Source organism: Corvus moneduloides, chromosome 14 (genome assembly GCF_009650955.1).
Source record: "Corvus moneduloides isolate bCorMon1 chromosome 14, bCorMon1.pri, whole genome shotgun sequence".
Classification (NCBI taxonomy): domain Eukaryota; kingdom Metazoa; phylum Chordata; class Aves; order Passeriformes; family Corvidae; genus Corvus; species Corvus moneduloides.
This window is the reverse complement of record NC_045489.1, coordinates 10,818,783-11,972,215: the sequence shown is the minus strand read 5'-3', so window position 1 is coordinate 11,972,215 and position 1,153,433 is coordinate 10,818,783. Positions and strand designations below refer to the sequence as shown.

Genomic DNA, 1,153,433 nt, shown 5'->3' with positions numbered 1-1,153,433 from the left:
TCTCCATGCAAGAAGGTTTAATGCTAGTTTGATCCACTGCAGGGGACTATGCAAAAGCCCAGCATGGGTGGATTGACAGCTATTTATTTCAGGAGCTAAAATACGAATCTCAAATGTTTGTCAGATGTTTTGCCCTATTCTTGGTGAAGAGATACTGTTTAATCAATAAAAATGAATAATTTAGATTCAATATCTTCCTGTCACTATCAATAATACTTTTGTGAGTGATGTATTACTATTGTAATTCAATTTGTCAGACACCACCAGTTTTACATGACAGTTTGTTAAAATTTTAAACTTAATTTACTATAAGCAGTTGACTCTGCCTGTTTGAATTACATTGACTTTTATCTTAAAAACACTGATTTTCCTAAAAATATCTTTTCTGCCTTTGTGTTTATTGCATTAATAACCAGAGAGAGGAAAACTAGTGGGAAGGCAAGGGCAGAGTTGGAGTTTCATCCCCACCACCCAAGCTGGTTTTGTCAAAGCAAGGAGAGTTTTGTGAATTACTTTCCACAGAGATGTTTGGACTTGTGGCTTTCCCCTATTTCTTCTCTCTCCATTTGCAGTATTTTACCTTTTTCCAGTTGCTGGCTTTCAGCTGCTGCTCTTTTCAACCCTGCACCTCTGTGTTTCTCTATTACTGGGTTTGAGGGGACTACACTTGCTCTGTAAATTGGGTTCATCATATATGGATCTCTTCTATTTTGCAGAGATTCTTGGATGAATGCAGCCCACCATGTCTTCAAAAAATAAAATGGGTGATCACCAGAAGATGACAGAGCTCTCAACTAGTGTTCAGGCACTTGGGGAAAACAGGTTCTGTTTAAAGGCATTGAGAATAGTAAGTATTTCATGCAGATAGCTACCTTTTGAAAGTGAAACTTAACTTCCTAAAACATTTGATTAAAATGACTGATGTTTTCCTCCACTGCATAGAAAGGAATAATCAAACGATTATAGTAATCCTGATAAGAAGGTGGGGACAGAAAACAAGGCAGTCAGCAGCTGACTCCTCCTAAGAAAGGAAAAGGCACAGTGTGACTGATGAAGGTGTCTTTTGAGGATTTACAGCATGTGGTGGCTCCTGTTGACTTCTTTCCCCCCTCATTTTCTTCTGGAGCCATAATGTAATTTGAGTAATTTCGTCCTAGGAAAGGAAAGTGGAGAGTAGCAATTTGATGGCTGCAGTGATGCTCTAGGGCATCACTTTGATAGCAACATGCTTTGTATCTTTGCATGGGAATGGGTATGCTGGGAGAAATTCAGGCCCTGTGGAGGGCCAGCAAAAGGTCTGTGCACCGCTTATATTGCTCTGGGCTAATTTTTTCCCACATGTAGGTGGTTCTTGCTCCCTCTCTCCTGGGGTAAATTTCCTTGGCCACATTCTTGCAGAAATATTCTCCCTGGGAAGTTGAATGTTCCAGCTCTAAGCTAGAAACATTTTTGTGTATTAGTTTTACACAAGGAAAAATGACTGGACAGAGTCCCACAGATCTTATTTCCCCATAAACATAATTTCATTGTTTGGCTTCATGTTTAGGGATAAAGGCCAGCAAAAACAGTGGGAAATGGGTGAAATGAACATATGCCTGTGCTTTCCATATTGCAGCCTTGCTTATTATGTATGTGCACTGTTTTTTTGTGCCAGAGCAAACTGGAGCATTATCCATGCACATCCCAGTGGACAAAGTGATGGTGATTGCCCAAGAGAAAACACAGGCTGGGGCATGATGGATGCAGTCCTGACAGCACAGAGGAGGCACAGGCTGAGATCAGCCAGGAGAAGTGACTTGCTTGTTGTGAGGCTCTTTGTTGCCACTGAGGAATTAAAGAAATGGACTGGGAAGAGCGAGGGGGGTTCTGGAATGATTTTCCAGATGGTCCCTGCAGAGTGCAAGGGTCAGCATGGGAGGAAGGTCTTTGCACAGGTAGCAGGTGGCCTGTGACACAGAGGGGAAAGGGGTGAGAGTTGAGTGTCAGTAACCTCTGCAGAGTGAAAAGCAGTGGGTTAGGAAAATGCTGGCTGCTGTAGTCTGCTGAGTGGATTTGAGCAAAGATGCAAAAGAAAAGGTGTTTCATGGGTTGTCTCACACGCCTATGAGTGTTCCTGCTTGTATATGACTTTGGAGGGGCATCTCCAGACGGGCTGGTGGTCGGTGCTGTCCCTGGGAGTGAAGCAGAAGGGAAGAGGCAGAGCTTATCTGGCTCCAGGCTGTGTGTGACACCGCAGAGATGGATGTGCTGCACGCCTGCAGAAATTCCAGCCCCACTTACAGCTGTGAGGCTGTAGCCAGAGAACTGCTACTGAAGGTGGCAAAATTTTAGATGTTGGCAGCTGCCCATTTGGTTTCTGTGCTGAGTACTGAGGGCGACATTAGCCCCCAGCCTTCCTCCTGAGAACTCATCAGCAGCTACATTTTATTCTTTTTGCTGATACCACAGTCATTTTCACAGCATTCCACTGTAGCTACACAAAGAGCGGATTATGAGTTCAAGTGCAGGGAAAAAAATAGCAGCAGCAGGAAGAATTGAACTTTTTGAAAAAGAAAGATGCTATTTTTCATGCAAATGTTGTTAGTAATGAAGAGCGAGGGAAAGGCAAAACAGAACATACATCACGCAGAGGCAAAATTGTTTCAAAATAGGACATTTTTCATAGGTTGCCAGGAGGTGTTGGCTGCTGTTTATAGTGGCTTGGTGATGTACTGGGAGTCACTGCATGGAGTGCAAGCCCAGGACTGTGCAATATCAGTGTCTAGCACAGGGTGTCTAATTGCCATGTCCTGAGGAGGCCATGTAGCTACTGCCAGGTGACCAACATGAAAAAAAGGAATAATAAAATCCACCACATGGGTAATGAAAGCTTGAGTTTAATTTCAGAGTATGATCTGCAGTAGATGCTTTAGTCTGAAAAAGGATGAAAACTGTTCACTGTCTGTAGCAGGAGTATATTAAGACAAGGATGACTAAGGGCTTGACTTGCCCTGTAAGCCAGGGATGATAATGAGTATTTCACTGTTAGATTTTATATGAGTGAATTCATTTTTTTGTTTTTTGTTTCAGCACTATTGAAAGATTCTGGCCTGGGGGCTTTTGGGGGATTGAGATTCTCTATTTGCAAGGCACAGTGGAAATAGGAGGTCAGGCTCCACTCAGACCCTTCAACAATGCCTGTACCAGAGCACTAAGGGAGCACCTGGTTTTTTTGTTGTTTGTTGAATTGACCCTGGGTGGAGGTGGGACTGGGACATGAAAACTCAAGCTGTCATTAAGCAGTTTAAATAGTACTATTCAGTGTTCTGCAAAAACTTAATTAGCTGAAGTTGCCCATTTTGGTGTGTTCTTGTAGAATTTACTTTTAGAGTAAGATTACTTCAGTGGTATTAGGAATCTAACCAAGAAAGGAACTTTTATGAAGCCTTAGGAAGAGTCTGCTGCACATTTATGTATCTATAAACCTTTGTACATCTGGCCCTGCTGGAAAAAGCAGGGCTTCATGTCAGGAGTAGTTAAAGAAACACTTCAGAGGTTGCTTTGGATGCACTTGTAATCAGAATTTTTTCTGATGTTATTAGTGAATTTGAAATGTAAATATCATACCAGTTTTAATTACTTTGCAATTTAATATGGGTAGGATTTATTGCTGTGTTTTGTGACCTGTGATTTATTTGGTTTACTGTGGCATGCCTAATAGGTCTCATGGTGTAGTGCAAGAAAGAGCACGTGTTCCTATAGTAATTATATGCCCAAATCTGTACATCGCCCTGTCTTATTCATTAACTTCTAAGGTTTCTACTGCAGGTCTTACTGGTACATACATGAAAGACACCAAGTCAAATTCATTGCAAAATTAAAGCTGCTGAAGCCCCAAGGCATCCTCATCTCTACAGAGTCCTGATACAGTGCCAGAAATGCCGTGTCTAAGAGATTTCTTGCTAGGGGCTCAAACCAGTATTTGGAATAGGCCCTTCAAGCACCTCTTTAGATCAACAAACCTCTCTGGCAAATGTTGCATCGCAAAAGAGTCTTAACAGCACTTTAGCTTTTGCCCAAGGAGAACAAGATTTGGTCTTTACACATGACTGCAGCCAAGCCCCCCCCCACAAGTGTTAATGCCCAAAGCTGCTCCTCTGCAAGCTTTGTAACTGCCATTGGATTTCTCCATTGCTCTTCTGTGCCCCAAGATGAAAGTTCTGGGGTACCACGAATGCAGTGAAGGATGCTGTAACTTACAGCAGCAAAGGTGGGTGCTGTCTGTGGGGTTAGTCCTTCCAACAGCTGACAGCTACCCTGTGGTCTGGGAGGGCAGGGTTCCAGACACTGCATGGCCAGTCTGGGCTGTTGAGAAAGCCAAGATATGCCCAAAGGAACTCAATTTCATAATTTGATCTAACACCAAACCAAGGACTTGGGCCCCATTTTTTCTATGACTTCTCTCATTGTTCATAGGATGTGTAGCAGAGAGTCCCTCACCACTAGAAAGGTCTCCTGTCCTGAAATGAATGTTTGTCAAGTGCATCATCTTTGCTTTAGAAACTGTGGATTAAGGATAAACACATGGATCTACCTGTCTCCCCGGCTTCAGCAGGTGTGTGAGCAATGCTTTGCAGAGGAGATAAGACAGAAAGCCTTTAAGAGCCACATAAACCTAAAACTGGCCTCTGCTCTATTGTGCTCCTTGTACTTTTATGTAGCCAATTCTAAAAATTTTCCAACCTCTGTGTCTGAAGTGATACAGTTAAAGCGTGTGTTTTGGGGGATCCAGATGGAAGTTTATTTGTCAGGCTGCGAAGGCCAAAGAGAATTAGGAATGAAATGCACCATAATTTTTCCCCCTCATTGGAATGTTTACAGGATGTAAAAGGTGCATTTAGTGTGTGAGACAGTGATGCGAGAGAAAGCTTTCTCTGACAACTTTCTTTAACTCCCATAGTGCCCCTCTTTTATTTGGAAGGAACAATGCCAACTGATAATGAACTACTTTCTATTCAAGGCTTCAACTCAAATATTCGTTCCTCATTAATAATTCAATGTGACAAATTTATTACCTTGAAGGTGCTGTGAGGCAATTAGACAATGGGAAATTGTGTCTTCCTTTCAGCCCACTTAATTGGCTTTCAAGTGTGACATTCGTCAAAACCTTGACTTTTCATGTAAACTTTCCATTATGCAAGACATGGTTCTGACACTGGAACTACAAGTATTTGGCAAAATTCACCTGGGGGGTAACTTCACGGGTTTTTCTTTAATAGCAAAAAGAGTGGGAAGGACAGCGTGTGAGAGAGTCCAAGAAGCTTTATTTAAAATCAGCAGAGAAATTATCATCACTTGGTAATTTTCACATGATAAAATGGCCTGTAGTTGCAATGTAATTTTAGGAGTTAAGGCTGTTTGCTTTCTCTCTCAAGGAGTGTTAGAAAATTGCCAGTAAAATTAACATCTTTATCCTTTCTTTCCCATTTTTTATGTATTGTTTGGGATGTATTAGAATGAATTGGTTTTAAATATAATCTTTTGTACTCCAGGTATTTTAAAACACTTCACAAAGTAATGATATGTTGTTAAACAGTGATAGAAAAGAGATTACCTTTCTAATAAGGACCTTGGGCAAAGAAATCATTTGAACACTGGATTTCATATTCTTGAACTTCATTTCTAATTTGACTGCCTTCAGTGTTGACCTTTAAAAGACTGCCATTTGAGCTCTTGAGTCTGAGGAGCAGCTCTGACTATAGTAATTTATTTTGCAGCAGTTGCATGTATGTTTTCCATTTCTGACATTCAACCTGAGTTTTTGTTATTTACGTGGTGGTTTTTTTTTTTTTTTTTGTATCCTGTAAGTTATATATGGCTGCAGTCTTTCAAGGACACCCTTAAAAAAGAAATTGTTAGTTTCAAAGGTCTGATTTGTCCTTGTAAACTTTCACACAGTTGAAAATAGAACAAGTTGTCTTAAGGATGTGCAGAATTAATCAATTTTTTGATTCTCTCACTTGATGATAATGAATTTGGTTTATTGAAAATGCACATCACTAGCATCTTCTTCCCTCTGCAGTGTGCTTTTAAAAAACGAATGTGCTTTAAAAAAGCCAATAAAAAACTTATATTTGTCACTTTGTAGATTTCTCTGTTAGCATGTATTCACCCTTTCATATTCTGTGCTTTCTCTCCTTGAAACACTGAAGGACTACAATGGATTTTTCCAGCTATGAGTTGAATGTTGTTCATGCATGGAAGGATTGTGGCTCTGTGATCACCATTCAGAAGGTGAGTGGGATGAAGGAGGACAGACAACAGGACGCTTAAGCAGAGGCTGTGCCTTCTTGCTGCTGCACTGGCCTTTGCCCTGTTGAAGTTGCTACTCCTTTTCACCCTCCACGTTCCCATTAACAAATGTCTGGGATTTTTTAAAATATTGTTTCTTGCCAAGTTAATGCAGAGGAAGCAGTTGTGTCTGTGTTTGAATGCTCCCAGCTCACTGGCCTGCAGGGCATTTACAGCCTGGATGAGGAACTGGTTAAATGAAGGTCCATTTTTATCTTAGGACAGTGGTGAACTCTACCTTTTAGACAAAACAGAGATGGAAAGGAACTGAAAACACCTGTGATATTTGATTCAAAACCCAACAGCATAAATGAGATTCTACTCATGCCAAAGAGGCATGCAAAAGAAAGTAGACACAGTCAATTGTAAAGATGACTGTGTTAGATTCCCTGGAGAAGTTAAGTCCACTGGGATGTCCTGTTTGCAATTACTTGCTATGAATAGAGTTTCAATAAAATGAGGTGTATTTATTTGTATAGATATACAGTTCCTGTTTTTCAGGCTTCTTTCTGCATGTAAACTGTCCAAATTTAGTATAACCTATTATTGTTGATCATTCCTGACCTTTGCAGAGACCTCACCACCTGTACAAGTTTTTTGTGAGCATCAAAAATCATGGAGATAAGCAGTCCTAGAACACATTTGTGCTTACCATGTACACATGACATTATTCATAAAAGGAAAATTATTAGTCTCAGTAACATCTGGATAGAATGGAGATAATAGGAGTTCATGATTGAAAGGTGCAAGGCTTACTCATTTTTAGGGCTCTTTTTTTTTTTTTTTTTGATTATAAGTTGTTAATGACTAGAAGAGAGATTGTATTGTGTTAAAATTATGATTTCATTAAAAAAATGCAAAGTCTGAAACAAAGTGGTCCATAAGGATAGTGTTGACTTCAGGGGGAGCTTAACATTCAAGACATATGTTATTCTATTTGGAAATCTAATTTAGGCTCCAGTCCAGAACAGTTAGGCATGTCTTCACATTTTACTACTTCTATGGTGATATTTACTACCAGAACAGTCATATTGATGGATCAGAACTTTACTGAGATAATGGCCTAATTTAATTTGTATTCTAAGAGAAGAGCATTATACCCTTCAGCACATGGAGCTCGTACACCTGCATATCTGGCAAGTGTAACAATGCATTACCAGACCCCTGAGTACTTGCTGGTATTATACTCTATTGGAGTGAAAATGAGGTAGTACATTTGCAAGAGAAAATCTAAATATTTATTACTTTCACATAATATTTTATTTATATGGATCCAGGTTTTTTTCTTGGTGAGGCCAGTGAAAATCTGGAGTAACTGCATTGTCTTTAATGAAGGTACTGCATATCCAGAGACATTAAACAATCACCAGAACAGAAAAGATGCAAGAAATATTGACAGGTTCACTGGTAAGTGCCCAGCCCAGCACGGCTGGTAGGTTACTGTGCAGCATTTTGCTGTTTGGAAGGTGGATATCTTGAGAGCAACTTTCTAACTTGGCAAAGCTGAAGTTGTTGAAATTGGTCTTTCAGGCTGAACGGAAACTTTTAGAATATTTAGGTACTTTGGCAAGTAGATTGAGGAGAGCAGGTGTTTGAAGTGCCTGTTTATGTGTTTTGCAGAAATGTTTTGGCTTTTATTGACTCTGATATCCATGTGTCCTTGTGAACCTTGATAAACTACCTCATGCCTCTGACAGCTGAAGTAGGTACGATGTTCCACCTAAATTCTTGGCTTAATGCCTGGCTGGATCTAAACCTATATGATTTGTTTACCAGCTATTTGTGCTATATACTTAGCACATATATATATATATATATATATATACCTTATATATATACCACAATACCTTATATTTAGGTAGTGCTGCCAAGTATCTAAAAAGTTCTCAGAATAATACCTTGTGTTCCATCAAGAGACCTCAAAACATTCCTTGCTTAGGCAGGTGTTACTTACCCTACCTCCTCTAACCTTCAGCCTCAGAGAGGTAGGATGGCATCTATTATTGACTACATATGTTCTGAACTTGCAGCATTAGTTAATATGTATAGCCTGGATGACATCTTGTTTTCCTTTGGGAGCAGGATTAAGGCATTCCTGGATTGGGTTGGACTGGAGCTGGTGCTTTGCCTTCGCTGTGTTTCCCTGGGAGCCCAAGTTATTTGCCCACAGTGATATAAGAAGTCTCTACAAGAAACAAGATCTTTGTCTCCCAGTCTGTTTCAGACCATCCTTTCTTACATTCAGTCAGAGCTTTTCTATTTGTTTTTATTGCTTAGCAAACCTATTATGTAGTTGATGAAGAGGAATACAGGCCGTCAGGACATTTGTTAATAAAAAATAAATATAACTCAGTTTTTAAATAGGAGCATGAAATTTAGCCTGATAGAGAATGAAAATGACGAGCAAAATATTTATAATAATTCTCACACTTACAACAGCTTATTTTTCTTTTGTTAAAAACGTCTTCCTAAACACTCATTTTCTAAAGCTTTAGTTGAATTAAACCATGATTAACATGTCAAAATCAATCTTCTGTCTTTCTTCCTTTCAAGTCAATCAAAAGCTTTCTATTGTCAACAAGAGAAGGGGCAAAAATGAAGGTCAACATTGCATCAGTCTTTTCAAAAAGCTCTGCATTGTAAATTATTTAGGGGCTCAAATCAATCCATTTTTTCTTTTCAGTGGTTGGACAATAAAAGCAAGATTTACTGTGGCAAGTGAATAATAAAAAAAGAATTAACAAAAAACAAACAAAAAGCCGTTCACTTGGCAACCTTCTGCGTTAATCAAAACCTGAAGACTAAACTGAAAGATCAATATTTGGCTTCAAGATAAAACATAGCAAAGCTTCCATTAAAAAAAAAAATTGGAATTAAAAAAAACATAGGCTGTGTTAATCGAAAAGAGGCAAATACAAAAATCCATATAGTCTTTTGGTTATCTGTGATAAAATGGCCCCATTGGAGCTTGACAAATTACAGTATTTTTATGCACATATCAAAGTTCAACTTGATTGTCTCATATGGGGGAAAACACCATCTGTCTGTATTCTAGAAATAATCTGCATAATTGACTTCCAAACAAGCCTCAAAGAAACAGGCATTTATCACCTTAATTGTGACAGGCAGAATGTGTGTCCCTGCTATTTTATCAAGATAATAGTAATAGCACTGTGGATACCTGGTATCTTGTCTCGCCCTAATTTTTTTTTCAATTTGTGTGGGTGGGAACTGGATCCTTTGAGTTACAACTACTCTGACAAATTACAGAGGAGGCAGAATCACCTAGGAAAAAATAGCAGAGTGAGACACCACCAAAGATGGGGCTTGGTGTGCGGGACTTAAGGTACTTAAGGGCCTGCTGGAATCTGGAGAGGGGAGCACAGACTGTTACAGGAAATTTGTGAGAGGACATCTCAAACACCATAGGCAGATGCACAACATGCATATAAAATCCAGTTATGAGGGAATCTGTTTGCGTTTTAAACCCAGAGGTGCAAACTCAAATTTAGTGCTGTGACATGCCGACAGTGAACTTTGGCCTCCAAGCTGAAACATCCTGGAGAGTCTTATTTGTCTCTCTCTGTGGCTGAAGAATTTTGCTCTTATATACCAGCAGCAGAGGCAACCCTAAAATTTGAAACCAGTGAGTTCAGAGTAATGGAAGATATTTAAAATTGAACAGTAGGTAGAAATCTTGACACCAGTACCTGAAAACACGAGGGTGCAGTGGATGTTATAACCTCCCTGCTGCATGAGTACCTAAGCGCCTCACTCCATAAAATTTTGTAATAACAACCCCTTTATGACTTACACCTGGTTATAACATAAAGGATTGATTAGGTCTTGAATCTTACAAGGAGGGTAGGCAGCATTTAAAATATATAGTCTAACAATATATTTTCACAAGATGAGCCAACACATTCTCCTGTGAAGTCAAGCTGGCAAACACGGCTGGGGCTCAGGGCAGTAAATAAGGGGATCTGGCCATGGCTGGGCACGCTCATGTCCTCCAGGCCATGTGTCTCCTCTTCGTAGCCAGGGAGGAATTACAAGAATGAATAGTAACTCTTCCCACCATGCTTGATTTTATTTATTCTTTTGGTCTCCTGCTGAAGGATTGCAGGGAAAATAGCCCACTCTCCCCCCACCCTCCATTTGGCAAGTTTATGTTAATGTGGCCCAGTATTTACAAGTGGGGCATAAACAACTGACAATTTTATGTTGCTAATAAACAAAGGTTTTTTGTAAGCAAAATGTTCTTGCATTATATTCAGAAATCCAATTTAGAGAAATGCACTTGCATGTAAGAAATAGCAGAGTGTTGTGTAAATCTGAGCTGAACTACTGGGTATTGTATGCACACACAACATTAAAGAAATTACTGAGAGAAATAAAATCAGCACCCGTGAGCATGGCTGGAGGTGATGTAACGCAGTTCTTGGTGCTCGAGGCACGAGCTCTGGCGTGCCCCAGGTCACAGAGAGTCCAACTGCTCTACCTCCACGCGTTGCTGAAGCGACTTCGGCATCAGGAAAGGTGCTGCTGGCTGAGCTGGCTAGCTGGCTTCTTTGCAGAGGAAACACAGCAGGAGCCGATGGTATCGGCTCACGTTAGCTCGGAGACAAAGGAAGAGAGAGGCTGTTCTGGTCTGCCTCCTAACAGGTTTATTGTTAGAAGTTTTGCAACCTGAACAAGCTCGGAAGGGTTGGAATGCGATGGGAAGTGATGGGAACCCTCCCCGAGGCTCGTCCTCAGTTTTATAGGGAGTTTGAAAACTGCGGGGAAAGGGGAAAACAACCAATGAGTTACAAGCCAGGGGTAGGATACAATTCAACAAGAACCACTGGGGTAAACCGAGAGGCGGGAGTTACAGCAGAGAACCAGTGAACAGCAGAGTAACCGGGAATTTTCCCGAACCGGGGGAGGCGGCTTGGACCTGGGCGCTGCCCGGGGGGTGCGGCTTAGGCTTCTGAGCCGCCCCTCGACCCACCCTCTGAGTCTGCCTCTTCGGGAAACTCGATCCAGGGGATGGGCTGGGATTGATTGGCATCTCGCTGCCCCAGCCCCGCAGTGGGCTGGGCCACACCGACAGTGATGTTTCCTGTGGTGTGGACTAGGTAATGTAGGCTGCTGGGGAGAGGATAACAACGAAGTGGACAAAAGTATGATGATACCACAAATATCAGTTAGAAGACCTGGAAGCTGGTCTTCCTCATATCAGTAAGTTTAGGCTGAGGGATTTTTTTTTTCCTTTCAGTAAATGCTGAGTTTAATTTATTGCATCACATCTATTTGGAAAAATTTAATGTTTTAATTATTTTTTATGTATGGCATTTCTGTAAGTGAAAATTATTTCTTTGTGCATTATGTTTTAACATGAAGGAGGAAGGAAAAAACAGAAAAGGAATGTTTTAGTGTGTAATTTTTGGGTTTATATAGTTATGTATGTGTTTCATACATAAACATGTGCTGTATATATGTGTCAGATCTAAAAGGGTGTGCTGTGTTCCTAATTCCTCCAAAGTCTCTCCCTAGCAGTCCATGTGCCCTGTTTCTTATAGTAAAATTGTAACACTTCCATCCATTCTGGATTTCCTTTACATCTTGGAATGCCATGAGGCATCAGACATTAGTTCTTACGTATTTTGGAAGAGTTTATGGTTCATCTGCATGCAAGAGAATCTATTTGCTACACAGATAAGAAGACTGCCTTTATTATGTCAGGCTCCCTCAGTGAAGTCTGACATGATCCTTGAGCAGTGAAGAGCCCTTGCATCTACTGCTCTAGTTTGAACATAGGACACTTGTGGAGGTCTCCAAGCCCCCAAATCTGCTGTTGTCAACTGGTGCTTCTGTGTTGAAGAGGCTCTGTGCCCTGCTGTCATCCCCTTCAGGGCAAGGGTTCCTTAGGGGCTGCCCCAGGCACCAGGGACACCTCCTTGGGGTCAGTCCCTCTGAGCTTGTGACAAGGAGCAGCCTCAAAATTTGTTTACAAACTCCCTGGAAGCAGGAGCGTGGCTGCTCTGTCACTAGCCCAGGGCCAAGGAGAGGGGACATAGGTCTCCTTGCCAGGTGTGGGCCAGCCAACACCTTGAGAAAAACCCAAGCAGGATTTGTCACTTCCTGTAGCAAATGCAGACGTGGTTTAAAATACTCTGTGTTAGTTTAACGACAGGGGGATCATCTGAGACTTGTCTTGCCTTGAAACTCTGCTTCACTCTGTGTGAGCTCCTCTGAAATATATATAGTGCACTGCTGGCACCCAACAAATGAGATCTGAGCTTTCTTTTGTTTTATGGAGCTCCTTGTTGTTTTATGTTTGCTTGGTAGTATTGGAGATAGTCCTGTTTGTAGCTTCAGCTGTGTTAGTGGAGGAGCCCATCTGAACCCAGACTGCTGCTTTTTCTGTAATAAAAAGAAAAAAACCCTTAAATTAGCCTTTCACTTCACAGCCGAAAACTTTGAAACCTGTTTTTGTTGTGACGTTTTTCCTCACTGCGAAAACCTAAAAGTTATTATGCTTTGATTCACCTACTGCAGGTTGTATGATTTGACAGAGGGAAGGGCTCTGTCAGTTTTCTATTTGTTTTTTAGAGCACTCTGTACACCTTAAGTATAGTTTAAATAATGCTAATAATAAATAGAAATGTGCCATTTGACCCAGATGACTTTTCTTTATTACAATTGCTACCTAAAGGGCTGTATAACTATTTCACACATTGAACATATGGGAAATGATGTTATTTTTTGTCTATGTTTTGTGGTTTAATGTTATTCTTGTTTTGCAATAAATCTGTAGAACCCCTGTAGGCTTTTTTTTCAGATTGCTTTAAAATAATTTTCAAGTGTGTAGTCATTTGTTACAGAATAATGTGCTTAATTTGTAAATGTAGGTGCCTGAGGATTCCCATTTCTGCATATTGGTGGAACAGTGAGACTGTGAGGCACAAATATCTACTTCAGTGCCACTTGAGTATTCAAATGGGGACAGAATATAATAATTTATGTACTGGCATTTGGAAGGCAACTTGCATGGGGCTAAATCTGTCCTAGCTCTTGTCTGGCAACACCACTGTAATGGATGGCATGGTGAGCAATGTAAGTCAAATGATGTTTTATTTCCTTTGTATGATATAACTCTTATATAAGAGCCCAGATCCATAGCTCCACACTGTGCTTTCAGACTTCCATTTATTTTTCTAACCCATTTCAATCTGTTCACTGATGTCACTGCGTTAGTGATGCAGTACTTTGCTTCTGTCTCTCTTGGTTTAGCTTTACCTTTCCAACCCAGCTGGAGTTATCTCCCTTGCTTCTTCAGAAAACATAAATCCTCAGCCAGCCTCAAAATTCTGATGTATACAGGTAAGGTGCACACTCATTCTCCTCTGCAGGGAATCATACTCAATGAAGTTTGTGGTTAAGATTCAGCAAGGCATGCAAATAACACAGAACATGCCACTGAAGTGCTAAATGCTACAGGTCTTTTTTTAAAATCTATTTCAGTGCTCCTGTTGTCAAGTTACCCTAATCCTGCCGAATGCTGAGTGGCTTTTGAAGCTTACACATATCTCATTGATATTAATGAGAGATTGTGGCACACTGTGTAGTGAAAAAAAAAGGTTCATAATGCTCAGAACACTGAATCAATTACAATAAAATTAGAACAAAAATATATGAAGTAACTAAGAACAAACATCTCTATTAAGCACCACATTGTCTTCAGAGATCTTCCCAAAGTATTTGAAACACAGAAGATCTAATTTCCTACAACCCAAGGAAGAGTTCAGCTTCATGAAGGCAGTCTTTACTTTGAATCGAGTCGATCCTAGAGAGTAAATGCTGGAGCCCCTAATGACAGGCAGTTTATTCCACTTTATTTGCTACAAATTCTTCACCTGGCCTCTGCAGTTCACCCACTGACATTGCAATAATTTACTACTGAGTCCAGAATATGCTGTTGACACCTGTAGGATGTAAGTTAGAGAGAATGTGTTTATATGATTCCACATGTTGAATTACATGATACAATCACGTAATTAGAAGTATTAGCCTTGTATGAATTCAGTGCCTCATTTTTTCCAGGCCAAAAAACTTAAAGAGCATAGGATTAAAATGCTTCTGTGGCCCCAGCAGTGTTTCTTACATGTCTGTTGATGCATGGTTTCTGCTTCCACTGGTGGAAGTCCTCTTGTGTCCATCTAGCCAGAGTTTCTCTTCCCAGCTGTTTGCTTGCCATGTCAATCTTACAAGTTCTGTTACCACCATTGTTCATTGTTGGCAACAAAATAAAACATATTATCTGTTATATCTCTATTACAAGAATGACTGTTCTTTCCCTTGTTTCACTGATATTGTTAACAGATGTCACTCTGTTTTGGGTGGCTGTTCTAGTTAAGAGTAAACATTTTTGATCTCTAAAGCCTTTCAATTCCATAGTAATTCTGCAATTTAAATAGCAGGCAATGAGAAGTTCAAAGCTCTGCTATTTCAAGTTTATATGCAGCAGTATATGCTTTTAATGCTTGAAAAGCCATTGGGTCTTGGATGTGAAATGAACAAAATAATTCACAATGCTTGGCTGGGGGTGTTCACAAAATGTCAAAGCCATTTTAGAAAGCCATCCCAAACAGCACACTTTGAAAGGTACAGGCTTGGAGATGTGCATATTCTTCCTTAACTTGCATTTTCAAAACCAAAGTTGTTTTCCATTTTCTTTTCTTTGACAGTGAATTGTGTTGCATTCTCACACTTCAGTAACATAAAACAAAGCAATGTGACTCTGGGAATGAGGTATAACGATTTGGGAATGAGGTGTAATGATTCAGCATGGTGAGGTGCCAGTGTGGGTATTTAGAGACCAGCAAGCCTTGACAAGCACCGTTATTGCCTTTGCAGTTAAAAAATGGTTAAACTTTCTGCTTATAAAACAAGGTTCTATAAGCTATTGCAGAAAATAGAACTTGAATTATTAAGTTGTGAGTGCAGTGTATTGAAGTCAATGAATTTGGATGAGATTAATCACTACACTCTATCCAGAAATTTCCAGGGATGTTTCATGTACCATAGCATGAATTGGATATTGAAATCAATGAGGTCAAATTTTAGACTAGTTCTGTTTCTCCTTAACAATATTAATTAAACAATTAAAAATACAATAAAACCAGAATGCAAGTCTCAGTGTAAAGATTACAGTAAAGTAATGGCTACTTGTCAGCTGTCTTCATAAGGAGCACTTAGAGACTGGTATCAGACCTTCAAATGCAGTAAGACTTTTCCTCTATTGACTAAATACCATGTGGCAATCATAGGAAGATATTAAAAGGTTACCTGTTGAAGCAAGGGAGTGCTACAGCAACCGGATTTTTCAGTGGTTCAGCTTTACAGTGACTCTGCCCTGACACCAGGTAGAGTCAAGAGTCAAATTACGACACTTGGTGCCTTTAGTCACAATATTCACTCAAACTGCTGTTACTCTTGGTAGGAGGCTTTACCGTAGGTCCCAGACTATCCCATGGCTATAGGTTACTGTGGGAAGGTAGCGAGGAGAAAGCTGACACTCAGTTTCTGCTGCAGATCACTGGGGGATTCTCCCTGCTATGTATGTGATAGTTCATTTAATGGACTGCCATCAGCTGCATTATCATGAACTTCATATGATGGGACAAATCATGACTGATTTTAGGCAAGAGTTGGGGAGAATCTTCCTTGCCTCTGTTCCTTGCTTAATACCCAGACAAGGAAAGTGGAGCCCTGAGCTGCACATCTGCTGTTTCACTTATATAGCAAATTTGTGCCAAGCTAATCCAATTCCAGCTCAAGTAGGGGACAGCTGAAATGGCTCTGCAATGGTGAACGTCATCCTCATTACCAACGCACCCTCCTCTGGCAAAAACTGAGCCTAATTTGGAGGTGAAACTGGTGGATGTCCAGGTAAATACCCTCCAGCTGCAGGTGAAGATATATGATGACCTTTTGACAGCGCAGAGTTGCATGAGCAGTGTCCTGCAGTTGACTTTATGCTGTCAAGGCCAGTATGCTCCACTTGGTTATTACTGCTGTTGTCTGTTTATGTTATTGCATGTAAAATGTAGATATTGCAGCTCTGTGATCTGGCAATAGAACATTTTTCCTTGGGTTCTCTGCAACTCTTAATGACATAAAGCCAATTAACATTTTTTCAATGAAAAATACATTTTACCTGATTCCATATACTTCTTGTACCCATTGACATGAAGATTATATAGACCCTTTTCAGAATGGAAATAAAATTGCAGAACACGTCTTTTTGGTCCAGCTGACAAGCAATTTGTGAAAACGATAAATTATTGCATGATGCTTAGAAGGCACAGGCACAGATCAAGCATTTCAAAGACTTCTCTTGTTTGAACAGCTTATTAAATTGTTAATGACTCTGGAAGTTTTGCATATTTTTATTTAAAAAGATAAACCTATATGTGTACAGTGTACTTAATGATTAATTAAAACTTTAAATCACTTACTGCAGGCAACTGCTACAATATTGCTCGGGATTATGTGAACATATTTGTTTTGTCCTAGATTGAAACTTGGATAAAATTGTTAAACACATTATGTTAGCTACAAACCATAAATTTTGCACACATTGAGCAAGTGGTATATTTTTCTTTGTCTGTTCACATCAGTTAAGTAAATATGATCCTGGTTAGCTGAGGAGAATGACTCAGTTCGTGAGCCTATTTACATGACACATGGGATGGGAGAGCTGTATTTTGTGGAATACCAAAATCATTTGTTCTTGAAAAAGTCTTGTCTGTGGGTTTTGAATATCGATGTATTTAAAAATTGAATCCAAGACTGGATTAATTCCATGAGTTTCAGTATCTGAATCTGCAGGAGATACCAAAAAGGCCAGGGCAAAGGTATGTGCCCTGATTTCAGGTGAGTACATGGGTATGTGCAGAGTTCCTATTGTTGCCACGCCTGTGTCAGCATGGGATCCAATCTAAGCACATGCTGCAATGTCTGCTGGAAAGGGGTGCTGGAAGTCAAGGCACTGCTGAAGAACAGGCTTAGCACAGGCCATGCTGTGTCCAGCACCAGGGGACCTCGCTGGGTCAGGAATTCTTCTCTGCCTCATTAGCACAGACACAGAGACGGGATCAGTCTTGACAAAGACATTCACGTCCGCTTTGCAAAGAACTCAGTGTGTAGAAAAGGATCTAAGGTAGTGAATAATTACTTGGTCAAAGGTAATTTTGCCAACTACAGTAAAAATAATATCTTTCACCTCACAACAGAATGCATCTTACTTTCATTTACATCATTGTTAAATGGATTTCCTAATTTCCAGTAGATTATTTTGCAGTCATTAGGATAGGCTACTTGGCACTCTGCTGCTGTCACTCCACCCAAACATAAGAGGTATGTGCACACCAAATGTAGGCTGAATAGCAATGAGGGGTATTATAGAGCCTTGGTATTAATATTTCAAATGTTTTTGTTTTGTTGTCTTACTTAATATTTTATTATCAGATTTCTACTCATTATGCGTACGGCCCTATTCCCTGTGTGGATTGATGAAGTTATGTTGCAGTAAATTGAAAAAGAGAACTATACATACAGGATGATTTATTGTTAATATGAAATTCAGCATAAACCTGCAAATGCACTAGCAGAAATCCCTAGCTATTTCAAAATTCATATTATGAGACAGACAATCAGATGCCCAACAAACAGAACATCTTGTACTCTATTAATCCTGCAGTGACAGATCCCTTGCATGCATTTAGCTTTCCAAATAATACAAACATATGTCACCATTTTGCTTTTATTGATTTTGGACTTTCAAAGTACAGCTACAGCACAAGGCATTATGAAGACATTTATTGCAGAGTTTGCTTTGATTTGTTGTAGTCAATTGAAATTGTGTCAAAGTAAAGTCTTTAATATTAAATATGATGAATTCCCTTAGGACTTAGTACTGCAGAATCATCCAGCTCAAGGTGACTCCTGCCAAGTGGAGCACAAGAGCCCTGGGCTGGGCAGTGCTTCCCAGAGCATTGTCCAGCAGCCTACCAATGCAGGGAATTGTAATTCCATTCACATCATACAAAATATTGCCAGTCACAAATATATTAAACTCAAACTACTTCCTTTTCTGCTGTTTCCATTATTCAAAGACTGTTGCTGAATGTTTTTCTTAGAGAATCTTTTCCCCCCTAGTTCTTGTTTTCAGTCAGTCTTTGGTCAATACATACCCATTCATTTGAGGGCAAAAATAACATTTGTCTTTAAGAGATTTTCTTTAATGAAAATAACCATCACTGTTCTCAGCCTTGAATTTCTTTCAGTGCTTGGAGAGTTGCACTGGTACCTCTGTGTCCTTGCTGCAGCTGGCTGGTTGATGCACACCAGTACTGTGTTTGCCACGTCTGTAGCCACATGCCCAAATCTTCCTCAATTCTCTCCACAGTTTCCACTTTACAGCAAAACTCTTGTAGTTCTTAAATGCCTGGTGTTCAGCTTTGATCTTGTAGTTCTTGTGTGATACTCAGTTCCCCCTTTGAGTATTGATCAGGTCTCCTAACCTGATATCGTCAGCTAATGATTTTTCATTAGCACACTCTTACTGGTAACCTTAAATATATTAAATAAGGAAAAGCACTCAGAGCTATTCTTGCAAAATTTTCTGTTTTCTTCACCTTAGCTGTTCTATCCTCTTTTCTGTACATTAGTGTCTCACTCTTAACTAATATTTTCCATGTAGCATGAAGTTGTCAGAGGTGGAAACTGCATTCTCCTCTAGCAGAGTCCTGAATTTATATTCTTCTTTTTTTTGAGATTTTTGGAAGAGAGGTGGTTTTATCTGCACTGTGTCTGCCAAGGAGGGGTGCTGCTCTTTCTTAGTTCTGTTCTACATCATGGACTGAGGAACTATTTTAGAAAGGTAACTATTTGAGGCAACTATTTTCAAGACATATTTGGTTGCTTCAGTTTTCAACTTGTCATTCAGCTTGGCAAGTAGAACCCGATAAATCAGTTTTGGGTTGATTCCCACTGATCTCATGTAGTAGTCCAACTGTTTGGTCACAAATGTTAAAGCAGAATATTGTAATAGTTAAAATGTTATTTTTTTATCTTAGAAGAAAGTTTCCAGTCCCAATAATACACTTTTACATGAATGTCTAGTGGTGTTTCTTTACACTGGGGTAATCTTACTCTTTGGAAACTGGAATAGATGCAAGTTTGGGGGCATTTCTTGCAATCCTGTTGTGCAGTCATGGTAGCGCAGCAGCAGCAACTTGTGGGGGTATTGTATGGAACAGGCTGTATGGAGCAATCCCTGCAGACTGCCAGTTTATCAACAGACAATAAAGGAAATATTCCACTGCCTAGCTTTGTTTTTAGGTAGCCTCTAGTGCAGATAGGAGTAGCAAGGGAAAAAAAGAATTAGAAATCTTGGCAAGGGAAAAACAGACAATAGAATGAGTTGAAATAGCATTCTATCAGCAGAAAATTAATGGAGTTTATCCCTTTAACTCACAAAGCCCAGCCAATGCCAAGCTAAATTTCAGTATGGCTTGTGTTCATGAATAGGAAGTATAAAATGTGCATTTCTCCTTTTAGAAATCACTCTAAGAGCTCTGTTAAATACCAATCATTTATCTATTGACCTGGGCTTTGGCAATACTCATTAAAGTTTATTTGTGTCCTCTCAGTGACTACAGTGAGAGCAACCTCTGCTGCTGCCTGTAAACATGTATTTAAATGGGGTGAGGTGAGAATGACAATAGCTTTTGATGTTGATCCCATTCTCCTTGCCCTGGCAGCCTGGTTGCAGATTTCAGTGGGAATGTGCTTGGAGTCAGGAATGCACCACTGAATCCATCATTGCTGGCTAAGAAAAGCCAGTTTGATCCATACAGTGCCAACACAGTCATAAATAACCTTACTGCTCATTGTCACTAGGCTATGCTGGACCCAGCGAGGGAGGAAGAGGGGAAAGGGCCTGCACTGAGGGAAAGGACAGCAGGGCATCTTCTGCCTCAGGCTTACGATGCTGTTGCAGATGTCCTCTTGCTGCCAGCCCCTGCAGGGCTGCCAGTGGAGGGGAGCAGGCTGCCTTCCTGTCTCAGGCAGTGGGGGATTCCTGTCATTTCCCTGTGTTTCTCTGCAGCTCAGATTACCTTTCCGAGTGTCACACTGCAGACCTGTCCCCCAGGAAGAGGCCTCACAGGCACCCAGTGGGTCAGCTTGTCCCTTCCTCCCGGCAGCACCGGGCAGATGCGTGCCCCTGCTCTCTCATGCTGTGACAGACAGTGATTGATTTTGAAGTATGGAGTCACAGGGGATATTGTCTGTCCTGGTGCCTTCATTACTTTGCTTTCATGGAGGGCAACAGTGGGAAGCAGACACCTGGTCTGGCAGCCGCTCTGCCTTCATGTCTGTTTGTGTTTGTGGGTGTGAGCCTGTGCAAAGTGCAGGTGTGGAGTTTTGGGTTTTGTTGGTTTGTTTGTCCTGGGGTTTTTTTCCAAGTTGCCCCTGATTCCTGACATCTCTGAACTAATGTATTTCAGCATGTTCAGAGCTGTCAACATTTGTTGAGAGAGGTGAAGGTCATCTGAGCACTCCTGAGCAGTACAAGTCTGTTAATCAAGATAAAAACATTACTTTTTTGCTGTTTCTTCTTCTTTTTTTTTTTTTTTTTGAGATTAGGTCTAGTGGCACTTCCAAGCAATAAGCACAAGTGATATTTTGATAATTGCTTGGTGGTTTGGCAAATTTCCTGGAATCTTGAAGGGACACTTTTCCTGGTGGAGAACCTTCCTTCCCCCTTCCACAAACATACATGCACTCTCATAACTTTTATAATTAGGGAATCACACCTTGATCAGATAAAATAGCGATCTGTTGCAGGATACACCAATTCTGATTTCATCCATCTGAAAATGAGGGGCCTTTTTGAGCAGCAGTTGGTGGCTTTTCCAAGAGCTCTCCATACTTCTATCAAATCACTGCCTAAAACAAAAAATTCGGAAAATCCGATTATCAGTTGTTCCATAAAAAGTGTATTTCCAGGTCAGTTGGAAAAATATTTTCCAAAATTTGATTTTTGTAATTACTAATCTCCTTTTCCATCCTTTTCAGAAGTGCATGAGGGAGATTACTGAGAGGAGTGGCCCCCATTGCTATCCCAGATGCTTAGGTTGATAACAACTGTGTGAGCTTTTTTTAATGACAGATTCCAGGGCACAGTAAGTGACTGCAAAAGCATCATTATTCACCTCGGACAACTGGATGCTTTCCACTCAGTGTGTGTTGATTTGCCATTTAATCTAGTTAGACCCAATTCTTCCACAGCTCCAAAGAAAAAAATAATTAACCCCTCCGTAATATTTATAGTATGAGGGATAGTTAGAAAATCCTGCTGTCAGTTATCACTCACTTTGACAGAAAAATAAGGATGATGATATATTACAATTACAATTACCTTCCTGACCTAAACAATGGTTGTAAGCTAATGCATTTTTCTATTCTCTGAGATCCTACTGTGTAAATATTAATGGAAGGTCTTTCTGAATTGTCCTGTTGGGATGCTGAAACTGTCATAATTTGATGATAGTTTCGAAAGATGTGAGTAAAAAGCTGGATTTGTTATTTTGATTATTGGAAACAACATCAAAACAGAAATCAAAGGGACACCAATAGAAAGTGAATTGAAAATAGAAATGAAAATTTGTTGTGGATCACTGGAAAAGGGCAACATTATTTCCACCTTCCCAGTTGGGGAGACAGGACTGTAAGATTCTCAGCAGGTATAAAACATCCAGGTTGGTTTAGTGTGAGTGTCAGAAATATTTCTGCTGTCTAAAAGTGTCAGCAATCACAGAGAAAATCAGATGGCAATTCAGGACTGGCTGCTGTATAGAGAGGAGAGTAGTGGGGTTTTTATAAATCCATTTTCTGATTTATTAACAGCAGTGAGAGCAGTAAGGGGAGCGAATCTATTCAAGTACCTCCAGAGTAAAATCAATTAAATTGAGTAATCAGACAGGCAAAGGCTTTTGTGGGGTGTCAGCAGGAGGTGCAGCACAGAGGATCAGTGTACACAGAGTTTTGCCAGGTGTGTTATGGTGAATTGGGTGACCTTGTGTGGCTGCCAGACACCCTCCTCAGTTGCTTGCTCATTGAGAGCAGTTTTTTGAAAGTTCTGTGTTGTTTTTGTTTGTTTAGGTGCTTTTTTGGGGAGGTGGGGGTGGAAGGCAGATATTGACACTACTGAATTTATTCTTTTGGAAAAAAAATCGTTTTCAAAATTTATTAAAAAAGGTGCATTTTCTGTCTGAACACCAGATTATAACAAAGCAAAGATTTTAGTGATGCTTAGAAGAAAATACTGAGAAATAAAAAAGGGGAAAACCTCACAAAGATTTTAAATTAAATATTCTGAAATAGAAATAACTTTGAAAAGTCACTTTTTATGAAGCCTCAGTTTTAGTTACAAGAATCATGACACGAGTACCGGTCTGGATCACACACTTGTGGGGTGTTTAAATGGGTAAGGTGGAGTGTAACAGCAAACTGCTGGAGGCTTTTGGTGAAACTGCAGCAGAGCAGGCTCCCCTGACTTTGCAGCTTTCCTCCTTCTCATTTGCCATTGTCGTCATGATTTTTTAAGAATAAAACTCTTACACCACCAGTTTGCTCCATCTGAACCAGTGAGGGGCAAGAAGTGCAGATGAGCCTCAGCTAGTGTGTTATGAGCCCCACTTGGTGTGTTATGTTTATCGTCTTCGAAGTGGTGCTTGATTGTGATAGAGTTAGAACAAAAGCAAGGTAGGAATTTAAAATACTACTTTGATTATCTTCAAATGAACAAAATGCAGCAGTGGCTTAGACACATCAAGAATGTGTTTCAGTGATGGAGCCCCACGGCTCATTGCGTGAGTCAGGCAGCTGAAGCCTGAGGAAGCCCTGGTAAAAATTAGCACATGAGTAGAATCATGGAATGATAGCATGTCCTTAGTTGGAAGGGACCCAAGTCCAGCTTGCACAGGACAACCCCAAAAATATCTGCATGGAATATCCATATGGGTTTGTTATCCTCTAGAATTTTTTGTAACTGTGTTACATGAGCCAGACTTTTTTTGAGATATGTTAATCTTTTAAAGCTGCTTATTTTATTCACGCCAATGTCATGACAACAGATACAAACCTGCATGTTTAGTAGACCTGCACAGGAGTCCAAGTGTTTGCACAAACACAGCTCAGAGGGGTGACTTCACCTCTGCTATTGAAGGGTTTTCATTGCCTTCAATGAGAGAAGAATAATTCATTTTTACTCTTTGAGAGTTGGCTACTTCCTTTATTATTCCTGAATCTGAATTGCCTCTCCTTGAAAGATGCGAGTGCTTTTCCACTGACACGTGTAGAAGGGCAGTGGATGATAGCCTGTTGTGACATGTATATTTCTTCTTTGACATGCAAGCTTTCAGAGCATATCTGCATGGTGCTCCAATCCCCTGGGGAAGCATGCAGATTTACAATTCTAAACCTCCGCTCATCCAAATTTTGGCATTCAGTCAAACAGAAATTTGTCATAGTTTATAATCCTTGTTAACGAGAAACATCAAAAATTAATGCTCATTAGGGTGCTCATTAATATGCATAGTAGTCTCAGTTTTGACTTAATTAAGTGAAGCACCACTTCACAGTGGTATTGTGCCACTGCAGTAAAGGAAAGTTCAAACCTGTGCTGCAGGAACAGGGTGGAGCACGGATCCCTTTGGACAGCATTACCCCAGGTTTTGTTGTGGGGCGTTGCTCATCTGCAGCTCTCCTGCTTCCTGACAGCCACTGAGAGCAGCTGCTGTGGAGCTCCTGTTGATAGTTGTTATTCAATGTTGTTGCTACTCGCAGTCCTCAGAGTTTTCTGAATACAGTGCACGACGCAGAAGTAGTTACCAGATAGATTTGTTGATGTATGTGCCTGCCCTTACATTACTTTGATAAAGATTATTTCTGGGGAGGCCACGGGGGTTTTTCTTCTTTACAAAGGTCTTACAGGTCCCTGAAATCCATAAAACAGTTTTAAATCAGCATTGTCAAAAGCATAGTTGTGAATATTGATCTGACTGGCACATGGAAGGAAATGTGTTCTAAAACAGAGTCTGTGGCCCTCATGACTGGTGTGTTCTGAGCTCAGCTGGGTACATCGGCTTGAAACAGCCTCGGTGACGTCCACTGGGCTCTGCTCAGCTCTGCCGCCTCACTGGAGTGGGGTCAACACAGGTAATTGCAGTTCAGATTATAGCACGACTTCTGCTTCCTTGGAGTATAAATTAATTAAACAACTGCCATTAATGCCTTGTCCCTCAAGCCATGTGAAATTCAAGAGTAATTAAAAAAAAAAAAAAGAAAACATCCATATAGGGATGTGAATTTGTGAAGCAGGATTTAGCACGCTGGCAGCACACCAGCCCAGAGTTTCCTGGCTCCTTGTCCCCTTCTCTGCCTGTGTGCCCTCCCGCCCCGTGGTCTCTCTCCTGCCAAGCAAGCACGGGGCCAGACAGTGGCCATGGCTCTCGCCCAGTTCTCCTGGGGCAGGCATTGCATTGCTGCTACTTCAGGAGAGGGAGGGCTGAGAGGAGACAGGGTACAAGCTGGCAAGATGTGAGGAACAGATAACATTGGTACTGGGGCAGAACTGAGGCTGCCACTCGGGTAAAGGACCGATTCCAATGAAGAGATCCACAGCTAATGGATCAAGGGTAGGACAGAGCTCTGGGGTGGTAGAAAATACCCCACCAGCCCAAGGTACAGACCAGGTTCCCCTTTCTTTTAAGAAACATCTACTCTGGTGACAATGCTGGGCAGACAACAGGCTCAGATTTTTCTTCTTCCCTGTTGGAGGTTAGGATTTTTTTTCTTTTTTTTTTTCTTTCTCTCAAGGAATTTTCTCCCATTTGTTGCCTAGGCATGATAACGGTACTTAAGAGAGACAAAAAAAGTGGCCTAGATGGGGGAAAGGGGTACTGTTGGCTGCAGTCTCTTAGCTGGGTGGGCTTTCTCTTGGGAAGGGCAGAGATACTGTGAGATTTTGGTTGGGGGGTGAGGGGCTGGGCTCAGCTTTTCTCATTTTCTTGCTCTCAGGACCGGAGGTGAGCTGGTTGGGCTGCTGCTGTGGGAAGAATTTGCTGCCACCGCAGAGTTCTGTCCCGTACTGCTTCTCCTTCCTGTGGGTGAGCTTCTGTTTGCAAGAGCAGCTGTTGGACTGGGACCTTTCCAACACCTGACCTGACTGGAGGGCTGCAGAAGCCTGGCTGCTGCCGCCCAGCCCTGCTGCTTTCTGCCGCTGCTTCGGGTTTTTTTGCTACGCTTAAACGCTACTACGTGTCTGCCTGGTGCCTCGCGGTTCCTACTATGGCTGCAGAGGTTTCTGCTACATTTTGTTTGCCACTGCCCCTGCCGTCCCAGCCGCCGCTCCGAGGTTCCTGCTGCAGCCCATTCCGCCATCCAGCCCGCCCGCCATCACCACCTGAGGGTACCGAGCTCGCGGCACAGCGCCCCCTGCAGCCGCGGGGGAACCATCGCAGCTGCCCTGCCCGGCCGGGAGCCGCCAGCGCCCCTGCCGGCTGCGAGCGGAACTGCACCCGAGGGGAAAGGGCCCGACAGCCGAGAGAGGCTGGCGCTGGGTTCTGGCTCTGGTTGTTGTTGCTGCCGGTGTTGTTGTTTGTTTGCCTTGTTTTATATATATATATATATGTGTGTGTGTGTATACATATATATATATATATTCTAGTAAAGAACTGTTACTCCTTTTCCCATCTCTTTGCCTGAAAACTCTGTAATTTTGGAGTTGCAATAATTTGGAGGGAAGGGGGTCATATTTTCCATTCCAAGGGAGGTTCCTGCTTTCCTTGTCAGACACCTGTCTTTCAAACCAGGGCATTCTCCTATTCAGCTTTGTTGCCTCACATTCCTTAATATAGATTTGAGTGGTCTGGTGGCCGAAGGGCCACACACAGACAAGCTGCCTACTTGAGCATCAGACCTTTAAAGCTGCAGAATGCAATTGAGTTCTACCAAACAGAGGAAAAAGCCCCAAACACACCAGATATACCCCAAATTGGAATGCCAGTGGTCAGTGTAGGAGTGCAGGTGACCACAGATCAATTGCTTTCGGGTGTAACCCTGGCTTTTTCTTAGACATTGCTTCATTGCCTTTGTAATTTGATGTACTTTTCATACCAGCCCAGTTTAGGTGATAAACAGGCTGAGCAAGGAGCAGAGACTGTCTCTGCATTTCCAGTGCACATCAGCACAGTTATTTAGCACAAGGGATGGTGTGATTTTGACTCACTGAGAGCTCATGAGGTTCTCAAACTCTCATTCCACCATGGCGATCAACTGGCCCATTTTTAATAGTCAGGACTATAGTAAAACAACATGCATGCAGGCACAATAATTAATTCAGGCTTTGACATTGGGATATGCTCTTTCTTTCTTCACCCAGGTACTTTCACTTGCTTCTAAATTCCCTTTCACTGCATTTCAGGAGGGGATTAAACAATGCTGGCATTAAATGTGCTGGTGGAAATTACCTGCTTCTGCAGAAGTTATGGAAAGGCTAGCTAGAAAATACAGCTTAAAATGGCCCGGCAACCCCAGAGAACAAAAGGTAGAATTCGATCTTTCAAACAGAGGTGATCAAATACCAGCTACTACCTGGTCAGGTGAAAATGTTATGGAGGATAGATTGCAATTTCAACACAGAGAGCACACATCCTATGAAGTTTTGGAATGCATGTGATCTGTAGAATTCAGTGCTTTTTATTTGTACTCTCCTTTAAACTAAAAATCAGTCGATTTCAAAGGAAGAGCATGGTAGGGTTGGGGGAAGAATCAATGTCAGGTGTTCCTGCAAAAAGAAAGTAGCTATGAGGTGGATGAAAAGTCAGTTGACCTTCTGCATATGCTGACCTTGATGAGCATGGCCTTTCCATGCCAGGATCCTTTCAGGATGACGCGGCTCATCTTCTGTCTAATTGCAAGTGATAAAGTCTGAATCTACCTGGAAAATGCTGGCAAATGGATGTTTGGTCCCTTTATTAGAACAAACATAGAACAAATGTCCCTTCACCTTCTTTAGGCAACATTTTTTTCCTGTTTCTCCATTTCAAAGTGACTAATGGGAAAGCTGGATGCAAAGGTCTCTGTGCAGGACTGCAAAACAGATCTTGCTGCGCCACCTGTGAGGCGTATGGCTGCTCCTCTCTGATGGAACTCTACTTTCCTAATTCAGCAGGTTTATGCCCCACCAAGCAGCTCTCTGCTGGGGGAGCCAGAAGGAGAAGAGGGGCCATGGAACTGTATAGCAGCTTTGCAACACATGTTTTCAGCTAATCACCAGGATGCTGCTTTGAAACAATGTTTTTAGCACATGGGATTTAGTCCATTGCAGGGGATGCAGTGCACGTGTGTATCCCCACAGATGGACCACAGGCCTCAGTGCATGAGACAGGCATGTCAACAGGAAAAGGTTGAGACATATAAGAGGCAAGAACAGGAAACTTGGATATTTTTGCAGATTTTAGAAAAGACTGTTACCCTCAAACCAATATCCCTTTAGTGGTATAGGGTTGAATAAAATAACTTCCTGACCCCCTTTTCCAAATTCATGCAGTCTGAGCAGGTCAGAGAAGCAGTAAAATTTTCATGTCTTTGTTTCAGCCTGATCAGGTTTTGTCAGAAGAATTTGTCTTTAAATAGGTATTTGTGATACTTTCCATTTTGACCCCTACTGCTGACACCTCAGAGTATCCATGTCCATCTATTCTGTGTCCCCCTCCTTTCCAGGAGTGACTTACATTGGGCAGCACACCAGGAGTTGTCCATGTCAATGAGCTGACACAACTCAAACAGGCAGTTGGATCTGGAGATTTGCACTCACTGAAGAAACTGAGAGCTGTTCCATGTGACTTTCATGAGATGTGGCCATTACCACCTCCTCCCAATCCACCCCGGCACAGAAGTGCTAAGAGCAGACATCCGAGTTCTTTGTTTTTCTGCTGTTATAAGGAAGCTCTTATTAGTTTTTCTCCCAGTGAAGGCGTATGCAGCAGCTTTGCATGCAAACAGCAATTACTAGCAGGATAAAGGACTTTAGTTGGGTATTGATCTTAAGTCAGGGAATTTTCACTGGCTGAGAACTTGTAGGATTTTCTGAATACAATAATATATAAGGAATGGCATCGACTCTTGGCATCTGATGCTGTCAGAATTCCTTTTCAGCCCCTTTTCATTAAATGTGATCCCTTTAACAGGGTTGTGTTTTGTTTGGTTTTTTTCCACTAAGAAAGCAAAGGCATGAAAAGGCATAGAATATAGAAGTGGCAAAGGAAGGGAAACTTGCATTTTCTTGAAAACTTATCACCTGCTTGCAGTATCAAATTGAAGAAATTTGGCTTTTTATAGTCCCGAACCATGAAAATAATTTTCAAAGTGCTCTTGAATACTGGTCTGTCAATGTCTATATCTGTGTGTTTCCCTGTTTGTTTTTAGGTATTTTAAAACACTGGTTTATGTTAGTTCTTTGTCTGCCTTCATGGCTCTTTACTCAGCTGAGCTTGTCAAAATGTCTCCTACAGGTTTTCCAATTTCTGTCTCCATTTCCATTAGCACTTTTGGACGAGTGTCACTTGGAGTTGGTGCCTTGTCAATTGGAATGATCTCTGACCTTTTAATAAGCACTTTGAACTGTTGGCTGCACTGGAGATATGCCAAATAGGGGAGTCAGTTGATACTCACTTTACATCCACCTGCCACTTTTATTTAGGGATGGAGTTATTGATACAGCCCCTGGGAAATTTGGGGAAAGGAAATACTTCTGATGAAGTTAACAGACAATTTGATGTCAGTACTGATGTATACAGATGTAGCTGAAAGAGGAGATGTGTGGATTAATTAATTAGAAAATGGTTCTCCTTGTGACTACCCAAGGGTATCCCTATGTGCTCAGCATATAGAAATATCAATTCAGAGGAGCCACGTTTCCTTATTAGAAAACCAACACTTTTGGCACTAAAATTCTGTCATTGGAGAAACCTGTCTGAAGAGTTCAGCAAGTTGAATGACACAATACAGCATCTCTCCTGAGACTGAACAGCAGGGACAGATAAGCAATTTATTCTCTGCTCAGCACCTGCAGGCTGATGGGTTGCTGCCCAATTTCTAAAGCCATTGCTGTTAAAAAGCCAACACTTGCCAACAATTATTATATAATGCCCTCTAAACTACTTCATGTCTTTCTCTTTCCGTGTGTCTGCCTACATTAGCACATGGATGTGTTTCCTCCCTACTGATGTGCTGCCTAAATGTAAAGTGCAGCCTCATTTTGTCGGTTTTCTAAGTGTTGATGGAGTATGCCAGGTGGTGATTACCATTTTTAAGATGCAGACTTTGTAATATAGGAACTGTTTTGTAATGCCTAGCAAAAGCTGACTTTAAAAACTCTGTATAAAGCATTACAGTTCTTGATCTGTCACCCCTGATATTCCACACTAGTTTCCTAGTGAAGGCAAGGTAATTTCTAAAATTATCAAATTGAGATAAATGCTACAGAGTTTTCGTGCTGACCCAATAACATATATTTCTTTTTTATAAAATAGGAGAAAAATAAAAAGGATTTTGTAAAAGTTCCTTTTCGCTAATGTTCTACATTGAGGCGTTTAGCTTAACTTAGCAAACCTGAATTCCCATACTTGTCTTACACAGATGCATCAAGGAAAGCTAAAAAGCTGTCAGGTGACATCTGATCATCCAAAATTGCAAATTACCCATCGTGTCTTTCACACAGTCTTTCAGTTGTATTCCTCATATGGAGAATCAGGTGGAAGTCCTTAGTCAAATTCCACCCTAACTTCAGGCAGCTCCTTTGCACTCCACCAGCCCTTTCTGCTGTGAAACTTTGAGAAAACTATTGAGCATCACACAGGTAAGAGCATGGGGCTGGATTATCTACAAGTTCATTTCAGTGTGGTTTTGTGCATCTGTGTGGGCTTTGTGATAATATGAAATATGGAGAACTTTCTGATTCTCTTTCTTACCTTGCAGAGAAGTTTATCCTTTGTGTTTTCCTTTGCCTCCCTTTTCCTATGAGAGGGTTGTGTGTTTTATCCTTACACTTTCCTCTGAGGTTTCCTTAGTCTCTTCTGACCCCCTTGTTAAGGGAAGAGATGTGCTGCAACACAGTATCGATAAGAGCCATTAACACTTGTCATACTTTGCGATGCACTAAAAGCTTTAGGAAAACATGGATTTCTTGGGGCTGGAGATAGTCCCCAGGCAGTCACCTCAAAGGAGGGCTGTTCATTTGCATGACTGACTGGTTTGAAACACAGGGTGTTAAAACGTGTTTGAGGCTCTTGGTGCAAAGAGCATTTGTGGATAGCCCTTGTGTGGATTTCTTGTTGGATTTCTCAGTTGAAAAGGGGTTGGAGGAAGCACGTAAGAACAGAAGATGCTAGCAAAGAGCTTATTTTTCATTAGAAACTGGAAAAATATTTTTAAGTGTCATTGTTTTAAAGAAGCTTTATCTGATATTAATATGACTTCCAGTTTATACAGATGTTCCTATCATCCACTGCAATGGGTGATAGTGACTGCCTGGTGCAGCATGGCTCTGCTTTCCATTTGGGAAATTGTGTTGATGTTTGTAGGAATTGAACGAATGGGAGAGGGATATGGGTTATTTCTGTGGTTCTTTCTGGTGGATTGGCATCCTTACTTTGGCAGGTTGTGTCCGTAGAGAGACTCTTCTAACCTTCCTGTTGAGAGGAGAGATATTAAGGCAGATATTTGACTTCAGTGGAATAGTGGGTTTTGGTGTCTGTGAGAAATCACAGATCAGACATTCCCTCCTAGTCTTTTTTGAAGTGTTTCTCTTTGCGCTTGAAGTGGATTTATTCCACATGGTTCCCTTGACTTCTGAAAGGTTATTCCTGGCTGATGGCAGAGTGCTCGAGCAAAGTGCCTGGTTCATATTACATATGTGGAGCAGGAGAGCTTAACAGTCAGTTGCTAGTATAGAGTTATTTATAGCTGAAATTTGACATTAGCCTCAGGTTTGTTATGGTTGTATTTCATAAAGCAAATAGACGTAGCCACAGAGCACACTATCCTGTGGCAGCTCTGCATAAAGGAAGAGGTAGAATATTACTGAGCCCCTGAACAGAGAGAACTTCTATAGCTGAATTAAGTTCAGAGGAGCAAATGAGATTTTCAAGGCATGCAGAAGGTTTACTTTTCATTCATTTTGATGCAATGTGTATCCAAATCCCTCTGAGTAGCTCAACCTCATTTCTGCAACCTGTGTGCTCCCACTGACTTGAAAGTAATATCATCTGTACAAGAAGATGGGGTTGGCTCTAGGTTAGTCTCAAAGAAACTGGGAAACTGTACCATGCAGCACAGAAAATACTGTAAATTACAGTAAATAATAGATGATTTATATGATGGATGGCCATCTAGGCATAGATAAAAGGAAGCTTAGTGCATTTTTATGGACAAAAAGAAACTGTGTGCTGCTTCCTTCTCCTCCCTCCCCCCTTTTCCCCCAATTTTACAATGCTCAGTTTCTAAAGAAGAGAAAAAATGATTTTAAAGCATGCTCTTATTGCCTTAGATTGGTCACTTAGTCTGAGTCTTCCACAGGATTCAGTGTTGCTCATGCTATTTTAACAAGGTGTTTTAAAATACCTTTATTGAGGTAATAAATACATGTCAATTACTGTCTCAGGGAGCATGTTTTGATTTGTAATATTTTTTTTCAACACCAATAATCAATAGATATCTCAAAAGGGCTTCATGCTATTTGGCCTGGGCAACCTGTTGTTTTAGAGAACTAGTTGTAATATTCATAAGTGAAAGCAAACATCATGCATATTAAATCTGAGCTGAAGCATGTGAGTCTAATTAAACAGTGAGGGCAGCTTTAGCATGTGTCTGCAGCTGAGGCTGTTTCTTAGAAAGACTTACACTTCGAATCTATCTTTATTAAGGCCTTGTCCAAATGATAAATATACGGTGCCTGCTTGGTATCTGCCACTTGGAAATAAATCACTTTAGGATTGATTTGCTAACGGCTTTCTTCACTCCGTGTCCTGCTGCCCAGGAGGACATGCTGGAGTTCTTCACAGAAGCACACAAATAAGTGGAGCTGCTGAGAGAAGAAAGCCAACAACAGCGTGACAAAGCTCTGCGTGTTCACTGGCACAGATGTCATCACGACTGTCATGATTTAAAACTTGTGGAAGTGCACACATTACAGGAATTTTGCATAGGGTCTTCTGGTAGCCTTATTTTGAGCTTGTTCTGCTTCAGCGCAGAGCTGGAATATGGATGTGTATAGCTCCACTTCCCACCTTCCTGTTTCCTAAATTATAAAATGGCATGTGCAGAGCAGCCCAGTTTTGCAGTCTTAGTCGTGATCAACCACCGTGCTATACCCTGGTGAAACAGAATCCTGGATTGCTTGCTGATTTTGGGGGCAGCTCAAACAAAAGGTTTTGCGCTATGAAGCTATTCAAGGCAGAGACTGCTTTTGTGAAGGGATGAAGTAAAATCTAATATATTAAAGCTTCCAAATGTTAGAAGCTATAATATTTGCTCCTAAGCTCTGATTCATTTTTATTGCTGTGGCTCATCTAATCTCTATGCAGAGAGATGCAGCTGCAGTGTGAGAACCTTGGAGGGGAAATGGCTCGTGCAGCAGCCGAGGCTCAGAGAGCACTGGGCAGCAGGAGGCAGCGGCCGTTCCTTCTCCAGCCTGGCACAAAGCCACCCTCCCTGGCAGTTCTAGCCAGGGCTGAACTGGGATCTACAGCAGCCTCTGTGTCACAGTGTCTTCCACCCAACTCCTAGGAGGATTTTAATTTTCTTTTGAGAGAGAGCAGTAGGACTGCATTGCTGTGTTGGTATGAATAGAGTCAAAGTGCTTTGAAAGGAAAGAAGGACCCATTGCTAAGACCTTACAGCTCTTACTGGCATCAACCTGTGAGACCTAAATGTGCTTAAAATTATCACAGGCTGAAGTGCTCTGTGGAACTGGGGTGATACATGTCATATGTTTAAACCTGGAGTTTGAGTAAGTTTTTGGCTGACTCTGGATCTAAAAATGATTTTATGGAAGTGATTCTGAGAACTGGTAGAATTGAATAGATTGTGGGATCTCTTTGTAACTTTTAAAAAGTATAGTACTAGTTGATAGAAAAATATTCTTTCTCTAAAATATTGTTTTTAAAAAGCCTATTATGTTTTATAAAATTCCTTTGAGGTTTACCATAATACTACTTAAACTGGAGTACAATGTAGTGCTTGATAGGTCTGTGCCACAGCCTGATTTTCATGATAGAACTAGCTCTGTGTTTGTGACATTGTATTTTGGAGAATAAGAATTACACTAAAGTGCAGCAATTTTCTATTACATACAAACAGAACTTCAGAATTCACCTCTTTAACCTGAAAAGCCCCAGGAGCCCGATCTTGGAGTAAATCAAATAAAATGGTTTTGCATTTTGGTCTTCTATCTGGTACACAGAGCTAATTTAAAAAAGCTCACTGGTGTTTCTCTGGGAAGCTATGTTATTTAACTGTGTAATAGCTGAAGTCAAAAACTGTTGCAGCGAGACCTTGTTTTGGACAAAGTGTGCAGCAGCTTTGAAAGGGTTGTAGCTAAAAGCCTTTGTGAAAGAGTCCAGGTTGTACATGTTACCTTCTTTGAGTCAAGGTCATGGCAAGAGATTTCCAGGTTTAGGAGTCCAATAATGATCTCCACTGACAACACCTGGAAAGGAACAACTTCTGCCCATGTTTAACATTAATTAAAAAAAAAAGGACAAAAATGCAAGTTTTCAAGATATGTTTTACAGACACTTTAGAAACATGAGGAAAACCATATAAATTTCTTCTCCAGAAAAAAAAAATGCCATGTATACTCAATTCTTTGATTTGCATCTCTTTCTTTAAATACATGGACAAACTTCTTGCTACAAGATGATTTTAAAACTGAGAAGCATTTGACTGTTAAGTGCTTCATCAAATTAACGGTGTATGAGCAGGGCCATGACAGGTGAACATGAAGACTGAAATAATCTTTTGTGTGTTGTGGGGTTCCTATTTTTCCACTGAGGTGTTGAGCATATCAGTAGCTGTGCAAGTAATGCTTTTTGGTGGAAAGAGAATGTTTCTATTCAGTGGTCCTGGTGAAAACTGATCTGATTTGAGCAGGAATGGAATAAGGACAATTCTTTTTCGTTGGGGTGTCTTTTTTTTCCTTTTTTCTTCTACATGTTTGCTTAAGAGCAGCATCAATATTGAAATGTCATTTCCAGTTTGTGGTTGAATCCAGGGAGTTGTAACGAATGAGTGGTGATGGGCAATTGTCTCCGGCGTGTTTATGGGAAAGCATATGTGTTTGTTTCTAATTTCATTAAGTACTGGTTCCTGTAATTGATGCCTCCCTTAAAAACAGCAGCAAAATCAATAATAATGATTGTTACAATGGATTGTGGGGTGTATGCCTTTTCCTAACTTTCCCCGGTTCCTGTTTTCCTTTGCTGATTTGAATATCCTGAAGGCTGCCTCGCAGCCAGCCCACTGTCTCCGGGGAGAGACCCGAGGTGTTCTCAATTTGGCAGCACTTTCCATCAGATAGTCCCTCCAGTCCAGACTGCTGCCAGGAGCTCTGTGCCATCTCTGCGGTTCTGTTCTCGGAGCTGCCTCTCCTGAAAGGCCATTTACAAAGAACAGCTGACGTTTCACGCCAAGATCTGGAAGCGATTCTGCCCAGTGGCTGTTTTACCCAAGAATCTGATGGCTTTTTCCTGGCTAATTCTCTTCTAACTGCTCTTAATTACACAGAAGAGACTGAGGAAAAAGGAAAATGGGGAGTAGAAAAACTTGTTCATTAGGGGGAAAAAAAAAAAGTGAAGCCCACCCCTTCGATCTATTAGCTCAGGGTTTTTAATCTCCCGAGGCAGGAGCAGCAGATCCTCCTCAGAGCGGCAGCTGCGGTCCGGGGCTGAGCTGGGCTGTGCCAGGGCCATGGCACCGCTGCTGCGGGCGAAGCACATCAGCATCCCCGGCGGGCTAAGGGAGATCGTTCCTGTGCAAACTCGCTTCACAAGACAAAGACAGAAGCGGTTGTAGCTCTCACATACTGGAAAAGCATGGCAGAAAGGCTCCCAGACTTTTTGTTCCCGAGATCCTAGAAACCTGTGATTTAAAGCAATCTGAGGTTTTCTATGGGTGTAGTTATGGGAGCTGCTCAGGCTCCTCCCAAACTGGCCCCAGCCCTCCTCTGGCTGCCAGCTGTTTCCAGCACTGCTCCGCCAACCTTTCCCAAACTGGTTCAGTCTTCAGCCAGATCAATGAAATAAATGGGCCACGTGTGATGTGCGTGCAGGGACAGAGGGAAGGAAGAGGGGGTCCATTCCTTCTGGCTGCAGTGGAGTCTTAGCTTGAGAACCCACACCCCGGACACCTCAAAGCAGCTACTGTCACCATCGGGTTCTCTGCTCATTCCTTGGCCAGTCCCAACACATCTCTCATACTGAGACAGTTTTCTGGCTTTGTCCTGCCTAAATTGATGATAATTAGTTATCAGCATATATATTGTGCCCTACTGCATGGCTTGGGTAATTCCCATATGGATTTAATTAATTAAGCCAAGTGCCAATGCATAAATTCTGTATTTGTAAAAGTAAAGTGCTGGATTCCATTTTCAGAAAGGTTTTATTCTCTGAAACTGTTAATGTATTTTCTCTGCTATCGCACTTTAAATGAACTCATGAGTTAAGAACAGTGACAGAGAATAAATTATCATACAGCTGGTAGGAGTGAGATAAATAAAAGAATATACATAAAAAATAAATGGATTCTGTCCTTGTGTGTGCAGTAAAACCAGTCCTTGATGATGAAAGGCTATTAACTAGCTTAGTGTAATTAACTGTTTTAGTGCTGCTTCAGGAAGAAGGGTTTGCAGTTCTTTTTTTGAAGTCAAGTGTCACAAACAAGTGCAGTGTGCAATAACAGCTCTTTCACACTGACAAACTACTTGGGAGACACACAGAGGAAGAAGGTGGGGACAGACGGTTATTTCAGAAAGGAACAGAAGGTTTCATCTGGGACAGAAGGGTTATTTCAGTCCTTTAATTTTTATATCTTCTTTTTTTTTTGTCCCCCCAAAAAAGAGATCTGCTCTCAGCTGAAAAAAATTGCCAGTGAAGCAGAGAATTTGAAACTGAATTTGATGCTCTGAACATCATCTTGCAATGATCTCCATGCCAGTGGGAAGGTCCCTGTGTGTGTGTCATCCTAGGGTCAGTCAGTAAACGTCCAATATGAGGAGCACATTTCATCCTGAGATGAAGACAGAAGAAAAGATGCAGCCAGCTCATTATTCTCATCCCAGTGATTCATGGTGTATATTGAGTTCCTGAAATCTGCTGCTCGAAGTCAAAGGAGGGTTGTTGGAAACCCTGAGTTGGTGTCACCGTGTAGTGAAACTTCTTTGCTGTCTTTCCTGTCCTGTTGATTTTAAGTGAAGACTCTAGGAGAGGCACATGATGGGAGATGCTGTGGTGGCTTTATGCCCTGTACAGTGCCCTTGCTCAGGCAGACACCTCTATTCTTCCTCTTCTGGCAGTATAGATTGGCTAAGAAAGGTGAAAGAATGGCCCATCTTGTTTCAGTGGCTGGGTGTGTCTGCACCTAATGATAACGAGATTTGCAATACAAGAAAACAACTGTTTTACTGATGAATCAACCCTGGTTTTCACTTAAGAAAATGAAGTGCATGGGATGAAAATGAGTGTTTGCCTGCATGCCTACATCTTAACTGTGACAAAAGCTGTCACACACATGGGCTCCATGGTGACACAGGGATAGTATTCCAGAGATAAGTAAGATCCTACAAGCTCCCTGAGCAGAGGAGGAGCAAACCAGACGGTGTCCCAGCGTAGGAAAGCTCTTCAACTGGGCCACTCCTCTGGCTCCACTTGCACCCAGGCAGGTGGGGAGCAGCCAGGCCACCTGAGCCCTTGCTGGAGCCATTCCTGCCACCTCCCTAATTTACATTTCCTGTGAAATTGCACCCTAAGACACATTGCTGTAGTGGCTAAGATGATGCACTGAGGCAATGATATTTTGTTCCTTGTGCTTTTTCTGAGGATCCCTGTATGGTCTGTGATGAAGGTGTAGGAGGTTCCCTTCCTCTGCTGGTCACTGGCTACTGTCTCTGAGCTGCTCTTTGCTGCTTCCCTCATCATGTGAAGGGATTGGAGCTCTGTCTGCAATGACTCCAGCTAAAATGAACATCTAAATAACATAGGGTTGTTTTCTTTTTTTTTTTTCTTTTAACCCGGATTAGTTTAGTGCTTCAGTTCCAGCAAAGCCTCCCATGAAAAAGAAGCAGCTCTGCAGGGATCTGGGTCCCTGCTTCAGGAGGAGGGCAAATCCTGCTCACTCTCTCTACTCTTCCTTGCCCAGCCAATCACTGCCTGTCTCTGAATGAACAATGGTAGTAAGGAGATCTCTTGCATCGTGGGCCTTTTGGTTTCTTTCAAAAATCTGTATCATCTTGTGCTCTTCTGGTGATCCCAGACTGTGTGAGGTGGCAGCAGATGTGAGTTTGGCTTACCTGAGGAACAGCGTGACCAAATCTGCCCCTCACCAAAGAAATAAGTGTGCCAATGCAGGCTGAGCCATGGTATGATGCAGGTGGAGATCTAAGATTCTGGTTGAGAAAAAAGGAATAGGAGGAAGAGCATTCTTGCCAGAGAAATGTGAAACTACTATTTTTCCTTTTTCACACACACACCTGCACATGAGAATCTAGCCCCAGATCTTTATGTGCCTTTTCTTTTGATACAGAAAATGTGCACACACATATAATTTCAATAGCGAAGTTTAATAAATGGATACTTGAAAGTAGTTCCAGATTCTCTGCTGAAAAGCACTACAGAAAAGAAAAGCATTATTATTATTATTCAGTGTCATTCTTGGGTGGGCTCTAAGCCCAGCATTGTGCTGAGATTTTTCTACTGAACAAAGCACTGATCTTATCTTTTCTCCTACCCAGCTTCCTTGCACTGGAAATTCTCATGTAGGGAAAGGATGGACTCAGGATTTAATGGGATTTAAATTTAAATGGTATTTAAATTTAGCTTGAGACTTATTTCCTAACCAGCTCCTTGTGGTTGATTTCCAGGTTAACGTGTTTCTGTGAATATATTTCTTGTATCACTTGAATTTCCTCTTGTTCTATATCTTGAATTCCTTAAGAGCGAATGATTTATTTCACTGATATTTACTCCTGTCACTTTTCTTTCCAATGCTCTTAAAAAAGGTTGTGCAGAAGGGCACAAAATCCATACATAGAAGAAAAAGCATTGGTCTTTGCCTACAAGGTGATGCTATTGTCAGTGAATGTGAATAATCCTTTTTTGTTTTCTGTAAAGGTCTGATCTTTCTTCCCCCATCTGAGATAAAACAGTCTGTCTGTCCTATAAATGCACACTGAAGTGTAATTTCACATCAAATCTTTGTCCTGTGGTCCGGTAATGTGATGTTCACCTAAAGGATAAGAGAGCTTGACACGCTTCAGCTCACCAAAATGGTAATGTTCATCACTGCCTGAATCTAATTTGAGCTTCCTTTCTAGTTCACTTTCTGGGGAAGCAGACCTGAGAGAGTGAATATGTAGAGGACAGGCTGTTGAGAGATGTTATTACAAAGAACTGGAGAAAGAGAGCTGCCCTCCGAGGGATGGGGCATTTTCAGTCTTTCTCCTGTTTGCTATTAGAAAATCAGTTGAGCCCTGGGACTCTATAAAAAGCACTAAAGTAATCTGAGTCTTGGGCTGTTTGGTTGAGATTTTTTTTGTTTGTTAGAGGGTCTTTTTTTGGATTGAAAGACCTTTGCCAGTGTATGTAACTTGTATTTACTGTAGAGCTGTGGAGAACTGTAGCGGTGGTGTTAATCAGTTGTTTCTTCCCTTCTAGCAGGTTCGTTAGTACGCCTGCTACACTTCTTGTACTTGCTTTTTCTAATGTATAGATCAAACACATTTTTTTAAAATTTTCACTCTGAAAATTTGTATGAATTGATCTTATTGACCTTCTTACAGTTTGACAAACTTTAATCAGGTCTCCTACACAAAATCTCATATACAAAGAAAAAAGGTCAATTTCATGGGTATTTTTGTTTATATTACTCTGGGTCAAGGACACTCAAATGTTTCCAAGACCGTATTGATAATTTATGAGTCATTTGTTCAAAGGTCAGATCTGTCACAGATTGTGAATCTCTTTTCCTGGGGGCCTGCAAAGACAGTAATTATCCATTTTCTGTTTAGATCAAGATGTGGTAGCATGTTCTGACAATGGTAGTCCTAGAACGATGTGCTGCTCATTAAAGATGAAACTGGCTTGTAGAAGTCAGCAGGGTTCTGCTTATGATGACTTCCAAAGGTAATGGGCTGAATCTTCCATACATTGGCAAAGTTTATTAGCTTGAGTGGAGCTGCTTGTATTGGCTGGGGATTTGATGTTTACCCTATGCCTCATTTATTGTGTAACATTTATGTATTGTAAAAAAAAAAAAACCACCAGCAAACCACCAAAAAAAAAAAAAAGGGGAAATAAAAGTAGAGTAAATACCCAGTAGGCAGCACATTTGAAAGCTGTTTCATTGGACATCTGTGCAGTGCAGGTGTAAAACCTACGGTGAGCATGTTTTTTCAGAATACTTTACATTCAATAAACTTATGTCACACACAGAGATGTTCACTCACTAATTCTCCTTCCAGAGGGGAAAGCAGAATTTGACTCATTGCCTATAATTCCTTAAAATGCATGAAGGCTTGTGAGCAAAGCCCTGTCTATAAATTAAACAGTAATACTAATTCATGTGGAGGCTGGCAGGCAGGCTGTGACTGAGGGATCTGTCTGATGTGCTCACAGCACACGAACCTTTGGTCTTTGCCAGTCAGATTAGGAGCAGCATTTAAAACAATCACATAGTAGGATTGCCACAAAGGTTTATAATAATGATTAGGAAGCACATAATTAAAGCCACTCCCAAACTGGAAAAGCATTCTCAGCAGACTTCAGAAACTCTAAAATGCTTGTTTATTCAATAATTATGGAGCATAATTATGGTAATGAAGTTAGCTCAGATTTACATATTAGCAATGCATTTTAATGATCTGATTATACAAAAGTGAGATACAATAGATTAAATTTTATATGGAAAATTTGTTGCCAGACTGGAATCATAAGACAACCCCCCTCCTATCCCCAAATAGATTTATAAGGGCTCAGGGAATTACCATGTAACAAATCCTATGGTTGTAATGAGATAACTAGAGCAGAAAAAACTTTAAACCATTGTATGGACAGAAATCCCCAGCTGCAGAACTACTGCTGAGTGACATTAAAGAATGTAGTTTTCTTTTTCTTCAAACTATTTTTTAAAAATATCACCAAATGGGCTACAGAGTCCTTGGAGACAATTTTGCAAAGAACAGTTGCTGCCTTTGTTTCTGAACACTGAAGTTAGCAAGTCTAGATAAAGGAAATGACCTTCCTGTTTTTTCACCCAGCTCTCATCTTTTCTTTCATCTCTCTCATCCTTTCTTCCTTTCATCCAGTTTTTGCTTCTCGTGCTTTCATTCAGTGGTGTTCTCTCAAAAAACCCTGTTATGTTTTCTACCAATAACATTTGTATTTCTATGGTTGGAATTATTGTATTTTCTCCATGTATGGCTTTTTTGTTTTCTTGGGCTCTGTAAAGCTTTCAAATTTTATTTTAAATGAACAGTTTAGTTCCTTTAATTTTTGTTTTGGTAACGCAATATTGTCTTTGACTCATTAAATGGCCTCCTTTTGTTGCTGTATGAGGTTAGTGATTTATTTTGTGCAGCATTGCAGCAAATTGGATGATCCTTAAGTCAAGGAAATCAAAGCAAGTCTCCATGTGATGCACTAACTGGCAAAGGGGAATAACTGGAATATTCTGGTTTTATTTGAGGAGCTTCATTGTTGTTGGTTTTCTTTTTTTGGTGGTAAATAACTACAAGATTAGGTGGAACAGTGTGAATAATAGTGAAATTAAAATGTGAGAATTAAACAATCCTGAGGATGCTGGGACCGAGACAGTGATGCTCTTTGTCCACAAGGCAGAGTGATTTGTGCTGGTTTTGTCACTGAGATTCAGCCTAGGCACCAGTTTTACCTCTGCTGGAGATACCCCCTGCTCCAGCCCATCAGTCTGTACCAAAGCACAGGGGTTCCTGCAGAGAACAGGAACAGCTGAGAGGACAGGGGTGGGAAGGTCTGGCACAGTAAGGAACAACACCTTTGGGAAGAGTAACACTGGTTTGCTGTCAGGTCCCAGTAGCACCCTGGGACACCCAGGTCTGCCCAGAGATCATCCCAGCAGCTGTAACAAACTCCAGCTGGCATTCTCCAGCAGCAAATTCCAGTCTGAACCAGCTTGGCCTTTAAGTGCCCAACTCTGAAAACTTCAATCCTTAAGAACAATTCTGTATTTTACTCAAGGAAAATACCGTTTTTCTGAGCATCAGGGCACCTTCAGTTAAAGTAGGCTGGCTGCTGGGGTGGAGCAGACACCTTGGAAGAGGTGGAAGATGAGGAATTTTGCCCAGGTTTGGGTTAATCTTATTTTTAAGTATCCAGATTGCCAGTGCTCATTCTTTCAAGTAACAAATGGGTACAAATAAAGTGTTTTTTACTCTTACTTGATTCCACACAATTCTAAGTGCACAATCCAAACTGCTATTTTATGCGCATCTTTAAAATTTCATGAAAAAGCAGATCCCCCAGAGGCTGCATTTCAAGCTCATCCTTAGCCAAACCCTCTTTGCATTATTTTTCAGATACAGTCTTTGAGGTTGCATTGACAAGATCATTATTTGTTCTTTTAGACACCAGCCTTTGGAAACCTAGTCTGAAATCTGTAGTCAAGAAAATGTAGGCTGTAGTATTAAATATAAGATTTTTGTCATCTCTTTTGGCTTGTTTACATTTTCTTGCAGCGTGGGTCATTTCATCCTTGTGTATCAGCACACTAGGGATAGACTTTGCCAGATCTTGTGTTTTCTTTTTCTCAGAGAGGGAAATAGAAGCTTGCACTCTCTTTGTCTTTATTTATGTGCAGGTGTTTCAGAGCAAACCTAATCACGCTGCTCACTGGGATTGTTTGCCCTTGTTTTAGGGTTTGCTTGCTGTTTGCTGTGTGCCAAGGAAGGAGACTGAATTGTGCTGTTTACACTGTTCTCTGACAGTGCTAGACAAGGGCATCGCTCAGTGCAAGGCACAGTATTTGACTGGCATATTTTTGCAGGGGACTCTATTAAATAAAGAAGTATCTGCTTTAACTCTTAGCTGCAGCACTTGTGAGAACTAAACCGGCCCTGTCCCAAAGATTTAATATCTTTCATGGGTTATAATATTTTACTTCTGTGGCAATGGCCCCATAAGTTTCTGCATGAACATTTCTTCCTTTCCTCAGTATTTAAAGTGTTTAAATATTGACTAACTATGGATTTAACATTGGATGTTGTCTTTGATAAAACTGGATGAGAAATAGAATTTGCATTTAAGTTTTTCTTCTTACTACTAAAATCACTAGGAGATGAGTCACAAAAGTGCAAAGATGGCAGTGTTTGTGAAAAGTGAGCTCTTTATCATCCTTCTCCACAGCTTCTCGTAGGAACATCTGTGGTGGTTGTCCTGGAAGCAGGTTCATTGTCACACGTTCAATACAGCCTGTCCTTTTAACAAAAGATGATATGCTTCTTTAACTGTCTAATTAAAGCTGAGACTTCAAAATGTTATATATTGTCTGTGGCTTCAACCATCTTCTAAAAGAAGAAGAACCACCCTTTATTTAGGGGAAAAAGGTCTCAGTGGATCTGTACCTCATGGATTTTGAAGTCAGCACATGAGCATTGTGAGTTGCCTTAGCCTGATGGATGTTCAGTGCTTCCACACAGGCACACGTCACCCAGGACGTTATTGCCTGAGGCTTGGAATAGAGAAGCTGCAAGTCCCTGCCAGCCACACTATGGACATACTGATACATGTCTGAAATATATTCTTACTGTCCAAATACTAGCTTTATAGGTTCATGTAAAAGTCAAGCAATAAAAATATCTCCACACCAGGCTGAGGATTATCATATCCTCTCCTTTTGAAGTCAAACAAAAATGTTCCTGCTCATTTAAAAATTTCCCTGCTATGTTGCCCTAGCCAGGTTTTCTTATCCTATGACTCTAACTGTGCTCATTGTTCTGGTCCATCGTTGCCATATTGAGGAAGGAGAAAAGCTTTCTTTTTTATTTTTCCTTTTTTTTTTTTTTTTTTTTTTTCCTCCCCTGCCTGCATGTTATGCCTGGGAATACTCTGTTACATGTTTTTGCAGACCCAGTCTGCCTCAGAGATTTCCTTTCAAGCCATCTTTGTTGATCTTTTCAGCTTTCAGATCCTTCCTTCTGAGAAGGATATGGTTAGGAGGATGATGTTTAGGATTCTGTCCATGAAAAGTAATTGAGCTTTGAGATCTTTCATCTGTCCATGAACTTCTGAGCTTGTGTGGGTTCAGTGTTAGCTCTGCTGCCTTTGAGTGAGGCTGGCTAACTGTAATTGGCAGTGAAACATTTTTGTAATCTTTTTGGTGCGAAAGATGCCAGACAAGCAATAAATTACACCATGTTCTGCTTTATGAAACATGGAAAAAACTTGGCGGAAATAAAACAACTCTATAAATCCACCTTCTCTATATCCAAAGCATGTGATTTCTTGCAAGGTGACTGGTGAAACCCCTGTGTCTCTTAGAGTTATTTTTAGGGGGAATAGTCTCACAACAGCTCAAATAGATGACAAATCTAACCATATACATATATGTATGCATATCTGATATGTACAACTATAATTTATTACTTCTCTGCACTTCCAGAAGGTGTAATCCTTTTCTCCTCCCTGAGGTTTTAGGTACTGCCCAAAGGGTGTGCCAGAGGAGAGGAAGATTTCTGGAGGTGAAAATGCACTAAAGGGGCTGTGAAGAGAGGAACAAATGTCCGGCCATTTCTCAGGCTGCAGTCTCTGTCCCCAGGGGAACTGTGTCCCTGTCTGTGGGTTCCCTCCTGGGCATTGGTCCCAGCTGAGCTGCTCTGATGGGGGCTGCTCAGCTTCCTGAGCAGTTTCTCTTCTTGTAAATCCAGACTGAACAGTTTTTCTTTCACTCTGCATAACCAACCCCAATTTACTCAAAATAATAGCCAATACAGTCAGTGGTGAGGGTTCCCATGCAGCTGTGGGGCTGCAGTGACCGGGAATACTGGCACGTGCTCTGCTCTGCTGGGTCAGAGGCAAGGCCAGCCTCTCCCAGCATGGTCAGGCCTTACCTACTGGCCCCTTGTGCCAGGCTGACACTAGAAGGACACTTGATTTAGAAATTAAATTGCAGCTTTACATGAATTCATTGTACAAAAGAAATGGAACAATGCAGTCATGCCTAAGTTATCAAGAAGGAACTTGGGGGCTCTCTGGAAATGGGTATCAAGCACTCACTGCCTCAGGGCTGCTGTGCTGGTCCCAGTCTCGACAGACTGAGTGTGGAGTTGTTTTTCCAGCCAAAGGCAGGGAGACAGGAGGGCCTCATGGACACAAAATGTTGAAAATCAGGACCACCTATTTTGTTGGGTTTAAATGAATGAAAATAAATTCACCAGCTCCAATTTTTTTACCAGTGGGTTTCTGCTACTTCCATTTCATGTGTGTGATTTATCTGTGCCTGGGGACAGAGGCTGTTGCACTTTCTGCCTCTTCCAGGATTGCATCCAGTGACGGTCTTGGCGCCAACAATTGACCTGGCCAAGCCACCTAGTTTTGAATTGTTTGTTAATTTTTCTTCTTGTGGCCAGTTTTCCTTTCCTCAGGATAGGTGAGTTTTAGTGGCAGGTGGGAGAGCCTTGCAGTGAGTTAAGAGGCAGGACCTGACCAGGGGACACTGGTGCTTCTAGTCTAGTTCATACCACGCCATAACCCTGGCATTAGGTGTGTGCTCATAGCTCTGGTGACTTCAGCAGTGCTGAGGACTGGCTCCAGTAGGTTGGTCCTACCAGGAAGGAGGATGACTGGAAGCTTCCCTGGTGAAAATGAATGAAATTGATAATATTGGGCAGCGATGGGTCAGTAGCTCTTCCTACTCTGAAGTCTTCCACAGATGAGGTTTAACATTAACCCTGGCATTAGCAGATTATCACCCTGCACGCTGGTATCTCTGCTTTCTGCAGAGCACTGCAGAGGTACAGAAGAGAAACAAAAGTTCTTGCAGTAGATCTGGGGAGTGAATCCAGACCCCAGCCTCCATTTCCACCGTAGCATTTAAGCTGTTTCCACATTCAAATCCTGTCTTTTTTTCTCACTTGCTGTAGGAAAGGTGCAGAGTGGTAAACAACTGCTGGGAATAAATGAGTTTGTCATGCTAAGTGTATTTCTAGAGGAGTGCTGTGCTGCTTCTTTTTTCTTGATAAAAAACAGCTGGCCCACAGTGGTTGTAGTATCTAATCCTATGAAAAAAGCAGGATTTAAGTCCCCCAGTCCTAGCAGAGCATCTCGTTCTGCTTCGTGTCCTGCTGTTGATGGAGAGCACCTACGGCTCTGCTGCACACAGTGCATGAGCTGCTCACTGAGATATTTTCCAGCAGCAGCTTTTGCTCCATAAGCAGGAGGTTTCTCTTCCATCAGTGCCTCACAACCTGCTTTACTTTTCTTCCTGTTGACTCGGGTATGGCATAGGCAGAATAGTGCCACAAGTACAGCCTGGAATGCCAGGGTAGGGCAAGCTGCTCTGGGTAGTAACAGAGTGATCCTTATGGTAGAAACTCAGAGGAAGAAGTTTTAATCCTGATTAGCTGTTTGTTTCGGGTTTTTTCCTTTCTGCAGAAGATAGCTGTGAAGAATGAGGCAGTGGCAGTAAGTGATTTCATGAAGGGCAAAATAATGAAAGCCACTGCCCAGTGAGAAAAGAATGTTTGTTTGCTAAGTGGTTTGTGGCTTTTGAATGCTAGAGTTTTTGAATACTGTTACAGTAAGAACGGGTAATTAGAGTAATAATAGTTGTATTACATCTGGAAGCAAACAGTCATTAAAAATAATTAGTCTTAAAATTCATATGCTGCTGCACAGAGAGATTTTAACACTGTACACCAGAAATAATTTTAACCAGCAGTATACTGTACATCTAAGCTAACGTACTAATGTTCAATTTGTTGGATTTCAGGGTTTCAGAGGTACTTACGACTGATGTTCTTTCAATATTTTACCCCCAGCCCCACAGCAAATTCTGTTCACCTTCTTTTGCAGACAAAGAATTGAGACCAGAGCCCAAGTTGAGAATAGGTGCTTAGTGAGTGGTTGGATGACCCACCAAAACTTATGATCCTGCAAGTCTGCTTAGATCCCACCTGACCCTGAAGATGGTTGAAAACTTATGGTTGACTCATGTCTTTAGCTTAATTTTGTTTTCCAGCATATAGAGTTCTGCTTTGGCTCAGCACAGAACTGAGATGGTGTATCCAGTTTAATTCTGCGTGAAATGTGTCACCAAGGTAGATGTCCTTCTATTTGTGACTTCTAATGAGCTCTTGGAACATGACAAGTCCATAGTGAATGAAAACTTTCTGTGGCTAAATCCATGCTGGCCTGGTCTGTCGTTCTGAGTATTGCACAAGCAATGGAAAAAAGGGCAGGATCCTGAGTCAAGCACCAAGACTCAAGGTATATGGTTGCAGTACCTGATTTTATCTACAAATTCACTTGTGGCTGTGTGTGTAAGACACCTGCTTAGAGTCAAAAGGAAAGCCTTCAGAACTGTAATGAGCTTCCTGGGTCACTAACAAGGTGAGTTAAACAGCAGATCTATTTGTTTTCTACTTCTACATTGTGGTGCTTTGGCTGCTTGTGAATTCTGGCTCCAGAAGTTTTGCTAGAACCCCAAAGGTAGGAGTGTCTGTGGAGAAAGTGTTTCAAGAGGGAATTGATTTTTTTTTTTTTAATGCCCTACCTTTAAAAAGGGTAGTGGTTTCTTACCTGTCATAGTCTCTTCCATAATATGTCACAAAGGAAGACTTTATTCGTGCAGTACCTGCAGGCCCTCAGCTGCACTGTGCTCCCAGGTGAAACTGAGAAATGGTCAGTATTGGGCACCACTGGCTGTCCCCCACTGGATCATCTCACTAAGAGGAGCCTCTTTTCCTTCTAACTCTGCTTCTGCTCTGTGGAGGAAGAGCATAATAAGGTCCTCTTCTAAGGAGGAGAGTGAAAAAATGGTGCCCCAGTGGCACCTGAGGTGTGTGTGTCTTGCCCAGCAGCCTGGGGGCCCACACACCCGGGGTCCCACTGCTGCAGAGCCAGGTCCCTGCCTGATGCCCAACTGCTGCCGCTGTTGAGAAACCTGCAATGCCTCTTCCCATCAGGTGAGACACTGATGGGTGCACTTGTGGATACCCCTTACTGCACTTGTCTGTCCTTCACTGAATCTCTTTGATGGACAATTTTTAGAGCATTTTCCATCTGCCTGAAGTAAAATTTTAGTTAGCCATTTAATCAGGAGCTGCACATACAATTTAAGAAATTGGAAAATGCATATTTCTGCCAGCAGAATAAAGTATTCTGCTAGATAAAATGTGATATTATGTGCTTTGACATGTTTTGCTTCCTCAAATACCTGACAATATGCAAAATTCTGGTATATCTCAACAGAAAAGTTGGTAATACAGATTGCAAAGGGAATGTGAAAAAGATAGCTCCAAGGCATTCAGTTCTTCTATCTCCCATCTTTCAGCTCTGTTCTGCCTTGGCTTTGGTATTTTCACTTCTGTTCTGATGTCTACCTATGAAAATGATTTGAACTGTTAACTTCTTGCTTATCTGCATGAAACTTTGGGGATCAAGGTTTGGCTCAAGTGGCTGTGCAGGAATACAAGAGAAAGTATTTTGTGTCCCTGAGAGCCTCTATTTGTCTCTGTCATTCCTGCATGGAGATGGCAAGAACAGTGTCACAGCAGAACCACATGCCTGTGCTTCCCGGGAAAGGGTCTGGAGGAGGGGACATCCCACGGGTGTAATCTCAACTCTTTCCCAGCCAGGCTTGCCCAGGACGGCTGATTGCTTCTTTCTGGGAGCCAGGTGGAACAAAGCAGTTTCCTCTGATTCTGTTCCCATGGCTTTTCCTGCAATTAGTTGGAAATGGGTGGTTTGACACTTCCAAATGAAAAAGCAATTGCAAGTAGGGCAGAACAAGACATTTAAAGTTTCTCAGTCTTTATGCTTTTCCTTGTCACAAATATTTGGGTGAGGTGAGGGGTATGCATGCCTAGTGAGATATAGGGAGAAAAAAATTTGAGACCTGAATGTGTTTCATTCCTTGGTTTGTTTAGACACACCTTTATTCCAAATTTAATTCTCTGTGGGATTTTTCCAAGCTGAAATTCTATCTATGCATGTGACTTTTACCCAGATACAAGCTCCATGCCATTTGGGGTGTTTGAATTTGGATAACAATAGTTCTATCATTCTGGAGGACCTCAGTGTGGAGGCTTGATGCCTTTGTTGCACAAAGAAATGTGCCCTGGGAGGAATAGAGAGCCACAGGTGCACATGTCGTCCTTCTGTTCGTTGTAGGCATTAGGGTGCACAGTGAAATTTCCAACATCAATAGAAAAGCTCATTTTGGGGTGGAAAAAAAAGTTGTATTGATTGAGATAATTGGTAATGTGAACAGTAAGACGACTTGTGCTGACATGGACTTAAGTGCACGCCATGCTGTAACTCTCTGAATGTTTGGTCACTCTTCATCAGGGAGGTGTATTATGTCATTCCTTTTTTGCTGATGTTTAATTTAGCTGCATGACAACTTATATTGTGTTGCTTTATACTAACTCTGTTGCAATAAGGTCCATGATTGCATGAAATTGTTCCCTTACTTGGTTAAAAAGTTCTTTTCTGTTCTTCCTGCATGTGTTTGTAGACATTTTCTTCCTCCCCACTCCCTTGGGGTTAGTATTGTTTGCACCATTTGTATGCTACTGAAATACTTGGGTTTTTTTCCTCTGATCTGAAAATGCAGAAGAAACAGTGAAGGAGATTTGCTGCAAAAGCTGTGCAAATATTCAAATAAATCAGTCAGCTTCCTTGGCAAATATACTCTTGGTATTATGCATTCTTTTTTACTAAAAGATAACAGTTGAAATGTTAAAAAATACTCCTTTCTGTGACATTCTAAAAGACTTCAGAGAATGAGCCTAGTGGTGTTGAAATGCAGTAGAGCAGTTATTTGAGAACACAGCCTTACGAAAGGGCACATCCTGGCACTGCAACACGTCTGAGATAAGAACGAAGCCCCATGTCTTTAGCAAACAGAGTCTGTGCTTAGTTTGAAGAAATGCCACACACATCTCCTTTAAGAAACCGCTAATTACATACCATTAGAAAAGAAGGACGGGACTGCTAATCAGCTGCCGCTCCACATTCTATAGCGTGTCTTGTTTGCAACTCTTGGCGTTATTCTTTCAGCTATTTTCAGTGTGTTTCATTAACAAGATTGTCTACTCTTCCAGTTTGTTTACTTGAATAAAAAATAGTTTTGACTTCCATTTTCTTTCATGAAGCTCTTGGGAAAACAGTTTATTTTGCAGTGATTTAAATAGTCACAATTAAATTGGGACTTGCATCTCTCAGTATTTTTGCTGTCAATAGAGATTGGTGTGCCTCTTCTCCCGGGCAAAACTTGGCTCAAGTCTCATGAACAGAGCAGGGAAATGGTCTCAATGAATGGCTTATCTGTTGTTACCTCCACAGACTGAATTAAACCTGTAAAGCTGATTCGCCCCTGGAAATAAATAGTTTGGGTGAAAAAGACCTGAGAGAATTGGCACAGTACCCTTGGTTACAGACTATTTAACAGCAGGGGTGGTTTGTTTCTAATTTGCAAAAGATTTTTTTCCTTTCTTTTCCTTTTTTTCCCCGCTTGCTTTAATGTTCTCCTCTTCTAAATACTTCAGTTCTTATAAATATTTAGTTGCTTAGTCTCAAGGGGCAGTGCAATGTGAAGAATAAACTGCTGGAGCAGAGGGACGAGACACCAGGCTGCTGTTTGGACCTGGGTGACAGCCACAAAGTAGTCATTATTTTTTTTGGCTTCAGCTTCCCAGTCACTAAATTGGAGAGAATTAATTTCTTCACATGGTATCTTTTACAGTTTTCATATAAAGTGGTAGTATATGGCAGCTCTGGTTCATCCTGGTTGGTTCATGGGTTTTAGAAGAGATTTACCAGAAAAATTCCAGTAATATTTTGTGACTCTTAAGCCCCTTATGCTCAAGGATGGAAGTGCTTGAGCTGCACAGGCCAGTTGTCACAACAGGACTATACACAGCAGTGACCTTTTGTTGCACTATTTGCTGGGCCATTCAGCTATACCTGTGCAAGTGCAGGTAACATTTCTCTTTCTCCACCAGTTACATGGCTCTGCCTTTGTGAATGACAGACATGGCTGGCAAAAGGGTGTCTTGCAAAGCATGAGAGCACTGCTTATCACAACAAAGTTGTTGCTGCTTTCTCCATTTTTTTTTTCATTTGTCACACAATCTTGTGTATATGATAACTGAGAATTAAGTTTCTGCTGTTTTTTGTTACTGGTTATTGAAAATCCATTATGGAGAATCCATGCTTTTGCCTGAAATCCTGCCTCTTACTGGCTGCCATAGAGAGGTGCTCTGTGATTGCTACAGCTTTTGATTTGGTTCAGGGATGGATCAGTATTTGTGAAATTGGAACAAGCAAGGGAGGTGCAGTGGTTAGCCAAAGCAGGTGTTTATTTAGCAGCAGCACCAATGTTACAAGGGCATGAATAAACATCACTAGGTGCTCTAACACATTTATGAAAGACATCACCTTAAGCATGTTGAGCTTTGCAAGCTAGATGTCATTTTACTCAAACATGGTTCAGATTAGGCATATCTGCTTGGAAATATGGAAAGGAAATGGAGAAATGGGACAGCGATTTTATAGTCAATGCACATACAACTGAGAATTGCATTGCTAGTTACCACCGCATTTTTTCAAACTTTCAGTCTGTAGTCCAGTTCTTTCTGAGCAGATCGAGAGAATGAGTTTAATTCTTCAGCTTTCCTTTTCATTGCTGTGGGCCTATGGAAGGGATGCTTATATGCCCACCAGCCTTGTTAATCCAGTTGTCCCTCTCCCCTCACTCCTGCCTCACACTCCAGATTTGGACGCAGTTTGTTCAACTGCTGCTGCTGGACTCACCTCTCTGCCTGATGAGAGTTCTGTGTGACATTCTCTCTGCAACTTGCCTGACTGCCTCGAGGATTAGCTGACCTGAGCAGAAAGCAAAGGGCAGCTAATTCCCCTCTTTTCGGCTTGTTAGAGAGCACAATTACACTAAATATCCATGCTCGTTTGGAGGGGCAGGATGGCAGGAAATGCCATGCAGAGACTTTTGCAGGAGTATGAAGTGGCAGAAGGCCAAGCAAGCTTGCCACAATTATTCTCTTTAGGGAAGATGCCAGCCTGAATGCTCATGTACTATCTTCTGTTTGCTGATTCATGGCTGAAATAAGTATCAGCCTTTTTCTTTCTCCCCCTCCCTCTCCTGGCTGAAGGTAATAACGAGGAGGAGACTGGTACAATCAAGAAAATAAAATAACAGAATAGAACCCCACGTGGGTTAGTCCTGATGCTTGCAAGATAAACTGTTTGGCTCCAATTTCCAATGGTTGCTTCCCCTGCTTGGAATATATATAACTAGATAAAGATTATCTGTAATTTATTTTTGGAGACTGACTGCACGTCTGTGCATTAGGATGTAAAAGCACATGGTTGAGAAGAGGAGAGGACAGATTGCTTCACCAAAACTGTGGGCAGTGGGAGCCACTGACTGCAGTGGAAGAGCAGAGATGATCTAAGCTCTTGTTTCAGGGGGAAGAGATGGAGAACAAGAAGCTCTAGCCAAGTCTTTAAAGCAATTTTTCACCTTTACTTACACCCTAGAGAAATGGAATAAAGGATTAAGACCTAATTAATAAGCAAGGTAAAGTCTCTTGGCTCCCCATGATCTGCAGAGGGATGAGGGCCTGCCCTGTCCTGGAACCTCTGCTCCCTCCCTCCCTAATGGGCAGGATGAAGCAGTTTCTTTAATTTCCAGTCCCTGCACCACCCAAAGGTACTTCACACCTGCCCAGGTACCTTTGATTTTACTAGCACATACTGAAAAATTGTTAAAGCAAAGAAAAAGGGGCTCCACTGGACTTATGCTCTTAAGGATTCAAAAGAATGTTTAGTAAAATTATTGCTAGTACATTGCCAATCACTTCTGAGATAGCTGGAAAAGACAGCTGCAATGGTTTCAGTCAATGTAACAGATTAAGATGATAAATCCAACAAGGCCTGCCTAGAAAAACTAGCACTGAACTAACATATTCTTTTCTCTTCCTCAAGAATTGCTTCTATTGATGGATAATCTCTGCATAACAGGAAGCTTTTAAATCTCCAGACAGTGGATAATAGATGCAAATTTGTGACTGTCATATGCAGTGAACTAATAAGCTCGGCTGATCAGGGAACACGATAAGTGTTACACTTTATCAGGCAGTAAAAGCTGATTTAGTTTGTGCATGTTTAGCTGTCTATATGCCTCCTTATTGGAAAGGTTTTAGGTGGTACTAATAATTGGAATGAATGTGGCTTCATTTCCTTCAACATAGAAAAGGAAAAAGAAAGTGAATGCAAAGCATTCTTCTTCACCCCTGGAGTGAAACAGATCGAGCAAAGAAATTGTGGAGGATTTCAGGGTAACTGGATCCCTGGCTGCACCTGTAAATTGAGTGACAGAGCTATTTCCCCATGTTTGTTTGGTGGGGGTCTGGGAGGAAAAGGGCAGAGTGGTTGGGGTCACTGCAGAAGTTCCTGCACAGTTCAGCTGGGGGTAGGTGAATGGGTCAAGTGAGTGCAATAGTATCATAAGTCAAGAAGAAAAATAATCCCATAAATGGTATTGTTATTATTTATAGATAAATACTTAGAGACAGAAATAAGTCATTTTATAGCAAACAACTCAGCCAATTTATGCAGCTTATCATTATGCCTGAAATGGAGTCCTTTCCATTTCCTGCCCTGTGTCATAAAGCATCACCTGAGTACAATCAAGGCTGTGCTGTCCTTGTCCATCCTGGCCTGACTGAGGCTGTTGCTTTTTGTATGTTTTTTATCCTGTCCTGTGGTGGAAGGCTCTTGGAGCACAAGGCAGTAAACAAGATCACGTTCACCCACTGAACAATGTATGTGGTCTCACAAGGTTTCAATGGTAAAAAAAGACTTGAAGTTCTGAAGATCCAGTGGAGGCATTGGGAAGGGATGCTCAGGTGCAGCAGGACCAGGGCATCTGGTGGTACACAGGATAGTCCTGGAGAACCTCCCAGCAGCAGCTGTAGTTATCAGAGGAGTAAAAAGCAGACCTGTAGATCATACAATAATTTGGGTTAGGAAATATCAGGTGAGGGTCTGAAGATCAGTCAAAACTCTCAACCAGTTCCCCATAAGAATTTAGAGCAAAGATCTTGTATTTTTTGCTCCTTTGTTGTATTTCCATTTTTTGCCTGATCTGTTATGCATCAATATGAGTCTTAGGGCAGGTGGCGTGGGCTAAAATATAAGGGAATTATGAACACTTACAGAAGTTTCAGCCAGCAACCTGTGAATAAAGCTGGAGTGTGAGGCTTTCCTTTAGCTGAACCAGTACAAGAAACTGAGAATGATGGTTTGCTGTAATTCAGGAAGCAACCCTTGCATTTCAACTGTGGAGAATTTTTAATTTTGGTGTCCCTTTTTAAGGACTTTATCTTGGAACTACCAAATCCAGCTCTAGATGTAGAATGAAAATGGCACCATACTTCAGAGAGAGGAGCTGGTGTAGTTGTGTGAGCCCTAAGCAGCCTGTTAGAGGGTGTGGGAAGAACCTGGATTCCAACACAGGTTAGTCCACTCTGCCTCCAGATAAATAGAGCTGAAAGCAATTTTATGCTTGGCGAATTTTGCCATCAGAGTTTGCTTACTGCACTGATAGGATCCTGGTTTGCTCTATAAAAATTCATAAGGCCTTTGCTTAAGGCCCATCCTGAGTAAAACTGGTGGTGCCTCAAAATCTGCTGTGTAATCATAGAACATTCTTAAGTGTTTACCTTTCTGATATCAGCTTTGTTTGATTTGGTGGGCTCCTTCTCTGAGACACCGAAGCCAATAATGCATTCTGCCCAGGGTATGTGTCTGCATCTGTGGGCTTTTGCTAGTAACACTAGGCATGACTTGAACAGGAGAACATCCTTTTTTCTTCTGAAGCAAACTTGGGAAGTGATGCATCATGGATGAGGAGGCTGGCTCATCAGTGGCACGGATAGCAAATGTTCTCCACCTCCCCATGGCCCTACAGTGAATTGGGACAAAGTGTTCATCCAGTAATGCTTTTACTTCTGTTCAAAGCAGCGGAGTATTCCGGGAGGTACACCAAGGGTTTGGGATTATGCCCTGATCATCCCTTTTGTACCTTGCACATATTCCTGATTCTGTTGGATCTTCCAGAAGCTTTGACTGTGTGGCTGTGGCAGTGCAGGAGAGCTAATGCAGGCCAGCATCCAGTACAGAGAAATAAATTCACTGGGATGTTTCTCAGAAAACAACTATTTTTTAATTCAGTGATTGAAATGTGATGGGTTCACAGCTCTGGCTAGTTAATGTTTCCTGTATGTCCAGCAGGAAGGGAGGAGGAACAGCTATTACCATCCAACCACATCTTTTGTCTTTGTCTCCCATGGTGAGTCTTCATCACTTCTCATAATTCTTATGAAACACTGTCAGCAAGGACATCAGAAAGACACTTGGTTTGCTAGAGGGCTCTGTGTTTTTTTGGCTCTTATTACTTGTTTATTATGCACCATTCTAAAGCAGATCAATTGATAGTACAGATATCAGATGAAAAAGCTTGTACATTCTACCAGCAAATACGAGATTTGACCAGAATTCAGATTTGTGTTTGGTTTTGCTTTAGAAATATGCTTCTAGAGTTTGTAAACTCTGCTACATGTTTTATTTCAGTGGAAAGTATCTTTCTGATTATTTCCATTTTATCTCCATAATGTTAGGATTGCTTTTTTAAAACAAATTAATTTTTTTAGTTTAGCTTTTTTTCATTAATGCTGAAGTCATCAGGAGAAAAGTATATATACTTATGAAAAAAAAGGAAGCAAACTTCTTTATGAACAGTTTGAGTACTTCAGCTTAAGGCCAGGATGGGTCTTTTCTGGTCTGTCACATCTAGTGTTTCACTCAGCAACTTCTCCTGAGCCCTTCATAGTTTTGAAGTGATCATATCACATATTCTAGGAAGACAAGTGGATATAAAAATGTGCTGAGATGCAGCAGCAACATTTTTAGAGTAAATGCTATTATATGTAAATGCAAGGTACTGTTACATTCTAGGACCCAAAAGCACCGATGGTATCTCATTTTTTATTTACCAATCACTATTATATGCCATTTGGAAATGTGTATTATTTGTTCTGTTAATCTCTAAAACATTGATACTGCACTTTATGGAATATTGAAATACGGTGTTATAATTAAAAGGTTTAAAAGACATATGACTGAATGACAGCTGAAATTTCAGGGGGAAAAAAAAATCACACAATCAGACATGTGAAACAAAGCCAAGTGGCTGAATGGTGAAAAAATGTTACTTTTTGCCTGGGTCTGATGTCATGTTCATGCATAGTAGGGGATTTGATGGATGGCATCCACGTGAAAGTTCTCCAAGCCCACGGCTTAACAGTCCTGCTCTAATTTTGCCTTTATTTTTGCCTGTGATAGGATGCAGATTTTCTGTACACCTGTGAGCTGCCATTACCCAGTCAGTGGGTTTTGGTACTGCCTGTGACATGGAGTCATTTGTCTGGGATAGTTCAAGCCTTGTAGCATGTAGCCTTGTCAAACCACACAGGTCCTCAATTTCTCAAAACCCCTTGGATTGTTTAAAATACAGGTTTCTTTACAACTTTGTATTTACCTCAAAATTAACAGGTAGGTTTTCTTCTGTGTTTTGTTCACAGAATTTTTCCCTTGTTGCTAGGCATCACCTCAGTTTTGGGTGGCAAGTTGTGAGAATGTGTCTTTTTCTTAGGTCTCTGGGTTGCCATGCTGGGAAGGAAATGGTGCTTTTCTGCATCATCACCTGTGAGTCAGTGGTAATGGGTGTGTAAGTCTAATCTAGAGTTCTAGGTGGGCTTGGACTGATAGAACTCGGCTGTGGTGGGCAAGACAAATGTTTCTGCAGCCAGAACAGCAAGAAATGGTGTGTGGTGAGCCTGACATTTCCTGGCATTATTTTCCTTTAGGTGTATTCTGGAGTTTCCCCTTGGCTTTGTATTATCCATGTTCATAGAGTAACTATACATGACTGTGCACCCTGCTGAGACTGTGTGCTTCCCAGGGCATTTATTTGTTCATGAAGTTTTGGGCACAACATAGAATACTCTAAAGAGGAAGCAGAATGAGAAGTTATCTTCAGAGTAAGAAGTAAACCACAGGTAGTTATGAATATGTGAGGTTAATTATTAAAAAGGACTGGTCACAGACATTTTATAAAGCAAAGCCTGAAAACAGACAGGAGAGACAATGATAGAAAATGAAGTGTTTTAAAAGAAGCAAGGTGGCTTAGGATATACAGCTTTTTATTTTAGATGGCTGAGGTGCAAGTAGCTCAGGTATGAAAAGTGACTAAGAATTGTGTTGCAGCTTAAGTGAATCATGCTGGGGATTTTCTTTTTGGCAGTGTCTTGTTGAATTTCTTTACGTGGGAGAGTTTTGGGGTAATTAAAAGAATGAAAAAGAAGAGTGGATAAGTAATTGGGAGTGAACACAGTCCTGACTTCACCTACATGTACTAAGAGAGACTTTGCAAAGGTTAACTAGAGGAGCTTTTAATGCTGCCTAATATTTTTGCTTTCTGTGAGATAAAATGAAAGGAAGTCTTGGGGTTATTCCATGGCAATTCTCCGTTCAAGCTACAACTTAAGCTACCAAGTACTTAAAACCTATTGTATTGTTACAAGTCTCTGGTAATAACATGCAGGGGAGACCCTGGCAGTCCCTCACTCCTGCAAAAGTGCATAGGCTAGGTGCTAATCTAGCTGTTGCTAATAGTGTGTCGTCTTTTTTCTGAGAGATCCTTCAGTTCAGGAGTGTGCTAGGGAATGAAGGACTGTAGTCACTCTCCCTGTGGAGTCTCTGAAATCCATGAACTGCAGAAAATGTCACAATATTGGAGATCTCCGGTGCAAGTGTGAAAACGTTGCCTCACAGAATAAAGTGGGTCCCACAGCTCACCCAGGGCTTGCAGACTGCAGTAAGTGCCAACTGATGGCTTTCATGTGTGTGTTTCTCATTTGAACCTGCTTTTCTAAAGTGTCCCTTGTTTCAGCTGAAAAATTTCTTTAGTCTCTAAATTGTCCTTGACTCAATAGTGACATTTTCAAATCAGATAAAATTCAAATCTAAAGGAGGACATTTACAGTTTTCCAAATATTTAACCTCCTTTTTCAGAGTTCATGTTCTCGGTTTAGGCCATTTGTCGCTGATCATTTATTTTATCCTTATTTCTGTATCATAAAGTTCAAGGCATGTGTGGGGAAAAAGGGAGTCCCAGAATGGCACTGAATGGTGTGTTTATTACAGACCATCAGTGCAGTTGTTTAAGTCATTGTGTTTTAGGGAGCAATGATCAGGCACTTTTATCACCTTCTTTCCTTATACATAAATGTACCCTGCAGGGATAGCGTCTGTCAGAGGCTATTGGATTGCCCGTAAAGATTCCCTCTGCCTGCCTTCCCCGAGGAGCTGCACTGGCTGCCCTTGGCTCTCTCGGCGGAGCAGGGCTCTGCCTGTGTGGTTGTGCTGCTGCTGCTGCTCAGTGGAGGGTGCTTGAGCCAGAAGCCAACTCCCATCAGAGGAAAAAGCTGGTTGCTAGCACTGGCTCCATGATTTGGGAATGTGTGCTCCCTCCTCTGGGCCCAAGATCTGATAAAAGTCAGCATCTGAAGGGGGAAAAGAAAACAGAGGGATAGCCTCAGTCACAAAGGTCCCTGATGATGGCAGTGCAGCGCAGAGGGAAACCTAGATTTCTGGAAGAGAACACTGAGGGATTATTAGCCAGCCTCTTTGTCTCCATGTAAGCTGAAAAGGAAAGTCTGCTGCTGCTCAGCAGCTTTCCTCTGAGGATCTGAAAGCATTTAACAAGAGTGGGCACTGCAAATATTGTCCCACTCTTCTCCTTGGGGAAGATGCAAACCCTGCAAGCGTTATGATTGCTTGCTCAAGGTCAGTATGGAATAAAAATCTGAAATCCCAATTCCTTTATCATTGTTGCGTGTCTGGGAATTTGCTACATGCACTAAGAGCTCACTTTTGCGAGTCCATCATGGTAATGGAATAGATGCTCAATGGGAAGAAAATAATTAGCATTTGCAGACAATCATGTCACTCTGATTTATACATGAGAATCTGACTGCAAAACTGTGTAAAAAGAAAGCCTTAACCTTTTGTCAAATGACACAGTGTGATTTATAATTAGATAATAGCTGTTGTCTCCTAGGGGTACTGACAACCTGAAATGATTTTCACCAGATTATTGTGGGATCAATACCAGCTGAATAATTAAAATTCAATACTGCTATGTCTCTATCAATAACAGTGTAGGAATGATGTATGACATATTTAATTGAATTTGTCAGACACCACACTACATGCATAGATCAGGGGGATATTTTTAGAGTTCTGTATTTCATTTCCTCGTTACACTTGCCTTGTACCTTTTAACATTCATGGTTACTTCCAAGCAATAAGGCTGCTTGCTCAGAGAGCACTGTAAATAGTGACCCTGAGTTTATGCTGAACTTTCACTCTAAATGGTAAGAGTCTTAATGGATACTTCCAGTAATTAATTAATGGTAAATTTTATATTGCAAACCAGTGACAAAGTGGAGGGGAAAAAAAAGCTTTTTGTTTCTTTTTCTTGGTGGCTGGGTTGTTAACTGCTTTATTACTAGTGCTGGGCAGTTTGTATTTCATTCATCAACACCAGAAATGTGAGGTGTGAAGTGATAAAGGCTGGTGGAATGTTCTATGGATTCATTGGGCATGCAGGGTTCATGCTTTCAGAGTAGTGGGTTGCATTTTATGTTTGAGAACTGTACAAAGTGTGAATGGAAGCGTTTTGGTCTTGAGCATCCAATATAAATGCTGCATTCCTCATGAGTATTTGAACATTAGCATCTGGTTATCCCTCTCTGGAGGCCTGTCTGTTATCAGGATGAAATGGCAAGGCATCTTTTCATGTCACACTGCCAAAATACCCTAGAGAATGAGAGAAGTAACATTTCCATCATGTCCTAGGATCAAGGCGTGTCTCTTGTTGCTTACTTTGGACGGATAAACTGTGCTGTGCCCAGAATCCTAACACTGGGTTTAAGTAATTAGCAGCATTGCTGGTACAGAGCAGCTACGATAAAAGCTGCCTCCCTCTTCTTAAGGCTCACACACTGCTCAATTTGTGACACTGTGGTTAAAATTTATTTAAAGATTGATGGTTATCTTTCACCACAGAAAAGATGGAAAAAAAATAAAGCTTAGGTGCACTTGAATATTATTATTTTTCCCACTGATTGTCAGTTGCAGTTTTAGATTTTGCCATTGATCTTGTTAATATTCATGCTGTTAATTAACCTATTTCTGTTCACCTGCTCTGCCTGGTTTCATACATGTGGGTGAGATTTGTTTCTTGTTGCACTCCCCCAGCCATGTGTGCTTCCACTCTCTGATCTAGTCTGGCACAGTGCTACTCAAGCTAAGATTTGAGTCTGCTCTGCATAATCAAACATACATTTTCCTATTTCTTTTAAAGTGAGTGTATTCACACTTATTTTCTACATTGATGTCCTTTTAGTTACAGTAGTCTCAATCTTTCTCTTGCCAATTCAAGGACTGAATATTTAATTTATAAATTAAAGTTGACGTTTTCATGAAATACTAAATGTTGAGACACTAGGGAAAGTCTCTGCTGCAGCTTTCAGGTACTGAAGTCTCTTAAAGATGGCAGGCAATGGCAAATGATTCTATGAAACAGTTTTGTTGGTCCACAAGGAGATAGGTTGAAGATGCAAGATTCAGGACTGAATGCTGCTTTTTTCACAGCTATTGTAGACACGGTGTTATTCCTCTGAACTTCTAATGGTAAAAAAACCCCACCCAAACACCAGAAAGATAGACGAAGAAAGTTGCAATGCATAGTTACAGTCATTTACAGACTCCCTGAAGTTCTGTACAGGACAGTGATACAATGCTGTGGGCTTAAGACCCAGTTTCAGCTTTTGTGCTTCTGCCATGCCTGTCTTTTGCTGTTTCTCCTTCAGTGCCTCTTGCTATGATTCCTGGGTTGAGTCTTGTCCCCTGGAAATGAATGGGAGTTTGATTATTTGATGTGGTGGCCAACTGGCCTGTGGCACAAGGAACAGAGAGAGCTCTTGGTAAGACAGTCTCTGGTGCCAGAGACTTACCGGTCATGGTGAGAGAGAGAGGCCTCTCCCAGGACCCTTGTTCTGTTCTGTTAACCCACCCCAGTTTGGCTCCCCCGGTTGGCTGTCAGCCTCTACCCCTTGTCACTCCCCCAGAGTTCCCCATTGGTCCCTGTTCCCTGGTCCTGCCTTTTCCCTGCCCCCAGATAAAACCTCTGAGTTCAGCACTGCTCTTGCCTTTCCCTCAGGAACTTTTCAGTGTGGAAGCAATAAGCTGCTCCTGTAGAACACCATGCAAAGAACCTTCCCCTCTCTTTGCCACTGACTTTATACTGAAGCTAGCCGTGCGTTTGCGCATGCACGTGTGTGACCCCACAGAGCTGGACAGAGAGAGTAATAATTTGAGTTCAGTGAGATCAAGATTTTGTTCCTCTATGGTCATTTTTCAGGATACTTTGTGAAGTAGTGCAGCTGAGAGTTTGTGGTTTTTTGTTTGTGGGTTTGGTTTTTTTTTTTTTTAATACAGATACACTCAGAATTCACTTTATCCAGGGCTTTCTTATGAGAAGTGTACTGAAGCAAGGACTTTTGAGCCATGTTTCTCATTTTTTTGCTTGTCGTGAGTTTTTCTTAGCTGCACTGATGAAACAGCAATGCTGAAGAACTAGCAATGTAACAGCTTAGTCAGAACCTTTGGGAGATGGTTTGTGTTTTCAGAAGTGGCACATTTTTGTTGGGGATCCCTCTCAAAGGTAGCCTTATTTGTTGTAGATCAAACCATGTCCTATTCCTGCCCCTCAGAACTGGCTGCCACCGACTGTGTCAGAGCTGGAGTGCTCAGAAACACATCTGGCACGCTGGGAAAAACACACACTCTCGTTTTCTTCTGAAAGTAGTCAGCATTTATTTCCCCCTGAGCAGTAGGCTTTCATCCTTACAAATATATGGCTTTTATCTTTCTTGATCTGATTTTCTTGCAAATACTCCACACCAATTGGGTAATCTTGTCTGGCTATACAAGCTCCGTGGTTACACTGAACTTCTTTCCTTCTGTGCTTGTTTGAACAAATTTGAAGGAAAATATCCTCTGATAGAAGGCAGGTTACAACCATCCCTCCCCCACCAGCTTCGGGAAAAAAGAAATTTTCCTCAGAGGAAAGTGAAAGAGATAAATAGTTTTTATTTAACAAACACACAGGAAAAGGATAATAATGCTAAATAATAAAACCTCTCGCTGCAGAGAGAAACCTGGGAAGATTTCAGAGTCCTTCTGTAGGTGTGGTCTCTCTCCTCCTCCTCAGAGATGGGTTGGTGTGGACCTACCTCCAGGGCCTCAGTAGAGAATTCTCCCGGTGTGTTCTGATGTTGAAACAGTCCAGAAGACAAGAAGGGAAAAAACCAAAGTCCCAGGAAAACAAAGTTCAACTCTCCATCTCCCACCGGACAAAAGGAGCCAAAAGCTGGCTGAAAAGCAAGAGGGGTGCTTCCTCTGCTCTTCTCCCTGCAGCAGCAGAACACAGAGGAGCGTGCATCTGTGTCCTTGAACAACTGCTTTGAAAAGTTCACTCAGTTTTCCCTCTCCCCCCTCTCGGGCTCAGTTTAAAGGCACAGAAAGGCACAAGATTAATTTCTGGGCATAGAGCAGCGATAGGGGATACACGTCATAATGTCACCCAAGACACTTTCATATAAACACTAAGGATCTTCTTGATCACCATGTCCATGTCTAACCCCCTGCTATTACAGGGGTGTATGATTTATTTTCTTCTTTAAGATGATCAAGCCTCAATTTAAAAAGGAAACAATACGAAAAAAAATTTGTATCCTTACTGCTCCCATGTTTCTCTGGTGATGCAGAATCTTTCAGTAACTTGTAACAAGAATGCTTTTGCTTCTCAGTTCAGGTCTTTAGTATTTATGATCTTGCTTCTGTTCTGATGTGTGTCCCAATGATATACTGATGGTGGCTTTTTATGTCCTTAAACAGGTAAACAAGTCAAATTCTTTATTTTTTTGTTTTGTAGTCAACTTTTGCTGTTAAATCCCCCTCTTTCCTTGTTAAACATAACTCTCCAAACTGTAGGCAAGAGTCTTTAAATCCTCTCACTCAGAGCTGGAAATAGCATTTCTGATACGTGAAAGATTTTTGTGGTATTGGTGGTTTATGGCCAGATCTTTTGTTTTCTAATGTGTTTTGAGTTGATGAGCATACCACTTCACCTGATCACTCAAAAGAGGGCATTACTTGTTTTAATGAAGCAATCAAGAAAGTGATTGACAGGCAAAATTAGATAAGAAAAAGGAAGGAGTAATTTTAAATAGCTGTAAGGACATTTTTGAGAAGCAAATAGATGCTTCTGTAACCTGGGTGAAGGAATGAGTTTTAGAACACAGCAGTAAATACAGATAAAGAGAGATACAAAATGTTAATGTACCTGATATTATGGTATAAGAGTTGTTTGTTAGAGGAGAAACACCTCAAGTGACATGTAGTGGACAGAAAAATAACCCCAATCCGAAAACCAGCATTCAAATTTATGTACAGAAGTTCAAATATCTCTTTCATTATAAGGAATATAGATAAACTGTGCTAATGAAATTGCATTTAAACACTTTGAACCTCTTCTTTTCAAGTAAAACAAAGTTTTGTCATCAGCTGTTCATTTTTGTTTTCTACTGTTACTCACGTGAGATACAGTCTCACCAAGACCTGACCAATGCCATGGTGTGCTATGTACTACCCACACATGGCAAATCCTTTCCTGTTGTTAAAATAAAATCCAGCAAAGAAGCCTAAGGAATAGAACAGGACTGATTTCTGCCATGTGTCCTAGTTTGAGAACAAACCAGTGGGAGGCACCAAGTCAGATAACAATTTAATAGGGAAATAAAAAAAAAAAAAGGCAGAAAACACTGGTTCAAACTGTCAGAGCCAGGATACAACCTGACACCCTGGTAGTCAGGGTGGTGGTAGCAGTCCGATAAGATGGTGGCTGCAGTCCTCCTGAAGTGGTGGCTGTAGTTCTGTTGAAGCAGTGATCCTGTAAAAAGGGTCTGCTCTTCCTCAGAAGGTCCAGTGGTGGCTGTGTAGCTCCTGTCCTCTGGGAATCCAGTGGAAAGGGTGTCTCTGGTGTTCGGAATCTCAGATTATATCCAGCATGGGATGCTTGGTTCCTCCTTCTGGGTGGAGCATCTCACAATGGGATGATGAGTCATGAGGCCAGGCATTGATGAGCTCATTAACAGAAGATAGTTCGGAGGGAGGAGGCAAGGAAACACTGCCCCACCTGGTTTCAACAGCTCATGAGGATGGTAATAGAATACACTGCAACCCAGGACACCATGCTTCAGATTTTAGTTTGGTCACTTAGCTCAGTGAACTAGTAAATAATGTGCTATTCACACTGGTATGATAGGAACAAGAACACAAAAATCACCTGGTCATCCCTTTTAGTGAAGATTAACCAACATTAAAACATATCCAAGTGTCCACTTCAGAGGTTTTTATCACATAAATAACTCTTAAGCTTAATACTTCAGGGTAATTCTGGGGAACATTCACTGTATTCTTGGCATTGTGTGAAATATATGTGAAAATATTGCCATGATGTATGTGAACAAAGCTGCTGTCATGCAATCTCTCAAATACCAAAGGTGGTCTCTTAAATGTTATATAAAAAGTCAAAAACAAACAGAACAAGTGGGAACCAATGCATTATGTGAGGTGGTGACCTCAGCTCAGAACCTGAGGTCAAGCACCAGCCCTGAAGACATTCAGGTATGGACTTTTCACAATTGTTTTTGTTTATGCGTGTGCTTGAAACGTAAAATGTGGCATTTACTTTTGGATACATACGTATAGTTGTAGGTAAAGTTGATAATCAGATTTAAGTAGAAAAAGATGGATTAAAAGAATGGGAATATGCTTGATTTGTATTTCCAAGGCCTAAAAGCACAGATTTTGATGGGCCATGTGGTCTCTTGTCTCTGATACTGCACTTCATGCTCCTACCATGCTAATATCTGTAATCTTTATTTTAATTGTTTTTAAATGTTCTTGTTTATAGAAGACAGAAAATATCCAGTACACACAGGACTGGAAGAGGCCTGTGTGCCATGCAGAGCACTTTTTGTGCAGATGGGAGCTTTATGGCAGGCAGCCTGGCTTGCCCATAGGGTAGCTCATGTGCCAAAACTCTCTTGTGTAGACAGGGTGCTGGAGTCTGTTTCTTTTTACCGTATATACAGTCAATGCTTTTCATTTTGAAGTTCAATGCATCTTAATTTTCTTCCTTCTTATATCCAATCCTGTGCTGTATGTTTCAATATAAAGTAGATTTTCAATTCTGTGACCAATTTTCTCTTTAGCATTATTGCTGGAGACTGACATTTAAATGCAGTCTTGTTCCATAAAGGGTACAATACAGGAGGGGAATGATTTAAAAATTTTGCCACGAGTCCTTGAGGATGAAAGGTTGAATACTGTTTGCTGAAGTCAATAGGGTTGTTGTACACAGGCTTTGTGTGTGTGAGCACAGGAGGCTGAAACAAATCAATTTCCATTGACTTGTGTAGCAAAGGAGCCATTATTTAGAACTGAATAGCCATTGCTCCTGTAATATAATGTGAAAACTTATTGTAGTTTTACTAAGAAGTAGGTTATGATGAAATTATTTGTTTAAAAGCGAAGGGAAGATGTCTTCTGAATATAAATTTTGGATGTATTGATTGAATTTTTTTGATGAATAAATAGTGTTTATTTTTAAAATCTGTTATCAAAAGTAATATCAATCTCACATTGACAATGGAGTTTATTGGTATAGAGAATTTTCTGACAGTTATTCAGATAGAAGCAGCAATTACAGTCTCAGTGAAAGCAACATTGTCTAAAGAAACGGAATAGTAATGCTTGAAGCACCAGTCCTTTATAAGAGTCTCTCTTTACATTAGCTTTCCTGCTTGGTATTTTGCCAGTACAGGGTTGAAATTCCCTATACTAGTAACATTTAAAGTCTGAATTGCTGAAGAAGTTTTTATGCATCCCTCTGTGCACAGTTTATGTTAACAGAGTGATATGTTTGAGGTCTGAAAGGGATTTATGCAGTAAAACTGGCTGATCACATCTTTTTAGTATTCTCTGTGCTTCTTTGTGCATCTTTTCCCAACCCATGCCACAGTCAGGGGGATAAGCTGTAGCTCACTGGAATCCACTTAAGGGAACTCCTGTGGAAAGTGTAACTGTCAGCAAAACCAGTTTCTGCACAGCAAATCATTCCAATGGGGAAAAATTAAAGAATTTTAGCAAAAATTCCATGAAGTCCATAGAAATTAACACCTACAATAGGAGAACTTGATTAAAAGGACAAATACCACTCTAAGAGGCACATTGTAAATATAATGTAAATTAATGTGAAAGGGCAGTGACCTGCCTGCTACATTTACTGCTCATTATTCACCCTCTGGAGGGAAAAACCCACAAACAAACCCAAACAAAAAAGTACCCCCCTCCCCACCCCCAACATATTAGCTTTGCAGTGAATTTATAAATTTAAATGAATTCTGCTGTTTAGATGGCAGCTAGCATGCATAGCTTCAGCAGAACAAGAATTCCCCATGGTATTTGTATAAAAATGCTATTCCATTTACTCCCAGAGTGAATGTGCAGTAGAGGGAATTGCCTCTGACACGTGTCTGCCTGTGGCTGGAGCACTGCATGTGCCACCACGTCTGTGACTTTGTGCTGTAAACTGCTATCAGTAGGAATCACACTTGTGACATACAGCTCTGCTGCTGCCCAGTAATGGCATCCACAAATTCTCATTTGGGTCTAAGCCTCTATTAATCTGAGATTTCTTTGTTTAGTGGAAAAAGTGAAAAAATGAAAAACCAACCCTAGACCCAACAAGTGAATGATTGTAAACTGAAACCAGAGGTAGCTATGAATATAAATTCAGCTATTGAGGTTTTTCGAAGAGTAAAGCATTTTAAACCTAGGAAAAGCTTTCTTGTGTTTTCATTTTATGAAACAAAATTGTTCTTTAGTGATCAAACACCATCACACCTTTAATTGCAAGTAAGTGATGACCTGAATATTAGAAATATGGCAAAGGAAATGCAAATCTAGGACCTGCTCCTTGCTTGAATGAGAGAAACTGAATTCAAACTGGAAACAAAACTCTGTAGTTTCAGTGCTGTAGGTGAAAGAAACTTGTTCAAATTATTTCAAGTAAGAATCCAATCCTTAGAAACCAATATGTGTTTTAATTCCTGTTGTTTCCTGCTGAAGCAACAGAGGAGAGGAATAAGATATGAACTGTCATTAATGACAGGTATTTTGAAGACTGCTCTGGGTATGTTTTGGTAAGCTCTGCATTAACCTGTAGCTCATGGTCAGGTTGTTCTCTCCTTGCTCTCTCATAGCTTGGAGTTACAGCTTGAATGCCCTAGTTCTGGAAATGCCCTACAGCAAAACAAAATTCAAAGGTTTACATTCTTTTCTGAATTATCAGCATGAATCCACTAGCATATGAGAAGTGCATGAGTTTGAAGAGTACATGGTGTATGCTTTCTTTAATGTGTTTGGGTAAATCCTCTGTGGTTACAAGGAGCCAGAGCAACTCTTCGATTGGCAACTTCCCCAGCTTTGCACCATCACAGAGAAGAGCTGATCAAGCTGGCTTACTTGTACTTGATTAACATATTCTCTTGACATTCTGTGTATGCAGCATGTGTTTTAAATTTTAATAATACATAGACCTTATGTTGCTTGTTTGTCAGCATTCTCCTTAAGAATTCTCTGCACAGAAGAAAAATAGAGTGAAACGTATTGCAAATCAAACAATGCCATTTGTAAGCCTCTGCTTTCAGAAGTTAATTATTATTTATACACTGGAGCCTCTGTAATGGCCTCAAAAGTTATAGCAGGAAAGCAGGTGAATTTCATGCTGGGCAGAGGCCATGGAAACATGCAGTCAAAGCAGTGTTGGTGGAAATGAGCTGCAGGTGTTCTTGTCTCTCAGTCTGCCATTAGTACAGTGGATCTATGCTTGAAAGCCCTATGCTGGGCCTGATTTTGTTCTAATTTAAAGTAGTTTTGCCCTTGATTTTTTGTCATTCATTTTGGCAATGAACCTAAATTACTCTAATGATCAGTTGTCTTCCCTGTGTATTTCCTTGCTTTTCCAGGAGTCATTGTCTGATACCTTGAACTGAGTTGTGGAAAGTGTCTTGGAGGGGAAAGGGAAAAAACAGTGAGTTGTCTCCTGTTAATTCAGCTTCATGAACACAGCTTCTGTGGGATCAGAGCGTGCACAGGGGAGGGGACAGAATGGGGGTAGAATTAACTCTTCTTGCAGGTGGCTATTAAATTTTTCTAAGTTTAGGCTAGAAGTCCCCTTTTCAAGAATTAAAGTTTGGATTCATAATACATCCTTAGAGGTCAGTTAAAATTAGTCTTCAAACTATTTTGTCACTTTATGCACACAAATCTGACTGCAATTGAACATTTAAATGCCTAATACATATATACCCTTTGACAGACCACAATATGAAGGAGCATAAAAACTGCTGAAATTGTACTGCAGTTCTAGAAGCCAGATCTGAAAATGTTTAGAGATGAGATACGGATGTGAAAGGCACTTTCACCTTGCTCACTGAATCACAGGTTTGAAAGGACTGCCTCATGGCAGACAGTTTGCAGCTCTGGGCTCAGGGTTGGCTCAAACCCTGCTGAGCTCCAGTGTCTGAGGAGGGAGGATATGATCTCCCCCACTAAGGAAAGGCATTGTTTCCAGCCATACCTCTCCTAGCTCTCTGTTTCCGTAATGCAGAAATGCAGGATGCAGCCTACCAGCACAGTGCCTGCCATGGGCTCTGTTTCCTCATCAGTGCCTGGACTCTTGACAACAGGGATGAGAACAGAGAGAGTGTCCCGAGCTCTGTAGGGTGTGGGGAGCTGAGCTCTCCATATTTCTGTGCATGAACCCAGTATAACAGAGAAGGGTGAGATGATGCCATGCCCTACTCACCATGCACATCAAAATCTGAACACCAAAACTGAACACTCCTGCTTTTACTTCTGCCAAAGATGAATATGACAGCATGACCAATTACAGAGAATTGAAAAGGATTTTATATTCTCATTCTTTGTGACTTCTCCCATGTATTAGCTTATTCTGTGGACAAAGACAGGTTTTCCTTTCTTATGTGTCAAGTGTCATCCTAACTATGAGAGAAGGAGATAAAACAGGGGTTTAAGTGCTTAAAGGATGACAATAAGTTCCCACAGTGCAATTGGAATTAGGTGGCCTCTGTGGGAGCTGATAAACGACCCTCCATGTGTACAGTCAATGGAGATGCATGGACACAGCTCTAACTCTAGCCCTAAATTCATATGCATATGTCCAGATTGAGGCAAATTGTAACATGAAGATAGTTTTCACTGTCTGGTAGGGTTGCCAAGTTACCTACCACGTAGATTCTGTGGAATCGCTATCTCGGTGGTAGTAAGGAGACAAGAATACAAAGCACAGAACAGCAAAGCCAAGCAGAGCATAGAGCCATGGCCCAGAGGAAGCATAAAAGCTTTTTTTTCCTGGATCATATAATCAGATCTGTGTTAGTTGATCATTGACGCTGGAGCCCAGTGACTTTCTATGGTTATTTAATACAAAACCCAGGATACCACGGAGTGTGCTGAACCCATTAAAAGCAGTGTTTGGAAAAATGAATGTGGCACTGTACAGCCTTTGAAATTGTTTTGCATAAGTTATCTCTCACTAATCAAATGGAACCTGTAAGGGAATGAAAAGAACCAAGCAGGATGTGAGAGGTACTTAGCTTAAGAAAAAAATGGCCGTCTGTATTACTGTTTTCTATGACAATAAAAATCAGAGTAACCTTAAAAGGTATTTTTCTGTACCTTACATTCAAGTAGGAAATCTTTAGTTTATCATACTAAGCCTTTCTACACCTTTCCCTCCCCCCAAGTTACCATCAGGAGCAGCTGCCTCCTTTATCTACTGGCCATTACCTTTTGGTGTGTTTGTGGATTTTTGTTTTATAGGGATGATGCTTTGCCTTATGCCCAGTGAGAGCTTTGAGGCTGCGTTGTGGCTCTGGACCAGAAGACGTATACGGGGATACATGAAAAGGTGTCAGGAGCTTTTGTGACAGTTTCTCTGGGTGCAGACACAGGTTCAATCAATATGCCTGGCAGTTTTCTGCTTTCTCACAGCATTGCAGAATCCTCCTGAGAGGTTTGCAGGGAGGTGGTGGGATGGGGAAAGGTGCAGCTGCAGTGCTGAGCAGCCAGGAGGGCAGATTGCATCTTTCTCTAGTGATGACTTCTGCTATGAAGGCACAGAGTCTGGAGTCACCCAGTGTTAACCTGCCTTGAGGAGGCACAGCTGTAATGCTGAGGCTGCTGGAGACTTCAGCTGTCATCTGTTTTGTAGAAACAAGTAATCTGGCCAGTGAAATCTTTGCCCAGTCTCTGTGTGCCTGTGTCAGGAGACGGAGCAGACAGGTGGGCAGGTGGCTGTGTCCCCTGTGAGCCACGCAGACCCTGAGATTTGCCTGCCCAGAGAGGACCATACAGAGCACAACTGCAGTTGACTTTGTAGTAAGAATTGAAATCCAGTTTAGTGATCTTGTAGTCACTGTTTTTCTTCAGATGGAAGATGTTATATCTCAAATATGAGCAGAGTGATGCTTAGAGCATGCCTCATATTACTAAGACGCAAAACTCTTCAACAGAGAGGCAACTTTAGCCCCCATATATATATATATATATATATATAAAAAAAAAACCCCAACACATATATATATATATATATATATATATATATATATATATATAAAAGTCTAACCAAAACTTTATAGATGACATATTGGCAAAACACTGCCAGAATAACTTTTTATGTGGGTATAAAAATATGCTCAGTGGGTGTAAATTTTATATGCATTTCAAAATCTAAACTTGACAAATCGATGGGTTTGCAGGGCATGTCTATATTCCTTTTTTTTTTTTTAGGTGATAAAAATTTCAAGAGGTGTAGGCTCAGATAAAAATAAATGTGATCACATAATGTATTTGATTTAATTTATGAAGTACTACCTGTCCTCCTTTAACAGGCTACTCAAAACATGTTAAAATGCTCTAATTCTATGAGTGTATGAGCTTATCGCCTGAGAATGTTAATGCATTTGTTAACTTTTAAGTGCTGTCCTTGGTTATAAGTGTAGATGGCACTTTTGTACCACTATTTACCTGTGCTTTCTCTTACTCTCTGTTCTTTTGCTTCCTCCTCAGCTTTGATGCTGTTCACTTACAGTTTCTTTACCCTGACAGTTCCTATTAGCAGCTGCTGTTTTACACCTGTGGTGGGACTGTAATGAGCACCTTCTTGCACCCTTTGCCTGATCTTTCCACCCCCTTTTGCATAGCACTTTGCTTTTCTTTAATTTAAAATATTGAGTCTATAAAAAACATGTTGGACTACTTATCATCACTAATGCCTAGTGAGCTTTCTACACTTTAAGCTTCTCTGACGGGGGTAAAACATCTCTAAGCTTTGTATTTTGTCTAGGACATGTTTCAGTGAGAGCTCCCAAAGCTTGCTCAAGTTCAAGAACTTTCAGATGTCAAAAGTACATGAAATCTGCATTCCCCACACAGTGGCCTCAGCATCAGGTATATTAGCAGGCTCACCAGGTACTGTATCAGACTCTTTTCGCCCCTGACACAGCAGAGCTCCAATGCAGGAGAAGCAGAACCAAGATTTCTTTTTTTTTGTCACCAGATGAAGCATTAGTGCTGGGCTAAGTAACCATCTCAGTAAACAAAATGCTCTTGGATTCTGATAAGGTCTTGTGACCAGTGTCAGCATCTGTAGTATGGTCTCTAAAGCGTCCTGCAAACTGATATCAAGCTTGCTTGTGGCTGTAAACACCTCTTTTCTTATCTGACACTGAAAAATCAGAAGAGGAGACTGTACTAATGGGAGCATGTACTTCAGCGGAACTGCAGACTCTTTTACCCATTTAGGCTTTGACTTCTTGCTGCTTCACTGATCTAAGCCTTCCACATCAGAAATGTTAGTGATCATGGAGCCGGAACGCTGTACCTGTTTCAGGAAATAATTATGATTGCTTGGATGGAAATTGACTGATGGCTGAGCAACCTCAGGCTGGTAGCTGTGCACCTTCAGACTGACAAGGCTTATCTCTGACCTGGGGGGGCCACAGAAACATGCTTTGAACAGCAAAGAGGTTTTGGAAGATGCGATTGTGTTTGCAGAAAGCCCCCAGAGTACACAGCCTGCAAGGCTGCATGAAAGTCTCCCTGTTCAAAAGACTGGTGGTGAGAAAATGCAAACAGGGTAAATACATAGCTTGTCCCCTCCAGCCAGCACATATCTTGGGACAGATGGTGGATGGAGAGAGTCTGCGTTTTCCTTTTTTTTTGCCTTTTTTTTTGGTTTGTTTTTTTTTTGCATTATTCATTTGGAAGGTGATGATGAGAATTATGAAGCTAGTGGAGGAGGCAAGGAACAGTAAAAGTTAATTTGAAAATTTTATCTTTGCCAAAATGAAACAATTAGAATATCTAGAGAAAGGATGGCTATGTTGGAACAAGGAAATACTCCTGGCAGACACATGATCGTGTTCTGTGCACTTCTATTTATGACCAGAATCTTGTTCTTGACCTAGTGTGATACTGAAATATTGAATCATCTTTGTTAATTTGCTTCAAAGCAATCTATAGAGTCTAAAAAAGTGATTGGATAGAGTTTAATTTTGCATAGAGTCTGTTTTAAGCTGTTTAGTTCTTTATTACTAAAATGTGACTCTTTAAAAATATATTTCCTCTATGATCCCCATCTCAAGCAATAGATGTCAGTGGGAATCATGTAACTGATTTAAGGGAATTAGATCAGGTTTTATATATTTCTTTTCAAGTCATATCTGTAGACTTTGATAATAAATTACTTTGCACTTGGGTAATCTTAACACTGCAAACTCAATATAGCTTTGGGAGAGGGAGGTGAATTCTGTTTTGCTTCTTGTACAAATGGAACCATGAGTTAAGTACTAATTCTTTATTATTGACTAAATACTTGTTGGTAGTGATTTTTGTGAAATAGCTTAGAAGTACCGCTTCATTTTCAGTTCCCAGGTTGCATTTATAGTTAATAGTTAAACTAAAATAGATACACAAACAGACTCACCAACTGAACACTCTTATGTAGAAGTCACAGAAATGTGCCAATATTTTAAGAAAGGGATTTAGGTTAGTTTGAAGAATCCAGATTTGGTACAAGAAGGTGATCCTGTTATCATACTTGTTCTTAAATGAATCATCAGATGCCTAATTCTTTCATGTATATCAGCACAGTCTCTAAAGAGCTCATGGAAGATTGGCACCTGTTGGTTTTTATGTGTGTAAAGAACAAAGGTGTCTTAACTGGCTTACTGGAGCAGTTGGATTGTTTTATGGGATCCTTTGCAATTACAAGCTATGTATATTAACTTGTTTTTACATTTGGTCTGTGCATTCTGGACTGTGAGCTGATCTGGAGAATGACTTAGGATATGAAAATCTTAAAATAATGGCTAGAAAGACAAAAGAAAATATCCCACAATTTTGGTCTGGGTTCCTTTTTTTTTTTTTTTTTTTTGAGAGCGGGAGCGAGATAAGGATTTGGTTAGGCTAAAATACCAAGGTCAATAAGTCATCAGTGACAGGTTAGATCAATACATGCTAAATTTAGAGTTTTAGTGGAAGTGGAAAAGAACTAGCAGAAAGATTTCTATTTTGTCTGTGTCTGCAAAAGGAGAGAAGTGTTGGAACCTATAGGTTAAACCGTGCTTGTAGGCATCTGCTGGGAGGTGTATTGAATTTTTGAATGCTGGAGTATTTAATGGGAATATGAATGACATGACCAGTCTGTTCCTTGGATTTATGATATATTGTAGGCTGTTGAAAAAGGAGGAGGAAACGGATATCAAGAGTGGAGGAAATGAGTGCTGCTTTCAAGACTTCACAATAAATTATTTTTGACATCAGGCTACAGAAAATGAAATTTTCTGAAATGTAAAACTTTGAGCTTGGCTGAGAAAACTAATGAAAGGAGATGGACACATATTTGAAACTGGGACATTGAAATTATTTGTCAGAAGGGCAGGAATGTGTTTTCCCTCCTTTTGACCCTTTATCACAGAAGAAAGCTCCCAGTAATGTGCAGAGGTGGCTTGTCTACTGTGCCTCCAAAAGAGCAGGATTTCAAAAGACTGCTTGCTTGGTCTTAAAGTGCATTTTTCTTTGTGCATTGAGTTCAAAGCAAGCCTGAAATTGCAAGTAGAACTCAAAACCATTGTGGTTTCACCTCATTTTTACACTGAGCCTATTGAGGCTTGAGCGATTTAATCCTAAAGCTGTAAATCTGGGTAGGTTCACACAGAACTTAGTAAAAGGTTATTTGAAAGAATTGCAAACTCCAAAAGATGTCAGAGAACTTTGGCTCAGCTTATTACTTGAAAGTAATGGAGCAGGAGGTCAGGGTACTTTTCCAGGATTTTCAAAGTTGCTGGGAAAATTTTTCAGAGCTCTGCTGCTATTAAGTCTGTGTCCAGCTGCATCGTAGGTGCCTGTATGGGGTCAAAACACTTGTGCTGAATTTATAGCAGGGAACATTCATGAATCTTGTTATCTAAAATGCCCTTGATTTCAAAGAGGAGAATAAAACCAAGGCAAAAATGCTAAATGAGTTGTTGTGCTTATAAGACTGGTTGCAAACTGAAAAAAGGAGGAGAGAGCAAGGGGAGTAGAGTGAGTATTTGCACACCAGGTGGTGGAGTGGAAGTTTTCCAAGAGTCAGGATCCTTGGTTTCTGGCTGAGGCTGCAATGTCACTACCTTGACACATTTCCTTGAGCTCTTTTTCTGCTATTACTGCCCACGTAGTGCAGCTGCTTGTTTCCCAGTTTCAATGGCCCAGCAAATGTTTTTAAATGGGCGCCTTGCAATGCTTGTGTTTAGCTGATATTATGATTAAGTGAAACTTTTTCTTATGCTCCATGGTAGCCATGACAATTCTGGCATATTCCTCTAGCAAAAATGAAACTGCTGGATGATTAAATCCTTCCTGGGGTTCAATAAATTCCTCTCTAAAAAACTCCCCTTCTCTTTCCCTCCCTCCTAGACCTTCTTAGTTTTCACATCAGCAGCAAGCCCTGAATTGTGCTGCTTGTCTTGGGAAACTGCTGTTCCAAGTTTCCCATTGAGAAGTGTTGAGAGCATCAGCCCAAGGAAGTGTGGACAGTGTCATTCTGTGCTTTCATGCTACAGAACTCAGTGTTTCTATATTAACTACTTGCTCATTTAAGGTTATGGAGTATTTTAAAATTGAAATTGATATTTCCTTGCTGATTAGGTGTATGGCTGTACTGGGACCATGTGGAGAAATGCTTACTTTGATCAGTGATTGCATTTTCCTTCCTTCTCCATAAAAAAAAATAAGCGGGAAAATAACTTCAAAAAGAATTATTTTGTCCTGGAATAACTTCTTCTCTTTTGAATAAGAGCAGTAATGTTAAATACAGGTTTAATATTCTGTGTCTTGGTGAAAATAATTAATATAGATTACTCAATTTTAATAAATATATTTACCTCTTACATTAAAAACACTATTGTGGTTTTAAGTAAGCTGTGTAAAACACCTTTAAATGGGTGCATCTATTGAAAAAAACAGGTTAAATCTTGAGGAAACGGGCACAAAATTGAGTTGTCCAAATCACTTGTTTTTTAAAATCTTGGTCAAGCCTGTCCCTGATTATGGAAATGAAACTGAGGCAGGAAAGTGTATGTTTCTTGGGGATGATTTTTGCCTTTAATGAGTAAAATAGCTGTCCCAGAAATAGATGTAAAATTTGGATCACTCTCTTTTAATCAAGCTTATGTGCTACGCCTCTAGAAAATTACCACCTACAGAAGCAGAACTACAGAAATATCTGAGTGTCTTATTAAGTTCTTTCAACCTTTAAAAACAAAAGCTTTTAAAAGATTGAGATCTTGCTCCCAGTCATGCTGGTATCAATCTCGTATAACAATAATGATGTCAATATAGTTACAGCAGCTTGACACTTGCGTCAATGATGTCAAAATCTGGCTTGATATCCAAGACTTTCTACCTCAAAAGCCAAATAGATGGTTTCAAAATCTCAATTATAGCTCTGCCAAATTTTGCTTTCTACAGAAAATCTTCCATTACTTTTTCAAATCTATGGGACCTAGTTATAGTAATGGCAAGAGCCTTTTCTTTACACTCATAATCAGTATTGATTATAATGTGAGATGAAGAGTCCTCTGGTAGAATAACATTACTGTCTGATTTAATAAGATAATTGCTATCTTTATTCATAAATACTGTGTTTTATTGCTTTCTGTTAGTGTGGCACATGTGGGATTCATAATTTATTTCAATTAAACCAGCCATCAGAGAAGGTAGTGAAATGTGATATTACTAATGCTGCTTTTACTGTACCACCATAGATTTTCTGGAAATGGATGGAGTAATCCTCTATGGGACAAGAGCTCTTTTCCTGCCTTTAAAAAGCACCTGGTATACCTGCTGATCAGGTCTAAGTAGGAAAGGAAAATTAATCTTGATCGCTTAGGATACTTTCAACCCAAGTACCAGGAATTTGAGCTAAAAGGAAGAAGTGGGGGATGAAGGAGGGAGAGAGAAATGAGAAATTGAAAGAAAGCAGGCAGGAGAGATAAAATGTTGAGAGGAGTTTCTGAGCTCATGAAAAGAACAAAGGCTAAGAAAGAGAGAGAGATGGTGTAAAATGCTGCAAAAGCAGTAGGAAAAGCACAAATGCATTTTCTATGCACAAAATACTTTTGGCCAGACAAAAGGAATGGAAGGCAATAATAAACAGATGAGAATAAAAAGCTGGTTTTCCTCTGATTCCTACAACTGTGAGCTAACAGAAAATTTCCCCTAATTTACACTTCTCAAGAAATGTAACACTCCCAAGCTTTCTGCAGCCTTACTTCACCCCCTGGTATCAGGGCCCATAGTCTGAGTCATACTCTCCTTTTCAGCAGATCTTGGAGCTCGTGTGGCTCAGGCTGAAAAGGAAATGCACTTGCTGGTGCCTGTCAGGTCTCTTTTGGGGCCCTCTGGATTCTGTGCCTGAATTCTGCTGGGACACAGACTGAAGTCCCTTCCTCTGACTTGGTTTGGTGGCAGGGTGAAAGGTGGCAGTCACGGACCTGAGGTTCACTAGCAGTGATTGTGGGCAGCAGAGCCCCTTAGCGGCTACTTGGAAGAACAGTGGAGAAAAACTGGGGTGTTTGCAAGACAGGCAAGAGGAATGTTGTTAGAAATGTTGTTCCCAATATGTGTTTAGGGTGTGTTGCTGAGAAGTAGCTGCCCCAGCACTCTCCTCCCTGACTTCTTCATGGGGGCAAAGCCTCTTGGACACTGTGTCTGGGTTTTGGGGGAATATCTGATAAGACTCTTCCTTCTGTCTTTTCCTGCATTCAGCTTGGCAAGTTCTTAGTCTTGGCATGCAGTTTTTTCAATGGCAATTATAATACTAATAGCAACTTGCATGGAAATTAACACTGGAAATAAGTGCTTCTGTCCTATGTTTATGTCATTTTACACCCTTGGAAGTTCTCAGATGGCCACCCAGCTCTTCAGGGCTCCTGATGGACAGTGCCTCAGAGCACCAACAGGGGTAGGAACTGTAGAAAATTTCTGTGTTGCTATGATGATCATACTGGCAAAAACATGTCTTTCAGGTTGAGTGTGAGGTACTCTTGGCATTGTACAGCTTTCACGCAGCCTGATGTAATGCCCACTGTCTTTTACTATTTACAAAAGAGATTTGTTTTTTTTTATCATGCTGGGAAAGACTGCTTTGTTACTCTCTGAAGTTCAGGGAGGTCAGGAGAGAATATTGGAAATTGAACTTTTCAACCTGGTGGCCCCTGCTGTCTTGGCAGGCAGCAGTCTGACAGGAACACAAGTTCAGCAACAGAGACAAGTAATGAAAAATGTGGCTTTGCAACATTTCTCTGTCAATAACAAAGCTCATTTTTTTGTGTCAGCAAGACATTGCATGCAGCACACATTTCAAATTCAGTTAATCTCAAAATAATTCAAAAATCAAAGAGATTATTCAACCAACAAGACATACCAGATTGACTCACTGTGTATTCATGGAGGGGATAGCAGAGAGAAAAAGAATTCGATATCAGAATCAGAAAAGCAGCCCTAGTTTTTGCTTGGTCTAAATTGTTTTCTAGACTGCACGAGCATACTGTGAATGCTAAAGGAGTTACCAAAAGAATATTTGATGATTGCATTGTTTGCATTACTCATCTAGGAATAAAATTGGCAAAGGTGGCAGTTGTACATGCGAGCACGTGCTGTTTCTGCCTCACTGCAAGATCTTGCATATTTTTAATGCTATTTCAGGACTGCGTCTGCTGTCACCACACACCTGACATTCAAATCTGGTGTCAAAGAGCATGTGCACACACGGTGATAGGTTAAGGGAGTTTGTTGTGATCTTAGTGTATACTTACCCAGGTTCAATGCTTCCTGTTTGGAATGTTGCATGGAGGACAATTCAGACACTGCTAGGAATAGCATTGCTGGTGCCTAATTCATATGTATTTATGACAGGACACCTGCTAGACAGTGCCTATAGTGGGTGAAGGCATACAAATGACAGTTGCTTGTTAATTCAAAGAATGTATTTGCCAGTAAAGAATGTCAGGATGCAGGACTGCCCCCCAGACTAACAGCAAGATCCCATGGACTCGTGTGCCGCTCAGCAGGGAGTGAGGGGTGTCAGCATGTGGTTTGGGTCACTGGGATTAGGACCGGGGGCTGTGAGAATTGGCATTGCAGCATCTTTCCTTGTAGCTGAGCACATGGAATACCTGGAGTCCATGGGCACCGTTGGTTGTGCTACTTCCTTAGTGCTCAGCTTGGACTGAGCTGCTATGGGATACATAAATCAAAGGCTGCCCTCACTGCTCCACCTAGCAGTTCTTCTGAGCAAGAATAGATTATTTGGCAATAAATTGCTCTCATCTCTTAGGCTTTAAATTTATGTTATTCACATTTTATCCTTTATATGTATCTTAGAAGTTTTCCAGACACTGAGCACTGAATTGCTGCTGACACGCAGCATAGTTCCACTGTTCTCCCGCATGAAGTGTGAAGGGCTTTTATTCTTGAAGCTTGTAGACAGCTGAAAAAACTGCTTTTCACCTGTTATCAAGGCTTTGTTTGTCTTTGCAGCGTGTAATCCAGTATAAATCAATTAGACCCCTCTTTTAATTGTCAGTCAAAGAGTGAAGACAGGAACATTTACCGTTACTCAGTAGGGACAGGATAAGGCAGGATGTGACATGACATGACTTCAATTTCCATGGAGATTTCAACAGGGGGATGCTGGCAGCCTTGGGGTCACGTGATAAGCATTTAAGCAGCTAAGAGCCAAGTAACTAAAAAACCCACAAACCCCATATGATTTCTGGGTAACCTGGAAAGATGAGTCTTTTTTTTCTTTCACATATTTCATACAGTATTTCATTACTGAATGGTGGGGTTTCTGCAGGATGGAGATTCTAAACTTCTGCTTGAAGTAGGAGCTCTTGGATCTTGCAATAGGAAAAAGTATTTCACTAGCTTCTAGCCTGCTCAGTAGGGGAAGGGAAAAAAAGTTTGGGATTACCCCTGGACTGTACTTTTAAAGAGGAGTAGTGTTTACAGAACAGGTAGTTTGGATGATACGTGGGGAAATCAACTTCTCTGTCCTGTTGTGGCAGTGACCAAACATCAAGAGTTACAGGAAAAATACGATCGTCTTCCTTGGTCTCCAAGAGCCAGACATTTTCTCTAGTCTGCAGAGATCTGAAAACTGCTTTAGGAACATAACACTCCTTGTGTTTCTCTGTATTTATTCCAGTACTTGTGAGATCTATGGCAGAGGGAGCTTGGTAAGGCTAGTAAGCCAGTTTGCTGGGATAACTGTCCCACAAACCCGGCTTTGGTGCATTTTGGTAAGATTTATTCAATTTCCCCTCATGAAAGACTTTGTCTTACCTTACAATACATAAAACTACCTAAAACCTCCTCAGACTGGTGCATCAGACTCCCCAGGCAGCTCTGTGGCAGATCTCTCAACTCACTCCCCTCCATGGAGTCATTATAACCTGGGTCACGCCCATGAGGGAGAACAGAAGATAAAAGGAGATTACAAAAGCATATTTGCTGTTGAACTCTTGCTTTAGTTGTTCCCTGTTGACATGAGTGCTGCTATATGTTCGTTATTTAAACATCAATTATTTATCTTCCTTTGGCAGCATTCCACAGTTCCTCCTGCTTTCAGGGGATTGACATGGAGTGGAGAAGGAGGGCATGGTGTGCACCAGCAGTCCCCAGCTTAGCCAGGGGAGCAGGAGTGAACAGCAGATGCTCAGCTTTTACACATACCTTTTATATTGTAACAATGTAGATGGGGTCACTTGTTTCCTTGTTCACAGAGGCCTTTCCCACAGAGCTGGTCGGTCCACTTGTGCATGCTGTGCAGACTGCATGTGACATGGAGAAGATGAACCGAGCAAGGGCTGATGTGTCCAGCAGCTCCATTTTCTGTCTTTTCACTGGTTGAGAAGGGCTCCTCAGCAAAGCAGGACTAGGCTGGCTTCTAGACTTTTGCTCACACAGTACCAAGAGCTGCAAGAAGTGTGGCCAGGTACCTGCCCCCTGCCTGCCAATAAACCAAAGGCCAGGGAAGCTTTTTGTGCTCTATGTGGGCATCGATTCTGGAGGGTTACGGTTGTTGCTATTGACAAACTCAGTCAAATTAAAAACTGCTGCTGACTGTTCCAGCTCTTTGGTGAGTGAGGAGGACAAAGGGTGGTACTTCTCTTGCTTTCCAAAAATGCAGAGGAATGATCCCCAAAATGAGTGCAAAGCATTAATGGGATGGAAAATAGATCAGGGTTCATTCACCAGTCATCATCTTTGCAAAGTTACATCTTTCTTTTCTGCTTTAAGCTCAAAGTTTTAGACTTTTTTGCTTTGATACTGTCAACTACAAGTGCAATCAAACCTTTTAGCTGTCTAGCTGGAAGCACTTATGTTTAGTGTGAACAACATAGGTAATTTACTGCAAATAATAATGGAAATGTATTATAAATGTTAGAGATTCTGAGCAGGCAACATGTTATAAAACTTTATGCATTTTTTACCTTTTACACATGCACAGCTCTCTGCAGATGAAATGTCAAGGCCTAGTTAACATTATTTCTTACATCATCTTTTTCATGAATGCTTTTTGCACATCCCAGCATGCTCTAGTTCATCCAATGCCACACTAGAAATATGTACGCTCTTACATAACATAAGGAGATTTCTATAGGTTCTGTAAAGCTTTCTTATTACAAAAGGTTACCGATTACCTTGCAGAAGAGAAGTTTGGTGTGTTAGCTTACAAAAGTGTTGGGGAAGAGATGATTCCAAACAAAGCCTTGAGCATTTATCCAAGTGTTTTAAGTCGTGCCACCCAGAAAGGCTGAAATAGCTCTGTTAGTAAAACTACATTAGAACGATATAGATTTTAAGGTTGTTAATACAGTTTTGCTTGGAGATAATGGCTATTGCTTTTTCTGAAACATTAGGTCAAATATATGATTATTTAAAATTTCCTGTCTTTGTGCCAAAGGACCAAAGCAGGTCTGTGGAAAGTCAGTCTCTAATACCTACAACATGTACACAGCATGCTTTCTCTTGGAAGAAAGCTCAGCTCAGATTTGTTGCTCTAGCTTCTGCTAAAAGTTCAAAGTTTGTAACAAAATCCATCATCCAGTCCTTGCTGCTGAGTGTGATGGAAATTCCTTCCCTCTGGTAATGAAGTGTGAAATTTGGAGTGCACAGCTCCATGTGATGCTCTTTATTGGCTGCATGGAAAGAGAAAAGACTGGAAAGATCCACTAATGTTGCTCTTCAAACACACTGTCCTTTGAGACAGGTGGTTGAAATTTTAGGTATTGGACTAGAATTATGTGTAGATCTGAAGAACATGCTTTTATTATATTGCTTATTGTATTTTGATATCTGTTTCACATATTTTCAGGAAAAAATATCTGGCATTGCTTGTGCCAAGCAGGCCAAGGTGTGTGCCTTGGGCAGCTCTGGTTCTGGTGTCCCATCTGTGCTGAGTTACACTTGACCTTCGTGAACCCAGGCTTGGGCTGAGCAGAAGCACAATGTGAAACTGAGAGTATGGAAAACTGATAAAGGAGGATATCCAAAGAAAACTCATTTCCCCTTTTCCCTTTGCTCATTCCCCAGCAGACATCAGGAGTTGGTTGTTGCAGTATAAAGATGTTTTCTAAAAAGAAAACTTTCTAGTATGGCTGGGCTATTTAAGTAACAAAACTCATTTCTATCCTATTCAGGTATCTAAACATGTTTACCTTCTTTCTTGAACAGGGCTTTGTTTGTGTTTATGAAGACAATTAATTACATGAATATCTGTGAATCCTTTTGCAGTAAAGATCATTCTAACATACATAAATTCCCCTATAGGTGATTCACTAATTAAAACAAAGTTTGTAATTGATAACTGTAGTGGTTTGGTCCAAAATACTCATTGCTATTTACCTTCTGTGAGATAAGAATTAGGAGAAAGCAAAGCAGGCACAAAACTTGAAAGAATATAAAGAAGTTTATTAACAGACCTAAAAGAAGGAAAAAAACCCCAAAATCATACCACACCTTCAGAACTCTTCTCCTCCCCCCACCTTTCCCCCTTCTCCCACTGTAAAAAGACAACCCTTGAGATGTTCAGTCTGTTTACCACTTCCATAATAACCTTGTTCAGTTGACTTAGGGAGAGAGTCCCTCTTGCTCATGCTATGGAGACATCTCCACAAGAGATTCTCTCACGGCTTCAGTATCATGAGACAGCTGTCCAGGTTGGTTCTCTGCTTGCATGTGAGAGTCCCTTCCCCTGACTTGCAGCTTTTCCCACAACTGCTTTCGAGGGCCCAATCTTGAGCTACTGGGGTACCATTTTAAGGTTGAGCTGTTCAAAAACAAAGGTTCTCTTCACCCATCTCTGGGAGCATTTTCATCTCTAAGAATAGAGGCCCTCCTCCTTTCCTGGGAGACAAGGGTCCTCATCATCTTCATCGCTAGGACTATCTCTGGCTGCGTCTCTAGGAAGAGAGGTCTTCGCCTTCCAGTTGGAGTGAGAGTTCTCATTGCTTCCATCTCTCCCTGTTCAAACTTCTCATCAAATTACAGCTGCTTCAGCATCTGCCTATCTCAGTGCAGGTGCTTTTGCTCACAAGTGCAGTTTTACCGCTCCACCCCCCATGCTTTCATGAAATTACAACAGGTACTCTGATGCCTATCATAGTCTATCACCACCATAGCTTTACAACAGAATTTCAGCTTTAAGCATCTCCTCTTTCTCCTCCCTCAGGATTTCAGCTCTTTTTTCTTTACTTAATGTCTGCAGCACTTATGGCACTAAAAATGTTAATCTCACCTGGGCCTTGCAGCTGGAATTTTGCTTATCAGTGTTGGTCACATGATCTTTGCCGGACAGAGGGGCAGCTTTCGGCTGAATCTTGGCTGCACTGGAGGGGAGGGTGCCGTGCTGTCTACACGTAGCAGGGCTGGGGGGGCTGCAGGTGGAACAGGGCCACACAGCTCCAGGATGGCTGTGTCTCGGCCCAAGCAGGTCCTGGCAGGGCCCGCTGGGCCCTGTATGAGCCCAGCCCAGTTACCTCTTCCCTGGCCAGAAGCAAGAGAGAGCTTTCCTGGGTTTGTCCATTCTTAAATGTGAACCACAGAGGGGGTGAAAATTCTAAGTGGCTTAAAAAATTGTCAATATTCAAACTAGCCAGCTGATAGGTTCTGTCAGGTCATAGAGGAAGCCGTAAGCACCTCTTTGCAAGAACATCACTTCTGGGACTATACTTGCTAACCCATGACAATAACTTATTTGATCAAACCCATTTTTTCACCAATTCACCATAAATAAATGCTTTGTTTTTCAAAACTATGCACCAGATGAGTAAGATGAATAATTCTCCATATGTTCTTTGGTCATAAGGAGTTTGTTATAAGTGTACTCAATTAAAAACTAGAAGATTTGTTTCTTTCAAGTTAATGGACAAATCCCATAATATTTTGTTGTTGGTCTTAGACTTCATCTATTTATCAGGTTACACTTCCATATGTCATTGTTTGTTCAGATTTTGCTAGAATTTTCAAGGGTATCAAGGAGAAGGAAAAAACATTCATAGGAGTCTGCCAAATCTTTGAGCAACTAAGCAGTTAAGCATAAAATGTCTCTGACAGACAGATAAATGATAAAATACCTTTCTAGTAACAACTGAAGATAGGAAATATTATGAGAAAGGGGCAGGAAGTGTTTCAAAGGGCACTTGATAATAAAGGGTCTGCAAGTGTTACTGGTAAGTGATTTATTGATTTGTTCAGTGTAGCATGCGAGACTGTACTGATTTATACAGAGCATATACAAGAACCATGTCATTACAAACTGCAAACCAATCTTTAAAATTAGTTACTGTCCAATAAGTTTTGGAAAGATATACCTGTCCTGCTGCCACCCAGTTCAGAGCACAATGATTAGTTGAAGATGGAAGTTGATGTGAGTAGATCAAAGCTCAGTATATTAGGTCAAGCGTTTTTAACATAGATTTATGAACCAAGATTCTGGTTCATTTTGTGTTCTCTTAGGAAAGAAAAATTGAAGTACTCCAAGGATTTTCTTTTTCAATATCTGCAACTTTCTTCCACTTTTCTAATGGCATTTCCCTTTCTCTCTGCTTTCTCTAGGTTATCCAAACTCCTCTACATTTTACCTCTACTCTTGGGGGGCCAGTACACTGGAAACTGTATACCTTAATGGTATCTTTACCAGTCCCCAGGCATGGGTATTAGTCTTCATTTCAAGATGGAAGACCTGCTTTTTGGTTCTTGATGTTTTATTTTCAGTCTGAATTGATAACTAAGATCAGAATTACTATATATATAACTAGTTTTTAAATCAAATTCTACCTTATTTGTATTGGGTACATATAATAAATTACCTGGCCATCTATCACTTGCCAAAGATGGGAAATTGAGACCTCTGCAGAATTGATTCTGCAAGATATAAGGACCTTCAACTTTAGAAGAAAGTCTGTTGCCCTGGAAATTGTTGCTTGGGCGAAGAAGCACCTTTTGGCAGATTTCTGATCTTTAGAAGCAAAACTCTCATGACACAAAATGAAAGCTTGTGGCTTATGTGGTTCTTAGAAGAAGCCCAAGACCCGTGGTGTTTCATATTTCTCCAATATAAAAGCTTTTACTTGTCAATACTTGATGGTCTGAAAATCCTTTGAGCCCTTAGCACTCACCAAGAGCCTGGATTGCACTGGAAATCACATGGTACTCTCAGGTGTCCATACCATGCTCTGAGAAAATCTGAGCTGGGCTCCAGCTCGGCTCTAAGCTGTTCCATGAGCAGCAGCACAGCCAAGTGCAGGGAAAAGGCAGCAGTTTTGCTTATTGTTACTTGCATTTGCACAGTGTCCAGAAGCCCAGCCTTGGGCTATGCAGGAAAGCAATGTGCTCGGCGCTGCACTAACACTGAACAGACTGACGAGACAGAAGTGGTTGCTAAAGGCACGGGTACATGGAGAAGCAGAGTGATGGCAGTAGATGGCATGTTAGTTCCTGGTGTACAGCTCTCCAAGGCTAGCCATTCCCCACCTGTATCAGCAAGAAAATCTTTGTGCAGAGAGTTGAGGGACTGTAATAAGGAACTTTGGATATGTTCAAAGGATGTTGTTTCCTACAACAAAGGACACGGTGGCAGAGAGAATGAAGCTGCTTTTGTGTTTTTGTAGAAAGTGGATGCTGAAGGTGGAAGTTGCTGTCTGAGGAGAAGTGACAGCCTGTTTCACAGTGCAGAATGAGAGATGACAAGGCTGGGACAGGCAAAGGAAAAGCTTAGAAAATGAAGATGCTTTTTGTTTGATGGAACATACAAGGAGGACAAAAAGATGCCAAAGATGACAGAGAGGACAGCTGATGTGGTCAAAGTGACAGAGACGTAAAATCATCTTTTCAAAAATATTGCAAATGGATGTGAGCAGAGACAGAATCGCGTTTGTCAAACCCCAGGAAAAAAAACTTCACATTGTTTTAATAAAGAGAAAAGGTGTTTGGAGCCCAGATAGAGCTTTTCCAGTGTGATCTGATAAGAAAAGCTATATCTGAATATGTAGAGAGCACCAGCAGGATTTACACATAAGCTGGATTTGGGGACAGAGAAAAGGATGGGAGATGCAGGTTATCCCAGGTTATGGATTGCACCAAGTGGCGCTGTACTGTCGGCAGTGACTGAGGAAAGAGGAAATAAGATTTGAGCAGTCTTGCTATGTTAAGCTAAAACTAATGAGTAGATATCTCTGAAAAGATTTTAATTCAGACAGGATATGTTGGAGCAGCGAGATACTTTTCTGTGTTGCTAGGATAAAAATATAAATTGAATTTATGTTTTTAAATCAGGCCTGGGCAGCTAAAGTTGACAGTTCCTCTCTCATAGGAGAAGAAGGGGAAGTCATTTAAGTTTCACTGGTGGAAAAATTGAGCTGGAAAATATGCCACAGTCTGGATCATTTGTGGTAGGTCACCAGGTTTGAAGTGGTTTCGTGTGGCTCACGTGATTTAGAGAATTATGATTATGGAGCAGCCACGGATTCCTCTGTGCTTTTACAGTTGCAAAAGGTAGTTAGCTGCTCTGTTGCTGCGTTAGTGAATATAGATGCTGGCTGTAGAAGCAATTCAAAGGCCTGTTTCATCCTTGGGGAGAGGAGGGGGCTCATGTGGTAGTATATTTTTCTCACTGTATCAAGTTTTCATCTGGCTGTTGAATATAATTTCTGAGACCAGTGTGTATATTATTTCCTCTTTGGCCTTGTATATATAATTTTAATTTGTGTCATAGGCTCAGACTGTTATCCTTTCTTTGTTTTATAGCATATTAATGAGAAACAGGAGGGCAGAGGAAACCAGAATATTTTTGGTTTAGTGCCTTCAATTTAGTATTCTGTGTGCACTTCATTAGCTGGAGCTGTTAACAAAGTGGGGTCTTTTTTTGGTTTGTTTTTAATACAGTGTGAATTCTGAAAAGTGCATACTATGTGCCCACTAGGTAAAATACATGCTGTTCCTCTGTGGTGCTGGCTTCTGGGCTGAAAAATTCCTATTGCCTCCACTGGAAGCACTCTCCTAGGCTGTATGAGATGGATCCAAGCCCACACTGGTGCAGGAGCTGATCCCAGCTGTGGCATTCAGCACGGAGTGCGAGATTTCCAGAGCAGGTGCCAGGATGGATTGCAGCAGGCACAGTCTCCTGGTGAACTGAGGGAAGAGGCTGCTGTGCAGGGGCACCAACTGCAGCAACCCAGCTGTGGCTGCTTGTGGTAACATGGGGGAGACGAGAGTGAGGCTGAAGGGATGTTAATGAACTTTGTTATGACAGAAGTTCATATTTTTATTGCAGCTGACCTCAGTAAGACATTTTCTGGCTTGATGGATGGTCTGAATGCCACTGAGCCTGGGCTTTTTGAGCTTTCAGAACCCCAGGTGTTAGAAAACCAAATTCTGGTCATTGATGCTTGCTACACTCTGGCCCTACTTTACCCTTTGCTTTCCTTTTTGCTAGGAGTGATATAAAGCCTGCTATCAAGCTACCTAAGGCTGGAGTTGCCACTGATCCTGAACTATCATTTGATTATCATTTTAGTTTCCTCACAAACCCCATATTCCTTGTTCTCTGGGAAACTGAAAAGATAAGACCAAACCTACTGTAGGAGGATGTGGTGCTGTTAATTCATTTCTCTGTTATGTTCCTGCCGGGCCACTGGAATGTGGGGCTTTTAACTTTTCATGTTAGGGCTCACCTGCAATCCTGCTTCTGGCATTCAAACTGTAATGTATTATTCCACTGCTTGGAAGCTCTTCATGTTGCCTTACAGCATGTTAGGATAATTCTAAGATGCCACTAGGTACACTGAAGTTCCCAGGCTGGCTTATGCCACACAGAAAGCACTTTCATGTGTTACAAAAATGTATTTGCATTAAAGTTGTCGTTCAGATTGGGAGCTGGCTTCTGAAATGAGCCTCCCAATAATCCCCAGTTTTTTTCATTTGCTTCACAGAACAGCCTTGGAGAGCAAAGCAACTACATTATTCTGTGATACAACTGGACTGGGAGATGTGCTGCTGCAGCACGGTGCTGCGTGTACCCTGCGCACTGGATCAGAGAAGAGATAGTCCAAGCTGCCTCCCCCCTCATCCCTGAATGCACACAGCAGGATGTTGTCCATCGAAACCAGCTGTTTACTTTAGCAATCCCCTCTGCTGTGCTGCTCTACTTGTTACCTTGGACTATGTGTGTATTAGATAGGATTCTGTGACACTTGTGTGATTTGGTGGGATTCATTGCCAAAAGAATTACTCTTGTAAGTTGTTTTTTGGGTTGGTGTTTCTTCCCCCAGTGAATGCAGATTTCGTATCATACTATCTTAGCTATGTGGTATTATTTAATGACAAATTACCTTTATTAGTTTTGTATTGTGTTACTGGCAGTAGTTTGTCCCATCTCACAGTCAGCTGCATGTAATTTGGCTGAGGTTTATTAATAATTTTCTATCTTATGCTTAGACTCAGTGCTACATTTCAGGCAGTATCACCTTTGAAAGCATTAGAAGGTGAAAGCAGATAATGAGCAAAGACTGCCTGCCATGGCAAATCCTGCTGGGTACTACAGTTCTGGTCCATATCACTGCAGTACTGGAGCATCTGACACCTCTGAGGAGAAAAGGGAATAACCAATTTTAGGGCATGGAGAACAAGGAACAGTGTGAATGTATGACTTGCTCAGGCAAGAGGCAGTCTGTATCAACTTAATAGGGAATTAAGTCTGAGCCTAAGATCAGCTCAGACTAAATGCCTTAATCACTAGATTGTAGTTTCATTTTTAATGGTTTCTCAGTGGGAATGAATGAGAAGAAAAATGGGGAGGAAAACAAATAGAAATCACTGTTTGTGCCCTTTACGTCATTGTGTTTCAAGTATCTGCTATTGTCTGCGTTATATTTATTTCCCTCTGCCTTAGCAATTTGCATAGTATTTTATTATGTAATTTTAAGGGCCTTTACCCTGCATTAGGCTGAATTAAAATCCCGCGGCACCCGAACAGTCTGCTTGCTGTACCTCCTTATGCAACACTTATCTCTAGGGAGAAAGTTCTGTGTTGCACCAAACATTTCTTGAAGCACATTCACTGCTGTTTCTTAAATGTGAGTGGTAACAAACAGCATTAACTTAATGTATGGCAAAACAACAGCAGCAGGGTTTTGGGAGGAAGCCATCCATTCTAGAGTAACTGGAACTTCATTGGGTCTAGATACAATAGGTGTAAAACTGACCACCTCCAAATTTCTTGCCACTTGCTCTGATGTTTTATCATTCATGGAATGAGATAAACATGGTAACCCTCATGTAACCAGTCAGTGCATTTGCTCTTGTTGTTCATAACATTCAGATTAAAAATAATAATAACAATAATAATAAAAAGAGTCCCTTACACAAATTTGCAGAGAAATAATTGTTTTTACCTTTAGCTTCTAGTGTCAGGGAGACACCTATATATTTGGCATTAATATTTGCATATGGATCGGTTAAAAAGCCTAAAATTAACAGAAATTTCTATGCTGCCAGTTATCTGCTCCCTATGAAAAGACAAATACAGTTTCATAATGTATTATTGGAATCAGTGTTGGGGTTTTAGGAGCTCTCCTGGTTTTTTTTTTTTTTCTGTTAAAGGAATTTTCCCCATATGTGTTGCTAGGGGGACAAATTGCTGGGTACTTCAGAAAAACAAAAGCAGTGGCTACGAGGGGTGCAGTGCATCTGGTTACTCTTTTGTTTCACCTGGGTGTGCGGACAGTCGGTCTCCAGCATTTGGACAGAGAGAGAGGCTGCCTTCTTGGGCTGCTTTTTTCCTTCTGCTGGAGAAGCCCCAGGATTCCAAGCCCGCCTTTCCCTGCCCCGCTGGGAGCTGGGCTGTGGCCGCCCTGCCCCCGCCGCTGCTTTGAGCCTTCGCTGCGTTGTAGCCCTGCTCGCCCTGCCTGCCCAGACCTCCGGGGGGTTCCCCGTTTGGATACACCTCGTCTGCCACCTGGGATTTGTGCTCGTCCGTGCCGTTCCAGCCTGCTGTTCCCAAGGGTCCGGCCGGACACCGGGATCGGCTGCCCAGGGGTTTGTGAAGCCTTTGTTCCATCCCTTCCCGGGATCCCGGGGCACCGGTGCCGCGTGCTCCCCGAGCTCGCTCCGGAGCGCCCCCTGCAGCCGCGGGGGAACCATCGCACCTGCCCTGCTCACCGGGAGCCGCCAGCGCCCCTGCCGGCTGCGAGCGGAACTGCACCCGAGGGGAAAGGGCCTGACAGCCGAGAAGGCTGGCACTGGGTTTGTGATTGCTGTTACTGCCATAGTTGTTGTTGTTTGTTTAACTGGTTATATATATAATAGTAAAGAACTGTTATTCCTATTTCCCACATCTTTGCCTAAAAGCCCCCTTGATTTCAAAATTATAATAAGTCGGAGGGAAGGGGGGTCGAATCTGCCATCCCAAGGGGGGCTCCTGCCTTCCTTAGCAGACACCTGTCTTTCAAACCAAGACAATCAGTAAGAATGAAACATTGCTATGAAGGAAACGTCCATTCATCAGCATTTTTCCTGACCAGCTCCTCTTTGCAGATAGGCTAATGCTTTCAGAGTTCGTATTAAGCTTGTTTATGTACTTCCATTTTCTCTGCATGAATTAGAAAAACAGATAAGAAAAAAATCCTAATTTAAAGTATAATTTATGATAAATTTTTGGCACTGCAAAGGTTGATAATGGAAAAAAATTTAAATATTGGAACTTAATTTCATACTTACGATGTCTGCTGTGACAATGGAGTTTAACTGCAGGACTTCTTTTCCTTCTGAAAATACTAATTGGATTTTCAACAGGATGTTCGTGAGTAAAAGATGGTGCTACACAGGGAGACTTTTTTTCTTTAAGCAGTTCTGCCTAATGAAATGTATAAAAATCTTATATTGTTCTGTCAAAACAGAAGTAATGTGCTTACTCTGTTTCCTGCTGTGATCAACCAATCTGGTAATTTAAATCTAAATGTGCCATAATCTTGAACACCGGGAGGATTAGAAAAAATGATAAAGAAAACACCCACATTTCCATTTAATAGATGGCCTTTTGAGCTCATTTCCAATTTAGTGCTGTCCTTCCTTGCTGAAAACAAAAACAAATTTCCTGAAAATAATATCAAAACAGCAAAAGTGCATCAATTAAGCCACAAGATTCAACAGGGCATCTTTTAATGGGCCATTAAGCCTGGGGTGTATTGTGAAATACCAAGGTAAAGGGCAGATTACTTAAAGTGCCCACAGAATATATTAATGATTCATTAAAACATGCCATGTAAACAAATGGTCATATCATAACTAAGTGGCCTGATTATGCAATCATTTTTAGTGGTGTATTAAAGGAGGAGATCTACAAACAGCAAGTTAGAATTGGATCCAGCCTGTTAAAACAAGGACTAAAGTTATTTTTAAAACCTGAAATACATAATATGTACAATTTTCCCAGTAATATCCCACCATGATTGAGAGAAGCAAATGTGTCAAGCAAATAATTTTCCAAAGCAGTAAGTTGATGAAGTGCCTGGCAGTGTTGCTGTAGTTAGATTTAGATTTCTCACTGGCAATTCTAAGGCTGGAGTGACCAGTGATCCTGAACTATCACTTGATTACCATTTTAGTTGTCTCACAAAACCCGTGTTTGTTGTTCCCTGGGATACTGGAAAGATAAGAAGACCAGTGGTGTTGCCACACTGTTAATTTATCTCTGCTATATAATGCCACAAAAAGCATTAAGTGAACCTTCCATAGGAGGAGAAGATGTCTGGAAAAACACAGTTTCAAAGAAGGTGTTCTTCATTTTCTGTTCACATCAAGTGCAAGAGCAGCAGTCTATGAGAAGCAAACAATCCCTGTGTGTAGAGAAGCTTATCTTTGTTTTTCAAGGGATGGGTGTAATTTATCTTTTACAGACCTTATTCAAATGGTATAAAAACTGGGTCCAAGACAGGGAGAGGGGAAGGAAAATTTCTGCCCCCAGGTGGTGAATTACCTCAGATGCAAGTGTCTAAGACTAAACCTAAACTCTAGTATGTGTAATTGACTGAATGGTAGTTCTAATTAGTAGTTCTTATGAAAGGACTTGTAATAAACTCTTCTATTTTATTTGGCTACATCAATTCACAGCAAATGGATTGCAATAAAATTTAACATTGCAGCAATTTCCTGTGTAACACCATCCCTTACATGCTTGGAATCAACAGCATATAATGGTTGTGATACCCATGTCTCCCAAGAAACCATTTTCACTCCATAGCTGGTCCATCATTTATATGAACCAAGACAGTAAAAAAGGGAAGATAGAAAAACCACATTGAAAACCATGTGGACTACATGTAACTTCTTCTTGATGGCTTTTAATGCATTACTGATCTGAACATATGGTAAATAGTGCAGCTTCTTTCTTTCTAGTAGTGCTGCCTCTAGTGAGGCCTTTTTCCTTGCCTTTAAATAGTGTGTGTTCTTAAGCCTACACTGAACATCCATCACAGACCAGGCTGGATGGGGTTCTTAGCAGCATGGCCTAGTGGAAGGTGTCCCTGCCCATGGCAGGGGCTTGTAGCAAGAAGGTTTTTCAGGTTCCTTCCAACACAAACCATTCCAGGAGTCTATGATGGGTTTAGATAAAGCTATTTTAATGTGTGGTGCTTCCTGAGCTTGCTTCACCTTCTCTAGAGAACAAAGAGATTTGTGAAAGTGTTGTTTGTAAAAACAAACTGTAATTGAGGGTGTGGGTGCCTGGACTTTAGAAATACATTGCTGGTAGATGTTGATGCTGGTAAATGAGATGGCCTTTTGCCTGCTCACCTCTGAAGCGTAAGAACTCAATGAAAAGGAGCTGAGTATATTCAGTTCCAGGTTCCTTTTGCAGAACTAGAAATTGACCAGTACATTTTTATTAAAGCATAACTCCTTTCTCAATCGGTATTTGCTTTTGTACAGATGGCTTTCCTCCATATTTTTTTTCTATTGGGAATGAGGAGTAATTGCTAAGAAATTAATTTTTTTCCCCAGACACAGTTCGTCCATTTTCTTCTGACCCTTCTACTTCCCCTGAAAACCTGTATTTACAGTTTTTCTCCTAAGTACTTTGCACCTCTAGAGCTCTCTACTAGTCCTTTTTTTTTTTTTTGTCCTGCATTTCTGCTGCTCCTTCACTTTTAGAAAACTGTGTTCCTTATGCTTTTGCCTTCCCCTTCTCACTGAATTCAGTAGCAAAATTGCCACTAACTCCTCTTAGAGGCATGCTGACCCTGCCCTGCTCCCTGGGACACAGCTCTCTCCACTTTTAAGAGCTGTGAGCTACTTGCAGACTTCTCTGCTCTGAGCAGCCTCTTCTTTGACCTTGTACAATGTGTTAAAGGTTGTATAGTATATAAAATAAAATCTCACCTGCAAAGTAAGCCAAGCCATTATTATCTAACCCTGGTGCTCTGCAGGGTCAGCAAGAGGCAGCAGTTACTGTCAGAGTGTGAGGATGATACTGGAGTGCTCTCAGTTACCTCTAGAAACCAGTGGAAAATAAACCCTTTGGGCAGCAGCAGTGTTTCCCTTTTAGCAGAGAGCAATATTTGTAAACTGGAGAAAAGTGCAGCACCATAATGATGTTGTTACCCAGCTTTTACAAGCCACTTGTTTTGACGTGATCACCAAATGCTGGGAGGCTGCTGAATTGCTGCATGGGGTTTCTGGAATGGAAAAGTGCTCTGTTGGCTCGGGCTTGAGTAACTGAGTGTTCTTCAGTGATATTTACTCCTATAACATTTTTTACAAATTTAAGTGATTGAAGTTTTATAACCGCCTTGCTTATTGGGCTTACTGGTCTTTTAGAAAGCTGTTTCCTCACTTCGTCAGAAAATACAGTGGTGAATCAAGGTTTTCTTCAGGAGAAACACAGAAGAGTGGAAGTCAGAGAGTAGCTCTAGGATCAATCCAGTTTGTGTGGTTTTGATAAGGTGGTGATAATTTTTAGATCCAAGTGTCTGCGAAGTTTTCTTATGGGTCTGAACTAGAAATGTTACCCAGCCTGTGTCTCTAATTCCTCATCTGTATTTATTTCTCTTTTCTGAAACTGGCAAAATGCTGCTTCAAACAGGTAATGGGCCAAAATAAATGGTCCTGGCTCCTTTGAGAAGAACGAACTCATTCCTTTTCTTGTTTATCGTTTTCTTTTCTCAGTGCATGCAGCTCCCCGCTCCTCTGCGTCCAGGGCTGGATACAGCCCACTGTGACCAGTGCTTCAGCCCCTGTATTTCACCAGGCATGTGAAATCACACATCTGAGCCTCTCAGGCATGTGGCAACTGCAGCAGGCCCTGAAAAATCCCATTTTATACCTCCCACCACCACCACAAATGAATCCAACCTAATTTCTGCTTCTAGCATTCATAAACATTCCTCTTCAAAAATAGTTTTTAGGCAAGCCTTTCAGCTCAAACTGAATTCAATGTTTGGGGTTTTATTTTTAAGATTGATAATGGTAAGTATATAGGAGACATGGGTGGGTACCATCTTGTCATCTCAAATATGAAGCTTTTACCTCCCTTGTTAGAAATCTTGGGAAACTGTGGAAGTTTTAACAGCTTGATTTTTTTTCTTCTCTTCCAGTTTCCTAAGCCAGATAAGCCAGAGAGTCTTTTTGAATCTCAGGCAGCTGCTGGTGTTAAAAGTCCTTCTTAATTGCATATTTTTGAGAGTTTATAATGGCCCAGTGATTTCCTAGATTTGCAGGCCAGAAGACATTACTGTGATCATCTACTCTGACCTCCTTCAGAGATGTAGGAATCATAGGGTGAAATCCCATTAAATGGATTAAATAGTAAGTGTAAAATTAAAAAGATAATAAAATTTAATATTTCTTCTTGGTGCTGGTCCAGGACTTAAGGTAGTGAGGTAGTGCATTGCAAATGTACCTGATTTCCATGTTTCTGTGCTGCCGAAAAGAGACCTTTTTTCTCTCACTGTTTAGCAAGTGTTGCCTTTTTTCCTCCCCTGCAAATCTTCTACTTTAATAAGGAAATGTGATCTTGCTGGATGTTAGGCTATCCATGCATCTGTAACAACTCTGGTACATCATCCCTGTCATGCCTATAGCCCGAGGCCTCATGTATATATGACACATCACTTCGCAAAGAGGATGGAGAGGACGTGTTCAACATGCTGAGGATCCAGGGGTAGATCTGGTACCTACATATTGTCTGCCAGCTTGTGTAGATCTGAACACACCCCAGCATCCCCCACTGGAAACCTGGGCATCCTGTGTGTTACCAAAAATGAGAGCAGTCCTGGAGGCACCTTGTCACATGCCACAGGACAGATTTTTGAGCTCTCTGACTCCTTTCAGATTCCGTTTACTCTGGAAAGGATCGGCTATGGTTGCTTTCCCCATTACCTTTGTTTACAGTGGTGCAGTGGGTTATGCACAGCACCTGGTGGACAGGTGGTTGTTTTAAAGAAAATAGCACCAATCCTCTATTGCAATAGTCACACTAATGAGGTAAAAGTAACTCTCATACTGACATAGTCTGGGTTCCAGTAAACCTGAAGTCAATACCAAGGCAATTTAAAGTGTAGTATTTGCTTTTCCTGCCATTGATTATGCATTTCCTCCTGACTTAACATAGGTGATTTATAGTCAATAATGTGTCAGTGTGCCTGATGATCCACTGTAATTCAGCAAGAAGCTTCTTCAGGAAAGGCCTGACATACTGGGGTTTGTGTATTCCTCTGAAATGAGCTTGGAGAAATACGACTCCTGTCCTGCTGTGAATTCATAGTAACACTTGTCCAGTAGCATAGCCATTGGAGGCCACAATCAGAAAGTAAGTGTTCCATGTTTCTGTGCCCATTCTGGTGCATCCTATGTGAAATTTCCCCCAGCCCTGCCCACTGCTGATGGTGGAAGAGAAGGTGAAAGTTCTTGTCAAATCCTTTTTGTCAGCCAGAAAGATTGTTAGTCTTGTTCTGATTCTCTGCAGGGGAGAAAAAGTCTTTAGAGCACAGGAAATTTCCCTGGTGTGTAAAAAACATGCTGTGTCATTCATTACTCAAATGAAGGCCATTTTGTGCTTAATTGAGTAGTGAAACCAAAGCAAAATATATCTCAATTTATTTAATTCCCATACCTATTCTAATGAAGACCAGAAATGTTTTGCTAAGAAAAAAACCTTGGATATTTCTAGTCTGAAAAACTTGATGTCTGTAGTGTAAGGCGGAAAACAAAAGAGGAACAGTGACTGTGGACAAATGGTGGGTCAGTGCAGTGTCTTGGCAGGTGGGTAAGGGAGAGTTTTGTTTTGCCCTGGCTGGTGAAATTGGTGACTTGGTCTAGCAGGTATTTGTGCTGCACTCAGAAATGATCTTGTTTATCTTCCAGTGGCCACATCTCAACTTTTTGTGGCCTTCATGAGTTGCTTGTAGTTGTCTGATGTAATAAATTTCCTTCAACAGCACGAATATTGTAGAAATTATCTACTCAGAGACGTAAAATGTGTTGGAATTGCAAGAGGTGCTCACTTGAATAATTGTTTTGGATAATGCAAAAGGGGTTATGAATTAACAGGCTGGAAGAGTAAACAAGATTAGAGCTAAGTGCTTTCAGGGACTGTGTAAAAAAATAGTCAAAGGCTAATTGTGAAGGTGCAGGTGAGGCAAGCCCATAAATTAGAAGGGATGAGAATGGAAAATGGAGAGGTCAGGAGTAAGATGGCCAGGTAAAACAAGCAGTGAAGGAAATGAGAGGGGGGAAAAAGATTGTGGGTGTTTCTTTAGGTAGAAATATCATGAAAATTCAGAATAATGTATAAAATGTGGGTACAGTGAAAAGCATCTTGTTAGAAAGAATATAAAAGTGTATAAAATGGTGTATAGAATAAAAGAGTTAAAAGATTAGATGGAGTAGGCAAGAAAGATGAAAGGTGAGAAATCGAAAACACCATCTGAAGTAGAAAATTTATCTCTAATATTTAAGGAAGAATAGGGGAGAAAATCAAAGTGGAAGATACTTGTGAGAATGAGTGAAAAAGCAAGAGAAAATAGGGGAGAAAAATTCTGTATTCTCCTGTAGAAACAAAAGGAAAGGAAACGTTCGTGTGTTTTACAGGAGTTTGAATCCAGCAAGCAGGAAGGATAGCAAATCTCCTTTCATAGTCCTTGAACAGTTTGAAAGAGCTTTGTGAAAGTCACTGCTCCTAAGATGCAAACTGTAAGACAAAAGATGTTCCTCATAACCAACCAGAACATAATTTCTTATGCATCTGTTTTCCAACCTTGAGCATAAATCACTACTACTGTCATTTCTGTAGCCTCCATTGTACTAGAAAAGTGTAAGTCTCAAGATAGCAGCTGCAAAACAAAAGGAGCTCTGCAGTTAAACACATATATTACATTGTACACTGCATTTTGTCTTGTAGCTGGCCACCTTTCTGATAATAATTAGTTCAGCAACACTCTTCCAGAGAAAGGAGATGAAAGCAAAGGAATGGGAAGACTCAAGATACTGAAGCTGTTGGCTTCAGTGTAGACACTTATATGGAAATCTTTGATTTTGGAATGCCCTGTGAGGTTTATAGGATTCAGTCTTTGTGATTTCAAAACCAAAGTGGCTCTTCCAAATGAAAGGTCATGGTCACCTACACTTTCTCAATATATTTGAGGTATCCCAAATTTGAAGAAGATAAAAATTCAAGTCAAGCATTTATATGTAATTAGAAGAACTTCAGCACAATGTCTTCTGAAGAACCCCACTCACTCAGTGACTCATTACTGAGATGAACGAGGATTGGTGAATGAATGAAATATGTCATGAAAAGTAGGAAAAATTAGGCCTTATGAACCTGCAATAGCTAAAACAGAGATGTGTCCAAGGCTCTTGGGAAACTTGCTTCTCTCTCCTGATGCCTTTGGGTCACATCTCCAAATCTTATGTTTGACCTTGTCCTTATGAGAGAAGTAGGATTATTTTCTGGATTGTTTCTTCTGAGGTAGTGTGGAATAGCTCTTCTGAGCTAACTCAGAAAAAATTGGTTCAGAAGTAGTAGACTTGTGAGTCTCATCTCTAAATATCCAGTCATCTCACCTCCTATTCACCCTACCTTTTGTTTTTCTCACTTGTCTTCTGCCATTCTCCCCGGCACTCTGGAGCATTCAGCCTGAATCTGAACAAATGTGAAGAGTGATGTATGGACTGTAAATACAGTTTTCTCTGCTGACTTTGAGCCATTGGTAGTAAATGCATTATCTTGAGCACCTAAAAGTTTTATAGAGAACATTATGCAAGCACACAGGAGCTGTTGTTGACTGTGCAAGTATCAAAGCTTATTGATTACCTGCTACATGGGCCGTAATAAAACTATCATTATTAATTATGATAGAAAAGTATATGTGTGTACAGGTAGCAAGTCACCTCTTTTATTTTTTTCTCAATTTATTGCTGAGGCACAGTAGATTGTAAGTCACCTTTGCATTTTGAGAGAGAAAAAAAGAACCTAACATTCTTGCATTATTTCAGACTGAAGAGGATGATGCCTTATTTCTTCCCAGTTTCTACCGCAAGAAATTGGTATGTGTGAGGTTACAGGTATTTGTGAGCTGTTCCACACAAAATAACTGATTTTATAACCTCTTTAATATAGGAGAGCAGTAATCTGTTTTTCAATATTAGGTCAAGTTGCTCTCATCTAATCTCATGTGTTCCTTTCTTGCAGTTTCTATGCTAGAAATTGTAAAAGGAAGCACTCTTATAAAAGATACATTTATTGAGTGAAGATTAGTTGTTTGTTGCTATTGACAGCACTAGGGATATGAAACGTGTTCTTCAGAGCTACTGGTTAGAGCTACCCTTTTCTTTATGGCTCCAGGTATAAAATGCAAAATATATGCCAAAATGTTCTATTTTATACAATATGAAAAAGATAATGTGTCTTTAATCTTGACCTTGTAGCAGTTACTCTCTCTGTGGTGAACTATATATGGTTTCTGTTGTACTAAACCTTTGAGCTTCAGCTGATTTTTCTCTATATTGCTTAATTTAACTAAGCACTGTATTGTAAATAAAATAACTATTGGTATAAATTAAAATATTGGGGAAGGTGAAAGGATTATTTCAAAGTGGATAAACTCTAGTACTCCTGTGTAAGGTATATATAAGCCTTTTTGTTTGTGTATCATATATACAAGAGAGCTTCCAAATTAATTCTCCTGTCCTGTATGTCCCCAAAGAGTGCTGCAGGAGCTATTATTTTAGAAGGAGATTAAGCTACCTTTTAGACTTGGAGCTCTAGATTTAAGATCTTCTTACTTTAATCTTCTGCTTGTTTTTCTCTTCCCCTCCTCTTTCCCCTCTCAAAAGAGATAATGCTGGAAGTACTCATTATTTCAAATGAACAAAAATTTATTAAGATGTGTGAGAGTACCAAGGAATGGAGAAACTGCAAAGGCTTTCTCTTTAATAAGGATATGGTGCAAAAGCACTGATATTGATATATGTTCTTTAAGGTTGTCAATTTTCTTTTGCATTTGGGAAAGGCCCTTAGCTGGAATAAACCTGCAAACTGATTTGCAATGGGGGTATAATTATTTTAGCTTGGACCAAGGAATCTTCTATCTGTTGCATTGGTGTGATCTGCAGATCTTGTTGCACTTCTTACCACCCTCCACAAGTGCTTTGTCGCATTTTTGATTTAGATAATTCCATCTACTTTGGTTTGGAAGGATACAGATTTCTATTCTTCAATTTAATTTTCATTAAATTCATTAATACATAGCAACATCACATGTTTAGAGAATGGAGATGGCTGAATGGTAGGTGGTTGAAGTTAAATTCTGTTTTTTTCCTCCACTGTATTTTAATTAAAGCAGTAATTTTGCAAATAAATGCTTGATTGTATAATCTGATTCCTCCTTTTCCCTTTTGACTGAGCAATACTGCTTCTATGGATTTATTACAAGCTTCTTGTTTCAACTGTGCATTAAGAGGCTTTAAAAGTGAGCTCAACTGATAAGCTTAGGTAACCAAAGCCTTGCAAACTTGATTGTCTCTGGCAGGGATGTAGCAGGGCAGTGACTGGGGTTTGGTTTGCTCCTGCTGAGCCCTGGTCACACTGGCACTCTGGGCAGGTTATTTTCAGTGCAGTGAACCAGGCTGAGCCTTCTGTCCTCTGGACATTTTCCTTCATCCTGCTTCTGATTCAGATGTGGCTTTCTTTGTATTGCACAGCCGGATGAGAGTGGTGGAGGCCCTAGAGCTCGTGGGATAAGGGAAAGGAAGGTGAATACATGCTGTAATAGTCTATTGTGTTTTGGGGAGGAAACTGTTTATCTTATTATTCTTTCATGTATTAGTGCTGGAAAAGAAAATCCCAATACTGATACATTTCCCTGTTCACCTGACAGGAGTAGCAAGGCATGTGTGATGCTGAGGGTGTCTCTGAGAATTAGAATTTATTTTTAAGGGAGAAGCAAGCCCGTTTTCCCCCTCATCTTAGGTAGATTGCAAGCCCCCAGTTCAATATGTTTTACATTTCTTTCATCAGGTCCTACCTTAGTAATCTTTTTCTTAATGTAAACAATATTTTCCGTCTCCATTTATGAGAAGTTCTGCTTGCTCCTCTCTCCAGAGCCTTCTTGGGAGGGGGGTGTATGCAGGAAGCATGAGGGGCAAACTGCAGGGTGTGAAGGAAAGATGTTATTCTGGGGAGAAACTGATGCTTCGTTAGGGACAGAGGTTTTCTGTTCAAAAGAACAGGGCAGGGTTACATCTTTGCAGAGCATCCTTCTGTTAGGATTACTTACATGGGCAAAGGATTTTCAAAATTATTCCCTAATAGAAACATTATCAACAGAGGAAATGGATTTGTCTGTGTATTTGAGATATGTATATAATACCATTAGTGTATATGTAGATGTATTCACTACAGTTATAAATTAAAAATATGGCTCTCTGTTGCAAGGTCAAGAATTGGGAGAACTGAGAAAATCTAAATACGTAATTCTTTGTGCAACCTTAATTCTATGCATGCTGGATTTCTTCCAACACTTATCTTCCAACACTGAGCTCTTATCTTGCTCAAAGCCCAAAGTGTTTGGAAGAGGAGGTTGCATCATGGAATTTGAAAAACATGTCATAATCCTGAAAGGACAGAATAAAGACTGTGTGGCAGCATAAATCTGCCATTTCTTAAGCTGAAGTGTGTGATTTGCAATCGAAACATTTTAATGCAGTTTATTGGATGTCATTTCCTATTTATTTTGTTAAAGGCAAAAAGAAAAACAAGTCTGTTTTGAGTAATTGCAGAAGCTGTTATATGGCACATCATCATGGTCTGAGAGCCTTCCCTCCAGCTCTGCCACGTCACCTCTGTCAGCAGCTGGCAGCAGGAACAGGCTGCGGCTGCCAGGCTCCAGAACTGGGGAGGAAAATTAGTTTGTGCAAGTTGGGGTTTCTTGCTTTTTGTAAGCAGGGACGTTTCCTCCCTGTGGGGAGCTGAAAATAGGGGAGGCAGTAGTGAGGGCATGCAGCGTGTCGGGGTGTTGGCACTTGGCTGCTCTCACCAAGGTTGGGAAGGATGTTCAGCTGGCACCTGCCCTGTCCCAAGAAAAGCCAATGGAAAATGGTGACCTCTGGAATTTTGACATCCCTTGAAGAAGGGAACAAACTGGCTGTCCTAACTTTTTTCACCACTGCATTTGCTTTTTATTCACATGCATTGAGAAAACATGAGATAACTTGTGGAGAGGACATCAGTTTTATTTTAGATGTTGTTGAGTTTTTCTTCCTCTTATAAAAAGGGTACATTGTTTCTTACATGTATTCATATATACATTTTTCTCATGAAATTGAGAAAATACTTTCCCAGAATTCAAGGTATTTATATTTACCTCTGTCCACACACAAAATACTACTTTTTGAATAACATATTATTCAGGTTCCTATCATGTCACTGATAATTGTTATTAATGGAGTATGTGTTATTCTTCCTAGTAGACCTGCCAAGCCAAAGAATAGAATTGTAAGGAAGTAGAATTAATAATTCTATTGCAATGCATCATATAGATAAAGCAGTAATTGCAAGGTCAGATGGGCATACATAGATAGATGGTTAACTGGTTGTGCTGTAATGAAAGCACAGGCCTTTTACATATGTTTGTGAATAATGTTTCTCATAAAGACACTAGATTGATTGTCTACAAAACCATCTTCTGAGCCAGAAATGGTAACATTCTGGTAATGAAATATAAAAGATAAACTTGTGAATTCATATTAGAAGTAAATTTCAAGCCCTTATAACTTGCTGCTCCAGAAATTAGACACATAAAAAATGGATAAAAGAATATTCCATCTCTTTTTCTGTTAACATATTTACTAATCTCTTTATAAGCGATGTTCCTTCCCTTAGGCCTAAATGAAAGAAAATAAAGCTTCAAATCACTGACAAAAGGTGAAGTTGAAAAATACATAGCATGAGTTTTTCTGAGAGAATCAGTATATAGTTATATTTTTGTGTTATAAGAGACACAGGAATTAGATTTGTTGGTTTCCTAGCAACTAAGAGTCTCAGAATTTTGAAGCTGCAGATCAAACTTCTATCACCTGCTTAGAAGTACAGGTGGACGTGTATTAATAAAAACAATTTCTGAAATAATTTCAACATAAGCCACTGAAGTATTTTATAGTAATCTAAAAGTAAGATCTGGCTTTCTAGATCAGTATCAACCCTAATCACAGGTTGGCAATAACTAACATCTTTCTCATGATATTTAAGATATTTATCAAATTCTATTAAATACGTCCTTTGAGACTTTTCAGGGGAAAAATAAGACCAGCTGTTGGGAGAAAGGAGGATGGAACTTCAGAAAAAATAGTATTTTCTTTTGAAAAAAAAATTTTAATACATCTAGTTGTGTATGTTAAACTCCAGTTTGTTTTCAGTCCTTTCTCATGCTAGTACATTTTCATGCTTTGAAATTCAGACTCTAGTTTGGCTTTTTTTGCTAAAATACTTTGCAGCATTGGCACATACAGCTCCTGTGTAGTAGCTTCCTAATCAGTGTGTTCCACTGCTTAAATGCAGAATATTCTTCAGGATGAAAAGATGGCCTCTGGCCACTTCTCCTGTCAGTGACAAGCCTGAACACCTGGGTATTTGTGTTCAGGCACCCTCACAGGCACTGGAGCTCAGCACAGTGCAGCCCCTTCTGCTGTTCCCTGCAGTGCCCCTGGTTCCTGGGCATGGAGCAGAGAGATTTTCCTTGCTGCATGAAGTGCTTTGCACAGCTTTTCCTTAGTCACACAAGAGAGCACAGCAGTTTAGAGGAAACTCGTGAGTCCAAGCTGTAAATATAAACTTAGTGGTGGATAATATATTCATGAGCTGAATTCTGTGTTAACAAGGGTGGATGCTTCTGTGTGACACCTTATTCTAGCAGTTTGAAATACAAACTGCGTTATTCTCAAATGGGAAGTAGCAAACAATAGAGAGGCTGAAAAAATCACAGGAAATAATAAAAAAAAAAATCATAGAATAGACTCATGTAATGGTTTTTGTTGGAAGGGACCTTAAAGATCATCTTGTTCCAACCCCCTACCATGGGCAGGGACAACTTCCACTATCCCAGGTCGCTCCAAGCCCCATCCAGCCTGACTCTGAACAGTTCCAGGGTTGGGGCAGCCACAGCTTCTCTGGGCAACCTGTGCCAGGGCCTCCCCACCCTCACAGGGAAGATGACAAATGGCTAGAAGCCATGACATTTACAAATGAAGGGCAAACTAAATTCAGTGTATATTGTTTTGGACATAAGTAAGTAGTTTTGAAACGTATTTGTGAGGTGAAACAATTGTTACTTAAGATACATTCTCTTACTTACAGTTTCCCTGGATATATGACTGGCTTTTAGCAGGTATCAAAGGGCCTGGACATTGTGTGTGAACATAGTAGTCATATCTAGAGGTAAATAACTAGTGCTAGCATTGTTTTAGCATCCATGTTGAGGCATATTAGGAGCTGGCTTAAGCTTGCAATGTACTATGGTCTGGGACAAATGGATCCATAGTTATTGTAGATTTATTGTCTTATTTCTGGAAAGATGTAGTATGTGGAACATGGGACATAAAATCTGATCTGTCTGAAATAGCTTTCTGTTCTTGGTGGTGCAGCTCATACGCCTTTTTATGAGTGTTGCTTTTATATTGTGTCTTTTCATCTGAATCTGAAATTTCTTTCCAGCTTGATCAAAGCCACTTTCCCTTCCTTGAGAATACACCTATTTTTTTTCTTTTGTCACAGTTGTGTGTGACTCCTGGGTTGTGAGGAAGGAGCTAGGACCCTGAGATAAGGCAGGCAGAGCGCTCCTTGCCTTCTAAGTTAAAATCACAATTTAATGCATTTGGACTGTGACATGATAGCTTTCCTACTATGTAAAGTGTCTTCTGGTGTCCCACAAGGTTTTATAAACATGGCAACTTGATTTATTTTCTCAGGTTATCTGTGTGATTTGAATCTAAGCAGTCTCCAAATGTGCTAGGATCCAAGGAAGCACAAACATCCATTGTCCACAGCTCAGCTGTTGGCATTACTAGTGTTCTATCCACTGCAGTGGAGTCCTGGACACACGGGATATTCTGCGGTATTTCAGCATACTGTGCTTAAATACACACTCTACTACACACTTTGTCCCTTGGGCTTTCCTGGCCCTTCCTCCTGTCACAGCAAAGGCACTCAGGGCTGTGCTAACAGGCTTGGCCCTCAGTGCAGCTTCCCTTCTCTCTGCAGCTCTCTTTCTCACTAGGAAGCAGGAAGGGCCAGGCTCACCTGCTGCAGTCAGCTCCCTTTGATTTGGATCACACTCCAGTAAGCTGATAGTTTTTCTCACTTGTCACCACAACGTTGATCCACTTTAGGCTCAGTTCCTGTGTTCAGTAGTTTCCTTCTGTTCCTTTTTTTCTTTTTTTTTTTTTTTTTTAAATAATTTTGGGTAACTTGGGTATCATTGAAAGCTGTTGCAGAAAACAACGCAGGAATGGCAAAGTCCATCTCTTAAATTTCTGTACTACTTGCAGAATGAACACACTGTTAAATAAAGGTTGTTTTCATTACAATACATGGATACTTTGTGGCAAGAGTATGGCTTGTATTTTTTCATTTATTTCTGTCCATGCATAAATGCAGTTGAGATTTTTCTTGACTTTTTGTCTATCTCAGAAACTATAATTTTGCCCAGACAGCAAGGTTTTTCCATGCAGAAGCTGTTGCTGTGTTGCCCTTGAAACTTTTAACAAACTGGGTGCCAGGAACTTGGCCTAAGGATGGAACACTCCCTACACAGTAATGTGAACTATTAAGCAAATGGCACAGACTAATGTTCTTTCACTGAGCAAAAATGCTCTCATTTAGGTAAAATTTCAGCCTGCTGTTGGCTGCTACAAGCCAGAATGGCAAAGAGAAATAAAATGTAAAAGCAATATGAGTTTGAATCAAATTATGATAAGAGTCAGATGGTGTCATTACACAGATATCCCCATAGGCAGACATCAGGAAAATTTGCCATAATGGTATGTTGAAATATAATTCTCTGGTGGGAAGGCCACTTAGAGTCTAAAATCAACATTTAACTCTTTCACAAACCTCAGACAAAAGCTGGACACTTAAGCAGAGAGGAACCCCACTGACAGCAGTGCGTGTGCTCCACTGGGTTGGAGCTATGAACCAAACTGGCCAATTTTCTGCAGTGAATTATTTACTTTGGAGCTGATGGTGTCGTGCCTGGACACGACAAGTGCAGTATTATTGTACAAATGACCAAGAGAAACCCGGGTGACAGAACAGAATCCTTCCCAAACAGAAGTGAGCCATTTCTGCTGCTGAGCTCCTACTGATGCCGACAGCCTCACCCAAAGCAGTCACATTTCTTTTGTGAGCATCTTGAAAAGTGAGGATGTTTGCAGTCTGAACCATAAAGATAAGTACTGCTTTGTACTGCAGGAAAATGTAGAGTTAAATGAGTGTGACTAATTAAAATGTTTTGAAGTAGGATATGTTTTCTCTAGGCTTTTTGCTTGAGTTTGATGTTGGGTTTAAGTGAAAGAATTTAGGCACATGAGCATTCTACATCTGTGTATTCTACTTAGAGAAGGAATGTTTGCTTGAATTAGATGAGTTTTTGGAATGCATGAAATTCTACAGATTTATGCAAGGGAAAATATACCCTGTGCTGTCCTACAGGCATTTGCATGTCACTTTGCAGGCAGGACAAGGACTTGAGAAAACAATGAATTCTGAAGCACTGGTCATCAGGCAAATATTTGAGAGGTTTGACTCCTGAGCTGCAGAGCTGCTCCATGAGCCCTCTGCTGCCTTTGCACCTCTGTTCCTGCATTTGCCATCTGCTTTCTCCAAATACAGCCTAACCTCCCTGGGGCAAATGCCATTTTTTGCTTCTGTTTGCAGCGCCTTGCACAGTGAGACACCATTCCTGGCTACATTAGTAATGTGAACAATATTTGAAAAGAGGCCTAAGTTTGTGAGTGACTGTCCAGAATTTATTAGAGATGGGAACATTTCGTACTTCATACTATTTTTTGTCTCCAGGCTGCAGTGGTTTACAGACTTACTGGGAGTGGTGTACCCAGACTCTGCCACCTTGGGAGGATTTTGTTTCCCTGCTGTGAAAATCAGGATCACAATCTTGATAATTTAAAGAATTTATTAAACACTGAACCAATTAACCAAAATATAGACGACTGGAAACCACTACGGCGGTCTGCCAGGCACAAAACAAAGCTCAGCCCCGGGGCAGTAGCCCTGACCACATGTGTGAGAGGCACACCTGCAGTCTGTGGGAGATACATTTTATACCCCAAACCCCGCCCTTAGACCGCCCATCCCACCACCCACCAAAGTCTTTGGGATTGGCTCGTTGATGTCTTGGGTATCTTGATTGGCTCCTTTCTGTTGGATCATTGTCCAGGGTCTCCCTGTTGGCTCTCAGTCCATTCAATGCTGTTCCTTGTTTTATCCCTTTATGTTAATTCCTTATTGAACACCCACCCCTTGAATTACTTCATTGGGTTCTGGAAAGTTCTACATTCAATCCTATGAGGTAAACTTAGCAACTCATTTTAATAATAAAGCATTTTAAACATTGAATCCTTTAACTTATTAATGAGCAAACAGTTAAGATTAACTGTAACAACCAAGTCCCAAGTCCACTGATAACTTTCAACAAACCATCCTAATTATAATCACCTCTTTCCCCCCTACTGGTTAATTCTTTATTGAATGCGAAAGCTACATCCCCAAAATTCATTTATAACACTGCCTTTGTTTGCTTGTTCCTTTTTTTTTTTTGTAACAGGCTAAATCCCAATTCTGTATTGCTTCAAGAGCCACCTCACTTGGTACAAGAGCAAAAGAGTTAATGCATCAAGTTTTTATTTATTAACGAGATATGTCCAAGAATTTCAGAATAATTGGGATGAGAAGTGTTATAGTTGGCTCTGACACTTTTAGTTCTCCTCAGCCTCTCTCAGGCTCTTTGGGTCATTCTCCCTCCCTGCACAACATGAGTATCCTGGACTTTTGGACGTGACAAAATGTTCTTAATTGTAATTATGAAATGCCAGGAAGGGCTGAATTACTCCCTATGAACGACTAGGCTGGAAAGGTTACACAGGAGTGCTGTGTTCTGGTTTCTCTCCATAACCAGGGCAGTATCTCCCTGCTCCACTGCACACCTTTCACACGTGTGATTCCCATGGGTTTAATGCCTGTCTTTTGGTTTGAAGCATCCCATCAAGTGTGCCAGGCTCCCTGTGCTTCTGCCAGAGGAGAGGGAGGATTTTCTCTAATCTCCAGTACTGATGTGGTAAAAGGACTTGGAGGATTTGCCTGTTTCCCACGCTCCAAACTGGTGCTTTTGGAAAAGCTTCTTTTCTGTTGACCTTCAGAAGTATGGCTTTTAAGAGCCATGTGAGGGAATTTGAAAGCACCCAGTGGGGTTACATTCCCGCGAACAGCATGAAGTGCAGATGCCCTTATCTGTGTGGGTGACTTAGAAGATCCTGTATTAGGAGCCAAAGTCACCTTGGAAGCTGAAAATCAAATTCTATCTTTAATCTCTGTGTGTTTTGACATTCTATTTGAGCTGTGTAACTATTACACCTATGTCACTTCTGCATGTGTTCTCAAGAATTCGTGAGAAGTAGTTAAGGAAAAACATGTATTTCAGGGTGAAAGCTGTAGAAAAGCACCTGACTGAGGCAGACTGTTCTATGGCATAACAGGGGGTCTAGAGTAAAGTATCTAAGGAAAAGGGTTTTTGGATCTTTGGACACCTTAATTCACATCTTGCTGTACCTTGAAGATACAGATAGGTGTGTGAGCAACTCTCTATCTAAGCAAGCCCAGATTCCCTTCTAGCTAGAATAATTCGTACTAACTATGCAAAAAATATGCATGTTAGGAGGGCTAATAGCAACAGAATGATAGAGACCTACTTTGAAATACAGCCTCCATTAATAAAGGTCTGGGCATTCAGTGGTGTCATGTTAAATGCCTCTCTTTTTTATGGAACGTTTATTCTGAAACACAAGGAAAGTAATTTCTTATTGTATTTTTTTCCCAGAGTATCTATCAAATTATGTTGAGTATTTGCAGAGCAATAACTCAGGATTGACTGGTGCAAATCTTATAATCCAGGAACGTGACCCAGCACAATATCACCCTAATTTCCTCTGCGAGGATTAATTCTGCTGTTTCCTTCCTCCATGACAGTGAATTGAGCATGTAGCAGACTGTGCATAGTGAACGCATCCTGATCACCTGTAATCTTTGCAAACACTTCAAGTGACCTTTTTGTTGAATGTCCTTTAAAAGCTTCTAGGATATTATCAAAAATAGCCAAAGAAATTACTGACAGAGAAAGCAGGACTCCGTCTCTTTTCCAGCTTTGCCGTAGAGCTCACATCTTTGCTATGAAAAGTTTGGTCTTCGTCACTGACTCAGCTTGATTTTACTTTCTCTGGATTAATCAACTGTTTGTTTATTTTAAACTGAACTCAAGTAGAATGAATTCTAGGCTAAAGTAAAAATTCCTGGGATGTGTAATGAAGCAGCCTTTCTTCTGTCTTGGCTGCTGGGGTGCGTATATTCCACTGCAGCTGAGTGGGAACCACTGTGGAACAGTGTTTCAGCTTCAGCAGCAGCTGCACACCTTCAGACAGAGGCCTACCAGGTACACCCAGAGAAGGCTGTGTGTGATGGATGCCAGTGGCAAACTGGATCACTGACTAGTGCTATGCTACAAGCATGAGCCGCACTACTGCTTCTCCTGCCTGCCTTGCTACTCCTCCAGAAGGCGCTGTTTCCAATATGGGCACTTCATTGGTGTTTTCACTTCTGTAAATGGACTTTATTTTTGCCTGACTAGACAAAATTTTCATTTTTGGCAAGGCAGGCCATTTACCAGAGTGCCCCAGATCCTTCCTGCATGTCAAACATGTTGGGTCACTCTGGTACACACATGAGGCCCCCACAGCATCTGTGTGTGAAACAAGAGCACTTGTGTCGAGAAAATACTTCATCAAGTTCTTAAAACATCTGTGATTCTGACTAATAAAGTCTGTGTAGCACATAGCTTTTATACTAAAGTTAATGATGCTTTAAGGCAGCATGTTAGGTCCGTGCTTTGGCTGGAACAGCTGCCATCAATTTCCCGTGTGCTGTTGGTTTGTGTGTTTGACAATCCATCCATTTGTTTTCCTGGTCTCATCCATCATTTGCTCACGGTGCTTTCCAAAAGTTGTTGTCTTGCTACCAGCCTCTAATTTCACATCCTTAAATTCATCAATGGGTTGTATTTATCTTGATTGACAATTCATCACAAGTACGCCTGCAATGGAGAGCAAGTTTTTTAAAAAGTAAGTCTCTTTCATGTGCTGTAGCTTATATGGAACCTATCATCCCTGTTGGAAAGGAAACTTAGAGAAAATGGGACTTGTCACAGGTCCTACACTTCAGTCCTCCCCAAAAACTTTAACAAAACACTGTTTAATACTTGTAACCCTGGAAGGAGCTCAGTTTGCTCAGACTTGGGGCCATTTTCTTACCTGCTGTCTTCTGCTTTACTCATGCTTGCATGAATCAAGTGCTCATGTAGACAATCTCTCAAGCTTTTATTACCTGACAGCTGAGTACTACTGTCCTTGATCTTGACTAACCCTCTTCCTTCAATACATGTATTTTGAGATGTTATATGGAAAATTACAGAATTACAGAATGTAACTCTGTGTTGTCTGCAGGTAACAGATGGGACAGCGAGCTGCTTCTTGCAACAGCCCATTTTGCCCACCAGTTCTGTCCTGTTTAACACACTGATCTGCAAGAAATTTGTCTGTCTGGGGTTTTTTTACACTTCATTATTCATGTAGCTTTCCCAAGGAGTTTTAGAGCAGGACTGAGCCTTTTGATGGCTGTCACAGTTTGGACCTCTCCACACTGGTCACTGCTGGCCTTTTCTGAAGACATTTCTCAGTGAGAAAATCTGTGTTGTGTTGAGAAGCAAAGAGTTATGAGATCTGAAAGAAAGGATACAGAAGGGTTTGTAGATCTGGCCCCTCCTCTTGTCTTACCCTGGCAGACCTGAAAAACCTGCTGAGCTCAGTGTGGTTGCCCCACTCCTCCTTGGCCTGGAGATACTCTTTTCCTGTCTCCTCTGCCTGGCTGGTGGCTCTGGTTGTAGCTTCTACCACCAGTGGCTCTGGACCCTGGCCCACACACCCAATCCCACCCAGGCTTCTGGAGGCAAGAAGCAGTTTTACTTCCCCTCCCAAATACTTCTCTTCATTCATTTCCAATGTCTGGAAACACTATAATACAACCATGGACAACTCCCACCCCAACAAATTCACATCACTTGTTGGAAAGGCATTTACTCCCATTGAGAACACAAAGAGTTAAAATTTCTGTGCATTAAAGCAACGCTGAGAAGCAGAGACTCATTGCAGCAAATGCCATGGTCACCAGAAAATCACAGCTCCAAATTGTTTACACCTAAGCAAAAACCTCAAAGCTTTGATAAACTTTTTGTTTCTGTTAGATGGGTAAGGAACTTGCAGCTTAAGGGGCCAAAAGGATTTACCAAAATCTCTGAGTATCCTATGCCAGAATAAATTCTTCTCCGAGATTGTCCAGATTTATTTCCTATCTCACCAGAGCAGTTTCCTCTCATTTGCTTTTCATAAACAGTTTTTGCAGTATGGTCTTTGCTTTGGTTTTCTTGATGAGATTATTGCAGTATTTGAGATATACCTGCTGTTCTGGTTCTTGTCTGGGCAAGCAGGAAAACCTGCTAGGGATTTTCAAAGAGATTCAAATGAGTTATGTCTCTGTCAATAGTAAAAAGTGATTCTATATGGTTAAAGTACACAGAAGGGTGAAATACACAGAAAGTCTCATGATTATACAATGACTTGTATTATGTAAATATGCAGAGCACTTTTCTGAAATGGTGGTTTAAAAAGGTGATTTTAGTGTCCCATTGAGTCTGTCCTTTGTCCTAAGCAAATCCCAGCAACTTGCAAGGAGGTTTCTCTGACTTTGGCTTTTCTTTCTTTTCTGTCTTGTTTTTTTTCTTCAGTTCACTTTGTGAGAGAAAGGAGGACACATCTTTCACATTTTTCTTGGTCACTTCAAATCCCATCAATACCTTTCTGCCGAGCAGGGGTTTGAGGTGGTCCAGAACAATTTTCTATTCATCTTCCTTTTCTGTCCAAGCTGTTATTGACCTTCTTTCAATTCTTCTCTTTGATGATACTTAACCTTGTCCTTTCCATGTTTCTCTGTCTGATTTCTGGCTTTTTAATAGGCACTTAGTTCTACAGTTTCTCAAGTGTGAGTTTGGCGCTTCAGTTCATTGGTGCAGCTTTCATCTCCTTTCTGATTGCAGACTGTAATAACTTCCCATTTTGAAAGCAGAAATATTCTCTGATTTTACTGTGCCAAGCTTCTGTGCTCTACAGTTCTTACAGACAGTCCCAATTCTTCATTGATAGAAGTATTTTCCTTTTCCCTCAGGTCTCCTTCTTTCCCAGTTCTCTCTTGTAGTGGGACTCTTTCTCACAACCTTAAATAGAAATGAAGTTTCATTTGATTACTTTAAGTTGTTACTAAAGCTGCTCCCAGAAGAGAAAGGGTAACAAAAGCCTGCTTATCTGAATTGGGATTCCCAGTGTTTCCTTAATACTTAGCATAATCTCTTATCCACAACCAACTCATTTTAAGCAGTGCAGGGTTGGTGAGTTACATCCAGTTCCAAGTTCCACCAGACATTTCTTTTGAGCTAAGCAAAGGCGAGCCAGAAGCTTGATAAGTTTGTGTCTGTTGGAGATGGTTGAATAAAATGGGGCATTTTTCTGCAGGTTGGGGAGGAAGCCGCTTGCCATGATCTGCAAGGGAGCTGCTAAGGTAGCAGAGCCTGCCAAGGAGAGGTGCACCTGGATACCAGATGCCACTGCATCTGCAATGTCACATCTCTTAAATGGCTTCCAGGGGTTTCCAAATTTTCTTCTATTTTACTTAGCAGCACTCCCATCTCTAGACTTATCTCTCTGCCTTATTTCTAATTGAGCACTGAATTCTAAAATTAAGTTCCTTTTTTTTCTAAGTCTCACTGCTTGTTGCAGCAGCAAGTTTCCTTTTGGTTCCAGTGCTTCCCATAAAGCTCAGGAGTGCAAAGAAAGAGCTTCAGGCTAAGGCAGAATTGCTACCATTTTGTTTTGCTTAATCTATCGATCTGGCTCCTTTAATGAAGACTAACACAGCAGGCCTCCTGCAGAGGTACTTTGTTAGTTACTTTCAAAATACAAAAGGCTCGTTATCATGCAAAGTGAAAATCACTCTTTTATGCAGGGTAGAGTGTATTGCTCTTTGTGTGCCACAGAGACCCACCAGTCCTACAGTAATTTGCACTCATCAGGGAAAACTCTTGTGTCTGCTGTGACGATGTGCTCAGAAGTTAAAAGTTTCTTGGCAGGTCACTTTTAACTACCTTGACTATTTATCTGGCAGGAGGATAATAGCAGATTGATGTTTTATAGGCAGGAGTCAGGGTGAAAAGAGCAGTCCAAACACCTGGTTATGAATATTTTTGCAGCTCGGCTTCTTATCTTTTTATTTCCACATGCTACATTTTGATGGTTATAAAAGAAGTCGACAACTGTAAAGACACTCATTGAAGCACTTTATTCTTGTTTTCTGAAAATACCTTTGTAAGCAAGATATGCCAGAAAGGCAGGGTGGGCTCCTAATGTAACTAAGGCTCTTTTCCACTTATAAGTAAGTGGTTGTTTTTATCTCTCCTGTTTGTAAGAGTGAGCATCATCCTGAAAAAAACAGGTCACCTACTCCATTGCTAAGTGTTCTTTTTAAAAATAGCATCCATATTGAAAGTTTCATTGGATGGGTACTATAGCATCACTTGAGATTCCTGTACCTCTAGTCCTCAGGAGAGAACAGGGATTTTAATAATGCAGATCTTTTATGAAAACTTAATGAGGCTGTCTGTCAAGAGTAAGGAAATACATTTGTTTACTCACTGAAACAATTTTCACAAATCAACTCACAAAGGTGCTTTGCTGTCCCTTTGTATCAGTTTAGCTTACAAGAATGTATCCCAGATAGGCAGAATGGAGGGATCTCTGCAGGGAAGCCCAGCTTCTTCCACGTTCCTACAGAATGTGCCACGCTTATAAGTGTTGTGAGATTAAAGTAAGATGGAGCAGAAACAGATGCACTTTTAAAAATTGCATAAAAGAAAATAATCTTCATAACTGATTAAAGTTCTGCTTTCCCCTTACTGTCTTTTACTAAACTTTTCCGTTTGCTAAAAGCTTGAACCCCCATGACCTGATTTATAAATAGATCCCTCCCTCAGCCAGTACTTGTTTCAAGCCAGATTTTCCTACGGCACACAGGTATCAGGACATTCAGAGGGACCTGTTGATATGGCAGCTTTAAAACCAGTTGAAATACGCCACCTTATGCCAGAAGAGAATGTAAAACTCTTTGGCTCAAGCTTTTAGAAATGTAAGTCTATTTGATTGGCTCCCAAAATATTGTTAATGGGCCTCCGTGTGGGAACTGGCTGAAGCAGAAAGCATCTTGTCTCAGAATGTGTCTTGTCACTCTTTGTAATTATCTTTCTGGAGAGAAAATTGTTTGTAGTGTTTCAACATTTATGCTTTGCCATATGAAATATCTTTTAATGCTTAAAGCTAAATCCTTCACTTTTCCAGTGGACAAAGGTCTGACTAAGCCAGCCCAAGTGCTAGATACTAGACTGCTAGCTATGGAATGTGGCTTTGTGCTGATTGAATGGATCAGGGCACAGTTATCACTTGAAAATACAGCCCCAAGTAATGAGGCATTCCTGTCAGGTTACAGGATGCACTTGTTCTTCAGCAGTTTTGAAGATTTTCCAGCATCCCCGGAGGACCAATGTCACTCTGACCTGATTTACATTGTCATCGTAGGTCTTTGCCCGAGGAGTATGATTGCCAAGGAATACAGATGGCTAAGCCATGACAGAAGTCTAAATATTTTTCCAAACATACATAAATTCCACACGGCTTGTCTGTGGAGGGAACATTTCCCGTGTAAATCTCAACAAGTATAACTAATTACTGTCACACTGCCTTCTTTGGGGATACGAAACTGACTCTCAAAAGAAGGGAGCTTTCTTTTGTTCATTCATTCAAGAGAGATTGTTGAGATTTGAAACATTTGGACTTTCTGGCTGGTGGCAGATCTTAGCTGAGAAGTGCTGAGCGAGTCAGAGGGTGGCATCTGCGCGGAGCCTCAGCGTGCGGTGTAAACACAGAGTGAACATCCCCTGCGGGAGAGACGCCGAGCCTCTCCTTTGCAGGGGACTTGTAGAACACTTCTCTAACTTAGTTTAGAAACACAATTCAGAGAGCAGGTATCCCACGAGGATGGTGAGACAATGAGCCTGCAAGTGTTACTCAGACAGCTGTCATCTTCGTTATTTGTTAGGCACAGGAGCATAACTCCATCAAATGCAATTGGAATAGCACAAGTCTACCAAGGTAAAAAAGCTCCTTCCTTCAAGAGTTCAGATTTAGCTCCAGTCACTGCTGTGGTGTGTTTCTCTAAAATGAAGTTGGTCTAAAGCCTTTAAAAGAAAGCCCAAAAGCACTAATGAGGCTGATAATTTTTTTTTTCTCCAGAACATCAATACAATAAGGAGTTTGCTTGAACGATTTGACTTTCACAGGAGGTAGCTACAGATTTTTTTATCTCAGCAAATTGTGCCATGCACATTTGGAATGCAGAAAATGTAACAACTCTCTCGTCATCTTGCTTTTTAAGAATTAATAAATACCACCATTTAGTACTTTCTCTTTTGTGCCATAAACGTTTAAAATTCAGCAGATTGAATTTCACAGCAGGTTTGGCGTAAGCCTTTAATCTTAATAATGATCCCTTGATCTACCATGGTCCGTCCAGCTTGGAGGTTGTTAGAGGTCCCTTCTGGGAACTTTCCAGCTGTTTCTGTTTAGTTCATGTATATTTATTTACATGACTTTTTAACCCCATTTGATAACAGAAAAATAGGGTACAATTTAGCTGCAACTACTGTTGATCATTTTCCAGAGAACTAAGTACAGCAAGGGAAAAGCAACATATGGCACCATTTTCTTTACTGAACACTTATTATGTACTGCTGTGACCTCATCAGTGCCTTTGGCTGTACTGCTATAGGTTAAAGAAAAAGGCTGGAGTATTTTTCCCCTTAAGCTTTCAGGCAAAAGCAAATGTGACCTGCAGGTAATCTGTGCATACATCACACCACACTGAAAGAGTGTAATTTCTGTCTGGGAAAATGAAATAGACTTTTAAATATTGTGTTTCTAATTAGATTTTAAAGTCTTATTTTTATCAAGATGGACCTCATCTTCCTGCATTGCTGTTACATTTGTGCTGAGAGCTCACATTTTCATCATGACAACCCCCCCAAATTCATTTAACAGCCTTTTAGTTTAATATTAATATTTTGCCTCTAATGCTATGTAATTTCTAAACATTATATGACTACTTCTGCTATTCTTATTCTTTTATTAGAATAGTTCTGCTTTTCTTGCAGAACTACTTGCAAAAAAAAAAAAACCCCTTGCAAAAGTGCTTTGTCAAATTTCAGTCAAAGCAGTCATGTTCTTCAGCAGAGGATGGCTCAATGTGAACTTGAATGAATAATTTTAAAAATAGATGAATTAAAAATAATAAATTCTAATAATTTGCACCAAAAAAGTTAAAAGAAATAAGGGGAAATTCAGGGAAGAAGGTACAGAGGATATGAGGCAAATGCTCCTCTCAGTTATGCTGGAGTGGCTTTGTTGTCTCCCCAGTCCATCAGTGCCACTCTGCTGAGCTGCCGGTGGTAATTTGTCCCGTGAAGATTAATGACCTGGGGAGAACAGAAGAAATTAGTTGGGTTTGATTTTTCAGAGTGCCTAATTCAACTTATTCCTGTGCAGAATTTTGAAAGCACTGGACCAGCACTTCAAAATGCTGTATCATGGGCATTGGAGGTAATTAGTGACGGTATGTATGAAATTTTTAAAATGCTCTGATATGATAAACACATTAATTTCTGTGCTATTGATCACAAAAGCATTATGTAGTCAAGGGGTCAGGGCCCTGCTATGTGATCACATCCTGAGTTGTTCCAGGAAGAACCTGTTAGTTGTAAAGCAACATTAACTCTGGTGGCATTGAAAGAACAAAATATGGAATTTAGCTCCTTGTGTTCAATGGCCTGGAGAGGGCACGGCCTGTGCCGCCATGAGCTCTGGCTGCCACTTTCCCACATGGAGTTACAATGCAATTTCTAATTGAATTATTAGGAATCAGCTACTTTTCATGTAAAGAGTGTGTTACATACCTGATCCCTACACTATTTCTATGCACTGACATATAAGAAGTGATTTATATACTGACATTCTTACTCTCATGTGATAGGAAGGTTTTTTTTTCTTTCTTTTCCTTTTTTTGGCATGTGCTGAAAATGAAACAAATTTCCTCTGCTGTTGGCATAAAATGAATCAGGAAAAAACCCCAAAGAATACCTATGAAATCTGCACAGAGAAAAAGATTCATAATTCTTCGATATTCAGCTTGATATTCTGTGAGCTGCTGACCTTTCTTGCATTATTAAAGATGCCTTGACTAATATTGCATAGTGTCTCTGGCAGATTTTGATGGTAATGTGCTCTGGAGAGTCTTCCATAGGTAAAAATTGCTAGCAGGAGTAGGCTGGGGGAGCTTCAAAAGCCTGAATTTGAAATATGCCACTAGAACTATATATTCTGTGTACTCAGGTGTAAGCACGGGCAGAAATTTAATTGAGGAGTAAGAAAGAAAAAATCTTGTAGAAAGACCCCCAGAGTGTACAGAGGGCTATGGAAATAGTACTGAGGAAAAAAATGGTGCTTTGCTAATTACCACTACTACAGTGGTGTTAGCCACACATTCAATACCCTGACAAAAATAATCAGAACTGGATAAAATGAAAAAATTCAATTCTTATTCTTGTGCCTGAGGATATGGCATTACATCCTAGAATATAAAATTACATGGGTGCGCAGAAAAAAAATAATGGGATTCAAGTCCAAACTGAAAATGAGATCTTGAGGTTTGTATTTAGTTGTATTCAAATCTTCAAAGATGTTTTCCTGACATTTTTGAGCGAAAGACATTATTTGCAATTTTTTTTCTTGATAAGTGAAATAGAAAAATCCATGTTGCAGGTACAATCCAGAAGCTACTTTTGGAGACCAGATCTAGAGATTTGATATTAAATGCCATGAAAGCTCTGAGATTTGAACTTGATGTTCTTTGTCCTAAAAAGCCCTTTTACGGAGAGAGTCATCGTATGGGCAGTTGCAGAGCTGCTGTCGTGCTATTTCCAATCTGTCAAAGGAGGCTGATGCCAAAACAAACGTGGTGAAACACAGCAGAATAAACACGGGGAACAGATCTCGCTGATGTGTGCAAACAGTTCTTTAAAAGCCTGACTACAGCTGCGGCCTGGAGAATCTGGTGTACAGGTGGGGCCTCAAGGATCTGGTAAGGAATAACCTCTTTAAACTCTGGAAAATGGGCTGGAGAGGCTGGTCAGTATTCTGGTTGAACGGAAAAACGCATCAAGGACCGCAGCAGTGGCAGCCCGCAGGAAGGGGTGTGCAGCAGAGGGATTAAAGCTCTGCTCAGAGGCCTGGGAATAAAAGGCTCTGCAGGTGAGCAGCTTAACTGGGTGTTAACTGGGCAGTGGGGGAACATCCCTGGGAGGTGCAGAGGGAACAGGTGAGGGATGTTGGTGTCGGAGGAACGTGTGAATGCTGTTGCCCAGCTCTGTGACAAAGACTGGCTGAACTTTATTGTTCCCTCACACAGATGTGGTTGCCAATTTCTTGAGCAATTTATGTAATTTTGCAGATGAAAACATGACTGTGGGTAGATAAGTGGTCTGTTCCTATTCCACCCCAAATCATGCAAATGATCACCAAAACCCTGAAAACATACTTTATCAATTTGAATCTTGTATAATTAATAATAAATTTGCTTAACTGTGGGAGAGTGACGAATCTATTTTGTAGCATGTTTACAAAACGTTTTGGACAGTTTATCTGAGGTTATTGCATTGCCATGGTGCTGTTTGGGGAATGCAAAGCATTACAGCATGAGGGACATTATAACCCCTTATTTATACCCTTGCAGACCCTGCCATAAGTGTCCGTGTTGTTTGAGGCAATAGCCCTGGCTAACTTAGCAGGTGCACTCACCATATGTCAGAGCTCTGTAACTGATCACAGACATATGTGCAAAAATTAGCAATAAAGCAATGTGGAGGCTGTAGTGGCTGTAGTGGAGATTTAATCCTCTGCTGTGCTGGGCTTATTGTCTCTGCTGTGCCAAAGCATCCATACGTGTGTTTAGCTTCAAGCCTGTCATCAGTCCTAAAAAAGTCAATGCAAAACTTGAGCCTTAAATACTCTGGACAGTAAACATTAAGCACAGAGAAGGAAAAAAATATATTGACAGCAGGATTTTTCTCCCAATGCATTCAGCCACTTTGTTTGCCTTACGTGCAGTTCTTTAGGTCCTGCCGCTGTTCTTTACATCACACAGAGGCACTAAGGCATTTGCCCTCATTGTTCTGAACAAAGAATAAAGAAGAATCCTTCCTCTGAAGTGCTTAAGTCTAAAAAAAAATGAAACTAGTAGCTTACCTCACTTTCAATTCTTCTGGCTGAACTGGCTGCGAGAAGCACCCATGGGCCTTGCATCCTCATTCTCCCTTCTTATTTTGGGGACATTTTGAAATTCCCCTTCATGTCTTCTGCCATGGGAGCAGAGGAGCTCAGCCTCCCTTTTCTCCCCCCATTCCCATACTGCAGCGCTCAGCTTTCTGCATGTTGACATTTCATTGCTTCTTCCACTCCTTTCAGGGCAAGGATTCTCCATGTTCCCTAACCTTTCCCCATGGCTTCATTCTGGTTTGGAGAGTTTTACAGGGAAGATAGGCAAAGATGAGGTGGCACTCTTGTTATGCTGGTTGTGCCAAACAGTCCTGTGGTGTGTAGGGCACTACTAACTTCCTTCTACTGTGGTTCCCATGTAAAGGTGTCTGCAAGGACACAAATGGCTTGGGGTTTTCTATTTCGTTTGTTTTCCTCCGTTTTCTGTAAAATCAAATTGATTCTTTGCCATGCTTACTGCAATCCCAGAAATGTGGATGTTCATCAGGTGCCAGGTGTAAAGTTTCTACATTATATTTAAGTAGAAAAATGCAGTAGAAGAGAGCATGAGATCTCACAAGTTTTGCAGTGCTAAGGGACCAGTTATGTTACTGGTGACAAGGACATGGATCATTTGTTTTGTTCCTTCACTTAATCTACTACCAGAGCTCTCCTGAAATGTCTGAAGGTAAAAGGAGAAAATCAAAGTGAAGGCAGTTTTTATTGTTCCTTTGCAAGGACTGTAAAGCTTGCAGAGTTTCTAGGTAAGACTGCTGTGATATTCACCTGTGCAGAAGTTTAAATTGAATTTGATGAGAAAAGGCCTGATTTTACTTCCTTGCTAGCAGAAGACTTAATCTATGTAAGGCAAGGTAAACATATTCACTTAAATTAAATGGGTTTGTGTTGAAACCATAATTCATAATTGAACCAATTAAGAGTCTTTTTAAACAAACCAACCAAAAAAGCCATTGCAGATAAGAGTCCAATATTAGCAATATTGAATTTCAACCAGTGAAAATGACAAGCACAAAGAAGTAGTAGGAATGAGAGCCACATTTCTCATTATTATAGCAAGCAGATATTTGGAGGAGTGTGTGACTGGGCTGAAGAGACTCCTTGTGAAAGAACTTCAACAGGTGCTGAGTGCTTCTGTCGATGGGAATGATGGTGTTTGCCGAAGGCAGCTCTTACTTATTTGATAATTTTTCAGACCATATGACAAACACTGCACAGTGCATTGTTAAAAGCCTACACAATTAGAGATGCTAAAATGCTTTGGTCAGATCTTTGTCCTCATAATTAAACATGCATGATGGTAATCGATGTGTAATGATAATGAATAAAAGCCAATAGAAGGACTGCTATTAGGGCTTTTTAATTTGCTGTTTGTTTGTGTGTCTCTGTTATAAGACTTCCAATTAAGGAGAATGATGCCTTATTATTTAAGCCATTTTACTAGATTGCACTTGCTATAAACGATAAAATTATAAATTATAAAACCAGTATTGTGCAGTTAGATGATTGATTAATTTATTAGTTCAAAGATAAGTTTGTACTTCTGTTTTGAATTTAATGGGAATCTAGAGAAGATGTTTTCTCAGCAGGTAACCAGTTCTTAATTATCAGCTTCTTGGTCTCCAATGATATGAAAATCTTGAAATCAAAATATTTTTCAAAGCTGGTGTTCTCAGTGCTTCTACCTCTGCTCTGCACCAGCCTGTGTTAAGACGCTTATTTGAAACTCAGTTTTGTGCAGTTTCACTGGAACATTCAGGTGTATAGAAAAAATAACTAAAACACACATCAGATTATATAATTTTGTGTTTTGATGCAGAGAAATGAGTACAAAGAATTTAGCATCACTGACTTTTGCGGTAAGTTTTTGCTAATGAAATTTTATCTGAATGATGAACACAATTAAGCTGACAATGTATGTGATATTTCAGCTGTGGACTGCAGTTGACTGGGTTATACTCTTTCTTCTCTTCTATCACATAAGACCTGCTTAGTAGGGTTTGTTTTTAATATTCTAAGACTGCAATTAAAAAAAAAAAGACTAAATGGAACAGAACAGGAAAACTCTATTAATAAGACATTTTGTGAATGAGATGAGACTAGTCTGTGCATTCAGTAGCTCCTAATTTCAAAACTATTTCTTATGGGTTACTGATTTTGTAAACCAGGAAAATAGGAACATAATTTTGTAAAATGGCCATCAGTCAGATACTGAAAGTGAAAGAGTCAAATTGCAGCTTCTCCTCCTCTATACCTTTGAAAGCTGGTACATGTGAAACATCAGAATATAGCTCTTCTGTCTTGTAACATTGATTTTGAGTGTGAGGTGCAGTTTATCAATCACCTCTGGTGAAGAACAGTTAAAAAACCTTACAAGGACAGAATTTTCCTTTTTCTGAGGTCAGCTGTTTAGAGGCTGCATTTTGAACCCAGAACTACAAATGGTGAATTTTGGAGTTCTCATTTGCTGTTCATATTTGGATGTCCCAGGGACCAGCATTTATTCGACAAGCACACTGAGTGGAGTTAGGCAAGTTACAAGAAACTCTCCCTTCTCTTTCATTGGAGTTTTGAATTAATGAATTAATTACTTAGGGCACTGTGTACAGTCATCTGTGTTGATTTCCATGGCCCTTTCCTAACTTTACTTCCCGGAGATGTGACCTGATGTAAATACAGTGAAAATTAAAAAATTACTTGCACACCCATGAAATTGTATCTTTTCAAAATGCTATAATCTCCAGATAGTGTACTGTTATTGAAATTTTCTTCAAACAGAGTATTTGAAAGAAGACAGATTTATTTGGGCAGGGGTGAAGAAGATGGGAACCTCTGGGGTACAGGTAGGAGGATTCAGAAGTAAAACACAGTGAAAACCAAAAGAGGTGTTTGGATCCCAGTGAACTCCTGGGGCTCTGAGCTGCTGTTGGTTGATATTTTATGTTTTTCAATGACTTGAAATGCCTGTTCTTCAGAGTGAGCATGTTTCAGGGAATCTAGGAGTCCCAAACTATCTTGGAGCCAAGATAGTTTCATCGCTTCTAAAAAACCGGGGTTCAGAAAGCCAGAACAGCTGAACTGAAAAAGTTGGGACTCTCCTTGTTTCTGTGTCTGGTACACAGGAAAAGTGTTTGGAAGAACTCTGAGACTGAAAAACAACACGAATTTCAGTCAGCTGCCTCTGGTCTCAGGATGAATTTTGGAAACAGTGTTTCTGAAGCAAGAAAATTTCTATTAAATGTTCCTTGTAGAAGGCAAAATGCCAATTTACCCTGAATATGAGCTAAACAAATGCTACAATGTCAATATTTCAGGCCAATTGAAAGTCTAAGTTTTGACCAGATCGACTTTGCTTCAATTTTTTTTACTTTGATCTTTTGCCCACAATAAAAGCTGCTTTTCAGGGCAACATGAGACCATGCCAAATCCAAATTCTGTGTTATGTGAAGTAGCCATATTTTTGGATATATGCCACTTCCATGCATGTGTCATCTAGAAATTGCCTGTCTGCAAAACAGCAAATGCAATAAGGAATAGTATGACTTGGATAAAATAAATCAAGAACACAGTAGGTGACCTCTCTGAATTGTATTGCATACATTTCCACATGATGAGTTGATGGAAATCCAAGAAGTTGTGGGAGAGTGGAAGGAGAGTGGGAAGAGGGAGAGAGAGAAACTTCCTGGGCTTTGATAAAGTAGAAGAAAAGAAAAAAAGGCAAAAAGGTATAGAAGATGTGTGGGATTAGAAAGGCAATGCAGTGTAAAAAAATGCACAAGGCAGGGACTTTTCCAGGATTTTGGACAGTGCTTAAAGCTATGGACATTGTTGTGGATGCTCCAACCCTAGCGGAGTTCAAAGTTAGACTGGATAAAGCCTTCAGGAACCTGCTCTAGTGGGAAGTGTCCCTGCCCATGGAAGGGGGGTTGGGACTAGAAGATCTTTAAGGTCCATTCCAACCCCTTTCTATGGTTCTATGAACCATGTAAGTCTCCTGCAATGAGGAAGTACTTTGCACTGCTAAAATATTTGGTGATAACAAGCGTGGAAGGCAGAACAGAAAGAAAACATGCCAAAAGCGAAATAGTGCAAGTCTTAGTTCTGCACTATAAACTGGTAGGAAGGTATTGGCCCAAGGTGAACGACATTGTGTCAGAGAGAGTGTGTGCTGACACTGGGAATTCATGAGCCACCCTAGGGAGACAGGCAAGTTAGACCAGGCAAGTTTGGGGAAACCTTCTTGTGCTCATTCTTGGCGACAGCCCCCAAATGGGGACAGCACAGCAGAGCAATGATGCAGCTGGGCTGTCCCTGGGCTGCAGCTGCTCAAGGGCTGTTCGAGCAGCACCAGAGGGGGGTCAGCACTGCCCTCACCTGCCAGAGGTCCAGTCATACCTGAGGAATTCTGTCCTGAGCTGGGGGCATGTTGTGACATATGAAAAGTCAAAGTTCTATAAACCAGTTAAAAACCGCAGCCAGCTTTGTTCCTGTACAGACACACCAGCTCTTGTCTGCATGGCTTGCTTCTGCTTTCCCATGGGCACGGAGATCTTTTAAAGTGAGAAATGCAAAAATAAGATACATGACAAGTACTAGAGGCTACTGACTGCTATGAACTTTGCCTGAGGGAGATTTCCACAGGGCTTGCCAGGAGACATCTGCCTCCAGCTGCTCGGGTTTTCAAAATTTAAGTCTTGCCTGCAATGAGCTGCAAAGCATCTGGGGTAAGTGAAGCAGTGGGATAGTGCTCCCAGGGATGAATATATCGATGTGGATGCATCTGGGCTGTCATTCTGTAATGGTTTCTGCTTCAACATGAGGTCTTGTTTGTCTGTACCTTCGAAGTGCTGCTTTTGTGCATTGCATGCAGCTTTAGCAGCAAGCTGCCTGCCTGCCACATCAGACTGTGGTCCAGGTCAGTGACAGTCATGGCAGGACATCAGAAATCTTGGGGTAACTCATGTCCCTTTACCTCTTCCATTCCCACTGCTTCTAGGCACCCTGTATTCCTGAAGCCCTCCTACCTAATGAGAAATAGGCAGCATAGTAAAAGTCACAAATCTCAGAAATTGTATGTTTCAATATTGGAGCTTTATTGAGCCATTTTGGTGTTACACCTTTCTACTTTCCCTTTTCCATGGTGCAAATCCCTTTCAAGGAAAGAGACAAAAAGGAGGCTATTATGTTATTGATTAAGAGAGGCGATTTGGAGAACGTCACTGTGCAGTGCACTAAAGCTATGGATGTTCTGATTTTTTAATTATTGTTTTAAGCATATTTCTTTATGCTTCCAACCATCTTGGCTCTTTGAGAAATATCTGGGCCTCTTGCTCTGCAATTAATTTATAGGCAGCTCCATCAAAAGAGAGATCTTGGAATGCCCATAAACTATTCTCTGTTCACTGGGGTCATCCCAGAGGCCAGTGCTGATGAGTTAGAGCTGGTCCCTACATCTCATTGCAAAATGTGACTCAGAACACTGAGATATCCCTAGAGTTCATCTCTTTTTTTTTTTTTTTTTTTTTTTGATATACAGGGAGTTTTCTTTCTTGTTTAGGCCCAGACTATTAAGTCAGTGGACTGAAAAGGGAAAGAAGCAGGGGTATAATGCTGTCCTCCTTTTGGACTGCTAACTGAAAGCAAGGAAGTGCTGGAAATTTTTCCTTAAGAGTCTGTGGTGCAAATACCAGTTTCTGTGAAATTGTGTTGGTATCCTGTAATATTAAACTTACAGAATCCTTCTGGAGATAAACACTTCTTATATTTGTATTTCTGCTCTAGTTTCTAGCTAGAAGAGGCTCTATTTAGCAAGTGTGATAATAAATGCAAAGATTGGTTCTCCCAAACTGTGAGCAGAAAAACTGTATACTCACTCTCTGAGAGGTGTAGTCAGAGTTCTGCTAACAGGTTTGTATTAATGTCACATTCAACCCTGAAGTCAGCAAACTATGAGCCCAGCCCCTTATTTTTATGTACAGCCAGGAACAGAGGAGTAGAGAATGGTCTTCATACAAACAAGAAGATAAAGAGATTGCCATGGTGAGAAAATGCTGCAGGAGCTGGAATGGCTGTGTCATTGAAGCCAGCATTGATCTAACCCTTTTTATTTTTTTTCTAAAGGACTAACTGAAAGTGAGTTGCAAAAGAAAATCAATTCCGAGAATCATTAGGGTTGGAAGGAACCTCTCCTGGGTCGCACAGTCCATCACTCCTATGATTGTTCCTAAACCAGCTCTAACAACTGGGTATCTACTCGTATTTTTTATGATGGCTCTACATTTTTCTTTGGCTGGTTGCAACAATAATGTTAAAACAAACATTCTTTAAAAAAGAAACATTGCAAAGCAAGCCCTTGGGTACATTTTAGCTGACAGATAATCTTCAAGGCTCATTTACTTTAAAAAAGTTACAGTACTCAGATGTTGATGTGTATTCATCTTTGTGGATGCCAAGAAAATTAGAAATATTACTGCCTCTTTCCGTTGTTGTGAGTGGGTCTTTCTTAGGCTCTTCTAACAAACTGTGAGTTTTAAATGAATGTCTAAACCTCCAGTGCTCTTGAAAGAATTAAAAAGCAGTTTGTGGTTCTTGTCAAGGACAGGGAAACTGTGCTTTGAGTCAGAACTGCAGGCTCATAGAACAAAATTTTACTAACATGGAGGGGATGGTTCCAGAAAGGTGCCACTAGTCTTGTTTTGTGTGAGATCCAGTTGAAATCTTGTAGAAGATGCTGGTTAATTCTTGTAGCGTAACGTCACTCTGATCTCCTGGGCTGCTTGGTGTCTTCTGCTGTGTGTTCCAGCAGCTTTTCTCAACTGAGCTGTATTTCATTTGTGTTGGGAAAGGTAGTTGGCAAATCATACTAAAATGCCTCTGTAGAGTGGAATGGGAAGATGCTTTATTTGAAAGGTTGGATAAGGGAAGCCCACGTGTTGAGCTTTTGTCTTACTTGTGTTATGTGCTTTCCTTCAAATGCCATGCAGGCATCCGTCCACAGGTTTGTGGGTTTAGTGCATGACAGGTAAGAATCACAGAATCCTAGAGCGGTTTGGGTTGAAAGGCACCTTAGGGACCATCCAGTTCCAATCCTCCTGCCGTGGGGGGGATGCCACCCACTAGATCAGGTTAGTCAGGGCCCCATCCAACCTGACCTTGAACACTTCCAGGGATTGGCATCCACAGCTTCTCTGAGCAACTTATTCCACTGTCTCACTACCTAATAGTGAAAATAACAACCACCATCACCTATTCAGTTCTCTAATAAGAGCTTATTTGGCTATCTCTGTCCACTGGTGTAGGATTTACATTCTTTGTTGGGGTAGCAAGTCAGGGAGAGTGGGCAATTTTCCCATCTTGGACTTCACAACTTTAGAGTGGTGAAAGAGTGAACCCAGAGAGGACTTTGGGGGATATGGTGTGAGCACTGCTCATAACACTGCAGATTCATCCCTTTATTCTCACCAGATACTTCCAGAGATAGAATATAAAATAATTCAATAATAACCTAATGCTTTGCCCTAATCTGGCATCTCACACTTTTATGATTTAGAAAAGAGGCAGTTAAATTACAATATCAAGAAAGCTCCAGCATAACACTTTACTTTAGTTGCATAATTTTGCAACAGCAATTACCTCAGCTACAAATTTAATTTAAAAACTCTTTGAAAGCACAGTCTCTGTTATCACAAAATATACTTGAAATCAATGAAGGATGATTTCATTCCAAGTCTGAAGATACTATTTAATAGCCAGGAAAGAAACCTGCACACAGACACATGCCCTTACTTGTTAATAAATTCTGCTGTGGCAATTACAAATTTTGACTTCAACAAATTCATTTACTCGTGGAGAAACGTAAAATACAAACAATATTTGCCAACTTAATGCAGTTGTATTCTTGCACCTAGCTGGAAAATAGACAGGAACTCTTGAAAATGATCCTAATCATGATGCTATTAAGTAAGATGCAGAGAACATACTCTGATAACCATCACAGTGACTGCCTACCATTATCTTATATTTTCCTTCATGATTCATGGTATCTTAGCAACCACATAGGCCTGATAACCTCTAATGGCTCTAAAAATGATGCACTTGGAATCTATCACTTTAGGCCTGGTACTCAAGTAATGACACTCTTTTCTTTGATGGCAGATCTCAAGTCAAATAAATACACGGAAACTAGAGCAGCTTTCTTTGTCTGGGTATTCATATTTTGCATGGTTATTCAGACTGAGCAAGGAAAGGACTCTGTAATCCAAGCTTAATCAGTATAGATTTTTGGATAGACATACATACCTTAATTAACTATATGGATTCAAAAGAATGTCAGAAGAGCAGTGGGTTATTGACTGTCAAAGAGTGGTGTTTGTGTCTTACCTGGGGGCATGAAAAGGGCAGTCTCTTATCAGACCAAGGGAAAATGTCCAGATTTAGCAACAATGCCTGAAAATGTGGGTGTTGCTGGGCTGGCTGTGGAGCTGATGTCTACCTGGTCATTATTGATGAGTCCTAGGACACTCTAAAGCTGTTGAAGAGTGGGAGATAATGCATTGATGTATTACTGTCCCTGTGTCATCAAGAGCACAGGCTAGAAATGAACAGTGGGAGGCAAGGTGGCTCTGTTAATGTAATTCAAATTTCTGCCAGTAGCCACCTGTTCTTAAAATAGGAGAATTTGGAGGCAAAAAAAAAATCATCTTTTTGTTCCTGTTCCCTTCTAGATTTTTTGTATTTGTAGAGTTAGGTACTATTGCATTAATTACATTAGAGCTAAGCCATAAAGTCTTTCTGCTTTGGACTTCAGACAGGGGATCTGTGTTCCAGGGTCTGTGACAAGGGCTCAGAGATGAGGATGAGTGTGGTGGTGTATTTCCCACTAATTCATTTATTAAATGCCTTTTGCATTGTTCCCCCCCCACTTTCCCCTGCCCCTAGTGATGCCTTTTCCTGGTCTTAAAATCAAGAGTTAAACACAGTTAGAAGGGGAAAAGGGATTTTACCTTGGTATTTATTTTAAGGATCCTTAGGTGCACACATCCAGGTCATACGCATTGAAATGCACCCCACTGAATATATTCCAAGAGATCGGGTATAACATTATAGGTTTTACTAATTAGCAGATCTATCAAAGATTCCCCAATGAGAGGCTCAAGTGAGCCCCCCCCTCCCCAAGGAACCTTCCCCTGGATGGTTCTATCTTGGTTTACAGAATGTGTTCTGGAGAGGACCTTGGGGTCTGGGGCACACTGATCCCTAACTATGAAGCTTCTAAAATGTTTAGTCTCTTAGCTTGACAAACAGGTCCAAGAATGTAGGGGAAAAGCACTAGGAATACAGAAGTTGTAAAAAAAGGTGTAACGGGTATAAAATAAAAGGCAAAAAATCTTCATGGCATCACTAGCCCTGGCCACTCCCTCGGGCTCTCCCTATTGGTTCCTGTACCCCAACGCCGCACAGGTACCGCCCCTGAGAAAACCCCCTGCGCTGCGACCACCAGGTCGCTCTGCCTCTGGGGATCGCTGTACATCACAAGATGTAACTATGAAAGGTCCTCTGAAGCCCTCATGGGGAGACCCTTCTCACCTCCTTCGCCGTCTCTGGGTTGTAGAGCTGATGGCTGCTGGAGCAAAACTGCGGAGCCGTCCGGAACGGGCTGAGGGTGGGCGAAATGGCCGCACTGCCCTAAGCAGCTCCACTGAGCTCTCAGGGAAAGCTGCAGCTTGCTAAACTAAACCCAGCACTACAATGGATGAGGCTTGTGTGGAGGCCCCTGCAGCCAGGCTCTGTGTGCTTGTCACAGGACAGAAGTTAGCACAAGAGGACTCCATAAGCCAGGTAGCATTGTTATAAATATATATTATAATATTGGCTTCTCGCAAAGTATTAAGGTAGATATTATATAATGTTAGAAATGCTTTTTGCTGTGTGGATGTAGTTTTCTCTCGTTTTAGCAAGAATGTTAGCAAGTGTGAGCAAGTAAGGTAACCTCCAAGAGAGCAGAGGATGAGGCCCAAGGAGCTGCTAATCAACACTTTGTCCGGGGAACAAAAGGGCCCAAAGGCTGCTCCGCCCGGAGAACGGGCGGCCAGGAGGGTCCGGAGCCGCTATCACCGCTCTGCCCGGGGGCAAAGAGGCCCAAAGCTGCAATCAGCCCTGACTGTCTGGAGAATTAAGAGATCCACCCCACCATCGACTCTTACCTAGCGGGCCCAACCCCAAGAATCAAAAGAAATAAAACCACAAGGCAGAAGACTACGCATGCTCTAAAAAGGAGGAACCAACGAGTGGCCATGCAGAACAGCTCCGGGAAAAGTTTTAATAGGAATAGAGAACAGACAGTAAAAATGGTATAAAAAGGACTCACCTCGGGCATCTGGTGTGCTCTTGGCAGAGCGCCACGGCAGCCGGCCGTTACCCCTTTGCTTTATTTTATATGTCTCTTATTGTCTTTATATTAAACTCTTTAAATTCTCACAGGAGAGTGAACCTCGTTTTTCACAGCATGAAACTATCCCTATCCTGTCTGGAAAGAAAACTGGTGAGGGTTTGGGCACTGGATATATGTTTGCAAAGAGTGGGATTCCCCACCTGTGCTATGTTGAAGACCAAGAGTTCACTAAAGATATTTTCAGTAGACATTTTGTGGCCTACTACACTCAGAAGAGAGTAGGACTCACTGATGGGTGGGAATGCTGCTGGGCTGAATCTGAATTGCCACTTCCAGGAGAAAATGGAGCTGCAGACGTGCACGAAGTAAGTCACAGGCTATCAATGCTGTACCAGCACTGCCAGGGAATCCCAGTACCCTCTGTCAAAGACTAACACCTTGGGAAATTACATCTGAAATCCCCAAGCCTGAGAAACAGAAGCTGTCGTGTTTTGGAGTAGTTTTCTGTTACCATGATGAATATTATCCAAATAAAAACTGCAGAATCAGAGGTATTGTCAAGTTTCAGAACAGGGAATGGAATGTCAATGACACTTACTGACTGTACTGGTATAATTCCAGCAGATGCTGAGCAGACAATATTTACATTTAAAAATACAAGTAATCAATGTATGTTAATGCATGCCCTTCATGCATTCTGCACTGAAGCATTTTACTAGACACTTGAAAGAGCCTTGCTCTTGCAGGCAAAAAAGCCTTTCAGCAACATACCACCAACAAAAGCTTTCTCAGGTTTGGGAAAGAGAAAACAAACCAAAACAAACCACAGCTGTTTCAAAATATTTTCTATGCCAGGTTCTGTCCTCTGCATAGCATTAATGCCATGTCTGTGTGGTGGAAACCACTCTAACTTTGCACTTAAAAATGCTTTAGCTTCTTTTCGTAAGGTGTATGCCAACAGTGTATGCATAGAAAAAGGCACAGGGGTGGCGCACACAGAGCAGCAGCTGCCCAACTCACACAGAGTCTCTAAGGAAGGTGTGTCTGTACTTGTCCTTAGGCCTTGCAAATGTTACTGCTTCACAAATACGATTATCAAAATGGTGATGAAGAATTCCCTACCATAATTCCAAATTAAAGCGACACCTGCCATGATCCTGTTAGTAAAATCTGACATATGTCTGTGCTACTTTCAGGTACGTGGGCAAACAATTACATTAGAGCAGGAGGAGGCAGGGTGTGAATTTGTGAGAACTCAGAGCAGCTGTTTGTGTGCAGGTTTTTACCCTGTTGGGAGTGCAAAGCAAAAGGAGAGCACTAAAAGCATTGCTCTAGGAAAGATACATCACTGATGTCACCCCAGGGTGGGTTGGGGTAACAGCTTGCACCTGGAGATGGTGTGGAGGTGCACTCATCTGTTCATGTCATAACTTAGGCTGTAGCATCTCCGTGAGCCATAAATCCGTAAGAGTTATTAAACTCAAAATTCTGTCAATGTATGAGATATGAAACAAATTGCTGCAGGCTTTGAGTTCATTGCTGTCTCCAAATGATTGCCTGTATCTCAGTTGGTTTCATCCCTTCCAGAGCTTATCAGCACATTCATAATTCATAGTCTCCCATTCTGCCTTGTGTAGAAAGACTCAGGCCCTCTCAGGAAAGAAATCATTGTGAACTTGAACCTAAGGCCAAAACTTCCTTTGTTACAAATCATGGGAAGTAGGTTCTGTGGTTGCTGATCCCAGTTAACAGTGTTCAGTTGTTCCTTGGCCAGTGACAGTAACCTCTTGTTTACATCCCAGTCCACGTGGAAAAGAACTGAAAGATCTTAGTTTAGGTTTTTATTTTTTTTTTTAAATTCCCAAAAGACAGAATTTTTTTACAACTAGGTGAAAAATTTCCCCCACAGTTTGATGAGCTCCAGTAGAATCTTAAAAGCCCTGTAAATGAATGCTAAGGCTTGTTTACAAAATTGCACAAAAAATTATTTAAGTGGGCCCATGACAGACTGACTTCACCCTTCATGACTGGAATTTCAGAGTTTATACATCTTCGTGAGACGTTCTACTGTTTTATTCTCAGAAACTCTGCTGACAAAAACACCTTTGCTGAGCAGTTATGTATTGACAACGAGAGAATGTTTCAGGTTGTACGTGAAAGCAGCCTAATTTCTCACATGAGTCCTGGAATATTTGAGATATCATGCAATTATGATATGAAGTTTGGAGACTATGTTACAGGATGCCTTTAAAAAAACCCCAGAAACCAGACTCACTGTCAAAAATTCATCAGCAGTCCCTTCTGTGTAACATACTTTTCAAGAGACAAGTGAAAGAATGTCAAAACCAAATGAAGAATCTTCACTTACAACAGCTATTCAAGATCCAATTTAGTGTTTCTTATCCATTTTCCTTCCTGTAAACCACTCTTCTCATGTTTTCTTCCAGTAAATGAGATATGTGCATAATTCAGTCTTATTAGAGAATTGATCCCTTTCAGGAAAAGAAAATTCTTCTGAATGTTAGGGGAGGAAAAACCCAATTGTACTAATTTCTTAATACTTTGTCTCACATTCCCAGCTTTCCCTCTGCCTGCAGGACGTGCTGAGATAAACTGATAGGAACATGGGTCACATCAGATTTCTAATAATTTTCTAAATGAAATGTATCCACATGTACATTTTTCTGTGCTCTAAGTGCAAATCCCTTATTTAGAAGCTCCATATCCCCAATTTTTCGTTTCTAACTACATAATTTGGGGTATTTTCCCCTCTTTCTCGCACTGGTATATATTTGGAACAGTTTTCTTCAAGCAAATAGTATTATCTTGAAAATTAATATGTTGACAAGAGGAGAGATAGTGCAGAGATTGAGTTTTATGATATATTTTAAAATGCACATTTGTCTGCTATGGGGTGACTGAAATGCAGATTAGAAACTCAACAGAAATATTTTTTTTATAAATACTGAAACATTTCTGCAACAAGTCTTCTGATGGAATAAGTAGATGAAGCATTCCTGATTTCAACAGCCCCTTGAGGTGCTGACCTGAGGTTTTTATTTCTAACCAGTTTTGGGCTTTGTGACTCTGGGTGACCTGTTTACCTGTTGCATGTACTCCTTGCAGACTGAAGATTTTACTGTAAATGTAATCCAGTGGGGATTGATACTGGGCCTGATACTATTTATTGTCATCATAAGTGATCTGGAATATGGCATAAAGTGTGCTCTGAATTTTCTGGTGATACCAAACTGAGTGGGGAAGCTGACATTTGGAAGGGAGAGTCACCTGCAGGAGGAACCTGGACAGGTTGGAAAAGTGGACTAACAAGAAGCACATGTGGGTCAAGGAGCACAGGCCTGAGCTGTAGAGAGGGAAAAAGAATTCTCTCAGCCTCCTGGTTCCTGCTGTTCCTTGCATTGTGCTGGAGCTCTTTCAGGAAGGACATTTTTCTGATTGCACCAGGTGCTGCAAGCTCAGGATCAGTCATGTAAGCTTTGCCTGAGGGAGATAAGTGGGGATGGAGTGTCTAATGAAAAAAATAACAGAAATGGTAACGGCAGAAATGAGGAAAATGAAGTTTTTCACCAAACGCGGTTTTTATTTGTGCTGCTGCTGAGCTATATTGCGACTTTTTTCAGTTGAAGTCACAGTAATAGGTACAAGGGATTGCTGGGAAACCATATTAATTAAAACTGGCTTTATAGAAATGGAATTCAGAGAGCAAGCTGTCCTTGATGAATAAAATAGTGAATAATGGCACAAATTGGTTTGACACCCATTCGTGAGTCTCTTCCAGGATATTGTATTGTCTAAGTTTTTTTCGCAGCTGGCTGTTTGTTTGTTGGGCTTCGTTATTCTTCAGCTTTGGAAATCACCTTGCCTGAATATTTCATCCTTAGCAAAAAAAGTAGGATAGACCACTTCAGGTCACTCAATAAGTTTCCTGACAATTGCCAACAATTTTTCTTTTTCCTTCTTTTACCAGAAAGAAGCTAATATCAACCAGGAGCTTTCTGCCAGGTTGTGTACGTTTCTGTAACAATTAATTTCTTTATGAGTAGAAAGAAGAATTATGATAAAAAAATTTTAGAATTGGATTATTTCTTTTTTCTTCTTGTTAGGAGTGTTTTACTCTGTCACATACACAGTTTTTTTCCCTTTCACTCCAGCCTGTTGCTGCAGATTGCAAGCCCACCTGTTTTTTCATTGCAAGGTTTTGCAAGACTGCCGAAATGATCTGGGCTAAAAAGAAAAGAGAAAGTCCAAATCAAAAATTCCAATAATTTTAATTTTGTGTTGTTCTTATCCCATTTGCTGATGTGTGATTCTCACATCACTTTGGGATGCTGACTTTTTTTCATACTTACCATTAATATACACTTGACCAAAAATATGGTTAGCCTCTAATTTTTTTTTTCTGGCTTGCCTTTCATTTCTCTCCTCCCTGGGAAAGAAAGCAGTAATAATAAACTCACCAAATTTCATGTTCAGCTTTGATATTTTATTGCAGATGAAATTTGCTGAAATATCACCTGCATTCTTCAGCAAAGCAGCACAGTGGTGGCCAGAGCCAATGGGGAGAAGTGTGTTTGCAGCCATCTGAAATAAATATCTAATTGTCTGGATTGAATCAGTGCCAGATAGAGATCTGGAAAAACAGCTGAATTCAAATTTCACAGCTGAGTTGCTTCTTCAATTGGTATACCATAGGTAGAGTCAGTTATACACCCCTTGCTTTCACTGTTGGCTTATTTAGGAATTCCTACTGCAAATATGTGGCAGTATTTTTATTTTGCATGACATTTGGATGAAATTCATTGAGGAGCCCAGAACCTTCTGGAAAGATTGTTTTTTCATTATTTGGAAGTCTTTCTATTACTTTTTCTGGCCTAGCACAAACAGTGTGCATCATGTATGCTACAGTTACAGTGCTGGGGAAATGTTTTCTCATCTCACTCAAGAGGTTTTGATTCTGATACTTCCTCTTTGCATCTTTATTCACTCCGGTCTCTCTCTCATTTAAGCAAACTGGGGCAAATTTGGGAGCATCTTAGAGAAGTTTCCTCTTGATATAGACACATATACTGCCCTGAGATGAGATTCAGTGAGAATATGAAACCAGAAATTACTGTAAATAAGAACAGAAACGAAGTGGCCTAATTGAATCTTATTTCCTCCTGGTTGCGGGTCTCTTCCCAGAAAACTTCCTTTTGCTTGCCTTAGCGGAATGAGATGGTTGGAGACAGCAATTAACAGAAGCTGATAAATGAAATGGTGTCTACCACTTGGGAGAGAACGTTTCCTGAATAATGATCCTTTCCTCCAGGGAGCTTTGCAGTATGATATCTCATGGGTGGATTTGAAATATGCCTGGTGATGATATTCACTTGGCTCCTGGCCACAGGACGTGTCCCAGGTGGGCAAAGCTGGCACTGGTGTTCTTGGCTCTCCTGCTTAAAGGGGACACCTGCTAATTAATTCTTTCTAATTTGCGTGGCTTTGGTGAGTACAGTGAGAACACTTAATTGGCTTAAATGTGACCTTAGTTTTAGCAGTGCCAGTTACTGCTGTGACCCTGATTTCTTATTGATATATTATGGGCTCCTGGGGCCACCAAGGTGCTGGGAAGTTTGCGTGGGAATGGCTGAGTGGAGGGGCATTGGCAAGCATGGGGACATATTTATTTTTTGCTCTTCTTTGCAGGAATTTCCCCCTTTCTTTTTATTCTCACTGGAAATATATTTTTAAAAATGATGCAATGTAAAAGACAGCATTTAATTTCCCATCCTCTTCGTCCTCAAACCTTAGCATTTTTTAGTGCTGTTACTATGTAAATGGTTACCAAGTGAATAACTACTCTCATAAATAGTCACAGCCAGAAATTGCTTTCACTGCATATGCTAATAGATAGTGGGTCTTATTAGTAGGGCTTATTAATTGGTTTGGTGTCTTAATTAAATTGGTGTGCCAGTGAGTGAAAAAATAAATCCTTTTTAGGCCAGTGGATTCCTTATTATACATCCTAGTAGTTTTTATGTCCAGAAAACTTCAGAAACAGTGACTAAGGCTCCAATACTGCTGAGACATTTCTCAGAGACTGTATCAGACACTTTCCAGAGGGAAATAAAGAAAAAAAATTGGTGTTTGTTTTCAAATCTCGATGATCACTGTTTCCCAGTCTTACACATAAATAACATATTTCAGTCATCCTTGACAACAGGGCCCAACTTGCCCCTTCAAAATTCTTGTGTTTCCTGGGCTGTTTAAAGTGTAGAGGAAACACAGGGAGAATATTTGAGCCATGTGTCACTGGAAGAAGATGGTGGATTGCCAATGTTAGCTGTAGGTGTGCTGTGATGGTTATTTCCATGCAACATTACATTCCTGTGGAAAATATTACAATAGTTTCATGACAATGGCAACTTCTCAGGAAAAAAAAAAATTGTATCTGATACTACATATCCTTCCCGTGAATTAAGACGTTGCTTGTGTCTGCAGTTATCTGAATCTCTGATAAGTTGGTTTTGACATTTAATTCTCTATTTTTTTCTTTCGCTCTTCCCCTCCTTTTAAAAAAATATGCAAAATGTGCAGTTTTACTGCAGTGTAAGCCAAAAGCATAATTCATGTTGCACACATATAATTTGATTTCAAAAGATTATCTCTAGTACTGGCAAAACATCAGTGAGCCAGGCTGCACTGAGGTACAAAAAATCATACACTCAAATCATTGGGGGGTGTTTGTGTGAAGTCAGCACCCACTTTTTAATGCCAGGTCTTGTTTGTTTCTCTCCTTTTTTTTTTTTTTTAATATATTGTTTTTGGTTTTTTAATATAAAACCCCCACTATTTTACACTTAATCTTTTCTTTAGCATTGACTTTTCTGTATTTTCCCACTCCTGATGCTTAGCTCTCATTGGTATCAGTGGGAGGTATGCAGGTGGAAGGAAGCCTCTTTGAGGCCGCCTCCAGCATAAAAGAAGAATATGCTCTCTCCTCTCCTTTGCTGTGGCTCTGGGGCTGCTCCTGTCACTCTTACATTTGAAGGATTGTACAGCCTGGGTTTCACTCTGGGAAGCTCTGACGAGGCTGGTGAGGAATATATCATGGGTTTAGATGGGAGGCTGTATGAAGCTTCAGTGAGGAGTTCTCAGTCTGTGTCCTGTGGGCTGACAGTAGAAGATCAAGAATCTACTGAATCGAGTGGAGGGCTGTGAAGGTGGTGAGGGACTGGAGCATCTGTCATACAAGCAAAGGTTGAGGGAGCTGGGCCTGGGCTGGAGATGAGAAGAATGAGAGGGGACCTCATCAGGGCACACAAATGTGTTAAGGGAGGTGTCAAGAGGATGGGACCAGACTCATTTCAGTGGTGTCCACAGCAGGACAAGGGACAATGAGCACAAACTGAAACACAGAGTTCCACCCCCTGAATAGGAGGGAAACCTTTTTTAGTGTGAGGGTGACCAAGCACTGGAACAGGCTGCCCAGAGAGGTCATGGAGTTTCCTTCTGTGGAGATGTCCAAAACCCACCTGGACTGCGTGATTCTGTGCAGCCAGCTCTGGCTGAACCTGCTGCAACAGGGGCTGGGTTAGGGGAACTCCTGAGGTCCCTTCCAAGCCCAACCATTCTGTGATTCTGTAATCTTCTGTTTATTTTTAACCACTATTTTAGTGCAAGAGGCAGTGAAATGGATGGCAATAGACAGAAAGTGACGTAAAAAGGGTGTGTGATCTGGTGGTGAAAACCTCTCTTAACCTTGGAAATGGGGTATATGGGATCATTTAACTCCTATACTGCTGCACCCAGAACCTTTTGTACCCACAGGAGAGGACACTGGAGGCAGAAAATAAGAGACTGATAATAAAAGGAATGTTGTTTATTAGTGTGACTGTATAACGGTGGGACAATCTCTGTGGAGAAAGGTTTGCAGTCTCACTAAGGTCTCTTTGTTAACTGCTTATTCCTATGTGAGGATGCAACTCCAAACACATAAAGTAGTTGAGTTTCTAGCAAAAGACTCAATGAGATATACAGACTGGGCAATTTCTTATAGTCTGCAACTGATTCCTGATTAAAATGGAGTGCTGGGATCCTAATGGATATGAAATTCTGTCTCTTTCAATCTCTACCATTCACTTCATGTTGGAGTTTGAAAGAAATCTTATTTGTCAGTTTTTGAATCTGAGACTTGCAGCTGTAGCAAAACATTTGGATAGAAAACCTATTTTCTAAAATTTACTTAGGGTAAAATGGCCTTTTTTATTGTTTACTTCCTGCATTTCAAATAACTTTTGTTAAATCCCAGCTTGTGCACCTGTGTTCCTCCAGAAAACTGTCTCTTCAAATTCTCTAGACTGATTTGTCGTTTTCTTACGTGCCAGAACCAGTTGTATCTCCTATTGCATTAAATCGCTGACATAACGTAATGCCTCATGACAGATGCAGCTGCACATCACTGAGGCTGAGAAACCAGGAGGGAAGCAGAGGCCCAGGTCTAGGGAAGGCTCGATATCTCCCATGTACAAGTTGTACCTACAAGTTTTTAAGTCTGGTTGGCAGATTTATCTTTTTTATTCTTTTTTTTGCAAGTATGAGAGAAGGTCATGGTAAGGGGAAAGCTGAGTGAGAGGAAACTTTCTATTTTTTTTTTCCCCATCTGTATACATATCTGCCTCATACCTCAGCTTCCTACTGGGCAGGGTTGGACAGAAGGTCTCCTTGAAATTGGCTTTGCATATTGGCCAGAAGCAGTCTTAAAAATTAATTCAAAGTCTCTCTTGGCCCTTACTATCCTGATTTAATAAAATCAAAGAGGAACTAGTAGTCCTGTCACATGAGAAGTTTATACAGAAATATTGTTCTGGATAAAAGGGTTTACCTGTCATCCAAAATTCTGTGACTTTGCATTTTTGGTACTTGTTCTTTAAAAACTGAAGAGTGAAGTGATAGTTCCTCTTTATGATCTGGTCTGATTTTGCTGCCCAGCAGAAGAATTAGAGATTCCTCTGAGGGTTTCATCTAGGGTTGCCTTACCAAATTTGGGGTTCTTGAAACCACACCAGAGTAAGCATGGCTCAATGGAAGAAGCATTCTTTGCAAAAAACATTGGTATTCCTTTAGATACTCCATGTGTTTACAATATCACTGTCTCTTTATAAATTGGCCCATGGATCAATTCCCTTTCAGTTAACAGCTGTTTAGCTCTGCTTTGGCCTTAACTGAAATTTTCACCCTTTGGACCTAATGCCTATAAAAAGTACCTAGCAAAAAATTGCCTTTTTAAATATTATGAGCCAAGTACTGAAAAACATGGGCTGTGTTACTGTTTACATTGCTGTTATTCTGTCTTCTGCATAGAGAGTAAAACAAGCGGCAAAAGATGCGTGTCTTCACAAATTTGGAAATGCACATGTCTGTGACACCTTTTATGGTCTGTTTGCTAAATCCTAAAGTTGCTGTAATTGGCAGGTGGATTCCTTTCCTTCTGGGCTTATTTGGTGTCTGTGCCTCGGGCACCTCTGAGCCCCTGGCAGGCTGAGCCGAGCAGGGTGTGCTGTGTAACTCGGCAGAAGCCTTTCCAAGCTGAACAACTCCCTGCATCCATCACTGGTCCTTGTGTGTGCTGAAGCCCTGGGCCCTCCACTCTCAGCTCATGAGGGGCTCTGCAGGCGTCAGTCGCAGGCAGCTTGAGGCCATGGGGCTCACACGTACGGCTGCAAAGGGACTGAAATCTTCCCTTGCACTCCAGCTTGGTTTAATTTTTCAACTTGTATGAAAATGATGGCATTTTAACACTGTGTGGAATGGGGCAGCCATTTCTTGGTAAAAATTGGCATGAAGGAAGACTATAGTAGTAATGGTAAGTGATGGTGTAGAAGGGAAATACAAAATTCAGCACAGCCACCAGTTGGCAGCCTTAGGATTGAGGCTTTGGCTGGCTGTTTAATAACTTCTTTGCTGTAGGGGATAACACAGAAAGCATCTGTTGTTGAATTGAATAAGCTGTTGTATTTTAGGACAAAATCTTGACAAAATTCTCTCAAGGATCTCTGTGGCTGTCACTGCCTGCAGAGTATCTGACCTGGGTGCTGTGCACAGTGCCACAAGGTGCCTCACAGCCCCTTGTTCTGCACTTCAGTGCACCCACTGCCCCTGGCTGAGCAGTGAAAACGAGAGCAAAGCAAGCTGGGGAGAACAGAGTCATTTGTAGAGTCCTGAAACAGCCATTGCACTCATTTTCTGGCTTGACAAAAAAATGGAACTTACAGTCATGTAGCCTTTCTCCTGTTTATTGACAGTAAATAACCCCTCTAAAAATCGACATGTTCAGACAGAGTTGGAAGAAGATCCTGAGTAAGTTCAAGGGTGACTATTTGTCCTGTTCTCCAATTACTTTTTATTAAAGCATTTCATTCTTCAGTAGCTGTACCCATTTATGATACAGCAATGTCCAGAGCTCATCCCCATCTTTCCTGACCCTACAATTACCCTTGTGTTTCAGCTTCTTTTCCCTCCAACTTCATGCTTGTCTCTGTTCTTCATTCCATACATAAAGCAAGTTTAATAGCTTGACATGCTAATGCTGACTTAGGTTTTGCCATTTCTCATCCTTGTTTGAATATTTAATGTCCCAGAAGGATAATTGTTCTTATATTTTCATTTCTTACAGTGTTGTCTTTTCCTAATTTATGTCCCTCCTATTGCTGCACAGTATCCCTCACTGGCTCCTAGTTTAGAAAATTGGCTGTAATTGCTTTGATTTCAGAGCACATAAAGGACACCAATGTGCTCAGATACCTCCCTTCCTCCCGACCTGACTCACTCCAGACATGTAGACCTATTTACTTTTCTAGGGAGTTGCAAAAGCTTGGAGGGAGACTAACAGAACTCAGTTTGGCATGGCTAACATGCAGCTCAGGTAGAGGGGTAGTTTAAGCTGAGCAATATATACTTGGGTTTGATTATATTGTAATTCAAAATACACAGTTCTTTTATAGCTGGAGATTGTTTTGAGATTTGATTAGAGCTTTCAAGAGCCTCAAGTTTTTATTAAAGAGAGAAAAAAGAACTGAGAAAATCTTGTATGTAACCTTCTACTTGGTGGATGTGTCTGAGTGACATCTACAACAGCATCATAAATAGGTATTTGCTTGGACTTTCTTCCTTTCATGTCTCAGATGCATTTCTTCTTTTGGATTTTATTTCCCTGCATTGTTAAGTGGCACTGACTGTGTGACAGAGAGAAGAATGTTTTTGCAAACTGTCTTAAGCACTGCTCATCAGAGAGGTGGTCAGTCTCACACCTCTCTCTACTTCTCTCCCAGTGGGATCTAATTGCTGTAAAAAATAAATTGGTATCCTGAGTTCAGGAACACTAACTCAATAAATGCATTGATGTCCGCAAATGGCAGTCTTGCCTACCCTGCTGTTATAAGTGATTATTCGCTTTACGTTTAAATATATTGTGCTGTGATTGCTTCCAGAGAACCCATTATGGCCTAGCCCTCACTTCTGCAAGTACTGTAAACATCCTTAACTGCCAGCATATTCTTTTTCTTTTAGCTTTCCAAAACATGCACATGACAACTTATGTGCTGAAGTAACCAAGCTTGAGAGTTGTCCAAGTTAAAATCTGAGCTTTAGGATGGAGCCAAAAAAGACTACCAAAATGTTTGAAGATTTGAGCAGCATGTGTGCATCACCAGGACAAGATGACACCCTGTAGCTTTCAACATCCACGTTTTCAATAGCAACCTTATTTTTGAGTTTCATTGCTGCTGGGGTATACATTAATCTGTATCTACCTATGAGCTGGGTAGCTGGATTGCAGTAGTGTGCAGAGGCAAAGTAATAGGCTGTCACTTCTGACTGGGGAAACAACTGAACCTGAGACACCATTTTGGGTTGAATTTTTAGGAAAGTGTTTAAAGAAACTACTAGTTTTAGTTATGTAAAACAGAAGAGGTCTGCCTTAAAACACCAGAAAGAACACACACTGTCACCAGTTTTAAATAACCCCACTTTTATTTCCATGTGTACTTGTTTATCTGCAGCAATAGGCACAAATCACTGGTTTGCATGCACAGTTTTTGTGCCTTATCTTTAGGATGGAATAAAACAACCTTTTTCACCCTTTCACATTGAAGCCAACAGATAAAATACTGGCTCCATTACACCTGCAAGGGCAGTAACAGGCATCCTATTTCCCAAAGACAGCAGAACAAATGAATATTTTGGAAAAGAGACTCCTTTAGCAACCATCTGGTCCTTGCTGCAGATGCAACTGGATGAGCAGAGTGCATCAATACCTGTGGGTACAGAGAAGTCTCTGGAGGCTTGGGCTGCGATGAAGACCAAGAAGCCACCGACGTTTGTCACAGAACAGTGTCACTGCACTCCTGGTTCCCTGTGAGCAGTGTTTAGTGGGGTGTTAAGCAAGACTGGTGCTGAAGGTAAGAGTGTGCCAGTTTCTCATCTGGGCTTTTAGAATAAGCAGTAAAGTTTCTTATCTTATTTACCAGCACAGCACATGTGTCTGCTATAGCAAGCAGTCTTTGTGGTTGCAACAGCTGCAGGGCAAATATCCACAGTGAATCACTGCAATTAGCTCCATGGGGAGGACATCTGGGAGGTTCTGGAGCTTCCCAGCCAGCAGAACCAGGTCTGCTGACATTTTTTAAGATCTTTGACCATAAAAGTAAAGACAATAGTTGATGAGAGCACGGGGAGCTGGTGAGCACCAGAAGGGGTTTGTGGGAAGGACGGGTCCCAGGGCCGTGCTGTGCCTTCATCCTCCTCAGAGCAGAGATGAATAATCAACGTTTGGCTCTGAGTAGTTGTGTGAAAAATGGATAAGGAAGGAAAGAGAGCAGCAAAAAGCATCTTGTCACTATGTATTAGTGGTCTGTAATGTGTTTATGCTTAATGGAAGCCTTATGTAATGCTCACTGTGGGGGGTGGCATCTCCACTACAATGAAATCTGGGAATCAAAAACATTTCATGCTTGTGTCTGAGCTCAGGTTTGTTGTAGGGGCTCTTTCATTTTGTTCGGGCTCACATATTTCACTCTTTAGACTGTTGAACTTTCTAAAACTTTGCCTTGCAGGAATACTTTGAAACACGTGCCTTGTACAGCTGTGTCTGAAACAAAATTTAATATAAATTTTCAAGTCTAATTGTAAAAGTTGCTGGTGTGCCTTTAGGGCAGAGTGCAGTTATTCAGAAAGATTAGTAGTTCACAAGGTTATGTGCAAAGTAGGACTAACAAGATGCTGAGAAATAATAGTCTCATATGGGATTGGTTTCATGTTGTAGAGCAATAGTTCAGAGATTTAATGCAGCTTAGATGTACTTGAAAATCATCCCTGTTTTTTAAAACTTTTTTTATTTTTCTGACCTTGAAAATACCTTATGGGTAGTTTACAAATAAAAATCTAAACATCACTGTAATCAGAAAAATTGCACAGATTTCTATTTTTCATTATTTTCTACTTATCTTTACCCTTATTTGAAGTCTCATATCATTTCAGTGATAGGTGTGAAGGATAGCATTAGCACAGCAGATTTTTTAAAAGAGATTAGATGAGAATTGGGTTGCCTTCTATAGAGAATTTTGCTTTACTTCCCCCTCTCTTCTCTTCTTAAGATATCATTTTATCAGGTGTGAATGCTAACAATGCAGATACGGGGTGACAGTTTGACCAAACAACCATAGCAACAGTAACTATTTTCCTTGTGATAAGAGCTAAGCTAAAGGTTAAGTGTATTACTGCATCTCTCAATCTATTTCCTTCACAGCACAGTGCCAGACAAAGGAAAGAATACAGAAAGCTATGGCCAGAATATGCATTTATTTAGAGGAAGCATGAGCAACTGAACTCTGGTTAAAGCGTAAATGTAGATAATATTTCTTTTCTAATACATTATATCAGAAGAAATACTATGAAATCTACATTAAATAATTTGCTGCATTTTTCATTTGAAAATTTATTGGGTAATATGTGCTTAATCATGCTCCCTTAGGAAAGGGGAAAAACTAAAAAAGCCCCAGAGACTGCTTTAAGAAAAGCATTTGTTATTTTCTCTCTTCAGGAACAATATTGGACTTATACAGTTGACCTGGACAATATTTAGTATTGAGCTTAAGTCTTCTATGTGTATCCCCAAAGATCAGATGGCTTGAAGGACACAAACAAATGTCTCTGGACCATGAGAGCTCCTCAGTTTTCCCAGCATGGGCAAGAATGAAGTAAATGTGTTATTTCCAGAAGTAATATTCATCCTGAGTGGAAGCCATAGTAACCTTCACATTAGTGCCTCACATCTGATAATCTACAGTATTTTCCTATTTTTTAGTCTCTGTTTATTAGGATAATTATATTCAGATTTTTTTGCATTTTCATAATAGGGGGATAATCTTATCTCCCAGTCAGAAGCGTGTGAGTGGTCCCTGCTCTAAGAGTTGCCACAGCAGCAGGTCTGGGCCGTTTAATTAATAAGGCTTCTCAATTCAACAAAAAATGTGTGGTGATGGTAATTCACTGAAGCAGGTTGGATTTTAAGTTGGAGAGAGATATTGCACTGGGTTTCTTCAGTGCTGAATCAAATTCAATGTCTTGTGTTGGAATAGGCTTCCTGCTGGAGGAATGAATATTTTAGAGTGACTTAGTCATTGTTCTGGAAAACTTTAATTTTCTTATTAGGCTTACTTAGGTTTTTAGGTCACCCAACTGAATCTCTGCAGTTCTAATGAAAGAGGAAAAACAGTGTCTGAGCTCTGTGGGTGAAGGAAGAAAGAAAATGGCATAACTCTGCCTAGTGACACACTGACTTTGAGAGTGAATGACTGGTATGGAATATTGTGGTAAGTAGTCAAAATTTTTTAAAGTTCCATTAGCTAGAAACAAATCAAAATTAATGAAGTAATGACCCTGGATGTTTTGACTCCCTTGTGGCTAAGAGGGTGATTCTCAGTTTCTATAAATAGTCGGGCACAGGGTTTCAAAATTTTTATTTTTTTCCCAGAAGAAAAGCAAAATATGTGTACCCTTCAAATGACCTCCATTATTTAACTTAGGGCTGTTATTCTATTTAATAGCACAACAATTATGTCAAAACCAAAGGACTGTGCTATTTTCATACTGCCAGAATCACTAGCTATTTTTTTCCCTTATAATGCAAAATTCCCTGTGCAGTTTATAGTTTTGCAAAGTATTCTCTGTCTGTGTGATGGTAGGAGATTAGGCTGAATTCATTAACACCCGTTATTTAAAGCCTTTAATGAGAATACTCATTTTATACTTCTATATAAAGTTGCTGGTATGGTTTGCTTCCAGAGGATGGATTTAGGTCAAGTAAAGGATATGTGTGTGCATAAATACTGGAAAAGTACAGCAAATGTGGCTGTACACTGCAAACTGAGGATTATTTTTCATCCAGTCTGTCATGTACAAGGTGAGACGAGTAGGCATATCCCTATCAAAAAGTTTGTTTTCTGTTTATTATTAAATCAAATCTAAATGAGTAATTCTAGCAGAGAGTGCAAAATCACATGTGTACCTTTACTTCTCTTCTGAATTAAGCAGTGTTTGACAAATATGATTGTGGTCAGAGTTCTCTTCTGTTTTTTTCTGTGTGCTGTGGGTAACACACTTCACGTAACCATCAGTGTTTCAGTGGTGGAAAGTAACTCCAGTGGGTACCTGCAGGCAAATTGTGGGGGTGTCTTGTTTAGGGGGAAGAGTTCAGTGTGTAGGATTAATTCCTGCAATAGCAAAATGCCAGCCCAAATCCTGATTTGCACAGATGCAGTTTGGTCACGGTCGAGTTTCTGTCAGAACTTCCCATGGTCTAAAACAGCAAGTGGTTGCTGTCAGTACAAGAACTTGAGGTTTCTAAAAACTCTCTTTTTCTTTTTTAACTTCAAATAACAAAGAACCACGTTCGGCATTTCATAACTCCTGTAATTACAGTAGTGATTATGAGAATGATAGATATCTAATTAAAATCTGTGAGAACTGCAGTCTGTGAGAAGTGAGAATTAGTTCCCCAAATTGCAAATTTGTCCCGAGTTTCAGAACTACTTTTTGACAATGTGGCATTTTCTCTTGTTTGTCACAATGACTCATCTTAATAGGTCATGCTTTAGTTTAACAGGAATCTGAAAGAGGATGTGAGAGAATTTTTGTTGGAGATGGAGAGGAAAGAGTTATTCTTTTATTAGTCTTTTGTTGGCTGAATGATAGCAATGCTCAAATCCATCATCCCTTCTGCAGCAGGGGAGCCCTGGTAGCTCTTTCAGCCACTGGCCAGCACAATGTGTTGTTTCCAGCACCAATGGTACGACCTGCTGATTTCATTCTGCTGGAGATGACGAGTGTTTTGAACTCCAAGTGCCCAAGAAGGCTGAACATATGCTGAGCTTCCTGCCCACTGCTGCTGCAGACAGCTGGCTGTGCTGAGGCCATGTGCTGGGCAGGAGAGCAGCGTTGCTGGCACTCTATCCCCTGCAAAGAAAAGGATGAAACGGTAGTTTTGTCTTTCTCTGCAGTATTTTATTCCTAGAAAACTAATGGATCATTTCCTGAACTCATCAGCTCTTTAGTTCTCAGCAAGGAGTATTTTATTTTCTCATTTATTTGGGGTTCAGGATTGGGGGAAGCTCTTGTTTAAAGGAAAAAACCTCAGCTGTGCAGTAATCTAATCACCAGAAATGACACAAACAATACCACCATCAATATGCAGCTTTGGCAGACATCTGATACTTGTGCTTCAGAGGTTGTTATACAGCATTCTTGGGGGGATTCACTCTTCCAGCTCCTGTGGTGATCACCTGTCACCCAGAGCCACCAGTGAGTACCTGCCTCTCCTGGCTGTGCCAGTGTTGCTGTGGGAATGTCAGTGTCCCCTCTTGCCTCTCCCAGGAGTGACTGTGCCCTGCTCTGCCAGTGCCACAGGTTCATTCTGCACTCTGTGAAGGAATACTTCCTTACACATTTTTATTTTTCTGCTGTAACCATAATCTGCTTTTAAAATGATGAGAGAAGAAGGGTCTCCCTTAATCTTAATTACTGTCACTGGAGGCCACCTAACTTTTGTTCTTTGAAGGGCAGGTTAACCAAGTTTTAGTAGCTTTTTCTTAAATGGAAACTTCACAGATGATATAACCCATTTTAGTTTCTTCTTCAATTATTCTGTTACTTGTCTTTGAAACCCCCTAAGTAGCCATTATGTACAAGTACAACAAAACAGAAAAAAAGATATTTGTTATGTATGAGCACTGGAAATAAATGGTGAGCCTTTGAACAATCCTTCAGACCCCTGTTTACAGTCCACATGTGTTTGCCTTTCTGAGATGTGTTTATTTTTTCTTCTTGTAATGAAACTGCTGTCTTCCTGGGAAACATTTCACTTATTTGTAGCATCCACTTTCATGTCTTCTCATTATTTGAAAGCTATTTCACAATGTGGTAGGGACATTACATTTTAGCCAGTTATTTCATTTAAAATGTGAAAAAAGCCACGCTGATTTAACTTTTCTTCCTCTCCTCCATAATTTTTATTTCTTACAGGGAGAGAAAGTATGAGCACAAGTTTAAGCTTTGCAGTCATTGTATGAAGAATGCAGTAGAGCTGTTTGATTGCTCATAAGGAGAGAATGGCACTTAAGGCCTGAAGCTCTGTACTTGTTCACCACCTAATCATGGCAATAACTGGAACTCTGCAAATAGGAGTGAAACACAGGTTATTTCACAGCTATCAGCCCAAGCAGGGAGGACAATTACTGACATTATATGAGCAAGCTCAGATGTACAAAAAAAGTTGTAGGTGACTTCTGGCAATATTTGTTTGTGTAGATGTCATTACTTCTCTTTGGATAAACAGGTAGAAATAAGGTTTCTTGCTGGGTTTCTTGAATGTTAGAAGTGATGCTGGCAGTAGTATAGGGCAGGGGGTGGCTCTTTTTGGGTTCTGAGATTTCTTTTGCCCTGAATGTTTATTGGAGAGACTTGAATCTGTTCAGATTTCAGAGTATTTTGTTACATTTAGGCCAGATGTTCAAGTATTTCGTTACATTTAGGCCAGATGTTCAAGATCAACCCATAATATAGCTTATATTGGCAGGTTCCACTTTCTGGTTTGCAGTCCAGAAAATATCTGACTGAGCACTGTGGCAGGTCTTTGTCAACATTTTCTTTTTTTCTTTATCCTATTTATTTTCAGCTTAACTGAGAACACAAATCCAAATTTGCTTTTTCTTTGAAGAAGCAGAACATGACTATTTTTATCTTGAATTTGTCTCTACTTATCTAAAGGGATTTTCATTTACAGATACCACACATCAGGTTTTATCATGACAAAAACTCCTTAGTTAAAATAAGGGTAAAATGGATGCTATGGCCATGATTCTGGCATTTCACCATGCTTTGGTGTAATCAGGGCTTTGTTATCACCTCTGCTTCCATGAACTTGTTAATGGTTTGTACATACACAAGTGGGATCAGCTGGGATGCAGTCAGGGCTCTATCTCTGTGCAAATATTTAAAGCCATTTCCCACCTCCACCAACATGAACACTCTGCAATTTTACCAAATAAGAGAGTTTTAACATAGGAAAATTGTTACTTGTAACGGTGCCTTCATTCTAAAATGTCTTCTAATTGTACTGAGAGCCAGGAAATAAAGCAACATTGCAGAAACCCATCCAGAGCATAACTATGTTATGGTGATGAAAAGTCCATAATACGTGGAGGACAGGATATACATTTTGAATATGTTATATTGCCTTTATCAGTCTCACATGGAAATCAGAATTTCAGTAGATCCATCACCAATGGTAAGGATGTAAATTTAAGCACTGAAAACCCCAGATTTTTGTTCTGATTTCTATAACATGGGGATTACATAGTTTGGACTCCTGCTCCTCTCTGAGCTGAGCAATATTGCAGCTCCTATCAGTGGGCTGGCAATCAAAGGTTTTCCTAATTGCTCTGTTCAAACTGTACTCGGGCTGTGGGGAGTCTCTGGGAATTAGGGAACTGCTCTCCACGGATGCCCAGAGCCTGGGCAGTGCCCCGTGCCAGTGCTCTGGTCCTTCTGGGACACATCCCCAGAGCTGTTATGGCTGATAGGCAGAAACCCCCATCTAGTAAAATTCTGAAATTCTTCTGCTACTCTAGCCCTAATTATGAATAATATGGGAAAGTTTCTCCTGATGAGTCATATAAGACATGGCTATGGAATAGTTAACTTTTTATAGAGCTCAGCATCAATTTCTGGAAGCTTTTAACAGAGACTTGACATTTCTAATTAGGAAATTTTACATACAGGCAAGTGAATTTACCCCCAGCTGGGAAAACATGGCTTAGCAAGAGTTTTACATCCGCCCTCATTGATCTACAGATTATCTCACATTTGAGACTGTGGAGCCACTGGGATTTGCAAAGATGAGAAACAAATGTGGGAAAGTGCATAGAATTTCTTTCACTTCAGGGTTAGATAACAAAAACCTGATAAGTTAGAAATAAAGAGGTAAGTTTATTTTCTTTCTTCTTCATGCCTAATTGTTGCAGTGGTCAAAAAAATCCACAAAAGCCAATAACATGTTGGCACTGGCAAGAAGCTGTCATCCTGGTCAAATTCTCAAAGCAGCATATTGGAAATAATCTTAAGATAGCAAAGAACTATAGGCTTTTTCTTTTTTACTGTCCTAACTGTTAAACAGTTGAGAAACAAAATGTCTGCATGTGAGCTCACTTAAACAGAGATGTGTCTGATGCTGCAATGTCTGACCTAAGGGAATCCCTCGGGCTTTTTGCATTTTTAGCTGTACTTTTTATGTTTTTGACCTTGTTTTGTCCTAGGAGGAAATAACTATAAAAATACAAAATATCAATGAATTGGTTGTTGTGCTAGTTTAAAATGCTTTATCAGGGTAAGGTGGCAGTGGAAATAAGACTCAAAGTCAGATGTAGCAGAGCTCTTCAAGTAGAGCTTTTACTGATTTCTCTTTATGTGGAACATCTGTACAGCTCATTTCACTCTTGTGTTCAGATGGGTTTTGTGAAGACATACAACTATGTGCTGCAGCCTTCAAAGAATATGGTTTAAATGAAATTAAAATGAAAAATTTTTTTCCTGTATATATTTTTCTATATTTGAAATTATTCTAATGAAGCAGAAGTTAATTCTGTGTTGACAGAAAAACAGAGAAGGAGGCAAACCATGAAATGTAGCCTATGAAGTATTATAAAAATACAGATGGGCATGCAACTTCCTGTAGTTGTGTTAGTGGTATTCAGCCTTGGGAAGGTACATATGTATCACTGTCATGTGATAAAGAATGGAAAAATAAGTGATCAAAATGAACATAGGAGTCCAAACCATGTACAGCTAAAAGCTGGGATGAGAAAATGGGCTGAAGAGGCTCCAGGTGATCCATAGTAAGGCCTTGCACTTTAATGACTTGGTTATTAACAAGAGGTGATGGAAAAGTTTCAGTCTCACTGAGTCCCCTTCTCTGTTAATGCAGAGCAAGGCCTCTTGGGAGGTGGTGTCTCAGGTGCTGAACTGACGCTGCCCTTGATCTCAGCTAAAGGGCCAGGTGTTAGCAAAGAAAACAGAAGTCTGGTTTAGGCTTCTTTTAGAACTGTGTGGGTGTCCAAAAATACTGCCAGAACTTAAAGTCTCAGCCTTATTCAGTCATAGAAAGCAGTGTAAAACAAAATTCCAGTTACCAAATTAGATGTGCTGCTTGGGAAGGATATGACTGGATCAGAGGATCTGAATAAAACTGCAGCTCACCATGTGATATACTCTTGCCTCCTACTTGGTTTACAAGTAAATTGCAGAAGCAGACTATATATTTGGTAGTATACATTTCAGAGCTATTTGCTATATAGCTACCACAGAAACCCAAGTGTCACTGTGTGCCTGAAGCCTATATAGTTTATTAAAGGAACAACCCACAAAGGCAGGAAAAAAAAAACCTCTGTTTCAATTTTCTTTTATCTCTGCTTCATTCAGGGTATAAACACTCACAATCTGTAAATTCCTTGTGTTAAGATAACATGAAGACCTTAACCTATTGTTCAAGCTGGGATTAATTCAATTTGAAAGCTATAATTCAAAATATAGAAAGTTAGGAAATCTTTAAAAAAGAAAAAAATACTTTCTTTGTCTTAGCCAGCTTTCATTTTCTTTATGTGCAGACATGCCCCCTCCCCTTTTTTTATTTCTAACCTTATTTTTGTAAGAGTGGAGTTACAGCTAGGCAAGAAAGCCCTACACTGTCTTTCACTTTTAGTGTTAAGTATTCGTGGCTTCACTGAAGTCCAGTTTATCTCTTAACACTTTGGTAACTTACTTTTATAATGGCTTTGACAGAGTCACTGAAGCAGAGTCCATCCATTTCAGAGGAATACATTTTGTAGCCTTTAAGACAAATACTAGTAAAATATGACAGGCTGACCTTTTTCCTCTTGGTCACTTTTGAGAATAGCTATTTTTCCATGCACTGAGCAGAGTATGTATTCCATATATACACTGCACTTGGAAGGTTGTAATTATGAATGATTTCTGCGGTGAGTGGTTCTATAACTTACAGTTTGAAAAGATTTAAATGCTGATGGTGCCCTGTTTCCATTCTTAGTGAAGACATAAAAAGGTCACTTTTCCTTTGTCGTTTTACTGTGTTGTTGCTGACTAGTGTTAATAATTTAATTAAAAGGTCAGATCAGTCATGCTCCTCTTCTTATACCTAGTGTGACTTTAATTATTTTCTTTGCAAATGAACTGATTTAATATTATTTAATAATACTTAATTTAAATAATAATCCTCAGGAGAAGTGGAACTTCTCTTTGAAGGCAAGCAAGCTTTGAAGGTTAGAATAAACTGAAAATAGCTGGATTTTTAAAAATTATTTTTGCCATTAAATAATGCTAAAATCATAGGAAGCTTTTAATGAGAGCATTTGGGGGCTTTCCTATCATGTATTTTGCTGTTTGGTTAGCAGGACTACTGGAAAGCAGGAGTTAAAGTCCTACTAATCACTAAAGCCAGCAAATCCCAGTTTCATTTCATTAAATGTGTGGGGATTTGCAGTATTCCCACTAACTGGAAAACGGGGGCAGCTGGGGCTAGAAGCAGCTGTTAGCCCCGAACAGTGCAGGCCAACCTGGCCACCCTGGGTGTCTGCTGAACTCGGTCAGGATGGCATTTACACGGCTCCTGGAGCTGCAGAACACCCTGGTGGCTTTGAGAGACTCCTGCTGAGGGGCTGCAGAGAGTCTCCGTTTGCTTTCCTTCAAAAGTGGCCACATGCCTTGTAAATAAAGGAGTGCTGTGGCATGATACTGCTTACCCCTCTCCACAGGGCATGGCATTCCTGTGAGGAGATTTCTCTCATCTACTTCAGTTACTTTCTGAGCAACCTTACTTTCATCTCACAGTCATGACATTCTACCTGGTTTAAATTTTTAATGGAAAATGTCTTCCACTCATTCATAACGCTGAAAAGCAGGGAAAAGGAGCAATAATTTGCACTGCAGCTATAACATAACATTAGAGCCAAGGTGACTTTGAATGAAATGGAAGCTTGGGTGGATTGATATTTGTAGAAGAAAGTGTGATGGTAGCCTAAGCTTTGTTTAGCTCGGTGTTCAGTCTGCCTTCTGTTTTGAAAACAGCCGCAACAGTGGGCAGCAATACTGAACTCTTAGATCCTGTCCAAACAAAACAAATAATTTGATCCCTAATTTTAGCTAGTTCTTCAAGAAGCTTCATGAATTGAGAACATTCTCAAAAATAGAGATGTATTTATTGATTTTATGCATGGATGGCTAACAGTTAAACAGTTGAGGAATGTTATTTTTAAATGACATGTGCAGAAATTAACATCAGAAACCCAGAGGCATTTCCAATGTCCCCAGGACATTGATCTCTATCCAGGCAACATGCAGAATGTAAGCAAGTTCTCAGAAACTTTGTGTATCAAATTATGACACCATTCTTAATGAACACTGACATATTTGTAGAAAGCAGCATCAAGTTGATGAACAAGCTGTGATCTGGGTTATTTGAATATTGGGTTATATTGAGCTTTTCAAGAATCCTCAAATGTAGTGCTGTCTGGAGTTATCTGAAAAAGCTGAAGTGATTAAGTGCAGGCTTGTGATTAGCTGGACTTTGACAAGATGTATTTGATTGTGTCAGACTGGGCTTTCTGGAGGAATTGCCTCTCTGTCTGGACTGAACTGCAGCCTGAGATGTCAGGGAACATGGGATTTCTGGGCTGTAAATCTTAAAGAAGTAATTTTAATTGGTAAAAATAAGGACTGGGAAATGCAGTGCATAATCACAGAGAACCAGAGTTGGTACATCAGTTTGTTTTTCAACAGCATACATCAGTGCAGAGCAACTGAGAAATGTCAGGCAACTGAGCTGTCAGGGAGTGAACACAGAGCTGAACTGGTTTTTAGTCAAGCATCCATAAATCGCTGCTAAGCAGGCAAATAGTGGCAAGGAAAGTCAAGGGCAAGCTTGCTATTTACTGAGCATTCAGCTAATTATCCATTTCACTAAATACAAGAATACTCTATCCTTTATGCATTGCAAAAAATTTGGTTTTGAAGTTAGAGTTCAGTAAGTACTTAATAACTGCAAAATTACCTCATATTAGGTGCTCCTGTATTTTAAATTAGCATAACTTTACACGTGGCCTGAGTTGCAAACTGTCATTTCTTTTTTTTATTACAACAGGAAGAACACCAAATGTAAGGAGAACTAGATGCAGGACCTGTGTTTTTGCACCTTGTGGTTTTTTTCTAACTCCATTTTCATAGCTGGAGGAGCTGTATTATGCCAATAGCCCACTATGACTGCCTTGAATTGTGTCTGCTAGTGATGAAATGGGAATGTTGTTTGGAGAAAATGGAAACTTCTTCCTGATCTGCCTCCTTATATTTGGAGATTTACAGCAGTACCTTGCTTCTATGGTTCTCATCCTGTTAGTATTATTCAAACAGCAAGTAGTATTCAGTAACAAACAGTATATTATTCAATAAAATAGATAGACTTTATTCTCTCTTTTCCATAGTAAAGAGTGGTTGTTAAGAAACTTTGATTTGTGACACTGAAACTTTGAATACACTCACAGAAACAGGATGACTCCAGAATCAGCTGGGGCAAGGTAAGTTAAGTTAAATTATCATTTCCACCACAGTACAGCTGAATTGTTGTGATAGAAGTATAAGTATTCATCCTGATTTAGAAGAATATTTCTTTTCTGAGTATTGAACTTATGGAAACTGGTCCATAAAGAACAATCATCATGCACCCTTTTACTGGCAGTGCATTTGAATAACAGCCTGGGAGTGCTGTATTCAGTAACTTCAACATTTCATCCGTTTAGAAAAAAAATATTTCTGTCCCCCTCATTTCTCGAGTTTACAGTCACATTCATTCTGTTTCAAAGGGAATGTTTGTCAGTGTTAAAGTGAAGAGAGAGTGATATTTGCTGGTTTTCCATACTTACAGTAATTCCATAGCAAGTCCTCTGATACACCTCTGAGAACTGCTTGGAATTTTATCTACTTTTCACTTATCTCAAAGAAAATCCCTGCTGGAAATGTGCCATTTTTATAGAGAAACTTGCCTCTCCTGTCATTTGGAGTGAAGCCCCTATCATTGCTCTGACCTCTCCAGCAGCACCCATGGCAGGGCAGCGGCTGCAGGGTTTATCCAGGTGTTGTAGGGCACTTCCCATGGCCTTTCTGCAATGCTGCTTCTTGCTGTTCCTCTCCTGAGTGCCAGCCCCTGTTATGTATGTCTGCAGGTCACTTGGCTTGTGATTGCTCATCATTAGCTCCTCTCTTCTGAGAGGCTGCCTTCTCATTTTTCTCCCTTTGGTGAAGCCGTCACTTCTTGCCAGCCACTGGGACCTGTTTTCATACTTATTACTGCTTTTTGCTTATTACAAGTCAAGTTCCAGAGAAAAGTTCTGCATTAAAATGAAGGAAAATTTAAAAAATGAGCTTGTAATGAGAGCAATTAATCAGAGCAGTCTGCAGCCTCAGCAGTACAACTGAGTGTGCTGGTGAGAGAGGGACTGAATGAGAGGGGGGATGAGAAATGAGGAATATGAATTATTTGGGGCTCTGATGTAGCAACCTTTTGCATGAGGTACAGAGAGAGGCTGCTGGGAGTCACTCCCATTCCTTTCCATCACATCAAAGGGGCTGTCCTGCAGGAATTCTGACTTCCTCATGAGTACAGCAATTCCTTCCTGCTGGCAGCACAAGAGTGGCTTTAGTGACCCTGGAAGTGTTTCAGTTTCTGTGGGAAGCAGGCAGATGTGCACATCTTAAGTGGCTGCATTACTGTCTACAGAATCACTGGGTTGATCCCTATAACAGGACAGGTCTTACTGCTCCTAACAGTGGTCTCAGATCTGCACTGTCTGTAGCTTTGAATTGCAAATTAAAAAAGCGATGACCCCTTTGTTTTTCGAAACCGTATCCAGGTTTTGCAAATAGCCTGAGCCAGACTTAGAGCAGACTGAATTTTACATTCTTTTTATGATCCTTTGAAAGCTGATTTGTTTTGGTGTGGGGGTTTTTTCGGTGTTTTTATTTGTTCGGTTTTTTTTTCTCCTGAATACACTCAGTAATTTTTCTGAATTCTCTCATACTAAATGAACTGATCTTCTAAGTTTCCAAATATCTCAGATGTAGTCTGTTTACATTTTCAAATAAGAGAAGAAATTACTTGAAGCCCACAGTATAGCACTGTATTTTAGTTAAGCATCTACAACACATGCTGCCTTTGAGAGCGCTGTGCTGGTCCCATCCCCTCAATGGAATGCTATGTCAGGCATTCCCAAAGCAATTTTTTAAAATGCTGTCTCTCTGAGCTCTCCTCCAAACTGTAAGGCAGAGCCAAATCTGTCAGGCCAGGCTCTCCTCTCTCTGAATTACTAGGAGCCAAGATTAATTAGCACCCAAAGTGTTTCCAGCTGTACCGTTTGTGCGGTGCTGCTGCCGTGATGCGTCACCACTCCCCAGGTCTGTGATTCATTGCTCTGTCAGTGGTTTGAGATACAGTATATGAGAATGCCATATAAATGCAAATATAAATACAAACACTGAATTCCCCCTGTTGGCTAGTGATAAGGTGCTCATCCAGATGGCACACAGTGATTTAAAAGTAGAAAACAATATTTGGAAGGAGAGGGAAACTCAATGATTATTCTTTAACTCTGTTTTCTTTTTCTTATATAAGCTTTTATTGGAAAAAAAAAAAAACCAACAACAACTTTGGTTTCTTCCTTGGCTACCTTTGTGGTGTACCAAGATGACATCTTTCTGATTATTTAAATTAGAATGAGGATAAATTTTGAGATGTGTTTGGGAAATGATACAATTTGCTGTATGTGGGAGTGTGTGTTCTCAGGGACCAAACTGAACAAGGTCTGATTGTGGTCTGGATTCATTTGAGCTTCAGTGTAATGAGGATGCCAGGACATTGCTTTTGCTTAATTCCCTGATCACCTGCACTGACTCAAAGTGTAGGAGATGCTCCTGCCAAGGGACCTGGGACAGCCTAGGCTCCACTTGCTCAGCCAACCAAAAGGGAAAGGAGGTGTTTGCGAAGACAAGGCTGCTTTCATCATGGTATGGCAGATACTTTAATTTGAAATGCTTTCTGTTATCTTTAAGTGCATTTTCTTAATGGAGAAGTAATTACTTTTGTCTGCAAAGAATTTTGTCCTGAAGGTACCTACGTAAGTGTCTCAATGCTATTTATGCCCCTAATGTTTTAAGGGTTGGTGCCACAGACTTCTTAATTTTCTGTATTGCTGTACTGGTGCTGCTGTGTGTATAAGGTTCTCATCCAGATACCAAGGCCAGACTTCCATGCAGGTAGTGCAGAAGGAAAGTTTGGAATGTGAGACTGATATATATTTTTTTTATCCTAGTGTTTTGCCACTGCATACACACAGGTGGAAATGTCTTTGTTATACTCCCTTGGTCCAGGGATTTTTTTTGACTGAGTTTTGTGTGGACCTGGAAAATGGAAATCTGAAGGGGGTCAGTATGTGTTGCTGTAGTTTCAGAGGCAGCAGGACTCTGATGGATCACCTCTGCTTTAAGCTTTGGGTCTCCTCACTGGTTTAATAATCATTAGAGGTCTCTCCTAGTAATATCATACAATAGCTTTTCCTTGATGTTCTTGCTGGCATAAAGCACGTGGCTGCCACATTTCATTCATGATTGCAAGATCTAAATGTGTATAACTGCAACTATCATTTTAAATACGAATTCACTTTTACATGTTTTGCACTAACCATACACTATTTGCATTAATAAGATTGTGTCATTTTCCTGAAATGTATCCAGTCTGTGCAATCCAAACATGTTGCAAAAACAACAAACACAGTGAAGGACACTAGATTTCTTGCTCATTTCCCTGTCTAGTAGTAAGGTTTTGTTTTCAAACTTTTAAGCAGAGAAATTGGAAATTTTGGGATGCTTTTCTAGTTGAGCTAGCTCCACAAAGGATTAGAGGGCTTTGCTCATTATTCCAATTCTTTTCTGAAAACAAAATTAGACTTGCTGTATCTGTCCTAAGAAGGTGTTAAGGAAGGGAGGCTGGAAAAAGAGCAGTGATGATTGGTATTGTGGAGATAGAGGGAGAAGGTGAGGAGAGAAGGCAGCAGGCAGAGAAGGGAACAACAAATTAGAGACAAGAGATTGGGAGTGAACAGAAAGATGCAGAAACACTTGGCAGGTGGGAAACAGGCTGGGTAAGGTTCAGGAGACAGCAGGAACAAGGAGTTAAAGTCTGCCAAGTCTGGCAAAGCAGCAGGAGATGCTTTTATCAGTAACATTTTGAATAGACTATTGTAAAATATAGATCATTGGTTGATGCAAACAGTGATAGGGGCTTTAGCATGGGTCTTGGCATCAGCAATGTGCCCAGCATACTTTATTTGTGTGGTAGAAACGCATTCAGACCATGCAGAAATTTGAGTATTTCTTTGTTGGTTTCTGGTTCATGACCTATAGATTGACATATATCTTAGCATTTCTGGAGTGATTCCCATTGCTCCTGGTTTAATTGAGCTGTTCCCTCATTCTGAATGCTATCTATTATCAAATTTAACATGGAACAAAACCAATGCTCCATCATCACTACCTGCCCTGTTTCTCGTATTAGATACCCTGAAGTTCTCTAGCTGGAGCCCTTTTATTATGTTTGCCCAGCAACCCGATGGCAGATTTACCATGACTATAACTTTGGCTCTCACTTAAAGGATGTGCCAAAATTTCCTGATTATCTGCTGCTTCTCCTGCTCTTCCTCTCTCTTTCTTTTTTTTTTTTTTTAATTAACACTTGGGTTGGTGTTTGGGACTAGACTTACATGAACCCTGAAGCTCAAGGGTGTTTGTCTCCTCAGCAACCCAATGGGGGGGGGGAAATTTAAATTTGGTTATCTTCAGGAGTATGATAGTATAATACTTGTATGCTGTCTTTATAAAACAGGCTTTTAGGACATTCTTAAAACTGCTTTCTTTCTCTGTCTCCATTTGCTCTACAGATTATTTATAGTGATGCCTTCTTCACTTAGTTTCTTTTTCAATCCATGGTCTGTTGTTAATAATAAAATGTCAAACAGTAAGATAACATCTAGAGACACAAGAGATGGGGGATACATGGTGATTGCAGTAGTTGACTCCATAATAAACAGGATTTTTGTTGACTTTGTCATCTGATGACAAAAAGTCACTTGGAGAACTGAAAGTGGGCAGCATAATTTCAGTGCTGAATCAGTTCACAACTGAGATTATCAGCACTAGACATTTAAGGTCCAGTTTTAAGTTCACCAGTTTTAGATTGTTACAAATTCACTACTTTTAAATGAATGGTGGTTTACCTTGGAGCACACCAACTAAAGAGCATGCCTGCAGTGTGTAAGGGAGTGGGAGAGATGTTCTGGAATGGAAATAGGACTCCCCTAGCTAGATAAACATGGGTTGTGTTCACTTTTAGAATGAAGATAAATAACAGCCTAGCTGGCATGGCTTGCACCCTGAAAAATGATATCTGCATTAGAAGTTCTGAATGGTTTGGTGACACCAAAGTATATTCAGAAGTGAAAAAGTCTAAAACTGAGGAGTTTTGCAAGAACTGACTGTAATCGACTATGCTATGCTGGATATGCCCTCTAAGCGTTCATGGTCATTGGCAGAGTATTGTCATTGAGATCTCCTCTCTGGAGGGAGAGAGCTACAATAGGTTGTAACTAGTTGACCTGACACTAAGTTAATATTCAGTTATGTACATAAAAAATGGGGGTTTTGACAGTGTTTAATTCTGTTTCAGCTTTGCTCCCACTGAAACAGCCTCCTTTAGAGGGTATATAGGTGCTTTGGCTGCTTCTGTAATCCTTACAACTCATTAGCAGCACTGGGATGCCAGACTGAGGGGAGGATTCCTTTCCCTTTATCTTCGTTAGACTCCCAATGTGAGAGCAATTTATTGTGCCCTTGGACAGGATAGCAGGGCTTTGAAGGCATATTTCACCATGAATCTTTGCTTACTCAAAATTCCCATTCAAACTTGAGAGATTTCCTTGAGTGAAAAAACCTGCAGGGCCAGGTCTGTTATCTTTAATGGCAGAAATACAGAAATCTGCAGACTTGAACTTTGTATTTGACAGGTTAAATGCCTGTGTTTCATCTTTAAAACAAATTTTGTAATTTTATTGCAGAAAAAAATTCTCCAAGTTTAGTGAGTCTGCAAATCAAGGGTATAGTACACGGTGTTAATGAGGAAAGAAACATAGCAACTCAGTGGGAGAGAGAAAAAGAAGTTTATTTTATTTGTCTTTACTGTAAGGTTATGGAAGAATTAGGTAGAAAAGCTATACACTTTATAGAAAGCTTTTGCTGTTGAGCATTTGCCTTTCAATTAGATATTCTCGGAACCACAAAGACCCTGAGAAAACGAATGAGGAGATACAGGAGAGAAATCTGAAATTCCTCGAGACTTCACCCATTTTCATCTGACAGCTCACGAAAATCAGAGAGATCATGACCTGCTCATGCTCAGCCACTGGAGATCCTGCCGTGCAGCATGGCTGATACTGTTTTACATTCCCAGGGCCTGGAACTATGAAGAAAGAGGCCCTCTGGGGAAGGGGCAGGAGTGTGTTTCACACTGAGGTTTGCCAGCACTGAGCCAGCTGGGCAAATCTTACCTCACACCTCATTGCAAACTTGGACCAAATGCACAAACTGACTTATTTTGGCTCAACCTGACTGGAAGAGCAGCACATCAATACATTTGTGAGAAAATGAATCAGACCAGCCAGACTTCAGCAAGACTAAAGTTACTCCTAGAAGAGTGCTTCAGGAGTATCTGTCTGTAGAGCGTGAACTTTTCTTCCTTGCAGAAAAGGAAAGCTTCACATAACACAGAGATTTTGGCAAAATTTGATCAGTGTTCATGTTGCAAGTGAACTCAGCAGCTGCTTCCCTCTCTGCTGGACCTCACATAGGTTTCTGAAGGGAAAACTTCCTTGAACCTTTCTCTAGTTCTCCTTAGGAGCCTCTTGAGTCCCTTCTAGTTTGGGAAATGCTATATCAGCTCTCATGAGTATCTCAATACAGCAAGGCACGAGCTCAGGTGCAGACAGGAGCCTGGTGCAGAGCCACTTGCCATCCTGCTCTGACCAGCCTTGTAACACCTCTGAAGATGAGTCATGAATCAGTGTGGCAGTCTTAGAAATGAAGACACACCTTTCAAGGCTGGGAGACTTCAATCATTTGCAAAGTGCAGACTACTAAAGAGCAAAGCAACTATTTGTCAGTCCATGAAGTAGAACCCAGTTTGTATCAGATGAGGAAAAAAATGGATTTTTGCAAAATTCATACAAATTAAGAGGAAAATGCTGATTAGTTCAGGCAAGCTGCATATGAAGAGTGTATTTTCTCTTCCTTTAATGTGCTCTGCTAGTGTCCTCTTCTGTCTCAGTATGTTTTTCTCCCCTACTTGTTACAGTATGTGATCCAATGCTGTTGTAAAGGTCCCACTATTTTATGTGTGCAGCTTCCAGCTCCTGTTTTCCCTCTGCTGAATATAAGGGTGGCCTCAGGCTCTCTGCATACTTAAGTGAAATAAACTCCCATTCAGCAGGTGAGGAGGATGCAGGGATCTTGTGTGTAGGTTGTGGAGCAGTCTCTTGCCAGGCTGGTGCACGAGTGTCCACCAGGAGCACCTGGACTGAGCCAAGCAGGACCCTGGAGACTGTTCCCGTGCTCCATGTCCACTAATGCCCAGTTACAGCTGATTTCTGAGGATGTGGGTTCAAAACAAGAGCCATATAAATACATCAGTGAAGAAAAAGGCTGGCTGGCTGGAGCACAGAACACAGATGGCTGTAGTAAAGAAGCCACCTGCTGAAACAGGCTGGACTGAGTAGGGGCTGCCTCCTTCCTCACCAGCCAGATCAGAAAGCCACGAGTGGGAGAGAGGGAAGCTGCTCTCGAGGGGTGGGTGTAATGCACAGTGAGAGTTCAGTGAGAGGACACACTGCCCTGGGTAAAATGTGTGCTTTGAGGGAAAAGTGCTTTGGAAGAACCTGCCTTGATAGTTTAATGAAGTTTTTTCAGCACATTTTAAGATCTACTTTTGTCTGGGTTTTGACTACAAATTTTAGGAACCTAGGAGTCCATTCTGGACCAGTAAAACACTATGTCTATTCTTGTCTTAGATGAAGGAAACTGTAGGAAATAAAACTACTAAAATCCATGCAGCAACAATGACTTCTATCTACTGAGATTTAGAGTGACTAGATACAAGGCAAGAATGTGCTTTAAAGGCTCTGGACAATCAGGATGTGACCCACAAACAGGAAAGAAGAGTTATGAAACAGAAGTACATCATTCCAGAATATGCAAAGAAAAATATTTAGACGTAAACTACTGCTACCACCAAGGCTGCCAACACTGTGGCAGGGGTATTACTGCTAAGCACAAAGATTCCTCAGGGGCAAAGGCTCATCAGGAGAGACTGAATATTAAAGAAATAATATTTGTAAAGGAAATAATTTCGTTTGAGATTGCAGTTTTCTTCTTCATTGAAGTCTGTTCAGAGCATTTTGAGGTTACAGACCACCACAGGAAAATTCAAAAGGAGTGGCCTCAAAGGGCAACTATGACACTGAAGTGTGCTGGAGAATAGGGCAAGATGTGCTGTTTGGAAGCTCCTTGTCCTTCTCTGTCAATAAGTATAGGAAAAGAGGGAGAATGCCTGAGACAATGACTGCAGCCTTAATTAATGAATCAGGAAAAGCTGCGATGGTGCACAATGGTTCTGCTGCTGGAGCTGACAGTACAGAGAGAAAAGGACTTCTTTACAGAGTGAAAAAACCCACCCTCTGCTCTGTGCTGCTGTCTTTAGGCTCCTTCCTCATCTAAGTTCTTGTCATGTGGAGGGAGAAATGGAGTTAACTGAGTATTTGTGTGAAGTAAACAGATGGAGAAACAATGTGTCAGGCTACCTTTAATGGGTTTAATGTACTTTTTCTAGTGATACCTTTTTTTTTTTTTCACTAAATGGGGTGAGGTGAGTGATTTCTCCTTCTCTTTCCGTAGATATTGCTATATAACCTCCTGACACAGAGGTGATTTTTCCTCCAAGTTTGTGCAATAATTCTGAAGAGCACCAGTGGATGTTCGCAGGAAATTCTCCAAAAATCTGCAGAAGTTTTAAGTCCCCCCTCTTTCTCCTGGGCACTTTCCTTTGTGATCTGCAGTGTGTCAGCTTGGCTCAGTGGGAAAACCCTGGAGGCCGTGCTTTGCATGTGGCTTTGCTTTCTACATCCAGGCAAAACCTGGTTGTTCCTGCCAAATGTCTTGGGATTTCTGTGATGGAGATTACAACTGGCTGTGGTTTTGATAGAAGTGGACAAGCAACTACTTGTATCTTAATCCAAGAGGTAATAGATCCCCTGAAACCAGTCAGGCTGGGCTGCTTTTGCAAGTCCTATTAAAGGATCATGTGAAAATGCTGTTACCTGGTAGAGAGTCAGAATCACTGTGTTTTGTACTCTAAATGTGAGAGCTTTTTGAAAGGAAAAAATCTAAAGATGACCTCAGGACAGGAGATCTGATACTCAGCTAAGCTGAATTTGCATAAGGAGACTGCAGGAAGAGAGAGGCAAACTTAGATTAGCACAAGGTTGCTTGTCATGATAAATGAATGCCCTCAGTTGTCAGATGGATATGGGAGGTAAGCAGCACACCTCAGCATGCCATCCCTGAAACAGAAAGGGAGTGTTTTCCAGACAAAATCGTTGTAGTGTGAGTCCACAGCTGGTTGAAAGCTGCACTGAAATAAGTCATGGATGTCAATAACCAAGTCGTGTCGGAGACATATAAGTCAACTCTGGTTGTTGGTCTTGTTCACTTCTATATTTTCATCATTGGCTGCTGGAATTGAGTTTATTTTATAGGTTGTGTAGGTTGTGAGATCCAGAAGGGATTGCAGTGGCTTTGCAGAAAATGATCAGAATTCTTGATCATTTTGGGAACTCTGGCAATCAATGAGGTCAGGTCTTACACTTATGCAAATATTCATATAAATGTACACTTTGGATGAATAAAATCCCAAAGTGCAGTGTTTAAATAGGGAATAATTAGCTACTCATTATTAGTTGAGTATTTCCATCATAAACTAAACATGAGTTAACATTACCTTACGATGCCAAAGGTAGCTCTGGGACAATCCGAGAACTGTGTTTAAGACACAGAATTTGTTCATTCCATCTTCTATGGTACTGTTATCACATTTTTCTAAGACAAGTAATAGATCTCAACCAGGGAGAATGACAAGGGGTTTTCTTTGCTGAGGTTGTTTTCTTGCTTACAAGATGTTAAACAATGGAAGAACTAGTGTAGTCTACTTTAGAGGAAAGGAAATTGAGGGTTTTCAACATCTTTGAATATACAGAAAGCTTCTACAAAGAGAAAAGTACTCCTTTATGCTCAATGGACAGCGAAAAGATATAATAGGCTGAGTTTATATGTATGCCTACAGCCAGAGATACTTAGATTACACTTCAGAAACCTTTTCTAGTAGTAAGTGCAGTTAAGTAATGGAATTAGGTCATATTGTGCTCTTGGGTAAATAAATGTTGTTGAATGGGGCTCTTTCTCCTGGGAAAGGCAAGGATGTCCCTCCCCTGTACCAGCACTGCTTTGCAAGGGACTGGCAGGATGGTTAAAGGAAGTCCTTCACACCTAATCTTCATCTCCAAACTTTGAATTTTTGTGCATTTCTGTTTTCAGTTTTGCTTGCAGAGGCTGGACCACTTATTCTGAGTCATCCTCCTGTCAGAATTCTTACCTTTATACACTCTTTCTAGTGTTCACCTTCCTCCACTCTCTCAAGTCTCCTCAGTTCAGTCAGCAGCAGACTTTATTTACAGAGAGAGAGAAAAAGATTTCCTAAGTATGGCTGGGATGCCACAGTTCCTGAATTGTCCTAAGGCAACCCCTTTCATTCCCTTAAATGCATATATAGATCTTACTGACCATCAGTTGGATGTGTGAAATTAGCTGGATGAAGCTGATCCTCTGGTTATGCAGAAAGAAGATGCTGCAGAGAAAAAGGGAGGAGTTCTAAAAATTAGAGGAAAAAGCTTACCTCTGTTGAAACCAGTGGAAATTTTCATTGACTTTGATGGGGTCATAAATTCACAATAAACCTTATATTTTGGCACAAATTATTAACAATGCATTAACTTCACTGGAGCCCTGTCAGTGTGCAGGAGAACACGGTTCTGTAAGTCTGGGGATTCGTGAAATGATGTGTTTCACTATGTGGGTTGCTAAGTTGTTAACTCAAATGCACTGTGAGTACTATCTGAAAAGCTAATCTAAAGTAATAAAGCTAATGTGCTCTTGGAGCATCCTGAGGATTTGAAGTCAATGCAATTCTTGAATGACGAACATAATTTTGAAAGAGAGAAAATAGTTTATAAAAGCACATTGCAGTCCATTGTAGAGGAGCATCTTACTACTTTTTTCAGTGGAAATGAAATCTTTGCTGTGGCATGAACTTTGGGTTGATCAATCTTCAATGTAGTCACAAATACAGTTTACTGTTATTACAACAATTCGTTGTTTTTATAGCACTAGCAATGTTCTTAGTAATTTCCAGGTAGGTGTTAAAACAAAAGCTGTTCCCCAAAGGAAGTAAAATATACACCTTTTGTAGATAAAAGAATATCATGTATGTTGTGTAGCACACAGCAGACTGAGCAGGGACATGCTCTAGTGATGAACTTAGATCCTGCATGGATACAAAAGGGAGAAGATCTTTATTGTTTCTACTACTGGTGTATGGCTTAGACTTTCTAGTGTGTGTTTTCCTGTTTCACTGTATTGGCTCCTATATATCCCACAGCACCTTCCATTTCCTTGAGCAGAGGAAACTGAACCAGCAGTATTTTTCTGGGAGAGACATTGTCTTTTCTGCAACGGCAAACAGGCCACTGGGGGCCCTGAGCCTCAGCCCTGTGCTGGCTCTGAGTGCTGGCACAGGTTGGAGCTGAGAGTCCAGAAAGGGTGGCAGACACAGGCATTTTTGACATGTTTAGCTTTCTATTACTGCGCTGTGGTATGTGCTGCGAAGGTATAGCCCACAGGCTGTCCTCGGCTCTGGGACAACAGGAAGACTTCTGTCCCCTCCTTTGTTTGGGGAAAGGAGGAAAAATAGTGGCTTTGCAACTCAAACTCTGGAAATTTGGCTGAAATCTTGCTATTGTAAACAGAATTCAGTAAAAGTTATTCAGCCAACAAATGTTGTGACAAAAAGGCTTGTCTTGCCTTCAGAAAACATTCAACCCAAGTAATGGGCTCTTTCCAGTGGCACTGCAGGGAAAGGGAATAGAAGCAGGCAGGCTGTTTGAGATGGACATCAAACAGGTTTAATGCATAGAAAGAGAAAGTCACATATTCCCACTCTGCTGGGAAACCAAAGCAAGTTCTGATCCTGATAATGGCATCTCCTACACATCTGGCTCAATGCGTGTGTTCTTCTCATGTGCTCGCCATGCAGCCCCAGCATTGTCACTGTGTTTTCCACTCTGTGTAGGCTGGTATGAGCTAAAGCCACAGAAAATTCAAAGGCCAATAAACAATTACTAAACCTTTATACCACCAAACTGGTTTTCTTCGTCATCATGCTCCTTCTCCTTATCAACTCCTATAAACCCTGTGCGTGTGTTCCTGCAAGAGGAAAGGCAGGCCCTGTTGTTCCTTTGGCAGATGAAAATTGTTTCTGAGGGTGACTTGAATTGTCATGTTGAACCAGCTGCTTTTTCTCTTGCATTGGTTTTCTTTTGCCTTTTTCTATTCCATTTAGGTTTTGTTTCATTTTGTTCTGCTTACTGACTGTCTGCAATCTGCATCTGTTTATAGGGACAGCTAAAATGAAAGCAAGTAAATTAATGGGTTGGCTTGCAGCACAAGATTGAATAAGTTGCTTAGATAGACATCTTCTCAGGTCTTTCTTCTCTGACTAGCTGTGAAAGCTCTTGCATCCTTTTCCTTTACATTATAGGGATACTGAATTAGCCAATAAATTGAACTGAGCCTATTTCTATAAAATCTGTGACAAAAGTTTAGACTCCTGAACAAACTCAGATTACATTCACATCTGTGTTTTTCCTATGTGTTCTGTGCACAATCCTTAGGGAAGGAATGCTTGTTACAATATCTAAGTTAAAAATTATATTTTACAGTGAGTACATGAAGCAAATTTTGCATTTAAAATTGTGAAGTACTAGAAATGGAGATTAATTTCTGGAAGTTTTCTTTGAGAAAACAGGAAATTGCTGTGTAAGTAATAGATCATCCTATTGTAAGGTTTTTGCTCCATAAGCACTATTTACTACGCTATACAGAACAAGTAGTTTACATGTGTAAATGCCAATGATTGAACAAGAAGAAAGATATCTGACAAATTATTCACAGTCCAGGTAAGAGTGATTTGACTTTTTTTAATCATTGTGATCTTTTAGTCTGACCTCCTTTATAGCATGGTAGAGGAGACTTGGATTAATTATTTCTTAATTGAAGCAGAGTAGAGCTTCTGGAAAGATGTCATATCCTGCTTTAAAAATGAACATAGTGGAGGTGCCAGCATAAAATGTGGCAAAGGACTCCAGTAGTTGTCTGTCCTCTTTGTAAGATTTGTTTCTTTTTTCTCTAACCTGAATTTCTCTCTCTTTGGTGCCATATGTAATTATTTGTTACATTGAAGAACCTATTATTTATAGTTTTTTTTCTTTATGTTCTGGTTATTTCACTCTGTGTTTGGCTGTCCCTTTATTTTGCAAATGGGGCAGATGCCAGCATGACTCACATGCTGATAAATTGTTTCTATATTCACTGGGAAAGCTATTTTATGAGGGAAGAATCTTTATAATAATTTCTAATTGCTTAACATAAAATAGTTTTTTAATTTAAAACCGAAGAAATAAAGATTTTAGAACTCACAAACAGAAGTCCAATGACGAGGAAAAGGCAGCATAAAGGCACAAATTGAGTCGAATGTACAGTAGATATTTATGATGAAAACACAAAGGTAATCAGCTGAACAGCATTGAACTGAAGAGAGAAGGCAGCACAAGGTGCTTGCTGTAGCAAACATAAAGCTGGAATAAGACACCAGCTTTCACAAGTCAGTCTTTGCTTTATTTCCCAACGCCAAAAAGTCTTTCCCAGTATGTTTTCTCTCTCAGCTCTTCTTCATGAATGCAGTGGTCTCAGCAGGGCCAGCCAAGGAGAAGGAAGGTTTCCCCTGGGGCACTGGCCCAGGCAGGGCTCCTTAATGACTTGGCACCTCCCAGCAGCTGTCCAGCCTGTCCCAGTCAGAAGCTGGAGGACTCTCAGGTAGTTAAGTACAAAAGCCCTAACTCAGGTACTGAGTAAGACCTAAGATTGACAGTGAATACCCCACTGAGTGGCAGATGGTAATTTCTACACCTATAGCCAACTGCTGAGCTGTATTGACTTTCCAAGTTGATTTGTTAGGTGACTCTTTGTCACACCAAATTGTCATTACTGTGAATCCAAGTCTTTAGTTTTTATTTTGGATAGGCGTTAACAACTCCCACTTCCTGCCTCTCCACAAAGCGCATATTAGTTTATTTTTGAGAATAAATTGCAATCTTTTCTGACAAAATGAATTATTTCATTCTTCTGTGGGCCATCACATCCTACTCCTCTTCCATTAATGTGGAACTATTAGTAGAGGGAAAAAATCTTCACTGTTTCTTGTTTCTGCATATGAATATTAACCTCAATTTGAAAACCATGAGTTACATTCTAAAGTTCTGATTTTTTTTCACTGATAACTTTAATCAGTCCTTTTGTGTGAGTCATTTGAGAACTAAAATCAGATTTTTGTCTTCTTGAGTTGAAACATTCTGACATAAATTTTCACCACAGTGAGAAGATTTCACTATTGTTTACAAATTCTATCCAGCCTTAGGTGATTTCCATTTTCTTCCCTTAGATGGTGCTAATAAGGTACAAAAAGCAGAGCCAGACTCTGCAGTGTTTTAGAAAGACCATGAAGTACAATGAGGGCTTGTTTGGATTTGGAGCAATTTCTTTCCTCCTCTCTGTGCTACATTTCTGCCTTATTTGTACTTATTCAAGCTCCAGAATGACACTATATAAAAGTATCAAATTTGGTAAACAATTACATCTGATGACTATATGTTCATTTTGGAAAGCTAGAGGAACAAATGTTGTCTGTATTTGAGCTGCAAAATGAACAGACTTTTCATTAGCTTTGTACTCTCCCAGGAAAGCTTCCTGCCAGTATCTGGACTCTGGGAAAATGGACTTGTTTTATTGCTAGCCAGTGTTATTCACCATTAATTAGAGGCCCCCACAAAAAACTTTAGTGTATAACAGTTATTCCTGCGCACAAAAGCATAGAAGAAATTTCTCAGTAGAAAATGAGGGAGCAGAGAATCTCTAGCAATTTTTCCTCTCGGTGCATGTGTCAAGGATATGTGGACCATCTTGAGTAACCATATTTATATTTTTTCCCCTCACTGTAATCCTGAGTATCAAGCAGTAGAAGAGCAGTTGTTTTATGAAATTTCAGTATAGGGTAGGGTGAAGCCTTGGAATGAAATTTTGCCACCTGAGGATTTTACCCTTTCTCAGGGGAATTTAAAATACAAGCCACACATCTCACTGTTTTGCATGCCCAGTGTAGAGGTAAATGCTTTTGGAAGTGCATCCATGACCTGAAGACCAGGATCAGCTGCATCTGCAAGACAAGTGGCAGTTCACCAGAGGCATCTCAGCCTGCCCATACATTTGGCAGCCGAATTATCCTTTCATTCTTTCCCCCCTCCCTGCAACCTTCAGCCCTCCTGGCTCACCATTTCTTTGCTCTCACAGGCAGTAGAGTTTGGTTGGGGTGTCTGTTCAGCACATAATTGATCGTGACTGCCCATCACTGCAGAGGAAGAGACACAGGGCTTGGGAGGGCAGGAGTAGCATGGGTCTGGATCCCAGGACCCTGCAAAGCTGAGTGCCCAGAGGAACCACGCAGTGTCAGCTGTGTCCTGCCTGGGGATGCTGCCAGGATGTAATTAGCACTTTGCTCTCAGGAGCAATATAACTAAGTTCACCTACAACACATGGATGAGAGAGACTTCACTGTTTATCAAAACTAGTTAGTTTGATTTAAACGCTCTAGGTTAGCCCAGTAGTGGGTCTGTTCCTTTCACTGACCCTTCACTCATTCATTATTGATTTTTCCTGAAAGACGTCAAGGCAATTACCACATGCCACTTTATTTTATCCTTTCCAGAAGAACCTTGAATGAAGTTTAGGTTACTATGAAATCAAGGAACATTCACTCCAATCAAACACAGCCAACAGTTTTTGTTGCCTTTGAGGTCCAAGTTTAAAGTGCTGTCCTGATTAGAGTGCCTCTGTGATTGCTAATGTATGGCGAGTCCCACATTTCTGTAGCCCATTTACCTCACATGGCTCACTTTGACAGGCCAAAGTACACTTATGTGGGCTTCTTTGAGTTTAACCATCTTGTTCAGGGATTCATCCATTGTCTGTCTTCACCTTTGTCTATTGAAGAGCCAATTTACAGTGCTTGTAGCAACCAGACCTAAAATCTAGACATTAAAGCTCTACTTTACCCTTTCACTACCTAATCTTACCTTTTAGATTAAACCAGTGACATGGGAATGGTTTTACAGAAAGATGTAAAGTTAAGCTTTCCTTTAGTGAAGTCTGTGACATTCAAGCTTTGTGAAGATTCACTTTTTGCTACTTTTCCAGCTCAGGCCTCCTACCACAGCACAAGGCTTTGTGTATAATTGTTACACACAGAACTGTAATAAAAGAATTTTACTAGTTTCCAAAGACAAGGCCATGAATTTTTAAACAAAGAGAATCAGTGGTGCTTGTGCAATGTTGTGTCTCTGATGATGAGATTTTAATTAAATAAGCATATTCTATTTTGACATTGAGCCCCAGCTCCATTCAGTGCACAATATGGACAGAGATCACTTAATGAACAGATGTTCAGTTTTGGTTTTCCTCAGTGTGTGGCATTGGGCCCTATTTGTCAGGTTTCCCACTCTGATGACTGCTCAGAATTTCTAATTTTCTCGAGTTATGTGGCACTTGTCATAGCATTAGGGCAAATCCCATTGCATGTCAGCAAGTGAACTCCTGTGGTCCTTGTTTGGTTTGTTGGACTGTAGTGCATTTAATTTGGAAATACTTGGAATTGCACCTAATTCCTAATGTTGCTCTTTATTTATCAACTGTTCCCTCAAAAGCTTTTTTCATAAATTGCATTGAATTCTTAGATTTCTATGTGCTATGATGAGCTGATATTCATGCTATGATAAACCATATAATAGCATTTTCTCAAGTTCCCATTTAACAGAACAGCCCATCTACTGCAGAGTTGTCTGGGGTTAAATCTTTCCTTTAGGCCATAATTTGGGTAACAAAGATGATGTAACTGAACTTAAATGGTTGTTGTTATCCACTGTAGATGTTCTTAACATGCTGTTTTCACATTCATTCAGCCATTGAAAGAAACTGGGTTTTGCTGGAGCATTGAATTTCATGGTTGTGTTTTGGTTGAAACGCTCAGAGGAAAAATTCCATGTGTCCTGGCCAAGGGAACGCCAACGCTGACACTCCCTTTACAATGCAGATTTCCCATTGTTGCACATACTGCTAGCATTTGGTTTTTTGATACAAAATAGCTGACGGTGCCAGGTAATAATAAATGGGATCAGAATTGCCACTGGGATGTTACCAGATGCGTCGTATTCCAAGTTTCAGGTTTTGTTTGGCAAGACTGAGTGACTATTGCAGACAGATTGGACAGGAGGGCTTTAGCGAGAAATCAATAGGGAGATCAGTGGCATTTTCAGCTTTTGAGTGTTTGATTTGCAGGCTTGATATTTAATATGGAGTTCCTCATGAAACTCGTGCTTTCGCATAGTTCATTTTCAAGGGATTGACAGGGTGGAGTGGATACATTAAGAGGGTTCAGTTCAAAAAACAACTCATCATAGTTTTGAGATCTGTACCACAGCCTGTGCAAGTGAAATTGCAAACCCAGGTACTCCTAGCAGATAGCTTCCTTGTAATGGTTTAATTCCTAACCGTGTTAAGACAGAGAATAGGTATAAAAAACTTTAAACATTTTCATTGCTTACTTCACAAGGTTTAAGAGCATTGTTGTTAAATTATGCAGGATGGCAATCCTCTTGTGAAGCTGTTGCAATAACCAGTCAAGAAGAGCTATTTCTGCAAATGCTCGTTAGTGTATTTCCAAGTGCTCAGAACTATTACCAAATTCTGCTTTCTACATAAATATCTTTAGCATTTGAAACAGTAGCTGCTACATTTAAAGGAATGCTGATGATGTCTGGCACTGTAGATTTTTAAACAATCGTTAAAGGCACTGGCTTGATAATACTTGTATGGACAGAAAAGGTTTATTTTGTTGTGATTTGTGAGGCTATACTAATTATGAGTTGTTAATTCTTGGAATCCTACCATCCCTGAGCTAAGAATTTTGACAGAAGTGGTTTTTTTCACTTGATAATTGTCGCATGGATTATTTATTCTTTACATCATTCGTATCAGGATTCATTAATCTCCTCTTAAAAACAGTTGTCCAAAGCAAATGCAGAAACAATAACAGAGACCCCTGGTGACCTGCCTTACTGCATTCATAATGAATAGCAAATATTCATGACTATCAATTGGTTGCAACTAATATGTTGACAATAGTTCATGGAAGCTAATTGGGAAATATTTATGGACAATAAATAAATACATAGTAGTCAAGGTTGGTTCATGAACGACTTGCCAAGCCAAAAAGGGGTGAATTTTGTCAAGAACATGTTTCTGTGCAATCTGCTATGCTATCATTACTTGCAGATATACCTTGCAAGGTAACACTGGAGCAGTCTGTATACGTTCTACTTTGAGCACAATTATTTGCATCTCTACTTTGAGCACAATTGTTTGTACCTCTGCTAAGGCACGTAATTCAGGGCAGGTGTAATGCAGAGTGCACTGTCCAGGGCTAGAGATTGGAACCTGACTCTCCTTAATGTAACAAGCTAGGATGGATCAGGATTTTTCAGGGTTTTGAATGCTAATAAATAGAATCAAGGTCAATCTCTAATTAAGTGGGACCTGGACTGAATATAAATTATTCCATTCACCCATGCAGCAATGTGACCTGCTAGGGAGAAACAGGCTCTAAAAGGCGTTTTTGTGACTTTGCTGCAACGCCAGCTTGAGCTCCTCCCAAGATGGTTCTGCTCCTTTAAAGGCAGAGCAGTTTCAGACTGGTTTTAATTCTGCCTGGGTGGGGCCATTAGGAGAACAGCAACAAAACACCTTCCTCAGGCATGTCTGTCGACCCTTTCCATGCTGGATTTATCCTCTTTGAGAATGACAACTGTCTTCAGCTGGCTAGTTTTGTTGATCTCATCAATATTTGTCTCTGTCAGAAAAATACAAGTACTACAGTGCCAAAAATGAATGTCTGCCAACTGATTTATTGTCTCAAGCAGATTCTCCCTGAGTCCCTGTAAAAGCATCAGACCAGATATATGAAGTAACACACTTATTCTGGATTCTCTCCCCCCAGAAAATGTAGGCTTAAAATGATAAAAAGCAGTTCTACACCAGCGTCTTTTTCAGTCGATTAATGAAATGTCAGGAGTCTAGCAAGCCTGTCCTATACCAAGAATAAACTTGGAAAAGGTAAACTGTGTTCAAAATCACGGCTTTGGAAACTCTGACTGCACACATGGGAATAGGCTAGCAGGAAGGGCAGGTCCTGGAAGGATAGATTTAGGCTCTGCACTCTAAAGTTCCTGAGTTTCCTCTTGAAACTTTTTGAGATATCATGGTTTTGACATGAATCAAGTGAATCTCCTCAAAATCCTTTCAAAACCAGGGCAACAAACCTCACACAGTCTCAAAAGGGTAAAGCACCTTGATGAGTGATCTGTGCTCCAGGGAGCAGCACTGCCTGGTGAGCCAGAGCCCACAGCACCACAGAGCTCTTGTTTCTGGTGCACCAGAGAGGAAAGAGAAATTGCCCCATGCCAGGAAGGGCTGCTGACAAAGGGCACTGCGTGTGACTGATTTGCCATAATCTCTCTCTCCTGCAGAGCTACTGCTGACTGTAGCTGTGGGTCTGGCCACTGAGAGGAAAACATCCCACAAGCTTTCTGAATGTCTCAATGGCCACAGTGTAACAGAATCTACAGCTTCCTGTGGCAGTTGTGGGAGATAAGCTCTTCTGAAACCTTGGTCCAACTCTCTACTATTGCACCTCAATTTTAAAAGTTTTGGGACCTTAAAATTTCTGGCCATGAAGACTTTGTAGGTGGTAATGATGATTTTCCTTTATATGAAACTAGAAAGAAATACTAGGAAACTAGGTGAAAAGTAAATCTGCCACAATGTAAGCTTTACAGCAGAAAATATCAAAATAGGGAGATAATGCAGCATCTGTAGCAGAGATGGGCAAAGCACTAAGCTTCAGCAACACACATTGTTCAGCATTTCTGAAAAGCAGTAGTCATTGAAAGGGCTGATCTGTGGGTGGTGAGCAATCAGTGAGATGTTCTCAGATAGAAATGGCTAAAAGTCTCATTTAAAAGCAACCTTTCTTCCATTTGGGTGAGGAAGAGCAGCGGGTTTATGGTTTTCCTGTAGCTGACAGACTTCGATTTGTTACTCAAGAAAAAATTTTACAAATGCCTTTTTGTTGGCTAATGTGTAAATGTGAATTGCCGAAGACAATGTAATAATGTGAAAGGACCATCAGGCAGTCAGAGCAGCTAAGATTTTGGATGAACACGCAGGATAGGGTCAAACAGCCAGATTTTTAATACGATGCCTTCCCAGTAAGAAAAATATCTCCCCTGCTAATGTAAGGAGAGAAGGGGTGGGGGGGGGAATGCATGGCAAGTGGAAGCAACCACAGGGGTCCCTGAAAGTAGTTGTATAATGATTATTTGACAAGGCTTCCTGGATGCTAACAATCCCATTAAAAATAAGTTGGCAAAAACATTAGGAACCTGAACTGACTGAAAATGAAAGAAGAGAAATGAGGAGGGATTAAAGTAAAGCTCAGAAATAAAGAACAACCACTGAGCATGTCCACGGTGGGAGTCTGTGAGCCTGATGGGAAGCTCTGGGTAATTAGCTGTATTTGACTTCTTTCTTATATTCAAAAATACTTTCCTCTCTCCTCTTCCCTCCATATTTTCTTGTAAAGTGTGAATTCTTGGAGGTCACAGTCTATACTGGGACACCCAGCTTTAGGCATTGTACATGTACATCATTAGAGATAATTCTTGCCTGAAGAACTTTAAATCTACATTTACCAGGCAGAGAAGGGTAATAGTATCACAGGTTTGCAAATGAGAAGCTGAGGCACAGAGAGGTGAAGGGCTGGTTTCAGAGATCTTCAATTTTCACTTGGACTCCTATGAAAATTGGGTTTTTCCACAAATCCTGACACCTCTAAAGTGATAAAGGCATAGAATTGTTTAGGTTGGAAAGACTTTTCAGATCAAGTCCAACCACTAACCCAGCACTGCCAAGGAAACTAAACCATGTCCCCAGGGGTCACCTCTACACATATTTTTAAATACTTCCAGGGATGATGACTCCCCCACTTCCCTGGGCAGCCTATTCCAGTGTTTGATAACTCTTTGGGTGAATAAATTTTTCCTAGTATCCAATCTAGTGTCATTTGGAGGAAGGAGGGAAGTGCAGAGACACGAGGTGCTGTTGCTGCCTCCTGCGCTTTACCCTTACCCCTGGCAGTCCTTGTCTCACTCCATGTAAACCAGTGGTGCTGCCAAGGAGCTGCTCTGTGCACATGTGCAACACTGGATCAGGGCAGCATGTCTGCTGTCATGATGTGATATTTTATAATTACCCTTCAGTCGTTCTCTTTTAAATGTATGGACAGGCCTGTGATGCACACAGCTCCATCTTGGTCTAATTGACAGGCAAAAGCAAGAACAATTTTTGTGGTGACTGCAACAAAAATAATTGGAGAATGGAGATTGTTATATAATACAAATGTGTTAAAAAGAAACCACTTTTATGCATGTAACAACCATTACTGAGAGCCCTGGGAGCAGTTTTAGGTTTGGGCTGTCTCCCCAGTGGTGGCTGCCAGGGAGTGGCAGGGAAGGGCTGCGCCTGGGGAAGGCACCTGGCAGCTGTGGACGATGTCCATGCTGAGAACCTGAGCCACAGCATTTTGCAGTGGTTAAGTCCACTGCAGGAATGACCACGGAGTCACAGAGCCCCAAAACAGTGGAGGTCTGCTGATGGGCAGGCTCAGAGATCTAAGACCACCCCCTTTTACCCTTTTAAAGTCCATATTCTAGATAGTTCTCCTTTCCTTGATATCCCACTGGCTCCCGGTTTCCTTGTTCCACCCCTCACCTTGCCCAGTGGTCACTGTCCTGTCACCCCACGCCCTCTCCACCCTGCCCCCAAAGGATAGGTTCTGATGTTCTGCCCTCTCCCGGTGCCGATCCGGATAAAACCCTGGACCCCTCAGTGTTCTGTGTTCTTTGTCCCTGGGTCCCTTCGAGTAGGGACCGCAACAAACCCCTCGGAACTCCGTACAAAGGATGCCTCCCACCTCTCTGTCCCCGGCGACGTTGCAGGAGCTGTCGGGCTCTGTGTGTGCGGGTGGCTGTGAGAACCCCCCAGCTCCGGAGTGTCCCAGTGTGTCCCAGTGTGTCCCAGTGTGTCCGAGCGCGGCACCCCCCGAGCGGCTCCAGGGGACGCGATCGGGACGGACGCGACGCTCTTTCCACCTCCCCACTCGCGCATCGCGTCAACAGCCCCCAGCCCAGTGGCCAGTGTGAGTCTGGCAGCTGGATTCCAGGGCCCAGCACAGCTCCCACTGGAGCTTCCCTTCCCATGATGGGCCAGTCTGCACATGTGAACGTGCTGGTAGAGCTTTGCAATTGCTGTCACGCAGAGGGGTGGTTTGTTTCCTCCTCAGAGTGGTCACAAGAATAAACTGTTTTTATATGAGAGAGAAAAAGATTTGTTTTATCAAGGAAGACCCTTGTGATGCACTGAAGGACAACAGTGTCTAGTCTGATGTGTGTTGGTAAGTCAATGCTAACATAGATCTGTTTTCTTTAGTAAGAAAAAATTATATCTTGAGTGCACTATTACAAATGATTCCCAACATAGCTTCAGCTTCAAGTCAAAAAGGATGAGATTTTGTTCTCATGCTGCTTATTTTCTCTTTAACTCAGAATCTTTTCTGGTATATTGAATACTGAAGCTTGTGGAAGATTTGCCTGTTTTGTTGGGTTTTATTAAAAAAAAAGAAAACGCTCAAACTTGTAATGTTGACAATGTTCTTAAATTAGACATTGTTTTAGTCTTGAGCCTTCTAAGTAGCCTTTATATGTGAGGTATGCCTAGCCCCTGCCCTGGAAGGATGTCTGCTGAGATAAGAGATTGCACAATCGTTCAGCAGGACTCCCTGGAAAGACAACCACTTGTTTGGTCACTGCGAAAAAAGACAGACCCACAATCCTTTAGGAGACCCTATGCAGATCCTTTGTAACCCATTGGCCTTTACCCATCCCCTGTATCCCTATAAAAGCTAAGCCCTCTGCCCCTGTGGGACACAGAGAGCTCGTCCCTGGCTTTCCCCTTCGCCGGAGTATGGACCGACAATAAAGCTACCTTTGTGCGGAACCAGCCACACGAGCCTCTCGTCTCTCTCTCTCTGGTCTGGCTTGGCCTGGAGGCTGCCCTGCCGAGCTGAGCTGAAATCATGAGCTGACAATCACTAAAGAGCTGACAGTCTCTGCAAGGGCCCTCCTGCCAGCAGCTGAGGGAAGACACCGGGCTTCAGGAAGGCGATTCCTTTCGGGACCATCTCTCCGGACCAGTCACCCCTTCCTCGGTCAGAGCTACTGACCCCTTCACCAGCTGTAATATTTATACATCATCTTTTCAATTTGTTATTGTACATGTTCTATAGAAAAAGTCATTTGAAAGGAAAAAATATACAAAACAGACCAGCTGCTTGGCAAAGCTGTGTGACAAGGCTCTGAGTAAGGTTTGACAAGGTCCAGGTAAAAGTCGGCTTGCTTAGAGACCAGGGTTACATGAGACAACCTCCACAGGTTTTTCCTTCAACATAAATTATTCTGTGATTCTATGATTAACTGCAATTTTGTTCCCAAAACCCACAGTCCTGAAATATTGCAGTTTTTAATTCAAAATTTATGACTCATGGAAAAAAAGGCTCTTCATCTTAACCATCAACACGTTTCTCACATGACTGACTGTAAAAGAAAAATTGTCAGTTGCATGTGATTTGTTACTTCTTCATACCATACTGAAGGGTTGTTTTGTAGAAAACCAGAAAGGTTTTAGTGAAAGAGCAGCAGAGAGGTGTACAGACTATGAATGTAATCTGAGAGAGAATTCAAGTGGCCACGTGGGGGGAGAAGGGTAACAGCTGCTGCTGGGGGATGCAGGGATTGTCTGGGGTGATACAGATGGGGTGTGCCCCACACAGGGTGCTGCAACCCCCAGTTCCTAAATGATGCCTTTCTCAGCAGCTGGGCTCTGCTGGCCACTCTAAGCTGCTGAGATTCAGGGTGTCCAGGGCAGGTTTCACTGGTGCACCTTAGCTAGGCTTATCAGTTCAGCCAAAGTGCTGGGGAGGAGCAGAGATTTACATCCATTTCATCATGAAGTCTTAAATTAGTGAATGACAGCAGAAAAAGGTCCATACAGGGCCTAAGTCAGCACTGAGCTTTTGCTGTGTAACCCCAGTGAAGTGCGCTGCACTCGAGCAGAACAGATGGTTGTTAACTTTGGTATTTGCTCACTAGATGTCTACTGCCTGACAGAAAATGTTCTCCATAGCCATTTTCCCATTCGAGAAGTAAAATAAAAACAGTAATGAAGGGGAGCAATGTGGCTTATTAGAAAGACAATTGCACTAACCATCAGAATAGCAAATTCTGGTTCTTGTTCTGTGTCTATTTTCCTGAACCACCTTGGCATTCCCTGTTCCATTTCTCCATACCTAATTTCTGAACTGGAAGATGGATAGTTATCCACCAATGTCAGGGTGTAATGCTGGCGGGGGGATTAATAAGCAAACTCCTTTATGGAGCAACTATACCTCATTTTTAAGGCCTTTCCTATGTGCATATATACAAAATCCCTGTTTTTATAAATCTGCCTTAACAAAAGTAGGTCTTTCTTCTAACTGAAGTCACATTAGACTCAGTGATTCATTTCACAGCAGTGTTTGCATTGTCACACTCATGTGGTCAGGATGCTGATGCTGCTTAGAGATGTCTCATTGTATTTAATGGGGCACGTGAGTGGGGAACAGTGACTCCCCCAGCCAAAGAGCAGAGCTTCTCTAGGATCAGGAGTAGGAGAAGGCGATGTACTTATTTGTATCTCAAGTTATCTAAACATTAACCATCTCTTTTCTCATCTCTCTCACCCTACTCCCTCCAGAAATCTGTTATTGAAAGGAAGGAAAAGGGAAAATGTTTTTAAATGGGCAAATTGAGAAATTCACAGTGTTGCAAATAGTCTGTGAGCAGGGTAGAGTTGCCTAGGGCTCTTTTATGAGTCTCACATGGGGCTGTAAATCAATTTAGAATCGTAGAAGTAAGGCATAAACCAGAAAACTCTGTGTGTGTGTGTCAGCTGTGTTCTGTACAAATGGCTGATATTGTGTATAGTGTTTATTGCAAATCCTGTTGTGACCCATTTTCTAATGTAACTTGTTTAATTTTTCTTGTGACACAAAAAAATAAGGTCCAGTGTTTGCTGCTATATATAAAGTATCAGTTCTCTATTGGTTTGAACACTGAATATGTTACTGATTCCCTCCAAACAGAGCCACTTTTAATCAAAACAAACTTAAATCCAGGACCAGGGGTTTTTTGCTTAATAAAACTCAAGTAATTTAAAGAATTTCTGCCATTTCTCCTGTACCAGCAACAGCAAAATATTGAGGATTATGACTTTGTTTTTCCAACATACAAGGCTATACATTAGTAAACATTTCCCAAGACATTTTTAGGTAAATACAGAATTTTCATCCACATCCGTTTTGGGCATAATTTGGGCTGCTACCTCTTGGGGAGCTTAAACATCCATATAGACCTGTGCCTTCCGGAGGGTCTTTTTTTCTTTTTGCCATTTTCTGTTTCAATCAGGAAACTTGGGGCAATTGTTATGTTGAATCTAAAAGAATAAATGTAGATTTAAGTGTTATTTAAGTATCTTATAGTAAGAAGACCACTTTCAGAGTGCTCTTCCCTGGAAGAGGTCTGAAGAATAACATCCCTGAGCACAGTGGGAGCATGGGTCTGGCTGTTCAATTTTCTTTTTTTTTCCTCCTGCAGAGCAGTTCAGGGTGTAGGTAAACTGGAATATTTCACATATCCTAGATATACAGAATATAACCAGGCTTGTGGACCAGACTACATCCACAGCAGTAAAAGGAAGTCTGTGGGGCAGCAGTAAAGAAACAGAGGAATTTGGGACTGTAAAGTTCCAGAAGTGGTTTGGTTTTTTGGTTTTTTTTCCCCTCAGTGCATATTTTGACCAAATCAGAAATCCTGATACAATCAAATTGAAATTATGTGTACAATACCACACCCTACTCAAGGTGTTTTTCTTGGCAGGACTGGAGAGAACAGAATTGCAGTCTGTTCCTCGTGGAACCATTCTTAGTGGTCTCTCCAAGGGGAGTAGGCAGAAGCTCTCCCCATCAAGGCGACAGCCCTGATGTGCCAGGGTTCGAGGGAGATTGAGGTTCCTGTCACAGGGAGGAAATGATCTGTTACAGCAATAGAAGTTCATGAGAGAAGGGAATTTGTAACATGCCCATCGCCATGACCAGCTGCTGGTGGTGTTGAACACAGATTTGTGAGTGCTGACATAGTTGCCTACATGAGTCATACTTTGCACTGAAAGTTTTATTTAATGAGCTTTGAGGAAAAATATTTCAGTTTTATGTGTTTCTCTATCCAGGCAAAAAGTTTGAACACACATCTTCCCCTTGTGGAGAGCGCTTTCTCTTTTCCAGCTGTCAGAACACAAGGGTCATTTGAGTATTCTTGTCAAGTTTTCCAGATGCTTGTTTTGAATTGATAGATTTGAACAGGAGCAGTTTGTTATGCTGGCACTTCCCCCCTCCAACTGCACAAAGAGTCAGCCTTTGCAGATACATTATCATCTCCTTCCCTGAAGAAACTGCTCTTCCTAAGATAGAATGAATGGGTTGGGAGATTTTTGGTCTGAACCAAAGGTCACACTTGTCTGATAGCTGTGAAAGGGAATGGGGATGTGTAGACTGTTGCCTGGGTGGTAGATATTTCTTGCATGCATATGTGTGTAGATAAGGCTAGATAGATTATTTGGCACTTTGACTGAAGTATTTTTCTGTTTTGGAAATATTTTTTCCATGATTGGAAGGAGGCTTTAATATCAAAGTGTAAGTAATTCACTGAAGTATAAAAGCGTTCAAGTTTTATATGATTTTTTTGGTTACAATTTCAAAAATCCTTGTCGTAAAATTCAACCTGTAAATCTGCTTTCCACATATGCTTTTATTTAACATCTTGTGGAAGTACTGCCCAGTATGCACATACCTACTGAGTTTAAATAGGCAGGAGAAGAGATGCAAAGGGTGTGCCAGGCACTGCTGGCCGGACATGCCCAGGGTGAAGGAATGGCTGTGGTGGCTGGGCAGTAGGAAAGAGGTGGGATGTGAGCATATGCCACCTGCTGAATTGCTTCTTTCATGTTGATCTTGTCTGTTTGAGGGGATTCCCACATGGAAAGAAAAATTATCTCCATTAGTATGCAAACTTGTGTAGAGATATAAAAGGATGTGTGGCCACAGAAGAGCTACTATTTAGATTCAAAGGAAAAATAACATGAAAAAGAAATTAGGCCTAATTTGAAAGAGTCATACCAGGTATGTATTCTGTGTCCAGACCAAACCTTAAGCCTTAAGACTCATTAACTAGCTGAGAAGGAATCTGCAAACTCCTGCTGAGAAACCTGGTGTCAGATTTGTTGGGTGATTATACAGATAATTAAAGCATAACGTGAATGTTTCAAGTGATGATCAGGTCAACTCTCCTGAAAGAAGGTTCTTGGCAGCTGAAGGTAAGAATGAGTGCTGTATATGACATTTTCATCCTTCTTCACTGTTGTAATTGCTAGATTTTGCTTAGCAGGCTGTAGCTCCCTGAGAGCTCAGTGGGGATGCTTAGGGCAGTGTGATCCTGGTCGCCTTCCTGCAGTCCATTTTGGACGGCCCCACGATCTTGCTCTGGCAGCCAGCAGCACTACAACCAGTGATGGCAAAGGAGGTGAGAAGGGTCTCCTGTGAGGGCTTGAGAGGACTTTAATCACATCTTGCCCCCGATCCCCAGAGGCAGAGAGACCTCATGGTCTGGGTGTGGGGGGTTTTTGTCAGGGGCTCAGGGGCGGTTCCTGGGCAGGGTTGGGGTACAGGAACCAATAGGGAGGACCCGAGGGAGTGGCCAGGACTAGGGGCAGGGGAGAGCAGGAGGGGGAAGATGGCATGACAAAAGCAGTGGGTTAACAGACTGCCACACTGCACCTTTGTTTGACCAGAGATTTATAACTAATGTCAAGTATGTTCAAGTAGAAACAATTTTACAGGCATAACAGTAGGATAAAAACTTGGAAATGAATCTTATGCTTGTATTCCAAAAATCGTTCTGGGTCACATCACTTAAGGAGGAGTGAGAGCCTCTGCTGCTCAAAGGAGTGACAAATTCAATTGCATCTCTGGCTCCATAGTGAGGCTCATGGTGATGGCTACTAGGATTAAATGTGATTTTGAGATGCTCCTACTGTTTCACTAGTTTGTGATATTTTCCATGAGGAGCAGTGCTTTTTTGTGTTTAAAAATAACTAAATATAGATAGAATGATCAGAGTGTATTGTCCAGAAGTTTTGCATTCATTAATTACATTTTCTTTGCAGTCTGATCTTTGAGTAACTGACTTCAGAGTTGCATTGGAAACAAGAGGTAAGTGACCTCTCAGGCTTGGATGCCTGTGAGCATGGAAAGGATTGCTTTCCCAAATAGTCCTGACTGAAGGGACCTAACCTAGCTACGAGGAATGTGACAGCCCTCTAATTCCAGTGCTTGTAATGAGCTGCCTCTGTGACATCTACTCAATTGGATAGATATACTGAAAAAATGAAAGTAACTGTCCTTAGGCCGTGATGACTCAGTTAAAAATAGTCCTACTCAGAAGGTTGTAAAAGCAGCCTGGAAAGTGATAACATTAGCTCTTCTGGGCTGTTGCACAACCTCATTTATCCTTTAATGATTCTTGTGTTTTCCAAACCAGTGTGCAATTAATGTTATTTAACGGATACAAGAGTGTTCATCAGGCATTTGTTCAGCAAATAAAATATTTTTAATAACTGTGATCTAAAACTTTAAGCAAATGAGTTTCTCTGATAATCTCTTCATCAAAGTAGAAATTCTCAAATGTCCACATTAAATTTTGGACTGCAGATAGCACCTTTAATGTATGTTTCAGTGGCTGCTGGGGCTGGAAAAAAATCATTACTAATTGATATGCTTTAATGGCCTGAGAGCTTTCAGAGTTGGATGAACCCAAGAGAAACGCTGAGAGGTAGATATTTGATTCTAATGATGCCTGAGTAGGTACAAGCAAAAAGTAGAACCATCATGACAGCTATATCATTGTCAAACTGCTATGCCTCAGGTTTTCTACTAATCTGACACTATTACAAAACACGGTTTTAATGAACCCATGAAAGGCAAAGTTAGATAAAGCATGGAAACATAGAAAAAGAAGTCTGTGCTGGTATCTGTATTTGCCAAGACAGTCACTGGAGAGAAAAGGAGTCTGGGATTTGTAAACTGTGTGTTAATTAGTGCATGGTATAATTTTATTCTATGTCCTGAGTATTTATTTAGTTTTTAAGACTACAGATATTACGAAATTTTCACTTAACTGTGATGAGGTAGGATGTGAATGACAGGTGTTCTAATTCCCGATGCTGTCTGCATTGATCCCTTCTGCAGCTGTCACCTTTACACTGCACTGGACACACCTCACACAGAATGGAAGAGACCATGAAGCATTAGAATACTTCTGGTTATTTTTTTTTCAACTGTGAGCTGCTTTATAAAGCATGAAATGCTTTATTCACCTTCAAAGACTTCCTATTTGTGGCCTCAGCCCAATTCCTAATTTTCACTGTCATCTACTGAGTTTCTAACACAGTTGTCAAAGGCATGTTCTCCTTACTGAGAGGTGAGAAGCAGTGGCATTTTCAGTGCGAACTGGGGCTTGTTTTGAAGGTTTGCTTTAGCATCAGAGTTTGGGGCCTATGGCTTTCATCTTATTTTTCATGTTTAATAGCATCTTTGGTGAGACTTAAGGGGAAAAAAGTACCATTGCTAATAAACACACATCATTGTATGCGTGAGTGAAGCAGAAGAACCAATACATAACCCTTTCTGGGTATAGTTTTAGGATTTACAAAATATATTTGTGTTTTGTTTGGTAGTAAATGTGCTTTTTTTAATGGGTTTCTTTTGATTACTTGGAGACTATCATTATATGGAGCTAATAATTCCTGTTTATTCCATGAAACTGGAAAGGTCCTTTGTAGGCAGCATAAAAGCTTGATGTTAAGTCACACCTGCTTGTAGCAGAACAGTTTTGATGATTAAGAAAACTTGGAGAGGAGTACACAAAAATTCAGAGAGAATGAAAAAAGTCTGAACATACTTTCTTTATGAGTTCTTTTAACTTTACACTGTTCTTTTAACTGTGAGACAGGCAAAGGCTAAAGCAAGTGGCCTCAGGTAAAGAGAGAGAGAAATGAATGCTCAGAGCAAGATCCTGAGCACTCAGGAGGATTATATGACCTCAGGGCAAAAAATACGGATTATTTTTGTCTGGATCTGGTAATGCTTGTGCTGCCTAAATCCAGAGGTTTATGTAACTATCTAAACCCAGATTAATTGTGTTTAGAAATCCTCAGGAAAAACAATGTCTGTGTTGCTCTCACTGATAAGAATAGAGATTTTTATCTTATGAAATGTGTATTTGAGGGACACAATAGGTTAGTTTTGTAAGTGTAAATTTAATTTGTGTACATGCATGAGAAAGCTGAGAGGGCCAGACTCCTTGTAGATTTAGGAAGTCATACCATAACAGATGTGCTACTGCTTGAAATTTGCCTCAAAACTGAGGACATGACAGTTTATGCAAGAGTCACAATTTCCTCAAACTACTGAGGAAAAGGAGATTTTTTTGAATTTTACCAAGTTGCCCCCACTGTTGTGTCTTGGATGTTTATGGATTTCAAGAATATAAGGCTGTCACTAAAAGTGACTTTATGGTTTGTTGCAGTGAAATTGTACACCTTCAAAAAGGAAAGGACTCAGCAGGTAGAGAATGTTGGTGGACCTTGTACCTGTGTGCTTGGGGAGCAGGAAACCATTGAGTATTTCAGTGGGCTGATGCTCTCCTGGTGCCTGGTCGTGAGGGGAAAGGTGCATTTACAAAGGAAGTATTACACAATGAGCATGTACAGTTGTTTGCCTTAAAATATATCTGCAGGGTGTCCAAACTTGTGTACATGATAGTTTAATACAGTCTCAGCTGTCAATTTTTAGAGTACTTTGTGTGTTTTTTCAACAAATTTGATACTTCCCTGTCAAATTCCATATCATGGATAGCCAAAAATACACTTCTGTTAAATTAATGATACAGGAGAGATCTCAGTTGTATCTGGTTCTTCGTGGAGGAAGGTGAGAAAACAGCCAGGCAACATTTGCCACAGAGAATGTTTATTAACAGATCTCTTGGCAAGGATGAATTGAAATAATCATGCGAGGAGACCAGGGCAGTGGTGGAGCTACCAGCTCTGCAGGCACTACAAGATGTGTAGGTGCAGCCCTTGGGGACAGGGTTCAGTGCTGAATTTGGCAGTGCTGGGTTGACAGCTGGACTCGATGAGCTCAGAGGTCTTTTCAACCTGAACGATTCTGTGATTTTCTTCTGAAGAGAGAAATGAGTGGGGACAGGCTTCTCAGCTGGTGTAGACCTACCTACCTGCCTGAAAATCTGGTTTTAAGTGGAACTCATTGATTTATGCTCTTTACATCTAGGCAGGTATAAATATTGAAAACAATTGCATGAGTGGAAAATCAGGGTCAGTACCTTTTGGTTAAGATATTTTGCAGTGATTTCGGTGTGGATTTACTGGTATCTTGTCTGCTTTCTGGCATTTATTGACTTGCTCATGTTCACTAGATCCAATTTACAGCTCTTCACATGGCCAGAACATAGCAGTAAATCTAGTGCATTAAATCAGTGAGCTGGATTCAGTCCTTTATTAAACCAACAAATCTGGATTAATTCCGGTCTTTGGAAGTGTTTCTATTAAACAAAAGACCAGTTAGACCAGTGTCTAGAAAATGTCTTTTGATTGCTTTTGTTTTGAAAGCTTTAAGTGTTTCTCTCCTGAAGCCCAGCTACAGTGTCATTGTCTCTGCAGAATATATACAGTTTCCCCCTCTATTCTTTTTTTTTTTCCCTAAGAGGGATAATTATATGAATTATTCTTGCCAAATTTTTTCTGTGACTCTTCTTGAAATTTTTCTAATGGTCTGAGTCTATTAGAAAATGATGGAAAGATCCATTTCTATAGCACCACATTGCTTTGTGGCCATATCTCTGTTTTTCAGATGACCTATGTGTTGATGTTTCTTCCCCCAAGTGCAATCTAGTTTAAGCTAATACCATTAAGAAGAAAAGAAAAAGACATTTGACAAGAGTTGTTGTGGATAGAAGTTGTGTTTGATGGTGTGGGTGGAGGTGTTTGAAGTGCTAATGTTTTTTCTTCCTGGAATACTGGTGTGACAGAGGTGTCAAGTTTTGATAACTGGAAACTGCAAAAGCGAATTCGAGTTTCAGCCTCTGTTTTGGTTGATTGTAACATTCTTACTGTCACCCCAGATTCTCTTCTTTCTTTCTTCATTCTGCTTTCAGACGGTTTTGCCAGCAACTTAGATTTCATGCTTTCTAATGAGGATGTCAGTTTTTGTTCAGATAGCTGCAGAGTGTGTATGGAAACTACCCATTTTCCTCTTAAGTTAAATACACAGTGCCAAATTATTTTTTTTTAATTGGTGCTATTCTTTAGTTGCAGTTTATTTTTGTAATGTAGGAAGAAACAAAATCTGGTTTTTATGCCTTGAAAAGTGCTTTGTATTTGTCAAATGTTATCTGTCACATATTTGCTCTGTCGAATGTTCTGTGTGTATCTCTCCTCTGTTTACTGCATCCTCTAAAGCACTTCTTCAATGCTCAATCTATGTTGACCTTACTTCTCAAAATATTTGCTAAATGAAACAGGCTGTTTGGAGACAGTAGCTCCTAAGCATGTGCATTCAGTTTATTTCTGGGCAGTTTGGGGTTTTGTTGCCATCGGGAAACATGAAGAGTATAAAGAATATAGAGTATAAAGCTTCCAACTCCTGGATATAAATCAGCTGTTCCTAAAATCAGTCAATATCAACAGGGTGAGCTGGAAAGTTGTGACTAAAAGGTGTGTTTGTGTCATCTTTACCCATGATCTTCCTATATTTGTGTAGAAAACCCTGTTGAGAAACCATTACTGCTTTGCAGAGCTTGCCTTGATGGCACTGAACGGTTTCTAAGGGAGGTGGGTAAACCTCTCATAGGGATGTCTGCAGACAGTCCCTAATCTGGCATACTGGGCATGACTGTGTTGTATGCCAGGGAGGAAAAATGCAACCAAAAACTTGGGAAAAGCCTTTTATGTGTCTCAAGAATCTCATTTAAATCTCAGCAGTCACTTGTTTTTCTTTAGTCCTGTGTTGCTTGACTATGTGATGTTAAAGGGACTTGTGCGTTTTTGTATTTGCCAATATTAAGTTCTTAACTCTTTTCTTGGGTGTATATAAAATGCAAATATATAATTGGGTAATACACAGACTTTTCCTGTGACAGTAACAAAAATCAGCTATGATTACAAATAAATTCCCTTTCCAAAGGAAAGTCTCTTTCTGTCAAAGGACAGCTCCTAAGCTGTGCTATGTGATGAAATGCATGTATGAGCATTAACAGGTAATAATATGCTTTGAACAATACTGATAGAACTAACTATTATAGTGGATTTTTAAGGTTACCAACAGAAGACGTTTAATATATACATGAATGCTCCTGATATTGCATTTTCTGTAGCAACTGGTCATTAAATTCTACATAAGGATGTTTGTCTCTTCACATAGCAAATACACATGAAAGTCACAAATGTCATCACCCAGCACTTTGCTTGAATGTGCATATTCTGCACATGCCTGCAAAGTGCCTGCTAATTAGGGTAGAAAAGGCTAAATTGATTATGATCATTAGAAGTGAAAATGGCTTCTTCTGTCAGTTGCAGAAAAGATTAACTTCTTTTTTGGAAAACTTATGAAAGTTCTGCACAATTTCTTGTGTGATTTACTTAATTGCACAACACAATAAGGTAATTACATGTCATAATGATGTGATTATGTGTATTTGCTCAAAATGTACAATTAGATGCAATTGCACTCTAAGAAAATAGAAAAAATTTAAGGGCTAAGGCACTGAAACATTTTCTCTAACTTGCCAAACTGGGAGCACAGAGATGTCAGTGGCTCTGATTCAAGGTGCTCCTCACTGATGTGAATTAACATGAAAATATATCTGGGAAAACAACCAACCGAGAAAACAACAAAAACCCCCTCATTTACAAAGATATTCCAGAGGCCGTTATTTGATTGTTTCATTATCTATGTGTGAAATTTTAGGCACAGTTTGAACAAGTCTCATCTTGCCCATGAAGAAAATATCACATTGTACTCACGGTGTTGGGAACATCACGCAGAGCTAAGTTTGCAGGAGCCAGGTGACATTTTTAAACAACTGTAACATGCCCAAGGCTAGATGAACTGTATTTCCCACAGTTCTGTGCAATCCCAAGGCACAGAAGTGCATTTTCGTTCCTGTGCTGAACCCTAGGATTCTCCCGCAGGTACCTGCCTTCAGCCACTGGACATTTGAGAAAAACATCCAGTATTAAGCAGTTTGTGCTAAAGTTGCTAGAAATGGCTGCTCAGTAGCTGTGCTGATAAATCATACAAGGGGAACTTGTTTTATTTTCTCATGTAATCACAGGTCCCTAGTCCCATTCAGTTTTCTTACTGCATTTTCCTCCCGTTGTGACAGCAGCTCCCAGGACTGAGCTCTGGGATTAATAAAATGGAATTCACATTGCTGTGCATCAACCTGAATCTCTCCTAACCACTCTCGTTTTGCCAATATGCTTTAACCCTATGACAGAAGGACCCACTGTACCTGCTGGATGGCAGCTATTTAATCCTGCTTTTCCTGCAAAGGTATCATTTGTGCAGTGAAAGGTAGGGATGTTCAGTGCTTTTAAAAACAGCATGTGGCCCAGTAATAGCAGAAGTTGAGGAAGAATTTGTTGTGTATTTTTATTTAATACACTTTATCTGTAACTGCTTTATTTGAGAATTCTATGTATAATTAAGCCTGCAGTTTGTTTTTTTTCCCTTTCAAGTTGACGGGCTTTCTAACTGCAAATATTGTTCTTTGACTTTGTCTAATCTAAACAGCTCTCTTATCCTCAGGAAATTATTCCCTCTTTGTTATCTCTTCTCTGTCATGATCTTTGCTCCTCCCTGTGCTCCACTATTACTTTAGGAGGTAGTTCCATCAATACGTTGCTCTCTCCATGTTCTCCCTAGGGACATGCCTCTTTTCTCCTGAGCAAGAACTGATTTTTTTGCGGGGTTGTTTCTGTTTGCAGACAAAGGCCTGGAGCAGGCAGGATACCATTCCCTGGAACATAAAATTCTTTCTAATTAATCCTAACCTGTGGAGGGCTGTGAGCCCTTGGCACAAGAGCCCTCTGCGCTCCCTTAGAGGAGAGAGGCCTAAGTGTAAAAAAGACTACCAGAGATAAGCAACATTCCTCGGGCCATGGTGACAAAGTGAACCACCCCCAGCATGCCTTGTTTCTATGTGGTGATAGCCTGTACCCAGTTGGCTAGCTGGTTTCTACTCCACCCCCTGCCTTTCCCATAAAAAGCCCCTGTTTCTGCCTCAGTTAGGGAGTCTTTGTCTCTGGCTTTCCCTCCACAGGGGCTGCTGGACAATAAAAGCTACCTCTGTGGAATTACCAAATGAGGCTCCTGTCTCTCCGTTCCCGAGCTCGCCTTGGGTGATTTCACAAAGCTGAATCACAAGAGCTGGAATCACTTGTAGCAGAGAAGTTGCTACACTTGCTGAAATCCCGTGCTGCCCAGGGAGGCCTGCCATCGCCCGTGGAGGAGTTGTTCTTTGCAGGATGCTCTCTCTAGGAAGGTCGTGGCATACCGGTGCTGACCAGCATTGGACCAACAAACACACCATGTCAAAACCACTTGCTGTTTTTAGCTACAATTCTGCACATAATCAAATCAAACAAACAAACTGCGCATAATCCCAGTGTTATCAGTACAATTATCTATGAGATAAATAGTATAAAAATTATTCTGTAAAAGAAAAAACTGTGTTCATTTAATTATTTTCTAGATTTGTTTTGACTGTGTTTGTCCAGTGCTAGTGGCTTTGCAGTTAAATAATGTATTGCACAATTACATCATCATTTTCTGCTCTCTAAAGAACTGAAACTGCTTTTTAAATCAACAGGAGCCTAGACTGAAGGAAGAATAAAGGATTGAAACCCACAACTGGAAAATTTTCTGGTATCCTGCCTTCATAAATAGGAAGCTCAGCTACATATTCTTCTTTTGGTTCCCATGGTGAACACATCAAAGATTGTATCAAGAAGATCATCAAATGTTTTGAGCTGATGGATGTTCAAAACTTAAACTTTCAAAGCCTACCCAAACTTGCTAGATATATTAGAGCAGAAAACCTGCACACAAATTAACAGGCATTGAAGAGATTTTTCAAGCCAATTTTTATTGGCTTGCAGCAAGAAGACTTTTAGAAATACACTAGAATGTGCCAGGTGTGTTCTGGTAACAAATATGTTATATTTTATTAATGTTGTGGAGTCCCAAAAAAATGGATATCAACTGTTGTCAGCTGAAGTAAGGAGGAGCTTGAGAACATGACTGACACTTAATAAAATACTAAATGAATGAGGTGGGCAGTTACATCCCTAAAATGCCAAACCCAAAAATTCTGAAGATGATGTCCCAGTATTGCATTTAAGTGGAGGTGCTGGGAAATATTTGAATATAGCTTTTAAGACAAATTGAGTTTGTACAAACTGAACATGTGGCGCTGTTAATGACTCAGACTTGTATGTGTGCTCAGTGTATTGATAAAGGAATTACCTCTGTCATAACAGAGGAAAATGCATCATTTAACCCAAAAGAAACTAGATGCATGTTTATAGAAAGTTCTAGCTACTGAAACAATTTAGTGTTCTTTGATGAACAATTTTATGCATTTGCTGAAGCTCAGTGTAATTTTTAATATACTTCTGGAACTTCCCAAAATAAAGGCATTTGCATGGAAATGCACTGCAAAGTCATGGGTTTGGGATGAGCATGGCCATGGTGTGGGAGGTGGCTTTGGGACTGGCTTTGGGCCAGTTGTCGCAGTCCCTGGGGTGCCAGTGTTTTAGTGGGACAGAGATGCCCCTGGGGAGGAGCAGATCCTCACAGGAGCAGAGTAGGACAGGCAGAAAGCCATACAGGGAAAACATATTTTACCTGGAGAGGGAATAGAGCACATCTGGCACTCCTGAGACTGGGGGACTCCTTTCACCATTTTGCCTTTTGGTTTATAAGTATTTTACTCCTTGCCATGTGGTCTCTGAGGAACTGTTTTTCCCTATTTTCCAACTCCTTTAGTTTCTTCACACAGACCGACCAACAGTGTTCTTATTGTTTGAAGCACAGACAAAATTAGCTCTTAAGAACATTGTCAGGATGGTCCTGCATTGCTCTTCCAGAATAAGTCACAGGCTAGCAATATTTCCAGCAATAGAGGGAAAGTGGAGCTATTCATAGCCAAGCACATCTCCATTTCAGAAGGACTGGAAGATGAAACAATTCCTGGTTTCCTTTCCTTTTCAGTGTTCTTCAAAGAGCTTGGGAGAATGTGATTTCCTGAACCTTTAAATTTGCGACAAAGAAATCTTGTCTACAGCATGTTTAAAGTTATCTTTTCATCTCTCACAATTATTATTGTTATTTTTTAAGATCTACTCTTTTCAGCAGATCTGAGAAACTAACTCAGCTGTGTGAGGTGTATGCCTGTCTCAGCAAACATGTCACACTCTCTGCCAGTTCTGTGTTCTGTGGCAAAGGAGGAGGACCTTTTTTGTAAACATGGCCTGTGGTTTGTGAAGTTTGGGATTTTGGATGCCCTACTTGAGCTATCTCAGATTTTATTTTTACAGATATTACAGTGCCCCCTGAACCCAAGAACCTGGAAGGCATATTAGATACTGAGCATCTGTCAGGAAACAAGATAAATAATCATTGAGAATTTTGACCTTCCAACTCCCTAATAAGTAGTGAAAAGGAAAATAAAACTTAGAAATATTCTTCTTAACAATGTTAGATTTAGTGATTCCAGATATCCTACAATGATTTATATGAGATAGATACTCATTTATCACTTTTTTGCATTCCAGAAACAACAGCAGTGGAAATTACAGTGAAATTTATTCTACTGCTGTCTTGCAATAATATTGAGAATTGTGTTTATTTCATCTTGTAAATGGCTCCATTCTGCACTTGTTTAGATTACACAGGTATAATATGCAAGGAAAAAAGGACAGGATTGTTGCAGTATTTTACAACACTAGAGGCTTTTTTTTTTCCTGAGAGACTGTAATGTACTTTTAAATAATCTATGTACAGCTACTGTGAGTCAATCAAAAAATGTTGCGCTGTCCTTCCAAGTCCTTAGACAACAAGATTCAGGCATGTTAAAATCTAAATCAAAGGTTAATCCATACTTGGTTATTTGACAGAGCTAAACATAGTAATTAATTTTCTTTATGGGTTAAACATGCTGAGCATAGTAACCAATATGTTACTGAAATTTGGGGGTTATTCTCCATTAGCTCTGACAACAGAAGGACCAGTACAAGAAGTACTGGATGTTTTCTGCAGATTCTGTCTTGTGCCATAAACGTTTAATGTGGCTCATTAGCACAAAGCTTGGCATTAATAATGGTGGGGTGAACAGTACATTTACAGGGGAATATTAGCAACTTTGTGTCAGTTTGCACTTCCATTTTCCAGCAGCAAACCCATGTTTGTGTTTGATGCTTGTCTATAGGTGGCAGCAGCTCCAACTCTTTATAGGCTGCAATTAAGGCCAGAAAGTTGTGCAGGGGAAGTTTAGCAGTTTCTGCAGGCTCTCATGTCACTGCACACCCCGTGGAGAGGCATACAGCAAAGAGGTGGGGAAGATACGTGGCAACGGCATATCTTTCAAATAACTGGAAGGCTTTTCCATCCTGAACCCAGAGGTAAAACTTACCTTTCATGATTTTTGATTAACAGCAGTTGATAGGAACATTTAAGTGTCTATTTATAACTTACATTCCTGGTTGTGTTTGAAGCTAAATGGGAAAACTTGTAGTTTAATAATGTCAAGTGGGTGCCATTCAAATCTTAATTTTGATATACCTGCATGAAACAAATGGTCTCTATTGGCTTAAATTTGGACTAAGGACTAAGTAACCGAAGCACAAAGATTAATGATCACCCACTGCCCTAAGCTGTACCATGGAAAGCCTGCTACAATGTGGCTCCAAGAGGCAGCTGCTGCTGCGAGGTGAGCGAGGATGTGTAACCATAAAGCATAATAGGAATGAGGCAGAGTTCCTTTTTTTTTTAGAAGTTTTTCTGAAACATATCCATGTATCATGTTGAAAGATGAAAGAAACTTTTTGGGATTCTAGCTGCTGTCATCTTCATTGTCTAAAGAATTGAATTTAAACATCTGGACTCCGCTGTGCTTTGCACTGAACAAATGGAAGCATTTTCAGGCTTAGCAGTTTTGTGCTCAGATGTCAGTGACCCACTTATGGTTCCTTCAGTCCTTTGAGTTTGCTCCTGCAAACCTCCTGCTCCGCTCCCAGGGTGGTGGTTTCTTTCTTACTGATGAGCTTTGGGCTGCTCCTGTGAGGGAATATTCCTACTTCCCAGCTTTAGGCAGCCAACCTGGCCAGCTGCCATGGGGGGTTGCCTGTGTACACAATGCAGAGAGACACTGTGACCATTTGGATGATTTAATCTGTTCCTAAACTGCCTAAAATCTGTTAACTTGCTCCCTCCCCAGCCTCTCAGCTTCTTCCTAAGCAGTGTTGGGGTGCTTCATGCATTCCTGTGTGAGTAGAACTCGTCATTCCAACTCAAGTTCTGCCCTGCTTGCAATTAAGAAAAGGATGTCATGGTCATGTGAAAATCTATCTAGATGATAGAAAACCCCTCACCTTCCTACTGGTCTCCCCAAAACTGAGCCTCCCCACTTTGATCTCTCAGACTTTCCAAACTGATTTGTTTCTGTTTATTTCAGTTGAACATCCTTTGTCAACTATTTTCTCATCTGCCTGTTCAAAGTTGATGTAACCATCTTCCCTCCTTTATGGATCTGTAAAATGCTGAGGAGCAGCTCAGTGTTAGGTTGTAAATAGTCAAAGGCCACCTGGGAATGTGGGAGATTGCTGCCTTCATGGCTGGCTGGGGGCACTCTGCTGCAAAATAATATCTCTGTTACTTGTGTTCTCCAAGAAGGTGACATGAAAGATAGCTTGGTCCATATCATGAACAACATGAGAGAAGGAGGCATCCTGTATAAATTTATTTTAAAATTTTCAGTTGCCTAAACTTGATAGGAAAGCAGATGGATAATGATAGCCCTGGGGACTTATTTCCTGATTTTTCAATGAGATATTTTTTGACTGAAAGAGTTTAATATAGCATAGAAAACGTCATTTAATTACAACTTGTTGTTAGTACCCAATGAGATGGACTCAAGCTCTTAAATTAGCCAGCTAAAGTAGGTGCCTAACGTTGATGGTGTGAACATCCAATGTAAAAGTTTGTGACAGGCAGGAGTTGTATTTCAGGTATGGAAAGGGCAGGGCAATGGCAAAGTTGCTGAGGGAAGAGCATCTGCTCTGATGCTCCCCCACAGTCTGAGGGTAGAGAGGTCTGCCAGGCAGAGCTCCCTGAGCCCCTTGGCCTCCTGTCCCTGTCACTGGTGAGGGGGAGAAAAACCCTGGCTGCCTTCAGACCACCCCTTCCTCTGGGGCCTGTCAGCAGCATGAGAAGGGCTCTGCACCAGGCAGGTGGCAGTGGGAAGGACATGTCAGCCCCTCTGGCACGGTGGAGAGTTTCTGGCAGCCAGCAGGGCCTTGTAAGAGCCCCACACACCCCTCCAGATAGACCAAGCAGTAGCCCTGGAGCTGTGTAGGGGGGCCATAACAGATTGTCCCAGTCCTCTGCTGCCTGCCACGGATGCAGAGGATGGCAAGGATGGGTTGGTTTGAACCTCACACTTCCAAATCCCTCATAATCCATCTGGATGGCAGTGGTGGGAATGTCCAGTCCTCCAAATTGCCTAATTACAAGACAGGATAGATATTAGACCACAAAAATTCCCTGCATTGCCAGTGTGGCAATGAAGGTGGTCTCAAATGCTTAAAAGATTTTATAAGGAGTGACAGGTAAAGCTGACCAAGCTGCCTGTAGTGAAGGTGTGTAAGAGCTGTGAAGATCTGGGTGAGCACAGTTGTCCTCCCTGACAGGACATTTGCACATCTGGCCTTTGTTCAGACCCATCCAGGAATTGGTTATGGGAGGTTCTCAGGCTGAGAGCTGAGATAAGATAACCAGGGACTGTGGAAGGAGCTGCTGTTCGGGACAGGCTGCCTCGGGAGCTGAAACTGTGTGGAGGGGTCTGAACAAAACCACAAATGAGACCTAAAAGGACTGAACTCCCTAAAAAAATTTGCACCATGATAATTAACTGTACTTTACGGAGCATTAAAACTTGAAATGGTTGATGTTGCCAGCTAGGAAGCCACAGTCTAGGGGAAGGTGTCTTTGCCCATGGAAAGGGCATTGGTACTAGATAATCTTCAACGTCCCTTCCAACCCAAACCATTCTATGATTCTATGATACGGTGATGTAATCCCATGATATTTTAATAGAGTTTATGTGAAAATAGTGAGTTTTCTTTCCACATACAATAGGTTAAATCTGAGCAGGTAGATGTCCCTCAGTGTGTTGGACTGAGCTCTGAAATAGCATTTTTCTCTGGAGCAGAATGGTTGTCAGCTGTGTTTCCCAGCTGGGAATGGGACACAGCCTGGCAGTGCATAAACAAGGATCTTCCTGACTATGCATGAAAACCATCAATTCCCTAGAATGGCAGCTTGTTTGCCCCGTAACACACACTTGCTGATGCTCCTAGAAAATATTTCCCCAGGGCTTGTTAATGGGACATTTACACGTGGTGACGCAGTCCAATTTCTATTCATTTGCTTACCTGCTTGTGGAAACACTAACTAGAAATGTCAGGGTTTTTCCTCCAGGGTTGTCACTCTTGCAGTCCTTCTCCAGGGATTGCCTTTCTGATTCAGTGGTTAGGTCAATTAATGTTCATATCGCCACTAATTGCATTGCTCCAGGAGTTACAAGAAAAATCAAACAGGACACAACAGCAATTATCCAAGGAGCTCTGTGTGACTAGGAAAATTTGGAGTATCACAACTGATTCAGTTTCCTACTAGTCTTTCTGTTTGTGAATCCCTGGGACTGAACAATTTTGCTCTGAAGGAGGGTCATTTCAGTGACTGCATCTTGCATGGAGTGGCACGACATTTTCATAAACATCTGACTGGAGAAATCACATTCATTAGTGGGGCAGTCAGCCATGAGTAACAATAAGGAAGAATTTACATGCCAGAATGGGCAAAATGGGAAGCATAGAAAGAGTGGCACCAACTAATTTTGCTGCCATCCTGGTTCTTAGCTATATTAAGACTGCAATCATTAAAAAACTGGGCTGCCTCTAATTAGCTCAGAGTGACCTGGGCCTCATTAGTGCCCATGTCCAATAGATAATTGAGCTATTTTCTTGCATCCAGTCACACAATGTGGAAAAACCAAAGGAGTGTTATGAAGGCCGGATGAGTGCTCAGCATGTGAGATTTTTATTTTTATAGAGAGGAATAATAGCTTCAGTTTTATTTTCCAGTTCAGTGCTCAGGGGGAATGTATAGAAATACAAAATGAACATCAACAAAATAGTTCAGGGAGCAGAAAGCTCTGGCTATGAGAAATAACCTTTCTTTCTTTGTTTCTTTGTTTCTTTCTTTCTTTGTTTCTTTCTTTCTTTCTTTCTGTCTGTCTGTCTGTCTTTCTATGCTGAAATACCAGGACAGTCTAGTGAAAACTGGCTTTTTGATAATATTGAGTTACAAGATGACAGCACCTGGTGTTGAGCAGCAGCCAGGGGCCTAGGACAGCTCCGCTCCAGTGTGAGTGATTTGCCTGAAGTATCACTTTAGTCTGAGATAAAGAGGCTGATTTCCCTAGGATAAAGTATGAAAGAATGGAATAGAATATTTTTCTTAAAAAAAAAGAAGAGGTGATATTGGGGGGGCTGAAAAAAAGAATATGTTGTAGAAAAGAAGACCAAAAATCAAGGTTTTTCTTCTCCTTAAGGTCAGGTAATCTTGATTTGAAGTGTTGTGAGGCAAGGAGCTGTCATCTACAAGGCAAAGGTTTATGATGATATGACTGAAGGGAAACCTATCTGGGGACAAAGAGAGATGCACAAGAAAATAAACATTTCCAGCCTTTCTTATTAAGAAAAACTTCAATTTTAATATGCAGAGAATGATGTAAAGACTTACAGAATCTTATACTACTCATAATCTCACCTTTAAATTGCCCACTGGAAGTTTTTTAGTAAATTTATAAAACTGTTTCTCTTGCTTGTACACCCCCAACCCCCAAGGTGCACAACACACTCTTTCCTATTCGTGTAAGTACCCCAGACCCATTTCCCAGCTACTTTTCCAGAGAATTAAACGTACCAGCAATGGAAGGTTATTTATCATCACTGTTGTAATTGGACCCAATTGGGAAAATGAGATAAGTTCAGTGAGTAACAGACCTGCAAATGGAAGCTGCAGCCACTGTTTTGCTGGGCTTGTCTAATAACCTGCAGCCATTCACCATGAGTTCCAAAGGCCAAGCTCATTAGCACAAAGGCAGGTGTTTGTGCATTTCCATTTGTTAAATTAAAATGATCACAGTCATTTTGCTAATAATGCAATGTGCAAATGTAGGCCATCTCAGACGAGCAGTCTGAAGAGAGAACATTTCTTAAAAGTGAGAAATGAACTTCACCAATCTAATTGTTCGTTAGTAAGATAAAGATATTTCTATAGTAAATTATTTGCATAGTTATCAGCTCAGTAAGGTGTGAAATACTAGTCTACTTTAACATCTCTTATTCCCATTACAGGACTTCAGTGGAAATGTTCTTGTGGGTTCTGGTTTGCACTTTCAAGCCATGGGTGAGGGAATGCTGAAGTGTGCAGTGAGCAGGAGGTCCAATCCAGTGTTGAAGGGACGGCTGGAACCTGGTTTGGATGTCAGTGCAAGCAGTGTCATCCTGATAAGTCCAATAGGGCAGCTGGCCACAACACTTCTTGAAAGGTGAGTCAGGGAAGGAGAAGGTTCTGGAAGGTATGGGTGTCTGGAATGTGTTACCATCTCCCTCCCTCCTTCCTGCTGCTGGGGATGCTCCAGATTGCAAGGATTGTGCTGTCCTGGGTGCTCTGTGCAGAGGTCAGGCCACACTGTATGATTAATTATCTGCGCATGGAGGCTAAACAGGATCACAGAATCACAGAACTGGAATAGGCTGGAAAAGGCATCTGAGGTAATTGAGTCCAACCACTAACCCAGCACCACTGAGCTCACCACTAAACTATCCCCAAGTGCCACATCCATATGCTTTTAGAACACTTCCAGGAATAGTGATTTCACCACTTCCCTGCTACACCCTGAGTAGGTTTAGCTTTCTTAGTTACTTTTTTTTCCCTTTGACTTGTATTGTTTCCCTGAAAGTGGAAAATATATTAATTTTCTATTTTTGAAAATTCTACGTGAAATTGTGCAAATAGCTCCTCAGACTTGACAAGAGACCTACAGGGTAATGCAGTGAAGCTTCGTCTTAACAAAATTACCACAAATTGTGCTAAGAGCATCATAACTTCAACTAATGAAAAATAAGTGAAGGTTTTCTGAAAAGTAGTGCATGCATTTAATGCTTATCTGGAAAACTAAGTGTACTGAATGTATAATAAATAAAAACAAAGAACTTCTGGCATTGTCTCACCTTTTTTCCTTGACATGACTTTATTATCTATTACAACTAGGAGAAATCTTTGTATTCCAAAGAGAAGGCTGTTTTTAAAAATACATGTGAATAAAATAAATTTTAGTATGATGCAAACACTCATTATCCTTTATCTTAACTTTTTAAGGCTTTGGTATAAGTTTCTGTTTAATAGAACTCTGAAGCTCAGGTAGTAATTTCATGTTAGGTTCAGTGTTAGGCCCTTTACTGGTAAAAAGGGAAAATGAATCTGCTATGGCAATGTAAATCTAGAGATCTAGAGACATAGAACTGAATTCATTGATATTTCTCAAGATTTAAATTAACATAAATAGGACCACAATTTTCCTCCCCACTTTCATATATAGGTGCAATAGAGGTCCAGGCAGAAGTTCTTATGTGTCCATTATGTCTTGAAAGGTCATGATTCGTGTGCAGTCATAAAGAGTGGATAGCCCATAATTTAATTATTTAATATGTAAAATTTTAAAAAAAGAAAGAAAAAAGGTAATGCTTTGTTACACTGACTTTTTGGTAACTCTCATGTACTCACGCATTCATTAACAGAGGCAACAGGTTTGTGTAGGGGCCCAACTGTTTTGTTTCAATCAACTCTGAAAAGAGGAGAACCCAAATAATAAAAATTAGGTAAAAGAGGGATCTGAAGCCACACCTTGGGGCTTAAAGAAGCCTATTCTTACTTTTAATTGTTTCTGAGTTAAAAATTAATTAATGCTCTTTAAATTTAAGAACTATTCAGTTCATTACACACATGACTGTGTAAACTTAATTTGAGTTAGAAGTGGTACTTAAAGCATAATAGGAACTCATTAGTACTATTAAAGGAAAATAGATAGAAAAAAGTTTGGATTTAGTAATCATGACTCTTAAGAAAAGAGTTGTTCCACAAAATATCCTGGCAGTCAGTTGAAGGAGGAGTCAGGAATGCACAGGCCTGAAGTCAGTTGAAATTCAGTGCCTCTGTTCCACCTTTGCATGGAAGGAAGCTCTGCCTCCCAGAAGGGGTTTTCATGCACAGGGTAAAAGTCAGTTCTCCCCGAGTAAAGGAGGATTTGTCTCCACGTAGCGAGGGCCATGCTGGGGATGTAGTGCAGGTGAAATAAGTCTTTTCGTTGGTCTGGGCTATCTGCTGGGCACACACAGGCATTTAGAATGTCAAAAGTGAAGAAAAAAAATCAACATCTGTTCTGCCTTGTGATAACACTCTTTCTTTATACCATGCAATACCTGTACATTTTTTATTAGCAATTCAAGTGGGAATTGGCTGCTATATTAGTGGCAAGTGCTGGCATATAAGAGCAGATGATTTGTGTTTTCTTAGAGATGTGTATGCAGCATTTTCTGAAGGAGGTGGCTTTGGTACTGCTATGCATGTGAACAGCCTGGAAATTCTAGGATTTTGGCTTTTAGAAAAATGTATTACTGTTATGGGCAAAATGGACCTAAATATCTCAAATTTTTATGTGTCTGTCTGAATCCAAACTGAGAGGCTAGCTGTGGGGTATCTCTACAATAAAATATTTAATATTCACTTTTTATGATCAAAACAAGCATTTACTTAAGTGCTATTAAGTTTTGTCTTTTTAAACCATGATGCACCCTTCAGTAGGAGGATCAGGCCCTACTATCTTCTTGTCAGCTGTGAATGTAACTCATTGTTAAAGCATTTGTGATAAATTAATTTCAGCTTTGTCTCCTAAAGGGGTCTCATCTTGCATCTTTTCTGCACTGAACATTTTCACTGAGGACCGTGTCACAAGGGAGGCATAAAACACAGGTATAAAATCAGGTATTTGGATTACAAGATAAATCTTTTTGGGTGGTATTTATTATTACTAGTTAGCTGTAGTGATGAGGCAAAGGGACACTGATAATTGCAAATTTGAAGATTCTCTATTTTGAAAAGGCATTTCTACCAGATAGACTGGTAGAAAAATATTCATCAATCATTTAGGACTGTCTCAGGAATTTATTAACTTTTCCATAAGCTGTATATTTCTGCCTAATTATATCATGAATAAACAGCTGCAATAAACTGCAAGATTCAATCTTCTGAATAAGCACATAACTACATTCTTCACTATTTTCTGGTCTTTGACAGCTTAGCAGTTAAACTGGATGAACATGGAATATAGTACATGAAAATGGATGAGAAAGAAACTGATAATGTAGCATATTTTCTCCACTTCCTTCTGAAACAGTGTGAAGCAATCAGTTCTAAAAACCTCTGTCCATGTATTAGTTAATCAATACGAATGTTCAGCCGGCTCCAAGATATTTTAACACCTGTCAAAGCTAGCTCAGCAGTCATTGTTCAAAGCTTACATGGACGTGGAAACCACAACAGAAAACCTTTCCCATCTCCAGGGGATTATCTCTGGGGAGGAAAAAAGAAGGAAAGAGAGAATGATTCTGGTTAGTAGAAATGAGAGGGGGAAAAGAGCTCCAATTCTCAGATGATCCAATTATGATTAGAAAAACTATGTAAAAAAGAAGTAGAGCTGGGAGAGTGAGGAATTTAATCATGATTATCTGCCTCTTGTGAGGCAGTGTGAAAATCTGCCAAACCCACCTTTGCTTGGTTACCCTGAAGTGTGGGAGGGAAGGAGAAGTAAATGCAAAATGATGCATCAGGGAGGCACCGTGATAGAGCACAGCAAGGGAACTAATTTCCTCTCAAACTGGGAAAAAGATTCCTTTTCAAGACCTGGATATTATTAATGAAATATGAATCTCTAGTGAAGAACTTTGGCTTGTGTGCTGCAATTACGGCTCCTTGGAACAGCAGAATACAGCTACATTTGCCATGGGGTTACCAACAGATCCCTGACTCATCTATACCATTCCCTCCTCCTGTTACGCATACAACAGGTTTTATATCTCATATAAATACTTGTATTTAATATTTCCTGTCTATTACAATAAATATATTAGTTGTCAGGCTTAATTTCTCCTCTCATTCAAACCACATTAGGCTCAAGCATGACAAACAAGCGTGATGCATATTTTCTGGAGGTTTTAAAACATGTCTGAAATCTGTACAGCTCTGTCATTAAAAGTGCAAGTTAAATGTACCATGTGATATTTTTGCTTCAGAAGGGGAAGGGGGGAGTGTTGTCTTGGCACTGTGGACCTGAATTAATATACGATATTGTTTTATACATGAATAAATGAATAGTATATGAATGAATTGATTTATACATAGGTATTTTTGCCTTCATTTATTACTTCTAAGGAGACTGGGGAGTGTGCTCTGACTGCACACCCAGGTAGGTACAAGCACCCACAGGTACCACCCAGGACCCTTCCCTGGGCTCTCCAGGGATACAGGTTGCCCTCATCCTTGTGGTGGCTCCTCCTAGGAGACCACTGCTCGTATCTTTGTGTCTTTTGTGAAGAGGACACTTGTCTGCTGCAGAAGAAAAGGGATGATGTATTTATCCTGCATTTCCTTCGCCAAATGGAACAAGACACAAGACATTTTTCAGGTTCTTCCTCACCATTGCTGTTGGTTCAGTCACTTGCCCGTGGCAGTCCCTGTGCCAGCAAGCAGAGCTGGGCTGGGACATGCAGGGACACACAGTGCGTGCCCCAGCCACATCCATCTGTTTTCACTAGGTGACCCACCGTTCCTTCTTCAGCTCCACCTGCATCTAGCTGAAATAATGAAGTGCCCCTATTCCCAAACCTGCCTCCTGAGACCAGTTTTTCTGTGGAACTGCCAGGGCTGTAGCAGCTCTGCCCTTGGCCTGCCCTGCTGAATGCGACATCTCTGTGTCTGGGGGGGAATACTGTTGGACGTTGTGAAAGGAAAGGCTAAATGAGAAATACCTGTGTCTGCCCACTCCTGGGGAAGTTGTGAATCCAGGCTTTTTTGATGAAAGCCATTAATATTCTGCAGAACCTAACCCAGCCGCAGCATACTTATTTTAGGCTGTGTGCCAGACAGGTGATGGAGTGCTTTAAGGGCTTTGATCCTGATAATGAGTTCTTCATTACCTGTGAGGTGCGAATCTTGATCCTTTAGAAGGATCTTAAAAATTATTATTAATATAGCTTTATCTATACATTCATGCCTGAGTGTGAGTATCTGTGTCTGTGTGCTCCCAGCAGCAGACAGCTCCAGCAAGCCCAGAGCCAGGCCAGGTCAGTGCTGAGCCCAGGTGGCTGCAGGCAGTGACCCCGTGGTCATGCTACATGTGCAGCATCTCTGCTTGTTAATAGGTCTGCTCCCATGCTTAGAGTCACTTCTTGTTCAAGCCATAGACAAATTTATGGATCATTAGATTTATGAATAGATTATGTGGCAATGAAAAATGCCCTACTGACAGTACTGAAAGCAGATGCACATTATCTTCCCACAAGCAACACAAGTGGCAGCCCTGCAGGAATTTTTTGGCAAAGCCAAAGATTTCCTTATGGTCCCTTAAGGGATGTTTTTGTGAGGATCTTTTTCCACACTGGTCCAGTAGTAGGTTACATGGGTTCAGAGCTATGGAAACCTGGAGTTTTCTTCCACAGCACAGCAGTGACATAAATCATTTTCTGACATTACCATCAGAGTCTCTTCCTTAGATGGTGAATTTGACAATCAAACTTATAGCCACCAAGGGAAAAACCCCAAAAAACAGAGGAGCTCTATGATATCACAGTCATTCTTTCCTAATATGGAACAATTTGATTACTGTTTTGGACAGAAAGAGAACAAACCAGCATGTATCATTATACTGCTGTATCTATTAGTAGTAAATGTGTATACTGTACAGAATTCCTCATTCTATTTTCATAAGACTGCAGGAGATGTGGAAAAGATAGCAGGAAGGCCATGAGAATGACCATAAAAATGAAATGGCATCTGTTTGTAGCAAGTACTAAGTGGACTGGAGCTTGCTGTGTTGGAAAACTGATGACTGCAGTAAGGATCTAACAGGAGCCTACAAAACTATCAGCAGGTTGAGGAAATGAATTGTGAATCATCAACTTTTTTTATAAAGCAGAGATTTTAGAAAATCTCTTCTTGGAGACATAAACTTCCCCATGAAAATGGTAGCCAATTGTTTTTACCAGGAGAGGCTGTTCTTCCTAACAGGTAATTAAACTACAGAACTGATTGCCACAGGGTGAATGAGCTGACAGAAAGTAAAAAATTAATTTAAAAAGGAATTCATTCATGCGGGTAAATAGTGTGATGTGGACACAAGCATATATATGTCTGATAGAGCTTGTATATATATATATAAAATCTTTTTCATTTTATGATGTAACATATTTAAATATATATATAGAAAAGTCTTTTTCAGAGTGAGGATAGATTTTTAGTCACGGTTTATTAAAACTGATTCCATCTCTGTGCACAATTAAAGTAAAAGAATCATTTATAAGGTGTGGGAAAAGGAGTTTCTCTGGCACAGACAAGGAAGTTGCACTTTTGCTGTTAGGATGATATTTGCCTGGCTGCTCCATGCTGCTCTGTAGTGTAAGGCTCTTGCTGCTTTGATGAAAATCTGAGAACACCAAATTAGAGTCTGCATTAGTTATGTAGGTAAAAAAAGTGCTGAAAATGTACAGGGCTGCCAACACAGTGTGTGCCTGCTCATCCTTTCCCTAGAAAAAATATATAGATCTTCATCCTCCATAAAATGACAGGACAGCCCCACTTGCCAGCACTATTTTCCTGCAACTCTGCTGTAGCATTCATACAGGCTCCTTCTGTGACAGTAATATGGAACTTGTCTCCATATGCAACTGTCCACAAAATGACATTTCTCCCATCTAGGCAATCAGATTTAGCAGTTCCTTAAACATACTTTCAAAATTATAAAACTGTTTTAGTGGTTTTGGCACAGAAGGAAAGGCGCTGTGAGCACCAGCTGGCCTGAGCCTGCCGAGCCCTGGCAGAACTGGCTGAGGCTGCTGTCCCTTCAGACCCTGCAGGATCCAGGCTGGGGCACAGCTCTGTTCTGGGCACATGACTGGTCCCTGTTAGCCACCTCTGGGTAAGGAGTCATAACTCATCACCTACGTCATCCCAGCACACAAAGCTTTTGGGAGCACGTGCCCAATATTTTCCCCACAGTCTCACTGTGCCTATGGAAAATGATTAAGGTCTCTCAGTATCATAAAGCATCAAGTGTTTAATGGGTGTTTGAGAGCAATGGAGAAATCTAAATCATAAACTTGTTTCAAACATCAACTTTGCTGATGCTGGGCAGGTCTTGTCTCTTTCTCATCACTTGCTGGAGTCCATCAGGATATGTATTTTAGTGGAGAGGAGCAGCTCTAAGAAAGCCAAGCACTGAAGGTGTGCAAAACTTTCCTTGGTAAAAATGGTTACAAAAATCTGAGGAATACAAACCCTTGTTTGTAGGGTAATAGCAGAAACAGTGCAAAATACAAGAAGCTTTGCTAAGATTGAAAAATATCTTGGAGCTACTGGCCAGTAACTAATCAAAATTGATGTTTTAGCACAAACTGATGCTGCTGCACGTTTTCTGCTGCTGGCCTGTGTCTCTGTTTATTGTTGAAAAGTCTCCTTTTTCCATTGACTTTTAGAGAGATCTGGGAGCAGGCTGCAGCTAAAGCTGTGCCAGCTAATGGAACTCCTGTGAGGAGGTGACCGAGCCATGGAAGCTGCTTCCATAGCAAATACTTGCCTGAAAATGTGCTGAACTTGCTGTATGAAGAACTTGTGGTTTTGAGCAGATTTTGCATATCTGAATATTATCAAGCATAAATTCAGTGTTTAACATTTAATCTAATTATCCCAGTTTCTAACATTTATAATGCTCTCTGGGACATCTTGCAATTAAGTAGCCATTAATAAACATTCCCATCAGTGTTGCATTAGAACAGGTCATTATGGAGTCAGCTTAAGCAGGTGTAGAAAGCTCAAAATAAATAAATTAACAAAAATGTTAGCAAATAAATAAAAAGTAAGCTATTCCGTATATTCTGTTCTCACTTCTACGGGAAGGCCTTGATAATTGAGCTACATATCACTATTAGAGATGCAATTACTTGTAATTGCCACCTTTAAAAGCAAGCCTTTGTTCCAAAAACAATATATAGATGAATTGTGTCTCGTTGTACGAGCTGTGAACTGCCTTTAGTTTTGTAATCTCGGCCATCACATGAAAAATGCTTTTTCACCTTCAAGGTGGAGAGGCCAATATGTGAGCTCTATTGCACCAGGGTGAGTTGGCAGCAGTCCACCAGGATCCCTTAAGTTAGTTTGGATTTCCAGAGATGCAGTTCATGACTGAATTTTTCAAATAACACAAAATAGGTGGTAAAATCTTTTTGTATAGAAAGCAGATAGAAAATGTGGCTCTTAATCAATTTAGATACTAAAATCTTCAGAGTTTTTCCAAGGATTATTCTGGATTTACATTGGGTTTTTATGGAGAGGAATAAAATCCTGCTTATTTTTTGGCACAAGAAAACTTTTCTTCATGATACTTAAGGTTGTCATGGTATATACCACACCCATGAAGTCAAGGGGAACGTCTTCATCAATAATGATCAGCTCAATATCCCCTGTATCACTGACTGCTGCACTCTGTGAATGTTCAGCTTTATGGAGCCCATGTATAACATTATTCCACATTAGTACTACTGGCTCACTATGAAAGTTTTGCAATAAATTGCAAATTTATTAGAATCCATTTGAGAATAACAGTAAATCACAGAAAAAATATAAGGAAACACAAGTCAGCAGATTTTTTATGTAGATGAAGGAACTACTTGTACTGTCATACACACAGAGAATGTATGTCATTGCATTTCCCACTGAGAAAAAATACTGTTCAGATTAAGCCTGCACTGTAAATGCTTTTATTATTATTATTTTTTAAGTTACGAACGGCTAAAAATAGGACTCAATAATGAAATTGCTGACAGGCCTTAACTATAGCACAAGAATGCAATACTACAATACAGTTGTGCCAAGCTACATTATGTTGCTGCAGTGATGAATTCAGGGCTAGTTTTGCTGAAGTGGTGAAACATCTGTGGGACTGGTGAGTCCATATCTGCGAGTGTGAGAGGGGCTATAAACTGAGTAAGCCCTGAGCAGGAGTGCAGGGCAGTGCAGGGCTCCTTTGTAACACAGCATCACTGCACTGCTTAATAATATAACAGAAGTCATGAGGACATTTGTGTATTATTAATTACTGACTAAGGGTGAATGGTTCTTGCTAAGCCTCATTTCCAAAGCTCCCAAAATGCTCTAACCCAACATCCAGGGATTTCTTGCTTGCAGGTAACCTTGAGGCAACAGAGCCAGCTCTAAACACTCTCCTATTTATTTCAGTTGATGGGGCACCAACTGCAGCAAAAGCCCAAAGCTATAAAAGGATTTTCTGGAGCAAACCCAGATTTGATCAGACCTGAGATGGCACTCTATAATAAAGCCCAAATTGATTTCCAACAGCCACAGCGAGCAGAGTCAAAAGATGGCTTAGCACAGCCTCCTGCCCACCCAGCCTTTTTAAAGCAAGTATTTGGGCAGCCAAGGATTTCTCTTATAGTCTGGAAGTTGGCAGTAGGAGTAGATGGTTTTTGTAGGACTCTCCCAGCTGAACTGTTCTATTCTATTCCTGTACAATGTTTATCTCTGTTAAAAATAGTTGATTTGCACATGACCAAATGAGATTACAGAATATCGTTACTGGTGTAACTAAAAATGTAATCCATTGGAAAAAGCCTTTCAACAGCATTGTCATTTTCTTCTGTTACCTGTTCTAATGCACATTTCTTACATGTCTTGTTTCATGATTTTATTAGGTAATACCTAGATATATCTCATTTTGTGTAAAAATTTGAGATTTTGACCTTTATTCAGCTTTAGGACATGACCAAATTCCTAATTCTTTCCAAAAAAATTTTTATATCAGGGCTGGCAATATTACTTTGCTCTCCATGTGAACCAGCATCATTAGCAAAAATCTAAAGAGGCTGAATCTCTTTAATACCATTGAAAGTGTGAGTAGAATAGCTATGATGCAATTATCCTAATTAAAGCTAATTAACACATATTTATGCAAGGTAAAAAGGCCATGACAATAGGAGAATCCAGCAGAGACACAAGAAGCAAAAGTTCAGATCCTCTTAGCTTGTGTAAACTGCTGTATCTTCCTACAAGGCACTGGAGTTATGCAGATGAGTGCCAACTGAGGCTTAGCTTTGTGTCAGTTATGGGAGGAATGATTCCCTATCCAGTAACATTTGTGTAATCAGTTTCCCAGTCTTTCAGAAATTAATATGTATTTGTGTGAGAATGACGTGCTTTTTGTTCCATATTCTGCTATTCTGGAAAATTTTATTCACGCATTTAAAATAGAAATAATATCCTGTGACAAGGTGACCAACTACAAAGAACAGATAATTAGTAAAAGTGGAAAGTTTGAAGCTAATGGGTTGGCTTTAAAACATTTACCTGTGCCCTTATCAGGCAGTTACAAGTGTGAATATAATTGTCATAACCAGTGTCATCTTGCTGTAATTCACAAGCAGAAAAATGCATTAGATTACAGGAAACTGTGTGTAAAACCATCTGGATGAAACTTATGTGTATATGAATATAAATGGTGGTAACTTGGTGTTGGCAAGTGAAAGTACGTTTGATTTGAAGCTTCTTGAAGTGGAGGAATTTCAAGAGATTGCTTAATTTTATAAAGGGTTTGTGCACACACATGCATGCACACACACATTTTTTTGGCAAGTTCTCCTGAGCTGTCTCCATATTCCATCTGGCAGGGTTCAAGCCATGATCCTTTTTTTTTGTGCGGCAGTATTGTGGTTTGTTAGCTCAAAACTGTAACTCAAAACTCAAAAATTGTAGTAGTGATGCCAACACAGACGGTGTCCTGCCAGCCTTTTGCAATTTTCCCTTAACCCTGAGATGCACACCATGTGTGAGAGGTGGATATGCATCAAGACACTTCCACGAAATTCCAGGGAGCCTCTTAATGATTTTGCTCCTTAGTAAAGTGATTTGCTGAGTGTGGTTTTAATAAAGCAGCTCAGTATAGCAAGCAAAATCTGAGACGCCTTTGCAGCAAATACTTTGAAAACACACTGAGCTTGTGAAGGAACATCAATATGACTGAGGAGAAATGTTGGTTGAGCTGGAGAGAAAAAAAATCTGACATGTGCCACCCTGCACATTGCAAAAGCAGTTTGTCTTTGGACCTCATTATGAACCTTGTTTTTTTCTAACAGAAACAATTTAATAGAATTCAGAGAAGGAAACGACCTATGTGTAATGGAAGTTTTCTGTTCTAACAGTCTTTCCTTCAATGTAGTAAGAAAGTTTTAGTGTTGTCCCACAACCTTAGAAATCTCACAAGAGGTTGTTTGATAATTGCCCAAAAATAAAGCCTGCATTGATGATTTTTAAACACATTTCAAAAAAACATCAGCCAAACTCCATTTGATTTTTTTTTTTTAATAGGCCAGAGACATTATATTGGCCGTGGTGGGGAGAGGGAAAGGCAGACACATGTAAAAGGTAGAGTTGGGAAGTAACAGCTGCTCTTTCATGTGAGCATTAAAATGATTTTTATTTGATTCTCTATAGCCAAAAGCCAGATTGATCCCAAACATAGCTACATGAAGATAAACTGTAATAAAAGTACCGCAAATTCCCCATTTTCTCTACTAAAATAAATACATTAACAACAAGGGACTGGTTTCATGTTACATACACAGTTATTGAAATTATCAGAATGGGAAGGACCCAGGCAATTGGACTAGAATAATATGTACTGAAAAATACAAGTTTTTTCTGACATAAAAGTATCCAGAAAAGGAATAAAAATCTGCAAAATATCTCTTGGACCATTATACAAATTAATTCACACGTATATGTCAGTATGAAAGCTCATGCAGCTTTTTATTGCAGGAGCTCAAAACAGGTACAAAAATAGTCTTTGCTGGCACTTAACTACTGAAACAAAGGTGCTACAGTTTGATCCTCAGATCATGGTGGGCTTGCCACAGGGAACTCAAGCTACTACTTGTGACTGGCTTGTTGGCTTCTAACACACTTTCTCAATTAAGCTGTTCATGCCCCCAAATTGAATGGCAATTTGTAATTACTGCAAATTGTTTTTTTACCCAGGCTGTGAAGCTGCCAAATGTCAGAGGAATGTCTTCTTAACTTAGAATATTATACTGATTTTTTAAAAAAATCATCTTAGCATTTATAAACATTTAGTAAGCAAACTTTAGACTATTATAAAATCTTTTCTTTATGAAATATGAAAGAATATCAGTAATTTATCATTCTCTAAGTTTTATTGTTCTGCCTCTTTTGTGTGTTTAGGACCAGTTGATATGATTCCTACACCAGACCAGAGGGTAATTTAAATTTTAATATATTGCAGTCAGGCAGTGTCAACACATTATTTCTGCCTGTGGAAAGGTACCAGTTCTCTGACTGACTGATTATGACAACAATGAAAAATCATATCCCCAAGATGCATCACAAAAAGACATAAAATGTACATAAACATGTCAGTTTATTATGACATTACAGGCACTAGCAGGATTTGCCAAATGCCCATGTACTGCAGGTATCTGCAAGGCTTAGTGATCCTGGAGCAGCCACCCAGAAATAACGTGGGAAGGCCTGGCTTGGCTGCGGAGCTCAGCACGTTCCGCTGCTGAGCCCCCTGGGCTGGTCGGTGACACCCCGGCTGTGCAGAGAGGGGCTGGCTGAATGCGTGACGAGAGAGGAGGGTGTAACACAATTCAGGACAGCAGAGTCCCGTTCTTCCCTGGCCCACAGAAGTGTGCAGCCCTGGCCCTCACGTGCCAGGCACTGGTCCCGTCCCCCGTGTTTGCCCTCCCTGTCAGCCCCTTCTAGAGCAGCTCTGTCTCCTCTTGTGCCTGTGCAGCAGAATGAGCAACGGAGCTCCAGTCTCCACGGAGCCTTCCAGGCAAGCCAAGTAATGCTATTAATATTTACTAGCCCTCCTAATCAAAGCCTGTCACCGGAGCAGGGCGGTGCAAGCCCGGTGAGTGCTGCCAGTCAGGCACTGCTCACCTTTATCCCCACCGTGGTGCACGAAGAGCTCCCAGCTGGCTCCCAGCACGGCACAGACACTCCATTAGGATGTCTTACAGGAATGAGTGGCATGTTCATAAAGGAGATTAAGCGAGGTACAAGTAGCAGAAAAGCAAGGACTTTGTGTGTGCTTCATTAGCACTCGTGCAACCCAGCTGAAAGTGCAAGTGGAACCTTTGAATTAAGCTGTAGCAAAGGGAATTATGACAAGGATATTCCTCAAAATTAATCTTGATATTATATAATAGACTAGTTGCTAAATATATAAACATGTTAATGACTGCCCATTAGCCCACCCTATTAAAGACATGGAAAGCAATTTTTCCAGTGTGAAGGATAATGCAGCCCAGGTTTTCCTTCTCTCATGAATTACTCAGCATTCATAATATAAATTGACTTCTGTTGTCCTTTAGGTAGTAAAGTTCAAACTTAGATGACTTGGGAATGGAGTCACTGTATCTCTGTAAATTACATGTATAATGAAGCTTTGGAAGTGGTCCTGATTTATATCAGCTAGAGATTCGGTTCTGTGTTTTTTAAATAAAAAGGAGGTGGCTTAATGAAAGCTTGGTTAATACCAGTTAAGCTGAAATCTGGGCCTGATTTCAAACCTTCTTCTAGACAAATGCAACATATTCAGATATACCCATTTTATATTATGCATATGTAAGAGTTTGTAATCAGCATTACAGTTTTGGTAAACACTAATTGTATAGAATATTTTGGACCATTTCTCCTTGCATTTCATATATTGAGTACTGGCATTCACACCATTTGAACAAAATATTCGGGGTAACAGAACTTGCTGAATTGGTATAGATCATTTATTCATGAAGTCCAGTAACCATCTGCAGCAGCAGCACTAACTGAGGAGGCAATCATCTTTCATAATTACAGCTAACCAAGCACCATCAGTGCATAGTATTTGTTATAAAATTCTCTGTTTATTGTCACAAATAAACTCAGGGATCAAACTCTTAAGTAAAGTGAATTTGAAGCTCAGGTTACTAGGAGCTGTAAGTTCCCAGTCCAAACATAAAATTCTGGGCTATAAAAATATCTGATTCACTTACTAAGTGACTCAGCATGATGCTGACTGCACATGTACCCAGCACTGAAACAAAGCAACTCAGGAACATGGTGCTGCATCCAGCTGGCGGCCAGTCACCAGTGGTGTCCCTCAGGGATCTGTGCTGGGGCCAGTTTGGTTCAATATTTTATTGATGACATGGATGAGGATATTGAGTCTTTCATTAGTAAATTTGCAGATGACACTAAGCTGGGAGCTTGTGTCGATCTATTGGAAGGAAGGAGGGCTCTCCAGAGAGACTTGGATTGGTTGGATGGATGGGCAGAGTCCAACAAGATGAAGTTTTATAAGTCTAAGCACAGAGTTCTGCATTTTGGCCACAAAAATCCCCAACAATGTTACAAGCTGGGGACAGTGTGACTGGACAGTGCCCAGGCAGAAAGAGACCTGGGGGTACTGGTCGACAGCCAGCTGAACATGAGCCAGCAGTGTGCCCTGGTGGCCAAGAAGGCCAATGGCATCCTGGCCTGTATCAGGAATAGTGTGGCCAGAGCAGGGAGGTCATTCTTCCCCGTACTCAGCACTGGTGAGGCCGCACCTTGAGTACCGTGTCCAGTTCTGGAAGTTTAGGAGGGACGTTGAGATGCTTGAGTGTGTCCAGAGGAGGGCAACAAGGTTGGTGAGGGGCCTGGAACACAAGCCCTGTGAGAAACGATTGAGGGAACTGGGGTTGTTTAGCATGGAGAAAAGGAGACTCAGAGGTGACCTTGTCACCCTCTACAACTCCCTGAAAGGAGATTGTTGACAGGTGGGGGTTGGTCTCTTCCACCAGGCAGCCACTGACAGAACAAGAGATCACTGTCTCAAGTTGTGTCAAGGAAGGTATAGGTTGGATATTAGAAAAAAGTTTTTCACGGAAAGAGTAATGAAGTACTGGAATGGTCTGCCCAGGGAGGTGGTAGAGTCACCACCTCTGGATGTGTTTAAAAAAAGACTGGACATGGCACTTGGTGCCATAGTCTAGTTGAGGTGTTAGGGCATGCGTTGGACTCAACGATCTTGGAGGTCTCTTCCAACCTCGTTATTCTGTGATTTTGTGATTCTGTGATTCTGAGAAAAAATATAAGGAAAGATGACGTGCCTGACAATAATTGTAGTGAATTATATTATTATGATTATATAATAATAATCTTTGTGCCAAAAAATTACCTCAACAAAATGTTTTAGAGAAAGAAATATTTATGTAATTTGATTCTTACAATAATGGGGGGTGAAGAACAGATATGTTATATCATATAATCTGGTTTACCTTCTTGAGTAGTTAGATTTTACCAGACAGAAACAGAAATTAAGAATTGACTAATATTATTAGACATGAAATCAAGGAATAGGAATCTGTGTAAGCATATTCTGATCACCCAAGAAAGCTGGCACTCAGACACTTGCACATAGGCAGGTACTGTCTTGTTTTCCAAATACCCTGCCAGGTCTGTTTTGGAGGCATCAGTATTTTAGAGAAGGAAAACCTAAAGGCTGAGCTCAGACCTGCAAGTGCAGCTCGTTGACTTTTTGCCACAGCCCTAAAGCTGTGCAGACAGAGGTGAGGAAATGTCACAATGCAATAGGATCTTTCAGCCATATCTTGATCCCAGATTACCACAGAGAACAGCCTCAGTCCACGTCAGGCTGTTGAGTACAAAGAGTACTTCTCAGACAGTATCTCCTCATTCCCTCAGGCAGAGAGACAGCCTCATCTCAGGCCTCTCCTGGCTGCACTGGTGCAGCTGGAAAGGAATGGTGTGGTGGAAGGGAATGAAAGTCCTAATTTCGTGTTATTGAGTACAAGGGATTGAATGCCCCGTAGATTGTGACACTGCCTGAAAGTGTTCAGTACCATTAAAAAACCCCTGTAACAGGGTATGGTGCATAGACTTAAATTAAATATTTAAATGTCTGGATCAGAAATTTTTGGAAGGTCAGTATCAATAATCTTTGAATATTGAATCTCTGAAATGTCTAGAAAATTCTGTAGCGTGTACCCTCCACCATTATATGACTGTGAAGCTCAAACCCCACAGCAATAGTACATAAGCTTTGTTACAACTGCTAGCCAGAGAGCTGAACTGCCTGCTCCATAACACTTCACTTCTGTGCTGTTGGACAAAATGTGACCATCTTGGGGCTGGCAATTCTTACTTTTCAGAGCAGAGCTAAGAAGATACTAGGAGTGGTAGGATTTCTCCTGCCACCTTTTGCTGCTCTGTGACTTCCACAAGATGTTATCCAAGCTGCTGCTTCTAAGGCAGGGATGTTGCAAGGATGTCTATATAAAAATGAGATAGCACATTTCTTTGACCAAGTAAAAAAAACCTCCATCCCAATAATAAAACCTGCAGCACACCCAGGACACAAACCTGTGTGTCCATCTGTATTGTAAAGTCATTCTACTTCACTGCCAAGGTCAGGGGAGGTGAAATGCCCTTGCTGCTGGGTCACCCAGAGGAACACACTGGCTGCCACCCCCTCTGTGCCACACGGGTGGGAATCAGGGTGACATGCTCTGCAGTTATTGAGGGGGATTCAGTTCCTTCGGTGACTTTCAGGCAAAATCTGCTCTCTTTGCCAGACATGACAAAGCTGTTTGGGGAACATGAAGTGCCTTAGAACTGCTTTTCTCCCCAGTGGCTTCGATGGCTGATTAGGTTCCCCTTAATTCATTTAGTGGCTTCCTGGACCTGGGCCTGCCTCTCTTAGTCCCTACATCCAAAAGAAGTCAGATGGAAGAAATGTCTTCAGGGTTAACCTGAAAAACAATCATTTCTTTTAAACTGTTGCCTTCAAGATGGCTTCATATTCCTTATGATATCTTGCTGTCTTCAGAGCCAGTTACCTCCCTTGAAAGTGAGCAACAGATCCAAGCAGATGTTTTCTTATCAAGAATTCATACCAGACCTATTTATTTTAAATTAGCATATCTCATTAACTGTCTCAAGGACACTGTCTGAATTCATCTTTTAATGAGTATCTCAGAAATCTAGCATTTCAAAAGTGAAATAGAGCTGCAAATGGCTCTACTTTTAACCCCCTCACTTCCAGCACAGGCTTCTGTAGGTGAGCAGCTGAGATGGGGCTTTTCTAGCCAGCCTTTGGGAAAAGCTACACCTGGTATTTTGGGTTCAGGATACCCCAGCCTGCCTTGATCCAAGTGCAGGTGTAGGGCTGCTCAAACAGCAAAACCAGAGTGCAGGCTTGGGTGTGGGTGCAGGAGAGGGTCTCAGCCAGCCCCCATCAGAATCATGGCTGTGGAACACCTTTTCCCTGCCCTGTGACCACCTGAACAGGCACTCTGCCTGGCCTCCCACCAAGATTTTAGGGGTTCCTTGCAGCAGGGAAGGGAATACACTTAGAAGCAGGGGTGCCTCCATTGCAATCTGCTGCATAGCCCACTGATACATACATTTTCCTCTGCTTTTTCTCATCATGTTTTTCCCCTGAATAGCAGCACTAAAATTATTTTGGTACAATATTTAATCATTCAGAAGGAAACCACAGGCTAATGTGATATTTCAATTGGATATAATCCAAAAATCCACATTGTTTTGTTCTAATATATGAATATTAGTGAAGCCAGAATGCCTCCAAGCCCTCATGGATTGCACTTTTTTGTACTTCAGAAAAGGCCTCAGAAAGTGTGTATGATGTTGTCTATATATCTTCCATAAAAAAGACATCCTGGTACAGTGACTATTAAAGGGAATATAATTACACTAGAAATACTAGACTATTACACTCTCATGAGGTCTGCAGAAATGTGGGTTTTTTTCCAAAGGAATAGTCACACAAAGATGTTTTATGTGGAGTTTATGTGTGACATTGCAGCAATCAGTGAATTTGCTGTACATGCTCAGGCGAAAGCTTCTGGGGGCGACAGGAATGTTGGGGTCCTGCAGGACAGATGTGGGCATGGCCTGAGAGCAGCTCAAAGCCCACTGTAACTTCCACTCCCATCAGGGTATTTCTGTCCCAAGTTCTGGTTAAGCAGGATCCAGAGGAACTCCAGCCTCTCCACTTCCCATGGGAGGTAAGTGGAGACAAAGCTCCAAGTGTAGCAGTGCATCCAGATGGGCCTGAGCACAATAGGCCTTTGAAATGCGTATCAGGGGAGGTATGGCTGGAAAATAGAACAGAATAAAGGGATTATGGGGAATGAGTGAATATTTAGAAAAGAAGAAAGACTCAAGGGCAAGGATGTTACAAATAAAAAGAGATTTCAACTTCAAAGAAACCCATGAAAATAAAATATGTAGGAAACCAACCTGGAAATTCTGTTCACACCTGGGATGATTGATTTGTGAGACATTTCCAGCACCTCAGCTGTGGTTATCCATTCCCACAGCTCCTTTGAATTTCATAGAATTTATTTTGAATCCAAGCAGTGTATCACCACATAACTGTGTTGCTGAAATAGTATTTCAAGGTGTTTGGGACTTCAGTCCTGAGGTGGAGGGTGTCAGTGTGGCTCAATCCATTTAGCGCAGCATCAGGCCTCATGACGATGTAGCTCAGGATGTGCCAGCACTTCCACTACCAACCCCATTTTCAAGGGTTTAAAATTGGTTTAACAGTACACTATGCCAAACAGCAGTGCTGGGGGGAAAAAAAAATCAATATTATAATTCAAAAAGAATGTAAAAAGGACCCTTTGCTAATGAAAGCAGTGACAGATGTGCTTTCTGCAAGAAAATGAATAGTGCCTACAGAACAGGCAAAACATACACTAACTCAAACATATTCATACTTATAAATAGCACACCCAAATTTCACAGGATTGAAGCAGATGGAGGTAATACATAAAAACATTAACATTTCTGCAGCCAGGATATTCACAACAGCCAATGAAACAGGCTCAGAGATCTCTCCTCACTTCATGTTCTTTTAAATGCTAATGGAAATTGTATGTATGCACTTGGAGAAGAACTTGGGGACTCCAAAGGAATTGTATTATCTGCTTAAACATCTATTTTAATTTTTTTTTTCCTGAGACAGAGCTCTTTAGGTCTGCTCCTAGATAAAAGCAACAAAATGCATTAAGATGGGGTGCTACTATGCAGAATGCATTGCTGGTTGCTGTAATCCCAGCTGGTGTTAAAGCACCTAATCCCTAGAGATTTCTAGAGAACAAAATCACAGTGGTACAAGTATTTGCATGAGAAACAGTGCTTTAGTGGGCAAGGGAAAATTGGTATTAAATGGCTTTGAATCTTATTGTTAAAAAATGGAATAAATATTTGATACATATAAATAAATACGCACACATAAATATGACCCTAAAGATGCTGATCTTCCTGCAGGGAAAAGTGTATAGCAAGAAAAGCAACAGTGTAAACCTCCATGGGCGTACTAATCCCTGGTCAAACTAGCCACATGCCTTGTATTTTCATTTATTAATTAAGTGATACATGAATTAGGGTGAGGTAATTATAGACTAGTTTTCTTCTGACTGTGTTGCTTTCTTAAGCCCAGTTAAAAGGGGCACAAGCTGAAAATGTGAGTAATTTGAGGGAGTCCGTTCCAAACGTCTCTGAAAGGAGGGTATTTAGTGGCTCTTCAGCCCCAGCTATCCCTTGAAAGTCCTGTTGCCTGAGTAGTAACTAAGAATTGCTATGCAAGGCAAACTCCAGCTTTACATTAAATATACGACTTCAGTGGATAGTGCAGCAACACACACAGCAGCCGGTTTTGACTTATTTTCCCTGCCTCTGCTCTAGCAGTGGATATAAATCTAGAAGCAAAATCTCCTCCAAGTGTGCATGTTGTCTCAAGCCCTGCACAAATAAAAGCAGGTGAATTTCCATCCAGGCTGAGAAATCTTTTCACCAAGCGACTGCTTAAACATTTCTTCCAAAGGAAGTTGCCCAAGTTTGGCTCACAGAGTCTGAGCTGCTGGCCCTGGGCAAGGTGTCCCCACAGCACAGGGTATTTTATAGCACTCAGCTAGGACAGGGTGTGATTTTACACTTTGACAGCCAATGTAGAGCATCCTTTGGGAAGTACAAACACACCTTGCTTTGGAGACACTACAGCAAGTCAGTGTTTCTTTTCCTACAATGGGATCTGTCCTTATCACCGGAGAGTATTTTTTAACCATGGAACTTTTACAATAATTTTTAATTTAAGATTTTGAATTCAATCCACTTTCCAACAAACACAACAACAGAAATATCTTTTTTCACTTTCACCTGCTCACAATGTTTGCACCAGTAGCTGGATGTGATGCACATAATTACTACTCTCTCCTTTTGACAAATTATTAGGGATGAAAAGGGAATTTACAAAATATTTCTTAAAAGAAAACAGAACATTTCTCTGTTTACCATGAGTTAATTAGCCAAAGTTCACATTTAAACAGAATTTTATTTAATCCTGCAAAAGTGAAGAAATCTATGCAAATCAGTCCTAAAAAATTGCAGTCTTAAAATGGAAGAAATATCTGCCTGCCACCAATTAAGTCTGTATTTTTTCATAAGAAAGTGATGGCTGATTATAATAATTTTGCCCTCGTGGTAATTGTCACTAATGTTCCACATATTGTATGTGTCTTGCTCTTATGAATCCCATATCCCCTTCTGCCATAAATATTTCATAAAATATTCAAAGCCAGTCCACAGCCAAGTAATAACAAATGTCAAATGACACATTAAGAAGATTCATGGCTATTTTAAGTATGAATTTTATAAAAAAGCTTAACTCGCTTATTGTGGTCAGTGTTAAGGATTGATTTTAGCAAAAAAAATACCCAGCAAATAGTGTCAGCACCTTCACTGTCAGCTTGTTATGAAAGGAGTATTAATAGAGATTACTCAGAATACTTGGTAGGAGACAGTGCACACGATGGTCTGTTCAGGTGTCTGTGTGAGCCTAATTTCCAGAGGCCTCATTCAAGATTGCTCTAGTAAATGGAAAGATTTCTGTTGATTTTCGTGGGATTTCCATACTGCTACACCTTTAATGAGCTTTCAAAGTCTCCATTCCTGAAGACTAGGATACTTTGTTGGAGTTCCCTTTATTGCCATTGGCTTCAAGTCCTTTTTTCTCATTCTCTTCCTCTATAAAAAGTTTATTGTGTTTTTGGGTTTTTTTTCTTCTGGGTGAAGCTCAATTTTAGGCTTTTTTTCCTTTATGCATAAAGAAAATAAGAAACAGTAGGAATAATTAGGCTCATCTTTCCCCAAATGTGATTTTATCAAACTAGAATTGTGGTGATCAGCCCCAAAGAGGCTGGGAGCCTGTGCAGGTGAAGGCAGGTAAAGAGATGAGGATCATGTGCAAGGCAGAAATACAAATGACCCACCTGAGGGGTGGAGGCAGCTTATAAAGGTGGTTTGTGTAGTGCAGCTGGGTTGGCTAATACAAAGTTGGTATATTGGTGAAGGTGGGGGCTTTGTCAAGGACAGCCTCGTGGGGACAAGATCCTGTCCATGTGTAGAGGATCTCACAGTGAGCTCTTTGGGGAGCGTCAACCACAGGTATGAAGAATGAGTGAGGAAAAACTGATACCCAGAGTAAAATGGAAGGATGCTGCCCTGTGTCCATGTTTTCCTGCTCAGAGTTTTAGATCAGCACCTGCAGCATCTCTTCTGAGTTGGGCGGTGGCTGATGGTGCTGACCCCAGAGGAATAGGAAACCCATTGTTGTGCCTTAAAACAATATTACCTCAGCAGAGGAGATTGTTTCTCTTGCTGTGCTGGTGAATAATTAATGCAAGGAGTTGCCCCAGCTGCAGGGAGCTGAAGAGGTGCCAGGCATCTGCACTGGGTGCTGTGGGCACAGTCAAGAAGGGCAGGGAACTGGATATGGACTGGTCAGTTGTGTGGTGGGAGTTGCTTCAAACCTGGTCAGAGCTAATCTGGTGAATAGGTTGTGATGGGGTTTGCTCCCCCTATAAAATGGGAATTTAAAAGCTGGGGAAGGGACAACTGCAGCTGCCACAAAGGATCTGTTGTCTCATGTAATACTGAGAGCATTGCAGAGGGATGGGTTTGTCTCTCTGTTCCTTTAATCTAATTGGACTTTATTTTGAGATGTGTATCTACTGTGTCTTTCACTCTTGAAATATGTCTCATTGGATGGGCAAGAATCCTTTGATTTAAGACTAATACAAAAGTTGGTTAAGTTATGCTTGTGATTATAAAATATAAATAACAGTATTAATGAGGATATCATAATGGGAAGCTGCTTTTCACCCTGGGTAAAATAATGTGTTACCAGACTGTGACACCTTTGTGTCTTCTGTTCCTAAATCTTTGTTTAGTATTTCATTTGCTTATCTTGTAACTAAACAAAACTAAATATGGGGAATACTATTAAGTTTCTGCTTTGTTTTGGCATAGGGTTTGTTGAACTTTTTTTCTACTGTCCACACTTATGAATGGATATGTACCCTATGCAAGGCTGGGACTTTGTCTGCAGCCTGTCATTTTACCCTTCTTACTACCCTGAAAACACTCAGGGTATTTAAAGGGTTGCAAAGATTTGTTCTTAATTGCTTTAGTTGCTTTGTGTACTGTATCCTAGGTTCTTCAGATAAATAATGATGCAACAAATGACTATCTAGAAAAATGGAAAACATTCTGTTCTGAGTTGTCTATTAATATTGCAAAAATGAGACTATGTTCAAGAGGTGGGGTGAGCTGAGCAGGGTGTTAGGAGCCAGGAAGAGGATAACTCCTGGCAGTGCAAACCATTGTGGCAGGTGAGCTCTGCCCATCAGCCTGAGAGTGAGCAGGGAGGTCACATCCTGTGCTCCTTACCTAATCCTGCAGCTTGGTAGGAGGGAATGGCTCATACAGGGTGTACTCATGCTGCCATCAATTACAGGGTGGAGTCAGGTGAACAGACAAGGGCAGCAACCTCTTAGATTTCCCCATCATGATTCAGCAGAGCTTGTCTAATGAACTCCCTTTGTCAACGCGGACAAATTAATTCAGCCCTCTGAGCCACGGGAGATGCTGTCACTTGTCAGAGTTCTCTCAGAGCCCATGGTGTCTTTTGTTTTCACCAGCAATCCTCAGGATAGGCTTCATTATTAACATCAAGTACTCTGGAGACTGGAGAACTGAATGAGTATTGAGAATATAAGTTCAATTATCAAGACACTGTGATAAAACTAGTTGTGGAAATGGGGTTAATCTGAAACTCAGGAATAAACTCCACATAGAACAATCAAACTTGGTAAATGCTGTCTGCTTTAGAGGTCTGCTTTAAGGATATTTGTACTACAATGCTTAAAACAAATGTGAAAATGGCTTGGAGACTCCTGCTAAGCCTGAACATACGCATTTTTGAAAATATAGTCCTATTTGTAAATGTAAAAAATATTTTGACCTGCAGTTTTATGTAATTGTTTTTCCAAAAGTTTCCTGTTCAGGGAGTATGAAACAGTTGATCACAGCAAAGCACAAACATGTGGTTTACTTCTGTAGGTTTTCCCTTTGGAAGCCGGCGAAGTTTCCAAGTGCCTTTCTGTTTCACTGAGAAGCTCTTCAGGTGGCAACAGGAGTTTCTAAATGCACAGGGAAATGATTCTGAAAAACTCTGGTAGTTTGAGGAGAGTGGTTTGACTGACTGACACTTTTACAAGTAAGGACCATCTGAGAAGCTGATTTATATGTAGTGTAAATGTTGTGGTGTTACAGCCTTGTCACCCTATAATTGCAAGTGCAGCTCTCCTGTTTTATGTTCTCTTAAATGCATGTTTCTCCCAGCAATGCTGTTATCGGGTACAAGTATCGGGCTTATCTGGTGGCAGTATCCATCTCCATTTTTGGTATTTATTCACTTAGATGTAATTTTTGCTCACATGAAGCACACAGCTTTATGCAGCAATTCCTACTGGTGCTCCAACTATTTATGTTCGATGCACTAAAAATATCTCTGCCACTATGTGATATAAATTGCTAATTAGGCTTCTTAATATCAGTGCTTTGATTGAGTGGCATCTGGTGTGTCAAAACACCCTCATTGTGGCTGTGCCTGCTTTAGGTGTGTACAGCCCTCGGGGACTGTGAGCAGGGCAGGGCACACAGGGAGCCTTGGCCCTTGCGGAGCGCTCAGAGCCAGTGGCATTGTGAACACAGACTGGCCTCAAACATGGACACACAGCTCTGTCCAATGGCATGGGGCTGGCACAGCCAGGAGAAAATCAGCACTCACTCCTCATCCTCTCTAGAGTGTAAAGGAAGTGGCTACAGATGCTCGAGGAGAGAGGGAAAGAGGCAGAATGCAGGTACTGTGCCCAAAGTGGAGGGGTCTAACACCTTTCATTAAAAGCCCTGTTTCCATTACCCGAGAGCTTTGATGGATATAAATCATTCTGCTTGATGTTCTCTTGGCTGGATGTTTGCTGTACTTGCATACCCCTTTTCTAGGAGTATTTAATTTAAATATTTCAATCATCACTAGGAATTAATCCAGGAGATACTACAACTTGGTCTACATTAAATAAGTACATCTCTGTGAAATGATTTCCCATGAACTTTGGAAGAGAGACAGGAATTTGGCAGCTAAATGTCACCTCTATCAAAAGTGTCCCTTTTTGGTCTCTCAGAAACCACACTGGATTTGGTTTCTGAAAAAAAGCCCCTCAGTCCACATAATACTTGTTTGGTGTTTTCCCGAAATTAACCCAAAGCAAACAACAAAACCACCTTAGTCCACATAACATTAGTTATTTTGGTGGCTTATTTTGCTGATTGCACATTATTTCATGATCTGACTAGGGAAAATAGCCTTTCTGGAACAGTAAATGATAAACTAAGCACACTTAAATCATGGTTTATTGTTATATGTCCCAAGAGGGGTGGGCTAAGCTAAAAGTGTGAACACTCTGATATTTCCTAGCACTCCAGTTCTTGATGTGGGCACTTCTAATGCTATTAGCCTTCCTTTTAATACAGTAGAGATCACCATCACAGATTGTACCTGAGTGACAGAGCCAGCCTGCTGATAAGGTTTCTGTGTAGAATTCGAGTAGGAAGAAACAGCCAGAAGCTGCTCTATCCCCCCACTCTGCATTCTGATAACAGGTTGCAGCTGTATAGGATTCAAGGGGGGGAGGCAGGTCTGTGGGACCTGAGCACCTCTGTAAAACAAATAAGCAAATTCCCTCTGCAGCTGGAATCACTGGAGTATGCTTTTGCTGAGTGCATCTTGGGATGGTGGGGCTCTTTGGATGAGTAGATGTTATCTGCTAAAACAAACAAAATAAAAACAATCAGGTTATTTGAAAATTTCCTGGTTAAATACATTGTGTTTTATAGTTTTTTAGTAAATCAATAGTTTATTTTGACCATAGCATCCAACATGTTTAAGCCATATAACTCAGCTTAGCTGATTGAGTGCATATTTAGAGTTGAAATTCCTTAGTGATGTTTCAGAATAACAAAGTGTTCTTGTCTGGGATTTCTTTCCCCATCCCCTCTCTTTCTCCCCCCCGGCAAAACCTTCAAATTTTTCTTTTTACAGAAATAATATCAATTTTTGGGCTATTTCTGGTGCTTGCCTTTCAGCTCCTATCCTCTGCCCCCGACAGGGTGATTTTTCTGCTGCCTTTGATTCACCTATTGTTCCAGCTTCCTGCAAGGCAGGAGACATTCAACACATAGGATTCTGGGAGGCATGAATTTCAAGCAGTTTTTCTCAAGTTTTGTGCCAGAGGTTGCAGTGCACAGGGAAGTGTGTGGTATAGAGACATTGCTGTGGTTGTCCTTTCCTTGTGCAGGCAGATTTTTACTCCACAATGTCTCCAAATAGGAAGTGAATCACAAGCTTTTTACATGAAAGACAAATGAAAAATTTGGTCCAAGATGCCTCACTGGCATGAACTTCATTCCTGCTGCCACAGCTTTTCTGTGCTTGCTTTCTCTCCTCTTTTTCCTGTTCTGCAAAATGATGGGAATAAACAAGATGTTGCTTGGAGCTGTGTGAGCAGCAAAGTGACTGATGTCTGAGTGAGTTCTTGAGTTCTCACAGAGTCCTGCCTCTGGAAACAGCTGAAAATTGCTAATTTAAATAACCTGAGATGTTATTTTGAGAGGCTATGAATGTCACTCCCACCACTTGCAGGAATTAGCACACACTCAGCATTTCAGCATCAGTCACCTGTCTCAGGACATGCTGATAAACAGCACAAACCTTTTTCTAGCCAGTAGTTGCAGCTCTTTTACTTAATCTCTGGTTAGTAACCATTAGTTGTTTCAATCTACTGCTTAATTTAAACTCTAGAGTAATTTCCAGTTTAAAGCACTGTTTAAAATCAACTTTATAATTAATTCTTTGGGTAAAAAGTAATACTGAGAGGTATCACAGATTTCTTCTAGGGATTGTTATTGCTGGTAATTGTCAGGCATACAGCTGATATTGCAACCTCCGTGCTTTCTTCAGATATGTGTGCTATTGATTGCTCCATCGATGACTGGTTCCTAGCTGAGGCTCATTATACTGCACAGCAGAGGGTTGTTTGTGTTTAGTTGGGGATGTTTGACCTGTAATTGCCCTATGATAAATAGCGGAGCAAGAGATTTAAAAAGCAAAAGCAGGAATGCCTGAACTTAAGTGCAGTTGTTTACTTTTGCTCCTCTTCAGATGACTGGTGAATATGTGTATGTGGTTCCAGTGTGGCCTTGTTAGCCTTCATTGGTTTAAAGACTAAACTGGAAATACTTAATTTTACTCCACTTTAATAAATTAAGGAATTCAAATGTAGTGGATAGCACCAGAAACCATTGCTAATGGGAGATTGAGCTTGTTCTCTCTGTTCAGCTTGCCTGGCCACTACTTCAATACAAAATGCTGTCATTTGTCCTGTGTGCTCTCTGCCAGGCAACCCTTGCCACAACCATGTGTTCCTCGGGATCCGCTCCCTGAGCTCAGTACAGAACAAAGAGTCTTGTGGATACCCTGCTATGCTGCTGCCTCTCATTTCATCCTCCTGATGCAGAACTGGGCTGTGGATGGAAAACTTGTGCTGCTCATGTCTGTATTCCCCTCCCTTTCTATCCACATGTTTAGAATTTACCAGACAGAGGCACATTTCTAACACTCATGCAGTTTTTAGAAGTGCAGATCAGCTTTTAAATGAAAAAAGTAGAAAAAATGACTCAAACATAATAATTTGAACTGCTATGCTGTTATTTTTTTCTAAACTGCTCTGATAATTTTACAGCAATACAAATAAATCAGAAGTCTTTCTTTCATTTCAATAGCTTAAAAATATTATCAGTCTGGCAGTATTTGAGTGATACTGCATTATCTGACTTTGTACTTAAGTGGTGTTACAATGTCAGCAGAGTAGTTTTTAGAGAATTTCTCTTTACAGCACTCTAGCTTCTCATCTTGAAGTGACATTATAGACCACTGAGCAAGAAATTCATCAATATAAGTAGGTACCATTTTCTGAAAAGATAGTACCCACTCTTACCTTGAGAACTTTGAATCATTCATCTCCCATGTTCAAACTTGCTATCACTTAATTAATCTTCCCAATTTCACTGAAACCTCAATGGTTCTTGAGCAAATGCTGAAATAAGGGCGGCTTTGATGTTTGAAAACTCTAATAGAAGAAGGCAGGAGATGCTACTGACTTCAGAAAATATTTGAGAGCTCCCTGTCACACGGCGGGACTGTGGCATCACGCAGCTCTCCCAAGGGGCTCCGGCTCCGCTCTGGCAGCAGGAGCTGGCGCTGCCAGGGCAGGGCTGCTCTGGGGGGCAAATGGGAGCAGCAATAGTTTAATTATCCCCTCGAGTCACAATTGAGAGGAATAGCTGCTGGTAGTAAGGGGGACAGCAGTACCCAGAGGAGGACTGTTGCAGACTCTTTCCCTCCCGTCTTACCTCCTCTTGTTCTTTATGGCTTGAATTTGTATGGTGTCCTGAATAACAGCATGCAGTGCTTTACTTTTATTTGTTTTCGTATTTGTGGCTTCATCTGTGATTATAGTGGTGGGGTTTTTTCAATAGGTTCTCATGTAGGAAAGGCATAAAAAGGATGACAGGTTGTAATGGAAGCCCACTGTGTTTCACACATCCCCTTAAATCAATCGTGCTTTGCTCGGTGTTGCTGCCATCAGGCACCGCCGCTGGTTTTTGGGAGGTGGCCGTGGCCCTGGGGAGGCAGAGCTGGCACAGCCAGCGCTCTCCTGGCTGGGATGGCTGAGGGATTGAGCCAGAGGGCTCACACTGGGGCAAGGTCAGCTCGGGACCACGGCACCCTCCTGCCCAAGCAGGGCTGTAGCTCTCAAGCCCACTCCATGTGAATAACACTGTTCTCTCTCTGCCAGGAGCGAGCAGAGCACAGGGTGTGGGCTGCACCTCTTCTGGGGGAAGTGTGGTCATCTTTTCCCCTCTGGGTGCCCATGAATATGTTGCCTCTGGCTCATTAATTCTTGGCATGATGAGAAGGTTCTGCATTGGAATCTCGTCTCATTCATAATCTTTACTCCACTTTAACACAAATATTGTGATTTCTCCAGCTTACCTGACACAATACATTAAAAAATACTACTTATTTTAAACTTTTTACCCCTTTGGATTATTAATAATTATATTTTTTTTCTGCTTAAGAAACAAAGATGACTTCTGGAAACAAGTTCATGTATAGACACTGTTCAGCTGGGAGCTAAAGAAGGTCTGTTAAGCCAGGAATAGTGAAACAGTTGGTGGTTCCCAAAGAATTATTTCTTCACTTATTAGTGAAATGCTAATACCTCTAATGTAATGTATAATAATGCTTATGTTGCATTACAAATTTTTTGCTATTAATACTTAATTTCTTCTGCTTTTGGATTACTCATGCTGAGCTATCACTTAACCAAGATAAATATTTTTTTTATTTTCATTTCTTTTGGATTGTATGCTGGAGCCACACATCTATTCTGATGTGAAAAGGTTGTTTTACCATATGTTCTAGAGCACTTGGTGGTCTTCTGGGAAAATAAATAATTTTTCTAATTCCATCTTGCTTCAGGTGGAATTATAGGCTCAGGTCCTCAGAGCAGCATGAAGAACTGGCAGAGGTTTCTGTAGGTTGAGCCCTTTACATCCATGCTGTTGCATCTGCTCCTTGTTCCCATCTGGAATTGTACAGCCTGAGAACTGTAGAACTTTATTGTTACAAGAACCAGCTGCACACAAGTTGCTGGTCTGTTATTTTAATAACTCAACAACTTCACTGGTTTTGAAGTTCACTCTTATGAATCTGAGGTCCTCAGGTTTCAATCTGTAATGTGAAGCACCCTAATTGCCTTCAGCTCTGTTGTATTATTTTTCTTTGGTTACTCTGTTTCCACAACTTGGCAATTAATATCTCCTTGGAGATTGCTGTGGTTGTTTTATGTGACCCATTGTGGGTTCCCTTTGTAATTTGTCTTACCTTCAATAGCAAAATGCCAAATCACTTAGAGTATAAGTAATATATAAATCATTAAGTGGAATCAATGAGAACATCTAATAAAATCAAACACATTGGAGCACGGAATATGAAGTGAGGCTCCAAGCAGTCTTGCAGGGAGATTAACAGGTGATTGGATTCAAACAGAGCTTTAGGTCTCTGTCAGCCCTTTGACTGGGTGGCACCTGGATGGTCTTGGTTTTGCTTCTGACAAGCCTCTAATGTCAAATATTCTTCTGTTTTAAACACATCTGCATATGTTGTGGCATTACAACAGATTTAGGAGGAGCAGAGCTTCAGCCCAGCAGAAATCTCCAGGACATGTGCACAGATGATCTTGACCTCAGAGAGATGCCAAAGTTGACCTTCCAAAGTAGTTTAATGAGTCCATCTGCTATTCAGGTCTTGCAGTATTGGAGTTCTACTCACTTTATAACTTTGGAGTGTCCAGTCATGTAGATGATAAAGGTGTTGAATAAGACAGTGGTCTGGCTAAAAAAAGCCCTCTATATTTAATCTGAAGTATCCTCAGATTGAATTGATTTACATACATAGGTACTGGTGTTAAAACTGAGTGATGTTTTGGGGTTTTTTTTCATAAACTGACCACAGGTCACTTAGGCATCTTGTTTCTTTTTCAGAAGTCATCTGTAAACCTCTGAACATAATCCTAAAACCTTCATCAATAAAAGAAACTAATCCTACTTTACTGACCCTTAGAGGAAAAATTTTCTTTCTTTTTTTTGCTTGCTGTGAGGGGTTGCATTTTTGTCCCACTTTCTTTAATCTGGCTTGCCTATTCAGAAATTTGTTTTAATTTTGAAATTTACTTGCCCATATTTATTTCTGAACTCAAAAGGATTATTTGAAGAAGTACATGATTTTTGTGAGCATTCTGGTGCGATGATTTGGGTGAACAAAGAAGTCAAAGGCTTTGGCTATACTTAATCTAATTATCTTTTCTGTCATATTAGGGGTGATTAGAAATGGCATTGCTAATATTTGAGACAACATTGGTATAATATCAGGGTAGAAACCGGAATTCAACTCTCCTCTTAAGACATAATACAGTGTTCCTTTCTTTACTCTACATTTTTGATTAGTGTATTCACAGTCACCTCGTGTTTCTGTGCAGCTTGAGCTTGGATATCAGCCAAACTCCATCTGAACCTCTTCTGGCTTCAGGAAAATGTAAAGTGAGCGTATGCATTCATTAAGAGAGAACAGCCTTTCCTTGGGGAGAGATGGACCTGCACCACGCAGAGTTAAATGTCTGACCTGAATAACTGTGAATGTCAAGTCTACTCCATGTTCACCTCGAGTCAAAAGTTTAATGCAAGGTGATGCCATTTATAGATTTTTTATTTTCTTGAATTGCTGTTGTCTATAGCTGTTGTGATGCACACGGGTAGTATGTACTTGACACAACCCCACACATAAAAGGATATTTTTAGGGAGGAATGCTTGGAGCCCTTTGAGATGGAGCAGCATGAGTGGGGCTGCCTCACTGAGGCAGCAAAGCAGGAGCCAAAGGCTGTTTTGGGGGAGGGCTGGTGTCGTGTAAGCCTCAGGTAAGGCTGCTCAAGTTGGTCAAAGGCTACTGGTACACTCAGGGCCATGACGGTTTTGTTTGTTTCAAGCAGGGAAAACACGGAATAATTTCTTGGATTTGTTCAATACATTGGTGTAAGTTCTAGCTTCTCTCAAAAAGTGCAGCACTGTTTTGGCTTTCTTTGTGCTCTTAAGGGGATGGTAACTGCATGCAAGAGAGAAGGGAAGTGGTTTGTCATCTAGCACTCATTCTGCTATATTACACTTTAGTGGAGGGAAAATGTAAACATTCTAGTTAGGTAAAATCCAGTAGATGTCACTAATACAAGAAAACAAAAGAGCAAAGTAAGGTTTTTGTATGCTAACGTATGCCCTGAAAGGCTGTATGGTGTTTTAGCTGGTGGTGATCTCAGGGAAGGGGTTTCTGGTGCATTCATGTGCAAATAATACAGTGGAAACTGAAGAGAACAATATCGTACACAAAATCAGGGTAGGTTGTTATCAAAATAACACTAACCTAGGGAAAAAAAAAAATCACAGAATAACCTGAGCTGAAAGAGATCCACATGGATCATTGAGTTCAGCTCTGTGCATTGCACTGGACAAGCCCAAAAATCACTCCAGGTGCTTGAGGGCATTGTCTGAACACTTCTTGAACTATCCTGTAGTTAATCTTGCAGCTTTTCTTCTTGGTAAAAAAGTCAGGGGAAAAACCAGATGCAAACTCTTCCAGACGAGAGTTTTTAAAAGGCTTTATGATGATTTATGTTCTGGTGAGAAGGAGCCTTTTACCCCCAGAGAAGGTAACCCACACAAGAGAATTTTTACCTCTGGTGCAGTAACAGCTTTTAATGAATCAGTGTGACCATTTGTGATGAAGTTTTTAGCGTGACTGCAATGGTTTGCAGTATAAAAGGCTTGAGCTGCAGTTTGTTAGTTTGCTTTGCTCAGCACAGCACTGATGGTATGGTGGGAGATGGGATTATATGACACAGTGCTGAGAAGGAAGAATTACCAGGCGCTGCTGCCTCATGCGAATTCGACTCCAGAGCTTCTTTAACAATTGCCAGGGAAAAATGTTTCAAATTCTACAGCCGTTTTCATGGGTGTGAATTAAACCAGGAAGCTTCAACGTGCAAGGCCAGAGCCTGAACTGGTTACATTGCAAGAAAAAGTAAATCTGTTGGCAGAGCCTTTGTTTAGAACCAGCCATTGTGGGAGGACGTGAGGAACAGAGGTTGGAGGCCCATAATCATCTTACTTCATGGGCTTGTCATCTGTATTGTCATGTTGTGCACTATGTGTGGCAGGAGTGGAGGGGCTGCAAGGGCTGTCTCCAGATCCTTGTCCTGGAGCAGCAAGCTGGAACCAGTTTTGCTTTGGTTGGCATCAAAGAACTCATGTGTGGGACAGCAATACTGGAGCTTATGACAAATAGTTGTGGGGATTGATTGATAAACACATTTAGTAAATGAACAGAAAAATAAACAAAATGAATATGTATGATTCAGTAGCACAGTTTGAGAGCACTTAAATACCATTCAAAGCTAGCTCTGATTTCTGACTTCTGCAGTACAGATTGACGTCCCAGCAGCATGTGTCCTGATTTGCATCATCCTACACACTGAATTGTGAATTTACAGCTCCAGCAAATTGTAGAATCACAGAATGGTTTAGAATGGAAGGGACCTGAAAGACTATCAGTTCCAACCCACTGCCATGGGCAGGGACACCTTCCACTAGGGCTGATTGCTCAAGGGCCCATCCATTCTGGCCTTAAACCCTTCCATGGACGGTGCATCCACAGCTTCTCTGGGCAACTTGTGTCAGGGCCCCACCACCCTCACAGGGAAGAATTCTTCCTAATATCTAATTTAAGCCTGCTCTCTGTGAGCCTAAAGTTTAATGCTACTTTCTGTTGCACTTTTCAAAATGGAGTGACAACCATGTCCTCCTTAAACTTGGCCCCCTTTGTAGGTGTTTTCTCTTTTGAGAGTTTGTGTGAAGGCACAATACAGATCAACCAGACTAGTGGGTTCTGATGGGGGTTATCAGGATCCACCAAGGTGTCCATCCATTGAGCAGCCTTGGTTCTTGGCAAAGTATGTGAGCCTAGACGTGGTGTCCTGCCATGGTGCTGGTGCTCTGTGTGCTCTTACTCTCTTGGGAGCAATTCTGAACAGTTTCAGATCTGAAATCTCCATCACACCTCCTACCATTGTGAAGGAGTTCAAGGCATCTTCTTTCCAGTGCTGCAGTTCCCCCCACTAGACAGTGCTTTAGTACTTTAGAAATGACATCATTTAACCTTCTGTCAGCTCATCTTTGTTAGAGAGCTGTAAATCCTGGGCTCTCCTTGGGGTTCTCTTGATTAGATTTCACATTCACTTGCTTAAAGCCAAATGATGTTCTGTTCTATCAGCAAAACATCAAAACATCACGGAAGTCAATAGTGTTATGATTGCTTTCTTTTTTTTATGCATATCTGAAATTCCCTACAGGCCAAGAGAGTAGGAGATGCAGTGCCCTGTGCTCCACAGCTGAATAAAAGCTGCTGCTTTGGAAAGGCAATGGCTCATTGCCAAAATACAATAAAATGGACAGAAAAAATCAGCAGATAATACATGTTTTAAGTATCCCTTACATAATTTCTGTCTTTGTCTTCAAATGTTTTCCCTGTTGACCTCAGATGAACATTCTTCTGTTTAACTGGACAGGGTAAAAAAATGTTTCTTGAACACAGATTATGAACACAGCACAGCTTTTACTTTCAAGAAATTACTGAATCAAGGCCATCTGAAGTTATTTATTTAAGCATGACCATTTCAACACCTTCAATGAAGCTCCTCCTCCAGACATCATAGGTGCTGTATTAGAGAGCTCCAGTGCAGCACTGAGAAACTTGGTGGATATTTCTACGGTTTTTAGGAATTAATTGAAATTTTTGGGGCACAATTCCAGCTGATCTGAAGAGGGGAGTCTCTTTACTCCTCTACACTATGAAGTAGTACTATTCTAACACTATAGAAACTCCCAGACTCTACTAGACCAAACTAAAACAGGGTATGAGGTAATGGCCCAGTCTTTAGAAAAGGTTCTAGTGCAGCACTACTTTCAGCAAAGTGCATAAGACCTTCTTGGAGATACTGATGGTTGTTTAGTTGTTCCCAGACAGCAGTGATGGAGCTGCTTCTGAGTTGCTCTAAGTGTGACAGGACAACTGCAGCTATTGAGACCTAAGAAACCTTAAATATATTCTAATATCTCTGTGATGTTCCAATAATCTATTTCCTTTTAGTTTATAAATAGCTGCCTACTTAAAAAAAAACCCCCAAAAATCAATCAACCAACCAAAAAAAATAAAACAAAAACCCACTTAAAATATCCTAAAATGTCAAAATGTGACCACTGAGAGTAGTGTTTGGAAAAGTTAAATTCTTCATGATGTAGAAAAGAATGTTAAGATACCATATGCACACACTTTATGTTTTTGTGTGTGGTGGTTTTTTTTTTTGTTTTGTTTTTTTTTTAGTTCTTGACTATGAGATGAAAGTATTTCCAATACTAAGCCGTTATTTTATGTGATATAGAATGGGGTTTGAGGCTGTACTACTGATGCTGAATTCAAAATCTCTTTCTCAGCTCAAAAAACAAAGAAAGATGCCTGAATACTACTTATAACAATTCTTCTCTCATGTCAAGTATATGTGAAAGATGAGTAAAGACCTGTGTGGCACTAGCACTGGTGTCACTGGGGAAAATGAGCCTGTCATTACTAATGAGCCAGAAGGAATTGCTCTGAAAGCAAATCCAGCTCAGCCCCTGGGCAGGCAAGCTGCTAGTAGTGGGAAAGATTTTAAAAAACAAACAAACAAACAAAAGCCCTAAGGCTGTTATGTGTAGGTTTTCCTCACTGCCCTGCCAGTGTTGCCTTTTCCTGGTCCTAAAATCAAAAATCAAACATGGTTAGAAGGGGAAAAGGGATTTTACCTTGGTATTTATTTTAAGGATCCTTAGGTGCACACGTCCAGGTCGAATGCACTGAAATGCACACTGCAAAATCACACCCCCAAAAGATCGGGTATAACATTATAGGTGTTACTAATTAGCAGGTCTATCAAAGATTCCCCAATGAGAGGCTCAAGTGAGCCCCCCTCCCCAAGGAACCTTCCCCTGGATGGTTCTATCTTGGTTTACAGAATGTGTTCTGGAGAGGACCTTGGGGTCTGGGGCACATTGATCCCTAACTACGAAGCTTCTAGAATGTTTAGTCTCTTAGCTGAACAAACAAGTCCAAGAATGTAGGCAAAAAGCACTAAGAATACAGAAGTTGTAAAAAAGGTGTAACAGGGGTATAAAAGAAAAGGCAAAAATCTTCATGGCATCACCAGGTCAGGGTGAATCAGCTGGACCTGTCACCTGGAAAGCCCAAATGCTTTGTCATCCAGTGAAGTACCACTGCTCTGAAATGAATAAGAAAGTTGATTTTTTTAACCTTTTTTTCCCTCCATTTTATTCCAGATCAGTTTTATTAATCTATATATTTTTATAGTCTGGTTGAAATGAGGAATTTTGGATAGCATGTTTTAGAAGGGTCAATTGTTTTAATCATCTTCCTTCTTCCAAAGGGATCTTTTTGAGCTGTTATTTATCCTTCCTAATAGATGAAGTTCTGTCTTTTCATTACATATTTGCTATTACAAGGGAAAATTGATGTTAACTAAATAATAGACATAATAATGCATCTCAAAGAATACAAATAACAGGTGGAATGTACACCATGAGCAGGTAGCCAGAGAAGCCACCAACTTCCCTTGGCTGGTGTAACTGAATGCAAGTTTAATCATATCTTTGATCTCCCTGAACACTAGCAGTGAATAACTGCTGTCCTTTTTTCCAGTGGGCTCCACATTTGACAGAGTTTTAATATTATAGCCTTCATACTGAAGGGAAATCAATATCTGAAGAGCAAGTGTTGAGAATATTCTGTTGAGGCTGTCCCTGGCTTTGGTCAAAGAAGATCCCCAATTATTGGGAAAGCCTGCTATTAAAAATAAGGCTTATTCACTATAATTAAGGTTTTCCTTTTCTTAATAGTTAAAAGGGGTTTGGTTTTTTTTTTTTTTGTTTTTTTTTTTTTTTTTTTTTTTTTTTTTGCCCTTCAACATGGGCCTTCTGAACTTTCTGTAATTATTTAACAGTGGGAATTGGTCTCCAGCAATAGATCAGGAAACATCCTGGGACACCTAGGTAGTCCCTCAGCAATGGGTAGTTTGTGAGGAGGAAATAACATGCTGATTTGCAGTTATAATTGAGGAAAATTGCTCAAGAGGATTCTGACAGTACAGAAAATAGGCCAATTAGTTACTCAGCTCTGATCCTCCTATGATTCATGATTGCTTCAATTTAATTTTGCTGTCACTTAGGAAGCAAGGTTAAGAATAGATTAGCTTCTTTTAGACATGTCTTAGCTTACTCCTGCCTGGATTTTGGGGAGGTAGGTGGATAGAAGAGTGTGAGATTGTTTCTTTTTTTCCTCTATGATTGTATGACTTGAGTCTAAAAATCAGAATTTCTCAGTGTTACACTTGACACTTATTCATCATGGAGCGATGCATGAAGATTAAAACCTTCACACACAAACATTTCTTTCTTTTTCTTTTCAAAGATAAAATGTACCCTATCAGTAAGTTAATAACACTTTCATGCTGTTACCTTACAGCACTCTACAATAATCAATATTAAATAAAAAGAAATCCAAGAAAAAAAAAATCACAGCTCAGTAAATCAGCCAAGGGAAAGACTGTACAAGCTCGCCCTTGAGCAGTACCCAAAGGCACTGATGCAAATTTGGAGACGTTAAAATGCCAGTGAAGCCACCCAAATGCAGCCTAAGGACATCCCTCCCTCTGAAGTCCTGCCCTGTGCCTCCCTGGTGCTTCCCCTGTGCATGTGGAGGCCTGGCTGAGCACTGACCCTGCACTTGGTCTCTGTTGGCATCAGCAGTTGTGCTGGTTTGAGACTGGAACCCTTCTGAGCCCTGCCTGGTGCCCCACAGGCACTTCCTTGTCTAAGTATTGCCCTCACAGAATCACAGAATTGTTTGGGCAGGAAAAGCCCTTTAAGATAATAAACTGTGTTAACCCAGCACTGCCATGTTCCCCACTAAACCATGTTTCCAAGTGCTGCATCTACACATCTCTAAATCCCTCCAGAGGTGTGGTGGCTGCCCTGGGCAGCCTGTTCCAGGGCTTGAAACTTTTGGTGAAGAAATGTTTCCTAATATCCATTCTAAAGCTCCCTGGTGCCATGTGAGGCCACTTCCTCTTGTCCTGCTGCTTGCCAGCTGGGAGAAGCAGCTGACTCCTACCTGGCTACAGCCTTCTTTCAGGTAATTGTAGGGAGCAAGAAGGGCTCCCCTCAGCCTATCTGAAATGTCACCTCTTTTCAAACTGTGTAGTGTTCATTGCTTGATAGATGTGTTGCTGTTCTTAAGCACACAACAGCTGGAATTCTTGCCATCTCATTTATTTAATGAATTTTTTAAAATCAAAATTAGACATTTCCTTAGGAGAATAATAAATCACTCAACTGTTTCCATTAGAGAAAACTGCACTGTCACAATAATGGTTTCTTTACAGGAATTAAATGTATCAGAAAGACCAAACCATTTTTTTGATATTTCAAATCTGCATGGCAAAGGGAACGTAAGTGTTGAGCATTATGTTCCCTTCTGTGGACACAGACCAAGCAGATAAACACATGGGATGATTACACAATATATTCAATAAGTATGTTTGTGGGCCTTATCTAACAGTCAAAGAAAATAATTTGAAAACAAATGCAAAAGCAAAGGAACTATCTTGAAAAGAACAACGTTTGTGTGACTTCCCCCACAAATACAGTGCATGCCACCTCCTTTTAGAGAGTTGGGCTCACTTGTTTGCCACTGCACACGACAGACAGGAGACTGTTAAACTGGCAGAACGCTGTATTTTATACCCTTGGCAGATAAAATGCATTGCTTGTTCAGTGTAGCAACACAAATCACTTGCACACACAGGCTGCTGCTCTTAAATTTCAAGAGCTCTCAGAAGCTGTGTTAGTACACAGAAAGAGGAGCATGTGCCTAGGTGGAGGAGGGAAAAAGAGGTTTTTAGTTTTAAGCAGGCACACTTTACCTACTACCTACTTACCTAAGGTCAGATAGCAGCAGTTTTGTGAAGCCACTGGCACACACAGTAAAGGTTTAATTTTGGACTGAGCCAGGCTTTCCACAGGCATGTCTCAAATGCACTTTTCCTGGGAACTCATGGAACTGATTTCCTCCTTTTGCAGGGAACAGACTGGGAATGGCACATGCAAATAAATGTATGTGTGCACACAGCAAAAGCAGGAATAAAAAGGAAAAAAATGCTAGCTGGAGTTTTATATAGTTAAGAACATGTTTGGATCTGACCATGTAAAGAGGTTTTTTTGTAACAAGTACCATTGTTGCTTATAGCTCATGTGATTTCCATTTACTTATTCTATATGCTATATAATAAAAGTTAAGGAGTAGAACAAAAACAAGTTGCAGTTTGGAGCAAGTTAATGGTATTTCATTAACAAACTGTAAATAGTAACAGCATAAGCTAGATGTGAAACTACTTTCACAGGCCATAAATGCTTAATGTTTATTACCAATAAAAGTCAAAGGAGCATTTAGCAAAGCAGTTTACCAAACAAACATTAAATACTATAATGCATTAGATTCAGTGGACAGAATCAGGTTATTTAATTAACAATGAGTAATCCGTTAGGGCTTTATTCACCACAAATAATCTGCAGTTTCACACAATAAAAGAGCTTATGAAAGCTGTGTAGTGGTGGAAGAATAAGCCAGAGGGGCCAGATGTAGTAAGTCCCAGTTGGTGAAGGGTTCACATTTGCTGTTTCCAGACTGATTTCTCTTTGCTCATGCAGGTTTATGTTACATGTCTTTCTGATAGCGTAAGTAATCTTGAGAAATAACAGTAGAAGTCTTTTTAAAAGTAATTATTTCAATTATATTCTCAGTCATGTTCTTCTGATGCAAGGCATTTAGTTCATCTTAAAAAAAAAAAGGGCAACAAATGACTAATGAGGATAATATCACATTTAAGATGTCAAACTCAGGGATACAGTCTTCCCAATTTAACAGTGACATAAAATGAGCATTTAGGTTGGACTATGATGCATTCAGAGTCAAAATGGGCAGTCTCTTTGGATTTGGTGTTCACCAACACTATGAGACCAAAATTATTCTGTCTGAGACTTTTGCATACCCTAACTGGCCAGAAAAATGGGGTTTTAACCAATGCTCCTAAACAGAAATATTTCCCAGGTTGTTAAATGCCTTCCTTTGTGAAGAATTCTTCCCTGAAATACTTTTTTTTGTGCATGTTGAAACTATATGTCTGTCTTAGACTGGGTATCCAACCTAAAGCTGACATTAGGTCAAGTGAATCCCACCAAGACCCTAGTTTGATGACCTGAGCAGATAGATATATGCTCAATGCTTCTCAAAGGTAGGCTCATTCAATTAAATATATTAAGATTTTTCAGCATTGGAAACTTGGCCAGTTTAGCAACATGGAAGACCTATGTGGGTTGCATCAAAATCAAACTTAAAGCTTGGAACCATGAAGCTATTTCAGAAGATAAGGCTGGCTGTGTGTGCTGAAAGGTGAAAGAAGTAATGGCTGTGATAGTGATTAAACAGGTCTCAGTGCAAGAGTGGGACAGATACAGCTCACAATGAACTTCATAACTTCAGAGTTTGGAGTCTTATTTCACAGTCTTCCCTTTGATAGCAGTTTACGATCATAATAATCATGTGGCTAATGTTCTGTAATTCAATTACTGCACTGTTGTGAACATTAACAATTATGTAGCAGATCTGAAACACAGTGGGACAAACTGGCAGTATTCATATTTCAGTTAGTTACAGCCTGTTGCATAATTACTACAGATAAGTTACTGTTTAATCCATAACAACACAAGGAATGAATTACAACAATAATTATGTGGCTAATACCACCTCTTGAAATGAATAAAATATACAAACCCAAAATGATGGCAAGGTTACAAAGGACCTGGTCTAAGAAGCGTGTTCTTTTTCTTCAAAAAGAATGAGTTGTTGCCAACTTATGTTTGTGTTGCTTTCTATTTCAGATCTTCACTTTTCCTCAAAATCATTATTAAAACATGTTTTGAAACATTAAAATTTTTTCTTTTTAGCTTTACCATGATATGTGTTTTCCACTTAAAGTAGCAAGGACTTAAAAGTCTCACCATGGCTTTTGTTAGCATTAAATAATAATGTTGGTTCACTAACATATTCCAGCTCACAACCTCATACACTGCTTTGGTCACTGGCCATCACATTTGGCTCCCATTGAAAACAGCAGAGATTTGAGGCAGGGAGTCCACTGCTGTGTGCATAGACTGTGGGGTATTGTAGGCCTTAATCAACAAGTTGCCACCTTCAGAAACTCCCATTTTTGACATCGTATCTCACTCAATGTCAGAGTAAATTACATGATTGATGTTCCAGTCTGTTCATCAAAGAACTCATGCATTCCCTTTCTAAAATCGATATTTAAGAGTAATAGTCCTATGATAACTTATTTTATCAAGGCAAGTAAAAAATACTGTTTGCTGTTTTACCTGAAGAATTAACTCTTCAAAGATTAAGTAAAAGGCAGAACTGATGTAAGTGATGGCAGTCTTGGCTGGCTCAGCATTATTCATATTGGCTCTCTTCATGCAAGAAACAGGGTAAAAATTAAAATACTGACTTCTGCTGAGCAGTGTACAAAAAAAATGCCATAGCTTCCAAAAACATGGGTGGTGAGTTACTGTAGAGACCATGAAAAGCAGTCATTTCAGTTGGTTCTCCAACCTGTAGTGATTTGAGCCATAGCAGTGCATTTTCCTTTTCCTTGATGGAAGAGCTAAAATGTACTTAGTTACCTTTAATGCTATAGAAACAGCAATTAAAGGTCAAATTGTGTTTAAAAAGACCATGAATAACATTTGAATATTTATTTGGACGTATGTTACCTCCTTCCTGCAATGCTGAAGCATCAGAAGTGCATCAGGACCATTGTTCATCCCTCTGGTCAAAAGAGTCAGCTCTGCCAGTCACTTCACTCAAGGTGTTCATACTTCTGATGGAACTTTCTAGCTGTTTACCAGTTTCCTTATCTGTTTGCATAAACTGGTGGGGTAGGTGGTGTTTCACTGGAGCAGTTGGTTTCACTAATGACTTGCTAGTGTTTGTTCTGCCCTTGGGCTCGAGCAGAGCACTACTGCGAGGGTTCTGCCAACAGCATATATGCTTCTATCAACACTTGAAAAGGATTCATTTCTTGTGCTGAGCTCTTCTGTTTTCCTAGGTTTAAAACAAAATTGAATCCATCTGATGACAACACATTGCTATGACCTTATTTTAAGGAAGGTATAATTTTATTAGGAGTCATTATTACAGTATTTATTTTTTAATTCCTGGCTGAATGATGTAAATTGAAAGCACTCTCTTCTAATTTGCTCCCAGTCACAAGACAAATTCTGAGTGATTAGAGGGTATTTAAGTGCCAGTATAACTGCTGAAGGCATCCACTTACTTTTAGAACCAATGTGAAAGCACAGGCATGTACAAGTAGTAAAACTCCCCTTATGCATAAACATCCTCATGTTCTTATATTTTCTTTACTGTGGAGTCCTCAGCTTCTTTCTGATCCCACTTTTAGTTTTAGCAGAACCACTCCCCTCAAGTATGATTTGGAAAATACAAACTTCTGTGCAAGGTTGTTTCTAAGTTAGGCCAGAATTTATCTCTGACATGAAAGAACCATGACAGTTGTAATATCATCCAACCTTGTCTTCTCTGAATTTAACTGTATGTTGTAAAGGAGGTTCAATTATATCCTTGATTGCTGAACATTTTAACTATAGGTCAGTAATTCACACAGAACACTAACTCACCACAGCAGTACAGTAACTGTTCTTACTCAGTAGATGAGATTTGAGAAATATGCTTGTCATTGATACATGATTAGGATGTCACAGTTGTCTGAGCTACAAATTTTAAGGACTTTTGTTTAAGCCATGATTTCCTTTGCAGAAATAAACTTTGAGGTCTTTGGTACCTCCTCATTTTGGATATTTCTCAAGTGTCTGGCAGCTCATAGCCTGAGTCAGCCTGTGACGAAACAAAAGAGAACGTTTATTGAAAACAAAGCCTGGATAAAGACTAATGTGGGAATCTCTTCAACTTCTGAGCTCCTTGAGTGCAGTTTTTATTCCCATAGGTACGTGTGACTGTCTCAAGACATCATCTCTGCCTAGCTCATTGAGTCTTGTGACACAGGTCCCTTCCCCTTTCTTTTAGCTTTTTTCTAAATATATCTTAAAAAATAGCACAGCTGAAGAAATCTAGCCTCTGACAATTTTTAAAGTTATAATACTCTCTTTCACTAAATGAAGCCAGTATTATCAACTGTGATCTGAAAATATTTTTTCAAAAGCTTCATTTAGGTCTTGATGAATAATCTACTTCCTTCATCAGAGATGTCTTTATTTGGAATATGCTTTTGCTGAAGAATATGGTCTTTACTTGTGAGTGCTCAAATTCTGTCTGATTTGCTTGTTAAATATCGGAACATCATATAAAATTTTGTTAGAAAACACTATGTATGCCCAAAACAGATACACAAAACTTTTGAATGAGGGTTTAGACCCTGAAATCTCATCCTTGTTGTTGTAACTTGCAAAGTGCAGTTAAATACTTATTCAGTAACCAAACCAAAATCATCAAAGTTTGACTTGCAATCAGGATTATATTGTTAACATCTTATCCTGTGTGCTGGAAAGAAAAATTTCACTATTCTCTTGTCAGGACCTGTGTGATTAAAAGTTGGATGCACACACATTGTTCCATCAGCAATGTGCATGGTGCCTTCTGAACAGCAGATTAAAGAATCTCTGTATTTTAAATACTTTTTTTTTTCTTCACAATGGGAATCACATAATCCCCTCTTATCCATTTTAATAAGCTCTGCTTTATGCTGATCTAGTGAGTGAACGTTTGATAAGGATTATAAAAATGTGTTGCATTTATGTTAAATCACCAACATTGCACTTTGAATCAGACTTCAATAAAGTGTACAGAGACAGATGTATCTCCTTTCCTTGCCTGTTTTCGAAAGCACTGATCCCTCATCTAAGACCACTGTACCGTAGCTTCCAATTATAATTTAACTTATGATTGTACCTACAATGAATGCTTCCCTGGCTGAGGGCTCCAAATGTTTGCCTCCTTGGTGGTGGTGGGAGGACAAAGAGTATTTGCATTCAGACAGGTTGCTGTTGGCATTAGATCATCTTCTGCAGGTAATGCTAACGATGAGCCTCTGAATAATTTGCAGAGCAGCATGAGCACATTCTCCTTCATTTTTATCTTTTCAGTTCAAGTGCCTTCAGCTCACAAAAATCTTTCTGCAAGTTTACTAATCTTGATTCTTTGTAAAAAGTGGTAGATTTCTCTTCATTATTTCATTGATGGGTGCGGGCAAGGGCTCAGAAGGCCATGGAGACAGCGTCGTCAAACGTTGTGAGGCTTTGATCCAGAAAACTGATATACAGAGCAGTGGATCCGGTAAAACTGCAACTGTGCAAACTCCAAGATTTCTTGACAACTTGCCGTGCTTTATTTGGGGCTATAATCTATTATTGAAACTATCAACAAATATGGATCAATGTGGATTTGGCTGTTCCTTATGGCCTTACTCCACCTTTCTGCCTGTGCCTGGAGGAGCTGTCTGGGCACTGGCTGCTACAGGGACTCTGAAGGTGAGGGAAACATTAAATACTGACTTATTGCTCAATAGATCTGACAAGAACTTAAAAAAGAACAGTATCAGCATTGCTCTCTCCTGTCATGGAGGAGATCTCTTCTCAATTTCCCAGCCCCTGCTCCCTCTGAGGCAGTGGTGTGCCTGCAGGCCCTGATGCTCTCTCCCTGCTGCTGCCATGATCCTCCCCACTTTCTATGCCCAACAACAGAAAGCGTAGCTCTGGGCTGAATTTTGCCAAGCTTTTTGAGCTTCAATGAAAATGTATTCTCTTCCATCATAAGGAATACACTCGCCATGAAGAGGTACAGAATTGGTGTTTCAGTACCTTCCCCTCAGACTATAAGTAAGGCAGGATGTTCTCACGTGTATGCCAAGTAAACTACTCTACAGTAGGTTTGGATTTTTAGGATCCAAACCTGTTGCTTGTGTTTGACCGTTTTCTCTCTAGAAGAGTTTGCAAATAAGACAGGGGTGTTCCCAGCCTTGGATAACCTCCAGAAGCCAGAGGTGTTAGTGCAGCAAGAGAGCTGAGCATGTTGAGTTTACAGTGATGTGCAAGAGCCTGGCAGAAACCTGCCTAGAGCTCCTGTACTCCCAGCCTTGGCACAGGGCATGGCATGGGTAGATGGCAGACTTGCTCTGCCACTGTTAGTGGTGCAAGACAGGCACTGCACAGCTCCGCTTTGCACGCTGGCAGGGTGTTCTGGGGCTGGGGAACCCTCCATCAGCTCCTTCCCAAACTGTGTGCAAGCCCTGTTCTCATTAACAAATGCATTGTATAGATATCCGGACATTTAGAGCCTCTGATAGACTCTCAGCTTTTTTATAGGGTTATGTCAATATACATTACCCCACAGTCTTGCTAAAAAATCTTCTTAAAACTGCTTGGGGTGAGATCAGATTACAGATTAAAGGAAATTTTCTGCCATAGCCAGCTGGTTTGCTTATTTCTATTCCTCAGTCCAGTGGGTCTAGAGGCTTAGATATCTCTAAGGTTCAGTTTTTTCAGTCTCTTCCTTTTTTCTTCTGGGGTTTGTGGGTTTTTTTGTTGTTTTGGTTTTTTTTGGTTGGTTGATTTGTTTTTGTTTTTTTCTGTGGATGCTTTGCATTGCTGCTCTTCAAGTGGAGAATTAAAAGTGAAGCTTGAAGAATGCAAAAATGTCTTCTAAGTGAATCTGCTCACTGACAAGGAGGGAATTTACACATGAATAACCCAAATAATCCGTAGATTTCATTGACAGCAATCCCAGAACTCCAGAAGCTCTTCTTGTGATAAGAGGATTCTATAGCATCCTTTATAGAAATAAATTATAAATGGAATAGCTTTAAAGAAATGTGTTAACGATGCATTTAACGTCAAATAATCACAAGTCTGTGTAAATAAAACATGAGAAAGGAAGTCTGGATCTGTATTCTCTCATTCATGTGTGTAGCCTTAGCTCAGGTCCATGGGCCACTTGCAGTCAGCAAAGTCATGCATTTGATTTGATTGGCACGTGTGAGTAAAAGAGTTGGTATGAGATCCTGAGTCCATATAAAAATGTATGTATATCTCAGCAGACTGCTTGGAGCCAGTATTTCTGGTGAGGACCCGTGTAAGCTGTAACTAATAATGAATAGATGAGCCATATAACCCTTGCCAATCAATCAAAAATAATGATTATTAGGTCTTCTTAATTTGTATGTGACTGCTTGGTAAGACTGAACACTTAATTCTGTTCAAGAGATAAATCTGTTACAGGAATATAGGACCCAATGGATATGTATTAAAAGATACTTCCATTGTAATGTAGTAAGCAAAAATCACTGCATCCAAAGCCTGGCTCAGGCTCTAATGCCTTTGGGGAAGTTGCTGCCTGTGTTCACCTTGGTGATGCCACAGTCTCTCTTAGGGCCCAAACTGGTATGAAAAACATCATTCACCCCCACCCCATGTTCTGCAGAAAGCAAAGGGAGAAACTGGAGCTGAGCTGTCATTCTGTGCCAGAAAGTGCTGGAAACTGGATTGCACCCACCCTTTGCTCTTGGTGTGTGAGGAAGATTTTGGGCTTTGCCCAACTCTCAGGATTACCCTTTCAGGGCAAACCTAAGCCTGCCCCTTGACTCCTGATAGTAATTAGCAAGCACTTGACAGTAGATTGTCCTGTCAATGGAAAAGGACCATGAACCTGTGAGCTGATTGAAAACTGTTCCTTCCAAACCAACTCTCCTCACTCAGGATTGTGTGCTGTGAGCTGGGCTTGTGGCCACTGCAGGTCAGAGTGAAATCATCTGCTCTGGGCTTCTGTTCTTGTAGAACAATCAAACCTCCTGGGCTTTGGATGTGGTATTTTGTAATTACACACTTGTAGCTTTCATACTGGGAGTGTCCTCAAATGCTGGATCATAGTGCTGCAGGCTTGCTTCCTATGGGAAAACTATTTTACCTAATTCTGTGGGTTTCTTGACTAGTGCTAACAATATTTTCCTTGTCTTAGAGCACAAGGGGTTGGATTTAAGGTTACTTGTCTAGTACAAAAGATGGCATCATTAACATTTTAAGGTGCTCCTGAGTACCTCCAAGTTTTTATTGTAAAATATACTGTACATGCAGCACTCCTGACACTGTGGTACAACAAACCAGCACTGTCAGCACTTGTGAGCAATGCCTTCACCCACTGTCAAATTCAAGCCATTGAAAATGTGCTTTAGATGTCTTACAAATTCTGAGTTTGACTTAAAAATAATAGGATTTCATTTTAATATTACATTTCTTCTGTTTCTGTGTAAATAATATGTAGCTGCACGTGTACTGTTGGGGTGCAGGCATGTGATGTGATAAATGTATGAATGTACATACAGAGAAATAGTTTGGATAGGTATGTCTTGACTACACAGCAAAGGATGTAAGAACATCAGGGGTACAAATAATGAAGCAATAATTTTATGAAGGACATTATGATTTCACTGATTCTCTCCATGCACAGTGCTTTGCTTTCTTTTCTGCAGCAGGAATTATCTGTAATATCTTCCTAAATTTTACCAGCAATGTTGCTGAGTTGTTTTATTTATTTTTTATCCTGGAATGACTAATAAAATACATCTTTGAAGTTCATGGAGAACAAACAAAAAAACCAACCAAACGAAATGGGGCTGTTACTGCCTGGGAAGTCATTTTGTGATGGATAAAAGGTCAGAGTAGCTTTTTTCAGTGGATTTTCAGGGAATATTTATCATCTATAAAGTGCTGCATCTGCGACCTTTCTGAGTATTTTATCAATAACAAAGAACTGAATAATTCTACCACTTTTGAAAAACCACTCATCTATATTTAAACAGTATGGAAGAGAAAAATCTCTGTGCTCAGAGCTTTGGAGGCAAGTTGCATACAATAAATGCTGTTTCTCATGGCCATTATTAACTTGCCACTTTTAGTTGAAGAGGCAAGAGGGTGTATAAAGTCTCCATGTTTTATGTAGAAGTAGTGAATACAGTTGCATTCAGATTTAATTTCATTTTCTTATAAATATGTGTCAGTCATGAGCACAGGTGACCATAAGGCCCCCAGCCTGGGGTGGGCTGCAGGGCACTACTGCTCAGTCTGTGCTGTCCCACAAACACAGCGTGGGTTTGTCTCAGAGCAGGGTCTGCCCGAACTCTGTGTCAGCATAAGGTTGCCCCAAACCCCGAGTTCCATCATGGTTTAAAGACCAAGCCCAGCCTTCTTGAAACTGGGCTGCAGACACCAAGACACAGAAGTAAAGATGTAGCTAGAGAGGAGTTTACTTACTCTGTGGCAAAATAGGACACAACCTGATTTTTTAAATTGTTTTTTCCAAAGCTCCTATAAAAACATTTTTAATCACTCTGGTGGAAGTTTTAATGTTTAAGTTAAAGATATCTAATGATTGCATTAGTGGTAGAATGAATGTAGTCCATAACTTTTCAGATAACTAATATCTTGAAATAATGAAAAAAAAAATACAAGTTTTTCTGGTCATGTACTAAGACTTCTTTTCCTCCTATTTTGCACATGTCACATTATACTTGATATTTAGTTATTTTCTTCTCTTGCATTTTTCTAGGAAGAGCATTCTGAGTGCATCAGAGAGAACATTAAGGAACACAGATGTGTCATTGTGAAATGAGTATCACTGTTGTGTGGAAAGTGCTTGCACAGGCTCTAATTTGAGAACATAAAGGCTGTTGTTTGATTTATGGATAATGACAGTTATTTTTTTCTGAATTATTAAAAATGTGGGACTCGATTTTGTTTCCTAATTTTGTATTTAATTTAGCAAACTTCAGGCAAGTTCAAGGGTGGACTAGAAGTCAAAATTCACCAAATACAGATATGGAATGTACATTCTGGTCAGTAAAAGTCAGTGAATCTGAGTCATCCCTTTGCACTCTGTCATTGGATTGACTGTTACATAAAATTATAAATAACCTTTGACGTCTGGAATTTAGCTGGATGCTATATAGGAATTGTCCCAGCAGCTTGTGTGGAATAGCTGCAGAATACAAAATAATGAAACAAAATAGCTGTAGTTACAAAGACAGACACTTTTCATAGCATTCTAATGACAGCAGAGTGCAAATGAGGAAAGAACTCAGCAATCTGAGACAATGTCAGAAACCTAAAGTCAAGGAGTGACCCTCCCAAACCTGTTTAATACTGTTTAACATAACCTCTTGTTTGGTCTCACTTGTCAGTGTTGCAAAACACATTTTCCAGGTGTCTTGAGAGTCTTGTCATCTTGAAGCAGCATCTCTGCTGCAGTATTTTTTGGCAAACAAATCAGAGAAGTAACTAAGAAAATGAGTCAGTGCTATTGCTAGTCAAAGAGAAAATTTTCAAGGAAGCCATTTAAAACATAATTTCAGAATTCCAAGGCTTTGACTGCTTTTGATGGCAGAGTTATACAGGTAGTGATCATTCAGATGTCTGACAGATTCTGTCTCTAAAATCAATCCAGAAAACTCAGGATGAGTGTCTGCTGTGCTGACACAGTTAATCTGCACAGGCCAGAAGTGCCTTTTTTTTCTCTTCTGACCAGGAACATGGTTCATGCAACATTTCCTTTCCTGTAATGTGGTACAACCTGCTCCTCTTTTCCTAATCTCATGTTCTTTTATTATAAATAATTTGTAAAAGCAACTAGATTTCTGTTCTCAGTTACATGTTTCAAGCTATTAAAAGGACTTAGAGTCCTGTAGGAGAACACCTCACTTTGCTCAGTGTGTGCATGTACAGATTTATTTATGTGTATGTGGCTTGCACATAGAAGCAGCTGGGCAGTGGTTTATGCCATTACCATAAGAGACTTCTTGGTGCAAACACTGTCAATCAAGGACTCTGCTGATTATTCCCCCACGTTTTTGGAGTCAAACTCAGAAGAGCTCAGCTTGACTTGCTGATGAACTCCTGTTTGGCTTCTCTATTCTGAGTCTCAAAATATTAATGATGTGATGCCAAAGCCATTTAAGTCATCCGTGGCTGCTCTCTGTTGTGTAAATGTGAGATCAGTTCCACACCAGGTCTTCAGATATTTCCTCTTTCTTTACCACTACTTCTGTGACATGGGACTAAGGGTTTCTAGCTATCCTTCATTCTTTCCTCCTCTCATACCCATGCAACACAGGACATCAGGTAAAGCACTGCCTGAAGCTGCAAGATGGAAACACTTAGATAGAATAACTGTTCCACTGTATATGTGCAGATTCTTTGTATTTCCAGACACAGGACATCCTGGTAGACAAGTAAGTTTTTAGATAAAATGATTTTCGTTGCACCCTACCATAGTGTCAGCTGTTTTAAATGCAGATTGGATTGTAGTGCTGTTTGCTTGAAAACTCTGGGGCCAGTCAATAACAAGATAATGCTTATATTCCCTCCTCTCTTCTCTTCAGGGATTATTTAGTACTTAGTGTCTCAGAAGCTTAATAGAATCTTCCTTACCATAAATTTTAATAGGGCGGTACTGTAAAATATAAAAATGCCAATATACATTTCCTAAATATTTAACAAGATTCTCTTGCTCAATTATTTAGATCACATCCAGAGTTCCCTTGAAACAAATTTAAAGTTTTACATGGATTTAACAAAGTACACTGTAAAGTAAACTGTACAAACATGTTTGGGTACTGACACTGCTGAATACAGAAAAAAATTTCAGTCAAACTTCCAAAATTAAAATTCAAGGATTTTAGGATTTTCAATGATGTACTAAATCAGATAAAAGTACTAGAAATTACAAAGAGATACTGGAAATGTTTTATTAATGTTTTGGCTTTTCTTTACCAATAATTTTTTAGTTTTTTTTCTTCTTTCTTGTATCAAGTAAATTTTTTTGCATTGTAGTTTTGCTGACAGCTCTTGAAATTAAAAAGGAAAATTTATTCTGGGTCTGTGTACATTGGGAATTATAGATCACAGACTTAATCTCAGAATATTTTACTCTTCGCAAGAGAATATTTTACTTTTGCAAATCACTTTCTTTGGGAGCAAACCTATGATTTCTCTATAATCAAAGCAGCAGTCTGGAGGAGCCCCTGATTTCTTCTTGCTGCCAAAGAAAGCCATAAACAGGGATCTTTCCTTGTGAGACTTGGTCCCTGTGACCAGGGCCAGTCAAAACTGCAGGTGCCCCTTGTTGCAGCGTAAACCCTGATCTTGAGATGGAAAAGGCCTGAATGTTCCTGCCACTGATTCTTTCTTCTGCTCTGTAAAGTGGAGGCAAATATGGCCCAGATCCTCACTATTTTTACTTTTTTCCCCTGTGCTCCATTGCAGCTCTTGAGCAGAGTTTAATGGCAATCTTTACAACCCTTGTCAAAACTCATAATTTTAAAACAATAGGAGAAGAATTATCAGGGGAATAAGTGTCTGGCATGGGCCAATTTTGCTTCCTAGCTAGAGAAGAAGAATCCAGGACATTTAAAGATATAAACCAATTCCTACCTGTTATTTTTCACTTTAAGACAGTAAGGCAGCTTGTAAAGCCCATCCAATGCCTGATGTTAGCTCTAATGAGTTTTAACCTTGCTTTTTGCACAAAAAGCTTTGCAGACTTCCTGTGCTCATTTGAAGAATGTGGTATTTTCTGATGCACAGATTGTTTCAAAACCACTCTATAAAATCCCTGTGGACACAAGCACTGCTGATATTCATGCACTAGAATTGGAATCTTCCTAGAAATGAAGTTTTTTAGCTCAATTTTTTACTCCCTACTATATTCAGGAGGTGAGTTAATCTGTGACTGCATCAATATGAGGCTACCATCATGAAGATGTCGTTTTTTCTTAGTGGCCCAGAGTTTTCCAATGTCCTTGTAGAATTCAGATGAGAAGGAATTTCTTTATTCCCCTTGATCAGGTAGTCTGGAAAGAGAGATGGACCTAAGCACAATGTCATGCATTTAAAACACCAATGGATTGATTTAGTACTTACTGACAACTTGGGTGCACACTATAATCTTGTTTCAAGATGCTGTCTAGAACAGTGCTATTGAAACTGTGTTTGGAAAGTCACTCTTGCAGCAGCTGCAGTGACAAACTTCAGGATTAAACTAACACACAGTATTAGAAGTTTCCTTTCAAGAAGCTGGGTGCTGGACGAATCACCATAAGCTATGTCCATGTCCTTTTTCACGTTTAAGGTGCTGGTTATGTGGTTTTACACAGCATTGGTAAATGACATGCAACAATGGATTTAAATGTAAGGTATAAACATATTTAGAAAGGGCTGTTGCCTGTTCCCAGGAGCTTGGCTTAAAGGAGGAAAGCCAACTTTCCTCACACTAGTGGCAAACCCTCTCCACACGTTAACTGCAGAAGTGGATTTTCTGGGGATCTGTAAACTCAGTGTGGAAGGAAGGTGAATCCTCATCAGGGATGGAGAGAGATGGCAGAGAAGCACTTGGAATATGGGTGTGTTCATATGTGTGACTGTTGTTGAGATGACCATGAATAAATTCAGACTATGCTTTGCTTTCTGGATAAATTACCTCCTCAGAGTGAGAGGGGATCTGTTCCAGCTGTAGGGAAATTGTGGAGGTAAGCTCAGGCAAGCTGTTCCTTTTAAGACCCAGACTTCTGCCTTTCTGGGCCTCACTGTCTACTTGCAGGAGGAGTAGGGGAACCAAATTCAGACCCAATTCACTGTAGTATTAGCTAATTCATCTTAGATACTATAATTTTGTGCTTTGGCAGGGTGATTTAGTCCTGTGCTCACTGGGACTGCTCTCCATGTCTCCCACTGTCACAAATTCATTCTTGAGATTGGTTTAATCCTCAGTGTTATGACAGAGAAGGAGAAATTGCATAGTAAGGTGGGAAGTGGAACATTGTTCTGTATGAAGAAATATAGTCCCCGGTTCACTATAGTTATGTTGCATTAATAATTGGAAATACCTTGAAATATGACATAGGGTGAGTCCCTAGAGAACTGTGTGGCACAACTTCTTACTGGGCTGGCCCTGCACAGGTTTAAGGGCATAAAGGAGCCTGTTTGGTTAGGGCTGAAATGTAAACCCTTCTCTGCGAATAAGAGAAGCTGTAAGACACCTATTTGTGCTACTCATGGGCTGGGAGTGTGTATGGGGCACAACAGAGAATTATTTCTGTTGGAAAAGACTTCTAAGATCATAGAGACCAACTGTTAACCCAGCACTGCCAAACCCACCACTAAAACATGTCCCCAAATGCTGCATCTACACAACATCTAAATCTCTCTGGGGATGGTGACTCCACCACTGCCCTGGGCAGCCTGTTCAATGCTTGACATCCCTTTCCGTGAAGAAATTTTTCCTAATATCCAATCTCAACCTCTCCTGCTGCAACTTGAGGCAATTTCTTTTTGTCCTAGGATCACATCACAGAATGATTTGGGTTGGAAGTGGCTTTAAAGCTCATCCCATTCCACGCCCCTGCCATGGGCAGGGACACCTTCCACTATCCCAGGTTGCTCCAAGCCCTGTCCAGCCTGGCCTTGAACACTTCCAGGGATGGGGCAGCCGCAGCTTCTCTGTGACAGGGCCTCAGCACCCTCACAGGGAAGAATTTTTTTTGCAGTACCTACTCTAAGCCTGGTTTCTGTCAGTTTGCATAAAGAGAAACATCCCTACACATCCTGGTATCCCCCTCTTCAGCTTCCATGGAGGAGATGGCAGTTACCTGCTGTTCAGAGAGCTTGAAGAGGTTTAATCTTGTAATTATTATAATTTGGGGCCTTGAGTTGTGTAATCCTTTATTAATATTAAGCATTATAAAAAATCAGCTGTATAAATGCGAATGTATAAAGCTCCAATTAAAGGAGCAAATATAGCATTGTGAAAATTTCTCCGTGCAAAAAAAGCAGCTCTCATCTACTTTTCTGGTTTTGACTCTTGTAGCAGTGATCGCTTTACTTTGTTGCTTACTCATTATTTAAGTATTTTACTTATTACTAAACCACTGTGAATTTGTTATTTTTTCCTTTTGAGAAGCAGATTGTTTTTCCAGTCAGGAAGAAATGAGAGCCATATAGTGTTTATTCAAAGAATTGTTGAAAAGAGACAGGCCAGAAAAATCTAGATGAGTAAGAAAGTCAGCCATGAGGCTTACCATTACCAATAAAATTTTACCTTGTATATAAAAGTGCATGTGTGTCTCTTGGGTCAAATCCAATGCACTCTTTGTGCTTTATTAGTCCCTTTGATGTCAAAGGGACCAACTCTAGCTGTTGAAAATAAGATAAGAATTATAATTTACTGCTTCCAGAAGCTCCATCAATTCTGTATATCCCTGGGCAAGTTGGATATTTTGAGACACCTGGAAGACCAATAACCAAGCTCTATTTTCACTGCTGGCCAATCTGAGTGTATAACCTGTATAAACTATACCCAAGGACTCCTGTTGAATATCTGTTCTGCTCTGTTGCTATTCACTTCTGACTACTCGCAATATTATAGATTTATTCTGGATGTGAGTGCAAGTTGCAAGACAATATATTGATTCAGAATACCTGGTAATAGAACAGTAATTGCTTTGTTTTAAAATTAAGTGACCATACTCATTTTAGAATCTATAGTATTTCATTATTTCTAGTGGTATCATGATATGAAATAGAAGAGGCTCCACAGCCAATTACCCTCATAGAAACAATAATCCCTGTTGTATTTCACAAACAAGTGACAATTAGAAAAGCTGCTCTTCCTTATCAGAAAAGCATCTGATTTGAACAAATGTTCCCTTTCCAGGGAAAGAAGAGAAAAAGAATATGTACTTTTTGAATTATTTGTAGATACTTATATATGTTAATGGAAATTATTTTTACTTTTGTTCATATAAGTATGCTTCAGTTTTATGCTAAACTAATAAAGCAGCTTGGAATTAGATATATTCTATCATTTTTTATGAATACAAATGCAATATAAAAGCAGTAGCCTTCGGTAAATAATAGGTTTTTCACTCCATTACCATATTTAACAAGTAGAGGAAAAAAATGTGCTGCTTCCAGTACTGAGTTACGGTGTTCTGCTAGAAATGGGGTCTGATGCATTTTTCTGCTTTCAAAGATTAAATTCCCTGTGGCACACAAACTGCATATTTTCTGAATTGTGGACTAATTTGCATTTTTAAAAACATCTGTTTATGAATATCTTAGTGATAATAATTACTATTTACAAAGTTTTAATCAGGAGAGGGAAATTTTTAAATGAGGAATACTGGAGGGAGCAGATTTTTACCTTCTGGTCATTATTGCCACAATTTATTCTTCTAGAGTCTGCCAGTTCTTTTCCCCCCATCCCTACTTATTTTGTCTCCATTTTAAGCACATTTCCTTTCTCATTTTATGTTTTTTCTCCTGTTACCAGTGGTGGCATGAAAACCCAGGGCTGAAGCTCCTGTTTTACTTGGTAAACAAGACCTTGTTTGAGTGAGGATGAGAGGAAGGCTTTACTGGGGTGGGGTGGAGGGGGTTGCTTTCAAGAAGATTAACTTGTTCTTTAATAAAATTGGAGGCACATAGGAACCTGGTGTGACTGCTGGACGCAAGGTAGGCATGTTCCGAGTAAGGAATTGTCAGTGGTAGTGTAGCAGTTTACAGTAACTCTGGTCAGAATCCTACCAGCTGCTTCAGAACCTCTAAATGAGAATAAACCCCACATCCTATAGCCATACAGAGCATCAGAAAAATCTAATAATGGGGCTTGTCCTTCAAAGCAAGAAACAATAACTAAGCAGCTTTAAGAGTTTTTCTTCTCCAGCTCCTCATCTGGGGGAGGACTTTACAAAAGATGCCCTGAGCCACTCGTGCACAAACAAGTGGAAAATCTCATTAGATTTTAGCACCTTGAAGGAGCTGCACTTTTTTATAGTATAACTATTTTCCTTTCAGACCCTCCAGCATCTTAATCAATTAAGCACCACAGTCCTGACACTGATTCATAGAAAGGTTAGCACAAAGTGTTTTTGCAGTGCAGAAAACACACCTTCAAAGGTGATGGAAAGAGACTTTTGTCTACATGAAAATCAGTCCCAGAGTTATATGACACTCCTAGATTTGCTGTCTGGTTTTTGGTTCTGCAGACGCAGGACCTGAGATTTCTGGAAGTGACAGTGAGAAAAACAAGAGGAAAAGTCTTTGACTTTTTTATCCATGATGGGAAGAAGGATGACCTTCTCTTAATCCTCCTCTCCCCCTCTCCACTCCCAACAGTTTCGCTAACACTGGCTGATTAGCGCAAGGTAAAATATTGTCAGGGTCAAGAAGCTGGAAATTTAGTATGTTTCTTAGCTGAGAAAAATAGGCTACTGCTCTGTCCTCACTGAAGAAAAAAAAAAAAAAAAAGTGGAGTCTTTAAGTTGGCCGTCTTTAAGATGGGTGACTTGGATAGAATTTAACGAAAATTCTGTAAATTTCAGATGATGTTAAATCTCTATTCTCTTTTTACACAAAGGTAAATGTGCTAATCCTCATCTCTGCCTGTCTTGTACATTGTTATAGCTCATTCAAGTGAGTAGCTGTGCTGCAGAAAGCTCTCCATCCGTCCTAATTAAGACAGCCTGCACAAAACATCGTTAGGTGGAACAAAGCATAGCATCTACTTGCAATGCTGTCTGTAACTCCATTACATAGCTTGAGTCCTTTAGCCAGCAATTACCTGGAGTAAAACACTTGAGGCCAATAAGCCTTTTGTGGTGGTGATGAAGCAAGGTGCTCTAATCCTGAGCTATTATATTATCATAGGATTTTTTGCTAAAAAGAAATAACTAAAGTACAGTAAAACCTATGTGCTGAGGTTTTTCCTTTTAATTCATGCTGTATGGTTTCTCTATCACACGAGATTTGTTGAATAATGTGTGGTAGCTCATTGAGCAACATTAGCATCAAAATTGTGCAGTTTTTCTTTTTCTAATAGTTGGAGTGGTGGGTGAAATTCTCTGCTTTATTTTTTAGATGTTCTTGTTTTTCAGCTTCTAGAAAAAGTGGGCTTAAAAAGACTGTATATTTTATTCAGAGGAGAAAGAAAGGAAGAGTTTTGATTCATCCTTCCATGTGTAAGAACTCATTTCAAGATTGTGGAGTTTGGCCCAGTAGGGTTTCAATTTGAAAAATAACTCAGAGGTGGCCAAGAATTTCCTTCCATTAGCATTATGTAATTGAAAAGTACATTCCCAGTTTTTCTTGTTTCTTTTTCTTTTGTTGTTTCCTCTTTTTTCCAATGAGGAAATTTGGGTAGAATTGAAATATTTTGCGTTTCATACAGCTAAAACATTTTGGGGGTTTTTTTGATTATGCATTTATTTGCATCCACGTGGGAATTCAGATTGAAAGGAATACTTTATTACTTTTTCTTCTTCAATGGAAAAAAATGTTAACACAAACTTTTAAAACCATGTGCACTGGCTTCCAGCAGCACAGACTCATTTCTGACCTGCACAGTGGGCTCTGGGGCTGCAGCAGAATGAAGGAATTCCCCCACAGCCACTCCTCTCTGGCACTGAAGGGTATCAATGGCTGGCTGGTGATTGAAGGAAATAAACAATTTCAGGATTTTCAAACTTAATATTGTCTGGAAACCCAGCAGAAAATGTAGATGGCTTAAATTTTTATTCCTTATCTAAGAAAGAAATATTAAAATATTGTTATTTTTGTTGGAAATTGGGAAATTGCACAGCTCAACAGGAGAGGAACAGCAGTCACACCACAACCCCCTTGCGGGAGAGGTCACTACTGGTAGCTGTCACCTTCCATCCACTTTGCAGGCTGTGACATTTGTCTGCAGAAAAGAATCACCTGAAAGGCTCAGCAGCATTGTCACTCCCACATTTCCTCTTGTATTCTGTGTTTCTTGGGTTGAGCATCATGAAGTTGCCTGCCTGTGTTTGTTGGTTTTTTTTTTCTTTTTTTTTTTCCTTTTTTTTTTTTTCTGGTTACCACAGCTGTTACAGCACAAAACCCCAGGCAAGGCAAGGCTAACAGTAGGAAAAATTTTAAAGCCTCTCCAGGAGTAGACAAGTATGCAACTACCCAATATGGCATATCTATATGTTATCCACTCCTCAGACTTTTTGTTGTTTGTTCTGCTGCTTCTGGAGCAGAGTTCCACTTGTGGCAGCCTTCCTCTGCAATCTAACACACTGTCCTTCAGCCCCTCTTGTCCTGAGACAACGGGGAGCCTGGCCAGCACTTAGTGGAATCAAGCGTTTCTAGAGAAAGAAAGAAACCCCCTGATGACAGAAGGAAGATCTAGCAGGAGAAATGATTTAACAGTGGAAGGAGGAGGAGCACAAAGAGGAAAGATAAAGGCAGAGGAAGAGACAGGATCAAAAGAGAGGGGAGATGACAAGTGAGAGCAGAACTGTGAGGGAGATAACAAGGGAAATGCTGCAGCAGCACCAGGAGACTAAAAAATGTTGAGCTTTGGTACGTTCAGAATTCAACTTTCCTTTGGCGATGTGTGGAACAGTATGTCCAGATGGGGTTTTAGCATCTACATAATAACAAAGCAACCCCTTTTATCCATTATTTAAACACAAAATGTCAAGGTTGACGGTGCAACTTTGCCCTGTACAAGGGCAGGTGTCTTGTTTCCTTTGCTATGTCTGCTTGTGTCTCCTGCAGCTGCACCTAATAATACAGGACCAGATGCACAAGCTTTGTCACACAGGACCTGCAGTCAAGTCCTGCCTGCTCACATTTGCCCAGGAAAAGACAGATATTCCTTTGAAAGCAACAGGCAGATTGGGTATCTGCCGTTTCATATTTCCTTTCAGATTAAGAACATAAGAAGTGCTTTATTCTTTGTCTTTTAAGATGCCATTTAACTTTCCCAAGCAGCTGATTACACATTAGGAATGGGAGGATAGGAGGGTGTTTTTGTCTTATCTCTGTGATTTATGGTTGAGCTCTCATACCATTGGATTCAGACACCTGAAACCCTCACTCATCTCACCAGCTCTAAAGAGAAAAGTGCTTCTGGTTTTGATTTATTCTAGAAATACATATTTTTTATTATGAAGCACAAATTTACTATAATGGCTTTCAGATCCCTTAGGAGAAGCTTTTCCAGCCTGCTACACGTATTGATAATGTAATACAATATATTTTCCCTTATGGCTTTGAAGTGCAGGTCTCAAAAACTCAACTTGAAAAAATCTGTTTGAAACTTGCAAGTCACTCCATGGAGGTGATTTGTGTTGTAATGCCTGCAGACTGACCTGTCTGTATTGGATGGAAAACAGCACCTCAATATTAGCAATGCAGAGACAAGGAGCATCCAATGCTTAGTTTTATAAACGTTTTGATCCTTTTTGGAGCATCATTTGTTTTATATCTGCTTCCCCATGGTGACTGGCATGGCATTGTGTGATTCATCACAATATGACAGGAAACACACCTCAAAGATACAATAATGTTATCAGAAAGAGAGGGGCCCTTTCAGCATTAAGAAAATTGAAGGACACAGTCTATAGGTATAAATGTATGTAGCTCCCATTGGAATTGAATGTCACTTCTGTTCAGATAAGAAGTGAAGAATGCAAGAGCTTTAAATTTAAAAAGACACAACAAGGTTTACCAGGGTCTGCTGAGTGAAGTCACCTCCCTGGGACCTCTGGGTGCCACCAGCCTCACTTAGGGGCTTGGTAGTGGGCCTATCCTTCAGCTCTCCTCAGAGGGACCCCTGCACAGAGCCAGCAGTAGACATGGACACACTTCTTCCCCCTCAACAATTCAGGTAGAATTCAGAAGACATCTTTTTTCCAAAGCATGTGCTCAACAGGGCATCACAGAGGGGCTGGAGCACTGCTACCATGAACACAGGTTCAGAGAGTTGAGGTTGTTCAGTCCGGAGAGGAGAAGGTTCCAAGGGGACCTTATGGCACCTTCCAGTACCTAAAGGTGCTGCAAGAAAGTTGGAGAGGGACTTTTGGTAAAGGCATGGAGTGATAGAACAAGGAGGAATGGCTTTAAACTGAAAGAGGGTAGGTTTAGATTAGATAAGGGAAGAAATTCTTCCCTGTGAGGGTGGTGAGGCACTGGAACAGGCTGCCCAGGGAAACTGTGGATACTCCATCTCTGGAAGTGTTGAAGGCCAGGTTCGATGGTGCTTGGAGCTTGGTGGGTGGCATCCCAGTGCGTGTCAAGGGTTGGAGCTAGGTGATCTCTAAGGTCCCTTCCAATGCACACCACTCTGTGATGGTCTAAATACTTCCTGCCCCCCACCATCCCTGCCTACTCCATGGCTCTGGGAGTGGCCATCTTTGGCAGTCTGTCATGGAGGTCCAAGGGGCAGCTGAGAAGTTGAGTTTACAAAACAAGGTCAGGACCAGCAAGGTACCTCATGGGACTCAGATGTGGGCTGGAGGAAGGAGGAATCTGCTGGGATCTTGGGAGCACTCCTGAAGCCATGGCACTGCAGGGCATCGCTGCAGCCCAGGGCATGGCTGTGCTGTCTGGAAAACCATCCACTTTCCAGAAAAGCAGAGGGTTCCAGCAGCATTAATTTGCTTTGCTTACAGTGGAGTTTCCTAGAAAGGAAGTTGGCAAACCTTCAAGACATTCCAGGAAATACAGCATGTTTCTAATTCATAGTATTTAAGCATCTGAGAAGCTTAAAAGCACCCCCATCCCAGCGCAGCCTTTTCAGAGGCCTTTGGGGGACAGAGGGTGGCTTTAACCCCAGCTTAAAGTTTTTAATCAGCTTTTTGCTGGACGTTCTTCCCTTGTGCTTCCCTTTTGCTGGTGTAGGACATGTTTGAAAGCCCACGAAGTTACTTGCAATGTTGATCTTTCTTGTCTTAGGCACTTTTATCAGATCTTCTGTAAACACTCCCTCTAGTAAGCACATTTTCAAGAACATATTTGGGAAGCAGACAAAAAAGGATTGGGATGTTTCTGTGAAGACACGCTTTTGGCAGCACTGAACCAGGCCAGTGGCCAGGAGCTGGCCAGGGACAGGTAAGCACATCAATCCCACTGCTGCTGGGGAAGGAACCTCGGCATCAAATGCTGCAGGCTGTTGTTAATCAATTAAATGCCTACATCAGAAAGAGAAACATTTCTGAAAGTTAACTCAAACTGGGATTCAGTCTATCAGTGTTAAGATTCACAATATTTGGATAATTGGGGTTTTTTTGTGTTTCAATGCTTTCATGCTGTTCTCCTTGCTGTACCATTCTAAGCAGGTGAGTGTTTGCTTTTGGGCTGTTTTCTGGGTGTGATGAGGACGTGAGCCGAGCTTCCCTCCTCACACTGTGTCCCCACAGGCAGCTGCAGAGAACAGGAGCTGCCTGAATGCTCAGTGCACCTCTCTCCCTTCCTTACAATTATTTCTGCTCTTTACTGGAGCTGTTAGAGGCACTGGGGCATTAGCAGTCCCTGAAGTGCATCTCCTGAAGCAGAGGTGCTCTGGATGGGAATGCTGTGAGAGAGATGCTGGGGAATACACTCGGGGCAGGAGCTGGGGCAAGTGGTTAATGGGAACCATTTCAGAGTGAGTTGATGCTGAAGCTGCACTTTAGGATTTGCAAGAGGTGTGGGATGTTTCAGCAGTACCAACTAGAAAAGCCACCATTTCTCAACAGCTACCACACAGCGGTACCAGAGATATCTCCAGCATTTTCTATTGCACAGGCAGGAAACCCTGGCATGTCACATGTAACCCCATCCCTGGAGTCAGAACAGGGAGTAAGTACAGGGTGATAAAGCCCTTCCTAAGGGCTCACTTGAAAATCAGACACATGGAAACCAAATACTGTCCTTTGAAACTGCAAGGAAAAGAAGGAAGGAGGGAAGAGAAGGAAGGTTAACAAGCTTAATTTGTCTTTTGAGAACAGCAATCTTCAGAATTAACTTTCCAAATAGGGCCATGACCCACACACTGGTTTTTGAATGCTTCTCCCTCACAATAAATGCAGAAATAGTACAATAACCACACCATGAACTACCCATTTTACACTCTGTCTGGGTTCAGCATTTCAATACAAACTACTATTAATCATAGTGTCACAGCTGAAGAACCTTGTGCCTCTGAACGTTTTACAGAAAGAAGTTTCCCATGGGTGTCAAGGCTGTCATGTAAATCTTTTGGTACAGAGCATCTCCATCCTCTGCAGTGCCAGACTCTTTTCCAAAATGCAAGTTGTTCTGTGATGAAGACCACAACAACACAGAGCTGGTTCCCCTCACATTTTTGTTTGGCATGAGCTAGGAGCTGGTCCCAGCCCCAGAAAGGAAGTCAAATCATTCAAGCTTTCCAATCATTTCAAGATGCTCTGGGATTCCTGTGCTAAGGATGTTGAAAGAGAGCACTACAGAGATTAGTGCAGGTAATAGCCACAGCACCATGCAGGGAAAACTCTGCAAAGCTGACTCTACTATCCTAGGACTGCTGAACATCTGGCCTCTTTTCTATGTTTTGTGTCTCATTTTACTAGCAAAACCACTATTTGTTTCCAGCATTGACTTGGGGAGGAAAAGAGAGGCTGAGGAAGAAGATTAGCACATGAAATGTGCACTGCTTGACTTAACACTGGTTTCAACGAGCAGAACACAAAAGGGGAAAACCAGGCTCCTGTTTAGCTCTTTTGGCTGAAAACTTGGGGTCAGTGTTCCTATGTGTGCCTCACTTCTGGCCACCTGTGCAGTGAAACTCTACTCTAGCCCATGTGTGCAGCGAATCCAGATGGCTCTGAACGCGCGTGTAAATCAGTGTTCTTTCCAGTAGGGGCAACAGATCTGGCACTGTGTCTGTCACCCTCACAGCCCTGCCAGAGCCCTTTCCTGGTCGCTGACAGCAGCCCCCCCAATCTCTGCAGCCCATTCCTTTAAATTTACTGACAAAATGTTAAGCAAGCTTAGCTCTACCAGTCTAATGTTTTGCTTACAGAAATGGTGATACTCTAAATAAAAATAGTTTGATATCCTGGCAATGTGAAAACTATTATAAAACAAAAACCTATTTTGCATCAAAACAGTCACTTATGCTCCTAAAGAAATACACAAAAAAGTCTATCTTGAGCTTTCTTGTGTGAAAATCAGGGAAACTCCTAAAGCTGTGTTTCATGTAGCTCCAATCCCACCTCCTGGGCCAGCTGGCAACCCTGGAATTTGCAGACTGTCGTCGCTTCTTTAATTGTTTTCCAATTATTCATTTTAAGATTTTTAAACAAAATCCCAGGCCATTCAATTAACAGCACTTCACAGTGCACACACTCTGCCATCCATCTGCTCAAGTCATCTTTAACTGACACTGGCTTGTATCTGGTATTCGTAACTATCAAACAAATCTCCAACAGAATCCACCTTCTGTTCCCACCTAGAAAACAGATTTTGCCATTTTTTATTCTAACACCTGTGCAGCTATCAACATTTTTCCACTGGAGATTTGTCGTTGGTGAATGTACATGTTGGGAACTGAGGTTATTTTAATACATTCACAGAAAAAGGAAGTGATTGTATATTTTAAGACCAGAAAGGATTCTTTTCTGCTCTGGCCTCTTCTGTAACACCATCCATAAAATTTCACTGCTCTAAATCCTGATATTGTTTTAATACTAATACTTGACCAAGGTCTGTCTGTTGGAAAAAAAGTTAGTTTCTACTTAGCACTTAACTGGTAATAAATACATGTCGTTATCCTGGGTATTAGCTACTCTCACTGACAAAAATTTGCACCTTGTTTCTCACTCCAAAAATACTGAATTTTGACAAGAAATACTTTGTTTTACTCAGAATGAAAAGCTTTCCCATGCTAGGTTTTCCATAAGTTCTTAAAACCTATGCTTGTTGCATCTAAGCCTTCTCTTTGGATAAATAAATATTTGCACCCCCATGTTTGAAAATCATAAGGCATATGCCTAGCCTTTGATTATTCTTAGAGCTAGAAAATCTAAGTACTTAATCACACTTTTTCTTCAGCTGTGGCTATATAAAGTCAATATACTTGCCAACAGTTGTGAATATAAAATAACATTGCCTCCTTAGTCTGACCCTAATCTCAAGAGAAAAAAGAAGTGATCCTTATTGCCTCCTTCACATTGCACTGTTTTTATAATCTTGTTTTCTGTGCCTGCCAGTAGCTCCTTTCCCAGGAGGAAGCTCCTTTGCCCCAGGAAGTGCCATGGTGCTCCCTATGCAGTAGGTTTCCTGCCTGTCTCTGGCCTTGCTGTAGCTCCTTGCTGTTTGCTCCTTGTTCTCATGGTATCAGGCACCTTGTGAACTTTTCAGGTAGGAAGCTCAAAAATAAAATCCAACAAAAAAGAAGAAACCCAGGAGCAAGTAATTGTTTTCACAGAGCTTAATTAAAATGTGGAATTCATTGCTAACAGATACTGTGGCTGCTGAAAGCTTGATGGGTTCAAGAAGTGAATAGACAAAACCATGGGGGAGTGAATTCCACCAGGACTAGCAAACACTTGGAACCTCTGATTCAGGAGGTCACTCACCACAGATCCCCTAAAGCTGAGGTCATTAGGGAAGGATCAACACCTGTTTTTCTCCTTATGTTCATGGTTAAGTGCTGGCTCATTAGAAGCAGTGGGTGTCTGTGTAGGTGCTGCAGTAAATTCTTGGTTGTGTGTTGGAGTGTCCTGCAACCAAAGGAGGGGTATGATGCCAGCTACAGAGGTGTGAAGGCTTTGAGTGCTCTTGACTTAGCTTTCATGAGGATTTATTGATCACCCTTTTGTGTTTGAAGCATTCCTCGGAGCAGGCTGCAAAAAGTATGATAAGATTTCTTATGCTATGGCCTGCAGCACCTTTCCTGAACCACGGAGTGATCCTTTTAGTTCTATTTTTTTGTTGTTGTTTTACATAAATATGAGGAGGTTTGAAGGAAAACCATGTTATGATATTTTTTGAGTTGGTTTTTTTTCTGATGATACTCACATTGGTGGAAGTAGTCTGTCCCCCTGATATTCTTGTGTTATCCTGGAAGGGAATTGGATCTCTGTTTCTTGTGTCTATTAAATGGGTACCTTCTGTTTTGGGAGTCTTCTGTACATAGTTGTCTGTGCACTCTTATTTTGATAATACTGCCAGTGATTTCCTGTCCCTATAACTTTATGGAATTTCAAAAAAAAAGCATCAGAGTGTTTTTCTGGTTGTGGCATAGATTAAGCTGATATTTGTAAAGGGCTTACTTTATATAAGGCCTTGGCCTTCTCAAAAATAGTTTTCATTTAATGAGTTCTCTGATTCCTCCAAAATTCTATTTTTCTAATATTGCTACTAGTGCCAGTGTTTAAGACACAGCGTTCCTGCTTTGGTTAATCCTTTAATTTTGCTAAGAAGTGTCATCCCACATTTCACACGTACACAAAGTATTTTCTTATGTTCCTGCCCTTCCCACTAATGATGTATGGAATAACCGTATGGAGCATGTACATGATGAATAGAGATGATGTAGACAGTTTTTGTACATTTTCCAGCTGGCACCTGTAAAGGAACAGAGAGGAAGAACAAGGCAAGGCAAAGAAGCAGGGGGGGCGGCAGAGTGGGCTATGAATAGCCTATTAGACATGAATTTAAGACCAGGTGTATTTGTAGAGGGCTCCAGCTGTGTTTGCTGCTGATCCTGGTGCTATGGAAATTCGTGGTGAGTTTAAGGGGAACTGATGCTTTTAGGCTGCATCTCTGCAGTGTGGAATGTGCAGTGGGGCCCACTGGAGCCCTATGTTGTGCTTTCACCCTGAGCTTGGCACCGAAACACAAGCAGTGTTCTGGACAAAAGAGTGTTACTTTGGCATGTTGATGTATGCTCTGGGTACTAGACCGGGTCTAAATATGCAGGTATATACACATGCAGTTTTTAATGTAACTGCCATCCATTTGTTCTGTCCTCTGCAATGAAAGTTAGCCCCTAGCACAGCTCCATATTGCTCTGGTGCTCAGGCTGACCTGTGCTGTTCTGCCTCGATTGTGTGTATTGTTATCCAAAAGCATTCCCATTTTTTAAAGCTTCAGAACCACAGGGTCTAGTTCCGCAAACCTTAAGCGTCATGAGCAATCCCTTGTCCACTGAAATCAATGGAATCCCTTGTGTGAATAAGGATTATGCTTGTGAATAAAGGGTTTTCGGATCATGGCCCTAACCCTTTTTTAATTAACCTTCTAAGAAAGAATTTATACAGGAAAACTCTGTCTCGGTGGTGAGCAGTCAATAAACCATGTCTTTGTAACTCCTTCCTTCCTTTATGGGTCCTTTGTGTGAGGCTTAAGTGAAATGGATCTTGCTCTATATCCCTTTTGCCCAAGCCAATCACTCTATAAATGTCATAATTTCTCTCTATTGTTCCCTTTTTGGGCATATTTGCTCTTGTCACATTCAGTGACTAGCTAGCTCAACTATTTTTTTTGTATTAGGAAGAGGAAAGGAGACAAAATGGACTGAAATATCAGGAGGAGTGATTCCATCTTATTTTAACCTCTGGAATCAAGTTTTTATATTGAGCATCCCATAAGTCAGTTTTTGCTATATGGAAGCTTCTACTTTGAATATTTCACTATCACAGATGATCCGTCCTAAATATAAAGTTCTAGGATTTGGAAGCTTAACTTCCAAGTAATCTCCTGTAATTTTCCATCTTCAGGTTCACTTCAATGACTTAAAATGTCACAGTTATTGTTTGCCATTACAGAGGACCACAGTGGCCCAAAAGCAAAACCAGCAGATGACAGAAAATAGAATAATACTAAGATGTGCTTGTTTAGCTAAAGTGTTTTCTGATAGCATTGCAGCCTAGAGAATCAAAAGTGTTAGGAAATGGTGGAGATAGAGAAAATGAAGATCTCCACTGCTCTTCACAGAGAAATGTGGATTTTACTGCAATCTGCAGGACATAAGGGATTCCTAAACACTGCAAACAGTATAATGCTGCTTTCTCAGTGCTGAAATGAAGCTGAAAGATAAATGAAATGTTCTGCTTTTACGTGAGTCAACAGAAGTATTCTGTTTTTTCTGTTTTCCAATTACCCGCAAACAGTTTTTTAATTTCCAAGAGTATTTGTAGCTCTCTGTAAATTGTAAACACTCTGTCATATGCTTCCTGCTTCGTTTGTGTGTAGCTACCTAGCTGGAACTGTATCCCTTGGTGTGATGGTCTTTCCTGGCTTTCAACTGGATAATTGTGACTTAACCCCACAATGTCTCCTAGTGAACGTGCAAATGTTTACCCAAAATTAGGTGGAATTAAATGCAGAAAGACTTATGAGAAGAAAATTTCAATTCATGCAAATATTTGCAGGTGTATGGATTGAACAGAAGGTTTGAACATCTTGATTCAAGACAGTACCAGGATAAAACATTCATTAGTTTTCCTGCTGTTGTTCTAAGCCTTATTTCTAGGAAGACGTTGAATTAGCTGGTAAGTGGCTTAGGTGATCCATTAAGAAGCAATGTCAGCTGTGTCATGGACACTTATTTAATCTTGGACAATAACAGGGATGTCATAATGCTCATACTGGCCTCAGCCCAGTTCTTCCTGAAGGATACCTTGCACTTTACTTGTTTGCCTTTCCTCTGATCTTTCTTTGAAACCATTCCCTCTTTTCTCCTCTCTGATTAGACATTCGTAGTGTGTTCAAAATAATTGATTTGGTTCTGTGAAGATCTGTGTCTGTAATGACCAAGGCTCGACTTTCTTTTTTTCTCTCCCCCCCCCCCCCCATCATGGTTGTTAGCAATAGAGATTTCCTCCTAAGTGAATACAGGCACAAGTATGGAAATGAAGTGGATAAATTCTGGTGCTTCAGTGTAGATACAAAAATGCTGCTAGCAAGGATTTTCTTGCTATTTTCTAAGTCCGTGAGAGATTTTTCTCTCTCACAGAAGAGGTAGCAGAGTTCTGTAAACAACCAAACATCTGCAACCTTGAAAAGTCTTGTTCATGGTACAGTAGAAAAATATTTTGACAATGGATGTTTTAGGATTTTAGCCGATCACCCCCAAGGGGTGGCTGAACTTTTGTCCAATTAGACTATGAAGAAAAAAGTCTATAAAAGAGTTTGTAAAATAATTAAATAAATCAATCTTGCTGTACAATTCCTGCCTGCTGGATCTTCTCTCCTCCTCCTCCTATGGCTGTGGGACATGGTGATATACCCTAGGGCCTAGGCCTGCAGTAGTACTTCAGCTTTAAAGGAAGCTGTCTTTGGACAGGTGTTCAGTGGAATATTCCTCCTTTTAAAAATTCTCAGGAAATTCAATACTTTTCCTTTTCCTTGGGCATGTTAGGCAAAGACAGTAGATTTCTGCCTGCAAGTTTTACAGCTTGGGAGTACTCTTTAAAGACCCTTTTAGTTTCGTTATCTTTCTGGGTGCACCTATTTTCAGGGAAAAAAAAAAAAACAATTTCACAGTTTCCAACTTTGCAAATGGTCTAAGGGTATTCTCAGCTCTGTTTTTCTGTTAACAATCTGCAAGCACGGATTTATTAGGGTAGACAGGCAGTTTTTCTGGTTTGGCTCTCTCCAAGTCAGACAGGGCAGTGTTGTGCAGCTGGCCCCAAATGTTGGTATTGCCCTCCCAGCTCTATGCAGCCTCAAATCCTGCTGTGGGGCATGTTAAACACTATGGTTTTTTAAGGTAATTCTTATTATTCTGGAATAAAAGTTGAGGTGGGGAGGGCTATTATTATGAACCTTAATGAAAAGAAATATTTTCTTCGTATTTCTAACTGATCTTGTCATGGTGCTTATCAGTTACTACACTCCCCTGTCCTCTAATGCTCCTCTACCAGACTTTCAATAAGACACTTAATTTCTGCTATCTGAGACAAGCTGCTGTTTAACTCAAAATTTCCCTCTTCCTTTTAAATTGTGTTTCCTTCCATGAGTTTGTTGTATCATACTTGCATTTCCCTTGCTAATGCTCTCTGTGTCTTCTAGACTTTATCTCTTGGTCTCAGAAAGGAATTAATAATCCTTCTGGCAACTTTATACATTTAGCCCTTCACCCTCATTTTTTCTCAAATTTTTGCAGTTTAAAAATCCTCTGGTATGAAATTACGTACAGCTCTTAATCTCAATTTTGCTTTCAGTGACCTATCATCTTAAGTAGACTCAAATATACAGTCTATTAGTTACTGGACTGCTTGTTTACCCATTTAATAACACAATTTAAATCCAGATTTACCACTATTCTGGCCCCCCACCCCCCAATTTATTTACCAGGAATGACTCCTTTTTGTAATCAGGAAGTCTTTAAACCTCACATAAAAAGTTTCTTAAAACTGCAGCTTCTCTGTTTGCCTCAAAAGAGCAGCTTTCAAAGGGTTGCATCAGCATTTTAGACTTTTAAGTATTTTTATGTCTTGATTTCCAAAACAAGCGGAGCATTAAGGTTCTCTGAAGGCAGCAGTCTTGTGGGTGGGTTTGTTTGTTTGTTTAATTAAAATATCTATTAATTTTTGACAAAATTCAAAGCTCTTATTATGACTTGATAAAACTTAACATGCTTTGGTCATTTAAGGGGATGGAGTAAAAGTATCATTTCTAAGCAAGCTGAATTGGCAGTGCCGGTTGCAGAAAACATTCTGTTAATGTGGTTAGACAATCTAAAAGAAATCATTATGGGGGAGTTGCATGGATGGAAGGAAGACTTTGTAATTATAAATTTCTTGGTAATTTTTTTATCAGTAAAGGACTGAGTACTTTTTCTAGGCTTATAAGTTCACCTGTCATATTCCCCATGCAGTTCAGGAAGGTATGACTGTGGTAGGCACTTCCCATTGCTGATAGTCTGCACCAATTTGAGATTTTAGTATCCACTTTTCAAGTCATCTTTTGTCAAATATAACTTTTCTGGTGCTTGGTGTCTCAAATACAGTACTGTTCAACACAGTCCTAAATTTTCTGGAGTAAAGACACTGAATAATGAAGCTGAATTTGATTCATAAAGGATCAGTGATTCTTTCAAACCCAGTTAAGCTATTCTTTTTAATACCCTTTTAAATAACTCATAAATTTCTAACAGTTTAAATTTCTTGGTAGAAGACACTAGATGATTATAGAACATCTGTGTGTCTAGTCATTCTGGTTTTGGTTTTTTATTTTTGGAAATTACTAAAAACAAGTTTCGGAATTAGATTGTTGTCATAGGTTAGCAAGCATAGTCCCGGAAGGGATGTCCTTGCTAAGGGGTGCTTACAGTTTCCTCTGGGAACTGATAGAACCTATCAGCTGGCCAGTTTGAATATGGACAATTCTCTAAGCCACTTAAAGTTGTGACCACCTCTGTGATCCACATTTAAGAATAGGCAAACTCCCCCTCCAAGCTCTCTCTCGTTTCCAGTGCAGGGACAGGTGGCTGCGGGCCCCGAGTGGGGGCCAGCGGGCCCGGCCAGGCCCTGCCTGGGCCAGGCTGGGCCAGGCCACGGCCATCCTGGAGCCGATGGACCTGTTCCAGCCATGGAACCCCCCCCACTGCCTTGCCGTGGGCAGCCGGAGCGGCTCGGCTCTCCCCCCTCTCCACTGTGATAAGAAACATTCAACATTCCAGCTGCAAAGCTGCAAGGCCGAGGTGAGATTAACCCTTTTATTGCTGTGAAGAGCTGAAAACCTGAGGCAAGAGAGAGAGAGGAGATGCTTAAAGCTGAAATTCTGTTGTGAAGCTATGATATATCAGAGTATCCTGTTGTCATTTCATGAAGATATGGGGGGTGGAGTGTTCAACTCGTAAGCAAAAGCACCTGCGCTGAGATAGGCAGATGCTGACGCAGCTGTAATTTCATGAGAAGTTTGGACAGGGAGAGATGGAAGCGATGAGGACTTTGGCTCCAAACGGGAAAGGAGAAAACCTCAGTTCCTAGAGATGGACCTGATGAGGACTTTTGCTCCAAACGGGAAAGGAGGAAACCTCAGTTCCTAGAGATGCTCCCAGAGATAGTCCTAACGATGAAGATGATGAAGACCCTTTGCTCCCAGGGAAGGAGAAGGGCCTCTGTTTTTGTTTCTGAACGGCTCAACCTTAAAATTGTACCCCGAAAAACTTCAAGAGTGGACCCTTGAAAGCAGTTGCGGGAAAAGCTGCAAGTCGGGGGAAAGGACTCACACGCAGGCAGAGAGACTCCTCTTCCTAAATGGACTGAACAATATTTGGAAGTGGGCGGCTGTCTCGTTGTGATAATGTTTTCATAGCATGAGCAAGAAGAGACTTCTCTTTCTAAATGGACTGAACAAGGTTATTATGGCAGCGGTAAACAGACTGAACATCTTAAGGGTTGTCTTTTCACATTGTCAGTGGGAGAAGGGAGGAAGGTGGGGGGAGGAGGAGAGTTCTGAAGGTGGTATAATTTTTTTTTCCTCTTTTTAGGTCTGTTAAGAAACTTCTTTATATTCTTTCAAGTTTGGTGCCTGCTTTGCATTTCTCCTAATTCTTATCTCACAGCAGATAAACAGTAATGAGTATTTTGGGCCAAACCACTACACGAAATTGGTGTTTCCACCCAGTTACAAACCCAACCCGCAACAATTGTGTAATTTCCAATTTCCATTTAACATGGAGGGATAAGGCACTGTGGATGCATGTGATGGCCTGATTCCAGCATGCAGCAGGAGAAGGGGTTCCAGAGGGCGTGGGGTTTGCACCTTGAGAATGGCAAACACTGCAAGGATAGAGATGAGCTCACAGGGATAAGGTAAAGCAGGGATGCTTGATACTGCGCTAGACAACGGGTCTGTGTCAGGCAATAGGAACAATGTATTATAACAAATGATATCAGTAATGAGGAAAAGGTGACACTTTTACAGAGTGTAATGAGGGCTAAAGCCTATAACATGCTGTATAGCTTAACAGCTGGTATTAAATCAGCAGACAAAACATTTGCTGAGATTGTAGAAAGTCTGCAAAATTACCTTTCTCGTATCTGCTGAGTGTATCTGCTTTTATAAAGAGGATCAAAAGAGAAAATGAGACCATTCTTGAATTTGTCAGTTCAGAAAGTGTTTAAATGATGTGTTAAGAGACTGGATGGTGTATTATATGCAGAAACGAAACAGTCTAAAAATGGTTATTGACTGGAGTAATTGATCCAGAGTAGGACACTGAGAGCAGTGGGGCTGTGGAAGACACAAAAATGCAGTGGGCAACCTGTGTGACCACTAAGCAGTGTCCAAGCAGAAAGATCAAACCAGACAAGCAAAGCAACATGTCTTGTCTCTGTCCTATGCAAATGAGTGCTGATCTGAAATAGCTGACAGAAAATGGGATATGCAGACAAAAAATGCAGGTTCCAAACCTATTACCCCTTACAAAGGCTACATAAACAGCATTCAGAGCTGTGATGCTGCAGGGGACAGTGTCTGTTGTGTTCTCTTGTACAAGCACTAGTATCATTACAGCAGTTTAAGTTAGGATACAATAACCAAAATGTTATTGGATTTTGTTAGAAGTGGAGGGAATAGAATGTGAAATGTATTTTTGGCAGTATGCTCAGACACCAGGAATGAAGCAGCAGTGAACTTGATGTTTTAAAAGGACAGAAAAAGAATCCGCGTCTTCTGAGTGCTCTTGCAATGAAGGTGTAATGTGTAACTATAAATTCCATATTCTTCTGTAGCATGTTGTGAAACTTCCTACAGGTTTTAGGAAGACATTAATAGCTTAAAACTGTGTTTTTAGGAGAGACTAAACCTACGGTTTCTGGGCTTCTGCAGTAATTAGAAAAGACAAAGAAAAAGGTGGAATATAAGCCCCTCTCAGAAATCATATGACAACGTGAGTAGAACACTCCAACACGTTTCCAGCAGCTGGAAACCAGCTGAGGCTCTGTGCGTCCAAAATGAATTCAATACTTACTCATACTTGCAATTTAGTAACTTTTAACTGAAACAATGGGTAAACTTTTTCCATTAGTTGGTGGCAAGCTCCCAAATCTACCTAGACAAATATGCCTATAAAATTGGAGATTCAACTTTTGATAGCAAGAAATACCTCTTCAAAGACAGCTGCAATATCACCAACTAGTTCTATCAATGCCATTAGTACTTGTTTTTTAGCACTGAACAATAAAACTGATGTTTTATGACATTGTTAGCACTCAGTTGTATTGGAAGTTAGTGGTACAGAGCACCTTAAACAGCCCTGCTGAGAAATTGTCAAGAATTTGAAAGGAATATGAAAAATCAGATTTTTCTTTTTTCTTTTATTTTCTTTTTTGGAGATTCAGCTATGTTATGGCTGGCAGAGTTTCACCTAAGCCTTGTGATTTATCCTGAGGAACCTTAACCTTCAAATGTTCCCCATGTGAGCCCCTGTTTGCAGTCAGTCAGTTATTTCTGTAGGTTTTTGCCTACGGCAGTAACAGTGTTCGATCTGCAGAATGAACTGTTACAGAATGAATAGAAACACATTGATTCACGTGGCATATCGGGACTTTTCATGAGTGATGGTGCTCATATTGTGCGAGAAAGTCCTTACACACCTTTGTCTATAAAGCTGCCTTATGATGCTTCCCTAACTGGAACAGGAGCAGTAATTTCACATCTGATGGAAGATCAGAGTGAAAGGTTCATTGCCTTTGCCTCTAAATTCCTTACTTTAAAAAACGGAGCTGCATGGAAATTGAGAAAGGATCTCTCAGCTATTCTTGGCAGTTTAAAACTTTTCACCAGTGTTGCATAGGTAATGATTTATGCTGGTTGAAGATCATCAACTCTACTTTCAGCTTTAATCCCACAAAAAGGAGTTCCAATCATAACTACTGCAAAGCTTTCAGGATGGGAAGATGGCTCAACTGAGGTAGAATTAATTTCAAAACTATCAACAGCTTCATGAATTTTTGTCCGGCAAACTTTCCACTGAAAAATCTCCATTAAGGGGGGGATATAGACTCTGCATGGCACAAATTCAAGGTCTTGAAAAATGCATTAAAATACAAAAGTAATCTGAAGATTAAAATTTGTACAACACAAAGTGGGTGCGTGTATACGTACAAACTGTTACATCAGCAACATAACACCCTTCTTCCTACAAATGTGTGTCTTATAACTCTTCTTCTCATCTTTGGAAGAATTTTGTGTTCCTCTGTGAGTTTTACAATTTCATCCTTCCCACTGTGTATCCAGTCATGTACTGACCCCCTAATAATTTCCATCACCTCCATTTCTGTTGTTTCCTGTTTCATGGTAAAGGGAAGAAGTGGCTGAGTTGGTTGTGATTGGGTGGTTTTGTTTTGTTTCTTTTGGTTTGTCTTTTTTTTTTTTTTTTTTTTTGGTGGGGTAGTTAGTGTTTTGGTGGTTTTGTTTCTTAAGGAACTAAAATCTTGGCATTTTTTACTGATGTGTCAGGTATGGTTGCATTTGTTGGGTGGCTATAGAAGTGTTTGGAGGATGGAAATAGTTAAACCAGGCATGTTTAACCTCAGAAATGGCATTCTGCAAAGTACCTGGGAAGTTACACAATAAGCCTTGTAACATTTGATTGCTCCTGTTATTCTTTCATGACAGATTCATCACCTAGAAACCAGGCCTAAGATAGCTCCATTTTTAATTTTATTTTATTAAAAAGACTTGCTGGGTCTCTGTTACAATCATTAAGATGTGATTTTTAAAGGGCCACTTTTTTCCAATTTCCAGATATAGGAAATACTTGAAGCCCAGGTTGGCTGTCTCACTTCCCTATCTCAGTGGCGAGGGACTTCTACAGAAATAGAAGATACAGCATAATGGTCTCAAGGGTTTTAAAAATTCATCTCATGGCTAAATATTTTCATTTTCACCAGGGTTTCACTAGCAGTATTTTGTTTAGACTATGCTGGGCCATTTATTAGGTATGTACATCTCTCTCTTTGTGGGATCTAATGCTTTTACTTTGTTAGATATTCACTAATGCCCAGGATATAGCAGTGCAGGGATTGGAAAGTGTAAAATTCTCATTTCTGAACTTGGATAAATTGCATAAATTTAAAGACCAGAATATAATTCTCACCTTGAGGGCCCTAATTGTTTTTTCAAATAAGCAGAATGTCAGAGTAGCTCCTCACCACTCAAACACAGTGCATTGCTGCAAAGATTTATTCAGACTTTCAGGAAAGGAATGACATGCTGTAGCATGGGCAAAGATAACTTAGAGTGAAACATCAGGTTTCTGCAGGGCAGCTGGAATACAGAACAGGCTATTACAGATCAGGTCTTGGCTATGGCACTGAGGAGCTGCATTTTGAACTCTCTCAAGGTTGTTTTCTTCTTTTTTTTGTGTGTGTGTTTTTTTTTTTTTTTTTTTTTTTTTTTTGTTTTTTTTGTTTTTATTCTCAATAGATATAGGGATATTGGAACAAACCAGAGTGTTTGGGTGGTTCCTTGAATATTCCTTTTTATTGTAGGAGGAAAATGAAGTAGTGAGATGCAGCAGAGATAATTTATAGAAGCTTGGGGTGAAAATATCTCAGCTTTATCCTTCACATTGTTAAGCAGAAGGGGTATAGAATGTGACACAGACAAGTAGGATGTTTACCTGGATATTCTGCAGAAGGGATGCTTATTGAAAATACTGGGCATCAATACAGCCAGACAGTGATGTGTGCTGGTACCAGTGAGCTCTGTGCTTGTTTTCACTTGAAGGCATTCTCTGAGATATTTTATGTGAAGTAAGAAACGGTATCTATAACAAATACCCTTGAAAGTTCCAGAGTATTTGTTTAACGCCTGCTGGCCATACTGAAAGACACATTATACATCATCACCCAGCAGACAGACTGCTTGTGCATTGCACTGCATGATTTTAATAGTTAAGGCTGGAGCAGTCCTTCGTGCAGTGTTTCTCAGGGTGCTCACCTTGCGTGGCAGGAGATCCCGCTAATGAGCACGGAGCAGCTGCTTGGACTCCTGCAGGGTGCCCGGGATAGCTCCTGCAGCCTGTGCAAGGGCATAGCAGCAACATGGGGGCAGCTTTCCAGCCCTTTGCAGTAGGATGTGCTTGTTCCCATCCAGAGGGAGGGTTTTCTCCCCAGCCTTCACACTTCCGGAGGAAAGTTGATGTAGAATAATTGTGCCGTGATGCTGGTATGGCAAATGATTCTGGATTATTATAGATCCTCTCTGTATGTATGTAAAATGCATAATTAGTCTTTTTGTATTACAAATGTGCAAGTATGGGTATGTGAAAGTGCTAATGTTGTGTGGAGGGTGTTGGCAATACACAGAGTAGTACAAGTGGCACCACATCCATTGAGTGGATGTAATCTGACAGGTGGTAATGAGATAATTCAAATGCTCAGAAATTCTGTACTGTTTATGGAGGTATAAAAAGTACTTTTTAGATCACTTTGTCTAGCAATTTCTGCTGTTACCTTTGTGGTAAAATGTCGGGGTCCCTTCCCCCGCCGTGCAGCCCTGGGAGAGGGGCCCTGAGGGGAGGCACTGGGTTTCCCGAGCCCCTGCTCAGCCTCGTTCCCATTGGTTGGTTTGTGTTCCCTGCGCGGGCAGAAGGACCCTTGGTCCCGTGACTGCCAGAGTTCCTCGGCAGATCCCTGGCCATGCGGCTGGGGAAATAAACATCTCTGAAACATCTAGCAAGAATCTGTCCATATATATTTCTTTTCCACGGGCCGCCTTGTTTGATATGCGTGTTACAGTATCCCTGCTGTAGCAAATGGTGGAGGAATGTGGGCAAGACACCGATCCCTAAGACAGAGAATTCGTGAGTAAAAACCACTCTAGATCTCTCTCTTCTCATCTTGGTTTGGATATTCTCTCTGGACTATGGAAGAATTGTGGGAAATGCATCTCTCTGAACCACAGAAAGAAATGTATCTAGAAGTTAAAGGAATCCTTGAACAGCAAAACAAGAAAGTATTTGTTCTGGGAGATCTAGAACATTTTTTTAACTGGCTTTTCAAAAACTTCTATATTTCTTGAGACTTTTTGATATTCATCCTCCTGGAACTAGTCACGGGTGTTTTTGGTACGAGATCTGGGATAAGGGATCAAACAAAACATGGACTAGCGATAGAAGCTCTCCGTGGACTAATTGTAATCACTGAAGCTCTTTTGGAGCATTTGTATGGTCCCATTACCCCTAGAGCAGAGGATGGCCATAGTCCCGTGGCCGAGACCGCGCGGCCGCCATCCCAGGAGGGCGTGACTGCAGCCGTGCCGGCGGAGGTGCCTGCACTGGATGAGCCCGACCCCCTCGGGAGTGCGCGACTTATCGCGGACCCCATCCCTGTCTCGGGGTCCCCGGCCACGCGGCCGCGAGTGAGGGAGCGATGCCGCAGGCGCCACGGGTGCCGTGGGCCACGAGCAGCCAGGAACCGGGGGTCGGCGTGGAAGCCCGCTCTGAGCACACGGCTCGGAGAGCCCTGCGGAGGGAGAAGCAGCGGTTTCCACAGTGACACGAGAAGCTGTGCAGCGCAGCGCCGAGCCGAAACAGGGCCACTCTCAAAGCAGCATGGAGCTGGCGGAGCGGAACCGCTCACAGGGCACGGGGCCGGCGGCGATGGCAACGCGGGGCCGCGCAGAGCCCAGACACGCGCCGGAGCAGTGCCGCTCAGAGAGCGAGGAGCAGCCACAAGGCGGGGGCCCGGCCGAGACGTCGGAGTCGGCGAGGCAGCGGCCATGCAGGACCGGCACCCACGACGAACACGCAAGCACGTGATAGAAGTTGTAGCCACAAAAGTCACAGGAACTGTGAAATGGTACAATGTAAAAAACAACTATGGATTTATAACACGAGATGATACAGGGGAAGATTTATTCATCCATAGAACTGCCATTAAAAGGAGTAACCCTAAAAATTACCTGCAAAGTGTAGGAGATGGTATATAGATGGTATATATAATTTGATATAGTACAAGGAAAGAAAGGTTTACAAGCAGCGAATGTTACTGGGCCTGGAGGTATTCCAGTCAAAGGCAGCTGTTATGCACAAAATTATAAACAACATCCATCCCAGCAACTTCCCTACCCACAGCCTACTTTCCCCTTTTACCCTATACCCAATATGAACCCCTTCCTAAGTTTACCCTATCCCCAGTTTATTCCTAATCCGTTTTTCACCCCATGGCTTCCCCATACAACTCCCTTTCCCTACAACTCCTCTCTGATGCCAAGGGGGGGATGAAAAGGGGGAGGGAAGAAATTAAACCCTCTCCTGCCTCAGTTTCCCCACAAAGCATGCTCAGAGAGTCATGTCTCCCTTCTGTCAGCCTTAAGATGTTCCAGAGAATCTGTTTGGACATTTAAAGGCTCAGGGGGGTGGCTTGTTTTGTTTTAAAATGGTTCTTGTTATGTTTATCCAGTTGTTTTCATTCTCCTTTTATTAAAATAAAATGGGTGAAATGTCAGGGTCCCTTCCCCCTGCCGTGTAGCCCTGGGAGAGGGGCCCTGAGGGGAGACACGGGGTTTCCCTGCCCCTGGGCAGCCTCGTTCCCCATTGGTTGGTTTGTGTTCCCCTGAGCGGGCAAGGACCCTCGGTCCCAGACTGTGAGAGTTCCTCGGCAGAGCCCTGGCCATGTGGCTGGAGAAATAAACATCTCTCTGAAACATCTATCAAGAATCAGCCTATATATATTTCTTTTCCATGGGCCATCTTGTTTGATATGTGTGTTACAGTAATCCCCACTGTAGCAGTAAAATCTGCTCAGCACTTACCTAGTTGATGTACAAATACTATGCAAAAAGGTCAACTTGAGCTATGGAAAAAGCTGTAACAATTCATCCATCACAATCAGATGGTATTCTTGAATTGTGATGAAGTCGTGAAGACCCTTTGTTTCCTCACTGACAGTCAATACAAGTGTTTATATTCCAACACATTTGATGTAACTTTCTTTGCCACCTTTTGTTAAATCTTAATTTCATAAGTGGCTGTTGACATTTTGGAGTGAATAATAAGAGGAGAACATCAAGCAAACAGTCTAATCAATCTGAAAATACACTGAAGTGGGACTGTAACACTATCTCATCCTGCACCTTCATCAGGTTAACCCTGTTCTAATACTCTGCAGAAGGTTGCCAAAACACTGCACTTTGTTAAAACATTGTCATGGTTTAGTATAGTTTGGGATTTTAGTAAAGAGGGCTCCATCAACCACGGAAGTGATTCTCTTGCAAAGAGGTGTTTACAGCTTCCTCTAGACCTGACAGAACCAATCAACTGGCTAGTTTGAATATTGGCAACTTTTTAAAGCCACTTAAGAAGCTTGGCACGCCTCTGTGGTCCACATTTAATAACGAACAGAGCCCGGGAAAGCTCTCTTGCTTCCGGCTTTTGGACAGGTAACTGGGGGCCCACGTGGCCCAGCAGAGCTGGACCAGGCGCTGCTCAGGCCGGGCCAGGCGCTGCTCAGCCCACGCCGGCCAGGAGACAGCCATCCCGGACCCGTGCGGCCCTGCTCCACCTGCAGCCCTGCTCTGTGGGCGCCGGCCCCCGCCACAGCCCTACTCTGGGCAGGCCGGCCCTCACCCAGTGCGGCCGAAATTCATCTGAGGCCACTGCCCGGCAAAGATCATGCGACCAACAGCGAAAGGCGAATTCCAGCTGCGGAGCCGGGTGAGATGAACCCTTTTAGTGCTGTAAGATCCTCCAGAACAGATGAAGCCTCCAGACATCAATCCTCTCCCAGGTCAGAGGAAAGGGAAAGGTAAAGGCACTTGAAGAAAACACCATAGAGACACCAAAGTCAGTAAAGAAGGAAGAGCTGAAACCCTGAGGGAGGAGAAAGAGGAGATGCTTTAAGAAGCTGAAATTCTGTTGTAAAGCTATGGTGATGGACTATGATACATCAGAGTACCTGTTGTAATTTCATAAAAGTATTCGGGGGGTGGAGTGTTCAAATGGCAATTGTGAGCAAAAGTACCTGTGCTGAAACAAGCAAATGTTGAAGTAGCCGTGATTTGATGAGAAGCTTGAACAGAGAGAGATGAAAGTGATGAGGACCCTTTGCTCCCAGGGAAGAAAAAGACCTCTGTTCCTAGAGATGAAGATGCTTCCAGAGATAAGTGAAGAGAACCTTTGCTTCTGAACAGCTCATCCTTAAAATGGCACCCCAGTAGCTCAAGATTGGACCCTCAAAAACAGTTGTGGGGAAGCTGTAAGACAAGGGAAGGGACTCACATGCGAGCAGAGCACCAACCCAGGCGGCTGTCTCGCTGTGACATTGAAGCCATGAGAGAACTGTTTGTTGCGGAGATGTCTCCATAGCATGAGCAAGAGAGACTCCTCTCCCTAAGTGAACTGAAAAAGATTATTATAGAGGTGGTAAACTGACTGAAAATCTCAAGGGTTGTCTTTTTACGTTGTCAGTGGGAGAAGGGAGAAAGGTGGGGGGAAGAGAAGTGTTCTGAAGGTTTAGTCTGACTTTTTTTTTCCGTTCTTTTAGTTCTGTTAATAAACTTCTTTATATTCTTTTAAGTTTTGCGCCTGCTTTGCTTTTCTCCTAATTCTTATCTCACAGAAGCAAAATAAGTAAGTAATGGATATTTTGAACCAAACCACTACAAACATAAGAATACCTTTCTTATAAATTTGCCATTATTTATTTACTATCTGACAAATTCATTCCTTTTTACTTCTTGAGGAATAACAATATTGTGCTAAATTTCTACTTATTTAACTTTCTAATATGAAGTAGGTCCACAAGATGGCCCTTTTGCCTTGCCGTGTCTTGGGTTATGAGGGAAGAGCCCAGCACTGTGGCTATTGATCTCTTCTGTCCCAAAATCCCATTTTCAGAAGCACACACTGATTTGTGTGCTTCATTAACATTTGTTTCTTCTTCACCGTAATAACGAGCTGTTTGTGTCTTGCTCAAAAATAGACATAGATTAATGCAATGTTGACTGCAAATTCACCAAGGAAGAAAACTGCTGCACTAGATAAACTTTATAGGTCACGTTCCTCCAGTTTCACAGTCTGGGATGACTCTGTGTAACAAGGCATGGTGAGGATTGTGATTATCATAGGATAAACCCTGGAGTATTTTAAAGGTCAAAGCATAACTGCCAGTGTTTGACTTCCTAGAAATAGAACTGTTTGGTAACATTTGGCATCATCCAGTGTCAGAGATGCCTAATTAGTAAGCATATACATGTTTACAGGTATTTATGCAGATCCATCCACACAGAAACTTGCAGGCACAGAAAAAAAAGCACATTTTTTAGTGGAAGAAATGCATTAAGAAATCAGAACTGGAAAAATGCAAAGCACTTCTATGTGGAAGAAGTAAGAATTTCATCTTGCTCATAGTATCAGTAATAAGAATTACTCTTCCATTTCTGATGCAGGTTACAGGTATCTTGCACTTAAGTAAGACATATCAGCACTGATTCTGAGAGGTTTCTGAGCATGCCAGAGGCAAGGGATTAGAGTAACAACCTAACCCAAGTTCGGGAATTTCTCAGCAATGTACATCTATCTGTTAAAAACAGAACCTGAACATCACTGGGACTTTCCACATAGCTGCTGATGGAATGATCTGATCCTTTTTTTTTCTTGATATATTCTCTGTACTTATTTCAGAGTCTCAGCAGTGTAGATGTAACTGCATATTGCACAGGTTGATTTTTCTGTGTACAGCAGGTGCTGAACTGAGCCAGCAGCTTTGTTTTTCAATTCCTGTTGTTTCATCAGGCTGAGATACACATTCCCTTTGTGTTCTTCCCCATTGCTTCTTCAGTTTAATGGGAATTCCAGGAAGAGTAGGACTGTTGGGCATATTTCCTCTCCCTATTCTTCACATCTGTTCCCTTAATCGTGTGAGTTCAGTGGAAATCTGCAAGACTGCTTTCATCAGATGGAGTGGGAACCAGGTGTGTCCTCAGCCCTGTGGATACTTGAAATACAGCACCAAGGCACTGGGGCTCTTTTTAGTGTTGTATAGGAAATACTTTTCTTTCAGGAAAAAACTACAAGAACGTGGAACACAATTGGCAACTCTTAATAATGAATGAATTCAATGGTTATCCTATACAACCTTTTTAAATAATGTATTTCTTCCCAGACACAATGTTTTCCCCACTCCCCTTTGAATTAATTTTTCAAAAAAAAGTTCCTTAATACCACTGAGAACAGTGTTTGTGACATGTCCCTCTGTGAACACAAAACTTTGTAAGCCACAAAACTTGATTCTGACCTCAACCATTTACAGTCTTCAGGAAGGCTTAGAAGTGTGCCTGCAATTTAGGTGTAACTCTTGATGTAACCTCTCCAAGGAAAAGCACAGATTGCTGCAGATCTTTACACTGAGATTCACTGGCACAAATCTGAATTCAGGAGAGATGTAATGAGGGGAAATGGCACGAGACATACTTCTTTAAACAGAAGTTAGGTGTGTATATTGCCCTGAGCAACATTTTGGGCTCCCAATTCTCATGGGCTGACCAAGTGCCACAGGTTGGAACCTCTCCAGTTCTTACAGCCAATTGAATAGACACTGTTATTTAGGGTGTAATATTGGCTTCTTTGCATAAGCTTCCTCGTTACTGTGATTAGTCACAGCAGCGTGCACTGTGATTTGGAGCACATTAGTCACGCTGTAGATGTGTCACCACTTGTTATTAAGACAAATGGCTGTTCATGGAAGAAAGGTCACACCTGTGGAGAAGAGATTCCACAAGACAACTTGAGCATCACCTCAGTCGATGATTCTCAGGTTTACACATGTACCAAAGCTAGGAGGGGAGGAGATGTTGGATTTTGGACGCTTTGTTTTGTATTGAGAGAATGGGAAAAGTGTATGAACATATTTCTTCCTGAAATTATGCTGCTGCCTATTTAAGCCAGGAATCCCCAGGAGTTTTATAATAAAAATAAACTGCCATCCTGCAGTATATCACTCAGTCATCATGTTTCTGCATGAACCATCAGATATTTTTTTTTCTTAGCATTGCAAAACCCATACTGGTCTATCTACCAGTTGCAGAACACTTACAATGCCCTTGAAAAAATATTAAGTGCTGCTTCAGGCCATCTAGTAAGAATATTGAAGGCCTGAAAGTATAATTTCTCAATATCTTTTTTCTTCAGCTGTTGATGTCATACTTATTGGTCACTTGACTTAGCAGTATGATCCAGTGTAGGACCAATTATCATCTGCAGTACAATTATTTAGGTCCTGCTAGTGGTCTTCTGGACAGTTTAAAACAAATGTAAACACAAAAGAAGACACAAATAAATTAGCAAAGCAGCTTAAATTTAGTGCCAGCAAAAGCAACTTGATTCACATTGCTAGGTTACGAATATATTGAATCTGTTTTCTACTAAACACAGAATTAATCTATAGAACTCATTGCCACAAAATAGGGAGCTCTTAATGGAATTCATCGACCAGATATTTATATGGCTATTGAATGTCACAGGCGTGATGGGGACTGTGTGAGCGTAGTTCTGACTGTTGCAAATCCTCTCGGAGCCTGCAAATTAGAAAGAAACCCTCCCCAGAAAGTGAGTTATTTCATAATCATCCATTATAGGCTCTCCCGAATCTTCAGCTGCCTCTGGTTGCTCTGGGAGATGCACTGTCCTGTCTGACACAGCACGGGTGTTGAGAAGTTAAGATCAGTCTTATTAGTGATTTAATGACAACCAAACTATTCACCAGTGCTCAGTCAGTTGCTTGTCCTGGAAGGCCCTGAAGTCTCACCAGGTCCCTAAGACACCTCTCCTGCTGGCTGAGCTGGTGTCTAGAAGCTAAGAGGTGGTGGGCAGCAGTTTACGGAACACCTTGGTGCAATGTACAGAAGTGCTTTTATTTTATTACGATGTGTAGCACTCTTTCCCCATCCTGCCCTCTCCATGAGGTACTGCCATTCCTCCCCAGAGCTGCTGAATATTGTGGCTAATATTGGACAAATCTGACGGTGGTGCAGCAGTCTCCAGCCCATGTGTTCTGGCAACAGAGAGACAGGGAGCAGCGAGAGACCCTGATAGACACACCCTGGATGGAGTGAAGCTGGAGTTTCCCTGGACACAGAGCTGGGCTCCCTGAGTGCTGCTGCCCATGCAGAGATGGGCTATATCCAGCAGGCACGTGTCCTCAGCCTTCAGCTTCTCCATCAAAATCAGACATCTTAGCATCTTATCAATTCAGCCTGGCTTACAGGATGCCCTGTGGCCTGTTTTGCTGTTACTTTCAAAAAGGCAAAATTGTTTCAGACATTAAAGTGCCCTTTTTTTAAGCTAATGGAGCTGCATTGGAAGAAATCTGAAATGGAAATTAACTCAAAAGCAATATGAAATACCAGTCTTTGCAAGGTGAACCGATAGAAGGTGAACCAATGTTTGCATAAGGATAAACGCATATATATAAATAAACAGAAGATCTTCAGCTTGTGTCATGTAGCTTCTGAAGATCTAGAATTAAAGGGAAATTTAGCAAATAGATAGTTAAATATTCATCTTTAATAAGTAATGCTCTTCAATAATGTGCTTGTTGTACTAATGAATAATAAGGAGCATTAAGCTGTAAGGATGGCTTTACTGTCATTTAAAATTCATTCTGCTGTGGTCAGGTCAACACTCTCAGTACAAAGCAAGAGACAAAGTTCCATCTTAAACTGACAGTGTTGAAGTCCCAGAGAGACTGCCATGACATTCCTGTGGTGGTGACTGTGCTAAGCCACTGATGTGAAGAACACTTTAAAGGACCTTGTCCTTTTGCTGTCTTCAGTCCAAGTTAAATGGTTAAAACCAGGAAAACAGAACTTCTATCCTTCAAATACCTATTGCTGGGCTGGCCTTTAAAACCTGAGGGGTTTATGGTGTGAAACTGCAACTCAGAATATTTGGGGGATTCTGACCCAGATTTTTTTTGTCACAGAAGGTTTATTCTCTTGTAATTACAGTGGTTTCTCCAAAGTTACTGTTACATTATGATACTGCTGGAAATGAGATGGGTAACTTTAAACAGAAGTCCTTAAAGGTTTGTGCAAGTACACAGTAAGAGTCCTTGGCGAGGGGCAGGTGGGGAAGATATTTGTGTGTTCTAAATTTGCAGTTTTTCTCCCAAGATTTGGTCTCAGCTGTTGAAGTAAGTTAAGCACCTTTCTTTATGCCCACCTTGTTCTGTAGTGGAACCTCTCGTTCCAACATGCAGAATTGTTGTTTCTGTACTAATAACGCTCTGATGGAGGTGGTGATATAACTGCAATTAAATATGCTCTTTTGCTTTGCCATCAGATGGGTTGTTGATGTAGAAAGTGAAGCAGTGAAGTGAAATACCCAGGGTGATGTGTAAACGGGTCAACACATTTTTCAGGCACCTTTTCCAGGAATCATAAATTGTGTGGACCATCCATTTAAATTTTTATATTTGGCTGCATCTCATTCAATTAGTCTATCAAATTCCTCATTAAATTTCTTGAGCATTTAGAACTACGTAATTAAAATACCATTACACTTGGTGGATGGGGAAAAAATCTTTAAAGTGCTCTGTATCATTAGAAAAAAAATCTCATCAAGGACTGATATTGCATTAGTATTCATTACTATTAAAACATGTTGGAAGTGGAAAGAATAAAAAGGATTCATAATGCCAGCTCCAGGAATGACCTAAGGCATCAAGTTTATATTGACTCCTTTAGTTTCTGGTTACTATGTGATCTCTGTGTACATACAGGAAGAATTGACTGAGGAGAGATTTCAACAAAGCTCCAACTATTCAATATCTCCCCATACTTCCCTAGATCACCAATTTCAGTATTGATTCTTTTTAAGAAGACACTTTTAATAAAGTGATTACAAGAATGATAACAAATGACAGTTTCATGAATAGTACCTTTTATTACCTCTCAGTGACTGCAGACTATGGTATGTAATAAATGAACGAATCAATCAAAAAGCAGACCCCCAAACAAAACAAACAGAAATTCAACAACCCCTACATGCAGTAGGGAAGCTGTCCCAGACTGAGATATGGTGCCTAACTGGGGATTCAAATAATGCAACTCAGGATTTTTTTTCTCAATAATGTCATAGACTTTTCACCAGAAATTTGCTTTTATTGGCACAGTAGGCAACTAATGGCCCGTCTTGCTTTTGCATTTTAATACAAAGGGCAAGAACACCAAGCCTGTGGCACTCATGGGAATAACAGATGATCCCAGCCTTTGAGCAGGGTGGAGACGTGTGTATCCCACCTGGCACACCTCAAGCAGTTTGACACAGGCTCAGCAAAGGCAATATGCCACTTTCATATATAAAACATGGGACACAGCACACTTGAAAAACACTGATTTTCATATTTTCATGGAGAATAACCTCTGGCAAAATTTAATTTGCTCTTCACTTTTTACTGCCTTTTAAAAATAATTGTATCCTTAGGATTTTCAGTAATTGGTTCTATTGCACTTACAGTTAATTATATATTTTTGATTAATGCATTCTATTATGAAATAATTTGCTTAGAATATCTGATAGTGATTTAATTTCCAGGTTATTGTCCTTCTCAGAAACCTGAGGAACTGGCTTCCAGATAGTGATGTGAATGGGTTTTGGTGACAAGCACTATGATCCAAGATAAATCACTATATTGTAGTTAGTAAGCTTTGTGTTGTCAAACATGCCAAATATTGCCTCTTAACTGATTTCATTTTTAATTATAATTAAATTTGGTATTCACGAAAGCCACTGGAAACAGCAGAGTTTAGAAGTAAAGCTTTTCAAAAACATGGAAATTGGGTTCAGTAATACCAAAGACACTTGTGTTTTGTCTGTAACAGAGATGCAAAGACAAGGAGTTCAGTATTTGCACCAACATTTTTCCATGGTTTAATTTTAGATAGGCCCTTTATAGTACATAAAAGTTTCTGATTTTTAAGTTTATTTTAATTTTGTGTCATTTGAAGCATATAAGTGTCTTTAACTTTTAGGTAAATGGAGAAAAAAGTGTATTGTCAAAAAGAAAACATGAAAAAATAAAAGTTCCCCCATTTGTAAATCACAGTAGAAGTTTCTTTTCAGCAGGTCTGTAATTCCATAGCTTTATTTTCTAGGGTGATTGAATTAGATGAGATATTTATACCTAGAGATCAAATGAGAGATCTTATCATTTTGTGAGAAACTTGTCTTTGAATTTAAATATCTCAATACCCAAGCCAAGTGGAAAAGTACTTATATTTGGCTAAAACAAATCAGAAAGGGAAGGGGATTAAACAACTGACTCTAATTTAGAATGTATGGGAATATGGTACCTAAGTGCTGGTGCATTGTGAGGATTAGACTGTCCTTGACTTCCTAAACACGAGGTTTCAAAACATGCCAGGAAGGCTCAGGTAATTGAGAAGGTAATTCAAATAGCACTACTGTCGGGAGAAAAGCAGTTTAATTTTAATGACCTTTCCAGAAGCCTGAACTGTTCCCTTGTTTACACGTTTTTGCCTCTTTATTTCAAGAGTTCAGTCAACAGTAGTTAAACCCTGCTGGAAATCCTGTCTTCGTGTTTTCCTCGCTGAAGTTACTTTCTGAGAAAACATTTTTCCGGGACTTTTCCTGTCTGGTTTTTTCAGGTGTTGGCAACTTGGATACTATTAAAAGACATTGCCTGTGCCAGCTGATCTTGTGACTAAAATTCTCAAAGTTCTGTGAGATGCTGATTGCAGCTCCTCAGTTTCAGGTTCTGACGGTTGCAGCCGTGGCAGGTGATAAATCTGTCTCCTTCTCTCTTCAGATTGCTGTAGTGTTATCTGTATGGGCTCCTGCTGCTGATTACTGGTTTGCTTGGGGTTTTTCTGTTCAGCTAATTTCCCCCTCTGTATAGGATTTGCACTTTAGTAAAACACCTTCTTCAGAAATTTGGCTGACTTCTATGAGTGACATCAAAACTAGCTCACACTGAGCTAAAATGTGAGTTTCTAGGTAAGTAATTCCAGTATTTGAGTTTCTAGGTAGAGATTTAAAAAAACAAAACAATAACCCCACACTTTAGAATAATATGAAATCTTGTCTGTGTTTTCTAAATATGAAAACTTCTGAGTGATCTAAGGTGTAATGTATGCTTCAGATAGTTTGGTATTTTTAATATAATTTTAGTACTCCCAGGCATGATCATTTGATATTTTAAGTTAATTAATGTGGTGTTGCTGTGTGGTTAAAGAATAGACAAGGTCCAAATAATGAAGACCAGTCAAAGAAGAAAATTGAAACTGCTGGGGGTTATATTTGCCTTTGCATCAACTTTTCTTTAAAACCCTCCTTCACGTAAATCTAATGATCTGGAACAATCAAAGTCTTCATCAATAGCTAATCAAACACACACTATTTTTTTTTTTAATGGTGAGAAATCACAGCTGCAGTTGTGATTAATGGAAGCTGTGGTAGCTCACCACTCATTAAAAACGTGTTTTATGTAGGTTTTTTTAAGGAAGAGTCAGGATCTGGCAATCATAGGCCAAAAGCCTCTGAGAGTAGAGCTGGCCAACACTATTTTTTCAGTCAGAAAAGAACCTCCCAAAGCTGTAAACTTTAATTAACAATATATTAAAAACTCTGAGGAAACATCCTCTGGAACAGCATCAAATAATCACTAATAATAACTTTAATATGAAAAGTTTGACAGTATATGGCTTCTCCTAATCACAAATTAATTTCTTGTATAGATTTGATCAACCACAAAAAGTACCAAAACTGCTTTTTTTTTATACATATATAGACGTTTGTGCAAGCATATAAATATATAAACAGATATGTAAGCATGCACATAGATAAACATCTATGCTTGTGCAGACATTTAATGTGTATATAAATGTGTGTCCATATACTTAGCATTTGTGGATAATAAATAAAAGCTTCCTATGCAAGCAAGGCTTTCACTACTCTCTTTAAATAATAATTAGCTCTTTTGGTATCCTGAATACATATCCCAGCTATCTTCAAGAGGAAAATACTAATTTAGTGTGTGCAACCACCAACATTAAATAGATCAGTAAATATAAGGTATCAGTTTTATTTTGTCTGCTTTTCCTTTGTGTTTTATAATTGAATAGGGTCTATAGATAATTAGACTCCTTTATGAATTTTATTAGGTTTTAAAATCTATTGATGGTTTTAGTGTGAGGCACCCAGAAATCTGAAGCTCTTGGACTTTATTTTTCCTATCTGCAAATACATCTACTTTTAAATTGGTGCCTGTGTGTAATGCAATGGAAGCACTTTAATTCTTATCATTTCTTCTCCACAAGCTCCTCGCAGGCAGCTGCTGAACGGTGTGGGAGGGAGGCAGAGCTGTGCCACACCAGCCCAAAAAGGGTCCCCAGCCTGTCCCTCTGTGCTGGGGTTGCTTTGCTGCTCCCCAGAGGGTGACAGCAGCTGCCACAAATTGCACCCACCTTTGGGTTCTTTTACTTACTTCAAAGAAACACAGTAAAGAGGAATATTTTGGTATTTCCATGTGTGTTTTCATGCTCTCAAAACAAATACATAATTCATATTTTCATGTAGTTTTGGTGCTGGTCAGCTCTTCTGTTGGAAGTAGGGGTTTCTGCCTATCAGTAGGGAAAGGTTATGGAAAAGACTTGCTCTAGGAGGAATGCAGGGGAGAGTTTGGGTCTCAGAGGGGCGATGTGGTTTAAAACAAGGTGTAAGCATTTAGAAAAAACAAAATATAAAAATATAAAATATTTATATAAATTTTTATATTTTTATAAAAATATAAAAACCAACTGTGCTTCTCTGCTTGCTTGGACACATTGATAGGAGACACTACCCAAGGTCTCTGAATAGAATCCTTAAAATAAAGCTCAGTATAAATACAACTGCATTAGAGCAAGGGAGTCGTCTGACCTTTTTTTAAAGCTGAGAATATTGGGTACTGTAAAGGTGGAAAAAGCAGGATAATAGATTCCTCTGGGGCTCAGGATGTGCAGGTTTGCCATCAGATCATGTGTTTGGGCTGGCAAGGTGATACCCTTTAGGGTCAGGGCTGATGCAGAGCCATCCCACACACACGGTAGGATGGTACCCACGTGTGGTGACACCCTGGTGTTGTCACCCCTCACAGCACACCTGTGCCAGCACCTGCAGCATGGGCCATGTGCACCCCTATCACACTGGATACATGGGAAGCAGACTTTTTCTAGTGTTCTCTTCTACTTCTGCATTTGTCATGGGTCAGAAGGGCAACTGAAGGGAAATTCTCACAGTCAGCTGGGACTTGCCTTTCTTCAGCACAGCAGCACAGGCACCACTGGCTTCTCCTCTCTGCTGCTTCTTCGGGCTTGGGAGGTCAGGAGTGCGAAGTTTCTGCTGCTAGCCCTCTGTCTGACCAGAGCTGGAGCTGGCCAGTTTGTTGAGTACATTGCCATATGAAGCTTGAAAATACAATGATTTTTGCAGCACTCCTAATGATTACTGGCTGTGGCCTCTCTAGTATAGTGCAAAATTTCGAAGTAGCTCTCAAAGTATGTTCTTCCAAAAAACAATTTGACCTAAAGCAAACCTATGAGTAGAAACCCAGTTGTGGTGACAGGTGTGTAAAAGTTATCTTGGCTTTATGGGTCACTTTTGTGTATCTCCAGCTAATGGTATTGATGTTTCATATTTTCCATAGCTACTTTTACTTTTCCTGCTGTCTTTATGTTCTTTCTTGGAAACTTCATTTTTTCCCCCTGAGCTGCTTCTCCTGCAGCTGGTCCCTGACACTTGCTGGGCAGCAGGGGAGCACCAGGCTCTACAAAATCTCAAGCTCAGCACTCAGCTCAAGCTCTGTTTAAACTTTTAGCACAGAGCCTGCAAAGCTGTCCTGAACTCACTGGGTGTGCTGGGTCAGCTGCCCCATGGTCAAGCAAGTGTAAGGGGGGGTAAAATCAGTTCTTCCATCTCCTTCAGCTTCACCCTGAACCTTCTTCAGTCTCCTTCTTCCAGGGAGCAGCAAATGGATTCATCATGGATGGGTGGCAGAACCAGGCGCTGCCAACGAGGTCCAGCAACAGCCCCAGACATGGTGGGGACCCTGGGCTGAGCCAGAACAGGCTCCTCAGCAGGACTGGGTGGGGGCTCAGGGGAGGTTGGTCATGGTCTTTGAGACCTATCAGTGTCCTCAGGGCTGTGATGGCTATTTGATAGAATTTTAGGATTTTGAGATGCTTGCAGTAGATACTAAGATCGTCTTAGAATCTGTATTTTAAAGGCTAGGAGTTAGCTTATTTATGATTAAAACCCACCAAAAATATAAAAAACCAAATAATGCCTCAAACAAACAAAAAACCCCCACCCTGTTCAGAAATGTGCACAATGAATTTCAGTCCCCCAGTGCTAAAAACACATTATTGCAAAATGTCCTGTTCCTTATCTATAATCTGGCAGATGTCACGGCCTTTGGGATTTGTGGGAATCTTCAGCTGGGAGTCCTCATTAGCTTCTGCAGGATTTAGAGCCACATTTGTTCTCAAAGAGGAAAAGATGTTTCAGCCAACAAAATTTAAACCCCATATATTAAGCCATTACCTATAAATTTCTGAAAGGGTCTTATCCAGTCTAGGAGCTACTTATGGTGTCTTTGAATCATAAAAATGTACAAATGCAAAATGTGAATTAGGGGACAGGTATATGTGTGCACAGATTTCATCATCCAATACACCCTCAGGGGCAGGTTCCTCATCCAAGATGAGAAGCCCCCCCTGCAGCTGCCACAGTCCTGGCAGTTAATAGTTGAAATTAGCAGTTAGCCCTGGGCACATTATCTTGTTCTGGATATGGCAATTTTCTAAGAATTTTTACACCACTGAGCAATCCTGTTGGTTTGTGGATCAGTGCCTCAGCTTGGATGCCAATTTGCTCACCATTTAAAATGAGGTTATCAGAGCAGGTGGTTTGATCCAGGATCTTATATAGTGCATAATATAAGTGTATAATAATTAATTTTGTATAGAAAATAAGTTGCATAAGGTGCATCAGTAACTTTTACAAAGATAGCATTTTTTACCACAAATTTTTGTTTGTAAACATATTTTTGCTCAATTTTGGATGATGTAGGCATTCAGGCTCTGTAGAGCTGGTGTAAAGCTTCACAAGCTTTTCCATAATTATCTCAGTGATAACTGTGTAGCTAAAAATTGAAAATACAAAATGTTTTAATGTATATTCACATGGGATACTGTTCATATTGGTGTGGTAATTAAGAAGCTGTTTCTATCAGTATCTAAAATTGGAGATCATTTGTTATCATTTATGAAGCCTCAGCAGCACTAAGTGCTTCCTGTGGAGTCCCAGCTCTTCCTGCAGTCTCTGTTCTGCTCCCTCACAGCTGCTCCTCCCTTGTAGTTTGTCTGTAATAAAACTAGAGAAAAAAACCCCATGTTCATCTCTAAGTTTTATAACCCAAGTGTGTAATTGGTTGCATGGCTGTGGTTTGGGATGGGGGCCTTAGGGATTTCCAGCAGCCATGTCCCTGGCAATTCCATTTTCTCACATTTACTGTAGAGTTCTCAACCTGGCTGCTTGTTTGTGGTGTCTGCTCTGTCCTGTGCTTCAGAGCTACCCTTCGCTGCCTCCCTGCACTCCCAATGGGAGTGTTAGAAGGCTTGTTGTGATGTCTTCAAAGCTACTGTGCTTTGGACAGATGTGTTTGCAAAAACCCATGAATTTCTGTGCCTCCAGTGTTAGCAGTGCAAACTAACCTTCACCACGTATTTAGCGTCCCCCTGCAAAACTGCCTTTGTATAGCACTTTTCACTGGGACCATAATATTCCATTGGAGTATTTTGTACTCATACTTCTTTCACCTTGTTTTATTTTTTTAATAAACTGCACTAGTATCACGTTCAGACTTTTTCTGCTTAAACATTCATAGGACAGAAAATGATTTGTAGAACTATAAAGTACCTCTAATATGGCTGGTGAGCAGCCTAAGAAGAAGGTAAGTACTCCAGAAATTAGTCCAGTGAATAGATGTAGAAAAACAATGACACTCATTATAGGATGCACTTAAAATTCCACTTTTAATATATTTTCATAACCGGGATAATTTTTTGTTTACCCCTGCCCTGGAAAATATGCAACTCTGTAGGTACTTTTTCTCTCTGATACTGTTACTTAAAAACAGACTTCTTTCATGTCCTCTAAGAAACTGCAACAGAGATCCTGGTAACATTTATTGAAGCTTTCAGGGTAATTGAGCTTTGATGGAGCATAGACATAGAAATAAGCTGGACAACTGCCAGGAGCCATATCTTAAGTGCAAAGAGGTATTTGCAGTTTGAGGAAGTAATACGCACAGAACACACATAGTATAGAAAAAGCTGACAGGATAAATCCTGGCTGTAGGTCAACAGCATTATCTTCACATGGGGTTAAAATTAGTAGTAGTTCTAAATGACTTCTAAAGAAATTAAAAAATAAAATTGACTATTTTTTTTATTATTCCAGAATTTGTGCTTATTATAGAGTCCTCCAGCTACAAATGTAGTGCTACTCTTGTTTTCTTACTTTACTGAGGCCTTGTTACCTGGTATTTATTTTTTTAATACTTCCCTGTGACCTTCCATTAAATGGGGACTGATTTGTTACGGTACAAGTCTGAAATTGAAGGGAAAAAAGTGCTTTCTCCATTTACCTACCTCTCAAGCACATAACAATGAAGTTGGAAGCCCAACTAATTTCACTGGAAACTGCTAGTTATGTTTTTCAGAGTTGACCATAAATTGTTGCTGCATTATTGCAGAATTGTGGTAGGAAGGCACAAACAGATGACACAATCCTGGGCCAGATGCTCTGGGATGACCCTGCTTGAGCAGGGAGGTTGGACCAGGTGAAGCACTTTGGATCCTTCCAACCTCATCCATTCTGCGATGATGTAGATGTGGTTCTAGACAGTTTGAAACAACTGAAAATTAGTTTCAGGCTCCAGTGATGCTGGCCCAGCTGTGGCTTGGCCTTGCCCCTGTTGGGCTGGTGCTACCTGACTTTCCTGGGTGCAAAAAAGACTTGAGGGCATTGCAACCATCTCACTGTGCCTTCTGGAAAAGTTCAAAGGCACTACAAAATGGCTCAAGTAGATGGGAGATAAGGCTGGAGAGAATTCTCATCCTTGTGTGTGTCAGGAGAGGTTTAGGTGAGATGTTAGGAAAAGGTTCCCCACTTGAACTTCTCCTCAGGGAAGTGGTCACAGCACCAAGCCTGGCAGAGTGCAAGAAGCATTTGGACAATGCTCTCAGGCACAGGGTGTGATTCTTGGGGCTGTCTTGTGCAGGGCCAGGAGCTGGACTTTGATCATCCTTATGGGTCTCTTGCAGCTCAGGAAATTCTATGACTTTGTCTTGTGGCATTTGTAGGACCAAGGTCCAACACAAATGCTGCAGCGGTTTCCATTTCTAGGTTGTTCTTGATTTGCCATTTGTGGTTGGTTAGGGCCTGTTTGAGTCACTTAGGTGGTATAAAAGGGATGGATCTCAGAAACAGCACAAGTTTCAGTAATATTGATTATTCTCACTAGGCACATTCTCCCCCTTTTCTGGCACATGCCCCCAAATCTAGCTCTTATGATATTTGGTTTGTAATAGCTGATGGATAATCTCCAGCTTTGCTAACGCATTTTGCCATGTAAATCTGGGCCAGGGGGAATGTGCAGGAACATACCACTTGTACTACTGTGAATTAGAAGAGCTGCTCATCACAAAGCCACTTGGTAAATCCTTTTCCTTTTTCCTTCATGTCTCTTTGCCCCTCTAGAGAAACAGGGCATTTATTCTAAAACCACTGCAATTCTGGTAATTGTCCGTGTAATTAAAGATCTCTTAAGTTTCGTTCTGGCATGTGAGAATTCCAAGAAGAGTTATTGCTCTTGATTAAGAATGAACTCCAACTCAGGAATACAAAAAAAGGTTTATTCTGTGGTTTTGCCTGTGTGTGTTTCTAAACAAGCCTGTCACATTTTTTGCCCTGTTGCTTTGCTCACATAAGATGAGCTCTTTGTAAACATCTGCAAGCATCCTACTTCACAGCCCCCTTCGAGATCTCCTGTGCAAGAGAGGCTGCAAAAACTTGACAAGGAGGCAGTGGGTGATTTAGTATCAGGATTGCCTCCCTGCTGAGAAGAGTGTTCTCAGAGGTTTTGGTGCTCCCTTTGTTTTTTCTGTCTCCACGTGCTGTCTGTTGTGACGTCTCTTGAGGAAAGAAGCCGTTGTTGTTATTGCTGTTACTGGTTTATTTGACACCAGGGACAGCCTAATTCTGATCCCATGTCTGTAGCTCCACACATTATTCAAGTACAAGTAAATAAGTTCATACAGGGCACATTCAAGAAGGAAGGATGCAGCTCTCATAAAGCATTCCCAGTGTCTCTTAGATAAACTTGGAGATGTTTTCTGCGCAGTTGCTGTCAGATGGGGAAGGAAATAAGCACTTAAATGAACAAATCTAAGGAAATTCAATTATTTAAATAGCTTATTTTTTCTTCCATTTTTTTTTGTCGTGATGTAATTTTGAAAATCTGAAAATTTGAATGTTTTATTTATTCAGGTCTGAGGTACACAGAGTTCATCAAAGTGAATTCAAATGGAATATGCTTCATAATGTGTAATAACACAGAGGTTTTGTGTCTGCTGTGTGTGTGCTGATACAAAAAAAAAAGGGAGATTTGTTGGTATCTCAGTAACTGCCACATATCTAGCAAGAAAGGAGAAAAAAATTCCAGGTCTGTTTGCTAAGCACACCTGGCTTCCACACTAATTTCCTTTAATGATAGATACTTGTTTGCATGAGATGCTATTGCTTAGTACATTATGCAGGCAATTTCAGGCTGCAGACAAAAGGTTTACTTTGGGACTGCCTCTCAGCTTAAAGATATGGAGCATTTTTCTATGCAACTTGCATAAAAATCAGGCAGATTTCAAAATCAGTGTGTGCCTTCTGAAAATTCCTTCCCTATGCATGAATTTCACATATACCAAAGAGTCAGGTGAGAAAAGCCCCCACTAGAGCATGATAGAAAAATATCAGTGACAGTGCAGTCTGCTTGTGCATGAGGTCTGTGGTGCGGCATGGTAGGTTGAGGGTGCAGATCAGTTTATTTTGCAATAATTCATAAACCTTCACTTAGCGTTAATGTACAGTATCTTACATATATGTATAATGATGGCATGGCTATTGGAGGAAATGGAGACAGCATTTACATGCTAACAACAAAGAAGGGATAAACACCATTTCACTGAAAGGCAAAATTAGGAAAAGAAACAGCAAGTGTAAATTAAATGTTTAGAATCATTATTTCCAAGCCATTTAGGATTTCTCCTCACTGGCAGGCACTGCCAGCCTGCTTTTATGCAGCAGGGAGACATGGGCTTCTCCAGTGCAGCTTGTTATGTTTCCTTCTGCCTCCCGAGGGGTGCCTTCCAGGCATTTTATAAAACTTGGTTGGGATTCTGAGGTATGAAGTACTGGTTGCTATGAGAGAAAATCACAAAATATCCTGTGGTAGCCAGAGGCAGAGGCGAGGATGAAAAGCTGTCTGAAAATGCCCAGCACTGCCATTCGTGGTACAGAGCAGAAGAGCTGCAGCATTGAGATCCCGTGTCTTCTGTTGGGCTGGCTGAGCTCTTTAGATTTTTTTCTTTTTATCTCTTTGTTTTTTAAATTTTGATAGAGAGAATATACCACCTCTCTTAATTTGGGGTGGGGTTAACCAGGTCATATAGCTTTATGAAATGAATGACAACACATTTCCTTTATCTTTCTTCTATGCTGTTGTGGGTTTTATTTTGTTTTGGTTTTTTTTAATCAAAGTATCTGTTTACTGTTTCAGTGCTTTCTGCAAATGTCTTCATTTGCTAAAGGGTTTTAGAAACTATACATAAAAGCCCACCAAAACAGACTAAGTAAAACAGACTTTTTTAAAACATGCATTTACTATCTTAAATTCTCTGGGCATGGTGGTGACTCTGTTAAACTATATATAGGCATTCAAAATTAATCAAGTATTCTGGAACAGATCACAAAAGTAGTGACTGCAATAACAGAAATTTCTTCACAGAAACAGTTGCCAAACATTGGAACACATTTTTCAGGCAAGTGTTTTAAATCTGAAGGGATTTAAAAGAGCTGCAATTGTGGCTTAGTGGTGGACTTTGCAGTGCTGGCTTAATGGTTGGACTTGATGATCTTAAAGATGTTTCCCACCTGAAACAAATCTCTGATTCTCAGAAACAGGCTTGCACATGTCCACTGGAAAGAGGTGAGGGTCTAGGTAGTTATTCCAGTGCTGTTCTGCCACCTTGACCTCAGAATAACAAATGGGCTCATTAAAGGTGTCATTGGTTAAGAAAGGCCCAGGAATTGGGTGGACTGGGGTACAATGGGTCAGGTGGTGCTTAGACTCAAAAATCAAGTGTGAGGAGAAGTCTTGTACCTAGAGACAGCATGTTCCTGTTCATAGCTCAGGGGCTCAGACAAGCCCACTTCTGCTGGAGACCTTTCCTCATAGGTCTGAGCTTTAGGTCTGTGTGTGAGATGCTGTGCTTTAAACAGAGCTGCCCTTGTACCTGCACAGGGGGCAGAAGGAACATCCAAAAGGATTCTTGATTCCCCATGCTGAGATGTGAGCTTTTTCAGTTATGATACAGAAGGGTGTGATGAACTATTTATCTTTCTGCACAAAAGAGCACAGTTTTGTGCCTTTGCCCTTTTCCCTAAGGGTGGCTATGGTGTAACAGAATGGAAAAGCGGGGTTCAGCTGTAACTAAATTAGACCCACTTCTGCCACTGTATTTAAGGCATGGGATATCTCTTATTCATGAACGATTGCAAATTGCCAGTCCAACTTGTGCAGTGCTCACATTGGCAGTGCTGACCTGAACAGCATTAATGGATGGCACACATGACAGATTCCAGACCCCACTGAGGTCTTATTCTCCAGACTTATCTACAAATAATACTGATATCTGTGGTGAAGAAAAGGAAGTGGAGTCATCTTGCTAATCAGAGATTGGCCATTTTGCTGGTTTTTCTCCAATATTAATAGCTCATGTGATTTCATTGACTTATTCTCCATCTATCAGGCCATGAATAATCTTAATGCTGTTTAAAACCAACAACTGTGCTCATCTGAAAAAAAAAAAATTAAACTACTTTTAGTTATGGTGAGTTTCTGACAGAGTACTTGGTGTCTGCTACTGTCAGTCTGCTACTGTTGAATCATGTTTGATTCTCCTCTACAGATAATAACTCTTTACCCATGAGAATTTGTTTTCATTTTGTTCTGAAATGAAAACAAGGAGCAGAGGAGCTGATTTGGATTATATTGATTACAATTTATTTGTCTTCAATAAAGCCAAATAAAATTTTCTCACACTATTAATTCTATGATGATACTGAGGGTTTTGTGTAGGTGAATCACAAAGGAAAACAGTACAAAAAGACACAATGTTAAATACCATATGCTTAAACAAACTTTTCTGTCCCACTAGTTCCTATATATATGGAGATATATATCTTCTGAGTATCAGAGATACTCTATTTCTGCAGAAGAAATAACTGGCTAAATCCCTAAATATCTTTTTGGATCTGTTTTCAAGAGGGGAAGCTATAAGAACCCCTCCTTTAGAGTAAGGAGCAAATATTTACTTTACAAAATTTATTTTTTAAAACATAAAATTTGCAAAGTTTCTCTGAAAAGTTTTGTATTACTTAGATCTTATATTTGCACTACTATGTTTAAATTAGCAACCAAGGTGAAAAGACAGATATGGAGGCAAATTTTAAATTGACCAGTAGTATAAGAATAAAATACTTGGGACAGAAGAGATATTGAATTAAGTCTTAAGCACAATTTAATTTCACTTTCTTCTATTAATGTTTTATGACCTACTTTGACATTACTGAATGGAGAAGGTACATTGGTATTTTTGACTGAGTTCTACAAAATCGAAGTTATAAATTCTTATCTTTGCAAAGGTCATTGAGCCAGGGCTTTCTCACAAGAGCACCCTAGTAAATGGGGAGGAACCTGAAATAAGAACTCTGAACAAAAATAAGCTATGTCGTCTCCAATGCTAAATTAAAATATGGGTCCTCCTACCACCATATGTAGTGTAATACACAGAAAAGTGGTTGGAAATAGCTCCCCATTACTTACACAGCACAAGTCCACATGAGTAGAACATCACATGGGCCTCCTGTCTGTCCTTTCACAAGTCTTAAATTCTTTAATGGTTTTTGTTTTTCTTCCTACGACATTAAAATGGAAGATTTTTGTGGTAGCATTAATTAATGTCTGCATGCTGGAACCTGAGGAGCTTTCTGGGCTGTATCACAATCCCATTCCTTGGCTTTACCCAGACTTTTTAGCACAATTCCACATGACCTTGAACATTACTACCACACCAGTCAGCTGAGCTGTTACTATTGGCTCCTGTTGGGTGCCTGGGTTTGCTCTGCAGCCAGGGTCTGTACTTCAGTCTTGAGCCAATTCCACTATGGTTTTTCAGGTTGCAGTTTTGGCATGGGGCACCAGCACTGAAGAAAGTTCATTCCTTTAAGACGAAAATTTAGGTTTTCCTGACTAAGTCACTGTCTCCTGACCTGGAATTTTCAACCTGTTACCCCTGAAGAAAAAATACCCTTGACAAACTGATGGCACAGGGAATGGTATATGTTAAATATGCCTACTGCCTTTCCAAAAAAGAGTAAAGAAAATAAAATCAAGATTTCAGAGCTAGCCCAGGAGTCTTAGATTTAGAATGCAATCAATTTCATAAATACTATTTTTGATGCACATAGTGAAAATGAAATAAAAGTCAGGTTAATTAATATTAAAAAAAGAAGGAGCCTGATGCTTCAGGAAAGCACTACAGAGCCACTGGTGGTACCATTGCTGGAAAAGCAATAATGCCTCATGATTAGATTCCAGTTTTCTCCAGCTGTGCTGTTTCCATCACACTGCTAGGAGTAGATGCTTTGTTTCCTCTGGGGTGATACAACTTGATTTAAAAAGGAAGTCATAAACTAGAACACATGACACAGAGAAATAAGGTTATTAAAGGAATTAGCAAGCAGTAAGCTGCTGAGGGCTGTCAGGGTCCATAAAATTAGAGTGGAAATGGTATTTGTTGACATTTGTTTTATTTTCAATGGCTGATGACAAGAAATTCAAAAAGAGTGTAAAATTGTAGGATTCTGCTTCTATCAAGATATATTTTGGATAAAAATGAAGAAGTGATGATAAGACTAAATAGCATTTCTGGTATGTGTAAGCAGTCTGCAGGTAATTAAAACCGAAATTTTAGAAACACTGCCTATTAATCACCTGACAGAAGTTTGCTTTGTGACCATTTTGCAATGCTTCTGGTACTTGGCTGCTGCTGTTCCTGTCTTCAAAGAAGTCTGCTAATATCTTTTGGCTGTGCTTTGGCTGAGCAGATGCACAAGAGGGAAGCTGGCACGCTGTCTGTGTGCCTCCTGGGTTACAGACATTCTAACATCCCCCTGATTTATAGGGAGGGCAATTAAACACTTGCAGGATTCACAGGTTTTGTGGATTTTTGATGGCTTTTTGTTATATGGGCAAGATACTTCCATTGGCAGGATGCAAAGTGGTATTAAAATAAATAATTAAAAGAAACAACACAGAAAACTCGTGCTTCTGAAATATTTGAAAACATTCTTCTTCTTCACCACACCTGCCTTGGGAATTGAGGGACTGGTTGTGTCTCATCTGTCCCAGAGCAGCACTGACCAGCTTCAGATCTGCTTCAGACTTTGCCCAGCTGTTTGAGGCTCAAAGAGCCAGTCTCTAAAGCAATATTTCTGGGGTTCTGGCTACATCTGTGCCATCAGGCCCAGAGCTCTGCAGAGGCAGACACAGAATGACAAACTGCAACTCCTCTGCAAAACCTGCACATTGTCTTGTAGGTTGTTGTACATATGTGGGGATATTGCTATTTTTATCTCAGTAAAAATACTGCTATTATCCAAATTGTTAACTTTGGTTTTGGAGAACAAATATGTGTCTGAATTTTTTTTTTAAGAGTTGTTAATTAAGCAGAATGCTTCCCCTCTGGGGACACATGAAGGGATTAATGCACTGGATTCTGCATCTCTGTGTAAATCTCTCTGGAAAGTCAAAATTGATTCACTACAATGGTGGTTATGCCCTGAAATTTCACTGAAAAATAGTGTAGTTCCCAATCTTGCTGTCCACATTCACAATTCTAAAAGACTGTAATAGGATCATATCATCTCATTGGGACCAATTTTCTTCTGTCATATTTAAGCACTACAGAGGTTTTAACGATTTAATGGCTATATTTCATGCTTAACAAGAGAAACACCGTAATATTTCTCATCCTGTTATGAGTGCCCCTCTCCTGGTGCTCTGTTATTAAATATAGATTAACTTTCCTGGAAAGAAAGAAAAAGTGTTATCATGTTCTGATATTTTAGATCTTTCTTATTGTTCTCCTAAATATTTTGCAGAACTTCTTCTACTATTCTCACCCACAGGATTACAATTTCTAATTTGAATATTAAAATTTAAAAGAAAAGTATTAAAATAACTTTTTGATCAAAGAAGGTAGTACTCTGAGCAAAGTTTTCTATCCATCTCCCACTGGCTTCTGTCCAAAGGTGATGGGAGCTTCGTACCCGGCACTTCTCTGTCCCTGAGCAAACATGTACCCAGAGGAAGAGATTGGATCATTCTTCTAGAATGGAGTTTGAGAAAACACTAATTTTAACAGTTGGATTGAATTATATTGGTTACACTGAATAGTAATTTCATTTTAATGATGTACTTTATGTAGAACAGAAAATCAGAGCTAATCATATGGAGCACTTTTTTTGGCCTTCAGCCTTTTTACACTTAAGCTCTGTCAGGTAATGAACAGGAACATTCCTTTCAAATATAGATACTATTTAATGAAGATGCATAATAATTTGCCTACTGCAAAAGCAAACCCAGTATGTGAGCCAAAAAGCAGGATTTTTTTCCATCTTTTTTTTTCCTCTTTATGAATACCAATCAGTTTCATCTTTAGGCTGGTCGTATGTCAGTTGCAAAGCAGACTTCTCTAGTGCATCTCTGAAGGCTTTTTTTGTTGTTGTTTGTTTGTTGTTTTCTGTTGGGGTTTTTTTGGTTTTTTTGTTCTGGTTTTTTTTTTTTTTTTTTTGCAGGAGGGGGGGTTCTCTATGTCAAGAGAACTTATTGGCTTGAAATAGAAATAGTCTTGGACTTTCCTTAGTGGATCGAAATGCTGCGTCCTTATTAAAAACATCTCATGCTTCTGAGCAAGTGAGGAGTGAGAGCAGCTTTGTGCCCCTCTTCAGTTCCAGTTCTTGGTCTATAATGACATGTTGAGCTTTTCTAGTTATCCTGCATTGAAATTATTGCCAAGAAAGTTTGTCAGCATGGAATGGTGATGTTACCGTTCTGTAATAAGACTTCCAAAAGTTAAACACCAAGGGGCACAGAGTCTTTTTTTTTTTTTGACTGTCATGCCTGCCAACAGCAAGAAGGAAGGAAGCACTAGAATATTGGAAATACACAAAATACCACATTTTGGTAAGCAATGATTAAAGCCTAGCCATGTAAGAAAGTAACACTAGCCTTGCTGTGAGTTATCTATACTCCTTTTATTTTAGAACTAACCTTTTGTTTCAAACTTTGATGAATTAGGATTTTTTTTTTAAGACTTTAGTTTCACTTTGAATATGTGCTTTTTCTTCCTTTTGTCTAGTAAGGCAGAAAGTGCTTTTTGAAAAACCTTTGTGTTTCTCTTGACCTATACAGCTGTGTAGCTTTGGTCTTTAGATAGTCTGAGTGAGCAGCTAACCTTTGTGCTTCAAAGGAATCAGGATTTTTAGAATGGCTCCTTCCCATTTCCTTCCTAACCACCCCCCAAAAAATAACCAAACAAACCCACCTCCATTCCATTTCAGTGGGAATTGATTATTTTGTGACTCAGCTTCTAAAGTTTTCTTGTAAGATGTGATTAATACCTAGAAAATTGTATAGTGCCTAGTGCTTGTGTCCACCCTTGCAAGCGTGAGAGTGACAGGTATATTTTATACTCCATTCCAATATCTGCACTTCTCAACAGGCAGTGACTGCCAGTTGTTTCCCAGTAGCCTTTTCAGGAACAGGAGGACTTTTACTCTATTGTCCATAAAAATATGCCTCTGCTGTTGCCACTAAACTTTATGTAAGCCATAAAATATCTTTTGGCTCCGACTTGAAACACAAGGAGAATGTTTGCACAATGAACATCAGACATTGTCAGTGTTAATGTGTAATGTCTGTTGGCAGAGTTGTCTGTAAAGATTTTTTAGCCAGCCAAATGTTACTTCTATTTCACTCAGAACTCATGTCTGTCATAGGATAGGAAGAATAACAGGTTGTATTAAAATTGGCTACAGGCGGTTTAATTTTTTCCTGTTGCTAGCCTTTTGAGGAACTCCTGGCAGCAATTTTATATATATATATATATATATAAAACACCTTCTTTTCCAGCCTTCTTTAGCTGACTGTGGGTAGTGGAGTATTCTATTGAAGATCTTATGGTAATTTAAAAAGAAATATCTATACAAACATGTATATACATATATGTGTATGTTTGATATAGGTATCTTAATGGATATTCTTCAAAGTGATATGCTGGGTCTTTTAAAAAAAGCATAAAAAATGGTTAAGGCTTGCAATTAATTGCAGCAGTTTCTGACTCCTATTATTTATGTCCATAATGACATTATTTTAGTCAATTTAGACTATGCTTGGAATAGAGATTTCAAGCTTCATAATTGATAGTGAGCAAAAAATGTAATCTTTTAATAGATATCAAAGCTACACACAGCAAAAGACAAGAAACAATCCAAGAGTCTTTTGTCATCTTTTAAGGTTGTAAAGCTTCAGTACTTTCTGCTGTGAATAATACAGATGCATTATTGTGCACCTGTGTCTGCACACATCAGCATCACTGCTAATGTTCCAACGAAAACTTTAACTAAATCCCCAGATTTTTAATACAGAGCTAAAAACCAGGCCTGTAGTCTGTCCTCAAGTAGTGGCACTAATTCAAGTGTGGAGTTGTCATTTTGTTTTGCTTTAACACAATGTTCCCAGAACATTTTTGAGAACTTTCAGTCAAGACATTGAAATGAAAGGGAAGTTCATTATGTGGGTGCCCAGCTACAGATTTATTACACTATATGGCACTGTGGTATTGAACAGAGATATTTTGTAATAGGCTTTTCTGCATCCATACCCAGTGCTTTTTCCAGGCTTGAAGAACATTTGCTTTACACATGGAAGTAATAGACTGGAAGAAATTTACTAGTGAAAGAATCAGTCTTGGGTACAATAAAACATATATTTTCAATCCTTGTATAAATGCTGTGTGATAAATGCTGCATGGAAAGAAAAGAGGCATTGTCAGTATAAAGGAATATGTCTAGAATATCATATACAAAATAGAGACCCATAAGAACCTTGTGAATAAAAGTAAATAACTAGTATGGAAATCAGATCCATGGAAGTGAGAAACCCTAACATTAAGTTCTGCAATGTGAGAACTCATCCAGTGGGAAGGACTTAGGTGTACAAGTTGATATATGACCATGGTTCCCTGAGTGATGGAGCCATAAAAAGGCAAACAGAATCTTCCAAAGCAGCGCAATATTTTTCTAATAGAGAGGAAAATATACTAATGTTGTAATTGCACAAAATGTTTTTCAGCTGTCTGTTGGAACATCAGCACAATCTTAGTCATTCGTGCTTAATATAAAAACAAAACCAACCAAACAAAACCCCCCACCTGATACTGCTGCCAGGCAGGTCGGAACTGTACACATAAGGAAAAGACTAAGGTAGCTTCCTTAAATCACTTATCCAAAGCTGAGATCCTTTCATAACACGCCAGAGAGGTAAACAGCATGGAGGGAGAAAAATTAGTTGTGCAAAAGTTGAATATAGGGCAAAGAATATATGGCTATAAAATTACCCCGAATATACAGAGAATTCAGGCAAAGTTCCCTGCCTCTAGGTTGGTCAGGCCTGGTACTGTAGCCCAAAGGAAGAAACATGTCTCTGGTGACTCCTGATGCTCCTAAGGGTATCATCCAGAAAGGATGCCCAGATACTTTATCAAGTTGCACAACAGCCCAGCTGTATGTGGACTTTGGAAATATGCTTTGTAACTAAGAACTGAATCCCTGGTTTTAAAAACAATGAAAAAGTATAAGCAGCTAACAGAGTAACACTTGCTACTCTCACACCTGGGCAAGCAATGGGATTTTTCATACAATCATGTATAGTCTTATTTATTTTGTGTACTTCTGTAAGTGTGTGCATGAGCAGCTAATACGGACAGAGAAGCCAGAGCCAAATCCCCAGATTCAGGCACTCCTGAGCTGTGGAGTGTTCAAAATCCAAATCAGGGCTTTACAGCTTGAGCCCTTCTCTAATATTTATTCAGATTTATGATAAATGTAGTACTTTAGAGCTAATTCTTGCTCATAATGTATCTGTTGTTCAGTCATGACTAAAGTGTATAAATATCACGCATTTATCTTTGAGCCTGTGGACATTTAAGCCTCTCTGTTCTTTGGGGCGTTATTTATTTATTTACGCCTTTGCTTGTTTGATAGATGGCAGCAGATAAATGTTTCCTAACTGGAGATGTCTCATTAGTTTTGCTTTTAGTATCATCTGTCATATGACAGCAAACAACAGGGAATTTTTGCACATTTGTATGACTGTACTGCATTTTCACTTATAGCTGCTGCTGTGCTCTCACAGGTGAGGTGATACATAAATATAACCTTTTCCTTAAAGACTATCTTCAAAGAAAATGCATTGATACTCTAACCAGAGCCCTATCGTCCTGTCATTACAGCCCCACTATTTCCAGGGAAGAGAGCTCGTTGTGTGATACAGAAGGTGGAGACTGTGAAGCTGGCTCTGCTAAGCCTTGCCTAATGCAAACTGCTTTAGTATGCACAGCACATCATGCCGGCTATACTGCAGGGAGCAGGCAGTTATCGCACAAGCGTGCATCCTCAGAGCCAGGATAAACACTCCGTTACTCTCCCTCTAAACTGCTCTTCTGGGAGGGAGAGAAAATAAATAGGGAGCGAGAGAGGCATTTGAAGTAACCTTTTTAAGAAGGAGTCAGCAGCCAATAGAACGTTTCTTCCCTTTTTTTTTTTTTTTTTTTTTTTTTTTTTCCTTTCCCCCACTTCTTACTAGAGAAATTCGTGTTACCTCAGCAATTAAGGAGAAGAGCCAGCATCTAGGGTTCCAGGCTGTGAGGGGGAGTAGCAACTTGTACCAGGTAGGAAGCCCTTTCAACATCCTTTTAAATCCATGCAGCTCAGTTACTACTTGCTATGTTGTTACACTGTGTCTGACTTGTGGAGACCTTGTGTCTGCCAGTCACCATTCCCCGAGCGAAAGAGACCTTGGGGAGCTTTAATTGCCAATGACCTTCAGAGTATTTCTTGGAAAGACACTGGTACTTAGTGCTGTAAAGTAAAGCAATCTATACTTTCATCTGATGGCTTAAAGTGTGCATTTAGCATCAGGATGCAGCTGGGTGAAACTGCAGCTGTTACCCATCTACAAAACCATGTCACAAATGAGTAAAAATTAGCCATTTTATAATAACTGAAGCAGCTGCTCTGCATTTTTAGCAACACGGCTGTATAACTTTCCAAAACTTATTACCATAAATTCTTTTTGTGCTGGAAAGTCAGCAGATATGCTTTGCTGTATTCAAAGTTATTTTGACAGTTATCTACTATATTTTCATAGTTACTTATGCATATTTTATTAAGACTTTTCTAAACTTTCCTGAGGCAGCTGTGTCTTGTGGCAGGTTAGTATTCCTGCTAACAAATAATTTATGTAATAATTGTAGTGAGTGGTTATGATATTCGCTTTACAGGGTTGCCTGCTGTGAGCCTGTGGGAATGCAGGCACCTCCTGAGATGTCTGAGGGCAGGGGTGGGATGGAGCCCGAGGTCACAAATGCTCATTTTATCTGCCTTAGTACTATAGGACAGAGGGGAGAGTGAGGAGGAGGCGAAAGCTGTAGCTGGGCTTTGTGATCCTGTTGTGCAGTGTTTTTCTTTTGTTGTACTTTTATTTTGTTGTACTTTTGTTTTTGTTCACTCACAGGAATGAATGGTTAGGTGACATCTGTTCAACCTGTACTGTGTGCATTGTGACAGGGATGGGACTTAATAAATTTATTAAAAACAGGAGTAGCATTTCCATAAGTTCCAAGGTTAAGAGTCGATTCTGCAAGGGTCACCATGGTGTCTGTGAGACTCAGAGTTTCACTGTGTGATCAGTTTAAGTTGTTGTCTTCTGAGTAGCTAAGGGAGTCTGAGGCAAACTTTTGCAAGCTTTAACATTTTCTTCTATACAGAAGACCAGAATTCCCCAGACAGGGAATTCTTAAGGGTAAATATGTATATGCATTTTTAAAGTGTAAGCAGTGGTGTGAGCAAGTATACCATGCCTAAGAATTCAGTTGCCTGCAAGAACACCTGAAAATAGTGTTCAAAACAGTCAGAGCTTGGGTACCACTGCGGTAACAAAAAAATAAATACTGGTAATAGCACAGCTCTCTCAATACCCACACAACCTTTTCTTGTATGTAATTGCTCTATGCAGAAATAGCTCCATATATTTTCTTTAAAGGTATCTTGTGACTCTTATCTGTAGGATAAACTGTTGAGGATGTCTAAATCTGTAGCCTTTTTTTTCTGATGAGCATAATGAAAAAAACAATTCTTAGAAAATGAGAATTGTATCTGATAGTAATAAAAGCTAAGGATGTAAGAAAGAAATAGCTTTGAAAATTACAGCTGTGAAATAGAGGTGAAATCTAGTCAGTGACCAGCACTGGTTAGAGGACCTGGCAGTAGGTGAGAACAGCTTTATCCTCTGTTTCTTTGGTTCTGACAAATTCAGTACTTCAGAATATTCACGCTTGGAAGGTACCAGTTCAATTAGCAACACAAATGGGAAAAAAACCAGAATAGGAAAGTGATGTCTTGACTCCTTTAATCTCTCTTGATATATGGAATTTGAGATGATGAAAATTATACTCACGCCCTTCAGGTTGTTTTAACAGGTTGATGTAGACCTGAAGTGAATCATTACCTTAAAGAGAAAAAGGAGGTAGTAAGTTGAACATACCAATGCATTTCAGTAGAGACTCATAAAATTCAGGTTTCAGAAACATTTAAGGCAAATTACAGTTAGTGGGTTTGGGATTTAGGGGGTTTTTTTTGTTTGTTTGTTTTTATGTGTTTGGGTTTTTTTTTTTAACCTCCAGTCCAAATGCTCACCCTAGGGATATGTAGAATCTCAAACATTCTTAAAAAAAAATTATTGACTCAGGCCTTAAATTTTAGCTTGAAAGGGCTTATTGAATATGAATGCATTGTCACACTTCGTAGGTTTCTCTGAGAGAAAGGGATTATGAGGACTGTGCACTGGGATCTACAGGTTTCTTATCTTGGTATTGCTTGCAGGTCACCACCTTTCTATGCCTCAGTTTACTCATAAATACAGGTGTTGGCAGCTGCTCATTTGGAAACATGTTGCAGATACCAGTATTTCCAGATATCCTCATTCGCACTAATGGTGCTTCATGTAGATTTGCTGTTTTGTGACTCTAGTTCACCTTGTAGCTTATGAACTTGGCTTTAATTATTTCTCTGGGTTTGTTACCTCTTTTTTACCCTACTAAAAACCTGGTGAACAAACACTGTTTTCTTCATTATTATAATTCATGTTTAAAACTGTGAAACAGATAGCAGAAATCTTTATGCTTCATCCCTACCCTGGAGGAGACTCCCCTTACTGCACAGAGCTTAGCGGGAATGTGGGATGGCCCCATCTGCGGGGGAAACCTGTCATGTTTAAGAAGACCCTCCAGAAGCTCAGGAGTCACTGATAGAATGTCTGTGTATCTAAAAGTGGATTGGATTTACCATCCCAGAAATCTTATGATTTCTCAGCAGAAATGGTGCACTTGGTTCTGCGTAGGTTTTTAAAATATAAAACCAGACAAATCTGACTTCCAGAGGTATCAAATCAGATTATCCAGAGGTATCAAACTTAGCTGACATTACATTGTCATATTGCAAAGTGTGGGTTTCCCTCTACATTGGTGGCTTTGACCAAATCTATCAGTTCCCAGAACTACTTCTTTCAAGTGGAAGACTGGGACTTCCAGTGCCTTTGGAAATCACATGATGAAGCTTCAGATCTAGAGCAAGGGTCTTATCTGTTGACGTATGAAAGAAAAAATCCCTCTGTACAACTAATTGATGTTTCTTGGTACTTTCTGACGTTTTACTGCATCAAATAATTGGCCTGACTGCAGAGTCTGATGTTAGTAAAGGGACTATCAAAATGCAATGTATGACATTCTACGTGTTGATATAATTCTGTATTACTGTGGGTCCCCAGAGTGGCCACTATCTTTTGATCTAGGTTTAGTTAATTTTAATAATTTCCTTGTTTTTTTGGAAGCAAAACATTAAACACATAGTTCCAGTAATGTATGATGACTGCAAATTTATACATAAGGATTTTCAAGCAACCTCACAGTTGGATATTATACTGAGCAGACATGTCAGCACTCAGGCATGCCTTCCTTCTAATGTGAGCATGAACGAGACTATGAGACTAAATTTTTCTTTTTCCACTATCAAGACATTCGGTAACATTTTTCCAAATGAACATTTGAAGACAGTCAGGGACTTTTGTACTTTGCTTTCAACATATGCAAGGGATTAGAATTAATAGTTGGACTCAGGGGATCAGGATTAATGGTAAGGCTGACTAACACTAACCAACCATTGGACTGCACTGCCAACTTTAAGAAAATAGTAAGTTACTTAACAGCACACAACTTTTAAGATTTATTTAAGCAATAATCCCCAAGGAGCCAATCATTACTAGCAATTAACTGTTGGTTTGTGGGTTGCTGGACCATTAATGTTCTAAAAAACTGTTAACTACAGTAACAGCAACAACAGTTCTGAGGTATGTATTTGCTCTGACTGCGGGTTTTCTATTATATAACTTTTTAATCTGTCCTACACTTTTTCAGCAGCTAGGGACTCATCAAATAATTTCTTCTCTGTTAGTGCCTTTTGATGATATGTGGAAAGGCTGTGATGTTAGAGCTGGATTTATTATACCTATAAGGCTAGCCTTCAGACAGAATGCAGAAATTTTGTTATTTTTTGCCTGAAACTTTATTGATGCTTTTTAAAAGACACTTAATGTAGTGCTAAGGTTTAAACAATAATTTAAAACAAAATATATATCTGACTTCTTAAACTTTTTTTCTAAATGAAATTATAGCAGCCCTGATCTGACTCAATCAGTCCTAGAAGCAGTGTTTAGCATAAGGAAGTTATGATAAAGGTCATTTGTAGAATAAGCAGAATTGGAAAAATTGCTTGCAATGTTTTTGCCTTCTAAATATCCTCACCCTCATTCAGAGTTTAAAATGGAAAGCAAAGCTGAATGGCAAGAGACACAGAAAATAAACTGGAAGCTGAAAAACTGCTATTTTAATGTTTGCTTAAAGTTCTGGCTTTATTTAATGTTGTATTCTTTCATTGTTTTACTTTTCATGGGTCAGAAAAATAAAAAGAAAGAAGCAGGCTAGATATAATTTTATATCTTTTAGAAAGTAGGACAGCTGTTTTATCTCTGTGGGCTTTGCTTGCTTGATCCAGAAATCACCAATAGCTTAGGGTACAAGTATGCATGTGTTGACTTTTCCTTAATGGAATTGAGGTGGGCAGCTCTACTAAGGCTGATTAGAACCATCACAAAATCTGCCATGCTACGATGAAATGTAGGGAGATGGATTTAGGTCAGTATTTAATGAGCCCCACATACAATACTGGCAGGAAAAAAAAAAAACCCTTAAAAGTTAAATATGTAATCTGAGTTATTTAGAATAAAAAAAACCCCAACCCCAGACACTGTCCTACATGATTCTTTAGTCTGAATCTTACCTAGTACAGAAAATATCACTATTTTTACAAACAAAAAGCAAACATCACACAGGAACTTGCACAATGCACCGTCAGCCAGTGGCACTGAGCAGTGTGCTGTGGTCAGTTCTGGAGGGCAGGGCTGGACCCAGAGGGACCCGGACAGGCTGGGGAGGTGGGGCCGTGCAAACCTCACGAGGTCAGCAAGGCCAAGTGCAGGTTCTGCACATGGGCCGAGACAAGCCCGAGCACAAACACCAGCTGGGTGGAGAACGGATTGGAAGCAGCCCTGAGGAGAAGGACTTGGGGCTGCTGGTGGATGAGCAGCTCAGTGTGACCTGGCAATGTGCACTCCCAGCCCAGAAAGCCAAACGTGTCCTGGGCTGCATCCAAAGAATGTCGAGGGTGTGGATTGCCCCTCTCCACTCTGCTCTGGTGACACCCCACCTGGAGCACTGCATCCAGTTCCAGGGCCACAACCTGAGAAGGACACGGACCTGTTGGAGTGGGTCCACAGGAGGCTACAAAGATGCTCAGAGGGCTGGAGCTCCTCTCCTCTGAACACAGGCTGCGAAAGTTGGACTTGTTCAGCCTGGAGAAAAGAAGGCTCCAGGGATATCTCATTGCAGCCTTCCAGTATCTAAAGGGAATACAAGAGAGCTGGAGAGGGACTTTTCATACAGGCATGGAGTGATAGGAGAAGGGGGAATGGCTTTAAATTGATAGGGCAGGTTGAGATGAGATTTCAGGAAGAAATTCTTCCCTCTGAGGGTGATGAGGGACTGGAACAGGTTGCCCAGAGTAGTTGTGGATGCCCTGTCCATGGAAGTGTTCAAGGCCAGGTTGGATGGGGCTCTGAGCAGCCTGGTCTAGTGGAAGGTGTCCCTGCCCATGGCAAGGGGGTTAGAACCAGATGATCTTCGAGGTCCCTTTCAACCAAAGCAATTCAACGATTCTATGAAAAATCAATCGCTCTTTGGACAGTTCCCAAGCTCTTGTTTTTATATTTATTCTAAGCAACCAGGTAGTGTCAGGGTTGATGGCTGGTAAAATTTGTCAGGATTCAGGTTACTTATTGTAGAGCTGCAAGGGAGGCAGAGAGATGGGAGTGCAATTTTGATTATATTATAGTGCATTAGTTTGGTACAATAAATGCATCTCTGAAGTACCTCTTTTGATAAAGCAAATCATTGTGGAAAGTATGGGAGGTGGAGAGGAGGATCATTCTGTTCAGCACCCTACCTAGCATGATGTGCAGCAATTTGAAGGTACCTGTAAAGAAGCAGAAGAAAGCAACACAAATTTCTGAGAAAGAAATTACTTTTGTGAAGTGGCCATGGTGTTGGGTGTAGTTTCCTTCTGTGCTTTTTTCTTTTCACTTCAGTGTCAATCAGACTGGTACAAATCTCTTGGAGAAGACAGACATCATTAAAGAGAAGGAGTAAAGGTAAAACAGTTGTTTTTATAGACAACTTGTTTATTTTGTGATGTCCTTTCTTAAAATGACAGCTATTTAATTGAAATAGGCTTTCCTGGTATAAAATATATCCATCAAGCTGTTGACATTAGTGCTTTGTTGAACGTGAGGCATACCCCAGTGTTCTGGAGTGGCTGTACCTTTATTTACATTTGCCAACAAAACACCTGCCAGATTTAACATCTAATCACCACACAATATAATGGATCTTTAAGTCTGCAGAAATGGATGACAGGTTTCTGTGTTTTTTATTGCCAGGAAAAAAGTACTTGTGTAGGATAATAAAACAGAAAAATGGTTTGCATAGAATAAAACTAATTTTGCCTTATTAATACTTTATCCGTAGACCTAGAAATCAGAGAGAATAGACACTATGCAGCATATAGAGGTAAGGAAATTAGAACCCCCCCTTTCAAATTAATTGTGGCCTCTAAGTACTCAAATATTTGAAATTAATTGTTCTTTGGTATATTAATATCAATTTATCATCTAGGATCAACATACTTTTGTAAGGGAGCATAATTCAGGCAGAATGACAGAGGAATTACATGTTGCACTGACATGACACCCAAACAGTTCACTGTGATTTTACCGCAACAGAAACCAAAGGTCAACTACTTGAAGCTGAATTATCAGCTGTGTTGGGGTTCTGGCCCAGCATTCACCACTGGGGGCCTCTGCAGCCAGACAGAACAGCTGCACTTGAGTCTTTCTCTGTTAACCACGAAAATTGCCCTAATTTTTCGTTGTTTCATAAGAAATTCCTTACATGCCTAAACATGAGAGATCCCTGACTCTGAGTTCCATGTTCACACCCAGACACAGCATGCCAGAGCTGGATTCCTTTTCTGGTATGGGCTGCAGTGTTTGGCAGCTGGGCTTCCTGGCAGCTGGAGCATTTGCCTTGATTCATAAGACACTGAGCTCCAAGATACTTTGAGGGCATTATTTAAAAAGTCCTTATTTGTACTCTTGTCTTCAAATGGCCCTTGAAATACACTTTGTGTTTTGAATTTGTGAACTTAAAGGGACTACCATTTTTTCCAGGTACTGTACAGAGACCAGTGGGAGGTGGGAGGTAAGGAATAAATCACAGCAATGGGAGATTGTCTTCTTTGTGTGCTGTGTCCTTGCATAATGTGGTATTTATTTCTTAATATCCATTTGGTATGATACTGAAATTTCCTGATTCATGCAGAAGGGTTTTTGATAGCTGCACCAAGGATAACACCACAGGAGACCTTCCCATGTTGTTTTGCAATAAGCCTGTGTTCTCTCCTATCTTTAGATGCTTGTCCACAGCTCTGCTCCACATGGGAATTTGCTTCCAAGCAATGTTAGTCTATATGGAATTCTGGAACTTGGCTAGTCATGGGGCTAGTGACAAAACCTGTCTTCCTCAGGGCACTTATTTATGTATGAGGAGGTAAAGAACAGTCCGTGTCACTTATGCCCATGTTTGATTCTTTTTCTCCTTCTGTTTTTTACTTCCTTTGCTCATGTTTAAAACCAAGGGAATGAGCTGACAGGAATTAGCTTGAGTAGCCCAAGACACTAAACATTTTTTACTGCCATGACTGTTGGCAATTTTGAAGAGAATTACAATAGGGCATGCACTCTGAGAGTTCTTCTCTTTCTGTAGTAAGTCTGAATAATCTTTCTCTCTGTGTGACTTTCCTCTCTGAAATTGCATGAGACAATATGACAGGGAGATGTAATGCTTAATTACTAAAAATCTAAACATATAGTATTCTGCAGAGAAGTAAAAATGAGCTTTTGTGGATCTCATAAAATTGTTTGAAGGTAATTCTTCCAATTATGTATATGAAAAATGTAACAAAACCAGAGGAAAAATTTAAAAATTATAAAAAATTCTGTGCTTAATTTTAAGGCTATTTAGATTTTCAGAATCCATGTTCACATTACAGTCTTCGGAATGAACATGCTTAGGGTGTGATGTGACACTGGAAGGGTTTTGCTTATTAGACTCCGGTGAGTGCTTCAGAAGGCTTTTGGAAAACCTCCAATTTTACCACTTTGCTATCAATTAATTACACTCTTACTTGAAGTTCATGAAGTTTGCCTAATTATTTTGGAATGTTTTGGAGCTCCATTTGCATTCTGAGCAGCGGCACAGTATATGAGAATAGAGTCCAGCGAATACTGTGTGTTGAGAAACTGACATTGTTAAATGTTCTGTAACATTTAGGAAAAGAGGTGTTAAGAACTGGTGTAAAGGTCTGCATGGGCTATACCCTGTATTTTGGCAAGCGTGATCACTGCAGGTTACAGGGAAAGATCAGTGTAGATGTATCCTCTGGCCTCCCAAAACTACATGTGGTCAGAAAGAGGACTGAAGGTGACACCCAAGACCATGGTAAAAGGTCGTGTGATCTCTGTGAGTTTCTAGAGGAAGAAGGACGCTGAGAAGCAAAAGGGACAAGAAGAAAGGAATCTCACAAGGTGCTGGATTTTTGCTGTTCAGCACATTAGAATACCTGTTCCCACATGCAGTATTTCTGTACCGTGTAACAGCAAAATGATTGTTTCACTAATATTTTCCTGCAGGATAGAAATGGACTTCTGAATTTCAAAAATGTTTTTTCAGCTGCTTAAATAAACCCAAGGGCAAAACTGACATGCAGCTTCTGTGCTTCTGATCTGCCAGTTAAGGAGCAAAAGGATCCTTCTCCACTCTTCATTCTTTCTTTGACTATTGCTGGTGGTGTGGCTAATGCTTCTGAAGTCCTAAAGTGCATCAATTGCATTGTTTTCTAAGTATTTCTAAGCTGTCTGGTAAAATACCATGAAAACAGTTATTTTCAAGATAGGCCATCATTCAAACCTTTGAGACAGAAAACCCAAAAGCAGGAGGAAAAAAGTCTAAAAAATGGATTTCTTTGTTGCACAGGTAGATTGATCATCAGGGATAGGCCAAGAACTTAATTTTCATGGGGTTAGCATTGGTTTGTTCATCACTCAAGCTTATATTTCAATTTTCCAGTGTCCTGGAGCGAGCATGCACATGTGTTTTTCTCTAAACTTAAGGAAGTTTCCAGTGCCGTAAGTTGATAATGGTTAGACTTGCCTTTAGAGATATATGGCTTGCCTTGTGGTAACTATTTCATGATAAATGAAGTAGCTGCTCTATATCCAGTAAATACGTGCAGTCACCCAGTACATCTCCAGGTACAGGTGACATCACAACTGCACTGCTGTAAAGTTTTAAGTACAATGACTTTGGTTTAGACAATGTGCTGTATGGAGATAGAAATGTGAAAGGTGCATAAAACAACTGATACCATGGATAAGTAAAATGCCTGTATGTCTCTGAAAACTCTGATTGTTTTTCGAAGAGAAAGACCAAAATATCCTGGAATTTCGCTTCAAGTACTTCAAAGTCATTGCAGTGACAATATCCATTACTGTAATCTGCCAGGGACACACTGAGGTTATGTCAGGTAGTGGGACTACATGTCAGTCCCTCAAGAAATGCCCCTGGTGTACCTTGTTTTAAAAATTTAGCAATTCCCTCAAAAAAAGAAATTTGCAAAAGCAATTTTTCTGAAGCCCAAAATATTTGTGGGCCCTGTCACAGGGAGGAGTTCAGAATTCTTTACAGGAAGAATAAAATGACCTTGAGGACTACAGTAATAGTATCTGAATGAAATTCAATAGGACAAAGTGCAAGATCATGCACAAAAACAATACATTTCTGTTATAAGCTAGGAGCTTGTTAATTGGAAATGACAGAAGAGGAGAAAGTCATAGGATGACTGCAAGTCACCAGTGCAAAACATCAATGAATAGGGCAAATACAATCTTAGGCTGTGCCAGATGAAATATTTGCATTAGCAAAGGAAATAACAAACACCTGAACTAGGTTCTGCAGAAACAATAATGTGGGATATTTGTACTAGTTTTCCTTTCCTGCTTTTAATTAAGGTGAATTCAAACTGGAGTGGGTGCAAAGAAAGGTTACTAGGATGTTCAGGAGAATGGGAAGTCTTTTATAAGAAGAGTCTGAGACACTTTGTTGTGCTTAGTCCAACCAGATAAATTTATCAGAAGTTGAGCACTAATTTAAAAAAAATATATAAATGTGTCTAGCGCTCAGAAGTGTGATGTTCTGGAGCCAATTTTAATGGTGGTCAAAACCCCCCAAAAACTACCAGCCGTTGAGCTAAGATCCTTTTGTCTTAAAGGGGAAAATCTAACCTGCCTGCTAGTGACTGAAGGGAGCCAACCTCAAGAGCAATCATGTCCAGTGCTTCTAAGCATTTATAAGGAAAAGCCAATATTGAAATGAGTTCTATAATTCAGGTACTGCTGGGTTCATATGTGGTTCAATCTCTGTTTACTTGGATTGTAATGAAGATGGAAGAAATCAGCCTAAGTCATGAACTGCTAGAATGGTGCTGTCAGACTGGGAAGAGCTGCAATGTGATAATAGCATTGATAATGCAGATTATGCTCACTGACATATTCTCTTTTTATTCTCTCGATAAAGACACATCCTGCAAATACTTTCCTGGATATTTCCTCAGCTAAAATATTGCATGCCAGTCTACTTTTAATCTGATTTTTCCAAATCCCAATGGCTTAGGTCCAAGTGGACCCCATGCTGATCACAAATAGAGCAAACAAAGGCTTGAACTCCTGTTATGCAAATAGATTTTTCTTGAGAATTTGCCTTAATGGTATTAATGAACTCCTATAAAATTGCCATCTCTCCCATCCTGCTGATCTGAAATTCTAGCTTTGCAGGTGTTGGATGGTTTGGGTTTTTTTCTTTTTTTTTTCGTCATAATGAGCTGACACTAATTTCTTGCTGTTCTTGGTGTTAGCCACTTCCCCCTTGCTGAGCTGAACTGGGAGTTTGGAAAACAACAGCTCTTCTCTGGTGTGGGAAATCAGTGGGCATGAAACAGGAGGAATTGCTTTCTTTGCAGTCCACTCAGTATGGCCGTGGAGAGCTTTTTGGGAGAAAAGGGAAAGAGTGAAAAATGTGTGTGACAAATGCAACAGAGGCCAGGATGAAGAGAGAAAAACCATGAAGACAGAAAGGTTGACAATGAAAAACAGGGAAGGCAGGAAGAAATATTAATAAAAGCAAGATCAACACAAGCATGGCAAATTACCCCTTTTAACTATTTATTTAGGCTGAAAAGAATTGCCACAAGTCAAGTCACATAAATTTTAATTTGTACTGCCAAGTTTGTAGTAGAGCTAAATTCTGTATAGCTGAAAGTGTCTATCAGCCTGCTCCTGAGAAGTATCCAGTGCTATTGCTGAATTGAAGGAGGCTCAAAATCACCCACTTCTATGTTTAAGCCTATCTTTAAACCCAGCCTGAAGATCCTTCAGCCTGAAGCCTGGTCTTCACAGGCTGTTTCTCCACCCCTAAGGTGTGATCTCTTTGTAGCCATTTCCAGTTTTTTCCACGATGGCTTCACATCTAAGGGTGCTCTGGGTTGGGAGTAGCTGTCTCTCCAGGAGAGTCTCCCACGATAGGAGAACCCTTCCACAGCTGATAGACTTCCTTACAGGAGTGCTGTGCCACTGGAGTGAGAAAAGGTGCCCAGGAGTGCTGCCAGGATAGTGAGTCCTGAAGGACAAACTCCTGACTCCACTGAGCTCTTGTGTTACACTACAACATTATCCCATTCCTTGCCAAGTTCTCATACTGGGAAACATCCACATCCATGTAGGCTCAGTCACCCTGGGAGAACCCAATTCTTTTGCTTGTAGAATCTGTATTGTCTCTGATCCCCCTGCCTGCACGCTTACAGGCTACAGTAATAGAAATTCTACAGTGAAATCAGTTGAGGAATTCTACAATGCCTGAGGGTACTGGAGTAGCTCTGAGAGCAGATAATAACTGAAGTTCCTCAAATACTGTCAAATGGTAATTGTGGGCTTAAATTGCAGCTTTATTGTCACAAAGTAGAATTGCTGGGAGGGAATTCCTAGAACCACCATGCCCATGTACAGTACCTTTTTTTTCCTCCCCTAACTTGAGTTTTTGCTGGATTATATCTTCTTCACCTTCAATATTAACACTTGTTTATCTTTTGATTTGGCTGCTGAACTACTGGTTGTACTTAGTTAATGGGGAGCACTTAGGCAGGCAATGATGAGAAGTAAAGACATTTTCTTTTAGACTGTGTGTTTGAAGGTGATCATGAAGCAACTTTAAATAAGAAATAGTCTTATTCCAAAATAATGTTCCATTTTGCTCTTTTAAAATTTTTTCTTATGCTTACTGCATATCTCCTTCTCAAAATGGAAGTCAAGAGAAATACTCTTCTCTGCATACTTTCTAAGCTAGTCAATTCCTGTGATGACAAGACAATTCCTGCTTCAGTGGGAAGTAACCTTATTCATTGTCCTCAGAAGATGAAATAATACATCTCTGCCACAGAATCAAAGGCTGACACAGAGCCAAACCCAACCCCTACACCCCCAAGCGTGCTCTCAAAATACAATTATTGCCAGTATAGGCCTGATTTTATTGGCAGTTTTAACACTTAAGAAGAGGTAGCGAGTAAGGGATGCCTTCAGTTTTGGGAGAAATATTCTAAGATACTAATTTAAAACTACAAATTCAAGTATTCTTCCTTGAAGCTTGAAAATTCAACATTTTTTTTATAGCATAATGGAGAGAATAACTGCATGATGTAGAAAAACGAAGCACTGTGACGGATTGATTAGGAGATATGTACTTCTAGCACATTCACTATCAGAAAAATGCATGATTACATGAAGACTGAAGGAATAGAAATGACTCTTCATATCCGTCACCTCTTCTCACACCATTCAAAATCTCTGCCTATGCTTCATAAAGAGTTTCAGTTCTTGAATCACACAGCTGACAAACTTTCACATAAATTTATCTCAAGGAGTATTGCTTGAATTGATTTAGGATAAACTGTCTTACCTCAGATAGACACGGGTCTTAACCTGTGCTTTTTGAAGTAATTATTTTAGCTGCAGGTGTGAAGAATACAATAGCTGTGTTAAAATGTGACAGTTTTATAAGCCACAGTGATTGTGAACATGAGAAAAAATTTAAGTCAAAGACAAGGTTTGGCAGTATTGTTGAGAGCACTGCAAAGTATAAAGCTGTGCCAGTTTCACTTTCCATTAGCTTCAGTCTTTCTGGAGGTAGAATAGGCCCCTGTTGGGAGACACTGGTCACAGTCACAGATTAACTACTGGAAAACATCTGTGTTGGGTTCACACCAGACTCCAGGAGATGCTGGTGCCAAACAGTCATGCTACAAACTGCAGGCAAAGAGATAAAGCAAGCGATTACTCCAACTGCAGCCAAGTGCCAATACACCTTACAATTACTTTGAATTGTTTCAGCCACATAAAAAATACATTCGGTACAGCCAGCTTCTTGCATTTTTTGTTAAGGTACATGAACTTGCTGATGAGGACAATGCAGAACGGAGATGAATGCAGAAAAGGAGAGAACAAACATCCTGACAGCAACCAGGTGTTACTCGTGCTTTTCAAAGAGATCTTTCCTTGACCGTCTTGAAGCACATCTTATTACTGAAGGTGTCAAACACTTTATTATCTCTGCTCAGCAGCACTGTACATCAGGCCACTTATTCATAACTTGGAGTGCTGCTCTTTTGGAATATTAAAATACACTATTCTTAAAGAATCATAAAATATTCTGATTTGGAAGGAACCTACAAGAACCATTGAGTCCAACTCCTGGCCCTGCACAGGACAACCCCAAAAATCCCACCATGGAATTCTTATTGCTGTACTGCAGTTGAGTGCTCGCACAGTTGTGACAATAGCGAGCTGTAGCTCCGAAGTTTAAGGTTATCTATGGCAGTTTCTTTCATGGTCTCTGCCCCAAAGAGGGAAAGAGGGTAATTCCTGCTGCAGAAACTGCCACTGCACCCTGAATCCCCCTATTTACTCCTCTCCTCTGTCACAGCTAGTGCTCTTACTACAGTAGCATTTGTGACATCTGCTCCTGCCACGCTGACTCACTTACCTGGGAGAGAAAATGAATTGCATGTTGGTAGTGGCAGGGAGGAGAGCAGAAATTCTCAGCTTTATTTCTCTTTGTTTCTCATTGAGCCCTTTTTCTTATTTGTTAACTCTAGTAAGCATTCTCCATATGTGTTTAGGATTTTCACATATGTTTCTGTGTGTATTTAATTGTCTACAGTAGACTCTTCCCATCTTTTCTTCCTGCTTCTTGTGTCAACTGTCTGTTTAGATTTTAAGCTACTTGAAAAGAGCCATTTCTTTGTGTATTTCCATGCAGCATTCAGTAGGATGCAACCCTGCAGTTAATTGGAAGCTCTGAATAATCTTGCCATATAAAAAGCGTAATTACTGATAGTGCTCAGATTTTGGTATTTTTTTAAATGTCACTGTCTGTGCAGGGAAAAATGACAGGTTTTTATCAATAACCACTTTTCTTAATGTGGCTGTGTAGATTCCTTCCACTCACAGAGAAGAAATCTACCAGTAGATAGCAGTGTAACTGTAGTAACTCTGCTGACATTTTAATGAGCCTATTTCTGTGCTAGTTGTAAAACCTCATGGTTTTTGCTATTGGAAAGATTTTAAGGCTATTTTGTATAGAGAACTCAAGCCTTATGAAGGTAAAAAGATAGAAAATAGGAATGCTTCCTTTCTGAAGCATACTCTGCAAAGTCTTGTCATATGTGAAGGCTTGTCCAGAACACTGCATAAATGACTTACTGGTAAAGGCTGTGTCTTTGTACCAATGTTCTATTCTTTTAGACTACTCAGCTTAGCTTCAGGAATTCTTCATTACTGTTTGATATTTATCTTAGTGATTTGCAATCTTAGTTCTGGTGTAAAATGTTGGTACAATTAGTCTTTGTAATGATTATGATTTTGTCAGTAAGTAGATGATATAAAGTATGCCTTAATTTTCTAGTCTTATATTGCTTTGCCACCATTTACTGTTGGGTTTTTTTTTTAATTGAAAACAAAAGGGCAATTTTTTTTTTTTTTTTTTTAGTATTTTGCTGTGGTTTTTAGGTCCTGTTTGTTAATATCTATAGACTTCTAGCATTTGTAATTATGCTCATAACGGAAATAACACAAACCCCAGGAGAAATGCCAAGTTTTCTTAGTAAGTTTGTACTCAATAAAAGTCATTATTTCCACAGTTAGCACCTGCTATCTTGAAAATACGTTAGACACCTTTCAGAGACAAGATGATGTACTTTCCCTGAGAATTGCTGCTATGAGGTGTTTAAGATAAATGTGAATCTGTCTTCCTGTCCTTGTTCATGACAGCAGCAATAGGAGAGTGCCAATCAGTTGGTTAATGAATCCGTGTGATAACTTCATGACTCTTCATTTTCTTCCACTCTGTGCTTTTGGCAGTTCTAGAGATGTTAATCTCTCCACATTTGCACAGGAGAGGTCTGCATTTGAGAGAGGTCTTTACATGCTCTACCTACAAAAGACCAGTGTGTCAAAAGGCACCACTGTTGATCTGATCTGCGTTTTATTAATTCCAGTCCCCTTGTCTTTCCTGGGCAGCTGTCACCCTTGCCTTTCAGAATCTACCACTCAAATGACACTTTGGGTGTGATAACAGCTCCATCATCCCTGTCTCTGCTGAACTCTTTGTACATCCTCTGTGCTGGTCACACTTCAAAGCCAGATTCTCTGATTTAGCTTCCTGTATGGTTTTCGCTGTTGTCTGTGCGAGGTGTTGGAAGATGAGTCCCTAAGGATAAACCCCTGAGCTTGGGCAACACAAACACCCTTGCTTCTAATTCTCTAGTTTTGACTATATTTTGATCCATGTTTGCCTTTATTTTGTTTCCAGGTTCAGTTTTGTTTCAGTTCATTTGAAGGTGGAAATGATTTGACAAAAAACACTCTTCACCTGTCCTTCAGGATTAAAATGTAGTCTAATTGGGTGAAAGAGCTTTTGTCTTGCTCATTTGTGGCACCAGGTTTTTTTCACTTTTTGGCAAGACTTCCTGTGGGCAGAAATATTACATTGCTTAGGAAACACTGTTAATGGTTTGGTTTAAATAAGGACAATTTCACTATCTTGAAATTAAATACATGAAAATAACCCGCATTTTTTTCTTCTTAAAAAAAAAGTGTTTGGGATATTTCTGTATGTAAGCTGAGCAGTGGTTAATGGTATTAGGGAGGACATAAGTACTGAAGTTGGCAAACCACCCTTTCGTATTTGGTTTTGTTTGAGGTTTTTAAAACGTTTTTTAATGCCTTCGTGATTGTTATGCTGCTTGATTTTCATAATTGGTCTATTATTGCAATGAGTCAAACCCACCCGTATCGCATAGATGCAATCAATGCATGCTCTATAGAGAAAATAAAGTAAAAACTAAAATGTCTAAGGATCTTGCTGATATTTTCAATTTTTTGCCAACATAAATTATCATACTTTCTAATTTTTGAACTCATTTGAACGAACAGCATGGGTAATATTTTAAGTCTACTATGCTTTCTACATAAAACCAGAGCAAAACTAATTATTCTTTTCCTGCCTGATATTGCCATCAATCTTATGAGGAGAAACGGTTTCTGCACTATCAGAAATTTTTTTTTTTTTTTTGCTAGGTCATTGCTTAAATGCAAAGTGTGTCACTTTATTATATCACAGTGCATATTTCAATGATCCGGGTGGCACGGTTACAGCACTGTTGATCTTACTGTAGTGCTGTGAAATGAATAAGTAAGGGCTGACAACTGGCAGGGAAATCGATCCGGGCTCTGTTAAGGTGGAGCTCAGTATTGTAGGATACAACAGGCCAGCACCAGCTGTCAGTATCAGGAGACTCTCAAATGCTGCCAAGGTCAAACCCAACACAGTAACAAGAGTTTGAGTGAGAGAACCCTGCACAGTGCAATCACACTGATGAGGGGCAGATAGATCATTTCCAGCTCTCACAGGAGCCAACACTTGCATGTGTGTAACTATGGGGGTGCACTTGTAGAGGCAGTCTGCTCCCAGTGCTGTCCGGAGCGGGCTCCAGAGGATGGCTGTGGAGGGCTGTTGTGCTCAGGAGGGCTGAGAGCTTTTCCCTCTCATCCCCTCTGTCAGAGGCTGGGCATGTTGACCTTTTCACAGTTCAGCTCCCTGCTCTAAGTAGTTGATCTCAAATTGGTGTGAGTGGAGTGCCCTTTGCCTGGCCCCTCAGCAGGAGGCCAGTGACTCCAGACGTGTCCTGAATCCTGTGGGCACGGCGAGGCCTCGCAGGAGTAACAGCTGAAGAGCGAGGTCTCTGCACGAAAGAGAGAGAGAGAGTTGTGTGGAACCCTTGGAGTATTAAATAAATGCAGCAGTCCATTTTGGCTGGGCCTTGGTATGAAATTCTCACAGCACCGGGACTTACACTGTCCTGTTTACTGTGGTCAAGCACGGAAGGTCTTGTTTGAAGTGTATGAAAATATACAAAACAGCTTGATGAAATCTTAAAAGATTCACTAATGTTTTAAAAAGACTTTGGAAGTACCCCACAGAGGCACTACATTTAAAATAGGATAATTTTAGAGTGACACTTAGATGGCTTGGAGAAATAAAGAGTCATTTTAGTTGAAGGTGCATTGTAATTTTCATAGTTTGGACAATAATAATAATGAGAGCACTGACTATAACAGCAGTAGAAGCCTAGAATAGTTAAAGTTATGTCAGGTTCATCTTCTGTCAGCAAATGCTGTAGCTCAATGTACAAAACCAAAGTACTATGTCAAAAATTAAATAAAATAGAACAATACAGCTTACAATCACAAGGCGATTAAGTTCTTAATGCCTTAAGAATGGATAAATGTACTATTTTCTGCACTTGTACTCCTTGATACGTGAATGAAAATACATTTAAAGCAGTCCATGCATTAAAATTTCATGATAATTCATAATATAAATACTAAATTCAAATGCAATATCACCTAAATTTAATCCATTATTCGTAAACACTCTAATGCAAGCATACAACACAGATACTGCAATCCAGCTTCTGACAGTTGCCTTTACTACCTTCTATTATCTATGAATTATTTGCAAGATGGTTGAAGCATGATTGAATGTGGGAAGCTATTTCTATTTCGTATAGGTCAGTGTTTCTGAAATACTTTATCTTGGAGCAAAATGTTAAGAATACCACAAAACATATTGTGTTGCTTACAGTTAAATGCTTGAGATACATGGATCACCTAATTGTTTTTCCTTTACAGTACTGCTCAGCTCTGTAGTCAAGGGATTACTTTTTTTAGGCACTAGGGAGCAACAGTTCTTCATTCTTCTGTTATCCATATTTTCTGCTCTTTCTGACTTCTCTAAGCAGCAGCTATCAACACATGGAACCAATCCTGAGGTATTCCACGTCTGTTGCTTAGGTTAAGGCAAATGTCCCAGACATACTATCCATATTCTTTTTGGTTGTTGTTATTATTTCAGGATCATCATAGTTGTTGTTTAAAAAGGAAAAAAAATCTTTCCTTAGAATGGCAAAAGGTGAAGCAACAAAATAGTGCAAATAATGACTGTATTTTTCAGCCAGGTGTTTAATGTGTTTTATTCCTGACAACACTGCAAAGCTCTTGCAGATGCTGCTAAAGACCAGCATACTTCCCTTCAGACCTCTGTACCAGCAGCCTCAAGCTGTTGAACTGGCACGTGCCTGGGGTATGTATGTATAATGAATGTATAATTCTGACTATAGTGATGTAGTGGAAAAATTACAATTGTCAAGGAATAATCTCAAAATTTTTTTAAATGGACATAGGAGGAACGCACCTTAGCTCTTCTAAATTGACTTGAAAGTTGACTGAAGCATAGAATGAATAAGGAATATTGCCAATTTTGATTCCTGTAGAGTTGTCTGTGATGAGCTGTGATACTCATAAGCCTAGTTTATGAAATTTTTTTCCACTTTTCCTGGTAGTGTCCCAGAAATTTAGAAGCACCCCAGAATGCCTCTCTCAAATTGGTTGGGTTTCAGAATTTATTTAAGGTTCAAGGCTGATCTGAGTCCCCGCATTCTCCCAGGTGCCCTTCCTGCTTCTGTCCTTTTCTCCTCTGCCCTCAGTGCTGGCCCATCAGCTCTGAGATGATTCAGGTAACCTCCTCTGAGAATTCCAGCCACTGAATGAAACAATTGCCAATACTGCCTAGTTTATCTTACGAGCACAAATTTCACTGCACACTTAGTGGCCCTGTGAGCATTAAATAAAATGCAGTGAAGCAGCTTGTCAGGCCATATCATTACTGTATTTGTAACGTGCTCTGCAAAGCAAGTACTGTGCCATCACTGAGCTGCTCAAGGAAACCATTAATAGGGTCATTGCCTCATTTATCTGGAAGGAAGAGTAGAATTGATGGGTAGGGCATTGACCTACTATGGAGGTTAAAAAATAAGTTGAAGTATCTGTCCATTTAAGGTGTGCTAGACCACTAGGTAATCCAGAGTACTGGATAACTGATTTGTAATTACACTGAAGTATTTCACTAGAAGGACTATATTCCTTTAAACTATTTTCCTGTTGTCTGTGTGACACACACCTTGACAAAATATTCAGCCTAGAGGACTGTGTGGACAACTTGACATATTGCCTTCAAACTCTTGCTACTTTTGGTACATTTAGGCTGGCAGTGTACAATTTGGTTTCTAGATTTTCATGCCAAATAGCAGATCTCTTTGATTCATGGCTGTCAGAAACATGCATTAGAAACTGCTTTGAGGAGTTGTATTTGGAAGTGTGAGATGACAGCGTGTTGGTTATTTTTAAGCATTATATCAGTTTATACATAGTGGAAGTGATTAGGAATACTTCTGCTTTTTCTTGTCTCCTTGCTTATGACTCCCTTTCTTCTTCCAAAGTTTTGTCAGTGGTTGTCACTCAATCAGATTTTCTGTGCTTTCACTTTGTCATTCTTGTTATTCAGTGCCGTAACCTCTAACTTGTAGATATTATTCTCAGGCATTTTTCCTAGTTTCCATCCAGAATTGCAGATGGAAATACAGTTGCACAGAATATTACCTTACACTAGGTATTTGCCAACTATAATTGCACACATGAATTAAGAGTCTTGACTATACATATAACTGCAAAGAAATTGTAGATGAAGTGGTTATACTTCACTTTGACTCTTAATACAGTTCATTTCACACTTTCTATTTTCATTTAACATCGAATAAACTTATTTATATGCCTACACACTTGTCTACTCAAACTTGCCGCTATTGCTACACTTGAAATCTAAATCTCATTTGATTATGTTATCAATACAGATTTTTGAGAATGTCTATTTCAAAATACATTAATGTTTCTAAAAATTAGTGAGAAATAAGTAGGATTGATATTTTAAAATGAAAGAGCAATTTTATCTATTTATCTTGTGAGTCAGAAATACAATGAATTAAACTGAACCAACCTGATAGGTACCGAAGCCTGTTGAAATTAGACATAACTCTTTAGAACTCTCCCAAAGACCTAAAACCGTCCTTATAGGTTAACTGTGTGCTATAATTTATTAATTCCTCATCAGTTAGACTCCAATTCAAGTCTCCCTGATTCAGAGTCAGTTTAGCATGCAGTCATTTGTTTTACTGAGGTTAATGGTCCATGGTGGAGGTTCCAATCTAGCACGTCATAATCACCTTGTGGTCTATGTTCCCATTCCCCCAATGTGATGTTTTTCATTTATTTTTGTTGGACAAATGACTTTACTACCTGAATGTTTGTAATTCATCTGAAAATACAGCCTTACACGTGAAATAATTATTGCTTCAATTCTAAAGTAATCCAAGGTAACCAAAGTAAATTTGTAATGACTTTTGAGTTGCATTAAAAACTCATGACCTCCATGACCTATATTCTTAATTCTTGTTACCAAGACAGATGTCATGTTTTCCTAATAGCTACTGGCAACAAATTACATTTAGACCCTATATTTCTGTTCAGTGATGACATGGCTGCTAAAAGGGCTTGGTTTTTATACAAAGTGTGCTAGTGGGAGTACTTTTGCACTACATTTCCTGATCTTTATGAACTTCAGGGTAATTTTGTCCACTTAGACATTTGAGAAGTACCTATTAAACTGCATTCAAATGCAGCCCAAACATATTTTTCCAAAGTGTCCTTCTTGATACAACCTGCGCTGCTTGATCAATCCAGTTTTGTATGGACTGGTTCTGTTTTCAAAAAGCTCTTTAGAGGGAGCAGTTGCCAGAACCATTATAGAGTTAAAATATCATTAAAGTTACAGAAGCAGGGAAGGAAGCCACATACAAGCCACGTATCTTCCTGCATTGCCACTGGGCCTAGTAATTATTCTGTTTTAATGTGAGAGTTTGAATTAAAAATCTGTTAGAAAGCATTGTGCTATATTTATATCAGAGCTTCAAAGTCTGCCTTTTTATCAAGGCTTACTTCTGATGGTTCTTATCCTCTTTTATCTTCTCTTTTTGAAACAAAGGTATTTTGAAGTATAAGACAGGTAAAGCATTTTTTGCAATGGGTTCATGAAAAGGAAGCCGAGTGAGAGGAGATCTATAAGGTATAGGAAATGCAGCTAAGGAGCATTTGAAAGAATTAAATGGAAAATGATAACTCAGTTGTGCCAAATAACAGGCAAAAATAAATGTTTGCTTGGTTTACATATCAGAAATCAACATAAGGTACCATCATTAAAACTGCATTTTTACTATTTGTACAAATTATGTTTAAACATCAGTCAATCTTCAAGACTCTTGAACATACAGCCATAAACTCAGGCCAGAGAAAGACCTGCACAGATACAAAACTTCTTTTTCTGCTTCATACAAGTCAAGAGTTTTGGACTTACACGGTATCTTTCATTCAATAAAGAGTTTAAAGAGATAGAAGCATTCCATTAATTCTCATTAAGGGCCATTATAACTGTCTAACATGTCTGCATGGATATCAAGATCTCTTCTTTGCCATTGCATCATTTTTGTGCATCAGCCGTGATTAAAATCTTAGTGGGGTTATCTTCAAGCACATGGAGATCCTACAGCTCTGCCATGCACCAAATGAGGGACAGTTCTGAGCTCATCTAATAGCCAATGACTCTTCATGTGGGGACACACATGCTTCATCCTCTCATGTATTCCCAGCTCTGCCTTTGCTTTAGTTTGCTATTTAGGAAAAAGAGAGATTGTTTTATACTTTATTCTGACGTTTTTACTATTTGCTTTCTACATAATTTGAGGAAAGGGGAAAACTTCTCTAACTGAACTTACTAACAACTGTGAGAAGTTTGGCTGGCTCCTTCATAAATAGGGAACAGGCCATTGTGGAATTGCATGATATTCAACAGGATATCTGCAAGAAAATACATTTGTGGCAGTATTCCACTAAACCATTTTTTTTTCAGAATCCTCTTATTCCTCGAGCCTTGTGAATTCAAGCAGATAGGTGGAACGAGGACTAACAGCTCTGGGGAGTTTCTGGTACAATGGGAAGGGTACAAAAGGAAATATTCCCTTAGCAGGAAGAAAAAGGCACTAATTGTCATAGGTTGAAAAGCATGCTACCTCTTCGTAATGTTCATATATGAATTAGTGATCTGCTTCATGAATGTGCCACTTTACTTTGAGGCAGCAAGTGTTTGTTGTTGGCTAGTACAACGGGACAGTACAGGAACATCTCTTACTGAATGCATGAGAGCATAAGAACACCTCATACATAAGATTAGGTTCAACCACAAATTCTGCATGATCTGAAAGTTGACTGTGAAATGAGCAGTATCCTTAATTATATTGCTAATATAATAAACAGTAAGCTCTGAGGAAGATTATTGCAACTAGTGTCATCTTTGAAGCAGGGTAATTGTCACTCTGGGTTCATCAGTACATAAATGAAAGAAAAAAGCCCTCAATGATATGGCATATAGGGCTGTTCTTCCTTCCTTCATTCCCATGGTCATTTTAACAGCTCAAATTGAATTTCAGTGCTGGACCCTGGAATCTTAATGGCCAGCATTGTGAAAAGGAAGCGTAAGGCTGCCCCTATGGTTGGAGCTGTAGTGAGCCTGTGGATTTCTTCCTTCACAGCTTCAAGAGAAATGTTTTCTTAATGGCTGGTGCTTAAGCTTTGACACCTGCATATGCAATTGGAAATTGCTGTGGCTGTTGAGGTCGTTGTGCTCCTATTCTCCTAGTACACATCAATTTTTACAAAAGAAGCATAGGGAGACTCTACCTTCCTGACTGGAATCAATTTTATATACAGAAATGGAGAGATGGGATGGGAGCAGGCAGAATTGTGTCCTTACCTGGTTTTCATAGGATGTAACTTTCCATATGACTGTAACTCTAAAAGCTTTTAAAACATCTTGTGATCTCCTGGACAATAATTTAGGAATTAAAAATGTCTTTAAAATAATCCAATGGGATGTTCGCAGAAACCTTTCAGGAAAAAATCCTAAGAGTACAAGTAAACTAGCAAACTGTATTCAGGGCTGTGCTGACATCGTTAATTACACCATCAATTATGCTAATTTTAATGCATACTTGAGAATGTGATAAAAATAAACCAAAGGACATTATTTGTTAGCTGCCATTTCATGGCTGAAATCGAGCTGAACACTTAAAATAAGTCTGGATGAAACACTACATACTGTGCCATAGGGAACAATTCTACATAGGCAGCAAGTAGAGCAGGGTGGAAACCAATAATTCTTCCATCTTAGTTTTATTTTATGACTCACTGCAAGAAAAACTAGCTCAGATTCTTTTTTTTTTTCTCCTCCCAGAGGGGCTGTAAGCTCTTAGTTGAAGCCAGGACAAAACTGAGAACTTCCTAAAGAAAAATCTCTTTACAGTAAAAAAAACCTCATTGCTTTTGGGATTACACAAAAGCATATTCTTGGTATTAACAATAAGTGATTTTAATGATATCAGCAGAACAGAGATTCACCTCTTGTATTGAGTCTCTCTGTCACCAAGATCTGGTTGTCCACATCTAGTTTAGTAATACTTCAAATTGTGCTTGTATTTGAATAGTTGTATTTTTTCCAAATTTCTTGTGGAGTACATAATATTTCATTTATTAATGCCCAAAACACTGAAATTAGAAGGTTTTCTTAGATGCTGAGTGTGGCTGACTTACAAGTATCTAATCTGGAATTTCTAATAATGCCCTGCAAAAGGGAAAAACTGCAAGAACAGTAATTTTCACCTTCAGAGAAAGTACATTTATGACTTGGATCTTGGTGAATAGCTCATGGTCTTAGCCCAGACTCTGTATTTGGGTTGATCCTGATTATACTGTCCACAGTTTACCTCCTCATAAACTCAGAAATCCATTTTTCTACAGTACATCTATACAATGAAATCTCTTGAAATATGCAATATGTCCTAGAGCTATTTGTAATTTTCAGAGTAGACCTCCCCAGTTTTTTTTAACCCCACACATATACCTCACAACCAGGAGAGCAGTAATACTCTTTTTTAGAAATAAATTATCTAATAATTATTTGTCCTGAGGCATAAATGAACCTGTTTTAAATTGCAAAGGGGCTACACAAACAAACAGGAACTGTTTAATGCGCTTCATCATATTTAAAAAGTTTTGCTTTAATAAAATACTTTCCATTAAGATAGTGTGGAAGTCAGCATAAAACACATACTGCTAATAAGAACGCTGTAAGTTTCCAGGACACTGTAGTCCAGAACTATAAACTTGGTGGTGTTGTGCTCTGCAGAAGCCTCAGCAGAAAACATTCCTCCCCCTTTTCTGTGATCTTTATCACACACCAGAGAGGGAGCAAGACAGTGACGGAGGGTGAGGGAGGATGTTTTCATTCCAGTTTGTGAATAAATTTCATCTGCTTTTTCTTTCTTACAAGAATAAGAATAAACAAAGAATTTAATGGTGACTTGTTATTAATGCAATGTATTTATAGTTCTAAAAAGTCTTGCATGTGTACACACATTTCATTTGTGATGTTTTTTTCCTTAAGGTAAACACTTTCCTCATGTGCATCAATAAAAGGGATGGTAATGACATCTACAAAACAGGTCTATATGGAAATGTCAGGGGATTTAAGACAGTTTTAATGGTGGTATGTGTGGTTATGAAAAATTTCTGAATAAACTGTTTCATGACAATAGCTATGAATTTGCTCAAGGTTAGAAATCTAAACACTTTGCATTATTTTTTTCCTTTATAATCTCTAAATTCAGTGTCATGCAGCATCCCAGCAAGAGCCTCCTTTACATTTTCTTGAAAGTAAGTATTTGTGAACACACGAGATCTGTTCCTTCGTGTAGTGTCCATGGCCCCAGCATTTTTCAGTGCCTTCAGTTCAGGGGTGCGTCACCTGCTGGGGGAACGTAGCACTTACTGAGTAGCTTAAGCTCTTAAAAACCAACCCATTGCAAGCTTCTTCATGGGTGAAGCCTGGTTGTGTCTTCACTCCAGTTCTCTGTTCTGAGCTTCTTTCTGCTGAAATCTGGTGAGCCATCGACAAAAAAGTACTGGCTGTGTGCATACTCTGGATCTGTCAGCAGCTCATCATCTGAAGCTTCCGAAATACAAAACTGGAGTAGAAATCCTCTCTGAGTGTGCATACTGTTGTAGATACTCAGTTTTGCAGTGAGAAAAAACTGTTTCTACAAGGAGAAATCTATAAACTGTCTTCTCACCCAGAAGAAAAACTTTTCTATTTGAAAGTTCGGGGTTAAATGTGAAGTTTTAATAATCCAAAAAATGAAGTTTTTCCTAATTACTGTTAGAAGGAGACCTTCTCTCAAATTATCGTTTGTGGAGTTTCAGCTCAGCAGAAATGCATCTAACCTATGCTAGCTTGCTTTTAGCAAGTATCCAGTAGTGCCTGATTTTCAGTAATCTTTCAGTCATTCTTAAATATAGGCACAGTAGGCTTTTCTATGCTATTTATACTGACTTGTGGGAGCAATACTAATGGTAATGATGAATTCCACAGAAACCTCTCCAGTAATTCCACATGTCTAAGGATTTATCTGTGGGGTTTGCTTTTGCTCTTGAGCGGAAGTTGAAGTAGCCGTGTGCTTACCCAGAAGTAGATCAGTAGTCACACAGTGCCTTAAAACAGTGCAGTTCCTATGTTCAAAAAAACCCCAACCTGCTCTCCACACTTAGATATTCCAGTTCATAATATCAACATGTTCTTCTGAATCTTTCATAGCCTGAAGCACTTGATAAAATTAAATTAGTGGTGCCAAAGCAGAATTAGACTAAACAGCGTGAGCATCTGGAGTCACAGGTAATGATAAGAGCAGAAGACCAAGTATCTGTAGCTTGTCCCACAGACAATTTGTTGCTCTTGAATTGAGGTGTGTATCAAACAACTTGATTGTTCCCTTCCTTAGCCTGTTGCTTAACATTTCCAGGTATCTTTGTGCTTCAAGGGCATTGATGCACATCTGGTTTAAAACTGCACAGCCTTAGGCAAGAGGCAGAGATGGGTAAAGCAAAATTTAGCACAACAGAACAGCAATTCTGCTAAAATCCTAATTTGCTATTTTACTTATCCTCCTGCCCCAAAAAGCAAAATAACTTTGAATTAAAGAGTAATCTGTCAAATATTTGAATATATAGATGGTACCTAGCATTCAACAGAGCAACGGCATGGGCTGCTAAGCATAAAAAGTGGGAGAATGTGCTGCTGGCTGAAGGTGGAGGGGCAGGGAAAATGAGTGGGAGGAATTTGAAAGATGTAAAGGTTTGAACAGAAAGAATGAGATGATTCTGGACAAGGAAAATCTACCAAGACAATTGTTTATAATGGAATATGAGATCAAAAAGTTTATTTTTGTTTTAAAAAAAATATAAATGCTATTGATATCTGTGACCATCACTTCAGATTCTTGTTTGGTTTAGAATTCTCTGCAATTACCCTGTTCTCCAGATTCAAATCTGTCAAAAAGGAAATTACTATTGTAAATAGGGTTGCTGTGTTGTGGCATTAATGCCTTCTTGTCTTTAAGCTTTGAATAATCTTTTTCATTGAAGGAGGCCATTGGGTTAGAGAAAAGGTGATGGCTTGGAAACAAACCCGTTTCTACCTCTGACTGGTCTCAGGGCAGAGCTAATAGGAGTTGGTAATATCAGTCTTTGTTTGTCCTGCTGTGTAAAATAAAGATGTTGTGTTTTGCCTGCGCCTGTAAACATTACCTGGTGGATATACAAAAATAGTCGTTATTTCAAAATTACAAAGAATTGCTGAATCCTTCTCTGACCTAAAACATATGAAAACACAGAATGAATCACAACTTTCCAACCTACTTGTATTTTATTTAGGCCCATCCACTGACATTTAACTTCACTCTGGAGAAAGAAATTTTTTTAGCCTATTGTTCATATTTAATAGCAGTCAGCTTGTTCTTGGATGTGCGGCTATTCTTGGGTTGCAGTGAGGAGGCAATAGAGGACTGATGGGAGCCAACTTGTCTTTTTCTCTGAAAAGACAGTATTGATGCAGGACTGGAAGTGCTCTTAAGAGTAGAGGAGATATGAAAACAAAACTGTGTGGGCAAGGTGAAGAAGCAATAGTACTCTCAAGCAGGTGCTTTACAGTGTTTGTTTACATGTTAAGTGTTGCCTGAAAATCTGTGGAATCCATAAAACAAGATTCAAGGACTAGACACAGCTGAGAACAGGCACTAGAGAAGAGTTTTGAGAATTTGAGGAAGGAAAGGGAAAAAAAATCCAGATTTCATAGGTAACTAGAAATTTCTTGGCATATGCCTAGGATCTAAAGGCAGATATTTAGACAAGCAGAGTGACCTATCTAGGTACATGGTCTTCAGCATGTGGCAAAAGCAAGTGAGGGAAACAAAAAGCTAAAAAACAAGGCAATTTCAGTAGAGGATGTGAAAAAATAAAAAGCAATTGGGGCAGCTGACATGGAAATCAGGTAGTTCTAGAAATCAAAGATGTGAGAGAGAGCAAGTGCACCAGAGCTCAGTGGTCTGTAGATGTCTGTGAGAAATAAGGTCTTCTCAGAGAAGAGGGCAGGGAGGACAGAGGGATCAGAAAAAAGAAAAGGGAAAACCAGATCAGCAACAGGTCAACTTTATGATGGGGAACCATTTCAGAAGACTTGGCAGGTTTATCATAAGAGCATATTTAGCACCATTAGGGTAGGGTGTACCCCATAAGCAAACATGCAGAATATGAACCCAAAAGATGGAAAGACCAAGGTGAGGTGGGAGATGCTCATTCCCTCTTTTGAAGTAAGTGACCTCTAGAAACTCACTGAGATGAAAGGATGGTGACTTCACCACGACGGGAAACCTGAAAACTCAAATAATTCTTAATTAAGTCTTCTGAACCTCTTTTAAAAAGGCAAGAAGCATTATAAATTATTTGTAGTGAAAGGATCTTGTGTCATGAGAAACATTTTGTATTTAAAAGTGTTATACCCACAAAGAAATTAATTTCATGAGGACTAGCAAAGTAACAACAGAAGCTTTCTATACAGTATCCCTCATGTGCTCATTCTCCCAAGTCCTTCACTTGTACAGAGTTTACTTGTTGGTGTTGTGTTTGTCACTGAAATGTAAAGTGTCAAACTGATATATGTACCCAGGTCTTGGTCTGGGTAGTGATTTGTGTGCAGTGAGATCAAGATGTTTCAGGTGAAACTGTAATTTTTATCTTTTCTTCAATTTACAGTACTATTGGGTAATTATTAGAATCACAGAATATCCTGAGTTGGAATGTAAGACTTCTTGGTTTTGTGCGGGGGTATTTATTTCAGTACTTTTTATTGCACCAAAGAGTTTTGTATGTAGGACAGATATAACACTAGATACATAAATATGCAGCACACAAAACAAAAGGTCACCTAATCATATCTAAAGTATAGGTTAAAAAGGTCACTTGTCTACAACTGCTGTATGTGTGAAAACTAGCACTTACTGTGAGCGTTTATGTGCTGCTTTGGACACGATTTGGTAGTACAGACCCTCTTTCAAAATCTTGAAGTTTAATGCGTCATAGAAATCTTTTCCACATATTGTAAAAGAGAAAATGGAGGTTACATTTTTGTGTGTGCACAACTGGGGGTGCAATGCTGTATCTTAGAAAAACCATTAAGATTCTAGAGGTACTACTACAGTATTTTTGATAGGGATTAACACCAAAACTTTCAAATTTCTGCAAATAGCTGTCTTTTGCTTTTAAAATCACTAGAAATATTGCAGCAATAGGAATGGACAATTAAATCATCTGGCAGCCTAAAACTGCCAGAAACCAACAACTAGTCTCAATTTACCCAGATCCATCAGACACAACTTTTTACAGACTCATGCAGATGGAGTTGCTGTTTTCGATTCAGTCTTAGGAACTTTGTCATAGGCACTTGTTCTTTAGAACCGAGAAACAGAAATGGGTATTAAAGTTTTGTTTAGTATGCAGTTTTCCCAACACTTGTCCCACAGTTTCACAGGAATTTGTACAAGAGTATTTTTTATGCATTTTAAGAAACCAAATGCACTCTGTAAAACCTTTATAAAGCCCATCAGCAGCAATGCCTTAGAATATGAACAACTGTTGTGAGAAACAACTCCCTGTGAAGGCACAGGGATTTGCAGCCAACTCCACTTGAGAAGGGGGCTCATTGCAATTCACTCGGAGAGGAACCAGTATTTATGAGGCCCTTGTATGCCACTATTAACAATAATGTTCATGCACTGGGTAGTGATGACCATGATGCAGTGTTATACTTCTCCTGAAAAAGAGAATGAAATGTTTTGCTTTGTGTTGAATGTATTTGAAAGATTACATCTTTCTTTCTCACTTAATGTACAATAAATCAGGATGTTTTGACGAGAAGTTTAAAAGCCAGTGGAAATAAGCATGACATTAAAAAGGCTGTTTTTCACTCATACGCGCAGAGTGGTGAGAAATGATAATGAAAAGGTCAGTTTTGGAAAGGTTACAGAATGGTAGCTCAAAAGACACTTAGCAGCTTTCTGAGCTCCAGAATGCAATACTAATTGGTGACAGTGTGTAAGTGGCCTTCAGAAGGGAGAACTGAAAGCACCCCTAGCCAAGCCACAAACCGCTTATCGGGCTACCCAAGATCACAGGATCCAGTGTAATAATATTTCCTTTTGCCTATGGGTTTTTCTCTTTTTCTTTTTCCCCCTTTACTCCTTCCTGTTCCTCCTGTATTTTATTTATTTGTAAATAAATGAGCTCCTATACAAGCTGTATCCAGCAGTAGTGTCTACACTTATTTCTCATAGAGACACAGCAGCATGCTAGTCACTTCACTGTCTTATTACTGAAAAAGACTGATCTAATACTGAACTTCAAAGATGCCTACTTTGCCTAAAAGGTATTGCTTTCTAGGAGGAACACTTTATTTTCCAAACCAGGAAGCCAGGAGCAAATTGACAGAAATAGTTTCTTATCTGAAATTGGTCTGAATTGATATTTTTGCATATTTTTTGTACTAATAAATTCTCGTTTTCCCTGATCTGAGAGCCCTCTCACCCTGCAGTATGAAGCTGCAGTCCTTGTGCCAGCTTTTCTCCCCTGAGCACCAGCAATTATTGCTCCTTTAGTTAATGTGTCTGTGTTCTGGTGTAAATGCAAATCTCATTCATCATGACAGTGGCAGTCAGTCCACTGCCCCATTTCCTTATTTATAGGCTTAAAAAATATATAGACTACTGAGTTGAAGAGAAACTACAATGTTTTATATGTAGGAGTTGATACCTGTATTCTTCATGGCTGAAGAATAGGAGTTGTGTTAAGTGCACAAGATCAAAGCCTGCACCATAAGCATGGGGTTGAGCTGAACTCATCAGTTTTAGCCCTCTGTGCTGCATAGGAGATAGCAGAGAAAGGTCAAATGAGGCTGTTTAAAAGGCATCACTCATCAAGTTTTAATGAGTTTTTCCAGAACGTAAATAAAATTGCATCTTTGCATTTTTCTATTGAAGCTATTTTGACTCTTCATGATCAAGTTGTACCATTTTACTAGGCCAAATTAATCTGAATCGGACTGAGGAAATGGCCTCAGCAAAGGCTCTGCCTCTCGAGTTGTGATGGCTGCAGCCCAGCATGGCACATACCTGCACAAGCTCCCTCTGCTGTTGCTGTCAGTTCATTCAGATCCATGGATCTCACCGTGGGGAAGGAAGCTCATTGTACAGCTTGCTCCCCTGCCAGTGAGCTTCCATACATTGCTGCAGAAAAGATGCTGTATGAAAAGCTGGCTGTCACACATCATTTTCACCATATGGTCAGCTTCAAAATGAAATGAAACAGGCAAATATCTGGGTTTATTTCTGTGGTCAAACCCATCCTATTTTATTTTTTTCCCATGTTAAAAATTGCTAAATTATGAGGCTGTGTCTTCCTGTTGATACAGCCCCAGGAAGTGGCAGGAGGAATAGCAGCAGCAGGATAAAGCAAAATATTAAGTGATCATGAAAGTCGATTATCCTGCTACTTTTGTAACTACAGCAGAAGTGTTTAGCCTAGCAGCTGCCAAGGCTCTTCTTTTTCGTCATCTGTTTTTGTAGAGTTCATTTGCTTCTTTAAGTGTTTTTTATACCCCAAACTAAATCTTCAGGGCCATTTTTAAATAGCAGAAGAGGTAATTCTTTGCCAGCAATTCAACATTTGCAAGCATTCTTTCAATAAAAAGGTGTGCTAATCCTCTTAATAGGGAAAAAAGATATTAGAAAGGAAATGTTTTTACATTTTCATAAATACCATGGTTCACATTTTTAAATGACAGCATTTTAAAGCCAAGTGAGATCAAGTCAGATGCTGTACAAGAGATCCTCTCCAACTGATGGGGAGAATTTTTATTATTTTCCAAGACTTTGGTTCATTTCTAGTATTTCTTTTTCCCCTTTCTTTTCCTTTCCTTTTTTTCCTTTTTTTTTTTCCCTTTTTTTTTTCATCATGGACATTACTAAAAGTATGGTTACATCATTGTAGGCAGCATGTAGAACTTTTAACATGAAAACATGAGCTGGTAGGGGTTTTTTGGAGGGGGGGTGTGAAGGGTTGATTGGTTGCTTTTTCAATATAATTAGTTAACAAAGATAACAGGTCGAAGAGCAAATTCTATACTGAAATTAGTACTGTGCATCTAATTTAGAATATCTTTTCTTCATTTGAGTCACTGGAAGACCTGCCAGTGCTAAGACTATAAAGTGAGGCATTGAATTTCCACCTTAAACTTTCTATTGAAGTTTTTGACCCTCAGTTCCTTTAATTCTCATGCTCTGCTGTGAACTCTAAATGATATATCCTGATAATCTGCAGTGAGTTATGGTCATTAATGAAAGACTATTATCTGCAGCAACGTATTGTTTCTATGATTCTTTGTTGTCCACTGAAAATAATGACTTGCATAGTTTGAGTTCCAACTACCTTTGATTAAATATTAGATAACACAGCAACCAGTGGTTTCAAATTTCAAATTCAAAGCCTCCTGCCTTCTTCAGCACTGCAATTTTCAGTTCTCTGTAAGGTCTAAGTTTTGACATAGAGACACTTCTAATAGATACAGTACTTTTCAATTACAGAAGTTTGTGTGTTCATAAAAAATATTTCACAAATATGTAAAAACTAGCACAAAATAAACTTTAATGATTCAATCTGCTGCAGATCTCTGAAAAAAATAGTCTTTAATATGGTCCTTGGACTTTTTTGCTGCTTGCCAAAGTTTTTCACCATAAGAGCATCATGTTTCTTCTTCTTTAAAGACAAGCCAAATAGCAAAGAACATCAGGACCAGAGTGAGTGCTCTACCAAGAACCCAAATTAGTTTTCTCCTTGATATGAAATATTTGGCTTACAAAGTATCAGCTTTTAGTAAGGTAGCAGATTCTGAAGGCCAGAAACATGGAATAAATGTTGCAGCAATATTTTATAAAGATTAAAGGTAGACAGCCCCAGTAACAGTGGGAATGCCAGCTAGTGCTGTCAGTAAACAAAATAAAGGAACAACTCAGACTTGATTAAATAAATAACTCAACACTGGCAACATAAGCAAGCTTACAATTTAAGCTTATAGAAGAATGCTGTTTTACTAATTGTATTGTCTAAATTGACAGCATAGGTGAATATATAGAATCAAACAAGATGTTTGACTTGATACTGTAAAGAATTTTGTCCGAGACATTGGAATTACAGAAATTAATGATAGCAAATGTTGACCTGATCAGAAGATGTATTACTAGAGGTGTATGATTAAAGAGGTCTCCCAAATATTTATTTTTATCCTTTATTATTCTACATGTTAGTATTTGTGGCCTGGGAGAAAATGTGAAATCCCCTCTGCTTCTGTTTACATGTAGTGGTGAAATCAGAGAAATGGTACATGAGAAAAGAAGGGAGGCCATTAATACTGGCTAAACAATGATAATGGACTCTTTGATTTCATAATTTCTTTTAACTATTTTCTTTCAGTATATACATACTGCTGTCTAGAGGATTTTATCTTGAAGCATAAAAGAAAAGCCTTGGCAAAGCTTGTCTATGTAAGACACATAAAGGGGAATGCCAAGCACTATAGAAGGATTTTGTAATAGTTCAAATAGTGGTTTTGTTGTGTGTTTGTTTTTCTGGCATTTATCTTTCCTAGATTCTTTTGTATACTTTTTGTCTAATACCATAAAAACAGTATTTTCCCTGACTTCTGCTAAGACATTATACGGAAATATTTTTTTTCCTCTGTAGAAGAGTCTTATTCTCATTTCAAAGTTTCATTCCTCAGTTGAGAAAGCTATGATTTAAAGGAACTCATCTCTTGCATCAAATAATACAAGTAAGATAAGCTCTGACAATGTGAACAGAAGAAGTTTTGGTAAATATAACGATTTGGTCTGGATTAGTCTACTACAGTGAAGTATTTGTGTACTTCATGGAGGGTATTTAATCAGGGCATGACTGGAAAAAAACTACCTTCATTAGCTTTGTGTTCTTTGCAGTTGAAATAGAATTACCATTTGATTTCTAGAAGGAGATTTCAAAAGTTGTCTTTTGGTTGGGTTTCTGTTACCTGCTTTGGAGCAAACCAACCAACTACTTTCTGAGATTACCCTTCAGAAGCATCTTCCCAGCTCTTGTATCCTGCTTAGGAAGTCACAGTGCACATGGAGTTATTGCACAAGCAATCTGGAGCATGTCGTCTGGATATGTTCACCAACCAATCTGTTATTGCAGCTAAAGAGCATTCAGCACTCCAGTCAGGGCTGCTCCCCAGCCAACAAATATTCCACTAAGTTGAAAAAAATAAGCATAACCAAACACATTGCTTGTGTTCACTCTCGCTTTTTTCTCCTCAGGAAAATGACCTCAACTTATGAACACATTTTCTTTGTGGTAACCCTGCAGTTATCTAACTTTTTCAGATTAAAAACTCCTGTTACAATATTGAGGGGGTGGGAGAGAAAAGCCTTAGGCCAGATGGAATAAAATCCATTTCACAGAATAGAAGAAGAAAGCTCCTTATCTTTACCCTGGTAGCACAGTAAAGAGGAAGTCTTTTTCTTTCATTCTTTCATTCTTTTTTTCTTTTTTTTTCATTTCTTTTTTTTTCCCCCATACAACATGCTTTCAGTTCAGTCAAGAATCTAGACACCTTCCCCATCTTTCTCTTTCTCTGTTGACTGCATGTTCTTCCTGCTTTTATTGTCAGCACTATAAATGTAAGAAGTGAAAGGATTTTCTGGGTCAAGTCATAGTCTGCTATTATTTTGGACAGCAGCATCATATATCTTTCCTTCTAAAATTAGGTGTCTTCTCGTTGCTCACCTCTCCTTTGGAAGGCCACATCAAAATCTTGAATGTGGGACTTGGAAATGTCTTATCTTTCTTAGAAAGTGTTTTTTTTTTGTACCCACTTGTGCTCATTTTTGCCCAGGCAAATAAAATTATCCACAGCATTTTGTGTATGCTACCCATGTAACTGATTTGCTATAAGCAAATTCCTCTGGATAGCAATGACCATTTTACTATACGAAAGATCTCAGCTTAAGCCACTATTTGGAGGATATTGTCACACATCTCCCATTCTTCCCATCCTATGTATGCTTCCTCTACATAGCAAATGCCCATCTTCTATCAGCTCTATCATATTTTCACCTTGACCACTAACTACAGTGTCATCTGTGTCTTATTTTCTATATGGCATGTTTTGTATGCATGTTAAAATAGATCTTATTTTTCAGACATAATTAGTTTTCCCTACAACCTTTTTTCTGAAACTTAATCTTTAATTGATCTTCAGTTTGAGTGGATCAAAAGCATTGATTATTATACATTCTCTGTTAGGTGATAACTAGTCATATCCTCATGAACTATAGTACTTTCCCTTATGATGTGTTGAATTTTGTCAGTAAGATAACAGCCTGGAATACTGAGGAATATAGCAATCTGTGAGCATAATTTAATTGGGTGGCTGCCTCAGTAAACCCTTGGATCTACACACTGTTTACACAGTTGAAGTAGAGACAGCTAAAAGAGGTGTGCAAGAAGGGCACTGTCACTCCACCAGCTCCAGAGGTGAGTTTAACTGCTGGTCCTCATCCTCCCAGCACATGCTCAGTTGTGGGGTCTACCTGGCACAAACTCACATCCACTGCACTCCCCAGAATGGAAATGGTAACCCAGTATTACTTGTTTCCTTTGCTGTCTTTCCTTTTACAGTGTGTATCTTTGCATACAATGTATGCACTAAACTCCTTAAACACCAAGTTTCATTAAGCACTATCTACTTGTCAAATACAGGATAGCAAGGAGATCCAAGAGCCCAGCAGCTGTGTTGATAGTGTGATGCAGATTTTCTGGGCTGCATCATACAAACTATTTAAGTCCTCTATCTGTAACACAAGGCAAGAAGACATTTTATTACATAAGCAAAATAAAACAACAAGGTAGTTTTGGCAAAATTCGTCCCATAAAAATCATTGTAGCAAGACAATCTGCATGTCTGTAGCTGTACATTAACAGGCATAGCAAACAGTGAGCCTATCACTGAGGTTTCCTAGGCAATATAACTTGCAAAGTTACATGACTGACTTAGCTTCTTACCATTTTCAAAGATATTAACTGTTTGTTCTGTGGTTTTTTTCCCCATACGTCATCTCTGCTCTTGATGAGGAAAATTTCAACAGGTTTTGGGGGGTTGTTTACTTCATTTTTTTGTTACTTTTTGGTTTGTGGGTTTTTTAAATGGGGTGGGGAAGAGTACAGAGAGGGGTAAACAAGGGTGATCCAAACAGTATGAACTGTGCATGGACTTAATCAAAGATGCAGGTTTAGGGAGTGAGAAATTAGGGAATTAAAGAATACCAATTGTTGGTACATCTGGAATTTGCAGTTTAATATGTGAACTCAGTTGTACCCTTTGCTTTCAAGATCTGTCTGCATATTTGCCCACAGCAGTATGATGGAGGTACTGAGTCAGCCAGAGCCCTGAGGTGGAGCTTCAGGAGTTTTCTTTGAAGTGAATACGTCAAAATACATGAGAAGCCTTCTGATCTTCGAAGCTGTGTTTTACTAGAATATAAAGTAAGCTGGTTGGAGGTAGCTTTTTAAAGAGAAAAAAACCCTCTGATCTGGACAGAACAGACCAAGTAAGAAGACTTTAAAATAAACCTCTCTTGCTCATTGCAATATCAGTTAGAGGCAGATTATTTTCAGGAAGTTGGAAGAGCTTTTTACAATTCTTGCTCATCAAGCTGCATGCTAGTCAGACATTGTGAGTCCGCTGTAGCTCAGGCAAGCTAAGAACCCTTAAGCTCACCCTAAAATAGCTCATGTGTATCACATCTTTACATTCGTACATTTTTAATATCAAGTTTTGCTAGGACTAGGAGTGACTGCTTGTGTCAAGTGCGTGGAAATCTCCTTTTGAAGGCATGAAGCATCCATTTATAGTAACATAAAGCCATAGATATCAACTCCCCTCTGGCTGCACAATGTATATATTATGCAAAAGTGGCTTCAGGAAAGTGTGGATTTTTATTTTTTTCAAGACGGGATTCCATCTATTGAGAAGAATTGAACACATCTCTGATACAGCAATTTTTTTTTTTTAAAGTATACAAAAGATGCTCTGTGACTTGGAAGATTAGATGAGTCATCAGGGAGACAGATCAGCAGCTAAACAATGGAATTAGAGTAGGTGCTGTATTTATTTGTCTCATGATACACAGTTCGGTACAAGGGTTCATATCTTCACATATGAGGAGTGTGCGTGTGTTCCAGTAAATACTGAGGTGTTATTAAACATGATTTTTCTCTCCCTGAAATGACTATACTTGCACTGTTGAATCATTTCAGTAGTGGTGAAGAGACCACCACGGTGTGGTTGTACATGTATTTATAGAGCATGATCCCATAGACTGCTGGAGGGTTTCTTTCAAGACTACTTTCCAACATGAAAGAAATGTCTTTAAAAACTGAGAGAAGCAGTTAGATGTGAAACCATTTTTTTTGTGCATAACCTTCAGTTTTTATTAAAGCCTCTTTTTTTGCTGCGTTTACAAGCTAAACCAGCTGTGAAAGGTGCAAGCATATAGTTTGTATTCAGCAAAGATCTGTCATTTTGTGCTTACTGCAAGGCAAATGGCTCTGCCAGTTGGGGCTACAATTTATCAAGTTGGCAGAGTGACAATTTTCATTGCTCTTGAAAATTTATCATGGATAGTCATTTTTGAAGGGTTGACTCTTTTGTTTAAGCAGGCTTTTTATATTTAGACTTATCAAAATGGCAATTATTAATGCCATTAACCCATGAGGCAAAGATCAGTTTTGTCCCTAGAACCTTGAGTATGTCTTCTTGACAGAGATTTATCTGTTTCTACAGTTTCCAGGGTTCGAGGGTTTAAAGAACAGATGTAATATAACAAAAAGCTTTTTCCCTAATGACCAATGAAAGCCATTTTCATCCCAGCTGTTTTAGCAGGAAAGCAGCATAAAGCGGGGAGAAAAAAGTAAAATATTAAATATTAATTGTCAAAATTATTTTTATGTTCTTTGTTCTTACTTCCTCTCTTGTCCTTAGAGGCTTGGAGATGACTCGCTTTGAGAGAGTTAGTAACATCCCCCTGGTCACAGCTCAGCAATAAGACCCTTCCACGTGGCATAGTAGAGAATAATTTGTCAGTACCAGGCATGAGTGGATTTAGAAACGGTTCTTTGAAGCATCAAGTGGCTCCTCAAAGACACTGTGCATCCTCACCTTCATGGCTCTGAATGGACAGAGAAAGTGCCATGTTCCCTACAGGCTCAGGACACAGTGAAGATTGGATGAGATCTGGTGTCAAAAAGGAGTTTGAAGTGCTGTAATTTGTTAAAAGCACTAGTTGTCACTGTATGTATCTCTATGTAAGTCATTTACATTTCCCCATATTGGCTAGAAAAGCTCTGTCTACATGAGCTAAAGGCAGCTTGTTCCTCAATAAAAATGAGGTATGCACACACACATTTCCACAACCATTAGAAAGAAAAACTGAGTTATAGGCGTCTTAACTCAGAGCAGAAATTATCCTCTCTCCAATTTACTTAAAAATTCAGTGTTCTGCTTTATGAAAAGATTACATTTTAATTTAATGCAGAGTCAATACTGACTCCTCCAGTAGTTTCTCACTGGAGCAGGTGGGATATTTCCTCACAGGAGAGTTACGTGCACCTGCTCGAAGCAGGAAGCCTTCCACAGGCTGCCAGGCCTGCAGAACCCCGCTCATTTCAAAACATTCACCTCTCCAAATAATTCTTCCAACATCTAGGGTTTTTTCCTCTGTGGTTTTTTTTCCCCCCAAACCTGAGCAACTCTAATTAGGGCATGAGTAACAGCGTAACACAGAATAGCTGTGAAACGAGTGTGTGGCCATCCTGGGCTGGAGCTCACTGAGATGGCAGTCCCTGCCCAGGGCCAAGCCATTCACCGCTCTCCCTGCTCTTTGCCTCATCGTCTTTTTATTTTTTTTTTTTCCCCTTTCCCTTTCTAAAGTGTCTTCCATTACGGACTGTGCAGCTACTGTCTGGAATCCCCCTTTCCTCAGGAATACCGCTGCGTGAGAGCTGCTTCTGGGCAGCTTCCTGAGGGAAGGCGGCTCTGAGCTGCCGAGCCTACGAGGAGGGGGATGAACACCCGAGGGGGATGAACACCCCAGGGGGATGAACACCCGCGGGATCGGGGAGGGCGACGGCCACTGCCCCGCTGGCATCGAGACAGAGCAGAAAGCACGGGCCCGAGCAGGCGGAGGGACCGGAGAGCGCCGGGCCGGGCCTGGCCTGAGGGGAGTGGCCGCGGGGGGGCCGGCGGGAGGAGCTGCGGGAGCTGTTTGGGAGTCGGGAAATGAGTGGCAGGAGGGAAAACAGAACAAAAACTGCTGAGGAAACGATGGTTTCAGGTTAGAAAATTAGCCAGCAGTTTTGGTAAGTCAGAGTGCCTGCATGTGCCCTAAGGCTGAAGGCAGGATTTATCTCATGCTACTGGCGAGCAATAGCTAATGTTAAAGAAATGAAAATTGGTATAAAACCCATCTGTGTCGGGAAAGTAAACAACAAAATATTTTTAAAAGCTCTTTTTCTTAAAAGGGAAAGAAATCTTTCCATAACTTATTTAAAATGCTTACGTAAATTGTCTATTAAAACAGTTTAAATGAGTTCATTTCCCTTTCCTTTTCCCAAAGGCAGGACAGCATTTTCCTCCGCCCCAATTTGGCAGTCCCAGCTCTGCCCAAAGCCCAGTTTAAGAAACAAAACTGAACTTCTGCCTGTGAGATTTGTAGGCAGCACAGTCATTCAGACCAGCTGGTAGATCTGTCTGGACGTCCTACTGCTGCATTCTCACTTCTCAGCCAAACCGAAATTTCCCTCTCCTAAGATATTAATGTTTTCCCTTTGTTTACTTAAAATGTGTCTTTTTTGTGTTTTTCTTCTCTATTTCACTTTTGTATAAATCAGAGGCTGTGTCCTGACATAAAAGTTGTTCAGACACTATAACATTGCACAACACTTTTGAAGGGAGTGCAGTAGCTGCAAAATACAGTGCTGTGTTCCAGACTTTCATCAACATCTTTCTTAATTGTATGGTTTATGAATAGTTTAAACAGCAGCTCTGGTACTTTATCTGTCTATCTCTTCTTCTGTTCCAGTCCTCTTTTTCTTACACAGGATTGTATTTGGAATGCCTGCTGTGTTTTTCCTTCTGTATGTACCCTGCACATTCAGTGAGCTCTACACCAGCTCATGGATCTTACAATAAAGCTAACACAATTCTAGCTTAAATGTCAGATCATAAAGCAAAACACTGGTAATTAATAGAGCTGAGGCCTGCAAAAAGGGGAATTTGTAACATCCAAAGGGAATTAATTTATCAGACATGTCTAACCTTGCATTTCTGAGAATGTCATCTGAGAATAACGCTCATCTAAACTAGAATTTGGAAAAAGTTAACAATCATTTGAATTAAGTGGCATAGGTTCAAAAGGATGATCTTATCTGTTGCAAAAGATATGACAGCATTGCCCTTGTCTCCGTAAAGCTTTCAGCATTCATAATGATAAGGACTTGTTAGGAACTCAGAATCTAGATCTCTGAACTCCTGCATTATTTTTGGCCCCTTTCACTAAAATGTATTGAATTAAAGTACCAGAAGAAGACTTGAGAACAGTTTTGGATTTGCTATCTGTATAGCTTAGGTCTGTCTGTATTGAAAGCTGACATAGACACAATAGTCTTAGATCACATGGACTTAGAAGAAAACAGGGTTCTTTGAGATTTTTCAGCAGTAGCAGTATAATTAATATAGAGTCAAGTCCTGGCACTATGGATGTGAGTTGCCCCTTTTTAATGCTTTCGGATTTAGAGCTAAATAATAACTACTTTATTTCTAGAGTTAATAATTTTGATAAAATGCCATTATCAACCTGTTCAGTGTAGTGTGGTTGGCTTTTATTATCAAAAAAGGTTTTTCTTCATATTAATTTTGATTATGGCTTCTCATACAGCTGTGAAGTGTAATATTTACAAGGAATACTTTTTCATACACAGGGCAGCAAATGTCAGATTGAATAGTTCTTTACTAAATTTCCTTTGGGCTTTTCTTTAAGTGAGATGTGAATTGTTTCAAATGATATTAGATCTTCATAAATCATATTCCACCTTCTTCCCTTGTCAAAAGCAATGTGCTCCCACTTGTCAACAGGAAATTCCCACTTTTGAGTTAGACTTTATCCTTGGGAGAGAGAACATGAACTTCTAACCAGAAAGAAATGCAGCTAGGGCTGCAATATGCAATGTAGGCATGAACATTGGGAAGTTTTAGAATAGGCTTAGCTTTTTGTGCAAGGTATATGGCCAATAATTTCATCTTTCAAAATCATGACTGCAAGAGTATTTTCTGATTTATTTCCTGTAGAATACCTCCACGTATTTTGTCTGGCTAGCTAGTCATCCTCGAATGTATGTTGGCCATACAGTGTTGCTGGTTTGAAAACCAAATTATCATCTTCTCATTCAGTCTCAAAATATTGCTGAATTTGGAAAGTCTGTTGCTTGTTTCACCATCTAGAAACATGACATGACACATTGCTTTCCAAGTGGGTGAATGTATTCATTGCAGACAGCAAGGACTGGTCAGACGTGATGCTATATTGTGTATTAGAAGCTGGAGGATGAGATGTCAGCATGATTTTCCTCCTATTCACGCTATAGGTAAAAGAAGACACTGTATTCATAAATCCAAGGGTTGATTTCCAAGGATCATTTCACATTCCTTGTTGTAGGAGTGGGTGGAACAAATTTCAGTCTGTGAAAAGAAGAGAGTGCTTGAGCCACTCTCAAATGTTATGGGGAGAACTGTAAATTTGGAGAAAACCCTGGGGGTGGTTAGGTAATAGCAATGGCCTTGGGGCATCTGATTGTTAAAGGAGGAAAGGAATGTTAGAAATGTTTTGCATCAGTTTGCACATTTGCTTCTGCTTGTTAATGTGCAGACAATAATGCCTTTCTATTTGAGAGGGGGCCTGAGAGACGCTGTGACTTGCTAGTGATAGAAATTCTCTGATCACAAAATATATTAACATGTGTGAAAATCTTAGGTGAATTTCAGGCACCCGAATTGTCAGAGGGGAAATTGGTTTTTATTTTTTCATGATTTCCCTCACAGTTTATTAAGAAGGAAATTGTTTCAGAAGATTCATACAGAATATGATGAGAGCTAAGGTATTATACCTTTGCATAAAATAATCTTCTATTTTTGGAATGAGAAAGATGGAGCTTTGCATCACACGTTGATTTGCAGGTGCTTCAACTGTAGCCTGATCACCCCTGATTTTACAGGAAAATTGATAGAAATGAATAGATCAATTTTTTAGAAATAGGAAGCATATAGCTTCATTCATTAAAATGTGAATATTTTTATGTTTATCTTCTTGAGATTGCAAAGAATAGAATGTTGATTCAAGTGGAAAAGATTGGGTTTGGGTTTGTTTTTTTTTTCTCCTGGAAAACTCTTTAGTAGTTATTAATTGTCAAAATCATGAGGTCATTAGTGTCTAAGTATTTGAGCTAAATGATGTTATGGAAAGTGCAAAGTTCATGTAGGAACTGATTTCCAGTCTTGCAGCATTGCAATAAATAACTTGTAATGTTTTTAATGAGTCAGAGGTTTAAATATGGCTTTTTCATTGAAGTTTATGGGCATACAGTTTTACCTATGGGCCTACAGTTTTAATGAACACATCAATTAACTCTGGATATCTATGATGAATTCTTTTTTTAGAACATGTCCAAATGGTCAGCAAATGAAATAACCAATTTCATAAATTGAAGTGAAGATGCTCTGTAGCCTTATCCAGCACTCATTCCATTTAGGATAATTCCTCTGTAGTCTTTAGAGAGTGTTCAGGATGATCACTGCTTCTCAAATGACCATTTTGATTAACAAAGAAATAAAAGCAGGTTCAGTGTTTTGACAGTTATTGCAAAGGGATTTCAGTTATTGTCTGTGGATGGGCTGTGGAAAAAAAAAAACCAGGGGTTTAAAAAGATTTTTTGATGTTTTTTCTCGCCCAGTTGATATCCTTAGGGCTAGATATAAAATAGAATTTATGTGGAAACTCTAGGCCGCAATTATAAACCTTAACAGCACCACTTAATTGCTACTCAACATGCTACCTATCCTGTTTGCTTAAAATCCTCCCATGCAGAGTTATTGCTGGGTAAATGGTCTAATGATATGAAACATAGAAATGCTATTACTTGTCTATTCTTAATGGTAATAGCAATCTTTTAAAAGAAGAGTGCTGGCCTGTGCAGCCCTTCAACAGAGACAGTGTGGATACCACTTTCCGACTGTTGCAGCCATCGCCAAGCAGAAAAAAGTGTCCTAATTCAGATTTAATATTTATTCCTGTCTTCAGTAAAGTGACTTCTGGTAAGAGGAAGCTCTCATGCCTGGACCTTTGTTTCAGTTTTGAAGGGGCTGTGTGCTCTTATGTGCTGTACAGAATGTCTGGGCAGCTAATAGGGATATGGGTTCATCCTAAATGACAGGAAATCTGAAGCTTTGGTGCTAATATACTTCTGTTAGATCTGGCTTTATAAGCCAACCATAACTAACATCATTAAATGTATTAAGCTTGGTGAGCATTTTAAACAAGGATGTATAGCTACTTCTATTCAGCTTTAATCAAATGACCTCTTAGGTTCCATAATGAAGGGTCTGAAAAGCTGAGTCTGCTTTGTAATGTATTATTCCAATTTTGCTTGCTGGCAGAGATATCTTTATTTAACTTTTCTCATTGACTGGTCACATTTACCATGAAAAATCAGGATCGTTATCTAGCAGGCCAGACCCAAAGCCAAATAAATGGCATGGTTCAATGTGGCTTGTAGCTGCATTCACTTAGAATTGAGTATACTTGAACACAAAAGTCCTGTCTGCAAAGCAGCACAGTTCTGTGCATTTGTTTAGAAACCAAAGTGAACAGAGAAAAAGTAATAGCTGGTCACCTAATGGTTTTCTCAGCTCTGCTGGAGAAAGAAGGGCTATGATTATATCCCTACTTACAGTAAATTGTAGTAATAAATCCTGCTTGATTGTTGTGCCCCCATGGCTAATAGTGGGCTGGTTTTGTGTGACCATCACAACAAATGTATTTCCTCCAGTTACTCATAGAATAAAACAAAACAATACAGGTCACTTCAGGAGGAACTGATTTGTATGGAATGATCACAGGCCTGCTTGTGAGAATAATAAGAAAAGGTTTTCAAAACTGAAATAATTCACAATAAGAAGGTGATAGAGTAGTTCTTTAATTTTAATTAGTAGATCTAAACTAAATACCAACAAGATGTAATTTTGTATATTTGGGTTGCCTGTGGTTTATTTCCTTTCCCCAAACCTTTCCATTGAATACTGTGTATCATTTTATGTGTTATCTCCCTGATACTGCCATCAGGTGCAAAATCCTTCCAGATATTGCATAGAAAGACTTAAGTATTTCTTAAATCAATTGGAATTTTTTTCTTGAGATGTTAGTCACGTATTTGATGGAGCAGAGCAGTAACATACATTTCAGTTTGACTGCAAGTGTTGCCTGGCACTGCCAACTTAACTAGACTTCATTTTCAGACAAAAACATAAAGACATACTTTTCTGTTGGATCAATAATAACATTTTTAAAAATATTTTTGGGTTTGAATTGAGTTGGCTACAATTTATTTGATTAACAGAACAACTTACAGTTCACAGAATCATGGAATACTTTGGTTTGGAAGGTGCCTTTTAAGGTCCCTTTTGAAGGTCATCTAGTCCAATCCCCCTGCAATGAGCAGGGACGTCTTCAGATACATGGGATTGCTCAGAGCCACCTCCAACCTGGCCTGTACTGTTCCCAGGGCAGGGGCATCCACCACCTCTCTGGGCAGCCTGTTTCAATGTTTCACCATCCTTTCTTCTCTGTGCCTAATCTAAATCTACCCTCTTTTAGTTTAAAGCCATTTTTCCTTGTCCTATTGTAACAAGCCCTGCTAAAAGGTCTTTCTTATAAACCTCCTTATGATAAGGTAAAAATTGGTTTGGTAAAATGAACAGTTCCTATGAAGTACATTTTGTGCTCTTCCTTTCCCTTAGTCTTGTGCCTGCATATGTGATTTCCTTGAGTCTCTCAATACTGTTGCATGAATATGTAAACTATGATAAAGATGTGCTTTCTGCTCATGGATTAGAGCCATGACAGGAGTCCTCTGCTAAATCTTGCTGGGGTGACTGCCCCAGTTCATCTGGCATCTTATTAACTCTTGGTACCCGTCACTTCTGGGTGGTAACTGCCTCCTTAATAAAGATGGCAAAACAAATTGGATGCCTCACATCTCACTCATAGGCCTGATATTCTAGTGCAAAATCACCTGTGTCAGCACTCTGAGCTGGGAATTGCCCTGACCCAGTTATCTTTAAAGAAGTGTAACATGCAAACTAAGAACATGCAAAATCAATTGAAGTCCTTGCTTTTAATTCTGCAACAATTTCACTTTTAGTATAACACCAATAAAATTGATGGGTTTTTTATCCTACTTAGGATTAAAAATGGAAATTTTAGTAGAAGTGATATCGGACTGTCAGAAAGTATGTGATTTTTTGGTACTTTTAGTGTGCCAAGTTTCAGAAGGGGTCTTCAGATTGATCAGATAATTCCTTCTTTCTCAAAGAGATTTTGAAAAAAATAAAACTGTTGCCCCTCAGATCTTTTTCCACAGTGGCTCCCTATTCTTTCTGTCTTCCTAACAAATTTTAATCTCTTTCAAGGTATTAATGCCATGAAGATTTTTTGCCTCTTCTTTTATACCCCTGTTACACCTTTTTACAACTTCTGTATTCCTAGTGCTTTTTGCCTACATTCTTGGACCTGTTTGTCAAGCTAAGAGACTAAACATTTTAGAAGCTTCGTAGTTAGGGATCAGTGTGCCCCAGAGCCCAAGGTCCTCTCCAGAACACATTCTGTAAACCAAGATAGAACCATCCAGGGGAAGGTTCCTTGGGGAGGGGGGCTCACTTGAGCCTCTCATTGGGGCATCTTTGATAGATATGCTAATTAGTAAGATCTATAATGTTATACCAGACTTTTTGGGGGGTGTGCATTGTCGTGTGCATTGAGGTGTATTTGACCTGGACGTGTGCACCTAAGGATCCTTAAAATAAATAAAAAGGTAAAATTCCTTTTTCCCTTCTAACCGTGTTTGATTCTTGATTTTAGGACTAGGAAAAGGCATCAGTATTAATCTCATTTGGTCTCCCTTAGGATACAGAAACATTCCATCTCAATTTGATGTGAGGAAGCACCTAAATCACTGCTATTGCAAGCCTGCCAAGTCTAATTAAATTTTTGTTCTATTTAATTTATTAATTCCCAAGATGAAAACCATAATACAAAGAACCAGCCAGGACTGCAGTTAAGTAATAGAGAACTAAAACTGAAAGAAAAACATTATGAGCTATTCTTTTATTGTGATGAGACAAATAATTTCATCTATTTTCTGACATAAAAGTCAAGAAAGGAAGAGAGTCTAACAAATAACACAGACAGGAGAAAGAGCAGAATGGAGTGAAAATTTTCCAAATGTCAGAGGAAATGAAATAATGAACTCTAAAGGAAGCAGCACCCATTTTGCTCAGTAAAGTCTTTTCTCTCAAAGCTGTCACATTGGGAAAAATGGAAAAGCTCTGAAATGAATTTTAAACCTGTTTGTGTCACAGTTTGGATTTCTTAGACCTGTTGGCAGCAGGTGTCTTTTCTTAATATTCATTATTCATGTAGCCTCACAATGCATTTCAGTTTATAAATGAAGAGGTATACAAGCCTTTCTCCACTGCATTAAATAGATGAAATATATTACTGCCTTTGAGCTCATAATGCCATAGCTGAAGCTTGAAAGTTATTTGCCTGCTGCAGCTGATAGATGTATGTGTTGCAAATAAGTCTTATTTTGATGAATATGTGGATGGACAGAGTTCTTCCATATGTCTTTATATTTTACTGGATTATAATGTACTTTGTAATATTATTCTGAGATAGTCTCTTCCTCATATGTCAGAAAAATGAGTCAAATAGAAGTAGGTTTCATTTTCTGTCATAATTTTCTACTTAAAGTAGTGTGTATGTGCCTGATCCTGTTAGGTGCTGACAGACTCAGCTCACACTAGGCTGGATCTTGAGGTCCTTAATATTTGTTCAAGCCATGTCCCACTGACTTCAGTGTAAAACTGGGATGAACTAGGCCTGAGGTAAAACTGAACTCCCAATTCTGTTTGACTGAAAGCAGTACAAAGTTTTTGTCTATTTATCTCAGCAGGAGCTGGAGCGCAACTAAATCGTAACCGTAGACTTTTACCCATTAACACCAATGGGATTGGAAGGTACAGCAGCTTGCAGTGTCTCTTAAAAATAGAGCCAAAACCACTAAGTCATTTCTCAGTGTGAAGTGTTGCATTTTAAAGGGGAAAACCTCCCCCTGGACCTGAGGTGCTCTAACTCCCATGCTGAGAGATCCCTACATGAAGGAAGATAGCTCTAAAGATGAAAGGTTGAAGGATTAAATTCCTTACCCATTACCAGAGTTTTATTTAAGTTCTTAGGTCCCATTTTGTAACAGTTTGATAATGAATACTAGTAGGGGAAAAGAGTGGATGCAGGCTTTAAAATACGTTCAATTCTTGGCAATTCCTGTTGCCTTTGAGCAAGGAGACACAGAGCATCTTCCAGAACACTAAGTTTTGCATAGTTAGGGTTAGATAACCTTCTGCATGAAGGTTATTTTGAAAGCTGCTGAAGTCATTTTGAATACTGGGCTAAGTCATATTTAGCCTTTTCTCCTACTAACTTGCATGAGAGTTTGGTAACTTAAGGAACATATTTCTTGTATTAACCCAAAGACTTTAGCGAAAATAAGAGATTAAAAGAGAACTGGACCAAGTTATCAGAATAGGTGTAAGAAGTTCTTGTGCTGTTTCGTGATGAGTTCATGCCAATATAATGTTGTGCTGGATATTTTTTCTAGCTATGTGTTCTTGTTGCCTGCATGAGCAATTGTAAGTTTAGGTGTTGAGACAGATTGGCTCATGAGCCATATGGACAATGACCCTACTGAAAATGTGATTAATTCACAGATTTTTTTCCACTTATGGAGAAAATGCATTGGTAAAAGAAAGGCGACAGAGACATGGTACACTGGTCCACTCTTCTGCTACTTGAAAATGAACAAACATACACAAAAGTTTCCCATCTGCCAGTTGAATTTTCACTGTTTGTTCCTTCCCTTCAAGAAACTCAGCAGAACATAAAATGATCTTTAACTCTCCCCAAACACAATTGTCAGAATACACACTTAATTTCCTGCTATCTTTCCATGGCTGAATCTGTACAACACATGTATGTCCCTGGAAGCACTGCAGAGAAGTTCAGAACTGCTATACCTTGCACTCACACTCACTCTGAATCCAGTGAGTGACACTCTGCATATGGGCATAACATGTTTATATAGGGGTATTCAGAGAGCTTGGTTTATTCGAAAATGGAAGTCCAGTCCTTCAGATCTGCTAAGTGTCCATGAAAAGACCCAGCAGGCACAGTCTGCGGGCAGCTTAGTTTCAGATTGGGAAGCCAGGGCACAAAGATGTTCAAGTACTGAAAAGGTGAAGATTTAGTGAACCCTTGAACATACAATAATATTGTGTTCATGTGTACTACTCTTCATCCTGTGGGTTTATTCTCGTGAGCAAAATTGCCTCATTTGAAGTGGTTGCAAGATGTGAGTCTTTAGAAAGGACTGTTTCCTAAGATAGTATGCAGTTGTGATTAAGGAGTGCTTAGAGGTCTTTTATGGTTCTTCTCGAGATGTCTGTTTGGCAGGGTTAGACTTGCCTATCATTTCAGCGCAACATATGAATTCTGAATGCTGAAAGGCTCCTGGAGGTGGCTTGAACAAAACCATATCTCTTTTGCAAGAAGTAATGAAATAATTAGAGTCTCTAACAAAACAAATTTTTATTTTAAGCCCGGCAAATAAGGAATTTTGAGACTTTATCTTGAGAAAACTGAAAAATGTTAATCTACTGTAAGTAGCCCTAAATGTCTCTGAGCTTGATAGGCCATGCTGCTTTTGTAGCCCAAGACTGCTAAGCATTGTTGCTGGTAGACTGGATATATCTGTGTGCTTGGGCTGCTAAGTGAACTTCCCAGACAGAAGCAAGATTCTTTTGGAATTAATGAAAATAATTAAATTCCTGTAGTGGTGCCTGAAGTGACCACTTAAAAACAGAGACTAGACAGGAATAAGGGAATAAAGATGGGTATTTATTTGAAGGGCCTTCAAAGGTACACCCTGGGCAGGCCAAAGGCTACACCCAAGATGAACCCTGGGTCACGAGTTCTTCACACTGTTATATGTTTGGTTCATTTTCATATCAGGGTTAATTCTCCAATTAAAGCGTCAGTTAATTATGTAATTTTCCCAAGCTTACCCCCTTTCTAAAGATGTTGGTTTACACATTTTGGACCTAGGATGGTCTGAGTGTCCTTGGAGAGCAGGCCTGGAGAGGCTTTGTTATGTCTACCTAGCATGAGAGAACAGAAGTTAACAGGCTACAAGAAACTTCAGTTACACACTAGGCAGTACAGGATTTGAAAAATCAGGATTTGAAAAAACAGGATTTGAAAGTTAAAAACTAAGGCATCAATAGAAATGTCCATTGCATTAAAACAATGCTGATTTTCAGTTCTGATTTTCGTTTCTGATTTTGAGATTGCTGAAATGACTGCTAGCTGCAGTCACTGTGGTATACACAGCCTTGCTCCTGAGCCAATTGGAGTCTGGTTTTAACACATTTTCTTTACATGGTGTGATTGCACCATTTCAACCAGAGTAATACTTTTTTCCCCACTCAGAACAAGTTATGTGGTTTTCCCAAATTAGAACTGGAAGTGATACTGGCATCTCACAAGTTCATTTTGTTCAGTTATAATTAGGGGATTGTGAAGTAGGTGGTGGTGTTCCATGTGTAAGATTTAGGTTTCAGTAGAAAGAGTTTCAAGGCTGTTCAGTAACGTGCAATAGAGAGTGCATTTTATAATAAATTTCTGCTTATATTATCTTTCATGAATATATTTTGTACATGTTAATGACTTTTTAATGTATCTTCCAAACAGTTTTACAGAAATATTATAAATATTTTAGTCTTTTTTTTATTACCAAAACTACAGTAATAATTGTGTATCAAATGACATCTTCTCTACCTTGTTGTGAAATACAGAAGCAATTGTTGTCACATCACATGATTCAGTTAGCAGTGGTTACAGTCAGAAGTGTTACATTCCCTGTTTGTGTATGATATTCAGCCTCAAGGCAAGTATTGAACAGAAATATGCTGGTTCTGATGTTGAATTTTTATGCTTCAGAAAACAGTGTCAGAGTTGACTATTAAGGACGTGACTATAAGGACGTGCAGCATGAATGAAATCTGTTGAGCTGGAGTACAAGTGACATCTTTGATTCTATAAATCTTTTGCATCTCAAAAATAAGAGGCCAAGGGTAGAAGTGGTAAGACTGCTAATTTATTCACGGTGATGAAGGGGAAGTTAAAGCATAAATAGATATGAATGTGATGTTCCTTTGCACTGCCATTTTGGATTGATGAGAGGAATTTAATGATCTCAGTGTATTTTCTGTTTGGAGTATTTTTAAATTAATCTTTTGTCTTAAAACTGTTGTATAATGTTGGTATATAACCTTCCTAGCAGCCTTCAAAAATGGAGTTGGAGCAATGAAGTAAACTGCTAAACCTCGTTCATAACACTGTGAAGAAAAAATAATTAGATGTTGGTTCGAAGGCAGAGGAAGATTAATAAGTTAGTGAAGTCATGATTTGGGAGAACAAATTGTTATGGAGAGTGAGTTTGAAACCACTCAGTTCAGGAACACAGCTTTTATACTGGTCTGGGAAAGCTCGTAATTGTGTCAGTTTAGGTGTCTCAAAACATGCAGAGAACTCCAAGACACACAACACAGAAATCATCTGTGTGCTGTGAGATGATTCTGCTTTTAAAGGCACAAAGTCTGGTTAAGGGCTTATGTTTGCATCAGAATTGTGTAGGTGGCCCTGCAGAGGGTGGAGATCTTTGTCAGAGTTCATGGCTGGCATAGCACAGGCGTTTGCAGTGAGTCTCTTGATCAAGGCTAGGAATTTTTACTGCTATATCAAAGCAAACAAAAGTAATACTTGTCCTTCACAAGAAAAATTATAAATTGTCTGATGTAACTTATTTCAGACTGAATGAATAGTAAAAATGAAGTTAGAATTTTATAGAAGACCTTTTATGAAATGTTGTTCATCAGAAATTAAATAAACATGAGCTAAGGGACTCCAATAGAAAAGAAAGAATTTAAGATGTAGAATTTTAGCTAGGCCATGTATTATCAGTATTGTTGTTGTTACTGTTCATTTTCTTATCTGATTGCTGTTTCCAGTAAATTTTTCTTATCCCCAACCTATGATCTTCATCTTCTGTGCTTCCAGTTGGTGGTGAAGGAGGGGCAAGCCAGCGTCTTGGTTTTAGGGGACTACTAAATTGGAGGATATCATTCCTAAACCATGACATTTGGGAGGGAGGGAAGGAAGGAGATGTTTCCTTTTTCTTCCAAATACACAGTCCTTTGATGGCTACCTCTCACTTTGTTTTTTCAAAATAATATTGATTTTTGTCTGTGTGCCAGGTTTCTTGCCAATTTTCACTTCAGATACTGATGTCCCTTGGTAGAGAACATGCAGTAATGTCAGGAGCAGGAAGAGGTAAAGGCAGTAACAAAGGCATCCTGAAACAAGGGGTTCCTTTGATAGGATGAACTGAATTCCCTAAACAAAAATCTAACATCTCTTTATTTTTAACAAGTCCTTTGATAAATAATGGGGAAGCTTAAGAGAGAAATCTGCTGTCGTATTTTAACCCCAGCCAGCAACTCAGCCCCACACAGCCACTGACTCAATCCTGCTTGGGGGAATGGAGGAGAGAATCAAAGAGTAAAACTGAGAAAATTCATGGGTCAAGATAAAGACAGTTTAACAAGTAAAGCAAAAGCCACATGCACAAGGAAATCAAAACTCGTTAGAAGGATGAAATTTGAAATCAGGAGAATACACCAGACAGAGAGGCTCTGTTGTTAGAAAGGGTCTGATTTTTGTGAGGTGAAGAAAAAGTTTTAAGTAAGGGAAGATTCTTAGAATAAAGTGAAAGCTGTGGGGATGATTATCATCTCACTGGGGCTTTATGAAGGTGACAGTCACAGGAAGACATCTGTTAGAAACATGCACCAGAGACCCTTGTGAGCAAGGAACAGAAGTTTCTGTGCTAGGAGGGTAAGGAGCCACACTGACTAAAATAAATATCGGGACAGATGTGCCTGAGAGAACCTGTGATAAATTATGTTTTCATCTGTCATTTGTTATTTGATATGTTCTAGAAATTCTGGTAAAAGTTAACTGTGTAAAACTGGCAAGTAAAGCCACTTCTTGAGTTTAACTCTGATTCCTCCAGAAAGAAATAACTGACATGCAGACTAGGAAAAAGCTGTCTAAGGTACAGGTCAGATCCAAGTGACTTGTAGAAATGTGAGTATGCAAGCCAGGAAGGTGGGAAAATAAATTCAAGTCTAGACTGTGAGCAGGGAAGGGGACCACGAAGGAGTACTGGTACCAGCTGTGAAGGACATGAGACACAAAGAAAACAGTGGGATCTACTTGTCTACTCTTGTGTCTGTGTAGGTCCAGCTCCTTCTCCCAAAGGGGCACACATCGCTAACTAACCTGCTGCTGGCTTTTTTTGGTGTAGTAGGTTAGGAACTTTGCATCTGGCTCCTCATATCTTGCTGTGTGGCCAAGAAGCAGCTGGAACTTTTCCCATGTTGTTGTCAGTGCTCATCCATAGATAGAGTCTGAATCCTTTTTCTTGTGCCTGTCAGTGCCTTCAGGAAACACACTGGGAAATCAAGTTCCTGCTCTCTCCCATCTTAAGGTGGTTTCCATATCCCTGTATTTATGTTTCAGTTTTGGGAATTTTATCTAAGGAATCTTTTACTGAATTCTATTTACCTCCTTTCGAAACCATACTTGATCTGTAATATAAAATATTAAACAATTATCCTCAAAGGAAGAAAGAAAATTGGCAGAGAAGCTCCAGAGATTAGACTAAAATAAATCACATTTTTGTCATTTGCACTGTTTTCATCCAATTATCCTCTTAGTATTTTATATCTTGTCTTCAGTTTAATTATTTTTGTTTTGTTTTTATTTTTAATAGAAATCCAGAATGGAGAAGGTAGCTATGCTTGTTTGCTTGTTTAGCCTCCAAAGATGTTTAATTAGTTTTATATGATAAATACATGACAAGTAAGAACTGCAATCATATTACATTATTTTTCATGGTCTTTTTACAGAATACCATTGTACACTGTATCACTGAAATTTTGAGAGCTTCTTTAAGAAATTTAAAACTAAATTGTAAAATTGCTCCTCTATAATATATCAGATTTATTTGCTCTTCCTTTTCCCTTTGGATGTAGGTGAAGAAGGTGCTCTTTCATGACAAAGTTTCTCAGATGAGCTCAGGGGCGTCTCCATCACTTGGCATTGTGTGTAAATCTTTAAAGCTGATTGTACATTCGATGTGTTGCCATACAATTTAGTCAGTTCTTGGATCACTCCCGATGTCCCATCTACTTAGTTTGCCTTTTGAGTCCTCTGGCTCTGCCTTTACATTGGAGAACACATAGATCCTTCAGTGGGAATGTTTTAAACCCAGGAGACGGAAAACATTTTCTTTGATTGTCATGCCTATCTAATTTCTGTAGGGAATATGCACTGACCATGGAGACCCACCCTCTTCAGCAGTGTGCCAGTCCACTCAGTGTTTACTGTCCCTCTGTCTCTTCCAACATTACTCTTTTATGTCCTTTTCCATTTCACTAACATATTATTTTTCAATTAATTCAGTTTTGATTTGACTCTTTACAGGTGTCAGTGATTCTATCTCATCTTTTCCTTTGTGATGCCTGCATACCAGAGAAACTTAATTTTTTTAACCACAATTTTGTTGCTCAGCAACCACTACAGCATGATGTAGGTGTTCTTTTAGACCTCAACAAGAACGCTCCAGTCTTGGAGGGCAGTATTTTGCAGTAATGGTCTTGTTAGAGAGGAAAAGGTGTTTCTGCATTTTCCTAATGAGGAAATAACATTTCAGGCTGCTTAGTTTAATTCCCTGTTGGTTTGATAGCAGTGGAGTGATCCACTCTTGCACTTGCCATCAGCAAATCCATGAAGTTGCTAATTAGGAGAAGATTTACAGGTAGGGGTAACATCTTTAATTAGACTAAGTATAGTTGGGAAATAAAAAACAGATAAGCTCTCAGGCACGTAAGTAGTTCTTGAGGTCTGAAACAGAAGTAGGAAACTTCAAAGCAAAATTCAAGTTGGAAGCAACTGCTCTGACTTAATTAAAGAATGACCTACAAAATACTTTTGAAAGATAAGCCTGGAAACTCAAATTCATAACTTAGTAAATACCAAAAGCTATGGACTCACTGCAGATACAGGTTTTCTTGTCCTTTACAACCTTGTCCAAGTCCTTGTCCACCTTCAGCCTCCCATTAATGTTACAGTGTTCCCCAGGTTACGGATTACACATCGATCTTTCCCCTGAGAGAGGGCAATCCCCTCTCACCCCAGCTCCTTACTGAGTGCCTTTGGCTCCCCAAGTAAACCTTCCTCTTCTCCTGAACAGTGTAATTCATATTTAATTAAACCCTAAGCAATTGCTCTTAATGTCTAATTACAGTTCTTTTGACAGTTTTCTCCTTCTGTTTCAGATCTGAAAAAGGACTTGCCAGAACTTTTATCTGCTTTTTCTGAATCTGCTGCTGGTCTAACTAAAAAGTATCAGCTCATTCTAAAAATCTTGGTTTGACTGTATTTTTGGACCATATATCTACAATGACCTTCCACCCTTGCTCCACCCTACTACCCTGCAAAAACAGCTTAAGGAATTATAAGGTTATTTTTTTTTAGTATTCCTTACATAATTTTGTGCTTCTCCTTTATTTATTAGTAAAGTGGTGCTCAAACATAGGCATTAATATACACATGAAGTATTCTGCACTTTAGTGTAATATGAACAACTACTGGATTAAACAGTTTCTTCATTTCTCTCTGAAATGTAATATGGTGAATCAAAGCACATTTCAAGGGTGGAATAAGGGTTTCAGTTTTATGGTGTTACTGCACAAATCTACATACCTGTAAATGACAGGCTCAGTATATTGAGGTCTTCTCCTTGTTTGTAATACTCAGTTTCTTTCTGCCATGAATTGATGGAAAAAGAAAGGTAGAATCATAATCATATTCATTATGATGAGATATCTGACAGCCCTGTGCATCTACAAGTAGCTCTCAAAATCCAGAGAAATTATTTCCCATTGCTTTGTACATGCTGTTTTTATGTGGGATTCAGAGCTCCTGATTTGTGTAAATGAGCATAGTACAAGCCCAGACTGCAGAAATGGATAGAGCAGAGGAAAACCCATCTGACCATTGTCTTACCTGGTAGAGTGCACTGACTTGCAATCATGTGAATCAAATCAAACTTGTTTCTAATAGGAATGTGATGTGAAAGATGCCTGTTATGAACATGAAATTTCTACAAGTCAGAAAAACAAAAAGCCATGCCCTTGGAGGGGTTGTAAGGAGTGTAATGCATTTTATTTGAATGTGGTTTTTTATACCTGAAAACATGCACTTAAAGAAAGTAAAATACTTTTCCTAAACTGTTTGCCAGCAGCAGCTAGAAAACAATACTGTAAATTTAGAGTGTGATTTTTCAACAGTGTTATAAAGTAACTTTCAGAGGACAGGTTCATTAGCCTATTTAGAATGAGACTCTTAACACATTCTTCCCGAGTGCAGTTGGTTCCATTTTTCAGTATCAGTCACATAAGTGATCCAATAGTTACACTTACTGTGAGTGAAATTTACCATCAAGTCTTGAGGTACTGTGTATCACGGTGCAATTTTATTGTGCAAAAGAACCTGATGTTTTCTTGGATTCCTTAGTTCTGGCTCATGCCTCCTCTATCAAAGTCATGGTTGCATAGTCAATGTGAATCAACTAAATGTAATGCCATTGTGGGAAATAGGTGTCTGGACTAGTTCATCTAGCAGTCAGCTGAAGTGATGTCTCTCATTGTTTTGTGATTTGGGGTTTTTTTTCCACCCCTAATCTTTGACAAGAATAGTAAGGAAAAAAGTGTATCACCAAATACTTGGAAAATGCATAGATACCCTTAAATTCTTATTGTTTTCAGATTAGAAATTAAAATAAGATTTAAAAATACCTAATTCAAAAACTGATCTGTAGAATTTCAGTTGAATCATTTTTGATCTGCATCATGCTACATAGTAGAAAGAAAAGTATAATAGTGTCCATATACATATATATTCCACCATGAAAGCCCAAGATGATGTTCCTGAAACAGTTTTTCAGCCAAGAATTTTTATACATTATTTGTACAATGAATATATGTGAAGTTCATCAGCACTCACAGCAAAACTTTAAAAAAGTTGAAATAAAGAATGAATTAAAAACCCCCACAAACTGGCTGATCTTTAATACCTCTAACACAGCATAAATAAAGTCCAGCAGCCTGCCTGTCTCTCTTCTCCTCCCAAGCTCCCCAAATGATACTTTCACACACAACATTCTTACCAAGGTAAAAAAAATTTAATAATAATGAATGTCTCCTTGCTTTCAAAAACCTAGAAAAATATTTCTCTGTAATTCTTTGTCAAAAGTAATAATTGTCTAGGAATCAGAAGCAGAGAAGAAAACAGCTTGTGGTACTATGAACTTTTTGATGCTTGCTCAGTTCTCTAATCAAGATTCACTGCCTAAGGTGCACCAAAAAATGCATTCTTTAACCGATTTCTAAAGGGTAGTTTATGGTTTATGGTTCAATTGGTTTATGGTTTTTTAATGAAATTAATTTGCTTAACCAAAACCTAAACACAATTATAATTCTAACATAGCTATTTAGCTTGCAGGGATTTTTTTAACAATTCTGTGTCCTGGCATTATTGCCAGGTACAGAAAATACAAAGTAGAGAGTGTTCTGCATGCAAGTAATAAGGTGTAGCCTATTCTTTTAAAAGTGTGTATAAATAATTTCTAAAATACCACTTTAAAACTCATGTATTGGTACTGAGGCAAGGTGATTGTTTAAAGCATTCTTTACTTGTTGGGTTTGGGCTTTTCTGAGGAGTTAGGTTTTCAATTTGGAGCTACAGACTAGATGTCAATTTGGGACTACTGATTGGCTGCTGGATGAACTATACCATTTTTTCCCCTATCCAAAGTTTTCTGACTCAGAGTTACTTCAAGATGAGCAGCTGAGTTGAGCTGTTCTTTAATTCATGTTTCTTTTCAATAAAATAACCAGGATAAATGTCACGCGGGTTGAGGAGACTTAATTTCTGTAAAACAGAATGAACAAATGGACATGTTTAGGGAAATCTAGTATAAAATCTTTTAACTGTGTACATTTCAGCATATACTTTGTGAAATTCAGTTCTGACTTCTGTAGTTTTGAGTTTCAGATTGCTTTTATCGTCTAAATAGTTGTTAAAATGCCACAGAGGCTGCGAGTTTCTCAAGTACTGCAGTAAGTGGCAAAGCAGCAGTAGTAGCAGAGTGGTGCAAACAGACACAGCTGTTCCTTCCACCAGCCTTGTCCCTGTTAGTGACATGTGAATCCTTCCCCTGCATGGTTGTAGGCAGTTATTTCACCTGTGATGATTTCTCTGCAAGTTCCCATGAGTATTTTGTTGGCATCCTTTCTTTCCATACACTCTGCTGACTTCTGTGGCATGAAAAGTCTAAGGAAATACTGGTTTCAGTGTTAGGATTTATGAAGCAGTATCATGCTGTCTTCATGGACGTGGTCATGTGTATGTTCATTTGTTAAGAGAAAATATATGACAAGGGTTGTGAATGTTTTGCTGGAAAATATTTAATAACGTATCTTCAGTATTATTTATGCAGTTGATAAAATACTCTTTTTTCTTGCTATGAAAGGAAATAAGATTTTTTGTTTTTATCCCTGCTTCCCCCAAAATAAGGCTTTTCAATCTCTCTGTATGTATTTGGTTCTTTGACTGATTGACCAATATTTTATATCTGACAGAGGCCTGGCAGAAACGAAGTGTTAGGCTCTGAATACAGGTTTCTGAGTGGAGGAGAAAGACCCTATTAATATCCAAAATTATTAACCCCAAATCTAATTATCTTTCCTTTTATTAAGCATCAGAATCTTTCCATGGAGATTTGTAAACAAGGCTTCATTAGTTCTGCTGCTCACATATCTACATGTTTACCTCTGGTAACATGGAAAGGAACCTTCTTCAGGATTGGAAAACAATAATTTGCAGACAAAACAGGGAGGAAATTATTTGAACTAATGATGAGAGATGAGAGGTTGTCTCTGGATTGGAGTACTGTTATGTTTAATTATGAAATTTGTAGGCTAGTCATGATGTTGGTTTGAGGATCTTCATATTAGTAGGCTAAGTAAATAACTGGAGCACAGAAATAATGTCAAGCCCAAGGAAATCTAAGCCTGGAATTCAAAGGTAAACTCTTTTATGTCATTTAATATAAATGGGAAATCTATTCCACCAAATTTAATCTAAAGGTCAGTCACATCATAGAGTTAAATAGAAAAGCAATCCAAATGTATCCCTGCCTATTTTGAACTAGAAGAAATGTCATTTATATAGTAAACTATCTAGAATGCTTGGAATTCCACTGACAACTCTGTCCTTTTCTAAATAACCTCTATTTATAAAGAAATTTGAAAAATATCTCACTTGATGATATCCATTGTATCAACTTAATCTGAGTTCAGTTTTCTTTTCTTGCAGCAAATCTCCCCTAGCCTGATGCCTCCCTTCATAGCCCTAGTTTCTCTTGTCAGTCACTATAAATGTGAGTATCCTTTCTTGAGCCTTGAGATTTTCAGGTTATCCCTATTTTAGATGATTTTGGAGGCTTGTAAATGTATCACAGATAATGCAGGACAAACATTGCACAAGGAAGGATAGCATTTCAAGTTCCTGATTTAATAAATACCAAATTTTTCAAAAGATTACAATTAAGTGTTTATCAGCACACAATATGTTTCATCCTATTTTGCACTAACCCTGTTGAGTTGTTTACTGGGCAAAAGGGACGTGTAATGCTTCCAGAAACATGAGAATACATAAAATTTGCATAGGCCAGATAAAATTACTGCACATTATACAAAAGTGTCTTGTGAAGAACCCAAAGCAAACTGATAAGTTTGAGATGAAGAAGAAATGGAGTTTGTTCAAGGATACTTGAAAGCTTATTGAATCCTTTTTGAACCTTAAGTGTAAAAAATTACTGGTGAATTTAGGTTGAAGCATGGTCCAAGTATTAAATCAAAAGATTTGCTGCAATGCCCACTGAACCCACAGCCATTCTGTGGCTTGTCACTTAAGAAACATTGTTATACCAAATTAAACACAGCTTGTACCTTCTGAGTGATGAGGATAAGGATGATTCAGCTAGCAGGGATATTGTCTCCTTGGGTTTTAACAGCATCTGGCACACTGAGTGCCCTGAGAAATCACACAGGCACATTAAGCCTGACCTGCTTTTCCTTTCTTTGTGACAAGCTTATTACTTCAGGGAGGGGTTTTTATCCATGGCATTTTTGCTTTCATTGTTACAGTGACACTGATGTAGATACTACTTTATGGGTGTGTATGTGTGAGAAGAGTGATCTATCTGACTGCATTTGGGCTCTAGGTACTTAGCATTATAAAATGTTTCTGCTTCATTTTTTCACTGGCTTGTAAGTCTACTGAAAAGTTTCTAAGTGTAGTTTCATAGGTCTGTGTTAGGATGGACTTTATTGATAGATTAGAATTTAGCACAAAAATAGTTGTAGACCCATAGCTCAAAGGGATGAGGCAGTCCTTGTGTCTCAAATGTCACTTCAGTCAAACCACTCCTTTGTCTGAAATACTGTAATACCTATAATTTCCCTTTCTTCCTTCTGGGAAATGTTAAGATTTTATTTTGTTCTGTTAGAAACATTTGTGGCACTAATTCATTATTGGGAGGAGTTATAAACACTTTCAGAAGGTGAAAAATGTATATTTTGCTCCTATAGACAATAGTACATCAGCAAGGGTGAATGTCTGAGCATACAGATATTCTATAAGAGATATATTATCTGCATTGCTCCTCTGGCAGAGTGAAAAATGTTTAATATAGGTTTTTCAAGGCATGAAAACAGTTTGGGATTTGCTTTTCTGTGAAGATGTCTTTGAAGACAGCATTTAATAAAACAGCAAAATACTTCATTTCTCCTGAAAGCTTTTCTACTTTTTCTTACCAGTGAAAATGAGACTTTACGTTGTAACTTGTATTTTACTACTGAACCTGTGCTTGGGGAATGCAGCACTTTTGCAGATTGGAGACAAAGGAGCTTTTTGTTCTCAGCAGTTCTGATTTTACTTAGACTTTCCTATGTGCACACTACAGTAATCAAGGGCAGCTTGTTGGAATTGGTATTGGATAATAATTTTAGTGTGTGTTTGAATATTTCATTTTCTTATGATTTATGATGACTTTATTTACCTAGGCAATTTCAGTAATTTGGGGGTTGTGTCTTTAATGCCTCTTATAGTTAAATCGAATTCCTGATAGAGGGTAGGGAGGGAAGCCTTTATTTGTGCTTTGTCATGTATAAAAATCTATTAGTGATTTGCAGTGAAGTGTTGATCCAAGATTTTGTTAGTGAAAAACAGGCTGTAGCAAGATGTATTTTGTGGATTGAACTCTTACATTTTGCAGTGCTCAAATTTATAGAACTTGTAGTAATTAACTGTTATTTTGTTGGTATTATCCTATGCTCAGCCAGCAGAAATTGAAAAACATGACATTTGTTGTCTATTTGCTGCATGAAATTGTTCTCTGGTAGCATCTTAGGACTTACACTGATAAGCTTAATTATTTGCAGTTAGTATAGGATTCACTTTCTGTTCTCATTTACCTTAATCTTTCTTAATTTTTTGTGTTATACACATTGATGGGGTCATACTCCCCCCTTACCTTGCAAATTCATTTGCATCCACATTACTCAAGGGATTCTTGTTCCCATGTCTGAGTATAGAGATTAAGTGTAATTTAAGCACATAAACCAGCAGCTTTTACAAGTTGTTTTTGTGATCATCTCTTCTTTTGCAGAGATCACCTCATTTTTTTGTTGTAAAATGGTCTGCTGTCCTGTTGATGTTATCAAAGATCATTGAACAGTGTTACAGGAGTGAACTAAGGTAGCATTGATTCTCTTTTTAGAATCATCTGAGGTATTTGCTTTTTCTAATCCCGTAATCCTATCCCATATTTGCCAATATTAGGCATTATATCATATCATATCATTAAATGGTGCTTGAACATTTATTAAATTAACATATTTAAAACATAATTGAAATACTGTACATTTTGTGCTCTAAATAATGTCTTTTTGGATATTTTTGAACTCTGGAAGGTTCATCTTGTATCCCTCATGCCTCTGAACAGTTCTATGCTCTTTTGTAGCTCATGGAATACAGACAGGGACCATGGTGAAGTGAGTGGCCCTGAGACGAAGTTGTGACTGTTGAAATCAGTAGTTTTTCACTGCACTCACTAAATCTAGAATTTCATCCAGTGTGATGCAAGGGTTTGTTCTTGAAGAAATCATGGAGTCAAGAGACACATTTGAAGCTGCTTTGGATTTGTTTCATAAGGCAGGTGTTTTGTGGATATTTTGCTCATTCCAAACTCATGTTGTTTGCTACTGTGAAGAGATTATGACTTTTTAAAGTTTTCTCACGTTTCATTGCATTCACAGTTCCTCAGAACTGCTGCATGTTTCTTGTTACAGCAGGCACCTGGCACATCATTATCATTTTGCTTCTGGCTGTACACTCTGTGATGAAAACTGGGAGCTGCCCTTGGCACAGGTGCATCACAGATAGGTCTGATGTCAATTACAGTGTGGGCAGGGCTTGAGTCTGGGAATACCTGATACAAGAGTGCCGATGGAATCACAAGTCATTTCACTGGATATAGAATTCTGCATCTTATGTAACACTTCAAATGCTCACAGTTTGGATTATCTTTATTGGAAATGTCCCACTAATTTGGCTATGTAATGTGTAATGAGGGGGTATGCAGTTGTCTGCCTCTGATCTTGCATTAACTTCAAACATATTACATAGCATTAGTTTTTTACTTGATGATACAAAAGTTTCTACAATTATTATTTTGCTCAGGAATTGAGAATTGCCTTAAATATGATTTTTTTTTTTAATGTCCTAATAAAGGAACAGTGGTGACTAAAGGTGTAATTGGTCACTGTGAGTGATAGATCTCTTTTCTATCCTGTGTTGATAGATGTGGAGAAACAGAGAGATAGAAATATTAAATAATGTAAAACTTTAGAAGGCAAATTAGGTTTTTTCCCCAGTACAGTTATTATAACATATGTGTGTTACCAGTCAATTAACTCTTGGGACTTCCATCCTAGACAACAGTGGGTACTCTGGTGTTTGTTTTCTCCCAGATCAGTATGGGAGTTCAAAATAGTAAAAGCTTAGTAGTAAATGCCAGGTTTCAAATACCTTTAATAAAAAACTTAAACACTTGATCTGCTTCTAAAATATAGTATTTAAATGCCTTTCTGCCAGTGGTTTAACACTTTATTCATCTAAATTGCTCAATAATGACACTTTTAATTACATCTAGTATTTTACAAAGTTCGAACACATAACTCTAGATATTGGCATTCACAAAACAAGAGAATTAATAAAACCTGTTGATTTTCTTTGGCCTGTCAGATACATGCATTTAACAGGATTGCTGCACAGCTCACTGTGCTCATGACACCTTGTCAGTGTTCTTGGATTTTCCCCCCGCTTTCACAGCAACCTCTGCTTTAGATGTGGCTGTAAACCTCATCACTGTTCTCTGCTGGGACCTTTTGAAGACCAGTCTATTCACCATCACGTCTCCTCTCCCGTCTCTGGCTGCATCCCTCCATGTAATGCCCATGTGTACCTGCCCCTCTCACATGACCCCACTTCATAGGGGGGTGGGAAGTATATTGTGAGGATTTGTTCATTCCTAACCTCAATCATTGTAATACTGAGCAAATCAAACCTTGATACATCTTCTCATCTAGTCTTACTACAGGAAAGGAGAAAAAAACCAAACTGCAAATGGCAGATGGTGTGAGATGCATGGTTCCCAAGGAGTGGCACTGACTGGGTTGGCCTGTTCACATGTATTGTGTTTATATCAATTGGCTGATGCTTTTATGTATTTCTGTGTGTATAGTGAATATTAGATACAACATTAGAGCAATTTCCTACTTGATAACGTTTCAGAGCTACGTTCAAAGTAAAAGAACAAGATCCTTGTTTTTCAGGGCTCTGACATCTAAAACAAACATGTTGAGAAGTCCACTACTTGAGTCTGCTTCTTGAATTTGTTCCACACCAGCTGCCTGAGCACACACACTTGTCTGTATCTTCCCCAGTGCTGTGACATGGCCTCTCAGCTGCTGAGTTCTCTGCCTGCCACTTCCCAAGTGGAAAGAAATCCTCCTGAACCTTTGTTCCATCTCACCTTCCCTAAGTTCCTGCTCCATGTGAAAGAAAGTACCTGTGTGTGATAGGAGCAGTATACTGTCAGGGGTACCAGGAAGGAAACAAAAATAAAAGGAGTGGACAATTCACTCTTCCAAAAAAAAAAAAAAAATCTGTATAATATGTAGAGTAATCCTCAAGATATAATCTTACTGACATGAAAATCATTCAATGCAAGTTTTCACAGCCCCTTACGGTGATTCAGAGGCAGAAGGTAATATAAGAACTGTGGTGAGGTCTGGCATCCAGGGAAAAAGGCTGAGCTACCTACTGATCAAACTAGAGAAAGCAGCCATGAAATTGAGGGATGGCAGCAAAACCTGCAAAATCAACTAATATTTTGAAATATTAGCTTTGGAATTTGGGATGCTTTCATCTGGCTACATATTTTTTAACCAGCCACTTCCTATGCTGTAGTTAAATTAGGGTTACTTCTTATGTGCTATCAAGAAATTATGGGTTTTATTTAAATCAGTGGTAAATTTTCCATGTATGAGATAGGATTTTAATCATTATCTGTAAAGAAAATTAGCTAGCACCTTTAGTTATACATTATATTACACAAGTGACAGTTTCTTATAACTGATCCATAGGTAGTTTTCTAGATCAAGTATTCTGTGAAAAGGCAGTTTATGTGGAGATGGTTGAAGCAGGTCAAATTGCTTCACTTAGTCTTGTTCTCTTCATGTATTCAGCAACTAGTACATATTGACAGACTTAATTGCGGTTGCTTCAAAAGCTAGAGGCTACTTATTTTGCCAAAGATTTTCCATATAAACATGACATTAATAATGTGTGCTTTAATTAAGTTGCAGATAGCTTTTTAGTAGGCTATTTGCTAAAACTGACAAGAAGAAAAGCAATAATGGTTGAGCTGACAGAAATAGAATTTGCGAAGAGAATGAAGTGTTTACCACTGTGTTTTATTTAACACAAATAATAACAGTGAAGAGCATTTCAGACTTTGATAATACCAATGTGTCAGTGAAGCACAGTGAAGTAAGTCTTCCAAAGGCAATTCTTTTTGGTGGCCAAAATTAATGAGTGGCAGATTTCAGATCCTTTCTGGAAAAGATTTGGGGTTTTTTTATGTGTGAAGTGGGCCCGTGGTCATGCTTGTTAATATGTGACTATTGATTTTTCCTATCATGTCATGCAGTGTACACAGTCATTGTAGTCTTGATGTAACAATGAATTGAATTTCCTAATTCTATCTGACTCATGCTTGCAATAATCAATGTCAGCCCTTGCCAGGGCACTGCTCATCCTGCCCCATCTGTTGCTGAAGGATGGCTGGGCTTATTACTTTGTGGGTTATTTTCTCTGTGGAAAATTTTACAATGTTTGTTATACTGTGGATCACTCTGCACTCATTGTGACAGGCTGTATTTGTGAGTTTTGGCCTCCCCTCTAAGTTCTAAGTTGATTATATCTGTGTTGGAAATGTTTTAAGGAGACATATGGACCTTTGTGATATAAAAATCTATTGCAAGATTGCTAGTGTGCAGATCCCCTCTCCAGGGACAGGCAATAGTTAAAGCACACAATGTCTAGGCTTAATGAGTGGTTCCAGGACTAATCACTCTTCACATTAGGTAGATAGAGAAAAAAAATACACCTATATGCCTTTGTTACTCTGTAGTATCCTTCAGTCTCTGGCTCAGTGTCATGCCAGGGTTTGAAGCTCCTTTACATCAGAGTTTTTCCCACAAATCATGACCTACTGAGTCCAATCAGGTTTCTTGAGCTTAATTAATGTCAGTTGTAAAATCAACAGAAAACAGAAGAAAAACACTCTGCATTTAGAAATCATTATGTTTATATTTTTAAAGCTCTTTTTAATCTGCTTTAGGATTTGGACCTCACAAAATGAATAATGCTGTGAGAGCCCACCCACAGTCTTTGTTATCAGAAGCAATTGCAAGGCTTTTCTTTCTTTTCTTTTTTCCTTTTTTTCTTTTTTTTTTTTCTTACTTGTGAGAGACAAAGCAACATTTGGAGGAGGGGGTGGGGATTATCTCTACACTTCTTGAGGACTTGAAAAGCATTTAGGAAAGAATGGTCAAGGACTTGAAAGTCTTGTTTTAGCATGACATTCTGTTGATTCATTTAGGTAATAAAGAGTGAATGAGTTTGTAATTAAATATATTCAAAGGTTTGAAGAACTTTTGTGTGTTCATTAAGCTTCTTCTGCCTTTCAACAGGGATTATGTATGCAATTCTGTACATTATTAAAGTTAAATAAAACATAATAGGCCAAAGACAGGAATTAAAGAAATCCTCTATATTTTTTTCCTTTGGTGAGATAATTAACATAATGAGTTGACACTGGGCATTTTTCCATATTGTATCCTAGTGAAATTGATAGTGCTTTATAGTGGGGGAAAAAAGGTATTCTCAAAGACTCTAGGATGGAAGGTCTAAATAATAAAACAAAGAACCTAAACTTACAATTAAAAAAAAAACCCAAACATAAAGGGTAATTTATTTCCATTAGAAGATGTTACCTATCCTTCAAGGCTGAGTGGATATAATTACCATAATATAAATCTCTTGACAAATAGTGCCTTTAGGCAGCATGACACTAATAATTGTTCAATTACAGACTTTTAGCTTTTCAAATGGCCAGAGTCATCATTATGCACCTCATTAATAGAAATAAAGGCATAGTTTAAATGCATAGGAAAAATATTATTCTTTTGAAGATGAGTTCCTCTTTACATTTAATGTCTTCTGTAATTACTTCTAATAATTTCTAGTAATCATTATTTAATTCTCTTTAGCGATAATTTCACTCTAATCTGATTGTTTACTGAAAAAGAAGGAATTTAATGTTAGTGCATTAAATTTCAAATATTTGTTGGCGACTATATTTACCCTTTTGAAAAATTTTGTTCATTCTACCTCTATACCTTCAAGGTATTTTAAATGTTTCTAACATATCAAATTTATTCTCTGAAACAACTCAATCATCAAATGGTTAAGTATTTTACTGCTGATCTCAACCTCAATTCTTGATTCTCAGTCATGCAATTTAAAGGTACTGAAAATAGGCTAAAATTGATGATCTGATAACTCCTACAGGTTAGGAAGATTCTTGGAAGACACAGACAATTGTTGAAGGTGAAATGGAAAATCACACCTATTTACAATGTTGTTCCTCTTCTAGTATAACATGAGGATGTGAGAGGGAAGATAGATGGAGCTCTCATGCTCTAAGAATATTTGCTGGTGGGAGCCAGGAGGCTCATTGTTATCAAAATTGCCAACCACAGTCAAATGGTAAATAAATATTTCACTCCTTGCAAACACCAATCAGCCTCAGTGTTACTCATCGTATTCCACTCCACTAATTAGGATGTGTTACTGTGCTTAGATCACCATAAATATATATAATATTATGTATTGTCAAATTAATTAAAATGCCCTACCCCCAGAGAGTTTGGAGTCTGATGATTTTATCTGGAAGTGCAAACTGCTTGTCCTGCTGCATGTCCTGCCTTTTGAGTGTTCCCATATTTATTAGCACATAGTTGCAAGGGAAAACAGCCGAGTTTTTTGTGAAAGTACCAGAGACAAAACGTTCTGTTTGACATTATCACTAGTGAGGTAGGTTTATCTGAGAGAAGTTTGAGAAATTATTTCCTTAAATTGTCTGCTGTTAAATGTATTTAAAAACAAAGTACGCTTGATTTCTGAGCAACCTGACATGGATGACTGGGAACAAGGTCCGATAAATATTATCTTACAATTAAGATAGATTCACATTTTTCTTTTGATGATAATTGCATTTTTGTGTGTTTGTTTGTTTCACGTATCTATGACTTTTGACTTGCTACAGTTCTTTGCACTTTAGGTAAATTTTGGAAGATTTAAATGCTTGGAATTGAACGTCGTTTATTCCTATGAAGGATTAAGGGCTCAGGTACACTTTTCAGTGTACAGAAAGTCTTTGCAATGTGTTGACAATATTGAGGTGGTGCTTCTTAATGAACTGGTCTAGAAGGCTTCCAAACGAGCGTGGCCATAACCCAGGCTGGCATTAGTAACACAGGACTTCATTCTCACTTTCAGGAGACAACAACCTATAGATCGGTGAAGGGTTAAGACTATGTCTACTCAGAGCTGGAAAGACAACACTGGAAGCCATTTATAATATTAGACCTTGCTTTAAAAGATTAGAGATCCACTTTGAAACAGGGTATATTTCTGTGTAAAATCAAAATCAATATGGGCATCTCAAATTCATCTTTCAAATTCTTGCATTTCAGACATATTTTCAAAATTATCTCCTAACTCTTTTGTAATAATTCACATTGATTGCATGCACTTGACCAGAGTCAAAGCAATAAAATGCAGACTTCAGTGCTGCTGCAGTCAGCATATGCAGTAATTACAGCTTCATCTGGTTTGATTTTTCTTTGTTTGCTTTTACAACACATGTTACTTTCAAAATTAGAATTTTTCTGATCTATCTTAAACTTTGAGAACTGTTTAAAATTAGAAAGAGGGAGGAAGAGTTCCACATGGGCGAAATTACCTGAGATACTAAAAAAACTGTGGTACATGGACGTGCTTATTTCGTGCCTTGCAAAAGCACAAAGTAAAATTAGGCTTGGTGGCTATACTTTTGAAAGTAGGACTCAATTCCAGTTTGCACATATGTAAGGTGTATTTAGAGAGAGGGTAGTTTTGGTTTTTTCACTCTGGTCATTCTGCAAGTTTTAGTGGCAATTATTTGTTTATATTGTTTGATAAGAACAAAGGTTGAGTAAGTGTCTTGTCCAGAGCCTTTGAATGTGACTATAGCTTTGCAAAAACTATGGCCAGTATTCTATGGGAATACAGGAAAATTAGGAGAGGTGTTCCAACTCTCTTACCCGTCCACCATTGTCTAAATTTTCCCTAGAAATCTGTGTGCATATGTGCTATGTTGCCAACAACAAAAACATTCATTTAGTTTGTTTAAATATAAAAGAGTACTCTCAGGTTCTTCTGTTATAGTCTCAAATGTCTCACTGATACTACATGAGTTTTACTTCTGTTTATAAGATTTGAGCCTAAACCTTATCCATTTCTATTTCCTTTCATGTCCCATTGATATTTACAATGATTTTCATGTAAATACCTGATGACTTTTTGGAAAAGGAGTCAGTTAATATTTCTTCCCACGTACATCAACAGGAAAGTCAATAACCATGGGTACATACAGAGCATGACTACTCTGTTACTGGTAGAACTCAGTCACTGGCATCCTTTTTGCCTTGCAGATCCTAGTGGGATTTGTACTGATGATGGTGTAGCTGACTTTAAATCCTTTGCTCAGTAAAATCTGCAGTGAACTGAAACCGCCTGATTATTTGAATACTTTGTCTTTGGCATATCTTTTTGTTATGAGAAATTTGTACATCTGTGTCTGAGAATCATTCCAGCATGGTACTCACGTTCCTCAGGAGATCTAAGCCTCGATGCCCGCATAGAAATTGTTGCCACTACAAAAGAAATGTCCTTTCATGCCACCTGATCCTCCTTGTCAGTCACTTGTGCCCTGAGGGTGTTTTTGTACATTGTGGCGTTGGGACTGACTTCATAGTATCTTCCCTTATAAAGCAATTTTTACATTAGAGGAACAACTGTCCAACATGAGATTTTAGGGCAGAAGGCAGTATAAGAACATGATTTAAAATGGTAGCAACGTTCTGACGTTGGGATACTGGAGTATACAGGAGTGAAATGTTAGGCACTTACTCTGTAATCAACACAAATTAAAAGGAACAAAAGAAGGTAAATACAGCTGTTCTCTTGTAAGCTGCTGACTTGAAAAAAATAATGGGAAGCATTAGTAGTTGACAGCTAGTTGAAGAGTTCTAAGAATACTAAAGGAAACCAAGTTTCCACAGACAAAAAAATATGAATGGCATTGAGAAATATCATCATATGGCATTTAGCTGTTCCTTTAGCTAAATTTCACAGTCTACCAATGTGCTTTCAAACATCACAGTTCTGTGTTTGCTGGAACTGAAGCTTTATGGTTCAGAAACTTGTCTCTAAATACTGTTATTAATTCCATTTTAAACATCTCATTTAATATGTGCTAATAATGGTTAGCATTTGAAATCATGCATTCTATGGTTATTATGTATAAATCATATATCAAGTATTGTCATCAAAATCACTTTAAAATATGATTATTGTATTCTGCTACAAACTTCCCAGTGGTCTTAAGGAATTGCCTGAAGGCAATTTCGCAGAACAAGTGTTGTGGTAGAAAGCATTCCATTTGAGAGGAGCTCCAGAGAAACACTGCTGGGTCACCACATCCCAGTTCTGTGTAAATATATTATTAATGCTATCAGACCTCACAGAGGAAACACCCAGCAAAGGGTGCCTGACCCTCGTTATGTTGGATGTGATAGCACCTGAAAACAGATTCTCAGTCACAGAATCACAGAATGTTTTGGGGTGGAAAAGATCTTAAAGATCATGTTGCTCCAACCCCACTGCCATATGCAGGGATGCCTTCCACTGGACCAGGTTGTTCAAAGCCCCATCCAACCTGGCCTTCATAGATAGAACAAGAGTAGTTGGTGCTGGTTGGAGTTAACACTGTCTCTGGTTGCATTAGGGTGACATCAGCATCTCTCTTCTATTAATTCAATCTTGGTTGATCCTCCACTATGAGGATGATGCTGTGCACATGTAAACATGCTACCACTAAGAGAGCTTTTGGATCACTTTAGGCTCGATATCTCATAGTAGCTTGCTCAGGCAAGAAGCAACTTGCAGTCCTCTGTGCTGGATACTCTTCAAAGCCTGCTGTATTAAGGACTGAGTTAATAGCTATTTGCACTTTTTAAAAAAGCAATGTAGGGGCAAGTCCCTCAATTACCAACTTGAGAGCTTGAATTAAGATGAATCTGAGAAATGTCCCACAGTATGCATTGACATATATTGCAGCAGAGAAATGTTTTATTTAATCTCTCACTGTTGCCTCACATGAGGATTTATACTGTTGAGTCTATCCCTTGTGATAGTTGAAGCACGTATCTACACAAACATCACTGTCTCACAGTCCTTCCTGCAACAAATTCTAGAACATCTCTTTAAGAAGTCAGAGAATTCTGTTCCAAAAGACGAAAAATTTTATGCTACAATGAAAAACCTCTTGTTTGAGCAGGTATTGGTGCTTCATTCTGAAGCACATTTCTCATTGAAAAGTCTCAGCGCTTGCTTTCTCCTCTCCTCCACAGTGACATTTTGCAGCACTAATTATATCGTCCTAGAATGTTTGTTTTCATTCCAATATGCTGTTGAGTTGCTCTATGTCATGCATCTCGTTTGTAGTTTTCCCCACATGGAAAACTAGAAACGTTTCCATGCTCTGTTTTACATGCACTTGCTGCAGTTCTTTTTTGACATTCATTGTGTAATCAGAGCTGCAGAGAAACCCAAGTTTGCTTCATACTCCTCCTTATTGCCCTGTTCGGAACGATGTGCAAGTAAGGGAAGCAGAATTTGACCTTAGATTTGAGTAGCCAGTATGATACGCACACCATTAGAGTTTATATAAAGCTGTGTTCCACATGGCAGGTTTCCATACATAGAATATACTTTTTAAAGCCAGAGTGCAGAGGATGAAGACAGATGAAGAATTGGATTTTAAAATACAAGGAACAGAGTACTTGCAAATGGACTCATTCAGGATGTTTAAGTGCAGAGAGAATTGTGTTCTCCTAGGATTTGCTTGTTATTCCCATTTCTAAGCTATATAAATGGCTCAGGTGGCAGAATAAAAACATGAAGCGACAAATCTGCTGATTATCCCAGGTTTGAGGGAGTAATGAATGCAAAGTTTACCGAAGGTGAGAAGAAAACTGTTAATTGCTTTTTAATTAGGCTTGTGAAGTTTCAGAAAAGCTACCATTGGTTAATGAGAAGTAATATGTAGTGTGTGAAAATAATAAACATGCTCTAGGAATGGTAAAAGAAGTCAGAAGGGATTTTGCAGGGTAAGGAAAACTTTTTTCTTTATGTGCATGTAATGGAATATTTTGGCATATGCTAGATTTTCAGTGGGTGATTTTGTAATACTTTAATTCCATATATAATTTTTTTTCATGTGATTAGTTTAAGAACTGCATTCTCTTCTATTCATTCTATTCTATTCTACTTTCATGATACTTATTATCTGTGGAAGTATTTCTATGAAACTGAATGCAAGTTCTGTACTATTGCCTGGATTTTTGACAAATGTGCCTGTGAGTAGCAGTTAATAGTAATTGCATATTTGTGCTGTCATGCTGGAATCTGTTCTTGTATGCATTGGGTACCACCTGCACATGGAGGATGATCTTGTGTGAATGTGAGGGAGGACACAATGGATAGCTACTGTGAGCCCAGGATGAGGAACACTGAGGTTGTGGTCAAAAGTTCACAGTCTGAGACTTTCCCTCTCTTATTACTACTAGGATTTTTTATCTGTTGACTGCGATGCCAAAAAACTAAATTAGTTCAATATTTGGAATATTTTGTGATTAGGTTGAAACCTTGAAGAGGCATATGAAAAATTCAATTTTGTTTTTATGCTTTATGTTTTCATAGTAAAAACATCCTAGATATAACTTCATGCTCTGAGAGTTTAATCGAACAAGTATTCAACAACAGTTTCATATGCTCACCAGTCCTTTGGCTTTTGATGAATAAGACCAAAAGTGATGTCCTTTTCAGAAAATACCTTTCAAACCAGTTGTATTGGTATATGTATTTTCATCCCTTAATATCTCCAAAATACATGCTCACTTATCTGGTAATATATACTTAGGAAACCTCATTCTGTTAGCTAGCACTACATTCACATTATGAGGGTATTAATAGCAGCATAAATCTATATGCATCATCTTAAGTATTTAATCTTAGAAGCACCTTAAAAACCCTACCTTTAACACTGATTCCACAAACGTCTTACAACATTTGATGTTCAAATATCCTCATTGCCCCATTACAAACACTTCAAGTTAGCAAATTAATTCTCTCTTATTAATTACTTTAAATAGGCCATTAAAAAACACATTCTATCATTTTGCTAAAAGTTGAACCATTCCAACTTTATATGCACTAATGTCTGTTATAGAAATGATGGATTTTTTTAGCCAGACCTATCAAGATCTATGAACACCTGTGCAAACATTACCAAAAAAGTCATTCTAAATGTTATAGAAATAGCAAAATGAGAAGCAGATTGAAAAGCTCGATCTTTTTTCTGTAACACAGTCCAGAATTGAAATATGGTAGAATAACTGGATTGTGCTTAGCTCCAGAATGTGCAAAATCTCTTTGCTATGATGTTAAGGTTAAGGTTAGGGATGAGTTAAAGTTTAGTGTTGGAGACTACAGAGTGACAGTGGGTACATTTGTTTCTGGATCTTGTAGGATTTAATGTGAAGAAGATGGTTTGGGTGGGGATAAAAGGCTTATGATGAGGGTGGGTGAGAAAATTCATTTTTAGAGTATATCTAGAGTTAATGATGAAATAGGGACAGGTATTTGACAAAGCAGTGCTTGAGCAGCTGAAATTCCTGGATTTCAGAAGGCTTACAAGTGTAGAAGCCTGCAGTAAATTGAGATCCTCAATCTCTGTTTCCCAAATCACTTCTAATTCTAGATGTAACCACAGTCCAGTGGATATATGCTTGCTTGAAGGTAAGTGCAAACTTTCTGGCCCACCCACACCAGCATCCATTCTAGTTCTGACTGCCTTTTGAGATACAGCAATAAATGTTTGTCCTCCTTAGTGAATTCCAACCTATTTCACACTCTAGCCGTGAGCATTGCTCAGTCTTCTGAGAAATAACAATAACATATTTTTTACTGCTGCCACACTCCATGTTAGTCCTGCAGCCTTGCAACATCAGGGAATATATCAAGATCTTGTGTTTCTTTCCTGAGTCCTAGATAAATATGTAGTCCTACGAACACCTTGTGGAACCCTTTGAAAGGAAAGATCAGGTAATCCTTGGCATGGTCTCCGTTTTAGGACTGAAATAAGATAAAATCTAGGGGTGATAATAATGGAAAACTTATGGTTCATGGTTGGGTACAGATCCCCAAGGTTAAATAAAACTCAGGATTCTTCAGACTCATTTTAGGATTAATGCTTGTAGTGTGTGTCAGCTGAACTTACGGCTGGTTGCAGTGGAGATAAATAGACCCTTGTGACCCTGGGACATGCAAGAAAGCCTTGTGTTATATTTACAGTGGCATTAAGGGTTGGAATAGAAAAGGTGGAGGTAGTGGTGACAGACCTTGGGGCTGAGATGAAAACTGCTCTGTGTTTTCTAGTGTTTCTTGACAAGTTCTGGTGACCAAAAGGTATCTCTGGGGTTAGGGCTTTGAATTGAAGAGCAAAAGTTTTATCAGTACATCCTTCAAGGTCCACAAGTCTGGGATAATGCTTGTGGCTGGAATCTCTTGCCTAGGTGTGAAACTAGAGTTGGAATCAAGAGCAAAGAACTAGATGTCCATGGGGTACATTTGATGCCTTTTCCTGGTCTTAAAATCAAGAGTCAAACACGGTTAGAAGGGAAAAAGGAATTTTACCTTTTTATTTATTTTAAGGATCCTTAGGTGCACACGTCCAGGTCAAATACACCTCAATGCACACTGCAAAATCACACCCCCAAAAGATCTGGTATAACATTATAGATCTTATTAATTAGCATATCTATCAAAAATTCCCCAATGAGAGGCTTGAATGAGGCCCCCCCTCCCCAAGCAGCCTTCCCCTGGATGGTTCTATCTTGGTTTACAGAATGTGTTCTGGAGAGGACCTTGGGGTCTGGGGCACACTGATCCCTAACTATGAAGCTTCTAAAATGTTTAGTCTCCTAGCTGAACAAACAAGTCCAAGAATGTAGGCAAAAAGCACTAAGAATACAGAAGTTGTAAAAAGGTGTAACAGGGGTATAAAAGAAAAGGCAAAAAATCTTCATGGCATCACATTCAAGTCCAGCGTAAGCCTCAGGTATGCATCCAACGTGATTGTCCAGGATTTCAGCGCCTGGCCAGAAAGTTTTGAAGGGGGAAGGAGTAACTGATGCTGTCAGCTTCAGATCTATGCTCATCCTTTTGTAGTGTGCCCTGAGCTGATTTAGCTGTTGGGCTGGTGCTGTCCTGTAAGATATTGTATGTGCTGAATATGCTTTGGTTATAAAAATGCACAATTTGTATTTGAGATTCTAAAAGTCTTGCTGGGGTGAAATGCCAGCGGGGAAGAAGAGTTTATCAGTGGTTTCAGAGTAGGCTAGGATTAGATTTAGAATAAATCTCAGGTAATCTCAGGGCTCAGACAGGCTTACTGGTTTTCAATGAGGAAGAATATTATTAACAGTGAAGGTTTATGGTAAATTCAGGCTAAGTATGGTTTTCTGGGCTTGCCTAGGGGTGAAGGATTTTGTATTGTTAGGGCCAAAGATGAAAGCTTATCACTAAGTCATACAAGTCTTATGCAGTTAAGAAAAAGGGTAGGTGGCTTGGGTTTTGTTAAATTATAAGTTCCTGATTTCATTTAGAATGTGTCTGGCTCTTGGGTTAGAATTTGGGACTCCAGGGACAGGAAAACTATGTATAGTGTTATATGCCTGCAACATCCAGCAGATTAGGGTGAGGAGCAGTGCTAAGAAGCAGAGATTATGTTGTGTAGATAAAATGGTCATCACCTTTTCTGAGCGGGCAGAAAAGACACCAAAACCTGGATTTCTATATGTATATGAAATTAAAGGTGTAAACTGTCACAGGCTAAAACCAAACTTCCTTTTAGGACCTGTAATAGTCATATCCTTTGTCAACGAGGCAAAGAAAATGCCAATGCAATAAATTACTGCCTATATAAAAATCATCAGGGAATTAATACTTACCACTGTAGCAGATAATACCCCTGTAGTTACTTCAACTAGAAAACTGGTGGCATTCATAGAAAATTAGAAATGGACAGCAGAAGGAATAAAGTTTCTATTTTATGTGGTAAACTGACAGACTCAGGTGTTTAGAGCTTCAAATGGAAGGTTATGGTAAGGTGAACTGATTTTTCATCTCAGTTTTTTGTCCTTTTTAAAATAACAGTGCTCTTGATGTATCCATTCCACACCTCCACAAATAGATGTGTATTACTTGTCTAGCTGTATTAATATTGCTGACTGAACTATTCATAACGTTGCCGTAGTTGAATCAAGTTTTATTGTGTAATTCTGAACATGTGAAAACTAAATTCACTTTTTAGTGACCTGTCACTCTTTATTCAGTACTGCTAACTCATGAAATTATGCTGTTGTCATCAGCAGTTTTATCACCTGGGCTTTTTTGGTGACAAAGGTAATAAAAGAGGCAAACAAATTATTTTTACTCCTAAAGTTTGTATCCTAACTTAACTATTTTGTGTGATAATTTGACATCCTTCAGCTTTGGGACTTGAAAATCTGATAATTCTTAATTGTTTAATTAACCACTGTGTTTGGTGTTCTAAACTTTGTATGTTAATACCTCATTTCACAGTTTTCTTGCAGGTGTTGCTCTGGCAGGAAATCCTACCACTCAGTCATAATGCTGAAGAGAAATTTTAGAGTTAGACAGAACATTCATAGAAGAACTGCTGTGAAGACGCATTTCAAAACAAGAGTTACCACATTCAGTGTTAGTAATTTTAATTAATTTTAATTAATGGTTGAGGGATTGTGTAAACACAGTTTTTTATAAATGTCTTCAATTAGATTTTGTACTCCAGTTCAGGTTTATTCATTTTATGCTTGCATATATGTTATTAAATTAAGATTTCATCAACTAGCATACTGATATGACACTCTTTTTATTGCCAGAGAAATATATTTTACTACTTTAGAGAAATAAATTGAGAAATGTGTCTTCTGTAAAATAAACCATAACGATAAAATATTTATTATGCTTTGTATTGAAAAACAAATACTTCATGATAATGGAAAAAATAGAGTATATTAAAGAAAATGTTGTTATTTTCTGTTGTCTTAACACAAAGCTCTGTGGAGCAACTATGCAGTTCTTATTTACAGGAGTTTGTAACAATAATACTGATAATATAAGGCTGGCTGTATTCTTTAGCAAAGTATTTAATCACAAGCTTCCATCTCAGCTGAAGACTGTGGAGAATTCTATACCTGTTTAGCAGCATGTATTTAACTGGTATTTTAAATCAGAGCCTTTATGTATTGCTCTGTTTAAGCTGTTGAAAGTGTATCTGTAGTAACTGCATGGCCATGTAAGAAGCTGACTGTCTAATATTAAGCAATGGAAGATTTTTCATGCTGTTTTAAAGCTCAGCATTTCTGAAAAATTAGTCTGTGATTTAGGAGCTATGTATTAGTGTGGTCTGCAGGTCACGCTGGAAGTGCAGCAAGAATAAATAACAATTACAAGAATATGCAAGTAAGCATGAACTACAGGTAATTGGCTAATAACTGCTGGGATATTCAGCTGTGAATCATACTCAGCTGAGAGAGACTGACTGTAAATGATATCAAACAGATGTAATTTTTTAAATGTTGGAGAGGTAGCATTAATCCCAAAACAGTGTAGTGAGGATTCCCATATGACTACTTTGCAGGTAGCTCATCAAGTGAAAGCCATATATACTCATAAAATGATAGTTTCCTCAGCCTTATATGTGATTTTTTCTTTCAGCTGTATCCAACAAGCTATTAATAAATGCACTTAACTTGTAATGATTTATCCGAAGAAGTGGGAGTGATTTTCCAATCAGTTCAGGAGAAAAGTTTTTGAAAAGTTAAACATATTGAAAAGAGAAAAGATCTTTTATTTAGCCCTTGATTCAGCCATTGTGGTCAGCAGATACAGCTGTCCTGTGACTGCACTGCCTAAACTCTTCTACTGAAAGCAACATCCAAAGATTTTCCATACAAAACAAAGTGGCTTCTTTTGCTTATTTATGTAAATGGAGAAAGGGACGTATTTGGCTTTTGAAGTTAAAAATGCTTATTTTCAATGGAGCATTTTCTTCTAACAACATACTTTGAATTTACTGTGCAATTTATAGATGAGTTAATCAAGACACAGAGAGCTTGAGTGATGGCTGGGGTTCAAGCAGCACGAGGTACAAGAGCTACAAACTGAGCCTGGCAGTTTTTTTGAAGCAAATACTGAGTGATAAGATCTCCTGTACAACAGCAATGTGCTGTCCTAAAAATGATGGTGTCCCTATTTCATTGCTCCATTTGTTGTTGTTTGAGCTTGGATGTGCACACTTTACAAGTGGCATTTTAAAAAATAAAAGTGAGGGTCCCATTCTTTAATGTCTCACCTTTAAAAGCTGAAGACACTAAATTATTCATTTCTGATGTGGTGTGACTGAGAGGTACTGAACTGGAGTTGAGGGTGCTGGGCTCACTTTCTTGCTCACCTAAAGGTCTGCAGATTAGCCTTTGGCAGGTGTCTTCCCCACTTTAGTTTTCATATTTTTGAACTTTTTCTTTCTTTTTAAAAAAGCAGACAACTGTCCATCTTTCTGCTTGTCTTGTTTGCTCTTGTTCTCTCCCTGTCCACTGCAGGTGCGGGGATTTGTAACTGTACAACTAATTCTACACCTTCCTAAAAGAAAGTGTGGAATTTTGTGTTTTCAGGATATACAAAACCTCAGAAACACTTCTCATGTTTATGAGATCATTTGCTTTTCTTAGCTCTTAATTTTATTTGGATTTTCATTGTTTCTCCTTTCTTTTGCATGTCTAAGTAGTCACAATGTAGCAATATTTTCTCTTCCTTTTTCTCTCCCTTTCTGATTTATTGAACCAATCTAGCTATCAGATAATTAGTAAGCCATAAAGAACTTTGCCATATATCATTATAGGTTTTTGGGTGTTTCTTAATTGCAGCTTGTTAATCTTGCCAGTCTGGTTTATTTTATCTTTTTATCTTCATCATATTTAGATGAACCATAATTTTATATACTGCAGTTTATTGTATTTTGGATAGCAGAAGTATTATCTGAAAAAGGTAGAATAGTACAAAGGTACAACTTATTTTCAAAGTAACCCTGCTGTTAAAATATCACCCAACAGCTCCATTCAGTATTGTTGTCCAGCACTGAATATAGTTAACTCACTATTTCCATCTACTGTTTAATTTTTTTCCAGGCAAATACTTGTGAAAAACAAACAACAGAAGGAATGAAACAGTTGACCAGCAAGGAACATTCATAGTGTCTGTCCTGAGAGGAGGATGTAGTTTGTAAAACTCTCATAAAAAATCAGAAAACTAATTTCTCTGTAGTGGAATCATTTTGTTCTGCTGCTCATTGTTAACCCCTGCCAGGTGTTCAGGTGAACGTGATCATGCACCAACCCCACAATTGATTTCACTTAAAGTGATGACCCAGCAGCCATTCTTTACATGTCTGTACAAACTCAGGGTGTTGGTGGGGATGTTTTTTTAAGAGCAGCTGGGGCAGCAGGCTAAAACAGAGATGAGAAGTAAGGCTGCAACAGACACTGGAATCCCTTATACTTCATTTCTACAAAATGGTAAAGTTAATTTACTGTAAAATTATGTTATATCAGTAAAATCTGATGTATTGTGATTAACTAGAATTATTCTAACCTCTGGTTTAACCGTTTTATGGTTTACCCATCATTTTATTTAGGATTTTGCTGAATAATTAGTCATACATTTATGTTTGTACAAATTACGACCTGGATAAACACATTATCTAGAAAAACATACTGACAACACATGTTTTGGGTCACAAAGTTGAAAGTAGGAATGAGGAGTATTGTGGAACAACTCCTGTTTTCTTCAGCAGATTTGTCTGTGCTGTAATGGTAGGAGTGTGTTTGAGAAGTGTTCAGATTCACCTGGTAGTACAAAGCTAACAAAAATAGCTCACTGCTTATCATAAAATAGATTGTCAGGTTAAAAAAAAAGGATAAAAATTAAATTAAGTCACTCGAGTAAAAAGAATATAAAGCACATTAATGAAACAGTTAGGAAAAAGACCTTTATAAGTCATACTTTTTACTTATTAGGTATGGATTTTTAATACAGAGAGGGAATCATAGTAGCTCCCCCTTGGTATCAAATGTAATTCAATAAATTGACAGTTATTGTGGGTTGGGGAGGGAAAATAGAACAGAATAAAAGAGCCTTTAGGAATATCTTTTTGCAATGTAGGCTCAGGACTGCCTTGCTTTTCATCATGGGGTTCAGAATGGGCATTGCAACACAGCTGAAGAAACTGCTAAAGATGCTTTTCAACCATGCAAACTCATGCCAAGAAAAGGTGTGTGCAGAGGGCCAGGGGAAGGTCAGTTACCTCTTCCCACCTCTCCACAATCTCTCATCTAATTTGGTTTCACTGAAAGGAACTGGTTATTCTACTTAAAAATACAATGAGTTTTAAACTGCTAGAATTTAAACTGTAGGAGCTCTCCTGGATCCTGTTTTAGTCTGAATAAAGTTTGGACATTCTTAAGGGTCTGTTGCTCATAGCAGTGAGCTTCTCTGTCATTTGCACTGCCCACACTATCCCTCCCTCTGCCTGAATCCCCAATACCGAGGGCTCCTGACAGATCACAACCAACCAAACCAGTGCTCCAGTGGCTGGAAGCAGTGAGTTCCACCTGCTGCAGGTCCTATTTGAGAGTCAGACAGAGCACTGAATAACTCCAGCATAGACCATTCACAGTGATAATCCCTCACAAGTTTTTTTCCTTTGCTTGGGATTCTTTTGCTGTTAAGGTTTAACTTCTAGATTTTAATCTGGTACCTAGTTTTATCTATGAAACCAGTTAAAAGTGGAAGCACTTAGTCATGCAAATACATGATGTACTCTTGCAATTAGGTAAATATGACCTAAAAGAAGTAGTTGTGCTTACAATTAATGGCCTGATCACAGTCAACAGGGAGAAGAAATTTTATAAAAGTTTTTGTGTGGTGTCAGCCTAATAATAGAACTTCAGACTTCAATCAAAGAAGGCAGTAAGTGTCTTGATAACTGTGAAGGAGAATAAGCAAGGAAACACGTTATATTTTTTATTTTCTGCAGGGTTTTCAGTGGTAATGGATACTATGCACTGTGGTTTTAGTGAAAACTAGTGGTGTTTAAAAGGAAAACTTTTACTATAAAGTGCCAACAAAATCTTTGCATACTTTTCCTGCACAGTTCAGTGGAGTGTGAAGACATATTTCATCCTTTCCTGTAGGAAGTCAGTCTTTCTTATGTGGTTTGTATTCATCCTTATCCGTCACTGAGTATCTCACAGGAGGGTTGTGGCTGGGTCCAGACAGATGTGCTGTACATCTCAAACTAGTTTTCAATTTTCAAGCCATGCTGAATTTGCAGCCATCCCATGCAGCTTATCATACATTCATCCCATCACCATGAAAAGCTATTTTCTAGCACTAACAGGCTGGATTTAGTACCACACTGGACTCATCAGTTAGGTATAAAATTCCTATCTGCTTTGCTTTTGCCAAAATACAGGAAAAAAGTGTTTCCATGGCTGGTGTGTCTCAGCAGCTTTCCTAACCATTCTAAGCACTTAGACATGATATGTTTTGATTATACTTCTGTAATTTGTTTCATCCTGCATTTGTCATTGCAGGCATTAGGGTTTTTTTTCTGTTGTGTTCTGGGGGCTTCCTGATCATGTTCTAATATCATAGTGCCTAATCAACTAGAGTAGCCCTGCTGAAATTTATGAAGACCACAGACTTCTATCTCTGCTCTGTGGTTTTATATGCTACTCTAACACAAATTAACAAACCCGTGCTGCTCAGTAGCATTCTTCTCTGGTAGGCAGAAGAAAATCAAAGAATTGTTGAGTGGTGTAAACTTGGTAAGAGGTTGACAAATGGGCAGATCTCTAAAATCTTCTGGAACCAAGCTGAGCTTCTGGATCACAAATACCTGTGCACTGCAGTCCTGAGAAAGACAAAGCAGGTGAGAAAGATCATGATCTACTCTTAAGACAGAGTGGATAAAATATTTGTTTACACAAAAGTAGTTTTTAGATGGCTGAACATTCGATGGGCTGATTTTGCTAATGGTTCAAGTTTTGTCTCCTCTGAGTATTTATGAATCCATCACGTTGTATGTTAGGAATTTTAAGATTCCCAGTAATTGGTGGTCATGTTTCAATATCAATTTTTTAGATGAATCATTGATCAAAAATAGACAAAGGAATTTTAACAAGTGGAGTGGTTAAGCTTCCATATATATGTAGTATGTGTATGTTTAGTATTTCCTTTGTTAGTTCTAGCTCAAAAGTTTTTGGCTTTTGGTTAGAAGCTTTCCACATAATATTAAATTGTGCATAGAGTAAGCTGCTGGTTTTGTTCCCATTTCATTGATTTAGTTACAATAACTGGCTGTGGTCTGCTTGATTCATAATTTCTCTATATGGACACTAAACTGTTACAATAACTATTGTATTGTCTGCTTCAGCATAGTAGTATAATTATATCCAGAACTTGGAATATTTTCCACAATATTAAAATCCTGGAGTCATTTGGAGTGTAAAAGGCTTCCATAATTTCTATATAATATTTTTAATGATGGTTACTGATTGCTAAAGCACTCTGCTTCTAATCTAGCTTTGCTTCCTTTGGTTGGAAATACAAACACCTGAAATTATGAACAAGTTTTTGAAAAAAGGAGATCCAGAGCATATGGGGGTTAATAGTTATTTCTGCTCTGTATGCTGAAATGGGTATTGGGCCTGTATTCTGTAATAGCAAAGCAAGAAAACATGCCATGCAAGTAATTTATATTTCAGATTAATACTGAACACTTTATTTCATTGCACCATACTTGCTAATAGTATTATATAAATAAGACATAAATATATAAACAATATATTCATATCAAATATATAAACAATATATTCATATCAAATATATAAATAATATATTCATATTCACCTGTTATTTAACTATGATGGGCAGCTTTCTTTATGAAATTATTAAATTTGTGTTAGTACTTGGACTGTGGAGCATCTCTACACCAAACTTCCAGTGGATTTTCTATAAATTTCATAACAACAGTGAGTGCATGTTTAAGAAACAGGGTTGGAGAATTGCTTGTTTCAGCTGTGTATAGACACCCCCCTCTCACCCCTCCAATAATGTTGACTGCCTAGAACCAAATTCTCATGGCTTTCATGCCACAGAGAGTGAAAGAATTGGTAGGAGATGGATATCCCCCTTCATCGCCAGTATATGGACAACACAGAGTTAACACTGTTTTATGCAAGAGCATTTTCCCAGGAGCAAAACTTGCTGGAATAATATGAATGGAATGTATTGTGTCCGAAAGCTAAGCTGTGGTCTAACAGGTTAGAAAATTTAGTATAAATACCTTTATTTTGTTATCCTCTTGTAAGGAAGAGCATTTTCTTTTGATTTCCCATTCTGCAGAGATGGAGAGTGCCTGTGGTCAAGCTTGGGGATGCAGTTGGGGCTTGGCTGAAGAGCAGCTGAGCTGCAGCCTGGAGCAGGAAAATGTTTGTAGCTGTGTAGTCTAACATTGATTATTCACTCATCTGAAACTGACTTCCAGTTTTGGCTGCACTGGCCTACAGCCTGTAGAGAGAAAGCCTCTATCTTTTCATGTCTCTATTTTAATGTGTATTTCTTAAGGCTTAAAAATTCGTTCAGCTGTGAGGATATTTTTATTCTGTTGGAAGTGCTTCATTTATTTTATTGGACCTTGGTGTACAGCCCCACTGAACATGGTAGATTCTGAGTGTTTTACTCTGGCTTGAGAAAAATGTTCTTAGCAGAACCGAAATGGAAAATCCATGAAAAATACTGTCTGATGGAAATAAATATACTATGGGATATAACCACTCCAAATAACAGCCTGGAAGGTGACACTGAAGGACCTCATTACTTTCTTCAGCTCTTAGCCAGCAGCCAACTGAACCAGCTGCTCTGGGAGCTGTCAGTTTGAGCAAAATGGAAGCAGTAGGTGGAGAGGGACAGGGATACAGGTTGTACAAGGGTATGTCTTAAAGGATTGTGTGGGTCTGTTCCCAGCTGGCAGGGTGGGAAAGGCCACCTGCTTTGAAGAGGGGGCAACATTTTGTTTTGGTGGGTTTTGGCATGGAGGCTGAAATAAGTTCTGTAGCTCCCTGGAGGAGGGACCAAGGACAGGGGGAGGTAGCAAGGAGCAGAAGGGAATTTGAATGTTCCTATTGTGAAACTCAGTGTGCAGCCAGAGTGGGATCAGCTCAGCAATTTGGTCCACAAAGTATATGGAAAAAATGAGCAAAAAGTCTATTGAAGGGGTGATTTAGAGTGCCTTGAAATTTCTCATGCTTCTATTTCAGGGTAAGAAATAATTTATTTTTCACCCTTATTGTATGTGATGGGAGAACTTTGATTTTGAACTTTATGGATTCAAAAAAAGAAACCACAGCTAACTAGGTCAATGAAAAATACTGCATATACATTTTCTGAGTAATTTCTGTTTTGCTGAACTCCACAAGAGCTCTATACAGGTGTATGTAACCTTGTCCCTTCCCTGCTAACTGTTGAAGTTGTGGAAGACTTTAAAAAGTCATCTCTCTTCTGCTGCTGTTCCTAAACATTGTATTGTCTTTCACTGTCACTGGGAAGTCACTGAATGTCATCTAGCACTTAATAATATGAATATTGTCATTTGTCATCTCAGTCACCACTGTTACATTGTCATTTCAGTTCGTGTTATATTGGCTCATGCTGTTTCTACCTCTCTGTCCCTCATCTCACATGTAGATTCATGACCTCTCTAGGTTAGCACACCTGAAGATTAGTTCAAAGGGAAAAACATCCATATTGCAGATTTACCTTCACTCTATGTATGCCCTATTGCAAGTGGTGTGTGTTTTTTAGAAAAGGATATTGCCTATTTTATTTTAGATCATAGAGTGTGCTGTATTTGTTTCCTTTATGTTCCTTCCATAAGAGAAGAAAAGTTGCACAATGTCATTGCAATAGCAAGAGAAAGCCTTTGGTATTCATGTTTGATTGGGTTATTTTGCTGTAGTCAGGAGACTATGATCTTTCTGAAACGTCGGATATAAATTTTTGCCTCTACCTTCAGAAAGCTAAAGGGCAATACTAACAACCAAAGTAATCTCATGTTGCCATTATCTAGAAAGAGGGTAAATTAAGTTCAGAAAAAAAAGGGATTTATTCCACATCTGAAAGAAAAACTGGAATATCTGTTTGAATAAGAGAGAGGGCTGGAAAGAGCATAAAACCTCACTGTTGTAAGATGTGTGTGTATATATATATATACACACATACACTCACACATATATATTATACATACACACATATATGAATATCAGCTCTCTGGAACAGTGTTGGTTTTCACAGAATTTTTTGTACCAGTTGGCATTGTTTTAGAATGGACACACCCAGACATTGGTTGAAATAGTTAATTTTTTAATCAAAACTTAGATAATACCTGTCAAAACTTGATATTTTTTGAGTATATGCCTGAATATGAGATCTATATTTAGCAAGGAGTAACAGCAGGATATTCCAGACATTTCCATCCTGCTTGCACAGTGACACCTGGCTCCGTACGAGAGAGTCTTCGATTGTCATGGGCTGTTCTTCTGGGATTTGACTTTTATCTTCAGTGAAGGAGCCTTTTCTATGTGCTTGGTCTGTTCCCCAGCTTGCTCAGAGATTCCAAAGAGAACCAAAACCACCAACATATGTTGTAGGGAAAGCAAATTGCTGATGTCTTAATTAAAGAGAAGAAATTAGTTTGTTAATTAGATAGATTACAGAAAGAGCTTTCCAGGGAACACCTACTGACTTCTTCAGGAGTTTCCCAAAGCCAACATGTGCCGAGAGTGACCCCATTCTCGAGCTGGAAACCTTGGGTTCTAGTGCAAAAGCACAAGAACTGTGACTGGTGAAGAAACAACAGGGCACTGAAATTGAGACAGAGCCAGTGTGAGGTGCACAGCTCAGGAAAAGCATCATGACATAGACCACTATAGCAACGTAGTTTTTCCAAGTAATAGGAAATCCGGGAAAGCTGCCTTGCAAAATCCAGTGTTAGTATTCCAGACATGGAGCATATTATAAACGGAATGTGAAGCTGAGAAATCTGCTCACCTTTACATGAGTGGAAAGCTGTATAAATGTTATGCATGTGGTAATACTTGTAGACCATATGGGGGTTTTGTATTTTGGGTTTCAGGGTTTTTTCATCGTCATCATCGCTTGTGGATTTTGTGACTGTCTCTCTTGGAGAATAAAGACTTGAAGAAATGCTGATGGCAAGGGAATTTGCTGGAAGTTAATTTCCATTTTCTTCCCAGAACTGCCTTATAATATGCATTAATCCATATTCATTCTGTTGAGGAAAAGTACTATTGGCTTTTTCTTTCATTTTTTCTTCCTCTTTTTAACTTCAGATGAAGAAATAACTAGAATGCTTTCCTAATTTGTCATGCAGGAAAGAACCACCTTTCATGTCTTTGTTGAGTAAACTGACTTGCTTTAGTATCTTCAAAACCATCTTGCCATAACTTAATTAAAATTCAGCCTTTATGTTAAGTCACCTTCTGTATTCTGTATTGTACTTCTATAGTTTGCCACGTTGTTTACTAAATAATGCAATAAGGAGGTGGAATTTCATTATAGTATCCAATAAATAATAAGGTAAAGTGTAAAATGCAGCAATAAAAATGATCAATATAAAAATAATTAAATTATTATGACTAGCATATATATTTAATTATTTAAAGTTAATTTTCATTTGGAAGTATGCATTGTAATAACTTGAAAAAGTTTTTGGGAGTATAAATTCACGTTTTTCACTGTAGATGTGTATATAAATCCAGAGAAAAGGGAAAATAAGGGGTGTCAAAAAAAAATCTGATTTACTCTCCATTTAAAAAATGGGGGAAAAAAAAATCTGTGTTTTTCAGTGTTGCCTTTGATTTCTTTGACACCTTGGAATGGTTTGTTGTTGTTTTCAATCTGATTCTGGGCAGTCAGGGAAATATGTAGTGTGAAATGCCTCTTACCAAAAATATTTTTAAAAAGTCACATGGCATTTAAATAAATCCCATCAAACATTGTCAAAGTCCTTGCCACACCAGGGCTTTGATCAGTGTTTGCAGCATAACAGCCACCCCTAATCCATGAAACCTGAGCTGAGAATGTGGCACTGGTGGTGTTCAGCAAGGCACAAACTTGGAACAGTTCTCTTGTATCGGCATTATTTCTCTGACTCCTTGTGGAAGAGGTACTGATGTTGCAGATATATTGCAATGCATTCTGCAAAGCAGTCTGCAATCAGATACGAATCGAGGTGACACACAGACTTTGTTTCTGCCTGTGGCATTCATGCAACTCTAGAGTTATAGTGTGTCCTCATGAGGTGTGATATGGGATTACTGGTACTTTAAACGTTCATCTCTGTCTCCTCAGTCTGTTGTGCAGGGGATGTTGTGGGCCAGGGTTCACATGGGTTTGTGTAGCCAGAGGTGCCCAAGGTGGTTCTAATAAAGCTTTCATTAGTGACATGGCAGATGTTACAACCACATATGGAGTTTTGACACATAAAGTTGTTTTGTTTAGGTCAAGAAAGCTCCTAAGAAGGCGTAAGAGAATTGTGGGCCGCAGGCAAGGCAGGACTACCAGATCTGGTTTTGGTATACACAGGGTCAGTTTGGGATTTTGTACCACTCTTCCAGAATCAGGGTTACTGGGAAGCCAAGTGTGGGTATGTGGCAGTAGTGAGAGGAGTTAGTCAGACCTAGAAGACTTTATTAGATCAGTCTGCTGATGGATCTTCTCTAGGTTCAATTTAGCTCCCAAAATGAAGAGCAGTGGCAGCAGATAGGAAAGTGGCAGCTTCAGGAAAGGCAATCTTGAGGATAACAAAGAGGGCAAAATGCAAAACCCAAAGAATTAAGAATTTCTGACATTTTTGCAAGTAAACAGTCAGTGGAAAAGAGTGGGAATAGGTAATCCAGAATGACTATTTTGACACATATTATAAAACTGCATGAACCTTCTTACAAATCCCCAAAACAGAAGGGTTGAGAACTTCCCTTTAAAAAAAAAAAATCATTAGTCCATTTAGAGATAATGGAGACTTGAAGGTCACGTGCTGAATTACATGTAATTTTCTGTCTCACCTCTATTTCTTTTTAAGATGGGACAACATGGCTGGATTGTACTTGGCAACTTGTTGGTTTGTTGTTTTTTTTTTTTTTGAGCCGTTTGTAGACCTAGTTAAATCTTTCTCCAGCTGCAGGGGTGGGTTGGTTTGTTTACTTAAGGTTTTTTTTGTTTGTTTGGGCTTCTCTTTTTTCCAAGAACTTCATATATTCATGTACATACATTTTATTAAAACAGAAATAGATACATGTAAGTGTGTATTTTGTCAATTTTCTCAATCAGATTCTCTGGTAGCCTGTAATACTTATTAAAGAGTACAAAATCTAAAGTACTCAACACATACTTACATGGACATCAGTTGTCATTTGTTTCAGTACACAGACATAAACACCTCTTTTAGATGGCCTCAACTGAAACTTTTACTGAGGAAAAGAAACTTAGAAAGCTGTAGAGCTTTAACATTAGCTCTACCTTTTGGGCAGGGAAGCAAATTCAGTGCTAAAATGCGTTAGATAACTTCCTTTCCTTGCCTCTCAGAGATACCAGAAACCGAAAAAAGGAAATTTAGAAACCCCAGCTGTGTTAATCTTGGCTGGGGAAGTAAATTTGCTTGTTTTAACTTTTAGAGAACATAAGAAGAGGAAGTACTGATCATTCTTATTTATATGTAATTTTTTATTCTTTGTCTGAAAATCTTATTGCAGTTTGGCTTAGATTTTAATTCATGTTAGCCTGAGCATATATATATAATTCAAGAGATGATGCTTTAAATAAAAAAAATGGCAGTACTGTTGTGTATATAAAAGCCAGTTTGATTTAGATGATAATACTGTTTTAATATGACAGAACATCAGCAGTTTTGAGTTATTTGAAATTCAATGGCAAACATTTTAAGATAATTAAGTTTGTATGTTTGCTTTGTTTGATCAAGTCCTATTTTCATGCTTCCATCTGCTCAGAAGGGGGTGGTATGGATGCTCTCAGGCGGCCTTATTTTAGATCCGGGCTCGGTGCATGGTGTCAGCAGCAAGGACAGTTCCATCGTCAGCAGTTACAGTGCTATGAGTGTCACTCTGAAATTTGATTTTGTGCAACCAAAAGTGAACAGTGAGATAGTATCATATGCTTAAAAGCGACGAGTTTTAAGAAAACATAATATGCTTGCAAAATTTTTCAAATGCTAGATGATATTTGTGGAGTAGGATGATGACACTCTGGTTTAAACAGTACCTTTCAAAAGCAGCAGTGTGACACTATCTGTGTGCTAGGCTCACTTGGTAGCAGACATGCAAGACAGAATTAAGAAACTCACTAAACTGTGCTTGAATTTGAATAAACTGGATGTTTGGAAGGGATGAAGATCTTCCCTGGCAACTGTAATTCCACATTGATGATGGAGGATTTTCTTTAAAGGAAAAGGTATTTTTTCCAAAGAAACTCCTCGGTTTATTGTTAAGCTTTGAAGGTGAAAGATGATATGAGAGTTTTTTTTTCTTTTTATATCATGAAATGCATTGTTTGGAGTCTTCAGAGCTGCTAACAGGGCTGCTGAGAGAAATCACCATTCTGGGACTTTGTGTAACTGAGCAGTTTGATACACAGTGGTTCCAGTAACCTCCAGTAACATGAGAGGAGACTGATGTACATTGTACTGGGTGTCTCAGTCATGCAGCTGGAAAATATGGGTCCCTTTCCTCATATCCAATTCTCCCTTCTCACTTAATTGAGCTATTAGCATTTTAGAAATCATTAGTGCCTAACAAGTCTTGTGCTTTTTGCTCAAAATAGTGTTGAGTGCATTTGAACAAAAGGGATGTTTCTTTCAGGAAAACTTTCCTAAAAACATATCTGCTCATGGATTTGAGTCTGAGAGCTGTTTCCTCATGCAGAAAAGAGAATTCTCTCCAATTTATTGCTCTCTGGTGATAGTAGGGAGAAACTCACTTCTACAGAGAAGTTCCCTGTTTCTGTGCAGTGGTATTTGCTCGTATTTACAGCATTTAGTTCCTTATTGAATAACCTGTTGAATATTCATCTGTAAATTGAATTTTTATTGCTCAAACTTGATCAGGCAAAGGTTTTCTGACTAAACCCCTTTTGAGCTTAGTAATAACTATGTTGGACTTTGTTTGATGTCTTGTGCCCCCAGTATATCCCTGTCCTAAAATATATTTTGTTTTGAAAATGGAGTTTTACTGTCTCAGGAATTAAAAGCTTACATATTTCTGACATTAAAACCCAATCCTTGTAAAGTATGTCAAATAACAAGAAAATTTGAGCAATGCTCTGAATTTCAGATTATTTGGAAGACATTTCTAGAATAGCATCTTCATCTCAATGATTGGGTCTTAGCTGAAGGAAACAAATGAGTTTAAGTGAAAAGTGTTTTAAATTAAATTAACTGTTCCATTTTGCTGTGGGTGTATTCTCCAACTCCCTCAGGTCCTGTCAGGGTATAGGATTATTCAACACCTGGTCTTGCTCCCTAACTCTTCTTTTGGCTCTTCTAAGTCATCCTCTCCTGGGAAGTATTCTGAGTGCATTTTGTTTTTCACAGTTTCAACAATTTATTTTTTTCTTGCAGCTCCTAAAAATAAAACGTTAATGGAGCCTTTCCACTCTGGTTCAGTATTTATGCTATACATGATCAATACAGAGGGAGTAAAATTCTGCTTGTGAGTATTTTTCCCATCCCAAGTGAAACAAAAGTTGTCAAATCACAGAGGACTTCTATGATTATAACTTTAGCTTCAGAAATACAAGTAAGGGTGATGGTTTCTCCATGGCACTTTATCTTACAACACTGAATTCCTATTGTGATTCCTGAAAATCAAAAATCAAGTTCCTTAAAGGAATTGAGCTCTTATGTGTGAATATATTACCAACTCTAATTTTAAGTGTTATCTTACTTTTTCTGGGATGTAATTTGCTCAAACAAAGAGAAAGGAATCTTTTTTATTCAATGAATGAAATGATGAAAATGGTAAGAAACTTGAACAAAAACCCAATATTGAAAACTGAGGGCAACCTGACAGTAGCAATCTCATTTTATACAAAAAAATCAGTTTGTGTTCCACGAACAATGTTTTTTCTCCCAATGCAAGTTGATTAAATTGTGAGGAGTTGTGTGTTAAAGATCTGTAAGGGATACAAGTGAGAGAAAAAATCCTGAGAAAGTAAGAAAACTTGCTTGATTTTACAGCTGCCTCATTTGTCATAATTCTCCAGGGTCCACTTAGGAGAAATCAAGATTTGCATTGAGGCTTGAGAAGGGAAATGTTTTCTGCTTTGTCATTCTTCAGAATAAAACTCCAGTGTGTTTCCAGTCCTTATCGAATGTGACCTATTCCTCATTAGCTATTTCTGCTTTCATAAATCAAATGTGAAGCATGTAGTTGGAATGTTGAGAACAAAAAGACCAAGAGTGCTTATGGCTGAAAAAGTGCTGCAAGTACTACCTTTCAATCTCTTATCTCTGGACTTGAGAGTTTTATAATTTTGACAAATTTGGCAAGCTCAAAGAAAAAATTAAAACCATTTTTTAAAATCTGAGTGCAAGATTTCAAGCCCTGAACTATACCAAACATCTGTAGTTTATTTTTTAAATACATGAATCTAGAGGAGATGCTTAAGAGCTAATTATCAAAAAATTGTTAGAAGATGGGGATTAAAGCCAATGACTTTTGGATATTTTTCTATTTCCTGTGGATTGAAGCAATTAGTAAAAATGTTGCCATCAGCAGACAGTTTCCATCGTTATTTCCCACATGTATCCTTTGCAACTGTACACATTTTTTCAATGATAAATAAAAATGAATCTTCTTTCTCATTTGAAAAAAGAAACAAACCCAAGATTAAAAGTGTCCTACTGATACTAATATGAGCAATATCATTTTTCATTAAAGGTAGAAGTTGTTTATATCCTAATATCTTGATAAAAATATTCAAGGTTATTTTGAGCCCTGGGGGACAGCAATAAAGGCTTCTACTTTAACAATTGAAATAAAGAGCTTTTAGAAACCCTTGAGTTTCTGTAATCAAATTGAGCATTGGTCTATTGTATGAGTTTGTCATCTCTGACGTGGTTGAATCTAAGATGGTCTGTCAAATAATCTGGCTATATAAAGAACTGCATAAATTCATCAGCAAAATGCCTATCTGTACCAAGAAAAATGTGGATTTATGTTCTTAGCATTTTAATTATTTAATTTTTATTATGGGAATCACCTCACTTTAAAATGGTTGCTGTATTTTAAATCAAGCTGTTAGTTAATGTGCACTGTTAGTATCCAGAAATTCAGCTCAGCTAAAGACAGCTCCTGTTGTCCTGCAAACTCTATACACAATAACAAATAGCAAACTCTATACACAATAACAAATCAACCCACAGTCCCCTCTTGTCCACTCTGGTTCAAATCATAAAAATTTTGGTTAGATTTTGCCCAAATCTAGCAAACACTTTAATTTTCTTTCCTTAAGGTCATTGTGATGTACTTTAGGAGAAGCCTAGGTTTCTTTTAGAGAAAACTAGACATAGCTTTTCTTACACGTCTAAGCATTTTATGCTGTAAGATGTGAACCTGTTTTGGGATGTGTCAGGATAATGTCTTAATCAGGATGAGTTAAGTCAGTGGAAAGGGGGATTCCTTAGAGCCTAGCAGCTGACACCAATACTGTGGCAGTTTTACCTCTTTCCTGGCTCTTTGCATTCCTGCTCACATCTATGAGTAAAAATGAAGTTTTCCTATTGAAGCTCCCATTAGTACTTATGTTGCACTTTCACTCACCTACAAATACACAGTAGTTGTTTTGTGTGTGGAAAATATGTATTTTGACTACTGAAGTATTTTTTGAAGGCAAACAGTACATAGATTAGGCTGTGAATAGTTATTTATTATAGCTGTTCCTTGACCTGTACTTGGACACTTCCTTGCAATCTAGAAAAATATTTTGAAAGCATTTTATGCCTTTCAGTTGAACACACAAATCTCAATATTTTTATTGTTATAATTACTTATTTTTGAACAGAAAAGCTGTATTTCTCTTGGAATCCAATTTTTAAAAACTGGAATAGAATCTGACTGCTTCTTAAAAATTACTGTTAAAAAAGCAAAAAAATAGTTTTTATATGAATATGCTCTCTCACTGACCTTCTTATCTTAAGAATTACTGTTATTTTAGCTGGTTATTCACATGAGTAATCCATTGAACTCTGTAAAGGTTTCAATATTCTCGGTGTTATGACTTTCACTGTTACAGAAATGATTTGTAGTATTTTACTGTTACATGAAGCAAATAATATGGGACTGCGGAATCTACTTTATTTCTCTCTTTGGTTTCTGTCACTTCCATCCAGCATAATGACCCATTTTCTAAGGTGCTTATACCTGACACACATCTGTATTTGTATTTATGTACGTAAATATTATTTTGTGATATTTCTGAAAATAGTTCCTGGAGCCTGGGGACTGTTGTTTTCTGCCAGCAATATAGGAAGGGCAAGCCAATACCTGTGCCCTTCAGGAGAACTGACACAAGGGCTCTGACAAAAAAGATGACAGAAGCCAGACAGTTAGAAATATATAAGATGTGATGCATAAACTTTATAGTACACATTTTGCTCTGAATTTCCTTGCTTCCATATAATTTTGGATCAGGAGAGGGAGGTGAGGGACATCCCTCCATTCTCATAATAGTCTCTACATTATTGACCATTTTCTGTGTTAAGGAGGTATATGGATTTTATTAAATACTTCCTGTTCTGTCTGCTCCCAAACCATTTCAAAGATTATATGTTCTATCATGCTAATAATATGGATTTTCTAACTCCATGAAGAAGTTTATGCAATAAACCTTGATAACTTCTAGAAAATTATCAGCAATTGCACAGACAATTAGTCGCAGTCAAACTTTGGCAGGTTTAAAGACTCAGTTAAACTAAAAAAAAAATATATATATTATAAAAATTATATCTGCGTGTGACCTCTCTGAAGGATCCAAATCTGAGATTATAATTAACGTTTATTTTCTCTCTTCTTGGAACTTCCAGATTTAAAGCACTGATTTATCTTAGTATTTTGGATTTCTGGTTGTACACAGCCTCTTTACATCAAATGAGGATAGACATTACTGAAGTATAAAATAGTGAAATAATGTCTTCTATCAAAGTCTAGTCTAATTCAGCTGTCTTATTCATCAGGGACAACAATCCTGGCTCAAATAGGATGTTTTTGGAAAGTTAAATGTAGTGGAAATATTTTAATTTCTACTGCTGAACTTCTGACAACACTTATCTCTTAAGGGAATAGTTTGGCATAAAATAACCAAATCTCTTCTGACAGTGATACTTCTGTTTGGCTTTAGAATCTCACTTAGAAACTTAGCACAGAAAAAAACATGGCAGAAAACACAGAAAAATCTGTAGACCTAGAAGGTGTATGGATAACCCTTGTGTTTTCTGTAAATATAAATAGTTTCTCAGAAGCAATTCTGGATACAGCTGAATGATTGCAGGTGTGTAGGGTCATGTGATAGTATGGATCACTGTTCCATGCTTTGCTTCTGCAGTGCTACAAATTTCGTTTCATTGATTAATACCTGAAATAGAGCAGGTTCTATTATATGTCATTATTAATAATATTCAACAGTGGGATTTTGGATATGCCTTTCTTAATTTACCAGTTTGGATTTATTTTGGTGTGAAGATGCACCAGTGTTGCAGTGTGACATAGGGATGACAGATTTTATTGTGTGTTTGTGTGGTGGCATTGCAGGGGTAAATCTTGTTTGCATCTCCTCTGAAGTGCTCCCCATGACATTACCCCAGCTTCTCTTGGTGTGATGTTACATTTTGGTGCATATGTCATGATCTTCTCGATGACAAACAGTTTGAATAAGCTATGTTTTAAGTGCATACGATGGAATTTCAAGTCAGTTTTTGCTGCTATGATTTTCTAGCTTAGCTGCTCATGAAAAGTGTGAAATAAAAGCTAGATACACACCCACCAGGACATGAGAAGCATAATGTATTCAAACCATAAAAGTGTTTTTCTGAATGTGTTAATCAGCTCTATATACCTTCCAATTATGCTTATAATATCTGTTAAAGAATCTTCCTATATTTATTTATTTTTAATTTCGGGGCTGATGCAATATTTAGAATACAATTATGTTTTGGTTTGCTGTGCTCCTTTGCCAATTTCTTGTGTTTTGAAGTCTCTCAGTGATTGCTTCTCGTTTTTCATTAGTGATGGCCCCTTCAGACAGGCAGGCTCTGAGCTAATTAGCAAATCTTTGTTCATGAATGGTTGTTTCCTCCAAAAACTCTGCAGGAAGGAAACTCATGAACAATACTACACAATCTGCAGTTGCAGAGGCTATAGTGTTACCAGTAATGTGCTGCAATGTTAAAATTAAGATCCAGCACTTTAGAAATTATTAATTCGTGCTCTGTGATGGGGAAGTTTATAGTCCAAAGGACAGTGGAGTAGGACGATGCACTGCTGGAGGTCTGAGAGTCAAAAGCTGGCATGCAAGAATGGTGTCTGTTTAAACCACTGTTTGAAATTCCTCTGGAATTTTGTGGTTAGGCCTACAAACTGGGCTTTTTTTAGTCATTATTTGGCAAGCTCCAAGCTTTCTTTTTTTCTTTTGTCCTGCATTTTTCATCTTTTGATTTTGTGGGTTCCTAATTGCTGCTAAAACAAATTGTGCCTCACAGTGATGAAAGGCTGAACTCTGACTTTTGTCAAGGTTGGAAGAGGCAGTGAGCAAGATGAGGAATAGATTTAAGTATGGCAGGAGGAGGAGCTGGGTTTTCTGAGATGGTAAAGCAGCAATATCTGGTACCTCTGGGATGTAAGAAACTGTGACACAAAGAGCTTCTGGTCATCACTGGGTGCTTCTGATTAAGGGCAGTAATTTGGGAGCAGGGGTAGGCATTTGCCTGCTGTTACCTCATGTTACATTCATGGCTTCATCTCTTTGCTCTTTGAGGCATCACAGTCCTTGTTCAGTGAGACCACCCCTGCTTATTTCTCGTGGCATAGTTTTCAGCACTATGTTTGCTTATTGCATGTGATCCATTGTGGTTCTGCATTAAGACAGAATCTTTTTATTCCTGGATAATTTTAAAGTTTTTCATATTAAATGAGCAATACAAATTAGTATTGCTCATCTGCAGAGGGAAGTGCTGCCAGCACCACTGAAGGGGTGCAATTGCCTCCTGGCAGACATTCCTTAGCAGATCTTTTCTGAAGCCAGGACGTGTTCCTTGGGTCCCATGCTCTTATCGTGGGAAGGTGTGCCTGAAACATAACATCAGTCTAGTCAGTCATTCTGTAAATAAGCAATCCTTAATGACTGCATGAAGATTTGCCTGTGTGTAAACTCAAGCTTCCCTGGAGTTACCCAGATGAGGGTTCTGGAAGGGGCTGTAGCATATTACCTGTTGTACAGTACATGAAGAATAAGAGTTCCTGCTGCTTCAGAGCAAGACAACCAGAATATTGATTAAGATCTGGCTCCAGAAAAGATGTATGTTAATCCTTTGAAGTGAATGTTTATTCAAGGAAGTTTCTGCAGCAATTGCCCATAAATTTGATGTTGCTTTAAGCAACAGGTAGAATACATATTTCCTTGAAAGGAAATGTAGCATATTGGCTCCATTAAAAGTGAGTGTATATTTTGTTAGCATGTCGTGTCATAGCTTAAACTTAAACTCATGACTAGGCAATTCAGTGTGCATTAAAGTTAGAAATAGCTCTAACATAGATTAAAATTTGGGCATGTGATGGCTTTGATTAAAATCAACATACGGAATGACAGTTACTAAAATGCAGATGCAAACTAGTACAAAGAATTAATAAGGGACACTGATAATAGAATGGCCATCACTTAATATTTTATGTAGATTCATAAAACATCTTTCAAATTTTGAATCAACAGCTGGTAAAAAATGCAATAGTAATGAGCTCATTTGTATGTAAATGACTGTCATTCTATTCTAGGCTACCCATGCTTTATGGTATCCTGCTAGATATCACTAAGTATGGTCATGAAAATAGGCCTTTTCAGGAAACCCTTCAAAAAATCAATTTAAATGCAAAGTCTTTGTCTGGCTTTTAAGTTTTCAAAAGTAATTCATAAGGTTCTATCAGTCTGAAAGTTCTGTATACTTATATTTAAAATAGTAATCCAGTACATTTTTGGGAGCTGAATATCATGCAAATGAGGAGCTCTAGGGTAATTCTGGCAACACCAGAAGGTAAATTCTTTGCATGTTCAAACTCCCTTGGAAGAACTGAGCAAAGCAGGTTGCAATGTGTGTCCAGAGATGTGAAGTAAATGTGCAAAAGAATCCACATGGTGTGTGTTCCTTGATATTGCTTAGACTCAGTATCTGCTAGAGCTCCACAGTTTCTGTAAATACCTGGACTTAAAAGTAGAAACAGCAAATTTATAATGAGAAATTTTTACATGGACACCTTGCCATAGCAAGTTTTTGTACTACATTTGGTGCAGAAGTGAGCCATGTACCTTTTATCACTTTTAAAGGATGGTCATAAAGATGAACATTTTGACCTTGACATGAAGGGCTGATGGATGTACAGCTCAAGCTTTATGAGTTAAAAAAGTATTTTAGGGAAATGAAACAACTGAGGGGTTTTTTGATAGTATATAGCAATATACAGAATAATAGAATTTTAATATTAGTCCTTTTACTGAAAAAGTAAATTTTCCAATGTTTGGAGCAATTTTGATCTTCATAAAGCTTAAATTAAGCATAAATTAGTTAAGTTCTAAAGAAAAGAATCGACTTTCACTCATATTTGCTAAAATGTTTAGCTCTTTCTCGTTTTTAATAATACGTTAAGTGTAAGTGGCTTACACACACTTAAAGTGAGAGTCGTAAGTGCAGATTGGAGGTTAGAAGTGTGTGTTAACATGAAAAGCAGAAAGAAGTGTTTTGATTGATAGCTCAGAAGGAAATGCTAAGGGTAAATATAAATACAGTTGATTGCAATTGATGTGGGCAAGTGGTAATCAGCTGCTAATCTAAACAAACAAGACTCCAGCAGATATTTCAACTCTTCACCTTTCCACTTGTCTTTGAGTTGCCTTTCCCAATCCCATTTGCAAACAATTTTTCTACTTGTAATATTGATATTACATTTCTTATGCTGTGGGCAGTTAATGAAAAATACTTTTTAAAAAGAAAGAAGTGTATGGATGAAGTGAATGTTTTTGATTTGGGGAAAAGTGTCCTCTTTATCTTACAGGAAAAAAACCCCAGTATCCTAGTTTTCTGTAAAGTTGACAAAGTGCACTGCCTTATTTATTATACTATATACATACAATATGGAAATATTAAAATAATATTTACATGCACAAATTCTGTGTGAATTGTAATTTTCTTTAGAGTGGCAGGAAATATGAAAAGGAGTGCTTTTAGTTTCTGCTCCATTATTTATCTCACCAGGGAAAGGTTTTGCTGAGATAGCAGTTTGCATTTTTTCTTGTGATATGAATTATCAGGGTGAAACCAGTTCTCCAACAGCGCTTTACTGTGGGCAGGGTTCCTGCAAACAGTTGTAACCTTCAGGCTGATGGAGGTGACACAGACTGACTGAAGTGGATTGTGGGATTCAAGGGTCACATAATGAATTCTGATGAAGCTTAAGTGCTCAAATGAGGTGGTGGGACTGACCATTTTTTATTGGATTATGTGTTAGCACAGAGCAGTTTTGAGCTGTTTGTTAATGTGTCAGCCCCCTTGTGAAGTGATTAAGTATTAAAGGTACTTGAAAATACAGTTGCTTTTTTCAGTCTTCCCTTTTAATTTCCTGGAGGATTGCCTAGCCTACTCTGTATAAATAAAAAAACCTGAAACATATAATAATTGGTTTGTGACATCTTTTTAGGAAATCTATTTGTGAAAGTGCAAATTACAGAAATTAGTTGATTGCTATTTTTACCACCAGTTTTAATCTGTGTAGATTGTTTAAACTGTAAAACAGTAAAAAAGACTTTCTTCTGCTTAAGCCCACATGTGTGGAAAACAAGTAGAAAAGTAAAGACAAATAAACTGAAGCAAATTTTAGCAAGTATTAAAAAAAAATTGAAATTGCCTATGGAAATGTAGGTGTTTGGGCATTGAATTCAAGAATTACATTAATTTAGAGGAGAAATAATGACACGTGAACTGAGTTTCCAATTAGAATGAATTATCTTACTATGGATTTTAAGTAGTTAAACTAAAAGCTTTTTGCACTTAAGTTACTAGCTGTGAAGTAAGATGAGATACGAATACTTTCAAAAATCAGCTCATGAGTTGCTTCTTTGTGAAATTGTTGTTTATGAATTGAAGCAATAATTGAAAAAATTAATTACGCATAATTATTGAGGAGTGTGATTAGAGCATTGTGTTGTTTTCTGGCTTGTTTATTGTATATCCTGAAAGATGATACAACTGGAACCTCAACTGAAAATGAGGTGATAGGAACTAATGCAACTGTAAGACGTTTCAAAGCTGCCCACAAAGGGTCTCACCTTACCCTGTTCACACAGCTTTTTGGTAACACTGAAGTTTAGCAAGGTTTAGCAAAGTGAAACCATAGTCTGATGGAATTTCAGACTACTGTAAAGAATTGTCAGCAGACCCTATTAAAGCCTACAATACTACATTGGGAAGTCTCTCAAGGCTCCTTTGCAAAGGCTAGTTTATTGTCCACATTGTTTGTTAAAAGGCTTTTAGAGCCATCATAGTCGATTGGATTTGTGTGGCTGTTGTAAATGTGCAGTAAGTCAACATTAAAGTTCTTATGAAATTTTAATGCCAAAAAAATTAAAAGCACAAGTGCCGTAATCAGTTAATAAAACAAAATATTTGAGTCTCTGACCCCATGCTGCCAGGTGGGGATCAGCGAATGGTGCAGGAGCAGGGAAGTCACTCTTCCCTTGTACTCGGCACTGGTGAGGCCGCACCTTGAGTACCGTGTCCAGTTCTGGGCCCCTCAGTTCAGGAGGGACGCTGAGATGCTCAAACGCGTCCAGAGGAGGGCAACGAGGCTGGTGAAGGGCTTGGAACACAAGCCCTACGAAGAACGGCTGAGGGAGCTGGGGTTGTTTAGCCTGGAGAAAAGGAGGCTCAGGGGAGACCTTATCACTCTCTGCAACTCCCTGAAAGGTGGTTGTAGACAGGTGGGGGTCGGTCTCTTTCTCCAGGCAGCCACTGACAGAACAAGAGGACACTGTCTCAAGCTGTGCCAAGGGAAATATAAGCTGGATATTAGGAAAAAGTTTTTCATGGAAAGAATGGTGAAGTACTGGAATTGTCTGCCTGGGGAGGTGGTGGAATCACCAACCCTGGAAGTGTTTAAAAAAAGATTAGATGTGGCAGTTGGTGCCATGGTTTAGTTGAGGTGTTAGGGCACGGGTTGGATTCGATGATCTTAGAAGTCTCTTCCAACCTGGTGATTCTGTGATTTTCTTTCTCTCCAGTAGAAGTGTATTTGTAACTTTTCCTCTGTACACGTGGTCCGGTGCTCTGTGTTAGAGAAGTATTTCTGCATTACAGACAAGCATAATATCCAGTCCTAATGCTTTGTACTGATGAGCATGTGTTCTGTGTGAAAAACACTGGGTAGTAGTCAGCTCTATAGCTGGACATCTTACTGTTTACTACATGTTCCTGAAAGCTTTTGTGTTTGTGCTCAGTCAGCTATATTTTCCAGATATTTTTATATTTTTTCAGTTTTATGATCAGAAGTGAATGAAGGGTGACATGTTTATTCTAAAAATATTGGTTACTGAGTTTTGATAAAACTAACATATTAAGTATGGGCCTGGAGTCAGAGTGTTTCTCATGGACTGGACATTTAGCAAACCAAGTTATGTGAATTTCAGTTTTGTTTGTTTTTTCCCTTGAGCTTCTCACATTCACCTGTTCTGTTCCTCCCTCCCCAAGAGTTATAATCTTTGTTTTTCAGTGTAGTACATATTCTTTTATTTTTCCCTTAATCTATCTCAATCTCTGCCAATTCTCCATAAAATCAGGGACCATTTTGAACTTGATTCTTTAAGAAGATAATTTGTTTTTACCAGCATATTTCAGGGTTTGGCACCAAGTTTTACAAGCTCAAAACCTTTTAAAGTAACAATATAAATCAAAACTGAAAGTGGTGGAATATATGGCCACCACTTAAAATCCAACATCTTCGCACAATGCTGAAATTATGTAAAAGGCTTAAAAGATGATCCATGTGTTTACTCAGTGCAAAGATGGATGAGAAAGCAAACGTCAAGACCCCCTCAGGACTATAAGACAAAAGTTTTTTGCCTTCTTTTAAAACACAGAGGTGAAACAGTTTTACAATGTAAACAGTTCATAAACTGCATTGCTTGCATGCAGAATACAATCAATTAGCTAAAATGCAAAGTTAATTTAGAAATATAATTGTGTATCTTCAAAATAGAATCAGGCATATGAACAGGGGAACAGAAAACTGATATGGAAAATCTGTTTCTGAGCAGTAATTTTTCCATGCTGGGAGGACTTACTAGGAAATTTGTAAATATTAAATAATTTGAAGAAAAAAGAAAAGAAGACTATTATGATTTATATCATCCTGAAGTAACAGTGGCATGTAATGTTGTTAGCTTCAGAGAAGAAATTATTGTATTTTCTGAAAGTCATCTGCAGTGGAGGCTTGTCATGGTGTAACTAAGAAATAATGACTAGACCAGTTTTAGAAGGAATGAAGTTTGCAGATTATACATAATGACAGGGAATGTAAACAAAAAACCCCGACTAACCAACCACCTACCTCTTGAATAATATATTTTGGTTGGGGGGAAAAGTAAAACAGCCACAAAGGCAGAATGTGTCTGATTTTGTACATTTTCTTACCACCTGTTGCAAGAAAAATTTAATGCTTGTTATTGCTATTACTCAGATTGACTGTGTGAGTGAAAAATGTTTTCATTGAAAACAATGACCTAAATCCTCTTTACTTCAGTCATAACAGGACTTGCACGTGGGTGGAATACATTGTGGTTTCTAATTCACAGTATACTGTTGCAACAGTTGCTATCTCCAGGATGGATCTCACCAGGATTTGCTCATATTTGGTGAATTTTTATTTTTTTATTTTCAAATAAACATAGTAATTGTTAAAATCCTCTAGAGAAGTTCTTTTCAAATGATGGACTAGTGAGTTTTATCCAGGTATTTCTCTCTCTGCCCTAAGGTGTCTTTCTTAATTGTGTTTTAGGATCTACTTCATGCTATGAAATAGAGATGAAGCTTCCTACCAGCAGTGCATGGACCAATAATGCAGTTTTGTTAATCTCTACATGAACACTATTGTGTCACATTGTTGGCTTTCACTTCTCCATCAGAGAGAACAAACATTTCTCACTGGCAGTTTACTTACTTAGCATCTTGTGCAACACATTGGTTCAGATAATGATAAAGTAGATAGAAACCAATTTTCTACTATCATATATATTGTCTGCTATCTGTTTAATCTAGTCTGCATCTTTATCTAAATTAACTGTCATTTGGAAAAACTTTTTCTCAACAATATAGATTACATTTAAACTTCTAACATTGTGCAATTTAAAAAAAGAAGATTAAAGGTAGGATCCAATGCATTCATTTTCTGTCTAATTTGAACCACAGTGGTGCCCTGAGCTTCTTTTGTAAAACACATGTAAAGCAGAGTATGAGAGGTTTACCAGAAGAAACTAGAAACATTTGCCTATCAATGGTCATGTAGAAAGCTGTAAGAGTGGGAAAGTTTCTCTAGTGAGAAGCTAATGCATTTTTCTTTCTCAGTGGAAATTTTTTTTTCTTGAATAAGATGCACAGAAGTGTTCAAGGACAACAGATTGACAAGGCCATATTTTTATTTTTACAGAGATTAAATTGCTCTTGAATTATAACAAGAATATTCTAGATATAAACGCAACACAATGCTTTTATTTCAAAGTGCTTGATCTCCAACAGATGTTTACTTCAGCAATTACAAGTAAAAATTCAGTCTGAGTTACCATTTTCTTGGTAGTTAGTAATCTTTGTCCCAGCTGGAACTGAGCATGTAGTTTTCTTGCAGAGACGCTATGGACCTACAGGCAGATTTCACAGAAAGTGGTGATAAGTTACGGGAGGAAAATTTTACTTTGTCAGAGGTCAGCTTCAAAATCTCATTGATATGATTGTGCTAAAAATTAATTTGCCACATACACAATATAGATTTCATTACTGCACAGGTTAATGCACCACATGAGCATTTTGTTAGATTTAGATGAACAAGTGCTGCTCTGTGCATGTCTTTATGTTTCCAGATAGGGAAAGTTTGCTGTGAGAGGAAACACAGTATGTGCATTTAACAGGAGTGACTGAATACGAAAACAGAAAAGAACTTTCTCAGACAAGGGCCTATTACATTTAGTGTTAACTTCAGTTTATTTACACCCTAAAAATAGCCAAAGGGTAAGGACAGCATAGGCTTGATAGGAGCAATACCATGCCACAAAGGAACCCTGTCTAAATTAAAAATCTCACAATTTAAAATACAAAAGAGTTAAATAATGCCAAGCCAACACCTGTGCAAATGGTTCTGTTTTGTTATTCATCTCTTGCTAAGTGTTTTCTCGGTGTCCTTTTGTTCACTCTGGTTGTTTCAGCCCTCTCCACAACCAAAGCCAGTGTAAAACTGAAGTGGCACTGCCCTAGGAGGGCAACTCCTCTGTGTGGAACCCCTGGTTGCAGTCACTCACTATGACACGAGAAAAATACTGAAAAACTGTCAGTCGTGTTCTAAATAAAAACCAGCCAATCATACCTGTGTTTTTCATAAAGTTTAAGCTTAGTGAGATTTTTCTGTCTTTTTATATAGAAATGTTTTTGTATTTTTACTTCATTTTCTGCTATCCATCACTTTGAAATAACTTCTGAAATGTTTAATACCATAGCTGAGAGATGAATAAGAAGTAACTGTTCAGTAATGTAGCTTCCTTGGATGTTTTGAGAAGCAAATATTTGTATTTGCAAGAAATAATAATCTAACTATGATTCTCAACAGGGTGTCATAAGATTTTCAGCCAGAACAGTTTGGGAGTACATCGTTTCAGGCTATTTATTCCAGAAGTGGGAATAGATGAAATTGTCCAATGGGATTGAAAAAGTTCCATAATGATACCATAAGACATTAACTTAGCAGTTGGAAATAACACTTATGAACCACTGGAAGTTAAGTTCTCATGGGTTTAATATTTTCTATAGCCTCATAAATCTGATAGAGACATAATCTCTTTATTAAGTCAGAAATTCTATTTGTTTTTAGAAGATATTGACAATTCTGCCCTGAAATAAATGAGCTCCTCACAGTAAACCAATTTGCACACAGGAGATACTAGGAGAATCCTCCACATGTAAATGATCAAATATTAAGTCTCTCCTTGAAATTCAGTATGGGAAAAAAAAAAGACACCTTCAGAAGGCGGACAAATGCCTATGTTAAGGTTAAATGTATGCGTTAATTTTCTAGATCCTGGGGTTTTGGATCTTCATACAGGTGTTTTGGGTGTTGCAAAACTCTAATCACTATATTGGAGTTTGGTTCTGGTCCTGCAGAGGCCAGCACCCTCTGTCCTTTGTGCTTGTGTGAATGCTAAATGGAAAAGGGGAGTTTTTGTGGGAATCTGTGAGCTGAGGAAAACCACTGGTTAATTCAGACAACCATGTTTCTCCCATTTTCAAGCTCTAGTTTGTAGGAGGATTTTACTTAATTCATGTTCGCTGGGTTTGCTTTGGTGGAACTATGTTATAAGAAACAGTGGGCATAGTATTATAATTAATGCCTTTGCAGATTACATACATTTTCCATTTTTTCTGTGTTTAATTTAAGATGTAGCTAAGTTTTCCCCAAGGAGGTTCTAGAGAAACACAGTTTATGGAACTACATATTAGAAAGCTCATTTGGAAAGGGGAAGCTTCTGTAGAGATGATTTGCTATCAAGAAATAAGAAATTGAGTAAGGATTGAGAGGTAATATAGGACTGACACATGGGAGTAAAGACAGAGGGTGGGACAATAAAGGAGGCAGAGTATTTGAGAGGGAAAGGAGTGTGGGGTTCAGGAGGGATCATAAGGAAAAAGGACAGGTGTAATGCTTTTTGGTTTGGGCCCAAAAAAGCTTAGATAAACGTTCTCTTGATTGGGAGGTCTTTCCTATTCTTTTAGTTAGTTTTCCTATGCAGCACTGTTGCTGGGTCTCACCTTAAAAGTCACTGCCTTTCCACTGCATTTTGCACTGCATGCGAAGTGATTTTGACATCCATGAAGTTAGTATTTATTTAAAAGTGCTTGCACTTTGTGTGTCAGTATACTCAGTATATTAGGGGTTCATTAACATGTTGTGGATTTGAGATATTGATTAACATGGAGAAAGTTCTATGGTTTTGAAAAAGTAGATACAAAGCTAAATATTTTTTGCCTTTAGTAGCTTCAAAATCATTCTGTAGCCCAAGTCATGACGTTGATGTTTCCAAGATCTGGAACAGGTAGCAAATAGCTCTAGGTTTCCTGGTAATTTCCCATGGCTAAGGTGAATGCACGTAGTCTGTGGCTTATGAGCTCTTTCAGGGTTTCTCTTCAGAGAAGCCAAGGGGTTGCTTAGAAACATCATATATAGTAAAGAAGATGCTTGTAATACTGTTGAATGTTTAGCAGGCCTTTAGAGAGGAGAAATGATTGGGAATAGCATAGTCCTATGTTATTATGTATGATAGTTTCCTTTAGCCAGATGATTGCATTCAAAGCTGTCCTTAGTATTTTACATTTGATCGAGTGGAACATTTCATGTCAAATGTAAGTATTTTTTCCCATGTCTCTTATGAGGATAAACTGAAACCTTACGGACTTGGCTTGTTCCAAATGAAATATTGTGTTGCTTACAGTTGATGACAAACAAGCAAACAGCAAAGAGCAATCATGAATGCAGCTTTAGTTAATTGAAAGTTTTGTAATGAAACCTATTGGCATTGAGAGTTAGCAAATGAGATGCAATTGGATTTCACCCAGGGAAATGTTCTTGATTTGCAGGATGGAAACTGATATTTAATCTGTAATCTAGCAAACCTTATAGTAGCCTTTGGTCTTTATTTTGAGAATTTCAGAGGTCTGAGTTTCTGACAATAACATGGAATACCTTTTGCAATCTAAATGCACTGGGTCACGCTGAAGTCTCCCTGCACCCCTACGGGTCCTTGAGGAGAGGGAGCACCTGAAAGGCCTCCCAGACTCTATATGGTAGCTAACATGTGCTTTTGTCTAGTGATGATCTTTTTTTGTCTCCAGACTATATGCATTATTACCTGGATTTACATAGTTTAGAAATCTTTTAGTTGATGAATTTTGCTTACACCAGAATACAAATGAAAATGTAGTGTTGTACCATGAAATTAGTTTGTCCCTAAAGTGAAACTGGGTTATATGATGCAAATTGCTAAAAGTGATTCGTTATTAATGTATTTAGGCACTGTTAGCTACAAATTGGTGACAGGTTAGATAACAAAATGCCTAAATGAGTTGACAGTGTAAATTCCATTGTATTTAAATAGTGTTTGTAAACCTTTTACATGCTGTAGACATATGTATCTTCTGAAGTACTGAGCTAGAGCTATGGAATCATAGGTACCAGCAGTGCCTTGAAAACATTTTTAATCACTAATTGCACAGACTTGTGTAATGCCCAGTGAGATTCACAGCCATGGGCTGGTATTTGAACCTCTGTGTTCTCAGCAGCTCTGGCTATGTGGACCCTGTGCACACCAACCATCCCATCAATGAAATCTCCCTGGTAAATCTCATCAAATGAATTGTTAGGCAATAACTGCATGTGAAACATCAGCTTCAGCTTTCAGTTTGAGTAAATCAGCCAGGTACTCATGGCCACAGACTAAGTTGCAGAATGTGATTGGTAAATGGAAAATCTTTGGAATAAATGGACATGGAAACCAGTTGTAATGTAAAGGCTGTTAAGGGAATTAGTCTCTTTTATGTAGCTGTAGAAAATTCAGCATAAGATTAATTCATGTTTTACTTTTGCAATTGTAAAGGCTAATGTAGATCTGCCACCATGCAAGAGTTAAAAACTAGGCAGACACCATGCCTTGATTCATATATCTAATGGACTCTCAGGTCTAATCATTGTGCTTATACAGCAACTGATTTCTTGCATTTTTGAAAGAGTACATGAAAGAATTTGCATCCAGCTGTTTTGTCTGGGAAAATGTGTCTTTTTATTTTTTAGCTGGATAGGAAATAGCAGGAAGGGATTTAGCTAATTCTTCAGAATTTGTGTGGATTAAGGAATCAAGTCTGTTAGTATTGTGTATATACTTGATTATTACAGAAGTATCTAGAAATAAAGGGAACAAATAGAATATTGGGGAAATGGTTGTCAAAACATTTGGATTTGATATTCCTTTTAATAATCCATATTTACTATTTTATAGGAAAATCAAAGGACTTTTTAAAATTGAAATTCCATGAGCTGGAAGTAATGCTTTCTATTAGGGTGTTTTCATGAGGAATATTGTCTTTTATTGCTCTCATGTTGAGCTCTGTTTTTAAAAGAGGGGAATTAAAATATGTGTAGAGATGAGAATAATAGTGGATTCCGTTCCTGGTGTAAGTATGTTATAGGAGAGTAACTGAGAACTTCATCTTCCTTTAGCTGCAATAGCAAGTCTGTCTGATATACTTTTGTATGTTGCAGAACTGCATCATTGTAATGACTTTTCCAATACTCTGCTGCTGAAACTTTCTAGCTCGTGCATACCTGTGTTTTGGAGGAAGGAAAGGAAAAGGGAGGGAATGACTTTACCTGTGTTCACTGGGAGTGACATTTCTTCTGTTATGAATGCTGCAAATGATCCATTACCCTAATTTTGTAACTACAGAAAGTTGACATGAGTTCCTTGGCCATTTGACAGAGTCACCTCCAATAGTACTGATTTTCATGGAGCTATTTATGTAGCACTGTGGTGGACATGAGCACAGTTGTAAGGGTGACGCTCAGAAGTCACATCTTGCATGGGTGATTCATATAATAAGTGACAGCTGACCACAGGGATGAAAGGAGAAGGCCTAAACAGAACAAGAGGAAAGATGAATAGAAATGGGTACATCACCACATCACTGAGAAATCATTGAAGAAAGAAGCAAACTGCTGTGTGTTCTCCCCTCATTTAATGCTCTGACTATATATATATATATATATATGTATGTATTTATTTATAATTTTTACACCCCTACCCCTCTTATTTTTGAGACTCTCTGGCAGATGCTGACTTGCCTACATCAAAGGCAAATGCTCAATGCATTAGGCTTACCAATTTGATTGCTGTTTCTATGTCACCATGTAAATACAGTCAGAAGGCATCTGCACCACTATGTTGGCAGTTGAAAGGGATTTTTTTCTGCCCTTTACTCCCTGTTCTGCTGGTAGCATTTGTACTCTCATTTGCCTTCTCCCTCCCTAGTGGATTTCATGGTTGGGAGTAGCACCTGTGGCCACTCTGTGCTCTGACAGCTGCAAGACTCAGATGCCAAGCTATTGAATGTATTTTTTCTGTTATTGTCATCTGGGTTAAAAGAGAGCTTCCAGGCAGACATCTCAGCTGTGTCGGTGTTCATTGCTCGTAGCTGGACAACAAGGTGTCATTAACTCTTCACGATTTCATTTATAGTACACTCATAGGTGCAGAGTTAGCTTTTTAGCATGTGCAGTTCTAGAGAGTAAGTTCTGGTCTACTGTTTAATATGTTTAAAACTCTTTTTAGATCATCCTGTGCTCTGGCCAGAGTTGATAGCTTCTTTTGTGCTCTGCATGTGGTCAAGAACACTCAGGGTCTGTAGCAAATTAGGTGTGCTCTTAGAAACATCTCATCAGCATTTCTTGCTTGGCTGCTGCTGAAGTATTTGAAATCTAATTCAGTGTTTGGAAACTGGGAGTACCTGGAAGCAAGCATGGCTGGCTCAGCTAACACATCACCAGAAAGGAGACTGTTAATCAAAGCTCCAAGCATTGCTGTAGGATTGTGCTTGTTAGGATGTACATGTGCTCTGATACAGCAGCCTCTGCATAAAACCAGGCAAGATGCCTTTGGGTTAGGATTAGGGTTAGCAAAGGGTACTAGAGTCGACTCTAAGTTTACTCTGGCTCATGGAAGAGGATAAGATTCTATTGCATTTATCTGAAGGAGATTATTTTTTTTTCTTAATTTCTTTGTAGCTCTGTTGTTTCTTTTTAGCATTCTGAAGTGGTATTTTGAAGTATAACATGGCTAACATAGGCTCATTCCTAAATGACACTGGATAAGAAGTTGTAACCAATAATTTCTTGACTTTCTGACTTTATTGCTGTCTAATGTGTGCACTGGTACACGGCAATATATTGTGCAGCTTTGTGACCGCTCTGGGCAGGAAAAGCTCTTGAAAGCAGCAAGGATTCCTATGGCCTGGAAGTGGTGTTTGAGAGTCACTGGAACTAGATATTCAAAGAGACCTAAAAACTCCGTCTCTCTAAGACTCGTTGTGAATTAAAAAGCAGAATTAGAAATTGCAATTCAAGTTTGATCAGATAAATTTAGAGATATCACTAATCTCTTCCCTGCCAGAAGTCCAGTGAGCAACATCTTGTAACTGCATTTCTGTTCAATGGACTGTATGTTGGAGAAGGGGTAAATACAACTTTTCTGCATGAGATAGAAAGACAATTGTGGGAAATCATATTTCCACCAGTGGGCTTATGCTCTGCATTCTGTTCAGCTCTTTAATGCTGAAGTTTGCATACAGAGTTCCCAGTTTCAATATTCGCATGATTTCTTTCTGAAGATGATTAATTGATACATACTCTCTTGTACAGAGCTCTAGGCTTCAGAAAACTTTTTGTGGAAAATGGACCCACAAATTATTTTGGCTCATGCAATTTAGTGAGGCAACATCATAGAAAATGTAGTCTCTTTTCTGTTGTAAGCAAAATGTGTTGGGGGGGAGAGATGACCTTCGGAGATAAGGCTGAAACCAAGCAAAAATGCATTCTCTTCCTATTTCACATTGAGGCTGATTTTTATCAGAACACTTGGATGCATTTAGAAGTGGAGTTTAAGAACAGGGATGGACCTTCAAATGTACCTGTGTGACTCTAAACATTACCTGGCCAATTATTTTTTTTCCCCTGCTTGTTATATTCTAGTCCTTGACATGAAAGCTCAGAGTGATCAAGGTAGTTGAATGCCTTGTGTGCAGTCTGGGAGAGATATTTCTGGATGTGTAAGTATGAAAACTTTTTTAAAAACAGGATGCTTTAATGTAAATGAATCTTTATTTTTCAGAAATTTTTGTGCACATATAAAAACGTATTTCAGTCTATTATATTTCTGCAACAAATCAACTCAAAAGATTATTTTTATCCATTGCTCAGATATAGTCAGGTTCCCACTGAACCACAAAGCTGCTTAAGGACCTGCACACAGTCATTTGTATACAGGGCAAAAGTCTTGTTGGCTGTTTTGCTGTAAACAAAGCAAAGATCTCTTTGACTCAAACAATCCTCTCCCCCTCCGTGCAAATCACAGGCCATATGAGCTTACGGGTTTCCAGGCAAATCCAGCCTGCAGCTGAGGATCCAGGGCTGAGCAGAGCGCGTTGTCGGGCTGGGCACTGGCAGCCACTGTGTCTGTGTGTGCTCTGAACACGTCGTGCACTTCTCTGTGTGACTGTGCGTGCCACATGTGTGACCTTATCTTCCTCCAGCCCCTGCAAGGTGTATTTTCTCTACCTCACTTCATGGCTGCTGCCATATTGTTCTGTTAGGTCATGAAGTTCAGAACTGTTGAGGCAACTGGAGAAAAAAAGGAAAAAAAAAAAGAAAAGAAAAACAAGACTGTATTTCCCCAGAATTATATGGGATGTAATTCCTGCTGCTTGTAATAGATTTAATTAATAAAGGGTAATTTACCTGGCAATGCTGTACTCTTGTTTCCCATGCACTGGGTAGTGTCAAACTCAGAAGCACTCGGTCCTATTACTTTAAAAAAATAGAAAATCAATATGTAATAATAAGCAGTACATATTACATGTTATTACATGCCTAAGTATGCCAGCTGATGCCTAATTATGTTTGATTATGTGTGATTTATTTTTTGACAGCAGTATGACATTATTTAGTTCTTATGATCAGGTAAGTGTCAGCCCATACAAATGTTTGGTAACTCCAGTTTCTAATGTTGGTGGTACAAAGGGCTTGAACACACCTCATGTAATTTGAGCAGAGAGGCAAACATGGAAGATGAAGAGCCACTGATTCATCTTTTTGCTCAAGATGTGTCTCTGCGAATTCACATTGAGTGTTCTGTGTTGGAAAGAGCAGTGTGGCAGCTCATACAGCTTTCCTGAGAATTTGGCTATGAGAATTCTCTAACTGGCCAAAGGAATAAAAAAATATAGTAGGAAGCTAAAACGATAAATGGCCCTGAAGTGCTTGTTACTACTCATAATTTTTGTGCCTTAATTCCACATGGGATTTTAGAAAGTGATCTGCTTTGAAAGGGGCTGATTTTTTCTGCTGAGCACCATATGAAAGTCTAACTGTTCTAGCTGCTTTCCAGGCTTTGATTTGTTTTGGATTCTCATGACTGCTTAGTTTTTGAGGGTTAGGGAGGATGTATCCATGGCAAATAATGTGCTGGCTTCTGTAATATTGGCATTGCTGAAGATAGCTTAAATTTTGTTTGGGAGCTTAGATTAGTACTGAAAGACTGAGGCTTTTAAAAGGTCTGGTACCGGAGGCTTTCCTGGCCCTGCTCTGCAGCCTGGGCATGCTCAGATCCTAATCCCCTGTTAATCTCCTTTGATGGTCCTGAGCCAGTGCCAAAAGAATCACATGGATACAAGAGTTCTTAGAAATTTGTTAGGGACTGGCATATTGATAGTGTTAAAATACTTAATCATAAAGCAGTAACAAGAAGCCTTTAAGGTCCACCAAATTTTTAGTTTTCTAGAAGTTTGGAAGTGTTAGACTGCTTTGTTTTACCTACTGTGTTCACATATATGAAGTTAATAGAGCATTCTTCTAAGAGTGCCAAAGGGGTGGCCATGAAGGTTTTCAAATAAGCAGTACATCTTTACATGCAAAACTGTTTGAGTTCCATCCTGCGGTCTGCATGATTTTCCTTTAAAACGATATGCATCTGCACAACTGACTAAAGAGATATCTTAAACCCCACTATTTTAGCCCCTAAAATAATAAAAGATTTCCAATCAATTTCGTTTTTGAAAGGAAGCACAGGAACAGCTTTCTTTATATTTTCTATTGGTATGAATTTTTTGTGATTTTTCTTTTTCCTCTTGCCCCCAAATCCGTCTCATATTTCACAGACGAGGGAACAGAGTGATGGTGTGTCACATCCAGTTATATCAGTCACTTTGGCAGTCATTACTGACACAGCTTAATGCAGTCTGACTGATGTAATCAGACATGATGTCTCTCACAGAATACTGTGTCACCCTGAGAAATATAAGAAGACACAGGTTTCAGAAAAACACAGTTAAGGGTTGTTTTACAAAACAAATAATAACCCATGGCATTGTGTCTGAAGACAGGCACCCAAAACATGTAGGTCCTTCTGGACAGAACAAGACCAGTGTGCTAAATTCATTTCCTTAGGGAGTATAAGGTTTTTTCAGCCCACTTGACTGAACTTCATTTATAAAGGAGTTAATGCAACTTTCTGCAATAGTAATTTCTCTTTCTGTTCCTCACCTAAAGCGCAATGATGTCCATTTCAAAAAGGTATTTTGTGTGCTTCCCATTTTGGGATACCCAGCTTGTGACCTCCTCAGTGCTTCTGGTTCCAGTGAGCTGATCTATCTCACATTTGGCTTTCACAATTGAGAATGTCCAAACAACTAGCCACAAAGAAGGACATTTTAACTTTGGAAGGCACTGTGTAGCATAAATGTCATAATTAGTTTCAATGTTGGGGTATTCACTGATGGCATTTTGAATTTATTTTACTATTCTCACAGTTCAGCTGCTGCCACTGAAGCACCCAGATGCAAACAAAGCTTGTATTCATACTTCCTGATGTGTAGTTAGAGCAGGGATCGTTTCTGTGATCATTAAAGGCAGGTGCTCAATTGGACTTGATGATTTCACAAGTTTGAATTTATTGATCCAAATCTCAGCTTTAGTTTTCCTGACCTCTAGAACAGCATGTGAAATCTGAGGTCCACTGAAGTCAGTCCCAAGCTTCCCATTCACTTCAGCAGGGCAGGCTCAGACATGTGGACCTCACTTCAGGGACTCACTGGACTTGAAGTTGTTTGAAAAAAGTTGTCCAGTGGTTAAAGTGACAATTGGATAAGAAATACCAGTTGAAGTGTCTCTGAAGGATGTTGAGCCTGTTAAAAACCACCTATTATTATCACCTAAGCAAGCGAGAACTGAAAATTCCATTGAAATGGAAAAAATATTGATCAGTAACAATGAGAGAAACGCTTGTCTATACTTTGAAAAAGTGGCTGTAAGCCTTGATTTGGGAGCCATCCGTATGACTAAAATGAAAGTAATAAACATTAATGTGATTCTGGACCCATAAATCCTACTGGAGACATCATCAAGCTGTAATTATAACACACATTTAAATTAATGAGTTGGATATAAATGTAGCTATCAAAACTGTTTGAAAAATATAGAACTTAATCTGTACTTGTCTCCATCTCCAGAAGTGTCTTTTAATGTCTGTTCTTAAAACAGCACTTTTAATTTGATTGGGGTTTTTCCGCTAAAAGTGAAAATGAATGCAAATAATTTGTGCTTTAAAATAGAAAAAACAAAAGAAAAGAACTATGCAGGAAAACAAATGTGTCTCTGTCTGCCCCTCTCTGTCACCAGCATTTTAATGATCACTTTACATCTTTGCTATCTTTGAACTTAGATCTGCTTCAGCTTCCTCAGCTTCATTTGCATTCAGCACTATTTTGCTGTTTTGGGAAGTATTGATTGAGAAAGCAATAGAAGAGTTTTTATACAATGTCTGTGGAAAATGTCTATGGAAATGTAGGAGTGTGGAGTTGCTCCGTACACGGAGCTGTTGATACCTCCATAAAAATATTAAGTCCCTATAAAGGTGTCATTGTCTGGTGTGTCCAATATATGCTGCTGTTTAATCTTTCTGGAGGGGGTAGCAGTTGAAATGTTTAACATGCTACATAATTTTAGATGAAAATTAATTAGCATGAGCAGGCAAGGCACCCTATGGTGTCACTGTTTAGTCAGTTTTCTATGGAGAATCACACTTTAATAGGAAAAACAGTATTGTGCTTTTTTTTTTTAATGTTCTAAAGACATAATAAAAACAAGCAAATTAAAATTAGTAATGATGTCTCATCTTATCATATGTTTTCTTGCTTTCTATGCTATCCATTCTGCTGCCATTAGTGAAGGAAACCATGTGGAGGAAAAGATTAACAAAACCTAAGTGAAAAACCTCAGACAAATGCTATTTTCTTTTCCAGTGCAGGCACTGCCAATGCCTTCCTGGAAAAACTGCTTCTGAACCTTTCATCCATGCTTTTGGATGGTAGTACTGGAGAAATTTGTCTCAGCAACATAATTAGAATCACCTGGATGGAAGTGAGAGCTGTCAGGGGTGTTTTAAATGCTCCCAGTTTGGTGCTGTGTGGCAACATGATAGCTATATACAGCATTTTGAGTCTCTAAATTACTGAGATAACTGACCTAAAGGAAAGAGAGAAACAAGAGACTGCTTAAAAAAATTAATAAGAGCAACTCTTTGATAAATACAGTGACTGGAACAAATAGAGCAATGAAGCCTGTTCATATGTTAAATCTATGAAGAGGTAGTTGATGAGAAAGTTTAAAAGAATGATCACAGTATGGCTAATCCAAAATGTGATCAGAGTTAAAATGTCTTGGTGATTCATGTAGATAAGTATTTGACAGAAGTGTTGATTGGAATGACCTAATTATTTTAATCATTTTGGGGGGGAGGGGTTGTTTGGTTTTTCAATAAAGAAATCAGTTTACATAACTGCGGGCTTATGTGACCATTGTTTTACCTGTAGTGTCTCAGCCCTCCCTCTTCTCTTGAGTGTGTTCTGATCCATTTGTCATTTGGAGGTTTTATGAAGTGTGGCAGGGAAGAGCTGAATCTCTTGCATCACATCTGTTATGGGTCAGAGGCAAATAAAACCACCACCCAGGAACATGCTGCTAATGGGGAGGTAATATATAATACAATAAAAGACTTAGCTTTTCTTTCTCCATTCTTGGATAAATCTACACCAATTTCTAGTACTAATATTGCTTTAAGAGGCTGTAAAATTTTTCTTCAGTCATATCCACTGCAACTATGATTATGGTCTGTTCCATCTGCAAGGATATTTTCAGGTATATTTAGTTTTAAGCATGTGTGTAGCTTTTGCTGAATAACCATATTGCTTGCTCATAAAGATGAAAGAACAGACTTAAAGTTGTTAAGCCTATCCTCCCCAATGCCAAAAAAATGGCATTTCAGGCTGGTTACTCCATAAATTAATGTTTGAGACTGTGTACAAATACCTTGCTCAATGATTTAATTAATAAATAATTGGATTGTTCATAAAACACTGAGGTGGCTAAGAGGTGTTTGGTTTTTTTTTTTTCTTTTTAATTACAATGTTGTATTTTAATTATATATTGAATTTTCTCTTTTTTTCTTGAAAAAGGGTTTGGCTCTTCTCTTTCCAAAAAAGTACGCCTTAGCACATGGGCTAAGGAACTCCTCAAGGTCCATATTTGCAATCTTAAAAATGTCTTTTCCTTCCATGTAGGAAAGTCTATGGTAGTTATTTGGTGTCAGAAATCTGTGACAGGATAACATATTCTAAAAAGAGAATATAAGGGTATTTTGCAGTGTAATTCACATTATTGATTTTTTGTAGGAATATGCTTTTGATTTCTCTTTGTATTCAGGGGCAAGTATTTATTTGATAAACACTTCCTGAGAATATCCATCTTCCTATTACTAAAAGTGCTACATAGAATTACTGCAAACGAGGCAGGTGAGAGGTGCCAACTTTGCTTTGTTTCCTTTCCCCACTGACAAGTGTTTCTGTGTACAGATAATGTAGAACATTGAGACTCTGTTTCCCTTAAGGGCATGACTTTTCAAACACAAACAGGGTAAAGAAAACATTCTAAGAAACAGAAAAGGCTTGGGCTTGCCTCCCTAAATTGCTAGGGGAGACTCCAGGCAGTTTGTGGTACCTGAAATAGCTTTTATTCTTTCTGCTTCTACTTGACAACGTTTGAAGCTGATGATGTCTCTTTAAATCTGCTGTCGCTTGTGCTGCCTGGGAACAGATGTGCTTCTCCTTATTTCTTGTGTTTGCCCTGCTATCAACTGGGATGAAGATAGGCAGGCAAAAGTAATTAATTTGTAATATTTCACATTTTTCTTACAGATAGAGCAAGGACAATTTCAAATTAAAGCAGCTCTCCTTCTGCAAGAAAAACAGATATTTGCTTGTATCACTTCAAATTTGTATTAGACTATATTTTATTGTTGAGAAGTGTCATGTTGCTACACTGAATAGTGCAACATGGGCTGACCTACTTCAGTGTTGAAATGCTGATTCACCTGTCAACATTTTTGAGCAAATGGAAATATTTGTTCTTGTCTTCAAATGGAAGTACAAAACAGAGCAGATATTTGCAGGCATGAGTAAATCTCAGTGGACCAAGTTTACAATATATATTGTAAACTCCTAATTTCATCAAGATTGTTTTTAATTTAAAGATGGTAGACCAGAAAGCTGTGATCAATAACATAAAAATTCGTGACCATGTTGGAGTATGTCACATTAGTAGTTAATATCTACTGCCTGTATTTCATGAGAATATTTAAAACATTCTATTATAAAGGTTAATATTTAGTATAAAGATATTCTGAAACTTCTGCATGTAATCGTTAATAACAGAAAAAGCAGTTCAGCTCCTGAGCTAGAGGGCACATCTTTAAGTAGCCTATAAAAGGAGACAACATGTCCAAGCATTTGTTATGTAGGTGTCTTTTCAGAGCATTCAATTTCTCTACTGAAAGAACTCCCCAAATTTTTATTAGCCATCTGTTTATAGTAGGTGTGTACTTGGGTTTTTTTTTCCATTTCACTGTAATTATTACTCTGGCAACAAGAACAAGTTGAAATTGTGCCTTGTCTCCTGGACATTCTGCTTTCATTACATATGGTTCTCTCCATTAAAATACAGACCAGTTGCTCAAGCCACCTTAAGGGGAAAGCACTCGGCATGCTGCTCCCAAAATTAGGCATGCAGGCACATTAACAGGAGCAGTAATTGCGTGCATTATTTGCTGGCGGGAGCACTGACTGTGTACATAAATTTTCAAATTATTGTACTGGCTGCAACTCATTGCTAGTGAGCATCCACTGCCACCTCCTTTCCTACGAAATGAAATATCCTTTGTAGGTAACTATTTATGTTTATACTTAGGGTTTATAATGACTAATGACAAATGTTTTCATGTTTGCTGTTCTGAATTGCATGCCATATGTGTTGGCCTGACCTTTGAATGAACAACGTGATGGGTGCTGCTTAGAAAATATGGAACAGAGTGGATTTTGTATAGATTTTATACAGCAAAGGAAAAATGGAGGAGGGGAATCCACTTAGTTCCTGAGGAGCAGGATCAGTTCTAGACACAAAGCCATTCTAAGAAATATTTTGATTACGTCTGATCACAGCAGGATTTTTCCTGTTGCTGCTGTCCTTTTTTTCTGGGACCCATATGCCCATGAATGGAGGGTTGGGGGCTGCTTTCCTCTTCTGGTTAAGGAATTAAGAGGCAGTTCTGCCAAAGCTACTCTTGCAGCTGACTGGTACTCAGAGGGCCATTCTAATATGTTGCTATTCAAAGGGTGTTCCTGTGCAGGAAATGAAGCTGTGCCCTATGCTGTGCCTAGAACCTTAACTACAAATGGAGAAGAATATTCATGTTGCACAAAGGTACTGAGATATGACTGATCTCAGCCTTATAAGGCACCTCTGGGATTGTGTCTTGTTGAGAGAGAACTTTTAGGAATTCCTCTCTTCAGTTTTATCCCATCTTAATGAATGCTGATTTACTCAAGGTCATGAAGGACAAGACAGTCCTCCATTCTTTCATGTGTATGTGCAGAACTTCCTCAGCTTTTTAAAGTGAATAGAAGTTGGTTCTTCAACAAAGAATGGAAGAAGGAAACTCAGAATTAATTGCTGAAAAAATGTTTCTTCTGTTTCAGCCCTATTTTTAGATACTGCTCAAGAATGCTTGTGAGATTTTTCTGCCGCTCATCTCAGCTACTTGCCACTGAGTTAATTATTACCCATTTAAAATTCTGTGTAGTTCAAATAATTTCCATCTCCGTTCCTCTCCCTTTCTTTCTTTTTCACTAACACTTAGAATATTTATATTTCTATGGCTTTCAGATACTTAAGTTGTGGTATCAAGCATGTACTCTCAATTATCTGCCAGAATTAATGAGCAAGTTTACCCACAAGTGTCTCATTTTTCACTGTGTACAAAATAAGCAAGAAGGGCATATTTTAGAATCTATAGGCTGCTGTAGGTATAACATTATTTTGATGTATGGCACAGCCTCCTTAATGAGATCGTTGCAGGAGTGTTTTGCATGTGGTAGATGTGTAAGATGCAGATGATTTTTGTAGCTGACAGCAGCCATCACACTGACTCATACAACGTTTGTGCTGTAAATTTTCTCTGAGCAGCAGACGCATCAGCAGTATCTCTTGCATATCTAAGTATTATATTGTGCACATTTTCACCTGTATTCAAGCAGTGCTATGGCCTAGTTTGTTTTATCCTTGGGAAGCAATATTTTAATGCTTGTGTTTTCCTGTTTTCCATACAGTAACATTGAGAAAAATGTATTATTTCCTTGCAAATAAAAGATTGTTGCCAAAGATGAAACATTTACAGTCTTCATGTAAACTTGCAGGTCTGTTCCTGATTTATAGTTTGGATCAGGCCTGGGCTGGGCAAATGCCCTGGAGCCCTGCTGTATTCAAAACAGCAGCGTGGGCTGAAATAAACTTGGAGAACCTGGGCTTTTTTCACCTAGCCCTTGGTGCTTTTTGAAAATCAGTCTTTTTAAGAAGTTACAACTTGAGCATTCAGCATCTCATTATTATTATTATATAAAATCTTGAGCTTGAGCTTGATGGACCCATTATCACTCTTTGCATAGACAGACTTCAATTTGAATAGTGTCTCCTCCACAGTATCATTATAGGATTTAGGTTTTTTACATGGATCCTTTCTGTTGTTTGCTTTTATTTCTCTTAAAATAGGTGAACTGAAGCATGACTTTTTGAACAAAAGATAAACCAATTTCTTTTTGCTGTTAAACGAAATTATTGTGTTCAGTTTTAGGGTGTGTATCATACACTCAGAGGAACACCAAAAGATAGTAACAGGTATTTGCTGTGTAATGCAATTACATATTTCTTCTATAAGGTCCCACAAAATTTATTTCATGGTACTTTCAGGGGAATTTCATCTTGTCTCAGAAAACTCATAACCTTCAAACAACCATGAAAACAGTGGGATATTGTTCGATGCTCTCTGACATCGCTGTCAGCTCCAAAAAAAAGCTTAAAAATTTTTTTGGGTTTCTGGTTTGCTCCTTCTTCATCCCCACCTTGCCTTGTAAAGCTGATATATGATCAGCCTTTGGTGTCAAAATATACCTGAGGTTTGAATGTTACTCTTGATTTAGAAGGCTTGTACACAGGAAAAATAGGTGTGACTCTAGCTGTACACTGTCAGTAATTCCATTTGAATGTATTTGAGAATTCCTTCAAACACAATGCTTTTTATTGCAAGGTATAGTTCCTAAATTTCTGTTAGGACGATGTTTCTACCAATCTCTTCCATTAGGACTCATGTAGAGCACTTTATTTCTCAGAAGTCAAGCTCTATGTTTAATGTTTTCTTTAATAGACTACCCCAATCTCACAGCTTTTTAGTGTCTAATGAAATATAACTGTGTAGTGAAACTGATTAAGTTGAAAATAGCGTTTTTTTGTAATGAGGAAGGAGCATAAAAATGATTTGGGACGAAGATACTGATTAGATTTTAAAGGCAAAATCTGAATAATGAGATCTGCCAAATTGATAAGTGATGTCTCGATGCAATTTTAATGAACACAAGCCCTTTTCTGAGCTAAAGGAATGTTAGATTAATAGTAAGTTATTTTCAGGATTTAAGGATTTTGTTTACCTTGGAGAGTACATTAGTTACAGAGATGACACCTGCATATTTTGTAGACTGGTCTTACCTTTTCCAGCAATTAAATCATGGCCTTCGGAAGCTGAGTGCTAAAACACTTATTAACTTCTGGGAGGTGAGGATTTTGCTCTGAAGCTTCATATTAATATAAGTTGTTGGGGAATATATAGAAAATGAAGGTAATATGATGAAGGAAGGACTCTGAGAATTGTTAAAGAAAAACCTGCAAACAGAAAGAAAAGTAGACTTTCCTGACATAGCACAGGCTGAACAACCAGTCTAAATTGGAAGCTGTTTTCATATTTCTCCTTAAGTTTAGTTCTTGTACTTTTGTGTTCTTTATCAAGCCATGTATATGATTAAACAGTGAGGTTTACCTGAAAGTTGCTCTGTTTGGGGAATTCAGTGTTATCATGACAGCATCCTCCTTCAAGGAGGATGGTAATCCTGCTGCACAGTGTCAGCAAACACAGCTCTGGAGTCATCCTGGAACTCGGTTGCCACAGCAACGTGGTCCCTACTACAAGCAAAGGAAGCAAAACACATGGGAGAAATACTGTGCTACTCCAAGAAATCTCAAGATTTCCAGAACAATAACATTCCAAATTCCAATTGCCCACCTCAGAAATGTTAATCAAGCTGTTTACTGTATATATTGGGAAATCATGAAAGTTAATGTGAAAATAAGACCCCTTTCCTGGTGAACTACCAGAGATATGAATGAAGATTTACTAGCTTAAAGCTAGGAAGTTGAAAACTGAATTGTTTATGCCTCAGTCTGGATAGTTTTCTATCCTATGGACAAAACATTTAAGAATACACTTGACATTTTCTGTATCAGAAGTTACTGAGAATTCCTCCTTTGAGTTACTTGTGGACATAGGGCACATTTTTTTCTCTCACTGCTGTGAACCTACTTCTGTGTCTATAAAAAAGTAGTGCTAGCCAGATTATCCTTCTGTTGTGTTTTGAAAGATATTTTAACCTTGAAAAAACCAAACCTTATTGTGAAAATAAGTATTTCCTATAGAAAATAAATTCTTTTTATAATTTGCAAGAAATTTTCAACTGTTGGGATTTCAGGTTGTTTTGTTTCAATGATTTTTTTTTTCTGGAAAGAAACCTGGCAGTACCAGATAGAGCTGATTTCTGATAAATTAGAGATTTTCTTTTTTAATAAGGCATTATTAAGCTTAAAAACAAAAAAGTGATTGGCCTTTTAAACGCATAGAGACTGTTGCTTTTACATATAAATACAGAGAGACTGGAACTAGGACCTGGGTTTGCTAATGGGGGTCCAGGGCAGGAGCTCTGAGAGTGTCATGTTTGAATGTTACTTTTCAGCTGTAGATCCCTGAACTGCTGCCAGAGTGCTGCAACCATGGTATCAGGTGGCTTCCAATTTGTGTATAGGCCTCTGCTGGGTATGGGATAGCCTTAGTATAATAAAAATTAGTTATTAATAAATACACCTATTTTAAATTTAAAATATGCTATTAATAAATACACTTCGTTTAAAATAGGATATTGACACAAGGGGCATGTTCTTGACAAGTAGGGGACAAACTTTCGTACACTCTGATCCAGGGTGCAAATTATGCAGGAGAAATAGTCATGTTGGTAGAAGGCTTAGGAGAACTTGGAGGCAAACAGCCGCTGTCCTCGATTACTTCTCTAAGAATTTCATCTTCACACAGTCAGCAAGTTTGATCTTTTCCTGTCATAAAACATATTTTACTTTCTGACTGAGAGCAGGTGATGAAATTGACGTATATAATTAAATTTAAGAAAATATAACTGCTACGACTCAGAGAGAATCCATACTTGGCAAATTTATAACATATTTTGAATTAGGTTATCTAATGTAAGTTTCCATCTTCTATTTTTGAGCACAGCTCTTTAAACATAGCATTTCTAATGGTGGATGTAAAGACAGTGTTGGTCATCTTTGTGGTGGAGTTAAGCTCATTGAATTGGGTTTCTTCCCACATGACCCATGAGAATGTTTCATAATAGGTGCAAAACCATTTTCTCTTACCACAAGCAAAAGTATTTCAAATTTTATGTTGAATGACTTCCTAAATGTTCATGTTAAAACTGCCATTCCATTATTTTTTTTTAATGGAGAAGTAAGAGCCAAATCAGCAGTGATTAATTTAATTCCATCATTTTTTTAGGTTGTTTTCAAAACTATAAATAGTCCATATAACTGATTATAGCATAGTAAAGAATATACCACTTCTGAACACCATGGAATATTATAATTTTTTAGATTTGGTGAAAAATTCAAGAATATTTTCAAATTTGATTTGAAAAGAAAAATGGTAAAAACTTGATCAAAACTGTAAAATGCATATAGAGTAGCTGAGTGAGAATAACCCTGGCTATGTGATTAAACAGAAATATGAAATAAATGGAGCACTGGAAGGTCAATTGTAGGGACAAATTACTAGCTCCACCAGCAGTTTCATGTCTTATAGTTTGTTGCTCAGGTTAAAATGATATATATTCTATATATGTCTAAGCTGACCTCTAGGAAATTGCATTGGAAATAGGCCCGAGAAAAATTGATGGGGAGATGGTGGTTAAATAGAGTTGTTTGGTGGTTTGAAACACAAAAAAAAAATTGCAAATAATCTAATGTATCACTTCAGACTTACAGAATTTGACCTACAAAATAAGTTTCAAATTTGTTAATTTGACCTTTTAGATTCTATTGGGGGTTTTTTTGGAAATAGTTTAGGCAATATATTATTCAAGTTCTTAAGATAAGCCTTTCACTTAAAAGTTATCACGTTGTTCTTAAAAAGGTTAAAAAGGAAGAGCCTGGGAGCTACTGGCCAGTCAGCCTCCCCTCAGTCCCTGGGAGGATCAGGGAGCAGATCCCCACAGATGCTCTGTAAGGCACAGGGAGGTGACTGAAGACAACCAGCACGGGTTCACCAAGGGCAAGGCCATTGACCTTCCCTGTGACCTTCCCTGATGGAGTGACCACGTCAGTGGACAAGGGAAGGGCTGTGGATGTCTACCTGCAGTTCTGTGAGGCCTTTGACATGGTCCCCCACAACATCCTTCTCTCTGAAGTGATGTGGATTTGATGGATGGACTGTTTGGTGGGTAAGGAATTGCTTGCATCAGAGGGCAGTGGTCCATTGCTTAATGTTTGTACGGAGATGGGTAATGAGTGGTGTCCCTGAGGGGCCCATACTGGTACCGGGACCCTTTAATGTCTTCATCAGTGCTACAGTCAGTGGGACTGAGCACACCCTCAGCAAGTTTGCAGACAACACCCAGCTGTGTGGGGCAGCTGACACACCTGAAGGACAGGATGCCATCCAGAGGGACCCGACAAGCTCAGGACATGGCCCATAGCAATCCCATTGACAAGAGCAAACACAAGGCGCTGCACCAGGGCTGAGGCTACTCCCAGTGTCAGTCCAGGCTGGGGATGAAGAGATGGAGAGCAGCCCTGCCCAGAAGGATGTGGGGGTGCTGCTGGGTGAGAGGCTGGACATGAACCGGCGACAGGCACTCACAGTGCAGAGAGCCAAATGTGTCCTGGGCTGCATCAGAGCCCCGTGGGCAGCAGGGGAGGGAGGGGATTCTGCCCCTCTGCTCCGCGCTGGTGAGACCCCACCTGCAGCGCTGCATCCAGCTCTGGGGTCCCCAGCACAGGAAGGATGTGAACCTGTTGGTGCAGGTCCAGAGGAAGGTGACAAAAAGTATAAAAGGGCTGGAACACCTTTCTGATGAGGAAAGGCTGAGAGAGTTGGGGCTGCTTAGCCTGGAGGAGAGAAGGCCCTGGGGAAATCTTGTTGTGGTCTTTCATTATTGAAATAGGGCTTATAATAAAGATAGGACGCATATTGTGCAAGGACAATGTAATGATTTTAAACTAAAAGAAGGTAGATTCACACTAGATATTAGGAAGAAATTTTTTACAAAGAGGGTGGTGAGGCCCTGGCACATGTTGCCCAGAGGGGTGGTAGATGCCCCACCCCTGTACCGTTCAAGGCCAGGCTGGATCAGGCCCTGAGTAATGTGAAATAGTTGAAGATGTCCCTGCCCAAGGCAGGGTTGTTGGAATAAATGACCTTTAAAAGTGTCTTCTGACCAAAATCATTCTATGATTTTTGGACCCCTCTGGCCTAGCTTTTTGTAAGAGGTGATGCTGATGGATTTCCTTGGCTGGGGCAAAAGCAATTTTTATTCCATATTTTGTGACCTCTTAGCACCTGTAATGGAAGCAAGACCACAAGAACTACTCAAACAAGAGTCAGGTTTAGGTCACTAAAAGCAAATGTGGTGCAAGAGTCATTCAGTTTTTATTTTCTTTTAATAATCTCTGGTATTGCCTAAAGATTCACCCAAAAGTCTCAGTAGGGAACAGTCTTGATCTGAGACCTGTAGCTTTTTTATATGGCTTTACGAAAGTGTATGCAGGAGCAGTCACACAAATATTATTTCAGTGAATAAATTTTTTTTATTATTCAATAGCAAGAAGACAGGTATCACTTGGTAAAACAGGCAAGCGATACTCTTGTCTTCCTGAGACTGACTGAAATTAAGGAAAGGAAAAGCCAATTCATACACCTGATGTTTTCTAGTTGTTACCAGGAGAACACATGCTACAACTTGACATCTTAGTGAAAGCCTTGATTTTTTTTTTGCCTACCAAATAAGCTCATCTAAGTTATGATGACTGAAATAGACACTTCTCACATTCTGTTTATTGAATTCATTTTCCCTACATTGTCTGTGGATGCTTTCTGGTGTTGATGAACCCATATTCTATTTCTTCACCAACATGGGAAACTGAAATAAAGCATTCAGAATGCTTATCTGGTTGGCTTTTTCCCCTGATCCTTAGTATGATGGTTGTTAGATGAAGTAATGAACGTTCTGTCTACTTGAAATCAGTGCCAGCTTTAAGACAATATTCTTTGCAATGTTTTTCAGCTGTTCTGAATATATTTATTTCTCACAGCATGAAAAATAGAGTATTCTAATACATTTGAAAAAAATAATGCAGCGATGCAAATGGAAACAAAGCTTCATTTTTTTTCCTGTGTAGAAGAAAATTGCAAAGTAGCCTTATTCACAGTTCCCAGGCAAGCATTATGTGTTAATAACTACCTTTATTCATTTTTCAATATCTTGCAGCCTAGTTAATCTGTTGTATAAACACATTAATGCAAGAAAATCCCTTTTCAGACAATATATTGACCTTCAAAATTTGTGTAAACTGATGTTTCCGAAGCCCAATTTCAAATCTAGTAATTAATGGGCACAATCCTTGTTATCCTGAAGCAGAGAAGAGGACTTTGATGTTGCAGCTGGACAGGTGCACATCACATGGAGTTCTAGTAGGTTTAGCCTGGTAGAACACAGAACTGATTATTTTTCTTCTTGGCATTTTCTGAGTGGAAAAAAATAGTTCTGCTATAGAATTTTTCTTTATAGTGTGTCTTGCTTTTATACAGTTTCTCTGTTGTTCCTAAATATTTGCTATATTTCACTGTTCATAAAAGCAAGTAGTTTTAATATGGAGGGCTATCCAGGAGTGGAGGCTACTGCAGAGTCTGGAGGGTCACAAATATCATTAATACTTCGATTAAGCAATACTTTTAAATGTTGAAGTCATTGTATTAGAACACTGACTTGCATTTACTTTAAAATGACTGCTTTGAATACATCTGCTATATTTGGAGCCCTGTTGCAAGTCCAACTTATTTTTCAGATTTGAATAAAATTCTCTTCATCTGTTGTCTTATTTACAGCAGAATAGCCCTGCCACAGTCTTCAGCTGAGCTTGCAGGACGTGGAGAGAGGCTTCACTGAGTCTTCACAAAGGAAAGAATTTTCAAATTAATGATTAGGTGAGTTTAAAAGAAGCAACTGCAGCAAGATTTTGCTATGAATCTTCTGGTCTCAGGTATGGTATCAGACTAAAGTCTGGGAAAAATGTAGGCAGAAAACAACAGTAAATTATTAGAGCTAAGAATTTAATCAATAGTGTGTTCCTTGTAGACTGGTTTGTACAGAACTCACATTTTTAAAAGTAACTTCTGAATAAAATTTTATATGCAGATTATGTGTATGCATACAAGTCATTGTGAGCAAAGACAACCTACTCAAAATATGTTGTGAGAAAACTGGTTTGGTCTCATAGGTCAGCAAGTAAGTTTTTCTACACCAAAGGAATGACTTCTTTCAGAGCCAAATTTATAATACCAGCAAAATGATTAACTAAAGATTCACTTTCTGGGTGTATTTTAGCAATGCTGTAGAGTTCCTCTTAACTGACTTCTGATCTAGAAATGTATTAAAAATTAAGCTGAGCAGCGTGAAGACAAACTGATAATTAGATTCAGGAGTTTAGCTGAACATTCAAAGAAGCATTTCTTTGCTTATAGTGTTTGGAAGTAATCTCAGTATTCATTGCTAATAGAGTACAAATATTTAGGGTTTATTCTAAATTCCAAATAGGAAAGGTGCCACAGAAGGATTGGTTTTCGAGTCAGTGTAATTTCCACAGCTGACCTTTGTCCCAGGCATTTTAGTAATATCATATGAATGTCTAGGCACTGCCCATTGCTCCTTGGGAGAGAATTCTCCACAAGTTAGATGCTCTTCTTTCTGTCTGTACACCTCAGCAATCTATTTTGGACTGGGACAGCCCTCTGTCATGAGAATAATAGTTTGTGCTGGACGAATGGACTGATGTTTCTGTTTTACAAGAAAAAATAAACATACTGAAAACATATACATTACTTTCCCTGGAAAGGTCATCAGTGCCACAGAATGCAGCTGGAAATCTCAGTAAATTGACTTAATGGTGCAGACAAAATTTTAGATTGTTTCCCAGTTCCAAGAGTTTACCCTTGGATAAAACAAGTATTTGCAGTAATTTTCATATATCGGGGTGGGGGGGGAGGGAGGTGTTTGAGTTTTAGTTAATTTTGGTTTAGAACAGACAAAATTTTACTGGGAAAAAAAGACATAGCAAAATAAAAAAAGACATAATGAAATGAAACTAGTGCTGCAGAAAAGTGGGCTCTAGATTTAATTTTAGAAGTGAAGGAATTTGATTCAGGAGAGAATTGAGTATGACCATAATTCCTGTCAATTCTGTAACTTCTTCAAGAGTGAGTATACGGTTGCAATAACAGACCTCAAATTACAGGGAGTACTTCAGTCAATAAAAAAAGTCAGATTATGGTGAAATTGCAGACAATTATGCTCCATATTGACTTCAGTTTAATTTGTTTTCACTGCACAGTTCATCTTTCCCTCCTTTAGCTTCTTTTTCTACACTCTCTTTGCTTAATGTGTGTTTACAAGGGTGGATTTTGGGTTAATAGAGTGACAGAAATAAAAGGACATCTCATTCACTGGCTAACTGGTAGTGCCTGAAGCCATATCTAATTTTACATAACTTATATGAAGCTCTGGCTGCCTTGTCCCTTACCATTGAAACCAAAGCCGTGCTGTACCTCTGGTTTGATTTAGATGTTGCTTTTTCCTGTTTGAAGTGTGCATTAATGATGGTAGATGCGTGAGCACTGCACACGTCCAGCGAGTGGGGCATCAGCAACAAAAAGAAAAATAAATTGTCATTGCTTCAGAACCAATTCTAGATAAATGCTACTTGACTACTTAATTTTCCGTGTCCTCTTAATCAGTAATGTTGGCAAATATTAGCTAATTTTTATTCTTCTTTTCCTGTATTGCTTCTTTTCACTTAACAAGAAGATGACTTTTCAAGGTAAAATTAATTTTCTTAGCCTTGGTGCCCAAAGTATCAAAAAAAGGAGGTTCTGAGAAAGACGACAGCCTAACACTGCTGATGGAGATGCTTTGTCCTATCTTCTGGCAGCCTGTGATGTGTCAGACCTATCAGGATGTTCATGACTTTCTCAATGAAATTGTTCACAGTAGCGGAAAGGCAGACAAGTGTGTGCGTGCATCAGTTTCAGAGAATTTTTCAGAGAATTCAGTACAGAATTCACAAGGTGTAAAAGACTAACTCAGCTGCTTTGGTGCTGACTACACAATGTAGAAACTATTCTGTTGTCTTGGCAAGCACCAGTTTAACTGTGGCCTTTTCTGTTCTCCTTTCCTTGCCAAATGTTCATTTTTTGTTGAGTTACATGCTCACGTGCTAAGCTCCATCAGGCAAAGACTGATTTTATTTAGAGAAAAGATTGTGTGTTTGCATAGAACATGTCAACAGGAAAGCTGAATTCTAAAGAGCAATAAAGGCCTCACAGTTGTCACCGTGAAGATCAAGGGCAAGCATAAATATAGGTCCTGGAACACACCCTGATAGAAAAGGAGGAAAGACTTGAAATAACAGAAGGTGGCACTGAATACTGGGGTGATAAATATGACAGCTGCTATGCTCCTAAGGCCAGGATGAAAACATGTATAAAATCTGTATGATTCAATGGAGAAGTGTATATACGGATAGGTTTATCAAACAATATTTTTATATGCAATGCTATTTAAATAATTTGCTTTGCAGTAAAACCAGTAGAAGTAAAGAAGTTGGACCCTGTTTTATAAAATTTCATATATTTAGTAACTTAGGTTCAAGCATCCTGTCCCATTACCTTCCTCATAAATGGTATCTAGACTTTTCATTTATGAGCATATTGGAAATAGTACAGACAAAAGGATCAATCACAGTGTTGTTTTGCTATGATCAATAGAAGACCTCTGTGACAGTAAGCTGGGAAATGGCTTTCGGAACAGCTTATTTGTCTAAAGAGTAAAATGCTTCCATGGCTGTGCTAACTGTAGAGAATATAATTCAACCCTTCTTTTCCCTATAAGGAGCAGACTGCTGCAGCCCTCTGATCTGACCCTCGGCTGTTGACTTCCCCGTGAGAGTCCCGTGAGCGCACCACGCTTCGACAGAACGCACACAATGTGCAGCTATCCATTTCCAGGACAGGCACTGTCTCTGGTTCATTTAGTGAATAGCATTATTGAGATCCCAGTTCTGACTAAGCCCTTTGACTGTAGCTCTTCTGTCTGTTTATTATAAGCAGTGAATGCTAAAGTAACAACATGATAAAACAATCAGAAGCCTCCCCAAATAGGTAAATAGATAATTCTACCAATATATTTTAAATCTGCTAAAAGAAATAGAACCAGCTATTTTAGTGTTACTTTGGGGTCTACATTAGACCCACTAGTTATGTTTTGAGGGGTGCCTACACAAACTATGTCTTTATGTGTGTGTACACATACACTGATATTAATATGAGGAAAAACGTGTCAGGTTTGGAAAATACCACCTTACACTTCAGGCCAATTTATGGAACATCTGATTTATCAACAGATGCAATTTTAACAGTAGGTTTATACCATAGTATTCAAGAGACTGTCAAATTTGGGAAATTGCAGAATAATAATAATTACTATAATTATAACAACAGGGATATTTCAAAAAAAGGTCTTTTTTTTTTTTTCCTAAGAAACAGCTGCACCTGGAGCTTTACTTACCAAATAAAAATTTCTCTCTTTATTTTCAAACAGTTTTCAATTTTCTGTAGCATTGTGTATTTTTAATTAACTCCCTGAATTGTGATTATTTTTCCTGAAGTTCAAGCAGTGAAGGTCCAATATAATCATAACGATGACTTTGCTCACTCAAGAGCTGTTTATAAGGTACAAGTAATCTTTTTTTTTATCTAGTAAAGCAACGCTCATTGACTAACAGATGCCTTAAGCTAGAAGTTCTTCATGCCTTCTTGCATTTTTAGTGAGTGCTTTTGTTATTAGGAAGAAAATAACAAGATTAGGGCCATGTTAAATTGTTACAACAAGGCCTGAAAAACAGTCCTTAAAACCAAAATTCTATTGTACACCTCTTCCAAATCCCAATTTAATTTGACATTTTTCTTCAGGAGGAAATTGCCATTTGCCAAACACCTGAGTTATGAAGCATAAGAACTCTCACATCGTCTTCAGCACTTTGGGAATTTTGCCTTTCAGTGCATTTGTTTTCTTAGCAAAATTATGCTTTAGGAGAAGTTATATTATAGATACATCTAATGACAACTTTGTAAAGAACAAGTTCATTAATTTCAAACACACAGAATAGATTTTTAAATTAGGTAGCACACAGGACAGACACACAAATTTAAATTAGGACTTACACAGACCAGTCCAGACATTATTTTTCCTGGCAATTTGTGAATGATGGACTTTATTGTACCAGTTCTTTAGAATTATGTCTCCCAGAAGTTGAGTAAAAAATATTCTAAAAAATATTGCTCACATTTTCTTCTTTTACTTTAAGTGTTCTGTAAAAATGCTATCACTGAGCAATTGCTCTAGAACTCCTTCACTGTTCACTTACTGAGGGAAGTAGGACTTTAATATAAAGTTGATCAAGTCAGTAACTTGTACTAAATAAGCAACATGGCTTTATTCCATGTATGGAGTGGAATATGTTCCAGATAACACCAGGAGAAGCTACTATTCAGTGATTTCATACAACATACGTAGGCGTCGATTAGAGATACGCTTTCTTTAACACTATCATATTATGACAACTTAATTTCCTGCTGAGTATGAATAATTTTACTGTGAAATAATTTATCACCAATATTAATTCAGATGTTCTCAAATCAGTTGGCTATATTATTTAAATCCTACAGTTTTTTACTTTTTTTAAGTCAAAGTACTCTCATTAATATCATATTCTTTTAGAATAAGTGCCATGTTCCCCACTTTTAGAAATAAAACAGTTCACAGTCAAAATGAATCTTTATTGCCAATTTTACTACGAAATTTTAAAAAAGACAATCATTCTGTCAGTAACTGTGTAGTCAAGAGGCAGAAGATCATGAAGTGGATCTAAAGCTTCCATTTCCTTAAAAATAATTCTCTGACCCCAATCTAGAATCCAGAGCTAAAAAAACCCCCCCAAAAATCAAACTTTTTCATGTATAATTTTGACTGTATCATACTATAATACTCACTGCATTGAGACTTTCAGCCCTAATTGTCCTTAAGGAGCATTGTGAAGTTTAATTATTTTTGTTTTGGAAAATAATTTAAATACAACAGTGATGAGCACTCTAGAAAAACACACAGCAAAATTAATTATGACATCTACAGCTCACAATTTGAATTTTGTAGAGTAAATATCAGAGTGTGCATCTACTCATTATCCTGCTTGTGCCTGTGTTTGTTAAACCACAGAGCTTCATCCATAAATAAATGAGGGCAGTGTTAATGCCAGTAAAGGAATGCTAATTCTGTCCCCTCTAATCTTTTACCTGCACTTAGCTTTTTGTTTCAGGGAAAAACGCAAATTAATGCCAATGAAGGCAACCCAGCGCCAGAAAGGTAAAGTACATTCCTGAACCAATTATCATGAGGATTTGAATGTAAAATTTAAGCTCCTGTTAGCAATGCCATAAATTCTTCTTGCACTGCAAAATTCTGACATAACCATCTGTTTTCAAATTGTTTGGAGTCCTCATCTAATGTTAAATGAGTTGATATGAGAGCAGTATCCATTTCCTTCCTTACCTGTATTTGTAACTCCAGAACAGTTATCTCACTGCCATGTATTTCTAACCTGTTGATCTTCTGATTGCATGATGGTTTTGGCTGCATTTTGAGCTTTGTACAAGAAGACATTCTCAGGAGGAGGAATGTTAATGGACTTAGCTGGAGCTCCTTCAAGCAGCTGCTCACTTTGATCTTTAAAGTGAATCATCACAGCTCAGAGACGATCAGTGAACAAGGCTTAGAGAGGTTTGACTGATCTAAGCACAGCCTGCATGGTAATGAGCTCCTTGTTGGGATTACCTGGAACTTTGTGCTGCTTACAAAGTTAAGAAAGCATTTTGGCATCTCAGGTGTTTGTGTTAGCTCCCAAAGTTATTTTTTTTCTTTTGCTATTGTTTTGCTATTGCTTTGAAGATTCCAGTCTTTAAACATTACAATTTCATTGCCTATTACCCTACTGTTCCTATAGGCTTGTTGCATTGGGGTGTGCATTGCATAGCCAGAGGCCTTTGGGTGATAAACATTTGAATTTCAGCTTATTTCTCATTATATATTCCATTACTTTTATGTTATCCCTAACATGACTTTGATGCAAAATTTGTGATGTTTTTGTTTAGGACTTTTAGTATACCAGTTATTGAATATACTGTTGTAAAATCAGTGGAGGGAAGTTAGAAATGTTACTACAAACAATTGAATAGCCATTGCCTGGAGCCTAAAATCAAGAATCTAAATGTTCAATGATATGATGAACAGAATGAATTATAATTCATAGACTGTGGAGGGGAGATTTTTTCCTATTCTGAACTAGGCTGAATGTTTTTGGCCCCTTTAAAAAAATACCATTAAACCAAAGTTGAAGGATGTTATCAGCACTTTTTAGCAAACCATAGCATTTAAATGCCACAGATGATTTTTTTTTTTTTTAAATATTTTAGTTTACTAATCATGCAATGGGAGATGAGGAGAAATATATAACTCAGTATTTACTGAGTTACATTCACCCATTGCTCAAAATGTTCAGCTTCAGTTATTATTTTTGGATCCTCACAGCCAACAGTTGCTTACGCCGTGAAGTCATCTTAGCTGATCAGCACACAGATGGATGACCAAAGTTGTCCTGCATTTCTGTTTATCATAGCATAACCCTTTTCAGTAAAGAGAACAGGCTGTTTAAGAATACAGTTGGATAGATCATCAAATTCTCAACATTAGGATAAGCAAACCTAAATCCATTAAGTGCAATTATGTGATTTTGTCTTGAATTAAAAGCAAAACAAAAACAAACAAACAAACAAAACCCCATCAAAACAAAAAACCCCCCAAAAAAGAAAACCCAAAACCCCCAACAACCCAACCCCCCCACTCTGTTAACTGTTTTACAGATTTTAGTTCTAGGTCATGGATAGCAGTTCAAAACAGGACTGCAAAAACCAAAATGCATTTGGCAGAATTTTAAAGATCTTTTACAGAACATTGAGCTCAATCTTCAAACACACTTTTATTTTGTGAGACTGTAGCCTTTGTTTTCTCTTCCTAGAACTGGAAGACACATAAATGTTTTGACTGCAGTTCATGAAGAAAGAAAAAACCCACAGCATTTTTGTAAACAGGAACTGCAAATTTGCTAGGAATTATTATTAAAAACTCTTGAATTCATTGTAGTTAGTAGCATAGGTGAACTGAGATGCAGTTTTCCTATTTTTCTTCTATTTTTTTACAACACATTTCAGGCTTTTATGACATGTTTCTTGCAGTTCAAACTAGCTGTAAGACTGGAGGATAAATCATTTTGAATGCAGGAAAAAACCCCACCTTTTATTATAATGTATGGAATAAAATCTCTGTTCTAACTCTCACTGAAGTTTTCCTGTCTGTCCCAGGAGACTATTGCTCAATTTACAGAACAGTGAACCAGCATTTGAGGCTGGGCTTATGTACAGCTTTCTCTGCCATTTATTCCTGCTCTGCAGAACAGATTATTAATCTTCCTTTCCCTTATAAAGGACTTTTGAACCTACTGATAACTGTGAAATTATTAATATGCATATTATTACTTCCTTCTCATTTGAAATTCTTTTTGTCACCAGAATGGAAATCTGTTCTCTAAAATGAACATGCTTGTTTCTAGAAATGTCTTTTAAAACTGAGAGCTAAGGAAAATTGCTGAAGATAGACAGAGTGCCTGGTTAGCATTTGCACACTCTGAATTAGTCCTGCTGAGAGAGGATTTTGAAATTGTTATTCTTGGGATTTTGCCACTGCAATGCTTTATGGAACATGGTGGCATTCTGGCTAGTGGCATCCTCTCTGTGGAGCCCAAGGAAATATTCACAACAGGTGAATAAGGCCCCGTCTGCTTCGGCATCCCAGCTCAGACATGGGTAACAATGAATGCACATGAGAAGATGACGCCTGTGGTAATTCTGATGGATGATTTCATGGCTTCTGAGGAAAAAGGACTACTTGAGTCCAGGATAGGCTTTTTGGTTTTAAGAGCCTGTAAGATTTTTATTTTATTAATGCTTTCCAAAGTTTGTGAATTCATGCTGGTTTATAGCATTCGTTATATATCTCATGTCAGGGAGTTCCACAGTCCATCTTTGCATTAAGTGAAGAGCTGCCTACCTGATTTTGATTTGAAACTCCACCTGTGAATTTGTATTTGAGGGTTTCTTGTTATTGCAATGGAAGAGACAGCTAACCGATTTTTCTTTCACCTTTTTCATGCCTGTCATGGTTTTTAGTTGGCTCTTGTTTGATGTTTTTCTAGTTTGGGAGTGCTAGTCTGTGTATCTTCTTTCTGTGGAAGTAACTTGGTTATCTTTAATAATTTTTGTCAAAGTCTATTTCAAATTCTACTAAAATGCTTTTTCTCAGATGAAAAGACCAGCATTCCACGTAACAATCACGATGTGGACACAATGCAAACTTTACCCAGTAGTATTACATTTTCTGAGGTTTTCCTATGATTATAATTCCGAAGCTACTGAACTGATATGTTCATAAGGCTATGATTTTAACCTAAGATCTCTGTTGTCTCTGGCAGCAGCTGTCTCAGAATCAATTCCTGGGTACATAAAGTGAAAACTGTTTGGGGTTTTTTTGTTTGTTTTTTTTTTGCCAAGTTCATTACTTTATATCTGTTTGGTTTGAATGTCATCTGCCATTTTATCGTCAATCACTCAGTGCCACAGAGTCTTTCTGCTACTTTTTTTTTCAGTCCACTATTTGTTTTCCTCCACTGAAAAACCTGTCTTCAGTAGCAAACTCAATCTCCTTTCCGTTCTCTTTTCCTGATCATTCCTGAATGTGTTGAGCAGCTGAAGCCTTAGCAAAGATCCCTGTGGGATTGCACTTGTACCTTCCCTTCTCTGAGAAAATGGACTATTTACTGCAGCTTTTTCTTTCTGATCTTTTAGTTAGTTATCCCTGTGAGGACCTTCCCTCTTACATTATGTCAGCTTAATTTAAGACCCTTTAGTGATTGGACCTAGTTGAACACTTCATGGAAATCAGAGCTGGCTGTGTTAACCATCTCTCCCCTGTACTCATGTTTATTTAGTTTATTTTCAGTGATTTTTCTCAGAAAATTCTGGGGGATTGTGGTGTGAGAATATTAAGAAGAAAAAGAAGTCATGTGGATTCTATTTGAAGATCATTGATTGATAAAGTGGGCAGACCAACAGCCTATTTAAGTGCAAGTTTGCTTAGTTTCTCTTGAAAAAAAAGTTATTTACATTCTCTACAAGAAAGCTATTTTTATTCAGGAGACATGCTACCTGTGCTTGATATTGTTTAAGTAAGCACCTTCTGAAAATAGACTATTTATAGGACTTGCTGGGGATAATGAGAAATGGTAGATGAGAGTCTTTTGTGAATTCAGCCACATTTGACTCTTGTAACACCTCAGTACTGATCATACCACCTTGGTATTCAGCCAAATGATGTCAATTCACACTGTTTGGAAGCAGAAAAAAATGTACATTTTGGGTCTTGGCACATAAACTGTTTGTAGCCACAAGCCAAAGAAAAAATTGACCAGTACTATTTGCGGTACAGATCAAATCCTAATACTTTGAAGATCGGGGGATTAAGAGTGGTGTGACACTTGCCATTTCAAAGTACAAAGAAAATGGTATCTGCAATCTTTTAAAAGTGTTCTTAAGACAAAGTTGGTGTGTGTAGAGCAACAGAATTTGCCACTACATTTTCTGATAACTTGTAAAGTAGTAGAAGTTGCTGAACCTCACTCTCTAGTGTTTGAAATATCTGTCATGAGTAAGTCCCATCTTCTGAAACTCTGAGTCATTATGCCTTGGAAAACAGAGGGGACTTTTTGATAAGACACCTAACAAACATAAGATCCTTCTTATATTTATTTTAAGGATAAAGGACCAAAAGCCTGGTATTTTGAAAAAAAAAAAAAATGCAGTCTGCTGCTGCATGTGTACAGAGAATAATCTGTGTTGGTAATTTGGTAAGGCTCACAAAGAAATACAGCAGCTCTGGCTGTGCTGTGTTTGTGTAACTCTTTTAACAAGTGATAACACAGATGAGCATCGTTGCTGAAATGCGAATTTTTTGAGCTTACGTGAAATTTACTGTTTTGCTCAGGGTTCCTTCTACCTTCTTTTAACACTGGTTTATTGAATCAAATGTAATGCCACCTTTCAGCTTTGATCATGATAAGTTTTATCCTACAATTCCTCAAACTTTCAAAAATAGCTTGTGTTTTCTACAGAGAATGGAAGAGTAATAAAAACAAGCCCGTGCTACTATCTAATCTAGACATCTCTATCATAAGCATTAGGACTTTAGCAAAAGTAAACCCTAAAATAATTCTTTTTTCATTGTGTAAAGAAACAAAAGTGCTTCTAAAAAAACTGTGAAATTATTGTATTCACCACGTAAAATTTTCATAATCTAAAGAATTCTAAAAACTTAGTAAACAAAGCATAGTGTACTCTGAGATTTCTGCTTCAATTACATTTGTGTCTTTCATAATGGATTATTATTAGAAGAAAAAGATTTGAATTCAGGAGAAAGTAAATATTTTATATACAAATGTATGTGCAAAGTTTATTTCTAATCATCTTTAGCATTACAGAAAAAGCCAACTCTAATTCTTCTCAAGGGGTAGTGATGCCTTTTCATGGTCTTAAAATCAAGTATCAAACATGGTTAGAAGGGAAAAAGGGGTTTTACCTCAGATTTATTTTAACGATCCTTTGGTGCACACGTCCAGGTGGAATGCACCAAAATGCAACCTGCAATGCACACTCACAGTAGGTTGAGTAAAACATTATAGGTCCTACTAATTAGCATATCTATCAAAAATGCCCCAATGAGAGGCTTGAATGAACCCCCCTCCCCAAGGAACCTTCCCCTGGATGGTTCTATCTTGGTTTACAGAATGTGTTCTGGAGAGGACCTTGGGGTCTGGGGCACACTGATCCCTAACTACGAGGCTTCTAAAACGTTAGTCTCCTAACTTAACAAAATAAGTCTAAGAATGTAGGCTAAAAACCACTAAGAATACAAAAAGCTATAAAAAGGTATATAAAAGGGGTATAAAAGAAAAGATAAAAAAATCATCATGGCATCAGTAGCATAGAAAACAGAAGTAATTTAGAAAACTTGACCTCTCAGTCCTTATTCTGGGGGACAAAAGAGGTTAAACACAGGGCTTATTCCTCCTGTGAAAACCATAAACTAGGGTGTTTAAGTTGTGCTTATGTCTATTTGAGTAATCAGAAAAAATTTCCAAGTGCAATTACAGAACAAAAGATCTTGAACTGGAACTTAATATTGGTTTGGCAAGCTTGAGACCTCCTACTTGCTGAATTGATCTTAATTTATCTATAAATTGATTTTTCTCTCCTGTTTTTGCTGTTTTGATATGTTCAAATATTATACTGCTTTTTTTCATTATTAATGCTAAGTCTGAAAGAGGAGCAATGAATTGTCTGAATCAGGATGCCCTTAAAAGGTATGGAATTATAAAGTAAAGGAGATAATTGCTGAGGACCAACTGCGGCAGCAACGTGTGAGAACAAAAACTATCACATTAGGAAATCTTCTCCTGAAAGCAGAGTTTTGTTTGGCTCTCCCTAAACCAGCTGCCACTCGCTCTGCCAGGCACCACTGGGGTTCAGCACGTGCCGATCACTTGAGCCTTTCACAGTGCTCACAGGCAGCTCATCACCCACATCCTTGGCATGAATGATGCTCCTTGCAGCTTGGGCAACGCTGTCCATGTTATTAATTGTTGTCTTCCCTGATGGGGGAGACGTTCAGATTTTTGCCAGGAGAAAAAAGGAGGAGAATGGGACTTCATGCTTCTCAGTCTCCAGACAGGTGTTTATTAATTCTTATCTAAGGAGTACAAGCCACTGGCATGGCTTAGACATAGCACAGAGCAGAGAATGCAGCAAGAAGACAACTTATTAAGATTTCACAGCCTTTTTAAAGGTAAATTACCCAATGAAAGCTTAAAATACAAGATATTTTCACTTTTTTACCAGTGTCCAACAAGTTCCTAAATCACATAGACAGGAACTGCAGAATTCTGTATCCAATCATCCTACTGTATCCAATCAAACTACTTCTACTGCAGAATATGGAGTAGTAGTAGAAGAAGAAGGAGGTTTGGAGAACAACAAAAATCCTCCATTTTGATGTTTTTTGCTTTTATCTATTTTCTATGCAAGTAGACCTAAAAACTCTAAATTTTTCACCCTTTGATAATCTCACATAGTATTCTATCACCAAATTCACACCATTGTAGATTCAAATTCTTCCCAGAGGCTAGGCAAATTTTCCTATGGACAAAGGCCAGAAACAGTACTGTCCAGGGGGGTAAAACCCTTCAAAACAGGCAGAGAAATATTCTCTGCATTCTGGGTTCCCACACTTGGGCATGTCCAATCAAGTTGTAACAGCACTGTTTGGACTGTGCTGTGGAAGTGTCCTCTGTGTAGGATGTCTCTGAATGTCTGTAAAGAACTCACAGTGGCAGAACAAGAGTGATAATGAGTACAAATAACAGACCAATACCGTGTCTGGCTCTTTGGCTGGTATTAAATGGGGTTTTTGTATCCCTAAGAGTGCTGAAAGCACTGAGACAATTTGTACCCACTAATAACCCCAGTCCTACAGTTGTAGATTCTGGGCCAGTACAGGGGGAGTGGGCCACAGAAAGCAGCCAGGCTTCTCTGCTCCTGTGACAGCTTCACCCCTTGAACCTGTCAGAGACAACATTACAGCCACAAGGACAAGTGCTCTGACTCAGGGTGGGTTTTCTTTAATTATTATGCAGGGTGGGAGCACTGTTACAGCACATATCTGTTTGTAAGAGTCTTTTTAAGATTCTGCTCTCATTATTATACTTCCCTCCAAATGAGAACTGATGCTTGGAAGCCTAATAAACTAGAACAGTTAGAAAAATAAAGTACCATTGCCAAGCATATCAGGCTGAATACTGATTAACTCCATTTAGATCAGAGATGCTGCTCACATGTACGTTGGTGTGATGTAAAATAGAATTTAAAGAATGGGAGAAATGAATAGTAAGAGTGATAGTCACCAAAAGAGAGAATGGAGTGACACTTTCAGCATAGATATTTTTAGCCTTCAAATTCAGGGATGTGTCTCTCTGCCAAGAGAGCATATCTGATACATGAATGTTGAGTCTTTCTCAGTATCAGATAAACTGCATTGCATGTGTGCAGCAGAGCCATCATTGCCAATAGTACTTTGAATCCTGGCTGATTTGGGTGCTTCTGCTCCCTTATTTCAGGCAGTGGTTTTCATTCATATAAAGGATTGTATTGAGAAGAACAAATATATATTTTTTCTTCGTCCAATCCCAGTGACATGTAGGGTTAATAAAACCTTTGTATGCAGGAAGATTCACCAGTATTGTAAAAAGCTGATGTATGCATTTGGATGAGGCTGATCATTTACTTAGTGTATGTTACTGCAGCCTTGATTAGAGTGGTAAAATGCTACTTACCCAGTTTAGTATCTGTCATGTAGGAACTCCTCTTCAAACATGGCTGCAGAGACTGGGTCTCCTTCGTGCAGCCATAAAGTTCTGGAAAATATGTAGAGCAAGAAGAGAGAATTACCTCACCGGGCATTAAAGACCTTGCAACAATAAAACCAGCCATAATCACTAATTTTTCTTTCATGAAAGCTCTTATAGGAATAGCATTTTCTAGATATTTCCCAATGTAAGAGATATTAATTATTCATAAATTAATTATTAAGAAATGCTTTTAAATTATAACTCTCAGCAATCTACATTGAAGACTGTACTTGATAGTGCAGTGAATACCTATGAAATGCAGAATAATCTTTTACAAAACTGTGAGATTTGTTCTTTTTTAAAATGTAAATACTTTGGAATGCAATTATAAGATGAGACATGGCTAAATGTAATTGGGAAACAATTTAATAAATAAAGTTGAAATTGCAAGAAAGTTTGTTAAGAATAAAAAGCAAAAGCACTTTGTGAATAATTTTAATGAAACTGCACATTTATATTTGAGATATTTTTACTTTCACTGTTTCTACCAGTGTGCTGGATATTTAAATCATCAAAAAGGAAGCTGGAAATGCTTACCTCTTTCACAAAAAGTAATGCAGTTACCTGTTTAAACCTGAAGGAAGATAAATTAAAAATATTCAAAAGTCAAGCCTATACAGCACGTTGAACATCTTATATGAAGGGGATGGGGGAAAAAAGAGAAAAATAAAAGTTGTGTAGGTGCTTTGAATCATTGTTTAATCTTCTCTACTGTATGTTTAGGAGTTAACAAATGCTTTGCTTCTAGAACGATTTTATTTTCCCCTCCTAATTAATAATCTTGGTTTTTGAATTCTGCCTTTCTTCAGCAGTAGAGAATAATGAGGATCCAATGAGGATGTTAGAGTTTTCCTTTAGAAAACTCTTCACAGCTTATGGAGCACATGTGGGTTTTTTAACAGTGGAAAGGATCAGAGAAATTGGATTTGAGGTGTTTAATTAAGTCTGTTCGCAGACAAATGGTCTTGATGAGTGACAGGTTGGCATGGTTAAGTCCACCAGGAAAAACAGCAATTAGAATGAACCTGTGGACTCTGCATCCCAATCTTTTCAAGGTCAAGCCACAGAACTAATTTAGAAAAGAACTAACATGATGTTGACAGAGAATCAATGATGAAAGGCCCCATAGGATATTTCCCTAATGCAAAGTTGCTTTAACTCCACCCCCAACTCAAGATTTGTTCACAATTTATTCAGTTTTTGTAGAGTTTTATGAATGTAAATATATATATTATGAGTTTTTTACCCTTCCCCCCTTTCATAAAAATGTTGAAAATAAAATTAGCCATGGATTTTAAAACTGTTTAGTGAAATCAGTCAATTTTATATAAGCTAAATATTTTAAAGAAATCTGAGTTCCATTTGAGTTGATGACAAATACTTTCTCTGACAACATTTAGGATAGAAACAAGATAATATAAGGCAGTGTAACTTAAATGCTCATGTCTTTAGAACTAAGGCAAACATTTTCATTTGAATATCCATTGAGAAGAATGAATCCACTTCATACCTGCCTGCTAAGTTCTGCTGTTCTGTTAGGTATAATTTTTATTTTACTTACTGTCTAAGCAGTTCTAGTGTTTGTTTCTTTTCTTGGCATACTTCTTATTGTTTCTGTACATTTATTCAAGCAGGAATTGATGTTAAATTGAAATTCAACATATTATCCACATAAAGGAAAAATACATTGTCCATTTATTTTTTTTGCATATGAAAGCACAGATGTTTTCCTGAAGAGATGTTGGCAAAAACATAATTCAGAGAACATGGTAGAGATTTAGTAAAATATTCCACGTAGGTGGATCTCAAAAGAGCTTCAAGCTTGCAACTGCAGGACACCTTCCTCTAAGAATATAATACACTTCCCTTCCATAAAAATGGTCATTCACTCTCCTACTCTCCAGTTCCTACTCTGCCAACTGCCTTCCCTTTTCTTCCCCTCTCAAAATAGTCCAGATCCTCTACTGCTGACTGTCCCCCAAAACTGGCTAAGCAAGAAGTCAAAAACGTGGTAATGAAGTTATGAGCTAATCTTGGCTTGTAGAGGAAACCAAAGAGAATGGAGCATCACTGTCAGTGTAGGTAGAGCTGGAACATGAGCTATTGCAGCAGCTCGAGCCTTGCAAATTACTGGGCCCTGACACTTCCACCCAACAGAGTTTAGGGATTTGGCTGACATCACTGGGAGGCCATTCTCCGTAATCTCTGAGTAGTTGTGGAGGTCAGGGGATGTCTAAGAAGATGGAAGGACGCTATTGCCACACCCATCTACAAGAAAGTCTTAAAGGAGTATTCAGGACATTATTGGCCCATCAGTCTTACTTCAGTCCCTGGGGAGAACATCGAACTGATCCCCCTGGAGGCTATCACAGGTCAGATGAAGCACATGACTGGAAAAACCAGCATGGACTCACTGAGGCCAAATCATGCTTGGCAAGCCTGATCACCTTCTACGGCTGAGTAACCTGCTTTGTTGATGTGAGCTGAGCGACGAACATATCTGCCTGGATTTTTCCAAGGCTTTTAATACACAGCCTTCCCACAGTCTCCCCACAGTCTCCTTGCTGAGAAGCTGACGTGTCACAGTCTGGACAAATGGTCTGTGCCATGGGTGGGGAATTGGCTGGCAATCAGCACCCAGAATGTGGTGGGAATGAGCTCCTCAAACTGCCAACCCGTCACAAGTGGGGTCCCCAGGGACCAGTACTGGGCCTGACACTGGTTAATGTCATCATTAGCGATCTGGAAGATGGGATCAAGTGTACCCTGAGAAGTTTGCAAATGAAACCCAGAAAGTGGTTTGAAATGTGGATGTGAATAATCCCTTTTTTTCTTTACTTATAACTTTTACTGGGAAGAGAGACAAAATGGTTAAATGGCAGACACTTTAGTCAAAAATGAGTGTGCGAGAAGAACAAATTCAAAATAAAAACTGCATTCATGACAGTGGTGTTCAGTGGGGAACCCAAAGGATTCAGATTTCTATCAGGAGACAGCAGAAAAGCAGTAATGCTTTTCCTTGAAAGATAGTTTCCTAAGAAAACCCTTGGGTTCATCACTGTGCATTCTCTGCCAGATTTTACTGAGTTATCACAATTAAGTTCCTGGTTTGGAGGGGAACAATGGGTGACAGTCACACTTTTGCTTTAAAAAGGGCAAACCTTTGGATTTGGGAGTCAAATTCAGAATTACTGAAATGAGAAAGTGATTTTTTTTCCCCATGGAAAACTGTGCTGTCAGCTAAAAGACAGCCTTAAAGACTGTGGTTTCTGCACATGGTCCATGGGACAGCATATCATTAGATTCTTTCTGTTAATGTGCCCTTCCTTTGCTACTAAGATGTAATTTCAAAGCATTTTCTTGCTAGTTGAGACTCAAGAAGAGCACACACAGAATTCTGTTCACTGGGGCATATTGAGTTCATTCTCATTAGGTGTTTTCTAAATCTCTAGGATACTAAAACAAGTTTCTTGGAATTAATGTGCAGCAGTTATTTCAATTAAACATTTGCTAAAGGCTTTTAATGTCCTTATCAGTAAAATTCAGTGTAAGCCTTAGATTAGTTTGTTCATGATTGTGTGGTGCTTTGGAAATACAAACTACTGAATAAGAAAGAAATTCTGTTATTGAACTATCTTCTAGATTCTGCAGCACCATGATTACTTCCTGCTCATATGTCTCTTCAGTGCTGGAAATACATAAAACTTAGCCTACCTAACAGTTGAACTGCTGATAAATATCAGTTATATGTAGAATTATTTGCATAACTTTATCAGATAAACATATTTCTGTGTATTATGGCTCATCTTTAGCCATAACGTCAATATATTTAAAGCTTAGACAAGGAAGGTGGAACAATCTGAGATACAGAGAAGTTGGCATCTCCATTTAAAAGGAAAAGGAGGGGATGGAAAGAAAAAAATAAGACTGTGCTGGCAGTGTTCCAGGTAGATACAGAAATTTGTGCTGGTTTCAAATGATTTGTTGCACTGACACTTGTAACTTTTCACAACAGTGGTTTCAGGTTCAAAATTTAAGTATCACTTTAGAACAGAAGTGGAAGAATTTGCTTCATTGTTTTTTGCTTTATTGAGTGATACTCCTGTGCCTTGGGATTGTGGCCACAGAGGAGGAGCAAGGAAACTTGTCTTTTCCAAGTACAGCACGAGCATGTAATCTGTATTTACTATCTAAGGCCTAATTTAGTTATCATTTAATCACATATTTAAATACCATTGGTCATAATAGCCCCTTAAGCAAATGTTTACACTTTGTTGTAAATATGTATACTTTCCTGAATTTACCAGAGCCAAAGGAAACTGAGAGTTATGCAGTGAAATCCCTCAGCTGAGGCTGCAGAGCTGGGGATCAGTGCTCCAGTATCTCATCCAGTCAGGCCTGTGTATTACTTGCTGAGCTGCACTGCTTCTGGCCTTTTGAACCTTTAAACTCAGCAGGGGCCATAGGCACCTCGATGGGAAACTTTGAACGGGAAGTCACAAGTCCAAAGAGAACTGTAGCATTCTTTAGAAATATGCCTAATAATAACCTTTTCCTACATTTTTCTTTCGAGTAATACATGGCTTCAGCAGGGTTTTCATTCCATACAGTTTCACCAAAAGAGAGCAAAAAGTCCATTTCAGCACGCAGTTGTGTCCTTTTCTGTTACCTAAGAAACATTTCTTATATTCATTTGGATCAAGGAAACTCAGAACCAAACAAGACTTTGGAATCTTGTACAGTGGTTTTAGATGGGTTTTGATCCACATTTGAATCTTCCCTGTTTTCAAAATTTAATGATTTTTTTTTCCTCCTAATTTGTTTCAAGAACTTCATCCAATTTCTGCCATTTCTGAATTAATAAAAATAATGTTATGCATGTCACTGTGTTAAATCAGCCCATTAGCAGTTTGACCAATTCCTTCTTTTCCTTTTCTTTACTTTTTTTTTAAGTGTTTCTGTCTATCACTCTTGCCAGCTGTGTCCTATTTCCAAAGCTTCATCTACTCACACAAAACAGCTTGGAACAGTGAGGTAGATTTTAGGAGATTAAAGATTGCACTGTAATATACTAGACTTAATCCTAATGCCAGTAAACTCTTTATATGCTATCCTCCCCTCAGGATTACAAAGATTTATGTAACCATATTTTTTCACATCCAAAGGAGATTAAAGGAATAGACATAGATTGTTCTGGGTGCTGAATAAAAGCAGTAAGCCCAGATAAAGTATTTCTGTTCCTCAGATAATATACTAGAATGTAGCATTTTCAAACTGAGTGGTCATAGGAGACAGTTGAATGGGGTGAAGGGGGAATGTTTACTCTGATCTTATACTCGTCTCCAGGATGTAGTGGCACACATTTAATATCTGTAACAGCAGAGCTAGGAAAAATGTCTTGTCTAACAGTGTTTAATGTTATATGAGTTTTGCTACCTAAGATTTGCCTTTCCTAGTTTTTAGCATTAAATATTCAATGATGTAGATGTGTACTCGATTAAGGTTACCTATCAGTTTTCCAGGTCACATTATGTGGGAAACATACTAAGGATTGTAATGAAAGTTGTTTTACAGCCAGCAATGTATCAGGTGCTATCATGTGCTTTTATGTCTTGCCATGAGGGAAGCTCTTTAAATATCATTATCAGACCCATGAATATTCTAAACTGATGTTCTTTCAATATTTAGCTTAAGCTTTTACAATTTCAGAGAACATAACTCTGTGTGTGAGTGGTGATTTGCAGTCTTCAATCCTCCTTGCTGGAAGGTTCCTGTAGCAGCAACAATGTCTGACTGAGTTTGGTTTCTGCTGTTTTCAGGGTGAGTGGAAGACTTTACCTTTTGTTTACCTGCACTCTTTGGACATGACATACCTCTTTTCTCCATGTTTTGACACTATCTTGTCTGCCGAATTATGATTTTATTTTTTTCTTTTTGTGAAGGAATGAAAACACCACTAAGGTTAAATGGGATCTCAGAAGATTATGAGGGTTTTTTTATTGGACTTAAAAAACATTCAAACAGGGCCAGGGCCTATTTGGGTAATATTTGTCACTATCAGGATGCCTAATGTTTTGGGTTTTTTTTTAATAAAAACTGTAATTTTAGCATTAACTTTTAGAGGAATAAAACTATAATTAAGCAATCCTAATCCTCAAACTCACACTTGAAACCACCAAAATCAACACAATCAGCTGTCACACAGGAAAATATTTGAAAAAAATTGCTGGCTTGTCTCAGTAGATGGAAACATTAAAAAATTGCAACTGGCCCTCATTATTTTTAAAAGAAATAGAGAGGCAGGAGAATGTTTGATTTCACTGCACTTCTGAATTGCTTCAGCAAAGTGCTTATTCAGTGGGCAGAGTCAGAGGGAGGAAGAAAGGATGAGAGAAAAGCACCTAGTGTACAAAGCAAAGTCTATTTATAGCTGGTATCTCAACAATGACTTTCATACAGAGGAAAAGATAGAAAACGTTGACGTGTCTTTTGCAACAAACGGTCATTTTGAAAAGTGGAGCTTCATCGTGTTTTCAGAGGTGCACAGAGCCTTTGACACCTGTTGTGTAACTATATGCAGGGAGATATATGAGGTGCAGCACTTAGCATTTTATCAGCCATACAGGAGAAAATAAAAGCATAGTCTGATACTTTGAAAAATGAGTGGAAAAAAAATGTTTCCATCTTTGGTGATGTCGGTAAGTTCAAAATACTTAAGAAGTAGTGCACTGCTTTTATCCTTTATTTTCCTGTTAAAAAACATCCTAGTGTATGCCACTTTGGATTCTATAAATGTACTTTATGTTGTAGGATATACACAGTCAAAGAAATATATTTACAGAAAAGTAAAGAAGGTAATTTAAAAAGCATTTCAATGTTCTGATGTCTTCCTTTATAGGATGTGTAAATCTTGTGTCCCCTCTCAGGGGCAGAGAAATATTATCAGTCTGGGTGACCATTATTCCTTGAAACATGAAACAACAGAAGAAATTATGTAATTCAATAGGAAATGTCAAAGAGAAATGAAAGGAAATCATTGGTTTCTCTGAGCTGTCACAAGTCTGGTCTTGAAATGCTCAAATCATGACCAAAAGAAGAATTCACTTCTAATCTCATTAATGTCAATAATATTGCCTTGTTTTGCTTTTCCCAGTGCAGGCTTAGAGGGCTATCTGTCTATCTCGCCACAGTCACTAGATTTACATAATTCTGAATCATGTTAGCTCAGAGCAGATGACTATAAGTCAGTGCTAAACTTTTTGACATGCTTACCTCTTTTAGACTGTCAGTATTTTAGAGTATTATTAATGTTGCATTGTACACGAAAAGAAAGAGGAATTCAAAATACCCATGAAATGCTAAACTGGCAGAGAAAGTATGATTCTCGCAGCAAGAGAGGAGTGTTGCAATATCAGGAGTACTGCTGGTCTTTCTTCAACATAGCAAGTGATAAGGGTGAGAGTCTCAGTTGCTAATACTCAGCTTTTGTGGTGTTTATGGTTTGCAGTGTTTTTCATTCAACAGGCTTAAAATATTTTACAATTTCTATTTTATTAAGCCTTACAATACCTTTGTGAGATAATGGGAAAATAACCCCCAAATCTGACTGTAGAAGCTAAGATAAAAAGAAGCCAGCTGGAGCAGCAAAACCAAACTAAAACACTCTTAATTCATGCTGTGTGAAGCCCCTAGAGCTGCCTTGCTGTTTTCTTCACTAAAAATTCAGTATCCAAAGGGTCATAAGAGTAACAGCATCCTGCATGGCCAGTAAGCAAAACCAGCATTTAATTATCACTTTTAAATGACAAAAGGACAGCTTATCTACCCAAGTGGATTATCTCTAACTGTGAACTAATGTCCCCACCATGCAGGAAACCTTACTGATGCTGCTGAGTCATACAGCAAATATAGTCATAAAGGATATTGGTGTTAGGCTTAAGTGTGTGTGTTGAGTTGGCTCAAGAGTGATTGGCAGCTTGGTGCATCTGTTAGTGCCTGGGGTTTGAAATTTTGGTTTGCTGTCCATTATTGAGGAGAAACAGAGCACCAACAAAGAGAACATTGCAATCAGGACAGAGCAGAAAACTGGGGGAAGTATAGTTAGCCAGAACTTGTTGGGACCTTGAAAATGTGGTGGCCTGAACACCTTCACGTGCTGAAAAACTCCTCAGGGTTTCTGGGAGATACATGGCTTGATCATAGTGTAATTCCACAGTGGCCATATATTTTACAGAAAAATGAAATTTTATTGTGCTTTCTCCAGATGTTTTTTTTTTTGCTGTTTTCTCTTTCATCTATACAAAAATGCATCAGTGAGAATGTTTCAAGTTATGATTCACTCTTATGCTTTAGTTACATGAAATATGAATGGAATCTCCCTAAGTAGTAGATGGAGTTGTTCCTCTACATTTTAAAAGTACAATTCATAGGAAGCTTTATTAAAAGGTTATGTCACAGCAGAGTCCAGTTATCTGTATCATCATAACATTACAGGCCAGGAGAGGTTTCATTTTTTTATTTGATTGGAAATGCACATAGACGAGATTGCCACTAAAACATCCATCTGCTTATATTACTCTTTAAGGGATATTGTAAAATCCACAAGATTTTATAATATGGCACACAACTTGCTGCATGAAAAGCATTAACACTTCCAAAAAATGTTTTAATGCAGCCTAATTTTTAATATATTGGTCTTTTAAACATCTCCTTTTTTCCATCCCCTTAAAAGCTCCTTCAAATAGAAACATGTTACAGACATTTAGAATGTCACCATTTTATCTAGGTCAGGCAATACATCAGCAAGTCCCTTAACATCCCTCTGCTGAATTCTTGCTGTGCCCATGATATATAATCAAGTTTAAATTTCCAAGCTCATTTTAAGTGTTTACTCCTAAACATTTTTAGGTGTTTAGGTGTATACTCCAATAGCACTTAGGTGATAGTGATTTCTAGGAAGAAGCACATGGAATGTTCTCCAGAAAGAGTTAAACCCTTTTATTCAGCAATAATTCAGCTTACAGGGAATAGTACTAGATTGTGGGAAAAATTCCCACAAGAGTTGACTGTCATTACAAAGCTTCCATTCCAGATGCAAGACAGACTTCTTCAATCTTTTTCTTAATGCAAGCTCAATCTCCAGTGAGTGCAGATTAATTTCAATCTAGAAATAAAAACATTTTGTCTTGTGGGCAATAAAGATGCCATTAACTTTGCCTGCTACATTTGTGGCAGATGTGCAGGACCCAATTGGGTCCATTTTTAAAAATACATCAGATGTGACTGTTACTGTCAATTTGTAATGATCTGCTTAAAAATAAATTAAAAATGCCTGTTTCTTCATCACTGTTGGCAAAAATAGGGGTCAACACTGAATAGCCAGCAACACAGAAGTATTAAAGCAATGGCAAAAATTCACCTGTCTTGTATTTGTAGCTTCCAGTGTGAATACCACTGCATGCCTTTGAGTCTTTGTTTTAAAAGAAGAGAATTGCAAGGCTTGTTGATAATGTTAGAGACCAAATCATTCATTTAGAACGAAAGTCACTGCAATAGCTCTGATGTAGTAAATCAAATAGTGCAAGTTTGCCAGGTCTTTTTCATGATATTGATGAATCTTCTTTATACCTAGATTAATTTCACTATAAGACTGTATTTAGCCAGGAGGTGATAGCCTTACCTGCTCTAGTGTGGAGACATTTAATTGCTTCACCCCAAAAAGAAATGTTGTAAAATGAAAGATAACCTTTACAGTGGAGATAGTTTATAATGATAATTTCCCCCTCTAACATCATCTATCTGACAGTAAAGATTGAGCCTTTTTGCTCTTGAATTACCCCCTCAAAACAGCTTGAGGAAAGAGGTTCATGTTAACCCAAATTGCTGAAATTGCCAGACAGAGTCCATTGTAATGACTGGTAAAATGAGCTTCAGTGATCTGATGATTCATCTTAATCAATTGCTTGGTCTCGTGTATAAAATTGTCTTTCTCAATGATACATGTGGATAATACAGATACAACATTAATCTCACCAGATACTGCATAATTAACCATGCCCATTTATCTTCTCACACACATGTGCATCATTAGTAACAACTGCTAAACTCAGCTGAGAGCCAGTTTCACAAAGAAAATAGAGACATTGGTAAGAAAAGTTAAACTGAGTCCAAATACCTTTAAGTCTGAATACTAGTTTTAAGAAAATGTTTATAGATGTCATTATATTTGGTGTCATGCATGTACAAGTTGGCAGGTTTGTATCCTAACAAAAGGATAGATGTTTGATCTATTAAGACTTTTAAATCTCTGGCAGGTGAGAAGGTGCTTTGTTGTTTGTTGTTTTGGTTGAAAAAACTGAGTTGTCAGCATTTCAAATCAACAGTCATAAGAGATGTGCTGGAAGCTATTTGATTTAGAAATTAATTTATTACAGATGCACATTCTTTGTAATTAGGTTAACAGATGTTATTAACAGGACTTTGGGTGTCAACATTCCAATATCTCATGAGATGGCAAGACAGTTCCATCTGCTTCTAGGCGCCTAAATGGGTAGCAATGCTCTTTCTAAGCTTGTTATCCTCCACAATAGAAATTCTGGACTATCCTTGTATTGTCTGACTGTTAGAGGTAGTTTTATTAATGAGCAATACCTACACAGTGTAATGTCTCATTTAGAACCACGGTAACAGAGCAGTGATCACAGAAGGTGCGTTTCACGTCACAACGGAACCAGAATCTCTTGTATTGCTGTGTGGGATTAACACACCTCACATAATGAGATGATTCCACTTCTATGTACAGCTAAGAGAAATGAATAGAGCAATTCTCTTTTTATGAGCCATTATAAGTATTCCACCAACCTCCATCTTCATTCATCCAAGAATCAGCCCAAACCATTGTTCTAGTCATGAGTAGTTTGAAGCTTCCCCAAAATTGTTCAAAATAACTGGGTTTTATTGCTGTAAAATTTCCGAAGAGTTTTCTTGTGTGCATAATATTGAAAATTCATAGAACTTAAACTATTAGTAATTAAACTAGAGCAATTGTTTCTAGATATTGATACGCATTCCAGAAGTAAGAAGGTAATTAACTGTGATTTACTTATTTTGTTCCTATGTATCTCTACTGTATTTTAATTGTGTTTCTGGTGTATTTTCCAAAAGTTTCTTTGAATTGGAAATATATGTAAATTGGCTGCAAGCATGTACAGTCCAACTAATTGGTTAGAAATTTCACTGAGATATGCAAAGAAATTTCTTGGTGTTTACTTTTCATATTGAGTATTTAATACCACCATGTTTTATGAACCTTTTCTGCCCTGATTCAGTTCAGCATACTAAAGATGGGTTTCAAAGGCAAATCAAGAGAAATTGTTTGTAACTTGCACTTTTCCTTCAGTAGTTTCCACTTGACAAGCTTAGACTCGCTTAGACTTTTTCTCACTTGCTTATGCAGGGCTTATTGATTTGTACAGATCACTTCTGAGTTAACAGAAATATAAGAAGCCTGGACTGGTGTTTATATGCCAAGGCACGCTGGTTTAGGAAGAAAAAGGACTTAAAATGTATATTAATATTGTATATTTCTACTCCAGATAAAGCATGTTCTTCCAGCACCTTGGCACACAAACCGTGCTAGCACAGTTGCCTTAGATTAATTGCCTTAGATTAGTTGCCTTAGTTGCCTGATATCTGACAGAGCATTTGCTGATGTGTAACTTCCCACCACCACATGCATTCCCTCTGCATTTGTGTCTATGCTTAACCAGAATGAATCAATCAGAAGTAGATTTTCTGATGCATAAGTCACCACAGCCTTGACTTGAGCAGGTTCTGTAGAGGTCACAGGGAAGAGTGGAGGTTTGTCCATAACAACCCTTGCTTGAGTTATTATTACGGCTGTCTTAGAGTGAGAGTGCTGCAATAAATGAGAGTGGCTATGTGGATGTGAAATAGTGTACTTCATTGCAGTTTCATTTTGTTTCCCAACCTTTGGAACAAAGATTTCCTCATCCAAAATAACTTCTGTGTACCTTTTATCACATCCAGAATAAGAAAGGTTTACATTGCTTCAGCTCAAAGAGTAAAAAAGAATATTTCAGGATGTCAGTCAATCTAAAACTGCCAAGAGAAATCTCTCTGGGGGTAACACTCAGCACTGACACTGTTACTACACTTTGAGAAGAGCATTCAGACCTTTCTTACTCATTGTGCTCTTTGAAGAATATGAATCTCTCTGCATTGATGGTACATTTATATTTACATTTTATTTGCCTGTGTACTCCAATGGGGCATAGAACTGTGACAATATGCCTCATAAACATACAAATTGGGCAAGTTTCTTTTGCAACCCAATCAAGTTCTTGCTGACAACCTTGGCCATTTTTCGATTTTAAGTAGGAAAACATTCATCCTCCTCTATCAAGTCATGACTAATGGAAAGAAATATTAACATGTTTTATACATTGTTACTCAGCCTCTGGTAATCTAAGGGAAATAGAAAATACAGTTTTTAGAAGTAGAATCTATAATGTGCCTTCATCAAACAATGAAAAGGAAGGGAGAATGCATGTAATGCATTAAAATATCCTGTCAGCTGCCAAATTAACAAGATCCTTATGATCTTTATAATAACTTAGCCATTATTCTTATAAATTTTTGACTGAATGGGTGATATTTCTATTAAAAGCGGGATGACTATTTGGTAGTTTTGTCCCTGTAACAATGCTGTGTTCATAGAAGGCATATCTTACTTTATAAAAATAACTTGGAGCATGAACATAGTGTATGCTTGGAGCACCCCACCTATCCATGGTTAACAAATACCACAGAAGTGTGTGTGAACAGTGAGCGTCTTAAAGCTTTCTGTTTTGACCTCTTCATTGTTGGGAATGCTTGTAATTTCCCTGACTAACGCCTTGAAACTGCAGTTATCTGCCTGTGGGTGTAACAGTAATAGTTAAAACTTGTAAAGATGGAGTTTTGTTTCTTTTGAGTTGTTTGGTTTGGTTTGGTTTGGTTTGGCTTTTTTGGTGGTTGTTTTTTTTTTGTTTTGGGGGATTTTTTGTTGTTGGTTGGTTGGTTGGTTTTGGGTTTTTTTGTTGTTATTGTTTTGGTTTGGATTTTTGGTAGTTTTTGTTGGGTTGTTTGGTTTGGGTTTTTGTTTGTTTGTTTTTTGCTTGTTTCATTGGGGTTTTTGTTTGGTTGGTTTTTTTGTTTGATTTGTTTTCATTTTGCCAGTTTAGGCTTCAAGAGTGACTGCATTTATCATGTCACTGGGAATTGTGACAATCATGGAGGCTTCCCCATTGTTTAAGCCTTGTTGTCCAAAGATGTTCCAAAATCTCCTGGTGCCTGGAGAGAACTGGTTTGCATTACTGAGATTTGATGCTACTCTAAGCAATTGAAAACAAGATCTTGTATAGGAGAAACAGGTCTCCAAATAACCTTGAAGGAAAAACAGTGTGGCCCATCATATGCAGTGAGACACAACATGTTGAAATCAGAAGTCAGAACTATTTATAACAGTGTTTATGCAGCAATCCTCCTACAGGTGGAATTGTCGGTGATAAAATTGTATAGTCATCTAAGTCTTCTCTTTGTATTACAGTATTGGCCAAACACCTGACTGTTCTTAAAAATACTTGTTGTCTTCTGAAAAGACAGAAGAAAGGATACAATTGACTTTCAGTGGGAGATCTGGGAATATTTCCACTCTTTATAAGCACAGAGAAGATTGCTTCCTGGCAAGTAAAGTTTATCTTCAGCACTAGTTCTGGGAGGTTACATAGCATTATACATAATATTTCTAAAAATTCTCAACCATGTTAAAAATTATAAAGGCAGAAAGATTACCTTAGGTTTTTGAGCCCAAAATGGTAGAGTATTGCAGACACAAAATTTATCTGTAAAATGAGAGTGAGACTGCATGTTGTACTGATAAACTTAAAAAGCATCAAATTATCTCTAACTTAGGTGAGAATATTGGAATTAAAATTATCATTTCAACAATTTTGTTTAATTCAAACTGCTGGCTACAGGAGGGAGAGAAAGCTGGCCATGCAGCTTTAAATTAATTTGGTTATATATGTGGAGATGATGCATGCACATCACCTACTATATACACCATGCGTTGTATTTCTTTTAGCCAACTGTAACATTTCTCTCTACAAATGCACTAAAATATTACATGCTGCCATTAGAAATCTCCTATGAAGAATGATTAGATATCTTTTTTCTTTACACCCTGAAGGCTATGATAAAAAGACTATTGCAATTATTGAAGTTACTTTAAAGAGGTATAAGTAGCAAAAGAATTTTGAACCCCGTCTTCCTAGTTTGGAGCTGCAGATAATGAGTGAAATTGATATCATTTAATTGTAAAAATACTGCATCATAAATATGGACACAATTAGACAGACCTGTCTATCTGAGATCAGAATCATAAAACGAAATTCATCATGAAACACCTTCACTGCCATTTGCACCTTTGTAACTGTTCCTTTGGAGATTGGAGGGTGGCTAAAAATCAGAACTGAAAGTACTACAACTTTCTCGTTGCTGCAAAGAGATAGAATTATCTTTGTGATAACGTAATTTTTCTAAGCTGTGGGAAGTGAGTAAAACTCACACCTGTCTGATAGTTAGCCAATTTACCTAATATTTAAAGAGCAGTTGCTCAATAAGTATTTTCATAGCAGTACATAATTTTCTATATAAAAGTAATAATAATGAGTAACTGTCCTGAAAGACCGAATTATTTTGTCCATAAGAATGGTAAAGGTCTACCAAATGCTTTCATCTGTCTCCCATTTTTTCCCAGACATCCCAGGTTTTTAAGCTGTTTGAGGAATAAGTCCAGTTAAGCAGAATTGGACTTTTACATTTCAAAAGCATTAATTTCCTGTAATTAGTTTCTTACAATGCAAGTATTTTAATTTTAATTTTTTTTTAATTAAGCATATAGTTTAGCAGTGTGTGTGGTCAGGATTCTTGCTGTAAAAGGCACCTTAAATATTGCCTCAAGGTGTGGAAGAGTTAATATGAAAGGGCTGATTTTTAACTTCTCTTCAGCTAAAAGCAAAGCAAGAATAGTTTCTCTAACAGTGAAAATAATGAACAATTAACAAGCAAAATCAAAATTTCACAGTTACTAAGCCATCTAAATGTATTCAGACTTTAGGAAAAAGAAAGACTGCAATAAGTTTTAATCAAATTTCACAGCTGCTGAAATATATTCGTGCCTGATTTGATTGACAAGTCTAACACAAATAACTCAATCTATAAAGCAAAGTGTTAACATTTAAGGTCAGGCAGGTCAGTTTCATCTACCTGTGTTCAAAATGCGGAGCCTTGAAAGACTCCCTATTTCCAAAAGACTCTATTCATTTCCTTTATCAACTTCATTTTTATCTACTGTCCATAGCAGTGCTTCTCCAGAGGGCTGAAATGAACGTGATGAATGCTATTAGTTTTTGAGAATACAATAATAACTCCTTACATTCTGTTTGCTTTATTTTCTTGTCCTCATGTATTTAGAGATTCATTCAGGTTGTTTTGAGTATCAACCAAATTGCAACTAAGTGGAAGTGTCCCTAAAACCCCATGGATCATGCAGAAAGTTTTTACATTTTTATGTTGTGTTTTTTTGGTTGAGATCAGTACCTTCAGTAAGCTGCTTTGGTGAGTTGGATTTCATGGAAGGGACAGATATGGTACAAAGAATCATTGGAGAGGAAATTAGGAAAAAATAGCAGCTGAGAATAAACAGATGCCAAAACAATGGGAAGATCTTGATTAGGTCTGTCTAACAGCATATTATTGAGTTTAAATAACTAAAATATTTCTCCCAGAATTACCAGGAGGGAATTAAACAGAATAGTTATATAAACAGAATACTTAAATTGAACAGAATTTATACAGGTAATGTCTGTATTGGAAGAGTTAAAGGGGATGATGGTTCTCTAGATCTCTAGAAGTATAATTTTTAGGTACAGACTATTGCTAAGGAAGAAAATTTGAAAAATAATTTTGACAGTAAAGTACCAGGGCCATGGAGAGGTGGTGGGAGAGCATAGCATGAAGAAGGAATATCTGATAGAGGGCTGTGGGAAGATGCAAATGTGCCAGCTGCAGGGAAATTCCACCAGTGTCAAGGAGTGGGACTTGTGGTTAGGATGAGACACGACAGACCATCCAAATATCCCTTGGAAAGCACCAGCTCCTGAGTTCTGGCTTGCAAATGACAAAAAAAAAGGACATGGCATAATAATAAAGACAAGCAAGACCATAGAATTCTCATCTTAATAACTATTTGCAAGTAACATAAAATATTTTGGAAAAGGCTAACTTTGCCTAGGAATCAATTATATTTTCTTAAATTAGGGGACAGGATAAATAACTTAGTAGACTGAATTTTCAAACTAGCAATTTTTCAAAGGTTGGTGTCTAGGTGAGATCATTAATATGCCCGGTCTGTTCTTTTGTATGAGTGAAGATTGATGTCCTGTGCTGGGCAGAGTTCCTTTACTAATAACGTGGTGTCATAGTCTTTGTTGAGCTACTGCAGTCAGATCTTGCAATTTCTTTAATATTCATGTTGGACATTCTCAGTCATGTCTGAAGGATTGGATAGAAAGCTTGAATCTGATAGATGATCAAAGAAACAGGAGAATATGGAATTCTGCACAAGTCAGCTCCATATTTAAAATTGTTTAGTGTCCAGAATCAGATTCCAAGGAAAAAATCACTTGTGAGATGAAGGAAAAAAAGATTAGTTGGGTGTTGGAAAATGTTTAATAAGGTTAAATTAAATACGAATATTTGTAAATCTTTCATATAAAGTTGCATATGTATCAGGCACTCTGAACATCAGGAATTTCTCTGAAGTAGTTGGATGCACTTTCCTATCTATGTTTTTATGATAATTATGTGAAGGATTTGTGTAGTATGAAAACTAAGAACAAATATTACCATAGTGAATGCACAAACTAGTGTCTCTATGCACTGAATAGGAATTTTTAATTCCATACCACATTAGCAGCTTGCTGTAGAGAGTCTTCGGACACTGCGTAGCTCGAAAGGACTGAGTCAGGGAAAAGGAATCTGTACATTTGTTTGAAAAATTAGACAAAATATCTAATGATATTTGACATTACAAATCATAATTCTGCAAGGTTTCATCTTATTACAGGTGTCTATGACACTTCAAGAATGAAATGGAGCTGGTACCAAGCTGCTCCTGGCAGGCCCCAATCTCTGCTTAGCTGGGCACTGGAAGGGATGGGGGTGGGTGATTTGTGGGGTCCACTCAGCATCTTCCAGCCTCAAAGAGCCTTTTTGTTCACTTGAGGTCTCCTTTGGCCTCATAAAAGGTTGCATTTCATAAATTAAATATTGTGTTAAGTGGGGAAAAAAGGTCTTTGAAAATATTACTATTGATTGTAATAATTCCCAGACTCGAAAGTATGTGAATTTTACCTGCAGTGTATGATGGCAGATGGGTTTGTTTATTACCACCTGTTCTAGCTGAGACAGCAGATGTATTTGTAAGCTGGTAATACAGTATTTAGTAAATGGCCAGCTTTCTGCACTGATTTCAGTGTATTTGGGCTCAAAATCCAATCCTTTCCTTCTGAAAGTATTAATGATGATTTAGATAGTTTCACTTAGCTACTCTGTGAAGCTACTTTATTCCCCCAAAATAGGGACACAAGTAATGTTATAACTTAGCCCTATCTCAAAGCAATTAAAGCAATTTATATTAAACTTAGTGTCCATTAAAATTAATTCAGACATTTGTGTTTTGTTGGATTTTTTCTAATGAGCTTGGGAAAAAACAAGAAGTGATGAGATGATATATCTGTTAAACTAGATCTGTCCTCATACTACTCTTACTAATTCACTCTATGTTTTTTACCTCCAGGCTACTCAGTTCTTTCTCAGTAAATACTTTTAATTTTCAGAACTATTTTGTGAGAAAATTAATATACACATTCATAGAAATGTAAAAGAAAACAATCTAAGGATTTTATTAATCTAAAGGTCATTTTCTTTCTTGTTAAAAGATAACACAGTAGATTATTAAAATTTTCATTAATATTCAGTGAGTTCTTAGCTCTCACTATAACACTCTGGTATACTGAAATGGTAGAAAGGTTGATTTTCTTAAGACTTTTACATAGAAATCCTAAGTGACTTCATTAGAAAGATGAACTAATGAGAATTTAAAGATGTTAGAAAACAAAGATATTTTATACAACCTGTAGTAATCTGAAATTAAATTAAATTAATTGTTTCCGTGATGAACTAAAAGTTTATGTGACTAAGCGTTCATTAAATGATATATTTTCATTACAGTCAGAATTTAAAATACTAAGCATCAAGGTTTTACTTTTAATTAGAACTGTTTCCAGAACTTTCTGTGGCACTCAAGTTCCCCAAAGAAACATCTTGTAGAATTTCTAAGTAAAATTTTCTAATAGATAAACTGTGCTAGGCTATAAAACCTGGTTTAGAAAGGGAATATGGTATTGTGAGTGTATATACAGCAGGTACATCTTGTGCATCTGTGGTCTAAACTGAGGAATTCTAGTCTCTTTAATTGGCTTCTTCTTGGGAAACAGTTCTGCATCATTCATCAGAATTATTTACTATTGTTTTTCCCTCTTGTTCATACTTTTGCTGAGTTGGGGGGACCAGAGGTGCATGCAGCACACAAGATGCAGGCTCATTGTCTACTTATATGGCAGTGTAGTGATACTTTTCTTTTCCTCTTCAATTCAAGTTTTTTCTCCTAATTAAGCAAATTGAAGTCTCTGAAAAGACAGAGAGGGATGGGAGGTGGCAACATCACAAAACAACAGCTGAAATCCAAGTTTCAGAATCTGTAAATTGCAAATCCTGGTGAAGAGTTTCCATTTCTGTCCTCAGAAAACTGCTCAATGGGGGTACTTAGTGACTTTAACAGAACAGAGGAATCCTCTCAATGCTCTCCAGCATATCGTTAGCTGGCTTGGTGCTGAGAGCTGCAGTGCTAAAGCACACAAACCAGGGCTGCTCTGAAAGCTCAGGGCTCCATTTTCTAGGCTCCAAACTTCAGGAGATGCTTTTTCTAGTTAGTGAGCTCTAACACGGCCAAAGATATAGTCAGAGGACCTTCTCTTGGTGTCTGGCATGTAAAATGCCCAGAGATCCTTCATGGGAGTTAACTAGCCACTGTCAGAAGCAGCAAAGCATTCTAGAAACTCCCAATTCCACCGAGATTGAAAAATAAATATTTTATTAAAGGATTTAATATGTTTATATTAATTTATTATGAGAGATTCAGTTTGTTTATTCCATGGATGCCATAGCTTTTAGGAAAGAAGGATTAGGTTTATAAGCAAAGAAAAAAATTGCCTCTCTTAGTTAATAAAATGTTCTCTCTCTGCTTCCTTAGATACCCTTTGAAAATGACAAAATGTTTTTGCTAAAATACTCATTTTGTGTTTAAAACCACTGGATTAGTAAGCAATAGAATCCTAGGGAACTAATAAGTAGTATTAAAAACCAAACCAACCAGCCAAACAAAGCCCAACAAAAACTGAGGGTTCTTCTGGGGAAAAAATAATGCTAAAATTTCTAAGAGTAGTCTGTATTCATTCTCTATCTGAACATAGCCAAGAATAATGATGAGAAATTATTCCAAAATTATGGCAATACTAGGTAGGATTTACTCTGACAATTTGTGTGCAGATAATTCTGCATTCTGTGAATCAGAAAAATAAAAACCAGCATTAATAATGGATTTTCATGAGAGTAGCAGTAATCTACAACACCTTCTGTGGGTTTATGGAAACTGCAAACTGCACCAAGGAAGAAGCAGATATAATTTTACCTTTGCTCTTTGTACTTTGATAACATAAAGAAAATTCCCAAGCTTGCTTTAGCTTACTGTTGAGAATTTGCTCACAGTGATATCTAGGTCACTACACACAGATGCATGGCAGTATATAATCAAAACTTGAGTTATAGATCTTTAATGTCAGGCTCTTTTCTCTCACTTCCCTGGTGAAGGGAATTCTGAAACTATATTGGTTTCTACTCTTGGAAACTCACTGTATTTCAAAGTGCCAGCACAGTTCAGGGGAGGTGGTAATTGGTTGCAGAGATATGAGCAGTTAGTACAAGCCCCCCATATTCAGGACAGAGTTGGGTCGTGGCTGCTCTGGTAGGTCCATGGCAGCAAAAAGCAGGGAGCAGACTGGAGAACAGATAGCTCCTGAAGTGATGAGGATAGCTGTGCAAAGCACAGACTGGCCTTGGAAGCATGCGAGTCTTTTTATCCAGCTCCTTTTCTTTTTCAGAGCAGTGGCAGGGTTGAGACTGGGCATACTAGAGCTGCAGATTACCAAAGAGCTAGAAGATTTGGGAATTTAAAAATTCTAGAGATGCTGATCCCTTTCAGCTCTTGTTTTAAAGGCCAAGCAAATGGAGCACCTGTTAGTGCTTGTGGTTTTTGCCAAAACAGTAGAGACGACATCTGTGCCCATCCAGGGCTAAAAATCTCATGTCAGAGAGCACAGCTCTTTAAGTGAGCAGAGCAGAATTCATGCATAATAGAAATTCATCCCTCCAAGATATAAAAAGAGGGGTCTTAGAGAAGGAATGGAGATCTAAATGAGCCATCTAAAAGCAACAGACAAAAATATTTTTCAGCTTAGTTGAGCAGTTGAGAGAGTAGAGACGAAAGCTCTTCTGTAACTGTGTTAGATAAATGCAGAAGAGAGCTTAGGGTGAACCTCTATGAATACCCTGGATAAATCAGTCTGCAGCTTATTCTGCTTTATAAATACATATATATGTACTATGTGCATACAGTGGTGAGACTAAAACTGGAACACTGTCCAGTTCTGGGCTTCCTTGTTCAATAAAGACATGAACAGGTTCAGCAAAAGGCCAGGAAAGATTACTAAGGGAGTGAAGGACATACTAGAAGAGGCTGAGAGCTGGAATTGGTCTACCTGAAGTAGAAAGGATTCGGGGGGATCTTATCAATGAGTTTACATCCCTCATGGGAGATAGTAACCTATGGAGACAGGATGTTCACAGTGGTGATCAGTGACAGGACAAGAGTCAACTGCCACAAATTGAATATGGAAATTCATTTAAACAAAGGAAAACATCAACTTTTTTTTTTTTTTTCTGTGATGGGTGTTGGACACTGAAACAGTTGCCAAGAAAGCTTGTTGAATCACCATCCTTTGCAATATTCAAAACCTGATGGGATACAGTCCTGGGTGACCTGCTTTGGGTGATATCCAGAGGTCCCTGCAGACCTCAGCTCTTCTGTGCTATGGCTGTTTGGGCAGAAGTTGAACTTATATAAATTCAGACCATAAGTACATTTTTAAGTAAAGGCAATTAGTTTTTAAATATTTGCCAAGGATCTTGATAAATTCTACAGCTGCAAAGCTTTTACACTGAAAGTTAAATGTTTTCACAAAAAGTGAACTTAATTCAAATATAGATCATTTTTAATGACAATTTTTATTGCAAGTCAGAACCTTTCAAGATTTCTCAGCTGGGTAGGATTGGATAATGTCACCTTAATCTTAAGAGTAAAATAACTTTTTAGAAAGAATTATATTCCTGATGCAGTATTTGAAATTTAATTTTAAAAGTCTATAAATAATTATATAAGCGGTCCCTGCAAGGACGTCACTGAAAAACATGAATCTGGTTAATTAAACTTTAATCTGTGTCTCAGCCCATTTATATGTAGTGCAATCTTTCCTAGGTAATAGTCTTAAAGCTAAGCAGTAGTGAAGATTGTAAAACCTGCAGAATATGCTGTGTCATGAGCTCCAAGAGAAAGACCAGACCAAAGTCTTATTTAAAATCATCAAAGCAACAAATTTTTACTAGAAAGCTTTAATTCTCTGAGACACCTCCAGCAAATGCTTTGAAAGTCTTCTTTGTCTGCAGATGTGTCTCCTAACCAAGAAGAAAATTTAAATTATGGTGGTTGTTTTATTTAGAAACTATTAAGCAATACTGGACAAATATAATTGTTGAATTGATCAATATATGAAGAAGGGTTGTGTTTTTATTTCTAATTGTTTTCTTCTAAAATACAACAGACAGTTTAGAAAATACATGGCTTCCAAGGGCTTTCTGGTTCATTTTGTTTGTTTGTTTTGTGAGGGTTTTGGTTTGTTTGTGTTCTTTTATTCTGTGTTTTAACTGAGAACAAAGCAGTTGCTTTTCTGACCTTATCCCAGTGAAACTGTGTTCAAACTGTTTTAAGACTTCAGGGACTTAATTCTCTCTAGAAGATAATTAATATGCTCCTCTTCGGCAAAATCTGCTTTACTTTTTCTCTTTTTTCCCTAATTTAGCTGCATATCTGCCAGTTTTCCATCATCCAAACACACAGAACTTGATCTGGTCCACAGTTTCTTCCCATTTCCTTACCAGCTAAACCTGAGTTTCCAGTTAAACCAATTACTGTTTTCCTGATTCAAGATGAATATCTTAGGTCTGGAGTTTGAGTGCAGTTTCAAGTGACCATTTCCCCAATGATCATCAGATTTATCCAATTCATATTGTTTGCTGCTTTGGTTTCTACAGCATCTCTAGTAAGCTGCATTTTCTGTCTTCCCCCCATGATTGGTTTTAGCAATTCCGCTTGCTGCCTTCTGTCATTCTCCAGGAGAGTTTTCAGGACATTGGCCAGCTGGCAATCTGCCTTCTCTGAGCTCTTATCATGTCATATTGCAGCATCTTTCTTGTTCACAATGGGTAGTTCAGGTCCAGAGAAAGACAGAGGACTAAAAGAGATTGCAATAGAATCAAGACTGGTACTTCAAATTCTGTACCAAGGGTAAGGAGAGCAAAGCAGCAAAGTAACACCTTCTGTAAGGTGACTGTAGTGTACACATTAATGGAAACATTTTGTCATCAAGAAGTAATTTCCACCATCTCACAGAGAGGAAAAAATTGGAAACTGAAAGGATTATTTAGGGGCAAAGAGATCTTCAGAAAGTTGCGTCTGTGTTTGTGTCTTCATCTTTGTTGATTACAAAGATGAGTAGGATTAAGAATCCAAAATGCGGTTGGAATGAAATATTTTGCCTTTTAAAATCTGCTCTCAGAGGTGCTAATTGCTACCTGGATGTTTGTCTATGTGTGTTGAGCATGATAAAAGAAAGCCCCAGCAACCTGGTAGGGATACGGGAACCTTTGACTTGGATCAGACGGAGTCTGGCTTTCCATAAATACTGACTTCTTGCCTTGCAATGTGGTGAGTCACTGCCACCAAGGCACAGTCATTTGTCCCCCATTGTAAGTGGAAAAAGTGGTCTCCTAAATCTATGAATGCAGGGCTGTCTTGTGGGAAACTCCCTCACTCACATACTAGTTAACCTGTAAAATGTGTAGGACTTAACTATAGCACCAATGCTTTAAAACTCGAGCTGCTCACCCATATTTTTGACCTATTGCTGTTTTGTTTTCAGGTTTGTCTAAGCATTAGCTCCAAGCCATCAGCTAGCCATCAAAACAAGTATTTTGACTGTATTGTTAACTGTATTTTCTAATTCATGTATGGAGTAGTAATTTACAACTCCATAGCTCTGAGCTACCCTTGAATTAGTAGAGTCTGTATTGGCTTGTGACTATTGAAACCAATATTGTCTTGTTTTCCTGATCCCCTTGCACATAAAAAAGATTGACATGGCAGAGTAATAGAAAGTGTATTGCATTAGGATTTAGTATTAAAGATAAACAACACAAATGAAACTGAAAGCATATGGCATTCCTTGCCTTCTCTGCCAGCTGATGAGCAATACATTTTGTATTATGATCCACTTTGGAGGCTTTAAACCATTAAAACCTTGCTGCTTTGTTTTGCATGCTTGAAAGTTGCCAGTTAAACCAACTGGAGTAGCCTAATTTAGCTGATTGTGTGACTGATGTGTCAGAGCACTGGCTCTGAATTTTCTAGGCTGGAAGTAAAAATTTGGACAAAGTGAATTAAATACAACACATTGTAGATCATAACAGCGCCTTAAAGATGGAACACTGAAGATGGAACTAAGACATTTATGAAAAACCTGGAAAGCAAATAGAGTAAAGCAACGGATAATTCTTATATTCAGTTAATACATTCAAGAACTCACAAAAATTAGGATTTCCTCATGGCTGCCTAATGGAACTATTTAATATATCATAGAATTAATTATGAAAATTCAGTTAAACTGTTAACTTTAGTATACATCAAACAAGATTTCTTCAGATAGCTCTACCCCACAATCCAATGCCTTATGATCTATGCTAACATTGAATGTGATGGTTTTCCCCAGGTGAAACAAAGCATTTGGAATGCTGACAGTGATTGCTCTTGAATGGATGCATTTAGACCCATAGAATCATTTAGGTTGGAAAAGACCTCCAAGATCTTCAAGTTCAACAGTTAACCCAGTACTTCTAAGCCCACCACTGAACCATGTCCCCAACTGCCACAGGTACAAATCTTTTAAATCCCTCCAGGGATGGTGATTTCACTACTGCCCTGGGCAGCCTGTGCCAGTGTTTGACAACTCCTTCAGTGAAGAAATTTTTCCTAATACCCAATCTGTTTTCTTGATATAATGACTCAATTGGAACAACAGCAGAAAAAAATGTCACTGAGATCTAACTGTGAAAATTATTTTTGATTTGTTCTGTCAAATTTTTTGAACGATTCCTATTTCACCACTACCCATATAGTATGATCTGTTATTTTTGTGGCTACCATCTTATCTGACATAGGGATGGTATGAAGAGATTGACCTAGAGAAGGTGGTTTGAATGTTTTTTGAGAAAATACATACATTCACCATTGGTTTGTGTTGCATCAGTTTAAAATATGATTGCCTAGAAACTCATAAGCATTCAGGTATTGGTTTTACTTTTTAATGATGTATTTGTTAATCACAGACTCTTAAAGGTCAAAGGAATGTTAGCTCAAACCACACATTTCTTTTGATTGAATTTCTTGGAAATATTTGATCAATTTGTTGTAGAATAAAATCGCCATTCTCAGGGGCATTATTTATCTATTTCAATTTATGTCTTTCCTATTTTGCATCAGACTTTTTCACCCAGAGATACAGATCTAGTTAGACAGGTCTGGCATAGTGTGAGACAGTTTGTTCATGTTTTTTTGAAACTTGAAAGCGGAGGAAAGGCAAAACCTCTTTGCATATTTTCTTTTAACTTTTCTGTGATTAAATGTGTTATGTCAGTGAGTGACAGCCTGATTGAAGGCTCAGCTCTTTGCTGTTGTGAAATTATTATAGTACTGTCTAGAGGTAGGAGGGTGGCCTCAACAAAGCAGAATGTTTCACAGGCAAAGTTTTACCATAGCTGAGTCTGGAGAGGCCGAAGGAATGAAAAAGAATCAAAGAGGTTTCTGGAAGCCAGGATGGGCATGGCTATATGGTCCCCTTGCTGAAAGAGTCTTTCTCTGACTCTGTTCCGCTCCCAAATGTCCTCATATCAGTCCAGCTAATCTGATCTCATCAGTGTTCTGGTACCTCTTTTGGGGTCTCTTTATGCTATGTTGGAGACAAAATATGGTCCTGGTTTAAGCCAAGACTTATCCAGTCCCTCACAATGCAGGTTGACATGCTCTGCTACAAGTATGGGGGTTTTACTCTATTATCACCTTGAGGCCCTTCTCATGCTTCTGGACTGGACTGTGGTAACTTCATAAGAGCAGAGACTGAGCCTTCAGTTATGGTGTTCTTCTTTCTCAATCTAATTAGACCAAAATATTAAAATATATTAATATTTCTTGTAATTACAACAATGCCAAATGTTTTTAATTTTCTTATTTCTGCACAGGCATATAAATAACTAGAATATGCTTTTCTGCTTCCTAATTCACTAGAGTAAGCAATGGAGAAAAATGGAGGGTTTGTGGGTTTTTTACCAGATCTCTCTTGTGCTCATCCTTCTACATTATCTCCAAAATAATTTAGTAAGTGGCAGCATATGGGTCATTCACATAAGTGTTGTTGCTTCTCCGAAGTTGCTAAGTGACAAGACTTCTGGATAGCCAATCTTGCGAGCATGGAAAATCTTCTTGAATTAGTTAAAACTGTAACCTGTGGAATATTGTAGCTGAGTCAAAAAAATGAAAAGAGTTTCAAAGTAGAAAAACTGTTGTTCACCAATACAAACGTTTTTGTCTCACTCAGCATATTTCTGAATAAATCCTATGTTGAAATTGAGTATCAGAACAAATCAGTGCATTAATGTTCAGTTTGCATGTCTATCTAAATTCAATCATTCAATCTCTTAATAAAACTCTGTTATTGATTTTTACATTCTAAGTTGCCTCAAGGCTCTTCTACACAATTATGGGAAAGAAACAAAATACAAAAGATGTTCATGAATAGAATTTTTTAAAAAATAACACAAAGATGAGTTACATTTATGTTCCCCAGCTTTAAATCTAACAAAGAGCTTTAGCAAGTAGAAAGCTACGTGACAGTTAAACTGTTTAGATAGCTACATAGAAAGCACTAGAATGCAAAACTGCACTTAAAGTAATAGATATTAAAAGCTAACGTATATTTGGGTTATGAGACTTCCAGGTTCAGGGTATCTAAACACTCTTAAAAGTTAGATTTGAAAATTCTAACTGAAGGGCTTTGCCTTTCATTCCAAACACACACCAGCTTGGAAGAGGTTTAGGTTTGGATTTGACTCTAGTTTCTACTGCTCAAGTCTCTGAATGTTCAATTAAGAACCACCTTAATATTTTGGTTATGGTGCTACATAAATTAAAGTAGTTATCTAATGGAGATTTTCACAGAATCACACGGCATTTTTTTTCCTGGAAAGAGATATATAGATATATATGTGTATATCTGTATGTATCTATGTATATGTGTATATGAATATACATACAAAAATATTCAAAGCAGTACTTTCTGAAATAAGTATTGAATTACTGAATTATATCATACAATCAAATGCAATCCTCAGTCTTTCACTGATCATTTACTAAGAGGTGCAGATATAATTCTGCAGGGAGTTGCTCCTGGAGAAAAAAAGAAAAGGGAAAGGATGAGTTGCACCAATGTGGTCAAACAGGTTTTGAGCTCCCTGTGTTGTGAAATCATTTGTTGAACATGTGACTAACCTAAGAATCTTTGTACTTTCTTGCCTGGATTTTATATAAGAAAAAAGAGAGGTCCTCAGAATATTTAATTAGCCCAGTGATAACAGTATTGTTGGGGTTTTAGGAGCTCTCCTGGGTTTTTTGGTTTTTTTTCTGTTAAAGGAATTTCACCCCCCCCCCCCCCCCCATGCATGTTGCTAGGGGAACAAATGGCTGGATGCTTAAGAAAAACAAAAGACCTGGCTGCTTCTTTTGTTTCACCTGGGTGTGTGGGCAGTCAGTCTCAGGGTTCGGACAGAGAGGGAAGCTGTTTTTTCTTTGGCCGCTTTTCTCTCTGCTGGAGCAGCCCCGGGATCCCAAGCCGACCTCCCCTGCCCCGCTGGGAGCCGGGCCGTGGCCGCCCTGCCCCCGCCGCTGCTTTGAGCCTTCGCTGTGTCGTAGCCGTGCTCACCCTGCCTGCCCAGACCTCCGGGGGAGGGATTCTCTTTGGATACACCTCGTCTGCCATCCGGGATTTGTGCTCGTCCCTGCCGTTCCAGCCTGCCGTTCCAGCCTGCTGTTCCCGAGGGTCCGGCCGGACACTGGGATCGGCTGCCCAGGGGTTTGTGAAGCCTTTGTCCCATCCCTTCCCGGGATCCCAGGGCACCGGTGCCGCGTGCTCCCCGAGCTCGCTCCGGAGCGCCCCCTGCAGCCGCGGGGGAACCATCGCACCTGCCCTGCTCACCGGGAGCCGCCAGCGCCCCTGCCGGCTGCGAGCGGAACTGCACCCGAGGGGAAAGGGCCCGGCAGCCGAGAAGGCTGGCACTGGGTTTGTGATTGTTTGCTGTTACTGCCAGAGTTATTGCTGTTTGTTCGACTGGTTATACACATATATAATAGTAAGGAACTGTTATTCCTATTTCCCATATCTTTGCCTGAAAGCCCTTGATTTCAAAATTATAATAACTCGGAGGGATGGGGATTGCATCTGCCATTCCAAGGGAGGCTCCTGCCTTCCTTAGCAGACACCTGTCTTTCAAACCAAGACAAGTATTTAGATGGGACTGGTGAGAATTTTTTTTTCAACTGAAACTTCCAGCAAACACAAAAAATCAAGTCTGTAATCTAAAATCACTAAAAATTGAGTTTAGATTACTTCTTCAACATAACAGACCAGCTCATGAGGCAGTCCAAGGAACAATCCCCCAGAATACCCAACCTGCTGATTCTAATCCTGGGAAGAGAGAGAGAAGTTTCAAGTCCCTACTATGCATAGTCAGATATTCATTTATACTCACACAAATCCTTTTGGACCTGGGCTTCTCCAAGCTTCATTTAAATTATTAGACCTTGGTGTCAAAGCGTTCCTTCACCTACTTGTAAAATCCTAATTTTGGGGTACTTAGGGATTCAGCTTAGGGTAAGGCTCTGAGCTTTAGAGTACACTATGCAAGCATGTGAGAGAGGAGACTCAACTCTCATTGTACAAGACAAGTGCAGCTGTAGCTGTGAAATGTTGATTTCCTCAAGAGAGATAAAGGAACAAAAGACTGACAAATGTCTAGACATCACTATGTGTTTGTGCTCTGACAGATACCTGGTACAAAAAGGCTTTCTACAATGATGACATCCTGCTCCTAGTAGTAGTTCAGGTAGCTTCTAGGTTGTATGGCTTAATGTGAAAAACTAAAGAGATGCTACTGATAATAAATTCCTCACAGGTGTTTTCTCACAGTTAATAAAGTTACTAGCCAATTATGAAGTGTATCACAAATACAAGAAAGCTGTTAGCTGACAGGAAAATATATAATACAGTGAAGAAAGAATCAATGGATATGGGACACCACAATGCTGTGCTACTTGTCTGGATCAGGAATTTAAGTGGCTTGTTTAATTCAGTTGGTTTTCTCCCTGTCACTAGTGGAGTGGAGCTCCACGTGTGTCAGTAATGGCTGGGGAAGAGGAGGATGCCGGGAAGAGAGACCAGTGCCTTTTAAATGAGAAGAGTATCAATTTCTGAGCAAAGCAGTCACACACAAGTTCATTATCCTCTAGAATATTATGTGGGGAACTTAGACTGCAGTCTCTACTGTTGTCACCAACAAACAACAATAAAGAAACTATGTGATGTTGTAGGTGGTGGTGAAGTGCTAATCTTAAATATTGTAATGAATTTTAATTTCTGAGAAGAGGTTATCATGAATAAACATCACTACAGATTTTATTATGCTTCTGTCTAACATGGGTTTATACTTCATATTCTCTAATGATAAGGTTGATGAGAATTTAATGCAATAAGGCAATAGAGCCTTCTTTTCTTTTCTTTTCTTCCAGAAGTAACTGAATTAAAAGAACCTTGTCGCAAAATAGTGAATATATTTTCTGTTGCAATGAGACACCTCATTATTTGTTTGACCTTTCAAAATTCTAGTTATTTAAAATTGAACACAAACTTTAAGAGATATATATGAAAAATATAATGAGATCTATTAATAACTAAAATTCTGGTGAACTTTTCAAGTATAGAACATACTTCTTGAACTCTGATGACCTTTAAAACTTGAAGAAACATCTTAAGTGAGCACACTAAAATATTGCTGTGAAGTTTTGGAAGAAGTGAAAACTGGACTGTATTTAATGCACATGCACATTTGGGAAAAAAAAATAACATTGTCAAAACGTTTTTAAAGTTCCATGTGTGAAACCTTTAGATGTCTCTGTGTTTTTAGGTATAATGGGTTACTCAGTAAATGGCTGAATCTCATCTGCTGCAGAACTTGGGGGATAGGAACAGAATTTTCAGTCCATGTCCTCTTTGTTTTGCAAAGATATACTTTTAAATATACCCTGCTTTTTGTATGAAAATAACAAATATGGCTCTATACAACAAACAGAAGAGACTTTTGGGCTGTCAGAGCAAGATTTGTTGTTTTATATGTCCCTTATCTCCTCCAATAAAATGGCACATTTCTGTCTCCTTGGTGAAGCTGCTTCAACACTGAATCCAGGGCATGGCACAAGATTTTAAACTTTGAAAACGCAAACATTCAGACTGGAGTCTTTAGGGCAATTCCACTGAGGCCTTGTGGGTACCCTAATTTCTAAAGCCTTATTCTCCTGTTGTAATTTACTGCTCCAAATATGATTGTTTATCTGTATTGGCTCTTCTTCATCCATTGTAAGAACTTCTATGATTTTTCTGCACCAGGAACAAGGTTTCCCTTATTTCCTCTTGAAATCAAGAGTACAGACAGATTCAGGCAGTACGTGTGAGCATGTCATGCTCATTGCTTTTTGGGTCTGGGAAACTTTGGTCTCTGGTAGATTACCTCTGAGCGTACGATCTCTTTAACTTGTTTTCCGTTGTCCACTGGCCAACAAGTCAGCAAGCCTCATTATACATTGACAATATCCAGTTCGGTGTTTGCTCAGCCAATAGATTCAAATAATGGCTAAATTTACACCATAAAAATGTGCATATGATTGATCTACTTCCCTTTTTCTCTTACGAAGGCACATTTACTCTTCTTAGCAATTACGAAAAGATCTATACTCTGCACTAATTAGTACAGACTTTTTAGTCCAAAGGTGGATATGGAATTCCCCTAATGAACTGATCCTCTCTCTTCTGAAATAGGCATACCTTAAACTTCCTTCTGACTTTCAAGCTTTGTTAGCTGAGATCTCCTCTTTCCTTTGTGGTGCGCAACTCATGTCATGTCTCATCTATAATAATTTCATAAATTATTGCTAGTATTAAAATTCTCAAACATCTGTTGTTTCTTCTTTCCTTTTATGGTGTAAGGCCTATGTAAACATAAAATGAGAGACAATGTTTGAGCCCCAAATATCGCATCCAAAGATGAATGAAGAGGCACTTGCTCCAGATTGCTTACCTACTTGGCATCACTGTTATCCTGCTTGTTCTCTATTTTGTTACACTCAGAATGATCTGACACTCTTCATGACCTGGAGAAACTGGGAACAGATGGATATAAGTGAGGACGTGCTCTGATGTACCCACAGCAGCCAGACAGGCCTTAGGAGAGTAAGCCTTATAGCTGTTCTTGTGGCTTTGGGCAGGTCAGAAGGGAGGCGTCTTCTTGCCATCTGGAGTCCTCTGCCAGCTGGTGTCACCCAGAAAGTGCTACCAATGTGCCTCTTCTTTATGGGCTGCATGGATCTGCCCAAAACACAAGAAGCTTCACCTCAACATGAGGAAGAGCTCCTTTACACTGAGGGTGGCAGAGCACTGGAAAAGCTGCGCAGGGAGGTTGTGGTGTCTCCTTCCCCAGAGATACTCCAAACCCACCTGGATGTGTTCCTGTGTCACCCGCCCCAGGTGACCCTGCCTTGGCAGGGGGTTGGGATTGGGTGATCTCCAGAGGTCCCTTCCAACTCTAGTATTCTGTGATTTGTTCAACAGTGTCTATATCAGGTGATGTAGCTAATTTACCCTTTTTTATCCACCACAGAAGCCATGGTATAACTCATCCTTCTTCTGTGTCCTGTCATCCAGTAATCTCTGTCCCTGCTTAACGTACATTCAAAAGGAAATGTCATCATTATCCCTGTATTATTGTAGGCCTGTTCCTCTTAGAGAGGATATAGACTTCTATGTTGTGGAGTTTCTCTACTGCGTTCATCAGGAAAAATACTGTAATCAGAGTCATATTAGCCCTTGTTCTACCTATTTTCCATCAGTAAAATTTCACTGAACAGTGGATTATCACTACCTATTAACTTCCTGACAAGAAAGAATGACTTGATATTGGCTATATTGCATTTCTCACAAGGCATAATATTTAAGTCTGGATATCCACCAAAGAGTCCGTTAACAGAGAAATTTGTTTTGACATTCTTTATTAGACTGCAAAGAGGTACATTTATATAATGAGGATGCTGGTACAAATAATTATTTTGTCATTTTTATTGTTTAAAAGGGATCAGATTTTTTCTGTTTAAGTGTTAAGCTTTCAATGATCTTGTTTCATTATCCACACACAATTCTGCGCAAGAGGGATGGGCTGAAAACTGATCTGGAGTCTGGGGTGTTGTCTTGGTTTGAAAGACAGGTGTCTGCTAAGGAAGGCAGGAGTCTCCCTTGAATGGAAGGAAAAAAAATTGCAATCCCCTTCCCTCTGAATTATTGTAATTTTGAAATTAAGGGGCTTTCAGGCAAAGATGTGGGAAATAGGAATAACAGTTCTTTACTATTATATATCTATACGTGTATAACCAGTCAAACAAACAGCAATAACTCTGGCAGTAACAGCAAACAATCACAAACCCAGTCCCAGCCTTCTCGGCTGTCGGCCCTTTCCCCTCGGGTGCAGTTCCGCTCGCAGCCGGCAGGGGCGCTGGCGGCTCCCGGTGAGCAGGGCAGGTGCGATGGTTCCCCCGCGGCTGCAGGGGGCGCTCCGGAGCGAGCTCGGGGAGCACGCGGCACCGGTGCCCTGGGATCCTGGGAAGGGATGGGACAAAGGCTTCACAAACCCCTGGGCAGCCGATCCCGGTGTCCGGCCGGACCCTCGGGAACAGCAGGCTGGAACGGCAGGGACGAGCACAAATCCCGGGTGGCAGATGAGGTGTATGGAACTCCGGAGCCGCGGTGGGAACCCCCGGAGGTCTGGGCAGGCAGGATGTGCGGGGCTACAGAGTAGTGAGGGCTCGAAGCAACAGCAGGGGCAGGGCAGCCACAGCCCAGCTCCCAGTGGGGCAGGGAAAGGCGGGCTTGGGATCCCAGGGTTTCTCCTCTAGAAGGAAGGCAGCTGAAAAAGCAGAAGTCTGCAGTGCTGACAAATTCCTTCCAGCCTCCCTCTCCATCCAAACGCCAGGAACTCACAGTCCACAAGCCCAGGTGAAAAAGAGTAGCCAGCTGGACCCCTCCTTCTATGGCCAGGTCTTTTGTTTTTCTTAAGTGCCCAGTAATTTGTCCCCCTGGCAACATGTATGGGGAAAATTCTTTAACAGAAAAAGAAAACAGAAGGGGAACTCCTAAAACCCCAACAGGTGTTTTTAATGGAAATTTCAGCTGAATCTGTTCCTCTGGCTGGCTCATCTGCTGGTCTCATGATTGTCAGTGATGGGAGGGAGAAGGAGCTGCAGTGCTGGTAGGCAGGAGGGAAGAACAGCTTCAACTTGCTTTAGCAATCAGTGATGAGCCAGCTCCAGAAGTTTACTGAGCAAGAAACACATAACTGAGGGAGGAGGAGGAGTGGAGAGGAAAAGAGGAGTGAGAGAGCCCAAAATTTAGATTTACTGACATCTTTGTGGAACTGCACCCTTAGTCTCACCCTGGGACTGGACTGCTTAAAAGATGAAAAAAGGGAAAATGTTGTGTCAGTTTGATTTATCCTAAGTTCATGGGTGCTTTCAGCCACAATTTTTATCTCTCTAAGTTTTGTAAAGGGCAGATCTTAAAATTATCAAAGAACAGTGTTGAAATGCCGCTCTTGACTTAAGCATAGGAGAAGTATTGGGTGGTATGAACTTTTAGTCCTTTGCAGTGCAGGATGCAGTTTTCAGGAAGCCATGTTATCATGCAACTAAGTTGATAATAGAGAAAAATAATTTACTGGAAGATTTTAGAACCAAAGGACTATATCGTTCACAAGACGGACTTGTTTTACTGTGCTGGATTCTATTAGAAACCATGTGTTTGCTTTTCCATTCTGAACAAGATCATACCCAAAACTTCCATCGCTCCAAACCCCTGGAATTCTGGGGTTTCTTTCTCCCCACCTTTTTCACAGTCCTTTGTTAGCTAAGGTTTCAGACATCTATAAACCTGGTAGCTGCTTTGGGGCTGAGTCTGCAGCAGGATTGAAGAGTAATGTAGTTACTTAATGGAATGTTATATATGGGGAGGACGTAAGAGGAAAACACAATTTTCTTCCAATCTGTATTCACCTTGTAAACAGTTTCAAAATGAATGATGAATGAAATGAGAATTCAAAAATAAATAATAATAATAATGTATTGTCAGGAAGTTTTATAAAATGTTTTATATACAATGATTAGTTTTTACCTTAATTACATCAAAATATAATTCATTCAAATTACTGTGTGTTTGAGTGGAAAATAATTGCATTTTAAATTTCATTGAAGAGACTTGGCAAACAAAACGGTAATTAAAAGCAGTTATCATATAAACAAAAAGCATCAAAGCCTATAGGCTATGGATTTTTTATTCCTGGATTTGAAAGCAAGCTAGGCAAAGTAATGATTGAGATTTATCCTAGATTAGCTGAAGTGGGAATGAAAATTAAAAATGTATGTATCATAGCTTCAATATAAAACTCAGAAATCACAATGTCAGTGTCAAGGTGAATTCCTCAAGACATGATACAGACCAAGCAGCTGTTTTGTTTTGCTATCACTTGAATAATTCCTTTCCAACAAATTAAATAATTATACTTTAGTGCTGTCTGTATAATGCAGTCTTGCAGTTAAGGATTTCACTCATTTTTTTATTCTCACTTCCTCTCTTACCATTCCCTGACTTTTGAAATTTTTTTCAGTCTGTTTTCTCTGTATTTTTTCTTTTAATTTCCTTCAGACGCAAAGCCATCATAACCAGTGCTGTTCTGTACTTGCAGAAAGACATTAAAGAGCAGTCCTCATGGAAAGTTCAATATTTCTATGTAATTCTCATCCCTCCTTTCCTTTCAAGCACAGAAGTGTTTTGCACACATAATGAAGGTCAAAACCTGAGTTTATTTTTTGCAGTTTTCCATTTGTGCTGTAGAGTTGCCTGGCAGCTTTAAGTAAGATTAGAATATTAAGATGAGTTTTCTTTTATACATGGAGTATATATTTATATACATAATTCCTATCTTGACACAGTCACTGTTTTGAAGAGTTTCTGGTCAATGGAAAAGACTAAAAAAGGGTATTATTATTCTTATCATATTCTAAATGGGAAACTGACACCAAAAATCTTGCACAAGGTTGCACCGAGCCAGGAACAGAACACCAATTCTTTTGAATCCCTTTGTAAAATAGCATGTTCACAAGTAGCTTTCCTGACTTTCAAACCCAGAAATCTTTTTGAAATTACAATTTCCAGAATTCAGTATTTTACTTTCATTTGAGGCACCTCCAATGAACTTCTCCAGCCATTGTTTGCAGGCAAATGGCAGTTTCCTCAGGAAGATAAAAAATGGGCTTATTATGCTGAGTGAACTGAGCAAAGCTGAAGTGCACAGCTTGATCTGTCCTTTTCTCATTGGGGTTCCCTTTTTGTCTCTCTTGCCTCCAGCAGAAACACAGGGTGTTTGTGTCATGTCAGAGAGCGCTGAAGAACACACTGTTAAACATTCCAGTATATCAGACTGTGGTAGGTTCAACTTTTCACTCTCTTATTGTTTTTACCACTTACAAATGCAAAAGCAAAGGGAACACATATGATGAAACCAATACTTTTCCAGATTCCACTCTGAATAGGGGTTTTTTTTCAGAATTATTGATAAAAAAACCTTTTACATCTCTGTTCTACTCTAAAGATTGCTATTTTTTATTGCTGCATGATGACTGATTTTTTCATGAGCTGGATCTAATTTCTTTAGGATTGGTATAAGCTTTTGCCTTGAGAACAGGGAAAGGTTTTATTCTTTTTGAGTCTGATTACTCTTATTGATTTGATGTCCTCTAGAAATCTCTTCAGAGGAATACACTCTCCTTACAGAGGTAGATTAACTGTTTGACCTTTAAGAACCACATGAAAATCAACTGTCTTTTAGACGTAAAAATGTCACCTGGTAATAAAAGGGACTTCTTAATGTGTTTGGGAGAAAACTGAAGCTTTCCTTAGTATTTTTGCTAGAGCTTCACTCTATATTCTGCAACTTGCCTTGTGGCAGATTGTTTCATTATACAGCAGTATCATTAATCTTTTTTATTATCACCTTAAAGATAAACAAACAATGATTTTATTGTGTTTCACACAAGTAGTGCATTTTAATTTCGTAGGCTTGTATTATTGACTTAAAAAACCTGCAATGTTTCAGCTTGAAATACTGACTTACAAATATGAAAACTCTATTCAAATGTGAGGAGATGGCATCTGTTGTGAATATTAAACGAAGTGTGTGATTTTTATCTCTTCCACATGGAGCTTAGTATTAACTAGGAGAACTGATATTAATTAATTTGAGAAGTAATGACTTGTCATTCATTTTGCTTTCATGAAAAAAATTGTGCTGTTCTGTGGGCCATACTGAAAGCAGGTCTTTTCAAGGATCTGAAGGTCATATGGTGGAGTCCATTTCAGTAATAATAATTGAAAATTCAGGTGGTTTAATAATCTACCTCTGCAATATATTTCTTTATTTTGCCACTTCTCAAAACGTTGTTTTTCCTTTTTGTGTCTAACAGTGAAAGATAATAATGCTGTTGATTATGATGAATTATTAATTTATGTGGATTAGATATAATTTTCTCAATTCTAGAGTGTGGAAACATGGAGAGGTGACACTTGCTGGCATTTATTTCTACTTGTGTTATGATTTGAAATTCATAGGATAATTGTACACTTATAAATGGAATAAGCGAGGACTCTTCTGGGGATGTCCTTATTAAAATTGTGGCCACTGGAATAAAGTTTTATTTCATTGTTTAGCATTCAAAGTCAAGACATTGCAATCCTGGGAAAAAAGCATTGAAAGCAAAACAAAACTCAATAGACAAACATATGTGCTACAGACAGAAATGTCTGGTCCATCTTTAGGGCTTTGGAAAGTGTAACAATGATGTAAATGACCAGAATTAGAAGATGAAGTTTGTTTAGAACGTTTTTAGGAAAAATCCAAATAGATATTTCTGTTATTCCTTGACTCAGGTGTTCAGAGCTCATATTCTCTGTTTCTGCTGGTGTACATAATATATGATAAACTGAAATATGCAAGTAAGAATGAGCAGTGATTTAAAACATACATGCACAAAGCACTGGTAACCAGAATTATTCAAGAAACAATGAATACAGCAAAAATTTATAATGACTATGATTTAACTTGAAGATTGCAACATTATATTTTATTTCAGAGTATTGGCCTAGATTCATTAAGCACAAGTAGCATGTTGGTGAAATTTCTGCTACTGTAAACTATCATAACTTGAAGTCTCTTCATTTAGCACTTTCTTTCATAGCAGACAGGGATTTTTGTTCTTTTTACCTGAGAATGAAACATTTACAGAACAATATGTATATGCAATGAATGAGTTTATTTTAAACTGCCTTTCTTGAAGATTATTCCTATTTTTAGCCTGGTTCAATTATGATTACTAAAGAAAAGAGGTTCTGGAGACTAGATTTCTGTAAGTGCTCAGGGCAAAAGCGTCATATTTTCTCGCTCTTCCTTGGATTTCATCCAAAGCCAATTCAGTTTAATCTGCCTGCTGCTGCTCTGGAAGTGACATCTGTTCAAATTTACACTCTTTATCATGGCTGACATGTTGTTTGTGTGTCTGTTTACCCCAAGCCCTTGTTCCAACTGCCTCTTGCAGATAATTTATGATTTTTTTCTTTCAGTCTCGCACAGGTTGCTAGGCATTGAATTGCTTCATTTTGAGCTTTGCTATTATTTTTTATTTCTTTTCCTAAGCTTTGCAATTATGTTTTGAAGAACAAATGAGAAGTCTAGATGCAACATGTGTATCAACAAATATACTGAGAAAGGGTAGATGAGAAGTGAATGGGTGTGGGGGATGTGGCACACCAGCAATACACCCTGTCAGGTTATCATATGTACATCTGGTAAAGTGCTGGCCCTGATATCTATACATCCCTTTTGTAAAGTAAATATTGCTTTATAATTTTATCTACTAAAGTAGTCCTAGGCCAAACAACTACATCCAGACCATGTTTTTCTGACATGGGGTTTGTTGGAGTGAAAGGTACTCTGGACTCAGGCCCAGAGGGAAGCCAAAGCACAGGGATTGAATTAAAACCTTTGGACAAGATGAGATACATGAAGCCACACCAAAATGAAATAGAAATACAGATTTTTAACTTTCAGTAGAAATATACGCTAAGTGCCTTAAAAATTAAAAAGCTGTAGCAGAGACCTTAAACACAGTTCTTGCTGCAGCAGTGTTACCTTTTCACAGAATTCTTTACTTTAGACAAAATATAGATAGAATTATACTGTTCACATTTTTTAGATGGAATGTTCACATAAACAATAAGAACTGATAGAAACTGTTTACACAAATCTGTGTAATACCTCTGTAACACTTGTGTAAGGCTTGCAACTGTTAGAATTAGACCAGGATAGGTTAAGAAAAGAAAAACTAGAATCGTGTGTTAATCTTATTGGTCAGTTAACAAATATAGTCCACACTTCTGTGAGAAAAAATATATGGAGCATATAGAGCATAGAGAAGTTGGTTTGCCTGCTGTTGCTGCTGCTGCTTGCCTTTATCATGTAACCCCCTTCGGACTCTGCCTTCAAGAAAGCTATGAGACTATGAAATAAAGAACTTAACAGAACAGCAGCCTCCTCTGCTCTTTTACCCTGGTCTGAGAAGGAAGGGTACCCCGTCAAAAGCTCAACAGGGGTTCATATTTATTTATATGTAGATAAAAAATTTTGTGCTGTAAGAATTCAAAAGTAGTGAGTTTAGTCTTAAAAGCTATGAGATGGCCTTTGAATCAGAACTGTTGTGAAAAAACTTTCATACTTGAATACTTGAATATCCATCGATGTTTTGGATAAATGCAGATTTACATTTTCAAATTTTCCCCAAAATCTTGAAGTCATGAAATCACCATCCAATATGTTATTTTCAGTTGGTCACCCCAGGACTGAGATTTACAATAAATGAGAATTGCAAGAAAGATGATAAGAGCTGTCACCTTTATGTATATGGGGACAAGAAAGTCTGTGTAGCAGCACAATTTCAAAAGAACGCTAGTAGCTACCGTAGATAATGAAAGGTAACCTTAAGACTGTCTTAAATTTCGTGGTTTGGGAGAGCTGCAATGTGAGTGAGCTACTGGAATGGGCTGAGGGGACTGAGAATCACTGCCTCCTGCCTCTGTAAGGTCACACAAAAAAAAAATTATGTTGACTATGGTACATACTGAAAGAAGTAAATATATTCATTTACTGGTATTTGGTGCTATAGAAATGATCAAATACCGTTTCCCACATCCTGAAACAGTAGTATCCATTTGGGTTATTCTTGATTATTCTTTTTTGGTTATTATTCTGCCCTTGCAGCACCCGGGTAAGAGGGTAAACCTGAGAAAGGGTGGTGCGCCTGGACTGTAACTCCTGTAGCCACACTGGGCTGTGTATGGGCACCATGGCCCACCCAGACTGACTTGCTCTTTTTAGCATCCGTCTGTATTGATCCTTCCCTGTGCTCCTGTGACAAGAGCCTGCTGGCTGACTTGTGAACAAATAGGAGCTGACACACCTTTAAGCCAAATATGCACAGCTGCATGATCCATCTGGAGAGTGGGTCTGCTTTGCGGGATGGCAAAAGACTAGTTGAGAGAGACACTGAAAATACACCGCAAAAATAGCAGTTGTATTCTTGGCATCAGATTCTCTCTCTTTCCAGTGCTACTGTTCCTTCTTCTGCATACTTGAACCAGTGCTCATGTGACACACACACCACTGCCACACGGCAAACATTTTTTTTTAATCACTTCACAGGTTTCGAACTTTATGATTCACACAGAAATTCTGTTGCTTGTAAGAGTTAGATTCTTGCCTTTATTTCTGCTGAGTAGTTGCTATTTATTAGTGTAAGATGAAAACACCTTTCAAGATGTGTTGATGAAATCACTATTGGCCATCATTTCTGTATCTGCTTTTCCTGGTAATAAGATCTCTATAATCAGACCCATTGCCAAGAAAGTTCCTACAACCATCAGTTGGGATCTTTCAAAATGTGTTTAAGAATGGACGCTTCTTAAGGTTTTCTAAAACTCGTCCATTGGAGTTTCTCTAGCAGAGAACACTGTGGAGAGCTTTTATTTCCAAAAGAATTTAAGGCAATGAAAATGTGTTTCCATAGTTGTCTTAGAACATTTTATGCATAACATGCTCACCTAAATTCAGGCATTCCCTACAAAATATGGAATTCCATGTCCTAGACATCAGAAAGTCATTAGGTGATATTAAAAAGGAATAGTCAAACTATATAAGAACAGGAATAGTAATTCAGTTTGTCTTTGGTCCATTATTTTCTCATTGATATCAGAGGGTTTTTTGGTTTGCTTTTGTAAATCCATGACTACTTTGCTAGTGATAATGTGCCACTCCTCAGAATCAGGAGAGATAAGTTCAGCATTGGTTTTTATTTTCTCTTTTCATCTCTCCACATGTTGTACATTTTTAACATATGGTCATGATCATGACAGTTCAGTTGTTTCCATACGCCATTCCTTACAGATTTCACCAAATTTCTTTTGCCAAACACTAAGATACTTGAATTTTTCCCTTTTACTGTATATGTGTTTTACCATGTATATTCTATTATGTCTGTTGAGTGCTCAGCAGAGGGTGAATGTAAAATCCTTAAAGAGCAGAATATAGGAGGTAATGAATTGTTGATGTTTAGACAATCTATTTAATGGATTTTGCTACATGAAAATTTACTCTTTAATAAGTGGGTTTCAAAGAACATTATGAAAGTAGAAGTTGTGTTCAATTCCTATTACTCTATTTACATTTTCAAAGTACTAAAATAACAAAATAATGCAGTTCTGCTTATTGTAACCGTCTTGATTTGGGCTATTTTAATAGAATCCAGTGAACAAGACGCAGATAAATTTGTTTGACTTCTGTTGATATTTGGCTACAACTCGGGTCTTATTTCATGGGGCATTTAATTCATTACATATCTGGAGAGGTAGATGTGTTCCCACTGGAAATTCAGACCAAAGTTTGTGGTATTGATCCAAATAGTTGGGGAAATCTGTTACTACAGTTCTCTGCAAGAGTAGTCACAGCAAAGTATTCTGTCTCCATGCAGAAGTTAGTGGGATTGTAAACAGACAAGTTGGGTTTATTGGTGGAGAATATTTTAGATAGTCTGTATATAAAGGTTTCAATCCAGAATAATTCCTTCAAGTCACCACAAGTAACAACCAAGCAACAAACCATCAACTGGATGTCCAGTGGTATGAACCATGGTTTTTTTATTGTACCTTAATTAGTGAAATATACTGATATCTAATTTCTCTGCTGCTTCAAAAACCCACTGTCTGAACAAGGAATGAAGTTCTATTTTATCAGTGTATGGATTTAAACAGTTTCTCTCTCGGTATGGCAAGAGTTAAATTCTGCAAGAATCTGCAAGTTAAATTCCTTGATTATTCTTCTTACTGTTTTTGTAATTTTTTCTGAAGTGGGGTGTAGCACAGGAAGACAACATGGGTAAGTGCATTATAAGGTAGGAAAAAAAGGTTGAATGCAAAACAGTTGTATATGTAATCACCTTGATTACTGTACTCATTTCTGCTCCTCCTTCTGCTACATATTGTCCTTTATATGACTTGGAGACCATATTAGTCTTTAATTTAGAGTCATTTGCCTTTTAAGCTGACTCTCAAAGTAGACTGAATATATATATATATAATTGTACAGCACGAGAAGGGTAGATTTTTATCCTATGTCAGCATTTTCATATTAGCATTTCTCATTTGCTAATTAAAAGGAAATTCTCCCTATCAGGTCTTCCAGATAAGCAGCTTGTGGAATGCAAACCAGGAGATGACTTCTTCTATTTTGCTTTTTCAGTGTAGGAAAATAACTTACCTTGATTGTTCTGTGTTATGTGAGAGAAAATGCTGGAACATGTTGCCATCATCACTGACGGGGGGTCAAAAATGAGCTTGTTGGAAAATGTTCCAAATTTTCTAAGTGAAACTTTTTCCCCCTTTATTATCAATATAGGAGAACTGTTTCACTAAGTAATAATCTTCTCAGTCTGAAAAGAACACCCCACCAATTATATAGTAAATTTCCCACTAGTCGACATGTAAAAGAAGTATATTTGAAATAGTCACTTATTTCAAATTATTGCTTATGTTCTCTTGCTTTACAGAGGCATCTGAGGCACCACTGTTTTCACCTCTGTGGAAAAGGGTAATTAACTGAGTGTCTTAGGAAGATGTGGCTTGATTATTCTGTCTTGCAATGTTTGATTTCCATAACATTAAAAGTAAGCTGTTAGCATAAAACGAATGCAAATATCTGACATAAAATCAGCTGTGCTGCTGTCACCAGCTCTCCAGAAATGGCAGGAGACTCCCCCAGCCTCAAGGCACCCGCTGCCATTGAGCCTTGCCAAGGCTTTGCTGAGCAGTTGAGGGGGGATAGGCTCAGTTAACCATTAATGACAAAAGCTCTGAGGAAAAACTATTAAACTACTTTTTAAGCTTGAAGAGGAATTCAGTGTGTTCCTTCTCTGTGGTGCAGTTGTTTGGTAATGCAGCTCAGTATATCCCAGTGTGTGGCGTTGGACTAATGCTGCATTTAGCGACACGAGGTCTGACTCTGTGATGCCAATCCGATGGAACAGCCCTCTGTTATCTGGGCTTTGGGCTGTCTCCTTGTGGAACCTGTTCCAGCTGATATAGGTTGGTATGCCAATTCATTTAGTGTAGTGAGCCTTTTCAAGTGCTTTTTTTTTTTCCTGATCTGGAATAATTTCATTTACCTTTGGCGTTACTAATGGTTCAAGGTTTCTTCTGAAGTGGTATGAGAGTAAACAAAATCAGCCTTTTGGCTGTGTACAAACTGATAGCTTCATGGCTTCCTATTAGCAATTTCTGGTTATGCAGAAGGCCTGAAGACATGCAGTAGTGTTACTCCTGGTCTGTGGCGGCAAATGTCAGTTGTCCCAAATTGTCAGGAAAGTAGTCTCCTTTGTGTGTGTGTGTGTGTGTGTGTGTGTATTGATCTTCAAGATCTCTTTCAACCCCAAAAAATCTATGCTAAAATGGTTTTCTTTTTTTTTCCCCCACAAATTCTGTTATCTGTGGTGCAACAGTCTCTAGGATTACATACTGCAACTTCAAATTCCACCTACAAATAAAGATATACCCTCTAGTACTTCAATCAGAGAGATCCAAACATGATTCTTTCTTATTTTTCCAAGACAACAAGTGTTGCACGTAAAAGTATTGCCAGGATTCCATTTTAAGCACTGAAATCTATGAGAATGGAAATTGACTCAGTCTAAATTTTAGTCATTAATAGGTATTTTGAAACTGTCTCCCCCTCCACCGCCATCCCCCCCCCCAAGATTAACCACTTTTATTTAAGTAAAATGAAATTTAAAAATTGGTTCTCTCACTGTACTGAATTACCCTTCAGTGGTTTCTTTTTAAACTGTAATAATGAGACTTATTTAATGGAATTTTGTTTATACTAGGGCATTCTAAAAAAAGCTCAAAATATGAGGAATAGCAGTTGTAGTTTTTCTAGAAGAAACCTGATAGGACTTGTGCTATATCACACACTTCTATTTTAGTGTATTTTCAGTGGCTGCATGACGTAAACTGCCTCGGTAAGGCACTATTAGTTTCCACTGTTTCTTTTTTTATGGTATGTTTAGCTTTTCAAGACGAAAGGTAGTCTTTTTCATCTCTCTGTCATATCTTCCCAAGCAGAGGGGAAATTGGAGCAGACAGTTTTAATGCCTTAACATACAGTAAGGAAGGCAGGAACAGGCAGAATATAAAAAAGCAATCTAAAATTCAGCATATTAAGTGCCTGGAGCTTGAAAAGGACTAAGGTGTTATAACTTAATAATATCTTTTTGGAATCATATTTTGGGCAAAAAATAAGGGAGGAAATACAGCTCAAGATTTGTGATAGAGTATATTGCTCTATGGAGGATAGTCTGTTAGTCATTGCACTGCATTCTGCATAGAAGTGAAAGTAGGTTTAAATTAGCATTTATGGATTATTTGGCATTTAGTTTATGATAGTTTAGATCAATAATTGACATACTTTTTCCTGTTATTAAAATTTTTCTTATAACCTTCCCTCAACCCCAAAAATGAATATTTAAAAAAGAATAAAGTGATACTTGCCTCAATATATCTTAAATTTGTTTCAGACAGTTATGCAGTAACTGAAAATATCAATTAGTAGCTGATCAATGAATTTTTTTATAGTCTTTGCATCAAAATATTATGGGCAGCCCTTATGGCATCCAAGCTGGTTGCCTAAGCAAAGCAGTCATGGATTTGGGCAGCTCATGCAGGGGACTGACTCTTCCACCTCAGGTTGGATGGTCTGCACCAAAGCTGAATTGTAGAGTGCTAGAAAAGGTAGTAGAGAAAAACAAAATCCCAAACCCTACAGAGGAACTGAAAATGCTCAGAAATCCACATAAAATTTGTAAACTCTTTCAAATACTACAGTTGCAATCCCAAACATTTTGACATAGGACAAAATAAATATAATTTACCTTCTTGTGATAACTTGAGTATTATATCGTTTGCAGTTAAAAATTTAATTAAGAAGGCTTTTGGAATAGTTTACATATGAGTATTTTCTTCAGCTTGCATTTTTTGAAAAAGCATTATTTCTGAATATATATGAAATAATATTACTTTGGCTGATTCTATCTAGTACATATAGAATGGAAATAGGCAAGAATAGTAATTTAAAACATCATTCATCATAATTTCAGAAGTTACTGCAAGACTATGTCATTAAATATGAGCATATAAATAAGCAAAGTGCTTGGTTTATATGTGCAATTATTTTGAAAATTCAGCAGCTAAAAGGGAAGCTGTCAGAGGGTGTAAACATCTTGCTATAGTAGGAGTAGTCCTTTAATCTCATGGCAGCCAGGCACCAGAAGGATAGACACCACATTTATCAGCCCAGAGTTGTGCTGGGACTAGAGCTGAGCAGAGACTGTGCCCACTGGTGACAGTATTAGACCTGGGCTGTAAAAAAGCCATTTCCTCTAGGAAGATGTTATTAAAAACTTTGGAACAAATTGAAAATAGACTTGTATATCTTGATTCCCAGCTCTCTAGAACTGAGTCATCCCTCTTTCCTATTTACTTCCTCAACTACAAACTGAAAGTGACAGGTTAGTAAATATTAGTAGATTTGGTTAATAACAGTGCTACTTTATTTCAGGTAAGCTCATGTAAGTCACTACAGATAACAACACTGAGTATACCCTCGGTGAGAGATTGGTCAGGCATCTGATATTAGCCAACATTTTAAGAAAGGATGTTCAATTCCCATAATTTTGAATACAAATAGCTGCATAATTTTAGGTTGGATATTAGAAAAAAATTTCCTCACTGCAAGGGTTGTCAGGCATGGAAACAGCTGCCCAGGGAAATGGTGGCATCACCATCCTTGTAAGTGTTCAAAAGAAGTGTAGAAGTTGCACTTGGGGACAAGGTTAGTTGGTGAACATGGCAGTGCTGGCTTAACAGTTGGACTTGATGATCTTAGAGGGTTTTTCAACCTAAATGATCCCATGATTCAGTAACAACTTATTGTGCTCTTTCCACATCTGCCTACTCTGTCCATTTTTTTGGCAAAAACTCATATGATGAAGTACTTAAAGCATAAATTTCTGTTTTGTTGTTTCACCCTACTCAATCTACTCTTTGACTGTAAGACAAGAGTAAAGTCCTTAAGCTGCTGTGGAGAAGACACAGTGATGTTCTGTAAATCAAGAAGGCAATTTTATATGACAACATAAATCTTTACTATGGTTGTATTTCCTCAGTTGTGTCACCAAGACTGAGTTCCCTTTAGACTTCATCCAAAAATGTGAAAAACATAAAAGAAATATTTACTGGAATCCATACTGTGTTAGAAAAACTGCAAAGATGCAAAGTGCCTGCAGTTAAGAGTTTGTTTATTATTGAGTTTATTATGCATTTAATGGCAGTAGCATTCAAAGGAAATGAATTATCAAAGATATGACTTTCATATGCATGTAGAAGGGAATAAAGATGAGAGGCAGGAATATTATTATGTGAAAAGGTTTGGAATGAACTAGGAAAAAGAGAAAAACACGCTGAAAAATAAGTTTACGACTATTACTGATATTAATGAATCTAAATGCCTTATTTCATTTGATATCAAACTGGATGACTTTGTTAAATTTGAACCATTTTAAAATAGACACTTGTAAATAATGACAGAAGATGAACTAAAACTTTATGATTAAAAAGAACTTTAGCACTTTTATTTAGGTTTAAAAGTTGATCGCTTAGAAGGCTCTAAAGGTATATTTTAGGACTTCATTAATTAATGAAGTTAAATTGAGATTTTCATTCTTTCATATCAGAAGTATTTAAATCTAACCTGGCTTGAGCCCTTTATTATAAATTCTCACATTACTTTCTTAACTGTTTCGCAGTCTATTGAGTATTTGATGGAAGGATACAGATGTAGTTTTAGATATGATAAGATTAGGTGACTTGTGAAACCTTATTCACTTCAGGGTGTCTGCCCAAGGCTGGAATTTAAATTCATGGAAACTGTGTTGACTATTGCCATCATCCTAAGCACAAGTTTATTAAGTTCTAAAGTATTACCAATTGTTAATCGATTTCAATTTTGCTTGATAAATTTCATTTTTCAGGAGCCACTCTGTTCTTATTCCCTCTCTTTTGTTTTGCAGATGTATTTTTAATTGGCAATCTTATCAACTGTGTTAAAATGTCTTTATACTATAAGCAGTTAATATCTCATCATTTCCTCAATAAATCAATCAAACAATCTATCCCATTTATTTCATTTAACCTAGTTATTTGCTTTAGTTTAAACAACTGATTTCATTATGTGGGAGCCATTTGTTCATGTTCCCTACTGCTGCATAGCACACAATGACAAAAGCAATGAGCTGTGCAGTGCAGAGGAAGTAAGGGAGAATCTAAATATTTCAGAGGTCTTTAGTATCTCTGCAATAGCAATTGATTGTTAGTGACCATTTATTTCCTTTCATGACTGCTTAGCCCAGGACAGATCTTAATGGTCTGAGTGTAACTTAAAATCTTGTTATTTCCAGAGCTGTGACTGTCCCAAATTGCTGTGTCACAAACTGGAGTTTGCTGAATCATGCCTGTCATGTTTCTGAGTTACATCTTTGGATGTTGTCATGTGAGAGTGACTGAGAGAGATTTTTATACATTTTGTTTCTAGGCACACAAACTGATTCTGGGATGTTTTGTGCACCTTCAGTTACTGTAGAGCAGCAGGTTCCAAACAGAGGAACATTTAGGCTGTGATATTCTACCATTTTTAGAAGTGTTACTTTTATATGACATTATACCAAAAACCCCAGTAAAAAAATAAAAATCTTGAGGAAAAACATGAGTAAGGGGAAATGCTGATAGGACCTAAACTTTCCAGCAGTGATTTTGTGGTTTGCTTGTTGGTTTGGCCATTCTGTGCTCTCCTAAAGGCTGGTGCTCCCCAGGGTTTGATTTACCACATCACTCATAATCTCTGTGTGTGGTGGTGTTGCCATCGCCTGTCTCTCATCTTGACCCCCGGACTTTGCAAATTCATTGTGTCTGACCTCACTAGACACAAACTGTACAGTGAAGCTAAGTGAGAGCTAATCTGTTTTTGCTTAATCTCTTTCAAGAAAAAGGTTCCATCCCAGTATGGGCTATTTGCTTGAGAGTTGGACTCACTGATCCTTGTGGGACCCTTCCAACTCAGAATATTTTGTGATTCTGTGAAAACTGCAGCTCAGTTCATCACACTTAATAGTGTCACAGTTACTGTCCCAGTAAGATTAATTTTTTATTCTGTTTTCAAGAGCATTCTCTAGCCCCACTGCAGATAAATGGAAAATTATTTTATATCCAACTTGAAGTTAATGCTTTTACATAAACATTATACTTCCTTCCAATAAGTCTTTACCCTACCATTGTTACAAATGACAGCAAGATCATAAATGAAAGACGGTTTTTCAGTTCGTCTGTTTTATGTCTGATTATTTCACACAGCAGCAAAGGAAGGAGAAACGTGGAAAAAAATGTGTTTGTAAGATCACAAAATTTGGCAGAATGAGCCAGGGGCAGATGTAGTGCTTGATGCTACTTTTAATTCTCTTTTTAACTGACTAGATGTAAATGTGAAAATATCCCATTAAAGAAATGCACAGTAAGACGTTAGCAAAAACAAAGCACCCCAGAATACAGATTCACTTACTCTTCCTTCTTAAGGTCTTGTTTTTCTTTGTCTTTTTTGCCATGATGAGTACAGAAATGAAGAGCCTAATTAAAGCTGAAATTGTGTGAAGTTTTTAGAAATACCTTTCCATACAGTCTGTAATGTTGTTAGAATTCTGTTAGCTAATTTAATAAAAATTATCTTAGGTAAAGGCTATCCTGGTTTTATTTTTTAACAGGATTTCACCATGACTAATAGGTGTTAAAGATTGTCTCTAATACTTCCTAAAGCTTTAAGGGCTCCATTTCGAGAAAAGTGCTTAGAAGTTTCAGGTAATTTTTCAATCTTGTGGCTTATGGAGAAGAGAAAAGGTGTAGTTTGGCCAGTAAATGCAAAATTGCAGATGTCTTCAGTGGTGCAATTAAAATTTATTTTGAATCCTGATGGCAGCAATCAATACAATAAAAGAATTTACCTTTTTTTTTTCTCTAATGACTAGAAATAATTGAAAAAGGAGTCTTTATCCTTGGAAAATTTCCAATTTTCAATGAACAGTCTAAATCTGTCACAAACTCTTCTGGCAAAAAACTTGGAAATATCAGTGTAACTTTTACAGAGATTCATAGGTAAACTTTTAAGAGGAGTGCTCCAGAGAGCATAGTGCGGAGGAGAGAACCAAGTTGGGAAATTACATTACAATGTAGCAAAATATACAAAGAAAAGTAATTCCAATTTTTATGGGAATATTGAGTTTTTGAGCATCTGATTTCTCAGATTTTTTGTGATGAAGAACTAGAGATACTTTTGCAAACCTGACTTTTTAGACACATTCATAGAGAACATTCTTATTATGTTTTTTTTATTTCTTTCTAGAGGATAAAGTAATTACAGGTTGTTTCTGCCTAATGATAAAAGGTAAATGACATCAGTAATGAAATATTAGCCAGAGGGGACCAAACGTATTTCGTGCAGATCACCTCATTAGTTTGTTTCCAAAATATGTTCACCAGAGTGAAATTGCAGCATGTGACTGGCTGTAGTGACAAACATCTGTTGTCTTAGCTCCTAAAGGGCTTTGGGGAGTGGGTAAAGACAAACAGTTCTTGTTTAATCAGGTTATATATAACCTGAGAGACACTTTTTGTCATCTGTGGTGGTGTCACAACCTGCTGTTACTCCTTAAAAATTACTTATGGGGTTAAGTTTCTCTTTAAAGTTGCATGATCTTTTAGTAAAAGAATTATTTCCTTCTGCTTTGCAATGATTACAAGTGCGAGAGCTGCTGTCATCAAACAAACCAAACCAACCAGCCAAACCTATCTGTACTCCAGAAAAACACCTGAGGGACTGAGAAGTCCCATCTTAAAAAAAAAAAATGTATAGCACCAGAGGACAATGTAGATGGATAAAACTTAGGTAAAGTTTTAAACCTGTTCATGATTGATGATAATGAAAAGGAGGCATCTGCATTGGCTATCCTGTGTTTTCTGTGCATGAGCAGAATCTGTGTTTCTCTCAGCTCTGAATATCTTTGTGTTTGTTTGGCTGCCAATATAAAGACAACTCTGCCTTTCAAGTGGTTGAAAAACTCAAGAAATTATCCAGAAAAGGTTTCTGAGACACTCTCAAGAGTTAAACATGAGGTTACCAAAAAGTAGTTTCCGTTGACTTTGGGGGGAGTGATGTGCATTTAACTGAAAGAACTGCTTTGACACTGCTTGATTTATCAGTGCTAGTGAAATGACTGTCCTTGTTTAACTAATTAAGAAGCCAGATCTTAGAGAATTTGAAGTTCAAACATTAAGAAGAGTAAAATGTTTCTTAGTGTCTGCATGTTTCTAAAATTAGGAGCTCTGAATATTCCCCAAATCAGTGAGATGCTACTCTGAGTTAGTGCTGAGTAAGGCTTTCGGTATCTCATAGCTAATTAACAGCTTTGCTTTGAACTCGGTCCTCTCCTTCATCCCAAGAACAGCATTTTCAGTGCTGTTTGCACATGCAATCAGATAGTTTCAATGTGGCATTTTTGAAAGCAGGTGCTTACCCAGCTCTCCTCAGTTTGAACTGATACTGACTCAGATCCACTCTCAGCAGGGACCACTGTTCCCCTACAACTGATGCGACCCTTCCCAAGAGGGACGTGCGTGCCTGAGACTCTTCTTGCCACGCACTGCCTCTTTTAGCTTGTTTTCTATGACTGGGGGGGGGTTTGATTTTGTTTTGGTTTGGTTTTCTGTTTAAGAGACTGGAAAGGGCCAGTTAGAAGGCCCAGGTGATAAAACTGGAAGTAAGGGAGATATTAAACTGAAGGACTGTTCTTGGAAAGGGAACAAACGAACTCAGCAGCACAGAGCCAGCTCACTGTTTCTCTCCTTGTGAATAATGCATTATTCCATCAAGAAAGTTGCTCCTACTCAGCTCATACTGAGCGGCAATACTGTATTAGCTACAATTGCAGACATGTCCAATGAACACAGAAATGTAGGAGAAACATTTTTTTCTTGCCTTCATGTACAGCCTGTAGCCCTGGGGAGTATTTGATGTGATGCAGCACCACAGCTTGTGTTTGACTGGAGTGCAGCCTGTGCCTGAGTGCCAAATACACTGCAATGTACTTCAGAGAGGATGTCTGGGAGAACAAGCCTTGCTGTTACTGAGGACATGCAAGAAAAGAAAAGTCTGTATTTTGAAGAATAAACAGGAGTGTTAACAACTGCTATTAACTACAGGTATTGCCAGCACCATCATGGAAAGAATGAAGTCATGTAGCTGAGTTTAGTTTGGGATGTACTGGTGTAACTACCTGTAATGAAATACTGCAGTAGGCAGAGACTTCAACTGACACAAGTAGATGACCTGGATCACAGGGCACAGAGGAATCCTGTCATTTGTTTAATCCAAGCTGGGGATTGTGATACCACTCCGATTTCTTTTTTCTGGGCCCTGGCTGGGAAGAGAAGAAGGATTTAGAAGGCAGTCTCTAATATTCACTCCATGTGGACTTAAAATTGGCTCAAAAGCAGAGCCATAGATGCTTGGAAGTGCTTCCAAATTTCCTGCTGTAGATCCATTAAAAAAAACCAAACAACAAAATAACAACAAGAACAAGTATTAGAAATAGACATAGAAATGAAAATGTGTTTTCAAAGGTAAGGTGATAGATTTGGGAAGGTTACTTTTTTGGGGGGGCATATGTGATGTAGAACCATTTGAACTATATGTAATTATAATAGGATTGTCACAAAGAAAGCTACTTATAAAAATAAAGTAGTCTAAAAAGACTCGATTTTCAGCTCATTAAAATTCAATTAGACCACTTGTCAGCAGAAAATTTCAACTTGAGATCGCTGAGAAGTTGAAGTTATCCTTGAAATTCTGTGACATACATCTACCATTCCTCATTAGCCAGGTGACGGATTAATTAATCATGGCAACCCAACTGGATATTGCAACATTTCCATACAGAAGAAAAAAATCCAGTGTCAGTATCAGTAAAATTTTTAGTATTGCCACTAAAGGAGAGTAGTATTTTGTTGTTAGGTAACAAAATTACCAGAGGTTTCATTGTTAACCCCCTTTTAACAGATTTGCACCTGCGCAGAAATCGTGATTTAAGGGCAACTACTTTTCTCAGCTGCAGACATTATTGCACTTACAGAGAGTTATCAAGTACCTCATGGATGCATAAAATATGATCATTATACGTAAAGATCTTTTTTTCTATACTCCTGTTTAGTTTTCTTCACAAAGTTAAATATTACTATATTTGTTGCTATGCAGTAAATGCATAGTCAATTGAAAGATATCTGTAGATAACAGTCATTTAGAGATTAATTTAGGAGTTCACACCTAGGAAGCTTGGAAGCTTAGGTTGATCAAAAAAATGTTTCTATTGATTCTAGATCATACTTTTGGAAGCACATTTAAATAAACTGACTTTAAGAAATCATAATAATTTGAGTTGCAGCTTAGTCTTTTCAGAACAGAAATGAAGAAGGTATCACAATTACACCAACTGACAAAAGGACACAAAATACAAATTAAATGAATAAAAGTCCTTTTAAAAATTGGCAAAAGTACCAATGGGAGTACTACAAATAATAACAATATATATGGTTAATGGAAAGAAATATCTAATCAAATTATGTCACGCTGAGCAGTCCTTCTTCTCCCTACTTTCCCTTGACTTATTGACCTTAAGAAATCTTTGCTTTTAAATCAGGAACAGACAAAACCAGTGAGAATTATCTTTCTTGTGAATTCTTTATAAGGAGAAAGCATTTGATTGCAATACTTCAGAGCTTGGCCAAGAGTGAGGAGCAGCGCTCAGTTAACTTGGCCTTAGTTAGTGGCATCTGCTGGTATCAGCAGAAATGAATTTTAACCATTAGAATAAAAATGTTAGATATTAATGGTAACACTTTTAGTGCAGGGTTACAGGGATTGATAAAGACACAGCAAAAACCCACATTGCCAGAGGTGGAATCAATAACATTTTCCTTCTTAAAATTTACTTTACCCCGTGAAAAGCAGTCTCAGTACAGATTGAGGGCTGAGATTGCTCACAGCAAGTTTTTTGAGCAGACTTGAGCATTGTATGCCTTAAAGAATATTGTCTAAGCGTGAAGTATAGATTAGCCTTTCTGTGACACAGATGAGAAGTGTCTTTCTGATCTACTTATGTGTGTCTGTGTGTCTTTGTAGCCTTCCCACCATTTCAGCTGATAAATGATACACTTCAGAGGGAGTCACTTTGGTATCCCAAGTCCTTCATGGACTCCATCCTACTTTCTTTAGAGTTTCTGTTGTAGATTAAAAGGTACTCAAGCACCTTTGAGGAGTGGTAGTTCAGCTTCTCTGCTTTCCAATCTTTGGGAATCCTACTTTTATTCTCTAGGACATAATTACTCATCAATGCATCAGTAGAAAGACTCAAGGATTAATTTAGATTGGTTCTCTGTTACTTAGAGCAAAGTTGTGGGGCTTTTATTATTTCACTGTTTGGTCCCAGATGAAATGTTTGGGCTTAGTACAGTTAAGATAATAACATAGTCACTTTCTTAAAAAAATTATCCTAATTCTAACAGTCTTGGGTTAATTTAGTATTCTTTGCTTTTTGATGGTGACTTCTTTGCTGAGTCACCATCCCTGGAGGGATTTAAAGAACATGTAGATGTGATGCTTAAGGACATGGTTTAGTGGTGGATCTGGCAGTGTTATATTAATGGTTGGACTCAGATGATCTCAGAGATCTTTTAAAACCTAGAATTCTATTCACATGGACCTGTCAATGAAATGCTCGTTTTTATACTATCTCCACATATCAGGTAGCTCTTAGGCAGATGTATAATAGAGAGGGTAAGCTAACCTTTTCAACTGAATAGAAACTGGAAAAAATGGAAATTACTATGTTTCAACAAATGACATACTATGTGGCCTTATCTTTTTCCTGATTCCTCCAAAACCATACAAGACCTCATCGTTGTTTTTCACACTCAGAGTTGTATAGATGTTAATCTCCTTCAAATATTTACTCACAGCCAATTCTACCGTTCATTTGTCAAATGCTTTAGGGGTTTAGGAAGAGAGAAAGGGAGAACACCCCCAAAACTGATAGAAAATTAATTGAGCATGTTTATCCTGATACAGCACACACATTTCTAAAAGGATAATTGAGAGAGAAAAGGATGAGACTGCTAGGGCTCTATTGATGGGTACTTCTTTGCCCACAGTCATCCTGTTCATCATAATCCCTCACAGGAAATTTGCCCTTGTAACAAGTATCAGCTCATGTATTATTCTGTGTAATATAAAGCGGGTTCATCTATTCTCTACATCCGAACTCAGCATGCAGTCCCTCTGTTCTACAGTGCCTCGCTTACTCTGAGCCTGTTTACAGTGCATCTGACATTTTGAACTGCAGAATGTGACAAGCTGACAGTGCCTCTGATTATAAAATCAGCTCATATGCTGATATTAGGAAAGAGCAAGATGATGTATTAAATAGGTTTTAAATAGCTCATGCCATGCTCAAGAATATGCACATTTCAACTACTTTAAGAAGAAAGGGTAGACAGTATGTGGCTTTAGATTATTTTGTGTATTAATTTGGCTTGGAGACTGTGCTATATTACTTTTTGTTCTTATAATGTATAGTGGGCACTGAAGCCAAGCCACTGCTTTAAAAGTTAATGCATTGCCACATTTTTAAGAGTTCACCATCTGCAGTTATGACTGAGAGCTCAGCTTTACTTTTAGTGCCTGAGAAGCAACTTAACCACAAGCTGGCACCGGAATAGCAGCCAGTGCCTCCCATTTTCATACCAGTTGCCAATTTTCAAGAGTTCAATATATGCTGCCCAAAATATTTTGAAAATCTGGAGACCATAGCCTAAGTAATCAATTAATTTGCCACTCGTATTGATTACAGACATTGTGAAAGCAATACTTTCTTTTTGCCAGCTTTGCTATGTAAAATGTAGAATGAAAAGTGATATTCAAAGGAGGTGGTGTGTTTTAAAGGAAAGTAAGAAATGAAAATATTTTTGTAATACAACTTACTCTCATTTGTCGTGTAGGCTGGATTTAGAAATCTTATGATATATCCAGTCTCTATGTATTTATTTTTATAGTGTTTCAGAGATGTTGAGAAGTATTTCACCTCACATCCAGAAAATGCCTGCAGTAAATGTTTAATGTGCTAGTATATAATGCTACCACAGTAAAAAAGTTCAAATGACATTAAGAATCCAGCTAAAATCCATAGTACAAGGAACTTTTGAGCTAGGTTGACCAGTGTTAACTCTTTCAAGCTGATGATACTGTAAATGTAACTCACTACAATTTACTTTCGTGTTGTGCCACCCTTCTCAAAGAACCCACTCTAAGTAGAATGTGGTGGGTACTCCTTACAGTGCAGCAACTGTATTTTACATGCAGTTGTGATTGCTGAGATACAGCTCTGGATCTCTAACAGCAAATCTGTTGAATAGTGATTGAATTATTTAATATCTGAATTATTTAACATCTAAATCTGTCATATAGGCCTTTGGCATCACATCTTGATTATTGTGCCTTCGTTTTATCTGGTTGATAAACACAATTCTTCCTGATTCCTATCTGTTCAGAGTGATGTCTCAGGTTTTTCTTGTTCACTGTTTTACCTAAGATTAGAAGTGTCTAAGTTTGTGGATCTAAGGGTTCTTTTTCTATTCATTTTATTTTGTTATGGTTTTCTTTCTTCTTAAAGTAAAGTCTGTAAGTGTACATGTGTGTGTATGTGTGTATGTGTTTCTGAACCATGCTGCTCTTTTGGTTCTTCAGACCCGATGGTTTTCCCAAGTAGTTTTCAGGGACCAACCTCACTGATAAAGTGATAAAATTTGCCTCTGGTCACCAGCAAAACTTGCTAAGAATGTATGAAAGGATTTAGACGGTCTTTGGACAAGATGAAAGTAAACTGAACCCAGTTTTTTCTGGACAAAGAAATATCTGGATCAACAGAAGTACACTGTTCAAATAAAAATAATCCAACTCTTATTAAAGCTTTTCTTATTAAGAGGACATTGCATGCATTGGTGACATTGGATATTGGATTCTAGCTCATATGACAAAGCATCAGTATTTCCACATTTTACCAGACTCTACCTAAAGTTTCTCACTCAGAAATGGCAAATTGTTTTTTAGCTATGATTAGATATGGTTTAGGCTGTTTTTCTCACCTACTAAACATAAAAAATCAAGTACTTTTCTCCCCCTGTGCTGCTCACATCTCAAAAATATCCTCTATCAGTTAAGGTAATGATTCATGCATCTCCACTTTCTACCTCACCATTTTTGCCTGGTGACTATAAACAAACATTACTGGCTATTTTCCTTATTCACTGATGACAAAGGTGCTGTTTCCTTTCCCCCTTCTACTGGCCTGTGTTTCTGTTTACTTCAGCAGCAGGTAGCACAGAGCAGTCCTAGGCTGTGACTAGGTCTGTAATGCGCAGTGATGGCATTAATCCTAATGATCGTGAACCCAGAACAGGCAGCTTCTGAAAAGAGGTGCTTTACGTGGAATGCAGAGGTGGCTGCTCTAACATCTGCCTGGCACGGCTGTCTGCCTGTTGTAGTATTTAACTCTCTGTACAGCAGGGGGCAAAGTGACTCAAAAGAAAAGGGAACTAATCAAAGATGTAGATTTTGGCCAGAAAAAGTAAGTTCCCAATAATGACATATAAACCTTAATAAATAAATTTCATGGACATAAAATCCTTGGTTCAGTGTAAAACCTGAGCCTAAAGGGTAGTCCTGAAAATAAAAAAAATGGACTTATTTAGGTTTCTCTGTGAGTACAGTGACAATATAATATGTTCTAAAAGAATACCTTGTGTAATTTGAATTTATGATCAAAGCAAATGAAGACAATAGAACAGGCTATTCACTGAAGGGACTACAGTGACCACTGAGTCCAACTGCCTGACCAATTCAGGGCTGACAGAAAGTAAAAGCATGCTCCAAATGCCTCTTAAAGTCTGACAGGCCCAGGGCATCGACTGCCTCCCGAGGAATTCTGTTGCAGTGTTTGACCAGTCTCTTGGCAAAGAAATGCTTCCTAATGTCCAGTCTAAGGAAAACATGCATTACAAAGATTTCAATACTCTTTTGCCGCTTTCAGTTTAAATGCAAGTTCCGAGATTGTTTTGCAGCATAAACTTTTAAAAAGGAAAGCTTCTATTTCACACCAGTGTGGAACTAAACTTTTGAAGAACTTTTTGAAATTCCTTCTCTTTTGCATGTTTTATGGAATGATGCAGCAGAGTGTTAGACCACTTGATTCACTAAGCTTTCATTTACAGCATGTGTAGCAAACCTGATTAGCCCTGGCTTTTACTTAGCACCCCAAGGGCAGATATGTCAAGTGTTTTGGGAAAGTGTTCCTCAGAATCCACATAGTAAGATATAAACTGCCACATACCAGGATCTAAACTGTCCAACAGCATCAATTACTGTAATAATAAATAAAACTCAAAGACTGAAATATTCCTATAGGTAGAGGGCTGAGAAGCCCCGATTAATTATTTAACTTCCCTGGTGAGATCTATCTTTAAGTCAGAATATCTGTGTTTGTGGGTTTGTTTGCTTGTTTTTCCCATTTCAGTGATTTAGTTAATATTGTATTTTTTTTCCATTAAAAAAATGGATCCAGCTCTGTGCTGGTATACACAGCCTTTCCTTACGACCCTGACCGTGTCTGTGAGCTGAAAAATCATACTCAAGTGAATAAACATTTCAGATTAGCGCTTCACTCACATAAAGTTTTCAAAAAGATTTTTGGGAAGAAAATTAGTTGAAGACATCATAGTGTTTTGATTAAAGTGAACATTCTTTGAGCTTTGCAGTCACGGAATCTCACATATGGAAATTGCAGTTGGTCTTAATCTGCTTTCAGAAGACTGGTACAAATATTAAAAAGTAATGAAGTAACAAGATTGTTTGTTAATGCCACATAAAAGTGCTAATTATGCTTCATTTCCTGCCTAAGCTAAACCCAAGAGACATTGCCTAAGAAATTGTTAAATAAGTTGCCTCGCTTGAAATGGGAATAGAGCTGCAGTGCTTGATGGATTTATGTTTAAGGAGTTGTGTGCCACATAAGGTCTTTCAAAGTGTGGCAAATGAAGGAGGACTGCCAAGAAACTTGTTTAGTTCACAGAAAGTTTATTATTTTCATAGTTGTGATTCCCACTACCTCACTGAAGAGGAAAGGGCTTCATTTTTAATTGCCCTTTCCCTGCAAATTCAGTTTGTAGCATTGTGTGGTGGTGCAATTACATGTTAATTGTTTTATTAGGACTTTAATTTTTCAAGACCATAATGATGGCATTCTTTTTCCTCCAGAAATTATACTTGAAATATACCCCTCTATGTCACACTGGCTGTGAATATTTCTGAAATATTCTACTTTGCATCTCTACTGACATCTGTTTCTTCTGTGTTAGGGACAGGTGCAATATGAAAGAGTCTGCAGAAATATGATGACAATTGAAGCCTCGGGGGGGAATATTAGTTCACCTTTCGCTGTTTTTTTTATTATAAATCTACCTTTCCTTTTTAGGACACAATATGAAATTTAAAAATGCTATTGCACTTGATCCTTATTCTGAACATATATATATATATACTGAATGTATAGCAGTTAATAGTTAAACCTTTCATTTGTAATAATTCAAAAGCAAGTTTATGTGATGTTTTCTCAAAGATACAATATAAGCTGAATGTTATAATCTGCAGAGGTTTTCCTATTCCACTTAAATGATTGTTGTGGTGAGAAGGAAATCTGAATAACATTTACAGTTGGGGATACCCCAATGGCTCATCTTCTATGTGATTTTCTTTTAGTGTAACCTCTTGACTAAATATAGGAGAAAGAGCTCTACAATACTGAGGAGGGAAAGTAATAGAAAATACAAGAGTGTTCATAATTATGTGAGAGTCTGGACACATATATCAGCATTACTGTTCCTGTCCGGCTCCGTGGGGTCCCGCGTGCCCCCACAGACACACGGGTGGGCTCAGTGCTGCAGTCGGTAGCAAAGAGTCGAGAAGGGCGTTTGCGTGCGCTCCGCCAGGAGCATTTATTGCTGCTACACCGTCAAAGGGTGCACGGGCGAATAGGAACATGAGCCTAAATCCCACAGTTTTATCCAGGGGCAGGGAAAAGGCAGGACCAGGGAACGGGCACCAATGGGGAACTCTGGGGGAGTGACAAGGGGTAGAGGCTGACAGCCAACCGGGGGAGCCAAACTGGGGTGGGTTAACAGAACAGAACAAGGGTCCTGGGAGAGGCCTCTTTCTCTCACCGTGACCGGTAAGTCTCTGGCACCAGAGACTGTCTTACCAAGAGCTCTTTCTGCCCCTTGTGCCACAGGCCAGTTGGCCACCACATATCAGTCTGGATCCTAACTTTAAAGAAGCTCCAGGAAAACGTCATCACACATTTCACCCACATCTCTTTGAAGGGTGGGCTGCCTTTTGGAGAGTGGAAACATCCCTATGGAGCATGGGTATCATGGAACTGGAGAGTAAAGGTCCTTGTGACCTCCCATAATTCAAACCTTATGGGTGGGCAGGAGGAGCGTAGTATCTCTCAGCAGATGTGGTGGTGTTACAGTTCATTGTTTGTGCTTAAATAGTTCCATGTGTTTAAGTTAGTTTGTCAGGTAGGATTGCTATTTAGATGGCCTTATTTCTACCTTGTTACTGAGCTATTCAGGAATGATTGCAGTGAGCTGGCTTGGAGTGTGGAAAATGCTGCACAGCTTCTTGGGGCAGTACTCACTGAGGGCTCCCACCAGCTGTGGGAGGACACTGCCAGGTATGGAGAGACAAACAAGAAAGGGCTCCAGTGCCTTGGGATAAATGGCAAATTCTCCTGCATCTGGCAAAGCCAAGTGCAGGGCAAGCATAGTGCAGGTAGCTCACATGAAATAAAAGGCTTGTGCCGATAGGAAACTACTAAAAGCTTCACAGTACTCTGAATAAGAATAAAGTGTTTCATGCATTGTGTGGAAATGTTATCACTGATTAACAAAAAAATAAATTTAGTACAGAAACCTCTACAAACACAAGATGAGCTTGTGCTGAGAGTGTAGTGGCAGCATTATACAGTCTATGCACTGGTCCAAGAAAAAGCATTAAATTAGTTAATTAAAATTAGCAAATTAAAAGGAGTTAAATTAGTACCTGGTAACCATTTTTGTTGTGATTTGCATAAATATATTATGTTCTATTGGTGATCTTTAAAGAATTCCTTTTATACAAATTTACTTGGCTTGGAAAAATAATCTATGCCTAGAGTTAGCCATGACACTGCACAAGTGACCTATTACTAGTAGAAGTTTCTTTTTTAAGGAATAATCAACACTCAGGCTGTGACATTATGCATTGTCTTTAGCACATTTATAATGGTACGAGTTCCTGATTAGCTATTGAGTGACTATAAGGACTCAAAATATATTGCTATTTTTATATGGAGGAGGCAATAATGCCTGCTATGGGAAGAGCAATAAAACACGTTTATTGGCTGCTTGATGAAGACTGCATTGAATAAAAACATGTATATCCCTCCTAGCTTCACCTCTGCAAATTGTTAACTACACAATTGCTGAGGATGTGATAAAGGGCAACAATGAGCTCTCAGATAACCAAAAAGGAAAAAGTGCATAGTTCTTTTTTTCTAAAGTCATCAGTGTCTGTTATGGCAAATGTTTGAAGCAGAAAGTAAAGCCTCCATGGGCCTATTCGCTAACAAAGCTAATTTGTTAATGACAATGTCCTGTGTTTCTTTTAATTTATCTGTGGATACACAGTAAAACCAGATTTTCATAGGAGTGAGGCAAAGAAATTCTGAGTTTACGGAATCTGTTTACTTCATTGGTTTATTTATAGTTTCCAGTCAGAATTCTATATTGTGCTGAGAAATACAACAGTTCTGGGAGATTTAGCATAACCAAATTTTTATAAAATTCTTATTAGTTTAGGGAATTGTTGAGTTGTAGAATCCTCTATATGCACAACAACATATAATGTGTTTTATTTTAAGCTTAAGAAGGATATGGCTTCACTGCCATTTTATAATTTGTTTAGCTTTTAACCAAATTTGAACTAATTCTGCTTCTAAATTGCGACCATGCAGTAGTAAAATGGAATGGTGATACAATGCATTTCTTACATCTCCTCTATACTCTGATATTGTTTTCATTTGCTATTAGCATCATTATATTTGTTATGATAGGAATGCATTTATATTGTACTCAAGAGTCTAGTTGTATTGCACAGTAAACACTGCCTAAGAAATCATTTGAGAATACTTGCTGATCATGAAATAATTGTGTATAACCTGCTTCAACTTTCCTACTTGAAATTCTCTTTATTGTGAAATGAAACACAAGTATGCTATTCAGTATATTTTCCTTGCAATGTCTTGCAAGCAGCACTTCTCTCTGGCATTTATAATATCATTACTGCATGACAATGCAATGGTTACAGTATTTCCTCAAACTGCACCTATAACCTGGGTATAAATTGATAGATGTGGTATGTGACAAATAGAATATATATTGAGCTCATTCACCTTTGACTCTTTTTAAAAAGGAAAGGCTTTCAATCTCAAAATAAACTGTAAGTAGTTTATTTACACTACTTGTATTGCAGTGACAGCCTTTGCCAGAAGACCGAGATATAATTTTTAGACCAAGCGTAGTTTGGAAAAGATTGTAAACTTTGAATAGATTTATAAATCTAGATTTTAACCTTTTCAATATTCTGCTTTTTGGTTGGTTGCCTGAGCTACCTCTTCCCAGGTTACTGATGCTGTTAATAGGAGAGAATAGGAATGGCTAATGAATCAAACTGCGGGACACTGAAAAGGTCAGAGCAGTACACTGTACTATTATCTTCCATGGAATATATGAGGCATTAAAATTCTGATTCTGTGGTCTTGTGACAAAGAATATAATGAGAACTATAAATAATAAACAGCATAACATGAATCTCTTTTTGTGATAATGATTATAACAAGCATAAGAGGGAGAAAATCCTCAACTCATTCTCACTGTACTAAGATGATCTTTCCTTGGATGTATGTTCTAAACATCTGTAATTGTAAGAATGAAAAAAAGGATTTTAAAGTATAATGGGATCCAGCAAGGAAGATGGAGATTCAAATGTGGTATCTTCCATGGACACTCTCTTCTAAAAGATAATATTTTTGCATGAAAGGCATTTGTGCATAAATGTGAACACTTCCAATAACATGAATAAAAATGAGATTGCAAGAAGGCTTGTAGACCTGAAATAAAGTCATTACCAGCCCTTTAAAAAACTGCCTACAGACCCAGATAATTAGATGCTATTGACACATTGTATCTGGCTTAGTTTTTACAACTGCAGGTAGTACAGACGTTATTTTTGATGTTCATAAGGATTCCCGGCTCCTTTGCTCTGAAAATACAGGAAGGGTTTATCACACTGTGGCTGTCTCCTTACAAGGAGAAGTTGTGACCTGATTTGCTAAATGTATCTGTTTAAGGCACTGCTGTTTTTTGCAATAACTTCCAACTTCACAATGTACACAGTGCAATGGGAAGTTCATCTGCTGTATCCAGATGCCCTTTCAAAAACTTTTCTGCTATTTGTAAGATTGGTATAACTATACAGGAATAGCTTATCAAAGAAAAATGTATTCATCTTAAGGAATCCTGTGACTGAGTTACTGAAAAATGTAAGGAAATCAAGATAAATTTTCAAAACTTCAGCTCACGATCCTCTAACTGCTGATTTCTCTTAGAGGGCTCCAAAGAAAGTCTGCTTGTTTTCATCATGCTGTTAGCAAGACTATCTGAGATTAACATTTAGGTTTTACTGTTGATATAAAATGTTGAATTTTTGATATTTTAGTGAATTATATACATGAACCCAGAACATAATGATGTTCAATGAAAAATAATTCCTTCAGGTGGATTCCAGGAGGCACTAGCAAAACACCTTTTCTTTGATAACCATCAATGAGATAAAAAAATAACTTTCCACACTTAAATACTGTCTCAGTGGTAGAATCTTGGTAGTGCTACCACAGTATATAAAAATTGGAAGCTTTTTTTCTTGTAAAATTCTGAGAAATCTACAGGTAGAGGATTGAGACGTGCAAATCAGCTTTATACCACCAGTATTTTCTTCACATCTCCAATTGAATTTTAGGCATTTCCAAGACCATTACCTTTCAGTAACAGGAGTATAACTCATGTTTCTCACTGACACGTCACAGAATCCAATGAACAAAACCATACTAATCTAAATCTATTCTCTCTACACCGCTGGTGCTCTTGCAGATTCGTTTTGTAGATCAGATTTCCTCCTGTAGCCTCTATTTGGCATTAGAAAGGACTTCTGAGGTCACTTGGTGTTTTCCACCTGGAGCTTTGAAATAATTCTTAGTTATTTCAGGGTTTTACTGCTACTGTTATTAGCTCTCTCATGTTAGATACACTGATGTCATCTAAATCTACCTCTTGGGAGAAGCCTGGCGGGAAGCTGGACCCAGTTCTCCTCTCAGTCCTAAAGCACCCTGAATCCAGTCATGTGGGTGATGTGGGACTTGGGTCACTTTGGTGTGATATCATTTCTAAACCCTCATGAAGGGGAAGAAATACAGACAATTAGAAAATGAAATATCTGACTTTGGGAGTGCTGGATTGAGAACTTTCCTGCAAAGCATCTGAGGATTTGGCCTATAGAGATTATCCATGGCCTCTTACCTGAAACGACCTTCAAAGATTATTCTGGGTTGCTGAGCTATTTTGAGGCTTGTGTTGAAATTCCAGCTGGGAACCTTACGTGTGCATATTTACTCATTCCTAATAATAGTGAAGCAGTTAAAATTTCCGTTATTGTCAAAATAATACATTTTCCTTGCAATGAGCTTTATAGGGAGAGGGCCAATTAATTTCTTTCTGTATTGTTTTGTATATAATGTGGGTCTCAAAATGCTTTAAAAAAACCCCAAACTCTAACATAATTGCTCTTCCTGTAAGATGAAGTCTGAAAAATGAGAGGTCTGCTAACAGATGTGGCTCTTCTGTAAGTGTGCTGCTTTGAGACAGTGCACATGATTCAATTTCTGAGTGTTGCTAGGGAACAGTGAGATTGGAAAGAGTGTGGTTCTATGTGATTGGCATTTTTTAATTAGTAAATAATAAATGCTTAAAAAAAAGTTAAACAACTGTCCATGTTAGAATTGCTTTGGAATTGTGATTGGCTGGAAATCAGCTGCCACTCAGCAGCTATCCTGGGTTCCCATGAACCTCTCCTGTAATGAGGCCAAGAAGGTCAAAGAAGAGAAAGACTGAACTCTGTTATACTGGGCTGACTGAGTCAAGGCTAAGTTTCTAGTTAAATCAATAGCAACTACTTCAGCAGCCAAATAGCTCCAGGCATCCCTTTAAACTGATAATTTTGTTAGCTGCTTTTTTCTTGCTGTTAATAGGATCTGTATGGCTTGTTTGGAACTAGAGGGAAGAAGGCTGGTGAGATGTAAATATTTAGGAATTGTATTTCATACATAATGTACTGTCTTTGGTGTATCCAGTGTGCAAAGCAGAAGTAAAAGGTCACAGAGGATTCTTTAGTATTGCTGCCACTTAGCAGAGTGAGAAACTTTGGAAAGGAAGAGATGAGGAAGTGGTCTAGAGAAAAACACCAAGTGACAGGATTGGAGTGATTTCCTGCCACATCTAAAGGTGTGCTGGGGCCTACAGTGAGAAGGATTTGATTTTCAACCATTTAAGTATACTTTTTCTAGTACCTTAAATGAATACAGGTCATGTTGCAGAATATTGTATTTCTAGTCTGACTAGCATAAAATCCCTGGGTAGGCTTTTAGTTCCAAAAAAAATGAAAAGAGCTTTATTAAAATGAAAATTAGTTAGAGAAGAAATGTTTGAGGTTCAGCTGTTCATTGTTCACTGCATTAAGTATAAAGTAGTCTTGCCAAGGCATATTTTAACTTCTAATGAGTTGTGACAACATTTGTGGTGCTGAATACTCTCAAACCTCAGCAATTAAATAGCATTTTTCATTTTAAGTCTCAAGTCCTATGTAACTGGCTGCTGTTATTTTTCTGGTCAAAGCACCTAAGAAAATAGTGAAAGGTCTCATCCTGACATGGGAACTCTTTCATTTCTTTCCTTTTAGTGACTGCAGTACACAGCAACATGCGTGGAGTCCTCCAGGAGCCTGGAAGCTCTGTATCTTTCTTTTCTGTAACACAGCACTCCCCTTTTTATGACTGACAATTGTAATCAGCACTTCAACTTTCAAGTAATGACTTAGATTTAGAGTTTAACAGAAAAAAAACAACTGAAAGTGTTCAGATGATTAGTTAAATGAGGCAGGAACCAGGATGACTGTTTCCTGTTCCCTTAGAGAATGTTTATCTGATCTACAAAGTGACTTTAATACATTAAAAAATTTCAGTAATATTTTTTTTCTTACATGGTCAAATAAACAACTGGAAAGATGAAACATAATGTACTTCCTGTAATTCAAGATGCAAGAAAATATGCTGATGAGGCCCAAGATTAAAATAATGAAAGAAGTCCACCTAGAAGAAGCAGTCCCAATTCTTTGTTAAATTACAGTTGCTATCACCTGTGTTTGGTAAAAATGCCTTTTAATCATTACTGGTAAAACAACTATTTCCTCTTTGTAAAGGACTATAAGATGTGTCTTGCTGCCTCTGTGGGTATTTAGTTTGTCATTGGATATAAAATTGTTTTATTTATAGCATTTTGAAAAGAAATGCATTTCTTAGATGTGCTTTTAGCTGCACAACACAGAAATTTTTCCTCAGTTCTGAAGTGTCATTGTAGGTCCAATGTCAGTTGAAGGCGGCTGTTTTGCCTTGAAATTGTTTGCTATTATATGGAAATAGATTGTTGTTATTTCTGTGCATTTTATTTATTTATGCAAAGAAACAAAGCATTCAGTACAAACCAGCATGTAAAATTTAAACTGCTGTGAAAGAGACATAAAGCAAAGGACAAGAAGCAGTTTATAGATGATTTACTTGAGTGGTCCAAATTTTGAAATAGTGTTTGAAGATGGTAAATATGCATATGCAAAGCCCAGCATTTGCATCAGCATTTAGAAATTGATTAATTACATGCCTGACTGCGGACTGAAAAGCATCAGAACCCTCTTTAACTGCAGTGCTTCTTCTGTGTGTAGCTGGAAGAGGTCTGTTTGAAATAGAGACCATTGCCTTCCTGAGTTAGCAGCACTGTGCAAATTCATATTAATGAGTTAATAATGTAGTGACACATTTAATTGTTTTTCACCTTGCTAAAGTCAGCTCCAGCCTATTTTCTAAGTGTTTTCTAATTTGGAGGGATTGAGGTTCACCGGATCTTATTTAAAGAAATTAGTGCTCAGACTCTGACTTCAAGGCCTTTGGATAAGGACGTTGTGTTCTTCTGAAGAAACAGTAATTTCCCCGTACATTTCATAAATGCCTCTTCCCAGTCAGTGTTCTGCACTTTAGTACATTATTCATAGTTAATAAATAAATTACAGTGTAATAGAAACATAAATATGAACTTGCTCTTAATACTGCAACCAATTAAAGCAAATAAATGAAGTGTAAGATGGATTCCAATGGGCAGAAAACCATACCTTAATAATGGGATCAGCAAAGTGATCTGCTTTCTGCACTCTTGAGATGGGATTGCTGTTCCACCAAAAATAGGAGCAAAATTGTCAGGAGCAGGCTTGACTATGACAGTCTTCATCCCTTGGAAATGCTCTGAGGAGGAGAAAAGCTCTGAAGTGCTTATTCAAAATCAGCCTATTTTCCAGTGGAATAAATCTCAGAAAGGGTGTAAAAAACCAGTATGCAGAAGCATTGATGAAGGTGAATTGCTTTTTATTGTCTTAGCTTTTCCATTTCATTTTTATTTCCTTTCCAAGTGTTTTGGACAAAGTTTGTATTGTTAGAGCTCAGCAGTGAGACATCCCTTCAGCTAGTGAGATCTGAATAGAAGCAAATCTAGAACTGGATGTTTGGAAAGAACCTAACAGAATCTTTACATTCTGCTTTTCACTCGTGCTAGTCTGATTATCTAGCCAGGGTACATATTAATTGGCATTTAAATCAGACAGTTCTCACATCCTTGGTAAGGATACATGAATGCTTACTATCCCCAGTTAAGGATTTTTTTTCCTCTGCACAGTTAGTAAATGCTAAAGGAATGGGCTGTCAAAAAGCCCCACATGTTAATAAGTAGCCGAAGATTCAGCATGGCTCAAATTTCATTTTCCTGCTGCTGAAAGTGGATTGGTCATGATTCGTGGCTGGAATCTCTGTGTAACATGTCACAAGTGCTCAGAAGTTGTGGAAGTGAATTGCTTTTGACCTTTCAGACACATTTTTCCTTTTTGTTCCCTCTCCTGCCCGATGGTGTGATTTGCCTGTAGTGGAGGCACTGCAGCTCAGAAGTATGGAGGTGCCTTGTGCCGGTGTTTCATGGAACAGATGGATTCAGCCACACTGAGAAGGTGAAGGTGCCTGATGTTAGGTGGCACCGCAGCTGGAATGTAACACTTGAGTCTGTGGGTTTTCCCATGAATGTGCTGCATCAAACCCTGTTTCTGCATCAGTCAAGCACTAAAGCTTTACTTTAATAGATTGGGGGGACTTAAAAATGCCAAGGATTTAACAATGGACTAGATCTGAATCAGAGACTGTGGTTAAACCCAGGGATGACATAGGTGTTTGGAAACAATTTAATCGAATGCCAAAAATCTCAGGTGTATTATTTGCTTTTTCTCTTCACTGTATTGCATCTGCATATAAATCTAATGTATACACACCAAGAAATCAGCATATCTTTCATAAATTAACAGAAGTCCTGCTCTCTTTTTTCCTTTTCTTGTACTTTTTCTTCATGAAAGATCTATTAACCAATCTGTAGGAAACACCAGGAGAAATTGTAAAGAATTCTAATTATGTAAATGCAAATTTTATGAGGAAAGAAAAGAAAATCTACGTTAGGTAGCTTGGATGAAACTCCTTTGAAATATTTACTTGTGCCATCAAATTAACTTCTGTCTTATATTTAGCATAAAGCTTACAACATTTAAACAAACAGTAACTTTATGCAGCAAAAACTAATGATATTTGTTTAGCCTAGCTAAAATGCAGATATGTGTTTTGGATAATTTACAGGAAAGTTTAGAAGTGCCAATGTAATGTATTTATTATTCATTGTAATACCCAGCTTGTCTGGACTGTGGTCTAGATTTTAACTTATAAAATCTTCCGAAATTAAGAAAAAAATATTCTGGAATGCTTGCAGAAAATTTTTGGTACAAACTGATCCCTTTTGAGTATAAACTCATGAAGGGCTGTTAATAAATATTGTTCAGATTTTGTACAATAATGTAATGGAATCTAAATATGACATGCCATCCTGAGAGCAATTACCCATGTAACACAGATGATGAAGTATTAAAATTGTGGTGGCTTTTCTGCTAAATAAAAGGAGCAGTTATTTTAGGAGGGGGTTCTAAAATTTTAAGAAGTAATTCAGTGACATGTAAATTCTATTAATATTTAAACTTTGCATGTCAGGCTATGATTTCAGATCACACAGACAAAACCAGTGCTTGTATCAGACTTCCCAGAAAAGTACAGTTGCTATAGTCCGAAGTTTTTGATGAATCTTTGGAAGAGTGGCCTGGTTTAGTTCTGTAACACTATTGAACACATTCATTATTCATTTTGGTCTCTTTGTCTTTTAGCTTTCTATTCCAAGTATGGAATTTTTTTTCAGCCTTCCAAAGAAACTGAGGGAGGCAGGAAAACTTGGGCAAAAACCGTGGAGTAGTTCCGACCAGGAAACAGGTTCTGTGACCAGTTTGAACAGGTGTAATCTACATAGGATTTGGCTCCTTTGCTCAAAATTCTTACTTAAGGTTATCTCAAACTGCTTATTGCTCTCCCACATCCCAACATAACCCAGCCAGCCCATACTTTCTGTGCCACAACCCTCTCATTTTACTCACATATTTGGGATAATATCTCAGGGGCAGACAGAGGCCAAATGGAGCAGGATTCTGTTTAGCCAGTCTTTCTATTTGTGGATATCTGGGCCATACACATAGCACTGTTGCCGGGAGAGTTCCTTGAATAAGACCAGGAGCAGTTTGCTGCCTATTTATTACTTTTAATGTCCTTATCTACAAGGACAAGTTCGGGGGGGGGGGGGGGGGGGGGTGTTGTGAAAAGGTAGAAGGTAGGTTGTCAAGCTGAAACTTTGCCACTGATCCAACAGAAAAATCTGTTTGAGTTGTAACAAAAATGGTGTAAACACACCTGCAGAAACAAGAGTGAAAAAGTTATTTTAATGGATATTTAATAAACATAAATGCTGTGGAATGACATTAATATTTAATAAACATAAATGCTGTGGAATGACCTTATTTATTTTAATAAGCTTTTAGATATATTTGCCTCAGCTCACCTTCCAGCTCAAGTCTTTTTCACTGAGCATGTTATTTGCAGTATTACAGAATCAGATTCTCCAAAAAATTGGAATCCCTTTCCTTGTCAGTTCTGTCTGATCATTATAATTCTGATAAGGCAGAGATGTCATAGGTAATGCTTTGCCCTTGCAATAATGGGAGTTCAAACTACTTTTGTGTTGATTGTGGTATATTAAAGAACTGGCCTGGGAGAGATTTTGTTTGGGTGTATGTGCTGACCACAGTCCACCCACTGTGGAAGACAAACTCACAGCCTCAGCTGTGGCTTCTGTCCTTCCTCAGGATGGATGCATCTGTGCAGCAAGAGTTACAAAACTGACCTAAGTTTGGTTGTGCTTCATGAAGCTGATTCCATCAATTTCTGCCTTTTGGCAATTCCCAGTTCACTGTCCAAGTATTTAGATAATTTGAAAACAGAGAGAAGGAAAATATTCTATCAAAAGAATATCTTTAATAGCTGCAGTTTTAAATACCTAGTAGAAAAAATCCCTGATAATAATTCTTTGAATCTCATCACTATTTTTTCCTTATGTTACTATTGTATTGGGGAAATTGTGAACTGTATTTACCATGTGCTACAATTAGTATAAGCCTCCTAAAAATACTTAGAGCTAAGGTGAACTCTGAGATCCGAGTAAAAAAAAAATGAAAGAGAAAAGATGAGCTTCTAGATGCTGTTAGGATATAGAGCCTTCTGGAATCTTGGGGTTAAAGTTCAGTAAAATTTAGATCAAGAAGTAAATTTGAAAATAATCTTTCTACCTTCTCCACTTCTGCATCTGCAGGTAACAATAATAGCAGAAGCAAGGGCTGGTCTCTCTGCAGGACTACATACAGGGTAGTAAATGCAACAGATAAACTGTAGGAAATGAAACATATGCCAGATGACCTATTTGCTGAAAGGTTCACAAGAGGCTAAATGTGTTAGTCCTAACAGAATCCACCGTTTTCACAAGGCTTAAGGTTTCCTAGGAATTAAGACTGTTTTTCTCTTAGTTTTACATTTTCAGGGAGACTTTTCTCAGTAAGTGGGCTCTTCTTTGTCAAACCAAACTGATTTGGCAAGCAGCTGCATGGTGCAGTGTTACTTGGCACGGAAAACACCCACAGCATCAGGTGTAGAGTCAGCTCCAGGGGTCTGAAGAGAACCACCAGATAGGAAAGGATCTTGTAGTGTAGGGATTTCATTTCACTCTGATTTACATTGGTCAAGTGTCCCTTAACCTATTGCAGACAGACTGTTTTGCTTTAGTTGTATTTCTCATTAACCTCTTTGGCCATCATCTCATAAAATATTTTTGCTCTCTCCCTAGTCTCACACATTTAGTACACAATATTGAATAATTTCAAAGGTCTTAAATTTCATGGAATGTATACATTTGCCAATTTAAACCGTCCAGTATTGTTTAGAAAGAAGCCACATTTGATATCACTATGATATCACTACGTGAATCTGATATTTTCCCTTCAAAATAAATAATTATTATATATTTACTTTGATATCTGAGTTTGAGAATGATCTTTTATGGTTGTTTCTGTAAGTTAAAAAAAAAATCAAGGTCTAAACTACTTTTGGGAAGTAAAAAATATTAAGATAATATTTTACTATAATTTATGATATTTAAAGAGACTTTAAAAATTGGTTTTGGGTCAGTTTTTTTTGTTTAAAAGTATATATTACCATCACAGGAGAAAATCAAGCAGGCTGGACTGAATACAGCAAGAAGAGCTACATGACTTTCACAACTAGTAATTTCTAGTTATATTCATAGTATCATTTTGTCTGTAAATTTTTCTATGATAGACATGCTTTCAAAAAGAAATTATATCCTACCATCACCTTAGGATTACACCTTCCACCTATTTGTGATGACTGTCATTCCCATGCATGCAGTTTCTGTATAAAAAAAGAAGATGCATTTCAGCTAGGGAAAGGGTGATTTTTAAGATCCCAGGGATACACATGTTTGCATGGCTTATTTGAATTTTCTGATGGTTCAAGACTTATAGTTTCTTTTCAGGGTTTCATATGTACCAAAATTGGAGAGTCCAGGAGTGATACCCAGATCAAAGCAAATTACCTGGGCTTTTGGCAATGGACATTCCCTAAACCCCTCACGAGATAAAAGGGACCAAGAGAAAGGCTGACAGAGAGCTAAGCTCATACTTTCCCAGCTGTTCTGGGGCAAGACAGTGGTTTCAGACTGTGCTGGGCTGTGGTTGTGTTCTTTCACACTGGGCAGAGCACTTTTATTGCACAGCTACAGGAACTCCCTTGATAGCAGGGTGAGTTTGGGAGTTGGCTGAGAGCACCAAATGATTGGTTTTGTAAGAAGTGTGAAGTGATTGGAAACCCTAATGTGATATTTGCCTTCATTAATTAATGCTATCACTACAATGCTTTATGTCATGTATTGCAGAGCAGACTTTCCTCTGTGCTTTCTATAATTAAGTTTCCAACAGTCTATAGAAACACAATAAATTTCTTTAGAAATAAAAGCTAAGCCTGGCAAGCTCAATAACAGCAGAGTAGTTTTTTAATATTCCTTCTAAATTTGCTCTAAAGTGTAGAGCAGGTCAAGAGCAAGTTCAATTTACAGATTATTCTACTAGATGAAATGGAAAGTTGCAAGCCAATGAAAATAAATCCAAGATAAAACATTTTTCTGTCTTTAAATTAAAGTGCTGTTCTGTGATAGAGAAAAGTTAAAATTCATAGAATTCATTAGTACAGTAACTTAATCAGAACCACATAGTTGAAGGTGGAAATGAGTATTTTCAGAAATGTTCAGACATTCTTTAATATGTGCAGTTAATGTTATCATTAGTGGCACATCTAAGAAACAGTTCAATCTGTTGCCCCCCGATAGACAATCATTCCTCCAGGAGAGGAATATTGCTGCAGTCATTGTGCTTTCAGTTAATGAGATGTGGATCCAATTTGTTAGAGTTTTATTGTAATAAAGCTTATAAATTACCGAAAAACTGGCTTGCTTTCAAAACAGTCTCTTGTTGGCATGACAGTCTTTTTTCTTCAGAAACTCTGATATGCAATTTAGGTGTTGATGGCTACAGATGTGTACCCTTATAGATGAGCAGAAAACCAAGAAAAAGAGTGACAAAGCAATCCAAAAGTTTGATAAACATAGCACTGAGATGAAGGATGGGGCCTGCTTTGCTGTGCTGTTAAAAGTTAGATGCAAATTAGCGACCTCTGTTGCTCCTCACAGCTGAAAGAGTCATTAGTAGAATGTGATTAGTTTATTGTGTTGATTATGTTCCTTGTAACGTGCTATAGATATTAACTTCTTCAAGCTTTTTGCAAATTTGTTGAATTCTCCCCATGCAAAGGCTGCTGAATCCTTCAGGTCTTACAGTTTTGTCTTATGATAGGAACTACTTGCTATTAGATGAGCAAGGGCTGAATTTTCATCAGTTAAAAGGTTGTAATGGTATCCAAAACTTTTGCTGAATCCTTAAAAGTTAATTCAGGTCTGGACCTAGAGATCTTTCTTCAGTTTCATTTGTTTTGCTTTTTTAAATTTTCTTTCTAAAGATTACTTCCAAAATTTAACAAGTTCCTCTGCAGCTTCAGACAAATAATTTACTGAATCAAATATGTGGTTGGAACAAGAGCTGCACTTTGACATGCTGCTTTTCACTACATTAATTCTGGTTTTATATTGCTGGAACTCATGGTCAGAAATGCAAAGTTCCCCTGGGCCATTTGCTATTATGATTTTAGGTATCATTTTTTCTTATGTTAGTATTATAAGATTAGAAAACAAAATATTACAATTGAAAGGAAGAGTGCATTCTGATTTTGTATTAAGAAAATTGTTCCAAATCCTTGTTATAATTATACATGAAATAACATACTAGGGTTTTCTTAATGCTTATCTTGTCCTATGAATAGAGAAGGTGAAAATAGGGCAAAACTCTCAGTGTTAGCCAGAACCTGTTAGTGCGGAGTGTGATCAAAACCTCTTAATGAAAGGAGAAGGGGTCTATTACTCTCCTGGGGAAAATTTTTCTTTTAAGCCTGGGCCTTTAGACTGTCTCCAAATTTTCTACTTTCTTGCTTCTGATAATGTCAGACTGTATCATCCAACAGGTAATCCAAGTAACTTTCCTGTGAAAATTCTGTCTCTATGATGCTGTTTTCTACAACATGCCCTCAGTTTTTATTGTTATGTATTTTGGCAGTAAGTGTAGGGCTTATTGTAAAGAAAAAAAGTAAATATTGGGATTTTGAGTTTTCTAAGTTAGATTTAAATAATCATCACTTCAATTTACATAGTTTTTGTATATATTATAAGCAAAAAAAGTATGTTGCAAATTTTAAACTTTCTTCTTTTGTTTTAATAATTTAATTTTCTGAAGATTGCCTAAGGTGAAAGTCTGTTGACTAAGGCCTTCATTAGCATAATAAAATAAGCATCGTTTTAAATATCTCATACAATTAGGCCAACCCCCCTCCTTGGCTGAGTTCTTCTCTGAGCACACCCTCATCATGGATGAAAAGGACTTAATGTAAGGGTATAATGAAACTTTTTAAGAGTAATTACAAACTTTGCACCCTCTAGGACAAACATCTCCCAATAATCTCATTTTGTGCTTCATCCATTATACAAGTCTGTCAAAAAGTACTGTCTTTTTCCAAGGCTCTTGATTAACATTGACCAGTTTTTCTTCAGTTTCTGTTCAAATTAATGTAGTGAGATTAACACCACAATTATTTGCAGTGGGTTGAGTCTGTCATTTAATTAAAATAAAATAAGGCTGTCCATATAAAGCAACTTGTTTGCTCTTATTCGTCCAAGTAGAACTGATTTCTGCAGTTTAATTTATGCAGGAATCATTTTATTCCACTTCCCAACAAGATAAAATGTTCATTTTCTTGTTAATATATCTTATTCATTTTAAATGACTAAAGAGATGGTCATTTTGTTGAGCAAACTTTGCATGAGGGAGGGAATTTGCTGATGTGACATGGTGGTAAAAGCTTGAAATTGCCCTAAATGTTTGTGCTACCAGCCTGCAGTGCTAATTATTTCTTTAATTACAATGTGTCTAATTATAGTCCACATTTGTATACATAACCAAAAAGGATCAAATAATTTTTAAAAAAATGTTCTTTAATTAAAATTTCAATTTCATGTCTGTTATTAAAATGATATTAGCATTTCTAGAGAGAGAGATTGTATTCAGCTGCCCAAAGTAGTGGTCAGAAAATCTGCATCTCAACTGATGTCTTTTAAAATGTATGTTGAATATATACATAACAAGGTTCATAGATTAGTAGTCCATGGGGGCATTTAAGACCCACTCAATATGACTTTTCTGCGAGGAAAACAGCATTTTAATCAGTAAATTCAAAGTACAAATGCAGAGGAACCAGGAAAGGTTTGCTATACAGATGAAAATAATTTTGAATGCTTATTTTCTTTTAGTTGACTGTATAACTAATTGATATGTTTTTAGTTATAACACCATGGAGCTTTTACAGTACGGCTGCTTTCAGCCACGGGAATCTCCAAGGCTAGACTTGGTATTTCTTTGTGTCAAGATGATATAACTTTGCCCCAGGCACAGCCACAGGCTGAAAACACTTCGAATGGATAAAAAAGGAGACAGACGGCCATCTGTAAATTCATTACCATTACAAGTCTGAGCATGGTTATTAGAAAATGATGCAAAAAAAATACATGAGAATGCAATTGTGGTAATACCACTGGATTTTAAATATAGAAATGTAAAGTAAGGTATAATGATTTTCGAAGAGTTCCTGTCATTACAGAGTTACCAGTTTTGTAAACTACATATTTGCAGACATAACCCTATCAGACCTTGGGGTTTCAATGAGAAAAGAAAAAAGTTCTTTTTTTAAATTTCAAAATCAAGGCTGAATTTAATACACCCATTCAAATAGGTCTGTTGTGTTAAGGCTTATATTCTCTTATGTTTTATGTTCTATAAATAAGTATTTTCAATATTTAATGTGCAACAAGCATTAAACATTTCTGCTACATTACTGAAAAATAAATTAGGGATTCAGTAACCCAAGCTTCTTGCAGGTGAAACAACTGAAGTAAAAGGAACCTAACAGGAAAGAACCCCTGAAGATTTAAACAGTGAATTCACTTTTAGTTTGTAATCATTTGTATTATAGTACCAAGACTCCCATGGGTGTCTGGGGCCGTGTTATACCAGGCATTGTGGCCTGAAAAATTTCTCACCTTTTTCCCTGAACACTCACCATGTAACTGTGCATTCCCCCTGCTTTTATTATTTTTTTCTTTTAATTTCTGCTGTTGCTTTTCAAGGTTTGTTTTTGACTTGGACCACTCCATTAAATTTAGGTGGCAGTGAGCTTGAGTTCAGACGTGAGAGTAAATGGCCAAAGTGGAAAGGAGTGGGAGCTGACTTTGTGTGATAAGGTAGCAGAGCTGGCTTAGCTGCACCCAAAGTGTGAGTAGGGAAAAGTGGTTTGAAAAGATAAAGTGATTATACCAGTCTCTGTTGTACAGAAGTTTGCGCTAGTAATGAATCTAGAAACAGAGTTCATTCCTGTATACAAGACTAGTGGAGACAGAGAACTAGAAAGGGAGGAAAGAACAGCCTTTGTGCTCCCCCAGCTTGTGAATATTTTGATAAGGTATGAAGAATTTTTACTTGATTTTGTGGGGTGTGTCCTAGGTTACGTGAAGTGTACTCCATTATACTTGCTTCTGCTCCCAATCCAGCTGCTGAGAGAATAGAAAAAGGGATTTGGGGGAGTGGAAGAAAGAGGACACTTAATAGAAGAGTGTTCAAACACAAAAAATCCCAAAGGCCATTGCACTGAGCCTACGCCTGGGAGGTGTGAGGGTGCTCGTGCTCTGTTTCTGCTGTTTGTGCATCTAAATTCCCATCTGGGTGATAGTAATAATTGAGCAAGGCTTACACAAATAGCAGCCCAGAAGAAATACAATTGTGGTTTCTAGCAGTACAATTCTGCATACCCTATTCACAAAAAACAGAAGTGCCTGCACAGGTCATTGGAGTTGGACGCGTTCTTAGAGTCAACACAGAGATGATGCTGCTCATGCCATTAGTTTGGATCAGCTTTAATGACTCCCCACATGGTTAAATTAAATGATTCTTGTAAGAGTTTAAGTGGTTTTCTCAGTGAAGGCAGCCTATCTATTAATGTATTATTGCTTAGATAACCTGTTCATCTTGTGAATCAACAGTTCTCAGAAATACCATCAGAGTCTATTTTTCTTCAGAGACAGATTTACATTTCTTTAGGACACAGAATCTCACTATTGTTCTCTCAGAATGATTCCAGCTTTCCTTAATATATTCTTGTTAATACATACACTCATACTTCAGGGTTCCCATATTTCTCAAGGACCCTGGAAATTCAAGTTATGTATCATTATTAAAAGAATCCGTGTGTATCCATGTACAGTTCATTTCTGTATACTTGCTGTTAACATTTTAGCATCTGTATAGTTACTGCAATGTTGACAGTTGTTATCAAACTTGTTTACTTAAAATTCTTCGCTTCTCTCCAGGCTACAAAACTGTACAGCTGCACAGTTCCTCTCCTGCTCCAAGACCTGCTGTGGCAGATGCAGATGGTTGACTGACAAGTTAGTGAAAGAGGAGCTAAAGAGAAGTAATGGGACTTCTCTTCAGGGAATGTGAGTTGCTCATGAAAGCAGACTGAGGAAAGGAAGAAATTAATCTGCACCTGTTTAGCTACTTGACAGTCAGCCAGTATGGGCAACTGATAACGTACCTTAAGATAATGTCCCCTTTGCTTAGGGAAGCACTTGAAGTTGGGGAAAAGCAGGCACTATTCGTTTTGGCTACACATTCCCTGCCTCTCCCCTCTCTTATGGCCCCGTGGCGGGTCTATATAGTGCATTAATGGTTGATTGTGAAACGAGAGGAAAAAAAATATTTTTCAAAGACAGTTTTGAGAAATTGTCTCAGAAGAAAGTTTAATTCTCATTTTCTGCATGTGAATGGGGGACTCGAATGCTCAGTTTAAAAAAATGTTTCTGAAAGTGTACCCTGTGATACCCATAACAGTCAGAGGAAGGGCAGAAACCCAACTGTGCTTTGAAATGACAGAAATAGGTCTTCCCTCTAATGCTTATTGTCAGTTATCTATAATTTAGGCAAAAGTCAAATTGTCAGCATGATAAATGTGTAAGATTGATTCAAACAATGCTCAAAATGACTGTGTTAGTTTACTACAAACTTTTGCATTAACTATGGGCTGGTGGAAAATTCACTCAAAACAATCACCCCTTTTAAATGAGACCGTAACAAATTCTGACAGGCTTTTAAGATTTTCTTTGACAAAGTACTTTATTAAAAATGTCTGATGAGTGAATCCAAGTAATAGTTACTTATTACTGACCACCTTCTCATTCAAGTCCTACATGATACATTAGTCAGGGTTTTCTCTAGTGTCATAAAGGTAACTTGTGTTGTTACATTTCTGCCTGAGCTTCATATCTGCTCTATCATATTTAGGAATGCTGGGTGTACTTGGAAGATGGAAAAGATGCTAGGCTATATTCTGGTTGCAGTCTGCAAAGAAATGAGATGATGTTGCAAGGTGGTGTCCTTTAAACACTCAACAGCTTTGCAGCTGTTAATGTTTGGAGTAAATTTTAAGGATTATGAAGTTTGGTATAACTGGGGCTTTACAAGGGCTGCACAATAGAGGGAAGTAGCATCCAATATAGAACATATCACAAAATTTTGGGGATCTTTCTGGCAGTGTGTCAAGTGAGCTTTGGATGGTCACATCTGCTTGAATTCAAAGTGGAAAGAAAGTGTAAGTTCTAGTGTGATAAGCTATTCTATGATTTCTTTAGATTTTAATCTGTATGCGATTAATTTTAAGTGAAATTATGAATAATTATTCACTTCTCTGAATGGTCAGAAGGTCTTTATGGAATGTTGGGTAACTAGAATAATTCAAGTGGCTCTAGAAGGGGAAGGAAGCAAGGTGGCTGGATTAGCACTCATAAAATACGTCCCTTAGTCTTCTGTGGTTTTACATGTAAGTTTGGCAATTTGAAAGCCCAATTGAGCGGACACAGTGGAAAAAAGAACTTGTTTAAAAATTAGGTCCTCCAGGAACTGGGACCAAGGCACATTTTTCAGGTCTCCCCAGGGCTCCCTTGTTTTAAATACTGAGTTTAAAGACACCAAGGCTGTGGTATCTCATTTGGCAATGGCAATTTCATCCACCCGAAGCCGCACCAACTTTTATTGTCAGCTTTCATGTTCATTAACTGCTGTGTTACATCAAGGAACTGATCCAGCTTGTAAAGGAGTTTCCAGTTTTTTTGCTGGAACCTTTCCCATGTGTAGTCCCTTTTTGGTTGCACAGGAGAGTTGTGCCAGCAGAGTATGAGTGGCAGCACCAGGGCAGGAATGAGCAGGTGAGCAGTGCGGGGTGCAGGTGCACTGAAGAAATCTAATCTGGATTGGGGCAGATCACAGGAGGACAGCAGAGGGAGGGTGGCTGGGAAAGGCAGGGAGAGCCTGGGGGACAGACGATTTTGGTAACAAAGAACCCAGGGACAAAGGGAATCAGGAGCTACCTGTTTGAGGAGTTCTGCACCAGCAAAGAAGGAGAGCGAAATATAGCAAGCAGGAGGTAGTAGATGGTAGAAAAAAATAAATAAGGTTAGAGAGCTGCCCTCATGATAAGAACAGTTAATCAGGAGGACATTTTCTGGTCTGAAAGCTTCATGTGATTTACCTGAGATAAAAGCCTTGAAGTGTAGCAGCTGAGGAGGATATGCTTGGGGAATTCACAAAGAGGTTGGAGAAACTATTAGTTTGAACCATGACAGGGCCTTTTCATCATTTTCATTCTCGCCATAAGACACATTGAGGTAGTATATACACTTAGGAAACTAATTACTATACACCCAGCAGGCCAGACCTAGATTACTTACTGAAAACAAATCTTCTGAAGGATCAAAGTATTAAGAGATTTCAAAATGCCAGTGAGTTATGATGCTTGTCAGTTTTCAATATCAAGTAATGATAAAACCAAGTGGCTGTAACAAATTATTTTGTGTCTAGTTGAATAGATAATGATGACTATCCATCCCAAACATGCTGCTGCTTAAAGTTTAGTTGCAGCAGTAATAAACCTAAGCTCTACCAACCAAGATGCCAAGCTCAGTTTTGATTGTGCTGTGTGATAATTCACCTCTGTAGTCACTTTAATTTTCATAAAAATGAAATTAATTGAAAATTATGAATTCAGCTTTTCCAGCATGAAAACCCTAATTCAACATGGATTTGGGGACCATTTCAAAAATAGTATTTTTTTTGAGAGCTGTTTTTTTCTCCTGATTAAACCTTCTTGCAATGGCCAGGTGAGCACTAAATCATACTGTACTGGGAAAGCAAGATTTGTTTAGTTTGAGTATGCAGATTCACAGTTCTTTAGAAGTAACAGGCTGGGCTTAGTTATTCCTTGAAAGTGCAGGAAATTTTGCTGGTCTGTGTACAAATGGAAAAGGTGGCCCAACCTATTTATGATGGGTTTGCAGTCACTATGAAAGGGAAGATCACAATCTCACTGCTCCCTTAATAGCTTTACAGAAATCAGTGTTAGACTGGATCATCTTTGAACCTGGCAAAGAAGTTTGAGGGACTTTAGGGTTTTGGGGGTGTTGAGGTTGTTTTTGCTTTCTTTTTCTTACTCTGTTGCCTTTTGCTGAAATGGAAAATAGTTGGTAACACAAGAATATCCAGCATCTTGTAGGTAAAGATGATAATATTATTGTTGTGTACATCTTAGCCACAGTCTCTTTGAGAAAGATGTGTTCTCAAAGTCATTGAAGAAGAAGGAGCTTGAAATGATGTGTTTCTAGTGAAAGCCTTTTCTCTTGGAGAGTAATTTCAGGCATCAAGCAGTGGGGTTATTAGACTTTTTTTTTTTTTTTTTTGCCATCACGTTTTCCTCTGTATTATACCACAGTATAAAAAAAAAAAGGGGAAAAAAGTAAAAAAGAAAGTGGTCTTGCATCATAGCAAGTGAACTGTGGAAACATAAAAGATACAGGAAATTTGTGTCTTCTTGTTTTTGAGATTGCTTAAGGGGAATGGGGATTTCTGTATTATTTTTATAATGGATCAAAACAGCAACAGCAAATTCCCTTCGATCTTATTGATTTAAATTTGGTAGCTAAGGGAAACAATCAGAATCAGTAAATAGAACCTGTTGTTTTGTTCGCTTTAATGAGCAACTTTAAGCTCGCTTGTTACACATGATTGTGGGTTTTGGCATGTGTAATTTATAATTATAGTGCAACTCTTCACAGTTTGGCATCTTTCAATTTTCTAGTTTCAGACCTCTGCCTGTGAGTGTTATACTATGTACCTATTTGCAGAAGGATCAGAGTATATGTTAAGACAGTTTCTAGACAGCCCAGATAGACACCACGATAAACATAGCTGTGCTGGCCTAGGTAGATATGCAAAACCATAAGCAGTGAAGCCTCCTGGTTTTGCCTTCTGCGTCTGGCAGGTCCATGTGTGTGAGGAGTCAGACATTCTGGCTCCTCTCTGGAGTCATTTCTGATACAGAAAGTGTCTGCTGGAGCAGTGACTGAACAATATGCTATTTAAAAATGTATAAAATCATAATTTGTTTGGGAAAGCTAATCATGGCATGAATTGCTGTACTACACGTGGTCCATCTTACTCAGAATTTGACTTCTGATAGTGGCTTATAGCAGACACTTTGGGAACTGCAAAGTAGATACATGTGAAATAATGTTTTCATACCCTTCCTCTTCCTGAGGTCAGATTTTAAACTGCCCTGCTTAGATATCAACTTAACCTTAGAGGATGAGATAGAATTTTCTTTTCAGTGTTCTTTCCTATAATTGTGATTCAGGATATCCTTACTGTACATGTATAAATGTCCAATCCCAAATGAGATAGAATACACTCCTATATGTACCTGGTGGCAGGGAGTTTCATAATGTAATTGTCACAACAAAAGCATTTATTCAGTGTTTTCAATTCCACCATCTTTCATTAGCTTTCCTTTTACTCTTGCTTTATGATGTGTGTGGAATGGTAATGTCATATCTATCTTCCCTGTCATTTTAGTTTGGAATATGCCCTTTTCGTGTCCTTTGTTATTTGTCTCTTTTCCAAGACAAACTGTTTAAGTCTTACAGTCTCTCTCTCTCTGTGATAGTTTCTCTATGCTTGTATTGCTTTTATTGTCCTCCTTTAGTGCAGCCTGTAGCATTCCAGAGGAGGCTGAATTAGAATGGATTGCACATCATCTTCCACTCATACCTAACGCATCGTAATGTGATAGTGGTCCGAGCAGAGGCTCTCACTGAGCCTCCTGTGTTACAGCAGCCAGGTCCAAACCTATCAGGAGTGCAAGTAGTTTGAATTCTTTCCTTCCCCTTGCACTTCTACCAATTGCCTATTCACCCACTATGGCAAAATAACCCCAGAATTCTTCACAGCTTTCCCTGAATTGAATTTATTTGCAAATACTGCTGCTTTGTTATTCACCTGCACTGCCATTAATAAAGGTATTAAACTTCAGATTGAATATGAAACCTTGGGGCATTTTACTGGTAAATACATTATACTTATCACAAATTATTAGCTTGTGAAACTGTGATGCTTTTGGATCATTGATCCTTTTTAATGTTTACCTTGTTACTGTATTTTATTGACAACAGGCAAACAACATTTTTGGTGCTATGCACATATTTTACTAAATACAGGGAGAAAACTTGGAAACAAAAACTACTTACTAATCCTATTTTTGTTAAATCCTTTTTACTTGGAGCAATGTTGTTAGTTTCATCACAACAAAATAAATTGTCTTTTGCATGCTGGAGCCAGAGTGAAAATTTCACTCAAACGTGGCAAACATTCAAACTGAAATCATGTTTTATGACTGCACATTAACACCGTCGCTCCCCTTTCCCTATAAAATACTGCTGATGGTATTAGATAACTCTAGCTTGAGTGCAAGCTCTGAGCTTAGTTTTTTTGCTTTATTCTGTTTGGAAGATTAAGCCCAAATATGAGCCCAGAGGACCCTGTTCATCGCTGTTGGAATCTAATGAGTTCTAAGTAGGTTATGGGTCTCTTAAATTAGCAAACAGCTCCATGGCCTAACAATGCCACCTGTTCTTAAGATGAATTTTTCTGAATCCTGAATTCCCCTGAAACTAGCACCTATCCACACACCTCATTCCTGGCAGATGGAAACTGAGGGCTCCAACTCTCTAAAAATGCACTAAGGCAAAGACACTGTTTGCATACAAATTGCCATAATGTCTTATGGTCACCAGGAAGGATTTGTGTCTTTCTTTCCCTTTAAAATTAAACTCCAACCCTTATTTGGCACAAGGAATGACAGGTGAAGCCTCATATGTAATGAAAAAATTCTGCATTTCTTTTGTGAAGAAAAGGACAATCCTCCTCCCTGATGGTATCCATGCACATCCCCTCAGTGGAGACCCACCATCCTTCCCATGGCCTTGCTTTCCTCCAGAAAAGTCACTGTGCTTACCTTGGACTGTTACTCACACACACAATGCTGTGTACACTCAGTGCTATTTCCTAATGTAAATTCTCAACAGCCTCGTCTGGAAGTAGAGTGGGGAGGCAAATGAAAGTATTGGATGTGAAGTGCTCATAGGACATATGATAAAGGTGCCATTTGAAGAAATGCTGTATGACGGACTTTGTCCAGATCTTCTTGTAAGGCAGGGAAAATGAGTAAACCTGTGTTCTTATTGGAATGCAGCAGTCTGGTGTTCCTGGATTATCTTTTCTACAATCAAGAGAAGAGGTGATCTGACAGGGTAAAGAAGAAATCACAGTGTCTTTAAAAAAGAAGGAACATGCTCAGCCCCCCCCAGTCCCTGGCATATGAAGTGAACCCAAACAGTTCTCTCTCAGCCTCTTGCCTCACTAACGAGGCTGCTTCTGAGTCTGAAGCCTGGCTGGCACTGAAGGGCTCCACTGGCCATATGGGACTGTGGTGCCGTGGAGGGCTTGTCAGGACAGATGTGTCACTTCTAAGGCTTCATGGCTTTTGTGCCCTTTGGTTTTTTACTGAAATGCAAAACACACATGAATAGAGACTCTTGTTAACAGTCTCCTTGTCACCTGCTGTATCTTTTGCAAATCAAGTTAAAGAGGAAGGCATTTTGAAACTGGTTATTTCACTTAACTGTTCCTTAATGACTTTCAAGGACAGCAGTGTCTGAACTCTTGATATATTATAAGATTCCAAATATTTTTTTTTTCCTCTCAGAAAGGCTAGAGGAGCAATTATATGTCTTTATTTTTCTATCACTCAATTTAATACTCAGAACTGAGCTTAAAAACCTATGTTGATGATTGGTATCCTTTAGCTATTATCAGGTATCACTTTCTAATCAGTTTGAATTAGGCTTTGATATTCATCCACCTATCCTCATCAATCATTCAACTTTAAAATACTGGTTTGTAATGATACCTTTCTCATGTTTGTTTTTCATCTTTTGGGATAGAGGAAGAGGGTGCTGCACACTAGGATTTTACACCTAGTGGCTGCTCATTACATATCCCTTTTTAAGGTCAGTGAGTGTTCCACACCTGCTTAGTTTCTTTCTCATTAATAAGATAATGATGCATTCTGTTGTGGCTCTCCCACCCCACAACAAACACTGTTTTGAACTGGATCATCAACTGCAGTGAGCTCCATTCTAAATGAAAATTGCTTTCCAGGTGTTAAAATTCATTATCTCACTGCAGTGGAAGCTAAGATAGAGGTAATTGGATTATATATGTAATGTGAAACCCAATAAACTGTGGTGTAAGTAGACAATTACATGACTGGGAGTCATAAAGATTTAAGTGTAACCAGGACAGAACCAGGGCAATAAATTAATAAACACATGAGAAGTGAATAAAGAAATGCTGAATGAGGTCTCACCTAAGATGAAAGAAGACAATACAGATTTTAATGGTGCCAGAAGGATACTGCTTCTCCGTGATGTCTTATCTAAAATCTTTTGGGTCAAAAGATACCACATGGAGGACTTCTAGAACAGGGAAGGTCATTCTGATTTTGTAGAACAAAACCAAATCTATGTGTTTAGTCTCAACTGTTCTATGTACTTAACAGCAAATGAACCTATCTTTATCACTGCTTCTCCCAGTTGTGAAAATTGGATGATTAGGTTTTTGTTAAAGGACTTCACAATATTCAGATGAAAAATGTTGTGGGTGTTTTTTTTGGTTTTTTTTTTTTTTTGGTTTTTTTTTTTTTTTTTTTTTAGGAAGATACAGCCATTTTTTATTTTATTAAGTGTCCAGATTTTATTTTCTTGTGTTTGGTCAACCACACCAGTAAGTGCATAAAATTGTGGTTTAAAAAAATTACTATGGGTTAAAAAATTATAGGTATAAAATAGTCCTAGTTCAGCTATCCCCAGCTTCTATCCAAATCTATCTGATTTCATAAGCTCTTCATAGGAAGTAGGATGAGATCCATAGGATTGAAATAAAGAAAATAATAAGGATTACCTACAGCCTTGGAGTGCTTATAAGCAGTAAGTAACGTTAATGCCCATATCCCCTTAGGCAGGTGAAAATGGAATTGTAACTGGTGTGATGAGAGTTCTGTATTGCTAATAAATTCATGTCAAGGTGTACTCGTGTCTCTGACTATGTAATACAATTTAGATGTATATTTATTAGTGGCTTCAGATAGAATTCGTCTTTCTCAAAAGCAAGGGAAAATTTTAACAAGAGTTTGTAAAAAGTGATCAGAGGAAGGGTGAATCTTGAAGAAAGCAGATAGGAAGTTATCTCTGTAGCAGTATTCAGCAAGTGATTTTTTCTTTCTTAATACTATACACCTGACATTGAGTTTGTGATGCAGTGTGTGAGTTGCATGGATGCACTGCTAGGGCAGTGTTCGATCTTGGATCAGAGGGCATTAGAACCCTACATCATTGCTGGGTGTTCTGCATTCATCTTTTAATAATACTGGAGTTACTGGGCTATTTTGCTGACAAAGATGGTATGAAGTTGTGCTTCAGTTCCTCCTTCTCTCTCTTTTCTCCTTTTCCCTCACCCTCATTTTGAATCTCCTTGGTGAACTGAATCTGCAGAAGCGGGGACAAGTCAATTCAGTGTGTCTGATGAGTGCAGACAGCTCCACAGTGACACTAGGACATCTTTACATTCTGTGAAGTGTCAGGATCTGGATCAGAAAACTCACTCTGATGTTCCCTTTCAAAATATGACATGTGAAACAGCAGCTTCTATTTCAAAATTCTCCAAGGCAGGAGGAAATATGTAAAGATAGAGGAGGATAGGTACCTGTGATTTTTGCTCTGCTGCACATTTAGGCCCACGCAGATGGGTTTACAGGGATATCTGTGCAACTGTATCCCTGGACTGGTTTCAATGAGCATAGCTCTAGGAAATCAATACAACAATCAGTATTTTTATCAGCTGAGAATTTTTTTCATAAAGCAAGTGATATTAAGCTCAGGACTATAGAACAACTGTGAATACATCTTGAATTATACAAATATAGGCACTAGTGCAAATATGTATGCTAAAAGTAGTCATTCTTATCGTTTTTAATATTAAAAATATATTTATTTATTTTAATTCTTTATTAAGGAGTACTGATGCTTTCAGAGTCTGTCCAGGGCACACTGTTTCAGTGTCTTTCATTAAGTCCTGCTGCACCACTTCTTTGAATCATGAACAAAAATGCCAAAAAAAAAAAATCATAAATCATAATGATTTTCCATCAGAATGGGCCAGGTGGGATTACAAGCAGAGCACCTGCAGTAAATGCATCACATCCTGTATACCAGGGAAAGCACTTTTTGTCTTTTCCACATTTTTCAAGGAAAAGTCGTATTTAAAATTCAACAACAGCCTTTCCTAAAATCTGTACTAATAGAACTGTTGAGCTGTGTTTAACAGCTCAGCTGCGCTTGTAAAACTTCAGCTCTGTCTAAGCAGGTGCTGTGGGAATCCCCAAACCTGGGCACTACAGAACAGAATGATTTTACCTCACCCAGCACCCACCACTGGCCAACACCCCCAGCACAGCCACCTGAGGGGGTGTGTTGTGTCCAAATGCTGACTCTGGCTTGTGTTGGTGGTTCATCTGAGAGCAAGGGGCTTATTCTGCTTTGGGCTGTGCTGTTAAAGTCTGGTCTTCCCTCACACTGAGAAACTGCAAGAGCAAGGCTCACCGAAGAGAACAGCTGACAGCTGCTATTTTAATGTCTTCACTATGACTCTTATCTACCACTGTGACATCCCCATCATGTCTTCATTGTTTACAGATTTCTAAGTTTGTAGAAAAGTCTTTGGGATATGAGAGCAGATATTCAAGGGGTCTCTAGCCATCCCCAGGAGCCTGCTGGGAGCAGTGAGTATTCCATATAGTCTGCTTTCATAGGAAGGAAAATGCCTCATCCATACCAGTAGCAGTAAGCCATTGTTGCTGTGGCACAGCAGTTGGTGAGATAAGATAATTATGAAGCATTTACAGAACACATGCAAAATTAGTTGTAGCTTACAGAAGGAAAGAGAATTCAGCAAACTATTCAGAGTATTAATTTTCAGCCGATCCTGTCACAACTGTGGAGAGAGAATGCTAATGAAGTGTGAATGTGTAAAAAGAAGAAATTATCAATTAAACACAGTAAATATCCAAATAACAAATATTCTATTCAAATGTCACATATCTGTAAAGCAGTTTTGTTTCTGGGCGCATACATGGACATATGAAGTTCAATAGTAAGATGAAATCTGGAAGCGAGTTCTTTTGAAATTACCCATTCCCTCAAAATCTCCAGAATTTATTGATTATAAAATTCAATTTTATTATGTAAATATCATAAAAAATCCCTCCAGAAATCTTTTCATGAGATTGCACTGTATGTATAGAGGATGCTTGCTTGTGGTTGTAATAACTTCCCACACATTGAAAGCCTCACAATGAATGGGCCTCAGAACTTGTGCTGAATTGTGGCCCATTAACACCAATCATTCCGGAGGTACTGTAACATTAGGAGCTCCTGCTAAGCCAGGAATTTGTATAAAACCAGACGCTATTCTGTCCAAGCAGAAATCTCTGCTACTTTAAAAAAAAAGTAAATATATATATATATATATATAAAATAAGAAATTCTTGGCTTTGTACTTTCAATGAAAGAATGTTTTGATTTACATTACAAAGGTTAAAATTGTGTAAAGTTGGTGCTTTTTTAACAATCTTAACTACTTTGTTATTAATATATTGTCGTAGGTTAGCAAGCATAGTCCCGGAAGGGACGTCCTTGCTAAGGGGTGCTTACAGTTTCCTCTGGGAACTGAAAGAACCTATCAGCCGGCCAGTTTGAATATGGACAATTCTCTAAGCCACTTAAAGTTGTGATCACCTCTGTGATCCACATTTAAGAATAGGCAAACTCCCCCTCCAAGCTCTCTCTCGTTTCCGGCGCTGGGACAGGTGACTGCGGGCCCCGTGTGGGGGCCAGCGGGCCCGGCCAGGCCCTGCTCCGGCCAGGCTGGGCCAGGCCACGGCCGTCCTGGGTCGATGGACCTGTTCCAGCCATGGAACCCCCCCCACTGCCTTGCCGTGAGCAGCCGGAGCGGCTCGGCTCTCCCCCCTCTCCACTGCGATAAGAAAAACTCAACATTCCAGCTGCAAAGCTGCAAGGCCGAGGTGAGAGTAACCCTTTTATTGCTGTGAAGAGCTGAAAACCTGAGGGAAGAGAGAGAGGAGATGCTTAAAGCTGAAAGTCTGTTGTGAAGCTATGATATATCAGAGTATCCTGTTGTAATTTCATGAAGATATGGGGGGTGGAGTGTTCAACTCGTAAGCAAAAGCACCTGCGCTGAGATAGGCAGATGCTGACGCAGCTGTAATTTCATGAGAAGTTTGGACAGGGAGAGATGAACCAGATGAGGACTTTTGCTCCAAATGGGAAAGGAGAAAACCTCAGTTCCTAGAGATGCTCCCAGAGATAGTCCTAACGATGAAGATGAGGAAGACCCTTTGCTCCCAGGGAAGGAGAAGGGCCTCTGTTTTTGTTTCTGAACGGCTCAACCTTAAAATTGTACCCCAAAAAACTTTAAGAGTGGACCCTCGAAAGCAGTTGCGGGAAAAGCTGCAAGTCGGGGGAAAGGACTCACATGCAGGCAGAGAGACTCCTCTTCCTAAATGGACTGAACAATATTTGGAAGTGGGTGGCTGTCTCGTTGTGATAATGTTTTCATAGCATGAGCAAGAAGAGACTTCTCTTTCTAAATGGACTGAACAAGGTTATTATGGAAGTGGTAAACAGACTGAACATCTTAAGGGTTGTCTTTTCACATTGTCAGTGGGAGAAGGGAGGAAGGTGGGGGGAGGAGGAGAGTTCTGAAGGTGGTATAATTTTTTTCTTCTTTTAGGTCTGTTAATAAACTTCTTTATATTCTTTCAAGTTTGGTGCCTGTTTTGCATTTCTCCTAATTCTTATCTCACAGCAGATAAACAGTAATGAGTATTTTGGACCAAACCACTACATATATTTTATGTGAAGGTAAAACAAATACTCCATTGACTAGGAAACCTGTTTGCTCTTTCTACTCCAATGTGAATCTGGTGCCACATTATCATACTTGAGGATATTTGATAGCGCAGTACAGAGATGCTTGCTTCCTTTAGCAAGAAGAAATTGTCAGATGCTCAGGAACTCACAGATATTTAATTTAACCTTGGAATTTTCACTAGGATAGAATTTTCTGTAACTGCACAGGAGGGCTTTTACAATTAATTAGATGGCCACTACCTAATGCCTATAAGTGTGGTCTTTGGATAGTGTAGTGTTTATATAAACTTTATTTTGCATGATGCACTGACTTATTACTCTGTGTAATGAACAAAGAAAACACTCTTGGATACCTGAGATTTTTGGCCTCACCTCTTTGACTTTTCTTTTTTGCACCATTTCAGTCCTCTTTTAAATAGCGCAGTTTTGAATGCAGCGCTTCAAGTAAGCCATTTGACAAACTAGTTAAATAAGGGGTTAAGTACAATTGAGAAATTGAGCTTGAATTATGTTGGCATGTAATATTGAGTATGTAACACAGGAGAGTAAAAATCCATATTGTACACGTAAATGAATAGAGCATGGAAGCTTGTGGAAGGGTGAAGGACAGTGAAGAACAGTTTGGAAATGTCCATTGATTTGTGATTTTGGTGAAAACTAACAAATTGTCTAAAACACTTCATATAAAGACCAACAAAACTGGGCAGAGGTTGATTTTTATTCTGCTTTGCATACATACTCTAAGAATTGTTGCAAATCCTTTGCTAAATTCATCTTTGCATGTCTTGCCACTTGACAGTGTTCTCTAGTTACAAATGCTCTTACTTCACCAGATGGAATAAGAATATGGGAATAACTGTTAGAGTACTGTATATCCTGTGGGAAGTGAGAGAATGATACTTGTGAAATTGATGTTGCTTCATTGGGATGAAGAACAGAGAGAATACTTTAGGGAAGCCGTCATGGATGGGCTACCACCTTCCTGCACTGCTCTAACAAAGTGGGTGTGGTACAGGATGGTTGATATGCAGAGCACTTTTAGGAAAGGTACTGTTTGGTCTGCATTTCAGAACTGAAGCTCCCCCAGCAGTCACGTTCACGTGTGATTCACACACAACTTGTACAGGTGTGCAGGAGGCATCCCTGAGCTACATCAGAAAGCAATTCCCTTCTCTTTTCTGTGGATTGTGAATGCAGAATGCAACGTGATCTTGAAAATGTGTCTAACAACAGAGCTCCTCATGCCTCAGGACAGAGAAACAGAAGAGCCCAGTGCTAGACTGTGTTTGAAAATCAAATTATTTATAAGGAAGATTGAGGACAAATTTTCTCCAGGTTTTTTTAGCATAAATCATTCTGCTGAATTTAGCTTAGTGATGCTGGCACAATTTCTTTTTATCTTTCAGCTGCTCTGTAGCCCTTTCTGAATTTTGTTCTGATGAAATATTTTCAAGTATTGTTTTGAGAGAGATGATAATCTAGCAGAAGGGGAAATAAAGGCATCTGGCTAGACTCTTCTTCAAATAACCATGGCCAAGAAAGTCATTAAAGCAAATTAAAAACCAAACATGGTTTTCTCACTTCTTTACTAAATACCACAGTTATTCATCTCTGAAAATGGACAAACAATCTCAGTCAAGCTGTCATTATGAAGAGGAATGGACAAGTTATAATTTGAATGCTAATCAAATTCTTATTTATCAGTCTCAGCTGTGATGGTTTGGTAGGCATATGCCAACAAATTTAACAAACATTTTGTCTTCCAAAGAGTAAAGTCTATGTTTGCTTGTCTTCTCCATAAGTGATTTTTAATACACACTATTAATGCAAGACAAAATACAATGAAATGAAAAGATTGGCCTTGCTGAGGGCACATCTTGTGACACAATGTTGACAGAATGGGTGTATTACATCTCAATAGAAAAAAATTGATGGTAAAACTAGTTTGTGATGGAGAGGGTTGCAGTTTTTTGACATTTGCCTGAGGTACCTGATGACAAAAAAAGAATGATCACAAGGATGAGGAAGACAAAAGTTTAGTAAACTCCTTCAAGATGTGTAAAAATGCTTTGAAATCAGACTATTTTATTGATTTATTTTCTGTAGTGTCACTACAAATAGTATCTGATTATCTGAAACCACTGGACAGTTACTTGATATTGTATCTAGAAATATATCTTGAGATTCCCATGTGTGGCTTGCTTTCCAGTGAAGTTCCTGTAAAACACTGTCTTTAGATTTGCTGTGCTGTAATTCAGTCTGTTACCTGGTTTTGACTTTTGTCATATTAAAGGTAGTTGTGATATATCGTTTGGAAGTGCAACATGTCTTGCAATGGATAAGCTTGTTAACGAATAAAGGGAGAAATTGCAAGGGGAGGGGAGCGGTGATGAGGTCAGAGGTGGGGCTGCCTATTTCCCTGTCCTGCTGCCCCAGCAGGAGTGAGCTGCTTAAGTCTACACAAGTTCAAGGCATTAATGATGGCTTAGCAAAGCAGAGCACACTGGCAGCTGATGTGATTTGGCAGCTGATGTGTGACATGAATCAGAACTGTTTCCCCCATCCCTGCTTCGCTGTGTTGCAGCCAGAGTGGGGTGATCCAAGTCCCAGGCTGCAGCTTTCTCCTGTTCCCACACAGTTACGTGTGGTGTTCAGCACTCCCAGACCTCAGGAACACCAAATTCTGTGTGATGCATAAAAAACACATAACAGCATCTCGTGTTCTTTGCTTTGTGCCCTTTGAAGACAATCCTTGTTTCTGAGTGCAGATCCCAGACAAGCACAGGCTGGCCAGACCCATGTACATCTGAAGCACCGTTGACTGCATATTTTAGGTGTTGATACTCTGGCTCAAAGAGGAGCTGTGTGTGAGCTTGAACAGCAGACTAGTAAGAGTAACTCAGGTAGTCCAGGAAAGCTGTGGCTGCCCCATCCCTGGAAGTGCTCAGGGCCAGTTTGGATGTGGATTTGAGCAATGGGGTCTAGTGAAAGGTGTCCGTGCCCATGGCAGGAGATCGAAATGTGATGATCTTTAAGGTCCCTCCCAACCATTCTATGATTCTGTGATGGCAGTCCTGCATGTCCTGTTAGAAAATATTATTGGTCAATTTGTTTAAAGGCTTTACTGCTGCTAACAGTCAATACTTCTAAAACCCACCTCTGCTGTTAATGTAATTGACTTATTTTTTAAATACTTACTTGCCTTTAGTAAATGCATTAAACAACTTTTCTAATGACCATTTTGCTATCTCAGATCTTGCTGAGGATAAGCTGCCTTTTATCTTTGCCTTTCAAGAAATAACCTTACCCGAAAACTTCTCTGGATTCAAAGCATGGATTTTATGTGGTGATTCCAGGACATGGCCCATGTATAGGTGGCTTTAATAACTATAGAGCAATGCTTACTTTTCTGGGCAAATCCCTTCAGGGAGTTTATGGGTCACCAATACTGGGTATTCAGGAGAAAAGAAAGCATTGATTTTGTGCCGTAGTTGACGTTTGCCGTGTTTTTGGAGCTTTAGCCTAACCTAAGTGCAATGAGTGGAGGAATTTAATGCCTTTGGTTCTAGTAGGACTTAATGGTTTAGAGTTTACAAGTTCAGTTTCTTATACAATATCCCCATTGACTTACACTGAGAGATCAGAATGATTTACAGTCACTGCTGGACTTTAGAATGATTCCCAGTAGTCTAAGCCTAGTAGTACTTCAATAAGCCACTGTAATAAGATATTTTATTGTTATGGCTTTGAATGTCCTGCAGTGTACGGTAATTCAGATATAAAATAATTAGGAGCAATTAAAGACCATTATAGTAAGGATTACTTTGTGCTAATGACAGACTGTTAGACTGGAGCAAAAATACTTCTAAAGTCATTCAGGGAACATGATACCTAGTCAAGGTGGGAAAAGGAACACATGTCTGAGATTTGAGTGGGAAGAAGCCTAAATAGATGAGGACTTGTTCTTTCACCACGTTCTCCTTTTCTTTAAGTATCCCCCAAATTCCAATATATCTTATAATTAAACATTTTGTTCATTAAAGATATTCATTAAACTACAACAATAATGTACAACTTTACTTCATGAAAGGGTATTTCTAAACCCATAAGAAGAAAAGATACAATGTTTTGTGTTTAGCTGCTGATTTTTGATAGCAGTGTTTTATTAAATGTATTAAAATCAATAATGCTGATTTTCCAACTCTGTCAATGAAACGTTTTTAGTAAAATAGATATTTTATTTACTTCTAAATAAAATTCAGCAACCCTCAGGAGTCTGTCATGAGAGAAGGCATTCAGCTTAGACTACTTGAGAAATATGTATCACAGATATTCTAAGTCTTGAACACTTAGGATTACCACAGCCACTTCTAATTTATATTATGTTTGAAAAAAATACATTGTATTGGTGATGTGACAACAGCCCTTATGTGGAAGAAACCCTCTAAAATTCTGAAATTCTAAAGTGCCCTCTGACCTGTACTACTGTTTTATCCAAAAGCAGACTAGGACACAAGAGCTGGCTAAACATGACAAGCTTGTTATAAATTTGATAAACTGTTATTTTAGTTTATGCACAGCTGAATAAGATTTGCCTATCGAGTTACAGAAGTACTACATGTCTAATAGTAGTAGAACATCTCTGATAGAGTTACACAACTGCTGTTTCTTCCCCAAGAGCCCCAAAAAAGTACAGATTGTGCCCAGTATCTGAAAGCTTTCTTTCAGTCCACTTCAAATTCTTGTACTCACTGCTGGTCACTGCAGTGCTTGTAACTCATTCCTGCCTCTTTCTTGTTTGAAGAGAAGCCTGTATAGAAATAAACAACCATGAACAAAGGTAAAATGGGTAAAAATTTCTTTAGGTACAACTGTGCATGTAAGATATTCCATGTCAGGCAGTTGTCCTTCTGAGAGTTATGGCTCTGTCTCTCACAGCAGATTACTCTGCAAGAAGCCACTCATAAAGTTCTCCAAATAAGTGATTTTCTCTTTTATAGGTAAACATGAAAATAAGTGGTTTTGCAAATATCCAGCAGGAGACTTGTACAAACGTTAGAGCATCGAACTGCTTTAATACAGCACCATTTAAAAGAATTCAGTTTTACCAAGCTGAGTGCAAACAGCATTGCCAGATCCTCACCTCCAGTGATGCTGGAGGAAAATACAGCTTTTAAAACAAAAACATTGGAAACTAAGGGATAATATTTGTGCATCCATGAAGAATGCAAATGTTAACACAGTTTTTATGTGAAGCATAAAGACAAGCATATAACTTAAATATTGCTCTTTATGTGAAAATAAGCAATTCTGTGTGTGATTTCTTTCTAGCTGTCTTAAAATAAAGTCATTGTTTCTCCTCTGAAAAGTTTTTAAAACAAAAATGATAAAATTTAATCCCTGCAAATGGGCTGTAATTGCAAATTTTAGCAAAACTTGTGAGGAGGACCTAAGTATGGAATTCTCTCTGGGATCTTTTACAGTCTCAAAAGTAAGAACTCGTTTCCAATGCTGTTTGTTATATGAATGGCTAAATCCTATGGAATAAAATCCTTTCTGTATCCATATTTTCTAAGCTGAAAGACCTTGACAGAAAATGGTAAATTTATAACCTTACAGAAACTATTATTTAGGGTGTAGTGATGTGAGACAGCCAGTGCAAGAAATGTTACTAAAGTTGTAAAAATAAGTAAGAAAGTTGTGTGCATTAAAAATGTACAGCAATGGAGACTATTTCCTAAACTTCTTAGTGATGCTCCATTTATCTAATTTTGGGCACTACTGCAAAAGGTATATCTGCTGCAAAGTCCTGTACATCCTCATATCTATTCAGAATTTACCATGATCTCCTGGAAAGGAACAACAGAGTCACTATTTAAGGATCTGAGCATAATAAAACTTACACTGAGGTGAAAAGAATCAGTTTTTCTAGTTCTACGGATGAAAGGAAGTGAAGCATTATCTTATTGAGTTAAAAGGCAGTACATGTAAACCATTTAAATTGCCACTATGCCAACCACAAAAGCTCTGTCTTTAGATCATGATATCAGTATCCAATTCCTACAGTAATTCTTCAGGCAATCACTGTTCTCAGAAAATCCTTCCCTTATTTTGTAAAGAGTCATGAGTCTGGAAGCTGATTTTTTTTTCCCTTTAGCTGAAGAAATGGGAACTGGAAACAAATACTTCATTCACTGTTGTTCCAGGCAAGAGCATGAGTGCTTATTGCTATAATCACAGCTAAGAAGAGACTGAAAAAGATGAAGAAATCTCTTTAGATCTGGTAAACTTTATATCCTCAATTAGATTTTGACTTCTCTAACTTTGTTTACATGCAAAAGAAATTCTGTTTTTCTTTACTTTTTATTAATTTCATAATGAAGGGAAAAATCTCTTTTCAAATAAGAGATTTTTAAATTATTAACCAAACATCATACTATATTTACTTAGTTAATTGGATACCTACTTGTATTAGCATCTTTTCTATATTAGATTGCTTTACAGTGTTAAAAGCAAGGCAAAATAAGCTTTGAAAAACCTATTCTTAAATTGATAACTGCAGGGTCTCTAGTGAAACTCTCCAGGTTCTTCTGGCTTACACTTGATTTGCTTTAATAAGGGTTATGGGGAATGAAAAACTATTGAAACCGCATTTTAAAAAGCGTGGCAACAGGCAGGTAGAAAAGACTTAGAATTACTATTTTTCATTACTGAGGGCCCCTCAGGACTGCACTGGAAAGAATCCTGTCTGCCCCAGATAAGAGTCTCCCAGCAGTTTAATGTGCCAATCAGTTGCGCTCAGCAGCCCGGAATCATCATATTGCAGCTATTGAATAGTTCCAGACCATATGCTCAGAAGGATGGGAAATGTGATGTGTGTCACACTTCCAAAGAATGATGATGAAGAGCATTAATATGCTGATGAAGAAGGAAAAGAAAAAAAGAGATAGAGAAATCTTGAAGAAGGAAACCCACCTGTGTTACCGAGCCTGACAGATATGCTGTACTAACTCTTCTATTTCATATATAATTATAAGTTTGAGTTACCAGGAGGCCTACATTACACTGAATTACTTGGTATCTTCCTTTCTCCTCCTCTGCCAAAATGTTCTCTCTTTTGATTTTTAGACAGAAAAGAGTTAAATCAGTATCCAAATATCAACAAAAGATGCAGTGAGCGTTTTATCCAGCTGGCAGCTGGAAATTATTTGTGTGCATTTGGGGTCTAATTACTGTACAACAACTGAGTGATGGACCAAGTATGGCTCCATTCATATTAAATAACACACTGGGAGCTTGAAGGAGAAATGATAACAAGGGTTCTGAGAAAATGGGAGAGCAGTAAGAAAATGCATTTTCATATAGATTTTATCCTTTCTAAAACTGTCACAGTGACATAATCACATAATATATGGATAGTGGATGGGCAAACAAAAAACAGGTCACAAGGAGCTGATCTTGTAGCCAGCTTTTTCTGGGTGCCTAACGGTGGTCTTTAATGTGCAAAACTGTAGAGCAAATTAGGAGTTGGTATAAGCAGATGAAATTCCAGCAACTTCTATATTTACCGCAGACAATCTTCACATCTCCCCAATTTTTTATAAATTCTACTAGCATGTATACAGGAGGAGCAGAAATGCAATATGGGAAGAATTCCAGATTAGTTGTTTAAAACAACAGAACAAAACATCAAGGAATGGCCGTGCAAATGAGATCTCTCTATCAATAAAAACAAACATGCCCTTTGAGGAAACAGGGAATTCTAAGTAACCCAGAAGATAATTTTTAGTTGAAGCTGGCCATACCAATGCCTTAAAGATATGTATGTATTCAATGATCTTCTCTGATATCATTGCAGCAATAATTTTTCATAACATAGATATAGATGCACTAAATTTGCCAGGATTGTGAGGTATAATGGCTGGTACAGTGTGCTTTTCTAAAGAGCACTGAAATCAAATTCACAGATTCAGACAGCTTTTAAGAACTGAGTTGTCTGCAGGCTGAATAGATGTCTTAGTTTGGGAGGATGCTCTCATTTTCCTTTGTCACTGTAACAAAAGTCACTGATTAACAATGCATTCAATTGTTATGAGATAAATTACAGGATTTTTCACATTTATTCTTTTTTATGTCATCCTTTTGGCTTTCTGATTACTCATGAATTTTCCTTAGTATTCTTCTCTATTCCCAAATAAAAATTAATGTTATATATTTTGTTTCAGTTCATATGAAGTTAAGTTCCAGCCTAGTGGAACTAAATGAATATTGGCTCTGATTGTGTAGAGAAGAGTACAGATTATAATTTTTTAAATATAACATCTTAATATGAGGCAGATTCTTTCAAAGTATGGTTTATGATTATTAGGGTTGGTTATGGTTCATAAAGAAGATGCCCAATTGCCGATTTGGGATCAAAACTTGCACCAAAAGCCTACAAAAGAATAAACTTAATGTGTTTTGGCTTTGGTTTTCTTGCTCTTCTGAACTGTGCTTGTACTGGTAAAGAAAGACAGTCGAGTGTGGCCATTCTGTTCCTTAAGATTTACAGTACTGTTAGTAGACCTTACTTAACTTCAGTGATCAGCTAGATGTGGGTTTGTTTTTGTGGATTTTATGTACAGCATAACTATTCTGTATTACACTGAGGACGTTGTTGCCATTGGTGTCACTGAGGAAATATTTTGTCTTTCCCACTTCGTGTTTTCCTCAGTTTATGATAATATATTCTCAATTTGTATGGGGTGAAGGTGTCAACAATTATGAGTGACAGGTATGGAAATCAAGCAACAGAGTATTCTACCTTAGACAGTTAAAAAAAACCCATGAAGAAGTAGCTTTTGTGCCTTTAACTTATTCTGCAGTATTTACTTTTCTACTCAATTCCTTGCTTTCAGTTCTTTTCAGGTTTCCAAACTGAAGTTTACTCTTGCATTCTCTCTGCTGTACTAGCAAATTCCCATTTCAAACCAGTGAACAAACCAACTTACTAATTTCTAAATGGTTGTATGTCTCCTGTAGGTCTATGTGATGGACTCACCTGCCTTTCATGACCTATACTTTCCAACATCTTTCCATCTCATCAGGTACCTCTCAGAGATGTGAAATACCTAGTTTGAAAAAATCAGATGTTTCATCACTCAACATATGTTTGTTTTTCTTGCCAGAGCTGGTACATATGAACGTGAAATTTCAGGGTGCAGTTCTCAGAATCTCTTCACCATGATGGTGAACCCACTGTGTCATTTTGAGGTTGCAGCTTGCTGCTTGGTGCTCACTTCTGCAGAATCAGTTTGGTTTGACAGAGAGTGATATTATGTCAAAATGCCTGGACTTCAATCTGTGTTTGACCATGTAACTTGTAGTAAATTTTCTTACCTTCCTTGACACTTGTTCATTGCAATCAAACAAAATCTTGCCTTTATCTGGAGCAAACATAAATATTATATTTGCTGTAGTTAGTTCTTTAAGACAGAAAAGTATGAAGCTGGTTAACAATAAGTGGAAGCTATGCAGGTACCTTGTGTGCTGAAAGCTTTTTCGGGAGAAACTATTAAATGCACTGAATTCCACATCTGATCAATATAAAAAGTAGTCTGGCTGTTGCTGGACCTGGCAAACATTTTCATCAGATTTGGCTTCAATCTGTAGTGAGCCATGTTTACAGAACTAATTTCTAAGTGCTTCTCTTATCAAAGGAAATTTTTATTCTTTTTGATAAAAAATTACTATCTCCTGAACTGCATTATTTAAAATTGAAATAGAAAGCTATTTTCTTTCAGCTCCTTTGAAAACTCCCTAAGAACCTTTCCTTGAATAAAATATATTCTCTTTGATTCGAACAGGCCTGCTTTCCGCACTTAATGAAGTATCACTGTAACGCTACAGGTTTTAATTCTTTTTCCATTATCACCTTAACTCTAATTCTACCAGAGCTTCCTATGTGACTGATTCCTTTGTTCAGAATGTGGCTTCCTCTCAAACAAAGAAGCTGAAGCAGAATTTTTGAATTTATGGCACACTTTTTAAAAAACCAGCTGCATCGCATAGCCCCAGGTAACAGCTACTGAGCAGGGATGCAGGTACCAGACACACACAGAGCCATGTGTGGGATCCCTTAGGGGTTACATTTGTGCCTTCCTGTTCAGCTGAGCCAGAGCTGTCACTAAATTCTGGGGCCAAGAATAGCAGAAGGACCTCCATATCCCCTCTGAGTTACAGAGCAGCTCGTTGTGTTCACCCTGTGCACTGCACAGCTGCAGGAATGGCAAACATGGGGCTGCAGATGTAAGGCAGAGAAACAGCAGTTCAAGGGACCAGCTCTGCTCCAATCAAAATTTCCAGATGTCACTGCTTGTTCCCTTTTGGTTCAAAATCAATCTGTTTGAATCTTAAAATTGCAGCATTCTGCCTTCCTTGCCCCTCAGCTCCTATTCCTTCTTGCTGCCCGTATCTCATTGCAGTAGTCCATCTTCAGAGCGCTTGCTCTCACTTTTGACTTTACAGGGAATGTGGCCTGGCAAAAGACCAGTCATGCCTTTCTGCCATTTCCTCCTTCAGCTTTATTTCATCAGAGTCAGAAGTAAGTGTGATTACAGTAAGTGCAGTTATTGATATATTTTCTTCATTTTGAGATTGGACGATCTAATTTGGCAGCTTTTGAAGTGTGTTGCCTAGCTCAGATGGGAAACATTTTGTAGAAGTGATGAGGTTTGTGTTTGAATGTGCTGATGAAGTAACAAATAAATGAACAAAATTCAAACTGTTCTCATTTCTAGGTGGTTCATTATTTAGCCAGAGAATTGAAAGACTGCATATTAGACCTTTATTTTGTTTGTTTTGATGTTACTCTGTGTCAGTCTAGGTTAGGGTTACTTTGTGAGTGTGAAATGCGACATTAAAAGACATTGGTGGACTATATTGCAAATTTTTTTCTTCATAAAAAGAGTAGCAAGTGGGGTCATTCCTCTGTTTACTTAGTTCTGATATTGTATGACTTTTTACATTTTCTTCCTTCATGTACATGGGAAGGATTGTGGCCAACACAGTGACCAGAACATTAGTGTTCAGTGATATGGGTTCCACAATCATTCTGATTTGGAAATGAGGACTATCAAAGCAGCAGTTTAGTTCCTGAACAGAATTACCTATTTGTCCACTGAGTTATGTAACTCCGGTGTTTTAGTTACACCGGAGCTTTCTGTAATGTTGTGCTTATTCTTTATTCTTTTGAATACAGAGCCATATCGATTTAGATAAAATTTTGGAGGAAAACAAGGCTTCAGGGAGAGATCACTGTGATATGCATCAACAGAGTGCTAAATATATGGAAGTTTTTTGCAAGATGCAGTGAAAAGCTGCACTGTTGCCTACTCTTCTCCTCCAAGTTCTAGCTGCTTACATGCTTTCTTCCTTCAGGAGATAAGCAGGATACTTTTGCTTAGTCTGAGCTGCTCATTCTCTTAAATAATTTGATCAGTGCTGAATCAAACTGCATGCTAGGGGTACACAAGTTCTGCATCCCATTGCCAGCATTTCAGCCATTTTTTCAGCTCCTTGACCAAGAGACAGGCAGGTGTTTGCAACGTCTGGCAAAGCGGATAATGGAATGGGCCTCCTTAGACTCTGCAAAACTGCTGTGTGAAATGTTGATGGTATTGTGTGGCACAGCTTGTGCATGTGGGCAGAAGGGGGAGTGCAGGCATTATCAAAGATAAATTTGTTTTAGCATATTTGGTATTGTTTCAAAAACATTTATCCCTCACAAATAAGTTGCATATGGATGAAGTTCTGTTGTGCTGTTGATGGTTTATATCATGGTGTATATATTTCTTCACTCTGCTCAACACTACACCTGATAGAAGTGTATTAAGCAAAGTGACTTTGTTCTGTCTTTCTTCTTAGAGAGATACATAGACTATGATAGAGGTTATTTGTTTCTAGATAACATTGTGTTTGTATGTTTGATATGAAAGTCAGTGTGAATAGATGTGCTCCATTCTTGGAACAAAAAGTAAAGAGATTTGTCTCCCCAAGCTGAGATTGAGTTCCTCAGTCCTGGAGCACCCTGAGAGTACTTTGATGGGAGATGTTTAACCCTAAAGAAGATCCCATGGAGTAAGAGGAGCAAACTCATCACTAGGCTTCATCTTTATGGCCATCAAATGCCCTGAGTCCAAGCCATCAGGCACTGATAATAAGGACTGTGTGGAACTTCAGGGTTAGCTGAATATCTGTGAGAAACAACTTTAGATGGAAAAGTCTTTGTTTCTCTGCATCAGTGTTATTGAGGAAGGACAGGTGACATTTTGGACAGCTGGAGTGTAAAAGCTATGGTAACAGAAGTTTTATTTTGACCAAATCACCAATCGGTGAAATGAAGTTGTTCAATTAATCTTTCATAATTTGGTCTGTGCTTAATTTGGTGTCCCTCGTGTTGTCTGCTGACATCAGAAATGGATCATTCTGTTACATGTGCATTCACCACTGTGCCACAACCTGTGTACGTAGACATGCACACCCTTAAGTAATCTGGTGTGCTAGTTTTGTTTGGTTATATTTGGGATTATTTGTTTGGTTTTAATGCTTTTAGTGAGGGCTTGGGGTTTTTTTCCCCACAGATTCTGACCTATGGATTTTTTTTTTTTTTTTTTTTTTTAAACAGGAGTAATGATGATGCAAACAGTTAGGATTGCCTTGTTTAATAGAAGATGCCTATTGTATAGCAGCTTAGTCAGATTAATTCAGTCCAACCTCCAGCTGAAAGGACGAGCTTTAATTAACATATCTCAGGTTCTGCTGAAGAGGAGAAACAAATGAGGGTCAGCAAAATTTCTTTACAGTTCAGAAATTTTAAAACATTATTATCTGCCTTGAAATTATTAAGTATCCTGTTATGCATTTACCCTGAAGTGGATTTGTAAACATGCTTTGTATAACTTATGTAAATACTATGACATGATAAAATGTGATTTCAAAGATAAACTTGGTCTTAAATGTTCCTAGTTTAGGTAACCTTAGCCAGACAAACCCTGTCTTTCAGGTAATGTCACTCTTTTGATGAAGCTCAAGGCAGAGCTGTAGGAGGAGAGCTGTAGGTAGGAACATAATATGTATGAAATGATCAAATGCATAGCTTACACTATAAAATATAAAGCTATATAAAATATAGCTTACACTATAAAACAGTGTAAAACCCAAATGGTATTTTTAAGTCCTCTTGCTCTGGGATTTCTGAATGTAATTCCCTACGTTCTCACCAAGATAAAAATATGGTCTGTGGATTACTCTAATTAAGCAATATTAGATACAGTTTAAATCTATTTTGCAGATATGTTTAATTTTAATAAATATCACCATTCAGTTTCCAGATATGTTTTGTGTCTAGAATCTAATAAAGCTAGCTTGCTGAGCTTGTTGGAGGGTTCAGCAGCCTGGTAATTTTCCATTCTGTGTCCTGGGTTTTTTGTAAGTTCTGTTTTTGAAATATTTAAGTAGCAGGCTAGAGGAGATAAAGGCCAAATATTGAAAAGCTGTAGAGCATTGAGATAACATTCAGTAAAAATGGCCAAGATACCATCATTTAGATGCCCCACTGCAGCAAGAAATATTTTTTATTTCAGTATAATACTGACATTTTTGTTATGAACATTTACTCTTTCTTTTGGAAAGGCTCAGTATATAGCATGGTTTTTTTAGGCTGCTTGAACATGGGCAGGCCAATTAGCAATGATTGCTAAACCAGGACACCTGTGGCTGACTTCAGCCTCTAGAATTGAATTGCTTCAGGCTGGGTACAAGTGAGGCAGAGCTGCTGGGGGGAGCAGCTGGTGGGGATGAGTCAACATCCACCCTAGGAGTGCCTCAGGAATGTTGTTTCCTGCTGGCTCTGGGCTGGGCCCAGTGCCCATCTGTGGCTGGAGAACATCCAGCGTGCTCCTGCAGCTTCACCCAGGGAGGGTTCAGCTCTCCTGCCCGGAGTCTGCCCTCGGGATAATGACACTGGTGGAGCTGGGGAAACTGGGAGGTCCCAAACCTGGCTTGAGCTCTTTGTTCCTACCCCAGCCAGAAGGCTTCTGCTCCAAAGAGAGTAAAATTGAACCCTTTTTGGCTTCTGTGACTGACATTGCATGAGGACAGAGAAAACTGATTTTTACAGGGTTTAGCTCCTGGAGTTTAGGTTTTGTAATAATTAGTTTTCTGGTTTGTTTTATGGAATTTCTATTTCCATTTAAAATAGGAGCAAGAGGTATTTTGGGGGCACTTTCCTGTGATGGCTTTGCTTCTAAGGTTAAGAGCCATATTAGAGATGTAGGACAATTAGCAGGGGAATGAACTTGAGATAGTGGATTTGAGTCAACAATTGAGCAAATATAATGGAGGAAAAAAATTACTGTGTGTTCTTCTTGCCTGTATTTAAAATGTTGAGTACAGAAATACATCACATGTGTGTGTGTTTTCCTGCTCAGTATTCTTTTTCCAAGGCACTATAATCTGAATGGGTCAGCATATTTAAGCTTTTAGCTAATATAGTTTAAATTTTGACATTTAAGTTACCACTGATCCAGATGCCAAAACCTTACACTGACCTTCCCCTGAGTGAATCAAAACATTTAGTGTGACTCAAGATAACACTTAGAAATGTAGAAATAGTGTAATTTGCTATAACATATTTCTATATGGAATCAAAAACTTTCACCTGCCATCTGGTGGAAAAAAAATGAAAAGCTACAATATGTGAATCTCCTAACTAAAGATTACACCTGTTTTCTACTTGCTAGTAGTATAGAAATGTGCAGTTCTAGTTCTGTACAGAGGAGATTTTACACTTATGTTCCTGACTTCTTTCCTGTGTATGTATGCTACAAGAATAAGAAGGTTTTGGTCCTTTTTTTCTTCCATATCAATAGGGTAAAAGACTAATTGGGTTTACCATTTCTTCATATTTGCTTGAATACAAACCATCTACCCTTCATGGTCAGAGCATGCAAGTAGGAAATAAAACAAGGCACATATGATAGGAAAACATAAAAATGTATTGATTAAACCCTCTGGGAGCTTTGGTTCTACAGTAATATTCAATCACATGTCACCTGAAGTACACTAAATAAGTTCTAAAAGTTTTTAATATTCCATATCACCAAATAAATCACAGAAGAAATCACTGGCTGCAGCAGTTCTCTCTTAATCAGGAATATCACTATAATGAGGGCTATATTCTTTCATTAGAATTATAGTTTTGAAAATAGGGTAGGAAAAAGTTCTTAACTTTGCTCTTAGGAGAAAAATTTCACTTAAGACTGGGAAGTTTGTACTGCTGCCTACGTGTAGTTAAGTTTTAAGTATGCCTTTTGGTAAGAAACAAGTAGCTGCCAGCTTTTAATTGTGACAGTCCCGCAGCGGGGTCGACAGTGTTGTGCGCATTTGAGCTGGGTTCTCCTTGGGTACTTGTGCTAGTAAAAGTTCCAGTTAAGGAAGCAATTCTACTTTCATGCTGGACAAGAGAAAACAAGCAATAAAGCAGTGAGATTAACTTTCATGTTTTTACTTGAATCTGTAGCTCTGACAACTTTGAGAATAAAACTCCTTTACTACAAACTGACTGAGGAAATAGAGTCCGAATATCTAAGAGATAACAAATGTGAATCAACACAAATTTTTTTCACCCATTTCAGTATGCCAGCCTCTTCATAGTCTAAAGTAACTACAGTGGCAGAATTTAATTAGGGTTTATCCATAATCGGGAGTAATAAGCAATGTTGAATTTATGGTGGGTCAACTACCCACATTAATTTGTTACGTGGAAAAATCTGAAGCTGATTAGTTTTAAAGGCTTTCCTTTTGGGCACTAGAGTGTCCATGTGGGAGCTCAGTAGAAATACCAAATACATGCTAGATACACAATATACTCAATAGTCTTCTGAAGAAAAAAAAAAATCTCCCTATGAGCTTTTGGCCTTCAGAACATATTTATACCGAGCTATTCCATGTCCTCTGAGAGATGGAAATGTCCACAGTCTATATTGAGCTGAATACTTGTGTAAAGATTTTATTCTTTAAGGTTTTGTTATAGTTCTAGGCAATATTAAAAAGTTTGAGAGTTTTACCTGCCCCTTAGGTTTTGTTCTAGTGATTCATTTTGGAGGATATAATAGGTCTTAAGCTTGTCAGTCTGCACTATTTATTAAACCATTAAACTGTTTTCAAGTTGTTTAATAAATAAATGATGACATTTTAAAATGTCATCAGGAGTCAATGAAATCTTCCAGACTCAGAAATTATGTAAGCTGTAAACATGCTTGGTTCTGATTTGTCCAAAATAGAAGTAAGGTGCCTGTGCACCTTTTGAAGATGCAGGTTAATGATCCAGGATTAGCCCTAGTTACATTTTGTGTAGCTTAATTTTTCTTGCACTGTAATTCATTATTTCAAATAACCTCACATCAGTCATTGCAAACACCATTAACAGGAAAAAAAATCAACAAAAAAACCCCCTAAGCCAGCAAAGACGAGTGATAGGAAATGTAACACCAGGTTAATTCAGCAGATTTAGAGAGGCAAATAATGCCTGAGCTTGGAAATGGATTTGTCTTTGTATCACTCCCAAAACAATGAGAAATTAATGGAAATGGAAGTTTGTAGAATACATTCTTCTCCTCCTTCAACCTATTACAGTCTGCAACGTTGATGCAGTAAATTACTGATCTAAATGTTTGGCTTTTCCAAAGATCACTACCTTTTACCTGAAAGGGATTATTCATCTAATTTTAATTTGATTGTCTTTAGTCATCAGGATCACTTCATATTGCAAGTTATCTGTACTGTATAACAGTTTCTTGTTTGCAATGAGCTTGCGTATTTAGGAAAGGTTTCATGGAGACTTGCTGCTGTTTAAAATGTTGTTACCACTTCTGTTTCCTTCTCCAGGCCCATTAAATAGCCATTAATTTGTAACATTGTTTCACAGCTGATATCTTGCAATGTATTTTTCTCATTAAATATAGTATAAAAATGAAACATTGGAATGCTATAATGCCTTTTTCACTCTTTTGTTGTCTGTCTGAGCATGTTGGTGTTGTGCATTTAAATAATTAATTTTCTTTTTCAAGACCTAGTGATGATATTCTTTGCAGCTGATATTTCCATGTGAAAATTCAATTATTTTTGTAGCTCTGAAAGGTGTGGGGTGCATAATAACTTTGGTAATTAACCCGGTGTTTGGCAGTATATTGAAAGTGGTGTTTAAGGATTACAATTCAATTGCTTTTTGTTGCAGTCTGTGTTTGCAGTCTTACAGCTGACTGGCATTTTTTTGTTTGGTTAGTTATTGTTTTGCTAGGGGTCCTGAAGAATCTTAAATATAGTGCCAGTCTTCCATAACTGAAAAACAAGAGTTTGGTATAGTCCTAATTTTGCTAAAATAATTAATGAATGTGCAGGGCGTAAATGCTAAATAGCATAATTATAATATTAAATAAATATTTAGTACAGGAAATGACACAAAAAACTAGGTTTGACCTACCTTCATGCAGTTACCTGCTAGATCTGGGAGCAAAAATGATTAAATATGGCATTGAGGGATTTATTAACTAAAACTATATGGTCTGTGAGTGAAGGGGAATATTAGAAGCAGCTGCTGTTTCAAATAAGTATCAGGTACAAAAATATGTTTGGGGAGCTGTGGATAAGTGTAAAATATAAGAAAATTGACTGAAATCCAGTTAGGTAATGAGATTGACATTTCCTCATGGCACACTGAGGAAATCAGGGAAAATCCACAGGCCTCGTTGTCTAAATAAGGAGCAGTACTTCCTTTGGATGTACAATAGTAGGATCTTCATAAAGCCAGTAGTCTGGTAATTCCTGAAATGTCTTATGATTTTAATGGAAAATTGTGAATGCCCTTGAATGGTCACTATACCTAACTTTTGTGGTCAGACTGTTCCTGTTAACTGAAATAAGCCATACCATAGTGGTACCTTCTCAATTACCTGGAAAAGGTGCTTTCCTTCCTATCCCTAATCCCAAAGATGCTCTACCCCACCTGTTCTCAAACACTTAAGAAAAATCCTAGTCCAGAAGCACCACAGTTTCTTTTCTGTCGATAGATCTCTGCTGTTCATTGGACAACACTCTCAGGCACCTGGTGTAATTCTTCAGCCATTGATGATGGCTATGAAGAACATGCAGAATGTGCCTAAACATTCTTGTTTCTCCTGAATTTTGTAATATGAACTAATTTTTGTAAGAAGCAACTGATGTTCACCTTGGAAGTGAATGTCAAACTAGGAGTGCAAACATTCTCTCCAACTCCTTGTAGATCAGGCTTTCAGTAGGATGTGTTTTATTTCACCCATTCTTCAACATTAGGTTAAACTGCAGAGATCTTAGCTGATGTATAATGTGGATTTGATATTGTAGTGATCTGTAATTCCTGCATATTTATGTTGGAATCTTTGCAAAAGAGAGCAAGAGAAGCTTGATCATTCTGCTGAGTTGCGTGCAAGACAGTTAATGGCTAAACAAACACTTTACTTCTAAGTCTGTTCTTACCTTTTTCCAGATATAAAGTCCATAGATGTTCCAAAGTGTCAGCTTTCTAGGAGGAAAAGAGAACTTTTTACCTTAATAACCCCTGAATCTTTAGAAAACTCTTCGGAGAAACATTTACAATACTCTTCATTCACAGAAATTAATGACCTAGCACTCCAATTCTCAATGGTGCTCCTGGGCACAGGAAAGCATTTATGTATTTACTTTCACATTAATGTAGGGTAAGTCATTTTCAGCCTCACTGGGACAGTCTAAATACTCCTTATTTTATTAGAAAATGACTATTCTCAACATGTCAGGGAACATGTAACTGACAGTTATAGATAGCACATATATCACCTTCAGTGAGGGAATAGCAAACGTAATTATAAACATGTTATAAAAAATGAAAATTGTGTCAGAAATAATACTTGTTTACATTCCCTAGATGTTTGCTATTATACTCTGTTTGACAGCTTGGCATTTTCTTATATTTACTTCTGAAATACAATTTTGTTTTTCCTAAAAAAAAATAGTTTTCTTTTTAATTTCCCTTTTTTTTTCGTTTTTTGGGGGATGGAGGGTGGAATGGTATGGGTTATTAGGGAGCTTATGTAGGAGCTAGAGAAGCAGATATGGCCATGTAAAAGCAGTTATAAAACAGTTCAAAATATAAAGAAACGGCAGATATTTCTTATTTGAATGAATAAGACAGATTCAATTACAAAAATTATAAATGAAATTAATATCTGTGGGTTCAGCAGAAAAAAAGCAACACAAAGCATAGAAAGTGGAAACCAGTACCTTAAAAAGTACTTTTATTCAATATTTTCAGAACTTATTAAAGGCAAAAATGGCACCTAATACTTCCAATAATAACACATGCTGTGACTGGTGACTTACCTGAATGCTCTTATTTGTTTTGCTCTCAAATAAGTGAGCATTACTGAAGAATTTTTTTTTTCCTTTTTACTGAGGAAAATAGAACAAACAGAAGCTTGTGATTTTCCCACTGGAATCTTAGTTCAAGAAGATCAGTGTGGTTTACAAGATACTAAACTTGTTTCAGCAGATATTTTTCCCCCATAACTGTTCAGGTAAAGGTAAAGGTTACTACAAGTTCATGTTTAGGAGCCTCACACAAACAAGACCCCCTACATCCTTATGAGATAGATCTACTTTATTTCTTTCATGTTCCAAGCTGTGAAGTTGGAAAGAGGGTATAATTGTTTTGCTGAGGACAATAAAGAGCCAGGAGGAGCCAGGCTCGGAACATAGTTCAGGTGAACAATTAAGATCAGTGATCACCTTTCCAGAGCCTGTGGCCAGAGTTTCACACCAGGGCTATGGGCTCTACTTACCTCCCTGAGCAATAGGACAGATGTTCAGGACACAAGTTGCCTTAGCAGTTGGGCTGTGCAGGAGAAATGCAATTTCATTGTTATTCCTACAGTGTTGTGAGAGGACCTTCCATTTGCTATTGTCAGATGAAGGCATTTCTCTACCTCTGAAATAAAATGGTCAAAGGATATTTGAAATGAGCCAGTTATATGCAATTTATTAGTGCAAGCCAAAACTGCCTTTCCCTAATTTGTCTTTTTCCTTGGACATGAACCTATAGCCTATGCAGATTCCAACTTGCTTACAATTCAGGTAACTTCTAAAATGGAAGAATAAGCCTCTTAACAAGATTGAATTTGCTATTGTGCAAGTTGCAAGCTGAACAAACAGAGATTGGGCAAATTTCTGTTCATTCATGTGCCTCTTTTAAAAAACAAATACCAGTTTAATATAAATGGAAATGAGGGCAATGTTAGTGTGGACGTAAATCTTGATCTATTGTAACCTAATAATGAAAGCCATACTGTTCAGAGTCTAGATAAATGAAATAAAGTCATAGGGTGCTTTGGGTTTTTTTAATAAGCATAAGAATCATCACTTTTAACTTAGATTTGTCTCCTTTTATTTGCTCACTGTGATTTTGGACAAAGGCATTATTTATGGAAAACCAGTTATTTGTCTCAAAAGAAAAGCACATCACCCTATTATACATGATGTGTAGTTGTTTCTGGTAAAAGGTAAAAATAATGTGGCAAGATATTTAAAAAGAAAGTTTCCTGGCTGACTTCATAAACTTTAATATTTATATAACCTTTAAGCAGTCAAGAGACTATGCCTAATGACAGTCAACTAACAGCTTGACCTTTATTGAATGGAAGAATGGTAGCACACTTACAGGAGTTTCATTTCAACAGCAACCTAATGTTGAATTTCTTTGGGCTATTAATGTACAGTGAGCACACTGAAATTCATCTGGAGCCTGTAAATGTATTATTTCCATTAAATAAGTCCTGCACAACTAAAGAATAGAGGATTTAAAAAGCAATCACCTTCAGATTTGGTAATTCTATTTTGATGATCTTGTTACAAATTAAATGTGAAATATCTCAACTTCTAAAAAATATTAGAAGGGGTACATATTCAAATTGGATATTACCATATCCCAAATCTTTATGTTAATCAGCAGTTCAGTAATTTGTATGTGTATGCAAAGCCTAAACACTGTGTTATTTTTTCCCTGACTTTTATAGAGGAATTAATCATACTGTCATAGCAGTTTGAAATAATTATAAAAGTGAGCTTGAAAGATTAAGATTAAACACTCTCAAAACGCTTAACTGAGATGTTTTCCTCAAACATACAGTAGAAGGACAAATAATACTGGAATGTCACTGCATCCTTTTGTGATGATTTAGAACATAGTAAAGCAATTATTTCCAGTAGGAGGTTAGTTTTAAATAGCTACTGCTAATTCAGGACAGTAGGACATAGACACACATCAAGATCTCTTAGTTTACTTGATCAAAATGTCAAGAATGTGGTTGTGAGGTGCAAGGAGACAGTTACAGGAACCGTTTGCTCAGTTTGGTTTGGTGGTTGGTTATTTTGGTCTTGTTTGCGTTGCTTTTTTGCACACGGTTTGAGAGAAAGTCTCTGAAGTTACAGAGAAAGGTCTAAAGTATGTGAGAAGTCCTTATTTAATATTCTTGGTCAAGATGACATGGGCACATCCCCTGGGAACACAAAGACCTGTAAAGTATTTCCGTATGTTTGGATGCAATGTCAGAGTAAATTAATGAAAATGAAATATTGCAGGAATGCTGATGCAGCTGTGCTGTTCAGAACAGAAAATTCAGCCTTGTTACACAGACTCCTCGAGTGTTGTTCAAGTCTTCCTGGGCATGGTTACAACAGAACAGTACAGAGCAGGTCAAGCCCTTTGCAGTGAAAGCCTAAATAATCTGAAACTCTCCACTTTGGAGAGAAGGAAAGCTGAGAACACTATAGAATAGAGGTCTACAAAACTGCAGAGGAGTTTGGTAAGCTGAATACAGAACAGCTGTTGATTCCAGTAATAGAAGAACTCCAGATACTCAACGATGCCAGTAAGAGAACAGCATAAAGCAGATGGGGGGGACACAAGGGATAGATCGCATTAGTGACTCTGGCACCAGGAACTTGGTGCTCCAGGAGGCTGTGGAGGCAGACAGCATCAGCAAGTTCAAAAAACAAGCTCAGTTTGTGGACTGGATTCCAGGGATTATTCCTGTTGGTCCTTTTCTGTTCTTGGTATCCAAGACAGACTCCTGGGCCAGGTAGACAAATGCTCTGACTCAGAGCATTTTTTACTCTTGCATATTCCTTTAGTGTGACAATGAAGATAAAGAAGAGGTTTCTTGCCATCTAGAAGAACTTAATTTAAAATAATGCTCATAGTAAGTCTCCATTAAGTCACTGAAAAAAATACTTCAGCTGATTTATAAAAGAACTGTTAGAAAACTAATTTTTGAATGGACAGTACTTTTCAGTCTTGAGGCTGGTAACTATTCTAAAGGAAACTGATCTCTCTTGAATTTAACTGACTGGAGTACCTTTATAATACATCACACATTCTCTAGTTTTCATTTTGGGGAATAAAATGTCACCAAGAAGCCATAATCACATAATCTTCTGAAATCGTGGATTTCCAAGAGAATAAGCCTCTTATGTAAGTAGGGACCCTTGGAAATGGAACATTGCCATCTATTTACTGCTGTGACTTCTGCTGAGAAGCACATCCACAGCCCCCAAGTAAGTGTATTCCTGGTTCTGGAGGTCGTGTGGGGAATTTTGGCTAAGCCACCTACCAGTCATTTTGGAATTGTATCTGCAGGTGCCTCAAGCCTCTTGCTCTCACTGAGAAACAGGAGAAGCTAAACATCAGCAGTAGGTTGCCTGCTGAAAGTACAGCAGTCTGCTGAAACAAGCTGAATGTACAGTGTTTCTGCTTCTTTCTTTAATTCCAAAACTGCTTTCCCAGGTTGCATTTGGCTTTCACATAAATTAAATCTTAGCAGAGAGCCCTTTGAGCAGCCTGCAGGAAAGGTATCACTACGTGACCTGAAATGGGCCTAACTTGGCTTCAGAAAGATGCTCTGACACTTTAACATGAGGAACTTTAACAAAGTTAATGCTTCAAATTATGGTTTTATTGCATCATGTCATGCTACTGCCTTCCTATAGTTTAAAATATTTAATAAATCAGAAGGCCAGGACAAAAGAATACACATTGCTTTTGCAATTGAGCTTTCATTACTTTGGCTTGCACCTCTAGGCCTCAAACATATAACTAATGTGCACAGTTTAAATGTATATACTGAAGAAGTTCAGAATTTAAATTACTGTAAAAGTAGCTTACTGTTTTTTCACACCTTAGTTTAACTTGGGTATCTTTAATTTATAGGGTTTTCAATTCATGGCTATATTAATACCTACAGTACCTTCAATCAGCCTTTGAAGACTCATCAACAACTGTAATTGTAGTCCAAGATTAAAATCCCATGTTTCCCTGTAGGGAAATGCAGCTAGAGCTCCTTAAACTTTCTCCATTGCCTGGAGGATAACTGGTCACATATTTCTGATGCAGTCCTTCCCTACCTGTGGACCTGAACATATCTGTTGCTTGCCATACTCTTCATTGCAGAGATGAGATCTGAGTCCTGGAGTCAAGCACTTGGCTTTACTCCTCCTCAAGATGCTTATTTAAATGAACCAGAGGTTAGTTCATTTTAAAGGCATGAAGAAGAATTATTAAGGAGCTGATTAAGTCAATTACACTGCTTAGGGAATCCTTTTTGCTGTGTTGTTGTTAGCCAGGAACCTTAATAGAACAATTAGGATTAATTAAAATCAGCCTGATTGATTAGGATATATAAACCTGCATGTGAGCTGTAGTTGTGTGGTTGTGTTTGTGCAGTCTGTGAAGGGGAGGCAGTGGATGCTGAGGTTTGTGTTTCTGCAATTATCTGTGTGCAGATAGGAGCCGTTTGCTTTGAAGGGGCAGTTGGTTTTGACAGGGATGATTCCACGTCAGGGAATTAAATTTTCTGCATCTCCCTATTGGGATTAACAGGACATGAGACTGAACAAAGAAGCAGCAAATGGATTTTGCTGTATATATGTGTAAAATGACATGGGGGTAGGGAATCAATCCTGATTTTGCCTGTCATTTAAACTCACCATGATCACTTGGGGCCAAGGAGCAATGATGGCTTCGTGGCAATGGAAGGTGAGGGAAAAAGGCACTAAAATGAGGCTTTTATGCTGCCTCTGGGGAGAGCCTCTCTGCCAGTGGATGTTAGCTCCCAAGTCAGGTGGCTGAGTTGCCATCAGAAATCAGTTTCTGCATGCAGCATGACCATCTGACTGTGCTTGTGTCTTCAGGATGTTATTAAATGGACGATGTCCAAGAAAATTTGAACACTTCTGTAATGGCTGTTTTAAACTGTGCCAATACCACAGTTAATAGATTCAGCCATATGCTCACACAACCCTGGGATCATAACCTTTTCCACTGTCATACAGTTTGTATGCAGACACATGATGGTAAAGAATGCCATGGGAATGGTCACATGGCTTTTCATCTTCTGGGGGAGGTAGAAAGGTGTTAAGTCCCTTGCTCTTTCAGTGACCAAGGTCTCTCTTCATTTAAAGCATGGCTCGGCTCTCACCTGCTTTTCATACATTTATTCATTTTGATTACTTCTGAAAACTTGTTATAGCTGATGTTTTGTCTCTTTGAAATAGCTTTCTTCTAAAAGGAAACTGATCTACTGTGAAAAAGTTTATCTGAGGAATGCACCTTAAAGCTTCCTTTGTTTTACTGCCAGTGAACATAAGTAGCTCCACTATTTGTTCTATATCTTTATCCAAGATTTTTTCAGACATTTCCTATGTAGGAAAACATACAGAGTCTTCTGTAGACATCAGCAAGGTTTTACTCAGCAACAGCACTTTTTTTTCTAAGCAGTTAAATCCTAGATGAGCATTATCAGTCAAAATTTCTTTCTTCAGGTGCTTCAAAAGTAGTTAGTTATCAATGATCTAGAAAATTAACTAATCTTTCAAAACAGTATTTATAAGCATCTCTTCATTCGCTACATTCCTCAACTAGTGCATATCAAGGTAAGTGTGCTATCTCAGCTCTTATTGTTCCACATACTGGTAAGATCCATTTCCAAGAATGCTTATTCCATCTTATTAAGGAATATCTTCAAATATTATCTCAGATGTCAGTCAAAAAGGGAATCAGCTTTTCACATTACTATTTGAAAATATTAAGGTTCTTTACTTTTATCTCATGCTGTTAGGAAATACCAGAGGAATCCCTGTTTTCAATAAATAGCATTTAGCAAAATTTGGTGTTTAACTAAATAGCATATTATCCTGTGATATGTACTGTCTGAAGTTATCTATGTAGTCCTGGGGTGTCTCTTAATCTGCAGAGTTTCTGCTCTTAAAGAGTGTGATAGGTAAGGAGAAAGAGATAAGGGGGAGATAATGGTGTCACTGAAAAAAAATCTCATACTCTTTAATCCTGATAAAAAAATTTATTTCAGGGGCTAATACCCAATAAGACTCAGTAAGTAAGGCTATCCTAGTTCCATAATCTAAGAAGGCAAAAGTAATCATCCACAAGATTAATTTTTTTTTCCTAAATAATATTGGAGTAAATCTTAGTAGAATCCTCACAACATCAAGATATTAAGCAGATACTGGATGCCATCTACTTTTTTTCTGCTCTCTCAAATCTAATGCTATTCTGAGAAGTTCCTGTATATTGTCATGAGATGCCTGAAAAGTCATAAATCCCTTTCAGGGGTTGTAATTGTGGTCATCTCTGGCAGTAAGTAACCCTTATTGGGTCTTTCTAAACTTTAATAAATCCAAAAAATGGGGGGAAAAAAAAAAAAAGCTTAAGAAACCACATGTATGTGGTATCCCACTCCCAGTTTTCATTACTAATGCAGAAAAAGATTATAGAAAGCTTTGGTACTTATTTCCCTAAATTTTTTAAAGTCTTTTGTACAAGCTACCTGTCATTTTCAGGACTTTATTTAATCTTAAACAACCCCATCCGGTGTTTACAATAAATTATATCTGCCCTTTAAAGCTGAAGTATTAATAAGTACAAATTTACATAATATAATACAAATCAATAACTTAAAATTCCCTGTTTTCACCAACAGGTGGTGGTGCTAGCTGGTTCTTTATCTGTTGCTTCTTCAAACTTCAGAGCAACTAACCATAAAAACATCTGCATATTTCTAGCATAGAAAAATTGACCATAGGTAATTCGAGGTGCTTGGAGCCAGGGTACTGTGGCTGCAGGAGGAAATGCAGACCCTGTGAAAGGATGGGCAGTGTTACAGTGCTGGAGTAAGATACAGAAACACTCTTCAGTCTCTCTCTTTAGACTGCTTAGAAAACAAGCTCCCTCTGGTTTTAGTTGGCGTTGCAATGTCTTCCATTGAAGAAACAATCTTCTGAAAATGCTGCCATGTCACCTGGGCTCTCCCCTGGCTACCAGTTGCTGGTTTATGAGGTGGGAGTAGCAGGATTTGTGTGTGCACAAAGTGAATGCTTGAATTCCAAGAACAAGACAATGGTCTATGAATTGATAAAAGGCTGTGATAGAGAGGGCTCTTTTTTCAGGCAGTGAACAAAAGTACAGAGAGAAATGGGGGTCACATCTGAAGTTAAACACAAGTGCATCACTCAAAGATGATGAGATTCACACATGCAAAAAAATGAACATTACAGTAGGTAAGTTACAATGAAAAAACATTGAAGTTAAAAGCATACATGGCATGTTGAGCACAGGAGGAAATGAGTAAGAGAAACATTGTTCCTCCCTTGCATTCCCCCTTTGATGGGAGCTTAGTTTATCGTTGTTAGAAAAAGTGTTTATTTGGCCAGGATGCACTCTGAAGTCGGTAATATCACAAGCAGACAGTCTGATGGGTGCCACTTGGACTTAGCTGTAGGCCTTGTATTATAATAAGCAGTTTCAGCAAGCCATGAGTTCCTCTAAAAGAACAATTAAAAGTTGACATACTTCAAATGAACTCAAAAACAAATTAAAACATGCCTATAGCAAGGACCGTGTTTTTAATTTTGTATAACCTTCATTAGAGCCTATGATAATGTGACACAAGAATTCTTGATGCTAAATAAAGCATCAAGAGTATGAGTACCACTGTGTTCATCATCTGACTGCTTTCTTTGTTGTGGTGGTTTTTTTCCTCTTTTTTTCCTTCTGTTGTCTTTTCGCTGTATCTCTGGCCTATTTGCTTCCCTGTTTTTTCTGTGGTCTGATCTCACTGCAAGGAATAAGACGACTCATGACTGGCAGCCAGCAGCTTGCTGTGAGAATTCTCATTTGTCACATTCTGTTGCCAGCTGCCAAGTGAGATATGCAAAACCTTGTTTCAGAAAGTTCCAGTATTGTCAGGTTCTCTTGGCTGCTAATGTCTTTCATTATAGTATTTTGGAAGGGAAAAAACCTTAGGTAAAATATTTGAGCTTCTCTGGTTTTCCTTTGGAAGAAAGAAGAAAAGGAAAAAAAAAAAAGGGAGGAGAGAAAAGATGGAATTTTATTAAAGTTGCAATTTTAAAAAACCCTATTTTTAGCAGTTATATGGGTAGGTAACAAGTTTTCAGTATGCATATAAACTCTGTAATTGCTGAGGTTCAAACATGCAATTCTCAATGCCAAAGTATCTGACAACTTGAGCTCATGCCTGACTACTCTGAGCTGAGTTTATAGACGCACTTGCTGGATGTATTCCAGCTTTTCATTCTATCACCTTATCTTTTCTAAGGGCTTCTCTTGTACCTGAAACTGGACTTAAAGACTCACCAGCTTTAAGCATTTTTTAGCTTGTCTATCCTTCCATACTGAGCCAGCCAGATTTTGATTTTTGTCTGGTTCTGAATGTCAAGGAGTTTTTTTTATGGCTTCAGCTTTCTCAAAGATTATTTCCTACCTTTAACACCAACTGTTGCTCTTTTCTAAGTGTTTCTAGATGAGTGCTGTGTGCATTTGTACTGTCTGTCTGATAGGATGTCCTTAAGTAACTGTGTCGTGTCCTTAAGTAACCATGATGCCACCAGCAAGTGCAACTCCACTTAAGCTTTTTCAGTGTTGGCATGGTCCATTTCATAATCCACTTGGAAGCATCCTAAAGTTTCACTCATTTTGCTTTGCTCTGGAGTGATTCCTGATATCACTCTGTTAATCAGAACTACCTGCTCCTCAAAACTAACCAGTAAATTGAGCTGACAATAATGATAGTAAGGCATCAGCTGTTAAAAGTTCTAATGATAAGTAAAAATTGAGTTCCCTTTAATTCTTCTTTTTGTCACTAAACTGAGCTTTAAAAGAGTTATCAAAGAAAGATTTCCAGTAGTTGTTAAATCACAACAATCTCTGGATGCAATCCCTGGCTAAACCCTCACCAGATGACCTTCTGACAACCCCCTAATTTCACCCAAGTGTTGTTAACGTAACAGCATTAAAATAATCTGTTGCTATGCCTGTATTTCAGTGATGTAATTCAAGATGGGACATTATCTACAAATTCTAGAGGAAAAAGCATCTGTTAAAGAGAATTTGCAACACTGAAAGTTAGAATTGAGCATTAATGGTTGAGAAGATGGCAATCTAGGAGCAGTTGATGGCTTGAAGTGTACAAATCCTGGAGTACAGTATCAGCTAAAGAGGAGTGAAATATGGGGTCCTGACAGCGCTTCTGTGGCTTTAAGCATTGATAAGGAGCAATGCATTGAACCAACTTAGATAATATGGCAGCTCTGTAATGTAGCTTAGAAAGGATAATATTTAACAGCTAAAATTTAACAGCTAAAGGATGATTTTTCTCACGAGCAGTTAAGTAGAAAAATCTCACTTTATAAAGGTACCACTGTACAACAAATATGGGGAGCTAAACACCTCTGTGGTTTGTTTTTTTGCCTGATTTTTTAACAGGGATAAGGATAAATATGTCTGTGTATACATGATTTGCACATATGCCAGTGGAGTTGAGGGAGCCTCCCTCCCTTCTGAGCTGGGGGAGTGTATACACACACATACACACACGGGAGCAGGACTGAGTTGTGGGTTTTTCTGTGAAAAATAAAAGTGCCTTTGGGGAGTTAAGTCTCCAAAGATTTTTATTAAAAGACTTCCATGAAACAAGATTTTTTTTTTTTGTTTTTAAATACAACTTCTACTTTTTATTCTGTTCTCTAACATGCATTGTTTATCAATTTGAAGTTTGCCTGAACTTTAGATTATTAGCTGCAGGACTTAGCTTTGAGCTATATTCTGGCACTTGTGATTTCCCCAGAACGCAAAATACCACCTCTGCATTAGGAGGTTCCTGGGCTGCACTGGAGCCTGGGAGGCTGTACCTGAAAAGAGACATTATGTAGTTGCCTTTCTCCTAACTTCTTTCTCAAACATAAGTTTCTGGCTGCTGTGGGATTTGGAACTGCAGACTAGATGGACTTTGGTGTGTCTCAGTATGGTCATCCATTTAACCACCTACTAATTTCTCCCCAGATATTTTCAGCTGACAAAAAAGAGGGAAGACAGGGAGAGTAGCAGTACCTGGGCTGAGCCAAGCTAGCAAGGATCAGATCCACAATGTAATGTATGCATGTTTCAAAAGTAGTTAAGAAATAGATGAAATTTTGCAATGAATTAGATTGGTTTATGCATTTAAGGCTGTGTAATATTTGCTGGAAGTTATAGTGTGTTAAATTAAACGTAACAATAAGGTTTGAATTGGTACCTGCTTCATAACTATGCTAATGTACTGTTCTCTGAGCTCTGCATGAGACTTCTGCAGACTTAAAATTCAAGAAAGTTGTATTTCATTTGTGGTGGTGGAATTTTGATGGAATGCCAATAAAGCTAATGTAACCACTGCATTTTTCTAAAAACACACACCAAAGATGGGTCTGCTTCTTTTATGAACTTATGCTGGCTTCACTCCCAAGCTCAGACATGTTTCCCCATCTGAAATGAGGACATGCTTTTTAATATGAGGAAGCTCAGAAAGATGATTGATTAGATGTGCAAGGGGGAGAGACTGTGAACATGAGAGCTTATCACAGACACATCGCTGTAAGCCAGGGAAAATCAGAAAGAAATTTGAAAAAAACTAGTTCCAAGAAAATTCTAGAGAAGTTTTTTGGTTGGGTGCTGTGCAAAAGAGGGCTATGAACAAAAAAATCCCTTCCAACCCCGTGTTAATATTTTCTTGCACTCATGAAAGTGAGGCATCACTGCAGTGTAGCTTATTTATAAATAATGTATAAAAAAATGAGTGATACATTGCCTGGTTTTTTTATTATTAACAACATGTTTTTCTAATCCAGAACAAGATGTTCTTTGAGAATAAGGTTCTCTTTCAGTATGTATTTCGTTGTTTTGTGGGGTTTTGGAGGTTTTTTTGGTTGGTTGGGTTTTTTCTTTGTTTGTTTTTGTTGTTGGTTTGGTTTTTCTTTTGTTGTTTTGTGTTGGGTTTGGGTTTTTTTCAGGGGGAGGGACGTGGGTATTGCTAGGATTTGGGGTTTTTTAAGTGAATTTAACATTTAGGGAATTCTTTCTAGTAAGAAAATAAGACTAAATGTACAATTATGAGAACATTTCCTTAAATCTTCATCCTCACCTGGAAGGATGTAGCTTTTGTATCAAAAGATATCTCAGGGATAAAATCCACTTAACAGTTGCAGCATTGTCTGTGCGTGCCGACCTTTTTGTAGGTGCTTATGTCACCATTGCTCTACTTTCTGAAACATATTCCATTCCTAGGAGCCAGTAGAGATTTGCAGCTGAAAAATGGTGCATTCTACAATGACCTGAAGCCCAAGTTGCTTTCTAATTAATAATTGCAGCAAATATTGGTTGGTCACTGTTCTTGGGACTTTCATTGTTTAGCAGTGCTTTTTTAGCTTTTCAGCTGTCTCAGATTGGGGATAATCACCTTAATTCATACCAGATCTGATTTCTGTTAATGGCAGAAAACATACATGTCATAATTAGAACAAGAAGTCATGTGAGCTACTGTTCTTTTCTATATAATTCCCTATTCTGCTGTGTCTATTTAAGCAAGAGTACTCCCAGCATAATGTTTTGAATGTTAATAACTACTCAAATTCATATTTAATAGTTGCTTATTTCAAGATCTTGGTGCAATCAGACTGCATTTTCAACACGGAAGTATAATATATGAAAAAGAGTTCCTGCCCATATTTTCCTTTCTTCTTGGATATGATTTCACACCCATATTATGCATATTCTTCATATATTTATTGAATCCTATAATCATCTTCCTCAGATCTTGGAATATGCTTCATAGAGGGATAGATATTTGGACTAGCTATTAAAAATAATGAGGGTAACCTTTAGTTCCTGATCTGAAGAGGAAGATCACATTTTGATACACTCATTTCTGGAGATACATCTTCTGAACTTATTGAGAGTCTCTTTTCTGTTAGAAAAGAACCCTGTTGTTTTCTGTAATTTCTTGAAAGGGTCATCCATGTTACGGTTGCTAACGTTGCCTTCCTTGCATCCATTTCTTAGTGTTAATTTAATTTTTCATGTCCCTACAATGGGCTTCTGTACCTGGCACACTTGTTTTGGGTAGTTATAACATTTTTCCCCAGATAGATTTTCTTTCATGTGCATCCCACTTCAAATTTTCTTCTGGTAGAGGCATCTGTCAGAGATCAAAGAGAGGATTAGTTCTCTGTGCTTCCGCAGATAAGTATATTTCATGGAGAAAAAGTATTTTATTTACTTGTGGCTGAAAATTAGCAAATGATAAACTTGTAATAGCTTTATTACAATTCTGCCTGTAGGATGAATTATCAGTTTCCCGGTTCATTACCAAAGGAGCCATTGCAATGGACAAATAAACTTGTTCTCCAGAAGCTTTCTGAGTACTGTTGTATTGTTCAGTGGGACTTGTTTTCTATTTATATTAAAATATTTTCTTGTCTAATTTTTATGAAATAATTCCAGAGGTGAAAACTAGGACCAAAGAAGTGGTTCTTGATTGTTTGAAAGAGACTGGGAAGGAAAGATGGTGCTTTACGTTCACATCCATATTGGAAGAAAACAGATTTGAATGTTCCCTGCCTTAAACCCACTGCAAAAAACCCCCAAAAAATGGTCAACAGCTAACACATTTATGGGAACAGGTCTTAAGCCCTAATGTGACAATTTATAAGAGAATTGCAGTATTTTGCAAGTTCATTGCACCTGTGAATAGAAATACAAGCAATGCCAGGAGCATTTTAAATCACTTCAAAGGAAAGTTGTTCAAGGAAAATTAGAGGAAACTAAAGTGGTACCTGACATAAAGTGGTGTATTGTAAGAGAAATGGATTCAAGACCAACAGAATTTGGAATATAGCTGTAATTGCCAGCATAGCCAGTTGTTTCATCCCAGGACCCAGGTTGTCTCTTTTACCTTAAAGCCTCATCTCTTGAATTACTGTCAATGTACCTGTATCCTTTTAGATGTTAAATCTAGCAAATAACACTGCTATGACAAGCTAATCACCCTGGTTATGATAAAAAAAAATTTGAAGCTGCAATATGTTTCAAAATATTTCTAAAAAATTCTTGTTTCTTCTAATGTCTTGACCTTTAAAATTCTTGGGTTTAGTAAGCTGGTCTTACTGCCTCCATTGTGACCTGACCTGGTAACTAGGAAATATTGGCAAATCTTAAGTCTAAAATACAGTATTATGCTCCTTCTGCTAGAAGAGAAATAATTTTCTCTTTCCAGCAGCCACAAAACAAGCAGAGAAAGTATCTCTCTTTCAATAATGCTCCAGTGTGGTTTGAGTGACTTGTTCCCTCCCTACATCCAACACAAATATGTTGCCTCATTTTCACAGGAGTGTGTGAGCTGCACCACTCATCATGCAGCTGGAGGCACCTCACTTCTCACTACAGTTTGCCCTTAAGGTTTGGGGAGGCAAGGAAGAAGGATATTGGTTTCTGGCTTGCAATTTAGTCAGCATTCAATGCAGTTTTTGTTTACTGAGTCGGAAGTGTGCTGGTGCCATATAACTGTATTTGAGGTTTGCAGAGAAAAAATGTGCAGCTATTTAAATAGAGCAATAGCACGAGCTTATACTGTGAACAATAAAGAACCAGAAGTGATCACTTCTTACAGGCTGTTCCACTCTCCCTTTGATGAACACTTCACTGTGATGTGGAATGTGTAGCTTTGAACAGTTGCTGAAATATGTTTGGAATACCTCTTGATGTTCGTGGTGTTAATAGATTCTGCCCTCCTGTTCAGTAACTCTGCATTTTAAAACTTGACCCTCTGCAGGGCACAAGTCACTCAGAAATTTTGTACTGGTAAATGTCAAAGTTCTGTACATTATTCACAGTTTGTATACAGTTTCCTTATGGAAAGTATCTAAATCTGACTGCGCTGCTGAATGACTTTCAGAATAGGATGTCATTTTGTACATCTGCTGTTCTGTTTAATTGTCATCAGACTTTGGTTTTCAACAAGATAATTGGTGAGCTGTCTTTGGTGCTTTGAAAAATAAGTTGTCTTGAAATCTATTAATGTAGTTCAAATATGTACTTTTCTAAAACTGTGTTTTCTGTCATAAGGATTCAGTGGTGCAGAGCAATTCAAGAGTTTATCAGGCTGTTATTGTCACAGATGAGAAAACAAAGTGTTACAGATAAAAGTCCTATGAACGTGACTCTCGTCTTGATCACAGTGGAAATGGAGAAGCCTATTTCATTTATGTTCCGGAAATTAAACTAATAGACATAATAGATGAATAGGATGCTACTTCCTGACCTCTTTCCTACTTCTCCCAGAATAGCAAATGAAAGGATGAGTTTTCAGTACCTACTTTACATAAAGGTCTTCCTTTACTTAGATTGTTCAGTAAAATGAGGGAATATTCAGCAGAAGAGCAAATTTTAGCATTTCTTAAAAGGAAATGTAGTATTAAAATCACTCTAGAACCAAAGTTACATCGGCAAATAATGCACACAATTAACAATGTGGGATAAATGCCACACCATGAAATGCCTGAATGCTCCTCATGTTTGCTCAAAAGCAGAAAAAATGCAAAGTCTTGACGGAGCACCTCAACAGATGCAGAAGATGCATCTTGTTCTTATTCTCTTGTTGGCTGTAGGTTGCACCCAATTCATTGACTGCAGGATTTTTTTTCATCCTTTGCAATTTACTTGGACAAGTACAGACAAAGGAAAGTGTTGGAGCATAAATCTGGATGGCCTTCTGATATCTCTTGTGTATTCTGATTGTGTGAGGGGAACAGGGTATAATATACCCATTATAATGGCCTTTCAATTCAGCATAAGTGCATATTACAGATACCTTTATGTAGATTTATGTAAATTGCCAAACTCTACATGGATTCTTGTCAGATACAATTGATATGAATTTCTGGTGCTTAAATGTGTTCCACTTGGCCATGTGCTTCCTGTTAGCAGTTTGGATCTGACATGGTGGCCCAAGCCTAAGCCCTGCAAGGTGGACTTTCCCTCCTCCCCACACAGAACAGAAAACTATGTCATTTTTCCTGGAGATTCTATTAAGCACTACCTTGTCAAATCTGTACTCTGTGGAGGCAGAATAGAGATGTACCCTCTTTTTCACTGATGGCTGATCTCAGGTCACCAGGCTGTATCATTTGTGACCTGAGACTACTAAAAAGGTCACTGAGGATAAAAGGAAAAGACTGACTTGAAGAAAAGAGGTTTTTCACTTTGACAGTAGTAGATTGGCATTATAAAAACTAGAATCTTCTTTATGCTGAACTGGAGATATAAAACATATATTTATCCCCTCAAAGTTGCTGGATAAGTTGCACTTTTATAATAGATTTTTGTAACCATAGTAGTCCTAATAAATCTAAGAAATGATGCTGCATTTGAATTCACTAGTGTGCTATGTGAGGACTTGCCTCCAGACCCGATCAGATAGCATTTGTACTGAAAAGCAGCTATTAGAATTTCATTTTTCAGCAATAAAAAAATTAACTACCACCTAGGAAAAGTATTCATCTTTGGTAATGAAAGTGTTATTAAAATACATTGTTTTAGTGCATTCTCTCTCCCGATTTATAGTTTGAGACATTCCACTGTTCGCTGTGCTAAAACATTTTTTTCATCATTAGTTATTATACCTAAACCAATTCATTAAGTGAATGTCTGCGTGGAGTGTATACTATGTGTGTTGTCCAGGACTTAAAGAATAAATTACTTTGAAGATAAAAAAGCAATCATATCTGAAAAGAGAATTTCTATTGAAAACGTTGCTTGCATTATTTGAGATTAGAAGTGTGTCTGTAGATTTTTTTTTTCTCTTCTTGTGACCTAATTAGAATACAGCAGAGCTGGAGATATTGCAATTTGTGAAAACAGACTTGTAATAGGATCTATGTATAGGAAACAAACTGCATTTATTTCATTGCTTCTAAGAGATGCATAGAGGCACACACAAGCTACAGATTTATTTTTTTTTCATAGCACAACTGTGTTAAGTTCTTTTTAAACAAAGAAGCAAAGCCCTGAGGCTGTTGAAAACTGGCTTATGGTGCAATAATACCCTGATATTATATGCGAATTCTTAATTGTCTGGTAAAGTATATACTCACTGAAGAACAATAGTTGTAGTTCATGCTGCATGTATTTCATTTTTGAAATACATGCAGGGAAAATATATAATGAAGTTTCTACAAATAATTAGGTTAATTTTTCCCTAACTGAATTTGTGCATACATTTTAATTGTGTTTGTCATAAGAGTGACTTTGGTAAGAAGAAATCTGTTTATGAAAAAAAAAACCAACCCAACATAATTATCATGTCAAGTGATGAAGATCAGTGCCTCAGTAAAGGTCAAGATATGTGCCCCCTGCATTGTCTCACGGCAGGTTGCAGATGTAATGGTGTAATGGCCTTTCCTCCATTCCAGCATCTCTGGGGGATTTCCTTTGCTTTTCTTCTTTCTGTATGTCCCCATGCCAGCTTTCCCCTAACCCCTGCTGTGGAGGGATGCTGGCTTAGGCCCTCTCTCTCCATTGATGATCTTATGCTGCACCCCACAGGTTTTCCCCAATTTCTGCAGTCCATCCCTGCCCAGGGCTCCTGCTGTGCCTGCCCAGCTGGGCCAGGCCAAGGTGGCATCTTCTCTTCCATGCTCACGTGTGCTCTGGTGCAGAGTGTAGCAGCCAGGACAAATGGGCAAAGTGAATTCCTTCTGCTGTGCAGCTGTCCTTTCTCTTAACAAAATGTGCAATACTTTGTTTATAGTCTGCCATTTTAATTTCTTTTTTTCTTCTGTGTCCCACCTACTGAAAACTGTTTAATACTCACTTTTGCATGTGGACTTGGGGACTTAAGTCTGGGTCTGAAAATGATTTGCCTAATGGTGGTATTTACCTTATAAGTATGCCTCTTTATAAATATACCTCTTGGCTCAGCAAATTTGTTGACTGTTTTCCAGTATTTTAAGGTAGTACTGCAAAATACCTGAGGAAATAGATCATTACAAAATCTAATTCCTTGTACTCAGCACTGAATCAGGACTAAATTTATTTTACATGACAGAAGCAGAGTGAATATCGCAATGTCCTTGAAATCCAGCATGGTTTTAATTGGATTCTATCTTTTTCTAATGCTACTGTGGAACGCAATTTAAATCTTTGGGATTAAATTTATATGACAGGCTGCCATTCTCACTAAAGTGGTGCATCATTTTAATTTATTTATTTTGCTTTTATGTTTCTTGACAAGTAATAAAGCATTAGGTCCTTAGTGGTGAAGGTCTTGCTGCTATTTTTTTTCTATCCTCCTTACATTTTAGAACCCTTTTGCTGACACATGGCAAAGTGCAACAACATTCATCAAAAAAAAAAAAAAAAAAAGGCCAACTGTTCTTAAGCTCAGCAAGAATTCTAGTGAGATACAATTTAAGATAAGGAAAGCTTCATTTATGTAATAAAGAATAACCCCTAGTAAATGAGGTTTGTAATGCATTATCTTCTTAGTCCTCCACTGGGCCCATAATTATGCAGAATATCTAATGTACTCTAATAATCAGATCTTAACTTGACAGTCTCTTCACTTTATATACAGACTAAAACACCACAACCCAGTAGATTAGAAAATAAAGACACTGATTGCTTAACTATAATAAATACATGATGTTGTGAAGGTGAAGATAAAAGCATGATGTGCAAAGTATGAAAATAAATTAAAATGTTAGGAAACAGGTATAAAGAGACTTTGAAAATAGGTTCGCATTTTCTTTATGGCATTATTGTGGTTATTTTTCCCAATCACAGTCACTTCTACTGCCAACAAGAAGGTAGATAAAAGTAAATCATTCCTAGGTTAATAAGCTTATTGTTAAAAATTAAAAAAAAATTAAATATGGACACATTGGGAAAAATAGAATTGCTATAAATTAAATTTTAAATGCTCATTATCTGGAGAGCATGAGATTTTAAAAATATTGGTTTTCAGTCCCTCTGTTCTAGGCAGCAAGCCTCTTTTAATTTCCAGTGTACCAGACTCTTGTTTGCTAATACCAAATGAAGTGCCTTATCTGTTACGATGGTTGAAATTGATTGAACTGTTTTATCAGCTGGGATTGAACAAATGGCAGGGGGGATGCTGACGAAGCACAGTTCTGTAGGTGTACCTACAGTTTCTGTTGGCAACATCCCCATTTGCATGGCTTCATATGGCACAGAGAGCTTTATGTATGTATTAACTCTGGGAAGAATGAAACAAGAGAACCAAGGGATTGGGCTTTGGCAATGGGTGCACAGATTATGAACAGACTGGAAAAGTCAAGAATCTAGTGAGAGTCATTCTTTTTCTCCACAAATTTCATCATAAAATTACTAAAATAACCAAGCCATTGCTTACCATCACCTGCTTGGTATTTGAAGCACAGTATTACAAGGACAGCACAACCAGTGCTGTTCATCATTGCCTAGAAAAGAACCTGGTGTATCCAGGAAATGGCCCTTTTCCTCTTCATGGATGTGCTCTTTGGTTTAGATTTTCCTTAACTGTCACCAGTTTCAAATCTTTGTTTTTATGGCTGGCTGGGATCAGGTCTTGCTGTTATTTTTTTTTTCTCTCTGCAGTTACTACACAAGAAAGAAACTGAAATATTAATGACAGGAACTTAGAACTTGGGGGGAATTCTGCCATGTTCAAACCTAAAAGTGTTTGCAAGTACTATGTGTGTAACAGGTATTTTGCCATCCTTCCATTTTCCTGGGACTCTGCCCACTGGAGAAAACAGTGCATTGCCTTATTTCCTGTGTGTGGAGCATCCCTGTCCTTTGATTCACATGGAGAGCAGCAGCTGGCTGTGAATCCTCAAATCAGCACAGCCCCAGGACAAAGTGGGCTTCTTGTGCAATAGGTCTTTGGTTTTGACCTGTGAAAATGATTTCTTTTCTAACAGCTATTAAAAATTTTTGACGGGCCCCTTCATGTAGGCCACTGATAATTAGAGCCTAAATGTTTCTATTTTACTCTTGACGATCACATTTGATCTTGGCAATCCATGTTATTAAACTGTTCAATAAAGTTCCATGCTGTGTCTAAATCTGGTTAGATGGAAATTTTGAGACCACTAGTGAGATAATTCAGACTTAAATTTTCTGTAGGTATAAAACTAGAGCCACCAATATTTGTCTTCAGAAAACTTTGTCCTTCAATAAAATTTAGATGAGTTGTGAATTACTGTCTTCTCGAGGCCAAGTACATTTTTGGAAGGCATGTGCTGGACTATATTTCAAAATAAAACTTTTTTTTTCCCCAGAATTGTGGAAGAAAATCATAAGGGGAGAAAGTGTAATAAACATATAATAAATTTTGGTTTTGACTTCTTAGTTCACAGTTATTTTTATCCTTGTCTAAGCCCTGAATCCTTTAAGACATGATAACATCTTACACGAGCAAGTAAATTGCTGCAATCTGAAAGTTCACAAGATCAAAACAGTTGATGTTTGCATCTCTACCTATGCCGTGCTGTATTTGTTTCACCAGTGTTTACTCGGATCCCTGATATGAGTCATTTCCACCAGGTCTCTTTGAAACTGTCAAAAAAAAACACTCATTGCTTTGGACCTTTATTCTGCCTTAGCTGTTGGAACACATTTATGGATCCTCACATGGCACTTCTAGTTTATGTTCCTAAAGACAGAGTTTGCAGGGCAGCCCACTCTGCTTAGCCAGTGTAGGCAAGTGGAGATGTGCAGCAGAACTGCTGCAAGACTCCTGAACAAATTGGGTATTTTCTCCTTGAGTTGGCCTATGTAGCTATTTGTGGTCCTTCTTCAACACCTCTGTGATGAAACACCTGCTTGGAGAAGCTGCACAAAACTTGCATCTTTGTTGTGGGAATAGAGGTGATTCCAGGGTGCCTCTGTTTCTGTAGACCTACTTACTCTTTGTACCTGCCCACATAAATTCACTCCTAGCAGAGCCTGTGGGAGTGTTGGGAAGGGATAAAGAAGGGAGTCCTACAAGTTAGGAAGATTATCTGTGTGGTTGTGTAATCAGAGTGTTATTAAGAAATTTTATACTGCTGGGGTTTGGGCTTCATCCATTTGTCAGGGCCTGTAATGACATGCTCAGAGGGCAGCTTGCTTACAGCTTTTAACAGTGATTGCTCTGAAGACTTTAAATGAACCAGAATCAGAGGGTTTGCGCCCTTTCATTAGGCAAAGGAGTTAGCATTGAAGGTGAAATTCTCAATTACAAGATTTTATTTCTGTAGTGGCTACTCAGCCCAGGACAGATGTACATAATGTGCCTGTCTTGCTAGAGGGCAAAAGCTCCTTAAATGTTTGGGGAAAGAGAGATCTGCTTTGAAAAAAAGGATAAGTCACAAAATTCCACCTACTTTATTCTTTGAAGTCTGGTCTCTTCAGCCCTTTCATCTCCTGATTATTCTGTCTTATAGCTAGACTGTAATTAATTGAAACTTTTGTTGGATATTAGAAACTTTGTATTTATAGGTGATACTGACTGCAGTGGTGCAAGGCTCTCTGGGAACTCTGTTTTCATTTGTAATCTGAATTATAACTGAATACTGCAAGCATCCTATAATGAAGTTCCTGTGTTGTCTCCTACTATTGTTGAACAGGCTAGTTCATGCTGAAACAATTATTTGGGGAAGTTGTCTCAGGCTGTCTGAGGATGTGATTTGATCAGTCAGGTAGCTGAAGAGATTGATCCTAGTCCTTGTGAACAGTCCCTAAACCTGTGCTTGTTTATTGCATTTCTTGTCTTCCTCCCTACCACTTATGAGCTGATCAACTTGGCAAAGGTCTTAGATATCTGACAAAGATGAATATACTATTTTCTGTGGGCCCATTTTCAAAATAACTAAACTGAAGCAGTACATGCATAACCACAAGGTTACATGTCTGTGGTGGTTAGGGGCAGTGGTCACAGTAGTGGTTGGGGTAGTGGTTAGCTTAGGGTTGAGCCAGTCAAAGAGCCTACAGCTCCAGGAACACTGGGGCTGGAAAAGGCATGCCAAGGCCATCCCAGCCAGGCCCCAACAGTGCCGCTCCTACATCCTTCTGATCTGGACCACCCCCCTGGTCATGGTATTAGGGTCAGGACAGGGATTACTGTAGTGGTTTGGGTAGTAGTTAGATTAATTTATAGGGGTGGTGGTTAGCGTAGTTTTTAGCAGAAGGATTAGGGTAGTCTTGTGGGTAGTTTTAAGGGTAGTGGTTAGGGCAGTGTGGTTGGGGTAGGGTCAGGGTAGTGGTTAGGTTTAGTGGTTAGAGTGGTCATTACCACTGTGGTTTGTGTAGTGTTTCGGGCCAGGACTATGGTAGTGTTTAGGGGTAGTGCTTATCCGATACATCTGATAAAGGTGAGTGCACTATTTTCTGTGGTCCCATTATCCAAGTGTCTAAACTGTGTACTGAAGCAATACATGCTTAACCATGTCATTCAAAATGCATCTAAGACATTATAAAATCAAATCAATTTAGATGGAAAAGGGGAAAAAAAAACCAAACCAGTTAATTTAGTTTTGGAACATGTGAAAGAAGGAAAACCTGACATTAGTCTTGAGTGGGTTATATTGCTAGGAAAAGATCTCTGTGATATAAACTGATTGTGTGCAGTGGAACTATAATCAATTTTTTTTTCTTCTTCCATTCTTCAAGTAAAAATTATTGAATAAATCCTTAAAAGGTGAGCCAACTTATTGAATGTCCTTATTTGAGAGAAGTAGACAAAATTAAAATAAGACTGGTGGACTCTTCCTTATGCATAGCTGGAATAAGTGATTGTTTGAAGAAGGAAATATTTTGTCCCATCTTTCTTAGCAAAGTTGTTTTAATTTCATTTGAGAAAGATCAGAGGGGTTGGTTGTACCCCAGACAGCAAAGACTGCTTGTCCAAATAATTCGTGAGATCAAACAAGGGAAGCCAAAAGATGAGACCAGTTTGGAAGGATCAGCCAGTCTCCAGAGTTTTGTAAAGAGTAAGTTTTACTCTGGAATTTGATAATGCTGTTGGTGATTACTATGGTTTTACTACATTTTGCGCTTGGAAGATAATAACTTTTGCAGCTCTGAGAAGAACTTCTGAGCTAAACTAACTAAGGCTCACCATGACAGACTGTAAGGTGCTGGTTAATGTGTTAGGAAAGAACTTCTCATTTTCATGATAAAGATGAGAGAAAATCTGCGATAACACACGAGACCTGGAAACATTTTTAGTTAAAACTTAAAAAAGCTCTTAGTAGATAAGATAGGTATGGCTGTGCTACCTCTTTTTAAATATTTATATTTATTCATTTATTTTAAATTGGACTGGGTTTATGTGACCTTTAACTGAAAATGTTGGTTGTAAAACAGTCTAACCTAGCTATTAAAGCGGCATAAACTAGAATAGTAGTAAAGTAGTAAATCTAAAAGAATGCTAAATGCTATTTATTAGATAGTAGCCATTAGATCAACACAATAGGCCACAAGTATGCAGAAGGGAAAAGATCCATTTGCTTCTGAAACCTTCATGGGAGTACCAACACTTGCAAAGAATTAAATGGAGTAGTGGGCTTTTCATTACACAGCAACTATAACTCTTAAAAATTTCAATATTCCCCACTGTTATGCTTTCACAAAGAATTTTAAGCTGATGATTTTATGAAGTAAAATACTACTTTCAGTCTTAAAATGAAACTAAAGAAGAAAGTGACTATTTGTAGAACACTGTGGCTGAAACAATTTTAAATTTCTTTACTCCTGACTGTTACTTTCTTGTTCATAAACAATAAGTTGCAGTAAACAGTTGCTGCATTGGCAGTGTAAGAGAGGTAAACAACCCATTGTTGGCATTTGTAGAGAAACAGGAGCACTGAGATCTGCACAAAATGTTTTTTTGGTTATGCTTAGCAAAGAATATTCAAGGTAGTGTAAACTTGTTGAAAAGTGGATGGAAGTGCATCAATTTACAAATTCCTAGGGATTCAAGCATGAATACTCTCTTCCTGTAGTATCGTTAGATAACTCTGTCCAGGCGATGGTTCTTCCATAGGTCCTGCCACATCCTGATGTGAAAGTTATTTAATCTTTGACTGGTAAAGTTAGAAAGTCAGATGTACATGCTCACTTACTGCAAAGAGGCTATTTTCCTCTATTTACACTGCCGTTAGTACCTTAAAGTCAGTTTTGGTTGATGTAATTGAGAAAATATTTGGTTCTTGTTCAGGGTACCAGTAACCTTAATAAGGTTTCATGGAGCTGAGAGCCTGGGTGTAAATGTCTGTATATTTGAGCAATTTCTCCCTGAAGAAGCACCATTTCGCTTTTTGCCCTGAAAAACAAAGAAGCTTGAAGAAACCATATGACGTCTACTGGCTGTTTGAGATAATTATACAGAAGCCAATGATTTATGCTGGTATTTTCTCAGAAAATCATCAAAACCTTATGTGTGTCTTGGCTTTGATAGAATTATTTAATATCAGCAACATATTACAGTACAGTAAATATTTTATGCTTCACAGAGAAATAAATGTATTGTAACTTGTGACATACATACTAACTCTGCATGACCCCTTTGTCAGACTTATACTAACATAAAAAATAAACTATTTAACAGATGCTCTATTGCTAATCTCGGGGGTTTATTGCTTCTACACATTTTTATGAAGACATTAATTTTCCAGAAGTATTCTTCCTGGAGTATTCTGAAGTATCTTCAGAAATTAGCAGTTATCAGTCTAACACACTGCGCTTCCTGGAGACCTGATCTGCAGCCCTATTTCACTTTCCTTTATTTGAGGAGTCTTTTTGATTTGCCTGAACTATATGTGTACTTTTGGGGATTAGTAGAAAATAATTTGTATATAACTTAGACATGCATACTGGACTAATAATATTATTTATTTAATTTGTATATTAGTGTTGCAAAGAGATTATAGAAGATTATACTTCTAAAATTTTAGTGGGTTAGACCAGTCCATTACTTAAAAAAATGCTTTTTATTCTAATTTTAAGGCATTGGCTTCTTTGAATGGAGGGTTTTTAGAGAGATTGTTATTATTATTATTATTATATTACAGATATTAGTTTTCGGCATAATAAGAGGATATTTCACAATCCATATATCAAACTGATTTATACAAAAAAACTTTCAAAATTGGGGCTGAATCTTTACTTTTAGGGACAGAGTTGAAAGTCAAACAGTAGCTCAGAAGGTTGTGTTCCACATGAACGTTTGAATAAGCAAAGCTTGAGTTTGTTCTAACTGTGTGTGATCTTGAATGCCTTTGTAGCAGGAAAGTCAAAGTAACGCTGTCAAGATTGTGAAATCCCAATTTTGTTTTGTCTCCTTCTTTTTCCACTAACATTTCTTGGAAATTTATCTGTTGTCAACCCAAATATACCCTGTTCTCCTTCTTCTTTCTTTAGCTATTATTTCTAATAAGAAAACAAAATGAAAGACTGTATAGAAGCATGAATGGCAAGTTTGTAATTGAGATTGGACACCAAAAGCTCGGTAGTCAGAGGCAGTCAGGTCTTGGGTTTTATCCCCCTGTTGACTCATAATTTACTCTTAGAAAAAGAATTATTTTCTTAATCTATTATACTTTGGTTGCATGAGAGGTGAAGCTTGATATATTAATCATATGAACTGCTTTTCTGATTTAACTGTATTTTTCCAGGAAAGAGTTTGCTCTACTGCTGTGTCCAGTATGGGATAAAAACCCAGTCAAATATGCTTGATATAATGTTAAAATAATAGTGGATTTTTCTCACTGTCCTCCCTGGCTTTATTCCAGTCGGAAAAGATGCAGTAAAGAGATCTTGTTGTGGTTTATATCCTCTGTTTTGACCCTTGAACATCAGGCCAGACTTGAGAATAAGTGGCTTATTTTCTCACAGTTTAAAACTGAAATTTTGAAATGGCCATACTAGAGTGGAAGCCCATACAATAAGCCATTATCTAGATATCAAAAGTATCAGTGAGTGCATATTGCAGACTTTTATGGATGCAAAAACTAAGTCAGACAGAATTCTTCTGATTCCTTAACAAAAGTGTTGGAAAAAACCGTTGGGTCAGAAGCCTTTGGTGTTGCTTTTGTTACAGTTGTATTTTTCAAAAAGCTGTGTCACTGAAGGCTTATCCAGTACAAAATTATCCTGCAGTGAGAGCATGTAGCTATAATTAAATGGAGTAGCTAAAATTAAGACTAGTCTGTTTCTGTAAAAGAATTATCTCACTAATTTTAAAATTATTGTTGCTGCGTATGCATTTCTTACTGTTTGGATGTTTGGGGTTTTTTTACACAGTAAATGCAAGAAAATTGCTGGTAGCTTGGGACTTGAAATAGATATTTTCAGGCAAAAGTATGCATTTGTTACTAGTTTGCTCAGTATTTATTTCCAGAGCCCACTAGAGCAAAAGTGGCATTATATGGCTACAAGAGAGAGTAAGTAAGAAAGGAATATGTTAGTAGTCTGTCCTAGAGGATTGCTGTGAGAGTGGATGTGTCCCTGAGGCTTGTGTCTACCCTGCTTCTGCAAGTGCCTCATGCTGTGCCAGGACTAGGTGTACAAGGAGCCAGGAGGGAGAATGGCCAGGACAGCAGACCTGAACTGACCAAAGACATTCCACAGCGTGGACAGCCCTGCCCAGTTTATAAACTAGGGGAGCTGGCCAGAGGCCACTGATTGCTGCACAGGCCTGGGCTGGACATCAGTCAGCAGGTGGTGAGCAACCGTATTGTGCTTCACTTTTGTTTCCTGGGTTTTATCTCTTTCCTCCACTCCTTTTTATTGCAATGATTATTAGTAGCATTCGAATCATTATTATTATATGTAATTTGTTTCAATTGTTAAGCTATTCTTATCTCAACCCATGAGGTTTGGTGTTTGCTTTATTTTTCTCCCTTACTCCCCTCTCAGTCACATGAGGAGCAGCTGCATGGTACTGAGTTGCCAGTTGGGGTTAAACCCTGACAGATTTATATTGGATTAGTTTGGTCTTATGCATTTTCTGTATTAGGCATAAAAGATTATCTTGTGATCTATGCTTAACTCGTAAATAACTTTATCTATGCCTAGAAACATAAAAGGATGATATCAGTGCTAAATAATATGTACCTAATGCAGGCAAAAATTCCTCCAACCCTCAGAACTGCATCTGATTTCCTGGTAAGAGCATGGGCACATATATTAGTAACTTGCAATGCAGCTGGGTGTCTGGCAGTGTTTGTCCATGGGAATTCTCTGATTCTAGATGTATCTTACAACTCAGAAAAAAATTAAAAGTTAACTGTAAAAAGAGAAGTTCTGACAAATTATATGGAATTCATACAAAAAGTATAATTCAAAATTAAAACAATTTCTCTTTACCTTTGAATCTATGTATTTGTGAAATAAATGCTTAAATAGAAATATTCTGTTTTGTTAAAACAATTCCAAGAAACTCCTACCAGATTGAAAGAAGCTGTTTTGCTAATTAACAGTAACACCATATAAAACTGGTATTTCACGTCCATTAGATGTTCATGTATTTGTTATGTGATATTTAGCTTTCATACTACCTGACCAAATGGATGTTTCAAATGCGTGAAATAGTAACTCAGCGGTGACCCACATGTGTTGAGTCTGTCCACGAGCACTTTCTGCCTTCACAGTTATTCATGCATGTCAGTAGTTCTGCTGTTCCATTAAGCTCAGGTGCAAGCAAAGCTTAAAAGCTCCTGTACAAACGTTTCTTGTTTGGGGGTTTAATACTGTATATTATGCTGACAGTTCTTCCAGTATGTCAGAGGGGCTATGGAAACAACATTCATTCCAGGGTAGGACCAAGGCATCCAAATATGTCACTTAGAGCTGGAAGTAAGAGGGCAACAGTGTAGGAGTGGTTGTGAAAGAAAACAGTCTCAGACAAATGGTCCAGAAAACCCGCCCAGTGCTTAAAGCCATGGGATTTTACATGGAAATTGTGTAGCAGCAGACCTGGCTTTGAAATCAACTTCCATCTCAAATTCATTGTAAGGTTTGTCAGTAATTTTTTATTTGGGGTTGGTTTGTTTTGTTTTGTTTTTTTATTTCTTCGTTGTAGAGTAATGCAAGATAAATGATAAGTAAAAATTTCCATGAATTTTACTTTCTGACCAGGAAGTATCTTCTTAATTAAGCACCTTTACTATGATTTTAACATCCAGAAGTGGTCAGGTGTACTTTTAAAGCTTGTTTGACAACATACTGAGATACTGGAGGTTTGGTAGTGTTTGAGGTTGTGGCTTACTCTGGTTTTTGGTGAGTGTTGTTCAATTATAACTGGGATGAGGGGGAGGAATAGGACATTCCAGCAACAATGGAAAGGTAACACTAAATCTCAGACCTTCTTCCCAGCACATCAATTCAGCAGCAAACTAGTGAGTGATTTCTCGGGGCAGCATTCCTGCACCATTTCAATCTCCTACCATGCCTTACTAATGTTTCTTCAGCAGCCTCTTGTTAGGTCCATGATTGACATTATCTCCCTGAAGATTTGCATACAACCAAATTGTGATTTGTTTCCAGAGATCTCTATTAGTGCTCCATTCTCTCAGAGGAGGAGGGTCTATTTCTTCCCTTTTTCTTTCATGGCATTAATTTGGTGCCTAGGGAAAGGACAAACTTTGATGCAGTCCTTTGTGGTGGTTCAAAATGCCTCCCCCTCTCCTGCTGTGAGATATTCTTTCTCCCCTGGCACTGCGATTCTGACAAACCCATACATGGAACATGAAAGCTTTGCTAAAATGCTGCCTCCTGTGCATCAGCAAAGAGTCTGTCAGGATCTGCTCTGTGGTAATAGCAGGGGGATTCTGAAAGGTGAAAAAGGCAAGTTGAGGGTATGAAAAATGAGGCCACTTGCTTAGCTGTTTGGCTCTCTCTAACTTCAAGGACAGTTGGACATATCTAGATTTGTCACCAACTTCAAAAATCAAAGGTTGTGGAACTGGGCTGTGGCTGCAGAGTGGCTAGAAGATAAGCCTGGTGACTCTCATATTAAATTTTTGTGTTTATAGAGATTTTTAGTAGTTTTTCAATTGATTAAATAACAGTTAAGCTTCTCTCTGAAAAATAAAAGGAGCTAAAAATGAATCTGAAACCTTTGTGCAAGATACACTTAAGCACAAGTGTGCCACGATGCTGTTCTCAGGTACCAAGCAGCCTGCTCAGGCAGAGAGGGTGGGAGGGGTCCTGCTGTGGGAAGGGGGCTCAGCTGATGCATCCCACTGCTCATAAACAATTCTTTCTTTTTCTTTCTTTCTTTCTTTCTTTCTTTCTTTTTCTTTCTTTCTTTCTTTCTTTCTTTCTTTCTTTCTTTCTTTCTTTCTTTCTTTCTTTCTTTCTTTCTTTCTTTCTTTTTTCTTTCTTTCTTTCTTTCTTTTTCTTTCTTTCTTTCTTTCTTTCTTTCTTTCTTTCTTTCTTTCTTTCTTTCTTTCTTTCTTTCTTTCTTTCTTTCTTTCTTTCTTTCTTTCTTTCTTTCTTTCTTTCTTTCTTTCTTTCTTTCTTCCTCTCTTCCTCTCTTCCTCTCTTCCTCTCTTTCTTCCTCTCTTTCTTCCTCTCTTTCTTCCTCTCTTTCTTCCTCTCTTTCTTTCTTTCAATCCAGTGGACACACTGCCACACAACTAGCTCTTGACATTTTAGGCATCTTCAAAAAGAGCTGACTTTTAAAGTAGGTCTTTTACTACTTAAAGATTCAATTTTGCTCTTTTTTTTTTTTCTAAGGCAATATATGGTCTATGTAGTTTGCTTTATTACACCCACTCTGTCCACTGAATTTGCTGCTTTTGTTTACGATTTATAAGTAACAATCAATAAAATATTAATAAACGAGATCTTCTGGTTTACTTTACAGTGCATGTAGATAGTAGTATGAAATCATGCCGCTTCACTTTTTTTCAGTTTGTCTCAGTGCTGTTTACCTCATTAGTACTTTAATTCGTGCAGATGTGGTTAGTCTCCACTGAAAAACAACAATTCCTGGATCCGAAGCCCCATGATACCTTTGATTCACTTCTCCTTGAACTACAGTAGATGCTGTGGCTTGGGAAACAGGGGGTTTGAATCAGTCCTGTAAATGGGAAGGTGAAAAAGGATCTTTATTTTATACATAAAATAAGAAATGGTTTCCATCTGAAAATAATTATGAGGGCTTTTCTACAGGACCCTATTAGATGCAACCCTGATGTGCTCTGTGCACAGCAGAGAAGCTGCAGAACGTATTTCTTGTAGTGCCAGAAAAGTCTCTTTTATATCTATGCCACGTCAGTGACAGAACATATCCAGTGATTTGTTTTATAATTGGGCTGATGTAATTTACACTTCACACTTGTAGTCTGCTGGCAGCATTGTCCAATAATGTTTTTCTTTGTCCACTCCAGCTCTACATTCTAAAACAAATCTCTCTAAAAAAATTATGCTATAGAGGCACATAGATATTTCCCTTAAAAGTGCTGCATGATTCATGCATCATGTATTGCCAAGTCCTCTGCTGCAGTGTCTCAAAGGAAATGCTTTAATCTTATAAATAAAACTATAAAAAATAATTTGCACAGTAGTCAGTCCCTGTGTCACTGGCATTTATCATTTGCTGGTAACGCAGAATTGGAGGTGTAGACTGACAATTGCTAGATTAGGCCTTTTTTTCCCCCCAGTATCCAAGAGCCTCTGATTTGTATGTTCCCTGTGTAATGGCTAGAGGTAGGTATAACTTGTGACCAGCTCACCTGGAGAAATTACTTAGGCATATAGTCACATACTTACTCTTTTCTTGATGCCCCCTTGCAAACGTTTATTGTCCATTACCGGTAGCTCCCTGTAGTCATGTGGAGTTGGAGATCTTGGAACACTGACTTGGCTGAGGCTGGATAGAAGGAAAGCTGGTGGCAATTCAGTGCTGATATTTTTAGCTTATCTGTTTCTCATATATGGGCTTTGATAACTTTTTCCTATCCTAAACCATTCATTATATTCATGAAAGAAGAAATTAACTGTCTTTTCATGTGTGATTATCTTTGTTAATAAAGATGTGGAAGTTCTCTGGCTCCAGTTGAGGTACATGTTCCCTTCCCCCTCAGATTTGTCTCTGACTATTGCAAATTAAATACTATAGAAACAACCAGTAAGTGGGGATTTTGCTGCAGAAAATAATGGAAATGGGATTTGGCTCAATCCAATTGCTGTGCCTTTTTTCAAAATGAATGAGCACTGTAAATGAATGGATGAACAAAGTGCATTCCTTTATCTGGCATGGGTGTAATTGGAAGTGTGGTCCTTGGGAGACCTGTGCAACTTCTGTATATGATTCATAGTAAAAGATATAAATGTATTAAAATTTGTTGGGAAACTTATTCATTTTTATTGAATTTTACCTACTTGCACAAGTGATTGTAGGAACACATGTATAATGTGGAGAACAGTCTAGTGACTCCAATTAAATTATACCTCATATTTTATTTCCCCTTTGAAACTGCCTTTTATGTGCAACATAATTCATTTTTGTTTGCATTCCTTCTTTAACCCCAGTTTTACCAGTTTCAACTTTGTCAGTGTAAAAATCAGATTCAGTGCTGATTTCCTGGTCAGGTCAAATATCTATTTACCTGATCTTGCACTATTGACATCTATTCCTTACTGTGCGGAGTAAATATATTTTTGGAGTCAGCAATGAGAAATTTAAAATATTTCTTTAGGGTTTGAAAGTCACTTATTTTTTTAAATCTCTATTAATAGAAAATGCTTTGCCTTTAAGACCTTCAAAGACTTTAGAGAATGGAGTTTTCTGCATGGGGAACTTGACACCTAGGTGTCCTCAGTCACCTGAATTTTTCTATAGCCTAGGATAAGTGTATGCCCTTGATTTCTTATGAATGGATATTGGGTTGGTCCCAATATGGGTGTCTCCAGAAATTTTTCCAATAAAACAAATGTTCTGGCATAATATTATATAACACTCTTTATTGAACATGTGTATCAGGTGCTGCATTACTGATACATGTTGAATTAAGTATGACCATGATTGTGACATGCCTGGGAGGTGCAGATGGGCCAGTGAAGTAATACAGTGACAATATCAGTATTCAGTAAAGTAAGTACAGGTCTAATAACAAATGTAGCCCCGTGAAAGTCAATTTACCTGTAAGCATATATTCAAATGATTTCTTGGATTGAATACTACTTGCAGAATACACTAGTACTGAAAAATAGAAAATGAAGGTTGTTTTATTTCAATAGAGGAAAAAAATACATTCATTTTAGCAGATATAACCTCTATTTGCTATCTAGCTGATCTGCAAAAGAAAATTGTCATATGCATGCCTTTTTTTGAAATTTTGTGTATTCCAAAATTGTGAAAGGTAACCTCAACAACACACTTTTTTGTCCTCTGTTGTCTGAAAGGCAGAAACAGAGCTGCCAAACTTTCCACCAACAAGTAGGAAGAGAGGACAGTCTTGCCTGAGTTCAGGCAAGAGCAAAACAAGAGGAGAATCACTTAGATTGACTGATCTAAGAGAAATAGGTTTGATAAAATGTTCTGTACTTTGGCATTCAATTGCAATAAAAGTTCCACTTCAGTTAGGTTTATGCCCTTATACTTTGATAAAGAGGTGGCAGCCTCCAAACTGGCACTATCTTACTGTCTGTTCTTAATACTAGAATGTCTTCAGAAAGCAGAGCTGATAATACAGGACAGGTTTACTGCTTTGAGAATTTGGCTAGAGAGTTATATGTAAGTTTTTTTTATAAAAATAGTAAAACCAATTTTCTCTGTGCTTTCTGTATAAAATATAAGACACAGGAGAGCTTCAGGGTGCCTCATCTTAATTAAAGAACTTTTTCTCTCTCTTATGAACTATTTTGATGTTTTTATTGCAATAAACTTGTCTTCTATGAGAAATTTTTAAGTATGGGCTATCTCATAAACCCCTAGAGTGTCTCCTTCTGGCTTTCTAAGTAAGAGTAGTAAGAATGGTGAGTGGCCTCAAACACAACTTGGTACTAAATGCAATCTATGTGCGCCCAGTGTAATCAGGGATGGCCTTGTTTTATTAAAAGTAAAATGTTGAACAGTCTATGATGCTAGATACACTCTTAAGTGTCATGTACTTTCTTCTCCTTGCAAACAATGATATTCTGATAGCGTTTCATTATCTCTGACTCTTGTGAAAATATATTCAGAGGTATCCAACCTCATATAACCACATCTTCCCCTCAGACATGGTACTGTTCAGAAATGGAAGTGTTCCTATATATTACCCGCTCACTTAAGCCGTATTACCAGAGTGATGGTTAAAACCTGAAAACTTCACAAATATGACATCCATTCTGATTTTAAGCTTCTTATTCTAAGTTTTGCCCCTGCAGTGGGTTTCATTTTGTTTGGTTTTGATTTCAGCTATAGGAAAACAGATCTGTGGTTTTCTAGAGAAGTCAGTGATTGATTTAATCTGCTGGCACTGCTGCAAGGTCTGGCTGTTGATGTTTCTGTAGCAGAATTGGTATCTTGCAGTGGCTTCAGTGACTATATTAAAAGGAAAGGGTAGAGATCAGAGGAATGTACTCAGGTTCCAGACTTCTGCTTGTGTCCATTATTGTTTTCAGAGTTGCATCTATCCTGACATGTTTTACTGATGTGTTTTTATCACAATGCTCCAGAACATTGCACTCAGCAGTTCAGCTTTTTTTCTCTCTTGATCACTTTCTTGTCTATCAGACAAACATCACTTGCGAAAAAAAGAAAATGATGCTGGACTGCTTGAGAGCTGGTTTGTTAGTGGATTAAAGGACAAATAAATGAACGTATTGAGTATGAGAATGGAAGAACCAAGCTCATTTTTTCAGCCATTAGTTTTCCTTATTTTGTAAGGACATTTTGGAGGGGAAGATGTTACTTGAAGACACATGAAAAAAGTTCAGAATTTTTATCAGTGCTATTGCCTGGTTTAGGTGATTTTCCATGGCATGCTCCTGAAACTGGCTGATACACATGGACAGCTTTGTGAGGTGTGGGTTTGCCTTTGCCAAAAACCCTCATGCCAGCCCCAGTCTCTCAAGACCAGTGAGGATCTTTTGTATTGACTTTTACTTTAGCCAGTATAAAATAGTGTATTGTCAAGAAATTCTGGGGAATTCTGAGTTGCTGGTCTTAACTGAGAGTAGCTTTTTCCAAACTGCCTCCCTATTCTGCTATCACTTACAGAGGTTTTACTGTTTTACATTTACTTCTAGTTTTCCACCCAATAACTATATGGGTTTATTAAAATATTTTAAGTTTAAATACACCTATAATGGTAATTTTGTCTGTTCTGCTGTGTAACACACACTCAGAATCTGCTGCAGTAACTATTGCATGAGGTATAATGTGGTTCCTGGTTGATTTAGAGCTTATATTTTTAGGAGAAATGGAATGCTGATTTGAAGACTTCAAGTGATGGAGAATTCAGCACACCTGTAGGCAAATTGTTCAAAGATTTGATTATTCACATGATAAAATTGTGTGGTTTATTCGTATTCTAAATCAGTTCATCTTCAGCTTTAAGCTACTGGGTATCAGATGTTGGAAATTCAGCTGTGATTTAATAAAGCTATTCAAGAAAAAAAATCCTAAATTTATATGGAGAGAGGAGAAAGATTTCTGTGAGAAAAAGATGTACCTTTTTGGGGGAGTAATTTAAAAAAATTGAAAAGAACCTGTGTTGAGCAATTATAAATGTGAAACAGTGGGGGAATGTAGGGAGGTAAAATTACCTTTCTCATTCTCTGCTAGTCTAAGCTTATGATGAAAGGCCAAAATATAATTTGTTGGTGGCACTGAATAATGGGAGGATAGCATTTTTCCTAGGACGAAATGCACAACTTCCCAGTGCCATCACTGAAAGGGGCAGCCTCAGCATGCAGCAAGAAGTCACATTTCCTGGGCAGAGAGGGAATGCAGATGCCATGATGTCCAAGCTTTATGTGCCCAATAGATTTGCTAGGCTGCACAGCTGAACTAAATCTAACCCTTGCTGAATTGCTCTCTGCTGTGCAGCCTACATTCAGAAATGTATTTCACATATCCCCAAGACTTCACTGTAGGAAAAAAAAGCACCCTTATTGCATATAAAAAGGTTTGAACAACTCTCATTTTAAAGATTAATATAAACCACTTTGATTTATCAGCAAAATGTGCCTCACATCAGGTGTTGAACCAACAGACAATCCATTGGGCAAGGGAAAAGAAAATGAATACCATTAAATCATTTTTTGTCCTTTTTAACTGTCATTTTATCCATTTCCTACCATGTGAGTGTTGTTGTGACAATATTTGGGGCATTCAGTCATTCACTGGCTGTTGTGTATTTCATTTTTTCTGAAAACTGCTGCCGCTGGGGAAGAAAGCAAAGCAAAACAATTGCCACAGGTCAAACTTTGAGGAATCCAATTTTATCAAGAGAAGTCTGGAATTCACAAGCTCTAATCTGATGTTTTGAAGTCCCTGAGGTCAACAGTGAAACAATCCAATAAAAGCAGCTTAAAAATGTAGATCTTGTAGAATTTGTCTCACTGGCCTAACCTATTAAAAATCAAATGTGTTAATTGGTTTGGTGAGTGGAGTTTTGTACAGTTTTAAGATATTTGAATTTAGAAGAATTCAAATATCTTAAAAGATTTGAATTTATCCAAACTAATAAATAGCAATAGCAAAAACTAATAGCAACCGACACCAAGTTTGGTGGGAGTGTAAGTATGCTGGAGTGCAGAAAGGCTCTGCAGAGGGACCTGGACAGGCTGGATCAATGGCCTGAGGCCAGCTGGATGAGGTTCAACAAGGACAAGTACTGCCCTTGGGTCACAACAACCCCATACAGTGCTCCAGGCTGGGGCAGAGGGGGTGGAAAGTGCCCAGCAGGAAAGGCCCTGGGGGTGCTGGTTGGCAGTGGCTGAACACGAGCCAGGTGTGCCCAGGTGGGCAAGAGGCCAATGGCACCTGGCCTGTCCCAGCCATGGTGTGGCCAGCAGGACCAGGGCAGTGGCTGTCCCCTGTGCTGGGCACTGGTGAGGCCACACCTCAAATCCTGTGTCCAGCTCTGGGCCCCTGATGACAAGAAGGACACTGAGGGGCTGGAGCATGTCCAGGGAAGGGAATGGAGCTGGGGAAGGCTCTGGAGCACCAGCCTGATGAGGAGCAGCTGAGGGTGTTTAGTCTGGAGAAAAGGAAGTTTGGGGTAACCTTATCACTCTCTACAACTCCCTGACAGGAGGGTGTAGCATGGTGGGAGTCGTGCTCTTCTCCCAAACCACAAGCAATAAGACAAGGGGAAATAACCTCAAGTTGTGCCAGAGGTGGTTTAGATTGGATATTAGGAAAAATATCTACATCCAAAGGTTTGTCACACTCTTGTCACATGCTGCCCAGGGCAGTGGCAGAACCACTGTCCCTGGAGGGATTTAAAAGATGTATAGATGTGGCACTTGGGGACATGATTTCAGGATGGACTTGGCAGTGTTAGTTCAGTGGTGGGACTTGATCTTTAATGTCTTTTCCAAACTAAATGATTTTTGACTCTAAATCTAAAAGAAAATACTGAAAATTTAGTACTTCACTGGGGGAGAAAGGAAGAAATGTGAGCATAATAATAAGCAATAACTTAAGAATATAAATTTAACTGTTATAAGGTTGACTTAGGGTTAGGAATGATTAATATGTAGTATTTGCTAGTTTATCTTTTGTGTTATTATAAATTAAAAATATTCCCCCCACTGAGACATGGAAGGTTGTAGATGATGAAACAGCACAGTAACCACTCACTGAAAAGCTTTGGTGTTAAATGCCTAAGGTAGTTTTAATATAATGTCATACATTCATGAAAAATATCTAAGTTCTGACATACATAGAAAACCTTTTAAAGTAAATACTTATTTATACCATCCTCATGTTGATACTGTATGATTCATTCAGCTTATGTCTATGTATTACTAACCTGAGGTGCTACACTACATCAAAAATAACGTCAAGACAGACTATTTTAAGTCCATAAACTTCTTCAAAATAGTCCAACCATACTACCAAGAGGGATGCTGCTTGCCATTTATTCATATGATAGATCATTTATTGGTCTTTAATTAAAGGATAATAAAAAGCTTGGGAGTTAAAATAATAATTTTAATATATAGTGGAATGCAATTAATGCTAAAAATAATACTTTATTCTTCCATTTCAATACCTCTCAAAAACTTGTTTGTTTAAGAAACACTAATAATAATAATACAGAATCCCTGCAGAATTCTGAGAATAGATAAAAATAATACTTTCATCTTAACTGGGCCAGCAGTTGCAAACTGGTACAGTGTCAGTTGATGAGCACAGCTCTGCAGAGGCACTGCTTAAGACTAAACACAGGATTAAAAAATCTTGTCAAAAAATGTGGTGCTTCCTGGGCTTAGTTGTAGCAGGGAGGCAGAGCTGCACCAAACTAACACAGAGTAGTCCTCTCTATTATTGTGGTTGTCATTAGTGTCTTTCCTGACCTTGTGAGGTTGGTCTTCGATGGGACATATGCACCAGCTTATGGGTAGGAATCAGCTCCTGGACTGGCAGTTGCTCTTGAACCACAGTATTATTGAAATATATCTTAAATAGAGATGAAGTGGAATGTAAATCTGTTTTTTGAATCAAATCACTTAACATTAGAAAAACAAAAAACAAACCCTTATTTTTCTCCAAAACTAGGGCTTGTGAATCTGAAGGTGATAAAGTAATTTCATTCATGTCATATTCACAGATGTTATTTTCTTCAATACTTTCAAAATGATAACATGGGACTAATGCTTCTGTAAGGAATGCAGTGTAGAATGGTAGTCTCCTTTTGTTTGGAGCTATTAATTATGGGTTGAAAGTATTGAATGTCTTTGTACTAAAAGTACAATAGAGCCAGTATTAAAAAAGTATATGTAGCAAAATTATATAGAGCAAGAAAATCTTGACTTGTCTCTGACATAAAGTATATTCTTCTCTTTGAAATATCAGCCGGACTGTTGTAAGTATGGATGTAAGAAATAATGTTGGGGCAGTGGCCAGTCTGGAACATAAATCAGTATACTCTGCATTTATCAGATTTAGAAAAAGTGGATAATGTTCAGTGAAACTTAGTGAATGAATTCAGAGAATTCTCTTTAAAAATTCTGTATGTTATCTTCTTCCCTAAATAGTTTGGCACAGCATTACCTTTTCATGTTTATGTAGAGTGTTGAAATGAGATGGAAATTTAGGGAAGTTAGGGAGTTCACTCCCTAAGAATTACTTCCTAAGCATTAACCTGGCCAGAAATGACTAAAACCAACCAACAAAAATTTTCTAACATTATGATTTGATACAATGATTGCATTAAAGGCTATGCTCCATTAAAATAAATGTCTTTCTCAGCATTGTAACTGCAGTATGGGTCCCAAACTAATGAGGAATAAAGCAATTCTCACTCAACCTACAGCCCTGGAAACACCATATGCACAAACAGGGCACTGGCTTTTTGTTATTGCAGCTTCCCAATTTCAAAGGGTAGAAGCTGCAAATAGAGGAAAAGAAACAAAATTAATTCATTTTTTTCATAGAATGTAACAATGTCTGACTACAAGTCAAGGGCTCACCAATAAAACATTTCAGTCTAACTTTTTGAACTATTTCTGATATTTTGAACTGATTTAGGGTGTTCTAGGGTTTTTTGGTCCTTTTTTTTTAGGTGGTTTGGTTGTTCAGTTTTGGTTTTCTGTTTCTTTATTTCTTTCTTGATTTGTTAATTTTGTTTCCCTATATCCTGCAATTAGGTTTTTCTAGGGCATATGAATGCTGTACTCCTCCCAAACAGGGACTTAAGGGGACATGTGTGACTCCTTATCCTAGTAGTAGCCTGCATAATTTCCGGCTTGAAAAGATAAAAATAGCTCAAGAGTTTCTCTGCTGCCAACTTCCATTTTATCTTCCTGTTATGTAGCCTGATTCACAGGTAAAGCTGGAGGAAGTGCTGTCTCCACCACAACAATTTTAAGCTTTGAGAAGTAATGCTTATTTGTGATTTCAACTTCTAGTATTTTATCACAAAATGATTTAAACAATGATGTGGTTCATGACAGCTTTGTGGAAAATTCTGCCCTTTGCATTCTCACATTTTAAGCTGTTCCTTCTGGCTTTGGCTTTCGAGAGTTTGTTTCAGTGATATGCAAAAGGTAACATCCCAGCATCAATACTGAAACTCTGTGCCTGGATGCTGGTGTAATTGACTTAAAGTTGTTAAAATTCACAGGATCATCAACATGTACCTCAATTAATCAATTTTTTAGAAACACAGAATTGACAGTTTAATGAGAAAAGCTTTCCCAGGATCATAGTCCCCTCCTTCTCATTATGAGAGTCAGTCTTACATTAAAGAAATGGTAAATCCTATTTGATTTCCCTCTCATGAAAGACTGAACTGTCCCAGGTGTAACCTTTCTTTTTGCTGGATGAGGAGGACAAGTGCTAAAGTAATGAGATAATCAATAAGAGTTGTTTTTGTATTGTCCATCTTGCATGCAACTGGGGACATTATGTGTTTCCCTTCGTTTTTGCTCCTTTACTGGTCCAGGCCATTACTGACAGAGCCAAGCAGTTTTTCAAGGTCAGGCCGTTCCTTGTATTCAAACTTTTCTTTGGCTCTTCTCCCGTTGTCATTTGAATTAGCCTGAGCTCATCAACACAGCTTTTAAAAAAATGCTACTGAGATTGTGGTTTAACGAACTGAGAAATTAATGTGTTGACCTTACCTTTTTAAAGGGGATCACAGGATGGTTTTGCTCATGGCTTCACTGGTCTCATTGTGGAATAACCCCTTCAAGTAAATACATTTTTCCACAGGTCCCCTGCAAAGTTACAGGATATCTCTCAATTAGCTGCAGTATTCTCCTTTTAGAGCTGAAGAATCTTTTGGAGTAAGTTAGCTGACTGGTGTAATTTAGTGGAGACTGTATCATGTCATTGAAGGTTTAAGCCGTGCAAAAGTCAGTGTGTTAGAATCTCACAGATTTAAATTATTTAAATATTTGTATTTAAATATTACCTAAATCACAATCCATCTCTCATTTCCTGAGAAGAACACTAGTATACCGGGAGCTTTCTGATGTGTGGTGGGAAGGATAGTAAGATAGGAACAAAAAAAAAAAGAAAAAAAAAAAGAAACCAAACCCAAACATTCTTCACCTTACTAAAGAGAAACAGCAAAGTAACTGCAACAAAACCGGGCATTCTTCTGCCTCAGCCCTGGGCTCAGCTCTGGGCATCCAGTCTTCTCTCTCAGTGGGGTTAACAGCTGCCCTCATCACAGGACCATTGGAACATACCTGCCCCTACTCTTGGCTCTGCTCTTTTATTATTTGGACATAGTTACTCGTGTTCATTACCTGGGAGCCTTTTTACGTTATTCTGATTTGCAGAATTTGGTGGGAGGGAATATTGTGGTATCAGAAGGGAGCATCTTGTGAAGTATCAACACAGTATAAGCTTTAACTGAAGAAAATGCAGGGTTTGGGTAGATTTTACATAAAGCAGTATAGTTTAGCCACTTCATTATTTTCTTTTTTTTTAACTTGAAATAAATTTCTTGGTGGCATACATGGGCTCTGCACATGCAAGCTTACACAGCAACTTACCCAGACTGGCTGGGAGGAATCAAGCATGCTGTATTTCGTGTTTAGAAAAGTATGAAAATACATTATTTAATTCCATTCATTCCAATTAAAGTTCAGTAGGGTGTGTGAATTCTGGGATAATTGTTTGACTGTGGTATGAAAACTTTTCTTTTGCTTCCTTTCCCTATTCATGATGGGATTTGCATAATAATTCTCTAAATTCTGGGCTGTGAATATTATCTCATTAACATAATTACCTAATTTCTTGTTTTGTGAATTACAATAGATAAGTAATAATAATCTTAGCTTATTATCATACTTTCTGCTGTGCTTTGTGATCACAGCAAATAGATGAGAAATGAGTTGGTTTTTTTTTTAAAGGAGGGACTACTCAAATATCAGGATGATTATGTGACCCATTTATGCACATGCAAAACCCCCAGGAGATTTCAGCTACTGACTGCAGCATCCTTTCAGGCACCTACCTGAAGTCTCGCTCTTCATTAAGGCTTCCTTGTCATCAGGAACTAGTTTTACTGTATTTGAACACCACAAGGAGCATTAAATACCATTTTTTCCTTTTAGTTTCAGAAAATTAAAACCAAATTATTAAAGGATTTTAGTCCCTGCAGAGATAAGTCTCAGGCATCTATGCTGATCTGTGGAGAAAGTGTGGTTATAGAAAAAAAAAATGCATTTAATTGCAGTTACAAGCTCATTTTCTGTAAATATTTAATGTCTAAATTATTTGTACTGGCATTAATAATCTCCCAGAATCCACAAAAACTGCTTTTGCCTATGACATATTTTGTGTATTTGTAGGACTCTCCTGCAAAGGGAACTCATTTTCAGACAGATCTTTAGACCAAATTTGCTATTTTTAACATAATATTCGCCATATAAACACCAATGCTGCAATATACAACAATATTTAACTGGGGAACCAAGTAAGACAATTACAGTTTTCAATTATACCTGAATATATTTGGACTTAATAAAACTTTATTTCAAAGTGCTTTAGAGGTTTTTATATTTGAGCTGCTGTTATGCAAGTCTCTGCAAGGACGTCCTGAGGTGGTTTTGAGAGATCTAAAACCTTGCTTTTTCCCAGAAAGTATTAGCTCTAATTAGGTACATTCCCTGAAACCTAAGTATCGCATAAAAAGGATATTTTAAAGAGTAAAAAGCCATATAATATACGGGCTATACTGTTCTTTTCCAGTCTAACTCAAGAAGAAAGTATGATAATGCTCAAAATCCGTTTAATATAAGTCTAAAAACAGAGAGATCCTAAGATCCTTACTCATCAAGTCTGTTTACAGGAATATTATCATTGGGTTTCCATCTGGTGAGTGGGTCCTGGATGTGGGTTTGACTGGCTGCATAAAGGAATGCTGGTGGGTGAGGACAGCAAATGGTGGGTTCCTGCCCATGAGTTTAGAGGTGTCCACCGTGTGGCCAGGGCATTTTTTATCTGGATCAGGTATGTCTTATTTTTAATTAATTTATATGTCTCATGCATGATTCTTTATTTGTGAAAGAAATTTCTTTGAGGAAGGAAAGATTTTCAGCAGTTATGTTTAACTCTGTTAAAAGAAATTATATAGCAAAGCTCTAGAGAGACCTTGTGAAATCTCCAGTGTCAGTTAAAAGTAAATATGGAAGAAAACTTTTCAGGAAGCAAAAGCACCTTTGAGGCTTTATTTGACCAAATTGTTTTCTTTGGTGCTATTTGTTATGTACATAAAAGAAGAGAGAAAAATTCATGAATACTTTGCTTTTTCTGTTTGTACCAAATTAGAAGCTTATCTGAGTTGGTAAAAGGCCTCTCAGCCTTCATCAGGTGTGGTGAACAAGGTAAAGCTATAGAAGGAAAAAACATGTAATTAATAAAAGTTTTGTTTTGAGGGGGGAGGATCTGTATATAATAATATAATAATAGAAGATGTAATATAATTATAGAAACTAGGACCTGAACACTCATGCTTTGAGATTGTTGCAAAACCTGAGGTAGATGCTTAATTCAGTTGTTGGATCTGTTTGCCTTAATCTCAGTGTTTTCAGCAAGAATGGAAATACAAGTTCTTTCCACTGAATTTCTTAAGAGACAAATATTGGGATCAAGAATTTTTGACCTAAATAATAAATTTGTTATGTACTTGGGGGTTACATTGTTATTGTGCCAATTTTCCTAACACCAATGAGAGATGTTCCAAGACCAGTAAAGCACTTCCCTCCTAGAGGAGTGGAAAGAGAGATTATTGCTATAATCATTGTGTGCTGACATGGAAGCTGTCCAAAGTTATCCGGTAAATTCTGGTTCTTTCCTCAGATTGCTGACTCCTGTGACATTGTTGCAGCCCAAAGGATATCCATCCATCGTGTCCCTTTGAATTTTTAAAACAAAAACACAGTTAATATTGTATTGCATTAAACATGAAATGATCCTCTTCCTTGTTGTTTTGTTTGCACTGCATGTTTTTAAAGTGGGCATCAGTAAAGGCATGGAAGTAGGGCCCTTTTTTTTTTCTAACTTCTGTAGAAAGGGATATTTGAGGGATATTTGAAAGAGCATAAATACAATGAAGTACAGTCTTACTTAATGCGAATAAAAGTATCACATGTTAATGTAAGTGATTTTAAGATGAAATTCCAGTGCATTTGCTCCCTGTTCTTGGCTTTTAATTCTTGGAATTAAGCCCCTTTTAACTGGAAGAATCAAAGTTAGTGAAGAAATCTGGCTTAAAATGAGTAATACATCCAAGCGTCTCAAATTGTATTTTCAGATTTTGACCAGGTTATTAATCTGTCCTGGACATACAGTACATGAGAAATTGATTTTGGATTACAGTGTTTTTGGCTAGAGGATACTACCTGAATTGTATAATTTTCAAAACAAGGATGTGAAAGTTTCTTGGATCCTGGGCTGATCCTCTGAACAGAAGTGATTTTTTTTACTATGTAATTGAAAATTGATTTAACTTCCACAGAGCTATACAAAATCAAAGCTTTGATTTGAGGACCAGAGGGACAAAAATCTGAGGCAAAGCTTAACTAACCCACATACTTTTTCTAAAAAGCGCATAATCAAGCAAATCTTATTTACTTCAGCAATCTGCTACATGATTCTTTCCCTCTGAAAAAAACTCAAAGGATTGTGTGGTAGTGTGGATGGTCTCCTGATACATTAAGTTGTATTGAAGTGTTTATCCTCTTTTTTGCAGGAATAATCTAGTGATCTAGAATCTTTAACTAGGTATTTATCTATAAGCTATAAAATTTCACAAACCCCCATTAACTAATATGAATTTAAAAATTTGAGATCAACAGTATAAAATTCATCCAGTTCTTTGAGCTCCAATTAAATGGTTGTTAATGTTCTTTATCTATCTAGAATTTAAGTGAATTCCTCAAAGTTTGTTTCCACTTATCATTGCTATAAATAGACGTTATCTACTGTGTCATTTCAGAGGCCATTTTTTCATAAATTAAATAGATATAGAGGATAAAAAAAATTCTTCATTACTTTTTTACAAGCAAAGGCTACATTAAGATTAGATGGATGTTACATTGATTTGTCTACAAACAAAAGATAATCAATTTAAAGGGTGAAGGGACAGTCTTCTAAAATCCTGTTTAAGGTCAATAGAAACTGCCTGTTTGTGAAAACAGCAACTTCCTTTCACTGTTGCTACAGCTCTAAGTTAGAGCTGATTCCACCTACCTTTCTGAGAGATGTTAACTTGTTTTAACTTACTGAAATAAACACTAATAAAAGCACATTGTCTCTCAGAGCAGATATATTTACTAAGACCTTAACAGATTTTATGGTTATGGGGATGTTTTTTCAAAAAAAATTAATAATAAAAGTAGAGGAGCCTTTAGTGGCAAGTGGAATCATCTTAAACCAGGTCTAACTGGTAACAGAGCACCATGGATAACCTTCAGATATACTTCAGAAATATTTTAATAGAATTGTAAAAACAGGAAAACAATAATAAAATTTACCAATATTTTATATGAAATTAAACAGGTGTGAAATGGAGCTCCATAGTTGTTCTTCATTTTGTATCTCTTCATAAAGTAATAATATTTCATTTTAGTTGTCCAGGTAAATTCAGCTCCAAATTCTAAAAACTGATTTGCATTTTTCAGCATTCATAAGCATGTTTTATAAATTTGCTTTTCAGTCCTCGTTTTTGTAAGGATATATGGAGCTAAAGATGTGTCAGCTCAAATATGTTTGTAGATGGGTGGGTTTTGATGGTTTCCATTTTGAGATACCTTTTTCTTCCGATTTGCTGAAACTCAGCTGTAAACATTTCTGTTTCAAACAGTGCTAAACAAATACATCTTTTCTTATATTAAATACTTTAAACTAGGGGTTGACCTGAATTCAAGTCATAGATTTTTTAACTTTCTTTGAAGTAGAGAAATCAAGTGTTGATACTCTTTGAAAACATCTCTGAAACAGTTTTCAGTATGTTCAATTGTTTGTTTATTTTGGAAGCAGCATGAAACTAGTCTTGTTTATGTTGAAATAGTGAATCTTTTTTGGTGTTTTGATTCTACACTTGCAAGGAGCATAGAATAGATGAAAACAAGTAAATAAATACTCAATGTGTGGTACTGTCAGGAGGGGTTTACAGGAGTTTGAATATATAAGCTGAACTGAAGAGACTACAGTAACATTAAATATTGTTAAATATTTATTTAAATTTTCCTCTTGCAAAATTGTAGCACATGTTCTCATTTTGTTCAGTAATATTAAATAAAGCCGAGTTTCTAATTACTGTCAAGTCTAGAGAAGGTGATGGGAATGAGCAGCTGGGACTCATGGAAAAAGCAGTGCTAGGAAAGGTCGGTGTAAAGGTTGTAGTGAAGTATTTTTGTGATTGAGGAAGGTGAAGTGAAACCTCTATATCTACTGGAATTGGAGGGCAAAGGAAGACTTCCTTTTTTGTGTTTCAATGCTGTGGTTTATTAACAAGTGGGGGTTTGTTTGGGTTTTTTGGTGGCTGGAAATAGAGGCAGAGAAAAAGGTAATTGTTTTATTTGTTTTGAACACCTATGTAACACAGGGCTTAGAGCAATGAAGAAAATGCACAAAAGCTAACTTATTATTAATTTTTTAATTAGATGAACAGATAAGTATGTTTAGTGTTGACAAATAAGAATAAGGAAAGATGGTGGAGAGGGCTTTTTTTAATAAATCAAAAAAACAGTATGATGTAAGCATTTTAGATAAAAGTCATCTTAATTCAGTGACAAAGTGTGTCCTTGCTTGGATTAAAATAAGTGTTTTGATAACAGAATGGCTTTTCAGCATAACAGGAAGGTTAAGCTGGGCAAATTGTGTCAGTTCAGGAACTGGCAACATCATCTCAATAAGGATTTTACATCATGAGGTTGAAGTCTCTTTTGGCAAGTTACTGGAAAAGGAATTAAATTTCAGTTTCAGTGCTACAGTAACAGCTCATGTAATTTTTTCTCCTTTAGTTTTTTCTGTGAAAGTGAATTCCAATTGATTTGTCTGTCTTATGAGAAATTGTGTATAGCAGTGAATTCATACTGTCAGATTTGGACTTACTTGAGGTGGACACATCAGAAGTCACATATCCAGCAGTGGCTGTGACCTAAACTGCTTAAAATATGAAGGGTTTATATATTAAAAGTCATTATAACCTATAAATAATAGGTGAAAATGTTTGCAGACCATCTCTCATTCTCATACCAACAGAGGGCATTCTGACACTTGGAAGTCAAATAGGAATTAAATATTTGTATGTAGATATCTCATAAACGAGCTTCACCAAAAATCTAAATGGAATGATAGCACCTGACTTTTTACCACAAATAGAGGCCCCAAGAACTTGTGTCATGCCATTACCTACTTGAGTACACTTTTATCTCACAGTCCTTTCAAGCCTTGCAGCATTGAGTTTGGATATATTGACACTTTACCTCCCAAAGTCCCTGTACTCCAGAAACATTCCCAAATTAGTAAATCATTGTCTTTATAGCTTCTTTTAAAGGGAATTTGGTGCAATGCAGAAATGGCCTCATGTAAAAATTGTATCTTCCCTTGACCTATTAACAGAGGAATGCTTGCAGTATTTTAGCTGTATGCCAAAGTTAGTGCCCCGTTACAAAAGGGAGGCCGTGTTGCCACTGATGCCTTGCCTCTGGGTCCTGAGGGACATGGTTAGAAGCCAAAACTCTTTGACCTGTTTGGTCATGGCTTGCCAGTAAGAAGACGTGTGACTATAGAACTGATTTTTGGTGCATAAACTTTTCTGATTTTGCTGAGAGTGCAAGTCTTTGTTTCTTCCTAGTTATTATCTCACCCCTGGGAGCAGCTGTACCACTACAAACTACAAGTGTGAGGTTTTTCCTCTGTATTTATTTATGAAGTGGATAGTTGTTTTAATATCTTTGGCTTGTAATTATAACAGTGGGTTTTCTTCCTGCCATTTAAGCTTGGAGGGATTTATTTATTATGTTTACTTAGCAGCAGACACCAGGAAAATGTTCTTTGAAGATTTAGCCCTTTATGGGGCTTTGTACTTACCAGCAAATAAATCTACCTATTCTTCGTCACAGAAAGAAGCCTTGTGTTCAAAGAGTCTCTTTCAGTTGCAAACAGCAATGGAGAGATTGCATATTTTTCTACTACCCATCTACTAACCATTTCTTGATTTTTATTTGGCAAGTTTGTTTTATCTGTTGTCCTCAGAGGGCATTTTTTGTTACTGGAGCAAAGTGAAGATTTGTTGAAGAGTCTGCATTCGCATAACCATAAAGTAGAAATAACCACAGTAAAGAGAATCTTCATATACACTGGTGATAGTATAAGCAGAATTATGAAATGTGTTTGCAACACGCTGAAAGCACACTTTGCATCCCCGTGTAGCAAAAAACCAGTTATGTTGCCTGCTCGTGTCAAAGGAAGTCATGATTGCAGGAATTCTTGGCACTTGGCAGTACTGGGCTACTGGTTGGCAGTACTGAGCTACTGGTTGGACTCATTTTAGAGGTCTTTTTTGACTGAAATTGTTCTGTGCTTATGTGATTCTGTGATTTGGTTTAGTTAGAATATATAACTCCAAAATTTTAGCTTCTGTAGAAAAAGATTGTTAATTGTTGGAAGACATTTCATCAAAGCAGAAAGTCAAACTGGTTGTGGTTTTATTGGCTCTTTTTCTTTTCCCATTCCTGGGTTAGTTTCTGTCTTAGCACAGAGATAATAGAAGTGTTTTATTTTAAAAAGTGTACATATTTCCAGGAATTTCCTAAATATCTCCTGAAGGAACTAATTTTCTAAAACCTTACGAATGTTCAGGTATCTGGCTTACTTCCAAGACTGCAACAAAGCAATTGCTTTTGTTTAGACCCATTTCAGTTTAAGGATAAACAGAGGATAAAATAAATGGTGGTATTGGGGGCTGTGTAAGAAATGGAAAATAGACTGTGGTGTAGTTATTTGGTCATCTCTGTTCTGTGTGAGTGTAAATAGTACAGATTTATGGTGATGCTTTTAATAAGCAAAAGTCATTTTGTCTAACTGGTACCTCCTCTCACTGCATTTAATGATGTAGTTAGGACTGAGAGCTAATATCCAAGGAGAACAATTTTTCCTCCAAAGCAGTAAGGCAGGGATTGGTTTTTCCCTTTGCCAGAGAGATCTATACCTGCCAGGTCAAGGGCCACATGTATGCTCTGAAGAACCTGTTTTACAAAAGTAAATTTCTGATAGATCTGTGAGAAGGATAAAAGAGACAAAGCACTCAGGTCCTTCAGTCTGCTGCAGATGCAGCCTAGGAAAAGGCGTTACACCTCTGAGGCACCTACAACATGTACAGGACCAAGAAAAGCAGGTCTGGGAAAGAGGAGCACCTGGTATGGAGTACCCAGAGGTGCTGTAGGAGGGGGACACCTGCCCCATGCAGAAAAAAGACTCAAGTTGTTGGGAGGAATCTCTTACTTCCCACAAGAAATTTAAAACATAAATTTGCTGAACTACAGCAATTTAAATGAACCTATCAAAACTCTAATGAGATGAGAGGCCTTTGACATGAAGGTTTGGGCCTATCGGTGTCTTTGCAGGGTTTTTCTGCAGAGAGAGTGCTTTGGAGCTTTTTATCACTATAGTATTGGCATAATCCACAGCCTGCGGTGTTATTAGACTCAAAATACGCAGAATCTCAAAGAAGTCTGTTTGTTGTGGGCATATATACTTACTTTCCACGGACTGAAGCTTGGTGATCTCATAAAACAATTACCAAACAAATTGAATTTAATCTATGAAATGCTTAATGGAAATTAAACTGTTTTAGTTATATCTGCCGTGAGATCACAGCAGTTTTCACACAGTCATTAGAATTTTTTCCTACATTACTAAATTAAACTTGTTTCACTGCTGTTTATTTCCCACTTTTTACCTTTTGATGTTCTAATGTTAAATTAATAGCTATTATCTTTCTGAGATTTAATTTACACTAATTTAATTAACTTCAGTGCATCATGGTAGATATTAATTGCAACATCAATTCTAGCAATCAATAGTTCCTGGAAAACAGACCAACAATTATTGCCTTAATTTGTAACAATGCAGGAAGCGTTTTTGTAATTTTTATATTGCTCTATTTGATCGCAGAATTCTCCCTAGCATGCTCAGGACTTCAAATAGTGGTCATTATTCAAATGTGATTCTTCTTACCATACTATTGTTAACTATTAAGCATGGATGAATCATGTTTTCAGTTAATACAATATATTTGGAACTCAGTGCACTCTGTTTAAATTGAATTTATGCTTCAATTAAATTTGGAGTTCAGTGATAAATATCTACATTTTCAGCAGGTATTTGTGGGAGAATTGACTAAATTTACTTCTTTTTGTGTCAAAGAATCTCATTAAACTAAGCTGGGAATTTTGTTTATTTTACCCTTTATGTCCATTCTATTCAATGGATTAGGCAATCATCCTTGTAATTGAATTATGAACTTCATCCTGTCTCCAAATGAAGTCTGTGTTGCTGATAGCCGCAGCAACCTAAGGGCTGCTATATATAATGACTCACTTGAAACGGTTTGGATGTGGATTCCAATTCAGATAAGCAGCCAGTACGTAATATTTGGAGCTTATCTTGAATGCTCTGGGTCTGGAAAACTAAGCTGTTGTCAGAATTCTTTAAGGATTTCCTGTGCCTCTGAAAACTCATCTTCAGAAAAAAAAAAAAACATAAATAAAAAGAAAAATTAATGGAGTAAACTATTAAATATTTTTTAAATATCTTAGTAGGGTTTGATGACACAAAACAGCATAAATTAATTCCAAGTCATTAATTCATAAGTGTTAAAATTTAGGTTGAGATGTTGTATTCTCAAAATTTTAGATAATTTTCTTTGTGCAAAATGGAACTATTTCTCCTTACTCTTTAAACATTCTACTACACTGTAGAAAAAGATTTTTTTCCTAATAATTGTGGGTTTATATTTCATAAATGTGTAGATAAAAGTGTAGCCTGAAGTAAAATATAATAAGCAGGTATATATTTTATGACTATAGGTAGAGATGCAAATTAGGATCACAGTTAACTCTAGTTGTGTCAGGTATAATTACAGTATGTGAAAACAGAATCGTTTTTAACCAGGCTGTAGAGACCTTGGAATGATTATTTTAGATACATTTATACCATTTTCTAGATTTGTGTTATATTGCCCATACCTTTCAGCTAATACCCAAGCAGCTGGCCACCTGATTCTGTTAAATTTATATATGTTTGTGGGGGCTTGGGTAAATTGAAATATACCTTATTTATGAAGGAGTTGTGGTTAACAGGTGTTTTGCATACAGATAATATATTAGGAAGTGCTAATCTCATGCAGCTGATGAATGTATTTGTTCCATGGAGGCTGGGATGGGATTATGTACATTCGTTCACCTAAATGTTCTAACAGGTAATTAATAATTTTCCAAAGGCTTTTTCCATTATAGAATGTTGGGTTAGTCTGTAAAGCAATTTATTTAATATCCTGAAAATGTGCTGGTCAAATTTCTGGGAGAGGTATTATAAGCTCTTTACATTTCCCTAGGAGCCATTATAAACAGTTATCAAATCACTCTGAAAAGATGCTGGAAAAGATAGGCACAGTGCCCATTGTTGTAGTGATTGCAGCAGCAAAAGCTATTTAAGAATTCAGTGGGTTTGTAACTCAGAGATTCTATATATGTATGTATTACCAGTTGATTGTTTCAGAATTATTTTCTCTTGTGGTCAATATCCCTAGATTCTGAAAGGGCTGAACTTCTCCCTAGCTTATTGCTCTGCAATATAAAAACCACAGATTTCTGCTGTGATAACCTAAATTTATGTAACATGCTATATAATGATAGCAACTAATTGTTCAGGCTGACAAACCAATGTATTGGCAGTACAGAGAAACATGGAGAGCTTTTTCTGCTGGAAAAAAACGAAACCAAAAGGTGTAATTCCACTGTGAATCTGGTTGGGAGGAATTATGTGCGCGGAGATTCTGTCCCCAGAAAAGGGAGTAGAGGTCTCCAGCTCTGTACTCACAAGGAAAGTTGACTCAAAACAGCCTTTTTTTGAATTCCAAGTGATACAGTGTCACAAATTAATATAACTGGATCTCTAGCAGGATGACTAATCTTACTCTTTTTAAAGTATCTGCTACCTCATAAGGGTGTAAGAATAAAAACAGGAAAAAGCCCATAGCAATACACATTTTTTGCTATCTGTTTGATTTATGTCTACTTGAAAATATGTGTATTTTCAAAAGAAACCAGTTTTCTATCCTGAAAAAGATGAGATTCAACATCCCTCAGCAGCTAATTTTTAGCACTTAGAGGTTGCCTTGGGCTGCTGTCAGCTACAACTCATTGCATAGGTGCTTTTCACTAAACTCATTATAAAATGATTAGCCCCAAGGAAGACAATGTGATGTTACAGCCTGCACTCATTATAGGCACTTTTGCAGCTGAATTGTACACTGTCAAATTTTATCAAATGGTGAGCATAGAAAAAGTCACAGGATTAAACAGACAAGTTCTTAATAGGCATGCTGTCATTTCTAAGCTATATTTGTAAGAAAGAGTATTTCTAAGGAATGTTTTTTGTTTTTTCACCAGATTGTCGTTTGCTGGATTGTATTGTGGTAAGAAAAGAACTGTGGCAAAACATAGACCAAGTTATTAATGCTATTTGTCTTTCATTACTTGTTAGACAGGGGCCTTTTTTAATAATGTTTGTTTTGTAAGTAGAATTTCCACATCAGAAATTTGCAACAGGAAGGGGTGTTGTGGAAGATATCTTTGGACCAAGAGTGTTTGTCATGTGAGAGTGGGTCTAGTTCGAGTTGCCAATTACTTCCAAAGATACAGAAGTGCAGCAACAGCCTCACTATGGGCCAAACTCTTTTAACATAATCAGTTAAAGACAAATGCCATGGATATTTCTTGGTTAAAAGGCAACAATACTTCTTAGATGGTGAGTGTTCCCTTCTAGACAGGCAGTGTTTTGTAGTCCAGAGACATTTTGACATGGATTTTGTGAAGTTATCTGTACCCAAGAATTGCCCTTATATTATGAATATTGAGAAGAGAAAAATCATCAGTGCCCTGTCACTTCTGTTTGGGAAAGCTTTGTGGAAGAGGTGAAAGCCAGGGAGTCACCAGGGTAAAACCTCCCAGGTGCAGGAAGACCCTGCTGGCCTTTAAAGCATCCAGAGCCTTTGTCTAGACCAAGAGAAGAGCTCGCTATTTATAAAGAGTCTTTGAGTTAAAGGCTTTTGACAAGAGGGCAAATCAAGTGGCTGAGGAGCAGGGCCATAGCAATGGTGGCAAAGGCAGTGTCCATCAGGATTTGGGGTACAACTTAGGGGCTGCAGAGAGTGTTTTGTGGTTGCATTTCCACTACCAAGGCAGCAACAGCTGTGCAGCTTTCACTTCTGTTTCTCGTTTTAGTCTACACAGAGGATTTAAAACACACAACCTGTTAGCTCTAGTGCAATATACTTCACCTTCTTTACTGTGTGTGAGGCAGGTTAAGGGCATAAGAACAGCATTTAAGGGTTTCCAGAGCACTTTTAGTCTTCTGGACTTTTGCCCTTCTGGAATAGTCTTGTGCCTGTTTCAGAAACTTTAGGATTAGCCTTTCTTTTTTCTGGAAAAAGTAGATTTTTCCCATCTGTATTTTCTCATGTGGCCAAAGATAATGCCTTGATGACACTAAATCAATGAAGCCATTTATTTACCTGAAGAAAAGAGGTGCATAGCATAGGCTACCTCAACCGGGGGAGTTGAGTTTCTTCATATATCTCACTTTTTTCACCATATTCGTAACCATTTCAAAAGCTGCTTTTTAAATATTCTAGGAAATCCAGTGAACATCCTTATTTGAATTATAACTTCAGTGTGCCCTAGCACTGTCAAGTGTTTTATCACAGAAAGGGCAGTAAAAATATCCTCAAAGCCCTGGCACATGAACAGACCCTTAACAGTCCCTAATGAGAAATCCACTTCATGGACTAGAAGAGAAGCTGAAATGTCAGTTCTGGCAGCTGAAAGGGTACAGTTAGCCCAGGATTTCCTCTAAGACATCTATCTGAGAGGGCAGATGTTTCAATAAAAATGTTAAAAGTAAAGCATCCCTTCTGTGCCTCAAAGTCCCTAATTAATTAGTGGAGTTATTGGAGCTTGGTGGTACTTCTTAGTCCTACCACCTAAGCACCTTGGAGCAGCTCAAACCCAGGCACTGAACAAATGGTAGGCGACTGTTCTGGAGTGATTCCAGGTAAAGAAAGCATTACCCCTAAGAGCTCTCTGAGGAGGAAGAAATGTACAAATCAGAGAGACAGAAAGTAACTTCAACTCTTGCCTTATTAAATAGAGCTGATATGGACCTGTCCTGATAACAAGGACTGCTATTTACAGCTGCGTCATTTGTCATCAGAAGCAGAGCCAAGCTTGCAGAGCCAAGACTGTGAATCATGAGAGGAAGAGGGAAACAAAAGGATCCTTTTTTTATTTCTTATTTGTGGTTTCAGATAAATGGCTATTAACTGACTCACTGCTGTGTTTTATTTATTTATTTGTTTGTAAGTGTAGAAAGGGTGCAGTGAAGGAGTAAGATGTTTGTTTGTGGGAATTTTTCTCCCCCTCCCCAGAACTGTCTGGGAATCCTTTTGATGTGAGATCAACTTTCTTGTCTTGACAGCTAACAATATATAAATGCATGCATGTGCATATCAAAGGTCATTTTCTGCTGCTGTTCAGTACTTTCCTTTTTCTCTAGGAAGCATCCTTAAAAATAGCTGAAATATTGATGTTATTAGTACAGGTTGCATCAAATGTCTAGTGAGTTATGTTCTGAATATATGAAAAGATGTATCTTAATAGATATGTTCAGACAGTGCAATCAGTGTCAAAATGATATGTCTGAAAACACAAGGCTTTTATTTTGCTGATTTTGTCCATAGTTATCTTGACAACAAAAGAAATGGTTTCTCAGCTTTATAATAAAGTCCTTTTAGAGCAGCAGAAAGAAGATAGATACTAAAATATTAGAGAAGAAAAGAAAAGAACCACTTGTTCACTATATGTCACTAAAGCTTATCCAGCCTGAGTGACTGTGAGGCCTTTAGTCTACCCATGTGCCAAGAACCAGAGCTCACAGCCCTGTGGGCTCCCAGAATAATATTCCACTTAATGTAGCTCTTTGTCATGAGAATTTGTAGTAAGATATTGTTTAGTTTTATCTTTGAAATTATGACAACTGTTCACAGAATTTTCTCTTGCAAGCCTTTTATCCTTTTCAAACAAGCCAGAGTTCAGGAACAAAAGATTTGAAATCAAATGTTTCTTTCTTGGGCATTGCTCCAGTGGTTGCCCTACAGTGCTATTTGCAAACAAAAAGCTAAACCTGGAAAATAAATGTGTATCTCAAATTCAATCATAGATGAATTTTATTTTCTGTTGGTGAAAATTGAACTTTAGTTCTGAATTATTTGCAGGCAATGAGAAAATCGTCTTTAGAGAAGGTAGTGCTGTCCTTCACATTGTTTGCTTTAGCAAACCTTCCTGACTTTTTACTTCTTGGTTCAAGGTCTTGAAGACCACAAAGAATAAAGCTATTTGTACTATGAAGTAGAAATGTCTTCCTTCTGTGTATAGATACCTTAATAATTTTTTTTTTAGCTATATGAAAGGGGCTTTCCCTGATGAAGGTCAAATGATCTAATTTTAATAGGCAATGCTTGAAGTGTGATCATATCTAAAGATGTGCCTGCCTTAATAAAATTTAACTGGGTTGGCAGTTTTCATCTCTGAAGCTATGTGTCGCCTTGTGAGCAAGTCTCTAGCATAGCTACAAGAGCTTGCTTATTCAAGTAAGATTTAATTTACTGATCTTTAAGATTGGAACAGTATCCTTGAACAGCAACTTAAGGAAGAAATAATAATATACTGCTTTTAAACTTCTCCCACTCTCTATGTTTCAAAGTCCAAAGTTTCTTTTTCCCACCCTTTTTCCCACCCCTTAATGAAATCATTCACCAAGGAAGGCTGCGCAGACCAAACTTATTAGCCACATTTTTCTATTTTTCTTCTGGTGAAATTAGAGAACACTTACTTCAGTAAGTGTCTGGGACTTGTTAGTCACTGGGATGTCAGCATCTACTGCTATTGTCATGATGGGGTAAATATTGGCAGCCTTTTAGACACTTCCACTTGGTTGTGATTCAAAGACATAGGAAACTTCAAATTTTGCATGATTTGGTGTGAAATCATAAATGTGCTGTGAAAACATAAGTATGTCTAATCATGCACTTGAGGAAGACTTCTGAGGAAGCTAATTTACTATGAAATATAAGTCTCTAGTTTTCTTGTACTGGTTTGGTTGTGCTGGTTTGTTTTTTTTTTTTTTAATAATTCACCTCAGTCCTATGAAATAATGTTATCACATTTCCATAATGTTAAATCAAATAGGTGATTTGTTTACTGTAAAGTTGCATTTCACTCAAAAATAGAATTTCTTATATTAAAAAAGGTCATTATATGTATTTACTGAAAGAAGAGAAGCATTTGATTTAGAGTGCAAATTGACAGCTTTAAGTTGGAAGTTTCATAATGTCCTGCTCTTCCAATGGGATAAATAAATACAAGGTTTGTCTCAATGTTAGGACATGAAAATAAGTGGTGAATGAAATCTACAGGGCTCTTAAACCTGCTTTACGTTTTCTAAAGGGTGAAGGTTTAAGGGTGAAGAATTAAAGCAAAAATGTATGGAGGTGCTATTGTTATGTACTTTTGTAGTTTCATTTGCTTTACATGTATGGGAGAAAAAGGGAGGAAGACAGCAGGGATAGAAAGAAGCTCCAGTCCCTGCACTTGCCCATCTCCTGCTTTGTTGACCCCCCAAGGCTGGGGCCAACAAGGGCAAGGCCATCTCTTCATGTGTTGGGGACAGGCTCATGTGGCACCAGCAGTGACTGCAGCACACAGAGGGTCTCCAAGTGGCTCTGTCCTCCTCTGGGTCTGCCTGATATCAGCGCAACTTTCCCCAGCCACTTGTCCCACACAAGGAAGTTGTGAAATTTGGATGCTACTTAGGCAGCAAAAAATTTCTTGAGTCCTGACCTAGATAAATCAAATATAATCCTAATTGGATGTACTTAATTGGTGTTTGGAGGCATTTTTAGACAGAGTTTTCTATTTCCACTGGGAATATTTTCGTTTTTCTGTTTATCATTTACACCACAAATTTGTTTATTAACAATTCTTGGCATTTCTTTCATCTTCTTGTGAATTTCTGCTTGAGAGCAAGGAAAATATATCTTTGTTCTCAGGAAAGAAAAGTTACTTTGAGTTTTACTTTGAAGCACCCAATGATATAACTGAAATGTCATGAATAATTTAAGCAAACATTGATGCAAATGTTACTAGAAATAATCAAGGAACTTTAGAGGTTGTAAATAAAACCGATTTAAAGATGAAAATTGATGCAACTTGCAATTCTAATTTTGCATACATGCAAAAGTAGGACAAAATAGTATACTGGAACATATGGGAATGGAACAAACAGCACCGACACTACGTGGGTGATTCATTTGCGAGTAAAAGAACTTAAATATCTTACTCTGGCTTGCATATATACAGCAAGAACACTGAATTTAAAAGTAATTTAGCTTTCTTCATGGTATTTTGAAAAAGATGCATCATAGAATCACAAAATGGTTTGGGGTTGGAAGGGACCTTAAAGATCAACTCATACCAATCCCTGCCATGGGCAAGACACCTTCCACTATCCCAGGCTGGTCAGAGCCCCATCCAACCTGGCCTTGAACATTGCCAGGGAACATTGCCAGAAGCATCCACAGCTTCTCTGGACAACCTGTTCCAGTGCCCCACCACCCTCACAGGGAAGAATTTCTTGCTAATATCCAACCTAAACCTACTCTCTTCCAGTTTGGATTTAGTAACACACACCTTGCCAATAGCCTGAATGTAAATAGTTGTGCCATTTGCATCTCTGCATGCTCCAGCATTCTAAACTGCCTGACCTAAATGATCTTGTGGCACTTATTTTATAATATTTTCTTGTTTCTGATAATTTAATCAAGGAAACTGCAGGGGAATTATGTTTGTAGGGGTGTCATTCACCAACCATGACGTCAGATTTTCTGGTACCTGCAAGTCTTGCTTTCTTGTTCTGGGTTTTTTTTTGGTTTGGTTTTTTCCTCTAGTATTTTGAATGTTACAGTCCACCTTTACTAAGCATGTTTTATGCTTTGAGAGACTGTATGTAGTAGGTGATTACAAAACTAATACTTCACCTCAGTGTTTCCATGTGCTCCCCATGTTTTTCCCAGTCCCCAAGTGATGGTTCTGTGTAGGGGAAGGCTGTGGCCTTCACAGGGCTTGGCTGGGCTGGGCAGCAAAGCACCAGCTCCCAGGGGCTGCACTGTGTGTCTCAGTATCATCACATCCACAAACACAGGCTGGGAATTCACACACACAGGAACCCATTCATGATTTGCTTAAAGAATGTCTGAACTGTGATGCTGGAATCCACAGGATATCCACAGTCCTCTGGACTGTGCTGAGTTTAAAGTAAATACAAAGATCCTTCCTTCCTGAATAAAATTTTTCAGACTGACTAAAGGGTATTTCTCTTAAATAGTTTTCTGGAGTATAAATAAGCTACAGTGAGACTAAGACAGCGTTCAGTCAATTCAGCTTGCTACCAGTCACTGTATCCGTACCGATAAAGTAAATAGATGGAGAGAAAAAAGGGTTTTCATAGACAGCATTTTTAATAAACAGTAAAGAATAAGTTCATGAACTCCTTTTGGAGACTTCTAAGACATTATGGTAATGATAGTGCAAAGCTATCTGATTCAGATATGATTGTGTTACAATAGTTTATTTCTCAACAGAGGAGATTATAAAAAAATACTTGAAAAATTTAATTAAAATATGTTCTCTCACATTTAATACTGCCTAATACTTTTAATGAATCTGAATATTCTTAATTGCTTCTGTAATTTTTGCCATGTGTAAATAGCTAATTAAAGTATTAACTACCATCAAATGTAGTCTAGAATTAAATATATAAATGTTCTGTCACTGATTAAGAGGATTACATGAAAAAGTAGTCAACTTTCAGGTATGAATGCTTTCTGACTGCAAATAAAGGCACATTAGCTGTAGTAAAAGGGGAAGCAGATGAAGGAAGTTCATGCAGTTTCTTACTGAGTTTATAGTTTCCTACTGATCCAGTGCATATAAGACTTTTGTAGCTCTAGCGGTGTTTAGAGAAGTTTGGAGGTTGTTTGAAACTTCACCAGTTAGTTACAGTCCTTGAGGGACTGCCTGTCAATGGAAAGTGCTGGAATGCAATATATTCAGCCTCTTTTACTGGGTTTCAAGGACCAGATGGTAGGGGACATAGTTATGACCTACATCCTCTGAGAAAACTTCCTTTCTCATTTCTAGAGTCATGTGAAAGGTACAGAGAGCTCTTCTTGCTCCTGGAGGTTGCACTACAGAATAGCCTCATATTTGTTTGTGAGCCAAAAATGGATGGTGACAAACACTGTGTAAAGTCTGAAGGAGAATAATTTGACCTTTTCCTCACGATCAGCTTGGGAACACCATCAACATAAATTCTCCATAAAGATATCCTCTGGCATAACTGTCTGTTGTAATGAGATACAATCCAATAACCTCTTAGCTTAGACCAACCTGAACCAGTAAATTCCCGTGAGTGTCTCTGTAGTGTGCTCTTTAGCCATTATGACTCTGGAATTAGCTCATGCTGAACTAATCCATCCCTGCCCTGTGGCATGGAGTTGCCATAATCAGGAACATAAGGGAATCTCTCAGGTAATCGGGTGTTGGGATTTTTTAATCGGGCAAAAGTAAAAGCTGCTTTTACTATAAAGACCTATAGAAACAATTTGCTGAAGGAGGCCAAACCAACCTTTTGATTTCAGTTTCCACTGGGATTTGATTATTCTGGGAGTACAAACGTCAAGATTTTCAGAATTTTCGGTCATTTCACAAGGTCTTTATGTTACTTATGACAACATTCCCCCCTTATAAACCTGTGGACTAGAGATAATCAAATGAGATGTTTCAATATGGTGTGCTGTTATTATTTTTTGCTCCCCTGAAAGGCTTCTATAGATAAATTAGACAGTTAGCTCTTTTAGCAGACATTACTCCCAGTGGTTCTTCTGGGTTCTATTTCAAAAATAAGATGGTGAAGACTCTTGAGCTGGCAAAGCCTCAAACAAGTAATGAAAAGCTAAAAAGCTCCTCTCTTTAAAATAGCCTCCAAAACTGACAAAGATTTCTTACAATATATAGAAAAATCTCATCAGGTTTTGTCTTCCTTGTCTCGCATACAGTACATTTTGCCTCCTTCATGTATGTTCCAAGGGCTTTTCTATATCCTTTTTCCTGTTAACGTGTCAGATAGAGACTGGGTTAGGTGCCTTTTAAACTTTTTTTTAGTGGAAAACTAAGCCAAGAATAGAAGAATTTCACTTCTTATTCTGGTAGTACTTTCATGTTATCTGAGTGCTCCCAACTAGGAAACATTATTTCAGGTGCAGTGCTCCTGGGAAATCTTCCCAGTTATATGAGTATTTGCCATGGGTAGACCTGCCTCTGTTAGTGAGGTGTGGCTTTTGGGAATCAGGTAGTTTGCATTTCTATCCTCTGGTTTAGAATCATTAAGCTCAGCCTCACATTTTAGTTTTAGGGAGATGAGACCCAAAGAATAACATTGTAATGTTTGTTGCAGCTGATTTTTCCTGCAGCGTGTACTCACTATCTCCAGCTCCCCCCCAGGAAGTCAAGGGAGCAGTTGTCTCTCTGTCCTCATCCTGAACAGTAGACTTCTTCCTAGTAGACTATATAAACAATTCTATGGCTTCTTCTGGCACAGAAACAACATTTCAACTGAGAATGGTGTCCAAGTTGTGGTGGGTTGGTTTGGTTGGTTTCCCGTATAATGCAAATCAGGAGTAGTGGCATTAGAAAGTATCATTAGGCTCATTAAGTATTTTGTTGCTGCTCAACTATTAAATATATTTTATGGCTTTGTATGTTTAACTGATGTAGGCACAAGTTACAAACAGAAAGTTAATATTATGATTAAACTTTTATATAAATCAGCTATTCTAATAGAAAATTACCTGTCTAATTTGACTAAAAATTGTTCTGTTCTTAAAACCATACTGAATATACCAATGGATACTGCACTTGAGCTTTTGAAATCATCCCCAGAGATTCTGGAAAAATTGAATAAAATTTTAAAATTTCCTTTGTTTTCATTGACATTTTGACTTGATTAGCCGAAATTATAATATCTCCCTGAAGCATGGGTAATTGTATTCATGTCATTTTTACTTCGAGTGGTGGCACGTTGCAGATCATTTTTTTTATTCTGAAGCATGTTGGCATTTGTGGTGTCAGAATCACAGGATTTAGTTGATGTACATTTATGAACTTATTATTTCTGGCATCCTTTAGAGAACTGAACTACCTTCCAAATCAAACAATTACAGTAATCTAGCATGAGATCTCTGTTCCTTTTCCTTTCGCAGGTCGAGTGTGGGTGCACTGATGGGAACCATAGGCAGGTGTATCTCCTCTCTATGACTCCCAAATTTTTGGTTATGGACAGCATTAAGAGAATGATGCAGGTGATTGTAAGAGAAAGAAAACCTCATGAAAGGGAGCTGAATGTTCTGCTGCAGAACTGTTTATGACCCAGCCTCCGCCACAAAGCTCTCACGGCATACAAGGGAAAAAATGGTTGCCCAGCTAGTCACTGTCTGTGTTTCATTTTGTTGCTTTCTGACTTAGTAACCAAGGTCTGACTTACAGAAATACTGAGGGGTGAGAGCTGTGCTTTGAAAGTATAAAGTGCTGTAACAAAAAACACTATTATGGAAAGTGTGGTCCCACATTCTCAAATTCTGCATCTAAAATGAAAAGACATTTTGTTTGCTTGATGTTTTATGTGCCTCATCCATAAAATGGGAGTAATATATTTACCTGGAGCTGGTATGGAAATTATGTTATCTCTTAATTAGAAGCCACGTATGATCATGTAAAGAACATGGGTCCCTGGAAACAAATTCTGTCTGTCTGTGATAATAATTGGAGCTGAGTTCTGCAGACTTTTTATTTTAAAGGTTGTTCTTTAAATTCATTGTTTTCTGACACATCACCCTTCTGCCCTCAAAGGTCGAAAGTTTATTCTTAAAATCATTAAGCACCCTTGATCAATTTTTTTTTTCCACACAGTGTAGGAAATCAGCCGACAATACTGGTTACTTTTCATTCTCCTCATAGAGATGAACCTTAGAACTTGATTGTGTGTACGTAGATTTAATGAGCAATTACATGCCTTCTAACTTTGGAAAATAAACTGTCTCCTAAATCAAGTGACAAATACATACAGAATACATGGAAAGGGGAAAAACAGAAAGAAAAACTACTTTGCCACTTAACTTCCCTTCCTGTCTGATGCAGCCCAGGTTTAAGGTGCTCCTTTTCCTCTACACAGTAAGAGTTTGCCAGTAAAAAGCCATTTAGCAAATCAGGCAGAAATGTTCTGCACATGTATCTCTGTAAACAGATATTATGCAGGCTGTTTTAAAATCACAATGAGAATCAGCAGTAGGATTTTCTTAGTGATGCTAATGCACTAACATTGACCAAAAAAATCCAGTGATAAAACAGCAGAGAAATGTGTCAAAGGAATGATGGATTCCTAAAATGATAATGATGTCCAACTTGTCTCATCTTCTTGTCCCATTTTTCTTCTTTCTGTCTACAGAATGCAGTGAGAGTTTTGCATTAATGCTTGCAAAAACCATGGGAAATTCAGGTCAAATAGGCTGACTAGTAATTTGTAAAGCCCAACGAGTGTTTGACAGCCCCAGATATTTAGCTTATGTTGGAGTTGTGTTGAACATCTCCTTAAACTCTTGCAAAGACTTACTTCAGAGCTGGAGAATTGTTTTGGGGGGTTTCTGGTTTTTTGTGGTTTTGTATTTTTTTTGGTGGAGATTTTTTTTGGTTGGTTGGTTGTTGTTTGATATTTTATTTTCTCTCTTTTTTAACATCTGAGAAATTCTTCATCTCTGTAGATATATAAAATACTGTTAGATTTGAGAGATTTTCTGTCACCACATAAGTCTATAAGTGCGTTATTTATTTTTTAGTTCTTTGCATAGGTTAATCATATTTGTTGATGATTTTGTTAAAGAGCAATTCTTTAAAACTTAAATTTCACCCTTATTTTTTTGCTTATTTATGCAGAAAAAAAGAAAAATCTAAATCTTGGTTCAAGATCAGAGAAATTCTCTGTTTCATGTTGGTGGTCAAGGGTGTAGGGTAAAGTGCATTTGTTCTTGGTTAATGACACTGTGGATATAAACAAGTTCTTAGTGAGGCCAAATCAAAGCTGCTTCCAAAAAATAAGCATACAACTTATATAAACATATTTGTACTTAAATTCTTTGGGTGACACAGTGTTGTTTCAGGAAGGAACAGCTCATCTGGTTTTGCATGTGGGGTGGCATTGAGGACATTTGGAACATGCTTCACTGGAGTGCCAGAAAATGACCCTGGGACATGAGGAACATCCATCTGTCCAGAACGTTTCTGATAGTGTTTTGGAAACAGCTGAAGTCGTGGAAGATGTTCAGCTGATTTTAATTATCAGCCTCTGGAAATGAGGAAGCTATAAAGAGGAATGTGTGAAATGAACAACAGGAGAAAATAAAAAAAAGACAAATGTCTATTGCTGCAGCCTGGCTACGCTTGCACCTGCAACATCCTAGTGATTTCAGTACTGAGTACAGACCTTCCTCTTCTGTATAATATCCAGGCTAATTTTGGAAATAACCTTTTTTTGTTCTTCAATGCATCCTTGGAACTGGTGTCCTAGACTCTATATTTCAGCATTTCCTTGTGTCATCTGGCATATAACAGTTGAGATGAGGGTGATGCATCATTTGCTTGGCTGGAATTAGAGAGTAAGTTAATTAGATGTGAGAAGTTTTGTCTTTTTGTAATAGACCAAAAACAGCTGTAGAAGATTAAATTACAGTATCACTGGAAAAAAAAAAAAAAAAACATGGTTTAAATCCAATTGTGCTCCATGGTTAAGAAATTATGTTTAGAACTACAGTGCTGTAATAAATTCAAAAGTTTTACATCATACGTATATTAAGAAGAACAGAACCATAGAATTGTTTAGCCTGGAAAAGATCTTTAAGATCAAGTCCAGCTGTTAACTCTGTCAAGTCCAATGCTAAACTACATCCTCAGGTGCCACATCTACACACTTTTTAAATCCCTCCAGGGATGATGACTCCACCACTGCCCAGGGCAGCCTGTTCCTGGACTTGAAAACCCCTTCAACAAAGTTATTTTTTTCTAATATCCCATCTAAACCTCCTCTGACACAACTTGAGGCTGTTTCCTTTTCTTCTACCACTTGTTACTTGGGAGAAGAGACCGACCCCCACACAGCTACAACCAGCTGCATTTTAACTTCACTCACCTCAAAAGCTCTGTTTTTTCTTTTTTTTTGGACTACAAAAAATCAATTTGCATCTTGCCATGAGATGTGTATGGAGCGACCTCTGAGCCCTTGTGGTCTGAGCTGTGCTCTTTGTGGGTTCAGCAGTGTAGAGGAATTTTTTACATAGTTCTGTAATTGATATCCCTGCAAATATAAACCTCACCTGTATTCACATTTCATTGTCAGCTTCAGACATCTACTTCTTCTTTAAAAGAATTTATAACATCAACTTATTTCACGTTACTTTTTAATCTTCTCACATCTACAACTTCTCTGTAGGGCAGTAGGATTGCGTGAAAATTAGGTACATAATATTTGGATTTGTACAGCCTACTGTGAGAGAATAAAAAAATTCCAACTGAAGGAATAGCATACTTGAACAAGTGGAGGGTTTTGGGGTTTTGGGGGGTTTCTTTGGGGTTTTTAAAATTTTGTTCTGTTGGGGTATTTTTTGTTGGTTTTTTTGTTTGTTTGTTTTTTGTGGTTTTTTGTGGTTTTGTTGTTGTTTTTGTTTTGTTTGGGAGTTTTTTGGGGTTTTTTTAAATATAAAGGCCCTTTAATCATGTATTTTGGTGATTCTGGAACATTTTGCTCCCCATTACCCTACTATTTTTAAAGTAATTGCCTTAATTAAGATGGAAAAGGTGATTGCCTTATTCTTCTGTGAGCTGACAGTTACAGGTGACCCAGGAAAATTGACCTTGTTTTCCTTCCAGGGAGATTTAGCTATGGAGCTGCTGTTTGCTTGGCTTTGGCATCGTGTAGCCTGGCAGGCTGCAAGCTGCACAGAGGCCACTGTACTGAACTCATACTGTCTTATACAGAAACTCTGTCTACCTTGAGTGAATTGGCCTTAAAATTAACCAGAGGTACAGGACTGTCACAGAAACAGTCCTAACTTACCCAATATCTATGAAAAATGCTCCTTTTAGATACTTAATTCTTACGGTTTTGTCACATATGTCACCTTTGTGCATTATAACTAAAAATCTAGATTGATATCCCCCTCCAAAGGCCTTTTTTAGCCTGGTGTAAAGCTTAAAATGGAAAGTTTGGAGTCTCTGTAATCAGCCCATTTGAAGTTCCACATCTGAAAATCCAGCAAGTGAACCACGCTTTAAACACTGATACATTTCGAATTTTAATAGACTTTATTACAAGCCTTCAAATTAAAATCTGTCAGGAGAGATAAAAGGTTGGGGATTCGGATTCAAAGGGACTTTGATTAGACATAAAGGTCAGCAATGGTGGCAAAAAGTCAATGCATCTAAATTAAGCATAAACCTCTGGAAGAGAATATGCTAATCTTTCATGTAAAGTACTTGTCAGGCTGATCTTGGCTCATATCCACAACAGTTAAACTATTTTCTGTGATGAAATTTTAACAAATGGTAATCCATGTGTAATTTGCCTGTCAAGTGTGTGCCATTTGTTTTTACAAATGTTAGATTTTAACTGCTAAGGAATCATATTATACTACATAATGTACTTCTGATTAAAGATTTTGTTTTAGAATCTTTAGCGCAGTTTTTAACTGCAACTTTTTTTCCTTGGGAATGTAAAATGCAAATGGGAGAAAAGAAAAAAGAAATAAAATCAAAACTCTAAATGTCATTGCTTTGTGTAAAACTAAGTGTAAATGTATAAATTACTCTTTAATTGAGCAGCTACTTCAGGAGCTTAAAGTTGTAGTAACTGTTAATATTTCTGAATGTGAAATTAAGATTCTGCACTGTTAGTGAGAAAACTCATTAAGGACATAAAAGGATGACAGGATGAAAAAGGATTTACATTTATAGAATCTTCTGTAAAATTATGAGAAGTGACAGGCTCATTTTTTGATGCTGAAATCAAGGTTGCATGTCTAAACCACAGTGACACTGTGGCTAGATTTTGCATAGCTGAGAACTAATAGGAAATTAATAGAGTGTAATACAGGCCTATTGAATTCAGTCTAACTTTGTAGCTTTGATGTGGAAGAACAGAAGGCACAATTTCAGCCTTTGTTTAGTGTGCTGGACAGATAACTCCACTAACATCTAAGTATGGTCAGGATTAAAACTGTGATGGATGGCACCACAGCACATTCTTGACAGCTTTTCTGTTCAAATACAAATTTCTGTCACAGTCCCAGAATGTTTGAAGGAACTTTCAGAGATGAAATATTGTAGCTGCAACAAGTCCAGTGTGAAGCTATTATGCTTTGAAAGGAAAAATAATTACAAACTGTACATCTCCTAGGCACATATCTGTATTAATAATGCATAGTAGTAAATACACTGGAGTATACTAATGAAATGTAATTGAACACAGAAGTTTTGGAAACCGTAAGGTTATCAATCTGTCAAGAAAAGTGTCAGTGCATCTGTCTGGTTTTTGGGTTTTCTACCTGTTTTAGGCAAATAAGTATTTTGGAAAGTTACTGTAGATCCTGATTTATTCTACCTTTCATAACATCTCTTTAGAACATTTTCTTGAAGTTAAGATTTTTTTTCAAATGTTCAGCAATTTCTGTATGAAAAAAAAAAATTCCCTTATGTCCCCTTAAGACAGTCACTATTGCCTCCAAAACCTTTGGTGAAACCAATGCTTTTATTAAAGCACTCTGTAGATGGAATATTGTCCTTATTATAGCAGCAAAGTAGGTCAGAACCTCACTGTTTGACAGATGTGACATACAAAGTCCCTACCTTCATATTAGTCATGAATAAAATGAAAAAGAAGCTGATTAGTGCAGGAGAATGTCTGTATTTAAAGAGCTAATACTTGTAGTGATTTTCTTCTTTGTGCTTAACCGTTAATTGAAGGAGAGACTTAAACTTTATCCCATTGCAACTGATTCCCACACAAGCACAGGGAGTCCAGCTGACACTGCAAATGGCATAAAGCTTTGTAATATGAGCCATTGATTTAGCACAATAAGAAAGAAAATTGGACTCCATGAAGTGAGAATAAATTGTCTGACTGCTGAATGTCTGTCATGAAATCTCATCTCTTGCTCATGTGCTGTCCATGGGATGTGGTCGTTTGTCAGCTTCCAAAGAACTCCCAGTTGTCCTCTGGTCCTATTGTGCTCTGGGCTACCTCAGATATCTCAGCAGAGGTAAACACAGCTGAGGTTGCTGTTCATGTTGAATAGTTTGTGGTCACACTTGTCAAATTTAACTATCAAAGAACTCAAAAGTGGGGCAGAAATATCCTAAATGTTTTCAACCGCACTATATGTACTTGTTTGAGATAACGTCAATGAAAGTATTGTTCCGTTTTAATCCAAGTACTTCTGTACATCATTCTAAAGGTAAAAGCATAGACCCCAAATACCTAATAAATGGGCAATTAACCTGTCTCCTCAGTGAAGTCTTGCTCTTCTTGGAATTTATTTATGTATTTCTAAATACGGTTGCTAAGTGGGCCCTGACTCTGCTCAGAGCAATGACTGTGTGCAGTCTCCTAAAGCAGTTCAGAACAGAGGGACCACCTCATTTCACACAACACTGGCTGCATCCTTGCTGCAATAATGTACTGGTTTTATTTATTCTTGGCTTAATCTGTCAATCGTATAACATTTATACCAACACTTGGGATCCTCCCTATAAAAGTCATCGGTTGAAGAAACTGCTCAAGAAGGCTGAAAAACTGCAGTACTGAGAATTTATTGTAGTCAAAAATACTAGTAGTTATATATAAAACAGGATAGGGGAGTGGCAGAGCAATGAATAGATATGAAAAACATATTTTAATATTTAGTTTTAATAAAATGAGGATAATATGACTAGGATGTAGTAGATCTGTGTCTCAGTAGGGCCTGAAAGCAGGAGAAGCGTTTTAATAGTAACTCACGTTAGGAGTTGGTTAAGCCATGAGAAAGAGCTAAGCAAAGAAAACTCACCTCTCTCTCCCTTATTCTCCAATTCTGTCAGTTTTGTGCAGTCTGCTGTCTCTCCCTTGTTTTAATTTAATACATTTCTTTGGATGTGTATTTTTAAAACAGAAACAATCCAAGCACACCTTTCTAAAGAAAGAATTGAAAAACAAAACAAAACAAAACAAATCTTGTTCTGTGATTGAAAATATGAAATTCAATCTAAGCAACCAAAGCAACATGATTTTCTGGATAGATACAGGATGGTGTTTCTAAAATTCAAAATATTTTGGTTTGACTATGTCGATTTCCGAGGAGCCTCAACACATGGTTCCTTGGCCATGGAGCAATCTGCCTGGTGGGTCTCCCCCAGACCCATCCCCATGTCAGTGCCACACGAAGTAGTCAACCAAGTGCAAATTTTGGCTCTGTCAAAGTTGTCAGGAGAACTTTTCCAGCGAACTTCCTGGAAGTTGCCTTAGTTGGGAAGCTATTCAGTTATTTATTTAAGTTCAATTTTGGACTAAAACATCAAGTAACACAGTTCCCTGCAGCTCAATTCTGTTCTTTCAATTGACTCCTCTAACTCCTCTCCATCCTTTTAACTGAATGTTTGTAGTCATCATTCCCCATTTTCTGAGGAAATCAGTGTTGTCTTACATGACCAGAAACTTGTATTTTTTCACCAAAGTAGAGAGAAAAAACACATTGTGATCTGGATTTGTATGCTGGATAATATCTTTACATTAGTCTCTTTAATGGAAAGGACTTTCAGGCTTGAATACTTTTCTTAATACCATATTTTATGGAGAATGTGATTCTTTAAATAGTCGGGAACCTGGACATTAAGATTTTATAAGTAAAATGAAAGACCTTAAGCTTCATTTAGCAGAGAAAGAGCTGCAAGGGGGCTGTTACCTGGCTTGTGGTTGTGCACGTCTGTTGTCCTTGTTTGAGTTTCCATCACAGGCCAAGGTCAAGAGCTGTCTGGAATAGGGAGTGAAGAGTATGGTGTTTTGAAGTATTTTTTAACTTGAGCTTATTTAGAAAAAATTGCAAGTTTAGAATATAATTCTGGCTTACATTTAGAAGTGTGCTATATTTCATCAGATTTTGAATGACTGACCCAGTGTGCCTTTCTACCAATGTTTAAACAACAGCCTGAGCAATATTTCAGTCTCTAAGAAAACAAAGTTCAGGAATGAGTACATTCCTTTGCTCCCCAAGACACCTGTAATAAGTAGATGACCTTTAGCTTGAGGAGAAAGGATTGCTGGACTCTCAGAGCATCTCACTGGTGTCAGGTTTAGTCTTCAGGACCACTAGCAGAAAATTGTGCTGGTCTGTCACAGCACCTTCATCCAAGGCATGCTGAGCAGCACATTTGATCTCTGGCAGCAGTGAAGGCACACATCAATATTAGCTGCTCTCTTCCTCTCTTATTGGTTTCCAAATAATCTGGAAGCAAATGAGTTGTGTTTGATACCAAAGCACAAGTATGAATTTCCTTGTTTTATTTCTTTTCATCTCATCTTATCCTCTCTGAAGTTAGAAACAAACTACTTTACAAAAAATGAAAAGGAGCTAATACCAAATGCATTACAGGTATAACATTTATGAATAAAACACTTATTTTGTAAAGCTTTTGCTTTGTGAACCTTGGTGGTATAAGAAAACATAACCTTTGGTATCTTCTTTTCTACTATAGGAATTGGGTAGCATTGTGTGTTTGGGCTTGCATTGTCTTCTCAGAATAGCATTGTGACTAAAAGTCACCTGTAGAATGAGAGTAAAGTTCTGTAAGGAAAATATAAAATAAATAAAATCAGCTTCAAGCCCTTAGAAGTCCTTTTCTCAGCATGGTAGATGAATGTGTGCACTGACCCATGCAGCTGGTGCTTGAGAGTGTAGCCTGCTGAGGTGAGAGTCTGTTCATGTTTTAAGGAAACACAATTTCTCATCATAGCTGTGTTGCTAAGGGATAGCTCATATTTCTCTTATTCTCTGTCAGATTTCAAAGACCAACAGAAAAAAATGTTGCATTGTGTCTCGGTATTGCTTGTTCATGGTGGAGAGTTAGGAATGAATTGCAAAAGCAAGAAAAACTTTAAATAGACTTTACAATACGTAGCTCAATTCCTCTCTTGAGATATCCCCTACACTCACTTAGTAGTCAGCGGTGTTTTCCAGATTTCAGCCCTTCTCCTTAAACCAGATTTGGTGATTTCATGTTAAAGGAAGCTAATTCAGTGGCATATTACTGTCTAAAGTCATCTGTTTTCTACCTTGCACCTTGGTGTTCCTTGATCTCTTTTTTCCATGTTGGTAGCATGACTGATCCAATGGAAAAATAACCCTGAAAAAGGTAATGTTTCATCTCAGAAGCCAACTGACTCATTTCTCCAGAAGACATGGATTGTCAAGGAAGAGAAGAATTGTTCCCTTCATCTTCAGCTCAGTGTTAAATTGGTTTAGAACCAGGCTGGCTGGAACTGCACCTGCAGAAATAATGAGTCTCAAACACCACAGTGGATGTAAATAAAAAAATCTTTTATATACTTCATTAACCTTATAAATAACCTGAGAAAATAAAAAAAAATTATCAATTCCACTTGGATGAGCACATAAGTAAAATACAGGTGCCCCAGAAGTAGGAGGAGGGCAGTGGAGCTTTCCCACACTGAGGAATGCAAACCAAGGTTGGCATGTGGCTGCCCTCTGGTCCTCCCCAAGATTATATAACCTGGGATTTACTAGTGGACTAACATGGAAAAAAAGTAGCATTAAAATCATGTACTGTGTAAAAGGAGTTTAATTCTCCATCTGACATCTTTAAGATACCATATTAATAATTTAGCTGAGTTTTAGTAGCCTTTTCAGTTGTAGCCCACTAATGACAAGCTTGCTTTCTAATGTTTAACGCCTGCTGCGCAAGTGGTACTTTTAACAAAATACATTTGCTGCAGGCTCTTTGACATGGCTTCACACTGAGATAAACACAATTAGCATGAGCTATTTAAAATGCTTTTCTCTTGTGCTTGTTTATAATTGGTCTTTTAAGATCTATTTTTATTATTAATTTTAAGGAATGTGTAACAGATTTGATAGCACAGTGTTATTCAAGTGTTTTACTCTTGAGATTTTCCTGGGTAATCCTCTGTTTGTAATAGCATATTTATATACAAAGATTGAAGAACTGACCAGATTGGTCCTTCTTTTAACATGCTGTACCATAGAATGTATTGTAGCAGACCAGGGAGGATGATCCAAAGGCGTGCAGGCAGGCTAGCTTACATAGCATAAAAATTTCATTAGAAAGTATTTCCAGTGAATCCTATTTGTATACAAGGCCTTATCTTTTCTATATGTCATATCAAAATGTCTTTTAGTAAAAATAGTCTTGCAAAGAATGTCTGCTGAGGGGGGCTGTACTGAATATTCATAACATCTGAGTGTGTGCTGAGACATTTTAGAATAAATTTTTTTTTTTAGGTTAACCTAGTTCAGAATGTTATTGTTAATCTTCTTTACATCCTTTCAGGCAGCCTGTGTAAGGAAATTTTCGAATTAAAAAAAGAAAAGAAAGAAATGCTGTCCTCAGTGAGAGCCCACACTCTCCAGCTCTCATTAAAATCAGTGGGAGTCTTCTATTGGCTTTGCCGAGAGTGGATCTTCTCGGTGGGGTTTTGGAGGGGTAAAGGGAAGAACATGCCTCAAAAAAAGACAAATGTCTGTAGAGCCCTCAAGGGCAAGGCTGTTGTAAGGTAGGTTTTGTCCTCTTCTTTCCAGGCTGCCACTTCTGCTGACTGATTGAAACGTCTCTACCTGCTTTCCTGGCTTTTTGCAGGGTTTAGTCTGAAAGCACAGCCCTCGTGGCAGCATCAGAAGGGAGACTGTTCCTTGGATGGTCCTCAGCCTGTGCCCCTGGGCAGGTGACAATTATAATGGCTTTTTAATGGTTGGATTTGAAAGAGGCAGTGGGCTGATTTGATAATAGGCAGGTCTTCATCTTAAAAAATGAGCATAAATTGAAGCTGTCTGGTTTAGTAATTGAAGTACAGTAAATATTCTATATTTGCTTTTCACAGCCTTTCTGCCCAATGGATCCCACAGCTGTTTGTGAGCAGTTCTGAAAAGATCTATTCCTGGATATAAGTAAACTGCTCAGCCTGACAAATGACACAGGTGTTGGCTGGCTCTGTAGGGGCTGAGCATTGCATTTAGGAGCACCTGTCTGAGTATCAGCACTGATTCTGAGACTGAGCCCATCGAGACAGACGGACTTGTTCCATTCTTGAGAACAAAAAACACTGTGGTCATTTGGCAGATTGTGCAGCATGGCAGGAGGGCTGACGGGACCTGGGAGGCTGGAAGCTGGAGGGCTTTTAGAAAAAAAGCCCTGCAAACTGTTGGGACTATTTTGATGGTTGAAACTAAAAAGAGTACACCAAGAGCACATCACTACAGAGACCAAGTCCTCAGCCATCATGGCTTTCTGACTTCTTCAGGGCTGGTGGCAGCATCCTAAATTATGCTTCCCTAAAGAGACTTTCAGAATGGATTTCCCCATAAATCAGACCAGGCCATACTTAATACACATAAGGCATTGCAAATGATGGATAGTTGGCTTAGCTTTGCTTTGAATGTTATCTCTTGTGTCCTTTGCTGTAACTGAATTTGTTGGCATTAGTTTTGGACTATTGTAGCAGGATCTGTGGCTCAGGAAAGGGTGAGAAAACAGTGTATTCTGGGAAGTATGTCAGTGGTAGAAACCAATGAGAATTGCTGGAGTAGAGAAAAGGCCCAAAGGAAAGGATGTCCCACCCTCCTGCAGTACAGGGGCATGAAAAGAGGGAAATCAATTTGGTTTGAAACACTGTTTCATTTGTCACACACCAGTTTTTTACCACCAAGACTCCATCCACTGTCTTATTTTGAGGACCACTGAGTCCTCAGTGCTGTGAAAATACTTGAGTCTAAATCCCTTGGTTTGAACCCTGAAATTATTTTGATGCATGCCTTCTTTTATCTCTGCTTTCATCTAGCTTTTTGAAAGTGAAAAATACACAGCTGAAACATACCAACTACCGAATAGTGGCATTACCTGGTTAATTTTAGTGACTTGATTTTGGAGGATCTATGATAAAATATAGCACCCAGGGATATTTATCCTAGTAACTTTAAACATGTCCTGGTTCTTTCGGTCTCTCTAATATGTTGCTGTGATGGCATTAGTGGAACCATATCCTTTGCCTGGACACTGAGTCTTGTATTGTATAGAGACTATTGAGATTTCAGAAGAAAGGTCTTTTTAAAAAGAATTTGTTGGTATAACAAAACAAATCATTTTAAAAAAAATTAAAGCATGTTTTTGAGTGTTATGTAACCATCAGAACTGGTTTCTTTAAGAGATCTGGTTTTGGACTAGTCAGGCTACTGAAATCCTACTTTCATTTGAACTCACATATCTGGGATGTCTAAAACATTTAAATATTTATAGCTTTGAAGGTTCACCAGGTCTATAATAAGCACAGGAGAAAATAAATACATTATGCAAAGGGTGATTAGTTTTATCACATAGTCTTCTATGGGGCAGCTGTTTATTTTTCAGTGTTCGTTTTCTTGGATCAGTCAGGTAGACAGCTGTTCTTTTAGGGCATTTTTGTTAATTTAAGTAACTTCTTTGAATTGCAAATCTACCACCAAATTCACTTCTAAAAATTCAGCCTCCAGCTCATAATTATATCATCAAAAAAAAAATCTTTAGATCAGTAATTCAAAAATATCTACTTGTCAGAGATATTTCAAACAAATGTAAAGCATACACACTCTAAATCATCTGATACATCAATGTCTATATGAAACTGAATATAAAATGTCCAGGTCTGCTAGGTTTCTCAAATAAAAAAAATAATGTACATTACGTACATTCCCACAATCCAACAGCAAGCTTGAAATACTGTTGTCTCATATATGTGACTTCGTAAACACTTGTTAACATCAATAGGCTGTTGCAAAGAGAGAAATATGATAAATGGGTAGCCTGTAATTAATCTTTTTATTTTTTAAATTGCCTTGGATTTTTGCCCTAGTCCAGAGGACCTGAGGAGAGTTATAGGACAGGGAAAGGAAAAGAGTACTGCAGAGTGCGCTGGCACTTATCAGGCTGTACAGGGACAGGGCTTTTTGTGCACTGGAGCTGTCAGGAACAACTGCAGTGGAGAAGAACTTGCCAGTGTAGTCACCCATAGAGTCCTTGGTCTTACAATAAATTTGCTGGAGTCAGTGCATGACTATTCAGATACGCATTTTGTATTCATGCTCTCAGACTTGTGCTATAAATATTTGTGTCCCTTTCAATTCATGTGAAAACATAGCTCTCAGCTACCATAGTTTTATGAGGGCATTACTGGAATGTTGCATGGAAATTAATTCTTTGTATTGCAAAATGTTCAGCTACAGAAAACGTAATATTATCACTCCAGTAGATGAATCATAGTCGGTGGTGTAGGCACTTACACTGAAATTGCCTCCAGAAATTTATTGACTGACATATTTTGACCATTCTGGACCAAACTGTAGTCTACTAAAACTGCAAGTGCAAAATAATTTTTGTTTCACTGTGAACCCGAATTTGTTCCATTATGAATTGGTTACTGACCTAGTTTGTTCTGAAATACCATCACCTGGAGTGTCTGCTCCCAGCTCAGCCCATTTTGTAAGGTGCAGTTTGGGACAGGGATAAGGCTAAGGGGTGGTGGGGTTTAGGAGGGCAGATTTCTTGGCGTAATTACACCCATACCATGTGGAACATGAACATGAGCAGGAGAGAAGCCAGACATGGGCAGTGATGGTGAGTGTTCTGTGAGCTTCTGGTAGTACCCAAAGTGTCTCTCAGCAGCACTTTGAATCAGAGCAGGGAATGGGGTTTTGTTCATTTTACAAGATGTTTTTCTCATTCGGAGCTGTTACTGGTATATAAAGGAAGATTATCGCTACTGAAATTTTGGAAGCTGGCAAGAAAAATGGTTAGGTCTAAATCAAACAGATGTTTTGATTGTAAAAACGTAAAAGGAGTAAGTTTTTGATATATTTGGCAAATGCAATTTCATCTCTTATGTAATTAATAAGCTTTCTGTATTTATTTGTTAGGACTGGAAACTTTTGACAAAGTGCACCAACATTTACTTGGATACTTATCATTAATACATGTCTACCAATACCAGTTGTTTTAATTTTGAAGTACTTGAAATATCAGAGCAAGTGAAGATGTTGTTGTGATGTAAGTACAAATGGTGTTGCACTAAATCAGTAGACTGTTGTACCCACAGTTAATTGTAAGATTGTGACTACTATATCTAGGTAATTAATATGCTAATTAGCTAGTTTAAAGATAAAAGGGGTATTAAAAGAATGCAATAAAGAGCTTGTATTTTTCTCTTTTTCTGTGCAAACACAGCTCCCTGCAATAACTTAATGAGGAAATTTCAAAGGAACAAAACTAACAACAAATGAATTAGAAGCTTAACTAAGTAATTACATGGTATTGCTGAGACCTTTTGGGTAGGGACTAGCATAAATATGTATTTAGATTGTCATAACAGCAAATAACAGAGAGAATGGGAATACTAACAAAGAAACTTGTTGAAATTTTGTTTTTATGAAGCAGCCTAAGAAAAATTTGAATTATATGGTTATTATTGAAAGAAATTACTTATTGATAGTAATAAGATTGAAAATATTACTAAGATAGAAGGATGTAAGCTCTTTGAGGGAAGAGAGCAAGGTGCTACTCTTTTTTCTTTCAGCCAGCCTTTAATGTATTAGTAGAAAAGGGATTGGTGTTCAAAAACCACAACCTACGTTTGTTCAGCATCCTGAATTTTGAATCTGTTCTGAGGGCTGGTTTTGATCTGGCCCACAAAATTAATAGAAAACCTCATGTGTGGCATTGCAAGAGAAAAGATCCTTAAGCACAATGAAAATATGCCTTAAATTGAGTCTGAAGACCCATTATGGGCTAAAATATGGTGTAGAAGATTTCAGAACAAATTAAGGCAGGTCTTTCAAGAGAGAGGATAAAAGAGAAGAAGAAAGTGTAAGAAATCAAGAATTTTTGGGTTGGAAAAATGCTTTCAGAGCTTTAACTGCTTTATCAGTTAAATTTCTTGTCTCTAAACACTTTTTTCTCAGTTGGAGAAAGCCCATGTTTGAAGCCTTCTCCTCTGTCAGGAGGCCACGCAGATTTAAACTTGTCAAAATCGACACTCCACTCTAGAGAACGCAACTTGAACTATGCTGTACAGCCTCATCTGACATCCATGCTTGATAAAGACAAGACCACTATCTATTAATCAGATTAGTTTGTTACTAATGGGCTTATTATTAATACAAAAGCACTATTATAACTAATTTTAAAAGATACAAACATACAAAAGGAAGCATGCAACAAATCTTCTGTTTTCTTTTGTATTTATATAAACAATCTAACAGTAACAAAAAAATCTAGCAGCTGCTAAATGAAAGCCAGAAGTTGGCTTAAAGAAACAGTAAATACTACTCTGAGAATAAATAATATCAATTGTAGGACTTACTATCTGAAGAGATTGCTTTTTTAATACTAAGGTAAAGCATCTTGGACTTTTGATTTAAATTTAAGCCTTATCACATGATTTATAATGAGGAGCAGCAAGAGTGATTTATTCATAGTATCTCAGTATTGATAACTAAGCTGCATTTGCATTAACAGTGAGCACTGAAATAATCTGAACATCACATCTCTCCTCCAAAATGAAGAGTCTCTCCTTCTTGTTCTCAGCAATTCAGAGCAGGGATGTGTCTCTAAAAGGTGGAATTTTTTCAAAATTGTTGGAATGATTTGGAATCCCACTGGTACTCAGTATCTAAAAGCTGTGCAATTCAATCCTCTGAATATTTAACTGTCCTGAAGTCAACATCTAAATTTAGTTAATGTCAAGTGGATTAGGACATCACACCACTAAACAGATTCCAACACAGTTTGAATGCAATTTTCTGATTTGATTGGTCTTTTAGTTTGTTAATTCTAGTAAGAAAATGTGTAAGATGCAATATATTTTTGGTCTTTTTTGCTAAGGAAATGAGGTTTATGCCTCATATCTATCTGGTTTTTTCCCTGGTAACTTTAAAACTATTTTTAAACACATTTCATGGAGAGAGAGAGCTCACAAAGGCAGTGAGTTCCCACAATGTGACAATCCTCAAAGCAGTTTAGTTATCAGCCTTCAGGGGTTGGGTGGGGAGCCCCTATCAGCAGCCTTGTATCTGTTTCCAATGAGGCTGTAGTGTGTGTGCTCTTCACTAAACACCATCTATTGCACCTGGAGAGAAATGAGATCAGCATTTGCACTTGGAAAGTTTAGTCCAATACTATTTGGGAATTAAAAATTAGGCTCTGAACCAGACTTCATCAGTTTTCTGTTCAAGATATTTCATGTTTCAAATACTGTGGTTTTATGCTGGGTCAATCTCATTACTTTTTAAAAAGAAATTGTTAAAGATAACTTTGGATGAGATGAGAGCTCATGTAAATTGTGTGTATACACACACATCCCCCATATTATAATGTGAGCTGCAGCTGGCTTTATATCTCTATAGACAGTTAACTGTAGAACTATCAAAAAGTAAATAAAGGGAATTCACAAAAGTGGAACAGACTCTGAAGCTTAGGAAAGAATATATTTAATTAAATACATCTACTTAAAAGTCAGCACTACATAAAACATAAAGTAGGCCAGGTTACGAATCTCAATAGCTTTGAATAAACTCAGACCTTTGCTACAGAGCCAAGTTAGTTAGGCCCAGGTGTGGCATTGGATAGGAAACAGCCTGGGGGAGAAGACTTCTTCTTTAATAAAGAACCATATTCTATGTGGGGTTTTATGTGGATTTTTTTTTTTTTTTGTATTGTAGTTTTCTTTATCATTCAATGCTATCAATTTTAAATGGGTACATTTTTAAGCTTTGGCCTAATATTATTACAAAAAATGGAGCTCTAGTTAAACCTTGTGGCATTTTTATGTCACCCACAGGCTCTCTCTCGTTTGGAGTTTGTATCTAAATTACTGGGTTTTAAAATACATCCTCTGTATGATTTCAGCTATACTTGTGAATGACTGGCATGTCTTAAGTGAAAGATCTCTTGTCCCCAGTGGTGGTTAAAGTCAGAGCTGTCGTTTTTGAATTATTTTATTTCATGAGCTTTTAATCATACCCCAAGGACATGTCAAGCTCTTGCATGCTCTTTCTTTCAAGTATATTCTTTCACAAACACAGGCTGTGGAGGAGAAGGTGTCATTTCTTCTCTTGTTCCACTCCAAGCACATATTCATCATGGTAGGGGAAACTTATAAGAAATCTAATATCATAGTAAATTGCAATTTGGTGAGGTGTGGCAAGCTTTCAAAGGTTCAAATTTTTGGTGGTTGTAATATAACAGCTAAAGCAGCACAGAATGTGTTTGCAGTAAATCAAGCACTGCAGTCACTGTCTAGATAAATACTCTATTTGTTAGTTAGATGGAGTTAGTTGCCCTCAAAATTATCTTTGTGACATTTCTGTGAATGTAAATTAATTTGAAGACATTGTGAGGTTTGTTCACCACTTTATTGAATTTTCTATGCCTGAAGCACCAATTAGTATATTTATAGTCAAGCTATTGAACAATTTTGTTGGTTTTTTTTCAATTACTGTTCTCATGGATCCCAACCGGAGTGTTCCTGTGTCTTGTATATAGCACAGCATCTGAAGGGTTCACGTATTTTCAGAGGGGACCTAACAGCTGGTCTGTCCTGCTTTTACTGCTCAAGATAAGATATTGTCCTGTTTCTGGCAGGTTTTGCTACAGAACAGTAATGATGTCTATTGTGATTGCTGTTATTTTTGTATTTGTTATTTTATAGCTTCATAGGTAACTAAATATTAGGTGGGGATTCAGTATCTGAGTCTCATTTAGAACACCAGGCTCTAAAATTGCCTCCTATGAAACTTCAGTAATATCTTTGAATGGCTGTGTATTGAATGACTGACTTAAATGCTTCTTTGTGCTAAAGGGAGCAGTGCTGCTTAGAGAGCTTGCAGTTTGCAAGACATTTTTGAAATGAACACAGGGAAGCACAGTAGTTGTATTTAAAATTATTTATTGATGGAGAAGTAAGAGAAAGAGTGATATTTGGACCAAGAATTGTTTTCAGGTAGAAATAGCCTGTTTTCCCCTCAAGCTCATTTCTGAATTTCAGGAGAAAAGACAGTCTTATAAAGCTCTAAAAATATCTGAGGTTGAACTGCCAGTGGTGAACATTGTTGCTTTCTGTCTGTAGTACATTGGAAATCCACAGGTAGGTCCTTAGCTGTACGTTAGGACTTCAGCTTTGTAGCTGACAGTGTAGCCTGCTTCTACTTTGGGTTCCAGCTCTATGTAAGTTAAAATTCCTAGTACTCGTGCCAGCCTTCATTTAGGCGCCTTTGAACTTAATAAAGTGACATCATCTGTCTCTTCTGCATTGTCTCGTAGGCTGAGTCAAGGTGGACATACCTGGGCAGTAGAAGAGGTCTTGCTAACACAGGAGCCACTAGAACCATTGGGGAGCATGATGCAGACACTGAGCTGAAAGAGTGTGCTCAGATTTGCCTGAATGAGGTGATTACCAACCATGCCTCATCAGCTGGTCTGCTCTGGCTCCGGCACAGCCTCTCTGCCCATCTGTGCTGCAATCCCCGGGCTTCTGGGAGAGCATAATGGGGCAGATGGGGACCATGCACAAGATCTCATCTTGTCTTTGCAGGTTTTCTTGACACAGTCTCTATGCCATGCAAAGAAACTGCCTCTGCTTTCCCTCTGCAGCAGCTTTGCAAGCGACTGTCACATAGGCATTGTTGTGCCTTTAGCTAATCAGTTCTGGAGAGGAAATGATGTACTAGATAATCTCAGCATGGACCGTTTATATTATCATCATCTTGACCACAAATTACCTCTTCATTCTAAGAAATGCTTCTGATGCGATGCTTGAAGAGACATTTCAGTAAATTTGTTCTTCAGAAAATAAACTTTATAGAAAAATATTGCTGTCATAGTCATAGACATGTTTAGTCTTTAAAACCCACATAGCATCCTGCAGTCCTCAATTAACAGACAATAAAAAATAAATTCAATACCCATACAAGCCATCATCATGCGAGGAGCTTTTGTAAATATATGGTCTTACAGCAGTTTGAAGTGCCACCTTCTGCACAGGCTTTAGATATATTTGCCACATTAAATAATACCAATGTATGTAATAGAACACACTTAATGATAACTCCTTGCCTACTACAGAATGCCTACTGAATTCTAGTGGCCTAGTGTGACTGAGGTCATGGTACATAAATCTGATTGTAATCCCAAATTAAACTTAAATATACTTGTTGAGCAATAACAGCAAAGTTGAAAAATGAAACACAGACTTCTCCCCGAAGCAGCTTTGAGAGCTTGGAAAATTATGGCTCTATTGGCTGGATTATCTGCCTGGGAAGTTATTCCTGGTCCATTAAAATAATTGTATTAATGCCATGCACTATGTTAGAGTCTGGTCTTGTGGTCTTTTGAAATACAAAGCATAATTCTCTGACAAAAATTTTAGAGATATTCTGTGATGCACCTGAGATTTTTTGTACCATATGTCTGAATAAAAATTATTAATGCAGAAATATCTTATTTGCAGAAATAAGCAAGTTACTCATACTCTGGGTACCTTTATTTACTTGGTTATTTGGTTGTCGCTTGCCCAATGCTACAACTTATAACCTTTGACTCTCTAAAAAATTGCTTTTATGCTTTACTTTTATGGAGGTTTTTAAGTTTAGAGCCCTTTCCAATCTTGAGAGAAATGAAATTTCTTTCAGTATCTTTTGTCTTGAAGTGTGAATTGCTTAGCATTATGACTTGATTGCATTTGAGTCGTATTGCTGTATAATGGTTGTTCTCTGTCATGCATTCATGGGGCAAAGAGCAGCGTAAGAAAACAGTATTTGGAATGCTATACAATGGGAAGATTCTTGGGTTTTACAGAAGAAAGTGCTTTTTGAACTTAAAGCTTAAATCTAGTAAATTCTGCCATTACCAATCATCAGTGGACTACTTCTCCAGATGAGAACTAACCCCATCAGCACTTGTCAGCAGCTGTGCACAGTTCCCTGAAATCTTCTGTTAATGATTTTATTTCCAACGTGGTTTGACTAACAGGTTGTATACCTGCTGAAATCAAATACAAAGAAGTGTGGTAAAAGCTGCCTAAAACAGGATACATGAACTCTGTCTGCTAGTAAAATTAAATTATTAATGGTTTAATTTCTTTTTTTTCTTTCCACAGGATTTGAGGTTCCAATTAAATCTGTGTTTGGGCCATTGCTTTGCCTGCCAGTACTTAATCTTTTTCGAAAGCCTCATCACTTATCTAAAACAAAAGAAGAACGAGGTAAGGAGAAAAAGTAATGAAATGCAGCATAGCACATCTGTCAAAGGAACGGAAAGTAGCTTTAAAAAAAATCCAGGATCAATGACAGTAAGAAATTATTTGTTGAGCACTAAATGTGTTCATGTTAGGCATGTTAATTCTAAGGAATCTGTAAGTACTATTATGTCCTTGCATACACTGAGGGTTTGGTTGTTTAAGAGATTTACTGTTGATGTAGCCACAGGATACAAATGACTGATAGGAATAGTTGCTAAGTGTACCTGTCTGTACTATTGAGTCCTTTGTAAGATTGTTTGACATCTTGATACTGAACTGTTGAATATAATTAACATTTTGGAAGTTATTTAAAATTCACTTTTGGGTCAGTCTTGATTTATGTTCTTCAAATGTGCATAATGCAATACTGGGTACTGTATTAAAAGACTTAATCTGTGTCAGCACTTAGAGCTGTACTATTCTTTGCTGTTGATAATAGATCTGTCCAAAATACTTGGAACTGACTTTTGCTATGTCACTTAGGATTGCAATAACATACAGCAAGGCAGGCATAACTAGAGGTGACAGAGAAGAGTAGTAAAGTGATTTAGCCTTGACAGGATAAGGATGTAAGGCAGATACGGTTTGAAAAATATCAGCCTTTCCTGAGCTGCAAAAGTATAGCCTGCAGTGGCCACCCCTGCAGCCACTGCTGATGTGCGCAAGAGAGAATGTTGGGATTTTTTGTCCACTCATTTTTTCTGCATTCTCAGATTCCTTCCCAGGGTCAAGTTCAAACTAATATTAGCTGATGCAGAGCAGGCTCAGTGGCTCCTTAATATGCTTTCACCTCAGGGTCCTTATGTGAAAACCAGCAGGTTAGAAAGTTTGTTGGCCTCTCACTTTTTCAACATAAAATATCATGTATTTGGTTTGGGAGTGTTAACCACACATCTTCTCTAGGGTTTCTCTCAAGGATGCTATTTATAGTTTTGCTTTTCAAGCTGTGTAAAGGGTGTTATTAAGCAGCTGGGAAAAAATGTTTTATCATCAGACGATGGAAAGCCATAGGCCAGGCAGAAAACTGCCAGTGGTATTTGTCAGAAATAAGTAAAACTGGGTTCAGTAGGTGTGTTTTTAAAGCACATGTGTTGCTAAGGAGAGTTGTACCTCCACATCCAGAGCTGCTGATGGAAATAGCTCACTGATACAAGCATTCCTGAAATGTTTCCTAGAATTTCTATCAGAAATTACTTTTACATGTGTAGATTGTTGGCTTTGATGTGTAAATCCTTTAGGTTTGCCAAATAGCTTCCAGGTTTCTGAATCCTGTCTTGCTGTAACTGTGTCTTACAGCACAGTTGTCTTCTAGGTTGCCCATCTATGGCATCACATCTGCTAAAATTTCTCATTGTATTGGTCTCCGAGACTGAAAAAAATGATGAAACAACAAAAATTTGTAAAATTTAATAAAAATTACTCCCTATCATTGCTTATGGCATCAGTTGCCAACAGGGTCCATCTTCAAAAAAATTAATTAAGCTTTAAATTAACTACTCTTAATAGGATTTGGAAAAAAAAGCAGACTTGATTTGTCTGTAGCTCTTCAGCTTTGTTTCAATTCCTCATAATTCCATTTCAAAGCTCTTCTTTCAACAGATAGACATCATAAATTTAATTTTTAAAAGATTCTCTTATATTTTCTTGTTTAAAAAAATTAATTTTTTTACCTTCCAAACTTCCTGCTTCTCCAAAACCCTGTTGGTGAGCCACATTAACAAATTAAAACAGATAATCTTAGTAATTATTAGCTTCTTATAAACATAATTATCTTATGATGAGTGCAGATGACATTAAAAAAATCTTACACTGAAATGGTGCCTAAAATGAGTTATATGCTATCTATGTGTGCAGTTTAATTGGGACCCCTACTGATACTGAAAACAGTCCGTTTTTTGTGGTTTCAAACAAAATCCAGACTTAAATTATTACAATGATGTATCTGGAATGTCTGGGTGTCTGTATCCCCCAGTAATTTTTAACTCGTTCACTGACATAAGGGATTTTTTTAGCCCATTGACTGATACTAAAATGAAGACAGAATTTTGAGACAAAATTGTTCCTAACATTCTAGTGAAAATACATGGCTTTGCAGTAAAAAAAAAAGATATTTTAAATGCCCTGACTAAGGGAACGCCACTTTGTGAGCTTCTCTGAAAGTTTCTACAACAGAAAGAGACCTAACTGATGTGCCACGTTTGGGAAAGGCATTTTCGTCAGAATCTGCACCTTTCCAACATGTCAGGGTCCAGGGTGAAAATTTGTGAATGCAGGGAATTTCCAGGGTTCTGCTCAGGAAATCAGACTGGCTTTCCTTGTGTGCTCTGAATATCTCCCTCTTCCTCATGGAACATATATCCTGTCTGTCTGGAAGGTGCTGGTATTTGATGTGAAAACCAGTCCTGCAGCAAGAGGAACATTTACTTCAGGTTATAACTTCTGTGTTTAATACCAAACCCCATTATCGTGCATGTGGTTGGCTGGGATCATGTTTATGGTTTATTATATTTACAGTTTCAACTGTAAACACAGAAAAATATCTGTTTTGCTTGTGAGGCTGCTTATTGCTTTCATCGAACAGTAACAAACCTTGTGCTATGGATGAAAAAATGTGATTTATCTGTGTTTTTAAGTGTACTAGGTATGTGATTAGAAATCACTCTCATAAACTCTCTTATGCTGTGATTTTCTAAATTCCTGTTAGCTTGTCCAATCAGGGAAGTTCTTAAGCACATGAAATAGCTGTCAGCATGTGGCTCCTCGCCACTGTGAAGTCTTGATATGGTTACAGGCCTTCAAGATGAAATGTGGTTTCCCAGACAATTTCTGTAATGGATCTTTGGGGTATTCATACTTTCAAGACATATGTGGATTTAGAAGCCATAAAAGACAAAGAATGCTTTGCAGTTTCTGTTCTAAATGTAACACCATTTAAAATGCTTGATGTTACATGCATACAGTGGATAGTTCGTTCTGAGCATCTTAAACATTCATTTCTACTGGTTCTCAAATCAGAGATTCTCTATTAATATTGCCATAGTGAAACAGGAGAGTGACTGCTGGGAATCTCCAGGCAATCAATGAAAAATACTTGGCAACAACACTGTCCTTTTCACTTTCATTAAAGGTTGTGAAAGCAATTTGCTAACATTAATAACACATTACAGTAACCTCCTGAATCTCTGTCAGCAATCAGTTCTAGAAAATTTAACCTAAGGTAGAAATAGGTAACAGCTATGCTAAGAAAGTAGAAACTGGCCATTCCTTTGCTGGCCTCCCTTTTTGTGGACCCTCTTGGACATCCATGAAGTTTTGTTTCAAAAAATGCTCATGGATCACAGTCTCCAATCTCTGAACTCTACTTTTTGAAGCTAATCTTTCATTATTACATCAGGCCTCTGGTCTATCTTGGGCTTTTTAATAGCTTGACACAAATTTTGAAAGAATCTGAAGAATGAGAAGGAAACAAAACCACTAACGTTTCCTAATAGCAGTATTCACCTTGTCGATGTATAGAAACTTCCTTAGAATGCTTGTGTTCAGCCATCAGTTTTACACTGTTGAAAGTTTAGACCCAATTGCAAATTAGCAATAAGGAGGAATAGTCAGCAATTCAAATATCAAATAGGAAAGTCTTCGCTGAGTTTGAGAGGTTTTTTATTTCTTTTTTCTTTCTCCCTCCCTTCCCCATTGTTCCATAAATATCTTGTTTAAGTTTTATGGTGTATTCTGTATGTTAACGAAAACCTTTTGATTCTAATTTACTGCACCTAACCATGATGGCTTAATGTAGGGTAGTAACTACTGAATTATCCAGTGTCAGAATGTGCTTGCCAAATTTTTATGCTCGAGTCTCATCAACTTGTCTCACTGGAATGGAACCTCATTCCAAATTTTCCTTCACAAACCATTAGCAATTTACTTCGTAGTAATTCCAAGACATGGCTACAGAGTCAGTGTAACTTACAGAGATACCAAAGCAGACAATAGTACATTTTATTCCTTATCCTTTTGTATAACAAAACCTCTTTTTGATAGTAATGGAAATCTATGATGCAAAGGTGATATTTTTCACACTGTCCAGTACTATAAATATACACTACCATTTGAGTTGTAATCTCATGAACTCCCCTTGTTCCTACTTATAACATCAAAACATAGTTTTCAAGGACAGAATAAAAGCACTTATTGGAGAAAACTTGAATTATCTAGCAGTGAAATTTCATTATTACTTTAATTATGTACATAAAATTAAAAAAATGGAGTTGCTATAGAATTCCAGCAATGCAATTTTTCAATAATGCACCATGGAGATGGTTTCTTGCAATATTCCAGAGTTCTGTCCTTTAAGATGAATGTATTTTTATGTAATTCAAATTATTTTACAATCTTTAAAGTATTATTTTACAAATCACTGATGTATTAAGTTGGTTTAATTCTCTATCTGCATTTTATCTTCCAAAAGCACATGTGGTAGAGATGTTTCATGATTCTTCCAAAATCTGTAAACCAGTGAATCAGTAACAGGAAAAATAAAATTAAAAATTCAAAAGATCAATGCTGACCAAAGACCAGAGATACTTACAGTATTATTATATTTTTGGTTTTCTGCCTGTAGGCCGTAATTTTATAGATAAAACATTTTTTTGAGTAAATAAAGATGATCACTATATACCATAAATAATAGTAGTATGTGCTTTTGCTAGCATTAGAAGGATTGTAAGTACCTTCTGTCATATATTTTGCTAGTATCAAAAAGGCAATAACTGATTAAATATATATCTTCTGCCTGACACATTTCACTTGTACTTCCACAAAAGTAATCATACCCTGTTCTTTTCATCTTCTGGCTGTTAATGCTTTCCAGCAGAAGGGAGGCCAGTGACACCAAACAGCAGCTCCCAGGATATGTGAATGCTGCTGGAGCTGAACACTTTGGTACCTGGTTTAAAAGAAAATCAGCACTGAGTCTTCCTCTTTAGGCTGTCAATGAACAGTGATGCTACAAATATCAAGGCACTAGAGGAATTCAAATCATGTTAGGCACAAGAGCTCAGAAGTGCCTTTTATCCCAGTGAAATCCTGCCAAGGCTTGCAGTAAGATGGTAGTTTCCAGATCTTTTTCTCAGACTTCCAAGAGTGTTTGTGCCCATGTCTGAACTCGCTGTGCTCTCAAGTTGGGACCATGAGACTGAGCATAGCATTCACTATGTTCCTCAGTAGCTGTCCAAGTTCAGCTTCACTTAAGGCTATATATAATGGTGTATGTATAATAGTAATAATTTTAGTAATCATTTTTCTAACAGGTAATGAATTATAGTATCAGAATTAATATCATGAGCAGCAACCTCTTTGCTTGCATCACTACTGCTACTCTTGTTCTCTCTATTCCCTGAAAAATTATTTTGAAATTTTCTTGGGTTCTAAATGTTACATAGCTTTCAGGTAGTTTAGTATACTAAATTTCTGTCTCTAGGGACTTAGAAAAAAACTCTTGTGTAAGCAGACTGATCTCATCTTAATCCCTGGTAGGCATTCTTTCAAATCTTAAAACTACAACTGTAGTCATGTCAAAGTAATTTATTTTTTTGTTTAACCCAAGTAGCTCAATACTTGGATTAAAAAAGAAGAGGAATAGGTGCTGCAGGCCAGGATTTATGTAGGTGAGAAAGCTGGAACAGTGATAATGTGACACTGTCTTGGTGGCACCATCCTTTTTTGTACATGTTAATTCCAGGTGAATTATAAAATTATAAAAAGGTGTTAAGTATGGGAAGAAACTGTAAAAAACCAAACCAAGATAGCATGTGTAAGCTCTTAATTTAATTACTGCAGATTTATTTTGATTTATATCTGAAACACAGCCGGCAGTATTGTATTTGCCAGAAAAATAGCTCATTTTAATGCAATCAACTTGTCTCTTATTTTCTATTCCTTCATTTGAGATTTTACATCTAATTTTCATCATGAAAAACATATTGAGATGGTAATACTGAATATATCCAAAGTGGTTCAGCACCATGGCTTGCTCCTTATAGTGTCAAGAAGTTTAGGGACAGCAACCTGGGGAAATCTAGATTTTTCAGGGGATTACTGCCCCTGACTCCTTCAGAAATCCGCTTGGACAAATTTATTCTCTCACATCCCCAGTGTCAGGAAAAAATCTTTCTTTCAGCTGGATAGGTACAGACATGCTACAGTCACTCAGCTCTTACCTTCCATCAGTGAGATGTGTAAAATTTGCAGTTTCAGCACAACATTTGTCCAGTGGATCTCTGCCTGTGTGCAGGCCGACTGTATAAGTAGGAATGGAATTTCAAACCTATCTTAGCGCATCTCACCAGAGTTCAGGCAGCAGCACCCCGACATCAGCATGCTGGGCACTTGGCCATGCCTTTGCTCAGTGCTCTGCCACCCCCAAATTTGCCTTAGGCAGGGCATGTCTGCAGTCATTCCTTACTCAGAGCACTTTGAGAATCTCTTCCTGAAATCTGATGGCAGAACTGTTGGGAGCCATCAGCTGTTAGAGAGCAAAGGGAACTTCTAGAAGAAAGGTTACTTGCCAGTATAGGCTGTTTGAGCACTTGACACACACCTTCACCCTTTGCTGCTTTTTTCCTTCTCAGTCTCTTTAAAATACAATTACACGTCCACCATCCGGGAGCGAGGGACAGGAATTGCTCCAAGTGTTGGTATGGAAGGGAGTGAGTATGTGCTGCAAAGAACCACTTCATGGCAAGGAGCAGGTTCTGGATGAACCACTGTCCTTTCATGGTCCCTGCAGGCCGTCAGATACAGAGCAGGCTTGGCAGCACTGCATCAAAGTGGGAGCATTCAAATTCATGTATAGGCAGTCAAACTAAGTAATACTGGATGGACATTAGCAAAGTCATTTGGAAATAGAAGTACAGACAGAGATCAGGGGGAAAGATTGAATTCTAATTCAATGCTCCCATATTTATAAATTATCTAGTATCTATAACACTTTAAAATAGGATTTATTTGCTTTAATAATTCATGGAAAGTTCCTAGTAGGTAATTTATTAATAATACAGTGTCATCAGTACGGATTTTGCCCAATTCCTATTTCTATTCTATTGAACCTGCTGCTCTGTTTTATGGCAGCAGCAAGAAGCTCAGTTTTAAGCAGTGAAAGGAAGCCTATTAACTTGTTTTCAAAATAAAATATGGAGATATCTGTGGAATACAAAGCTTCTGTTTGAGGTCAGGAATAGCTACAAACACAGAAGGAACCACACATTTCTGTTTATATGATTGCTAAAGGTCACTATGCAGAAAAATACTGAAGTATGTAGGCACTTAGATTTGAGTCACGCCACTAAAATCAATGGAATGACTTTTATACTTATTGGAATAATTATCCTATTAAGACATTTACTTAAGTGTTCTGCTGATTCAGAGCCAGAATATACAAGCACACTGTAAAGGCAAAGGCTGTCACATTGGCAAAGGACAATTTGCAGTGTTTACTAAATTCTTTAATAGTCCATTACTATTTTCAGCTGTTTCATATACTCTTGTATATGAAACTTGTATATAACACTGTCCCCCCAAGAAGCGTGTCGATATTGGTTTGAAAATGGTGGGTTTATAGCAGTGGCAATCAGTAGGAAAGGTCTATTTATTTTTTCATCTGCATTCAGATTTTGGTCTTGTTTTCAACAAGTAGGTTTCTCAAGCTGCAATACTCTGACATTGTGCCTGAAACAGTATGCTGCAGAGCAACAAATCTTCATGTTTTCAGGAAAAAAAAGCCAGTATCTGGTTAGTGATATTGCTAAAGAGATTAAGATTGTAGTTCTTAAGAAAGTAGATCTGTTTGTTTCACTAAGAAGATTAGAAACAAATATGCACCAAATATGTCGTTCCAGCTATGATGACTTCATGTAAGCACTGTAACAAGTGAAAAGCTGATAAAAATTGGAAGCAATGGAATGGGTTGATTAAGTCCATCTCCAGAACTGCACGCTGTAAAGCTCAGGTGATTTTCCATTACACTCTGCTGCTGGTGAAGCCAAGCTTACTGGTGGCTATCACAGTTTCTACTACATGTGTGTATGTGTGTACAGCCCATCTGCTTTGTAAGTTTTAGGAGAAAGGAGTTGGGAAACTCCTGCTGTCATTATATTTTTAAGTGAAGGATGCAGTGCACTGAATGCACAAAATAGTGTTCAAGCACAAATGGGCTACGGACCAAGAACTAAATCTCAGCAGCGTTTGCTTTGATTTCTGCTGCTGCCATAGTGGGTAAACTGGCACAGGAGAACTGGCACAAGAATGTATAGATTAGGTTTTAGCACTGTCAGTTTGAAACTGTTGAGAATGGTGGGTACCACTGTTGGTGGTGGCTGCAGCTCCTGGCTCTCTCTGAAGTTATGTGAGAGAGGAGGCGTATTTATCCCTTGCTTTCACAGAATACTGGTGTATTACGTTCGTGTGCTGTCAGTCTCGTGGGTAGCTGATAAATCTGGCTAGATAGTATTCATCAGTAATGATCAACAATTTTATGGTAAAATAGCAAAATTATTTTGGAATGAGATCTGGTGACTTCTAAAATGTGTTTTACAAAGCTGGTCTTTGTACTTTGTTAAACACTATTTTCTCCAAAACTATCACTTCCGATTCAGATGTCTCAAACATTTTTTTTCTTATTTAGAAAGCAGAGGAAAACAATATTCAGGGTTCAGGGTTTTCTTTTAAAATTGTTTCATTTTTTTTGACTGAAATCTTTCTCAAGTTCTCTTCGTCCGTATTCACTATAAATATCAAACAGCTGATTTACAAGAGGATACCTAACAGTCTTCTGTTGATGGCTGTACAGAATTTTACCAATTGCATGGGATTTTCTGTTTTGGGCAGTTCTCAGGCTTTACCTGGTACAAATCTGCCAATGGTATCATGAGATAACCAGTGCAGCTGAGGTATGACAGTGTTTTATGATTGTTCTTTAAATCAATACATTTTCACTTTTAGAAAAATCAAAATATCTCAATAAATGTAGAAAAGGTTTATGGAATCATAATAATTGATTCATTTAGACTCTGATTTGTTTCTTTGCTTTTGAGCATTGCTTGCATGTAAATGTTGGGTATGACCCTGAAACACGTCTTGTATCCTTTGGAGCTTCCCCTTATCTAATGAGGAAAAGGTTTTCCTGCCTTGTGTGTTACTGAATGAACATTATTCAAATAGGTGTGTGTGTGCACATTTCAGGGTTTAGGAGTATGCAAAGGCACAGTATTCAATGTATAGAAATGATGTGCTGACTTAAAATACAAAAGCAGTGCTTTGTAGTAAAACCTCCTGCATCCTCCTCACTTTCACATGCATTAAGTACAAACTATTAAAACAGCAGCATAGTTAACATGAAACGGATTTCCAGAAACATATCACCATAAAATACCTACTACTCTCATACATCTGCACACTGGGAGAAGAGGAGGGAGAAATTTATTTTTAAGTCCTTCTAGGAAAACTGTTATTGATCTTCAGACACTTGTCTTTTTATTCTTTCCCTTACCATTTCCCACCAATGGACAAGGACACACTGTATTACTACTTTCTGTGTGATTCATTCCTTATAAAACAATCTGTTCTTTTAGTGGCACTTGTTATTAATCAAGGTTTTTTGCTTTCATTAGAGTCGTTGTTGGCTCAATCACTTCACTATATGTAATCACTAACTTTTTGCATTACACTGGTGAATAGGTGATCTTCTATGTCTGTCAGAGGGATGCTGGTACATTTAGTATGATGCTTTGCAATTTCAGTGAGAACACTAATGATTGAAGTGTGATTGCTTTTTTTTTTTTCCTTTGAGAGAAAAAAAAGTGTAACATGTTCCCGTTAGAGAGAAAATAGAGAAGAATGATGGAAATTTCCAAACTTGATTTATTTTTGTATCATTAAAATGTTGAAAAGTACCAAGGAATACTCCTGCAGAATCAATCATTTCATAATGTATCTGCAGAGGCTCTGGACTGCCCTATCCTAAAGAGAATGCTGAAAAGGCTAAAGTATCAATTTTGTACAATAGTCTGAGTATTTGCAGAATATAGCACTAAAATTCTCACTGTTACAAGTGAAATGGAGGAGGAGGGAGGGTGTGTGTACATAAAACCTTTATTGACATGGTATTGTTTTCTTTGCAAAAATGGTCCAGTTTCTGTGTGGAACAACTAGAAAGACAAAGGAGATGCAATACATCACTGAGTAGGTATTTATGATATATTTTAATGCAAAAACGGCAAATGTTTAGATAATACGAAAAAAATTTGTGAGAAATATTTAAAAAATTAATCAGTTTTTTCATGCAAATGATGCTTGTTCTCCAACAGCTGGTGACTGTTCTGACAGGCTCCTTTAAAACCAAGACTAAATAAATAAATACTAAATATTCTACACACCTCTGTTTTTAAAATTTGGCTTCTCTGTAGGTTACGGGATTCAGGGGTCCAGTCGGGACGGCCGGACGTAGACGGTGACGGATGGAGACGAGAGATCTCTATAGGCAGGTCTTGGGACACAGTCGGTTTATTGTAAAGGGCGTGGGTATTGGGGCACTGCTCAGAGCTGGTAGACTCAGCTCTGAGCAGGCCCAAGAGAGTAAGAGAGTAAACGGGTGAGAGAGAGAGTGTAAGAGCAAGAGTAAGAGCAAGAGTAGAAGTGGAAGAGAGGAAAGAAGTGAATAGAAGAGAGAAAAGAAGTGGAAGTGTCTGAAGTCCTGGTTACAATACAATAAATCATCTTCTGTACTGAATATTCTAATTGTCACTAACCAATCTAATACAAGATACAAGTCCTATAGCATTTACATACAGCCTATAAGAGTTTTTATATTACCATAGAGTGTTACATCTTAACTTCTAAAAACTACTCTTTGGACCCCTTCTGCTGAGCTAGTAGGGTCTGCTCTGACCCTTGGACCTGCCTGCAAGCAGAGGGTATTGTTCCATCAAGAGGGGATTACCTTCAGTCGGCCATACCATTGTTTTCCAGTTGTTCAGTAACTAAGACTTGGTATTTCAAAAGTGGCTTTCATTTCGATGTTGCCTGTAGTTTTCATATTCCCAAAATCTTTTGTCAGGCAATCATATTTCCAAGGCTTTCCTGTTTCATCTTCCCCAACACTTCTCATCATGTTTTCTCCCTGAATTTTGCAATTACCTTTTCCTTGATTTCTGCTGATAGCTGCACTTTTCCCTTCCAGATCTCACATATTACCTGGTGAGTTTTTTTGGTTTTCTTTCCTGTCCATTTTTTATTTGAGCCTTACGGTTTGCATTCTATAATACAGTAAATTTCTGTCTTTTCTCCTTCCTTGGTAATTGTTTTGTAGAGATGAGGAATCTTCCATTCCCTCAACTCCAAACATTTAGCTTTCATTATTAGCCTTTTCTCTTGAAGCAATTCTGCCCCATTGCTGGATTATACTGCATCTGATTCCAGCAGCGAAAGCATCTTCCAAACTCCTGATATACTTGGTCTTTATCTCTTAGTTCATTTAATCTGTCCTGTTTACCCTTTGCATATTTTCCCCAAATTAGGTTTTTACCTTTTAGCTTTGTCTCTTTTTCCATGCTATTCCATACTTCTGTATTGACTTTTTACCATTTTTTCCTCCTAATCTTTGGAACGTTCCTCAGAGCCACCTCTAATCCTCCTTACACATTCATGTACTCCATTATTGAATCTCCATCCTAACTTGTTGGATAATAAGCTACTTGTGAAAGAGATCAACTGTATTATTTTCAGTCTTATATATATTTTCTGCAGTACTTAAAGACATGTTATGGGCCTCCTCAGTCACTGAATTTTGTGTCCTATGCCTTAAAACTGGAACTTAAAAATAATTAAAAATTATTATTACAAACCTAATAGTAGTGATAAAAATATAATTTTCAAATTATTCAGATGATTTTATTTATCCTGGATATGCACATCTGTCTTTAAAACAGGAAATTTGTTCTCGTATTTTATACTGCATCTCCTAATACAGAAAGTGAGGGTCTGGTCCAGCTCTCAGGCCCATAATTCAGAATGGAAATTTGTCCCTTTGTATTTGATTCATATCTCTTAGCCACATCCTATCAAGGAGCATTCTGGCGAGCATCGTATTAACAATTATATCTTTCCTTAGTTTTCTGTGAGTGTGACAGCTATTAACTTCCAGAAGAACCACAAGCTCCAAGGTGCCAGCCCTTTTGCCGAGGACAGCAGGCTCTCCATGCCCTGTTGGCACTGCCCTTCTCCCACCTCATTCCTGCACATTGTGGCTGAGGTGTGAAGAGAACAGCTGGGGCTCCCATTAGCAGAAGGACACATTGCACTGCTACCCAGGGCTTCTCTCCTGCCCACAACAACACTGAACACTCACTGATTCATACACACACACTTTGAACTATTGCTTGGAAGGTAAAAAATAATGATTTACAATTAACAGTATTTTGAATTTGATGATTTAGTGCTATGATCATTCTTGATACTGTTACAATATCATTTCTTAATACTCTGATGCTCCTATCTTTGGGCCTACTGGCCCATTGCAGCCCAGATCTACGTTTTTAAGAAAAGGAAGAAAATCAAATTAAGTATTTGAGTATACATTTCATTTTGGTGCAGCATGCATCATTATGCTGTGTAACTACCATTTAGGAAATGGCTATTGTACAGAACCTGATGGGCCTTTGCAACGGAAGGCTTCTGAAAGCATTCTGTCCCTCCTGGGGCCTCCTTGCTACCTGTGGGGCACCTCACCTGTGGTTGAAGCTTGGAAAAAGGAGTGAAACCTGCCCCATCCACAAGAGAGATCTGAACCCCAGCCTGAGTAGGCACCTTTTTAGTGGGTGACAGCATGGATGAGCAGAGCAATGAAAGCCCTGATTAGATTCTGAGGGAACCTGGGAACAAAGGTTTGCAGATGATGTACTAGATGGACTAATTACAAGGGCACCACTGTGGGACAGGATGATGCCACACTGTCTGGCTACAAACTCTGCAGGAGCTCCTGACTCACTGTTTTTCAATTAAGACATCATTAATAAAGAACAAATTTTTCTTCCTGTAGAGATTTGATGTCGGCAGATGCAGCCCTCTCCTCCTGGCCCTGTTTGTTACCTATGCTGAATATTCAGCTGGGTGACGCACAAGGCCTAGGCGTAAAATTGCTACTTATCCCAAGATAATTATCTTTATTTTTTTTAATATGTCTTAAAGCTTTTATTAATATTCTGAGAAAAATAGGAGCTTGTTTGAGGTACATGATATTCTGCACCATATAATTTATCTCTGTGTACTTTCTGAAGTTAATGAAGTTATTGAGTAATCACACCACATCCCTCGCAGCTTTGTTGGCTTCTTGCATATGTGAAACAGGCAGTGATGTATTAGAGACTCTCTCTTATAGAAGTGGGGATTATATTAACAGCCTTTTTGCAGTTATATTTTGAGTACACAACTAATGGTATTTATTGGTTTTCTTGTATTTTGTTTTGTTTTAATTTATGTCTACTTTGTCTTGTATATATCTGAACAATGTATATATCTGAACAATGTATATATCTGAACAATGTCGTTTAATTGCCAATAGAATCCAGGCTGAAAGACAGCTTTTAAGGAGTCCTGGTCTAATACCAAAGTAGTGTATGAATCTGGTGGGAGGAGAAGAAGCAAGGAGCATATGGGATGTGGCTACAAATTACTGTGTTCTTTATCTGCCTGTTGGAACATGATGCTTTAACTGTGAAATCTGAGGAAAGCTGTCTCTTCTGGATCATTGCCTTCTCATTGTTACTTTTTTTCCACTCAGTTATTCTCACACTTTAAATAAAAGGTCTGTCAATAACATGTTTTAAATAAAAGTAAGAAGAGGTGAATTGGATTGGATGATATTTGTAAGAAAGTAGCTGTAACCAACAGCTCTAGGTTTATAATCAATTAAAGGATTTAAGGTGCAGAACCTCTTAGGTTTTTGCACTGCAGTGGTTGTTCATTGAAGCAAGGAGCTCTTTCCTGAGGAGTTTGTTTCTTCATTCATGATTAAACCTTTCTGGAATTGCAGAGAAGTTTTATTGTGTAAGCTCCTGTTTTAGTAGTCAGATGGAAAACTTTAACTAGAGTATTATATCAGAAGGTCACTCGTGCCATTTCAGCAATACTTGTCAAAGATGCTGCCCCCCAAAAGAAAAAAATAGTCTCAGTGAAGAGCTGCTGGGGAAGTTAATCTGCGGGGGAAGTCAAGCATATAAAAGGACCAGTTCTGTTTAGAATAACCCAGTCTTTCCCACAGAAATGCATTGTTACGCAGTTAATCCAAATATACCAGACTTGATAAACTTCATTGTTTCATGTGGGATGGTGAATTTTGCTTATTTCAGAAAATCAACAGTAGACATGATTTCTGATACTATGTGAGAACAATGTGATCACAGTTGGGGAAAAAATTCCTGATTAAATAGCATTTACACATGGTATTATTATTAAGCTACATACAGTTAGAATGTTCATGGACAGTAGGTATATGTGCTGGAGTTGTTCTAAGTTATTACAAATAATGCCCATTGCAAATACTATGATTCTACTGTTGAAACTGGTCTGTGTTGTGTCTCAGTGTGCCTGTGCAGACACTGTCTGGGCTCACTTCTCTGTTGCTTTACAAATCCACAATATTTGGTCATAACTGTTTTCAGCCAGTTTCCAAGTATTGCTTTGTCCTTTTCTTGTATGCAATGTTCAAAACAACCTCCTGTGCCACTGGAGATTTATTCTTGGGCCCAGTTTTAATTCTTGGAATGCTACCAAATTTGTGGTTACAAGAAAAATGAGATTATTTAATATTGTTATACCCACAACACTTTAAACACATTCCTGTTACTTAAATGTGTTTTCCCTTTCTTGTAAAATGTGCCCTTTTTTGTATGGCTGGCATGCCCCAGATGTTCAGTAGATTGAGCTGTGCTGAACCAATATTCAATTTTGATGCTCTCCAGAGGTCCAGATAAGACAGATACTGCAGAGGTACATCCTTGCTCCATCCATGTACAAGCAGCTATTTTGCTTTTGCCTGGGGTTGTTGTAGGCTTCTAATGAGGAAGAAATACAAGCACACTGATGTGTGATTTGCATCCTTCCTAAATTCATTGCCTTTCTTAAAATACTTAGCTGAATTTAGTGCTCATATTAAAAATGCTATTTCAGTAATTGTTTAAAGGCTAACTGGTGAGGCACTAAACAAAAGCTATCATGTTTGTAGAGCAAAAAACATTTTCTGTAACAGCTTCTTGCTATTTGTTGATGTGGTGGAGAATGGGAAGGCTTTGAAACCTACTCTATGAATCATTCCCAGCATTTCATGTTACTGAAATGTGAATATTACTTTTAAATGTGTAACTATACTATTAGAGCCTTCTGTGATTTAGAGAGATCTTTCAGAATACTAAAAAGTCATTATTTACTTTCTTCCAGTCTATTAGTGCAGAACAACGCTCACACTGGCTCTACGTGGCAGGGTTGATTGGTTCTCAGTGGATTTGTCTTGTTAATAGGAGAAAAGAGGCTCTTGCTGGTATTTCTGCTCCCATCTGGAACATGACTTCTCTGGACAGCCAATTGTGCTGCGTTTGATCGGCCTTCCTGGTGTGACAAAGCCGGGATCCTCAGACTCTTACCTTAAATAAATGCCTGCTCCTCACATGTGCCAGAGCTTCCAGAGTTTACCAGACACTGAGACCGAACAGCAGGAGTCACCCTTAGCTCAGTGAAACCCCAACCTTATGAAGCTGGGCTAACTCCAACCTCAGCAAAGCTAGGCAGCCGTGTTGGATCTCGTAATTTTCCCCTTCTATGCTCTTTGCACGTGCTTGTGGAGCTCTGAGATATTTACACGATGGGGCTTGGATCACTTTGTCTCCTAAAAATGGAGTGTTTAATGCACTCTTTGTCTCATCATTAATTAAACATTAGAGATGCTCTTATGTAGGGCTGGTGTAGGGTAATTTTGTTCTGACACAGCTGCAGTAAATGTGAACTATGTGGAAGCTTTGCTGCAGTAGCTGTGGTTCTGCAGCCAGGAATGAATGAAAAAGAAGTGTTGCGGAGGTGGTGTTTACATACAGCTCCTTGCAATGCTGCTGCCAGTGGCTATTTACTGAACTTTAAATACATGTGTAGCAGCTGTCAGTAGCTGTATCTGAAATGGCTTGCCAGAACAAGTCAAGACCTATACAAAAATATAGGCTTTCATTAAGTTTTAAACCATTTTTCTAAAATCAGTAAAGCTGGTTTTGTTAAACTGATGTCCGTTAAAAACCCACTACAGTTAATTTGACTGTACATTTGACATCAGCAACAACAAAAGCCCCATTCAATATATCTTTAAATTGCTTTGGTTATGTTGAAGATAGAGTTAATTTTCTTCTTAGTAGCTGCTCCAGTGCTGTGTTTTGGATTTAATATGGGAATAATATTGATAATACACTCATGTTGTGGTTGTTGCTACGTAGTGCTTCTCTAAGCCAAGGATTTTTCAGTGTCTCATGCTCTGTTAGTGAACAAGAGCACAAGATGATGGCAGGGAGCATGGCCAGGACAGCTGACTGAAACTGGTCAAGTGCTCATGGTTTGAGTGACAGTTATGTGGTAAAAATTATTTTAACAAACAATGTGAAATTGATGGTGGTCATTTATATTATGAATCACTAACAATTGAATAATATCTAGTTTATTTTCTCTGGGCTATAGTATCTATTTTATGAATGCACTTGTACTTCATAAATCATTCTCAGGAGCAAAAGGGAGAAAAATGAAAAATCCATTTTCCTTCAACCCCTTGGGTCTTTATTTAATTTTTAATGAAATAGAGAGGATACTTCATCAATGGCAGAAAAGGAGTAAGGGCTTTAAACTGAAAGGGAGTAGGTTTAGAGTAGATTTTAGGAAGAAAATCTTCTCTTTGAGAATGGTGAGGCACTGGAACAGGTTGCCCAGAGAAGCTGTGGATGCCCCAGACCCACGTGGAAGTATTCAAGCCCAGGCTGGTCAGGGCTCAGAGAAACCTGGTCTGGTGGATGGTGTCCCTGACCATGGCAAGGGGTTAGAGCAAGATGATCTTTGAAGCCCCTTCCAGCCCAAACCAGTCTGTGACTCTCATTCTGTGAGAAAAAAACTTGAACTATGACCATTGAAAAATCTTAACCCACAGATCAAAACAAATAAAGCAAAAGAGTTGCCTTGAGACACAAACCAAATTTGAAATCAAATAGATTTTTGAAGCATTTAAACTTTTGGCAGTTACTTAATTTAGCCATAGAATGTTCTTATATAACATACAGCAGAACACAGACAGTCAATATTAAGCATTTACATGATTTTTAGCTGGCGTAAGACTTATTTCAGACACAAATCTATCAATATTGTGTATTTACTTTCCAATTCTGGCTTGCATGACAATGGGACATATGGGATCAGAAAAACTCTGCCTTTAATGTGATATCTCTCCTTTGTCCTTATGGTAGACCTTGACTGTAAAGCTGTGTATATGTCATAGGGACATCACTCAGCTGAATTCTGTTACGTGAAATAGTGCAACATGTTAATATGGTATGAGACCAGAAAAAGATTTTTCTTCTGTTCATTTAAGAGTAAGCTTTCACAGTTTGAGGCACAATAGCATTGTGAAATAATCTGATTTAGCCTCCTGTGTATCTCTGACCCTTGTATTTTACACATGTACTCGTTTATTTTATTTTGTTAACACTGATATTATGTAGTTCAGTCTCCACTTAATTCTGATTTGAAGATACCAAGAGGAAAAAAAATCTAGTGGTGTTGGGAGGGTGGTGGCAATATTTGGTGTCTTACTTCAAAGATTAATCAACATTAAAATATATGCCTTATTTCCAGGTCAAAATTTTCCATCCTGAGTTTCGTTATAGATTATGTTTTGCTGCTAGAATTACACTTGCTCCCTTCATTTTTATTGTTTTTTCTTAGATGGAGACTTAAATGTGCTCGTGAGCTCTTAGTCCTTTCCTTCATAAATGTTTATAGTTTGGTATTTTCCTAATGTGATCAAATTATTCATTTGTTTTTTTAAACGTGAATGCCAGGAGCAGATTCCGTGATTTGGTGTCTATCTGGCCCTATTTCATGTAGTAAAATGAGGAAATATATTGTGGCTTTTTTGGTAGAAAATAGGAAATCTTGCTATTCAGTTTTTAGCAGGAAAACTACCTGTGTCATGGAGTTGTCACGTTACTGTTTTACTTTCAGTGACCTTGGTCTATTGTGAAAAATACACAATGCTTCTTACTTCACTAGGAAATATCTCAGTCCATATAGTAGTCTTCTATACAGAAGAAGAAAAATCTCTCATTCTCACACTAACGGAATCTGCTTTAAGGACTATTTCTATTACAGCCCTTATTAACTTGATTTTTCAGTGCATCTTTCATATTGCAAGCATCTAGTAGGTATCTCAAAGCTCTTTCAGAAAGCAGGTGAAGAATCTAGATCATCTCAGTGCATTAGACTCAATCACCCTTAGATATTATGGCATTTTAAAGATCTATTTAAAGAATAAGAATGAGAGCTTGATTTACATTAATGATCAACATGTAATTCAGTCAAGACTAATGCTTACCTTTAGCTCTATGCTATCATTCTGAATTATTTCAGCAGGTATTTGCATACTTCTGGCGTTGTAAAATATAAAAATATCCTTTTGGAGCAAAAGTGAGATTGCAGTTGTTTCATTATCAAAGGCACAAATTTACTACTTGCTGCTACTTTACCACTGATGGCACTAGTACTACTGACTTTCCTTTCTGTTGATATTGCTAGAACATGTTGCTGCTCATTTACTTCCTTCTCCAAATGTGCTTTCCATAACTTGTTTCAGTGTCTGTTATTATCATGCCACTCATGCCAACTATATGTAGAAGTTGCATATTCAATTGTTGATACATTTATTACACAAAGAACAGTCTGTGAAAATAAAACTGTATTTCATCAACTCTCAAACAGCATTTGAAAGCTTCATACAGTCTTCAGAGTTCCATCTTTGTTGTGCATCTCCAGCAAAATGACTCTCTATATAGCAAACCTAAACATCCTTCACACCCAGTAGCAGCTGAAACTCCTAATAGAGAGTGGGTTTTTTTCTTACACACTGTGATTAGTTGTTTTGTTGCCTTGGATGGCAGTTCTGCTAAATTTTTATTGCTTCGTGTACTTATGGCTCATTTATTGTTTTTCATCTGTTTGCTTACTGAATAGATTTATTACCTTTTCATGAAATAATTCTCTTGAGATAACTACTTATTTCCACAGAGGATTGTTCAGTTTTAAATTATTCTCCAGTTTTTGGTTTCTATTACTTATATACAGAAGAATTTTGCTAGCAATCTGCATGGATCCTGGGGAAAATTAAAAAAAGAACAAACAATAATAATTAGAAGAAACTCAGTAAGGAAAAACAAACATATTTTATAAATTATCACATTTAGACCTTTGCCTTTAAAGAAAATTTCCCTGAATGGCAATTTTCTTCCCAGACTAGAAACTCTAGTGTTGCTATGCATTTTCAGAGTCTGAAAGTCTGAATGCTCAGTGTTTTGAGGAGTTCAGATCACATATCTTTCTCTAGATACATGACCATATTTGTCTCGGTTTTGGAGACAAAACTTCAGGAGGAAAGGGCCTCCCGTTTTCCTCTACCAGTGAGACAAATGGGTCACAAGAAGTGAAAGTGGGAAAAAGAAACCAAACTGTTTATTAACACAGGAACAAAATAGGGTAGGACAGGATTAAAAAAACCCCTCAAAGTACAGCAAATTCCCAGAGAGGGAACAGACACGTGGACTCAGACCAGCGGGGGCCACCCTGTGGGCCCGCCGGGGCTGCCCCCACAGGCTCCCCGGACCAAAAGGAAGGGAGGCAGTGAGGCAAGGGGAAGGAAAGGGAAAAAAGAACAAGAAAAAAACCCCAACAGAACCTTTTCCCAGCTAGCTGGAACACAAAGGAAACCAAAAAGCAGCACAGTGCTCCCGGCACACTCCCTCCTGGGCCCTGCCAAGACCCCCTGAGCCCTTGGGCTGAACCGTTCAACTGCCCCTCGGGCATTGAGTGGAGGGTTAAGGAATAAAGCGGCTTCATAGCATCACCCCAGGACATATTTAAAAAAAAGATTAAGCACTGCACAACTGCAGCTTATTCTCAGTCTAGTAAGATTTGATTGTGAGCATGCCTCAAGTCTCCGCTCTAAAGGTGCTGAGACAGATTATCAGCACAGAGCAAACAGCCATTTTGCAGAATGAAACAAAAAAAATCTCTCCAAATTCTATCTTGCAGCAGTAGGCTAATCCATTCTTGAAGGCTTTCACTGTGCAACCTGACCATTTCTTTTGAGAAGTTTATATTAGATTAACTATTGAATAAGAGTGAGTAATTGATACAGAACACGCCAAAATGCAGACCAGCCTTTTATAACTTACTCAAGTGTTAAGGGTAGGTGCCACAGACTTCTGTATTGTTCATATACAAAGACTTAAGCTGGAAATAAACCTGTTGTCACCTGAAATACATGGTAACCTTAATATAAACATTAGGAATAGTTTAACATGTTGAAAAACAGATGAGAAGTGAATATATTCCCTAGCAACAATGCAGAGGCTGAATTACATGAACAATTGGATACCAGTCTTGTCACAGATATTACACTTCTCTGTATCACTGAACATCAGCTAATTAAAAAGTGCATTTAGCCAGAGGAATTATTTTTATGAATTCACAAATATGCTTTAAGCAAACACAAAGGAAAAGTAATAAAGCTTAATTTACTTATGAACACTCTGCCCCATCTGCTGTATACCTGTATTTCAGCATTAGGACGATCCAGAATCATTGTAGTATTCCTTTTTTCAAAATATATTCAGCTCATTAACAGATAACTAAATTCTCACCTTCCCTAGAACATGACTATGAGAAACAAGTTCAAATGGTGATGAAATAATTTGTTTTATTTAATTTCCAAAGAACAGTATGTAATGTGACAGCACTCACAGATGCTTCTTTTATTCAGGGATTGAATTAAAGGAGCTTCTCATATTTGGATTGCTGGATAAAGCAATTGCCACATCCATTCCTGTGGACAAGTGATTTCCTTAGATAATGGTTTTCCTTTCTTTTCCAAGAGGAAGAATAGGATCAGAGCAGAACAATTACTTTTTTCTTCCTCATCTACTAAAATGTCTACAGTCCTGTGAAATTCTACTTGAGAACATTCTTAAAAGGTGGACACAGAGTGACTGCTGACCACAGACCAAGAGGCAGTTGTGTAAATCATTCAATTTTATTTTACTCTTTTTCAGTTCTTATTTTTCCAGTTTTCAGAAAAGCAGCTAGATCAAGCTAGTTAGAGGGGTTTTTTCTTCATGTATGTCTGCTTAAAAGCTTATTTTCAAGTTAAAAGGATGATGTATAAATTGAAAGGAGGAAATTGATAAGCTTATATTCTGCTCTTTGTGAAGTAGTAGTTCACTATGAAATTAAGTGAGGAGTGATATATTCTAGGGTTCCTTTTGGGATTTTTCTACCCTCAGCCCCCAAACAGTAATAATCTGTCATGTAAGATGAATCCTTAAGTCCCAGCAGGGCCTGAACGGTGTTTGGAATCTTTACCAGAAGTCAGGAAGTGGGGGTTTGAAACCTTCTCCTCGAGCACATTGCCTCAAACAGGTGCCTGCTGTCTATGGCCAGAAAGTCAGGTTATTCCTGCAGCCATGCATCCACCTGCAGTGCCCTGACACGTGGCAGGAGAGAGTCCCAACCTCTCTCCAACCAGATGGTTGCTGCTGATGATAAACCAACCTCTCCTGAACATGCCAAGCAAATGATACAATTGTTCTGCACCCTTGGCCTTTCTGCTTTATTTCTAAGCACAGGAGTAGCTCTCTCCCCAGCTCTTCTTGGCTTCCTCAGCCTCCTAAAATAGCACATTCAATGCATGCTGTCATCCATGACAACACATAGTTCCAGCTTTCCACTGAAGCTTACGATACTTTAAGTTAATATGGGAAAAAAATTAAAAGTGTACTCATTTACGATCCTGTTGTGCTCCCTCAGTACCTCCTCAGCTCCTGCTTAACTTTTGTCACTTGCCACAAATGGAAAAACCCTCACCGTGCAGTTCTGCCTCTTACAGAAATTCCTGGCTGAACTAAATTGTATGTGATGTATTCAGATGTGTATGACTATGAAAGCAGAACCAAATAATTTACTGCAAAGAATTTAGCTTTTTATTTAGTGGAAGGGGAGAGGACTTTTTTTTATAAGCTACTTGTTCTCCCAGAGCACATTTGCTGTGAAGGACATGACATTGCTGGTGGGAGATCATTTGTGACACTGACAACACTTGTACATTTGAGCCAAACAGATGAATATTGATTTGATATATGGAACTAACTCATTATATGGTCTTTGATAATATGTTTTGAATTCTGAATTACCTCGGGAATGCAGGACTAATTTTCTTAACATTCTTCAAATTCAGTCAGCACACTGTTGCAGATATTAATTTCAAAAATATATTAAAGCACATTCTTTTGAATTGTCCATGTGCCAGTTTTTGTCACCTAAACATCATGAATAATAGCAAACCTATAATCTTGTGACATTTCAGTTGTAAAAATCATCCTTAAGTCTCTCCAAATGTACAGTGCTTTTGTACTTTAATTTAAAAAAACCAAGCAACAAAAAAAAAACCCCAAAAAAATCCCACCACGAACAAAAAAATCCAAACCCAAAACCTTGCTCTTTTCTAGCCATCTCTTATATCATGAGCTGTCACCTGGCTGGTTTCACATTATTTCACATTTTTTAATTTAATATGAAACATTTAAGAAAAAACTTGATCAGTGTAGAAATATTCCTTCTTTCAAATTTTCATCTGCTAGAGTCAAAAAGTTGCAATACTTCACATAACGAATCAAGACAGCATCGACAGTTTCCCTTCTACACATGAGCTCCCTGTGAATTTTCAGTCTTTCCTTATCTCATAAAGAGAGCGAGATGGTGAAGAGAGTGTAAAACACCAGGGACTGGGAATGCAGCTCTTGGGTGTGAGGGTGTGATAGGTCAACAGTAGGCAGAGAGCACTGGGAGATGGAGGAAAATTGACAACTTCCCCAAGCAAAGTTGCAGCTCAAAGGTACTGAAAGACAAGGATTGCACCTTTGTCTTTCATTTTCTCTTTGATGGTGTTGAACACTGCAGAACGTTTGTTCAGTGGAAGATGTAGCCAAAAGAGTTTGTTGATGCAGACCAAAGAGTTTTTTGGGAGAACAAGGAAAGAAAAGGATGCTTTGAGGAATGCTTCTTCTATGCCCAGAGGCTCTATATTTGAAGTAGCAGAACTACATGCAAAATCAAAATGACTACAAACCACACCAAAGTAAACAATTTTTTCCCCACTGCTTCCTGAGATTATCCTGTCTTTTATGCTGGTTTGATTCATTTTGGGGTTATGCATCAGACTTGCATTTCAGATGCTATTTTTTTGTTCTTTCCCTATTTTTCTTTCTTTCAATTTCTTTTTCTAATCTCCAACAATGCTTAAATCTGTATCAAAATCCAATAAAAAATAAATTAACACCAAAACCAGAATTTCATGTAGTGAAATGCATTGGGAGGCTTTGCTGGTAGATGTGTCATGGAAGGCTTTCCCAGGTTATGTCTTACCCTTGCACTGAGCCAGGATAGCTCTTTTTAAATGCTCTTCCTAGCAGAGGAATAATAACTGAATCATTGAAAATAAATGAAGTGAGCATCTGCTCTAAGTTTTGGAGGCTTTTATTAACAAATGTTGCTATATTTTAGGAGCCAAGTTTTGAAAACCATTAATACATACTGGTTACTGGCTTAGTAGCACTCCTGGAACTTATTGTGAGCAAAAATTTTATTAATGCAAGAATTGCATGCTAGTGAATTACCAGAAGAAAAGACTTTAAGGCATAAAGATCTACACATTTACAGTAGATTAATAAAAGAGTGCAGAAGTTTTTGTCAGTCTCCAGAAGACTCACAGACAGTTGTGAGAGCCCCTTTGTTATCTCTGGTTCTAACTGGTATTCAAGGCACGGCATAGTGGGTTTTGTGTTTGCTCAGAACTTTGTACAGGCATTTTGGATAACTCTGAGGATAGAGGTTCAACAAGTCCTCTGGACTCTTGTTCATATCAGGCCACCTTCATTGTGAAAAGATTTATTTCTTATATTTAGTGAAAATTCCCCACACTCCAGCATCTGGTTTTTGCCGGTTGTCCTGCCTGTATCCTCTCAAGGAAGCTTCTTCTCCACATCCTCCTACGACATGGTTGCAGATGTCAATAAGGTCTCCCCCGTGTCTCTTTTCTCCAGACTAAACAAGGACAGCTCTTATCCTCTCCTCAAGCTCCGTGTGTTCCATCCAACCCCCACCTTTCTAGCCCTTTACAGGACCTCATTCCAGTGCACCTACGTCCAGCTTGAACTCAGAGACACAAAATGAGACACAACACTTGTAATGTGGCCTCACAAGTGCTGAATAGAGGACAAGGATCACTTCTCTCAGGATTCTGGCTGCATTCTTGCTAATTCTTCCCAGGATGCAGATGGCCATTTTTTTTTCAAGGGCACACTGCTGGCTCTGGTTCAAGCTGTCCACCAGCACCCTCCGGTCTTTCCTGCAGAGTCACTTTCTCTCTGCCTGGCCCCATATCTCTACTCCTTGTGTGGGATTCCTCCATCCAAGACACAGGACTTCACATTTTATTTTGTTGAACTTTATGAGGTCAACATCAGCAACTGAGAATCAGGATGCAATCAGTTAATTGGCCTTGGCTTCATATACATTTTCATGTAGTACCAGAGACATTTAAATGGGGAGGTAGTTGTCTCTGTCCTTCAAATACTGGCCTTTAGTTCTCTTTACTAATAGCTCTGGTCATTTAATAACATATTTTACAGCAAGGTGAGGTTAACAGGAGCTTTTATAGGTCAATATTTTACAGGGAATTGGTGAACCAAAAACTGTAATTATGCATGTGAAATAATCCCTTGAATAATTGGTGGTGATTAACTGGCTGTTATCATTGGGACAGGTTATAAGGATTTGATATAAGAGGTAGAAACCAACTTGCCAAACTTACGGCAAGTAAATGTTATATATTCAATAAAGCCCTCAATTTACTGTCTTATTTCTGGACAATAGGGCAAATACAGCAGTAATTCTGATTTTTATCAGTTGGTATTTCAATCTAAAAAACTGCATCATTATACTGAGTCTTGATGACAGTACACCAGAGAGTTTCAAAAATTTGACAACCCTGTCAGGGCACAAGATTAAATGATGAGTGTTAACAGTGCTTAAAAATTTAACCTGGTTAAGTATTTTATGCACAGCTGCAATTTTTTCCAAATAGTTTGATACTGTGCAACAGAACACAGCTGCATAAGGCTTCTAAGTATCACCTTACAAATTTCAGCAACAATGAGAACTGTGTGTGAACACCAACTGAATTTGGTATTTTTGAAATTGGTAACCCCTCCAATAAAGTGCTACAACTACAAAAGGAACAGGACAAAGTGAGAAAGAACAGAAAATCTCTGTGAAGACAACAACCATATTGTGGGTGAAATAATGCATCTTTCATTTCTGATTAAGCCCAAAATACACTGTTCTGAAACTACCTCCAGCTGAGTCCTCCCACAGTCAGGAATGATGTACTGGAGATATGTTAGAGATTTGGAAGGAAGAGCTAAAAGAGGTCTGGAAGAGATAACTGAGATTGCAATGATGTCTAAAAAATAAATCATCGAAAATAGTTTCAGTTGAAGTGGTGTGTTTAGGAAGGAAAATTTCATGTGTGCAACACAATATATGGACAAATGTCAAGGAGAAAAAGATCAAAAGGATCCATGTTTATCTTTCACAATAAAGGTTCAAAATAATTTCTCTTATCCCAAGTATATTTCAAAAATGTCAATCTATAGAGTGTTCTGAGGTCTCTCTCTCTCAGTTCTTCCTGTTGAAGCTGTTTCATTACCTTTACATTTCATTACCATTACATTTCATTTAAATTTTCATTGGAAAAGGGACTAGATCCCAGATGTTGCATCTTTGAGGAGACTAATCAAATTATCTGTTGCATTCAACTGCCCTTTTCCAAGAACCCTTTCTTCAACTTTCTTAAGCAGACTGACCTTCACAGGAGGATTTTTCTAGATTTATAGGCTTCAGACAGTACCCCAGACTTCCCCAGCAGTTGGCTTCAGCTCATATCCAATGAACTCTCACAGGGCTATTTACTAAGATAGTGCTGTAAGGTAGCTACTGATTATTTTGGTAAAATTGCTCTATAAACTGTCTGCTATTTCACTCTACTTATTTTTAAGCATGTTATGTACTTCTAGAATGATAAATACTAAAGAACTTAATTAGGTCTACTTATAATTGCTTATGCAGTTCCTTTAAGAATGCAAATTCACCTGGCACAAAATTAAAAAGAATAAATTTAACAAGTGCTACCCTTTTAATTTTAATACAAGTCAAAATAGTCTGTAACACTCCTTCCAGACAACATATACTATTTTTACAGTGCAGAATAATTCCTGTTTTGTAGAGCTGGTGCTGATTAAAATAAATTCACCTAATTCAATTTAATAAAACTAGCTAATTTAAGAAAAGTCAGTGCATTAAAATTTACTGTACATGACAACTTTTCTCATTTCAGAATGCACCCTACCACCTCTATTTGATTATATTTCTTACTGTAAGTTCTGAAAAGGCTAATGAATACCTTAACAAAGCAGCTCAGGTTCTATAATTGGGTGTAATAAGCTGATGAGGTAATGAGCTTCTTTGTCGATTTAATTCAAATGAGAGATCTTTGATGTGCTATAAAAACAACATAGCAAGAAGTAAAGAAAAATACAATCTCCTAAATTCCTGGTTTACAGATATGCTATAGAAATTGTTTCATTTCCTAGCTGGTGTAAACTGCTAACAAAGCTCTCTACAGTTATATACTCCATATCTGCAAGCATGTACCTCAAAGGCAATTACTTTTCACTCACATAAATGGAGACAGAAATTTTCTGTTACAAGCATCAAACTGTGTAAAAAGGTGTCTCCTGAACTCTTCTTCTGTGAAACCCAGTTGTGCTTTGAGTTTCTAGTTGGGCTTTCAGATTCCCTTCAAAGTGAATCTGCCTTTCACACTTGACCTTGGTTTTGCTGGGGTAAAAACGAGAGGCTGGTCATCTTTGCTCTGCTAAGAGTCCATTTTCTTGATCATTCAGAGAACTCATCTCTGAATCTAGTTTCAATTTGCAGTACTACTCGTTGAATACATAGGATGTATTCCATAGAGGAGTGCAGATTGAATAGCACTAATATTTCTGTATGTCTGCTGTGCTTCTTTAAGTCTTCTCACTGACTGATATGTCCCAGCATTGTACTTGGTCATCTCACTCCGAATCCCAGAGTGCCAAACATTTGATTCTTTCATATTTTCTATTTTGTGTTCTTTCAACTCTAGAACATTCTTTTGCTAATAGTTTCCGATTCTCTAGCCTTGCCTTTGTTGCACTACTGAACTCCATTCTGTTTGTGTTACATGAGTCCTCAAGGATATGCAGTTCTTTTGTATGGTATCCTGAGCTTTTCTGCATTCATGAAATAGCCTGAATTTCTTCCATCATCACAATTGGCAAGAACACTCTTTATTTTTATTTAAAAGAATTCTCTTTTACAGTGAGTATGTTTTACAAGATGGGTCCAAACTGAACCTCGAGGAATAAAATATTTTTAACCTTTTCTAAGCTCAGGATTTTTCTTTTCTCACTTGCTTGTTCCTTTCCAGCTGTAATAATTTCCGGACCTACCTTATAACATTTTGCTAATATTTTCCCTTGAGGCATAACATTAAATACTTTACTGAAATATAGATCAATAACAGCTGTTGTGTTTCCTATATCTCATGCGGAAATTGTGTGGATTAGTAACAGAAATGGCTTGTGTGCAATAAACAGTGAAGGTAATTACAGTGGGAGAGAAATGGGAGGCACATGCAAGGTGAATGGACTGAAGCAAAATATCAAACTGAACAATGAAATTTAGATATGAACCAGGTTTTTAACATTTTATTTCCAGTTTAAGTTCCTAGTTTTCATATCTGTGTACCAAAATGACTATATCTATCGTGTAATGACTAAAATAAACTTGGGGGGAAAATATCTCAGTGTTTGACAAACAGAACATGCAAATGTGAAATGAATTGCTGTGATGTAGATGGGTAATGTAAGCAAGTTCTCTTTCAGCCTAACTGGGAGATCTTTCTTTAAGGAAACGTTTACCCCCTCCTTACCATATACAATCTTCAAATAGCATTTAGTGTTTTCAGTGTATTTCAGGGGTTTGGTACATCTTCAATTTTTATTAGAAGATCACCAAACAACTGAAGTTGTAGTTAATGCTCCACATTTATCTAAATCATGTGGCTACATAACTAGATATCTTAATAATAGCTATAATTTTTGTAGATGAAGCCATCTTTCCATATACATAATAAGAGACTGGGTGAGATTGGAAGGAGCCTCCACAGGTCCAACCCCCTGCTCAGGCAGGGCCACCAAGGCAGATTACCCAGGACCATGTCCACATGGATTTTGAAATATCTCCAAGGAGAGAGATTTTACAGCCTCTCTGGCCAACCTGTAGGTACAAATAAGTAGTATTAGTATAAAAAGTCAGTGGTCAGTGACTATCTACCTATGTGATTTGCATACAAGTATATAGACTTGCATTCATGAAGAGTACAGCTTGACAAAATCTAAATTCAAAGTGTAACTCTATGAGTCTACAGAAGTGTTTCAAGCTAACTTTTTTTCTTAAGATTTGGTGAATGGTTATTTATCATAATAGTTGCTTACATGTTATCAAAAGAACCTTCCAATTTAAATTTGTTGTTTATCTATACAGCAACAAAAAGGAAAATTAAACCTGAAACATACACAGGATCTGTATTTATTTTTCTCGTACCTGTTTTCCCTGGCTGAGTCAAGCTTAGGGGCAGAATTTGATTGAAGTACCTTTGCATTTATGCATTTAGTTTTTTTATATAGCATTTCTCAACCCATTCTACCTGAAGTCTCTTCCAAGGAAAATGCATTATTCATTTTTATATATTTCTAGCAGTGGCCATGATATTCAAAGTCTTGCTGTACAAAAAGCACATAGGTTTGACCCAAAGAACTCCTGTCTTATGAGAATAAAATATGTTCTATCCACAATACCATGTCCATCACAAATCTGAGTGTTAAATGCACCATTTAAAATAGATAACTCAGCCTTTCATCACTGTGAGGTGGACTGAATAAATACATACCACGTTTCTTCAGCAAGTGTACATTTTCAACTTGTATTTTCCTTAATTGCAAAAATTATTTATACAGTTTGGTTTTATATGAATACAGGCCCATTTCTGTTGACTGCTTGTCAGCTGATGTAAATTGTGATTGTTTCCTAAGTCACTGAACCCATGAATGTTCGCATCAGGTTGGCATCAGCTTGAATAATGTGCTAGTAGCTTGCAGTGACCATGGAGGGAAACTGTATAAAAATGAAGCTGAATGAGTGCTAGACAAATGTTTTTGAGTGGACCTGTCAGGCTGCAAAAATAAATTTGCATTCCTAGTCTACTGTTTCTTAGCATTACCACCAAAACTGCAACGATTTCATATCAATAAGTTATACGAGAGGAATATGCAATGTGAATAAAGTAAGAAGCTGTATCTATTACTTTCCAATCTGTCTGGATTTTAATGAAAACTGCTACTTTATGATAATGGAAATACCTAAGAAGGTAAATTCTTGAATTCGCATCCTGTATCCTTTTTTTTAAATTTATTTTTAAAACCAGCATAATCTCACAAGATGCTCAAAGTGCCTTACAGATTGTTAAAAGAAGCTTTTTTCTCAAAATGAGATTTAGCCTTCATTTCTATTTGTCATTGTGCTGTTACACACAGCATATAAACATTATTTAGGAAATATACTCACCAATCAACCAACACTTATTTAAAAAAAATATTTTGGGTTACAAGTGAATTTGAATATGAAAAATATATGCTGCACTTCTGAGCTTCCCTCATTAAATCATCACCAGAAAAAAGGCCTTATTATGTCATAGCAGGTAGAAGTGACACATGGAGTGATGAACTAATCCGCTCTACTGATGAGGCCATTCAACTGAGTCAATATTAGAGATTATAACCTGTCATAGCTGAAAACACATAAAATTTACTTAATCAGTAACCAGGAGATGAATATAAAAAGAAAACTCAATCAGTGTCTGCATGTGAGGAAATGTTTTTATTTCACCAGATACTTCATCACTCTGATAGAAATCCAGGGGGTCAGTTGGATTCACTTTTATGCAGGAGATTCCTTGTTTCATGTCTTGCCTGTTTTCTTGCTAATTAGTGCTTGAGTTTGTCCCTGCACACTCCCCTGCCTGTTTACAAGGATGTTCACTGATGTTTAGCTGATACCTCACTATAAAATAGAGAGGCTGTTTTTTGCAGTGAGACATGTTGAGAGTAATAGCACAGCAATAGCAAAATGACACTAAGTATAATGGAAAGTTAATGGGAGGCTACTCTGGCTACTGCTAGGCAAGCTTGTGTCAGAGGGATTACAATAACCGGTATTATTTCTATTATCTGAGGCCTGTTATGATCTTCTGAGTGCAACTGTGCTGTAAAAGTAGGGATGGGAAGTATTGAAAAATTACTGTAATAGAGGACTATAGAGCTCAGTGTAATTTTGAGTGATTGCAGCACTGTTTCTATGCTACTTTTGAAAATCATGGCCCCACAAAGGGTTGTGGCATCCCAGCACTGCATTTAGAATTGGAGAAGAGTATACATCAATCTTCTTCTAAAATGTCATGAACAGAATATAGTTGCTGTTATTTGCAGATTCCCAAAGAGTTTAAGGAAGATTGAAAGATGACAATAAAATGGTGGCAATTCAGTTTAGACCAGTGAGGTATTTCCATTCCTCCTATGTTTGTGTATGCACTTTCTGTGGACAAAAGGTGGGCATTTGATCTTCTAAATCCACTTGCCAGCTTGCTCTATTCATTGATTCCTCTTTTCCTTTTGCTTGCACACCAGCCCCTACCTGTTTAATAAATAAAGAAGTAGAGTTTAAGCGCATTCCTTTTCAGGTACTGTAAGTGGCTGACTTCAAAGCTCTTCATGCTAGATTGGTTCTGTGTATAAAAAAAGGGGTACAGCAAATGCACATTACTTAGTTGACCAGGATAGAGAACCAAAAGCCATGGCCTGATAATTTATTTCATTTCAAACTAAACAAATTTATTTCAGCTGATCCACTAGTACTCCCATGATGCAGCCCCAGATAAAGCAAACTTTATATGGAACTTCAACAGATTTACACTTTGCTTTGAAAAGTGTACAGGAGGAAGAAATGAGTGGAGTACACATACTAATTAGAAAAAAACATTTTAAAGTAAAAATATTTTCTTATAAAAAGACAAAAGGTCTTGTAAGGAAGCTAAAAATTTGCTGGATACTTGAAAGTGAAAGTTCACAATCTCATCTTCTTCATCCCTCCAATTAAAAAAAAAATAATTAAAAGCCCTTCTCAAAGAAATTTGCAAATTATTGTGTTTCATGTGGTTTTCCTCTTTTGTTGGCCCACTCGTGGACACATCCTTAGTAACATACTTCCAGATGGTCATCTGAACTTCTTCCTATGTGATTTAAACTCAACAAATAAGGCATTAATCAGCTGTAATCCTAACCAATGTTCTTGAAATGATGGTGATGAATTAACAGCAAGCAGGAGAAAGACTTTATTATGTCTATTCACCCAGTTCAGGACTTTAGCCTTTCCAGTGATAGGGTCTCACCAGGAGTTACTGTCACTGGCTAGAGGTTTTTACAGAAGGAAATATTGTAAATGCCTCACTAGTGAAGGATGCTGCCCATATAGGATATAACCTATCTGTATTGGAAATGAGCTTTTCTTACTCCTTTGTGTCTTTGAGTTTCTAATGATGCTGGGCTTCAAGAACAGGCACCTGGTTGTTCTGGCTTCTAATAGGTTTTTGTTCTTGTTTGAACTCTCTGTGTCAATACTGATCCCTGTACTGTGTTCATTTCCAATGTCTGCAATTGAGGATGAATGTTAAAAAATATAGAGAAGTTTAGTGAGTTGAATGAAGAATTATTAAAGAAAGATTAAAGAGAAAATGTAATTCATAGAGGAAATATTCAAGAAGGTAAGTTTTGAAGTATTTGTCAAATACAATATGGTGATCAGATTTTCCTCTAAATGTCAGTGTAATAGAAAGTTACTAACAGATGAGCCTTCAATCTACCAGAGAAAGGTTTAAATATATATATTAAAAATGTCTTAGAAATGAAAGCTCAAGTTCAGAAAATTTAGGGCAGAAATAAAATAACATTAAATACTGAGAGTAAATTAGCTATTGGAAAAACTTACCAATAGATAACCAGCTTTATAATTTTTCCTACGAGAAATGTTTGTTTGTAATGGAAAGTTATTTAAAATGTCAAGAAATAAAAATGGTAGCTGTTTAACTCAATTTTTCTTGTCAAGTGACTGTTGCATGTTTATGCACACCTTCAAAAATACTGATTGATTATTTCATAAAGTGGTTGTGTAATTCTTCGCTCTTCATAGATTCCAAAGTTAGGAAGGCAGTCCATCAATTCTTTGGCTATTCCTTTTGCTATTCTTCTAGCCCTTTACTTTTTTCAGTAGGTTTTTAGATATTGAGGTTCCAGGAGTAGGGTACTCTAAAAAGTTTGATCTGTCAACTTAAATAAATAGAATTTTTAAAATTATTTCTGTATCTGTTGTTTATATTGGCATAAAACCAACTAAACAAGCTATCTTATAATAATAGAGGTTTGGGGTTTCAGTCTAAGGATACTTTTTTGATTTTTAGATCACAAAAGAGATTCTGAAGCAGCCATGCTGGCTGTTAAAATCCTGAAATTTGTTCCTCCTCACTAATCAAATGTACTGTAGCCTTTCCAAGACCGATTTCCTCCATGTACCTCTAAGAGTTGGGTTTGACATCAAAGTGGACAGTTCTGTGGGCTACTGATGTGCTTTTCCAAGAGACACCATGGCAAAAATATTTACTTTTAGGAGCACACAGCCTTTGCTTCTTCTGGGGTTTTCTGTTTGTTCATTTTTTTTCCAGAAGAAAGTATTTTATTTTCTTCTGAGCAGATCATAAGAAATAAGTTCCTACTGTGACATTACTAATGTTTTGTTCCCTTCTTATCTTTATGGAAACACATTTGATATACATGGTTCTCGCTCTTGAACTTTGAGATATCATATATATTTCTGAATTATTCAATATTTTCTGCTTTTCTCTTTTTGTCCTTTCTAAAAGAAGTTCATCATTGTTTCTAGCTACAATTTACCTGATGGTTATCCTATCTCCCGTTCTCATATGTTTTTGGTTTGTTGTTCCTTTGTACTCCTGTTTAGGCATTTGCTCAGACAGCATCGAGGCAGCTCTGATTGCTAACATGAATCGACTGAAGAGGCTCACATAAGATGACACTGGGTTTTACATTATTGGAGTTATTTTGTGCCTTAAAAATACCTCTACAGCCTTTGGGTATTTTTGGAACACTGTTCTACGTTTCAAGAGCCTTGCTAATGCCAGCTATGCTGTGATCACCTGTGTGTTCACCTTCAACATCACCTGTCTCAAAACCTCCGAATTGTGATGTCTTTTGGAAATTTGGGCTCTTGTAGAATGCAAATGATTGTTCACTTCATGAGCATGTGTGTCAGTTTTTTCGTTGCTTCTGAAGTCTTGAAGTAACTGTTCATACTCACCCTCCCTGAGTTACCTATGCTATTCAGATTGATCACTGCCTCTTAGGTTCCCTTTTGAACCGGAAATCTTAGCGGAAAGATTCTTACCTCAGCTACAGAAGTCGTTCACTCTCTAAGATCTTTCGTACTTGGTGTGACATTTTCAGACTGCAGTCATGCTATTTCCTCACACATTGTCCAATTTCAATTGAAATAAAGATGCAAAAATTCTTACAAGTCTTGTGGCAGTCCTACAAAGTAGCCCTTTGTAAGAAAAAAAATCTCACCTCAGTCAACCAGAATTGAGCCACTTTCATTAAGGTTCTGTGTAGCCACCCAGTCATACTTGAATAGCTACAGTAGCTACAGCATGAATCTCTAAGCGTGGTAGCGCAAGACAGGTTTTGGGATCCATCATCAGAGAACTAAGAATACAAATGTAGGAGCTAAGAGCTCAGAACTTCCTCCCCGATGTCTGTTCTGGCTGTGTACTGTCTGTTCTGTTTACATAGTGCTTTGAAAATGTTTAACTGTTGGGCTTTTTTTCCTGCAATTTGAAAGAGAGAATAGGAGTTATTTGGATGGCTTGAAAGAGTAGTTCTGTTCTGATTAAAAAATGTCAGGTCTATAAGCCTCTGAGTATTTTGAAATTAAAGAGATACTAGAATGCTTTTTTGTTTTGGTTTTTTGTTTAGCTAGATCATGAAAGCTCTGGAGTATTTTTCATCCTTCTCTGCAAAGAATTATCGTAGCTGTATAAAATCCAATCAACAGATGAATCAGTCTTCTCATATAATAAGTTTTAGGTGGAGAGGATGAAATTCTGAAGGTGCCACACAAGTTTAATGGCATTTTCCAAAGTTCAAGCACATTATTTTTACTGTAATACTAACCAGCATTATTAAAATACCAGAAGACAATGACTCTCAAATAGCTGTTATAATGATATACTGTGTGCTGTCCTCCCAAGTTCAAGGGTGCATTCTGGTGGTCATACTTCTTCTACAGACTCATGAGTCTGTCAGCACCATGAGAATTCAATAAGTATCCTCAATCAATGAACTGCATGTGTCAAAGGTCTGTTAAACAATGCTGTGCTTGGATCAGTGTGTCTGATGGAGACTGTTCATGTAGAACATGAATATGTGAGTCCATAGATACATTTTTAAAGCTTTTATTTTAATTGGTATACTGATTGTATACTGAACTAACAGAAGAGTTCCAGCCACAATCTTTTGCACTTCCCAGAAGCAGACAGTCATATGTATTAGAACTTGATTAATAGCTATTTAAAAGCATTAGTAAGGCTATGGAGCAAAGATTGTGTTCAAAATAGAGAACAAATTATAACCTTGTGGAAATGTCATTTTTGTTTTATAGTAGAGTCTGGAGGAACTGGAAAAAATACTGTAATAAAAAGCATGGTGTTTATGGCTTGGTCAGAGGACAAAGTCTTCTAAAAGCCTGAATGAAAAAAATAGTATGTCCTAAAGAAGGTCTTAATTCAGTAGAGAAGTTTTTATCATTTTGCAAGTTTGTCACATAGAAGATTCAGCTCTTTTCTTTATTAAAATGAAAAGTCATGCCTCAAGGAATAAAAAGCTCTGCCATACTTAAATGAGGGAGGGGAGAGGTGAAAATGTACTCTTGAAAAATATAATTCTGAAAATACCTAGACTGTCAACATAGTGAAGCCAAATGTAATTTATCCCTGTGTGAAAAGTTAACTATGAGAGAGCTCTAAAGCTTGCCTTTAAGTGGGAAGTGATTAGATCAACTAGATCCTTTATCACATGTGTATGACATAAAATATTTCATTAACAGACACCATTAACAGACATCATATTTTCAAAATAAAGTTGAAACTGGTAGGTTCCAGTCTGGAACTGGATGAATTTTTAGGTCACTTCCAACCCAAACCGTTCTGCCATTCCATGATCCTTTTGTGGGGATATGATGGAGTTGCTGATTCCTGAAGTCATTAACTAGAAAATAGATTTTTTTTTTTTTTTTTTTTTTAAAAATAGGCTGTGCTTGTAGAATATTTTTTAATCTTGAAGCCTGAATTATGGGCTCTGTTTTGTGCAGGAGGATGAACTGGATGATCATAGAGGAGTCTTCTCTCTACTTAAAAATCTATGCATGTATGGAATAAATGGGTAAATGTAGTGAACTGTCAGAAATCCTGCAGAAAAATGATGTAAACCACATCAGATAATACTATTTTTTCAATCATCTTGAGACACTATGAAAGGACCCAGATGGATATAAAACAATGGCAGGAGCTATGTGTCTCTTCTAGAAAACACACAGGACAGAACAGTAATATTAGACTAGTGGGACATCTTGTGCAAGGCTTGAGACTCTCGGTGACAGGACCAAAGGGAAAGAAACAGTACTAAACACCTTTGTGATGTCAAAATCAAAACAAAAACTATTTCGCCATAAACATGACTACAGAGACATTTGAAATATTTCCAAGAGTTCTAAATGTCACTAACTGCATTGTGTTGTCATTCTTACTGTATCATCATCTAAACAATAACTAGGAAGTGGTTTAATCACAATTATTTTGACTACTCACAGATAACCTATCTGCAGATATCTTTACTATATTGACAAATTATGTACTTTGTCATAAGTACTTCAAATAATGACAGCACTTGTCAGAAATCTCTAAATCAAATTACTTATACAAAATAGATATTTTTTTCTTTAAAATTCTATATCTGAATCATATTATATGTTGTCCTTGATGTGGCATCACATCACTTCTTTTGACAGGTGATAGCATCACAGGTAAAGAAGCCTATTTTACCAAAGGATTATGCCTGTCAGGGCCTGAGAGATTTTGTGTCATCCAGAAGCTGATTGCAACATTCTTTGTGCAAGTTTTGGGAGCTGGGGATAAGACTGGATGACAGGGCTATCACAATGAGTTTGCATCTTTTAATAGAAATGGACACCTAGGTTTTTTTCATTTTAAAATTCTGTATTTGAGATTATGAGTTACCACTTGAAACCTGAACAGCATGCCTGTGATAGACACATTGCATTTTGTCCCCTTCTGGTTTTTAAACAGGTTATAGGATGAAGCAAACGTTTGTCACTTCTTGTCAGCTCTGTGATGGTAACGTGAAGCTTCTTCTCAAACTTCAGATAGAACTGTTTTACTGCTTTCCATCTGCATCAAGGTTATTCAAAATTTAGAATCTTCCTGCTCTTTTGATAGATAGGACATTTAAAACTTACCTCCTCTCTCTCCCCCCTTCCCCCCCCTCCCCCCCCCAATAAACCTCAAGACTGAAAGAAATGACATTTCACTGTTTTTACCTTTCTGTGATCAGAGGCATATAACTGAAGCCAAGCAGTTCTGGAGAACTGGGACAGTTCCAAGGTAGCCTGCTTCATTTTGTAAGAGAAGACTCATTTCTTTTCAGCTGTATCTTTAGCCAAAGCCCAAATGCAAAGGCTAAGACAGACTGGAGCCTGACTGACCAGTCACTCAGCTGGAAGCTGTTCACCCACTCAGGAGACCTGGTTTGAAATCCCATTGAAAATTCTTTGGGATACACATGTATCTTGGAGTCACAAGATTTTTAAAAATGAAATGTAAGCAAATCAACAAGTTTTAGCCCATCCTGGTTTACAGATGGGTCCTTCAAGTACTTGGAGGAGTAGGCCAGCATGATGCAAAGATTCATGAAGAACATCTTTCAGAAACTTGTGTATGATTTTTAACACGCAAGTATCCACATAATTTACATTTTACAGTTTATCCCTGAAGGAAAAAAAGTGTAGTAATTACTTAGAAACAGCTGTGTGATATGTTCAGAGTTATCATTTTCAAGTCAACTTATGACACTATTGAAATGGAGAGTAGAAATAATGCATGGACAAGTATTTCTCTGCTGTGCAGCATATTAAGCATGGTATGCAACATACTACCCTATCAGCCTAAATAAAGAGTTTTCTTTTTATTGTTGCAAAGCTTCTTAAAGAATCCACAGTGTTCTAATTGGAGTGGTTTTTATTTTCAGTAGCTGTTGAAAAGTGTTGAAATGGTTTTAATAAAAGGAACTTTGTTTCATAAGCATATATTTCTTTCTATAGCACTTTACTAGCCTTAAATTAGAATATAATGTTTTGATATCATAAATAATTGCTAATGATAATTAAGGTTTCAGATGGGAAGTCAGTACCAGGGGCAGTTGCAATGTAAATGTTCCAGGTAATAGCCAAAAAAAAAAGGGAAGAAACAGGAGAGCAAATGTTCAGAACTGTGTTTTGGTTTTGCTAATTACCAATTCTATTAGCTCAAAAAACCTGAAGCTAATTTTCATCTTATGAATAAGCTGGTGTGTGTCTGTACAGGGACAACGTCTTCCACTGGTGCATCTACTTGGCCATGAAGGTTTGGTTTTAATTATAGGTTCTAAAACAACAAAATCCTGTCACCAAGCAAACAGGAAATCTCAAGTTGTTTGAATGTTAAACAAAATTTTGTCATTATCAATATGATTGATTAGGCTTATTCTCCTGAAAATATTTTTCCTTTTCAAAAAGAATAAAAATTATTCAGATGGCATCAAAACAGTCAATGAGCTAAATGAACTCTTTAGTGGAAGGATTATTTGGGAGACATGAAGTGAAAAATGGATGATTTTCAAGGAAAAAGGCATTCAAAAGACCTATATGAAATAACTTCTTAATATCTTAGGACAAGAGCATTGTGCAACATTGTACTTTGAACACTGGGCACTGTTTTTGAGAGCTTGTTGAGCAAGCTCAGTGATGTGCAAGACACCCACCATTTAATATAAACTGTTATTGATATGTTTTGTTCCATGTTTGTTTTCTTGAGAACAATTATTGAATACATGATCACAGAATATGAGAAATAATAACAGTAATTGTTAGAATTATGATAGAATATCTGTAGTTTTTTATGTGAGTAGCATATGGTGGTCAGTTGCTTGGCATGTTATTAAATATTTCTGTTTTCCTCTTTTCTACCTGTTTTTACAGTATTTTTTCAAAATGTCTGCAACAGCTTCAAATGCTGTATTTTAAACTTTCATGTACTATTTATGCATGTCTGACAGATCTCAAGTAGCTGAAGTTGAAAAAGGGAGGTGAAGTTCTAGTGAAAATAGACATATTCTATTCAGAATGCAAAAACTTAAATCTTCAGTGCTCAAACTAATCTTTAGAACATGCAAACATTTTTGGGGTTAATTGCGTATAATTTAAGGCTTGTTTTTCATGTGAAGGAGTAAGCTACCTCACTCCTGTAGTAGACGTAATTTGTAGACTACCAACGTGTGCTGTATGAAGACATCATTTTCAAATGATTCTTTTTAAACATCTTATGTATTCAGAAGTATATTTGTACTTCATTGTTTTAATGTTTCAAATTGTTGGGTTTGATTGCAGATGATTTTTTTTATGGCTTGGAGTATGGAAAGCTCATAAACTGGGATGAAGTAATTGTGCAAGTGGTTTAGATAAGGCTGCAATCTCAATTCCCTTCCCAGTGATTCCCTGTCATTCTGTTTTGCCACAATGCATTGCAGTTGAAAAGAATTTCAGCCAAAATGAATGCATTTGACTTGAATGAGAGGATGATGAAAGAAGCCTGGAGGTTTGTACACAATGTCCACTGCCAAAAATGGGTCACAGTGAGAACGGCTCTAGAGTTACCACAGTGAAGTCCCAAGGTGTCTTATCCCAGCCCTTCTTGCAACTCAGAGAGCAGCCTCTCTCTTTTGTGCGTGTAGGACTTTCACACCCCTTTGCTATCAACTTGTTCCTTCTCCTGGCATATAACTCCCAGTTCACCAGTCTTCCACCCATGTTCTGCCCATCTTTTTCCACCTGTCCTTTCCTCTTAAACTCCATTCCTCTTTACAGCTCCCAATCTAATTCCTCAGTTCTTCTCATCAATGCTGCGATCTGTTCTTCATGTCCATGTCAGCCCTTCACACAGCTTCTGCTCTGCCTCTACTCCAGCACAATGAGATGCTGCCACTTCCATCGTATCTCACTCCTTCACCCTCATTTCACAGTGTCACCTCCTGTTACCATGTTACTAATGACTCTCTTGGCCAAAAGAGGCTTCTCAACAGCAAATCGTGTACTAAAATGTGACCTAGTGGTGCTCATTAGCTTGGGAAAGCACTGAACACTATTCATTAAACTATAAGCAGCTCTTCCTTTTGCAGTGATGATGCATGTGGACAGGTTGGAATTGTGTTTCTGTCTTTGACCTCACTTCCCAAAGATACAGCTTTGAATTGCCTCAAAGTAGATGGAAAAATGGTAATTTATCAGAAGTGCAAATAGTGGATTTATAGGGAATAAAAACCTCAGAGCCAAAGCTAAATTTGTTCCTATAAATGTCTGATTCAAATATGTAGGTTATTCAAGTTTCTATGAATCCTTATTTAATGCTTCTTTCTCTGAGAGGAGGAAGGCACTGGATAGGAGGAAGGAAGCAAAGGAAAAAAGACTGTAGTGGAAAAGGGCACCTGCTTTTAGGTAAAATGGAAACCTCTAATACTTCAGCCTCTGCCTTCTTTGAATAAAACCTCACAATGAGACATCAGCACTGCTGCAGGGTAATGTCATCTGATCCCAGACCTGACCTGTCTTTAGCATGTAAAGTAAGGTGTTTATCATTAAATCTCTTCTCTAGTTCATTTAATTGGCAAAATATTAGGATAGTGATTTTGGTGCTAAGGGTAACTAACTTTTCTCTAGGCTCTGAGATTTCCATTATAATGCAATTTGCAATATAATTTTCAGGAAGATTCATGCAAATAAAATATCACAGTTCACAGAAAATAAATACAAAAGGGGAAAAGATTCCAGTGTAATTCACTTTTTAAATGGAATTAGATATTTTGGGGTGGTTGTTTTGTAATATTCACAGTTCTACCTTATATTAATTATGCAATGATTTAGATTTCCCTGCTACATGAGTCGCTTTGTGCTGACATTCTCTCTGCTATGCCTTGGACAAAAGTGCTCAGCAATTTACTCAAGGATGCAGCAGCCAAGCAGGACTGTAGCACTGCCTGCGTGGGCCACTTTGCTCTTTCTTCTGAATCTTTAGTTATTTCTCCATTTTACACAATTGGTTTCTAACGGAGTCTCTAAATGAGGAAATGAGTAATCAGCTGTGAAAGATGATTATCAAGCATCTATCAAAAGTGCCATACATAAAGCAGGAAAGCCCTCAGGCATCAAGATATTACTTGTCTATTTTATACTGGTTTTACATGCCTGTTCTTCCAAGAAAACACCCAAACAATCGAACACTTGTTACCTTAGCAACGTGGTTATTTTATCTTCAGACATCCGAACCAAATTCTCAAGACACACAGACTGTTGTTCGGGTGAACCTCTTTTATTGTAGGAAGATGATTTATAGTGGCAGCATATTTGATGGCAACTTTTAATCTACATTTTTAAGCTGCATCCACCTGAGTTAGCTTTGTGGTTGTCTTTTCAAGACAATTCTTGACAATTATGTTCATCAATTGATTGAAGGATTTTTAATAAATTATAGGTGGCAAGCTTTAATTAAAAATATGTTTTGCAAACATCTATTTGATACAAAGAAGCTAATATGCCTTTGTTTAAGAAAAAACTATCCTATCTTGTGCATCAAATAGTGGATAATAGACTGAGGACATAATTTAAAGTCCCTTGCCAAAGATAATAAATAGTTTTGGCTAAAAGATAAAGTACTGTATTGAATTAGAAAATGGCTCTACATATTCTTGGCCTGATAAAAATCTGTGTATCCCAAGTCAAGATGCACTTGTCAGAAATCATATCCACTGTCCATGTTAACCATAACATTGAGTAAAAGATCCATAACCATAACATAACGGAGTGAAAGATCATCTGTAGGACAGACATGAAAATATATGCCATACCTATGTAGTAACCATGCATTTTTCTCTGTGCCTAATGCCAAATGCAATTTATATGTTATTGGAGTGAAATTAAGTATGCAATTAACTAGGGAGTCTGCAGACTTCCAGGCAGTTACTAGCACAGATGATAAACAATTCCCCCTCCCACTACAATAGACCAAAATGATAAAGAACATCTTGGAGTTATTTGTCCAAAGTTTCACATTGAAGTGGTTATCTGCCTAAGCGAAGCCAGGTTTTTAACTGCAATAGAATACAAACACACCAAAATTTGCATATAAACTTAATACATATTCCTAAATATTTTCCACTCTTTTTTTACATTGTTCTGGGATACAGGCTGTACTGGAAAAGGAAAAACACATATTTTTACATTGTTCTGATATTTGCCTATTGTGCTTTAGACTTTCAATAGCAAGAGTTAAATGTGCTGTGCTGCTGGACCCCCTTTATAGCTCCTTTATCTATTCCACATAAATGTGGGATAAATGGGATGAGTAAACAATCAAACATTGTTTTTCTTTTCGTTGGCCTTTCCTACAGCTCTGGAATGTTATAGTGAACACATGCTTTTATGCAGTGGTAATGACATAAAAGTTGTGTTTGATTGTCTGTGCCCTTCACAAATCACAAAAACTGATTTCATAGCACTCCATGCAATCAAAAACCACAGCCATGCATCACTGAAAATAAAGCAATTTACTGTGAATTGGGCAGCATGTCTGAAATGTTCACACTAAGAAAAGTTACATCTGATACTTGGATCACCTGACCCTGTTGATTAGAAGGGAAACATGAAGTATAAGTAAACTTTGAAGGCCACAAAGATTTTTGAATATTGCTTGATAACAACAATGAACCTAAAAACCAAAATATGCTATTTTCCATCATTTTCTTACTGTAATAGTACCAGGAAAGTTTTCTTGATCTGGGAAAATCATCAGTGAGTGTAAACTAGAAAGTGCTGTCATAGAAGAGTGGCCTTTTATAGCTGTGTGTCTTTTAAGAGTCTGTTGAGTAGGTAGTAAATATGAGAAATAAAGATAGTACTATAGTACACCTTTTCCTCACAGGAAATTTCAGAATGCTTTACCCTCTATAAATATCCATCAGCTCTGAATTTGTCATTGGTTCTTCCCTATCACAAAAGACATCTCTTGCATAAGTTTTTGTACTTTGATTTTGAATGTATAGAAAATAGACTGCTAAATTCAGAAAATGCAAGTATTATTCATCTGCCTTTGTGTTTCCAAGAAAATAAAGCAGTATAGCTGTTGATGATATATAACATCACACAATGTGCATCTGACATGATTCAGTGATTACAAATTATGAAATTATGGCTCATTCTGCTCAATATTCTTGTTACATTAATGCAATTTACTAATTATTTATATAGGACAAAATTAGACAGCTTTTTTCATCCTGTATTTTATGTCACTTGAGATGACATGCCTGCAGTTGTAGGTGGTCTGAGCCTAGTCCAAATCTGTTATTTATGTGTGGGACAATATTGACATCAAAACTCGAGCGCTTTCTTGATAGAATTTTGAATATCATGTCATTTCCTATTATCTTGAGAAATACTATTATACATAATAATATTTACAAGAAATTTGAGGTCCTGGTTAGGTAAAAGCACCTGTTGCACTCTTCCTTCTGGTGTGGTCTGACAGTTGTGGACAGCTGTGATTTGGATCTTTCCCAGAACACTGTTACTCTGCAGTCAGCTACTGCATATGCTGTGCTGCTTTGGTCAAGCGCAGAAATGCTGAGGGCTTGCTTCACCACAATTATGGTCACAGCAAATTGGAAATAGTTTTCTTTCCAACTGAATTCAGAAAATGGCATTCTTGACCTTTGCTGAAATTTGAGGGTGCAAATGAAGATATGCACAAAGTAGCCCTCTACTACTACTGGCCACCTCTGCTGCTGACAGAGGTGCTACATGGAATGCAGTTATATTTTATATGCATTTATGTGCCTCATCATGATTTAACCTCAGCCAGCAACTAAACACTGCTCAGTTGCTTGCTCACCTCCCCCTCTGCCACAGTAGAGCAGGGAGGAGAATTAGAAAAAGGTAAAACCTGAGTTAAGATATGGAAAGTTTAATAATTGAAGTAAAATATGATTATAAAAATTATAGTAATAATTTTTTTAAAAGGAAAGAGAGAGAGAAATAAAACCCAAGAAAGAAAATTGATGTCCAGTACAGTTGCTCACAACTCACTGACCAATGCCTTGTCCCACCATCAAGCAGGGATCAGCCCCTCCAGTCTGACTCCCTCCAGTTTACAAACTAGGCAGGCCTTCTGTGGTGTGGGATATCCTTTGGTGGGTTTGGGTCAGCTGTCCTGGCCATGCTCTCTCCTGTCTCCCTGTGTATCTACTCCCTGCAGAGCATGAGACTGAAAAATCCTTGACTGGGAGTGAGCACTACAGAGCAACATCTAAAACATCAGTGTGTTATCAACATTATTCTCATACTGAATCTGAAACATGCACTGTGCCAGCTACTAGGAGGAAAATTAACTCTATCCTAGTCCAAACCAGGACAATGCTGCTGACAGACAACTATGATGTGTGTAGGTATTTTAAACACCTCTTGAATACATCATTTTTAAGTGGCCATGAAGTTTGAAGAAGAAAAAAAAAGAGCAAACCCCCTCCATACCTAAACCAACAGAAACTTCAGTTAAAATCTTCACTGCCTGAATTAAGTGTGCTGTGAGATCAAATACATTGTTTGCTGTTTACAACACATTTTCCATTAGTAGTATGGAAATGTGAAAAATGCATTTCAGGCAAAAGAAATAGCATATCTTGGCAGTGTGGTTTAAGTAGATTTCCTCTTCATTGAATAGATAAATGAAGTTTGCATAATGTGTTACTGAAAGTGTTGTTTCAACTGCTGCTCTATTACACTGTGATACCCACAGGAAATAGTCCATCTCTGGTACTCACCATCAAATCCAGTTTCCAGCTGGGATGTTGTACCTGCTACATACATTTAAATGCAGCCCTGTTTTTTCAGTTGTATTTCTCTTTTATATGTAAAAATATTGTTGGGCTTTGCAACTCGGAAGCAGTGGTTTGTCTTACTGCTAGTGGCAGATAATGGTTCTGTAACACAGCAGAGATTGCACTGACAAAATAGTATGAAAATATTTTCAAATGAGGAGGCAGAGGGGTTTTAAATCTAAAGTTAAATTTCATTGTGAGTGAGGGTTGTACAGATGGGTATTTTTCTCTTGTCCAGTAGGTATTGCAGATACGGAGTTCACTGGAACTCAGTTTCTACGTTTTTAGTGTTTCTGGGAAAGTTTTATTTCAGTAAAAAGGCACTTAAAGGATTTTTTTTTGGATCCTTCTTTTGGAATGTTGGTGAAGCTCATATTGTAAATTATAATACTGAACAATAAATAGTTAATAGAAGATTGCCTAATCTCTGGAGGAACAGTAACAAAAAAGTGCACATATTTCATTTTAAACTTAGTAGATTGGCCAATTTTAGCTGTTCATAGAGATTGTTAGCTTTAATTGAATTTCCAAAATATTTTCAGTAAAGGGAGTCATGATGCTAGAATCCCAAAGCCTCTGTTACTGCACTGGATCTTCCTGAGCTCCCCAGTTTTGCAGAGATGATTTTGGGCTTTGCTCAGTTTGACATGATGTACAGCTGCAGTTTTTCAGGGTCATCCAAGGTGATCTGAGGGCTGTGGAAATGTTCTTGTTGGCTTAAACACCATTCAGACTAAATCTTCAGAAGGAATGGGGGACAGTCCACATATAGATGGCAGAGAGGAAAGAAGGAGGGAGAAGACAAAGCTGAATGAACCATTCACTTGATTCCATAGAGAAGAAGGTGCTAAGGAGGTAGCTCCAGTGTGACTGCAGTTCCTTGACTGTAGTTTTCACATAATTTGTGTGTGGACTGATTCAGTTCTCACTGGAGAGAGATGGAACTTCCCATGACTTATCTGAAAGCATCATTCCTCATGCCACTCCCAGGCAGTATATAAATTTTTCTGGTTTATTTTTAAGAATAAAGAAGTGCGAAATGAGAGGGATTGAACTTTCAACTTCCAAAGAGGTGCTTTGTAACTCATTTATTTTCTTAAAATCTGAATTTGCTATAGCAGAAAAGCTTTTAACTTTGTTCCTTGAAGACAGAGTATTTTATCAACTGCTGTGTCTTTTATACATTTTGAAATAAGTTAGCCTTGCCTGCAATACTAATGGGCATCTGTCTCATGAGGGACCTGCTTTACTTTGTAGACAGAGGTATTTGCAATGAGCTGAGAGAGGAAAGGTCTTTTTCTCATCTGATGTAGAGGGCCTATTTTTCATTTTCAGCATTCAATTAGAGCACTAACGGCTTCTTGGAGAACACTATATCCAGCATAATGCATATTTTACTGTGAAATAATACTTACTTCTCTCTTATTGCATAGTATCTGTTGGTCATCCACACATTTATGAGTCTTTTTTACACAGCTCTTTCTTCTTTACAGAACGGGGACAGGAAGGGGAACAGACTTAGCAGTTGTCACATCACAAGCTTGACAGTCATTAAGTGTCGTCATAAAGAGACCATTCATATTTCATGTCACTAACTATTGATAAGTGCTTTTGAAATTGAGGCTCCACTCTGCAGTATTTCATTAGAAATAGCCTATGAACTTCAGAGGTTACTGCCATATATAATGACAGGGCTCTGCTTGGCCTGGACCTTAAGGGACAGTCCAGATAAACACAAGCACCTGAACAACACCAAACTGAAAAAAAAGGAGTAAGTAGCAGATCCTACTTTCAATAGCTAGTAAAATACCTGTTCAGGAGTATTCAGAAAAAAATCTATAGGTTGTGAAAATTGATTTCCAACTTCCACCAGAGTAAGAATAGATAGGAAATAATCTTGCTTGATTTAACTTTTGTAACTTTTAGTCTCCCATCTTTCACTACCACTTGATACATAAAAGATGTAAACTATATGTGATTGTTAGAACTACACTAATTTCTTCAGTACCTGTGAGGTGAAGACAGCTGTGCTTCAGTCCAAGCTGTGTGCTGGGCAAGGAGGTTGAGAGGAAGCTCCTGCATCTCAGCAGGGGAAAGAAATGGTCATTAGTAATCTAATGGGATTCTCTCATCTCTTATTAACTTGGCAAAGTTCTTATTCTGGAGATGGCATTTACAGGCTGTCTGGAGACATTCTGTCTCTTTGCACTGGCTGGCCGACACTACTGAAGCTGGGAAACCACAGAGGAACCATGCAGACTTGGTATTTACTCAGAAACAATTTCACAGCAGTTAGTTGTTAGGTACTCAAAAACCTGAGCACAGTGAAGATTTGGGCACCAGTTTGGGAAATCTTCTACCTTTCCTGTAAAGAAGATTACATGTATGTGTGTGTGTACATTCATACATCTGTGTGTGTATATATGTATAAATGCATATACATATATGTATATGTATATATATGCACATATATATATACATATATATATATTTGTGTGAGTTAAGAGGAGTCATGAAAGCTCAGTGAAGCTGCTGAACACAATATCTGTTATTTGTTCAGGATGAAAAGTAAAGCCAACTCCTTTACTGACAGCCAGGAGACTAGTGGGATATTTAGAACAGAAGCCAAAGCTGAGCAACATAGACCAAGAAATTTTGGCACCTGAATGCTAAAAGTGGTATCAAGAAGCTTATACAATATAAGACTTTAAGCTAAGGAAAAGCTAAATATAGAAATAAGTAGTAAGGAAGCTTGGCAGCAAAACCAAGAGGTTGCAATATGACCTTGAAAACTACGTGACAAGAGAGTTCCTTTGGCTGAAGTGCCAGCTGGAATGAGGCAGGGAATTTCGATCTAAGAGAAAGTGTCCTAACATTAGTGTTCTAATATAGTGCTAATCATATCCTACAGATGCCCAAATCAGGACTCAAGTTTCTTGTCCAAGCAGAAGCAATCAAAAAGATCCTGAAAGGACATTCAAAACTGTCCATATAGTGAGAGTGGAATACATTCGAGTCTTTACATTAAATCAACCTTTAGTTTAGGTGCTGCAGCCCAAGTGGAAGTGGGGAGGGAAGGTGAAGGGAAGAAGCTCAGTGAGAAGAGTTACAAGCAGCATGACATGAAGTGTCCATGGGTAGTGACACACTGAAGTATTTTACAGTGTAAGCAGACCTCTATTTAGACTCTTGAAATTGTTTCAGACAGTTGTTTCATAGAGTATATGTGCTATGGGCAGTGGGGATAAACTACACTGTGTCTGCAAGCTTTTAGCTTAATTTATATATTAAAAGATGAAAGTGCTAAAAAAAATTTAAAAGTTTGCAAGGATTTTGTTAATACTATTTCTGTACCAAGTGTGATAGGCTTAGACAACCAGAAGAACTTATCAAGCAATCACTTTGTAGAAATGGATCAGAGCTTAAATTAAAATGTGCATTTTCATTGTCATTCAGCCTCTGCTACAGGAATTAAAAATACAATTTCCAACTAGTAAAGCACTTGTTTAAATGTCCCTTGAATTTAATAATTAGATGCAGTAGAGATGCATCCGTTATAAGCTGACATGCAGCACTACTTTAGTGATGGAATCCGGTCAATTCCAGTAATGTCTGTGAGCACTGGTCTTTACTGGTCCACACATGGCCTCAGCTTTCACTCTCCCAGGACTACAGATTCAATTTCTGCTAGAAGGAATATAGTAATGTGTTAGTTATTTTCTAACGTGAGTTAACAAAGTTATTTTTGTATTGAACTGGTAGACTATATGCCTGGAGATTCTAAACTGGCCTCCAATTTGTGTGCCATGTAAAATATTACTGGATACAAATGTCTGTTTATTTAATGAGATGTAAGACAGACCTTTGTTGTGCATGTACCTAAAGGAATGACTGACATGAGTATGAAAAATATGGATACTGAATAAATAAAAGCATAGATATATATTTTTTCAATATATTTTTGTCTGTGTAGTTGAACTGCAAAATTTCAGAGTAAACTCTAAATTTCCACTCCCACAAAATTGTTCATGTTCTGGATGCTCTGGCTTTAGGAAAGAGCAGAGAATTTAGCTGTACTCAATCAGGCCATGGATGTATCTAATCTGCCACCTCCTGCTCAAGCATGCCATGGTGCTAATCAAGGTGAAAGAATAATCATGCTGCAGGATCCCATCCCAGGCCAGGAATGCTCCTTCTGGAGGTTTGAACCCTGAGCTGTTCAGTTATTTGACACTGCATAGCTATAAACTTTATTTGTCTATTTAACCTTCTGAAAGCACTGCAGATAATATCACACAACAAACCTGAGTTAGTGTTATGTTACAAAAAAATAATGTTTCCTTTTCTTCCCTTTCAGTTTATATTTCCATTTACTGTCTTTTTCTGCTTGGACTGTACTGGAGATTTACAGGAATGCTCTGGCCAGTTATCCAAGGACTTTAATAATGTTCGCTGCTGTGTGACCATTATTGATCAGCACCAAGCATAACAGTTGTATAAATACAGATAATTGAGAAAGCTTAATTTCATTAGTAAGAATTAATGGGTATACTCTGTACTGAAAAGATAATTTTGCATAAAAGTAATTAGGGCAATCAATTTGATTCTCATCAGTCATGTGCAGATTGCCATATTTCTTGAATCTTTTTTTCTTCTTCCAAGCTGGAAAATTCCAGCTTTTTATTTCTATGCTTGTTTCTACTTCTCAGGATAATCAGTGCTTTATCCTTCTCTTAATCTCTTTGGCATATGATAATTGTTCATTAAAATGTGCATCTCTAAGTTCGTAGATGATCTGGGCATAACTAAAACAATATACTTTGTAGAAGAAGTTATTGTTTGATTCTACAATTGTAGTTGCTACGTTGTCTTAATCTAAATAACTTTCTTTTGATGATCTATGACAAAAAGCATTTATCTTTGTAGTAAGTGTATAGCAACAAAAATGACAGATAAAGCTATTAAAATGCCAGTAAGTTTTGAATATATAACCAAACATATATATAGATGGGTTTATTAAAAAATAAATCCTTCTTTTTAAGCAATTTTAGTTATGAAACTTGTTATTAATAAGACTTAGATTTAGATTATGATACATATTTCTTCAGAATTTATATTATTTTACTAGGATGCAAACATTTAGGAGAAATGTACTTGCACTTTTAATCCTATAGTAGATAACACAGTATTTGTCTGATTATTATAAACTGACTGTGTGACTTGAGCACCAGAAATATTATATTACAAATATTGAATTAATGTCCAACTTCTGCAACATTTGCATAGAATACTCTGACTAAATAATTGCCTATGATTTTCAAACCTGGAATTAAAAACAAAAAAACAACAATATTTTTAGGCAGAACAGAATGTCAGCTTTTGAGACACATCTTTTAATTAGAAATTCGACAGGCATTTGAATTCCTGGCCTGCCAAGGGACAACTGTAACATTTAGAAGGGAGAGGCTTTATTCAAATCATTTGCTTCCCATAAGGTGAAGATTAGGTGTTTTCGTGATCCCAGTATACAATCTGAAACTAATGGCACAAATTTTCAGTAAAATATTGTTTCAACTCTCTTCAAAAGATCTTTTCAAGTGCTTGTGACTTGTGGCTAATGGGACTGTCATAACACATAAGCAGGGCTGATCTGGGAGTCACAGCTCAGGTTTGGCCAACTGGCAGTGGACATGGGCAGGTGCCAGGAGGTAACAGCAGCACACCACGTACTAAATATCCTAATTACACCCATGCTTGTGTGTCTGTGTCTGCTGGGGACATTCAACTAGTCACTCAAGTATGAAGGATTCCAAATGCGTGCGTTTTCATGTGTATTGTGTGTTTTTCTTTTCAGACAGGAAGTTCTAGAAATGTGAAATGCAAAATTCTGGTCCATTAGCCCATCTTCTGGCCTCCAGGTCTATAGTCTATCAAGTCTTCGGTAACTGTTCTTAACAGCCATCCATTATCTTCGTGTTAAAATCTCTTGAGTTTTGATATGGCTTATCTGCTGCACCAACTGTCTCTTCCATTTATTTTTCCTCCTGAAAATGCTTCAAGTTACACCCACATGCCTGAGTAAATAAGTAGACGGCTTGGTGGATTAGATCTTAAAACGTTTTGGCTACCCAGAGTTCAGGCTTGTGTTTCTATATCAGGCAATGTTTCCATTAGTTTTATGTGTGCTGAAATGCGGCTGTGACACAGCTGAATTTCAGAGCAAGCTTTTAAAAGGAGGTTTGTACGCATTTCATAAAATTGTCTCAAACACTTTCTACAGCTTTTGCAGTAATTGACTCAACCCAGAAAATCAACATTGGAATGTTGCCTTTCATCCGCTGTAAGAGAAAAAGGAAAATTTTCTAGAAAATTGTGGTGAGGGGAACATATTTTGGGATCATTTTGGGGATGCGAAGTCTGTGAAATTATTTCAGGTAAATTTTGGAGCTTTTTCTGAGGGACAGCTTAAACTCAATAAAAGTGAATAGTATTTGGTGATATATTGCCTTAATGGCTAAGCCAGGATTCAAATATACCCAAACTTTTTTCTTAACAGTTCAACCCGTCTCTACTTTTAATTAGTTTTATGATGAAAAACAGAAACCAAAACTGTTGCTCCAGCAGAAAATCCACTTTTATGCTTGAACGGTCAGCTATAATGATTATGCAAACTAAAATTATGTACATTTCCTTTTTATTGCTCTAAGTACAGAGAACACACTACTTTGCTGTAACCTCAAGTTCTTCCATTTTCTTTTTCTTTCCTCAAAGAAAGCAAACCATTTTAATTCTAGAGTCAGGGCTTTTTTCCACACCTATATTTGAAAATATTTCAACCTTCTCAGTGATTTCTTGGAAATCTTTAGGTTTTTTCCTCAGCTTCACGTATTTTAGTATCATGTCTACTGCAGTTACTGATTAGATAAATGGGGAAAACTCAGTACCCGATCCTGAAAGCACTATGACTTTTCCATGTATTTAACAAAAATCTTATCTTTGTCGTGATCTTAGGGCTGAGGTTGTTTATATGACACAGCCATCTTAACTGCATGAAAGATAATAATTCTGCCTTCATTAGAACCTGATTGGTCAGAAATTTGCTCCTGAAACAAAACAAAAACACAACAACAATAAAAACAAACAATCCCCAGAACACAAGAGCTTAAGTATGTCTGTGGCTGGTACAGCTGCGTCCCAAAACGATGCCCTGAAAAAACCTTAAAGTGAAAATAGTTAGAAAAAAAGGCTGAGCCTGAGGGGAAAAAACACTAGGATGTAGCCAAATATGTCAGGAAGATTAACAGATTGGTTGGAAATTTTGGTTAATCGTAGCCTCTGCCATACACATTCCTGAGTCAAAACCTGAATATAGTACATAAATTCTTTATCAGTCTGGTGTTTACCCATTTGAAGTTGACTGAACACTTGCACCCTCTTGTTATACCCTGTACTGGATGCTAGATTTCTTTTTTTTCCAAAGTCTGAAACTTCTAAAGGATCATCACTTAATCTATTTAATTTAATTTTCTTTTAATATTAGAAGATATGTTCACACATTCCTCACAACATTGTCATCTTGTCAGAGTCCTCTGTCCAATTTACTTTAAAATGTGGTCTTTGTCATGGGACACTTGGTCAACATTTTAAAACAAAGTTCTGAAATGGAATCTGAGACAAACATCCCAGATTTAAAACATGCACTTTCTGCCTCTAAAAATTGGTATAAAATTGTAATGGGAAAATAAAGCCTTCTACTTTCAAAAGAACTCTAGGCAGTAGCTAAGGAATTGATGATCCTAATTCAGGGAATAAGGACACAGATATTACCATTGTATGTCTCAAATGATCTGTCACAAAGATAACACGGCAGCTACTTTTATGACAAATTTTTTTTATTTCTAAAGTTGCAGTTCTACTAAACTGATAAATAAAAGCACTTGGATTAGATTTTTCTGTCTCTCTTCCCCCCCAGAGCACTAAATCTTCATTTTTTAGCCAAAGTATGGGTAGTCTGTTAATGTGCAGCCATAATTAAGTCGGTATTATACTGTGGGTACTTAATTCTTTGGGGCTTCTTTAGCTGCCAGCAGAGACTTCTCAATGAAGGCAGGGGCACTTCCTGACCCTGTTCATGGAGGTGCCGAGTCTACTTTGTACTTTAAGTATATTTTTTCAGTGTAGGATTTGTCAGTCACTACACAGTTATCTGCCAGTAGTAAAAGCTCTTCAGACTATCTCAAGATTCTTAAATTGATTACTTGAGAAAAAGCTTCCACCAGAATTTGTGCTCTTGATTTTTTTAAACTGTGATATGTGTTTAAAGCTGTTTGAGAAGCATTACTCAAAAACCTTTGCAAGCAGAGACAAATCCTTAAACACTGGTTGTTTTATGATTTCTTGGTATTCTGATACTTCTTAACAGCACTACAGAAATGGCAAAAGTCACAGGGAAAGTGCTCTGTTTAGAAACTTCCTACCTATCTCTATCTTGTTTTAAAACAAGATATTGTTTGTGATTTATATGTTATCTGGCATCCAAAATGTCATGTAATCCAAATATCATTAAATGCAGAAAGGTGCATTGGCCATTCTCTAGATGAGGGTGTCTGCCTCTCTATTTAGTTTGTTAGAATCTCCTATTCTAACAAAATCCGCATGATAGCATTTGTGGAAATAGAAATGGCAATGATACTCTACATGGGTATTCATCTATTTATCCTATGGCTGCTTTCACACCAGCCACTTTGGGACAATTTCTTTCAAATTTCTTTATTCCCAAAATAATATATATTTATAACACACAGCTATGTGCACATTATAAATATATATAAATTCTCTCACTTTTTGCTGCATCCCATCAAAAGATGATACAACACATTGGAGCTACATCTGCACAGCTTGTGATGACAAACATCAAAATTTTTTAACTCTTTCCTTATTTTGATGGATGCAGCATGAGTTGGCAGTGTGAGTTGTTGTTCCTATCCAGTATAACTGAGAAGGTTCTCTCTATTCTCCTCAACTAAACTCTTTGAAGGCTCAAACTATGCATAAATGCAATCTCTTAATTATTTACTTTTTTGCCTGACTAGAAAATAGCAGTTCTATATAATGAAAACTCTGAATCTTTAGTCTGCAGTCTAGCAGACATTTAATAGATAAATGGAATTCAGGTTAAATGATAACACAGAAACTATCTGATTCAAACTGAAATTCTCTGCTATTGGTACAGATATTCCCATTATATCTGATTGCCAAATAACAGAGTGCCTTTCACAAGGGTCACTTAAATCCTGAACTTTATAAAATTTGACATCTTTGTATTGATGTGGTGTGGGTTAACCAAAGGTCTGATCTGAAGTACTCTGAAGTAAATAGAAACCTTAGCACTGATTCTAGTAAGCTACTTTCTAGACTTCAAAAACTCTCAGTCTTCGGAGAATTTATTTCTCTGGATAAACCTAGAGACCTGAGAGTTAAAAACAGGGAACAATCAAGTTGCTTGACATTAGATTGTCAGTCATGTGATAAGATTTAACTTTCAGCAAAGAACTCAGCTGAGTTGGAGACATAGAGTCATAGAATCATTTAGTTTGAAAAAACCTCTAAGATCATCAAGTCCAACCATTAACCAGCACAACCAAGTCCACCCCTAAACCATGGCCCCAAGTACTACATCCACACATCTTTTAAATCCCTCCAGGAATGGTGACTCCACAACTGCCTGGGCAGCCTGTTCCAAGTGTTTTCAGTACAGTGGCAATCCTTTCAGTAAAGAAATTTTTCCTAGTATCTAATCTAAACCTCCACTGGCACAACTTGAGGCTGTTTCCTCTCATCCCATCACTTGTCATGTGAGAAAAGAGACCAACCTGGCCAACAGGCTCCAATCTCCTTCGAGTGGTGTCAGCCACCCTCCCAGCAGTGAAGAATGTTCCTGTCCAAGCCATTCTCCAAGAGAATGCTGTTGGAAACAGCAAGAAAAATTCTTTAGCAAAATCCAGGTAGACAACATGCACAGACTTTCCCTCATCTGCAGATTAATTTCTTTTGTCATAGAAATTAATACAACTACTCTTTGAAGTGAGGAAGCAGCAGTGTGATGATTTTGAGGTGAGGTGCATCACTGCAGTGTTGTATTAATTGTGAAGACATTTGTGTGCTTTTTGGAGTTTCATGTTTGTTCTAACTCTTCTGAATGCTGTCTCAGTGGTGTTCGTCTTAGCAGCACTAGACAGATGAAACAGTCTGAAGTCTTTCCTGAAAGGGCCATTACATTGCCTGTTGCAAAGGCACAGTGATTTCTAGGCAGCCTGAACTGGTGCAATTCAGTCAACCTAAAATAAGAGCATGATTGCATTGAGCTGGGCATTAGGAAACTTAAATAGCTTTCTCAGCTTTGGAGTTTGTGTTAAATCTGGAGAGCCATCAGGTATTGACATATTCCTGCTTGTACTGAGTGAAAGGCATACCTCCTTAGCCACCTTTTATCTCTCTCCTAACCCACCTCTGCCTTGCCTTCTTCTGTTCTTGCTTTCTCACTTCTTTTGTCCAACAGCTGGCTTTATACCATTCCTGAACCAAACTAAGCTCCTGCTCTCTGCCATTGTGAAGGCATCAGCTATGCTTTCCTCATGGGCATGGGAAAAGCAACATATAATAGGTATTTGGCTGGATGATGATTTTCAGTTAGAGTCGGTATAAACTGATACCACTTTTGACCTATACCAAGATAGCAAAGTTTATATTAAAAAGCCCTAATCCTTATAGTTTGTCAAATGAAAAAAAAAGTTTTTTCACATGAGATATAAGGTAACAAGGCAGTAATTTTAGAGTAGGAACTGGATTTCATTAACATTGGTAAAGTCTCTAAGATATCACAGCAAAAAAATCATCGCTCATTAGGAGTTTAGTGGCAATTTTCAATTTCAGGATAATTTATGCTTGCTTAACATCCGGGTTGATCTCTACACCTCCTGATAAACAACTTTTTGAGATTTATTACTTCACATATATTCAGTAACCTAAGCAAATATGGGTTGCAAAGAAATATGAGGGTACCAGAGTTCATTGCCTTTGCACAGTTACGAGTCTTATTGTCTTTGATGAATTAATCAGAGTAGTAAGAATCAGAAAAGGAAGTTTATTGGACAGGGTAGAGCTGAAAAGTCAGGAAAGTTGCAAGTCTATTAAAAATTGCTTAATAAAATCAACCAGTTTCTAGTGCATTGTTTTTGAATTATATGACTCTTATCACACAGTGAAGTTTAAAATCCTTACCAAACTTTAGGATCATTCATGCTTTGGCTGAGACTTGAACCTGGAGCACAGCAGTTGACAGGACTCAAGTGCAAAGAATGATGAACTTGAGTGAAATCAAAGGAATGAAAGTTGTAGCAAAATAAGAGTATGAACACTTGTGAGCAGGTAAGAAGTGCAGCTGTGAAGTTTTGAAGAGCCTCCTGTTCAAGTGTTGTGGGGAATATAACAGTAACAAGACTTTTTCAAACATTGATCTGTCTGTGTCTTTCAAGCATTTGTTTTTCAGTAGTTAGTGTTTCATTGCAAGCAATGTATTTTCAATAATATCTCAATAGAAAAAAAAATGCTGTACTGTAGTAGTACTAAATTATTCTATTTATTGGAAAAAAATGTTATGCACCACAGATTTTATTTTTTATTGAAAAATATGTCTTAAATGCATCAAGTTTTTTATCCATCAGAAAATTCTTTTTCAACCAAGTGACTTAGTGATCCCAGTTTTCCAGTAATGACTCTGACAGTGGCAGGAAGATCTGAATTCTCACCTCATTTCAGGATCTCATATAAAAAGGTCTTGTGGGTTACCTCAAAATTCTTTGAGGCTGCTTTGAGTGCCATGACTTGTTTTTTCATGCTCTTTTTTGCTTTGTAGAAAAATTTAAATATAGACGGGCTTGTATCTGATAGAAACAAGGAGTCAAACTTCTGAATTAATTTAAACTGTTGATGACTGATGTTACTATATGGTAGTTGAACGTACTGATGTTCATCCAGTTAAACTGCCTGGATAAGAATAAATTGTTCTGTTTAGAGGAGCCTTTCAGGATTCTGGTCCAGAAATATAATCTTACCTCTTTTAGGAAGAACTTTACTGCCCAACCTAGCAAAAATTATCTTACAGCAAAAAATAACCTTACAGCAGCTCCCAGTCAGTGTAGAGGGTTCAGTCTGTAAACTGGGCAGAAACACCAATTACGTGTAGTGGTTTGGTTCAAAATATCCATTACTTACTTATTTTGCTTCTGTGAGATAAGAATTAGGAGAAAGCAAAGCAGGCACAAAACTTAAAAGAATATGAAGAAGTTTATTAACAGACCTAAAAGAAAGAAAAGAAGTCAGACTAAACCTTCAAAACACTTCTCCTCCCTCCACCTTTCTCCCTTCTCCCACTGACAATGTAAAAAGACAACCCTTGAGATTTTCAGTCTGTTTACCACCTCTATAATAATCTTTTTCAGTTCACTTAGGGAGAGGAGTCTCTCTTGCTCATGCTATGGAGACATCTCCACAACAAACAGTTCTCTCATGGCTTCAATGTCACAGCGAGACAGCCGCCTGGGTTGGTGCTCTGCTCGCATGTGAGTCCCTTCCCTTGTCTTACAGCTTCCCCACAACTGTTTCTGAGGGTCCAATCTTGAGCTACTGGGGTACCATTTTAAGGATGAGCTGTTCAGAAGCAAAGGTTCTCTTCACTTATCTCTGGAAGCATCTTCATCTCTAGGAACAGAGGTCTTTTTCTTCCCTGGGAGCAAAGGGTCCTCATCACTTTCATCTCTCTCTGTTCAAGCTTCTCATCAAATCACGGCTACTTCAACATTTGCTTGTTTCAGCACAGGTACTTCAGCTCATGGTTGTGGTATGAACGCTCCACCCCCCCAATGCTTTCTTGAAATTACAATGGGTACTCTGATGTATCATAATCCATCACCATAGCTTTACAACAGAGTTTCAGCTTCGAGGTTTGACGCATCTCCTCTTTCTCCTCTCACGAGGTTTCAGCTCTTCGTTCTTCGCTGACTTTGGTGTCTTTATCGTGTTTTCTTCACGTGCCTTCACCTTTCCCTTTCTTCTGACTCGGGAGAGGATTGATGTCTGGAGGCTTCGTCTGTTCTGGAGAATCTTACAGCACTAAGAGAGTTAATCTCACCCGGGCCTTGCAGCTGGAATTCGCCTTTTGCTGTTGGACACCTAATTTCTGCCGGGTGGCGGCTGGAGCTCGTTTTGGTGCAGCATTTTATTTCAGCGGCTGCACTGGGAGGGGCTGGCCGAGCCGTGGGGCCGCCTGCACGGAGCAGGGCGGCGGACGGAACAGGGCCGCGAGGCTCCGGGGTGGCTGTCTCCCGGCCAGCCTGGCCTGCACTGAGGGGGCTGCGCTGGGTGTCCAGCGAGCAGAAGCGGCTGAGATCTCATCTAAGCCACGCCGTGGCCAACCTGGCAGGGCCACGCCGAGCAGGGCTCAGCCTGGCCCTGCTGGGCCGCGCGGGCCCCCAGTTACCTGTCCAAAAGCCGGAAGCAAGAGAGCTTTCCCGGGCTCTGTTCGTTATTAAATGTGGACCACAGAGGCGTGCCAAGCTTCTTAAATGGCTTTAGAAATTTGCCAATATTCAAACTAGCCGGTTGATTGGTTCTGTCAGGTCTAGAGGAAGCTGTAAGCACCTCTTTGCAAAGAATCACTTCCGTGGCTGATGGAGCCCTCTTTACTAAAAACCCAAACTGTGCTAAACCATGGCAGTCAGTTACCCAGAAATGGCCCTTGTGAGCTTTTTCTGCCCTCCTGCGCAACAGGAGTCTGGGAGCACAGGGGTGTGGATTCCCAGCCTCTCTGCTACACTAGATTTAGAGTGAAACTGGCTGTCAAATATGTGCCACCTCATCAAGAAATACAATAAAAGAATGATTAACACTGGTACAGGTTGCCCAGAGAGGTGGTAGATGCCCCATCCCCAGAAATATTCAAGGTCAGGCTGCACAGGGCTCTGTAAATAATTTAATTTCCTATTAGAACATCCTGAAAAAAGCTCCCATGTTTTCCATTTTTTGTTTTGGTGTTTGGGGCTTTATGGGGGATACAGAGGTGTTGCCAAACATAATCAAGAACTATCAATATGAATATTTTTTCCATTTAAAAGAGCTTCAGAGAAAGTGAAGGGATAATTAGGATGTTCTGCTAATGTTTGGTAGCAGATTTGCAGTGAGATAAATTATGTTTTATATATCTGCCTTCTTATTTTCCTCATTTTTATATGCTAATGATTATTGCTATGCAGTATTACTTTTGGATTGGAACAGGAAAATTCTAAACAGATACAGAATTGTTTCACTTAGGTTATCTGTAGCAGAAATGTAAGCAGTGGGAATTTTTGTCTCTGATTTATGAGATTTTTGTTGCATGTAAGACATTCGTTGAAGGAGTTGATATCTTATTCTGTAGCAAAATAGAACTGTTAATACTGCTGCTCTTACTTAACTTTCTATGACTGTTTTGTATTAAGAAACAATTTTATATATATATATATATATATATATATATATATGTATGTAAACTCCTGTACTGAGCCTATGCAAGGATCTGGCCTGGGAGTATGTGAGGAAAGAAGGTAAAATCTGAATCTGTTTTTCATCACCTCTTAGCTAAAACATTTCTCAGTTTGAAAGTTAGCTTAAACTGCATTGCAAACTGAAAAGGTGCTTGTTTATTTTGCTGAAGTAATTTCAGACTAATAGTGAGTGATTAACAGCATAACGTTACTGATGTTGATTAGGCACTGTACTTATATTTTTCTCAATTTTCAGGGAAACATTAGTTACATTTGCATCTTGTTAAATGAGATAGGAAAGAAGTTCTATGAATTTATTTTCATGACATCATGGCACAGTTAAGATTCTTTAAATAGCAAGGCATCCTATTAGACATGAACGATTTTGAAAATAATTATATCCATTTTAATGAGGGGGAAATACTTTACTGTCATTGCACCGCTGTTCTGCCACATGGTATGTTTGCAATCAGCTTTTTAATTTCTGCCTTCCACACCAAACAGTCCTGAGAGCTCACAGAGTACACGCTGTGGGAGGAGCTCACACCTTCAGTGGTATTGAGAGGAGGCCACACTGCCCTGCCAGTATGGTCTAATTGGAGCAGGGTTATTCAAGAAAAAGGATAAATGTGAAATTCGGTTTTAAGTAGACTTAGAATTCTCTCCATTTTAGCACATTTTTTGGTCAGAGTATGAGGTCTGGTAACACTGCACCTTGAAGGGACATATTAAAAAGATGTTAGGAATAGTATTAAGACTCTGATTTTTATAAGAGGGACTGTAATTTCATCATAAATGATGGAAGGTATGGTTGACACCACTTTCCTGGTGTTTGAGTAACATAATGCATTTAGTGAATACAATGAATTCATTATAAAGAAAATATTGCACACACACTAATTCAGACTGAAAAGCTCTATTTACTCAATTGGAGGCAAGCTTTTCATAAAACAGATGAATAATTTATGTCACTTTTTTGCTGCTAGCTGTTTATATGCCTTCTAGTATCCCATAGTCCTTCTCAGATAACTATTTACAGTTTTATACAGAAAGAGATTAAATGTCTCATTGAAGGTCACACAGGAAGACTAACAAAACCAGGAATTAAACAGAGATCTGTAATAATTATCTAGTTTTATATTTACTTAACACAATTTTCTAGCACTTCAATTCTGGCTGTTTGGTTGGGCAATAGCCAAAGTCAAGCCACCTTTCCTAGCTTGACAAGAGATCTGTGTGTTACTGTTACATCTCCCGTGATGACAAGCTGTAATCAGAACCAAAGATTGTCTTAAACTAGACTGTATCATAAACTCATGTGCTTTTCACAATATCTTAGCTCTTTACAAGATCTGATAGAATGTTATTTGATGTCGTTTCAAAATCAAAAGTTATATTTTGTCAGGCATATTTTGTCAGTGAATTTTTCAACAGACTTTTACTTTAAATAACTTTAGATACTTTCTGTACTATGCTGAAATATGTCCTCTGAGGAGGTTCATTTGTCTTTTACCTTGCCAATTCAATGATAAAAAAATGAACTGAGAACATAGAGGGAAGAGAATAAAAAGTAAAATTCAAATAACTGTTGCTTTTCCTTACATTGTAATTATTTCATGCTTGAGTAGATAAACAAAAAAACACAGTCCCCTCTTTGTTTTTTTGCAATTTCTGAGATTTAGCAGTGGTAACACAGACACTCTGGGTATTCTTTGTACATTTGGGGAGACTTGAGCATGTATTTTAGGTTGTACTATCCTATTGGAAAAGAATTTATCTCTGCTGAATCCTCTTCAAAAGCAAACCCAAAACCTTGCATTTTTTTTCCTAGCCTTTCTGTTCATCTTAGGTACATGAAGTTGTTAAAAAAGAAGGAATGATTTTTTTTATATATTTTCACATCTGTTCTCATTTCAAACAAACAACAAGTAAGTTCCAGGGCAGGGATTATTCGCCTGGAAGTCAGTTGTGTTTCCAGTATACCCTTCACAGATGTTTGACCTTGCTGCTTTCCTGCCCATAAAAGCCGTATTTGCTATAGAACTTCTGGCTCTATGAGAAACAATCCATCAGTTTTACAGATGCTACAAACACTTCAATTCTCTACAAAGTTAACAGTATCACAGTAACTCTCACATTACCAGTTCTATTTTCAAATAATTGACTTAGGAACAAGTATTATTTGGCCCAGCTTATGGCCACATCGGGCCAAGTAACTCATGACACAGAGCTCAGGGCAGGGGAGTGCTCTATGGATATCACAGCAAGCTGTGACCCTGGGCCCTCTCTCACTTCCCAGTTCAGATCAAGGTGGAGACTTTTAGGTCAGTCACAAAGGAAATGTGAAGCTTCATGGTGAGGTCCTTAAGCCCACATTGGCCAGTTTAAAAATACAGGATTAATTTCGTGGAGCATGGATATTACAGACTGGCTTCCATGTCTTGAGTGCTCAACTAGAGGACGAAGTCATGTTTTTTCTACCTCAGGGAAGATGTGATTTTTTGTTGTTGCTATTTTTGTTTATTTTTTAATTATTATATTTTTTAGCACAATAGAAAATGTTCCAGACCTGAAGGTCCCACACCCAGAAAAGTCTTACATCTTTGAGTGTTCTCCCAGGAAGCCCCTGCAAGCTGGGAAATAATGTTAATTAAAAGGTGGTCATGTGCTCTAGACAGGGTTCATCTAATGATAAACTGCTCTAAAATTTGAACTGCTGACTGTTCAATTCTTCCTAAGCACAGATGATCCGACCCAGGCTAAAGGGGTCAGCAACATGAGTGCAGGATGCCAGGGACCATGAGCAGTTGATTAAGGGAGATTTTTTAAAGCAGCATTTGAGCTTAACGTTTGAGGCATTGCTCCATTGATGTTAGAATGCCTACCTCTGCTAGGAAACCTTTGGTGAAGTTCATATACTAATTTCAGTGTCATTTATATCTGAGTCCCTCAGTGGAAAGACATAAACAATTTTTGAATCTATTCTAAATTGAAGTATTTATGATGAAATACTGAGATTTTAATGATGTCACATTTCATAAATCTAGGTGATGCTGGTATTGTCAAACTAATATTAAAAAGGGAGAAAAATATCTGTCGTCTTTGTCATCATTGCCATCACTTACTCTGAACATTTTGACATAAAAAGACTGATCATTTCCTGAGTGCTCATTTTATCAATTAAATAATGGCAGAAGTGTCATGTAGCTTATTATTCAATACATATAGATACAGTCATATTCAATGTTGTGCAGTAAAACAGTAAATAATTTATCAAGTGACTTGTTTGTGAATGTTCTGTAATCAATTTAGAATTTTCTATGAGTTCCTTATTTCAACTGTATTCTAAATGACTTCCGTGAATTCCGTTGCCAATTACTCAAGCTATAACCTTTTTTGAGAACTGTCAACTAAGGTTGATAGTTTTAATGTCAGTTTCGAGAAAGGAATTTTGCATGTATTAGGCTTCTATTCTTATAAATTCATGACAAAGTCTTAGATTAGAATGCAAATTTTGTGTTTAAATTGAGGGGGTTTCCCCCCAACAAATATTGTTCATTGATGCATTGAGAGCAGTTCATACTGACTGGAACATGGGTAGAAATTTAACAGGAAAGGACTGGTGGCTGCAGCAAAATGTTTAGCTGTGCAAAAATATTCTATCCAGATCAGCAAATACATGCTTGTCCTAATGCTGCCACCGATAGAGCATAGGTCCCATGTTTCAGTGGCAAGAGCTTTGCAATGTATTTTTAAAGACACAGGATTTTCTTGAAGGGGTTTTTGAATCTGCTGTTTAGAAGGGATAGCAACACTGGTTGATTGTGTGTGAGAGCAGTGTACAATTCTTTTCCTAGTCAGTTTTCACAATACTAGTCAAACTTAATTGATAGGACATCTGTAAATCTATTTATATGTTTCTCATGAGCATAAACCAAAGACTATTTATGCAGTGACTTTTTAAAAGTATAGCAAAATATAACAACTAGAAGAAAATAATTGTTTTGAATGCAGAATTTTAATCCAATTTTGTGGAGAAAACTTCTACTTTTAGTCATTTTGCCATTCACTCATATGTTTGAAAGTGAAAATAGAAACACATGCCAGACTAGTTTGATCAGTTGTGCTGTATCTTTCAGTACCATAAATTAAATCTAGATATCTCAGTTTAAAACACATGACTTTTAGGCAATATTTTAGTCAAAATGTCCTTTTCTTTTGTCATATATATGTCATTTCAGTGGTTTAACAGTATTGAGGTTATTGGCATAAAAATATTGAGTGTTTTGCTTGTTAATCATTGCTGAAATTACCTTAAAGGCAAGATTAATAGACTCCACACTTTGCTCTAGTCTAGAAAATGAACATAAATCAAGACATGGTGCTTTTCTTCCTCACATCTATGTTAGATATAGAGTAAGCATTTTCTAAATCACTTGGAAATGTTCCTGATTGATGTTAGTGATAAATCCTTATATAATCATGTTGCTTAAAATTTAGGATAAATTCAAAGAATTCTTTGTGTATCACTTTAATTACTTTTCAGAGATTAAAATACTGGGAAAGTATTTTAGGGAAAGACAGAAAAATAATAGAGTATTTTCTCTGTCATCCATCAAGTTATTAAGGGGATAAGAAAAGGGCACTAGAGTCTGTTCAGGGATGTGGAGAATGCAGGTGAATTGTGTAACACTTTGTGGGATTTAGGGATACTCCGTTTGTGTTTGCATGGGCTAGAAGCAACTGGAGCTGCAGCTTAAATGCCATTTCAGAGCAAAACCAGCTCTGATCCCAGAACTGGAATTGTCAGTCCTAGCAATGACAGCCCCCATCTTTGCTAGTCTCATAAACATCCTGTGGAAAAACCAGGCTGCAAACCTTTCCAGATTTCCAAAGCAAGGTGCAATATATGTTCCATTCCTTTGATCTAACGTTTGCTTCCAATTTTGTACATGCATTTTAAAAAAGTCACATATACCCCTTTTAAAAGCTCTCCCTGAAAGCGTGGCACACAAGATTACTCTGAGACACACTTGGTTTTCCACTATATTGCACTTTGTAGATTCTGAAAGGGACTAAAAGTACTTTAGGTTGCAAACATTTCTACCACTAATGTAGCTGATGCATTAAAGGGAAATAGATTTGTTCACATCCAGACTTAATGCAGTCTTTTCTTTAAGTGTCCTCCATATGACACTATAAAAGAGTTCATTTTTTCCTTCATGGGACCTAAAAACAGTGCTGAGTCTTCTGATGGACATTCTTAATTTCAGCCATGGCTTCCATTCCTCTTAGGCTTTTGACCTGAGCTCTGCCTTCTAGCTTGCTCTGTGTTTGGCTTGATGAGTTAGCGCTTCATGCTCTCCTGGTCCTATCTTAAATATTTTTTTCTAACAAAGAGATAGTAAGAATAGTTCTAGGATTTTTGCCAAAAGTAACTTCCAACACTCAAATAAATCAGGAAATATTTCTACCTTTCTTAAAGCTGAAGCTTCCAGATTCCTCAGAGCACAGATTGCATTCCTGAATGTCTACAAGGCACTGAAAACTTTAAAATGTACCTTCACAGAACTGGAAGTCTTTGCAAATCTCACTTCTTCTTTGCTCTGAATAAACGTGGTAGCTTTGCAAGAGACCAGACAAAATGGATTATGTTCATCTAGTCTCCTTAAAGAATATGAGAAAAGATCCAGATAATACTTCCTAATTGTACATTTTATAAATGACCAGCCACTGTGAAAATTGACTTTTAGCTGAATAAAAATCTGGCTTTCCTGTTTTCAACATGGAGGCAATATCTACTGAAGTTTACAGTACTCAGAATTATTATTTTAATTTCAAACCAAAACTACTTAAAGTGTGTACATTATATAATAACCATGATTTTATGTCACACTGACACTTTCCAGCTATTCTGTAAACTCCAAACATCTTTTCATGCAGGAATTGCATCTACCACATGGTTTCAAAATGAAGTGTTCTGTTATTGTACTATGGACAGTGCAGCCTGAAAATTCTTTAATGCATCAGACATTGAGAATTGCTTCCCTTAGATCAGCAGTGTCTTGTGCTCACTCACTGCCTAATCACTGTGTCTCCTATTTAGCAGCAAAAATAAAGCAAAGCATGAATTAGCAGAAAAACTCAGTCACTGTCCCTTTTAATGCAATTATTGCATTAAAGACCAAAAAACTTTCACAGATAAACATCATTCCTAGGGTAAATATTGTAAGAAAGGAAGATTAGACAGGCTATAATGTGCAAGCATATAATGACCTGCCCTTGGACTGCCATGCCATCATGTCTAAAACATGTTGAAGTTTCATGAACTTGTGAATGGCACAGGTTTTTCAGTGTCTGAGTGAAATTTCATGAGGCTAGAAATTTGAAGCATTTTTCAAGAGTAACTTATGTAATGAATTTTCAGGTTTTAAAGAGCAAGTTGGGCATGATTGTTTTAGTCCTGTGCAAAGCAGGACTTAAAAAAAAAGGACTTCCTTCTTGAAGGAAAGCATCACAAAATTTTAATATAATCAATCTGTATCACAGGCCTGGGCTAATCAAGATTTTAATTAAAAGTTTTAACCAGCCCATAGTAAAAATATGATGATGATGAAAACTGTGTTGCTATTTTTTACTTTCCTTTGACTAAACTTTTTATGAATGCCAGCTTTTCTCAGTATACTGCAGACGAATTAGTCATGACACAGGTATAAATGGATACCTGAAATGAGGAAGCCTTTAAAACTATGATTTTACTAATACTGCTCCTACTGATTGTTCTGATCCCTACTTTCTTTCAACAGATGGGAGGGAGGTAGTTATTTGTGCACTGTAGAAAAGGGATTAGGAGAACTATGGAGTTTACTTATTTATGGTCACTTCCACAGATTTTACAATTACTGAGCAATGCATTGAAAGCCTCTGTGCATAATTCACAGGCTCACTGAATTTTCATCTTGAGTTTATTCTCTGTTTACCAGAAGCTGTGAATTTAAACTCCTTTTTAATAATACCCTTTGCAAATTTAATAATAAATAATACGATAGTCTGCCAAAGCATATAGGACATCATATTGCCATGCTGAAGAAATTAGACCACATATAAAAAAAATCTGTGTAATGGAATTTTTGGTCAAATGAAAGAATGCTTTGTCTGCCACCATAATAAAGCCTTTTTATGTTGAGATGAATGTCAGAACAGGTTTATATTTTCTCAAAGTTACTGTGTTTAATCTTTCTCGGTACTTCACAATAAGTAAGAGACTGTACTCAGAATGAATATATAATTCATTTTTCTGACCCTGCTAATGATTTGTCAAGTTTGAAATCTCAACTTTCTTTTAAATTAGAGTTGCATTTATTTCAATTTTTGGTATTCTCACTGGTGTAAGGAGAATCTCACTTAGCTGTAAATCTTATTGCAAAATCAAATAATATTCTTTCATCCTCAGCCTTACAAATTTTAAGGTGTTATGTTGATGTCCTGCCCTTTTAGGTAATATTTGTTTCAACAACTGAAATAAAAGCTTCTGAAACCTGGAATCTAATGATGATAGGGATGCAAACTGTATTGCACAGTACAGTAACTGTTGTGTTCACAAAAAGCCCATAACAGGCTGAAAGTGCCTGTTTTCATTCTGTTTGTGTTTCTGTTAAACTATAGAAAATAATATATTCTCCTGCAGTTTCCTGAGCCTTGTACATTGTGGCTGTGAACAAATGACCTATTCCTACTAGTTCCACTTTATTGTTTCTCAGATTCACTGCTCATGCTGAGAAATACAGATCCCGTTTACCTCTTATATAAATCTCTTTTGCGTATTTTTAAGTGATTCTGTTGATTTAATTGGTGAAAGGGACTTATCAGCAAGGGCCTTGTCTTCATAAGAATAATTCTTCAAAAACACCATGTTTTGGTGAATTGGGAATGTCCAGAGGTTTCCTGCCTGGAGGTCAGGACCTCAGTTTCTTGATACTTACATAGCTCAGCAGCTGTAATCCTTGTTATGGTATTGCAAATGAGTGAATTTAAAATATTAGTGTCTCTCGCTTGCTAATCCTCTATGTCAAATGTGAAATACTAAAAGTGCATTTTAGACTTCAATTTTTTCACCTAAAACATAAGTTTTAGTAGTCCATTGCTTTGAAATGTGTCCTATTTACAAAATTTAGCGCACAATAAACACATACATAAATAGATGGGTTGGGTCCAAACAGCAACATGTAGCACCCGAAGCAATATCCCACTATGTATTGCTTGTTTTCCTGCTTACCTCCAGATCTGCAGTTTGGGAAAAAAGGTAGACATACTCTCTGGCAAACCGTTGGAGAAAGAAAAGTAAATTACAAAGTTAAAAACCCCTTCCCGAAAATACACTGCTTTAGGCAATCTCAGCTTTAAGCATAAGATTTGATACGTGAAAGGAATTGTGTAAACATGAGGGAACATGTGGTCACCAAGGTCCAAGGAGTAAAAACGTTTAACACCTTAGGGGTTGAAATACTCAGCTTAAATTGTATTTGGAAGCAATGTGGAAGGCACTGAAAAATCTCAGGTTGTATTTTCCACTGCTCTGCCTTTCTCTAAGCTGCTGAAATGTAGTAAATATGGCAAACACAAGGCAAACGTAGTGAATGACATGAAGAAAACAATTTAATATCTATGTTACCTAGTGCAGTACTTTCCATTGCAAAATATGAAATAAATTTATACCCATCAAAACAAAATCCCCATGCTGAAAGTCCTTTTACTGAATCATGTATAATCCTACGCTGAAAATTTGGACATGATCCTTTGTGTTTCTATTTACAGCTCTTTCACTTGATTTTGATTGCTTCTAACTTAAAATTTTAATACCTAGTATAGGTTTCTCATGATTAAAACTACCTCAAAAAAGATTTTTAACAGAGCCTTTCTTTTATCCTACCACAACTCCAGTGTTGATCTGTTCCTCTGCGACTCATCTGTCTCCTGCGTTTCCTACTAAAATCTCTTCCTTTAATTTCTGCATGGGAAATCATTTGGGGTTCCAGCATTTTGAACAAGGATGGGCAGTAGTATTGTTAAGCTGGAATGGCTTTGTGGCTGCCGTCAAGCTGGTTTCTGACCTTTGAAACGTTGGCTCCAGTAACAGATTTGGGAGATCTACACAGTTCCCTTAAGAATCTGCTATTTTCATAAAATTAATAAGATTCTGTCCATTAATCACTCTTTCAAGCTCATGTGGACACATCAGTCAAATTAAGCAGAAAACTGCTATTCCCATGAATGTTTAGGTTTTGGGTGGATCATTGCTAGCAGAATTTTTTCATGAGTTTTAAATTAAAACCGTCTTTGTTCAGTTTGGAATTTTGATGTTTTGGCATGGAAGACAGGAAATAGAGAGCAATTAGCATTGTTGTTATGTTGTATAAGCTTTAAGAATTTTTTATTCTCCTCTAATCACTTGAGACATATTCTGCCCTCATCTCATGTGGTCTGTTTAACCTCAGACTGGACAGTTGTCTTAGTGGTTTGTGGACAAAGGATGTGAAGTAGCTGCAAATCCCTTCAGGTTACACTTGAATGGCTGACACGACAAGCAAGCACAGGAGGTATGCTGTGCTCTGCTGTGTGTAAGAACAATTTGGAAAGCAGAAAAGCAATCCCAATTTAGACACATTTCACCAAAATTTATGCAAAAGAGCTTGTCAAAAAAGACAGTTCCCTACAGTAGAACTAAGACTATTTAATTCTGTAGGTTCTGTGCGTTCGGGATATCCCAGGCATGATTGCCAGTTATGTGCTGCACCATGACCTTTACCACAGCCTGCCAAGGTCTCTGGACATGCTGCAGGACATTGTGTTCCCAGTGGCAATTGAATGATGGCTTACAGCAGTTTGTTTGCTCTTTCATTTGATGTAGTAACCGTGATTTTCTAAGTGTCATGCAGCCATAAAGAAACTCCTATCAGCATCCTCTTTAAATTAGTTTTCATTTTGTGAATAACATCTTTTTATGGGTCACTTTCAGTGTGGTGACTATCATTGGAATAACTGGCTAGTATTAATAATTACATTGTGTGGAATGAGGATTTTTCAGCTTTGTCTTTGGGATTGCACTTGCAAATCCTTCAATGGTCGCAGCTGTATGCTGCCAATGAGCAGTGTGGTGTGAATCTCCATTTTTGGCTTCTAATGTGAATTTTTTTTGAGGGATCTTCTAAGGTGGGGTGAGGAGGGGTTCATTTGGAAGATTTTATGTTTTAAAACACCACTATGATCAAAACTGTTTTCATGCAATGGTTATACTCTGCTCTCTGATATCCTGTTGAGAGTAAATGATATGTAAGAAAAGAGCAAGATCCTAGAGCATGAAAACTACATTGTACTTCTACTACTCACCAAAGAAATGCTGTTAATAATTGTGAAACATAGCATTTATTTCACTTGAACCTGGAATGATATACAGCAATGCTTCCATGTTCACAGAAAAAGAAATGTCTTTCCATCTGTTTCTGTTAGAGACAACTTGTAGATAGTGTTGATTTAATATGTTGTGGTCTAGGGTTTTTTTAATATAGCTTAGAAGTAAAGGCTGTGTTAAAGGACAATGGCTATGAAAGAACATTAAAAGAGACCATGAGTTTCTGCTACAAAATGCTGTATTCTTAGTGATGACAATTTCAAATATTCTGGTATACAAAGAAGTGCAAAATTATCACAGCAAGACTTGAGGCCATAAGTAGAAATTATATCCTTAACTGGTTTAAGAAAAACTGTATGAAGTGCTTTCTGTTTCTTCTTGTCAATAACATAAGAGGTAAAAAAGAAAAATAGAGCTATTTTCAGAATTCTAAATCTAGCTATTAGATAAACAAGTACCCTACCTTTCTCATTAGGTGTTTAGAGGTTTTAAATGAAAGAAAGCTTGAAAGATACTGCTACTTCTGCTTGAAGAAATGTGCTAAATGCACTAAAGCCCAAGACAAAGCATAGAAAACTGTTTTAGAGAGATGAACAACTTTACACATTATTTTAAAAGTTGATTACTTATCTGCCTTCTTGATTTATACATAAGATAGGAATTTTTCAGTTATTTTGTTTCTTATCAGAAATAACCACTCTGTCAAAGATATGCTCTAGTATTGACAAACCCTTTAGAAGAGATGTCTATACTCAGCCTTAGTACTGCTTACTCTTACTGTCTGAAAGAGGGAAAAAATTATTTCAAGATCTATCTTCATTTTTATTCCTGGACATAGCATTAAAAAATACACAGCCCCTTGAGGGAATTCAAACAATTTTGATCTATCCTCAAAATAGGCACGTAGATTTTCTGGATACAATAAAGAAAATCTCATATTCAGTTGAATCAGCCCCTTGCATATTAGGTTAAAGTCCCATTTCTTCAAAGCAGAAGATAACATTTTTTTTTTCTGTCTATCATGGAATATTGCTATGTTTGGAAAGCTGCATGGTCTGCATTCTGTCCAGGGAACGGGGAGATAGAAAATAGACCAAAGAGCTAGTTTGCTGCATATGCATAATAATGTGGAGAATTATGAGCAGTTTCTGTTTTTCTTTTACGTGGCTTCCTATCCCAAATTTATCAGAAAATGTGTTCTAACAGAACAAGCAGCATTGTTTTGTTTGTTGCATTAAACCTTCAAACTGTAATATCTTTCTTGATCTTGGGTTTAGAAGCCTTGGAACCATTTCTGTAGCATTTTGAAATGTAACTGTTAGACATATCTTTAGATTTTTACAGTGATTTACAATCACCTTCATTCAAACAGAACTATCACTTAAAAGAGTTTGTACCTTGCTCATGATTAAGGACTTCAAAATCTGTCTGAATTTGTGTTTTCTTCTCTCTTGGAAATTTTATATTTCTGTCTGTCATCATAATCTCTAAAAGACTGTTCCTCTTATCATGCAACACCAGCAGCTTATCTATTAATCTTGTTAGAAGTTTGACTTTGGAGTATCATTTCCCATAAAGGTACCTTGTACGAATTTCTGTGTCTTACACTGGATGTAAACTGTCATTTTACCATAGCAATATAATTTAAGAAATATTTATTAGTCAGTCAAATATTTCAAATTTATAGCTTCTGTATTCCTACTTAATTTCAGCCACTTCTACAGTATTTTTTTAAATGGCGTTTCATTAATCTTTCAGAAACACTGTCTGAAATACTTGGACATTTTCCATTTATTCTCTGTTTTCCTCTTTCTTTTCTTGACATTACTGAAGTGATGAATGCCAGCTCCACATCTTAGCAAACTCCTAGCAGAAAATAAAACCATGAAATGGAAGCATTTCATTCCCCTGGAAAACAACTCCAGTAAGATAAACAGGTGTGAGCACAAAGCACATTCACCTGCAGATGTGCACTTCAGTGTGTTTCTCCGTACCTGATTTAGGTAGCTGGATTGCAGTCAAGTGCTCTTGTTCAGCTGTGCTTTTTCTTGTGTCCTTGTGTTTCTGGGATTTTAAATCTATGTAATCAGATGACACTGGAGGTTATTCTTTTAAAGGTAGTAGCTACCTTCAACATGCTACATATAAACTGCTGTGATTTGCTGTACATTGGTTCTTCCCATGGTTCCTACAATCTGAAGAAACATATTAGTGGCAACATAAGTCACAGTGAAATTCAGTGCTTTTAGACCTTGATGGTGCTGAAGCAAATAAAGCAAAAGTAAAATAATGTTGCAATACCTTTTAATCCTGTTGTCCTGTAGTAAATGTGGGGTTTTTTCTAGCTGTGTTTTAAGAAGCAGATGTCTATTTACATAATAATAAGATTTAGTTAGGGTTTGAGAAAGAAAAATGAGTTTTACAGTTTTACAGTGTGATTAATATATGTGTAAAGAATTAGATAAAACAAACCAAGCCAACTTATGATTTACACCTTATTTGTAACAAATTCTTTGTACTCGAAGCAGTATCATGAATGTAAAACAGTATAGCTAATTTTCAGAGGAATGCATAAAGGTGCACCTTATCTATAGCAAAATATCCCCCTAACATCTTCAGGAACTAAGATCAACTTGTTATAGATTTTATTCTCTCACTAGCCAATTTGTATGTTGTTTTGCTCCTGTCCATATGTTAACTCAGAACTGGAGGTGACAATAATATCCACCATAGACAGCACAGGGCTACCATTTCAGCCTGAAACCAAACTTCAGTGGCTTGCTCTTTCCAAATCCCACCCAAAGAACTGCTGTTATTTCCATGTCTTCAAGACAAACTTTCCTTGGATGTCCTTCTCCTTTTCCTATGTCACACTGCAATTACAGCAGGTTTTCATTTGTAATTTTATTTGTTGTCTGTGCAGTGCACCTTTCCTCTGCAGCAGGATTTGGTTGCAGGAGTCTGAAAAAGCTGTTTCCAAGAGCCAAAGGAAAAGCAACACTGAGAGGCACAGGACAGAAAAGAGCACGTGCATTGTTTTGTGTAGAAAATCCAGATGCTTCTCTCTGTTAAAATTGTGTCCTTTATAAAAACAAATTTGATGTGAGAACATTGTGACATTTGCTTCATCTGTCTAAAAATAATTGAAGTCTCCCAGTCCTGCTCTGATTTCTGCCCTTGCAGTTTAATCTGCCTTAGCATTTCACAGCTTTTTGCACCTGGTCAAGTTGTCACTGTTACAGGTCTAATACTAATCTTCTTTCTACTTAAGTTTGGAATTTGAATCCTTGATACAGGTAACTTATTTGCTAGGCCTTCTTTAACATAGGGCACTTCTCCAGCAGTTATTTACTGTCTTATCTCTATATATTTGTTGATACCAGGCGTTTCAGCTCATTATTTTCCTTATACCAAGTTTCTGACATGCCTATTGTGCCAATGCCCTAATTTAAAGCCTGATGTTCCTAATCACACTCCTCTCTTACTTTTTTTCCCTACATTTCTGTAGAAACATACACACAAAGAACCTTAACTTACTTAAGCTCTCCCTGTATAAAACAAAGAAGCACAGTTTATTATGAGGGGGGTGGGAGTGTTTTCGTCATAGAGGTTAAACCTGTGTGACTTTGGAAGTTAACTAGAGTCTTTGCAGCTGAAGTATTCTGTAATGTTTTTGTTTGCTCTTTGTCTCATCACATTTAAGATTTCAGGAAGATAGGAGTACAGAGGGCTACAAGTCACAGAAGAAAATATGTCCTCACCTGGTGAATGGCTGACTGCAATGTGACTGTTAACATCCAGGATGAACTTCAGCACTGATACTCCACGTCAACACTGTTTTAACTGATCTTCCACAACAGAAAAGCAAAATCAAAGGAAAATTATGTTGAACCATATCAGGAGAGCCAAGCAAAAAGAACATGTTCAGCTGTTTCACAACTGACCTGCTGTTTGCAACAGCTCCGTTGCACGTGCGCTTACAGCTCCCAATGGTCAGAAACTGCAGGTTCACTTCACATTTCTCTTTTAGTTTATCATAAATAAACAAAAGCCTGACAGAGCAAGATTTGTTAAAACAGAAATAGTAAAAGTCATATGGCAACAGTCATACTTACAGTGTTTTAAATACACAAAGGAAAGAAGAAAATACCAACCCAGTAGAACAGAATGCTTGCTTTATTTTGTTATGTTATTCTAATCCTACTCTCTGTTCCTATAACTACTGACAAACATGTGTCCTCTGACAAGCAGAGAAGATATTTTCTAATTGATTACATTGGTTTTAAAGGAAAACATTCTTTTCATTATTTTGATGTAGCAACAAAATATAGAAACAATTCTAGGATCCAAATTAATGCTAAGCTACCTTGAATATACAACCACTGTAATAACAAGAGGGCAATTAAACATGTACATGAACACACTCTTTAATTTAAAAAGGTTTTGTCCTAAAAGAAATTAGCTTACTTCTAACATTTAAGTTATAATCCAGATGCTTAGTTTTCATAGTTTGTTTACTGATTTTAAATGTCATGGAGTTTTGGCATTATGGTGAATTTTTCCAATGGAAAGACTCAATTAAGTACTTTTTAGATACCAGTAAAAACAAAAGAGATTTTTTTTCCCCAAAGCTGCATTACTGAACCCTTTTTAAAAAAAACAAAAAACTGTTGTCCATTGACTATTTTTTACAGTAATTTGTTCTATAAGAAGAGCACAATAATCTAGACAGACTTCACTTTTAACTTAGTTGTGAATTTTAGGCACAGCTTACAGTGAATTAGACTTTCAAACATACACAGGCCTGTGTTGATGTCAGTAAGACCATGTGCAAATGCAGAGTTGCCCCTAAATAAATTAATCTCTGGATTTTTTCCTGCTATATGCTATTAGGCAGAAGTAAATCAGTATGCCGTTAAAAGAACTATAGATATTTCCATTTTGTGTGATAATTCTAGCTAATACTAGAAAGTGACTTAAATAATCAATATTGTACATGACAATTGTGGAAAATTTTGAAGAATAAAAAAAAAACCCTATTCTGTGCATAGTAACATGGGAGAAATCATCATAACTGTTTCCCCCAACAATAGTCATCCTTTCTAATATACAGAACTTTGGAAGGTTCTTAAGAATTTCTGTGTTGGATGTGGGTCTCCATTCAAATAATAAAGGAAATTGATGCAGTGCTCTCAAACACGTATTGCATGGGTTTATTACATTGTCATCTGCGCTTCGTGGCTAAGAATGGTTTTTACATCTGTTCCTTCTATTGACATTACTGTATATTAAATTTCTCTCTTTGTCTCAGCTGGTATTAATAGAAAGTCATGCTTTGGTTGAAATATTCTCAATGATCTACTGCTGCTCACATATATTAGCACTGCAATAGTCATCTTCTAAATCTTTAGCTTTTTTCTTCCAAATCACATTTCTGAAGATCAGGCTGCTTCAGCCTGATTATTTGAGCAGTTTACATTTCAGAGCTTGTTCTGCACAATACCCACTCTGCATATAAAGATCCAGGTTTCTATGCTACAAAACAAACAGCTGTGAGTTCCACCTAACGTTATCATTTGAGCTCTTCTTCCCAACTATTTGACATTTCATATCCTGAAGGGCAAGCCTGTGATTAGCTATGTACTTCTAGAAGTGTAGCTATGTATGTTGTGTACTTATAGCAGGTAAGGGTGCTTATCTATAAGTGTAGTTAAATGCAGAGACACACCAGCTTCATTTCAAGCTCCTCTCTAAAAATACTGAATTATTTTTTCAACAGAACACTGTTTCAATTTTAATGAGGTCACCTGCACGCTCATATTTCACTACTGTATTCCTGTAAGTGGAGTAAGCTGCTCCTTCACCTTTTTTTATTCTTGCTTTTTTATGATTAGCATTCTTATCTCTTTGGGGACTATGGTACAAAATTAGTAAGACCATAATGATGCCTTTGTGTCCATGTTCTTTTAAAATGCGTATCTTTGCCAAATTTAAGAACATTCAGTAACACAATAATTACTGTTTCTGTCATATTTACTCTATCATCTTAACACCAGCAATGTAGGCACATGCAGTGGAAGCATCTTTGGTAGCTCATGCATAAGAATGTGGGACAAAGCATCACTGAATTTTTACCTTCCACTTGTAATAGGTGTTGATAAGGCTTCACTTATGTGGTGACCACTGCTTCTCAGGAGCATTGTCTGTTTAGCATATCTTGGAGAAAGCTCCCTCTAAAACACAAGTGGGATTTATTTGTAGTATAGAAAGTTCTACTCTGCAAAAAAAAAAAAAAAAATAATTGCCAGCAGGATGAAGCTGCAGTTTGCTTTTTTAATTAATTTAAGAGCTTGAGGGAAGAAGCAGATTCTAAAATCTTTTAAAATAAAAGCAAATAAACAACTTCCACCTCCAGACCCCCTCCCCCCAAAAAACCAAAAAAAACCCCAAAGCAAACAAAACAAACAAACAAGGAAAAAAATAACCCCCAAAGTACAGGAAAAACTTTTTGTGTTTGCAGTAGTCTGTCTTGAACAAGACTGTACTATTTGGGGGTTCCCAATAGCAGAAAACCCGTAACATTTTTTTGCTGTACTTTGACACACAAGAAAGACTGTGTGACCAAGGTCATGTCTTCATCCATGAGAAACAGAATCTTCTGGCCAAGGCTAGAGAGCAAAATTACCACCCATATTTGTTACAGTGGGGATACTGTAACACAATGTATCAAACCAGGAGTCCCATGGAAAGGAAATATATATGGACCCATTCTTGATAGATGTTTCAGAGATGTTTATTTCCCCAACCACAAGGCCGGGATCTGCCGAGGAACTCCGCAATCACCGGACCCGAGGGTCCTTGCCCGCGCAGGGAACACAAACCAACCAACAAGAACGAGGCTGAGCAGGGGCAGGGAAACCCCGTGTCTGTGCCCTCAGGGCCCCTCTCCCAGGGCTACACGGCAGGGGGAGGAGACCTCGACATTTCACCCGTATATTTTTAACAAAAGAGATGTAAAACTTAACATTGAAAACAACAAGAACAGTTTCAAAACAAAACAAGCCACCCTCCTAAGTCTTTAAATGTCCAAACAGATTCTCTGGAACATCTTAAGGCTGACAGAAGGGAGACATGACTCTCTGAGCATGCTTTGTGGGGAAACTGAGGCAGGAGAGGGTTTAATTTCTTCCCTCCCCCTTTTTCATCCCCCCCTCGGCATTGGAGAGGAATTGTAGGGAAAGGGAATTGTATAGGGAAGCCATGGGGTGAAAAACAGATTGGGAATAAACTGGGGATGGGGTAAACTTAGGAAGGGGTTCATATTGGGTATAGGGTAAAAGGGGAAAGTAGGCTGTGGGTAGGGAAGTTGCTGGGAGGGATATTGTTTATAATTTTGTGCATAACGGCTGCCTTTGACTGGAATACCTCCAGGCCCAGTGACATTTGCTGCTTGTAAACCCTTCTTTCCTTGCACTATATCAAATTGTACAACTTCCCCATCTCCTACACTTTGCAGGTAATTTTTAGGGTTATTCCTTTGAATGGCAGTTCTATGGATGAATAAATCTTCTCCTGTATCATCTCGTGTTATAAATCCATAGTTGTTTTTTACATTGTACCATTTCACAGTTCCTGTGACTTTTGTGGCTACAACTTCTCCTATCACATGCTTGCGTGTTCGTCATGGGTGCCGGTCCCGCGTGGCCGCTGCCTCGCCGACTCCGACGTCTCGGCCAGGCCCCCGCGTTGCGGCTGCTCCTCGCTCTCTGACCGGCGCTGCTCCGGCGCGTGTCTGGGCTCTGCGCGGCCCCGCGTTGCCATCGCCGCCGGCCCCGTGCCCTGTGAGCGGTTCCGCTCCGCCAGCTCCATGCTGCTTTGAGAGCAGCCCCACTTCAGCTCGGCACTGCGCGGCTTCTTGTGTCGCTGTGGAAACCGCCGCTTCTCCCTCCGCAGGGCTCTCCGAGCCGTGTGCTCAGAGCGGGCTGCCACGCCGATGCCTGGTTCCTGGCTGCTCGTGGCCCACGGCACCCGTGGCGCCTGCGGCATCGCTCCCTCACTCGCGGCCGCGTGGCCGGGGACCCCGAGACAGGGATGGGGTCTGCGATAAGGCGTGCGCTCCCGAGGGGGCCGGGCGCATCCAGTGCAGGCACCTCCGCCGGCACGGCTGCAGTCACGCCCTCCTGGGATGGCAGCCGCGCGGTCTCGGCCACGGGACTATGGCCATCCTCTGCTCTAGGGGTAATGGGACCATACAAATGCTCCTCAAGAGCTTCACTGACCACGATGGATCCACGCAGGGGTTCAATCACTAATGCATGTTTTGTTTGATCCTTCATCTCCAACAAGATCTCGTGCCAAAAGCACTCGTGATAAGCTCTAGGATTTTCAGGAGGACTAATATCAAAAAGTAAGTCTCAAGAAATACAGAAGAAATTTTTGAAAAGCCAGTTAAAAAAAATGTTCTAGATCTCCCGGAAAAAATACTTTCTTGTTTTGTTGTTCAAGGATTCCTTTAACTTCTAGATACATTTTTTTCTGTGGCTCAGAGAGCCACATTTCCCACAATTCTTCCATAGTCCAGAGAAAATATCCAAACCAAGGTGAGAAGAGAGAGATCTAGAGCGGTTTTTACTCACGAATTTTCTGTCCTTAGGGATCGGTGTCTTGCCAGCAATTCTCCACCATTTGCTATAGTGCAGATACTGCAACACGTGTATCAGACAACAAGGCCCGTGGAAAAGAAATATATATGGACAGATTCTTGGTAGATGTTTCAGAGATGTTTATTTCTCCAGCCGCATGGCCGGGGCTCTGCCCAGGAACTGTTCCAGTCACGGACCAAGGGTCCTTCTGCCCGCGCAGGGAACAGAAACCAACCAACGGGAACGAGGCTGAGCAGGGGCAGGGAAACCCCGTGTCTGTGCCCTCAGGGCCCCTCTCCCAGGGCTACACGGCGGGGAGAGGAGACCCCAACACATATTCACATGCAATGGGAAATGCTGGCAGTATTCTGTGACCAGGGCATCAAAATTAACAAAGATTCTGCAGCTAGGGGTGTCTTTCAACACTTTCAACAGTACAAGTCATTAAATTCTTCCAGGACTGACTCACCCCCAGACCCGTTTCGTTTAGGGACTTCCATCCCTCCCACTTTTGGATGCTTAAGGTATCCTTAATTGTCATCATTGTTAGCACCATGAAATAGTGAACAAATTGAGTTAATTTTGAGCTGTTCAGAATTTATAGTCCAGCTGTGATGGTTCAAGTCAAGACCTGAATATCCTGACACATGTATTCTGTATGTAGTAAAAGGTTGGCAGCTTTGGAAAAGAAAATGTTGCCTAAAGGAATACAGATTTGAGGAAAGGTTTTCACAAGCCTCAAATTGACTTAAATGCTCAAGAATTGCTTTAAAACATGATTTACCAGTATATACACCTGAATGCGGGGTCCCTGGCCAACAATTTAAACATCATTTTTGACCTCAGTGTATAATTTAAGGGCCATAGTAAATGTAGCCAAAAAAATTAAGGGCAGCTTGCATTTTCGTAATGTGGTGAAGATTTTATTCTTACAGACACAAGATTCTGTTTTGATTCTATCACTTTTTTTTTTCTTTTTCTATAAAAATGTTCCCTTTCATATATATAGTACTCACATTGTGATGTCTGCAAAATACTGACATTTGCCTAATCTAAACTGCTTCATTTGCAGTCTTACCTGAAAAAAAAGTTTCAGTGTATGACAAGTGATCTATCTTAATAATTATCTCTTCAGTGTGCCTTATGGTGAATAATCAGCTTGTTTCAATTTACCCCGTAAAATATATAAAACAGTTTTATAGAGAACTTGTCTCAGAACCATCTCAGGAAAAGACCCTTCAAGTGTAGTTGCCTCACATGGTGAAACTGTTCCTCAGAACAAAACTGAAATAAGTTATAATTGTTCATTTCACATTTTTAAACTTGTCTGCCTAGAGGGGACACACAGCTGTGGTGAACATGAAAATATAGATGCTTATGTGAATGATTTCAGATTAGCAAGTTCATGTATAGTAGATTAATTGAGAAATGTTTGGATGTTAAGACCCAGGCAATTGAATGTGGAGCAGGTAAACCTAAAAGGTCTGCAAAGGCAATCTTTTTAAATCCTTTTTTTGTATTTTTATTCATTTTGATAACCAAAACGCACCTAATCCCACCAATTCTTGTATAAAATGAACTCATTTCTATTCAGCTCTAATTTTTTTTTACGTTTTCCTATTGAAATTCAGGTCTTCATACATTTTGACCTTTTCAAGAAAGCCTGCTTCATTGTGAATTGTGAGTGCATTAGGAAGGTAAACACATTCGGTACTTGTTATTCAATGAGTTTGGATTTAGAAAGTCATTGTCAATAGGTTAATCCTTTTGTACAGACAGTCTCTTTGGCTAAGAGGCATCTTAAACAAATAAAGGTTTTACCAAAATGCTAATTTTTCAGTCTTTCTGTCAACTGTCAAAGAACAAACCTCAGTGGAGGTCTTAAAATTGGTTATTTCTAGTTTATATTCACTTCATGTCAGCACAGTTTGAAAAAGAACTTCTGTATACAGAAGCCTAGTCACAGGCTATTTGTTACTCTGCCCAAGAAATCATTAAAACCTAGGATTTTCTTGGAGTGTTTTATGAGGCTGAGGGAACGGATAAGTTTATCTGGGTTCAACAAATATTTATAAATACCATGAATAAAAAGGATACCAAATTCAGCTGCAGATTGGGTAGGCACTTAAAAAGAAAAGAACATAACCCTGATCTGATTAAAAGTCAAGTGTCTCTTGAACTGCATATCACAGTATCAAGTTGATATATTTTAGACTATTGGTTAAAATGTGAAAGTAGAAATTAGGTATTCTGAGAGAGAATTGCAATAAAACCTCTCCTTGCAAGAATTATGTGGGCAGAAGTTCTGCAATAAATAAGGTGAGGCTGTATGTACAACTTTCGTTTTACTGGTTATTGTAAGCCCTTTCACTGCTTCACAGGCTTCCTACAGGTCCTATATTTCTGTTTATTTCTACATCAGAAATGACAGACAACAGGACTGCAAAGGAAAATGTCCATCCACTCAAGCAAACATTAAGAGAGCCCTCGTGAAATACAAATGCCAGAAATTGTCTGAAGTTTCCTGGATCAACAATCCACTGAAACACAACCTGCGCTCATGAGTCAGAGCCACAGGAGACCAAGTTTAGTGAAGATACTCTTCACTGGACCTCTTTCTGGATGTTCTTCACCATGAGCTGTGATGATGCCCCATGTAGATGATGCCCCCTACATGCCCTGAATGTGAGCATTTTCTGTTCACTTTCAGGGGGATATCCCAAAATTTTCAATGCCCCATACACATTTTTCCTCTTTTCCAGTGATGACATACATCTTGTCCAGAAAAGGAATGAGTTGGTAGGGTCCTTCTAGATTTCCTTACATGAAAACAGGGCTTTTTCACATTAAGTTCTTATCTAATTGGTGGTTTTGCATTAAACACCCTATTTTAATCGGTACTTAAACAGCCAAATGGAGCTTTCTCCTTAAAATCTGCAGTACTTATAAATTTTGTCTTAATTAATAGTGTGTTCATAATAAAATATGTATTTATTGTGAAGTTTATGACTAACAGTGCTTCATTAAGAGATTGAAGGTATTAAAATGGTACATAGTATCTGACCAACAAAATAAAAAGCAGTTCCTCAACTGCTTCAGTAAAGTCCTATGGGCTGAACACCAACTGGAACAAAGTCAGGTGACATTTGCTGCAGATGTGATCTATTGCTTTGTCTTCCATCAGTCTTCATGATTTATGTTTTTCTGGAGCTGTTCTTGCCAGATTGACATTTATATATCATTTTTTAATATACTTCAAATTCACATGCACGTTTAATTTTTTATTAAATAGTCAGGACTTCACAGAGTATGGCTGGCTGAATGCTAAATGATTGACTAATTTGAGGGATAATTATATGGATTTAGCAGGAACCAGCGTGTACCTGCTCAAAAGTCAAAGTGCATACCTGAAACTTTGTTGTGGAATTTGGACCCAATTAATGAGAACAGTCAAGAAGGTGCCAATGCTTCTGGGAATAAAAATATGCTTCATTTTGTCTCTAAAATATTTTTGCATGCCAGTAGATAGAATTTAAAGATGGTATCTGGGCATGCTTTGTTTTCCCAAAGACCTTTATGTAGGTCTTTGGGATATAAAGCAAAGATAAAATGCTAAATAGCATAGATTGCCAGATGGTTGTTCCACTGTGTCAGGGAATATAGTTAAAAAAAAAAAAAAAAAAAACCAAACTTTTGAAAACTGGTCTCTAAGTAGTTCAAATGAATGTGCAATGTTTCTCTTTTATAAAGTCTTGAAAAATGCTTAGCTTCTATCAGAATAGAATACAGTAAATAATTTTATTAATTCCAGAACCAGTGACATTCTGCTCCACTATTTTGTTATGAATTTATTTGACAGGTTTTTCTGGAGATTAATTACTGCAAATACATTAGTAGCTTCCTACAGTAAAGCTGAAGGATTTATTGATTCTGTTCTTTCTCTTCTGTCTATCTCTGGAACTGTGTATTTGATAATTTTCATATTCTTTCAGATTTCCAAACAAGACAGGAAATAACAACACAAGAAAATAACAGGTCAGACCCAGAGCTGACACACTGAATGCTGGTGTAACTTTTAGCATGCTTCCCTTGAAAGAGAAGATGAGGGAAGGGTAAGCAGATTTCTTTGTCCCTGAAACTGCTGTCCTTGGGCAGGCATGTTTTTAACAGCCCATATAGCATCAGGGTACGTTCAAAAAGTGCTTCTTCATCTATAGTGTTAGATGAGGAAAAAATGAATAACTTGAGCATGGTCATAGGCACAGTACCAGCCTGAGGTGTGGGAGTACCCTCTCAAGGAAGTAATAAGGCTCCTCAAATTATTACGTGCATTTAGAAAAAAACCACAAAACATGATGCATTCCATCATTTTGAATGTATTTATTTAATTACTTATTTTAAATGCATGCACATAGGTCAGTGTAGATATATACATATATATACTTCTTGTTGTTGTTTTGGTTTTCGGTTTGGGTTTTTTTTTTATTTGCATGAATTCAGCCAATAGCTTTTAAACAACATGGAGACAGGAGAAAATCAGTGGGCTGTTGTTTTGAATCTGTGGATTTCTGAGCATGATTAAATGGACAGTAGTCTGATATTTGTTCTGTATGATTGTTTATTCATGGGAACAGTGCAAGGTCTTGTGCTTGCATATCATTTTTCAGATCAGGCACTGTACATTTCCACAGATTTGATAGAGGCATAAATGCACCATGATAAAAAAAATATATATATTATGTAAATAACTGTTTAGAGTTCAAAAAGTACATGTATGAAATATTAACAGGTTCAAAAATTGTGGAAAAAATGACAGTGCAATTAAACATTAGTTCTGGTTTGAATGAGGGAAAGTCAGTGTTTAACTGAAGACAACTGAGCATGGCTGACTGGCAGAATTTGAATAGCATTCCAAAAACATTCCAAGGGGTATACCTTCACCTGACGGTATAGCACTTCGTTCCATGCTTTTCTCACATGACATGTGCCACTGACATCAGTGTGGACCCAGCTGACTGTTAAGATGAGACAGTAGCTGGTAATTGCATTAGGGTATTTCGATTTTCAAAACTACTCTATTTCCAAAGTTTGATCTAACAACTAATGTTGTTCTTTACTCTGTACTGCAAAGTAAGAAAAAGATTTGAAAGAAAATTACAGTTCATATTAAGCTGGAGATAGCCTGCATAAATTACTAAAGATGTGGAATAACTCTTACTTCCAATCAGACCAAATAATTTAGAACCATCCTAAAGATCAGAGAAATGTCTCCTTTAAGAAGACAAGTAAGAAGATGTTTAAAATTTCCGGCTGAGGAGGAGAGCAATAGAGCGGCTTTGGTGAGCACCAGGCATCCAGCCAAGGTCAACCCCCACCCCTGGCATAGTTTCAATAAAATATTATAAATATCTAAGTGTTTTGTTCCAGACTTTGAGTTGTAAACAAATGTATTACTCAGGGTGCATACTGAACATAAGTATTTCATCATAAATATCAGAATCTATACCTGTAAAATATGTTGAGTGTAGTAAATAGAAGCTAAGTCTACATCTGAGTACAATTCTGCATCCACATGTATCATTACTAATAACAGGTATTGTTTACCCTTGCAATTAAGTCATTTGGCAGCAAAGTCCATAGATCCAGTGTATTGGCATCCCCGCAGTGCTGTTCTGTATCCAGCTGTTTAAAGTTGGGTTAGTGTGTATATGCCAGGTCACAGTTGCAACAGAAGAATTAAAAATATATTTCTTGTGACAAATATCCTGGGTTTACCAATAAAGGTATCCATTGTATTCCTACCAGTATAACAGTGCTTCACAGCCTTCCTGCCAAACACAGGCATTAAAATAGCAAAATTCTTTTTCTGGTGTGGGTTAGAGTTCAGTTGTGTGTAACCAGTGCAGTGATGGGCAGATGTGCACAGCAGAGCAGTCGCTGCCTTGTCGTGGGGCAAACAGAACACCTTGTGCTACACAGGGCTAATGCAGGAGGTCCCCTGGTCACAGAATCCAGCTGTGAGTTTCACCTTGCCTCAGCCCACAACTCCTGTGCCAGCAAAGGCTGGGATTCCACATTATCACATGAAACTCGCTCCACACACGAGTCAGATTTAGCCAACTGCAACACTTATGAGTTGATAGGTTGATAGTTGATACAAAATAGGAGAAAATACTCTAAAAATTCTGAAACACCGTGGTTAAGCTCCCATCCCTATTCAAAGTTCTGCTTGCCGCATGACTAAGTTTACAGAACTAAGCCATAATCTAATTTGTTTTGGTCACAATGAAAATATGGCAGTATGAACATCAGCCCCAGGCTGTTTCAGTACGTATTTGAGGTTCCTGGTATGTTCAGGGCTGCTCTTGCTACATCTTCACAGCTGCTGTTATCTAATCTAACTTGCATATGTCTACCCATGCTGTTGACAAGTATCCTGAAAGTATTGGAATCATACCAAGAACTTAAAATAATCTCAAGCTAGGATATGAAAAATTATTCTTTCAAGTTAAACTCTCATGATTCACTTTCACTGTGTAGCTTTTGGTCTTCCTCAAGTGGAGACGATATGTCATAGGCAGGATATATTTGAAGCTGGAATATTTTAACAGGTATTTTTGTTGATCTGTGAAAGGATAGATGTATAAATGCTTTCGAAATACAAGGAATCAAGCTGAGAAATATCTTCATTTCTATCTTTCAAAATTGTATGGGAATACAAGAGGGTCTTCTAACTTGAAATTTAAGGTAATTAGAATATCAGGAAAACTTACAAGATTTAAACTTGGACACAGATTAATTTTTATTTTTAGTCATTTTTAAAAGACTTTGTCTGGCCAATTTTAGGACCTGTCAGTTCTAGAAGGCACAGAAACTATTTCCCATGTGGGATTTGTTCTCTCTGCTCCTTGAGATAAAGGAACCCTTTTTGTCTGACAGTTGTATTAAGAGATGCCAATGTACTTTATGGCAGCATTTAATGCCATATATTGTGTCTTTGTATTTTGAAGAACAGCATAAAACAATGTGTGCAGCAAAAGGCAGCTGAGCTAAACAGTGGCCCCTATAGAGAATTCCAGACTGGAAAAAGCCTTTTTGTCATATTCTGTTACACATGCATTCCTCTGTAAAATCTTTAAATAGTTTTTTAACTTATTTTACCTTATTTTTTATTTAACTATTTTAACTGAATAGATCTGCCATGAATCACCTGACAGCAGTACAACGCTCACTTTATAACTTTGCTAAGTTATAAACCTCTGCCCAATACATAATTATACACTGTGTTTTTAAAATTTCAATTATATAAAAATGAAAATAAATACTAGGCAATTTTACAATTAAGTCTTTCATTAAAGACACAGTATGACAACATAATCAGCTTTTCATTTAATGGTTTGAAAAGTCATCATAGTCTAGTTAATATGCTACAGTAATAACCACACTGCTTGCATTCTTTTTCTTTCCCTCTGCTTTCCAATCATTTTTTCAGTTAGTGATCTCAAAATACTGCCATATGCAGATTCCTGCATATGATAGTATTTTGCATATGCCATATCATGCATATGCCATAAATCATATGCCAGCTTTGTAGAATTATTTAACTCTTACCAGTGAATTTCAGTAAAGTTCTAAAGGTAGTTTGGGAACGTTTGGATTAAAGTCAAACATCTGCATTATTATGTCTAATGTTTTATCTCAGGATGTGCTGTGTTCAGCCTGCTCTGTCAAATAAGAATACACTGGTTGGCCTTCACTCTCCAAGTCCTGAAAAAGCAGAATAGACTGAAGTAGATGGTGCTTTTCTCACGTGTTCAGAACTCTTTAGAGTTCTGCTGGGAAAGAGTAATTAAAACAGTTGAAAAGTATTTTAATGATGATCTAAGTCCAGAAGGGAAACTTGATATCCTTCCATTTTAGCAATGAATTTAAGCATTTAATGGTCCCTGCAGGGAGAAGTACATTTGAAACAGAAAAATTGACTCTCTCCTTAAATACCTTTGCAGACACATGTGTCTCTTAGGTGGACAGAAAAGAAAAAGACAGAAAAGGGGAAGCTGTGGTGTGTAACAGCCACACGCACCATGGTGTGGAGCTGCTTCTCCTGTGCACGATGCTTTGTGAGAAGGTGGAATGATTGCAGTCATTAGCACCACACTGTTGAGTGCATGCTCAAGTTTTGCTGAAATTGATACTACATGACCAGAATGAGAAAAGTGACATTTAATTCACCTGCACCTGAGAAGAAAAAATATTTAACCCCTTAGAGTTCTTGACAGAGATTCTCTTAACCTGCTAAGAAGGGATGAAAAGATTTGCAGTCTTTCCCCCATCACTCTTTAGTGTAAGAGATCTTTTAACTATAAATGAATAAATTGTATTTTATGAAACTCAATATTTTAGAAAGAAGAATGGTAAACAGCATCATCATAAAGAATTTTGTTACTGATTTATGAGAGCAAGACAGTATTCAGTTGGCAAGGGGCTAATGCTGTAGAGATTAAATCAATCTTCATTATAGTTGCAAGGAAAAATGCTATAACAATAATAAATCTGAATGTCCATAGGAGATATTTGCTATGTAAATGTTTGCTAAATCAAGATGGAAATAAACCCAAAAAGGTAGAGGATAGCTCCAGTGAAACCTGATGTTTCATGCAAGTAATTACTGGTCATTACTGTGGCAATATTTTATAGTGTGTTTCCTTGGAGAAAATGAGAGAGTGAAAGATTTTTAGAGCTTGATTTTCTGCAGAAGCGCTGTTGAATATTCTGACAAAGGAGCCATGAATATTTGGTCAGTCGGGAGAGTTTCTGAGTGGATATTTTGTGAGATTCAGTTCTCTGAGCTTTCTAGGAGCTAATCACTTTGAGAGGGCAAGACAGGGCATTGTGAAAGGACTAGATTGTCCATCAGCATTTTCAAAAGTGCTAAGAGGCCTCTAGAGAGATGACATTTGGCTTCTTAAAATGCAGTTCATGTGTTATCACCAACCTGGTGACATACATGCCCCTAGAAAGATTAACAAGGTTTGCCAGATATGCTGCAAGGTAAAAATACACTGTCAGAACTTAACCAGGCTCGGAATGATGTCAAGTTCAGATGTGCTCTTGAAGGAGCCTTCTTAAAATCAGTCACAGTTAATTTGACATTCTTAACTTGTTTCTGATATCTGTGCTGAGAGGCGTGTCAGTATTCCACCCTGCAGCATTTTCAAGGTGATTTGGACTGTTAAAAAGATGAAGCATAAGAGAGGTGCTTAATTATAGGTAAGTGTGTGAACAAAGTGTGATATAAAGTAATCGAGTTAATAAAAGGATGGTGACTAACACAATAATAATAGCAATATGAGTTTGTGATCCATATCCAGTAGACGTCAGATATGGTTGATAAAGATCCTAAATTAGTTTTCTAATTAATTGTTTGGAAACAAAATATTTTCATTTCACTTTCCCTACTACTTCTGCTTGATTGCCACACTTTCATTTCAATTCCATGTTTCCACTTTTCTGCTCCAATTCGTCTTTGCAATAATTGCTTCTGCTTCCTTTCATTTTGCTTCTCTTCTGTAATTCCACATTGCAGCTGGTCTTCAGCACCAGACACAGCATAGCCACTTACATAACAAATGCCACCAATCCCTAGCGCTGTCAGTCATTAGGCAGTGTTTTTAACTGGATATCAGCTTCTCAAATTATTCTCACACCATCTGCTTGTTGAATATTTTTCATAGTTTATGTTTTTGATTTTGTTCAGTTATCCTTTAAACTGAGACATTCTGCAGAAGTGACGTTATTCTCTCGCTGTGATATTATCAGAGAGTTATTTTTTTTCCCTACCTGTTAGTTTAGTTTCTTAAGGAGTCCACAGCACTGGTACTGTAATTGTTGGTCTAGCAAAGCAGATTGTATCTGCTGTGTCACTGCAGAAGACAAAATTCATTTGTTTTACATGGAAGGGCCAAACATTTTTTGCAGGTCTAAAAATGTACTATGTTTGCATCATGTCTATTCTACAGATTTTAACAAAGCTGACCCTACTTGTAGGTGATGTGGAGGTATCACAACGTTTCCTTGACTTACACTGTTTCTCGTGTTGTTAATGGTAATTCTGAGATACAAAAATTACCTCCTAGTTTCTCTATCCCTTTAAAATCATTTCATCTTTGTAACAAATCCCCCTACATTTTCCCTTCACCACATTCTCTCAGTATCCACAGAAGTTTTGAAGCAGAACCCCAGGATGACTCACAGCACCTGTACTGATGGTTTATACCACAGAATGCATCCATACATGGTCAGAAATCAGCTGCAGGTGCCACAAAGCCACTGCAACCCCCATGTGTTTTTTTTTTAATTAAAGGGTCACTAGTGGTATTGGGGTTGTGTTGGGAAATTGTCAATTGGTTTTCCATAAATCAATAACCATAGAATCATTAAGGTTGGAAAATCCCTCTAAGATCATTGAGTCCAACCATTAATTTTACAGAATTTAAGAATAATAGCTTGTTGCTTGTTAGCAGAACTTTGTAGTATTTTCAGTTATTTCTATATTTATAATTTGTGTTTACTAACGTTTCAAATAAGATAAATATTTCTAGGTGCTGGAAAAAACCCCAACTAATCTGTCCTCTGTCAGCTATGAAAATTGTGGCATAGTCAGATATAAGTGTACATGACTACAAGCCTGACTGGGCTTTAGTGGTTTGGGGTTGTCTACATTTCTGTATAATGTTGTGCCAAAAGTAATTTTTCATTATCACCTCAGCTTTCTTACACACACTCACCTCTTGGCTTGGTCAGCACATCAATGAAACTGGTTATCCCTGCTCGACATGGAAATACTCAGTGCTCTGTAGTTTGGGTGGAATCGCCAGAAATTAAAGTAGTTCTGCCTGGTCTTGGTTGTGTAGTTACTTTGTGATCTAATGTTTTCTCCCAACAGAGAGATATAACTGCAAGTTTCCTATGCAAGTTGCTGCAGTCAGGATTCATTTTGCACAGATGCTTCCTTGTAACGGATCATAAACTTTTTAAATTTCTATGAATTCTCTTGTTAGTGAGCTCATGAACACAGAAAGCTCTATATGCCATACCAGAGGTAGTTCACAAAAATGTTTTCCTATTTTGAATTATCATTATTGTGGGCATCTACATTTTCTCCATCTTATCCTTAGAAGGTAAATGTCTATAAATGCTTTTAGACATCAGAATACTTTTCCCCTATACAAAGCAACAAATGAAAGGAACACAAACATTTTTAGGCTTCCTCAAATTTTGTGTGTCACTGAGAACTCCCAATCTGATAGTGAAATTCAGTCAATATTTCTTCATTTTAGGAAAATGATTTTGTTAAGGATTTACAAAACTGAGGCTTCAAATTTTATTTTATAAAAATTTTTGGCACTTCCCTGTTATGCAACAACAAGCTTTTCAGGAGCCAGGGCCAGGAATTTATTCTCCACTGCCCTCGGCTGTGCTTCTGCCATGGGAGGGACATAGAGGGAGAACTGGCCACAGCTCACCTCCTTCTGCTGTGGCTCAGATAAGCTACACAGCCCTTGCACCATGGTTTTGAACAAAGCTGAGGACTCCAAAACAAATATACAAAAGGTTTAGATGTAATCACATTCCAAGGGAAAGACTTTAATTTCTTACTATAACTAACATCATTAATCTCCTGATTGTATAAACTTTTCTTGAACTGTGGGTCCAAGTTGCTTTAAAAAAAGTGATACAGTGATATCCATGAGGAGGCTCCTTACCTGGATGTGCAGTCAGAAGTCATTGAACAGGTTAATTGACTGTATTTATCTTTTAAAGCAAAGATATAATTTTTAGGCAAAACACTTTTATACCATTTAATTCTTGACAAAGGTGATAGAGCTTTTAGTTTTCAAATGTACTTGGGTCATGAAACTTTATGGCCTAACAAAATTAAAGTGTCACATCTAGTAATTGTCTTGTTTACTTTTATCTCTGAGAACTGTAAACATTTGAAATCTGTGTAAATTATAAAATATTATAAAAGCAAGAGTTTTAACTTTTCTTATATCTAGAGATATTCCAAATTCTAAAAACTCATTCCTCATTTCAAAATAAAAATAAGGTTGGTATCAATTGCCATTTCAGTTGTTATTCCTGATATGTTGCTAAATTTGATTAAAGATTGAAGGTTGCTATTATTGCATTCTTCTTTTCTTGAAAAGGGTATTCCTGACCTAAATTGAGATCCATTATGAGATAGTTCCTATGATAGGCATCCATTTTTACTCTTGAAAAGTGATTTGAAGCAAAGGTGATTAAGTGCTCCTCCCTGGCTGTCGTGATGTAACTGCAGCTGGCCACTCAGCACTCACTCACTTCCCACTGGTGGGATGAGTGAGAGAATTGGAGGGTAAAAGTGAGGAAACTCATTTGTTGAGATAAAGACAGTTTAACAAGTAAAGCAAAAGTCATGCAAACAAAGGAAACCAAGGAATTCATTCCCCACTTCCCAGGGCAGGCAGGTGTTCTGTAACCCCAGGACACCACGGCTCCATCCCACATAACAGTGACTTGGGAAGACAAAAATCATCACCTCCAAATGCTCCCCCCTCCTGCTTCTCCCCCAGCTTTATTGCTGAGGATGAGGCCATATGGTCGGGGATATCCCTCGGGTCAGCTGGGATCAGCTGTCCTGGCTGTGTCCCCTCCCAGCTCCTTGGGCACCCTCCGCCTCTCGCTGCTGGGGTGGAGTGGGGACCAGAAAAGGCCTGTGTAAGCTCTGCTCAGCAGTAACAGAGCATCTCTGACTTATCAACACAGTTTTCATCAAAAATCCAAACCACAGCCCCATACCAGCTGCTGTGAAGCCAAAACCAGCACTCTTTTGAAAAACAGTGGATGTAGTACCAGAGTTTTGAGAGACAGAAATGAGCTGAAATATTGACCAGTCATTATTTTCTCAGTGTAATTCTCTGTTGCTAATATGCTTAAGGAACTAAAATGTGGGATAATATACTTTATTATGTTTTCTAACATCAATTACTTGCTAACTTGCAGGGTAGTTTTCCCATAAGTCGCTCAATATTGCTATGCTAATTCATCTGCCAAGTCGAGGGTTAAATACCAGCATACTTCAAATGAAATTAGATAAATTAACTTAGCAACTAAATGGCTGTATGCTGAAAAGAGCAAGCTGAGATATCCTTCCCTTTTTTTAGTCAAGAACATTCGAAAATCGGGTGTTTTAAGAAAGCTGTTGGATATAAAAGGATGAGCCCTCAAACACTTGCAACCTGCATTTTCTTTAAAGATTAATTTTCACAGACACTATGTAAATTCACAGTTTATCCTCCAGTTTTGATCTGGTGACAGGTACCAGAAGCATCATGTCTAGAGTAGTTCTCGTCTTTTAAGTGCCAGTATTTGGCAATGCTCATGAGTGCTCATCAGGTGCTCATGAGTTACAATATCCTGAAGGCTTTCAACTTATTTTAACTTTTTAATGCATTTTAAAAGCACTTTTCTATTTTTTTTTTTAGAATTTTGGCATAACCAGTTTTCTTTGAATTATTATAGAACAAACAGCTAGTGACAGGTAAATTATTCAGAACAAATTAAGTAGTACCTGAGAATTCAAAAAGACCGTTTGGCTTTCTTTGTTGTAAATTTGCAAAAGTAACACAACTGTGGGATTAGAAATGAAATTTGAATACTAATTCATTATTTACTCTTCTGCTGTTTGATTAAACTTTTTCTTTGTATCTCTTCCTAAAAATTTCTCACAGCCAATAAGTTCATTAAAAAAAGTGGAGTCTTATAATTTGTTAAAAAAAAAAAAGAGAAAAATGAGATAAAATATTTAAATCAAAAAGATATAAAGTCAAGAACTGATTTTGGTTTAAAATTTTATTTTACGTTGAATATATTGTTCTTTCATCCTCTCAGTGCACTGTAGTGTAAATCATTCTCCATACTTCTTTGCCTAGAAAGTATATTAGCAGTTACTATTTACTTAAGCTGACAGTTTGCCTTGTGCTGTACATCCACAGAGCTCAGCTCCCAACAATGCTGGATTTACTAAAAGAAAGATGTGTCTGTGTGGGGGCATGTGCACACACATTAGGAAATGTACACACATCCCCAAACATATTTTTGGCTTTTTCCTTCACATGTATAGCTAAAAGAGTAAAACCCAAGAGACTGCCCAAGACCCCAAAGGAGACAGCCCCGGACCTTAATATGTGCCTTGGGGCTTTGAATCATCTCCTCACTGCTACCTGTTCCCAGGGTGGCCTAGGTGCTCACAGGTCTGTCACCACTTCCTTACTAGAACTCCCTGATTAACTGTGGTTGGGATATTTGGCTTGTCTGCTTTTACAAATAAAGAGAGATAATGTTTTCTCTTGTTTATTACTATTATATTATTATTATTATTATTATTACTATGAAAGGGTAAGAATATCATTCAGGAAGAACCAGAATATTGAATGAAAAGGTGAAGATTATCTTCCCTTTCCTCCCACCTTTCCATTTAAAACTAAAACGAGACTTCCAGAAGTTCTAAATTCTTTACTTTTACCAAATCCAGATTTTTAAGCAACACCAGTCCCTTTGCTCTTCTTTCACCCCATTCTGGATACAGCATTAACCTTCACAAAGTTGTTGGTCAATTCCTGACCCCTGTGATTATCCCCACAGTCTTTCCTAGACTTGAAACAGGTCAAACAGGTAAGGCTCTGCCTTATTCTTGAAGAATACTTCAGGACACTCATTTTGGGCTGCAGAAGTCACAGCAAAGGCCAGACTCTAAGAGTGGACCGCAGCCTTGCAGTCTCTGTGTCAGGTATCTCTGCCCACATGGGATTTTTGAAGGCAGGGAGGTGTCCCCGTTCAGGTGACCAGTGTGTTGCAACCTGAGCGGTTTTTGTTGGGTTGATGCTGCCATAAAACACCATCTACATCTTTTGAGCTAAAGCAGAGAATCAGTGTGTGCTGCCCTGTGTCTCAGAGCCCTCTCAGTGAGATCGCACTGCCTCCTAGGAGCTCAGCAAGAAAGGAAACTGCTGTCGAAAGATTTTTGCTGCAGGTATGGCAAGTGGAATTGAAAGTTATGAATGTGTAAGTGAAGAGTATGTCACTTTCATGAAATATAAAAATGGTTTGAGTTGATAAGGTACTTTTTAATGGCGGGAGTGTTAACACTTTATTACAGTTAGATCTTAGTCCTGCCCTGATAAAGCAAGGGGAGTTGCCAATACCCTGTATGCAATTAGTCTACAATTGCCTTTGCAAGTGTGACAAGAGGATTTTTCCCTACACAAGTCTAACTTCCCTGGTTCTAAGGCAAGTGGATCTCACAGCTTTTGAGCTAAAATGCAAGAGCTCTAAGTAAATCGCTCCTTCCCCCATCATCAGTCCAGGAAGAACAGTAGCTCTCCTTGTAGCAGTGAGCAGTTCAAGACAAATTCCTAACCCACAAAATGATATAGAATGTGCCGTTCTCCTGAATGCTCTTTTACAGTGTGATCAAGAGGCTTTCTTTAGTGAATACATTTGCTCACTCAGTTTTGGAGAGTCGCCCTTCATTTATTCTTTCCCTTTGGAAGTACTTTCGAGTGCAAATTACTGCTATCAGAAGCCTTGAACTGAGAGGCTATTATTCTCCATGCTCAGATTAAATTAATTTTGAACAGTTTAATGCAGCATGTCCGAGCTGCAAGTCCAAGTGGTGTCAAATCTATTTCTCTGCTTTTTTAAGCTGCACCTTCAAGGGCAGTATGATTCATGGTAAATGTGTTCTTCTAATGTCTTTTGCTAAGCATTATTATTTTCTTTCATTTGCAAGTCATGAGGATAAAATGTTAACTATTTTCCTCCTAAAATTATATGAAGAATGCACAATTTTATACCGGCCTTCTTTTTTTTCCAAGAAGATTGTTATATTTGCTTGCTGTGCATGAAATAAAGGAAAAATAGAAAAACAGTCACAATGAGAGAAAGAAATTCTTTTTCAAAATATCTAAAGGAGAAAAAGGAGACACCACAGGATCCTGCAACATCATCATTGCATTAGCAAGGAATTATCTTTATCAAGGTCTCTGTAATAAAATTAAGGAGTTTTTAATGACTGGCTACATAACAATTTTTGGTTTTGCCAAGGTGCAAAAACAAAGCATGACATAAATCTGCTTTACTTTTCTCTTCAAGCTGAAGCATTCCGCTCTCTCTTCACTGCTTCCAATTGCTAAGGTGCCATTGAAAGGTGGTAATGAAGATTCCCCACAGGTTCTGAACTCTAAATAGCCAAAAGAGTGGCAATCAGTTTTGCACTGCGTGGAAGTAGGGAATCTGTGATGCTGGGAGATCCAGTGTGCTTTCTGTGAAAGGGGGCCTGATGGCCAAATACATTTACAAATCCAGATTTTCCAATCCATTCTCTAGCTCAGCAGTTGCCATTTCTGTTTCCCATTTTGCACTCTTGGATATTATTGTAATCTGATATTTAGGTAGTTTCAGTACTGCCAGATGTATTGAATATCACATTGACATATGGTGTCCCTATTTTAACTTCATCTTGTATGTCAAGTAATTGTTGCTACTTTCACAATCTTATGTATCTTTGAAACTTGTATAAGACCACTATAAGGTATATTTGCATATTCATAAATAGCCATTTGTTTCTGGTGTATCCTCACTACAAAACGGGGTAAATACACAATTAAATGATGAACATAAGGGCAGTGTAACCATCTGACAACTAAAGTCACCTGTATGATAAGGGCAAGTCCTAGTGATATCTCCTTTAGTAACTGAAAAAAGGGAATATGTAATTCTGCCTGTAAAAAAACAGCACCTTTTTTAAGAGTGCCAAGGATGGATTTTTCTGAAAAAGCCTGTTGAATTTTTATGGGCTGAAAGGCAACAACTTTCACGTTGAGCAACTGAGGACTGAAATGTAACACAGGAAAAAAATCTGTTCTGTAAATTATACAACATAAATTGCCAAGATCTGGTCCCACATTCATTGTTTAAGACATAATTATTTACCTGTTCTGTACAATTAAATATATTTATTTTAATGGATTACATCACCAGTGATACAACTCTCATGGGATGCATATTGTTCTCACAAGATGACAATCCCGTGGCTGGTATTTTTGAGATGTTTATTGTGTGTCTTCAACAGCTTAGCCTATCAATTTTTCTATTGTTTTCATAAAGTTTCACTTCAGTAAGCTGGGTTTTATCTGTGAAATAGTTGGGTTAAATAGTCCTCTGTATATTTTCATATATATCTTGGATATTTGGAGAGTTGTAGAATCCTTCAGGGGCAAAGATAAACCATGTAACTGGTTAAGAATGCTCATCATCATCATCATCATCATCACCATTCAGTTATTTTAGCCAGCACATACTTTTTTTAATATATTAGGATGAATAATATTTCCAAAATACCACAATCATTCATTACATCAGAACACCTGTGACGTCACTTCTGTTTTTCTTTCACCTCTATTGCTATGGTGTTTCATTTATCTTAAGAGTTTTTTTGAACCAAGAGCACATCAGACAATCTACTTCTATTTGTACCTTCAGATGCAAAGCTGAGTTCCTGGATAATTTGGCAGTATCATGGGACATTAATTGTTCAGACAAGGAAGATCTAAGAGCACCTTTTGAGTTGCAAGTGCAGAGAAGAGTGATGTGCATCATACCAGAATCAGAGATTTGCTGGTTGTAATATAACATTGTAAAGAGAGATGTGTTGCTGTCAGGAACATTAAGGCACAGCACAGCAAAGAGACAGAATGCCAGGCTTGTGAAACAGTGGCTAAGACCAAGGCACCAATATCCTGATAGGATCCCTAATATTCATAATTTTAAAGAACAAGAGAAAAATAAAATGGGGCCACAACATGAAAAATTACACCAGTGCTTATCATAGAGAGAGATGTCAGAGAAGCAGTAGAAAATGTGACATTGATGAAGCAAAATAAGATAATGGAAAATGAGCATTGGATTCAGCCTTATTGGAGTTACTATGAGTGAAACAAAGTATGACAGAAGAATTGTTGGCTCAGATGCTTCTAAAGCATTTTGAAGTACAGTTACAATACACAATACACTTACAGTCCTCAGCCAATTGCCTTTTCCAACACCTAGGAGTTAGGAAAAAGTAAAGACAAAATTAAGTTTTAATAGGAATGCTGTGTGTAAGACTACTGAGATAGGAAATTCTTTGTTGGCTTCATCTATAAAATTACTGTAATCTTTGAAATACTTTTATGTGTATTGTGGGAAATTTGCCTCGATTCATCAGGGTATGCCAACTGACACACCTTCAAATGCATCTTACTGATGTGCAATGCCAAAATCTTCAGTCTGGGGGGCTTGCTATAGTAATTTTTATTAAAGGGGCTGGGGACTGATTTGCAGTTGACTAATGCTGTCCCACTAATGCTGTCATCAATTCAAAGAGAGAAGACTACTGAGCAGGGCCTGTGTATCAAAACACATCTAATTAATGTTCTCTGTGCACTACTGTTTTTTACTATTAGGTAGGCTTGATTTTCCCTTCCTATGTTCAATGCTGCTCTTAATCCCTACCCTCTTGATGCAGATATTCCCTTTTAATAGCATCCAGAAACCCAGCATTTGTTAGAAAATCCTAGCAGAGTGGTCCTGATCTGTCCAGGATGAGAGGATTTTGTATTCTGGCTAAATGCTGTCTGCCACTTTTTTTGTAGATTGTCAAAGTACAGGAGAAATTAAGCCAAGTGTCTATTTCTGTCTCTACTCCTCTTGTGCTGCAAAAGAATTCTCAGTATGTCAAAAAATAAATCATTTTATTCTCCCTTTATGAAGATTAGATGCTATGTATTTGGACAGCTAATACAAAGTGGAGAATGGGAGCATCCTAAAGTTTGTAAGTTAGTATGGATGAACGAGATTTCCTTTTCTCGTGCTGAGTCTAGGATATTCTGGCACCTCTTCTCAAATTTTTGAGAAAATAGCACATCTTAACTATGTATATTATAAGATCACTTTGTCTTCCTTTTTAAAGATATGACTGGGCCAAACCACTGAAGTCTAAAACACATCAACAAAGAGTTTGTGTTTCACTTCACAGAGGGTCTGATCCAATTTCTATTCACAGTCCCTTGATGTAGACTGAAGTCCCTGGATTTTTGTCCTGAGACAAAATTTCCTTTAGATTTTCCTTTTCCGAGAGTGCAAAAGGAAAACACTCAGACTCATACTTCCCCCCAAGTTTTGTATTCTTATACACTTGTATTCTACATATATTGTAAATATGTCTTGTATACCTGTATTCTAAATCTTACTACGTTTTTTGGTTTTTTGCCTTTCACGTAAAATTTAAGATTCCTATGTATGACACATGGAGTGATTTGAATACACTTATACCATACAACTTTTATTTATCATAGTGCTACCCCAGATAGTGGATTACTCTGCAACAGATAGTGGTAAAGATTTTTTTATCAATTATTATGCTGCTCTCAGCTCACATCTTCATAAGAGAAGTCTTTGTGAAAGAATTAAAGCACATCCTTTCCTAGATGTATAGTCACCTTTTAAAATATATTTAGGTTTACTAATGGTACAGAGTTTTCTGCAGTCATCGATGTTACATAGTTTGGATTTATGACTGCACAAAGGATTAGGTAAGTCACAATACTTCTGATGTGAGAGAAAGTTGTGAGAGAAACTCTTTTAATAAGAAGTGGTTTGGGAGGGCTCCAAAGAGTGATCTTTTTGTTATTTCTTTACTTCTGTTGTGTTTGATAAAAAGGAGAGAAGATCATCTGGCACATGAATCTATGCAGAGAGATTATGTACAGGTAGAGGAGGACTTTTTATTATTTTAAAGAGGGGGGAAAGAGGACAAGGCGCTTAATCTGAATAAAGAAACTGATTATGGACACATGTACAGAAAAAAGAGCATGTCTTAGAACCATATGCAGGTTGTTAACATCCTTCTAACCTTGTTGCAGGTACCTTAACCTGGTGATGATTGGTGGATTAGGAGTTATTTTGGGGGTCTAAAGAATAAAATAACATCCAGTGTAGATTTTCCTATTCCACCAGAAGTTTTGAAATTTACTTTTTAAAATTCTACTATCCAGCTGGAAACCTTTCACACATTTAAAAGAATTTGGGCCTTTTCTGATCATAACTGAGCTACACTTACTTATTGCTCTGAAGTTCTTCCCTTCAGTAACTCAGTCATCTTGTTTCTCTTTCTCATCTGAAAGCACAAAAGCAAATGTGCCCATAGCCTGTGGTGAAATCTGTGCCAGAAACCAGGCACTGGCATAAATTATGGGATGGAGGCAAGTTCACCTGTGTGAATATCAGTGCAAAAGGGCATTCAGACAACCAACTGCAAGGGGTGTTTGTATTTCCATGACATCGTATAATTCCTGTGCTGTTAATATGGTGTGAGTCTGATTTATAGCAGCAATTTTCACAGGGCATTTTTGAGCTCTGTGCCATTTTTAAAGGTTTGGTCTCTAGGAACAGCATAATGAAATCACCAATATGATCAGAAAATCTCTAACAAGATAAACAGAATTCTCATTCTTCTTCCTGTCGCTAGCAGTGTTGGAAATGATCTCCTCCTCACCAGCCTGCTCCTGTCTCACAGGGGGTGTATTTGGCAGCTGCAGAAGCCATGTGCCAAGTCTGAGAGTGCATCTTTCATGTGTTAGTAAGTAGCTCTAGTGCTGACTGTGTGAGAGCCGAGACACTCAGTTATGTAAATCGTACATGATTTGTGAGAAATTTAGTCATGGTGGCATGCTCAAGACCACAGTTTTTCACAAATCCCTCATAAGATCAATTTACAAGGTCATGTGAGAGCACTTAATCATGGAGATTGTTTCTGTTGCTAACGTTTGAACAGAAACACGCAACTAAATCTTTATAGCCACCAACGCCCCTTCTGCAGGTTACCTAAAGACAGGTTTTGTCCTAGCATGAACTTGAAACCAAAAGTTATTTTGGTGCTCTGGCACAAATACCAAGAAGGCGACCAAAACCCAAAAAAATATGACAAATATAAAAATTATATGAGTAGAAAACAGTCACACTAACTTAAAATGGCATAACACTGCATTAGGAACTTTAACTACTAATGTGTCCCTTCATAGAGTGGAGTCTATGAAAATGGTGTTTCAACATAAGTCATGATGAAATGAGTTTCAGAACATGCAGAAACCAGGATATGATGACTTGGATTTTGGTTTTTGAGAGAAACACTCCTGAGATCTTCACATCCTAAAGAAATGACCGAAGAAAAATATTGGCTGGGTTCACTAGGACAGTCCTGTCTCCGTTACCCAGGGACGTGCTCACACCTAGGTTAGATCCCATCTTGAGGCCATTACAGCTGGGAAGAACAGATTTGAGAGGCTGAATGAAGACACTGCAATGAGATTTCCCTGAGGCTGGGAGGGACTGTGGAGAGGGAAGGTGGTGACCTGCTCGAGGAGAGCAGGGAAGGGGCAGAAATGCCTGGGGGATAATGCATAGGGGCAAGTGAAAGAAGAGGAGCTGAGAGAACATGTGCTCAGCTGAGAGGTGTGTGCTAGGCAGACAGAGGGGAGGTTAATTAGTACAACTCTTTGCAGAAGTATTTGCTGCTTGAAATGTCTTTTTTTGAGGAAATCCCATTCTCTTACCTCTTCCATTGCATATGGAGCAATAGAATAAAGTCATGCAAACTTAGAAGCAGTAAAAGTCTTGGAATCACTACCCCCCCGCCTCCTGTTAGCAATCTGATATGCTGCAATCCTGATCTCTTGCTGCCTGTTTCTTTTATCAAACAGAAATCTGACTTGTTAAAGCCACTGTCAGTATTGATTAAAAAACCCAAACAGAATTGTAATCAAACTATGTTAAATTTTTAAGTTCTAGAATCCCAGAAATTTGAAAAAATAATAATGATACACCAAGTTATTTTTAAATACCAAGGTTGTATTGTAACATTCTTAAATGTTGCAAGAATTATAATTACATGCATATAAATTACATTTGGAATCACATAGTGCAAGTGGCTGGTTTGTTTTTACTGTTTTCTCTCTAGAATATAGCTAAAAGCTCAAATTTATAATAGTTGTTGGAATTTTTGGGGAGGCGGTGGGGGAAACTGCATTATTAATTATATAAATAAAGGCAAAAAATCATGTCTTCTGAAAATATGAATTCCTCTCCCTGTTGCAGTGGGGATACTGCAACATGCATACACCAAACCAGGAGTCCCGTGGAAAGGAAATATATAGGACAGACAGATTCTTGCTAGCTGTTTCAGAGATGTTTATTTCTCCAGCCGCGTGGCCGGGGCTCTGCCGAGGAACTGTTCCAGTCACGGGACCAAGGGTCCTTCTGCCCGCGCAGGGAACACAAACCAACCCATGGGAACGAGGCTGAGCAGGGGCAGGGAAACCCCGTGTCTGTGCCCTCAGGGCCCCTCTCCCAGGGCTACACGGCAGGAGAGGAGACCCCAACACCTCACCCGTTTTATTTTAATAAAAGGAGAATGAAAACAACTGGATAAACATAACAAGAACAGTTTCAAAACAAAACAAGCCACCTTCCTGAGTCTTTAAATGTCCAAACAGATTCTGTGGAACATCTTAGGGCTGACAGAAGGGAGACAGAACTCTCTGAGCATGCTTTGTGGGGAAACTGAGGCAGGAGAGGGTTTAACTTCTTCCCTCCCCCTTTTCATCCCCCACTCGGCATTGGAAAGGGATTTTTGGGGAAACAATTGGCAAAAGCATGGTTTTGTGAGGGAAACCATGGGTGAAAAAACGGATTGGGAATACACTGGGGGTAATAGGACATAGGGTAAAAGGGAAAGGTGGGATTAGGAAAGGGAGACTGTAGGGGGGGTTTACAAGGGAGATATTGTCTAACATGACTACAATTTTTAGCATATATACTGCCTTTTACAGGAACACCATCAGGCCCAGTGACCTGCGATGCTTGTAACCCTTTTCTACCTCGTATAATTTTGAATTCCACTACCTCTCCATCTCCCAAGCTTGGGATGCATTTTTCAGGGTTATTCTTTTTAATAGCAGTTCTATAAACGGATATGTCTTGCTGGTTGTCACACCTTGTTATAAAACCATAATTTTGCTTAACATTATACCATTTTACTATCCCTAAGGTCTTAGCTACTATGATCTTTTCCTTTTTCCGAGTGGCTGCTGTTTTTTGTCTCGCTGCGTCTTTGCTCTCTCTTTCAGTCGCTCCCGTGTTGGAATTGTCGGGGCTGCTGGTGCCTGCGCGCTCTTCCCGGGGTCGCGTTCGGGGCTGCGCGGGCCGGGCCGGGCCGCACCGCTCAGTTCTCCGTGCGTCGCCTCCTCTGGTCGCAGCTTTGCTGCCAATGCCGGGCGCTGCACCCACATCTCGGCCGGGCCCCCGAGCGACGACCCCCCCACACCCTGCTCTAGCGCGCGTCTCGGCTGGGCGTGCCTTCGCTCCACTGGCACTGCCGCCAGCCGCCGCCCGCGCACCGCCCCTCTCGGTCGGGTGTTCACGGGGCTCACTCCACCACGCGCTGCGTGGGGCCGGGCGGGCACTGCCGGGTCCCGCCGCGCCTCGCTCCGCCACGGACACTGCGGCTCGCGTGGCTCCGCCCGCGCACGGGAACTGCCTCGCTGCTGCTCAGAGGGTGCTCAGTGCACGTGGCCTGGGCCACACGGTCCCTGCGCCAGGCTTCCCTTCGTCAGGACACAGCTGACATTGCTCAACAGTCTCGGTAACTAAATAATATTCACGAAAATATTCTTCCATCGGCATATATTTTGACTCCAATATTAACTGTGTCCAAACAGTTTTCCAAAAGCCCTTGGTAAGAATTAAATCCCAAGAAACATAGAAAAAGTTGTTAAACATCCATGCCAGGAAGTGTTTCAGTTCTTTTTGAGCTTGAATCAAGCTAAAATTTACAAATCGTTGTTCAAGAATCATTTTAAGTTTAAGATAAATGTCCATATGCGGCTCTGAGAGCCAAGAGTCTTCCCACGGTTCCTCCATAGTTTAGATATGGAATAGCAAAGCAAAACCAAGAAGAGGAATCCAAAGTTTCCAGGGTTTACTCACACAAATCAGTCGCTTAGGGATCGGGGATCGTTCTGCTCTCAGTTCTCCACCATTATGTTGCAGTGGGGATACTGCAACATGCATATATCAAACCAGGAGTCCCGTGGCAACGAAGTATATATGGACAGACAGATTCTTGATAGCTGTTTCAGAGATGTTTATTTCTCCAGCCGCATGGCCGGAGCTCTGCCGAGGAACTGTTCCAGTCATGGGACCAAGGGTCCTTCTGCCCGCGCAGGGAACACAAACCAACCAATGGGAACGAGGCTGAGCAGGGGCAGGGAAACCCCGTGTCTCCCCCCCAGGGCCCCTCTCCCAGGGCTACACGGCGGGAGAGGAGACCCCAACATCTCCCTTTTCCTGAAATACATTTAGGGCTTTTCACTAAAATCTGTTTCACTTTAGTCTTGTTGAAAGTGCATGGCCCAGTCCATTTTGTTCTTTTTCAATTGATGACCATATTTCAGCAGTGTAGCACCAACAGAATTGTTTCATATCAAAAATTCCTAAGGGGGAAATTCAAAGCATAGTAAAATAAATAAAGAACAGGTTGTGACATACAATCTCTCTCCATTATCTTACCAACCTCAATAGCTCCTTGAAAGTGGATTTTTAGCTGGGCTGAATGCTTTGCCTCCATTATCTTGCTGGCCTTGTTGCTCTACATGAGTTGTCCTGATGCAGACTTCGGTGAGCCAAGCACAGTTTTGTACTGACTGAAGCTTCCAGCTTCCAGTCTCTGAAATGCTGTGAGGGAAACCTGAAATAACCAACCCTTTTGTCTACTGCGGACCAGAAGCTGCCAATAGAATGAATCATGGTTTTGCAATTTAAAGAAACAAACTTGAGCAGTTTGATCCAGTACCAGCAGAAAGTGATAGGAGAAGCTTGGCTGAAAATTAAAAATTCTTCCAGTTGGAAAAAAATAATTTGCTGCTTTGTTAAAATTTCGTGAGAGAGAGTAAATCCTCCTGTCAATCTTTATTTTGGACTACCTGTATTTCTTAGAAGATTTTGGCTGTTTTTTAGATGATGTCAAGAGCAAGCAGGGGTGGTAGTGGGAAATGGCACGGAGGCTTATTCCCAATTTGTAATATCCCTTCCTGTTTCACACAATTTTTTTTCTGTGCTGACAGAGTGAATAGGAAATGGGAGACAAATTTGAAGGCAGGCCTGTCGGAACATGACATTCAGAAAAATGTACCTAGATACTACAAGAATGAGCCCAAATTGGCTCTTGTCACTTTTTATCAGTTTGGAAAATAAAAGTAAATAAGAAACTTACCTTGCTGACTATATTTTTAATATCTTCTTGAAAAAGGATCTGAGTCAACTTTGTACCCCTTTTACAAACCTGTTTTAGCTCCTAATTCTGCATTCAAAGATAAGAATAAAATATGTTGTTTAATAAGAAGAAAAAAAATCTTCAAAGTAGCAGTTACATAATAAAAGCAGAATCTTAAAGCTACAAAAGCCCCCTGTGCATAGAGGTTTATTTTTAAAACATTATGAATTGTTGTTGCTCATCAAGCAGCATTGAGAGTACATTGAACACCTACAAAAGATCAAAGAACTTCCATTTTCTGTTGATTCTGCATTTTTAGCTTAACTACTACATCAAATAAATTATTCTTTGGCATTTACTTGAATGTAAAGTACAGTAATCAGGGCTCTAAAGCTAATCTGATTAAGTGGTTTATTTCACAAAAGCTGTCCTATCTCTTTTTCACTGAAGATTAGCAAAAACTCAGTGTTTCTTTTTCTTAAATTTAAAATTCAAGAATATTATCTAATAATTATATTACTGACAGACTGTACACTGCCTCTCTTTAAAAAGACTCAATACAGCAAAACCAAACAAATGGTTTTCTTCTGTTTGAAAGAAGCAGGATGATGGGACTGTTAAATAGCTGTAGAATTAGTAAAAGCCTAATCTTTTTCATGAGCAAATGTAAAAACCAGCAGGTAGAGTAATTTCCTTCCATATTATTTTTGGAGCTTATGCTGTGAGTATAAATGCTATGAAAATGCAAATTAATTGCTAGATTATTTAAAATATGCATAACATGCAGCTATTCTTTCAGAAGGAAATTTGCTTTCCTTCCTCATCACACATCTGGTTTGTTGTGTTAAACGTATATTTGTTTAAGATTTATATAAAACACCCTTTAGATTTTAGACATTGCATTCATAAAACAAAACTGTCTGCAGTTCTGAATCTTTTGAAATTCCTCTTGGAAAATAGTAATTTGCCTGTGCTCTTCCCATATTCATAACCAAACACCAGCAGGGCAACACATTACAAAAAATACTTCATTGTTTGGGTTCCAAATGGAGATACATTTACTTTTATATTTCTTCCTGCTTCCCTTACCATGAGAAGTAGGAAGTCCAACCCACTTGCTTTGTTAAAAAATACTAGTATGGTGCAGAAATGCTACATTATATGTCATAAAATACGGTTTGTTTTTCCTCAATATAATTTATTGCTTGTATTTGTCAACTCTGTGTAAATTAAGGCTTTTGGTTATGTAAACAATCCTTTTTTAAGTCTGTTAATTTGTTCTGACTGTATATTTTTAGATTTTTTTAGATTTTTTTCAATTTTATAGCTATAAAAATATTTTTAAATCAGTATTATTTCTTTTATGTTTAGCTTTCATGTCCCAGGGGCTAATGTGAAAAATACTCAACAAAATCCTACTGCATGTTTACTGCAAAGCCAACAGATGATCATAACGATCCCTTTGGCCAGAAAAACTTTTGAATGCATTGCCTGGCCATCCTGAATGAGGAACTGTTCCTCTCTATCCAAAACTGAACACATCTGCTCTCAGTGAAGTTGATGTCCTATTTTGTAGCAGATAATTTGATTTCATTATAGAGATTAAAAGAGTATTTCCTGCCCTGAATCAGGTTCCACGTTTTTTTCCAGATGCAGACACAGAAATTGTTTTTCCTTTTCTGCTCTACCAGTGCGATGCTTTGACAAGGGGGAAGGATTCTCTCTCCTCTCGGGTTTGCTTATGTTGTGTCCTTAGGTGCTACTGAGGTATCCAGCCCAAATAGCTCTGGAGTTTGCTTCCATTTTCTTATTCCATGGTTCTGAAGGTTGTTCCACCTTGAAAGGCTACAACAGCTCCTTGCTGTGTGACTCTGACAAACTGTTACTGATACACCCATAGGTTTCACACATGTGACTTCTAATGGCCATTTATGTCATCCCCCTGCCTGCTCAGTGTTTCGTGGGAGAAGACTGGAAATGACTGTTTAGTATCACTCTCTTGTTCACATTTAGTTGATCCAGTGCTCACTGTTGGCATAACAGGGGTTAAAGTTTGGAGTAGGACTGCCAGAGAATTGACATATGAAAGACTGAAATATTGGCACCCTATCCAGAATCTGGAAAATGAAGGAAATTAAAATATACTGAGTACAAATGAAAATAGCAAGATAAATTAGTGGGAAATACTCATTCTACCATCTGATGATGTTCAGAACCCAGAGTTCTGCCCCATGACACTCTGCTGAGGGCACAGGTTAGTGGCTGGCACAGGTTCCAAGCCCAGATCTGTTTGTCCTTGAAAGCAGCACCCAACATTCCTCTTGGCTCTGACACATCCAAGTGACAGCACCTCCTTTACCTCCTACCCTGTGACTGTGGAAGAAAATGCCTGAGCTGAAAGCCAGTCCTTTAGTTACCCACTGGGAAATAAAGAGACCAAGAATGTTTAAAGATAAGAAAAAGAGCCATTTGTATCATCTTACTGCATCTGGCCATCACAGGGAGGTGTTGGTACCAACCCTCTTGTCCCTGCTGTCAAGCTTGTCAGGACTCTTTTTATCATCTGCAGACTCTGCCCTCTGCCTTTCTCAGGGTCAATTGGTTCAGTGCCTTTCACATTTTTTGATCAAAATTTCAGTGTGGAATCTTATGACACTTCAGCAATGCCATGGTGTGGAAAATGTACTTCAAAACTATTAATGTACTCTCCTGTCCATGTGAGTCCTAGCAGGTACATCTGTCTGTGTCTGCTTGGGGAAGCTCATGCCAGATTTGGCTGACAAGTGCATTTAGGCAGCAGTATCATGGCCAGTCAGTGCACACAGGAATAGCCAACCTCACAGTGCTCATGTATTTCGCCACTGGAATTTCTTCTTCAGGCATTTTTTTTATTTATAACAGTTTGTATTCTTCTGTCCTTTTATGTCTATAATAATGAGTAATTTCTGACATCTGTCCTTTAAGGAAGTTTACTTTTGTCCTTGATCATGGATAATTCATGCAGGGTACGTAGGAATAACCTCCTCAAATAATGCAGAATAGAGAAATTTGCAAGCAGAATGATAGCTCAGCTACCTGGGTACCTTTTCTTTGGCAGTAGACTGCCAGATGCTGCACCAGAAAATAATTTGTTACAACCTTCATCTGGAAACAAGTTTATGCCCTGATGTTCATAATTTTTGCACCATGTCCTTTGAAATGTCACATTTGCTTTTTCCACTTACAGTTTTAGAGTGGTGTATCTCTGTAAATCGTCTTTGCTCATTTGAGTTCCAGGGGTTTTTTTAACAGCTCGTGTTTTTCATAGATTGCAGCCTTGACAGCCATGAATACTTTCTTTAGGTCTCAAAGTGGTTGGGGTCTTAGCAGTGATAATTTCCTGTGGAGATGTTCTCAGCTTGCTCAGTCGTTCAGCTCACCATTCTGCGCCTTAGAAAGCCCCGAGCTGCCCAGAGACAGCACGGGCAATCCAGCAACTCGGTGGCTCCGAAATGCAGCAAGTGATAGCTGTAAAGCCAATGTCAATAGCAGAAGCAAAGAGGTAGAAATACAGCTCAAACTCTGTGCTTCAATCCTGTTTGTTTATTCCTCCTGTCCTGCGAGAGAGACGGGAGCAGCTATTTACAGATGGGGAGCCAGGGCAAGAGGGGGTGGAGCCCGCTCGGCTCGCCTTTTATTTGGGGGAAGGGAAAGGGGAGAGCTAGGGGTGGACCTGGGGTAAGCAGCCAATCAGACTGTTCCGGGGGAATCCAAGTTACTTTCAGTTTTACCGGTGCTTAGAACAAAGGGGATTCAGGGCACATGACTGAAACAAGTCTGGACTTGTCTGGCCAGTCCCGGGTGGTGCTGCACCTCAGGGGCAGACAGCAACAATTACTCATTTTTTTTCTTCAAAGCTGGGCTGTAACCCTGAGTAACTTAAAGTGCACAAAACAGTAAGTAATAAAACAACAGTGCAAAACATAATTGAAATCCACCATCCCTACAACCCGACACTATTTGATGAGCACATACACGCGTATGTGCACCTTTTCCGGGTTAAGTAAGGGTGGCCCATCCACCCAGGTCATAATCGGTAATATGTCAATTGATGTTACATTGACACGTCATGAGTCCACACCTTGCAGCGTGTGACAAGCTAAATTCTCACAGTGTGGCCCATCAACAGACTCGGGCACAACCAAGGCTACCAGTGTTGTGGCCCTGTACGACATGAATGCCACATTCCCGTGTCTTTAAACTAGTCCCCCAGTTAGAAAACTCAGGAGGTCAGTCAGGACATCTATGGTATGGGGTATCAGGACGAGGATCTACAAAATAAAGTACAATGTGTGAGTGCAAAACAGCGTAACTTAATTTAGGGGATTAACATAGAAATGCAATGCAAGGGGCTCAAATGAAGGTGCAAAATTAGAATTTTCCTTACGGCGTCTCCTCCAGGAGGCAGTTTTAACCTCCTTGACCTTTGTGGAAGTGACATACAAGTGACACTTGCTGGGTATCCACCTCAATCCCTGAGGGGTGGATACACTGGCATATCCACGTCCCCAGGTTACAAGTTTGTACGGTCCTTGGATTTTTTGAGTCCCTAGGTCCCGGATCAGGACTTCTGGATTTTCCTTCAGCTTCTGTCTCCTGGTGTTCTGGAAATGACGACAGATTGGACGGTTCGGATCCTCAAAGGAGCCATTCAGGAAATTTACAGTAGACAATGCTTTGCTGAGTCTGAGGACAGGTGAGTTGAGTTTAGTGGTCACTGATTGTTGCAGCAGCATTTGTTTAAGAGTTTCCATGGGCACATTCAACAATGCCCTGTCCAGTTGGGGAGTGAGGAATACCTGTAACATGTCGAAATCCCCACTGCTGACAAAAGTTTTTAAACTCTTGAGAGGTGTAGGCAGGTCCATTATCAGTTTTTATCTCCTCAGGTATACCAAGCACAGCGAAAGCTTGGACAAGATGTTTTTCAACATCCTTAGCTTTTTCACCGGCATGTGCAGAGGCATCCATAGCACCAGAGAAGGGATCAATAGAAACATGAACATATTTTAATCTCCCCAATTCAGGGAATTGTGTAACGTCCATCTGCCACACTTCACCACTATTAATGCCTCTGGGATTAACTCCCATGCCCAGTGATGGAAGCTGTAGCTTCTGGCAGTTGGGACATGTTACCACTATTGCTTTTGCCTGTGTCCGCGATAGGTGGAACATGTTAGTAAGAGCAAGAATATTTTGATGATACCTTGTTGGGGTGACCCAGCACACTGCAGGGCTGGGGCAGTGTGATGCCAATCAATCCCAGCCCCTCCCCTGAATCGAGTTCCCCGAAGAGTCAGACTCAGGGGGCGGCTCAGAAGCCTAAGCCGCACCCCCTGGGCGGTGCCCGGTTACAAGCTGCCTCCCCCGGTTCGGGAAAATTCTCAGTTACTCGGTCATTCATTGGTTCTGTTATAACTCCCGCCTCTGGGTTTACCCCAGTGGTTCTTGTTACATTGTATCCTCCCCTGGCTTCTAACTCATTGGTTGTTTTCCCCTTTCACTGGGGTTTTCAAATTCCCTCTAAAACTGAGGACAAGGCTCTGAGGAGCCATCCCATCAAATCCCATCCCAGCAATCCAACCTCATCATGATCCCATCGCATTAAACCTGTTGGAAGCCAGACCTGAACAGCCTCTCTCTTCCTTTGTCTCTGAGCTAACGTGAGCCGATCCCATCAGCTCCTGCCATGTTTCCTCTGCTGAGAAGCCAGCTAGCTAGCCCAGCAAGCAGCTCTTTTCCTGATCCCAAAGTCGCTTCTGCGATGGGCAGAAGTAACGCAGCTGGACTCTCTCTGACCTGGGGCACGCCAGACTTGGTGCCTCGAGCACCAAACACTGCGATAATACATGGCATGGCTCAATTTTGTCTGTTCAGAAACTTGCGGGAGCTTTGGTAAGTCAGCTGATAAAACTAGGTCTTCTGGCATAGCCAGGGCATCAGCTCTATGATTACCCTCTGCAATAAATCCTGGCAGGTTTGTATGTGACCTCACATGCATGACAAAATAGGGATGCTCTCGGTGGGAAACCAGATAAATTAGCTTTGAGAGCAGATCATAAATTTTCTTGTTTGAGACTTCTTTTAGGAGAGCGTGTTCTGCTCTCACAGTTACTCCAGCTACAAATGTTGAATCAGTGACCAAATTAAAGGGTTCTTTGAACCTCTCAAATGCTCTAACGATGGCTGCTAGTTCAACTACTTGTGGTGACCCTTGGATTACCTTGACATCAGATTCCCACTTTTGCATCTTTGGATCTTTTCGAGTCAGTACTGATCTTTTAGATTTTCCCGAACCATCTGTAAAAATGGTTAGAGCATCAAGGAGTTTTCTACTTTGAATTTCTCGAGGGATAAAAGAGAATGCCAGATTAAACAAGGAATGTTTTGGGTAATGATTTGATATTTGGCCTGAGTAACTGTCTAACGCAAATTGTAAATTCATATTATTTTGAAGCAGGTGATCTAATGAGTCTGTTGTTACAGTAGATGCATGCAAAGTCACATCCTGCCAGGGTGCAGAGCCTTGCTCTACCCTTTATGATAATTTTTGCCATCAGTTCTTGTGTCTTGGTGATGCTCTTAGAAGGTTGGAGTGGGAGGAACACCCACTCAGTTATGATGAGGTGTTCCTTCTGCTCTTTGTCCCACTGAAAAATGAGGCCATGAAAGCGTGGTACCTCCCCTAGAATAACAAGCTTAAAGGGTAGGGAGGGCTGATACCTGTGTGCCTGCCTGGTGGAAATGACCTCTTGTATCTTTTTTAGAGACTGCCTTGCCTCTTCTGTCAGGGATCTAGGGGATGCTGGACCCCCTTTCCCTGACAGTAGGTTCATAATAGGAGCTACATCCTTTGTGGTGAGTCCCAACCAGGGTCTTATAGAAGTCAGTGACCCACAGAGCTGCTGCAATTCTACTCATGTTTTGGGGTTATTATTAATGGTAATGGGTATTGGCGTGATAGAAGTCTCTGTGATTTTGAGTCTGAGGTATTTCCAAGGGCTTGTTCTCTGCATTTCTTCTGGTTGTAATTCAAAGCCCTTGGCCTCTAGGGCCTCTATCACCATGTTAAGTGTCTGCTCGAGATACTGATTATTGGGAGCACACACCAGCACATCATCCATGTAATGTAGAATGATGACTTTCTCTGTCTTGGCACGGATGGGAGATAGAATTTTGTTGATATACTCTTGACAGAGACTTGGTGAATTTTTCATACCTTGAGGAAGCACGAGCCAATGGTAACGTTTCATGGAGGCCTCACGATTAATAGAGGGCAAAGAAAATGCAAATTGAGGGGCATCTGCAGGGTGAAGTGGAATGTGAAAGAACCAATCTTTAATATCAAGGACAGCCAAATGCCAATGCTGTGGGAGCATTGAAGGTGATGGCATACCTGGTTGAAGGGGTCCCATGTCTTCAATAACTTCATTGATTTTCCTGAGATCATGGAGAAGGCGCCACCTGGTCTTTCCTGGTTTTTGTATTACAAACACAGGTGAATTCCAGGGGATATTAGTTGGTGCAATGTTCCCTTTAGCTAATTGCTCATTTACTAATGTTTGGAGTGCCTCTAAGTTTTCTTCTTTTAGAGACCACTGGTCAACCCACACTGGTTCATCAGTTTTCCAAGTTAATTTTTGTGGATGGCACTCAGCTCCAGTGGCTGCAAGGGAAAATTTTGATGTCTAGGGGTGATACCAATTTTTGTTCCCCACTGAGACATGACATCCCTTCCCCACAGGGTGAATTTGGTATCCAGGACATACAGACAAAGTGTCACTATTTGTCCTTCTGGACCTTCAATGTGAATGATGTTTTTGGATTGCTTCACAATTTGGATACCTCCAATCCCTTGTATGATACCCTGAGATTGCAATTCCCATTGTGCAGGCCACTTATCAAATGGAATGACAGACACATCAGCACCTGTGTCTATCATTCCCATGATAATGATTTTGTGTGATCCATGACGGAGCTTACATTCCACTGTAGATTTATCATTTCCCAGAACCTCAGTCCAACAGATGGCTGGGATATGACCATCTGTGGGCAGGTATTTGGGCAGTGGAATGGCCTGTGCAACGACTTGACTCTTTGGCATAAAGTATGGTGGATATATACAGTGTACCATTAGGCTAGAACCCCCAGTCTGATCTGCTTTCATGAGTGTGGGTGTAACCTCTATCCCAGCAGGTGTTTCCCGAGTGTCCCCAGTAACAAAAAGGTATGTAAAGTCTGGTATGTGGTCCACATTTTGGAATCTGATTGGTATCACAGTCTGTTTGTTCTCATTGAAATGGTGTGTTATATCACAGGTTACCTTAAACCGAAATCCAGGAGTCCATGTTCCTTTGTCTGCAGCTCTATTTATGTCGGAACACGGAGCTGTTAGGATGCGCTGAATCATAAGTTTTTTTGCTGTTGACATGGGGAAACAGTCTCTGAAGAGTTTTTAGCAGCAGTTATAATTGCTCTGCAATTCCGAGCCACAGGTCCCTTTTTCTGACAATGGTAGCCTACAAGGTTACCTCGAGATTGAGTTTCCCCTGTAGCCATCGCGTTCTCCACAACCTTCCCCACCATCCCCACTTTTTTCAAAAAAAGAACAGTTGTGTTCAGCTGAACCTTCTTTGTACAAACTTTGAGGATGGTTTCAACAGTAGGGGGTGGACGCAAGGGAAGACTCAGGATCACTTGCTTGCAAGCATTATTCGTATTGGCTTGGAGCAGTTTGAGGAGGAATGCTTGTTGTAGGTCAGGATTAGGGACCTGGGAAAAGATTGCTTCACGCGAACGGTTATAAAAGTGTATAATATTTTCAGCTGGCAATTGTTTAATATTGGTAAATGAGATTCAGGAGTTTGAGATGGTAGTAATGTTAAGGCCTTTTCAGCAGCACATGTTATTTCAGTAAGAACAGGACATGGAATAAGCATTGCTTGTTTTTGAGGATTTGCAATATTATTGTCACAAGATAAATGGTCTAGTGTGATATAATTGTTGTCAAAATCCAGATAATTATCTGGAGTTTGCCACAGAATTTGCAATAAATCGGATAAAATTAGCTTCCACTGTTGTTTCCACAACACAAATTCACCAGGTGTGAGAAGAGTTTGCATTATTGTAATCAAATCATGAGGCACTAACAGATGTGTAGAAAAGGTGGCACTTAACAGACTTTTAAAATAGTGACTATGCATCCCAAACTCCTTAATTGCCTTGCACGAATCTTTGGTATTGGAATATAGGAAAGGGGTCCAGCCACGATTAACTCCGATGCTGCTACGGGGGAGAGTAGTAACAACTGGAGAGACTTCCTGGTAGCCATGGGTTCCCGGATGTAAAGGAGTAGTCACATGAATGTGGGAACACGGGGCTGGACAGTGGGAAGCAGGGGGGGGGAGTGGATGGGCAGGGGCGGGGAGTGGAGGGGCAGAGGCAGCAGGGGGAGGGGAGGGGTTGGGGGTGGGGTTGTGGGTGGGGGGGGGCGGTGCTACCCTCAGGCGGGGAGCAGTGCTGGCATCCTGGGCAGGAACAGATGGAGGGGTGACAGACGAAGCTGTGGGGGCGGGGTAGAGGGCGGGGTTAGGTTCCGATGCAGGCGTGGGAGGGGATGGGGACAAGAAGGGATTTGTGGGATGGAGGAGAAAAGGATTGTGGGAGGTGTAGTTCAGGGATGAGGACACATGGCATCCACCATTATTGGGAACAGATAGACTCGGGGAAAAGGGGTTGGGGGAGGGGGTTTATTCCCAGGCTACGAGCACATGGCTGTTGCTGTCCCTGGGAACAAAGAGATCAGGGGAGAAGGGTTTTTTTCACATGCTTACAACATGTGGAGTAGAAACTGGGGACAAAGGAGTGGAGAAAAGGGGTTGGAAAGGTCTGGGATGGGCTCTGGATTCCCGTTCAAGGCAGGGTGCTGAGGAAACACGGGTGAGCCAGGAGGTCGATAGCTCTCCTGTGCTAAAAAGCAGGCTGCTCCAGCTGTGTTTTCCAGCATAGGGGAAGAGGGTACAGGGACACAGGGGTTGGAAGAGGGTATAAGGGAATTTAACAGGGGGTTTTTGCAGTGGTTTTTCCGGTACTGCGTTTTTCTCTGGCAAAGTGTAACTTAGTAACAGGAGAGGAAAAAATTTTGAAACTGTTTCGTCTCCCTGAGAGAGGAGAGCTTTCTCCTCACACTATCCCAAAATTCAGAAGATCTCATGTGCTTGGAGGTTAGATGAGGAAAGTACTGAAAAAGTCAGCGCACAAAAGACTGAACTAAACTTTTAGGGTATGTATTTATGCCCAGTACAAGAAAGGTAGCTTTGAACTTGGTAATACATTTCTCTGTGTTGTGCAGAAACTTCAGATCCCATTATGAAAGCAACACCACAATTCCTCAGCCCCAAATGGTGAAAAAGGGAAAAAAAGAGAAAAAAATTTGCACTGAAACCAGCTTTAAGACACAAGCCCCCAAACCAGTGGGGAAATACTCACCAGAATTCTGGATTCACCACAGGAAAGCAGGTCCGGAGAAAAGAAATCAGAGAAATGGGTCTCCTGCTTTTTCAGCTGTCCCCATGCCACGTGTCATGGAGGGAGATTAGCTGAAGCTCTGAGCTAGGTACTGCACAAAAAGCAACAGCAGGCTGCAGAGTGCTTGCACTGCACACACAGGGTTTACACCGGCTGACACGTGGCTAGCCGGGACAGCCCAATAGTCCCTGTAGAACCGAGGTTCAGAGCTAGCACGTTGAGTGCCATATGTGGAGATGTTCTCAGCTTGCTCAGTCGTTCAGTTCACCATTCTGCGCCTTAGAAAGCCCCGAGCTGCCCAGAGACAGCACGGGCAATCCAGCAACTCGGTGGCTCCGAAATGCAGCAAGTGATAGCTGTAAAGCTAATGTCAATAGCAGAAGCAAAGAGGTAGAAATACAGCTCAAACTCTGTGCTTCAATCCTGTTTGTTTATTCCTCCTGTCCTGCGAGAGAGACAGGAGCAGCTATTTACAGATGGGGAGCCAGGGCAAGAGGGGGTGGAGCCCGCTCGGCTCGCCTTTTATTTGGGGGAAGGGAAAGGGGAGAGCTAGGGGTGGACCTGGGGTAAGCAGCCAATCAGACTGTTCCGGGGGAATCCAAGTTACTTTCAGTTTTACCGGTGCTTAGAACAAAGGGGATTCAGGGCACATGACTGAAACAAGTCTGGACTTGTCTGGCCAGTCCCAGGTGGTGCTGCACCTCAGGGGCAGACAGCAACAATTTCCTACAAGAGAGGGCTTTTACACTAAGTATTTCTCCTTTGTGCCCATACCAGTCAATATGAGGAAGTTTTTCTTTATCCTGACATGTTTCTGGTTGAGACATATGGAAGGCCTAAGGCATTTCATGGTAGAAAATCCTTTAAGCATTTATGCTATTTATTTAGAAAACTACAATTTTACTTTCAAAGAATTTGCACTGCATTTTTTTTTTTTTTTCCAAAAATCCACATGATTAAACACAGCCTTAAAAGTCACTTTTCCAGTTGGTGAAATTATCACTTGCTCTTCCTATTTCATTACAACTCCACATTTGCAAGAGGAATATTGACCAGGAGCAAACCAAGAAAGTTGATTCAACCCAGCTGAGTTTAATACAGGTGTGTTAGGAGTTACAATCTGCTCATGTCTTGCAATTGCTAAGGAGGGGATCATGGCACCATAGTTTTAAATTGGGAGGGATAGTTCTGTACTCAACTGTCCAAAGCTTTTGTTGTCAAAATATTTTATAAATTATTTCTGTTAAATAAAACAGAATGTGTTAAAACAACATGGATTCCATACTGCTACGAGACCCAGCGTGGCAGATTCCACCAAAGGAAAGTTTAGGGAGGTTACGAGTATTTGACAGAGTAGTCATCAATTTGCATTTGTAGCAAATTCTAACTCTTGGTATAATATAAAAAAGAGATGTTTAAAAATAGGTGTGCTTAAAATGAATATTTGACTAACGGAAGTTAAATTTGTTCCAGTTTGACACGTTGCCATATTATTATGGCCAGTTTCTTATGGACACCTACATTTTTTTAAAACCTCTTGAGAAGTTTCAATGCTACTCCTGAGTCTCTTTTCTCACTAGATTAAATATTGAAAAATAAAACAAAATATGTAAATATAGTATACCCAAAAGCAAAAAAGTAATTTCCAACACAGATGGGTTTCAGGAGGTCTGCTGCCAAAGATTTTAAAATTCTTGTGCCAGGGGGTAATTTGCTTGCAAGAGAAGAAAATTTATCCAATTACCCTTATGAAATTATGAGTTTTGCTCCCAAATCAGCCATTTAATGGGGCATTTGAAATGAAGGTGCAAGCAATGGCCATCTTGTTTCTCATACTCTTGAGATTATGATATATCTAGTGTGTCTTGTTTCTCTGTGTCCCCTAAATATGAGGGAAATAACTATTGAGGATCATAACTTGACCAACATTATGCTGCAGGTAAAAATTAGTGATGGTTTGGTGGGTTTTTTTCTACATATGCTCTGCAGTCATGAAATTTAACCTTTAACATGCTATAAAGAGTGTTTCACTCCATCTCAGAAACTCCTGGACTCACTGAAGTCAGTGCTGTCCAGTTTTACATCAGGCCTCCCTGCAGACAGGGAGAAAAGCAGCAGAAGTGTTGACATGGGTGAACTCATTTGGAGGGTAGCACTTGATATGCTTTGGGTCTTCCCTTCGCTTGAGGAAATGAGCCATGCTTGGCTTCTCCATTGCTCTTCTATATCAAATTCAGGGTATTTCCATGCAAGTAGAGGTTCTTGATAAGTTTATTGAAAGAAACTGCCCTTCACACAGTGAATGTCTGTGTCTCCCTTAGCTCAACATCCCTACTGTGATTTTTAGTACTTTGTGCTTGGCATTGAAAATCCATGTTTACAAGTAATGTACCAGTCCTCCTATTGAAAAGTCATAAATATGGAATGTGATCATGCACTATAAGAATGTTCTCATATTGATTTTTTTTCTTGTAGAAATCATAAATTGCCCACACTACAGCTTTGTGGAGGCCTGAGAAAAGCACAGAGCTCTGGTAGCTTTGGAGGGGATATTTGTCAAACTGCCACCAACACTGCCAGTCCCAGAGCTACAGCTGACACAGCCGTACCTGCCTGCTCTACTTTTGGAATGAGAAACATTGCTAAGGGATACTTATGCCCTAGCAGCACCTCTGATTTTGAATCCTGCAGGGGCCCAATCAAACTAGTTAGACTTTCTGTCTTTAATTTTACCTGTCTATCAGGCATTGGCATTCAGCCTCATAGGAATTCTGTGCCTGTTAATTAGCAAAACATTGTGGAATCAGAGAGGACTCAACAAGAATAAGGAGAAAAACAGAGAAAAAAGGAACAGAACTGGGAGCAGAAAAAAAACCATCACAGGAGTAGGACAGAATTCAAGCACATGAGAGGTCCCAAAGTGGAAGGGCAAGTGGAGGGCAGTGGTCAGTGTAATTCTGATAGAAGTTGAGTGAGAGATAGAAGAGATTTGTTTTACAAGAGATTTTTTTTTTTAATTGGGGATAAATGAGGAAAGAGATGGTGTTATACAGGTGGCCTGAATGAGCTCAGATTTCAAGTATATTAAAGTGTGTGAATAATTTTTTATTATTCCTCTTTGTCAAACAGTTTTCATCAATAAGGTTACTTTGCCTAATTTTTCTGTCCTGACCTGTTTGAATATTCTGCCCATTCTGAAATAATAGCAGAAGAATGGAAGAGGGAGCAGACCTAAAAATATAATATGCTAAAACATTCCCATTGCATAATGTTTCATACAGGTAGACCCCATGTATCTCACATATATGAGAAATTATTTTTGTATTTGTTTAAACCAAGAATGATTTATTCTGGACTTTTATATGCTCCTTCCTCTCTCATTCCTCCTGGTCTGATATAATTTCATTAAAAACTAATCTTCTACATATTTAATGGTGATTAGTTGGAAATAAAAATATGGTGGAGAGTTAAAATGGCTGGTGAGTGTCAGAGCTCGGACAGTTATCTCAGAAAAGCATTAAAAAGTTGGGAAGGAAATTCTGTCTTTTATTAAACTCTCATAGGTGATTCAGAGTTTGCATTGGAATCATTCAAGTCTACAAGAATACTGAAGAAACTGATGAAAACTGGTTCTTCAATACTTAGCTTAAAGAATGATTTCTTGTGTGTTTCTTTATAGTTCAATTTGTCATTTCATTGAGTCTACTCGCAATATGATTTAAGAGTCTGACAGACACATTAACCTCTTAATAACAAGTTTCTCAAACTCCTTTTCCAAGCCTCTCTCTTTGATAGGACTAAAACATGTAGTATATCTTATTTCATTTTGAGTTTTCTTGTCTTATCCTCAAAACACAATTCATTCATTTTTGTCTGAACCTAATAGGGCAGATTCTGTTGAAAGATGACTGGGGTGGTTATCTAAACAGATAGGAAAAGGATTTAAAGTTCCGCCTGCCTGGTCTCACTAGGCTTCTATCCAGGTGATATAAACAAAATTTCCTCTCATGAACAGAAACAAAGTACACTGAAGTAAATATTAAAGACTGACTGTCTGAAACATTTTAAAAAAACAAATTTTTAAGGACATAAAATAGACTTGACTTAAATATTGTAAGACCTCAAAGAAAAACTTATTAATGTCAATCAAAAACTTTCTCCTATTCCATTAACCATCTCCCCACTCTTGATTTGGATTTTACCAATGTAAATTATAAGCAATTTATGAAATAATTTATAAATCTATCTTCTCAGAAAAATTTGAGTTGTGCTGAAAAAAATTTCTGACTTCCTGGGGCTAATCTTTTCTGTGAGTCCCTCACCTTCTCACACACAGGCAGAACTGCTGGAGCCCATATTTCTGTTAGGATTCAGGGCAGCAGTGATAGTCTCTGAATCTGCCCTCACCAGAGCAAGTTATTCTGCAGTCCTCATGGCAGTATATGGTTCAAGAAGTATTAGCACAGTAAATATTACCGTATCCCACAGCCATAGGGAGGAGGAGAGAAACGATCCAACAGGTAGGAATTGTGCAGCAAGATTGATTTATTTAATTATTTTACAAACTCTTTTATAGACTTTTTTCTTCATAGTCTAATTGTACAAAGGATCAGCCACCCCTTGGGGGTGATTGGCTAAAATCCTAAAACATCCATTGTCAAAATATTTTTCAACTGTATCATAAACAAAGCTAGGCAAGGTTGCAGGTGTTCATGGTTTATAAACTCTGTGAATATCTTCTGTGAGAGAGAAAAGTCTCTCACAGACTTAGAAAATAGCAAGAAAAATTCTTGCTAGCAGCATTTTTGTATCCACAAAAGTTTTTTGCTCCAAGAGAAAGTGGGTACTCTCACAGAGCTCCTTTTGCTAATAAAATTGTTTCTGCCTTGTGAAAGATTAAAGATTTATCCTTCTTGCTTGGTCTGCAAAATAACACTTTATTGTATTTTGTATTTTCCTATAAGTAACGTGCAAGAAGCCTTGTCCTTCTTCAGATAGTGACAACTGTCTCACGTATGTTCTTACATTTCTTTCTTCTTGTGGCATCAACTTCAACCATAATTTGGCTCCTAGAAATAATATTCTAAATCATGAATTTGAAAGCAGGTATTTAGAATATGAAGTGCTAAAATGTAAAGAGAGTAAAGCAGATGGCATCCCATGATTTCCTGAGGTTTCATCTGCTGATTTGAAAAGCTCTTCATTCAAAGTTTCTCTGCATACAGAAATGTGATTCAGCACTGCAGCCAGACCGTGTACCAAATTTCCATGGATGCTGCTAGAAAGATGCCATACAACAACTACAGAACTCATTTGCACCACTGGTAGTCAGGCTGTGTCTGAAACACGCCTCTCAAGTGTAAAATATTCAGCATTACAGGAGAGGGATAATATACACTACCAAGCCTACAGACAGGAATGGTGCAATCCACTCACATGGGTAATGTGAGAAATAATTATTTAATGCTCATGAAGCAGACAGAAAATTAAAAGTGCTATAGAGTGGTTGCTATTAAAAATCTTTACAATTTGACTTCGCAATTAGATTACGTTATCACTGTATTCCCCTTTTGCTCAGTATAGGAACATTTAGGGAATACTTCAAATCCATGAAGGCAGCAATGGCATTAATTACTTGCAAATGTAATTAAGAAAAACAATACTGGTGATCTCTGATGATCATGAAGTATCTATTTACTAGAGGAAATACAGTTTAGGACTGAAAATGTTGCATTTTAGAATATTATTTTATATGTCAATTATAAATGATGTGACAAGTTCTTACTCTTCAGACATGCCTGATTGCCTTACCGTAGATGGGAATGATCCGATTATGAAATGTTGGCCTCATTTAAAGCAGCACTCAAATACCCTCTGACTTTACTAGACAAAGTTTCATCCTTAGTCACTTGCCAAAAGCTGTAGAGGGAGTAGCTGTCACAGAAGAGAACTCATGAGTATTCTGGCTAGAGCTGTGCAGAATATTTTTAGTGTAAATTAGAGTTCTTCAAAATGTTCCAGTTATCAAGCAAAGACCTGAAAGTAGATGGATTTTGAAATCCATATTAATGAGTGCATGAGATCTTAAAAAATATTCATATTTTGATGAAAAAACTTTTGATCTCACATTTTACCTTTTCTTCTCTTCAGCTATTTTATTTCTTAGCTAAACTTGGAAGTCATGAGTGAAAAAAGATCTTAGTGGTTTCTCATATCATTCAATCTTTAGTCCATTTATGCAATCCCTTGATCATGACTTTTTCTTATTTTAAATGGACTCAGAGCCCTGCATTTCAGTTCACAGTTGTTCTAAGTGAATATTTACCTTAATCTTTACTTTTTTTTGGTCCACTGCCAGTACAATTCCAGCAAATCCACGATCACAATATGTCACATATGCTTTGTGACATGATTCAGGGATTGCACAGTGGAAGACAAATCTGTAGGATTCCTACTTATAGAGTTCTGAATAGTCCAAATAGGAGCCTGCAAATTTTCATTCTTTTAAGTAGTTGAGCTATACAATTGATGATGCCAAGACAAGTAAGTACCCCATGAACATAGGGCTGAACTTTCATTGCAAAGTTCAACTGGTGCCCTAAATGGTAAAATACAAACAGAACGTAAATTCAACATCCCAGGGTGGATGTTGGGAGGGGGAATGAGGATGAATTACTGCAGTATTTTTAGATGGTAGTATTCATAGTTATTTTTGCAATGCTAAGAGACTTTGAAACGTTTGGAGTAACTCTATTGACATTGCACTGGGATTGCCAAGGACCAGGCACAGCTGCTTGGATGCTGTTAACACTGTAACAATGCCATTTCTCTCTCAGCAGCTTCCTGCTTTGCAAAATTTCTGTGCATATTTCGTTGGGGTGATATTTCTTTGCGTTGATCCAACTTCCAGAAGCTTCTAACAACTTATTTATCACAGGATGCCAGGCAGGATTAGGGCTTGTTGTTAAAACCACGGCAGAGCCTTCAGAGCTTGCTTGTGGCTGGTAACTGCCAGCATGCATCTTTGAGAGCATCATCTGGAGTGGAGGAGTGGGAAGGGAAAAGGCTGTCGTGGTGTGTTGCTGGGAGCAGGTAAGATGTTTGCCTTTAATAATCTTTTTGATATTTGCAGCTGTGGTGTGGACAGGTATGGGAGTCATTCATCCAAACACCATCCACGTGCATGTAATTACACTCAAAGGAACTTGCACTGTTATATGAATTAATTTAAACATTGTAGTAACTACTGTCTAATAACACACAGGTTCCCAGGGTACTTAGAGTATTAAATTGCAGATGGGAATTCCTTGGAGAGACACAGGTTGCATATCCATTTTCTGCTCAGGGAGGGAAAAGCTCTGCTCAATGTATTGTGTGGCTGTAGCTCGAGTTCTCTGTGCTTGCTCAAGAATTGTTGTGAAATACTTTCTAGGACCAGCAGCAAGTTCATTTAGGTCTGTCTCCATTTAAGACCTAGTCAGAGGGCTATGCAATCTAGTGATACTTAACATAGATTGCTAGTGGCTGCTGCCAAAGGTGATTTTTTACTTTTTCACTAAATACTGCATGTAAAAAGCAGTAATGCTCTAGTGGCAGCAGTGTAAGCCTAACTTTAGGTTAAGCAAAAACATGAGCACAGGAGGACTGCAACATTTTTGCATTCTGGGCTAAAATAGTCTTTGTTGAACTTTGTTGAAACTGGCCCTTAAGGATGTATTCAATAGGACTTAATGAATAGGTATTTTTCAATAAATAGTTTATGATTTTGACCTCTGAATTTTGGCTCCCATGCCATGTTTGCTTGAGCACCTTTGATCCGCACATGCTCAAGACCATGTGCCAGTTCTTTTCTGCAACCTTTTTAAAACAGCTGAAAAACTAGCAACAAGAACAGGATCTATCTGTAGCATAAGGGCAAGAGTTGTACAGATCTCTGAAATTGGTTGATGGTTGCCTTAGAGTACTGCAAGTATTACTTTTAATTTCTGTGGGGTATATACAGCGACTTCTGCAATACACTGCCACCAGACAGTCTAGCACATCTGGGACACTATGAATTTTTCTGGTGCTTCTTGTCAAGTTTCTCATTTAACAAGAAGGGATTGAACATATACCTGTAATTAATGCATGAGAAGTCTGATATTAATAGATGAACTTTCTGTGCACCTTTTGTGTATTTATCCACATTCTTAGTCATAAAGAGACAAAAACTAGAGAGAAAATTATTCTTAATATTGGACAGTTTTATTATCTTCATAGCTATCTTTCAGTATTTTAGCCAAATTCTAAATGGTTACATCAGGCTTGTAAATTTCATCTGGTTTCTCTTTGCAGTTAAATCTCAGTTTATTGCTCAAATGCAGCAGGATGTAGACCCTGGGAATGGGGTACCATCAAAAGCTAATAGTGTATATAAAATAGGAGTTTACACTTCCAAAATTTTTCTGTCTTCACAAGTATTGACATCTACCTGATAAACTCCTCTTATTGTGCAGTTGAAAGAGTCTTAAATTCAACCCACCAAAGAATTCATCTCCTCTTGAGCAAGTCTAGGCAACTATATTCACCTTTTAATAGGTGCTGCATGTTTAAAAATTGCTATGTACAACTAAGATATATGTGCCACAAAAATTTCAAATCCTCATTAAAAAGTGTGTTTACATCGTACTCCTGTCAGGCAGTGGGATCATGTGAGCTAAGAAACATTTTTGTTAGAAAAACCAGGGATAGAAATGAGGATTTCTTACACTTTGTAACTGGAATTTTTGACTGGAACTTTTTTTACCCCCTTTTTTTAATTGTGGAAGCTCATTAGACGTTCATGTTTATCTCATGCTATAGTCTGTCTTGCCATGGATAATTCCTGATGTCTGGACAGTTGAAGGTGTCTCACATACTGCTGTTCAGGTGAGAGTAATGAACATATTTATTCTAGCAATAAAAGTCAGCATTGCAACAGTTTTTGTTCCTGGTAAACTATACATATTGATTTGGAAGAAAACATGATGTTAAAGAACAGAAACCCTCAACAAAATGGAAAAAATATTCAAGATGAAACACAGATGCTTTTAATTTTAAATTGTTCTTCTTTTTTCTTCTGTGGAGGTGTGCATACAGAAGCACAGGACAGTAAAGGAAATAAGAATTGTATTAATAATTTATAAACACATTATAAAACATTTTTAATATGAGCTATCTGTACAATATGTGACATAATATTTATGAGGAGAACAGAGGAATCTGTGGGCCAGAGAAAACACAATTGCAAAGTGCTGTCCCCTAGTCAGTTGCACCCAGTGCAGGGGTGAGAAAGAGCCAAGCTGGTGTGTATTCTTCTATATAAATACCTGAATTGCTGTGGGCATCACCCCTGGGGTTGTATACTCTGTAATTAACACCAGCATTTGCACACCATAAATGTCTATGCTCTGAATGCATTATAAATAATCAGTATTTCATCATCTGATTTTTATCACATACTAACACATGAAAAAGGGGAGTTGTCTCCCCTTTCAAGTAATCCCAGTATTTTAATGCTTCAAGTAAGCACACTGGGTAACAAACCTGCAGACATGAAGTATTTACCTCAGGGTAAAAGTATAGGATCATGGAATGACACATAGTCATTATTAGAAAATATTGTATTCAAGAGCATTTTGGCTCAAGGATTGTGCTGTTACTGAGTGAATCAATTTCTTCATTTGCTATGTCTGGGATTCTTAACTCTTAAATATTAGACAGGACATTTCCAACAAGTAATAAAAAGTGCAAAGAAATTGAATTTAATTAGAAACACCTCCAGAAATTTGGTTACATGTTGCTTACTTCCTTAGTAATCCCTTAATGGACAAATTGAAAATGAAACTTGCTTTGTCATCCGCTCAGTCCTCCAAAACATTTGGATAAGGTTTAAGCATTTAAACACTTGGATAAGGTTTAAAGTGTGCTGTTTCACAACTGCCTTAAAGGAAAAGAAACAGTTTTCAGATATGAAAAAAAAGTAATCTGGAGAATACCTCTGGAGTATTCTGGAAATGCAGAGAAACACTGAAATGAAAAAAAAAAACAAACAACAATTGCAAAACCAAACACAAACAAACAAAAAACCCCAAATATTTTCAGAAGCTTTTAGCTTGGATATAAGACAATATTTGGAGCGACCTCAGCACAACATAGTAAGACCTGTAACAACATTAGTTTTTAAATTTCAGGTGTGTTCGGTTTTTTCCAGTTTGTTTTGGGTTTGTTTGGTTTTTTTTTTTTTTTTTGGGGGGGGGGTAGCATGTCTTAGATATTTTGATTCAAACAGAACCTTTCCTCCTAAATGACCGACCTTTTTTTTCCCCTGTGTCTGCTTCCATTGTGAGATGCAGGGCTGGGGTGAGATGCTCCTCTCAGAAAGAAATATCTACAGACCTGAGAAAAGCTTGCAGCCAGTAGTTAATTTGCTCCTGTTAGTGCTAGCTGCCCTGAAATATTTGATCAAGGATTTATATGATCAAATTGGCATCCTCCACTCCTCTGTTGCAGACTGATTCTCTTCACCTAATGTTTATTGTTCGTAATTAGCTGTTCGTTGATGTTAATTAGACACACATTTTCTTGCTCTGTAATCTATGTGTGCATGAAAATTTGTTTCAGTTTCCGAAAAGGGGAAATAGATGCGTAAGCATTTGCTATCAATGTGAATTTATGGGGTAAACCACAGCTATAAATTGAAATAAATTGAAACATATACTTGAATGTTTTCGGACTTTACACATAGATTTTGTTGGTTCCGGATATGTAATACGCACTTACAGTTGGTCTTCCCTTAATTAATTGGGTTATGGAAGCAGAGTAAGAAATGGATTACAGGTAGAGACAATTACAGGAAGCCAGTAAAGAAATGTGAGAGGGAAGTAAGCAAGTTGGGTCAGTGTGACACCAGTGGCCCCCTGAGTGGCACCTGCACAGTGTGCATCCCTCCTGTGTCTACAGACTGCAGGGCTGGGATCCTCCCCACTGCACAGACACCCCGGAGCCCTGCAGGAAGGTTGAGATGCGTGGATCAGTGGCACACTGTAGACGAGAAATGGAGCAAGGCTGCCTGGGTTTGATGAGAACATGAGGCTGGAGTGATAGATTGAGCTGATATTACTGAGGTAGGGAAGGCTTTATATCATAACAGAATGGGTAGACAAGGAGATAAAACAATACTATGCTTTGTGTCAACAAGAAATGTGAAATGTGTGAGGAAATGTGTGGAATTATAAAAAAGAATGAATTAATTTCCTTGCCAGCACAGTAGTCTTTGTATAAAATCTGTTGTCTACTGCTTGTTTCAAGACTTAGAATATATTTTCTTAAGCTTTTCATCTATGCTTTATTTGGGCATATGGAGACTGATTGAAACCTCAGTTCTTGAAACACTTAGTGCATTGTATCATGATAATGATGCCTGCAGTGGGAATACCAGCAACATTATGAGCAATAGGCTTGAGGAGTAAGAGATTCCCAGACTTCCCTGCACTTTCATTTAAAAAGTTCATGCATCTTTAATAGTGAGGATCACATTGCAATTAAATACCTTACCAGTACCAGAATGACTGTGCCGAGAAGCAGTGCTCGCTCTGCAGTCTGCACAGAATTTTATTTTATGATTGATAAGATGCATCAAGTTACAGCTGTCCCTGGGTTCTCATCACAGGAGATTAGACCTGGCAACAGCCTCAAGAGATCCTCCAGTTCATTCTTTTAGCCCAAGATCAATTACTAAAATTGTCCCTGAATAATATTTGCCTAATTTTAAGCTCTGTTTAAAAGAAAAAACAAACAAACAAACCCACAAAATAATAAAAAAGAACTCCTATTAACTCAATTATATATATATGTCAATGTTTATTTAGGGGACAAGAAGAGATAGGTTACATTGTTTTTTAATATGAAACTAACCTGAAATTTATCCTTTCCTCTTTCCTCTCTCTGATTTTACCAGCTGTTTTGGAAATCAAATTTACATGCTTTTGTATGTATATCCATCCTCCTGTGATGTTCTGATATCTTCCACACCAATATTGTGTGGAGGATACCAGAACAGTGAAATATTCAGCACTTTGCTAAGTCAGATTTTGTTACTTTTCAGATTTTTTGATACTTCGGTGTTTTTCTTAAGCTGAATTTTCAAACTGGACTTACGTATTATTTTTACTTCAAATCTCCATTAAGCCATTTAGATATTGAGAAATATGGATTTAAATATCCACTTTAGTGTATTTTTTGTAACATGATGAATGAGAAAAGAAGAAAATATATTGGTTTACTCAACTAAAAGATGATCTGACACCTCATAATACAATATACAGATATTCCAAGAAGTAGATAGGAGGAAGAGTAGCTGTTGTATCCAGAGTCATATTTTTGAATATTTAATATGAAAATCTGAAGATTAAATCCACTTTTAAGCTGTCTGTTAAGCTTGGTTTTCTCAGATTTCATTTGTGCACTAAACTCTGTAGAAGTTCTATTCACAGTGGGTAAGATCCAGCCCTGGAGCTAAACAAGGCTTTTCCTGCAACTGAAACTTTTGATTGTGTAGGTTTTGTCAGGAGAGAGTTAGAGCACATGAGCAGGGAAACCCTCCCTCCTGTATCCTCCACAACCCCCAAGCAGAGCAGAGGAAATAACTGAATTCTCCTGTTCTTCAGTTATCAGTAAATATCTGAAACCCACTGTGGAAGTTCTGGATCTTTTTTCAGAACTGTCCACAAGGAAGTTTAAAGCACTTGCACCCAGGCAACACTTGTAAGAAAGTATATGGCATTAAAGAAGATGGAATGTAATTGGAGAATTTAAGGGGATTTTTTTTGGAGAAAAAAAAAGAAAATGCATTCTGGGTTAAAGCAGAAGGGGCTGATCTGTCCCAGTACTCTGTGACAGGTATCTAACTACAGGGGATGCTTAGGGAAAATCAGGACAGGAGAATGTTGGGATGGTCATTGAAAACTTTCCAGTGCTCCAGAAGTTGGTGGCCTCATGACTTCCGTAGAAACTCTTTCAATCCCATCTCATTTATTTCTGAATAGGATTGAGTGAATGAGGCAGGGTGTTTCAGGAAAAAAAATATGTCCTCGTGCTTGGTGACCTGGAGAATTGGTTTTCTGCATGCTCCTGACACACAGTAATACTATGCTGGTTACTAAACCCACACTTGATAAGGGCTTACCTGAGCTGCGAATATCCTGGACATGTGATTTGGGAGTGCAATATACACCAGCTGCAACTGAAGTAAATTCTTCTGCCTTGGATGTATAAAGTACAATATAGCACTAAATCAGATTTTGGGTTTCTGGCATTGCATCTGGTGTCTCTGGAATAGGAATATCAATATGCACTTATCTCAGATAGTTGTTATGAATGTGTAGTGAAGGAACTAAATACTGCACTGATGAATGTCATAGAAAGGTTCTGAAGAAATTAATCATTTTGTCCAGTCAGGGGCTTGAATAGTGTACAATAAACAAGGCATAACACCATACAGTAAACAGTGGGGATAAAACTGATAATATTGAATAAGTGTCAGCAAGTGATTTATTTGCATCTCATGCCCTGATTAATGGTAGTTTTTTTCCAAAATAATGTGGGGCTTTATCACATGAAGACTATGACCTGAATTGGGTATGTGAAAGTAGTCTATCTGAATCAAGAGGTTTCCTAATTTTCAGTGCCCATTTCTGACATTTTAGTGATTTGTGCAGGTTGTGTCTTTGTGGGACACATAATCATTTCATATGCCCTTAAACACCTCTGGTCCTTATTATCTGAGCTGTTTCTATCATCTTGTGTACAAGCACATTTTTTGACTTTAGAGAGCAATTTTACTGGATAATGATGTGGACATGCCAGTCCTATAAGGCCTTACTAGTCAGTACAGCAATTTCAACATCATCATCGGCATCAGATTTTATTCTCGGTTATGGAAAAAGAAAAAAACAAAAAGAAAAAAACCCAAACCAAAACCCTAAAATTAGAAACACATGAACTTGGAGCAGAAAGATAAAAGTTACTCTCTGTTATGACTCTATTGCAGTCAAGCAGTAACAACAGAGGAAAGTGTGATACTCAATCTGTACATAGAAAAGTGACTTTCTCTTGTGAGTCATGTCTGGAAAGAGAACTCAACAACTTACTGGTATTATCAGTAAAGCAGCATTTTATTGAATGAGTCTGTTGGCTTTTTCACACAAGTAGAAGTGTGAATTTCCCAAAGGCCTAGTGGTTTGGACAGTGCTATTTAGATTTATTCTTATCATTATGTTAGACTTAGTCTGCATCAAGCAGCCAGGTCCCAGGTAAATGGGAGCTCTCTGGGGGGAAGACAGGAGCCTGATGAGTTTCAAAGGCTAATTTGCCAAAATACTCTGGTGAATAGGCATCTAGAGCTGCAGTATTTATTTTGGTAAAGTCAAAAAAAAAAACCCTCAACCAAAGACCCGAGAAAACAAGAAAAGAAATAGCATTTATGTTAAAGTCCCTGGAAGGAACTATCCACTGGCTTTACCTTCATTGGCACTGCAGCACAGCACCCTGTGGGGATCTGTGTGCATTTCTACCTTTTCAGGCCAAGTTTAGTGACAAGAGATGTGGGGTTTTTTCACAATAACATGGATTTTTTCAGAAACAGCATAGAAATTATATATTCACCAGACAGAAGTTTCAACAGTTGTAGGCATTTCATTTTGATCATGTCTGCAGCAAGCACATAAGTTTGTTTCTATGTTGTGTTGGCTAACATTTCTTACTAACACAATCACCAAGAACCTGTAGTGAGTGTTCTAAAGCATACTCAGCTCATTGGAGTCATACTAATGTTAATAAACTCAAAGAAAATATTACCACCCTTTCCAAAATGACCAGTACAAATTAGGAAAAAGGAAATAATTACATCACTTTATTTGAGAGGCTGCACTTTTAATAATAGAGTTTTATTGCATTTATTTAATGGAATGTGATGTGGCATTTAAAAAAAATAAGTTATTGAGGCCTGGTTGAAAACCTGATGAAATGAACAACAATTTCTATGTTGACCTCTTTAGGCTTTGGTCCTTGAGAACTCTTCAAAATTATATGAAATGCAAAATAAAATCCATGACTTCCTCTTAAATTCTTCTGAACCCTTCCAAGTGAAAGTGCATCATCTCCAAAGTTCTCTTTCCAGAGCTCAAAGTGGGAAAAGCTTCAATCATTATGGCCTAAGAAAAGCCAATTCTTATTTGCCTCCTTAACAAGTAATGAGGATCTAGGCTGATTTTTTGCTTACTTTGAGAATCACGTAATTTTCATATAAAACTCTGGAGTGAATCAGAGCAGCTTGGAGGCAACACCATCTGATGCTGACCATCAGTATCGTAGTGAGTGGTTCTCAGCAGAAGCAGCTCCTCTGCCGAGCAGCCAAGGAAGGGATGCAAAGAAGGTGGCTGTGTACCCATGACAGCAGCACACACCACATCCCTCCCCATGAGGGTGGGCAGCAATCTGCCTCTGGGTTCAGTATTGGACACCATGATCTTGGTGTGAAAATGTTGTGTTCCTGTGTTCAAAGCTATGCAGTGAATATATTGGGCAACATGGAAAAAAATATTGATAAATTTCAATGAGATCTCAATCTTTTGTTACTTTGCTTGTCATCTGACTCATAGTTTAATCACTATTGTCTGGTCTGAGATTTTTATAGGTAAAATGCTGTTAAGAGTTTAGAGTGAAAATTGATTTGAAAAATTTGAATCTCCACGGATTCATAATTTTAAACAAATTTTGAATAGTAATACTGACAAGCACACACACACATGTATATATAACTCGCAGTATGCATTAACCCAGCCTAATTATGCCCCCCTCCTTCCTTTATCCACTGATACTGCTACCTAGTGAGTATATTCCACAGTTAAAATGAAATAGTTCAGATGTCTAATAGTAATTGTGAGTCATTCCTCCTCTCCATAATGTGGAGTATGGAGAATAAATATAGTTTTCAGGTTTGGTAGTAAACATATCATGTGGCTCTAGTTAGAAGACCATGCTCTGTGGTTTTATGGCCAGTATAAACTCTCTCTATTGATTAAGCGCAGTAATGTTGTTGGAGTACCTGGAAAGGCATTCAGTCAGTACCCACAGAAGTGTCTACATCTGGCATTGCATTTGTCTCAAAGAAATTCTGCAGCACTCTGCAATATGTGAAACCCTTGGAGTTATTTTAGAACTGTGGTAAGCCCTTTCTGCTGTCAAGGAACCTGTATACAGCCATTTCAGTGATTGCTGCAGCGAAAGTTGTTTGTTACTGAATGCGACAAGGCCAGTAAATAATTTAAAGTAATTAAACTAAAAAGTGGTTTCTTTACAAAATATTAGTGTAGAAAATACTATTTTGTTATACAGTAAAATTTCAGTAGCAAAGTCTTACTCTAGCATCTTTTTCTTAAGAAGAAAGAGAAGATGGAATTATTAGTTTGTCATAAATTAGGAAGATGTGCTAAAAATGAAGATTTTCTGTCATCCATCTCAAGTTCTTCCCATACAGAAATTATCTGCTAGAGATGAATAACTTGAACATTTAAAAACAGAATGCCTACAGATAAAAACTGTTGGAAGAAAGCAATTAGAAAAAATAACATTAGAATATTGGCAAATCTCACACATTGCAGCACACATTGCAGGCCTTCTGCACCACTCTGGGCAGGAAAGACTTCCCTAGGGGCAAAGATTTGCCCTCCTACCAAAAAAGCAGGAGGTAGAGCTCTTGCCAGCTTTGAAAGAAAATTATTTTTAAAAATAGTACAGAACTGCTGGAGCCTATGAGCAGAACATCTTCCTGTAATAAGCTTCTTGGACATAGCCAATAATTTTGTTGTTTCCTCTACTTTCTTGGGTTTATTTCCCCCTAGATACCACTTCGTTCACATTCCTATAAAAAAAAAAGAAAAAAATTGAATAACTGAGAAAAGAGGATATTTTTCTTCTTTTCCTCTTTCTTCAACTATCCAGTAGATTTTTCTTTCTGTTGAAGAGAATAATTTGTGAAGATAGACAATTATCTTCAGTTTCATTAGTATCTGCATGAATCTGTGCAAGCTCCAAGGATGTCACTCATGCTCCAGTGACAAAACAAAATGCATAATTTGGTTTTGGCGGGACATATTAAATCTCAAATTAGGCTGACAAAGAAAGGAAAAGTAAATAGCACAGTATATGTGGCTGAAAGGTTCCTCTAGGGGGGCTGTGTGGTGTGAACAGAGGGAGTATTGACAGAAGCAGCATGTTTTGCAGCACAGCTCAAGATTTGCTTAGCCTGGAGGTGAAAGGCAGATTCCATTCCCTTTTCTGCCAAAGAATATTCAAGTTTTCAGCAGTAACCTCACAGTGGCATCTGAATATAGACTATTCCTTGACAATACACAGTGATTCACATCAAGGTGCTTTCATTCTCCACTGTTCTACTATTCTATGTTGTACACAATATTTAAATATTTAATAAAACAGAGACTGGGATCATATCCAGTTGCTACTGAGTAAAGCAAGTCCCAGGGTGACCATTTTTAATTTCATGTTATAAATTTTAATTTACATTTATTTGAACTGATTCTGCTTTTGTTAAACAGAGTCAGAAATATTTCATTTAATTTGAATTTTCTTCATTTTTTTTTATTTTAGTGGAAGGAAAAATCATCCCAATTTGGTTCAAAATGCCCCTATTTTCATAACAACAGGATAACTCTTTATTACCTCTGAGTTAGAGCCTATTTTTTCCACTATCCAATCTGCCAGTCTAATCCTCATTTTCAGAATTGCTGATTTCAGGTTATTGTCATTAACAATTAGTAGTCCTGCTCAGAATAGGAAAGTACATAAGATGCTCCTTCTGAACTTTGTCATCTGAGTCACCATCCCTATGACAAAAAGCCCAGAGAATCAGAATTGTTTAGCCTGCAGAAGAGAAGGCTCCAGTGAGATCTTAGAGCACCTTCCAGTACCGAAAAGGGCTACAAGACAGATGGAGAGGGACTTTTTTGGAGAGGGTATCTTTTCTTTTACATACAGATTTCTTTAATTTTATGTATTACTACTTCAATTAAAAATGCTCAATGATTTCTCAGTATTTTTAATCACCAGATCTAAGATTTCTACAGTCTTTAAAAATCTTTGAAGTCAGTATACATACATATACATTTGCAAATATTACCATAAGCGTTTCGTTTCAAGTGCCATGTAAATATTCTTCAGTTATCTTTATTTACTTCATATCTTTAACGACTAGTTATAAGTTTGCCTAACATCCAAAAGTGTAGAATATATATAGCAGATCTTAGAAAAGCATTGGGAAGAATAGACACTCTTCACTAAATAAAACAATTTGCCAGTACCTGGAAATTATTTGCTTGTGTTCAACACCTTGCCTCATACTTTGATTTCATTTTCTCAAGATATACTGTGTCCTGAATGCATTTTGGGATTCTACATTGAAAAATAAACTAGTGCTCCTAAACAATATTTAAAATGACATTTTTATTATGTTGGCATGAAGCACGTTGCTGAATTGCTTTTAATATGATAATGTTTTGCAGTTTACTATGCCATAAGTGCAGTTTGGCAGTTGAGTTTACATGAATATTTCATCCAGAAAAGGCCATGAATTTATAATTATAAATAGACCTGTTCAACAGAAAGAGATGGATGATTCTATAGCTACTAATTTTCCAAGGAAATGATATGTAGTTGAAGACCAAAGGCAAAGACTTCCAGCTGCAGAGGGCCATCTGCAGATCACTTTAAGCAGTATTACAGAGGTCTAGCTATCTTTCCTAGTGGATTAGTTGCAGTTGTTTATGATGCTCAGATTTTTATGTCTTGGCTTCTTCAGCTGTGTATTTGCAAAAGCACTGGCTGATCAAGGAGGTAAAGCTAGGCTGTCTTCCTCTCTCCTTCACCCTTATTTTGTTCACCAGTAGCTCGCTCTGGTTTACTGCATCCCACATGACATGTTCATTGTAGTGAATAGCTATTGTGTAAATTCTCTGAAATCCCAGTAGTGCACTAAGAAAGCAACACTAAAACACTCCATCTTTAGTGCATTTTTGTATATTCTTAATATGATTTAATTTCATCCAGTTTTACTCAGTTGTCAGCATTGCTCCTCTACAACTGCAAAAATATATTCAAATTCCTGTCTGATTCTATTGTAATATCCTCTTTTGTTCTAATGTTTTTAGTTTTGTTTTCCTCTGCTAGTGTGTTGAAAGCATCTTCAGTACCAGATCTTCCAAATAGGCACTGCAATGACTATACTGATGAGAATTCAGCCCACTCTAGTCAGTGCTGCACATCAGCAATATGAGCCCTGATGCCTTTGGCACATTCCTAAGACATTGGTATCTGCATGAATCTGTGCAAGCTCCAAGGATGTCACTCATGCTCCAGCGACAAAAAAAAATATATAATTTGGTTTTGGCGGGACATATTAAATCTCAAATTAGGCTGACAAAGAAAGGAAAAGTAAATAGCACAGTATATGTGGCTGAAAGGTTCCTCTAGGGGGTTCCTCTAGGTGGTGTGAACAGAGGGAGTATTGGCAGACTCCTAAGACTAAAGGACCTGGTAAGAGTTTATGTATGTAAGATACACTGACAGAGAGAAGCAACATGAACATGAAGTAGCACAGCAGCTACTGTGATTATTGATTGGGGGAAATGATTTATCCAGGTCAATTCTATCTGACAGCTGTCATATTAATTGCTAGGGATACAGACAATGAGAGATAGGGATGTTCTACTGCAATGTTGTCTCTTATTATGCTGTATTTAGTATAAACTACTCTACTGTGTTTTCCAGCTCTGTTAAAGCCTAAAATTTTGCCCTTTGTTGTACCTGTGCAAGTCCCTAGAAGTAAATAGAGCTGTCTTGCATTAGCAGAGAAGTTTCTCTGTGTCCATATATGCCCACAGAGAAATGAACAGCTGTGGCACAAACATGTTTTGGTGTTTTGGATACATATTTTGAAATATTAAAAAAAATAAATTGGAAAGAATGTATAATATGGAGAAAGAAACTAGGAGAGTATTTGGAAGGAAAATGGGGGGAATACATATAAATAAGGAATAGACAGTTAAGAATTGAATTCTTGAAAGAACTAAACAGTGTAGAGGTTAGAGGCTAATTCTCCCTCCATCAAAGTTAATGGCAAGGCATCCGTTAACTTTTATAGGACCTAGATTAGCCTCAAAAGTACTTATAGCAGGATAAAAGAACGAAATGGTGATGATGGTGATGATGATGATGCAGAAAACACAGTGGAGATGGGTATAAATATGTTGTTATGGAAAGAATGGGGAAAGGACTACACTGTATTTTCAATTATCAGTCCTGGGCTTAAAATGGAAAAGAGGAGAAGGGAAGAAAAGACAGGAGAAGAATGAGGAGATTGAGGTTTATGCTGAAGGATGATACATAGGATTTATACTGAAGGTTGATACAGGACAGGCAGAGTGAGATTCAACAGTCTCAGGTTGATGTCTAGTAGAAAATGTCTTTGCAAATACCTCTATGGGACACTTGCATTAAAGGCCAAGAGAAAATTGGTGGACTCACCCCAAGAACAAAAATATGAAATTAATTTAAAACATACAAATAATAATTTTAAAAGAGTGGAGCAAACCCACACACAAGAAACCCCACCAAACCAAGGACTCAAGAATACAAAAATTTTCAGCTTAGGCTTACTTTCAAAATACTGTGGGATCTTTAGCAAACATAACCTCGCCTTATCTTCGATCCCTAACATTTATCCATTTTATGCATTAAATATTAATGTTGTTCAATGGTTTGAAAAGCTTCTAGAAATATTTGTAAGCTTCTAGAGTGCTGGAATAATACTTGTTTATTTTTTGATCATATTCCCAAACCGTGAAGAAAGTGGGACTCTTCAATATTTTCCCTACAGACAAAGCATGCTGCTGAAATATGAAATGGAAACAAACAGCATTGTTCTGTTCAAATAACTGTTCCCTTTTAGTTGTGTTTGTAAATCACATGAGTTAATACTGATACAAAACAAAACTACAGAGAATTATTTTCCTATTTTCTATCCGAAATAAAAACATTGTGTCTTGAGTTAAAATTTTGTCCCATCCCAAGAGATGTTTCAGTATCTATATCTATTCAATTACCTAGTATCTATTTATATACTTGTTAATTTTTCTTGAATACTTTTTCCCTACATCTCTTTTCCATTTCAGTCACATTTATGGCAAATGCTTGATTTCAAAGGCAAGGAGACGTTGCATCCTGTCCCTTTCTCTTACCTTCTTAATTAATTTCTCAATGTATTTATAGGCAGATTTTCTTTATCCATAATGAATATGCACTTGATATAATCTTCTTAGAGTGTCTGTGCTATCATAAATATGCCTCTTCATAAATGAAAGGGTTTGTCTTAAAGATTTTACTCTAAATTTTCTCAAAAATGTATTGTGAAAGCAGCCTGTCACAAATGCTGTGGAAAGGTTTTTTTTTGCTGTATCTACATGTTCTTCTCCAATAAATATTTGCATTAATAAAACTGGCAAAATAATATCTTAACTTTGACAGACTGGCTCCATGAAAAAAAACAAAAACCAGTTATCTTCAGAGCAATAAGCAAAACAAACTTGTCGTGTAGGTCAGGAGTTCTCAAATGACTAATTTTTATTTCATTGAAGAGTAGGAAACTGTCAGGGCAAATTCAAAAAGATTTTGAAATGGAAGGGTTGACTCCACTTTGATTTGCATTTTACAAAGCAGAGGCTTTAAATTAGGCAGGAGGAGGGAATTCTTTGTGTCAGAAATACATGTTTTGGCATTTCTGTGAAAATCCATCCATACTTGGTGAAATAGTAAGTCCTTGAAAGGCTTCTTCACATGCTTTGAAGAGATTTGCTAAATGTGAAAAGGAAACATGTGGCTCAGAAGCTTCTTTTTGGGTTGTCACAGGCAACTTTTGCTGCCCTACTGTCAGCTGCTGTGGCCACTGACTGTTCCTTGTCCCTGAGCTGTTGCTTCCAAGTGCAACATGATGCTGAACTGGTCATACTTTCCTGACAGCTGCTCAGAAAGTCAGAGAAAGGCAGTTCCTACGTGTGTTTTGTGATATTGGTTTGGTGATTCCCGCCTCAGAGCCAGGAATCTGTGGTGCCAAGAGAACGGTGCACCGAGGGAGCGCGCCGCACAGTGTGGCAGGGAGAGGAGATGGTTCTCCAGCTGGCTCCTTCACAGATGAACTCAGTAGGCTGTGGACAAGAGGGGTTGAAGTCCTTTTAGCCAGGAAAATTAAATAATATAATCTTGAAGCTTTCTTAGCACTTTCTAGTGATTTTTTTGTGGCAAAGTCAGTGTGAGCAAAGGTGACGCACTCTTTAAATAATAATAGTGCATTTTTTAAAATAATATCCATAACTGAAGAAAATTTCAAAGTTTGTAAGAAAAGTAATGAACCACCTCCTCCTTCAAAATACAATGTGCTTTTCCTGGAGGAACTCTGAAAAACATTTTATGTTGCTTCTTTTCTAATGTCTTTTCATTGTTCTGTGGTCCAGAAGGTGAAACTGTGGTCAGTGCATTAGGCTGGGACTTGGCAGGACTGAGTTCAGGTCACTACCATGCTGATGGTTTTCTGTGGGAACCTGGACTCTAATTAGTGTTAGTTTGGCTTACTGTCCATGCAAGAGAGTTAATTGCTTGTTACCTGGTGGACTAATATGAGATTAAATACCTTAGATATAATTATATTCTCACAAAAAAGTATCAGACAGGTCTTTAGATGAAAAACAGAGCTAATCAACCCTTTCATAATCACATGAAAGACATTCTGCAATAAAACAGACATAATTTTTACAATCAACTGGTTTAAGAACATATTCTAGTTCTACCATGAAAAGAACACAGAATATGTCATGGAAAGTGATTATACCACTGAGCTGAGATCGCTACTCCGACTTCTCAAGAAGTGTCTGCCAACATGGAAGGAAAGAACAAAGTTGCTGGTGAATTATCACTGATGTTGGTATGAACATACTGTGTTTTAGTGGAGTAGATAATGCTCTCCCAACTCCAACAGCACAGGAAAGGCTTCCACAGTGTGGGTTTATGGTTTGCTCAGCCCTGCTATTACACCTGTCAAGCCAAGACAGCACCACTGTCAAGCATCATTTCACATTGTGAAATGTCAGAGCCCAGAGCCAGGGAGGCATAACTCAGTGGAAGTTCACCTGTATGTAAGTTCACAGACATAATTATGAGATCTTATAAAAACATATCATGTACTTTGAGTTTGTGAGAATTCCTAGTTCACATTCCAGAGTCTGATTTTAAATCTCTGACTTGCCATGCTCTCATGTCATTTGTTAAAGTGATCCAATAGTTCATAGAAACAAACCAATTTTTGGTGGGGTTTTTTTTTGTTTTGTTTTGGGTTTTTTGTTTGGATTTTGGTTTTTTTTATTATTATTCCTTTAAACCAATAACCTATTTTGTGCTTCTCTCTCCTTGTATCAAAGGGCAGGGCAATATGTTGTTTCAGTTTCCTATAGAGAAACCAGCCTTCCTGTTATCTGTCCTCATCACAGTCGCTGTTCTAGACATGCAGCAGTGGATGTGTCACTGGCTTCTCCTGAACTGCAATGGGCCCAATCATGTGTAACAGATTCCCTCAGCTCCTTGGCTTTCACTCAAATCTAGTAGCTAAACCTGAAATACATTTTAGTGTGCTGCTTGCCCTCCTGTGTACAAAGAACTGACTGCCAGCATCTGAAATACTACATTTATTCTGCTGCCAATCTAAACTCATGCTGGCAACAGCTGATGGAAATTTCCTTATGTGTAGAGTTTAATTGAATAAACTTTGGTTTTGATTTTTAGAATGCTTATGAAGTTTGGTTAATTGTTAAAACCAGAGAAAAACTCTCCAGGGACTGCTAATATTGCTACTAAAAATAAGCTTAACACTAATTTCTTTACAGGCTCCTACTCTGTATAAACTAGGCTTTCAAATGACACTCAAGGCAGAATAGAGTACACTTAATTTTTTTTATGCTATTATAATTATGTATCCTGAGAAAACGGGCATCCTTGCAGCATCAAAGTCTAGAAATCAGTATTAAAAACACACCACATCCCACCCCCCGCCCCCACCAAAGTCTAATAATAAAGCTAAGGAACAGGTTCTCTCTGTTATCTGATACATTCATTTTCATTACATCTCTTCTCTTGCCTTTCCCTGCTATTGAACACTTTTGTGATTTAGCTGAATGGGGTGCTGGGCCACCTTGCCTAGGCCATGCTTTTGCCAGGAAAGGATGGAACAAATAATCTCTGCGGTCCCTTCCAACCTGGGAATCTGATCCTGTGATATTGAGAGATTTCTGTTTGGTTCATTCTACCAGATAGGGGGAATACAGAGGGAAATACAAGGCAAGTGTTTATTCCTTGGGGTTTTGGCCAGCCTTGGGTTGGATTAGGTGGGGTGTACAATTTACCTTCTGGCCAAAACACTCCTCTTGGAGCTGTTGGCTGCCAGTGGGCATAGGCTGGGTCACAGGCACTTCAGTTCTGCCTTCTCATATTCTCCTCATCAGCCAAGAAAAGGTCTGAGATAACATTAATCCCCACAGGCAGTTTATATCCACTGTAAATATGTTACAATAGGGAGGGAGGTGTTGCGTGCAGAGTTCTGTACTCGTAGCTCATGCATGTACAGAGACATCTAAAACTGTAAACTGGCACTCAACCACACTGATGTTCAACTCAAAAAATGTGTTTAGAAGTCTGTAATGTGTCACTTGATAGTGATTTTTATACAGGTTGATGTGTGTATGCCAATTCTATTGATGTGTGATGGATTTATTAAACTAAAATAGTTCCGTTCACTAGGATTTTTTTTCAGTGAAATTATTTTGCTGTCTTGTCAAATAGGAAATTTTGTTTGAAACGAGAGATCCTGCTTCTTAGTATTCCACAGCTACCCAAACAATCTAAGTCTATTATAGCTTATGTATCCAACAAACTGATAGAAAAATAAAATATTACAACATTATAGAAGTCAATCCCAAGCTCACAAATATTACTTTGTGTTTGGGGAAGTGTTCTGTGGCAGAGCTTTCAGACTTCCTGGAGAGCTCAGCTGTGCTGAAGGACTTCACATCATCATTAAGTGAGGAGAAGTGCCTGAGCAAAGTCAGCTGAGGTTCCTTTACATTTATCTGTATTCATTGTAGGAGAAGCAGCTCCATGTTCTGCATACCAGAACTCTCTTGCTGGCTCCATGTAGCAGCAGAAGGAATAGAAGCTGGTCCTGAATCCCTGTGAGTGAAACAAATTTTAGCTTGAGAAGCCTCACAAAGTTGTGGTTTCTACATTCAGAAATAGGTACTTTTAGTGTGTTCTGCAGGCAGTTTTCTTTACTAATAGCTGGACTTCCACTTTATATAAGGAAATTCTATGTTGAATTATTCACATTATACTTACAGAGCTGTAATATGAAAGTTGGAGCAGGGTAGAGGTAATAACATCTTTAAGAGGTTAGTGTGAGGTGTAAGATTAATTTTTATTGCATTCTTTAGCTGAATTTTAACGTCTCATGGGGAACCTAGAGATTCTGAGCTACTTGTTTACCTGTGTGGATATGGAAAACTGTCAAAATTAGCAAATGTGAAAATCAGGAGATGGGGGCAATGTCATATATTCAAATTCAAGAGCTGCATTTATTAAAGAAATGCTTTAGAAAAAGGTTTCATTTGAATGCTTTCCTTGTCAGGCTTCACCTTATGATAGTGTAAAATCACCTTTTTTTTTTTCCTGATCTCTGTTGTAGAACAGTAATTGTGAAAATTATATACAAATGAATGAAAATTCTCTTCCTGATTGAACATATCACTGGCTTTTACTTTAGCCCTTTCTACTTTTGTATTTACTGATTTCAATTGTTCTAGCATTTTTCTTGGAAAAGTTGTTGGAAGAGTCTTACGTGTTTTGTGTTTATGTAAATTACAGAACAGCCAGGAGATCCTGCAGCCCCAAAGCTGGAGCCAGGCTTTGCTGGGCAGATGCTGAGTCTTTTCTGAGGGATATTTTTTGATTAGACACTCTTTAATATTTTGTGATAAAGTTTCCTTGTAACATGAAACAATATTACATGGTTTACTAATGCATGTTCAGTATGTTCTTTATTGCAGTAAAAATGGAGAGAAAAAAACATATTAATTGCTTTATGTTATTCCATTCCAGAAATGGGCAAGTCGAGTACCTTAATGGAATGATAGACCAGTATACTTGTGGTTTTTAACAACCCTTCCATTTTCATTTTTTCTTGCTAAATCTTAGGCTAAATAGGAAGTTTTCAGAGGGAGAGGACCATAATGAGCTACATTTTCACACAATAGGGCCTGAAACGAGTTTGTGGTCTTCCAATATTTTCTTAATATAAATGTAAATGGAAAATAATTAAAAGTGTTGAGATTTTAAGATATGGATGTACTATCCTATAGAGGATTTAATTCTTTTTTATTATGTGGATTCACTTCTGAAGATTCCTTTAAAAACATTTAGTATTTAGTGATGCTTAGAACAGATCTTTTACCTCCTCTCTAAAATAGAGTTGGGTCTCTTAATTATGATTTTCTTTTATAATTTCACCATATTAAGGCCTCATATCTGGGCGTGGCTTTTCAATAATTTTCTCCCAAAAACTTGTAATAAATGAGTTTATCATTTAACAAAGGAAATAAAGATTTAAACCTCTATTTTTCTTTCTCCCATGTATGTATCATGCTTTAAGTATCAACAATTTTTCTAATGAGAGCTCCTCACTACCACATTGATAGTATGGGCAGTGTTACTAATTAGTTTGAAGAAAGACATAATAAGGGAGAGAAAAAAAGAATATTTAACTGCCTTTGACTTGGTCTCTGACTTGATGAAATTTCTCTGAGTGCAGGAGCAGTAACAGAGACTTATTGCTTTGATTTTAGTTTTCTGAGAGTACTGCTTCAGGATATTGGGGAGAAAATTAATGAGAATGGAGGGGACAGGGAGAGAGAATGATCCCAAATTCAACTTTGAAGGCCATTTTTTCCTTGTCTTTCATGGTAGATTTCAAACTTCATGGGTTTAAAAGTAGACTTAATGAGGCTTGTGGGTCTCTTCCAACTGAGGAGATTTGATGGCAATGATGAAACAATCTGAAACGAGACAAATTTTGCTGAACATTGTAAAGGGTGTAACACATAAGATTTGAAATTCAGGTGTAACCTGATGCCAAGTGTAACACTGATACGTGCTTATATCAAAGACATCTTGTATTAAATTCAAAATCCAAGTAACAATTTTTAAGAGTAGAACTTGATATTAAAATGTTGGCAGAGTTTCAGTTATTTATGGTGCTGAATTACTCAGGGTATTCTGTAATCTGTACAATACACTTAAAAAAAATAGGGAATATGCAGTCCATTAAGATCTTCTGAAGAAGTAATGAAGAATGAGAATCACTGAAGGCATTAATCTTATTTTGAGAGGTAGGTACAATCTGGTCATCCTTATTCAAGAAAAATGAACTTAAATGAGAACAGATGGAAAGAAGTGCAATTATGATGATTAAGTGAACAGTGAATCTATCATATGAGAAGAAATTAAAGTGTGTTATATAATAGGACCTATTTATTTAGCCTGGTAAAATGAAGACAGAAGCACATGATTCGTCTTTGTAAATAAAACCAAGGGTTAAACACAAGGAAGGGAGTAGAGGTTATTGCCAGCATTTAATAAAGTGCTTAAAACCTGGCATGAATGAATGCAAACTGGATGTGTCAGAAGTCCTTCAGTAGCATTTCTTAGATGCTGGAAGAATACTCTGATACTGAAAAGAACCTGCTACAGGTGTTCTCAGTTCTTCCCCCTATTTCCAGGCAGAAGGCACGGCCAGGGTTCCTCTAGCCTAGTGCAGCCTGTGCGAGGAACTTGTCATGTTACAGAGACTGACACAGATTTTTTAATAATGATATGATACTTGTTTTAATAAATGTTGTCTTTACCCTGCTTTCTTATGTCATGGGAGAAGTTGCAGGAAGGGGTTTGGGGGGATTTGAATATTTTTTAAAACCTTACCAATATAGAAAATATTACATCAAATACTTGAAGAAGCGCTGGTAAGCAAGTGTTAGGACACGTGAAAATTACTTGAAACACAAAAACATACTATGTATATCTTAATATGTGACAGTGAAAATAAATTGCTGATGCCATTATTATTTTTTAATGCATTTTAATACAAAAGTCTCCAGGAGACTGAAAGCTGTGAATTTAGGTACTGTTTTTAAAATGACAGCATACATGAAAGCTTGAAAATTAGAGTCCTGTTAAGCAAAATATTTTCACTCTGTTGGTAGAGAATTCTAATTCATGATTGCCAAAAGGACACATGTAGGAAATTATAATATAAGGACATGAGTAAGCGAGGATTTCTGAAAGGTGAGTCATGTTAAACAACTAAGACTACCTCTTTATAAGTGAATGGCAGAAGAGAAAATGCAAGATTTAGTATTTCTCCATGTCAAAAAAGCTTTTTCTTTTTACCAAAGTTTTATGCAACAGATTTTTGTATAGACTGTCTGAATAGGGATTGGATGCTTGAGATTTTTAATACTGATATGTAACCAGAGTTGCAGGGAATTAGAAGTGCATTTTGGTGGATTGTTGAAGAGTAGAATTCTTTTGCTTTCTTTGTTGGGATCATTTCTCTTCAATAATTTAATTACTGATTCAGTTTAAAACATGTAAGGTAATAAATATTTCAGGTGGTACTAAAGTAAAAAGATGGTTTAAATGGCAGATGGTTGCAGTTGCTTTACAGGATAATTTCTGATAAATTGAATGGACAGACCAGGGGGTGGAAAATTAAATGCAATAGATTTAAGTGTTAAGTGATGCTCCTGGGTCTGTATATTACACAAGTTAAGTGTAGTTGAACTTGATATTTAATTAGGTAATAGTCAGGAAGAAGTGTTCAATGCATGCTATTGACAGATTTAGTGTTAACTGCTTACTTCATTGTGCAGCAGCAATGTAGGCTAATGTGTCCAAATGGACTTCTAACACAAAATTGATCTTGTGTTATAAACCACTTCATAAAGAATAACCATTAGGCTGAATTTCCCTATTTTGGTAATGAACTTGTAAACACAGAATTATCAAGGAATAAAAGGAGCACATTCAGTGAAGTTGATAAATCTGGAATATATGGTCTAGAGAGGTGGTAATAAAGTAAAATGCAGAGAGGTTGAGAGCCCCTGTTAATAGCATCGAACCTGGAGGAAAAACTGCAAATCCTGCTTTGATGATAGAGTCTTCGAGGCAGGACTGGAGGGTTTTTTCCTACTTTCTCTTCAATCATGTTACGTTATTTGACATTTCAAAACTTGACACCAAGTCTTTGGCACCTTCCAGAAGTCCTCAGAAACGAATCCCAAGGAAAAGACATTGCTGCCATTTCTAATCCCCATAATATAGATGCGGTTAATTTAACGCATGAGTTACCTCACTAAGATTGCTGCAACACCCTGTATATCTTAAGTTAATAGCATGCATATGTGTTTGCAGGATCAGGCTTCACTGATCAGCTTTATATTTAGATAGAGCTAATAACCCCTTCTTGAGTTGGGTGGAATTTTCCCTGTCTCCTGTAAAATTTGATGTGCATTAGGAAGTCAGGGGTTGCTGCTCTGTGATCACTCTTTCTTCTGCAGATAAAAATGTAGACTCTTTTTAAAGTGGGCATCTTTCTCATCAATCTATTCCATTTGCCAGCCTTTGTATCCCATAAGATGTATGGCTTTAACAGATTCTGACACTTGACATGGCTTTGACTGAGATGCTGGTCCAGCCTCCCATGCAGGTGGGGAGGTGGCCACTGGCCCTGTGGTCAGTGGGAGGTGTGCAAATCAAACCTGGCCATTACCAAGAAATTACAAATACATATCACAAGATATTTGCTGCAGCTATAGGCACCATTATTCCAATTAATGCATGTATTCTCTTTTAAACATTGTTTGCATACCTGTATCCCTTGTATGCTATATATTATTCAGTTCTGTACAGCAGGAATGTATGATGAGATAAGATCTTGAGGGTAGGATTGTCAAAATAATAAGTGTGTGCATATGTAGCTGAAGATAAAAGAGGATGTGGCTGCACTCTATCTGAAAATCAGATCCCTAATTATTTCTTTATCCACATGAGATACAAAGGTGTTTTGAGCTGAGCTGTTGGCACTATCAATGGGAATTCTTTGTAGGTCTTTTCTGTCTTATTTAAGCTTTATTGAAGACTGTCCATAATCAAGAAATTCTTGTGTCTTACTTTTTTGTCTGTAATCTGTTCTTCACTGTTTTCTCGGGGATTACTGATCATTGCAGAGAAACAGTAGAACAATGTTGTGAACAAAAGCTGCTGGCATATCTAAACATGTAGCTTAAACACACTGTTAATTTTAAAATTTTTTTGCAGTTGGTGCTGCATTCATTATTGAATGCATTTCTCCTATTTAGATTAGGACAATTTTTATAACACTTTAAGAATGAATTATTAGAATTTTTTTTAAAGATGGCTAGTATATTCAGTGGCAAGGGTAAACATTGTAAGCATGTAAACTTGTCATTTAGCCTTGATTTTTCAGCCACATTTTACTGTCCACTGGCAGAAAAACAAGCAAAATGCATCACGGCATGGCTTTATTGTACCACTGCTCAGCAATTTTTATATATTGTTTCCTTTTATAATTTGAGACATGATAATGATTTTTGCAATAAATTTTTTCGTAAGTATTCTTACTGATGGATGATGCATTTATTTAAGCATCAGTGGACAAATAAAGTTATCCACGGATAACTAACAACCTTGAATAAATACCATTTCACTCAGCAGCTATCCATAGTACCTTAGCAATGCAATTACATGCCAGGACCTATTATCCCAATTAATGGACTGTTTTATATTCACTGTGCATTATACTTGAAACTCTTCAGAGGCCTGGCCTTCACTTAGCCAGAGGCAGAAAAGAAATGTATAACAAATCACCAGGAAAAGGCTTTCATTTACTTTCCAAGATATGTAGCGTGTAATTATACTTAAAGCATAACAAGGATGGTCTCAGAAATGCCCTTTGATTAAAGTTACAGTAAAACTATATATTAAACCCATGATTATTAAATATAGCTATCTTGTTTTCCAAGATTATTGTTGCTAACAGCAAATGTAGATATTTTGCTATCCTCTTCCTGCATCATCTTTTCTACAATTATTTTGCCAAAGGCTAAGTCTGAGGGTTATTTGCAAGATTCATATTGCTTCTCTTTCTAAGCACAAGAAATAAGAGCATCAATTCCTGGGGATGCTGCTTTTGCTGGATGGGTGAGCAAATAAAAGTCTGCTAAGAAGTAGGCAGTGCACTGTTGTGTTGCTGCTTTGTAAAATGCCAGCCCTGGGCTGTCTTTCTCAGGGCTGGAATTTGACCACCGGAGTTTCCCTCTACTCCCTCTGGTGGTTCCCAAAGCTGCATTTCTAAAGCTATAAAATAAAACACCGTTGTATTTCTTCTCCTCATTGTAAGGAGCATTGATTGCTTCTCATTGTATATTATAGCAAAGGGGCAGTCTATTACATGAATTTATTGCATTTTCTTCATGATAATTACTGGAAGTTATTGAACAAGGCAGGGAGTTATCACCAGTAAGTTCCTGCTATAGCTGAGGAAGCAAATCCACAGATATTTAGTGGATCTAAAGCTGTAAACAACACATCCTGTTTACAGTGTAGTAGGATTTTACAACTTACAGTGCATCTGAGGATTTTTTAGGAATAGTGCTCCAACTACTACAAATTCAGGCTTGAAATATGAACTGCAGTAAAAAATTGTCTTATGTTGTATTGTGTAGATACCTTTTGTTGAGCCATTAGACAGCAGTTAAAACGACCACTAGATTCACCTTTTCCCTTATTCAAGAATGACATTACTATTTCATGAGCAGCTGGTTAGGGAGTCTCATGAAATCTGCATTCATACATTAATGCAGGATTGCTCTCTTTACATTCGGAAGAGGAATCTATCAATGGGAAAAATCAATAATGTAAGTGTCCCAATAGGTCTGCGGATTCCTGTAAAATACAATCACTGAGTCATCTTTCTGTAATTTCTTTCCACAAATAATTTTTCCAGTCCCAGTTCAGTAGTAGCCAGAGGATCACTAGGAAAGAGGATAGCTGTCACAGCCAGAACCACAGAGTGCTCTTCCCAAATATCCTGAGTGGGCCTTATTGCTTCCAACTCTTGCCCCCCATAGAGCTGGATGTGTCCTTGTCACACCACATAAAGTAAGCCACAGGGAATGCAGAGAGATGGCCCAGGGCTGCTACAGCTGCCCTTGGATGCCTGGCTCCTGAGAGCCTCAAGAAAAAGAGGGTGAGCAAGTGTCTGCTGCCCACTGGATACAGCTGGAACCTACAGTGGCAGCTGAGCATGATGTTAGAAGATAAATGCCAACAAATGCAAGTGTGTGAGCTCCTATGTTTCTAATAGCTTCTTCTGTCCCTGAAAGAAAAGGGGGCCTCATGTGTGAGGTGGTTTCAGGTCCTGCTGCTCTCCCCTCCTTTCTGTCACAGATTCTGAGACATCAGTGAGTACAGTGCTTGGGATAGCCAAGATATTTAGATTTATTTCCAAGTTCAAACAACCCTCAGATTCATGCCTGGATCCATTCCATTCCAACCATCAATGGAATCACCTCTCAAACCACCTCCCTAATATGGTTATCATATAATTCTTCCATAAACATAAAGCAATTCTTTATAAAAATATGCAGAAAAGGTGTTTTTACTGACTTTAAATGCCAAAATTCCTAGATTTTTACTTATAATGCTTCTAAGACATGAGAGGGGGTTTGTTAACATACAGATCTGCTGTGGGAAGTACTAATGCATTTAAAGAGCAGCCCAGCTGTCCCACCAAAGGAATGGTACAGGTGTAATCCAAATGCACATTTATTTAAAGATGGAAGATAAAAGCCAAAAAGAGTTAAGATAAAAGCCAAAAAAAGTTAAAATCCAGTAAGTTTAGCACTTTAAATATATGAACAAACTAGTACAGAAGAAATAAAAAGGTAGCATGTATATTAACTCCAATTAAATGTTGATGACTTTGATAAATGCTACAGTCTCAATAAATATAAGTGATCTTCACATTACTCTTCATTTATTGACACCCTCGTACTATTTTGAAGAAGATTCATCTTCCGTCAAAGACTTTTATTGCTATAATATTTCACAACTGACTAGCCAATTTCTTCCATTATCTTAATATTCGCAGTTAAAATAAAGAACTAACATCATCCCTGATGACTACCTATGTCATATACAAAGAGAGTGAGGAGAAAAACCATAACTTCAGAAAGAAAATTATTGGCCACTATTCATTGTTTCTTACTTCAGTTTCAAATATCACACTGAAATAGGCTCAGAAATACTTTTTTCTTCTGACCTATTTTTATGGTTTTCTTATCAGTCTTTTTGCTTTTTGAAGGCAGAAGCTGTAGATGGCCTTTTTAGAGTGTTTAAAGTAGTTTAAAATCTTTTACTCCCTAGGTAGAAAAATTTAATCACTTTCATTTCTACCATTTCATTGAGAAAAGAACATTTTACAAAACTAAAGAAATTATTTTTTCGTAGTTCGTTGTGGAGCTGAAACAAAGATTTAGGAAGTAATCTGTGGCAACCATGACAGAATTGGACTGGAGAGTTGGTCTCTCTGTTTAGCCACCAGCTAGTGAAGAAAGGAAAAGGAGAATAATGTGATAAGGCTTTTGATTCTGCTTCTGTGTTTAAATAGTGCCCTTCTGCCAGGGGAAATGGGAGGAGTCAAGCCCTTAGCAACTGGCTCCAGCACTGCTGTGAGGACAAGTGCCCTTGATATGTACTCTGATTGTGGCTGAAGATCTGCAGGATCATAAATGTCATCCCTTCTTCCTGTCTTGCAGCAATTCATTGCTTTCCAAGTGTCTTAGTTACGACTGTCCAGGCAGCAAATATATTTTGGTTGTCTGTAAGTATTAATTACAGAGCACCACAAATGATAAGAATATTTAGTATCTCTAATGTTGGTAATTGTCCAATAGAAAAAAATCAGTAATAATGGCAGAAATATAAAATCGGGGGGGAGGAAGAGGGGGGGAGAGGAAGGGGAATGGACCTTTAAATAAATCTGATTTACTTTCTCCCTTCCACAGAATTAACAGTATTATTGATACAGAAGGAATGGCAGTCTCCTGTCCAGAATTTGCTGGAGACTTACAGAGCAATGAACCTCCTTCTAGGCCCCTACAGTCTTGTGATGTTGATAAACATATAGATAAAGAATGCATCTGGTAGCTATTACATATTATTACATTACAGAATTAATATATTCAATAATTCAGTGTGAATTTCTCTGCTATACCTCAGAATAGCAGGAAGGTTGGGTATTTGGTTGGGTTTGCTTGAAGTTGTGTAAAAATATTCATACTATGTGGATGAACACAGTTTTTCTAGAACAAAATGAACTTTGGTGCCATTTCATTATCACAATAGGACATTTCCAAGAGGGTGGTATTGTAAGATAGTCCTTTTATGGATCATTTTAAGGCCAGAGGGGCATGTGTTATCTCACTTTAACACACACCTTGTGGGTTTTTTTTTTATTTAAGTAAATGATGTTTCCAGTCCAACAGCTTTTTTGTGTACTGAACAAACTAAAGAAGGTGAATAATGTGACCATGGGAATCTTTTAATTTAAAAAGAAATGTTTCTTAATTAGAGATAATGGTAGAAGCTTGGCAGGAATGCTCACCGTATCAGCAAACCTCAGCAGCTCTACTGTGCTTGTATAGAGAAAGGGCTGTAAGTAACACTCTGCTCCTACTTAGCTCATTGACTTTTCCTAGTGACTTCTTCTAGCTACCTTTTCCAAACCTTCTAATTTTATTTTTTTTTTTTAACATCTATGTTCATTAAGGTTTGGGTGTGGGATCTGGGGCTTCTTAAGTATGGTAAATTGAAGAAGCTGTCCCCTCATGAGGGGACTGAAGCTGTATAGCCTGCCTGTATGTATTTATTTAAAGCAAAAAAAAACAAGGCAGCAAGTGCTGTGCTGCTGGGAAATTAACCTTGCCTCAGGGTTCCCACAAAGACAGGGGCAGCAGTGAGGAAGAGCTGAGTTTTAGTCCTGAGTTGCTCTGAGAGCCTGGGTACAGCTTTGTCTTCGCTTGCTCTAATGTAATTCTGCTCTAGAACTGCTCAGAGAATTTTTGTTTCTCCATTCACCTTCTACTTAATAGTAGAACAAGTGCTGTTGCAAATAACGTGTTCAGGAATGGCCTCTGATTTTCCTTCTTGCAGCTGCACCATTCTTGTTTAACATGACAGAACTGCAGCTTTTCCACAACTCTGCTGCAGAGCTCATTCATTATCCCAGCCCTGACTCTATCACTCCTCAACACGTGTTGTGGTTTTTTGGATCTTCCTCATCAGATATAAAACTTTATCTTCCTTTCTATCCCCTCTCTTAATCAGCTACAAGAATGTCAACTTTTGCCTCCGATCAGCCTGCCCAGCCCCGTGCTTGCCTTTCTGCTGGCAGTTGAACCTGGGAGGAGCTCTGTCTGCAAACATCTGTCCAGCCACGTTGTTATTCTGCCTCAGCTCCACAGTGCTCTCTTTCATGCTGTCCCAAAAGCCTTGTCCGTGCTTTGCTCCTGGTATTCTAAACCCATCACCTACTTTTTTGGTCTCATTTTTCCTATGACTCTTTGGTATATTTTGTCTCATATTCAGAGATTCTTCCCCCCCAGTGGAAATAAAAATAGCATAGTTTTTATGTGTTTCCTATTGGGAATTGCTAACTTTGTGTGAGGTTTATAAAATGTAATCATTATCAGTGGAACTTGTAAATCATGTAAAAAAACAGGTATGTACAATCACATTTGGATTACCATTATAAATGACATCTTTCTTTGCAACACTTGAATTATCCTTTCTCCACTTTATTTTAGTACTTCCTTATTATATTCTGTCAGAGATTCAAAGCAGAAAAATGTGAACTACTGTAAAAGGAAATTCAGGCTGTGAGTGGAGTCCTCCCTTGTTAGTGGTTCTTTTAACTATTCTGATTTGTTCTGAGTATAAATGACTTTGAAATTATTCCTTCCACTTGGCCATTCCATAGTAGTGAATTGCACATCAGCTTCAAATTATAAGGAAAATAATGGAAAAGAAGATATGATGGTCACAGAAGCAGGAATGCTTTATTAATATATATATTTTTAGATACAGCTACAGTGCTAGTCAAAACCTCTTACTATCAAACTTCTCACTTCAGATAGAAAAATTAACAGAAATGACTGCACATAAAAAATGTATTGCATAAGATAAATTCATCAATGGATAGAGCAGCTGAACCCAGTATTAATAAAGATTGCTATTCATTTTTTGAATTTATAAGATCGACCACTTAAAGAAATTACTAGTGCTATAGAAAGTCTTGTGACTAAAAGGGAAAAGTCATTTAGTTCAGGGAGGTCTTGTCAGCCTCATAAAATAACTGTTGATTATAATTATACAGTAATCTCTGAAATATTCTCTTGGGAAGTAGAGAGAAAATGAACAGGGAAAAAAATTACCTCCAAGTGATACACATTACTGATACCAAGAATACACTTTTGCAGTTTGTTGCATGCTGTGAGAAGCTTTCCAAAGCTTGTTTCTTTTGCTAACCTGTCATTTCATCTGTCTAGTTACTTACACTATGTAAGGCAGAAAATGTGCGTTTTCAGTGTCACTTATATAAACTAGCCAAACTACTTTTGTTTCCCCAATTGTCATGCTCTAAAAAACCCTCCAGTTTTATGTGAGTGTTTAGCCCTAAGATAAGGAACATAAGAACAGATCTGAACTTCTCCAGCATCAGACAGTAATTTTTTCTGTGACTTACAGTGTCAATTTTCCACTCTCAACATTACTATAGTGAGGGAAATACTACTGGTATAATAATTGCTCTTGATTTTTAGCATGTTACAAATTTGCTGCTTTGCCCTGCTGCTTTACAGAACAATAACCAGAAGGGCAAACTTATTTTTGTTCTGGTTTAACAGAGAAGCAATTTTTCCAGTTTTGACCTGGAAAATTTGCAGTCATGTTGAAAATCCTACTAGGAAATGGTCACCTCCTCCTGGTCTGTGTTAGCTGTATTGGCATGTGGAAGGCATGTGCTTAATTTCTCACTAATTAGAAAGTGTTTTGAAAGAAATGAAGGCAGTGAACACTGATAGATACCACTGTCTGGTGAGTTGTTGGAATTTCAGGGTAATATAAGGCACATCTGGAACAGTATAAAAATCTTGTGTGTTTCTTGCAGAATTAAATCTATAGTGGAGAACCATGGACACATTTAAGATATTTCACATTGTTATAGGTGTTTTTATCCTACGAGGCTGTAGAATTCCCCAAACTTATAAATACATAGCCCATTTAAAGCAATGAAACTTCCCATTCATTCTTTAGCCTGAAGGATTGTGTAAGCACAGCAAAATGCATATCCATGTTGATATTTAAATTATTTTTAGTATCTGCTTTAAGAGTTATTGAAATGAATGGCATTCCAGGAGGACATCACTGTATCTCTCAGAGCAGTCAGGTGCGTCAGGTCTCTGGCAACTAGGAACCTGGTTTTTTTAAAGAAATTGAAACTATCTGGAGAGCTGTTGCCCAATCCTTTTAAGCATGGTGCTCTGTGTGGGGAATCCCACAAATGATATCTCTTAAAGGCAATAATAAGAAGCTCTAAGCTTGATCAAAGTCTCTGGTATTTATCCTAAGTGAAATCCCAATGGAGTTCACCTGGAGCAACTTCATACTTCAATGAAAACTTCAGTTTTGACACCACTGACCTCAGGACAGCAATTGTGAGGATGAATCTGGCCACTTTGTCAGACCCATTGTGATTTCCAAAGGGAACAAAGAGCTCCAGAAAATTAAGTCTTCTATTAGAAAATTTTCTAAAATTAAATATCTCTGCTGATTTATAAACATCTTGTACATGTTTATGTTGTGAATCATGATTACCTGTATCTATAGAAGATCTATATGAAACTACTGGAACTATCTGTGCATTTTATCTATGGTGAAAGCCTGCATCAAAATCTGATATTACAGAGTAAACAAGAAGTGTATGTCTAAAAAGTTACAAGTCTAGAAATGTTTTAGTCCTTTTTACAGGTCAAGAGTGATTGGCCACAAAAAATAGCTAGAAACAAACGAAGATTCACCAGCACCAGACTGATATGCTAGGGGTGAATTTGCATGTGTTACATGTGTCCAGATGTTATTTTCAGCTCATTACTGGCAAACAGCCCAATTTGTCTAAATCACATTTAATATACAGCAGTTTGTGGCAGCAGTTTGTGGAAAAAAAAAAAAATATATATATATATATATCTTGCAAATCTACCATGATATTCTCTATATAATTAAAATTGGTTTTGTACATGACCTGAATAGTATTTTAAAAGGGTAGGAGAGAAAAACATAACTTGATAGTGAGCAATTACTAACAAATTAAAAAGCTATTGCATGTAAACTTCCTGTTTTCAACTCTGAAAGATACTGGCCACACAGATTAAAGGAGGCATTTCTATGAATATTATGAAGCCACTTTTTTGATACGCCCCTTCGTGGTTAGCCTGAATTCTCAGTGTGGATAACTTCTTGACCTTAATAATCATTGCCAACAATTTAAATAGAGTTTGTAGGATGAAGAGTGAGTTTGGGCAGCAATCTGAGAGTATTCTTTTCCTGGCATAACTGTCTTGCGACAGTATCAGCAAAAGCACTCCATTGGAAGAGCACTGACAGCTGGAGAGGACTCAAATGCTCATTGCCTGTGCAGAGACTGCTCGACCACAGCAGCTCTTACCAGAGCTCTGCAGTGGGAACATCATGTGCTTTAAGAGATCTCTGGCTTTATCAAAGCTGTTGTTTCCAGTATGCACAATCCACAGTATCTGTTTCCTTGGAAGGCAAGTTCTGTTGTCTCTTATCCAGTTATTCTTCAGTGGTGTCCGTGGAAGGTAATGGACAGAACACTGCACCAGGTCTCAAGGGACTTCTTTGTGCCTTGGCTGGGGATACTGACACTTATCTCTTTGAGATATGGAAATGTAAACCTCCAGACACTGGCTAGTTGCAACCATGTTGCTACCATCATTCAGTGAGGGGATGAAGTTCCTGATACTGAATTCACAAATATTTAGCAAATTTTACTCCAATTTAAGAATATAATTTTCTATTTACTTTAGAAATCCTCTACAATGTCTCATGCAATATAACACAGTGTATATTAAAAGTATGGAGGTAGCTATTGTTAATATCTCAGTGAATGTATGAATACATTGTGAGATAGTTTTTAATCAACTTAACATTTTTTGATCATTTTGTGAACTCACCTTATGCTATAAAGGGAGATGAATTATATGTGATATTTGTGAGAGGTAAGAGATTGAAACGGAGGCTCAGGCTGATGGTCTAAACACATCTTTAGTCAGCATTGTGTTACTCCTTACAACTGACATTCTCTTGATGGCTTTGAGACAGATACCCAGTACTGAACTAGACAGAAGTGCAATTAATATTGAACAAATATAGGGGTTACACTTTGTCTGTTGATTAAACCTGTTTTTCTAGAACAAATTATTTGAGTTTTTACTGCATTAGCACCAGCAAACTGTTTGGAAAGAGATTTTGAGGTCAGACATGCCACCTGGCAAATGATGAAGTTTGTTGGGAAAATACATCAAAATTGCAGAGAATTCTTTTAATGAGGACAGGATATCACACAGAATCATAGAATTTAAAAGCACTCTTGTTTTGTTTATTTAGTATTATAGTGGTGTTTATTTCCTATAATGCTTAAATAAGAATAGTTAACATTCATTTCAAAAGAAAAAATACCTTTTTCCTGTAATTTTCAGTGCAATAAGCTTAATATTAGAGCCTAAGTGCAGTTGTACTGAAATCTGTAAAGAGCTCCTAGGTAAAAGAGCTTTTCTCTGATGGCCAGTGAGCCATCCTATCCCCTTTTGTGTACAAGATATGAAGATATTGTCTCTAGAGCTGTCCAGAAAATGAAACCTTTGGCAGGGAAGCAGATATTCTGCTCTGAGTTTATTGCTCTGGAGCTCTGAACTTCCCAGCCCTGCAGAGCTACTGCAGAGAAAGTTACACTGTGAGTAGAGGCTGCATATATCATTCACTGTCTGGACTTCTACAGGAATATTGAATATACTTTTTCTGTGAGAATGTCTGGATATGTATTGATTTATGCCCTTTTTCACCTACAGCCCAGTTAATTTTCTCTGAATTCTGACTTAGGAGTATTTTTGTATCTGCACAGAGTGAAATACATAAATATATTTTTTGTTATGCAGTTTTAATGACATTTTTCTACAGAAAAGAAGAATATATGCTGTTTATGAGCATCTGTTACTTCTGGAATCAGCGTGGTGAAGGACATTTTGTGTTTAGTAATCCAGCAATTCCTGTAGTTAAACTTTCAGAAAAACATAGTTATTTTTTCCATGCAAATAAAGCAGTGAAGGGGTTTTTTTTGGTCAAAACATAGTTGTTTGTTATTCCTTTTACAAGATATATAGTCTTGTTTTGGTCATGATTGCTCATGCAACCATATGGGAGTTTGTTCATATTCTAGTTGAGCTAAAATCTGTTGCCATGTGTTTGACTACTCATAGTAATTTTTTTAAGGCTTGTCTATTTTTCACAGCTAAACTTAAGCTAAATTTGTTGGTTTTCTTTTTAGAAAGGATAAATTATGAAGTCAGATGTTTACTGTTTAGGACAGTAAACAACAGAGAAGTTAGTTATTTTGAGGTTTTGCTTCTCTCAAATGAAGTTCTTAAATAACAAGTTCCTAAAATTATTTTTTAAGCAGGAATAATAATAATAATTATTATTGTTGTTATTATTATTATTAATGAAAGCCACTGGTAATGTAGGCAGCTAATGATGAATCTGGCAGGGCCAGAGATATTCAGGCTTAAATATCCCACGGTCATTGAATTTCCCAGTCTTGAAATAAACAGCTGATTTCTCACATGCCCTTCAACCTGTCTGAGCTTTATGGAGAGGCATGTAGGGTCCATGGAGAAATGTGGAAGGCTTTAAGGGGATAGGGTATTTACAGCTATGCAACAGTCAGACTTGCTGATGGTTCCATGCTGTGGAAGAGGAGGTATATACCAGGATCATGATGAAACTCAGCTCTTTTTCTGTCTTTTTTCTTTTTTCTTTCTCTCCTTTGTGTGTGTGTGAGTGTATGAATGTCCTATTAATATTGCTCTATTGGGTAAATCAGTCAATTCAGCAGTGAGAAAAAACTGTTCAATTCTTGGTATTTTTTGTTTGCTTCCTAGGAGCTGCCTAACAACGCCCTGTAGCAGACATGCCAATTTTAGATGTACATTGACTTCATTTACCAAACATTCTCTAAGAATAAATCTCAACTTTTACAATTTAGTTTTGTTTACTTGTATTCTTACTTACATGTATATGAAAGAAGAGCTTTGTTTTAAGTAATGTATTATTGTTCTGATACATTGCTGTTGCTCAACAAATCTGGTAGAGTTGTGTGAGGGCTTTGTGTGGCACGTAGGCACCCAGTTGGAAGAGCCTGTCTGTGTGGGAGTGTTGTAGTGCTCATACTCATTAGTTTCCTTTGCAATTCAGTGAGCTCAGTTAGACTGAAAATAAGTCTGTCAAACAAAACATGAAACTGGTGACTGACTGAGAAACAGTTTGAAGGAAGGAAGGCAGAATAAATGATGTAAATTCCCAATAAGCTACCAAGCTGACTATATTACCCCATATCTGCCACATAAAAATGTAGTATCACAGTTCTCTGTTCTTTCATAGGCCTAGGATGAGACAAAAGTACTCCAAGCAAACCAAAATTATAGATAGTGAACACAACTTTGAAAATTTGAAAATGGAACAGAAGGATAAAAATAAACACTAAAACAAACAAAAACCAAGGACCAGATCTTTAGCTGTCAGGAGTCTTGGGATCTAGTAAGTCCTGCTTCTGAGAGCAGAGGGTGTTTTGAAGTTTAAATTTATTCAGGTTTTATAGAAATGTTTGTCAAGAGATTATACAGATATTCCTGTATTAAGCAGCACTGCCGTAGATGCTGGTTCTTCCAATCCCTGATGGACCCCAAACCAGTTGGAGACCTACACCTAAGTGTCAGTGCCATACTTTATGAATAACAAAATTCACTTATTCCAACCAGTCCTGCTTGGGATTTTGGAAGAGTCAGTTTTTCCAGTTAGGAGACAATAATTTTGAAGAGACATGAGGGGAATTTGTTCCTAACGTTGTTTCTATTTAGCTATTGGAGAAATTTAGCCCAAAATTAAGTATCAGGAAGTCAAGTCTGTACATGCAAAAGGTGTTGTTGTTGCAATGCTTTCAGCTGAATTTTCTCTTTTTTTATTTCAATTAATCCTTCTGTTCTCAACACCTTTGGAAGCACAGGGAGCTCAAAGCACTGGTAACAATAAGAAATCACAAGTTAATGACTAAACTATCCCTGCTAGTCATTGCAGCTCCACTACACAATCCCTTGACTTTTCTGCCACAAACTTGTCATGAAAAGCACTGGAGGGCAATTGACCATTGTGATTTTTTACAGCATGTCACAACTGCAGAAACATCTGTGCACATAGAGCTATTAAATATTGGCTGACAAGACCATAAATCATTGAAGTGCTAAACCCTGAAATATCAGTTTTGCAGTCAGTCATTAAACAAAACTCATAATCTATGAAATTATACATTCCAGTCCAAAATGCAATATTTCACCTCACATATATAAAGCTAGGTACTCACCTTTCCTTCTCTTTTGCAAAACACAATGCTCATCAACAAAGATATTTCTGTCAGGGTGAATAAAGGGGCTCTATCCATCATTCTCTTGTCAGAAACAGATACGTTCCTAGTTAAACCTTATTTTTCTTATACAGATTGTCAAATCTAAGGGACAGAGTCTTTGTTCTGCTTATGAGTCCCAAGAACATCAGTAATAAGTCTGTACAAGGATGGTGTGCAAAATATTTTCACAGGAACACATTCACAAGCTACATTTTTCAGAGTGATGGAGGACCAAGTTTGAGCCTGTGCTCAAGGCCACATTCATCCCACTGCTCACATCCTTTACCTGTCATTGACATCCTCTAGCCTACAGAACAACTCTCCTAGTACACTCCTGGAGAAAACTTGGGTACAACCTCTGGTTTAGAAAATCAGAGTCCATACTTCCAAGCTGATCATCTTGTACCTGGCTTTGCTGACCTCTGGTATCTTTTCTGCTCTTGGGTCAATGACATAGGAGTGCTCAAAAGGAAAGGTCTGGAGGAACTCTTTCCGAGAAATGTGTTGTGATCTTATCTGCCACAGGAACAGGTCACATCAGTATCCCACTGTCAATTGGATCACTCTCTCTACAAGGGCAGCATGATTTTAAGGAACAAAGTCTCTCTAATGCTTGTGAGATGGACATGAAATATGTCATCCATATGTATAATGTATACAATACATTCATTGTACATTTTTGTACACAAGACAATCTGTGCCTATTAATATATATATGTATTTTCATGAAGTACAAAATTATCAAACAAATATTTTTGCTAAAGCTTTTATTTTTTCCAAATGTGTTTTCTAATTCAAGCCTAGTTATCTACCCAGAGGTAATAAGTCATAGTCTGACTGTACCACACAAACTGGAAAATTATTTAATTTAATTAGTAAAAAGCTGTAACTGCTTCTTGCAACTCATCTCACATGTCACAGCTGAGGCCATTTTAAACAGAAATTACCTATTTGCATATTTTAACTGGAACTTCACCCTCTGTAAAACAGGTTTGAGTTTTGGATTGGGTGTCAGAAGGTATCATTCTGAAACAAGAAATGTAGAGAGTATATCTGAGTAACTCTGCAGACTTTCCATCCTGGCCTGAACATCTCATGTGATTTCACAGTGTAACTGTGTGTCAGTTTGGTATTTGCTTGAAGAGAAACTCATTTGAAGCTGTGGACGAGGTTTGGGGCTGTAACAACAGGAGGTGAACTCACAAGGGAGTTGGCTCAGCCTTCACCTGTGCTTCTCAAGCATTGCTGTGAGGCCAGGGATAAACTGTTACTTGGGCAAGTTCCTGAATTTCATGAAACTAAGCAATTATTTCTGTTACTGCAAGGATCTTGAGAGAAAATAATTCGTTTACATGTAGGCAACCTTCTCCTCTTCTTCCCTCTGTTAAATGTTCCCCTTTCCCCACTTCAGATAGACAGGCTGCAAAGTGTAATTTTACATGAATAGACTAGAGGAGAGAAAGTTTCTGTAAGACATTTGTCTTGCCTCCAGGGCAGAGGGTTTGGGCAGTGTAAAAGCTGGGATTCTCAACAGATGCAGTCAGCAAGTTTTCACTACCAAAGCTATGTTAAGCTAAATATGTTCTTCAAATTCCAATGTGCACTACTTAGTTTTTGGTGTTGTTTCTATTAAATGCAGTCTTGTGCTGTTATGGACCCCATACTTTCCTTTCATCTTGTATATAGTAGTACTGAAGGAAGTGGAGGGAAAATTATTTCAGTGTCTTTGTAAATTTAGCCTTTATGATGGGATATCCAAGTTTAGATACAGTCTGTCAATGGGAATGAGGCATATTTTAAGAAGGGAAATTTTTCAGTCTTAGTCAGCAATCTCACTGTTGCATTCATTATGTAATGTCTCAAATTGTTCCCTAAGTAAGAATAACTGATGACGATGAATCTAATATACTAATAAATCAAATAAAGACTGGTAGAGAAGAAAATGCATATTCTCAAATGCTTTCTTCTTCATAAACTGAAAGGAAAGATATAGTATAAACTTAAATGAGATTGCATTAGTGCTTGTGTAAGATTCATTGGAGGAAATTCTACATTCTTACATATTTTTTAAAAATCCTTATAATCTCTGGTCATAATCCTGGTTACAAACCTGATTATTGCTGCATACCAGTTTTGTATCACAGATTCTTTGTGCTCTGGTTCTTTGGTTTAACCTCAACTTGTAGATTTACACATAAAATAAGTAGTGGAGTATTTCTGAATCCCTTGCATACTGGCATAGATTTTAATGTTCTGAATCAATAGGAGAGAGGTGTCTGACATGATAAAACAAGAAAATAAATCACTGCAGTGCATTCAGATTAGCTGCATGTTTCCGTGAGGCAGAACAAAATTAACAGGTATCTATCATGAAAGTAAACTGTGTCTTTGTTGATCTGTCAACTAGGTTAAAATACAGGAAAAATGAATATACATGGCACTCATGGAGTGCATTTCATCTTGACGGACTTTATAATCATAAAGTGAAGAGACTCCTAGAAATAGCAGGGTGATCAAAGCTGTTCAAGAGGGTGTTCAGGCAATATCTGAGTTCTATTAAACCTTGATAACTGAGTCTACTTATCACTCATCTTAATTATTCTTTGTTGTATGAGTAGTTCCTGTTTTGAAACCAGTTTGAACATGGAGACAAAAAGTGAAAGGATGGTAGGTAGGATCATGTTCAAAGAGCTCAGGAGCTCACACGCTGTCCACCTTCCTGCTGAGAGAGGTTAAGGTTCAGCCAGGCAGCTCAGGGAGTTTTATTGTGGAGTCTTGAAAACCTCCAAGGACAGAAACTGCACAAGCTCTTTGGGCCCCCATTCCCCTCCTCGACTGTCAATCCCATGCCCTGAATCTGTCAACTGATCTTACCTTTCCTACTTTCCACTGATGGAAAATTCAGACTGAGAGTGATGTGATGAACCTTGTTCTCCTTTGTTTTGTGAGTAGGTTTATATACTATGCAGAATAAATGCATGAGCTTTCATTAATTAGAGTACTCCACAGAGAACTGGGGAGTTGTTTGTTTCCAAAAAGATAGATAAAAGCTGAAAATCTGTAGCTAGAGCCTTTGACAGCTGGCTGGAGCCTAGAGACAGCTAGCTCTGGAAAGGAGATTTCGGATGTTGGAAAAGGTGTCCCTTCCTTTAATTTCTTTAAGATAGAGGTTTTAGTGGTCGAGTTGTCTGAATTTTAAATACATATTAAACAAAGCTTATGTTGTCCCAGCACGTTTTTCTAGATAGCATTTTCTGCTCTTCCTCACTCTAGTATTTGTCACTCTTGCAGACTGCAGACAACTTCAGTAGTCAGACGTCTCTGTGAAAATGCTCTGAAGTACAATTATTGACAATATTGATGTCTTAATTGTTGTCATTAAGTTCTTAAGACTTTGTTGCATTAAGAAAGTGTGGAAAGCTCCAAGGCATTTTTTTTTTACTTTTCAGACTTAAAAAAACCAGTCTATTAACACCTGGTTCCAAACGGAATGTTTCCCTCATAATAGGAAAGGTCATTTAAATCTATATGTACTTTCATGTGCATATACATATACACACACAATATTTAAAACTAAATAGATAAAAAAGGTTCAGGGTTTTGTCAGTCCCTTGAAGAAGGCTGTGCTATGTGTTAAGAGTTGTTTGAAAGCAGTTTTGATTTTTTGCAAGTCACAGCTATTTGTTCTGGTTCACTTCAGTCTAAGGAGCAGCTCTCAGCATATCCAGGGTTGTTCTCTTCTTCACTTCTATCACAAGTGTTGTCTCCTTGTGGTTCAGTTGCAAATTTGGGTATTCTTACATTTTAAAAAAAGTTCCTGTAGATATTTTATATATTCTTATATTCACTTTAAGTGATTTGAACACATGACAGACAGGTAGCACACTTGGTTGGAGAAGCTCCCAGTATTTTTAATAAGTACCTCCACAAATAGCCCTCCTGTGTTGCAATTCTACAGCAAATTAGCTGTGTTGGGAAGTTCTAGGTTATGTTCTTAACCATATTTCCTGACAGCATGATTCTGCTCTCAGTGCCACCATCATGAGTTAGTTTTCCTAGGAAAAATTCAAATAGTAAACACCATTCTATGCAGCATATTGTAGTCAAAACACATAAACCCCATGAATGGTAAGTGTACTTGTGTGGTACTTAATTTCACTCAACACCAAGAGCTATAGTCATTTTGTGATGGACAAAAACAAATCCATAAATTTAGAGTGTATTGCAGTGTTGCCTTCCCTTGGTTTGTGATTATCATCTACAAATAACATTTCTGCTAAGCACCCAGTTTATTTCCCCTACATTACTTACAGATTATCAAGGTTTAAAGAGAAAACGGACAATACAGTGATGAAAATTATGCTGTGCTGGAAAAGATGGATCAGGTGACCTAAAAAAATCTTTTACATTTCTAACTACACTGATCCTGTGAATTATATATTTAAATCTAAGCAAACATATGAAAGCAGTAACTGAAGAAGTTAATGTAACATTCTTTTTCAGTGAACAGCTACCTCATTTTGTTAATCTTTTCCCTGAAACTGAATAGAAAAGCATATTTTGAAGTCTAAACTTTGAAAATCTTTTCAGCAGAGAACTGCAGCTAGGCTGGTGCTCTTGGAAAGAGGTATCAGGGCCCTCCTGGAGAAGTCAGAGCATTTGTATGTCCTACCATGCTTATACATTAGTGCTGAAGCCTTGGTTACCATCTAGACCTAACACGAGATGTAACTGCAGAATACATGGCAATCCATGCAGAAAGCTGGTGCTTCTGTCTCCTTTCTTACATGACAGTGCAGGCTGCTCAGCTGGAATGGTGGTGTTTGAGCAGCTGTCTCCCTGGCTTTGCCCTGGCTCATCCTGAGCCCACTGAGCCACCCTGCCTCCTCCCTGACTGGAATCCAGCAGTTCTTGATCCAAGAGTGAAGCCTAAAAGCTTCTGCTCCTCGGCATGGATTCCCTAAACTCTCCAGTTTGGATCTGACTTTCATGTTTTCCTATGGACTTGGTGATCTTAAGGGTCTTTTCCAACCTAAATGATTCCATGATTCTGTGCCTCAAGTGGTGAGGAGAAAAAATGATTAATTTCCCACCAGTCTGAAACCACATTAGATTTTGCTTCATGTCATGCTGGAATTAATGACTCTTGCTGAATGGTTTTACAGGCACAGGGCTATTCCCCACCCAAGCATGCACAAAAAAGTCCTGTCTCTCAGAGCTGAGCAGTTAACTCCTGTCTACAGCTTACCTAGAGATGAAGGAGTGATTACTCATCTATATCCTAAAATATTCCCCATGCATTCATGCCTTTAAGAAGGGACTTTTTTCACTGACTTGCCATTTTGCCAGCTTAATGGAATGGAGTTGAAACTTTAAAAACAAATGTCCTGGTTTTGAACAACAGTAGTGGAATAGCCCATTGGGGTGACTTTGCCTCAGAGGGTCTGTGTTCAAAGAAAAGCGACAGCAGCAAGCTCAGGCAGCAGAACAATGCTATCAGCAGAACATTCAAATTATTTTATAATGAAATAAAATTTGCAACTTATATAGAAGCAGCAGATGCTTTAAGACCTCCAAATTCACTGTCCCTGAATATATGCAGAATTACAATGACAAAAGGTGGCAAATGTTGAAATTTTACAGACACCCACTGCACTTGTAATCATGTAAATTCCACTACTACTGAAAAAAAGTTCATGTTCTATGTTCTATGTTCTATGCAGTTATGATTTTTAGTATCATATTTTTATGCTATTTTTCTATTTTTATTCTATTCTATCTCACTTTAATTATATCTTTATGGTATTAACAGGTATTCTAGTAAAATCGAGAACTGATAAATGGTATTAATTCATTCTCACAGTATTTCAGCTGAGGCATGTGGAGGAGCACACAGAATTGTTTGTTTGGATTTTGCCATGCAAATAAATACGTATTAGAGCATTTTAATTGATTGACCAAACTATATGACTTTATAACCTTTTAAACTTTACATTCCAGATCATATAAAAAGACCAGGAAGGTTTCAGATCGGTTTGTCAATATTCACTTGACTTTAGCACTGTGTTTTAGGATAAATGTAAACAATAGGTGTTCACCTTTTTTCATCAAATTTCTGTTCATATGAAAATAAGAATTAACATCTACTGTTGCTATAGTAAAGTATAAGAGTCTTTTGTAAGCTGTATCTGAAGACTTCTGTAACTAAGTAATGTTTGAGGAAACCAGAGTAATGACCTTATGTTTTGTAAAGGTACAGAGGCTGTCTCATCAGGAAAGTGAGCGGTCTATCCCTTAGAGTTTACAGTTTACATACTTAATTAAAAAGAACATTAACATAGAATTGTTCCCTCACTCTATTGCTCTGCTGTGTGCATGTGTGTGTGCAAGAAATGCAGCATTTCCAGGCTTGCTAAGCAAGCACAGGCTCAATTTTTGCTGCTGCAATTAGGGCTGAGCACAAGAATGCAAAATATGGAGGTGATCCTCTGTTATTTTCTGTCTATTAATCAGCCACAAGCTAAATGTGCTATTTTTAAGTTTACTTACCAAGAGAACAATTAAAACATACTAGTTTCATTATATGTGTAGATTTAAAAGCAAAGTGCTTTTGGCTATAAAACTATTACTTTTATTAATGTTGAAGTATGTTTGCAAGGATATATATATATATTTTTTTTTTTTTTAATATTACTTTGAACATCAGGAATGCCACATTGAATGCCACAGGCAACAAAAAGGATTTTAGTAAAAAATACTAATAACTCCTCTTCTACATTAATTATGTTTCCTTTTTGGAAAAGAAAAAAACCCCACCCCTCCCTTATCATCCTTGAGTGCCCTTTAAATCAGGATACCGTTGACACTTTGTTTCCAATTAACAGTAAAAACCTTCTTTGATCCTTTGACTTTTTTATGAGATGAATTTATATTTTCTAGACTAACATGCATGACAACATAATTCTTCACACTCATTAATATTCAACTTCTTTGCTTTAATGAGGGAAACGAAGAGGAATGGAATGTCATCTGCTTATCTAAAGCAGCAAGGGCTTTGCTAATATTCACACACAAAACATCCCACATTTAAATAACTTTAAAGTTGCGACACATTTGGCAAAAACCAGGTCATTCAGAGTTAAGCCTGACACACTCAGAGGTGAATTAAATCTCTATCTTCCAATTTTAAAAGTTGGGAAATCTGTGTTTCCACTCGATTTTCTTTCATATTCTTTTTGAGATATGATTTGTGGAAAGATTAGTAGGTTTATTCCTATGAAATAATGAATCTCTGGCATCTGCTGATTCCAATGCGATTCACTGTTGTGTTTCCCAGATAAACCTTAGTGGGATCCTTAGAACTAAGAACAGGCACGACACCTTAATCCAGCTGTGGTTTTGACCCTATATATCTCTGCGGCAGAACTCCAAGGAGAATCCACATTTTGGTTTTGACTTCATTAAAACTTCATTGATACTAATATAATCCAAATTTTAGTAAGTTTTACTGCTACAACTGGGTTCAAACAAAACATATGTATATCCTGTATTCATTCTCAAGTGGCATAAAAGTTTGCATTCATAATTTTGCCTCTAGTTTAAATGCCAGATGACTTTTGCCAAATTCAATGTGAAATTCCCTTTTGAAATACTTGGATTAAATTGAAAGAGTGTACTCTCCTTCCCCATTTCCGGTTTCTCACTATTATTAAGAGATTTTATAGTACAAGAATATTAACTTTATGTGATATGAGTACTTAAAGCTCCAGCTTAGAAGGCTGGGTATCTAAAAATATCCCCTAGTTATTTCTTAAAATAGCTACTCACAGCCTATTTAAAGTCTTGCAGTAATACTTCAATAATATTTTAATAAGATTTCTAATAACTTTTGCACTTCTAGAAGGACTTTCTCTTTTGCTATAGGAACATGGTTGTGTAATTTTTCCACGACTTTGAGATTTTTTTGGCACAGATTATTATGGATCTTTACAAAGAAATAGAGATCTATACCTGCAATACTTTTTAGTGCATGATGGAAACTCTTAGGTCAATAGCATTACCACTAAAATGGAAAATGCTGTACAGAATGTCCAGAAAAACTCTCCATTAGCAGCAAGCTTGAAAACCTGAAAAAAGATGTGACACTATTAGTATACAGATGGAGTTTAGAGGAATACACAAAGCTTGCAGTCAGCTAAGAATAAAATAAAATAGTGCTGAGGTATAGTTGAACAAAAAAGAAATAAATAAAAGTTAAGTCTCAATAGCCTATCTGAGATATTGTTAGTGAGCTGGACTTGAAATAAGTTTCTTTAAAAAAGCATTCTGTATTTGAACAATGTATAAAAAAAAGAAACTATTTTTTTCCTTTGCAATATATCCTTTAGATCAGTCCCTTTTGAAGCAATTTTACCTGATACTGGATGCTCTTCATCTTATGATCCTGATATCAGCTTCTGATATCAGCAACATCTGAATGCTTCTGGAAAAAAAATATATACAGATTAAGGCTAAGTGGAATCACAGTTTTTCAGATACTTTGAAATCTAGTCAAGTCACTCATTTTCTCTCTTCAAGCTTTTCTGTACAGCTGACATTTTTAGTATTGTAATGTTGGAGTCTTACGAACAGTTGCAACCAAATCCTGCATCTTTCACAATGGTTGAAGTGAATGGAAGCATATTAGCCATTGACTGATACACTGAAATACAGTCCCTGAAATACCATCTGATGGATAGAAAGACATGGCTGAGAGTGATGCGGGAGAGGCCAAAGCACATGCTGCAGACGTAGTCTGATGTGTGTTGCAGATGGGGTTTCTTTGTATATGAGAACATCTTCATCTTGCTTCCATATTAGTGACTTGTAGAATGTTTTGTGCTACACCTGGGATGCTGGGATAGGGGAGAGGTGAGAAAGTACATGAGAGAGCCTGGAGTTGGAGGGGGAGGAGATTCCAGAAGATTCCACTGTATGTGTACTCTGCTGGATCGTGTCAGTCATGGGATTTTCATGTCTATCTATAGAGATCCATTTCTCTTAAATAATAAATATGAAGCAAGACATCAAATGCTAAGTTAGTTGTGCATCTCATACCTGTATGTGTGGTTTGCTTTAGATTGTCTTAAGTCCCAAGACACTTTTCTACTGTGCTCGGTGCACAGGAAAAATTTGGGGTGACTCAAGAGGCCAACCACAGATAATGCTGTGCACATATATTGCTGCAAAACAACTATTCAGTAAGTTCATCTTTTAACTCAGGGTGGCAGTCTTATATTTTCCACGAGGTTGACAAATTTGGGTGGGGGTAGAAATAGATGTAACAAATAGATTTTAAAATTGGACTTACCAAAATGCTGTGAATACTGGAATACATCCATTCAGTAAGGGTAAAGGCATACAGATCAGAATTCTTAGATTAAAAAAAGGAATAAACTGAGTGTAGTAATGGAAAGATATTTACTTCTCAGCATTCATTGGTGCTATATCAAGCTAAAGGACTTATTTATATTTATAGATTGAAACATATCTCAGATGATATAGTAATCTAAAATTTTAGTGCTGTGAGAAAAGTCTCACATTCATAGCACCAAAAGATCTGCTTGCTTGGGGAGCAGACACGGCACTGGAGTTTTCTCAGTGCTACCACGCCATGACCTTCAAGTGTCATTATTTAAAAAAACAGGATAAAGTTTCTCACTGTCCCCTTTTATATCCTTGCCTCGTTCTCAGAGCTGCTAATGAAGCCTTCTCTTAATAGTAGCTACTATGCTATTAATGATGTGGATATATTCATTACCAAGCATAGCTGTGATACAATTGGTTGTGGCCAGCTGGGGCACTTGCAGTGAAAATTATGTGTATTTGACTATAGCTGAACTCCAGCGACAAGACTTACTAATTTTCTTTACACAGTACAATCTAAACTATTTTATTTAATAGTCAGTTATTTGTCTACCACACAGTAGAAAAGGAATGTAAAGGCAGTCCATTTCACCCCTGAGAAAGCAGCTTTTATGGACAGATTATTTGGCACTATTGTTGTTATGGGAGCTGGTGGCATGCCATGGCTAGTGGTAGTGGGGAGACACATTGTTTCGTGGTTTCAGCTGCGTGGTTTCAGCCGCACTTATGTCTGATGTCAGCATGGGGCTGCTTCTCTGTATTTGAAATGTCCTCTGGATAAAAATTTCCATCACAGCTGCCTTAACCAATTGACAGAACATTCTGTCTGAAGGTGCAGATGTGTGGCTCCCAGAGCAGAGATGGATAGCTTCTATCAGTAGCAGAAGAAAATGAGCCTGTCTCCCAACCATAAACTGAAACATGTTCTCACGATCAAAGATGAGAATCAGCGTTCACCCTTAGGAAGAAGGAGACTCCTTTTTTTTCATACTGTTTTCTTATTCTGATGTAGTCTAAATACCTAAACACACCCTATTGAGAGTCTCATGCTACATGGGAATGGGTTTTAATAGCTCGTATTGTAAGGACATCTTTTTTCAATGGCTCTCAGAGAATAGTGGGAAATCTTGTAATAAGCAGATTAATGTCTGTAGAACATTAAAGAATAAAACAGCATATACTTTCCAACAGACAGCTGCCAGTATAAACCTTTCCCTGCTTGTTATGCCTTTTCTTTTGTCTATCATCTCAGTCAGAGAAACCCCTTGAAAACACAGAGTAAATATTACTCAGACTAGCAGAGAACTTGACAGAGCTACTGAAGGTCTTTGGTGGCAGCAGAACTACTTACAGCACGAGCAATACACCAGTTAAATGTATCTGTTCTGAGGATACTGCAGATCAGCATTATTTTTCAAGAGGATTGCAGACTGCAAGGCAAACCTCTGTTCAAAAGTTAAAGGGAAACTGTGATACATGCAAGAAAGTCACTTAAAAAGTCACCATTGTTTTGGTGAGCTGTACAGTTTATTATGCACCATTTATCAATCTAGGAGCATATCCAGGTCATTACAAATTTGATGTTTGCTTACTGTCTTGGTTTGAAAGACAGGTGTCTGCTAAGGAAGGCAGGAGCCTCCCTTGGAATGGCAGATGCAATCCCCCTTCCCTCCGACTTATTATAATTTTGAAACCAAGGGGCTTTTAGGCAAAGACGTGGGAAATAGGAATAACAGTTCTTTACTATTATATATCTGTATGTGTATAACCAGTCAAACAAACAGCAATAACTCTGGCAGTAACAGCAAACAATCACAAACCCAGTCCCAGCCTTCTCGGCTGTCAGGCCCTTTCCCCTCGGGTGCAGTTCCGCTCGCAGCCGGCAGGGGCGCTGGCGGCTCCCGGTGAGCAGGGCAGGTGCGATGGTTCCCCCGCGGCTGCAGGGGGCGCTCCGGAGCGAGCTCGGGGAGCACGCGGCACCGGTGCCCCGGGATCCCGGGGAGGGATGGGACAAAGGCTTCACAAACCCCTGGGCCGCCGATCCCAGTGTCCGGCCGGACCCTTGGGAACAGCAGGCTGGAACGGCAGGGACGAGCACAAATCCCGGGTGGCAGAGGGGATGTATCCAAACGGGGAACCCCCCGGAGGTCTGGGCAGGCAGGGCGAGCAGGGCTACAACGCAGCGAAGGCTCAAAGCAGCGGCGGGGGCAGGGCGGCCACAGCCCAGCTCCCAGCGGGGCAGGGAAGGCGGGCTCGGGATCCCGGGGCTTCTCCAGCAGAAGGAAAAGCAGCCCAAGAAGGCAGCCTCTCTCTCTGTCCAAATGCCGGGGACCAACTGTCCGCACACCCAGGTGAAACAAAAGAGCAGCCAGATGCACCCCACCCCCAGTGGCTAAGTCTTTTGTTTTTCTGAAGTACCCAGAAATTTGTCCCCCTAGCAACATATATGGGGAAAATTCCTTTAACAGAAAAAAACCCCAGGAGAGCTCCTAAAAGCCCAACACTTACTCAGTCATACTGCTCCCTGTGCATATTTCAGTGATAAAAATAATTTTCCTGCCATGTTTCTCCCAGTTAGACCAACAAAAACGGAAGAAATGGAACTGAATTTTATTTTGGATACTGGATCAGAAATGCAATTGCAATTTTTGATGAATTCTTTCCAATTACAATTTCCAATTAATTAAGTTAATTCACAGCTGAATAGCAACACAAAGGCCAGAATTCTAAGCAAAATACAGAAACTCAGAGAATGAAAATTCAAGACTTAAAGATGTTTGTATAATATCTTCTCAAACTTAGGCCTTCATTTGCAGTTCTGCAGCCTCCTGCCAAAGTAAAAGCCTTAGTAACGGTCATATCCAGATGCTATCTTAAAATTTTTAATTACAAATTATTTCTTTCCTTATAGTGTTCCTTAAGAGAAGATAAAACTGGTGATATAATTTTAGAACACTGGGATTATAAAAACCAATAGATTATGTAATTTTCTTACTTGAAAATCTTTGATTAGATTATGAGGTTTGATGTTGGTCTTAGGTTAATTTTGACCATGATAAATACGCAACATTTTTTTAATTTTTGCAGTGAAGTAGGGTAATCTGGAATCACAGTGGCAAGATATAAAATGCCCCAGTGTTACTTAGGGAACCATTTTTCAGTGTCTTACTTTCTCAGATACACAAATTGAAGCAACTCCTGTAAAGCATAAACCAGCCCAAGCAAACAATGTAAGATGAGGTTTCAGAGATTTACCTGCTCTCTATTGGCCTTTATCTAGTCACCTGCAAACAAGGCTCCTCAGTGCTTATGGATGTGTTGCTATCTAATTTGTAGGCTCTAGATTAGTGAAATGAGAGGATATTGTTTTCTGTCATTCAATCAAGTTATTCCATTGACTTAACAGAATTTGTATGATTGCAATTCCTCTCGTGTTTCATGAAAGCAGAATAATTTACACTGTAGTAATATATTCAGCCATGGTTGACAACAGCATTAAATAAAGTGTTGCTTCCTTTAACTGAGGTATCAAAAAGAACCAGAAAGAAAGGGCAAAAGAAAAGGGAAAAGTAAATAAAATTATACTTCATGGAAAGAAAAAGCCCTTGATGAAAAGAAAATAAATTTTTACATTGTGACAACTATCTGAATAGGAAAGCACACTAGAATCAGATGAATCAGAATACCCTGGGCAAAACATCCACAGTGTGTACTCCTTGAAGAAGAAAACTCTGCCGAAATAAAGAAGCAGATAAAGAGCTGTAAGAATCAAAGCACATATTAACTATGTTGAAATCAACTTACAGAACATAAATCCTAATTCAAAACAAGTGCATTTGCCATTTATCAAACTGCTCGAAAAACAGGACATTTTTAGTTAAAACATTAATGCTCCAAGATATACTGCAGAAAGATAAATATGTGGCTATTCCTCATCAGAATTTCATTTGGCTTCTAAAGAAAGAAACAACTGGAAAACTGACGGGATACAGAGCTAAACTTTTTATTTTTCCCCCCCCTAGAATTAGCACACAGTAAAATACAGATAAACCATAGAGGCAACTTAGGGTTGTGATCATATATCTAATTTCCTTTGTCTTCTACTTCCATAGAAGTTGTGTGAAAAAATGAAGGTAACACATAAGCTCCTCAGGACCTTAATACCGGTACATTAAGTTATTAATAAAGTACAAAAAAATCTGTTTTTCCCTGCCATGCTATTTATAACATAATTGCTTCCTAGCTCAGCCTCTGTTACTAATTCTAAATGAATGTTGTCAAATTGCAAAGTGCATATTGTTGTCAGTATAACCTGTTATTACACGCTAATACTGTGTGTTAATGAAGTGTTAAATATCCAGAGCTGTCAACACCTTGATCCAAGGGAATATGAACACTATGAAATAGATGTGATACATGGCTAAAATGATAAAAATTATTGATCATTGCTTGAATGCATTTTTAATATAAATTAAACATATCTTTCTAAATTAAGATATCTAAGTAATCTAAAGGGACAGATATTGGCCTTATGTAGTATCTTGGCTTCCACCTCTGTATGTTAATTTCTGTGAACTGTTAATCCTCTTTGTTTGGGGTTCAATCCCTAAAGCACTGCAGCTACATTGAAAAGGCTGCACACTCTTGCTTTGTACCTTGATAATAATAGTGTTCAACGCTTTGTAAGCTCATGTCTTGAATAATCAAACTTATTGATATCGGTAGCCTTATTCAATATTTAAAATTGCAGTTTAGGAATGTATTCATTTTTCATGTGAAGAAAGGAATATGATGGAAGTCTACAGGGCAGTGATGTGCCTCAGAAATCATTCTACTGAAATGAATTACTTTTTTGACTGAGTAACTTCAGAAGGCATTCACATCAATATGGTTTATAACACGTGGAAAGGAAAATTGACAAGAATTCTTTGGAAAATAGAAGCAGTACTTTCTCACCACTTCATAAACACTGAAATACACATTCTTTTATGTAAAGACGAGTGGAGGGGTTGAGATGTTCCTTGCCATCCAGCCTTTTTAAAGGAATCAATCTTACCGAAAACCACAAAGATGCAAAGGTATCAAATGTAAAAGGAAATTACATTGTTGAGTTTGGACTGTACTGTCACAGAAACGGGGGAGCACATTAGGACAAGCAATACTACTTTTATTAGTAGCTGTCCTTTCTAGGAGATTGCTTAACTCAGCCTATTTAACAACCTGTTCCTTGCCTTTACTTTTGAAAATGCACTGACATTTGGCCTTCTTATTTCTGGAAGCAGCCACACAAATCCGATAGACTGGGTCCAAGTATAGAAAACAGCAGTGTCATAAAGCTTAATTTCAATAACAAGCTTCAGCAGCTCAGAAAATGCATACTCTTCATTCCTCTTACAATGGAAAGAAGCATCATTTAGCCTTTAACAAGGAAAGAGGTAATGAGATAAAGATTTAGTGCTTGTGTTTATAGGAGGCCTGTGTGCGATTATTAACTGGAGCAAAGTTTGGTTTTGTTTGATTGGCTTTTGAAGGGGTTTTTTTGGTCACATTTGAAAGTAAAAATTTAAATTTCTTGAAATTAGATTACTGACAATTTTTTTTCCAAAAAGAATAGTGTATTGGTTCAAAAGAATCTATGCAGTAACCATTATGTTCATGTCTTCATGCAGCTAAATCTCAAAAGTTATTTTCTACACTTGTAAAGTTATTACATTTTTCTCTTCTGTTCTTCCACACAACAGCAGTAGAGATTTTCCACACTCCCGTAACATACTTTTCATTAATAGAGACTAATATTCTTTGTGTCAGTGTTATTCTAAGAGATGAAAAAATAAGGTCTGGACTATGGTCCAGTTGCCAAACTGGGAGCAGGACCTAATTTTCACGGATCTAACTTGGTGCTTGATTCCTAAGTTAGTGATTCCCAAGCAGTGACACACAAGTCTTTACTTATTTTTTGCATTACTCCCACATCATCAGTCAGGAAGGAAGCAGGAGCTGCAAGGTAGGTCAGACTTTTTTCTATTTCCCCTTAGCCAAGATTGATTCTAGCACCACTGGCTGCAGTAACTCCTTTGACCCTTGCAGTTTGCATTCCATCAGTTCTGGTCCTTCTGCTTTTTAACTCCAACAAGGAAGAATGTCAGCAGTGAATCCATAAGGCTGAAAGCCATCGCATTTATTTGCAGTTACTGAGAGGCTTGGCTAGTTGTCACTTTTACTAGTTTTGAGAAAAAATAAATGTCTGTAATTCTTTGCTCTCCACAACCACTGAGAGTTTTATGGAATAGAAGCTCTTTCTGCATTTGATAGGTTATCCAGCAAAAGGATAATTACCTCTGATGAAGTCTCTGAAAAAAAAGAAATTACTTTTTTGTGACAACTTATTTAAAATTATCAAACAATTGAGAAGTGTGGCATTTATAGTAATGCAAGATCTTTGAAAGAGAAAAAATAGTAATGCCTTTAAATCTGCAAAATATTATCTTCAGCTGTAAAAGTTTGGTCAGATAGATACTATTTAGCTATGTTGCATGGCAAAGCACAGTTTTAAGAAGTATTACTGCGCTTTACAATTTATCTTTCAACTCTGCCTATATTTCATTATTATTTCTACTCATGACTCATAGTATTTCTATATTTTTCTGCTAAGATTGACATATCTCATTTATTTTCACACCGGAAACCTTTCCTATGCATTTCCACAGCCAGATATTAGGGGTTTTTCTTTAAAATAGTATAGGTGTAATGCCCCATTTTCCCAAACTCTGCAGCTCAAAGCTCTGGGAGCTGCTGTACTATATGTACAGCCCATCAGTAGACCACAGGATATGCAATAATATTTCTATACTATGTTAAGGCTCCCTATGATATGTGTGTGTACATATACATATATCTAAACACATATGAGGGCTTATCAGTTTGCAAACAGCTGAACTGCACGTAATTCACTCATTTATAAACAGACCTCTCATCCACTCATTAGTTTTTATACCAAATATTACGTTAGATTGTTTGAAACTGATTCTCCTCTTCCCATCTAATACACAAACAACATAAAGAAGCCTTAGGAGAAAGAAGAATGAGGGAACTCTCTGGTGCTTTTGTTCTCATTCCCATGAGAATTATTGTGTTTCTGATCCATTGCTGCACACTGAAAATTCAAATTAAAGATTTTGCACTTAGGATGAGTAACAGAAACATTAAAATTTACTTCAAGTATAGAAAAACTGTAAGTTTAACATACTGTCCCATATCCCCATATGTTATTCAGTCAGGTTTACATACTCAATACATTTTCCCAAAGGCTATTCCAGATTTACAATGCATTCTGCTTTTCTGAAGTACTTGCTTGTCTACAAAGTACTACTGATAAAAATTAGATATCAAACAAATGAGATGGGTGTCTGAAACTTAAAAATAATTAATTAATTAATAATTAAATGCTAGTTTACTAATAAATATTACAGAAAAAAACAATAGGTTCCAAAAGAGTATTTCCTTTACAGCTTATTTAAAGTGCAAGGGTATGATGCTGTTTAGGAGGCTGAATTATATATATCTGGATTTATAATTAGTCCAGCTATTAACCTTTTCTCCAGTTTCTCTCTTTGGTGATATACTGTACTATAAATTCCATAAGAGATTACCTTGCAGAAAATATGGTTTTTCATAAATGTCCCAAGCATATTTCATAATCACTTTTAATTTATTTATTCTCGGTCTGATTCTCTTACTGTCTTGTACTGGTGCAGTTTTACCTGTCCAGGATGGATATGAACAGAATTTTGTGATCATTTAAAGCAAACATACTTTATTTACTTTTTAATGGATATGGATTACACAGCTTCCATAGGGCTGAGAGAGGTCAGAACTTCAGGTGTGGAGTAATGTGCCTAGCAGAAATTGCAGGCAGACCTAAGGCACTGAATCACTGTGTAACAAAATTATCAAGTCTTATTCATCCTGAGCCCATTATTGCCCAATCAGATGTGTGTGTATATATATATGTATATAATTTTGTATACACACATATATGCACAAATACATATATATATGCAAGGACTTCTGCAGGTGACTGAGACTTCTGCATCCAGATCTCTAAATGGGTTATTTTTAAAGAAGTTGCATCAGAACCTTCTGCTCAGAGCTGATGAAAGCCAGTAAATGGGTGCCCATTAATGCTGCATTAGCATTGTAAAACTGCTGCACTTCTCAAAAGCCTGCCAGAACACGACCCAATCTGGACTGTTAAAATGGCTGCACATGTATTGTAATTTGCCATCCATTCAAAAGCTGAAAAAAGGAGAGATCAAATTATCTAACTCTTCACAGGAACTTCTGAAAAACCAAACACAATGTTGTTGGGCTGTAACAGTTTCAAACATATCTGTAGAAAGAGTGTAAACTCAAAATGCTTGTTTGAAAGATATTTTAATTGATTATTCTGTTACTTCATGTTTTTTAGAACAGTAGGTTTATGTCTATAGGGATTTCAAAAGTCAAAACTGACAGTACGTATTTAACTATCATAACCACCCAGCAATTACGTTCAGCTTCTGCATTCTCATCTAACTAGCCTTGCAATCTAGGAACTTCTGTGCATATTGGGATTTCTGTAAAAGTTAGCATTAATGAAATAGAGTTTTAAATTTCCCTAGGCTCAATCTAGACATTAAGAATATAAATGTAAATTAGCAGAGAAGAGCAAGCAGCCTTGAATACTAACATTTTCATCACATAACTTTTGGTTAAAAATGTGCTACAGAATGGGGGAACCAGCCTTCTGCAACTGGTACCCTCAAACTGCATTAATAATTATCAGAATACTTCTGTAATTGTCTATGTGCTTGCTATAGCACTATAAGACTCAGACATCCTCCAGTTACAGATTATTACTGTCTGTCTGATAAATAATTCCTGTCCAATTCCATTTTGACTTGAAGACTGCCTCTAAAAAGATTCTTTTCTGCTTAAAAAAAATCCAGTTATAGAACAAATGTGGCCACAATATTCTACTTATTTCACCTTTTACTGGCAAGACAAATCTTGCAAATTCATTGCCTCTTCCTGACATTTTTATAGCCACCTGCAGTGTTTACTTTCATTGCAGTGTATTTTGTATGATCATGGGTGTCCACACTCTGCTTTGGTTGACTCTCTATCCTCATCACCACTGACAGTATGTTCTGATGGTAAGCAAGTGAAAATAAGATAAATAGTGAGAATATTACCCTTGTACATAGGCTCTTACTCCAAACTATTGACATGGCTAGTAGTCAAGCACCAAGTCTAGTTATAAAACCTGAGTTTTTTATACTTGAAGAATGGCTCCTTTTAAAACTTTTCACAGTGATTAAACACTCACCATTTGTTATGACCAGCTGCATATTCTAACTCTTTACTGACGCAGAATCACTGATCTCTTTCAATACATGCTGATACCAATGACCATAACTAGGAGACAGTAAGGACTAGAAGGACAATGATGATGTAAACCTCACTTTTCAAAATTCAAGTGAAGTGCTGAAAAAATGTTTGTGTTTTTTGTGGCTATTCAGGACTACTATCTTCTTGGAACAATGGGCTGAATCAATTAAAAGGAATAGTTTGTTATAAATAGAGTGATTGTGAAGGCTTTATATGAAGGTATTTTTATCGTGTTTTCTTTTGCTGTAATGAAAAAAGTGATCTATCATAGAACTAAAAAATAAGCTGAAAGAGATCTCAAGAAATTTTTGATCTTACTCCCACTTGGAGCCTGGACCTTTCAAGTCTGAATATTTCCAAAGATGAGACCCTCCAGGCAACATGTTCTAGTATTTCCATGGTGAAAATGTTTCTCATACTATCTAGCTGGAATTTCTCACGTTCCAGTGTGTGCCTGTTCCCCTTTTTCCTGTCCCATCCTGCTGAACTCACTCCAGAAAGTTGCTGTCTGTCTTGTCCTGGGGGAGCTCTAAACCATCTGTCAGATGTGGACTCAGACATCCCACAGAGAGGCACAGCATGACTTCCCCTACCTGCTGGATACAGCCTGGCCCGCTGTCTTTCAGGGATATTTTGCTAATTCTTGTTCAGTTTGTTCCTCAGGAGCCCCAGGTGCTCCTGCTGTCTTGCCTTGGCTCTGCACTGTACAGGCACATGACTCCTCTGCACTCACATGCAGGACTTTGTGCTACCTCTGACTGAACTTCCTAAGGGTCCTGTGAGCCCTGGGCTGTGCACAGACCACTCCCCTCAACTTGGTATTATTCACAAACTCACCAAGTTTTTGGAGAACACTCTTTACCAGTGTTCAGGCTGTTAATAAAGGCATTATACACTCTTCTGACATCAATGTGCAGTAGGAAGATAAAGAATCTGACAGGTATCTACATGGATGGATGGATGGATGGATGGAGGATTGCTGTGTGTTCCTGTTTTTCCAAAAGGAACCATATGAATTGACAATATTTTAAAAGATTAAGAACCTTCTCAATGAATCTTGAATATGCATATGCATATTTTCCTGAACACCTGCATGATAACTATGTAAGCCTCAGAAATGTTTGTATGAAATATGGTGTCTTAATTTACTATCTCAAAAAAAATCCCACATCCATCAGTTTCAACCTGAAGTTTTTGTGGGAGCCATTTGAGAGATTTTGCTAACAATCACAAAGCTGAAAAAAAAATGGAATTCCTTTGTAAAAATTTTAAATTCTCTATTTCTTCCAGTGTAAGTGATCTAAGGGATGAAGATATCTGACAATCTTCTACACTGACCTTCTTAATTTACAATAAATATTCCAGAAATTTGCTAATGGATTGTATCCTAAGTTTTGGGTCATTTGGTTTGTTTCATTTGGGTTGGATTTCTGTTCTAATTTTGTTTGGTTTTATCTCCTAGATAATATATATTTTAGCACAGCATCCTTTTTTATGTTATTTATCAATTTTCTGACAGTTTCAGCCTCAGTTCTGAAGACAGTTCGGTGTCTTCCTACCAGGTGAATTTCAGGTACAAGATTTGAAGTTGTTAGAGAACAGTAGCAAATTAGTCCAGCATGACTCTTGATTACCTTTGTTATAGGACAATTAGGATACTAGCTTAGGCCATAAATTTTATTGCAGTTTCTTACAAAAGTGAAGGTGAACAAGAAAATTGAAGGCATCACAATTTTCAGTGAGATGGCTCTTAAAAACCATTTGGTTTAAAAGCATTTGACATAATTTAAAAGACATTTTTTGCAAGCTTTCCTCCAAGGAAGCACTTGGGAGCCTAAGTAAAATTTGAATGTTTATGTTTTAAAGCACTTTTAATGCAAGAAATCTGTGTATAATTATCTCTAATTAGTCATCTCTTCCACTGAGATTTATACTAAGCATTTATTTTTTCTCTACAGTAGCTACTTCCCAGGCTTCTTTAATAACTAGGACTGTTTGACAAGCTGATCTCAGGATCAGATTTCAAACTCATCTTATTCCATTCTACCTGTTGCTTCAGGACATTTCTTAATGAGGCCAGAGTTACTTTCATGTCTAATTAAGCTGAAGAGATTAAGATATTTAGGTCTTGTTTTTGTATACTCTCCTAAGGGAAAAGTAAATACATAAGCAACAGAGATCAGCAGAAATGCAAGAAAGAAGAAAAGCAGCAGGAACACAGGGGAATATTATGTAATATAAGGGAACAGCAAAAGGCTGCGTAGATTATCCTTCCTAAAGTATGTTCACTTGCCTCAAAAAACAGTGAACTGTGATTCAGAATTCTCCCTAACATGATAATTATGTCTTTATCAGATGAACCTGAAAGAGAAATATGGAAGAAGGGATTTCATGTCTTTATAAAATATATTTGAAAACAGATCCTTATTAGGATTTCCTTCTTATACAATAAATTAAACTGGAAGCTAACAATGAGACAGATGAAACAATAGATCCAAAATACTCTATCAAACATGCCTTTGTTTTTTATGTTCCTTATCTTCTCCAGTTTCAGCTTTCAATGCAATGAGAAGTTTATTATTTCATTTGGAAAGAAACGATCCCTGCTATGTGGAAGTTTAATCTCTCTTCAAAAGTGCTTTAACCTTAGTTCCACTCTAATGGGCAAGTGGATAGACTCAAACCTCTTTTAGCATGCATTCATATTCCGGAATAAACATTTCCATTGAATATTTTTCAACAATGTTTTTAAATCATCATCTTTCTTAGTAAAAGGCTTCTCAAATCTTCTAGTTAAGGTACAGCTTTCTGCAGTACCAAAGAATTTCCCTCTAAAGGCAGGAAAGCACTTAACTAATCTTTTCATACCTCCAGCTCCTTTCAATTACCTGGGAGTATACTTATTTATACATTTTGCATGTTTCTTTCATGTGACTTTAGGTTTTTTCTTCATTTTTTCTTAAGCTCTGAAAAGATACAGATGCTCTTACATCTTTTTTCCTTTTCATTCATGACCTAGAATTCATTTTTATTTGGGTCTTGCAAGGAAGCTGGGAAACACAACTGGTCTGTTTGGAGGGTTCTGGAGTTCAAACCAAAATAATGAAGAAAACAGTTTTCTATATCAGTTGGAAATTGATTTTTTTTTTCAGTTTATCAAAACAAAAATATGAGTTTAATTAAGGCAAATGAAATACATGGTACCAGCTACACATCGGCGACCACCACCCAAGTCAGGCTTCCTGGAAAGTGGAGAATCAGCCCCGGTGCCAGGAGCATCAGCACCACCTTGTGTTCATGGGATAGGAAAATCAGTCAGGAACACGCCTCCCCAGCCATCGAAACCGCAGCGCTTCCCTCTTCTCCCCATGGCACGTTAACGATGGAGCCATATTTGTGGAAAAGATTCATAATTTCTGCTCCTGTAAATTTAGAATAATCGATATATCCAGGTACTTAGGAATTTATCAGGAAACTTGCTTGGATTTTTGGTCAATGTGTTAGACAGCAGTCGCAGCACATGAACAGCCCAACTGTTCATAATTGCCAGGTTTTTGGGCAGGCATCTTGGAACAAGATAGCTTAGAGGTGAATTTTGCAAGAAGATTTGCAGTTATTTACAGGAGTTCTTTCTGAATGTGAGACACGACACTGGAAAACCTATTCTTTTCTTTGAAAATTTAAAAAGGGAGCAAAGGAGACGGTGTCATGTGGTGATGGAGCACCTTGACAGAGAGTCAGTATAATGTTTTGATTCCTTTTTCATAGCCTGTAAACATCCTACAAGGCAGTGCTGTTTCCTTCAGTCTTTTGCACAGTAGAAACTGTTCTGTAAACAAATCTATTTCTGGTACATCTTTCACCAACTTGACTGTGAAAATACATCCGTTTTCATTTCTTTTTCAAAAAATCAACTTCCCTCTATCCATTTGGTTCTGGGAGTGCAGTTTCTGGAAAGACATATCCCATCAGAAATTGCAGTTACTTCTGTTTTAGCTCTACTATATGATGTACACTTTCTAGCAGAAAGTCTGGGGCAAAACCGGTTCTTTCCAGGAACTGCTAATAATATGGGAGTGCAATTTAATAGACAGTTTTCTATACCTAGGTGTATTTAGCCTAGCTTCACAAAATTCAGGTCTTCTCTCTAAGAGGGAAATAGAATAGCAACTTTCCCTATTTTTTGCCCCCTTCTTTTGGTCCAGAAATTAAAAACTTCTGACTGTGTTTCATAGCTCACTTTCCCCTTTCTAATCTTTTAAAAATTTGAATATTCCCAGACTAAGTGCAAGACTGTGTGTCTGTATGTCACTTTAGTGCAATGTATCAGTTTTCTTTCCAGTACACACATAACTAGAAAAGCATATAATGACATGGTATACTCATAAGTATTTAAAAAATGATCCTGATTCTCTTCTACCCTTCAGTTTGTGCATCATTACAGAGAATTTGCATTGGGGACAGTTAGACTTCTGTTTTGATCATTTTTTACATCCACACCTCATATGTGCCTCTATCAGACTGATGTAAGGTATCATTTTAAAAAATGGCAATTTTCCAAAACCACTGTGCAAACTCTGAATGATGGATCAGTCTCATTAATTTTATCAAGTATAAACCTGGGTTTTAAAAAAAAAGTTCAACCTTGTGGAGTATGGTTGGGATCCCATGTTGGTGTACACTACAGGATCTTGCTCAACCGTGTCCTTTTAGAGGTTGACAATGTCTCTAATGTCCTTATAATTTTTCTCCCTGTTCCAAAAGGGGCAGGGCACCGTTATTAGTGCTACTCAGTCCCTTCTGTCACTTTCTGTCAGACAGCTGGGATCTCAATGCCCTTTATATTTGGGTAGTTTACTACCAGTATTAAGGGACTCACTGTAAATATTTCATCACCCTTTTGAAATAGTTTTCTCTTTTTCTGTTGAAAAGACTGAAAGAAACAAGTCTTTCCAGTACCTTACAGGGCAATAAGAGAGCTGTAGAGAGACTTTTTACAAGGACATGGAGTCATAGGACAAGGGGGAATGGCTTCAAGCTGCCAGAAGGCAGGTTTAGGTGAGGTATTAGGAAGAACTTTACTCTGAAGGTGATGAGGCACAGGCACAGGTTGCCCAGGGAGGCTGTAAATGCCCCATCCCTGGAGTATTCGAGGTCAGACAGGATGGAGTTCTGAACAACCTGTGAAAGGTCTAGTGAAAGGTGACCCTGCGCATGGCAGGGGGTTGGAATGAAATGGTCTTTAAAGGTCCCTTCCAACACAAACTATTCTGATTCTATGAAGTTGAACCTTGTATTTTGTGTATTTAGCACTAGGATCTGGCTGACCTCTTGCCTCTGTGTTTTGAAGCCTGTTAACTGTATGAAGGAGTAATTTCCACAAATGGCAAATCAAACAACTGCTTCAATTATTTAGCGAAGTGTCTTATATCTTACAGTTGTCAGGAAAGCAGTCTAGTATAAAATAGGAAAATTCCCCAAAATTTCAGAGACGTTTTTGAGGACTTCATTGGATTGAAACAATAGAGGCAAAAAGAGGAACTTTCAGCATCATTTTCGGAAGCATAGGCTGACAGAACTTTGGTGAGTGGTGATATCCTACCCCAGATGGGTTGAAAAGTTCCTATTCAGCAGTGAGACCAGCAGCTGTGTCTTGGGTCTCAACAGAGATTGTTGCAATGCAGGCAATGATCTCTATTCCCACAGGAGGCATGAGAATAATTTAAAAACAGTGTTTCAGCATAACTCACTTACCAGGTAAAGACAATGACTCACTCAGGAGGCTCATCTGAACTTGAGCGAGCCAGAAGGTGCCAAGCCAGTCCTCACCATCAGTGCTGCAATAAGGAGTGTTGCACCGGTGCACTCGAGATACCATCCTTTGCTACTTACAGAGAAAATCTCTAGTGCAGAGAGCTGCAATACTATACAAACCTACATGTGTAAGAAAACTTCATTTGGCACCAGCACATCTAGCAATATTTTTCTTGTTGCTTTCTTTTAAACTAGTTTAGCAGGCTGGCTGTGAAATTTGAGGGTCAGAATTCTTCTTGCTAAATGCATTTAGGCTTGATGTGCTCAAGGACTCTTGTTGCCAGGTATAAAAATATTCATCCTGATTCTTGGAAAGCTCTCTATCTGTGTCTGTTCCTTCTACTGGAGCAGCTCCCCTTAACGAAGCACTCATTATCCAATGGCTCTTGTCTTGCACTGGGATCTGCTCCTATTTCTGTTGGAGCTTGCATGTAACACACCTGAAATTCCACACCTTCTGCATCTTTCTCATGGAATAATATGTAGTATCTGTGTGGTATTCCAAGCAGACTTTTTGAGTTTCCCTAACCCCAACTCACTAGGGAGCATCCATGGGTATCTGAAATTACCATATATATACACCAGACACTTCACTTGATACCTGGCACAAATTTTCCACTGCTGGGTTTATCCACTGTTTCATTTACTTCAGCAGTGGCTGAAGAGACAGAGGTAGGATTGACTGTCCACCTCTACTGGTTATCTTTTTATGACTTGATGAGGCTACCATCTTTTTATGACTGCTATATGTTAATGACTACAACAGGCAATTCCATAGAATTGCAAGAAAAATAATTATTATAATTGTGTGTTCTTTGTCTGCCCATAGCAGAGCAATATTTACTAGACTTTGGTACTATCTTAAAACCTGGAATCTAGATGGGTCAGCTATCTTGGTTTATGTTTCTGTGACTAACATGGTGACTTCATTCTAGACCTTTTTATTTCTTTGGCTTTGAGTTATTTCCACATTCAATCCATGGTATCTATTTTTTGTGTTAACGAAAAACAAATGTTAAAGCCTATTCAGAGAGAGAAGAAACCAAAACAACCATGTCTACTGGGAAGGAAAAATTAGCTTTTGTTTAGGCTCAGAAGAGCTCAGACTGATCTATACTGCTAAAGAATTACTCCACCTACCAGGACTAAGTCACAGAAATTCCTGAGGACTGTTTTGGCTTAAAATAATAAACTCTTAGAAACAGTTAATGATGAGGTTTGTTGAATGGCTTCAAGATTAATGAGAAATAGATTTGGTTACTTCTGGCTTTTCTGGGCTTCCTATGAAAGTAATGTATAGAATATCAGAACGCTTTACCCAATTTATTTTTTTTTACTTATGCATTTCAAGATATTATATAGATATCTTCAAGATGTCATTTTCCCCAAATACTAATGTAAATAGCATAAACTAACTGTCTGAACGAAGTATGTTCTAGGCACAGTACAGAGTAAATAAAAGGACTCCACTTTGGGTGGTTTATGCAGAAACTTATGAAGAAGTAACAGCAATAGTGAATTGCACTTTTTTCCCAGTGTTTTCCTGGGACAGAATGCACAAGATAAATGACAAATAACTAATATGGTAAATAACTGCAGTGATTTTTAGAAATTGATAGATATGTGTATGCAGCATCCATGTGAACAGAGACCAGGATGGAGACAGACTGATGAGCCAGGTCCAGCCTTGGAGGCACACCTTTTCCAGTTCCTTGGATTTCTTCAGCACAATAAAATTTTTACGAATAAGTGCTGATGCAGAATTAGCTGTTAAGAGAAGAGCAGGTGGTAATCACCTTTACGCCTCTGTATGTCCTCTTGAGGATACCCAGTGTAGAAGTGATGAAATTACAGAGATCATCACTACCTGATGAAGTTCCCCTCCACTAAGACCCGGGCCTGTTAATGGAGGTGGCCCCCACCACAACAAGCTCGGATCGCGAAAGGAAAGCTGCTGAAGCACCTTGTATAAATAAGCATCCCTCTCCCAAGCCTTGATTCCACTATCGGTCTGATTTCCTCAGCAAGGTAAATTATTTAGAAGGTGTTCTGCGCTACATCCCGAGGCAGAGCCTCGCCGGTGGGGCTTTCTTTCCTCCCTTTCCCCGGGACGGGCAGCGGGTCCCTGCGGAGCCGGGCCAGCATCCCTCCCTTCGGCGAGCGCAGCCGCCTCACCTCCCCGCAGACTTCCCGAACTCTGCCTAAAGCTTCCACCACCACGGGCGGGGGTGGCTCAGCCTCTGCCGGCCGGTCCCTCCCTCCCCACCCGCGCTCCCCGGCGCCCCCTCCCTCCCGCCTCGGGGCAGCCCCGGCGAGGCTCTCGCCCCCTCAGCCCTCGCCCGCCGCGGTCGGTGCGAGGCGACTCGAGGCGCGGCGGTGGGCAAGGCGCCTGCGCAGCTCTCCCGGGCATGCTCATTAACAGCGGAGGAGCCAAAAAGGGGAAAAAAAAAGAGAAAAAAAAAAAAAAAAAAAAATCCCACCCTGAGAGCGAGCGGCGCCGCTGACACTACACCCGCCGGAGAGCGGCGGCGGCGGCAGCAGCAGCAGCAGCGGCGGGGCTGCGCTGTGCCGGCCCCGCGTCCCCTCACGCCCCGGCTGCCAGCGCCCGCCGTGGGCAGCTGCGGGGCGAGCCGCGGGGCGAGCCGCGGCAGCAGGAGCCGGCGCGTCCTCCCGGCGGGGCGGAGGGGCCAGGGCGGGCTGCGGGGGCGCCGCGGGCAGCGGCGATGTGGATTTATATTGGCCCGCGCCGCAGCCGCTGGGGAGCGGGGCGCGGGCACCGCACCTAGAGGCGATGGGCGAAGCCGTCGGCGGGGCTGAGCCGGGGCGCTGCTGAAAGTTCAGCCGGTGGCCGCGCTCGGTAAGTTTGCCGGGGAAGCGGGAGCGGCGCCGCGGGCGCCCGAACTTCGCTTTTCGTGGGGGGCAGCGGCGTCCGCGCCGGGGCGGCGAGGGCAGCGCCGGGCGCCGCCGGGGGTGCCTTGCCCCGCCGGAGCGGGAGCCGGCGGGCGCTCCCGGAGGGTTTTTGTGGATGGCACTGGGTGTGTACGTGCGGCTCCGTGTGCGCTGCGCGGGCGGAGGGTGCCGGCGGGCGGCTGCCTGGCTCCGGGGCGGTGCGTGCGGGCACCGCACGGCTGCGGGAGCGGGCGCCCAGCAGCGATGCCGCGCTCGGGGCTGAGCCCCGGCGCCCCGCACGCCTGTAGGGGGTCTCCTTCGCCCGCGGTTGCCGGGCGCGGGGTGTCGGTGCGGAGCGGCGCTCGGACCGCCCGGGCGCGGTGCCAGCGCCCCGGGCGGCAGCGGCTCCCCATCCCCGAGGCGGAGCGGGGCGGCGGCGCGGGTGCGCGGCTCTCCGCGGGGCGCGGCGGCGGGGAAAGGCGGGGCGCTGCCGGGGGCCGGGCTCCGGCTCCGCGCTGGCGTTGCGGGAGCGCCCGGGCCGCTCGCATGAAAAGCCGCATCCCCGGTGCGCTCAGGGGTGAGGTGGCTCCGCCGGGGCAGCGGGACCGCGCTCCCTCCCGGCGGGAGGATGGAGCAGCCTGATTTCTCACCGCTCCTCAGGCATAATCTGCTAAACGTGTGTTCGGTGTATTCTCCTGCCACTGGTTGTGGGATCTGGTAATCTCTTTTAGTCAAGGCGTGTATACAGTCTTTATACTGCTCTGCTGCTTCTAGCTGGCTTTTTTCCCTAAAATACCTTACAGCTGTAGCCCGTGACTGACGGTTTAAGCTTGATGAATGATTAGACCAGTTATGGATATGATTGTGGTACACAGTGAGGAACCTGCCTGTGTGCTATTAACTGTGTGCTCTTACCGTGTTGAATGTCAACACGTTTACCTTAGCAGAGCTGGGCTTTACGTGTTTTAATATTGAAATCAATGGCAAGAACTCCCCGCCTCCCCCTTTATTTGGCTTAAATATATGCTACCTTTTTAGGCTGTATAGTAACTGTCTTTGTGATAGTCTTTTATTGATTGCTTTCCCAATATCCAAAGGTTGTAGATACCCATCTTGATTGTGCTGATGCTTCCCTGATAATTAACGAGTCAGATACACTGTACTATGGAAATAAATACCAACTGTCCGTGTGGTGGGGCAAGCATCTCAGACATCTACTGTGTCTCCAAATGGTTTTGCAGTAACAAACCCCCACCACTCCTAGTGCCTGGATTTTAGCTGTTAATTGTGAAGCTTAACGTAAAACAATTTGATATTTAAAGTATGGAATTCCTGGTGTTGTCGAGAGCACTTTGTGAATCACAAATAGCAAGATAAACTGTAGTGTGGGAAGAGCTATACATCAGAAGGTGAGACACAGCCCAATAGCTTGCTTTCTTTCTTGTCCATAGTTTCTTTTCAAAGCTTATTTTATACGTGACCCTTAATGCTATGGGCTAATCTCAGAACACTTCTTCACAGACGAAATGCAGTCTTCTTAATAACCTAACTGCTACCCCTATAGATATCCTATTGATATTACAAATTCATCAGAAGTTGATAATGTAGTTGTATGTAACTTGATAATGTAAGTTGTATGTAGTTGATAATGTAACTGTATGTCTTGGGGATTTTGGCTTGTTGGTTTGTTTTAAGAACCCACATCTCTAAATTGCTGTGGAATTTAGGAACCTCTATGGGTCTTGCCTTTTTTTTTCTTTTTTTGTTACATCACTGTTTTGTTTCAAAGAATGATTAGAAGTTTTCTGAATAACACATATCCAATAGGATTTTTCTCTGAATATCTGATCTTTAAAAAACCCCAAACAATTAAAACCATATAAGACCCCCAGTAAATTAAATTTCAAATACTGAATTAAAAATCCTTTATTTTAAACAGAACAGTTCCTTTCAGTTGCCAAATTTTAAGTATTTAAATGACGCGTATAAAGAGCAAATGAGAAAATTCTTATTAAAAGCAGCTTTTGAGAATGTGGGAATGCAAATTACTACTCTCAACACTTCAAGTAGTCAGATGTGGAAATAAATGAACATATTGTATTGATGGCTTATGTGTAAAAAAGCATTGAAATGTATTCAGAGTTCTATAAAAGCAGTGTCATCTGAGAAAAATTGTAGCAAAGGAAATCTATTACTCATCTGATGCGGCATCATAATTAAAATGGTAGTTTTGAAAACCGAAGGAATTACCCGTTTGGTCACATGTGTGCTTGTAGTCACGTATGGAGGTGTGCAACGTTATGCTCTGCAGTAATGGCTTAGGAATAGGTAAATGTATACTTCCTTCTTTCCATTGAGATAGGAAATTCTGAGGATTGGTGTTGATGTTAAGTGGAGCAGGCAGGACATTTCATGAGGTCTAAATGGTATGTGTTTAATTTTTAAATTATCTTAATCTGAGAGATGTAAGAATAATAATGCTGCTTAATTTATCACTATCTCAGGGCTTTGAGTATGGGAAAACAGTCCTCTACATTTGGTTAGAAATATTTTTTTGTTCCCATTTTACAGACTGAGAGTCCTGTCTTTGCTTCAGTCACAATGACTGTAGTGGAACTAGATTTTAAAATGATTTAGAGACCAGATATAAATTGGTGATGGAACTCTGTCTGAAATTCATGAGTTTCTGTTTTCTTGTCTGCTGTTTCTTCATCTAGATGCCCGTTGATTATGTTCACAGTTCAGCACAGCTGAGTTAATGATAAATTTCATGAGATCAAACAGACTTAATATAGTTTTGCTTTTTCTCTAAAGGCCCAGTCCTGAGTCTGCTGATTTGAGGTGCAAAATTTTATGCCTTTAAAGTTAGTGAAAAGAGGGTCAAGTCAAACTGTAGTTTGGTAACTGTTGGTGTAAGCAATTTTACACATTGTAGTCACTAATCTGTTTAGCTTCTTTAGTATTTTAAAGCGGTAGATTCTGGAAGTATTGTAATACTTTTGCAGCTTTTATATGAGTTAAGGAAATACAGTGTTTGCTTTGTCACCTTTCCTTTGCTCACCTTTGAAGTTCGGTTATAATCCCAGTGTACAAACTTTGGATTTCCCCAGATTTTTGTGCATCACATACACAAGTTAATGACACCTTATGCTCTAAAACCTGTGCAGAAGTTGCCAATAAATGTCACAATATTAAAACAGTAAGGAGAATTTCATGGAGTCATAGAATAGTTTTGATTGGAAGGGGCCCTTAAAGGTCATCCAGTCCAACTCCCCTGCAATCAGCATGAACATCTTGAAGAGATCAGGTTGCTCAGAGCCCTTTCCAACCTAACCTTGAATGTTTCCATGGATGGGGCATCTACCACCTCTCTGGGTAACCTGTGCCAGTGTCTCATCACCTATACTGTAAAAACTTCTTCCTTATATTTAATCTAAATTGACTCACTTTCAGCTGAAAGCATTACCCCTTATCCTATTTAAGCCATTGTTGTTGATATTGGTTTTTGACTACAGTCCTCTCTAATGAATAAATAAAAATAATTCTTGTCTCACAAATTAGAATGCTTACTGTGCTTGGGGAGACCACATTGAAGCTAAGACTTGTGAACGTTTTGGTTCAGAGAAAAATACTATGTTTAGAAAAAATTTCTGATTTTTATGATGTAAGGTTGTGTGCAATCCTACGAGGACACATGTTAAAGTGATGGTGTTGCTCTCCTATAGAGGTTGATTTAGTCATACACTCTTCTAATACAGAAAAGTTACAATTGGTTAACCAACCTTCTATTCATTACCAGTGCTACATTTCTGTGAGTATGATGCTGGTTTGTAACCGGTATGACTAAATTAAAATCCCTCTAGAGAACAAAAAGCTCTGAATCTAACTTTAGTCTAGGTAGCATGCGGATCTGTAGTCTGTGGTGACAGACAGATCAACCAGCTATCAACTTTTCTGATAGTTCTGCCAGACCAGCACTGCATCATTGAGCACTTTTGCATCGTCCCAGTTTCTCACTGATGCTCACCAAGAGCTCCATCATTGTTTTACTAGGTAGATACTTATTTTAAAAGACTGAGCATTTTGCTGCACTACTGATAAGTGGCATATTCAAAATTTATTGAAATCAGTTAGAGGTAGACTCTCTACCCAGTTAGAGGTAGTCCCTCCCTCACTTGCCATTTTACTAACTTACTTTTTATTGTTTCTTGACCAAGGACACAGCACAGTAATATTTGGCTAAGCACAGAATTATTCTGTAGTACAGCTGTAGCTATAGGTTTTAGACTATGATAGAATTGTCAGTGGTAGCTGCCTCCTTCAAAATGAATATCCAACATGTTGTATCTTACTATTGTTCTCTTTTCCATGAATCAAACAATTAATTAAGAAAGAGACATAAATGTGCTAAGTGTCAGTTGATCTCTATGAATGAAGTAAGAGGGAAATAATGTTAAATGGTAATTCTGTTGGATGGAAAGTAAGATTTTGATGCTGCTTAAGTAAAAAGGAGATATTAGTTACATTCTTATCTTGGCACTTTGATAAGCCTGTTCTTGAGACTCCTCTGTTGCATTTCATGATGAGGAGACTATGCTTAAATGACCAGATTTCAGTCCTCATCCATCTTTGTCTATGGCTGAAACCAGATAAATATTAATTCCTTAAAAAAAAAATCTTTACTGGTAGGCTTAAAAATCAGTTCGCATGGATGAACCTAAAGTCTGCCATTGCCATCTAACTTCAAAAAACCTCTTATCTTTTTTATTTGTTGATGTTTAGGTGGTTTCTGCTTATTTGCTTGAAAGCCTTCATACATCTTGAAATTTGATATACTATAGCATGAAAATCTTTGTGTATAAATTATAGCTGTAGTTAGCATTATGCAACACAGTAATGTCACTAGTATTTATACTTGACAGGAGAAGTAATTTAGATGCTTCTCTACTTTTTTTTTAATAGCTTGTGGGTGTTACCTGTTCATTTAATTCACTATATTAAATGCCATTGGTTTTACCTTAATGTACCTTTAATAAATTTAAAAACCTGTTTGAGAATCGAAAAAGCACCAGAAATACAACTTTAGTAGAAATTGAAATATTAATATCAGTGATACAGGGTTAATTGAATGTCAGGAAAAAATACTAGCCAGAGGATGAAAAGTCCTTTACTTGTAACTTCTACATTGAGAGTAATTTCAAGGTGTTTTAAAAGTTGAAATGAGTCCTAAAATGGTGGGGGAAATGCATCCTAAAACTGCAGTTTCTAACTTAACTGTTGCTGTTATATTTGAACACAAAATCTAAAGCAGTTTCTCGAATAATAATGAAACGAGGCATAAAAATTAATCTCCATAAAAAGTCCCTAAGGGGAAAAAAAGATAGATGACTTTGTGAAGAGCATTCTGGTATGCAAGGAGATGAGGTATTTCTCATATTCGTGTTGCTGAGTAATCTTTATTTACTTATATGGAGTATGTTTTGGTACTTCTTTCCCTTATTTTCTCGAGCCAAGGATGTTTGACTCTACTTCCCCTTTCCACAGAATTGGAATTGGGCACATGAGTTGAGTGCTCTTGTTGCCAGTCTAGCTGGATTCTGATTGTGTGTCGGTAAGTAACTGCTTTTTCAAAGTTTCCCTGTTAAAATTCCAGTTAGTCTGAAAAAAAGGAAACTCTTTTCCTTTCAAGCTTTCAGAAGCAGTTCACTTCCTGATAGCCCTAAAGCTTTGTCTCTTCTGTGGCTTGATGTTGAAGGTTCTGTATTGAGCTCAGCTTGTTTCCATTTTCTCTTGAACTGAAGAAGAGTCAAAACTTATTATAACAGATTCATCAGCTGGTAATGAGGATGGGATTTATTTTGGAGAACTGAGATGTTGAAGACTTGTGTATTCTCCTCTGCTGAATTTGGAACTTACATGTTGGATTTCTTGAGTTCATTTGATTGGGTATTGGATGGAGCAGCTTCTGGAGTCCTGTTAGGTATTGCCATGTAACCTTTTGTGCTTTCAGGCTTGTAACTGTATCTAGAAATGGCAGATGTATGGAAATTGAGTGATGCTGGTAGTCATCTTGTATATATATATATACACACATGCTGTTACACTGAATGTAGACCATATGCTCAAATTAATAAAAATAATCAAGATCCAAAAATTAAATAAAAAGCTAATTTTATTTCCTAAGTCTCAGAAGATGATTGCTGGATTGTAGATGTCTATGTTGCTTATGATTTAAAAACCTGTCTTAAGTTTTCCATGTTCAGAACTTTTCACAGACGTACAATTATATTGTATTTTATTATTGCTTGCTACTAAATCATCAAGCCAACACAAACAGGGCCTTTGAAGTGTTGTTCACTCCCATTCTTAATGAGTAACCTTTGACATTTCAGTAAACATCAGCATGTTGGGTGCTAAGTGTACTGTCTACATTGTTACCAGATGGAGACAAGTTTTTATTTTTAAAAGAAATTACTCCAAGTCAAATGCAGGAATGACACAAGAGAAATGTGTATTGCTTGCTCCTTCTCCACATGTGCTTTTGTTTGTAGATAAGTAAAGGGTATGAAATCTTTCTAGTGTGTACCAGTTCTTAAAGAACAAACAGAAGCTGTGAGCAAGTGTTTGCAAGCTCTTATTTAATCATAACAGTTGTGGTCAGCGTGCAAGGTGTTTACAGGATGAGCCAATGTCTGAGGGTAAGGACCAAGAGCTCAGCTGTGCCAGGAAAGTCCAGTACCTTCATTAGAGCTTGAAAATCTGGAACCATTTCTGCGCAACTAATGTGTACGTATGTAACAACAAAGTGATAGTGGGTGAAGCATAAACAATTTAGCACAATTTGATGGTGGATTTCATACCAGAACATGAGAAGCAGTAGTAAATCAAATCATGACTCTTCATATTTTAGTAATGTTTTACCTTATTGATTGGAAATGCAGAGTAAATGAGTCACACATTTTAGGTTAGCAGATCTTTTTCTTTGCTCATCATCTTGCTGATCAATGGTCTGATCTAAAAATAATAAAATATGACTCTGACATCTGTTTGAAATAGATTGCTTAAATACTGTGTTCAGCTTTTTTGTTTTGCTCTGCCTTTTTAACAGTGGGGATTACCACACCTAAGGGATACGTGGAGGGCTGCAGATTAAATCACACATGCGATGTAAATGCATCAAAACATTCTGCAAGCATAAGCACCGTATCCATTAAAAATATTTCACTGGAAGAATATTAAAGATCTGGCATGTACTCCTAAATAAAATAAAGCTATTGAGAGGCAAATATTTTGTATGAAAGGGCATGGTTATAGTACCAGGGTACTCTTAGTAGTTGTCTTTATCTCCAAATAAAACTGAATGTTATCTAGATTTTTGGGGTTTTTTTAAAATTGTATTCTATTTTAGCACTTTTCTACATATGAAAATAAATACACTTTTCTGGAGGAGATCTATCTCTAAAAAGTAACCCAAATTGCCTACATCCTTAAAAGGAAAAACCTCAACCAAGTATCACTCTTCTATTGCATGTTATAATACAGTACAAAAAATCTACTGTGACCCTTTCTCCTCAGAATTTATAAGCTACTTTTAAAATGTCAATGGAAGTAAGAGATGGGAGTAAAAATCTTGGAATGAAATCAAAAGGAAAAGGCTCTTAATGGAGTCCTACTGTTTGGTGTCACTCCACAGAGGGACCTCCACCTGTTTATTTCGTGTGATAGTATGATACCAGAGAAAAGTTGAGCGTTCAAGAGTTTAGGTTGTGCATCCTTTAGGGAAGATCTGGGAAGAAAGGATAGGTGAGAAATAAATTGGAAGGGAAAGAAACCAGCTGCACTCCTAGGCCAAAGCAAAACTGAATATGCTCAAGATGATTTGAAACGTGTAGAACGAGGAGTTGAGGTGAGGTGGAGCAGGAGAACGAAGCTGTGTTTATGGAGCAGTAAAAAGGCCAAGGGTGTTCCCCATTTGCTGCTGTGTTTCAGGTAGCCTGCTGCAGGCACACTCCTGCCACTGATATCTCTTGTTAGCAAAGTGCTTTTGGCAGATCTGAACTATTCTAAATTTGCCTTGACTGATGTAATCAAACACTGAACTTTTTGTTTAAATATTTGTAGTGATGTGTACGTGCGCTTCCCCTACCTCTGAGCTTGTGTTAGACTACAGCGAGGTCCTGTATAATTAACTTCTGGTATATTTTCTGTTTATGTCAAATCTCACAGGAAGATTCATGGCAACAGAGTCAGTAAAAACCTTGACTTCACAACTTTTCTGGAAGTAGCATTGAATCCTGATATCCACTGATAAATCAACAGTACACTGCTCCAGCTTGGAGTTGTGCTTCTCTGTTCTCTTCTTTAGACGGTGTTGCTTTGTCTTGGATTTTCCACTTGCATTTGGATGTCACTATTTTTTGTAGGTTTTAAACCAATTGTTTTGTTCTGAGAAATGTTAAGAAGCTTGAGGATGAAAGGGAAAGTGTAAGGTTTGGGGTTTTTTTTCTTCTTTCATTACTGGATTATCATTAGTATATATGTATGTCTACATCTTTTGTAAGTATTTTGTAAAAAAACCAAGCACCCTTCCTAATTACTTTAGATCTGGGAGGTAGGTAGAAAAATATTTCCAGTTTTCTCCCAAAAAGGAAAGCAGTCTTCTTGGGCTGAAAAGAAAGGGCACTGATGGCTCACCTGTGTGCTCTGTGGTTTAGGTTCTCTTCTGTAGAACACAGCTTGAGATTTCACAGGTCTCTCTGTTGTGTCCCATTTGAGTGAAAACTCAAAGGTATGTTGGACACCTTAATAGCATGGAGGTGTGCCCTGGAGCTGGCTCCCCAGGTCACAGCACCAAGTCTGCCAGAGTTCAAGAAAGGAACAGTTGGGACAGTGTTCTCAGACCCATGGTGTGATCACTGGGGTGTCCTGTGCAGGGCCACAGGTTGGACTTCAATGATCCTTGTAGGTCTCTTCCAGCTCGGGATATCCTATGATTCTGTGATCCATCTTCACATTGTCCACTGAGATTGGTGTGATTGGTAAGGGGAAACTGTGTTTTGGTGTGTGCACAGGTTTTGTTTGTTTTCAATGAACTGTAACCTGCTGCACAGATTTCTTTTGAAGAGCATGAGAGCAGTGAGGCAGGGCAACAAATCTGTAACCAACTTTCTGCATTATTTTTTGGATAATGTATTAATGGGAACCTTACAAATGACAAAGTTTGAAATAAATTAGAAGTAGAAATGCATTTTTCAAAAATCCCTCCAGTAAATGTTTATCTACTATTAACTGATACGCAGAAACAACTTCAATACTAATTTCCTACACTGAGGATGAGTGAGATCAGTTCAAGGCTATTATGCCCTGAATTTGCAGACAGCTTGTTGTAATTAAGAAATAAAACTCAGAGTTGTTGTTTTGATTTTTCCGTGATGCTTTGCCTGGGGGTCAGAAATATGTTCTTGATGCCTGCTGTCTATAGGCACTAAAAGACTTAAATAGCATTGTGCCTATTAACACAAGTTGTTTGCATTTGTGCAAAAATTCCCCTCCAAAGCTGATTTAGTGTTCCAACATAAAAGGGCTGTGGGATTACAAGGCTGTTAATAGATGAGAAAACGACTATATGTACCATGAAGGTGATTATGACCACAGGAAACTTGTATCAAAATTGCTTTAGGTCATAATGTTATAGTATGGAAACTTTTAAAAGGTTATTTCCTTAAACCGTTGACAAAACTGGTCTTCTGTTACGGTTTCAGCTCCTAAGGACAAAAACTTAAGTATGGTATCTGCTTTCTCTGCCGAATAAAACAGGAGCTCTTCTACTGATAGTTATTCTGGGAGCTGAGCATCTTGTTGCATTTGAGTACAAAGGCACAGTTCATTACTGATGGGAAAACAAACTTTCTCTACCGTAGCAATTCAAATTGAGCTCTCTGCTAAGTAGTGCTCATTAAAATATCTATCATTTACAGGAATTACTATTTTAGCCCTTTTAAATGTTTTAGTGCTTTTTCTTACACTGGATGAGATTTGTATATTTAAAAAAGAAGGGCAGAAAAGGACACTGTTTCAAAAAGATTATTTTCTGGGGAAGCACACAGCTAAAACTGGACAGTAGATGAGCTGTATAGGCCTAAGGGCGAGGATAACAGAATTAGTAGAAATAAAGATTTGTTGTTTCCTGCTTGCTGAAATAACTCATCTGATTTGGGGAACATGTAGATGATACTCCCTGAAGTGTAATTTATTATCTTCAATTTCTGAGGATTCCCAGATTATATCCAAATTCACTTTACCCTTCTGGTAGACAGTTAATGGGGAAATAAAGCAGCTCTGTTGTATCTGCTTCTGCTGCTTGGTCTTAGAAGTCTGTGAGATCTGTTCCATTCACCTCTGAAAGTGCATTGCCCTCTTTCCAGTGCAGGACTGTTCTTCCTTCTTGGGTGCCTGTTTCTCCTATCCAGTTCTTCCCTCCTTCCACATACCCATCAGTGATGTTTGGGAAGATCGCTTAGGTCCTCTTAGATGGATAGCCAGCACCGGCAGAGTCAGATACCTCTAAATAGTCAGCTGTCAGATTGTTCTAGAAGAACAAGAACAGTTTCTGAGGCAGGACTGTAAAGTACCAAGTGCCTGTTGCACATTCATATGTAGGAAGCTGTGTCCTGCTTGGGATCTTATGCTTCTATGTTTTCAAAGCAGCAGTATTTACCTAAATCTGTGCTCAGGCCATGGTTTTTCTATTAGATGGAAACTTTCTTTATAAACAGAATTAAAAAAAAAAAACCATAAATGCTCTGAAGCAATTTTAAACTCTTGGGTCAACTTGTAAACTTCTCCAAGAAGATTGTTGGTGGGTGGGGAATTATTTTTAGAACCAGAGGTCTGCAATGCCAAGTATGCATCCAGTTCTGCGTTTTCTGAGTTATGACTAAAGGACTAAAGATACCCCTTTTAATTCTTTCTCTTGACATTCGCTGAGCAGCTTAGATGAAGTTCTTTGCTATGGACAAGCAGTTTAAAAGTTTTACATGAGTAAGGGGATAGTATGGGGGTCAGATATAGGGTTTTCTACACCAGATCAAAAAAATTGATATTCTAGTTCAGTGTAGTGCTTCTGGACTGCAGTTGTCTAACAAACTCATAAACAAGGAATGTTATTTTGACTTGGATGTTTTTCAGTTGATGGTAGAGATGGTGGCTAGACACAGGAAGGCTCACTTTAGTGTACAGGTGTACACTAGTGTTTTGTTAGTGTACCTCTGATCTGAACAAAGGCATAGTTGTAGAGTGCAATACATATATTTGGAGAACGTGCCTGTAAATAAATGAGCATTCATTCAAATTATGAATCTAAAGATGGATAGCATTAGCTAAAGAATATAACTCTCCTAGAAATGAGTGCTTTGTAATGAATGGCATTCAAGATGACAATTGTCTGTTTGAATTCTCGATACTGCGGACTTGCTGGAATTTTATTTCACTGAAAAAAGAAATTAATTAAAATCAGTTCATTCCTCCTTTGCAGTCATATATATGAAACAATTTCAAAGGATATCAGATAAAAATTGTTTCCATAGTAAAAGGTTCTAAGGTGTTTGCAGAATAATGAAAGGAACTTAGCAACGAGTTCTTCTGAATATTTAAAAAAACCTAAACTTGGAGTTTGGTTTTTGCACAACAATTTCACCTATTCTTCAACTTGCTTGATGGAACTGAAGCTATAATTTGCAATGATAAGGTGAATGACTGGGGTTTAAAGCTTTTTTCCTGAATGACTTTTGAAGGTAAGTCAGTCTTATCTGCATAGTTCTTGAGGGAATGGACTTCCGAGCTGTTATTCTTACATATAAAAATGTTGATACATTTTTCAGGTTTGGATAAGAGGGAAAAGTAAGTATTTGTAGCCTTCAGCCATGGACTGGTAGCTTTTCTGGGAGGTGAACTGAGAAACAGCAGGTCTTAATATTACATTTGTTTATTATGCACTGTGGCTCATATTGCTACTCACACTTCTCATATCTGATTTTTTTTTAAAAGGCATTTAATTAACTGTCTTTAGAAATATGCAGGAGAACAACTGCTTTGTGTTTTGAGGGTCACTGACACAACTCCCCTAATTTTTCTTCAGCACCTAATACTTTGTGTGCTATGAAGAAAATAGTTCCTATGCCCAAACTTCAGCTTATGTTACTGTACTTCTTCAGCAGAGGAAGTATCCAACAGGAAATGCTGGTTGTGTATGTGTGCCATCCTCAACAGAATCTGCTGTTGTTTCCCAACTTACTTTTACTGTTCATGAAATCATTCATGTAGTTAACTTTAAAAGGGTGCCTTGTTTATTCCACAGAAATCTAGGAAAGTCTTCAAACATAACTCTTACCGTTTTCATCATGGGCTAACTTTCCTATTAATAGAAAGTTTTCACAGTGGAAGACCAGTGGAGTCTGTAAAACTTCTTTCTTGTTCTTTCTCATATGTAAAGAGGTATCTATACCAGTATTCAAACAGCATATCCAGAGACACTGAATATACTGCTATTAAATAGTGAAAATTAGTGATCATAAAGTGAAACTGTGTGTACTTGGATATACTTAACATGAGTCAAATAGCTGGCATTGGTACTGAATCAAGTGCAGTATTACTGTGAAATGATTGATATGTTGCTTTTATAACAACATAACAGCTGAAGTGATTTTTCAGCATCATTTGGAAATGGATAGAGACTTTATTTTCAGTTGTCATAATATTCCACTTTAGAATAAATGTACCACCCAACAATGATAAATGTAATTTGTATTCTCTTTTTGAATCAGGTTGATAATATTTTTGTATTGCTTGTGCTCTAAGCTCCGTCATAAAACTGAAGTTTTACTTGCCTTATACTTGGCTTTTTAATTTGGGCAATCTTTTGCATTGAGCAGTACAGTTTGCTGGTCACTAGGAATAGTGTGTAAGAGTAGCTAATGCCACATTATACTGGGTGCCTAACTTCTAATAGTATATTTTGTGTTTTATTGAGTTACAGTATTACTAAGAACCATTAGCTGTAAATCCGTAAACATTAAATGAAATCTAGAGACTTTAGTTTTGAACTCCCTCTGAAATGTTACCTCTGGTATCCTTCTCAAATGGGGCATAGACAAACCAGCACAAAAGATGGTTAAGATCAACACATCAACAATTTCTTCATTCAATCTACGTTGACAGTTTTTTAATGACACCTTTTTCAGATCTTTCTACACACTTCAAAGAAACCAATACAATTGCTGTTTTGGAATTCAGCTCTTCAACATGAGCTTGTGAGCAGAGGGCAACTTCATATTTAGGAAAAAAAGCCAAGGTTGTCAAGTCTAGGATGCAGAGAACAGCACTGGAGTTCTTCTGGGTGGCCTGGTCTTCTGGGCAGCCTGGCAGGATGGAAGGCAGCTACCATGGACAGTGTGTATCTTTAGAGAGTGTGCATACACTTCTCCATACCAAATAATCGAGAATTTAGGAATTGTCATTCTCCCCAAGGTCGTATCTGTTTCCTGTGACTTTCTTTTCCCCAGCTGTATTTGTTGTTTAAGTTATAGCGATTCAGTAGTAGATATTTGGATGATGTGGAAGTAAAGAGTTTTTACTTTTCCTGCTCCCAAATCTCCTATTTTGATTTTTAAGTGGAGATCATCTAGTCCATAGTCCATTTTGAGTCTCTCTTTTCAACTCTAAAGGCTGATGTTTTTGCAAAACAGAGTTATTCATATGAGCTTTCATTCCTATTTCCTGATTCCAGTGGGAAGAAAATGTAACATAACAGACTTCTTTTAGGCTGAAAAAAAAAAGTTTTATGTGCATCTTAAACATTTGTTTCTATTTGCATTTTAGAACTGAAATGTATGAACACAAATGCAAAGCGTTTGTCATCTTTTAAATTTGCTAAAATGTCAGTAAAGTAGTAAATATTTGGTTCTGTTTTCTGGCAGACTGGGGGCAGACAGTACGTGCCTTCTAATTAGTAAAAGCCCTCCTACAGAACTGTAAAAGGTATTCTCAGTCTTTATCAGCTTTTAATTTTACATTATGGAGGTGACAATGGCCCATGTCCTCATTAGCCTTCTGCTTGTTTGCTTATAAGCATCTCTCATCTCATATTCTTTTCAGTTTTGTCTGAGCAATAATATCCTTTTTTCTACAAAAACATTTATTGTAATTTATTTCACACTTGGTGGTCATTTCAATTTTTTGTTTCATAAATTCTCATAACTTTGCAATAAGCCTTACTTTTTCTCCCAGCATTTGGTTTTGTTGGTTTTTTTTCACCTACACTGCGAACATTGAGGAGTTTTATGTGGTGTTTCATGGACACAAGGGTTAGAATTCATACAATGATTCCTGTTTTCTTTGTGCACATGTTAGATATTAAGGTTTTGACTTACTGCTTAGTCTGCTACTATGTTGCAGTAGTAGACCTCAATGACAATTATAGTTTGCATTCTAGTCTTAGAGTCAGGCAAAATATTTGGTTACTTTGGTCTGAGTAAAAGCAAATTCTCCAAAATGCATTTGCCTAAGATACTGATTTCCTAACACTGCTGGTTAAGTGAAACATCCTAATACAAAAATTCAGTCTTGAATGGCTGAGCTAAGTTATATTGTATTTAACTTTATCTTTAAAAAAGAACTTACTGAGAAGTTGTAAATATGGTGCTGCATAAGACTCTAATACTCTGGTGGTTTTAGAAAGAGATTTAGAACTGTTTGCTTTTTGAGAGGAAAATATTGTGACAGCTGTGCTTAAACATGTTTTATGTGCTTAAAAATTCTTAAGGCAGAGTTAGAGGGGAAAAAATCAAGAGATGCCCAAAACCAGTAGTTGGACATTAGTTCAGAGGAAGCTGAGACAGCTCTTTGAAGCTATATAGATGTAAATCAAATACTGCCCTAGATCAAGACACTTTCATGTTTCCTGTAACTATTTGCAAATTCTAAATTTAATAGCTTTGTTTTTCTAAGAGTAGACAGACCAGACTTGTATACTTGTGGTGCCTTCAAGCCCTTCAAGCATTTGTGTATCCAATGAATTGTACTCAAATGTCACTTTCCACCCCTCATCCCCCAACTCCCTCCTGACAAAACACAGTGCCCTATAAATACCTTGTCCTTTGTCAATATTTGCAGTTGTCCTTAAAGTGACAACGTAAGAGTCATTGATGATCATTTGTCTCTGGTGAATTCCTCTTTTTCTCATGGGGTGGGAATATAGCATTAATAGAAAAAAACAAAAAAATGGTATTACTTGCCATAAAATGTTCAGTATTTCAGGACTGTGTACTAAAAACTCTGTGTCTGCTTTCTCTGCATTACTTTTCAGCTTTTGTTTTAGTTTCTAACTCAGTCTTGAAAAGCAGTATCACAGCCAATGTTTATGCAGAAGAGAGACTCATGAAACCTGTATAACCCCTCAATAATTGGTGTGAAGACCTGGTAATTGCTTTATTTTGTAGATAACTTCCCACACAGGGAATCTAAATCCTTTCTTCCATTGAGTGTGAGAAGCTGCTTTGTCCATTAAGGTTTTTCATTTAAGTTTGTAATGCCACTTTGTATTCAAAGACCAGTGGTATGTCTTGAGCACTCTCTGGATAGTTGAAATGAAAGGAAAATGAATTACAGAAGTTGCAAATCTTGCAAAATAAAAATAAAATCTTGCAGAAATAATTTTCTCCATCCTTTCATTGAAAAACATAATCATCCAGTGTTCATGTTATCATAAAAATCCTAATTTCTAGCCTTCTTTTTTTGTAATTCAATCATATATTACCTAACCAATTCACAAGTGATCTGGTTTGAATGTAATACCCGGGCATCAGGAGTGAAGAAGGTGCCTTTACTTCACTGCTGATTATCAGAAGTGCAGAATGGACAATAGAGGGCATGTTTGAAACCCACATGCCTTCAGATGGCAAAATAATTAATCTCTGTTCTGACTCTTTGTCTTGGTTTGAAAGACAGGTGTCTGCTAAGGAAGGCAGGAACCTCCCTTGAAATGGAAAATGTTACCCCCCTTCCCTCTGAATTATTTTAGTTTAGAAATTAAGGGGCTTTCGGGCAATTATATGAGAAACAGGAATAACAGTTCTTTACTAGTCTCTATTACAAGGCAGTAATACAGAAACACTGGCTTAACCTGACAGGATACAACCTGACACCCTGTCAGGCACGGTGGTGGTAGCAGTCCGATTAAATGGTGGCTGCAGTCCTGTTGAAGTGGTAGATGTGGTTCTGTTGAAGTGGTGATCCTGTAGAAGGGTCTGGTCCTTGTCTGAAGGTCCAGTGGTGGTTCCGTAGCTCTTGTCCTCTGGGAATCCAGTAGGTAAGGGCTGCCTGTGGTGTTCCAAACCTCAGATTATACCCAGGTAGGAATGCTTGGTTCCTCCCCCTGGGTGGAGCATCTCACAATGGGATGATGTAATTTTATGAGTCCGGCAGTGAGCCTTGATAACCCATTAACAGGAGATATCTCTGTTACCAGGGGTGTGTCACGGAAGAGATAAAGAATCCTGCCCCACCTGGTTTCAACAGATGGTGATGGAATACATACTTTTGGTTACATCTTGCATTGTAACCTAACACACACTTCTTGTATAAGTCTTGGGCTGTTTTCCTCTTTTTGCGTGGTTCATCCGTAGGGCCACTATCACATTTGTATCATAGATGGGGACATTGCCAAGTCAGTGTGTTGCTCAGTTGATAAATGGTTTCTTTGGCAGTTGTGTGACTTCTTGCTTGCAGCTATGTGGAAAGGTAGGACTGCTCATGGCATCTGTGGAAAACAGAGCGTATTGAAAATGCAGTTTCTTTATCGTTCCATGTAGTGGGTCACTGTGTGGCTTGTATGATAAAGTGAGCCTTGATTTCTGGCCTGAAGCTGTGGTACCTCTTAGATCTTCAGGCATCCAAAGTCCTGTGAAGAAGCAAGTTGCTTTTGATGCAACAGCATAATTTCTGCGAAATCTTGCTAGTTTTAGTATGAAATAGCTGAAATGCATCTGTAAGAACCGTTCTTAAATAGAAGACAATCCTGTTTTCTTACACAGTGTAGAATTTTTCTTCTACCTGTCACCGACAGCTGGACTGTGCAAACTAGACAAACTTTTCAGAATATTTGAAAATGTGGGTCAACAACTCAGAAGAACAGATTTAGGAAGACCATCACAGCAAATCTAAAATACACTGATTCAAGTAACTATACACCAGATGATTGTGAGGAATCTTAATTGAACTATTATCCAGGTAAACTAATTTGCTACTACATAATCATCAGATCTGCTGGAATAAAGAATTTATTATTAATTCAGTGTTTCCAGCAAAAAAAAATATTTTCACAAGAAGATTTCAATTATTTCTCTTGGGCACTCTTCTGAAAAAGCTTGAACAGTGCCACTGCTTGGGGGTTTTTTTCTGTATTGTGATACATTAACATATGATGGTATGAACATAGAATATTATTTTTAATGTTCAAATCAGGAAAAATACTTTTTTTTTTGCTTTTATTAAAGGCTGTGAAATTTTTTCCTTCAGACTAATCCACCTTGACATGGTTGTAAAAGTAAGAAACAAGTGGCCTAGAGCAACTAAGAGTCAGGGTAACATCCTGCCTGGATGGCCTTAAAGATATAGTAAGCATAATTGGTGATTCCATGGCAATTGTGTAGCAGTGCGTCAGATTTCATTTAACGACCAACTTTTACCTTCATGTTGAAGGGTATCATATAAAAGAAGTTTAAACCATTAATGTTTTGCATTTAGTTGATGATAATCTGTTTATTACAAATGTGGATAGATATATGTATGTGCGCATAAGCATATTGCACATGGAAACTTTGCTGTGTAATTTTTTTTTTCCAGTATCCTTTAGAAATAGGTTGGCACTTCCTTCTTCTGAGGGTAAATGCTGTGTACTGTGCTAAGAGTAATGCTTGCTTAGCTTTTTGTAGGTTCAGGCCTAGATGCAGAAGGCTTAAATACAGGTTAAGCATTTTTATTTTTTGTTCTCTAAAGACAAAAGAAATAAAGGTGATTTCCTGAAGATTGTGTCTTATCCACTGTTACATCTGAGATGCTTGATCTTCTCTCTATGATCTTTTATTCATCATGAAAATACCCTGAAGCAGTCCGAGTTTATTCCTGTAGTCTCCAGGGTACCCTTGCTCTTTTGTTCTTTATGTGTCTTGGCCCTGACTTGCCAGATATGACAGCAGTTTTTGTGGCTGGTCTGAATGCATGTGCTCGACAAGCTGGCCAAAGAGAAGGGGTAGGTGTGAAATACTCAACTGTTTTCTCCCAGAACTCTAGCTAGCTTTATCTTGTATCTGGTTCTGGACATCTGATACAATAATTTCAGTTTGAAACCTTCGAATAATTTTAAGCAAGTTTCACTCTGTAAGCTTGGTAATCGTGGGACAGAGATAAGGGAGGACTGGGAGTGACAGAGTAAGGAACTCATGCTGGTCTCCAATTACTTGCATAAATTATTACCCTGATTTAATGTCCAGTAAGCACAGGAGGAATATCTGGTGGCCAATATGAATAACAAACCTCTGAATGCAAAATTTGAATGCTCATGGGAACAGACTGACTAAAATTTGTGTGGGGATGAGATGATGTGTTCATTTTCTGTCTGTTTTGCAGGCTAAGCTCTGCAGAGGTTGTGTCATCATAAAAATAATATTTGCAGTTAATTCTAAGTACTAATGGCAATCTGTATAATTTCCATTGGTGAAGGTGTAAAATCTTCTTAATCAAGTAATGTTAAGAAGAAGTTTTCTTTTTAAGGAGCTTGCATAAGTGATTAACATAGTTTTACTGTGCGTCTTTAATTTTTAGTGGTTTCGGTTTTCAAGTTCTTTGTACCTGTTCAGTCTTCAAAAGACAATGATGTGACACTAGTGACACTCTGGTGTGTGCTTTTTGCTTTTTCCTTTGTCTGCGTAAGCTATTTAATCTTAAATTAATTTCTGGGGTTTATCTCTGAGAGTCTCTATATAATTAGCAATTAATATATGTAACTAGTTATTTGGCATATCTATAGCAGATGAGTATAATTCATACTAATTCCAGGTGAATTGATAGTTTTTATCTGCATTGTGGAAATGTGGTCTTTATCTTGAGTAATTTTTCCTTTGACTTGTATATAATGGTCAGGATTTGCGTGTATGTTTGAATAGAGCATAGACATACACATCCTCTTACTGCCTCAGAGTTGCATTGCATTGTCATGTTAAGGAAGGAGTTGAAGAAGCTACACGTCTTCAGTACTCTACTGTAGGAAGAGTTGGTAGGTACCTATGCCTGTAATAAATTTACGTAGTCCCAGTCAGTCTTCTGTCTTACTGTGTTTGAGATGACGTATTAAGTACTAAATTAATACCCCCCCCTTCCTTCTCAAATTGCTACTTACCCCTAGATTATAATGAAAATGCTGGTATTAAAGATGAGAACGTTACAGTCCTGCTTGGCTGAGCCAACAGTGGTGTTGGGGAGGGAAGTGCTCCCAATTGAACGTTCTCCACCAGTGTCACAAAGTGGATGGTTCTCTCTGGGGGCTGGAGGCACTTGGGAGCCTGTTCTTCCCTGCGCTGTGGGGAGGGAGGCCCAGCCTGAAGAGGAGAGCTCCCTGAACTCCAGAGCTTGTTTCTCATGGCTGAGCTGCACTGATCAGTCAGCAAGGTGAGAGTCACAGACCGACATGACCAGAGAGCTGCAGTGATGGAGAGTAACTGGCAGCTAACTGGTAAAAGTTCAGTTTTTAATGGAAAACTGTATGAAGTTGGACATTTTGTGATGTTACACATTACTTCATAACAAGACATAGTGTAGTTTCATTCTTCAAAAAATGCCATTAGTCTAGATAGAAGATGGTAAAAAAAGTTCATAGGAGGGGAGATCACCATCTGAAGCCTTGAAACTATACAGAGCTTGATCCCCTTTTCTGATTGTTTACTCAGTACTACAGCTCCCTAAATTTAGTGTATTAGGTTGAAGAGCTTCAGAGAAACTACCAAATGCTTTTGGAATGCACGAGCTCCAGGCTGCAGAGCCGGAACACACAGCTGCCAAGCAGATGATGTGCCAGTTCTGTGATGCTGTCCTTTGCTCTTGCTGCATTGTGGGGTAGGGCAGGATGCCCTTCTACTGTGGCATTTCTTACTTAGAAAATACCAGTCTGGGCATCTGCAATGTCAGGCTTCAGCTGGTTTGCTTTATTCTGATTTTTCTGGGAAGTCCTTACATGACTTGTGTGGCCAGCTGCATTTTGTAAATTGTACAAGCACTACTTTTCAAACAGAGCCTTTAATAAATATATTTAAAACAAAAAGCCAGGAAATGTGTTTGTAAGAAACACATCATATACCATCAGAGATATTTACTTATTTACATATACATTGATACCTTATCTAAGGATATTTTAGATTTTGCAGGAATTTCAGAGTGTTGTTTAGTTGCCAAATGTCAGTGTGCACACATATACGTTTGTCTTTCTGCTGAGAACTGATGAAAGGAAGATGGTATCAGACCCTGATTCATGATTGTGTTAAATAATTGTTTTGAAAAGGCTTTCATTTCATGTATTTTGTGACCACCTGCTTTCACAGCTGATAAGATAAAAGTGACAGAAACTTAGCCTTGCCCCATGTTTTTAGGTAGCCCTTTCCTTTTTTTATATGGACTGATTTTTCTCTGGAGTTGTTTGAGAGACGTTAAGCTGAACATGCCATCCTTTATGGGCACTGCTGAAACAGCTAGGTGGCAATGTTCTTCTTGTTTCTTATCCTTGTACTAGTCCATGATTAAGATGTTTATTAATAGAGTAGTACCTTGTAGATTTCATCAGAGAATGAAGTTAATTAAAGTAATTTTTCAGAAATAGTGATCACATAGAGATATGAGAAGGAATATGTCTATAAAACCATTTATACTTGTTACACATACGCTAGCTAAGATAAATCTAGGACTAACATAATAATTTCTCATTCCTTCAAGTAGGTGTGTTGTATCTGGAAGAGAAAATATTTATGTATTTTAATGTTTTGGTTAATATAGTAAAAATAAATCCAGAAATCTATTCTACTAAAAATGTGTTTATTTTCTCCAGGTTAGTATTCTGATTGACTCGTAGTTGTCAGCTGAAAAATGTTGCTAATGCTTTATTATCTAGATGTAGCTTTACCATATGGCCAGGCAGATCAGTGGTAGTCTGGAATGCAGAAGACCAAGTCATTATTGCTTGTTACCTGTTCTATTTGTTCATCTTAAGTTTCCACAGGACCCTCACTGGTTTTGTTTGTGATAAAGGAAATGGCTCCAAATGAAGGTGGGAGTTGGGTTTGACTCCTCTGTGTGTGCTGGCTGGGCTCTGGTGTAAGTTTCTGTCTTCAGATGTCATCGGTTCAGGTTTTGGTAAAACCAACTTCTGCTGAAGGCAATGTACTGCAGCAGTTCTTTTACATTCTTATAGATGTCATATTTTACCAAATCTCCTATTCTGCAATGTGAGGACATGATCCAAATGTTGTGTTGGGTTTGAAGGAATATGATATGTAAAGCTTTCATGTATACTTACTGCAGCATAAGATAAATAAAACAATCCTTTTTGTGAAGTAAATTTCTTAAAACCCTGCTCTAAACAAACTTCTGTGGGTGAATTGTAAGTCTTTAGGAAAAGAATATTCATGTTAGTGTTTTTGTAGTGATTATAAGAGGATGTGTGTAATACTCTATTGCAGTGAGAGTAGAGAAAGATAGTTGTTCAAAGCAAAGTTATTTTCCTGTATTCTTCGATTAAAGAACTTCTTCTGTTAAAAAATATCAGCATGTTTTCTTTCTGTTCTTGTGCATCAGTTATTAAAACTGTTGGGATTATTAAAAAGAGTTGAGGCTTGTGTTAAGATTTGAAAGTAGTTAACATTGTACTTTTAATTTCCAGTTTCTAAACTCCCCATAATTTCTGAGTTACTACCTCTACTTATAAAAAGAGATATTAAACCAGAACTTTAAATATTGGTTGAAACATAGGGAGAAATCTTTGTGCAGTGACAGGACATAAAACACTCGTAATTCTTGCAAGAGGAACTACCAGGCAGGATGCTGGAACTTTGCAGACAGTGCTGCTGCTGCTCCCTGCCTGGAGAGGAGTAGGTATTGCAGGGGTTCCATTGCTTCTAGATGTTTCCTTTCTTTTGAGCTGCACCATTTTGATTGTTGGAAATTTTGAGATACAAACCCTTTCTTTTTTTTTTCTTTTTCAGCTAAGTTAAAAGTTTCCAAACTACCAGAGTTAAAATGGAATTCTTTCTGAATTCTTGAATTGAAACTGACTTTATCTGCAACCCTTCATATTAAAAGTGTGATTTGTTGTACCGGTTTTTGGCTACTTTTCTTTAGAGTAGCTGGTTTGGGGCTATGTTTTGGATTTGTGATGCAGCAGTGTTGGTAGCACACAGATGCTTTTGCTGAGTGGTGCTTGCATGGTGCTAAACACCCTTCCTGCTCCTCACCCCACTCAAGCCCTGCTGCCGTGGGGATTCTGAACACCTGCCCACCATTGGGACATGGGGAGTGAATTCCTTGTTTTGCTTTGCTTGTGCACGCAGCATTTGTTTTACTTATTAAACTGTCTTCATCTCAACCCATGCACTTACACCCTTCCAATTCTCTTCCTCATTCCACAGGAGAAGAGCATGGGATCAGCTGTGCAGGGGCTAAGCTGCCTATGGGAGTTAACCCACAGCATTTGTTTTGTCATGGACTATGGGAATCTCTTTCTTTTTATTCGTATTTATAGATTAAATTAAGTCATCAGTCAGCAAATACAAGTCTTCTATTTTGAGACCAGATGATTAAAAGATGTGCAGGTTTAGTATTTTGTATTTCCATAGAAGTGGTGTTTCTGATTGCAAGGCAGTGCCCTGACTCCCACATGAAGTTTTAAGTATATTCCAAGACTTTGATACTAGGAACAGTCTTTTTTCTTTCATAGAGGCAGGTGCTGCAACTTCCTTTCCATCACCCATCCCCTCCCTTTAAGACAGAAAAGTTATGTGGCCAGGATTTAAATCTTTCTTCAATTACAGAATTCATGTGTAATTGAAACTGAGCCTGCATTGTCTGGCTTGTGAAAGCATGCATACTTAGTGTGGCTTCTGCATTATTTTTCTTTTTTGCAATAAAATGGAAGGAAAATTCTAATTTCTTTCTACTTTCAGATATAAAAAGATATCATTGTTTGAGTTTATCGGTATTATAAGTAAAGACAAAGAGGATGGCGTGTATTAATATTGTATATAATTTAAAAGTATTGGGTATGAGCTTGTGTAATGAATTATAACCTAACATAGAGTGCCTAGGGGAGTCAAAACATGAATATGCATTAGGAAGTTGCATATTGTGAAAATATACCCATTTCCTTTTAAAGAAATCTTAAATACTGCAAAGAGGAAACAAACAGCTGAGTCTCTCCTTATCTGCAGTAAGTTCTTAGTAAGTAGCTGCTTTAGAAGGAATTAAGGCTGTGATGTGTTAGACTCGAGCATTTGGTCTTTGAGCATGAGCAATGGTCATAATTGGGCACAAATGTTGAGGGCAGTTTTGTAAATCGTAAGACTTGTCCAAAAAAGTTTCTTTAAGACATTCACTTACTATAATTTTGGGATTCCTGTATATGAAAGGAATGGGATTCCTGTGCACGTAACACCATGCCTGTGCTAAGTGAGGCTTGTAATATTTAACTCTAATGAGAAATAGAAAAGCACTTTGTGAAGATTTAATTCATCTGTTCAAGTATTACTACTAAATGTCTTCATTTATGATTAGAGTTGTTTTCTGGGCTGGACAAAGAAATGACTGGAAAACATGAGTTTGACTGTGTGTGATATTTTTCTTTTGCGAATGCCTGTATATGTTTCTCCACAATCATCTCCAATGATTTTTCCTTTTTTTGTTTTCTTTTGTGACCATATTGATTAGTTTCAAATATTTTTTTATTGTTGTTTTGTACAGATCCAGCAGTTGAAACAGGTTTCAGTGACTGTATATTGATTAATTCAGTCATCTATTTGGGCTTTATGGGATTGAAAAATTAGTGTAACACATGTTGTATCTAGTATACTTCTATTTCAGACAGTCTTACAAATATGCCATTTTGAAAAACAATGGGAGGGTTGTAGTTGTGGATGTTGGAATCTTTAAATGTGCCTTACATATTTTACACTACACCACTCAGTGAATATATGTGGGCTATCTCCTAATGCAGTAGATCATTACTGTGATTGTTTGGGTCTCTGTAGTAGCAGCAATTCTTTACAAATTGTGTGTTTCTTTTATATCATATTAAGTTACCTGAATACTTATAAACGTCCATTTATCAGAATATTGCATACATTAAATTTTGGAAGCAGTTCTTGACATTAAGGTATCTTGCAGAATATTAGGCTTAATGGGGACATATGTGTTTTGTTTTGGGATTTTTGTGGGTTTGGTCATTGGTTTGGGTTTGGTTTTGTTTTTAATCAACACCTGCTTAGAAGCTTGAAAATTCTTAGAATTATGTAGACTAAAATTCCATGTTGGATGGCCATGCCTGTTACTTTATTGTTCCTTCAAACTAATGGTACATCACAGTCCTGCTCCAAGTACATGTTAATACTGTTATATTCAGCACATCAATAAATAATAGCCTTTGAAAATCACTGTATTATGCAGCTGAAGATTTAGGCTTTACTTTGATATTCTTGAAACTGTTTGGTGAGTGTATTCTCTCCCAGATGAGGAATCCAAGGGAGGAAAATAAGCGCCTCTTTCTTTCTTCTTCCACATACTCGATTAGAGCAGTCAGTCCTAATAAGAAAGATCTGGTTAGTTTATTCTGCTTTTCAGTCTGACAATCAAAGGCTGTCATGGGGTTTTAAATTACCCAGGAACAAGCTTTAGAGCAAAGCTTTTTTTTTTCCCCCCAAATACCATTCATTATTCCAATAGACAAAAAAGAGTCTGTATTGAAACACAACTAATGAGCCTTTTAACAAAAAGCATAATTTATAATAAAGGTAAATTTTTTGTGTGACTTCTATGTGAATGCATTAAGAGTAAATAAGAAGGTGCACTGAAGTCCACCCTGTTTCTACTTACTCTTAGTAAGAAGAAAAGGAAGGCAGTGAGGATGTTTGCATTTTTATGTCATAACACTGTGCCCCTGAAACAAGAAAGGGTTTTTATGGAGAGCAGCAAGGCAAGGTTTTTGATAGAGGTCCTACTAAAACAAATCTAAAAATGAAGCACAAGTGAACTTGTGCTCCTGGGACCACAGGGAGAGAATCTGTGTGCTGTTGTACCGGCATCATTGCTGAAAATAACAGGTGTGGTGTGTGAAAAGTAATTTCTCAGTCACTTTCTGTACAAGCAGGGAGAGCTGTGAGCAAATGTGCTGTCACTATGTCATGGCAGAGTCATAGCACTTCCGAAAATGTTTGGTTGACTTATGTTAACAGATGATCCAATTGATAAACAGTGGATGGACAAAAACTACTCGTGTGGTAGGAGGAGGCATGGGTGTACTCTCTATGTTGGCTTGGTTGTGTTTTTATAGCAAGATTATAAAATATTAAGCGCATAAAATGAGATTGTGCAAGGAGGTGAGATGAAATCAGTTTCTTGCTTTCTTTTGAGTGGTTTGCACTAAATCCAGTCTTGAAGTCAGTTCACTTCAAGCCAGTGAATTTTCAGTCTTCCAGGTAACTTCAGTTAAATTACAGGAAGTGAAATGTAAAGTTAGAGCAGGGAGTTTCCTGCTTTTTTTTTTTTTTTTTTTTTTTTTTTTAATTGTCCATTACTGTGGAAAACCACAATGTATTTCGTTCCTTTCTGTAATTCTGTGGGGGCAAAAAAAAAGATATTTAGACAAATGTGTGCTAGATCTGTTTTTACGATTTAGCTACGTTTGGTACCAGTTGAGGTTTCAGTAGTAAGTTTCAGAATAACTTTGAAAATGCCTCATCTGTATCAAACAGCTACGTATTTTTAAAATTTTGGACCCAGCACCTTCTGTATGTCAATACAAACTGATGAATTATCATTCTGTGCAGTAATTCTGTGCAAATATAGACGTTCTAGAGAGGAGAATGTTAACATGACAGATGTACTTTTTCAGTTTGGAATTATTTCTGGGTTGGTTTGTTTCTTTTTTAATTTCTAGGACAGAGACTGGAAAGTGCTAGGACTTGCTGTAAAATCTCTTCTCCAAAATACTTCTTGCATTGCAACGTTCTTTGAACCTTACAGTCCAATAACTTTGTAAGCCTTAAACTCAGCAACATATTTGATTGCATATTCTTCTAAACCACTAACTGGAGCATGATGTCTTTTTTCATTAAATGTATATTTTGTCTAATTGATTTTATTAATGCTTAGGAGTAAATAACCTCAGGGTGTGTCTTAGTTTTAGAAATCTGTTACTTCTAGAAAGCTTGGAAGACAGGTCTCTGGGTATTTTAAGGAGATACTGTTTGATTTATTTATATATAATTGCTATTGTCTGTTTCTTGTTGACTGAATGTTTTTAATATATCTGAGTGCTTATGAAAATGAAGAGCTAATAGTATTAACAAGAGACTGGCATAGTGTATACAGGCCATCTTTACAAGCTTCTGGATTCTCTTCTGCCTGTGGTCTTCTGCCCAAGCCAACTTTCCATGTGCCAATTGTAAGCTTCTCTTTGAGCACATATTGCTAATCGTCCTGAACCAAGCCAAATTAAATGGTGTATTTTTAATGAGAAAAAGAGTTTGGATTCCTATCCATATGCTTCAACTGATATCAAATCCTACTTCAAACAGATGCTGACCTCTATATTACAAAGGCATAAGGGCTAATTATTCTTGAACAAATTTTCAATTTTGGCCACCTATAAGGAATCTTTACGTTTCCAAGGGTGTCGTTCAGTATAACATGCCTGTTAAATTTGTCTTAGCATGTCTCAGGCTTAAAATTCCAATACTTGGAACACATGCTGTTGAAAAGAATATAAAATGAAAAGTTCTTAGAATATTTTCACTTCATTCATCTTTACTGTCTTGTATTTCTGCCGGAGATTAAACATCAGGAAAATAATTGTGCTTTCTGCTTAAAAAAAAAATTATGTGGTCTTTTTTTCTAGAAGCTTATCTTCCAGCTCTTAGCCAGCCATTGCCTATGCACCAGTCACAAACGGTTCAATCTGGCATTAGGAACTGGGAGAGCTGGTAGCACTAGCTGTTATCCGCAGAAGGCTTTCTATGCAGATGGCCATATCCTCTTTCCTCCACTCGTTTGAGTTAAAATGTGTAAATGTAAATCATGCATGGTTAGGATTATTCTTTGAAATGCCTGTAAGTAGCTCTTATGTATAAATCAGTTAAGAGCTTGAGACATTTATGTGGAAAGGATATATGGAAAAAATTCCGTATTCTCTGTCATTTTTTTCCTTTTTTTTCCCCTTTAAGTTAAAAATATTCTGTAAAACCATGTGTACCTGTACAAAGTATATCTCAAAACAAGTGCAAAAGGCTAAATAGGTGACTGTGAATTATTCAGGGTGGTAGAACATCTGTCTTGTAACAAACAGTGGTTTAGTTCATATAAATTTTGGGTGGAAGGTTCTTTTTTTTTTAAAAACCAAGTCCGCTTTTCTGAAAGCGCACATATGGCTAAGTCAGAGTTCACAGATAAAGATAGTACAACATTAGGGCTTTAGCTGGCTATGTTGATAGTAACAGTAATATGGGTAAAGCCTGTCATACAGATCCTCTAACACTCCTAATCTGAGAAAATGTAGAAATCAAACTTGTAGAACTGAATTAGAGATCTATGGGTATTAAAATCCTCTATTCCCTCCCATTTAAACACAGACCATCTGTTGTTTCCAGATGTACCGCTTCCTGCAGCAGCATACTGGGAATGCAGTTACAGCATCAACAAATCTTTTCTTTTTTTTTCTCTCCCTGGTTCTGTAGTGTCATTCCCAGAAGCTCCAAACCATCTACCATTGGTGTTTCTTCCTTGAATGACAGTGTACTGTGGCAAGGGATGTTACGTTACTCAATGGGTAATTTGTAGTGTGGGTGGCAAAAATACCTTATGATGTAGATAATATTTTGAATGCTCCGGTGATATGTTTCAAACAAAGTATAGTACAACACCTTAATCTGCTGCTGTCTGTAAAGCAGTGGGCTGTCACCTCCCTCAAGACCACTGTTTGCCTCATTAATATCGATGGAACAAATTATCACTTCACAGCCCAGAAATCTTCTATAGTAGTTGCGGTGATTGATGTAACAAGGCTAAAAAATAATGATGAAATGCATGTTCCAGAAGACAGACTCAAATGGCAGGATCTTCATAGGCAATTAAATTCAACAAAGGAGGAGTCTTCCTGGAATAATGTACTTCTAAGTAAATGGCAAGATAACTATGATATTTTGTTGTTATTCTACATAAACTAGTTTTGTATGCAGTAATTATCTGGGAAAACTAAGCATAAAGGCATAAAATAAAAAATTAAGTTTTAGTATGTTTTAAATATGTGTTCTGAAGAAAGTGAAGTGAGAAATAATGCCATTGAATATATCTAGTTTTCCTCTGAATTCACAGAATCATAGAGTGGCCTGGGTTGGAAGGGATCTTAAAGATCAGCTAGCTTCAACCCACCCCTGCCATGGACAGGGACACCTTTGGTGACCAGACCAGGTTGCTCAAGGCCCCATCCAGCCTGGCCTTGAACACTTCCAGGGACATCCACCACTTCTTTGGGCAGTCTGTTTCAGTGCCTCACCACCCTCTCAGTAAAGAATTTCTTCCTAAAATCGAATGTAAACCATCTCTCAGATTGAAGCCATTCCCCCATGTCTTATGACTACATGCCCTTGTCCAAAGTCCCTCTCCACCTTTCTTGTAGGCTCTCTTTCAAGTACTGGAAGGGCACAATTAGGTCACCCTAAAGCCTTTTTTCCAGGCTGAACAATAGCAATGACAAACTTTATTATATGTAGGTACTTAAGAATTTATTTAAGTAAATCGTGTTGGTGCTTTTGAGCCTCTATTTTATAACAATCTATGTAGAGCTGATAACAATTCAGCTGTCTAATATATGGATGAATTGTTATCAAATAATTAGGTGATTTCATTGGCTTAAACTAATTTACTGCCTTCTGAATTGAAATACAGTTCTAAGTAGTAAACCTTGTGGACCAAAGAGTTCTGATATTTCTCCAAATGAGGTCAAAACTTAAATGCACTTATGTAAGTAACTCTATGTACAGGAATTCACAGATTAGTCTGATAACTGTGAGATGGAGCCTGTAGTTTTGCCTCCTGTGATGTCACAGATTTCAGGGGAGCTGCTCACGTAAATAAGAACTGCAGGACTGGGCACTTTTCCTTCCTGCTACTTGAGGATTTTTTTCTTACAAGAAACATGAGTTCTAACTCTTCTCCAGTGTGCCAGAGTACCTTTAATATCAGACTCACTTTCAGCTCAGTTTGAGGCAGGCAGGAGTTACTCAACTGGGATTGCTTATTGCAGTAATATTGTCTTGAAAATCAAGTGTCTCATTGCTGTCCCACTCGTAGCAATGCAGTGAAATCCAGGGTGCCTGTGAATCTACAGTGTGTGTGTCCAATGGGGTAGCCTTTGTATGTAGGACATCTCCATGCTTCTGCCTTCTAAGAGCCCCTGGGAAGGAAGTAACTACATATGGAGAGTCTGGTAGTGTTCTATGCAAATTGTTTTTCTATTTAATAGTCAAGCAGATAATTCTGAGTAACTGCTTTAATGAAGGTTTCTCAAATTTTATTCTTTTATTGTGTGTGTTTTGTAAAACTGAGAGAAAACTCACTCTTCTTGATAGCAGTGCTAAAAGTATATCAGTAGTTTTATTTTAAGATACATTTTACACCATGCTTTTCAGAATAATGAGATTTGTGCTAGAAAAATTGGGGGGTGCAGGGGAAGAGGAAGAACATTTAATTGACCTATTTCGAATTAAAATTCAGATTAGGAGTTTTATATTCTTATATTGACCATTTCAGCAGACGAAAGCTGTTTTTCTTACATAAACAAATGGGGAATTCTGTGTTGAGGTTTCCACATACAGATCAGCTTCTCCCCCAGCACCAGTGGACACATGCATATTAATTGAATTCAATTTCCCTGAGGTTTGACATTCTTTCTTTTGAATTCTAAATAGAACAGACTCTTACAAGTGGATAAAAATTTTAAGTTTAAAAAAAAACGCAAAAGTTAGTGAATTAGAAATGTTGATGAATTTTTCTCTTTGACTTGATTTTGGAAACAGCAGAATGCGCTGACAAGCAATGGAGTGCTGAAAAATGAAATTATCTCAAAGTTTTCAACCTCATTGTTTTGAAAACATTTCAATGAATGAGGTATTAAACATGAAATACAATGAACTCTGGAGGAGGAAAATGAACATAGCTGGGGTGAAATTTAAAATAGTTATTTTAATAATATAGGTGGAAAATGTTATTGTAAAAGCATCCCTAAACACAGCACCTATTCAGAATGTTCATTCTGTGTCTGACAACAGACCTGTTTTTTTTTTCTCCAGGATTCAGATACACACATTCATACAATGCCAGAAGTTTTGACTTTTCTTTTATGGGTGTTAGTGCAATTTGATAAAGAAACTCCACAGCATTTTCAATAACTGGGATGCTGTAAAATCCAAAATTGCTACAAAGAACCAGCCACTGTATTTTAGTAGTCCTGATTCTACAAAGAGATGTGGAATCACTGAAGCAAGGATCTGTCTGTGCAGATCTTTGCAATGCCAGGGTCAGAGGACACATTTTAAAATCAATTAAAAGGTTTCTGCTGACTTTGTTGGCCCTTAGGTCATGATGCCATAGGAATAGGAGGAAGTAAGTGGTGTTTGTGTTTGGAGTTTTCGTGTGTATGGTCACTGAAAAAGACTGGTTACTGTGGGATTCATTTAAATGATGCAGTAATCATAGGTCAGCTGGAAAGGCTGTCCCCTGCTCTTGAGGAGAGCTTAAAAGTGGAAGAAACTATTGGAGAGATAGAACTGAAAGCTTGAGAGTGTTTACTGTATTTTGATTTTCTTATGGCACAGAATGTTTGACTGACAATCTTGACAGAAGTGTGTGATTCATCATTCTTCTCATAGTGGTTTCAGATTTGCTGTCAAGGACTTGGTGCCTTTTTTTTTTATGTTCCTAGTGCTGATGAAGGATTCACTAAACAAGAGGAATGTATAAATAATTTTCTGAACTTGTAACTGTCTAGAAAATTTCAAGAATGAATTTTTCATCTATCCATGGCTGTTTCATTACTCAGTTAAAAATAATACTTATATTTAAGCATCTAACTAAATTTAGATTGTTGTAGTATGGAGAGTTATGGACTTTTTGGTTTTGGGGGAACTTAAGCCATCTGTTGCCTTAAAGCAGAGAGTTTAGTAATCAAGGACAATAGTAAAAAAGAATGTATCTAGGGAAGCTATTAATTAACAAACTTGGATCGGATTCAGCATCTTCTTGCCTTTAAAAACCAAGTCACTTCTGACATACTGGTTGGACAATTAGATTTTTAAGTGAGTATTGCATTAGGCATTCTTTACTTTGCATTCCTATTCTAGAAAAGAATATTTAAATGAAAAAGATACCTATTTTTAAAATAATACACTTTTTTATTTTCTGAAAAAGTGAAAAGAAACGTAACTTCATCTTGTTATGAATGCAACTACATTGCATGTAGTTATCTGAGAAAATTCAACTCAAGCAATGAAGTTATCTCATAAGTTTATGACATGCTTTCCAGCATCTTAAAGAGAACTCTTAAAACACAGACAGATACCACTCCTCAGATTTTAAATAGTAATGTTGTTCTTCATGTATTCATTTCTCCTTGTGTAAAAATAACCTATAAAGGTTAAAATACGTAACTTTCATTGCTGTGTGAAATTTCTGCTGAATTCCTCTTTTTGCAAAGGGCCAGTGAAGCCCACATTCTGTTGTGTTTGGGAGCCTCTATATCCTGTCAGTTGCTGATTTTTCATGTTGGTGCTCAAAGGAGCAGAAGGATGTTTGTGCATAAATATCAATGAAAAAATATTCCTGACCTTTTTTTCTGAAGTCTAATAACAATTTCTTGGAAGTAGGGAATTACTGATGGAAATTTTGTTGTGAAGACCTCAGTGACTTTTTGTGGCATATGGGGTTGTTAAAGGTGAGTCTTGGTGACCAAGCATTCTCGTAGCTTGTTAGGCTCCTATGACAATAGCTGGGGTGGGTTGCTGAATGACTTCTGTTTTGCTTAGGAAATAATACCAAAGAAAAGGTCAGAACAAAAGCCATTTATCCTCTGAAAGCCCTTGCATGCTTGTAACATTTCATACCATATTCTGTTCCTGAAATCCTTTCCTCCTCGGACTTTCCTGACTCAAACATCTCCCGGATCATTTGCTTGTCTCTAATCCTTTCTTGCTTTTCTGCCCTCCTCTTACTTTACAGATGAACTTTGACTGTTACCCCTAAATTTCTAGCACTGCTTTCTTGCCCACTTCTCCTTCTACAGTCTTCACAGTAAGAGCTGAATCGTTCTTGGTTCGGTTTGGCTTGGTTCTATCTGCTGTTGTATTCTGCCTGAAGGACTCTGGCAGGCTTTGATAGCTCAGGCTCAGCTCTACAGCAGGCAGTGACTTCTATGACTTCTGGTTGACCCAAACTGGCAAAGTGAGTGGGCTTTTTGTAATTACATTTTCAGATAAAATCACTCCTCTGACAGAAGAGTTAAATCTCTTAATCTTGTTCTGTCCTTCTTGACTGTGGTGGCCATTGCCTCTAGTCTTCCCTAAACACAGTCCTTATATAACCACCGAAAATTGTTCTATAAAAGCTAGGTTTCTGGCTTGGCACTTCAACATCTCTCCCAACTCACTTTCTCTGCCTTATCAAATATAAACTGGTTAAGTTTTCTCTTCTTGAATCTCTGTGGCTTACTTCCTTGTTTTGTAGCCTAGAAGAGGACAAAATTCATGGCCAGATCAGCCTGTGCCAAGCTTTGTCTCTGTCTAGTGAAGTTTTTGGATCACCTTTGTCCCATTTACTCACCAAAAAGGTTATCCATAAATGTCTGCCAAGTTCATTATCCTCAAGTGCTTGTGTACAACTCTGCATTTGTGGTATCTCTGGAATGCTTAATACCAGTCACTCCAGACTGTGCTCTGAGACCACCTTTTAACCAGGATTGTCTCATTTGCTCCCTTTTTCTTTTCCCATCTGGTTGCTGTATTCATCTGTTCTCTCCTGCCTTATTCTTGATTTGTAAACTGCTTGACTCAAATCACTTCTATTTTGCATGTGGGCAGTGTCTGCTGGAATAGGAGTCTTTTGAAGTAAATGATGGATCTAAGGAAAAGTTAATGCTGTTTGAAGCACTTGAGGCTTCAAGTGTTTCAAGTGAACATGCGGAAAAGCTGTTCCCTGTACTCCTTTACCTTTTCCTTTTTGCCCCTTCACTCAGAATTTATGTTTGATAACATTTTCTGGAGCTTAGGGACAAGTCAGAGTATAAAACTCTTGTGACTGGCACAGGAGCCTCTAAAGTTTTTTCTAACTTTACATGGCAGCAAAATGGAAGTGAAACATTCATCTCCTCAGCACTATATATTTAATAGTTTTGAACTAAGCTCTAATTATTCAGATATTACACACAAATTTACTCCATTCAAAACCATGGATAATTGAGGTAGCATTTATAATAATTGGTATCCAACTTCTGAGAATCTGAGGATGATGTTCGGGCTGCTGTCCAAGGTTGTGTTCCTGACATCATCACTCTATAGGCCTGCAGCTGGTATCTGAGCTAATGTGCCTTTTACTTTGAGTTATGTTTTATAGTATGTCTCTTACTAGGTTAAATGGAAATTGAAATTTGCCATGTTTCAATTTCAATTAAGAACTAATAGAAGAGTAGTAATAATTTTGTAGAGTAAACCATGTAGGAAGCTTTTTGGTACTTGACAGACTAAAATTGAAGTGGTCTGAGTAGCAAAGAGCTTAGATATGTAACCTCCTCTGCATTTGTGAGCTCAGTATTGTTGGCTGCTTTCTTTGCTGAGTGATACAAGTTTAAATAGACAAGCACGTTTGCAGTATAACTGCAATACTTTAAATAGGGAGAAGTCACACTATAGAGTCTTCCTGAAATTCAAGAGGTGGAACCAAATACTGGAGGGGAAGCAAATAAGGATTCTTAGTCTTCAATTTGCATATTTAATAACGAGATAATGAAATAAGGCTAACAGAATGTAGCAATAGGTAACATATATGCCAAGAGGACAAATATGTGGAGCAGTTGGATTTGTTGAACAAAAGCTTTACGATTCTGTTCTAAAAAGAAATAGTAACAGATTAAAAGTATTACTAATTGTGAAAACTTGTATAAAATACCTGTCTGTAGTTCAGGGAGAAAAGCCAGAGACCTTCTGTTTTAGCTTTCTGTCAAAGTAGTCCAGCTGGGGCAGTGTAGGGCCTGTTTGCAGGGCAGAGGGCAGCAGGAGGCAATCATAGAGAGTCATTAAGGTTGGAAAGTTATTTCAAGATGAAGTGTACTTGTTTTTTGAACACTTCCAGGGATGGTGATTCAGCCACCTCTGGGAAGCCTGCTCCAATGCCTAACCACACTTTCAGTGAAGAAATTTTTCCTGATACCCAACCTAAAACTCCCTTGGCATATTTCCCTCAATGTATGGCTAGTTGCTTGTGAGAAGAGGCCAACCCGCACCTGGCTACAATATCCTTTTAGGGAGTTGTAGAGAGCAATAGAGTCACTCCTGAGCCTTTTTTTTTTCTCCAGGTTAAACACTCCCAGACTTGTGCTCCAGAGCCTTCCCCAGCTCCACTGCCTTTCTCTGCACCTGCTGCAGCACCTTAGTGTCTTTCTTGTCATGAGGGTCCAAAATTGAACACAGGATTTGGGGTGCAAAGAAATGGATTTCAGAAGTTCTCACCATTGTTGCCAACTAAGTGGAAGCGCACATAGAAGCCAGGAGTGATTTCTTTGAGGAATGCAGGTAATGCTCCTCACAAGCTTGGGAACTGCTCAGGAGGCTTGGTTTCCTCAATACTTGTTCCTGTATATATACATGTCTTGTACATTGCAGGAGAAATTGTTTTCTGTAGAATATTCTGTACCTTTTTTTCTGCCCAACAATGTGTCAGGTTGTGATGCTTTTATAACTCTAGGCCTATACAGATGGATTTCACTAACAGCCACTCTTGGTGGAGACTCAGTTTTCTCCAGTTCTAAGGTGTATTCTAAAAGAAAGAGGAGGCTAGAAAAAAATTTTTAAAAATTAGAACTTTGAAGACATTACCATATCCTATTTTCTTATCATATTAGTGGGAAAGATTGAACTATAGGAATATATTTAAAGGGGTGGAGGGAGTAGGAGGGAGAACAAATATGCTTGTTGTGCATCTAGAACTGAAACTGTCTGGGATTGTCAGCAGTGTATTTGATACTGAAGAAAAATACAGCTAAAATGCTTGAGATATCTTAAAACCTGCATTTCCTCAAATGTTAAGTGTTCCCTGCTATCTGCTTTTTCAAGCTGAATTTTTACATATGCAATAAGCTGCACTGAATTAGTGTGAAAAGAGGTTCTACCTCTCTCTTCCATTCATCTCTGTACTCAAATGGAGAAAGATAAAAGCATGTGTTTACATTCCCTTTCTCTTCCAGCAGCATTGAGCAATTAGGCACAGCTCACAGCATTGCTGAGCTCTTCATTGAGAGTTTGGGAGAATGCATATTTTTAGTCAGGCTGCGAGGAACAAAAGTGGCACCACACATCTGTAAGGTACAGTATTACAGTTTGGAAATATTTGGCACTGGCTGTACAATAGGCTTTTATCCTTAACTGTGAATTTTTGATGCCTGAGCCAGATATTTATCTCTTTGAGTTTTATTTCTATCACTCATTAGGATTGACATTACACAACACGTTTATCTCTCAGCTGTCTTCTACCATATGGTACTGTGGGGTTTACTATTCAACTTGCCAAACTGATGGTGAGAAATGGAGTGAAGAAGTTCTTTGAATATATTTGAGTTAGGAGTGGTATAAGATGTGAATGGGAACTCCTCCTCTGCTGAAATTCAAAGAAACATTGCCTTGAACACATCATCTTGTTCTGACTGCTTCATCAGCCAGTGTGATTTCATGGCGAAGCATTTTGTCACATGTCTAAATCCCAGCAGGATCATTTAGAACTTCCAATCAATGTCAGTTATTAAGTATACTGCTTTTCAGGACTGCTGCATTTGTAGCAGTGGATTACCATTTTTTTGGACCAATTTTACTGAAATCTGCTGAACACCCCTCTGCCCCCCCGCCAAAGTATTAATGGAAATATGAAATAAAGATAGTATTTCCCAAGCCCAATGCAAATAAGAGTTGAAGACATTGTGAAAGGGAGAATGGTAGTTGGATCTTATTACTGGGTGTATACTTATCTTGCAGCAGTAAAAAAATACTTTCTTTGTCATACAGTGAATGTACAGCAGCTCTTAGGATGCAGTGTACACTTGTACTATACACAGCTTTTTTTGTAGACATGCTGAATTAAGTTCTTCAGGAGTTTCTACTTGTTTTCCTAGTTACTAAATGCTGTTTTGCTATTTTCAAGTATTAATTTTCTTAACTTTAAAGCTAGTAGTCAATAGTTTTATTAAAAATAATAAAATTTTGATCAGTAGTTTTTTTAAAGTATGTGTTGAAATGTAGCTAAAATACACAGTGACTAAAGAAAAGGTTCTTTAAGTATATGCTCTAAGCATCACTGGTGAAGTCAGAAAATAATTAAGACTGGATGGGCCTGTAGGATTCACTTTGGGTCTACCAGGACCCTTCATGGAAGTGGTCACAGCTAGTTTGGGAAAGAAGTGTCTAATACCAGGGCAGTGCTACTGGTTACTGAAAATAATGATCATTATGTACTGTGTCTTCTGCTTCTGGAGGAGAAAAGCTGAGATATTTTATCAGGATTTGACTACAAGATTAGTCCTTTTAAAGACTAAGTTTCTGTTTTACCTAGTTTGATTTACCTTATTAATTTCTTTTGTGTTTTTCTACAAAAGATTAATAGCCTGAAGGTATCATCTGGGAAGAGAGAGCAGGTGTCTCATCCATGAAATGCATGTGAAGTTACTTGTACTTATATATAAACCTACAAATGCACACCTTGTGTGTAACTTCTTTAGGCAAAAATCTGTTTGGTGCAAGAATTCTGTGATATGTGCATGATTTTGACCTTTTTTCTCAGAAAAAGGCCAATTTCTCAGACAGTTTGACAACATAGTGCATTAAGGATAAATAAAAATACTTTACAGACATTCTTTCACTCCCAGTAAAAACTGAAAGAAAATAATTCAGATGGGCTATAAATACTCAGCCTGCCAGGAATCACAGAACAGGAAGAACTTCGGTGTTTTTGCTCACAATCTAAGGGTTAATAGACAACAGATGGTACCTCCATTATGGGAAGTAGGGAAAAAAGAGTATTTTTTGGTCAGTTTAATTATTAATAGTATTTTCAGCTAGCAGGCTGGTATGCTGAAATTTGCATAAGCACTTGATGTTAGCATAGTAGTGGGAGCAGTGTGAAGTCAATACCAAATGGTTTTGAAACTCTCCCACACAAGGTCTTTCTCACTCTTAAGTGCTTCAGTGGGCTGAATGGGGGCTGGGGAAGAGGTGACCTTGCAGGGAAGGACAGATGGAAGGGCTGAGTTCATCCTTCACCTGCTCTTGAGCCTCCTGCATGTCCATGGATGGTGAGCTGCAGGAGCCAGGCTGCCCTCGGGGGTGCGCAGAGACAGGACAAGAGGCAACAGGCAGGAGGCAGTACAGGGAGATGCTGGTTGGGAAAACAGGAAAGTGAATTCTTAGTGATGAATGTTGGTATTGACCTCGGAATGCATTGCCTAGAAAAGTTGTGGGATCCTAGGAATGTCAAAATTGACTGAATAAGGCTGCAGGGGAGCCTTGCCTACTCTTGAGTTACACCTGCTCTGTGCATGGTGTTGGACCTCCACAAAGCCTCTTACAAACACACCTTTTTTAGTTTTGTGTTGTTTTCACTGGGTTTTGATTATTACCTTTTTTTTTTTTTCAATTATTGCTTGATTTAGACGCTAAAAATTGGGAATTGTTCTGTAAGTTTTTGACAACTTTTCTGTAGGATGTTGGTTTTTTTATTAGTGACAAGTTAGCTTAATGTCCGAGGTAGGTGTTTCTATTAGCTTATAAACCAATATCCTGTGGCTACATGATTGTTCATCTGTAGGATTCTTTCCTATTCCATAAAACCTAAATGCAGCTAGTGATTTTCTTTAAAAATAATAAATACTAAATATATCACCACTAGTCATTTGTGTTGGAGCATTTCTTGCAAATATCAAAATCCATAAATATCTAAAATATCTAAATCCAAGTATCTTAATCTTCTGTCCTAATCACAGTGCAGATGTAAGGAGGCTGACAGCTGCTGCTGTGTACCAGTGCTGTTCTTGAACTCCTGTGAGGAGACTGCTGCCTTGGACAGGCTGTGGCCACTCTGTCCCAGGGCTGGCCTTTGACTGCACATGTGCTCGCAGAGGAGCTGGGTCCTGTTTGCTCTATTCACCTGCCACTTAGTGCTGTGTACAGACCTCTGCCCAGGGAGTTAACCTTAGAGATTCTCTTCATTAGAATCAGATTAACACCCTTCTGTGTCCCACTGATGCCTATGCTTCAAATTAGAGTCCATTTGTTCACTGAAAATTAAGAATTTAGCTAAAACCGTTCAGTCAGTATCTTGACTTTGCTGTATACTGATTAAACAGCAGTGCTGTGAATGAAAGAAAGGTCATCTAAACCCCAGTCTCATTGGTTTTTTTATCCTTTAGCTCATACCAGGCACTTGAGTTAAATTTGAGCTGCTGGGCTAGAGCTGAAAGGCCTTGTTTCCTTTTTCCAGGTGGCCTTAGCAGTCAAAAAATTTTATACGTACTGAGTGCACGGAATTAGTTGTGTTTTTGTAAAGGACCTAACACAGTGTGTACTTTAATCAAAACACTGCATTGAAAAGGTAACATAGCTGTTACTTGGGGAGAAGGACTGTAGGTATTTTCCGTGTCTTAGGAATGTATGTGTGTTAAGATTGGTGTGAAAATGACAGTGGGAAGCAGCATTTGTTGATAGGGATATATCTCAGCCTGGCTCTCTTCCCCTTACTGAGGCAGTTTTCTCAGAATACAAGAATTAGGAATTAGTCATCTTCTGACTACTGTGCAGTCTGAGAATGTCAAGATTTGTTCAAAAACTTAAAAATAAGGGGAAGTAAATGCAGACTAAGGATAGAAATGGACTCAAAGACAAGCTTGTTGGTGAAGGCTGTGGTTATAATTTCAAGAAATCCTCTAATAGGGGCCTGAGTCTCAGTTGGATGTGTCTGAAGAGTCAAAAAAGGGTTGAAGGAAAGTTTACAAGGCCAAGAGTGTTTGTATGTGGAATGAATTAATGAAAAATCTCCCAGCCAGGCTTCAGCCAGCCAGTTCCGTTGCTGCTATTAAGGGGTAATACATAGTAGTTTGCTTATTAAACAATGGAGCATTTCCAAAGTAACTGAAAATCCAAGATTAATTGGTTTTGCAACCAAAATTATACCCAGTTGTTCCCTTTACACCTTTAAATTTAAGCTGGAATTACGCTTTTTTGTAAATGCAGCTTTGTATTGGACTTTCATAAATACTTGAATGGTAAAAGCAATGTCTTAACAGCTTGATCAAAGTCCTTGTCTGATTAAGTTCTATATTTTCATCTTACTTTTTGCCTCTGGATTCTAAGCTGGACAGTTTTGTGTTTATTTGCTCTAACTGTTGTATGAAGACAGGTCACAATGTCCTCCCACCTAGCTATCACTTAACTATCACAGGTTGACATGGTCACCCTCTGGGATTGTGGAAAAGGGTTCAGGAGGCTTGTCAGGTGTAGAAAGTTTTCCTTTTATTGGAGTGTGCCAGCATTGCCACAGACCAGACACAGCAGGGCTTGCCACAATTTTCAACCAGATGAAGATTTTTGGGGGGGACAACAGGGATGTTTACTGAACTTTGAGTTTTTTAGTCTTTTATTTACTCCTTGAAAGATATGGAAGGTTCTTTTATCATCAGCTAATTGTCAAAAACAAATGAATTTTTGAGAGAATACTGGTATGTGTTTAATGAAAGCAATTGAACTACCATTTTCAGGCATGCTTCCTTGTTGTTTGTTTTATTTGAAGATTACTTTGTAGTCTTGTTCAAAGACCACCTACTTATCAGAAGGTAAATTGCAAAGTTTTTTCATTTTTATATTGGCACCATAACAATGATCTATGTAGCTATTGCAAACCATACACAATACTACTGAGATTCCTAGTTACCTTTGAATGAAAACTCAGTTCATATTGTGACTGGGTTATTTTTATTTGCTAAGTGGTTTTGATTCAGTTTATTAATAGCCTATTCTTAGCTCTTTAAATCTAATTAGGTAAGCTAGTAATTTATTTTATGGGAAAATATTCTTTATCTATTTGCAGACATTACACACTTAAAATGAGCTGTTTTCTTCTTTTGAGTCATTGGGAAGCTGAAGGTTTGTAAACAGGACTTTGCACAGCAGCTAGTAACATCTTTACAGTTCAGAATACTGGGTTAATAACATGGCAGTAACTTTTACTTAGGTTTTGACTGCACCTGTAAGCTGTAGGAAAACTTAATATGAGGAATTTTTGAAGAATATCATATGCTTACAATTTTTTTGTCCTGCTGCAAAGATGCCAAATTATGATATTCATAGAAGATCTTTAACATGTAAGAGAATTTTCCTTAAAATGATTTGAATTTGCACAAAAACAAAGCTATGAAGATATTTTATACATAGTAAGGAGAGGATTTCTGGTTTGTTTAGCCTACCCCTAGATATAAATTGTCACAACAGTAATCTAAACATGTTTATGCCTTTTTGTTGATTATTCATTAACTATCAGGACACTTTCTGATACACCGACAAAAATGTAGTAGAGTAAATGTATTTTATTTCCCTTTTATATTTATGGTTATGAGGAATTCACAGACTGTAAAATCTTGATAATTTTTTGTTTCTTTACTTAACATTTTAATAAGGCTTTTGCTGTTCGTTAAAATTCAACACTGTATTAAAATGTATTATTCCACTGTGTTCCAAGGATCAGTGTCGTGAAGATTTAGTAGTTTTTTTCTTCAGGGCTTCCTGGCATAATCTCACTTTCTTATTAGAAACAAATCTGATGTGGTATTTTCTTTCTAGCAGTCTTTGTCTTTAAAGGCCTGGGGTGTTATTATTTATCCCATTACTCTTCCCCCCCCCCCCCCCATTGTACTAATCTCTTCCCTCCATCCCAGTTGGCTCCCTGTCTTAGCCTAGGGTTCTTTCTGGCAAGAGCAGGAGATGGAGTCCTTACAGTAAACAGTGGAGTTCAGGCAGCTTGCCAACAATATCCAAGCTAACCTTTCTCCATGTCATAGAGGCCAGTAGCAAATCTGAGGCATGGATTTGACATCTTCTACATCATTCTCAAATACATTTTTATCTTTAAGGAAGAGTTCTATCATGAAAGTCACTGCATTCGTATCCAGAGAGATGAGTCTGGTGGCTCTGCAAGGTGCTGAGTAAGTGGTCACCCACTAGAATTCCCAATTAGCTGCACTGAGGCACATACGCTGGAGTACTGAAATGCAGGAAAAATGCCCAGCACTCCCCTGACCCTGCCATGTAGGTGAAAAGAAATTAAATTCTAAGTTCAGTTGTATGTGTCGAGTTCTCTCCAGCACCACAGCTGGAGGCAGATTAATGACAGAATCCTCTGGTGTCCGTTGTCATCGCAAACTGAAAACAAACCCCATCTCCATGAATGCAGAGATACTTCCCTTTCCCAGAAAAATCTAGGATACTACTGCTTATTTTGTGTTACTGGGTGGTAGACCAGGAGCTCTAGTTTGTTTGGTTTGGGGTTTTTTTGTTTGTTTGGCTGGGGTTTTTTTGAATTCTCCTATATTCCATGGGAATTAGTCAGTAGGCCTGACGTTTGCTGGCTGCCAAGCTCTGACCAGTTGCAAAGATAACTCATTGTTCCTGGGTTAGTGCTACTGACTTTTGATTCTAGGCAAAATCTGGGGGTTGTTTTGTGTTGGTTTTTCTATTGGCAGTTCCAGTTACAAGTACAGGGATGCTGAATCTGGAATAAAATAACGAGTCCCAGAAACACTGAGACCAATAAAGTCACTTGCTAAGGTTGATAAACTGAGAGAGGGGGAAGCCAAGACCCACCTGGAACAGTCTGCCTCCCTTTTTACTGCTTGGTTTTGTCAGGTTTCAAGACATCAACAATTTGATTTCTACAAAGGAATCAACACAATCTCTATCTTACCAAATTTAAACTAGTTGCTATGGCTAAAGGCGCCTGAAAATCAAAGAAAATAAGTAATTCTCACCAATCTTCTGCGTGTTTCTGACATACCTGAATTTGACAATGGATTGTGGGATAACTGGAGACTAATCTCTCTCTCTCTGCAAAGTTATGATTGTGCCTTCCCTGCAATTTGCACTCCTTAATATACTTACCCACCAAATACTCTTGGGATGTAGGAAAGTGCTATTATCTCAGCCTTGCACCTTGACAAGTGGCCTGTGCAAGATCACATGGGCAGTTAATGAATGACTAAGCAGAGCTGAACAAGCTGTTCAAGCCCCAGGCTAGAGGGGTGGGTATTGCGCAGCTTTTCTTAAATTAAAGAAGTCAAATGAAAATAAATTTCCAGTTAAACTGATTAGGACAACTTTCATTACAGAAGTAAGCATTATTTCTATGCAGTTTAAACTACAGCTCAGATTATTACATGATGGACCATTTCATATTTGTTTAAAATTGGTGGAAAGTCATACCAAAATTCCTGCATACCACCAAAATTTTCTAGTGAACAGCAGCCATCCTTTTTAAGTAGAATATAAAATATTGCCAGCGGTCTTGATCTGTAGGTATATACTTAATATTGTAAGTATAACTTTGACTTTTTCTCATTTCTCCATAAAGCCTCTTGATCCCTTTATGAGAATCACTAGTGTATCAGTAGCTGGTCATTGCAGACAGCCTGTGCAATGGTTTACACTTGTTTTACTTACATGAAGCTCATGAGGTATCTTTTGGTCCGTATAAACTAGAATTTGTAGATACTTGTTTTCTTCTTTGGCATAGGTTTTAGTTCTCTTTGTTTGAATCATGGATTTCAGGTGCATTTCTGTTGGAATTACGTTGATTTAGGTCACTATTTTTTAGTTACCTTGGATGCTGTAATCATTGAATTTGTACAAATAACTTCTTTTTTAAAATATATTTAATGTTTAGATTGTTGCTACAGAACAATCAGATTGTGTGGTGAAAATTATGGTACTTCAGTCTGCTTTGCAAAATGAAAGTAATTAAATTCAGCTCTATTTTTAAGTGTCAATGTAGTGTTACTGCAGTGTCATTATAACATCATTTTAGAACTGCTTGATCCAGAAACCCTCCTCTTGTAAAAATAATTGTGAAATAGCTCAGGATATCTGCTTAATTTCATCAGGAATCTGAAAGAGTTTTAAAGACCCATTTTTTGTCAACTGTGTGAGCATTATCTGAAAAATAAAACTCTTGAAGTGCTGTCTAGATTCTCTTTTTAGAAACCCTTCTTGGGTTTAGCTGACAAATTATGATAGATGAAATATGATATGTCAACTGGCAACTTCCTTCCCTTCCCTAGGTAGCTTGTGGTTATCCTTATGAAAACCAGCATTTGGCACTGGCTGCCATCCAGTCATGCTTGAAATACTAGGAAATAGAAAATAACTGCCATGGTGCAGTTGAATTATTCTGATGGCTTGTTTTGATTTTGCTGAAGAAAGAGATGAGTCAGAGATTGCTTTGAGGCTGCAAATTTCAAAACCACTAAAATAAATTCAAGTGAAGTTGACTCTAAAACATACAGGGTCTGTTTTCCTTGCACGGTACAGCTGGAGCTGTGTGCTCCAGGGATGCTTTCAGAATCCATTTCAGGTGACGTGAAAAATCACAAGTGATGACTTAAATACACAAAGGTATTTTTTGCTATGTATAAACAAGTAGTTGTATTAACAGTGAGAATTCTTCCTTTCCAGCTTCATGGTTAAAACAACTACAAAATGCTAGATCAGAAAAGTCTTGACCAAGAGAATGTTGTCAGGAAGGCTCAATGTTATTTCCCTGGGTTTGGAATTCGGTGCTAGGTTCATTGTTGTGTTCCACAAGTTGGCTACAACAAGCATTGTTCCTTCCACATCTGTGGTTTTTTAGACATGATTAAATGCCTCAAGATAGTAAAGTTCCTGATGAATATACCGAGAACAAAGCTTATTTCTCTTTGAGCTTGGGCATTTGGAAAAGCTGTTGCTGGTAGCCTTGTACAAACAATTCAGATCCCTCCCACAAGCAGTCTCTGACTTTGGAAAGCCCTGCTTACACCAGAGTAAGCAAACTCCTCTGTCTCAAGTCAGGAGATTAAACTCATTTCTGTCAAAGCATTTCAGAACTGTGAGCAGATTTCTTACTTTTTTTTGTCCTCTCACAATTGTGTTCATTTATGAGATACTTGCATTATTTTTCTTTACAATTTACTCAGTGTTCCATGTGATTCTATTTGAGCAAGCTGAAGATCAAGTTTCAAATTTTGTATTCTTCTTATAATGCTTTGTTCCACACAGGATAATAGTAAATACATGTTGTACAATAAATATTGACTTTTAGAAAAATAGGACTAGATTAAAATCTTTAAACAGTAAAATAAACTTCATTTAAATGAATTAATTTTTTGAAATCCCTATAGTGGATTGAAATAGAAGCTACAAGAAACCTAATTTCATTTGAATGATAGAACTGAGTATAAATAATGGAAATTAACTTTGGTTAAGGTTTAAAAATCTAAACCCATTTTCCATCTACATCTTCAGCTGAATTGTGCAGTGACCATAGACTGTTATTTGCAAAGTTGTAGTTGTTCTGTTAGAATACAAATTCAGGCCATCTGTAGCTTGTTTGTGGTAGTCACTTCCACTAGTTAGGCTTTCTTTTGCTGTGAAGAGCGTGAGAAATTGAGCTGAGTGGGAATTGTCCATTCAGTAGTTCTTTAGTTTTTCACTACAATTGGCATGATGTCACTCCTTTAGGAAGATACCCATATATAAGGCTTTCTGATAGTTACAAACCAGTATTTCTGTGCCTGGAAAGATCTGTATGGTGGGGAAGCATTTTTGATACTGTAGTACCGTTTACTAATTAGCTCAGACATTTGTGTTTTGTGTTCTAATTAGCAGATGACATCCAGTACAGCAGCTAAGAATGTGATGTTACAGTTGAACTACGTTGAATGTTTGTGTCTATTTATGTCCAATTCAGCTGCACAGAACCCGAGGAGGGGACATACATCGTCTGTATATTTACACACACGCACACAACCTGTCATACACTCCCTGCGTGGTGGTTTCTGTGCAACACGTCCTTAGCCCATATAGCACTTGAGTTTAAAAGGGAGCTTGGGGGTTATGCCAGCCTGACAACTGTCAAATGGCACACTTGAAAACTACTGGGTTAAGATTGTTTCAGATCTATTTAAATTTAATACCAGACTTTAGACAAATGCTTTCATAACAGGAAAAAAAAAAGGGATACATGATGGCTTAAATCTTTCTATAAAATTATATGTTTCTCAGAGGATAGCTGTAATTGAATTATAGAATGCCTGGAGAGTATCCTTGTCGGTGGTTAGAGAGATATGAAGGGAAACGGAGAGACTCTTTCACCAACTAAATGTGGAAGAGAAACCCTATAATTCAGCTATATGAAGCCCCCAGCAATCATATACTATAAATGCGGTTTGAGAGGAATGAAAAGCAGCATTTATTTAAAACATTAAGAAAAATTACTTCATTTTATGAGACAAGTATTTTCTCTTTGTTTTATTCAATCAAGTCTTTCTTGTCTGCCCATCTAACACCCTTCCTTCCATCTCTGTCACAATGCATTTGTGTGTGGGTATCAGCCTTCTAATGTGCGAGGAGGAGACCCATTTTGGGAGCTGTAGTAGAAGCCAGACTCCAAAATGAGGACAATGCTAGTAGAAGTGCCTCTATTTCTGCCAGAGACAACAGGTTTGGAGTTCTCCGTTTATCAGATTTTGTACAGCCAGCTAAAGAGAAAACTGGGATCCAAACTCTCCACTTGTGTAATGTAAGTGAATTACCAAAAAGGCAAGGGGAATTGTTAGTGGATATTTTGTGTTAAAAGTCACCTGAAGAATCGTTCAGTGTTCTAGAATTTTAGCTCAAATAATTTTATTTTCTGAAAAAGGAGTAAGAGAAATATTAATTGTATAACTGTTACCATTGTAATTGGCAACAGGAGGTCAAGGTAATTGTTACATTAAACTCAAGATGTCAGAAAACAAATAAGTTGACAGTATAGATTAGAATAGATTAGAATAGATAGATTAGAATATTTACAGAGTTCTTAGTGCAGTTTGAACTTCCCCAAAATATTTTATGTGTGAACTGTCGCAAGAGCAAGTGACTGGCTGAGCTTTGTGTTGGATTGCACCTGCCCTTTCCAAACCCCACTTTTGGGGCTTCTTTTATGGGTGCTTCTATGAATCTTACAGTTCCAGCATCCAGAAGTTGTAAGTAGTGGATGAAGTGATGCAGCCTCAGTGTAGAAATAGCAAAAGTCTTCTGTTTAGTTGATGGAAATGTGGAAGAGCTTTTCAAAGCCCACACAGAAGGATTGTCCTGGTGCTGAGAACAGATGATCTGATTCCCTGTCTTTTGCTTGATTATGTAAAACTTTCTTCCTTACTTTTGTACAACAGAAATCTGATGTTATTTTTGGAAGAGATCAAGCTGTAGATTTTGAGTGGAACGGTTCTTGTTTGGTTTTCAGTTTAATGCAGCATTAAGAGCATTGTTACTCTATAATACATACAGTATTATGGCCTTACCAAAAAGAGATTGGAAATTAGATCCATATTTTTATCTTTGCAATCTCATTGCTTTACAAACAATACTAAAGCTGTAAGAAAGCAGCTGACTTAGTGATCTCATTTAGCAGCCCAGACAGCTAACCTGGGCAGAAGGGAAATTGTCAGTAAAAACAGACTAGAGGCTGGTAAGTGTTCCAGGGGATGTGATACCCCAGCTCCAGGAGCTGGAACACCTTTGGGGTTCTTCTAATGGAAAGGTCTCAGGATTTCTGCAACAGATATGCATGTCTTAGCCTGAATGCAATATTGGGTTTGCCATAGAGAGGCATCAGATTCACATTAGGTGTAGCAAAAGGGCTGCATTATTTTAAGAATATATTTTTTGAGAAAGGAAGGTCTGCGAGAGAGCCAAATACCACGTGACTTTCAGCAACACACTGACTTCCACGGTCTTTTTCTATTTTCTCTCTGAAAAATTATGGTTAAAGGCTACTTAGTAGCTCAATACTACATTGATTTTTAAATCAGTTTTCTAATTAGGCTTACTTTTTGGGAGGAGAATGGTGACATTTTAGGGAGAAGTCTAAAGTGCATGCTAGCTTTGTACAGTCATAGTAATTTCAGATTGCTGGTACAAACCAAGAGAACATGGCAGCTAAAGAAATGTGGAAATTCACATGAAGATGGAGCATATCAGAACTGTTTCCAGGATATGCATCTCTGAGTGAGCTTAGAAAATTTTGCAGCACCCTCAGTGTGGAGGCACTTGATGGAAACACCCTGAAGGGCGACGGGCCCTCGGTGCTGTGTGTATGAACTGGTGTAGGGGCTCACATGTTGCAGTATCATTTTATATCCAAAGGTGAGTGGCTTGTGCCACACAGGGAGAATAAAGGAAGAGAGTAAATGGCGGGCTAGAGCACACTCAGTCATCGTGGCTAATTTGTACTTCGTGGCTAATTTGTCCTTCGTGTTTAAGAGTGGAGGCTGCTGCGTATGAGTTGATGCTCTTAAGTGAGCAGTACTGAGTGGCCAGAGGTGAGACTCGCCCTGCTTCTGAAAGAGATCAAAGTAGCTGAATTGAAACTATCCCACACTAATCAGGATTTGAATCCTGGGAATGAAGAGGTAGGGGAAAAACCTGAAAATCCCAGATGCATTTCTAGATGAAGTGATTTGAAATACACACCACTTTAAAAAGGACTTTTTTTTTCAGTGAATAAAAGGTTGTTAAGAGTGTTGGTTTTGGTTTTGTTGGGTTTTTTTACAATAACATCCCTTAAGTTTTCTTTTGATGATATATAGTGTTATTTCCAGGGTCTTTCAGACCCCACAAAAAAGTTGTTTGTTTGTTTGTTGTTTTCTCTGCTTTTTGCCACCTGAATCCTCTGTAGGACACAGATGACGTATGACTGAAGAGTTCTAGAAAGCTCCTTGACATTATTTTAAAACAATGATGAATGGGTTCAACCGATTTTTTTTTTTTTTTTTTCCTGCAAACTTCACAATGACTGCAAAATAACAGTAAAATTGTTTAGGTTTTCTCCTTCTAGAATACTGGCTGCTCTGTTATGTCCATAAAATGTTGAGATGCAGATCTAGATGCCACCTACCAAGCTACCTCCTCAGAATCTTTGTACCACTTACAAGCTAGAATTATTTTTGCATTTTACCATGAGCCTTAACACTGAGATGCCACCTTTTATATGCTTTGTGTGAGACCCCTGTGTAACTCAAAGATGGAGCGTGGCTGTTGCAATGTGCTCTCAGAATTGCATCTAGGCCATTGATTTCTCTCTGGCTTGTGTCTTAAATACATTACTGATGTGCACCATCATCTTCAAATTGCTGCAGATGCTTGCACTGTGCACCTGTACCTGGCATGTGTCTTTGTTTACTGGTGTAGTATAAGAAGGGGAAGATTTTAGGATTTTGTTTCTCTTTGGAAAATACTTACAGACTCGAGAGGCTAAGCAAGGTTGGATGTTCAGCTAAGCACAGCCTCTAAACCTTGCCATTGACCTTACTTTTGAATTTTTCATAGCTGTGTACCCTAATTTCTCATCTTCCTTCTTTAACTTGAACAGAAAATTCTTTTGAATTATTGGTCAAACCTTCTAATTATGCAGCTTTAGGGGTGAATCTTTTTACCACATCTTACTGTAGATTCTACTTTCTACAGTGTATCTCATGGCTTAAAAACTAAATATAAAACAATGTAATCAAGCATTTCCTGCTTTGGGCTCTTACATTTGATAAGCTTCTTTGGAAATCCACTTTCTATTAAAATCTGCAACATGCACTTAAGTGTATTCTTATTTGAATCCTAAAAGCTAGCTTTTTGTGCTTGCCCAAATGTTTTTTGTTAAATGTATAACGTTTATTTTATTTCTGTCATTCTTGAATGTTTGTGCTTGTTTTGTTTAATCTCAGTGAACTCAATACTTGAGTATGCCTGTTACATATCTGTTTTTGAATATGCAGGTTTGGGCAAATTTCGATGCTCTTTACTGGAAAGGCTGTTTCAGAGAAGAGGAAATTGTAAGCCTAATGACTTAAGGATACAAAAAAAGAGTTTTTATATTCTAGATTGACAAACTATGGTGAGTTCAGATAGAAGAAACTGAAAAGAGTAAAGCGCTTGTTGAAATTACTGTCTTAGGGAAAAAGCCCTAAATGGTTTTGTAACTGTAATTCACCAGAAATAATTTTGTACTCTGAACTCACAGAAGGCTCCAGCCTCATCATGCTCAGGGTTTCTATGGTAAAATGTTACTGCAGTTGACATAATGATGAAGGGAGCTATTCCAGCCTGTTTTGAAGATGCAGATTTTGAATTCTCAGTAGCAATTAATACAGATCAGCAGTGGCCACAGGCCCTTAAAGTATCAGTGAGAGAGAAATGACTTAGAGCTTCCCTTGTGGTAATATACACAGAAAGAAAAAAAAGAAAAGATAAATTAACCTGAATGAGGGTTTACATTTGTAATAGATCAGAGAAGCTTTATGAAAACGATTAATACCAAAAGAGGTAATATTAGTCATTGTTGCTGAAAAGTTTGCTCATGCAAATGCTGAAAGCATTTTGCTCATTGAAAACAAAACCCAACCCATAGAGGTGCTCTGCACAGTGATGTGACAAATTCAGCTGCGAGAATGACTTAAACCCAGGGATGAGCTCAATGACTGATCAGTCTGAGAGTGTCGTGTTGGCTGCCCTTAGTGAGAGGGGAGAGGGGGGTTAAAGCAGTTCATACATAATTCATTGCAGGAAAATGAATTTGCCAAAGCATTCAGTGTTTATATATAACACAGCACATGCGATAACAGACTTCTAAGCTGAAGCCGAGCCTTTCAACATTTTTTTGCTTAAGATCCCAAGAGATATTTCATTTACTTTGTTCTTTATAGATGTTCTAAATGAGAGTAAGTATGTGATTCACATTCTACATCTTGGTTTGCAAAAGAGACAGTTATGAAGTATGAAATTCAGATCTGGATAGAAATTTGCCATCATCTGTTAGATGTATAGTCTAAACTTCAATTTAACTTCTTAGTTGCTTTTTGGGAGTCTTGGGTCAGGTTTATGGCTCAATGGAGAATGAATCAGCTTGTAATGATTAATAGTCCAGTAGATCAATAAATGAGAATCCTCACTTGATAGCACCAGGTAAGACATCCACAGGGCATTCAAAACCTAAAGGGTATTTATTTTAATAATAATTTTAATTGCCCATTTCTGAGACTCTATTACTTTCACTATAAACAGTGTAACTGTAGTATTACAGTGGAGGGGTTCCTCCCCCCTGGCGTGGGGTCCTGGGAGAGGGACCCTGAGGTGGAGGCACGGCGTTTCCCTACTCCCTGGTCAATCTCATTCCCCATTGGTTGGTTTGTGTTCCGCTGCCCAGCAAGGACCCTCGGGTCCCGTGATTGCTGCAGTTCTTCGGCAGAGCTCCGGCCACACGGCTGGAAAATAAACATCTCTGAAAACATCTACCAAGAATCGGTCCTTATATTTCTTTTCCACGGGCCTCGCTGTATATACGTGTTGTAGGATTCCCCACTACAACATTACAGGAGAAAGCTTAGCTTTGGTCTCATGCCACATCACTCAGCATATTTAATGATTCCCTTTGTATTTCAATTTTTTAATGCAGTTTAATATTTTTAATTTGTGTTGTTTTCCAGGGTAGGGATATGACAGCAGTGACATATTCATTAAACTGTCCAGGGTAATAGTGAGGTTTTTCTGTTGAGTAAATGAATTTAGTTTAGATCCCAGTGGTGTGTATGATGCAATGAATGCATTGCCTGGCATTTGTCTGCAGTGATATTAATCTGAATATACTGACAGCTTCCCTCTCCTCCAAATGTAATTCATATGTTGCTTTTATCTTAATAATGAAGTTTCGCATTGTGCGTTTTTTTCTGAAATACATGGAGGTAACAAGTACTTTGAGAAATACCCAAGCAGAAAATGCAAGTTGAAGATGTATTCTAATGTATTTCAACGTCAGCAATAAAGATGTAGGTCTAAAGTTATTGTGTGTGTGTCCACTAAAAACTGAGTCAATCAGTATCTGGGTTTATGTTTAGCATCCACAGTAATTCAATTGGAACAGATTTTACAATTACAGAAAGTGAAGGTGAGAGCATTATCATATCTGTAGGAAATTTTTATATGTGTGGAAGCTAATTCTGTGAATGAAATGGGTCTGGTTTGTATGATAATTTAGTTTTTTAAAAAAGATAACTTAGTTTAGTTTCTGCTGTAGCCTTCATACGTTAAGGAACTGAAAGAGCTTAAAGTAAAACCAACAAATTCGGCATTTTTTCCCTTAATCTGAAATACACAATTTCATATTTTAAGTGTGGGTAAAAGACTACTTTTTCCTTTTTCTGTCCTTTGGTAAAATAAGCTAACTTGACAGATAGAGATATGGGGTGAAATCTATTAATCTTTACTTAATAAACATTTTTTAAAATGTATAAGAATGTTCTTATCTATTTTGTTACACTAGTCTCCAAATGTGGGGAAAAAAGGAGTGTATACCCCTTGCCTTCCTTGTATTCTTAATGACAAAGGCCAAGATCATGAGCTTAGAAAAGTAACTACTTCTTCAAATCAGGAAACTGAAAGGTAAAATTAAATTGTTTGATGCCTAGTTTAATAGGTACTGACTTTTCTGGTACTCTTCCTGCAAGGTTTCCTACCCTGTCTGAAATTAGACTGGCTTTAGTGATTTATGGAAAATACACTATGTTGTTAAGTGATGAGACTAAGAGAACTAGAAACATTCCTTTAAAATAGTCCACACTGGTAATAAGAAATCACGAGGAATGCAGAAACTGTGAACTATTGGCCAAGCATCAATGCCTGTGGCTGAAATTTGCCCTCAGTTGTAGGGCTGACGTTTGCATATTCTTCAGTGTTTCATCTTTGCCTAAGCCTGGGTTCAGATTCAGTCTTTATTTTGATTTCAGCTAAATATTACAAAATTGGGGGTTGGGATGTCTTTATGCTTACATGAGATAAGTACCACTTTGGCTTCAATGCCATTTGTCTGTTGTTGCTTGAGTCTGCATTGTTGTGAATACAAATGGAGAGACTGTGTCTTTATCAGTCCTCTGAGGAGAGGTTTGCACTGCTGAGATTGCCTTTTGCATCCTTACTTTCTGTGTGTGCCTTCAAAAAGGACTTAAATGACTTCAGTACAGTTCTTTGGATCCTTGCCATCTCTCTGATCCACAATGCTGAATGCTGTAGGGAAGTCTAGGAGTATGGGCACAGATGTCTGCTTACTATTCATCACTGGAGAGAGAGTTGTGCATCAGTGTTGTTGAGAGTATTTCTTTCTTCATACCTTGAGCAGAATCTTGACCTTACTGGGGTCTAGGAGAGTAGCTGGTCATCAGGCTGTGGCTACACTTCGACTTTCTAAATAGCAGGCTGCTGTCAGGCCCTAGTTAGAAACATTCAGAATACATTGATACTGTCTCCATTATCTGTTTGTCCAAGATATGCCTGAAAAACAAGGGAGAGGAGGTTTGCCCCTGCTCCCATCTGTTTGAGGCAGTGATCATTTCAGTCATGAGACAAGGCAGTCATTACTCTTCCATCAGCTCAAAAATGCATTGATCATGTTCAGATGATTTTGCACTTTTATTTTGTATGTGGAGAGGCTCTGTGCTTTTGAGAAGCTTTTTCAAATTTTTTGTAATCAGTGGAGTTCAGCTGCAGCTCTCACTGCACAAGGACAGGTTGAGTTAGGAGGGAATTTGGGTGCTGCAGCTCTCCCATCCTCTCCAGACACCACAATGGTGAGATCTCAGGGGAAGCCTTTAATTCACCCAGGTCCTGTGAAATCCAGGCCAGGCTGTCACTCTGGTGCCTGAAAATTTCTTCATCTCAGTATCTGTGCTCCAGAGCACCTTGGTGATTAAATTGTGGTGAGGAAAAACTGGAGCATCTTTCAAACCTGGATTCTCTTCCATCCATCAATGAGAATGAATGGATAGAAAAAAGGGTTGAATGTTAAATTTTACTTTTGCTTGTGTAAATCAAGCTGGTTGTTAACTAGGGGACCAAAGGTGTCTGGGTGGGGAGAGTGAATAGAGGAGAATTCTGAACTAAGGGGTGGTAATCATCCTTTTTGTGTGCTCTGTTGTAGCTCTCTTGCTCTACGGTAGCAAACAGCAATCACATTTCCAGTCCAGTGGTACCTGGAAGTCAACAGTGCCTCTGGGATCCTGCAGTGTGAAAGGGGCCATATAAATGTAAGGCAGTGATATTATCTTTATTATCAATTAAACTTTTAGTGCCGTTGACAATCTGGCATGCAAGGTGCATCAAATGAACTCTAGCTGTGATTATTCCTAAACACCATGTAAAAGCAGACCTTGCTATACTAATCAAATTGATAAGGACTAAGAGGGAAAATCAGTTATGTCAGGATAGAATCACTTCAGCATATTAGAAACTGCACAGGAATACTGCTACTTTCTTTTTTTTTTCAACACCCCTTGGTCCCCCTTCTCCTCAAGAGATTTGTCTCTGCAAAAACTGAGCTGCCACGTCCTTTACCTCCAGGGAGTTAGTATAGCAGGATTGTTGATGGCATTTTTGTAAGGAATTATACTGGAGTTAGTACAGGAAATACTGTGTGCTACTGCAAGATATACTCATTTTTATAGAGTAATTTTGTCCCTTCCCCCCAGCCTCCAGGATGTGTTATTTTAGGATCATTATACTTCACACTGCTATTTCTGTTCAAGGTATTACAATTAATGTTCTATTTCCAGGCCGATTCTCTAAGCCTGCCCTTGCACATATGCATGTGAGTGTTATATGTGTATTTTTAGGACTTCTGTGTATTTTATGTGATCACTGTCTATGTAAGTCTTTGTTAGAAAGTGTTCAGAAAACACACTGTGGTTTCTACAACATTAATATATTTTGCATAAACTAAGTTAACTTACTGGGTATATTGTCCTTCCTCTTCACTTTTAAATGGAGGGAGGTGTTTTTACCCACTGTTAAGTAAAATTGCCTTTCCAGTTAGAGATGGCTGTGCATCAGTGAAGGATGAAGCATTTCTGAGGTGTATGGAGGAAAACAGATTTTACATTTTTCAGTGTAGCAGTATAGCCAAGATGTATTTACTAGAATTGTTTTGCCAGGGCTTGCCTTTGGGGGGAGTTTCTTCTACACTTCATAACAGAGTATATTTGAAGAAAGTTTTCAATTTTTCTCTTTATTAAGTCAGCTTAAAAATGGCAGTGCAAATCAGGATTTTCCCCTGCAACGCTGTTTGTTAAGCCAAATTCTGTTAGGGAGTTCTGTATTTCTGAACTACCTAACAACTGCCTTGTCTATAAAATTAACAGCAAACTTGCAGAATTATTTTGCCCATCTTCTCCCCACCCAAAATGTGTGGGCAACCTGCAGAAATGGAGACATAGCAGATCCAATCAGTTCCTGGAACACTCGGGGGGAAAAAAAAAACCCTCAATCTACTGAGCTTTTTTTTTTTTTTTTTTTTTTAGCGTAAATTACTGCCATCTTTGTTTCTAGAGTAACTCTCAGGAGCATCTTCAGGTGGATTGCCAGTAAAGAGCTGTCTAATGATACAATATTTTGTACATTTTCAGGTAAGTGAAAGCTAGAAAGCAACAGCTAGCATTTGAGACATTGTGCAGGTTTATAGCACACTTGAACTTCAGATTCTTCTGTAAACTAATGACCAGATTACAGTCAGCATGTGTGTGGTTCTTTCTCTGTGAAGATTTTGTCTGCAGGAGTATTTTTATTTGATCTATGATCCTGCTGAATTACATGTAGTTCTTTGAGCATTTCTGCATAGATACTAGCAATATAATTTTTTTTTGGTCTTTTATCACTGGATTATGATAATTCTTACTCTGCAGGCAAGAAATAAAACAGAGAGGATGGGGCAAATATTTCTAAACATATGGTGAATTTAGTAGGTTTTCATGAATGATAAACCTATTAGGGTTACCTTAATAAGTAGTTACTACATGTTTTTCATAAATCACCACTAACAGCCCTCTGGGAAGGTGTAAACAGATATGTTGATCTGCCTATACAGTGAGGGTGAGATACATGAATAGAACACAAATATGTCTATGTGAGGAAAATGTACACAAGTCTCATTCTGCATACTGATTCCTGGCACAGTGTTTTGCCTAGGAGGCAGTAAATAAACAAATGGCCAGCCTAAAACTGTATAAATCTGAATTAATTCCACAAGGAATAGGAGGAATTTTGCAGCCTGACTGCAAGAAATCCCCTGGTTTCCCTGTGACAAATGTATTTTCCCAAAGCTTACTGCAGTACCAAGGTTATGTGTTTACTTTCACAAAGTAGTGTGGATTGCAGTCCTAGGGAGACATCATTTTTCATCATCTGCAAACATGAAAATAACTTCAGTAAGCACAGCAGCCTGATTTACTGTTATTGAAATGCTGCCATCTCAGGATGTGCATCATGTATAGTCATGTTTAAAAAACAAGTGAATAAGGAGAAAGCAGGGAGAGAGGGAGGAAAAACTTAAATCTGAACGTGTTGGTTTTTAAATAAAACAAATATTTCCCACCAGCTGGAAATGTAATTGACAAGATAATTGATGGCTACTGTTTTAAATCTAACTGTTATTGCCATGCACATATGCATATTTTGAGTTTAGTTTGTTTAACCTGGAGATGGTTACATTGTGCTATCAATAAAAACATATATTCAGTTTGTTTATTGAGTTCTCTTAGAATAACAATGCTGTTCCTGTGCAAGTTTGGTGGCAGTGCAGAGACAGTGCTTCTAATAAGAGTAACTGTGCTGTGTCTCTACGTGTGTACTGAGACACAGCAGCATTTATGTATGCAAATTTATAAAAGAGTTTGTGCAGTTTTTTTATATGTTAGTCCTGATAGATTTTAACTCTTCTCAAAACACTTGGAGTAGTTTAAATTATGATATCACTTTGAATGTTATCCAAGTAATCTGTAAGTTGCTTTTATGATATCTGAACCCTCCCCAGCACGTGACATTGCTGCTAAACTGAAACTTCATGGAGTATCCAAAAAGAGGTAACACAGGAAGCCTTTTCTGGGCAGCTGTAGCCATGATACCTGAAATGGTCCAACATAACCTTTTTGATGCCTTTTTCCTCCCACCAGAAAGATATTTTATCAAAATTCCTACAGATTTCCCATTGCATTGACACCAAAATTCATTTCTTATCAGTTGGGAATACACAGTTGGATTTTTCTTTAGTTAAAAAAAAAGCTCCTGCTGAAAATGGAGATGAATGTATTTCAGAAAATAACAAAAGCCTATCTGTGTGTTTTGAGCTGCTATCTCAATTGTATAATCTTGCCTCTTTGAAGGTTTAGCTTTTCTCTATAGACCAACAGCATATATAGAATTGTAGGTTTAGTAGCACTAGGCCTTCTAGAGCTATTCATGTTCAGTGTGATAGAAGCTTAAAAAAAACGTATTTGGAAAGTGAATTAATTAGTCCACTGTGCTTTGAGCTGATGTGAAGATACCTCAGCTTTAACAGAGCTCTGGCTTCACTGACTGTGGTGAGTACAATGTGATCTGCCGGGGGACACCTGCTCATGGCTAAAGCTCAGGATGGGGCAGGAGGGCCAGATTCTGTTTCTGATTACCTGTGGCAGCTCCTCTGACCTCGAGTGAATCTCATGCCCTGACTGTAGCTCAGGAGCTTCTGTGAAGTAGCAATTTTAAATCACCAACCAGAACCCTTTTTTTCCCCGCGCATGTCCAATACATTTGGGATGTGAGACTCAACATAAGACACGCTAAACAGATGACTGTGTTTAAAGTTTCATGTTCAAAAATTGAATTTTTTCTGCTGCATGTTGCAATATAAAATTTGGTTGTGATGACAAATGAGCAAAAGGTATTCAACACCCCTAAAATTCCGTAAGTGCCCTGGCAGCCATTTAGGCTTCACAAGGGGCAAGAGCAACTCCTCAATCTTCCTGAAAAATCTGTTGGTCCCCAAGGAGCAACCATGGTATTCTATTGATCATACACCAAATGTACATATTAGCCTCCTAATCCAACTGGCACAGTTTGCAGTCTGTCAGGGAGAACTACTAAAATAATTTCAAATATCCTGTTAATCCACACATATGTTCTATAAAAATCACACAAACCAGATTGGTTTTACTTGTACATTGTTGGAAAATGGTGTCAGGTGACATTTAAAATAAAATGAAGCAAAATGGGCTGGAGGGGTATAGAAATTGGGCACGTTTCTTCACACATGCTTCATATGTTACACATAACAGTGTTGCCACCTATTGATAGAAATTTAAACTTCATGTAGATGTTTATAATATATTTTTCGAAACACAGTGAAGGTCTCCTCCTTCTGATGAGACTGGCATGAAAAATGTGTATTATTTGTGGCAGAATAGCTCTTACAGGCTTTGATAATGCCATAGTGTTATAAAGTAATGGGTGCTGTTCAGAAACTAACAAAGGATAAATGTTATCAAAGGAATCTAAAGCTGCTGATGCTTTTATATTACTTAGATGTATGATCCCATTGTCAGTGGCAGCTCTTTGATGAATGAAGGAGTGAGTGTGTCTGGTCTGCACATTTCAAGTTTATCTCTAATTTTCATGGCAATAGAATGAACAGTGGAAAATTGAGGCAGTATTTATACACGTACGACCGCTTAAACTGTTCTTCAAAAATATGTTCAGAATCAAGGAGCTCTGTATTGATTGTACTGGAGAGGTGATACACTTTTATTTAGAAATTAAACATATAGTCATTGGCATTAAATCTGTTACTTCTGGTGAAAAATGAGTAATATTGGAGAATAAAAGGCTGTCTAGTTTACAGGGGGGTTTTTTAGGCAACTGTTTTGTTCTGAAGAAAAATGGTTTTGTTCTTGTCTTAGAAGACAAGTGAAAATTAATTAGAAGTTGCCCAATATATGTTCAGAGTATTTCCATGAAAAACTAATGGATAAATGTGAGTGATGCTTTATAGCTGGGGAAAAAATGACTAATGAAATATTGTTTGCATAGCCATAAAGTCAGATATACGTGTGTTCAGTTGTGTGTCATTCTTTTAAGAAATCAACACTTGTTCTAAATTAGGGTTCTTTTCAGTATTTATCAGTATTAGCTCTTGGATAAACCCTCATATTCTGGAGGTGTGCAGTAAAATGGATGATCATGTTTTATCTTCCATGACAAACACAGTTTAATTTCCTGCATATTGCTTTGCTGCAAATTAATCCAGCCTGGGATGTCTTGGCTGAGAGTGCTGTTCTGCAGAGGGCTGAGGTAAATTTCAGGGCTAGTGCAGAAGAGCTCCTGTCACACTTTTTTCCTTCAGTGTCCAGAGAAGAACACTGGAGCTGGGGAAAGGTCTGGAGCACAAGTCTGATGAGGAGCAGCTGAGGGGGCTGCGGGGACTCAGCCTGGAGAAAAGGCGGCTCAGGGACAACCTTACAGCTCTCTACAGCTGCCCGACAGGAGGGTGGAGCCGGGTGGAGTTCGGTTTCTTCACCCAGGGAGTGAAGAACAGGCCGAGGTGTGAAGTGACACCAGTGAAGGTTTAAATTGGATATTAGGAAAAATTTCTTAACTGAAACAGTGGTCAGTCATTGAAATAGGCTGCCCAGGGAAATTATGGAATTACAGACCTTGGAAGTATTCAAAAAAAGTGTGGATGTGGCATTTGGGGACATGGTTTAGTGGTGAACATATCAGTGTTGGGTTAACGGATGGACGGGATCATCTGAGAGCTTTTTCCAACCTTAACAATGCTATGATTCAGATGAAGCAGGAATAGAAATTACCCTCTCTTACAGACTGTGAGGGCTGAAACGTGGAACATTATCACATGTTCCAAACACTGAGTTTGGGTGGGGTAAACAAGAAGACACTGCATGTTAAGCTGCACGTGGAAGTGAAGCAACAGGAAAATCAGAGAAGTTTATTCAGAGGTGTAGAAAGCCAAGCAGGGATCATGATCTTAGAAAATACTTGTACTTATAAATCCAGGTATCTGTAATTTTATGTATTTGTTGTAAAATAAATAGATACATCAGTTTGGACTACTTAGGTGGCCCTGAAACTTTATGGCAAATGCCATGTATTAATGGCTTATTATTTGTGAAAGGAAAATGCACTTTCTTAGCTGCAAGCTATGTTGAATTCCATGTCAGACTTAACTTCTGCTTGTAGTTTTGAAGAATATGTCCTTACCTATCTCTCATTTGTCAGGAGTTGATGGGCAACATCTGCACAACTTGTTCAATCTGTTAACTGTATGTGCTCATCCAAGCTTAATTGACAAGTAAAATGTACAAAATAATATTGGACTATGAGGATGACCTTTGCTAATAAGGCAGTTACACCATATGTGGTGTGAACCAAGCCACTTCTAATGAAATGGTGTTTTGAAATGGCTCTGTGCTATTTAGTCCCGTTACTATCCGTATAGATAAAGAAGGCATATTATCCTGAAATATATTGAATATTTTCTTGAAAATGTTTCATAAAAAGTAATTCAAATAATAGATAATATGGGAAGAATTTTTTGATGTGCACTAATGTTATTTTTAAATGCAGCCTTAATAGCTCACTTAAAGATCTTGGTTAAATATCAGATTTAGCAGAGATGTTTGTTTCCTTTACCAAAATGATAGGTTTAGTATCTTGCAAGGAAATATTTGATAGAAATGCTTTGTGTTGAGTTATCCATTTGTGGATTAAGCATGCCAAGCTGCTGGAAAACACTGTAGTAGTCCAGAGTTCACAACCTTAATCTGATTAGGCTGTTTCTGATGATTAACTTGGACTCATTTATTTATTTATTTTAAATCTGGGAGACCTTAACTTCTCAGGAATCTGTGCATCTCTGCTGAGATCAACCTAATCCTGCTAAAAGAACTCTGAATTACAAAATCTAAACCAACTGTGGAGTTCGCTGCTTAATGTGGCTCAATCAGAAATAATCTTCCATGGGTTGGGAATATAAAGGTCTGGATACTGAACTGAAAAACCTGGCAGTCAGGAGTACTATTCTTTATTTCTTCAGTTATGTTTTTGAAAAAATATGGACCTGATAAAAAGGACCACATGATACAGGCTGTGCACTAACAATATCCCAATGTTGCGACCCTGTCAGTGGGAATTGGCAGAGAAATTTCTTCATATTTTGCCATCATTACTCAGGCTTTTTCTCAATCAGTCCATGTCTTCTGAGCAGGATAAGTCTCATGGGCAGAGTGCTTTACTTTTTACATGAATGTTTAATGTTTCAGATAACTTTTCACAAATATATTTATTATTCTTGCATTTTAAAGATTTTTTTTAATGAGTATTAGTATCCATTAGCTAAAATCTGAACTAGTATTTTAAAATACAGCCACGCAGATCACTAAATGTGTTGCTTTCTTATCCTGTCATTGCAGGAAATGCACACATTTATCCTAATGGGTTACTTTTTATTATGAACACCAGTATCTCTGGCAGATCTGTTTCCTATTTTCATGTGCTAATGAAAATGTATTCTGTGTTAAGTTTGGGTTGTTTGTTTTGCTATAAAGAGTCATTTGATCATTATTAAACATTCATTGAGCATTTCTCATAACCATTTGACTTGGAAAATGACGATCAGACTAGATTAGCAAGTTGAAATTTGGTAGATAAACACATGGTACTCATTAATTTAAGTCTTTAACGTTCAGTAAATATGATAATGTTGATTACATTCCAAATTCAGCCAAGATATTTATGGTATAAGAATTCAATTTCTCATGTCTTCTTTTATGTTTAAACTCATCAGGGACATAAATTTACCTGGTGTTTTGGTCAATTGATTAATTTGTGATCGATGTGCACCAATATTTGAATGTTACCGAGACAAAGTAATGAATACTTAAATCACTTTTTAACATTTTGTGTGCCGTGCACTTTCACTAAAGTATTCACTTGTCTCTTACTTCCATTCTACTGAATGGATAAAGGAGGATTTTTAATTCCAAACTCACCTAATACAGTTTATCTGAATTACTTCTGAACTGTAATACAGTTTAAGATGATTTAAAGCCAAGTTATTGAAGTAGTTTAGCCTCAAAACATCTGTGGTTGTAAAATGGACCTTCTCAAGCTGCTAATAAGACTTTTTTTTTTTTTCAGTGTTTCTCCCAGTGTAATGGTTCTCTTAGTTGTCTTATTTGAACTGCAGAGCAGAAATCACTGGATTACATTGCTAAATCCATGGAGTTTGTGTTTAAACTCATTTATGCCACTGTGTGTTGGTGTAGCTCCCATCAAGTTTTAGAGGGATGCATGTAAATTCTTAGAAGTAATGCAGATTTAGAAGAACGTGTCTTGCCACCCCTGAAAAAAAAAATCACAAAAGTATTTCTAATTTTAAAAGTCAATGAAGTGATGAGGATTGCAACTCCAGCAGTTTCAGTCTATTTGCTCAGAATTTATGTTGAAACATTTAAGAGGACAATATTGAAGATGACCTTAATTCTGTAACTTTTAAGTTTTTTAATCTTAATGAGCTAATTTTTCCAATAGTAAATTACAAAACTCTTAAGACAGTATTCACATTCCTACAGGGTGATGTCTGGTTATTGCAGCTGCAGTTTGTGTTTTCTCTTTAATGTATAAAAATTTCTCTTGTTCCCCACTAAAGTAGAAAATAGTCTATTTGTTCATTTCTTGGTTTTGCTAAAGTACTGGTGTTGCAATATTTTGAACACCTACCAAGTTCCTCGACACTGTATTTAATCAAGAGACTTAGTTAGGATTGTCACGTTAAAGAACAAAAGGCCTTTTCACTTTACAAGATTTTACAAGACTCCTGGTACTTCACTTGACAAAAAAAGTTTCACAAGTGCTACAGGAAAATCGAGCTTCGATATCTGCAGTTTTAGGTGTTAAACAAGAAGGCTTCACAGAGAGTCACGCACATAGATGTGTTGTTGAGGCATGGCTTTTCAAATGTAGGATTTCAGTAAGAAAGAAATGCCTGGGCTATGGAACTGACCTTGGAGATCAATTGAAATAAAGGCGCAGAGGAATAATAAATGTGTTAGGAATTAAAGGCAAAGCAACTTTAAAAAGTCCTAATTAAGCTGGGGGAAATCAAAGTAGAAATACTTCTGTGTCCTTCTGTCAGAGATAGCACATTGGCCATCGTGGTATTGAATGTAGTAATGCCTGGAAATGGTTCTGGCGAGCCTTACAATTCTTAGTCCAGTTCTGTAAGTGTGCTCATCCTTGAATTTATTTAGAGGAATTGAGTGGTGTAATTGAATTACCAGGCAACAATATCTGTTACATAAAACTTGGTGTAGTGATAGCTTAAATTTTTTGTTGGGTTGGTTTTAGCTTTCTTTTTTTTTTTTAATGTTCCACTAACTGCAGAAATAAAATTGAAACTAATTCTCTTTTCTTTTAGTCTACTGATTACATTTTTTTCCTTCCTCCAACTATTCAGCAATTTCCAGTAACAAGTTCACTGTTTACTTTCTTTTTTTTAAAAATGATGCTTGCTCTGTCATGCTCATTCAATGACCCGTTCCCTAAAATGGGAATGGATCAGCTAATATAGATCAGCTGAAGCCACTGATGATTGTTTCCCCTATCAAGTGCTCCAGCTGGGATGTCACCCTGCAACCAGATTCTGCTGTTCTCAGAAAAGCCCCCATAGAACAGTGCATGAACCAGAGCCATTTCATTTCTGTCGTGGTTTTCTGGCAGCAGCGTCACCACATGTAATTCAAGGTTGACTGTTGTAAGAATTGTGTGTAGGAGCAGGAACAAGAGTTTGATTTTTATTTAACTGTGATTAGGTCTTCAATCCTGATGAAAACAGCTGAAAGTCTATTTAATAATGAGTTTGGGAATTGTTGGAGCTGAACTGAGAAAAAGGTCTTTTGTTGATTTTGGTATCAGATTTCCTGGTAGTGTTTATAGTTCAGACTACAGATTTGAGTTCCTTGTAATTTTACAAGGATATGATATAAAAATATAAGTAGATTCTATGTGTGTAAGGAATTTCTGTGTTTTTTCTAGGAGCTAAAAATTTGCCTAGTTTAAAACTCTTTCACATGCAGTATTTTTGAAGCCAGAAGATTTACATGTGTTTGTAAAAACCACAAACAAATACCACCACCCGAGAGCTAGGTGCTTAATACGTGATTGTGTCAGAAATTGTGCTCTGGGAGTATCTGCAGACTTGTCCTTGTGTGAAGAGGATCATGCTGTGCAGCTACAGTGATTTGGCGTGGGGTTGGGGGGTTGTTTTTCATTTGGTTTGCTTGTGGTTTTTTGTTGTGGTAGGTTGGTTAGCTGGGGTTTTTTATTTGTTTTATCTTGGACAATGCACTTTCGTTCCTTAATTTTATAGAGACTGCTGTAGGTGCGCATGAAGCTGTATTTCATTTGGTCTGCTTCAGAGGAATTAGTGCAGACATTTCTCATGTCTTTTTATCGTTACTGGTAATGGAGGTCCTATCCTTACTTCACAGTCAATTCCTAAAAGGTCTTAAACTGGTCTTTGACTGTATACAGAGATTTCTTTAACTACAGAACAAGAAATGACTATTTCATTTTGTTTTGAATGTTTGGCACTTTCCATTTTCAGTGTAATGTAATAGCAGAAAATCAGACATAAGCTTTTAAGAGAAGGATGATCTTCACAAGGTTAATGTATGTTCCCAGCCTGTCTCTGGTGCATGTCTGCAGTTAAAACAGAGTGCTGCTAAAATGGTAGCATTTAGGAAGGTATCCTTAGGCTACACAACTTTTCTTCTTAGAGCAGTTACATTAATATGAGTCATCTTTAATAACAGTTGACATAAACCTTGTCACATAACAAATTGCTGAACCTTAGAACTCCTCTGCACCTAAAAGCACTGAAATGCATATTTAGAATTGCCTCCAGATCAGCAGTGATGCCAAATGTTTTTTAGGGGAGCCTATTTAGTTGGCTACTTGAGATATGAGTTATGTGTGTAAGTAATGATTTGCGTGGTTTTCTTTTGTCTCTGAACTTCCTTAATTTTAAAAATAATACTCTGTGAAGCTGTACAGCATAATTTTCTTCAGCAATGATATTTGTCATTTAGCATCATGTTTACAAATCCTCCCCTGCTGACTTGTTCTCTTGTGCAGATCAGCACTGGCTTACTTTATTAATGTCACAGCTGCATTTTTCTGCTTCCCCCAGCATCTTGTGCATATAAGCCAAAGCACAGTTGAGATACCTGTGCTGGGAATGTCTCTCTCCTTTCATTACCAACCTGCCCATAAATGAAGACAGACCAGAAATGCAGGTTGCTTCACAGAATGGGGAAGAAATATGGGGACGGTTTCAAGGCATTGTCATTCTGCACAGGGTCACAGTGTGGTACACAGCGAGTGAGTATGGATGGCATATTTCTTCCTGACCTTTTACATGATCATGTCATGGGGCAAAATGCAGCAGCCAATAACCAAATTCTGCTGGCAGTGTCTTTGCAGCTTTGAGTGTTTTCAGGTATTTACAAATGTTGCAAAGTAGGATATGAAATGGGAGATCAGAGTTAACATCCCTCCTCAACTGAAAGCAAGTTTTTGGAAAAAATTAAATCACTGGCAGATGTGAAAGGCAGGTGCCCATTTCATAACCTCAGTATGGATGTATTTGATACGGGAGAATATAAAAAAGGATATCCACTGAACCAAACATAATGCAATTCAGGCATAGGTTAAAGAAAGGTCATTTTCTTGCCTTGTTGGCTGGAAAGAGACAGCAGAGCTCTAACATATAATTGTGTTCTGTGACAATAAAAGGAGTCTTTTGGTGCTTTGGGAAAGGAAGGTGACATTTTCCTTGCTCGTGAGAGAAACACAGCTTCACATTAAAAGTACACTACAGTGCTCCCCATGTAAATAGAATTAGTATGGGCAGAATTGTCATCCACAAGGATAATGATTCTGTTTTTTTAAATGCAGCTAGTAGAGATAGATGTGTGCACATATGTGTATACATATATAAAAGCAACAGACAAGAGTCATATTTCAGTTTCATCCTTCTCTCTCTCCTTGCTGTGATTTCTCAGCTGAAGGAAGGGAGCTGAGCTAAAAGGAGTCATTGTACAAGTGCTAAGGAGACACTGTTCTTGCCAAGTAGGGTGGTCGTAGCGATAGTAATTATTAGATATATAAGAGCTCAAGTAGCTGAGAATTTTGAGTACTTACTTGAAAAACTGAAGTGTAGCATGGTTTAATTTTTCCTATTTTATGTACCCATGGTGTGGTTGTAGTCATGTCGTTCTCACTTGGCAGTCTGTGGGGATCAGAGACATTGATTTCTTTGTGAAGGTTCATGCCTGCCAACACTCAAACAAGAGAGTAGGACCGCTTGGTTTTTACACACCTCTGTTTAATTTCTTGCTTAGTTGGAAGAAGCAGTTGCAGCAGAGTCCCATTTACTTTTGAACTGGAATTGGTTATTGCAGAAATGCCAGTTTCCAAAAAAAGAAATGGCTGCTTCAGTCGCTCTTGAAAAGGATACTGGGGACAGTGCAGCCTGAACTAGGAGAAAGGACGGTATCTGTACGAGAAGCACTTACACTGAAAGACATGGGCAAACAGCTCTACCAACAGTAAAAACATAAAAAATTAGTATTTCAGAGACTGATGGTAAGAACAGGAAGATTATTTCAACTGCAATTTGCCTTATTAGAATTGCTTAAATGTAAAATCTTTGCCTCCCTGTTAGTGTTTTTCTGCAGAAGACACTATTTCCCCATTTTTCTGGGAAAACAGCTCACAAAGATGTAGTCAAGAAGCTATTCATAATGAGAGTGCAAAAACTGTCTGTCATGCTAATAGGCAGAATATGTAAAAATGTGAATAATGCTTAAACAATAGATACTCTTTGCTGTTCTCAAGTCTGAAAAAAAGAAAGCCTGAGCATAAAAGGCAGTAATCTTCCACAAACACACTAGAGGCATGTTTGTATGTTTTCAGTCTGTTACCATTCCCAGATGTAGCTGAGCCTTTGGGAATACAGCTGGGAAATACTCCCATTCTTCAGTGCCAGCACTACCTGCATTTTCTTTGTAGAGTACTAAAAAAAAATGGTATAATCAATTTGCAAAAACTGTGAAGTTTTAGATGGACAAATTAAAATAATCTCTTCCAAGAAGGCTTCACAAACTGGTGAAAATGGATGGATGCATAATATACTTCCAGTTTGCACTACAGAAGACTCTTGGTACTTGCAGGAGAAATTTCTAGCAAACAGTCATTACAAAGGATTCTCTATTGAAATGAGAACAAAGGTTCCACTAAAAAGATCTCTGAGGATTCAAATGTACCTTTTCATAGGTGACATGCTGATACAAGCCAGTTCTCGAGGGGTTGCATCAAGGCATAAATCAGCAGTAATTTCAACCCTGCAAGATCATAGCACTATCATGAACAGAAAGAAAATCAATCTGACACCAGCTCAAATAATAGCGGTTCTGGGAGTCACAGTATATAGTACAAGTCCACTGGGAGGGTCTGCTTGTCAGAACAATGGCACTTGGAGACACTGAATACTTTGACAGACATCAAAGCAAGAAGAAAAGGAACAGAAAGATCACTTCTCAGGAATGATGGTGTCAGTCACACGAATAGCAGCCTGAGTGATGCTTCAGATGAAGGTGAAGCAGATGTTGGTCCTGTGGTCAGGCAGTAGTCAGGTCTTCTTGCAAAAAGTACTTCAAATACTTGAAAAGCTTTTCAAGTTTTAACTTAGTGGGTGATGTCAAAACTGCATAATACTTGATGGTATTTCTTCCCAGAGTTAGAAGAGCAGAAGAAAACTATTTAGGAAAAGACTGAAAAGTTCACTTTCTGTGTGCAGTAATTAATGGTGGTTTCAAAAAATTTCTTAGCACTGCTGTGATAACTTAATTGAAAATCTGAATAGTTGCAAGACATTAAACTATAGATCCTATGCCTACTGTAAGTGCACCAACGTTGTGAGCCTCTGCTGGAAATAAAACAAGTTGCTGAATCAGTGCTGCTTCTAGAAATCCTAAAATGTAACAAAAATAAATTACTCCGAAAAGGTCATCAATCTAAATATGAATAAGCCACATGAAATCTGAGAAGTGGACAATACTAAAGAGATGCTAATAATATTTAAGATAATGTGTCCCATTAGCAAACTTCAACTGAGTGTGGGGAGCTGTTTTTTGAAACAAAAACATTTCGTTTCAGAGATTTTTAGTAGGTGGGTTTTTTGGTATTGCAAAGGGAAATGAAAATTGCTAAGGCTCCTTGAGATCTGACACAACAACTCCTAATGCTGGGGAGGGGGTGGGGAATCTACCAGGAAACTGACTTTGTTTACTGTGATGTCAATTGATGAAATCTTTTGTCTCATCAAATGTGATGATTAATATTAGAGTTGTTCATATGCTTTGATAGTCCATAAATACTCTGGTGAATGTCTAGTTTGCTTAAAGAAGACTTCCATTATTCTAATTAAAAACAGGGAAAGTGAACATGAAGAAAAAATTGTCAGCTGAATGTTTTTAAACACCATTGCCAAGGCATCCTAGTATCAGTGAAAATCTAATACTTGAACTGTAGTTTAGATGTTCCACGGTATCCATGCGTTGTAAATTACTCTCATGTGTTAAGCTTATTGTGATATAAAATTTAAATTGGTGCCTCAAAAAATTAATAGTATCTGCACAGAACATGTAATTTTCAATTTTTATGATCTCTGAGCAGCTAAACCCGATTTTAACAATTACTTTTTTTCTAATTAAGCCTTACTGGGTCTTCTTAATTAAGCACACAGTTGGAAAAGAGACATAGCAATAATTATCTCAATTTGATGGCTGTGCCAATTTGCATTATCAAAAAATAACCAAAGCACAATTCAATTTTCTTGTCACACACAAATGATACCACTTGCCAAGTGCCAGTGTATTTTAAAACAGTGCACCATCCAAAGTTACTCCTAGATGAAACAAAGAATCCATTTCTCCTACCTGCATATGCACAAGTGCATGTACACCTCAGTATTGTATTGCATTGTTAGACAAATTAGAGCAGTGCAGATATATATACACACACATACAAATATTTTTATAGTATTTGCCTCTTTAGTTCAGAAGAGCACCAACATTCAACTGTATTTTCATAGAGCTCAACTACTAAGTGGAGTATTCTAATTTTAGGTCTTTACAATGCAAAAATATGCTCTTGTCAACAGAGCAGTAATCACAACAGTGGAGAACAACCTGAGTTTCCACTGGCAAGCATTTTAACACTTCATGTGGATGTGTTTAGTACAAGGAAGTGCCTGGGGTGTTTTGGGAATGTCTGGTACAATGCAAGGAAACTCAGTTGTCCCAGGCATTCCTGAATGTGAGGGGGAACGTTCCTTTAGTTCTATTGTCTTCTTAAAATATATTTTACTAAGGAATTAACAGCTTTGACCACACATCCTTCTTGGAGTAAAAAATCATTCTGGGAGATCCATATTGGAATATCTGTTCCTGTAGTCTCAAACTACACTCTCATATAGGCCAGACTTTTTTTATCTCCTTCTGTATATTGTCCCTGCCATACAGTTAGGAATTAAGTTGAAAAGGCAGTAGATGACTTGACCATGTGTTAGGGACCAAATCTGTAGATATCAAGCACTTGGCTAGTTTCACTTAAGCCAAGACTTTTTCATGTTCTTTAGGATTCCTAGTTCAAGTGTTGAGATGGTGGGAGGGTGTTCACAGTGTTTCTATTTTTTAAAATGAAAAAATGTTCACACTATGAGTTATTCTGCAATGTAATTAGGAATTGTATTTCCTAAAGTACAGCTTTTCAGAAAGACTTCATGTTCAGGAGATATTCTGAACCTGCCCAGGATATATCGCCCTGCATCGTGAACATACTGTGTCCCACAGCAGTAGAACCTGAGCTTTTGTCCTTGAATCTCAGCAACATCAAATGAGTTTCCAAAGAAGACATTAGGGACTTGTGTGATTCTTACAGTCAGTGGCAATTCTCCAAGTAAAGTGAAGGGCATGTGTTGGCCAAGAATTCTGTATCACAGTTGAGTAGCTGACATAACTTATGTTTTTAAGATCACTTTCAGTCTTACCATATGCCACAAAATACTGCAACAACCTGACTTTCTTTGCAGTTTTATTCTACAGTTTTCTCTCTGAAACGTCAGATATAATGGACAACACTTAGAATTACTTTAACTAGAATTAAATTAGACTTTGACTAATTTTAAATTAAGATCATTAAATGTGAAAATGAATCTTATTCCACTTGCATCTATCACAATGACATGTAAATGTATGAGCCAGTGTAATCCATCCAAAAGTTAAAAGAGCACATTCTCTAGGGAGTGTGTTAAACCCATAGCATGGCCCTGAAAGCTCTAGTTTGCATCTACATATCTGATTTAGAAAGATACGTTAAAAAACATATTCTAAGATTGTCATCTTTTATCTGTGCATCTGTTCTTGTTAAGAGGTGCTATGTAGTCCACCTGCAGGAATAACAGTGTCTCAACATTTCACAATCTCACTCATTCCCTCATAAATACTGGACATGTTGTACCTACTGATCCATACATCCTTATTTCATCTTCAAACATCTTTTGATGTGTTAATACTTTATGATCCACAGAAAATGTTCATATGAATTTTGGAAGACTTTTTTTTAAATTCTGTTTCTTCATTCCATCTTCTAGGGACTGCGTTCTGCTACTCATTCTTGATTTTTAGTATGAGATTTTTCCTTCCACTGAAAAGTACTGTCTGCTTCCATCCTCCAGACTCCAGGCAGATTTTCCGTATTTCTTCATAGTATCTAATTCCATGTATCACATAGAAACATTGTTTCTTCCTGCTCTAATGCTGCTCAATTCCTTTAGCTGGTATCTTCCTTGCTGTGTTCTGTAAGACAGAACTTAAAGGGACTTCCTTTTGTTTATAATCTCTAGACAAATATTTGAGGGATATATTTTTTGATTTTTTATGTACAAGGTCAGAATGTTTTTACCTTTTCTCCTTGGTATTGCATTTCTCAAAGGTTTAAATCAAGAGTGTTTGCTCTGTTTTGCCTTTCATATTTTATAGTTTTGTATTTCAGAAAGACCTGCAGAATAAAGGTGTGCTGTTCTTTTTGCCTTCAGCAGTCCAGAGCTGATATTGCTGCTTAGCTGTTCATTTTCAGAAACTACTGGGCTGAAAAGGCAATAAGCAAATGGTAGCTTTCAGATAAGGGTATGTGTTGAAAGAAAAGAAATATAGGAGAGAAGGAGCACAGGTCTCTGGTTATATTTTAGCATTATAACTGCAATTACATTTTAATTCTAAATAGTCTGGAATATCTGAGTATTAAACATAATGATTAGCTGAGGCCAACAAAGGTTACACTTTCTCATGTTTTTGATCTTGTATGCTTCTGGAGGACCCTGTTCAGCTACATGATACTCATTAGCAATCATAACCTGACCTCTCTAAATAATTCTGGACTTACTGGAAACCGACTGGGTGTGCCACTGGTGATTTGATGGGGCTGATGGTGGGTAATCACTGAGGAAATTTGTTCATTAAATGGGCACCCTATCAGAGCAGCCTGTTAAGAATTTGTAAAAAGCACTATTAAAGTAACGTGATCTCTGTGGCACCGCTGTGTTTGAGTGCAGAGCTGAGGGCGTGATGGCCAGGAAAAACACTGCAGAAGCCCGGAGGTCTGGCTGCACCCTCTGGTTCACGGCAGCTTCACCCAAAAAGGGCAGAGAGTGAGCTCCTCACCCGAGGGAGCTGCTCCTGGGCTAGCTGTGAGGCCCGGAGGCAAAGAAGGAGAGAGGGGACTCCTCCTCTGGGTTCCACACTAAGGTTTATTCACATGCAGGGACCAGCGATGAAGAGACAAAAATATCGGCGCATTCAGGGATTTTATACTGAGGGATGGAAAGGCGGGGATAAGGGATACAGCCAATGGGACAAAGGGAAGGAGGCAGGGCTGAAGCCAAAGGAAGCAACAGGAACAACACATAGGTGGGAACAAGGGAAGTAACCAATGGGATGTCGAGGAGAACAGAACTTTCTGGAACTAATACATCGTTAACTAAGGGACATGAATATTCAGGACTTCATACATAAAACCGGAAGCAATCATCTTAAAATACACAAATCACTAAACCAGGGGGTTATGGGTTCTCACCCTAACCAGGAGTTGGTTGTTAGGCATTGGTGGCTGGGCACCGAGCTGTGGGTTCCAGAGTCTCCTCCGGAGTCAGGGCGGCTGCAGCCGCTTGTGCCGGCACACGGAGCCTCTGGGCAGTGTAAGTGCATACAGTGAGTTTTGTTATGAAATACCTGTTGATGGGCGCTGCAAACAGCCTCAGCACAGCCTTTCTCATGACCAGTTACCTTGACCTCACTGAGCTCCTGAGCAAGAAGGCTGATCTGAGCAGAAGAGAGAAGTGGAGTGGCTGAGGGGAGAGGATCTTGATGTAAGTGAAAGATGAAAATAGTTTGTAACAACATGTACAGTGTGCACATAGAAGGTTGCATAAATCATACATAAAAATCCCACATATGTCTGTATTACTTCAAGGGTGGTATTTTCCTATCCAATAGAACTTTTTTACTTTTTTGCATTTGCAAAAGTATTTTATTGTAAATTTAAGTTAATAGTCGTTCATTCTTCTACAAAGTCGACTGTAAGATGCATATGATATCTGTTTTAAAATATGGTTCAGAATTACCTGCTGTTCAGTGCCTAAATATATATTTTATATATTTATATGTTTATGTGTATAATCAGCGCACAATATTTTTCTATAATTTTTTTATTATATATTCTTTGAAACCTTTCAATAACAGAACAGTGATGGAAAGGGCAAAATAGTGCTACTTGTGAGGAGGAGAACATTAAGACACTTATAGAAAGGTCACTTACAGGAACTGTAAGCTTTTATGAGACTTCATCATTTTGCTGACAAGGTCAGCTTGATATTGATTGGCTGGGTGTTTTGTTTAGGTACTTGAGGGCCAGTTATTTGAAGAAACCTGTGTAAACATCAAGGCAATATGCTTTATACTCCTGCCCTATCTCAGCATTTTGAGTTGCTTACTGTGTTGTATTTTTCCAAGCAAAATATGAAATAAAGTATTTGACTGCCAGTGTTTAAATTCAAGTTATTGTACCATACCATCATTTGTTAAATTTAACTGAATCTCTTACTGTAGAAAAGCTTGAAGATTTGATCTGTTTTAAATCATGTGTTTCTGGTGCATAAAAGCATTTTTTGATGAAAAATTTTATGTAGTATTTTTCCAGTTCTTGGAAATTACTTACCACCTGCTCTCATGTCAGACCCAGGTGGGTGTGGGTTTGTGAGACACTAATGCCCTAAGCAAAAATAAAGGAAGCACAAGTTTGGTCCCTGTGTGAAAGGAAGCTGAGGTTTCCTGTGACATTCCAGGCTCTGGTGCTGTATCTTTAGTCCTTGTGTGAGCCTTTAGCACTGCTGAGTTTTCGACGGCTGTGGTAAAATGGATTTGGTGCGGGGAGGGAAGAGTTAGACAGGTGAGTTGGGATGTGTCTGCATTACGTCTGTGTCCACATCCCTCTACCACAAAGGGTATAAAACTACATGCTGGGTCTTCCTGGTCTGTGCTGAGCGCACTGAAGATGATGGGGATTCCGACCTGGTGCTGACGTGGCTTGGTGGTCAGAACTACAGTGGGAAAAGTTGAGCTGTGGCTTCACACACATGTGCCAGGGCTTTGCACCCCTGCTGCTGCAAATGTGGGCACCTGTGGCAATGGCAACAGTAGCATCCCTGAGCAGGTGCAGTGGAATGTTGTGATATTCATGTTGTCATATTTTTAAATCATCCTTGTCCTTATATAACAAGGAATAATAAAATCATAGTTTTAAAGTACATATTTCATTAATTTAGAATTGAAAAAATGCACATCCTTCACATGAGAGGGCAGCACAGTGAAAGTACCACAGTGAAAGAGAAGACATGGAATATGTAATTAATATTAATTGCTTACATTATTTCATCTGTCTGCTGCCTTGGTTAACATCATTAAATGTATTCCTGCTACAAACAGTCCTCACAAACTAAAGAGTTTAGTTATTAAACCTTTTTTTGAAAGAATATAAATAAATCTTCCTTAAGTAGTTGTTTACTGCAACTTAAGTTTTATGGGTTTCTGTGTATCCTAATAATTTTTTATTACTTGTTTAAAAAAAAAAATCACTTGAAACCTCCCACAAAATAGATGCACAGCATCTTTTATGGGGAACTTCTGTGTTTTGGTTTTTAGGGGGTGAGGGGGGGGGTATTTGCTCATTTCAGTAATGAGCTAAATTTGTCAGATTCATGGGTTTACACTTTTGAAAGCAGGATGCACTGCCTGTATCCGAGGCTGCTTGCACTTGTTGCCTTGGTGCAAAATTTATTTCTTCTCTACTGCATCTTCTTAATAGAGGCCCTTAATTTCTCCTTGTTTTCCTCTGGCTTCTGTAGCTTTGTCTCCATTTAGTCTGTCAGACAGAATATATTGGAAGGCTTTTTCCTGTCAGTAACCATTTCTACAGAGTCGTCAGTTCATCTTTTAAGCCAGCTCTGTGCTTGTAAGTCACGGCCCCTTTGCGTTCTTCTGTCTCTATTAAAGCAACTCACAGAATAAATACTGAACTGAGACAATAATAGGCAGTCTTGGCAAATAACAGTAAATTATTTAAGCAAATAGCTTTGGAGAAGCAAGTATTACTTAGTAGTAACTTGTCTACAGAAGCATCTTACTACCAACTGGATGCAGTGCAATCAACCCAAAGCGCAGTCCCTGTTCAGGGCTGCAGCCCCATGACACACTGTCAGCTGGCTTTGCTCTCTGGCAGCTCCTTGGTTCATCTTTTTGGTTCTGTCTCTCTCGAAGAGGTTTTTTGTTGACTTAGGTGCTTTCAAGCCTGCTTTGTTGAGTAGGAGGTATGAGTTGGTTTTTGTTTGGGTTTGTTTGGGGTTTTTTTGATACTAGAGCTCTTTATCCAGGTGCCATTAGTTTCTGAAGGGCTATAACTCCCTGAGATTTAGTGTTTCAAGCAAAGACATGTCTTTAACCTCTTTCTCCAGATAACCTCCTGAAACCTGGAGAAAGCAAAGAAAGCAAGGCATGCACTCCACAGTGTTACTTCTGCTGTAATGGTCTGTCTCACTTCTTCCCTCCAGGGGTTCTGAGGGTCTGGATTTTGTTTTTCTCTCCCTTTAGAGAAATGTTAGATGCCTTCTTCCCTCTTCACATCATGTGTAGTGTTTTCCACTCCTGCTCACGAAAGTGATTCTTTCAAAAGCATTGGGAGGACACACAAGCAGGAGATGAAGTTTTGCTGTTCTGGAACACCTTGGCAGTACCACCAGCTGTGTCTCAAACGTTCAGACAGTTTCAGAAGTTGATCATCTCTTTAGCTCTCTTGAAAGTGCTTTCTGTGGGGTTTTTATGTTTACCTTCAGTGTGTTTTCACTTTTTATGTTTTGCTCTTGGAGATTCTGTTTTTATGCTCGCAGCTGGTAGTATATGGGGTTAAAAGTCCTTGTTGCAGATGGGAAATGGGCTGATATCAAACTCAGTATTAAACTTATTTCCCTTTGCTGCTGACCTTAAAATCATTAAGAAGCTGTGAGAAATTGCTTTCTAACTAAGCAAAATCTCTTTGAGCTTCCATGGGGGTTTTTTGTTTTCTAGCAATAATGTTTACAGGCACCTTTTTTTGTTACATTTGTTTTTCTAGGTTAATAATATCTGCTAATCTAGAAAGAAAACAACAAAAATGACCAAACCAAACTGAGCTCTGTTTGTGAGCCATGCTGCTATAAAAGCTGTGCCATAATGCCTGTTATTTCATCCCAGAGTTTGTCTTGAAATCGGTGATGAAAACAGCTTCATGAAGGCAGAGATACAGGACAGGTGCACCACTTGCACATGCAGCCACAATGCACTTGATTTTAAGGATATTGGATTTGAACATTGTCATACAAGTACATACACGAAACTCAAGCTGCAGTTTGGAAGCTTCCACTGAGGATTTGTATAGGCCCCGTGTGGGCAGGAGTGCAGATGGGAAATGGAGGGGAAGAAAAAGGGTTGTACTGCAGGGTAGAAGCTTCTTCCTGTTGAAATGTCCTCAGAATCTAAAAGAAAATGTCCTTTTCTGAAGCATTGCATGCTCTTCTAGAGTAACAAGGGGGTATATTTCTATTTTTAAAAAGTTTGGTGGTTTTCTAATGTCTGAAGTCTCTTATTCTTGATTAGATGCAATGTAATTTACAGGAGAATACTTTAAAATAGTGAACTTTCTGCTTTCTAGGCTTCATATTTTAAAAGACATAAAATCTTGTTTTCACTTAAGATGAATATGCATCCCTTTAGAGAAATAGTAACTGTTCCATCTTAGCTTTGATACTGAATAGAAGTTGCTGTAATGTATTTTATGCATAAGATACAGTTATTGCTTGGTCTAATAGGACAGTGCTTAAGATGTGGTTTTAATTTTTTCCTTCAAGTAGTTGTTATTTTAATTCTATTTTAAAAAGCTGAAACAGTATAATGTTACATGTTCAGTTTCTTTCCTGGATTATAGTGATATTAATGGAATTTAATTGGTTTATATAAATAAAAAATAAAATTGGACCCTTGTGACCTAAAAGTATATATTAGGTCTGAAATGGATTATTGTTGTTGTTTTTTTTTTTTCCAGGACTGTTTCCTTAAGGCATTCCAGTGGCTTGTTTTCATGACTTTGAGCCTATTTAATCAGAGATGGAGCAGATGGACTGCAAACCATACCAGCCACTGTCTAAAGTTAAACATGAAGTGGATCTAACTTACACAAGTTCCTCAGATGAAAGTGAAGATGGTGGAAAGCAAAGGCAATCTTATGACTCAAGAGAAACTCTGAATGAATATAGCCAAGAGCTAAGACTTAACTATAATAGTCATAGCAGAAAAAGAAAAGCCATTGACCAGTCCACGCAAGGTAAATAATTTATCTACTAATTGTGATTATTACTTCCTGATTGTGCACTATGAAACAATATCAGGAGTTGAGCAAACATTTTGTTCTCAAAGACTTATACTATCAACCCACTTTTTACCTAGTTTTGATCATACTGTAATATCAGAAATTTTGGAATTTTTTTTTTTTTGGCAGGATGGTCTGGACTGCCTGGTCTTCTGGAAATCATCACATGCTAGCTATAGACAAATATTTTCTTTAGTAGGAGCTACTCTTCTTACTTATGTTTATGACTGATTAATTATTTACTACCTTTGCATATGTTGGGTGCATTTTGCTATAAAATCAACATTGAGGCTGCAGGCTATCTCTGCATGTGCTTACAAAGCCTGTGAATTAATTCAAATACAACTATTCTCTTAACATTTCTAATCGTATAATCAAGTAATTTAAAAACTGAAGTTAATTAGTGTATTGTAAGAAAAAAAAAACAAGAGTTAAGTTTCTATTTTAGCCTTTTGCGTGATTAGGAGAAATATTTGAACAGTGATGATAGTTGAACTAAGGTAAGGAAAAGGTTGATTAGAGATAGAAGCTAAAAAGACTAAAGAAATGGAAGGAATGAGCAGAATTTACTGCAGCATTTCCTGACAGACTCTGTAAACCCACGTGCTGCTTTTATACACAATGAGCAGAGAGCTTGTCTGCTGCCTTCAGCTCTATCACCAGTCCAGGCAGGATGGTGGGACAGGGAGAATATTTGTAGGAATCAGTGTGTCAGAAGCAGTGAGAGTCCTGTCCCCTTAAAGGGCTAACAGCAACAGGGTTCTGGGGCCAGTCACTCCCTACTCCTCAAGGAAGTGGTTAAATTACATTAAAATGTGGCCAGTACTTCTCAGCTGAAGCTTATGGAACTTATTTAAAAACAAACCCAAAATCCTCAAACAAGCTACATCACGCACACCCTGCCCCCAAAGCCCCCACTGCTTACTCAGAAAAGCTTTCTCCAATTTTCTGAATATAAAAATAATTTTATTTTTCTACAAGGAAATGAAAAATAGGCTTTTTGAAGATGGAAAATTTGTCTCCTCTGTGATGTGTAAATTAATGTAAAATTTGGAACAGCTGTGCTACATAGCTATTGCAGCGTTTTGGTTTTCTTTACTGCAGCTATGCTGAATCAAGTTATGCCCATGATACTGGTGGTGTCTGAAAGTTCCTATAATTCATGGGAGTAATAATACTTGGCTGCCTCAATCTATGTGCATATATTTCCTCCAAAGAGTTACAAAACAACTATTTTTGGGAAGAAAAAGTCATGAACATAGATTTCAACATAGGATTGTTTAGAAAACAGATTGTTTGTTGTTTGTGATTTTATCTTGAACGTGCTATGAGAGTTTAATTAACTGAGATATGGCTGTATTGTACCTGGGGATGGTGTAAATGTTCTTGTAGGTCTCCTTAGAGCAACTCCCTCATTGTTTGTACCTGTGGCTGTGGAAGCAAAACCTCAGCATGGACCTGGGCCTTGAAGAACCCCGGGTCTGCAGTGCTTTGCTGCTATTGATATTCCTGTCAGCTGCAGCGTCACTGGCTTGGGCACATCTAAAAGGGTGGCAATCACTACTGTAGGCATAAAAAACCAGCCTCTGTGTCATGTTGAATTTATTCTTCCAGAACATTGCCTCTGAAAGCAATCACATTAATAATTTTGGAGAAATGTCCACATTAGTGTGCATTTCTGTAAGAAGTTGTCAGGCATGAATTTAGCTCAGTTATTCAGGACTGATCTGTAAGGAATCAGTTACGTGCATGTGCAGACCAGCAAGTATTTTACACTCATGTTGTATAATGATTTTATTGAAATTATATGCCCCAGGATTTTTCCATTCAAATTAATTTTTATGATATACTGTATGGATTTTCAGCTCTTCTGTTTTTCAAAGATCGGTGATTTTCTTCTTGGATGAAAGACATTCTTTTACACTTCAAACTGCAGGATGAGGCTTGATGTCCATGTTTGTAGAAAAATTACTTAAGCTTCTAAGAGTAGTTTTCCAATATGCAGGGCAGCTCTTTAATACTTCCTTACCTCTAGGCACCCTCTTTCCTGAATTGTGTAGGTCAGTATTGTTATTATTTAATATTGTGTTTTTCACGTTAAAACTTCTAAAAATCCTATTCATGTGCACTGATTTGTAAAGATGGAGTTGAACTTGTACTAGAAATCATAGTTTTCTCTTGTCTTGTGTAACAAATACAGTTTGGAATAACTGATGTAGTAATAGCACTGCTAAGTATATCCATTTGGCTTCCCAGGAATTCATCCTGACGTCTTTCTAGTCATTTAAATCATGCTTTTTCTCTGCCACAAATTGAACCTAAATATTTGGCCTGGCAAGCAGCACAGGTTCGAAATACAAAACTGGTGGCGCTCAAAATCCAAAGAGCAAAAAATTTTGTTAACCTGAGTGTAAAATTTCAGACTTCAGGCAGATTTGATTGCAGTTCTAGTGCAATCAATCTATTTCCAAAAGGATTCACAGTGTGGGACCTGGGAGTTCTTGGTGGTTCTTGGTGGTTGCTCAGTCAACACCAGGAAAAATCAGGTTCAGGTTTGTACTATGAATCTGGATGAATCCATAAAACTGTAAATGGATTTTTTTTTATTTTAATCCATTCTTTCCTAAAATGACTCATCAGAATCTTCAACAACGTTTTTCTTCATGTTTGGCACATCTTCGGAAAAAAGAAAAGAGAAACAGAAATTTAAAAAGCCAAACCAAAACCCCACAGCGCGCCCTTTTCAAAGGGGACTGTTCTGCAAGGAGTGCTTTATCATGCCAATGCTGGAGACTTGCATACAATAATTCTACCTGTAAAAGCTGCTGGGGCATCAAAAGTTGTATCCCCAGTTAGTGCCATAATGCTCTTCTTCAGTGGAATAATATTCCTCTCTAACTACAGCTGAAATAGTACCCTGTGTGTGGTGAATTAACAGGGTGCACAGTGAGGATAATACCCATGAACTTCATCCTGGAAAGGTGTGAGAATAGATGAGAAACAGACTCACAGTAACAGTCCCACATGGAGTGATAGTGATGACTGTGAGATGGCATTCCAAGGAGCTCTAATGATGGAATGTGAGAAGAAACGATGTCAGAATAAAATCATTAGTATAGAGAAACTTTTAACAGGGACAAGTGTAGGGGTGTGAGTACTGATCTAGTTAGTTTTGTGAGAAGAATCAGCAGTTCAGATGTTTATGGAAATTGAAAGAATTTGTATTGGCTACTTAAGCAAGATAGGTTATATAAATTAGACTGGGCAGTCATCTGAATTTAGTAAATAGCTTCAGAGTAAAATGTGATTTATTGCACAAAATACTGATCTCAGCCATTTCTGTCAAGATTTTTGTTATGAACCGTTTGTCTATTTCATTGTTGGTGTCAATAGTGAAGAATTATTTCTAGGAAAAATTTCAATAGAAATCTGAGATTATGTAAAATCATAATGCATGGGTAGTATATGTTTACACATATGGACAATCTGTATTAAACCAGAATTTGACATGACATGAACTTAAAGGAAGCATTTCAAGAGTTCATCCTTCAGAATTGAATAGTGCTGTTAGTGTTTTGCAGAACATTTTTTGTGCCAAAGTTTGAAAGGCCACATGATCATATAAATAGCAAACATTGAGAACAGTATCCAAATACAGAATACTTAATTGTGTCAGTATTTCTTATTCCTTAAGATTCCTGAAATTGTATTCTCAAATGTTACACTTCGAAGGTATTAACTGGTTGGTTTTGCAGGTCCTGTAGAAAAAAATACCAAAGGAAAAAAAGCAAATAAGTACAGAATTGATCTATTGATTAAGCAATTTTTTTACATGCTGTTCTTCAGGTTTAGTACTGGTGCCCATTCCAGTGCCAGTTGAATTCCATGTCTGGTGTTACTTGCATCAGAAACTTGCAGTTATCTGACAATTTATTTAACAAATAACACCACAGACTGTTTCAAGCCCAGCTAAATTTTACTGGCCTAACAACTTAATGAGACCAGGTACAAAAATCTCAGGATAAAGCATCATTGACTCCTGAAGAGTCAGTACTGAGCACATAATGTGTATATCTATAAATGCATTCTCTTAATCACTGGAAGGTTCAGAATCCTGCTTGTCTGAAGATACGTAAATCTGCAATATCACCCTGGCAAGATCATCTTACAAAGTAAATTCCTGGCAGACCTAATATTGTATAGTTTGGAGATATTGGCAAACAGAGTAAATTAATTCCTGGAAGAATTGGTAAACATACTGTTTTGTCCTTGAAAGAGATGGAGTAGAATTGGCAGAAGTTGTCAGAAGTGTTGCTCTTGCTAGGAAAATCATTGATGGACCTGGCTGTGAGGGAAAAAAAGTTCTTATAGATGCACCATACATAGATTGTATCTCAAGCTTATTTGTGACATGTTTACGTAACTAGAACTGTTTTCTCCCACAGTTTTCTCTGTTTCCACCAAAGCAAATATGAAGGGAGATGTATTCTACAAATATTGGCAGTACAGAAAAGCTTTCTGGCTTTTAGGTTAATTATAGATTTGTTAGAAAACGCTAGTTTAGAGGAATGAATTCCTGATAGGATAATCATCTGGGATCAAGTCATTGGCATGATGGAATTTATTGATTGTTAACAATATGAGCATATGGCAGTAAATTTCTGATTAGACAAATGTTCATTTCCTGGCAAGATAAATATATTGAACTGCATTATGTGCAAGGCAAAATGGAGTTACTCCTCACAGGAGCATCCAACAGCAAGTAATTTCTGGTAAATCCATGTGAGAAAATCAGCACTGCTAGTATTGTAGGAAATGACAGAGTCCCTCACAAAGAATTGACCTATTCTGCTTTTAGCCCATTAAGAAGTAAGGAAAACCTTTTTGTGGACAAAAGCTCCAGGTTGGTGACACAATTAATGTTTTCTAGAAAGTGCATATAAAATTATCTTCAGGAGCAACAGGTAAACAGATCCAGCTAAATGTTCAAAGTCTTCCTCAGATGAGCTCCACTGACTTTGCAGAGAGGCCTGGGTCACAGTGTGAGACAGCCCTGCAGCCTAAGGCCGCTTCTGTCTCATCCTTTCTTTTTTAGCTTTCTGCTGTTGCCATCCAATTCCCGTTTCTGCCCTCTGATACATCCTAGCAGTAGTGAGGGTACAGAGGCAGTAGAAATGTTTCAGTTGCTGAAGCACTTCCGTTCCCGAGAAGGGAAAACTACTTGTGAGGTGCAGGAATAGGATGTCTGTTTTGCTATGCGTTAAAGTTCAGCAATTTTCAGCTTACTAGGAAGGAAGGTTTAAACACATGTAACTCTTAACATCACATGACCAGTCAAAACCAGTTTTACTGATCATTCTAGACATAAATGAAAGGCATGCTGACAAGCACTGGTAGGAAATTGTCCTGTCAGGAAAATGTCATGGTGGTGTTTTGTCATCTGTGAAGTAGCAAAAGCTTTTTACATAATAACCATTTTCTACTCCGATTCTAGAATTATGCAAATCCATTCAGGACAGCAGATCTGCTTTGTGTCAGTACCAGGGCCATGGAGAGTTGAATTTGGGCTCTGTGCTTTTAGTGCTTTTATGTGCTTTTAGTTACAATTACCTTATTTTTAGAGGATGTGTAAAGGTAAAAAAGCCTTTATTAGATTCTCCCCTTAATCTGTTACGTATAACACTAGAATAATAATCTAACAAACCACAAGTTTGTGGTCTTGTGAGCTCTCCCAGAGGAAACCAATGCCAGTAGAGTGATTTTTCATTGTTTTAATAGAGATTTGGAGCATTTATCTGGGTGAATTTAGGCATCTATGCTCATAAACTTCCACAAAAAGCAGTTAGTGAAGGGGCACCCCAAATCTCTTGTTATTTAGAAGGTAGAGCTCCAGTACTACCAGTGGTCACCTGGTGGCCAGTGGAACAGGGTATGATCGTTCACTGTCACTCTACCTGCCAGTTACATATCTGGGAGCCATTTAGTACTCGTGATAAATTCTATCAAAATAAAATATATTACAATGTGTATTTATTGACATGTAAACAGCACATGGTAAAATGCATTTTTTATGTTTGTAGCTGGAAGGGAGATCATTAGTTTTGAGAAGGACAAGAATAAGAATGTCAAAAGAAAAAAAATATGCTCTTAAGTGAACTACTGCTATGCTGCCTTTTCGAAATATGGTAGTTTGGAACTCTTTGGCTGGGCAGTTACTTCTCTTGTTCCCTGTGTTTTCTTTATGATGAGATTTGTTGGTTAATGAAGGAAAGGATTTTTTTTTTTTAACCTTTAAGCTGCATCATTTGTTCAAAGCTGTGCATTGAGCTGTTGTGGAAGGTAATTGTAGGACATTGGAATGAAGCATTCTTGAGTACTATAAGAGGAAGTTAGGAACAGGCTGATTAGAAATGAAACCAATTATTTTTGCAAGCATTTTGCTTGGAATTCTGTGATTTAAGGAAGAAAATTTAAAAAAAAATAGAAGACAATTGGTAACATGCTATTACTAGGTAGGGTTAGTATAAAAACAGTTGAGCTATTTTGTATTATTAGGATCATCTTTCTCTTTTTTTTTCTTTTAAAAATGCCAGATGCTTAGGTTTTAATGTTGTTTATTTGTTTTACTAATTTTAGAATATCTTCTGAGAACTTAAGCATGTTCTGTACCTGTGAGCTTTAGAGCAGAGACTTGAAGCATAATGAAGTGATGTCTGTGTAAGAGCACACAGTTTATCCCTTGTACTGTCTCCTGAAAGGGACTCAGCTCAGTAGAGGGTGATTTAGAGGTCCTTCAGATTTCTGGGCTGTGGACTAGCGGAAGGAAGTGACAGCTAATAAGCTCCATCTCCTGCTGCTGTATGTTACACCATCTGCTCTGAGTATTTATGAGCTTCATGTTGTCCAAAAAAACCTTACATACAAGGCAAAGTAAAAGACTCCACACTCCTAAGCTTTAGTGCATTGTCTCCTCCTATGTTCCTTTGCACAAATAGGGATTCCTGGTGTGCTGTGCTTTGTTTGGCTGGCTGTGTTCTAATCATGGTGGTGTTACCGTCTCCCGGAGAAAAACAGTGCCATGAGCAGTTCTCTGTGGCTTCCTGGACTGCAGCCTTCTGCTCTGTGGGGAGTATCTGCAAACTCTAAGGAAAGGAAAAGGAGCACTTAGGTTCAGACCCCCTCCAGATATTCTTTCTTGATTTGCCAAGTAATTGGAAATATCTCTCCCTGGAATAACTGGGGTGAGAAAACTGTATGTTTATGCCTTTATTTGAAATCTCATGGGGGGAATACTTTTCCTTCACTTCATCAAATCAAAATACGTGAGCAAAGTGAATATGCAAAGACACTTTTTTCTCCATGAGGCTGAAGTGAGTGCTCCCTTCCTAGACCACAAACGTGTTACAAAAGCTTGTAACCTGCTGTCACCATTCCTGTAATGCTGCTTCCAATCCTGTCTCAGCTGCCATCATCTCAGTGAAAAAAATGCCTCATAACATTAAAAATAGTTTCGTTCTCGTAAGTAATTCTTCTGATTTAAAAAGTGAATATCTGAGAGAGAGGGGAAAGTGAGAAAAAAATCCTACAGAGAGAGGAAATAAATTAGCGAAGGATCACAGTGCATTCCAATCCCCTGCTAACAAATCTCATCTAAAGAATAAAAAAAGCATTCTCCAAATGTTACACAAGCTTAACAATCCATTTGTCAGTGCACAGATACAAGCTATGCTGATTTCCATTCTCTTGTCTGAATCACCAGTTTTCCATGGTGTCAAATGCCAGAAATCATAGAAGTAAAAATCAAAAGGGCAGGGTAACGCAGCCAGTGTAAGAGAAACCAAGGTATTTGTGGAGGACTCATCCATGGAAGTGTTCAGTGCCAGGTTGGATGGAGCCCTAAGCCACCTGATGTAGTGAGTGTCATCCCAGCCCATGGCAGGGGGAGATTGGAACTGTATGCTCTTCAAGGTCCCTTCCAGCACAAACCATTTTATGATTCTATGAGATATAGCAACCTTTGCAGTAACCTGTGCCAAATATTAATGAAATATCTGTAGGAGAAGCCTAAACTTTTGAGTTAACGTTTTGGAATTCTGTTTGTCAAAACCTGGAACTGTATCTGTTAAATGTTCTTGCTATATTAACAGAACCTCTTCCAATAACATTTAAGAGTGTCCAAGAAGATGTCAAGAGTTAAATCAAGATAGGAACAAGCATCAAGGCAGAGTGAGGAAGTGGGTGTCAGAGCAGGGGAACCAGCACAAGGCTCTGCCCCTGTCCTACAGGCTGGTTTAATGTACATTCTCTTGCTGTGTCTTTCATGTCACTCTCTGAAACAAAGAAGAGCTGTCGTTTTCTGGAACTAGAAATCTGGTTTTCTTATCTTCATTTGTAGAGCAGATGCTGAAACAAAAAAACATTTCTTCCCCGGGTTTCTCATTTATGGATCTGTCAGAAGGTTTTGTACTTCTCAAAATAAAGAACTGTCAAGAAGTAGCTCAGTGAGTTGATGACCTTGCTGCATATCTGGATAAACAGTAGGGTGGGTATATCCTAACCAATATAGAGCTTGAATTAGTTTTTCTTTGGAGAGTGAGACTCAAATTCTTCTGAACTTAGGTCTTCATGTGAAATAAATTGTGAATGTGATTTAAAATCTAAGGTTCCCTTTTCAAAGTTTCAGTTTTATTGGAAGCTGTTTAAAATCAGTTTCCTGCTGTCACTCTTTAGGAAGGCTTTGCAACTGGATGAAGTATCTTTAGCTCAGATGGCTAAAACAGCATGGAAGGAATAAGGTAAATATTTAACACCAGCAGAACAATTCTTTCACTGCCCCTCCCCCCAAGCACCGGTTATATAACAAAACATGTGAATACTGAGTAATGTTGATAAAGTCACTTCCAGCTGTAACCCCAGGAAAAACAGTCTGAGGACCTAGGAAAGTCACATACCAAAATATAAACAGTTGCTGTGAAAGTCACCAAGAGAACATTAGGAAGCTAGCAAATTCAAATTATAATATTAGCACTGTGACTAATCAGATGTAAATGATAAGTTTTGTAAAAACCCTTTGCTTTATTCAGTACTAATGTCCTGGAATTGATGAGCATCTGTAAGGAAGAACATAAGCAACTGGACTGTCAGAGTACTGTACTCAGAAATTGGCTATTACAGAAATCCTTGTCTTTCTCTCTCGTAACTGAAAGCAGTAGTGTCTGATGAGCTGGATTCAGTGTTGCCACTGACTTAATCAATGTGAGGTGCTTAGCTCCATGCTTGATTTTTGAAGTGCTAAGGAAAGCCCAATCCTGTGAGCCAGGACTGTTCCCTTTGCTTTACAGACAATGGAGGGCTGTCAAGGAGACTGTTATTAGTTCTAGAGATCAGCATCAGGTTATGCTGCCCATGGCCTCTGGAAGTGAAATCAGTCTGAGACTGAAGTGCCAGAAACACCCCTCCTGCATACCTGGGAAGGGGGAGGAATCTGGACCTCCTGCTGTTGGCACTTTCTGAGCACAAAATATATTGTTGGTAACATTGTTGATATTTCTTTGCAAAGAAACTAAATAACAAAATTAATTATTCTATTCAGGTAGAGACAGGAATTATTTTTAAAATTTCTCACTAATGTTTTCCTTCCATTATTTCTGTTAGAGTTTTCATATTTGTTGCTACTATTATTTGTCACTACTAGTGTTATTACTAGGTATGTTTGTAGTGCTGACATAGTACAAGTTCTACCTGCATTACTTAAAGGTGCAGTCTTGTACCTTACACTGCTTAGTCCAGAAAAATAATCAGAAAATGTTTTGTGAGATTTCTTTGTGTATATGTAGATGCAGAACATTAAAGGAAAGGCAGAAATCAGAAGTGTGTGTGCACATGCTTGTGAACTTTGAACAGATTTGGGGTTGTTATTTGTAATTGGAGTCAATTACTAATAGTTTAAATAGATAAGTGCTAGAAATGTTGACTAATAGTTGTCCCCAGAGGTATTCACCTCTGCTGCTTGCAAAATGTGTCAGTAATTTCCTCTTGCTGATGTTCCTTTCCTCATTTTGTACTTGGGGACAGATTAGGAAGTTCATTGTCTTTTACACTCTCTGGAAGGACATACAGAATTCTTGAAGACAAGGGCATGGTATGAAAAAATCCTTTCATTTCAACTGAGAAAGGGAAAAAAGAAAATAACTGCCTGTTCTTACTGGGTAAACCTTTATTTATGTGAGCATATCTTGGATGACCATCGTATCTGTTACCTATTGTAAAAATAGTGATGGAAACGCAGTTTCCACCTGCATGAACAGCATTCCTTCTCCCATTGTTACTGCAACCACGTAAAGAATATCTTGGTTGCTTTAAATATATTTAATTTCTGCTCCTGTGTATCCAAATTTTCTGAGCCAGTTCTGTATTTAGTGATACTTAGTGAGTTCTAGTGAAAAATGTAAAATAAACAAAAGAGTAATAAATTGACTGGAATATCTATTTGCATGATGTCATTGAGCACAGCGTATTTAATGTCAGAACACCCTGTACTCCTGTCTGTGATGAAGGGCACACTGTGCCCTTCACCTGCCCAGTTAGCATAGGCAGAACTTGCAGCTTTACACTATTTCTGCAGGTAAAGCTAAAACTGAACATAGTAACTTCAACTTTATTCAAGAGTGCTTTATGCCAAGGTGGTGTTCTGATACACTGATGATGGTTTGCATTGCTTCCTCAACATTTAAACTTAGCTTGAGGAATTTTCTCAGATATTTTGGGATTTTTAAATTTATTTTAAAAATTAAGTTCCTAATTACTCAATTCCTTAATAAACTAATCCATTGATTTCTATAGGTTTGTGGTTTTAGTTATAGGAGAAACTGTCTGACACACAGTTTTGTATTTTGCTGTGGCCTTTGGATTAAGACTTTCTTTTCTGTAGAATTCTGCTGGGAAGATACAGGACAAAGTTAATTTTGTATGTCTGTTTATGGATTAAAATATGAAAAACCATGTGCCTGCTTTTAGTACTGGTTTTGTATGAAAATAGTCTTTTGCCTTCACTAGTCATACTACTGTAAATCACAAAATAATATTTCTTCTTTAACAACAAATGAGTACATTACAAATTATGTATTGTAGCATGTGTCAATACATAACCTTGAGTAGTGTTTTGTCAGAAGTGTGTAATTAGTGGCTCTGGAAAGGAAATATTTGTAGGATTTATTTAATTGGTTTGGTTTGCCTACAGATTCTCAAAGAATTAATTGAGCTGTTGGTTCTAGGCATATGATTCTTCTTGGTAATAGTGAGAATTATGCCTATAGGTGTGAGTTTAAGCTGATACTGTAGCAGCAATTACTTAAAAGTTTGCAGTTAATTGTTGAATTGTTGGCTATTGATCTGTAGAGTTTCAGTGTTCAGGGATGGATGCTAATAGTTTATTTTTATTGTATGCTTAGGAAACTAATCTGCTTTCAGACAATTAAAAGAAAAAGCCTTTCTTACTGAATCATTTGTCCATCTTTATGCCCTAGCTGCTGGATCAGACTATTGAAGATTCCACTCGTACATGTTTTTAAAGTACCTCTCAGCTCCTCTTCACACTTGTACCATTTCATTGGTAGCATTTGAGGACTTCTGGCACACATTTTCTTTGGGGTTTTTTGGGATTTGGGTTGGTGGGTTGGTTAGTTCGTTGGTTTGTTTTCCCCCCAGTCTGATAACATCAATAAAAAAAAGAAGAAAGAAATTAAAAATCAACAAATAAAGTGAAACTGTCCTACTTCAGTCCCACTGTGGAGGCTGTTGTGCTTTTGGGGCAGTTGCCAGGTGTTCAGCTGGCTGGAGGTTTGTGCCAATCACAAAGGAGTTGGCAGAGACAGACCGTACCTTTAGAAATGGTTGCCTCTGAAAAAATTTATTACTCTAAAGAAGGGAGGTGTTCTCTGACAGCGATTTTGGAATTGTGGAGAAAGGAAGGGCTGACATTGGGTACCTCAATGCTATTTACTCCTTGCAGAAATAATAGCAGTAATGTATTTCTTGGAGTAGGGGTGGACATACATTCAGGAATAAAAAAGCTATTTAGCTAATTTTCAGCTTGTATTTACAAAGTATCACAGGGGACAGCTCTGCCTGCTGCAGGCTGCATCTCCAGTTCATGAATTCCTGGCAGCCATCTGTGTGTCGTAACAGCTGCACTAGACCATGGTGCAAAGTGAGCTGTGTCAGCTTTGACCAACTTCTCCCTAACATTATCCCAACTCTCCGGTGAAATATTATTCAGCCTTGAATTCACCCGTGTGATGAATATTCATTTCACAGGTAATTATCATCATCACCGAACAGCTCCACTCACACAAACCGAACTTCTCCCACAACCCATCATTGCTGTCACTGTTCTGGCAGCACAGAGCTTATGATTCCTCCATGCCTTAATAATGCTCCATCATCTGTGCTATCAGATTTGGGTCAAATGACCATCATCATGGTTAGAAAGCTCTTCCTTCATACAGTGCTTTAGGAAAATAAAGAGGCACCTGCCATTCATCTTTCCATGTACCCTAAATCCCTCACTTGAGCTAACAGCACAGTGGCCACAAACAAGGAGCTTGTTTGCTGTAATTTGGTGCCCAAACTTAGATACCTAATGTGATCACGTAAGTGTTCAGACATTATATTTCAGTATTTTAAAGTTTTTCTCCAAGATTGTAGTTACTAAAAGAAGTCTCAGTCCTTAAATTGGATGTAGTAATGGCTTTATCTCAACTGAGTGGAATAATGTTGCTAGCAAGTACCTATACTTCAGTTTAATTTTATGATCTTTTTGGAAGAATTATATGCATAAAATATATTTTAATGGCCAATAAGTCCTACTAAATGATAAAAAAGAAATACTGTTTTCTTTTGATTCTCTAAGTGTTACTGTTATTATTAAAATGAATAAAACTGCTAAATAGCTACAGTTATAGTGGTAAGAGATCAGTATCTGAACTGGTTAGCGTTCGTTAGCAGATTGTTTGCAAATGAGGCGTTTACAAACTTGATGTCTTTGACAACGTTCAGCACAATTTTACAATGTTTGTATCATTATTTTTTTAAATTAGCCTCAAAACATGTTCAACAAATCTGTCCATTATAATTTCAGCAAGCTAGTCTAAGCAAGAAGACAAGTGTATTAAACAGGAAAATACTGACTTGTTACATTTGCTGGCCAGTGTCACTTCAGTTTTTCAGTAGCAGAGCATCAACAGGCTGCTTCTCACTCAATGTTTAGTTGTCTGTCCACTGATCCGTCATTTTGAATTGAAGAAAAGAAGGGAGATGTGGGAAGGGGACAGCAGTGAGGGGTGTACATACTCTTCTGAATGAGTATGTTGTTGACAAGGTAGTTCAAATAAATACTTTTTATTAGCCTGTTAAAAATAGTTCTTCGTCCTGTGTTCACTTCTCCATTGCTACACAGCAGATCACTGTTCATCCTGCTTGGGTTTGAATTATCCTCATAATAATGAACTCAGGGTTCAGACCCCCTGAGTTCAAGCCCATCCTTCCCTCCTTCTCCCTCCACTGAGAGTTCCAGCACTGAAAAATGTCTGCTCCTAATTCAGTGCTCAGTTCGTGTGCTCTCTGGAGTAAGGCTCAGACTGGTTTCTCAGAGCTCTGTCTGATTAGAGTCAAGGCAGTGAGGATCTTGCTTTGTTTTTAAAAATCAGTGGTTTAAGCTCCTACAACCAAATGTTTTGGGGGTTATTCACTCATAGTCACTTCTGGATGTGCTGCTTGCATGCTTTGCCAGTTGTCCTGATCAGCTGTGCTGTTTATTTCCCATTTGCTCTGTCACTGCTGTGTCTAATATTGGACACAGCACGAGATGGTGCAGCTCAGGAAATGGTGAAGCAGCTGGTAGGGAAATGAGACAATACTAAATGGAGAAAATGTGAAAAAAGGCGAAATCCACATGTGACTTGTACGTTCTATAGGGAACTGGTTTTTGTGAAGACTCTGCACTCAGCATATTTGCATGAAACAAATTTAATAGGAAAAAACAATGGAAAATGGTTTTAAGGTCTGGTTAACACGTAGAACTGTCTGCTAGAAGAAACCCTTTTACAAAGCTTCCTATTTTTTTTAATCTGAAACAAATCCTTGCATAACTGGATATTTGCTTGGGGTTTTTTCTGATACATTTTTTTTTCTGTAAAATACTTAAACTGAGAAAAATAGTTCTGTAGACTGTCACTAAGTATCTCTAGAATGCAGTGTTTATTGCAAGGAGAATATCCTGTATATGTTAAGATTGTGAAGTTTATAGTTACATACTATAGTTACATACTACATATAGTTACATGTTTTAAGTCTTTTAGTTTTGGGTTTTCTTCCCCCTCCTTGATATAGTGAGTGCATTAATACAGTGTGAGCTGGGCTTTTCAGTAGATGAAACAATTGCTGCTGCAGTCCTTCCAGAACAGCCAACGGTAGGGCTAAAATGTTTTTACAGAATAAAACCAAAGGAATTGAGACACTGAATGCTCCTACAGCATTCCTGTTCTTAGATCTCCAGCATGACTGAGAATCGCTCAGGTGAGGGTAGGGCCTTCTTTCTCTCAAAACACCTGTCACCTTGGTGTGCATTGAAGTCCATGAAGGTTATCTAAACCAAATGTATAGTGGTTTTTCCTGGTTATCTGTGGCCTTAGTGTTTGAATTCTGCACAGATTCTTTTAGTAGTACATAGCAGTACATTCTTTTGTTGAACATGGTTTAATACACAATTGCTCTCATTTTTGCTTGAATCTGGTATTTTCTCTGGAATCTCTGTTTTCAATGCTTTCTCCCTTATGTGTCCCCTTTCTGATCATGGCTTAATTACATTTTAAGTGCCTTCTGTGTTACTGTCTCCACTGCCTCAGTTAGTTCACCTCCAACTGTGTGAATTTTTTAATAACGAGGCACAAATTATTTCTGGCAATACAGAGTGTGAGCTCTGCTTATCAGCCTATAGCAAGCTTTCCTTTAGGGCATGGCAGAGGTTACAGAGGCACTGTAGGTTAATATGTTAGTGCCATTTGGGTTTGATTTATTTTCTTTGGGTTAGTCTCAGCTGCTCTAAACTTTGACTCTTCCTGATCCTCGTTGATCGAGCACCTTTGCAGAGCCAAGAATTATGAAGAGCTCATAGGCTCTCAGTTGCCCATGGCTATCGAACCCAAGGTATGTTAGCTATGAAGAAAGTCACCAGTGTGCAGCTCGTGTTCCACAAATAAAATGTCTGAAAGGCTGATGCTGAAAAGCTTCAGAAGCAGTTTTTATGGGCAGTGTAATACTGTGGGTAATTCCTCCAGTGTCTTTCAGTTTGTTAAGATTCAAACAAATTATTTCATTTTCTGATTTCCTTTTTCAGGATTTATCTAATAAAGTTGGTAACAATTTTGAGCTCTCTCATGTTAGGTAGTCAGCCTCCCAACCACCTTTCTACACATTAGCAGTACATATGTATCCATTTATTTGATGATGGAGGGGATTTGGTTCTACTTTTGGATAGTCAACACTACCTGTGATTTGCCTTAGAAAGAGCAGGTGCCTGCCTGCTAATTGTCAACAGTGAGAAATCACATTTCAGCATCAGTCAGTGACTTGTCCTTTCCCAGGTATCAATTATATGGCTGTGTCTTTGTGAAAGATTAAAACACAATGTGGTTAAGTCTCACACTGGAGGTTTCAAAATCAGAGACTAGAATAGCTGCTAAAATGAGTGTCACGTGTCTAAAGAAGCGATTTAGTATATTAAAACAATTACAGCTCTCATTAAGAAAGGGCGAGGAAATTAAAGAGGTCTAGAGCTGTACAAATTGTAGCCAAGTGCTCCCTCCTAAAGATAATGGAGTTGTTTCATCATGTCCTGACTGTGTTCCCAAAGTTTGGATAAGTTTTGATGCCAGATCATGGGATCTCACACTTGTTTAAACTTCATGACAATGTACAGAGGTCTTTTGATTTGGTCAGCTTTGGAATTTGCCTCATACTTAGTTTTGGAGCAGCACAGGAATGATGATGGCACTTCTCTCTTTGGGAGCTCTATATCAAGTCTCGAGATAGAAAATCTTGCAGATACCCGCACCGTATTGTATGCTTAGAAACTTTATTATGCTGACAAAAATATCTCAGATTTTCATCTCTCCTTGGTAATCATGATGTGCATTTTAGGATGTTTTAAGAAGTATTTATTTAACTTAATTAGTTGTGTGATAGTGATGTAAGATTACCAAAATTATTTTATGGGGAGGCACAGCTGGAATGGTGTCACCACTTTCAGCTGAGTTTCTTTGATGCATAAACCCCAAAATTTTTATGTTTTGGAGTTGCTGATACAGAATGTAGCAGTCTTTATAACTTCTATAATTACATTTAGAAACACAGAGTAGAAGAACTAATGTCTGGAACTATCAGAAAATCTAATAAAGGTCTCCTAAGAAAGTTAATTAAACAGTTGAAAAAAGTTACTGTGATTGTATGTGTAAAAATATGATATGCAAACCCAATGATTTCCATTCAATTGTTTTAATGTTAAACTGCAGCAGAGCTGACCTTTAAGTTTGAACTGCTGTTACTGAAATTTCTTTGGTAAACTGAACACCTGAGGAAAGTAGGGAGCAAAAGTGGTCAGAATTATGTGAAGGCAGTTAAATCTCCCATCTCTTGATCAGATGGAACATTTGATGACAAACCCCTCAAAGGATTTTGGGGGAAGAGGGGCTGTTTAATTGACAAGCTGTGTCCCAGTCGGCTGATCAAATGGAACGGACGTGCCAGGTTGTCTTCCATGTGTTCTCACTGATGTCAGATTGACAGCAGGATGTAATTGGATGTGAGTGGAAGCACTGAAGAGCTTGTGCACATGCTCATGCTTTCTCCTTCTTCTTCCAAGATTAATGTGAAGGGTGAATTCATTGGTATAAATGTTACTTAGTGGTTCAATCTAAATTAAAAAATACGCTGTTTTCATAGTAGATGTTAATTTATTAAATTCATGCCCCTTGTGTAAATTTTTGCATGATGTGGTAAAAAAGGAAAAAGAAATGCACATACCAGCACCCCTAATCAAAAATAAGTCAAACTGTTTAGCTGCCCCAAGTTCTATTAGGGGGCATCTTGAAGTCTGACTTGAGAGTTTTTTCCAGTAGAAAAGGTGATTGCACACTAAAAAGCTATTAGTAAATTTATGGGGAAAATGGAATATTTTAACAGTGAAAAATCAATTCATGGATTAGATTTTCAAAATCACAGAACAAAGCTGGGTTTCCAGTTTTATTGTTAGGACATAACCCAGTGTCTCTTGAAAACCTCACCTAAGAAGTAGTTTTAAAATGCTTCATAGTCTGGTAGTCTGGCCAGCAGTCATTGCTCTGTAGGATTCTGATTCTCTTCAGTAAGAGCCCTGGGCTCCCTGATCTGATTTTGCCCTTCTTTGAGCTGGGGATATGCTACTGACTGCCAAAACTGGTTCCAGTTTCAGTTATTTAAAGAGAAAAAAAATTATAAAATTAGGTGCAGTATTCTGCAGGTGTTAGACATCCCGCAAAGAATTCAATGGATAAAAATTCCAAATTTTGGCTTCATTAGACAGTCTTTTTAGCTGGATGCTTGGGAGGGGTATCAGATGTACTTTCAGGATGGACAGCATTTGTGGGGTTGATACCCAAGACCTGAAGAGGTTAGCTGGCAGAATGTGTGTATCTGCTTGCTGTGCCAGCTGACCTGGGGACTGGAAGCTTGCAGACTGGGATTTGTAAAGCTTGAATTGGACATGGAGGGCAAGAGCCTCCTGCTGGGCACATCTCCTTGAGCCCCAGGGCAGGGTGTTTTTCCTGTGTTCCTTGCTTCTGGGATGGCAGCACAGTGACAGCAGCTACTGCTCCTTGTGCTGTTGTGCACAAGTACTGTTCTATTCTTGTTCTCACTACACACACAAGGTGTTGCTGGGGGCTGCCTGTGCATCACCCCTTCCTTTAAGGGACTTTGCTTCTAGGTGCTTAGACCTCTCCGTGATACCTGCTCCCTTGCAAATACTTCTTCCTAATTTTCAGCATTTTTAACAATTAGTTGGAATGTGCAGAAAGGGGACTTGGTCAGTGCAGTCTTGCTGAAGCCTTTCTCTCACTTGTGCTGAAATAACTCATTCACTGATCATTCACTGAAACTGGCACAGGGGGATCAAAACCACCTTCCTCTGCTCCAACCTGTCTCCGTTTGCTGTCTGCCTTCCATTCATGTCACTTCAAAGGAAGATGGCTAGTAGTACCCTTGATACTCTCTTAAGCTACTTTAAAATTTTATTAGAGCTTTGTAGTTTCTGGTGAGAGTTAAGGTGAGGAGCTGAGTTACTCTGATGATTCTTTTTGAGCATTGTCTGTGATCTGAGTGCCTCAGGTCTGCTGAATATCCCATCAGTAAAGGAGAAGATTTCTGGTAAATCTGTGTTGATAGCAGATCTCTAAAAGTCTTTCCACCATCACAAAGTTATGCACTTGCCAGATACTTACTCTGAGATGGTCACAATGACCTAAAGCCTAAGTGCTACGCTGGCCACTGGCTGCTTAGAATTAACTTCTGGATTTACAGCACTGAAAATTAAATCGGATTTTATACTTCCGGATTTTTGCATGTGTAGCCTCCTAAAACTAAGTCAGTGAAGTTTATAAAGATACCTGCTTTGCACATCTTTTATTTAAAAGAGACGTTGGTGCTCATGTATGTAAAGTTATTGGTTCAACTCAATATAAATTGGTTCAATTCAATATAAATTTCAATATTTTGAGAAACAAATGGTGTATTTTAAACATATTTCATAAACCAGAGTCAAAACTGTTGATAGAAATTATTTCCATATTTTTGTCTCAAGTTTTGTTAAAAAGTGATAGCTGTCATGCTTAGATGTCACAGACATCTAAGACTGGAGTTTGAATGAAAGGGATTTTGGTTTAAATTGAACTGCATTCAGAAATTACTACCAGAAAAGCATGGCAGAGCTGAATTCAAGTTTGTAGGGATAGAGCAACAATCTGAGGGTAATTTCACTTGGAAGAAAGTGAAATTCACTTTGGTATTCTGTTTGCACTCTAATAATTTTGCCAGCCTTTCATCTCTGAAGTGCCATACAGAGTTGGAAGCAAGATAGAATCACAACATTAACTTTGCCTGTTGAGAGCTGTGGATGCACTGGACTAGAGGTAGCTGTACAGCATCCCACTGTTTCACACCCCGTGGTTAATCTTTAGGAAAACTATTTGTTCATGTGAAACTCCTTCAAAGAGAAAAGCTAGTTAATCTGCTCAAGATAGTTTGATTCATGGTTCTAGTGCCCTTCATTAAATTCTTAGTTATGGCTAGCTTTAATTTTGAAAATTTAATCACAAGAGGAAAGGATTCATTATCTGTTGCTTCCCTCAAACACATAGGCAAATGCCAAAACTTGTAATAGAAAAATATTTTAGAGCCAAGGAACCTTTAAAATACTTGAAAGAAAATTGGAATGCTTTTCTCTCATGATAGAGTTTTTGGAAACAGAAACTGTTTTTTTCTTGGAAATTCTTAACTTCTTAATAGATTTTTGCATATGAAGAATGAAATTACAAGTGAATCTATTGTAAGACAAGCTTTTCCAAACTCTATTTCAACTGTAATATTAGAAGAGTTTAATTTATCCCCACAAATGATATTGAGGTTATTTCTCCTCTGTGATAATTATATTTTTTACCCTTTTGTCTTTAATAGGGTAGAGTTAGTGTGGTCATTATTTGAGATTAAGTTGGTTTCCTTTATCTGAAATTTAGGTTAAATGCTAATTCCTGGCATTTGCTATGGTTTTATAACTCTAAAATTAATTAAAGGAGAGATATTTATGAGTACCTGCAGTAGAAATTTCTCTTTAACAGAATCCTGTGAATGGAAGTGTTTTACCTCATAAAGGCACACTTCGGAGTAGGAAAGGCCATAGCCGGCAATAATTCTGATGTATTTGAAGTTCAAGAATTAAATTTCTAATCAATCTTGTACAGAGAGTGTTTCTTCCTAAATTAAAAGGAGACCTGCTGCATCCACACTGTAACTCCAAAGATTCCTTCTCTGGCATCTTGTTAGTTGAGAAACTCTTGAAAAACAAAATCTCTAACATTTAAAATTTCAAGCGATCTCCATAAGAATACTCTGCTTCTGGGGACCGAGAAGGTTCATCTGTTTTCCCATAGGATCAGGATGATATCTGTGCAAAAATTCCTTATTTATGTTGTTTTCAGTAGTAGTAAACATAAAAATTAATACCTGAGAACTCCAGCAGAATATTTAAAAATAGGTTCAGTCTATTTCTGTGCTCTTTCTTTAAGCTTGAAGCAGTAGTCTGAAGAAGAGAGTAGAAAGATATTTGCCATGAGGCATGGGTTGGAACCACACTGGTACCTCTAGGGAAGGACCTGAAGAATAAAGACTTTTTCTTCCTTATAAATTTCACAAGCCAAAGAGTTTCCTGAAAGTGCAGCCTCCTTTCCTAATCCCTTAGCTGTCTAACCTGCAAATTTCATTCCTTAGTGTTGTTGCAGACTCTGATTCCTCTTTTATTCCTCCTTTAAGTGTTATTACTGATATTTTTAACTTTCTATCATCCCTGCTGGTAACTGTAGGTTAATGTATAAGAAAGTAAGCTACATAAATAAGGGAATGCAAGGAAAAGTTGAAATACAGTAAAATAAAATGTACAATAAAATGCATTTGCTATGTAAGTATAAAAATTCAAATGGTATATTTTATGTGGTTGTTATTTATGTGTAATATGTATATAAATTTTTATTTATTAAAATATATGCACCTGAGAATCAGTTTTGGGCTGTGGCAATAATATAATTGATGATAAACATGAGACTTCTGAAGCAAATTAATAGTCAGTATAATGCACTTTTGAAAATTAATTGATTTTTGGCTTCTTCCTCAATGATTTTTGTGCAGATGGTTACTGGAGCTTAATGTCTTTGAATTATATTGTCCTAGGAAAGATATGGTATGTTCTCAACATGGAAACAAGATCTTTGACTAAATTAAAAGCATATACACAAAGCATTCAAAAATATATGTAGCAGGTTGTGTTTCACAAATGCCTTTACGAAGCAGCTTAAGATCTCTGCACATTTAATTCTCAAGTCCAGCAACCAGCCAGTAAACCACAGTCCTCAGGTGAGAAATGAGAAATTTTAAGGGCCGTTGAACACATGAAATTTAGCAGAGTGCTCAATAGCCCTCAAAATTTCTCATTTAGGAGAATGCATATGTATTGCTTCCAAAAATGAAGGCGAACTTCACTTTCCCTGTTTGATTTACATTTCTTCCTGTCTCCTTCCCTCCCTCCCTGTGTCTCCGAGTCTCTTATACCACGTGTAGCTGGTCTGCCTTTCTGCTTATTTGGGAGCACATACAATACACCTACAGATTAAAGCACTGGAGTAAGTTCAGTGTGAAAAAATATACAACAAGTTGTGGTGTAACACTAAAGTCCCAACTCATAAACAAAGTGCATGTTGAGGATATTTTCTCCCTTGCATTCCCATTATACTCCCTCAGACATGAGCACAAACATGGCACTTTTTAGGTTAATGTGTATCATTTGCCTTTCTGGAGTTCCTTCATTGTTGTTCTTTTCCCCAGACTCTGATATTTCCAGTGTTCTCAAAAACCCTCCAGTCTGAAAGAGGAGACTAGGCCAAAATAAGTATCATAGATTTAAAATTCCCGGGCTGATGTTTTCTCCTTGCCTTTGAGCTCCTTAGGCTCTTTTATAATTTTATATTTGCAGAAAGAGCAATTTGTATTTTTTTGTCCAGATAATTGATTTTGTGCGTGCTTGGGCAGGGAGCATCCTCAGAGTAAGAACCACCTCATACTGAGAATAAAGAATAAAATTAATTTGTGAATCAGTGATGTTTAAAGACTTTTAGAATCAAGAAGCTGCAATTGCTTAATTATATGATGGGATTCATAAAAGGCACCTAATAGCAAGATGTCAAACTATTTATAGTTTATAAATAAATTACATTTTTTGTAAGCTCTTTCTCTAGTTCAACATATAGGTCAGTTAAGTAATTTAAATGAATATTATTCGTCACCCTGTTATTAATACAAAATAATATTTTTCCATGAGGGAATAGGAAAATTGGAAAGGAAGGTTCTTCATGCTCATCTCTATTTATACACTAGTTTTATGTTTCTTTTATCTTCTTTGTTTGGATAGTCTTTTTTGTATTTTAAGTATTTATTTATTGAAGTAAATATTTATTTACACTCCCAATTAGTTGGTAGAAATTAGTAGAATTCTTGGCAAATGGCAACAGTGAGGAGATCCTACAAGTCCTGCAAGTCCAAGTTTGCAGAATTAGTCGGTTGGAGAGAGGGGCCTCCATGTGCTTTCACTTGGGTAATTTTATTTTTTTTTTTTTACCTGAGCCAGACAAACTAAAAGAGTTGCAGAAGGAGTAGCAGGCACACAGTTATTCCTGACCATACTAAGGACAAGGAAATGCTCCTGAAGATGCACTGGGATTAGTGTTCTACATATGCAGGAAAATCCTGACTTTAGGTTTTTAACTTTACTGGTGGCTAAATTGATGCCATAGTAAATAAATCCTTGGTGAGTTGTCTGGAGTTTTCAGTTGCTTTGTCGTGAGCAAAGCTGGAGCTGGGTTAGAACTGCCTGGTCAGCTGCCCAATTCTCACATCAGCCTTAAATGGCAGAGGCACCACTGCCCAGTCGGGTCAAACTTCTCTTTAACTGCTTATCTCTGAAGACTTTTTTTTTTTAATATGAAATTGTGTTTAGAAGTAGAAAGAAAAGGGTCTGTTAACTGAAATGCTGATTTTTATTTTTTTTGACAAAGCTTTCTTTCCTTTTCTTGATCATTCGATATTTTATATTTCTTCATACATTACTTTTTGAAGAAATAAATTAGTCTCAGTGTGAGATAAAGTATTTGTTTTTCTAACAGTTGTGTTACAACAGGCTCCATGAGGGTCCAGAGGTGAAAATCCTTTCATCATCTTCATAACTACCACTTTTTTTTCTCTGTCCACTGTTCATGCAAAAACTTGAATTTTGTATTAATGTTCTCTTTTTTTCTCCTGTGACTTTGTGGTAATACTGAATCTATCATAAATCTACTTGAACTTTATCTCCTTGTGGAAATAAGTGGTATTTTAAGTAAAAAGGTTAGATATGCAGACTAAAAGCAGCCACTTCTGCCATTGTAAAAGCTTTTCAGAAAATGAATCCCATGGGAGTTAAAATACTGCAAAGGCTTGTATACTTAAGAAATAGACTATTAAGGCAATAGATTGTGTTAAACTTGAGTTGAACATGAGTTATAGTATAAAAAGTCACTTTCACTCCACAAAAAAAGAAAAAAAAGAAGGAATTAACATATAGACTGAAGGGTAAATTCTGTCCTTCTTAAACGTGTGTAATCTAATTAGCATATTGTGGGATTTACTGGGATGAATTTTCCCCTTGGCGTAAGCAAATGCAGACAGGGAGAACGTGGACCCCAGGCTGCTAATGGCAGACATCTGCCTGGAGGGACAGCCATGTCAAGAAATGCCTGCATCCTTGCCCCATGAGGACCTGGGATCAGCTGACGTGATTCTTGAAGTTATGAGAAGATTTTTAATTATGGCAAAGTTCCTCAGACGGTAAAAATAAGCAAAAATTTCTTTTAAAGGGGAAGAAGGATGAGATGATGTTTCTTGAAATCACACCTGTTGTAAGGTAGACAAAGTTCAAATGCCAAATACTCCCTACACAGCTGCTTCCAAATATTTTGGCTGTTTTCTCTTAGCCATCTCCATCAAACCTCAGAGTCAGCCTCAGTGCATCTGAGAGACTTGGAGGACAGGGCTCATAAAGGTGGCACATCTCAGCTTCTCAAGGGTAGGGCTGAGACCACCTCCTCCTCCTTTGTACAAGACAAAAAGATCAGAGTGGTGATGGAGCACTTGGGATCATCCTGGCATCTGTCCTGCTGCTCCAAAAGGAGCAGGAGCAGTGATGGCTGGTGCTGCTGGGATGGGCCACCCAATGCAGCGACCACACCAGTCAGACAGGGTGACCTTCCATGAGTCCTGCATAGGAAATTGAGGCCATGGCCATGCTTTTGTGTTTGCTGCCCACCTTCTTCCCTTGCCCTCCACAAATGAGGTTGCCATTCCCTGAGCTCAAAGCCAAGACTACAACCAAGACCTTCAGGAATTTTTGGATGGCAAAAGAAAAATCTATAGAGATAGATGACTTACAGATTGAACCACCTGAGGAAATTGTATCTTAGCATTTGGTTTGTAGGTTTTGGTTGATACCTTCAAGAAAATAGTAGGGCTTTTTGTTATTTCAGAGAGAGTGCTTAAAATCAGAATCATTCCTCTCACTAGCTGGTAAGTGGACTAGTTTGGCAAATTAAAGCTTTAGTTAGGATGACAGTGGAAAAGAGTATTTGTCTTTAGTCTCAATAAATGACTCTTGTCTCTAATGTTTCTTTTCTAGAAATTGAAAGAATACTGTATACATATATGATATTGTATTTAGTCTCTCAAGATGGCATCCCAGGTCTGATGTTCAATTAGGGAGTGCAGTTCTGTAATCCTTATTTAATTAGAACTCCCTGTCATAGTCCCCATAGTGAGTTGCATTTGTAATTGGATTCTCACAAGTGAGAATATGCAGAGGCTACCTCAAAGGGAAGTTGCAGTTTGCTGATGTGTGTTACTTACCTGTAGTTCTTCGAGATTGTTTCCTCTGCATATTCACATTATGGGTCCTGTCCACCTTCTGTTTGTCCTCGGATTTCTACTGCCCGACAGCTGCAGTGTTTAGTAAGAATAACTTGTAGCACTGTACAACTCTCAAATCTCAGATGGCTTGGTGTCATGAGATGGCCCTTGTACAGTCCTAGTAGTCACTGCTCTTCTAGGAAGTTCCTGTAGGCCACCAGCACTGGAGAACCCAAACCCACTGGTGTGAATATGCAAGGACAGCACTCTCAAAGAGCGAGCCAATGGTAAGTACCCTTTCTTTGTCTTCTGTGATAAACCAAGTATTTTAACTGTTATTTTGTAAGTTCCCTATTGGCAAATTTGCTACACTTTCCCTATGATAAAAACATACTGAGATTAATTTAGAGCTGTTGCTTTCCTGGCAAAACGTGAGAAAGTATCTGTGTTTGCAGATGCTCACTTCAGTTGTAAATTGATGTGCAACTATCAGTGTGTGGGTGTGTACACGTTTGAGCTATAATACGTATTTCTATCAGACAAAGGCACAATTACAGTGCAGCACTATATATTTTATTATATATTCTTCTAGTTGTATTACACTTAGAGTAGATCAGACAGCAGAGTGAGTCACTGACCAAAAAAAGTCTTCCAATAGTATGAACAGTGTTAATTCTCAAAACAGATTCTCCAAAAGAAGATCCAAGTTATATTGCTTTTCACTGCTACATTTTTTTCTGAACTTTTGTTTTTTGCAGACATGGAATTCTGTGAGACTCCCCATATCCTGTGCTCTGGCTATCAAACTGATTTACATGGTGTAGCTGAGCACAGTTACCCGCTGGAGGTGGGCTCGGATGTGGACACCGAAACAGAAGGTGGTGCATCCCCGGACCACGCCCTGAGGATGTGGATGAGGGGGATCAAATCAGAACACAGCTCCTGTTTGTCAAGTCGGGCAAACTCAGCATTGTCCCTCACTGACACTGACCATGAAAGGAAGTCTGATGGGGAGAATGGTAATAAAGAAATGCATCTAATATACTCAATAGTAGTAGTAATTTATTCAAAACTTTCTTTTTCTACTTATTTTCCTTTTTCCTTTTTTTTTCTCTTTTGTTTTCTTTCTTTTTTTCCCCCCTTCCTTCCTAGATCTCTGTACTGTAGGTAAGCTGAACGGATTGTTTGCTGTGTGTATTGTATTTATAGTTTAGACAGAAAATAAGACAAAAAAAAGAAACACTGATTTTGTTAAAACATCATTTCTCTAGAGACTAATAACTTTTCCACATTCTTCATTTTTATGTCATTGGACATTTGTCATTTGTATTTGCTGGCCTATGAATTAGGTTCTAAAATAAATCTATAAATGTCCATTTATATCACGTTTTGCATGCAGTTGTTCCTGTGGCTTCTGGGTGTAGCTTTAAGGCTCTTCAGCCAGGTGACTTGAGAAAGACAACCTGGAGTCCTAAATGGTCTGTTTACCTCTAATCTTATGCTATACCTGAAGACCTGTTTTTATCAGTAGGACAGACTGAACTGGTCTTTGTCTTATCTCAGTTCTGTATTTCCCTGCATATGGAGAGTGAGCTTGTGGGTCGCATGGGTTTGGTTGTTGTGTGTGTGTGTGTTTTTTAAATATTCTTTCTCATTCAGAATTTTTTTACTCATTTGCTTTTCTTACAATTTAGTGTGTCACAGAAGGGAAAAATGTGCATTTAATTAAGTAACGTGGGGAATTAGTATTTTTTTATCTCTGCATTAAAATTGATTAAAATCTACTCTATTTCCTTACAGAGTATAGTAAGTAAACAAATTTATCATGCTTAAGATCAACAAGCTTAGCTGATATTTTAATTTCTGTGTTTAATAGCTGCATGTTATGGCGGGTCTAGATGTTATTAAATATTGACACTTTGGTGTTGACAGCAACACATTTTAGTGCCTCTGTAGTCATAAGGTGAAAGAGATTTCAGTTATAAATGACATTGCTATACTTACATGTTTGAATTTGTCAAATATGAAGCTTGTAATTACATAATTTCACCTGGCTGTCTGCCAGTACCAGTGATAATGTCCAATGTAGGCTCAAAAACATTACATTATCTGCTTGAGGTTAAAAAAGAGATTTTAGTGCATGGCTTGTTTCTAATTAAATACTGCTTTGAGGATTAAGCATTCTGTGCTATCACGTTTTCTTGTGTTGCTGGAATCAGTTAATTTTTAGATGCCACCTCATTTCCACCATGCAATTCCTGTCTTTCAGCTTCCTGTTTCTGTGGGATCCATCCTCTGTAAAGTGTTTGCTGCATAAGGTGTTTGGGCTTGAGGGAGGGTGTATGTTGGTGTGTTTTCCTAAGACATTGGGTTTTAGATGGTGGCTGAAGGAATTGAATCTGGTCTGCCTGGCATTGGTTGGCCCTTAAACTGTGGAAGAGGTTTAAAGGGAATGCTGCATGGAAAGGAATGTGCATTCTTGTTCCATTCAGACTAAAAAATACACATTTCTGTTGTAAGGTGCTGGGAAGCAGATGTATTGAAAGCTGATTAAGCATATAACTGAGTTCTGTATTTCAGTCTGGAGTGCAGTGGTACAGCTGGGTGTTGATGATATTTTGCTAGTTGTACATGTACTAAATAGGAAATCTTCTGTAGATGAAAATTACTGTAAGAAGTGCACCTTCATCATCTTGCATGGATGTAGCAAGAACCATGGGTTAAGTCATTAAGATAGGGACACATAATCATTGTGCTTCACCACCAAAAAATGGAGTAGTTTCTTCTAAAGGTTTGTCTCTGAGAATGATTTTAACTAAACTGGTGTAGACAGAGTAGTCTTTTTGCATGTGGCTTTAATATTTCGTTCCTTGTAAGCCTTGTAACCGTTTTTTAATCAGGGATTCATGTTTGAAGTGCTTGAGTACCAATTTTAACTAAATTGTTGGAAGAAGAAAACAAGGACAAGAGCAAGCTGGAAGAGAGAGAAACTGAGAGCACGAGTTCACTTGAACTCTTTAGATGTCTCCAGGCAGGGCCATATAAACAGGTATCAGTGCTTCCTGTGGTGTTGTGTCATTATAATAATTACAGTCATGAAATTTAATGTTGAATAAATTTGAACACCATGGTTCAAGCTACATTCGTTTATATTATCTATTATTTTACAGGTAAGTTCATAGCCTAGATTCCTGATCCAGAGAGCAGTGTATTTTTCACCTGGGTTGGCACTCAGCAACAAAGCACTCTTTGAATACAGGAGTCCATAAATCTCTATTTAAATTATGTCACAGATGGCACATCTTCCTGTTTCTTTGCAGTCCTGTGTGCCTGGGGCTTTATCAGAGAGCCACAAGTGTTGCATTTATCCTTGTCAATTCCTGCCATGGAAATGTATTTTTTTTTGTGCCAGCCAGTAACTTCTCTGGTGTGAAACTGGAAGAGTGCATAAGATCTGTTGCTGGAAGTATGTGAAATATTAGTTTCCATGATACTTTCTAATTGCTGTAAAAATATTTAGCAATTCTGGATTTCAAGGGGTTGACCAAATTGTATGCGAATGCAGCTATCTGTAACTGGAGTAAAATTAATGAGAAAGGTACAGTTGTTGCATGGTTTGAGAAAACATTGTTATTGTTCATATTTTGAAGGTCAGTAGGGTTTTGGGTTTGGGTTTATTTTTTTCCTTCCTCTATGAGCACAATTTTTGCTACAAATGCAGAACAGCTCTTTTTGTGGTAACATTGGGACAATTAAGTGTGTGGACTCAGTAGACGTGCTTTCAAGGCAGTTTTTTGCTTTGTGTTGATCTGAAGCTAATATACTTCTTAAAATTTTCCTCTTTCTAGCTATTTCTTGACATTCTCCTATTCGTTCTGAGCTCTAGAATGAAGTTCCCTGGCACAGGATATATTCTTCTCTGTTTATTCTGGGTAGCCCAATTTGAGAATTTATTTGAGGATTGTTTTCCTTCATAGACACACCAAGTCTGTCATAATCACTGTTTAAACACACTCTGGTTGTTTTGGCAGCATTGAACAGATTGTATGAAACACCAGCGTTCCCATTTAGTGTTGTCAACATTAATGGCAACTAATAATAGCCTATTAGTGCACAGACTGCCTTCAGCTTTGCCTGAGGCTAAGCAAAATATATATTAACTGCACGAAATGAATGACCAGTTTCTTGGGGATCATTGCTTATCTCTGCTATAGTATAAATAGCTCCATTTAAACACAAACAGCGTTACTCTGCAGTATGTGAATGTAAATTTCAGACAGCAACACCACAGAATAACTGTATCAAAAATAGTTCCTTTATGCCATTGAAGAAGACTGCACTTAGCGTCAGTACACTGGTACAATGGTATCTGTCGATGCAGCATGTCAGAACATCAAGTTTGATGCTTTTGTCTGCCAGATTACTGAGCTGGCAAATTTATTTTTTTATTTTTTTATTTTTCTGGAGTATGTGGTCCAGAAGAGGATACAAACCTCATCTACAGAAAGGGTGATCTCCAGATCTATCCCTAAAATTATATGGCTTGACATGGATCTGCCTCCCACACTAAGTAGTGTACTAAAAAGCAGCCCACAGTCCATTTTGTGTCCATATAACCTCCCTCATTGTTCATTCAGTTCTTTTGTATTCCTTTACAGGATGTCAGTGTGGCTGTGACATGATGAATTTGACCTCAAGTGCATTTATGCTGTGCCATAATCCATTTTTGAGCCATATTTGACACATCTGCACAGCCATCAACTCTTTTAGCTGCTACATCTCATCTGAGAGCTAGTGTGGAACTTCAGCCATTCCTACAATAACACAATTTTTAACCTTTTTTATTTTGTCAGAATGCTTTGACAAGCTTTTAGGTCTGACTTGTTTGGCTCATTCCTGACATCTACTAAGATGTTTTTATGCAATTAGTTACTCTTTCTCTACACCATATTGACAACCAGTAGGAGAGTACAGGATTCCCAGTGCTGGAGGAGTGAAATGCACACTCGTCTTGGAGCCAGATTCCTGCTCAATTTCTTTGGCTGAATTATTTTATGACAACTGGGTATTAGCTGTAGTTCACAGTGACTTCTTTGAGATTTGTAGGCAAGAAATTAGGGTGTTAGTACAGGCTGAAATAGCACTGGTCATGCAATGTAGCATTATAGTGCTTGAGATCTGGTCAGGCAATGTTTTTAAATAACATACTTGTTTTTAAAAACAAAGCAAGAGGGGGGAAAAAAACCTGCCATGGAAAAATGTAATTTTTCCTTTTTGCCTACATAAATTGTTGGGAAGATTCTTTCTTATCAGTGTATGGGATCAGTTTCTATTTGAAACAATACTTTTAATAATAAACATTTAAACAGCAGACTGCAAAGACGGGGTAATAATATTAGCCATATATTAATAAGTAGATGTAGTAGAGAAATTAGTAGGTTACAGATCAAATCTGAGTTTAATGAGCTAGAAACATGTAAGATTATTCTTGTGTAATTCATCTAAGAATTTGGTTTATAGCCTGGGAGCAGTGATCCATTTAACAGAGCTTTTGACTGTCCCTAAATCTCTGGGGCTTTTCATTTTGCTTGCTGGGCAGATGGGTGAGTTTTGGACAAGTCACCTTCGTTCTTTGCACTGCAGATTCAGTATCTTAACAGTATCTGTTAAAGGGATAAAAATAGTAAAAGAAATACTGGAATGGCTGATGCTGTATGAGAAGCACAACTTCATGAATGCTGTAGTTATGCAGACATGGAGAGGATTTACTAAGGACAAGGCTCTGATTTAATTTATGGTGTGTGTCAGTAGACCTACTGTGAATTCACACCTGTTTAAATTAGACTTGAATTTGGCTCTTCATAAAAGTCTTGTGTTTAATGTAAGGAAGTGAGAGCATTGTGATTAATGTTGCTGTTATTTAGTGTTATTTTGTAAACAAGTCAGGCAGTAAGCTGATCTCTGGCTTTCTCATTTCTCCAGGAAATTATTACCAACAGCTACATTACAATAACAATACATGCTCTGAGAAGTGAGCATGTGACTGCCTCTCTATGCAGGATTGTGTTTGTAATAATGATGGCTGAAGTATATCCATTAGCTCCTGTCCTGTCACTCTTTATTTACAGTGGTGCAATTAAGAAATTGAATTACTTATTTGCAAGTAGACCCATTAGGTCAAATATGTGTAAGTAGCCTTGAAAATATAAAGGTAAATATTGGTCTTAATCCCATTCCCCCTGTGTCATTTAATATTTTTCTCTTTGCTCCTTGTATGCCTTATTTTGCCTTTTTGTTGTGGCATGGATTGCATTCTGTTTGTACACTCCTGCCTATCAGATCATTTAAGGCACCTAACAGACTAAGGCAACCTCATCAATAAAATGCAAAAGCCCCCATGGTGAAATTCCTTCAACTTCTGTAGTTTACTGTAGCTTGTCAGATATTTGATTTATGATACTTTCAGATATTTGACAGAAAAGGGCCACTTATCTTCCCTTTATAAAAGACCTCTTTTTTCTTCTGTTATGGAGGGTTTTTGATCTTTTAGTATTTAGATGGTATTTATGTTGGTTACTTCTGCTGTTGTTTCAAAGAAGGCTCCTCAATGTGAAAGGAAGTGTGTGAATCCCTGCAGTAACATAGCAATGCCTTTTGGGGAGCATTGGCATATTCACTGACATGGTAACTGCTCTGCTGGAGTTGTTAAGAGTGTAAGATGCTTTTGTTGACCTTAGAGTGGTTCCTTTGGAAATGTTACTGTCTCAAAGGCAGCATGTAAGTTACCTGAATTGCTTTGGATAAGTGTGAGATGCTTCTCTAAGCACTGTAGCATCACCTCAGCTGTAATATCATACAAGTCTTAAGCTTGTGCCCCCAGTATTTAAGCCACTTATGAAATTGTTTGTGTATGGAAATTCAGCTAATGACTTTTTTGTCAGTATTGTGGGGGAAATTCTGCCTTTTAAAATTACCATCTTTATTACTTTTTTTGACTAACAAGGGCATTGCATCTGCATGTCTGCGATTTTAATATTTACAATTCTCATGTGCTGTATTAAAATCAGTACACAGCGTTAAACATTCCCTTTTTTGTGGTTCTCTTTTAGGCACAATGAACACTAATTTAAAGACAAATATCAATATTTAGTGTCCTACATTAAAGATTATGAAACAGTGTTTAGAATGTAACAGAAATATGTTATATATTCCAGAACCTAAATTACATTTGCCCACAGCATAGTAAAAACTATCAGTGCATTTGCACAAGGTTGTGTAATATTTTTATCCCTGCAGTTTTGTTTCCTTTCGTGGGGGCGGGGGGGTGGAGAGGGAGGAAAGCTTGAGTCAGGTCTAATTTTTATTCCAGAAATCAGTAAATTGGCATTAGAGCTCAGAAAAAAATCTCTTGGTTTCCTCCCCTGTGTAATACAGCAAGTATAGTGGATGTGGCTTAAGGAGCCAGCAGCAGTATAAATTATCACTCCTTCTTTCATTTAAATCCTTTTTTATTTTCTCAGTATTCTGGATATGAACATAAAGGAAAATTATCTCCAGAAATATTTTACAGTGCAAAAATATGTTGCAGTGATTCTGCAGTTCTTGGGATCTCAGTTTATCTAGGCTGCCACAGGGGGGAAAACTGAGATGGGATAGACAGGTAAGTGTCTGCTTTCTTGTCAGGGTGCTGCAGTGCAGAAGGGTGAGGATTATCTGACTTCTCATTTCACAATCTTTATGAGACCAGGGAAACATTGAACAAAATACTTTTTCTCTTGTTAAGCACTTACTGTGAGTCTACAGGAGGACATCTCTGGACAAGTGTGTTGCTGGGAACAGTTCCATTCTTAACAGTCAGCATATCTATCCTGCTGCTTTATTTATGTTTTTTTTATTAAGTTTACAGCATTCTTTATTTCCCATCTCTTCTGCTTAAAATTTAAAATGTTTTAGAAGATCAGCAGTCTGATTTAAAGAAACAACCTAGTAGTCATATTTTATATGTACATCCTTTGGGACTATTTTGAAATACAATCAATTTTCCTTATATGTCTTAAAATGTAGATGTTTTTACCAGTTGGAACCTGTTTTTCATCAAAGTTTTGGATGTTCTGCTTAAAGCTGAAAGTTGAATATCATTAGTGCAAAATAAGGCTAAGGGAAAACTTGTGAGCTCTGATCATGGAAAATTATAGTTAAGGCTGCTAGGTAAATGAGATCAAGTTAACTCTCATTTGGTTCCTTACACTGTCAGCCAGTATGGTTTTAAATACAAAGAGAACTGGAGCTTTTTTCATCCCCATAGCAAAATGCTTTACAGCTGCCACATCACAGAATGGTTTGGGTTGGAGGCGACCTTGAAGATCATCTTGTTCCACCCCCTGCCGTGGGCAGGGACACCTTCCACTATCCCAGATTGCTCCAAGCCCCATCCAGCCTGGCCTTGGGCACTTCCAGGGATGAGGCAGCCACAGTTTCTCTGGGCAACCTGTGTCAGGGCTTCTCCACCCTCACAGGGAAATAATTCTTCCCAAATCTCCACTAAACCCACCCTCTGTCAATTTAAAGCCGTTCCCCCTTGTTGTATCACTCCATGCCCTTGTCAAAAGTCCCTCTCCATCTGTCTTGTAGCCCTTTTAGGTACTGGGAGGTGCTCTGAGGTCTCCCTGGAGCCTTCTATTCTCCAGCCCAAGCCTGTCTCCTTAGCTCCAGCTCTCTGAGCATCTTCGTGGCCTCCTCCGGACTTGCCCGAACCGTAATACCGTAAGTGAAATAAAAAGAAGGGATCTAGCAAATGAGTACAGGATGGATACAGAAGTGACAAATACTGACAAATTACCATTTTAGGGTCTAGCGAGGTTTAATCTAAATACTATTTCTTCTTGATGATGTGAGATCTAAGAATTTATTGTTGTTCTGTGGATGAGAAAGGTTGTTCATTCTTCCTTTCCAACCTTTTTAAATTTTTACTTATTTAATTAATTGTGTGTTAAACTACATGCAGAAGTATTATCTTACATTTTCAAATTTGTTAGTATTTCATTTCCTCCTGGGCTTGGGAGGAATATGAAGATCAGCATAAATCTGTATTATTCAGGGTTACAAATATTAGCATATCTTCACCTTACAAAAGGGGAGTATTAATAGTAGCAAGTAGTTTTCATCTAGAAGAAACATAGTGACTGCTTCCTATGGCTGCAGTCTTTATAGTCTTCTAAAAGTGAAAGCTAAACTAAATGTATTAGCCTATTTCTAATTTCTGCAATAGAAAATAGGTTAAGACTGAGAAGTTGTATATGAAATTGGAGTTCATTTTTTCAGAATAAAGCAGATTTGAATGCTCCTTGTTTCAACTTGCTTTTATATACAGGGCTTACAAAATGAAATTCAGCATTTTCTATATTAACTTCATTTATTTAATCATATCTAGCTCTATACCCTCACTTTATACTTTGTAACATGAGCATGAGAGGAAATGTATATAATTAGCTCTTCTAGAATATGGGTCCAGGAGCACTGAATAGTTCCTGCAGGCTGCTTCGTTTCCCTAACAGATGTTTTTGAGTAATATTGTAATCAGATTCACATATTCTGATGACTAATTATATTGCCAGTGTTTTTTTGTTTGTCTTAAATTTCTACCCCAGATGATCTCCAATGTAGATTTTATACCATGTTCCCAGGACTGACTTTCAGCTGAGCAGCACATGTCAGCTTCTGATCATGAGCTGCTGGGCGGGAGCTGTTCTGGCAGCACAGAGGAGCAGCCCTTGGGGCATCACAAACCACGTGTTGTAAAGTAACCGTGTTCCTTTGCCTTGGGTGATCCAGAAAGGGAGCTGGGGATGGTCTTTGATTCCATAAAACCACATATACTAAAAGATATCTATGTGGGAGGAAATACCTGCAGGTGAGGATGGCTTAGGACATCAGGTTAGGGTTGTTCAGCTCTATTGCTGGAAACTTTGTTAAAAGATCTCAAAAGGAGGTAACAAAGGGACAAAAGGGTATTTCTAGACTGTGTACTGTATTAATTATGGTTCATAGCACTTCTCCTTCCCGTTTAATTGAAACGGTTTTAGTCACATCTTTCAATGTAGCTTTTAAACTTTTTGCCTCTCTGCCTACAGTTTTTTTTGAGTAAATGTATATTATGAACCATTACCTACCTTTTTTACATACCAAAGTCACGGTAAGTGTTGTTCAGACTTGTCTGCCCTTCTCATTGCTTTGTTCAACGTCAATGTCAAGTGGCACTTTGGGTTTGAGAACATCCTATTTGATTAATTTTTCCCCAGACAGTGCTTTTGAGACAGCAAACTTTGTTATTGCCCAGTCATGCTAAATTCTTTTAGAGCGAGTATTTTTACTGTGGCAGAAGTGGCAGGGCCATAATGCCTGCTTGGAATTTATGTTTTTCTGAATAATTTGGTATAAACATACCTCCAGTTGCACAATCAGAAAGTATCTGACGTAATTTGGTTGAATTGACTCTTACTTGAATCAGCTTGAATTGTTGAGTAAGAGAGCTGCTTGCAAGCTGTGTACTGTCAGTGGGACCTGATGAGTGATGCAGGATTTACAGCTCAGCACTAGAGATTTCTCAGTTATTTTCTTTATGACAAAACAACTTGTGGATGCTTGCAGCTTTTGATTACTGTGGAAAGGTTTAGGTTGTGCTGCTGATCACAGATAGGAATGGAACTTTTGCTGTAAAGCAATAAAGCTCCTGGTGAAGGGAAAAACTCCAAATTTATTTTTATGTACTTGTAAATTTTTGTTGAGGCCAAAAAGTTTCCCAGAATATTACGTAGTTTCCTTTTATAAGGAAGATGATAGTGATATATATTTATAAGGAAGCGTATGTGACTAGAAGTGAGACTTCACATTTTGTGCCTTTTTCAAAAATCCTCAGCCCTTGTCTCTCCCAGCTCAGTTGTTTCAGTGCTTCTCTATTGCTGTGATAAAGGAAGGCCTTCCCTCCCATTTTGTGTGGGTTTGTGGGCAGCATGTGCTGGTGAGCATTTGTGAAGGTGGGCACAGTGGCTGCAGGGGCCAGGGCTGCTCTGCCAAAGGCACCAGAGCCCAACTGTGTTTCTTCCAGAGCATCTGTAATTATTCACTGTTTAGAACTGCAGTTCTTCCTCTGTAACAAGGGGCACTGCCCAAGTGCTTTTCTGTGATGTGCTCAATGTGTCTGCAACTATCTTTTATGTCTTTGCCTGTGGGGAAAAACATAATTGAGTCATTCTTCCTGAAGCCTGTGTGGTTGTGTGTTCAGCCAGTACAGTGTTCATTTCAACATTCCTATTAATGGTTGCATTGATTATTTTTATTTTAGCCTGTAATTCTGTCTCCAATCTATCTTTTTAATTTTTATAGTTCACTACCTATTGAACAGCAAATTCAGCTATGTTTGGTTGTGTGCATATTTTTTTAGAGATACAATCTCCTGAATCCAGATTTCTCAGTAGTAGCTAATAGCCTACAGTACTTGAAAGCTCCTTTTTCTTTTTATAACCTATCTCTTTTCCAATACATTTTCTGATTACTGCACTACAGTTCGATTTTTATTGGATCATTTTAGGGCGTAATAATTCATTTCTGATCCCTAGTACCTCTTGTCCATGTCTGAAGTACTCCACATTATTTCAGTCACTCATTTTTGTTGACATCTTTTCTCTAAAGGCAGTCTTCTGCAATTTCTCTCAAAATATCTTTCTGGCATCACAGTTTTAGGCTTGTGATATCCAGTTTTTTTAATACAAAATCAAATAGAAAGCATTTTCTTTACTTCACCAGCCAGCTCTAGTGGAATTTTTTGAGCTTTTTTCTAGCTGTCTTATACATTGCTTGGTGGCTAATAATGGCAAAAACAATACTAGAGCTGTACATGCAATAAAATAAACACATTTATTTGCAATTGCTTTGCAACTCAGTGCTTATTAATGTTAAATAAACAGCCATAGAAAGTAGAGTCTAAATCAACTGAGTTTTTGCATGAATCTGTATAGAATTATTTGTTCATTCATTGTTTCTACAGCAGTTTAGATTGAATTATCTACGTTCTGTTTGGGAAAAAGAAAAAAAAAAAAACAACACACATCCCTTCAGGTTTTGCAGAAAGCTGTGTCAAATCCTGCAGTTTCAGTTGAGTTTCTCTTTTGGGCTCAGTAAGAGCTCTTGAGATGCTGAATAAGGGCCTCTCTTACGGCAAGAAGCCTCTGGTAAGAGAAATGACACTGAGTTGCCATTTTCAAGTGGTTTCAGATTATTTTCTTCCAAAGCTTCATATTTGTGCAGTCATGAAAAAAAAAATAGTTCCTGTCTGTGGACTCATGTGGGTGGATCCGGGCTCTGGACAGCTGGCAGGGCTCCGGTGGTAGGTTCCTGCTGGGGAAATTTGCATTAGGAGTAAGAATGTGGAAACAGACCCTCAGCCACCTGGGAAGCAAGAAGGGCAGTCCACAAAGTGGAGATGTTTGACCGTTGGCTTTGCCAGCTCAGATCGTGTTTGGATGATAATCTTTGACAGAAGTTTTCTGTATCACAGAAAACCCACCCACAGTCTCCTGCTCCACTGTCTCTCTTGTTGCTGCCCTTTCAGTATGTAATGATGGAATTTGAAGTTTTATATGCCCATGGAAGAGAAATGAAAACAGCAATTGAGTACTCTTCAGAGTGTAGTTGTCTAGCTCAGGTGTACAACATAGTAGCCAAAAAATACATGGCAGAAGCTTTCCATCCTGCTGCTTTCCCTCCTTCCTGCTGTAATGTTCTCTGGTTGCTTGCCTGTCTTAAAGACTTCTTATGTCCTTTGAGGACACCAACATACTTTGGTGATGGTGCTAGTAAAGTCTGTGACTGGTAATATTCTGAAGCTTGAATCCTTAGTATCAGTGTACTGATAAAGCTGAAAACCCAAGCTTAGTCAAGTGAAGAAGTGGAAACCTGAGGTGTCAAATGAATTTTAAAATACATGTATAATTTTGCGAAGCAATTATTCCTAGAGAACTAGAGGACTTTCTAAGACTCCTGAGATGTGGAGAAAGATCTTTTAAAATGCGTGTCAACCTGTTCTAGGATGCAAGTTTGGAGGAGGCTGCGTTGCTTATTCTGGTAGGTGGCAGATGCACACCTGCTCCGTCTCGATACAGCTGCTTCTTGTAGCAGTTTAAACAGTTTGAGGCCTGGCAATATCTTTATGCCTCGTAAGTGTGAGTGGTTGTGCTGAAATCCATCGCTACATGAATTAAAAAGGTAAGCAGGTAAAAAGTGTGGAATTTGTTTATCTCTGTAAATTTGTTGTTGGTTTTTGGATTGGACTGTACAACTAATACATCAAAAATTCAGTTAATTTGAAAAGTGTTGCAAAATTCCTCAGATTAGAGACTTCCTTCTCTTGGTTTCATGTATCGGTCGATGTGCAAATACAAGAAAAGCAAACATCCCAAAAAGCAGCTGACTGGGCAGTCAAGCGTTTCCTCCTTTTAATATGAATGATAATTGTACTTGGAGGAGTTCTTCAACTGGCTTCTGCCCAGTAGCTTGTGCTGGTAATTTGAAATATGGGCCCTTCTTTGGATGCTTCCGATGGGTCACCAGAACAGGAAGAAGACAAACAGGGACAATTCTCTACTATAAGTAGGTCTTTCCTACAAACTCACTGTTTGGCTGATTTAATTACTTCTAAAAATATATTTCTCTACATGTGTTTTAGAAGTAGTGATATGAAAACAGATGACAAATATTTTAATGTTGGTTTCGGGTTTTTTCTTATTGGCTATTTTATTCCCTTTAGACTAGCAGAACAGGAAATAACCTTCCACTCATCTAACCTGGTTGATTTTAAATACCTACCAAATTCAGTGGCATTTCTTAACTTGTCATCTTCAAATTAGTTTCTTGACTTTTCTCTTGAATGTAGCTTGTTCTGCTAACATGAGGGCACCCAGGGGATTAGTTAGAGACATGCTTCTGTCATGCTTCTGGGTCACCTCAGTTCTGTGATAAACTGGTAACTGGGACTGAAATTTATGGTCATCCTAAAAGAAAATATCCAAGAAGTAGAAAACCTGTTTTCATTGAGCTGTTATTTCAGAGGCTGAAACATGACAAACTTTAGTGAAAATATAGAGAAAGCCATAGTTACTCCCATTCTGCTGGCTGGAATTTAAAGCATTTGGAAATACTGTGTGTTCATTACACCAGGTTGCCTCTTCTTTGCAGGTTGTCTAGTATTACTAGGAATGCTTACCTATGTTCAGTATATGCAATGAGGTTTTATCAGTTAATGAAATAGTAGGAAAGATGCAAAAAATAAGCCTAATAAGAATAACACACTGTCATAGAGACAGGACATAAGCAAAGAGTTAACTGTGTTAACCTTATCAGTTGGCAGTTTTCTGATCTCCCAAACAATACTTGCAGGCAGTGATTTCTAATATTTGCATTTGAAGAAAGCTAACAGGTTCTCATCAAAAACAAGACTAATGTTACTTCATATTATACAGATACAGTTAAAAGATGAGCCAGTCCTCTGAAGAGCCCAAATTATATAGATATATTTTTTTATATGTTGATTATTTTATCTCATCTTCCACAGGTTCATTCTAAGCCTCATGTAATATGCATAAACCTCTTCAATAAAGAATTTTGTTATTAACTGGGAAGAAACTTCTTTATTATTCTTATCTGTTTTTCAGGTGGTATCAGGTCAGACTTTGCACAACTGTTTAGTTTCTGCAGAAGAAAGCTTTTATTGTGTCAAGGATAATTGTTTTTTATATTTTTAATTTATTGGAACCTTTGTTTCCCACATAGCATTTTGTAGCATAGAAGTAGTAGCAGTTGAAACAGAGAAGTGGAACAGACCATTAAAAGGGGTACTTGCTGCCTTTATTGCTGTTGCCTATGTTTTGAAACATTAATTATCAAATATACTTAAATATAGTATTTTCAATTTTTAAATTATAAAAAATGTAGGTGTTTATTACAGTATTAAAATTTAGCTGGTTGGGCTTTTAATGTCTGAAATGTGGGGATGGTAGCATGACACAGTATTAGGGACATAAAAATCTTTATGAGAAATTGTCATGAAAGATGTCAAAAATGTGATTCTTATCTGATATTTAAACTGCAGACATTAAAACATCATCCCTGACATACAAGTCGATACTGAACATTTCAAAGATCCAGGCGGATACACAGCAAATTGAATGAAATTCAGTGGGGGAGATAGTAACCAAATATAAAATAATTAATAGGAGCTACTTTGGAAAGCAGTAATGCTGAAAGGGACCTTAAGGGCCAGTAAATTAGATAAATGGAGGCAACAAGTCAGATGCTACTTTGGGCTGCATGTGTACGTGTGTCCTGTCAAGGAACTATGAAATATAGCAGCTGTCACTAAGACTTCTCTGATGAGTCACTTCTGAGCATTTCAACACTGGGGATGTATAAAATCAAAGAATCTGAGTAGTGCAAAATACAGTTGTGTCTTTGGGACTTGTTATTCAAGGAAAGGTGTTTTTAAAAGGCCTGAATCTGTAGAGAAAGTCGAAGTTGTTACTCAGATAACTGGAACAAGTATGGGGTGCAGGGAGGGAGGAGCTCTGTAGGTCTCTACCATCCGGGGCGATGCTGTCATCACCAGGAGCACAGTGCTGGCAGGCACAGACCTGGCAGTGCTGGTTCAGGAGCTGTAACTGGCAGTCTGAGGAATTTAAATATGAAATCAGAGACAGTTCCTAAACAGTGTAGTCATTCAACATGGGAATAACTTGCCAAGGGACTGTAAGTCCTTAGTATTGGGAGCCCTTGTGCTATGAGGGTTAATGTGAAGGTCGCTGGTTGAAACTACTTCTGACTGTGAAGGTGATCAGACTGGATGGGTGCATTGACTCTTTGCTTCTGTAAACCTCTTATGTTTCTACTGACTATTAAATTTTTCCAACTTGCCTGTTTTAAAGTAGTATGAAGCAATAAATGAAGTGTGGTAGAGGTTTTGTGGCTGCAATTGTTTAAAACCAGCCAACACATTTGAGTATATACTACAGAGGACGTGACTAGCATGTGATTACTGATTGCTGTTCTTCATTAGTTTGTAGTCAAAGGAAATAACCCAATAGATCTTTCCATCTCTGACTCGTGTGTATTGTCTATAGATGTAACAGCTGCCCTAAACATTTGGCAACTGGCCCAAGCCCAAAAATTAACACTAAAAAATTAATTTTGTATAAGCTAATAAGGACAAAGGCCATTCAATTTCTTGTTTATGCAGAGAGCTTATTGAATCTGAAGATGATACATCTGGGAGTAAGCTGGTGGAATCCATTTGTAAAATAATAATGCCTACACATTACAGAAGGACTTGTGTAATAATCAGTTAGTCATTAAATAAAGGGGATTTTTGGTACAATATTGGTCAAGATATTTATCTATGGTAACCCAAACAGACAAATGTTTATTAAAGATTTAAGCAAAGAAATTGAAGAAATCTACATCTAATCAAACTGTGCCAAGATTAAAGGAGAATCTTCCCTTTTTTATCCTACTGCATTGCTGCCCTCCGCTGACAAGGTGTTAATCACAGCTTCTTTGTCTCCTGTATAGTTTGCACTTCAGATTCCAGGTGTAGCAGGGTCTGTTTCTTTTAAAGTTTTTCATCTATTCCAGTGTGTTGGCTTTTCTGCCTCAGTTGGAGTTTGTAGTCTTTTGATGGGTCCAGACAGATCTAATTTTTCGGTTCCTAGAGCTCTTGATTAAGGGTGGACACTGCTAATTAATCCACTTTGCGTTTTGAGTGGCTGATCTGCAAAGTCTCTGTCAGTGCAGTGTGTTTCACCTGTAATTATAGTTCATCTTCTCTGTTAGAAGCAGGCTTTGCTGAGTACTACTTCTGGAAAATTTTGAACTGGGGATGTGGTTTATCTGTTGAGCATTGTCTGTATGTCTTGCCAAATGCATGATATGGAAATTGAAATAAGACCTGTGGAACTACAGGCTGGTCAGTTTTCCTTTGATGTTGGGCAAGATCAGGAAGCAAATCCTCCTGGAAACTCTGCTAAGGCACATGGAAAATAAGGAGGTGATTGGTGATAGCCAACATCACTTCACTAAGGGCAAATCATGCCTGACAAATTTGATGGCCTTTCATGACAGCGTTAGAGTGTTGGTGGATAAGGGACGAACAATTCACATCATCTACCTGGAACTGTGCAAAGCATTTGACATTGTCCTCATGACATCCTTGTCTCTACACTGGAGAGCCATGGATTTGATAGACGGACCACTTGGGTGGATGGTTGGCCTCAAAGAGTTGTGGTCAACATCTCAATGCCCAAGTGGAGGCCAGTGAGGAGTGAGTGAAAGTCCTCAGGTCAGAAATGGAACCAGTGCAGTTTAACATCTTTGTTGTGACATGGACACAAGTGGGATCCGCCCGTGATCCCAAGCGGGATCAAGGGCACCCTCAGCAGGTTTGGCAGTGACACTGAGCTGTGGGGTGTGGGTGATGATGGAGGGAAGGGATGCCATCCAGAGGGATCTGGATAGGCTGGAGAGGTGAGTCTGCACAAGCCTCATGAAATTTGACAAGACTGAGTGCAAAGTTCTGCACCTGGTTTGAGGCAAACCTTAACTAAAAATTAATGTGAGGAGAATTCTGCATGTCTAAACCTTACCAACTGTTTCTTTAGAATAGAACTAACAGTGATTTTCTTATCCATGGGCTGGAATGTGACTATTTTGAGACCATTGTAAAAAGTTAAATTGCTTTGAAACAAATGTAAATCAGGTGCTGTCATTGTTCATTGAGAACCAGAGAAATTGGACTTAAATTTGAATATAAAACAGTATATCAGCATTACTGCATTAGATCAGTGTTCTTAAATACGTTTACAAACGCATTTGGGTGTGTGAAAGGCTGCCTTCCCTTCCATTATCTGTTGCAGTTGTGTGCTACTCTTCTTTTGTGACTGCTGCATCTAGTGAGGCAGAGGAATGTACTGAAGGCATTTTATTATCTCACACTGGAGCATTATACTTCATGACTGCCCTATCAACATTAAGGCATAGGAAACAATGACCCTTGGCCTAGAATTTTTATTAACAAGGTCCAGAACTCAAGTTATATGTCAGTCTAGTTTTGTTTTAAAAGCACAGCAAGTGAATGTGACTGCAGCGAGCTCCAAGAGCAGTGTGTTCTGTGAGCTGGCAGTTACAGGGCATCCGAGCAGCTCAGTCCAGTTCAGCACTGGTGGCAAAATCCAGTCACAATTTGTTTTGTTTAAAAAAGTAGCAGTAATTTTATTTGGCTTCTGACTGTTTCCTTGGGCAAAAACATTTGTTTGAACTGGGAGTTTTACCTGAGGAAGGGCTGCATTTTTTGAAATTCATTGAGCCAGTTGCCAGAATAGGAACATGATCTTATGCTCTAGAAGTTTTAAAATTCAAGCACTTTGCTGGCATCATCAGACTTAGTTCTGCTATCTCATTATGAGTTAACCTATGAGTGCTAATAATAGCTCATGGCAAAGGCACTCATTATGTGTAAATACATATGACTAATTTAATTATTGCTATGCTGACTAATCCATACATTTTATGAATGAGAAGGTTTCAGCCCTGCTGTATAAACCCATTTATATGGGAGCAGAATTTGCTTCATCATGTTGTTACAGCAAATACTGAAATCTCTACCTTTATTCTTCGTATAGGCAAAGATCACAGAGAAGTGAGCAAGGGAATGAAATAAGAGTGTGTGTATATTTTGTATATTACTATGCCATGAAATTAAACAAAACATGTTCCCAAGAAAGTTGGAATAGTGGTCTTCTGTATTGTGAATAGAAATGTGCCAAGGGAGAGAGGTCTGGAACAAAGGAAACTCATGTTCCTGTATTCTTCAGTTAGTATAAACATTCACTGGGAAATTAAAGGCTTCTAGCAAAAAGAATTTAACAATGTGTTGCCATCTCTGTTAAACTTGAATCTTCACAGCTCTCTGAATATCACTATGTGCCTACAGGTGCATTTTCAGTGTTGTTTAATTTTTCATGTGAAACAATGCTGCTTTTCTGTATTTATTCTCCTTCTCTTACAATAATCTTCATTGGTCTAAGAACATCACATCTAGCTGTCAAAAATATTTCTAGTGTCAGAATTAAAGGTCTGTATGCATCGTGTATACATCGTGTTATAGGGACTAATTGCATTTTCTGCCTGTGACCTCTCCCTCGGGTCATTTTGAGTTCACAGAATACACTGTGCCACCACGATGAGGAACTATTTGATGTTTTAGTTCATTTTAATTGTTCAGTGTATAACCTTAAGCCTTATATGTTACCACTCTTCAAACCTTGTTCTTACAGTAGTATTAAATTCCTGTTGGCAATTCTGTGGTGCTCATCACTGTGATATTCAAATACTTCATATATGTTTATGTATTTCTCTGGGAAACGATGGGGGGTATTTACCTCCATTTTATGGGTAGGGATTCACATACATATAAATTAAGGGAAAAATACCTGCTAAACTTGGGCATCTGGTTTGAACTGCTCAACACCTGATTTTTTTTTAGAATACTCCAAATATTAACTTCAAATATTAGTGCAATATATGACTAAGAATAGCTGTCACTGATTTAACCTGCAAGTCTGTAGATTTATAAGAAAAGCAAAATAAGAAGTGTAATTATCATCTGGCATCAGTTGGTTTTGAGCAGTTTCTAACATCTAGGTTCAAGTATTACCATTTACTCTACTTGAACTGGCAGAGTTTGATAGCAGTAGGAAGCTGTCATCTTGTCTTTGAAACCAGCAGTGAAAGGAAAGGAAATCCATGTATTGATGTTGGGTTTCACAAATGTTAACTGACAGCTTTTTTTTTTTTTCCTTTTTTTTTTCCTTTCCACTCCTTTCGTTGAAGTTGAATTCTTTCCCTGGTCTTGTCCCAGGCACTTTCTTTCCAAGTCTGAGCTTTGCCCCAGAGCTTTTCTCTTACTTAATTTCTTCCTTATGGACTTTGCATTCAGTTTCTGGTCATGGCAGCAGTCTTCAAGAGATCTGATCTCACTGTTCTGCTCAAATTGTTCTTGTGTGTTCCCCCTTTCTCTCCTTTTCCATTTATTCTGTTTTAATGATTCCACTCACTTCTTGTTTCTATTTATCCGGTTTCTGTCCAGATGGTTTCATCATATCTTCTCTCTTCTGCAGTAGTTTCAATCAGCTGTCTGTCTTCTCCATCATGCTTAAGTGCCTTTAAGCAGAGGGCTTTGGGAGTGCAGAAGGAGGAAACCTCTGGCAGGCTCGTTCCCTAGTGCTGTCCTTTCTGGATGAGTACAGGGAGCAGCGAGAGCAGAGACCTGAGCACTACAGCCCTGGGCTGAAGTCTCCTCAGCCTCTCCACAGTGTGGTGTGAGCATTTCCTGGTTACCCAGAGGCCTCTGAGGACTTGTGTGCATTCAGTTTGGATGCAAGACTGACATAAAGGCTAATGCTACCACAATTTGCAAATCTCCTGTTCCAGGAACAGCTGGGGGCCCTGGAGCATTTCAGAGGAACAGTCTCCACTGACATATGTAAAACTCATCATCCCTAACATCATCCTCAGGGTTGTCCAGGTGAATCCAAATAACCCTCCTGCTTCCCTGAACACCCTGAGGTAGGGACCTGGTATGAGAGGTTTGTTCCAAATGGTTAAAATTTCAGAAAAAAACAACCAAATGTCATATAGCAGTAAGGAATGTGTTAAGAAGATAAGACAAATAGGTTAAGTGATAAACCAGCTCCTACAACTTTCCCCTGAAGATAATGCTTTCAAAACTACTTCACTTTTTGAAGTTCTGTAACATTAAGCTAGTGATCTGCTCCCTGCCCTTGTTCTCCATAACATTCAGAGCTTGTTGTACTCTTGCTTTGTAAATCCATACACTGGTTAATGTAATTTGTGCACTGAGTACATAATAATTGATTGACAACATTAAAAATATATGTATGCACACATACAGATCTCAGCTCGGTGAAAGATGTGATGTGTGGCCTGAGGCTTTTTTAATTTGCAGGTAATGTGATGGTTGTTTCCTGATTTTCAGCTGTGTAGTGATTATCATGCTATAATTTCAGTTTAAAAAATAGCCAGTGAACAGTCATATTGCAGTGTTTTACATAAGTGTCTCATTCTTGCAATATTCCAGTAGCCTAAACACATTCACCAAGAAGTCAGTGTGATTGTATACCAAATAATTCACCTGCTCTGCTGGAGAGTTGAGACAAATCCTGCCCAGTATCACCTGGTTTCTGCATGAAACATTATCCAGAGTTTGCTGAGTTCTGTTTTATTAATGGGTGTGGATGACACACATAATCTAACCAGGGAGTATGAATCATTCGTTTGGACTGCTCTCATTCATTCTGATACACATTTGATGGTTTGAGAAGTGCAGTATTCCAGGGAAGCTGTCCTAACAGTTGAGGGAGAAACAAAAAAAAAGTCCCTTCCTGGTGGAATCAACTTTATTTAGGAGCACTAACAAGAGTGGTATCCTATCAAAGAATGCAAAAGCCTTTCTATTGCTAAGATGTCTGGATTTATCTGTAGTTCTGTTGCAGCACGTCTCACCCTAGTTCCTTTCTGAAACTGTGATTGAGTCAAATACATTTTTCCATGCAGCATCATGCATAAGTTGCAAGAAATTCTGTGCCCTAACCTATGCTTATCTACACTGATGTCCTTGAAAAATATGCATTTAATGAATATAAATGTAATTATTCCCAAGAGTACAAGTATTTGTTTATGCTGCTGGTTGTGCTTCCTATACAAAGCACTATTTTTGCTAATAATTACTTTAAAGTTAATATTTCCTATTACTTTGAATTATTTATGAAATTAAGCATGTGCTCCCACTTAGTGACCAGACAAATGGAGAAAACATCCTTGATCTTCGGTTTTATTGGTTGAGTTACACTCTTAGAAAGTGAAAATCCCACATTCTCTGTGTTTTTTGGTTACTAAAAGCTACAAACTGATACTGAAAGGAACAAGATTTTTCCTCTGCAGATTTTAGTGCACTTCTAAAGGCTTAGCTAGGGTTCACCTCAGCTATTCTACAGGGCCTTGGCACACAGCCGTGGTCCAAGTGGGATAAGAGACCCATTGCCACATTTCCTCCTCTGAAAAGCGAGACTGTGGAGGAATTTGTTCTCCTCCTGTTTGTTATTTCTCTTCATCATCTCCATGCTTTGAGAAAGGAAATACTTCCTCTTTGTATTTCTACCTAGGGCCTTCTATCATCCCTAAATCTACTCACTTCCTCTGCCACACTTCAGGATAAGAAAAATTCTCCTATTTCACACCTACATTTTGTCCTTCTGTGGTCTTAAACTCTTTCCTGACACTTTTCCTCAAGAGGAATGTAGTTTCTGAACATAGACCCAAGTGTAGGCTCTTGACATCTTTGTGTTTCTCTAGAATATGAAGCTCAGACTTAGCAGATGTAGTGCTTTCCTTCCATCCTTCACAGCTCTCTGAGCTAACAGGTTTGTGGTGGCCCTTCAATCCTTTCAGTTTATACTTTTTTCCTCTGTTTTCCAGGCTGCTGAAATATTTTATAAGAGATGCATTGCAAGAAGTGTTCAGTATGCTGTTCCTCTAGAGGGTCTCCTCCTCAGGAGTCTTCAGATCACTTTGAGGCCTTCCTAGAGGTCACACATGATGTATTAATAATGCCAGAGAAGGGCAGATGAGGCTACCAGCAGGCCTATCTATACAACCATTATTAGTTTTAGGAGTTTGTGCCAGTAAAACTAACAGAGGGGAAAAAATCCATAAATAGAAGCAGAATTTCTGCAGCCTTCCTCTACTTGAAGATTTTTCCTATGGCATTAAAGTAAAAGAAACTCAGTATTGTAGTCCTGTCATAGAGGCAGTTCCATAATCTGTTATGATCCACTGGGGATGGAAATGCTTGCTTTTTAACACTGGCAGGAGACAATGATTGACTTTTTGGCTTGGAGGGCAGACTGGCTTCCAGGTTAAGAGGGAAGAAGATACTGAACTTGAGAAAATCTGATGATCTTCTCTAAGAACCATATATTTTGTTTATAAACCAGATTCAAGTATTTTAAATTAGTAAAAGTTAATCATTGAAAAGCCTAAATTATTAGAAGCAAAACTGTTCAGCTCAGGGGTATTAACATCCTTATATTAGCTTTATGTTAATTAAGGAGTATGAAATTTTTCACTTGGATACTAATTTTAGATACTATTGCTGTGTTTTTGTGCATAGGAAAAAACATCTGTCTTCATGGAGAAGCTTTAGAAATAAGATCCTGTTGCTAAATTGTTATTTCAGAAATTGTGGCAATGTCCCTCTGAATGCTTTTAAATTGTCCAGGAATTGTTCAGTTCTGTATCATATGGCTTGAAAGCATTGACACAGAAGTGGAGGAGTGGCCTCAACTCTGCCCAGAGTGGCTGTGGTTAACCCCAAGCAGCTCAGTTGTGTGTAGGTGCCTACTCCAGATCAGAAATACACTTCACTGGCGTGATGCAGTGGCCTCACGCAGCAGGAACTGTGGTGATGTGTCACAAGAAGGTGACAGAGGAAACAGGGATAGAAGGACAATGTACAGTAAAATAAAGATGCACATTAAAGCTGAGAGAGAGAGATGGGGATTACCCAGAAACAAATTTCGGTGGGAAGAAGAAAGAGGGGGGAAAGAGAGAGAGTCTTTAAAAAAAATAATAAATAAAAAAGGTGTACCTGCAATCTCTGTAATTGTGGAAGGAGGTTGCCAAGAGAAACTTGTATGAAGAGCATGTAGCTGGTAGAAGCCAGGCTTTAAAAAGAGTAATGAGGTCCTGAAGATGTTGTAGGAAACAACACACTCATGCTGGGCACTTTGAATCCTAGATAAGCTATTGAAGTGATTTATTCTTTTTCCATGGATGAAACACATAGGAAATGGTTTTATTCCATCCAGCAGTGAATGCAGTCCCATCAAACAACCTCCTTAAGGAGCAGTTTCCCTGAGCTGACACCTGTCTCAATATCCACAAGAGTACTTAAAAATGCTTCCAAAAAGAGAGAAATATATTATTAACATGGTTCTCACAGAGCATTTTTCAAATGGATGATAGGTCAGGACATAAGAATGTCTTTCTGCATTAGAAAGTGCATTACGTCCATTTTGCTTTAGCACAATTCTACAATGAAATAGTTAATAAGGGATCTTGGCATTTAAGTGCTCATAATCAGCCATCCAGGTTTCCTGTCAGAAACTACAACAGGCAGTGAGGGTGCCCTGGTTGTCAGAGTCCACCCAGGCCAGCCCTAAGCAGAGCATGGAGGACATCAGCTGGACACACCCTGAGGCACCTTTCATGATGTCTCCAAAGTTTATTCTTTCTTTAAGAAATTTGGCAGAAAATAGAGCCTATTTCAAACTCAAAGTACAATGTATTGTATTTGTGGAAGGTAGAAAATATGCCTGAATCATAACATTATGAATTTCATGTGTTCTCTTGTTTCATGGATTGTAGGAGATTTTTTTTTTCCTCTTCCTGGCTGTTTGCCCAGAATGACAAAAATACGTAGTGAGATGATTAAATAAAAAGAAGTCTTCTTGTTTTAAAATACTTTCTTTCTGAAACCATTTCTACACAAGAGTCCCTGTCTTCCCAGCTAACACTCAAAGCTGGGGTTGACTTCAGTGACTGCACTACTAGGAGGAAACTCTTACAGGATGGCTCCTCCTATTTCCTTACATGTTTGCATTGGGAATGGGATAGTAGAGAAGAGACAGCAGGAAAAGAATGTATGACTGCCCTTAGGAGTTCTTCATGGTTCTGATTCAGTCAGTCTGTATTCCACAGTCCGTAGCTCAATTAAATTGAGTTTCTTTTCTTGCTTTTTTTTTTTTGTAAACTCAGTCTGAGGTTGAAAAACTAAATGCATAGGTATGTGCCAGATGACTTCTATGTTTTCACTTCAATTTTGTTTTTTAAATTCCGTTTTGAATACTGTGGGCGTTAGAAGTCAGTTCCTATGTGTTGGCAGGTTTTGGAGTGGAAGCACTGCAGGGGTGGGAAGGGCGCTGTTCCTTACGTTACCCTGAAGCTGTTCTTTCATTCCTGTTAAAATGCACTCAAACCATAAATGACCTTGACTGCCCCCAACCTGCCATCTCTGTGAAGGCCCAGTGACCCTGCCTCTGCTCAAGATCAGAACTGACCTATACAAAAAATAGTTCTTTTCCTCTGTTAATTCTCAGTGCAGAACCCTGAACTAGTTCACAATGCAGTTGTACAGGGGGGCCAAGCCAGGTGAAGTAACCAGAGGAGGTCGAGCGGAATTGTGGTTTCTCCAACTTTTCTCTCACACATTAAATTAATTTAAAGTGTCCAGCTTGTCTGCAGATTTATTAATTGACATGTGATCAGTGAAGACCTGCTGATGGATAATGAAAACTTGGCAGGGAATTAAAAAAACCCAGCTGTAGCAAATGTGCTTGTAAAATCACATTTGGAAAGCCCACTAGATTTTGTTTTCAACAAGTTTTGTCTTCCATTTAATTGTTTTGATTAATATCTCAATTTATTTGTATTCTAGAACAGCTAATGAAATTACAAGCTCTTGCATCACAGGAAAGGCTGACTCTCAATAGATTTTCCAAGTATAAAAGGCTGCAAGCTCAATTTTGCAACATTAGTCTTTCTTTCACTTTTCCTGTACTGGTGGTCTTCTGTTCATGGTAAAACACTGTGAGTCAGAGGGTGGGTCTGAAGCTCGTGCAGCACCTTCTGGCTTGACCATGTTCCTTGCTTAGTAACAACTTCTTACCCTAAAAAAAGGTTCTTCATACTGCTGTGCTATCATTTCTCAGATCAACTTATTTGTTTGGATTCTGTTTGGGTTTTGAGAGGTGTAGAGGCAAGATCTAGCCTAATATGCTCAGGCTCTTCATGTAAGTTGGGCCTTGCCCATCAGTTCAAACTTGTTTGTCATGTCTACTTTCATGTAAGTTTAGTTTTCATGACTGGAACAGGAAAGAAGATATCATCTTACTTTTATTTGTGTTTTATGCTCAGTGGTTACTTTCATTGATGCTCTCTTCCTTTTTCCTCCCCCACATTGCCATTATGGCCGAAAGCTTGGAAATGGCTGGTGGAGGTTGACTGCTTGGTACCAGTTTCCTCAGTAGCACTGAGATTGTTTCTGGACACTCAGGAAGGTGGGAACTTGCCTCCGGGACTTTTCACTGCCCTGAGAGATCCTCAAGCTCAGCTATCATAAGGTCACAATTCTTCAGAATTATTTTAAAAGGTCAGTTGAGAAAAAAATCCTCTCTTTTCTCTGAGAATATATATCAATATCCTGTGAGTTTGTTCTCAGTTAAACTGATGATAAAAGAATGGCAGTTTCTGCTGAGTGAGTTGATCCATGTCCAGTTGTTTGGATAATATATTGTAAAATACCCATATTCCTTTGCAAACATATTTCTGATTTCAGTGGGGAGAGAGGCCTTGGTGATCTTATCGAGGGTGCTCTTGGGAATTCGACCCTACAGCTGGTTTTTGTATCTTTATTTTTCTACTTTGTTGTCCTTCCAAGAGTCACCAAATGCCGCAGCTGGTGCCTGCCTGAGAAAGGCCTCTCCCCCCTGCTGATGGTGATGCCATTGGATCTCACTTAGGCTAAGTCAGCAGAGCTGGAGCTTTAAAAATTGACATTTGCATCATTTTCTTCTGTGTGTTTGTGCATGCTGATCTTTTAAATCCACCACAATAGACAATACAGGAAAATCTTTCCCACTAGGCTTTGCAGTTCTGTTACTGGGTTGTGAAATCTCATTTTCTTCTGCAGCATCTAATTCAAAGATGTGACAGAGCTGACTCCTAACAACTTCGTAGATTAATATTTTTCCTAATAGTTCTACTAACTAAAAATATATCTAGCAGTCTGTCAAGGCACATAAGAGATGTTCTTCATACTCTTTGAGTACAACAGAAAATCTGAGTGTAGAAGACATATCCTGATCTCTCCATCTTTGTTCATAAATGTGAGGGGGTTTTTCTGGTTTGTTTTTTTTCCCATGTATACTAGTACATTTGGGAGGAGCAGCTTCAGCCTGCAGTTTACATTTAATAGTAATGATCAGCAAAAATTTTGATTCTTATAAAAGTCTTGAAATCAACTTCCTAGGGCAGTATTGCTGGGATTGGTGTGATCTCCCCAGTCACACCATTCCCTCAAAATTCCTGTTTGCTGTCGTGTTCCTGTTATAATAGATTCAATTATCCAGAGCTGCTTTATTTAATTTCCTCATGCCTGTTTTGTTCTGGGGTTTGGGGAAGAGGATGGAGGGGGGGTGTATGAAGCATTTCCTCTGTGGCCCCTGGAGCACGTGTGGGAGTGAGGAGAGCTGAGACAAGTTCTCCAGATATGCTTGGAGCACTGCCAGCTCTTCCCTTACCTCCACAGAACATGACAGCTCTCAAATGCAAATCATTCTCCAGTAGAAGCATGAAACCCTCTCTGATTCCATGTGTGTCTCATACAATACATAGGTGCCTCAGAAGTAATGGGCTATGGCAAAGCAAATCGTATTAATAACAAGAAAGTTACTTCAAACCTTATTAATAAACATAATTGAAAAAGCGCATACTAAATTTGAAAGTTTGAAATGTCAGACAAGGATTTCTCGTGATATTTACTGATGCAAGCTTTATTTCCTGAATCTCTGAAGTGAAAGAAAGGGTAATTAAAGGTACAGCTGCAAAAACATCAATGACTAACATAACACAAGAGGAAGATTTGGGCTCTTCAAAATGGAAAAATCTTACCCGTGCAGTGTGGCTTAGATGACAATATAATAGGTGCACTGGTTGTTTTCTGGTTGACAGCCCTCATTTCTAAATGCTAACCTAATTTATTAAAGATTTGCATTCAAAGGGAGTGGTGGGCTTCAGGACAACAACAAGCAGAGTTAAATCACTATGGTGGTGTTAATTGAATGTGGTTTTCATCAAAATCTGGACTTCTAGAATCATAACCCTCCAAAGAGCCAGAGCAAGAACCTGTGTGTTTGGGATTTTTTATTTTTAATATTACGTGATAGGCATTTATCTATTAACTCTTCCTGTGTAGGATCTTTTTCCTTATTCCATCAGTTTTTGCAGAGTTGAGGATTCATATTTGATGTTTTCAGTTGAGTTGTATTTTCTTTATGATATTAGGAGATTCTCATGTAAAGAAGGCAAAGACCATTGTTTGCCTTTCCAAATGTAAATCTACTTTAATTAATGTGAATGAGAAAAATTGCCATCAGATTTAAAGAAAAGGAACGGATTTCCTCTGTCAAGTATCACTTGGGAAAATAAGTAGAGGTGCTTCAGGGTATAAAACAACTGCCAGCAAGTTCTGTTGTTTATGGAGAGGAGGGAGATGAAGAGAATTTCTAATAAAGTGTTTTCTTCTCAGTGGAGGAAATATGATAGCTTCAAACCAGTTAGTTCAAAAGTTGGTTCAATATTGAAATTGTAGTCTTCTGATTGTCGAATTTAAGTCAATGTAAAGACCATTGCAAGCTCTTGTTTCCTTTGGGAAAGAAGCTACATCAGCACTTGTATTTGCTGATCTATGTTACAAATCAATATTTTAGTAACCACAAGTACAATACAATTTTAGCTTTCACCACAAGAATTCTTCAAAATGAGTTAGTTGTGATTTTTAAAATACAAATAAATAAGAGCCATAGCTTAAATTGATAAAAAGTGAGAAATTAAGTTCAAATACTAAACCTTTACCTAATTGTCCGTATAAATGAATTCTCTCCTATAAAATCTGGTCTTGTCAGATGTGAATTACAAAAGTCATTTGTTACAGAATGTCAGCCTTAACTGTAATGAATGTTTTGTCATTCTGTTTCACACTCTTGAGTGCTTAAATCACTATTTATTTTCAGATTTATCTTTCTTTATTGATTTTTCACAAACATTACTATTTTTTTCTGTGTCAATTAGATAGTATATAAAGTAAAGCCTCTCATCTCACATGAAATCTTTTCCTCCCAAACCTAAAATATAATGGGAAAAACCCACCTTTAGGAATGCCTCGTACGTTCTGCTGCAGACTTAGATTTTTCTTCCTGAACTCTCATAAAGTTGGTTTTTTTCCTTGGTGGATGGATGGGGCTCTGACTTTCATAAAGATTGCATTTCATATCTTCTGCTGTTGTTTCTAAATACTGTTACTAAAAAGCCAAGCAGGTTTAAAAGGGGGGGTTTGTCAACAGTTTAATTATTGCATGCATAGTATGGTATTTGCATGTGTTTAATGTGTGCACTTATTTTTACAAAGTTTGATACTAGATTTGGGCTGAGAAATAGATTGAGGGATGAGTCTTTTCTGATTCTCACAACATGATAAGTGATTTGTATTGTTCACTGTCATCTAGTGTTTCTATACTTTTCTATCCACATGTTCTAGAACTGACTGTGTGTGTCTATGTGGGCTTATCAGGTTCATTATTTTGGTCATTTCTAGCAAGTATTCAGTAGTGGGACAAATGGCATAAGAGATAATGGGAGGAAAAGGTAGTATGCAAAGAGATTCTTTTTCTTTTTTCTGAAGTATGTCTCTATGTATATGAACATTCAGTGTTTTATTGTGTTAAATGGCAATGGTGTTGAAGTAACTTTCCTATCATTAAATTACTGGGAAAATTACTGGTGTAAAGATTGTCATGGTTCAGTGGAAAGCTTTGATTGGTGTGAGCTGGGGTGGGTTTGTTACTTGGGAGAGGAAAAAGAGCTGATTTCAACATCAATTTACGCCACAGGAGGAATTATAGAGGGATGCAAGGGCCAGTGGAGCTGTTGGGGGGTGTGTGCACAGAAGAGGTCTTGGCTCATCCTGCTGTATGCCAGGGTTTGTTGAGACACCATTCTTCTGAGAGCATAATTCGTCTGTCACTTCATTGGAGAGAGATGCAGCTCCACAATTTGACTGAATTCATAAGTGTCCTTGGGAAAACCGTGCATATGGAATTCAGTGACCTTTTTCTAGTTAATAGGCTAAATTTGTATAAGCTATTTTTGACTTCAGGGAAACTTAGATCTTACAAAATTTTCTTTTATTCCATTTTGTACAATATTAAAAAGAAATTAAATTCTATTGTTCTGAACGTGCTTTAATTAAATGAGCTGAGTTTCATTATATGCAAATTTATTTTCTGACATATAAATGACCTCTGCATGTCAGTAACAGAAGTTTGGTGTGATTTATTCTTAGCAAACAGTGGATTTAGCTTTTCTGCATAATTTTTCTGAGAATATCATATAGGACAATAGTAATTTGATCTATAATAATGTTTAGGAATTTTCTAATTAGAGCATTAAAATAAACCCAGTAGTTGAAGCAATATTTTCTTAAACAATGTTAAATTAGCAACATGCAGCTAATTATGTTGTGTTTCTTTTCAAGAGGATATTACTGAGTTTCTGAAACAAAGCAGAACTAAAAATTAAGTCTCAAATAAATATTTCCTGAACATACTTACTACAAAAAAACCCCAGAATTATTAGGAAATCTGAATAGATAGCCGGAAGAGTCAGAGTTCACTACATCATATCTCGAGATTATATTTTGTATGATCTACAGAAGCTCGACAATCCTTCAGGCTGTGCTGTAGTGCAGTGTTAGATGGAAAAAGTTGGTGTACACTGGACTTGGATAAGGCACACATCAGTGCTTAGGTATCTGGCTTTCTTTGTTTTCAGGTTGCAAGATGACGAAGACTGAAAGTTCTGAAATGAGTTCTAGAGGTGTGCTGGTTAGCAGCAATAATTGAGTGTTTTTAGGAGCATCGGTACATGCTGAACTTGTACAGCATCAGTAATTTTGCTGAAAAAGAAAATGTTTAAAAGCGATAAAGTGAATTAGCTGGGGTTGTTTTTAAGAGCAGTTGTGCTCAAAATGGCTTAGTGATTAAACACAAGTAACGTGGTTTTCAGTCGGTTCAGGGCAACTCTGTAGGAAGGACACTCTTTGCTTACGAACTCGGTTGGCATTTTGAGCTTCACTCTCACTGTTTTATTCTGACAGATGATGTTTTCTGTGGGCACTTACCTTTTTCAGTGCAGCACTATATGAACTTTTATTAGAAGGATAATACAGCAGATTACCCATCCAGCTAGAACAGCTAACAATATTTTTTATCCTGTCCATGAGATAACTGCGTCTTTCTCTTTAGTTTGTTGGGGTTTTTTGGCTGGTTTGGGGGTTTTTTTTGTGGGGGAGTGTCACTTTCCTCTTTGAAGTCAGAAGACAAGTTCTTTAATCAAGCTTTGCCTCTTGTTATTATTTTTCTCCTGTATCTGTCTGTTTTGGACTTATTTTCAGTCTAATTCATTAATAATTCAAAATGAATGTTCACTAGCTTTGCGCATGATTAATTTTTGTGACTAAATTAGATTGCTTTCACATTTTCCTAATTATTGGTGCCTTATATTTGGCAAGCTGAGCTTTGTAAGACTGGATTTTAATTCCTTGTCAATGAGGTGAGAGGAAAACATTGTTAGCCTCTTTCTATCCAGCTGAGGCCAGGTGTTGTGCATTAACATGTAAGTAGTGCAATTAGGGCCAATTATGATTTAAAAAGAAACATTGAAATCTGCAGGAACACAGTTTGTCACCCATACTTTTTTGTGGTTTCCTGCTTTTGCTTCATTTTTTAGGCATCTGTTCTCACTTTCAGTCTTGATTACAGTAGGGCTTCAAGCTGACATTTGCATCGACACGTTAGATGTGTGAAGAGAAGAGACTCTGGATGATAATGCAGAAAGAGGAACTTGGGTCAGATTGCAGTTAATCGCTTAATTCTCTATTTTATTATACATCTAAAGGGTGTAAAGTCTACTGCAAACTGCACAGATCCCAGGGAAGCTGGGATGCTCTCAGCTGCTGTTGAGTGTGTGTGAACATAAATGCACCAGGCAATCGGTGGTAGCTGTGGGGATAGCTTTTTAGAAGAATGGTAAATCCAATCAGCCAGTTAGAGACTTCAAAATGAAACTTCACTAGATTTATTCAGTAGTGACACACTTCTTGCTGGGATGTCCTGTCAGTTTGCAAAACCTAGTGCTTACACCCTCCTTTACCTTGTAAATTCTGATAGCTGTGTACTAGTTACATGCTTTCCTGTGACACCTGAGCATCAGTCATAAGTTTCTGTCTTTCTGGTTATATTGCCCACATGTGTTAATAAAATGCTTGTATTTGGTGTGTGGCTGTTACTGGTATTGGTTACATGCTACTTTTGCATGCTTCCATTTGAGCTCAAGGCAAGCTAATATTAATTATTTCCTAATTACTGGGCTTAAAATTTATGTCAGGTACTCTACTTGGACTGCATTTCCACAGAAGCCTGTGCTTCTGCAGTTGGTCTTGGAGTCCCTCATAGATCTGAGTACTTTGATAGCCCCCTTCCGTTGCCAGAGAGTTCTTCCCTACCCAGCGATAGTTGGGACTGAGCATATCATGTCTCACTTTTCACTTGTGACAGGAAATCTTGCTATTTCTTCAGGTGCATGGTATTGAGAATATCTTTTAGGTTTCTGGAAAAAAAAAAAGTTGGTTCTTCATCTTTCTCTGCCTATGAGACAAAAGATGGTGAATTCTAAATAAAACAGAAAAAGGTATTTGTAGTGATATTTGCATTTATACATGTTTGTGGCAGGAATGTAATGACAAGTAAGATGTGAATCTTTTGTACTAGCTGTTTTCTCACTTTTTCAACATACCTAGAAATTAAGACTGCTTCTTCTGTCTTGTCAGATTTCTTAATAAACTAATGGGGAGGCGTAGTTGTCTGAGTGCTTTATTAGGTTCTTCTGTTCTTAATGTAATTCAACCTCAGTGCATTTCTGACCAGTTCTTTCATTTCATGATGATTCTGAGATGCAGAGGCTCAAGAAAATCCCGAGTGCTGGAAGATGAGTACCTTTCTGTTTGTGTAAATTGACACATTGACTTTAAAGAAAAGCTAAGTACATTTAATATTGACTTCAGTGTTATATCTTTTTCATCATGTGATCCCTCACAGAATAGTAATGCAAAAAAGTAGTTGAACAGTACAGTTTGTTTTGTATTAACATTTAATCTGATACCAAAAGCACTTAAAGGAGCTGGGGATATGAGTCTTCTGTTAGAAGCAGCTTCCTTGTTGCACTGAGTAGTTGCTACCCAAGTAAATGAAACCAGGAAGTTTGTTCACGTATCATTAGGTTTTAAAAATTGTTCTGCTGGGAAAGCTTTTGTTTCAGTTTTTGTTTTTAAGGTTTGTTTCTACAGAGTCAATCAAAAAGCAACTTCCTTGATGTTAAACACAAAGGTACAAATTAAGGCTAATAAACTGATATTGAGTGAGTCAGAGAAGTACTGATAAATGTGAATACCTCTGAGAGCATTCTGCAGCTCTGAGCTGTGAAGAAACTGGACAGCTTTCTAAAGAAAATAGTCAAATCAGTGAAACATTAATTATTAATGTTCTGTGATGCTGGAAAATTGGAAGAGCTGAAAGAAAATGAGTGTGCTGCTCCAATCCCAGAGAACAATGAGCACACCCAAGGTTTTGCAAGCCGAGCTTTCCCCAGCTTTGCCTGCTTCCCTGGGAGTGTGTTGGGAGGTAGTGCTGACAGGGTGATGTGAGGATTTTAGCTTTTGTTTCAAGTAAAATAGTGTTCCTCAGTCATGGGAAGCATGAAGTGATTCCCATTGGGCATAAAGGCACTCACAGGGATACGGATAAAAGGGCTTAAGAAAATCTCATAATTTAGAGCTGTACCTTGTTTTTTGGAGCTTTAGTCGCTATTTTTGTACAATTCAGTCATAAATACTGTTTGCATCCCTATATGGTGTTCAGTGCCTCATTGATTTGATCACTGGAATGTTGGATTTGACCATTGGAATGTTTGGATTTAACCACGCAGTTTGGCAGCAGCTCAGGCCCACCTCTTAATCCTGTGGTACAGTGGTGGGCTGCCTGCTGTTGCCAGTAGCTATTGTTTCTGCACAAATCAGTTGCTCATTGATTAATGGACTTTCCAGGAAAGGGTAGGAAAAGTAGGCACTAATGTTCGCAGCAATCACTTCAGTGCTATTCTCCCCTCCCAAATTATACCTGGGGCATAGGTAACTGAAAAGTGCCATGTGTATTGGAATAGGTCCTTCATTGCCCATTAGGGATTACTGCAAGTTGTCCATCATCTTCATGTGTCAGCAAAACACATTTTTTCCTTCTGCCATCCCAACCGCATCACCTTAAGGTCTTTCAAATCTCTTCTCCTAAAGTTTCAAACTTGCTGGAATATTTTGAACTCAGAACTTCCACTCTGAAAAAGACCATGTGCTCATTCATGAGTGGACTCCTCACAGTTTCCTTGGCATTCTGATACCTGAATTCTTAGGTGCTCATGTTCATTCCATACAGAACAGTACTTCGGCCATTAGCAGGTAAGTCAAGTCCTGCTGCTGACTGCAGGCCAGACAATTTGGATATGCTCTTCTAGAGTAGCAATATCAAAATCAATGAAGTAATGCCTTTGGTTTCATCTGAGAATCTGGTTTTTTCTCTCCAGTTCTTCCACAGACAGTCTTTCATACAGCTGGAGCAGTGTTTCTTACTGCTATCTTGGATCTCTTGAATTTTAAGGAGGTAGTTTTTATGTTTTCAATTGTCTTTTAATAAGTTTCATTGCGTTGCACAGCACAGCGAGTGGGATGATGATGTGGGTACTTTATATACTAATTTTGGCAGTAATACTTTGCAGCAGTGCTTTAGACGTCTAGAGATGTTATTGATTGGCATTCCATTAGTTTTAAATATTGATAAGAAATCGTTCATTTATTTTATGCGTCTTTTCTGTCACCTTGTTTTGGCTATGGAAATAACCAATCTATTAACTTCAACCACAATATTTATGGATAAAATCCTTAAGCTTTAAAATTATAAATAATTAGCTGTTGTCACAGCACTAATTATTGTACATACAGTGTCAGCAGGGCTATAATCTATCTGTCCAATATGTATTCTACTCAAATTGCATTAATCATAACTTGCGTAAATGTTAGCAAATGACTCTGCAAAGTACTTGCAATAGCAATTCTTGCAGCCTAGAAATAATGAAGATGTAAATCACTTCTACGCATCATTGCCATAATATTCTTATGATAGGATATGAAACTGCTGCATCCGCTTTTATACTAATATTTAAGACAGATACTCTTTGTGATGGCAGTATGGTGTAGTTCCTCAGTTTATTTCTGACTGTGTAGGGCTATGTCATAGTCAATTGAATTGGTGAATTTAGATTTATTTTTCCAACTAGTCAGGAAAGTCAATACTAGTCAAGTATACTCTAAATTCAGAATGACGTTGTATACTTTCTGAACATGGCACTTCACATTAGCATGCATGCTTGGAGTGGCTTTTATCCTATGAAATTCTGCATGTCAGTTTTAATAGTGTTCAGGTTTTTATGTGAATATTATCTTGCCACTTAGTGCAAATTGTCATGGTTTACTCCCTTCAGCAAGGATATGCACTTTTATATGACAATGTATTGCTTCAGGACTTAATTTTGCGTGCACTTGTTTATATTGTGCAATTTGCTTGATTCTTATTTTGCTTTCTTAGTGTTGGAGTCCATGTTCTTTTGTATATTGGCAATACCAGCTGCATCATTTGTGATCAGCTCAAAAGCAAACACTCCCACAAGCCTGAATGTTGAGAAGCATAAGCAGAGTTTATTGAAGAGACCACCAGCTCAGAGCCTCTCTCCTAATTTCTTCCTGTGGGAAAATGCTGTAGAACGATTTTCTTGTCATGCACGTTCCGTTTCAGAAGCTTCTGACTATTGTTGAAGTGATAAACCTGAGCAGCCACACCAGGAGTTGAGTCATGGTACCCGTGGGGCTGAGGCAGGAAGGATGAAGCTGAGCTAGTTTGCTTAACTGCTGAGCTTTTTTTTTTTTTCCCCCAGAGGCAATTTGTATGTTACGTTGCCAATCTATGCCATAAATTCCCATCCAGAACTTAGTAAATATGCAGAAAATTGATAGTCTTCCAAGATGAATCAAAACAGCAACACTTAGGTAAAGTTTTCAAGCTTGTCTAACATGAGCTCAGTGGAATTGAAATTTTTGGAGGCTGTAAATTTCAGTCCTTTTTTGAAGAGTGTCAGTACTTTTAAGGCTTGGACTTTGTCCCTGAATTTTGTTTATCCCAAGGTTATCAGCCATTTGATGGCTATCATCATGCCCGAGAATCTCAGGAGAAGGGGATTTTGAAAGTGTTTTTATAAACAAAATGAATAAAAGTAAGACAGAGTAATAATGAGGAGCTGCATTTGTCAGCTGCTTTCTGAAGTGTGCCATACTTGTTGCTAGGATAATGGAGAAGATTAATACATCCTGTCAGGTCCGCATGACAAGAACACTGAAAAGCTCTGAAGTGACTGTACACAGTGGAATAAAGGAAATCCACTTTGATCTACCATTTTTGATGTTTTATAATTGCGCTTATTATCAGGTCCTTTACTCTCTTCTTATTTGACACAAGATCCATTATCAGTGACAGCATGAATGCGAACATGGGCTTGATTTGAAAAACTACTTGGGATGAGGTAATGGGGAAAAAAGGTTTTTGTTCTTAACTGTTGAGAGAAGGAAAAAAAAATACTAAATCATTTATGTTAGTGCTATCAGCTAATATCTTCCGAGAAATGCTCCCCTTCCAGTATAATATTGTTTATATGCTGTGTTTGAGTAGAGCTTGTTTAATTAGCTCCCTAATGAAATATTGTGTAACAAAATGGAAATTTATCATTTGCTTTTATGCCTTTGTTCAGTGACAAACTAGGGCAGGTCACTGTGCCCAGCCTGGACTAGGCACTGTTTTCTTCCATGCTGTATTTGAATAGAACTAATTTAATTTTTTTTTATGCTGTCTATTGAAGATTTTCAAACAAAGGCATGAAGTGCTGTCCTTTGAGCTTTCCATGCTGCCTCTTCTCTCTCCTGTGTGAGATGAGAAGTACTGCTTCACAAAGAGGCAGATTACCAGGTATCTTGTCTTTTATTGGGCTATAGAGTAGAATTAGAGTGTTTTTATAGCATCGGGTATGTGCGGAACATGATACATTCAGAATCCACGCAGTCTTTCTCTTGTAGATGAAAAAAAAACCTAGATTGGTTATTCAAATGGACTTCAAGTTATGCCCAGAGTTTTACTTAGTTCCTACTGCAATCAACAAGAAGCTCCTGTTGGCTATATTTAGCCTACATTCTGTTTATTTGGCTTGGTAGGTAAAGAAATAAATGACCAGAGTACTGGTGACACGTTGGTCGGGGCAGACACGCTGCCCCACGCGCCAGCCCAGCGCCACACAGGAGCCCCTGCATCTCGTCAGAACAGCCTCTGGCTTCAGAGTGCAGTCAGTGACAGAGAAATCTGCCTCCCTGACTTCTGCCTTGCATTTAAGTGTTGCCTATATCTCTATGGTAAAGCGTTAAAATGTAAAATCCCATTTCTTTGAATGTGTGCTGAAACCCAAACATTGCAGGAAATATGTCAATGCCAGTGACATTTCCCCAAAGAAGAGATCTCTGTTTGGAGGTGAAGCTCCTCATCAGAGCAAGAGATTCACACACAGGAAAGGCAGTCGTCAAGATACTCACCTGAAAAGTCAGATAATAGTGAGGAAGAGGGTTTCAAATGATACCCTCATAGCTGGTACACAATTAGTCTTCTCCCTTCTTGACTCTCTCTAATCTCTTGCAAGCTACTTCACTGCATATAAATATTCAAAGCTGAGCCTCCCATGCTCAGATGAAAGCTGTAAAGGTTGGCTTTCTGGATTTATAAGGAGTCATGTTTTCTCTGCTTTCTACCCTTAAGTGTTCTCTGCACTGCCTGGTTATGTCTGTATGCATTGGAGTCTGGTGAGCCATACTGTCAAGTCTCAGGAAACTTGTCACCCTACATTCACTATTGCCAAGCTTAATAAGACTTAGCACTTCTATAGTGCATTTTTATGTTCAAAGTGTTATAGGAATATTAAATCAAATACTGCTCTCAGCTGAACTGTATCCCCATTCATTGCTCAGTTTTGCTTGACAGTAAGAACTTGGGACAGAAAATAAAGGGCTTCATTGCAGCAGTGGAAGCATCAGCAGAGATGGAGAGAGAGAAGGAATGTGTTACTATGCCCATCAAGAGAGTGCACTTGGCAGTTCCCTTGTGTTCACCTGGCTTATGTGAAAGGAAAATAAGATATTGTCTCACTCCGTTTATGCTTTTCCCTTCCTGCTTGTGGTTGGGGAGCCTCTCAGTGCATTGACTTTAATGTTAGGAGCTTGCCACCTATTTTTGGTACACATGAGGACCACTTGTGCTTGTGCTCTCTGAATACTTCCAGTAGTAACTCCCTGCAGTCCTGCTCTGGAATCTGTGGCATTCCAGGTTCAGAATTTTCTTATAACTCAGTCTGTTCTGGAAATCTTCCAGGGGATTTTGCATATTCAGTGATGATGTGAACAATGTCATTCACTTTAACAGCAGCCGTTCAATGATTCTCTAATAATATAACCTATAAATAAGCTTTGTGTTTGACTAGTGCCAATGGGGGGCTTTTATTAGGAGACATGGAGGTTTTTTCTGTTGCTCTGGGGTTGGAAGGGGTTTTCTGTAGGGAAATAGAGTATTTAAAGCAGGATGATGTGTTTGGTTTTGTATAGTTAAATCACGATAATTTTAGTGCTGGCTTTATAGCATGTGAAATGAGGCAAATGCTTCCCAATGAACGCAAACATACACAATGCTGTCATCCTCAGGGATCATCTGGAAGGGGATGAATCACTAATCAGTAGATGAATAAACTTCGCAAACCATTTTACTTTGTATTAATGTTGGAGCCTGATCAATACCATAAATGTCAACTACAGTTTCTGTCATTTAGTTTGGTCTCATGAAGTAAATGTTTTTGCATTAGCTATGCTGTCACATGTGTGCAGCAATGTTTTTAATACAGATGATGTAGCAGTATAATCATATTGTGCTATCGAATTGCAAAGATACTCACATGAGATGAGTTTTAGCTCAGCAGATGTTCTGTCTGCACAGGCTCTTTGGGACCAGTGCTGTTGCTTTGCAGCTTGCAGAGCGAGTCTGGGTGCTGGCACATGCACTGCAGAACTGAGCTGGTGTCAGATCCTCCCTCTTTTTTCCTGTCTAATCAACAGGACAGAATTAGAGCTTTTGAGATCACTGCAGGCTGTAAACTAGTCTGGAAGTGTCTCTGCAGCCATCTGATGTTCCCTGCTACATTAGGCAAAATTTTCATCTGAATTCGGTCTATGAACTACCATACAGCTGGCTTAGATTTTGTCTTTATACTCAGTTCTTCTTTTTTCAGCTGGAACTAATTCTATGTCATGGTTACTCGAACATTTTTCTGCCATGTATTTTTTTCTGCAGTAGGGTATGCTTCATTTTGATAGATATGTGGCATGTTGCTTTTTCTTCAATATAAGATTGTAAAAGGCAAAGTGGAGGAGGAGGAGGAAAGCTATGTCTGAGCAGCCCTCTCCTTTTTGATGTGTATGATGTTTTTTTCTTTCCTTATTTTACTTAATGTGAAATTCTGAAAAGTTCCATTTCAGCTGAATGCTGCAACTCCGCTCTAATAATTACTTTTAGAAGATCATTTTGAAATTGCATAAGCTGAAGCTGTCTACTGATCTTCATCCATTTTTTCCATCCTCTTTGGTAAAAGGTAACTATTGCACATATTGCCGGCTACTTCCTCCACTTCACTGGTACATTTGCTTTATTTGCATTCAGCCTGGATATTCCATAATAAGGGAAGTCAGGTGGATAAAGCACAGTGCAGTGAACAGAACTAGTTGTTCTATCCTAGTTTCCTTGGTTGTTGCGTTACTCAGTGCTGAGATGAGTTTGGCAGAGGGTGCTTTGTTACTTGGTTATTGCATCATTGAGATTGAAGAGCAGGAATCCCATTTGTACTGCTCACAAAATCTGTATGAGGTTATTTTCCAATATTTACTAAGAGTCATGTATTTCGAAAGACTGCAAGTAGGCATCAAAATTAGAATTTAAACATCAGTATGAGACTTAGAAAGAGGCTATTCTGTTCTAGACAGGAATGTGTTGAGTTTCAAATTGCTGCTCAAGTGTCAATACCCAGCTCACTCTGAGATCTGCAAGTGAACTATTTCTTCTTTAGCTTTTAACTTTTGCATTACTGGTGGTACATGACTTCAAGGCAGATCCATTCTTTTTTTTTTTCAGCCATCAAAAGGGATTGCCTTAAACTTGTTTCACCAGGCTGACTAAATTACGTGCTTCTCTTATTTTCTCCAAATGTTTTCTGACTAAACTAGCTGTGACCAGATCACATAGGAGGAAATTCACCAATGGCTGGAATTTGGTTGAGGTTCTCTCGTGGGGCAGAAAGCAATCAGTGAGTGCAGTTTTGCTCCATGCTATTCTAGTAATGTTTTAAAATTAAATCCTTCAAGATTATAAAAATTTGATTTTGTAAATAAACTGAGGGAATATCAGCCTAACTTCTGTTCTTTCCACTGGGTGGAAATTCAGTGGAGACTTTTGTGTGTGTGTAAACATGTATGTTATATACCTACAGGCATATACCTGCTTTTTATATGTATAGATACACTGCAACTTGTGTGTATACTGCCTGCTTACTCTATGCAGATGAATAATTATCTATATAAAATTCTACACATAAAATATTTGCAACCTTCTTCTCTCAATGACAGTTTGTAGCAACAAGTTTCTAGGTTAAATTTGTTGTTAAAAACAAACAAACAAAACCCACTCCAGAGTATTCCTTATTATCAGTTTTAAATTTCTCTCCTAACAGTTTCATTTAGTGATGCACTGTACTTGTATTGTGAGTATAAATAGTTGTGTACCTACTGAGTTTGTGATGATGTTTCTCTATCATTTGCATTTTTCTGCTCTTTAGATGACATCATCTGTTTAGTTTAACATCACTGATCTACTCATCTGTTTGTAAAATCTCTTCTATTTTTAGCAATTTTTTTCTGAAAACAAGTGTCAAGAATAGAACAAATTATTCTACAAGATGTGTATGTGAGGATTTAACACTACTTGCCTTTTTCCTTTCTGTCCAATTTGGTTTATTTTCCATGCTGCTACATTCTTTTACTAAACGCATACACAGAAAAGAAGTTTTCATTGAGCCGTTTGCAGGCATACCCAGGGCCATTTTCTGAGGACTTGGAGTTAATTTAGATCTCAGCAATCAATTTGAGGTACCTTGCCTCTGCCAATGTGAATTTTCATCTGCTGATGTATGGTCCATTCACATACCTCTGCTGGACCTTCTTATTTTATGAATCGAAGTAAGTTTGTGCCAACCTGTATTTTACTGGTTCGGTGCTTCATTCCTTTCTAGATTACAAATCCAATAACCCTGTTCCTGGAGCAGAATCATACAGCGTTGTACAGCTGAAATTTTGAAGTGGCAAATTTTCTGTTTCTAAATATATTAAAAGTAGATACACCCTCTCAAAGTTGGGCTGTTTTCTTCCGTGGTTACATCTAGCAAACCAAGGCAAAATAACATAATTGAAATCAATGGAGTTAATCCCATATCATGCTGTTGTAACTGGAAAAAGAGGTGGGCCCTAAATTTACCCCTAAATCTTTCAAATAAAGCCGTCTGCTCAGAAGTTTGGTCACAACAGGTTTTAAGCCATCATCCTGGCAATAAAAGGAAAATGAATGATTCTGTGAGGCATACAGCTTTTTGTACATAAAAATGAAACCTTAAAAACCTATTGACTTTCCAGTAGGTTAATATTTTCTAGTAGGTGACTATAGCCTATAAAAGTCAAGCCTGAAAACAGATGAACATACATTCTTTGAAGTTGCTATAAATTGCTGAAATTTGCCTGAATACTTACTGTGTAACACAATAAAGTTTGATGCTTAGAGGTGTAATTTTTTTTACACCTTAGAGGTGTAAAATTAATCGGAATCCATAAATATACAGGCTCAGTTTACAGAAGCACCATATCCCAGATTTTCTAGTGCAGATGTGCACTGTTGTTATTAAGACAGTGAAAGCCCTTGGCCAGTAATTTTTTCCCATGCACTTTGTAAGTATCAAAATGTGTGAAATACCAAATTCTTTTCAAGATTCAAATGTTGAACTGCCTACAGGAGGTTTCTACCCATGTCAGGTGGCCAAAACCATCAGGTGTGAAATTCTCTGAGCAGTATGAGGAGGCACTCACTGCCTGTGCAGTGCTGGCCCTGCTTTGTGACTCTTTGTTCTGGCTTTATTTTCATGGATATTTCACACTTTCAAAGAGTTTTCTTCTAAAAGCCATTTTTTTCTGTTTGAAATTCTGAAATATGTAGGAGTTTGGCATAGGATTCAGAGCTGAACAAAGACTAATAATCTGTTTTCTTTCAAGAACCTGAATTCCTGAGAAGGTAGTGGGCTTGTTTTTCTTTGGTTGTAAGTACTGTAAGTTTCAGTTGAGGTATAATTATTTTTATATCTTATAATTATTATTATAAAAGCAGTTTCACCTAGTCTGGAAAGTAAACAAAAATAGCTAATAATGAGCTCTAAATAATTTGGAGTTAGGTTTCAGAATGCAAGTGTTCACTGCATCAGGCTCTAAGACTTTGAATCAGTTAAAGGCAAATTTCTTCTGTAGGAAAAGGTGAGAGAACTTTTTTTTCTTAACATCAGATCTTGCAGTGTTTGACCTCAAAATATTAATTATTTTTTATTTGGAATGAGAGTGTTGATAAATCTTGGAGTCTTTATTAAGGATGTCTTCCTGTTTGATGTTTTCTTTTGTTGAAGTTTCAATTATTTAATTACAGGTCTTGATATGAAACTAATCATGCATGCATCCATATGAAGGTGGCATACTGAAAGCATAAAATCATTAAACAGTCATTACTATAAACTGACGTCGGCCTGTAATTTTTGCAGTTAACGGGGGAGTTGATGCTTGGTGAACAATCCAATTAAAACTGGCAACAAAAGACTTAAAATGTCAGCCAAATTGCTTTTTAATAGTCAACGCAGCCATCACAAAACATAAACATTAAAGTCCCCATAGTAGCATAAAGCTTCATGGTGAAACAATTCTAGAAAATGAATAATAATTACAGTATCCTGAGAATTCTCTTAATAGATCTGCGCTCATTAAAATACTTTGTTGGGTAGATTCATATGAAAAAGTATTTTTCCCTTGATACTTCTTTATGCATTTGTTTTGAAGGTTTTATTCAGTATTTTATAGATGTAATTTCTAGTAATATTCAAAAATGTGTGTCTTATTTACAATGAGTTTAAATAACTGTATATAGATAAGCTTTGAGTGAAACACAAAGCAATGTGTTGTGAGGTGAACTGAGGATACAGTTACAAAGAACTTTGTAGCCTATTAATGCAGTAAAAAATTGTAACCTTTGTTAATTTTGAATTGCACTAGATTCCTTTTGCAAGTTGAGCCAGGCTAGCAGAAGCAGCTTGCTGAACCTTCCAGGCTGAAGTTAACCAGCTGAATCGGCTTCTGCAGCAGTGGCCCTGTTGGTGCTTGATAGATGTTCTGCTCAGAACTGCAAAGATGGTTAAAAGAATGCAGGGCTCCTAACAATAGACACCAGAGTGGAGTTAAAACTGCTAAATAGTTCTGTGGAATCAGGACATAACCCCCAGTTTAGTGGAGAGGTAGGAGTATTTCTGGAAATGCACATGCTTGCTAAGTGCCTAAATAAGCTTCAGAGAGACTGATTTGAGAACTGTGGCCTTGTGGTATGTTCATTTTCAGGCATTACATTACCTGTTTCTGTGTTGTTATTTTGTCTTTCCCTATAGAAGTTTGGCTTTTCTTTGAAAAATAATTGATTTGCTGTTTAACATCAGTTACGCGTGTTCTGTTGTCTTTCCTCCCAGCCAGCTCAGGACTATAGGAGAAGTGTCAGCATTCCTAAATAAAATGTTACCAAACATCAATGTATGAATAGATCTTTTTGTAGAAGTATTTGTTTTATTTGTGCATTAAGTTGAGAGGGACAAGAACTTGTAAGCTGCCTCCAGGGATAAAAGGCAGGAGTAGTCAATCAGCTAATTCTACACTGAGGTATATCCTTTAACTAATACAGTGTGATTTAGACAGCATAGAAAATCATTTGGTGAGCAACAAATAGACTTCTATTATGCTATCTGACAATTACATGCAGCCTCCTTAAATGGCACCTTGTAATTCTAAGGGTTACCGAGAAAAAATGGATGCTAACTCACCTACAGCTAAGGTTATCATTCTTCCTTTTAAAAAAAATTCTTTCCCTTTTTTAAAGCAATAATTCTCTCTTTAAATAGATAATTAAAAGATAATTTGAAATTAATGTCTATTTAAAAATTTGTTTCTTTTCTAAAGCAAAACTTCAAAAGGACAATATATGTTTTGAAGCTGTAATTTGTCTTAAAGAGCTTTTCTCTAAGAAATTTGTCAACTAAAGTTTGTGAAGCAGAATGTAAGTGAAGTTGAAGGAAACAGTCTCTGATTTCCTGTGAGCTTTCTAACTTGGCCAACAGGGAACTAATAAGGTTGCTGAGAAAAATCTGTCTTACTGTAATCTGTGTTTGAATTGTACATTGGTTTATAGGTCAGACTGCTCTGATGAAAGAATTGGAAGGGATTGTACTTGGATTTTATTTTTTTATATGTTGTCAATGGTATTTCTTGACCAGGACTAAGCACACATGCTTGCTGCTTGTCAACTTATTAACAGTGGCTAAAACTAAACTCCACTAAAATAAAGTGGAAATCTCTTCTTGACTGAGGAAGTGATCATATTCCTAATTCCCATAACAAATTTGAGTGTAGGCATGGCCATTCAGGAAGAGACAGATGAAAGCATTACTGGTTTCACCAACAGCCATTCATTTTATTGGTTGATAGCCTGGTTCTTTATAAAGATTTCTCTCTGAAATCCAAAATGACTGGCAGGAAACTGTAGGAACAAACAACTCTGCTACCCTGTGCAGTCTATAGAGAAAGAAGAATCTCTTTAAATCGAAATATCAGTTCAGTTTTATTCACCAGAATTCATCTCTACAGAGATTTTTGTAGGGGAAGGTCCTGAACAGCCAGCTTTGAGCAAGCTGTCTTCTACCTCCCTGCTCCTGTAGAGCACAGCCATTTAGACAGATCCAAGCACTGCTGTGGTGCCCACTACACCTCCTCCCCAGGACAGCAGGGAATTAGGCGAAAAGTAAACTACTCTACAGAGTGTCCAAGTCTGCTTTTAAATCCCCGATGCCATTATATGGCCAAAATTAAATAATTTTTAGCTTATTTCAGTGTTATGGCCGTGCATGGTGCTCTGTCCTCCAGCTGATGTTGAACCCTGCCTAAGGCTTTATGCCTCGCTCTTACAGACATCACAATCTGTTCACTGGCTACAGTGTTACACAAAGTCTAGTTGCAAAGCTTTCTGTCAGCAAAAATACATTTTAGTGTTTGTTTGTGAAAGTACTACGTTAGAATTATTTTGATGAATTTGAGGTAGATGTACATATAGAGTCACAGTTACATTCTATATATTTTTCATATTATGGAGGCATTTAGCAGCTTTTTCTCCCCATCCACAGGTTATTATATAACCATAGATAAATGATTTTTTTCAATACTCCCTATAATTATGTAACAGTCACTGTAAATATATGTAAAGATGCTCATATCAACCAATTTAATGTCAAGGTGAACTCTATAATAAATCATATGGAATGCAGTTCTATTGAATAAAAGAGACCTTCATTTTTCTGTTTAAGCTGGAAACATATTCTTCAGAATATTACGAACATGGACACTAGTCTGTATTTCTCTTGAAGTTCCCTAATTAGTATCTTTCTGAAAGGTTTGTCTTAAAAATGAAGTAAATAGATGTGGGTAGAATCAAGTCCCAAATGATCCAGAAGAGCTTCAAGCTTCTACATCTGTACATGGTATTGATCATAAAAACGGATGTAGGATTTTCAGTTATGCTCTGCAAAATCGTTTCAGGAGACATTCTGGATGTCTGATTTTGACAGGATGATCTGGAGTGCAGATAGTTAGGTGTCCTGAGAAAAGCTTTTACATATCCAGGTGGGAGAAACTGGAGCCTTAAAGTGAGAAAGTTCAGGTACTTCCACCTCGAAGTAAACGTAGAGTAAGTTTGCAGTGCTGCCAACAAAGCAATAGGTCTGTCTCAGTCCAGATAGCTACAAGACATACTTGGGATCTTGCCCCCAGTAATTTTAGGGCTCATCAGGGTTGAAGTTTGGGTCCTGATGTAACTGGCAAGTTTAACCATGTCTTAGGGTTAATCATATTATCATATTTCTGTAGAGCCACAGAATAACTTACGTTTGCAAAAATATGAATCAACAAAGTGATGTCTCTCATGGCTGGGCTTTAAGTTGAAGAGGATTCTGTACTTTGGTGAACTGGTGGGACTCCTGTCACTGTCCCCATCCCAGAGAAGGCAGCTACTACAAGGGAAGAGTCTTCCCCTGAGCCCTTACAGGGCAGCAAGCTCAAATACTGCAGGGCTTTATATTATTTGGGTCTGTAACAGGGCATTGCCTCAAGCAGTCTTTTTTTCCTGAAAATTTTGCAAAATAACAGGAACACAGATGAAGCAGGTAAGAGGCAGGCAGGGTGGTGACAAAGTGATTTAATACGTCCATATTCATGATATTTCCACTGACCTATTGGGCTGAATACACAGTGTATTTCAGTATGATTTATAGTTGCTAATTCCATTACCCACAGATCCCTTTCAGAAAGCCCTCACTGCTAATGAATTTAATAACACAAGGGCCAAAACTTGAATATTTATCACTGCCGAAAACCATCAATAACTGCAGAAACATTAATTTTTACAGCCATGACTGCTTGCAACCTATTTTACCAATCATAAACTGCTCTTTAATCAAAATCTGTCTGATGACCTCTAAGGTCATCAAAAATTTGCTGCTAGGCTACTTGTAAGTGCCTGGCTTTTGCAAACCTAGGTGATAGGCTTACTCTGTAAGCTATAATCTCTCCCGCTTTGTTGGGAGTTTTAGAATAGTGATTGTACTATCCCCTGTGAGTTCCCACTGATAGAAGTTACAACTCGTGATATTGACTGAACCCACCACTTTTAAGTAACGGCAGGAATTACACATTCTCCTGAAAGTATCACCTTTAAGCTGGCTGGTAGCTGTCAATCTTCTCTCTGTCCTTTGAATGCTGTGTGATGTTAATTGTACCAGCAGCTGCTTGATCTGCTAAACAAACCACTAGAAGCCTGAGCTGGTTGTTTAGGCTGTTCACTCAGACAACATCAGAACTTCTTCTCCCTTCACATTTTGTCCTTGACCTCTCTGATTCAGCCACCAAGGGGCCTGTCTTGAGTTGGCTCAGACTGTAGTGATTTAAGAGAGTCCTGTCTCAGCTGGATGGGTATTAGAATCTGACGGATGTAGCACCTGCAACGAAGGAGAGGGAAGGGAGTGAGTAGAAGTTTCATTACAAATTTTTCATATTAATTGACATAAATGTGAGCTTTTCACATAAATGGAATGTTTTTCACATAAATATTATACATAGAGCACATTAGTATTTTAACAGCTATGTGAAGAAGTACCATAGAACAAAGCTATAATTCAGGCAGTTCAGTAGAATAAAAGCACCTCAGGAGCTGTTGCTCTTCATTCCCCTCTGGCAATGTTAATTTTATATGAACACACATAGGCATGTTTATATTGTCAGGTGCGTCTGCAATGATAACATTTAAACCTTGCATCTCACCCACAGTACACAGCATTATAACCTGAAACTTGTTTCAGGTTACAAACTACAACACAGAGAGGGACATTTTATAGTGCAGTGTTTATGACCAAAATTATTCTACTTCAGCAGTCAGGCTCCCAAGTTAAAACACTGAGTGATGGAGTTAATTAAGGAGGAGTAGTGCTGTTGTAGCTCTAACGCTCTACAGATATAAGTGCCTCTAAAGTGAGGCAAAGTTTGTCAGGAAAGGTAATGTCTTTCATTGCACCAGCTGATACAGCTGCAGAAAAAAAAGAGCTAGCTTTGGGCCCAGAAGCCCTTCTTTCGGTTTGAGTATATTAACATTTCTATCATCAGAAAAAGCAGAAACACTCCCCCACGCACACCTTAAAAAAAGAGTGTATCAGTCTTATTTTGAGAATTGTGCGAAGTAAAACTGACAAGTATACAGTACAAAGACAACAGATTCCAGAATTTTTTGAGTCCCGAAAGACAGAATGCATCCTATCCAGAAAGCTGGAAAAGGTGGTCCTGTGATAGTTCCTAGAGAGAAATCACTGCCTTTCCTTCTCCAGTGAGTTCTAACCTCCGTTCTTTTGCCTGATAAAATTCTCCCACATCTTTCTGCAGCTGAGTCAAGAATAGTTGTCTGCAGAGACCCTTCGAGACGCTTAAAATTTATTTTCAAAAACGCTGAGATCTCTAGTATTTTTTTCACTTTTGTCATGCCACTAATGGAAGTTTTACCAGAAGTGGAGCCCAGCAGTGTTACCATCCTGATGTGCAACGATAGTGGAAAATTACTGGCAAATGCAGAAGTCTTGATGATGAAAATTCCTTATGCTCGCTGTTGCTAAGGTTTTTAAGGCATTTATACTCAATTTCATATGCAGGTAATACAGTCCACTTATACTATTTGACTTGTGAAGATTTTCTAGTAGACAAGTAATACAGGATTTTTTTGTTAGAAGTTAATCAAAAGTGTAAATTAAAATATGGGAAAATCCCAGGCTCATGTTAGACTATCTAAATAAATGTGGAATCCATAAGGAACTTTAGCCAAGTTTAGTGCTATATCACAAGAGACTGTTTTAAGCAGAATTAAAGAAGTATAAAACATTCACTTCTGTAAAAACAAGAGTGTTTTAAAGAAAGACCTGCTGGTGATGGTCCCATCATTCCTTTTTCCTCTGGTGTTCCAAACTGGGTAATTACATTTTTGAAAAGTTTCCTAGAATGAGGTCCAGTATGAGTGTTTATAAAATATAGTTACTTAGGTCTTATAGGACAATTTTAGCATTTAATTTAGCATTTAAAAACATGAAAAGGAACAAGAAAAGGAAGTGCTGCCATCATAAAAAGTCCTTACTGCTTCTATGCAGAGTAGAGGGACCTGACAGAACTTCCCAGTGCATAAAGGGGTTATAAGAGCACGAGAGGAACTTTTGACAAGGGCATGCAGTGATAAAAGGAATGGATTTAAACTGACAGAGAGCAGACTTACCTCAGATATTGGGAAGAAGTTCTTCCCTGTGAGGGTAGTGAGGCCCTGGCACAGGTTGCCCAGAGAAGCTGTGGATTCCCCATCCCTGAAAGTGTCCAAGGCCAGGTTGGATGGAGCTTGGAGCAACCTGGTCTAGTGGAAGGTGTCCCTGCCCACAACAGGGGGCTTGAAACTAGATGTTTAAGGTCCCAACCAACCCAAACCATTCTGTAATTCTAAACATGCTTAAAAAATAATCGCAGAGTGGTTTGTAACTGAGCAGTAGTATACCCATAGAACTTTTAAATAAACTAAATTAAACTCCCTGAACATATGTTGCTACTATTTCATTCATTAAATAATGGATTACCAGCTAATTCACACTCTACTGAGACACATCCAGTAAATTAAAAAAAAAAATAAATCCAAACATACCAAGAAATAATAAATTCAGGAGCTGAAAGAAATTAAAGTATTTCAAAAGCACTACAGGTTAGATGCAAACCTTTTATGGTTCATTACATTTTAGTATATTCTCTCTGATATACTTCACCTAATAACAATACAGGCTATTGTAGCCTTGTCAGTAAATGATAAAACAGTTCAATTACCCTGTCTTTTATATGGATCCAAAAAGTATAGTAAAGTATATTTCAGAACTGTTAGGAAAATACTTCTGCCAAGGCTTGGCTAGTTTTCAAAACTAACTGTAAATTATGTGTTAACTAGTTGATTAAGCTGTTTATTTAATTTTTGCCAGTCTGTAAAGCAATTTGGCTACATGTTTATGATTACAAAGGCATTTTACCCTGACTCTTAAGAAAAATGAGTTTATGTTAATGCTTCTGTTGTCCATCCTTCTGGTCTGTCCATCCAATACCTTTTGAACAGAATGGCAGCGCTCAACCACCGTGGCAGAGCCAGGGAATTTCCTGAGTTAACTGACTTTCTGAAAAGCAGAAGCCTATTAAAAAAGCAGGATCTGAATTATTTCATGTCCTGAAAGGAAAAGCAGTAGTGGTAGAACTCATGAGCTGAAGAGGAGCTGTTGACGTCTGTGCTCTGTAACTGGAGTACCAAGCTTCATTACACAATTGCCATGGAGCAGCACATGTTCAGTGCTGTTTGTGGGCCGTCCAAAAGAGCAAGCCAGAACAAAAGAAGAAGAACGTTCAGGAGAGAAAAAGAACTTCTTCCTTCAAATTTCAAAGGAAAGAGAGAAAGTAGAACTCCTTCAAGCTAGCAGAACTTCAAGGCAAGATTTTCTTGTTTCCAGCTGCCTTCCCTACTGCAGTTTCTCTTGGTGTGAGTGCATGGAGTTTGGGAAGTGTCTCAAAGCAGACGAGATAATCAAATTAGCACTTAGAGTGTTATTCTTGTTGCTGAATAATGAAAGCAAAACCCCTAAAAATAAAAAAAAAAGCACATGTAGAAAGAAGTTTGAGTAGAGTTTTTGAAGTGGGTGGGGAATGTGCAAGTTGGAACGTTGACTGTCTTTGGGAAACATCACAGTTCTCAATGTGCTCTGCTGAAAGGAGAGGACTACTTTAAAAAAAATACTTCTCAGAGGAAAGAATTTAGAAATTTTCTAAACAGCCTCTTTTGTATGTAAAAATATGAGCTAAATGCAGATGAGAAGGCCAATAATGAAGACCAAGAGAATCATTTCTGGCTTGGTTACTCCTCAGGTGGAAATCTGATTTGAAGCAAATTACTGCAAGTGTAAAGTTTGAGCTGAAATAATGTTATATAGCTACATTTTTAGATGAATGGAAATTTCTGTCACATCAATCAAGCCAATGAAAACAAATAACACTGTATTTGCATAACATGCATAAATGTTTTTTATGTACAAGAATTAGAAAATGTGAACATTATTAGCAGCCATTAAAAACAAAAGCAGGAGTTGTTACAGATAGCATTAGGTAAGCCAGTTCCTATATCAGTCTTGTACATTTTGGAAGCTTGTTGGCTTTAGACAAATTATCTTGCGTAATATGCCCTTTTAGGTATTTAAATGATTTTGCAGTAAGTTATTTTACATAGTCTGCTGTTTATTTAGAGTCCTGAAGAATCCTAAGTGTGCATATTTAGATTTAATGCTGTTTTATATCCCAAGCAACATTTTTTGTGTTATAAAAATAATGAGATATAGACTTAGTTTCAAGCAAAATAAAAACAATTTTGCCAAAGTAGAAAGTCTGTAAAAACTAATTGGAAACTCGGGTTGATTTCAGCATAATTAGTTTGCAGTGCTTCACTGAAATGAGGGTCTGATGAAGAAGACTTTAAATCGCCGAAACAATCAGGCTCCAATGTGAGGTTTTCTGTGATGCCAGTAGCTAGATGAAAGGGTGACAAGTGTGATAATTAAAAAAGAATCCCCCCAGGAAATCTGATGTGTTGATGTATTGTGATAAATTGCACTGGGAGATATAAGGTACCCTACCAGCCAGAGAGACTTTATGGTTCACAAAGCAGAACCAGTCTATTGCATGGAACAAACTAAACTGTCAGACAATTGTGTGCCATTGACAGGATAGGGACAGGATAGATAAAAGGGGAAGAAGGGAACTAAAAGATGGGTTGCCATATAGACTATACAGGTTTTTTTCCCAAATGCCTAGGGAAGCAGTCACCTTGGCTGCTCAGCATTTACTGCATAGCTCTTGATGTACCTTGTAGAGTCTAACTGTGTATCCTGGCAAAAATCAGCATTTTTCTAACAGGACAGTGCCTTAACCATTGAAATGGCTTGTCATGCAAATTATAGGTTGTATAATAATCCTGAACATTTTCTGTAGAGTGGATTTAAGATTGATACCTTAAGTAAGGAAATGTCATTGATCAAATACGTAAGGATGCTGGACGTCAAATATTACGTGCAAAATTTGAATAGCTTTCAATTCTAAAATAGCAGGTACAGGATTTACCTAGATTAATTATTATATGAAAGTGCCTTAGCAGATTATTTTGGAGCCCTGGACTGTTGACTCCAGTGATTTAATTGACTGAGGTCTCCAATTCTCTAATATGCTTAGAAATGCTTTTCTTGTACATGCAAACGAATATTACAGCATAAACCTTAGTGCAACTGTAAGAATGCTGCCTTGATAAAAGATCAATGAAATTAAAAGGATTGAGCCTGGGCTAAATCCGTGACAACTTTGCTTACCACAGCATTGAAAAGCTTATGTGGAGCACTGAACACCTTGTTTCTCCAGTTGGGGTAAATTGGGACTGTCATGGAGAAAAAGGTGGTTTTTTCCACAAGCCATTTCAGGAAAGGAGGGAATGCACTTTCATCTTTCTCCTTGAAGACACATCATGTCATAATGTAAAGAAAGCATGTGTTGTAAATGGATGGCAACAGGTCCTTGCAGGGAATTTTTGCAGGTTCATCAGAGCTTTGCTGCAGCTGGATTTGTGCAAATTTAACTGGACATCTGCTAAGGTAAAAGGTAGTGTGAGAGTACAGAAATGGGATAAAGCTGCGTTAGACATTGAGGTGAAGTAGCTGGAGGAGTATCAAGTTAACAAGTTCACAGATCACTCAATCCAGCAGCAATTTTTACCACTGTCTTCTTTACAAAGCATTTGCTATTGTCCATAGCTGTGTATCTGGCTGTACTGAGAGTCTTTGGAGACTTTGAGGAAGTAGAGAAAACAAGGTTTTATTGTTCCTTCAAAGTACCATTGCACCATGTTTGTGTCTTCATTGTCCTTTGCAGGATTGAAGCTCAGTGGCTCAGGCTGAGCCACCTTGAGCCATGCAGCAGCATTTGTTAGCACAGGACAGGACCCTGTGCAGGTACAGCATCCCTTTGGGGTACCGGGGGACAGCCTGAGGGTCCCATAAGGCAGTGGCAGCACAGGGAGCAGGGCCTTGGGTACCCATCACAGGCTTCTTTGACTCTGTCCCCTTCTCAGACTGGTTCAGTGGCTATGAGCTCCCAGGCAGCTCACCTGCTTGTAGTTGCCATAAAACCTTTTTTCTGAGTGTCTGGATCATTAGTGTTTCAGAGACTTTTTCTCAGCTCTCATTTAACAAATGCAGTAACAGACTCCAGAAATATGTTAGCATTGTTTTATGAAAGATGTTTGTTAGGTGGTAGGACTTAGTCATTTTCTCTCTCAAGTTGAAGTGCAAGACTAATTTTTATACTGTCTATTTCTCATTGATGTTTTAAATGAGAATTATACCTTGTGAAATCAGTTGGTATGTGTGCTGCGATTCAATGTCAATTTATCTGTTCTTTACCTTCATCCCCAAAAAATCCTGTCAAATTAAGTGAATGTTATACCACCTTCTTTTTTCCTTTTTGTTTTTTTTGGCTTTTATTTGTTTTGCTGTTGTTGTTGAATTACTGTGCTGTAGGGTGTGTCTGTATCTGATACTCTCTGCTTCAGTAGACTGTTATATTTTAAATTATTTAAAATATTGCAGCCACATTTACAGGAAACAGGGTTAAGAACATGATAAAGCACAATGCTTTATTCCCAGTAATAACTGTATCACAGAATCACAGAATGGTTTGGCTTGGAAGGGACCTTAAAGATCCTCTGGTTTCAACCCCCTGCCATGGGCAGGGACACCTTCCACTAGACCAGGTTGCTCCAAGCCCTGTCCAACCTGGCCTTGAACACTTCCAGGCATGGGTGAGCCACAGCTTCTCTGGGCAACGTGTTCCAGTGCCTCACCACCCTCACAACAAAGATTTACTTCCTAATATCTCATGTAAATCTGTCCTCCTGCAGTTTAAGAGTTTAGTCTCCTGTTACAGTGCAGATACTGCAACACACGTATCAGACAACGAGGCCTGTGGAAGGAAATATTTATGGACCAGTTCTTGATAGATGTTTCAGAGATGTTTATTTCCCCGACCACATGGCCGGGGCTCTGCCGAGAAACTCCGCAATCACCGGACCCGAGGGTCCTTGGCCGCGCAGGGAACACAAACCAACCAACGGGAACGAGGCTGAGCAGGGGCAGGGAAACCCCGTGTCTGTGCCCTCAGGGCCCCTCTCCCAGGGCTGCATGGCAGGGGGAAGGGACCCTGACATTTCACCCGTTTAACAAAAAGGGATTTAAAACTTAACATTGAAAACAACTGGATAAAAATGAGATAACAAGGACAGTTTCAAAACAAAACAAGCCACCCTCCTGAGTCTTTAAATGTCCAAACAGATTCTCTGGAACATCTTAAGGCTGACAGAAGGGAGACATGACTCTCTGAGCATGCTTTGTGGGGAAACTGAGGCAGGAGAAGGTTTGATTTCTTCCCTCCCCCTCTTCATCCCCCACTCGGCATTGGAAGGGGATTTTTGGGGAAACAATTGGCAAAGGCATGGTTTTGTGAGGGAAACCATGGGTGAAAAAACAGATTGGGAATACACTGGCGGTAATAGGACATAGGGTAAAAGGGAAAGGTGGGATTAGGAAAGGGAGACTCTGGGGGGGGCTTATAATGGAGATATTGTCTCACATGACTACAATTTTCAGCATATATAACTGCCTTTTACAGGAACACCATCAGGCCCAGTGACCTGCGATGCTTGTAACCCTTTTCTACCTTGCACAATTTTGAATTCCACCACCTCTCCACCTCCCAAGCTTGGGATGCATTTTTCAGGGTTATTCTTTTTAATAGCAGTTCTATAAACGAATATGTCTTCTTGGTTGTCACATCTTGTTATAAAACCATAATTTTGTTTAACATTATACCATTTTACTATTCCTAAAACCTTAGCTACGGTGATTTTTTCCTTTTTCCGAGTTGCTGCTGTTTTCTGTCTCGCTGCATTCTTGCTTTCTCTTTTGCTCGCTCCCGTGTTGGAATTGTCGGAGCTGCTCGTGCCTGCGCGCTCTTCCCAGGGTCGCGTTCAGGGCTGCGCGGGCCGGGCCGGGCCGGGCCGCGCCGCGCCGCTCAGCTCCCTGCACGCTGTCTCCTCTGCTCTCAGCTGCACTGCCGCTGCCAGGTGCTGCACCCATGTCTCGGCCGGGCCCCCGAGCAATGACTCCCCCGCGCCCTGCTTCAGTGCGCGTTTCGGCTCCGCTCTGCCACCACCGCCGCCAGCCGCCGCCCGCGCATTGCCCCTCTCGGTCGGGCATTAATGGGGCTCGCTCCACCATGCGCTGTGCGGGGCCGGGCGGGCAAGGCCAGGTCGCACCTCTCCCGCCGCGCCTCGCTCTGCTGCCAGCGCTGCAGCTTGTGCCGCTCCGCCCGCACGCGGGAACTGCCTCGCTGCTGCTTGCAGAGCGCTCGGTCCATGTGGCTGAGGCCGCACGGTCCCTGAGGCACGCTTCCCTTCACCAGTTCACAGCTGACATTACTCAACAGTCTCGGTAATTAAATAACATTCATGAAAATATTCTTCTATTGGCATATATTTTGACTCAGAAATTAACTGTCCAAAAGTCTTTGGTAAGAATTAAATCCCAAGAAACATAGAAAAAGTTCTTAAACAACCATGCCAGGAAGTGTTTCAGTTCCTTTTGAGCTTGAATTAAGCTAAAATTTACAAATCGTTGTTCAAGAATCTTTCCAAGCTTAAGATAAATGTCCATATGCAGCTCTGAGAGCCAAGAGTGTTTCCACAGTTCCTCCATAATTTAGAGAGAATATCCAAACCAAGGCGAGAAGAGGGAGACCTACAGTGGTTTTTTACTCACTAATTTTCTGTCCTTAGGGATCAGTGTCTTGCCAGCATTTCACCACCATTTGTTACAGTGTGGATACTGCAACACGCGTATCGGACAACAAGGCCCGTGAAAAGAAATATATATGGACAGATTCTTGATAGATGTTTCAGAGATGTTTATTTCTCCAGCCGCATGGCCGGAGCTCTGCCAAGGAACTCCTCAATCACGGGACCCGAGGGTCCTTGCCCGCGCAGGGGAACACAAACCAACCAATGGGGAACGAGGCTGCCCAGGGGCAGGGAAACCCCGTGCCTCCCCTCAGGGCCCCTCTCCCAGGGCTGCATGGCAGGGGGAGGGCCCCAACAGTCTCCTCTTTCCTTTTTTAAATAAGATGAACGTAAATGAACCACTAACTGCAAAACATCATTTAAAGACCATCTTGATCTTCCTAAAATAATAATCCTCCGTGTGTTTCACTGTCTTTTCCTTGTTGTTTCAGATATGCCTGGTAGCCCACATAACCAGTTCACCTTCAGACCGCTGCCACCGCCACCTCCCCCACCGCACGCCTGCACCTGCGCCAGGAAACCGCCTCCCTCAGCCGACTCCCTGCAGAGGAGATCGATGACCACCCGCAGCCAGCCCAGCCCTGCTGCCCCCACGCCCCCCACCAGTACACAAGATTCGGTGCATCTTCATAACAGCTGGGTCTTGAACAGCAACATACCACTGGAAACCAGGTGTGGACCAAGGCTGTGCACAGCGGATCTCAGATGTAGAGAGAAAAAGAAATAAGACAGGGAGGAGGCCTGGCAATTACAGGAGCTGGTGATGGGCATTTACAAGTCTGTCGTTCAGGACATGCCAGTGTGTTTTGCTTTGAGGCCATCCCAAGTAGCCACGTGAGGCCTTATTGCCTTGATTCATCTAGATCATTAATACTCAAAAAAGCGCATTTTTCAAAGTTTTGAAAGGTAGTCATTTCTTTAAGGTGTGTGGGTTACAGTGGTGTTTGATGGTTGTGTGCAGTCAGGATTTGTGCTTGTGTATTTGTCCTGCCCTCTCACATTCTCCCAGGACCATTTTGTAACCAGCAAATAGAAGTTTGGTTTAATCAGTGTACTTCGGCACTTCTGGAGTCGCAGAGAGTCAGGAGTGGCTGGGGTTTGAAGGGACCTTTGGGGATCATCTAGTCAGGCTGCAGCTTTCCTGTGGATAAGAAAAGACCAGAAATAATACTAAAATAATATTTTCCTCAATACGTATTTAAGTACTTTATTGCATATACAGCCAAAGAATATAATTTGATAATCATTTGGCAATGGAGAAACGATACTGAGCCAGGTGCTGGGCATGGCAAGACTTACCTCTGGGAGCTGAGGAAGGGAGGGTTCAACTTCAGGATCATTCACAATTTACACAAATAATCTACTCTGAAGAACAATTGATAGCAAACACGTTCTGTATTCAGGCAACTTTAATTTCAATACCCAAAGCTCTGCACAATTTCATCTGACTTTTTGGCTGTAATAAGCTTTTTTTTTCTTCATTTGTTCCTGATAAGTATTAGCGAATTTGATGACTTGCAACTACAGCTGTGTTTGCTAATTTGATTTTTAAAACAAGATCTTGATTTTCTTCAGTCTTCTTCATTGTGAACTAAGCACCAAGATGTTTTAACTAGGGTTTCCTTTGAGTTTTGCCATTTTAAAGCACAAAAAGTGAAAGAGTTTGTGCAAGTTGTTTGGTGAAACAGATAAATTTCTGACATCCACCTAATTGGATCCAGAAAATATAAAGTATTATGCACAGAAATATTTGGGGCTTTTTAACATATATGTCCAAGGCCCAGTTATCACAATTAATCACTGAAATCTAGTTTTTGTTCTTTTATAAGAAGATTGGTTTTATTTTATTACAAAAATAAATCTTAATATACATCTTTAAACACTTGACTGCTGTTCATCAGAAGTGTCAAGTTTTGGTTCTGCTATTAAGTTGGGATTGAAGAATATGCCAATTCATTCTGAAATAAAACTTTCCTTATTTGTCTTAAGGAAAAATATCAAAAAGAATCAAGGAGGATGAAAACTTTTCTGTAAAAGTGAACATAAGCAACATTTTTTCAGCTGGTCCTTCTGGAGCTAGAAGCTTCTGCTTACACAGCCTTTATAAAGATAAATCTTTGTTGTTTCTGGTGTATCAATATCTATGTGTACTTTTTGCTGCAAGAAAGGTGATCTCTGGGTGTTCTGTCCCATTAACTTTTAGTTCTCATCAGTTAACAGTCAGGTAGATCTTTTTAAGCCTCTCTGCATCCCTGTTCACAACATTTCCATCAGATTTCATTGGGGCAAAATACAGTTTATTTTTCTTTTGAGTTCAGTTTAATTTTTCTGGTTTCTTCTTATATTTTGCAGATTTGAAGCTTCTCGTAAAGGACAAATAAAGAAATATATAGCTCTGTCTATAATTATATAAAGGGCTGTGCAGTGAATTAGGAATTCAGACTGGGAAACATGCTATGGGCTACACGTTAGTCATTCACAAAGTCTGGGAATTTTCCACATTCCAACCCTTCAGTGGTTGTTTCAGCTGATTTCATGCCCCCACTGGTTGCTCCCAGCAGCCTGTCACAAAGCTGGCTGAAAGGCTGGATAATCCAAAAGGAAAATCAGTGAGTCTGTTTGCCAGGATGTATCTGCAGTTTGTGTGCAGACAAGTGCTGTAGCAGGGGAACACTGTAATAAAAACATTTGTGCTTACCACTTCCCAGAAGTCTATAGTGCACAGTACAGCCTTACAGAAAATGAAGGGCTTGCAGCTTGTTTTTCCTTCCTTTACCAGGGAATGATTCTGCTAGAATTGAACTGGCTTTGGCCTAACATCTGGATTCCCTTGCTTTCCTTCTCCATTAATCTTTAGCTGCCCATTAAAAATAATCCTACAAAATAAAGGGAAACATATCAAAGATATGTTTCTGTGCCAAATCTTTAATAATAGCAATCTTGCTAATATCTACATACCTAATATGTCTAAGCAGATTATTTTTTGTTTCATTTGGAACATTTGCAATCAAAAAGAAGACTTAGACAGTAATATATTCCCTACTGTAACAACTAGGCAAAAAATCAGAATACACATTTATTCCAACTGTATCTCCTGTTAATCCATAAACAGAACATATGTTTGATGTTTTATCTACTGCCATGGAATATTAGAGAATTTTCAGACAGGAAAAGATTTCCTAGAACTAATCATGGGACTGTAAAACAGTCAGAAATGACAGAAATGAAGCAACTTTATAAGTCTGCTCATAATGATAATATGTCATATTTATGTTAAAGAAAATTCTGTACTTCTGAAAATGTTTGCAGTACTCACATTAAACATGTACTCTTACATAATTAGAGTTTGAAACCCTAGATTAGATGGCAGAGGGCTGCATTAAAAACATATACTGTGGTGTATGTGTTTGAAAGTTTTCTTGTACAGTAAAACCTGGTTATATTTTTATAGAAAAGGGCAAATCAGAAATTTTGTTTTGTGCTTCATCTAGAGGTGTTACATGCACTGATCTGCAAAGCAGTTTTTTCAGGACCTAGCTTACTAATGCAAGTGTTTAATGATGAGACTGACTTGGAAAGATGAAATTACTTGTTAAGTTCACACCAGCTTTTGTCAAAGCTAAAATTAATCTGTCTGTGTGTCGTTGCCAAGGCCAGTTCTCTAACTCTGGCAGTTATTCTGATTATAAGCAACCCAAATAAAAATAAGAATTAAGAACAGCTTTAAGACTTCAGAGGACTTGTTACCGAACACCTGCTGCTGAAGGAACTGGAGAAGAGCTGTACCTGTAGGAGGCATAGCAGCTCAAACTGGTGACTGTGCTGCAGCCTTCAGCACTGTAATGTGCCCAGAGACGCAAATGCAGGCTCCATCTATGCATGCATGCACAGTTTGGAAAAATAAACATAGCCATTATTAAAATTAGTTATGAACATGCAGTAATTTCATTGTCAGACAGAGAAATAATTTTTAAGCATTGCCAGAAACAAACCACAACCATCTCTCACAACACATAAAAACATGGGAAACACTGATTCTCTTCTTTAGGATAATGTCATTGGGCTCTTACATAAATTGATTTTTTCCCTCTCCCCCAGAATAAAGTACTTGCAACCTATTGCCTATTCCCTTCCTTTCCACTAAAATAATTGTTTTGTCAGGCTTCATAGATACTTTGCTCTAATACTTCAAATCTTGTGATTTACAGTGTAATACATTGTCATTATCTCTGACAACCCCATCTGAACATAACTTACTACTTTTTATGGACTAAGTATTAAACCCTGATAACTCAAAGGAATGTTTTTCATTTACTCCATGCCCTGCTAGTTAACTCGGTATTTGTTTCCATATCTTGCTTTGGGGTTTTTTCTGCTGTTTGCTATTTATTTTCCCACTTCAATCAAACCCCCAAATATGAAGTAAAATCTAGATGTTAAGTAGGGATTTTTACCTGACATTTTTCTTACCCTCCTTATAGTCTGTTATAGTTCCCTCATGGATAAACCATTGGTCACACTTATTCTGAGTTAAGTTTTGACTTAGATTACAAAAGCATTAGAATTTTTAAGTTTTCTGTCTAAATCTCAAAATTTAGCTAATTTTGATTTTGTTTCAAATTGGGGGTTTTAGTCCTGCTTCGTGCGTCAGTATTTAAGATATTTGCTTGTTCCTTCCTTTTTTAAATCAAATTTCGTCCTAGTTCCTCTAGCCTATTTAGCAGTGTTGGCAGTAAGGTTAATGCTGTGCTGAATGGACTGAAATCTCCCTTCACTGCACTGGCAATGAGCCAAGTCCTGTGGAAAAAGACAGCTTAATTTAAGCAATCTTATCACCATGGTAATAGCTCCTCTAAGGGAACAGTGAGGTACCAGACCATAAACCTGAGATTCAATTATCATTAATTTATATAAAACTTTGAAGTACTAGAATAATAAGAGGAGTATTTGGGATTCAAGGCAGTTTTTATTTTCAGTTACAAAATTCAGCAGTATTTCAAAGTTTGATTATGTCTCTAAACACTTGAATAATTTTGAGAGTTTTGTAGTTCAGGAAGTGTATTTGAATCATCATATAGATGGAATCATTTGTTTCTGTGTTACATAGTTATTTAAGGTGTATGATTAGCTGTGTTTGTTTTCCTGAAAATATCGTGGTTATATTTCTGTTTGGTATAGGGGAGGTCTTTACAACAAGCAAGAGATTTATTCTGTACTATGGTTTGGCTTTGTTCTTTTTAAATCAACCTCATAATTATTTTTTCTCTTCAGGAAGTACATTGTTAGCCTTTCAAATCACAGACACCAGTATATAGTCCCTTTCTGTGTAAGCTGGAGTGGTTCTAAAAGCAAAAAATAATTATATAAAAATATATCTAGAAATACACGGTTCAGTGTGAGATCTTGGAAGGTTTGATCTTTCTCCTTAGTCTCTGCATTTTGAGCATCTTGTGGATCTTATGAATCTTGCCTCCAGTGCAGAGACACAGAAAGCACTTTTGTGCCTTGATTTTTTTCCCAGTTCCGTGTTTCCATAGCAAACAGAGCAGCTTTTACAGCTCCCAAGGCAGACAGGTGTTAATGGTCATAAGCCACCAAACAGGGAGACAATTTCTACTTGAGCAATGCAATTCACTGGGAACTTGTTTGCGAATGGAGCCTATTCCTGAGTTAAATGACCAAATTTGGGGCTATTCCAAGAGTAAATGCAGGGGAGGGCTTCCTTTATGATCTTTCCTTCAAATTATGTTGGCCAATATTTGCTGTCATGACATTTCTCTTGTATTTTCTCATTTTCTACCTAATTAAACAATAAATCAACATATATACAGGCTGACCATATTAAAAACAGACACATGGCAAGGGTTTTAAATTCGTTCTGAGTCCCATGTGTTTTCACTGCACAGCAGAAAAGATCTGAAAATATTTCAGTCTTCTGAATTCCAAAAGATAAATTGAAGACTGTAAATATGACCATGAAATTAAAATAAAAGCTTTAAATATGACCTTAAATTTAGTAATGCAAGAATGAAGGTGTCCTTTATGGAAATAAAAATACAAACATTTGTCAGCTACAATGAAGTACAACTGTAATGTCAGCAGCAATGGCTCTTGAGGGTCCTGCTTTTGAGTCGTTTGAGATCTAGTCACTAAGGACAGTAAGGCAATTTAAATTGTTAATACACTCTATTGTATTTTTTCTTTGTGAGAAGCTCGGGTGTGGGCTTCCCTGGAATAGTGGGATAGCATTTGTGTAAGGGTTTTTTATGGAGGCTAAATATGGTAACTTGAACAATCACACTGCAGATGCTCCTTGCTCATTATTTTGAATAATGTGATGGTATATAAAGTTATAACTAGAAGAAAAGCTGTGTTGTGATTTTATGGCCACCAATGAGCAAGCAGCCTTTTAGCTTTCTATGAAATAGTGTTTCCATTTACAAAACCAGAAACAGACTGAATCTAAATTTTGAAAGAGAACAATAAATACAGGTTAATACAAAGGGTCTAGGCTGTGAGGAGGGGTCAGAGACATGAAAACAACTCTACCTTTTCATTTCAAAAAAAATCAGGTATGTATGTGTAATGTTACTGCCCAGAAATTCTCTTATTTTCTGGATAGCTATTTCTAAGAAAGCTGATTTCAAAGACTAAATAGTATTTATGTAGCTAATGTGATACATCTCATATCAAGTAGACTTTGTCTTGTTTGTCACAGTAGCTGTACAGCTTGGATTAGACCATATGCATGTAGGTACTTGGAAGTAGACTGAAATGCTGGTAACAAAAGTCAATTAGAATATGCATGAATATTCATAGGAGGACATCAGTGGCAAAGAGAACCGAGGGGCAACTACTTCAGTTACTCATTCCTTTCTTTAAGTCATGCTTCCAACCACAGAATATAGGCAATAAAATTACAATATTGGGATTTTTATCCTTCTTGATTCATGGTTTCAAAGTACTCTGCAAATATTATCTACTTTTATGACTTATATAAATATTATTGTAACTGCTATTTTTCATATTTTCCCCAAAATGATCTTAGAATTTGTTAGAGAAAATAAAATCGAGCAAGCCACGATCTTACTCCGTCCTTACATCACAAATTTCTGTGCGCATTGGTTCAGTTTTACTCAGCTGTTGTTTGAGTTGGAGTGCTACAGCTAAGTTCTAAGCCACAGAAAAGCACTTTTGAAAATTACTGAATTAATGTAGAGATGTCACCATGTATCAGAGTAACAAAGCCCATACTGGTATATGCAAGAGGAATTTATGTCCTCAGTGTGGTAATTTTTGTTTTATCTTTTCTTTTTCATTAAATAGCCAACGAATCCAGAAAGCAGTTGTATTTTGGACAACGGTTTCATTATAGAAGCCGTTCTTGATTGACTTTGGAACCGTCTTGTATTTATATAATTATTGTCCCAGACTTCTGCCAGAGACTTGTAAGTTTAGTCACCTGGTTAACAAGCTTAGCTTGCCTACAGCAACAACTGACAAGTGAGTCAACATCGCATCACTTGTTGTTCAGTACTGAAGCAAAAAGTGACGGATACAGATTCCATTTACATCCACGGTCACAGTGCTCAGTTTTCAGATGCTATGTAAAGAAAACATGAGTGAATAAAGGGAAACAATTCTATGTGAATGATTCAAAAAGCAAGTCCAGCTCAAAGAGGAAATTTTAACGAAGTGGTTCTGTTCCTAAAGACAAATCTCTGAGGGAGTTCAACTTTATTTCAATTATACATGTAAAAATATAATTATAAAATAAATTAGATAAATAGTTTTCATGGCATTTCTCCCTTCCTTCACCCTTGACCATCCTTGTTCCCATAGTTCTTGTACACAAAAAGGTGAAACAAAGGCTGTAAAATTATAGGTCAGTTCTACCTATAATTACAAGTCATGTCTAATATTCAAATACAGTTTTCCTGGGTTGGTTTTCAAGATGAGGGTATAGTGTATATGTCTTTGTGATAAGTGGGTGTCTTGGTTTTTATATATGTAATAGCTGTCTTGTTTTTATACTAAATAGTTTGTTGAGAGCCATATGGGAGATTTATAAAAAAATATATTCTGATTAGTATGTAAGTTTAGAAGTGTCCTCTTCTTTCCCCTCCCACTTTGAGTACAGAGTAGAATGGATAGAAAACCAGGAGAGAGCTAATTTCTGCTTCTTACTACTGTCACAGGAAATATTAAGTGACTTAAAATGGGCAGGTACCAATGTCTTCTTTTTAGTGTTTGCCAAAGTAGATGGGCAACCGTATCTGTTCCAAATCCCTTTTGGCTACCATCTCTATATATTTTCTGGCTGTGCCAAAAAACAGAATCCTTCTTGTGTTTCATCTGCTATGCCTCTTAAAAATTTCCTCTGCACTTCTGTTGATATCTAAAGAAATTACTTCAATTAAATATCAGTATAGATATAGAATTACATACATTATATGCAGCTATAAAATGCAATTGAAAAGAAATTGGGCAACTTAAATGGTTGAACTGAAGTCTTCTTAGGTTTTTCTATCACATAGCTTTGCAGCAATTTGTAATGCTTTAGGTAACTATTTCTTGAATGTGAAACATATACAGGTACAAATGTATTTCTACTTGGTTTATCCAGGAGAAATGCAGACTAATTTTTTGGCCAAAGTATACCAAGATTTGTGTTTCTAACATAGCTGTTGGCTCCCTTTCAAGTCCGCTTTTGTTCTTTATTTTTTCTTCTTACAAACTCATGATTTTTAATGGAAGTGGAAGGAAAACATATTATAGGAACAAATGAAGGTCTGGGCCTACAGATGCTTGGCACAGAGTTAATGCATAGAAAGTTACAGAAGTGATAGCCCTTGACAAAGTTGAGGGACATTTCTACAGTATCAGGATATAAAAATATTTTCTCAGAATTGAATTACAGAATTCTGTGTGGGGTTGATGTGGTTTTTGTAATAGTATTATGTTATTGCCACATGAATTCAGTTGGGATGTTGCTTCAAGCTTTTATAAGACTTAAATTGCTGTTCCAGATAAGAAGCCAAAAGTACATAACGAAATGTCGTGATGGAGAGGCATGTAAAGAAATGAACCTTTTTCTAACCTTCTCGTAGCTAAGAATTCATCATTTGTACGAACTGTGCTCTTGGAGTTATCTGCCATTCCTCCTGAGGTTAAACAAGAGCACCTGGAAGAGCCACGGGAAACTGCTTCTCCACAGAATGAAAGAGGTTCTGCCATCAGCAGGACTAACAGGTTTAGTTTCATGCCTTGTGTCAGCCGAACGTCCCAGCGCGCCCCTTCCTTTCGTCTTTACTGGGGATGTCAGTGGCAGTGGAGACGTGGCTCCTCGTCAGCCGTGGTTCCACTTCACTCCACAGTGTGTGCTGTGCTGGGCAGGGGTGGGTGGAGAGGACACAGAGCTCAGTGTAGCAAAGGAACCTCACTGGGGGGTTCGCTGCTTTCATTGCTGCTGTGGAGGGCTTTGGTCCTGGTAGGATCTTTTTCTTCCATTTAACTTCTCTTGAGAGGATTCAAAGTTCAAAAGTTTTACATTTGTAGAAATGAACAGATGGATGAACAGCTAAAGAGACATTGTGGTTACCTCAAAGAGGAAATGCCTTCCAACTGCCTCTTCTACATGTGAAGTTATTACTGAGCTTTAATATTTATTTATGTATTGGAGTTATCAGTGTAATAATATTAAGTGACTTTTATTTCACCGAGAAATGCCTTACAAATTATGTCCTATATTTCTCTTTTTAAGAGAATATTATCATCTTCTTTTATGGATGTTTTTGATGTTTTTGTGATCATTTCGTTTTTCTCCACTTGAAAGGAGTGGTGTTATCAATCATCCTTATAAATGCACTGATTTTTCTTGTGTTCCCAGTTTACCAAAAAAAAACAGGCTTTAGCTTTTCTCTTAGATCAAATATTAAAGCACACATCAGCTGCAGTCGCATCTAAACTTTTGAACTGCAGGTTTTATTATTTTGCTCTTTAAAAAGAGAGCCTGATTTTATAGAATTGATAGCAACAGTTTAGCATGTCCTGACGTCCTTTGGGAACCATGGTATGCTCAGACAGATGAGGAGTCATCTGAGTTTATGAGAACCTAGTCACAGTCTGGCTTTGGAAATTTGTCCTTGTGCCACCAGTGTTTTTCAAATTCTATAGAAATGTCTTTGAGTACTCAATATACTCTTCCAAAAATGGAAGCTGTAAACAATTGGGTTTTTTAAACATTTTCTCAACATTATTTCACTGCTAGCTCAGTTTCAGTGTACCATTGCTTCAGAATCTCAGTTTTATTACAAACTAGAGCAGTGTAAATTCTCCTCTGTGTGAATGGAGTCATTTGTCCAAAAGAGAGTGAGCTGGATCCAGGTTCTGTGCACTCTTCTGCTAATAGAGAAGCACCTCTGCACAGTAGCATTTTATCATCAAGCCCCTGTCATAAATTCCTGTGCAAAAGTATGAAATTATTCTTGGCTATTGATTGCAGGTTGTTAGAGCCTTAATAATAACAATTTTCTGTTCAGCATTTCCTTCCCTTTACCTCTGATACCTTTGAGCTATGCACTGTAAAGGACAATCAATACTGCCAAAATCAAGACTTTTTTTCTGTAAGTTCCAAAATTTAAATGAGAAATTACCAAATAAGTAGGTTTTTGTCATTATGTCTTGAACATGTAAACTGTGTAAAGAACAATTGACTTTTTATATTTGTAATATTTTTATATATATCTATGTGTGTATGTATGTATATATGCACACATACTTCTCATATGTATATGCTTATATCTAATAACATGTCTTATTTTATATGGTGATTCTGCTTCTATTTCCTTGACTATCAATAGGAATTTTGGCATGACATTTTTTCCTGCCAAAAGTCTTAAGTGACTGTGTATCTTGTTAACTGCTGACTGAGAAGTAAAACTTCACATACTTGCAAAAGCTTTCATGTGTGGCAACAAAGCATTGAATCCAGAATAACCAGCTGTGCTCTCATGGCCTGATAGGAAGGAAGCAGGTTTATATAGTCCTGTAAACAGTTATATTACTTGATTTGAATTTATTATTTTACTGTATATGAGTTCATAATTTTTGAACTAAAATATTTAGAGGTAACATTACAATGTGGAGAGCAATGCCATCTTTCTAATGTGTATATCTACAGCTGTGAAAGTCAGTGGGAAGGAAAACTAGAATGAGTTATCTGATGTACTGCCAGGATGCTGTACTCAGTCAGGGTCAGATGTCCAGTTTTGTCCAAGTGCAGTTCATTTGGGTAATAATCAGGAAGCAGAAGTAACTAATACTCAGATTTCATTCTTGTGGTTTAGTCATAAGACTCGTGATACACAGGCCCTGTAAACTGCAATGCAAGCTAACCTGTATTCTCATTTGCTTTTTTGTGTAACTAAAGGGCTCTTTAAAGGATAAAACTGCTCTGTAATACCTTTTTATTTTCTATAATCTGGCATTTTGAAAACCCTAACCTTTCTTTTAAAATCTTATAATGTAAATACATAATACCATACGCATTACACCGTTTTAGCAATTACCATTTCAGGAACATGTATTTACAATATTCTTAAAGGCAAATGTCACAGTAGAACAATGTTTCATACTCTCGAGTGTTTGAGATTGCGTACATCCCACTGGGTATTCATCAAAGAATTTCTCCCAGCATGGATTGATTGATCCATATATGCTTTCAAAAACTTGTCTTGTGCCCTGCTGAAGGTGTAAAGGCACATTTGCCATTGGGAAGATTCTGGACCATGTCACTTGCTTTCTCAGCTCAGACCTCATGGCTTGAGCCAGAGGAACACCAAGATACTCCAGACTCCTTTGGGTGCATGCTGTGGTGTGAGTTTGAGAGGTGCATCTGTCAGAAAAGAGGGCACTGGGGAAGCTTGCTCACTTAGATATAACAAAGGAAAGAAGGACCAAAGAAAACTGGTGTTTCCAAAAGAATATGTGGTTGTTATGGGCAGCCCTGCACTAGCCCTTTTGCCACAATTTTTGAGCACATATCACAGTAAGTTATTGTTTAACATTAAATAACCTTTCATAAATTCTCTTGGAGAGCTCTTGCCAGTCCTGAAAAACCATCCTTCCTCCTATCCAAAAACTACTCTGTACTTCAGCACCAGAGCTTGTTCTGCAAGGCCCATTTTTGTACCTTATTTTTTGTGCTAATGTAAGTCCTTGCTATTTTTTCTTGAAGGCAATCAGTCCTGCAGAGTATGCTGAAATAGGTCTCCAAATGAATTCTTTCTTAGTATGTTTGAGAATCACTGCAGTAGGCAAAAGCATTTGAAGAAAAACTGCTCTCAAAATAGCTCAATTAAGAACAGTAAAGAAATTGTGCTCACCTATATAGTAACTACAGATCTTCAGAATGGATTATCCTTGTAGATCAGGTGACTAAGTAGTCACTTTTTTTTTTTTTTAATTTCCTATATTCCATGGTAAAAAATAAATGTTCACAGTGGCACTGGCTTTAGCATTTTTTGGGTATTCCAGGTGAATAAACCGAATAGGTGTGGATGGAGGAGATACTGCTGGCAACAGTTCCCATGTCTCTGTCACACAGGGCACACAGGGGCTGCTCAGCTCGGAGGATCCCAGTACTGAGAAACAACCTTCCCTCTGCATTACTCTGAAACATGGGGAAAATAGTTCATAATTCATTTATATTATGTTGTTTCACTAAAACATTGCTGGACATCTTGTGCTGTGGTTAAAAAACTTGCAGAGGGTATTCAAATACATGTTTTCCCCTGTCTTTGATATTTTCTGTGGCTATATGCAATATTTACTATAAAGTGCTTATGTAGTTCCTTTTGCTTTTTACATCACAGAGTGGTTTTTACATCATTCTTTGTCTTCTCTTTGTAGGCATTTCCTGTTTAAACATGGATCTGGGTCTTCAGCTATCTTCAGTGCAGCCAGTCAGAACTATCCCTTAACATCCAATACTGTTTACTCTCCACCTCCTAGGCCTCTTCCTAGAAGTACCTTTTCCAGACCTGCCTTCACTTTTAACAAACCTTACAGGTGCTGCAACTGGAAGTGCACAGCTCTGAGTGCCACTGCTATCACAGTGACCCTGGCACTGTTGCTCGCCTATGTCATCGGTAAGCCCTGCTTCCTTTCCTCTGCTGAATTCTTCTTTTACTTCCTCTGCCCTGTTGTCTTGCTTGCTTTGCACTAACACAAATCATGTTTTACTAATAATATTTGCCATTGGTGTTTCGTAAATCCTGGTGAACAAAACACTGCATTGGCTAAAGGTTAAACAAGGAATTCTCATTAACTTTCTACTCTGTTAACCTTGATGCTGCCTAACAGAGAAAGAAATATTCAAGATTACATGTTTATACTTGCAGAGGACTCCTACTGATTTTAATTGCTGTGATATATTCTTAAACATTTGATTTTCATATTACGCCTTACAACATTATTGCTCTAAAAGAATTATTTGGAGAGACTGGTAATGTTTAATTGTGTTTTGCCTTGCTATCCTTAGTTAATTTCTCGAGTCTCATCACCATATAAGTCTTACACTGTTTTCCTCCTAATTGTTTTATCATTTGCTAGAATGACAGCCAGCTCTAAAAATAGTTTCACACCATGTTGTCTAAGATAGATTTTGTTATCCCTTTGTTGAATTTATGTTCAAAAAATAGGTTACACAGTATAAACTTAGTCATTTTGTTAGCAAAATATACTGGACAGGTTTATCAGAGTAGCTAGAAAGGTCTTCCCCAGGTTTGGGTTTTTGGTTTTTTTTGTTGAGGACAGGTATATTGGAGGTGGCTTGAAGTCAATGTGGTTACAATCATACATAGGAGAGCAATTCTATGTGATTTCCTACATAACGTTTAGCCTGAACTTTAATTATTTCATGGGGTTTTCAATCTGAATTGAAAATATTAAAGAACGTGACTGTGGCTTTTGTAAGCATAGAGAAATCTAATTTGTTTTGCTGTCTCACACACACACTTGGACTTTTAGATGGCAGTTCACAGATGGCAGGACCAGAGTATCCCTGATAACCCTATAGCTTGAATGGGAATAATTCCAGGTTTGCCTGAAAGAGTGCAGTTCATGCTTAGTAAAACTTGTCAGAGATACAAGTACAGATACCTCCAAACTGATAAATGGCCACTGATTTTCTGTACTCTCTGAATAAATGTATCTGTGGTGAAAATTATTAAAATTTCAGTAATTTCTTGTTACCCACTGAGGCTTTTTTTGGTCCCATAGTGACAAAGTTTTGATTATTGTCAGCAAGATGCTCATCAGGAGGGATTTTTTCCTAACATCCTCACCTAATGCATATGGGAAAGCAGATTTGAGCATTTCTGGTGCATGATGATTTGAAAGTACCTGAGGATCTCGTAAGCTCCATTAATTGCAGATTTACATAACAGCTGGTGAGCATATGCCCTCAGTTAGGACAGGCTGTATCATTTTTGCAGCCTCATCTGTTTGCTACACATACTATCCCACCCACACCATTTAGATTTTATCTGGTGAAGCACTGCCTTTTTCATCCCTGTTTAGATTTCAGTCTGTCTCTGAAATTTCTGTAACTTCCTAAGGATATACTGCTATATGTCATCAGCCTGAGAAGGCTGGAAGCACTCCTTGTCACCATGAATTAAAAAGCTCTCTGTGACTCTCCTGTAGATGTGTCTATTTATCATATCTTGGTAACACAAGGGTGTAGCGTGTTTTCTTCATTTAGCCCAAAGCAGACAAAAGGGAGATGTCCTTGCATTTTATAAATTATTACTATTTCTATTTATGTTTTCTATGGAAAAAATATGAATTTTTGTACCTAGAGTTATAAGTCAGGAAACTTTTCAGGATGCCATAATTTGCTCTTGTTTTCCCCAGAAATTTTTCTGTTGCATGAGCTTTCCTGCAGATTCAGGTAGTATTAGTTAGCTTATTCCCAGTGAATATTCCTGCTGCCCATCTCTAGTTGGCTAAATATTTAAATAAGTTTATGGTCTCTTCTTACGACTCAGATACCTTAGTTATTCCCCTTTTGCTAGGTTTAAATCATAGCATATAAACTGTTTCAGTTCACTGGCTCTGTAGTCTTGCATATTTGCATATCTTTTCACATGAAAAGTTTAAGTGTGCGTGTTTTAAACAAGTAGTTGAATATCGAAATTCAGACCGTATGTAACACTCTGAAGTTAAAATTCACTCCCCCAAGTGTTTTCTCTTTGCTCACCATGATTCAGATCCCTCACTCCATCAGGTTTCTTCAAGTCAGAGGAAGTTGTGTCTGAGCAATCACTACAGACATGGGCCCAAATTGTAAAACAAAACTTGTTTTAATTTCAGGACCAAACTTAACCTGTGATCAGCTCAGCAGTTGTTACTGAAAGAATAAGGGAGACTTTTTAAAGCCAAAATTGTTTTCATCATTGTATTTTTTGACACAGCCTGCATCAACTTACCATGACCTACAATTTCAGGCGAAATGAATGTTGATCAAAATTTAATATCAAGCTTTTTCTTCTCCTAATCTAAGAACTTAAATGTTCTTTTTCAAATATTTTTCACTGCCATTAAATGCTTGAGCTAAACATTACTTTTAAAAAGAGGCCCAAATCTCAGCCTCAAGTCAGAACATCTCCAAAGTTTTAGAGACACAAAGCTTATTCCTGATCAAAATTTACAAGTGGATCTTATATTTGTAATGAACTGAGACCTGTGCCAGAGTGCTCTAAGCTGTGATCTCTTTTCAATAACAGGTAAACTAGCAAAATGGTTTTGTTCTTTTGTTTTTCAGCCTTTCCCTCTTATCTGTGAGACTCAATAGCAAAGCTTTTACATAAGAACACGCAATTCTTCTGTATTTTCTCTCCTTTGAACTACTACTCAGTTAAAAAAAATACTACTTCTCCATTAATCCTCTTTTGGCCTATAATCACTGTGTTTACTATTTGGCCTTTCTGAAATAAATTTGACTATTATATGGACAGTAAAGAAATTAGAGAACACTGTTGATGTTTGTGTAACAGCAGATTTATTGAAAATCTTTATCAAGTAAAACACATATTTTCACTTCAATGGGAGTAATTTCTGTGAATAGATTCTAAAATAATAGTAGTTAGTCCAAAAAAACCTTATTTCATAAAGTGCATGTTTGGTCTTCAAACTGTTGGAGGTGTAATTGTAAATGTGTTGAATTATTTTATATGGAAGAAATTCCTGCTTTCATTTTCTGTTGTCCTGTGTGTTGAGAAATGTAAGTCATGTGAATCTGGGGCACAGTTGTTGAATTTGCCCACAAAGTGGGCAGCGACGCAAGTGAGCAGTTGGGACACGCCTCAGGGAGGTGATGTTGGTGCCTCTCACCAATGCATGGGGAGCTACAGCAGCTCCACCAGCAGTTCTTTGGTAAGTTTGACTCTTGCCAAAAAAATTAAGACTAAATTAAGGAAACATAAGAGAATAAGAAATATAGTATTTCTTCTGGTTTTTTCCAACACCACATCATTTCCTTTAAGCCCAATACAATGGAGGATATGGCTACTCATTTAGTAGTTATTTTTAACCCATTAGTGAGTAGGATTTCTCTTCCATGATACTTTACCATTTTATCAGCAGCTGATTTGGACTTGCAAATCACTGGTTCTATTGATCAAAGGTGCTGAACTCCTACTGTTCCTATTGATTTCAGCAGGTGATGCAAATGTTCAGTGCCTCTGAAAATTGCATCTCATGTTCTTGGATTTAACCATCCCTGACTACAGAATGACTGTTTTATATACAAATGAATTCTCAAGTATGAATATGAAGTCGTCCCTATCCTTCATGATACTATCACTATTTATGAGCATGCACTGGAGATGGGTGTTGGGTCTTAAATTATATTCACATGGAGGGTAAGGAAATTAAAGCCTCTGTGCTGACTGACACTGTGACCTGCCATTTCTCACTGTGTACAAGGGAGAGGAGTGATGGTTTCAACATTGAGAAAGGCCAGGCCAAATTTTAAGGACGTGTGTATCTCAGTGCATAGATTTGTAACATTGGTTGCATCACTTTAGGCAATGTATAACAGCAGCAAAAATAGGAATTATGCAGAGAAGGCTCAAGGGGAAAATACACTGTTGTACACTGAAGAGTATAATGGTATAGTAAACAGTGCTAGGTGTTTCAGGGTTATGCAAACGTTGTGATACAAATGCATAACCCTGAAATGCCATTGAACTCCTTACTGGAAGAACTCTCACTGAGACAGACATATCAGGATCTCTCAGCTGGGAATTGTGGTGTCTGCTCTCTTGGATCCTGGGTCTTACAGAGGAGCTTGGTACTGTCACAAACCTCTAAGTACTCAGAGGAGACACACTTACTGTCAACCGAGACTAGGTTTTGTTTGTTCCTAAGTCTAAAATATGACTGTAATGAAAAATGAAACCATCATCCCTGTAGGAGGATTGCAGGAGAGAGGGATATATTTGTATTTTCAGGTATAAAAATATGTTAGGTGTAAAGAGAAGAGTTCTTGAGAAAGAGGAGAGTGCTGAGAGTTAAGATGGCTGTAACAAATATATGGAAGAAGTCCTCATTTCATTAAATGCCTTAGATGGTCAAAATAATTTACCACTTTAATGTGGATTTTAAAAAATATTCTGAAGACTGAATCAAATATTAACAGTCTCAAATTCTGAAATCTGTTTACAGCAGAATGAAATAGTATTTTATTTGTAAAATAAGCTTACAGAAGATCACTTGTTCTAAAGGTCAGAATCAGAACTTTGATTCTGGCTCTTACTTGTGTCCAGGTATTTTTCTCATTAATTCACCCTTACTGGAACTGTGACACTGACGCATCTGTGGCTTCATGCCACAGTGAAATCCAGTTTTATAAGCAGGACCTGCTAGCAGTTACAGAAACAAATAATTTTCTGGCAGTGAGAACAGGTGTAGAAAGAGTAGTCAGCTGCTGATACACATTCTATTACAGCTTTTCTGAAGTCTGGGCTTCAGGGGGATGATCTACTGAGATTCTGTAAAACAGCAGAGAAAGCTAAACAAAAGCCTTTAGTGGAGGTCAGCAATTTGGAGAGACTTCATATTTGCAGGATTTTTGTCCGTTGAAGTTCATCTCGCAGGTAGTAAGTGCTTATTGCACAGGACTTTTCTGACATCTCCTCACTACTGTGTGTCTCTTTTGCACTGGAGCCAAGGCTCTTATTCATATTCTGCCAAACATGTAGCACCGGAGTTGACAAGCTGTGCTTACACAGAAGGTAGATAAGAATAAATTAAATTAGATCATTGGCTTCCTAGCAGATGGTGGGTTAATCCAGTTTACAATGTGAGTTCTGAAAAAATTACTTGTATCTTTGTGGATATTTACTTGAGTATACTGTAGCAGTGTGGGGATGAGGTAGTCAGTCTGGAACTGTCAATGTGGTTAAATGTTGAACAAAATAAGTGATCTGGTCAGTTACTTCAGAGGTAAAGACCCAAGCTTTTGCTCTGAACATGCCCATACTGGTTTCACTTACAGCAGTAACATGAAGAAACAAAAGCCTGCCTCTAAGTAGGGAAAATCCCTTAGGCAGCATGAAGTTACACTCACTTTTCATCTCTTTGCTGAGAGGTTCCATGAAAGAAATTTATGGAAAGGGTAGATGATGTAGGCCTTTAATATTTCTTTTTCTGCAAGAGATCTGTTTTACACCTAATAATGTTTTTTTTACCTAATAAATTAGCTAAGAAAAGCTCTGTACTGTGACTAGGATCTTCTGTACTGGAGAGGGAGAGGTCATTTAAAACCACCCTGTACAGCTCCACTGTGTAGCCTGGCCAGGGCAGGGTGGCAGGGTGGTGAGAAAGAAATATGCCACATAATCCTGTGGCATCCTCCAGGATCTTCAAATCCACTGACTCCAGATTCCTCCACATTTAGCTTCTGCCATAACATCAATAATGCATGTTAAAAAAAAAAAAATCTGTGTCTACTTTTGTGTTAGAATTTAAAAGAAATTTTGAATTAAAAAGGGCTATCTAATAAAATATAAATTAAATATAGGTATGGTAGTATCCATCATGTAAGCCCTATCCCCCAACATTATGTAAAGAGGGTCAAATTTTGCCTTCAGATCAATTTTGCCTCCAGATCACCTCAGTGAAAGCAATGTACAACAACTCTGCTCATGGCAACGTGCGACTCATAGATTGCAGCGACCAAAGTAATAATGTAATTATTGACATGGGATTATACTGGATGTTCAAGCAAGCCAAGAAAGAATATCTTTTCAGATGAGTGCAGTTCCTACCAGCAGGGAGAATACTGCACTCAGCTGTCAGAGAAGTTTGGTGAGGCCAGCTGATGGAAGTTAGGGGCTGATGCTCCTGCTGACTCACCACAGTTCCTCCTAACAAAAGTGTGAATTTTGCAATGGTGCCAGCTAACAAGCTGTTTCATCTCCATTTGCCTGCTGGTCCTTTGGTGTTGCCTGAAACTGTAGCAGCTCAGCAGTGACCTTATGCACCCTACTAGTAACTGAAGTATTTTAGGTGCTGCAAAATGCAGGGTATGTGATTGCAGAAATTTTTTTGAATGCCAGCTAGGCAGAGCCAGAGTAGCTTTTGCTTCTTCTGTAATGTAAGTGTAGTCGTCAAACCTCAAAGGCTGTTCTGTGTAAACTTGAGCTACATCATATAATGCATCCTTAGTCCTAATGGTGGGTTTCATACTGTTAGTCAGCAGCCAACCCTCAAGGGCACTGCAGTCAAGGTCTCCAGAAGGTTCAGCTCTGAGGAAAGGGCAGAGACATTCATCAGAAAGTGAATGTCCCTCCTTTTTGTCCAGCCCAGTACTAAGTTGGACAGAGTGATGGTATCATCTCCTATTTGTTCTGTGGAGTAGGATCTTACACATGGGAGATACAGCTGAGAACCTTGCAAATGGATTTATGCTGTGGGAAATGACATTGTGGCCCACTTAAATTGCACAGCATTTTCTGTGCCCCTTTTGTAAAAGCCAGAAATCCACTGGAAAAAAATCAAAGAGAGAATAACTCAAAAGAGAAGTTCTTTTGAGCTTTTTAATGAAATTCAGTACATGCCTACTTATTTCTAAAGAGATTTGAGAGATGCAGATTTGAAAGTTTTATGTAATCTTATTTGGTGAAATAAGTGTGTATTTAAAACATGCTGTACATATGTTGTAGGAAAAAAGCTGTGTAGGAATTTTGTATACCCCAGGTAAAAGAAAAGTATCACAGAAAAGGAAAAGGTTAGGGAGGGTTCCGTGTCTACTAAATAAAGATTTATTATTCCTTGTAGTTAACTTCTGAAAAAGGTATCTCTAGGAATTAATGCCTTTACTGGTGTTTGTGGTCTGGTTACTCCCAGAGTGACACCTGGATCTGAAGGTAGTTTCTCAATAGCTATAGTTAATGTAATGAAAATAGGAATTATTTTAAGATTGCAAGGTGACTGGATTTTTCCATTGCTAGAAGTCATTCAGATCAATTCATGTAGCTCTTATTTTCACAGCCACATGCTTTGCTGTACAACCCTCAGTTGTGCCCATTGTTTAGCACAAGTCTGGTGCCCCATGTCACCTCCCAGGGATGAGACATCCGAGCCTGGCAGAGACCATCCTCTCTGCAGCACAGTTGGTGTTTCTCAAGGAGGAAGCTGACTGTCAAACATAGATACAGATAGTTTTGCCAGCTTGCCAAGCTTTGGCATGAGCTATGAAAACAACAGCACTTCCCCAGCCTGAAGAAAGACAAAGCCAGTAAATGATTAGAATTGGTGCAAGTGGATGACAGCATGCACAGAGTGTGTAATGTGGCAAAGACATGCACCAAGGGAAAGGTGCAGCACACGTTCAGCCCTGACTTTGTGACATACCCTCTGCAGCACATGCAAATGCTGTCCTAGGAAATGAGTAATGACAACAATGGGAATAGTGTAAGAAAGCAACTAGATTACATTCATGATTCCATAACCACTAAAAGCTTATTATTGATGTGTGCAGTTGTTTTGCTTCTAGTGATCTGTTTCAAGTGCTGATATAATTGTTTGCATTAGTATAAATGAAATGTACATTCCTTAGCTATCAGTCCCATTGAACTCTGTTCCCTTTTGTTGTTAATAACTCTTGAAATAATAATAATGTCCAGAAGCTCAAGCCAGGAGCAAAAGCACTTACTCTCTAGCTACTTTTTGTTGTTTTGCATTAAGAATCTCAAAACTCAGACCTTAATTCTCTGTGATCTGACTGCAAAACCCTGTTCAAAGTATTATCATGGTCCATTGATGATTTCAAGACCATAGAATACAAAGCAATCCAGGCTTGAGATCTCACCACTGACAGCAAAAAGCTTAAAAGTACACTTCTAATACCTCCGCTGGGGAGTGGATATGTGCTGCCCAGTGTCTCCAGAGTCCAGATCTGATGGTGAGTGAGTGGTTTGAGATGCAGTAAATTTGTCACAACCACTGTCACCTCACTAATTCAGTAATCATGCTCTCATTTGCTTGATTTGGATCATGTATCTGTAGTTGGGTGACCCAGGAGTGCACAGATCTGGAATTAATGACTGTAGATTGGCAGCTTTGCATTCTTGTGGTACTTTTCCCAAGCCCTTGACAGGAATCCATTCAAGGCTTGGGATTTTGTTAAATTTTTGTAATTTAACTTTTCAGCCTGCGAGGGAGACTTGTGGCCAAACACATGGGAAATGGTCTCCAAGTTTCCTGGTTGTATTGAGATATTTTCCTTGAAGTATGTACAAGAGCAGAATAAAACCATGTACTTTCTTAATGCAAGACCCATTCTAGATCACACTTATTTCTCCTGGGAGTCTCTGAGGTTCCTACATGGTTCAGGATGAGCAAATATATTGACTTTTAGGCTCCCACTGTGGGCAGATCCTACTCAGTGCAAATTGCTGCATGTGGTTGAAGAGCTGCTGCTCGGGCTTTGCTCTTTATGTGACAATTTCAGCTCCTCAGTGGGGGTCATCCTCAATCCATATTTTAGTGGGTCATCAGTCGTCCCTGCTGAGTTACTTCAATGCTAAGGCAACCTTTCCCTTGGAATAATATGCCCTTCTCAGTAAGACCTAGGTAATTGTCTAGACCAACTGCAGTAATATCATATTATACTAAAATAAGATCCTCTGTTGCTGTCTTTTCTCCAATCATCCTTCAAGGCCTCAGATCAGAAACAAAGAAAGGAAAGCAGAAAATATGAATGGCTGTGCAGGCAAAGTAGAGTAGGCAGCCCCTGTGTATGGCAATAAAGATAGCTTATAACTTTCTAAAGGGATTATTTAGTAGATTTCCTAGTACATACTTAAATAACAACTATATTTCTGTTAATTTTTGTTGTAAAATTATTGCATATATTTTAGGTGTAGAGCCAGCTTTTTATCTGCAGTGTAATTCTAGAGTAAGCCTGGAGTCAATGTTTTTGCTAATGAAAAGGTTTCAGAATGCAGTGAGCACAGTTTCACTTCAAACTGAATTGGAAAGGTGAGAAGTTTTAGTTGGTGTCATTGCTTTTGTCAACAAATTCTGAGATCTTTGACAGCCAAAAGCTGAGGGACAACACTGATACAGCATTAGAATCTGTCACACAATATTGAATTTATTCAGCTTTTATCCTTTTAATTGCAAGTAATTCCATTAATTGCTGTAGACATTCATCACCCTGGCCTGGCTGAGCTCCAGAAGAAAGTGTGGAAACTAATTAAACATTGGGTTTTAAGGTAAAATGGTAAATTGCTCATTAACCCCCTTGAAATTCTGATTTATTGCTAACAGAACAAAGCAATACTTGACTTTGCAGAAACTGGGTCGTATCATTCTTTCATAGTCTCACTGAAGGTGATGTAGTTTAGACATCAATTAATTGGTCTTCATTTTTTTGCAGCAGTACACTTGTTTGGTTTAACCTGGCAACTACAGCCTGTGGAAGGGCAGCTCTATGAAAATGGAGTTAGCAAAGGAAATAAAGGAACAGAATCCATGGATACTACTTACTCACCAATCGGAGGAAAAGCTTTGGATAAAACAGAAAAAAAAGGTATGTGTAAATGAGAAGCCAGATGGACAATGAATAGTTAAACATTAGTGCTGTTCAGAGCCTGTATTTTCTACATGTTGACAGTATTTTGAGTCCAGTTTCTATCTTCTCTTGTATAATTTTAAAACAGATATGAAAAGCCCATAACCAGGTAAGTTCCTTTAGCAGAACTCTCACTGAAATTAGCAACCAGTGCATTAGAAAAGGAAGGTTCAGTAGCACAGTGGGAGAAGAGAGTGTTTGGCTTCTGTCTTAAGGGAGGGGAGACCACATTTGCCTTGTTCCCTGTGGTGCAGAGGGCTTGGAGCTGTGCCTGTCCTGCAGACCAAAGTCAGTCTCAGGCAAAGTGAACCCCTGTGTGCTGACAGGTCAGAATGTGCAGAAGAGTAGAAATCTTAAAGCTTTTCAAGACATCAGTTCTTGAAGGCATAAGATAAAGTACAGCATCCTGTCACGTCCTGGCTGACCCAGTCACAGTGAATCAGCTCCCAGGAATCTACCACGGCTTCACAAAACGCCTGAGCCAGTCTGTCAGCTCCCTGCTGCCGGGGGTACAGCCCTGCTCTGCCCTCCCTCCTCCCTCTGCCGCTCCCTGTGGCCTTGTGCCCACTGCAGGGGTTGCCTCCTGCACAACCAGGCCACGTCAGTCCTCCATGGCAGCAGAAAATGGCTTTGTTAAAGCCATGATGCAAATCATCTTCTGCCACACAAGTGGCTGAACCAGACTCTTGAAGCACCAGAGCTAGGACAGGAAAGGAGTGGGCTGTGCAGCCAGGGTGTGCAATGGAGAGAAGGAACTGTCTGAGATGTGTGATTCCATCCTCTTAAGTCCTGTCATTTAATGTTGTTAGATCACCTGCTCCAGTATTAGTCACAAGCTCTGGCCCATGCTTCCCATCAACCACTGTCACAATGCTTTCTGACCAGAAAAAGCAGATGGCCTTCCCATTTCTTTTTATGGTACTCAGAAAAAGTGGATAAATCAGATCAGATCAAAGTGAATGGGAGTGGAATATGAAACCTAATCTTTCCAGTTGTTAGGAGGAAAGTAAAATTGTACTGGTAGCTCTGCAATGATAGGGGACTTCCAGAGCTTTCCAATTTTAGAGCAGAGCAGGAATCTGATTTTTCATGTTCTGGGTAAGATCCATGACTGAAAATAGGCAGCAAAGTGGGACATTGTTGTACCAGTCCCTCCAGAAGGAGGATTGCATTGCACATCAATAATCTTGCAAATCAGTGTGGCACAACAGGGTAGAGATCATATTAGATAAATGAACAATAGAAATACGTGTAAGGAGACAATGATGTTGTTTTCCATTATTTCATCCCTTAGAATGGATTGGTAGTGAATTGCAGTAAATGTTTTATACACTTCTGTATTTTTTGTCCTGGTGCACCATGGAAAATATCTCAAATAGTTCTTCTCAACTGCATTAAATCATTATGTCAATATATTACAGATTTAATAAAAGCTTTTCCAATGCATTTGGCTTCCAAAGAAGGATGTGTAGAAAAAAACATCAAAAATATCAAAAATCTTTAAAAATTAGATGGTTGGAAACAGAGAAAAGAATATGCAAGTCAATAAAGACTCAGTGTAGTAGGTAAAAACCCAAACCCCCTGCCTTGCTCCTGGGAATCCCAGTTTTTAGTGTAGCTATACAACTACCCCACAACACTAAAGAACAGTCCTGTGATAGCAGAGCCATTTCATTGAGGGCATACCCAGCAGTTTCAGAGGTCAGTCATGAACAGACCTACTCTGTTGTTTACTTGTCCCCTTTCACCTTTTGGGGGTAACATGTAATCCAGAGTTAAAGCTAGCAAGGAGTACACATTTGGAAAAACACAAGAAAAATCATGCAGAATTAGTACATGCATAGTCTGGCTCTGGCTAGTCTTTGCTCATTTTCTTTCTTTACATCACTTTTAATATATATCAGTAATTTTACTCCCAGTCCTCATAACAAATTCTCCCTCTAGAAGTGATGAAAAGGAGCACTTGGAAACAGGCCTTTCCCTACAGCAGGATACTACAGAAAGTCGATGCACTGGCTGTAAACTTGAAGCCTCTGATGTAATTTCACAGGGATAAATAACTGCTGTCAGATACTGTGACCTCACATCTTCGCAACTCAATGCAGTAGCACAGAATGCTTTTCCAGACTTGGAAAGCGTAAATTTTAACTAATCTTTTAATGAAAATGAAGTTTGTAAACCAGCAAGTCAGATTTCTTCAAGAAATCACTTTATAACACACTGACCCATGGCTACGAGTTAACATTTTAATATGTAGTTATGTGATTAAAAAGTCAGATATCCTATTGATGCTGCTATTTACCAGGGGAGTACTAGGAAATTGATTGTTTCAGGATCATTAATAATAAGCATATGGATACATTCTTGTGGAGGTAATTGGCACCACGCTGTTCAGAGTTTTTCTTTCTTGAAGCTGAGAGAAACCTGTGATTAAGAATCTATCTTCTGCTTTAGACTTTTGAGGAAACCCTGCTTAGAAAGCATAGGGAAGAATTAATACCCTAGTTGGCAAGATTGCGAGCTGTACAAGGAATTGAATATAGATAATTAAATTATACTTCATCATAAAAAAAGTGTTTTTACAAGAGCAGAATTGTATTGCAGCACTGTAATTTTAAACCTTATTTTGGACTTCTTCAAGAGAGAGCAAGAAAGTAGACAAGGATAGTCTGTGAGGGGTGTGTCTTCAGGTGCCTTTTTTGTACAGCCAAATACCTGCTTAGATCAACTAAACACAGAAGCAAAGCTAAATTCTTTTTCTGTAAAGAAAGCAGAGTGGCTCAGTGAATATGAAAATATGCATTTCAGACATGGCCCCTCCAGTGGCCTTTCCATGCTCTGTGGTTGTCTGAAAAATTAGCATTTGAAAGGTAGAGATTCTGCAACTGTGTCCTATCAGTAGGGGTAGATAGTATGTATATTTTCCTGTTAGCATTGTGAACAGCAGCATGCACTTCTTTCCTGTGGGATGAGATAAATGGACATCTAAGTGCATCTGGTTTTTTTAAAGCTTATATTAAATTGTTGCTAGAGCAAAGGTATTTTCAGCCAAATGTGGAAAAACTCCCGAGGTACGTAGCAACACTAATATGATATTCAGCATAATTTGATAATATGATATTCAGCATCATTTGGTAATATCAGTTAGTGAGAATTCACCCAAACTGAAGACACAACACTTTTTCTTTTCAACAAAGAAGCAGACCTTCTCACTTCAAAAAATAAGTAGCTACTGTATGTTAAAGACCTTGAACACTGACCAATAACGCCTTTAATGTCAAAGATCATACTGTGTCCCTGGCTTTTTACTTAGTGCTCTACTGTCTTGTAACTGAATCATATTAATTACCGTGTGTCGATATCACCAAAAAGTTCCATAGTGTTTTACTTAACTCACAGTAACTGCTTGCAAAGGATCATTAAGATTGAATATCTCTAGAGTATTGGAAATAGGGGAGAAGGTTTTTAAATTTACATAAGCCAAGTAGGATCTTTTTTTGTGTTGGGTTGGGAAGGGATCCACTTTCCTTGTCCAACAGAGGAAGTTTAATTCTCTTTCAAAACTCAACATTCAAGATTTTTTCTGTGAAGCAAATTGGGCAGAAGTAGTCTCACCTTGAACATCGTTAAAGCAGCAATTTGGAAATATTTTAACTCTTAAACTAAGTGGTGTATTTTTAGAGTACTAGATTACAAGCTTCTGATCTAAAAATAGATGTATTTATGTGATGAGGTGTTATAAGCTAGCTCCTCATTCTTGCTGTGGGTTTGGTGACACAAAGCAGCTGTAAAACTGGAAGATCTGGTACCCTGAGAATTCGCTCCTGCCTTGTAAATTAAATCTCTATTCATTAAGAATGCTAAGTACTTCCTACGCTAGTTGAAGCCCGTGTACAGTCCCACTGAGGGTCTTTGTTGTTAACACACTCAAGCAAAAGCTGGCCCTAGCTTTGGTACTGCTGTTTTCATTTCCAGGGGTGATTTATAAAATTTCACGTACATTTTGTTGGATTAGATATTTATATGCATTTATTGTAAAAGATGAGGCTCCAGTCACTTCGCTCCTCGTTATTTTTCACTGTGATTCTGGAATGAAATGAAACAGAGATGGATGTGGCTGCTGAATTCAATCTTCTCTTGACTCATCCTCTAATGCCACACACTACCCTGCTTATTCTAGTTCAAAGCATGGAAATGTCAGTAGAGTTTTACAAACCTTTCAATGGAATTAGCTCAAATGTTTGCAGGATTGGGTCTGTGATTTGCAGCATGTCACGATGCTGATCACAGACAGGCAGTAAAAAACATAAAGATGGTGATATAAGCCAGCAAAGCAAGCCAGCTCCAATTCAGTTTGGCGAAGTCTTCCTTATGCATTCCATTTCCCTTTCTATTTCAGTGCTCTCACACCCATGTGTGAAGTCACATATTGCAGATGTCTGCAAATTTATTGTTTGGCATTATGAAATTATGCCAGTTTTGTCTTCAGAGTGCCTTTCCCTGTCCTCATGCCCCTATTACATTTTCATGAACAAAGACCAAGCCAGAACAGATGTTCTTTATTTCTCCAGGACTAGATTAACACTACCATAATAAAACCATTAGGAATGGTGATTAATAGAAATCCGGGCTTTGGACGGGGGCTCTGAACTACCAGGTTTGATGGATTTTCTGTCCTCTCTGGGGTCCATTTGTGTAGCTTATGCAATGCCCCTTCGGCAGCACTCTGAAATATGTGCCAGAGGTAGAATTTCCCTCTGTCCTCACTCTGTGCATTCGCAGTTGAATGTGTTTTGTTTGCATAGTTGATGTGCAAAGACCGTGGTTTATGCAGCAGCAGCAGTTCCTCCTTTTCATAATCAGTACAGTGTTACAAGATTTCCAGAGCAAAAATACCCCATGACACCTGTTGTTGGAAATATGTTGTATGTTTGTTTGTGTTTTCCAACTTGTTGAATAAAAAATGCAGTTATCAGCGTTAGAAGTTGATTTTTGTATATTCCAATATATCTAAGGCATGTTTATACCTTGCAACTTCTCTCTTCACCTAGTGTAAATTCGCAATTGACTGTTTTGTTTGTTTCTGGAAAATTAGTATTTCAGAAGGGCCGGGCCATAGACACAGGAGAAGTAGAGATTGGAGCACAAGTTATGCAGACCATCCCACCTGGTTTATTCTGGCGCTTCCAAATTACCATACATCACCCTGTGTACCTGAAATTTAACATTTCACTGGCGAAGGATTCTCTGCTGGGAATTTATGGCAGAAGAAACATCCCACCTACTCACACTCAGGTAATTGGAAATGGTCCTGATTCTATCACACTTACATTTTCAAACAGCAGCGGATGGGAGCGTTCACAACACGCTTTCAAAGAAGAGAAGGAGAAAGGACCTGGCTGTAACCACAGTCTGGTTATCCTTTTCTTTTACTGAGCTCTGGCAATACCTCAAACTGTGCTCTCTCAGAGGAAGGGAAAGTGTCATAACAGACAGATCAGCAGCTGTGACCTCAGGGATGTGACTGTCTGGGAGGCTGGACAGGTACACACTGTCCTGCTGCATAGATCCAGCATCTTCTATGCAAGGGATGAAATTCCAGTTCACTTGAAAATGCTTTAACCTTTTTATGATTCCCTTGAAACAAACAGATTGTACAGTCAGTATAAAAAGTTAGTAGAAAAGAAAAAAGCTGTCTCTGGTTTCTAAGATCAAAATTATTTTTGAGTGCTTACTCCTGGGGATTTTGCAAGAGAAAACCTAGCTAAGCAGTCATATGCAATATTGCTGGTCACATTCAACTTTTTTTTTTTTTAGGTTTAATGTATTTGGCATATGAAGCTGTCATTTCTATGGATAATAAATTTTTCATCTTTCTTTATATCAGGATCACACTCCACAGAGTGTGATAAATATACATGGAATCATGGAAAGATTGTTTATAATGGACCACTGGAGATCATCTGCTCTAACCTCAAGAAATTTTTACTACAGTTTTGATATTAGAAATAAGCACTTTTAGCTGTCACTGACTTTAATTGAAGCTGGATCCTCAGTTGAGCTGACAATGAACTTTAATGGAAATCAGAACGCCTAAAAAACCTAGAGAAATATATGTATTTCTTGAACAGGGATTCATAGAAATCTCTGGTGCTTTGAGGTTAACAGGCATTGGAGTTGTCAGCATCAACCTGGTTAGGTATTAAGAACTGTCCTGTAAAAAATATATACTTACTTGTATTACTTAAAGAAAAAGTGTATTTAGGTTTTGATATCTGATATTGATATTAAGGGGCAAGGATTTAAAAATCTGGTATAGAACAACAGGTTTTTAATCTGCTCTTGGCATTTGAGATGAATAGCTGCGTAGCACAGGCGCTACTCCTTGGGAATTTTGGAATTACTCCCATTAAATAGATGTGTTTTTTGGAGTAAGTCTGCTGTATCTAGTGAAGCAAGTGTGTTTTTACCCTGCCATAGCAAACAGCTATGCCAGTTTTGATGCCAGATTTCTGATCTACCATAATGCTTTTTATATACAAGCTGAAGCTAAATTGACTAGGTTATGCAATTGCTGTCCACATTGGTGTATACTTAGGCAATTCCTCTTAAGATTTCAACTGTTTATTCATGTTTGAAGGAGGCATGCAGAGTAGATTCATGAATATTTGCTAGACGGTTAATTTTTGCTCATTATTATTTCAGTTTGATTTTGTAAAACTGATGGATGGAAAACAGTTAATTAAACAGGAACCAAAAAACTCAGAGGAGCCTCAGCAAGCTCCCAGGAACCTGATCTTAACTTCACTGCAAGAGACAGGTTTCATCGAGTATATGGATCAAGGAGCTTGGCATATGGCATTCTACAATGACGGAAAGAAAGTAGAGCAAGTGTTTGTACTAACTACAGCTATTGGTAAGAACAATCACAATGTAATTGTTATTCTGATTATAACATTTCAAAGATGTATTTGATGTATTCCAGCTCCTCTTAAGTATTCTCTTAAATATGTTTTATTTCAGCTTAGTTTAATTAACCTCAGTGGAGCAACTTCATGTTTAAGCCAATATTAGACAAATAGCAACATTTGTATATTAAAGATAGATATTATCAAATTAATTAAGTGTGAAGTTCTCATGTGTTAAGATTTTTATATGATAGCTTAAATTCTTGAGTAATTTCTGGTTTTATCTTGTTCCAAGTAAAAGAGATTATGTCCGCCCTCTCTACTTACATGGGAACCATAAATCCTACAACAATTATGCAGGCTTTAAGTTCTTATTTCCAGTGTTTTAGTCAGTTGGAAAATCTTTTGTGGATTTGTTTTTGAGTGTTGTTTGATGGATGGCTGGTGTTGTTTTATGCAGTTATTCGAATGCATCATTTTGTTTGGAATACAGAGGGCAAGTACAAGAGGCAGCATCTTGGTTGCATATGAGATCCCTCCTGCCTTTTTAACACGTATAGGTGGGCAAATGTTTGCAGATGTAGGTGTTGTGAGTGAGCAGTCCTCACACATAGGGCTTTTTTGGAATTTAAATTTAGGTGAAGTGTTGTATTTATGACAGTCTCGGTTTGCTGCAAGACTTTAACCACGATACCCTTTAGTTAACCTGTTCTACCATATGTTTAGCAAGATGTCTTTACTAGTAATGGACGTGCCATCTGCTGTTCAGAAAAAGTGGATACTATTTTTACTTTGTGGTAAAAACCTTGCAGAGCAGGACAGTATGATTCAAATATCAAGATTCTGAAGGACTTGCTTAAAAGAAAAAAATTAGAAATTAAGATAGAGTTGTAATGACTGGTTCTGGTGTAAAATTTCATATTTGCTCCGTTCAAAAAAGTTGATCTTCTGCAAGAAAATATGCCATTATTCAATTCCGTCTGAGAAAATAAGATTCAAGCAATTTATGAACCATCTTTGCAGATGCTCTACAAAGACCATAGAACCAGGCCAAACTCCAGCCCAGACCAGTATCCAAACTCCTGATCCCTTGTTTACTTTTATTGTAAGACAGCAGGGTTTATAAATGAGGGTTTAAATAATATTTCATTTAGTAGCATAATTTCTACTCCTCCCCTTCCCCTCCCCCCAAAACCAAAAAGAAATTAATCGCCGGAGTCTAATTCATGTTACATGTGATAAAAAAGAAGAGACTGTGAAAGAGGGAAGCGTGTGAGCCACAGTGCGGGCAGGAGTCCTTGTACTTCATCTTCAAAATGGCTGCAGGAAGATATTTTTGGGGAAAAGTCTGTTCATGCTGCTGCAAGAATCTACTGCTGGTGCATTTGAAAATACTGCCAGCTATTGTGTTTTCATAACCTGTGTATCTTCTTCCCTAGTTTGCTGTGCATCATAACTTGACTGTTTCTTTGGGAGTTTCCACAGGAAAATAAATAAATAAATAAATAAATAAATAAATCCTTGGGGCATTCTTCTTACCCAGACTGGTTTAGAGTCATATTGGACATCTCTGCCAACAAAGGAATCAGCCAGGACCAGAAACCCTGAGAACAGAGCAAGAGCTTGGATGCATCTCTGCCAAATGCTTCTGTGAACCAGCCATGCCCCTCATCAGCATCTGTTAGATTGTATTTCAAGATGCTCCATGTTAGTTATGTACAAAATTGATTTTGCTGGCACTTTAGCTGAAGTTCTGTTCAGACTTTCCTGAGAAGGGTAAATTGCACGCAGAACGTGGCATGCTTCAAGTACTTCCGTTAACTAAATAAAGGGCAGCCCAAACTGGACATTGCATTAAGGGGAAGTAACTTATCCAACCATTAATTCTTCCTTTCACATCAATGTAGGGATCATTTGCCATGTGATTCTTGGAAAACTGGGAAGGCAGGCAAGTGCACACATAGAGCAAGACAAGAGTTGATAATGAGCAGTAATATGAAAAAATTAATAACGAGCAGCATTTCTGTGAAGAAAACTTCCTTCTAAAAATGTGCTGCTTTTTTCACTTTGAAACAGACATCTGTGTACAGGTTGTGGATACCTGATGAACAGAGGCACATCAAATGTCTGTTCTTTAATATAAACTGATAGCCTGAAAAGAATGTTTTCAAATAACCATAGGAGTTTTCAAGAGAAACCAATCCTTATCTTTTTAAGTGGCCATAAACAAGATCAAAATACACTTACGTCAGTCATTTTTATTAATGGTAGGATCTGGGTTTTCTTCTTTTTCCTCAAATATTTTGTGGGAAAGGCATCAAGTTTCCCATTTTCCTATAGCCAGAGGTACTTCCCCACATCTATTAGTGCATGTGGCCATTGAACAGTCCCAGTTCCCCTGGCTTGAGCCCCTCTCCCATCCAGCACCTGCATGGGCTGCAGAGTCCCTCAGTCCTGGAGCTGGTCTGACAGTGACCTGCTCCGCACAGGATCGATCATCTTAGCTTGATTCTGCTTCATATTCTTTATGGAAAATCCATATAAATCAGTGAATCCACTGCATTCCTGTAGGAAATATATATGTAAATTGGAACCAGCTAATCCATGTAGAGATAGGAGCTTGTCCTCAGATATGTGAGCTTAAGTGGCTTAATATCCAAAGCTGTGTGATAAAACATGGGCAAGTTTAAGATCAGAACTGAAGGTGGAGGTTTTTTCTTCAAATCTTGTTCTTAGTTCTTTATCACATTGAATTTCATCACTGTACAAAAGAGTATTTTTTTGTTTATCTGATTGTATAGAAGTGGAAATCCTGCCCTTCTCCAAGGAATTCAATTCCACATGGTTCAAATGAACACCGTAGAAGGCAATTTACTCTATAAACAGGTTTCAAACAAATTACTTCAGCAATAAAAGAAAGTGTTTAAGGTGTACATTTTTCAGCAAGTTCTCAGGTTCCTGCAATGCTTTTAATGGTGGTAAATTTTACATGAACACTTACTTTAAAAGCTTTTTGGTGTAATATAAATGGTGCACCTGTTATCTCAAAGCTGTCAAGACAAAATCTAATAAATATTTGTAAGCTGCTTGAACAGGAATTTTGTTTTATGCTCCCTATGAATGAAAATGGTCTTTTTACTGCTTCTGCACCTATTTGTATGTTGAGATGTGTCCTGCAGAGTGAGGTGAAGATGCCATTCATTTCAAATTCAACCAATTTATGTTTTCCTTTGTGCACAATTGCCTGAATAAACAGAAATCCTGGATGACTGCTCTACTAATTGCAATGGGAATGGAGAATGTATCTCAGGCCACTGCCACTGCTTCCCAGGATTCCTTGGTCCTGATTGTGCAAAAGGTAATCTCATATTAACTGACCCAAGGTGCATGACAGGGATCATGATTGTGGTGTGTGACTGCTGGGCTTGCAAAGATTCAAACTGATTAAAGGAGATTAAATGCCTTTTTCCAGCCAGATGGCAGATACAGTACAAGCACACATGTGGAAAGTTTCTTTATGCTGTACGTGAGTTAACTCGGATCAACCACTTCTCCCTCCCTGACTTTCAGATTTAATAGGTTCCTCCATCCCCATTTCCATCCTGTCTGTAGTTGTAAAATACATTTTTAATAGGTGTGTTAGCTTAGCATAATGTTTTGTTATTTAAAAGTGACAAACAGTTTCACTTAGGAGAAAACACAAGTAAGTCAAATGCTTCTGTGGTCCTAACTAGAATAGGGTGTAGATAAGAAACCTAAAGCAGCTTAGAGACTGTTTTCCAGCATTAAAGCAAAAAAATCTGTTAAGTGAGCTTGCTTCTGCTTCAGCTATTTATGTCAGTATTATCCATCATCCGCTGCATATGATGTCCCGAAGTTCTCATGGTTTTCCAATGTCTCCTCAAATCTAGGGTTTATTTTTTTTAAGACTCAGTTGGCTCAGAAATTGATACTGGATTGTAAAAGTAAGCTTCCACATTGCTGGTTTACATACAGATCAGTAATGGCTACAACTTCAGTGATATTATGTCTTCTTAGAAGAAAAAAGAAAAGGGCAGGATCCTGCTTCAGTTCACAGGAAGGAAATATTAATCTTACTGAAAATCATGCATCACAGCAAATTTTCCACAGAGGCCAATCAAGGGGAGAGAGTGTTTTTATCTTCTATGATATCCCATTTCTGGTCAAGATTAAGGCATACAAGAGAGGCAGACTGAGGAGACAAGGACATTGTATTACTGCTGCACTACCTAGTTCAAAGATTTCAGTCTGTCACAACCCCTGAACCACATGAAGAATTGAGGAGCTGGAGTGGAAAAGCAATTTTACAGAACGATAAATGCAATAAATGTTAATCTATGTAAGTATGTAAATACATTAAAAAGGTCAATCTGCCTTCTTCAGATTCCTGTCCAGTGCTGTGCAGCGGAAATGGAGAATATGAGAAAGGTCACTGTGTGTGTCGAAATGGCTGGAAAGGACCAGAGTGTGATGTTCCAGAAGAGCAGTGTATTGATCCAACCTGCTTTGGCCATGGTACTTGTATCATGGGTGTCTGCATCTGTGTCCCTGGATACAAAGGAGAGATTTGTGAGGAAGGTTTGTGAAGTTTCCTTCTCTATAGTCCCGAGGGTTGATGTTTGTCTTTAATTTCCACCTGTTTTAAGGTAGTTAAAAACTCACACAGATGTGATCAGCTTTCTGTGAAGCAGTACTGTTTTGCTCAAAACTACTGTCTCATAGAAAGTAATGTTAGGATAGAAAATTTTCAAAGGTAAAGGTATTCAGGTCTTGGTAACAGTCCAGTGGACCGATCACATAAAGTTCACATTTTCATTTGAAAAGATAAAATTATTTATTTTTATTTGGCCAAAAGCTCAGGGTAAGGCAGTCAGAAGATCATTTAAGCAAAACATGATGTGGTAGTTCTCCAAAGCAATCAGATGATCATAATCAGCTTTTCCCTTTTTCATTCTGTTACATCTTATATTCTTCTGACAATGTAAAGCCAAAAGGGCATCAAACAGGTTCAGTTTACCAGCACATATTGTGTAATTCTGTTGTCATATGTCATTTTTACTGGGAGCCTTTGCTCACGGCACTAAACTGGCATCCTTTAAGGCTTGACTAACAAAAAGTGGGAAATTTTGTGAGAACAAGTTCTTGTATTTTTGCTGGTTATGGTACTGATGTGTCTCTGCCCTCATCTATAGACAAAAGCAGTTGTTATTTCCCTCAGCATGTCTGAGATAGCTCATCAGCTTTGACTTTCTTCCCTTGTGCATAGCCTCAGAAAGCAGAACTCGTCCTCGTGCTTGCCCTGATTTGATGATTTTTCACTAGTCCCCTTCGCCTGGAGCTAGTGACAGCATACTTTGTGCTTCCTGCTACAGAGATTTTCGGTAATTCTTTTGAGTAGCACACACAGGAGGCTTTTTATGTTGCTTGAATTCTCTAGTCAGAAAAATGTCCAGGATGGATTTGATAGATTTGACATATCTGGAATGGTTTTTAAAGGGAGGATCAAGAGAATGCTTCTGACATAGTCAGTTGTTGGTAGTTTCAGAAACCAAGAAAACCCAAATGGGAAAAAGCAAGTAATACACAGATTCCTCAGTGAGGCCATGATGCTGAACAAGCCTGTAGCTGGTGAGAGGCTGACTGCTGTTTTTAGTTGCTTTGTTTCTTGCCATAATGAGATCCTGCAAAATGGTTGGGGGAAAAAAAAGACATAAATATACTGACAGCTATTGAAACCAAGAGTGGGAAAACATTGGAGTTTTATAGTAAGATACTTATTTAAATTTAAAAAAAAAAAGGTGGAATAATGTAGAAATACGGTGGATGAAACCAACCTGTGTAGCCAAGTACGGTGGATTTTTATCATAACAGTGTGTCCTTGACATGATTGTTCCATTTATATTGTAAAACATAACTTGTGCAGTAGTTAGGGAATTCTTTCAGGAATTAAGATTATTTTATTATATGTAAACATGATTTAGTCTTATAGCACTGCTGTTAACAGACATAGCAACAGATGTACTATGCAGGGAGCACCAGTAACTGCATGTATTCATTGCTGTAGGGGTCCTTTGAATTTGTCCTGCCGGATTATCATTCCTGAAATGGAGTCACCCGATTAATTTTAAAATATCAGCAAAATAAAGAGCTGTCTCAGGATGAGAGAAAATTGCTGTGTATTTTTGTCGTATGCTTAGCAAGATGTGCATTGTCCAGAAACACTGATTCCCTCTCTCAGAATTAAACTGTGCTGTCCACAAGCTTGGAAGCCTGAAAAGGATACAAAATAAATCCTGAAATAAGATGTTGAATTGGTGGCATAGCAGTTCAAAAGATAAAGCTTTACTTCTTTATTTTTAGGTTGAAAGGTCCTGTAAATTGGAGGCCATTAATCTCTATGTCTGAAGTATTTAGCCTTCCCTTCCTGAAGCAGAAAACATCTCTTCATTCACGTAGCACAGGATACTGTTTGTTAAGTTTACAATTTAATTATTAAACCAGTACTTGTGCTGGTACTTGAGAAATACATAGCAGAACTTTCACAGTGCCTCTTAAACATCAGTCTGAAGCATGATATAACATGGATGGGCTTCTGGCTAATTGTTTCCCATGCTCAGACCCCACGGATCCTTCAGCTCTGCAGTCTTCCTGCAGCCTCCAGAGAAAGCTTCCTGCTTAAAACCTGTCTTGTTAAAGCAGTGCTGAGGCTTTGTGAAAGAATATGCTGCTCATACAGCACTGACCAGCCAATTTAAATTCTTCTACAGAGCTCCTGAATTTTTCACTAGGAATAGTTTAATCCAAATTGAGAACAAATTTAGTTCTTTGTTTGCAAATTGTTCATCGGTACATTATGACTTTTATGAAGCTGTTCATTACCTGCAATTGCCCAGCACATATTTTTTATGTGTATGACATGTTTTTTTACAGCAAGCATTGAGTTAGAGGTTCACTACTCAGTCTTAGTGGATAACCTTTTTTTTTTTGTAGCAGATTTTCAGCTATAGAGATAGCTTTTCACAGGAAGGTGAAAGAATAAATCTTTCTTTTCCCAGATGTAAATAAAACACAGTGCACAAATACCCAAATGGAAATACAAAGCACAATTACAGAGGTAACTCTTAATTGCTCCAGCTCTTTCCCAGCCATGCTACTCAAGCGCAGACTTCACCAGATTAGACCAATAAATCTGTCCTGGGAATCTGTGTTTTAAAAATAAGACAAAATCTTCACCAGATTAGACCAATAAATCTGTCCTGGGAATCTGTGTTTTAAAAATAAGACAAAATCTATGACAAGATGTTCATGTGGCCTCTAAGTCTATATGCTTGCTTTTTTTCTTGTTTTTGATTTATCCTTTTGCGCAGATGTTAACGGACTGTTTTTCCCTTTGGTTTGTTAACATTGTTTCAGTTGGGTATCTGCACAAAAAAATCATTGAATTAATCTGAATGCCTATTGTATTTCACTAGTAAATAACTGTAAAGGTGCAAGTTTTATGCTCTAAGTTGTATATTCCCTGCTTTCCAGAGGACTGCCTGGATCCAATGTGCTCTGGCCATGGTGTGTGTGTCCAAGGGGAATGTCACTGCTCCACGGGCTGGGGCGGGGTCAACTGTGAGACTGCGCTGCCCGTGTGCCAGGAGCAGTGCTCAGGGCACGGCACCTTCCTCCTGGACACGGGACTCTGCAGCTGTGAGCCACAGTGGACAGGTTCAGACTGTTCAACAGGTATGATAGAGGCTTGACTTTATCAGCATTGCCTGTGTTTTCTGCTGGAGTCATGAAAGAAAATGATTGCTGTTACTGTGCTAATAGGAATTTTAAAAACAAGATAGGGATGAACCAGGGGTACTGTAGCATGGCACTTTATGGGCTTGTCAGCAACTGGCTTTCAGTTGCCAAGGATAAGGAATGCATTTTCTCTGTGACAAGGACGTTTCTGCCTGGTGGCACGACGGTGAGAACAGTGGTCCTTCAAGAGGGCAGATGCCTCCTGGCATGCACTGAAGGCAAGTACGACTCTCACATGAGCTGCTGAGCACCTGTCAGGCTCATGCAATCAGGGAATCCACAGTTCTGAGAGAGTTGGGAAGATATATTAAAAAACAAAAAAATACAAATGCAATGACTGATAAGTAAGAAAGCTCTGTCAAAAAAATCTTTAAACAAAAAAGACCATCATTCTTTCATGCTGGGTTAAAAACTCTCTTCTTCCTTGGAGGACCATCAAGGTTTGATCCCACTAAATTTGATTAAGAGTTGAAATGGATTTCCTATGTGCTTTGTACATTTACATTTCGTTTTCTTGAAATGAATGCACTCTGCACATTTTGCTCTGTAATGGAGCATGTCATTACCAATGTATGTACTACTATTTTTTTCCCCCTATAGAGCTCACAAAGCCAGAATCTCAGATGATAAGTAGCACATCCCAGTAGAGAATAGATGCAAGTGACAGATTTGCTGAATACTGTGGAATACAGCCAGTGGTCCAAGTCACCAGTTTTTCTTAGAAATCATCATTCAGAAGAGCACTTGGAACAGTATAAATTTCTGCTCAGATTTCTAAAGTGTGTGGTTATAATCTTTAAGTAGGGACTTATAAAATGTCCCTCTACATGATGAATTTTTAAGCAACAAAATATTGACCTGCTAATAATTTTCAGTGTTTGTTACAAAGACCTTGCATTCATTCCACACTCCAAAATTAATGCATGCAATTTTAGTCTGACACTGTCAGATATGGCACCTGCTTTGATAAGAATTGACTTCGTATTGGGTTTCAGCAGAAGCCTAGTTGCTCTCATTTTTATCTTGTATTTTGTTATATATTAAAAATATTCTCTGAAGCTTAGTATTACATTGTATTTCCATTAATGAAGCAAATAATTAGGAGAGGTGTTAGCTATGTACTAATTTTTTAGTCAACAAAATATTGCAAACTAATTCTGTTTTAATACAATGTTATTGTAGCTCAAAAAGCAGTGTCAGTCTCAGATGGGTCTGTTGTGTCAGCTGCATGGGGCAGTTAGATAAGGAACCAAAAACCTAATAAATAACCTCCAAAGCTGTTTTGAACACTTTTGGAAGGAAACCTCTTTACCTCCATCAGTAGAGAAAATACCTCTCCATCCCTACAGTCTTCTGAGTTATCAAAGGATGCTTTTACAACTACCAACAGGCATCATAGCTAGATGCTTCAGACGTCTCCTTTCAAATATATGTTTCTTCTTAGGTGTTAGACTAGATTCAGGATGGTCTTGGCAATATACCGAGTGTTAGGCTGAAGTATAGATGTTCATTTGTGCCTGAGATGTTCTTCCTAGGATCAGTGATTGCTGTGCATGTTGAAAATAAAGCTTTATTTAGTGAGCAAGGAAAACATCAAATGAATAATAAGAGGAGTAACAAGGTCACAATAAATGAGCTGTCACATGTGAATGGAGAAAGTCATGAGGTTCTGTGCAATGACGAGGATGAAATGGGTGAAGCTCAGACTGCTCATCTGGAGTCAGACAACAGCACAGCTTTGTAACTGAGAGACCAGCAGTCTCTCAGCCTGCCTCAGACCCTTGCTTTTTGCCATCTCTGTACCACATTCTCAGTGCTGTGAAAATTCGCCTTTCTGTAGCACCTTGAAGAATATAGGCTCTTGTCCTGAGGATTTCTGTGTTCCCCAGCAAATTTCAAATACTTTCAAAATACAGGGATACATTATATTAAATTTTATGGGGGTTTTAAAATAGAAGTTAGTGTATCTTGGCAGACTTTAAAAGGGAGAAATAGCAAATGTTTTTGAATATATTGTTCCAGATACAGTGTGGCCCAACCCGAAGAGGGTTGACCTCTATAATACTTTCTCCTACCTGCCCATCTCTAGCCCTTCAAACAGTATAAAGTTCCATTTTACAAGTGGCAGACCGGGGAAAGACAAGAATCAGAATGGTTGGAGGAAGAGAGGTGAAAGGTGACTGTGTGACCCATGCATATCCTTAAGAATTGCCAATGTTTGGAAGCCTAGCCTGAGCTCTGGAATCATTCATGGATTTTTTTGAGGGTGGAAAAGACCATGTTGTTCATGCTGTTTGATTTTCTGTAAAACATTACCAAAAAATAACTATTATCCTTCAGTTTTTGCTTGATACTCAATTTCTGTTGAGTGTTTTGAAATTCAGGCTTCACACAGAGACTGAAAATTAAGGGTAGTCTACCATTTCCTAGATAAATTGTTTCAATTATGTCTGGCCCTCTCTGCTAAAAAGTACACCTTCCACCTAGTTTGATAGGTGCAAAGTCTTGCAATCATGTTTCTTTCTGTGAGGTGAAAGACTGGCAAATTACTTGTAGTCCTTTCCAATGTCCAGCCTAATCTCTGCTCTGACCTGTGGACTGGCATAAACCAATTTCATTGCACCACCTCCAGATACTCCTACATCCAAAGTTATTGTTGGACAATTGCCATCCCTTGAGAACCAGAAAATCCTCTTGCAGAACTCCAAAGCAGCTGTCAGGATATGTTTTCATTGTGTTTAAATTGGTTCTCAATAAAAGCAGCTCAATATGACTTGAAAGTTGTTCAGACACTTAATATTGCTAATCCTATACTACTTGTAGGACACAACTTAGGCTGGCTTTTTGTTCGGCTCTGTTGCAATCCATCCTTTCAATATCCTTAGCTGGATATCTGTTTCAGATATATTTGGCCTCTTTCTACCCTGCAATATTGAACTTCCATGAAAAGTCATTTTCCTTTGTTAGCTCAGATTTCAATGTACCTCTCCCAGAGATGACATGGTTTTCATTTAAGCTTTGCCTTGCTGCTTATGAGCATCTTTGTAAAGGCTCTTCCTATCAGCTAACTACAAACATACAGATAATATGCTTCTGATTCTTCTGCCTTCTTTAGGCAGCATCAGCCGAATTTCACCCTGGAAATACTGGCAGATTTTTAGCTACACCAATCAAAACAACATTGTTGTGTCTTTGCTACAGCCATATGTGATCAGGAGAAGAAATTTTTAAAGTACCTTCTGTCTGTCTTTGGTTTATTATATGGACAAGATCAAAGTGTTCTAACTGTTCTATATGATTATAGACTGACATGTATTTACCATGAGGGTGGTGGAATAGCATGTTGTGCCAATTTGCCAACTGGCCTGAATGCTGAAGGTTAATAACAAGATATGGCTTTCACTGCTTCAAAATTACACCAGTGTCAGAAATTTGTAGAGAAGCCACATAGAGTTATTACATCAGAGTTCTTTCAAGTGCTGTACTGGGACATAGCTGTTATAATTCCAGTTGCAAGGATTCCAAGACTGCGGTCATTATTCAAATAATACAGTTGATTCTTCCATTCCTGCTGGCCTGGGCAGATGTTGCTTGCTGCCTTTACCTGTGGTGTAGTCCATGTTGAAATACACAGAGGTCCGACATCTTCTTCTACAGGAACTTTATTTCTTTGGTTGTTTTAATTGCTGTCCCTTGAACAGTCATCTGTCCTGCTTTCTGCCATATTCTTTGGACTGTGCAAGGAATGAGGGGAATTATGTCCATTTTGCCTGAAGGGAGGCACAGGCATCAGGGTCAAACTAAGCTGATCTCAGGCAGAGATCCACAGACAACTCTGGGAAGAGCTGTCTTTCACCATTTTGATTCTCAAAGTGTTTCCAAGACAAAAAGAAACAGCACCAGCACTGCTACAATTCTACATTGTCGAAGATGTTCCCAACAGTCACACCAACCATGCAGTAAACAGGTCATCTTCCAGCACTGAAGTGGCTTTAGCTCATGCTAAAAAAAAGAAAATGTGATTTCATCTCTAATAATTAGCCTGTGAAAAAACCAAATGCTTCTCTGATACAAAGCACTGAAAATTAAAAATCCATGATAATGCTCACAATACAAATGTGCATCTTCTGTTTTGGAATTAATTCATTGCTATCTTGTTTATCACTTTAATTTTAGTTTTTTCCTAGTTTGGTCTTCCTTTGGCAAGTCACACAAAAGTGCTCAAAGACATTTAGCCATTACCAATGTAGCCATTTGACAGTGGATGTGCCCAAGAGAAATGCACAAGAGATTGAGTTTTCAGTTTCTCGTTTCATCTTCCCCTGCCTCTACGAGATGTGGAGAACAGAAATTTCAAGTTCCAAGTGAGACTGATTATATAATACGTTTTGTGAAAACCACCTGTACTGACAAAGGTCATCCTTGGAGTATTGCAGAGTCTCAGCATCTTTACACCATGCTGAACCCTGTTATGATAGTATGTGAAAATCCGTTATCAGTCAGACCTTCACCATACATACCAGCTGACCTGTGCAGTAGGGCTGTGATTTACCCGTACATGACGCACTCAGTAGGATGGAAGACTGATATTACACTATTTTAATGTCATCAGGACTTCAGTATATTCGACTTTCTACTTAGCGTCTATGGATCTTTGTTGCTTTATTTATAGGCTGTCACCCAAAATGCCTTGATGTTAATGAGTCATCTCCCTCTGAGGCATCTAGGCAGTGCTTTTCAGAAAGAAAAAATCTAACTCGTCAGTACTGACTGCTCCTGTCAGGTAGAAGGGAAGGTCTGGCTAATGGAAGGTGCAGCATCAACAAACTGAACAAAAAAGCTCATCTTCTGTTCTCAGATTGACACCTTTAACATGGAGCCCTGAGATTAAGGGAGAGAAATATCAAGAGAAAATGGATGACAGAGTTGTGCAGGGGGGCAGAGCCTTGCATAAATTAGTGTAACTGCAGTGATACCACCAGAGCAGTCCCTATGTGCTTCAGGTGAGAATCCAGCCCTGAGTCACTAATTAATTGTAGCACTGTGCCTAAAATATTGTAGACTGAGAAATCTGTGACAGAGCTGATGCTTCTGACATCCTGTCCTGCATTCATTTCTTTAGACTCTATTCAGTCAAAGTAGGCCAGTTTCTGTCCCCTTACTCCAGGACATTGTCATAATTCCACTGAATCCATTTATATCACTGAAGCAACCTAATTATGATTGGGAAAAGAATACTGGCAGTTCTTAGTCACAAAAACATTCATCTTAAAATGATTATATGGAGATGGTATATATTTAGCATATCTATTTTTGGTTAAGCTCTCCTAGCAAGATTGGTGGTAATTTTACAAAGGGTAAAAATGGATCAGCAGCCTCTTCCTTCGATATCTTGTGAAGCAAAAAACCTCTTTAAAACTAAAGTGCTTTGAAAAATGCAAAATGTTGTAATTGTTGTAAATTGATATGTGCAGAGTGGAGTAATTTAAAAATCATTAGAAGTCTGCATTTTTTACAGTAAAGTGCTTCAAAAAGAAATGAAGGCATAATACAGGATATTAATATAGTTCAAGACATCTCAAATAGGTTTCAAAATTAAACATCAAAAACTGCAACTTGAAAAAATAATTAGGTGAACCCATTTCGTCGTAATCAGAAACTCTTCAGGTTTAGGGAATTGCAGTGTATGGATGTCAGTCACTCTCATTCACCAAGGACAAGGATATTCACTACAAAGAGCTTGCAGTAGTGAAAAAAGCCTTGAAATTTCCTCAGTATGTGATGTAATTTCGTGCATTTTCTACAGACTGCTCAGTTCCACGTTGGTGCTCCTACTCTGCTCCCTATTTTAGACGAATCTCAAGAACTTTTTAATTATACTAGAAACATCCTTCACTGTTTTGTTCTTAAGAAACTATGGACTTGCTCAATTTCATCTAACTGTCCTCTTTCTCTAATTTGTGAGGAGCTTTGCCTATTACTGCTCCGCTAATTGAAAGGATGATTGAAGTTCCCCTGCTGTACGTTGTCTGACATTGTAGAAAGACAATTCCCTACTACTGTATATTTCATCGAAAAGAAAAAAACGACCCATGACTAGTTTGATTTGTATCTCTTGCAGAGTTGCAAGAGTTTGCAAAAATGTATCTGGTGAGCAAGGTCTCTATTAAAAACATACTAGTTAAAGGTTGGAACACTTAATGTGTTTTGCTGCAGAATTTAAAACACGAGAAATTTAAGGCAGTGAAGAAGCTCTCCAATAAAAATTAATTATCCTACATGTTTAAATCCATCTACAGGGAACCAAAAATACCTGATGTAGTAATTATTGATTTAAGAAATAGGATAAGTCAAGGGTATGAGATATACAATGATGAAACATGGGGTGTTTTTCAACTGATTGCTGCTTATTTTGCAGATATGCCAAAAATAATGGCCCTTTCCTTTCCTTTTTCTTCCTGAAAATTAAGATTCTTAATCTATTGCTGTCTGCACCTCATTCAGCAATAATTGGAAATATTCCTCATTCCAATGTAAATGCAATTTAGTTAAGTCAGCTTTTGTAAATCCTAGTCTAATCCACAGCAAGGTACTACTTTTTCCACAGGATGGAATCCACAGACCCAGTTTTGGATGCTTCAATCTCAGCAACTCTTGGCTTACCCAGGAGCAAGATACCCAAATTGCTCTCGTGATGGCAATATGGTTCTGTTTACCCTCCATTCTGGGAAGCTGATGGAGCCTTTCCTCTCTGTCTGCATGGCATTGTGCCTCTACAGGGAGTCCATCCTGTCCAGGAATGTCTCCCTCACTGTGCTTTGTGCTAGGCCAGCCCCAGGAGAGTGATACTCCTTAGGATCCTTGGGCAACACCCATGTGAAGTCCTGCAGATTGCAAAACCAGAGCTCTTAACGTAAAGCTGCTGTCATTATCCAGTAGCAAAACCTGGCCAATAAGTGGGATTTTAGTAGCAACTCAGGTGCCAAAGTGGTTCAAGGACCTTTGAATTAGGTAAGCTAAGCGAAGGGTTTGAGGGTCTAAATTTGTGGCTGCATCCCTCTTTTACATCTCAACCTCATGGCCTACACAGGAGTCAATCGACTGAACAGTGATTAAGAACCATACTAAAACAACTGACAGGATATGGGATGGAAAGGTCTTTCATGAGCATTCTGTGTTCAAGAAAATGTCAAGATGGAAATTCTGACTGTGGAAGGCTTGTACTCCACAAGAACCCTTTGTAAAAGAGGACTCTGAAGTAGAGAAGCTGTGAGAATGTTCTGCTGGTGGATGCTGCAGTGAAGGGGGAAAAGCAGCCTAGATGAACAACAGAACAGGAATGACATAGAAAATCTTCCACTTTTAATTTACTAAGACAAATCCAAAGATGTAACTCTCACAAATTATCCATACCACCATCTTTTAAAGGAGTGTTCTTGTGTTAGAGTGAGCTTCTGTTTTCTCACAGCTGGAAGAGCACAAATGGGAATTGCTAGAGCAAGGGTACAAAAGAGCCCTAGAACAACTAGAGGTTTTGTCCTTCAGTGAATTTCAGAACATCTGTTGTGCAAAATGTGCTGCACCAATCCCTAAAAAGCAGATATTTATAATGTTTTTTGTTGTCATGGTAAGTGTTGTACAAAAATAGCTATCATTTCAACATATTTATGCAGCAGAGTCTGTGAATTTTAACTTCCTCTGAAAATAGGCAATTGCTATTGGTAAAAGTCAAACCATGAGAACTTCGCACTATACTGCATTTCTAAGGGTTTTGGTTGTGTATATTGTTGCAAGGGTAATATATGTAGACACGTAAGGATTTCCCAGTCTCTACCCTCCATAAGGACATTTGCTTAAAAGTTTTTGTGAATAATATGTTTCAAATAAATTTATAATAATTATCCAAGAATATTTTAATGGCGATGGAGAAAAAACTCCTTGTTTGTTGTAGCTACAGTGTACATTCAGGTATGTCACTCTTCAGTCCAGGAAGCCTTGGCTATTTTATAAACAGATTTTTAAAATAGTGTCTATCACCTTGGGATCCAAAGTCATTTTCTGACAGAGTACAGAGAGCTGATTGTTCACGTGGCATGTGATTGTTCATCTCCTGCTCTGGTCCCCCATATGCTGCATTCAAAAATGCCCTGAAGAAGGGTGGCCAGCCTGGTGGTGCCTCTGCCATCTTTGAGGAGCTGGTACCAGGCTCTGCAGAAAAAATGCAAGTCATGAGCTGCACCTTTGGTTTGGCAGCAGCCAGACAGAGCAGCAGCTGCCAGATGCATGCTGCTATTTCTGTTTGTGCTGCTGACACAGAGGAAGTTACGGTTTATTTACTGGGAGCTGCTTTGTGTCTCTGCACTCACCTGCACAGGCTCAGCTGTGAGCACATAGACGTTTGCTCCTGTGGATGGACACGGTGTTCGTAGGCAGATGCTGAGCGCTGTGGAGCTTGTGCTGATTGAGGCTGCACTCCCTGGTTTTGTGCAAGAGCTTGTTGTGCCTCACTGCTGAGTTTGTCCAAGGAACTGTTTATTTGTGCTAAAACGGGAGGAAGCAAGGCCAGCTTCTTCATCTTCTTTTGCTTTTGGCTGTGAACCCGAGATGTTACTTAGAAGCTGGTAATGACTTTTGATTTCTCACAGTAGTTTTTCCTGTAATACAGATTGGTTGTTGGTATCACAGAGACCAAAGCTTTATTTTAGTTGATTCATTGTTTCATTGAATCATAGAATGACCTGGATTTAAAGGCACCCTTCAACTTCTCTGCTGTGGACAGGGACACCTTCCACTAGACCACATTGCTCAGAGCCCCATCCAACCTGGCCTTGAACTTCAGGGGTGAGGCACCCAAAGCTTCTCTGGGCAACCTGTGTTTGTGACTCACCACCCTCAGCGTTAAGAATTTCTTCCTAATACCTGATCTAAACCTACCCTCTTTCAGTTTAAAGCCACTTCCCTGTGTCCTATCACTACATGCCCATGTCCACTGTTCCTCTCCCTCTTCCTTGCAGGCTCACTTTAGGTACTAGGAGGCCACAATTAGGTCACCCTGAAGCTTTTCTTCTCCAGGCTTAACAGATTTCCATCTGTCCATGTAGACTGGCTCTTCAGGGGAAAAAAAAGATAAAAATAGAAGTACATTCTTTTAAAAGCATTCAGTCCCAGTGTGTAGATGTACATTCTGCAAATCATTATCCCCTTTCCTTCCGAGTGCCAACTCTGTGTCTGATTTGGGCAACAATGGCATTTCTGTCACCTGTGGTCTGCCAGTGCTTTTACACAGATGAATCCGAATATATGTTCCTGTAATACATTGAGAAGTAGTGCCAGTGCCCTCCTTTTCAGCATTTTGAGCTCTTTTAAAATAGGATAAGTAAAATATATCTTCATTACTGAAGTCAGAAAGTACATCTAACATTCAGGGCACAGACCAACACAATTTTTATGAGTGTACCCATATCCAAAGGTCATCCTGTAAGCCAGTGAATTAAAGATGATGCCTACTTGCTGCAAATAATGCTTAAATAAATCATTACTTCTTTACTGGGTATTACTAATCAAATTTAGTAATTAAATAATTGTGGAAAGCTTTATATTCTGAGCAGAGCCCGAGTCACTGTTAACAATAGTTGTTCTGTGTACCACAGAAGATTTAGTGCTTATATAAAGACATATCCTGATCCCCTCCGACAATCTGGTGAAGTTTTGCTGAAAATAGGTGTCTCAAAATCTTTATTTTCTTTTGATTGTGTATTAGTTCAGGCTGTACCTGTGAGACAGCTTTATTGAATGTACCTACTGAGCCATCTCTTTGCCTATTTCCTTTTTCCCCACAAAGTTGTTCTCCCTGTTTCTTATCGTTATCACAGGCCTCATGCCTTCCCGATTCTTGTGGTCTGTCACTTGCTCTACAGGTTTCCCATTTTTCCTGCACAGCTGGCTTTTCAGCCCGAGGAACTGTGAATTGCATTTTCCCCTCTGTGAGTCAGGACAAAGGCATTGCTTTCATCTCACTCATTACAGCTCATGACAGATCGTTCTGGACTGTTTTCATACCAGTCTCCTGATCAAACAAAATATCGAGCAAGGTAGACTTTGCACAGCACTTCTTTTTGTGGTTCTCGAGGTGTTGTGGAGGATTTCAGATCTTGTTAGTCAGAGTATAAGTCTCGAGTGATGACTGACATCTCACTGCTCTGCTACAAGTACAACTTGAAATGAAACGGTGAAAGCAAATTATAAAACAAGACCAAATTTGACAAGGAAACTCCACATTTACTTGGGCAATGGTATTTAAAAAATGTCCTGGTCAGATTTCTGTGTGGTTCCCCTTGCCCTTGTGTCAGTCTAATCTTCCTTGCTGTTAGGTTACACTTGTGCTTGTTTATTTTAAACGTTGCCCACACTTGCCTTGTCCAACCTGCCAACCTGTATCACCTCTAAGAAAGAGAGAGGTTCTCTTGTGTGGCAAGCCCAGCATAATTGTATTCTCCTTTACACCAGTGCTATGGCTGGGTAAACAGAGATGTTCCCAGTGGTAAACGAGGAATCCTTTTCAGTGGTATCAATTTTCAGTGCTTTGGCTGCCTGAAATGAAATATCTGTTAGTATGTTTACCATTACCAGTCCTGCTTCTTCAGGCTGTATTGATTAAATTTTTGTACTGTAAAAATACCATTTTGAACCACAGCGAAATCAATATAGAGTGAGGTTTTATATATATATATATATATATATAAATTGGATTTGGATCAGGAAGAAAATCTTCATCAGATGAAAAATAAAACTGGGTGAAAAAAGTGTGATAAAAGATCTCAGAAGGGGAAAAAGTTGCTCTGTCTTTTCCCCAGCCTCTGTTGCATTTGCCCTCTAGACCTTTCTGTCTGTCCACTGATTACTTTTCTACACTAATAAATTTTCCAGCAAATTGAGGCTTCCGGTTTAGAAAATATATTTGTACGTAGGTGTAGCATTATCAGAAACTACCTTACAGGGCTTTTTAAATGCAATTGCGTTCATATATTTTGTGATACACAGTAGTGCTAATGGCAACCTTCCTACTGGAGGCCAGAAGAGTTATTTATAGAGTACCTAATGCATCAAGAATAGGTTCAATGAGATGATGGTAGGATTATTCCCAAAAAGCAATTAAAACCACCACTGTATGGATAGTGAAACATTCTGAGTAACAAACAGTGAGGATACAGCATTTTAGTTCCAGTGGGTTTATTTTATTATGTTGTGGCCAGTGGTAAGAAGGTAAGAAAGGTAGTTAGGTATCTGTGAGGCAAGACATCAGAAAGGTTTTCTACATAGAGCTTACAGTAGGAAAGTTTAAAATGAAGTAATGTTTGGGGAATGAAGAAATTTTGGGGAAGTTTTGCCTTTGGTAGATGTAGTTGATTGTTGTGCAATAATTGTGTCTGAATTATCCCAAATAATAGTCAAATGTGTGAAGTTTAGATTCCCCCCCATTTATTTTTTGAAGTTACTGACTGTTCAGTAGTTCTTTTCTGCAACTCTTGTCTCTCTGAGGAAGACCCAATCTCCTGAAGTGCCTTTTTGCCCCCAGGTGAACATCATCTCAGATAATGCTGGGCAAAACATGAAGAGTGCCTGGACCAGTCCTTTAGTCAGTTAGATTTCAGCTGTGCTGGTTTTTAAATGCTAGTGAGACCATACAAAAGCTTATTTTCTGGAATCAGTAATTCATTTCATAGCAAAACCATGGATCTACTGAAGAGAAAATACAAACAGGTTATCAGTCATGGAATCATGAGGGAAGGGGGGTACTTAATATGAATTTAAGTATTAGAATATATCAAGAAGACACATAAAAAGAGTGGTATTTAAAGGGGCTAAGGCATGTCCGTGTTTGTGTAATGCATGGAAAACTGTAAATAGTTGGAATATGTTATGAACCTCTCTAACATCATTCAGTGTTACAGTGGGGATTCTGTAACATGATGTATCAAACAAGGAGGCCGTGGAAAAGAAATATATATAGGCTGATTCTTGCTAGCTGTTTCAGAGATGTTTATTTCTCCAGCCGCATGGCCGGGGCTCTGCCGAGGAACTGTTCCAGTCACGGGACCAAGGGTCCTTCTGCCCGCGCAGGGAACACAAACCAACCAATGGGAACGAGGCTGAGCAGGGGCAGGGAAACCCCGTGTCTGTGCCCTCAGGGCCCCTCTCCCAGGGCTGCATGGCAGGGGGAAGGCACCTCAACAATTCAGAGCCAGAAATGAGGGCAGATGCAATTTAGAGAGGGACTTGTTTTCTCCTTAATTTTTTTTTCCAAATAATTCTTCTTTGGCTTAACATAGCTTTATGTGTGTGCTACAGTCTTGCTTCGTGACAGTACCAGAAAGGATAAATATCAATAGCTGAATAAATTTAAGCATTCTAGTCTGATAACAGACTGTAATAGAAAAGTATTTCAGACAAATGTTTCAATTCCGGTGAGATGAATCTCACTCTTTGAGTCTTTTTTTGGGTGGGCCACCACGTCCCACTTTGGGCAAGGACAAAATCTTTGGAAATGACTGTGAAAATTATTTTAGAGAGATATATGAGAATAAATTCAATGCAATAGTTTTGCAGAAAGAGTTGCTTTGAATTCATTCACCCAACTATAACATGTTGTTGTGGTATTGTGAGGTGACCTTTATTATATTTCAGTGTCAGATATTAGCATGCAATGCATGAAGAGAAGGATAAGGAGTGTTGCAGCAAGAAGAATTTAGATTGAGAGAATATTTGTCTGTGAAGACAGTCTCATAGTAGTATGAATTGCCTGTCATAGTATAGTCCTGTCATAGGTTCTCTGTTGCTGGGAGTTTTTAGGGGATGCCAGGTATGATTTAATTTGAAACAATAATAGATGATCCTGTGAAGTCCTTTGCAGCTCTATTCTCTATTAATTTATGTTAAAATAGATCAGTCATTGGGTGATGATCTATCATAGTGATTTATTTCTGATTGTACTAAATTTCACATTAAGTTCTGTAGCAAGTTCCCATCATGTGTTCCTCGGTGGTGTGAAGGATAAGGAGGAGATGGGCAATGCACCACTGCTGCCTCTCCACACAGGAAGCTGATTTCAGTTTTCCAAAGGGAACACGTTCACAAAACCTGGCAGCTGACAGAGAAGGACGTCAGCATTGATGTTTTGAAGACATTTGCAAATCCCTTTGACTTCCATCTCAAGCTTGAAGAGCAGGTGCCACTGAACACTGGTGTAACCCACATAGTATTGCTGTGTTGTCCCTAAAAAAGCTGTCCCTTGCTTAATCATAGATCACAGAATGGTTTGGGTTAGAAGGAATCTTAAAGATCATCCAATTCCAACTCCCCTGCCATGGGCAGGGGCATCTTCCACAAGACCAGGATGCTCCAAGCCCCATCCCACCTGGCCTTGAACACTTCCAGGGGCAGTTTATTGGCATAGCTGTGGTTGGCTAAGAATGTCAAAAATTACACACCTAACTAACTACTGTGACACTGTTGGAAAAGCCAAGATCAGATGCGGTTAACATCCAGATTGCCAAAGAAGTTTATGTAAGTTGGGAAAATAAGATAAGCTGTACCATAAAAATAACATCTCTTCTAGTACAGATATGTAAAACTTGATGTCTGCATGAAACCTCTGCAGTGCACTCCTAGGTAACCTTCTTTAAGGGGAACAAATTTCCATTGGGTTTTACAGGAAAAAAAAAAAGCTCAAGTGCTTTTGAAACTCCTAAAACTTTACATTTTTGAACTTCTTTGTGGTATAAAAAATTGTATTAATAAATTCAGTTGCTGAAAATGAACGCTAGAACAGAGTTGTCTCCAGGACACAGCAGGAAGGTAATTTTAAGAGCTCAGGAACATTGTTGAAATTATCATGCAAACTTATTAAATGCGATGTATATTTAAATTGAAAAAAACACTCTTTATTAGGTCTAGATAGGTGATTTTTTTGCTGCCTCTAGCAGTTAAGCTTATTGGGTGGAAGTCTGGGTAGATTAATTTCTAATCTTTATGGAAAGCCACTTATTAAAAAATTGATAGCAAAATTATTAATACTGAAAGTTTAGACTATCTGTAGAACAAGACTCACTACTGAACAAAAGTACAGTGAGTGTTTCATAGTATGTGGCCACTTTTGTTTACATATAGTTTTGTATTCTTAGCATGATTTTCTAGGAGTTATTTCTGACATATATTGAATTAACACTAAAATCTTCCCTTATCATTATAAATTATAAAATATTTAGCTTTAATTTCCCTTTTCATAACACATAAGTAGGAACTTATTATAAAACACATTTGAAAGAACTCATTGTTGACTTAGGTAATTAAAATGAAGAGTGTGGAGTGAATTTTTAATGCTTTTTAGATTAGCTCAGGAATGATCAACTATTTGTCTCTTTCTCAAGAATATGTACAAATAATGGTTCGCAGCTCACATTTGCCTTTTTCCAAGAAATTAATGAGCATTCAGAATTAAGAACATGTCAGTAAAAATTCTAGACTGAGTTAAACCTTTTTAAAGTCTCTTCTTTATTAATTGGTGTAAGTCTGAGGACTCTGAATTTTAGATTTGATGCAAACTGTATTGATGAAAGTCTGAGGGAAGCTGCTGAGGGGTCGGCTGAGGCCAGCTCCCGGCACTCTGCCAGCATGATGCTCGCAGTGACTCTGCACGGCTGGGCTTGTTTCAAAAACAAAATTAACTTTCCAGACATACATTTAGATAACCTTGTTTGGATTTCGAAGTGTACAGGTACAAAAATTGATGCAGGGCCATGAATTACTGTGAATTTGGGTGACTCAGTTGGTTTCCTGGGAACCATGAAAATTTACATGTCCTGAGGAGTGGGTCTCAGCCACAGACCAGCCTGCAACCCAGCACTAGGTCTGCCTTAGAGCTCAGGCAGGCAGGTGTATATCCCACTAAACTATGACAAAGAGGAATGGGAAAGAAGAGATGGATTTATATAAGTCTACAAGCCTAAACACCAGCATGGTCAAGGAACTTAAGGAATTGTGAGCATGGCACTGTACATCGTAAGAATGAATAGCAATTAATGGAACAGCACAAGTAAAGGCTTGTGATGTAATATCCCTGAGTCAACTAATCCAAACTGTACCTCATGTCACCTGCCTCCCTTGTTACCTTACAGAAGTCACCTCTTTGCTCTTGTCCTTTGCAGTCAGTGACGGCACAGCTTGTGGCTCCTCAGCAGGACAGTCTCTTCCAGGCTGGGATTTGCATCTCCTCCCGTGTCTTGCCTATATTGCCGCTTTGATCTCTCTTTGGGCTGATTTAGCTCAGCTAGCTGTCAGGTATTAACCCAGGAAAATAAACTGAGTAATTTTCTGACAGTTCCATGATCTGAATCATCTCACCATTTCCACGTGCTAAGCACTAGGCAGGAATCACAGAGCCAGGAGATGGATGGAGAGGAGGAGGAGTGGAATAGCTGTTTCAATCAGAGAAGACATTTTTGGCTGTTTCAACTGCTGCACTGACCCACAGCTCAAAGCCCTTCCCCACTGCTGGCTCTGCTGTATTTTGTAGTGCTATGTCCTGTAGGACCAACTGCTTTGGAAGGAGGAAGATCTCCCAGTGAGCTGAACAGTTGCATCATGTCTGACTTGCTGTCAAACTTCACTTCTGTCTGAATTGCTGTCACATCAGCTTTATTAGAAGCTATTTACCTATTTAAAGTTACTGTAGAATTTCCCATTGCAGTTGGTCCCTGAGCACTCACTGGAGTATCTCATTTTGTCCCGTCTGCAGCGGAAACCCTCGATACAAATGCAAATGCTAATGTGGCTCCCCACTACACAGAGGTTTTTGGGCTTGTTTATTTGCAGGAGGAGTTAAGAAATAGTTTTGCATTTAAAAACAGGACAACCTGAACTGATAATCCTTTTTTTGATCTTAGTTGTTTGAATTAGCTGTGGATTAAAGCTGCATGTTCTACCATAGCATTAATAGGATGATGTTGGGCTTGATTTCCCTTGCTTTGCATGAGAAGTCTGTGGAGAATCTTGGATTTGCATGGCAGAAGAATACATTATCATGGTAAACAGCATTTCTGAAGCCTTACGAAATCACCAAAAAGAATGTAAGTCTCAAGGTTGCCTCAGTGATGATAAAGTGTGAGTTGGCTGAACTGCAGGTCAACTAGGGTAGCTGAGGAAAGTGTCTGGTTCAAAGTAAGAAAGCTCATTTCATTACATCTGGTGCAAACAAAATTGGGTTTGGTTTTCATTAAAAAACATTTAGATTCAATATTTTGGGGAAAAAAATCATTATTAGAAGGAAAGGCAAGACCTAGGTAAGTTCATTTCAAGTATGATCTTATGTAGGGAAAATAGAACAAAAAGGAGAACATAGAACATAGAACATAAGGATGTGTGAAGATGATATGGACCGACCTAGGATGAGATAGGTAATCTAGTATCTCCATTAAAAATTAGGATCTTAAGTTGTGTTTAAGTATTTTATTCCATGTGTTGGGAAAACAGTGGAAAACTTTCTAACATTTTAAGGTCTGTTTAATTTTGTGGTTTTAAAATGGGAACACGTGCAAGATCTAGCCATGTCCCTGTGGTAGGAATGTGCCTACATTGCCTTCAGCTCCATGCTGTTATTTCTTTTGTTTGTTTGGAAGATGAGTTTGTCATGATGAGATTCTGCGGGGTAGACAGACGGGGGATGCAGCCATGCATGCCATGTGTGGGAATGTGTTCAAGGTTTTCCACAGCTGGTTCTTCAGTCTGTTTACAGACAGAGAAGTGGTAGTAGCTGCTAGAGCTGCTGACAGGGTCAGAAGCTCTATGTGTTGCTTTGTTTCCCCACTTCAGCCAGTGCCACTTCTGTATTCCAATGCCTATAATCTTCCCTGAAGTTTCAGAATCAGTTGAACTAAGCCAGTACCACAACTGCAAAGATCTGTGTAGTAGAATGTCAATCCAGAGGGTCAAAAAGACCATCAGTTCCACTTAGCTCAGTATATTGTAAACTACACAATATTTCTTAATATCCTCTTAACAATCTTTGCCCCTTGAAGTAAAATATCAAAAGCAATAACTATAATGAGCTAGAGGGAGATCAGGGGAGATCAAACGCATCCCTCTAGCAGCCTAAATTCTTAAAGTAGCAGGTAATTTGTTAGATTTAATTCTCGGGGTAGGCCAATGCCCCAAGCTGGAAAGATAGGTTCAAATAATATCAGTGATCCTCTTCCAGTCTGCTTGGGGGTGATTCTTTTGTGATCTGGTGGGATCAGTTTACTTCCTGATCATAGGAGCAAGTGTTTGGACAGCTTCTGTACCAATGGAGTAAGAAAGCAAGTTCTCCTATAGACCTCTAAGCGAACTCCCAGGTTTCCAAGGAACAAACAAGTAACAAAACAAAAGAGCCAAGACAAATTATGCAGCAAGGGGGAAGAAATCCTTTCCAATACCTACAGGCAGGCAGTCCAAGCCATGAAGCTGATTAATACATGATCAGCAGGCAGCAATCAAGGCTTTCTAAGGTATAATGCCCCAGACTCAGCACAGTTTTTCATTTGAATGTAACAGAGCAGTTTCTATTCTTGTCTTACATATTCTTTTTCAGGAATATTGTAGAATTATATCATCAGATAATTATTTATATCTTGTACTCCAGTATAACACAACTCCCTGTCCAAACAGTAAATTTAATTATTTTTTATGTAGCTGATTTTGACTTCCTAAGGACAGTACTTTGCAGTTGCTTTTACTGAATTTTGTGTGATGTTCTTTACCATGCCTTCTGCTTCTGAATTTGAGTTTGACAATGCTCTTGCCATTTGTCACTCACCCATCCTTTTGATTGTGCTCTGTGCTGTCACCCTGGCGATTACCAAAAACAAGGGCTAAACTCTCACTCAAGACAGAGCCCAGCATGTCTTTGATGTCACTGTGCTGTTCCAGTTCTGTGATGCTTTTTTCTTTGTGTTAAATGATTGGAAGATAAGATTTCAATTTAAACTTGAAAAACTCTTCTTGGTATGTAAGTGACAGCATTTGTCACTACAGATGCTTTTAAGGATGTTTATATACAATAGTTCCAAGATCTAAATTATCATTGTTTAAAATCTGTCAAGGCAAAATTCTTGCCACAACTAAATATGTAGCACTGACATTTGAAATCAGAGCAGACATGAGTGTTTGGCTTATACTTAAGTGCTATCAGCTGCTTTCTGAGAGGAAGAAGGAGGAGACATTTCTGTAGCAGGTTAATTGCAGGATAACAAGCAAATTCTGTCTCTTTACAATAATTATTCTAAATAAATTCAAACTACATGGAACCTTTCTATAATGAAAGCATTCTTTTCACAGAGCAACTTTAGTAAACATGGAAGTAGAATTGCAATTGGCATATGGTGATGTATTGAAACTATTCAGGACTTTCATACCACTTCATGATCAGGGCTGTTCTACCGTGCCCAGGGAGAGAAATTCTTCCAAGGGCAATGAATTACTTGAAACAGCTTTTGTGGTCTCTTAGCAGTTGACTCATGAAGGTCAGGAAGGAAAAAAAAAGTCTGAATCCTTGAAAGCCATTTTAGAACTAGGGGGATCTGAATGGCCCGTAGGGCATGTAATGTTTATACTGCTGTCAGAGTGAGGTGCTTGCCTCGTCTCTTACTCCCTGTTACCTTTCTGGTGTCTCTCTGTACTGCAAGTGAAGGCCATTTTGTCATCACTACATTTGAATATCTAAAAGATTGGTTTGCTTATATGTATTTTATATGCCACTCTATCCTTTAATTCAGCTCACAATATTTGAGTTTGTAAGAGATTTTAGAATTGAGTCTCAGAAGAAATCAGTCAAAAGATACAGACTTTTCATGTCGTTGTTTGTCTGGTTTAGACCTATTACTCTACCCTCTGCAAAGCCATCATTTGCAGCCCCACCCCAAACAAATAAATGATCTGACCAATAGCTGCTAAAGAAGGAGGCAGCCAGATTTTATAAGGTCTGTACTGAGTGATAAAATCCCATATTTGATCCAACTGATGAGTGATAGTCATACAGAAGTGAATTAGTCTTGATGCAAAGTCTATTTGCAGTATGAAAGTGCTGTTCCACATGGTGTACTTTTGTTTTCATGTGCAGAGCTGTGTACCCTGGACTGTGGCAGCCATGGTGTCTGCTCCAGAGGGATATGCCAGTGTGAAGAGGGCTGGGTGGGACCCACCTGTGAAGAACGGACCTGCCACTCCCACTGTGCCGAGCACGGGCAGTGCAAGGACGGGAAGTGTGAGTGCAGCCCCGGATGGGAAGGGGACCACTGCACCATTGGTAAGGGGGTTTTGTGCCTCAAGAAATGAAATACATAAAATCTTACACCAGTCCTACACAGATCTGCCACAGCCATCATTCTGATTGAAATCTGTTTGGAAAAACAGAGACTCGGAATCCAGACAGGTATAAAAAATGTGCCCCTGCACCCTGTTTGTCCCACAAAATAGCAACTTGGCACAACTTTCTGTATAGAGGAAATAACATACATTAATTGATTCAAAAAAAAAACCAACAAAAACACACAAAAAGGAGAGATATCTCAGTCCTAACATATCTTTGGGATGTGTTCATATGTGAACTTTGAAGTCAGGAAAGAAAAAAATGTTTAAAAAATAGAAGGTGTTTGGGGGAAAAGCTATTATTTAGCTTACATAATTCTTGCATTAAGTCTCTTGCCTTTACATATTTTACTTATTGCTAATGGTATTTTTTTAGAGCTGACTTTTAACAATATTCTTAATAAGGTAAAGCTGTCAGATCTTTTTAGAATCATTAGTCTACTATACAAATGTAATAGTTAGATCTTTTATGCAATTAAACTTTTTTTTTTTTGCAAAGTCCAAGAGTGTTTCTCCCTAAAATGTCCCAAAGTGATATCTAATTTTCAAAGATGAGCAGTGTAAGGTCTCACATTTGTTTCTTGAAAGAAAATCTAGAATGTGTCGTCTTTATCTTGACCGTTTTAAGATAATTCATTCCCTGGCTCTAGAATTTACTAAATCAGATTTGCTAAATCAAGAATTAGGTTTCTGATGGAGGAACAGCCTAATTTTCTGAAGGTTGTTTAGAGCAAATCCAGAGAAGGACCAAAATACTTAAAAAGATAAATAGACCTGCCGTTCACATTGTAGGCAGTGCCAGGTGTGGCCCCTGCACACTTGTCATCAAATGGAGAACGATCACAAATACAATGTTCTGGTCACAGCAGCAGGAATAGATCTGCCTGCAGGAAGAGGGAGACATTTTATATCTAGCCCACAGGTGTCAAGCCATAAGCAAATGTATTTTCATTTGGTACAGAAGTTTGATCCATCTCAGTTTTGTTCTTTTTTTTTTTTTTTTTTAAGCTCACTACTTAGATGCTGTCCAAGGTAAGTTTTTCATAACAGCTTTCCAAAAAAAGTAATGAAAATATACAAAAGTATTGGGAATTGAGTGTTTTCTGTTACCCATTTTGTTTGAGCTTCTGGACTGCTAAGTTCCCAGAATAGATGGCACATTTGTTTATGGACATATATATATAGATATATATGCACACATGGAGACAGAGATTTACAGCACAAAATGCAGGTTTTAATAAGTAATGTGCTCAACTCATTTGCAAAGTTGTAGCAATGTAAGCATATTTTGCAGGGCCATCTGATGTGCTGTGTTAGGCAAATCCATTCTTTGCTCTTGTTTACCATCCAAAGTAGTGCCAGAGCTGAGGACTTGCTAAAAAGCTTGTGTTGATACAGTCTCCCATGAGAACAAAAAATAATTGTTTTTGTCATTTATGCTTGAAGTAAGTTTCTTTTGATAGAGAAGTACTCTTGTTTTCTAGAGCTGTCTGTGCCAGATGTGATCTAGTTCTCTTCAAATCATTTGATACAAGAGTTAAATTTGATGTTGCTTTGTGTCTGGTGCTGTTCATTTGATTCCCATGCCTTGCCGCAGGTCCTGCTCATTCGTGTCAGTGCAAGAACCTTCCCCCAGTGTGACAGCAGTCCCTCTGCCTGGGCCATACTGAGCAGAGCAGTGATGCAGAGCCCCTTCCAGAAATGCTGCTCACAGAAATACCAAACCAACCATTAGTTCAGAAAGACCTGAGTGCTTATTTTCTGTTTCTTGTTTCATTTCTTTGGAATTAGATAATAATAAAAGCATTTAGGCATTCATTTTATTGCATTTATAGACTTAGAGGATAACCACACACAGTAGCAAAATATAATCATGTACAAGAAATTAATTAACTCAGCAGGACAGTGATTGAAAGTGGAAAAACATCCACATTACCCAAAAGAGCTCTCACATCCTGCCCTTTCCCCCAACTCCCTGAAAGAGGCTTTTACAGTATATTTGGTGGTTTCCAAGTTCACGTTGTTTCGGAGTAGCATCTTCCATAACTCCGTGTGAGAAAATGGTGCGATCCATCTCCAGTTTTTCTGAGCAAGAGGGTCAGACTCTCTGATCGCTCTGTTTGCAGATGTGATTGATAAACTGCCAAGGGTGAGAAGGAGGGAGGTCACATGTCTCATATAAAGTTCCCAGGAAATGTGCTGCATGTGGGGCTGTGAATCACAGCCTGACGGACCAGACTCTCTGACTGGCTCCTCCAAAGTCCATTTGGGCTGTCAGGCACTGAGTTTTTTTCCTTCCTCAAAAAAACCCTCTCTCTGATAACACCTATGTGTTGATGATCAGTATCAGGAGCAAGGGCTTTCAGACCCTGTATGTCTATGCTGGCAAAAAGAGCCATTTTAGAAGTGATGCCACTCACTCTGTCAAACGTATTGCCAATTGCCGTTGCTTTATCCATTGTCCTTTGGCTGCATGTGTGACATGGTGAGGATCTGACAAATGTCTGAGCTGGCACTGCACTATGCAAGCAGATGGACATGAGTGTACACATCCAAGAGACCATTCCTCTCTCACTCTTACAGGCAAGAAATCTAGACGTGAATTTCCAAAGTTGATTCAGAGTTGCAAGTGTATAATCAAGAGGATGCTACAGTCCTTGGTCCAGTTTTGATCTAGAATCAGCACCACCAAAGGGCATGTGTTTGTCCTGTTGGAATCAGTTATAACAGGAGAAAGTGGAACAGGAAGGCAGTGCTCCCTCAGTTGTCTTCTGTGGAAAGAGTTGTGTTGTGACATAAATCAAATTGGCTTTTTCTCAGTCAGATGAGTATTTATGAACAGAATAAAAAGGTCACTTTCACTCCCTGCAATGTGTAGGATTATGTCCACAGCTGCTAGTTTGTCATTTAGACAATATTTTCCATGTGTAACTTTGATATAAATCTTGATTATGTGTATGATACTGTTAGTGAACTACAGTTTATTTTTCAGTAGAGAAAGAGATTGACATGACTTTAGAACTTTATAGCATGACTTTACTCACTTTTTTCCTGTGCACAAAATATTAAACACTAAAAAAAATCCTCATTCTTCACTGAGAAACTACTTTTGGGCAAGCAAAGGGAAGAACCAAGTTGGGGAGTTTTCCATATTCGTCCAGAAATGTAAGTGGCTTGCAAGCTATCATCATTTGAAGGCAGCAAATATAATGCTGGAAGTAGGAATGTTAATGAATAATTGCAACTACAAAATAAGGGAAAATATCCTTTCATGAAGGCTTTTTTTTTTGCACTTTCTATTTTAGATGGTTGCCCAGGTCTCTGTTATGGAAATGGGAGGTGCACTCTTGATCAGAATGGGTGGCACTGTGTTTGTCAAGTGGGCTGGAGTGGCTCGGGATGTAACGTTGTCATGGAAATGGTGTGTGCAGATAACCTGGACAATGATGGAGGTATGATACATAATTCATGTGTCTCTGTTTATCTGTCACATCCTTGATTGCCATTTAAATCCATAGTTTTGGTGTATGCTTTCCTTTTTATCACAAAATGTCAGTATTTGTCTGTTTGCTCAAGACAGTTGTTCCACTGACTTCATCTGAAGCAGCACAGTGTGGGAACAGATCCTTGTGCTGGATGCTACTGAAGGCAGAAAGTATCTGTAGCCATATCTACCATCCCAGTACTTGTTTTTTTTCCTCATGAAAAGAAAAACAAAACAAAAGTGTAATAAGTAAATTCCTCTTATCGCCTTTCCACTCTTCCTCATAATTCTGTCAGTCTTTTAGAAAAAACAGCCAAGAGATATCCAAATGAAAAAAACCTCTGTGCCTGTCAAAATGCATCCAGTTAGTCTTCTATTATTATTAATATATTTGCAAGCATTAAGTGCACATTTACAGTTGCTTTTTTAACATAAGTCTTTCACTTAATATTTCTACTGAGACACACCACAGTTCTTGCATTTATCTGGACCTACTTTTGAAGGACTGTTTAGGAAACTAGTGTAGAAAGTAGGCAGAAGAGATTTTGGAAAGTACCATAAACTGAGCCCTGTACTGAAATAATCATTTCCTCCTCTTCTGTGGTCTTGATTTCATTCTGAGGTTGTGTAAGTTTTAGGTATGCTGGGGAAAAACATAGTTCTTTCATAAGCTGGTCTCTGCTTCCTTTCCAATACTCTAATACTCTAGTTGGAGCTTGTTTTTTAAGAAAAAACATCCAGACTCTATTTCAAACTTGCCAGTGGGAGAGAAGCCACAATATTCCTCACTGGTTGCTCTCAGAGTTAATTATTTTTCCTATCTGTTTTAGGAATACTCATTTACTGAACAGTCAAGGACTATTGCTTTTCTCTCCTCCACTTGCTAAAAGCCCTTACCATGTGCTTGTCCCATTCTCAGAGCTGTGCAGCTTTCTCATTCAGAGAGTGGATTCAAGGCCAGGTTGGAATGAGGCTTTGAGAAACCTGGTCTAGTGGAAGACATCCCTCCCCACAGCAGGGGTTTGGAACAAGGTGATCTTTAAGGTCCCTTCCAACCCAAATGGTTCTATGATTTTATGATCAGCCCCAAGCACAGTTAAATACTTTTCCTTAGATTGTACACTGAGGTGTATTGAAATACACATTATCTTATTGTGTCACACCTAAAGACCATGTCAGTGTCCTGGGTGAGATCTTATACTCAGCTGTAGGGACAAACTTTACTATGATGATTGTCTGTTTTCTTCTAGGTCATTGATAAATTAAGCTTGATATAGATCCAAGAACTGAGCTCACTGTGGGACCTCAATAGAAACATTCTGACTCAGTGATGATTCCTCATTTACAGATATATTTTGAGACCTTCTGATTCTGTATCCTGTGGGCTCTAAGACCCTGCTGTCCTTTGGCAAAGATTTCCTCGTTTCTGAACCCTATTCAAAATTGCCTTATTCCTCTCATATCCTTCCTTTTCCACCTTATTTCCAAGAGGTCCAACAACCATGTCTCTGCCCACTGTCTGTGCTCTCCTACACTAGTGTGTGTCCCTGTCACACAAGGTCCCACAGCTGGCATCCCTGCCTCCTGTGCTCTCCCATCTGTTGGTGCCCTCCCCTGCTGTCTGAGCCACTGACTCACCCGCCTGCACTCTTAAATCTGCCCACTCAAACCCTGTTTAGCCTGTAATGTATGGAAAGCATTTTCTGATGCACTCTATGAACCGGCTCTTTGTAAACTGCCCTGTATTGTGATTTTGGGTGCTTCATATTCTGCAATAACAGAGAGTTATTGGAAGAGTTGGCAGTTTTAACTCTAAATCTCCTTGAATTTGTCAGTTTAAGGCAGACACTTAACATCCTTTCACTGCAGGTTTTAAAAGCAATTTTCTTTTTCCTTCTTAACGGCAGAATAACATGGTCTAGGACAGCTCTGTTGACATTAAAATGAGAGATAAGTGCAGAGAGAAATATTTAATTAATCTGACTGCTACACATGGGCTAAATGTAATTAAGTTTTCTTCACAATCAATTTTGTATAAGAAAAGAAAATTATATCTACATATTATAACTACTTCCCTTTATGTATATATATATATATATATATATATATGAAGTTCATAGGACCTGATTTGGCATAAGTATAAATTAGAAAAATTCCCCTAAAGTCATTGGAGTTATACCAGTGTAAGATGAATATGAAATCAGAAGCTGTGTGTTTCAGTGTTTGTATACCAACACAACAGGAAAATCAGGAATTGGGAAGCAGGTGTGACATTACCTCTTAAGTCCTGTTTGCTGGGAGGTTGAGCCTTAGACTGTGAGAATATTATGGTGACATAGCAAGTTTCCATCCATCAAGCTACACAGCTGGAGGTTCATCAGGATGGAAGTTACTAGCATTTGCACCTGTAGCTGAGGTGAGTTAAGAGTTTGCACTCAGCTGAGTTAAAGAAACACAGCTGACAGGTGGTAACTTCCTAAGCTCTTAGGATGTGATCATATTCAGTCAGTGACACATAGCCCAAGAGATAATTTAGTGCCCTTGTATAGGCCAAATCATGGCATTCTCACCTAGCAAAGGTCTTAATCATTCCAGTTATGTTTAAATATTTCTATCTCAGTCCTATTGTGCTTCAAGTTCTTGAGGAGATCACCACCAAAGAACAAAGCTCTAGTAAAGTCGAGCAATTATAATTTCAAACAAAGTCTAATTTTAGAACTTAGACAAAGAGATAATTTTTTTTTGTTTTGTTTTCAGTTATTTTTTCAGTTAATTTGTCACATGGTACTTTCAGGGATGGAAAAAATGAGGTTTTTTGACATTTAAAACTACATTCAGAGACACAGTAGAAAAAAAGCAGATTAATCCCAACCATAAGGATTCAATAATGTCATTTGATTGGCATGAGAAAGTGTTAGTGTTGTTGTTTAGCCTGTATTAAGAGCACAAAAGCTTTGGGAGGGGGAAAGTCTTGAATTCATATTTTAAGAACTGATACAATCTTATAAAGAAAAGCCATAAGCATATTCCCATGTTCCTGGTCCTGCAGCCACTGAAGCACCAAGATCCCTTCAGTGCAGTTTCTCCTGGTGGTAAGATAAAACATGTGTGGACTATTCTCCTGGGCAGGGAAAGTACAATTTCTTTTAGAGCCCCGTTAGGATTCGCTGCACTTGTTCCCTGACTGTACCATAACTGCCTTTCCCATTCCAGCTCATAACTCTCTGTTAGCTTTTTCCTGCTTGCAGACTTAAGGGCATGTTTACCTGTTCAAATATCACTACAAATACCAGTGGAAAGGTCTTAGCATTATAACAGATGCACGATGGCATGGTTTGCACTTGCTCTCATGGAGTGCTTCTGCAGTCTGTTAGCAGTGTGATGTCCATTAAAAAATGCCAAGGAGTCAAGCAGGTGGCCTTTGCAGTGGGGCCTTTCCCTCACTGTGGCTTCCCTCAGCATAATTCCCCATTCTGTATTCTCCTTCTTTAACTGTCACGACTCACATGATTTCAGTTTATAAGATGGCCGTTCAGCTCATCTGAGCAGGGTATTTCCTCTTGTCCTGCCACTAATTTGGACTCATTAGAAGCTCCAGTAGCTCCAGATCTCTGGAAAGCTCTGCTGAGCTCTTTGCAGACAAAGTGCCTGTGTCCTGGGGCAGGAGGCAGAACACACCGCTGAGGTGGGGGAGCACACAGCGAACTCATGCGTCACACCCCACTCAATTGCAGCCAAGCTACAATTTGCCTGTTTTTTGGACATTGATTTACCCAGCTGCTGCACAAACAGGTCTTTGTCTCAAGCTGAAAGTCACAGCCTGTCATTCCCATTAGTTTGTTTGATACAGATCTTTCTTTTAAATTTGCCTGCATCTCCTTTTATCGTTTTTCTTTCATTAATCAATTTTGCCTGTTTGTTTTTAAGGAAAATACTGTTTACTACAAGCTTTGAATTCTTTTCCAAATATGCCTTCAGTCACTTCAGACAGTTATTGTAGCTTTCTCCAAGCTTTTCCAAGCACAAGGAAATATATGACTCAGCATAGCCTTGGGTTGAAAACCAGTGCTGCTAAAATATTGATGTATTTCTGACCCGTCCGTTGGCATTTTAATAAGCTATCCATCACAGAGATATTGAGTCCATATATAAGTAATATGCTATTATTACCCAATATAAATAATACTGATGGGAATGGTTTTCATTGTTGCTGAGCAGCGAGGACTCCCTAGGGATACTTACAGTTTCTGAAAACCCTGATATATTTGTATTGTCCCGAGTGTGGAAGGCCAAACACTACTGGTACTCACTGGATAAAACACAGCCTTTCCATAGGTACACTGATGGGTTTCCTTATATAAACACCAGCATTCCCGCTTAACAGCCTCACTGTCTGCTGCATGCTATGTATTATGGGTAAAATTTGGGCACTTTGAATTAATGCATATGAATAAGCATTAGAGACTCTTGACAGTTGCTGCTGCTGCTGCTTAGTCTCTTCTGAAGTTACTCTTTGATTCCGTTTGCTTAGATTCCTGGCAACACTAATTAGACTTAACTGAGCCTGTGGTGAATAAAGTCAGCACAGGCAATATTTAAGGAGAAACTTAAATCCCGTTTTTTACTTTCTGTGAAAATGTTCTGGACATAGATCTCACAGCTCCATCTCTGGCTTGCACTCACTGGGATCAGTATAGATGGAACAGGAGTGCACTGACACACACACAGCCCTCTGGGTTGCTCTGCAGCAGTGAAAATGAAAGTCATTGATACTTACAGAATTATAGAATATCCTGAGCTGAACAGGACCCACAAAAATCATCAAAGTGCAACTCCTGACCCTGCACAGGACAGCCTCAAAAATTACACCATGTGTCTGAGAGTGTTACCCAAACACTTCTTGAACTCTGTCAGATTTTATGCTGTGCCAGCTTTCCAGGAGAGCCTGTTTCAGTGTGCAACCACCCTCTGGGTGAAGAATCTTTTCCTAATATCCAACCTAAACCTCCCCTTATACAGCTTCATGGTGTTCCCCCAAGTCCTGTCACTGGTCACCAGAGAGGAGAGATCAATCAGTGCCTGTCCCTCTGCAGATGTTGAAGACCACAATGAGGTCTTCCCTCAGTCTCCTCCAGGCTGAACAAGCCAAGTGACCTCAGATGTTCCTCTGAGGGCTTCCCCTCTAAGCCTTTCACCTTCATAGCTCTGCTTTGGACATTTACTAATAGCTTTATATCTTTCTTATATCATGGTGCCCAAAACTAAGTACAGCATATTGCTTAGAGATTGGATTTTCATGTCGCTGGGCAAGTACATCATTAGGGTGTGTTTGTAAGCGTGTCTGCATACATGTTCATGCACCATATAAGCACTTACACCACTTGTAGTATTCTGGGTTTGATATCCATAAGACTTCAAACCTATTAGTTTACATTAACCAGGTAGTTAACTTCACTACTATCTTCTGCATGGGTGACAAAAGCTTGAAAAGGTGAGAGCTTTGCTCATTTCATGAACTTTTAAGCAGAAGAGTAGCAATTTTAAGTTTTATTGCTAACTAGTTACGTTTTCCTCACCAGAACTTAATGATAGTGAGTGGTTTATTAAAATAACTAACATCAGAAACATGGGAGGTAGAGTCTGATTGAATTTTTCATTTTCATAGCCAGTTAATAAAGTATCTCAGTGGTTTAATAGAAAAGAAGCTGCTGTGCAAGTCGTTGCATGCTTCACTGGTGAGGTGGGGAAGCCACCACTGCTGGTGTGAACCACTTTGTCCCCTTACCAGTGTCCCCATGCAGTGCCTCTTTACTGTCCTTGAGTGCTCCTGAAATTGTATCTAGACAATTTGTACTAATTGTGAACACAGATCCATTTTCAGCGACATGAGTTACTGTGATATTCCCATATTTGTGGTCATGAATTTCAAGTACTTTCAGGGGTGGATGAGAAGAATAGAGATGCTAGGATTTGGAAAGTAGGTGACAGAGCTGTTTGTATCAGGCACAAAATATATGACTTGTTCCATGTTCTTGCAATTAACTTAGGGCTGAAAAAAAGCCTTTTTCATTTCCAACTGTTATTTTATTTTATTTCATTTCATTTCATTTTAATGAGAACTTAATGCAAGTATTATGCAGCACATGGAAAGCTCAAATACATAGCATACGAAGTGCACTCACTGTGCAGCATTTTCCCAGACATAGAAAGTAGATATATATTGCTGGAAAGTAACCAGTGGAGAGGTAGGTCCATAGCCACAGTTCCATTGCCAATTTTCTGGCTGCTGAAGGTGATCATGCCTGTAGAAGAGAGATTGCTGCCCAATGTGTACATTAGGAAATGTGCTGTACCAAGCACAACATGAGCCTTCTATGACTGCAGCAGAAGCATAGCTGAGGAATTAATTTCACAACACTTGTGACATCCCTTCCATCATATGGAATAAGGAGTATATATATAAATGTATAAGCAAGAAAATATGTTTTGTTTGATGGAAAACTTCATGTGATTCCATTGACACACACTCCTGACACAATAAATATTAATATCATTCCTTATAGAAGGCTTCCTGAAAAAATCTATTCCCCAGCAAAGGAATAGGAAAATCTTGTCCTAGTTCTGTGATCTATTGCAATGCAGATAGGAGTGGTGTGACTGAAAACAGAGCAACTTGTTTTGGCATGCTCTGCCTTCCCTTTGAGGTTGTTTAAATTATTGAAGAATACTACGAAGTGCTTTCTATCCTGAAGTCAATCTTTGTGAATTCTGTCTTAGCAGTAATATTAAACATATTTTAATTTTCTAATTCACTTACAAAGCAAAATACCCCAGTTCATCATTATCCTTGCATACAAAAGAGGGAGGATGGGAAGCCATAATCTCAGACTCATCAAAATGTAAATCACTGTATTATATAATCTGTAGTGTACTATGAATCTGCCTGGCTGTCTTTCATATAAAATAAATTTTAAAATGCTGGTAACAAACCAAAACCATTTACACATCTGTAATACATTTTAGTCTGCACTTTGGGGTAATTGACAGTAAAAACTTCAGTGTACAGGATCCCCTGCTGTATGAATTACAGTGTTTGCTGTTTGTAGTAGTTTGTTCATGCTCCTGACTGTTGTCTCCTGAGATTTAAAAGAAACCCTGCTGATTTGCTAACACGGTGAGCTTTTTAATAGTTGCTTCCTGATATGAAAATTTAACTCAAATTGTGACCATTGGTTGAGAACTGACCAATGTATTTGTAGCATTTTCAAGTGAATGAATTTGACTATATAGTTTATAAACAAGATTTATTTGGTATTTTTTTCTGGGTTATTCTCCTGGATTAAAAATCTCATTTCAAATAGGATTGGCTTGTTGAAAATGTTATCCTCATATGCACTTACTAATATGATTTGCATTATCACAACCTGTCTCCATATGTAGCTTGTGATTCTGTACCAGTTTGGTTTACCTGGTCCATTTTGATGGATATCATGCTAAATTATAGGAATTTTCTTTGGAGGTTTTAGATTTGGATTTTCTTCCTTTTTTTCTTCAAAAATGTTTAATTTAAAACCAATGTCTTGAATAAGCCTACAGTGGAAGAAAGGTTTTATTTTGGCTTAAGAGTTCCCTGTTTGCCCCAAAATAAGTGTTTTATTTTACTTCTTCACAAAGTGAGAAAAATATTTTTCAGTTCTATCCATGTCAGTTTCTCTTCTAAATTTTATTTGATTGTTTGGAGAAAAGCTGGAAGTTGCATTACTCAGACAACTGTAGTTAATATGCCTAAAATACACACAGCCGTCTAAGCTAAATATGCCATGTTAAGTCCACAGAGGAGCTGGTGCTTCTGCACCTCCTGTCTTGCTGCTCATGAAGCATCTTCTCTGAGCCTAACATGTCTTCTCTTTCATTCTTCATGGTTGTGAGGGGAGGTTGAAATAAATTCCTGTCTGATCAATCAAAATATTTTTTTAAAAGTACAGCATGAGAGAGAAAGTGAACTCATGAATGATAGTCTGTGGCCTAAACACTGCTCCTTTGCACTAATACTGATACTTTGGGTAGCAGTTTCTTTATCTGATGACTTTGTAGCTCTGAATCCAGAACTTCACACATTTTTGGTGCTGTTAGGACGCACACCAGTCTCAAAATGGCTTGTTCAGATGTGCTTCTGAGACTTCACACCCTCCTAATGGGAAAACCCACCCTCCTGTAGCCCTGGGAGGCTGAAGAGGCAAATGAAACCAGGTGCAAGTAATTCAAACCAAAATAACTCCATTAGCAGAACCTGGAGGAATTTATAAAGCAGTCACTGCTGACAAGGAAGCTGTAAAGAAAAGAGGAAAATTGAGTCTGACTGGAAGATGGAAAATGGCTTTCCCTTTCCTTGGTTTCTTTTTGTGTACAGCCTGAATGCACTGTGTTTGTCACCAGCTATGTAAGCTCTTGACCGAAGCAGAGGAAAATGAGGACTCTATTAGAACAAGCAAAATAGTTAAGTGTTATTTTTGTAGCTATTTCTTGCCTAGGCAAATCTTCATATTCTAGTATTTCTGTGACCTTTCACTTTTATTTCTTACATAAATGAGAGAATCAGGTCAGCTCAGTTCCCACATCTAATGGCTTGTTGACAAGGAAAAAATTAATCAGAATTGCTGGTGTGGAATAAATTACTCCAAAATAGCTTCCCCATGGATACTGTTATTCTGAAATAAGTACTCGGTTTTTTCCGATTAGCACGTAATCTGCCAGACCAATGTTTGTCAAGTTTCTCAGGTAGACAGCTGTGAGCTTGTAGAAATTAGTATCTTCCAGAAAATCCCTTGACTCCTTGAACAAGACTTGTCACTGCCATAACCCTTCCACTAGCAGGGCCCAGCCCTGAATGGCCTGACCATGTCAGAGCCCTCTGCAGGCACCACCACCAGTATAAACCACAGCAAGAGATTTCAATGTCTTTATGACATTTTCAAGTCTAGTAGAATTCTTTAACGTTTGTAGTTTGGATGATCTGCTGAAAAGCATCTGTAACTTGAAGCTTTTTAGTTCATTTTTTGAGAATATAGAGAGCTTCATTCCTTGGACAAAAAATAGATGAAACAATTCTTTTTTTTCCTTGCAGTTCCAAGCCTGCTCTTCAAGTTCCAACCCAAAACACTCCTTTATTTTTTCATCAGAACCCACTGAAAACCCCTTTGGTTCATGTTGTGAACTCCTCCATCTGCTTCCCATGTGCTTTCATTTAGACTGGAGGCCCCTTATTGTTTCAGCTTACTGACTTCCTAGCAGATTTCAGTTGCTTCCTAGGCTTTCCTGAATATAAAGTGACTGCTGCACTCAAAGTCAATAAACTCAACACTGCCCTGTGAAGTTCTTCTCCCACTGCTGGCAAATGCCTGTTGTCTCCAGGATATGGGGAATGTTGAGAGAACTTAAAGCACACACTGACCTGTAGCCATGTCAGCTCTGCTGGATCTGAGGATCCTAGATTGTTGTTACTAGCTATCTACAGTTGCCCTTGGCTCATTACCACAAAAGCTAGCCTGCTCTATCTGATTTCCCAGCTGCAGAGAATAGATTTGTTAATATTTTTTCCTTAGCCAAGCAATTACCTTGCTCAAGGTCAAGCAAGGATTTTCAGATGCCAGGAAAGGCCATTTCGTTATATGTGTTTGTTCTGTAGAAGGGCTTTTGCTTTCTTTTAAAACTGAATGTTTTATGCTGCTGTTTACTGGGCAGTCACGCAGTGCTCTGGTGAGAAAGCAGTGGGGTTGGCTGGGGATTGGTCTCGAACCCATTAAAGTCAATGACAAAGCTCCAGGAGCTCCTGTGCTGGCACAGTTTGCCTGGAGGAGGTGCAGTTTGATAGACTTCAAAGTGTTGGTGCAAACAGAGTATGGAAAGTCAAAGCATGAGGTGAAAATATCTGACAGTATGTTGATCCTACAGCATTCCAGTTTTAATGCAAGGGAAATCCATACAGTGATAGGATGACTCCACGTTTATTCAGACCAACCTTGTTAGAAATACAAAGAGGTGTCTTTGTTGAAGGATAAAACACCTTTATCTTGCTTTAAATGCAAGCAACTTACAGCTGCTAAGTCATAAAGTGGATGTTGAAGAAGGCTGTCGGTTATCTTACCATATCCTATAAAATTGTTTCTGATTGAGTATGTAATTTAGGCAATTTGGACATCTAAGCTGCTGATAGAAGCAATTAAATGCCAATAGCCCAATTTTAAGTTTTATTTAGGTGCTTTAGATGTACTTCAGTGCTTCAATTTTCATCATAAGCTTTAGATATTTAAGTAACTTAATTTCACCCACAAATTTTACTGCAATTTTGTCCATAAGGAAATGTAGATTTCTGAAAAAATCTATTATTCTTCTATTTTTCATACTTGAAAACGGACAGAGGAGGAATAGCTTTATTTTCACTCCAAATTTGGTTTCGTGGTGCAAACATCTATAGAGAAGACTGTAACTGTCTGGTCACTGGGATTGAGCCTGAATCAAGGTGTGCATTCATGTATCACCAACTGCAGGAGTGTAATTACAGTTATGCCCTTTCTGGATCATTCTGGTATTGCAACCAATAAATGAAAAGTAAATATCCTAAACCACTTGTAAAACTATTTTAGGGCTTAAAACAGAAGTAAGACAACTGTAACAAGTCTTCTTTGACTACTGCATGGTAAAAAGTGGTAGTACACAACACTTGGGAGAGTTGTGTAACATTTCAGACCTCGTTGCTGGGGGCTGGGTAGTGAATGTATGTCCCAGCTGGGGTCACCAGGCAGTGCTCACAATAAAGGGCTGTTGGAGGGAGCAGCTGCACAGTGTGGATCACGTTGCACTGACAAGTGTAGTGACTTTCTTCTGCTTGTTCTGCAGGGAAGACTGTCTTGCTCTTCCCTATTTACTTAGTTTGTAGGTTCTGTTTTCTCATTGTGTGAGGATTTGATGAGGTGATACAGTGTTAATGACTGAGACAAATACCCCTCCTGGACTAAGCATGTACATTAATGATTTATTGAATTTGACTGTGTCATAATCAGCATGCCTTCCCGTTAATTACATACTTCCTGGGCTCTCTGGTAATAAATGTGGTGCTTTATTCTCAGAACCGTTCCATTTCCTGAAGTTTCCATTCTTTCCATTTTAGATGGCTTGACAGACTGCGTAGACCCTGACTGTTGTCAGCAAAGCAACTGTTACTCAAGTCCTCTCTGCCAGGGTTCTCCTGATCCCCTTGACCTTATTCAGCACAGCCAACCACCTTTCTCTCAGCATCCTCCAAGGCTCTTTTATGATCGAATCAGATTCCTTATTGGGAAGGAAAGCACTCACGTAATCCCAGGAGATGTCTCCTTTGAGAGCAGGTGAGTCTTCTTTTGAATGAAAGACTTTTCTGAATATTGAGAACTGCAATTAAATTATTTAACCAGGAAAAAATGGTGGTACCTGGATAGCTGAGAATTTTTCACCAGTGCTCATAAAATACTTAACAGGATAGCAAACTTTAAAGTCCCAACAGCTGAGGATCTTCGTTATCTGATTATTGTTGCTACCTGTCTGGTTCATGTAAGTGTCACAGCAACAAACTCTACTGCTCTTATTAACAAGACTGACTTGGGTAAGTTGTCTCATGCTTGTACAATCAGCAGGGGGAAGTTCAGCCCTTCACACTGTACCTAAGTGATGGCAGGATGCAAGTTGGATTCACATCTGCTGTCTTCAGTTACCTTTCTGCCCTATACAATTTGATTGGTATTTACAGTGTAATGAATTTAATGTGTGTCACTTACATGTAATCTAGACACATAATTAAAAAACTTCCTTGGTTTTGCTACACATTGATAAAGCAGTGTGGAATTTACTATTTTGTGCTGCAGGTTATCATGCAAAGAGTAGAGTGATCCATGAGTGTTTGTGAGATTGGCTTTGCCCTTTAACAGGAAGGAAATATGCAGTAGGAAAAGGGCACTTACTTACTCAGAAAACCTGGTAACACATATTTTCTTGAATATTTGAAATACAGGGGCACATAAGTTTTTATGCTGCAGTTCACTTGGGAAGCTATAACTTACATGCTGACAAAGAGATCCACAAATCATCCACATCACCTGACTATTACGCTGTCAACTAGGCCTCTGCATTGGATAAACCATGTTCCAGTAATAAGCACATAAGAATTTTTTTGCTTTCCCAGTACATAGCACTTAGGTTACAACCTCAACACAATCCCATAGCTGCACACAAATTCAGTGCACTTTTTTCTTTGCAGCATTAATTTTTAATAAAGTAAATTTGTAAACAGAGTCATTATTGATCTGAAATGCCTAAACATTTAATCAGTATTAATAATGTAACAGGATGTTATAAATATGTAAAACAATAGGCCATGAAGATGAACTCCATGAGAAGCACCCACCTGCCTCTGGTGAGTCTCTTGGAGTGTGTTGTGCTTATGAATGAGGCCACTGCATTTGGGGCAGGGTCCTTGGCTGGCTCTGTGCACAGTTTAAACCAAAGGTCACCACTGAAAAATTTTCTTCATCAAAATGCCTCACAGTGAGGAGTTTCCAGAGAGGAGGTGAGTGCTCAAGTTGCCTGTACAGTGTTCTGTGACACTGCAAATGTTAGCAGCCAGATTGCACATAATCCCATCAACGTGCTTCTATAGATATAAGGAATTGATCTTTTAAAGCTATTGTTGATGGGATTTAACTTGGATTTAAAAGCTTTTTCTGAGTATTTCGTTTCTTTACCCTGATACCTGCCACGCCTTTGAAGACTGAAGAGCAGTGAAGTTCCATGTGGGAGCAGCAGCCCATCCCTCACCATGGCTTCTTACTTCCTGCCACTGAGAAGTAGGACTTTGCTGGCATTGGTGTATCACCAACACCCCAGATATCATTTCCTCCCACTGTAGACAAATTTATAGTTAGCTTGGTTAGAAGATCATTGGGATTCAGATGAGGGTGGCTGCATCTTTGGAGTCTGGGCAGTGCCTGGAGACTCATGCTGTGCTGTGTCTCCTGGGGTTTGTCAACAGTAATCTGCAATGTGCTGGGCACCCCAAAGGGTTGCTCAGTCCACACTTTGCTTGATCCTCGAGTCTTCCAGGCTGTTGAAATATTGTTCATCCATAAGTCAAATATTATTAAAAACTGCCAGAATTTTCCTCAAGGATGAGATATAAGCAGGGTCTCTGAACGAGGCAATAGCTGAGCCGTGCTGCCTCTGTTCAGAAATCTTCCTCTGACGTTGCCAATCTGACTGTCATCTTGTGTCAGTTCTTCTCCTGGGAATTACAATTACTGAAAAAATATAGAAAGACAACTGCTGCTACAGTAAAAAATCAGAAATCTGTGATCCAGCCTATCTGGTAAAGAACAAAGAATGCTTGGGAGGTTTAAATCTCCTTTGGGCTTTTACTGAAAAGGTTGTGTCTAGGCAGATGATCTTAAGTCATGGCTGCCTGCAATGCCACTGATTTTATAACACTGGTGGTTCAACATGTTGGAAGGATTGGATGTAGTAGTGGCATGCATTTATATCAGAGCACTGGCATCTATTCTCACTGGTGCTCCAATTTTGCCAAGCCCTATCTGCCCTTTTTTTTCCCTTTACAAGAAATCTCTGAGACCATTAGGAGGATTAAGGAAGAGACATCTATCCAAGATTTTCAGTCTTCTGATTCAAATGACATTGGGCAGTGTTTTGCTGTAACACAGTATAGTAAATGTATGTAAAGTATGGGTGATGTTTGCATGAATCTCCCTGGAGACAAAGTGATGTTGATTAGATCTTGGAAAGCTATCAAAAAGGGTGAAGATTATCTCTGTCCTTCAGACTGGAAGTGTTTGGTCTCTGCCATATCCTGGAATTTTACAAATAATCTGAAATACTAAAACTAGTTGTTCTGTCAGCTGCTGAGACATCTATCCCTCTGCATTTGCCTCTTGGACTTTATCTTAGGTCTAATATTCAAACATTTGGCTTCTAAAATACAGTCAGGATGTTGCATGAGCTAAATACCATGCCATGGCTAAATACTACACCAAAAATAATGTTAAGGAGCTACATGTTTGCAAAACATATTTTACATTTTGTTATGTCAAAGCTATGTCATATGCACTGGGTTTGTACAAACTCCCACTTAAACTGTGACATGCTGAAAGGCAGATTAGAGACATTCTGGATAAATGGAAATGTACTTGCTTATATCAGGCATGGTTTTAACCTACTACATGTAGCAGGGTGTAGCAGATTATAGTGTTTTTGTCAACTTTTGTTCTCAGGAAGGTTTTTAGCTTGTTTCTTTGCTGAGGTTTTTTTTTTAATGCATGCTGCTGGCAAGCTATTTGACTCACTGCAAATTGCCCACGAAAAGGGCCCAGTGTATGGTAGTGAATTAATTACCCTTCAAAGGCTGCTTACAGCAACATTGTCAGCAGGAAGAAATGAATGTACCTCACTAGCCTTCAGCTTAATTTCTCTCATTGAAGATTTTAATCAAAAATGTAATACAGTAAATGACATCTTCTGGTAATGTGACACTTGCAAATTCACAAGCTGCTTGACAGAGTTCCATATCTGAGCCTAATGTCTCAGCCTGAGGTGCTTATTGGAAGCTTAATATGCAAAACAAAAAGAAAAAAATAGCAGGTAAGTAGCAGCAGAGCAAGGCAGAATGGTGGTAGAATAATAAAATGCTTTACAAGTTCTGAAAGAATGCATCTAAAACTTCTGCTCATATTTTAAATTAGAGATGTCAAACAAACTGCCTGTCAGCAGAGACCTGAGATCCACAGCATAGTGAGTTCCTCAGTTACTCATGGAATGACCCATGAAGCATTGACAGAGGAATCCTACTTCTTTTAGGCCACCTGCAACCCGTGGGAATCTCAGCTTTATCTCAAAAAGCCAACTGCTCCCTCTGGAGTTGCAGATTTAGTACAGCTTGCCAAGGGACTAGGAACATTTTAAATGCATTCGAAAATACTAAGGCAGCGTATCAGGGGCATGTTCCTGCCCAGCTTCACCAAATTAGAAAAGACATTTTTGCACTTACTTTCAAGTTAAAACAACTTGGAAAGCCTTAGGTCTAAGATTACACAATCATCACAAATAGGTGGCTGTTGGACAGATAGTACAAGTTATCCCCCGTGAGAAAGCAAAGCAGGGCAGTCACAAGAATGTGGAATAAGTCTTAGAGGCAGAAAATGCAGTGCATTGAGGAGACATCATGATCTTCAGAGGTTTCTCTGCTCAAATTAAGAGAAGCAGTGAGTGGTAGCAAGGCCCCCAGCTCATCTGGGAAGGGGGTGAATGCTGAAGCAAGGAAGCATGAAGTGGCAGTTGACTGTGAAGGGACATCACTGCAGGGAACACGCCCTAAAAGCCCTGGAAAGGGAAGGAATTAAGTGAGGTGTTCCCTAAGCAGCAGCGCTGCAGGGAACCTGCGTTGCAGCATGCCTGGGGACATGGGGTCTGCTCTGTGAGCTGCCAGGGCACCAGGAAACCAGGGAGAGCTGGCTGCAAACTGGGGCTCTTGGTTACCTCCTGACCCTTGGAGACTAGTGCTGGTCATAAAGTAACTGAAAAATGTTTTCATACCTGCGGTAAGTGCCAGAATTAAAGCTAATTCTAATCAAATGCTAAGTCAAAGATTTAGTAGGTGCTGGTAATTCAAAAAGAAGCCAGAGAAGACTCTTCAACTTAGAGTAGGTAATAAAGAGACATTAAATAATGAGGACAAATGTAGGAACACAGAGGCAGGCTTAGGACATTTAAAATCTAAGAGATTACAAAGACAATTCAGTACAGATAAATGTAGAATAATGAGGTTTATGTGTCTTTATCACATACCATAAATATGTGTGGCTTGTAAAATATGATGAATAAAAAAGGAGAATGTTGAAAGATAAGTCTCTTAATATTATTTATGAATAATGGGAAGTGAATGAATAGAAGAAAGAAAGACCATGGATGAAATAATGGAGATTTTGATGAGCTGTTATCATACAAATCTGTGTGCTTGATAAAATATGAGGACAGAGTAGTGTCAGAAGACAGGTCTGTGTTGAATGAACAAACAGAAGTGCAAGAATAATGCACTGAATAATGATTACTCCCAGGGGTCTCACTCTCACACCAATGTGTGTTGTAAATATATGGAATGCACTAATAAAGGTATTAGAAAAGAAAATGCAGGTCTGTGGATGTTAAAAATACATGAAAATAATAGAAACCAGTATTATCTGCTCTAACAAATCGAAGAGTAATTGGACCTGGCTGTTCTTTTGAGTGAGTCTCATGAGTCAGTTGAGACAAATAGGAGCTCAATTGCCTTCAGTGGAGCAGCAGATTTTGGGCCACAAATAGGGCCACAACCAATGTACTTCGTATAGAAAGTGAAAAAGTGGTAAGTCAGAACTCTTGTTTTGCGTACTGGCAGTAAGGCAGCCTCTCCCATTCCTCTAGGATTTATCAGCATCTTTCCATGGCCTGGGAGCATGGAATTCCTATTAGCAGCTGTGGTGAATGGTACTCTCAAAGAGGTTAATTTTTACCAGTTGCATTTTCTCAAGTCATAGTTAGACGGGTTTGATGATATCATGGTGATAAATCAGTGTCCTGTCAGTGGCTTGGGAGAATGGGATCTTAAGAAACATGTCAGAATTTTCAGAAATTTGTGTTGTCCAGTTTCTGCATATGATTGCATTGGATCATGGTCAATTAATCTCTCTAGGGATATTATTTTAATTCATATGTAAACTCCTAAGTAACTTTTTTCTGAGGAGCTATTAAGTTTTTTCCTTTAGATCACGTATTCACTGTGCAGTGGATGTGTCTGTTGAGGGCTACCACAAATTTTCAATTTGAGAAAGAGACATGACAGTGCCTAAATTTATGCTTGTCATTTATATTGAATAATTAATGCCAGTTCACTTTATATGTATTCTCTTGGTTTTGACCCTAAACGTCTTAAGGTTACCAAAAGACTTCTGCATACACTGTTCACGTCGTTATGTAAAACTGCAGTTCCAGGAAACAGGTGCAGTAGTATCATGAGTTTCCAAGACCTGGGTTGGTTCAGCCAGTGTGTTGATGTGGTGTAGCTGACAGCACAGGGCAAAATACTGGGAGGGTTTTCAGTGGAACGTGGCTGTGTAAACCCTTAGAAAATCCTACTAGGTCCTAATCTGCACCATGATGACCATATTTCTCGTCTTAATCCTCATCATTAGGAGACTTGATTCCTTCATGTTTCATTGTTCAGATAGGTAAAAGGCTAAAGCTAAGAAAAAGAGTAATTTCTTCACCATTTCTTTGACTAAGGTGAAAGCAATGGTCTGAAAGGACAGCAGTGGAGGTTCAAATTGGACAGTAGGAAGAACTTGCCCTAAGTAGAGCATTCATACAGAGGCACTGGAATGGGTTACTTGGTGAACTTACAGAGTTAGACAAGCATCTGTCTGGGCTGATGTAGGCATAGTCGATCTAACCCGAGGCAAAGGAATGGACAAGATAAAGTCTTGTATTTCCTTTCAGCTCTCATTTTCTATGATTCTGTGATCCTGTTAGCCTCCGATTAGATCCACTTAGTAATGAGTTCACTTTCCTGTCCATTGACTTTGATGTGTTCTGCTGTTCTGCCATGTTCCAACCTCTTCACTGGAATGTGAGGATAAAGTGGAAAGTGGGTGCAATTCCAACGCATCCCAGAGGGAATTTAGAAGGGCATCACGTGTGATGGGGGATTGAGAAAAATGTATGTTACACTTGATTAAGCACCCTGTGAATTTACCTATATAACTTTCTGAAGTTCAGTGAAGCCCATGTATCTCACTGCTGCCTTATCACATTAGTTCAGCATTTTTCTAATAGACAGCAATGCCCTATACCTAGCAGCAGAGGTTTCATTCTCTCCTTTCACAAACGATCACTCCCTAGAGCTGCAGCAAGCTAAATCACGCTATCAATGAAACCTTTGCAGTGCTATTCAGTGGCAGAACAAATAGTATCCTGAAATATGTCTGGAAACAGGAATATATTCTCCCTATACCAACAGTTTGTTGGAAAGTCTGTGTGTCATCTTTGTGAGAGAATGCTTTTTCAAATCAATCTTTTGGGCTTGTATGACTTTTCTTTCAAAACTCAACAGTTGCTCTGATACCAGAGTGGTTCTGTCTGTCTGGGACCGCAGCACAGCCCAGTTTCTGAAACCAACGCCCATGTGTGTAAAATGTTGCCTTCTACTCTTCTTGTTACAGACGGGCGTGTGTCATCCGAGGCCAGGTTGTAGCAATAGATGGAACACCTTTGGTTGGAGTGAACGTCAGTTTCCTGCACCACAATGAATACGGATACACCATCAGTCGACAGGATGGAAGGTCAGGCTTTCATGGTTTAGGTTTGTGTAGTTAAGGCCATCTGCCAACTTCTGTTAATGTACAAAATTTCCATTGACATCACAGTTCATAGTGTGGCTTGAGGATGGCATCTGGCCTTCTGCACTGGGAGCACAGTTGAAGGGAGCTCTCTGTAGTAAAGGGACCAAAGAAGGAAGAGAAGAAGAAAAAAAACCTGAACTGCAACAAAGTTACAGTGACATTCAAACTCCTGGACTCAAAATGTGGCAGGTCTGCTGTAACAGTAGCTCCTTGACATTGGAAAATTTTCACAAGTCAGGTCTTCCAGGAAATATCCTGTCTTCCCTTGTTTTTTTCTGTTGTTACATGTGAATCACCCAAGTAGTTTATTGAGGTGTCAGTGAAGTCAAATCCTTTAGTTGATCATCTGAGACACACAAGGAAAGGTGAGAACAGACTCTTTCAAAATACAAATGATTAAATTGCTGTTCCATAACAGCCCTGGCTTCCCCTTCTTCCCCAGCCTCTCAGGTCTGAGTTCATTTCTCAAAGACAGGTGAGGTTTCAATATATTCTATATTGCACTTCAGGATTGGCCATCCATTTGCAGTAGGGTCATGATTTGCTCCTGAACTTGAATTAAGTTGTTAAGGGCAGTTTAAGACTTCATCTTCCTTGGCTGGATTGTGAATTACAAGAAATCTGAAGCTGTCTTCCAGCAGGGAAAAAGTGTTGCAGTTTGTCACTGTTTCCACAATTATTTTTTTTTGTTGTTTAGCTTTGCCAATTTATAAAAGTAAGGAGTGTGCATATTTATTTCACCTTAGTTTATTGACTTTCAAATCGCACTACTGAAAGTTAGTAATTATCATTTCCTCCTCATGCTAGCCTGGATAAAGCTGTTGCATTAAAATATGCTACCTGTATTTTGCTGTGAATGTAATCGGTGTCATTTGGGAAATGTGATGAGATATGCATAATTAAGTCTGACTTCTTATCACAGTTTGTTACCATCAAAAACCTCCATAATAGATGCATTCAATAATACAGAGAGTGAAGTAGCTATTTACATATTACCTTGTGTTGCCTGACTGTGGATGTCAGAAACTCTGGAAATTGAGACTGTATATCATGCCTTCCATGTCCCACTGTTTTGCAGCCCAGATACGCCAATGGTTCTTCACAGCAGCTCCCAGAGGATCACCCTCCTCGTGTTCAAGAGCTGACTCAGTTCTCAGTGCAATTAATTGTCATTTTTCCCAAAAATTTCATATCCTGTACAGGGAGGTCTTATGCTCAATATACTCAACCTTTTCCCCCTGCTGCTTTTAGAAAAAGGGAAATGGTTATGTTAATAGAGCTAAGGCCTACAAGGCTTTAAGCCTTCTTATTCTGCATGCTCTTCCTGCATAGATGATGAGTGGCATCCTTTTTCTGGGATAGGAATTTCTTTTCATATAAACCAAAGCAACTGGGTTCACACTTTTGTTACAGGTGACTTATTAATATTGATTCTAGTTGATAAATAGAGGGGAGTGAGGCCAAGTAACAGTGAAATTCTGTGCCTTGCTGTTGATGCATACCGGGAGAAAGCACACAGAGGTAAAGCTTCTTTGTGGATACCAAGATGATGCAAGGAATGTACACTTGAATGATTTCACACAGTAAATTAATAGCTGTAATAATGAACATAAAGGGGGTTTTTGTGATGCATTGAAAGATGTGGTAATGTGATGAAAAAACAAAAGAAACAAACAATTTGTTTTCTCTTTTCCAGTTTTGACCTTGTGGCTGTTGGAGGAATCTCTGTCACTCTAGTTTTTGACAGATCTCCTTTCATATCTGAAAAAAGAACACTTTGGTTGCCTTGGAATAGATTTATCATTGTAGACAAAGTTGTAATGCAAAGAGCAGAGTCGGACACACCATCTTGTGACATCAGTAGTTTTATCAGTCCAAACCCAATTGTACTCCCTTCTCCCTTGACAGCGTTTGGAGGGTCCTGTCCTGAAAGAGGAACTGTTATTCCAGAACTACAGGTAATGAAAATACTTTTAAATGAACAATTTGTTCTGTTTCAGAATCAGGTTTAGACATTCTTTGAAGATAGTGAGCAAATAACTGCTGTTATGTCATTCCCTTGGCAGAATAGCACCATTGCATATCTGTTTAGTACTGTTTAACAAGATGCTCTTGTCTTTTTTCTTTCTTTACTTTTTAATATTTAAAGGTGCTTTATTTCTTACCTCCAAGTAGAGGAAAGTGGGGAATGCTAACATGAATTATTATTGAAACCCTGATTTGTTGATAGTGATGCACAAAACCATTCCTAGTTACAGATAGTCAGTACAACTTCCAGTGTGAGACATGATGCTTTGAACATTCCTAGGGGTGTTTCATCCATGTACAGCTATATGTCAGATTCTTGAATTTTATTCCTTTCTTTCCAAGGCAGAGCAATTTTAACATGATCTTTAGGACTTCTTTTTTAATTTAAATGTATTTTTTCTTGACACTCTCTTAAGTGTTCAAAGTAATTTCTAATTAACCTTGTAATTAACTGTTCTTTTACTTGGGACTTAAAAGAGGCTGTGAGAGTCAAACACCCAACAAAACACAGCTCGGGTCATATTAATAATGCTCTTAATTTTTAGTATGTTGTTTGAGCAGTTAGATTTTAAACAATAAGACCTCTTTTGGGTTCCCTTTTAACTTCACTGAGCAAGCCTGTAAGATACTTTTGAGGGTACCTGTAGCCTCCTAAAAGTGTTTCTACTTTATTCTACATATGACAGACCTCTGCTTGAACTCAATTATGTCAAAACATCTCCATAACTATTATCATGCTTCAGCCAGTTGATGGTCATAGCATTGCTTCACAGAATGTGCTAAGTGAAACTAATGAACATAAATTAAGAATAACTGCTGCACACCAGTAAGAAAAAACTGGGTCACTGTGCTCCACGTGAGGTATGCCTGGGTCTTCTTTGAACAGCGGGGTACCCAAAGATGCACTCTACTCAGAAACTGCTCCCCAGTTCTTTCTTCTTCATTTTTGGGTTAGGGGATTTTTTTTTGGCATTGGAGGTTTCTTAGAGTGTTGAGTTTCATTGTACGGTTCTGGGAATTGAGCAAAAAGTAACGGCAAATAATAGGAGACAGATATATTAGCATGTATTAATGCATGAATATTTCTTCCTGCTTTTCTATTAAAAAATGAGAAGGGATGTCAGATGTATGACAGAGAGGGCAGCTGGGATGTCAGCAGGAAAGAAGGGGAACACTGCAAATCAGCAACAATAAAGGGAGCAGGATTTCCCTGGCAACACTACATTTCATATGTTGAAACGACAAGTGCTGGCAGGCCTCCAGCTGTACTGCAGCAATGCTGTGATGCTGATACTGTTGCAGTGTGTAAATAAAATTGGTTGAAAGTGAAGGAATCTATTGTTAGACAAGGAATATTTAAAAAATGGGAAATGTAAACAAAAGCTTGTCTTTTTCCAAGCACGATGAATTTAACATTGTGACAGGTTGATTCATTAGTACAGAAATGCACCAACATCATTAACCTTATTAACCACAGTCAGGTGGCTTTTGAGTGACTGTGGTAGCATCCTCCAAGAAGCCGTTCTCATCTCCTGCCTGCTCTTCCTCACAGTCTGTCCCAGAACAGCTCTTTTCTCTCAGGGGACCACAAGAGCTAAATCCCTTTTTGTAGCTCCAAGGCCCACATCATTCAAAAGGTCAAGGCCAAATTTCTTTTTTCTCCTGACAAGCTCACAGCCTTTGCAATCCTTCTAGTTGCTGAGGGCCTATCTCCATTGCAGTGGGAATTGATACCACCCCGCAGTGGGCATGTCCAAGCTAGCTTTAATCCAAGTGCTTCAGACAGCAGTACTGACAGCAGGGCCCTGGGATTTGAGTTCACTTGCACTCCCTGGGGTCTTACCTGTGAGCGAGATGACTCTGATGCTCAGCCTGTTTCATCCTCACTGCTGTGTGTCCCCAGTTAGCTTGTTAGGGTCCTAATGCTGCTCCTTCGTACGCCATGCCCCTTCTTGCTGGAGCTTGGCCTAACTGCACAGATGGTTTAGCAGGAAGGTTTATTTTCTTTCTTAACACTCTCCAAGCTAAAGTTATTGCCTCCAAAGTAGGATAGCATCTTCACATACAATGTATGTGATTGAAGATGTGTGTATGTTTTAAAAAATTTTAATTGTATTCCAGTTAAGAACACTTGTTAAGTAAACCAAGTAGTAAAGACAAGGTAAAGCTGTGCAGCTTGTATGTAAGAATATGTTCACAGATGCAGTATTTGCTCCCCAGTAGACACGAGTAAAGCATCAGAGGAAGAGGCTCTTTATCAAACAGACAGCCTGCCATCCAGTAAGTTGACCAAGCCGTGTCTGATGTTGGAAGTTTTGTCATGTGCCCAAGTACTGCATTGCTGAAATAAACCCAGTTGTTTCAGTGGTGCCGTGTTCACATCATAATTGTGAAATGTAAAATAATTACCTGCTCTTACTATTATAATTTTGCATTTTTCTTGGCTATAGATATAATGATGTGGTTTTTTCCAAGGTGGTCCAAGAGGAAATTGCAATTCCTTCAAGTTTTGTGAAGCTCAGTTATCTCAGTAGTCGGACACCGGGGTATAAAACTTTGCTGCGCATTATTTTGACACACACAACCATCCCTTCTGGAATGGCAAAAGTCCATCTGATAGTTGCTGTTGAAGGTCGTCTGCTTCAGAAATGGTTTCCTGCTGCAGCCAATTTGGTGTACACATTCGCCTGGAATAAGACAGATATATATGGACAGAAGGTTTCTGGTCTGGCTGAGGCAATGGGTATGTAGAATCACCTTGATGTAAGCAGAAGCACTCACACACATCAAGCCAGGAAAATATGGCAAATAAATTTTTTTGCTGCTCCTACATTCTTTTAAATCAAATAACTCTTTAGCTGAAGTCACTGAAGTGACTTGTATGATTTCCTAAGAACATTTATTTTCTTGTTCTTCCAATGTCATCTTTCTAATTTAATCAATTTGAAAATTCCGTTTTCCCTCAGAGAATGGTTATGTACTAACGGCATTATATTCAGCTGTCTCTGTTTTTGAATGTTACTTTGAATATGACCTTTGGTGTGTCATTGTTTCTGTCATTTTTTGGCTGTGACATTTAAAATGTCATTTCCGCTTAGGATTTACAAAATTCTAACTTTTGGGCATCCTTTCTTACTACATTTCATGTCTCCAACAGTTAAAACTAATTGATTTGTTGTTTAAAAATGTTTATCTACAAATCAGCATGTTTCATAGGCTTTGTTTGGCAAGCAGCAAAGGTTATTCTGAGAATTGCTACAGAAATTCTGGCTGTGCAAATACATTTTATTTAGCCAGCATCTTTATTTTCATTAATTTCCTGATTTTTTTAAGGGCTTTCTATTTTGTAATTTAATTTTGATGTTATGTTGCTTAATGGACTAATAGATGCTTTGTATTAGAATTATTTACTTTACAAGCAAAGCTTGGTATTGTGAATCAACCCCATTCGCTTCCATAGCAGTTCTGTGTGCTTTTTATGTCAAGGCAGTTATCACCAGCAGCACTGGCAGATCAGGCTATAAGGCAAGAGTAGCAAGGGCAACACAGAGCAGTGCACCCTTGCAAGGAATATGCCTCATTCCATATATGAAACTACTGTTCTGAGGGGCAGCCAGGAGCTTCCTTCAGGATCTGTTGTGTTGTCCATGCAGGGAGAGTGCCTGGAGAGTGGCCTGTGCAGAGCCAAAAGGTGCCTGCCAGGCTCTGCAGCTCCCAGAGCCTCTGGTGCGTGACGCTGTTCCTGTGTGCTCCCAGACAGATGGTCTGGGAGGTGGCTGCGTGGGGAGGCAGTGGGGAAAAGGAGGATTATACCATTTTCCTGGTCATTTCTTCCCTGAGAATGATGCAAGCATAGACAGACATGGATTTCCATGATGGGTTATGAGACCAAAATGTGGAGTATGATTACGTAATGCAGTATGCGAAGGAAAATGTCAGACAAGAAGCTTTTCCCAGAGCTGTGGTCCTACTGTCTCCTTCAACACACACAACAGGGGCTGCTGCCTGCAGGGACATTGCCACGTTCTCTCCTTACACATGAGCCACCACTCACATTCATTTGATCATGAAATGAGCCAGATCAGGAACAAATTCAGCTGAAAACTGAAGCAACCAAGAAATCAGTGATACATTTTTGGCTTCATTAGTTTCCTGATCTGCTATGAATGCTCATGCAGAAGCTCAGGTCTTCTCATTCCAACTGTAGCTCACACATTGCATTGGCCTAAAAAAATCCAGACTCCACCCTTGGTGCAAGGTCTCCAGAACTGCTGCATCATCTCCCCTGTCTGGATCTGATCTTCCACTTCTGGCTCACATCTGCAAAAGGGTGGGCAACTTTTTGCTGGGGTCAGTCAGGTGCTGGCACTGACACCAGGGTTCTGAACACCCCAGGTGTGATGTGTGGCAAGGAGCGGCAGTGCCCTTCTAAGCCTCTTGAGATACAGGAGAGCCTGTGAAGGGGCAGATCCAGCCTCGTCCTGTTGCTGATACCAGTTCCTGTTTGTTTTTGCGGTGAGGGAAGGTATTAAGTTAGTTGTTGGCAGATATTTGTGCAAATCCAGAAATAAAAAAATGCTCCAGCTTGACCTTGAGCACTCCTATGGGTGATCAGGCAGGACCAGGTGGGTCACAGGTGCCACCTGGGGCTTTCCTCAGCACAGCTACGTGTGCCCTGTGTCCAGAGGCTGTCACTTACACATTGGAGAGGGAGCAGTTGACTACCCTGCTCCCACTGCGTCATTTAAGAGTCCTCTAATGATTGTGAAGTCCAGTACATATCCAGACTTTAGAACATTTTAATTCCAATACATAACATCTCATGAAATGATACTGTAGTTAGTTTCCCAAATTAGGAGTAGATGAGTTTAATGTGTTTAAATATGAATAAAGCTTACACAATAGTGCTGGATAACAACTTTTAAATTATTTAATTGGTGCTTAATTTTTTAAATTCTTTTCCATAAAGTTTAGGTTAATTATGCTTCTTTCAAAATAGAAGCAAAAATCTTGATATTTTAAGTGCATTACTAGCATGCTTTGTTAGATTCCAATAAAGCTTTATTTAATTTGACACACTGTCGTTACTCAGAGACCTTTATCTGCATCCATTATATGAATTTTTGTCAAAATAATTTCCTCTGCCAGTATATTACCAATATTTAGTAATGCATTCTGTTCAGTTTTCATTTAAATTAAATTAAATTGGAGCAGATTGAAGTCCTGGAACTCAGGATTATAACCATCTGCTTTTGGTTTTCTAAATACTATAAACATCTATATTTTTCTTCAGGGTTATTGACAGCACTGATCACATAACCAGCTACAGAAAACAAGACTTTCTGAGCATATTTCCACATGCAAATGGTTCTGTTTAAACTTGTTGAAGAAATGTTTGCTGGCATGTGTCCAGTCCCCAAGCTCCTCACAAGAGGCCATTTTCTCAGAGTAACAACTGAGATGACAAAGCAGCATTTTTTTGTTCTGAGTAAAGAAGCATCATGTGGATATTGACACACAAAAGCTTGGGGGTAAAGTCTATGTCCCCTTGTAATCTAACACAAGAAAATTATTTCAGTCAAATCCTCGATATATGCTCCTGTGTACCTCCATACAGACTCCTACAAGGCTCTGCGTCCCACATAGCAGCACTGAGGGGTCTGCAAGGATGATCCCTCTTGGGGTTGAGCGTAAACCAGCTCTCCAACAGCCCTACCAGGTGCTGTGGTTGAGTACATTTTATTCATTGTTCAAAGAAGATGGATGCAGATAAGTACAAATATCTCAGAGGAGCTTGAAATAGAGGTTACTTTCCTGGTTAATTGTGTCTTTTATTTCTTACCTCTATTTTGGCAACAGCCCTTATACTATAGGTCTGGTACCAATTACCCTTCTCAATAGTGGTATGAAAAGAATTGGGTTTTTGTACAGATGATCAGATTTCGAAATCCATTTTGAGACTGCAGAGAACTGTACTTGCTGACTTAATGTCTAAAACTAGTCACTGAAGTTCACATTCATACAGTGAAATCTCAGTCATCTCAAAAAAGTGCTACAAATTAATTGGATCAGAAAGTAACACCCCACAATGAGGGTAAGCTGGCAGAGATTTTAATTTCACTTACATTTTTCAAAACCTGCCCCTAACAAAATACTTCTCAAGTGGCACTGTAATCATCCTGTTGACTTTACCAGTATGATGCTTTGCCTTGGTTACTTGGCATGCAAAATGACTGATAGGAAACTTTCATGGGTGGTACAGCAGGACTTCCAGTTAGATGGCTCAGGAGACCCGCTTTAAGATCACACAGATACTTCCTTTTGGAGCATAGGTGTCTTTCATGAATATGGGTAAGTTTGCATAGAAGCCTGGTTGTAGATGCACACGAAGTGTGTCCATATGTCTCTCACTGATGAGAGAGGACAAAAAGACAGCCATGCACAGTAACTGTGAGAGCAGGGAACAGTGAACTTGTAGGAAAGGGGGTGATAACCTCTGGAGCTTATTTGGCTGCTCAGAAACATCAGCTGTAGGCAGGGAATACTGACACTATATGGAGTTAGCTCCAGCCCTGGTAAAGATGCTCCAATGGATCCGTGGGCCTGGATTCCAGATGCTCTCAATTGTTATGCCTCCCTCACCCAGCTCTCAGCACGGTCCCTCCCAGCAGTTGATGATCGGTCCTGTGGGTCCCTAACGAGTCACTGAGCCAGGCTGAGGGGCTGCATTTCAGGGTTTTGCTCTTTTCAAGCACGCACAGCTAACCTGGGATTGAACGTGTTAAGCGCATGACTGGACAGAAGATGTTAATGTGTAGGTGGCAAATGTGAGGTTGCTTCACAGGAAAAATCTGCCCTTTATCTTCTCTCTGCATTAACACCTAGAAAATAATGTGTTCGGTTACTGAACCTTTGTGACTCATCCCAGCACAGGATGTGGCTGTTCTGGAAGTTCCATGGCCTTATTTGGTCTCTCGCCTCAGGGCGGTACCCAGAAGCCTTGCTGGTGTTGGTTGTAAGAGCTCCTGTAACAGAAGAATTGGACAAAGTGGCTGCTGGACCCTCAAACTGAAACCTGTAATGTTGGAAACATACAGTATTTACAGTACTTAAGGAGATGGGATTTTTACAAGTCAGAGTTTAGCTGCAAAAACAGGCTCTTTCTGCTAAAATAGTGAAGCTGTTACTGTAAGGAGCAGCTTTCAGTTTGTCATAAAACATTTATCTTAAACACAAATGCTCCCTGTTAGACCTGGTCAAAATATTTTTATTGTATACCATAATGGAATTTAGGTGGTATTAAAACTCTTTATGGTTGAAGTAAAATATACCTAAAGCTGTTACATAGAAAAAGTGAAAAGAAACTATTAAAAATGTTTCATATTTTTTTAATTTTGTATCTTAAAATATTTTTGAAACATTTTTGTTTTGGAAAGATTGAACTATTTCAATATTTCCTAGGTCAAATTATGGAATTTGGTTTAAAAATAATATTCTTCCTTTATGATGAGTTTCACTGAAATCTAGTAGAGATAAACAATTTTTCTTGAAAGGTTGGTATATTAGAGATATCAAAACTTTTGAATTTTTGTTTTGTTTTATGGAAGTACTAAAGGAAAAGGGTTTTAATCAATTTGAGTTCCCCAAGACCCACCATCCTTAGGGTAATTCAAGATTTTTCATTGGGTATTTTGGTAATGTGCAAGCCTGTTAAGATAAATGTGTAATTCTATAAATGTGCTTGTCAATCCATTTCTGCCTAACTATAATTTTTACAGTCAGCAAACAAAACCAATTTGTTTTAGCATGGATTCTTTTCTATTTAAGCTCGTTTTCAGGTAATTAGCAGAAATGCAATAAACAATCAAGTCAGGAGTCATTGGAGGAGATTTATAATCTTATGAAATCCACAACTGATATCACAGACAATTTTCTGCTTTGAAGCAGTAGTTACTATAGTTGTAAAAACATACTAATCTCTTAAAACCCTTTTTTCAAAAAAATACCATTCAACAATAGCAATCAGGCAGAGGAAAATTAGTGGCATCATTACTTAACAGATGAATATCAAAAACTGGAATGAAAAACTGCCTAGCAGTTCACAGAGAAAAAGAGACTGAGAGATCTTTAATTATTTGTTTCCAGTGTCGGTGGGATATGAATATGAAACATGTCCTGATTTTATTCTATGGGAGAAGAGAACAGTAATCCTTCAAGGCTTTGAAATGGATGCTTCAAATCTGGGTGGCTGGTCTATAAACAAACACCATGTATTAAATCCACAAAGTGGTAAGTCCCTCCTTTATTAACTGCCCACGCAGAAGGAGAGTACAAATTTTAAAGGAATTAATTGTTCAGATTTTAAGTGTTACACTTCCTAATGTGTAATCCTCTTTGAATATGCACCCTCATTTATTGAGAGCTGAACTGTAAATGCCATCTGAAAGGATATTTTTAATGTTCTGGCTCCCAGGGTTTAGACATTAATATCACTGACTCTTGTGATTGCAAACACATTGTGGTCGTTTGGATGGGAAAAGGGCAGACTAATTTGGGTTCATTCTCACACAGCTGGTATAGAAGTGGCACATTTCAGGTCAGTCTGTAGTGTGTTATATTCTCAGTGAAGTGTCTACACCCCTAATTCATCCTATGACTGCCATCAGTTCATAGCAACACAGCCCCAGGCAGACAAACCCTGCTTGATCACAGACCAGCACTTCCAAACCCACGCTGCCAGTCCAGTGTGCAGCAGCTTTTGTGGCTGCCCACTCTGTGGAGAAGCACAGTAAGTCACTCCTCAGTACAAGCAATCCACAACATTTCAAAGCATTAGTAAAAAACCTGTAAATGCTTTTGGTGTCATAACATTAACCCTGCAGAGAGATTCTTCAAGCATGGAGGCTTGAATATTTTTTCCCATTGCTTTTATTTTATACCAGGTTTCTTTTCCTCCGTGAACATCTGTGATTGGGAACTAGTGAGACTAAATTACTAAAACAATACTTGTAGATAAATTATGGTAACTATATATGGTTTTCCCAATAAACAGATATTTCATTGTCCAGGAAAAGAGAAACTTGAGGTCAGATTTTAGCACTTACAAGTCAGCGGAGTACTGGATTCAGTAAAGTTCCCTCAATTTGCTCCAGCTGAGAGTCAGTCCAATAGAATCTATTTCTATCTGCAAACTTCTGCTGATGAAGATTCATGCACGGATGTATGGCTCTCAAGTTTTACAAGTTCTGTTGCTGAATGCACAGCTACAGTATAAATATTCCAAATACAAAAGGTCAGATTTAGTTTGTAAATGATCTGGATTTCTGTTTTGATTTAAAATAGTTTGACATTTTAAACAGCAGTTCTTTCATTCCCTGTCTTATTGGTTTGTATAGATTGTCTCTTTTAAATGCCAGCTATTGACATTTAACACAAAGAGAAATCTGACCTCAGTCAGCTGGGCCCCCAACTGAGTCCCATAGTCTGCTCCTTAGTGCCAATTTACCACTTGCATAGTTTAATTTCAAGAGTAAATTGCTGGCAGTAACTCCAATTTGTATGACTATCTGATAACTGCAGTGGTTACTACTACAATTCACCCCATAGGCACTAACATGTTCTGAGATTTTGTAGAGTATGCAATTACAATCCAAGCCGGGCTAAGGCATTGCTCTCGTGAGCACAAGGTATGTGGTGACAAATTGCTTCCTTTCCCCCCTCCCCCCGTCTAGCTGCGTGGCTGAGAATGCCAGAGGGCACTGACCTGTCAGCCTCAAGCCACCTCCTCTCAAATCAGCTGGGCTGCACCCACTATGTGGGTGGGGAATGTGCAGCTTCTACACTTGCTCCTCTTCCTTGCATATTCCCACTGTGCTGGACACGGATCAAGGCTGAAGTCAGGGAAAGCTGCCAAACATCTTTACCCATCACTTTCTGAGGCACAGGACGGGAAGGGAGGGGAGGGCATAAGCACATCTGAGCTGAAATCCAGGGTCTCTTCTGTTTGCAGTTTGCATGTCAGAGCATCTCCAGTGGGGCAACAAAGCCCAGGCTCAGGGATGTGTCAGAGGTTCCTCAGGACTGTTACAGGCTTTGAGCACCCACACCTGGCTCGTGTACAAGAACTAGAAAAGCAGCTAAGGGCAGATATAAAGAAGCTGGTTCACACCTACCAGAGCAGCCTGTAGGTTCATATTAAAGCAACAAAACCAAATAATGAACTGTGGTAACCCAAAGGATAAAAGTAACAAGTGTGCTTATGGTCTTACCTAAAAACAAGTGAACTGCACTTCTTTTTCAGATATATAAAATGGACTTTAGATAAGGACAAGAATACGATTCAAACCAGAATTATGTATTTCAGACTTATCTCCATGCCACCATGACTGATATGAAAAGTATTGAGTAGCCTTCTTGAGCATGAATATATTAAGATTTTTCACTTTTAATTAAAGCATCTCCTCTGTATGAAGAGCTGCTCTTTTTAGAAGGATGAAACTTTCACGATTTTGAAACACTGCCACTGGATTACGTACAGCAACAGTATTGGAATATAACATTCTGTACTGCAAATTGCAATTTTATTTTCAAACTAAAACTAGAAGCACTTTGCTTGATTTACTAGTCCTGAAGAGCTTATATCTGACTTCAGCCACTAAGCCTGGTCTCCCAGCAAGTCTACTACTGTGCACATTCCTGCTCAGAGCCAGGGCAGATATTCTTCTTTCCCTCCCCATGAAGGCTTCTCATTTTAGAGAAGTTACAAAATAAACGGAGTAAAAAGAAATAGATGCAATTTTTCAGACTTGCAGTTCATAGTAAGCTGTGGAGGTACATGTATTGACATGCAGAAACCTTAGCAAGTGAAAACTGTGTTCTACTGCCAGATGTAAGGATTTACAAAAAGAAAGGGGAAAAAAAGGATTCCTGATTCCAGCAGAATTGATGTGAGATAACAAATATTGTTCCAATGTGGCTGTCATTGGAAACTCAAGTTTTTCAAATGTATGCAGTTTTGCATCTGTGTGGCTGTTAGGTTAACAACGGATCACATCCTGTTCTCAGCTCTACTCTACTGCTCTTTTCCCACTTTTTTTTTCCCCACCAGTTTGGATGTTAGATCACTTCTAATTTGTGACATGATTAGAGTTTAATGTTTTCTGGTACAAAGGTTTTTGTCAGTTTGGAAGATCATCAGGGCATTTCTCATAATCAAGAAGAGAACAGATACCATAAATATTAGTTCCTGCATAGAGGTCTTTTAAAGACAACCGTATCTCATGAATACAAATGAATGTGGTATTAACCAATTTTTCAGGGTGTTATCTGAATTAAATTTTTCTTCTGATGGGCAAGTGCATTGATTCCATTTTTATTTATCTGGGGCAAGGAGGAGTAGTTTTAGAGAGACTTTATGCTTTAAGGTAATTTCAACCCCAGTGCAACACAGCATCAACTAAAATTAAAGCAGCAGCTTGGAAGCCTGATATTAAGCACACACATTTATTGACAGTAAAACATATTCTCCAGAGCCCTAATTATTTACTGGTATTTTTAAGAGGATGTTGAAAGATTACCTTAACATCGTAATTTCAGACAAAGCCAGCATCTTCATTTCATAGTATTTTTATCCACTGCATAAGAGAGAATATTGGCATTTATTTTACTGGCATATTTCCAGGATGCTTTTTTCAAAGCTATTATTCAAACAAATCTATGCATTCTATCCTCTGTTGTTCATAAATAATTTTTTAAAAATATAATTCTCTTCAAAATAGCTGTGGTAACATTCAGTAATTTCCAAGGTGAATTTTAGCTTTAGATTTACCTGAAAGTCACAAAAAATAGTTTAAACAAAAGTTGGTAGAGACAATACATAAATACATTTGCTGTACTTTGGGAAAACTCAGACATGTCTCCACATGTACTTCCTGCAGTGTCTAGAATATTCTCATTTCCCAGCATGAGTCCTCCAGAAAGTAAATTCCCTTGTGTTTGTTCCTTTAATAGTGCCAATTTTCTGATGAAGTACTGGGCTTTTCAAGGGAAATAAGAAATTTTGGACTAGGATCTAAAAGAGTACCTATATTTTGTTCAGCAATAGCCAAATTCTTGCGACAACATGTCATTTCAAAGATGCTTCTTAAATATATTACCACATTGTTACTTAAAATAAACACTATAGCTATCAGCTTGAGAAAATACATCTTTGTACTAGTTCTGGTATCACTAACCTGGTAAGTGGGAAGACTTTCAACAATGTATGCTGCAGAACAGTGCTAGAATACACTGGGAAGATGTTTTAGCCTTTATGGTGGAAGACATGCTGGGAAGACACTTGTGCCTCACAATTGCTCCTTGACTCTTAACTTGGCTTTGCTGCACTTGGCCCCATTTTCATATACCATGAAGGACTCGCAGTTAAATTTGAATATCGATTTTGTACTGCCACTCCGTGCTCTTTTGTGAAAAATGCATAGTAGTCTTGCTATTAATCTCCTTTAATTAAATATTCAAACTGCCTAAGAAATTCCTCTGCTACCTAATAAAAATTTATGAATAAAATGAATATTAAAGCAGTAATCCCCAAGAAACCAGATAGCACTGCAATTAGCAGTCAATTTGTTAAAGCATTAACCAACCGTGAGTTCTCCTCATGATGTTGGCTTTAAAATAGTCACTAGCCACTACTGAACAAAATGGTGACAGTGAAGCTTGGGATGAACAAAATTGGAAAAGATTAGTGGAACCCTGTGATAGTCTTTAAAATATCAAATGTTTGTTGCTATTTTGGTAATCTGGCTGTCTAGAGGATTTCATAATCCTAAACTACAGAATAGTTTAAATGCCATACATTTGGCTTATTTTGTCTCTTTTTTCTTCCCTCCCCTCCCTTTAGGAATTTTGCACAAAGGAAATGGGGAAAACCTGTTCATTTCCCAGCAGCCTCCAGTCATCTCCACTGTGATGGGCAATGGACACCAGAGAAGTGTCTCTTGCTCCAACTGCAATGGACTTGCCCTCAACAGCAAACTCTTTGCCCCAGTTGCACTCGCTTCTGGGCCTGATGGAAGTGTCTATATTGGGGACTTCAATTATGTCAGAAGGATCTTTCCCTCTGGAAATTCAATTGGCATATTAGAATTAAGGTAAAAAAATAATTGACTTTCTCTGATTAATGTGCATAATCCTGGCTGTGATATGCCTGTGAAAACTAGGGTGCACTTTTATCCCTTGGGACTTGAAGAAATAGCCACATGCAGTTGCTTTGTGGCCATGCATGTCATCAACTATCAAACTTACTTACCAGAAAACTTACTTTTAGTCGTCAGTTAAATAGGATGTTTTAAGTGGCCTTTAGAACAGGTCTTGCATAATGAGTTTCTGCAAATTGAAGAATTAATAAAGCTGATTTTTCTTCCTGTGAGGTTTTTCATACATTTTATCCAAAAGTTAAAATATACCACGTTGCATATTTTTGAAGAATACTGCATAATTCCACAGCAAACATGCAGAGTATCATGTCAAGTCACAGCACTGGGCCTGTAGACTTACCATGCTTACAATTAATACAATTACACTGTTCCTCATGCAGCAGAGGATGTGGCTCAGTTTAAGCAGACAGGAGCAAACCTGGCACCACAGACCTGCCAGAGGCTGAGCTTGTGCTGCCCTTAACGACTCGCCTGTAATCACCCCAGCTTCCCATTCCCTTTGAGGGACACAGGGGAAGGCAGGGAAGATTTTGGACATTAATACATGAAATTTCTTACTTAACATCCACCTAGCTAACATTTCTGGTGATGATTCTGTGTGCTGATTGTTCAGAATTAACTTGGCAATGTGTGGGCAGTGCAAAGGAAACAGTTTGAGAGAAAGAAATACCAAGTAAGAGGATAAACAATGTTTTGTTGATGGGATACAGCTCTGTGAGCAGTCAGGAAAAGAACACAGTTCTTTCAAGGACTAACATTTCTTGTCTTTTTCTTTCTTTTTAAACCTGAACTGATCTGTCTTTCCAGGAATAGAGACACAAGACACAGGTAAGTAAAATGTAATAACTGATATGTGAACAAGGCTCGAGGAGACAATCTTACAAAAGTCCTGTTAGAAGTCTGGATATAGAGAAACACTCTGAATTTAATAAATATAAATGTTAATAAATACAAATGTTAATCAAATTCACCTTTGTTTATAGTACAGAAGATTTGTTTTGTTCCCATTGAAGGAGTAAAGTCTTCCTCTAAAAATCAGTTTGCTGATCACCAAGAAGAGATGGAGAGGTTTAAACCGGAACATTGAGAGTGCATTTCATAGCTGTCATACCCATTTCACATGGTGTTTGACTGATCACAGATATAGCCATCCAAGGAAACTGGAGCTTTAGCAACAAAAAAAATAGTTAAAAAGCTGCAGAAACACACTATAGTGGGCTGTGCTTTAGAGGTTCTAGGATACCACAAGTTTTAAAATCTGCCAGTTACAGAGTGTGCACGGCAGAGCCCAGAACTGAGGATGCTGTGTCACAGCTCAGTCCTTGCTGCTCCAGCTAAAGACAAAGCAAGTGGCTTTCCCCCTTTCCAGCTGGCATTTTAGCATTGCAATGTAGGGATTTCTTTAAAGGAGTGAACATTGCACATTCGGCTTCTGCGACAGATGGCGAGGGAGATGGTTCCAGCAGTCCAGCTGCAGAAGTGATGTTGCATGCTAGAAAGAGACAGCAAGGCACCCTGTCTCCGTAGAAATAAACTTCTTAGCGTTCTAGTACTTAAATGAGATAAATAAACCAGCACTAGTACAATATAAGACAGTAACTTCATGGCATAGTAGGGAGCAGAATGTGGACTGAACTGTGTTTACAGCATGAGAGTATTGGTTGGAATTGCTCATTTTAGCCACAGGACTGCTATTGAATACTATAAATTATTTACCAGATTATGTCACATCTCATAGATTTTACAATTAAAACTTAAAAAGGAAGAATAATTCCTACTTGGTAAGTGGAAGTCTCCATTTTTAACTGAAGGGTTGTTTCCACTTGCTTTAAACTGACTAGTATCTTTGTAAACTACATTTGTCTGTAATGCATTCGGAACATAAATCAGCTTTTACATTTAGAGGTTTCTTTTATGAAGTAGATATTTTTTAATACCTGTTCACTAGTACTAGTTTCTTGAGATGAGCTTCAACTATAGTTAAATCAGGTTATGACGATATTCAAGTACCCCAGCCCTATTAATAACAGTAATAATTGTCACTATTCTGTCCAAGTGAACTTTGTAGAAAATTGGAGGAAATCACTTGAAGTTAATGTAGTCTTTGAGGTGATAGGGGATTACTTGACAGTCTCACTGTGTGCCATTCTCTTGAGGTGCTAAAGGTCATAGTCATGGTGGAAATTTCTAGAATGCTCAAAGAAACATGTAGAAGTAGCAGGTAAAAGATGGCTCCTGACAGTTCATGCAGGAAAAGGCTTCAAAATACTCTACACAACTTCTGGCCTCTGAAAGAGCAGGGGGAAAAGAGTTCTTTTTATGATGTAAAAAGAAAATACTGTGTAATAAGGGAGAGTTTGACAGCCACTGAGCGAAAAACATCACTGATACTATTTTTGACTGTTTACAAACGTTTTATCCCATTTGTTTTTCTTGTCATCATAATTTTCGTAAGATATAGCAAAGCTGTTTAACTGGTAAAAATGGAAACTAAACTTTGAGAAAGATATAGAGAAAAATTTAGTACAGAATAGTACTGAAAAGATTAATTTTAAATCCTAGTCTACTTCATATAGTTTTCAAAAGGCTAGTTTAAATCAACTCAGATTTATATCTGATTACAATCTTCTGCAAAAAGAGCAAGTTTTTTTTAATTGTTCCATTTTTTACTAGTACTCTTTAAGCATTTTAGTATGCAAGGCTTTAAGCATAAACATGAAGAGTTTTCTAACAGCTGGTCTATTAAATGTAACAGCAAGGATGACAGAAAATGTGTCTACAAGGAGAGTATAGAGTGACCCCTGGTTCTCTGCAATTTCTGCATACTGAACAACATGTTTATTTAAAATCTAGAATTCTCCTTGTAACTTTTTTCATAGAAATAGGTTTTTTTAAAGTCATCATTTGGGTGGTCAGTCACTCCTGACCTCAATCCAGAGAGCAAAAATGGTTCTTGATATTTTCAATGAACAAAATTTTATAGTGGTGATTCTTTGGCATTAATTGCTTTTAGCTCATCCTCTAATTCATCTTTCATCATACCACTGCCCTCACATTTCCAGCTCTGGGAATATCACTGAGCATTGTCAAGCCCACCACAAACAGAACTGGCCAAAGTGAGAGGAGGAACTCGCTTCACAACTTTGTTGCAGCAATCACAAGTGTTAGTTAATTGTACCAATATTAATAAAATATCTCTTTAAAAAAAATAAGAGGGGGTATTTTTTCACAATCTTTTTAATCTAACTGGGCATGTAAAACCCAGCCATGTCAGAAATCTCCTCATCCCCCTTAGAGGAATTTGGTAGTTGTTAAAAATATTGTCTGAGCACCTAAACTTTCAGCCTGTGCCTCTCTCGCACCATTTCAATAACCAACTGTGTGATTAAAGGATCTCTATCTGGGTTTTTAGCTAGGCTCCACTGCAGGCTCAGCAGGCTCAGGACACTAGCATGGTGTGCCATGTGCTTAAAAAATTTCTTCAAACTGGAAATCAACTCTGCACTGAAAGAGAAACTAAAAGTCTTACTGGATAATAAGATGCAGCCCAGTTTTCAGATTAGAATTTATGATCCCCACCATTTAATTAACATATGTAAATATTTTTTTAAATAACATCTTATAATCTCAGTAAGGCAGTGACAGTGCATGAATTATGGTGCATTAATTCATGCCTAGTAGCACTGACAGTACTTGGCCTTCTGCCTTGCTCCTGACAATAAGAGTCTGCATGAATTAAGGCACCATATTTCACACCTTCATATTTCCTAAGGTTTAGAAACATAAAAATATCCTAGAGTGGGTATTTGTGCCCCTGCAGAACAGTTTGTGATTCACTCTGCTGCAACTCATAGATTTGTTTTCAGTGCCAAGAGTACTAGGCGGTATCAGATACAGAAAAAAGACCTTGCTTTTGATAATTATAACTAAGCTGGAGTCACTCCAGTTAGCTTTATCCTGAGTGGTTTGGTACTGGTGGGCAGACCAACTCCCCCAGTACCTGTCTCTGCCCCAGCTCACTGACCCATAACTCACTGGTCAGGCTCTATAGCAGGACACTGGTGGTGTTTTGAGCTGCTCTCACTTATGCCTCTGTCCTCCTCAGATCACTGAGCCGATGTCTTCAGATAAGTAGAATACAATTGTCATGCTGCCACAGAGATGTAAAAGAAAAAACAAGTTGACTTTAATGCTCTTCTCTTCTGTTTTAGTACAAGTCCTGCACATAAATATTACTTGGCCATTGATCCAGTGTCAGAATCCCTTTACTTATCAGATACCAACACCAGAAAAGTCTACAAAGCAAAATCTCTCACTGAAACAAAGGATCTGGCCAAAAATGCAGACGTGGTGGCAGGAACAGGTGATCAGTGCCTTCCTTTTGACCAGAGTCACTGTGGGGATGGCGGAAAGGCATCCGAGGCCTCACTCAACAGCCCAAGAGGTAAGAAAAGACCATATCTGGGGTACTTAGTGTTGGTCATTTGTCATTTCCTTCCATTTTTTAGGAACTAAGATGCAAATGGATCAAAAATGTGTCTGTGGCAATGATTTAACCAGCTATTAAGCCAAATGACTTCATGAGGCTTACTCATGTCCACAGTACTACCAGTCCTTTATGAGGGACCAGCATGGGCAGCAGGCTCCATCTTGAATCCTCTGATTACTCTTCCCTGTATGACAGCACTCCTATTTTATTACCTTTCAATTGCAAGGTGGAAACATTTAATTATATGTAACTCTTGAGCAAATTACATGGTTTCAAAGTCCATTTTTTAGATTTTATGCATCAGGTGAGTCTTGTAATGTTAACAGAGCTTACTCATACACAGTAAGTCAGGACTGTTCAAATCAGCCAGCAAAATCAAATGTATTTGGAACTCTAGTTTGTCCTTTCTTAACGCTTTGTAAAAGATGAGCATCTCCCCTGCTGCACATGAAATAAGCATTTTGCTGCAGCCTCCCTGTCAGGGTACATCCGGTATTGTCACAGGCAAAATGCATGTGAAGCCTTGAATCCCCACCAAAGCCACAATTAATCCCCTTGCAGTGTGCATTAGAACAGCGATAAAGTCTCTGGATTTGGTGCTCTAGAGCAGCTGATCACCCTCAACTCCCACTGAAATCCCTGGAACAAAGGGTACTCAGCAGCTCCCGAGGCACAGCCCTGCGTGGGCTGTGCTATGCTGTGTTTCCCCCGTGCCTGCTCACAGCTGGCTCAAAGGAAGGGTTTGATTACTTTTCGTGAGCTAATAAAGGAAGGCTGTACATCAGTAGGAAATTAGAATGTATATCCAGGCAGAAATACCTCTAAGACAAGCAAATAATCCTGGTTTAAGGTTTAGCAAGAGACACATGGTAATTATAGAGTGACTTTAGCATGTCTTTAATGATAGAAGGTAAGTGTGAGGTAAGTACAAATAAATGTTAATTTCATGCAGCTAATTAATGTAATGGATCACTTCTAAAAATAGTAGGAAATAAAGGTTTTCAGATCCTTTATCGGGACAGTGTGACTCTGAAAGTGATCAGTGTTTTATTTCTGATTACAATTGATTATATCCAATTACAATACAGTTGTTCCATCTTACTTTTAGTGGGGAAATATGTTGATGAAAATGTTGTGATATGCTGTTTACTTTAAATATACCCCTACTTACTTCCTTAACAGAAGGTTCTAGTCATAAAGAAATTAAGAGGAATATAAACAGGAGTCAGGAGTTCTGAGGCAGCCAGCAATTATTAAAAAGAAATTGTCAGCAGACAATGACACTTCTATTGGCAAATTCAGGCAGTGACTCTCAGGTGCTTTAGATTTATGCATCTCCTCTAAATAACATCAGTTGAAATGATCAGGTTTTTTACATTTTTTATTTTAATCTCGAGGAGGTCTGGACTGCCACATGCCCTTTTTGTACAGGGCTAACAAAAGGCAGCATCAGTTTGTGGTCACCAGGAGTGTGATCAGTGTAGCGTCGTAACAGCCTCATAGGTACGGGTCCTTGTTTTCCCCTGAACTGTAAGAGGTTGAATAACCCTGGAAAGTAGAAGGAAGTATTTGCCTGGTACCCATAGATCTTTATTAAGAGACAGAGATGTCTCCCAAACTTTAATGCTGTTTTAGAGATTCTTTTGGATCACTTATTTTGCTTGTTCTTGAAATACTTGTCAAGTCAGAAGATGTCATATTTCTATTGAAATGACATTCAAACAGTATAAAGAAAACTATTTTCTCTAGGAGGCAGGAAATTTTGACAAAAACTTCTTAACCATTTAAAATCCTTTAAAAATCCTTGGACACACAGACACACAGTGTTATATAGCATATGACCACAGAAATAAATGAATTGTTTCTAGTTTCATACCTCTGAGATTTTTACAGTGCAACAATAGGTCCCAGAGGCAGAGTAATTGCCAAGTTATGATTAAATATAATCACTTGCATTATTCTATGAATAATTTGTATTTATTTTTTAAGCTGGTGCAGGAATATTATTAGCTTTTTTACTCCACTTGCCTTGTTATTTTTGTCATGAGTATTCCTTTTTCCCATTATAAATGAAAAATAAATTTCCCCCCGACTCGATAGAAAGATAGTATGTGAAAAAGGACTCAATTTAGTGGTTGTGTGACCTTGGTTAGTTATATCTTAAAAGTTGGACTAATTTTTGCTACCAGCTTGTTACTGAATTAGGGCTATCTGGAGGACTCTGTTTATCCATTTACAGAATTGATAAGAAATATCTACAGTGTAATACTTGTGAACCTCAATCCTGTTTGGTAACATCCTCAAAGCTGTGTTAATAGGTGGAAATTCAAATTCTCTTTCTTACTTACTTACCTGGATAAAAGTTGCTTTGAATAGTGCTTTAACTTTTCTGAACTCATACCTATTTTTCTACTTCATTGAACATGCAGGGAAGTTTGAGGAGAGTCCTAATTATTTAAGTCTTTCATCAATGTTTATTTCTCATTATCTTTGTTTGACAAGACTGCCTTTGCCTAGTGACCAGGAATTAAATGCGAGACAGGAAAGTATCACGAAGTGGCACTAATCAATTCTGATTTCATCTTTCCACAACTTTCATTGTACAGGTAGCAAACACATGTAGCCTTGTTCAGTCTGTTCCCAATTCTCTGTGAAGGACTAGAGATGGGGCTTGGTGAACATTAATCTTGCTCTACTGTATGTTGAGCTGACTTTGAAAGATGCTTTTAAACATGCATGGCTGATGTAGTTGAAATTTGAACTTCAATATATTATTTTTACTGCAACTTTCTTTAATTCTGTAGAGATCTCAGACTAATGAGTCATGTAATAGATGACCAAGTACTTAAGCAGAATGTGAAATGATACAAGGTGGGGACATAAAATAAGATCTGTGACAAGCTGAACACATTTATTACACAAGAAGATATTGAAAATGAAGAAGTAACTACACAAGATATTAATCATTGACTGAATTCCAATCACTTAAACTTTACCAAGTAACAGATTTTAATTTTGGGGTGGGGAATTCTGTTTGGTGGGTTTGGAGGGGTTTTTTATAAAAATTATTTATGGCACATCTGGTCGCCAGCACTATCTTTTAAACAATCTGATTAGTATTTATGATAAGGCACTTGGGGATCGTGTCCTGATTTTAACTAGATTAGTCATCGGGTGTTGGAGCAGTAAGAAGCACTAAAATGAGTGGAAATAGCTAGGACTTGTACTTAGCCCTGCAAAGCCAATGCTTGAATCAACACCATTAAACACTTACCTACCCTGCCCTTCTGAAATCAGTGGGCTTTAGACCTGTAAATAGATTTGACTTTCTAAGCATAATTGACAGAGGCAGTGGAAGTTTGAGGCAATCAAGTTACCACATTTTTGCTGAGCTCCAGTGTCTCCCAGGCAGCAGGGTAAGAAAAGTGTCTGATTAACACCCGATTTCCATTACCTTGTGTCTGTGCCCAGCATTCACACAGGACAGCTCTGCTGGAAATGCAAGCTACGTAACTACTGTGAAAACAGTGCGTCCCTCCAGTGACGCCACCTAAACATCAGAAGTGATTTACACCTTTTGGAAGCCCAAGAACTAAATCTAAAGATTTAAACATTTAAGGTCCTGCAGTGTCTGCTTTTGACACCTGGACCAGCATCTAGAACTAGAAGACAGGCACACACTGTCTGTGCAAGCCATGTCAGTGCCTCGAGGAATTCAACTGCACACTGAGTACAGAGTACTTGGATGCAGTGCAGTGACCTCACTACAGATGCAGTGACCTCAAAGAAAGCACCAGGGAAATGTAGAAGGCTAGAGTAAGTTTTAAATCCCATGCTCAAAAATACCTTATCCACAGCCATAGCAAAGAACTTTTTCGCTCAGACCAATGGCCATGAGATAGAAACGCAAATGAAAGCATAATTTAAAAATCAGTTCTGCAGTGCAGTTTTATCTAGTTTGCTTGCAATTACATTACTAAGGGAATATTACTTCAAAAAATCATGGTTTTGAAGATGTGTTCACTCCAGTATCTTGCATCCTGAAATAATCAGTCTTGTTGCTCCTCATCCTCAGCAATACATTATAAAATAAATAAAGTTGTGACAGCTGCTTAGATTAAACCTTTACATTTGTCAAATGGGCAGTAACCCATTTAGGACTGGTCCTGTTCGGATAGAAGATTCCTTTTACTTTCAGTAGGATGCACACCAAATTCCTAATATAGCCTTTTGTGACAACAAACCCCCTTTGTCAAAGGTAATGATTAATGCTATTTTTCCAGCAATCTTTGCTATTCTGTAAATTCCTAAGACCTTTTTAACCTTTCCATAGAATTCGAAAAGGAAAATAGAATGGGGTGAGATTTTTCATTAGCAATATATAAAGTTAGAAATAGACAAGCCGAAGTGATTTGCAGCCTCGAATCATTGTCATATATGCATCATAAAATCAGCAAAGAAAATAATCTCATGCCATTTTTGATTCATTTAAATTTATTCATTTTTCTCTTCACTAGCCTTAGCTACCTATGATTTCCAAAGTATGGAAAACTTGCAGAACATTGTCAATTCTTTGGACAGCAGGTTTTTCCTAAATTTCATCCAGCATTCCTCTGAATTCATAAATCATTCACTTTTCTATTCACCCATGTCAGCAGGATGACCCCAGTCATCATGTCTCAGGCTGGAAGCTGAGCATTTTCATTCAGTCAGTAGTTAAAAACGCTGTTTGCTCCAAGTCTACTGATCTGCCTCTAAAGAGAACAACACTCAAGCGCAAGTACTGAAGTCATGTTCCAACTGACAAAGAGCTACTGAATATTTTGCAGCTAGAGCTGAGACAGTAAGGAAGTAAAGATGACAAAGATCACAAGGCCACAGACTGCATATCACTTGAATCATAGTTTGAATGGCGTATTATGGTAACTTATAAATAACTAATTGCATAAAATTGCTTTAGTTTCTAGATGGCAGCTTTAATTAAAAGCACCGAAGACATTTAGAAGTTTAGAAATGGATGGCATGTAATTTGCCCTTTTAACACCATAAAATGGTAATTAAACAATTTGATTCATTTCTTCCTATTAAAAGTTTATGAGAATCATGAGTTCCTTCTAAATACAGTTGTTCTTCAGCAGAAGGTGGCATTCTCTTTTATCTGTCCTCACCAGTAGTTGTTGATGTTGTTTTAAAAATTCTTCAGAAGTTTAATTAGAATTTTTCAATATAGAATGCTCATTTGTAGGTTTATGGCTGAGCAAAAAGTGTAAAGTAGAATTTCTAGAAGTGGGCAACATATAGTTCTAGCTGCTCTTTATTGACACATTTGAAAAGGATTTCCCTTAGAATGCAACTGTGGGATATAATATGGGGTGAAAAAGAAAAAAGAAAATAATAAGGAATTTACTATATTATATTTATTCCCTATTTTTAGCACTATAAGCTTAACTCCATGAATGCTGAAATTTCTAGACGGAATGATCATATTTATTTTGAATTTATACCTATGATAACTACACAAAAAGCAATCAGCTTGCTTTTTGAGTCCTGTTTGCATTTATGGTGTATGTATGTGCACTAAGGCAGAGCTGTCAAGGGAAACAACCCTTTAACCAAAACCACTCTGGAGAGCAAATAACAGGAGAGATTATAGTCATCTTTCTGTGTTTATCATGGGTGTACCCAGCCCCTGTACTAGTTATTATTTGTTGAAGAAAACAGTTATAAAAAGGAGAATCTTCTGAATAGTCTTTCTAGTGATAATACTTAGTCGCCACATTTGACGGCATTACCAGCAGTTAATTTTTAATGTTAGTTAACAGAATTCAAATGGTACTGATTAAAAGACCTCTGAATGTTACAAATATTGTTCCCGAATGTCTGTGTGTAAATCCACTGGAGATAGATCTTCATAAAAACTACTGTTTTACATTCAGGTACAAAATTGAGCCCTATGTAGGACATTTCCAGCCACTAAAATATTACCAAAACCAGTCCTTCAGCGCAAGCATGTCACTCAGCGAGATTGATATTCAGCTCTGAGTCAAACAACAGGACTAAATCCTGGCACAGATTTATTTTGTCCTTATCCAAGCATCATTTTTTAATGAGGAATCTGTACGGAAGCAGGGTAAGTCTGTCATTTGTGCAATAGGTCACAGGTCCCTTTAGTGCCCAAAGACATCATCAGTTGGGCATAAAATTCAGTGCTACAGTTCCTTAAAAAAAGAAAAACAGAATCAGACTGAGAGCCTGATGCAAACTACATCTCTGAAAAAAAATATTACCTTTCTTACTCACTCGTGGGGTGGGCAGTGTTCCCACTTGCACTCAAGTGCAATTCATTACCCTCAGCATGTGCATGTTTCCTCCCCCAGTTCCTCAGTGATTAAAGCACAATTGCTGTGCTGTGTGTGATTTGATTCTGCGTTACACTGTACGTCAGAAAAGGATTAAGAATAAGCTCTTGGAGTACAGATTATATGTAGCATCATGTAAGATGTGACAGGAGCATTAATGAATCCAACTCTAATGAATAAATTGGGACAGTTTAGCTGCAAATCTGTATTGTTTTCCAATGGATGCTTTATGTAGGGTATTTGTCAACAAGACTTCTATGCATAAGTAATTTTTTCAAGTAAGTAAAGTTGTGTTGTTTTACTGTAGAGTCATAAGCTCTGGAAGCAGTAGGTCACTGTTGAACATCTGTGCACTGGTACTTGAAGAAACTGGCTTATTAGGAAGTACCAGGAATTTAGTGCAAATACTGAAGACATGGGCTTGTTTATGCCATTGCACTGGCATATGTCCTTCCCTTGCAGATAGGTTGCTTTTCTGCAGTGGCTGGAGAGCAACATAAATGCTAGAAACATTAAGAGATCCTTGGTTTTCTTATGTAGTCAGTGTTTGAAATCCATTCAACAACACAGCTGAGTAGCTTTATTTCATTGCAGCATAATCTTTGATTTTTATATAATGGATGATTTGCAGCCAACACAGCCATCTGTTCTCAGGGAAATTGCACAAAACAGAAGATGCACTTGCCCTAGTGACAGATCCTGGCCTTGTGTTATCTGTGGTGTGGATCTGATCCAGCTGAGAAGCAAAGCTCCTCTCTTACCGTGCAGCACTTCCCCTCTGCAAAGGCAGGCTTAGACACAGCACATGTGCTGCCCTTCCCACCCGCATCAGGTTTCTCATTTCAGCTTGTGAACCACACTGGAAAGCAAATCAGATCCCATCTAATATCGCTACATGATTCAGTCTCAGTGAGATAGAGGTACAAGAGACCATCCCTTGACAAAACTGGAACACACAGGTCACTCCCAACACCAAAACAAATCTCTTTGCTTCTCAGACTCGCTCTTTACCTCAGTTCACCTTCAAACCTGCAGCCTTTTGAGTTTGGACTTCTCAGAAGCAGATGACAGCCAGGAGCTTGCCAGTCATTTTGGAGTTTCCAAAGGCACAGTTACTTTCTAATTAAAGACTGAAGATCCTCTAAGGGAGCCAGTACCAAGGAGTCACGATTTATGAGCTTGCAGTCTGGCAGGGAGTCATGCTCTGAGACTGTCTGCTCCTCCTTTAGCCTTTTTATAACCTCCCAGTTTTCCCCAGCTGACCCATCCAGCCCCCACCAGATGATTTCAGTTCCCCGGGTGACATCTGTCCCGCAGCATCTTCAGCCATCTCACATAATGAGGAGATGTAGTCTAGCCCTGTACCTTGGGCACTTAGCAGTGCATGGACACTTTTTGTCCTGGATGGAGGAGGTGACAGGCTGGTGAATACCCTCCTATAGCAGCAGTTCACAGACAGGTGGATACTTTGCATTGGCAGTTTAAATTAGTTTCAACTCCCAACACTGTGCTGATAACCCGAGAGCTGGATGCAGTAGGGAGTGTTACACACTAAAGTTAACTGCTGTGGCTTTTGGATTTTTTATATGATGATATCCTCAGAACATTGTGATCATACCCTCAGACAAGGGTGCCTGACCATCACCTGTGGTGAAGAGGCACCTCAGAAACAGTTGTGGGTAATTTGTCTTGGAAGCCTCCCCCCTGGTGTTAACACTGCAAGAGAAAGCATATTATACTCAGTTATGTATGCAACTCAAACTCAATCCCCAGGGATTTCCAGCTGCCAGGTAAGGATATATTTAGGGGCTTGGGGAGACCATCTCCCCCTTTTCCCAGCCCCATGGGAGATGCATGTTTTGCATCAGGGCTTCCTGGTCCTGTCTCTTCTCCCCAGACTGCTTGATCTCCCTTTCCCCCAGCTGTAACTGTTCTTGTATATTAAAAAAGCCCTTAAATATAAGGAGATGGGGTTGGAAGCTGAGGAAATTCAGTTTGAGGCTGTTTTTCTTTTTTAATGACATGTGGGATCCTGAACTGGCCTGCAGACAAGTGTTTTGTAAACTTAGAGTGCATGCAGCCTTCAGTTGTGCTAAATGCAGGGGACAAAAATCAAGAACCATATAAGCCACTGTCCAAACCATCTGTTCAAGTCCTCTGCCTTTCATTTCTGTGTAGCAGAACATAAATTCATTATTAGATTAGCTTGGCTGTGCACAGCAGCTGCTATAATTGCAAAGTTATGCAACTTTAAATGGGAAATTATGAAGTAGTTTAAAGCAAGAAATTGAGCGGTTTTGGTAGAAAGGATTTCACAAGTCTAACATGAATAGAAGTGCTCTTCTAGTTACATTTTCAGGATTTGAGGGAAATAAGATCTTACAGTTCAAACTGAATGCAGGAAGAACTGCAGGGGAGCTGTTAGACTGGGGCAGAACAAGGCTGGGCATGAGTTGTGGCATGGCTGTCCCAAAGCTGCTGGTGGGAGACAGCAAACCTTCCATTCCTCAGTTTCCCCACTGAAATACAGAGGATGGTGACCTTTCAGAGCCCTGGCATTTGAGTTCCATCCCTCCTGTGCAGTGCAGTGCTGCAGGAGCTGTTGCAGTTCCAGGAGTGGGAGAACTGCCCCAGCTCTTGCTGGTGACTACAGCTGTCATGAGCCTGGTTCCAGTGCAGGACCATCATTTTGGGCAGCACTGCACTGTGATACATCCTGCAGCACAGCTTCTCCTTCTGCCTGCTGAGAAGAGCCTGGTCTGCACCAACTGTGTGTACAGCTCGTATCAGAACAGGTCTTTTTGGCCTTATGTGGATGCTTCTTCCTTGCTCAGACACTCTCATCATTCAGACAGTACAGCAATTAAAAAATTGTCTCTGCATAAGAATGAAGAAAGTGAAATGAAAATGAAGAAAAATCAATTGTAAGATAAGTTTTTAGAAAAGCTAATCTTGCCCACTTTGTGATAGACACGAAGTTATTGAAGAGCCTTGTTCTATGTAAAATTACATTACAAGCAAAGCCTCTGCTGTTTCGTTTTGTTTCATCCTCACATCTTCCCTCTTTCTCTTTAAGTCAAAGTCTGATAGATGGGTATGAACTTTCCATATACAGTTTGTATAAGCCTCAAATAGTAATGGGTGGGGGAAAAAAGTCATACTTTTTTAAATAGGCCGATTTTTGGAGTCTGAGGGGAAACATTTGAAGCTCATACTTTTTAGTCAAGATAATGCCAGTACTAACACTCTTTTTACCCTTCCCCTTCATCCAGGTATCACTGTAGATAAGCATGGATTTATTTACTTTGTTGATGGTACAATGATACGGAAAATTGATGAGAACGGTGTGATCACAACAATAATAGGTTCAAATGGCCTCACATCAACCCAGCCATTGAGTTGTGACTCTGGGATGGACATCACTCAGGTAAACACCTCTTTTTTATGTGTTGTCACTTTATACACATTGTAGAGACAGATCACTTACTTTCTTGTACCAAGATTGTGTATCAAGTATGCTGGATGTGTCAGATAATTCTGAATGGCAAGTGTGGAGTAGCTCTTCCACTCACTCACATGATTATTTTAAGGTGTGTAAATGTAAAACCACACTTGATTTTTTTTCCCAGGAGATGGCCTGTGAATATATAGAGGGGCTTACGTAAAGAATACAATCTACTTTAGAAAGTTGCTTGCTACTCTGAGATAGATGTTCTAAAAAGTTAATTAGAAATTTTAAGTGCTTTCCTTTAGTCCAGCATTCAGGCTGATTTGCTTGAACTAGTAAATGGAAAAAAATAGATATTCTGTTTACATCTAAATCTGTTCTAAGTCACGGAGGAGCATTACAGTAAGTAATTACAGCACAGCAGTATTGTGGTGAAGCTATTGCATTTCAGTTTCTCAAAATGCTTTTCAGTTCTTATGTCAAGAGCATGGTAAAAGAAATAGGAATAAAATAACTTATCACATCTTTAGTTTATGCTAAAAAAGAAATGGAGATAATCATGGAGAAACATAAATGGTATTCTTGACTAGTCAGTGAGCCACACTTACAGACAGCACGAGGAAGGACTTGGCCTTTGCCAAGAAATAATTGAATTAATCAGCTTCAAAATGAGAGAAAGCTGTACTTGAAAAAATCTTGAGGAATTCAAGTGATGTACTAAGCTATTATGGACTGTGTAAGCTAATAGCCAGGATCAGGTTAATTTTTCATTTCATCTTCTCCCTGCCCTTTCCTCCATCCTTCACAACTGCAAAATCACAGTTAAAATATAATGCATAACAATGGTAAAAGCTTGTTGCTTGTTTCTAAGTAGATTTTGAATAACAGCAAATGACTGTGGTCTTGCATTCACATACCTGAAGAGCATGGGATCAATGTTTTGGGTAGTTCTTACCAAATTTCACAGGGTCAAATGAAGGGATCTAATGCTGCTGTCACAGAACCACTTGGGGATTTTATTACTAGAATCAGAGCAGGAAAATGTGTCTGTGTTCCATTTCACATGTCACCAAATCACAGAATTCTTATGGTTGGAAGGGATCTCTGGAGATCACCCAATCCAACCCCCTGCCAAGGCAGGGTCACCTGGGGCAGGTGACACAGGAACACATCCAGGGGGGTTTGGACATCTCCAGAGAGGGAGACTCCACAACCTCCCTGGGCAGCTGATCCAGTGCTCTGCCACGCTCAACATAAAGAACTTCTTCCTCATGTTGAGGTGAAACTTCTTGTGCTTTCATGTGTTTAGTGTTTCAGTGAACCCTAGGTGTTCACAAATGTGGGGAGGGGGAAGCTCAGCCTCCGTGTTCCCAGTTCTAGGACAGACAGGCCTTTGTATTCTCTCAGATCCAGCCGATGTGTAATTATTTCATATAAAGTGGAGCAGGGTCAGCTGACTTAGTTGTGCTAAACCCAATCTTAAATTAGCCTGGTAATTGTTTTAGGATTTTACAGCTTTTGGGCACCTTGGCTCCTGCTCTGGCTCCTCTCCTTGAGGCCAGCCGGTCGTGCAGGTGCCGAGCAGGAGCTGACAGCCAGCAGCATTCCCACTCCTCTGCTGCCCACCAGCCGGCAGGAGCAATGCTTCATGGAACCCACAGCTGCCTGGAGCACATTTACTTGCTTCTTGGATACATCTAACAACTGCCTGGGGCACCCATAACCAGATTAGGTATCTCTGAGGTCAGGGAAGGGTGCCGAGTGCAGCGTCTGCTCCCTGCCTTCTCCTTCTAGATCTGCACTCTCAGACTGTACAAGTGCTTTATTTGCCTAATGTAATATGTGCTGTGTATTTGTGTTCAAATTTTTGCTGATTTTGCTCAGTAAGAAAATGTCTGACGAAATCTCAAATAGTGAGTTTTAATAGTTTTCATTTCCTTTCAAAAAATGCAACTACCCGTTAGCAAATAAGTCTCAGCAGGGGATCTGGCAAATACAGAAAACAAATTATTTATTTATTAAATTAAAACTAAATTTTAAAAGTAAACATTTTGGGCTGAAATCGAATGTGCTAAAATTGTAAAGTACATTTAAATAGTCCTAAAATCCTAGTTCTTCATAGGCTGGTTACTTGCCAGAAACAGGTTTCATTTACCTCACCCTACAACATAGTTCCAATGCCATGGAGAATGGGCTTCTGCAAAGTCCTAAGTAAGAAAAAAGATGTCATAGAGCAAATCATTCTTCATTCATCTGGGGGAGGGTCTCCTTTTCATAGAAGCAAGAATAAACACTTTTTTTTTCCATGAATACTCCAGGTGCTTCCATGCTGCAGCACCTACAGGAAAATATTCCTGCACATTTCTCAAAATTTTTTTATTTTGTCGGCATTCTGGGAAACTGAGATATGGTCTTACCCCATAAATTGAGATAATCTTCAATTGAATTGTGAATGCATAACAGTAGATATTAAAAAAGAAAACTATAATAAATTATGGCATATAAGCATGTCCCCTAAAATGTGGCCAGTCTCATTTTCTAAGGATAGCAATACTATATAATTTTCTGTATAATTTTTCACTGGTAAGAGAAGTCATATTGTGGACACTCTGCAACATAGAGCCTTTGGAAGCATTTCTTGTTTTGAGGATTTGTTTTGTGGGAGTTTAAGTAAGCCTCTTTATTGAAATTTTTCACAAAATCCACACCTTTGAGATTTTTCACATACACAGTAAATCACAGACATGAAATAAATGCCAAGAATGCATGTTATGAAAAGTAACTGTATCAAATTCGCTCAATCTAGTTCTTCCAAAATTGTTGCTGATAACCAGAAAACCCTAAGAAATAATCACATCCCCTTGAAGTCAAGCATGTTAATCTGGAATTATATCAATGAAAATAAGGGAATGATATTTTCACTTAGAAACAAGAGTATATCCTTGCAAGACCTGCTGAGTTTATTCCAGAATGACATAAACATAAATGAAAAATGAATGTGGCCCATCTCCACTTAAATTAGTTTTTGGCTAAGTTACAAATGGCATTTAAATCAAGAGAATGTGGGTTGCTCACAAATTGTGTTTTTAGAGAGACTTATGAAATAGGTTAATAAAATCATTTCTCAAAGCTAAATATGTTCTGACAGTAAAATCAACAACTTGCCCAAAATCAGTATTTCTTAATTTACTGAAGTACAAAAATGTACTCTTGGAATAAATACATAGAGTAACTGTCCATTGCAAACGCCACCATAAATGACAAGCTTTCACTTTAAGGCATTCACTTTAATAAATGAGTTGATTATGAAAAGGTTTAATCATTTATTCCAATATCAGTTTTCATGGTATTATTCTTAGTAATCATTATGTGTTTGTTATTTACCACCTTCTCCTTCTTAAGCATAATATTCTGCATTCATAACCAGGGGAGGGAAGGACAGCTGGGGCTGAAAGGATTTTATGTTGTGGCAAATAAATGACCAAGCTCTGACTAATTACTGTGATGTCATACTTCACTGGGGGGATGTTAATCTGAATTTAGAAGGAAAGGGATACTCAGTTGAAGTGTTTATATGGCACACCAGCATTCTCAGTACCGTTTCAGCCTGTACGGAACTTGGATGACTTTTCTTCTCTGCACAGATCATTTGTGTTCTTCGATCGCAGTGTTCTTGGATTAGTTAACAGAAAGATAAAATCTAAAGAAAATGGCTGTTCAGAGCTATGCATGTGAATATCTGTGTGTACATGCTCAACACTCGCTCTTGATGCCAGGACCTCTGCAGACAACTACATGGTCATGAGCCAGAACAGGAGTGCCAAGGGAAGGGACTGGGATGGAGAGAGACAGAAAAGAGATGGGATTGTTATTCTGTTTCACTGCTGGATGGCTTTGGGCTGGATCCCCATCTAGACCAGAGGCCTCTCTAGATTGCTTTTTATCTCACATGTACCCACTCTCTTCATGTTTGCACTTTAGCCTGGTTATTGATAGCAAATGAGGGCACCTTGTGTGGGTATGTATCTGTCTGTCTGTCTGTCTGTCAGTCAGTATTTTCCTCACAGTAAATTAAAAGCTTGGCCCAGTTTCAAACAAATTTGTAGAGAAACACCCACCTTCACAGCAATTAAATTCCTACATGTTCCATAAAAAATATTAATCCAGTTGGAGGACAGAGACCTAAAGTGCCCTTTCAAAAGGAAATACTGCATCATAAGCTTTCTTTTATTAAACTCCAGAGATTCCACTCAGGATGTAATAAATGCCCGATTCACAGGAAAACTTCATTTCACACTTGGATCTTATTAAACTCCCAAGTCAGTCAGCCATGCGACGGAAGTCCTTAGGAAACCAGACTTCATCAGATCCAGTGTTCTTGGAAGTTATATTGACGTTGTGGGAGTTTTCGTGCGAAAGTAAAAACACTACAGCTCATCTTGAGTGATAAGCTTTGCTGTTCTGCCTCCATTGCTACAGTGAAAGCTGAGGAGAGAATTAGCCGATATTTCTACCATCTTGCAATTTCATCCTATATCTCTCCTCCCATGAGAAATATGTGGGCTGAATTTCCACTGCTCCAAACCACAAGTCATTTATATCTGTGTGAGTGGCTGCAGGTATTATTTGGGAGCTGTTTAAACCAATCTCGAGCACAGTCACTGCAAATACAGAGACCAAACATTTGCAAGTCAACATAAAATGAATCCCAAGAGCTTTTCCTTCACCTGTAACCATGGCCTTGTTCTCGTGCTTATGTCAGTCCCACTAGGCATGAGTCTATGCCAAAGCAATAGCTCCAACCTGATTGATGGTGTTAATAACTGTCACTGCTGTGTTCCAAAATGAAAGGTCTGGTTTGAAGACTTTTTCTTGACATTTGCACTTCATCAGCCTTTGTTCAGCAGTTCTCCATGTGGGGGAACCATCTATATTGTGTTGCCTCACATAAACTTCAGTGACACTGCAAAATGTTTTGCTCCCTTATAAAAATGTGACAGTGTTACTTACATAGGCAATTTGCTTGCACAGGTCACATTAAAAGGCAGATTTCTAGAACAGCATTTAAAGGCGACCCATGTGTGGCAGGAGTGTCGTGTCCTGGACAGCCTGCTTTGAATGATGGAGGAGAGGGGAGAGGGCAATAAGTAATGTTGTTGATGACCTACTTGAAATAGTGAAGTGAGAGACAGACTGCTGGGAAGCAGAAGTAAAGATGAGCAGAATTGCTTGAAAATATATTATATATCTCAAAAATGCAAACGCTGACATTGCTCCCGCAGTCATAAGTGCTGCAGGCACTCCCCAGCAGCATCTGCACAGGCACAATATGCTTCAGTGGCATTGTGGAAGCCTTTTGAGCAGAACAAAAAGCTCCCAGGACATAGTGACCTCGCTTGAAAGCAGCAATGAGGGTCTGCTCATTGGAGCAAGCACAGCCTGAACAGAACTTTTACTGGCTACGTTTGGAGGAAGGAAAGAAAAATGTGAAAGACAAAAATACGATCTGATGACCAGGTGAGAACAGGGGGAGTGAGCTGCCAGCACAAAACCAAATGGATTCTAGGCTTTTTAAGCCAGGTTGAGAGTAGAATATTGGAGAGCAACTGCAGAATTACATGGGGCTGATTAATTCATTAGTATTGCAGGTCAGAATACACACTATTCCTTTAGATGTTTCTCTTAGTACCTGACATTATAAACTGCATTCTTGTGAAAGCAGAAAGAACAAAAGGCATATTTTAAAACTAGATGCATAATATTCTAATTGTGCCATCAGAAAGGAACAGCTTTGTTTTCACTGTAGCAAAGTATTGCAAAACTACTCCTGCTCTTCCTTTCCTTTTAGTCCTCTCCGTGTGTCTTCTGATACATTCTTCTAGCTGTGTGTAATTAATGCAGCATAAATATTCCAAATTGCTGAAGTGCGTTTTTCAGTGATTTGCAGAAACACATCTTATATGTATTTGTGAAATTGCTGAACCAAAGCACACAAAGCAGAAATAACAATTTACAGACCCTTTTCTTTTATTCATGGTCTTCCCTTACAGAAGACTTTCAGAGCTTTTTTCTTTTTAGAAAAGAACTTTATTATTTTTTCTGGGTCTTGCCGGATGAAGGAGCCCACAAAAGCTGTTACTTTTTTTCCAAAATAAAGTTACCTTGTTCTCTGGTTCTTTTACTCTACTGCTTAATTTCATATTCTTTCTTCTCTGGCTTTGCTGGAGTACCAGAAAAGATAACTCGAGTAGAAGTCGTGGCCCCAGCAAAGTCAGCAACTGTTTTGCCACTGACTTCAGTGGAGCCAGGACTTCACCAAGCTTAATTGAAAGGGTAGGTGTAGCAAGGATTGATTGGAGAGTGTGTAGCAAGGAGCAACTTGTATCTCACAAGAAAGTATGTGCTTCTGAAAAATAGACCAGAACAGGTCTTCACTGAGGCATTTTCAAACCTTTTCAAAAATGAGTAGCACTTAATTTCAGTTAATTAAGTGTTACTCTTCAGAAACCGTAAGTCTGTACAAAATCGTTCCAGCCATAATGGCATATGCAAGAACAAGCAGTCACTAGCATCCATACTTCGAAGCAAAACCAAGCTGAAAGCCTTTTAAAAAAAAAGGATTTTCCGGTATAAGGGAAAATAATCTTTTCCTTGGGTAGAGAAGCAGCTAAGTAGCTGCTCTTCAATAGGAGCTGAGAGAAAAGACTCATAGGATTGGGACCTCAGGTGAAAAATATTTGAGAGCTCATAAATCAAACTCGTAGGTGTATAATTTAATTTTTTGAATATTAAACAGAAAGCAGGCTGGTTTCATCAGAGTTAATTTATATTCCAATCAAATTATTCTATCACTGAATTCAAAATATTAGTCATAGATGCAAGATAGCATCCGATGAAGTCACACTGCAATTTCTACTTTAAAGCCTAAATATTCTGTTTGTATTGGGCACCTGCAAAACAGCAATTTATTTCAATTATCTGCCATAAATAATCCATTATGGCTGAGTAAAAGACTATGTACATTTTAATGAACTCTTCCAGCGATTGCATCCTTTCCTTTGATTGTTGAAGCAGTGCTAGACACTTGATGGGGAAGTGAAGGAGACGTCTGCTCATGACTTTCCTCTTACTTCTTGCTACATAGTGACAGGTTTTAATTCTTTTCCACAAATTTGTTTCTAATTAGCAATTGCAAGAAGGAAAAACCTTCTGCAAGAATTGGATGGCTGCAGCTCAGCCCTGAGCCCAGGTGCTCTCAGGTGCATCCTTCCAACTAGAGGAAACATCCGCACTCACTAAATGCTGCCTGCACACACACAAAGCCCTTGCATATAACCACCCACCAATTCCAGCTCATCCAAGCTGCCTTGCCACTCCCAGACTTCCTACAGCTCACCCACCACCCATGGCTCACTGCCCAGCTCCACAAATTCCAGAGCCTCTCTTAGCTGTCTGGGGAATGGGTTCCCAGATGAGAAGCCTGTCTTATTTTGGGCTCTCCTGTCAGTCTTTCATGAGCAACCAACTTCTCTCAATGTTCCACCTTTCATTCCATATGTGCAAGTAGCCTTTGATTATCTCTCTTACCTAAAAATGGTTTCAGTACGATGAAGTCAAGTGGGTCAGTTATTTTTGGCAGAGGCCATGCCTTCTGTGTTGAATTGCGCTGCTGAAAATGCTCAGTACAGCTTTGCCAGACTGGTGGGAGCTGCAGCGTGTTGAGATATATTGGTTACTGCATCTGACTTTTTTCATCTGTTGCAGAGACATAATGGTCAAAATGTAAGCATGAAGGAGATACTGATACCTAATCTATTGTCTATATCTGCATCTACCACTGTGTCTGTATACATGTAGGTGTATGTGGCTTCTCCATATACTGCAGAGCATCATCATCAGACAGTGAATGATGGTCCCTGCCACCCTGGACTCCAAGGCCCAAGACAGTCTACTGAGAAGAGAATGTGGGTGTTGAAAGGAACATGCAGAGCCAAACCAAGCAGGCAATGCCCCTCCTTTTGTTTTAATTCAGTGGTTCATCCACATTCACTAGCTAGGTTTCCCTGTGATTTAAGAAACAGCTATTTTGATGGAGGCAACTCCTACATTAGCCATGTTTTTCAGATTTGTCAGGACTAGAAGTGTGTGAATGTTGCTTTCCTCCTCTCATCAAGCAGCCCTTCACATATTTATGGGCTAAAGGACCTCCCACAGGTGTAACAGGTTTTTTGTGTTATTAAGTGAATAACAATAATAACTGAGCTCTATGTGGAGCTCTCTTTACTGCCTCTATTCCAAGCCTTTCAGATTGCACACTGTATTCTGGTTTGGCCATTTGGAAATGTTGCACAGCTTTTTTTTTTAGGGAGGGGGCCAGGGGAGCAACAACCAAATGGGTTGTCACAAGTCTGGAGTTTGAGTACAGGGCAGGTTTGAGGGCAGCAGGCACCAGAGGTGGTCTGTCCTGCAGAGATGTCACACACTGCAGGGATAGAAATTTTTGCATTGGTTTGGTCAGAGCAAGTACCATGGCAGGAGCTGCAGCCTGGGCAGTGACAGCTAAGGAAGCCTGATTTCTCCTCTCCATGATACCATGTTTGCTCCAGCATGTTTTCTACCATTGGTTTTGCCAAGGTAAAAAATAATAAAAAGACACTGTGTCAGTGGAGAAAAAAAATTGGAAATGTCAAGACAGAAGTGGGTTGGACCCATTTGTAGTGTGCCACACAGAGGGTGTGCTTAGGGCTGTGCATTATGGGGTTCAGGTCACAGAGAGCTGCAAACAGAATGACAGAGAGCACCATTTTGTATAGTATGTTACTCTGACAATAACACATTTACAAACAATTAAAAATGTCTGAAGGACATTCAGCTTTTACAAACTGGGCCTCATCTCTTGCTGATAGCTTCCTTTGGGATGAGTATGGCGTGCAAAATGATACACTGCCTTGGAGAATAAATTTATGAAGTTTAGCAATGTAGGTCACATTGCAGGAATCATAAATGTCTGAACATCACTCAATGGCCATTCAATCAACTGCTCAAAGCAAAGTGGGAAACTGAACAGCATGTAGTTGTCTCTGGTGAGAACCAGAGAAAGTCATGATATGATGTAAAACCCTTTAGGTCCTCCATCCATATGTATTTCTTTTTTCTTCCTTTTTGCATGCCACTTCAGAATTAAAATTCTTTGGCCATATCAATAGTGACAATAAAACCAATGTGATTTTTGCTATTGTTGCCATGAGCTACAATAAGTCTGTTGGGTGGCTTATGAAAGCTGTGCCAAAAATTCAGGGAATCAGAAGAGTTCACATGGTTTAAACTTGTATAAGTAGTTTAGTCCTAAGGAATTAATTTCATTGTGAAATTATTTTTGTATGCTTTCAGACAACCAGAAGGATTTATGCTATTTGCTTCTTTTTTTTTGTATTTGGTTTGAAGGAGTAAGGAACAGGTTTTAAAAGGACATTTCTAGACCTAGTATTTGCTAGGGATTCCTTTAGCCTTCTGGGTCTAGAAGCTGCTAGAAGCCTGAGATCCAGATATTTAGGACTTCGCTAGAAATATCAAGGGTCTTTCTGAAGGCATCTAGGATTTTTTCTAGATCTACTGCTTTTGGAGCAGGGGAATCCATGGCTTCTGGAGCATGGCTAGAGAGCCACTGGACCTTTCTCCTTGGATAGTTTGAAAGCCTTTTAGAGCTTTTTCTTAGACCCTAGCTAGCATTTCTGTGGAGCCCTTGGAGTCTTTCTAGGCCTGGAGCCATTCTATGCCTTTCTAGATCTAGAGCTCAGCTACTGAAATCAGAAACTATTTATTGATCTGATTAGGAACGTGTTGCAGAACAAATTTCAGGTGCACTTTTAAAATCTCTTTTTCAGAGCCTTTTTGGAAGGTAGAAAATTCAATGCCTCTCCTTCTATGTCTAAGTTTATCCATCCCAGGCTTGAGGTATGTTATTGAGTCAAGTGGTAGTTCTTTAATTTTGCTTAAAAAAACATTAGTCCTAAACGTTATCCTTGTAAGCTGTTCTGGCACAGTCTGACAATGCATATCCAAATATGCAGCACAGCAGTCACCAAAGCCCTGAGCTGACAGAAATTTAAAGCAGAGTGCCTGCTTGCAGTCTCAGACTAAAATCAAATGTTCTCCAGTGCATTTTCTTGTATTTAATCAACATAAATGCTCACACAGAAGGATTGCTGCACAGAATGCAGTTGTCTTGTTTGTTCTGTAAAATGCAAGGTGCCTGATTTTTTCTGTTAGCTGTTTGAGGTCTTACAGCAGTATGTGTTTGCTTTCCGTGCAGCACCACAGCTGGTTCAATTGCATTCATTTTCCTCAGTTGAAAGATCTATTGTGTAAATACTTGTGAAAGATCAGTTGCAGAAAATCCTCTTGTGATAACAATTGATCTTGGTGCTAATTTCTGTAAAAGTAAGGACTCATATTACTTCTGTTGCTTTTTCTGCCTACCATTTTTATATCTGTGAGAAAAAAATATATGAAGATAATCATGAAACTTTTCTGTAGCTGTTTTGCTTTAACTCTCTGCTACAATTTAGTCAAGAATTAGTTCACTCTTACAGTGGGTTTTAAAAAGCTATTACTACTGAATCACATAACATTGGAGGAATTTGCCATAGAAGATGCCCTGCCATAAACATGAACTGCAGAATAGCTATTTTGCCCATCCTATTTTCTTTCCCTTGCAGAAGTCATATTTGTGAGTTTAATGGTGTAACTCTTAAGGGAAACCTTAAACCAGAGAAGTGAATTCGTATTTTCTTGTGAAAGCTGTGGAGTTGGCATTTGTTCTGATTCTTGTGGGAAGGTGTTTCACAGCCCTGATCTGGCTGAGGAGCAGTGTTAGCTCCCACATCTCAACTGGAAGCCTCCTGGCAGCAACTCCTCGTCCTTCACTTCCCCCAATCCCACTTTCTGCCCATCCCTGGAGTTAAAGGAGCTCTGCCCTGAGGAGCAGAGTTGTTGTCACGGGTCAAGATCCTGCAGAGACAGGCAGTTTCCTGGGCACAAATCTGCAGGAAGTTTTAATTTCAAGAATTTAATTTAAATTTTCATTTTGAGTTTGACTCGTAATTCAGGGCAGAGTCTGAGGTTTTGGGTGATATATTCACAGTGGTTGGTGTTGCTGAAAGGCAGGTGGTTTGCCTTTTTCAGTTTTGAAAATTTAATTTTATGTATTCTTTCATCCTCTCAGTTTTCAGGCCAGATGCTTTTATGAACCTCAGCAGTTCTTGGAAACAAAAGACACCATAACATGCTAGCTCCAGCCCCTCACTGTTCTTAAACAGCTCTTAATTACTGTCTCAATTAAAGCTTTTCAAGATACTCCTTTTACCTTATCTGCATTGGCAGCACACTGGCTTTCTGTATCCAGAACTTCTGAGCCCAAAATGGAAAGATGAAGCCAAAACTTAAGATTTATGCAACCCCACTTCTGTGCCATCTTGTCTGACAAGCCCCAGGACCTGGAACTGCGAGTTACAAAGTGAGGCAGAATGGAGCCAGTCCTGTTATTAGCTAGATTTCCACCTGGTCCCATTCCCTCCTTTTGGCTGTGAAAATTACCTGCAGCAGTATGTTTGGAGGACATCTATTCCGACTCCAACACTGGAGGAATGTTTGGGTTAGATTCAAATTCATGGTCTATTTTGAGATATTTTAATTGAAGAGTCTAAGATTCCTCCTCTCAGAGGTACCAGTCTGCTCTAAATATTTTATAAATTCCTTTTGGGTACTTAACAAAGTGTTCCTTTCATAGCCTGTGTAAACCATGGGTACCATGTTTAAACAGACTTAAATGGCTTAGCAATCTAGGTCCCATTGATTTTCATAGTCAGTGTGCTTATGTGATGCTGGATAATATTCCCTCTATTGTTAAATAAAGACGATTTGAAAACCATCCCTGTAGAAATCAACTTTTCTTATCAGTTTAGTAGACCCCAGATATGGTCTTTGAAGTTGTGAAGCAGTAAAAAATAATAAGAAATTATGAAACGAGAACTGGGAAATGAGAGCACAGCAAGTCTTGTGGCAAGTGAAGCAAAGACAAGCAGTGAAAACTGTTGAAGTGGTGCCTTTCCTTCGTGCTCCTGCAGCGGGCCCCTCATCAGCTGGAAATAACTGACAGCAAAAGCAGGTTGGCAGAGAGACTGTCTGAGCCAAGAGCCTGGAGAACTGGTGGCCTCAGACCTCTGAGCTGCATCTGTAAATGCACCACAGCTGCTTTCCCAGCCCAGGGTAGAAAACAGCAGCCATTAGGCTGTAAAACTCATTTATTTGGGTTTTTTGCTGGGGATAAATGAGTGCAGAGAGTAGCATTTGTGAAGTCTAGGGAGGGGACTGCTAGAGCTGAACTGTAAAATTCTGGGTTTTATACTATGCAGTATCAGAAGCAGGAGAAACAAAGGCTCCTCCAGCATGGGATGAGGCTGTAATCCCACCATAGGAAAGGGTTCCCCAGTGTCAAACCACAGGAACTGAATTGTGTCTCTGTGTGCCATTAAGAAAGGAGCAAAGCTGATGAGGGGAGCTGACAGTGTCAGTGTCAACAAAAGGAAGAGCCCAGAGTGAGAGCAAACAGACAGAAAATGATGAAAAAATATCTGTGATTGTCAACAGGAAAAAAACAGAAATATATGTAGTGAGACATCCTGTAAAGAGTTCAGGGAAGCAGAACCAGTCTCCTTCAGCCTTGTAAACTACCGGCTCACTCCTGATGGCCTGCCTGTGTGAGTCTCTCCTTGGAGCCATTTCTCTTCTAGGAGGAAGCAGAAAGAAGGGTTTAGGCAGGAAGAGGGAAAAATGCTGTTTAGAAGGACGTTGTGGTGAGTAAAAGGGTTTGGTCTGGAAACAATATCTAAAGTGAGTATAAATAGGACCCATGGGAATGGTATGAAGCTGTGGGAGGCTTAGGTTGGGTATTAGGAAAAGGTTCTTCACCCAGACAGTGGTCAGGCACTGGAACAGAAAGTGTTCATAGCCCCGAGACTGAGAGAGTTCAAGGAGCATTTGGATAATGCCCTCAGGCACATGGTGTGATTTTTGGGGCTGTGCTGTGCAAGGCCAGAAGTTGGACTCGATGATACATGCAGGTCCTTTTCTCTCAGGATATTCTATGACTCTTGAGATAAATAAGAGGAAATTTTAAAAAGTAAGTTAGCAGCAAAAGAGAAATACAGAAGAGGCTATGAGCAGGTCTGCAAGTGCATGTCATAGAGCTGAAGAAAGGCAGAGGTAGCATTGACAGAAGTGCTTGAAGCTGAGCAGCACAGATAGGAAGTAATCCATCAGTCAGGACTATCAGAAAAATTTTGGCATAAATTTCATGCTACTACGTGAAATTGAATCAAAATAAACAAGCAATGCATGGCAAGAAATCAAAGCAATGGTGAAGCCTTTCTAGCGATTTGTGCAGCTTCTTTTAATCCATGATAAATGAAAGTTATCCCAGTGAAATTTACCCCCACAACCAAACAGTTAAGCTCTTGAAACTGGCATTTGCAGACAAGGATAAATTTTTCACTCTTTACTTGTCTTACTTTGATATGAACGGTGTAAATTGTTTGATATGATTTGTTGAAAACAGTACCAAAAATGGCACAGCCATCAAATGTCATGCAAAATGTGCAGAAAGTTTTACCCATATGGTCAAAACCAACAGTGAAGCAGTGTTCTGCACAAACTAACCTGTGGATGTGTGTACATCTTCAGGCACATATGGTTAAGTATATGAGTGTGGACTGTCCTAGCAGTGCCTCTGGGCAAAAAACTCATGGTATTTTAGTTGTTAAGCTTTGCTGTGGGAAAATGGAGTGGGTTTGTGTGGCAAGGTTTTAGTAGCAGGGGGGCTTCAGGGGTGACTTCTGTGAGAAGCCCCCATGTCCAGTGGATCCAAGGCCAGCTGGCACCAAGATGGACCCAACGCTGGCCAAGGCATCAGCAGCAGTGGTAACACCTCTGGGATAATGTGTCTAAGAAGGAGAAAAAAACCTCCTCAAGAGAGAGGAGTGAGAATATGTGAGAGGAACAGCTCTGCTGACACCCAGGTCAATGAAGAAGGAGGAGGAGATGCTCCAGGTGCCAGAGCAGCGATTCACTTGCAGCCTGTGTTGCAGCCCTTGGTGAGATCTCCCAGTGAAAATTCTTTTAACTGAAGCCACCTTAGTGCACTCCGTGTTTTCCAGAACACTTGACATGAAAAAATGTATTAGAAAGCCAAACCGGTGGGCGTTAATTTTGCACTTCTCAAACCAGAGATGGATTATTAGATACAGCTGGAGTCTTTATGTTGACAGTTAAATGCTGAATTCCCAGAAAAGCTGGCATGTTAATACTTACATGCAAAAAGTCTCATTGCTCAAGGGTTCACTTGTTTTGTCAATGATTTCCATTGCATATACTCAGTCTCCCATGAACCAAACCAGAATTGTCACCTGAAAATTTTAGTCTGTGAAGAGTAAACAAACCCTGGCTGGTTGTTTATAATAGGATAATCAGCAATGCCATTTCTGGTCACTGCTCAAAAAAAAAAAAAGAAAAAAAAGCCCCATTAAATATAAGAAAAAAGATGCTTGAAATTGGCCCAATTTTGAGTTAGAAAAAACATATACATATATGGAAAAGGACTTTTTTTACAGGGACTTGTGAAGGACTGCTTCAAATTAAAAGGTATATTAACTGATTTAATATTCTAACTCTAACTGAGGTTTTGTCTGGAAAAACTTTAGTAGGCACAGTGGTATCAGATGAAAATTGAGGTGCTTCTCTGTAATATGTTTATTGCCTTCGAAGGAACACAACTGATGGTTTGGTCACAGAAGCTGCCAGAGGGCAGCTTGCTTTAACGAGAAGTAAACAACCAGTGACTTTTCAAGGTAACAGTGAACCTGAGGGTGCAGTTACACTTCAGCTTAAGCTGATTTAGGTGATTAGTTTTTCGCCAGCAAACTGTCCTGAACCTGCTCTCCATAGGAACACATAAACTGGCCTTGCTGCTGGGGACTGCGCTGGGAGAAGGGATGGACTGGGACAGCAGCAGTCCCATCTTACACCAGTTTAAGATGTCATGAAGGCTAATCCTGACAGGAACAGTGCATATTTTTTCTAAATCTCTGAAATTCTTGTTCAGATGAGGAATGCTCAGTGATTTGTGTTATTGTGTATGTTTGATTTTAGTTGGACTATTTTACCTTTTTTCCCCTCCAATTTCACCAGCATAAGCTTGCAGTGCGCAGCAGCTGGTTTTTATGCTGCAATCTCCAGACAGGTGTATGCTACCTTTAATATTTCAGATGAGATTAAACCATGGATACATCCATGACTGCTTTAAACCACAGAAGGGGAAGCTGTAGGAATAACATTCAGTTAGCTTTGCAGAGCAGAGAGCTGGGCAGCAGTTCTGGTGTAGTAACAAAAACTGTTTGGATGTTTCCAACTAAAATTTTATTTACTTTTACCTCACTGCAGCTAGTTTTACAGATGTGAGCAGTACAAAAGCAAATATGCTTGCAGTTAACAGCTGTTAAGCTTTAGGCATGTTGCTTCAAGTGAAATGTGCAGCTGCATAAGAGTTTCTTCTATCTCAGTAAACCAAATCAGCCTCAAATAAACCAGAGAAAAAGTTGCTTAGGCCCAAACCAGTCCCTGTTTATCTGTAGGACACCAGACATACCTTCTCAGTGGGAGGATTTCACATTATTTGCTGGGCAGAGGCAGTGCAGCTAGTCCACAAAGGAAAACCAGCTATCAAGACATGGCAGGTGCTAGGCAAGGTCATTATGGTAAAATAGATAGCTTTCTCCCAGATTTTTAATTGTGAATAGTCTAGTTACAGTTAATCAAAGATTATTTTTACATCAATGCCATCTGTGGAGACCGTTAAAGTTGAAGGTGTCTGTTTGCCATTAAAACTAATCCATCTACTTTGGTAGAACAATCAATTATTCTGCATTAAAAGGTGCATTGCAAATATGTTTTTTTTCCAAGTTTCCTGGAGAAAGCCTTGTAGAGATTTTTCTGTTAACTTAAGAGTTTTATTTGGTGTCCCAGTGAACTCTCAGCTGAACCAAGAGCTAACAGTGGTGTGCAAACCAGCTTCAGAGCAGTGGGTGGAACTCAGGCAGTCACAGGTGCACAGAAATCAGCACTGTTATGGGAGGAATGTGTTTCCAACTGTTTCACCACATTTATCATCATTTGGAAGGACTCGGCCACCTGGTTCAGAAGAAATCTTGAGCCCAGCAGCATTAGTCTTAATGCCAGTTATGATGCTGTCTGGTCAAATGGACTGGGCACAAGGAGGAATTGGATTGCTCCGTGAGCCTTCGTAATTGTGTGGTAACCATGCAGGATGAGACACAGCAGCCACAGTGCCCTCACATTATTAAAACATCAGTTACCAAACCAGCAAAGTACTTCTGGAAATGAGATTATTCAGGAAATACTGCTGCTTGAGAAAGGGAGAGACTTGGCCTCGAGCCTGGTTCCCGAGCTGACCCCAGGCAAGCAGGTGGCTAGCGATGGCCACACACTTCACCATATGGTATTTCTCAGTGCTGAGCATTGTGTTAGCATCAGCAGTCTCTACATTCATAGTGCTTTTAATTAGCACAGTGGAAAAATGAGCAAAACCAGCATCAAAATCAGTAAGTGAAATAGTAAAAGCTTCTGTGACGTGTAAAGCATATAAAATCTTATATAGGCTGGTAATTATTGTCTTCTGATGACTGAAATATTTACACCAGAAAAATTCCACGCAGGTAAAAGCAGCCATCTCTTAATGAAGGATAACAAGTAAAGCATCCTGAGACAGACAAAAATGTGATCTCTTGCAATCTCAGGGGCTCAGTTGTTTTCTGACCTTTCCAGAGACAAGCTGGAGTCCAAATCCTCCACTGGCTGTGAGCTGGGGAGAGGGACCAGCCTGCTCTGTTGTTACCCAGTTCAGCAATCCTGCGCTGCCCATGGAGCTTTCTCAGCAAAAGGAGTTTGAAGCTCTGGCCAGCACATGCTGCAATCAGCAGCCTGTGTACTGGTTGACTTTCAGGTTGACAGGCAGCCCCAGTTTTAATTTGAAGCATGTTTAATTCCTCCAGATCACAGTGCAACAGGTATCAGATGAGTGAGGTAATTTTTCGTCTATTTCCTCCAGCTTGGTTTGAAATTTTGTTTGGTTGACACTCTTACCTGCATGGAGAAAGGCAAAGAGCTACCCTTAAGTATGACAAATTTACTTAATCCATGACTGAAATAATGAATTCACAAAGCAAAATCATTATAAATAATTAGGCTTGGCTACTGTATCATACAAAGTATGATATATTGGTGTATTATTTTGTTAAAAAGCATTAACAAGCTTATATTTCTTGTGGCATATAGGTCTTACTAACATTTCTTGCTTAGTAAATAAATAGTGGAAATGTGTCCTACTTTTCTACTATGTCATTTTCCTTTTGTGCTAACAGGCAATTAAAGTGTTACGACATTGACAACCTCTCACTGTTTTCCACTCTGCCAGCATTGACTGCAACCTTGAAACAATAACATGTAGACGTAGAAAATTTTCTGGCTGATGTTGCATGACATGAAGTGTGTGTTTTATTTGCATGACTGCATAGGTATAATAAAGTTCCCGCTTTAATGGACTTGTGCAAATACCTCTCAGAGGGTGCTAAATTACTTTTCAAATCAAATTTTGTTCCACACTGGAGTGGGACCTCAGAAAAGAGTTATGCTTGTTGAAACTTGTTCCAAACCTAATTAAAGGTACTAGAGAAGCAGTGCTGAGAGAATCTGCCAGGTGTCTTGATGATGTGATCAGAGATGGTTTAATAAAACTGCCACACTGCCCTAATGAGTCTTTTTCTCTTTTTTTCCCTGCCTTCCCCTTAATGGTTTTTCCAGGTGCGGTTAGAGTGGCCAACAGACCTCACAGTGAACCCTCTGGACAATTCACTGTATGTCCTGGACAACAACATTGTCCTGCAGATCTCCGAGAACAGGCGTGTGCGGATTATTGCGGGGCGCCCCATTCACTGCCAGGTGCCCGGCATCGACCACTTCCTGGTGAGCAAGGTGGCCATCCATTCCACGCTGGAGTCAGCCAGGGCCATCGCCGTGTCCCACAGTGGAATCCTCTACATCGCAGAGACAGATGAAAGGAAAATCAACCGTATCCAGCAGGTCACAACCAATGGCGAAATCTCTGTCATTGCTGGAGCCCCATCAGATTGTGACTGCAAGATTGATCCTAATTGTGATTGTTTTTCAGGTAAGGAGATGCTTGTTATTTTCTGTTGTCTGTTGAGATCCTCTGACACAGCTGCAGATCAGGAAAGTGACAAGGGGAAGGAGAGACGAGCAATGGTTCAGTTTCCTTGGGAAGCCCAAAACCTTATCAGCAGATCTTTGTGACTTTAATCCATTGACTTCAGACGTATGAGTCTTCCATTGCCACTGGAGGAAATTCAGGATGGTCCTAGCTTTTTCTCTTTTGATCCAGAGATTACACACTCTTCAGAATTAGTTCCAAGTCTGTCTTGCTGTGGCAGCTGCATTTGCCCCTGTTGAAGATGGTACCAAATTATACCTAAGTACTACTAGATCAGGCAGCCCTTCTCAGCAAGAAGAGTACCAAAGGGTTTCATATCAAGTGCAAAACACCAGCTTATGCCTTCTCATCACTTGTGTCACACTGCACCACCAGGAAAATGGTGCAGACCTATACTGTGCAGAATTTCTTCTTCTTTGTGTGTTTTAAACTGGAACAACCAGTGCCAGGCCTGCAGTGCATTGCTGGACATTCTCAGCAGCACAGCCTCTCTCCCCTGCATGCGCCAAAACAAAGTGTGGCTACTTTATTTCATTAAAACATAATGGGACAAAGGGCAGCGTTCCCATACAGAGGCATGCAATATGTTGCCATCTTGTCATCTCTAAGAACCGCCATGTTCAGCTCCATAATAATGTCATCATAATTCTTAAGCCTCTCATTTCAAGTAAAAGGTTAATTACTGACAAGAAAACGTTAAGTATGTCAAGAACAGAGAGGAAAAAATGCAAATGGTCTTCCAGAGAAGGTGGGTTGCTGACCCAGCATTATAATGATAATCAAAGCCTCCTGTGCATTGCCAAGTGCTGCCAGTTCTAGTGGTGGCTGCAGGAGACCACTGAGAACAGAATCTTGGACAGGGTTCCTATTAAGGAAAACTACTCTCAGTGCTGAAAAATGAAAAAACTGTGGCAAATCTAATGATTGTGCCATCCTGGTCTGGTGAAAGGCAGGATCAGCTTGGCAGAAAGATCCACTAATTTTTCCATTTCCAAGGAAGGTATGTATGATCAAACACTCCAGCAATTTCATGTCTCAGTCAGGAGGAGGACAGCAATACACACAGTAATGTGGTTTTCCCTAAGAGTGAGGTTTAATCTGCTTTCTTGCTAGTTACAGAAAATCCTGCTCATGTAAACTCATTTTGATAGACACATACAGCCCATGATAATCCAAAAATCCTCCTGAAACCTTAAATGACACAAACCAAGTAAATTGTCAAGAGATATTGAAAGAGATTGTTTCTCAAGGCACTTTTTGGCTACTGTTCTTATTTTGTTTTCCCGTAGTGTTGAGTTTTTAATAAGTATAAACTAATCTTCCTTCAGTGTCATTTTAGCTGAATTCCTGGGTTTTATTTTCTTTTTGTTTTATTTACAACAAAATTCTACTTTAACTACATGCCAACAGACAGTAAGTAGGGAATGAAACTTCAGGTATCATGGTCTTTTCTTTCACAGCTTTGCATTGGGGCTTTCCTGAACAGCAGGGTTTGGGACTCAGCAAAAATACTGTGAATTAGATAATTTATATTCCTGTTTGTCTTCACTGAGACTAATTTAGAATTGCACCAACCTAAGATAATAGGGATTTAATTAGTTGGAAGAGGATATTGCTTTATTGACCTGTAAATGATACTGAGGAGAAGCAGTGTGTCAGGCTTAGGGGATCAGCTTAAACAAGGACATTAGAGATTGCTAAAATTACCGTTTCTCCTCCAGGTGATGGTGGATATGCCAAAGATGCAAAGCTGAAAGCACCTTCTTCCCTAGCAGTGTCTCCCAATGACACGCTGTACGTGGCAGACCTGGGCAACGTGCGGATCCGCGCCGTGAGCCGGAACAAGGCTCACCTCAGCGACACCAACCTGTACGAGATCGCCTCGCCCGCCGACCAGGAGCTCTACCAGTTCACCATCAACGGCACCCACCTGCACACGCTCAACCTCATCACCAGGGACTACATCTACAACTTCTCCTACAGCGGGGAGGGGGATGTTGGCACCATCACCAGCAGCAACGGGAACTCGGTTCACATCCGCAGGGACACGAGCGGGCTGCCCCTGTGGGTCGTGGTGCCGGGGGGCCAGGTCTACTGGCTCACCATAAGCAGCAATGGGGTTCTGAAAAGGGTGTATGCCCAAGGCTACAACCTGGCCCTGATGACATATCCTGGAAACACAGGGCTTTTAGCAACCAAGAGCGATGAAAACGGATGGACAACTGTGTATGAGTAAGTCCACAACATTAATTGCCTGGTGTAAGGAACCCTATTTTAAATGAACACTAAATCTTTTTTAGACAGTTCTAGTCATTTAAAAAGACACCCTGCTACTAACACTATGTGAGACAGGACAAGCAGTGCTGTTGCACAAACTTGTAAAATGAAGCACTACCATTTCTTAGGTGCCTAAATCTGTCATATGTAAAAGGTCTGTGCACAGTGCCTGTTAAGTAAAGCAGAAATTACCTGAAATTTTACTTCATTTGCACTTTCTTATTGTGAATCTGTTTCTCTAAATGAAAATATGAGATTTTTTTTTTGTAACTTAAGTGGTACAGGCAAGTTGTGATATGAATCAGGAATTTGCAAAATTCCTGAGGAAGGCATAAAGGGGAAAATTAGCATACTCATCAGAGAAGGGAGTGTTGCAGAGGAAATTGAGAATCTCAGTGGAAGGAATATTCAAAGACAAGAGTGAGCTTGTCTCTATCAGCAGGGGAAGAAGGTAGTAGCAATAGGATATGTAATAGTAGCAAAAGGATATGTAATAGCAAAAGGCTGTATATAAGGGGAGTAAGAAAGGCATTATAAACAAGACCATTGAGAGAACTTCTAAAAAGCGAGACAAGACACTTAAAAGATGGGGTCAGAACATCCCAATCTGCTCCCAGAGAAGGAACAACCCAAGAAAGTTCATTTTTGATTTATAAAGAGGTGTGATGTATCAGGATTTCTCATTATTTATAATTAATTGTAATAATCCCTGTTTGAGGATGCAACAAGTGCTGGATGGAAATCGTGTTAACATTGCAGTCCTAATTTGGAGTCTTTAAGGAGGATAATTGTGCCTGTTTTCTGTGGAGCATAGGAGTTGATGATCAAAAACTAAAATGAAAACCATCCAGGTGAGATAGGAACAAAAAACACTTTGATAAGAAGTGAGTTACTGCCTGAATCACCTGGAGAAGTAGTTGAGTCACTGTCATTACAGGTTTTTAGAATTATAATTTCTTCAAATGAAAGTAGGATAAAAGCAGAGAAAACTGCTGCCTAGTATGTGGGATTTTTTTATTCAACAGGATGTTTCTTCATCCTGTTCTCTGTTACTCTGCCAAAGACTAAATTAATAGAGTGGGCATAAGTATAAGCCATTAGAGAGGGCTTTTTTTTACAATACGTGGGAAAACAAACGCTTACAGGACCTTCCTGGTTCAGTTATCATTATCAAACATCTATTGGTGGAAATTTAAACTCTCTTGCAACAACACAAAGCTCGCTGTTACCCTGGTGCTGTTCAAACACTGATCAGAGTCGCCTTTTATAAACAGAACTGACTGTAAATGTATTAATGCTTCCTTTTATTAATTTCAGTGCTGAGAATTACCCATTTATATCCCCACTTGATGATGGTATCAGTCCAGGCCACAGACCAATGACACTTTCAAAGACCCTTTACAGTAGCTCCAGGTCATCTCTATTAGAATGCTGAACACCAGACTTTGTTGCAGGACCTTGATTGTTAGAGCATGGGAGAGCAGATTATTTTTAGTCATGTGCCTTTCAGTCCTGGCATTCTTACTCTGTCCCACTGACATTGAGCATAAACCACTTCACACAACTATTGCTTGTTCCTCTTTTTAAAGTATGGCTCAAGTGTTGAAAGATCTTGTAAAGGGCTTTACCTGCTTGCAAGTGCCCCCCGTTGTATGTAGTATAGATTTCTTCATGAAGAAATACCTGTGCCTTGGGAGGATTGGTATGATGTATATGATTAACACAAAGAAATTCTGCTAAATTAAACAGTTTTGCATACTTTCCCAGCTTAACTACAGGCTGGGTAACACTGTCCTCACCAATGCTTCAAGTTGTCCAGGCTTTGCATGACCACACGCTCCTGCCAGCCTACGTCAGTCAGGGAAAATTAACAGAATTACAACTTTAGCATTACAAAAACAACAACAAAATTAAACAATGTAAATTAAATTAAGTCATGTCATTAATATTTATGTTCAGTCCAATATCTTAAGTCATTTTCATGATACATTACGAATTCCTCAATGACTGAAACACAGAATGTCACCTCATCTGCTCCAGTCAGAGGGGCAGTGGGCTGTAATCACCTCTGTGCTGAGTAGTTGTGCTTTCAGGAGATGCTGCTCACCTGCTGCCATGAATAGGTCATGGGCTGTGATGGCCTTAGTTATCTTTTACCCAGATACTGGTTTCCAGGGAGGTCACATTTTGTACTGACAGCCAGTTTCCCTTTGAAAATTAGAATTTTGAAGGGTTTAGTTATATATATGAATTGCTTGTGAGCACTGTGTGAATGTAGCATTGGAACTAAGAACAACTTTCAAATTGCTTTAAATCATCTTCTGTGCTTAAGCTAGATGTGCATTCACATCCAATAGTTCAACCCATGGCACTGTCAAGCTGAAATAGGGATGAGTTTGTTTAACAACACATATCACACATACTTGGGAATATGAGCAAAGATAATGACCTGTTCAGAACATCTACCTATATGTCAGATTCACTCACAGAGGGAAATTATTAAGAGGTAGAAAACCACCTACAAAAGTACTTGTCATCTATCTACTCTAATCTGATGGAATTGAAGTGCTGAAAGAGCTCTTGCATACAATTATAGCTAATGTACAATTTTAAGTCATCTAGATTTCTTTTAATATTGTGTCATTAAAGCTGTAAAAGGGGAGGGGAAGCACTGGGCCTCTATTAAATCAAGGACAAGAAAACACCTGCAAGAAACAACTCTCTCTGAAAAAATTAATTAGACTGCTTTCCCTTTGAAATGATATAACTCTTAACTGTGCTACACATAGAAATGCAAATGGATTGTGAAGCAATATCCCCATGTGTGCATTTCAAATACTGGTGAGCACTTCCTCATGTGAGTACTGAAATCAATGCAATTATTTGCATGATTAAATGGTCACTGACATGATTAACAGTGGCATAACTGAGCCCCAAATTAACATTAAGAAATATGTCATGATTCCACCCCTATTAGTATGGGTAGGGTATTGCTCTGCAGAAGCTGAGTCCCAGTGTGCTGCTATTCATCATGTGGAAGGTGACAGAACCTGTCCTCAGAGGGCTAGGTTTCATGGAGCAATCTGGAAGAAAAAAAAACCCTTTAGATGATCATGCTGTGGAATCAATACTGAGACACTCTTCTGCATGTCCTCCTTGAAGTCAGTGAGACCATCTACACAAGTGAGAGGCCTCTGGCATGTGCTCAGGTCTCATTACGAGTCAGCACCTATCTGGCCAGCCAGCCAGGAACAGTTTATCCCATTTTCAGCTACACAGGGAGTTTTGTATCTCAGCAGCAGCACTATCAGCAGCAAAACTGGATCCTTAGTGAAGATGGATCCTGTGTCTTGAGCACAAGTACATTGCAATAAACCAGCTGTATTTGCACCTTAAAAATGCAGTTTGGGGGGATTTTTCTGTGGTATATTAGCAAATCCAAATAACCTACCAAGCTGTCATATCTGTTTGATCAAGCAGTAAATGAAATATAACTGCCTGATGTTCATGGAGTTTTCTAATGATGAAAAGTAGTGATCTGAGTCAATTTTAATCGCTGCCTGTGGCACCCAGTCAACTTGCACAGAACCAGCATAAAGAGAGAATGTAAATAAGTCACACAATGTATATAAGGGCAGTGAGAGGTGAAAAGGAGAGAGATTATTTTGAATTTAAGGTTTGATTAATTTCAACTTACTTGTCAAAAAAACACAAGATGGTCATTAGTTCAATTAGTTCATTAGGTCATTAGTTTAATTGGAAAAGAACAGCTGCTCTATTTTTCTTTTTTTATATTGGAGGGAAGAAAAAAAATCCTGATTTTTTTTCGCCAATACTTCTTGTGACATATAGGTTTTGTCTGACTAATTAAGGGCGAATAAAGATCCTAAAGAAATGATGCCAATACCTTAAAGGGAAGGACATAGCCAGAAATCTCTGCTGATGTGAATTGGAAGAGCTCCTTTGGAGGCAATGCAGTTCTGCCAGCTGATAACACCAGCTGAGGACATGTTTGCTCTATGAGAGGAGACAGTGAAAACTTAGTTATGCTGTCCTACCTGCACAAATGAGTTTCTGTTTTATGAACATGAGTTGGTTTTGCTCATGCAAATACTCTGCAGTATCAGTGAGTTGTCTTAGGTGAATAAAAACATGTCAGCATCAGTAAGATTTTTAAGATATGAGGCATTATTATGAAACGGTATCAAGCACCAAGCAATGTTCTGTGCTGGTTTCCGTGCGAACCATCAGAAAGGAGAAATATGTTGGTAGAACTGAAAAGACCTGTTAGAAACCTGTTCCAGAGCTCTGGAATTACTTATTGACTTTTTGGTAACATGGCCTGATTCGCAATCAAGTACCTTGAACTACAAGAATTTCTTTAGCACTGATGAAGTTTAGGTGAACTGAAATGTGGTGCTCTAGATTCTAGGTGAGAAGTTCCTGCTGATTTAAGTAGGCCCGTGGGAAACAAAACACAATAGTAAAACCCATGTAGGCAACTTAATTCCTGCAGATTTCAATCTAATTTTATCACTATTGTTACGCTTTCGGTCCCCTTTTTACATTCACCACTCATATTATGTACTTCACACATCTGTGACAAAAGGCAGCTTTTAAGTGTTGCAGAAGGTAAGAATTGGTTTTATTTAATCTTATGGGTACAAAAATGCTGTTTTAGGGGCGAGTTGGATGCCTGAACACCGAGTGACCTCCAGTGGCCTTGTTCCTGCATCGCAGCCCCCTGGGGGAAACCCCAACCAGCCGTGAGCAGCACAGAAACCTCTGGCAGAGGCTGAGTGATGTAGGTAGCATCTCATAGTATTCCCAGTTGTATTTGATCCAGCACCAATGAAAAAGACTCCAAGTAGAAGTTCAGATTAGGTACTGAATGAGTTTTGAATGACTAAATGGACCAATTCTTACCTTTTTACTTACTGCACAGTGTTGACAATGCTTCCTACTTTTTTCACTCTTTTTTCTGCTTTTAGGAGTATCTACATGACAGTAGTGGTGTATTTTCATGGCTCTTTAACATCATGTTTGCAGGTATGACTCTGATGGCCACCTGACCAACGCAACCTTCCCGACAGGGGAAGTCAGCAGCTTCCACAGCGATGTTGAAAAACTGACACGAGTGGAACTTGATACTTCAAACAGGGAGAATGTGATCACAGCCACAAACTTCTCAGCTACCTCTACAATTTATACTTTAAAACAAGGTAATAAAAGCATTTCTGTTATTCCCTAATCATTGCGTTTTGAATCCTAGACATTACTGTATTCTTAGCCCTTAGCCAAAAAAAAAGACATCAGAATTAGTTCATTTGTTTTTTCCTTGCTTCAGCACAAACAGCTACAATTCTCCTGAGCTACCAGGTAGAAATAAGCCAAAAGTGAATTCTTCTTCTCCCAGAAGAATCCCATGGATAAAATCTAGTTATTGAAATCTCTGATGTCTCCAGGCTTTACGTGCTACTTTCTACTTCAGTATTTGGAGGACTTGGACTAGCCTGTAATACACTGAGCTTTGTTATTATAAGAAATACTTCCTAGAAGAATGGCAGGTTCCACTGACATTTTAGCACTGAAATGCCTTGTTTGGCCAATCCTGTGGATTCTTTCTATGTCCTGGTGACAGCATTTGTAGGCAAGGGGAAACATGATCCACCTCTGCTAGTGGCTGCCTCAGGGATTAGATTTTGACTCAACTCCTGTAGACACCACAGTGTTTCCCTGATAATATCATATATCTTTTAAAAAAAAATTGCTTTCTGCCTAATGGAAGTGCCTCTCCAGATGGGATGTGTCCTCCAGAATGGAGTGTCCTCCTCCAGATTTTGCAGATTCATCACCAGAGTTCTGGGTTTACATAGTTTAATCCATCTGGAGTCTTTTGTCTTTGTTGGGTTTTTTTGTTGTCAATGGATTGCTCAGGCTTTGAGAGAGTAGGTGCTGGGAAATAGTTCTCTGATTTCTTTCCAGGTCTGCTATAGAAAAGCTTTGTAACTGAGCACATCACAGAACTTTTCTTTCTCTCAAGTTTTGATCTATAAGAAAAAACTAGGAAGAGCTCACCTCACAAGATACCCACTCATACTGCTTTACTATTATGTGGTAGAGACAGCACTGCATACACAGAAATAATTACATTGTTTGTCACCTGTTAGGCTTTGTCCAAGTGACTCCATCTGCTCTCTGCATTGTCTGCTGCCTGATCTGTCTGTCCTTAAATCTGAAACTCTTCAAAGTTAGTATATTATCAAAGTCTGTCTCAGAAAAATGCTTGTCAACGGGCAGTGCCAGAAATGAACAGCTCTAATTATTATATGTGTCATATAAATTCATATAATTTACATGTTTGCATATCTCTGAGAAACTAGCACAAAGCACCCTGTGAACAGCCAGTCAGCTGTGGTATCCTTACATCCAATTATCTTTACTTTCTGGCATACCCTACTATTTTCCATGTATTCACATCTCAAGAGCTGGACCAGTTAGTTCTGTGTGGACCAGCTTAAAAAAAAGGATGCTTTGGATACTCCCTAGCTGGAGTGAGTTCAGTCTCGCTGTAAGAGTGAGACTTTAGTATGTTAGCACTAAACTCAGGCTCATGTTGGAGTTCACCGTGGCAGCTGAGCTGCAGAAACCTCCATAGCCCAGCTTGAGCAGATGCCAGACAATGTGGCACAACTCTGCCTGCAGAGGAGGAATTACAGTGCCCAGGCAAGGGAAAGTAGCTCCAGTGTCTGTTGCCTTCATATCCTCTCAGTGGAGACCTGCTCTGGACCCTCCACATACTTCTGGTAGTTTTGGGGAGGAGAGGGAGGCTGTGCTGGGTCACCTCAGCTCCCTCAACAGCCCTCTGTGGCACAGTCCTGAGGCTCTGGAGCTGCTCACTGCTCACCACTGCTGATGCATTAATTTTTCTGCCAACAGTCACTTCCCAGTCGGTCTGTTGCACCAGGCTTCAGCCTTGTGGCTGATCATCCCTGCGCCTCAACCCCAGGGTCCTGCTGCTAATGGGGAAGAGAATGAGCTTTTTGTACAGTCACACAGGGAACAGAGACAGAATGGGAGAATGGCTGTCATCCTGGATATTTGGAAAACAGCTTTCTTGTTTGACCTCAGATACTCTTGCAGTTGTTCAAGCAGTACATTGTCCTGCTGGGACCTGCAACATGCTAAGATCATCACAGTATCAGTGGTGAATACTCAGCCTATGGTTTTACATCCTTTTAAGCTGAAAGCAAAAATTCTTGATTCCTGCTGCAGGAAACCTTCACAATGGAAATCATCAGGCCAAATGTAATCAAAAACTCTTCAGACTTGGGAAGGCCTGGAGATTACAGCTTGCAAAACTCACACTGCAGTTGATGTTCAGCTGTGTCTAACCTCCCTGGGTTACAAACTCAGCCCTGTTGTGCCTAACATTTGGTTTATAGATCTGGAGAGCTGAACTTCTCTCTGTTTGCTGATTTCTGTTGTTTTTTGACAGATAACACACAGAACATCTACCGGGTCAGCCCAGACGGGTCTCTGAGAGTCACCTTTGCCAGTGGAATGGAAATCACGCTTAACACGGAACCTCACATTCTAGCAGGGGTTGTCAGCCCCACATTAGGGAAGTGCAATATCTCCCTTCCTGGAGAGCATAACTCAAATCTCATTGAATGGAGGCAAAGGAGAGAGCAGACGAAAGGCAATATCTCTACGTTTGAGAGAAGGCTAAGGGTAAGGCTTCCTCTTGTGTAAGTGCAGTGTTCCCTTTGAAAGTCATTCAACTAAAATCATGTTGAAATGTTATACTTTGTAAGAATGAAAATTTTGTGTCAATGGTGAGCCCCAGCCTTGAATTTCAAAGCCAAACTCTTCCAACAGTCTCAGGGATGTTTGATCTCTGATTTTGATTGTGAGACTTGACCTCAAGACATAATTACTTTTTCTTCCTTTTCTTTTTCAACTAAGAACTTAATTATGGCTTTGGAAGAAGCTGTGAGCAAAGGTTGGAGCCACATTTTGCCTCTCTCAGATCTATCAACCGTCTTTCTTCTGGGGAAGCAAAGGGGGGGCCAGCTGCTGCCCAGGACAGAGGCTCTTGCAGGATACACTTTGGGTGTCCTGGCCAGTGCCTTTCCTGCAATTCAGAGTGATGTAGAGCCTCCCTGTGTATCCAGACAGGCTCTGTATTAATTCTGCCCTCTGCCACATGCTCTCAAACCCCCCAACTCCCTCTGGCTGGGTTACACCACGGCTCCAAGAAAGACTTGCTTTAACATTGCATCCTTGGTTTATTTTTACCTGTGAGTACAATGACAGATGGTCAACATTTAGCATTTAATTACATAACACCATGGCTCAAAGAGATTGCTGCTTTGCTAAACAGGTTTTTTATGAGATCAGTTCTGGTTTTCACATGAATACCACTTAAAATACCTGTACCAATAGTAGAACTGGGAATTTTGGCCTTAAAAATATTGTGTTATTGACTACAACCTTTCTGGATAGGAATTATGTCTGAAGGTACACATGTTAGCTCTGAAAATACAGAGATGGTTATTAAAATCGCTGGATTGTCAAAACTACAAAAATCAAAACCATCTCATTTTGATTATGAGATACTATAGATTTTTTTTTAAGTGTACCATCTGTTTGCTTTTCAACTGCTCAATCAAAAATACAAGACTTGGAAGATCTGGCCAGACTGGGCACTGTATGTAAAACACCTATTTGAAAGGGCATTGTTCAGATTTGACAGTCACAGTTACTTTTTAGGATATTGCAAGTGGGCAAAAGCTTCTTACAGTTCTTCTTGCCCACTTTCTGCTTCCTTCCTCTCTAAATTAGTGTGAGGCCTCATAGCCCTGTCTAGGGAAGCAGCTGAACTTAGCACTGTGACAAACATGTTAAGATGGCAGGATCCAAACTGTGGCTTCCTTGGCTCATGTTGCCTACTCAGCTGGAGGCTTTCTGTGTGACTTTGTGCTTAAATAACAGTATGGCACATTTTTCTACAAGAATCTTATGTAATAAGATGGTAAACACAAAGGATGTAGTCAGTCATCTATCCTGCTTACATTGCCAGGGACAAGTTGTTCATCACAATTCTGTTTAATACAACTACTCCATCTTGCACAGTTTCCCCAATAGGCAGTTTGTATTTTCTGTTGTTGAAATTGATTGCAGTTTCTTTTAACTCATTTTCAGTTGTTTCTATGTAATCCTTAACACTGCCTGGCAAAAAAAAAAAAAAAGTAAATTCACAAATTGATCAGGACTAAATGTATTCTGGCTGGAGGCATAAGATGTTTATTGAAATATTTCAACACTGAAGGTATCCAGAGGTCAGCTGATTGACCTTCCTCTGGAATAGGCTGTTGGGGCATAAAACCACTCATGTATTCCTCCTCCTTCCCCTTCACCTTCATCCAGAGAGAGGATAGAAGGTGAAAGACAAGCATAAGAATAGTTTTGGTATGCTGTCTTTCCCTCTTTGTCCTTCCAAAAGTATGCACTAGCAACACAGCTCTTGAACGTTGCATTCTTATTTCTTTAAGCTGTGTCTTTTTATACCTATCCAAGATCAAGAGGACTTAGGAATTGTCCCTGCCTGCTCAGAAGGGCAAGCCAGCCGCCTGTATTGCAATCCTGACTGTACTGACTCCCTTGGCTGTACTGAGCTCTAGGACTGTTGTTCTGAGAGCTGTCAGGGCAAGACTAGAGGGAACTTGGTGGGATAGCACAGGTTCCTCTAAAATGAGGATTTTAAAATGGGAAGGAGGAGAAATGTTAGAATCATAGAATCATTTCTGTTTCAAAAGACGAAGATTATCCAATTGTATTCTGCACAAAGGAGACACCATGTAAATAGGCCCAAGAGAAAGGGACAGATGGACTACTGAGGCTGTCAATACCGTGAAGAACTTTGAAGAATTGCAGAAATATCTGGATCCTGGAGTTCATCTTTGCATGGTATGCTGGCAATGCAGAGTCAGTGGAGATGGAAGGAGATGGAACAGTGCAGCTAAGGATTCTACCCAGAGACAGCTCTCTTTTCTTGGTGATTATAGGAAATGCAGCACAGCAGGAACAAAAGTACCATCTTATGGTGTGTTTGAAACAGTACACCAAATAATGAAATGGATTTAGGACTTACTGTGGACAGATCCTTGAGTACTGCTGGGAAAAAAAAAACAGCATCGTTGAAAGTCCTTATGCTGGATGAGATTCTGGACAGACCTTCTGAAAACTTTTAATGAGTTACATTTTTAAAAGAAATTATTTAAACACTTAATATGCCATGCCTGGCACAATAGGAAGTGTGTTAGAAAGCTTGCAATGTAGGGCAGAAAGAGCTATGCTGAACTTTGAAAATACATGTAAAGAAAAGCTCTGGGGATTGGAGCAGTTCTCAATGGAAATGAACAGACTTGCCGGAGCCCTCAGTTAAAGAAAAAAAAAGAACAGTACAATGGAAGAGTCTTCTGAGAAAAAAAAATAAAAAGCATGGAAGTGAAGTATAAAGATGTTACTGAGAAATCAGCCTGATACCATCAGTGAAACAAACGGCTTTGGCTCCTAAAAGGTATAAATTAGAAGGCAGGTAGCTGGGGATGAGATAAAGGATGACCTACTTGAAGAGAAGAAACAGAATAAAGCTTTTCCTTCTCTGCCTGGTCCTAACTTTTTTAATTTTAATAGCAATTAGCAACCATCTTGTAAGTATATCACTCTATTAGTGTTATTTCCAGTTTTGGAAAGAGGCTGCTGTTAGCATGTTCTGAATAATGCTGGAAACATTGGGTTTTAAAAAGTTGGATTTCTTCATGGTGTGAATTCCCTGCTCTGGAAATAGGGCAGAAGTGAGTAAATTAACTGAAATGCTAGAACAGTCATCTAACTTTATCTCAGGGTCTAAATCAATGTGGGAAACAAATTAACCGCAGGTTTCCTTTAAGTGCAGAACTGCTTGCCCTAGTGCTTCCTGAACGTATATAAAACACTCTCTGGGTATGTATGCATTTTATATTAATAATAAATCTATGTACAATCAGGCATTTTAACATCAATCTTAATCTAGCAAGACTTTCTTTTTTATCAATTGAACTGCTATTTTAATTGACTTCTAAAAATGAAGCAAAGACTGCTGTTAAATCTGATGAGCATGATGCATAGTAATACACTGATTAGAATGCAGCTCTGCTCCCTCCTGACTTTTGCATAACTTGAGGAACGTGGCATTGGATGCAGTCCAGGTTTTATAACTGAATGTCTACAAAATTGAAAATTGAATGCTTGGCCAGTCTTACTTATTTTTGGTGGGGTTTTTTTGGTTGGTTTTTTTGGTTGGTTTTTTTTAATGACAATGGAAGTAACTCACTGGCCTCGGTTCAAAAGTCCTGCAGACACAGGCTTTGACAGCCGTGTTCATTATTGCACTTAACAAATGATCTCCCATTATTTACCAGTCTTACAGCAAATTCTAAAGATGGGACCCAGTCCTCTGCCAGGGTCTGTGAGTTTACATTGGCTCAAATCAAAACACAGACAAAACAATTATCTCATCTGACTTACACCTCAGATAGGGTGGACAGGGTATGCTTGGAAATTAAATCAAAAGAAGTGCATGTTTATGTGATACTTACACAGCAAAATTTCTAGCTAAAAAACTAATGAAAGTAGAGTCAACAAGTGTTTAAAAAATATAGACTTTTTTTTTTTAATTCACTTCTAACATTATTGAAGTCAGCTGAATTTTCTCCCTATTTTCATTAGCTGATACTCCAACCTGACATTGCTTTCAGAAACCAGTTTTCACTGGCTCATAGCAGAATACAAGTTCCAGCCACTCTCAGGAGGCTCCTTACTATGGTTTATATATCTTGGAGGAGTCGTTTCATGAAGCCACTGGGATTTGAAATCAGCTTGTCAATAGCAACATTGAGATGAGTCCTCCTACCCATTTATGATCCTGTCTTGCCTTGAGAAGGGTGTTAAACTTAACTTTAATATAAGAAAATAAACAAATGAGACATAAAATGTGCAATATAAGGGAAGTATTTCAACCTTTTTTTAACTCCGTGAGTTTTCAATTACTGCTGCTTTCCACTTCGCTGCTAATTCTGCCTCTGTTTGGTTTCATTCTTATTTGTTGTACAGTCTCTGAAATTCAGATTGCAAGCAATTTGTATTCTAGGCTCTTCTGTCTCCTAACTGCATTCTACAATGACAGTAATAGCAGTAAGAATATTAAACATGTACATGAAACATACATGAATATGACATAGGGTGTACCTCCTACTTGCTTTTCAGTTAATTTGCCACCAAGAGGATTTGTTTTCAGGTATTTTAAGAAGTTTGCTAAAAATTTTATTATATTAGACTTAAACCATCAGTCTGTATACAAGCAAATGTAGTTGAACTGAGCATCACATTTTACTTGGGCTCCTTAACTATCATTAGAGCATAAATTGTAATAGTTACAACAGTCTACAGGGATATATAGGTATTTTACAGCTATTATAAATGAACACTATTAAAGTTAGACATATGTGTATATAAGACTCCAGAAATGGTTGTTGAAGAAGGAACACCTGCTTCTTGTAGATTCTCAGATTATTTTGTATCTAAAAACAGAAACAGGAAAGAAAAAAAATATTCATTCTAATCACATCTTGAATTATTAAGCAGGGTTTATTAACCATTTACTTGGTAGCTGTGCCTCCAGGTCTCAGAGAGGAGGAAGCACTGAGCCATGCTCTGTGCAGACACCTGTATTGGCATTGTCTGTGCTGTAAGGAAGTTAATCATGGGAATAGAGTGATCAGATAAAATGTGGTAGATTAATGCAACAAGCATATTGAGCGTTGATCTGAAAAAGACATGTCAATGAACAGTATTTTATGGTTCTCTAAATTACATCTCTGTTTTAAATGGTGTTTAATAGAGATTGCCCAGTGAATGATGTAAGGAGGCAGATGATGATAGCACTGGATAAATGTATTTTGTCTTCATGAATCTGACTCAGTTTTGAACTTGATTTCAAATTGAGCATTGGGCTGCTGTCCATTTGTCAGACACAGTGAGTTGCTGGTTCCAGATGTGGTGAGAGCTGCAACAAGAAATATGGCTGGTACCAGACACTGCTGCTGCTGGCTTTCAGGAGTCTGGGAGTGGGGTGGTTTTGTGAGGAAGCACAAGGACACTGGTGAGCAGGGTCTGCAGGAGCTGCAAGCACAGCTCTGCCCTTTGCAGCATCAGGATGTGACCTGGGCTGTGAGGGCTGTCCCAGAGCAGCAGCTGACCTGTCAGTGTTCATACAGCTCAAGAGAGGATGTGAGATAGTAGATCTTTCTTACTTTGTGGGCTTAACTACACATCTTTGGCTGGAATCAAGATGTTCATCCACAGCTGAGAAGAAAGAAGTAAAATTCAGGAAAAGGTGAGAGCAGAGGTGAGGGTTTAGCAATGGCAACATCCTGTAATGCCAAATATAATAACACTGAATGCAAGGAACAATTTTTTTTTTTCCTTCTGTTTCTCATCTGAATCTTTTTTATTTTCTTGTCTTCAGTAAGGCCCAACTCACAATGTTAAACCATTGCTTACTTCGATTAGGACTGACACAGACATGTCTGCATTGGGTGTACTTAGGATGCATTGTGTTCTTATCTTACTGTGCCTTTGTGTTTAGACCCACAACAGAAACCTGCTCTCCATTGACTTCGACCACGTAACCAGAACAGGAAAGATTTATGATGATCACCGCAAATTCACTCTTCGAATTATGTATGACCAGACAGGACGCCCCATTTTATGGTCCCCCATCAGCAAGTACAATGAGGTCAATATCACTTATTCACACTCTGGATTAGTCACCTATATCCAAAGAGGAACCTGGACTGAGAAAATGGAGTATGATCCAAGTGGGAACATCATTTCCAGAACATGGGCAGATGGTAAAATATGGAGTTACACATATCTAGAAAAGGTAAATTATTTAAGAAGTGGGGTTTGTGCCAAGATAAAAAATACTTGGGTTTATTATATTATATTATGTTCTATTTATTTATTTTATTGTATTTATTTATTATATTATATTTTGTACTATGTTATAATGCTGCCTCTTGCAAGTGTATTTAAGACTTTTAAAAGAGAAAATGCATGGAATTACATAGCTAGGTAAAAATGAATGTGTCTGGATATGCTCAGACCTACATGTCACCTGCTCAAACCTGACATAGTTCAGTTCAGAAGAAAGTTATCAGCACCTCAGGTTTGTTTAATTGGTAGGTCAAAACAACTTTCTGGTCTCAGTCCAAGTTCAAGTGAAGAAAGGACACCCTAACTGCTGAAAATCACATTACTACTCTGGATAACAGTCAGAAAGATAACAGTCCTGAAAGAGAACTTTTTTTTCTCTACAAACACAGCTCTTTTAAGTCAAAATTAGGAGCCCGTGAGCACATGCTTACCTATTCAGTGCTGCATTTTAAACAAGGGTTTGACCCTGGGAGGAGAAAGCGTACTGCAGTATTTATGCGGGCCATTTGAGGGGGAATTATTAATATGAAATGAGTTACTGCTCTGCTTTTATAGTGACTTCGCATCTAAATTCCCTGAACATTTTAAGTTCCATGTGTGTCTAGAGGTAATGGTCACAAAATATGGAGATGAATATTGTATAAACCAAGGAGGAACATCTTCATCTGTAGTAACATTTTGTTTGGTCTTGTCTTTCAAAACCAGAAAGCCAATCTGTATTTTTAAGGCTTTCAGAACTCAGCATGAACTTATATTCAAAGTTTTTTAGATAGCAACATCTTGGACTATCCAATACACCTACAAATATACAAAATATACAAAAACATACAAATGTTAGCAGAACATTTTCTCTGAACCTGTAAACCACGGGAAAAAACTATGGAGGGTGGGGGGCAGGAGAGGTAACGTTGACAGGAGTTATTACACACAGGAAATCCAGTGACTTTGAAGTTACTTGTATATTAAAGAGTTCCAAATGTGTACTTTTAAGATAAACTGTGCTGTACTTATTTTGAATGTATTTAAGCTTGATCCTCAAAAAACTTAAACCTAATCCAGTGGAAAAAAAAAACTATCAAGACTGGAAAATGCATAAAAATGTGATTCCTCCTTGTCTGCATGCAGTGTGGTTCTTGCATGTGTTAACAAGATTGGCAAACCCCAGGAGCTTCAGAAGTTTGTTTCAGATAAATTTGTCAGGGCTTTTTTTGTCTGTATGCTCTTTTGCAAATTACAAGTAAACAGGCATTTCATACAGCTTTCAAATATTTGGGCAATGTGCCTTTTGGAGGAATCTCTTATTTTTTTCTTTGGACCCAAAGGACTTTAATTTTGGAAAGATGTATGCTTCTTATCTTTCCAAACCACTTTGTCTGTTCTTAGTTTATGATGAGCTCATAAATTCAGTCGTATAACTTAACACTGTTACTCTGGAATTCTACACAAAGGGCCAAATCCTGATCTTGTGGAAGCAAGTGGCAAAAGCTTACTGGTTCAGTAGCAGCTTGGGTAATGCTGTAACTGTCATTAAAATTATGGAAAGTCATTCACACCATGGACAATAGTCTCCCAGCTATTTAATGTACTTTCATGAGTGTCGTTCCTTGTGTCAAAGAAAGATGAATTCACTGTCAAAATTAGACATTAAAATATAACTTTGTGGCTCCATTAAAGTCAATAACTCATTGTGTTGATTATGTAATGATTGCTAAAGGTTTTCTGAAGCCTTGTAAGAAACAATAATTCCTTACATGAAAAAAAATTTAATTATATAGGTGGCTTCCAATTCATAGTTATTTAATTCTTCAGTTTTAGCACTTGATGAGTTAATTGTACATCCTCAAAAATCTCTACCCCTTACAAAATTAGTTCAAATAATTAAGGTTTTAAAAAGCACTACAACATTAGCATTGTAAATAATTCTAAATGATGAGATTCTGTTCCTCTTGTTTTGGTCACTTTCCTCAATTAGTTAATGCTGTTACATAATCTGAATACTCCGAGCTTGCTTCCAAAACCAGACAGACAAAACAGATGAGTGGCTGTGTGTGTCTGCTGGACAGAAATGACATCTAGTGGTGATGCTCAGCATTTGTCTATTCCCAGCAGAGCTCCCAGTAATTGCCACTGGCTGTTTGTCTTGATACACCATACGGTATCAATCATTATGTGGTTGACCAGGCTCTGGTTGCTTTAATAAAATGACAGCTTTTTGGATGTTTTATGAGCTACCCTCTGAAATCCTTTAAAACAACTAGAACCCAATTTGTGCAGAGTTGAAAAATCCTTTGTAATATTATTAGGGTGAATTGGGAATTAATTTTTTTTCGCTTTATGTATCCTCTAATAGGCGTGAGAGGATACTAAGTCTCCAGCCCTTGTACTGTCTGTCTTTTTACTATCCTGGACAAAAGTGAAAAAGCCACAAAGTGCTGTAAAAATGGCACACAGGGGCACTAAAGTTATATTGGGGATGTTTCTGATCTTGTTATTCATACTCTGTCAATGGCAGACAGCTTAAAAACAGGCACGGGAGCAGTATATAGAGAGAGGCGTCACAGCAGTGCTAGGAGAGAGTTCAGCCAGTGGTTTACTGCAGACTGGAGACTCTTGACTGAGGGTAGAAACAAAATAAACGCGGCGCATGTTGGAATGGTTGGCGGAGCAGCAATGAAGCGATCAGAAAATGCTCAGTGTGAAGGTCTGTCATCACCAGTTGGCAGAGGGTGACCTGGAGTGGCATATGTTGGTGCTCTCTGGCTGCTGTACAGGTGACAGATGTCTTTTGCCAAGGGCAGGAAGAGACACATCTTGGTCAGTCAGGGGGCTGGGGGTGTGGAGAGGATGTCCAAGGCTGAGTCTATCTCTGGCCCTTTGAATGGGCAGTTGGTTTATTTGTCAGAGAAAAGTGGCTCAGGGCCAATGTTATTTAGCACATTGCAGGGCTGATCATACGGTGTTTTCTTCCCAGAGAAGATTTTTGAGCTTAGAGGAGAAAAAATCCTATTTTCCTGCTTTCTTTCTCCAATACTCTATGACAAAGTAGTCGTACCGTTCCGTGTAAGACTTTGTTTTGCATGATGTCTCAATCCTGCAGAAGCCTGACAAATTTGCTTATGCGCCTGGTAGGTTTGAGCTGTGGGCTAAGAGCTAGGCAGTGTCGGTGCTCCAGCACAACTCAGACAAGGCAAGGAATGTGCAGTGCTCTGGTCCAGCCAAGCCACTTGCTAGAGCTGGGGGAAGGCTACACAGTTCCCCCATATATTTTCATTCTGTGGTTTCATTATCCTTGTTTCAACAGTGACTGTTCACCAGCCAGCTTGTGCTCTGTGACACTGTGACTTTACATGGTGGGTGAGAAGGCGTACAGAACCCAAACTTTAATTATCAATAGAAAAAGTCTGCACTTGCACATTCATCTGCCAGACAAGCAGACCAGATTTCATTAACCAGCCACAATTAACCAACACAGGGCACCCGTACAGAAATTATATTCTTTTTAAACATTAAAAATGAACAATAGAAGTAGTCACACCAAAGAATCTGCAGACTATTTTCATCCATCTGTAAGCATGGAGATATTATGAACTCTGGGGCAATGTATATTTAAAAGAAAATATACAGGAAAAGGGGTAGGTCTATGCTGGAAATAAGCAGAATGCCAATAAAAGCTAAACACCTTGTACACGCACAAAGTTTCCCCTTTCCAGCTCCTCTAGACACATCTGCTGGTGCAGATGCTCTGCCTGTGTGTGAGGAAGAAGTTCTCTCTGGTTTTGCTTCCTGAGAGTATGCCCTAAATATTTCAAAGCAACATAGCACGTCAGCATGAGGCTGAAATGCTGCTGAGAGCCACATCTGCCTTCCAGTTTGGAGGCCTTTACCTCTAGACTTATTATGATTCTCCTCCTGTTTTGTACCACCTTGCTGGCCAGGTCTCCTGGAGCTGAAAGCTTCACTTGGAATTGTACAGACAGTAAGAGCAAACTACAAGAGTGAGTGGTTGTTTCAGCATTTCCATAACCTTCAGGCACTCACTAGATGGATCCCCATGTGCTTGATCCGCCCCTTACCGTGCCATTGCTGTTTGGTTGCAGTCCGTGATGCTCCTGTTGCACAGCCAGCGGCGCTACATCTTCGAGTACGACCAGTCGGAGTCGCTGCAGTCGGTGACGATGCCCAGCATGGTGCGCCACGCCCTGCAGACCATGCTGTCCGTGGGCTACTACCGCAACATCTACACCCCTCCCGACAGCGGCGCCGCCTTCATCCAGGACCTCGCCAGGGATGGGCGGCTGCTGCAGACCTTGTACCCTGGCACAGGGCGCAGGGTCCTGTACAAGTACACCAAACAGTCCCGGCTCTCCGAGATTCTGTACGACACTACGCAAGTCACGTTCACCTACGAGGAGTCTTCTGGGGTTATTAAAACAATACATTTAATGCATGATGGGTTCATCTGTACCATCAGATACAGGCAGACAGGTTTGTCTAACTGTGACTAGTTTGCTGAAGTTTTTGGCTCCTTAAAACGTGACACTGATTCCTCATTTGCAGCACCCTGATCCTGCACTTACCTGGCATGAAATTCCATTATTTTTATGTCTGCAAGTTCTTATATTTTATGTTCCAATAGAAAAATATATGTGTATGTCTCTGTGTCTGCGTCCATAGGTGAATATAGCTGTCCCATTTGAAATACAGTTTTCTTTTTATTGCATGGTATGGAATAGCTCTTAGAATATTTTGTTGTTTTTATTCCTCTGTGTGGATATTTGCTAAATACTAAATCAAGTTGGTTTATTGTTTGTATTTTCGAGTTTCCCTGTTTACACCATAATATAACATAAATTCAAAAGGACTTTATATGAGGAAAGAAATCACCATGTGAAATAAATTTAGTTTAGAATTATCTTGTAAGTAAATAGAAATCATAATTATGAATAAAACAGCATTCATTTAGACAAATATTAATAAAATATAAATAATTCGTAGAGCAAGCATTAATAAAGGTTTGTGAGAGAACAATGTAACATACTCTGTAGGGTGAGTAAACCAGGGACACAATTCATTATTTTTCTTACTTTTCCTCTTTCCCCTGTTTGTTTTGGACAGGTCCACTTATTGGTCGCCAGATCTTCAGGTTTAGTGAAGAGGGGCTTGTGAATGCCAGATTTGACTACAGCTATAACAACTTCCGTGTCACAAGCATGCAGGCGATGATCAATGAGACGCCCCTTCCCATAGATCTGTACCGTTACGTCGATGTTTCTGGCAGGACTGAGCAATTTGGAAAATTCAGTGTCATTAATTACGATTTAAACCAAGTTATAACCACCACTGTGATGAAACATACCAAAATCTTCAGTGCCAATGGCCAGGTGATTGAAGTACAGTATGAAATTCTCAAGTCTATTGCTTACTGGATGACCATCCAGTATGATAACATGGGTCGCATGGTGATCTGTGACATACGTGTGGGTGTAGATGCCAATATAACAAGGTATTTTTATGAATACGATGCTGATGGTCAGCTCCAGACTGTGTCTGTGAATGATAAAACCCAGTGGCGCTACAGCTACGACCTTAATGGCAACATCAACTTGCTGAGCCATGGGAACAGCGCGCGCCTCACTCCTCTGAGATACGACCTGAGAGATCGCATTACCAGGCTTGGGGAAATTCAATATAAAATGGACGAAGATGGTTTTCTCAGGCAAAGAGGCAATGAGATCTTTGAGTACAACTCTAATGGTTTGCTGAACAAAGCATATAACAAAGTGTCTGGCTGGACTGTGCAATACTGTTATGATGGTCTGGGAAGACGAGTTGCAAGCAAATCAAGCCTAGGACAACACTTACAGTTCTTTTATGCTGATCTCTCCAACCCAATAAGAATTACTCACTTGTACAATCACACTAGCTCAGAAATAACATCCCTATATTATGATCTGCAAGGTCATCTCATTGCAATGGAATTAAGCAGTGGAGAAGAATATTATGTTGCTTGTGATAACACTGGGACACCTCTAGCTGTGTTTAGCAGTCGAGGCCAAGTCATAAAAGAAATTTTGTACACCCCATATGGAGAGATATACCAGGACACTAATCCAGATTTTGAGGTTATCATTGGTTTTCATGGAGGACTCTATGATTCTCTTACTAAATTAGTGCATCTGGGTCAGCGGGACTATGATGTCATTGCTGGTCGGTGGACGACACCAAATCACCATATATGGAAGCACCTGAATGCTGTCCCACAACCATTTAATCTCTACTCATTTGAAAATAATTACCCAGTTGGAAGAATCCAAGACGTTGCTAAGTATACTACAGGTAAAAGTAACCTGTCTCTCATGAAAATAAAACTTTTTCTTGAATTGTGGTATGGATTCAACATTCCGGAAATCTTTTGCATACAAAAAGTCTCTAATCTTAAATCTATTGAACTCATTTCTTTAATAGATTGCATCTTATGAACCTGATCTGTTTTCTTTAGCATTTATGGTAACCAAGAAAATAATTAATAGCTGCTTCTGTCAGTGCTAAAATTAGGGGAAGAATGGAGGCGGCTTAATTTGAATTTTTTCCATTATAAATAGATAGAAGGAACACTATTGATTTGAGTGTAGCTATGCTTTGTAACCAAATAATTTCTTTGCTACAGTAAATGCTGTAGCTAGTACAGGAAACATAAATTGATGTGAAATCATTTTTTCTGCATAGCTGGAATTTCTGCAGACTACCTTCACTTTTCCTAGGATTTATGTGCCTTTTTGCCAGTATCCTTTTCTTGTTTTGTAGACATTGGAAGTTGGCTAGAGCTGTTTGGTTTCCAGTTGCACAATGTGCTGCCTGGATTCCCAAAACCAGAGATGGAAGCTTTGGGGACAACATATGAACTTCTACAGCTTCAAACAAAAACCCAGGAGTGGGATCCTGGAAAGGTTAGCACACATTCTCTTCAGCTGCTTCTAATACTAAATGAAGGAGTTTTAATAGAAAATATTGGATACCAAGGAAACAGTGTGACTGTATCTTTCAATGTAATAGGCAAGGCAAATTGTTTAAGAACGATAGAAACTTTAATGTTGTCAATCATGTACTGGCATCAGAGTGGAGGAGAGGTTTAAGGAGAAGCTTTTAGCAACACAGTGAAGGAAATTTGTAGCTATTTATAGAGAAAATATCCAAATTTGAGGTGCAGGATAGGCAAAAGAGTAAAAGTGTTTGTGCAAATATTGAAAAAAACAGAGAAAATCTTATGGAATTAAAAAACTAGAACAGCAGATTTTCATCTTTGTTAGCAAAGATGCCACAAGCACTGGAAAATCACTGAGGGTATAAACAGCTTTACAACTCAGTGTCTTTGCATAATTATTGCGGGAAACAGAAATGCTGCTGTGTATTTGTAAGGGGTCTGTAAATCTTAGCCTTACTCCAGGGCTTATTTTCAGTAACAATGAGCCAGACAGCAGCTGTCAGAGTCCAGCAATCAATGTGACTGCAACAGAACCAACTACCAATATTCTGAGCGGGCATTCACATTTCGCATATGAGCACTTGTTGACAAAGAAATATGATTTTGTAAAGATGCCTTTCCTCTATTGTAGTCAGGAAAGGGAAGGAGAAGCATAAAGCATTGAGAGTTCACATGCACGTTCCCAGCATTTAAGACAATTACCATCCCCCAAACGCAGAAGGCTGGAGGGTCGGAGCTCATGCCAGATGTAGGAGCATGTCCATGGAAAATTATCACTGGGATGTGAAGCTTTTCCAAGGTACAGAAAAGATGTAGTGATAGGTGTAGTGTTGAAAGACAAAGAGAAGACTAGAGTGAAGTTTCTTCTAGCTTCTACAAGCAGCAAGATCTACAGAGGTGACATGCTTGCCTATTGTTCTAGTGTCTCAAGACCTTCATAACCTGCTTTCCTTAAAGAATGGGCTATAAAATTCATTACCATGTGTCTTGGGGTGACTTTATTATGTGTATCCCATATGACTGCCCTATGCCCAGAAATTAATTCTTGTGCCTTTCTATGCATTTAAACTGAGCCTGAGAGGAGGAAGGAAAAACTGAGCAAAACTTTTTCAAAGCAGTTTGCAGCTTGTTCAAGGTCACACAGAACTTTTTTCCAGCTGAGGCAGGGGAGCAAGGAAGCACTCGGCTTGCAGGTTTTTTTTCCAGTCAGCTTTCAGCCAGTTTTTCAGTTTCCTTTTCTCCAGAGAGAGACTGAGAGTTGAACTTTTTTTCTTTCCCTGGAATTCTGGATTTTCTCCCTTTTCTGCTGGACTGTTCCAATATCAGAGCACATCAGGAGAACTTTCCACTGGGCACAGGGGGCCTGGCCCTGGGCCAAGCCCCAGCTCCGAGGAGGCCTAAGGGAGGACTCTAACACTTTCCCAGGTTTTTTCTCCACAGTCAGAAATTTTTATTAATTAGCATTATTTTCCTTTTCCCGTGTGTTTGTTATATAAATAGTTTTTATCTCTTTCACTTTCCTTAGAGGAAAATTTATTTTTTCCCAAACCTGGTGGGGGAGGGATGGTTGAGACCTGCCTTCTCTCAGAGGATATATTTCTAAATTTGGCCAAACCAGCACACCGTGGTTCTACAGAAGATGTAATTAAACTCACAGGGACTAAGCAGAGCCACGTGAACGGGCATAGCTTTGAGTTCAGGTTTCTCTGAACTGCTAAGGGCTGAAAAACCAGCCATTAGAGTAACAGTTCTAGGGGAGGAAAAATAAAAATAACAAATAGAAAAATAGCATTTGTGCTAAACACATTTCCATTTGTTTCCTAGAAACAAGGAGTCCAAGAGACAGAAAGCACTGCCATAAGTTATTAAAAAGCCTGTGCATATGCCCAGGTTCTGTAGGTGTGCACGATACTTTCCAAAAATGGAAGATCCATTCTAAGGAATTAAGAGACAAGTAGGGTTAGATACAATGATGAATTGCAAGGTACCTTGCCTGCAAACTTGATTGTTATTTTCTTTTCCAGACTATCCTTGGCATTCAATGTGAACTACAAAAGCAACTCCGAAACTTTATCTCCTTGGACCAACTTCCTATGACACCCAGGTACAGTGATAGCAAGTGTTCTGAAGGAGTGAAGCAACTGAGATTTGCAGCTGTTCCTTCAGTATTTGGAAAAGGCATCAAATTCGCTATAAAGGATGGTATAGTGACAGCTGACATTATCGGGGTGGCTAACGAGGATAGCCGGCGCATTGCTGCCATCCTCAACAACGCTCATTACCTGGAGAACCTGCATTTCACCATTGAGGGCCGGGACACCCATTACTTCATCAAGCTGGGCTCTTTGGAGGAAGATTTGGCCCTGATTGGCAGCACCGGAGGGCGCCGCATCCTGGAGAACGGCGTCAACGTGACGGTGTCGCAGATGACATCAGTGATCAACGGCAGGACTAGGCGCTTTGCCGACATCCAGCTCCAGCACGGCGCGCTCTGCTTCAACGTGCGCTACGGAACCACGGTGGAAGAGGAAAAGAACCATGTCCTGGAGGTAGCCAGGCAGCGAGCTGTGACTCAGGCCTGGACTAAGGAGCAGAGGCGGCTGCAGGAGGGGGAAGAAGGAATTCGAGCGTGGACAGATGGAGAGAAACAGCAGCTTTTAAGCACTGGACGGGTACAAGGCTACGATGGATATTTTGTTTTATCTGTGGAGCAGTATCTCGAACTTTCTGACAGTGCCAATAATATTCACTTCATGAGACAGAGTGAAATAGGCAGAAGGTAACAAAGAAAATCTCTGCCTTTGCATCACCAAAGACTGCCTGTTTTTAAACGTAAAATGGTATATTGTATTGGTTTTCTAGATCAGAACTCTGTATATATAAATATAGAGGAAAAAACATATCCAACTGCCTTTAAATGTGACAGAAGATGGTATTTTAATATCGTTTGTTAACTCTTTGAGAGATGACAGTGACAATTTTTAGTTCTTGTGTGGCAGTATTCAAAAATTTCAGAAGCAGAGTCCTGCAAGCCGAGCGGCGCGACCTGCGCGCGAGGTGCCTGGGGTGACACCGCACAGCCCTGCAGGGTAGGGGTGAGTGCCACGTGCTCTGCCTTCTCCTAAAGAAACACGACTTTTTTGTTGTTGATTTAATAATTCACCAGTTATTTAAATGGTTACAGAGCCTGATTCTGCAACCCGTATTTACTGGGTGGCTTTTATCCCAGTGAGATCTCCCATAAGTTCGAGGGATTGCATACAGAAACCAGACTGTGTATGGAAACTTCGCAGCTGCTCACCAACCCCACACATGTTCCTCAGAGTTAAGAGCTAAGGGATTTCCTAACCTGGGAAATCTGACTTGGGTTGGCTTCAGTATGTACAAGGATGTCCCCTATGGCCTTTGCTCAGTTGTGGCCGCCCCTCAGCTGCTCCATGCTGAATATCACATTGTGTCCACTCGTGCATGTCAGGCCTCTCTCCCAGGGTTTCCCTCGGCACTGGGATTTACTAGGGTCTGGCAGTACACACACAGCTGCCAGTCTGCTTGGTGGCACCATGTTGGTCAGGCTTCAGCCAGAGATGGGGTAGCTAAAGCAGGCTTAGTGAGCACTGTAGTCTTCAGGAGGCTCTTCACTGGCATGTGTGTTCCAGGCTGGACTTTAACCCAGTGCTCTGGGGACAGCCCAGCTGGGAGCCCTCACAGAGCAGTATCAGGCCATGCAGGATTGGTCCTGTCTCTAGTCACTGGGCCAGGACTTGCCTTCACACAGATGATTTGGAAGTTGCAGTGTTGTTGGGTTTAGGCATCGTGTTCTTTTCATCTCAAATTAATAATCCTGTTGTAGTACTCATTTTTTCGAGTCTGAAGAAGATTGGTGGGTTGGGAGTTGATGAACCTAAGTGTGGGTAGTAAATATGTTGATAAACGTAGAACATTTCGGGGATGACTCTTCACTTTTCAGCTCAATATCTAGAGCACATAGAAAAGCATTATATTGCATGGACAGAAATTTTTATTTCCCAAGGTATCATGCACTACTGGCACAGTTACTTCATAGCAGAGTAGGTGATCCTTCCTCCAGCTTGTCATTTTTAAAAGACCTGATTATCAGGAGGTGGGGGAGGCACACAGGGAGGGGGGGATGGGCAAGCAGTTTTCCAGAGGGATCTAGAAGTCTTGTTACAGAGCCTGTGTAGCCATAACAGTGAAGTTATTGCACATTTCTTTCAGAACAGACATAGTCAATATATTGAAAAGATTTCTGCTCGTATTTACGGAAGCCAAAAAAGTGCATTCTTTATCTTTTTTCCTTTTTTTCCCCCAGTTTTCTTTTTTCCTTTGTTTTTTGGGCAAGTGGAGCAGACTGTACCCAAGTTAGAGATGAGCCTGAATTGGCAGCTGAGACCTGAGCCCCTCCCTGGGGTTTGATCTCAGGTCTCAGCCTCACCCCGTTACCGTCTCTTCCCAGATTCCTTTTGCTCCCCTGGGAGCCAGCGCAGCTTTGGGGGGTGCAGGATCAGGCTGAGTAGGAGCCTGGGCGCTGAAATCCTCCTCTGTCCCCAGCCAGGGGGAACTATGGACCAAAATCTGCACATACACCTTGTGATCAGGCTCATCATTAACTAATGTACAGAACAGAGAGCTGGCAATATCCAGGTTTGACAACATCCAGGTTTGACAGCTCAGATTTCTGTAATTTTCCATAAAATCACGGAGAATTTGAATACCTCCACACTAGCCTAAAAATGGACCTTCAAATCCTTGAGCCTCTAATACGCTTTTAATCAATGGAAGAATAATTTATGAATTGTATATAGAGAGTGCATTCATAAATGTGATGATGTATTTTATCACTGATCCAAGATGTCAATATTAGAGTCTATTTTACTTATATTTTAAGTAATTATACTTTTTTGCAATTCAGTAATGAGGATCATTTTCAAACTGCTTTAAATATCCATTATAAACAAATATTTGAAGCTATTAGAGTTACCTTGAACTGTGCATTTCTAGTATGTAATACATATTTAGTTAGCTTGTGCCTTTAGTTTCTTAAAGTTATATTTGTATTATATGCAGGAAATGCACTTTGTATTACCTACAGCTGTGGTTTTTAATACTGCCTTGATTACTGTTGTTCTCATGTTATGCCAAAAGGTCGAAGAGTGAAATGTGTTACAAGTTTGTCTTTGAAAGTAGATTTGGCATTTTCCCATTTCCTGGGTGCAGTCTAATGTACATTTTGAACAATATTTCTTATGAGAATATGGTTTTGTTAAGACTCACGTGACATTACATGGCCCAGTTACAAAAGCAGAAAAAATGCCTTCATCATAACAGTTTCTTAAATTTAGGAAACTAAATATAAATGTCGTGTTGAGATGACAGTGCTCAAGAAATGAGTTATTGCTGAAAGAGCATGGGGGAGATTGAAGTCATATCGTAGCTATACATGGGCCAGCCAGCAGTGATTTGTGAGAACTACATGAACAAATAGCTTTGGACCATCTTGATCATGAACAACCTCAGACGGAGGCAAGGAATATTTAAGTCTCCATTTTTTTTCCTTAGTAGTTAGAGCAATTTCTCAGTGGGTTTTTTGGTGGGTTTGGGTTTTTTTATATAATTCTCCATTTTCTTCCTTTTTTTTTTTAATTTTGTATTTTGCACTATAACCTAGAGACCCAGTTGAGAAAAAAGAAAAACAATCGCGTGGAAATTTTAACTGTTATTTAGATCAGATAATTTGATGCTAGCGTTCTGCACTGCAAACAAGGTTCTGAAAGAGGGAAAAATAATATCAAATAATTAAAAGAAAGTATAAATTAAAATAAAAATTTTAAAAATACACTATTGCACACTATCCTGTAGCAAAGTACCTACCATGAAAAAAACATGCTATATTTTTAATGACAGCTAAACAAATAGTGTGTACAAGTAACATTTCCTTTGCTTTCATATTTATTTAGTAAATCTAGAACATTTCAAAGTTATAAATATATATATATAGATATCTATGTAGAACATAGCCAAATAAATATATATGAACTGGTCAATGTGCAACTGGGTATATACACCTTGGCTCTTTGGTTTAAGCTCTCTCGCATCCCTCAGCTGGGCCCTGGGCAGAGGTGGCCTCATGCCCTGGCCGTGCTCTGGGGTCCCACTCTGCACCCCCTGCCCACGGAGCCCCCGGCAGCGCCCAGGGCTGGGCCAGGGGCAGCAGCTCCTCCAGGGTGAGCGATGGGCACTGTTGGAAGTCAAGGTGCTGTTCCAAAAGGGAAAGTGGTTTAGGCAGAGCAGCTCGTGGTTTAACCGAGCTGAAGGAGACAGGCAGTGCCCCGGCGTGTCCCTGTATCCGGGGCATTTGCCGGGGTGCAGCTGATCCAACGCGGTGACACCCAGGTGACACCAGGCTCAGGCTGTGCCGACAGTCCCAAGGGTTTTCCCATCAAACACTGGCTGTTATTTAAACCTCTCCTTGATAAAAAACATTGCCAGGTTGAAAGCACTCTGACTGCCAGAGGAATCACTTCCAGGCAGAAACTGGGAATGGTGGAGTTGGACTTGCTGTGGATTTGTCTGGGCGTTTGTCACCTGGCATTATTTGTCTAAGGAAACGTGTTTGACAATTTCCAGTTTTTCCTTAGATCTCGTGGTGGACTTTAGCCTTTTAATAAATGTTAGTATATCAGATCGTGTCCTTGACAGTATTTTACTTGTATGAACCATGATAAAACATTAAAATCTTCATACTCTTCTGGCAGAAGTGTCAATAAACAAGAACGAGAAGCATAGCATACGATATATGTCAAAGTAATGTTCCTTTTTAGCTTTCTCATCAACAGTAAAAAATGTTTACAATGTATGCCAAGATCTTCACTTTCTGTCTAACACCAGTTAGAGGTTCTGATCTTACAGAAATTGTGTTATAATGGCCTCAGCCTCGTTGCTAGGAAACAATAGATCCCAATTTTTTTATTCCTGCTCTAACTCCTGTGCTGAATAGTGACTGGATACTGTACAGGTTTATGTTATATGGCTGCAGTTAAATGGTCTGATGCATTTTGCTCTGGGTTTCAGACCAGAAGCATGCATTTTCTACAAGAACATCCCAGCAACACACTGTAAATATTGAAAGTTAATATATTATGTGTCAATATTTGAAAAAGAAAGTACTTTGACTATTTCATTTTTAAAAAATAAAGGTGCAAACTTATGGCGTGTGATGTTGTCTTTGTTTACATCAGTTTACATCAGTATTTGCGATATTCTGGTCATGTCAGTAAAAGGTGCTTCCATAAAGCTAAGTTAGGACTTCAGCCAATCTTGATTGATTCAAAAGTTGGGGACAGGATGTTGCTTAGCAAAATTTAATTTTACGTCTGATTCACCAAAGTTCATGCTTATAACTCTGCAGGTTTCGCTGCTGGTAAAATCCCAGCCAGTTTCTGGGCAAAGGTTATTATATTTCATCAAAGCAAATGTGAGAGGGAAAAAATACTCTGTTAAATGCCTTTGCACTCCTAATAACAGAGTGGGTGAAGTCAATGGTGCTGGTAGTATGAGTAGCAAAGTTTAAGTATCTGCATGTTCTTTAGAGCTCCCTCAAATAGATGAGGATGAATGATTCTGTGTTATCAAAAGTATGTGCCCAGGAAAATAGAACATTAAAAGCCTGGTACATGCAGCAGAGAGGAAGAGCGCATGAATGGAGGGGCACAAGGAATGCTTAAGGCTAAAGGGAAGGTTACATGGCAAAAAACCTTGGAGCAGCTGAGCTGGATAAGAACCAAGCAGAAGGGCTGAGGCTGTTCTGGGTGGATGAGAAGGAAGCGATTCCAAAGGGGTGCTCCAGTAGAAAAGGGAAGAAAACCAGCCTGGGAGACTGTATTGATTTAGTGCTGCAGGAGGGCTGTCAGAGCCGTAGACAGGGAGCAGGGGAGGGCTTAGTGGAGGCAAAGCCAGAGCTGAAGGAGCATCAGTTGCTGCAGAGGAACAGCATTCCCTTTTTGGGGAGAGGGCCAGAGCAGGGGTAACACAGTGAGCTACAAAGCCACTTGCCAGAGCTGGGGCTGTGGCAGCGAGGGGAGGGGACAGGGTGGGAGGGCTGGCAGGGGAACAGAGCAGCAGCAAGGGGCTGAGCCCAGTGTGGCTGCAGCCTGAAGGAGATGATGGGAAGGAAGCAGCAGGTGATACTGACATCATGTGGGAAGTCATGCCCGCAAAATGCAGCTGCTGCTCTCTGAAAGGATCTGTAGCTCCTCACACCTAAGTCATTGTATGAAATCTATATAATTTCCATATTACTGTTCCCATAACCAAGCATCTACTTGTTATCACAGGCACCATCAGCTTCTCTCTGTTTCCACCTTGTTTAAGCCTACAGCAATTCCAGACCCTTGGGTACCCAAAAGAAACAAATACAAGCCTCTGTCTTAATAATTTACCTCAGAAACTGAAAAGACATTCTCAGCTTTAAACAGAAATGGCATCTTCTAGAGTATTTTATGTCTTTTTCAAAAGAACAATGCATTTCTGGAGTCAACCATAGTCAAACCGGTTATCCTCAGCTCACTGCACCGCAGAGCGGGTGAGCAGCTGCTGCTTGTGTGCTGCGGGTTTGCCACATGCAGCCTCAGCCTCAAGTCAATAGGACAGTTCTGTAGGAAACAGCCCCTGGGTAAGGTTCTTCCCACTGCATGCATCCCTACCACTGTGCAATCATCTGCCAGGGATGGTTTCCAGGCACACCTGTTCCTGCTCCCAGGAGAGGCCAGGTGAACGAGAGGTTTAGACCCAGCAGTCAGAAAGCAGAAGAGCTCCCCGGGAAGGTTGGGGCTGCATGCACATACTGCCAGCACCCAGCAGCTCAGCAGGCTTTGGGGAAGCATGGTTTTCAGGAGCACAAAGCTGGAGAGGAGCTGCCAGGGACCAGATGCCACAGGCTCACAGCAAGCTGGGAGGAGAAGGGAAAGATTCAATGGGCACAAGTGACAGCAAACCAGCCACTGCATTTGCTGAGTTATGTAACGATAAAAAAAAACAGCCTTTAAATATTTTATTAAAGAGGAAATCATGCTGGATCTGCCACTGTAGGGCACTGTATTAAGGTAAGACTAATTTCAACCAATGAGCACATGTACAAAGAAGGCAGAGCAACATGTACATGCTGTGTAAAATATGATGGGACAGTTCACCATAGATGAAATTTGACCTTCAATTAGACAGAGTAGTGATCTGAAAATGTCACAACCACAACTTTGCAACAGTGTTGCCCACTAGTCCCTGTTAAGACTGGGAGGTTCATTTATTGCATGTATTCCTATTGCCAGTTTACAAGAAACTTGTGCTTCACAGAAAATCTTTTTTTGCTTGCACTGTCTCACACACACATTCTCTCTCACAAACACAGAGGGGGTAAAAAGGTAAACCATTCAGCCTTATCAAATGTTGCATGGAGCATCCCCACCTTGCTGAATCCTGGACTTTGCAGGCCACTTAGTTCTGTCACTGTTCACATCCAACTTGCCTTTAGTGAGGTGAAAACAAGGCAGGTGTGGGGCCTCTTACTGTGCCACTAAGCTGCAGGTGGCTGTGTCTGGTGAAATTCAGTTAGTTTTGTTCTCCCTGAGCCTGTAGCCTGGCATTTCTGGGAAAAGCCTCTTTCTCTCTTAGGAAATACTATCAGCCTTCCAAGATCTGCAGAAGAGACAAGTATAGGCATAAAACAAAACCAGAGCAACACAAAGGTGCCTATACAATGTTAAAGGGTTGGTTTTTTGTAATTACACATATTTTTGTAGTCCATTTGCAATCACTGTTAGTCATGTGCTTTGGAAGGGAGCATGTGAGACTCGCATTCTTTTAGTAGTCAGGACCATTTGTGTTTGTTGCAGCATGACAATTGGTGGCACAAACCAGCCAGCTGGACCAGATGCATCCCCCTTGCACACAAACAAGGCTGGGCCCTAGCTGGGTTCCCTCCCAAAGCCCACAGGAACTCACACAAGCCTACCTGGCAAAAACCCACGTAGAGGCAGTCTGGACTGTGGACTGCAGGGCAACACAGCCCTACCTCCTCAAACACAGCCCCATCCCCTCAAACAAGAGGGCCATAGGACACCCAGTCTGTTCAAAAGTGTTTCCTACTGTCTGCCGATCCATTAGCACAGTGTCATCGCACTTGTTCCCCCCCAGGTGCAAAAGGCATGTACTCTGAGTTCTCCAGCAGCCTCTTGCTAACCCTGCACAGCTGATGGGTCCTGTAGATTCAAACCTCTCCTCCAGGAGCCCAGCAGCAGCATGGAAACACAGATAGGAAAAGAGAGAAAAGCTGTCATGCAAAAATAATTTATTTTTTTAACTTGTATGCAAGGATGGCTTGTTTCAAGTACAGGGAACACCTTAAAGCAAAGAACAAGGCTTTCCACTTCACTGGGTGTTCTCGGTTACTCTGTGCATTATTTAAGCTCTTGGTCATTGCGAAAATGACAGATTTTGTTACGGGGCAGAGCAACTGGTTCGGTGGGAAATCAGTTAATGGGGATCCTCAGGGTGTCACTTGAGAATATCTTTAGGAATTGTATGAATGACAAACACAGCCCACCCAAGGCAAGGACACTTTAATGCAAACAATTCTCCTAAGGTTATAAAAGGAGACTTGCCCGACTCTGCATAAATGCCAACCAGAACAAAGCAAAGCAAGATCCAAAGGCAAGAAATGTAAAACTAATAACTAATTATTAATTAAGAGCTAATCTTGAAGGGAAAAATTTTTTACTTGACAGTACAAGGGGGAAAAAAAGACATGAAGGATTTAGCAGTTCATGGTTTTTTATCCTCTCTTAGGAAAAAAAAATTAAACCAAAAATTATCCCACCATAAGTTCAAAGTACTCCGAAACTTAAATTTCGACATCTTGAGCAATAAATTCTATGAAATACACATTTCTGCAAATGTTACAAGAAAACTCACAGAGTTGTATTTACTATCATATAAATCATTCTGTTTTAAAGCATGGATTAGAGGAGATGCTGGAAGATGTGTTTATGTCACACTTGTGGAGACATCCTCATGATGGCTGCAGGTGGAAGTCATAGCCTTCATTCCTCCCTAAGAGAAATAATCACAAATATATGAACAGATGCACACTGCAAGAAAATGGACAGTCCAGAAGGCTCATACTCCCATGAGCGAGGGTGCTGGTGAGGGAAGGCAGCCATTGCTGCCACAGCACTCAGGAATACACATTAAAAATCCATTTTCTTATCACATTGACAGGCTCTGTCTGTAATGAGCACCTGAGTGACAGCATTTCAAATGACATGATAGCAAAATTAGGGCACATTTTTGGCAATGTCACTCTGCTGGCAAGTTCAGGTCAAATATACAAGTAAGTCTGAGATCTCTGTCCCTGCCACTGTGGAGGCTCTGCTCAGCTGTAGCCAAGGTTTCCTCCCCCCACCGGTACCTGGGCAGTAGCTGGCTTTCATATCGTTGACAACTGGGTTCTGCAGGGGTGTCACAATGCCTTGGTTGGGTTTCTGGAAGGCCAGAATGAGGTTCTGCACTTTCCGAAAGAGCCTCCGGTGGACCCCAGGCGCTGTCTGCAAAGCCAAAGGGGGAGAGCTGAGAAGGGGTGCTGGGTGCCCAGTGCCTGTGCTGGCACACAGGCCTTGTCCTCAGAAATGCACACAGCTCCCAGGGAAGGAGCCAGCCATGGATGTGAACCCCCTTATGTGCCAATTCAAGATGACTCAATGAGCTGCACTGCTCTCCACTTTCCCAGGGGCATCTCAGTCTTCCTACACTGAGCAGTTTCCAGCAGCATGGCAATAGAAAGTTGGAAGAGATTTTTTAATTGCTACAAGAGAAACACACACTAATTACCCACACTCACCTGCCACACTAATTAGGCAAACTTACAGGTGACCTTTTGCTGTTTCTGACCCTGACTTATTGCAGCCAGTAATTTAACCTCCTTAGCAGTAACTTCCTAGCCTGTATCAGTAAGACAGTTCCATCCTAGAAACACCAGTAAGAAAACCTAGGGAGCAACCTGGGCTTACTGCAGAAAGGGAGTCCTCACACCACTGAATTCCAGCAAGGACACAGCCTCTTTGCAAACCCTTCTTGGAGCATTCAATGCTGGCTTATATGTTCATTGAGCATTCCTGTCTACCTCTTGTACAAAGACAGTAGCCAAATGTTACCTATTTATTAAAAGTGGGAGTCTTTCTATCTCTCTACATTAGCAACTTTTCAAACAGTATGAAATGAAACTATGTGTGCTTTTAATCAAGAATCCAATGTTTGTGTTAAATCCTTCAGGGCATTCTTGTAATAACTCCTCCTCATCAAAGTCAAGGGAGGACAAGCATAGGTCCTGCCAGCATAGTCCCACTCAAGGGACACTGCTCTCACCCAGCAGCTGTGAGCTAAATCCAGCCTCCCTGGCACCAGCTGGAGTCTTCACACTGGCTGGGATTTCACCAGCACTGCTTTAAGTTCTCTGCATCATCCTTGAAAGATGGGTGTGATCTGAGTTTGCTCAGAGATTAACCAGCCATAGGGAAGGAAGCAGAAACAGGAAAGGACCAGCTGCATCTGGAGTCTCTTTTGGCCTTGGAGGCACATACCATGGGGATAAGTTGGACAGGCTGCTGTGTCTAACAGCTGAGGCCAGCACGGTCTTAGCAACATTTACTTAAATGTTTCTGTTCCTTAAGAGAAGGGTTGGTATAATGGATCTGTAACTGGGACCTTCTCCTGCAGAGGATGTGCAGAGAAGCCTGGGCCTTCAGCACACCTATGGTGTGAAACTCAAGTAAGGTTTGCCTAAAATACAGCCAAGGAAAGCCCAAAAGCCACACACAGAGAGCCAGTGGAGGTCACAGGCCAGACATTGTAGCAGGTCCATGTAACACCAGAAAAACCTCACTGTAGATGCTGATGTCACCTAGGGCTAAAGGAGGCTGCAGCCTCAATCAGGGAATTACCTTCCACAGATGGAGGTCCCTGGCATCCTGGAATCCTTTCACAGATGCCAGTGCTTACCTTGGCATGATGGGTGCACCGTCATCCTCACCCTGTCCTGAAAAACTTCCGTCCTGGGCACTACAAATCCTAACCCTTACAGGGTGCTCCTGATGTGTTATAGAAAGAATTACTGGGCACTGTTCCCAAGGGTCACACAGATAATTACCTACTCCACAGTAATGTCAGTCACTTCCACCCCGTGATTTGTTGAGGGTAACCCCAAGAACCAATTTTGTCTTCCAGAATCACTTCTAGTATACTAATGGCCGAGGAATTATGCCTGTCTAGAAATTATATAATATTTGTAATAAATGTTCATTAACATACAAACAGAAAGCTAATTATGAATTAACACACAGAGTGCATCCAAAGAACAAAAAATTTATAAAATAAATAGAGATTAATATCCCAATTCCATCAACCTAAATGTTGTCTGTATTATAAGTAATGTTTTCCTGCACCCAAATTACCAGTTTCTTGTCAGATGGGGGAAAATATATTTTGTATCAAGTTTTGGCTACCCTATATATATTTCACACTAATGATGAATTAATCTGGATTAATGAATTAAAACAGTATACACTGAAAATTATTTCTTCAGTATTCTGACATTGGTGGTACATAGGATAGAAGGAAACAGATTGTGCTTGTCAAATTATACAACCACAATATTTTTGCCATTTAAAATGATGCAAAATGATGCACTATGGCATTATGCAACAGCTGAAATGAAACAGAAAATTATGAGTTCTAGATGGTCAGAAATGGCACCAAGACATGCTACTGATGGATGCACTCTAGATCAATTACCATCAATGAAAATCAGAATAGGCAGAAACATGAATAATTTGAATAAATTGCATTAAATCTATAATCAAACAGGATGTAGAAACTTTCAGAAAGGAAAGTACACACCTCAGCACTCCAAGATCCAGTTTCTGTCTGGGACACTCTGTAGGTATAAACATAACCCTGATGCCTGTGAAAAAAAAAATATCAACAGGTATTTATTATTCATTTGTCCTAACAGTTTTCAAAAGAATTACACTGTTATGTGACAGTCAGCTGACTTCTAGCTGGCTAAAAGTTAGCTGACTCTCACATTAAAAAGTTAGTCTCTGCTAACTTTTCCTTAAAAATAAATTCACCTCTAAAGGCTCTAGGTAGCTAAAAACCCCCCTGGCCAGATGCAGCGTTAAACCTACTGGGTTCTTTTGGGATGAGAGGGATTGGTCTGACTCAGATCTAGTTTAGCAGTATTCAGTTATTTTAGGTTAAATGGTGCTACTTTCATTCCTTCCTCAGCATTTTTATAAATTTTTTCAGTGACCTCCTTTCACTGACACACAGCAGAAACATTTTCCCGGCAAAAAGAGAAGGTGTGTTATTGACAGGTGGCATTACTGTTCTGTGATTCATTCAAATGCAGATGTTAACAGAAGCAATGTCATAACTGTAATTTATTTGGGAAGCTATACCCACAAAAAAGGAGTTAAACAATTACTCTTTGCTTTGCCCGTATGTTCCCAACTTTCAAATACTGATAAAAGAGGCATGTAAGACTGTGGAATCTTCCTTCCTTTAAAATCTGAGTCTTTGGGGAATAAGGAGCCATATACTAATAACAAGGCACAACTCATGCCAAAGTCACTCTTGCTTCTCTCATGAACCCATTTACATGGTAGATTACTACACTAATATCCAAAAATTTAGCTCAGAATCAATTTATAGCAGCTCCATGGGTACAACATTAGTTTAGATGATATCAGATAAGAAAGATTGTATTGAGTTCAAGAAGCATTTGGACAATGTTCTCAGGCACATGGTGTGAATCTGGGGCTGTTCTGAGCAGTGCCAGCACTCAATGATCCTGGTGGGTCCCTTCTAACTCAGCGTATTCTATGATTCTATGCTTCTATTTCACACTACATAGATTTACATGAACACACAGCAGGATTTTAGGGACCATTCCTTATTTGACCATCAATTCTTTTTCTTAAGAAGGCAGAAATATACTGTATTTCTTTCCAATTATGCATGGCATTATAGCAGTTACTCTGAAATATGAGAAACCATCAATGACACAGATATTGTATGATTGCAATTATTTATGCTCTGTGTCATGGCTCCTGGATAAATTCCTGTTTAAAAGTCATTACAGCAACCTTTGCAAAGTGGTGTCTGGTATAATTTGCCCAAGCAGGAAGTCTTTAAGAGCTGCCACTCTGCTATAACCCCACGAAGTGGGAGCAAAATGCCTATGGAGATTTGTGAGCTCTGCCCCCACCACTCAACTGCCATTGTGATTAGGCACGGAGGTGAAGGACACAAAGCCATTCCCTCCCATCCAGGCTGCTGCAGGGACAAGCTCCCTGTGCACAGCTGAGACACTGCCCTCCTCTCCTTGAGTATGGGAATGTGCCTGATGCTACCCCACAATCCCACCACAACATCATCCACCTCTTCATGTCTACCAAGGGAACCCTTTCCCCAGACAGACATGAAAAGCAGCTGGCCATGCTCACTTCGTGGAAACCTAAGGAGGAAAACAGCCATCATTGCTTTTCCCCTCTGCTTTCCCCAGCAAGCCGCAGTCCATCAGGGATTTGGACCTCGCGAAGAGATGTGAAGAATCTGATATGGCTGCAGGAGGAGGGAAGAATTTGGAACAGCTTTCCTGTCCATGCCATGGCACCATGGTCAGTGGTGTTTGAAGCCAGAGCTCAAGCCCAGCTGTTAAAAGCACATCCCTCTAAGCCACTAGATTATATACGTTCATGTTCAGGGAAAGCAGTGTCTCCCTTTAGGGCCCTCAGACAGTCCTGTACCATCATGTTCTTTCTTAAAGACTGAGAGCTGTGCGTGTGTCATCAGCTTTTCATGATAATATGAAGTTCACATTAATCTTTTCTTAAAAATCACAAGGAGCTTTCTTGTACCTAAGTATGTAGAATACCAGCCAATATATGGTTACTGAAATGAGGATTTTACAGGCAATAATGTACTGGGAAATACTAAACAGTTCCTGGCATTTTGTTCTGACACTTTACCATGTCTGGGTTCCTACATTGTTCCATCTCTTTGAAGTGGGTATTTAACCTTCTCTGCACTGATTTTTTTTAAAAGCCTCAAACCCACCGGAATCAGTATCTATACGTCTAAAACTCATGATCTTGCCTTCTGTTTTCAATACTACCCTGTGCACAAGGGTATGAGTAACCTGGTCTAATGGGTGGCATCCCTGCCCACGTCAGGGCAGTTGGAACTAGATGATTAGATGAACTGGATGAACTAGAGGAGATTTAAAGTCTCTTCCAACCCAAGACATTTCATGATTCTATGATTCTACTACCCCTGCTTGGTTCTTGGTTTACCCAAAAGAATTCCAGCTGCTTCAGTCTCTTTAAAATCTGATTTTTACACAAATAGCACAGTTGTCTGGAAAGCTGCCATTTGTTGTTTCTTTCATTGTTTTTCTACGTAAGAGATTGTATGAGTTGAAGGGGTTGAGGGGCTTCAGTGCTGTTCTGACTCTGAACTGCCTGTTGGCTCTCAGCACTCTGCCAGAAAGGTTTGATAAGCAGAACAAATTGAAAAATAGAGGTCAGATAAAGTAATATTCAGTATTGAAGTATGGTGAGATACAAGATAGGCACCTATCCTGCATTTTTCCAAAAATTACACTGTAAAATATTTCAGCTGAACACGGGGAAAGCACAAAGGATAGCTCAGATTAAAAGCCCATGAGGTTCTGAAAAAGGAACAAGAATTTGGGAAAAGGGATGCTTTGAGCACAGTGTGGAGAATGGGAGGAGTATGACATTGTTATCACAGCCTCATGAGGGACAAATGAGAGCTCTCCACTCTCCTGGCAAATGTTCATGTTTTTCCCAGAGAAGGAAAGACTGAAAGGTCTGAGGTGATTTTACTGTGCTTAAGTTAAAAAACACAACATTATCATCTGTTATTGGCTCTGAAACCACCAGGAAAGCGAGCCACTGTGTAGATGGGAGATGACCTGGACATCCACATCTGGTTCTTCAAAGGAAATGCACAAAGGAAGGGGGATGTGTTTTGTTAAGAGGGTGAACAGCCAGGTCTTCCCATCAAACTACTTTCCATTGGAACCTTGGTTTCCACAAGGAAAGCAAGTTTCAGCTCTTGTGATAAGTACTCTCCCAATGAACATGATCTTATCAAAACTTTCTGTCATACAGCAGGAACTTAACTTCATTACCACTTCAAAGAGTTTTTTACCTTCCATTTACAAGTGATACGATTTTTGGCCAAGTTTACTGCTACATGTGCAGCACTGCTACAGCCTCCCATGAGAAAAGTTTTTATGATTTAATCTACCTAACGTTAACTAAGATCAGTGTGGGCTGAAGGAAGGTCAAAGTGTTTTTCTCAAAAGAAAAATTAAATGCACAAATTAAAATTGAGATTGTAGAGGACATTACCTTCCAAAGAGTAAAGCGTGTAACTCTGGGCAAAAGCAGGTGAAAAAGTTCATTTACTGAAGCTTAAGTCACAGGAAATGAGAATTCCCCAGCTAACATGAGAGGACAGCTCAATTTTCTACGTTTTACTCTCTTCAGGGCAGAAAAAACACTCCTAGAGCGACACAATGTTCCTATATATGGTGTGATCTCAGAGAGCACTCTCAGTGACACTGGTGTACCATCACATCTTGGAGGAGGACCAGTTCATGACACCCAGGTAAAGATTCAGTGAAGGACTGTCCCATCCCTTCACCTGTCCCAGGGACAGACATAGCCTCACTCACAACAGCTCCTCTCTCCTGTCAGTGAAGCTCAAGGGACAGAGCAATCATGAATTAACATCTTGATGAATTAAACTCTATAAATTTTTGTTCATAGGCAAAAAAATGCCAAAATGCTGATGGGGGGAAGCAGAAAAGAGCCATTGCTGTAAGGACGATATCAGATAGCACTTATGAAAGAGTGCTTTGGTCACCACTGAGATATTTTTATGACATTTCACTTTTTTTTTGGTCTCCATAAGGAAAGATATGTTATACCAGCTGGGAACTGCACTAACACAGTCTCTATTTTAATACCTTCCCTTGGAAAACTTTGTCGAAGGAAGACCTAGAAAAAGTTGCCATTACAGGGACCAGTCCACTTTATGTTATAGGCTTTTTTTTCTTCATACCCAGAAAATTCCTCCCAAAGAGTTACCAAGACATCATTCACAGATGACATACTGAAACACCATCTGTCTACCTGTCCTCTCCATTCCTCCTTTTCAGCTGTGATCAGACCTGTTAAAGCTGCATTTACTTTAAGAGGTGAATAATTACAATCTTCTGCACCATTAAAATGGCCTGAGGACATTAGACACATGCTGCAGATTAAAATTAACCATGACATTTCAGCTGCATGGTATACTTTAAAATCATTTCCAAATATTTTGCATCTCAATTAGGAAATTTTATTAAACTAATTTTTTTATCCATTTCTGAGCCCAAAATTGAACAAATAAAAAGGGAGAAAGACAGGGAGACAAGGGAAAGCCGTGCCAGCAATAAATTACATCAATTTCTTCCTCTTACATATCTTTCTCTTCAGATGTCATTGCATTATGTCAATCAGCTCTTCTTACCTGGTATATTTACAACCTGACCTTACCTTGGAATTTCGCTTTACAATGTAGTTTAAGAACCAGACCATGGTGTGGCCCAAAAACAGTGGTTCTGAACATTATACTGCCCAGAGTCAGTTTCTTAATAACTTTGCCAAGTTTTAGCATCTCAGACTGAAATTTCATTTCATAGGGGTTTGTGTCACCCTTATTTTAGGGCTGGAGAATGTGGAAGGGAACATGTTAGGCAAAACAGTGCTTTTCCCATGTTAAAAAAAATAATCTTCTAATTGTCAGAGGAGGAGGTGCCCAGTTTTCAGAGTAAGACATAAAATTTGTTTGAAAGAAGGTATATCTCTTGCAGTCTCTGAAATCAGTAGTGCCTTCCTAGGCTGCAAGAGAGGCACTCTCTGAAGGTTGTCAGCAGTTGCAGCATCACCATGTCTGGGCTGGCTGTACCAAGGGCACTCAGCTAAGCAGTGTCCAGGATCTCAAATGTATGTGCGTGGCCTGGCCTAGATTAGTGAGATAAAACCAGAAGCTGATTTAGTAATGGGGCATCTTGGACAGGAAGTGTGGGACTGGGTGGGATGGATGTGGATGGAAAGAAAAGGGAACCATGCCAAGTGGGCAAGGAAACAGCAATGAAAATTAAAGCCCTGACAGAAAGACTACATGAGTAAGGAAGGGGACCTACAGAGGTAAAGTATGAGAGGGCTTGAACTGGGAGCAGCACAAAATGCTGGAACAGCCAGGAACAGAAGATGGGTGTTTTGGAAGCCAAAGCTGTATGAAACAAGGAAACAGACCTCAACAATGCAAGCAAAATCAGCAAGTTGTGCAGAAAAACATTTGGTAGCCTCAGAATCCCTTCCCATTGCCCTCACACTGGGAACCCAAAGCTAGAGGGTACTGCAGACCTGAGTCACCTTTCTCTTCCGTGAAACAGAGTTAAACTCTTCATCTCTCAAGCAGAGATAATGCTTAGAAACCACTTAATGCTATGGAGATGAGTACGACACTGCTCTGAAGAGGAGCCCTGCCGGGGCGCTTGCGGGGAACTCCATGCATTTGGAGCGGGGGTCAATGTCATGGAGAAGATGAGCACAGGAGGTCAGGTTGGAGCCACTTCTGCACTATCATAGGTGTTTGATGTAGGTGCAGATCAGCTCCTGAATGCCCAGAGGGACCAACTTCAGGCAGCTTCCTGGTGGGCAAACCTGCACAGGAAATGTGGATGATGGCATGGGCACAACAGGAGCTACAGAGGTGGGAGATGGCTCCCACAAAGCCAAAACTCTTGAATTTAGGGGAATACACAGCAGTGCCTTGGAGCCTTCAATCTTCTCCTCACTCTCTCCTGGAATTTGTATTTTCTGATTGACAAACAGCCTGGTTCCCTCCTTATTTAGGTCCCACCTATACAATCAAAGTACAGCAACTTAGAAATTACTACCCATCAGCTAACTCAAGCTGAAGAAGTAGTGTTCACATTGAGATGATGTGCAAGATAAAGCTCTATGTCTGCAAGAGTGAATAAAATAGGTTAAACTGGTGTTTACAACATCTGAAAAGCCCAACAGAGTGACTGTAGCCTGACTCACAGCAGCTCTTGAGTTAGCATTTATGTCACTGATTTCTGTCACTGAGTCCTATATCAACACTTCTTGTGGGAAAAATTTACCCTCAATACAGCATCAGTAACACATATTAACTTGCTGTAATGCAGTAGCACTATAAAGAAAATGCATTATCTTGTTTTTCTCTTCTGAAATTAACAAAACCTTAAAAGAGAAAGTTAAATCTTGTGAAATAGCTCTGAATTTATGCAGAGATTTCTGTGGAAGATTGTCGGTATCTTCACCACTTCAACACTCCTAACCATCTGAAGAAATGCTGCTGATTTACCTAAAGAGCAAGTGTGTAGCCTTTCTGAGCAGGGTTTGTGTCAGTCTGGTACAAGGAGATTCCAGACAAAAGCAATAAGTCAAAGAGGAATTTCTTCAAATTCAGAAATAAAGTAAGAATTTATTCAAATCTGAGATGCTAAGCAGATGGATATTACTTTGTGGCAGGCCAATAACTTAACCTTCCACTAAGCTTCATCGATTCCATGATTCAGGCTGTCTACCCTTCCAAGAAAAGCCATTAGAGTATGTAATGGTCATTAGCCAAGTTATGCTCTGCAAAGACAACACTCACTCTGGTTATCAGGCACCTGAAATACTCACCTCAGTAAAATTTACCATTGTGCTATAGAAGACTTTTTTCAAAGCTGAAAACTGTGTGTGATATTTACAACAGCAACGTTGAATTGAGGGTTCTTTTGTTCAAAATTACATTTTAACTGATAATGACTATTGTGTGCAATGTTACAAAAAATGCAATTATTCTGCCATTTCTATCAAAAATATTTCATAGGAAAGAAAGGACATGCTAAGCTGAAGCTGGCTTGTGATCCTGTATTACACCTTCATGCTGTACAGCTGATGTATCTGCCGCATCAGAAAGTTTCAGCACGTTGCCTTGAACTTGTGCACCGTGGTTACAGTGACAGAAAAAATAGCACACGTAAAATCTGATAGGACTGCAGCCTATCCCTGTTGCCATTACTGTTGCTTCAAGAGCTCTAAACAGCTTTCAATTCCAGCTTTTGATTATTCTCCACAAATTGAATGCAGCAGAGTACACAAGCAGCTGGTTTCAAACAAATCATCTGAACATACACTTTGACAAGCACGTCATGTTTGTCTTACTTAAAGCTCTGAAACAACTACTAACATTCTCAGTATTTTCAAGTATATGAATTTTAAAACCCAAACTACAAATGCTTTATCTTTGCCAATTCAGGCATGAGCTGCTTGTTTCTGCATGTGTGCTCATATATCTGTGAAGGAACATGGGGCTTTTGGTACTCTCAGGCATCTTATTTATACATTTTTCAGGCAGGGTTTAAGAGACTGCCCCTCAGAGTAGTCACCATTAGTGTGTCCCGTGTCCCCCATTGACTTCATTAGGAGCTGTGAGCACAGAGGATTTCTGAGGGTGCTAAAAATGTCAAACGGGGCATTGAGCAAAGAGGAAACCAGACCAGTAAAGAAAGCTCCCTGGAACAATCGGGTTTGATATTAAAACCCTGGTGTACTGTGTGTAGTGTCTAACTTGTTTATGGGTAAAACGTGTATGTTTTATAAAGTATATACATTTCTTCTAGTCCAGTTTTCAGGAACAGCAAAAATCTTGCTTTTCAATGCAAGTCCAAAAATTTCCGGGAAAAGATTGTGTACCTCTTTTGACATATTCACAACATCCTTAAAGTATATATTATCAATTCAATAATGATATTCATACAAGGAAGATCTGGGAGCATGTGGTATTAAAATCTTTGCCAAATTCCGAAAGCAGCACCTCTGTTTGCAAGAGCCCTGGAGCACACAATTGAAAATCAAAACCTTCCTACTCTTCCATGCATAGTTTAATTGTGGTCTTAAAATCTTTTTGAAAGTGAGTCCTTTGTGCTTTGCCGCAGTCATACCAAGAAAATGTTCATTGTCTCTTTGAAGGCTTTCAGGCACACCATGTGCACACCCCATCTTCAGAAAGTGGAAAGCAGCATTCAGGGGAGATAAATCAGTAGCGCAGGAGAAACAAAGAAGAGAGAAAGCAGAGTTTTCTAGATGAATGCTCCAACAGGGCCCTGCCTGCTGCAGTTACCCACCTCTATAGGTCAGGTTTTATGCTACTACCTGTCTCTTTTATGCTTGCCCTGTAAAATCAGCGTCAGTCACAAGGGATTCATGAAGTCTTGACTCTTCTCCTTTTTAAAGGTCAGGGCTCCACTTTTTAATTGGAAAAGCAAAAGGTGAATGAGCCTGACCATGAACACTGCAGTCCTTATTGTGTGCCTTAAGAGGCTCAGAGCCTGCTAAAATATGTCAGGGTTTTTTGGAGGTGCTTCAGGGAGAGGGTGTGGTGGTAATTGTGGCATTACAAATTTATGCATTTTCTTGGGAAAAGGAGACTTTATTTGAGCATAAGCAATGCAGTGAAATCACAGGGCCTGACAATTACTGTACCTGGAGCTGGAGTTGCAGAGCAGCTACCAATGTGAGTTCAAGCAGATGATACCATTGTCATCCAAATATATGCTTAATTGCTCTTCTGATAAATATTTCTTTTATCTTTGTCAGAACTGTGCCTTATAATTCCCCTGTGATGGAAAAAGGAACCCTAAGAAGGGTTAGACCTGGGAAGCTGCAGGGCTTTATATTTGTTTTGGTTTGTTTTACTTCTCCAGGGAAGTGGAGGGAGAGGGGAAAGAAGACAGACTAAACACATCTTGATTTTGAAAAACTAGACTATTTTTCTCTTTTTGTTTTCTAAGGGCAATAGAAACACTATTAGCAGAATAAAACAGATACACTTCCATTAGAAATTGTCATTAGGAACATGCAAAATGTTTTGTTTAGCTCAGATACTTATTGCAATATATCTAATGGCTGACCAGCCTTATTTCCCATGCTTCAAAATCACTTCATTACTTCCAGTAAATTCATCTTTTGTCTGATCTTCATATGTCTAGATATTCCTATAGTGATCATCAGAATGGATTCTAAACCAAAATGTAAATTGCTTTGTTATTCCTAATAATTTCCATTATTTATTTATTTAGAATGAAGTATTTTAAAAAGTAGATAAGTACTTATTTTTTCCTTATTTTTCTTTTTCTTACAGAATGAATACAGCAACTGCACATTTCCCTCAGTTTTTACCAGAGCTCCCCTGCACATGCATGTTTTTTACCTTGTTCCATCTCTGCCCATGATGTCCAGACTTGAATTCGGACACGTTATGTCCATTGGCTTTCTCTCATGCCTTCCTTTCCTTCTCCTCCAGTCTCTCCACTAAAGTGCTCTGCTTTGGCAAACTTTGCCTGTCAAAGCACTTCTCTAGTTTATAGCCCACATTTCTTCAAACTGTCATTGCTATCTCAGTGTGGGATCCTTTCCTGGTATCTTTATGAAAACTGTCTCCATAGTTATTGTGTGATATGCTGTTTACCATATCTGCTACTTCTTACGTAATTATTTGAACTGAATATTAAGAAGTGTTGGAACCAAGGCTTAATTCTATCATTCTTCAGCTGTCTTTTTTCTGTATCAGTTCATACGCATCGTAACATTTTTCATTTAAATTGTATCTGGATTTATCCAAGATGCTGTTGCAAATTTCCTTTATAGAATAACTATTAAGGATTTGTGTTCCGTAAAAAGCCTGCTTAACTTTCACCATTAATTTTTTTTTTTTTACCCTTTTGTTTGGCATATATATGTTTAAATGCAACATACCATGAAGACACAAATGGCCCATAATTCCTGGAAGCAATTCAGCAGCGTTCTGTTTCTTACTGAAGTATCTTTTCCTCCAAAGATTGTGGAGCTTCACAGTTAGAAATGCTTTCATTTCTTCCTATTTTCATTTTCCATATTTTATTTCATTCATGAAATTTCTTTTGAAGGGCATAAATTACTACTAATATACAAAAAATCCTAACGGATTCTGTACAACCGAAAGACCTTGTTACATACCTACATACTGATTTAGACTGATGGTGGGCTAATTCTGATATTCTCTATCTTATTCAGCATTGTAACACTCTTTCTGACCCTTTCTCTAATGCCTTAGTGTTTCACTCGCACTGAATGACTTCTAAGGGTGATATATCCCCATTTCCTCTGATAGTTATTTAGAAGAGATTCTGCTTTTATTGCCTATTCCCATCACAGGAATCACAGCACTCCTTACCTCTTGGTATGTCTATTCCATTATCATTTAACTCAAGATGCTTCTTATTTCCCTTTTTTCAGCTTGCTGTTAAGGTATTTGTTAGCAGGAGCACCTATCTTGGTTCACCTGATTTCATGAGAGAAGAAAAAATACTGCCACAAAGATTTTCCCTGAGAAGAGGATTGTGTAATTTCGGATTGCCTATAACCTCCTTGCACGTCTCCATTTACTGGTCTATAACAGGAAGATAATTATGCTCACTCGGGGCTTAATTACATATTGTCAGAAATGTATTCAAGGGATTTGGGTAAAACCTGACTTAGGACCCTTCTTTCTCTTGTGATTTTGCCAGGTACCTGAGTTCCCTGTTAGCTAATTTCATGATGGACCTAAAGGGGTTTTCTCTTGCGTTCCTTCTCCTACTGAAGTAAGGCGTAAGTGTCTCGATAGACACATCTTTGTTTTTCTGATGCAACGGTATAGTGTCACCAGGACCTCCAAGAACTTTACCAACAGTAGGGTAATTAAATTTCCTCATTAAAATAAAGTCCCAGGGTAACCTTTACCCTCTCTCTGACGGACTATCCCATCAGATCTCTCCCTTTTCACCCTATCTGATGAAATATTACCACCTAGTTCTTTACCATCAGTATTTCATGTGCGTTACAGGTAGTTTGCTCCAAGCCTCGTGGCTTGTGAGACAGGCCACAAGCTTGTGGGACTGAGAGCATCCTGAACAAAGGCACATGCTGGATGGCAGCACTCCATGTTACCTTTCCCAATGACAGGGACACTGGGGTGCAGCTGAGCACACCCATGGGCACACTAGAGAAGCAGAAGAGCACAGGCAGAAAGCAAGAGGATTATCTAGCACAAAGAGGCCATACACACCATCCTGAGCTAAGTTGCCTGGCATTTCTCCATGGCACCTTGCTTGTCTTACACATGTTCCTGCCTGCTTTCTCCTTACGGTTTTTTGCCGGTAGGAAGTGTGGGCCCTGCCAGGCAGAACCTGCTCCTCTTTGCTTTGCAAAGGACCCCACACCACTTATTGCACTCCTCTGCCTTAAGTAAAGGTGAAGGAGCCAAAAGTCTCACTCATGTAAGCCGATGGTAACATCAGAACATATTTTGTTGTGGGGGCACCCCATACTGTGGAAGGAAATGCTGGAAATCAGCTGCCAGCTGAGCAGCCCCTCCCAGGCCCCTGCCCTCGGCTCCCATACTCACAGCACACAGAGGCAGTAGACTCCCGGGATGCTCTCGCTGTCCCGCAGCAGGTAGCTGCCATCCGTGCCCGCTGCCAGCAGCAGCCTCTCGCCGGCCTCGCGGGTGATGGCCCCGTGGTAGACAGGCACTGTGTCCATGCCGGGGCCGTCTCCCGCCGCAGCTGCTCTCCCTGTACTTGGCGTTTCCTCCAACAGTGCCTCAGCCGTGTGCTCCCCTCAGCCTCCCCGTCTTGGTGGCAGATGTAAACAGGATGTGTTCACACCTCTGAAGCCTCTGCACAGGGTGAGACAGCACTGAGGGAAGAGTGAGGAACGAACACAGAATTTTTGTGGGTTTTTTTTCCTTTGCCCCTTTCTGTTTTCCTTTTACGTAGGCCATACCATACTCACACCATCACAGCTCTCCTGCAGAGGTGTCGTTTCACATTCACCCTCAGCCATGTGGCTCCTGCTCAGCAGGGATGGGACTGATGAGGCACACAATGGCCAGGGGGCCAATGGCTGCCCTGGCTGGCACAGGGAGGGCAGGACCAGGGCACTGCTGTCAGCGGCTGTGCCAGGCAGTTCTCTCTTCTGGTGTTAACCCAAGGGGATTATTATCCCAAGCAGGGATTAATTTTTAACCTCTTGTTTTTAAAATCCCCAAGGAGACTAGAGGAAATCATCTGACCTCATTGTCACTGTCCCACCAGACTACTCACCTCAGGCTTCAGGTGCAAGCACAGCCACCGCTCCGCAGCGGCTGCTCCAGTGCTCACAGACACTGGACCCAGCTAATTCACCTCATGAGGGGTTGTTTTCAAAGCCTTTGTTGCTGTTTAATCACTGTTAATGCCGGAGTGGTCATTAGTCCCACTTGGAGGCAGGCAACAACCTTGGCACATGCAGGGAGATCCCTCACATTTTCGCAGATGCCATCAGTGCCAATGCTGCCTTCATGTGGGGCATGAGCTGGCATCCAAAATCCAGAGCCATGTCTGAAAGAGCCATTTCTCTTCACCTGTTGTGGCTGAAGATATTTCCTCAGTACACTTGTCAATTGAATGCTCCCACATGCACGTGCGGGTCTGTTTGCAAACAAGCTGTCAATGTGCTTTATACCCCCACAGATACTTCCACCCCACAGATATTTCCACCCATGGAAAAACTGAGCATGTTTTCCTGCAGTTATGGCCACCAGGTCGGCTCCATGGGGCTGCAGCAAACTCAGGGCTAAATTCATCCCTGGCATAAGGCTGCCACTCTCCCTCAAAGATCCATGTTCCCACACCACAGTTATGATTGATTCCTTTTAAATTGAGTTTACTAGCAGGACAGGGCAGAATGAAATCATCTCATCCAGGTGCTCACAGATGCTGTGTCCTTGTTGAGTTAAGGATAGGTGAAAAAATATCTCTCAAGATACACACAGTTCAGGAACAAAAATTAAATTAAAAACCACCCAAAATAATGGCTGCTCTTTTTAAGTTTCAATCAATCAATCAAAGTGTTTTCTCTCAATCATTTCACAGTGCATGTCTTTATGTTTTGATCTTCATTTTTTCAAACTAGCTTTAGTTTTTCCTTTTGAGGGATGGCCATTTCTGATCCAAGAGTCACAGGGTAGCTCATGCATGGGGCACTGCACAAAGTCACTGATGGCAAAGCTGCAGCGTTTGGAGGCACTGAGAGCCTCTTTCCCCACAGGGAGACCCTGGCAAATGGCTG

The 1,153,433-nt window shown here is 38.7% G+C and overlaps 2 protein-coding genes and 2 long non-coding RNA genes across 11 annotated transcripts; 3 read left to right on the top strand and 1 right to left on the bottom strand.

Annotated features, from left to right (window-relative positions):
- The first annotated feature begins 672 nt into the window (after window positions 1-672).
- On the top strand, window positions 673-14,607 carry LOC116451216. The gene is made up of 4 exons (XR_004243130.1): window positions 673-847; window positions 6,192-6,273; window positions 7,608-7,737; window positions 8,413-14,607. It is a non-coding gene; the product is annotated as an uncharacterized LOC116451216 (long non-coding RNA).
- Window positions 14,608-129,083: 114,476 nt separating this feature from the next.
- On the top strand, window positions 129,084-202,448 carry LOC116451075. The gene is made up of 6 exons (XR_004243082.1): window positions 129,084-129,536; window positions 142,242-142,547; window positions 144,809-144,959; window positions 182,779-182,824; window positions 190,560-201,067; window positions 201,392-202,448. It is a non-coding gene; the product is annotated as an uncharacterized LOC116451075 (long non-coding RNA).
- Window positions 202,449-303,629: 101,181 nt separating this feature from the next.
- Window positions 303,630-1,133,284, top strand: TENM1 (teneurin transmembrane protein 1). 8 transcript variants are annotated; one of them, XM_032123523.1, is made up of 34 exons: window positions 303,630-303,926; window positions 430,270-430,368; window positions 632,641-632,745; window positions 894,411-894,689; window positions 920,279-920,539; window positions 976,072-976,312; window positions 988,553-988,791; window positions 998,595-998,747; window positions 1,003,885-1,004,084; window positions 1,005,495-1,005,705; window positions 1,008,954-1,009,055; window positions 1,010,102-1,010,296; window positions 1,013,249-1,013,449; window positions 1,032,663-1,032,848; window positions 1,033,919-1,033,942; window positions 1,036,216-1,036,362; window positions 1,047,562-1,047,778; window positions 1,054,682-1,054,801; window positions 1,056,558-1,056,819; window positions 1,059,365-1,059,632; window positions 1,065,035-1,065,178; window positions 1,069,788-1,070,037; window positions 1,070,911-1,070,931; window positions 1,074,315-1,074,547; window positions 1,084,224-1,084,378; window positions 1,102,331-1,102,697; window positions 1,104,479-1,104,989; window positions 1,110,084-1,110,256; window positions 1,112,533-1,112,768; window positions 1,118,728-1,119,024; window positions 1,123,175-1,123,562; window positions 1,124,193-1,125,413; window positions 1,125,882-1,126,024; window positions 1,128,084-1,133,284. In XM_032123523.1, exons 4-34 carry the CDS (start codon window positions 894,473-894,475, stop codon window positions 1,128,840-1,128,842), a joined length of 8,142 nt encoding a protein of 2,713 aa, XP_031979414.1. In that variant the 5' UTR covers window positions 303,630-303,926; window positions 430,270-430,368; window positions 632,641-632,745; window positions 894,411-894,472; the 3' UTR covers window positions 1,128,843-1,133,284. The 8 variants fall into 8 exon arrangements, with proteins under 8 accessions (XP_031979414.1, XP_031979415.1, XP_031979418.1 ...); XM_032123524.1 differs by lacking the exon at window positions 303,630-303,926 and adding an exon at window positions 363,146-363,187; XM_032123527.1 differs by lacking the exons at window positions 303,630-303,926; window positions 430,270-430,368; window positions 632,641-632,745 and adding an exon at window positions 817,702-817,882 and having other exon boundaries at window positions 998,598-998,747.
- Window positions 1,133,285-1,136,402: 3,118 nt separating this feature from the next.
- SH2D1A (SH2 domain containing 1A) lies at window positions 1,136,403-1,152,042 on the bottom strand. Its single transcript, XM_032123531.1, has 4 exons — window positions 1,151,728-1,152,042; window positions 1,140,022-1,140,085; window positions 1,137,539-1,137,674; window positions 1,136,403-1,137,180 (listed from the first exon to the last, which is right to left on the bottom strand). Exons 1-4 carry the CDS (start codon window positions 1,151,862-1,151,864, stop codon window positions 1,137,140-1,137,142), a joined length of 378 nt encoding a protein of 125 aa, XP_031979422.1. The 5' UTR covers window positions 1,151,865-1,152,042; the 3' UTR covers window positions 1,136,403-1,137,139.
- Between the last annotated feature and the right edge of the window lie 1,391 nt (window positions 1,152,043-1,153,433).

What these genes read in the sequence shown, in the direction of transcription:
- TENM1 (XM_032123523.1), top strand. Translation starts at nt 894,473, where the DNA reads ATGGAGCAGATGGACTGCAAACCATACCAGCCACTGTCTAAAGTTAAA. An exon ending in AACATACCACTGGAAACCAG is followed by an intron (nt 976,313 to 988,552) that starts GTGTGGACCAAG and finishes TTCTCTTTGTAG; the next exon opens with GCATTTCCTGTTTAAACATG. An exon ending in AATTTATACTTTAAAACAAG is followed by an intron (nt 1,110,257 to 1,112,532) that starts GTAATAAAAGCA and finishes GTTTTTTGACAG; the next exon opens with ATAACACACAGAACATCTAC.
- SH2D1A (XM_032123531.1), bottom strand. Translation starts at nt 1,151,864, where the DNA reads ATGGACACAGTGCCTGTCTACCACGGGGCCATCACCCGCGAGGCCGGC. An exon ending in CTGGATCTTGGAGTGCTGAG is followed by an intron (nt 1,137,675 to 1,140,021) that starts GTGTGTACTTTC and finishes TTGGCTTTGCAG; the next exon opens with ACAGCGCCTGGGGTCCACCG. An exon ending in GAAAGCCAGCTACTGCCCAG is followed by an intron (nt 1,137,181 to 1,137,538) that starts GTACCGGTGGGG and finishes TATTTCTCTTAG; the next exon opens with GGAGGAATGAAGGCTATGAC.